The 1053071-nt window shown below is 40.5% G+C and overlaps 11 protein-coding genes and 2 long non-coding RNA genes across 32 annotated transcripts in view; 6 read left to right on the top strand and 7 right to left on the bottom strand.

Moving 5' to 3' along the window:
* ARB2A (ARB2 cotranscriptional regulator A) overlaps positions 1-67842 on the bottom strand; it is a 264926-nt gene extending 197084 nt beyond the window's left edge. For 2 of the 4 annotated variants that reach the window (XM_075739805.1, XM_075739807.1), the window contains exons 1-6: positions 67700-67842; positions 44522-44645; positions 40159-40260; positions 37405-37505; positions 14280-14345; positions 6479-6670 (exon numbers count right to left, since the gene is read on the bottom strand). In XM_075739805.1, the coding sequence (XP_075595920.1) occupies positions 6479-6670; positions 14280-14345; positions 37405-37505; positions 40159-40260; positions 44522-44627 (567 nt within the window). In that variant the 5' untranslated portion in view covers positions 44628-44645; positions 67700-67842. Of the gene's footprint in view, positions 1-6478; positions 6671-14279; positions 14346-37404; positions 37506-40158; positions 40261-44521; positions 44646-57970; positions 58104-67699 lie in introns of those variants that run through there. The other 2 variants (XM_075739806.1, XM_075739809.1) reach the window with 2 other exon arrangements.
* Positions 67843-79618: 11776 nt separating this feature from the next.
* On the bottom strand, positions 79619-332589 carry KIAA0825 (KIAA0825 ortholog). 4 transcript variants are annotated; one of them, XM_075739321.1, is made up of 22 exons: positions 332469-332589; positions 331880-331979; positions 321773-321865; positions 298104-298243; positions 287697-287865; positions 281836-282505; positions 259498-259668; positions 248870-248964; positions 246908-247135; positions 245638-245903; positions 244260-244410; positions 238834-239024; positions 237116-237298; positions 230388-230498; positions 224998-225137; positions 216270-216458; positions 214514-214747; positions 212417-212825; positions 208337-208493; positions 203995-204150; positions 199896-199990; positions 79619-81883 (listed from the first exon to the last, which is right to left on the bottom strand). In XM_075739321.1, exons 4-22 carry the CDS (start codon positions 298232-298234, stop codon positions 81769-81771), a joined length of 3861 nt encoding a protein of 1286 aa, XP_075595436.1. In that variant the 5' UTR covers positions 298235-298243; positions 321773-321865; positions 331880-331979; positions 332469-332589; the 3' UTR covers positions 79619-81768. The 4 variants fall into 4 exon arrangements, with proteins under 4 accessions (XP_075595436.1, XP_075595437.1, XP_075595438.1 ...); XM_075739322.1 differs by having other exon boundaries at positions 331880-331982; positions 332469-332564; XM_075739323.1 differs by lacking the exon at positions 331880-331979 and having other exon boundaries at positions 332469-332528.
* On the top strand, positions 332188-370546 carry SLF1 (SMC5/6 complex localization factor 1). Of its 2 annotated transcripts, none has more exons than XM_075739326.1 (18): positions 332188-332428; positions 333203-333316; positions 333475-333550; positions 335898-336141; positions 338347-338509; positions 343057-343188; positions 344622-344675; positions 348380-348553; positions 349140-349306; positions 350380-350517; positions 351189-351354; positions 359043-359190; positions 361412-361557; positions 363542-363711; positions 364210-364343; positions 366301-366393; positions 366784-366966; positions 369451-370546. In XM_075739326.1, the coding sequence occupies exons 2-18, from the start codon at positions 333203-333205 to the stop codon at positions 369933-369935; spliced, it is 2787 nt and encodes a 928-aa protein (XP_075595441.1). In that variant the 5' UTR covers positions 332188-332428; the 3' UTR covers positions 369936-370546. The 2 variants fall into 2 exon arrangements, with proteins under 2 accessions (XP_075595441.1, XP_075595440.1); XM_075739325.1 differs by having other exon boundaries at positions 332229-332338.
* A 16016-nt stretch (positions 370547-386562) lies between these two features.
* Positions 386563-670990, bottom strand: MCTP1 (multiple C2 and transmembrane domain containing 1). 2 transcript variants are annotated; one of them, XM_075740211.1, is made up of 21 exons: positions 670217-670990; positions 564663-564777; positions 543113-543255; positions 539332-539411; positions 538678-538786; positions 531888-531926; positions 516711-516881; positions 515048-515178; positions 503156-503342; positions 498172-498265; positions 486582-486684; positions 484378-484480; positions 483917-484018; positions 483497-483571; positions 481549-481668; positions 441017-441136; positions 425270-425323; positions 397517-397626; positions 394299-394408; positions 389568-389665; positions 386563-388616 (listed from the first exon to the last, which is right to left on the bottom strand). In XM_075740211.1, exons 1-21 carry the CDS (start codon positions 670790-670792, stop codon positions 388545-388547), a joined length of 2712 nt encoding a protein of 903 aa, XP_075596326.1. In that variant the 5' UTR covers positions 670793-670990; the 3' UTR covers positions 386563-388544. The 2 variants fall into 2 exon arrangements, with proteins under 2 accessions (XP_075596326.1, XP_075596325.1); XM_075740210.1 differs by lacking the exon at positions 531888-531926 and having other exon boundaries at positions 386902-388616; positions 670217-670913.
* A 38638-nt stretch (positions 670991-709628) lies between these two features.
* On the top strand, positions 709629-729861 carry FAM81B (family with sequence similarity 81 member B). The gene is made up of 7 exons (XM_075740394.1): positions 709629-709910; positions 712265-712383; positions 717691-717820; positions 720914-721020; positions 725119-725254; positions 727468-727663; positions 729734-729861. The coding sequence occupies exons 1-7, from the start codon at positions 709629-709631 to the stop codon at positions 729859-729861; spliced, it is 1098 nt and encodes a 365-aa protein (XP_075596509.1).
* Positions 729862-733857: 3996 nt separating this feature from the next.
* Positions 733858-782520, bottom strand: SKIC3 (SKI3 subunit of superkiller complex). Of its 5 annotated transcripts, XM_075740910.1 has the most exons (42): positions 782449-782520; positions 782163-782273; positions 781130-781227; positions 780488-780631; positions 779338-779429; positions 778545-778620; positions 776982-777122; positions 775017-775115; positions 774817-774925; positions 772880-773020; positions 771099-771200; positions 768122-768255; positions 767386-767472; positions 767193-767296; positions 766953-767079; positions 765936-766115; positions 764988-765112; positions 764285-764538; positions 763324-763426; positions 762360-762536; positions 761269-761413; positions 761024-761102; positions 760845-760906; positions 760666-760722; positions 759535-759603; positions 758471-758545; positions 757691-757832; positions 754422-754515; positions 753782-753859; positions 752383-752507; positions 751407-751530; positions 748920-749138; positions 748028-748100; positions 747222-747275; positions 746997-747108; positions 745557-745685; positions 744811-744932; positions 742799-742957; positions 739948-740100; positions 738050-738180; positions 736255-736378; positions 733858-734732 (listed from the first exon to the last, which is right to left on the bottom strand). In XM_075740910.1, exons 3-42 carry the CDS (start codon positions 781217-781219, stop codon positions 734655-734657), a joined length of 4689 nt encoding a protein of 1562 aa, XP_075597025.1. In that variant the 5' UTR covers positions 781220-781227; positions 782163-782273; positions 782449-782520; the 3' UTR covers positions 733858-734654. The 5 variants fall into 5 exon arrangements, with proteins under 5 accessions (XP_075597025.1, XP_075597024.1, XP_075597026.1 ...); XM_075740909.1 differs by lacking the exon at positions 782449-782520 and having other exon boundaries at positions 782163-782383; XM_075740911.1 differs by lacking the exon at positions 782449-782520 and having other exon boundaries at positions 781130-781224; positions 782163-782275.
* A 134-nt stretch (positions 782521-782654) lies between these two features.
* Positions 782655-805293, top strand: ARSK (arylsulfatase family member K). 2 transcript variants are annotated; one of them, XM_075740914.1, is made up of 8 exons: positions 782655-782937; positions 788187-788316; positions 790365-790524; positions 796296-796578; positions 799671-799842; positions 801347-801571; positions 804573-804797; positions 804883-805293. In XM_075740914.1, exons 1-8 carry the CDS (start codon positions 782779-782781, stop codon positions 805155-805157), a joined length of 1629 nt encoding a protein of 542 aa, XP_075597029.1. In that variant the 5' UTR covers positions 782655-782778; the 3' UTR covers positions 805158-805293. The 2 variants fall into 2 exon arrangements, with proteins under 2 accessions (XP_075597029.1, XP_075597030.1); XM_075740915.1 differs by lacking the exon at positions 782655-782937 and adding an exon at positions 786458-786536.
* Positions 805294-810545: 5252 nt separating this feature from the next.
* Positions 810546-812269, bottom strand: GPR150 (G protein-coupled receptor 150). Its single transcript, XM_075740445.1, has one exon. The coding sequence runs from the start codon at positions 812232-812234 to the stop codon at positions 810852-810854; it is 1383 nt and encodes a 460-aa protein (XP_075596560.1). The 5' UTR covers positions 812235-812269; the 3' UTR covers positions 810546-810851.
* Positions 812270-815427: 3158 nt separating this feature from the next.
* On the top strand, positions 815428-818263 carry RFESD (Rieske Fe-S domain containing). The gene is made up of 4 exons (XM_010299308.2): positions 815428-815986; positions 816748-816928; positions 817019-817053; positions 817286-818263. Exons 1-4 carry the CDS (start codon positions 815909-815911, stop codon positions 817577-817579), a joined length of 588 nt encoding a protein of 195 aa, XP_010297610.1. The 5' UTR covers positions 815428-815908; the 3' UTR covers positions 817580-818263.
* A 23632-nt stretch (positions 818264-841895) lies between these two features.
* On the top strand, positions 841896-874445 carry RHOBTB3 (Rho related BTB domain containing 3). 2 transcript variants are annotated; one of them, XM_075740209.1, is made up of 12 exons: positions 841896-842185; positions 842359-842575; positions 854098-854290; positions 856656-856807; positions 857874-857985; positions 858878-859246; positions 861377-861489; positions 865472-865583; positions 869032-869100; positions 870400-870566; positions 871410-871506; positions 874202-874445. In XM_075740209.1, coding segments are annotated over exons 1-12 (1719 nt in total). In that variant the 5' UTR covers positions 841896-842183; the 3' UTR covers positions 874318-874445. The 2 variants fall into 2 exon arrangements, with proteins under 2 accessions (XP_075596324.1, XP_075596323.1); XM_075740208.1 differs by having other exon boundaries at positions 869032-869205.
* Positions 874446-890786: 16341 nt separating this feature from the next.
* On the top strand, positions 890787-892367 carry LOC142599530 (uncharacterized). Its single transcript, XR_012833097.1, has 3 exons — positions 890787-890990; positions 891814-891894; positions 892252-892367. It is a non-coding gene; the product is annotated as an uncharacterized LOC142599530 (long non-coding RNA).
* Positions 892368-897477: 5110 nt separating this feature from the next.
* LOC142599405 (uncharacterized) lies at positions 897478-900634 on the bottom strand. Of its 6 annotated transcripts, none has more exons than XR_012832956.1 (3): positions 900520-900634; positions 899085-899199; positions 897478-897708 (listed from the first exon to the last, which is right to left on the bottom strand). It is a non-coding gene; the product is annotated as an uncharacterized LOC142599405 (long non-coding RNA). The 6 variants fall into 6 exon arrangements; XR_012832959.1 differs by having other exon boundaries at positions 900525-900628; XR_012832957.1 differs by lacking the exon at positions 900520-900634 and adding an exon at positions 900461-900482.
* A 23136-nt stretch (positions 900635-923770) lies between these two features.
* On the bottom strand, positions 923771-969054 carry ELL2 (elongation factor for RNA polymerase II 2). Its single transcript, XM_075739810.1, has 12 exons — positions 968828-969054; positions 957810-957857; positions 944405-944526; positions 941633-941796; positions 938734-938993; positions 936074-936198; positions 935845-935932; positions 933732-934290; positions 931407-931473; positions 928302-928473; positions 927252-927296; positions 923771-927112 (listed from the first exon to the last, which is right to left on the bottom strand). Exons 1-12 carry the CDS (start codon positions 968954-968956, stop codon positions 926996-926998), a joined length of 1896 nt encoding a protein of 631 aa, XP_075595925.1. The 5' UTR covers positions 968957-969054; the 3' UTR covers positions 923771-926995.
* Between the last annotated feature and the right edge of the window lie 84017 nt (positions 969055-1053071).

The raw sequence follows: 1053071 nt of genomic DNA, 5'->3' as shown, positions 1-1053071 counted from the left end.
GCCACATTTATCCAAATACCTTGAGCAGTGATTTTCTTAGGTCAGTCACAAAGTAAGAGTAAACTAACACAAGGTGCCGCAGGGTTCTAAAACACGAGAGCCAGCAGAATAAAGGAAGACAAAGCAATCTGAAATTACCTCTACCTTACCAAATTAATGTAACATGGAAAACTCTAACAATGTAATACACACAATTAAAACAACAATGGTAATGCACACATCTTGGAAAGGATGCGCTAAATTCCAAAGGGTAATTGGATTTTCAGAACTGCAAGTGGGGTTTTTTCCCAGTTCAGTCATGACAGGGCCAGAAGGTAATGATACATCTGCCATGATGCAACAAGCAGACCTGTCTTCTGTCAAGAGTTGAAATCATAAAGGAATAAGCTGTCGTTAGCAACCTCTCTCCAAACAGTAGAGCTGTCATCTCATTGTTTTCCTTTGCTGGCATGGGGGCTGGTGTGGGCTTACATACCCTGTCAGTTCAGTATTAGTCTAAGCTTTTAACCTTTTCTTGAATTTCTGACTCAATATTTATTAACTCCTATACGGCTTATTATGTATTATTATGTATTTTGTGATCAATTAGTATTGCTTTCAACTAATTATGCAACTTTGCCTTCTACCTGCTTGGTGATCAGTATTTCGAATCAGTATTTGAGAGATTATCATTCCTCATGAAATATTTTAGCAGAAATTAAATATATTGGTTTTTTAATTCTCTTTCCAGAGTATGATGTATTTTATGCCAATTATATGTGACCAATTATTTAGTAGTACATTGTAATTTGTGTTTAGGTTTTTAGAAAGACCTCAAAACACCATCCAACCAGCTACGTAGCTTAAGTTTTCTTAATATTATCCCCATGAAAGTAGGAGTTGTAAATACAAGTTTTCCTAAGAAGTACTTTACAGGCAATGTTATTTCTATGGTCTAACAGAATGAATAAAAGCAAATACATACACCACAGCCATAAAATTAATACTTGAAAGAAAACAATATAGCACATTATTGTCCATTTTAGTGAAATTTTCCTTCCAGGAAAATATTAGAATGCCCAAATATGATTATGACTACTCTGGCACTACAACTGACTGACAATAAATAAATGAAGTATTTTAACATCTTTCTGCAACATTATACTTAGGAGATATAAAAGGTATATAAATATTAGTATTCTGTGGAAGAACTGGAATTGCAGTGAAATGCCAGCTCTGTTTTTTTTTCCAGGAAGTGTCACTTGCCCATCTTATTGAAATTATGCTAAGCACGTATAAACTGTAAGACAAAATTTTAAATCTTAAGTTCCTAAAATATGACCGCTAGAACGAAGAGGACGTTGTCTAATGAGATATTCCCTGCTTAAAAGTGAGATATAAAAGTTTTTCAGCAAGAATTGTTAGTGTAGTTTAAACAAAGCATGATATCTTGACAACATGTAAATATCCACTTTTGAAACTGGCAGTTACTAACCAGTAAGGTTATTAAATCACATAAAAGTTATGGCAGGTAAACGTACTGTTGTTACACTGAATGATTTTGTTGTTCCATTCAACCAAGTTACAAAAGTAATGACATCTTATTGCATGCTGAAGAAAGTAACCACCCTCTGTGATTCTCAGTAAATATTACCAACCTGATAGTTTTATACAAATGATTTATATTAACATGAGTGAATAAATCCAATATTCTGACCAAAAATATTCTTAAGAACAGAAATTGTTAAGAAAATGCAGTAAGAAGAGCAAGATAAACTCAAGAGAAAAATGAAGCTGTTTTATCAGCCATTAAAGAACAATTTCCGCAGTTGATGCCCATCTCATGCAAACCTTTTTTTGTTTGTTCATGGAAAGTCAGATTTTTGGGTGCTGCTGCATTTTTTTCTGAGGTTCTTTGAAGAAGCTATTTTTCTCATTCCGTTACCCCTATGTGAAGTATTAATTCTGCTTCAAATAATAATAAAAATATCTAAGCTATCTTAAAGTGTGCTGAATTAGAAACCAGGCAACAATTCTTGGATGTTTTTTAATTTTTTTTTTTTTTTTAAATCAACTAACCGACAGTTGCTGTAGTTGAATTTTATTAGCATCCTTGGGACCACAGCTATCTCAGGTAACTAATGTACTGAACTTGCAAAGACATGGAAAGTATCCATCAGTTTCTTTGTACTTGTGCAGTAAACTGATGTCTTCTTTAATCCTGAGAAGAATGGTATTAAATGACCAAACTCAGGTAAGCTGAGGTCCCATTTCGCCGAGGAACAAACTTCCTCTGTAAGCTGATCAACTTCAGCTTCTCCTTGCCTAACACTCAGCAGACTTTAAAGCCCAGACTCTGCTTCTCCAACCACTACAGAAGGAGTATAGAGCAGGAGCTGACGTTTGCACCCCTTCTTGCATGTTCCCCTATGTCACTGGTACACCTCCCCACCGAATCTTTAAACTACCATCCATGTTGTTGCCACTCAACAACGAGCCAGAGAAGCATCCTCTTCTAACGTCTTCCTCCTCAAGAGCCTGGTGACCGAGGTCCTCACAACTGACCGAGCCCCTGAACTACCTAAATGAAACCAGGAACGTAAATCCTTAATTCTTGACACCCCAAGGAAATGCTTTCATCACTGAATTAGAAAATTTACCTCCATATCTCACCATCTCCTCCTGGCGCTGCTTCAGTCATTGTATATACGACAAAATAGTAACTGATCTGAGACAAGCCTGACTCTACAGACAGTGCATAAGACATGTGTGTTTAACGTAGAAGAGACAGGTTAAAATTCCTCTTCTAATTTACATTTATTTATTTATATAATTTAAATAAATTTATTTATATAATTTGCATTTATTTATTAAAAAAAAAAAAGGCAAGGAAAACCAAACCCTGAATCACTTCACTGTGGTATTACCATTAAAAGTGGAATAGTCCCTCATTCCCAGAGGAGGGACATGAACTCTCTCACACGTCAGATGACTGCTTCTGTCAAAAATCAGTATCTCCCACTGCAGAAAGTTTCAGTAGAAAAAATTCTGTTTTAACAAAACAACAAACCTATGCACTATTTATTTTGTAACGTATTTATCTTTTTATTTATCTTTTTATCATTTTTGTTTTAAATATCTTTATAGTATGTATTATAATTTTAATTAAGCCTTTCTTACAGCTTTACTGCTTTATATTATCACATTTGCCTTTTTTTATACTTGTTTTTCTAAAGTAGATCTTTTCCTACAGTCTTTTAATGTATTTACACATATCTGTCTCTCACATTCTATACACTTTTCTCCCTTCTCCTTTTCCTACAATCTGTTCTCTACCTTGACACTTGTTCTCTTCTTTCATATTTCAGAATCTCTTTTACATGATCAAGCTTGAATTTCTGAATTAATGCATTAATGTTACCTCTTCACATAAAACCTTGTAAACTATTCCCAACACCTATTACACAAAAGATTTAACCTACACAACAGAATTTGATATAGAAGATAGAAATATTACCTAAAGGAACCACCCAGATGAAAAGAAAAACCACACTTCTAGCTACTTGAATTCCACCAGGATACTTCTCCTTGGATCTTTTCTTTCCAATGTGTATCAGCCCCAAACCACTAGCAGGAGGATAAATTTTAAGCCTTTATATTGCTCCCCTATTCCATACATGCTTTAAGAGAAAAGTTTTTCATTTTTTTCTTGAAAGTGTTGTACCAGAGAGAAATAGTCTCTTTTCTTTCCTTAACTTCCTGGTTAGGAGAGCAGTATCAGTTCATCCTGCTCAATCCACTGCTCACTGGTAACTTCAGCTTTTGCTTCCCTGTTTTCAGTTTTTCCAAGAAATGAAATGAAACTTGCTTGTGGTAGTCTCGTCACTCTCCACAGAGAAAAGCAGTAGATAAAAAGATACAGGTTTGACCTACCTAGAGGGGGTTTTTTTGTTTGTTTGTCTTGTTTTGTTTTCAGGAACGCAGAGGTGATATTTCTGGACTAGTTTCTGCACAAAAGACATTTAAGCACTACTTTCACAATATATTTTTTTTTAAGTGAAAACCTACTCTCCAGCAAATGTTTTAAGCTACCTGCATATGTTTCACACTCACACCACATCAGTGGAATTTTCAAATCCTAGATACTATTACACACTTCACACAGTTTATTAAAATAAAAAAAAATTAAAAATCCATGATCTCCTGTCATCAGCACTGTAATCTTATACTTTGATAATGTCTGCTGGTTTCATTCAAGGATGAGACCTCTTCTTAACAGAAACAGTGGAAGATCAAGGAAAATAATTCCTTAATTCGAACCAGCAACATTGCATGAGGAGTTATCATAATTTCCATTCAGGCCATTTACTGTGTAGGTCAGTTATTTTCATTTCATAACAGACAGAAGTGTCTAAATCAACTAGAGCACTGAATACCAGAAAAACCAGAAAAGGATGCAATTTTTATTATTATTAACTAAAATTGGAGTCCTTATACTCACTCTACCATAATTTCCTGTATTTGGAAGAGAAATCTATATGATCTGTACATGAAGTAGACATGATATCAGCATGTTGCTATCTATATTCTCTTTTCAGTCATAACATAATGATTTCATATACGTTCAGTGTGGTTCAACTTCCATAAAGTACTGCCTTATCTAACCAGATAGACACCCAATTCCCACTACAGTGACTACAGGATACAAAAAATAGTATACATTATTATAATACAATTGAATATGATCTAATCTTCATTTTGCCTTAAAAAAAAAATAAATTGCAAATAGTATGTGTTCTAAACATGCAGTACATTTACCAGAATTTTAAGATGCACAAAAAGGGAGAGTGGCTTTTACAGTAGCTGGAATTACTCAGCTAAAGAGACCTACGAATTTAAAAACCATGCTAAGAAAGAAGTCAGTCAAAAGATAAGAGCACAAAGTCTGATGTCCCAATGTGATCAAATGATTAAATTTTTTAAAAGTAATTTTTCTCATCAAACTCTTTGGGATTTTTTCCTGTGTTTTTTGAAGAAGCATTCAAAAAGCAGAAATACATCATCTATTTTTAAGCATAATAACCATTTGAGGGAAGAGATCTGATCTCTGTCACACTGGCACAATCATTAAATAAAATAAAAATAACAAAACAGGGAAAGGAACTGTAACTCTCCTCCACTAGACATCTCTTAAAGATTATCTGTTAATTTAGGGATAGTATCCCAGTCTTAAATGCTCAGCCTCTCATGTTAGCCCAGAGAGCAGCATCTCTAGGAAAGAACGAAAATGCAGATATGTAAGCATTCCTACGAAAATTTAAGTAGCTACAGCTCTTCGGGTTTCTTGGGAAAGGTTTTGGAACTTGCAGTCTAGAAATTAACCTCCTACACTGGACCTACCATACACCTATATTACATTCAATAATCCTAAAGTACTTTTTGTTCTGCCACTGAGTCTTGATTTGAAATTAACAAAAACTTTATGTTAAAAGAAGGCAAGCATCACTTTCACAAGTTTAGGTTTCTTTTCCACACAAAGTGTAGTCTGGTGCTTTGTTAGTGGATTATACAAAACAAAAATAACTTCATGGCTCAATCTTTTCATATGTTTTATACAAAAAAAAAGAAAAGAAAACATGTTTGAAGAGAACCATTTTCTATATTGAATACTTTAAACCTAGCTGCAGCAAATTCAACTTCATTTAGCAAAACGAGTACAATCACAGTGACAACACTGATATTTAGAGTGGAACTTTACCTTAACTTGGTAAATCTAACAGAAATAGTGACTTTTAAATAGGCTTTTCTAATGTTTACTACAGGAAGTTTCATGTAGGTAGCTGCATGCAAGAGATGAATTACACCTACAAAGTTCCAATGTTAAAAACATTACACAAATCGTGCATTGTCTCTCACATAGATGTAAATGTAACAAAACAGTGTTCATAAAATGTAAATGTTTTTTACTGTCAAGTATTGATAGGTGAATCAGAATGAATCAGTATTCAGCGCAAAACTGAAAAAGGCTGTGCCTCTAATAAATTCAGTACAAGCCTAGCAAAAGAGCCTGCTGTTATCATGAAAGCTCATGTTATCATGAGATTGCAACAGACGTTGAGTGAAAATACGTACAAATTTAATGAAATGTAAAAGAAAACACTTCAAATAATAACAAATTTCTGTAGTGCCTTCTATTGCATCTCATCGCCTGCTAAGGGCTCTTGTCACGTTAGCTGCCATATTAAACTACATGGCAGTGCTGCCGCAACGACATGACATACAACTAGAATTTTTTTTAACGTAAGAGAGAAACTTGGTTCCATTTGAAAAAAGTTCTGAAAAAAACCAAGCAAGTATTCCCATCATAAACAAAATGATCATATAAGGAAATACTGAATGATGTTTAACAAATTAAAACATCACAGATTTAGAGCTCTTCATATACAGGTACACACATGCATATGCACACACAATTGTACATACACGCACTTTCACTTACCTCAATAGCTCTCTTTATATATGGTATCTGCGTGCCACTGTCCAGATCTTCATTAATTATAAGTCTCCTAGCCCACTGACCTGCTCTGACAACGCCATTACCATGAATTAGGGCCAGTAGCTTGTCAGGATTTGTTAATGCATCTTCACTCATAAAGATAAAGCTCTTTGGTTCAGTCTCAGTTGCATCAACCTGCAATTAGAGACAACACGCACTTTTATGCATCAATAAAATTTTTTAAAAGAACATCTCTAGTTATAAAGTTAGCCACCAAATCGCTGTAAAAACTTTCACCATTTAACAGCTATTTGTATGCATACTATGGGGACTAATGTGTGCCCAGTACTAAGTAAAAATATAGTAGAAGCTAATACCTGTGCAATTTAACTTCAAAACATAAAAATATACCACAGTTTAGAACAGTAGTCCAAGGGAGATTTAAATCAAAAAGGGGGTAAAAAGTATGCTAAAGCTTTGAACCATCAGTTGTTTACAGAAATTTACTGGCAAAAAAGAAAGTCCATAAAAGAACAACCTGTGGGAGGAAAAAAAAAAAAAAAAAAAATCAGGTAATTTGTCACCTCTGATATGCCTGAAGCAACAATAAAAGTCTTACATAATATGAAAAAAATCCTAGAGAGTTCCATCTCAGCCACCTCAACATAAATACCCAATAAGCCACGTATGAAGCAGTATTGTAAATTTGTCTATTATAAATTTAATAGTGGAGGCCTAATAAAATATAGAAATTCAATTTGGGTCTAAATAATGGCTTAAGAGTCCTGCACCTGGGTCAATGCTTAAGTACTTTGCTGTAGGAACAGACCAACAACCAGCTTTGATATTCAGTAAACCGTAATCTAATTCTGAGTTTTAACGAACTGAGTTCTAACTCTGGAGAGTAAAACAGCACTTTTTGTTCAATAAAACCAGAATTTCTATAAAACAGGTGTACACTTGGGTTAGCAAGCCTGGCTCAAGGCAAAAGAACTGTGCTGGTGTAAACACCACGAGGGCAGAAAGAAACATCCCGTCTACTCATTCCTCCCTTTCTACCATATAAATAGATAGAAAAGGAAGAACAGAACAGGCAAATCTCCCCGTCCTCCCCCCCATGACCTGCACAGGCAAACTGTACAGCTGCCAGGAACAACCCTGATTGTCTTGCACTCTGCAACAGCGATGAAAAGCAGATGAGGACATGAGCCTTACGTTGAGACAGGAGGAATGGCTGTTTGTTTGGATTATGTCGGCTCCTCTCTCATACACGGGTATGTATTCTTAATTACCCTTACCTTTGGAAAAATTAATTCTGCGTGAATCTGCCAGACTTTTTAAACGCAAATCCTTCTGAATATTTTTTTAATGAAGTCAATGAGGCCACTTGAACAAAAGGAATTCCTAACTGGAAGAATGGTCCTGTCTCTCTTTAGCACCTGCTGTAGCACTGAAGACCTTATTCCCTGCTCCAAAATGAAATAACATCTCATGTGCCTCAGCTTGTACTTTCTACACCAGGAAATGTACACACCTTCTCTCACATTTTGTGAGAAAATGGAAAACATAGTAAAAAATACATTTTAGTGAAAAGAGTTTAGGATATATAAGTCCAACAGGTACATACTGGAGCTACAGTCAGATCATGCTGCTGCTTCTGAAGTAGCAGTATCGATACCTTAAAATTTAACAATAAAATCAGACAACACTAAATCTCAGATAGTACTTGGCAAGTTCTAATTGACTTTTGCACATAAACTGAATACTTACAATACTGTAATTAAGAAAAAACATTGTGAATTTGCATTTCAGACAAAGATACAACTTAGCTGTATGTTTTAGTATTATTTATAAACTAAATTTTTGTTTAGTATTTAGGAAAAACTGGCATTCAGTAATCATATGTACTAGAAGATCTGAATAGTTCATACTTCTGCAAATATGATAGTTTAAAAAAGTTATCTAACAAGATCATAAAAAAATAACTCTTCATTCTCTTCCTCAAATTAGTCACATTTGCAAACTTTTTTTCAAGCTAATTTATCTTCAAACATTAAGCAGTAATTCATTAGATCAAGCTTTCACTAAAGAACGTGCATAAAGGTCACTCCTGTGTACAACGTAACTTTATTGACAAATCAAGGTAGAATACCATTTAGTGCTAGACACACTGAACCCGCATAAAATAATTTCTATTTATTAGCCACTTTCTCTTCTGGACCAACTCATGAGCACTTATTTCTGATCCTTTATTTAAAGACAAACTGAATAAATTCAGTAAAATACTGAACTTCAATTAGTTCAATTTAACAATTTGATTGAACATTGTTATTCACAGGCAATAACAATCTTCCAGTAATCTGTAGCTAGAAATGTCAAATCAGTCTAAATTCCACTGAAAATTTGTTGTTTAAAAGTACTGTTTAAAGTTTAATTTTCCTTTTCTCAGATTTATTTTTCCAATGCACAACTATACCTTCAGGTTTATGAATGTATGCAGTCATGGTGAATTCTGAGTTATGCACTCTACATACATTATGTCAGTTTTAAGGTTTCCAAACAGTGAATTTATTTTTCCGTATGAGCTCTGTCTCAAATGAACTATCACCCAATACAGTGATATACCAGTCTACAGAATACTTTAGCAGCATGCTAGTTAATATTTTGCAGTTGCTATCAATATATAGGGTAAGATCAAACTATATTTGGAATCTAATCCTACTGATGTTCATGCTACCACATTGGCATTATGACTCAATTTTCAGTTCTTAGCCATTACCAACCCAAGATGCATGAGACCTGGCTGGGCTCTAGGGTTTTTTTTATTTTGTACATTGGAAGTTTTTAAATTTAAAATCGAACGTTGAATTTTTAAAGGGAACACCTCCCACTAATATTTTTCTTGTTCTGGTTGAGAAACAGAATAAAAATTATGAGCCTGGAGCCTCGAAACAAGTGAAACAGGTGTAACTTGTGACTGGAGGAAAGAATATGGCAAATAAATGGAACTGAAACTGAAAAGACTCAAGAAGATTCCAAGAACTGTGAGCAGCTGTTGGAGAGATAAAACTGCTGAGTTGCTTTGCAAGATAAGAAAGTCTTCTGTAACATGGTTCTACATAAAGCTCGCTAACTCACTTGTGTTACAGTCTTCACAAAATTGAATATCCCAATTTATAATTTTTCACTCAAAATTATTAAAAATGAAAACTGCTGATCAATATCACAAGCAGCTAGTTAGCACTTGGTCATTACTACAACTAACAACTCACCTAAAATCAGTGGAATTTTTACAAAACAACTATTGATGACTTGGGTAGTAAAATAGCCAAAAGGAACACACAGTGGAGATAAGAGACCATTGTTTCTCAAAGAAAAATAGTTCTTGTCTGTCTGGTAGATCAAGAGAACTACTGAATGAAGTTTTAGCTATTGAAGTGAAAGAGCAAAGCATTGATAAGTTAGAAGATTCTGCAAAGTGAGATGTTTCAGTGCCATTGTCAATAAAACATGTTAGTAATTATTTAAACTTCCATCTCAGGCCTTCCCAGAAGCCATTAAAGATGCATTTAATTCAGAAGCACCCTCTATTTGTCCTCAACAGCCAAAGAACAGCAAAGATCAATCACTGATTATGCCATTAAAACTAGAGAAATACTAAGACTTCATCTGGATAAAAAAATTGCTGTCTTCTTTATATTCATAATATAACTTTCAATGGAGCAGAAAATGAGAAATTTAAAAGAAATAATTGAATGGCTTCTCCCTGAATATGAGTCTCTTCATTTATATCTTCAAGTCCAGTAGTATATGTTGAACATTAAGAGAACTACAATACTTTACAGTAACAATTATGCAATATCCATCTCAGCCTCCCCGTGTAGAAAAAAAATCTTCAGATTTAGGTTTTGACAGAGATGCTGATGTAATAAGATAATGGGTGAGCTTTCCTGATTTCCAAAATGCTCATTTTCATATCTGAAAAGAAACTTACAAACAATTGTGTTCAAAACTGAAGCTGCTACCTGAGAAAACAAAATAAAGACAGCAAGTTGGACTTTGCACATGAAGTTGAAATTAAGAAAGATGAGAGACATGAAATGCTGTCATCCTAAACCTTTGAAGCACAGCATTTCTGCACACTTCTAAAATCATGCTGAAAAAAAAAAAAGTACTCCTCAACACATTTTTCATATATTCGTTACACTGTCTACTTCATTATCGGCTAACAGAAAAAGGAAAACCAATACAGCAACTTTCAGATCACCTGTGACAAAACTCAGAAAAAACACGTTTTCGTATTCACCCCTAAAATGTTCATATAGTAAGGTCATATTCATAAGAAGATCCATCAGATCAAGGTCCCAGGGTCCTGTTTCTAACAGCTGGCTGAATGCTTAGGTGAACTGTATGAGAACAGAGTGGTTATAGAGTGACTCTTCCCTGGTTTTGGCAACCTGTAACTTTGGAGCCTCCTGAGCCAGAGTTTATAAGTGGACAAGCATGTACAATATAGTTCAATGCACCTATCCCACCTTAGATTTGTCAAATGGTTTTTTTGAATGCATTTTTACCTTTCTCCTTGATAGTATTCTGTGGCGATGAGTTCCACAATATAATTAGGACGTATATGAAATAGTACTGCCACTCTTTCAGTACAGATCTCCTGCCTGATAATTTAAACTTGATGCCCCTTAGCTTCTCTATTATGAAAAAAGCAAAAAACCATTCCCTATTCATCTTCTCTACACCTTTCATGATTTTATAGATTTGTCATATTCCTTCCTCAGTCATCTATTTTCCAAGCTGAAGAATCTTTGTCTAATCTTTCTTTGTCTGAAAAGCATTTCATGCCTGTGATCATCCTTGTAACCCTCCTCTGTATTTTTTTTTTTAATTCTTCATATCCTTTTTGATATGGTGTCCAGACTCCATGCAGTGTTCAAGATGGGGGCCCACATAATGAGTGGAATGACGATGTTTTTCTGTTTTGTTCTCAACGCCTCATAATTCCTAACATCCTATTTGCTTTGAGGGTTTTTTCACTGCCATTGAGCACTAACTGATGTTCTCAGAGAACTATTCACGATCACTCCAAGCTCTTTCCTGAGTTGTAATAGCTCATTTAGAGGCCACCATTGTGTTTACAGAGTGAGTTATTTTCCCCATAATTTCACATTTACCAGAATTGAATCTCATGTCATTTTATCGTCCAATCATTCAGCATCATGAAAATATTTCCCAACTCATCACAATCAGCTTTAGATTTAAGGATTTTAAATAATGTTAGAAAAAAAACAGCAAAGTTTGTTAGCTTCTATTAATTCCTTTTTTCCTTTTATTCATAACTATGTCAGTGCAGACCTTAATAACACTGCACCAGTAACAGCTTATTTCATCTGTAAAATATGAACACCTTTTTTTCCTTTTAACCAATTATTAACTCATAAGGGTACTCCCTCCTCCTATGCCATGACAGTGGCTTTTTTAAAAGCATTTGGTAAGCTTGTTCACAGCTCGCTGGAAATCCATGTACTCTTTTACTGACAAGATCTTTCTTTTTCATGTCATCTCCGACTCCGTCAATGAATTCTAGCAGGTTTTTTAAAAAGAAACCTGTACTGACTTTTCCTTCAATATATTATTTCCTCCTGGTACACAGGAATCACTATGAATCACTCCTGGAGGCCCTTCAAAGACTATCACATTTACTCTTTTTCCATTCCTTTGATGAAAATAGCTGATTTCAGCAGTAAGTTACATACTAGTTGGCTGTTCTGCAGCTTCGTATTTGACTTCTTAGTACCCTGGGCTTAAAAACCATCTCATCCTGGAATTTGATTATTATATGACATATCAATTTGTTCTAAGATCTCCTTTACTGATATGTCAAATTTCAGACAGTTCCTCAGAATTATATCCTGTTTAAAAAAAATTTAATAATAGTCAAGTGTGGAAACTGGACAGATAACATTGGAAAGAACCATGCTAGTTTTTCTCATTTGAGCTGAGCATTCCTTTTGCATGCAGTTCATCTATCACCTTCATCAGCTCTCTTTTTTTATTAGCCTTTACAGCTGTAACAAGCTCCTCAAATTCAGTTTTGAGTGACCTTACTGTGACTTTATATGTACCTTGCCAGCATTTATACTCTTTTCTGTTTTCCTCACTTGCACAGGAATTACTCTTGCTGCAAGTGGTCTCATCACTTCTATTAACCTCCTTTACCAGTTTAAACTGGGTCTCTTTGTGTTGTTACTTGGGAGTCTGTCAGTGGTGATTTAAACATAGCCTTTAGACAGATTAAATTTTTCACCTTCTACATACATTGTTTCATTTTTCTCATTTTTGTAGTCCTCTTCATAACCTATTTTTGACTGTAGTGAGGGCTTCCTACACATAATAATCATCACTGAAGAACAGTGCTCATACCTTGTCCTAAATTTTCCACGCCACTCACAAATAAACAGCTGCATATATTTTATGAGCTCTTACTTTGCTCCAAAATGCAATTAAACTATGACAATTTGCAGAAGCTGGAAATAATATATCTGAGAATAGCTTAAAAGTACTACTGACAAACTACATCAGTGCTCACTACATAATACATGGCTTGAGGAAGCCTTTCAACACATTATCTGTCTGGAACACGGAGGTAGTCCTTGGACCAAAACTTCCCCGACAAAGAAAACCAGCTGTCCAGAGAAGTTCCAGAGACCACGGCCAGCATCGCACCAGGCAGACTGCCACCATGAACCCAATCCTCTTCTCTGTCTACCCAGGGAAGTCTGAAGCTGGGAAATGCTTTCTCCAGTGCTCTCAAGTCTTGGGGCATCGGCATGGCTTACGTGGTTTAGCAGGTTGGGAGTGCAGAAGAGAGCTGCTGCTCCCCCTTCGACTGCTCCGTGGAGCTGCCAGCACAGCTCCTTCTGCCCTGACCAGGAGACACTGGCAAAGCTTGGCTGGGAAACCGTAAGTAGTTTGGGCAGGTTATCAAAACGTTCCTGAACCAGCACTCAGGGAATGGAAATGGGAACTGTGAAATGTTACAGAACTGCTAAAGCAAAGGACATTTTCCTTCCTTAGCCCAAATGGGTTTTGACTGAATATGAAGAACTGGCTGAGAACAACAGTAATGCAAGAGCTTCTAAAAGACCGTAAGAATCCTTTATGGTAGTGATGGAAGACCTACACGGTGCTGTCACACTACAGTCTCCCCTACAGTCTCCACTACAGAATACAAAAATACCTGAACAACATCATGGTATTGCATGTATTTACAAACACTCTCACCCGTGTTCTTTGGGGAATGCTTCATCGCTTCCAAGGGTTGATCAAACATTTTCACTAAGCAACACCTCATATTACATACATGTTATAAGCTACTGAAAAAGTGTGTTTTAAAAAAATAGGCTTAGAGTAGTTTACTGAAACTGAATTTAAGTTCATTCCTGGCTGTAAAGGCACATTTGTTCTCTACATCCAGCTGCAGAGATCTCATAATATTCACAAATACTTTTCAAAAAGCTTACAGTTCCTCTATCAAAACTACCATATTTTGAAAATTCTGGTATCTGGTAAGGCAATGAGAGCTCAGCTTTCAGAAATCAAACACAGGAGAAGTGAGGTGGAACCACATCTCCAGATGCACGCACACGCTGTATGCCAAGGCAGTGTCCTGAGACAGCACCCTGCACAGAGCCCTGGCACACTTTGTCTTCATCTGAATACTGGATTGAAGGCTCTGCTTTTTTACAGATCCAAACAAACAACACCTTTAGGACAAAATAAAATTTATGCTTACTGGGAGAGTTACTTTCTTCAAGTGGCATTCCTTTTCCAGTAGTTCATGAACGTATTTTGTAATGATCTGGAAGAAAAAAGAAAAAAAAAACCCAACAAAAAGGTTAAGAAGAAATGCAGACAGACATTAAACCACACAGAAATTACATATCCAGGCAGACAACTTCTAGGCTAGTTGGTTGAACTTCTAAGCACTTGTATATGTTTTGCCACTTATCTGAATTCTTTACTATACCACTAATTATAGAACTTGAAGCATTACACAAAAAGGCCTTCTCTGTCCCTCAGAAAAGGCTGCTTGCCAGTACAAAGAAATTATAACTGTACCTGTGATTCCATCATGTGCTGCTGTGTGAATAATTATGTGCCTCAAAACTAAGGATTATAACCAATTAATATATACTCAGGGGTACAAGAAAGGCTCTCTTTTGCAAAGAAATACTTTAAAAGCATTTTTTCCATAAGCAGGACTCCTGAAACCCTCTCCCCTGCAGGTTCACTTCATGAGCTACACGGAGAGCAGATCTTTAGTCACCCTCAGCACAAGTTGCCTTGCCATTTCTATTCACTGAACAGGGGAGGGATGGGTCAAAGGTTTCTAAATAGAAGAAAAACCCTGACTGATTCCCCGCTATGGGGGAGTTTAAGTCTCTTGTCTCCATGTAGAAATAAAATTGAAATTTTAGACCTGAAACAAAAGGAATTATTTCAAAGAGCAACCAAAAAAAAAAAAAAAATCAACCTAGTCGTAATGAAGGACTTGCTGTCTCGAATATAACAAAGTTGTTCACACTTCAAAGGCTTGCCTAATATCTAGGGAAATTTATTTTCACCCTTATATATTTCAAGAAAAATGGAGATGCAGACATAAGAACTTTCTAACTATTATTAATTTGGGAATTAAGATGAGGAACAAACTAAAGCTCTTTGCCCATATGAGGCTGTAAAAATGGTTAGGAAGTAACTGCCTGGATTTCACTGGCTACAGGAGTTTTTTTTTTAAAAAAAAAGGCAGGAAAAAGAAAAAAAAAAAAGACAAATTAAAGAGGGAAAAAGTGGTCATTAAGAGCCTCAAATGGTGCTTGCCTTCCCTTTAAAGCTTGGGGAACTATGTTTAAATTCCAGACAGGACAAGATCTAAGTCCCAAAGTATTAATCCAAAAGTATCTGGGTACAAACCCAGCTGGTATTCTTTAGTCCAGCCCCTCAAGGCCACAATTACAGCCAGCTGAACCCACAGCATATTAAGCCACAACAGAGACGTCGCTGTAACAAAGCTCTCAAGTGATGGCATCTTAACAACGCACTATGAACTGAGCAAGTAGGAGCCAGGGTATCATAAACTTCAATTTTAATTTTCCAAGTGCACAATTACCAAATAAAGTTTCAATGAAGTCCAAAAGTTTTCATTATGTACATGTGAGCAAACACAATATGCAAACGTTTGGAACACATTTGAACAAATTAGAGGTACTGATGAAAGCTAATTAAAGATGTTGGTGTGTGACCCTCCCTTCCTTTCACAAAACCCCCAAATCTTTATTAGCATTACGTGAATTGTTTGCTACCCTGCTCAAATATGGTTATTGATAGAATTATGTTCAAAAAACTTTATGGTTTTAAAGAAAATAAGTCTTACTGAACATTACTATCTACAGGGAAACTGCATTTGGAGAAGGAATTTAGCTGTGAGCGATGAGTTGATTTAAGCCATGTTTATCCCCAAAGCAGTATGTTAGGAACATGCATACAGTGTAATTTTACCTTCAGGGCCAAACTTTTTATGGTTCACCGAAATCAAGTTCGGTGTAATGCCAACAAGTAAAGCAGTTAAGTTCCTGCAGTCTCAGATGCTGATGCTGTACAGACACTAAAATGAGTATAATGATAATATGGCCTCAAACATAGAAATTTTATTTTTCACTCTAAATCCAGGCATCTACTAACCATCAAAAACCCTAAAAGACACTTGGAAGAAAAAAAAATTGGTATGAAGAAAATATATTTTAGACACCACTTGCAAAAATCTACCCTTTTTTGCAGCTATGTATTTGTATCTATTTCTTCTATTCTCTCTCATCTATTTAGACTGTAATGTTTTCAGGGCAAAAGTATACCTTTACTCTTTTTTTCCGCAGCCTGGTTCAATGGGGCTCTGATCCTAACTGGCTCTTTATGCAAAAAATAAAATAAAATAAAATAAAATAAAATAAAATAAAATAAAATAAAATAAAATAAAATACGAAGCGGTATCAGCCTTAAAAACGGGACTTATATCAGTAGAGCACTCTGTTATGGCAAAGACTTAAGCTAATGAATGCTTTTAATAAAAGTAAACGTGAAAAAAGATATAGTAGGTTGGAGTCTTGGATGCAAAGTGTGAGATTATGATCCCCAGGCTGGTGAGCACCTGGATGGTCTCCATGGCCCAGAGAGAATTGAGGAAAAATTGCCCCAGTACAACATGTAAGACCACAAGACGGGTTTTTTGGCAGCAGCAGATCAAGAAGTTCAGGGATATCCTAGCAATGGCTGGTATGCTCTCAGCTGTAAAGGACAGAAGGTGACACGCAGAAATTCTCAAAGTAGCACCAAAGCCCAAAATTTCCAAGATTTGAAAACATCATCCAAATGGCCAGGTTTCCTGCACTTAGCATGGATGTGCCCAGAAAATCTAGCAAAATCCTGTCCCATCTAGGAATATGGCTGCAAGTACTGAAAATGCTACAAATCCAACATTACTTTGGGAATTTTATGCTTTAAATACTTCTTGTGATTTTATGCCTGATCTGCAATTTTGAAAAATTAACTTTTAAAATATTTTTTTTATAGGCATTAAAAAGAGAAGGGAACTGTGCTATACTATTTATATAGCACTAGCTAGACTCACTATTACAAATCTATCCAATTTAAATAACCACCACTTCTTTGAGTAGTATTAGCTTGTGTATACTGGTATTTTATCTTTAAGGTCTGAAAACTCTTGTAGGATGTTGAAACGTGTCTTGTGACTTCTTGCACAAGAAGGTGACTATGGTTACACCCTATAAACTCTCCTGGACTTATCATCAGTCACATGGTTGCTTATGACCACAGGTTCTTAGTGACTGAGGCCGTTCAACCCAGACAAGTGTCAATAACTCATTTGGAACTACCAAGCAACAAATTGTCCTGTACAAGCCATTCTCAGGTCAAACCACAACACTTGCTAAGGAGCCCTACTCATGTTTCTCATATTAACCTGGGATATTCATGCTTTTTCTAAGGCTCTTGTAACTCATAAAGTATGCCAACACCATACGCAGTATGCTGCATGGAAATTCAAGGTAATAAGGTTGCCTTTTCAAAGTGCTAGTGGCCCCAAATATAACATCTATAAAGTTCAACAGTCTTATGGATAAGTGGCGGACAGAACTAAGTCATGAACAGTGATCCTTCATATGGATCCAGAACATAACTTATTTTAATTACAGAGAAATTAAATTTAATGACTTGGATGGACAGCAGAAAGGAAGGAAACAGAGAAGACCACAGAAAGAAAAGAGAAACACATTATCTTATGACAGAGCAGAGATTTTATCCTTGCATTGCTAAATATTCTGCACAATTGTGGCCAAGACTATAATGCTACATGCAGTCTGCAGAGCAAAACTGAAACTCCAGGTGGAAACATAGTTCTGATACACAAAACTCTAGTACATATTAATTGGTAAGGTCTTATGACTTCATATGACTTGCATCCTTGTAAGATTATATTGTTATATAAGACATAGATAAGAGGACTTTCTTCAGGATTGTTTTCAATAACCAAAAAGCATTGAAAAATTCTGCTAGCAGCGTAATTTGTAAAATCTTTGCAATACACCATCCTGAAGCTACATGATCAAAAGACCAATACCTGCATACAACTATGAGAAAAGTGAAGTTAAAGACTAAGAGCCATTGCGACCAACGCGTTTAAAGTTACAGGTACTGAAGCCCAAACATGATTCTAAGCAGAGGCGAATACTAAACAGACTCTTCAGTGCACTAAGTATCAGAGGTCTTTAAAGAGCAAAAGTCTGGAAAAGAGGATGAACAAAAGCATGCCCATAAAATAAGAAGGCAACTCCAATATAACTCACTTTAAAATAATATACCCCCATTTTAAGTCTGTAAGAAAGTGGAAGAAGCCTTCTAACACGTATGAAAAATGTCAAGAACCAGCCTGGCACACATGAGGAAGAGCAGAACTGCAGCTGACCCATGGGTGAACTTTTTCATGACAGAGATAGCCAGGTATACAGAAAACAGATCACAACTCAGCGACTTGTTTCATAACACCTACATCCTAATCCAGCACATACCACATCAAAACCCACGCTGGGACGCAGTGAAGTGCACTGAGCCTTGCTCGTCGAGCCCCCTCCCTGCTGTGCTTTACAACCCAAGTCCTCTGAATTCTCTTTTTTTCCTCTGAGCGTGCTCCCAGTTTCAATACCAACTACGGGTAACTTTACCCATCACCAGACTATGTATACAAACAGAGCCATGGACCTGCTGCAGAGGGAAAAAAAGAAAAAGACAAAGTAAACTACTCAAACTTGCAAAATGTTTTCTTAAGAGTGAATTCTCTGCTAAAAACATATTTTAAAAAATGGCATCAGCCCATGTGATTTGTGGCCTTTCGTTTCTAAACCGGCACCTATCAGTTGTCACTGGAAATCACTACCATGCAACGAATGTTCGTGGATTTACGGCAGATGTGAGGATCCCTTTGGTTACCGCAAACCACAAAGTATCATTGAAGGCAATCTAATGCCACATATCCCTTTCTTCTCCCATATGTGCATCCCTCAGGACCAAAACCCCAACAACTCTGTCAAATGGTTGGTGTATGGTTAACACATGATAAAGCGCATATGACACGACAAAGGAGAAAGCGCATGGGAGCAGCTGACACTACAACCACTCACACGACAGAGGATGGATTATAAGACCTTGGAGAAAGGATAAGGGAGTGCAAGCTGTTAACTCAAGTTGTCCACACCATTGCCTGCTCCTACACACTTCTAGCAGATTTCTGGGAAAAAAAGGAAACGGAGTAAATTACTGGTTAAATATGTTCTTCTGGTGGACCAGATCCAGCTGGATGGGTCTGAGATTTCCCACATCATGTTCCTCATTCACAGCTATTCAAAACACAAACAGAACCCCATCACCACCATTACTACTCTTGTTACCACTTTTCACTACTCCACGGACTAAATGCGAATGGAGACAGAACTACTCTCGCAAAGTTAGCAGAGAGTACTTCCCATCAGGAGTGAGATGTGCTGGCAATGAAACACTTCCTCAGTGGATAGGAGGCTTCTGCCTCCGGAGATGTCAACCTGCGAAACAACACTCCTTAAACACCTTATCGGATCACTTGTTTTCATTAATTTTTAAAGACAGTTCTCAAAGTACATGAAAGTACAGAGAGTAAGGGAATCTAACGGCCATAATTTTGCTGGTAGTTTTTTATTAGTGGCCAGATAGAATAATAATGGATATTACTATAGATAGATTAGATAGTATAATTCTAATAATATCTATTCTATCTATAATATTGATATTACATTTTAAATTAAGGATATGGTAGCTAATAAAACGTTAGGTGCTATGGCATTTTCCTTCTTGCTTGACCTCCTTTTTTTTCTTAAGTCATATCATAAAAAGGGTTAGTACATTATTAGTGTCATTAGTAGTTTATTATTCCTCTATTAACCTTATGAGGTAACTATAGTTTAATCTCCCACATAAACATATGATACAGAAAAAAAGAGAAAAGAAGAAGGGAAAAATCCCAATTAAAAAATATTAGTGAAAAACACTTGCTCAGAAACCACTGAAGTCTGCCCATCTCTACTTCTACAATAACTTGCTTGGATATAATTTGCTATGCTTTCAGTTCAAGTAAAAAAAATGCAAGGTTTTTTATTTTTCTTTAGAGAATGGGGAGACAATTCAACCTTAGGTTCACTTGTCAGTTCTGACCCTGTGACAGAACGGCACTTAAAATGTGTAACAGTAGAAGATTACCACTTTGCCTGACAATTCCACATATAGACAAAAATCATTTGCCTTTGCGTTTTTTCCTAACGTAGTATGTTCGACTTGACTTCACACAGTACAGCAAGAGATTCACTGTGAGCTCCCCAGACCTCTAAAATGCTTTCAACTACCAATTCAGATCTGACATAACATGTTATAACCTCTTGAATCTAACTTTCCCCCAAAAAATGGATCTTTCGTGGGCATAGAAAGGACACTATTTTCAAGTAGTTTAAATTCAGCCTCAGAGATTCGGCCCCTCAGCACTACTAGTATTTTCTAAGAACTTCAAGGCAATGTACACAGGTCGGAGGTTTTATCACTAATCTTAAAAATAAACAAGTATAAACCACTAGAAGCGATGCCATCACGAGTAATGGATTTTCTTGTTTTACAAGATTCCTCATTGGTAATAAGCACTTTAACGCAAAAAGAGAAAATGAGCACAAGAAGGAAACAATCCTTATACCATGCAGTAGTCTACACACAACTTCTTCCTCTTTGCAGAGTAAGAGCAATAGTGTTCAGCGAAACAAATGCAAAATGAATTCCAACTGACTGCCCTGCGGCAAATCTCAAGTGGTGGGACTGACCCGAGGCTTGCTATGGTGGCTGCCATTGCCTTGGTTGAATGAGCTTTATTTTGACCCTCAAGTGACAAACCTGCCAATAAGTAACAATGAGAGATGCAAAGGAACTTTTTGACATACTGCTCTTGGACACAGACTTACCTAAGAACTGGGACAAACAAAAAAAAAATCCACCATCACTATGCCAGAACAAAAAATCCTAAAAGCTGAATGGACTTTCTAAAGGCTTTGTTCACTGCAAGCTAAAAAAAAAAAAAAAAAAAAAAAAAAAAGGGAAAAAAAATCAATGGCATTTTAAAAATCCACAAAAGACCTCACTTGGATTATAGTGTGGGAGAACAATTCATTAAGATGGAATTGACATTACCTCTAAGGGATTTCTTGCGTTTTCTACTGAAAGCAATTCAATTCAATCTTAACACATGGGTGTGATATTCTGGATTCTGAGTTGACTGATCACAAATAGGATCTCAAGATCTTTTGAGAGAATTAAATGAAAAACAACAGGGATTTGTCATGAATGCAGCATATACTGTTGATGGGATTTGACCCAATGTTTTGTTACATGGTCTTTGCTGACACCTGTTGGTTTATTTTTTGTTTTTCTTCTTTTCCTTTCTAAGAAAAGGATCTCTAATTTTAGAAATCGCTTGACAATTACTTGGTTTCAGAAATGGCTTAATTACATAGCCTATCTTATGAAAATTCTCAATTCTTTTTAAATATGCATACATATACATATATATGTGTCAGTACTAAGCAGAGGCTTCAATCAAGCACCTTGTGCTAGAAGCAATTAAACATCAGCAGAAAGCATGACCTCTATCCCCAAGCTGAGATAAGAAACAAAAGGATGAAAAGATTGCAAAACAAAGAAGAAAAGTAAAAAAGCCCGAAGAGTAACAGAGGAACAAATAGTAATGAGGCTTATAAACACGTTCTAATATTCCAATTCCAGAACTAAAACTTAGGATTGTTATCTCTAAATTTCATAGTAGAAATGAGTTATGAAAAGTGATCTGGAAGAAAGAGCAGTAGTGGTTTTGATTATTCCAACTATTAATGAAAAAAAATGTAGTTTAGGTGGAGAGGTGGTGCTATGCAGTTTTGAAAGGTTAAAAATCCATGCCAAACCCAACTGACATATCAGATTAACATAGTTAAAGCATACCAGCTTTTGTAGTCACAGACAAAAAAGTCAGTGATGTGTCAAGCATCTCATTTCGCCACCTTTGATTCCTCAGCAGAAATGACCAGATAAATATTCACAGATGGACTGAAGGCTTAATTTTATGTAAATCCAGAGTAGAACTCAAATTAACACCTTCTTTCCATAGCAAGATGTCTTAACCATTTTGCCACCACGCTCCAGAACAGTAGTGGGTCAAAATAAATTGGATTTACATAAATTTAGCTGAAAAGGGCCATGGTGCTGACCGTTAGCAGCGTTTCTTTTTTTCTTTTCTTGGCACAAACAGTAGTTGATACCCTCAGGAACACGAGTCACAAAAATGTTTATAGTTTCACTATTAAATAATACTGCGCCTCTTTTTCAGTAAGTCAAGTAAACCAAACAGATCATACCGGGGTCATTAACTCGTTGCATATTTAAGCAGGAAACTCAGGACCCTCACTTGCTTTGAGTAACTGACAAAAGCCAGCACTTAACTTCTAAGAGAAATGGCTAGCTTGCTTTCTGCTTTTCTAGTCTATGGTTATGATACCTAGTACTCTGAAAGAAACTTCCCCTTAAGGAGAGAGAAACCTGCCCTGAAGGCACTGTCTCTTCTGGGGGTATCGAGCTGAAGGTTAAGAAAACACCTTGGACACTGATGAACCGTTTTCTATTCTTTTTCCTCACTGCTTCTCAAGAAAAGATTTCCTTTTTCTATTCCACATGATTGAGCCCATCTAACCCAGCCTTGTGTTCTGCTGGCAGGCAAACTCAAAGAGGGAGCAAACTACAAAAAACTCCAGGTATGGCAAATGCCAGGAGAACTTTCAACCAAGAGGTAAGGAAGTTTGCTTCATGTGCGACAAGTAAAATCCTGACACTTTTGCTCTTGTATAAAATACAGGAAACCATTTAAGAATGAAATAAATTATTATTTAAAATGTCTTCATTAAATCAAATTTGGAAAGGTTATTTTTTTTCTATTTTATTTTTTAAACCAATCCCCCTAGGAAGAAATATTCTTGGTAACTGAGGTTTATAAAATAAACTTCATAGCCCATACTACATAACTTATAATAAGAGGACAGTATGTAAGGACATTGTTAGTTGCCCATGAATATTTATGTTGATGATGTCCGAAAAGCAGAGCAGATCCTGTCTTCTTATGAAATTATGACTGAAAACCTAATGGAGCCAATCATGCAGCACACACATGTCCAGAGACAGCACATCAGCATTGTACTTCTCAAGCTATGTGGGCACAAGTATTGGGACAAGAGGAAAAACAGCTAATAGTGAAGCTCTGTACACTACCATTTACTGTGTTTTAATGAATTTTACCTATAGAGTTTGTTTGGGAAGGAAACGCATCTTTCTCAGTCCAACTGCCAAGATACAGTCCAATTACCTATAAAATTGTTTAACACGATAACGATTAAGAAGGATCGCAACAATTCATGATTTTATGCAAACTTCAAATAATAGATTGCGTCTTTGACCTTCTACTGCATACAAATATTGTGAGAAGAAAGGCTTTTTTGTTGTTGTTGTTGTCAAATGGGGCATTTAGCAAGCTCTAATGGAAATTTTGCATTAAAACAGTATAATAGTTAGCATGTCCAACCAATTAAGCAGTTATTTCTAAAAAGTCTGTGAAGCTACGAAACAGCCCGAGTCAGAAAATACTTTGTAAAAGCCTGTTCTGGTGTCCATTTATAAAGCATGTGGCCAGGACTGGTTCATGCTCATGTTGGCAAGCGTCACTTTCCCAACAGCTGTTTGCATGATGGGATCCTTTGCTCTTTTGGATGGGTGGGGCATGCAGAAAAATAGCCATGTTTAATTAAACAAATGGTTCAATACAGTAGTCATCAGTAATAAATATATCAGGTACAAAGTAATGACAGTTCTGACTGCAGAATGGTATCAAAATATTGTCTGAAAAGGAAACTTCTTCCTAACATCCAGTTCCTGTAATTTTTGTAGTACTTCATAGAAACATTAAGTACGTAATTTTATCATCTAGATGCAGATAATGAAAAAGGATATCACCAACAGTGAGCAGCGTGCTTATGTGCAATTTATAATTACACTGCAGCCGCTAGCCTGGAGAGCTCTGTGCAGAGTTCTGTGTTTGGTGAAAGAGTATTATAAAATAGAAAGACACATGAAAGACATTTTAGATTAATCATATATCAGATAAAATAAAGTGAACACAAACAACAGTCAAGAGAATCAAATGAAAAGCTGAGATTAGGAATCAGACAGATTTTTGCCTAAAAGCAGCTTGTTCTATGACAAGAGAATTTGGTACAATTATCTCTATGCCATGAGAATGGAGCAGAGAATCTGCATTGAGGATGACCTGCCTTCTATCAAATCAAAACCCACATTCATTGCTCTAACAACACGTGGTGCTGTGCTCACATACCGACTGTGCGTCTTCATCGCCACCTCTATTGTCAGTCAATAACCTGGGCAACGGGCAGGCAGGCCGACGGGCGCTCTCCCTTTGTTCTGCTCAAGGTCTAATCCAGACAGAAGAGGCAGGAGGAGACCAGCAGGTCACTGCAGAGTCTGGCAGCAAGCCATCACATCAGCATCTACAGCGTGCCTATAATCTTGTTCTCCATGCTTCTCCTTTTCTATTTTTACTGTTCCACAAACTGAGACTAAGTTGCAAACCTGGGACCACCTTTCAGCCTGTGTTCACAAGGTGGCTCTAATCAGGCTGAGCTCCTGGGCACTTCATCTCACTCGACAGCAGGTCCTGCCGCATTCATGACCCAGGTTTGGGAAGCTGCTCGTGCAGACCGGTCCTGCACCCACTGCAGAGGCACTTGGAGCACCCAGCAGCAGCAAGGCACAGGCAGACACCAACCTACAGCTTGCCATGAGAATCCCGTTTTTATCCTCTAATTGATGGCAGAGACCAAGCCTTTTCTTGAGTTAATGAAATGGAAGCTTTGAGTTTTTTAAACAGTAAAATGCCTTCACTGATACTGGAAACAATTACTGCTGCTCCTTTTGATAGTGAGCCAAATAATCTGGTTTTGGCTGGGTTGAGGGGAAACGAATATTGTGGCTTCTCCTGCTATTTGTGCTGCTGGCTAATGTGCCTTATTTTCCCAACACAATATTCCTAAAATTATGAGTTGCAATGAAGGATCAAGAACACATGCATTCCTGAATATTGGAAATCAACCCAAAATTATGTTACTACAACCTAAGCTAGGAGCCTTTCTGTTACTGAATGCAGCCTGTCCAAAAAGATCTTTATGAAACAGTACTAAAAATGTGCATCAGCCTTCACTTCCCACTTGCATTCACCTTATGATTTACTTAATTTCTGTTCACTTTACCCGTATTATCTCTAGGGTTACAGACTATTTTTATGTCAAAAATTATTAGTAGTTCACTTAATACTGTAGCCAGATGAATTCTGCTTTCTAATGTATCTGACAATATCCTCAATTGTTTTCCTGTGGAGGTGGAAAGGTAAGCCCAAGAAACTTACAACACAAGAATACAGTGAGCATTTCACCAAAGATTCTAACTTTCTAAAAGAGAGTGGAAGAAAAGGTATTTTTAAATTCTTAGGCAAACTGTGAACTGAAATCAGATTTGTCTTAGTGAAAGATCAACGAACACCATTTTACGGATTTACTCTGGAATTATCCAATCATACTGTATCTGTATAAAGGAAGAATTGTTCCAGAAGGAAATATTAATGATATATTGTATTACTTTGGAGTTTTAGCTTACTGATGTAGAACTGATCAAACTTGAAGCCATATACATGCACCTCAGTATGCACCTTGATCATTTCCACAAGCTGATTTCAACATATCTCCTGTGAAAATTATTTGAATTTTATCTACCTACAACCACACACATCTGGAAATATTTTTGCATACTAGACATCACCGTGACCAAGAGCACTGAATTATGTTGACATCTGCAAGAAGCGATCAGACCTCTCACTTCCCAATTAATCCTTACATGGTTCCTAGCAAAGTAGCATCCAATGCTCTCTGACATTCCCAAAATACTTAAGCGAGAGTGTCTATACTACAGGAGCCCTGTTTCTGGCTGACTGTTATGGGTATAAGCTCATGTTATCAAACAAGCTGTTTCCTTTTCTATTATAAATTGATCTCAAGGCACACACTCTCTTAAAGTGCCCTTTTGCTGAACACAATGGAGCGGCGCAAGGGTACATATGCTACCAGATAATACTTTTTCAAGTGCATCTTGAGAAATCGGTTACTGGAACACAATATGTAATCTGAAACTGAAACCTCGAATAAAAGAGGAATCTGGGAGCAGGTGGCAGGTTCCATACTAACAGCAGCACTTGACAGAACCATAGCTTTGATACAGCAAGCAACTGTTCTTTCTTTTCTATGTCACACTCTGACTGCAACAGTCTGACATTCAGTACCCTTCCTGAACAACCAGTTAACAGTTGAGTGAGATCCGTGGTGCTCCTTCTCAAGTTTTCATACTGTACTTTACTAAACCTCAGTGAATCATTACATCTGACCCCCTTACAAAACTTGGAAACCAACACATTTTCTCCTCTAAAATTCAGCTTTGCAGCTGTACAAGCCTACCCCCATCTACCATGGTCATTTCTCTCACACCTCAAGGAAGCAAGTTCCACCTAGGGTCTCCTGGCTACCAGGAAGCTCCACCACTGAGGTATGCAGATACATTTGTGTGGCAACCGTTCACGGTTAGGGTGTTCCGCTTAAAGGCAGTCTGCAATTTTTTAATTGATCGGCCTGATATAACTTTGGAGCTCCCCATGCTTTGACCAGGGGAGCTGACTGCAGAATCCCCAGAGGTACAACCAAAATTCTTCTGTGATTCTAAGATTATAACCAGTACCACCAGTAAGCATACCCAAGACATCAAACCTTGTGCTGGTTTTTGCTGGGATAGTTAATTTTCTTCATCCTAGCCATGGTGGGAGAGTGTGCCTCCATTCTAAAGATGAGCCAAGAAGGCTTCTTCATTCCTCACAAAGATCTCTCCCATAAGACACACCAATACTTAAAGGGAAAAAAAAAGACATTGCCACAAGGTAAATTCTTGTAGCCCTTTGCTGGGACAGTGTTATGCCTACATGGCTATCTAGAACGGAAAAATACAGTCCTCAGCCATCGCTGTAATAGTGCATGCCAGCACGAGCTTCACAAGTACAAGCGCGTACGCATCACAACGATCAATCTTGCCCATACATTTTATACATCTGACAGAGATACTAGCTTCTGTCCTTCTGCACTTGATTCAGGTAGATAGCGCACGTGGTATTTACTGTATTTATATTTCAATAATGCATGTGATAGATATCAGTCACTTGGCTGGCAGAAACCCCCAACATGTGCATTCACTACAGTGACTGCTGCCATCCTCAACTTACCATCGAACGTAATGACAAACCACTGTGACACTGGAAATTCCTGAGTTCTGCTATATATTGGCCCCTTATTTAAATGATATTCTGGTCATTCACATCTTTTACAAGTGTTGACTTTGAGGGTACCTGCTTTCACAGAAGTAACATTTGTACACGTACGTATGTGGACGCGGACACACACTGAAGGAGCTCAGTTTGCATCTCCTGAGCGTTGGTATGCTGGGTATGCTATTTTCCACTGAACAGCTTGACTTCTGTGAAAAGCATACCCTTTCTGCAAAAAAATGCTGAATCCCTCCCTCAGTGAAAGATCTATGAAGTTTTAAGCACAAGAAAAAACATGAATAACTTGTGCAACTATCAGCGTTGCGTCCTGACATCTGTGACACTTCATTCTGCCTCAACAAAAGCAATTCCTATCCTAGAGTTTCATCGTTTCTATTTTCCTGACAGCTATTTTAGCATTATTCCCCACCTCCATTGCTACCTGCAGTTTCATACAAGTTTTTAACTAGTACACAGAACAACATTTGTTTTAAAACTTAGAAGTTAAAAGCCTCTGTAAGTCAGCAATAACAGAAATGTTCACTTCAAAAATTTGACGTGGTTTTCCACAGTATCAAGTAGAGTAGGATTAGAAAGTTGTTTCAACAAAAATGATAAAAAAAACCCCAAAGATTTTTTAAAAAAGTTGAGATCAACTGTAACAATCAATCTTGACACATTTCATGATACAGAGGAAACTAAGGTATCAACCCCCTGATGATCAGGCAGTGGGAATGCTTAATACTGTCCAAGTACTTTAATTTAAAAATTTCTTCTAGTTTCCTGTCCTCATTTTTTTTCTTTTGCTTGAACCTTCTGCCTTCCTACAATCTGCATAAACAATGAGTAATTTCCTTCTTTCACTTATGCCATTACTTTCAGATGGTACAGCCAACTACAATAACACTCTCTTCGTGCCTGTTGCATCAGTACTATAGGAAAATAAAATATTCAGCCTCCATTTTTCATACAATTTTATATTGTTTGAATTTTTCTAACCAACATCACGGAATCAAAAGTACACAGAATATCCAAAAAGGTGTCTCACCTAGAACTGCAGCTGACAGTGGACAGACATCCCCATGTCTTAGATTTAGTATTTTCCCCTCTTGCTTAGACATCGGCTTTCAGGTCTATGCACCAAAATTCTTACCAGCACATGATGAAGGTACATGTCTAATGCACGAAAATTAATGGCATCTAAATACAAGTTCAGGTTACAGAACTTAACAAAGCCACTTTCAAATACGTTTTGCATATTTATTTGTACTTTTATGTGAAACTCTCACATGCATTCTGACTGGGATGGACATATGTCAGATTTTATCTTAAAAAACCTACTTAGAATAGAGCAATATATACTGGAATTGAGGACAGAAGCTGAATTCCTGAATCTAGAAATTACAGACATTTTTGCATACTTTTTCCATCCTGTGTTATAGGATGTCAGATCTACAGAGAAGTAGAAGAAAGTTACCATAGTATCTATATCTACTGCTAGAAGGAAGGCAAAAACATATGCACACTCGCCTTCACACCCAGTTAATTCAGTGAAAAGAGAAAAATTCTTCGTTTTTTTACTCAAAGATCTTTCATATCTTATTCCCAACAATGCACTCAGGGTATCACTCAGGAGAGGAACTCAAGGATTAGGCAGATATACTGGAAAGAGTTAAGATGTTTAACTACCCAAAAAGAACAGGAGGCAAATCTGGAAACCCTGAATGCAAGAAGGAATTGACACTATTTGTGGAGGAGATGATGCTTTCCAGAATCATTACAGACAGGACAGTGCAGGAGTTAAGATAAAAAACTACGTATTAAGCCTCTCAAAATCCTAGCAACCAACCTATTGAACTGATCAACCTTAATAGTCATAACTGCATCTAACGGCTTCAGGCATGCTAACTGGGATTTCTGCTGCAGTGATCAACAGAAGCTAACAGATACCAAAATTCAGTTGTGATTGAGTTAATGAATTGAGCAGCTGGAGCATCTTAAAGTAATTTTAGGTTGTTTGCACATAGAGAAATACAACGCTCTATTGATTTATAATTGAATTTTTTTCCTTTCAAATTATTCCTATTAAGCACTAACACAGCTGATACAGCTTTATTAAAAAATACCACTATTCTGCTGAATTTTAATAAAAATATTCCCAGAAAACTGAAAGCTATAGGTCTCTTGCTGAAAACACGGAAAGTGTTAAATATTTTATCTTGGAAAAGCTGAAAATCCTCTGAAAGAGAACTCTTCCGGAGTTCTGCAACTGAGGTAAAATAAACATCTTTTAAAAGAGCTGCTTGATGAAAGCAGTAATCTACATATCTCTGGTTTTCAAAAAACTCCTGCTGAAACAGTAAGAAAATGCTCTGCCTTTCACAGAAACTTTTAATATCACTGATAGAAACAAAACCTGAACATTCACAAGACAAAGGTGAACCAACTGGTTTCATCACATATGCCAACTTGTATTCTGCCTAAGCACTACTTAAATATATTTTTTCTAGTCACCTAGTTGGTAAAACCCAGGTTTTTTCACTACTCCTTTAATAAAAAATAAGCCAACTATATCCCATCTTACTTCCTTACTGCAAACTCTCTGCTGATTTTGGAGTTCACTATTTATTGTTTTTAGGTTGGAATGACTAATAAGATCAATGATAAATCAATTTTATTCTGCTGTGCAATAAATCTTGGGTTTCTTCCTAACAAGAAAAAGGAGAAAGAAAGGAATGGATACATTTAAATAAAAGGTGGATTAGTTGTATATTTAATTTCAACTACATAAAAATGATTGGTACAAAAGTTTATTAAGAACTGAGAGTCTAAACTTTTGCATATAAACCCAACATGGCAAGAATGGTTCTAATTGAACGAAAGCTGCTGAAGGTTTTATTTTTAAAAAGCTCATGATTAACTCATTGAAACACTCCCCCCACTCCAATTTTTGTCTTCTTTTTAACAATTAGTACCATTCTTTGAATTGCAGCAACTTGCAAGTGCTTTATAAACAACCATCTGCCTTATTGTATCTTCTCTGCTTTTCACTGTTTATCAATTTAAAAATGTAAAACACATTTATCAACACATTTATCAACAATGTAACAAATTCCCATCTGGGTTTATGAGATGCTCATCATTTCTTTCAAGAATCATGCTAACAATAATTATGAAACTATCTCTGAACCTTTCGAGTACTGTCATGTTACTGTGATGAACCAACCTACTGCCAATTGCTGTCTACAAACTAGAAGAGTTCACTGAAGCACATCTGACATAATCATTCCAGTAAAAAGTCTTCACAAACAGCAGATTTTGAAAGCGGATTTAGCATATGCAAATGACTATATTGCATGCTACAAAGATTCATATTTAAATTTAAATTTCCTTAGGTACTATTAAGTAGTCTTCAATCCTTGCTGTCTGTCCAGCTATTTCACTCACCAAAAAGAAATGCTGAAGATAAACCGACTGTTAAAAGCTTAAATCTTTCTAAAATTCTAAAGACAGTACACATATATGATGTAGATATTTTTTTTTTTTTGTGTTGCCCCTACTAGAATTTTGTTTCTGTTATCAAAGGCATTGGTTCAAACACAAGTGAAGTAAACGGACTGGAACCTTATGGAAATGTACTGCTTACAGCTTAGGAACTACTATTAGAGAGAAGTTCAGTATCCTGCCCCATTTTTAGGTGCTTTATCTAGTTTGCTTAAAGTCTTCTATGTCATGTTTCTGTTTCACACTTACCTACCATAAACTGAAAATAATCAAGTTAGCATGAAAAAAACTTGTAACCAATAAGGCACAGATTCCTAAAGAACTGCATTTATAACTGACCTTGATGTCCAAAAAGTGGTGTCATTTAAGCTCTTCCTCCAACTAGTACATTCAAAAGTCTCTTCCACATGGATACTCCTCTGTCTAATAAGAAATGAGATCACGCTTTAATTTATTTTAAAGATCTTGTCCTCTCTCTCTTCTGCTTGGCTGCCTATTTTTGTCCAGATAGTACACTTCTAAACATCTTTGCAACGTTTACTCCACTGTAAAACTTTGCTAAAGCAGAAACCTTCTGCAACATTCAGTAGTGGATGGGGCACGAAATGCACAGAAATAGCACTGTCAAATTGCTTCCAAAGGACACCACCCAAAATCGGATTTAACCACTTTCAAAAATAAGGATAGGGGAAATATTTCGGTAAGATGCCTTCACTATACCTTTGAAACAGGACATAAAGCTAGGAAGAGTTTGTTCATTCTCTGTGAGGATTTTTACTATCCCCGTGAAAGTTTACCCATACTTGACTGTAATAGAAGACACTGAAAAAGTTCAGTTCGTACATGCTCAGCTGACACCTGTTAAGTACTTGGCATCTAAACTCTTTGAACAGAACCTCTTCAACAGCCCTAGCCAAGCAAGTATCCCGTGAAAGCAAAAGTCCGTGGACCTGCCTATATATTCCATCACTATCAATTTATTTTGTCTTCTCAGTAAGACAAATTTTTCCAATCACTAAATAACTAACAGCAAATACATACTAAGTCAAGGTACACAAAGACAATTTTGCTTAATCCTTGGTGTGCAGCACATACTTTATTATATCAAAGTCTTGCTAGCCAGAGAAAATCTGGAATGCTTAATGATAAACTGTCTGTGCAAAGAAACTGAAACTAGAGTGTAAGGATTTCTACTAATCATCTGCAAATTTTATTTGGAACTTGATCCTGCAGCCCTTATTCAAAAGATCAGACCTATTGAGTTTATTCACATGAGCTTCGGCTGCAAGATTGGACCTTAAGTACTATCAGGTGCACGTGCAGCCTATCATCAGATTTTGGGTTATTCATGTAAGAAGCTACCCTTTCAAATGCAGACTACTTAATGCTTCCTTCTTCATTAACTTACATGTCCTCTTCTGCTGCTCTATGCTTTCATTTGTGCTATGTAAATAGCTTCTTTCTCTCAGTCATCCAAACAAATAATGCTCTTTGCAACCAAGGAGGAAATTAGTAGCAGGTGAACGCTTATTTTTTAAATTATGTTGAGACCAAGCTGTTCTTTAACTTAAAGGAGATCTGGAAAAAAAAAAATCCCATTTTACTACTTAGCCATCTTAATTATGGGTTGTCATTGTCATAATTCAACATACTTATTCCCCCCCCCAATATTAATCTTGATGGTTAATCTACTTTATGATGAGCTGGACCTAACACAGTGCACATACATATTTAGTGGGGCAAGACATCTTGGATGATGTAAAATTAGCTATATCTAATCATACATGAAGCATGCAAGGAATTTCTGACTTAGGTGTTCTATTTCTTTGCTCTCCATATCTGTTCTACATAAAGATAAGGTATTTTCTTGTGCTATGGTGTGCTAACTGTAAAAAATAACCACAACTCTTCTTCTACCTGCTTATATGCTTCTACAGGTCAGAGAGGCTGCAATTACAAGAGATGGCATACACTAGTCCTTGAATGGGACCACAGTAGAGGCATTTATAACATGGTCCACATCATAATCTATGAATTTACAAATCCTATTTGACTTATTTAAGGACATGGGCAGCCAACGAAACTCAGTACAGGTAAAAGTCTCTTCATCAGTGATGGCACGCACAAAAACATCTGCAAATATTAAATGGCCTCCAAACAATCACTAAATTGAAATTACACAGTGCTAGAGCTGTAAGAGACACACAGAGGGACAGACAATAACTACGTACTGATGCTAGGGATACTCTGGTTACTGCAAGACCATGCAAGGAGAATATCAGCATAATCTTTCTCTTATGAAATCGCATTATCAATGCAAGCTGTATGACTGCCAAAATGCAAGGTAAAATCCCAGCAACCAATTTTAGTAGTATTTTATTTATAATTCCAGATAACTTCAGTATCAAGCAGGGGCTGAAGCTGACTGTCGGCAATTTCAGTAGCCATAATATCAATTGAAAGTGCAGTCAAACAATAAACACAGACATATACTTAAAATGCAAGGAGACATACATCATATGAGTCCAATCTGGAGTTTAAGCTAGAATCCAAATCTCCGTAACTCCTGGGCGGGGGGGGAGGAAAAAAAATCAACCTTGAACTGGAATGGTATGTCTGCAACAACTGAACTGTTGTTACAAAATTGTTCTCAATCATAATTCAAACTTGCCACATGGATTAATCGGCAGTTAGAAGCAGCTGCAACACCATGTTCTGTGCACTTCTGTTGCCATTTTAATTTTTAAAAAGCAAATGGAGAGGCTCTCCACAAAATTCAATGCCGCAATAGCAATGACTGAACTAAAATAACAAAATTATGAACAGTTCACTAAATTGTCTATTAGGAGCACATATCAAGAGGCTGCAGAACAAATTGTGTGCCTGAAATAACAGATCAATGAATGAAGAATAAAGAGATGTAAGAAGTGGAGATGTTGACGAACCATTGTAATTTGTGAAGAATCAATTTCCATACAGCCAGAGTAATGGCAGATCACAGACAGTGTATTCTAACAGTAAAAAGTCATGGATTACCAAATGGACATTTATTAATGCTCCAAGAAAAAGAGAATGGTGCTGTAACACCAGGCCAGGAAGTACACCCACTTTAAAATTAGTAAAGTGCAATAAAAGCAACCCACAATATATACGTACAGTAAAAAAAGTTGCCTTGGGCAGGCTGGGTAAATCCTTTAAAAATCAGAAAACCAGCATACAATCACTGACCTAACAATGGAAACACTGAATACATAAAACACTTTTGTCCGATGATACAAATCTAGCTACTTTATCATCTTACTGTATGTCCAGCTACATAAATGTTCAGTCTCAAATACACATTAGAGAACTCCTAAAGCCAAAGGATGATGTTTCAAAGCAAAGGCCTAAGGCCAGATTGTACTACATCACCTTACGAACTATATGAGCTGCTGCTTCTTAAGCTATCACAGTTTGCTGAACACATCTTACCCTAGACTACAAAATGGCTAATCAGAGAGTAATATACTGTTTCTGTACTATTCAACATCTACATCAGTGACCCACCAATCTTGGCACGACCAAGGGTCTTGCTGGTGAGTGTCCCCTGTGTCCTCAGGTAACTATACAAATACTCATTGTGCCAAAAACAGACAATGGAGCATTTATGAATTTGAGGCTTGTTGGAAGAACTGTGTAGTAACAAGCACCTAGCAGACAACAGACTGAAGCACAGATTAATGTCTTTTTTCTCTAAAAATACAAAAGAAATAGACAACTTAGAACAATTTACCCTGTCAGATTCCTGACCAGAAACCTGCCTTGCCTTTTACCTACCAATATAAACAAACTGCATTTTCAAAAATCACTCAAACCTGAATACGGAGAATGACTGTAACTAAGGCAAAATGCAAGAGGCAGATCACAGACGTAAGGCATCCACTGCATGAACAGATCCCACCTCCTGCTTAACCAAAAGTTGCAAAAAGTCGTTCATACTGCTATTGAACGTTGAAACTGTGGCAGTCACTATTCAGATGAGGAATTTGATCATGTTGCCAAACAATGGCAACATGAAGGTGCGGTGGCACAGGAGCCCACATGCAGACATACTAATCTTTGCAGTTGTGTCTTGTCTCATTTATTTGGAAAACAGGGATATTTGAACAATACAGGCACACACAGACCATAGAATAGGCGCCAACTGGTCTCCTGTTGGAAGAAATGTGTATCAAGTAACTTAGAAAATGCACCATATTGGGCAATAGCAAGTTCCCTGTTTTGGAAAACCATACAGTTGAGGTGAAGGGATGTGACAAGCAGCAGCACTAGCCCCCATCATCATCTCCCCTTGCCACAGTTCTTGCAGAAACGAGGAGGAGGTAAAAAGTAAGGTTCTTCAATCCTCAGGAACAAAGCTCTGGCAGGACAAAGCAGTGGCCAAGAGCTGGGCAGCTCCAGCACATCCAGCACAGAGCCCATGCTGCATGAAACAGAGGGCTGAGTGAGCACAGAACACCGGATCATGGCTCAGCAGAGATGAAGAACAGATGGCATGCTATTCCTCTTAGTCAAGACAGGCAGAGACTTGTGCTGCGCACTACCTTCTTCAGCCTGCATGCTCAGTGCCTGCAGAAGTTCTCTGAACCTATCCTGCCATACCTAGACAAGGCCACGTAATTAGCTATTTCTTCAGCTTCAACAAATACATTCTTGGCAGCACGAGAAACTATAGAAACTATTTGGTGATAAATTTAGGCATATACTCATTTATCCAACCAACAAACTCAATCAAGATGCTTTATGCTATTTATTTTGCCACAGTGTAGGACTGGCTGTCATTTCAGACATTTCAGTTTTCTTTTTACTCTTCAACACACCAGCGTACTGGCTGAGGGTGTGCAAGAAGCTGGGACAGCTGGCCCCAAGTGACCAAAGGCATGTTCCAGACCATGTGACGTCATGCTCAGCATATAAAGCTGGGGGAAGAAGGAGGAAGAGGGGACATTTGGAGTTATCTTCTGATAAGGTGTTTGTCTTCCTTAGCCACCATTATGCATGAAGAAGCCCTGCCTTCCTGGAGATGGCTAAACACCTGCCTGCTGATGGGAAGCAGTGAATTAATTCCTTATTTTGCTTTGCTTGCACGCACAGCTTTTGCTTTACTTATTAAATTATTTCTGCCCACAAATTTTCTTTTACCCTTCTGATTCTCTGTCTCATCTCACCAGGAGGAGTGAGCGGGTGGCTGCAGGGAGTTGAACTGCCCACTGGGGTTAAACTGTGACAGCAAGAAAGTTTAAAAGACAAAACGTCTAAACATGCACAATCAAACATATCTCTGAGTAGTCTGAATTACTGTAACGGAAAGAGTGAGTGGGGAATAAATGTGTTTAATCCTTACTAAAACAATAACACTAATGAAAGTAGACAACCCATGAGGCAAAAGCAGCTCTCGAATGACATGCTATGACGATTCCAACAGAAATTGCTGGGCAACATTATATCGTCTCTAAGAAAAAGACCCTGTGCATCCCCTTTCATGGGCCTCCAAAAGCCACTCTGATGTGAGCAGCATTGCTACCCAGAGGTGAGCGTGCTGAAGCTGTTCTTTCTCTTGGGCAGGGGAGGTTGTGACAGTGCAAGGAAGACCTCAGCACACGCTGTTTTTCATTCACCGAGATGAGCCGCCCTTCTTCTCAAGTCAACACTCTGACTCGTAAAACATTACCAAAAGCATGGCACCGAAATTAAAGCCACTTTCACATAAAAAAGGAACTATGGTCAGTTGCTTTTACACCTACTGCCTCCACACATCCCTACAAAAAGCCTAGGAAGTACCAGTAGCATCCAAAAATCTAATACGCCAACAAATATTTCATCAATTAACCATTGGATCTCCATTTAATCAATCTCATGGCTCCTGGTATCTCCTGGTAACATGAGAAAACCAACCAATGCATTTATCTTAAGTTAGTAAGTAAAATGCCACAGTTCTGTACCCCATGCTTCACCTTGAGGACCAGAAAGCTGAAGAAAATACTGCACTGTGTAATATTCTCTGATTTGTATGATCCAGTTGATATTCTATTTTGAACATATACTAAAGTCAAATTGTAGTCTAAATCACACCTTAAGCCATACAGCAAATAATGGAAATAACAGTTATAGCATTAACATGCAACTAATCCTGAAATAACTTTTTTTAAAATGACTGCAGTCTCACTAAATCTTTATTAACATATATAAAAGTATCACTTCTACAGAGAAACACAATAAAAACCACAGCACACCAATACACATGCACATGCATACACACACACTATTTATGTACCTCCCCAAGAGCTTCATAGCGCTTTTGGTTCCATCTATGCAAATCTTCACGATAATTGAAAACAAATGGCTCACCAGTTTTTATGTGTCTTAACTGTCCTTCTGTAAAAGAAACAAAATCATTACATTTTAATCTACTTCTTCATTAACAGTAAGACACATTTAATTGCTGAAAAGTTTAAAAGAAGTCTACTTCTAAAAATTGGGCTATTATTAATTCCTTCTCATTTTTGGTCATAGTATTTTTGAAGGAAAACAATTGTAGCATAACAACAAAATGCACTCCCCTTGAATGGCATATATTGCTAGACACAGCTAAATACAAGTGATGACAGTGAAATTACATGCAGATATCAAATGCCAAACTTCTTCATGAGATATTTATTTCTCAATTGCTATGGATTAACACTGAAATGTAAACATTAGCAGTTAATATTTGATCTGCAGTGTCAATTAGGTGATCACAGCGTAGCTACAAAATCCCCTACTCCAAAACCAAGTGCATTTATGAAGAAATCTGAGTACAAAATGGGCTGGAGGCTGCAAGAAAAGGAAACGTTTATTTTCAAGATTAACAACATTCTAAGTTAATCTGAAAAAACCCATGTCCACAGTTAAGGTAAGTATCTTAACTCCTAGGCACAGTGCAATCAAGTCAGAGCTCTTTGATTCAGGGTACCTTGAGATTATAACAGTAGAATAAAGCAGAATATTTGATCAGAGCAAAACCACACGCTATTCTTAGATTCCAGTGTATGTTTCTACAGTTGGCCTTGTTTATAGCAAAAGTTTAGTAGCATACCAAACCACAGATGAAGGCAAGGACTGAGTTCTAAAAACAATAATAATAAAATAGCAATCAATAGGAAGCAAACTGTGGAAAACAGGTATCTTACCAGTTATGTTTCAGCTTATTAGACAAAACACAAGCTATGATCTGAGAGCATCACAAAATTTCAGTAAATCAGAGAAACATTAAAAACAGTACAAATATCTCCTTTGAAAGCCAAAATGTCTGCATGATGAAAATAAGGCGTCTCAGCAAAATTTCTCCTCTTGAATAGTAAGAAATTGCTAACTTAGTTCACACCTTTTCAGGACATTTACATTTTGATTCTCGATGTTTCAAATGAAATATTTGAGATCTGATATCTCTAATAGTTATGCTTATCTGCTTATTTGACTTTTTTTTCCAGATCTGTCTTACTTCCTGTACCAGACACCAGGGAAATACTTCTCCCCAACTTCATATCCCTGTCTCAGATCCGAATATCCTTCTTCTCATATTTTCATCACAATTCTAGCTTCAGCTGTTCCTTCTCAGCTAGTTACTCTCCAAGTACGCCATAACATAGTACACAAAGTCGCTCTCTCCACAACTAAAGTGGAGCAAATATCTGGTATAATTTTTCTTTGGCTTTCTGGAAGCCTTGTCTTCTTCAGATTCTTTAAATCTGATACAAATCTTCCTTACCTTTCCATCATAAAAAGAAGCATGATTATGATGTAAGAGTAGATGACCAAACATTTGAATTAAATGCACAAAAGCAAAATGGAGACCTTTTGCTTTGCTGACCAGTAGCATATGTAATAAGTTTTGCTGCATTCTATGGAAATCACTCAGGCTGTGAGGTTAGTGATGGAATATTCAATAACATCACTCTAAAACATTATTCCCCAAAATTCAAATTTCAGCCCTTTTTGTCAACCACATATGAACCATTAACTCTGAAGTCAGTAAGGAAGACAGTAGACACTGTGTAGATCTAAAAATAAGGAGCTGAAAAGTGACAGAGCTGAACCCCTCCCATCAAAGAAAGAGCATCACTTTCATGACACTTTTAGTCTCTAAGTACCTTCCTGTGAAAGCCATCAGGGTATTAAAAAGCTAAGTGTTGCATAAATGACTATCATTTAAAGGAAAGCTCTTTTTTTTTTTTCTTTAAAAGTGGAAGATGTAAGAGAGGCAGATTTAGAAACTAAAGTTCCTCTGTTCATAGAACAGGCACTGCAAAGAAGTAGAATTGTAAACATCCCCATTTGTCCTACAGGTTTCAAACAATCTTGAAAGAGCCATTTCCTGGAGTCTGGTATTACTCTAGCTCAGAGGCTTATTTCTCAGCTGGATTTTAAGATGTATGCTCTAGAAATATAAATATTACTAACTCATTTAACACAGATTCAGCTGGCTGGAAGTACTTGTAGTAATCACACACCTTGCTGTAATGCAAAACCATGACCCACACCAGAAGAGTAAGAGACAGTCTATTGCATTGCTCATCCTTCCATCAATATAGACTGGTGTTTTCTCTTTGGTATTAATGAAATAGCTGGGATAAATTATTAGCTAAACAATAACTTATTTTGTATCCATAAAAAGGAATCAGTAAATAAAATGTTCCTTAAATGAGTGACCACTCTTTAATTTTGCTTTTTAATGCTAATGCTACAGAAATTACTTTCAGAAATTTTGTATCAATACTTCTGTAAGAGAAAACTGGAAGTCATAAAGTATACACAGTACAAACCAACAGTATTGTATAAAATGAGGGGTTTTCTGGACAATTTTATGAAATTAAAAAAAAAAAAGTAATTACTTAGCCAGATTTACAAGTCTGTTAACACTAAGGCTTAAAATTTTACTCCTAACAGAAAAGTGTGAAATTCTAATAGGGACTTATAAGGTATAATTAAAGTTCTGATAACCTCTCAACATTATTCTAAGTATAGCCTTTACAACGCATGTATGACTTACTTTCATTAAAAACATACTCAAATCCTTCCAGAGTATCAGGAAATTCAAGTGGTGGCTCATCTTTTTTCATTAGTTCATCCAAGTCTATTCTAGACAATAAATCTAAAAAAGGAAAATAAAAATTACACAATGCATACTATGCCTTTTTATTTCACTATTATCATTAGCAAAATGTGTTTGTTCAGATTTGTAGATCTCAAGGGCAGAAGGACATCCTCCACATTACTAAACGTAGGACTTAATTATGGGAAAGCTCGTTCCAGATTCAAAACCTGGGCCTCATTATCAGCATACCTTCTTTTTATTTATATTTCTTTATTTACCTATTTATCTCTAATGTTGATCAAAAAATATCCACAGAATGACAGAAGCATTTTGGTTGGATGAGACCTTTAAGATCAAGTCCAACCATCAACCTCACACTGCCAAGGCCACCACTAACCCATGTCCCCTAGCACCACATCTACACGGCTTTTAAACACCTCCAGGGACGGTGACTCCACCACTGCCCTGGGCAGCCTGTTCCAGGGATGGACAACTCTTTTGGTGAAAAATTTTTCCCTAATCTTCAATCTAAACCTCCCCTGGTGCAACTTGAGGCCATTTCCTCTTGTCCTGTTACTTGGGAGAAGAGACGGACCCCCATCTGGCTACACCCTCCTTTCAGGGAGTTGCAGAGAGCGATCAGGTCTCCCCTCAGCCTCCTCTTCTCCAGGCTCAACACCCCCAGTTCCCTCAGCCGCTCCTCATCAGACTGGTGCTCCAGACCCTTCCCCACTCCGTTGCCCTTCTCTGGACATGCTCCAACACCTCAATGTCCTTCTTGTAGCGAAGGGCCCAAAACTGAACACAGAAACTCAAGGTGCGGCCTCACCAGGGCCCAGTACAAGGGGACAATCACTGCCCTGGTCCTGCTGGCCACACTATGTCTGATACAAGCCAGGATGCTGTTGGCCTTCTTGGCCACCTGGGCACACTGCTGGCTCATACTCAGCTGGCTGTCGACCAACACCCCCAGGTCCTTATCTGCCAGGCAGCTTTCCAGCCACTCTGCCCCAAGCCTGTAGTGATGCCTGGGGTTGGTGTGACCCAAGCGCAGGACCCGGCACTGAGCCTTGTTGAACCTCACACAGTTGCCTCGGGGCATTGGCCCAGCCTGTCCAGATCCCCCTGTACAGCCCTCCTTGCCCTCGAGCAGACCAACACTCCCGCCCAACTTGGTGTCATCTGGCAACTTACTGAGGGTGCACTTGATCCCCTTGTCCAGATCACTGATAAAGATACTAAACAGAACTGGCCCCAATACTAAGCCCTAGGGAACACAACTTCTGACCGGCCACCAGCTGGACTTAACTCCATTCACCACAACTCTTTGAGCCCGGCCATCCAGCCAGTTCTTTACCCAGCAAAGCATATGCCCGTCCAAGCCATAAGCAGCCAGTTTCTCCAGGAGAATGCTGTGGGAAACGGTGTCAAAGGCTTTACTAAAGTCTAGGTAGACAACATCCACAGCCTTTCCCTCATCCACTCAGCAGGTCACCTTGTCATAGAAGGAGATCAGGTTAGTCCAGGGACAGAGAAGCCACCAAAACCATAGTGATTTGTTTCAATTCATTACTCTCAATGTTAGAAATATGTCTCTGGTATGCATCATGGTTTTAAAATTAATTTATCTAGCTTCTTTATCAAGTCATTGACACATTCTTGTTTTCCTTCTTGAAGAGCTCACACTATCAACTGCACATCATCTCACAGGCATTTACCAGCTGTAATCACAACAGTCCTTAACCTTCCCTTACATACCCAAGTAGACTCAGTTAGCGGAATCCTTCTCTCAACTACTACCCTTTAATAACTATGAAGGTAGAGAAAACTGCCATCCATGTTACAGTGAGCCATGATATACACATCCTTTTCAGACTGCCTGTTTTCTAAGATGGTATATCCTAGTACAATCTGCATTCAATAATGCAAGTACACTGAAATAAGCAGACTCTGCATTTTTTACCCTAGATTTAAGGATTTACATTTAATCAGAGGCAAGCATATAGGGACATCTTTTGCTTACATCTAACTACTAAACAATTACTGCACTGGCAGACAATACTGCACAGTCATGTCTGCTCTCATTGCTCATCACCCACACAATCCAATTCTACCCTTTTAACACACTTTCTCATTACTAATAAAAGATCATCAAGAAATGATTCAGCAGAATTCCACTGAAATATATTTTCTAACTTCTTCATGAATGAATTTGAAGACCACACAAACATTCAGGTCAGGAGTGCTACACTGACTTTTCACTATTACTGTTTCATGAATCAAGATACCATGTATTACCAAGGAAATTAATTAAGTATGCTAAGTATATTGGTTTATTACCATTACCATCCAAAGTTGCAGCTCAAAGGAAAGAAAACAGTTTGAAAAGACTCATCTTCTTTAAACTTGCTTTGTCTGACATTAACTACACTTCCATCATTTAATTACTTAAATTCAGTATTTGAATAGGCTTTGTACTACTATTTTTGCTTAGTCTTGTTGGCAGTGACAAGCCTATAGGTTACCCATGTTACCTAAGCTTAGTACTGGTACAGTACTTGTGCTTAAAATGTACTGAAAATGAGCTTCAACATTCTTGACAGTTTCTTGGCCTGCTGTTTTATAACTCCTCAGGTTCACATTACATTCACTCCATCGTCCATATGACATTCAATTCGCATAAGCAATCATATGCTTGTTCTTGTGCTTTGTTCTTTGTCCTTTGAAAGTTCTGGGGGAACTGCTTTGGTCCTCAACCAAACTTTGTCAAAGTTTTTCACAACAGGATGTAAAAAGCATGCCGTTTCTTCCTCCAGACTATCACAATGTCAAGGTAGCAAAACAGTCTTTAGCACATCTTTCTCTCCTTGGTGAAGAAACACCACTCACACCACACCTCTAGAATTTAATTTCACTGGTTTTCATGGCTTCTTACTGTGACCTACTTAGAAATGTGTTTACACAGATGTGTCAGTTACTATATAATAAAATATCCATTTCCTGAGTAGCAAGGGCAATATTATATGAACTACATTAAGCTTATCTGCAGATTATACAGCTTGAAATGATTTACAGCTTCCATCAGAGTCACTCAGGAAGACTGCAATTGGTCTGTGCTCCAACCACTGACATGGCCACTTTCTTCCTGTGAATCTTTCAAGTTAAAAATAGCTAAAGTGTTCTTACAACTCTGAGATTCTTTCAAGATCTGATCCACCATTCTCACCAAGGTCTTGGACTCTGCAGCTCAATTTCAGAATAGTTCAAAGAGCCCAAAACTCAGTGATTTGCAGGAGACCTTCCATAGCTCAATGGTAGTTCACTAGACAACATGAAGAAAACAACATCCTGACACAAAGGTTTCATTATGTGGAATATTTCTTGGACACTAAACCTTAATGAATGCTGAATTAGTGTCAAGTATAAAATGGGAGTCTTACTTTTCCAAACATGAAGTATAATTTCTTCAAAATATACTCATTTAACAGAATTAGTACAAGGTTTGAAAGAAGTACCACGTAGGTTTTCACTAAATGTTTCACAAATACACAGTTTTAACTGAACAAACACCATATACCATCACACCATATACCATCACTGTGGAACATATATTTCTAATAATATTTTGGTAGAAATCCAATTTTTGCACTGGAGTTGCAAGGTATATTCTTCTTTCTCTTTTGAAAGACAATTTACAGAGTAAATGTGTGACGCAAACACTTTAAATCCAATGTTTAGTTAGCTTACTTATAAGTCTAACCAACTCCATGTACTTCCAAAATTGAAAACCACTATCTAAAAGATGTCATTTATTTATTTTTTTCCTCAAGAAAATCACTCCACTAAGTCACATAGGTCCATTTCTTTAAACATACAATACAAAGAAAACTTTATAAAATCAACATGGAAATCCATGTCCTGAAAAATGTTTTCTCTGCTAACATTCCAGTCAAAGAGATTTGAAAAGCTGCAATATGGTTGCATAATTATAAAACATAAGTGGCATAAAAACTAAATGATAACTCCCAGCAACTAAGAACACAAAAGCACCAGTCAACTTTCTCAAAGGATAATTATGAAAATAATAATAATTTAAAAATCTTATTCCACAGATCATTATTTTTTTATACCATCTTATGAAAATACTGATAATGGACACACCATTAGACAAAAAACATTAGCACAGATGGACTAATAGTCTTTTCTAGTATTGCAGTTCCCAGATTCTAACCCACAGTTATATCAAACTATTTTCTTCTCCTTATTAATTGTTTCAGAAATGTCAATATATGCAAAAAGAAGGCAAATAGACTTATACCCTTTAACGCAGTAGTCTTCTCCTTTTCATCTGGGCCTCCTTGCTGGATCTGAGCCATTATTACCCAAACTGTCAACAGACTTAGAGTACCGAGGTAAGTGTACATTAATCGTTGAAGAACAATCTGAAAAATCAACAAGAGTTGGAAATTAACAAATTTACTGACTTCTACTTTAACAGACCTCACTTCCTACTGCTTATATTACAAAAAACCCAAAAGGCTGTTCCAAACCCAAAACTTCCCTGAGTATTATAAACTGCTATGATCATAAAATCATAGAAAGGTTTGGGTTGGAAGGGATCTTAAAGATCATTTAGTTCCAACCCCCCTGCCATGGGCAGGGACACCCTCCAAAGCCCCATCCAACCTGGCCTGATATCTAAGGTAAAATCAAAATTAACCTTTCCTCTCCTTCAAAGCTTATACTGGACACTCTGAAGTCTCATCACACTATCCTGGATTAAGACATTTTACAATGAAGTTTGGTCAAAGATTCAAGTTCACAAGAATGAACACGTAACTTCTCCCTAATCTTAAAAGGACATCTATCTAATTGATATTTCTTTTTTGTGATTCTAATGTAACATCAGTAAATGATAAGCCTTTTTGAGAAGCATGACACTTGTAAATCCAAAGTAGAAGACAGAAGAAAACTCAAAACATAATCAACAAACATAACTTCCACAATCTTTAAAGATTTTTTTAATCAATTAACTCCACTTTATTGTTCTTACTGTACTATACAGTTTTGTTTTAGTAAAACTACACAGAGTACACAGTTTTAAACTGCTGCGATTCCTACAGTACATTATCAGCATTTAAATTATGTATAGAGCAAATGTCCAGTTATAGAACAAACCTCAATATATTCAAGGTGAGAATTTACATGCAAAATATATTTCTAAATTTCTTATACTGCACAGAAGACAACCCAGACATTCAAATCTGCAATCTCTTTCATCTTGAATCTGACACCAAGGGAACAAACTACCACATCACAATCACCGCTTCTTCCTTCTCAATAAAGACTTCTGCGCATTGAATTCTTTTTCCCTTCATCTTTTTTGGTTCTTTATCTGTCAGTCATTACCAATTTGTTTTATTCTTCTCCCCAATATACTTTATCATGAATGAGGTTGCATGAACTGTATCTCTGCAGCAATTTGTAACTTTCAAAGAGTGATGGGATTCACCAACTCTACTGCTGGCTCCCTAATACTTTCACCTCTAAGAAAGAACCCCAGAATGGCTCCTTTTAAGTAACAGTAGCTCACTGCAAAGGCAGCTCCAAGACTTTTTATAACCCAAGGGAAGAAACATAAAATTTATCTGAACAGATTTACCTTGCTAAAGTAACCCCTATCCCCTAATCAGATAAATCAATGCAGTGACCAAGAATCCCTGGCATTCTTGCCTCTACAATGGATACCCCCCCTTCTTCCTTTAACAGATGAAGACCCTGCCACTGAGGAAAGAGTAGATAACAGGTTCACTTGCCAAGCTAGAAGCACCAAAATAAATAAATAAACAATTACACCTGAATTTAGCTTTGAGAGAGAGAATTTCCAGTTCTTTTTGACAAAGTAAAAAACTGTTACAGCAGCCACTGGAGGGAGGACTTGATACTAGAATGAGGATGAAACAAGCACACAATACTTTATGCATTGTTTGTGTAAACACAGAATTTTGTTGAATCCCTCACTGATATTTGTTTAAATGGCAAATATAAGAAATTAGATGAGAGGGTTGGGTTTCCTTTCTTTGACAGACAGATGTGAAGTCAACTATAGCCTGGTGGTGCAGAAATGAAGAGTGGGAAAATTATAAAACTCTCTGGTTGCTTATAGGTAAATGCAGGAACTGCAGTTTATTCCAGGCATCAGTTTCAAGTCCCAGTGATCCTCAACTGCACACACTGACCACTCCATATCATTCAGAAGTAGTATCATCAAGTTTCTTGTAATAAATACAGATTATTTTAAATGTGTTATTCTGTACAATTACTTAGACGATTCTTCTAAAAACATCTTTTTCCTGATTGTTTCTGCATTAACTACAGCAAGCATACTTCCTAAAAAACAAGTTACAATTTCACCTGAAGAAACACTTACAATAAATAAGTTTATTGCCAAGAGAATGTATATTTATTTGTATGTATCTTGCCTTCCCATGCAAACTTAGATACTCTCTCACAAAATATCGCATGCATATTCTATGCCTCTTCAAATCAATACCCAGCAATACTTAAAATAATTTGACAGCAGAAATATTCTGGTTTCATGTTTTCACAGAAGACAACAGGGCTGCATTTTTATCATACCCCTATTAATGCAACTACAGAACTGGTGGATCCACAAAGAAATGGTCATTAAATTTAAAAACAAATGAGCAAACAAAAACCCCCAAACCAATCAAACCCAACAGACATTTGCACACTTGAGGGAATACAGAAACATATTTCATGTCCTTGTCTGTAAAGTGGTACTGGAAGTTCAGACCACTGAGCTTGTGATTGTAAAACAGTGCTACTCTCCAAATCAAACTAGACACTGTATCATATATTCCATCTGAAACACACACACACATACAGAGATTTCTACAGGCTTCAATTATTCTTCATTGTGTAAATGCAGCTAGAAAGGTGGCAAAAAAATTAGTATATGATTTTGCTCTACATTAGCAATACTTCAAATTAAATCAATGCCAGAAATGTTCCAAATAAAGGCTATAAATAATTGCTGTGCTAACCTACTCTAAGTGCAACACAAGAAGAAAACCCACAAGTATTTTCAAACACCACAAGTCCATCAAGCTTCTCTGGACGTAATCTGAGCAGCAGTCAACAGAATGCTTCTTTGCACTGCACTGCTTTATGAGAATACAGTTGAACTAGTCTTGTTCTCTCTAAACTGACATCCCAAGCAAACTATGGACAAGTATGGGTTAGATTTGTGCAACGTGGCTGAGGACTGAGTAAGACTCAGTTTTTCTTCACAGAGATAGCTGGGTGACAGTTTGGCTCTAGTCCCTTCTCTGTATTGGCTCAACAAAGCAAAACACATATACTTTAATCTTAGTATTTTCTAATTAGATTTTATCTATTCCTTCTTTCAGGGCACTACAGATGACATCAGTAACAAATGTGACAGTTAAGGTTGTACTTCACCTCCCTTCACTTATAAGATCCTATTTTCAACTGCTTATAGGTTTGCCAGACTTCAGCTCTAAAAGCCAATTATTTCTAGTCTGCTTTAGACTGAATGGTTTTGAAAAAGTTCACCTAAAATGTCTACCTCTTGTATAAGAAGATGGTTCAGAGTCAGTATCTTCTGCTCAGTTCTGCCAATATTAATAAGCAGCTACAACATCTCCGTGTTGTAGAGATCAGAAATTTAGCCAGAGGATCAACTTAGCAGTGGGTGCCTCTTGCTACTACCCTTAGAGCCTGCCCAGATCTGCTCAAGTAAAAATTGCTTTTTGCACACATTTCATATAGACTTATTAAGACTTATTAGAATTTCCAGAAAATTTACTTATTTGCCTAGAGCATACTCCATACAGCTGCGAAAAGCCAGAGGGAAGATGCACAGGAGGGGAGTGACAAATGCTAGAAGAGCAGGATCTTTAACCACCAGAACACAAAGAAACTGGCAAGGACCCTGAAGTCCCTGAATCTCAGTATATCTCCACATTCTACCAAATGGTGGTGGAATTTGTTGATAAAGTACATGACTGCAGCCGACATTAAAGGTTGATTTATTTGCACAGCAGCTACCTTCCAGTATTATTTACCCTGTAAGCTCAAAAAGCAGAGGACTACGAGCTATATGCATTAGCATCCCATGTCAGCAACTCAGTTGTTTACACAAGGCAGAGTAAACACGATTCCACACACTGAAATTTTAATTATTTCAGTTTAACTTTCTTGAAATGCTGGAAATGACCTTCATAAAGACATGCAAGTAAACACGATCAAATAATCATCTCAAAAGAATACAAAAAGAGGTAGCACAACCTCAATGCAGCCTCTGGGAGGTTTACAACATGATGTTGGTTGTTATCAACCAAATGTGAAGTTCAAAATTATTATAAAGAATTCTTTTGTAGTAGCAACAGCTTTGAATGCACGTACTGGTTTTTGCTGGGATAGTTAATTTTCTCCACAGTATCCAGTGAAGTGTTTGGAGCTGTGTTTTGGATCTGTGCTGAGAACAGTGCTGATAACACGGGGATGTTTCCGTTCCTGCTGAGCAGTGCTCGCACAGAGCCAAGGGCTGTTCTGCTCCTCACCCCAGCCCACCAGCGAGTGGGCTGGGGGTGCACAAGGAGTTGGAGGGGACGCAGCCGGGACAGCTGACCCCCGTGACGAAAGGGATTTCAGACCGTATGGCATCATGCTCAGCATATAAAGCTGGGGAAAAAGGAGGAAGGGGGGACATTTGCAGCAATGGTGTTTGTCTTCCCAAGTCACCGTTACACGTGATGGAGCCCTGCTTTCCTGGAGATGGCCAAACACCTGCAATTCCTTAATTCGCTTTGGTTGCCTGAGTGGCTTTTGCCTTCTCTATTAAACTGTCTTTATCTCTACCCATATGTTTTCTCACTTTTACTCTTCTGATTCTCTCCCCCATCCCACTGCAGCAGGGAGTGAGCGAGTGGCTGCATGGGGCTGAGCTGCTGGCTGGGGTTAAACCACAACAACATGGAATACAGTACTCTCTTAAATATGCAGAATATCAATAATTAAGTGCACTGAGAACCCTACTTCTGTTGAGGCAATGGATAGTTATCTAACAAATGAGGCAAGCAGCTCTGGGGACCAAAAAAGTGATCCCGCAGTGAAAGCAGGAGAATGCTGTCTGGAGAACTCTGCTCACAGGAGAAATTTGTAGGTGTTCTTATTTTACTCAGATGATCTGATAACCTCTTTTTGCATATTTCCCATTTTCTGGGCATTCAGCTGAATCATTTCCTTCATGCTCAGAATACGGACCGTTGGATTCCTGTTTCAAGAAGGACATTGAAGAACCTTCCCTAGCTTTCCCAATCTCAGTACCCAAGATGAGTGTACACTGAAGAGTAGGACATTAACTTCAAGATGCCTTTCAACACCACCTTCATCTAAAAGGCCAGTAAGAATCCTCCACAAAAAACAGATGCTAAGGAAAGTTCAAGGAATTAACATTTATGAAGAACTAACGCCCTGCCACTGAAGCCTCACAAAACGCCCATGTAACAAGTAATAATGCCACATTCAGTGCAAGATTCATATTGTGGTGTTCGATTAGTGCATGGGGCTACATCTCAACTGATGACGACAAAACGAAATGTTGAAGCAATATAATTATTTGGCAAGCAGTTGTGTGAAATGCTCTTTAATTGCAGAATCAGATTTTCCTGTCAGTGTACATCACAAAGATAAGTCACAGGGATTTGGCAGAGTATTCCTTCAAAATATACTTGAAATTGCCCTGTGATAGTTTATAAAAACCCCTCTATTTTGGATGAGATTTTAAGATGATCATTGGTTTTAATGGGATTCTGGCTTGAAAGATGGGGTGAGGAAGACTGACTCTCAATAGCCTCATCTCTGTACATACTAAGCAGTTACAGGACAAAGTCAGAATTTTTAATCTTTTTTTTTTAATGCCATCTTCTCTCAAGCAATCCCATGGGTCAGCTGGGAGAGAAAAAGGCCTCTGAACACAGAAAAACTCGAAGACTATTAAAAGAGCCTTCTCTTCGGAGAGACACCAAAGTAATTTGCAGGACAGCCACAGAAGAAGAGAGAAAGAGAGAGACTGGAAAACTCTAGGGAAATGATTTCTGCTTAGGCTACCATCAAAAGCTGCTAAAAAACCCTAGATGTATGCATATGTGTCTAGTACTTGAAAATCACTTTTTTTCCTCTCCCCTTCTGCTCTTAAGTAATAGTGTGGCTTTCAGAAGGGCTGTCAGCCATTAACTGAACACTCCTGAAAAGACAACAAACAAATCGGCTGGAAGTGCGGTGAATCCAGGTCTGTAGCCCAGATCCTCGTATACAACGAGGTGTTTCCAATTCGACTCCAGACTCCGTGCTGAGGAGGTGCACAAAGAGAGACTAGGGAAGGTAAGAGGTGCCCCCAGCTTTCTGTGACACATCCGTTTCCTCCAACGCCTTCCAGAATGCACACATGCAAAGAATAAATATCACCACCCCGCTTGACTACTCTGCATCTAACATAGATACTCTGATGACACAGAAATATCCAAAACAGAGGGATGCTATGTGGAATCAAATCATGCACAACTGAAATGAGCATGCAGGACTACTGAAGACATCAATACATCACCAAGTTACCTTATTTCAGAATCAGACTAAAATACCCCAAATTCCCATAGTGTACGTACCTCCTCTTTGCAGCAGTGTCCACCTCAAGAAATTTGTCTCACAGCTCTGCCCACAGCTCTTCCCGCTGTAGGACACCTGTTTCCTTGATTTTATCATTTCTGCCAGCTTTACTAATACAGTATCTGAATTGTCTTTGCTCTGCCCTCTAACTGAGAGGCAGCACATGCTATTTGGCCAGCTGAACCAAGAAGCACTGCTTCATTTCAACTGTCTGGCAGGCAAAGCAAATAGCCCAGTGAAACACATGCAGTCCACAGATTGGCTTCCGCTGGATTGTCATAAAGCAGCACCACGTTATTTTATTTATATATATATACAAAAAATGTGATAATGTAAACACATTATTCTTTTAGCTGATTATTTAAGATTAACTTGATCTTAAAATTCTAACTGCATCACACTTCTATTTTTAATTTTTTCACATCAGCAAATCTTTTACTTTCTATTACAGAACAATAAAAAGATCAAAGTTTAAAAAAGCAAGGCAAGTAAATTTAACCTTTCTTACTGGTTCAGGTTTAAAAAATTAAAAATCCAATATTTACATTAAAAATATTCCATTACTTGCCTAAGTCAGTAATCAGACTTCTTTAGACAGCTTTGCTACTGCCCAATCTAAACCCTTGCTATATCTGCCCAGAGCCTGCTGTGAAACAGCTCTAACCATGGCATCATAGAGCAGTCTAGGTTGGTAAAGACCTCTGGAAATGATCTGGTCTCCAACCTTCTGTTAGACATTACTGCATTAGGGCTTACAGAGCCTTGCAGAAAGTAAGCCAAGGTGCTGTCAAGATGAGTCTTTAACTTTTGGTCAGCCCTGAAGTGGTCAGGCAGTTGGACTCGATCATCATCATTGGTCCCTTCCAACTGAAATGGTCTAGTCTAGTCTAGTCTATTCCCAGTTAGGGAGATTGCACCATGCCTTTGAGGAACTTATCCCAATGTTTAGTATTTCTAACAGATTTTTGCATACCAAGATGAAATTTCTCCTCTCACTATGCAGCCCTGTGAACAGAAAACTTCTCCTCTATAACTACCTTCTAGGTATTGGATGACTTATGAAATCTCTCCAAACATTCTCCCCTCCTCAAACTCACTTGAACCTTTTTCCAAATGTTGAGTTCTCTAACATGTTAATCCTCCTTCTATCATACTAATCATCCTGGTGGCCAGCTGCTGGACCTTCTCCAATTTTTCAGTATCTCTTTGAATCAGAGGACAAACCAGACACAGCACATTGGGTACTCTCTTAGCAATACAGCGGAGGGCTCAGCTTGCCTTCACTGCCACAAAGGCACAGCGCTGGCGTTGTTTGACTTGCCATCCAACAACACCTCCAGCTCCTTTTTAGCAGAGCCTCATCCCAGCCAGCCATACCCCAGCCTGCACTGCTGTCTGGGAATTACACCTTTGTCAGTGCGCAATCTTACGGGTAGCTTTGTTAAACTGGTAAACAGGCAATTCCTGTTGGCCTAGACTTCCACCCTGCATGATGGATGATGGATTACTGCTGTGCACAAATGCAGACGATAATGGTGACAATGAATCTGGCAGTTTCATTTGCACCTGTGATTTGAACTTGAGAAGAAAAAACTGGGGAACAACTGTTCTCTTTTTTATTCTGGATCCTTTCGCCACACATATTGATAGCTTTTATTTGCCATGCTGTTAAACAAAGTTACCCAAACATAGTCCTTGGCAAAACTAAATTCTACCTGTTACATGAACTCCTTCAATGAGGTTGAACAGATGTTTCTGTTGTGTAAAGGGCGTGAGTCTGATGTGTGGCTGAGGGAGGCCCTCCTGTTGAGTCACGAGGTTCAGAAAGGACCCCCTTGCTTTCTAAACTCCTTCTCAGAGAGCAGCCTAGGTGCGGCTAGGTCCAGTCTTAGTCCCAGACTTGGTCAACGGTTCATGTCTAAGGGATCATATCTACAGCCACATACCAGAGTCAACGGCTGCCTGTCGGAGCCCTCTCAAGGACTTTCCTTGAGACAGTTTTGCAAAGCTGAAGCAGAGGGAAAGTTTATTAAAGCGACAGACAGAAAGAGTTCAGATTTGCCGTTCAGCAATGAATGCACTTACTGCAGGAGCACTGACGTAGGAGTATAACGCCAGCAAAGTGCTATCCCGGCTGTTCTTCAGCAAAAGGTGCAGGTGCAGTGCTTACCAAGAAGGCGTCCCTACCTTGGCTGGAGGAGAAGGTCTTCGGGGTCTTTGGTCTCGTCTCTCCCTCCCCGGGGGGTAACTTCCTCAACATCCTTTATAGCCCTCCCCAGCTGTCCCCTCCCCAGGATGACGTCTAACATGGTTTGGGTGGAGAGTCCAGTACTGTGGTCGTATCTGTTTAGCATGTACTTTGTTTAGCTCATTACCATATTTAGAGGTGTCAACTTTAATATGCATTTTGTGGATAATGAAGCAAAAGGTCTCACTCCGGGCACCGTGGCCTTCAAGATTCTGTGCAGAAACCGTTTGTCTCTTTATTTTGCATTCTCTAGCCAAAACAGGGCCGTCTTGCCGCCGTAAGACTCCCTCCTCCAGCTGCTTCTCATACCGACCTTGCGGATCTCCAACCACAACGTCTGCATCAGAGATAAGCGGACACCAGTGTTTTTAACCTCTTATGTGCAATTTTCACAGTATCAAATGGTTTGGTTTAAACTCAAGTCTCAACACTCTGTCCTAATAGTGACCACTCCAACATAAGGGCTAAAGAAATTTCATCAATCATTCTAAACCAACCTTGTAAAATTCTTTGTCTATTTTGTGGAAAACACTGCATTTCCTACCAGTTTGCATGAATCCCTACTAAGGAGGAGAACTGTCTTAAATTTTGTAGGTGCAGAAGGTGTGATAGAGGAGAATTCAGTCAAGTACTGCCAAATTCAAAGGTGCAGATAAAAGCAGCAGATGAGCAGGAAGAAAGAGACTGGAGATGCAACTCAGTTTGAGAAAAAAGCATCTCCAGAAATTAATGATTTTTGCTTGGAAGGTTCACAGTTTCAGGCCAGGCAGGCCCCCAAAAAAACCTATCAGAATTACTTCCTGTTAAACAGAGGCCTTTTATTTCCTTCATCTACCACACTCTGAGACCAGTAACCTACGTTTAACCGCAGCAGTTCTTCCACAAAGGCATCCACTCCGAAATTCAAGTTACTAAGAGCTAAAGAGTCCATCACTTGCTGTGATAGCCTGAAATGCTAGTCACTGTCTTTCGTACTTTATTTCCAGTGTGAACTACTCTGGCTTCAGCCAGTAGTTATTACTACGCCTTTGTACGTTAAGTTTTTTCTCCTTATTTTCCCCTTACTTGATTAGATGCTGCAGTCAAGTCCTATCTCTTTCTTCTGGTAAACTAAACAAGCTTAGCAGAGTCTCTTTCTATGACATTTTGATTCTAATGCACAGTAATTTTTTCCGGTTTCTCTGTCCCCTTCCATTTTTAAAATCTGAATTGACAACATTATGCAAGCCAAACTGTTAGAGTGGGAGCTTCTCAGGAACTCCCCCGTTTTTCCTGATTTCCTTGTTTCAGTTCTGAAAACCTGACCTGCTTTTTTAATTTAGTTTTTCAGACTGTAGACCTAACTTGCCAAATAACTGGATTACACCAAATCAATTCTTTACTATTTATTATTTTACCAATCTTGGGTTTAAAACAAATGTTACTGGTAATGATTTAACATTATTTCCCAAAATCACTCCTAGCAGTATGAAAGACCACCACTCCCAAAACCTGTTACATGCAACTTTTTCAGAAAGACATTGAGTGTCTCATGACATGGCTATTTTACTGATAATAAACAGTCTTGAATTTTGAATGAGATTTATCTTACAGTACTCCCTTTACAGAATCTTACATCTATTATAGTGAAGCTGTAACTGTAATCAAACTCATTATCTGAACAAACAGAGTTTACTCTCACGTAATTATTTATTAATTGAATTTGCCACTAGGATCCCCTTATTTTACCCAAGTTGTGACAGTCAGCTAAACAATTCATTATTGTCTGGATTAAACTACTCTCCTCTAGCAAGTACTGACACACCATTAGCACTTGCCTCATCTTCTAGGATTTCCTTATCATTCCAAATATTATTTAGAATGCATGACAAAAGACTTCCCTTAAAACCTCTTTTATCATTCTTTGGGTCAACTTTAATAATCACTCTCAGAAAAGACTGTGACTAACCATTATATCACAAGAAGTAGCAGACTCTTCATAACTCTATTAGACTGCAATTAGATGCCTTTTTAGAAGGAATTCTGCTGTTAAACACAACTTTTTGATTTGAATAGTGTGGTAGCTGAAAAATGTAACAGCTACAACTAAGTTCATTGACAAATGAACAGTCATTACAGGACAAGGGTAAACAACCGATTGTGTTATTCTACCTTCACGTCACCTTATGATCAGACAGATAATGCCTAACCCTAAAAAGTCATGCAAACAAAACACGTGTCCTGAGCTCTGTCCATGTTAGAGTTCTTACTTTTATGTCAACCTCCGCAGCAGCTGATCACTGCTTCCCAAGACTACACAAAAATTAACACAAGAAAACCAGAGATAGATTATACAGTGTGTTGCATGGAAAAAATATGAACCAGCATCGGCCTCACTAAGAGTAAGAGACTCCTGAAAAGCACATTATAGGCAATACAAACATTTTCTCACATAACTGACATTTTTGAATAAAATCTACACTGAAATAGCACCACCTTTGAAGTCTCCTTAGGTAAACAAAGATTATTTTTCTGTAATGAAACAAAAGCTGTACCGAGCATTATAAGGTCACATTAGCAGTATAAACACAGGACAAAATGAATCTGCAAAGAAAAATATCACATCAGCTACCAAGAACAATTAAAGCACAGAAAAAAACGTTGCAAGAATCCATATGATAATGTAGTCAAGCCTCCAGTCCTCTATGTTTTTAATCTACTCCCAAATGAAAGCAGAAGAAAAACTTCAGTTAGAACAGCTTAAAGATGTGACATAGTATGAAAAAAACCTTTTGTCCTAAATTCCTTGTGCTGGAGATGCCAGAAAAAAAGGAAGAAAAAGAAAAACCTGGAGAAACCGAAATTTTCAGACTCTTCATGCTTTGTTACTAAATTCTGCAGTAAACCATGAAAAAGAATACAGAAAAAAAACCAAGACAATGAGGAGGGAAAAGCAGATGGAAAGTAATTTTACAAAAAAAACCTATCCAAACTTGTTAATAAAAGATCAGCAATGCTAGACAAAATATATGCTTTCCTGACATAAATTAAGTTTAGCAGACTTGGCACAAATCTGGAAGGTGACACAAAAAATCTGATAAAAGATTAAAAAAAAATAGGGAGAGGGACAGGGGACAGAGAATTGTCCTTAGAGACATTAAAATCTAAAAGCACCTAAAAACTTAAGCAGCATGAATTCTACTCCCAAAATTATTTGAAATTAGGACTCAAGTGCTTCAAAACCAAGCCCAGTGTAGCAGGGAAATATTATTTTTATATTCCCATTAAAACGTGTCTTAACTATCCAGGTGTTTAACTACCACGAGAATTAAGTATAGGCTTCAAACTAAATGGAAAGCAACTACCAAAATAAGTCTACACCTAAAAATTGCTCAACTTTAAAATCTTTCTCAATCCTGCAAGAATCAGCTGAAGCAAATTTCTCCATTCCAATGGATACATCATCTGTGTTACTGTCTCTGAAACTGCACAAAACACAACGAATATTAATTCAAGCCACTATAATTTGGAAAGGGGAAAATCCACAATTTAGAAGAAAGTAGGAAATATTTTCTAGAGTATGTATCTAATGTTGCTCAAAAATTTAAAATGAGGCCTGAAGAAACAAATTAGTGAACAAGATCCTGGCAACGACATCCTAGGCTGCTTTAGGAAAAGCATTGCCTGCAGGTTGAGGGACGTGATCCTTCTCCTCTACTCTGTACTGCTACCTCCCACAACAGGAATCAACAGCTTATAAAAAGGGATATGAGAATCCTTATAAGCAGCATGTGGCTGAGCACGGATAAGTGCTCATGGTTGCAGGGATTTCAGTTTTGCGTTCTTAGGAATTTCTTTCTGATTCCGATTCTTTAATTGGTATGAAACAGCCAAAATTTATCATCATGAAACTGTCAAAACCATCAGGGCCACAGCCATGACAAGTCTGTGAAAGCTGACAACACTGGATGTTACTCATTCTATTGGCAACCATTCTATTAAGTGCCTTAAAACACCTTCAAGCTGGTTAAAATCACCCTGCAGATGAATAAAACCTTAAAAAGTGTCCGCACTGTGTTTTCATAGATGATAGCATACACTTAGCATGTGTACCTTCCTTACCCAAAGACACTATTAAAACATTGTCCAGCCTACAGCTATCAGGAAATATCAAAATTAAGGTTGCCTGCACAAACATAATTCAGCACCCACAAACTAAACTGCCGTGTTATAAAAAAAAAAACAAAAAAACCCCCAAACCAATGTGGAGAAAATCAAAGCAAAGAAGAAAGAAGTCACCTCATTCTCTCCTACTCCTCTAAGCCAGAGTTACCTGTATTTAAGTTTCTGTCCAGTGTGGTCTTGCTTATATTCTTTTTAAAAAATACCCATGATGAATACTGCACAACTTCCCTAAAGTTAAGTTCATGTTGTTAGCTAGGTTCACGCTTGAACCTCATCTTGTGCCCCAATGGACATCCAAACTGTCAGACCTCTTGCCTTTTGTGCTGCTTCCCCCAACTGTGGTTGATGGCCCCAAGGAATGAAAGGCAAGGGAAACCCCCACAAAGCTGAAGTTCTCCTCGCTGTGCAAGGTGGGTGGTAGTGAACAACCTCCAGCAACTACAGAGAAACCACATCCCCCAGTATTACTGACAACTAAACGACCCTGTTTGACATACGTATGAGTATTTCGCTTTAAATAGAAATCTATTCCTCAAAATACCCTTTTCAGGAGAATATTTTTCCTAATTTTTGCCACAGCGCTTTAATTCCAGACACTTAGGAAGTTTATGCCCTTTCTCTTTGTAGTATCCCTTCCCGTACCTGCAGACTGCTTTCACATCTTTCTCAGTCTCCCCTAGTCTGAGCAAACTCTTTCCGCCTTTTCATATTGCGCTTTTTCTTCTATACTTCTGAAGATTCTTGTTGCTTTTGTCCTGGAAGACTCTCTTGTGGGCTCAAACCATTTCTTAAATGTGATGCCCAAAACTGATGAAGCCCAAGCAATGTGGAGTACAGTGAAATTATCACGTGACATGTTTAAATATGTCCCTTCTAACTACACATCCCAAAAGAACGATTACTCTTATTGCAACAGCACAGTGCTACTGACGCATGTTCAGACTATGATTCACCTAAAAATCTGGTATTCTTCCTCCTAGAATTATTGCTATTTTGTATTTATGTAGGGAATATCTAATCTAAGCACAGCACTTCGCATTTGTCCTTTTAAACGGTATTATTTCTTTTACGCTGTTTCTCTATTTTTTCTAAGCTGTTTGAAATTCTAAATTTATTCTTTACAGAACTTGAATTCTCTCCCAGTCTAGTACTCTCTGTAAAATTAATAAATGTTCTCTCTATGCCATCATCATCATCCAAGTCATTAACAAAGCGAAGGCATAATCACATTTGGTTTTTTCCACTGCACTTCTGCATTTGTCAATGTGTAGAATGAAGGTGCTCACTTGATAAGGAGCTATTCAGTTTTTTGTCTGACCTTCCTCTCTTGAGCTTTAAGTACAACCCCGATGTTTCTCCCATCTTCAATTCCTCCCCCCTCATATTTAAGTGCCTCTCAATCATCCTCTCCTATTTCTCTCACAAGCTTCCAGTCCCACTTGGTGTCATTCCACCCTGAGAGCTTCTAGTGCCATTCCACTCCTTCCCCAAGCTGTCCTCGTTCGCCCCATTATTTCAAGTGCTTTCAGAGAGACACTGCCAACTCAACTCCTCATTCCAAACTTCCCCTCATCCACTCCACTCGCCTGGTTTCATTCATCCTGCCATTACAGAACAAGCATGGAAACAGCAAAGCCATTGAGTGTCTTCCTCAGACCAAACTCCTCATTGTCCATTTGGACTGGTCACCCTTACCATAGTTCAGTGGTGGAACAAGCACAGCCGGTTGCTCCGTGGCGCTGGAACACGCGTCCAAACAACAAAAAGGGCACAATACGTCTTGTGCAGGTAGAATCATTGGATGTTTTTACCTACTAAAACTGAAGTTGATACCTAGCACAAAAGCAGACCTTGCCAAGTATCATGTTTCTTATCCAGCATACAGGGGCTCTGTACACCAGCACCGTGCATACTGTAAGGGACCTTTGGAGGTCAACTTGTCCAACCTTCTGAAAAAGCAAGTCTTACCAGAATAAGCTACTTAGGGACTTGTCCAGTCAAATTCTGAACACGTGCAACGATGGTCATTCCACAACTTCTCTGGGCCCCATTCCCATGTTTAACTACCCTCATGGTATGTTTTTTGGGGACAGTGTATTTCCCATAAAGTAAAACATTAAAATTTTTTTATGTGCTACCCTATACTGCTATAGAACAACAGATAAATGCAATTTAGAACAAGCAAACAAAGAAAAAATACCATGTTATCTATACCATGCTCCTTTTCTGGAAAGCTAGATAGTTTAGTACTACAACATGTATAATTTCTTTTTTTGTATTCCTGCTAGTAGTACTCTCTAAAGATTACAATTCTCGGTAATTTTCTAAACAATGTTCTTCTAAATGTTTCCTCTGCACATGACCAGGTAGGCAAAATCTGAGATTCTCAAAGGAATCTGTTACTACCTTTGAAAAATTCAATTTCTGATACAAACAAGGTATTAGTTTTCTCTCTCATACCAAGAAAATGCAGGTATGGGTTGGTTATCATTAAGGAACTGGATTTCCCATCTCAGCACATTTCCATTCCTTCTCTCCTCCCTCTCTCATAGAGAATAATTCAAACTTCTGGTTATTTTGGTGTGGTCCTCTCACAATTGCTCCTTAGAGATTTATCCTAATTTTTCTGACTACTTAAATATTCACCAGAAAGACAAGGAGAACAGAACTAACAGAACAAAGAATGAAAAGACAAAATTCAAAAAAAATTACAATTGAACTGCCCACAGAACGATGTTGGGAAGATAATGAACAAGAATTTAAAGCACTCCTGCAGGAATGTACGTTCAACCTATCTGATATTAGTGAAGTTGGTGGGATGATTCACATGAATGTAATGCTAGAAATCAAGAGATATAACCTATTTAGAAAGAGCAACAATGGAGAACAAATGGCACTGTGTGCCAAAAATGTCATTGTCTGTTTCTGAGTCACTGACAACAGAAAATCATGTCTTAAGAAATAAAGTACAAGACAGGATACTAACTGGGGTTTGCTACAGATACGAAACCTCACGTAGCATGGTGGTTAAGCATCTATTGCATCTTGTTGGAAATAAAAGTTTCATTATCACAGTGGACATAACGCTGAGTGAGATAACCTGGAGCTTTCATGCTGCCATTATCAGAACATGCTTGAAATTTCTAAAAATTGAGGACAATTTCTTATGCTGAGAAATGTTAAATCCAACCCAAGGGAAAGCTGTGTTCGACTTCATCTGGACAGATAACAAGTACCCCACTGTGTCATAGAGAACAAATACAGAACAAAGACCGTTCCTGCCCCCAGGTCTTAGAATCAAAGGACATATTCCCAAACACATCTTTGCAAAACGACTTAAGCGGTCCCACCCCCTAGCCACGCTACCCCCTCAGCTGTGCTGACAGAACTGCTTCTAGCAATGTACAGCGAACCCGTTCAGGCAATCAGATCTGAGTTAAACCAGAACAGGGACTTGATGTGGGTTAAAACTACCTTCCTTTCTCCCTGCCCCCCCCCTTTTTTTAAGGGTATACTTTTAACTTATCAATTCTCAGATTCAGTTCATTACCTGGTACAACTGAGGTGACAGAACAAGGCAGGAACATACAGCTGCTGCCTGAAAACTTTTTAGCCTGATTTGCCAACATGGGCAAGAAAGAAATACTGACAAAGCAGAAGGAGGACTCAATAAATGACCACTGTGATAGGCAATAGTTTATTCTTCAAAATGTCAATCTCTGGTATTCCAAAATACAAACATTTAAAACAAAGTATCAAGAAACCTCCACTAATTTTTGATCAGCACGTATCAAATGCAAGTTTGCATTTATAATAGCTTTGTTGATTTTGCTGGCTCTGCCTGCTCTGAAATATTTCTCCTTGGCTTGCAAGTGGGCAGCTATGTTAACACAGCCTTGCAGCTTGGGAGTTATCAACGTACAGACACACAATTCCCAGTCATTCAGATTTTATTTCACAAGATTTAATCGTATGCTTCAGTGGGGAGATACTCTTTCACTACACGGACTATTATTCTTCAAGAGAGTTACAGATTGTGTGCATGAGCACACCTACTTATCCCTCATTTCACCATATTTCCATAATGCCTTTGTATAATGGCTCTTTCACTACCAAGTCTTCCTGTTAACATATTTCGCCTTTTAAAATACTTCCAGTTTTGTTTTTGACTGTGCTGCCTGTTTTTATTTAAATCTAGTCCACTTACTCAACATCTTATTTCTTGAGATGGGTTTATAACACACATGTTCTGCAAGAGGAATTACATGCTCCTTTGTTAGAAAAAAAAGCTGGATGTTTTCAAGGTTGCTTGGTTATACACTAGTGCTTAGGACAAGAAGGAAGAAAGGAAAGAAAGACTATGGTTTAGCATCTTCTTCAGTTAAACAAGGAGACTGAGATTTGCATGTATTGTATGCTAATGGTGCTATGCATAAATATGACATTCACTCAAATGTGTATGTGTTGGGTTTGCATGGCAAGGTTTTGGTAGCGGGGGGGCTACAGGGGTGGCTTCTGTGAGAAGCTGCCAGAAGCTTCCCCCATGTCCAACAGAGCCAATGCCAGCCAGCTCCAAGATGGACCCAATGCTGGCCAAGGCTGAGACCATCAGCGATGGTGGCAGCTGCTCTGGGATAACAGAGTTAAGAAGGGGGAAAAAACCTAGCAGCAGTTTTTGCAGCCAGAGAAAGGAGTGAGAAGATGTAAGAAACTCTGCAGACACCCAGGTCACTGCAAAAGGAGGGGCAGGAGGTGCTCCAGGTGCCGGAGCAGAGATCCCCCTGCAGCCCCTGGAGAAGACCACGGTGAGGCAGGCTGTCGCCCTGCAGCCCAAGGAGGTCCATGGCGGAGCAGATACCCACCTGGAGCAGATATCCCAGGCTGGAGCAGGGGCCGAGTGAGGAGTCCTCCCCCTGAGGAGGAAGGAGCGGCAGAGACAGCGTGTGAGGAACTGACCCCAACCCCCATTGCCCGTCCCCCTGTGCCGCTGGGGGGGAGGAGGGAGGGAAATGGGGAGTGAAGTTGGGCCGGGGAAGGAGGAATGAGCGGAGGAGGTGTTCTAAGATTTGGTTTTATTTCTCATTACTCTACTCTGTTTTGATTGGTAACAAATTACATTAATTTCCCTAAGTCGAGTCTGTTTTTCCCATGACGGTAACTGGCGAGTGATCTCTCCCTGCCCTTATCTCGACCCACCAGCCTCTCGTGATCTTTTCTCCCCCCTGCCCAGCTGAGGAGGGCAGTGACAGAGCGGCTTTGGGGGCACCTGGCCTCCAGCCACGTCAACCCAGCACAGTCCTTTTTGAGTCTTTGTGAAGCCTGGCTTGCAGAACTTTAAAATAAACTATAACCACTATAGTGGCCTATACGAAAATAAACTATAACCACTGTTGGGCCTGGTCTTTGACACAAGAAGAAGACAACCTAGAGTGCACCTGGCACACTGACAACACAATCAATCAGAATCACCTTGTCCGTCTTCTCAGACAAGCAGTTAGTACTCTAAAAACCAAGACAGTTTTCCTTCGAGCACTGAGGTATGCGCAGCTGAAAAGTACAGCTGAGCTATCAACTGCCAGCATGTAGCAGAAATAAAACAAGAATAAGGTCCACTACACCTGTTCCTGCGCCAAAACAGACTTCAGTTAAGGGATGACGAGAAACAGGACAACCCTCTTCTGTGTCCCACCAGGAGCTTTTGTCGTGCATGCTGCATAAAGCTGACACGGTGAAGAAAGCTCAGTAGGCCAGCAGACTATGTACATTGCAGCTGAAGCATCCAGAGAATTCAAAACAAATATCTTAAAAGATTTAATTGCAAATGGAAAACGGCAGCTTTATGAAGCTTATAATTCAGAGAAATCCAGACTAGCTGTCTTGGGAAATAGTTCACAATTTCCAAAGCTATCTTCCTATTAAATTTCATATTTCTTATCTACATCTTGGAGATGCCATGGTGTACTTAAGAGTAATCAAGAATATTTTCAATATAGTCCAAAACATTTTTCAGTAGGTCCCACTCAAAAAAATATTTAGCTTAATCCTTGACCCAAAATTGGCATTAAACAAGAAAACTTCCTTATGAACAACTGATAATAAACTACAAAAAACATGAAAAAACTTGAACAATGTAATATGATGGGTCTAACTTTAAACTCACAAGCATCAAGACACAAACACTAACATTCCGTATCACTGGTGTGTCAGGTACGGACTTGCTTCCAGTCAACACCAGAGCTGGCTAATCTGCAGTCCAACTGACAACGTGTACAGCTAATTCTTATTTTAATCATTATGTCTCGTCCTAGATGTATGATAAAGAAAATTTTCTTTCATTTTTCTGCCTGAGGAAAAAACCCGATTTGCTGACTGAAGAGTTTCCTCAATTTACCACTGTACTAAATATATTGGATTTAGCTAATACTACAGTTGCTAAGACAATATTTATTTCAGGTAAGTATTAAAAATCAATACTTCCAAGACCCAAATGCCTATATTGCAGGTTTAGCACAGATCGGTCCCCTTCATCTTCTGCTGGGCAATAGGAAGCTGGAAGAATGCAGAAACTACAGTAACTGTAAAGTAGAAACAACTAAAATTACCCTGATAAACTCTACATGGTTCATCTTTCCTCTCTGGATACTCACTTGACAGAAAACAAACTGCAGTACCAGAGGGGTTCCATCAAGCTGGAAGTCGATACTCTCCAGGAGAGTGTAACAGGAATAAAAGCAGTTACATGAAGACTGCACTAACCTGCAGAGCAGGACACCATCCTCACCAGCAGTATAATTAATAATTAACTCGGAGGAGCAGACTGCTCAGGAGACTGGTAGAGGGACTTTCACCACAGTCAGTTCAAGGTGACTGAGGCTGTGGACCCACCAGCTGCTGAAGCCCATATGATACAACACTTCAGCCCTTCTCCTTCTTCCAGCCTCTCCACTCCCAACCACAGCCCCACATCCTTTCTCATGATGGCACTCGTGCTAGGGAGCGAGCTGATGCCACGAGAAAGGAGCATTTTATCTCTCTAGTTCTGTATCAGCTTCCTCACGGGTCACTATGTGGCCAGGAGGGACGGGGCAGGAGGAAGAGGAGCGCTGCTGCTTCCAGCTGTGGGGACCTAACGTGAACAGGCTGCGAAACTGCACCCAGGGCACTCTGTTAACAGAGCAGGTCTGGAGCTGGAGGGAAACAGCTTGGGGCTCCCAGCCCAATTCCCGGAAATTCACTACCAAAACTGTCACTAGTAAGTATCTGATGGTGAGCTGAGCAGGAAGGTCAAGGATTATACAAAACTGCATGCTGTATCTTTTCACCTTCCAGTAAGACTCAGTCACATCACAACAGTGGAAGCAATACTAAAACATTAAGTTCTCAGAGTCCTCACTCCAGAGTCTTCCTCTCAAAAATAAAAAAGTGCATATATATATACACACATAACACACATTTGAACCACAGCACTTAAAACACTGCAAAACATCCATGCAAAATAACAATTTTAAACCCATTAAATTGTACTTTAGGAATTCCACTCAGTGCAAATCTGTGAACCTGATCTACAGGCTAAGTAGATATATGTATGACCACACTTACAAAGAGAAAAAAAATGTCTCTTTTGAGGCAAAAAAAAATTCACAGGGCGGCATTAAATTTCATAAGCAGATGTTTTCATGCCCACTGTTAACCAATTTGTTTCAGTAAGGGAGTGGAAAAAAATAAAATAAGATATCCATTCATTCTTTGTATGTATGCTTTACTTCAAAGAATTCCAGGAATCTATTGTAAATCTAAAAAACTCCTCAGTCACCACAGCACATTCTTCCCCAAAGGAACAGTGGGTCAAATTCAAAGTACCAGCAATAGAGTCGCATTCAGAACTTTTTCTATAGAGCCTGGAATGGACAAAACCTCCAAAGTCAGCGCTGCGTCTTCAGGGGAAAAAAAAAAAAAATAAGGTTGTGAACTTAAAAGAAAAACGACCAAGAGATAAATCCCCACTGAGTAATTATAAGGAGAAGCTCTCCCAAACATTAGCTAACCAGTACATAAAAGCCAATTGAGTAAAAACCATGGCCAAGTCAACTAGCAGATTAACATATAGACATAATTGGCTACAATCACTGAAAAAGCAATCTGAAGAAAACAGACAAAATCGAGGCACTGGTGAGAAAACTCCAATAATTAAAGGTATTTCAGTAAGGCAGACAGCACTCTGAGCGTGCACTATGCTTCTGAAATGATGATGCCCTTGTCCGCCCTCCAACTGCTCAGTACTGTTGGCCTGCTGGAAGTTTTCATCTCATTCCTACACCTACCAGCGTTTGCTAACCTATTTCAGACAAAAAGAGTCAGGTCAGCTTAACCACTATAAATATTACATCTGTCCTAACCCACCATGTTTTGACTGAGGCGGGCTGGGGAGTGCCCAGACTAACACCAAGAGTGGCACACCAGACCTCCAGCAGGCAGTAAGCGACAGCGGTGACTTCGGAACAGGTACAGCATCGCCTGGGGCTTCTAGACAGAGTTACCCTATGTAGACCAGTACTCTCGTGAGTAAAGAATGATTTTTATTATTTTTTTTTTGGAAGTGAAATAATATCTGAAACACTTAGAACACCAGATCTGTTCAATTTCAAACCCAGAGGAGCACATAAAGACATGCTTCCTGTATTTTACATCGGTATCACTCTGTGATACCCCCTAAGCCGTTAAGTACCTTCAATTGCTAAGATTTCAGTTTTCCCTACACAAGATCATTTTTACTTTTTCCTACGTAATTATGAAATACCTGAATTTAACATCCTGCAGGCGTTCTCTAACCAGTATGATCTCATCAGGCAGCTTTACCATGGGTAGCATAACACATTGCCACCCTCTTTCACCCACAGCCTCATTAACGATTCCAAGAAAAAATATCAGCGATTACTAAGAGGACTCCACCTTTTTGCTGTACCAGTGTTATTTAAGCTTCTTTGAAGGCAAATTTACCACCCTACTCTCTACTGGGTCACCAAATCACTGTGCCATTAAGACCAAAGATATCCAGTTAGCTTTGTAAGTGCTGTTGATCTTATAATACCTCTTTTGCCAAGAGCAGTATGTCCTGACAAAGGTCTGTTACCTGTTTACTCAAACTTACTACCTCTGCCAAAAAGTTCACGCAGAAATAGTGTAAAGCGGATGCTACATTTTGTGAAGACTTGTAAAGCCGGCTTACACGAGACCAAGCAGCTTGGCTCATGTAACAACACGGTTAAAAGTTAACTATCTGGAAGGAAAGCAGTACATTCTCTATCAAAAGCTTCAGTATTTAGCTTTCAAAGAACAAAGATGCCAACATTTCTTTAAAAAGCCAAGTGCGTGGTTTTTTTTTTTCAAAGGAACTACAGATGCAAAACATCTGATGTTTTAGAATAATGAATTTTGAGTTATCTCACTGCCAAACCAAAACCAAATAACAGTAATAATTTAAACTCCCTACACTTGCGTCTGGGTAACTCAGAAATGACAAATATTTCACACAGCTCTCGAAGCTGCCAGACCAACTACAAAAAACTTCACTCCAAAAAGAAGTTTTCAATCACGTATAACTAGGAAAGCAAAACTGGGAATGAAAATTACCACTCCAGCCCAGCGATGTTATTAAGTCAGGAGAACTATGCGCACGCAGTAACTTTTTGTCACTTGCGACTGTACAGAAAGCTCGCTTTAGGTAACAGGGAAAACCGACAAGCGGTGTTTTGTGAAAGCGGCTGACAGCACCAAAAAGCGGCAGCAGTGACTGCGAGCACGGATTTGGGGGAAAAAAAATGCTTTAAATCACTTATAGAATTAGGAACGATTAACGTTATCCTCTGCTCCTGGTTCACTTGCCACTCGGCATCGGAAAACGATTCCGCAGGTACAAGCAGGCGGGGCGGCCGCAGGCAGAGCGCGGGGAGCGGCGGGGCCGGGGCGCAGGTGACACCGCGGCCCCCCGTCCTTAACACGGGTCTTGCCGGGGCAGGCGGCACCCACGCACTCTTCGGCCCGCTCCCGCGGAGCGCCGGGGCGAGGGCGGCGCGGAGAGCCCGGCGGAGGGGGAGCCCGGCCGCAGGCGGCCGCCGCCGCCCCCCTGCAGCCCCGCCGCCGCTCCAGGCCTGACGCCGCGAACACGCGAGGCCCACGGGCCCGGCTCCTCCGCCCGGGGCAGAGCCGCGAAGGGAGGCCGGGCGCCGCCGCCCCCCCCCCCACCGGCTCGCCGCCACGGCGCGGCTGGCGGGGCGAAGGCCGGTCGCCCCCCTCCCGCCTCAGGGCCCGCCGCCGCTCCCCGCGCCCCTTCGCCGAGGCGGGCGGTGCCCGGGGCCGGGCCGCAGCACGTACCTGGCGCCCGTCGCCGGCGGGGCGGGGCGGGGCGCGCGCGGCGCCGTCACGGGGGAACGCGCGGCCGCTCCAGCTCCTGGCGCCGCGCGCGGCGCCGCCCGCCCCCCTCCGGCTCCACTTCCGGGGTCCGCGCGCGGTGACGTCAGCGCCCGGGGGCGCGGCGGGGAACCCGGAAGTGGAGCGGTGAAGGGCGGCCGTGGCCGTGGCCGTGGCCGTGGCTGTGGCTTCGACCCCCGGCCCTCGCCCCCCAGTGCTGCCAAAACGCGCCTGAATAAACGGGGCCGGCGGTCGGCGGCCTACGGGCAGGCAGGTCCCGTCCCGGCCGGGCGCTGCCCGCAGGCCGCGGCTTCCCCCAGGGACGTGGGTTTTGAGGCGCTCGGTCGGAATAACGTCAGGGCCCCGCTGTCATGGAGCGGGCGGAACGGTATCTGGCCCAGGGCTGCTGCCCGGGTGGTAAATCTCTCTGGGAAGGCTGTGCTTCCACTCCGAGTTTCCATTTTGATAGCTTAGGAACGTGTAAAAAGAAAAGATTTTGGATAAAATTTTTCATGCCAGGTGCTCCAGGCATCGCCAGAAATACACGAGGATGGTGTGGCACTGGCCTATACTAACAGACAGCAGCCCCACGAGCAGTCCCAGCACCCTTGAGCTGGCATAGCAAGAGGAACCCCACTGAGTCTCGTTTCCGAGGTGCGTTGTCTTGCTCCCCTGAAAACCTTTCCAGATTTGGTCAAATGGCTGTCTGCTGAAAACCTGCAGGATGCAGATGGTGGGTGGAGGTTCCCACCTTTCGTGGCTCTGTCTGCACAGGAAGGTTGCGACCCGTTCCTGTCCCATGGACAGCCGAGATGAGTGGTGTGTCATGCATGCAACTGGAATGTCCCACCCCCTTTGAGCTCCCAGTCATCAGTGATGGCCAAATCCACTGAAGCAGAGCCGTGGACAGGTCTACGTGGGAGAAGATAAAACATTTCTCATCCAGGTTACTCTAAGCTGCTTTCTCTGTTATGACTGAAAGCAGAGAGCTTGTATGTTTTGCTGTTGGTGGCTTTCTGCAACACCCAAGGAAGGAATAAGTGAAATATTTTTCTTCTTCAATGCAGAAGATACTATAATGTCTTGGAGGACTTGTCTACTTACATTTTACAAATTCTGTTTGGTATTTTGAGTTGAGCCACTTGTATTGAGACATACTTTCCCCCTGTATTCCACCTGTTAGACAAAAGTGGTGTTTAGGTGTCTGTGTTTGGATGAGACATTTGGGGTGCTGCATGACAGTGCTGTGACTGAGGTCTAGCCCATCAGCTGTGACTTATCTGTAGCAGAAGCAAAGAAGTCAGGGTTGGGGGAGGATATCAAGGGTATCATTAAATTAACATTTTTGGTAACTGCATTGATTTAAGCAACCCTACCCTCTCACTCAAAGTTCATACCATCTCTCTTTGCAAGTAGGGCTGGGTTGCAAAGTGATGCTGGTTAGGACCAGTAGTTGGTATTTTTTGGGGGGTATTTTTAATTTGGATCCATTTCCTAATCTGATTCACCATAATTCTCCATCTCCTACATTCTGAATAAAACCCCACCCAATCCCAACAACAACAAAAATTGAACCATTAGAATGGTAGGTATCAGAAACAAGTTTCAGGGGCAGCTTGCGTGAGCAGGACAGGTAAAAAAAATGCCTATCTGTGATCTTGATACAGCCCTTTATAATTACAGATCCAGGGAAGAATTCAAGGAGGAAAAGCTTATCAAAACAAGGGGCAGGGGGTAGTGGTTTTGGAGATGCTTGACAAGCAAAGAACTGTTGACCATAAACTTGAAGCTCTTTGTGTTACAAAGAGGTAGCCAAGGGGAGGTCTTCAAGTTTAATTAGAGGGCTGACCCCAAAATTCCAAATACCAGTAGTGAAGAGGAAACGGAGGTAGTGTGTGGTAAATAGTCATTTGTTGGAAGCTGGGCTTTTATCTTCTGTTTGCATGTAGCACTGTGGAGTTCTGGTGTTTTATAGACTTCTGTGATCTACAGTAATACTAGTAATAGGCTAATACTAGCAAAAATACTAATCTGCATGCTTAGTGTTGTATCTAAACAAATCGAGTGTTTTGATTCTTTTTCAAAAACTATGACTGTTTACTTGTTCAGTCTTCTGTCTTCCTAATGCTATAGCATTCATAGATGGCTACGGATACGTTACTTAAGCCCAGTGGTTTAGACCTGTTTATTTATTGCTTGTTGAATGCGCGGTCAAGCTCTTGAGTTCAGTTTTCAGAAATATTAAGTGCCGATAGTTACGTCTGAAATGGATGGAAGCTGTGATTTGCTCACACAAGGTGCTATAGAACCTCAGATATGTAAAAGGTCAGGTCTGCATTATTTTCAGTTGAGCATCCAAGATTATTGAAACTGCTTTGCTTATTTTCAGTTCCAAATTTAAGGAAAAACACCATTTACTTACATGAATTATGTGAAAGTAAGTTAAAGTTTGAAACACTCAGATGCAGTAGAAATTATTTCCATAAAATATCTTCAAAAAATAGGATTTTACCCATGGCTGGTAAATGGAGCTGCATTTCAACGAACAGGGAGAAAACAAGGCATTGAACTGGTTGTTGCTACATTAGCACTATTCTTCCCATGTGGCGTATGAAACAACAGTCCCCTGTAAAAGGAGTGTGTGGTCATCTAATTAAAACTGTCTTGGGCTGCGTGTTGTTAATGACTGCTAGTGTGTCTTGAGTCTGCAGGAGGTTACAGACTTAGTTAAAACTGATGAGTGGGTTCAGCATTTGTTACATGGTCCTTCAGATGTGGTAGCCTCCATGACTGTAAAGGAAGCACACGGAACATGAAGAGGTTAAAAGTGCTTAGAAAAAAAACATCCTTTTTGTACACATTCTTTCCAAATAACCTGGATTGCACCTACTCATACCCGGGGATGACTCCCCTTAGACTGCCCAGTTACTCAATACTACGCAGAGTTAAACCAGATTTTGACACACTTGTGAACACAGATACAAATACAAAGTGTGGTAAGTTGCAGAGTGGTGCTACTCAGAGCAGATCCTGTCATTCCAGTACAATCGCAATCTCCTGAGTAAATCAACACCCTGATGTATCTAAACTGAAGTAAAGGCACTTATTGCCCATGGGGTGAAGTGAAGGTGGGGATGGTGGTATTTCGGACCAGAATTACCTGGTCAGGTGGATGTGGAGCGGCTGAGGAAGAGACTGCAAAAGCCTAAGCTGAAAGGCAGTGATCAGGTAGGAGAGAAACGAGCAGGAGCAATCTTTGGGGAGTGTGATTAGTTTTTGGATATAATATGTGCAACATAGTCATTAATGAGACAGAGATAAGAATTTTACGTGCATCTGTGAAATTTGCAGATGACACTAAGTTGAAAGGTATTGTGAGTAATGATCTTGACTGAGAGAAGTGGGGTGAAATTTGACAGCATGAAGTTCAAAGGCACTGAAAGAACAGAAGACCTTTGCTATGAACTCATTAGTTAGGGTAAAGGAGGAGGAAAGAGGTCTCTTAGGGACATTAAGATTTCCTGTGTCTTGCCACGATGGTTAAACCAACAGTCAGATGGTCATGGATCTGCAGGAGAGAGGCATTGCTCCTTTTTCTAGTATGAACTAGACATCCATCGTGTTTGCCTGGACTAGATCCCTAAAGGAGTCCTTTCTGTTATCATGCCTTTGTTTTTTCTGTCTCAAAATATAAATAATAAAACAAAGGGCAGACACTGTGTTCCTTTCACATGAAACAATTAGGAAATTGAATTTGAAAGAGAGGGAGTTTCAAAGAGAAAAATTGTCAACCGCTAGTCCTGTGAAATAGCGGCGACACTGCACCGAAAACAGCACAGAGGGGGAAAAAAAGTCAAACTCTGAAACAAGACCCAGAGACTTTCAAGAAAGCCACTAAAGTAGTAATAGCTTGGCAGGAAGAGACCTGGCATACCCTGGGAATGTGAGATAAGCAGACCAGCCGGCTGATGAAGGAGGCACTGACCTGGGCGAATGGCTCCGCGAGTGTGTGTCTGCAGCATGGAGATGAGAAAAGCTGTTCTCACTGAGGGCTGCAGTCTGCATGACAGAGCATGAAATTTTCAGTGCTGTCAATATGAAAATACTGTGGGGTTTTTTGCTGGTTTTGGGTTTTTTTTGTTTTTTTTTTTTAAAATTTCGAGGCAAAAAATGTAACTCAAAAGAACAGAATCGAACATGGGAGAAGTTATTTTAAGACTTCATCATCATATCTAAAGAGGAGCACACCAGGGGAACCAAATATTTGTAGTGTCTATGACAAGTGATCATGGTCTGAAGACAGTTCTTATTACAGTAACATAAATACTGCTTCAACAAGGCTTATTTCAAATGGCTGAAAAAAATGTCAAGTCTCATCAACTCAAAAAATTGAACAGAAAAGCTGAATGAAAATATGAATGAAACCACTTTGAACCCCAAAACACAGGCTTCTGCTCTTTAATACTGGAGCCTGGTGGAAACAGGGAAGAAGCTCTTAAGGTCATAAATATAAATGTAGCATAAACAGACAAAAAGGGAATTTGGTAATGGATACCAAGGAAACAAGGAATTATTTAAAACTTAGGTGAGAAAAGAGTCAACGCATATAAGGGAAAAAAGCTGCAAAATGCAGTATTTTTTTTCCCATTCTCTGCAGTACATTCTTTATAGTGTGCTTTGTTGTCCTAGATTTTATTTGTTTCTATGGATTTTATTTATCTTTTTTGTCTTTTAAAAAGCTGCCTGCAAAACTTCAATTGGCACAGACATGGAAACATAAAGCAAGATAGGACAAGAAATTTGGAATGACAGAAGGCGCCTTGTCTTTTTTTTTCTATTTTTTTTTATACCACCCGCTCACAATTAAAACTTTATCTCCTCCAGATGACACACAGAAGGTGGGCAGGATTTTAGAAGCAGCTGATAGATGATTGTAGCAAGTAGGATGTCTGATTTTAATAGCTATCCTGCAATGCAACTCTCATAAGCAGTTGTTAAATCCTCCTGTGGTTCAGTACTGGTGGAGCACCACAGCCCTTTCTTCTTAAGTACCCACATTTCTGCTTTCAACACCTGACAATGTCAAGTATTAACATCTTTAGTTCTCAGTCAGATTACTGCTGGTTAAGAGCACTCTAAACCTCCAAATGCGGTTGGCAGCAGGGGCACCCAAGTACGCTGAGGCTGATCACTTTTATTTTACGTGGGCTGGATTTACGTTTGCAATAAATGTGAAGTGGTCTGTTTATAGCACTTGAGCTTTGTGCTGAATCCTGAAATTGAAAGATGCAATCCAGTTTAGGAATCTCTTGCTGCGACAAAAAGATGCAGAGGGTATCAGGGTAAAGAGGAAGCGCATTAAAAAATGCATTGTACTTCTGCTCTGTCCTACTGACCATCTCACGTCACCTACTTTTTGAAAATCACAGCATATTAATGCTGAAGAATGTATTTGCACAATAGAGGCCTCACTACGGAACAACCCAGCTCTTGTTACACACTGATCTGGAAAATATACCAATTTTTTAAAACTTAATTTTTTTTGGTCAATGACAGTTGCTGTTTCCAGAGGTTAAAAGAACAACAACAAAAAAGGCAGCAGTTGTCGTCCAGCAGTTGCATTTAAGAATGGCAACATTTAGGATGTGTGATTCTTGGGAAGAGTTATCCCGTGTCTTTGGGACACAAAAATTCCTTCTGAGGCTAAGTCCAAAAGAAAAGATAGTGGGAGAAAAAAAAAAATCTCTTTAGAATTCCCTTTGTAGTTTCTTTTCATGTGTTCTTTTGGCTTGGCATCGATGCAATAGGCTTTTTGTGTACCGTGTATGGTGCATAAATACAGAGAATGCATGTCATGAAAAATAAAAACATGTTACCTTTAGAGAAACACTTTTCACAAGAATTAAATTAGAAACTTAAAAAAGTGAAATACTGAAAACTCATGAAAATCCAACATTGTTCTTGAGTGCTCTGCAAGGCTGAAAAACCTCTCTTGGCTTGGAAGTTTTCTTTAATTCAAAATTCTTACTCGGCTTGTTGTTTACACCCTGAATCTGTTTCTTATGTCTTATTCCTGGATAATTTATTTTGGTTCCTGCTATTGTGCCAAAAGTATGATACACAAATATTCTCAAATTTGTCTTCAGCAGTTTTTGCTGAAACTAGAACATAACATAAATCTGTCGTGACATTCACTTTTATGCTTCATTATATGTTCTCAAGAGTTTTTACAGTCTGTTATGTCTTTGTTTTTCACTTACTGCTTTTGCATTTGTTGTAAAGATTAAATATATATGATCTATATTTCAGGTTACCACTCCTAATTTTTCGGTCCTGTATATAGTTGTTCAAAAAAAAGCCAGACTGGTATGAAAAGTTTTGGTGGAATGAAACAAAGATTGAAAGCAACACTATTGACAGAACTTTATCATCTGTGTTCTACTATTTAGTCTGTAAATATATGGGTTTACGGTGTAAACCTTGCAAAGTTATTTCGCTGCTGTTACATGTGCAAACAATTTAATTGTACTTTGAATTTTGAAATATTGGATCTCAATATATGATTACATGATTTATTTTTGCAAGAATGTACTTAGCATACCTATAATTTTTCTGTTCCAAACTATCAATCCCTCAACTCCACAAATGATTTCTGAATAAATTATGCATGTTTGAGCAGATGACTGCTCCAGGGTATTATATAACTTTTTTAAAAATTGTACAACTGTCATCTCAACAATTTGTGTACACATAAAATGGAAAAGCAAATACATATACCTTTTCCATTATGTAGTTTAAGTGCACCTTTTGGATCTTGACTTGGAAAAATGAGATCCCTAAAAGGGCGTGGCACGTAAGATACCAGTATTTTTCTGTTCTTCCCACTTCTAAACATAGTAGGAATACTGTGGTTATCAGGGAGAGACCTGACAAAGCTGAACTGAGAAATCATGTTAATGATAGACCATTTTAGCAGAGAGATTTAAATTGAATTAGGTCCTACAGTGCCTATTGCCATGATAGACCCTTTTTACAAAGAGTAAACTCACCAATTAATTACTTCTGCTACTGGCAGTTACAGTGACTTTTATCAATGCCCAAACTACTTGTGCAGACCGTAACCATCATGTATTGACCAATCATCAGTCCAGATGGAGAGAGTCCAAAGCAGCAACAAAAGCAATAGAATTAACATAACAATGTAAACATAATAATAGGCAAACAATCCCTTCCCCCTCCTCTCCTCTCCTTTAAACAAAACCAAAACCAGGCTTCTACAAAACAACTCAGTACGTCTCACCTTGAAGCTTGTCAGATTGGAGGTCTGCCCAAATGTCAAAGAGTGTAGGGTTAAAATGCAAAAGCTTTAACCAAAAAGTGTCTCAATACTGGGCTGGAGAACTACTCAACTGTATGAACTGGATGCTCTTTGAGACAGTTAATCACTTTGTCTGTATTTTTTTGGTACACTGCTGTGTAAGGTGTGGTTGCAGCCTGATCTGGAAACGGCAGGAGCGATCATAAAACTGACAGCTCAGCCAAAATTGGGGAAGGGCAAGAAGGAGAAGGAATTTCATAAAAATGAAAGAGTTGCAGGACTGGTTGGTTTTGGTTCACAAATCCAAGAACCACATCAGGCACATGCAACACCTTTAAAACATGAAAAATTAAACCGCATTCTCTGACTCATTAGCTTGGAGGTATCTGTGCCCTGATACCAAAGTCTGGTAGAGGTACAGTCTTGCTCAGGAACATTGATCAGGACTCTGGAGAGTTGTCAGAAATCAAGAACAGTCTACCATGTTCTCATTTATTATTTGTCTGGAGAGAAGAGGAGGCCAGATGATTAACATTACACATTTGTGTTGCATTAATGCAGCAACCTCCATCAATCTGTCCATTCACAGAGAGGATGGGCGTATGTGAAATTTGGGAGCCTCAACTGGAATAGGGGAGCTAGAAACTGTTGCTGTTTGAAGACACCTAATCTGTTTGCCTCTGAAAAAACTCTTCATAGCGCATGTTCAGCCATCAGTTCCCTGAAGTTAATACATACCTGCAGATAGGATTCCAGCCATGTTTGTTTAATTCCCAAAGCCACGTCTGCCTCACTGTCATCTGTTTTAGTCCATACGCCAAAACAAAACCCAATTGCCGTTTCCACCTCTTACCTCCCCAATGTTCCTTGCATTCTCTAGAGGGAAAGCATAATCTTAATCTACACAACAAAACCCATTTAAGACATACTTATTATATAAAATGAGAGATACCAACAAAGTGTCCAGAATATAAGCAAACAAATAATTTATGGTGTTATTTCTGGAATATACAGAGAGGAGAAAATCCAAGTGAAAATGACTGCTTCGTTTCCTGAATGATAACCTTGAGGTTGTTGGGTTTAATTTTATATTTATTAAATTCTTGGCTCTCTGAGACTCTGTATCAGGTTAGAGAAGGCATAGGCTTTATTGATATGTGTTTACATGTTTGTAGGTTGTGAAAACAGATGTGCTATGGATTTCCAAGTGTGAATTAAAAATTCAGAAAACTTAAAATGTGGGGGAAAATACATTAGTTTAAGTAAAGTCATAAATAATTCACAACAATGCATACAAATAGTTCCCACTATCCCAGGTAACACAAGTAGCTTAGAGCAATGGATAAAGGTAGATATTGCAAAACTCATGGAACATTAGGAGCAGAAGTCTTCAGACAACCCTAAACCTGAAATTATTACCCATATAGGACCTACACTGCTTTAAGTCTGTATGACAGTTAGTCTAGAAAATGAATTATTTACCCCTGTATAACCGAGTGCCAGCAGTACGCACATCCTAAATTATAACAAACATTAACCAATAAGTTTTTCAAGGATGCCTGAAAGACAATATTGAGGTGGAAAACAAAACAGAGTCAACATGACACATGAAGAACTATGTAATACTATTTCTTTATGGAGATGAAATATCCAGAAGTTATTAGACTTTTTCCATAGAAAACACTGATGATGGGACAACAAAATAAAATAGTTGGATACTAGGTAATTACAATTTTACCAAGTTGTTTGTGTAACCACCTTTCTGTCCTCTAGTGAATTCATCTGGGGACAAAATATCTATGACCATGTCATTAACAGTTTTCTTAAGGAACACACATAGGTGCATTTCTAATCCATGAGTGCTTGTTTTACAAAAGCAATTTTAATTAATATATACATATTTATTGGGAGGACTAGAAAGAGATTATTTTTCTAAAAAGCTGTCCTGATAAGAAAAAGTTATCATCTGCTGTTGCAGCAAACCATGAACAAAGTTTGAACCCTGAGTTTATCACAGCAGACATGACATGGTCTTTGAGCTGGTCACTGGAGAAGACCATACCTGCTAAGTATGATCACCATTATGAGGTTCTTCATTTCTAGACAGAGAATGGAAGTGACTCAGGGCTGTGTAGACACTGAGACTGGTGTCTGTGGAGCCTTGATTGATTTACTGCAGAAACTGGGTAATGAGCTATTTTAACATTAAAACACTTTCTTCAGTAGGAAATATTATAAAGTATATCTCCTCAGAGATGGGTGCAACTTACTAGCTGCTGAAGTTGTCATGGATCTAAAGGGCTTGATCTGGTGGTCATCAAATTTGCACTAGCCATCACTTGAGTGGCTCCTTGTCAGCTTAGGGATAGTTGTCTACTAAATTTAGATGTCAAAACCTTCACTCAGATGATGACTTTATGTTATTAGTACTTGGTAATTGCCAGTTCGTCCCGAGACACTTGTTATAGAATCACTTTTTCAGGAAAAAGAAAAAAAGAGTTTGGATTTATTTTTGCTTGTTTGCATGATTGCTTGCTTTTTAGAGTGTCTTTTGTCAGCTCTATATCATTGTTTCACTTGCTGCAATAATAGCTAACAGTCTATTCTCGAATGCTGTTGTTAGAGAGGAATAGTCTGGTTCCTTCATCATTTTACTGGTGAATATTACAAGGTCCTCAGCGATACCCAACCTGCTCAAGACCTTACATGCTTTTTCCTGTACTGCCCACCTGGCCATGCCAGTTGGTTTAGTCTGCTTCCCGTGTGTCGGACTCCAAAGGTAGAGGAAAAAGCAAGCTCACCTTTGCCCATTTCCTGGGCCTTACACATAAAATATTTTATTTTAGAGCTTCTGCTTCCACTCATACCACTGTTTACAACATGGACAGTTACTGCAGAGAAGCATCTTTGCACCAGCCGGGACCTCCTCAAGATCTATATGCTTGCTTAGAAATCTCACTGTTGTCGTCAAGTTACTGTCTCATTTCATGCCTAATTGGGCAATGGGTCTAATTCCTCAGTCTTTTGACTATTGCCTTGGAAGTGTGAATAGTGTCTGTCACTAAAAATGATTGCACATATTTTTAAGGAGTTCCATAAAATAGTTTTATATCAGCATATAATTGGTATCTTACTGTAGATAAGATTCAGTAGTATTTTGCGAAGACTTCCCAGCTGAGAGGGAAATGGAATGTTTCTGTCAGGGGAAGCTAATTGGAAGAAGCCAGCCTCATGCCTACCTTGCACTGCTGTGAGGATGTAGAGATGAATTAGAGAACATCCATTTGCCATCGTGCATATTTCCAGAACAAATAGCTTTGTTGCCTGTGGTCTCTACAAAAGCCCTCTCCTGGAATAAAGCATGATCTATGGGAGACTGTCAGGACAGCAGTCGCCAAAGGCAGGGCTATGTCTTAATGCCCGTCTTTTCCCAAAACTCTCCCTCTTTCTCCTGTCTTTCTCAAATTTCATTACTATTTATGCTATCTCAGTTTTGCCTTGCCTCTAATTTTATTATCTGCCTTTCAAAAGGGGCAAGACATTAAGATTTGGAGCACCCTGAACTGGATACTGAATGAATGTAATAAGAGATATTCCACACCATGAAGTCTCCTGTTTAATCCTGTTTTATAAAAAGGGCTAAGCATACTAAAATGCTAAATGAGAATTAGGTGTAAGCATTAATGATAATGCATAATTAGCTAGTTTGTGCTATCTGATCCAATTCATTTCTATTAATATAATGATTTCGGTTTAGGCTAACTTTGCTGAGCCAATGAGGACAGCTTCTGCCCATCCAGAAAAGTCTGTTGTACACTGCAGACTTTAATTCTTGTTTTTGACTGCCTTTCCAGGAGCAGTTGGCATGGACAGATAGCAGTGCTCATGCAACACAGGGCCCACACTGCAGCCAGCAAAACTGGCTCCTGCTGCCTTCATTTATTGAGGCTAAACATAAATGTGAGATGTTCTTCGACCAACAAGTAGTATCAAAGAGCCAGGACATAAAATATGAAAGCAAAACATTGCAGCTTTATGAACCTATCACTCTCCAAAATGAAATTAATCTTGTCACTTTTAGAGTCAGCAGAACTTTTTTAAGAATATAGAACTATTGTTTTATTAAGAAAAGACAAAGAAAGCAGCAATCTGTTATACAAGTACTCCTAATTTTACACACTTTGCAATGTAAAAATGATCATCTCTTTCAAGTGTCTTTCATTTTTCTTCAATTAAGGGTTTAAGTTTAAAGTAAGCAGTCTTGATAAATTAATGGTATGTTATTTAGCAATCTTAGCAATCTTATTACTGTAATTTTATTGAACAAATGGGAACGTTGCAAAAGTATCTATTCTGCATAAGTGATGTTGCCAAGATGATGTTTCTTTCGTAGAAGGTCAGTTAATAGGATCACTACACTGCCAACAGGCAGAGCCCTGCTGTTTCTCAGCAAGGATTGAGGGACAAGTTCAATTTCAAATACACATTGGCTTGCATTCAGATACTCTAAAAGACACACATATAGAGCGAGATTTGGATAAGAAAAACATCCAAATAAAATACTGTGCAAAAGTTCAGCTTTTATTCAGGCTAGTTATTCTGTGTTGTCAGCTCCACATTAATAAAGATTATAAATACACTCTTGCTAAGAACGACAAAATTGTCCTAGTGCTACCCAGTGGGTTACTGCTGAATTATTTTAGCAGGGAGAGAAGGGAAGACGGGGCATAAAGAATTATTTTTTTACTTAATGTGACTGTTTACAGGTTATTCCAGAACCAGGTGTGTTATGAAATTAAAGGATGATAACCAGTTTGGAATAACTCCCCATATGGACATTCCCATTTCAGAGTAAGTGAGGGTTTTTATTCTGGGTTAGTTTATTTCACTTGCAAAGTTTATCCTATTCAGAATAAGTGTTTCCCAGAAGGGGAGCTTTTTCACAAAAAGTATTTCAGTCAGTTTCACCACATACACAGAAATTCACTTTATGTGACTATACAAAAAGTTAATTATGTACAATAGATTTTGATAAAATAGGAAAGAACATTCTAAACTGCAGCTTTCACGTGCACTAACACATTATTGGTTTGGCTTGGAGCATGTGTGCCTCACCTGCCAGAACACCATCCCTGCCATCACAGGCGATCCCTGTGGCCGTGTTTTAAGCCTTAAGACCACAACTAATCTTCAAAGGTGAAATAACAAGCAAAGAATAATTGTTTTCACACTTCATCACTTCTTTATGATCTGAGATGACTGTATCAGTGGCAGAGGGGAAGGTCTGTTTTTTCTTTAAACAGTACTCTTAGCATTTTTGAAGCACTGGTGCCTCACAGCCCTTTTGCTGATGGTGTTGTAACAAGATCTTCGGAGGTTTGTAAGATGCAGTGGTCCCTGTTTTCATTTTAAATGGCCTGATATTTTATAGACAGGATAAAAAAAGAGCAATTAAGAGGAGGAAAAACTACATTTCAGATTAGACCCTGTGGCAGCATTAGTGTTTTGGTTACCCATGATGCTGCTGAAATCTTTAGGAAAAAAAGCGTGCCCTCCTCTTAGTCAAGTGTTCTGAGTTACATCCACAATCGCATCTCTGGGAAGATGTGCTGGGAGCAGGAACAACTGCACCTCAGGTTGCAGCCTGAGCAAGATTTTGCCAGGGTCCTTCATCAGGCAGAGGAAATAGTTCCCTTGGACTTCCAATGTGAGAAACGAATAGAAAAATGATGGATTACTTCTGCAGAGCTAAGGAAATGCTAACCACACCTTCTGTACAACAAAATATTGTCACAGTAGCCGCCTGACTCAGCTATTTTTAGTCTTTGAGGAAGGACCTTTACTGGAAAGAAAAACATTTAATATTTGGAAAATCTGAGTATCAGACAGGGCTTACTTTGAAAATGGAATTTTACTGTATTTACCAGAAATAAATATTGCATTCTTTATAATTTTTTCTTCTCAGTTCACTGTTAAGGTAGTCCTTTCAGCAGTGCCTGTGAATAATTCTTTTAAATAAAAAGATGCTTCTCAAAACTTTAAAAGCCACTAACAAGTTTCTCTATAATGCAGCTTTTAAGCTGTAACACACACTGGATGTTAAGTTAGGATTTGTGAGGGCAATAAAGCTGATGCAGTTTTGCTTGGGAACAATGACCAAGCATACTCGTACTCATCCCGGAGGAACTCACAGAGGGCTGCAGACCGGTTGCCTATACTTGTCCTTTTTCATACATTTTGGGTGATTTAATGCCAGGACTAACTAGAACACAAGCACCAAGGGAGTGAAAAGGTCCTAGAGCGATGCTAACCCGGGGCAGGCTGACTCTGACTCCGACTCCAAAACGGTCCAAGGCAGCATAGCACAGGTATATGCTTAGCACGTGTCCAAAGCTGCATTATTTTTAGAGGTTTTTTTATACTTTTGAAACAGTTCTTGGTTTGTCATTCAGGTTTATGCCTCCGCAGTATTGAGATACACCCTCCTTGTTTTGTGACATTGACATTTTCATAGATTGTTGCTCACCTTATGCATGTGTGAACAATTGCTGCCTGGATGGGGTGACTAGACAATAACAGAAGAACATTCTTTAGTTTAAAACTCCTACTCGAGATATATATTCCTGAGCTTTCTAGTCCTGTCAGTTATAACTAAGCCATTAAGTTAATCATGTTGAATTCAGAAAAAGGTGCTACCCGAAACCTGTCAAGGTAATTATTCTTCTTTATCCTCTGAGGTGGGAGTGCTCTGTGTCAAATAAACATTTTTTAAGTGTTGCACCATAACTCTCTCCTCATCTTCAAGATCTGCACCTTCTTTCATCTCCCACCTGAAAGAAAAAATAACTTTTTATTTATTTTTTTATGTGTTTTAAACTAGTCTTTAGAACAAGCAAGTCAATACAAAACTTGTTACTATCAATTCACTGGGGTACACCAGTTGAGATTACTGAATCATATAAAATACAACCCTCAAAAATCTCAACCCACACAACTGGCATGGCCATGAGGCAATTGACATAAATTGTCAAAACTACCACAAAATCTTACTTACACTTATTGTGGTAGTACTTTCTTTTTCTGCTCTATATCACACACTTAGGTAGAGGTGGAAGCCTTGTAAAACTAGCAGAGAAAAAGTGGAAGAGCTAACAAGCATTTTGGAAGTTAAACAGATGCTCTCAAGACTCTAAGTTTGCAGTGAAAACTCAACCACCACATGATGTCCAACCCAATATTTAATGTGAATGGTCATCATTCTCTTGCGGTGACAATACTATATTACAAAATACCACAAAACTGACTGGCTCTTTGTTTCTTTAACACCAACAAATAAACAGCATATCAGATTCCTTCCTTTCTCCATGTGAATATTGAATTCTAGTTTAGTATAAAGTCCTAATACCATTGAAACTGAAAACCTGAAAAAGACTAGGAAGATGATTTTGCTTTTCTTTAGTAGATAATTAAATATAAAACCTTAAGAGTCACACGGTATTCCCTTGCAGAAAATCAGGGTAATAAATGCAGAAATAGTGCTGATACATAGTCAGCTAAACTTTGTATCACTCTAATTATGCCTACATAATGCTTGGTAATGTGGCTCTATCTCTTTTACAAATTTTGTGGATATTTAAGCGCTTGATATTCCTTTAATATTAATCTCTTTCTGTTCTAAGTAGATAATAAAGTGTAGGCTCCCAGTTCAGACCAGCTGAAGACAAAAGGTAAAGCATGAATACTGAATACAGAAATCATATATTCAAGTATTAAATCCAGTAGATTATAAATGAGCCATAGGATGATCCTATAAAGTAGGAGACATGTAGAGGAGCAGTAGAACAAAGACTGCTTTTAGGGAACTAATGTCAGGAGCCATGCTTTAATCCTGTCCCCACACTTGTTAGGTCCTCATTCAGACTGCAAAAAACAGTGAATAAATTAAATATAATATGGAATAGTGGGAGGAGTACTTTGCATTCTTCATATTTGTAAAAAGAGGGCAATCAGTATTGGCAAGACAGCACGGTGTGTATTTTTTGTAACTGTATTTAAAAGTTTACTAAAACCAGAAAAAGAAGTGCTCTGTAGCATAATCTGATTGTTAAAATACATTTAGGAAAAATATATTCAATGAACAAGTATAAATTAGCATATATCCATCTTACCTTTCCCTTAAAAACTGAATCTGACAACCCACATCACTGCCTGGAGTGAAGAAGTATCAGAACAAGTGAAGCATACTATGATTAAAATTATAAACACTTTTCGTCCACAATCAAAGTTTTGCAATAATTAACATCCTATTGCTCCACTCATATATGACTACTGTCATACTTAACCTCATCTGAACAGTAACATTAGGTACAATTAATTGCTGTTATCTCTGTCTCCTCCGTTCTCTGGTTTATGGTACGTTTATAATCTCTGGCTATATGAGCCCTCAGCACTGCTACTTCTGCAAGCGTCCCAGGTGAATGCTGTTATCGGGGTGACTGCTTTCCCTTTTCCCTTTTGCTAACATGCCAAGGAGCCTCTTTAAACCCAGGAAGAAGTCGTGCAACCCTTAATTTGAATTTATGGTCCTTGGAGTCATTCCGAAACACCACTTTACCAGTTGAATTGATTCGTTTTCATTAATTTGATTTGTTGCATATTTTTAAGTAGAGGGGCTGTTTGCTTAGAAGGACGGCAACTGAAAATGCTGAATGGAATACATTCAGAACAGTTATTGCTGGAGGTATAACGCAGAAATCTAGCTGTCTTGGCTAATGGAAGCTTAACAATAAATCAGCAGATTCCTTTTAAAGATAGTGACTTCATACTTGTCAGCACATTTCATTGAATCTTAAACGTTAGTGTTGGTAAAAATCTTCAATGTCATCCAGTTTGGACATTCTTTAGTGTTCACTTTATAACAAGTTATTACTAATACATTACATTATCATTTTATCAAAAAGTAGTCTATTTTTAAAGCATTTAAGCAGATCCAATGAGGATAAGAATGTGTTCTATGCATTTGCTTAACAGTATCCATGAATTAAAGATCTATGAAATGAGCTTGACAAACACCTGGTCTCTCATCTAATTTAGAAATTTTTCCACTCTTAGACTTAAAGTCTGGGGACAATATTGTTTTTTAAGACTACTGGACAGTAAGCAAGAAGGTCACAACATGTCTTCACTGTTCTAAATGGGATGAGAAATCAGGTGTTTATGTTGAAGTGAAAATAGAGTCAACATTTACTATTCATAAATTTGTCCCAAATGGAACATGTTTTTACTAGGATATCTAAAATGTATGACAACTGTTTTGGCAATTGTAATTGGTACAAACCCAACTAGCCAGTTCAAGTAATGTGGATGTGAATGAAATTACCATCATGATTTACTTCCAAAATGCAAGTTTCATCAATTGAACAGCCGACCTGCACACCTCTGTTACTTCAAATTGTTAGTAACGTAGCTCTTTGAGAAAATTTCCAAATCCATAGTTGACATATATTTTGTCTTAGTCTGGCTATATCTTGGAAGATTAAATAAAATCAGCATTTCAGCAGGGTACTGGAATTATTTGAACCAATCCATCATATCACCATCTACTTTTTGCTTAGAATTCATATAACCATAAGATGAGCCCGAGTGTCCAGAAAGTCCAACTTTCTATATATTTATATATTCTATATATTTATATATTCTAAATATTTACAAGAAAGCACATGTTTAGAATAAAATGCCATCACCTTTGTAATCTTTACAGTAGCACTGCAAGTTTTCAGGCCGGTACTACTTGTGTACTTACAGAATAAAGCATTTGAAATATATTTTCAAAGTATGCTGAAATATCAAATAATGTAAGATGACATACTGTGTGCACCTGAGGCGAATTGCCTAAAAGCTTTTCGCTGTATGCCATTCCTTTCTGTCTTGCATGTGGCTAATCAAGGGGAAAAAAACCCTAGCGGTATATTTTTTGGATAGATAGAGCAAAACACATCAGCACAGATAAATACAGGAATCACTGAACTTTTCTGCTGGTCAGCCTAGACGGTAGATCATGAGGTCAAAGAGGATAACTAGCACTGGGAGGGCTTCTGTTTCTCCTCATAAATAAGAGGCAAGAGAGGAAGAAGACTTCGCTTGCACATCCACAAGCTAACAAAGTGCAAGGGGAGCAGTGTGCAGTGCCCCAGGAAGATCCAGTGATTCCAGCTCAGGTCTCCTTAGCAATGCATCCATGTGCTAGCCTTGCTTATAATTAGCATCAATACATCCATTTATATAAATGGCTAGACAGGACTGTGTTTTGTGATGCTTTTGTCTCTTCACCGGACTGAATCATAAAAGCTAAAGAAACAGTAAGTGTGTTTGCAAAGACGCGGAGAAAAGGGCATCTGTTAAAAAGAATGCAGGTCCTTTTAGCAGGGCTGGATTTCATGCATGGTGATACTTTTGCTGCTTTGATTTTCAGTTGTAATACTGCATATATTCTGTAAATTGTACATATATATACCTATGAAGGCACTTTTTAAAAACCATAATAGGGACTATATATTACATTTAGGTGCTTGTTATGGATCAAAAGGAAGTATGTGCAGTTGATACCAAAGCAGTAGTATATTAAATCAGAAATAAACCATATACAGTAGTATGTGTATAGGGGTTACCAAAAGTGACACAAATTTTACCTGTAGCAGATTGCCACTTTTAAAGAAGTTTCATTAAGAAGTCAACTATAATAGATACTCTTTGATTAGTTACTTTGTTTATTACAGTTCATCTAACAAGTGTGTAAAGATTAGAGGTAAAAAATGATGTAAAAAAATTACAAGCAAGAATAAATGTGAACAAAAATGGAAATAAAATGTAATAATGCTTTTCAACTCAGATGTATTTTGAACTTTGAAAAAGCTCCATATTATTTGAGAGACCAACCACGCTCTTTTTCTAAAGGTTATACAAAACAATGTGTAAAAAGTTAAGAGTTTACAGAAAGGGTCATCCTAATATAAATTTATAGTGGTATTTAATGTATTGGTAATCGTGCTTATGTAGTATTTTGATATCTATTGCATTTCTTCATGTCATGAAAAATGTTGCATCACCCATAGCTCTATGGAAGGAAGAGCTAAAAATGAAACCAATGACACCTTTATTTCCTATGGAAAAGCTAGTATCTCAGATCTTCTTGTAGGAAAGTGTTGGCAAATGATCAAACATTAACTGTACATCAGGTAGCTGAAAACAAGCATTTCCATACTGAATAATAGCTATATTTAATAATTGCTATGTATCAAAAATTAGCAATGTAGTTGATACTGAGCTAAGAAGATGACATAATTCACATCTAGTCTAAATCAGACACCAACAGTGCCATTCAAACATCTTAACATGGGTAAATATTCAGACTTCAAGTACTGCAAGCTCTTAAACTTATCTATTTTTAATGTGGTGAATTACCACTGGAAAGTTTTGCAGACACACTATTTTCAAGAGGAATTTTGATAAAAAAAGGGAGCGCAAGGAGAGAGGGTCTTTTTTTTGCCAAGTCTTAGGTAAGAAGGCAAGAGTGAGAAAAGAACACCAAAAAGGTGCTTAAACTTATCTTACATTCCCTTTTATCTTTAAGTGATTCGAGAGTCTTTTCATATAATTTACATGAAAATATTTTCCACCTATTCACCTTCAATTTCTTCAATAAACTGTTTTGCTGTAATTATCAAACTTCTGTCTAAATGCATTTATTTCTAAATAACACTGTAAACTGAAGGAGGCAAAAGAAAGCACGAGTTTGTGCATAAACAACTAATTGTTGCAATTTTTTGAAATTGAGATTAAATTCATCCCATTGTTTAATAGGTGCAGATTTTTTTGCAAGGGACTTAACCCTAATATGCGCTGCCAGCTGTGGCATATTCTCTTACATCGTGTGCTTGCAACGTGGAGCCCTCCCAGTTCAGTTGTTCCTGGGGTCCCTTTCTGCTTAAAGAGTATTTTCCATGCACAAGTACTTCCTGTAGCCTTTTACACTTGAGCAGACATGAAATTATTGTATTTTCTCCAAAAACGGTATTTATACCTGTCCATACGCTTGATCCTTGTAGAATGTAATTATGATAAATATTATTAGTTGCTCAATGAAGATGAGACAGACCATTTTTTGGCTGGCCATTGACAGAGAAAGAGGTAAGTGACAGAGCAGGCACGAAGCAGAGACAAGTGTTTTGGTGTTGTGTCTTTAATTTTTGAAACCTCCAAGCCATTGTCACACATCCTGTTCTCGTACCTGTGCAGGACCTCTACTGAATTCAAACACCTTTGGTTGAAACAGCCATCATCCCTTTGTACCGGATTACACTGGCATATTTATAGCTGAGGTTGAAAATATGTAGATATTTTTGTATAATTCCTATTTTTGTATAATTCTTGAGATTTCTTACGATAAATCAAGATATTTAAATTTATATGTAAATGTTTATTTTAATCCAAAATAAGCATATACATTTCAGTTATTAGAATACTGCCAATAAAAAAGTCAGTAGTGTTCCCTACACTGAGCTGCAATGGGTAGAGAAAAATCATGCAGTTAAATAAAATGCAATGCCTTGCTACCAGCTCACGGAGCATTTTAATGAATTACTTTTTTGCCTCCTGAACTTCAGGAGAGACACAGCTGTGGATTAAGCTCTTGCAGGCAGTGGAACAATTGTTTTATCAATGTCTAGCATGTTAAACTTCACCACAAGACAAGAAATCTCAGCAGCTGGTATCTTGTTTGCCATTTTTAAGTAATAGAAGAATATACATCTCTGTAGCTGTAAATACACGTTTTTGTAACATAAGGAATCATAGACCATGAAATGCATTTTACATCAATGTTAGGCAGCCAAATAAATCCAATGTTTATCCGTAATCTCAAGTCCTGAAAAATCTTTTAGTTTCTATGTGGTGCAAAGTTTTATTTTTCTTATGGTAGTATTAAATTAAAAGGGAAGTCTCTGGTAGTTTAATCAGATTGTATTTGATTAAAATAAATTTTTTATGACTGTGACTAACATTTAAACTCCTTAAATTGTAACAAGTCAAAAGATGTCTGCTTTGTTTCAGCCATTTGTGTAGAAATCTTCCCAGATTTTTTAATCTCTCTTGAACCCTGCTACAAAACACATACTGCCGTGAAGGACACTAAAAGAAAGGGGGGAGCAGCCATCAAATACACAACTACTGCACTATTGAACAAGACCCAGAGGAGCAATGCGATGCATGTGAAGCTTCTGATAGCGATATTCCCGCTGAAATCACACCAACTGGGACATGTCTACCTAATGCAACACAATTCGCTTGTCTTTCTCCATCCAAAATAAACAATATCCCCCTGTAGTGGAAAGTTATAGTGCTTTCAGGACAGTCCATGTGAAAATCAGTGTCCTTCATCACATTCAGAAATAAATCAAAACTGAAAATTTCAATACATAAACATCATTAAAAATGTCCTCCCAGAATTTTCCCAATCAGTAAAATAAATTAATTTATTTTCCTAGAGGATATAGAGGAAGACGCCATGAGAATTATTATTTATGTTTTTAATTATCTGTATGCCACAAGAATGGGAGCGAGGGAAAAAAAATAAAGAGAGATGCAGCTATAAGGAATCAACAGAGTTATGCTCCCACTTCCAAAGAGCAAACCAAAAGGAAAGACAGAATTTCGATGTACTGAAGAAATCAGTACATGGGAAACATTTTAGAAAGTATGTCATGAGAAGAGAATAGAGCTCTGACTCACAGGTTAACCTGTCCCAGCTATGAAGTTAAGACATTAGAAGGATATTTAAGAAGTTTTGAACTGAAATAGAAACTTCACAAGTGTTGGAAAAAAAATGATGAAAGACCCTTTTCCAGGGCAAGAACACAGCTACAAAGGATGTTGTCAAGGGCAGTGGAAGGCACACAGCAAAAATTTTAGAAGCTTTCCAGCTGCAATAAGAAAGGAGAGGTAGTATTTACCCAGCCTCCCTGTTACTGGTGTTTGCTATCCCACATCTTTGAAAAACGGTGAATCAAACCTCACAGACACCGAGCCATGAGTTGCAGACAGCAGGAACACACTGCAACAGGACGAAGCTTTCTCTTAGGTCTTTTTTTTTTTATTCAACCTTTTTCGTTCACAATTCTAACACAATAGAAAATTGGAAAGATCTATATCCTCAACATTTCAGTTGGTTCTTTTAAAAAAATCATTAAGTTAAATTTCCATTTTTCAGCGCATTCTTACAGCTCTTTCGTAACTGCATACCTTTAAATAATGGACATTTGAGAGAATTAGGCTCGCACTGACCCAGCTTTGTTGAAGCTGTCACCATAGGTTATTCTGAAATAGCCCAGTTTGTTAGGTTTCTGCAGCAGCAGGATGTCTCTTTATTTTCAGTTTCCTGAGATTTCTTGTTTCATACACAACTTGTATACTGCTGCTCTAGGTCCAACACCACTTACATCAGAATAATGTTGACATCATAGTGTCATTGTGTGAAGAAGCGTAAAGATGCTCTTAATAAAGGTTTGAGTTTGATAAGTGTTTCCAACTTGGGTGAGAAAACATGTATATGTGTGGGCACATATATATATATATATGACACATAATTAATGATAACAATACGGATTAATAGAGAAAAAGGAATGTACTAAACAATTAACAGAAGACTAATTATGCACTTAGAGTAGCAAGCTGTCAGTAGGTGAACACAACTGGAGTGAAATGAAACCAGAAGTTTCGGGCACCTAGATATTTACTCCCAAGAGCTCCTTGTACTTGGGATAAACTCTAAAGTACGAAAGGGATAGGAAAGAGAGAAATCACAAATTTCTAACACTTTTCTTCCACACTGATCTACTCCACTAATATTCCTCTTGGAGTTAGGCACCTGAATTCCTATAAGACCTCCTGTGTCCCAGACCTCATCCCACTGGCTTTCCAGCACTTCGCTCTCCATCATGGAGGAGTTGTCTTCTTAAACAGGGACTTGTTACTGTGTCTGAGAGGATCCTGGGTGAATTATGTGCTAGAATGCATAAAGCATCAAAGGCCTATAGAAATATACGTATATCAGCAGGATCCCAGAACTATAACGCTTTTGCGAGAGGAAGTGAATGACAGCGCATTCCCTGAGGTGGCAGGTTTAGGGAAGATGCCTGCGTCTCTCCTCTTTTTCATTTTAATAAATAAGTTTTTTTATCCTAATTAATTGGTGAAATTTTTTTGGCTGAAAAATTTTGAATAACAGGGCAGATTTTAAATGACCTGTTCATTGTCAAGTAATTTTAGTTAAGGTGGGCCTTATAAATTTAAATGCAATGTGAAAGTATTTGGTTTCAATATTTTATAAGTAAATGACATGTTTTTATCCAAAATAACATTTCAATATGGAATTTTTTTTTTTTTTTAATTCACAAATTAGGGTTTTTTAACCCAAACTGATATTGTCAGCTTTTCAGGTAACCAAGTACGTGTAAAGTATTTTATGTTAAAAAAGAAAAAAAAATATTTTTTGCTGTTGCTTTTTAAATAAGTTAAACACCCCCCCATTCCCCCACCCCGAAACCCTAATAATAATAATTTGCACAGCTTCAGTTTACTGGACTTGTGCCTTACTCAGATTTGGACCAAAACACATTCTCTTTTAGTCTAACTGCTTAGAATCTTATGCAAAGCTTATTCACAAAGGATAATTTCTTATAATGACAGTCACAGAAATAATTGTGCTAAGATCACATGTGTTTATTGTCTGCAGATTGTAGCCTGTCCGCATTCTTTTATTTCTTCTTTGGACTACCCCAAAAACCTCTAGTACATGCATGAAGATGCTTATCTGACTCTCTAACAACACTGTATGCTTGATTGTGCAAATGCATACAATATTTCAAATATATATGCATATAGCATACCTATATATATACATACATATGCAAGTAATGATGCAGGCATTCACGAGGGCAGATTTTATGGAAGAATGAGATCAATAACATTGTATCTAAGCTAACTGCTTGGAGGTGAACATTCATATTTTCAATAATTTTAAAAAACTCGGTAATCATCGTATGAAATGAATTTTATTACTTTGAGTATTAATATAATTTTTCAAGAAAATCAAGAGGCCCAAATTCACAAAAGGAAGTACCTTATCATCATAGTGCTGTCAACATTTCCATTCAGTACATGTAAGTTTTGCCTGCATATGATTACATGGTAGAGTTTAGGAACCAAAAATTCATCCACTGAAAATATCCTGCTCTTCAGATCATGCACTACTTGTTCCGTGTTTTCACCCCTCCCATTTTTATTTCAATTTACAAAGGCTTTCCATAATGAATGTTGAAAACCCAATGTAAATACTTTAAAGGATTAAGCTTTCAAATGTGGTTACTGTGGCATATGTATGTTCCGTAAATACAAACAAGATATATCTGCTGAGAAATTATATTTGATAATTTGACAGCTTTGTGGCTTAGGAATATAAAAAATTCATATTTTGTCAACAAGAAACTTCCTCCATTTGTTAAGAAGGGGCTACTATGATAGCATAGAAAGATGAATATTTTGAAAACACAGATTATGAGTAATATAATCCACTACTTTTCTTAATGCACTGAATTTAAAAAAAAAAATTTTTCTTTCTTTTAGAATAATTCCACTCAGTTCACAACTTGCAGAAAAATGTGCAATCTAAGCAGAACATTTAGAGGGGCCAGGAAACTGACTTTTATTGGTACCAAAAGGTTTTAATTTGAGCAAATCATGGGCTGCTGAAAAACCTTATGTCCTTTCATGTTCATACCAAAGAAAAACCTGCTTCTGCCTGGTCTGTGGCCAGATTTCCCCACTCTCCTGTAAGAACCAGGCATGTCCCACTCTGGGACACCTAAGGCTGGTGTTCATCTAGAGCAGGTTCATCATGGCCATGTCCTGTTGGGGTTTGAGTATGTCCAAGGAGATACTCTATCATGTATAGACAGGCTCTATGATCTCCTTGGGCAACCTGGTCCAGAGTTTGACCATCCTTGGAGTAAAAAAAGGTTTTTTTCTTATGCTTAGACAGAATTTCCATCATTCCTGTTGCACCCATTGCCTCTGGTTCTGCCACTGGGTGCCACTGAGGACAGACCATCATCTTTACTCTCTCCATCAGGTGTTCATACCCATGGATAAGGTCTTCCTGAGCCTCCTCTTCTCCAGGCTGAGCAGTCCCAGCTGCCTCAGCCTCTCCTCGTTTCATCGTACCATGTGGAGCTACCCCAGATGGCACACAAACACGAAGTCTCCTTCACACCTATAGAAATCCTACCAGGCAGCCTTACCCAAGCAAACATTAGCCCCATCATTAGTGCTGTCCCATATGGCACAGTTGTCCCTCCTCATGCACGCTGCAGCTGCATCTAGCTCTGACTACTTCGCGTTCATGTAACTAAAGATGGTATCGTAGGATATTTCTACATGGCGTGACAGAGTGTTGCAGATAAATGCCAGCGACAGCACCAAGCGAGCTGCTCCCCGTTCTGGAAGCGGTGCAGTTATGTGAAGGAGGCCATACCTGCACTGATGAGGCCAGGCTTTAAATTGCTCAGATGACCTTCATTTTGGCATTTTACACATTCTGAATCTTCAGCTTGCAATTTGAATACTCTGAAGACAGTACATTTATACACTGTCTGAAAAGCAGAGTGCGCCTTATGGAAAAAGCTGACAACAATCCAACACAGAATATCACAAGATGGTACACAGGCAAAACTGCTTTACAGTCCCAATACCAAGGACAAGTGAAATAATTATCTTTTGTTGGTATTAAAAGGACCCCTACATATGTTTCAATACGATCCAGCTGCCACCGGAATGTGCCTATTTCACTCCCGGCAGGTATATTTCCTGACACACCTATATGTTTTTCAGTAGGGCTCCCTGTGAAGGTGTAGTTGATGGGGGAGGTGCCCCAGGCTTGGTGACATGGGAGATGGATGGGGTTCCCTGAGTGTCCTGGCCTCCTGCCCAGCTGACGGCTTCGGCAGGGGAAAATTCCCTCGTTCAGACAGCAGCGGTCACGGTTCTTCTGCCATGTGCCAAACGCTCCTACTAGTGCACGAAACCTCCCTTAACTTCCCAGGGCTCTGGATGAGCCCACAGCAACAGCATCTAACCACTTCACGGGAGTCACTTGTGCCCTGAGAAAAGGAAGGACATTGCCTTTACATTACTTTGTCCATGCAAACTTGTCCCTGTGTAGAAAAATCAAAGTGATCACACCTTTTGCAATACCTGAAATACTGAAGTAAACCGGCCAAATTCAGACATCTATACTGCACGTCAGTACTTTATTTCCCTGACACTCGCAGAGTAAATGTGGTCCCTCCAATAAAGAACAGCATATGAGTAGTGCCTGTATGTCTTTTCTTATAGAAAATAAATGTTGAGTATAACACAATATATAATCTTTTTTTTTTTTTCCAGGTCTGAAGTACATTTTTGAAAGGCAACTGTATGGAAACTGTGCACTAAACGGCATGACCCATTAATGGCTGATACCGAGTCAGGATGAATTCTTTAATGCTAGAGATTGGGAAAGAATATGCCAAAAATAAAACAAAATAATAGACAGAAAGGGCAGGATAAATTGGCTGGTTCCCATTGTTAGATACAAAAAAATTGAATTCAACAAGCCTGGAAGCCTAGCAGCTACTTCTTATTTTATTTTCAAAACTTAGTAGCTGGTTGTATAACCCTGTCTCACTCTCCCTGAGGATTACCGGGGCCAGACTGAAAATTCAACAACCAATTGATGCAGAGATACCATCTCAAAGAAGAATAAAATAATCTGTAGATAAAAATCTACATAACCTAACAAATCAATTTCAGACCAGCAAATAGATAAATAAACAAATGTAGAGGAAGAGATGAAGACACATAAACAGCTTCTCTGTCCGCAGTATGCTTCATTGTTAGTCATTTAGGTCTTTCATTGCTGTATTGCAACCCTTTACAGAAAGGTTCATGCAAAATAAATACATAAGGAATAATCAATCAAACAAACAAACAAATAAATAAAATTTATTTATAAATAAAGTTTTTCAGTTTGGAACTGAAAACCTAGTAATTTCCCCCATTTCATTCCATGCAAGATAATATTGCCTGTATCAGTGTAACTAATATTTACATCCAGAAATGAGAAACCCACAAATGCTAAGAAGAGAAAGGTAAGTGAAAAGAGGACTGAAAATATTGGAAATCAGTCATGCAGACCAACATCTTGCAACCAAGGTAAGGGAGAGAGCTGGAAGAAATTCCCCAACAGCTCTCCTGAATAAATTGGCAAAGAGCTTTGCTTTCTCTGCTTAGCTCAGGTCCAGCTGTTAACTGGAAAAAGATGAATAAACAAAGGCAAATTTAATCTGGTTTTGACCCATTACAAAGACTGGTGGCTCTACAGAACAGCGTGCTGAGCTCTGGTACGTAAAACTGATCTTGAGGAAAGCATCTATAAAAAGTGAACTTCATAAAGCTGTGTATTAAATACATTTTAAAATCATGTCGATCAATTAATTTGCTCAGCATGCATACATATGGAAATCTTTTAACTGTAAATAGTGTTTCCTATATTTCAAGACACATATTTAGAATAGTTGCTAAATAGGAGGTTGATTAAACAGAAATATGACGTGATGAAATGTCTTAATATACCTCATATTTACTGTAGCTTTTTTCCACTCCTCTGTTCTTTGGAAGGTTAAATACTATTGTGCAAATATTGTTTTAAGGATTATGAGGCTCTAGTTTTCAAATTCATCCTGTAGCATAATTTAAATTATAATATTGGCTTTACTAATGCAAGCAGTGATTGAGGAATTTTCTTCTACTTAATATAAATACTAAAGGAATTGTCCTATTACATTATTTTTCATTAGTGTTGCAATAGCCAAAACCTGATGGTACAAAAAGAAAAAACCAAAGATGAATACATTATGATAAAACTTAAATATCTGAGCCCTATATATCTTATATCAATTTTCTGTGTCCTCCAGTGAAGATTTAATTAGTTGCCTAACAGACTAGTGAGAATAGCGTTTGGCAAATTACTTGCCAAATTTTCTGCTGGCATTGTTTTGTAGGGTAAATAAGCTAAGGATGGCATTATTTAACAGATAAAGCAAAAAGGCAGTTTTACAGCTTGTTGTGTAAGATACATATGATGTCAGGAGTGGAAATCACAAAGCAGGGAGGAGATGGGTGAAGAAAAAGACATGAAAGAAAATAGCAACACCATGCAAATACTTGGTTGAGACATGTAGATTCAATTGAACTGCACAGGTTTGTTGTTGCTATCATCTAAATGATATTTATTCCCACTGATTGTTGGAACTGGGAACTTGCTTGGGATTACGTGCATATATCTGCAACCAGGAAACTCATGAAGACATATGTTCACAACTTTTTACTGACGCAGAAAACACCAATTTGGTGAACATTTTTTATGGATGTATACCCGCTTTTACATACTTCTCAAAAGGAAAGCACATTGCAAAGCTAGAATTCAAGCAAATCCCTTCAGACAGCTTAACAGGTTGGCCTTTGCCAGCCAGGACCAAGACTCAACCTTAGTCTGCCACCTTGGTCAGGGACGTGGGGAGAACAAGGGAAGATGTGCAGCACTCTATGGGGCTGCAATACAGCGGTTCAGCGAGGATTTTATTAATTCCTTAACACAGGAGAAAGAAATTGTCACTGTGGGATGGTCTGTGTCATTCCAATTCAAGTGACTCATAGGAGACTCGCGGGAGTGACAGAGAAGGGTACCGGCGAAATCCCCACCTGCCAGGCTGCTGGGTTTGTGTCTCTGCGTGAGGAACTTTAAAACATTTGGATTTCATCTCGATGTGGGATGGGAACATTTTCTAAATCTCAGAAATCTTCTCATGACAGGAATTTGAATGGATTGAAAGCAGCCCTGAGGAGAAGGACTTGGGGGTATTGATTGATGAGAAGCTCAACATGAGCCGTCAATGAGCGCTGGCAGCCCAGAAAGCCACCCGTGTCCTGGGCTGTATCACCAGCAGCGTGACCAGCAGGTGGAGGGAGGGGATTCTGCCCCTCTGCTCCGCTCTGCTGAGACCCCCCTGCAGTGCTGCGTCCAGCTCGGGGGTCCCCAGGACAAGAAGGACACGGAGCTGTTGGAGCGAGGCCAGAGGAGGCCACGGAGATGATGGGAGGGCTGGAGCACCTCTGCTGTGGAGACCTCAGGCTGAGAGAGTTGGGCTCGTTCAGCCTGGAGAAAAGGCGGCTCTGGGGAGATCTAATTGCGGCCTTCCAGTACCTGAAGGAGCCTACAGGAAAGATGGTGAGGGACTGTTTATCAGGGAGTGTCGTGACAGGACAAGGGGTAATGGGTTTAAGCTGAAGGAGGGTCGATTTAGATTAGATGTTAGAAAGAAATTCTTTACTGTTAGAGTGGTGAGGCACTGGAACAGGTTGCCCAGAGAGGTTGTGGAGGCCCCATCCCTGGCAGTGTTCAAGGCCAGGTTGGATGGGGCTTTGGGCAACCTGGGCTAGTGGAGGGTGTCCCTGCCCATGGCAGGGGTGGCACTGGATGGGCTGTGAGGTCCCTTCCAACCCAAACCATTCTATGATTCGATGATTCTATGAATTTCATTTCCTCTACTTTATCTGCCAAGTATACTGAAATCGACCTGATAAAATCTATATATCATCCAGATATAACATATGAAGATTTGGAAGATGCCCAAAAAAGCAGATACAGGTGGAGCCTAAAGTATCTGGCCAAATGCCTACCAATTAATGCCATCTTCAGCATTTTGAAACAGGAATTTGTAGCCTATTAATGTCTCTGCAGCTGCTTACACATTTCAGAGAACATGATGCTAAGCACCAGCGTTTGATCAATCTGATTAGGATAGATCTGAGGTAGCAAAGAGTTCAAAAATGTAATAATTCCTTGCTATATTTGAACTCCTGGTAATGCACTTTTTATTTTTAAAAATCAGAAATCAGCACAAAGTTCAGTGCTTTCAGAAAAAAAAGAATAATTCCTGCATAAAGAGCTGCCAAAGAAATAAAGAAATGATGGATATTACAATAAATGAGACCATGAAGCCAAAGGTACTGCAATGTTTCTCTCATTTTTGAAATTCTAATTTTCTCTATATTTCTGCTCAAGGCAAATAGCATTCTTACTATATATTTGTGGAGCATCATGTGAACTTTATTCTAGGATAAAATATTGAAAGAATAAATTGTTGCAAATGTATTGAAATGGTTTTAATTATTCAGTATTTTTAATAAGAATGATAGATTTAGAAATTACAAAGAGCCTTAGGATCATAAAACCTACACTGTCTGCTGCAGCTGGCACTTGCAATGTCTATTTCATCCTAAGCAGCAGTTTTTCTGTTTCTGAAGTACCTGAAGCAGCCAGATATGGCTGAAACCATGAAGAATGAGTGGACACCATGTAAAAGAATGCTTTTTCTGCCTACTTACAGTATTTTTTAGTGACCGAGTCACTTCACAGGAAAAGACGAAGTGCTTGTAATGGCTACATTAAGATCTTTATGAACATAAGAACCTTTGAGAGGTCAAGCACAAGATGACTACAGGCCTCGCTCATTTTTATCGTACGCTCACACAAATTGTAGTTAAATAAACCCCACATCTTCTGCCTTAGTCACTCACCACCAATCTTTTAACATCCTTGTTCTGCTTCTCAGATGCATGCACACTAGCACATCAGTGTTTAAAACCCAGCTGTGGTACTGCAGAAAACAGACAAACATATTCTCCTGTCAAAAAGACTCTGACCTCTTTCTTATAAAAGATGAATAATAAGAACAAAGGGTATTTGTGCTGAATTTCATTTTCTGCCTTGACCTTTCACTGTACAGCTGCACACCCTAAAATCCACAAAGCAAATTTATTAGAAGATCAGGAGGTACAAGTATCATGGAAGTGATTAAAACTGGGCAAGTATCTGTAGAAAATAATATGATGCAGTCTGTGTAAAATGTCTTTCAATAGTTTCATAAAATTGACATCATGCCAAAACAGAAGAGGCAACGTTTACACACATTGCATGGTATTAAGTTTTGCCCATGTTTGCATCAACCACAAATAAGCTCCTCTCCTCCTCAAATCCACAACTATTGCTGTGAATTCTGTGACCTGCACTGGTAGCTGTGAGAAGCCAAAATGGAAGTGACAGCATCAGCAACACTGCAAAATGGGAAAAAAGAAGAAGCAGAAACATGGAAAAAGACACACTTAAGCAGTTCCCTTTTTTCTGGCAAAGCTGCTAGTTTTGCAAGCAGAGCTATCTTGAAAAAATTATAAACTAGGAATATTTAGACCTGCAGAGAAACAAGGTGCAATTACTCCCTGCACAATATAGCACCACTGGTGCTTGTGAAATCTGTTTAATAGACAGACCCCCCCCCAAGACTGGGCTATTACTGGGAGAAGTAAGTGCTTAAGTAATTCAAGTATTTTAAAAGCTGGACACTGGCTTAAAGGTCAGCATAATATCTGAAGATAAAGTAAATAAATAATTTAATAATTAATAAATGAAAGAATCACAAACAGGTAACCATTGAACAGAGATTTAGAAGAGTATTTATCTTGGAGGAATATATTAAATAGATGGAAAGATAAGTAAATGGAAAAAGTAAATTATGCAATTATTTCAAGGATTAAAATATGTCTAAGATTGAAAGCATTTTACAACCTCATGGAACTAGCTGAAATCACAAAAAAAATAAGGCATAAAGGTAAAAAGAATAAGACCTATGTACATAGAAAGTGGAACGAAACAAAAACACAAAAAGAGTAAAGGAGTTCCCAGAAAAGTTTAAGAATGTTAATGCTGTTTAAAAGCTTGTTTTCACCAAAAAAACCCCATTTTGTTAAAACATATGACTGAAAATAAAGGAAGAAGTTATCAGATTCTGATATTCTCATCTTAAATACGTTCACGGAAGATTTATTTGTTTTAGCCAGAAAAAATTATGTGATGGCTCTGGATTAGTATTCTAAATATCCAAAAATGGTATTGCAAATCATAAAGCTGTTAAACACATAAAAAGCAGTGTGCACTAGACGGACATACCAACCGTGGAAATGACAGTTCATAGACTACAATTTGATTTAAACTCATAACGATTTGTCACAAAAATAATATTATTTCAAGCATGTTTTTTTTAAAGTCCAAGAGAAACACAATTAAATGGGCTCATGGAAAAATGGTATTAAAAACTGTGAGTGTGCTTCAACATAAACAAAACGTTGTAGTAACACATCCAGAACTGTATTTGGTACTACTACATTACACAGCAGTGCATGGCAAAATAGAACTAGCATCTGCTGGAGGGCTGCATAGAAACCTGAGAACCAGAGTACTTGACCATGTAATAAATTATGTTCAAAATAAAAAGTTTAAATACTTCTTACAAGAAAAGTCCAATAGACATATACTATGACAGAAATTGAAAGATCTTAAGCCTTCCCATATGCCATATGAGATATGAAGATGACAAACATATATGATATTATACAAGTATCTACTTGCAAAGCATGAGTGCAAGTGAAGTTTCTCCTTGCACTTATAAGATGGGCATGGAATGAACAACAGTCAATGGACAAAACAGGATAAATTTCCATATTCTTTCGCAAAAGGGGGGAGCAAAATTTCTGAACCTAGCATTGCTGACACAAAACGGAGTTTCTTTTAACTGCTGGCTAATGCTGCAAGATGGAAACCCAGATCCAGATAAAGCTAGGAACTACACGCTCAGTTTGCTGGATGTGGGTGAATATTTCAAGCAATTATCATTACATTTACCCTTCTTTTATAGTCTTTTCTGGGTGAGACACTAAAGCTAGCAATCTACAAGCCAAAAAAGATCAAAACAGGGAATGGGAATTGTCGACGCGCCTTACAGTAAAGTATTTTTGCCCCGAAGTACTCATTCAGTAAGTAAATATAAAGATCTGGGGACTGTGGGGAAATGTGACCCTCCTGGAGCACTCCAGCAGAAGAGATCTGATTGATTTGCAGAGAGGTATTGCAGTCCTGAGAAATAATATGTAAATTCCTGTTCACTGCTTTCTTTAGGCTGGTTGCGCTAATATTGGCTTATCTATTCTGTATTAAAGACTCGACTTACCATGAGCTCAGTTTTCATTAATAAAAATACATCCAAACACACACACAGAGGGGGGAAAAAAAAGAAAGAGCAACGTAACAACAATTTATTAGATATGCCGGAGCTATTGTATACTGTTTCTGAACAATGAATTGTAAGGTTTAGCATGTGACAGTTAGTGGTCTTCATGTAGGTTGTGTGATAAACCACACGATGCATTAAAAAGCCAATTTTTTTTCCCCTTTTAACTGCTAGTTCTGTAACCTCCTTATTTTCCTAAATTTGCTGAGCCTCTCTCTTTCTTTATGTTGTGGTAGTGAAGCAGATTGCTGATAGCACAATACCTAGTGCAACATGTCTTCTGCAGCAATTTTGCAGGTAATTTCCTCAAACACAAAAGAGACAACACATATAGGATGGAGCTAGTCTGTAATTTACTTCTGGATAACAAATTATCAATTTAGTCACTTCTCTAACAAAACCAAAATAATTTTCTTCTCCTAGATTGATTTTTAACTGTGCTATTACAATATTATCCAATACTACTAGTATCATGCATATTTAATTTTATTTCAGAGATAAAACATTTTGTGGAAGGAAGAGGAGGATAAACTGACACAAAATGAAACAATTCTTCATGTTAAAAATAACCAGCATGAAAACACAGTTGCGAGGAAGGTAAATTATAAAGTGTGCATTTATCCAATCATTTTAAATACCATAATTACACTGACTGCTCATCAAAAGACTTTTAAGACTCATTAAAATTATAAAACATTTCTAATTAAATCCATATTTAAATGAAGTTTCTATAACGAATCTACATGGTACTTTAAATCAAACAAAAAAGTTCTGGTGAAAAATCCAATTAATTGAAGTTTTTTGTAAGAATTACAGCTTAATGATGGGGGTACAGCGGTTGTCTTTTAGTTGAAATTGAAGACAACTGTGTTATATCCATCTTTAGCCCAAAATTGTCCATAAATTAATCCATCTTCATGAAATTCCACATGTCAAATACTATTCTAGTATACAATTATATTTTTTTTTTCTGGAAATGGTAACTTTGCAATTTAACAATTGATGCAAGTGGCTGTTAGGATTAACATTACCTTGTATCTGGTTTAACCGATGGTATTAGAAGGGGAAGAGGACCTGTGTTATTAGTCAAGACCAGTCTGAAGCACTAGCATCCACTCATACGTGCTCTTAGTCTCTGCGTTTTGCCAGTTCCGGTGCCTGTTTGCCTGCCAAGGCACTGGGGAGCTGGGCTTTTGTCCAGTGCATTGGGACGGTCCATCAATACTCATGCAGGGACTGCCCCGAAGTGCCCTCCGTCTTTCAGATCGCATACAGTCTCCCATCTTTGAGGGTTTACATCAAGCTCCCTCTTCTGATCTCAAATGGCTTTACCATTTCTCAGTTTTATCAGCAGCATTGCTCCTTTTATTCTTCCTAGTGGTGTCACTCTGGTGTAAGATTAATTGTCTGCTAAAGCTCTTTATTGTCCTATGTTGAGGACTGGACTGGTGAACTTTCACAAGACCCCAGTCTTCAGCCAGGTTCCATAGGTTAAAGCTGCTCAATACCGAATGCAAACATTCTCCATCAGAGTGTGAACACATTCATTGCTACTCACCATCAAAGTTGGAAGGGACCTCTAGAGGTCCACGCAAAACAGGTGTAACTAGATCAGGTTGCTCAAGCTTGTGTCCAGTGAAGCCTTGAACCCCCTCCAAGGACAGAGAGTCTGCAGCGTCTTTGGGCAACCTGCTCCAGTGTTTGACCACCCTCAAATCCAGCATAAATACGTGCAACTGTCCCTCCCTATTTACAACCTTTTGTTGAACTGCATATAATGATTTGTTAACTGTTCATTTTTTTTTAATTGTAGATCCAGTTCTAGTAAACTAGACAATATGCAGCTGTGGAAGAATTTTATATGAGTAAAAAAGAGAGATGTGGCAAAGTTTGGCTTTTCTCCATGTATTTCAAATGAACACCAGCAATTCAAGCTGTAGCTTTGTTTCAGGATGCTGAAATCCAGTGTGGAAGCACTCACTGGCATTTGGGGATACTCAGGAGTACGAAGGCTGCCTCCTGCGACCTCAGGAAAGAAGGGAAACCTGAGGGAGCCAAGTGTGTACAAGGAGAAGCTTCCTTGCTGCTTCTCCCTGTGGAAACATCACCTGCAGAAGAGGTGAGGACATCCTTTTGCAAAAAGAAGAACCTATTCAACAGAGGCTGAAATTCATAGAGCTCCAGAAGAGTAGGAGGAAAGCATGTAGATAAGATGGCAAAAGAGGAGTGACATGCTAACATGAAAAAGGAAGAAGGTTTGTACGTAGGTAAGGGCAAAGCTACACTGATCTATGAAAATGGGAAGAAAAACATATGTCTTTGAGGATCTCAGAAGAAGGGGATCCACTGAAGGGACATAAAACTGCTTCCTTATAAGAGCATTGGCAACACAGTCCTTCAGCTTTCTGTACGGAGATTTCCAGTGGCACAAGAAACCCATATAGCTGAATTTTTTATATATTCTTCTGAAAACAGTCCCATAGAGAAATATATATCCATTTAACAGACTGTGAAAACAAGGCACACAAAGATTACAGTGGCCTGGAATTCAGAGTCTTCTAAAATGTGCACTCTGGTTTTCACTGAATAAGTAAAGGAAGGAAATAATCCTTCAGCTCCATTTTTTTCCATGTGCTCTACTTATTCTCTTTGCTGCAAATTATTTCCTTAGAAATAAAGAGACATTACATTCATAAGGATCAGCTGGGGCAGTTTTACTCTGTATGATAGCGGTGAATAAAATGATGTTTCCTCTGGCTTCCCCATCACTCTGGGCCATGATGCCAAGGGAGCTCCTCTAAAACTGGACAGTGTGGCAGATTCATTTCCAGAACTTGATTTCAAAAGAAGGATTTTTAATAAGGAATCTCAGCACATGGATACTGTGAGAGGTCAGAAGTTTTCCAGCTTTCTGGGCTTTGGAGTGCCTGTATTCCAGCAGCAAGAGCACTGCCCAGCCTGACACCACCAAACAGATCTTATTAAATGGTCATGTTTACCAGATTCTGACATTTTAGAGAAAATAAGGTAACACACAGAATAAATTATACCTTCAGGTATTTTGCAGGATTTTCACTCTACATTGTTTGCAAACTGTGTGATTGTTGCTTTCGTACAGGAAATTTATTTTGACATCCCCCCCACCCCCCAAATCTGTCCATGTTTGAAATTGCCACCTTGATATTCTTCTTTTCCCTTTTCCCTTTCTTTCTCACCAGTCTTTTTTCCAGATGCTCAAAGGCAAACAGGCAACAAGTTAGACCTGTCTGCCTCGCTACACACCTTCTTATGCCTGTGTTTACAAACAGAATGATAAGAATGGTACAGGTTAGCACAAAAAGAGCTACAGATCTGAAGGAACAAGAATGAGCTGCAGTTTTAGCAATCAACACTTGTAACAGACTACATAAATTCTACTGTACACAGAAATAACAAGACCTTCTTGAACCCTCCCAGTGATTAATTAGAAAGCCTGTCTTACAGATTTTTCTCTCAGGTGTAGTAACCTCATGGACCTTACCATTAAGAACTAATAAATAAATGCTTGGTTAAGCACAAACTGGTTGATAGGCAGTGAAAAAGAGTGATGATCTTGGTTTTTATGCAAGATAGTTATCTTGTCATGTTACCTTAGAGGAAAAAATAATACCAAATAAAAATAAAATTTTCAAGTGCCTAGTATAATGAATTATTTAGAAAAATTCATTACTATATTTCCAATATTAATGCAACATACAGGAAGAACAGAGCTGAAGTCGCACTCGGGGTACACTGCTTTCATACTATTTTTAGATTAGCTGCACTAAAAATCTGAAACAAAAACAGAGAGGAAACCTACAAAAATTATTAACTAGTATAAACAAACCACATTTATTTTATGTCATAATATGTCTGTATATTGAAAGAGAATGTTACTTTTTTACCTTTAAACCATTGTATTTTCAGTGTGCTTCTAAAGATCACAGTGTGATACAATTACCTTCAAGGAGGAGGGGAGATGGACATGTCCCTTTAAAGGAAGCTTGACAGTATGTAAAATACACAGACATAATTATCTCTTCTCACAGATTACCTGGCACATTAAATGTTATATATTTGCCTCTGTATTGCACGCGTTTTGATAATAAACCATCATCACACTTCTTTCTTTTTTACACAAATCTCCTGACGTAATATACAAACAGGAAATTCAAGATTACCTAAGAGGGGTAATAACTCTAGTTCTGCTCCCTTTCTTTTGCTTTTTCTTAAGTAAGTTATAATTTAAGATGATATGAAGTGAAATAAATGCAATTCATAGACATCTGGATTGCCAAATATGTGTTTGCTCATTAAATTTGAGATCACTTAAACCATATTACTAGATAGGAGAACCTTAGACACGTTCTGAGGAAAAACAAAAATATTGTCTTAATAGATGAAACAGAACAATTTTTTAGAAGTGTGACAGAGGAAAACTTTAATTCTGTCATTGACATATCCTATCACATACAATCCTTACTCTTATAAGCACAGATTATTTTTTCTATGTTTAGTAGGCCTTAAACACGGACTTTTCAGTGCCACAGCAGAGATGTCCGTGTGGCCAGAGAAGCAGGCTGCTCTCCCCAGCCCCCGGAAGGGGAAGATGTGTGTGGCCAAGGGTTTCCATCTGACAGCTCCGTAGGGATGCAGGCACTGGGGACACCCGCCTTGATGGGTGTCAGAAAGTGGCTGACGCAGAGGAGCACGATATTTGTGGTAACATGGGAACAACTCCTGCTCGTTTACTGATTCCTGAAGCATTTCAGAGATACTAGTGATTTTCCCCTCAAGTAGAAAACCCAGATTCTCCACTATTCCAAGTTAACAATGGAGGGAGACGCAGGAGGCAAAGGAGGGGGCTACCATGGGAGATTTTGTTCCAGTGCATGCCAGACAGGAGAGATGTCTACTTTACAGTTTTACTGAAGATAAAAGGAACTTTGTCCCTCTGGTTGTTTCTTCCCTCTTTTCTCCCTCCAGGGCAACGGACAATATGAGAAGAAAGTGCAAAACCCCACAAGATCTGAAGCAATGCTTAGCTGGTCAGGTCAGGATGCTTCCATTCAGAGGATTCAAGGATCGCTGCTTAAGAGGATATCTGACTTTAAATACAGACAGCAGAATATCTTAGGAAACAAAAGTCATATTAAAAAAAAAAAAAGTAAAATGTATGCAAAACCCTTAGAGTCAGATCTCAATATTCTTTTATTTTTTTCTATAGAAATAAAATATAAATAGAGTTGATAAAATAAATGGGGCAGGCTTTTCATATCCTGCAAAATAAAATAACCGTCTGTATTCTGAAACAGCATGAGATGTCAGATGCTAAGCACATCAGTGGGCCTTGGAAAAAGTAAATTTAAATAAGATATGAACTGTGTTATGCACTGGTAGGAAGCACATAAATTAATTTGACCTGTCAGCTGAAAGTTGAAGGGGGTGTGCCCAAGCTTAAATAAATCTTCATGCTGCTTTTACTAATTAACATCTGTAAAAATCTACCCCTACCAAAAGCACCCTTAATATTTCACTTAACCCGTTTAAAGTTCACCATTTTTCTTCCAAGCTCTTTTCCGTACCTGCAGTTACGTGATGGAAATTACATTCCTGAATTTCTGACGCGGCTGCATTTTATTCCTTCTCGTGTTCCTTAATTTTGAAATCCACATTTTGACAGCTCACCCCCCTCCTGTCCTTGATTGATGTCTTGTAGGAACCCCTATATGCCTCGCCTGTAAGTGATCTAATTTTGTGCGGGAATGCCTGGGCTGGTACGTTGAACCGATTCACCACCCAGGTGGCTACATTTGGACTAAATGAGCTGTGAAGAGCTTCATCTAGGGCCATCGCAGTCTTTCTTCATGTAGCCCCACAGTGTGCAGCCACTGCTCCAAACATGATTTGTCACAACCCATCAATAGAAAATAAATTATTGCCATTCTCGCTTGTCAATGGGCTTGTCTTCACTTCGGCTGGCCTAATGACTGGAAGCTCAAAGGGAACATTTCCAGCCTTTGTGGAGCATGATTATGACTGAGCACACTACTCCCCTATGCACCCTGGCCAGTAAAAACATGTAGGGAAAGCAAATTATTTCAATGTTTTGCACCGATGATTAGAGCATTAGCCATGAATGCTAGAGAAGCTTATATCTGACAGTCAAGACTTGTTCAGTTCTGACATTTATTCGCTCATTTTAATGCCACTAGTAAGTGCAAGGTTGCAGCATTCGTGTGTGTGCAAAGAACATACCATAATGCTAGAGTGCAAAAATATGAATGAGGAGAATGACCTTGGCAAGATCACAAATCTTTAAGGCAAAGAGATAAACTATGTAAAAGTGAAAAAGCTAATTTAAGTTTGTCTTCACAGCTGTATTTTTCTCAGACATGTAAATATGTCTGAATGAATGTGGCTGCAACAAAAATGCAGCTTAGAATTTTTCTGCTGAATTTAACAAGAAGTTGTAGCCGACCTTTTTGAATGAACACTGTAACAATGCATCAGCTTTTAAAAATCACTTCATTTTCCCAAAAAAGAGAATGAAATAGCTCAAACAGATGGTGTTAATTTGGATTTTGAAATTCAAAGACACTGTGGGTCAGAAGGTAACTGCTGTAGCCAGGTAGACAAAAGCACAGATAGGATGTTCTCCGTAATGGATACATCTGGATCAGAGTGGAAAGAAGCCCAAAATTATCTGTTCTATTCTGCAGTATATAAATAATGTGTCTTGAGACCATACCCAATATTATATTTTACAATAGATTGACCAGTAGCAGTATTAAGAAAAGGAGAAATGTCTCCTGTTCATCTTACTAAAAAAGGTGCTAAGATGCATTCAGTAAAGATGCATTAGACAAAATGAGAGACATTCTTTAAACAATTATACATGTATTTTCAACAATGGCCACCTAAACTGTAGTTTAAAAAAAAGGTGAACATTCAAAGCTTCAATTAGGGGATCAAGTTTTGCTAATTGAGCACTTGTAAGTGTAATTGTTAAGGGGGAAATCACTTTGTAAATGATGTACTTAATCATTACTTGGGCTATTTCATAGAAATGGGGTTTTTGTTTCTTCTAAAGGCAGCAAATTCAGGCAAAGGTTATGTGTTTACAATACAATCACAAAATATTTACTATTTTTGTTAAAACAATGGTGCCAGCCATCCTGTGCCAAACAAGTAGCGCACTGAATGGATGCTAAGTGTGTAAAAGGACTACACATGTGATAAGGTATATGCACCCAGCCCAGCCCTAGGAACACCCAACGTACAGTTGGGCATGACTCTCATCCACAATGGACCACATGAACTGCTCCAGTAGAAGAAGTGAGCACTGCCCATACAATTGTTCCCCTTGGAGTGATGAGATTGTGTAATTAAACTATAGTCTTAGATTGTGCAGAGAAGGCTACACACGTGCAGGCTAAAGACTCAGCAATAAGAAGACAAGTTAAAAGAAACGAAAATTAATTATTTCTTTAAATCTCAACATTCACAACTGCTGCTTGGGACTGTAAGTGCTTTAGATGCAAAAACAATACATAAAAAGGTAACACAGGAGGTCATTATTTTGTATAGCTGTATGACTGTACAGATATGTAATCTGTTGCAGAATTGGACTCAACAACTGAGTTAGAAATTACATTAAAGAACCAGACAAAAATTACACAGATATATTTTCTCATATACATATCAACTCAACTATTTCAGTAACCTGAAGTTGTTGAAAACAAGGTACGAAACAGAAAGAGAGAAACAGCTAGACAAAAGTTATATTGAAAAGAAACTTAATCCTCCTCCTGTTTTACAAACACTTTGCCTGTCCAAAATATTCAGTGTCCTGGTTTCACTTCATCCTACAGAAGGCTAACTCATTTAGAAGTGCTTTCCCCCGTTACCTACCAGGTAAGCATAGTCTGACATGCACAAATTCTCTCACAGATACAAAAATTTTGTTAAGAAAATGTTTAAGGTCAGGTATGTAAAAAGTGTGACAGTTCTAGTATTATGGTTAACTATCAATTTAAATATTAAAGTTCCATAAACCGTTTTTCTACCTACCTCTGTCTTTTTGGGGCACAAACCAGACAGAAAGCTTTTAATGTGTAATATTCAATATTGTATTTTCTACTAAGCATTCAATGGATTACCTTATATCTAATTTACCACACACTTCAAAGCTTGTATTATCATCATTATTATTAATTTTCCTCAGGCTTTTCTTTTGCAGGCATCACTCTCTGCGTACTTCACAAACACTGAAGAAAATATTTATACAACGTACTTTGAGATTAATAGACACTACCCTATGTAACGTATCACCAAACTGTGTTAGAGATTAAAACTAAATTTGGGTTCCCAGTTTGAGACACCATTAATGCACTCTTGCAGCACACGTGGCACCACACAGTGGTTTCCTTTCTGGAAGAACACCTTCTGATGATTTAATCTACAACTGTGAATGCTCACGTCTGCTCCAAATAACACGTCGTAGTCTCCAGTTCAAGTAACCTGGTCTGCATCCTGCACAAACTCTGTCAAAGAGGCAGGAGTGGAAGAATTCAGCACATGGTTCAAGCGCTAGCATCCTTTCTGCAGCTGCCTGCCCATTCGCACATTTCAACTTCGGTAGTAAGGTAGCAGAGGTTTTTTCAGCTCTGTTCGGTGTACGGCCATGGTCCAGCAACAGCACAGCCCATGCTCTTCACAGAGTGAAGGTGTAGTGAGAAGAAAGGAAGGAAAAAAGTACTGGATCCTGTGATTAAAGCTGTCCCATAGTGTAAGCAGAAAATGTTCGTGTGTCTTGGTAACAGCTTCGCAAGACTCTGTACGGATGTACATATCTGAGGAAAATACATTTTCTTAAGGGTATACCAGGGACATACCAAATATCTGATTGTATATTTGGGTGAGCATTTAACTTTAGATGGTAATCACCTGAAGCTTAATTGGAAACTTATAGCTTAATGTAGCAGAATTTTGTAAAAATTATCCAATAGCAATTGTTATTCTATCTCTTGACATAACAAACCAAAATGTTAGATATTACTTTTCCTATTGTATTTTCTTAATACCCTGCTATTGTAACCAGAAGCATAATAGAAAAAAGACTTTACTGCGCATACATTATTTTCTTTTGATTAAACAGGTGCACTGGAATTTCAATCATTTCAAATCATAATTAAATGCCCCATTTTTTTCATTGGCTTTTTTTTTTTTAATAAAAAGATTTTTGCAATTAAATTCTGAAATGAGATTTTTCTTCCCCCCCCCTTCTTTTTTAAAGTTATATATCTAAAGAAATAGAATAGACAGATTTATTCACTCTGGAAAGGTGGAAGACCTTACCCTGAGTGATCTGATTATACTATTCATAAAAAGAATGATTCTTCCACATCATCCTTAGTTTTACTTTACACCTTCACAATACTTCTGAGTTGCTTAAAGTTGCTCATAATTTACAGGCTTCTAGATAAAAAAAGAATTAAAATTATAAAACACTGAGATGAAATTACAACACATTAATATCCACATTATATGGAAAATTTCTTTGTGACAACGATCTAAATACTAAATACTATCCAGGTAAGAAGTTACTACACTCAAATAGGATACATTTAAATGAATATAATCTGAAAAAAACTAATGGCCTATATATGTTCAGAACTTACTACAGAATTTAGAAATTCCAAGTGATCTTCTAAAACATCTGCATTCTTTGGTTAGATGCTCAACACCATTTTCTTACAGGCTCAAAGTCAAGCCTTTTGGAAGCATCCAGAAAGAGAAAGTATTATTCCAATTAAAAGGATGGACCAACATGACAGCAGCCTAACCACAAACAAAAGATGGGAGCAGTCTCACGTTTTTGACATTAAGATAACACGCACTGGCTCTGGAATGAGTTAATGCAACTAATGTTTGGATACTGTGTTCATAAGGATGGAGAGTTTAAACACTTGAACAATCTCTGGTTGGCTTATTTTTAGTGCCCTGACTTGTGTTATAAAAATGGTAAGAAAGAAAAAATGAAATAGCTACAACTGAAGAGGCACATATGATAGTCTTACTGTACTTGCTTCAGTTAATGAAAAACACTGTACATTTTTATCACAAAAAACCCCATGATCCACCCCCACCAAGAAATAATTTTAGAGGGAGGCCATCAGTTTAGCTTCTCCAACAGCAAAGGTTAATATTTCCATGTTTATGACTACACATGTTGCAGGTTTTTCATTTACCTGTCTTTGCGTACAAGCTACTACTACATTTTCCTAAAGCACACTCTTTAGGGCAAGAAATGAAAGACAAGATTAAACTGGAAAAGATAAATTATTTGCATGGGCATCAAAACAAAAAATCAGTGGGATTTGTAGGAGTGTCATGATAATTATAATAAGGATAAATATTCAAGTGAACTTTTGCTTCCATATCTGGACTTCGACACATTACAGGCTGATAGTGTGCACAAGCAGTATCATATGACGAATATATGGCAGAAAAATTCATTGGAGAGGACACATTGCTGTGAGCATGGTGGTCTAGAAAAACTCAGGTCTAGCTGTCCCTCTTGCTCAGATACAAATGGTCTGGTTAATCTTTCATTGTGTTAAAAAGGTCATCTTCTTAAGATTTTAAGAAGTTATGGCAAGAGAGTATAGCTGGTTATTTACAGGCATGCAATAATCAAATTCAGAATGGCATTTACACAGCCACCAAAAATCATTGTTTCACTGTAACATTTAAGTCTTTTGTTGCAAACTTCAAGTTTCAAAAGGTGTAAGTATAAAAACCTAATCCTGCATAAGTAGTTAAAAAATTTAAATTACAAGGATTTCTTCTTGCAGTATTCAAGTGATTTTCAAAGAAACAAAACAGTCCTTGAAGAACAGTATGCGATCTTAGACTATTCACAGCATATGTATGTCTTCCTAAGTATGATTTTAAAAGGAAACTATTAAATTATTCTTCTCAATGTAATGAAATCTAATGACGCATGGATGCAAATCCCTTACACCTAAAAATTAAGACAACCATGTTGTTGATATATACATCTCTATATATGTAATGCAAACATATATTTCAAATAATGGCATTATATAACATTTACTTGTAAAAATACCTTGGGTTTAAGCAAGATCAACCTTTTTATGATTTGAAGACATTAGTATTCTCAGTAATTCGGAGCAAGAGCTCAGATATTAAGAAAAGAGTTAATCACAACTCTCTTTTAAAGGATAAAGCTACCTTCTTTAATTATTACACTGAGGATTTCGTAATTCAGCAATATAGTCCTACTAATAATTCTGTCTAGAAGAAATTTGCATGTTTTAAATTGGAGACATTTTAAAATACCATAGTTAAATCCTGATTGTAAGAGAAAGTTCTTTTTTAGATTTATTTCAGCTTCTATCAGATGGCATTATTTTTCCAATAGTCACTAACTCCATACATCTCATTTGAGGCAGCTATGTCCAACCTATAATTATTTTCTTCTAATTAGAGTAATTCATGGTTAATTATTCAAAATGATTCTTCTTCAAAATCAAACCCATTTCTTGCCATGGCACTTTTAAAATGTAAGATACAAATAAAATATTCCTCAATGCAAATTTTTTTCAGTAAAAGAATGTCTATTTTGCTTTCTTAAAATAGCATTTAAATCTTTGTATAGCAGTAAGGACTCTGATAATACCAAAATCATAGACAAAATTCTTTGCTGCTGTATAGGAGCACATATTTCCATGCATATGGTGTCCTGCATAGGATCAGTGTCTGTAATCTGTAGTGACCAGGCTAGAGTGTTTTTCTGTGCATAAGAAGACTCTGTCAGTAGCAAGGAATATCCTGAGACCTCAAAAACACTGCAAGAACCCAGACTTTCCTACAAACTTGTGTAAGATCTGATCAAATCCCACTTAACTGTAGCTTTGCTTATTCATAGTTGGTGTAAACTTAATTTGATGTAAGTCACACCTTACATAATTATGGCTCCGGAGAGACATTATTCTGGCATTTCAATACAGAAAGGGGGCTTACAGGAAAGCTGGAGAGGGGCTGGTGCCAAGGGCAGGGAGTGACAGGCCAAGGGCAATGGCCTGAAGCTGCAGGAGGGGAGATGGAGATGGGATGGGAGGCAGAACTCCTTCCCGGTGAGGGTGCTGAGGCCCTGGCAGAGGGTGCCCAGAGAAGCTGTGGCTGCCCCTGGCTCCCTGGCAGTGTTCAAGGCCAGGTTGGATGGGGCTTTGGGCAACCTGGGCTAGTGGCGGGTGTCCCTGCCCATGGCAGGGGTGGCACTGGGTGGGCTGGGAGGTCCCTGCCCACCCAAACCAGGCTGGGATTCTGTGATTTTATGGTGGTGTGTGTCGCTCTGTTCACATTTTGCAGTGTTACTGGAAAGTCCAAATAGCTACTCACTGTCTCCATAGGGATTCTCTCACCGACCACCTTTAAGAATAAACTGGTGAATGGACTGAAATTATTCCTTCAAGTGGCTGGCCCAGTTAGTGAGTGCTGCTGGTCCTCACTTGATGTGCAATATAAATACTCCTGTTTTTCATGGCTAAGTCCATCAGAAAAAAATGATTAAAACTAGTCAAAAGTTTCAGGAGCTCTGTCCTGCAGCCTTTAATAATTAAATGCTCTGCTGAAATTCTTCACCCTACTCCATTGTATAGTTGTCTCTAAATTTACAATGATCTCACCACTTAAATCAAGAGATAAAATTAAGCACTTATTTAATAACCTTGTTTTGACAACCAGTTGCATGCTATATTTCTGCAAGTTATTTTTGGACTGTATGTGACAAAACAGTGTATTTGCATGTCCAAAGTTAAATCTGTTGAAAACAGTTTAAAAAATGGATACATAAAGCAGAAGATATAAACTGAAAAACTGTATCACGTTGCATTTAGTAAAATAACTTTTCCGACTGATTTTTTGACAGATTGAATATTTTATCACATCAGTTCCAAAATCCAGAAGCAGCATGCTCTGAGGCAATTTTGATACTGTATTTCAGCTTGGTTTACATTTCATTTCACCTATATCTCTCACAGGAGATCAAATTAGTCATGAAGATCCAAATTTCAGCAGTATATGGGACAGCATTATTACATGGATGAATTTCTAAAGGAATTCAGTGACTTCAGTAGAAGATGAGATGATTTCTATTTTTTACAGCCAATTTTTTCTCTGTAAAGATGATGTTATAGGAAAACTACTTGTAGTAACTTGTTAGTGCAGTGCCATGACAACTGAATTCAAGGAGCCATGGCTTGGTTTTTGGAAGTGTTAATGGTGTTTATAGTCTCATTGACCAAAACTAATGTGAGCACATAAAAATCCACACTCATAAGCACATACAACAAACCAAAGTACTGCATTAACAAAAGATATACAAGAAAAACAACCTATATTATAATCTACTCTGAAAACTCCTGCATTGTCAGAGTTTATTTATGGCTGCACAATAAAGCGCAGTGATAAGGCTTGATACACATTTTCAAGACAGGTAATATATTAAGAAAAACAATCAATCTCTTGTCCCAAAATTCAAGTAAATCCATGCTGGGTTTTATTCTATGTTGCTACATGTGTCTAAGTTATCTAGCACATAAAAATATTACTAAGTCATATAAGAACACGCTGCAGAACAGAATTCCCTCTATCTTTTTGTTGGAGCAAACAGAACTTTTTGTGCTTTTTTGTGGCAGAAATACAGTTCATTTCATTTTGAGAGACCAGGCACACTGCAGCACACCCGTTTTAAACTTCAACTTGATGTTACAAAGACCCAAGAAGCTATTGCTTGGCCCATACCAGAAACCACCCAAAAAATAATAACAGCAAAAGATAGAAAAATCTACCTTCAGAAATTACCATGGTAGTATCACTAAAACATTTTCCTCATAATTCTGTAGCACAGATAAAATCCAGGGGCTGTAAGTCTCATATCCTATCTTGGAAGTATTTCTCCATAATTATGCACACACAAATGATGTATATGCTTGCCTTCAAATCTGGCCCTAAATCCCTAGAAAAATCTAGTACATTTTTAGCAGCTTTGTAGAGTAGCTCTTTATGGTACCCAAATAAGCGGACTTGCTTCACAGTTGCATAAATTTCCTTTATTTAATTACCGGCTACTTCTTGCTGTGAGTTGCAAAGCCTCATTGTTTTTCTTCAGCCCCCAAAATGCTTGCCTTAGCCTTTTTTCTACTGAAAGATTCCCGGTAACATAGCTTTACCACAAGACCCCTTAAACAAGCAGCATATTTTAAACAAAGTTGTTTGCCTTCTTTTGTTACTAGAGATCAACTACTGCAGGAAAAGGAAAAAAAAAATCACTTTGTAGAGTTTGTTTGTTTTAACCTTATGTTCCATTCTTAACTATTTAGCCTCTGAGACTCTTCCATGACGATGCCAGCTATGTCACTGCCTCACGTTTAGCCCCTCTTTGTAACACCTGTGTCCCCCCACAGCTGTGAAACAATCTGGTTTCAGAGGCTCTGAACTTGGCCAGCCTCTGGAAATGTCTATGTTCCTTATCAGAATCACATGCTATGATAAGAAAATGAGGAAAACATCCTCTGTCATTGATGAATCAAAACAAAGAAGCAACGCCAGATGTTTCCAAGGACAAGGCTGCAAAAGAAGACCTCCCTGAACTGTTGCTGTCAGCTCGTATTAGATCCTGCCTGGAAAGCAAGCTCTGCAACCAAACACCTGGCCACAATCAGTGCTGCTGGAGACTAGGCAATCAGCTTGATGAGGGGGTTAACAAATCCCAGGTACACAAGAGAGGGTTGTGCTCTGCTATTCATCATGGTACCAGGCTGAAGTAGCACTTCTGTTTAACACTGCCTCCTTTGCCCTTACTCCCACATGTCCACTGGAACTTCTGTCCTAGATGATCTCTCTCCAGCCCTGAAATCTTCTTGTTCTGTAGCACGTATGTCGAGGAGTCTTTTGCCTTACACTAGCCTCTGATAAAGTTTTCTACTTTATTTTTCTGTTTGATATATCCTTTGGCTTCTTCAGCTTCCTTATTCCTGACTTTCGTATTGCTCAGACTCTCAAATTGAGAGAAACCTTGGCTTCCTTTGCAGATACTCATGAGATCAGAAGGGTTTCTCTCAAAATCGGATTCAACTCCCAATGCAGAAAGAAGAAAATCCCTCGAAAATCCCTAAGGAACATAAAACAGAGACAGTCTATGGATTGGTTCCTTTCTATCCCCTGACAAAGGCTGCCAGCAGCTAAAAAAATCACCAAGCTGATGAAGACAGCACACTTAATTTCCAGAATAAAACAATCTAGACTCAAGGAGAAAGAATCTTATGGAGCAGCTATTGCATCTGTTTCATAGGGAAACTGTATATTTAACAGTATGTGCTGTATTATAATGTGTCTCAGTGTTTGGGACATGAAGTTTATCAGTGATAAAAAAAAAATCCCGATATTTTTCTGTGGCTTATTCAGTTTTCCATTTTTTTTCTTTCTGGCTTCCTGAGGAAGTCTGTCACAGCACTGGCATGACTTGCACCAACACCACAGCGTAAGAAGCACAGATTTGGGAAGGAACAGACCCCCAGTGGTGGTCTCCTTATTGAAAGAAGTGTCAGAAGAATCACATGTTCAGACCCACAACAAATCATTATATGTGATTAGCAATACCCTGTGGTGGGTTGACCCTGGCTGAGGGCCAGGTGCCCACCAGAGCTGCTCTATCACTCCCCTCTTTCATTAGACAGGGGAGAAAAGGTACAATGAAAGGAAACTTACAGGTCGAGATAAGGACAGGGAGAGATCGTTCTCTAATTATCATCACGAGCAAAACAGACCGAACTTAGAGAGGGAATTCATCTAATTTATTACTAAGCAAAACAGAGTAGAGGAATGAGAAATAAAACCAAATCTTAAAACACCTCCCCCCATCCCTCCCATCTGCCCGGGCTCAACTTCACTCCCAGCTTCAACCTCTGCCCCCCCCAGTGGCACAGGGGGACGGGGAGTGGGGGTTACGGTCAGTTCCTCATGCGGTGTTTCTGCCGCTTCTTCATCCTCAGGGGGAGGACTCCTCTCATCGTTCCCCTGCTCCAGCGTGGGGTCCCTCTCACAGGAGACAGTCCTTCACGGCCTTCTCCAACGTGAGTCTCCTCCACGGGGTGCAGACCTTCAGGAGCAGACTGCTCCAGCGTGGGTCCCCCACGGGGTCACAAGTCCTGCCAGCAAACCTGCTCTGGCGTGGGCTCCTCTCTCCACGGGGCCACAGGGCCTGCCAGGAGCTTGCTCCAGCGTGGGCTTCCCACAGGGTCACAGCCTCCTTCAGGTGTCTCCACCTGCTCCGGCGTGGGGTCCTCCACGGGCTGCAGGTGGAATCTCTACACCCCCTCATCCTTCCTCCATGGGCTGCAGGGGGACAGCCTGCTTCACCATGGTCTTCACCACGGGCTGCAGGGGGATCTCTGCTCCGGCGCCTGGAGCACCTCTTCCCCCTCCTTCTGCACTGACCTGGGTGTCTGCAGAGTTTCTTACATCTTCTCACTCCTCTCTCTTGCTGCAAAAGCGCTCTCTAACTGTTTTTTTTCTTTCTTAACTATGTTATCCCAGAGGCACTGATTGCCTTGGCCTTGGCCAGCAGCGGGTCCGTCTTGGAGCCGGCTGGCATTGGCTCTGTCAGACACAGGGGAAGCTTCTGGCAGCTTCTCACAGAAGCCACCCGTGTAGCCCCCCCGCTACCAAAACCTTGCCACGCAAAACCAACACATACCCACAGTAAATAAGCCTCACAACAGTACTCTCAGCCCTGCTTTCTGCTGCGAATTGTCAAGAGTACTGATTTACAGGTTCAGTAGTCCATGGCGGTCAGGGAGACAACCCAGACAACTTCCCAACCAGCCTTTCTTTCCTATCGGATAACCATTACTTCTCAAACTCTCTTTCATAGCCATAGTGAGAAATGCTATTGCTAATTTTCAGCTACCTGAAAATACCTCTCCAGAGATGTTTTTAAAGGCTTGACTAGTCATTTGACAACTTGCAAAGAGGCAAATGCATACTGATGAAATTGAGAGCTGGGTGTTGTCCAATGGTAAATGAGTTTGGCAGGGAAGTAGAAAAATCATGGCAAAAGGTTTCAGTTATATCCCAAGAACACGCAAGGATACTGGAAAAAGAGCAGGCATGGCCTTGTCCATTTCACAATATAACAAGACATACTCCATGCTCAGAGGCTGTTGAATATAAGAGCAGTGTTTTAAAGAGAGTCAGGGCTTAAAAGCTGACCTCCAACAGTTTAAATATAAAAAAGTGAGAGATTAAAATAGAGGATTTTGACACAGGCAGGTATAAGTATATAGTAAAATGTGATTTTAAAATACAAATATACTCAATGTTTTCTAGGACCTTCTTTCATGAAAGTTTGAGATTATTTTGCTGGACATAAAATTTCAGTCCTACTGTGAAAATTGCACATAAGAGGTTAAAAACACTGGTGTCCGCTTATCTCTGATGCAGACGTTGTGGTTGGAGATCCGCAAGGTCGGTATGAGAAGCAGCCGGAGGAGGGAGTCTTACGGCGGCAAGACGGCCCTGTTTTGGTTAGAGAATGCAAAATAAAGAGACAAACGGTTTCTGCACAGAATCTTGAAGGCCACGGTGCCCGGAGTGAGACCTTTTGCTTCATTATCCACAAAATGCATATTAAAGTTGACACCTCTAAATATGGTAATGAGCTAAACGAAGTACGTGCTAAACAGATATGACCACAGTACTGGACTCTCCACCCAAACCATGTTAGACGTCATCCTGGGGAGGGGACAGCTGGGGAGGGCTATAAAGGATGTTGAGGAAGTTACCCCCCGGGGAGGGAGAGACGAGACCAAAGACCCCGAAGACCTTCTCCTCCAGCCAAGGTAGGGACGCCTTCTTGGTAAGCACTGCACCTGCACCTTTTGCTGAAGAACAGCCGGGATAGCACTTTGCTGGCGTTATACTCCTACGTCAGTGCTCCTGCAGTAAGTGCATTCATGCTGAACGGCAAATCTGAACTCTTTCTGTCTGTCGCTTTAATAAACTTTCCCTCTGCTTCAGCTTTGCAAAACTGTCTCAGGGAAAGTCCTTGAGAGGGCTCCGACAGGCAGCCGTTGACTCTGGTATGTGGCTGTAGATATGATCCCTTAGACATGAACCGTTGACCAAGTCTGGGACTAAGACTGGACCTAGCCGCACCTAGGCTGCTCTCTGAGAAGGAGTTTAGAAAGCAAGGGGGTCCTTTCTGAACCTCATGACTCAACGGGAGGGCCTCCCTCAGCCACACATCAGAGTCATGCCCTTTACGTGATGCCTGCTCAAAACACACAAACCACAACTTTGTACTTGCCAGAACAATCTTGGATGGCATGTCCAAATTTTGAGATCAACCATAACAAATATCTTCACATGATTCATATCTAAATCTACCAAATCAATTAGCTATTGGCTGCTCACAATCAGAGGTAGTAAGTTTCCAGCTAGAAAACTTGACCAATAAGGACTTTGTGACACTGCAGCTCCTGGGAAATAACTTCACACACTTCAGGAAAATGATCTTCATCTACTCCATATTCTATCGGCACTGGTAATCCCACTAGTCCTCAACTACTTGTTCTTGCTTAGATGAACAAACCCAGAAGCTGTGGCTCATCATGAGTTATCTGCTCATAATACTAAATGGTTAATAATGCAAGTGCTCACCTGATGGATGTAATGATTAACTAATCCAATGATCAGGTTTTTTAGCACAACAAAGTGGAATGGAAACACTTCTCTTTGATATAGTTAAAATGCTGCACTTAAAGGGAAAAAGCCTAACAGATGAATGATAACATGAGCTCAGTTCCACGTGGGTGGATAAATGCTGGTGTCTTATGTATTTGAGACTTTGCCCAGTAATAATTCTAAAACAAATCTTTACATGGTTCTGAAAGACCAAGAGGAATCCATGAAATCTGCATAAAATTCTGAGTACTGTATTTTCACTGGCTATTTACCTAAATTGATGGACTACAAATTCTAGTAGTATTTTAAATCATTGTATTACTGCATTGTGTTTTCTATTATAAAGTTGGATGAGATATAACCAGTCTGGATGAAACAAAAATATGAGTTAAAACCAAGACGCCCTTCAATTTTCACAGCAACTGGTAAAGCTATACAGTGGTTTTAAGAAGCAGAGAGGCTGTGCATTCTCCATCCATAGGGATTTTCAAGATCAGTCTAGATAAGGCCCTGAACAACCTGGTCTGACCTCATAGCTGACCTCCAGAGGTCCCTTACAACCTATGGGTCTATGATCACTTCAAGTACTTCACCTACTATTGGTGGATTACACTAAATACATAGTTTGTTACTCGATATTTTTCCGTAACTCTGTTATTTAACTTATTCTTGCCTTACTAAGTAACGTGCCAAACAGAAGGCACATCTTTCTATGTTAGTAATATTCATTCTCAAGTACTTACAATGATCTTTACATTTCTTCTATGCTAATTAGCCCATATACTCCAGATCCTGATTCCAAATGGGTGTGGAAGATTAAGGGAATCACTATCAAAGGTTAAGACTACATTCTGAGATAACTTGGCTTGCTCCTTTTAAAGGAAAATTACTGCACATTAAAAATTGCAAGTGGTTTGTAAGACATATAAATAAGGCATAAATGATGTACTCTCATTACTGAAGAAAGCTGTATTCAGTGGAGTGAAGTGTCCAAAAGTTTCTTGCTTTTTCATGTCATGAACCATGCTCAATCATTGCTTACTGGAAATAGATTATTTCAAACAATAGGTAATTCTGGAGATTCTGCCTATTTTGCTGAATTTGTATGCTAGGCACCTTTTAAACTTCTCTGTTAAAATAGATAGCCAGTCAATTTATCCCCTTTGTTTTACTCTTAGACATAACATGTGCCACTCAGGTGCATATTTATTTTCTACTATGATTTTATATTTAAACAAAATTAAAGCATCAAGAGGCTATATTATGAGGGACTTTTAAAACATTGTGCCATTCTAGCTGTTCAGCAATGCTAGAAAAAGGTTCTAAAGTTTGCAAAGGTATGCCATTTTAACACGCATTTTGACCATTATAACCAAAACTACCATTAGTGTATCAAATACAGTTACAAATGCTGCAAAAATTTAGAAAACTACTGCAATTTCTGTTTCTTACTGAATCACTCTGTATAAATTCATTTTATGATGTTTGCCATTTTGGTTTAGAGAAAGAAAACAAAAGAGGCAGGACCCCCCCCTCCCCCCCGCCATTTATACAAAAGAAATATAATAATATAGACAACTGTTACAATCTCTATGACTTTTTAATCAATGGAATCAGTGTATCTATTTCCTAATAATAGTATAACTTAAATTGTTTTTTATATTGACTACTACTTAATTACTTTACTTTGCTAAATATAAAGGTCATTAAAATAATCTTGAAGCTTGACTTAGATTTCAGAAATAACCTGCAAGTTGTAAAACCTTTAACTATGTTCCACTTAACACATTTAATAGATGTAAAAGCTTACAAGTGATGATATAAAGGATAATTTACGCTTGCAATGCATTTTTGTCCAATTAATAGATTGCCTGTGTGTTGCATATTTTGCATGACAAAAGAGCAGAATATTAAACTGCCATTCATAATGAAAATGCACTTTGCAAATTAAAAGTGCCGAAACAGAAATTTTTCACCCTGTTTAGGAAATAAACAGTCCTTAACCAATTAAACTGCATTGTAATAATTCTATGATTTATTGCAAGTTGTTTAACTTTCAAAACTCGGCTAACCCATATTAAGGTCACAATCCATCATGTCTTGCTTGGAAAGCCAGGAAATAATGGCTGTTGTATTAGCTGCTTTTGATGATAGTATGAAAGAAGTATTAGCACTTGTCAACAAAACTGCTTACAACATAACATTAGCATGCATGGGCTGCTGTACCTATTTATTATTCTGGCAGCTTCACACATATTGTTACAAGCTTATAAAACATTTTGTCGGGTGGAAACCGAATGTACACTGTTTGGTTTTCTGATAGACTGGCAGCATAAATGTCTGGGCTGACTTACTTTAGTTTAAGTGTAAATAGAGACACAAATTCTTCAACCTGTTCTCTTATTGATACTGAAAAGTGCTGAATTATTCAGCATCCAACTCTTCTGTTTGTGTCTATCACAGTTATCAATTACCCATCAGTCTTCTTGTCAAAACAGAATGGATTAATCTGGCTGAAAACAAGACAAATAAGTGGATACTATAACAGGGGTGCAGGGTTGCCAAACTGTCAAAGGGAAATCCAGGCAGTGACATTTGCCGTCAAAAGTCGGATATCTGGCTTAAGTGAGCAAATGATTTCCCTTTACGAGCCAAGAATGCACTTAGCTTACCGTAAGTAAATTAATCTGCCTACTTTGCCTACTAATGCATTATCAATGGTGCTGGTAACAGCAATTTTGTACTTACTGCTCATATGCCATTATGGCCCAATGCTTCGTAAGTTGATTCTTAAATATAAATACACACAAAGTATTGTTTTATTTTATAAATTAAAAGAGAATAACTTGAAGACATGAACTTCTCAGTGTGGTGACCTGTGTTACTTTGATCCATTGTACATGTCAGTTGATAAGAGATAAATTAAATCTTTGAACAGCGGGTTTGTGGAATACACCCAACTTCTTTTAAGGCTAACCTTTCATTTTCTTCCCTAGCTTCACAGTTAAAAATCTTGCTTGGCAAACTCTTTAGGTCCATCTATTACTCTTGAAAAAGCATACAGATGCATGTGATTTCATTTGTGCTTTTAAGACAAAATGTTAGTAATATGGTACTCGATTTGGGACAAAGGTTTGGCACCCACTGAGTCATGTCTTGGATTCCTATCAGAGGTTTCTGGTTTGTTTGCCTTCCCCTGCCCCTGTGGTAATACTATGAGAAATTACGCTTCTAAATTATTTTAGCTAATAATCACTAGTGCCTGGAGCCTTGCAATCATGGCGGCAGACATCCAGAGCTTAGTGGAAGCCAAACTTTTCTATTAAGTACTGCAGTAAAAGCTTTTCTATTTTATGTAATTTACATTTATTTTTGAAACTTATCTGCTACCCTATTTAAATTCCTGCACAGAGATGTATTTTTAAGTATCATGTTCTGGACTTTAAAATGCAGCTTAAAAGTTGCCAGTATTTCCTGGTATGTACAAAATAATATCAAGAAAGCAGAGTATTCACAAAATCTTAGACAAAACTTGCACTGTCTGTTAAACAGTTTGACAGATGAAATAAATTATAAACATGCATTCCCACATCAATTATTGTAATTCCCCCAAAGTCAAAATATGGTCAAGAGTACTATAAGGTTAATAAAATATTTTCTGTTCTTTCTCTTGTTAAGTCTCAATTTGTGAAAAAGAGACAGAAATTAGCAAGGGTATTTTGCAATCATTTCCCCAACATGCTTGACCCACTGCTGATCTCTGTGAATATCCACTAAAAATACAACGAAACTCATTATACGCCATATAATTTCAGCAAAGCAGTGAAATTTACCTGGTATATATTAATCTTCAATTTTTTCATTTCTATTAAACATGAACAGTACACAGCTGGCTCTGTTAACCACTTGATATTAAGCATCAGGATTTACTGGCAGACATTTAACAGTCAAGAAAAGATTGCACTGGATCTGCTAGTTATAAAAGTTATTCAGACTGTGTAATTCAGCATTGCTAGACATCTGCTTAGTTCTTTGACTTTTAATAACTCTAAGTCTGTACTGTCAGAACTGATAAAGAATATATATATTCTAATATTTCTTGTTCTTCTTTCAGAGATGTGCTCATTGTGATCTGTGCATTTTTTTTGAGAAATTAGTGTCAGGTCCATGTCTGATTTAACTCTCTTGATCAATTCTAAGTGAAACAGTGTAAAGAGATCTCAGACATCTTTCAGAAAGACCTTACCAGTTCCAACCAGGAAACAATATAAACCTATCCGTTACTTAATTCTTGACAAAACTGTTCTGTTCTCTAGCAAATTAAGGAATCATTTTTTCCCCATGATTGGTGAGAGCAACTATTATTATTATAAGAGATACAAAATAATTTAAACAGAAGAAATTGGTTGCTTCATGTCAAAGGTTTTAAAAACTAGTGACAGAAATCAATCATTGCAATGGAAAGAAAATTGCAGCAGAAACACTGCTTCTCCACTTTGGATATGTCAGAGAATAATTTTTGTTTTAATATGAGTTTCTCTGTCTTGATTTTAAGATCCAATGTATTTATTTGTTTGCCTAAAAAGTTATTAATTATGACTACTAGACCTCTCTGAATGCTTGAAAAGTACCTAATGTTTTCTTTCAATGTCCACTGGATTTCCGGCGAAAACAAAACAAATGTTTTGTTACCCTCTGTCATATGAGAAACTGAGGAGAATAACAACGCTGGCATTATCAATCTATCAAAACACCAGCCAAAATGTAATGTTCTTTTAAGGTAAAATTGCACTAGTCGACATCACATCTACAACTGCCTAAGAAGGTTTCCTATGGTAAATGTTTTTCAATTCTCATTTCACTCTGTCTTTCCCCAAAGAAAGGCAGGTACCTGACTCAGGTAAGAAATTATTTTAGAATTTAGCATTATCTAGATGTGCATGACAAGCATCAAAATAGCTACATCTCTTAAGCTTTTATTCTGCAATTCAGAAAAAATAGTTTAACTAAAACTAAGGGATGAATGTAAGTCTGCCACTACTGAGCTTCTGCTATGGAAGCAAAAAGGCAGAATTGAGAGGTCCCTGCAGTGGCAGGGACTCCTGGATGACAAGGCTGCTGGAGTTTCCTTTGTTGCAGTCAATAACCTGGCCTCAACACCCAGGCATGAGGAGACCTAACACAGCTGATCTGACCAAGTATCAACACCTTCATGAAAACAGGCAGAGCAGCTGATGGCAGATCAATAAAGCATGTCTCACTTGATGGTTTCTTCCCCAGATTGCAAAAACGTAAAGTTAAAGTACACTTCATATGAGTCACAAAATTAGAAAGAACTACCTAAAATTTAGCGTGCACATTATCAAGTAGCATTTGAGATCATCAAACTTTCTATTTAGATACTGCTAAATCATATTTTGACATTTTCAGTAAGATTATGCAAAAATAAAGAAGAGCATTTGTGCTGTTTATCATGAGGTTTCTGAGCCTGGAAGATGAAACAAACAAAAAACTGAGCTAATCCCAAACCTACCTGCAGAACTAAAATGGCTGGGATGCTGCTAAAGAACACCGTGGTGGGTTGACCCTGGCTGGAGGCCACGCGCCCACCAGAGCCGCTCTGTCACTGCCCTCGTTCACCAGACAGGGGAGAAAAGGTGTAACGAAAAGCTTGTGGGTCGAGATAAGGACAGGGAGAGATCACTCACTAGTTATCGTCACGAGCAAAACAGACTGAACTTAGAGAGGGAATTCATCTAATTTATTACTAAGCAAAACAGAGTAGAGGAATGAGAAATAAAATCAAGTCTTAAAACACCTCCCCCCACCCCTCCCATCTGCCCGGGCTCAACTTCACTCCCAGCTTCAACCTCCGCCCCCCTCAGTGGCACAGGGGGACGGGGAGTGGGGGTTGTGGTCAGTTCATCACGCGGTGTTTCTGCCGCTTCTTCATCCTCAGGGGGAGGACTCCTCTCATCGTTCCCCTGCTCCAGCATGGGGTCCCTCTCACGGGCTACAGTCCTTCACCAACTGCTCCAGCGTGGTCTCTCCCATGGGGTGCAGACCTTCAGGAACAGACTGCTCCAGCGTGGGTCCCCCACGGGGTCACAAGTCCTGCCAGCAAACCTGCTCCGGCGTGGGCTCCTCTCTCCACGGGGCCACAGGGCCTGCCAGGAGCTTGCTCCAGCGCGGGCTTCCCATGGGGTCACAGCCTCCTTCAGGTGTCTCCACCTGCTCCGGCCTGGGGTCCTCCATGGGCTGCAGGTGGAATCTCTACACCCCCTCATCCTCCCTCCATGGGCTGCAGGGGAACAGCCTGCTTCACCATGGTCTTCACCACGGGCTGCAGGGGGATCTCTGCTCCGGCACCTGGAGCACCTCCTGCCCCTCCTTCTGCACTGACCTTGGTGTCTGCAGATGTTCTTACATCTTCTCACTCCTCTCTCTGGCTGCAAAAACTCTCTCTAACTGTTTTTTTCTCTTTCTTAAATATGTTATCACAGAGGTGCTGATTGGCTTGGCCTTGGCCAGCGGTGGGTCCGTCTTGGAGCCGGCTGGCATTGGCTCTATCAGGGGAAGCTTCTGGCAGCTTCTCACAGAAGCCACCCGTGTAGCCCCCCCGCTACCAAAACCTTGGCATGCAAACTCAACACAAACACGTTAAAAAAATCTTCAGGAACTTTTATTATCCCATTTTAAAAAACTAAGCAAAATTCAATTGTAGCAAATTATATATCTTTCCATAGCGTTAAGTTTTACTTAAGAGCTATCCTCTCCAAAGAATTAAATTAATTATGTATAAAGTAGCGGTGTTAATCTTAAAAAAAATTCTAAAATGCTGACGGTTCCCAACCTGAAATATGTTACAGTGTATAGACATTATACTATTGCTTGGTATTATTACTATTTTTATTACAAACCTTCTAGGTTAAGAAAGCATTGGATTTACTCAGCTGCCCAGAATACCTCGTCCTTTTACTAACCTGCTTGTTTCAATGTGGAAGAATCTGTCCTGTTTGAAGCATTATGCTAAGCAGAGTTAGTATCGACTATTCGGCGTTTGAAAACATTTGTGGACTTACAAGGCCAGAAGACATTTTCATTTATTTATTTATTTTTTAAAAGTATTTTACGGTGGTCTAATGTGTTACTTCACATTAATTCTATGCATTTTCTGGGGAAAAAAATCAGCAAGTTAAAGAAAATAGAAAATAAACTATCATGAATTGGTACATTTGAATGGTGCTTTATCATAATTTAGTCAGTGCACTTCTGCCAAATCTTTGGACAGGCTATTTCCCTTCTGAATCACCCATAAAGAGAGGGCATGGAAGGCAACTCCCTTGATGATTAGGGCTTATGACAATTTTCATCCTAAAAATACTCATGTCTCTTCAAAGCTTCTATGGAAAAGAAATCCCAAGAAGGGTGGTCTAAAGAACCCTTTCTCAGATCCTCAGCATGTTAGAAGTGATAAAAACAAAACCCTGGCTAAGAAATTGACATTTGCAGTTGCAGTAACAATGAGATACATGAACTGAAAATTACTGTTTAAAAATCAAACTGATCAACTGATCACAGTGCTATTATCACAAGTCAAGATACGCTTTGGGGAAATGGCAGTAAGCAAAATTTCTCTTTCAATCCATAAGAAAGTCTGCTTAAAGAACACAAAATTTTCCTGCTGGGTATTGGAACTTTTGGGTTCTTTCCATTAGGAGCCCACATGTCTATTAATACTGCGGGCTGCACTGAGTCAGAGTCACAAGTCTCTGGAACCACATCTTTGTCAAACTCAACAGGAAGGTCTGCTTTCTCCTACTCATGCTTTTGACTTTAAGGTTTTATTTTGAGCTATTTTCTTGGCCAAGAGGGGAAACAAATATCAGTCTTTCCAATTAGCACTAACTTTTTGAGAATGAAGTCTCTGAGATAACATCATCATTATGAGTAACTTGCTTTCAGAACACACCTACGGGTATTCAGTAGTACAAGATCTGTCTACTTTTGATAACACTTTACACTTATAATCATGGAAACATTCCAAATTTCTCTCAAAATGTCACAAAGAGCTACTTAGAAAAATATCATTGAAATGAACAGCAAGTTAAAAATTACAATCGTTGATCAAAATGAAAAACACTGATAACATTAACCATCATTAATGTGTAGAGCTGACATGGAACTTCATAGTTTCTTTTGAAAACATATCTTGATGGAAAATGTTGTTCAAGCAAAAGTTAAGTCCTTCACAAGATTTTTTTTTCACTGAAATTTCTTACTTTTAAAGTGAAGAACAGAACAAAAAAAAAAAATCCCATTTCTTTCTATTATTTTGATTAAATCCAACTGTTTCATCTTACGTCAGTTCAGCTGAGCTGCTCCTACACCTTAGATGGACTGTGGATTGAATGCCTCATCTCTCTCATTATTTCTTATAGGGAGATTTTTATGCTGAACATGAATCTTTGGGTTAGTGAACAGGAGATTGAAGTGCAACGTTGCTAAAATGAACCAAATGAAACATTTCCATTTAAGTCAAAATGGAACAGAAGCCATGCAAATATCAGTGCAGAGATGCTCTATACTGAACCGTGCTTGAAAATGCTTCAACATCTTCTGGTTTGGAAAAACAACAGGTTTATTTCTCAGTGTTGATAAAAATTCTCTAAATAAAGATTATCAGAGATGAGAAAGAGTAACTTATGTGTGAGAACAGAAATATATTTTATTTTTCAGCACCCCTGATTTTGATAAATCTGTTTGGAAACTCTGATTCTGACTGGACACTTCTATTTATTTTTGTTCAAAACCAATCCAAAATGTTATCCCTGGAAAGCATGATATTTTAGTGAAAATAAAAACCAGTCCTTGCAAACATTACAGGCTTCTATGTTTCCATACAGCTTATGCTAGGTTTTATATATTATGGTACTCATAGCTGAGAAAAGTTCAGAATAAATCACTGAAGTCTGACAGCTTCTTGTTTCTCACCATTGCCACCACATAGTCATTCTTAGGAAGCAGGCACTTAAACAAACACATAAAACCACAAAATCTTTTATCCCATGTAAACTGAACTTTTTCCTCAGTCGCTCGCAGGCTGATATAAAAGCAGTCATATTGAATTTAGTAATATTACGTGTATAACTATTTATACATTACAGTAAACTTTTAAGTATGATGCAGATAGCTGATTATTTGATCTATCTACCCAGCACTGATCAATTTTTTTCTTAACTTAAATTTGTCCTTATCAAGGGGAGGCTAGCAGACAAGAGCAAACCCCCATTTTTCTTTATCTAAAAGCTAGGGTAGTTTTATGCTGAAGTCAAGAGGTATGATGATAGATCACATAGACATAGGTGAACTAGATTTCAAATAGATAGCATAAGTGTTGACAAAACCACATTTATATCATACTGGATCTTTTTAGCAAGAAATACATAACCTACTGGAGAACCTCAACAAGGACAGCAGCCCTCATCTGCCTGCTGCTGTGGCAATGCTGCTATCAGTGACTACTTTAAGTAGTTTAAAACGGCTCAGCATATGGATGGTATGCAAAAATATTCTTACTTCAGGATTAGAAAGATAAATTAACAAAATTATATGTAGGCAATACATACAATAATCTGCGCAAGTGGCAAATGACTTACAATTTTGGAAAGGAGCAACAAGCAGATAGCCAGGAGCGTGGAGAGGGCACTGGGCTGACCAGCCAGGGAAGACGGGCATGGCGCAAAGCTCTACTCTGTGCATGAACGTATTTTAGAAGCTGCAAGAAAGAGGAATTTCTTTTGCAAACATTTTTTCCAGAAATGTTTGAAAAAGGAAATCTAGAATGAAGGCACATGAAATCAAATGTAGGATGTTGACGCTCGTTTCTACAAAATACTTCTTCCAAGCATAACTACTTAGAGAACGGCACTAGGCTACTTTTTAATCTATACAGTTTGTGCTTCCTTATCACTACCAGTAAAATGCACAGTTCTGAAGAAAAAAGCTTTCTATCCTTCCTTCCAAGACCTACCTTGCTTACTAAAACCATTGTGTGGCAATTACCTTGAGGCTACTTTTGTGCTGTACGAAATATATTTTATACCAGTTATGAATTTGCCATCTTTCCATTTCCCTTGTGTTCTTTTCTAATAGTGAAAACAAAAGCTGTGAGTATAACCTGTATACATTAGTTACGCACATATTTCAAGTCTGACAAAATACTGTTTTCAGGTACAGTACAAACTTTCTAACCTTGCACCATTCTTTCTGAGCTTTCCCCAGTCTGTCACATCCATCGCGAGAGGGGTATCCACCACGGGAAATAACATTTGAAATGAGACAAAGCTTCTGTAATGATATTTCTGCATTATTCTCTAGTCTATTCTTTTCACATACCCTAATTTCTTTTTGACAGCAACCTCACTTTTAACAGAAATTTCCATTCTTCTTCTAAATTAATATTGCTAATACAGTAGGAATTGAGGAAAGTACATGAATGCTTCACATTTTTCTTCTCCTTTACTTTGCACTTCATCTGACACTATACCTACTATTCATTTAACTTGGTCATGATTCTTCTCTGGACTTGACTAACTTGAAAAAAAATAGAAAAAAAGACTAGTTCCTCACAAACAAAACAAGACCAAAGCGACACTCATCAAGTTAGTTTAAAACTTCTCATCCAAGAGCTGAATAACAAGTTTATTTGAAAGTGCCAGTAAAACTATTTTGTGATCGAAGAATCCATGTTTGGAGATCCACAGCATAAGAAACAGCTGTTAATACCTGGTTCAGGTGTAGACTGTAAGACCGTATTACTTTTGTGATGACTTCAGTGGTATGTAATTCATGCACAGGTGCAATAGGACTAATCCTGCTCTCATGGTAGCATCACTGGAACTGGGCTAGGCCCAACATCGATGTAAGCCACCATGCAGAATCATTCAAATAGCTGACCGAGTTTCAAAGTACAATTTCGACGACAATCCCTTTGGATTATCTCTTTCCCAGGTCCCCTTCTCAACAAGTAGCACGCTCTATTTAATGTGACATTAAAGCCTGGAACCTCATTCTATTGAAATTAAAAACAAGACCTGCTTCTTTATTCCTGAAGGTGGTATATATCAATACACGTATTTTTAAAAGCAACAGGATCTCATGCAAAGACCACTTCATCAGCTGGGTACTGGCACTAGGTATCTTTAGAAACCTAATTAAAAAAAAATGAAAAAGCACATAGCTGGATATTTCCTGCCATTATTCACAAAGTATAATTCAAGTTATAATCTTCCTCACTGGACTAGACTGAACAATAATGCAGAGTCTGATTCATCTCAGCTGTTGCTCTTTACAAATTATGAAGTATAACTGTTAAAAGAAAAAATTGCAAGTTTTATTCAAGAACACACAGTTCTCTTCATACAGTAATAATTTGCTGGAAGCGTGCTCTAACACATGTGCATCAGCTTTAACTAATTAAATAATGCAAAATTGAAATAAACATATAATGATAGAAGAGGTAAGAGACCTGCTTTCTCATTGCCACTGTGAAGATAATTGTGTTTAATTGTGAATTAATTTATAGCCCATTTCAACACATAAAATCCTCCTCAATTTAAAAAAATATCAGTTGAAGAAATCAAACATTTTCTTTTCAGTTCTTTCAGACTCTCATATTCTGACTATTTCGGTACTTTATTTATACTAACTGTATGCCTATGACTTCCCAGGTCCATTTAATAACCAGAATTAACAAAATAAACATTAACACCAACTGCCTGAATAAATTCAAGATATCGAATGTGATATTCTGTGTGAACTAAATGGGAATGTATTTGCAATTTAAAATATAATTCATCATAATGAAAATGTAAAGTAGTAGTTCTGCTTTATTCGGTATGGCAGGTTAGGGATCCCTGTGAAGCTACATTGAAGCAGAGAGTAGATTAATAATTTAATTTGGTTCAGAACTGTGCAAGTGGGGCACTGCGAGCTTTTATTCTGTAACCAGCTGCTGACCCTAATATGGATCAACCAATTAGACATCTCTATTTAATTGTTGGGTGACCCATCTAAAACTCACTAGGAATTTCCATTATAAACAAAACTCAGCGGCCTAGAAGAATCCCAGTTATCCCCCTGGTGGAGACAGTTGGTTTGATAGAGGCACACAAAGGAGCTCAGCAAACGAAAAATTTGCAAGATCATTTTAGGCTGAGTTCTGTGAAAGAACATCTTAATATAATGAGCCTTTTTTCGATATCCCTTGGCGAAGCATCAGCCCTCTCAGATAACCCCACACAAAGCAAATACTATTCGTCTGAAGTTACATTTGCTCCTTGTTATCACAACTTATGCCACTTAATTCATTATTCAACGAATTCACTTTCTTGTTTATTAGATGCACGGTAGCCGCTCATCCCTAAAGGCCATGTATGCAAAAGACTGCTTGTAATCCTGTCACTTCAAACCTCTCCAGGCTTTTACATTGCTTCAGGAATTAGGAAGAAAGAAGCAAACAGTTTAGATTTATTCATGCTGATATTAAATCTGTATATGATAAAGGAAATAAGAGAAATGTTACATAGCTAACTTAAAATCTATTGATACAGATCAACAGAATATGTTCTTCCCTGAACTTGTGAAAGCTAGCACATTCACTCCTGCAGTATGAAAAACCCCCCTAGACTGCATCTTGTGCCTTTAAAAGATCTGATTAAAAAATAAAAAAGTATTTGTTTCTCATGTTCCTTCCTCTCATTGAAAGGTATCTCAAGCGTCTTTCCTCAAGTGCATTTGGTACATTCAGTCTACCACCACTACCAGAATTATCTGCTCAAGTGCTGAATGCTCGTACTGAACATATTAAAATCCGCAATCGAATGCCACAGACATCAAATTCCAAAATGTTTTGTATACCCTTTGTTATATAATGGACTTTAAGATATATTGCAGCTGCTCTTGGTAACTCATTGAATGTGTGTTCTCCGGGGTTCTTAAATGTGAATTTTACTAATGATATATTTAATAGATTTAAGAGCACAAAAAAAGAGTTTCAACTCTTTTCACACTGCAGTAACAGTCATCGAGATGTTTCAATTTTACACTGTAACCTTATGCTGTTAGAATCATTAAAATGCAAATGAATTACTGAATTAAACAGACTTTCAGTACACTCTTAGCACAATTAATATTGTATAAAATTATCTGCATAATTATACACACTAACGTTTATATAAGGCATTGTAAAAAGGAACAAATCAGAAACTGGATGTAAAAGTGGTAAGCACTGGAGAACAGGCTTCTACATGTGAAAATGTAACTGGTAGTTTACTGTTAGTACTCTACGTGGCTGTGGACTTGTACATTTCACATTTTAGTTATTAAAATGTTTACAATTATATTAGTTTTTCTTAGTGTTAGTACATCAATCTCATGATGCAAAATAATGCCCTACTCACAAAAGTTCATAGCAACTATTTTCTTGACGCAAATGTTTAATTTTAAAATTATAATTAGTGGCCTAGCATTGCATAAGCAGTAAAAGCAGCAACAAGAAAAAACCAACAAAAACCCCACTGCAGGTACAATACTTCACAAAAAGTGATTGAACAACTCAAAATAAAACAGCATTTTAAATATAGTCATTTATGGCTAAAGCTACTACAATAAAAATTGCCTTTTAAAAACCTATTTTATACTTTTCTAAGTATGTATTATATATTGCCACTTTAAAAATACATGTATGTTTCTTAGTAATCCTGCCCTTATTACAGAATACACGCAATATGACCATCACAATTCAGGAACTGATTCACCTGAATAATTAACCTTTTACTCTAGCAGTATTCAAGTACAAAATGTATGCTTTTCATTCAAGTTAAAAAAAAAGGCAAGTCTAGAAATAACCTTCATAAAATGTAATGCATTTTCTCTACGTCACATAATAGCGTCAGTAGCTGGACTATAGGAATCTGTATTCGTACTCACCTGACGTTCTGAAATAATTCTGAAAAAATTAATAGTGAATAATAATGAATGAAAACTTTGCTGTTAATAAACACAGAGTCCTAACTTTATCCTTTATTGTGCAATGTTTGCATTTTTGCACATGGGAGATTTTAAAAGTCACCCAGTGATTTTTATAGTGCAACCGTATGCTAGATAAAGATATTTAAGCTGTCAGTATAAACTGCTTCTGTTTTCATTTTGCATTTAATTTCAATGCCAGACTCAAGGCATAAATTTTTCATCACCTGCAATGCTATGAATAAAAGATTAAAAAAAGAACTGAGAAGAAATTCTAACACATGCGGTGCATGCAGCACATTGTGCAGACACACTGTGCATAACTAGATGTTTAATTTCCATCACTTTTTCCTACGTCAGGAACACTATTATTTGGGTTCATACATCATGCAGCTAATTTCCAACATTTCAGCTCTGTGGAATTCAAATTTATCTAGCTCTGGACAATAATCCATTCAGCACTCTTGAAATCTGGAGTTGACACACATATTGGTAAATTCACATAGAATTTTCTTAACGTTAAATAGAATATGTCTCTTGCCATCTAGTGTTGGCAAATTAAGTACTATTAAAATATTTCAACAGCACATATTCTTGCCTTACTTCTTGAACTAGCAAATGAATTACTGTTTTCCGAAGTTCAAAGAAGTAAGAATTACTAAAAATTTCCAAGCTAATTTCAATTCCTCATTAAGGTTCACTTCATATTTTAAGCCGAGGGATGTGATCAATCCCAAGAGGTGAAGTTACGGGCTCACTCTGACAGAATTTTTTATTTAGCACTTAAGAGAGCACTATTTAGCACTTAAGAGTGCACTATGCATCTTCAGTTTTACTTTATTAACACTCAGGGGGCCTTGGATGAAATTCTGTTTATCTCTCTCCAACAGCCTCTACTGGATAAAGAAACATGTTGTGGAATACACCTTTTTTAGCATTAATGGTAGCCTTTTATTTATCAGAAAATATTTGAGATTCATAGTTTGACTTTTGCCTCGCAGCAAACTCTCAGGTACACTATATATTCAGTCCAGTAAAAAGTAAAAGTATTTGTTACTTTTGCACCATCTCTGAAAATGTACATCTGTATACTAATCTCCATGTGCTGAAATTAATTTAAGAAGAAAAATGGCACTGTACAATACTTAATTCAAATATAATAATTTGTCAAAATGTTTCTTTAAAACTTCGGAAAATAACTTCAAACCATGGTTGGTAGTGCTTTACCATCATCTGTGCGAGGGCAATATGGTACCACTCCAGTCCCCAGCCTTTTCAGACCAGACTCAGCACTTCCAGCTGGAAGGATGGAAGCTGGATTAACGTGAGTCATGGGAAGCGTGGCTGGCAGGGGGGAAATACAGCTTTTTACTCGTTGCTCCTTTGACTTGCAGCAAAGCTGGTGCAAATCAACACTGCTGGAGAACTTTTAGAAGGACTGTGTATAGTAAGTTCTCATAAATGATTTCTAATGCTTCCACTAAGAGTTCAAGCAGATAAAAAAAGGTAGAATATGAATATTGAACTATTTTCATATCCATTGACAAGTTATGGCTGGTGGAGCTGCATGACGTCTGCACGCATGACACTCATTTCCACTCTTTCTGTGCTTTCTCTAAACAAACAAAATTACTTTCAGCATTTCAAGCTGGCAAGGCACAAAAGCAAAATTACTTGTTTATTTTTAATGGAGCAACACCAATGGCAGCGATGCTGTTATTGGCAATTCACTTAGTTTCTGGCATCAGCTCTGCAAGGTGTTAAGTACTTTAGCCTTCACTTCCTTAGCTTTCCTTCACACTGGATGAGAGGCCATCACTTTTGAGGATCCGAGCTCTCTTTCAACCAAATTAAGAAAATTGTAGTCTGCAGTGACCTTACAACACGAGTCAGTGGGCAATGGCCAAATATGAAAATGTTGCCGTTCACATAGTAGTTTAAATTTGGAGAGTTCCATACATTTTGCCTTACTAGATTTAGTTTGTGAAGATGACAAAAGATATGCAGTAATGTTACAATTTCATTTATAACTCTGTTGAAGTGTATGAGTAACCTGGGCATGGTAACAGAGAGCTTATATACATATAAACAGAAATGCAAAAATGCAGACACAGGAGTGTTGTACTTTAAACACCCGTAGGAGTGTAGGATTCAAGGAGATAAAGCAACAGTGGAGACAAGTATAAGGAAATATGATAATCTATGCTGTAAAGAATATCTAAAATTGTCTGCAGTTCTTTACACCACTGTTTTAAATCAGCCACGGGTTGAAAGTTAATTGGCAGTGGGAAGGTAACACACTTTTTTCCATGCCACATCCTTAGAGAAACAACTTAAACATACACTTTTGGACTGTAGGCCCTTTCCTAAATTCACAGAAAAGATTGTAATTCAGAAATGGGAGGGGGAGGAGGAAGGCATTGTAAAACATTTATGAAGAGGGATGTGAGCAGTTGAAGAAAACAGACCATTAGACTCAAGGCACTTTCTGTTTCTAATCATTTTTCCATCACCCAGACAATTTTTTTCCCCAAAACAAGAAAGTGCGGTGTGACTTTCATAGCTGTATCTACAGATAAAATCACTACAGGTAGCCCTGTACATGATGTGACCACCCTCAAACTGAACACGTAGCCAACTGAACGTACACAGACGGCATGCTCCTTCCCTGGATTCAGCTATCAACACCATGTTCAGAATGCGAAACCCACCCAGTTTAAAACAAAAGGTAATTGATGATTTTCCACCACATGCTGTGTGCAGTTCGTCTTCTCTTGCAAAGGATGTTGAGAAAATGAGACCATGGCACGGATTCCCGTGATGACCACTATAATGCAAATTTCACATTGTTTTAATTGCCTTAAAGGTGTTACTTACACTCACACACATGAACTAAATACAGGCACCTGGCTCCTTTTATAAGATAGAGTGATGTAAAAGTTTACCTCATTCTTTTGTTTGCCTGGGAAGGTTTTTTTTAATGTTGCTGAAACAACTTTCTTTTCTGCATTTTTTAAATACGAAATTGGGGAAGTTGGAAATTTTAGCCATCTTCTGAGTAGCGCTCTGTAAGGGTTCATTTTAGACTAAAATATTACAGATTTATCTGTTTATATCTTCAGAATGATATTGAATATTGGTGTGCAAATAATTACACATTATAATTACAGCATAAGCACTTAATTCTAGAACTGCACAATATAATAAATCTACAGACAGTGCTTTACTATATTCATACACATATTACATCAGCTGGGTATTCATTTTAAAAACACCGGTGAAGATCTGCCTTAAAGTTTCTATGTTAAGTGGGATGAATTTACGAGCTAATCTGTGATCTCATCATGAAGTAGTGCCACAGAACTTCACGGCAGAGGTGGAGCTCTGTCATTTTGAAATGAATGCTTACAGTGCGCTCCTTTAGTTTAGATGGCTTTTTAGTTTTTACTTATTCTTAGCACCAGTTCAGATGACTTCCAAGGTTTGAGTCTAGCAGTAAATTTAGCAGAACAACAATTTCATTTCTAAAGCTCCACCCTATCTCATTGGTAACTTTTATTCAAAACCACTATATAGTGATAGTTTATCATATATTTTAATATATATAATTAATACTAATTTAAATTGATAATATAAAAGTGTAACATGAAATGATAAGAAGTTGATAAAAATAATTTTTCAGTGTTCTGAATCTGCTTGCCTACCTACAACTCAGAGATTTTCTTTCTTTCATAATACACTATAATATGGTTACAAGTGCATTGAAATTCATCTTGTTAGAATGGTAGTAATATATCCCACCAGGACTACTGTTCCTAGTAGCAATTTAAAATAATTATTGTGAGACTTGATGCTAGACATCAGGTTTGCAATAGAATTACAATGAGGGAAGTGTATTAGAGACAAAACATTGCTGGAAGAAAACTTCATAATGGCGCAATTTGGAACTAAGCCTCAATTTTACAGTAATAGATTCTCTTTATGATGGCACAAAGGAGTAAATGCACTTAGCAAATTTAAATCTATTATTAATCACACTTTGTGGATTGCAGTGCAGAAAGGAGAAAAGAAATTAGCTTTTTAAGTATATTTCTTATATAAAACAAGTTCTACTATGAAGAACATTTTACAAAAATCTCCTTGTTATAGTTCAGAAATACAGCAAGTCTTCATAACTGCAGAGAGTTAGAGAGGTTCAAAATCTTTCTGAAATAATTTTGCACATCTTCATTTCAGATTAGAACTTAAGACAGTGTACTCTAGATCATCAAAACACTTTCACTTCTAGAAACAAAATATCCCACAAGAAAGGTGAAATAAATTTGTTATTCATGCTTGCTTACTCTAACACCCTTCTTAAATGGAGGGAGATATTTATACTATCCTTGTTTTAATTATGTAACAGTTATAGCAAAGCAAAGTATAGACATTTAAGTATCTACAGATTGGTTCACACGTTAACAGACCACTGGATGCTTTCAAAAAGATACTTCAAAGAAAATAACAGAAAGTAACCCAATATAGATTTTAGGAACTTGTCATACACTGGAAAATTATAACATCTCTTATGCCATCAATGTGAAAAACTCTAGTTTTTATAGCCTACTTCATAACTTTACATCTAACTGAAAAATAGCACATACATTTGGTGCCTCTTTTATTTCATGAATCACATTTTTAATAAAAATTGATATATTAATATATTAGACTGGCAGATGCAGGGATGTCTGGGGTTTTTTTTCTATCACTGATCCTTTCAATAAACAGAAGTCTGCACAGGCAGATGAAAATAAAACTTCTAAATCCAGCATAAAGCAATATTGTACAGATATCTACCAGACCACCAGCATATGAAAGCAAATAGTCATTGTAAATGTTTGTTCTAAACAATACATTTAGAATTAATTGGACATTTATTTTATGGTTCATAAATAAGCATTTAAAAATAAACATATATTATGTTTAATAAATTTGTATCTATTTTCTTTGTGAGGCAGATTAAGTTTATATTCACCTACATTTTACCTTGACCATTTAAACTGTGCCTAAAATTACTGATTAGTCAGAGTACCTTCTGATCTTTAACTATTTCAGTTCCGTGCATGCCCCAGCCGTTGCCAGACAATACACGCATGCCCACAAGACAGCTTGCAAAGAATAGAGAGTTTCCAAAGCTATTTTTAGATGAACCAACTTGGACACCAGAAGCACTCTACTCTCAGCAGCACAGGCTTCATGTGGGCTAATTTACTCTGCTTCAGCAAGGAAAATTAGCCTGTGGGGAGCTCCAGACTGCTTAAGTTTCTGGTACCTGAGGTACCTAATTTATAATATCCCTATACTATTTTCACTATCTTTGCCGTCTGTAGCGTAGACACGGCTGGAGAAAGACACTCAGTGGCTCTATGAGACAAAAATCAAGGAATGGTTCCACGTCAATGGCTTAACACACAATGAATGAACACGCATTACCCCATACTTTCCCCATCATTTTTCTGTGGATGCTGCACATTTATTGAACCAGAGGATCATAGTAAGGCCTGCAGAATATTACGTGCTAGAACATTATGAACCAAAGGTTCAATTAGTCAAAACGGCTTTCTAAACAAGAAGAGCTGAAGACAAGCAAGATTATTCTTGTTTCCACTTCCATCTGAAGAAGCAAACATCACTTAAAGGAAATAGGGGACAGATGGAACTACCCAGTCTTTATGCATCACCTAGAAGAGGTGGTATAGCATTACTGGCCTCAATAGTTATTTCTGCCAAAGTGGAGAAAAATATTTTTTCATTTTTCTTAAAAGTAAAATTTTAAACTAACAGGAAAACATGACTCATGCACATCTGCAGACCTAATCACACAAACAAAAGGAGAAAAAAAAATCATGAATTAACATTACCTTTAGATAAATTCATCACTTTGTGGGGTCTCATTCAATGGGGTCTCATTGTTGTTATCCTCATGCCTTTTCAGACACCAACTTAATTTAAAACAAACTGCACAGCCAAAATTATTTGGGAATGTTAGAGATTCCAAACATTATCTCTTCACTATCTTTTTCTTCTTTACGCCAGCATGTCAATATTAAACAATCATTTTCTTAACAAAAACAAACACTTCCTTAAATATCTGGCATTTATGGCATTTAGCACTCCTAAAAAACCCACTGAAAATTTCTTAAAACATCACAAATGGTCAGAACTACACACACTAATTCCTCATGATGGTGAGATAACATATATCTGACACAACTTGTTCAAAAAGACTCGTAGCACTGTGTGAGTCAGTAAAGACAGTTCCATGTGTTTATTCCCAGGGATTCCAACAAGAACACTGCTATAATCCTCTTTATTGTCTTTGCCCTATCCATACACTCATTACTACAGTTTACAGCATAGGCAATGATAATGCAATTATAAAGCCATGCCTTATCGCTACTAGATGGAATATAAGAAGGTCTGCAGTCTTGCAATATTCTCTACATCATTAAAAAGCCCAGCCCCAAAGCACCCTTAAAAAATGCCGAGCTGACCACAGCTGGCACATGATGTTTTAAAGTCAGCCTGTAGTCAGGGATTACACCCATGCTGTGTGTCACACGGACTCCATGGAGCATCTCTTCATCAAAGGCATCAAAGAATGGCATTTCTCACAGACTTTCATTCTCTTCCTCCCTGAAATATTCTGCCTAATGATCAGAGGTCACCAAACTAAAATACTTATTAGAGAGAAAACAAAAGCCTGACAGCTTCTCAGGATAATTTATGAATTACATAATGTTATGCTAAAGAACAAGAAAAACAGAAAATAAAACATATTGCAGTAGCAGTTCTCAAGATTGATGAACACAATTCTGATAGCATGCAACTTTAAAGCCCAACAGTGCAATCTTGAATAATACAGCAGAAAAATGTTCCCATAGTGTTCACCTGACAAAATATATTAAAACAAGAGTATATCCTTAGAAGACCACCTTACACAAATTCAAGACTACCAGTGCAATCATATACTTTTAGAAGGCTGCTCTGAAATTCCATTTTTTGTCTTTTCACACTTTATTGTTTTCAAAACAAGCCAATCAGAATTACTTCTATTTGTACAATACCTACTCCAGGACAGGAGTAGTTGCTCTGACTACATCTTCTAGACTAGACATGAGGCCATCCACAATGTGCAAAAGGAAAAAGTTTAAGTTAAATCTGGTTTAATAATTTATGTAAGCTTAGCATATGTTGGTTCCACTTGAAATCTCCAACACTGGTTCAATGACAGCAGAAATTTCTTTTCCATAATTAAATAATCTTGGGGCAAGTCCAAATTATGTGAAGCAGAGAACCCCACAGAGCAATTTCTGCAGCAAATGTCAGAGGTATTAGAGTCTGTATCACTTAGACAAATGGGTATAATACATGCAGATTATTAATTTCTAATTGGACTAAGAGCAGGACATTTTTTGTCTCACATTATCATAGTTTCCAATTCTTAATGTAAAAGTGCATCTGTGTATTTCACACAGCACTATGGACCAGGGTATAAGACAGGACAAGGAGGCTCTGTCACACTGAGCAATGCTCCTATATATATATGAAAGTTGTAAGCACCAAAACCAGACACTAAAATTAGTTTGGCTTTCAGGTGAAACAGAGTGTAAAGCTTGTTTAAACAAGCTTCATATTTGTAAGCTTGCAATGAGGAAAGATGAGAGACAAGTTTTGCCCCTAAATGAACAAGAGTGAAGAATGGATCCATGGAGAATTACTGGCTACCTATTCAATATTAGCAGATGACTTCATTTCTGAAGTTAAAAAAGATGTAGATTGCAAAATAAGTCATCCAAAACTTTGCAGGCCTGTGAAACAGTAACAGTTGTAAATGCAGGTTATTTTACCGTCCTGAATAGATGAATGAAAAGGCACACAATGACTCCAACTGGCAATCAGTTTAAAACTTTAAGAGGAAAATCACTAAGTAGTTATCATGAAGCTCAATGTCAGAAGATAACTGACACTAATAGATCAGTAAAATTTTAAAACAAAAGATATTGCATGAATAAAACAGCTATAATTGAAAAAAGTATACAAACTAAATATTCTACACAGTACTATTGTGCCATGGGTTTAAATGAACCACTGTCCTTATACCCAGAAAGATGCATCCCCTAAAATCAGATCATCCTTCAATGTCTCCACATCAGACTGGCTTTTGCTGAATACAGGCTCTTTGTCGTGGTGGATCACTAACCCCTTCCCTTCTGACAGTTAAAAAAAAAAAAAAAAGTCTAAAATATTCCTGTTATGTGTTCTTGCATCTCTTAAGCTATATAACTTGTACATAACAACACCACTAAATATATCCACTGTATTCCTCCTACTCTCATCTTCAGTACTGTGATCTGCTTATTCTTCTCCAGCTTCTTTCCCATCTCTGCTGCTATGACTATCTTGTCACATGCCCCTTCTACTACTGAATGCTCTTCTCCAGAACCTTAGCCTGTACCTGTAATGTCTTGTCTCTTCATGTCTTCCCCTCCTTTCTTTCACAGTTGCATCTCTAATTTAAAACTTTACTACTCACAATATCATTCCTCTGTTCCTCCTCTCAGTTGAAGTACTCAATTTTGACTGGTGCCTCTAAAAAAACCCCTTGCGTATTTTATTTTGTGTCTTCTCTCCAACTGTCCCTTTACAACCTCCTCCTGAATGTTTTGTTATCTTGGTATTTAGGTAAAAAAATCTTTCTATTCCCTGTAAGAAATCTCTTTCCATTTTCAAACCCACCATTCTGTCAGCTGGGTGACTACTCATCTCTGTTATCCCAGCATCTTCTAAATAATTCTTGCTATTTCACTATTTTTTTCATCCAGAGTGTTACCTGTTCCTGATATATGCCATTTATATCCTCACCAAATCTTTCTTTTCCATGAATGAAAGACAGTACAAGTTTTAGTACATGTCTCACTGTAAGAGGGCTTTCTGATGCCATGATGTCCCCACTGGTCACAATGCCACTTTCTTGCATGGACAGGGATGAGCCTTTTTAACTCCAATGGCCCCTTCCAAATTACAGTGTTACTGGTTCTCCTAACTCTCAGGGTAAAGTCTTTTTACTTTGTCACTCTCTCTCCGGTTTGTGTCCACAAAGCGGTGCCTCCTTCCATCCAGCTACACTTCTTTAATCCTAATTCATGTGCTATTAAGATGTGTATCAACATTTCAATAGCATCAGTAGTGCATTAACCCCATGGCTAACCCCTTTCTTACTATGTGGGTAAGAAAGCAACATCTAAGTCCTTTTAATGCTTTTAAAAATGGGGTTTTTAATACTTAATTATTTGAGGGCCATTTTCAGAATTTGACTGTGAGTGCCAAGACAGGGACAATCTTTCAGAAGCATTGTCTGTTCTTGTCTGTAAAGTGCCATGCTCCTGTTTGTTACTCTACAAATGAGCAGTAAGATGGAAATAAGAGCAGCAAAAGAAGTCAAAACTCAGGTGATTACAACTGAGAAGAGGGAAGCAATGTTACATGTGATACAGCTTCAGAATACATCTACTTTTACGGATACTGCAGTTAAAGACTTTTGGAGGGATGCTGAGTATCCAGGTTAGCTGGGATATTGGCTGAGCCTGCTTACAGAAACCAAACACATTTGGTCTTGACTGCAGCTGTCTGAAGAAAGATAGATCCTCTAATGATTGAAATTCAAGACCTAAATGGGATAAACTTAGTATGGAACGACGTTGCTGACTGCCTGAGCAGAACCGGTGACACTGCCTGTGATACGCCGAGGGAGGGCAGCCCGCAAGGACGCCATGGTAATGGGAGATCTGGCTGCTCTCCCACACTGTGGACTGGAAAAAGATCACATTGTGACCTGACGATGCGACTACATTTGCAGACATGGTCAGGAACCGATTGATGGAGCAGTCTGTTTAGCAGCCCATGAGAGAAGAAACAACCTTTGACTTGGTCTTGAGCCGAACAACTGACTTGATTTGAAATGCTATTGTAAAAAACCCCACTCTAACAGCAGCTACAATGCACTCGATTTCAACCTTCTTGGACGAGCCCCTAAAAGGCCGCGCAACTCACCTCAGAAACTGTGCTCAACCTCAGCAGCACTGTCGCTCTGCTACGTATGAAGACGGAAAGCTTTATATCCTCAAGAGAGGCAGTTAAGAGAGTTAAATCCTTGTAGGCGGTGCAAAGACAAGGGTCATCTTGTTGGAGGCAGATAGCAAACGGTCACTTCAGAGAACAGATATGGGAAGAAGAACTTAAAATAACTAGACAGGAGGGGAAAGGAAGTTATTAAAAGCAAGAAGGTATCATTCTGAAAGCTGAAAATAGAAAGTATCATAAACTGTGGCAGGTTAGTTATAAAATCACAGCGAGACAGTCCAGAAGAGAGTTTGAGTAACAACCCACGCAAGGCATTAAAAGCTTACAATACAATAATGTGTTTTTAAAAGCATCAGGAGTAGGAATTCTGCTTCAATGTTCACACAGCTAGAAGACCATCAGCGTGCAAGTGTCACAGTTTTTTTGCCGTCTTTTTGGTTTTGCTTCTGAACAAACTGTGGAAAACTTTAGAAGGTTCCTTCACTTGAAGTTTTCTTAGTAAAGGTCTCAGCAGAAAGCTATCTCAAATTGAATGCCAGTACAAAATATTATGTGACAAATAAAGGTTAAAAAAAAAAAAAAAGATGATAAGTAGCAAATTGCCAGAACCAAACAGTATTTGCCTTATAGTTTCAAAGGAACTCAGGAATGTAATAGCTGAATCACTAATTGTAGTGTGCAACCTACCACTTAAAACCACTTAATTAAGGACTGGAATGTGGTAAATGTGCCACCTGTTTTTGAAGTGTGTTCCAGGGAGTATCTGCAAACAGGTAAGCCTCAAGAGTGCACCAGCCCAGGTAGTGGATACTAAAATAAAGAACAGAACTTGTGTACAGATAGATAAATTGCTATACCAGGTAAGAGTTAGCCCACCCCGGTAAAAGGAAGTAACAAATGACAAATGTATCACCAACCAGGTTTGTTAAGAAGATCTGTTCAATATAGTCTGCTCGGATTTTCCAAAGCTTCTGACAAAGTCTGTCACCAAAGACTCGTAAAGAAACTAGGCAGTCATGGTGGAAAAGAAAGGGTTGCAACGTGCACACATCTGATTAAAACACAGGAGACAGGTAAGGATGGATGGTCAGTTTGCATGGTGCACGTCAGAGAAATTCCACAAGGACCCACGCTGTTGAGCTTATTCACAAGTGTTGAGAAAAGGGTGAGCGAACTGTGAGATGACAAAGTTTGCTGACGATACAACATGCTTAGAAGTGGTGAAGTCAAGAACTGATGGTGCGAACATGAAGAGAGCCCTTACGGCTTTGAACTACTGGGCATTAGGATGGTAGATGAAATTCAGCAAAGACAAATGTGATGTACAAGGGAATCTCAATTCTAACTGAAGTGGTAAAATGATGGGCTCTGAGCTGATCATTACCAACCATGCATAAGATCTTGAGGCCTTATATAATTCTGGGAAAATATAAGTTCAATGATGAGTAGAAATGGGCGGGGGGGGGGGGGGGGAAGCAGCCTTGGGATTTGAGCATTTAGATTTAGCAGGAAAATAAATAAGGGATTATACTATGCGATGAATAGAAATCCATGGCTTGCTCACATGTTGAATACCTTATACACTTCTGATTCCATCATCCCTCTATCTTAAAAAATAAAATAAAATACAGTAGAACTGAATAAGGTACAAAAATTGGTGGGATTAGTTCAAGCTGGAAAAGAGATGGCAGAGCAGGATATAAAAGGAGTCCATAACACCACAAGCAGCATGGAATTAGAGAAAGGGAATCCACCTTACACCTTCTCTTCCAACATAGGAGCTGGTGGGCCTCAAGTGCAGAGAGCAGCAGCAGGTTAAAAACAAACAAGAGGGGTTTCTTCATGCAACGTGCACTGAAGTTATGCATTGCTGCAGATGCTCGAAGTTTATGTGGATTCAAGCGGAGAATGGGCAAGGTAATGGAAAAGAAATCCTTCATTACGTATTAAATATAGAGATGCTCCCCGTGTTTAAAAGAAGCCTTGAGCCAAAAGTTGTTGGAAATTGAGTTAATATCTTGGGATATTTTGATATTTCAATTGGCTTTTGAAAAGCATGCTATGCCTGAACAATTTTCATTGTAGTAATGAAGGACAAAGTTGAAAAAACAGACTCAGTTTTTAAAAAGTCTGTTCATTCAGTAAACTATAAATGAGACACTTTATGTCCTCAATTTTCACAGCAGAAATGTGTCACTAAGTTTATTATGCAATATTCAGGGTGATGTCTACCAATGTCTTCTTTATTTCAATACATGGAGAGGTATTTGTACCATCTACTTTGCCTGCTTTAGGCATCTAATTTAGATTGAGTCAGAATACCCAAAATTAGTGCTACCTACATATAAAGGAGCAGAAGTAAGTGTTTCCAGATGGACCTAAATTAAATGCATAAAGACAGAATCCATAAATGTTCCCTCCAGTGTTACTTCTACTTTACTTCGTATTTGCTATCTATTAATATGGTCAGAGAGAGAAAAAAAATTTGAATGCTTCCCACATATATACCTCCTCAATTATCAAGTAAAAAATTCTTACAATCAAGTATTGGCATTTTTTAATGCCTTCTGTTGACATTTCCATTACAGATCTATCTCAAGGCTAAACCGATTCTGACAATGGCATTTTATGAGAGAAATAAATTGCACTTTTGTAGTTCTTTCACTTCTAATATATTTCCTCAAAAGCTCACTAAATTATCAGAGTACTTAAAACATCCATTTAAACAAAATCTTGGCCTTAAAAAATACAAACCAAACCCCACCTTTTATATAGTCCTTTCTTTTTCAATAACTTCACAAATAATAGAATAATCTGCACCCTTCAGGTAGTTCTGAGGCACATCAATAGCATCATTTACATGATATGTATCGCATAAAATTATAGAAACGATGCTCCACTTGGCATCTGCCACAATTTTAGCTTAAAACAAAGTGCAGCTTCTCCCACATAGCATCCTGATTAAACAAATTAACTATGGCGCTGACTGCAAATGTACACACTAGAGTGTAAAAAATGAACAGATACAATGGCCAAGTCTGTATTTAATTTTAATTAAATTTCATTCTGTAGCTCAATTAATCCACAACTCCAAATGTCAGCAGGACTTAGGCAAATGGAATGACATCTGCTGCACTGCACACTGACTATAAAACCTTCACTGCATGCTAGAGCTCTGGAAATGCACCAGAAAAAAAAAAAAGAAAAAAGAAAAAAATAATTGTTCTTATGAAATACATTTCGATGTATAGAAGTCTAATTTCAACAGGCCATAGGAAACATACTCGAAAGGAAACTTGGGAAAGTTTATTTCACAACTCTGGCTAATAATACTGTCTATCTAGAACTGAATACAGTGGTGTACATTGAAAACAATTTATTTACAATGGAATTGTCATCTTAAAATGTTCTACTACAAGAGATCTCATAGTATACTGTGTGACTAAAAAAATTAATTCATAAACATTCCACATTATTATTATTATTATTATAACTCTGTATCTGCATAGAAGTATTCTCCAGAAACTTCTGCTCGTGCTTGAGAGCTGTAGAAAGACATTATTCCTGTCACAGTGAAACTGATGCACACTTTTAACGGCATTAAGGTATTTCAATGGTAATCTGACATCTAAATACGTTTACAGTGCCAGCCACATGACAGATGGGTTAGAAGAGGAGTTGAGGAATTTGAAGAAGGGAAAAAGAAGACACTAACAGTGAAAGTAAGTTCACAGACTTTCTGAGCCACATCGCCATGCTGATATCCTTGTTGCTATCTCATTTCTTTTTATTGCTCTTTTTTATTCTAAAAGAATGGCCCCATCTTAGCCATCATTTTTGATTGACTTCTATTACAAATGACAGACAAAGCAGGTACGGATGAGGGAGCTGGGGACAAGGGCTGCGCATCTGAGATTAGGGAGAGGTTTCTGTAATAATGGTTGTGAGGTAAACAACCGATTTTTAATAAAACATTACAACCCGTTTCAATGGACCTGATTTAAAATACACAACCAAGGCAAAAAGCAAGAATGAAGGGAAAAGCCTGTATGCATTTCACAGTACTTTATGCATAAAAATGTATCAAGATGTCTCAATTTTCCAAATATCATCCATAGCTTCATTCAAAAAATATAAAATAACGCTGAACTGCATGATAATGGCTGCTCTGTCGTAAGATCTTGGTTCTGCAAATACTTGAGTCAGTCAGATACTGTGTTTACAGGACAGAGGCTGCCATTTATTTTTAAATTTAATGATCTCTATAATTGTCTCCTACCTCTATTGATAACCAAGTCATTGAACATGCTAAAAGCGAAATAGAAGCTTCCATGTTTGTACTAAAAAAAAAAAATAAATATTACAAGTCCTTCCAGCACTATTACCTGTGTTTTGTGCAGCTCTTGTATATTTTGGATGGCTGCAAAATTATCAACTGAAGCAAAGAATATACCAAATCATGATTTGAAAATTGAACTTTATTCTTCAAACACCTATTTTTATTCAGGTAAGTAGATTAAATTACTTCAATCAAAGTGCTTACCTATAATAAGAATAAAAATTAAAAAAAGAATATACAGACAGTTTCCAGGACTAAATGCCTATTAAAGAATGCAATTATTTCTATTCCTTTTTTTTGCACATGAATTTATTTTATGCCAAATGAATTCAAGAGATATATTTAAAATTTAATCATTGCATTCAACAAATCTAAATATGATTATACTACATCATGATGATTACAATTATATAATTAACTAAAGTACTCTCTAAAAAGTTCCTTAATTCAGTTTTTCTTTCCTTTAACACTGCTTTCTCAAAGACTGCTCTCATGTTTAAGGAAAACATTTCCCTAAAATATGAACCTGCTTTAGAAGCAGCCGTATCTATTGATACCATTTAACTTTTCAACAACAAATTTAGGATCTCCATTTAACAGAATAGCTTAGAATGGCCTAACATTTTCAAAAAATGGCTTCACAGTATTTTATGTATATTTTAACAGTAAAAGATTGGATTTTTATGACTATATGCAAGGATAATATCTCCAAACATTGTAAAGAAATATCTTAGAAATAAATTATTAATACATACTTAAACATAAACAATATATTCTTAAAACTATAAATCTATGTAAAACAGTTAACTAAAAGTATTTTATCCTTAAGGCTATATAAAGATATAATTATCACTTCACAGTTTCCTCTACAGTAGTCAAAAGACATGAAGTCAATGGTGAAACAGCTACTCATGTCAATGATGTTAAGACGTGACCTCACATCCTGCAGGTTTAACTTTCAGATCTGATTCACTGTAATTCTTCTATCTGTAAATCTACCCCCTCATCTCCACTGACAATACGACAGACAATAGCGTTTTGATTATTGAACTAACAATGCTGATTTATTTTTTTTTAGAAGGAAATGATGTGATTTCCTGCAACTATCATAGGGCATATTTTCTCAGTCTGAGAAAAATACCCACTTTTAGGTAGAGCATGGCAGAGAGTCCAAGAAAGCATCTTGCTGACACTGATTTGGCAAGTGAAGATATACGCTTTGTTACATGATTGTTTATTCTGTAATTTTCTTTCCACTATGGCTTTCCTGTCATACTCCACTCAATTTTATCCTTCGTATTAAATTTTTTCTACATCCCTTCTTAATTTTTTAGAGTATTGTTTTCTCCTCTTTCTCTTTTCAGGGCTTTCTTTTAATTTTTTGACTTTTTCCTTCTAATAATGTCTGCAACCATCTCTTTTCAAAGTTCTATTTCAAAATTGACTTAATCACTTTGGATGCTTTTTGTTAGTGCTCTCAAAAATCATATAATTGTTAGAAAATCAAGGAAAAATTCATCTGTAAATTTAAAAGATGTGAATTTTTCTAGAGTTCCTGTTCATAACTAAGAATTAGGAAAGCTTATTGAAAACAAAAGAAAACAAGTGTACGTTGTATCTCATCTCCCACTTTTTCCCAAGGAAGGCCAAGTACCTACTACTCATTTCCCTGAAAATCCAGAAATCCCCCTGCTTGAGCACCTTAGTGTCAATGCACACTTGTATACAACTGGGATCCAACTTCCATTTATACAACTAATTATATCTATCCATATCTAAACACTGACTTCTACAAAAATACAGTGCTCAGGAATGCTGATTTTTCTGGAGCTCGGTATGTTTCCCAAACTGAAAATCAATATTCACGTAAAAAAATAACTGCATTACTGGAACAGCAGCTAAGATATAGTCAACAAAACACTTCCATTTTTACCTTGTGTCACTACACTGCAGTATACATAAATAAACATGTTCAGTTATTCAGCCTCCTCTATGACAGTTAACAAGATTGCTGATTAGTACTGTGCACCAAGTATACGCTTCAGATGTGTGCCTAGTTGTTCTCTTACATAGGTACAAAAATTGCAAGCTATCAGAGCGACAGAAAAACCTGGATGATATCCATCCACATTGCTCCAGCCACCAGCGGGCGTGAAGGAAGAACCTATTAAAGGCTACAAGAACCGCAGTGTCTATCCAAGCAAATACTCCCAGAGTTTCTACTTTTGATATCCAAAAAGCTGCTCCACCACATCCCCTGCTGTTGGTGTCACTGTAAAATTTCAGGTAATGAGGTAAGGGGCGCACTTGGGTCCTTTATATGCCAAGATGAGGAAAATTAATTTTAATGCTAAAAAGATGGGAGTACTGGTACAGACGGCCACTAAACACTTCCAGCTGCTCTACAGCACTGGAGTGTGGAAGAGGAATCCTGTTATACACACAAGTACAGAACAGTCTCTTATATTCCATTAGTGCAAAAGGGGCATGGGCTACGGGATATAGAGGGATATAAGAAAAATAAAATGTAAATGAAAGCAAGATATTTCTCCATGATAGCTGCAACAAATATAATTGCTCAGGGGGGAGAAAAAAAAAAAGAGTTGAAATAAAAATATTTCTGGAAAGAACTGTGGTAGAAGTTGCTCATCACCACCATGATACACACCCTCAGGGTCAATCCCCAAAAGAGTTTTACCAGACTTATCTAAATTTTTTTCATGTAAAAAACGACTGTAAAAACAATCTGAAAAAAATAAAAGTAAACCAAACACATTTCTCAATTACTAACACTAACATTTGTGGACTGGTTAAAAGTCATCACATCTGGAATCTAAAAAGTGCATACTAAAAAGCTGTTATTTGCCTCTTGTCCAATTTCATTATTAATAGTTGTAATAATAATACAATCATAGCATCTAAAGTTTAGTAGGAAGATACAAGTCTTTACAGAGCACATAAGAACAGGCATAAATCTCAAGCCATGAAAGCAACCTAAAGGACATTTACAAGCACAGCTCATTCGTACACTTTTCCCTGTTTAAAACTGCACTCTTCTGGATTTTTATTGTTTAATATTTTTTTTCTCCAAAATTTAAGGTAGAGAGGAGTGTTTTTGATTTTACTCTATGAGTCATGTTCTAAATCAACGAGCTGTGCGCACTCCTAGACAGACAATAGCACTACTACTAATCCGCCTGCCACTGGCTGTCAAACTTCTGCCACTCTCAGCGCGTAACTCACAAGCAATATCACAAACTGACGTGCCAGCAGACAAAATGAACACCTAATTTTCAGTTTCAAACTCACCATGTAGCCGCCATTATGCATTTTCTCAGACTGGTACACCGAATGTACATGTTTTAAAAAAATGAAGCTATTACAATACACTACATGAAAACTGAACTAAGCTATTCATGACAGGTCAAAACCATATAACTTTCATTTTGACTCCACAAGTCATCAACTTTTAACTCAGGATACTGTCTTAAAGAATAAAGTTATATTTTATTATCTGTTTTCTTCTCTTCATAGGAACAGAACCCAAATAAACACTTGTCCAAATCACTCTGAACTGTGTAATAGTTTTCACAAAGATGACAGCTCCAGTTTGACTTGCAAAAGCCTCACAGTCTGCCCAGCAACTCACTCAGCTTTGTTTGGGAGCTGTCACATTTGTCAAGTCCTGCTCTGGATTTTAAGCGCTAGAGGGCTACTGTGCCCCAAAATACTTCTAATTTGATAAGCCCATTTTCCTAAGAAAGATTCCTCATGCTGACTGCAAAATGATGATCTCTGTCTCCCTTTGAGAACGTGATGGTCACACAGAGGCATCTCCACCCAGAAGACGAAAACCGCCTATATGAAATTTGCCAGAGAAGACAGTAGATGGGGTGGGAGGGAACCTGGGCGGAGATGCGATGCTTCTCATCACATGGGATATGAGAAAAGGCTGAAGCAGAGCACAGTGACAGAAATCTCAACAGCAATCATTGATATAATGGCAAAGATGTAGCAGGTTTTACCAGCAGACATTTGGAATTGACAGTTCATTCAGAAGTTGCAAAACCACAATAAATTTTCCATAAATGTGATGAAATTATATTGATGTTACATTACCTTGAGTTTATTTGTGATCACGTTTTCTTACTACTTTAACAGCTTTATTGATGTTATTTTGTTCCTTGCCTACTGACAAACAGTAGTTTTGAAAAGTTTCTCAGTTCAGTACACACAAAAGTTTATTGCTGTTTTAAACCCAAATTACATTCTTCATTTGCCCAATCTCCATATCTTGCACACTCTGCTAACGTTACTCTTTTCTCCTCATCCAGAAATCATCTTGCTTTTTGATTTGCAAGAAGAATATCAGATTCAAGTGAATTTTCACAGTGGAATCATGTAAAGAGATACAGTTCAAAAGCAACACATTTGGTCTTTGGATAACAGATAACTTTTATGACAGCTGTCCTTATTTAAATATATGTGTGTGTATATATGTGTGCATGCATATATATATATATATAGTTTGAAGTCAGTAGAAAGCTATTCAAGAGTTATATACAATGTCTTAAAATAGTAGTAAAACGAGGGTGCAAAGCTGCAGAGTGAGAGAGTCAAAAGGATCATCAGCACAAAGGAAGTTGACACACCAGTAGGACATGGGGCAGACTGAACTGATGCCAAAAAAAAGGCTTTAAATTCTGATTGCCTCTATGACTTCCATCAGTCTTTCTCAGCTTTCCTTTCTGCTGTTCAGTTTGAGCCCTCTGCTCTGTTTTACAGCTTCTTATCATTACATCTGCTTAATTTTACAGCCTGGATCTCTTACATGCGCTGGAGCAGAGTTACCTATCTGTACTCATGGTAGATCATTATGCAGTTTATTCCAGTACGTGAATATAAAGATGTTAAATGTCCTTGTGCCATATTGTTTTATTCACGAGAAATTACATATTCATACCTAACACAGCGTACCAACATTAACGGACGCATTATCTACAGACTGCTAGGAGAACTTAGTTGTACAGAGCTCAAACCGTGAGGGGAAACATGAGGTGAACGTAATAAAATTATGTAAAAGCAAGGAATAAAGAAAAGGTAGTCTGGTCACACTAGCATTTTGGTCTGATAGCACAGATTTTTTTAAGTAAAATATTTCCTTTACCGTGCTAGAACTGTGCCCTATACAGAAAAGCTGCCGCATTAAGATCTCCAGTCCCGTTGTAGGAAAGCTTTTTTCTATGAAGAAAGCAATGTAAAAGAATTCATGCAATAACCCATCTTTTAGGCACAGGTTCTGAGGACAAAGAACTTCTTCCGAAACCCCTGTGACCCCAATCCTCCTATCAAAGCTGTGCAGGCAGACCTGTCCCGTCCCCACATGGAATTTGTTGGGTTATGAGGATGCCCTACATGCAGGTATTGGTCAGTGTGAATCTGGATGACAGATAAGCATCCTCTCCAGTACAAAGGTTCCTATACTGGACTATTATACCTATTTTTTTCCTGTTTTTTTCTGCTTAGCTGTTTTCTTACATGAGAGGAAAAGTGTTAATAACATTTATTCTAAGATTGAAACTGTTGGCTAACTATGCAGAGGAAGCACAAGAGATTGTAAAATACTTATTATGCTTCTATGCAACTACAGTGACCTAAGCAGAAAATGTTTTATAAAGAACAAGTAACTTGCATTACAGAAGCTATCACTTGTCCTTATCCATAGCTGTAACAACAAAAAAATTATTCTGTCTCCAGAGATGGATTCTCTGAAGAATCTTTCTAACAAAACCAGATGTGAACAAAAAGTTGGATACAATTAAATTCAAATGAGTAAGTCTGTAATATGCTCCTTCAGTTGTGCTGGACATGCTACATGGCATTCACATGCTCTTTTACGTCAGAAAGCAAGACCTGCTGGAAGACTTGCTAAAATCGTATTAGAAATACCACAAATTCTTCCAAAATAATCATTATTGAGGGTCAATTATGTATCATACACTATGAATACACCAACTCCTTGCTGAGCAATAACTGAAAAGTAAAAAACTTACCTTCTTAAAATTATTTTTTTTTACTACACTAAAAGCAAAAAACACACAAATACAGATGCCCCGAGAACTCCTTTAGATATATAATGGCTTGTGGCATTACAGATAAGGTCATAATCAAAACAAATTCCCCTTTAAATTAACAAATAACTATAAAACTATCATCTCAGCCTTTGAAAATCAACCTTGAATTCAAGAACAAAAATACACTAGAATCATAAAAATTATGTAGGGAAAAATTTGTTCTGTTATAATTGTATGTTCAATGTGACAAAGGATGTCTCAAATGTAAATATGTCAGTTTTATTAAAATAACAAAGTAAAATTAAGTAAATTTTTAAGTATTTTCTAACCTTGTTTATATTATTAACAGTACCGTGAAAATAATACCATTAAACATCATATTTCATAGAACACATTTAAATGTCTGAGGTATAAAGGTTATTACTCATTTACACCTTATTAGATGCTTCGCTTTCTTCCATAACACTGTTCATCTGGCTTACACTTCATGCTCAAGTCATGCAGATTGGAGCTGACTCTCAATTACACAAAGTCTTTCTCCAAAGATGACAGTCCAAATACAGTAGAGATAAAATACATCAAGGTTTAAAATAGGTCCGTTCAGCCCCACTGCCGCTTCATCATGAAATGATATAATTCACTGATGCCTCTGCCTAGCCTAACATATGTTCTATTCACAGCCTGCGTCACTCTTCATTTGTAATTATTTCCCTTTTTTTCCCCCCATCTTGTAATACTTTGCTTCGTTGAAGACAAATACTGAAAGGAAAAAAGAGTATTATCATATGATGACCTGTTCCAGGGTGTTAAGTCCCTGTCAAGGTTTGATTTTAACATGGGGTATTGATGACAGTACATCAATTCAGGCATCATGTCCGGAATTAGACTATATTAATTATCACTTGAGTGCAGTATGCATGAAAGTGCTGTTTCATTGACTAAAAGGATTTGACTGAATAAAAATCCATTTCTCATCTGGTTGCTTATGGATAAAGACATTTTTTTCTCTTTGCTGTGGACTGTTCCTTATTAAATATGATATTTATAAGATTGAATAGACTGTCTCATTCAACAACAGATATGAATATTTTTAAACAAAGAATATTAAATCCATTGTTTTGTTGACAACTGCTTAACAATGTATCAAAGTTTACAGTTTAGACATTATATAGCAAAATACAAATATAATGCACATGTAACATGCATATGTATGTGATCAAAATATTATTTTAAAACAAAGAAGGTCACGAAAAAATTTTATGATGACATGTAGGTGAAAAAAATCCTACAATTTCATTTCCACTTAGCAAGAAAGTGTATTTTAATGTTGAGAATTGCTCCTGATTTTTCATTTAATAGAAAAATGAAGTTCAAGATCACTGAAGAAATTGTCAATATATAGTAGTTATGCAGAAAAATTCTACTTTATAGCCCTTACTACGTAAACTATGCGTTAGCTGCAGAATAACTGAGGGAAGGAGATTTGAACTTTCAAGTGTAAATATCTGCAGAGATAGGTAAGCCATCATATGGTAATATAACTATACTCACATATTTACCTCTTTACTTATTTTTTTTTGGTAATTTATAATTTTCAGTCATCATCCAGAAAATTGAGTTTACAGTCCTCATTTTATGTTAGGTGTTAGCTGTCTTCTATATTTACATCGCCATAGTGAAGTGGCATAAAACATTAAGGCCATTGCACAGATGTTCCTCATGGTATCTAAACTTTCTCTAGTGCACCAGAGATTCTTCCACCCTCTTTTTACCATCCAGCTATGCTGGGAGATGTTGGGAGAAACAGATGCTAGAAGAGTTGGACTTGTTGGAGAGCCTTGTATTTAACCGCTAACCCAAGCTGTTGACACATAAATATAATTAGAATTATGAATATTTTTATTAGCTACATGTAATTATTTATGCAACTTCTCTCTCTCTCTCTCTCTCTCTGTATTTAGAGTTTTCCTTTGAAATTCCAAACAGAACAGAACCATATAATGCTGTTAATATTTAAAACCCCTGTTATACAATTAGACATCTAAGGAAAGGGAAGAAACTAATAGGTATCAATAAAGTTCGGGTAGACTCTCCAATTAACAGCATAATAAACATCTTGAAATTAAGAAAGTTAAATTCCCAACATTTTAAATGTTGCTTAATCATAGAACGCAACTACAATCCGAGATTAGCTTTGGCTACTTTGAAAGAATCACAAGGATTACAAATTACAGCCAGTTAGTGATGTACGCTAAATTATACCTTATCTGGTGTTTTGATAAGCAATGAGTTTCAGTAATGATGAATTCCACCAAAGGGATAGGCTAGAAGATGATGCTGATCATTAAGAAGGCATCAGAAGAGGCATTTACAAATCACAAAGATTTTCTGATCAGCTAGGGCATAATATCTTGTACTGCCATAGCAGATGATGCAGAGATTTTTTGCTTATAAGTCGGGTAAATTTTATGGAGAACATTAAACTTCAAACAATGGACCCTGTGGGATCAACAGTCAGTGCTCTTTGGCAGGAAGGGGGAATCACCCCATTTTACCCCTCTGACCCTTTCTAATACTTGACCCCTCTTCCCTTCCCAGGACACAACAGCAGCACGCAGGAACTCTGCTTGCTCTTCACTAACAGGTTGTCATCGGTTCCTCTGTTCTCACAAGCCTTTCCTAGAAGCCACTCGCTTCTCTCACTCTTGCTGCCTTTGCCCAAGGATCTCATTCTGCATTCCCCTAAAGGACCTCCAGACTGTGACCGGACCTGAGCTGTGCTGAGCATGGTGAGGTGTGGTAACAGCTGAAGCGAGGATGACAGTATCCAAGATCTTAAAAAATTACCAGAGGTAAAAGCTTAAATCTTGATTTTTTTCATGAAGAAAGCAAAAAAACAACACTTGTAAATCTGCAGGGCAATGCTTTCATAACTTCTGAATACCCAAAAGATAAAAAAAGTCAAGACGGCTTTCCCTTACAGCGGAGCATGGCAAAGTGGCAGATTAATATGATTACACTTGCTCTGCCTTCTCCACTGGATGCTCCCTGGTGAAAAATTCATTGCTTCTAGCTGATGGGCCTGTAGTAGCAGAGGTGAAATTAAGCATTCTGCTGCCTTCTTCTACTCCACCTCTTATTTGGTGTGCACACATACCAAATTTTTTTTTTATTTCAATGCCTTACAATTCTTGCACATTAACAGCCAACCACTGGATCCTTGCTTTAGAACAGTATCCACAGAAAAGTATGATGTGAATGAATGGCACCATTCATTCAAGTCAAAAGAGAGCCAGAGAGTTTACTGTACAAAAACGAGGTTGATTGACAACAGAACGCTGCATAGGTTATGCAAAATCAGGGAGGCTACAACGTGGGAATGAATGAACGGAGCTGCATACTGAATGGGTGACTCACCACACCTACACCCTTCAGCGAGGTGCTTGCAAATATCTTAGGAACAGCCTCAGTAAAACATCATTATGCCAATGGTTAAATTCCATCAAACCCTAGGAAACTACAGAGATTATTTTAATACTTTAAAATGTTATTATGGGCATTATTTTAAAATACTTTTCCTGATTAAATACCAACTGCAATCTGCTACCTCAGAAAAACTGCCAATAGAGCTCCATGCTTATTTGGATGACTCAGTGATCAAATTAAATCACATTATCTTTGATCTTTTGGTTACGGTGATGTAATCAAGAAACTTTTGATCTGGGAGTAACATCTTTTAGCTTGCAGCTGTCTTCTATGAATATTTGCTACATATCCATCTTTGTATGTATAATATAGTCATTGCTTCCTGATGAGAAGTAACACGTTTTTGTATCTTTCGTGAAGTAAAAGGGACATGATATTCAACCAACAGTTCTACAGAGGCTGAAGGAAGAAGACAATATGGTTTGGGGTAGACAAAAAAGTAAACATCCATCAAGACAGGCTAAGAGAAAACATATTCTGACTGTTTCAGAATGTCTGAACCCTGCGCCATTACGGTTGCAGACACATTACAGAAAAAAAGGATCAAACGAGGTATAAAGATGACAGCTCACAACTCGTTCTCACAGGACCCTGCACTAGAAATGAATCTGAAGCTGAGATCTCAACACACCAGAACCTTGGGGGCACATACAAGGTCCTGCACTTGAGATTTTAGTCATCTAGATTGTATTAAATATACTAATATTCTTATTAATATTGCTATTACATATGTGGTGGGTTGACCCTGGCTGAGGGCCAGGTGCCCACCAGAGCCGCTCTATCACTCCCCTCTTTCATTAGACAGGGGAGAAAAGGTACAATGAAAAAAAAACTTATGGGTCGAGATAAGGACAGGGAGAGATCATTCTCTAATTATCATCACGAGCAAACCAGACCGAACTTAGAGAGGGAATTCATCTTATTTATTACTAAGCAAAACAGAGTAGAGGAATGAGAAATAAAGCCAAATCTTAAAAACACCTCCCCCCACCCCTCCCATCTTCCCGGGCTCAACTTCACTCCCGGCTTCAACCTCCGCCCCCCCCAGCGGCACAGGGGGACGGGGAGTGGGGGTTACGGTCAGTTCCTCACGCGGTGTTTCTGCCGCTTCTTCATCCTCAGGGGGAGGACTCATTGTTCCCCCGCTCCAGCGTGGGGTCCCTCTCACGGGAGACAGTCCTTCACGGCCTTCTCCAACGTGAGTCTCCTCCACGGGGTGCAGACCTTCAGGAGCAGACTGCTCCAGCGTGGGTCCCCCACGGGGTCACAAGTCCTGCCAGCAAACCTGCTCTGGCGTGGGCTCCTCTCTCCACGGATCCACAGGTCCTGCCAGGAGCTTGCTCCAGCGTGGGCTTCCCACGGGGTCACAGCCTCCTTCAGGTGTCTCCACCTGCTCCGGCGTGGGGTCCTCCACGGGCTGCAGGTGGAATCGCTACACCCCCTCATCCTTCCTCCATGGGCTGCAGGGGGACAGCCTGCCTCACCATGGTCTTCACCACGGGCTGCAGGGGAATCTTGCTCTGGCGCCTGGAGCACCTCCTCCCCCTCCTTCTTCACTGACCTTGGTGTCTGCAGATGTTCTTACATCTTCTCACTCCTCTCTCTGGCTGCAAAAGCGCTCTCTAACTATTTTTCTCTTTCTTAAATATGTTATCACAGAGGCGCTGATTGGCTTGGCCTTGGCCAGCAGCGGGTCCGTCTTGGAGCCGGCTGGCATTGGCTCTGTCAGACACAGGGGAAGCTTCTAGCAGCTTCTCACAGAAGCCACCCCTGTAGCCCCCCCGCTACCAAAACCTTGCCACGCAAAACCAACACATTCCACCCCTCGCCTCTGTGAATCACATATTTAAGAATTATCATTAAAATATACATTCAACACAAAACTTCACAAACACTAATCACATCAACAAAGAAAAAGAGAAAGAATTCCCCACACCAAAATCAAAACAACACTATCACAACACCAGAGTGGACAATCTACACACAAAATCTACCTCTAGTCCCTTCACCACTATATCACTCTCAAGTTATGTTCAGTCAATGTTTTGCCCGTTACCTCTTCCAATTACTATCCTTATCTCGATTCTCTCGAGCCCCACGTTGGGCGCCAAAAAAGACTGTGGTGGGTTGACCCTGGCTGAGGGCCAGGTGCCCACCAGAGCCGCTCTATCACTCCCCTCTTTCATTAGACAGGGGAGAAAAGGTACAATGAAAAAAAACTTATGGGTCGAGATAAGGACAGGGAGAGATCATTCTCTAATTATCATCACGAGCAAACCAGACCGAACTTAGAGAGGGAATTCATCTTATTTATTACTAAGCAAAACAGAGTAGAGGAATGAGAAATAAAGCCAAATCTTAAAAACACCTCCCCCCACCCCTCCCATCTTCCCGGGCTCAACTTCACTCCCGGCTTCAACCTCCGCCCCCCCCAGCGGCACAGGGGGACGGGGAGTGGGGGTTACGGTCAGTTCCTCACGCGGTGTTTCTGCCGCTTCTTCATCCTCAGGGGGAGGACTCATTGTTCCCCCGCTCCAGCGTGGGGTCCCTCTCACGGGAGACAGTCCTTCACGGCCTTCTCCAACGTGAGTCTCCTCCACGGGGTGCAGACCTTCAGGAGCAGACTGCTCCAGCGTGGGTCCCCCACGGGGTCACAAGTCCTGCCAGCAAACCTGCTCTGGCGTGGGCTCCTCTCTCCACGGATCCACAGGTCCTGCCAGGAGCTTGCTCCAGCGTGGGCTTCCCACGGGGTCACAGCCTCCTTCAGGTGTCTCCACCTGCTCCGGCGTGGGGTCCTCCACGGGCTGCAGGTGGAATCGCTACACCCCCTCATCCTTCCTCCATGGGCTGCAGGGGGACAGCCTGCCTCACCATGGTCTTCACCACGGGCTGCAGGGGAATCTTGCTCTGGCGCCTGGAGCACCTCCTCCCCCTCCTTCTTCACTGACCTTGGTGTCTGCAGATGTTCTTACATCTTCTCACTCCTCTCTCTGGCTGCAAAAGCGCTCTCTAACTATTTTTCTCTTTCTTAAATATGTTATCACAGAGGCGCTGATTGGCTTGGCCTTGGCCAGCAGCGGGTCCGTCTTGGAGCCGGCTGGCATTGGCTCTGTCAGACACAGGGGAAGCTTCTAGCAGCTTCTCACAGAAGCCACCCCTGTAGCCCCCCCGCTACCAAAACCTTGCCACGCAAAACCAACACAACATATGCAATACAAAACCAAAGAACTGTTCACCAGTTATTTAACGAAAGAGAAAACGTGCCACCAGTGTCCCATCCGCAGCACAGATCACAGGCGACTCTATCAGCAAGGAAAAGCGGAGACGAGGCAGTCCAAACAATTACATTTTCTTCTGGCTTGTTCTCTTTGATCCCAAAGACATTGCTGCTTACCATCCAACATTTTGCACTACAGGCGAACATTTGAAATCAATGAATCCACAACTGTGCAGAAGAGTTTGTGGGAGGGTCAACAGAGAAAAATTTAAGACATTGGTTGCCCCCCTCAAGCAAAACCTGCTGGCATGGATATGGGTCTTTTGTCCACAGTATACTACACATTTTATTTTGTAAGATACACAAATGGGATGTTTTAATGGAATTCAGCTTCATGGCAAGTTTCTTCTCTTGTGCTAAAATTACAGTTATTTAAATTTGCTGATTTCTGTAGAGGCTGTTTGAACTTTTTATCATGATTCAAGACAGTCTCATCCATCCCAAAATATTTCTGCACTGTGCAGGCAGGATAATAATAACAGTTCGCAGGCACCTGTTCCTCTGACATTTCTGATTTGATTGGTATAGTCTAACAATATAAAACTTGAATAACAATTAAATGATCAGAAACTGACTCCATCAGGCATCAGGGCACTATTCATTTCTTTACCGGCTAATGACAGGAAGATGGAGATGATATTTAAAACAAGAAGACTGACTGGTGGCATGGTGGGTAGAAAAAGATTATTATTTCTGGACCTGGCATACTTAAATCTGTAGTGAACAGGCAACATCACAAGTTGTAACAGAAACCTGAATGAGTATGAAGTTTACATTGGGAATGTTTTGAATTCCAAAACATAATCTAAGGCTTTATGAAAAAGTATGGGTTAACCATTTTGATATTCAAACCAAAATATTTGGCCTGCTTTACATTTCTGTCATAAAATTATTTGCAAGTTGATACTATAATTTTTCCCTAAGCAGTTCTAACAAAAATGCACTATTTTACTGCTTCACTAGTCAAACCTTCAAATTTTCTCCAATTAAAATGAAATAATGGTTGAATCAGTGATGATTCTTCAATAGAAGAACAGACAGATTCTATAGACAGATGGGAGCAGCCTCACGTTCACAAGCCCTGGTCCTCATGGGGGACTTCAGTCACCCCGATATCTGTTGGAGGGACAACACAGCAGGGCACAAGCAATCCAGGAGGTTCCTGGAATGCATCCATGATGACTTCCTTCTCCAAGTGACAGAGGAGCCAACGAGGAGCGGTGCCATGCTGGACCTTGTTCTCACCAGCAACAGGGGGCTGGTAGGGGATGTGAAGCTCAAGGGCAGCCTTGGCTGCAGAGACCACGAAACAGTGGAGTTCAAGATCCTCAGAGCAGTGAGGAGGGCGCACAGCAAGCTCACTGCCCTGGACTTCAGGAGAGCAGACTTGGGCCTCTTCAGGGGCCTGCTAGGTAGGGTGCCATGGGACAAAGCCCTGCAGGGAAGAGGGGCCCAAGAGAGCTGGCTAGTAGTCAAGGGTCATCTCCTCCAAGCTCAGGAGCGATGCATCTCAACAAAGAGGAAGTCAGGCAAAAAAACCAGGAGGCCCCCACGGATGAACAAGGAGCTCCTGGGCAAAGGCAAACACAAAAGGAAGCCTACAGAGGGTGGAAGCAAGGGCAGGTGGCCTGGGAGGAATACAGAGAAACTGTCTGAGCAGCCAGAGATCAGGTTAGGAAAGCCAAAGCCCTGGTAGAATTAAATCTGGCCAGGGACGTCAAGGGCAACAATATAGGTACATCAGCAATAAAATGAAGACGAGGGAAAATGTGGGTCCCCTCCGGAATGAAACGGGAGCCCCTGGTTACCCAGGATATGGAGAAGGCTGAGGTACTCCATGACTTTTCTGCCTCAGTCTTCACCCACAAGGGCTCAAACCACACTGCCCAGGTCACAGAAGGCAAAGGCAGGGACTGGGAGAACACAGAATCACCCACTGCAGGAGAAGATCAGGTTTGAGACCATCTAAGGAACGGGAACGTGCACAAGTCCATGGGACCTGATGAGTTGCATCTGTGGGTCCTGAGGAAAGTGGCAGATGAAGTGGCTAAGCCACTCTCCATCACATTTGAGCAGTCCTGGCAGTCTGGGGAAGTTTTCACTGACTGGAAAAGGGGAAACGTAACCCCCATTTTTAAGAAGGGTAAAAAGGAAGACCCAGGGAACTACAGGCCAGTCAGTCTCACCTCCGTGCCTGGCAAGATCATGGAGCGGACCCTCCTGGAGACTATGCTCAGGCATGTGGAAAATAAGGAGGTGACTGGTGACAGCCAACACGGCTTCACTAGGGGCAAATCATGCCTGACAAACTTGGTGGCCTTCTATGATGGGGTTAGAGCATTGGTGAAGGGAAGAGTGACTAACACCACCTACATGGACTTGTGCAAAGCATTTGACACTGTCCCGCACGACATCCTTGTCTCTAAATTGGAGAGACATGGATTTGATGGATGGACCACTCAGTGGATAAGGAATTGGCTGGATGGTCACACTCAAAGAGTTGTGGTCAACAGCTTGATGTCCAAGTGGAGACTGGGACCAGCGCTGTTTAACATCTTTGTCGACAACATGCACAGTGGGATCAAGTGCACCCTCAGCCAGTTTGCCGATGACACTGAGCTGTGTGGTGGGTTGACACGCTGGAGGGAAGGGATGCCATCCAGAGGGGCCTTGACAGGCTGGAGAGGTGGGCCCATGTGAACTGCATGAAGTTCAACAAGGCCAACTGCAAGGTCCTGCACGTGGGTCAGGGCAATCCCAAGCACAACTACAGGCTGGGTGGAGAATGGATGGAGAGCAGCCCTGAGGAGAAGGACTTGGGGGTGTTGGGGGACGAGAAGCTCAACGTGACCCGGCAATGTGCACTGGCAGCCCAGGAAGCCACCCGTGTCCTGGGCTGCGTGTCCAGCAGTGTGACCAGCAGGTTGAGGGAGGGGATCCTGCCCCTCTACCCCGCTCTGCTGAGACCCTACCTGGAGTACTGCATCCAGCTCGGGGGACCCAAGAACAAGTCCAGAGGAGGCCACGGAGATGATGCGAGGGCTGGAGCACCTCTGCTATGGAGACCTCAGGATGAGAGAGTTGGGCTGGTTCAGCCTGGAGAAGAGAAGGCTGCGGGGAGACCTCCGAGCCCCTTCCAGTCCCTGCAGGGGCTCCAGGAAAGCTGGAGAGGGGCTGGTGCCAAGGGCAGGGAGTGAGAGGCCAAGGGGAATGGCCTGAAGCTGCAGGAGGGGAGATGGAGATGGGATGGGAGGCAGAACTCCTTCCCGGTGAGGGTGCTGAGGCCCTGGCAGAGGGTGCCCAGAGAAGCTGTGGCTGCCCCTGGCTCCCTGGCAGTGTTCAAGGCCAGGCTGGATGGGGCTTTGGGCAACCTGGGCTAGTGGGGGGTGTCCCTGCCCATGGCGGGGGGTAGAACTAGATGATAATAGTTCTGAAGAGCAGAACAATCATATAGGAAATACAAGAACAGAAATTGAGCTGGTTATTCAAGAACTTATTGCATACCTTTGCATGGTTAGGAGGGACTTACAAATCTGGGAAATAACTCTGATCTCACACTGAGGTAACCAAGGTAAAATTGCCACAGTAAGATCAGGTTGAGATAACAGATACTTTTACCTAAACTATTCCCAAGAAAGTTTTCGAAAAAAAAATGCAGAAGCATTTCCAACAACTTCTATACAGTTCAAATAAATCCCCACTTTGTTCTTCATATGAAATCATGCATCCTTTATATTCAAATCCTTAATATTAAATCATCAACCAAATCACATGCAGCTTTAGCCATTAGAGTTTTATATTACTCAGAACACCAGTGCTAAGGAGCTGTCTAGTTTTGCAAATAAACAGCACTTCTCAAGAAGTTTATGCATGTGAATTCTTATTTCCTTGCTTGGCATCTTATGACTTTATAAACTAACTTCTGACTCAAAGCAAGCAGATACCAAAATCTAGATCAAATGCTGACTGTAGAGATCAAGATTCAGGACATTACAATCCAGCCATTCTTTTAAACATTATTTTCATATTAAAATAGTGGCCAAAGATTATCCTCCTGCATGACAAGAAAATTAATTAGTGATTCTGGCTTGATCAGAAATCCCTGATTCCAATACATTCTTTTGCTTGCTAGAGACAAAAACCATTGAGCCCATAAACTAAGGAGCACAAATATACTGAATCAGGTAACTTTTGTACACTGTCCTCAATCATCACTCTATTAAACAACTTTGTATGTACTTTTTGGCATTTCATAAGCTGATATTTTTATTTACTGATATTCTGCATTGAAGAGCAAATGCGGGAAATTTGTGCATGAACAGCAGAACATCCAAGGAAGGATGCAGTCATTTTCTCAAAAACTGTGTTGAAGCTTCATTATAGACCAAGATTACTTTTTGTCAGCCTCCATTGCATCTGGCAAGGTCTATATTGAGGAGTTATTCACAATATGGTTTTTTATCAATCATGACAAGTTTCGGCTTGCACCAGAACCAAACATCCACCATTATGTGAAACTATTGTTCTGCTCTAAGTAGAACAGTAAAAGAGTATTGAGGAAGACTTCTCAAAAATTGTTTTTCTATGATCTAACAATTTCACAGTTCCTTACGGTCACTCTTCAGGTAGAATTGTGCAAAATGGTTTCACTCCAATATTTGTCAATCTCACTAGTGTCTTTCTGCTTTACATCTGAGTAATAAATACCAATTGTCAGTACTGACTGGAATAGCGAACATACTACTGCAGGAAAAAAGCTCCCCTTTCTCTTCAAAAATAAAGGAACGCCAGAATGAAAGTTTGGTAAAAAGGCACTGAGATTACACTAATTCATGTTAACTGTTGCTCACCATTAACCTTCCCTTTCTCTAATAAACTCCTGGAAAGCTTACTGAAAAGCCAAAAGAAGTGGATCTAATGAATAATGGTATAGGATCAGTACAAATAGGACAGGCTATGGAGCTGATAGTGGCACTGCTGTGTAATTTTATCTACCGGAGGATAGGGGTTGACATTCATTTTAATCTTGGGATGTCTCCACTGCATTAATGCTACTGTCACAATTCATAATACTATTGACTATAAATAATGGCTATCCCTCTTAAGAGAGATGCATGAATTCCTGGTTAACTTACTAAAACGGAGTAAGTCATTCCTCAACGTGCCTTCCTCTATTACAAGACAATACACAAAGTCCCACAACTTTCTGTTTCTTTTCATTTCTGCATGCACCCATTGAATGATCTGGAAGAAATATCACAGAAGGAAGGACCAGCAGTATATTGATGATGCTGCAGTGCTACCTATCCATCACCACCTACAGCTATATCAATATCACCTACCAGCCAGTCAATGGATAAAATCAGATCAGAAATAAAGAGAGAGCGAGCTGCGTGAAGGGGAATGAAGAGCATGACAGATGAGCAGAGAAAAAGCATTTCAAAGGATTCACAATAAATGTACAGTTTCCTTTGCTTTAAGGGAGACATACATAATATTGGTCAATTCAATTCATAGATTAGAAGTACTCTTGGATTTTTTCCTGACACTAAGTTTCATCCATTACTAATGCCTTCAATTTCTTGTTGCTAGGAAACTTCCAATCCTGGTGGACGATCGTAAGATCATAGGAAAATTCAGGTTGGAAGGGACTTTAGGAGGTCTTTAGTCCAACCTTCTGCTCAAAGCAAGGTCAGCTAGGAGGTCAGACCAGGGTATATCCAAAAATGGCTCAATGAGTGATGTCCTAGCCTCATTACGTCTACTTCTTGGCTGGGCTATAAGCAATAATTGGACACAACATTTTCATTCTAAAAACTGGTTAGTAGAGTGCATTTTTCCTTAACAAGATGTGCATTCTTAGCATTACAATTCTTTGCTGGTACATTCTTAACTCTCAACATCTCCACTTGCCACAGTGGCTTCACCTAGAGTTTAAGTGATGTTCAAAGTCTGTTCAAATATTAAAAAGATGTCAGCAGCTTACCTAAAAGACTGACTAAAGCTAGACAGTAGTCCTCTGACCTAAAGAAACTCTCACAAAAGGGAAAAAAGCTTTCTTGGGGTTAGTCTAAGACTGCGAAATCCATTCCCACAGGAGCTACAAATCATCAGAAATCCCATCACTCCATAAATTTACAGAGCCTAGGAAGCTTTAAAATTAAAAAAAAAACCAACAAGAACATTATAAATATTTAGGTATTCCACTGAACACACACATTTCCATTTGTAAAAGAATGAGAGAAGAAACACATTTACTAGCTTCATAGACTGATACAGGACTAAAATGCTCTGCTTTTGGTTTCAAAGCCATTGATCTTCAGTAGATACATATATATACACATACATAACTTAACTCTCATTTACTTCCAGATTAAAGACCACATTTACTAGGAAATAAAGATTTCAAAACTGAAACTTAGAAAAACCTTGGCAGATATGAGGCAAATTTCCAAAGAGATGTATCAGATAATGAGGATATTTTGAAACAGCATATCTGTAACAGAAATGCACACTAAAATATTAGTTTTGCCTTACACTGGAGTCACTCAGAGAAAGTAAAAACTGTTTCTATGAAGACCTAAAATATTTAACTTTGCATCCTACAACATACTTAACCTCTTAACCTTTTCTTTACATGTTTTGGTTTTGCAGTCATGATGTTCTGGATAAGTAAAATATTGTGAAAAATGAAGGAAATCCTCAAGTACTGACAATGCATGTATTGTAAAATTCAGAGCTAGATTAACCGAAATGTTACCCATACAACTGGTTTATTCCCATATTGAATAAAACCAGCAAACAGCTTTGGCATTCATACTTAATTTCTTTGTATTTTTATGTGTCCATAATAAGGATAGACTCTTTGGCAAAAATAGCCAGGTAGGTTGCCACACAGGCTGGGCAATAATTAAATCCACTTCCATCATTATTAAGCATTTTTGTTACCTCTTATGGGCTTCTTCATCCTGCAAAAATTTAGCTTATATCAACATCTGCAATTTATTACTAGTTTCTCTTGTGTTAAATTCATTGACTAGTTCCAGTCTATTGTAAGGGAGTTATTGTCTACTTACATCAACATTTTTACTTCTAATTATGACAATCACTCAGGAAAATATAATTTAAATTCTGAATTATAAAGACTGGGAATATAACTCAAATATTGGCCAAGAGTTTTTCATTTTGTTATGAAGGGAGAACTCAGAATAACTAAAAATGGATTTGATGTCATCCATGTCTTTTTACCATGGTATGCATTGTAAAATGACAAGTACCATAAGAAACACATAACACATCCCTTTAAGTTTTCATTCCTCCTCATTCTCATAAAAACCCAGAACTGATACTAATCTAACTATGAGATTCTGATTATTTCTTGCTGTGATGCAGTAAGTTCTATTTATAAAAACATGATAAGTATCTCAGAAGTTTTCTTAAGATGAGAGATCATATTGTCATGGAATATGAAGATTCTGTATGTTGTCTTTCCATTTTTTCTAGAAATCTACAACTAAACTCTAATTTATTTTTCAATACTATAGGTATATTACTGATTCTTCCACTTGCCTAATTTTTACTAATTGTGTATATCTGTTGTCTCTTCTGAGTGAGAATACAGATTGACTGTATGTCTTTAATACTATTTATTTCACCATGTTACTTTTCACAGATTTCAGTCAGCTCAATGCACATGCAGTTTTAAAGAAATTACAGATTAAAAAATTTACTACTGGTTTATTTAAATACATACATTGAAGTATAACATTTCTACAGCTCTTTTGTAACCTCATGTTCAGAATGCATACTTTCATGGGGGTTTTTTTTTGTTTGTTTGTTGGTTCAAATCAAGGGAAAAAAAGTCATTCTCAATAGTCTATTTCTGAAGAAATAGTTTGAACTGTGAATACTTTTACTGGGCCACTACTTCGTTTTGGCAAGGAAATGGACTGGACTGCTTTAATTGGCAGCTGGAAAGCCTGACTCGTTCATGTTGGCGTGCTGCCAGAATATTAAAAAAAAAATAAATTCCTTGTTTGGGGAACTGGTGGGAAGGAGTGCATTCCTGTTTCGCAGTCAATGACAAATTCTCCTCCCATCTTCCACCTCTTCATTATCTGTTCAGCTGAAGCTACTGGAAAGGCATCTTTTACTAATTGATGATGATAATATTACATAACATTTACAGGTCTCTTTCAGAATTGCAACTTTATTGTTCCATCCCAGCAGAATAAATTCATGGTAAAATTTTACCTTGTTAGCACAACCATTTTTACAATATTTTACAGCAGCACATCAGCTACAAATCAGGACCAATTTTATCCTCCAAAAGAAATTCATATTTTACTGAAGACTAACTGGGGGGGGGGGGGGAAGAAAGCAAAGAAAAAAGAAGAACAATATTTTCATTATACTGCTTGTATGCTGAGAGTTACAGGTTATGGTATAACAAGTCTTAAATAAAGTAATTTCATTGTATGCTTGAGGTCCCTGCTACCTTCTAGCTCCTGGCTAAGTGTATTGAGCAGGGCTGGTCACACATTTTTCCTGAGTTACTTCAGATTTTTCTGTCCTTGTCATTCTGTCCAGCAGTGATGGTTTTCCCTCCTGGACATTGGTGGCTCCAGGATTCCAGGTATGTATGTGGGACCTGAAGCTCACTTCTCTGGAAGGGTTCAGATTTGCTACTAAGGGAAGTGGTGGAGTCCCCATCCCTGGAGGGATTTAACAGACGTGTAGATGTGGTGCTTGGGGACATGGGTTAGTGGTGGCCTTGGCAGTGCTGGGTTAACGGTTGGACTTGGTGATCTTAAAGGTCTTTTCCAACCTAAATGATTCTCTGATTCTAATACACAGGCTAGACCTTTAGAGTTTAGCACTTTTACCCATAAGTACCAACATTAGCTAAGTAATAAAACATTACCTGACTTCAGTAGAGAAAAGCACTTTGATGAGAAAACACAATTCAAACTTTCAAATAATTGTTTCAGAAACTATAAGAAATAGGATAATATATAAAAAATTGCATTTTAGTAAGTGATATAAGAAATACAGTTTGAAATACATAGCAGAGGGCAATGGGTATCAGGGAGACCTTTACTGCTATAATAATTACCTAATGTATGAGGAAATAGCTCTTTTAGGATCAGCAACCCTATCTAGATTTTTAGGCAGAATGGTTTAAAGTAATGGCTGCAACTGTTGCAAATAAAGAACAACTCAATACTTTGAGTCTGCTTTGATCCCTTGGCCTGTTTTTCTCTATATGGCCTTCTCTATATTCCCAGTGTAAGAATTGCACATAAGAGGTTAAAAACACTGGTGTCCGCTTATCTCTGATGCAGACATTGTGGTTGGAGATCCACAAGGTCGGTATGAGAAGCAGCCGGAGGAGGGAGTCTTACGGCGGCAAGACGGCCCTGTTTTGGTTAGAGAATGCAAAATAAAGAGACAAACGGTTTCTGCACAGAATCTTGAAGGCCACGGTGCCCGGAGTGAGACCTTTTGCTTCATTATCCACAAAATGCATATTAAAGTTGACACCTCTAAATATGGTAATGAGCTAAACGAAGTACGTGCTAAACAGATATGACCACAGTACTGGACTCTCCACCCAAACCATGTTAGACGTCATCCTGGGGAGGGGACAGCTGGGGAGGGCTATAAAGGATGTTGAGGAAGTTACCCCCCGGGGAGGGAGAGACGAGACCAAAGACCCCGAAGACCTTCTCCTCCAGCCAAGGTAGGGACGCCTTCTTGGTAAGCACTGCACCTGCACCTTTTGCTGAAGAACAGCCGGGATAGCACTTTGCTGGCATTATACTCCTACGTCAGTGCTCCTGCAGTAAGTGCATTCATTGCTGAACAGCAAATCTGAACTCTTTCTGTCTGTCGCTTTAATAAACTTTCCCTCTGCTTCAGCTTTGCAAAACTGTCTCAAGGAAAGTCCTTGAGAGGGCTCCGACAGGCAGCCGTTGACTCTGGTATGTGGCTGTAGATATGATCCCTTAGACATGAACCGTTGACCAAGTCTGGGACTAAGACTGGACCTAGCCGCACCTAGGCTGCTCTCTGAGAAGGAGTTTAGAAAGCAAGGGGGTCCTTTCTGAACCTCATGACTCAACGGGAGGGCCTCCCTCAGCCACACATCAGACTCACGCCCTTTATGTGACATCCAGTGGTGGTGACTAGTGAGACCTGTTCGAGGATTCACCCAGCATTATGGAAGAGCACAGAACCCGGATGTTCAGCTCCTACACATCCCTTCACACAGACCCTATTGCAAAGTGGAAGCATCATGTGGAGCAGCATGAAAAGTCTGGATGACAGGTGTTGAGTGATTAAATATCTCCAGCTGGAAAGTCCACAGGATCCTGAGCTAACATGTGCTGGGAAAGACAAATGACTGCCTTTATTGTAGATTAATTTATAAGACATGCTTTGTTTACACTAGAAGTTCTTTGTGGGCAAGTATTTTTTCAAATTTGGATTGCGGTCTAGAGAATACTAACTGGTAGTACTGGTAAAATGCTATTTTTCTGCTCTTTATGATAAGCAAGAGAAAAGACCTGTTATGGGTTTGGATGTGAGAAGGGAGCAGGGAATATTTTGTTTTTGACTAGCCTTCCCAGAGACTCAGGAAAAGTCTGTAGAGAGTATAATCTGCTCTCTCTGAGACTTTAAAACCCCGGAGAGGAATGGTGCTACACAGCACTCACAGCAGCTATCACATTATAGGCATCAGGGGAGCTGCTAAACTGTTAGGGTAGGAAAGAAGCAGCTAATTCTTTGAGTGCACCCAACCAAGGCTGATGTTTAGGGGGATGCAAGGCAACTGTGTCCCTACATCCTAACAAAAACCCCCAAAATTAGATAGTTCTGTTTAAAAATCACAAAATTTTCTAGTAAAGTGTATTTTCTAATATATTAGCAATACATTTGCAATATATCTTTTATTATGACTAACATTTTTCCCCAATAATTAATTTCAAGTATGAAAACACAAAAGTTGGAGGGCCAGAGGTGACTCCCTGAAGAAAGTTAATTACTCCTGGTCACAAGCACAGGTCAGCAAGCTTCAGAACCTGGGTCATAATCTTGAACCGGTTAAATCACAGTTACTTTATTAGAAAATCTGTCTCAGCTTCCTCTGAAGTCACTGGAATGAGATCCTGTTAGAGACAAGATACTGGTACCAAGCACAGGAGATTTGATTCGGTAAAGCAGCTCCTAAGTTGTATGGCCAGGTGTGTATGTGTGTATATATATATATACACACACACACTTTTAGCTAATAAGTTGCAGAGTCAGATGGTGGAGGAATCAGACTTTGTCTTACTCTGAATTTTTGTGTCTCACTTGCTAAAGTGAAAATACTTGCCACATTGATCCAAAGAATTTCACAAGATTGTACAGGGTTTTGTCAATTAGTATCCGTTAAGTGTTGTATTTCCTCTAATGGAAGGCACTACACAATGCTTTAGTAGCAAATACTTGTATTAGATGTTAGAAATGAGTAAGCTGGACTTTACATGATTTTTAGATTTTTCTGTGAGTGATAAACCTGTATCTCATATGGCTGAGAAAGAATATTTTGCTTTAATTTTTTTTGTTCAACTCTTGCAGAATGTAGGTTCTCAGTTTAAGACCTTGCTTGGCTGTAAGCTGGAGAACATGCCGTTTGCATCCTGATCTATCAATCAAAAGAATTTCTGACATGGAAAAGACTGAAAATATAAGGACATTGATTTAACTTTAATCTTCTCCTTTGATACTCCTATGGCTACAGTGGATGGGCTTTCTCAAGACCTTTGAGTCCTGTTCTTATGCTAATCAACAGTAAAACTTGCACTTTGCTCATCAACTGAATAAAACATTTAATTGTACCTATCTAAGGACATAACAGTTATTTTGATGGTAATTTAATACAGCCATGGGTGGGTCCTCATAGTAATCTAGGAAAGTATGGCAATTTAGCTAGATGTCCCAGAACCAGCTTTAAAATAGCTTTCCTGGAGAGCGATAAAAGCAATTGCTGGTAGCAGAGGTTTCAATGCAGGCTATAGAATCCTCGTGGGACTTTATCTAAACACACTCACTGAAAAGTTTTTCCAAAGGTCTATACCTGTACTGCATACTGGTTAACCAATTAAAGAGTTAACATAATCCCAAGCATATACTTGCTTTATTGCTTGAAGTATTTGAGAAAGCTCAGCATGCATATTAAAAGATACACAGGCTGCTTGCTTTTTAAAAATTTTTTCTACAAAAACATAAAAAACATTTGGAGTAGCAAGGGTGACCTCCAGTGTGCAATAAGTTTATGTCATTACATCTTATATGTAACAAAATACTTTCTTGGCCTACTATTAATTTTGATCATTCTACAAAAACAACTATTTACTTTATTTCTTGTGCACAACAAAAATTCAAAACATTTCCTTCTGCTTTGAACTGTGATTTTCAGATAACATTCTGAACTTCTCTATATTATAGGGAACATTATAAAAAAACCCTGGCTAAACAGAAAAATTAGAGAATTTGGTTTTTTGCTCCTGTCCAAATGCAGATGATCACAGTCTGAATTTTTCTTCTAGAATAAGAGTAATTAAAATTAATAAATCTTTTGCAGAAGCTTTTGTATTTTTAAGAATACAAGAGCATTACAGATTAATAGTGCAACTACTGTGTACTACATACCTCAGCTCACAGTTCAACTCACATGCATTTCATTGCAAACCTGCATGAATTTGAAAATAGTCAGGAATTCAATGAAGACAAAAACTATCACAAGAACTTATGCAAAAGATACGGACATGTATCTTAGTAAGCTAACCATTTGGTACTGTGTCTAATAAACTCCACAAAAACCTATACTGAGTATCATCTATTCAAGAAACAAAATAAAGCCCATGTTCCAAAAGGTAAATTCATTATATTGATGAGTCATGTCAGATGGATATCTTTCAATGAAACCTTTAGTCAATTGGGTGTCTTTAAATGAAAACCTAACAGACATCATCATAATGAAGTCAAAACTAAACATTATTTTTACATTCTTTTTTATTTCCATCATCAGCACATAACTTACCTTTTGATGATTAGTTTTGAAATAGTTTTTCTAATAAACTAGGGAGCATTTTTTAGCTAACTGCAAGCACACAAAAGATCTAATTATGGGTGCCTAGTGGTGCTACTGTCTGTCAACGTAAGTGTCATTCAGGGTCTGTCAGTGTTCCCATTATACATCCCTACTTTCAGAGGGTTATAATGTGAATGTTAAAATTTGCTTCAGGCTGATTCCTGGCATATTGTGCAAGGTATCACACTAGAACTGTTTTTTATTTTCTTTTTAAATAATTTTTTAAATTATCAAGTTTAGACATTTCAACCCATACCTACAGAAAAGGAAAGAGCTAGTAGGAGCATATGCTTTTCCAAATGACAGTAATATAAAAGCAGCTTATTGTTTTAGAAACTTGAATGCTGCATACTGATTATCCAAATGTAGAAGACAGACCACCATTGCAGCATTTAAGTCAAGTCATTTCATTTGCCTTCCTTATTCAACTAATCACACTATAGACAAAGAACCCAATTTCATGATTAAGGATGGAGAGAGTTGGCCTTATGGTGTCATAGATCAGCAGATTATGTATTTGTAGGTAGTCTTGGAAATACTCTACATTCTAATTCTTCCTGTGGACGTCTTGCACACTCTCATAAAAAGTATCTTTACACATCACCAGGAGTATGCAAATACTATACACCATTATACCATAAACCCTACGTTTTACACTGTTTATAAAATGGATTACCATAAAGTCACAAACTTTGACTTTCTCTACGCTAGAAAGCAGTGTGTCATAAATTCAAGACATCGGTGGTAGCACACAAACTGTCCCACACTAACGTAAAATATGCACATTGTCCTCAGTGCGTACTAAATGCAAGATGGCTTCAGTAAACAGCAAAACAGACGTGGTCACACAAGGAGTCAGCACGGGTTGGCTAGTGCTCTGTGAAATCCTCTCTGAGTTTATTGCACATGAACACATAGAAAGACCCACAATCTCAGTAAGAGTAACAGGAACGCTGATTCAATATATTCTATCAAGACTAGGAAAGATTTAAACAGCAGCACACAAACAAACCTTTTTTCTTTCAAAGATGGGCAGATTTATTCGCATTTTTACTATGAAATTATAAACTCAAAATTTTAATTTTTGTTAAAAATAATGCTTTTCTGAGCCCAACTAGAGCAAAAAGATATTAATATAACTAAATATATCTCTAAAGGACTTATCACAATATCTATTTATAACAGGGACCCTCATGCTTTTCAGGCAAGGAATCTCATTTTTAAATTTCACAAAACTGGGATACGAACTTGATGGAGGCCACAGTGTTTCTGTATGTTCCTAAACAATAAAATAATCAACAAAATGCAAGTACTTGTATTTGTATGCTGGTTTTGACACCTGACTGTTTTTATTTATTTGGTAACAAGGGTAGAGAATACAAGAAAACTTTTCTAGTGTCTTTAAAGGCTAGATATTGTTGCTTGGCTTACAGTTTCTTGAAGTGTTTGAACATAAGTCTATTATTAACTTAGATACTGGTTGCTTTATTTTAATTTTACTAGTTACTTTAGTTTAATAGTGGACATACATCTACATAAGTTTACAACATGAAACAAAAAAAAAAAAATCACTGAATTCAGCACATCACAAGTCTTAGCTGAAATCAAGGCCCAGTTCAAGTCATTATGAGTTATCTTAGAGTAATAGTTATAAGATTAGGGAGTTTAATTACATTGTAAATTACAAATTTCTTGCTGCATTATAATTAACACATGTAAAAATAAATGAAAATCAAAAGGTTGCTCAAAAACTTAGCTGGAGCATGAGAAAAAAATGCCCTATCAAGAAGTTTAAACTATTGCATTAAATTTAGTCATATTATGCACTTGTGTGTACCAGCATATAAATACCCACAGCAATTTTTGTGCATCCATTTTTCAGAGAAGAAACATTTCTTACTTTTTCTGAAGTAAGTTTATGCCTATCCACCTACTTTAGCTCAGGGTTTTGGCAATCTGCAGGTTTTTTTAAGTTAAGACCTTCCCCCTGCCCTCTCTCTGTATCAGGAGACCATTTTAATTCACTCACCAAGAAATTCTCAAAGGGGCTGGTATACGTGGTAACATAGGAGCCAATATCACCGCTATCACTTTTCATACAGCCTGGCTGGACCTTTACATTACTGCTGCCCCACATTTATTGTTCTTTCATTCCAGCTGTCAGCATCGCCTGACAGCGTATTATGGAGTACATGGCTACGAAGTCAGTATCAATCAGGCCATGATCATGCAGATAAAAGTTGCAGACTATTGATAATGGGCCTTAAATGAGATCATCATAGCTTAAGTGTAAGATTCTTAAAAGCTAGTAGCCTTGCGGGACTTCCCGCTCACTTCCATCTGCTATAAAACAAACCAACTTACGCAAGACCCACAAACTTCGTGGGACTACGTAAATAATAATGCTAAAAATACGTAACAAAGCCCTACCACGTTCTGCAAGTCAAGGTGAGACTTAACGGAGATTTTCACCACCTTCTAAGTTATGCACGGCAGAAACAGTACACACTACCTGCCATTACACGAACGCTGTTTTCTCCCTCCACTGGTAACAGCAGTTTTGTTGTGCTTTGAAACTCTCTCACTTCAAAAGCACTTCAACTTGATATGGCCATTTAACAAGAAAAATGGGAGAACGTGTATAGTTCAGTGGCGTTCTTCACCAAACTGAAAGCACCATGTTAAAAACAAAAGGATCTAATTTGTCCTAGACATAAATAATAAAACAAAACAAGAGTCGCATGCAAATTTAGTAACATAAAATTTTAGGTGATAAACAGAATGGAGCCTGGCTTCTTGTTTAGTATTCCTTAGTTATCACCATAATTGCTGCATGTCTGTCATCACCAGGAAAAGAAAAAAGTGTCTCTCTCAGCTGCTCCCCTGCTTGTTTTGTTCACTGTATTCTTGTAAAGTGGGAGAAAATAAGTGTCATTTAATGAATAGTGCTATTCTTTGTCTGACAGCTTCATATCTGTTAGGTGTAGGAGGCCTAGTACTTTCCTTTTCTGATAATGTTTTTGACAGTGTGCTAAATTCCTCCCCCAAAAGGCCGGCGTATATATTCTGCTAAAAGAGGCTTCATCTATCCTGAATGGATGCCCTCTTTTAACCCCCTTCAGCTTCTGTTCTTACATTAATTGAGCTGATCAGATTGAGCATATGAATTTGTCTTTGATGTATTCGTATGTTTAGTTGACGCTGCTCGCGCTCCCATTGGCAGCGGGCAGAGCTCTCAGACAAATAGGGCTGTTGCCATAGTAACAAGCGATAGCTAGGGATCTCTTGAAAAATATTTTTATTTCAAAATTCAAACTGGAAAATTCTCACTGGATATGGTTCTCGGTTCTAAACGTGTCATATCTAATGATGAATGCAATTAGGAATCCCACCAGTGTTTTAAATAATAAATTAGGCTAATTTTCTAGGCCTGGCATGATGACATACAAATACTAAAAAGGAATCTCTCTTTTTTTATCCATGACAAAAGACTTAGTAATGACTTTTGTTCTTAGGATTTCAAAATTAATTGAATGGTGGAATAGCAATATAGCCGCCTATGTGCTGAAGATGAGAAGCCTAGAGGTAAACTTTTTTTTTTAAAGTACTTCAAGCTGCTCCGATATTTGGTTATTCCATTTAAAAGCAGGTGAAGAAATCATTCTACAAATGCTATAGCAGTTGGTAAATCTCAAAGGATGAAAAATGCCCATAGCCATTTTTAATTACTGAGCATGAAAAAAGGAGAGATGTTGAACATAAGTTTTGTAGGCCCTTACAATCTGAGAACGCCAGGATTTTAGCTCTTACTAAATCTCATTAGAAATACAAGGAAACAATAAAAATATCTAACTGTTTAAAAAAAAAAAAGAAAGGAAAAAAGGAAAAAAAGGGCTCTGATGATTAGGCTATGATGGTTTGTAATTAAAATACATATTTTGTACTAATCTGTCTACTATTATTTTCCCTGGAAATTAGCTTCCTGACTTTGGCTTTTAAGATACTGTCTGTCAATGTGCAGTAATAGAGTTTCAGAGTTCTGCTTCAACATATAATTATACTACATTGAAATCCATTGATATTATCATCTTTTATGCTACTTCCAATTAGACTTGTTCCATCTTGAGGGGTCAATCCCTTATATCTCAGCATTCAGGAAAATTCAGTTAAATGTTAAAATTTGACAATTCCCTGAGAAATGAGGCTATGTTTTAAGTACTTTACTTGAAATCTACAGTATATCTGCAGCTGTCGTAAGGGGAAGATAGTTTTAAGAAGTCTCAGGGTCGTAATCACACAGAACGAGTCACAATGCGGGGAAGGAAAACTTAAAAAAACCTCTCCCATTATACTAATTCTGTGCGTCCTACATATGGATTTACATTTTCAAGATGCTGCTTATTGGGAAGAGAAAGCAAGCAGAAAAATACTTCCTATATTTTCTGAATTATCACTCTTCCCTCCTCTGCTTATTTTACATGTAAGGAATTTTATACATTTTAAATGCATAACACAGTTTCAAAGAAAATTTTTACAATACTTTGAATGTTAAAAGAAAAGAAAAAAAATAATTCAGTAATACTTTGTCACCCGAGAGGAAATCGTGGCCTTACCGAAATTTTGTCATTGTCTTCATTAGACTCACACTTTCAGTCTGGGAATGTCTCCTATTAAATCAAGAGAAAACAAAGTCCCAGGCCATTGTGAAAGTCCATTTAAGAGCAAAGCATTCTGCTTTACCAGTTTGTTGTCTTCTAATGGTGAGATTACAAAATTAGGCTCTGGATTTGCTTCAGATAATGCATTTTCTGTTCTTAAGACAGATTCCTAACGTAGCTACTTGTTATTTTATTGCCTTAAAAAGAGACATAAATGACATTATAAATCACTTTGTTTCAATTTAATAAAGTGGTGCTTGTTTTAGAAATATCTAGCATTATGCTTTTGATCATGGTCAATTTTTTCTTTTTTACTTCTATACATAGAAATACCTAGTCTGTTGATAGTTTTGAATTATAGATTCCGTAATTTTAATAAAATAGAGATTGCTTTATCCTAGCAAAAAAAAATATTTTGCACAACATCATGCAGCGTAAGGCAAATGCTGACATGGCTATCTTTCCAAGCATCACTTATCAGAGAGAACCCAATAAGACAACTGATTTCTGGTCAATGTAAACATTAATAATAGTTAACAACGTGGAAGGGAAAATGTAATTTATTTTATCTTCATTAGTAGTGTTCATCAAATTGCAGGCTATAGCCATCTGATTGGCTAATGATCAGAGCCATCACTCGGCTGGAGGCAGCCTTGATGTTGACTGCAGAGATGTGCAGACTTGTGTGTCGCAGGACCGGGGAACACGTACCCCCAGGTAATGCAAAGGGGTCCACATCCCCTCAAGCTTCATTATAAACATACCATCACAGTCCTTAACAATCTAATTTTGAAATCAGGTAAATTTATCTCGTCATGGTACAGAATCCAACAGCAACATTATTAGCACTAGACTGGACCTGAAAAGGATCATGAAGTCATAATTTATTTCATTAATATAGGACCATATACATATTTTCTAAGTCTGAACCGCATAGTCCTCCTTTAAAAGAAGACGAATCTCTCAGTAGGGGAAGAAATACCTTACGGCAGTCAAAAGAACTGTTCAAAAATACATTATGCTAACTATTAACAGCAATAGTTCATTATACTTGAAAGGTATTTCAAATAGGATGGGAGATTAGGGACTGATTCTGTATCAACGAAATCAATGTGTAATCTATAAAAAAGATGCAGATGCTTAATTAATTAAGGCTATTAATAAACCAAAAATATTTGTTTTAATTTAGCAGATATAAAAATATTTAAATCCTAGTAAAAGTCAAAACAAATCCAGCATGTATACAACACAGGATCGGATGCTTCGAAAAAAATGTAAGGCACTGGACAGATGGAGAAATTTAGATTTATAGATAGTAAAAGATTATAAGACATGTGGTGATGATTCTGTTTTCTGGACCTAATTTCTCTCATTTTATATTGGTGGTTTAAATCAGTTCCATCTTGAACTTTCCAACTGAAGAAATTCCATGACTATTAAAAATAGTAGAAGATATTACTGTAATAGGAACTGTGAACTATTCATCATGAAATACAACTACATAATTAAGATAAAAGCACTGCAATTTACTTCTTTTCAAAATGATTTTGTGAAGATTAGAATGTGTTTTAAAAGTTGCTATAATTTGTGCCTTAAGCACGACCTTGCACTAAGACTATGCAGCCTATCCTATTTTCAGAAAAATCATCTGATCTAAAGATTAATGGATTTAGTGAGACAGACTTTGGACAAGAGCTGGGGTGATGATCTTTTTACAATGGAATAAAAGATCCATTCACTATTAAAATGAATCTCAATCAATATTCAGTACTATAATCAAAACAAATTGAAAGAATTTCCCTTTACAAAGAGTAGTCAGTAGAGAACTTAAATCCATAAAACTGAATTAATTTCACCTAAACAGCCTTTCAGAATTCACACAGTTAGGAAAGAAATTAAATGACACTGAGTGCAGACTGCTGACAACACAGTCCTGTTTAAGGCTCTTTTAAACAGGACGGGCTTTAAAAAGTGAAAAGTTCTCTGGGTGAGCCAGAGTAATGTGGAAGGCTGAAGTCATTCCAATAAGCCACTGATTTCTACTGATGCCTAGTGAAAAATCAAGAAATTAATTAATGATTTGATGTCCTATTAAAAAGTTTCTGGATTGTAATATTTATTAGAAGACCACAGAACTACAGGAGATACCATCCTTAGATGATGAGCCTGCTAACTGCTAATCTAGGTAGAATAGCAGTGTTTTTTCCAGGACACATTTACATTCAGTTTCAAAACAGGAAAAACCCCTCAGAAATGCATTCCAAGTCTGCTTAACCCACATTTGAACTTGGATGTTGCCGCTCATTCCAAGAATAGTTAAAAGTATACTGAAATGATGAAACAGAAGGAATGGGCATCACAGAAAATTCTTGGAATTAAAAGCATATTTCATTGTATGTTTTTTTCAGTTGAATGCAATTATGCCTTCCTACAACTTAATTAAAACTTACCTTACCTTTTCATGATAGAGCTCCTAATTTTCTTAGGGTGACAAACTGGTGTAAGCCAGTCAGCTCCAAACATTTCTCAGCAACACATTTTTTCCATGTGATTAAACGCACTAAAGTTATATGCCTGAACTTTAATCCACAAAATATATTAACATGGTATTAACGTAATTAAATACATGTTTTAGGTTAACCATCTGCTTAACAGCTTTTTGGAACTGTTGTCTTACTGAAGCCCTCAGCACAGGGGTAACTAACTTTTTCCTTACTATTTCTTAAACTTTTATCTATTTCATAATGTGAATTCATGTAAATTGCAATGTAATGTTTTAAAATCTTAGTCAATAAATGGGTCAAGATCCGCACAATATTTTTAAAATACACAGTATAACAAATATATGTTTTTATCTTTACATCAAATATTTACCTCCTTGAAAGTATTTAAAGCCAACGGGAATTTTCATTCTGGTAGACTATGCAACACTCTCTATAGTGTACAGGCACACTTTGCACTCCAGCTGTAGCAGTAAAATTACTGAAACTGTAATTCTCTTAATATTTAAATAATATATTAAAATTTAATTTTCAGCACCTGGAAGAATCTGTTTGTGTGCCAGCAAATGAGGTAGTTGGGCCTGGAGCTCCTATACATATGGGACTCAAAAACAACCTATCACAAATAATTACTAAGCTAGAGCAGCTGTACTCACCACACTAGTCATTTAAAAATCAGGTCAAAGTTGCCTCAATTCTTTTTCCATTTTCAAGGATTTCTGTAAATCAATTCTATAGTCTTCATGTGTTCGCTGTGGTGTTTTGGTTTTTGGTTTTTTTTTTTAATGTTAAAATTATTTTTATTGTTAAATATTACAAGGCAAATATCAGATAGTTTTGGCTTTCCAGATATTACAGACATTAAACAGGTTTTATGAGAGATTGTAAAAAACATGCAATGTTTTTTTTTCCAGTACATCCTTCAAAATTTTCATAGGACTACAAGCAAATACTGTAATATGAAAATGAGTTTACTGATGTAGCATATACATGCATTACATGCATATACACGTGGTACTACAGCACAATCCACCACAGACACACACAGAGACACTATATATATATGTGTATCTATTTTAAAAACAAAATATGTCATCTGGTTCACAAAAAAGATGACTTGTATTGTAGACTTTCATTTATTTTTATGTTGCCAGTTTTCAGATGGAAAGTATTTCCTTTCAAAGCATTTTCCAAATTACGTGCTTTCAGACACACTTTGTTTTCAAGTGATTTCAAGAAGTTGCTTTCTAGCAACCACTACCAACTTTACGATCATTTGTGAAGAAAAGGCTTATGTGCCATCTTTTTTTATCTCATACCTTCTCAGAATTTATTATGAATAATATAATCTGAGATCGCATTTTTCATCACTTACATAGAATTTATAATCGTTTCCATTGAAACTGAAAATTTTAAAAATTTCAAAAATATTCAGCTAGAAGTCTTTCTATTCATAATTTTAAAATATTCTAACCTGCATTCCTGTACATAAAAATAAAAAGACTGATAACGAAAACCATATATTTTATAATGACATACATAGAAATAAAACACATTAAACTTCAGGGGAGAGAACCAAGCATTTATACACTATTACCTTCAACCACTTGAATGCAAGTCATTCATACCACCACTATTGCTAACAAGGCATCCAATTTACTAAACAATGAATATTGAAATTACGTTTAAAAGGTACAAATGACTGTCCAAAGAATGACACTGAAAAATATTAAGTAACAGCTCTACCTCAAGATAAGCCTCACAATTAAAGAGTTTTAATGAAGAGAGCCTTCAAAGGCTAAATCAGGAGGCATTGATTAGATTGCCTCTAACTTTGTGTTTTGACACCTTCGTCTTTCATGGCATTATATTGTCTCTGTGCATCTTACAAAGGAAGCATTTTACTAAGCCCACACATGAACAGGAGACAGCATTGCTTATAAAAGAGACTGTCAAGGGTGTGAGCCAAAATGGGTCTCATTTGGATTTCAAGTGAAGAAAACTCCTAATGCATTTCATTACAATGTATGTGAACCTCTGAAAAGAACGATGGATTGGGATTCTCATCCCTATTAATTTATTGAAATGGATTCAGTTTTTTTCTTGTATATCAAGAGGGACCATGTGTTTCAAGCAAGGTAACAATATTATAGTACCAAATAACCAAATATGCTATGATGCAGTATCCCTTCTGCGAGATAAAGAGGATGCAATTTTCCTGATAATTGGGATTTGAGTTCAGAAATAAATCCTACAATAGCTTGGCAACAAATAAATATTCTTTGTTACTACCAGGTTTAAAGATATGATCAGGAAGCTATGCAACATAGGGATGGATGCAGTCTTTGTTACCACAGCAGGTTTTTACCATTTGAAATCCTGTGCCCCCCACCCCCCCGCCACACTGTCATTCAAGTATTGACTTTTTATTTCATTGAGGAATTGTGTGTATGATGTAATTAGGATAACACCTACATAAGTCATATTTTATTAAAAGATAGCAGAAAGGGATTGAGAAAAGTAAAAACATCTCAAAAAATTGTAATATGCTCCAGATCAACTTAGCTCTAGAAAGATGCCATAGCTACTGTATCACCAATTATCTTATTCATACTAAAAAAGTTTGTATAAATACTTATTTGTCTTTTTCCCCCTTCAACTTTGATAATAAAACCTACAATCTGCTATTCAAAACCTGTAAATCCTGATTTAACACAAAGAACAGGATATAAATTCCTTATCTATGCTAAATAATTTTACTAATATAACAGTATTAAAAATAAGACATATGTTCTCATTGTTTTTAACACCATTAACCTTTAGAAATGATTGATTGTGCTACACCAATAACATTCCGTGAGTTCAAAGCTCATCTATTTTTTATGGAAATCTTACAACCTGCTAGTTAAATTAAAGGTTAAATATACATAAAGTCTTAGAACAAAACACAAAGTATTCCATATGTATGTAGCTCATAAGCAGAGTACACAAACACACATATATAAATCTATCTCCATTTAAAAGCCTATGACCAAAAAACCCCATCAATTGTCATGCAAAGACTTCAAAGGTAGACTTAAAGAATTTGGTATTGGTGGAATATTACATAACTATGTCTAATAAGTTAGGAACTGCCTATTAAGTTAAGAACTCCACTGACATCACAATTATAAAGGACAAATGTCATCGAAATCATAATCAGAGATAAAGGCGTGCTTGCTTCTACATATCAATTCTCAACAAGCATTTTACTTGAAGTTAGTGGCAAGTCCAGGGCCTATTTAATGTGTTTAATAACAATTACGCAAATACATATATGTCTATCTATTTCACTAATTTATTTTTTTAATGTCTAACACGGGGAAGCAGAAATGTATGTTAAGTATACAAATATGCATTCAGTATAAATTCAATTAACATACTGAATGTCTTCAATGTTTGAATAAACATAATTTTTATATTTATATGTTGTGTATACACATATACCCGAGCAACAGAAAAATTAGCAAGAATCATACAAACCAAATTCAAACCCAATCTTACCAATAAAGGTTGCACGTTTCCTCGTACAACACAAACACACACAGACACACATTTATTTTATTTTTTAAGAATAATCATAATTGAATTAGAATGATGCATGTTCCATATTTTATCTTGACAGCTTCTGTATACTCAGGCAGAGCCCATTAAACGCAAGCGTACAGCAGGTTACTTGTTGAATAATGTATTTCAAGTACTTAAAATTACTAGGGATTTGACTAAGATCTGCACATGAATACATATTTTGGACTTAATTTTCTGCACTGGCATTTCTTCAGCTGAATATACTTTAAATTCTACAATGAACTCAGTTAATATTAGGCTTTTCCAGGACATAACAAAGGTAATAACACTATCTTTACAATATAAACTTTATGACATTATGAATAAAACTGACAAGTGTAAAATTTGATCCACAAACTAAGTGATATACTTATGTTAATTTACCTTTTAAAAGATATTATGTGTTGCTCAGTTTTTTTGACAGGGCTTCCATTCATACTGAAGACATGTTGAAAAACACTATATTTTCTCTCAATAAGGAAAATCACTTTATCCACTATCATTCTCATTCTGTCTCAATAAAAAATCAATCATCAAATACTTGTTTCCAAGTTCTACTTGTTAAACTGCCAATTTATGCATATTGTTCAACTCAGCTCAAATTCTTTCAAGACTACTTGTTATTCTTTTTAATGTTTTTTATAGTATTCAACTTTTAAAGGAACAAGTAGAAAATAAGACTATATACATATTATAATAATTTTACATTTAGAAGTTTGTGATCTGATGAGGTTCAGAACCTTCATTTTTATAAGAAAAAAAACAAAACTAAATCTTTTATGTGGTTTTCAAAGTAATAAAGGTCTGATTGATCCCTCTGACTAAGGCAATTGCATCGGTTGTCTAAATGGTAGTAACATCAATGTCAGATATGTGGTTATCTTTTCATCTTGGCCTATTCTCAAATGTAAAAATCAAATGTTTGAAGGACATTTCACTGACCTGTTATGGCCTCTGCAACTCTCAAACACAATACTACTATTCCTCATATAAGTGCCACATTTTGGATAAAAAAACACTTCATCAATGATGCCTTTGCGACATCTGGCGGTCCTTATTATACATAAACTTTAGGTTTGTTTCTTTGTTGGGTGCTTTCAGTTGCTGTTGGGTACTTTTAGTATATTATTTAAATTCCATTTATTTATGTATTTGCAAACCTACCAGTACGTAAAACTTTAGTCCAAAAGGCTTTGATACCCCCTAGCGGGGGGACAAAAGCAATCGAGTCTGCAGAAACACAACGAGGTCTACCATGAATCCATATGGAGCAAAAGGTCACAGATCTTGAGGCGCAGTGACATCATGACAATAAGACACTTTTGAGACAGAAGCTGGCTCATTTTGAATATAAAAAGGACACTGATCAAATTCTCCCACGCATTTAAAACTATAGAGAAAAATAAGCATGCAAAGACCTCGATAGAGATGCTTAGCAGAGGAGAGTTAAAGCGTACCTTTAGTTTTCACAATTATAAGATGCCACTGAGAACTTGACAAGTCTGCTTCAGAAGATATAAAAGCTTTATTTTTATGTTATTATCAGATGCTGAGAAAACACCATTAAAGAAAAAAACACTCAGTTCACAGGGTGTGCATTCCCTATACCACCCCAGCTCTTTTAAAATGAATTAATTTATACCAAAGTGTGTTCTACATGTTTCAGTCTTATTATTTATCATTTCAATAAACTGTGAGAAAAGTATTTTAGGCAACAGAAAAATTATCTTCCTTTCTTCATGACTCTTCCTAAGCCATTTCAATGCAGTAGGAAAACCTTATTTTAATTCCTTTATTACATTAACCACAGGAATATTTGACATCAACTATGTGAAACCATGACTTTGCTAATTCTTAGCCTAGTGGGAGGAACTAGCATGTTGTTTAAACTCTATTTTTCACTTCTTCTAAAAATTAGCATTCCAAAACAATAGATGATAAAACAATCAAAAGATTAAATGTATATAGCTAAATGTTTTTTCTTTAAAAAAAAAAAAAAGGGAAAAAAGTCAACAGAATATTTTCTTCAGATTAAAATAAAGCACTTCCAAATATATTCCTTGAGATATACAGCATCACTTCTTTAAAATCAATTTTGCTGCCTCATGGTAAACATTCACTTAAATACTTTACTGCTCTGAAACTAGTAACACAGTATCTTGCGCAGACGTAGGTTTGGCCTCATACGAACTGATATACAGCATGCGTTACTGACATTCAATAATAATTTCTAATAAATCATAACTGAATCAAATTGAAAAAGATCATCTCTCAAAACTGCCTTGGGACTGATTAGATTTAATGGATAGTCTAATTGTATAGGTCACTATTGTCTTATTTTACAGAACAAAACAGTACTGCACCCTCAGAATACCTACCAGCCCCCCCCGCCCTGTAAAAGCTACCATTCAACTTTTGATTAAAATTTCTATGGCCTGCATGTTCAGTGCTCATATGGACATACAGACCATGTACTGTGGGGGAGGCAAACATTTGTTTGCAGACCACAGACATGCAACCACAGGACAAATAGATGGCCAGAGAAACACTGCTACTTCCAAGCAGTCTCCTTCTCAATCCCCAGAACTGTAAACATGTAATCTAGTCTAAGATGTTGAATTTGAGTTATTGTATTGAATTCAGAGACAACTCATTAGATTAAGGATATGAATAAGCTGTTTCAGGATTATATTTTAGTATGGAATAAAAAGATTAATCACTCATTAATCTCCATGTAGGAAAATTCTGCATGAGACAGAAAAGATAGATTAAAATGAGAAAACTAAATTTGACAAATTTAAGAAAACACAGTAGAAAATGTCATGAAAAGGCCATCACAAAAAAGAAAGAGTTCTCTCCTAATCACTGTATATAAAACTGTTACACAAAAAGAAGAAAAATACATTTAGGATTGGTAGGAGCTGTAGACTCAGCAATGTAAAATTCAGGAGTAATACAAAAAAAAGAACTGAAAAAGAAAGCAGCTATCGCTCCATATTCAAGAAACATCTATACATACTCAGAGAAGAAAAAGGGAGACACTGCACCTCACCCGCTCCCCCAGTATAAAAGATAGTACAGAACCGTAATGGAACGGTTCATATTTTTGGGAGACAGAATACTCACCTATAAATTACATGGAATAGACTGATGAACATAGAGTGATAAATCTAACAAATGTCACGAATGGAAAACCATTCTAGTTAAAACTATATGGACAGAATTTTAGAATGCACATCTGTTTCTAGAGCTATCATACCAAATCCAGGCTTATCAAGAAGGATACTGATTACCCAAAAGAATCAGACCAAGAAGACAAAGTCAATGAGAATGCTAGTTAGAATGATTTTAAGTATTTTCACATAAAATGGTGCGATAATATAGCGATAAATAGTTTGGAAATACAATTTCAACATTTCAGGGATTATTTTGTGGAAGAATTGGTTGCACACCAAATAAAAGCAAAAGTTGTTGTTGATATAACCTAATGAATACAAGCAGCTGAAATAAAAATTAAACCAGCTGAGAACTAAGCAATGGGGATTGTACTATAATGCAATTCTATATACTGCAGGAGGAAAAAATACAGTAGATTATATGTATTAGGTTCCATCAAAAGACTGAAGGTCAGAAGACCTTCAACTGAAAACCCAAAAACTAAGCAGTTTACCAAGGCCAGAGGGAACACATATGCGTTTCTGAGAGTTGTAAGAACAAAATAATTTTTACAGGTACAAAGAGTAATAAGATTGATTTATTTTGAAATAAGATTTTTTTTTTTAAATAGGGCTAGAAGACCACTTGCAAAAACAATTTAAAATAAATTGATAGAAGAATTAAAAGATCATGGTGTAAGAGGCATAGTTTCTGCAAAGGAAACTCAATCCTCACTGATCTAAGTATCAATAAAGTAAACAACAAATTGACAACAACTGTACTTCTAAAAGCCTTAGAGTAACTCCTTTATGTTGCTGAAAAATAAACTGTTAATTTTCTACCAGAAATGGTTACCAATAATGAAGACAGTACGAAAACTATGAAATCCTCATCACACAAACCTTGTTCTGGGCTCACTGCCTTTCCTGGTGGAAAAGTAAGAGAGAAGAGCAGCACCCTTTGCCAGCTGACTATCACTGAATCCTTCCTGCTCATAAAGTTATAGACTGAAGCTGGTTAACTCAGATCAGTTAGTATCAAACCATTGTGTTTTGGGTATGATATCAGAGAATGATCTTTGAGACTACCTTCAAAATACCTGAATGCCATAGATCACCTTGATCTAGGACAATTTTGGGTTGAAGTTTAGATAGAGGTCAACGACCTCTTTGTGATACACAGAGAACAAGTGTCCAAAGAATTGATGCTGTACCTATCACCCACATTCATTCCTTGAGACACTGCTAGGCTGTTGCAGATATTGGCAAAAGCAAATAGAACTGTTCTCTGTAAGTCTAATACATCCAATTTTGAGAGCATGCTTAATTTTAGAGTGTCTGATAGGAATTGTAATTACTCCTTTTCCTGGAGAGGTCTCAGGTTTGGAATCTTATAAAATGGCATGCTGTTATTGCTAATCTTCAAGGCTCACACGGAATTTTTTAGGAAGGTATTAGAAAGAGGAAAGAGAAATATTTGCTGTTGGCACTGGCTATATTTGAAAGACATATGATTGTGTGTCTTTCACTTGTCTTTGCTTAATATAGGTTGATGCTCCAACTAATGCTGAGTAGAGTTGGGGTTGGATCTAAAAAAATGAGCCTGGCCTTAGCCTGAGTTATACATATGATTTATCCTGAACAGGGAGCTTCTGCTTGTTTCTCTGAGACCATGTTTGGGGCTTGTGGAAGGAGGGAGCTGGTGAACATGTTTCAGTTTGTGGCTGTAATATAAAACAACTAGAAAAATGGCGCTTGCTGCAAACACCAATTCACTTAATGAACAGAGTATATGCTTATCAGATGTTCTGTGATCATCATGAAAGCCCCTTGGTCTAGGGATGAGTTTAAAGTGCTATGACCTAATGAAAGTAATAAATAACCTGTGCCTAGCCTACTGGAGAACTAGCTTTCCCTCTGTGAATCGCAGTTGCTTCAGAGCAGCAGAGACATGCTGGAGAAGAATGTCTTTTCTCAAAAAAGAAAAAAAATAAAATTAATTAAATTTCTGTACATGGGGTAATCACAGCATCTGATGACCAGCATGGAAAGAGTCAACAAGGTACCAAAGATCTGTAATACCGTACTACTATATTAATGGAAATTCAGCTCACATTTGAAATTGTAGTGTATTTCTTTCGAAATAGAATGCCTGTAAGGTCACTGTCGCATTTTTTTCCCCAAATTCACGTATTTAGTATTCAAACATCATTCTTTTTATTGCTAAAATTCTGAAAATATTGTATCAAAATTTCTTATGCAACAACCAATTTTCTACCAAGCTACACAAAAGAACACCCAATTGTCTATGCATTCACTTTGAGACTAGTAAGTACATTAAATGCTATTTCTATAGCATGATCTGACAGTCACTCCATATGAAGCAATAAATAATGCAATGTTGAAAATATGAGAGAAATCAAAGATAAATTTACTTTTTAAGAGGAGCTACTACTTAACATTTTTAAAGATTTCTTTTGTACTTGAAAGACAGTAAGAAAGCCTTTGATTTTCTATATACCATTTACAAAGGTTTAACTATATATCACATAAATGCTTTCAATTTTTATCCAAATGTGCTGTTAAATTACCCATGTAATTATCCCAAGAGAAATCATTATACTTTTTTATTGTTAATTTCATTAACACTTTAGTGGGAAGAGTTTGGTTGTATTTAAAGTCAGCTGTCACAGTCTTTATTAGTACAATTAAAGGGATCATTTCTCTATTATTCTAGAGGGTGGTTTTTTTGCGGGGGTGTTTAATTACTGAGTTAAAGCAACAACAGAAAGTTAATGGGCAAAAATATAGGCAATAATCTATGGTCAAACTTGAAACAAAATGCAATTCTCCCTGATCCCAATAGTAAAATCTGTTTTAAAATACACTGCCATTAAAATGAAATCACAACAGTTCTTTCTAAAATGGGTGACATGACATGACAGCTGTGTATACTTTAACAAGCCCTCCAATAACAAGCAGTAGCACTATGTTGAGTAATCAGATAAAATCTGTTACAGATATATCTTAAAGACAGGTATATTCAAATATCTGCTTACAGAGCCTTGTAAAGGTAAAGCAGTTATCACTTTTGATATACCACCATTATAATACCTTATTACTTCATCAATAAATGCAGCACCATTGCTTCCTTGCCTTTTGCATGCATTACAATGTTGCTGAGCCAGCATGCATTATATATAGTTCCATTGATTTAAATTGAGTAAGACCAAAATAACTTTGCAACTGGCAACCCAGGCATAAAAAATTGGAGAATATGGATTGCAAATTAAAATTAATTTTTAGATATGAAGTTAAAAACTAAGACAGGTGTGCTAAAGAGGGAAACAGAAGATCAGACAACTTCTATAAAGAAATTTCTCATCCCAGATGAAGGTGGGAAACTCTTCTCATCTGTTTCAGATTTCAAAGAAGAATTTTTATTATCCATCCATATTTGGAAAAAAATGAGAAGTAGGGAGACTGAGGAATTAGCAAATACAAAAATCCAAGCAAATTCATATTCATTGCTCTTTGACAGAGTAAAATTAATTTTTATCTACAGGGAGTATATCAATTTAAGGATAATCTGGGGGAAAAAAATTAATGGGGAGGTATAAGACCTCTGACTAGACTTTCCTTCATTCCAGGGGATCCACAGAGTTTAAGGAAGAATGATGTGGAAAAATTGTATGGAGATTTCATTCTTTGGCTTCTTATTATGAGTTTTTCCCATCAGTGCAGGTGAAAAATCCAGTGCAGATTGATTAAATAATAAGACTTTCTAAATCATTTCACTTTAAACATTTTATGACTTTCTGTCTACATTGTAGCACTACAGCATAACTGAATCTTTGTTCCAGATAATTTTTGTACCAGAGGAAAGGACTGGAACATCACGAAGAATATGACCATTCATTTACCTGCAGAAAATTCCTGTATACATTTTTTTGTTAAAGCTTTTGCACACATTTTATGTGAACAAAAATTTATAATATTAAAGCTATTTACACTTATCGTTGCAATCAAAACTGTGTGTCCATTTAAATGAAGTTGTGATTGTATTTAAATGAGCAAAAGATGAAAACAGAATCAGGTTTTTCTTTTGTTTCCTAAACTGAATAGTATTCCTTGGAAATTAAATATTTTTGTTAAAAAAAAAGAAAAAAGAAAACATGCCAGGGTTGTGTTTTTCAACTAAAATGGAAAGATAAAAGTTTAAGTATGTTTATAGATGTGTCTAGTTTAACAGTTTCATGTGTTGGATGTGACTTTCACAGTCTGTTGGCAGTTTTCAGGAAAGCCATCACACCTGTGACTTGCTTGTTGATTAATGAGTCTTTCAATTCATCGCTACCATCTGAAGAAGGGCCGTGGCCTTTCTAAGCTTCAGTGGTTTATTCGCCTTCAACTGTAGTCCTACCAAGGTATCTTCCATAAAGAAAATCACACCTGGTTAAGGCTAATGAAAACCTCAATATGTCATTTTCTAGACAAGTCAAAAAGCATGTAAAACTAGACAAAAGATGTATTCAAGCAACATGAATGCAGTTTTGTCATAACCTGTCAATCTAAAAACTAACATAAAAAAAGCTTTCTTCAATGACATTTTCCAGTGTCAACTATTAGAAAGACAATTCTGAATTCCCACTTTGCTACATGATGCATAATGGTTTCCCACTCTTCTAAAGCCTAAAATTCAAAGGCTAAATTATGTTGTTAGATCCCAGAAAAAAGTTTACGGGGGGGGGGGGGGAACCAGCAACAAACAAACATTTTTTCTGGGCCAGATTATCAGTCAGCATCAGAGGACCCCAGATCACAGCATCTATGTAGATTTTAAACTGACTGCTCACATCACAATACCTATTAAGAACACACGTGAAACTGCCCAACTCTGGTGTATCTTCAAAACTGTTTCATGATTGTAAAACTTTCAAGGTCAGTTTGACTTCGACAACTGGGCCTGGGGAAGAGGCAATAAGATCTTTGGAACTTGTCATCCTTTCTTAAGCAATTAGCTGTTGAATGAGCCGGGCAGGACAGAGGAATTTCATCCAGAAAAGCCACGTGAGAAAGCCAATAACCTGCGGGAAAGCTGTAGCTCCAAGAGAGAGTGGTTACAACTACAAAGGTCTGTTATCTGCTCAGCTGCAGACACCAGTCCTTACTATTTACTTTGTGATAGCAGCAACAAATGCTTCAAGGCCAAGACAAAGCATAGAGTTGTTCTCCATCTCCTTTGGGGGAAACCTAATGGGCCTGCCACTTCCTAAGACTGCAAGGTAATTCAAGTTATATAAACAATTAAGTGCAACTAAAGCTGAGTGACCTCCCCTTTGTTGCAACCTAGGACTGTGCACATCACCAGTTTGCACAGATCAGCTACTATGTGGTAGCTGTGTATCTTCAAATTTAGTCAAAAGAGCTAGGTCCTACTCTTGGCGTTGCTACAGACTAATTTGGCGGTGTAGAAGAAACCCTAAAGGTGACTTGCAGGACCAGATTTTCCATCTGTTTGATATTAATGCTTCCCCCTCTACCTTACAGGGGATTTGCATGCCTCAACTCATTACAGCTTGCAAAGAAATTGAGATCCCTATATGGAAATTGAATTACTCTGCATTACTAGCACTTTGCTGAAAATCCCTTATCTAAAAGAAGCAGAAGGAAGAAACAACAGGTTGGTGGGCAAAATATACTTGTAACTTGCTGGCTTGTGTCCTGTAGCCTCTTCCTCTGTAGGTGTTGCAAGAAAACCTAGAGGTGACATGAGTAGCTAAGCCAGTGTGTACAGTTAGCGCAGTCAGTACTCTGCATGCATTAATACACATTTAGAGCTTTTGTACACACTTATGATCCCCATATATCCATTAAGAATGAAAACTTGGATCAGAAAGGTTCAAAATGGGGAAGAAGAAAAGAACAGATAAGAAGACAAACATGATTATCTCCACTTAAAAATCCTTAGTGAGCAACAGGATGTGAGACAGAGCTGAAAGGAAGGCAATTTATTTGCAGATGAAAGGAAGTATCTATTTTTAAGGAAAGTCAGCCAGGTCGTGGGCTGCCAATCACCAAGTTAATTAGATAGTGACATAAAATATCAAAGTGTCACACTTCCAAATAATTATTTGTGGTTGCAGTATACAAAAATATCTAATTATAAAGAAAAGATATATATACTTTTAAAGAAACCAACAAAATGTGAATCCTAACAATTAATGCGTATATACATTATTAACACTAATACATTGAATTTATTTAGCATTTCCATCAAAACATATAGAAGGAAATAAAAATGTGGACAAATGTTACCTAATTTTAAATGGGGAAACCAAGATACAGCGAGACATCTTTAGAAGAATGAGGTTTAGCTCACAGGCCTATGCCTAGCTGTGCTTAAGACACTTTTGAATGCAAAACATGTATTGTCAATACTTTTTTTATTCCCTTCCCTTTTTCTAGAGGCCAGGTTTGAGCAATGCAAATGACATCAAATTAGAATGAAACCTTATTCAAGCAATTTCATAGCTGTTCCTTCAAAGAGACCTGGTAAGTACATACTTCCATATTCTATGTAGGCAAAGGCCTCATCATAAAGGACTTCCAAGTATTAAAAAGCAGCTCACATTAACTAAGTTTAACTGGGATATAGCAGTCCCTTCCTTTTTACCATCTTTTGTTGGAGAATATTGTTTTATTCATAGGATTCATCACCGTGTCTGCAGGAGAGAGAGACTGCTAACAACCAGAAAAGTCTAAACTGTACTGCATATGGGAAGTCTCACCTTTAGCCTCACTTACTTGTGAAATTCATGCTACAGCTGTATACATAATAGTGGCTGGAGTGGCATTCAAACAGTATGTAATACAGGGTACAGTCTTCCCTCTTGCTTACTGATCTACATTCTGCCACCAGTGCATTACAACTGCCGGCAGGGAACTAAGCCTACTTCTGACAGATCTTCTAAGGTCAGAGTACAGTTTCATTACCTATGTCAGAAGAGAATAAGCAGATGGAGGATAATCCTTATGTTGACGGATGTGACATATACCTTGTTATTGACCAACTCATTTATGGAAAAGGGTCCTTGCTTATCTAGAAAGGTCAAAATCAGATTTCCCTCAAAATCCCAGTGGATTTTTTTTTTTGGGGACATCCAGCACTAGGGTCTAAACCTGACTCTGTGATCAACCGAGAGACATGCAGTAACGGATTAACACCTTTCACTGGCTTCTTTTGCTATAGGAACAAAGGGATACTGTCTTTCATAGCCTCCCATGTTCTTTAGACAGCCTGTTCTCACACAAATTGCAAGGGCATCCATTATAACCTCACCAAGCAGGTGGTGATAACTGCAGTATTAATGGCATCCCAGTTCTTTACCAACACATCATTAATAGTTGACTTGTAGCCATAACAACAATATGGATTTCCAATATCCAGCAATTTGGATACAAAAGGTCTAGGAGCATCTGCAGTTTAGAAGAAAGACTAACACATCCAAAAGTACACTAGACGTAACACTGGCATCCTCTGCCACGCAGATATGGTCTCTGTCTTGGCACCATGCCAGTAACTGCACTTCAACCGTTTGTCTCTTCCACAAAAAAAAAAAAATCATTAGAGAACTTCCTACCTTTTCATATCCTGGGTATTTTCACTCATTTCTCAGACTCAGGCTTTTGTACAGGCGCATTAAAAAAAAAAAAATCTTTCACAGACAACAAAAGCACATGCAGTTTGCTGACATTCTTTTCAATTTAAAAACTACATAATACATTTTTCCATGTGTTGATAAACTGGATTTTAAAAGAGCATTTTCTGGATATCTAGATAATCAACACCACAATGAATATAAACATTTTCTATAAATAGTTCACCATATGGCTACCACTCTCAACAGATGGTGTCTGTGTATCCACTAGAATATACAAGAGCTATGCAGATTTTGCCCTGCAATCATTCAAAATTCTAAACAAGAATTTTTTACTTAATTTTGGTTTTATTAAGCTTAATCAATGGCAAAACATATAATTTTATTACCTAACTCTAGTATGAGGAATAAATGCCACAACTATGTTAACAAATTTGTTTGCAAAAGGCAAGCAGGCAGTCCTCACCCAATACGGTCAAAAGGATTTAAAAAAAAAAAAAAAAGAGAGACACTAGGTACAAAGTCAGCTTCCACAGCATAAAGAGATCTTCTTAATCTTGGGGCAGCACCCTGCTGCCAAGGATAGACTTTACCTTCCTAAAGAGCAGTTTCATTTGCAAACAGCTCAGTAGTTTGTCAGACACAATGCAGACTATGTTAAGAAAAATTCTGGAGTCCAAAGAATGTGAGACTTCATGTATATTTCGCAGCAAACCTTATTAGAAAGCCTATGTATTTTATGCAGTTTTAGTAGAAAACAAACATTAATGTTTTTACAGTTTCCTTAAAGCCAATATATAAACAATTCCAGGTCTTCTACTCCACTTTGAGAAGCTGCTGGGCAGCTGAGAATATTTATCAAAGGAACACATGATGGAAGAAAACCACTTGATCTACCCTGTTTCAACTTAAAACTAGTTAAGCTCGTATCACTGTGCAAACGCTTTCTGATAAACTCTTCTTGAACTACAGTGGTTTATCTATTGGAAATCATCTTCTAATTTCCAGTCTAGATGTTTTTCATGGCATTTCTTATCCACTTGAACAAATATTGGTTGTAACTTGTGTAATTTTTCTCACTCAGCTCGGTTGTTTCTCATGATTATAGTGAGTAGATTGTAGTTATTCTCTACAGTAATGTACTCAATGCACCTGAAAGTCCTGTAGAACTGCTGAAGGAAGGGATGATCAAATGGATATTCCATGCCACATAAACGTCGTGCTTAGCAATAAAAGCTGAGGAGAGGAGGAGGAAGGGAAGGTTTTGGCGTTTGCCTTGCCAAGTAACCGCTACACATGATGGAGCCCTGCTTTCCAGGAAGCGGCTGGACGTCTGCCTGCCAATGGGAAGTAGTGAATGAATTCCTTGTTTTGCTTTGCTTACATGCGCTGCTTTGCTTCACTTGTTAACTGTCTTTATCTCAACCCGTCAGTTTTCTCACCTTTGCTCTTCCAGTTCACTTGCCCATCCCAGCTATATGGACAACCAGCTATATGGACACTTAGCTGCTGGCCAGGGTCAACTCACCACCATTACCAAAGTATTTTCAAATGTGATAATATGCACAGAGATAGTGGCCGGGCAGTTAAAAAGAAGAGATCATAGTTGATACAATAAACTGCAGAAACAGTTTCAACATGCTGATTTAGCCAGACAATAACAATTTTTCCTTTACGAGCAGGACAGTGGTTAAAAATTGAGATATACATGAATTAAACAACAACTAAGAGCACACGGTCTTCTTGTCTTAATGTATGTATTAGAGTTAAGGAACTCCCATTTGTTACTGAAATATCTAACAATGTACAAGTGAGTGTCAAGATTTGAAAAGGCAACATGTATTTGTGTTAAGTATGCAGGACATTTTTTAAAACTTGGGTAGATCAAGTACTATAAATAAGCTGAATCTTAATAGGCTTATTATTAAAAGATATTATTTCAAGTGTAATTGAAAAGTATGTTTTAACTTCTTGTCTTGCAGCTCAAACTATATGTAAAAAGAATCAGATGTAAAACTAGAAAGGAAAGGAATCCATCTATATGTCCCTTTTCTTCCTCTAAAGAAAACTTCTCTACAGTTTCTAAAGGTATGAACTGTAAATAGGGATGAACTTTAAGTTTTCTATGTTACTGCTTACTGCTCAGCTTTAATAGGCTTTTCTTGATAGCGTTCTCTATTTGATAACCTTGAAATAAAACAATATCATTAAGCATCCGCACCGTTAATTTGAAAAATTTCCTAAACACTTTTACTTTGAGGATCAAAGGAATGTGTGGATTAGATTCACACGTTAATGTGGAGTCAACAATGAGTAGTACACATCAATTCATTCCCTTTTTAACCAGTCCTGAAAGCCTTTTACTTTCCCCTAACCACCAACCAATTAATTTGCCTACCACTTACCGGCTCTGGGACAATGCTCCCATAACCCCCTCCCACCTAACTCAGTCATTAACTAGGTTAAGGGAGCATTTCCCTTGTAAATGAGTCCCCTAAGCATTTTAACTTCTTTTCCAAAGAGAGAACAGAGCATACTTATTTTACTTTGTATGCAACAGACAGTATTTCTCTTTAAATATATATATAAAAAAGAAAACAGACCCCGATACCACTGTGAACAACTGAAAATATTTTTGCCTGCACAGAAGTAACTAATCAGGAAGAGCTTTAGCACGTGTTAAAGAAAGATTTAAAGTATTATGGCACTCCACTTTATAAACTGATGGTTCTGACTCTTTTGAAGGACTACCCTTAGTTTTGTTTAACTCATCTCAGGAGGCAAATAGTAGAAACAGAATGGGTCCATCATAAACAAGAGGTCAAAATCACACACCTATTCAGCTTGAACCTTAACTCCTGAGCACACGTAAGGCTGAGATGTATGCAATTTTAGGAAGGAGAATGAAGAATCACCTAAAGACAGGGCTCACTTGAGTCACTGCAAAGCTTACTTGAGTAGCCATGATACCAGCTAGAAGTGGCCTAGCCAGCTGGAAAACATGAGCATCCATACTTCAGCTATGCTAAACATTGTCACACAAAGACAAGCTGTGTTGGAGATGCTGATCACTATGGCAGATATTGGATTAGCAATTCTACTTAATGATCACTATGGGTTTAAAAGATCTGTTGGTCTGTAAAGTAGAGTGGTTTAAATAATAAATCCATGAGCTAATCATTAATGGCTTGCATAATGTCACTTCTAGATGAGAATTTCCATTATCATGTAGAAGGGCAATGAACGGAGACATTTTCAAATTAGGAAGGATGACAACAATTAGGGCACTTACTAAAAAAAAAAAAAGCAACAATACATGATATGACAAAGACGTGAAATACAGAGAAGGACAGAGAAGGCATATACATGATTTCTTTCTAAACTCTATAAAGAGATCAAAAGAAAAATGAAATGTGTTTCAAGATATCAGAGAAGATGAAATGTCCACAGAAAATGTTTCCTCTGCAAATCACAGCAGTCTTCTCTGCTCCCTTTGGCTCATATTGATGACATCAACATGAAGGGAAGTTCAAAAACCTGCTTGAGTCTAAGACTTTCTATTAGAATCTCTTTGAAAAGGGCAAACTACTTCATTTTTAATGAAGGACAAGTGTTAGCAATCAGCAGGAGAACTATCAAAGAAAAAAAATTAGCACTGAATTGTCTCTGTCATTTAACATAAAAATGACACTACTGGTACAGACCAAAAAGTCCATGAAGTCCTATATTCGGTCTGGTAGTGAGTAACAGAGGACATCAAGAGGAGAATTGAATGGCACTTTTCCACCAGCATAATTTATTGTGCAACTGCATTAAAATTTTGGAAAATAACAATTTGGGTGGGGAAAAATTAAGAAAGAGGACTAGAAATAGACTGTACATATTTTATATGTGAATTAAAGGAAGAGTTAAGACTAACTGCTAGCAATAAATTGAGAAAATGGCATGAAAAATAAAAACATTTTCGACACGCAAATTCACACACTGAAGTTATCACTCTAGTTTCTACATAGAGAAGCAGTTCAGTTTAAAAGACGAATGATATGACCACATTAGATATCATCAGGAAGATTCAGAATTAAGACGGGAATGTTAAACTTCCTAGTTTGCAATAGGTAAGTTTTCCAGTTTTCACAAGGATATAAGTGGCAAAAATTTTAGAAAAACACCCATTTTTCCATCCACAATCTTCTGAATTAAAGAAGTATCAGTTCTGCATTAAATATATCTGCTTATCAATTATGCAGTTAATTTTTACAAGTAAAAAAAAGTATTAAAAATATTAAAATAACTTCCATTAGTTAAAAACTATTAAAGAAACACTTTCCATTTCTAGCTACACTTGTCACGCCCCAAACTGAATTTAAGATTCATTGCAACTGGAGTAAACATCCCCTAAGTTCTGTGCTATACAGCTGAAATGTCCCTGAGCAGTATAGCTCTGCAAAAGTTACTAGTTTCTTTTTAAAGCACTATTTAAGGCAATATCAGCATATATTCAGGTCTCAGACAGAAAGAACATATTATGTTCCTCAAAAGAGGAATTGAAAACTATCTTTGTATGGATCAAATACACTAGACAATAAGTATCTCCATTTTAAAACTGCATATTTAAAAATAAAAGTATAATTTATTTTATAAATTTCACCAGTAAAATCTTTGTGTATTAACTATTATAAAGTAAAAAAGACAACAGGGAACTGCAATTATTTGCCAGAATCCCATTACCTGTTTGCCAGCAGCACCCTGAAGGTCATCTGATTCAGTCCCAAATAACTTGGCAGCAAGTTTGACCAATCCCAGTTCCACTCAGTAATGGTTGACTGTTGATACACGGCAAGAAGTTATTGTTAGTTATTAATCAGTGTTAATATGATCAGTAAATTAAAGCTCCAGCTGTGATATACTAACCAGGAAGGAGGGGGGGTCTAGAACAAGGACTTAGACAGATGATATCAATCATCTCCACAGAAGAAGGTTTTTATTCCAATAAGACAGCAATTAATTTATAAATCCATTTAGGGATGTAGCCATTATTTATAAAAAGATAAATCAATTTTTTGAACCGTTATTCTTCCAACTGTTAATGGCATTCTGCCCAACCACTTTGTCTGAGAGCTTGACTCTTTGTTTGAAAAGCAAAATAATTGGCAACTTTTTATGTAACAGCAGTTAACAATTTGTGCTGTTAGCAAAAAAGTTTGTCATGAAAACTTGGTATAGCTGGAATTCAAGATGTAACCTGTATTGTAATTAGAGCGATGGTTTACTTGTCTATTGTTTTGTAAGGTGCTCCAGTCACCAGATGGTTATTATAAACAGCGGTAAGTCTAGACAATACGAACAAATATAACTCCATATTGCTTATTTAATAAATAAAAGCAATCTACAATAATGGGGGGCAGACAAAAGACCACACACAACATTCATATGGTCACAAAACAGTAACTCCGGTTGCATAATATTAATTTTCTTTGTCAGTAATGGTCAAGTAGTGACTATAGTTCAACATTCTTGGGAGGAAATAATTAAAAAATTATTGTTGTAACACTAAAATAGCACTATGTAGTTTAAAAAACAAAACAAAAAAAGCACCAGCAAGTCAAAACAATGGAAATAAACCTAAACAGGAAGAGTAAAGTATATCTTGCAGTGCATCTTTTTCTTCTTACAGACAGCACTTGGGTCTTCTGGGAGAGCCTAGTGTAATCCCTCCCCTTCCTTCCATCTTTACTTTATTCCCTTCCTTCTTTCAATTTTTCTTTCTAACCCTCATCTTTGGCATGCATAAAAGTAATGTATAAAAATAAAGGTGAAATACAGAGTAAGAAATGGAGACATGGGAAGCTAAAGAAAGAATAATACAGTGTGAAAGGGGAAAGTGAATGAAGAAGTAACAGCGAACATCTGATAAGAAATAAGGGAAAGACAGTCAACTGAGACAACAGTGGGAGTAGAACACAGGGGAGAAAACAAACAACTGTTCTATACTCTACACTGAATTAAAAATAGATAAATAAATATGGAGGAAGTACTTATATAATCAAGAGTGATAAGAAGGAGCTAAACAGCCAGCAGCAATAGTCATAAAAACAAACGTGAAAAGTTGTAAGTATACTAGATAAAAATTCAGTCTACCAGACTGATCAGTTCTGCAAAAGAATAAAGGATCAGTCTGAAAAAAAGTCATTTCAGGAAAGCAAAATCATTTCTTTGCGGTATTTTTCTTCACTGATACTGCTGAGTTGTTGCATAGCCTAGACTTAATCTTATTAGACAATAGAGGAGCAGCAGCACTGGCAGAGATTGAGGTGTCAGGACAAATTGATAAAATCAAGAGCAACAAGTTACTACAACCAGATGGTGATTATTCAAGATTTTTACAGGAATGTAAGAATGAAGTGGCTGAATTGTTAACAGAAATGACACACGTCCTAGAATCAGCTACTGAACTAGAGGATAGGAAGGTAAGAAATTTACATATCATTAATAAAAATGCTAGAGTTGATCTCAAAATAGCGGTTCAGCGGCCTTTGTTTCAGGAGCAGTAAAATTCGTAGAAACTATGAGTAAGTATCTTGCTAAATTTGACAAGACAGGAACAAGTTAGCAAAACTTCAGATGAGAAAAGTCAATCACCCTAATGTACCGCAATTTTTACATATACCAACAAACAACACATGGAATGTTTGCTACAAATTATCTTTCACAAAGCTTTTGAAAGAACTTATTTTAAGAAATCCTCTACTCAGGAAGTTAAGAGTATGTCTACACTGCATAGTTATATTGTTATTTTTTAATTTATTATTTTATTATTTATTACAGTATGTTATATATAGCACAGTGTAACACATGTATTCTCTGTTTAGAGCTGAACCAGCTCTCTGGACTCACAAGCAGTTTTGCCATGCCTTTTCTAACTGGCCCTTCTGAGACAAAAGTTTTAAAAAGCGATAAATAATTAAATAATTATCAAAATATGTTGTGAAACCAATAGCTTGTTGGGACTTAGAATTTATAAAAGGATAAAACATTAGTTGATGTATTAAAACCCATCTAGTTACAATGGATTTAAAGAAAATCAAGAAATTAATCATGGAGTACAAACTCCTAAGCTTCATGGCAGTTACCAACCAGTAAGAAATAAATTTAAGAAGAAATATATACTTTGAGAAGAATAATTGTTCCTTGCCAGCGCTCTGGCATCTTCTACAGGTACTGGTAATTGTCTTCACAGGAAACCAGACACTGAACTATACTGACCACTGTTTTATAAACAGACAGTCCCGCACCACTACATAAATGTGCAATTTTATGGTAAAGGGAACTAAATTATTTAATGTTATTCAGCTAAGGAAATAAGTCTGTTATTGTCAACAACAGTGCTGGCACATGGTACTTTAAGGTTCATGATACTCTTTTTTCTTTCAATTTTAAAATACTTTTCCATATTCAGGTAATAGACTTCATGCCAAAAGTTTACAAAATCCAAAGCAATTTAATATGAACTATCCCTTGTCATCTGTTGATTAATAGAGCACTGCAAACCTGTCATGTTGCAGAAGAATTCTGCCCTGAGTTGTCAGTACTTGAAGGTCTTATTCTACCACACTATTAATGAATTGAGAATTGAGGCATGGTAAACTATTTTCTGCATTTCAAATTGGAGTAAGTGATTCTGTAGCCCCTTAAATTCTAGCAATTTAAGATATGCATAAAGGAACTAGTGGAAGGAAAAAAGAAAAGATACTTTTGAAACTTGTTCCTGTGGCGTGAGAAGACTTGTGAAATTTGTATTAACCTTCTTTCTCAGGATATTAACACTTTTATTGCAATATGACACTGATTAAGCATTCATTAAACAAGGAAAAAAATCCCAAACAACCAAAACCCCAAGCCAGATATATTTTACAGCAATACATCTGCTGAAATAGTCCAAAATGCTCAAAACTAGGAAAGGAGATTACACTATTTAAAAGCAGAGTTGTACAGAAAAATATTGTATTTCTAACGCAAGTCTGTAAAGTGAATTTCATGCCACTGTAATACCATTTCTTTATAAATATTTGAAACTGAGGGGTAAAATAAAAATTGTAGATGATTGATTAGGAAGACTTGAGAAACAATGGTGTATTTTTTTAAGCGGCCAAGTGCTATGAGAAACTACATACCATTTTGTGTAACGAATGGGGCATGTGGTGCCCTGGCAGAGATTTAGGCAACTAGATCTATTTTCTTTAACTGTTACATTGTCAGGACACTAATTTCTATAAGTAAATTATAATCCTTTACACATTGCTAACATGCCTTAATGAGACAGAGACATGGATGCTTTCGTCTTTTTTTTGGTGGTTTTTCTCTTGCTTATTCTCATTGTTTTGTTAAATCTCTGTATTTCCAAAGCACCCTTTACTGTTGAACATTTCTGTGAAAGACTCATCAGGAAGATTGTAAATGTGCACTTGGAGTTTTGCCATGATTATTCAAAGGAGTAAGACTAGCCCTATGTACCATTACACAGATGTAATAAATGTCATTGCTACTAATGGGCTTTCCTTCACTATACTGAAGAGAAAGTCTAAGTAAATGCAAATTGCTCTTACATGTAATAATTCTGATAAAAGGACAATAATGGCTTTTTGAGCATCATGCTGTGGTATAGGGTGCCCTCATTAGACTCCCAAGAAGTAATATTCCTTTGCACTTCATCAAACGTGAACGCATGTAATTAATGCCATTTTCATAATTTTGATCTCTGTCACAATGATGATAATAAGATCGACAAGTAAAAATTACACAATAACCAAAGTTTCAGATTTTCACAAACCTGATTGAACACTTTTGCACAAGACTGTCTGAACACTTGCAAAGGGTTGAAGATAGGCGGCTCTTCTCTGCCCTTCAGTGTCAAAGGCAGGCATTGACTGGAGGTAACATCAGCTTCAGAAGAATTCTCACAACACAGCTGCTCTTTCAAATATTCCTTTTAGAAGAAAAAACAACAACAAAACAGTATATGCCACCTAGCTTTCCAAGTGAAATTTGCCCAGATTTCAAGCATAACTTTACACTGTGCTTGATAGAAGATCCTTATATTAAAGAAGGGATTACTTTCTTACAAAATACAAACCTTTTTAAACATAACACTGTTTTACAACAAACAGTAAATAACCTCCATGAACACCCATCCAAGTGAAACAAACCAGAATGATCTAAGCTATTGTTTTGAAATTGTCATGAAATTATCATGTAAATCATAATATATATATTATATATGTCTCTCTCTCAAATATATACATGTTAGGTACATGTGGAAGTGAAAACCAAATGTTTTATATGAGCTGTTCTAATGTATGATGGTTATTATGTGATTTATTTTACATGATAAAGTATACACCAATATTTAAAGTTATTTTTTGGACAGCATTAAATAGTTACTACATGACTATAAATTAATTGTTTGATGAACATGTTCAAACAGTTGTCTAAACACAGGAAATAAATAGTCTCCCACTATTCAGAGCTATTTTTAATTGTTTAAGCATTCAAAGACTAGAAGTCATTTATGATTTACATGGTAATTTTAGAAACTATACTGTAACAGACACATGATTATTTTGGCCACAATCTTTTCTGTTTTCACTTCTTAAACTACTATGTAAATAAATCATCCTTGCATGCCAATAAAGTGTTTTGATTAAATAGAACCATTTTACAAAGAGCTAGATAATGAAACACTTACAGATCTATTTGCTGGAAGGACTACTGTGATTAAACAGTTTATTGTTATTAAAATGAAGTCCATAATGATAGGATTGCCATAACATTGAGCAAGTACTCAAGGTGAGTCTTCATTAAGAAGGGTGGATGCAAATGCTCCCCTTACATTGGGGTACTACTACCGAGATGACAAAAATTTTCAGATGCAGGTGAGGGAACATGTAAACTACCTGCCAAGGTACCCTGCGCTCCTCAGTGGGTCTTTCTAAAAGAATAATTTCATCATCGGTTTAAACTGATCCAACTGTGGTCTGGCCTGAAAGGCACAAGTTCCCTCCCAATCCACATAGACTGTAGCTGTTTCTCCCTTGTGTTGGCACTAGCATATGTTGTGAAATCAGCCAGAAAAAAGAAAGGTTTCAGCCAGATAAACAAGCCACATGATTTCTCGTACTACTAGTACAAAGGGGGGCCTAGGAGTGGGAAAGCACAAGGGCAAGAGAAGGAGTAGGACTGTCTCTCTCTGCTGGTTGCAGCCAATTGTCAGAACTGCTTAACACAGCCACAAAATCATCTAAGTGTATTTAAAAAAAAAAAAAAAAGTCAGACCTTTTTTGCTTTAAGACAACAGCGTAATCCAGCTGTGAAAACACTTCCTAAGCCTCTACACTTTCTCAGCCTACAAAACCGTCTGGGTTTTTTTGCCATTCATTCATGACTTCATGCCATAACAAAGATTTTAAAGTCACAGCGAAGGGGGTTATTTAAAAGCTATTTCTATACATTTTCCAACTTTTTACCAAGTGTATTGCCTTCCATGCACACATTTTCACAAAATCTGTGGACAGCTCTAAAGCAACCCATCCTTCTGGGTGTCACAGAGCCAGCAGAAGCAGATTCTGTTGGTTTTTCAGTAGACATACTGGAAATGAGTGTCCATGTTTGCTAGGATTTGAACATTTCGAGTGCTGTACAGCTCGGCTCCCAGTATAGGCATTTTTCTGTCTTTGGAATACTGTGGGTTTATGTTTTGACAAAGGAGACTTACTCAACAATGGTAAATAGAATAGTGCAAAATATGAAAATAAAAATAAATTAAATCACATTTGTAAACGTGAGCTATATCCTCTCTATCAATGACTAGGCATGAAACCAAGTACACAGAATATTATTGAGCCTGACAGCTCAGGAGAGTTAGTTTCTCTTTGGTAGTCGTTAGTCAAAAATGCTTTTAAAAATGATTATTTTTTCCAATAAATACATGAAGGACTGTAGGCTGTTTTGAGTTCTACTGTATCTATTATAGATCTTTATAACATCATAGCTTTATTTCCAAATACAGCATTCAAGAATCTATATCCCTTTTCCTCTGCTTTTCTAAGGAAAATTATTGAGAACAACAATTTTCTGTCTCATCATTTTGTTCTCTATTCACATGCAATTATTCAGCAGTGTAGCAGAAAGATCTCCAAACTAATTTTAAGAACACGATCCCTTGATAGTCCAAGAAGTCTCCAAACAAAAGGACGGACCTTTGGGCAGATAATCAAGTCTATTTCTTGGTAGTCAGGCACATTAAACATAATCTAAGTTATGAAAAATAATATTGAGAAGTGCATTATCATAATATCATGCTAAGCAGAAAAATGTTTCGCAATGGTTTCAAAGGCAATTTGAAGTAACACTGTTAAGTCCTTCTGTAAGTCAAGCTGGTCAGGATTTTTTTTCCTTCTTTTTTTTTTTTAAAAAACAAGACAGTTTTTTCCATTGAGAAATGTTCTATATTTAACAAAGCTCTTACTACCTGCAGAAATTCAAGGAGAGACACCTGGGATGTGGAAATTCAGTCTAAAGTCCCTCTTCCACCTAATTCTCTCAGCCTCTTACCTCCTATTGGAGCTGCTCCACTTTGTATAAATAACGAAATACTCACAGGAGTCGGATCTTGGATCAGGGTCTCCAGAACCCAATATGGGCATTGTACCCCTTCAGCTACAGTATGATTCTATTTTTGACCCTAGAAGTTACAGAATGGGTTTTTACAGCAATTTCTACAAGGCGAAACAACTCCAACAGGGGAAAAGGACAGAGTTCCGTGCTGGCAGCTAATGGTCTGGCAGTTTGGGGAGTTGGTTCAGCTCTGGGAGATGCAGATTGAATTCCCTGGTCTAAACCAGGCAGAATAAAGATCTGAGCCTGCATATCCTGTCCCCTAGGTGACTGCCCTAACTACTCGATTATATGCTATTTTCGGAGGTCTTGCTCATCATCTTTTCCTCACTCCCTTGTACTTTGAGTAATCCTGAATGTGCTCCAGGTGAAAAGGTTTTGTATTACAGTAATAATTTTCACTTCACTTCCTGAACCATTTAATTGTTTGAGATGAAACTTGAAAAGATTCTGTATTGTATTAATATTAGGTTGCCATCTCTACATACATGCTTACATTGCTTCTAAAGCTTCCAAATGCAGATGCATAAAGGTTGATTTTAAGCCTATACTTAGGAACTAAACAGTTGATCTGATTTTCAGTAGCACAGTGCCAGCACTGAGCTGCTCTCTATTGCCTTCATACAGACATAGCTGCCCAATCGGGGGTTTTTGCTATCAATTCTTTAAAAAAGAAAAATCTTGGCCTGTGCCTGTATTTGCCTTATTTTGTCTTTTATTATAAATACATCTGTACACTTGCAACGATCTTAGCAGCACCTGCTTATGCATTCAAGGAATAGCAATTTAGTAATTAAAGCTAATAAACAGAACTTTCTTAATTAAACTGTGTAGATCTGTGTTATCAAGGAATTTAAGTAAACCTGTGTTTATTTCAGGGCATAAAATCAGAATGCTTTTGGTAACTTGGGGCAATTTAGCACTGCCTTAGAAATAATGAGATAATTCTTTTACATTGCCCAAATTCCATGTGTGGCAAACAAATCTGAATTTGTTTACTGTAATTTCAAAAGCACTTTAACTGAACAGAGTTATCTAGATTAAGTAAGGTTTTCATGCAGTTGCATTTACTTCCTCAGTACAGCCATAGGGTTTGTTTGGTTTTTAAATCAGAATTGATTTACCGCATTTAATTTTTCTTCCTGTAACAGTCAATTTTTCAATGCCTTGCTAATTTTTTAAAAATGTCTTTTTTTTTTCCCCACTGTGCTCAAACCCCTAAAGTTTATCTGTGGTCTGCAATACGAATCCGAAGGAAGTTTGTGAGCCACACCACTGTTCAAGTACATAAATAAAATCTACATTGTTTCCCATAAAGTAATCTTTTCTCTACAAATGCAGAAAAGCCTAAACTGAATGGATTCTATTACAATACAATATAGGATTTCATATTGACTTTAAGAAGCATTATCACCTCCTTGACTAACCCTTAGCTGCCAGCAGACGCTGCCTCAGGCCAGTACACACCTAATTGCTCGGTAAAAAGGCCGTTTCCCTACCTCATTGAGCCGGATGATGTGATAAATTTGCCTCAGGTACTCGCTGCCACCTGGTTTGTGGCAGATATCCAGGACCATCATGTTTATTTTCTGCTCAGTGAATCCAAGTGCAATACCTCCTTTCTCTAACGTCGCACCGTCTACTGCAACTGAGGCACTAGAATATCGAAAAGATACAAATATTCTTAAGTTTGTATTAATATTTTGATTTTCAGAAAACTAAGCTAAAAAATACGTGTTAAAACTTATAAATATTTGGCTTGCACAAGTGTTGCTGTATATACATTTCTAAAGCCTTTATACAATAATAGCATAACAAATGCTTAACAACTTATATAACTTATATACAAATTTTAATGATTTTAATCGGAAAGATGAAAACATAAAACATTCTTTAAGGACATGCAAGGAGCAAATATTGTTTTATTTTCTTTTCTACTAGAGAAGTATCTTTGCTACTAGAAATGGCATTTGCATTCAATCTTTTGTACATTTTTCTTTGCCTGTCGCTTCACATATTAAAGCCTAATTAACATGTCAGAAAGGTAGCCATTACTCTAAGTATAGGTTAGAAGTTTTAAATCGAAGTCTTTTTCTTCCCGCTGGTACGATGGTAACCATTTCAAAGGTACCTATTTACCACTTGTTGCACTTTTTGCCCTGCACTGTCCCTTGTTTTTCTTCTTAAAAGTATTTGTGTGAAGCTGCTACCAAAAAAATCTGAAGGTTACAGGCCGAAATGACTTGAAAAATGTGCATTCAGACTCTGACCATCGTTAGACTGCTCTCTGCATACAAACCTAAATCACCAGCTCTGTACTTGCTGAATACTGTACATCAATAAAGCGTTAAAAAAAAAAGTACTAAACCTCGTAATTTTCCTCAAATATTACAGCTGCAACACAGATATACATACACTGGCACCTTGAAACAAATGTGTCAAGAACTTGAAAGACCAACACAATATATTACCCCTTCTAAGTCATTACTGGATTAATTTAAAATCTACCAAAGAAGCATTCTGAACTTTAAAAAGCAGTATTTTATTTTTTTTAGAATTAAAACAAACAAACAAACAAAGACCAAAACACTTGGGTACAGTGAGCTGTAAGTTGCAGTTTACTGTTGAAGTGCACCACGATTACAAAGTTAGTTCTGCTGAATGTTGCTGTTTGACCTGCAGCTCACTTAAATGCGGCACAGCTGCTGGACATTAAAGCTGATATTGCTTCCACATGCAGCTTCAGAATGTCCTACGGAGCAAATAGTTTCAAAATATAAACTATAATTTTGTTCTTTGCTTAGTGGAAGTAAGTGATACTCTGTTATTATGGTGTATTTTACAGAAAAGCTTCAAAGAAATTGATCTTTAAAATTAAAGCACATTTAAGGCTGATCTTTCAATGCCACGTATAGATGCAACCTGAATTTCTCGTCAAACTTCTTAGCGACTGACATTGAAAAAGTTGAGGACCTCTGACAAAGGAGTGTATTAGTGTCGGCGCCCAAATTGTATCCTTTCCTGTCCGTCACTGTGCAGGTGAAGCAGATGATTGGATTCAGTCAGCGCTATGATTAATGAGTTCCTCTCTGGATTTGGGACTGCCTATCAATCATGTCATTAGGAAAAATGTGCCCCGAAAGAGGCAGACCTCAGCCAAGGAATAACTGCATTCATCTTAATCTGTATATGCACCCAGCCAGCCAAGTCAGGGTCACCATGATGAAAAACAATAATCTTCAACTCGACAAATTACTTTGCAAAGACAGACATTTCTTTTCTTCTTGGGGCGCGTGTTCTTCACAATCTAACGTGACTGTTTACAGCTCTGGTGCTACTATAAAGTGAAGGTTATTTTAATGAATAGTAATGCTGGCAGGCAGTACACAAGACAGGCAGCGCGTACAACTGCCGCTTTCTGAACCTTCCATTGAAGATTTTTTTTTTTTAATTTTCCTAAAAACTAAGTTAAATTTGTATGCTGCAGTGGAAGAACTTATATAATATTTAGAATTTTTATGTATCTAGCAGTCCTGATAACAACAATGTAACACCAAATCAAGCCAGACTTTTGCTTATAAAACCACAGTGCACCTTAAAGATGTTCCCAGAACTGTATAGGTGAATCCCAAATAAATTTTTGGATTTTATTGTCTTTATTTTCTTCCACGCACTGTAGCTATTAAAAGATAAAATTTCTATAAACATTTATTAATATCTATATATATAAAAAAGTGCATGTGCATACATTTCCCGCCAAAAGCCTTTAGTAATGAAAAGGTTATACAGGACACAATTTACATCAACTTAGATTTTCAAATGTAACCATTCCTACTTCAAACAAATCACATACACATCACAAGTCTCTCAAAAGATCTGCTTTTAATTTAGTGATTATGTGACCATTACTTAGTTTAATATAAGTTGAATTTCAGCTTTAATATGTTAGTTTTATAATTTGCATTTGTAATAATATTGTATCTCTACATTGCATATCTCACCTATTTATTAACTAGAATATTTTTTTCCCCCAGAAACTGACTCATGACATTTGAATATCAAACAGAAAAATAAGTGTTATGACTTCTACTGCAGAAATCCCAATGAAGTCAGGGGACTTCATTTCATAACTGCATCCTATAACTACTCACTAGGAGAACAGATAGTGCATTCTTCAGTTTCTTAAGCTTAAAATTAGGAGCTCTAGTCACAAACTAGTTCTCACTTTGGTTGACACCATACACAGAAAGCATTTTCCCACACTGACTTCTCACACTCTGATACCTGATGGATAATACAGCATTTCTGTGGTATCTTAGAAAAGAAGATAGAGTAGTATATTAACTTAAAATTCTCGCCTTCAGAAAAAGTGCAAACACTAAAGTTTTAGTTTTTAGAGGTTAGACACAGTATTGTCTTACTCTGCATTTGTATTATTTAAGAAATACCTATTCTCCCAGTGACATTAGAAATTGTATTATGGAACCATTCTGGTAAGTATCCATTTAGCCATTATCGTTACGGGCTTTTTATTCTATGACTCTTTCAGTCACTGGCATCTGGCTTCAATCTTTTAATCACTGGATTAGAGGTTGTAAATTAGTATTAAATGGAAATGTAAAGATTACAAAGGTCAATGTCAATGAGCATTGCTGATACGCTATTACTGCTTAGTGCTACTCACATTAACTGACTACTTGCAGAAACAGAATACTGTCCCTTAAAGCACTGCATGGAAGTCTGTTCACTGGTGTCAGTGATTCCAACCTACTATCATTATATCCTTTGTTTATATGGACAATTACTGTCAGGATAGCAATGACTGCAACCTTCAAGAATATTCATTAAAAAAAAAAAGCAATCTTAATCTCATTAGTCAACAATTTAATTCAGTATGTCTTGTAACTCCAATAAATCTAATATTAGATAGAAAGGCGATGAATAGTATTTTTATAGAATGGTACACAACTTCAACATTAGAACAGACTGGTCTAGGAACACATTGACATGTACACAACTCCTTGAAAAATCATTATAAGGATTTAAAAAACTTGGACCTTAATGTCAAATCTGCAAGGAAGATTGGTATTTCCTCAGAAAGGCACAGCAGGGTACTCTCCCTGTCCTGTTTTGATATACCCTACTTGCCCTCAGGGTTTGTTATGTTTTAAAATGAAGTATGCTTACTTTTTAATCACGGATGAATGCTGAAAGCTTTTCATAGTCCCTCTTAATTTAATCACCACAGCAAAATTAATTTATAAATATATTTTGGTGCCTTCTACTCAGTGTACCTGTTCACATTCTGAAACATACACCAACTAAATTGTCCACAAAGATGAAATCTCTAAGTAGCATGAAGACACTGTTCTGATGAAACAACCATGGTTTACTGTTTCAGCAATACAACTAATTTGCAAAAATGTGCTATAAAGCCATCGATATTAAGAACTAATCCATTCCATACAAGATCACCATTTATTTATTTTTTTAAAAAATTGAACAATAGCCATAAAGATGCCAATAATCCAGTAAAATAAGGAACAAAAACCAGCATTTGAAAAATACTATGTTCTTACCAGTCTGCGCTCAATTTTCTTGCTTTCAGCAACTGGCTTTCAATCCAGTTTGGTCTTTGCTGTTCAACGCTTTGTATAACCTTCTGGGTCACTTGCTTAGGATCACTTTTCTGTTTTCCCATAATACTTTCTAAGCACACACGAACTAAACTGAGTTTTTCTTTGCTCCATCTGTCAAGTGTTGCACCTGTTAAAAGTTCTGCAGTATTTCCATCCTCAAATATCCGACATATAATTACAATCAAGTTCCAGACAAGCAGACCAGCTTTCTTCAATTCAGCAAAGTTTCTTGACATTTTTCTCTCAGCCAGAAAAAAGAAGTACTTAATTGGGGGAGGCAAACATGCAATCACTGTAGGTAACTTGCTGATTACAATAGATACTGCCTGAGCTGCAAGCCTAGTGAAGCCTTAAAAAAAGAAAGAAAAGAAGATATGATTAACATTAACATTCTAGTTCTATCACAGCTTGCTTCTGAATGTTGTATGATAATTTCTAACTTTCATTTGTACTGAAAATGCGTAAAAAGCTTAGGTGCTCAACACTGTAGCTTGACTTCTATTGTGCTTCCTCCACATAAATCCCACAAAATCTAAACAATAACATGAGTTAAAAACAGAGAACCTAGAAAATTTAGAAATCAGACTGTGACTCTCAACAATTAGTCCTGCTGTGCACAGTTATTACAGAATAAATGAAAAAGACAACACCCAGGTATTCTGAATGGCAAAAAAGTGGTCTTCAGAATTCTAGTGTAATGTTTTTTCAGCTTCACGAGTGGAGCATTGCACAAAGTGTCTCAGGATTACATGCATTCGTAATCTTTAGTGTTCTATCAAACCCTTTCTATGTTCAAACCTACAAAAACTTCAGTTTATCCACTTTCATATAAGCATGCACACTATACAGCACTGCATTTTAAACATTTTAGATATTAAAAGTAGCTATGGAAGTAACTACAGAAAATATGCTGCTCAAAACCCAAAACATACCTAAAATGAAAAAATATACCAAAAGGTGATCCACAATACAGAGTCAAGATTATAAAAAACAAAACCCAAACAAACCAAGAAAACCCCTGACCCATTGCATTGTGTTCTCAACACATATTAAAAAAAAAAAAAAAAAGCCAGATCTGCTCTAGGTATCACATAGCCAATTTAATTTGTCACTATGTCTGAGCCTCACCTCTCCACCCAGCGATAGCCTAAAATAACCATGCAAGTTCTAGACTGAAGTGAGATTGCAGTGAGAGTGCAGTGAGCACACTGCTGCATAAATGTGCCTCATGATGCCGAACACGAGATATATGGAAAGAAAGAATGGATTGATGCTCTGGCTCACTCACAATCTACATATTCAAAACTTCAGGCCAGAATATGCTACAGTGATACTACTGTATTGGAAACAATCAGGTAATATTTTGATGGCAATAAATTTATGGTGAAATGTTTCCAAAAGTTAGCCTTTTGAAATAGTGGAGGCTTTACGCAGAGTAAGCTATGAAAGCATATACCAGAAATCAACTTTACCCATGTAATCACCTTCAAAACATTACATATATCATTTCTCTTTCTACAGTTACTGTTTCAACAAACAAGCAGCAGCATATTCCATAACAGTTTCAGTGCTAATCTAACATAAATTGCTGTGTTGTAAAGTTAAAGAAACTTGTTTCATTTCAGTCAACATTGTGTATCTAAATTCAAACAGTCCTGACTGAAAAGATGGCAACTAAGAGAAGAACTGGTCACAGTCATTATGACAAGTGCACAGACATTATGCTTTACTCTGCCTTGAATCCCACCTTACTACTGCCAGAAGCTAAAAACATTTTCAGTACTATTATTATCAGTACTACAGTACTGATTATTTTAAAAAGCTTGATTGTGTACGCATGTGTGTAAGGCTCAAGAAAGAATAATTGAATTTTAATGTTAATTACTCTTTAGAAAACCACAGGATGTTTGGAAATTGTTTTGTTCATTGTCAAACTGCAACACTCACAAATTCTAACTGTTCAATTTTGATATGTACTCATTACAGGAGTATCGAGCTTTTATGATGAATTTACAAAACGGTCTAAATTTCACTCACATTTCCCAGATTCTTTTCTCTTCATTTCCCGAGGAGTGTAATTCCATTCCTTTGGAACCGTTTTCAGTAAACTTTCAGGAACTATTTGCTTGTGTTGGTACGTTCCATAGTTTTCCGTTGCCTCCCATGAATGCATCAAAGAAATTATCTGCTTCACTATACCCTTGACTGAATTAATCAAAGTCAACTTCAAGCATCTGATAACCTCTGGCTCCGACTCACCACAACTGGAAACTTCAGAAGAAAGAATTATTAAATATTCAGTAAGTGTAGTCATTTGTGTAAATCTGTTTCAGAAAGAAGTGTTTCAGAATTCTTATGGAAAGAAAAGTAAAAACATTATGATACATAATAACTTAGACCTATTGGTCTGTTATAAATTAATGAAAGGGTATAAAGCAAAACAATGTAGCATCTTGTACCATCTTAATACACTACTGACAAAAAATACAATTTAATTTATTACCTTCATCCTCATTTCTCCATCAATATATTTCTAAAAATTTAATTTAAGTTGACCAAAGTCTTCCTTTTTATATGGAGTACATTTAATTACTTGTTAGACATCAATGAGGGAAATGGATATACCTAGTTTCTTCTATTTCCATGTCTTGATGATAGTATTAATGAAGTTGCTTTTGTTAGATACCCAAACCGTTATACTAGAGAACAGCAAAGGAAAAAAGCTATTTTGGCAACAAAAATGCATACAAATAATAGTCATCAACAGAAACATAGCATGTTATCAGAGACTGCATGTTGAAAATAGACCATCCTAAATACAGTTATTGACATTACAACAAGTATCAATCTTCTCCACATTCTTAATACCACAGAGAATTGCAGTTTCTCCATTGCGACGGCACAGCAGAGTGCTGCAGGACATATCAGAGACGCCTTTTGACATGTTAGGTCCTTCGCTCATACTTTTGCTTGTCTGTACTTTTTGCTGATGTAAGGTTTATTCTCCTGGGCATGGCCTTTCTGGAAGCTTCTATACAACATATCTGTATTTTTCTTCCTCTTACACCTTAGACTTCTACTTTTTGCAATCCCATTTTGCTCTGAGGAATACCTGAGCACTTTTATCACCATTGTTTTCTATTTTGTGATATTCATAATTCTATTTCCTGCCTTATGTTATCCCATTTTCTTCCTTCCTTTTGAGTTTTCCTGCATTTTAGCCATCATTTGCAAGATCACCTTTCTAAACTTCATGTCTCTTTTCTGTTTGAACACTTCTTTTTCTTGGGGGTAGCATTAGATGCTATAACTGTGCGGGTGGTTCTCCCTCTCCATGGAAAATTAGGAGCCTGTCTGCCTGTTGGCAGCAGAGTCTATATGTCCATCAGACTATGCCACCCTCAATAAGAGTCCTTCCTTTTCTTTTTCCATTCTCCTTTATTTGTTTCTCACTGTTAAATAGTGGCAAATGTCTGGAGCAATTAAATGCACAAAGAACCTGTATTGGTAGAGAGCTACAGAAACTGTCTGCTGCCAGCCTGCTGGTAAGACAGACACTTAAGGAAATCAGAATCCTGGCTGACCACACTGCTCCGTAACCTCTGCTTTCTTTGAAATTTTCACCACTCCTATGGTGACCTGATAGCTTGAAACACTTCAGTTAAACTGTAATTTTGAAATAAGCTACCACCATTTCATCTGATTTTTTAAAGTAAAAATAATATACATGACATGTCTGAAAACTGACATGGTTTAACATCAGATTTTAAATACTTATTAATAAATTAAATACCTGTCATATTGTATAAGCAATTCCACAACTGCTCTTTTTCCATGTAGCTCTCAAAAGCAATGCCAAGAGATCTGGGTGATAAAGTGCAGTAAGACAACACTGTGAAGATTGTTTCAATCAGAGTAGACTGTTTGTTATTTATCTGTTCTAAGACAGACTCTTGTTCATCATGATTCAATACTTCATTTCCTCAAAATAAACAAAAATAAGGTTACAATAATTTCCAAGTAATTCAAGTTCACAGTAATAGATAGTATTAATCAAAACAAACTGCAAACTGCATCTGAGTAATATTTGAAACAATAATAATACTTACAAATACTGAAGTCTGATCATCTCCTGCATAATGACATTTGACTGTCTTCCTGAATCATATGTAGCCATTAAAAGAAAGACTCAAGCATGCTGACAAACTATAAGATTTTCTTACTTAATTCAAAATGCACTCAGTATAGAACTGGAATTTGATTATTTACTAAATATTAATCAGAAGCAAATTGTACTACTTCTGCAGAACCACAGTCAAAAAATGTTGGCTGCTTAACCCCCCTAACTCACATGAAATAACAGAACACTGCTTAGTTATATAAAACAAAATAAAGTAGCAGCTGCATACTCCCTAAAATAAGTTGGCTTTGGTTTTTGGTGTAAGATGGAATTGAGAAGAAATCAGTTCCTCAAAACAAAATCTCAGCCCTGCTAAGATGGAGATACCTATGTTTTCAAAGATAACTCTTCATTTTCATAGATTTGAGTGATAACAGCTTTCACAACATGTATTGCTAAATGTTTTTCATAATAATTATAAAACAGTCTGCCACCTGAAGGACAACGTGTTTAAACCTCTCTTTGAACCAATGCAACTCAATGGCTTTGACTTGTACTAATGTTAGGGACCTCAGCTTCCCACATATTTCTGGAATATGCTGTTGATGTTAACAATCACAACAAATGACCAGAGCCAGAACCAATTAAACACTTGTAATTCAAATTTCTAGTTTGAAAAACTGAAAGTGTCTGTAAAACTGATTTAGATAAAGTTACACTTGAAAATGTCATTGTTTTATGCCAGTTTGGCTGCCCATATCTTTAGCAACCCGTGCAGGAGAAAGAAGGGAGAGCCTAAATTTCTAGGCTCCATCTTTCTAGTGGTTCAACCAGCCTTCAAAAGAGTGGAAAATTACTGCTTTCCACTCAGCTCTGAATGACTTGAGAATGCTGTAAAATTAAAAAATCTCATTTTACTCTCCTCTGAATTCCTACAATCTTATTCACACATTATTGTAAACCATTCAGTCTAGGTAGTGTGCAACCTTAAACAGCCCATAGGATGTAGAAAGCTGGAAAATGAGACCAGTGATTTCATAACCAACAAGCTGTGGGTTGTTTTTTTTTTTTTCCCTTTTCCCAAGGCTGGAGACAGATCAGCAGCAAGATTTTTTTTTAGTCAGCTTTTTTTCCTATGAGTTGAGTGAGCTGGCATATTTTGCTGAGACACCTTCCAATGCCAGATGCTTCTGAGTGAAGAATCAAATGGATTTCACTAATTCACTCAAACCAGTGATATGTTGTCTAATGTGGATATGATAAAGAACCAAGAAAGCAGAAAAAGCAGTTCAAAAAATGAAAACCCAGAGGTATTCAAATTGTGAGATTTGAATTGAACTTTGATTATATAAGTATATTTTTTTTAAATTCATCTAACCAAATTCTAGGGAGGAGGGTTTGCAGGGATTTTAAATGCTATGTAAACTGTCTTTGCAGAACATGATGGGGAATTGCTTTGTTTAAAGGGGCTTATGACTTCAAATTAAGCCTAAATTTGCTTTATGATCATGCCACATGGCAAGTTTGAGTCACAACTTAATAACTTTTCTAATCAACTTAGTGCTACCATTAAATTTAGATAAATGGAAAGAAGTACAAAAGAATTCTGTAGTGGTTTATACATATATCTCCTTGTAACTAGTGTATAATACAAGTCTTGTGCTTTTAAGCAAAGATCTTTGGGAATACACTGGCAAACCATTCTGAGGCTAAACATAACAAGATATGCATGCTTTCATCAGCTTTTTCTTCTTTTACTCTGAAGTAAATGTTGCCTTTTTTGTAAAAAATATCTGACCCTTCAAAGCTCGAGCTGAAACGCAACAACCTTGTTTTCTGACTGATAAACTGGCATGGATAATAGCTGGTTTAAATGTTTAGCTACTTGATCAGTATAGCTGGTTAAATATTATGAATTAGGAGTCTGGAGAAAGATATGTAGATTTCTCTTGCCTTAGAATTTTTCTGTAACGTTTATTAGCTCACCTGTCATAACATTAAATATTCATCTTAGTTTGAACTCCAATGCAGCATTCTTGTTAATCATCACATAAGAGCAGTATTTATATGATAGGCATCATACTTATTGCCCACTGATGCTTCCCTCTATATATTTCTTTTTTGCGCTCACTGCATTTGTATATCAAAAGCTAATCTGTGAAGGGAATCTAAAGCTCCTACAGGTAGCTCAAAGGAGATGCTTCTTTTTCATTTTAGCAGGAATTACATCCATACACAAATGCGGCTATATACTTATACTAGCTATCTGTTAAAGAAAATCTGCTATTTGTTATCTCCACATAGCACAATGTTCCATATGCACAGAGGATGCCAAAATAAATAAAAAATATTATTAATGCTATTAATAAATCTCTATATGAGAAAATCATGTATCTAGTGAATAACAGCTATGCCTTAACCAGTCACAATGAATCATTCTTCCTATGACAAAATAATGCACTTAACCTCTTGGGATAGTACCATGTATTTTAAAAACATCTTCAAAGAGGCAGACTTACAAATGTAATTTATCCATATTTCTTCCTTCCTGATAGAAATACCTCCCAGTAACTTGCTGACATTATCACACTCATCCAGCTCTTATCTGCTACTGGTGTAGCCATGAAATGAATCTTACTGAATTTAGAAAATCTTCTGTTATTGACTTTAGAATTCTTCCCTAGTGAATCCTTACAAGACAGACAAGCTATAAACACTTATGCTGTCTTTTTTGACCAAAAGAGGTAGTCAAAATTCAAATTTCTACATGCTGTTTCATTTAGGAAGAGGAACTGAAGATGGAGTAATTTCAGATACAGTTCTTTTATTTGCCAAGAACATAAAACTTCTGCTTTCTTTATAGTTTAAATCACAGCGGCTGATGAGAATTATAAAGAATGCAACAAGGATATATTTTATTTGTTTATAGAATCAAATCTTTCAACAGGCACTCTGCACTACTTGCTTCCTTGCACTATATTCTCAGTGCTACTTCTGTCACTGGGCTTTTTTCTATTCTTTTTCTGTATCTGTTCTGGTGGATCATTTTACTTGTCTCTCATAGAGTTGTGCCTCTCCAATGCAATCATTCTCCACTCAGCCTTGACAGCTAGAATCTATTGTAACTTTGAATATGACTTCATTTTGGTGAAAGTCTATTATTTTAGTTTTTAATTCCAAAAAGAAATTTTAGGGCACATCATTACTTCTATCATGAATGAAACGCAGATCTTAACCCTACCTACTTCAATTTAGTAAAACCCAAACACTAATATCCCCTGTGAATCCTATGAATCCTGAATTTGTGACAACTGAAAAGCTCAACACAAGACAAAAAGACTTTAAGAAACTTTATATCATCTGCCCATAAATCACCATATCAGCAAACTACTTTTGTGCCTTTGTATTTATACCTCACCAATCCCACAGTATTTTACTCTCATTAAACTCCCTTTAGAATTTTATCTCCCTAAACATTTATTTTCAACTATATCTGAGAAAAAACTCCCATTAATGAATCTCTGAGTTAATGATTTCTGTGAAATCTATCTTACCCAGGTCAAATGGAAAAATCATTACTATTGGAATCCCTCCAACATTGATTCTATGCAATAGTATACTGAAATCATGGCATTCTGGTAGAAAAAATTTGATGAGGCAATATTGAATTTAGTTCTGTGGCCACATTACCTGCTTTGTATTACCCCATGCATTGGGATCAATACTGAACAAGTTACCCTCTTAAAATGCATCCAGTGTAGAGCTCTGCTGTAGGAAGAAGTTCCTACCAGAAAGGACTAGGTCTTTGAAAAGCTATCCATATGACCGTGTAACATAGTCACAGAGACTATCACAAATATATCACAGAAACTATCTTCACAGTTTGTCAAGAGAAGTTATATGATTCTCAGCGGGGCTCTATTACAGTCCAAATGGAAATTCCTATTCAATATTTCAGAAACTCCATAAAATCTGTTTACTGTTTACTGTTTTCTTTAGCTTATCACTGGAAAGTTATCAAAAGGAATAGAATATCTGATTAAGGTCCTTTTTCTATTGATCTTCTAGCTAGAAGTACCTCACAGCAGTAAACACGTCTACCATTTTAGCACATTGGCTATGCAGGTACAGCATCCAATAAGTTTACTGGTCAGATGGATATTTTGAGGAGATGCCACTTTAAAAATAATTTTCTAATCTTTTGATGTTAGCCTACCACGATACAGTTCGCTATCATGATGAAGCTAAGAACACTTTCAGGTGTTCAGGAGTCTGTCCTCAGACAAGCAGAAGTATATAAATTCCTCTAATACACTTACTTGTGCTCTCCTAATGAGGACAGTGCTGCAGATTAATCCCCAAGTTTTGTGAAAAAACATGCTAGACTATATTTCCCCCAAATTGTGTGTGGTTGAACCATCAGACTAGCACGGTTGCTAGTTCTTCCAGTTGCCTGGCAGACTGTGCCTCAGGATTATTAAATCCAAGGAGTTATTACAAGGAAGTACAAAAATAATTACCTTCAAGTATTAGAAATAAAAGTTTTAAATTATTATACAGATTTAACCACTGCCAGAAGTTTTTAATGGAGACAGTAGTTTATTTAGGGAATGTACATTTGCTTTTGTAATAGCTCCCTACTGTCACTAAAACTTCTGTCTGATTCCTAAGTGACGTCTATTGGTAATGTTATCACCTTTCATTGTTCTTTTAGGGTAACTTACAAAAAAATCAGTGGTATTTAACTTTAAATGCAAAAACAAAAACCAAAAAAAAAGGCATTTAATTAAAATTTAATTAGTGCTTAAAATTTACCTTAGAAAGCCACATTATACATTATGGCAGTTAAAGAGCTAATGAGACAAAGAATTAGAGTGGAGAAAAAAGAAGTTTCCAGTCTACAAATATATTTTCAACTCATTTCTCTTGCCAGAAATCAGTTTATAAAAGCACAGTCTTAGAAAACTCTTCATAACTATTAGTATCTAGGGAGTTGGTTGATACTGTACAAGAGTTTTATTTTCTCAGTGGAAATCCTCCCTTCCCCACCTTGCTTATGTGTGCAAGGTAAATTATCTCTTTTTGAAGCAAGTCACATTTCTTTGGGTCCAATTTCAGATCTGCAGCCTTAAACTTATCACAGAATATTTGCAAATGTTACTATCAGTTCTTATTTCAAAGTTTTAGTGGGGAGCAGGATATCATCTAGGTTTAACTGTACAGGCTACACAATACCCTCTTCCATTAGTGTCTCAAATATGCATTGTGCAAGCCAAAAGCATCAGGTGAAACTGCCAATGGCCTTGTCCATTGTGAAAAAAACTGTGAAAGCAGTTTTCTTTCAGTTTATCTCCACATGCCAGTATTCACTTTAAAGTTGTGTTTAGCAAATGAAATTAAATCTCTGTAGCAAGTGGAGTCTCATGTATTCGTTGTAAGGAATAAGATTTTTTTAAAAGGAATACATTGCTTTTTCTATGGTACATCATTAACTTGGTGCTACCAACTCTTCTTCTTAAACAAAAGTATGTATGAGGCCCAAGAACTGATTGAAAGCCTCAGATGAGCCTTGTTGACAATTTCTCAGTGACTTCTTTCTCATCTGTTATTGGTAAACGGCAAGGTGTCTGTGGACTGACGAGGCTCCCTTTGGTATTAACCCTGTGTTGGGCCAGTGTAATTCAATAAAGCTATTGTTTTTTGCTTTATTATGCAAAAAATAATTCCTGGTTCCTGGAAATAAAGACTCTTAACTGAGAAGTCACAGACTGCTCTGTTGGCATGCTATGCAATTCAAGTAAGTCTAGCAGAAATTCTGAGTTCACTTTCACCCTTCCTGTTTTCACATCAGCATCTGCTGGATTCAGGAATCCATATGATGCAAGCACAACTCTCTTTATTCATCTATTTGTTGTTTGTCAAAATAATCAATTTCTGTTTCATATCCATGGGTGATAAAGCAATCCTGGTAAAAGATTCCACCAAGAAAACTGCAAAACTGTTTTGTCAGAAAATTAACACAGTAGCAGCTACCTTCATTATTTCTCTCTGCATAGGCACAGCAAAGACCCTAGACCCTTCACTCACTCAAAAACGTGTCTTAGAAGAAATTTTCTGAATGTTGAACCTATAAGAAACAACTCTGGGATTATATTACATTGTAATTAACTGTAACTGAATACACCTAGGTTATTCAGACTTCAAGTTACAGAGCTCCACTATGCAAATGCAATTTTTCAACCATTTTTTCAAAGGTGCCTTTTACCCAGTGGCCATACTTACTGGAGACAAGTGCTTCAGTTTTGGGTATCCTGATTTATTGCTTTCAGTATTTTTGATGTGATAACTTTGTATTTGAGGAGCATTTTACTGTTTATGTACCATATTGCTGTTTATGTACCATATTGCACAAAAAAATGGCAAAAATCCAAATCCTGTCACCTCCCTGTCCAGATAGCTTATAGTCACATACACGGAGTTTCAGTAGCTTCCACAAATATGATAATCTTCTTATAATATTTAGGAACACTGAATCATGCATACATGCATTTCCCAAAAATACTCTTTTACTGAGACAACTTTGCCCATCCTAAGAGTACTCCCTGCTATGACAGAGAATATACATTATTTCTGACCGTCATCATTGTACAACCAATTGAGAACAATGGGAGTGCAATTAAATTAAATATGTTCATGTGATGCCAACTGTGTCCCACAGTATTGCTACAACACAAAAAAAGTTATCATTACCTAAAAATGTCTACATATAAGCACTTCTTTATACAAAATTTTTGCCTTCTGGCCTGATTTTTAAAGTGAAAAAGAAAGACTGAGTGTAAAATAAGGTAAAATGTAAGAAGGTTTTTCCTATTCAAAAAAATTCTTGTAATCTAGTTAAATACCAGAGAGTTTTGTGTTATCACTAGGGCAAATCACTCAAAAACTATGGTTTACTTAGCTTTTTATCTGGTTTTGTGCATAACTTTACATATTGTAAAGTTTTACTGTTGATGAGTACATAATTCTGTAAGCCTTTTATCCTACTGAACGGAAGAATCCAAAACTGTCATTGCACGTACTAAGATATAGGTTATTAGTCCAACTTTCTTTGTACTAATACATAACAGCTGATATAATAAAAAAAAATTTAGCTTATATAGAATCAGAAAGCTGCTGTATAAGTGAAGGAATAAAGAAGACAATAATTTTATCATTAGATAATTAACTCTATTGAAATTAATTTAGAAGATATGGATCATCACAGGTTTCAACTTTATCTAAACTGAAAGTTTATTCATACCAATATTATAATTACATTAATAAAGCATGTGTAAATAGCACATTTTCTAATTCAAAGTAGCATATATTTCCCTGAAGATCCAGAGGTTGGTCAGGCAATAGATTAATACATTCTGTCACTTAATACCTGTCATAATTAAAGCAGCTAGTGAAATTCAATACTGGATAACACGAGGGTTAAGAATATGATCCTGATCAAACATTTGTCAGTCTTTGTAAAAGATGACAGGTATTTGAATAGGCAAGCAGATGCACTGCAGCTCTCAATAAGATGCACGGCTGAAGTGGAAGCGATGTTGAACCCGTGACAAATGTTAGGCGACTTTAAAATGACAGAACTAAATTATGTTATATCTACTATTATGTGGACCTAATAGGGTTTTTTTGATAGGTAAGGAGAATTCTTTTGCTAAAGACAGACAGAAACTGAGACTCTCATTCACTATTACTGCAAAATTATGTCAAACAGGTGATGATACAATTAGCTTTTCAACACTCTGATCATTTGATCTAAAATCTATTAAAAGGAAAGATGTGATAGAGTTTGTTGCTTCAAACAGAATATTAGCAGAATGAAAAGAAAACCTTACAGAACCATTCTTTTATTTGTTGTACTTTCATAATGGCATTAGTGAGAGTATTAACATGACGAAGCATATAAACGTACTTCTAGAATGCCTACAGTGACAATAAACAAAGCCTCTAAGAAGCTTTTTCACTGTTGAAGTATAATTTTGAAAGCGATCTTTCAGACTACTAATCCACACTTTTAAAAATCTGTGTAAAGCAGCGTCGGTATCAAAGCTCTGTTAAGTTCAAATTCATTTTGACTCCTTTGCTTTTACAATAGCAGCCTGTTTTATCAAACCGTAGTCTGCTTTGAAACTATGAACACTCAGATTGACTGCAAAACATTGTCATGAAAAAAGCGATGATTTTTTTCTTTCTTTTCACCCATTCAAGAAGTGTCCTACTGATAACTGATTGGCTACTGATACCCCCCAAAAATGGTTAACAGTGTTCCTTGAGTATTTAAGTAGTTAAAAATGAATTTGTGTTTCTCACCAATAGTCTTATAAGGATTACCAGTATAAATACTTACTTGAACTTCTCAGTAAAATTTTCACTAAGAGACAATCATGATGTAGCAATGTTTCCAAAAGCAAGTTCAAATTACAGTATGGCTGGGATAAGAGCAGTTTCAGTTGACCCTGGGCTGCCATTTCTCTGGTTGATGGAATCCTTTCAAAACTTAAGATAAAGACAAAATAATGTAGTTAATTTATCTATGAAATTAATATCCTTAAAGTGTAGATGTAATGCTAACTCCCTTAAATGTCAATTCCTCCCAGATTACTCTGAAAACGCTTTCATGCTTGCTTACTTTAAGGCAGCTCAGGGAAGGAATTACATTTAATCTCAACTAGCTAAAAGCAAATTAACATTTGGTAGTCTGCCAAAGTTATAACTGATACAAAGCAACCTCACTTATCTCTTTCACGGAACCACGTTTGCCTTGTTCTAACAGGCAAAAAGGAATTTTTTTCGTGCTTGAATAAATTTAAGGCTATTATTCTTTAGTTGATTATTACATTGTTTCGTAAGAGCTCTGAAGTGTCCTTGATGAGGTATATGAAGTTCTTAATTAAAAAACAGAGAGAATTCTTGAAGGGACTGCAAGATTCCTCCACATTAGGTTGACCAATTCTTATACATCCTGGAAAATCCACCTGAAGTATTAGACTGGTTGGATAACTGCTTTGCCAGCAGGGACAAGTGAGAAAATGTAGTACAAATTCATTAGCTTTTAAGGAGATTGCAGTTTGTTTTCTGCTTGTGGTTTCTATGCTTTGCAAAAGTTTAGGTTTCCAAACAAAAATACTCCACATTGGAGTAATTAAATTTAAAAAAAAAAATAAAAAAAATTGTCCTGCAAGACATTTATCAACTGTTGTATTTACTATTTTCTTCTTCTTGCAACATTTTTAAAAAGAAGTTTTCAAAATTGGGTTGTGGGTATTTTCTTTCCTTGAAAGCTTAATTTTTCATTATTTTAAAGGTTTTAAAATCAAATGTCATCTGATGTTTAGCCATTGTATTTATTCATTTTGGCTACAAGTTTATACAACAATAATTGCTAACATTGAAAGTTTATGTACTGCATATGTAAACCTCTATGCACATAAATTTTACACGCACTAGTGTAAACAAAATATATGTGCACTGATGTGTTAACATTAAACATTATCTGCCAGTTCACACACAACACCTTCAGCAGTTAAAGCCTTCTTCATCAGGAGCTCCGTTTTCCTGTCAGACTCGAGAAGGATTTATGTGCTTCTGCACATGTACTTCACATGCCGTTTATATGCAATTATGGGGGGAAGAACTAAAATGGGCTTGTGTGGCTGTTCTAAGGAAGGGAACTTCTCCGTTACGTTGCACACTTATACAGCCAGCTGACTCAGCGAAGTGTGCCAACACCCAACTCTGCTTGTATGCACGCATGAAAAAAACTGATCGATGACTGCACAAAACATTTGCTGTTCAGTCAAGGTTGCTATATAGACGATATATCGAACACAAACCTACAATGCCTGGAAATGAAAAGCTGATACACTCCTCTAGTTTGGTCCCTCAGATGTACGGATGTGTCCACTACCAGAAAAGCAGTATGCCACATGTCCTGTAGGGCAACCTTGAAATAACCTAAGGAAACCACCTTTCCATAACTCTATTTCCCAGCAGAACATTTACATCACACTGTTACGTCAAAACTTCACAGTTAATACTGTAATAATCATTTTTGTAAAGGAGGATTTTATACACCTCAGCCTTTGGGATTTTAACAGTAAAGCAAATAGCTCTGAGTTGATAAGCAATGCACGTGCCATGAAAACTTATGTACAGCCTTTGTGATTTTCATCTGGTACATTATATATAATTATTGATAATGTAGCACTGGCTTGACAATCATATTGTTGCATATAAGCACATATTGGATTCTAAAAATATTTATGAAAAATATATACACATAGACATTTAGATCTTGATAGAACTCGCAGCCAAAATAACTTTCCCATGTTTAAAAAACATATTGCAGTCAAACTTTCAACATTAGGGCTTTGCATTCTTTATAGTATTATCTTAATTTCTATAAATTCAAGATTAGTTTTACATATATAAACTCTAACGCATGTTAAAAACTAATTAGTAGTTAGTAATTAAAGTTTAAATTAAAAAAATTACTATATTAACACTAGAATTAGTGCTGTGGCTGAGAGCAAACTCAACACTTCACTAATTTAGTTAAAATACATGGGCCAGTTTAATTCTGTTTCTCCCTTGAATGCCATGTTATCATATCTAATGAGGTCACTCGTTGCCTTCAAACTATAAAAAAGGGACAGGTTTGGTCAATTAGATTTATGAAGGATAATATTTTAAATGACTTTAGAAATAAATGCCATTTTTAGAATATTTGAGTTGAAATAAAACTTGTCTGTCATTGACCAGATGGGAAGTTATCATGTTGTAATATACACCAGTTCTTGGCTCTTTAAGCCTCTTGCAAATTGAAATGTACAATGGTGTGACTCACTTGGAGGAAAAATAAAATATAGCAGACATTCCCTACAGCCATGAAGCTAGCACCAATAAATGCACTGAGAAGTTTTGTAACGTGCATATGGAGAGGCATATGTTCTCCCATCCTCGTAGCTCAGTACTAGTGAAAATAAGACTAGCCTCATAAAAAGTGACAAAAGGTGAAGTACATATAAATATCACACATATAAATGTTCAGTTTTGTACAGTAAAAGAAAAAAAAGAACTCTGATTTGCAAATGGTATGATTATAAACCCCAAATGAATCAAAGAATGAATTACAATTACCACTAAAGGAACTGTAACATAAATTATCAGTCATAATTCAGTCCGATAACCAACTATGTTATTTTGGTTAGTATCCAAGACAGAAAAAAAGAAAACCTCAAATGATAAGTTTGATTTTACAAGGCAAATAAACGTTAACTCTAATTCATGTTAACAACATTGACAAAGATGTTAAAGTCAAGTAGATAAAAGAAAACAGACTGTAGAAATTTTTAGGGATGAAAAATAATGTAGTAAATCTGTTTAAATAGTGAAATTGCAAACAAAATCATTTCAGGAACTAGCAAAAATTTCTTTTGAAATGTCAACTTTAGGAAGAGCAGATACTTTATAGCTACATTTATGCCAGGTTAGAGTCTTCTGTTAAAAATTAGGTGGCCACAGCTGGGAGGTGTACAATGGCCTGTGCTTCCAATTTTGTTGTGGACAGCGAATATATATTATTAGACGTAAGAAGTAAAAATATAAAAATAATCCAGGAAGAATTAGGATGTTCTAAAAAATAGTTTTCTGCAGTACTTAATGTATCTTGTTAATATTCTAAATGCAGTATTTCAGGAAAGAAAAGCTTCCACAACATAAATATACAGTGTAAAACTAATAACAAAATTAGAACACCTCAGAATATGTCCCTCAAATTACTTCATTACATATAGGGTCTTTCACTGGTTTGCTTCTGAGCAGCTGAAAGGTGTCTTGTTAAAAGAAAACATTAAATATTTTACCAACATAGTTCACTCATTATCACCAGGACAGTATACATGCCTTTATATATCTTCACATAGCCACACTAGCTGTATCTTCTCAGAGATGTGCTTTCTTTTGAACTCCTCATTTTCCAATTCAGTGGTCAAGAAGATGTATATTTTCTCACCCTTCATTCAGGTGAGATATGTGTACACGCTGGATAGCTCTGAAATAGCTCCTGCTATTTATTCAAGACAAATTTGTCCTAAATAGCACCTGTACAATCCTAATTTAACCTCAAAAATAGAGAATTATGTCAGACTGAAACAGTACCAGCATTTTCTTTACATGCTTTTACATAGTAGAGGGTACTTATTTGGAATTATTTGGGTTGGAAGGGACCTTAAAGATCATCTAGTTCCATTAAGTATCATCTAGTTCCACTTGTGAAGTCATCTTCCAAAACTCACAATTCATAGTATAATTTAAGTTTTGAGTACTGGCCTTGGATTAGGGCATCAAAACACTTTTCATCTTTTTTACAGTGATTCCCTAATGAAGGATCATTTTTTCCCAGAAATAGAGTAGAACCCTTTTTAAGTGACGATGCAGTCATTCCCTCTCCTACATCTCCTCTTCTCTCTTTTTTCCCCACCTATGCATAACATAAAAAACCACTGATAAATTTCCCTGAAGCTCAATTGAGAGGTACACATTCTACAAACACATGATCTTTCAAGCTTTGGAAAAACTTAAATTACTATTTCAAGCAGGGAAAAGGACACATTCTGAATTCAACAGTTATTCACTTTGTTTGGCATTTTGGTTAGCCAACCACACAACTTTGACTCAGTCACAGCATCTCTTGCCTCTGGTTCAGCAGGTATCAGAGACAACAGGGACAGAGATAACAGTACTGCTGACATCTGGTTAGGAGTGAAGGCTATGGAGAGAAATCAGCATGTTCTGTGTAGTATGGTGAAAAATCACAGGGAAGACATTGTGATGTGCAAGGTACAAGATATTACATGTATGACATAAGAGGTAATAAATCCACAGCACATTGGTCTGCAATAGGTCACCATAGGTCACCACTTGTATGATAACATATTCCTCCAAAATATAAAAATACTTTCTCAGAAAACACAATAGCAACTCACAAAAGCAGCTTTTCATGAAAATAGAGTAAAAATCTCTCAGGAAATAACTTTTGAAGAGGAGGAGGAGGTGAAGGGGTTAGGAGAGGATTTACACTGGTGTGGGAGTGCTTCAGGTTCAAAATTAGAAAGGGAATGACAGCACAGCTGGTAGCATATGTCTCATATGTAACTTGTCATTATATGCTGTGACACAGAAAAAGAAATTAAGCTTTTGCCTCTAATCATGCAGTAATCTCCCAAAAAATCAACTACGATCAAGCAGCCTATTTTTCAATGAGTTATTTATATATCAAACTTTTTTTTAACCAGCAATCATAAACAGAGGCATGCATTCCTTATCTCCCCTTTAATTGTAAGTCTTTCAAAATGGCACCTGTGCTGAACTACATTATTGTCAAGATCTATACACTCTTCAACTAAAGCAAGAAAATCTTAAAGATAATTCAAATATCAAACATAACGAGTATACTAGCAAAAAACTACACAGAGCACTACTTTCAGTGCAGTTGCTTACAGACTTAAAGATTAAGGAAATCTGCAATGAATTTTGAACATGTTTCTATGTCGGTTTTTTAAATCAGAATACAAATTAGACATTTTTTTCAGATACACAGAATTTCATTCAAATTCAAAATCTTTGAATTTCAATCAAATTCCAAATCTGATTTCAGATTTCAAAATGTTGTACCAGTATTTGATTAACATTGACTATCTGGTGATTCTTTTACAACAATCAACTTTTGATACTCACTTCAGTAAGGAAGAACAGGATGATGGTATGCAAGATAACCAGTGTAATGGATGATAAAAGACTTTGGAAAAATCTTGAGGAAGATGTTCATCAGAATTGTTCACAAATGTCCTGAAAAAACCAAAATACTTCTGAATTACATGGAAGACTGAAATCCCTTCATATCACTAGAACTAATTATATATAAATAGAAGACAGAAAATCCCTTAAGATAAATAGTACTAAGATATGCATGGATACACATAATTGCAAATTTATTTTTCTTATGTACCATTAAAAATGTCATTCTATATCATTTACTTTCACTTTTTGAAACTTGGTATCTAGCACTGTCAGTACTGTTAAAGCACTTCTCTTCATATTTTTACTCCTATATAGCACATTTGCAAACTATGTTTGAAAATACACTGAATAAGCAAATTGCTCTTCAGTCATTCATTTCTATAGCTCTTGTCTTTCTGCATAATACGTGCATCATACTATCAATACTTTTATCATAATCATATAATCTTTTGAAATTATAATGCTTCTCTTTTTAACAACACGCAAGTGCATATAGACTTTGGATTCAACTGGACAAAAATTTGAACCAGAAACTTTGGACCTTCACTGGCTTGTGAGAAATAGAATACTGGTTGAAACATCCACTGTTTTCAAATATAAGGACTGGTGAAGAATTAGATATGTAGTTTTATGTCACTTCTGCATTACTTCTCTTGCCTAAAGGATGTGAGAGGGAAAAATCAGATGTGTCCAACCCACTGATACTAAAAATTAACTGTTTTTATTAATGAATGACATTATGTAATCATAAATATATCTAATTATAAGAACAGGATTATATAATTTGATATTAATATGATTTAATAATAATAGAAAATGTATTAGTATTTGTACAATTCTGTAGCAACCAGTAGGATGCAATAATGTGACAGGAATGGACATCCTCTGGCCTCTTCCCTTCTTACTCTCATTTACAATGAACACAATTCCAGCAAAGGGGATATAGTCTGTTACCTCTGTCCTCCATTAATCATAATTGATTATCACTTCTTTTGCACTTTACTTTTCAACTTACTTGGCTGTGACTTTTTCTTCTTAATAACTTTTCTGAAGTTTGTTTCTCTATGTATCATAGCTAGGATTTTCTGAGTTATATAAAGAAGATAACAACCTTTAAAAATGTCACTTCTACAGAACTAATTTATAGTATATTTACTTTACTTTCTGGAGTGATTTGTTGTCATTCTGACTTTTGATCAGTACTCTATTGCGGTAAGAGAAGAAGGGCATTTAAAAATTCTTCAGGCAAATAGAATCCCAGAATCCCAGACTGGTTTGGGTTGGACCTCCCAGCCCACCCAGTGCCACCCCTGCCATGGGCAGGGACACCCCCCACTAGCCCAGGTTGCCCAAAGCCCCATCCAACCTGGCCTTGAACACTGCCAGGGAGCCAGGGGCAGCCACAGCTTCTCTGGGCACCCTCTGCCAGGGCCTCAGCACCCTCACCGGGAAGGATTTCTTCCTAACATCTAACCTAAATCTACCCTCTTTTAGTCTAAAACCATTGCCCCTTGACTAGAGAATCTGTTTACAAGACATAAAAAAGCCACTGCCACGACGGAAACAGTGAGAGTGGATCTAAACACTTAAAACTGGAGACAGAATGGAAACCCACTGGAATACAGCCTTCAGGAACTCCTCACCCAAAAGGCAAAATCTCTTCTTTCTTATAGGCTGTTTTGTCACCATGGCATTAATAGTATTTGTGTTTTGTCATTTAATTATTTAAAATTACTTTTAAACTCTTTTTTCACAGTTGCATATAAGTGATTTAGAAGTCTAGCTACATGTCTATAAGGTCATTGTCTGCCTATAAGACCCCAGATTAAAGAAGAGAGAATTACACTTGTTCAACAGAAAGACAGTTGTATAGCTTCTGAACTTCTCCAAAAGATAGGATGTTTTATTTGGAAATTAATTTTACTAATCAAACAAAATTAGTAGGAAGAATTTACTACAGACTTCAAAATGATCTTAAGTAAGCAATATCTGAGCAGAAGGATTAGCACATAGTGAATTCATACACTTTGTGAATTCATGAAAACCTGAAGATTAAAAATAAAACTGAGATTGTAATATAGATAAAAGCAGTACTTAAACTAGAAAATAATTGTTTTAAAGATAGTAATTTTCAACATTGTGAGAAAACTGAAGAAAAAAATTCTCATTGTCTGACATCCTCTGAAATATTTTTCTTAACATAGCAAAGCATAGAGCCAACTACTACAAGAAAGCATCATAGGTACAGTTTGGGTAGTAATCTAATAAAAAAAGACCACATTTTGTCTACTGATAGCGTATGAACTATTTGAGAGACTTCTGGGCTGAAGCAGCTTGTTAAGTATGGTTTCTTAGCCATCTCTGAATGACAAGCGCAGGGCAGACTTTCGGACTCTAAGGCTTATAACAAAACCTCTACACAAATTTTTAAGCTGAGATGGAGATAATCTGAGGGCCTTAAAGATTGTTTCAATATTAGAATAACTTCAACACCTATAAAAAATCAAATGTCTAATTGTAATACAATAATCCTTGGTGCCAGCATTTCTCAGTGTCCACTGCTGGCTATGTAATTCTTGCCAGGAAGACCTAACTCTGTGCCAGAAAGTTTAATTCAACTACTATTCTGACAGAAGTATAATAATAGCTGGTAGAAAATTTGCTTTGACTACAAGTTATGTTAAAGCAGCTGCCCATGGTCTCAAAGCAGTGGATAGCATCTGTGAAAGTATTTAATACCACAGCAAGATTCCAAGCTACAGTAGTTTTATTCTTCAGTAGAGTATGACAAGGTGAGAATTGATCTTGTAAGCCTCAGTGCAGGTGTGAAAAAATGAGATGCCAACAGGATGCATCCTAATGGTATTTCCTCGTAGACTTCGAAGGACTTAGCACCGTACAAGGAAGAAACATGACTAAAAAGCAACTTCATGAATTATAACTCTCACATATTAAAATTAAGAGAAATATTTCCAGTTTTTAAATGACAGATATTTTTACCCGAGACAGTGATTTTACCAATAGAATCTCTAAATTCTTCTCTCAGCATTCAAGTCATTCACCTGGTATCTTTTTGAGAAAGTAAGATACAATAATTCCTGGTATGGTATCATAAAAAGATGCATCCACCTTACTCTTTATGATCTTCCCTAACAGAAAGATTGTCCTATTCTGCCCCTAATAGAAAGAATCTCCTATCCAGTAAAAAAGAGTAAAGAACAGAGAAAAAAGCACAAGAAGAGTAGATCTGCTCCAACTGAGCAAGCCTCAACCTGGTGCAGAAGTTCACTGAGGTACAACTTTTTGCTCCAGCAACAGAATTATAATAACCTAGGCTGGGAACTGACTGAGTACCAACCCTACCCAACCCCAAGTCTGGGGTTTATGCCCAGTACGATGTTGAATAGGAGGCAACAGCGTATTCTCGCTAGAAACAACACAACCCAACATTGGGCTGCATTAGGAGGAGTATGGCAAGCAAACTAAAGACAGTAATTTGCTTCGCCTACTTGGCAACAGTTAAGCCTTACCTAGAATATTTCGTCTAGGTGTTGGGCCCACAGCTCCAGGAGGATGTGAAGAAACTGGAAAGGACTAGACTGCATCATCTACGGCAAGAGATTGAGGGATCTAGGCTCCTTTACTGAGGTGAAGAGGTGGCTAAAGAGTCAAGTCACCTAATGGCAGCCTACAATTACCCAAAGAGTAATTATAAAGAGACACAGTTTTCCCAGTGGGGACTGGTGTGATACCGCAAGTGGTAACATCCATGAACAGCAGCCTTGAAAGCTCTCACTAGATATTAGGCAATACTTTCCACTAAGGCAGTGCAGCCGTTGAACAGGTTTCCTTGAGAGGTTGTGACATCTCAGTTCCTGGAGGTTTACATGGGTCAGCTAACACAGCCATGTTCGACTGCTCTTGCTAATTGTCCTGCTTTGAGCAGGAGGTTGATCTAGATGACCTCCAGTAGTCCCTTCCAACCTACATTTCAATTATGGTAAAGTTACTTCAGGAGGTTACTTCAGGAAGACCAGAAAAGGGAAGCAGAGAAAAATGAGTGAGTATTAAAAACTGATGACCCAAGATTCATAGTGAATTTAGTAGTAGGTCTAAGTACCCTCGTCATACAGAAAAGAAACTCTAAGTGATAACAGAATGCACAACATTTGATCACAAAATTAGGAAGGAGGAAGGATATGCCAGAATCACTTTATTTGAAGTTAAGGATATTATTAATTTTTCAGCACCCCTACTGTTTTGTTGCATTTCAACAACATAATAAAGAATCTCGAATAATTTTAATTCCCTGGAAGCAACAGTTAATATAGCATCTCTAGTAAGTTGGAAATGAGCCAGTCCTATTATTAGACAACTCCTGGAAAACAATATTCTGTCATCACTGCTTTTATGACTACACAAAAGTTTCTTGAGCAGTCTAAAGATTAATTTAAACCTAGCCCCTGCAGGGAAATCTTCTAGTACCAAAAGACAGCATGATAGATTTAAAAGAAAAATCTTTATTTCACTTCCAGTTAATTTTACCAAAGTTTTGAAAGATAGAGAGCCAACATAACAGATGGAAATTTTGATTATACAGCTGTAATTGTAAAGAGAACTGATGAAGGATTAGTGTTCCTTTACAATCACGCATAACTTCTGAATTTGTTATTGATAGATTCTTAATGTGATGAACTACACACAACTCAGTAAATAACGGACCTAGGAATCCAGCATAAAATTTAGTATACGAAAGTGCTGCCAACTGCATATAGTCATTCCAGAAGCTAATCTGGTAAATCTGTTTTTCCTTTGTATTCTGGATACTGGGTTAGGTTACCTGACAAATATTGGCTGTAATGAAACATACAATATAAAAGAACTGTTTTGATAAGGGAGTCTCACAGGTTTTGAAAACAAAAGTTCTGAATACACAGTTCATAAAAAATATCCCTTTTTACTTACACAAAAACATGCATCATCTCTCTAACTATGTTTTTCAGTGTTAGTATTATTTTTGTAACTATTTTACAGAATATGACAATTTTTTGTATTCTTCTTAAACAAAGCTGCTGGATTTTGGTTATGATTTGCAGAGTACTTTGTAGAAAACTAATTCAGCTGCTAAATCCTATGTATGTCAAGTTTTTGATCTCTAGAAAAGCAAATTAGGATACTGAAATTTATATGCCTAAATATGAAACCTGTATGACCAAGTTGTTAATCTGTAGTATTTTACATAAAATACAAAATACGTTGCCTCACTCTCTCCATTGGCACTTTGTTCTGAAACAACTCAGTGAGTTCTCAAGTTAGCACACACTTTTTATCATTCCAGGTACAGATAAATCTCTAAACAACATGGATCAGTGAAGACTAGAATAGCTTAAAGGAACAGACTACACTATGTATTTATTTTAGTCTATCACTCTAAGGATTGTCATAAAGAAAAGGTGAAATGTCAAAACTGACAGCAGAAGCAGTTACAGCTACCACAATGTCCATTCCTGCCTCCATTACTATTGCCACAGCAGGACTACCTAATCTGTTTGTGAGTCACCTTCTTAATTGCTATTTTTTAATGAGCCTGCATTGTGTAAGATCAGACATCCAGTCACAAACCACTTTTGCATGTTACTCAGAGCCCACAGACATTAAAATGAGCCCATACATGACAAAAAATGTTTAGTTAAAGAAGCTTAAATGCAGGAGGTCTCCACTCTCCTCTTTTTACCACTAGTTTACCACCTACATTTTACCTAGAATATTCTTATTTAGAATAACAAAATAAAAGCCAGTTGAATAGGATTTGGCTTTCTTAGTTTTCAGGTTTGTTACTGTTGGGTTTTTAATTTGTGATCTCACTTTGTATTGTCTCTTACACCAAATTTACAGCAGAATTTTTAGCATCAAAACCAATGCAATACTCAGACCCATTTCAGTGCAAGTAATGTGTCCTTTTGTTTACAGTTTTGACTTGTGAAGACATCATTTTGTAAACATGGGCATTCTATATCCTTTCTCTTTTAAACTATATTTAATATTTGTTGAAGCATATCGGTCATGTAACCAGATGATCATTTCAGTGAATTATCTTTAAATTCCAGTACTTACAGAATTATTATGCTATGACAGCAGAACATTCTAATTTACCTGGAAGCTGAAGGCGGGTAAATCTGAGTTGGTAAGAAGATGAATTTTTTCAGTTGTATGAGTGACTAAGTCCTTGAAAACCTTACCAAAGGCTTTGGTACCATATTAGTAAATGTTTTTAGATCAGTAAGAATGTGTCTCTAACAAGATGTGTCCTAACTGGATAGTAAATTGCAAATTTGGGACAGCAATTATTAATGAAATTCTACTCTTTGTGTTACAGAGGAAATCAAACCAGACATTCACTATGGTCTATGTTATCACCAGACAAAAAAATGTGTGGTATAGGAGTTTGATCCAAAGCTAACAAAATCCCCATAGATATAATTGGGCTTTAGGTAAAATCATAAAGATAAGTTCAGGACCAAATTGAGAAATAGTCAAAGATTATGAAAATGTGTCAACACTATGCATTGCATTTGTATTTCAACACAATTATTCACCTTGTAGATCTATCCATATAAGCTCAAGAACCAATTTTAGCTCAAATTGAATGTTTCTTTCATACTTACTCATACAAATTCTTCAGTGGCGAAGTTAAAATAGCTAGCACAGAGAGAAGACTATTGCAGTGGCTATGTATTTTATAGATCTTGAGATCTCTGTCTTCATGTGGTTTCAGAAACTCCTGTACAGAGCTACAAACTGACCAAAGCATATCTTCAGTGGACATCAAAATTGCTGCAATATCAATTCTGTAGGGAAAAAAAGTGAAAATAACATTACTTAGGACATCAGGATAGTGGTAAATTTCAGTTAAACATGGCTTTTCTCTGACAACATAAAATACCTAAATCATTGCATGGACCTCATATTTCACCTTCCATCAGCGGTGCAGAAATTCTGGATCCACCACTGTGTAAAAATTCAGTGCTTCCACAGAAAAGTTGGTACTGAAATTATTCAAAAAGTGACTTAAAAAAACAGGACAATGCCACTAGACAGGAACAACTTACCTTCTAAACTACAACTAAATAAAATTAAATTTAGTTTTCTTTATGATAAAGTATAATTAGATCTTACATACTATTTTCAAATTCTGCTGGAGTCAAGCAGTAATGACAAGTGAAATAAATCTTCAATTTGCAAAACGTTAACTGCCAGGCAACATATTATGATGTGGAACGTTTCTGAGTCAGTAATCTGTTGCCTGTTGATACTGGCTGGCAGAGCATCACAGGTCATTGACCTAAACAATAGCAAGAACCCAACTATAACAACATAATCTCACGAGACTATGCTGACATACAACAGATATTAAACAGATGGATAACACAAAACATAGGCATGAAGTTGGACTGAAAAGAGTACCTAAGTACCTAAAAGCCAATGGATGCCTCTGTGATTATCTGTATTTTTATGGATCATCTTAATTTTTGGAAAATTTAGGCAACACACATGAACAGACATTTGTCTAAATTACAGATCAGATCTCTAACATTTCAAGAATCATTAGATAAAAGACCCCCCCCCCCGCAAAGTACAGTATTATAAAAAAATTATGTAAAACCTCTATGATAAAAATATATTGAATGATATTAATTTTTTTTTCATTTGTGCATGACTGGATAATTCAATTCACTTAGTGGCAAACTTAATAATCACCTTATTAAATAAACCAGCTTCTCTACAAAATGACAAAGATCTTTCTTGTTCAGTATTTTGAAGCAAATTTATATAGAATTGACTAATACTACATTTAAGAAATACAGTATCAATACAAATTCTTCATATTTCAGTTGTTTGGGGTTTTTTTCCAGGAAATTTCCAGGAAATCTCTCTATACCTAAAGATATAGAATGGCCTAATCACAGTAAATTAGTGCAGGAATAGAGCACACAAACAGGTACTTTGATATGTAGAATAAAACTTTGGGTTTTTTCCCACCTTAACTTCTAATCCAGATGCTGCCAATTCTGCCCACATTTTTGGTTGTGCCACCTCTCCTGAATGCACTGTTCATCATGAAGCTTTCAAACCAATTGAGCAGCTCATGAAAAAATTTCACCAAAAGTTCATTTGATTCTGCCCAGTTACTACATGACTACCAAATATACTTAAATATACAAAATATATTGAATTAAAATGAACATCAAAATACATAAATTGTATCTATCCCTTCTGCTGTGTTCATTAACATTTAAATTTGAATCAAAGCAGTGCATAACAGAAAACTAAGATTTACTTATTTTACCTATTTAAAAGTGTGCATTAAATATACAAGCATTACCTGATTTGTGGTGTTCTCTTGTAACTGGGGCAGGCCTGACAGTATCTGGAGGTCAGCATAGACAAAGATTGCTCCAGTACATCTGTAAGAATCTCCTGGGCTATCTTGGGAGGTAGAATAGTCCATAGATCATGGTGAAGAGCACAGCAGAAGTAATGCCACATCTGGACAGAGAACGAGCATCTTTCCCCCTAGCAAAACCACCACACATTAAATAATAAAACCACACCTTCCAAAATGTCAGTTTTTTACCTGTAAGTCTAATTAATTCAATCTGAAAGGAAAACAGCTGAAGAGTTTCAGGCACACAATGAGCAAAAAATGGTACTAGACAAGAGGTGAAACATCTTTATGAGCAAGGAAACACATGTTCCATTTCAGTTACAAAACTAGAGTTCTGCCACAAAACCAAACCACAACATTTGACTTCTTATATCCTTAATTAACGTATTCTCAAAACCCATAGTGTTTTAAGTCTAGTTTAAAAACATATACAGAATTCTATACTGAGTAGAATAGTCAAATGAATGTAATATAACAGTTTCTTTGTCCTCAAAAGAAAATAACTATTTAAATTACTTAAGCATATGTATTTCCCTAGATTCATAATTGCCACACATAACTGTGATTATGAAACTTTGGTTACATATAATGGATATGCAAGAAGAGCAGAAAAAAATAACCACTGAACAATTAAACTGATGATAAGAGATATTCAGAATTTTTTAGCAAGGTATTTTTTTCATCTCTTAATGGTAACTTATTAAAACTAAGCATTTTCTGGGAAGGAATCAACATTGTTATTAATATTTCATTGTCTGTACAGAACCACCTCAATAAGACACAGAGATAAATGCAGAGGAGTCAAAATCACAGCAGTTAATCCACTCTATGTCTAAGAAGTATACAGTTCAATCACGTTAAAATATTTCAATTAATACCTATTCAGAAAATAGCATTATGATGAAGCTGTAACAGAACAAAGTTCTGTTACAGCTTCACTGTATCTTCACTTCCCACATTCCAATGGAGTTGAGAAATATTTTAATAATTTGTTGATATTTTACTATTACCAGAATATAAAACAACCCCATGATTTTTAAAACAATGTAAGAGTTTGATAGGTATTCTCTAATTATAATAAACCAAAATAATCTGGCTTCATTTTAAACACACCACATAAGCAGATTATTGGAAGTTGTCATTATTCTGTATTTCTCTGCCATAATGTTTCAAGTGTAATTTATATTAAAAAGAGTAAATTATGACAAAGAACAGAAGTACCAAACTTGTGACCAGTGCTCTAGTGATTAAATTTATGATTGGTGTAGGTATCTCTACAAATCTCATTTTGGTATCTCTAAAATCACATTAAGAACAAAAGAAAAAAGAAAAAAAAAAAAAAAACCAAAACAAATCATTAAGACATCCAATTTTCCAAGTTTCACTAATGCATAAGAGAAAAATGCAATACAAGTAAGTTTCAAAAGAAAATTATATGCCTAATTTTCTTCGTACATACAACCATGGGCATCTTAGAACTGTTTTAAGCATATTTCAACAAGCAAATGAAAAAAATCACTCTGGAATTCTGAACAATCAAGCACTTGACAAGTGTTTCCACACAGGTAAAATAGGATAGTCTTGTGTTAACCAAGAATAGATATGATAAAATAATTAAAATAATTTCCTTTTTTCCTTATATGAAACAAAATTACAATATTATTGCATGACATACTGAAATATCATCTTAAGAAAGTACAGGTTTACTTCATAACTAAACTCATAACTTTGTAGCTTTGTAGAACTCAAACATTAATACTCTTCTACAAGTCTGTGTTAGATATATTACCAAGCTTACTCTTGAGATACATTACAGTAGATCTTATCCAGAAAAAACCCACCTAACCCTATCTTACAGACATGTTACTAACATTTCCCTGTCTTTCCAAAAACACTTCTACTGTTATAGAATAAACTTACTAGGTAAAAAATAATTAGTTTGAATCCCTAATGGAAGCTAATTTATTCTGATCATATCTTTAATTTACAAAAATTAATTACAAGTTTTTCAAAAGCCATGCAGAATTAACAACCAGAAATATAATTCTAAATTGACTTTCTATTAATTTAAGAAACTTTAAGTTTCACTTTTAAACTATGTAACTATAAACACAAATTGCTTCATTTTCTCTTTAAAGCAGTAAATTGAATAATACCCCCTTTCCAATATTGCACGTCCACTTCAGAAGCAACAGTTTCACTGAAGATTCAAATGAGATTCATTCCCCTCTTCTGACCTGTTTTTCTATTTGTTGCCATTTCTAGACAATTCTGCTGGTAAACATCTGCTATTTTTGCAGGCTTCATATAATACAAACAGATGTGAGCTTTTATTTAGCTTATATATCAGGAAACAAGCAGCTGTGCTTTATTACATAAGCCACTCAGTATTATCTTTGAACAGACAATTCTTTATTCTTTGACTATTAGAAAACATAAGTTCCCAAAGCTGCAGCAGATGTCTGCTACACTAAAAGCTCCATTGGAAAATGTAATCTGAAGAGCCAGCCCAGTGGCACAGTGGGTGTTCAGCGAGATCCTGAACCCCAGAGCTTCACTCCTAGCCAGCTTAGACTCGAGTGCTGAATGGGAACTGCGCTCTTAGAGCTCAGGTCAGATCTCACATTAGCTCACATTCGCTGCTTGTATCTCACAAAATCTCAGCTTAACTTTCCTAGAAGCTATTCAAAACTTTCTGTGATCTCACAGTGATTATAATTGCTGTGTTTACCCTCTAATCATAATTGGTCTTTTGGCTTTTCTTTTAATTCCAGTTACCGCTATTGGATTAGGTGCATGTCAGAGGGAGGATGAGTGAGCAAGTACTGAAATTGGTTAATAAAGTCAAAAAATAATTAAATATTCATTATTCTTATTTTAACAACGTAGAAAAGAAGTAATGTTTTCTTTCACAGAATGAAATAACTGTTTGCTACCAATTTTGTTCTCCTCAGATGTTACCATTGTACAAACAAATAAATAAATGGATACGGAAACTGCAGATCTGTATAATCAAACACAGACACTGTCCCCTGCCCCTTCCTCCTTCCCCTTTGTTTTTCAGAGGGTTTGCCTCTTTCAGGATGACTTACACATCAAGTCAGTCAAGCAGTTCTATTACTCACTATGTCACTAGCAGGGAATGGAAAGTAAGACTATCACATATTCTTTCCAATACCACTTGAATGTCCTATATTACTGGGGAAAAAGAAGAGAGTAACTTCACGTGATACCTGACGTGTAGGATTGCCATTTAGTTTGTAATTAAGCATGCAATAGAAAAATGAGGAAAGAAAGATTCTTCCTCTTTCCTTGTCCCCTACTCATGCGCACAAAACCAAAGGACAGGCAATGTTTTGCTTGTTTTGTGGGAGCACAAGGGGATGTGTATTTTTCCTTTATGAAACTGTGTTCAGGTTTTACAGATGAGGAACAAATCTTTTATATAGTTGCATGTAATATTCAAAACTGGGGGACAAAGGGGAAAGGGTAGTGAGAGTCCTGACCTAAACCAGATTCAAGAGCTAGGCTACTCAAGAGACAAGCAGAAGCAGAGAGCCAAGAGCAGCTTCCCCTTAACAAAGCAAGATTATGATGCTCTTTACAGCAGTGGATCCCACTGAAAACACAGCAAGGGCTGTGAGCCACTGACTTGCACAAGTGCAAGAGTGTGTTCCCGTTGAGAGAGGAGGAGCTCATAGCAAAGCCTGCTTTTGATGACTGGCAAGGTCTTCTGGCACCTGGCTCCAAGCTACTCCTGTTTTCTGAGCTCAGCAGGATCTGCATGACTTAAGAGGCAGAGGCTCACACTTCCTGCTGAGCTTAGACCTCAGAAGGAGCCACCTCTCACTGCTACGAGTTTCCGCAGGATGTTGCCTCTGTAAAAAGCAACAGGTCTTAAGCAAATCTCTTCCATTTGGGATGCCTACGAGAGCTCAATGAAAGTAGCAGCTGCTCAGCATCATGCCTCCTGAAGGCATTCGGAGAAGATCTTAGTCCATCCTTGGCCCATGACCCATGGCCCAGTAAAAAGAGCAGAGTGATGATGTAAAACTACATACTTCCCACTTAAAGTCTTGCAAGTGTACAGAGCTGAGATACCAGCTTTCTTCACCTCTTTCTACACCCATTAGTTCCAATCAGTAATGATAAAATTATTTAGCTAATCCATACTCCTTCTCCTTGCAACAGGTATTTCTGACAATAGGTTTCCTCCATAGTGAAAAGTTATTGGGTCACTAATAAACAGGACACAGCGCCATATGGGCTACAGACAGTGAAGATCATATCATGATTTATCAGCTGCCAAAAGCCACTAAATTTCTTACCTTCTTATCAACCCCTGACATCTGGGCTTACATTCAAACAAAAGTAAAATGCTTATTTACTTGTCTTTGAGGGACGGTATTTTGATAGATTACTCATATTAAGGTCTGCATCACCTGTCCAGTACAGATTTTTGTCACTGACTCATCAGGTTTTTATATTATATCTGTAGAATACATGTATCACACAGAGTTTTCTCCCATGTAAGAATTCTAGGAAATGCTTAACAAAACCCCCCTATTTCTCTCACACAGCAAATTATATAAGGAAGGGCAGGACTTTGTCTCCAGGAGATCTCAGTTATTATTGATAAAAAACATACAATACTTTCACTTCATCCTGAAATCAAGTGAAAATATAATTTCAAACAGTATATGTCAGTCTATGTCTGCATTTAACTGGGATGAAAAAACCTCAATAACTTATAATAGTTCACTTGATCCTTAGGGAGTTTTCACAGAATCGTTAGGATTAAAGTTTAAGAGCAGACCTTTGACTTCAAAATGCAGGTGAAATGGCACTAGTTATTTCAGAAATATATTGTTGAATGCTGAGGGTAACTATATTGACCATCTATCTCTGTTACATCCTTCACTCACAAAAGGTAAAAAGGGGAACCAAGTGAAAATAAAAATCAAAGACTCAGATTAAAAAATTCCAGGGGAAAAATAGCTGTCTTTCATTTTCATATGTCACACTTTCTATAAGAGGACAAGTTAAAAAGATGGTGTCTTCTTTACCAAGTTCTATATAAATATCTTGAACTTGACACACAATATTTTATTAAGCAAGTGACACAAACACTCCATGGTAATGATTTATCTCATCTTTAAATGACTACGTTTTCCTACATAATTTCTACAGACACATTTGCCTGCAAGAATAGACATTTCAAAATAGTAGACATTTCAAAATAGTAAATTCCAATAATCTTTATGTAAAAATAATGCTGACCTTATGCTTCTAATTAGTCAGAGAGCTGGCAACCAGTAAAACACATTTTGTAAAAGGGAGGCACAGTAAACTTAACCTCACACCTCATAAAAAGCTTTGTAGTCATCCCAGTGGTGGCTCTCAGCATCCTGTAAAATGCTTGTAGCACAAACTCTGACGCAGTAGTTCGTAACTTGAAACTGGAGAACGTTGATGAATTCCTGATATTGTTGGACAGGCACTAGGAACAGGGGTCTGTTCAGAGAGAATGATCAAAGAGGCAAAGATTGAAAGGCTGTGCAGTAGGAGGTAACAATCCCCAGTACTGCAAATGGTTTTGATTATTAGGTATCAATCATTCATTTCCTCTTGGTCCTGGAGTCTGAACCTAGCATTCACTTTTGAAAAATATCTGGTCTTTGTTTCACAAGTTCTTTAAATATATCTGCTCATCTATAAATTCTCATTTAACCAAGTCACTGAGAAATATATTACTTCATCCTATTTTCTGAGATAAAAGTACATTTATCACTCAGTTACTGGGAGATTCTGGGTTGAAGCGTAATTGCATCAACACTGACTGTGATAAAGAAAACATAAACACAGAGTCCAGAGATAATTTTTGATAGGTAGGTACTAAAACTCTTTCATAATACACATAAGCAGAATTATTGAGCAATAGTTTGGCTCAGACTTCCCATTCACAAAGATACACACTTCACAGAGGAGAGAGTAAAACATCAGAGGGAAAGTAAGTCAACAGCGCATATAACCCCTTAGAAATCATACATTCCTTGAAAGTTGCACTAGTTGAGGTGTCCCTCCCAAAAGGCCCAGTTTCTACTTTTAAATTACATATTGCCAGAAACACATGGACGAATAAAGAGATTCCTAGTATCTTAAGTCTAAAAAGCATAGCAAATGCAGTTATATTGCCCCCCAAGTCAAACGCTGTCTTAGACTTTACACTACTACTTCATACCCTAATTTTTATTCTGCTTGCAATGAAAAATAAATTCTAAAACTACATTGGATGTATTTGTTCACATTTCTGAATACAGACATGTAAGGAAAAAAGCGCAGGAATGTATATTTATACCAACCTCTAAAATTGCTGTGTGCTGAATCAGATTTTATGAAAATTCAGCTATTGCAAAGGTCAGAAAAGGAAACGAAGGCCTTAGCCCTCTAGTTATATGAGAGCAGAGTACATTCAGTTCACTGGACAATCTTATTTACTCACGCTTAATAAATAAAAAATATTGATCTGCAAATCAAATGCAGATCTTAAACATAAATAATTTGTTTCATAATGGCTGCTTTAGATTATCAATAGCTTTGATTCAGGTCTTTCCATAAATAGTGTGCGCTAAAAAATATGATGCAATTTGGAAAACTACCACCATACTGTATCACCAAAATGGAATGAGGTCCTATATCATTTATGCTTGAATTAAACCTTTATAAGTAAAAGGGACTCACTTTTTGCTCGTTTCTCTCATTAAATTGCTATACATTGTAAAATGCTGAAAGACATATATCGCTGTGGAAAGCGCAGCATACAAGTCTTGCAGGGGAGCCTTGGAGGGAACGTCTTTGCTTTTCTCCTCTAGTCTTGCCAGGACAGCTGTTGCCACTTTGCTGCAGGCCTCTACAAAGTTTGCTCTAATTTCCTGAAGAGAATCATCTCTGCATGCCAGAGCCAATGGAAGCAATGTGTCAAGTTCTTCCATGATGTCAGAACAAAACTGAGAGAAATAAACGTGGCATCAAGTTATTTGTATTCTGACAGCACTGTTTAATTTATACACACTAGGGTCAGATTCTTGAATAATGAAATTGGCATAAAACATAAATGTATTAAATCAGCTTTACAAACATTTCATTCTGTTATACAGGAGAGAAATGTTTATCTACAGTAAATGAATTACTATTTCATTCCTTCTTACTTTAAAACTGTATAATATATATTGGAGGAAAAAATTAAAACCTTCTTATGCTAGTAATGCCTTCATTTTGTTTATGATTTAATTAGACGTACACTCAAAGCATAAGGTTAATTCCTTGTAAACAAATATAATTTTCTAAATGAATTTATTTTGAAAAATATACAAACACATTTCTTAATACTGAATTTGAAAACAGACTTGTCATCTTAGTAAATTCATACATTGATCTCCCTAAAATTCTCTCCCAAAAGCTTATGTGCTATTTTAAGCCAGCATTCATTACAGCATTCCAAATTTGCTAGAACAGTTGCAAAGCTTACTAAATAAAAAGAACTTTCAAACACATATTCCCTTAGAAAAACAATTTAATTAATTGTCATAAATGACCTTTCAGCCAAATCAAAGAACTCTAATTTGGCCATATTATTGGTTATGCTGATTAGTTAAATGGCATGTCTAAGGATATGAATGCAGGAAATCCCTTTATAGCGATGCTTCAAAGCTTTCAGCATTTTCCCATCGAACCACTTGGTAACAGAGCAGATACTAATCAGAATGTTTTAGAACTTTTTGGATGAAAAAATAATGCCAGCAAAGTTTAAAAGTTAATTCTTTCAAGTGTAGACTACGGGCTATTGTATAAAGCTCTGTTCAACCTCATATTGTAATGCCTCTCACTTTCTTCTTAATTCCATTTATATAAGATATAGAATATTAATGGTACTGTAAGTACTTCAAAGTGTAGACGGCAAACAGCCTTGGCATTCTGTCTCCCCTCAAACTTCAGATCTTTTGATACCTGCCTTAGCAATTCGTTTTGGTTGCTCCTCCTGTTGGACTGCTCCGCAGGACTCCCTCATTTGCTGGTTGTTTACAAGACTCATTGCATAGCCTGCAGCTGAAAACTCTTCTTTCTGCTCATGTTGAAGAATTTTAGTTGAAAAATCCTCAATTGCTATTGTTATACAGTGAGCCACAGAAGACGACAGGTCTTTAAATGCATTTCTCCAGCCAAAATTCAGTAAAATAGGCTGAAATACATATTTATAATAAATCAAGCCAAGTTCATGACTGAGTGTTATCATTGTCTGAAACTTATACGAACATCCACAACTAAAGGACACCATCATCTTTTAACATTCATTTTAGTAACTTAAAATACAGTGTGCTAGCCGTGAAATCATATTAAAAGCAGTGTATACACTCAACAAAAATAAAAATGCATAACAATATTAAATTTGTCATCAAATTTTTACAAAATAAATTTATAAAAGCCCCTGTTTAAACAAGACTGCTTTTTAAAAGCCATGCTTCATCTTTACATTATTTATAATTAATGGAATCTAGCAAACTCAAATATATTTATAACAATTTTCAATAGTTTAACAAGTAATCCAGCAATGATACCCTGTAATAATTTTCACTGCAAGGTAACAACTGGAAGCTACTAACCATGAATATTAATGGAATACATTTAGAGATGTTGGTTTTAACACAGCCACACTGGCTTTTACTTCTCTACAGCTGGATTCAGCAAAGATTAAAATGTGTACATAGAGATTTCTAGTTTTTAGCCAACGCTGGCTTTTACTGTTGTTTACATCAGTTCCCCGCCTTCTATAAACAGAGACTTCTGAAGTTATCCGAAGCATAACAGTGGCGAGAAGTAGACACATTGACATCATCACTTTTCCACTAATCTTGCTTTGCATTGCTCATATGACCTACAGCAGACTTCAACCTCACCAGAAGTGGCCAACTGAGAATTGCACCACTATAAGAGAAATATTTTAATGATGTAAGACGTAAAGATCCCCACTATGAGGGCGTAGTAGGAGAAAAGAAAAGAAGGATTCCTAACAATTTGCAGCTATTATACTGAATTGGAAGACCGTGAAGGGCTATGAAGCGGAGCCCTTCCAGCTTGCTCCAATTTAGTAGCTGCCCCCTCCTTCCTTTCCCCTTCCCACCCCCACCATTCAACTTCAGTGAGCACAGAGGCAGCCCCCACTGACACCCTTCTGTGCACTACCTCTATTTGTTTTTTTATATTTTATGATCCTGGGTCAAGTAAAGCTCAATCTTCTCAAAATATTGTTCTTTGTAATCTACAAGATATAGGAACATTAGTCTCACAAACTGATTCAAAGCACATTTTAAAAAGTCATTTCAGCATTAAAATTGAGCCATTAGGAAATTAAATTCCACTATTGCAAAGTATCAGACTTGTTAGAGCATTTAGGTCCCACAAATTCAATAATAAAAATTTGTTTAGTAGTAAATGGAAGCCAGATCAAGACTTAATCTTGTACACACATTCTACAAAGCATAGTGGTTACTACATGGTAGTTTGTGGGCATCAAAGAAACCAGATTATCATGTGAGAACTTATCCCTATAGGAAGCATCATCATGATCAAATGCTAAGAACTTGATAGATTTTTTTTAAGGTTCTCTTGTATTTGAGAAAATATTTAATACTGAAGAAACGTATCACATTTTAGCTTTTTTTAATGGTTTTCTTATGAGATATACTTCTGATGTTAAATCTGTTCTGTTATGAAATCTTAAATAATAACCACTTCTTGATGAATGCCATAAGATTTTATTCCATCTTAACTGAGACTTTGCACCTAAAATTAATTGCAGTAGCTAAATAATGAAACTATGACAATAGGTGTTTATAATGAACACAGTGACAGACTACACTGGAGGAACAGTCAAAAGAAAATTCCCTACAAAGTGTAAGACTCTTTTCATACTCACCTCTTCTACCTGAAGCAACTGTTCAGGAAGCACACTGGTTTCATTTGCTCTAGTTTCTCCTATTAAAAGCTCCCCACTAGCTTTCTTCAGAACTCCTGCACAGTATGATAAAAGGGATCAAAGTTAAGATTAATTCTGTAGAAAAGTCTGCAGCCTACAACACCTTCTGATATATCAATATGAAGCATAAAAAAATCCTCAACAAGATGTAGGGGAATACTAATGTTATGATAAAGTCAAATTCAGGTTATACACAGCTCCTTTTATATAACATGATGAAATCCATATCTCATTGTATTCATATTTTATACAAACGCACATATAATGTGTAAAATATAGTTTCTTTTGTCATTAATTCATTTTTATACTGATTGTGCAGTCACCTATTCCTAGGGAGAACAGATAACATTAGAACAGCTGTGTAGAAATTAATTTCTATTCTTTGCTCAATAAATTAGATGAATTGCACGCTAATGTATTTTTATAGTTTTTACTTATTTGGAAACGTCAATATGATAAGAATAAAAAGACAGTTAATTAGTACAGTTATTATAAGCAAAATAATGGTGACAGGAACAAGAACAAGTGAAGCTCCTTAAGAAGGGCCAGTACAAAGCTCACTCATAAATCTTGGAGTAATGGGAATACTGCCCCAATTTTGACAAGGACAAACTAGTATCTGGGGTAGATACCACTTTCATAAGCATTTCAAGCAATGGAGGGGGTTCCTGGAGTGCCCTGATGATGACTTCCTCCTCCAAGTGACAGAGGAGCCAACAAGGAGAGGTGCCATGCTGGACCAACAAGGAAGGGTTGGTGGGGAATGTGAAGGTCAAGGGCAGCCTTGGTTGCAGGGACCATTAGATGGTGGAGTTCAAGATCCTCAGGGCAGCAAGGAGGGCGCACAGCAAGCTCACTGCCCTGGACTTCAGGAGAGCAGGCTTGGGCCTTTTCAAAGACATGCTTGGAAGAGGACCATGGGATAAGGCCCTCAGTGGAAACTGGGCCCAAGAAAACTGGTTAATATTCAAGGATCACCTCCTTCAAGCTCAAGAAAGTTGGAAAAAAATTCCCAGGAGGCCTGCATGGATGAACAAGGAGGTCCTAGCCAAACTCAACACAAAATGAAGCCTACAGAGGGTGGAAGCAAGGACGGGTAACCTTGGAGGAATACAAAAATGATGTCTGAGCATCCAGGCATGAAGTTAGGAAAGCTAAAGCCCAAATACAATCTGCCCACAGATGTCAAAGACAAGAAGGGCTTCTCTAAGTACACAAAGTGACAAATGGAAGACGAGGGAAAAATATGGGCCCATTGCTTGACTAGATGTGGGACCTTGTTACATAGACATGGAAAAGGCTGAGGTACTGAATGCCTTCTTTGCCTCAGTCTTTACTAGCAAGACCAGCCTTCAGGAGTCCCAGGTCCCAGGGATCAGCAGGTAAGGTTGGAGCAAGGAAGATGTATCCTTGGTGGATGAGGTCTGGAAATACTTAAGCAAACTGGACATACATAAATTTATGGGCCCTAATGGTATGCATCTACAAGTGTTGAGGGAGCTGGGAGATGTCATTGCAAGGCTCCCCACAATAAGTGATCGATCATGGAGATGGGGAGAAGTGCCATGAAGACTAGAGGAGTGCAAATGTCACTCCTGTCTTCAAGAAGGAGAACCCAGGCAACCACAGGCCAGTTAGTCTCACCCTAACGCCTGGGAAGGCGATGGAGCAGCTAATATTGGAAATCATTTCCAGGCACATTACAGGCAAAAAACCTCATCAGGAGTAGTCAGCATGGCTTCACCAAGGGGAAGTCATGCTTGACCAACTTCATAAACTTCTGCAAAGAAGTGACTGGCCTGCGAGTTGAGGTGAGAGCAGTGGATATTGTCTACCTGGATTCAGTAAGGCTTTCACACTGTCTCCCATAAGATCCTGTTATGGGACAAGCTGCAGGCAAGCTCTTAATGTATAGGCTGGATAAGCAGACAGTGAGGTGGGCTGAAAACTAGCTGACAAGCCACACCCAGAGCATGGTGATCAGTGGCCCAAAGTCTAGTTGGAGGCCAGTAACTAGTGATCTCAGGGGTCAGTACTGGTCTAGTCCAATTTAACATCTTCATTAATGATCTGGATGATGATGCAGAGTGTACCCTCAGCAAATTTGCAGATGACACCAAACAGGGAGGAGTAGCTGATATATCAGATGGTCATGCTGCCATCCAGAAGGACATCAACAGGCTGGAGAAACGAGCATACAAAAGTTCAGGAAGGAGAACTGCAAAGTCTTGCACCTGGGGAGGTACAACCCCATGCACCAATATATGCTGGAGGCCACCAAGCTGGAAAGCAGCTTTGTAGAAAAGGACCTGGGGGTCCAGATGGACATCGAGTTGAACATGAGCCAGCAATGAGCCCTTGCTGCAAAGCAGGCAAATGGTATCCTGGGCTGCATTAGACAAAGTATTGCCAGCAGGTCAAGGGAGGTGATCCTTCCCATATACCCCGCACTGGTGAGGCCAGACCTGCACTAGCATCCAGTTCTGGGCTACTCAATACAAAAGAGACATGGACATACTGCAGAGAGTCCAACAAAGGGCCAGGAAGATGATAAAGGGAGACTGAAGCGTCTTGCCTATCAGGAAAGGCTGAGAGTACTGTGACTGTTCGGCCTAGAGAAGAGAAGGCTCAGTGGGGCATCTCATTAATGTCTATAAATACCTGAAGGTAGGGTGCAAAGAGGACAGTGACAGGACAAGGGCAGTGGGCACAGAAGGAAACACAGAAGGTTCCCTTTGAATATCAGGAAGTGCTTTTTTCCTGTAAGAGTGACTGAGCACTGGAACAGGTTGTCCAGTGAGGTTGTGGAGTCTCCATCCTTGGAGACATTCAAAAGTTGTCTGGACATGATCCTGGGCAACTGGCTGCACATGGCCCTGCTTCAGTAGGGGTTGTTGGACCAGAAGACCTCCAAAGGTGCTTTTCAACCTCAACCATTCTGTGATTCTATGAGTCTGTGTTACAAAGGGAATATGAGAAAAAATCAAACAATATGTTTTTATTTCAAATCCTAGCATAAAGCTGGTAAACAACACAGGTACAGATAATTTAATGTATCTCATGTGAAATTAAAACCAAGAAGTTTTAAATGATTGGATGCTGTCAAGCATTGCTTCTAAGCATAAACTTGTAGGTCTTCAGTTACCTGGAGCTACTGGCAGTACACATGGCCAGGGTTTAAAAAGCTTTTCTCTTTCTATGAAATACTTGGTATTTGCACATACATAGGATCTCATTTACCCAAACTGGATTTTATCTTTCCCCTAAACAACTGACCCTCTGAAAATGAACACTTCGCTTTTCAAACACCTATAAAGCATTCTACAGCTTCAAGATTTTTGTGGGTTTTTTACCCAAGCACTGTTTTTGTTTGCATTTTCAAAAGACATCAGGGAAAAACAGATTTGAGCTGGGAAAAATGAAAGATAAAATGGTAGAATATAAAACCAGAAGAGAATAACCAGGTCATCTAGCTCGCTGATCATTCAACATATGTTTCCGACCCAATACAACCATAAACTTACTGCTTTTTTCAACATGCTTTAATGTATTTTATGATGAAGTTTCCTACAGTTTTCTTTGGAAATTACTCCAGAATGAAAACAAAAACCTAACTGACTGGATATTTTCCCGCTTTTCTATTCTGTGCTTTCTATCTTAAGTTTACCTTGTTTTTCCTTGAAATTCTCCTTTTGTATAGACAAAACATCTGATTCTAACCATAAGCTCAAGTGAATATCTATATATTCACATTCTTCTATTGTCACTGCTTAGATCAGCTATTTATATTGTTTTTATATCAGGACTTTAAAGAAAACCTTTAACATTTAACCTAAAATCCTTGTGTATTTGTGGAATTGCTGCCTTAACTGTTAAGAACTCACAGCTGGATAAACAGGCATCATCTAGCTGATGGTAGATTTGTGTCTCCAGTACCAGGGCAAAGAGCCAAATGATACTTCCACCAGCATCAGTCATTTTAAAGGTTCCTTCATTTTTAAATTAACAGGTTCTACCAGATCTGCCCACCTCCTTTTCTAACTAATAGCCTGGGTACTCTTGCCCTGTATTGATATACATCCACCTCTGTGCATGAAGGCTCAGATGCATATAAAACCTTTTCTGGTCTTCCCAAAGTAGCCCCAAGGACAAAGTCTCCTATGTTTTACTGAGTTCCCTTGGTTTCCCAAATTTTTGCTGTTTCCAAATCTCATCTGGGTAAAGTTGACCTTAATTTTCTTCAATTTAACCTCCAGCTAGCAAGGGCTTCCTTCATGATTTTCATTGATCATTGCACACAGCCACAGCCCACGCCTCTGCACTTCAGATGCTTCCATAACCTTCCTCTCAAACATTGTTTCCACAGATCAAATAATACCCCCTTTGTGTCCTGCCACATCTTCACTTGTCTTCTGTCTTCCCCTAATCAGCAAACTTCCCCAGGAAATAAAAGTACAGCTTTATTCAAGAGACTGGTACAGCTGCTCTAGTGAAGCTACTCAGCCCAAATTAGATGCCATTGCAGACAGCAAGGCAGATGATGGGATGGAGGAGACATCCCTACCTAGACAGCAAACTCTTTGACTCCTCTCTTCTCCCAAATTCCAAACCTCAAACTCCATTTGCACAGATAGACTGAAATGTATGCAATCCTTCATATAGCTGCTCAGAGGAGAGAATTTGCAGAAAGAGAGCAAAAAGAAGCAAATGTCATGAAAGAAGATGGATGCTGAAGCAAAACTTCTCAGGTTTTCATACTTGTTCCCTTTCCAGAGCATATTCTACATCTCCACCATTCTTGATTATAGGGAAGATTGGATTAATCACAAATCCTTATGATATCTTTCTTGAAACTTATGTTCTACAAACTTGATAAACTACTCATACTTTATGTACTTCCTTCAGTTTACCAGCCAGGCAGCTTGAATCATTTTGATAGTAAATATTCAAAACAAGAATATATCATGTGCTTCACTTAAAATCAAAAATCTTCAGCCAACTCTCCTAACGTGTACTAAAATTTGTCTGGGATTATTCTTCTTTTTAAAGTAAATCTTTTTGCCTATGTCCCCTTTGTCTTCAATGTATTTAATTCTTTCTCCAATTCAGTATTTTTCTGTTTTTGCAATGATGATGACAGTGAGACCTCTTGCATTGTTAATATAATTCTTTTTCTTCTTTCTAAGAAGTTCTATTACTATTTTTTCTGAAGAATTCCACAGCTTTCTTTTTTTTTTTTCTTCTTCATAGCATTTAGGGTCATAAGAACAGTCATTGTGACATCATCTTGCATGCAGCATAGAACAGCAAAGCATCGAGGAAACCTTCTGTATGACAGCTCACTCACTATGAATAAGGTAACAGCGCCATCAAAGCGGCTTACTACTTGGATTCACCTGGCTCAGCCAGAACTGTCATTGAAACTACTGGAAATAATGTCTTGCAGAAATGGGAAATAGCACTCCCCCACAAATATAAATAAGCAGAAGAATCACAAAGTATTTGACTAGCTGCAGATTAAAAAACCTCCTGCTTTCTATCTTCAATAATGGACTTTTTATTTGTTGTACTACACTAAGCAAACTGCAATAACACAAATACAGAAAACGTACATCTGAAATCATACTCCCTCCTACTGCAAATTCCATCTTCACTTTGGATTGATCTGCTGAAGCTATATATTTCTTAAAGAGGCAACCTGAACGTCTTGCTTTGAGACCAAAGCAAAAATCATACCTTTCTTTCTTGAATCTTTACAACTTCCAAGTCAATTAAGAGGATGCACCTCATAATTTTGATTCCACGCTCCTTTTATTACACTTTCCAGAAATGGATATAGAGTAAAGGATTTCTTCTTATGCTGTGAAGGAAAGACCTTTGCAAATCTTTCCAGTCCCCTGAGGCAAAGCTTGTAAACCTAAGGGCTTGACAACTTTGCCCACAGTGTTTTCAAAGAGCTCCATTGGAAAAAGCTTTTCTTGGTACTCATTATCTGAGCTATCCAAAGTTCACCTTTCTCACTGGAATGGAAAAAAAAAAAGTGAGAGACAGATGAAAGTACGTTAGATGTTTTTGATTTTTTAAAAGTCTCAACAAGAGGCTTCTGAAAAGCCAGAGGGAAGAGAAATCTACCCTAAAGATGGAAGAGAATGCAATTTGGCAGGATTCTTAACCAAAACCTCCTGCTTAACCCTGACTGCAGCTGAATGTTCCAGATTCCTTCAAAGAGAACAACCCCTGTGATGCTGCAGGTACTAGGTATGTCAGAACATCTCAGGAGTTTCAACTGAATGTAAATAGAGAAGTAGACTGTCTCATCACAGAAAGCATGACAAGTTGCCTGTGGAAGAAAGGGTTAAATGACTAGTTGAGAAAAAATAGAAGGTAGTTACTCCTGTAATTTTCTGAAACCTATTACTTGTAGTGGAAGGAAGCAAGGTTATGCAACACTGAGAAGAAATGTTCAGTAAATGTTAGAAAAATATGGATATCTTTCCTCAGAAAGGTAGAGTAGCAGTCTTGTCCAGATGCCACACTAAAGGTCAGGGATGGAACAAAACCACATCATCATTTATTTTCTGAGAACTTTTCATGGTTTTCTCCTTTTATTTGATTTAAGAAAAAACTTGAACACTACACTGGTAGTAGATAAAATATCTATTTATACTACCTTTTTAAAATTGCGCTTAGATAACACAAATATAATTCAAAATTAAGTGCAAAACTTGGCATGTGCATACTGCTCATTGAGGAATACATTCTAAATTAGGCTTGGCATAGGAAAGTCAAAAAATAAAATCAGGAAGAACTGGATGGAGAATAGTGAAAAGAAGTTAGAGTGGAAAATACAATTCATAGAATTTTTTTTCAATCTACACAAAGCAATTTGGGAAAATGAGGATTCTGAATATATTCCAGAAGATGCCAGATAGAGAACTCTCAAACTGAACTCAGAGAACTATCCATATCACCTAAAAAAACTCTCTACATCCATCTCCCTACAGAGTTCACTCTGGTTCACTGTTTCCTTTGGTGCTATTGTCTGCCATGGGGTTACCATCAGAGAACACTGGTAGGCAGTACTTCCCTCTAACATCTATTTTCAACCACCTAAATTGGTCTTCATAGGATTCCATTGTGCACACTGCAAAGAAACTTGTCTTGTTGCCAGCTAGAACTGTGAACTACATGTCTTTCTTTTCTTCACTGTTCTTTTTTTGGTTCACAAGCAACCTCCTACCAAAAGCAGAATCCGCAGAAGAGACTACATCCAAGCGATAATGCAATGAAAAAGTATGAAGAGAAGCCCAGGTGGCCACCTTGCAAATTTCCAATGTGGAAGCCTTCGACCTCTCCGCCCAAGAAGCAGCTATAGTCCTAGTGTAATGAGCTTTACAAACCCTGGGAGCCTCTTTACCCTTAACTACATACGCCTCCCTAATACAATCCCTTAACCATCTAGCTAAGGAACTCTTAGAAGCCATTTGACCCCTCTTAAGACCCCCTAAGAGTACAAACAATCTGTCAGAAGATATGAAATCTTTGATTCTTCTGTGATAAACCCTAAGTGTTCTTCTTACATCCAATTTATGCAGCCATTGCTCTTTGTCATCGCTGGGTTTAGGGAAAAATGAGGGCCAAGAAACCGTCTGGTTTAGATAAAACTCAGATGCCATCTTTGGGACAAAAAAAAATTTAAAAAGAGGAACCATCCAAAGAACTACTTTGTTTCTGAGGGAACTTTACACATGTTCTATATATCAAGATTGAAGTGCTATGGGATATGCTGAACAAAAATCAACTAAAACTGCCATTGAAACAGCTATACACATAAACGCAACACTTGACACAAGCACATGAAAAAACATTATTTTTGTTGCATCTCTGCGTGAGTTACATAGATTAAAAGGCTCCCGTGAATACTAAAAGCAACCAAAAAGAAAAGGAAGCAAGTGCAAGGTTCCAATCTATGTGATGCCTAGGGAAACTTCAGCTCACTTGGATATTAGCCTACCTTTTATGAATTGGCCAGCTTCCCTTAATTTCCCAGCACTACTACTTGCAGAGGACTGATACTTCAGATGTGCCTACACTGCAGTGACTGCAGGGTAGTTTGGATACACCCAACCTAGCTTTAAACCAGTGAGAGAGTACAGGTAACTTGTCTAGCAACAGCAGCACACGGTTCAATCTGGGCTAATTTGCTTCTGGTTCTGCACCCCGTGCTGCATTGTAAACCTGACACTGGTACATGAGTTAATTTAAAGCTGCTTTGGACAGATCTGCACTCTACATTCTGTTAAATTAAACAAGATTTCTAGTAAGAATGCTTCTAAATAAGTACAGAAGATGGCCATTATAATTTCTAGTCACATACTATAATGAGCTCTGATGAAAATAAAGCAAGGATTCCAATAAATCCTTCTTATCAAAACTCAGCCTTCATCAGTGAAAAAATAGAATTATCAACCCAATATAGGACATTAACAGAGAAAATCTTAAATCCCTTTTGGTACTTAACAGGACCTGGAACTACTGGGAACATAGCTCTCATTCTCCCACATCAAATCATCTTTCACTTCATCACTACAACTGAGATTTCTGACAATATGAAGTGAAAATAACACCAATAAACCCTTCTTCTAGCAGACTTTTTTTTTTTTTTTAAAGTTTCTCTGGCCATGTCTTCTCTTTATGTATTCTCAGGAAACTGATAAAACTGAACAAAGTTTTGAGAACAAAACCACCTGATCAGAGCAGCAACACTAAAATCAAAGGTATGTCTGATGATTTCACTAGCACAACCTGTAAAAGATTTACCTTCACCTGTGTTTCAGAGTAAAAGTAATTTCATGTTTTCTTTAGAACAGGCCTTCTAGCCAGGAGACTGCCTCCTACAACAAGATCTAGTAATATTCTCCATTCAGATTTGATTAAGTAGAGGTGACATTTAAGAACCTACTTGCTATAGACATGATTACTCTAAAAGAATATTCCTCAAAGAAAAAGGCTTGACACATCTTCGAGGAACAGTTCTAAATGTAATTAAGCTTGGAGAAATGCCTTCAGGATAAAGTCCTAAATACACTTCCTAGAAAGTAAAATATTTCTTGTTAATGTTGCAATCATTCCTTTCTCCGAATTATTGGATATCACATGTCTAAGAGTGTAGTTAGTTAAACATATCAAATAAATTCCCATTCAAGTGTTTTTCAATTTTTTTTTTTACAAGTTATTACAGAATACACAAATAAAAAGAATACTTAAAATTACCCTTATTGAATGCATATGCTATCCTCCACATTACCCCTACGAGAAGTTTACTGTAACACCTCTTTGTAGGATCAAGGCCATAGTCTATAATAGATTAATATTTCTTGAGAACTAGTAAAACTGAGCAATTAAAGGAGGCAGAAGTACACTGAAACCAATAGCAAAAATGGAACCAGAATGCAAATTTTATTTGATTTTTGATGTACATTCTAAAAAACCATAGGTTAACCTCTGTTTCTTTATTTCAGAGTCTTAGTATTTCAGATGAAGAATCCATCAACAAAGTGTATGCCTCAGAACTCTTATTTAATCTTTTTAAAATATTTTTTATCAATTTAGCATTCCGAGATCACATTCACAAAACACCTTTCTCCTCCACCTGCAGCTTGACTGCAGACATACCGAATAATCTGACTCCACCTATCCTCCCTCCCTAAGCAGCCTGGCCTCATTTCTGGACTGATCCTTTCCTGCAATATAATCAAAGCTCTTGAAACCACTTGCTCTCTGGTGACTTGGAATCCCTCTACTGGCAGAAGCAGCTGAGCAGAAGAACGTTTATGAGCATACTGTGACCTGGAAGGTGTTATTCACCTGAATTTTCAGGATTTCAGGTTCTCTTCATATGACATGAATGCAATGAGATGAAAAAGGGAGTGAGCTTGGAATCTAAAGCAAATGCAAAGTTGAGGCTTGCTCATGAAGCAGTTTACTTTCTGCTCTAGAGCCCCTACTTCTGTAAAATACCCACTGAAGCCAATGGGATAAGCATGATAGTAAACATAGTACGTATTAGTAAGTGTTTGTGAGAACTACAGGTTAAAGCAGGACTATATAATAAAACATTCAGTTGCATGTATACTAAGATCAATTAAACTGATGTTTAAGTCAGTGTTTTTCTCCCTGAAAAAAGGCATCTTTCAAGGACAAGTTCAGAAACAGTCACAGTTTCAAAGAATTCAGACTCCGTGTATTGTTTTGTCCTATGTAAACACAGGATTTTATAGATAATTCAATAGGAGATATTATGTTACAGTGTTTGATAGTTATTTCATTATGATTCTCCATCAACAACGACTGTACATCACATCTTTACACACAACTATCAGTTCTTTTCCACAAGTCCTTGTGCTCAAATGAAAATCTGCATATTTCAAAAAGATTGCCAGTGGATATGGTAATAAACTTGTTTATAAAATACAATGACATAAATTAGGTAATTAATGTTGAAAATCATGTAAAATTATCCTTTTGCATAAAGTAGCATCAAAAAATAAGAAAAAAACATTGATTACCTTGAAGATTCTTGTTCTTCTCTGTAAATGAAGGCACCAACAGAATTTCTGCAGAGAGTTCTTCAATTTTTTCTTCCATTAATAAAAAGAGTTTGATAAGTTGAGAAAGACATTTGAGTTGATATAAAGTTAAGCAGAAGTTCCTTCCTTTTTTGTGGTATTCTTGGGAGGCTGTCCAAGTAAAATCATATAATAGCTTTTACAATTGCTTAAAAATGATCCTGCAAAACTGATTATGTAAGAAAGTATAATATATCAAGCAATTTCATTTTTGTCATAGCATAATGTATCTTTTCCTCATTATAAAACCCTCTTACATTAGTTCTTCCTAAATCTTTGGCATTTCACAACTATCACAGAAGTTACAGCTGAATTCAGGTTTTGTTACTCATTAACTAGGATTTTTTCCAAGCAGCAGATCTACTCAGAAACCTTCTCACCTGTGTTTTACAGAAAAAAACCACTGTGTTGCAAAAACTGATTGAACAAAAGGAAAAAAACACGTCATTACTTTATTTTAATGGTTTGGGACATCACATCACTGTCACTCTGCAAGTCACCTTGTCTGTTTAACAATCTGCTAGCACAATACAGTTGATGAATATGACATTTGAGTGAAAAGAAACATCAATCTAACACTCCACAACTTTAAATATGTGGGGTTTGAAAACAAGTGAGACTGTCAGTGAACAAATATCAGCAAGTATTATACCTATAAGCATTTGGTATTTAAAAGAAGAAACTGAACATTTTATTTTGAAGGGTTAACACTTGTAATCATAACATATAATCATGTCACATCAACCAGGGAACTCTGATTTGAGCACAGTCAGACTATAAAAGACTGTGAGCTGTTTCCAATTCAGTATTACCAAACCACATGGTTTTAAGTATTTTAATTTTATAACTTCTTTAAATGTAACAAATTTGCACTTCTATGCAAATTGCGGTGAGCCAATACCATGCTCCTATGCAGTTCTGTTGCAGATGTAACATCAGCAGAACAGTTTATGTAGAAAGTGTCAGAGTGAGAGCCAGAATAGTTTGAAAGGGAAGCTCTGAAAGACGAAAACAAATAGAAATTGATCGAAATGTACATTTATGTGTCAAATCTCTCTTACCTTTGCAATTTTGAAGAACTCAGTACCTCCCTTTTTCCTCAAAGTTCCTAGATATTTTTTTAGGTATTCACAAATCACTTTTAAACAGACATAGATCTAAGTAGCAGAGCTGAGCTCTGAATACAAATTCCCTTATTTGCTATTCCAGTTTTGCAGCCTTAGACATTGAACTGCGAGTTTTGTATCCACATCTGAATTTCCTCAAAGTCCCAAACAGATGTATTCATGCTAGTCCCTTGCATTTCTAAGAATGGCAAAACAAAGTGTTATGCATAATTGCCTCTGTTAGTGCCTTTCCTCGCTGAATAACAATAATATCTGTATCACTGGATTTCCAATTTTAAGTCTTAAACTTCCAAAAAAAAGACATTCTGCTATTCAGAGAATTTTTCTCCTTTGCCTGAAAACTAAATATAAGCTGAGTTTAACTGACATGAAATGACTGCCTGAGTCCGCAGACAGACAGAAACAACAGATCCAAGATGTAAGAACCATGAATCACATAAAAATCAATGGAACATTAGTTCTGTCTCCTATAATTTCAAAACATTGTGATGCTCCTGCCCCCTCGCTTGAGGAGCAAAGAAACCTTCCAATTATTTGATTGCCCCAAGCAATATTGTCCTGATTAGACCAAAAGAAGCCTAAGGTATGCCACAGTAATAATAACTGTAGAATGTATTACCAAACTCAGAAAAAAGTCAAAACTTTTATTTTTACTTTCAATGACCATTCAATGTATATTTCAGTTCAAAGTTCCCTCTTTTTTCATGCCATTAAGAAGTTGAGAGAACACTTTAATATATGACAAAGCATATTATAGTATATGCAAACAAACAATCATCAGAGCAAAAGCTTAATACTACATATGTTCTACAAACGTGCAGAAAAGCCCTTCAGACTTTTGTGATGTGAAGTATAGACAAAATTCTAGATGCTTGAAGGTAGGGAAGAATACTGGGTTAATTTTGTGGCTGACAAAACTCTCATACAAAATTAAGAAATAAATGGTGGTAAGCATAGCCAAAATTCTCTCTTTGATAAAATGGCACAAAGATATGCACCGCCATCTGATTAGCAGCCAGCACCCACAGGCAAGAGGAAAGGAGGTAAGAGAATAGTGTTTTAAGTGCACTCATGAAGACCTGAAGCATGAAGTTGAAGCCCTTTGAATCAATCAGATTTGGAACTCATCGGAAACCATAAACTATGGGCAGTGAGAACATGGCGATCCAATTCAACATAAAGTGATGTGCAAACCTCTATGACCAGAAGATGGTCAAGATAAAGGCTTTAGAAAGTAGAAAGAAAAGATGAGACCACCATGTAATAAGTATTATTCTCCGAGAATTGCTGACACTAGGGAAGGCTGGCTAAACAATCATGTTGCCAAAGCTGTAAGCAGAGAATCCTTAAGATGGGATGCATCACACAACCGAAGGCTCCTCTGGAAGGAGAAAACCAACCAATCAACCAACCAAATACCTATATGACATTTCTAGAGAGCTCCATATACTATGGGTAATCCATTCTTAAATTTTCTTTTGTCCTCTGTCAGGCTTTGTTGTGCTGAAGGTAAAGAAAATGTAACGTGACTTATATTTGACATGAAAGTATACCAAAGCTCCAGATGTGACAAAGATTCATACATCATTTACACAAGCTTTTTGTTACCATACTATGGATGGGTCAAGCCACACACCCTCTACCAATCAGCACAGATCGTGCTGATGTATCATCGAACCTGGCTATCAACCAGAATTGACGGTAATAATGCAACAGGTATTTGAAAGGACAAGTGCTGGTCCGTAACAGCTCTCAACTGCTGACTTGCATAGCTCACATAAAGTTACGTGTTACTGTGCAGAGCTCACAGGTCGCCAGCCCTTGATGCAAGGTGGTAATCCCCTTGACGTACCCACCTGACTTATCCAGAAACAGCACTGCAAGGCACCGTTCCACCTCCCTTTACTCACACAGAAACCATGGGTCTTACTAAAGAGTGCAGTCTACAGCTGCAGAAGCATAAGCACACAGAAACATAGACACAGACTAATTCTTGTGTAAGACAGATGCTATTTCTTGTGGGTTTCATTAACAAAAGCATGTTATTAGATGGTCCAACCTTTGGAAGCAGAATTAGCTTGAACCTCAATTCTGCTTAGCTGATCCACATCGATTTGGAGGAACTGGACAGGGGGAACCTCCAGAAGTGAATTTCCTTTCATACATGGTCATTTCTATGTCCACAGTTCTTTGTCTCTCACAAACCACAACTCATTTATTTAGTGCCTGACAACCAAATAGTGTGCATTCACCTGAGCATTTCAAGTTTGATTGAAAGACCTTATATACGTGCCAGACTGTCAGGTTTCAGAATACTGATGGCAGCACTCAGCTTTGAAGACCACTGACCAGGCTGCTTGAATGAAGCACATCACAGTGCATTTTTTATCAGAGGGGAATGAAAACGCATTTCTCCTCAGACATTGACCTGATCGGACCACCACAGGACAGAAACACTTAAGAACTGTGTAACAGCAAAAAGTTAAGCAGCCAATGCAATGACATACAGAAAATGTGGAAACAGATTTATGTCTTGTAGAAGATTGTCATGAAGAGTACAGGCCTCCACATGGACAGATGTGAAATGGACATGAGGATTCACTGTGATACATGTTCAACCAAGTCTTAGTGTCATGAATCTGCCCGGAGGAAAATCAGCCCTACTAACAGAGTGAGTGTATGATTACTCTGAAAAAGCTACTGAATAGATCATGACTTATGACGTTAGGTCAGAGAACTCACAAAACTCATTTACCCAGGTGACATCATATAGAAAGAGACATCCCTCTGTGATGAAAATGGTCTAAAGCTGTTGACAGCACCCTACCCAATTCACAGGGTGACCAGAAGTACATGAAGCTGATCTCTGCCAGCCACCAATCAGCAATGGCATTCCAGTCTAATTGCAGATTAGAAGAAAGCATGCAGCAAGTTACATGATACAAACCAACTTCCTTCCTGAACTGCCTGCAGTTTGCTACTATTCTTCTTCTAAGCTTGATTTTTTTCTGCATGACTGAATTTAATTCATGTAGTCCTTGTACAAGGACATAGCTGCAGCACAATCTTTAGCTACAGGCATACATCAACAGGACATCTGTAGTGTCTCCTAACAACAGGACATGTTGACCTCCTGTTAAAGCACACCTTGTGAGAACAATTTCTGAAAAGGGACAGAAAGTCTGGTACAGCGGCTGTGGAGAGGCAAAGTGGATTGTACAGCCATTGTCAAGGTGCTAATGAGCCAATTTTGCAGATATTGCTCTAAATAGAGGTGAGGTCAAGAGCTAAAGAAATACAGAGGAGTAACAAAACGTTCTGAGCTCCTGAACATAGCCTCAGGCTTCCTTCTGTGTAGAAAAAGAATCACAAAAATAATGAAGGACAAAACCATTGCCTATACTGGTGATTTCTGAACTGCTCTGGAGGCCCAATCTGCCAGCTTTATGTACAAAAAAAAAGATGCCAATCAAGCAGAGTGTCAGAGAACACCAGAGGCTGGCTGCTCCCTGAGGGACAAAGAGTAGAGAACAATACCATGGCCATCCAGCCAGGTTCCTTGCCCACCTGTGCCCTGTCCTGCAGTCCTTAAGCAAGGCAAGCAGGGCAGACCCAGAGATGATAGTCGAGTTTCAACCAAGGGCCCAGGTCATCACCCAAGTTCATGGTGATGATGCAAATGTGAGGTCAAGCCAGGAAGTTAATTCGCAGCTTGGAGTCAGGATCAGGTCTGGTGAGGGTAATCAAGAGTCAGACACAGTTCAGTGATCATTAGGCAGGACCATGGTGATAAGGCAGGTTCAAGCTCAAGGCAGGAAGTCTGAATCAATGGGGTCCATGGCCAGTCACGGACACGGCTCTGGTGGAGATGGACATCAGGATGCCTATGATGGGACTGAAGGCAGGGCCTGAAGACCCAGGCCTCAGCTGAAATAGGTCTCCAGGCCAGGCTGCGGCCAAGGCCCCAGAAGAGGCTGGTCAGGGCCATTAAGGCTCATTAGTGCATCCAGGTGTTTGTTGCATAGCCCTTAAGGAACTTGAGTTTTCAGACTAAAACTAGAGAAGAACAGGTCATTTCTGTAAAACTGTCTTTCTGCTTCACCAAGGACAGCATAGAGGAAAGAAGTACCTTAGGCCTCTGCTATCTAGACTGTGGTCCTTCCTGGGGGGTAGGAGGGTACAGGTGGAAAAGACAAAGATTTTACCTGAATTAACTTGAACTTGCACTGCATTTATTTGTAGCAAGTAAATAAATCATGATCGTTCACTACACAAAACTGGAAGGAAGCAAATGAATAACCTCAAAACTTTCATCCTCTTAACATCTCTACATTTAGAAAACCTGTACTCTTGACTTCCTATGACATAGATGCAAAGTGGGCATAAAGGGTACTTCATTTCCTTTGGCATGCTGATTTACCACCCCAACCATCAAATGACAGGCAGCAGGAGTCTGCCATCCCAAACAAGGTGACGCTCAGAGAGCTTTGCTTATAGAATAAGAAGCCCCAGGTAAAACTAAAATTGAATGTCTATCAAATTGTGCAAGGTTTGGCAGACTATGCTGGTGCCAAGGCAGCTGATGCAGTGACACCACATCAGAGAAACTGGGGCACTTATTTTCAAGTTTGGCCTTTCACTTTAGCAGAATGGATAGAAGCTGAAGAAATCTTCCAAAGATCTGAAGGACACGCCACACTTGACAGAATCATAGAATGGTTTGGGTTGGAAAGGACCTCAAAGCCCATCTAGTTCCACGCCCCTGCCATAGGCAGGGACACCCTTCACTAGCCCAGGTTGCCCAAAGCCTCATCCAACCTGGCCTTAAAACACTTTCAGGGATGGGGCCTCCACAACCTCTCTGGGCAACCTGTTCCACTTGTTGAAGACTGAAGCAGCCCATCTTACCAGAGACCATTTGGCTGGTTGTATCTGGACAGAAGCATAGTTCTAGTCTTCAGGAGGTAAATTTAAGCTAAAACAGTTCTATCATCCATATGGAAAAATTCTTCAGTTGTGTTTTCAAATGTTCTAAACCCAAATGAGTTTACTCAGCTGTTGTGTTATTTAGAAGATCCACTGTAACCCAGGTTATGCGTCCTCTTCCCCTATGCTAATTTGCTGAATCACTCAAAACCTGAAATTCTTGCAACGGTCATCCCACAATTTCTTGCTTTTCTCCCTTCTTCCTCAGACCGGGAAATTCTCCTGCAACTGGAGGAGCTATACAGAAAAGATTATAAAAGAACTTAGATAGAAAAAGCATGGGTAACATTCAGAAACAAATTTCTGCTGAAACAGTCAAGAATCAGTAAGATACATAGGGTTTTGCTGTTTCATTGTACAAATGATGATATTTGGTTAACAGTAAATATTTACATTCAGATGCTGATAATTCAAGATGAGCACGTAGTGCAAATGCACCCTACAAAATGTATACTCTCATCATCATTTTCAACAACCAGGTTTAGTGATACGCTTATGAAAAAGATTAAGCAGAAAGCAGCAAAGTGGCATTTGATTTTGTGCCGATGAAGTTCCACACACATACAAAATTCAGAGAGCTACTTATTTAGACTTCTGATAGCATTCTAAGGCCTCAGAACTTCTAAGCTGCAGATAAGCATGCTGCCTTAAATTATTTTTATTTATTTTAGGCTTGAAATGCTAGACTGAAAACAACTTTAACTTAACTAGCTGGCAAACCACTCTTTCTACCAACAAACAATAAAAATGCATGACTCAACATGTTTCTTGGACTATGAAAAATACAATGCTCCAAACAAGTAAATGGTAACTTTACTGAAGTTTTTAATAAAAAATCCTGAGAACAGAGAGTAATAGAAAATGACTTTCACTTAGACTAATTATAAGAAATGTTAGTGCTAAATATATATAATTTGAAAAATTACAAGCAACTGAAATAGGGGTGGCAAAGAATTTAAAGCATAATATTGTAGAGTAGCTATACTGTATTCAGCTACAAAGCCTTTTATCCCAGTATGCTGGGCCTGGGCAGTGACTGAAAGAGGAATAAAAGACTAAATAGAAATATAACAAGGAAACCATATACAATATTTTTTTCCTCTGAGCTTACCTAGCTCTTGACCACTTGCAGTTGGGCAGCTTCCACAGACAGGTGTGGCATACATTAATAATCTGTAGTGGGTATCTCCAGTTACCCTTTCACCTCACGTAAATGTTTACCACCCATAACATTTTGTGGAAAGAAATTCCACACTTTACCTACACTCTGGGTTAACAAATATATCATTTTTCTTGCCTGAATATTTAATCTTCTAGCTTTACCTGATGTCAACTAGTTTTAAGAATCAGTCAACTACTGATACCTGTTTATTTTTATAATGCCTCCATTTTATACACATCTATTGTATCCTACCATCTTGATTTTTTTTCAAACTGAAGAATTGTGTCTTGCTTATTTCTCCCTATATGGAAGCTGTTCTACATTTTTTATCACCTTGTTGCCCTTCTCTAAGCCTTTTCCACTTTTCTTCTACATCAACAACTAAAAAAATATGCTCATGTAGGATATAGTCCAGTGAAACAGACAGTATGAATACTACAAAAAGAGACACACAGGCATTACTAGTGAAATCAGGGACAACTTTGCAATACTAACAGTTAAATTAATATCTCATCTTCTAATAAGAAAAATTAAATACATTGTAGAGCTAATTCTACTCAATATCAATTCTAACAAAAAATCAGCATGTCATTCAAACAGCAAGGTTAAATTCAGTGTGGATGCAACATGTCTTGAAAATGGAATCTCAGTCTTTTTTTATGTATATGAAGAAATTTTAGTATATATTTTCTGAAAAATAATGTGACCACTTAGAAGCTCTTAGGAATAAAAAAAGATGGTATTAGAGACTTCACCTGTGATGAAGTTGAGAAGTGCCCATATGAATTCTGAGCTAGCTAATAAGTTAATTAAAGCATTTTTCAAGCAACATAGAGCTAAAGACATGCATTCAATAAAGTTCTTGATCATAGTACCTGAGCTTCTCCTAAATACTTAACTTCAGTAGCAAGATATCTGCCTTTATCTTACCACTTAAAATGATTTGCCCTCATCTCTAAAAATGAAGCAGCATGAGAAATAAGGCTTTGGCAGGTCGAAATGACCTGTGTACACCTGCTAACTTGTGATTTTATAACAAGTTTCAAAAGTGGTACTTTTCTCAAAGCTGAAGCTCTTTGAAACCATTGAATAAAATGTTTCCAATTTTCTTGGTTATAGCCTGGAAGCATTTCAAATCTCAAAAGGCATAAGAAAATAGGCATATAGATGAATCCCATAACTCTAACATAACTTTTGTGATTTTTTTCTTTTCTCTTTTTTTTTTTTAATGAGCGTGGCACCTTATATGTTTTAAACAATGCGGCATTCGCAACATCTCAAAAAACTGGATGGCTAATTCTGATCATTTCAGTCCATCCAGGGATGTGACACAGTAAAGTGTGGTGCAGAAATCCCTGCATCATAGGTGAGCTGGCTGTGGATGTTCAAGAATAGCTACCCTACGACAGTGTTGCTCTCAGATTAATTAGCCTTACTACTCAGCATACAGAGCCACATGGCTAAACTGCTTCTGAGACTCACGAAGGAATCCTTGGAAAGCAACCTGATGACTGTCTTCTTCAGTGATTACAGTGGGGATTTCTCCCTCAGCAGGAACCAAGGGTTTAAAACCCTTTTAATCAATTTTACTATAAAATACCTTCCCAATACATTAAATATCATTCCCCTGCCCCCATTTATAAGGCTTAATTTCACATAAGATAGATCTACAATATTGTTCTACAAGGGACAGAAGAAAGCGATGTCAGGGATTTCATCCAATAAAGCTATATGAGGAAGAAAATAGAAAATGAAAAAGTGTAATATTAAACTTAAAATCTAACTACAACCTGCGTACAAATAATAAAGCCTTTTCATAAATGGAACTAACATTTTGTTAAAATCTGAAAAGAAATAGCCTAATAAAGCAACAGAAACTCAGCTACTGATAGTCACTGTGTATAGGGATATTTCAAGGGGTAAATTTTCAAAGCAGTGCACAGGGAGTTACATACATAAATTCCATTAACAATAATGTGTTCCTCAGCTCTCAGTGATATTAACTTTTAAGTGATGCTATAACTATTATAACAATCTTGCATTTATGACAGCATTCATCTGCACACTATCTCCTAAACAGAGATTGTATATAAACTGTATTACTTTTTCGCTTGTGTTTAGTAATGATATATTCAATTTTTATGGACATCTGCTCACAGTTTTCTCAAACTGCATGTTGGTGTATGTTTTTTAATGTAACTGCTAGGTTTAAATAATTAGTATTGCTGGATATAATCACTAATTTCCTCATACTGTAAGAGGCAACTTAATATTTCTGCATAGCAGATGCAATACACAATATTACACAGAAGTAAATTATTACAAACAGTGCCAGCAGTTTTCTATACACAGTACTTAAGATAATTATAAAAAATCATCTTCATTACTGCATGCTAGCATTTTTTTAACAGTTTAATTTGGATAGGTTACAAGATACATTCAAATCACACAGATACAATTACTGCAAACCCAAGAAGCTATAAAATGTTCCCAACCAAATCCCTTTGACCCTGTTAATGTCTGTTCCTTGTTAATCTAAGGCAAACATTGTTTGTAGCGTGCATTTGTTATGGAATATGAAAAAAAGAAAGGAAATCCCTTAACAGTTGTTATTGATTCCAGCATTTACTGACTGAAAGTTAAGTGCCGTTTACAAAACAGAACAGATGCAGATGCTGACAAAACGGTAAACAATTGTTGCATGGCTTGCTGCCAGATTCTAAGCCAATATATTAAACTCCAAGCGAAGCACATTTCCCCTATAGATTGCACTTATTGCCACTTCATTTCCTATGTGCTCTGTCTCTCTATTGCTGTGCCTGGCACTAAGCTATTTTCAGTTCTTCAGTGACCCCTGAGGCCTAGTGCTACCTCACATAGCCATTAGTGAAGGGAATTGCATGTGTCTGACATGGCCTGAAACCAATTATTTGATATTTTCTTCAGAATGATGCCCAACTCTGTTGGGAATGAGCAATCATGAAATAATTTACCTCCTGATTTAATTTTTTCCTGCACAAATTAGTTGTAGCCTGAGCTAGCTATATGCAGCTGCCTGTGACATACCTCTGTCTTATCAAGATTCTACTTGAAATGATGAAAAAGGGAAGGGGGGAGGAGAGTTGAATAGAATAGGTTGGGGAATCCTGCTTTAAAAAGGCATTGACAAGTTTATCAGATATACTGATCACATGTACTCTCTGCTGATTGAAACTGACAGACCCATAAAGAACTATCAGTGCAGCAGAGGAAACCACATGGATGCAAACTGTTATCCGAGTGTTTAAGGTTTTTTTAAACACCTGTCTTGCCTTGCAGCTCCCTGTTAGTTCCAGTGAAACCCAGGGGTGCCAGGAGAACCTGATAAAGCAGCTTATGCAAACAGACTACATCTTGTCTTATTTCTGTCCCTTTTTTTTAAAAAAAAAAAAGGTCACAGATCTAAAGATAGCAAACATTCTCTTCTTGGACATCACCATTAACTTGTGACTTTGGTAAGTGCTTATACTATACATCCATACTGTGCATGTGTCAAAAAACGCCATGAAGCAAGGGATCTCAACTTATGTATAAACATAGTAAGCATGTATAAATTTGCATATATTTAATCAAGAGAGTGTGTCTGTCATAGAAAGAGATATGTCACTGCCACCTACTAAACAATCTCACTGAAGAGTACACTAATCTTTTGAAAGAGATTCACTATACATGAAATTTTAATCAAATCTGCTCCATAATGTCTTCCTTGTTAAATGAGATCAGTTTTCACCTCATTGTGAAGGTTGATTCCCTATCAGGTTGCTAGATGTTTGCTACCAAATGCTTAAGTCCTTTGTCAACACAGAGCGTATAGGTCTGTCAAAATTAAATCTCTACTTGAAATCATGTTCACCAACCAACTGATGAAAGGATAGACCAGCACTAGAAACACAAGTTGGAGAGCAAGAACATCTGATCATGCTCTGACACCAAATTTATGTAGTAATCTTGAACAAATCATCTCACCAATCTGACTCCTCAACAGCATATAGCTACTTTGCAACTCTGTTGGACAAATTCTTACTCAGGTGCTCTGTAATAATGTTCAATAAAACTACTTTCCACACAGACACCTATCTCAGCTTGCTCTGAAACCAGAGACTCAATCTGCTCCTTCATTTTTAAAAACACATATCCTCTAACAAATTGCAACATATTCCAGTTATACACTGCAATTTCTGGTATACAATGACATTTTAAAGAATTCAAATGTAAACAAATCAATTAGTCTCTGAATTAAAACTAATTAATGATGGGTCCACTTAAGGAATTTAGCAGCTGATATCAAATAATTTTCTGATAACTACTGTTAATAGCAGACATTCTTTAAACTTCCCTTCAATTAAAACAGTCAGAAAACTGCAGATAGACTATATTTGCCATTTTTTATAGCATTTATGAGGGGTTTCTTTGGCTGCCGTTTATAATTGACAATTTCTTCTGAAGCAGTGACTGTAAACAAACAGTCCTCTTCAGAAAACTGCAAGAATTATCCTATGACAAAATGCTACTCTCTGCAATATTTCTCAGTAGGACCAAAACTATATTCTGGCCTTACCAATGACCAAAACTGGTTCCACGCATATTTTTTTAATTTTCTAGCCTACACTGTGGGCTGAGGGAGTCATTGCATTCCTTGAAGTCTTTACACTCACAGTCAGAAAGCACAAAAGGTGAGGGAACCTGTAGTAAACTGGAGATAGCACCTATTTTGAAAAATAGTTCTTGAAGAACTCTAAGAAGTTGATCTTCATTCTTTGCTGAAAGAGAAATTAAGTACTGCCAGGTCTGTCAAACTTTCTCACGAGTTCCAGCTTTGATAGGCCTTGCTTATGTTTCCTTGTAAACCATTTAAAACAGTTGACTGATAAAAGACAATTGTAAATTGTATTTGAAAACACAGTAATTAACATACTTATTTTAATCTGATTGCAATTTCTTTAATGTCTGCAAATATAAAAATGTCTGCTACCTTCATTTGTATCCTCTGCATTTACAGTCACAGTGGAATGGCTGGATGTCTCGCAGATTGGTTCATTACATCAGACCCAATCTATTAAAATTAGATTGTTAGGAACTTTCAACCAATCAGGAATTTCTATCAAGTGTTCATCATTCCTTTGTGTAGTCTATGCATGATATTATTTATTTCCTTAAATAATAGATTAAAGTGCCTCTGACACTTTTGCTTCTCTTACTCCTTGGAATTTCCAAGATATAACAGAGGCAGATAGTGACAGCTTTTGTTCTAATAAGAGAAAACACTCAAAAAATTACTTATAAAGCTGGAGTCAATACTCGTATTTCTGCTTCCTACCTCTTTATATTTCAAAACTCTAGTTAGGCAAAGTCACCACAAAGTTCTCATGATTACTTTTACGAGGAATATAAAAATCAGAAATAAGTCTAGGCATACAGAAAAAAAAGGCAGACACTGCCATTTAAGAACTTCTAGAGAAGTAAGTTTGGAAATTCACAACTTTTTAACAAATATTTTGTAGAAAGGCTGGAATATTCTCTGCGTTGGAAATGAAGGATTAGTCATACGTCAGCATGGATGTACACATATAGGTTTTCAGCTCTCACTGAGCTGAGACTATACTCTTAAAACACCTCTCTACAGATGAGCTGATAGTACTGTGTCTAAGAGAACACCTAATTTCAGAAACTGCTGGACTTTCCTAGAACATCAACAGCAAGTCAGTACACCGTCCCTTGTACTTAAAGACAAAGATTTGGATCTTAGGATGATCAGTGCATGAAGCTACTGAAGATAAGGAAGCTTTTCTTGAAAGTCAGAGACCAGTAACCGACCCAATTCCAGATAGTCCCCAACGTTTAGGGGTATTAGAAGTCTCCAGAGCACTGACTGTTAAATTGCTAACTAAGAAGTTGGACTGGGTTATAACCACCCTTATTCTCTCTGGATCAGACAGACAGGACTACCTCCATTGCCTTGCTATATTCAGCAAATGTAGTGAAAAGTATTATAAAATGACTGAAATCTCTGTTTTTTCAAAAACTCAGTAGCCCCTTGATTGAAGATGGAGGGGGGTTTAAAATTTCTAAGCCTAAGGCACAGTGAGATGGAGATTCATGTTCTAACTTAGCATGTAGTATCCATCTTGTGGATGTGGCACTCCCCCAATTTAAACACACATAATTTTTTGCAAAACAAAACATTGTGACTAAAATAATCTTGTGCTTTTAAATTTGCTCTCTGAATGAATACACATTTTGTGACAGAAGAGGTTCTCGGTCTTGACAAAAATCACAGCCAGGACCATCTAATTAACTTGTGATGATATGATGGTAGATGCAGATATTGAAAAGACTCCTGTAACAACTTTCTTTTCAATCAATACTGCAGGAGCCTCTTTAAAAGACATTTTTGAAGTCTTCTCTTATCTGCCATAGTTCTACAGACTTTTCTTCATACATGCCTATATTCTGTAGAGAGCCTAGTTTAGTAATTCTCTCTCAGATTTTGCCACTTTTTATTATTAAACAGAATACTGCAGTATATAAATCTCAAATTGACCTCTGACCACTCACAAAGTATCAGACTGGAGAGTAAAACACTTTCATCTTTTAAACTTGGGAGGAGAATGCAATAATTAGAGACCATAGTGAGTTAAATGCTCTCTTCATGCTGAGGAAGAACACGCAGGTGTGCTGAGAGAGCAAGACAGAAGATAATTAGTTAGTGTTTGCTAATTGCGGGCATTTTAAAAGCAAAAAAAAAAAAATACCAAGAATGGAATCATGCCCCTTTTAACCTCTACAGAATTCAGAAAACAGAGTTGAGTTGCTGTTGGAAAAGATGAAGTGGAAGAACTTCATTAAGACACAACAGTCTAAAAAAATATAACCCAAAAGAACATCAAGAATGTCATATTTAAAAATATATAAACAATCTGAAAAGTAAAGTTAGCGTTTACTTATCTTATTAAATAAACAACAAGATATTAAAATTCTGGAATGGGCATCTTTTCAATATGACGAAGAATCAATACTGAGATTTCACTGCCCGTCTTAATATTATGGGCTTAATAAGTAATTTCAAGCAACTGCTCTGAAAAGAAGGAAGGTATTCAGGCATGCTACCAGCTTTGAAATTCTGTCAGTTCAATTGACATTTCAGTAACTTAGATACTGTTATCTTACCCCCTACTATAAGCTTAAAAAGTAACAAGCTTAATGCTTTTGTAATCTTTACGAAAATGTCATTCTCCCACTAGAAACACATTTGTGGTCCTAGGGTATTAAGTTCATATGGCCTTTAAAAGAGTACCTCTTTTTTATTAAAACTTAACTCTGTGTGTTCAAACAGATGGTTTTATTTTCTCCTCAGTACTACTCATATTTCCATTTAATATAATTGTGCAGTAGAAATCAAATACAATAGTCGCACGGATAAGAAATAAATAATATGTGACAAAGAGGCTATGAAACACATTATTTCCTATATTAAATGCAAAGACATTTATTTTGTTTCCCCTGAGTAATAGGATCTTGTTTTGGCTGTCACAATTTTATAGGCTTCCCAAGGAACAAAGACAGCTGCAGAAATCTGCATCATATCTGTATGTCCACCGATTTTCAATTTTAACTTCCAGTTATAAATTCCCATCAACACTGTTTGCTCCATTATTTTAAATAGGTGACAATTAAACCTATTGAATATCTCAATATTGATCAGTTCATAATACAAAATTAGGAATCTCTGGTATTTATAAAGTAAAAAATCTAATGACAACATCTGCATTTTTACTCAATCCATATGCAGTACCCATGTCATTTTCACCGATGTTGTCATGTATTCTGTGAAGGCTGTCATATGCATAAGAGAGAAGTGCTATGGTTTTACATGGTACATGTTACTTCCCCATCTTTCACGCATGGAAACTTTAGGATTTTTCACTCCACCTGTGTAATATATGGGGAAGACTGTGCCATACATCGCCATGTGCAGTGCAGCTCAAGGAGTCAGCAGTTGCAAAGTGCATTTCCATACAGGTACCATTCTCTCCAGCAGCTGCTCCGTATCTTGCTTTATACAGGCTCCTAAAGCTCTGTTGCTATAAAAGCAGTGTTACCAGGCACTCTGCAGAGTGATAGAGCAGAAAGAGAAGACAGGAGGAGATGCCAAGCAGGCTGAAATATAATGGAAGCATATCAGGTACTGCTGTCATGCAGAAACAGAAACAAAACCAGCATGTCCATCAGCAGGGATGAGCAGGTTATTGTGGGACTGCTGGAGTAAGAAAAAAGAGAAGGACATGCAAGGAAGCAAAGAGCGTGAAAATCCAGTTTCTGCTATCATTCCTTTATTTTTGTCTTTATAATGTCTGAAAGTCAGTAAAATAGGTGTGTAGGTCTTGAAATATTTTAAAGCTTAAATTAATGAAAAAAAACCCCTTCAAATAAACATCCATAATTAAATTTTAAAATTTTATATTTGTAAAACATTTGGCCCTTTGCAAGACATTATAGACATAACTGAAAACTTGCTTGTATTAATGCAAGGATCTGGGCACTATAATGGTCTTGAGCTGTTGAGGCAGAATGCGATACTGGATACTATAACCTGTAATCCATATGGGCTACTTCACATTAGCATGCCTCACCAGCACTTCAGAAAGACGCAACAGGACTTTCTAGGACAGAACAGTAGTAAGCCAAGTGACCGAGACACTTCTCCTCTCCTCCTAATACTTCTAAAAAGCCAGATTTCAACAATGGACTACATACAAGAAAACATGATGGAAAAGCAATTGTAACTACAACATAAATTTTGTAAATTATCTCCCATAGATTATAACCTGGACAGAAATCTCAAAAAAGGTGCAAAGACATAAATATTAATTACATGAAGCCAACTCTGGGATTCTTTAATTTCCAGATATAAATGGGAGAATAAATTCTACTAAAGTTATTGAGTCCTAATGATTCCCAGACACGAATACCTGTTTTTTTCATCATGCAGTCACTAAACCAGCAGGTATCAATGCTATTTTAGGCATATTTTTGATAGATAAGATGAAGTCCATAGAAGATTGGTTGTAGGCAATAATGGTGGCTCAAGAGATCACAAACCAATTGAATTTAAATTAAATGTGAAGATAAAAGCAAGTCTGAAACTAAGGTTCTTTATTTCAAAGGGAGGAAATTATAAACTAGGGGAAATAAAGCCATGTGTACATGAATGTAGAGGAGAAATCAAATTTAAGTCAAATATGCAAAATCCAAAACTTGTATTTCAAGCTATCTGGATAGCAAATTGCTGGGAATACATAAGGATAAGTGATCTCAAAATAGATTTTCCTTACCAAGTAAGGAAAAAGTTTCATTTAACGCCCCAAAGTTACCTTCATTTCAACAAGTTACTCCAAAGCCTGTTTCTGTTCCTGCTCTCAACTCCACTGCACAAATGCACCTCCTCTAAACAATATTCAGTCCTTCTATTCAAATTTAGGTATATGCCATATTCACATTGGGTTTTCCATGAACGCAATATATTCCTTAGGAATTCATGCATATTTAAAGATAGTAAATTAAAAATATCATAATTTAAATCACAGTTTGCCTTTTAATATCTCTTTAGTGTATATTATTTTAATATATCTTAGAATAAAATGGAAGTTGGTCATATTTGGAGGAAAAAAAAAAAGAAAAAGGAAGTCTGCTGGACACCTAAGTAAGAGGATGGTATACTGGGCTAAAACTGTAAAATAGGAATATTAAAATAAATCAGTGAAGGTGATTTAATTACTTTGTAGCTACAAATGTACTTATTCAAATCTGCATCATTTCAGTTTACCTCCATTTTGCAATAATATTTTCTTTAAAATAATCAGGTACTGATTTTGATGAACACGCTATGTATTGTCTCAGATTTAAAGGTGTTGAAGTTATTAACCATATAAATATACTAAAAATACATTGTACTGGCAAATGCCATTAGATTTGAGAGCCTATTTAAGGGTTTCTGGCAAGTTGGTGACTAAATGAAAATATTAAGCCAATGAATTTGAGTATGTCAAACCCCCCCACCCCAACTCAAAGCTCTAAACTCTGTTTAGTTTTCGCCATAGGAAATTAAAAGATAGGCTAATTAGTCCATGCATGTATTTACACTCTCGGTAAAAATATAAAAAAATATATAAATAAACCCAGAGAAAACCTTCCACTAATACATAAAATGTGTATAATTTCATGGGTTTTAGGTTTCTTTGGCTGATGTTTTATCACTTATAAGAGTAGCTGTTTCTTCATCTAAGAGAGATGAAAGATTAAGATAGGTCAGTAATGCCTGATTAAACTAGCTTAACATTTTTGTAAACAAAGGAACATGAAAAAGGCTCAAAAGGTAAAAGTACAATCCACATTTAACAGACTTACTGCAAATAATTTCTGAGAAATATCACATTGGAAATTGAAGCAAAAATTGCAAGAGATAAGCTGAAAACCAGCTGTCTGCATGGTTCTTTACATGTTAAATATGTTAACAGAAACGTTTTTAGCATTTTTTTAAATAGTGTAATATTACGCAAACTTTTTAAAGACATATGATTAATATGATAGAAAGGCTGAAACAACATCTCACAAAATTCCTTTAGAAAATATTTGGGGGCAGCGGGTTGGGAAACATTCCTTGTTTGTTATTTTAGCAAATTGGTAACACCAATGATGTGCTGAGAGTACACGGAGAAATTACAGCCCATGCTAGATAAAGATCTATTACAATAAGGTAGCCCAAACACTAACGGCTGAATCCTGCACTGTTAAAGGTCATAAGAGTCACTGATCCAACTGGAAACAGGATCCAGTTGTATTATAAACCCACCTGCCTCCACTAGAGTTGGAAATCAAAGATGTCAAGTTCCAGAGAATTTGCCTCTTTTCACCATTTTGCCAGCTTCTCTCTCAAACCATGCTCATCCTCAATCCTGATAAATGGATACAATCTCACTACAGTACTTGACAAATAACTGTTCTAATACAGTATGAAAACAAAAATGTTAATTCCTTACTTCACAAACAGATTGTTATATATGAAATATTTTAAAGATTTATAACTCTGTTAAAGCTTGTTATAGACTGCCTATATTTTCCTGACAGAAGTAGGTCATCTATATAAAGTTTACTGAGGTTCTAGCATTGTTTCATTATTTTCTATTATTTTTTCCTCTCCTATATAGTAGGATCAATTACAGCAGTTCTTATGAAAAAAACCCAACCAAACAAACCAAACCCCACATTTCCCTGAGGGTGGACTAAGTAAACACAAACCTTTTTTTCACCTCTGGGATTACAGTCCCAATTGAATGCCCTAGATTAAATTATTTTGCTGTTCTGAAACGTGCTGGTTTGGTCATTCCCAGAAGGCAGAGGCAACATGCATCAAAACCTATGAAACATATTGGTGTAACTGTCTTCCAGCTAAGGAAAAAAACCCTCCTTCTCTTTCTCCCCTTCCCCCCCATACTCCAGCATGCTTTTTTTTTTTTTTTGGTACTGAGCACTCTGGGTATCACTGTTAAGGCAACCTATTAAAGTTGCCTTTTAACTTAACCTATGTGTAAATACAGATTTCCACTCTCAATTGTGGGAGGGCAGCAAATGTATCAGAATTTAATAAGAGTTCCAAGCAGGAAAAGCCACTTGACACTAAGAACCTGTCTACCGTTATAAACCTCACAAAATAGTTATTCCGTAGAATTTTTTTCCAGAAGAGTTATTGCAGTGTGAACTGCCTTGCGAACACTTTAATTCCAAGGGAAAAATGTCTTTTTCTGACTTAGAGTGGTACAAATCTAGTATATTCAAACGTTTAGAACACAGAAATCTCTTTCCAGAAAAGCTCACATACAATTAACTATTCAATAATAATTGTTTTGGTAATGATACAAGTTTTCCTAGAGTTGATGAAGAGCACCAAATAATAGGCTATGACATGTCCACAAAATGAAAAGAAATATCCTATGTAACTTCACAACTCTGACCTCCCATTTTACTCTGGCCTGCTGACCTCACTACAGTCGCTTTATTGTTTGGCTGCCTCCAGTCTACAACCACAGAACATCTAGAGCAGATGGTTCTGCAGAAAACTAGTGAGAGAGACTGCTGGTGAATCAATGCTTGCCTCCCATACCAACCTCTGGAAGTGAAATTATATGAAGTACTATACAGTGAAGAGATGAAGACATAAGCGTGACAGCCAATGTGAAGGAAGTAATTCCAAGGATTAAATGACATTAAGAAACAGCACTTCTAAATACATTTTATGGGTGCCAGGGGGACAGCTCCTGTGCCTGCAAATGTGACCTTTAATATGTTTTGAATAAAAATACTCTGTGGGATTTATGAAATACAGAGATTACTTTTTAAAATTAATTGCAGCAAATTACAATACCAAGCTGTGTGGTGGGGTCGACACACTGGAGGGAAGGGATGCCATCCAGAGGGACCTAGACAGGCTGGAGAGGTGGGCCTGTGCGAACTGCATGAAGTTCAACAAGGCCAAGTGCAAGGTCCTGCACATGGGTTGGGGCAATCCCAAGCACAACTACAGGCTGGGTGGAGAATGGATGGAGAGCAGCCCTGAGGAGAAGGACTTGGGGGTATTGATTGATGAGAAGCTCAGCACGAGCCGTCAATGAGCGCTGGCAGCCCAGAAAGCCACCCGTGTCCTGGGCTGTATCACCAGCAGCGTGACCAGCAGGTCGAGGGAGGGGATTCTGCCCCTCTATTCTGCTCTGGTGAGACCCCTCTGCAGTAGTGCTTCAAGTTTAGGGGGCCCCAGTACAAAGGTCCTCTGGAGCGAGTCCAGAAGAGGCCATGTAGACAATGCGAGGGCTGGAGCACCTTTGCTGTGGAGACCTCAGGCTGAGAGAGTTGGGGTGGTTCAGCCTGGAGAAGAGAAGGCTGCGGGGAGACCTTAGAGCCCCTTCCAGTCCCTGCAGGGGCTACAGGAAAGCTGGAGAGGGGCTGTTTATCAGGGAGTGTAGTGATAAGACAAGGGGGAACAAGTTTAAGCTAAAGGCGGGCAGATTTAGATTAGATGTTAGAAAGAAATCCTTCCCTGTGAGGGTGCTGAGGCCCTGGCAGAGGTTGCCCAGAGAAGCTGTGGCTGCCCCGTTCAAGGCCAGGTTGGATGGGGCTTTGGGCAACCTGGGCTAGTGGAAGGTGTCCCTGTCCATGGCAGGGGGTTGGAACTATATGATCTTTGAGGTCCCTTCCAACTCAAACCATTCTATGATTCTGTGATTCTATGAAACGTTTTAAAAGTTGCAAGCAGGTCCCAAGATTTACTTTGTAGATTTTCATCTTCCTTTGTCCTTTGGAATATACAATAGAACTGTGCACTGGAAATCTGTCCTGATAGATATGCTGGCAGAAAACCACATAAAGACACATCTTGTGGCAAAGAAAATTTAAAGAGAGGAATTACTATCTTAATAGATTTTCAAAGGACTGTTCTCTTCTTTATTGTAATATAGAAGAGTCAATGTGTACTTTTTTCAGAGAGCTACCCGTATGGTCAGTTTAATCTCCACGTCTTAGGTGTAAAATGGAGATAACTGAACTTCCCCATTTTTGTGAGCTGCTTTGAGATTGAAAGAAAAATGAAGTTATGAACTTCCAGTTCCCTACCAGTCATATTTTTGTCAGTGAACCCTTTCACTGACTCCCATGTCACTATGTAACTCAAAGATACATTTCTTGTCATTTATTTCATAACTCAACATTATTCTGACACTATTTCTTGTTGCCCACTAACACCCCATCTCACTAATATATCAGCTTTGCGTTGAACTTCTCATACTTTCACATTATTTGTCTGAATGCCTTCTCCCTTCCCTTCCCTTTCATATGTTCCACATATTCTTCCATATTTCAGGTCCTGTTGAAAAATTATTTCTGCATTTCTTCTAACAGAATTTCTAGTTGACTTACATTAACATGTATATTGATTTTAAAACTCACAAGAGTATAATTTTGTTCTGCATAGACGTGGTAAATCATCACCTCACTCATCCTTGGTGTTTGTTGTACCACTGAAAGATATGTTTCTTTATTTTTCACATGATTCTAAACTTTTAGTATTTTCCGTCTGCAAACTACTTCATCTTTATGGAAGGCTATGTTTTAAACAAACAGCTCTTGCACAGAGGAGTGCTCAAAACTCTGCACTGAAAAAGCAATTACATACAATCATGCAATTATGTTATGAAAGTTTGCATTCTGTATGATTTTTTTCTAAAGCTCTGATTCCTGCCTTTGGAAATTAGCATGTCAGACTCACCAACTGTAAAAAAGAAAGTACAGAACACACCACATCAATAACAAATTCCTTCCCTGCCTTAAATTCCTTAGAACAAGAAGAAACGACCAGGTAGCATTAAGTCTAACTTACCACACTTTCACAAGCCTAGAAAACTTAAATGATTTTTTTTTTTTTTTTAATAATTAGAATCTGCATAGTAATTTTTTGGGTCAGCTCTGATGTATGAATCTGTGTGTAATTCATGGTCATATTATTGCATGGACTTTCCTGTAATCTCCTTTCAACTTCTGACAATTTGAAAAAAAAGTGGGGGCAGCAGACTGAAGAGTTTGTGTTTTTTTTAAATCTGGATTAAATTGTTCTTATTCTATTATATATTTCAGTAGTTGGAATAAGTTAGACTGAAAAAAATGATTATGACATGACACTGTTATCCAGTGAATTATAATGGCGTTTCTATATACATAAACAGAAGATACTCTCCCTTACTTTAAAACCGTTTTCATCACAATTCTGACACAGCCTGTAATTCAACTGCAGTAATATGGTTAAAATATAAAGCTGTAATTACTAATCTCAGGCCTCTCTCTTCATAGGAAATAATCAAGCATATTGAAAAAAAAATATTAAAATAGTATCTCACTAAATGAACATAAAATAAGGCTACTAACCTACAGCATGAACTGTTCCTCTATGCTTCTTTGAAATCTTGTTTGCCTTAACTATATGTAGAGCATTTTCTTTGAACTGCAGCTCACAAAGTCTTTCAAGAATCACTGTCATTTCTTCAGTGATGGTATCCAAATAAGTTTCATTAATAAACTTCAATGATGAAGAAGGGTCGATAGTTACACTTAGTATATACAAATCCTCTTTTATCATTGTGCACAATGTGGGTATGGAACTTTGGTAACCATGAACCACCTTATCAAAATTTGTTTCACCACAACTAGACAAAATACAGTTCTGTAGAAGATCACTAACCAGTTTATTCTGCATATTTTGATACTTCGTTAAGACTTCTGATTCAGGATAAAGAAACAAAAGTTGCTGTATGCACTGAGCTTTAAATTCCATTTGTTGTTGTAAAGCATTAGTATTTGTTTCTTCTTGACTTTGCAGTCTATTTACTAAAAACCGTCGAAGATGCAATCTCACATCATCCCAGAGAGATTTCGCATCCATCGTTGAATCATCCTCAATGGCATGAAGGGAAGATGTAAACTCAAAAGACATCCCACTTGGAGTACAGGGAAATGACACACCACACTGACTAGAGAGATCCAGAAGGAAGTGAAGTATCATTTCTTCTTGATTTTGCTCATTCTTCAGCAAGCTTTGCTAACAAAGGTAAACCAGACAGTATTTTAGAAATGTTTCGTTAATTCTGATTAACAAAATGAACAGCTTTATGCTAGAGTACCAATTGTTTCCGATGCTAATTATCTTACCAGCAATAACAGACTCAAACAAATTGCTATATAAACAACAGAAATAACAAAGCCTGTTTTCCCATGGATTTATGCACCAATCCATCTCCTTGTCTACCTGCTCCAGTAACTCTTCCCATTTTTCTGACATCCTCAACCTCTTTTCTCAATCAATTCTAACCCACAATTCAAAAGAACCTCTTTTCTCAATCAATTCTAACCCACAATTCAAAAGAAAGCTTTGGAAAGCTCATTAGGTAAGATTTGGCAGCCTGTTTGTTGTGGTCCACACACACATCTTTGAAAGATAATGGTATGAAAAATTACTCAAGATTTACACAGATAATGACAAGTTTTGCTCATAAAATCAAGGCAGGAATTTATAATATGAAACATTGCTGCTTTCTATGTTCTGGCTCAGCAGGCAACCATCAAAAAGGCCAGTCTAAGGATAAAATGATCTTCCCAGGACCCCCTTAAAGAACTAAAATTGAAAACTTGTTAAGAATTGAATAGGCTTAGATCACACAGGGCAGGAGAATAAGAACCTGTGTATCCCGTCAAACCAAGATGCAGACTGATACATTAACATTATAGTGACGTCTAAATACATCTCAGCTATATGGGTTGGAGAAGAAGGAAGCCAGTTAACGAAGCAGGTGAAACTGCATGGATGCATGCTCATGAGCCCGAAGAGCTTCCTTTTGGTCCAGGGCTAGGATTTCCAATCATAAAGCAGCTGCAAGTTCAAGAGGACATGCAGCAAATACCAGGTCCTCTTGTTACAGCTCAGTGCTTTCTACCTGGCCCAGAATGACACAAATTTAAACAGCGCTCTGCAGCTTTCCTTACTATGTGTGAGATAAATGATTTGCATAAAGGTGTGTCCAATATATGAGTAGAAAACAACACCAAAGTTCCATGGTCACTGGATGCCAGAATCTGCTTCCTCTCTCAGAGAAAAAAACTTGCCTGTTATAAATGCATTTTTGACATCCTCAATGTTTTTCCTACTGCAGGATGGCTTTGCCCACAGTCCTAGGCCCATCAGCTTTTCATCTATAAAGACCTGCTCTCAATCCTCCAGCTGCACTAGAGCTGACTACAGATTTCCCCATCACGGTTACAAGAAAACTGAGTGAAACTGGTAGTACTCTTGATTCTTCTAGGTTTCAGGAACCAAGTTGGCAAGCCTCAGGTGAATCATGATCTAGAGCCCTCTTACTTGCTCCCCCACCTCCTATCACTTCTCTCCACCAGAGAAAAGCCCTGTGGCTTATTGCATAAGGGTAGCTCTTTGCAGTCATGTCCTTTATCTGGGTCTTCCAGCTCTACTCCATGCTATAAAGCAAGGCTGCTAAAGAAACTGTTGGCAACCTTCCACCTTCAGAACTACTGATTTATTTAACCTACAGCATTTGAGGAAATTACTAGTTTTCTTTCTTTTCCCATTTGAAAGACAGAGAAATAAATCAAATTTGAGTATGGTATTCCATAAATATAATAATTTCCAAATACAAATGTTCAATTTTTCTACTGTAGCAAGGTCTTACCAATAGATAATTTATACAAACATAAACAAGACAAAATTTAGAATGAAAACTTCAGTGGGCTTTTTTTTTCCCCCCTCATGCTTTTGAGTCACAAAAATGTTCAGTGTCAGAACTCCTATTCTTTGTTCTTGACAATTCAAACCTGTTGCATTCTTATGGGAGAAAACAAGAGTTTAATCTTCCTATTGCCCTCTACTCTGGAGTGCTCCATGATGAAAATTAAAAAAGTAAAAGACTTGCTACTACAGTAGCTAATTCTGAACAAAAAACAGAGCATGATTGCTTCCCATAAAGGAAAGTCTTAAAAATAATAGACTAGCTATTTTTCTTCCATGATACTTTTTTTTTTTTTCTTTCCCAGAATATTTCCTATGAATCTTTTTACTTACAAGCACAAAACACATGCGGAAGACAGAATAATAAAGGAAATTTTCAGTGAAATATCATCCTATAAAAGCATGTGGATGTGATAGAAATATGTATAACGAATTAAAAACTTAAATTGGACATATCAATATGCACATACATAAGGTTGATTTGAGTTCCTTTTATTATTTGTTGAAGAATTCTATACAGTTTTGTGGCCCCAAAAGGAATGTGTCTCACTGTGTAAACTGAAACCCTAATCACTAACCACTGTGTTGAGCAGTTGAGTCTCCACAGGTAGACTTCTGAAGTTTAAAGTTGTTTTTTTTTTTTAATAAATCATGCTCAAATACTGTATTCTGAAATGAACAAAACAAGAGAAACTCTCAAAACACTGAATATAATGGATGCCTTTGGACGAAGAATCCAAAATGTCTTCCAAGCAAATCCCTAGTGCTATTTTTTAAGGTTAAGCAGAAACATTTTTATTCATGAAAGCCATTAAGAATCTAAGTATTGTTTCAAGCCCTTTCCAACTTAAACTAAAGCATTAAAAATAGGGAACTTGCAGATGCCATCTTAGACTTAGTGATACTCAGAAGAAGAGCCCCTGAAGTGAACTTTGAAGCTCTGAAAACAGTGTCATGAAGTCTCTTTGAACATTGCCTATATTGCCATAGGCTTTTCTAAAAATTAACCTGTAAAATTACTTCAAAAGATGATGCCAAAACTATTCAAGAGAAAAAAATCCAAATAAGTATCGGAAGGTTTTAGAGAAGCATGAAAAGTTCTTTTATGAGCACACAAAGTTACTGACAATAATATACAGAAAAACATTTGCAGTCTACCAACTGGACTACTACCTACTGTAGACTACTACCTATCATATCAATAAACAAATCCAATACGGGGAAGATTTTGTTAAAAAAATATTTTGTCATTAGTTTAGCAGGAATAGAATTTGATGAAGATGTGCTCAGGTACATATTCAGCTTTTAAATATTTAGAATTGCAAAACAGTACACAGAATGATGAAATTTCAGATAATTAACATTCTCAGGCTTCATGAATAACCTCTCAGTATTTCCATGAGAGTTCACAAATCCATGAGAATACCATGCTAACAATAAACCTAAATACAGCACCTCAACCAAAGCACACACACTTCGTACTATTTACAAAATTGTTCCAGCAGCTTAAAAGATAAACAAAATCCCTAATGAAATAAGCACAGATAATAAGGGAGAACAATGAATAGGGATATTGTCCTGGAGTAGAAGGAAGGTTACTGTTATTGAAGATGTATTATATGACACATAATTAAAAGCTTGCAAGTGAGAAATTAAGTCAACTGAGTAATTAGTTCAATGGATGGAGATACACATTTAAGAAAGGTCAGATCGTAATAATCTCATTAATGCTGAATATTATTGACAACAGTTTACTGCAGACCTGTTTATGGAGCTAAAAATTATCTGTCATGAGTATAATTTCATACAAATGGATTGTCTATGCTAATGCACATACACTTTTCATCTGTAGTCTCATCTACACAACAGGCTGGATTAGCTAAGAAGCCATGAGCCTGCAAACAGTGATGTCCAAGTTCCTGAGCTCCACAGATGTATTCCTGATAAGCTGTGCAGATTTGAGACTGTAAGGCTTCTCATACCTTGCTGTTTCTTTAGCAGCCTGCCACAGAGCCATTCTCAAGGCTTACCTGGACTCTACAGCCCACAGCCAGACTGTCATCCAGTCAGCAAGCTCCTGGAAAGCTGAAGAGCTAGAAAGTACATTTTGTGTAAGATATACCCGAAGTATTCCAGAGATGGGGACATTTTGGTGTTTCCCAAACAAATGCCGCCACCTGGTGTTCAGGTATATGGCTTGAACAGGCCCTGAAGAAGGAAGAAAGCAGGGAATGGACACATCTAAGTCATCATAGCCATGACCTCTTCTGAGGGGCTTTAAGTAAGGACCTAACTGGACTAAGAGGAATAACAAAAGACTTCGTAAGTCAGCTTTTTCAGGGATTCTCTCATTTTGTCTAGATCAAGTATGACATGTAGCAGGCTCTGACACCCTTGTGTAGTTTATTAACAGCAAAATTCACATTGATCACCTCTGTTAGACGAGGACAAGAGGTCACTTCTTCACCACATGAACATTAAAGACCTGGTATTTCTAGAGATGACTTCCTCATCTGACACAGCTTAACATCCAGTAGATTCAAGGGTGACTGAAAGATCAACAATCAGTTTTAAGAGTTAAAAAACTGAGAGGTGATTTGATGAAGGTTGAGCTCTAGTCAAGAGATAGTCCCAAAGGAGAAAATACTCCACTTCTCCACAGTTTTCCTCTGCCAGTATAGCCAACCTTAGCCTAAAGGTGTTCATGTCCTACAACTAAACCATGATATGGAAGTGACAAAGAACAATCCGCCGGATATTGTTTATTTGTTTTGACACTCATACATATGTCCATCACATAAACACACATATATATAGTTTATATATAAACTTGCAGGCTGTCGTTTACTGAGGTATCATTCTTCACTTAACTAGTAATTCAATTTTCCAGACTTCCATTTCCACAAACATGTTCTAAGGTTAACTTTTAATAAAAAGTTTGGATAAAAATGTCTTCTAAAATGATGGAATTTTTTGTTGAGGTAAAATTTGATTTCTGGTTATGTTTAGTTGTACAAGTTGCTAGGACAACGGATGTAGCTCCCACATTTCTAATCAGGTAAAGTAGACAGGGAAGTTAATGACTAAATAATGCAGAAAGAACAGTAATCTGTATCAGGTAAGTCAAATTCATACTGATAAAAGTGAAGAACAAGCAGTAACAGTAACAGACACTTGTGTAGACAATAACTTCAGAGGTTTTTTTACCGACATGTTTTTATAAAATGGTCATAACAGTGCTGATCAACATGTGGGAGTATTGTGAAAAGATTTTGTCCCATTTGTCTATTTAAGGCATGATTAAGGCATGATTAAGGAAACATAACTCCCTGCTGTGGACATAAAAACAGTACTAAGCCTTATAATAAAATTTCAGAACTATCCTCACCACAGTGAAGACTGAAATGAGAAAACTAATTAACCTCAAATTCCTGCTCCCCCATCATATAACCAACTTTCTCAAACATTAAAGTCTTTAGTAAGCAATTTTTACCAGGGTCCGAAGGAACTCCATCAGCTCTCCATGGTGTGTAGAAGAAGGTCTGAGAGAACTAAAATTGCAGTTGTTTAGCCACTGAAGGCAGTCAGTTGTGCTTTGTAGTATTTCATCAGTACATATTTCATTTACTTCTGATTGCAGGTCTTTAAGACACTGTTCAATGCTAAAAAAAAAAAATCACAGGATTTTGTTCATGACTTGGAGATTAAAACATTTGACATATTCTGTATTTTAAAAAGAAAAACTACTTCAAATAAATGTAACATTAGTCCTCCGTCCTCATAGATTAAATTACTCTCACAAAGTAAAGCCTGAATTTCCAGGATTAACATTTAAATATAGTCAAGCTAGAGCTAAAATAAATCTCCTTCTGGCTAGACTGTACCATCCTCAGTAACTGTAAGTACTGCCTCACTTCTCAATCAATCTTGTACTTTTAAATAAAGTAGATAGATAGTGAATAAGACATCATCCAACCTAAGACTTGGTCCTTGGTGTTAATTAGCTAAAGCCAAGAATACAAACTGAATCAACTACCATACTCAAAAGTGAATGTGTCATTTTGCTCCTTTAGCAATCAGCAGTTGTTTCATAATACATAACATATATTAACAGCTTCTTAAAGACCCATTGACATCACAGAAAACGCTGAAAAGAATTAGAGTCAGTTCTGCTGAGAAAGCAGATTTTTTCTTTCTCGTTCTTGCCATTACACTATTTGAAAGAAAGCAGAGGTTTTTTTTCAAGGAGCTGAACTACTCTTTAACATTCACCTAGACTCATAATCCTGTTTATGAAATCAGATGTGGCTGGCACGGTCACTACAGGGATTTTGGTTGCAAAATTCACAAGAACAACTGAATATCCAAAATTTTTTTTTCTTCTATTTGTGTGAACACTTATATGAAAACAAAGGAAAAGAAAAATCCAGAAACAATCTGTATCTTTTCCCCAAAAAACACCTTTTCAGTATTTCAGAACTACTTTTTTTTAAAAGCAATGCTTAATTATTTATATCGTTTCAGTTAGAAAAATAGTATTGACTAGGCCTAGGCAGATCTAGGTTTAATACACACAGAGCCAACAATAAGACTGATGCCAGTTTTGGTTTATTGAAGTGCAAAGTGATTCTCACTATTATTTGAATTTTATTTTGGAATATATATTAGTTATTCCATTTATGTTCTTACAGCTGATAAGGGATGCAAGGTTCTACACAAATTAAAATTTAGGTCTTTTTATCTCTGTAGAGTTACCAGATTATATGAGACTCGGCTCTTTGCAGGTATTCCGATGTCACATACTTTTGTACTTTTGATCATACTACTTTCTATTTTCATGACATCAACTGAACAACAAACTTGCCTATTATACTGCCACTCGCCTCTCTGTGTTATAGAGATGAAGTATGGCTGTTTTTCTTTAACTGCTCTCTAACATTTTCAAACTTGATTAGTTTTGGCAAAAGAAGACAAGAGAAAAGAGGACAGGAAGAGGAGAAAAGGAGAATGAGAGGAGAGGGAAGAAAAGAAACTGGAAAACAAATCAAATCTTTAAGTGTATTACAAGCCATGACAAAAACAGCAATTTAAAAAACTCCATTAAAAAACCGCCACAAAACAAAACAACAAAACCCTGAAAAAAGAAAAAATCTCAACCAAACCCTTGAATAAAGTTTTTAATTTTTTTCTGTGGAACTTTTCTGTGTGGAAAGATTAATTTTCCATGAAATGTCACCTTCTTGGAGGAAAATATTTTTATTAAAAATATAATCTGCTTTGAATATGAAATAAAAAAAAAATCTTAAAACACTCCTAACCCATATCAATTTTTAACAAGAAAGCAGGGATGAAAGGCCATTCTGCATATCACCCACTGGCTATGCTTCGTCATTTAAATCTGCCTGCGGTATTGCTTTCGGGATGTGGAAGAAGTATTTATTTGACTTTCTACCGGATTTTCTCCTTTATTGAGTGATTTGTGTTTTATTCTTTTACAGATGTTATGCAATGTATCCTAAATTCCTACTAGCTGTCTCATTCTGATCAACAGCAATAAAGTAAATCAGTGTCATCCATATCTTTGGGGACTGAATCTGCTAGTTTGAACTGACATTTAAAAAAAAACAGGGGGGGGGAAAGCAAATGATCACACTAAATTAAGTTCAGAGATAAACAGAAGTCTGAGTTTTCCTTTTATTTTTAAGGTACCTACAACAAACACAAAAGAGAGTATATTTTTTCTGACAATGCCATTAAGACTTATCATCTATGATAGGTTTTGCTTTGTGTCTTTTGTTTCTTTAAAATACAGTACCAAATAATAACAAGCTAAACATGAAAACTGCATCAACTACAATTATAGAATGCAAGGACAATCATAAGAATGTAAGTACAGAAGAAATGTAGCATTTTGAATGTCAGAAAAAAAAATCATAAATTGTTTCCAAAATTATGACTCTACAATTTCTAAGAAAAATTTCATCAAAATAAGTAGGTCATTTTGAACAGCTTATTTCCCCATATTTAACTGCATTTATTTAGAATTATGGGTATATTTGTTTGATGCTTAACAGACATGAGGTAAACCATTGAAAGTGTAACTACGCTATCAAAACGAAGTCACCACATTTTACAGGTGCATTATCTTCAGAAACCCAATTCAATAACTACAATTAATGCTGAAATACAAAAAAACTTCTAAAACTTATGATTACATGGTGGCCTGTAAAACACTTCTATCACATTGATGCAACAGACTTTCCTGAACATGACTGAGTTCAAAATGAAGTGCACTGAAACAAGTATCTTCCCATCATCAAAGGACCTTATCAGGAGCACAAAGGACCTCCATGAAAAAAACCGCGCTCTGCTTGTGGCCCACTCAGGTTCCTGATGGATAGCCCAGTCATGAATACCAACTCTAAACTTGACAAAAGATTGGCATGTATCGTTTCAACTTGTGAAACCTGTTCTCAGGACTATGAAACTAAATGCCTTGTTCATACACCTTGACTCCTGGGACACTATCAAAGGCTTTTATTGTGGTGTGCTGATGTGCCTCATTCAACCATACCCAATAGATTACAGCACTGTGAAAGGGACTACTGTTGGTACTCTGTGCCAATCTGCTTCAATTAGGAACCATTTTTTCCACACATCTTTGACAGAGGAATCTGTGTGCAAGTCAATAAACTACAAGCTATGAATAGGCTCCAGCCTTCTCAAGACCAGATATTTTGGTAATTTGTCCCAACACTGATAAGGGGATTAGGTGGATAAATTTCAGTGGCCCTCCCAGTAGGTACAAATCATAAGTCTGGTCATTTTACTTAATCCTTTTATTCCAATAAAGTAAACACTGAATTAGGACTAAACCTGTTTTTCATTGAATAAAAACATTTTAATCCTGTTTACTTACAGCATACTGCAGGTAAACATGGTCTCAAAACTAATGCCCTTTAAGATTTTTGTCAACATGTAGTATTAAAGGAACATGGTTATTTATAGATACTTATACCTTTACATGAATTACATCATTAAATGAAATATTTAAGAATTTGGTTACCACTGGAAAAAAAAATCAGTGTGTATTATCTGAGTTTAGAAAGCAACCATTTTAAATAAAAGACTTCTGCCAAATAGGATTAAAATTATTGTCACTATATAGGCTAGTATCTAAAACTATAATTGCATGCCAGTGTAGGGAGAATGAGACTTTGATTTCCTTTTTTAGAAAGGAAATTTGATGAAGTTTTAAGAACTGTAAAGAAAATAGAGAATTTTGAGGTGAAAAATGTCCTTAATGTATTTAATTAATTTTACTCTTAAAAGTACAATAAGAAAAGGCCATATAAAGTGCTAAATATCCCTTCTCCCCCCAAACAATCCATTTTCATTAAAGTTTAACTGCATATATATTTTAGTAAGTTCAGTGCAGTGCACAAGCTCCTCTTTTTGAACAAATTGAGGCATCAACACAGATGATGTCAGCTGACACTATACATGTACAGTAGGAGTGTAAATTGTCTTAAAATAATATGCAGTTAATGGAAAAACATAACTACGTGTGTGTGCAACCCTACCTAAATCAGGAATACAAGATCTGGGGTACAACAGAGAAATCAGACATAGTTCAGCAGTTAATGCTTTTCTCCTATTTACTATTGTTAACTGGTTCTATGCCCCACGTGTATGCTTTTTGAAACATCCTCTGAAACACTAGACCTTAACGATAAGGTGATGCATATAATTCATGTTTTAGGTGCTTAAGTACCAATGCTGAGACATGGTTGAACCTAACCAGAAGGTGTTTAATTCTTCTGTTGGAAATTAGCCCACTGATACTACATTAGAATACTCGATTAATTTTTCTTCCACAGGTGATTGCACTTTTCTTTGAACCTGTGGAACTGTTCAGACATAAATGGAAAAAAATAGTTATCAAACTACTAAACAGGGAGTGGAATATAAAAGTGCAAAGAAAAAATTAATCTTTCTCTGTAGCAAAGAAATCTGATAGTTAGTTCATACAGATTTTTGTAAAACTGACTGATTTTTCAAGAAATAAATCTTTACTCAGACAAAAGGAGTGTCTTGAGCTTTTGTGCCATCAATGCTTGTGGTTAGTACTACTAGTGCACCATTACTCCAGTGAAAATTATTTCACTGAAACAGTTTCTCCTTTTTATAGGTGAGGGTTGTTTGGTTTTTTTTACAAACCAAGCACAGTTCTGTTATGTTATCTGTGTCCACACCGGAGCGCTCTTCTGGAGTGGCATGTCAATACTATTTGGTAAGTATTCTCACTGTAGAGAGACAGTCCCAATTCAAGAACTCCTGGGTATTCTTATTTATTTAGTTAATGACAGTTTTTAGGAATAACCTAATCATGTAGACAGACTGCTTTTTAAGTGGTTGCATCAACAGCCAAACAGTTACAAACCAAGTGCTATAATGGAAATGATAGTGTAAGCACTGTCATACTGATACAACACTGTTTTGAAAAGCACAGTATCAAAATGAGGGCTGCCGTCTCCATATATCATTTTCCATTGCCTAAGATTACTATGAGTAAGTTGAAGGATGATCTTCTGGCTCCATTCAATTTCTAACAAGCACTGTTTAAATTTATTTCATATAGCATATGGAACAGCCATAAAATGACAATGAGATTAGTTAAATTAAACTGCTAAGCTATAAAATGAAATTATCTTTAAACCTCATGCTACTTCACTTAAGATGCTCATATTCATGGAGATCTGCTTTTAGAATCAGAGTTTACACGTCTTTCATTAACAAGTTAGTTTGCTTTAAAATTAACAAAAGAATTGTTTCCACTGTTTTTTGAAGATAGATAATATTACTTTGTTATTATCATGTAGATTCATTAAGAAGCTTGACTGATGAAGATACAGGGCATTTCATAGACAAACAGTCTTATAATTCTGAAACCTCTGTGTCAGAGGACCTGCTGTACACTTCGAGTAGCATGAAATCTTTGAGAAAGACTTTTACCAGTGTAATTCCCATAGGCATTTTCCTTGTTACACCTTCTCCCATGTGGAAACAAACATTTTGTTTTATTTCCTGAAAGCTGACTTGTCAAAAAGGAAATATCAAGAAAATTTCCCAAGATCTACAGACAATTTCACAAGGCTATTGCTGATGCCTCAACATTACTGTGTGTTAATAAACAGTAATTTAATCATAAATATAAGTAACTTATTTTATAGTAACTTTTAAACTGCTAGTTACAATCTCACTGAAAAAACATAAAGATTCACACAAAGAATGTGTTGAAACCTTATCTTGAACAGAAACAAGAGGTTTTACCAAAAATGGCTATTTATCATGTATATTCCTGCAATGCTTATGATAACCTACAATAACACTCATGGTACAATGTATCTCTTGGAATTTCTAAAATTCTGGAAAAAAAAGAGATTATTATAGTTCCAGGGCTATAATGTTTCTACTGTTCCGTTCTAGTCTACCTGACCTTTGTCTTATTCTGTCTGGCATGTCCATTTTCTTACTTATTTGTGCATATGTTAACATTCTTTTTGACTGTATTTATTCTCTTATTCATAGTTTATATCATTCTTTTTGACTATATTATTCTCTTGTTCATAGATTCCATCTAAGTTCTATTCAAAATAAAATAAGACACAATAAGAATGAAATTAAATATTATTGTGTAAGCAGCAATAAGAAACTGATGGAAAGACTGACTACAAATACTTTACCTCTTTAGAAACATGCTGTTAGGACAAATATGTCTAGATACTTGTTTTTAAAACCAGCAATTCTTTAAAATATGAGTCTGAAAGTTACAGGCTTATTACAGAGCTAAAAGTCTTGAAAAAATTCACTTCTGCAAATTCTTCTTACTGTAATCTTGGACCTCAAGACGATGATGCAGCCCCTGTTTCAAAGACTTTGCAAGCGACTTCAAATCTCTAATTTAGCTATGTACAAAATATATCCACCAAACCTGAAAAGTAACTATACTACTGAAACCAGAAAGAAATAGAATAGTGATGACTTTGCTGCACCTCAGCAGGAGAAATTTGCTCAACATGTTAAGTTTTGAGAACCATCAATTCTAGCTGAACCATTGCCTAGCTTCAATTTCCAAGCTTGTTTTAAAGACTTGAGATATTTCAGTCCACAAGATGTGACCTTTGCCCTGATAAGTTATTTCAGAAGACTGGCAGTGAAACATAGGAGTCTTTCAAGTCCATTGACCAAAACATGATAGTGAAAAAATAATGGCTAAAAAACCCCATTGTCTCACATGTTCTCATATGAAATAAATTGGAATATTTTGCAGTGCAAAGATCTGATTACATCTTCTGTAGATGTATGTGACAGCTAACTACCTAAGATACAGACACAGTTATAATCACTGTAGACTGGAGTTAAGAAACTGGGTGTCTGTTAAAATAGTCAATCTCTGAGAAACTCTGTGCTGTCCAGCTAGCAAGGTAATAAGAAACAACTGTCCCAAATGCACAAAGACAACACAGGCTCAATAGGAACAGAACTATATCCCTTTCTCATTTTAATTACTTATTCATAGCAATTAGTCTGGGGCAGTGGCTAGACAGATACTATTTTGACAAAGATTCTAATAACATTATTCTAATATCTTAATAGGTACTAAATTCTCAACTAAATACTATATTAATGCACTTGTACAGCAAGCAGGTTAAATTCACACAGAAGAGTCAAATTCTTTTCTGAGCTGTGATAAATATTAGTTCTGAGTAAAATTGATGAAATTATTGATTTTATTCCTCTACTATTAGCTCTAACTTGAAATTCTCCCAAATATTCAACCACTATTGGGATTTTGGATGGCGATGCTAAGATTTTGCTAATTCTCTTGAATAACAAGAAAGTGAAGTGTAGCTGCTGAATTCTGAGTAATTGTTCTGTTGAAGAAGGCTTACAATACCTCACACTGTCCTACGGTCTCATAGAATCTATTGCCACTTTATCACCACTAAAATGAAGCCAATCACTCAACTGAAGAAAGAACTGAATATACACACAAAAAAATCAAGATATTTCACACTTACAATCACATCCAAGTTATGTGTTATAAGCTTGGTTTCAAGCTCTGTACCTTATCTTCTGCTTAGAAGTATTAAATATCAGCTGAAAGTTTAGTTCTGTGGATTGCTCAGAAATTAACTCTTACTAATTCTTAATCCTCCATATTAGGAAAAAAATCCAACAACTCAGTTTTGATTAACAGTAAAATTCGAAGCAAATGTGAGGGGAACAACTGAAGACAAATGGCTGTCCTGATGAAACCATGAATGCAGCTTCACACTTTAGAATAACCCGAGAGTATCATTGCATATAAAACTGGCCAGCAATGACAATGATTTTGAGAGTTCATATTCACCTGCCTGTATACGCTGCTGTAAAAATAAAGTTAACATTCAAGTGTAATAAGAGCTCTGTTATATAATAGTGAATGAATGAACCGCTTACTCCCTTAAAACTTACAAATAAAACAATTTTGCACAGATGGCTTTTTTTTTTTTTTTGTTATAGCACCAAATAGAATTGGTACGATACAAAAATACTGAAGGTAATTCAACTGCTGGAAAGCATATCTGATTTGTCGTGTCACACAATTTTCTAAAAGCTATTCAGTTGGAAGGCAATAAATGAGCATTCAAGTGATTTACACACTTTTGGATCATAATTTTTACACAATGTTTTATTTTTAAAAATATATATGTGCTGTATACTATTATGTTTATTCTCTGTGGTATAATAAAATCATAAATCTATCTGATGAAAAATGGATTGTATTCCAATTGTATCACTGTAGCGCATAGAGCTGCTCTTATCATACCACTTACAAAGATCAATGGTAACTTGAAAATGATTTCATTCCATGCTACCTCTAATATATTAGCAATAAAAGGACTCTTTTTAATTTAAAAGTCACATCAGCTGCTGTCCATCTTCTTTTAAACTCCTCTCCAATTCTGAAGCTGACATATTACAGAAGCAAAATATCACCTGGTAACTACAGGGCTACTTTCTGATTTTCCTTGTGAAAATTAGTTTAAAAACTAGCTTCAGTGTCTGTTCAGCAGAAATACAAAGCCTTTCCTGACATATGTTGCTGTGCACCACATCCTAATCCAATTTCCTGCTCTCCTTGGATATACCATTCGGATCTTACAAAACTTCCAGCAAAAGGCCCTTCTAATTTGTAGGTCTAAGATGGGGACAATCAGCCCTCACAAAAATGTACAAACAGTTCCACTGTGATGATGTCAATGTAAAACGTAACATTAAATGTTAGCTGATATAAAGTACCACTAAAAGGAATGAACATCAGGCCTGCTCTCCCATAGCCAAAGGTTTTCTCAACCAGCAGCACACATTTTACACACAATAAAACCAAAAAGAGTAGTAAAGCATGCATTCCAAAGACTCATCTTGATAATAATTTTTCTAATTCTCAGGCCGGATCTACATGATGACAAAAACACTTTTATCTGGTAGTTGAAGAGGTGACAACACATCTGCCAAAAATGCTGATGCTGTTTTTTACCAGATATGTAAGATCATAGTAACTCAAAACATAAGTACCTATAACTGCATTACGACATCAACTAAACTGTACATTTCACTGATGTCAACCGCTGGAAAATCATAATATGGAGTTGCAGTATGCAGTGGTCCACAATAGCATATTTCCCAGATCTTTGATATCATTGCAACTACATTTGTAAACACTGAGTTTTTAAATGAAAAATTTCAAAATGTGAGATATGAGTAATATAAGTAAAAAGCCTGAAAAGTGTCTCAGCCTGGCACAAACAATATAACAATAATTCAGAGATGACCTAAATCAGTTTTCAGTGAAATACAAGAATGGTTTACCTCCATTCTTCAGGAAGCTACATGGAAGCAGACCTCCAAAATGGAGGACCAAAATGTGGGCCTCATCAAAACTGCACAATCTTAAAACAGATGTCATGAAGGGCATTCTTTGAAATGATATGACACCATAACAGGCACTGTTATCCAAAGGCAAGCATTTTCAAAATTTAATACAAAATTCTGCTATTTGTTATACCTCTAAATGTACACTTACTTTTTAAAGAGTCAATTAGTTTATTTGCTTAAGAGCATCTTTCACAGATCAAAGTATTTTAAAGATACTAAAGAGTTTAGCCACAAAACACTGCCACGACTTTTCAAATAAGACACAAAACATTGAGCTGATTTTTTTGGAGCAATGCAAAAAATCCACATCAACAAAGAGCTCTTGCAGTACTCCACTGTTTCTACAGCACCGATATTTGGAAACCACTATGTTACAAAGTGGACAATGAAATATATTACAAAACAAATTCTAGTTAGAAAATCTTCTACTGCAGCATAACTGTTTTAACTGAAACAGGTAAAATAATGGCTTATATAAGAAAGACAACATATATTAACTTACTTGCTTTTTCTACTTCAATTAGAAATGCTTAAAGAACATACTGAGTTCAAATTTTTGCAGTTTTGTAAAATTCTGTAGATCTTTTAGTGAATAAAATTTCTGTCTCATAGCTGTAGGAAATACAACTGTCATGGGAATACACATTTTCTTCCTCCACTATCACACCTACTGCAATAATTCCTAAGATTAAGATGATTCAACTGTTAAAAATACCATACAGAGAAAGACTACATCACACAAATTATATGGCATTAAAAATTTGTTAAATGCTTAAGTAGTTAAGGCAAAATTACTACTGAAACAATTATCAGAATTTTAACCTACAACTAGAAAAGAAAGAAGAGAACAGCCATATTTCTTCCTAAAGGTAATGACTTTCACTAATATTCTGGATACAAATAAAATACTCTTTACCTAGAAGAGTTCTTCTTTAGTTTTTCATCAAGATCACTAAAGATTTGTTGAAACTCCAAATCTCCAGGAAAGACATTTAACAAACAGTCTACATTGGAAGAATCAAGAGAATACTCTCCTCCCCATTCCATTTTCAGAATCTGTAAAACAGATACAGAAAAGTGGTTAACTAATGAAAAAATTCAAACTATAAATATCAAAAATATACAGCATTTTGTTCCTTGGAAATACTTATATTAATAAGGGAAGCACTTATGTAGGGAATTATAAAATCAGTGTTGAATAGTAAACGTTGTGCAAGCTTCTGAATAGAGTTCTAAAGAGAGGGACACCTGTAAAATAAAAGCAGAGATAAATTTCATAGTATCTTGCGCTTTTTTTTTGGTTTTAAAAAAGTCAGTTCTTTTACCTTAATCAGAGTAGTAGCTTTCTTCTTTTTTTTTTAAAGATTAACAAATAAAACTCTCATTATTATAACTGGAAACTATAAAAATAAATAAATAAATACATTGGAGGGTATATTTATTTTCTGTGTGCGCTTATAATTTCTGTCCAAGGACTAATTGCCTTCTGGAAATTAAGTACATCATTGCAAATAACTACAACATAAAAATCCAGACCAAAACACTATAATGTACCAGAAAGCAAGAGTCGTCTTGCTTTGCACACATTTTACTCTACAAATACTTTGCCAAAACACAGGTCAAACCCACTAGCCTACTTAAACTAAGACACTAAATCCCAGAAGTCTTTACATCAGAAGCAAAGCATTAGCAGAAATTTTTTTTCTGGTTTTGTTTTGTTTTTCTGTTTTCTGTTTTTTGAGAAATAATGAAATTGATTTTACAACCAGTGATGACTTGGTACCAAAGTTAAAGAAAAAATTACATGAAAAGTGGAAACTTCTTAATAACCAATATATTTCATGTATACTATTTAGTACTTAATAATACCATTCATATTGTAGTAGCAACATGAGGGACAAATGTAACTACTCAGAGGCGCACAATGTTTGGGCAACAAAATATAATGAATTAATAAATACACTATTTTTCTTACAAGCAATATTATTTTATGAAGCAATTACAGTGTTGGTTGGAAAATTACCTAAAGGCACTACTAGAAAAATAGATTGAGAGTTTCTCTAAGTAAATGGTCTACAAGACACATGCTCCAAAAGAACATCAGATTAAGATGCAAGGTCAAGATTATAGTTTTGGTCAAATATGAGTGCATACCAACAAGTAGCAGAATTGTGCATTTCTTCAGCAGAAATAGAACTACTGATTCTGGTTTTGCTTTTTCAAAACAAAGTTAGAAGAAATGTGAAGGTCCTTTACAGCCTAGTATCTTGCACATCTGAATTAACAGCACGATAGTACAAAATATTTCATGTACATATAATTTTCTTAAATTCTCGGAAGCTACAGAATACCCCTTTGCAAATAACCATTCAAAAACTTTTAACATTTTGGAATGTAGCTGAAACTCAGTCACCCTTCTGGTTAAAAAGTCTGGATGTAAACCAAATACATCATGTAACACATTGAGGGAAGATCAGTCTTTGAATATAAGACTCAAAGTATCTTATCAGATGTTACTGCAATTAGAAGACACTGTAATTGAAAGCAGAATTTAAAAAGCACTCTCCCAAATGCTGAAATACTTCAGTCAGTTGTTTGGGCAAAAAACCAGTAGGCCAATTTGGGAAGGTTCTGCAACCAATGGAAAAACATTATACAGCGCTTTACAGAATTGAGATAAAAGGAATACTGAAAATACAGTTGTTCACTCGTGTATACTCATATTCAGACATGGTCACAAAAATCCATTCCCTTTTCAGAAATATCTCAGAGCTTATACAAAATGTGATGCTAACTCCATTCAAGACCTATAACTCAAACCCATCTTTTATTTGAATAAGCTTGCAGAGCACTCAATGATTGGTGTAAAAGCTACTGTATAATAGATACATGTAATGCAAAAATAATGACAGCTTCGAGTGATTCAGAGTTTTCATAAAATAGCTGCACAATCAAAATTTATATTTATTCCTTACTCTTTTCCTTACAGGATAGCCAAAAGAAGCTTATGTTCCTCAGAAAAAATCAGTATAGTTTACAGACCACTTACTGTTTAAAAAATTCATCATATTTAAAAAATCACCTTGTAAACATGACAGCCTAATTTTCATGTATGCATTTCTGTAAGACTTCTATGTCATACTTCTTTGGTTCACTTGTCAAAATAAGGTAATTATTCTTTTCAGTCTTGGTTTATGGGGGGAAAAGCAACATCTGGTTATTCAATTTTCACATATTGTTTTAGATGGTCAATAGTAACTTATTATGAAAATTTAAGTACTTCTCTAATGCAAGACTATCATATGAAGAAGCAAAATACAAAGATGTTTCGGAAGGACAAAATAAGTACATCAAGATATAAAATAATTGAAATTGAGCAGAAATTCTGCTGTTATTTAGTGTAACCAGTGTCAGGGCCCTGATGCACTAGCAGACTTTACCTGCCAGATGACCTGTACTCTCAGTGGAAGCAGACTATCACTGTGGGGCCTGCCCCATTGCCTCCCTTGGGGTGGCAAGGTCCTTCCCCTGCCATTCGGGTTATCCCCCTTCTCTCCTGGCCCTCACAGTCATTGGGTGGCCAGTCATTGCTGCTCCCTGATAGCCAGTATGATGCAGCCCTCCTCTGATGGCAAAACCCCAATTTTTATTATGAAATAAATCAGTTTCTTAAAATTTTTATTATTTGTAATAATAGGAGGGAATTACTCTGCTTTGATACTCCAAATTCTTTCCAAGTATTTTAGACAGTAATAACCCATTTCTTCTGCACAGGAGATTAATTTAACACTTGTTATTATGCTGCATAAAGAGTATCATCCCATCATATTTCTATATACTATTAGAGTGAAATATTCTGTTTTGAGACAAATGGTCTTAGAGCACCTGCTTCAAATGCAACTCAGTGTGTTCCTATCTGTAATAGCTATACTTCTTTTCAAAACATATTAGAGGACCATTCATCACCATTAAAATGATCGAGCTGTCAGTCTTTTTCGTTAGCTACTCAAGAAACTGAACCTATGTACAGTGTAGCTTAAAAATAAATATTTTTCAGGTCTCATTTTAACCCATGGTGTCAATGCAATTTAACTTCACTGTAACAATTCCCCACTTCTAACAAGCCTGACCTTAAAACAAATTTTTATCGAAAACAATTCGGCCTATTTGAAAAAAACATTATGGAACATTCAAGTTGATACAACAGATACTTCTTGGTTTTGCAATTCATATAGTGTTTACCACCAAAGAACACTTTTTATTTTTTCTCCTTTTTTAGTGTTTTCTTTTCAATGTCAAGTCCTACATAAAATAATACTTAGTTCAAATTGGATATTTCTTCATTCTGATACAACAATTCAATAAACATATTTGTAAAAACCTTCCACTACAAATATACATGGGAAATTCTACGGGATTTCTAAGATTAGTTTGAAATGTTTATACTTACTATAACAAGCATGTGTTCTCAGACCTATAGTTTCTAAAAGTTGTGTGGACCTAAAACTTGAATAGATTTTTGTATGAGCACTTTTGTTGAATTTACACATGTACTATATACCTCTATATATGTATAAATCACAATATTTAACTATAGATTCATAGTCTAACATACTGTAGATATGCAGCTAATGGACATGTCCCACTTTTTGACACAGTTCTTTTTAAATGTAAATTATGAGTTCTTCATTACACCGAGTGAAAAAAAAAAAAAGGTCGTGTTTATAGCATACAAATCCATTCCAGTATTTTTAGAAACTCTGTAAACTTGACAGACTTGTTTATTGATAAATACTCAGTACTGTTACTCCTTTATTTCCCTATGGCACTTCAGCCAGTTAAGATTCTTGTTTTGACTTCAGTGGGTTTCATATATCACAGAACAGCATCAACCATGGAGAATGTCAGGCAAATTTTGTATTATAGTTACACAGAACACCTTTTGGGGAAAAAAACCAAACCCTAAATACAGTTTTAAACTTCAGTTCACCTGGAGTTTCCTCTGAATCAATTGCCTAAGTCTAACGCAAAATTAATTAGCTGGGCTGTTGGGCCCTTTGAAAAAAAATTGTAATATATATATATGCTCAAGAAAACCATAGCAGAGCTAAAGCATTAAGTTTAAAGTTAGACTTGATGGTTTCTTATAATGTTTGATCATACTTTGTTAAAATTCCAACTAAACTTTAAACTTTCATGGGTTTTCAAATGCTCTGTATAGATTTATGCAAACTCTAAACTAAGAAGCCTTAGGCAGATCCAGAGATCTGTCTTTGAGCAGTATAGCACCTACTTGAGCACATTGCACAGTAGGTTTTCGGAAAAAAACCAAACCAAACCATTAAGGTTTCAATAAAATCCAGAGGTAGGCTTTTATACACATACTACTGTATATGAAATAGTCTAAAGAAATTATCTAAACCTAAACAGAATCTACTACTTCAGCACTGGCAGATATTTAATGGAATGAACAATTTATGGGGTGTCACATTAAGTAAATGATGTACACTTGGCTAGAAGGTCTTAATTCCCAGTATTCCCCTATTAAGGCCAGAATATGGGGCAAAATATAACATTTATTCCAGAAGACTGAAAACTAACAATTAATGATCTTAATTAAATGAACCTCAAATAATTTTAACATAAATGGTTTGACAAAGATAGAGAATTAAATACCAAATTTGTGTTTAATAGCTGAAGAACAAAATAAAAAAAACCTGTTCAATTTCATTATGATAATTTGGTTTCCTGATTTATTACAGAAAAAAATCTTTTGGTTGTATCAAAACTTCTGTTATTCTCCACAGCCAGCATACATGTGTAAACAAACCTTTTTACCGGATAAAAAAAAAAATGGCAGAGTGATATTGTTTTGTTCAAGTCACTGATTTATACACCAAGAGATGTATAAACTGAATCTCTTCATTTTACAACCCCACAATTCAGTCTTTAAAAAGTCATTCAAGAGTTAACGAACTCATGACCTGTCATTAATTTGTCAGTTAATGCCAATGTACTATTTTAGCTCTTGTATAATGAGACAATTATTTCCTAATAGTTCAAATACTACCTTTCGTATATTTCAAGATGATAACTTTTAAATAACTATTTATATTTTGAATTTAAACAATAACTTGTACATATAAAATATTTAGAAGCTATTACCTAATACATTTATTATTTGGCAACATTTTTTCCACATATAAGGTTCCACACTTCAGCACAAAGTACATTGTCTAAGTGCAATCCAAGCACCATAGCAATCACATTTTCTGGACTGTTACTTCACAGCCAATCTAAATATTTGAAAACTTACTTTAACATTATATGAGGTTTATCCCTACAGCTCTCATTCCACCCATATCCAGGACAATAAAAGAAAATTATTACCATTAGCAGCACTTTAAAAAGAGGATGTCAATGTACCTGTGATTTGAAACCAGGGATATTTCAAAATGCAGCACTATATGTACAGAGAGATAGCCAAATCATTGAAGCTTTCTTTCTGCTACTGCTCCTTATCTTACAGGAGATATCTCCTTATTGCCATAGCATCCTTGTAAAACTAAAAGGGGATGAGAGAATTGACAAGATTTTTCATCACTCAGCTTACACTTTCAAACCATCATCTTAACAATGATTTCCTTTATCTATCTTTAGTTGCACAACTGTTCCCAGTCGCTTTACAGCACAGAAGATGTCATCTGCACAGCAGGCAGCAACAGCGATGGCAATGGCTTGAGATAATACTATTCAATGTGAAATTCTTACTATTCTGGAGTCCACATCATCTAAATATTTAAAGTTTTTTTGGAAACCACATAGAGCTTACACAAGAAATACATTCAAAAATTATAATTTCTTGAGCTCTACTCTGACACAGTAAAAGCTTCTTACCCAATTTTCTGTGGTAAAAATCCTTTCCAAATTGTATCACTGTTCAAAATAAAGACTGGTAAAAGAAAAGGAAGAAATTAAAAATTCTGTCTATAAAAGAACATAACCTGGTTTTGATTCTGCTAATAGGTATTGAAGAACTCTGTTTAAACTTTCCAATTTATCTTTCACATTCAGCCATTTCCCACACTTTGTTGAAGCATACACAGCTTTTACAAGACTACCATATAGTTCCAGTAAAAAAACATTTAATGCATGTGAAAAATAGTCTTCATCAGGGTAGTATTTACAAAATATTTACAAAATATTTTGAATGCCACAAATAACTTTGAAACAAGTTTTATTAGAAACATTTACTAATGTTCCCCCTGCAGACTTTCCACATTTGCTGTTGTTATAAACTTACATTTAAATGTTAATTTTATATTCATCGTCTATTATTCACCACACGCATAACACATTTTCCTTTATTGCTTTCAAAGAGATTCTCACTATCTATAATTAAATTTGTAACCGCATCGAACAAAGCTTTTCTCCCAAATTCTGCCATTATAAGACATAGCAAATAAGAGAGTGGCACTAAGATACAACACACAGTGGGACTGAAGAAACATAGTCCTCACTGTGGATGAAACAGAAAACTGTGCCTTCTATCTAAAGCTGTAATATCAGAATGCGGTTCTCCGATCTAAGGCAGCTATATCATCCATTGAATCATCAATACTGTCTAAAGCCTTGAAAAGGGATTAGATATGTAGCTCCCTTAGACATCTTCCTATACTAAAAATCAGCTAATGTACATATCTGACAAATAGCATATCCTATTATTTTTAATACCTGCGGGTTTTTCAAATTATATTGCTTAGTTCTGTTTTCTAGGCATTATGACCATACTAGAATTTAAAACTAAGATCCATGAGTTCTCCCTATTGCCTCTCCCCCATTCTTTGAGTCACTGAAAGTGAAATGTTGAGAATATAAAGCAAAGGAATCAGCACTGCTTTTTTAGATTTCCTGCTACTTGGAACTGGTAAGAGATGTTCAAAGACAAAGAGAGAATTTTCATTTACATAAACTTAATCAAACATTATTGGTCAAAGGCAGTGCCTTCAAAAGAGGAACACGCCATCTGGAGTTGCAAGGAAACTCCTGAGGACTTATGTCAGAAGAAAGGAATAAAGCGTAACATGGTTTCATAACCTTCAGAAGAGAAGAAATGGCCATTTTCTGAGTAGCTCTTAAGAGAAATAGTCCTGTATCATCTTTGTCTCTCAGCTAGTTACCCCATAGCTGGAATCCCACAGTGTACAACATCCAAGATTCAACATTTAGAAACAAGCCATTCTTAGACCAGAAGTCCACAAACATTAAGCATCCTACCTGTGAAAAGTCAGTGTGGCTTTCCCTACCTTCTTATGAGTCTTTACAGTTACTAAAACTGTAAGTGTGACAACAACTGTTTGTACACGAGTGCACCTTTTTTCTTCTTTTTTTCCTTTTCTGGCTTTCTTTAGTAGAGATAAAACAAGGATTCAATATGGCTCTTCTCACAGAATTCTTTGTTTGTGCCTGTACTTCTATTATATTTAATAAGTTAAAAAAAATGGATAAACCTGGTGCAAGGTTGTCTTCTTTAGAAATGGTTTAAGGCCTTACCAAAAAAATAATAATCAATAACTCACTTCTCTGGCATTGCCACATACACACAAAGACAGCGTAAAATTCTCTTCTGCCATTGTCCCTGATTAAGACTACATCAATCTATCTCACTGTCAAAAGGATATGCTTTATGAATGATGGAAATTTTAAAAATACTTTTCAATTACAAAAATACTTACAGATCAGTAGACTAAAGTAGTAACTAATGCATAGACAAGTGAGTCTTAGAAGCCTAGTTAGAAAAAATCTACTGTATGTTTTATTATCCTTTTTCTTTGACTAATGATATTTGCCATGAAAATATAGAATAACTTGAATAATTTCAAAATAGCATATAGTATTTAATTTATTTTCTACAGCTACAGCTGAGGATCATAAGTATTGAGTAAATTTAGCATACTGGTATGAGAAAATGTCCAAGACCGATAATTAACTTTCCTGCGAAAGACTGCACAGCATTGTGTTTTTTTGTGAAAGACAAGAATATAAGATATCTCCTACGTGTGAGACTAATGATGCATCTACTGCAGAATTGTCTTTCCAATTGTGGCAATAAGAGATGCTATTTAGGGATAATATGCGAGATCCCTCTCAAAACTGTGCGCTCAAAATCACCTTCTACAGCCTTCCTATCTTGCTTGTCATTAACATCTAAAATTGCACACATTTATAAGGACTGTACTGAAGGAACTAATCTTTTAACAAACTGGTAAAGAACCTAACATATACCAGTTTCAACTAAAAACCTTACAAATACATACTAGCTACTTCTATACTAGACCATAAAAGCCTTTTCTCTTCTTGTTTATTGGAAAAATCCTCCATCCTGACACAATACTCTTTGAGGACAATGGTATTTAAAAGAAAGAAATTCCAAGACCTTTGAGGTCTTACAGTTCAGTAGATCAGATACAGACTTGTTAGAATTTTAATAGGAAATAGGTTTCCAATGAAACTATTATATTTAAAAAGAATTACAAAAAATGTCTGTAACCACAGCTTTTAAAAGGTAAGGCTGCGTTTCAGTACCTTCACTCCTGCACATTCTATTTTTTCCCATTACTTCTCAATTTAAAGCTGAGAGTTTGAAAACTGTCAATTTTATAATAACGACATACAGAAACTCTCCATAGAGGTGTCTCTTAAGTGGGTCCAAGTTTACAGCCACCATCCTGACTTGTTTAGTTGTATAAATGTAATGGATGTTTCTTCCTCAAATATGATTATTAAAGCTTCTTATTAAATTCTACTCAGGGTCATATGAAGCATTTTACTGACAACTGTAAATGTTCATGAAATATCTTTTTTTTTTTTCTTTTAATCTATCATTTCTTAAATCAAAAGTTTAAATTAGCTTTTGCTGGCATAACTCAACTTGTAAAGGTTTCATGCCATACTGCCTAATGCTCAATAGACCCTTAAGATACTACAGGGTAATACAGTCATGTACTGCTTCTTATCCACCTATCATTTTCAACTTCAAAAGCATTGTTAAGCTGCTGTTTCTCTCTCCTTGAAAAAAAACAAACATAAGTAAAGTAATGACACTCTACTTTCTTTTACCATGTACACTGGAGTATATGTGCTGGAGTACATACAATCTAGAACATGTTAGGTGTTTTCAAGCTTGCAAGAAAAAGTCTTGTTTAAATAAAAAGCATCTCCTTGCTTCCCCCATACTCTACATCCAGGAGTATGCAATGGAAACATCAAGCTGCTTAGTCTCTTGTCCAAACCTTCAAAGCAGCCAATAGATCAAATCAGACTCATCTTAAGGATGCAATTTCCATCTTTGAATTCATAAGAAAACTTCCCTGCTCTTATTCAAAGTATATCAGCAAACTCATGATGAAGCCCAGAAAAGACAAAGTATTTTGGCTGAAAATATTTGGTCACCAGTAGAAGAAAGTCAAACTCCAAAGACTTTGCAAAAACGAACCAGATGAAAGCATGAGTGAGAAATAATGTGACTTACAATTATGGTAAGGGCACCTACTAACTAGGTACTGCAGAGACATCTAGATAAGGCACTTGGAAAACACTCTACCAAAAATGAGGACACATCTCTAAGAGGCTGTCTGTTGTCTAACTGCAGGAAAATGAATGGATTGTCCTGGGACAACTAAATTGCACATAAGATGCTTACTGTTTGGCAGATGAATCATATCTGGAATGTTTCAAATAGGAAACACCTCTGATAGGCAGAAGCAGAAAAGGGCAACCTGACGAACATGCTGCGACACTTTGGCACCATTTATACTAAACAAGTATGTTCAAAGTGGTTTTAAGTACTGATGGCTAACCTCTGCCACATCCAGGAGTGTCTGCCTGACTCCTCTCCTCCTTGTATCACGGAAAACAGCGAGAGGCTATCTGTGGTTCCTTGATGCAGGAGGAACCTTTGCTGCAAGTTCTGTGTTAACAAACCGGTTTAGCCCCAGTGCCAACTCAGCACCACAGGGCCACCCACTCACTACTCCCTGCCAGTGGGACGGGGAGGAGAACAGGAAGAAAAAGGTAAACCTCGTGGGCTGGGATAGGGACAGCTGGCTGGGACAGCAAAGGGAGAGGGAAACAATAACAACATCTATAACAGAATGTACAAAGCAGGTGGCACACAATGCAATTTGCTCACCGCACGAAATCTGATGCCCAGCCTGTCCCTGAGCAGCAATTCACCCTCCCCAGCCCCCCTTTATATACTGAGCATGAGGTCATATGGTATGGAATACCCCTTTTGCTAGTTTGGGTCAGCTATCCCAGTTGTGTCCCCTCCCAGCTTCCTGTGAAAATTCACTCTATCCCAGCTGAAAACCAGGACACAAACTGTACTTAGAACGCAGTATCAATGACCAGTGGAGTTGGGGAGATCTCAGCAGACTCCAATGTTTTGAAACAATCATGAAAGCTATTTCCTGACATCAAACCTCTCTGGAAAATGTCAGCTACTGCACTCAGAATGGTCTGCTGACAGAAAGGATGTGGGTCTTGCCAGAGCAAAGACCCAATGCAGGATTTCAGGACACAGGTTATGATTAAATCCAGAGTTTCAGCTTCATCAGGCACTTACGAAACCTCACTCAGAATGCGAACCTGAGTGGTACACAATATACTCGTCAGAGAGATGCTTCTCCACCGAATCCTAGAATCATGTCACGTTCTGTGTCTGTTTTTGAATAAGTTCTCAAAACATTAATTTGCATATTGCTGCCCCATGTTGCATAAGAAGTTATTCAGAAACACAGCTGCAGAGGAAGGAAGAACCAACAAGAATCAAGAAAATTATATGAAGATATGTGTGGATTCTTGAAAATAATGAGAAAATTAAGTGCCAAAACTGCAAAAGACATGAGATTCTCATGGCTATGATGTGGTTGAGAACAGCATCGTTTTATGTAACTGAGAGGAACTCAAGCAATGCCAGGTGCACAGTGGCCTAAACATGAATACATGAAGTATGAGAAAAGGGAGGGCATAACTGCAAGGGATATTGCCTTTAACTACACTGTTTTCAAAATACTGCCCCCCAAGAATTCCCATAAGAATTCTACCTCTTTCAGATGACAAAACCCCCTCAAATCTAGGTTGCTCAATAAAAACTGTTGACTCAAGGATTTTTACCTTAGTCATAAGTGAAGTCGAAAGATACGTGATAAATAACACAAATAAAAAAGGATGATCTGGTTTAGGCCTATGTGTTCTTCCTTATAGAAATTCCCATGCAAAGTTGGATAAATAATCAAAATCAAAATGTCATTCTGTGACAAATGTTGTTACTCATTTTCTAGGTGCTTACAATGAAATACCATCATGTTACATTTCTAAAAATTGCCAGATGACTTGCTAATATTTGGCTTACAAATAAGATCTTAAAAACAATATATAAGAGATTTTTAGATTGTACTATTTCTCAGTTTAATTAATGAATAGACAGTTTTTAATTACCAAACCAGAACAACATTTCTTTCATTTTTACTTTGAAAGATTGTTATTACAGACATTGTTTGCATCTTAACTTAGATATATTCTTCAGAATAAGTTTTCCAAGATCTCTGAAACTAAGCAGTATGCAAGATGGGAATGGGAGGAAAAGGGAAAGGGAGTTATATATCCTTCTGGAGTGTTCCTGTTGTTTTCATTTTTTTCCCCTTTTAGTAAACAGAATTTTTAACGCCTATTTGATACTAAAAAGGTTGTATTTTGTCATCTTCAATTATATTGAATGCATTATTGATTGTATTATATTGTGAAGATTTTATCTAACACTTTGCACATAAAGTTATTTAAAGAAATAAATTCAACTTTTTTTCTCTTAAGAAATAACATTTGACTACCAATGTTTTCAGTTTTTACTTTTTTTCAAAAAGTCTCCAGGAGGGTCTGCTCCATGATCTTGCCAGGCATGGAGGTGAGACTGACTGGCCTGTAGTTCCCTGGGTCTTCCTTTCTACCCTTCTTAAAAATGGGGATTATGTTCCCTCTCTTCCAGTCGGCGGGAACCTCCCCAGACTGCCAGAACTTTACAAATATGATGGCGAGTGGCCCGGCCACTTCATCCACCAGTTCCCTCAAGACCCATGGATGCATCTCATCAGGTCCCATGGACTTCTGCACCTTCAGGTTCCTTAGTTATTCTCGAACCTGATCTTCTCCTACAGTGGGCGGTTCTGCATTCTCCCAGTCCCTGCCTTCTGTGACCAAGATTATGGAACAGACCCTCCTGAAGACTATGCTCAGGTACATGGAAGATAAGGAGGTGACTGGTGACAGCCAACATGGCTTCACTAGGGGCAAATCGTGCCTGACAAAGTTGGTGGCCTTCTATGATGGGGTTAGAGTGTCCGTAGATAAGGGAAGGGCAACTGACGTCATCTACATGGACTTGTGCAAGGCATTTGATGCTGCCCCGCACGACATCCTTGTCTCTAAATTGGAGAGACGTGGATTTGATGGATAGACCACCCGGTGGATAAGGAATTGGCTGGATGGTCGCACTCAAAGAGTTGTGGTCAACTGCTCAATGTCCAAGTGGAGAATGGTGACGAGTGGTGTTCCTCAGGGGTCGGTACTGGGACCGGCACTGTTCAACATCTTTGTCAGTGACATGGACAGTGGGATCAAGTGCACGCTCAGCAAGTTTGCCGATGACACCAAGCTGTGTGGTGGGGTCGACACGCTGGAGGGAAGAGATGCCATCCAGAGGGACCTGGACAGGCTGGAGAGGTGGGCCTGTGCGAACCGCATGAAGTTCAACAAGGCCAAGTGCAAGGTCCTGCACGTGGGTCGGCGCAATCCCAAGCACAACTACAGGCTGGGTGGAGAATGGATGGAGAGCAGCCCTGAGGAGAAGGACTTGGGGTGTTGGGGGATGAGAAGCTCAACATGAGCCATCCATGAGCGCTGGCAGCCCAGAAAGCCACCCGTGTCCTGGGCTGTATCACCAGCAGCATGACCAGCAGGTCGAGGGAGGGGATTCTGCTCCTCTGCTCCCCTCTGCTGAGACCCCCCTGCAGTGCTCTGTCCAGCTCGGGGGTCCCCAGCACAAGAAGGATTGGAGTGAGGCAAGAGGAGGCCACGGAGATGATGCGAGGGCTGGAGCACCTCTGCTGTGGAGAGCTCAGGCTGAGAGAGTTGGGGTGGAGAAGAGAAGGCTGCGGGGAGACCTTAGAGCCCCTTCCAGTCCCTGCAGGGGCTCCAGGAAAGCTGGAGAGGGGCTGGTGCCAAGGGCAGGGAGTGACAGGCCAAGGAGAATGGCCTGAAGCTGCAGGAGGGGAGATGGAGATGGGATGTGAAACAGAAATCCTTCCCTGTGAGGGTGCTGAGGCCCTGGCACAGGTTGCCCAGAGAAGCTGTGGCTGCCCCTGGCTCCCTGGCAGTGTTCAAGGCCAGGTTGGATGGGGCTTTGGGCAACCTGGGCTAGTGGGGGGTGTCCCTGCCCATGGCAAGGGTGGCACTGGATGGGCTGGGAGGTCCCTGCCCACCCAAACCAGTCTGGGATTCTGTGATAAAACACTGACAGAAACATAAAGGGGAGATTATCCCTTAGAAATCAACAAGAAGTGTTTAATCACTGTGTGAACTAGATTCTGCTGACCATGGCCTCTATAGAGGCCCACCAAAAGCCTTTGGTGACATTGATCAGCGTTTCTTAGGAGATGTCTTTAGGAAAACATTCCAGGCCCCTTCCCTTACATTTGTCCAAATAAACCTCGGGGAGGGGGGGGTGTGTGGAAAGGGACTTGTTCTAATCACAAATACTGGCACTACATTATGATAGTTTCTTTAAAAAAATATAAAAAAAAGACACACCTTTCCCACAACTGAAAGCCTTGCACTAAAAATGCATTATACAAAGAAAAGTGTCTCAGCTGATAACTGAACTACACATTTCAGTAGGAACTGAAAAGTTAAATTACATCTTCATAGACTAACCTATGCCAAAATGTAAACACATGTATTATACTTGCAATAAAAATACTACATTGTATAAACTGTGAAATGCATTTTTGTTGTTTATACTAAGAATAAAACTCAGTACAACTGTTACACAGTAACATGAACAATCAATGAGGAATCTGAAATTAACTCTGGAATTACGCAAAGTAATTTATATTCACTTTTGCCAGGTGCATCTCCTCCGCTCTACTGTAATCTGAACCTCTTAACAAATATCTTACCTTTTGTACTTGAAAATACTGCAAATACTGAAATGCTAGCTTTTGAATTTATTCTCTGTCCTTGCTCTTCAGACTAATTCCACAGACAGGCACTAGAAAATGTAGCCTGATCCAGCTAACCTCCCCTTTGACAAATACTAGACACAAGGAAACAGAGATGGATTCCAACAGAATAGGGATGTATCAAAAATTACGAGCATTTGGCTGAGTAATATGTTAACACCTGCACATTCAGGAAGGGCAGCTCTCTCCCAACCCTAAATAATCTAGAGTAAGCCCACACAAACTGTAACCTGAATTTTAAATGTCCTTCTTATTAAGTGCTCTACAATTTGTGTTATTTTACTTGTGCGTACTCGTGCACAGAAAGCATTTAAAGAGTACTACCACTGGATGATGACATGGAGATACAAAAATAAATATGACGATATGTCGTTGACATTTGTCACTGTACCAAATGAAATTAATTTATTGGGGGAAAAAAGGAAAATCTTTCCAATTTCCTTGAAAGTGATGATCTTTCACTTGCACACTTTTATACCATGATTAATAGTTAACAATAGGCCACATAATAAACAGCTGTAACACAATGCTGTTGACAATTAATTATGTCTGATTGTAGCTAAAGGAGGTTAACAGGGTATCTGTATCTCTAAGAACCAGTAAATGCCTGACCATGAAATGGCAGACAGCTAGCTTGCTTTTCCCTCTCTCTGCATAACCTCGCTTGTCTCTAACTTCTTCATTATTGCTTTTTGTCAGGTGATGAAATGCTGTGGCTCAAGTGTAGTCTGTCACCTCCCATTCGGTATTAACATCCGAAAGTCATCTCACAGCTGCAATCAACCGTTGAACCCATGCTTCTAGGCACAGCAAACCCACCTCCACCATTTTAGCTATGACATAATTAATATTTCCTTGCACGGAAAAGAGACACAAGGTCACTAAAACGGCATAACTATTGACAGTGTGTAAGCATCCTATAGCACTGTGACACTACTAACAACATAACCTGTGAAAATGCATAAGCATTTTGTAACTCAGCTGAACAGAAGCAGACAACTGCAAATGAGCAAACAGAAACTTAAGGTACGGTTGCACAAAACGGGTTCAAGAAAACGTGCAAACAGGAAAATGTGCAAGATTAGACAAAAATGTGCAAATAAAGCAGGAAATACCTATGTTGGAACCAGAAGAATCCTGCAGAATAAACAGAAAAGATGCCTAGCAAAATCAGAACAAGTCCTGATCCTCAAAAATGAAATCAGTTATGTTGAGAGCAAATGAGATCCTCCCTATCTCTTTGAGGAGGAGGGTAAGAAGCGTAAAATAGAAAGGAAAAAATCTGGTGGGAAGTTGCTTATTGGGTTCATGCTTTCCGTCATTAAAGAGCTTGAGACTGCCTGCTTCAGTAACTAAGACCATCAGGAACCCAAGCCATCAATGGCAGCTGTGCTGTACCAGCTTTGTGGTACTGTATACTCACAGTTTGTTAAGGACTAACTTGTTAAGGACAAGCTTGTTAAGGACTAACTGTTTTAATCTTGTTTGATAATGATAATGTACTGTTTATTAATGTCAAACTAGTAAAGTATTGCTTTGAAGTGTGAAACAGGCCTGATTTAACTGTCTTCTATACACTACCAACATAGCAACCTCTAACTCCCTAAACGACAAATACACACACACATTGATTTGCAAGTGTCACGCTCTTGTGAGTAGAGTTCCATTCCTAGTTCTACTAAACACTACTAACTCTACTATAGAGCAGAAGTTGGGTATATCATCTACTCCTATTCTTTAAATTTGATTAAAATATTCCATTTTATTTCCTTCCTCCCCTTCCCTTTGTCCAATATATATTGTGAGCTCTTCTAACTAAGGACTGTCTTTTACTATGCCTAGCACCAACCACAGCTGAAGTAGGACCTTAGGCTGGTAGGTACTATTTCCACCAAAACAAAAAACTGTAATGCCAATCTAACTTTTTGATAGTACAAGTACATGCTTCTACAACTACATAACTACACATTTAATTTCTTGCACACGAGTAGCTCACTGCTGTGTCTTTTACCTCCCTCTAGGACTGACCTGTACATGCATTTTCAATACTCTTTTATTTTAGGGTCTGTTTCAGGGTGGTTGTCTGTGTTTCGCATTCCCCCCCATCCAGCGCACACCAGGGTCTGGCCCCCTCCTCTCACATCATGAGTTTTGTGTACTCCGTAATCAGAGCACCTCCTTTACCAGTGTCCCCACTTGTGTTTTCAACACCACTCTCTTCTTTCATTTTGCCAGTCCTTACTTTGCAACTCTGCAAACAATTCTATGTAACCTCTTTTCCCTCAGTCATTCTGCTCCCTTAGCCCTTTTGTTCTCGGGATGAATCACTCTGGATGCTCATATGCTTCACTCTACTGTGAAGACAGGTGAAGATGAGAGATGGGACTTGCTATACTGGCATGCCTTAACTGTTCAAATGTTGCATGACTTTGAAAGAGATGAAGCTATGGCTATGCTAAATAACAGTAAAGGCTTTCATGTGTCACCTGTTTTCCTTTCAGTTCTCTAATTTCCTCTAACATTGTAAGCCTCTACACTGAAAATTGCACCAAAATAGATTTTTTCACAAAGTTCCTGTACTGGAAAACAGAAAAAGAAACCACACAGAAATGACAGCAACCTTCAAACTTGACTAATCAGATGTCTTACTTCTACACTAACTTGCCTACTCAAAAATCGAAACTTTACCTATACAACCAAGAGATAAAACAAAGGATTAAGAATAAATAATACATTGTATATTCACTAGACACCAAAAGATGGATAGTGTGCAGCTAATGTATCTTCAGCAATTAAAATTTCAGCTATATGAATATTGCAATAATTTAAGTTTTTAAATTATTTATCTCAAAGTGGCAGAAAAGATCACTATTTAAAAATAACATGCAAGATGCAAGTCATGAAAAATTAATGTGAAACAGCAATCTTTAAGACTTGAGCTCACTTTATGCAAAACCATTAATGCTAAGAAATTCCTACCCAAATTCAAGTCATAGGAAAAAGAAATTTTATGACCTGTTCCATCAATTCTTAATCCTCAGTTTTATTCCCCCGAAGTATACTAGCAAGCTGTATTAACTCAAAAAAAGAAAAAGAATTGTTGCTTAAATCAAATCACAAAGGAGAAAACTAAATTCTTTCTGAACCACTCCCTTTCTCCTTCCATTTGCCCCTCTAGTCTTTCGTTTTCTGCTACACTCCCCCTCTCAAATTTCCCAATGAAAATAAATGCTGGATGGCTTTGTGTTAAGTCAGAAAAAATCATCTATAGCTGTATTTTACTGTATTTGCTGCTTAACATATCCCAACAGTGAACCTAACATTTAGAATCTATCATATCAACACAGTCATCATGATCCAAGCTGCAAATAATAGAGAGTGTCACTGTCAATTTTGCTTTCTCACCCTTCCCTCCCTTCACTTCATCTGATTTTAATAATCCCTGTCAAACCACAAACAGTCCAAATTACCTTCTTGACACAGATGCTTTCAAGGAAGAGACAGAATCTCAACTTTCATTTAGCGACTACAAAAGCAAGCTGTCCAACTGGACAAATATTATTTCCACTCTTGACAATCTCTACAGTAAAGCATGCTTTTTAATTTTCACTGAAGCTGCCAAGGGTTTGATATAAGCTTCTTGTTTAGTGTAGATTGACTCACAGGATTAGCAAACCAACAACTGTAATTGTGTTCAAAGAAGCCAGCGCATTCAAGTCAAAGAAAAAATTGCTTGCAAAGGGTGAGGATTGCATGTCATAAACTAACTGAATTAAGAAAAAAATCATACAAATAATTTCAATTTACTAGATCTCATAGGATCTGTTTCAAGATCATTTTACATTTCTAAGATTGACCAAATTGTTGCTGCTAGCATCTAATATAAATCAGAATTTCAAGGAGGACAACGCTATATTCAGCTACATCAGCGACAGTCTAAGAAAGGTTAGCATTTGACAACAGGAAGTATGTTCAAGGCAAATAAGCTTCCGCAAAAGAATGTGATCGATAATCATTTTCCTCTCTGTTGGCTTGTCTTCAAAGTAAGCTTGATAACATAACTCGCTGCTTCACATATATCAGTTTAAAAGTAATTGATTTTTCTGATGAGGCACAGTATTGTATAATTAGCATTCTATTTGAAGTTTATGTGGATTAATCAAAGCATAATACATTTTTATATAAAATATTTTCTTCACATAGACACAACAGTCTCTCTAATCATCTGGAAGTCTACTGCTTCTTAGTATTTTGACTTAAAGTTGCAGTCAGGTTTTGAAGTGTTAACTAGTTATATAAAAAGACAACTACCCAAGATGCTTGCCACACTTCATGTAAAATACTTGTTTAAATACCTGAAATTGCCTGTCCCATACACAGACCTAATTTAAGACTAATGAAAGCTATTTTAAAAGATTCTTTTGTAACTAGTCAGAATATACCAAAACAATAAAAGCCTATCATTGAGGAATTCATGAAATCATTACGAAATGCAGAGGTATATGCCCAGGTGGTGTTTAGAGCTCCACATGCTTTCTACTAATACAGCAGCATTTTACTGTTCTTATAACAGTTTGGGACGGCAACTGGTTCTCTATGATCACTCATCTTCATGGCCAGACATCCTCGTGCTTGCCTTTTTATTTTGTTTTCCTTCCTAGTAAAGAGGAACAGTTTTAACAGCTTACAGTATTTTTCTCCTCTAGCACTGCTAGCCAAAGCACAATTTTGAAACTCAGGAGGATACTGATTCTACCACAGGTCTGCATCAGATTGGACCTGTATGTGTGTTTTTATGCTAAAAAAGAGAGAGAAGAGAGAAGAGAGAGGAGAGAGGAGAGGAGAAGAAGAGAAGAGGAGAAGAAGAGGAAGAGAAGAGGAGAGGAGAGGAGAGGAGAGGAGAGGAGAGGAGAGGAGAGGAGAGGAGAGGAGAGGAGAAGAGAAGAGAAGAGAAGAGAAGAGAAGAGAAGAGAAGAGAAGAGAAGAGAAGAGAAGAGAAGAGAAGAGAAGAGAAGAGAAGAGAAGAGAAGAGAAGAGAAGAGAAGAGAAGAGAAGAGAAGAGAAGAGAAGAGAGAAGAGAAGAGAAGAGAAGAGAAGAGAAGAGAAGAGAAGAGAAGAGAAGAGAAGAGAAGAGAAGAGAAGAGAAGAGAAGAGAAGAGAAGAGAAGAGAAGAGAAGAGAAGAGAAGAGAAGAGAAGAGAAGAGAAGAGAAGAGAAGAGAAGAGAAGAGAAGGCTGTGGGGAGACCTTAGAGCCCCTTCCAGTCCCTGCAGGGGCTCCAGGAAAGCTGGAGAGGGGCTGGTGCCAAGGGCAGGGAGTGACAGGCCAAGGGGAATGGCCTGAAGCTGCAGGACGGGAGATGGAGATGGGATGGGAGGCAGAACTCCTTCCCTGTGAGGGTGCTGAGGCCCTGGCACAGGTTGCCCAGAGAAGCTGTGGCTGCCCCTGGCTCCCTGGCAGTGTTCAAGGCCAGGTTGGATGGGGCTTTGGGCAACCTGGGCTAGTGGGGGTTATCCCTGCCCATGGCAGGGGTGGCACTGGGTGGGCTGGGAGGTCCCTGCCCACCCAAACCAGGCTGGAATTCTATGATAAAACACTGACAGAAGACTGTGATTCTATGACATTGATTTAAGCCTGTCCTGGTTCCACAGGGATAGAATTAATTTTCTTCCTAGCAGCAGTTATAGTGCTGTGTGTTGGACTGAGGATGAGAATAATGTTGGTAACACACTAATATTTTAGTTGCTGCCAAGTAGTCAAGGATGCTTCAGCTTCTCATCCTGCCCTGCCAATGAGAAGGTGGGGGGCACGCAAGAAGCTGGGAGGGGACACGGCTGGGACAGCTGACCCAGACTGACCGAAGAGATATTCCATACCATATGGCGCCATGCTCCATATAGAACTGGGGGGTTGGCTGGGAGGTGGGGCAGCTCGGGAACTGGCTGAGCATCAGATTCAGGTGGTGACAAATAGTGCTGTGCATCAGTTCTGTGGTATACTCTATTATTGTTATTATTATTGTTGTTGTTATTATCATTATCATCATCTTCCTTTTCTGTTCTATTAAACTGTCTCTATCTCAACCCATGAGTTTTACTTTTTTTCCCATTTTCAATTCTCTCCCCCTTCCCACTTGGAGGGGGGGCATGAGCGAATGGCTGTGTGGCTGTTTCAGCTGCCAGCCTGGTTAAACTATGACAAAGCCTCTCTAAGTGAAGTCCTTAGTCTTGACTATGTCGACTTACAGTTAACTATCAGTTTGACTCCAGAGCAGAACTCATAACTGATACCAACTAACTTTATGCATTTAAAAAGCATAGATTATATATCATTTGGGGTTTAAGCACTACCAAACACAATGGAAGTAGGAGACCCGAGAGACACCTGTATAACAGTACATTAAAGTACAAATATACTGACCGATATGAAAGTATGTCTACACCACATCTACTTAACGGTAATCAAAATAATTGTACAAAACTAAACCTTGTGTCTAACTGGTTTGTAGTTCTGCAACTATTAGGGAAGCTAGATTTTGTTTTAGAGTTTCTTTTTTTTTAAGACAGGAACTTCTTACTACTTCATAAGCCATATATAAATGATTCTTTCAACTAGTTGCTCAGAGGTAGCCTTTATTTTCCCAGAGCATCCTCTCTGTATTTTGATACAGTTTTGTCTCACTTCATAACTTACATCATCAATGTTACATCTTTCTTCCTTGGTAGGAAGGTCCAGTCATCAAAACTATGATGCTAGAAAAGCAAAAATAATGCATAACTAAGCGGCACTTTTGAAGAATATTTATCCACAATACCTTTCCATTGCTACTGAAGAAGAAAGAAAGGAAAGGAGTAGTTACAGAGAAAGGAATTTCCTTCTTCTTAAAGATCTCTTAAACTATACCCTCCCACTCCAGCCTGAAGCTCCTCATCAGTGGACAACTAAGAGTCCTGCAGCTGTCAGCTCATGAAAGAAACACCTTGTACTTCATGGTGCAGTTCATTTACCTCTATACTGTTAGTCTGTATATGCCATAGAAATGCCACGTGAGTATGACTCAAGAATACTCATGGAGAACTCTAATACATTCTACCATCTCTTTTGGGACGATGCTGTCTGAAGAATACTACTTCAAAATATCATAGAGGGAATAGTGTTAAAAAGTGGGAGAGGGAATCATACCAACATGCATTCACACGGGGCAAACAAATCTTTCTTTGGAACCAGACCAGGCCATAAATGACTGCGTAAAAAGGAAAGACAATCAGCTGATTTGTGATGCAGAAAGGGGTTCCTCCTCCCTATCATCTTAAGCAACTACTGTAAAAAGATATTACATTAAATTCTCTAGTGCAGAAAGCACTTAGCCTTTGGTTTCATGATTAAGAAGGCAAGTGTTCATAAATATCTTACAAGTAAACACCACACACTGTGTTATTTCTTACATAATTACAAGACTCGAATGAGTTGTGCAACCAGCCAAGAAGTGGAACTACAGTGTAAACAATGTGCACTACTTACCGATCCCAGGAAATAAATCTTTTGCTTCAGAACAAAACTGGACTGAAAATTACAGATTTTTTTTTTTTGTAAGGAAGACTATATTTAAAGTTTCTAGACAGAAAGAGAGGGGAACATCACAGACTAAGGAAAAAGGAGCAAAAACTTTTTTCGAGGGTCACATTAACATTTTAGCAAATTTCTTTTTCCGTATATTAATTTTGTAACATTTTACAACTTTTGTAAAGTTAAATAAACCATGTAAGATTCCAGCTGGAAACTTACATTACAATCAAATTTTTAAGGTTCAGTCTATATATTTTTTAATTTAACTGTCCCAAACTGAATATGGTAACAACTCTACCAGAATAGCCTTCAGAAGCATGAGTCATGACCAAATCTATTTTTATGTAAGAGTTCTATGGTGAACCTTGGAGTTTCCACTCCATTCTATTAATCTGTAAGACACATTACGCTTGTTGTGACCCAGCCAACAGCAGGTGGTCCCAACCCAAGATTCCCTTCACTGATACACCACCAGTAAACAGCGTGGAAGATGTTACAAGTGCAAACAAAATATCCAATGAGAAAAGTGATTAATAGTATGTATTCTGAGTAATGAAGAAAGAGTTCAGGGATACAAGAGAGAGGGAGCATTTACTGAAACAACATATTTTTCCTAGATAAGCTGGTAATAACTGACACCACAATATCCTGCCTGATGTTAATCTTTGGAGCTGGACATTATTCAGAAACTTTAAGTTTGTTCCAAATAAGAGAATCAAAAGCTTATTGCTTTGCAAGTGTGTATCATGGAGTACCATTGAACCAATAGTGTGATTTTTAATATCAAGGCAGACTGGAATGATTCTTCCATTGTTTTCTTCTATCACAGTGTGCACCAGGGATAAGAACCAAGTGGGCTGTATTCCCCACCACCTGCTCCATCTGCGTTACCTGATATAACTCACATGGTCCCGGTCAAATGACATGTCAAGAACCAAAAACATTGTAGAGCCTACTATTCGTATTTCAAATAATTCGCTTTTTTATCTGTACTACTGGATAATATAGCTCCCTAAATCACTTTTTCTTGGAATGATTTCGAATTTTTATTCAAGTTAGACTTTCGTGCGATTGTGCACTAATGGCAATGCACTAAAAAGAGTGGAGAGAAATAGATTGTCTGAATTTCTTTCCTCAGTACAATCAGCTTGAGAGATAGGCTGCATTTTCTATCTCTTTCTTCACAGGCTCAAGAGAGGTTATTAGAGTTTCTGTACATTACAGAACAGACTGTATTCTGCTCCTAATGTAATAGATATTAGGGACTGCACGTAAGTAAATGCTGCAAATTACAATACGCATTTCAAAAACAGTGCTCTAAATTAGCTTCTACAATAACCATGTAAGTCCTTACTACAAAGAGATACCTTATTCAGACTTCTTACAAAATTACATTAATCCAAAGTTAATACCTATCCATTTCTTAATAGTTAGAACAGCTAGTCATTTTTTATAGCTATTGTAAAGAGATAAGAATTTATAAAATGGCTAATCCAAATAAAGCTTGCTTAGAACTATTTAAAACCTCCTAAATGTAAATGTAGCATCTCCTACATTTTCTCCAATCAATAAAAATTCATATATATTTTTGATTAGTAGCAACAAGCACTTTGCTATAAACATCACAGGTCTCATCATCTAACAACACAGAATTTTTTAAGCCTTTATAGTGTATAGCAAGTCCATTTCAGAACATATCAATATACAATTTACATAAATACATACCGTCAGACAGTATGTTCTCTCTGTAACTTAAATCTTCTTGGTTTCAGTTTTAGGGACTATGCACAATATTCAGTTAATAGTTCATCAGTGATCCTATGTAAAAAGAAGGCAGTAAAATTACTAGTAGGTAGTATTTCAGGAACTAACACTTTCACAGATAAAAATCATAATTGGTATTGTATAAATACAATAAGACAGTACGCTTCTTAATTCCAACTGGTAAATAATAGTCCAAGTTCAAAATGTTAAAAATAAAAGTTTTAACTTTAGGAGCCTCCATTTCTGTTGATACTTGTTATACAAACCATAGTGCTACACAGCACTTGATTTCATTGTTCCAAAGGTATAAAACCAATGGAGGGAAGATATGTACAGGATGGGAAATTAGAAGGCCACAGAATCTGTCAAAACAGCATATGGCAGCTCTAAGAAATGCTTAGCCAAGGTCCACATAGCACAGTAGTTTCATTGAGAATAATCTACTTTGTGGTCACCCACTTGTAGAACAAGCAACTTAGAAAACAGAAGCCATAGAAGTTTGAGATTAATATTTCATACATAAAGGGGGCTTACAAGCAAGATGGGAAGAGACATTTCACTAGGGCCTGTAGTGACAGGGCAAGGGGCAATGGTTTTAAACTAAAACAGGGTAGACTTAGGTTAGATAGTAAGAAGAAATTCTTTACAATGAGGGTGCTGAGGCCCTGGCAGAGGGTGCCCAGAGAAGCTGTGGCTGCCCCTGGCTCCCTGGCAGTGTTCAAGGCCAGGTTGGATGGGGCTTTGGGCAACCTGGGCTAGTGGAGGGTGTGCCTGCCCATGGCAGGGGTGGCACTGGATGGGCTGTGAGGTCCCTGCCCACCCAAACCAGGCTGGGATTCTGGGATTGTATTAAAAGGACTCAAGATTGACTGCTGCAGTCAGTAGTCATTGTGTATAATTAATCAAATCAGGTAGCTAAAAACTAGCTCAGCAAAAACATCCTACCATCCTTCTGTACCAGCCACTTACCCTGTACAAGCCCATTTATGCCTGTTTACCAGGCAGCTGTATGAACACTGATGGTGGCATAGCGTAGGTGACTGCAGTGAGCGGCTGTTGCAGGCCTCCCCACTTGGCAGCAGTGCCAGTTTATGGTAGATTAAATTGACAAAACTATGATGAAAATTATAGATTGCATGCATTAGACTTACAGACCTTGAGAAATTGTATCTACAGAGGAACTGAAAGGATTTTTACACATGCGCGCTAACATACCTGAATACAAAGTTCCATGCTTAACAGCAACAAAATGGGAAAGCATATGTAAGAGATAACAGGAGCTATCCTGTTCACCTGTTTTTGTTTCACAACATTTTAAGTAATTAAAAACATATTTACAAGGCTTTCTACATGTATTAAACTCTTGTTTTATTCAGTACTGTTTATTAAAAAGAAAGTGGTTCTTTATGTGGAAAATAATTAGGAACTCAGCACTTTCCAGGATTTTAGCAAAAGTACCCCAGGATTAAAGTTCCTATAACTCAGAAGTTCTGTAGAAGAATCAGCAAAGACAAGAGCAAGGAAGTTTAAAAGAACCGCATGTAAGTTTGATAATGGGATAGTCCCTGTTCTTTGCCCAGTACTTTCACATCTGTATTTTAAATTAAGAACAAGGACAACAAAGCCTTTACTTTTCCCACTGCTTCTACTAGTTTTCTGAAAACAGAGGCTATGCAAAAAACTATATAAAAAATGACAGTAAGGTTGTAACTCCAGCTCACAAAAGCCAAGAAATTTAAAGTTAGTCTGACATTCAATCCTTAAATCATGCAATTGTGCTTCTTCTTTAAAAAGCAACAATGCAAGTTAATGACAAGTTGTCAGCCCTAACTTTGAATTGCCTGAAGTTTGTCATTTGGTGTTTGTGTCACAACCTTAATGTTATTTAAATGTAGTTTTTAGTATCTATTATTTAAAAAGGTCTACTTTACGACAGCAAAAAGCTTTGATGGAATAAACCTCAAAGTACACTGTAGTGCTGGTATGCCACTTCATTAGAAGTAGTGCATAAAACATATGCTGTTGACAAATCTAATTCATTAGAGGTGAGATAGATGCACTTTAAAACAACTGGATGGCATCATTATCTACAGTTCCTTTTATAAATTATTCTTCTTTTCCCTTTTGACTGAACTTGCCTGTGTTCCCTCTCCAGACTGTGAATGTTTTTGCCTTAAAATTCAATACCTTCAACATGTTTGGACAAGTTAAATAAGTAGCGTATTTGCTAAAACTGAAATTGTAAGCAGAAACATTCACACTGATTATTTCACCTATATTACCTAATGAGAAATAAAATTAAGTAACAATGTATAGTTTCAGCTTTATCAAACATAAAATTTAAAAATTAAGAGAAAAGGAAACAACAAAATACAACAGAGCAACATTCTGGCAGCATTTTGCATTGCTATTCAGATGACTTGGATTTAGTATCAAATTGAATTCTGCAAGAGAGAAGATCAGGCACATCACACAGCTGACAGCTAGCTGACATATTTAGTTATAAAAGGAAGAATTGCTAACTATATTACTCAGACTTTTAGGTAGAGACCAATATTGGTATAGGAACTAAAGGCTATAAAAAGGTCCATAAATAAAGTTAAGCTGGCATTTGAAGCATGGCCCATCAGAGTGGTGAATTCCTTGAGCAGCCTTCCAACAGATAAAAGATATATAACTAGTCAAAACCGGATCAAACTCCATCTTAGAATATCATTGCCTGTGAGAACATGAAAATTTTTCTCAGCCCAGTATGAATGAAGTCCTTCTAACACTGTGGTCTTCAAAACCCAAATTACAGTGCAGGAGCTTCACCAAACTGATGAAAAAATAAAGTGAAAAAGAATGCTTTTGATGACTAAATATAACAGATATGGTTAAATTCCACTAATCACGTATTCAGGAAAAATCTAAACTACACTGAATACAGGGAAACTGGGGAAAAAGTCAAAGATTCTTAATCAAGGACTCTTTCTGTAACATATTTTTCCATTTAATTCCTTATAAAGTGACCCAAATGTATCCATTAAAAAAAACATAGAAGGTTTTGCATAGACAGTATAATCATACTTCAATATGTCTATACTCTGTAAAGTATTTTGTAATGAATTAGCTGGATTAGGCAAGAATTTTGCCTTGTTCAGGAAAAGCCCGTGTATAGCACATAGTACCATCCTATATATTCCTATACAGACACATGTACACATACACATACACGTTTTTAACTAGATGTGGTGTCTCAGATTAATTCTATATTGTCTCTTGCAGAGATAAGCTCATTCCAGTATAACACTTACCCTGAAAATTTAAGAGGTGGACGTTTTGCTTAGAAAAAAATGGGCATATGAGTAACTAAAATATGGAAACACCTCTGAAAATAATTCACCAAGGTCTATTTTATGCCTACACAGATTGCAGCAAATCAGCTTCTGCAAGCAACTCTAAATGTTTAAACTAAAACCTGACAGATTAATTTACCATGTTTCAATCAGCATCTACCATTTACCTCAGAAGATTTACATCATGTATGTCCAATATGCTACACTTGCAATTCTCCTAATTAGTCTCCCCATTAATCCTCATCCTGCTTTTTCCGTTTTGTTCTCTCTCCTACCCTACTGTCTTTACAATCCCATGAGTGGAACAGTCATATTTGTTTAAGCCTTCTGCCATCAAAACATGGGAAGAGTTAGCTGCAGATGGACAAAAGTACGGTGGTATCTCCACTCCAGGAGATACACCTCAAAGGCCTCCTGTTCCCAGACTCCTTTAGCAACCTGAATTCAGAACCATTCCACTTACAACATTCTTATTACTGAAAAGATCCATATCCTATTGACTGCTGCCACTAGCAACTCTTCTTTTAATTTCTTAGATTCTGTGAAGGGGGCTTCTGTTTACCTCTAAAAAACAGGGAAGGAAGACTTTGTGTACCTAAATTCTACTCCGGTCTGCCTAATAAATCTTTGAGGATGCTGCTGGGAGTGGGGAGGCGGGAAAAGGAAAGGAACAGGGCTGGAATCCTTAGAGAATTTATGCTTCTATAGAAGAGCCCATAATGCCTTCCCAAAGCAAGCTCGTGCTGCCCAACATTTCCTGGAAAGATATTCTGTTCCCAGTCAGGGATTTCAGTCCTGCTCTTACTTCAGCCCTTACTGATGATCTTTATGAGCAATAACACTGCTAACCATACAGCCCTTCTGTCAATAGTGGCACTCCAGATGGGAGAAGCCGCTGACAGCAAAAACCTTCTACACTAATAAATGTCATTGCTTCATTGGGAAAGTGGAAGAAAAGATGGAGAGAATTTATCTATGTCATTGCTTCAAAGGAAGTCTTTTATTCTTCCATGCATAAGTGACTGCCAAAGCACCCCTTCTGCAAAAGATCCAGCCACTTTTTCTGCAATCCTTAGGTTATTTTCAGGAAGCTTTTTGGAGGGCATCACCAATCCTTATAAAGCTCCTGGGACTACAGATCACAAAAGGACATTGCTGTCCCTTTCCTTGAGACATTTCCCTCATAGCATAGAGTGGTATCACTGGATGGGAGAACGACTTAGATGTCTTATATCTGGGTACATCAAACCCAAGAAGAACGACACAGTAATGCGCACAATAACAAAACTCCACTCCTCTTAATCCACAAGTGTGATGGGAAACTGTCAGTCAGTAAGCAAAATTTCTTGTTCGTCCAAATGAATTCTTCACAAGGCTCGGTGAGAAAAATAAAAATTATGGATGTTCAGCTTATTTTGTATTGGAACATACCTCAAAGCCTACCTGAAGAGAAACCCACTTTTCTATGGCAATAGGTTACCACATTAATATGATCTATTTTTTTGCTATTACTCTGACAGTTAATGTTGGATTTATTCTTTGGTAAATGCTGTCTGCTTTTTGAATCTAGTAGAGCATGATTTCTGATAAAATAAAAAAAATTCAAAACACCAATGAACACTTTATTTTAGTACTGAATGCTTCTACTGCAATTTTCATGAAACACTAAAGAGATGCTGATATCCCAGGGTAAGCTCACCTTCCACCATGACCTGGAATTCTTAGGGATGGCTGACAAACAAAGCTGTAAGAATACAATAATCATCTGCAAGATCTGATGATGACAGGGGTTCCACCTCAATTTAAGGGAACACTGAACAGTTACAAGGAACTGCTATGATACTCTTTCAACCTCGCCTTAAGTACCAAATCTATGTCATCAGACATGTGACATTGTATGTCACAATTTTATATAATCTTGCAGTTATATATTGACAAAATACATAGAACTATAATATGCTGTAGGATATTCTGATACTGGCTTGCTCTTGTTGTACCTTCATTATCCTCCCTATTACAATTTATTGCCATACTTTCTCCTAACTTCTTGTAGTAGTTTTCTATTTTCTAATTTAGTAGTTTTCTACTTCTCTCCTTCCATTCACAACCATCTACACCTTTTGCCTGCCCTCTGTACCAACGTCATGTACAGCAAACAGCAGAGAAGGTAAAAAGTGTACATGCAACACGTTACCCCACTGGTTACATCATATCTAACTTCATTTTCTAATGTCTGGGAGTCAAGGTTCATGTTTATCAGCATCAGTCATGCTATTGGCAGTTGCCTAATAAGAAATAAAACGGGGGAGAAAGGGGGGTTATTGCAGAGAAGAATCCGTTCTGGAATATTCTGAGTATATACATTGCTATTTAACAACATACAATTACTAAGAAAAATGTGTAATTTCTGCTACTGTTATACACATTCACCATTCTGACTGCAGTTACTTACAGAAGAATAGCACACAAAAGACAAAGAAAATGCATTTTAAAACATACCCAAAAAATAAAATATAAAGCTACAAACACAATCTGAATTAGCTTATGCAGATTCTCAAAAAAAAAAAAAGTGAAAGGACTTTGATGAAGGAAAACTTGCTGATCACATCAGAATGGATCTCCTACGTATGAGAAAATATTAGAAGGTCAGAGGGGGAATTAGGTCAATTAAGTATTCCAGGCAGGTACATCCGATTTAGGTCAGGGCAGGAGAACAGTAATATGATTAAGAAAGAAGGCCCAAGCAGCCGGGGACTAACGCGTGTCAGGCAAAGACAACTTGAACTTTATGTGGTAGGAAAGGTAAGTATTAAATGCAAAATGAAACCATTTCACTACCAATATTTTAAAAGAAAGAACAAAGAAACAAACAAAACCTTTTTCGAAGTCATGAGTGACTGAAAGTGCACTAATGAAGTGCAGTTCACTAACTCATTAATGAGTGAACTAATACACATAAAATATACAGCTTGGCATCATTTACAGAAGAGTTATTGAACAAAATGCTGAACACCGTCCCTAAGTGTCCCTCAACACTGATTCATTAACATACATTAATGGAATGTGAGTTGGCAGAAGGGCAGATAAATGCAAGGATATAGAAGACAGGCTGAGCTTACAACGATCAGAAAAAGAAATTTTCTATGTAAGAAAAACAGTTACACAGAAGAAACACAAATTATACCTCCTGAAAAGACCATGAAGATGTTTTTAAACAGAAGTACAAAGTTAGGATAACTGAGAGTTTACATAGTAAGGGTGGAAGAAAAGCAACAATTTTCACAATGCTTGTTCTGCCATTCCTATATTCATCAGCTCATGAAAGAAACTACAGGTACTTTATAGAAGAACAATTATTATTAAGAATTTATTCTAGATTCTGTGGATTTATGTTTATATTATTTCTAATTCTTGTAATCTGTTATCATTATAGAAGAAAATTTTAATTCCTTCACTGTTTCGAAAAAGCCAGAGTCAGTGCTTTGTACTGAAGACAGACTTACAAAATGGCCTTAAAACAGGGCACAAAGTTAGATTTTTCTCCACTTGAAGGCAGTGTTCAGACACTTCACACTATTTTAGCTTTTATGACTGACTTTTCAGTATAGCTTCTGTGTTTTTTTACAAAGCTGTGATTACTAAATGTTTGATAAAAATTTGCGTATGGCATTGTGATTTTTGTTTTGTTAAATAATACTGCTTAAACATGTATACATACCTTATGTTGAGGCAACAGAAGAAAAAATCTCTAATGAACAATTTTTTAAACTCTGAAATAGTTAATCAGTTGATTGACAAAATTATTTGCATAATGGCAAATATTTTAAGCACACAATGCAAAGTGTCTTCCAGTAGATAAAAAAAATCTGTCAGATCATATTTCACAATGGAAGAGATGTTTATGCATGGATTGTATCACTATCACAACTACTTCAAGAAATTACATATAATTTTCAAAGTAGAAAGTCAAAAGGCTAGTGAGGGACTAAAAATGCAAAACAACCCACCCCAAACCCAAACTCTAAGTTACAAAGTGAAGGATAAATGGTTGGGGCTTGCACAAACAGGTTGAGATTTAAAGACAAGGTTCAACAGTGACCACATGGATCACAGCAATACCAATGAGGCCTGACAACTGCACATATTATATGAAGTAAAATAGCTATCTGTGCAAAAATGTAAAAAGTGAAATTTCAAGGCGGTAATACAATTATTTGTAGAAGATAAAGGAAACAAAAAGCATGAAGTAGAAAGGTAGAACAGTGGAATGAAAATGAAATTTCTCCCTTTCTTTGCCTCTATGAAAATAAAATTAAGAAAGAAGCAGTTACATAAGTCCAAAAGAGGTGGGCACCTGAAACACTGTAAGTAAACTCTTTTTGTGAAAGAGTAAAAGGAAACGTATTTCTCTGATCTTGGCTTCCTAAAGGACTGAGGACATGGGAGCTGTACAGCCATTCTTGATAGTCATTAAAATGTCAATAGAAATTTTATAAGTGAAATGCCATTTGTGGGGCACTGAAAATCACTTCTGAATTTTTATAGAAGGTAAGACATATACTGTAGAAGAGAAAGTGGAAAAATGGATACCCATCTAAAATGCAGTGATAAACAGCTTAAATATAGTTTATAATGTAGTTTGTAATACTGAGCAACTGAACCATATATTTGACAAACACATCAAAAGAACAAAGAAACCCAAGGTACTGAAAATTATGCCAATTAAAAAGACTGCTTCCTAGACCTATAAGACCTAATATTAACCCCTGTAAATGAGAAAGAACCATAATGAATTAAGAGATATCTAGCTACGATAATGAGATCACAACAAGGATGGAAAAGAATAAAATATTTTAGGCTTATTATGAAAAATTGATAGAGAGAATAAGTGAAATCCCAACTTATCAGATGTCATTAAAATGAAGGTAAAAACATGTTCTCAATTTCTTAAAGCTATACTTCAGTGACAATGTATTTTAAAGTTAAATGTTTGAGGTCTCAGTTATTTTGATTCCACATCTTTTATATGCCAGAGACAAGGAAAACCAAACAAAAACCCTAGAAAATATTTAATTCTCAAAGGTAACAAATGGTCATCATATAAGTATGCAACTTCTAAGTATGCAAATTCTTTGCTAGTAGCTAGTTTACAGTCTTGTGTGCTGAAAGTTATGGTACTATATGCTGAAGACTTCTCCAGCATGTTAAGAGCCTGTTAAGAGCCTTGTGGGGTAAACCTGCTATTAGTGACTTAGTAGTTAGTAGCAGTTAATAAGAATCAAATTGTTAACTTTAATAAATATTAATCCAAACATTTATTTCAGCTTTACCAAAGCAAATACACTCAGAATTATTCATATAAACTGTGTTTCTAGTTTTTAAAAAAGATAAAGTTTGACCACGAAAAGAAAATATTTAGGGACAATAGATTAAGTGTGGTCTAAACTTTAGATTACATTTTATAAAACAAACAGTTTTCAGATTTTCTGCACTCCTATTACAAGAATTAAAATTAATACCTTCATGGTGCTGACAATAGCAAAGGTGTAAAGGTGCAACAGGTACAATATAGAAAATGCAACTAATCTTCACTGTCAATCAAGAAACGCAAGCAATAAATACAGCTGTTTAACACTGAATATTCAAGTAGATGTTTAAATTTTACAGTGCCACTTATATCAAAAACTAATGACAGAGGTTGTTGATGGCTAATTCCTCATGCTTGTGTACCGAAATATAGCTGCAATGTTAAGGAAACAGAAGATAGGAAAAACTTCAGTAAGCATTAAGGGTACGAGAATACCTTATGAACAGCAGCGCAAAACTCATCTGAGCCCCAGCAGAACTATTTTTCCATTTTGATATTTGGGAAACTCAGAAAAACCAAGTGTCCAATAAGCTGGAAATCTTAGATGTCTGAAGCTAGGTGGTTTTGGTTTTCTTTCCACAGGATTACCTATGTTTTGTAGCACTGTTGAGTTCTAAGCATTGCTTCTATTGATCTAAGCTGCAGTGACAAATACTCAGCACTTGTGAAAGTTTTGCCGTATGTATCTCAGTCTACAGGTCTGAAATATGTAACTGCTACCTCACTGAGTACAAAATGATGTCCACTATTACATAAGAATTTTACAGAAGGGGAGAGTAGCAATTCAATCATCTTTTTTTTTGCTTGAATTGGGATGTGTGCCTTCTACTCTCCAAATGTATAAAAAAGGAATAAAAAAGAAAGCGTTCTACAAAGCTGATTTTATTCATCTTAAAGCACTAACAGATTTCTTGTGCATTGTCCATTTGGCGTATTACATGACACAGGAATCAACCCAAAACTCATACCCAAATACACAAGGGATCAAAATAAAGTTTCACAATCATAATCTTGGCATTTCTACATTCTAAATTGAGTGCTTGAGGTACAATCTGAGTATTATTTTGACTTTTTCATGTTGCTTTGCAATTTAAAAAAATCAAACACTGACTTCAGTAATGAAGAGTCAGTACCAACTTGATCAGCGGGGCAGGAATCTCTTCACCAAAATATGTGGCTCGATTATCTGGCTGTAGCAGCACCTGGTCATCTTCCCTGAGGATCAGCCATCATGTGGCACAAGAGATTTAGAAAGTTTCTCTGAGATACAGAGAAAAGGGTACCGAGGATCAGAAATCCCCGGTCCCTATCCTGACTCTCACAGCCTGTTTCAGGGGGGGAGACACTTCAACCTGAACCTACATCGAACTCCACCTGGTTCCTCTGTCAGCGTCCTCTGCTCAGCAAGGTCTCTTCCGTCTTCCAGCACACACCCCTACCAAACTGCTTTCCACTCTTAACTCTGCTGAGCAACAGAAATGGTGATTTTCCAGAGATTCCGAGGCGGCGCCGTCGTGCTTCCCCGCTCGGCTCTCCGCCACACGCCCCCGGCCTTCCGCCCGCCTCACCCCAGCCCGAGACCCGCTTCCCCTCGGCCTGAGGGCAGACCTGCCCCTCCCCTTCCCGCCCCGCGCAGAAGCGCAAAGCTGAGCCCGCAGCGCCGCTCCGGCGGGGCCGCCTCAGAGGGGCGCCGGCACCGCCCTCCCGCCGCGGGGGCGGGCACCCACCAGCCACTCGGCCCGTAGGCGCCGCCGCCGCCGCCCGGGGAGCCGCGGAACTGCGCAACACCCGGCGCTGCCGCGGCCGCCCCGCGGAGGGGAGGTGGAGGCGGCCGCGGGGAACCCGGGGCTCCGTGGCGGCTCGCAGCGGCACTCAGCGCTGTCCCGCTCGGCGCCGAGGCCCGGCCGCACGGTAAGGCGAGGGGAAGGGCAGCCCCGCCGGCGCCACTTACCCGGCCGGGCTCCCCCCGCGGCTCCGTGCCGACAGCCCCGGCGACCGCGGAGCGTCAGTGACAACGGGCCGGAACGGCCGCGCCGCCACATCCGGGGGCGGGGCGGGGGGAAGGCGGGAACGCGCGGGGTGTCGAACGCAGGGCGCAGCGCCCGGCCCGGCCCGGCCCGGCCCGAGGGAGAGAACGCGGCCGCCACGCCGCTCTCCCTCCCGCAGCCCCAATGGCCTGTGTACGTGAGCGCAGCGGGCTCCCCCCCGCCGCAGAGGGGCTGACGGATCCCTCCCCGCGGCCCCCGCCCAGGACCGGTGGCGAGCCCGCCGCACCTCCGTGGCTGTTTCGTGTGGGGCTCGCCCTGAGGGAGGGCGACTTCCTCTTCACGGAGGACGGTGGGAGCCCCCCCCCCCGCACCTGCCGGGGCCTGCTTGGCAGCGGGGCAGAGGCTTGGACGGCGCAGCCTCCCGCCCCCGGGCATGTGGGTTCCGCCGTGCCGCCCCGGGGGGCTCGGCCTGGTGCAGGCCGCTGTGCCGGGGGTCTCTGGCCTGCGCCGTTACCGGTGTCCTGCCTGGCAGGCGGTGATAGCTGCAAGGGCCGTGTGTCGCCGTCCGGTAGTGCTGATTACTCGTGGTGTGTTTCCCTCGGGAAACAAGTAGGAAGTGCTAGTAAGATCATGCAGGCAACGTTTCTCGATGCGTATTTTGTCTGTTAACGTTTTCTTTTCGTTTTTCTTTTAACAGATGGCAAGTGATGGCCAGAAACGGATAATCCAGTTAACTGGGTTTAAAAAAGGAGAGAAAAAGGCCCTAGTCGAATGGCTGTTCAAACTGGACTGTGTTTTTTTAGATACTAAGGTATTGTTCAGTAAAGTACCTGATGGTTAGAGCAGAAAGAAAAAATTCGAGTCTTAAAGTAAAGGACTGTGCAGTATTTTAGAGTTGAGTATAAATAGCCAAGGAAGTTAAACTGTTTCAAGTGATACAAGTGTGTTGTTTTGTTTTTGTTTTATTAGAAATACAGAAATTGTACACATCTTATAGCAAAAAAGCTATGCAAGAGTGAAAAGTTCTTAGCTGCCTGTGCTGCTGGTGAGTAAAAGGGTTGCTGTAAAATTTCATAGGTTTGTAACATAGGATTCGAAAGGACCCTTAAAAGGTTTCTCGTTACCTGTTTTTGTTTTGTAAATGAACTGTCTTATGAACCCTCATTCTTGTTCCATTACCTTGACTTTTAACATAGTATGATGTTCAAGTTCTGACGTACTTCTTTCTGCTTTAGAATTTTTCCTAAATGATATTCCTGCCATCTTCCTTTATTTGATTTGCATCTGTTCCCAAGCAGGAATTTTTGTTATATGTTAGTTAGATCATGAAGTCATATCCAGATGATATGGGCGCTTAAAAATGGATTGCTTAAAAAGGGGACAGAGAGAGTATGGGCACCTGTAGTCAGCATGGATTTTTGACACCAAATTCACACACAGCATTCACTGGTAGAGGTCACTGTCTGTAAGTTCCTGTGTATGCAGCAAGAGAAAATTCCAGGCTTTTGCCATCCTGACAGAAGCCTCTAGTCTTTCCTCTTGCTTTTCTTTTACCTCGGGCCTGATGCTCAAATCCCATACATAAGCAACCAAAAGGCTTTTAGAATGACAATTTTCTATTTTAATATTTCTTTATAGAGAGATTACCTGGGAGGATTTCACAATGAGTTTAGAAAATCTTGCCGAGTTAAGACATTTCACAATACCACTCTGTTAACTGGTTAAACATGATCTTTATTTTCTCTAGATTACCGAAGTGTTAAAGTAATTTTTTAGGATGCCTAATCTTAAATTTATAAGATAACAGACAGAAATAACTAAACGTAGATTAAGGGTAACAGAGATAAGTAAATTTCTTGATTTCATATGTGTACCTATGGGCCATATTAGCAGGCATTTTCAATCATCTGTCGCTGCTAGAATTTAGTGGTATGTGTGTATATATATATACACAGATGATTGCTTGTACTAATGTGAAATTCTGATTGCACTCTAATAAAAAATGAAATAGACCAAAAATTTCCATTGGGGAAACAATATTAAAATGCAGATAGATTTGTGGCATAGCACTTCATTTTACCTGTTATAAACCTTTGAGTTAACATTTTCTTACTTTTCGGGATTTAAAAAATCTGGAGATGTTTTCTTGAACTGAGTGGAAATGATATATGTACTGTCCACATGGCAATGCAGAACTGTCATGTTTCTATACTTGCAAATCTTCCCCAATACCATCTAGTACTTTTTAATCGTGGGAGAGCTGCTGTTTTTACATAATCATTGTTCTTTTCCTTGATGGCAGAGAGAATGTGTTCGTTCCTAGTGCAGTTTTTCCCAAGTAAGTGTAAAAGATCATGTTTAAACCCATTTAGAACTCCCTAGAGCTGAACAGAAACACTAACAAGAATGCCAGTCTTCATGGACTTCCTAGCTGACAGAAGTTTTGAGGTGGAAACTTTGAAATGAAAGTGATTTTAACATACAGGTTGTGCACAGCGTACCTTTTCCAGTCATAAGTCTACTGGTACCTATGCTAGGTTATGTAGAAGTACCATCTGTGCTCCTGCACTGAGACATTTTGCCAGTCAACCCTGCTGTTCTGTGAAACCAATTAGGTTCACACAATTCAAGTCAATTTCTCTTACAGTATCTTCTGTAGGTAGTGTTTCAATACAGGAGCAGGGTACTAACCACAGCTCTTGACCTGAACCTGTAAGAAGAGAGAGACAGAGAAAAAGGGGAAGATCATTACTTACAGTATCAAAAGCATACATGCGGAAGATGAAAGCAGAGAGGCGGAGGAGGTGGAGCCAAGGGATGAGAGAAAAGGATGTGAAAAGAAGAAAGAGGAAAGACAAAAGTCTAAACTGTATTCCCCTAATATTGGTATTCACTACACTTGCAGTGCAAGTAATATTAAGAAGGTATAAAAGAAACAGCTTACATGCTAAAGCCTTCGTTCCTCTTTTTAATCATTGGTGGTAAAACATTTTTTCAGTTTACTGCATTTTAGTACATTTGTAAAAGTGTCAAATGATATTAAAGGGTTAAGCAAGGTTTTGTGGAAGTCATAAGAATAAAATCTGGGAAGCTGAAAAAATCCATTTGCGGACTTTTGAGGAGATAGACAAGTATTTTATCTAGGAAGGGTAAAAAGGTACTTCATCATTAAAAGAAGACAAAACGATTTTCAGTGGCATTGTGAGATTTCCGATTCTAAAGTGTGAAGAGGAGAAGTCTTGTAGTAGGAAGAAGTTTTTAAAATGGTACTTATAATTGTAGCTTTTATTTGCACAAGAAAGGTTGAAGTTAATTTTATGTTAGATCTTCAGTTGATTGCCATTTGTCTGCACAAAAAATCTTTTGTGGTTGACAGTTCATTTGCTTTTTAGGAAAGTGGATACTAACTAAGGAGTACATAATTAATAGTGCCGAAAGTGGCAGATGGCTTGATGAAACAACGTACGAATGGGGATATGAAATTGAAAAAGACACCCATTATTCACCTCAAATGCAATCTGCACCTAAAAGATGGCGCGAAGAACTGACACACTCTAGTGCTCCAGGGGCCTTCCACAGATGGAAAGTTGTCCTCCTTGTTAAGGAAGGTGATAAACGAATGGCGTCTATTAGAAGGTAGGAGGATATGTCTTACAGCTTAAATAATGAACGATGGAACACTTATTGTATGGTTGAACACGTTTTTGTTCTTCCATCCCAGTTAATTTGGTCCATAATAACCTCCCGCTCTTCAAATTCTGAATTGTTTTCATTAATATCCTGCCATACTTATTATAATAAAATTACTTTAAATCTTTTACATCACTGCTTTTCTTTCTTTCTTTCTTTTAGTATCTTGTCAAAAATAACACACATTTGCATATGTTTGCATCTTAAATGAGCTGCTTACAGAAACTTTTTTCATGAGGCAAGATACATAGGCTTAAGTTTTTTATGGGTAATTGTCTAATTTGTGTGGATGTTACATTCAAATAATAGCTGCAACAGGATACTTTATTTCACTTGTGTGGGTGACCTGAGCCAGCTGTCAACTGTGTGTTAGGGATCCGGGCCACACTGTGACTGACCTGATAGTTTTTTTTGTGTCATATGTATTCAACAGCTTCTTGTAGTTCTGAAGACCTAATTTCTACTGTAACAGATGTTTCTGATGTGATGTAAATACAGATAGTTCAGAATGGAAAGGAGAAACGTATAAAGGAAAAACGGAGGAAAGGAAAACAACTGAAGTGCAGGAATTCTGGGAATTTTTTTTTTCCCCATACTCTTCCTTCACATTTGGATTCCATGGTTTATATACTACATTGAATCACACACAGAGCATGATAAGTAATGTTTGCTTCTGGTACAGTAAAAAACATCCTCTGACGCTCTTTTTAGTGCTGTGCACTCATTTCAGGAGCAGATCCTATCCTACTCTCCTCTGTTGAAATCCCGGTTAGTCAGGAGTACTTCTCTGGTCTGGGAGTGCCACAGATGCACAGGCATGAAGGGAAGTGCAGTTTGTCTGGTTGGTCGTGGTCCAGGGCTGCACATGCATCGCAGAATGCCTCTCCGTCTGCAGTTCATAAAGACAAAGTGAGGTGTAGCTGAAGTTACCAACCTCTGATTTTGCCAACCGAAGGCTTTCTAAGTATGCTATTTTCTTGGCTGAGCAGAAGAGTTTACTATCTGCTGTCTTGTAGAAGGATGCAGTCATTGTGTTACACTTGTGAAAAATGCTGGTTTTTTGTAAAAACTGCTTATGCAGATCTTTGTCATAACAGTATTGAAATGCCGTCTTGCACAACTCTGTTCGCAATAGAAGTAACCTTTAACAGGGACTACATCAGCAAGACAGTTGAACTGGGAGTTTTGTGGAAGGAATCTCTTTTTCCAGACTGTTTCCCATTCATCAATGTGGGCATCCTTTTACTCGGTCAGAAAACACTGAAAGGTAGATGTTTTTTGTCTCCAGCAAGTACTGTTTTCAGTCATAAAAGCCACTGTAGTTTTGGGGAAAGATTTATTTTTCTCTAATATTTACAACACTGTGCCTTTTTTTCCCCTTTCTGTGCTTTCCCTGCCTTTATTGTCTGGCTGTTGGATAGGTGTGTGAGATAAACATAATTTTCTTTTTACATACTTTTTCATCATTCTTTTTTACATAAAAACGCCACGTATATCCAGCACATCAAGAGACCTTATTTCTTCCACCTTTTTTTTTGTCTGGCATGCTTTCTAAAAGAGAGGGATAGTTGCAACAGTACAACTCTGGAAGTTGCCCCTGGGTGAACTTTTGCATGCAATGGTGGCCCAAAGACAAATCTGTTTTCTGCATATGACATTGGACAGAACCAAATGCTGTAAATGACTCCACAGTGCAGTCCAAAAGCGTATTTGCATTATGAAAATACCATGTTGTAGTTCAGAAAAGCAGTACACCGCTTTGCTATTTTTTTGCAGTAAACCACTTTGTTGTAAAACTTAATTGAAAGACCATTGTCATTGTGGGGGACATAATGCAATAAATTATAGCTGCTGTCATCGAATTTGATCTTTGAAAAAGTGCACAGGTAAAGTTTTCCATCAGTTATGTAGGAGATGTACATTGATTTTAATTAATTGTGTTAAATTGTGAAGAGAAGTATGTCTGGTTAAGTGCTTTACTTTTTTGAAGACTATTAAGCACCCTTTTATCCTCCTGATGGAGGCTGGGCAATGTCCTACATCTAGAACCCTTATTCTCTTGCACTTACATGCTTGTAGTTTGTGACTGATAATGTAGGTTTAGGCAGTATTAATATAATGCAGTAAATCTTTCCAAATGTGTTTGTTTAGAGTTCTTCAAGCTGGAAAGGCAACCATATGTTCATCTCAAAATGCAGAGCGCAATATAACCCATATATTCATCAACAATAATTTTTTTCCTATGCAAAACACAAAATGTCTGTCTGAGGCTCGATACTACCCTTGGCAATATCTAGGAGATTACCTTTTTGAGGTAAGTTAAAAAATGTATCTAAAATTAGTTTTTCATTGTCATTGTTGGCAATTTATGTCGGGTTTACCGATTACTGTAAATGTGGCATTAATAATAGAGGGGAATATGATCAGCCTGAATGTTTTGTAATTTGATTAAACGTTAATACAGCTTTCTGGTGCTGGGACTGTTTATGCAAGAGAAGAGAAGGCTCGGGAATGTATATAAATACCTGAAGAAAGGGTGCAAAGAAGACAGAGCCAGGCAGTTTTCAGCAGTGTCCTGTGAAAGGATGAGGCAGTGGACACAAACTGAAGCACAGGAGGTTCTGTCTGAAAGTCAGAAAATGTTTTTTTGGTTTTTTTTTTGTTGTTGTAAGGGCAATGGAACACTAGAACAGGTTGCCCAAAGAGCCTGTGGAGTCTCCTTCCTTGGCAATACGAAAAGCAATCCTGGGCAACTAGTTCTATGTGGCCTTCCTTGGGCTGGGGATTTGGACCACATGAGTTCCAGAAATCCCTGCCAACTTCAACCAGTTACTACTTCTTCCTCTTCCTGCTTTGTGCTACAATTACTGGAAAAATTAATTAGATTTCAGGAGGAAGTTCTAGTGTAGGTGTCCATCAACTAAACAGTTATTCACAAAATACCAAGAAAAAAAATAGTATTTTTCATTGATACTCTATTTTGGTAAGGATTTCATGTGTGTATATGTTTCTATCTATCTATCTGTCTACTTCCGTATGTGAATATATATATATATATTTTTTTTTTGAGTTTGGCACGCACCATTAAGCTTTATTTGAATAGTATATTCATGCTTCAAGATCAGTGTAATCACTTCTTTGGTCAACTGACCTCACTTATTCTACCTATTTTTCATAATGTTATAGATAGACTATGGTAAAATGGTATGTAGATTATTTTGTTAAGATTCACATTCTTAACTCAAAATCAGTTTGCTAGCAGTCCTTCATGGCTAGGAAGAACTGGTGGTTGTTATACGAATTTTGTAAGGGAACTGTATACAAGGCAGAGGAAATTCACTTAGACTATTTCTGTGCTAGGATTCTAATGAAAGTCACCTGTATTCCGTTTTCAATCAATGCACTGAGCTTGATGCTACAAGAATTACAATTTCCTAAAATAATTGTATGACCTGTTATCTGAGCCTATGTTTAACTCTCCATTACTGTGGAAAGATCATTCTGTACTTGTAGACAAAACTAAATAAAATTAAACTAAAGGATTCTGTAAGCAACCAGCAACCCTGTGAGAACAGATTAGCATGCCAAGAGGACTTTCTAAGAACATCTCATACCAACAGTTTATATCCTGCAGTGCTTCTCCACTTGTAGAACTCTCATCCATAGAGTCAGAAGGAACATAATTGCATTTCAGAAAATATTAGAGTCCTTACAGCTCAATCACATGCTTACGTGTGTGAAGAACTCGATTCAACTCTCTCACTTTCCATCTTAGAAAACTTGTTGCTATTCATGAGAAAATTTCTTTTACTAGTCAAAAGTGTTAAATTCTTGAGAATGCAAGCTCTATTTCTTGGTTGGTAGAAGAGGATTCTCCAAAGTCCTGTAATAGCTTTCTTCTGCTAACTGCACTAGAACATGAGACAGTATGTCATCAGATCCACTAAGACATGAGGACCTGGATGGACCTTACTTGAAGAGAGACACTAAAAGTCATAATTCCAGAGAGACAGAGTTTGTATGTTGGAATGGCTAAGCCATGTGAGGCATCCAGTGCAATATCAAATGGTTCAGAGTGTTAAGTTTTACCACTCAACTCCAAAATTGGATCAGGAGTTAAGTTTACAGTAATGCGAAAGAAAGGCAGAGCAAGAAAAGCAACTTGTTTCTCTTTTGCCTTTCCATCTGAGCTATGAGGGAACATGTCACTGTTCAGTGAATTTTCTTATATGTGAGGAATTCAGTAGAGCTAGAAGTTTTTCTTGCTATTTCCCGAGAGAGAGATGCCTTATGTTTCATAGTTTGCTTACCAGATGCACTATTCACCATTGACTCAGATGCACTATTCAGAACTTCTTAGCATTTTGACCTGGAACTACTCAAAGGCCTCAGAAGACTCTTCTAGCCTGGTAGTTCCTCAGACTGTGGGATGATTTCGGTCAACTGCTAAATGAAAATACCACTTTTGCAAGCAAGTAGGAGGTAAGACTCTTTCTTACTAGGAATAACCTAATTAATTTGAAAATCCTTTGGATTCTTCAGATCAAAGCATATATTTCGCTCTTCCTGTTTTAATGATCAGTAAAGCTACTACGAAAGTGTGAGAAGAGGGTTGAAAAATCGCAAGTGTTTACACCCTGAATAAAAACCATATCAACATGGAATGTCAGTCTAGTGCTTACTCTCTTAATGAAAGTTGTTCAGGGAAGCTGTTAGATAGACATTTACTTTTAATAGAGGAATGAGTGTCAAGTTTTTATGGCTACTTCACCTTTTATTGATCTCTATGAGAAGTGTTTCTTGCTATGCACCCTGAATTTCTCCCAGGTGTGATAACAGGTTTCCATCTTAACCAGCCCATTAACTTGCATGCATCTTTTTTTTTCTTAGATTTTATTAAAGTAATTCACCTCAGAGGCCAAGAGAGCATTAGCTTTCTATTTAAATGCATCTAAAGAACTCAGAAAACTGCCAAGACTCCTGGTCTCTTAAAGGAGAAGAATAAAACATAGGCAATCAAATCATAACACTTGTCCAGATGTATTGGGCTTTATCAAGAAATGTTACGGACATGCTCTCCTTTTCTCTCCCTCCCAGAAGTACTTGGCACATAATTCATTAGAGTGTTCCAACTTTGTAAATTGTAGTTCTGCTATTTGACTGCTACTTCTAGCAAAAATAAATGCCCACATACATGTGCAGATACTGAATTCAGCAAAACAGTGTCATTCATTTTTTCAGTGGAACTGCACTGACTTTCAGAGTATTCTTGTAATGTTTTTTGAACCAAGTCTTTGCTTCATCTTTATGTTTCAGTATATATTTCAGTTCTTATAATCTCAACCTCATAACTCTAGTGTTAAAATACTCTGAGGGATTGTCATTAATGATTTGATCCTACATAGTGTCAAATTTATTGGTTCAGGATATTAAAGTCGTGCTTGATTTTAGGGAGCTAGTCTCATACTTAAACAGAGATTTTAAATGTTTTATTGGATGCATACTAGAATTCATAAAGTTTTGCTGAGGTGGTACTATAAATTGTTTGGATGTATGTATTTTTATAAGCATGTTGAAATAATGTCCAGAAGGTGCTACAAGAAGTAAAGACTAGTTAATGCATCAGAGTTCAGTTATTGCTGGCTCATCAAAGCTATTTACAGCTCTTCTAAAGTTACCAAAAGTCCTGAACTCTCTTCTGTAATGTGCAACAAACTCAGTGTTTATTTACAAATATTGTTATGCACGTGCCAAATACCGTTGATTTGTACATTTAAGGGAAATCCAAAACCAGGATGAAACGTGCAGTGTTTGAAACTTTATCTTGAAAACTTAAAGGTCTGAACTGTTCCTGCCTTGCGTCTTATCACTGCATGTGCTAGTGTGGGGTTTTTTTGCCTACTGTCATTTCCCATGTTTCCCATACTTCATCTACCCATCAGATTTAGGTGTTTGAAGTAGAAGGAAAGCTACCCCAAGCCTTCCACACCTGCTCCTAATAAAAAAATGGTCATGGGTACGGTGACCAAGAGGATCACTTCACCTCTATCTATATTCTTAACTCATCACGCTGCAGGAGGAGGCTGGTTTTGTGGTTACATGTTTATTTGCCTAAAACAAAGCTGGTGTTTTATTCTTAGTCTGTGTATCTTTATGAAAAGCGTGAATTGAAACTTTTACTGAAATGTCTTGCTCTCATATCCTGAAATAACTTTCAAATTTTTTTGTAGTTACATTTTACTAACAAAAATCTTGTGGCTTTGTTAGGAGTTTTTTTCAGAATGAGTTTGAAACCAGTTTGAGAAACACTCTGTCATTCCCTCTGCTGAAGAAATAGCTGGAAATGATAGACGGACTTAGCGAATAAATTACTAAAAAATAAAGCGCTTTTAATAGGCAAGAACTGAAAAGATGTCATTGTAGTGACATTGTAGTGGCCTTTATAAAATAAATGCATGGTCATAGTCAAATTGATGTAAAAATGTCTTTAAAAGTCCTTACTACATCTTTGATTAATTGAAGGATGTGGGCTTTGGGTTTAGTTTTTGAAACTAAAAGTCCAAAGACAGAATCAATTGTGGAAACATAGCTCTTGTTACAGCTACTGGGATTGGCTCAGAGTTTAGTAAAAATAATTAAGGGGAAGCTTACATTAGTAATTCTTATGCTATAGCTTCCTACAACATCAGTAGTTTGTTTCCAAACCACCAGCTGTTTATCTGGCACACAACGTAGACCCTAGAACAATTACACGAGCATGCATGTGCACACAAGGGTTATATATAGAAAGGCTTAGCACATAAAAGCTGTTTTAGAGCATTAGCTTTGAAACGTAAGGAGTGGTATTTTTTTGCTCTCCAGAATGAAATACAAAATACTGAAGATACCCAAATGAACCGTTTCCTGGCTGCAGAAGAAACTGACCAAATCATGCCTAACATGCAGCTTGCCGAAATGAAAAATGCTATTATAAAACATATGTATTTTGCTGTGGTAAGTAGCAGTCAGTTAATGCTTTCTTAGCATAAAATGTAAAATGTATATTATTAATTTTATCTTTCATTATAGGACTGAGCTAAAAAGGAGATATTGTAACACCTTTTAAAATAGTAATAATGCCTTTTAACCTGCAGTGTTTAATAATCCAATATTTACTACATCTACCATTAGCTAAAGTATAATTTAGTAGTGGTAATTGGTAGGCATGGGTGTGTGTAAGACATGGTGACTACTTAAAATCTTGGTGTAATATGTGAGATTAGTAGCTAATGTTCAACAAAATGTCATTGGATTACGGTCTTTCTATGACTTCCCTGTTATCTAGCTGAACGACACACATTTTTAAAACTACCTGTATCTCAGAGCAAATATTTTGTTGATTCATATGAATGTTTTTTATTACAAATAAAAAAATAGAGCTAAATGCGCTCCTTTGTTTTAATGTTGTCACATCTAATCCTGATAAACATGCTACATTAGTAATTAAAAACATTATTCCATATCTTGGAAAAAAAAATTACTTTGAGTTAGAGTATTTTACCTGTAAGTTACAGTGATGCAGATGATGGTGTGTAAGTACTTTTGTAGGAGCCTGCTTACATGAAGCACTGTATGGTTTTGTAACTGCAAAATCAGGTCCTCTCTGTATATTAATATACATCGTGTATGTAGCAAAAGAATTAGAATTTTAAGTCCTCAGAGTACACAATTTTAAACACAAGATTAACAAATAGAAGAGACTTGCTGCTTCAAACCTTCAGATGCTACATCTTTTACCGATGACATTTTACTAAGACTATACCCTCCAGACCTTTAAGAAATAAATGTGTGTCTGATTTTTCACATATACTATGTGTGTACTACACACAACAAGTGCACTTACCAGATTATCTTTCCTTCAAACTATTGTGTAGTTATGTGCAGATGGAGTAGTAATACTAAAGACAATGTCTCCTCAAAGATTTTTTCGGTGACATGTATTAGTAAGATTGTAACACTAGGCCATAACTAAATATAGCAATAATAGTAATATATGTTTGCACCTACTGCCATATCTTCACATTATACGTAACTTGAAAGAGGAATCCAAAGTTTGCATTTTGGCATAGAAAAACTGAAAACAATGTTTTTTAGTGTGGTTAAGTGGACCAAATCTAGTAAAACTGTCCTTACATAGCAACCACATAAACAAGAAGCAGAGAATAACAGCGAGAAAAATTGTATTGTTTTCCTTTTAGGTCACTAGTCCTCTGTTTCATAATTTTGCTATCCAAATATTAAAAAGATAAATATAAATAGTTTGCTATGTTGAATGTTTTCCTTGAACTGTGTTTTACAAAAGGTGCCATTTTTGGGGGTTTATACAGTATTTCTTGAGTATGTTTATTGGTATCCAGTGTGCAGGTTGACTTTGTCCTGTTTTACAGGCTGTTCAGCACAGGTTGGCTCAAAAAGACCAGCTAAATAAATACCATCCAGAGGTAAGGATTCTTGCAAAGAAGTCGTGTTGCATAGATGGAATTTTATTATGAAGTTAGGCAGACATAATTTCATTGTGAAATTAGCTATCAAGGAAACATTTTAAAATATTTATGTTATCCAAAACTCTAATAAAATTATAGGATTAATGAGCACCATTGGATTATTCTTGAATTTTGTTCATTCTTACAACACTTTCAGTACTGCCCCCTTTATTACAAAAAAACTCTTTAATCCTACTGATTATGAGAAATTTACCTGTTAAGAAAAGAAGCAAAGATACTCTAATGTGATTTAGAGCATCCTGAATTATTCAAGCACAGTATTTATTCAGTAGCAATAAAGAGAAAGTATATGCAACTTTTTGCAGTGTTGCATGTGTTTTTTGTTAGTAGGGACAGACTTTAGCTGAAGATTGTCTCACTGTAGAAAGAAAGAGTAGTTGTTCTTACAGCATAAGCCTTGAAGATCATCATGCTGGTTTCAGAGTGTACTGAAGCACAGAGTGCAAGTAGAATACATTATGTTTTCCAGTCCTGTTTTCAAAATTACTTTGACTTAATTTCTTTTTTTGGTACTATTTAGTTAATTTCTCATTTTTCTTCCCATTAAGCCAATTATTTGCCATAAATCAGGTACAAGTCAGCAACAGTTTTTATTAAATCTTTGTTATATCTTAGGTAAATACTTTCAAAATTTTCCCTTTTTTATCTGTAATACGAAGAATAAATCTTTTAAAATGTTGAAACATTACTTCTGTACTTAAAAAGCATTATGCATAGTAGGTATGAGCTACTGTACTTTATACAGTAACTTGTGTTATTTAAAAGTTAAAATGGGAAACACTTAAAGAATATCTATTAGCTTCCTGTATTTCTTGGGAGCTGAAGATTTGGTATCTTCATGAGCCGTACTACATAAATAGTTACGTGATATATAAATGAGGTGCCAGTCTGACAAAATGAGCTGTCAGGCTTCACAAAAATCTCTTCTTATCTGATGTTCTTTCTATTGACACAATAAGGAAGGGAGGAGAAAAATATTTTTAAAACATGAGCACTAAAATGCCTTTGTCATTGTCCAACACTACCATTAATGGGCAAAATGCTGTATTTCCGTTACAGAACAGATATGCATTGAAATTTAGTGTTAATGTTTGTTTATTGAATTTAGGGGAAAAAACCTGTTGTTTTCTTAACACATGTAGGCTGAAATTGTTATTCTGTACTCTTAATATAATTTTTAAGCCTAATTCTAATACTTTGTTATGTGTGACCTGCCACTGTCTTTTATTGCTTTGTGGAATATCCATTGCTAGCCTTTGCATCTGATGTGGGACTTTTATAGGCAATATATTTATGGCCTTTAAAACCAGCGTAAACGTCTCCAGTACTACTAGTGAAGTAAAATGAAACTTGAGAACTAAATTAACAGATTAGAACTACATATTATATTCAGGCATCTCAGTTTGCATCTGCTAGGAAGGCTTAATTCAGCTAAGTGTTCTGTTAGCTATCATTGTCCCTAAAATAGTTCTCTTTTGTCAGCTTCTTTTCCACATTATGCTATATAAAACACAACTTACTGCCTGTGGACCTTCTTCATTTTTCATTTGTTTCTGCTCAAAGTTTTAATGGTTTTACCTGCAGTGCTTCACAAAAAACTTAGTTCCTCATCAGCTAGAATGCGAGCCAGTGCAGCTTTGTACAGCTTATTGAATATTAAAGCCCTACAGTAGATGTCTCCTGATACTGAAAAAAGCTCATCCTTCCTTGCCCCTTACAAATAAGCTGAAAACTGGTTCTTCACTTCCTTATTATCACGAATGTAATGGAGGAGGCCTCACACATTTCCAAACCAGCTTTGTTTCAGTGTAGTTTCCAAATAATGCATCAATGTTACTGTTTCTTCTAGTACCAAAATTTCAAGAGTTACAAGTTTGAATCACCATATATAGACAGATGCTGGTATGATCACCAGGTGGGGGCCAGTAGTGACATACTTGTACATGCACAGTATACTGAGTCATCTTCACACATCTTAAATCTGAGTGACTGAGAAGTTGTTCTTTGACTGCCATTAAAGAGTTTATGATTGCTCTTTAGATGTGCAGTTTGCATATACCTAACATTACAAAAGTATGAATGCAACCATTATTTCCAAAGGAAATAACATGAAGATTTTAATAGTGCATGTATGAATAAGAAAATTGAAAGAAATATGAGTTGCAAACGCCAGATGCACAAAGACTTGATTAAAAGAAAATTGTCTAGATGAGCAGCTTTATTTATTCTTAATGTTCACAACAGCAGACATTAGGAATCTGAGAAATGAAACATTTGCAGAGAAACTAAATATCTAATGCTAAGGTGGAGCTTGTTCACTGAGACTTTAGCTGTGATTTAACTGTGATTATAATTTCTTTCAGAAGTTTTTTTCAAGTTTGAGCTGAGCTCTGAATTATTTTAGTTTATTACTGAAACATTTTTGGAAACTACCTCACTAATACAAGTGTACTCCGTCAACCTCAAAACCACAATTGGACTCGAAGTCTCTGTTAATTTAAATTTTAAACTATTTTTAAAACAATTGGTAGGATGTCTTGAGTACCTTTATCTAATGTACATCAGGGGCCATTTTTTTTTTTCGCAGAGATCATAAAATCTAAAGTTGTTAGGGACTAAAGTAATAATAAATTTATGTAACTGTTTAATTCCCAGCAGTCCAGTCAGTGATCTTCCTGACTCTGCTTCTCCCACTTTCCTTGAATTTAGCAGAGCTTTAGTCTGTGTGGTCAAATAAACTATCTGGACTTCAAAACAGAAGTTATCAGGCAGAGGGCAGCTTCACTTAGCAGTATGGTTGCAACTAGTTTGTGCATCTTAGCTTTGGCTTGACCCTGGGCTAGAGGAAAGATATAAATAGCAATGGACCTGAGTTCTTCAGTAGCTCCTCTTTTGTATCATTAATGGGAAATAAAGACTTGGAAAGCTGAGAGAGAGTACAGACAATAATGGGGAAATTGCAGGGCAGATACAGCATTTCATGAAAGCCATTAGATCCTTCTGGGTCCTCTGAAAGCTTGCAGAGTTAAGTGTTTTGCTGTCATGAGTGGCAGAGAATAAGAAGGAAGCCCTGTGCCATTAAGATCTTCAGAACTTTGAAATCCACTGGGATCAATATCTGTGCTATCTGTAGCACTAGCTACTTCTCTCACATGCTATATGTGAATAGGAGAACTAAGCAGATGAAAGAGTTACATGGTTTATGGTTTTATAATGTGTACTTGTAAATGATGTGTTTCATGATTTTACGTTTTTCTCTAATTTTTTTAGCTTACTACTCCAGCCATATACTGTGGGATGTACTCTGCACTTTAAAAAATATTAATGCTCCTTTGCATAACTTTCCAGAATAAATTATAGGCAAGTTATTGGGTGTGTGAAATGTAATTTGTTTTTTAAAAGAGTAGATGTATTCACATCTTCTTAGAAGAGAAGCACATTCTGAAATCCACTATCTTTTTAATGAAAGTCCAGTTCAGTAAGAGTGAAGGCCTTCCTAGATGACAGCATCTTACTGGATCAGGCAATAAGTTTAATTTACAATCTTCTCCCTGTTGTATTGTATTGCAGACATTTTATTTAGAGATTTCCTGTTAGTTCTTGTAAGGGTTTTTAATTAAGCTGTTCTTTTATTTACAAAGGTATGTCATTCCAAGGTTAAAAATACTGACCTGTCCAGAGGCACATGGTATATACTTGAAGGATTAGTGGAAGAGTATTTATTTCTTGATGTAATCACAGAACTTGCTGCTGGTCAAAAGTACGCTACGCCTCCCGTGCAACTTCTTCATTCTCTTCTAGAATATGTCCTATCGGTGAGAGATGAAGACTAAAGTATTATAAATGTTAAAGCAAGAAATAGAAGTATTATAATCTTTGCTTCTGACATTGTATTTAGTGTTTTTTAGCAATGTATTCACCCTTCACTTTGTGTTCATCAATGCGCTTGTGTTAAAAATGGAAGAATTTAATACTTAAGAAATAAGGATTTTTTTAAATTATTATTTATTTACAAGCCATATGAATGCAGTGCTCTAAATATTGTGGAAGAATTGGTCCAGAATTTTTTTTTGCTTTTAGAAACAGCACTTATGTGACTTTTTTTTTAACCTAATAGGCCACAGACAAAGAGCCCAATTGAGAAGAAGGTTTGTTCATACATTCAGCTGGAATATCACACTAGAGCATGCTCTAGAGCAAGCTCTCCTTGTTCCCTTCCTTTTTTTTTTTTTTTGTAAACTCTGAATTTTGCTGCTTGTCATTATGCATTAAATTGCATGTTACTTCACTGATTAAATTTGGTCACTTGGGATTGTAAGGAATAAAGAAAATATATAAACTCCTAGTGATTATGGATCTTTGGCAGTATGGAGCCAATATTATTTTCTCATTTTATTACAGGGAAATACTGATGCAGTATTTAATGCTAAACTTCATCACATTTTGTATGTTGTACTCCAATGTGATCCTCCTTGGAAGTCCTCATCTATGTTGAAGTACTATTTGGATCTTCTTCAGTGTCCTATCTGTAAGAAAGGCACATGGTCCTGGATAGAGATGCTTGTAAGGTAAGAAAGTTTAATGAGGTGTTGGATGCAATAGTTGTTATGCTGTTCGTACTCAAGGAGTGGGGCAAACTGTTGGAATTCTATTGTACCAGAGTCACGTTATCACCAGAACAAGTTAATGGTATGTGAAGGTCTGGAATTATAACTGAGATTTGGATCTTTGACCTTATGTTTCAGTAAGTGTTTACTCACAGGCAGAGGAGTGGTTTTTTGAAAGGAAAAAATGTATGTTTTGTTTTATTTACTTAATTTTTAAGCTTTCCACAAACTAGAATAGTCTATGTATTGTTGCTCTTTAAATTTAAATACTTCACTACAGCTGCAATTACAGATATATGAATGTGTATAATTGTATGTCTATAGTCTTGAAGGGCATTGAATCACTGTACTTGAATCACTGTAATTGGACATTTAATACTTTTTATTATGAACATGTCACATGGAATGGAAGAGAATTTATCTTTTAGGTAATGTATTTCATCTTTTATTTCTTACTGGCAGAATGTGAATACCCAGCAATTGTATACCTGGTGGGGTTTTTTTTATACATGTTCTTTCCAATACTCAAAATTCGAGCCAAAAAAATGTGTTCACACTTTACTTCAAAATTATCTCCGTCATGTTAGACAATCATTAGACTTGACCACAAACTGTAGTCCTGTCAAATAGTGTGTGTGAACTGTTAATCTGAACTAAAGTTTATAGAATGCTACAATGTCTATAAAATATTCCAAGACTACCTTGTAATTAAAGGATTTTTAAGAAGTTCTATTAAATTCAGTAATTGTACAGTACCTCAAGCAGAGACAGAAAAATTAAATACAGTTAAATTATTTAGTTTACGTTATAATACAAAATCTTAATTTATAACACAAAGCCCCAGTCACAAACATTGTTTTTTTGGGGAAAAACCAGCTTTAAAACCAGAGAGTTAGGCTTTAAAATGATGAATGTTGCTGGGGAGCAAGGTATTTCCTTGTCAAGATTGTCAGAAGTCAGAGCTGCCTTTTTTGCCCATAGATCAGACTATGATTTCTGTCATACAAATGGATTTTTCGGTGTTTATTTTTCAGGTCTTGCCTTTATTGCAAACCCATTTGTCATGCAATCCCAGTTTCAGGGAGAGAAGATGAACAGAGGATAGTTCACAGAACATTATTGAAGTTTTTCTTTGATTTAGTAAAAGCTGAAGTAGAATTTCTGACAAAAAGGTGGGGTTTAAAGGATAATACTTTCTTATTACTTTTTTACAATTTCACATGTATTTCTGTATCCACAGCAAGTTGTATCTTGATGTTCGTATAAGGTACTGTTACACAGAGGTGCAATTGTTAGCATGTCCTTTTGTATTCCGCAATTCTTAGTTTTATTGTAAATTGTATTTTTTTCTAATGGTGTTTTAAGACCTCTAACTTTTCAGAGCCTATTATTTCACTATATTAAAAGTTTCAGTAAGCATTTAATTTTGCTCATAAAGTTGTATTTTTAGTTTTGCAATGCTTCGGTAGTCATTCTTTAAGATAGACTAGCAGCATTTTGAACACACTGGTGGTTTTTTAAATTCAGTTAACTTATCTTTTGCTAGGGAGACAATTATCTTAGTTTATGAGGTATAAAAAATATCTTGGTTTTGCTCTGCATTTATATAGTAAAGGCAGCCTTTACTTTATGTAATGTTAGCACAATATTAGAATTCCTTCAGTCTGACTGTAATAGTCATCATTATTTTACTTATTATTCATCAGAAATTGTGTCTGATCTTTCCATACTGAAAAATTGCCAAACCTTTGTGTGTTTTGACAGAAGACAAGGTTTCTGTCTGGTAACTATAGTAATCAAAGCAGCATAAAGATTTAGGTTTTTTCACTTTCTTTTTTTACAGTTTGGTTGAAGGGACCAATTCACAGCATCAGCAAGTCATGCCACAGACAATTCTTCTGAAGACCTTTTGGCTGAGAAGCGAAACCCCAGTGCTTTTTACCAAACACATAAATATTCTAGCAGATTGGGTCATACTTTCCCATAGAGAATTGAACAGAAAAAATGATGTGAGTATGAATTTTATACTTTAAAATAATGAAGACTGACATATTTTTTTTAAAGGCGTTCCTTTGTTCATTCCTTTGTGAGGAATTATATGTAAGTATCACAGCTGCTTGTTATAGCTGCCTTTTGTTGTGAAGCATGCTGGTTTTTGCTCCACTAAAGGAAATGAATTGATCCATAAGATTCTCATATTGATCTGTAGAGAAGAAACGAGTCATGAGTAGCTTGTTGGCTACGTTCAGATGTTCACATGCCCTTACCAGCAGGTATTACTGTAGTCATTAGGGACACCAGCTTAACACATCCTGTCAAACAATAAGGTGTAACGAAAGAGGTGATTATCTTATTTTACAGTGATTGTGTTCAGGAAATGTTGGAAGGAGAAAGCTAACAAAACTGATAGTTTTTTCCTGTTTTTAACAGATACGCATTATTTTATTTTAATAAATGCCCCAGTTTCCTTCCCCAGTCCTTTAGTTTCATTTGGTATCTTCCTGAGGTCTTTTCATAAAAATGGAATTGAAGGCGACTTAATTGCTGTTCTGTGACCTGATGACCAGCAGGACATTGACCTGAAAGATACTGAGTGTCCTGTATCTCACCCCTTTCTTTTCAGAAGGTAGAGGCCTTGTAAAACGTCTTTGACTTCTAGATTGTCACATAAAATACAAACTTACTGCTGTCTCTGCGTTCTCTTTTAAATTATTGTGAAAGCACAGAATAAATAGGTACTTCATTCACTTTTTCAATACAATAACAGAACAACAATAGAAAATGAAGTATTCCAGAGAAAAAAGCACTTTCAGTATAATACCTAGTAGTTCTTCCTGATGTTAAGAAAGCAGAAAGATTAAACATAATGAGAGCTTCACTCATCTTACCTAGCCAGACCTCCTACCTTTTTTGAGGGCTATCAAAGCAAGACATTCTGATATAGTGCTGCCTTTTATCCTTGGTCAAGATATTAAAAAAGGTGCCTAAAATTAGGCTTCTATGCCCATATTTGTATTTAAACAACCTACCTTTTCAAAGGTACTGAGCACCAAGCAGGCTTGCATTCAGCTGGTGTCAGTAGCCATCCTGTTTCTTTGGAAAATGAGACTGCTTTCATATGTTTCCTGGTGTTGAATCTGCAGTTTAAGTGTAGGCACCATTTTCTTTTTTCAACTATGCCTTCTTTTGACAAGTTCCAGCACTGTAAGTCATACCTTTTTCATAAACTGTTCTATGCATAAGCAGAATAATCACTTGTGTCAGATGGAGTGTAGTACATATATGAAAAATAAACTTAAAAGAAAGAATGAAATACAACATAAACCACACAGACCTACCTCTTGTTTAGATTCTATTTTCTTTTTATATATATATAAGAATTGTACTTTCAGCACAAAACCCAGATGCCTGTTGCTTTCCTGCTTTGATCTTATGCACAGTAATGTAAAATACCGCTGCAGATAAGAATTCTAGCCTTAAAAAGCAGCTTGTTGCCTCATAATATCTGTAGTGTTGTATGTTCTTTCTTACAGCCTTATTCTTTAACCTCCTACTTATACATTGCATTTTTTTGGCAAAAATAAGCTCTAGAACAAAATACCATGGTTTTACATTCAAAACTTGTCATTATCCCTTTTTGCACTCTCAATTTTGTTATACTAAAACCTGATAGACTGATTTTTCCATATATTCAGAAACTCCATTTAAAATTCCATGACATAATTGAAAAGGTCTTTCAGAAAGCCAAAAGACCAAATACTCCCCAGCTATGCAGGCAGAATTGTGTTTTCTTTTCTCCTCCTTTTATTAAATTGATGCATAAATAAACCCCCAGTATTTCCATGTCATTAAATATAGCATATTGAGTGCAAAATTCTCCTTTCTGCCTTCTGTTTAAGGGTGCGAGTCATTGTTACCGGTTTTGTTTTTTAAAAACTGTTTGCTTAAGAAGCAACATATTGGCAAGAATCACGTAAGACTATTCAGAAATCTACATAAGAGGAACAACTTTGAGTATTCTTACTGTCTGCATGGGCACAGAAATTAAGTGTTTTATAGCACAGTGTAAAGGAGTGACCATGTTTCCCGTCTTACCACAAGTGTGTTAGCTCATGGGAAGAAACAAACATGCCAATTGTGATATACTGAACTTTTGTGCAATTCTCCAGTGAAAATATCTGCAAATACAAACAGATGAATAATTTAATTACATTCTTTTTTGGGGGTGTGTCTAACACATTCCTTTCTAAGAGGTAAAAGTGAGCAATTTTTTTGTTTGTTTTTTAGAATCAGATTATCTTTTTTGTAATTCAAAGAGATTACAACAAATAAATCAGCACAAGAGTGGAGGAAAAATATCTGTATATGCTTCCTCTCTTCTAGTGCTGATTTGTTGCAAAATTATGGTGAATGTGTGTGTGTCTGACTGTAAAAAGAACAATCCAGAAACAGTTATAGTATTCTAAGAAAGAAAATCCATGCTGAAATTCTGAGTTACTGATTTCCTCGGCTTACATACTCTGAAGGTATTTCACTTTTCAGGCCTGTAATAACGTACATCAGAAAAAAATAACAAACGAAGGGCTATAAAGACTTAAGTTACATATGTGAGTGCATTTGCTTTCTTGTGTTAGATAGAATTTACTTTATCTTAAAAGTACCAGAATAAAATTAATGACAGGAAATTAGAGGCCCATGGTCATCACTGTGTTAATTTGTTGGGACAGCTTGGTGGAATAAAACTGATACACTATCCTTGCAGTTAAAAATGCACTGCCAAAGAGCATGGAAGTTTTTCCATCGCTTGAGATCTTCAAATCTGTATTGAATATAATTTTAATATGAATAATATATATTATTTATTATTTAAATAGGTTTGATGCAGAAACTTCTGGTCAAATTTCCTTGAACCAAAGCTCTTAATTCAGTTTTAGAACTTACAAAGGACTATGTATATTGCTTATAACACTTTGAGTAGCTTTGAGCTATTGTGTGGCTTTTCACAATGTCACAAATGATATCAGAAATGCTTTTCATCCCTGACTGGTGTTTTTTTTAAAAAAAGCTGTCTTACATAGCCTGACAAAGGAGTGAAAAAGGCATTAATTCCATTTTTCAGTTGCATCATCTTGCATATTTCTGATCTCTTTTCTTCTGTTTCAGGTATCATTACCTGATATAAATTTGTAGGACTAAATGTCTTTCTGGTCTGTCTGTCATTTCCAATAGCTTTCTTGGAAGTATGGTTTATGCACTTTTGCAGTACTGCATAACCCTGAAAACATTTACACCACATGAAAAAGAACAACTCTAAAATAACTCTGTAATTGAAAGTAAAGAAGTTAAAATGAATTTTCCTGTGACTTAAAAGCTTTCTTATAAGAACTTTTCTATGCGTACTAAAACGCATGTGTACTGGAACTTTTGTCACTGTAGCACTGCACTTGACTTGGCAAAGCATTAAATGGAACAGCAATGTAGGAATTGCATTTCCTAGGCTGGCACACATCAGTTGTACTGATGTGACCTTTGTATGTGAATACAGTCAACAGCCTCTTCCCACTTCAATGCCTTTCTCGGTGAGACAGCTTTGATACTCAACAATAAGAACAAGGAAGAGAGTTCTGAAAAAAGGTTTATCTGGATCTTACTTAATGTACTGTGCATGGTGTAGTGGGTTGACCCCAGCTGGCAGGTAGGTCCCCATCCAGCTGCTCGCTCACCCGCCCGGCAGTGGGATTGGGGGGAGAATTAGAAGGACAAAAATTAGAAAACTCATGGGTTGAGGTAAAGACAGTTAACAAGTGAAGCAAAGCAGCGCACGTAAGCAAAGCAAAACAAGGAATTCATTCATTACTTCCCATTGGCAGGCAGACGTTCAGCCGCTTCCTGGAAAGCAGGGCTCCATCATGTGTAGCGGTTACTTGGCCAGGCAAACGCCAAAACCTTCCCTTCCTCCTCCTCTCCTCAGCTTTTATTAATGAGCACAACATTTATATGGCATGGAATATCCCTTTGGTCATTTTGGATCAGTTTTCCTGGCTGTGTCCCCTCCTGGCTTATTGCAAACCCCCAGCCCACTTGCTGAGGGGGCAGAGCAGGGGAAAAAAAAAGGCTTTGGTGCTGTGCAAGTGCTGCTCAACGGTAGCTAAAACATCCCTGTGTTACCAGCACTGTTCAAGGCACAAACTCAAAACACAGCACCGGCTGCTACAAAGAAAATTAACTCCATCCCAGGCAGACCTGGTACACTTGGGTTTATAAGGAAGAATAATACTGCAGGTCTATTAAGAATCCTTTCAGCACAATTTGAAATACTACGTTTTGTAGTAGTACATTATTTTTAGGAACTTTAAAAGTACATTATTTAGGGGGGAAGAGGGAGAGACTTGAATAATTTATAATATACCTACAAAAATCATGTTCTTGTTTGCCAATTTATAAAGAAACTTAAAACTAAATCAGATTAAAGTTTGATTAAAGATTGAAGTAGGAAATGATAGAACCAAAACCAGTGGTTTCTGAGTATTCTCAATTTCTGTTAATTGAGGGCTCGTGTGCCAGTGACCAGTAGTCACCCAATTATCTAAATGACGGTGTAAACAAACCCCTCTTATTTAAATGTGTTTTTACTTAGTCCAAAATTGCCTTTGTTAATAAAACAGCAATTCATGTCATTTATATGGGTAGCATGTTACTTCATGTCCAGGAATAAGAGTTTTCTTATGATGTTGTGAATATTGCTTTTCTATGTTTAAAAAAAAAAAATCGGATGGCTTCTGTGCATTTACTTTTTCACTGATTAATAGAGATCACTTAGCTTTGTAAGACTTTATTATTCTAAAAATACTGTTGCTGAAACCTTTTTTAATTTGTTGATATTTTTCTCTTTATGTTAGTTTGGTAATTAAAAATATCATCTAAATTTCAGAAAAGGTGCAGCTTTAAACCAGCGGTAGAGTTGTAAAGCAGAAGACACTTTTTAAGATTTAGCCTCTTGAATTTGGTAGCAGCAGCTGTTTATGTGCACAATGATGTTTTGTCATACATGGTAGCAATTCCCATTTTTAATTGAAATGTTTGCTTTTTTACCTTTTTAATATTGCATATGTTTTCATTACTATGTTTGTATTGTTTTGTGGTCGAAAATGCAAATTTTAAGATGTTAATATTTAAATATTTTTAGAACAGATGATACTTCCAGTAAATTAGAGCATTTCCCCCTCATTTGTAGCATTGAACCACTTATTTCAAAATACTAAGAAGTTCTTGGTTTGTGCTACTGTTGTTTTACAAAAATGTCAACCTAGCCTATGCCCGTTGGCAATATCTGGTTTGTTTTTGTCAGTGTGCAGATACTCAGCTGAGCAAACGTAGTTGCAGCTGGTGCGTCAGCCACATTTACTATGCAGCTATATATCTGGCTGCGAAACATTATTAATACTTGCAGTATTAATAGTCATTATTTCGATCTGTGCCTCAAGGTCTGCTTTCGTTCCTCTCTGCTTTCCTTGAAAATATTTCATAGATGAAGTAATACAGGCTTCTGATTTAGAAACAAGAAAAAGAGTTTAAATACTTCTGCTTTACATCTGTATCTACCTCAGATTACATCTATATGTCCTTGTTCCTGTCACTTACATCTGTTAAAATTGTGCTTATTTGCCGCATTTGTGTAATATATTTCCTGCAAAGAACTATTGATGGAACTAAATTATTCACTCAGTGTTTTGCTTTGGGGTCCAATGATAAAAGAGGTATGCATACTTAAGGGAAATTTAAATGCATTTCAGATGTTTTAAATTAGTTCTTCAGTTTCTGTTCCTGAATCCTCAGAAGATTGTGAGTAATGTAGCTTTTAAAATATTTAAATTTTAGTTGAAAAAAATTATTTTCATGTTGTTGACATGCCATATCAGTGTTCTTGGGGTTTTGTTATTATGAGATCCCACAGTTCATCTACAATAAAATACTATGATACAGTAAAGCAAGGGCCGACGCAAGTCAGGTTGAGCTTAGCAGAGTAAGAGGAAGTAGGGCCAGAAGCAATCTCAGAGATCACATTCCTAACAGATTTTTCCCTGCCCAATTCTTAAAAACTTTCATTGATGGAGATTATACTGCCTGCCCACATAGTGTTTATTTGTAGTTGTGTTTATTCCATTTCTTTTGAATTAGAAGTAAGTCTGTTAACTGTAGGGACAGTATTTGTGTAGGTTTTCAACAAATTACTTTGTAATCTTTCTATAATAAATCTCATCTGTGTCACAGTCTTTGTTGCTCTTATATATGTCTGTTTGATTTATTGATGAAGCACAAACTCTTTCAGTCTTTGGTGCTTTCCGGCTCCTGAGGGAATGCTATTAAATTATTTTAAGCCAACCTTGAACGTATGTTGTTCTCAAAGGAGTATCAGACAAACCATTGACTGTGGTATGACAGCACAACAAAAGACAGTAAACTTTTTCTTCCTTTAAGTAATTCTTTAAAATTTCAAGCTGACAAATAAATATGTATTCAGTTCAATTTCCCTCTTACCCATAATTGTCCATTTTGAAGTACTCATTCTCTCACTAGAATGCAATGTATCAGCTGGTACTTTAGTGTAACAGTAGTGATTCTCCAGTAGAACCTTAGATAGATGTCTTTGGGCAAATTAACTTCATGTATTCCTAGAATGGTGCATGTGTTCTTCCAATTTGCGCTTTCAAAACTGACACGCAAATACTGAATTTTCTGGGGTTGTACATGTAGTCAGAGGAATAACTTATTTCAGAATTGTTGCATGAAATATTTCTAAATGGCACAGAAAGATGTTGAGTAGGCAAATCTGACTTTCTTTGCACAGACTAACTCAGACACTAGAAGCAGTGCTTTACACAACCAATACTGATGAAGTCCTCACACGGGTGAACAAATACATTCATGTATCTCACAGTACTTTATGGGTAGCATATGAAAGTGCTGTGTATTGTCTTAATGCCTCCTGAAGAAAATATGCTTTGGTTTTTTTATGTACATGTGGCCATTTTGGGTAGGTTCAGGGGTGAAAAAGGTAAGGCCAATATCCATAACTATGTTCTTTCTAAATTTGCAGCTGCTAGTCTCTTTGGCATTTTTGGTAGCAGGAGAAAGTTTACTGATCCCACAAGCTGGCTGTCAAAGTTTTTTTCTGTGCAAGAAAGTAACACCTTGCATCCTTTCCCCTTTTGGCACAGATAGATAGGGTTAGTCACAAAAGGAGCTTTAATTTTATGGTAAAGTCTTTAGGAAAAGAGAACACTAATAGAGCGGGGAGAACCCTGTAATTGTCAAATGAAAGACAAGGTTAACGAGCGTAAATGCAGTACTTGAAATCTTACAGTTAAACAAAACCTAATTTAAAAAGTCACACTTTGTACTTGTAAGCTTTGATCCCATTTTGCATGTTGGTTTAGATAATGTGTTTTCAAATAACTTATATTTCTCCAATGCTAAATCTTAATTGATGTGATATCAATGGGATATTAATTTTGTTGACCTGGCTACAACAGTTAGCTTTTGAGTAGAAAAAGAAAAGTCAGTGAAGAAGTGATGTGGCAACACAGTGGGCTTTTATTTAAAGAAGTTCTCTAGTGTTATTGCTGGTGCATTATCAGTCTGAATTTCTTATACAGTACAGGTCTATGGATACTCTTTTTTTTTTTAATCCATTTAGGCTTTTGGATATGAAATAGCTGGTCTATTAAATGCAATTCTTGGAACTGTAGTGGAATATTGGATCATCTCAAGTCTGCTTATGGACAAAAATGTGTTTCATCAAGTAGCTGATGATTTGGCACAGTACATCGCCATTTCATGTGATGGTGAGTGTTTGAAATGCCTCTCAAAGTCTTTTAATCAGATACACTGAGGTCCTAACCAAAATCCTTGATTTAAGTTAAATTTTACCTTCTGTTGCAGCTGTGCAGTCTTACAGTGTGATATGTACGTATGCAGGAAACTGTTTAGTGTGTCTGTCTGTCCCAAGCAAAGACCAAATAGGGCAGGCTTTCCTACTGAAATCCCTCTAAATAAATCTCAATAGGTGTTAATGCAAAAGCAAGACTACACAGTGTGAAGGAAAAAAAAAAAATGTTTGGAGCTCTCTTGTGAGTTTAGGAAGAGCTTTAAGCATATCATAGTAAGTCATAACTTCAGAGAGGCAATTGGAGGCACCTTAGCTCAGGCCAATTCTCAGATGAAATTTTTCACTCCACAAGCTTGATCTTGTTGGCTAAAGACGTTTCAGCCATAAGTCCAAAAGCTACACTGAACTCTTTGACCCATACAGACTTCAGATGAAACATTTCAGTGTCTCATTCCAAATCCTTAGACTTCATGGAATTTATTTTGGGGGTAGGGGAAATTCCAACTCATCCCATGAGTCACTATTGTCCCTCTTCATTGAATATACTAGATAAAGAGAAATATCATGACTCAAATGACCCATTGTCATTAACATGGAATATCAGTTGAGGTATCTGTCCTTGTAGCAATGAGGGGACGAGGAATTCAAAAGACCAAAAGAATAATCTCAAGAAAACTACTGAATGTTTTAAATTTTGCTTTCAAACTTAATTCCCACCAAAGCTTCCCCCACCACCCCACCCCTCATTTAAGAAATAGTTGGAAATCTGTAGTTCAACCTTTACACCTGAATGGATATCCTGGTTTCAGTCATCATTTTTTCTAGAGAGAGGTGTACATAGTCTTCATTTAAAGTCTTGCTGCCTTCTCCTACTTGGGACACTTGAGGAGAACTGTCCTGAAAAACTAAAATCTTAGTCTCCAGACGAATAGTTCCACTCCTGTCTTAGAGAAGGCAAATTATCAGAACTGTTATATCCTGCCTTGGACCTTAAAAGGCCAAATCAGTTGGTACTTCATAGTATTTAAATCAATGGAGCTTTTAGTATCTACTACTACCGCCACCTCTCCAAAGGATTTTCTACCTTTAATGCAATAGGGAGAATTGTGGATATATACTTCTGTAAGACTTTCATACTTTCCTGTACACAAATCGAAAATTATAATTTCTATGCTTTCCTTCGTTGAGAACATTCTCAAGAACAGCATTCACACTCTGGTTACAAAGAGTAAAGATTCTTTGACCTATTGGTGATGTCTGCCCTTGATTCAGTCCACAGCACTTAAAGCTCAAAGAAACTGTTGCAGAGTTCTTCTAAATTGTGTCACTCTTAAGTAGAAAATGTCTGTACTGTCAAAACTGTTTTTCTGTTTTGGTTGAGTCTACAGATCAGTTAATTATGAGCAAGTCTCAGCAGAACAGAGCACTCAATACAGTAAAGACTTTCCTCTTGATGGCAGGCCTTGCTTTCCACCTGTTTCAGTTGCTATTTTGACAAAATTATTTTGCCAGAATCCAAATACAAATATCACCTTAAGAAAAATCAGTCATTCTGTCTCCTATTCCAAAAAAAAAAGAGAGGTAGGCCAGACATATGCCTGATACATGTTGACATAGAAATAGATATGTATTTTTCTGCCACTGTGTGTTTGATTTTTAAAACAGCATGAACTGTTTGGTACATCTGAATGTACCAAATGGTTGAAATTTACTTAAGGTCATTTTTAATGTAGGTCACCCTGCATTACTTGCAGATTTCTTTGTTCGTCTGTTACACGTTAAATCTGAATTGTGTTTATATTGTGTCACTTACAGATTTTAAAGCTAATCACTTGCATCACTTCCCAAATAAAAAAAAATAATTTTCAAAATCAAGGTATAACTTTTATAAGAGTGTATTTAGAGCATTTTTTTTTAAAGTTTCACATAAAAAGTGGTGCTTTGCCTTTTAAAATCTGGTGACTATTCTCTTAGAAGCTGATCTTATTATCAGGTGATGGAAAAAATCTTTTTCAATATTATTATTTTTAGTAATTTGCATGGAGAATGACTTATGAATCTGCAACAGCAGGGAAAAAAAGGTCTGGAAGTGCTGTCTTCTAGGTAACTCTAGATGTACAGGTTTGTATATTCTCATTTTTAAGGCTCTTTTTTTTTTCCCCTTTGCTTTTATCCAGATTTTTCAATATGTGAATTAAAAATGTTCATTTGTTCCATACCATCCCTCTGGCTTCAAATGTTTGTCGCAGAAGCAGTTTTTAAAAACATGTGTTTAAAGAGGAGCATAACTGTTTCTACAGAACCTCTTTCTCTTCAGAAAATAGTAAGTAACTCTTCTACTCTGTAATAACCTATCACACTTAAGTATTTTACAAGTAATTGGATTCATGAAAGTCTTGGAATACCTTTCTTTTATGATCTAAGGTCATGCTTATTGCATGCATTGTCTTCCACCTGTAGACAGACTCTACAGCATTTAATTTCTTTTTGCCCAAGATCTGGGTTCAAAACAATGATAAGAATTTTCCTGCCAGAGAATTTGTAACACTTGATTAATCTGTTTACATGTAGTTAACATGAAAAGTTACAATGAAAGCTTATTAAAATTATCTCTGATGTAAATACTTTATTGCAATGTTAAATTTGTAATTAAGGAAAATGCCAAATGTAGTGTGATTTTCCTTGAATATCTTTTCCTTCACATTTTTTGAAGAGGTGACAGTATTCTACTAGGTCCAAGCATTTGTTACATACAAGATTTTATGATTTTGAATAACAGTATATTCCTGTGAATTTCTTCTCTTAAAAACTTCTTCCTACTTGCCAACCTTTTCCTGCCTTCAAATCACAAATTGTGATAGTTGATGAGGAAATCCACGATGAAAGCTGTGAGGGAAGTTCTCAAAACCATGACTACTGGCAGGATGCAAGCAAATTGGGGAGATCACACAGCAATGACATGTCCTAACTTAGAGCCTCATTTCAGTAATGTTAATACTAATGGCTAGACAGAATATGGAATCCATAACTGTTTCTATATGGCCTAAAATTATACAGGTAGAGTCAAAGAAAAACAAATTTACACCTGTATACTTTTTCCATACATAAGTTTTCCTGAATTTTACATGAGTCTATTGTGAACAGAGATCATTGTTTATTAATAAACATAGTGTTTAAACAGAGCTCAAACAAAAGACTGTCAGAATTTTAAAAATAAAGCAACTACATATCTAATATTTAACGTATGTTACCAACACATACACAGCAGTAATTGCTATTTTTAGTATTGCCATGACTACTGATCACTCTCCGCAGCTACTTAAATGTAAATTTTTGTAGTGCTTGAAACAAGTTCATGTGTTTTTTGTGGCTCTTCTTAGCATTTCTGTTCTTCTGTTCTTGTTCCATACAATAAATACTAACTATTGTCCAATTTTGCTGACTCTGCTCATACAGCATTTTACCAGCTAGGATTTTCTATGGGTTCAACTAGTGCCCTCCTCCTCTCTGGTGGTAAATGTACAGTGAGGGGGCAGGTAAGGTGTACCTCACCCATTGCAAATTGCCTGCAGAATCTGCAGGGATCCGCTAGATACTCAGAACCTTAATATCTTCCTTCAGACACAACCATTGTGTAATCCTTAAATGAACCCCCACTGGAAGTTTTCCTATGCTTTTGCCAAATTGCAGAATCTTACGTGACTTGTTAAAATGAGGGGTATGGGTGAGTTGGAAGCTCTGTATTGCTGGAAAGAAGCCAAAATATCTACAACTTCCAAAGCTACCCTAATAAGATTGCACCTAAGAGATAACTAGCTTATTACCTTTGCAGTGCTCAAAGGCTTCATCCAAGCCCTCATCTTAGAAGAGATGAAGGAGGAGAGTATTTCTTTACCAAATTGCTCCCTGGGTTGGCAGCAGAAAGCTTGTAAATACTTTCATTAAGTACCTGAGAATCACTTCACTTTGCTTCAGTCTTAGGTCCAGCTAAAGTGATAAAAATTTTCTCAGCTACCAAAAAAACACCAGAGAGAGGTCTGGAATTTCCCACGTTCTGGCTCGGATGGAACCCACTCACCTCTGAGGCCAGCATAAAGAGCAAATTACAATAATATAAAAAAGATTGCAGAAGACAACTTTAAACAATCTATCTATGCAATCATTTAATGATCATATTTTAGAAAAAACTTATGTACAGCAAGCTGTGGGTGGTGGATGAACTGTTTTGCATGACATGCTTAAAAAGAAAATTACTCCATTTTAATTTACTGTATACAAAGTCATTGAAAATGCTACTCTTGCAACAGGTCTGTTCCTATTTGCCTGCTTTGCAAGAGGTAGGGATGCATGAGACAAGAAAGATAAGCAAAGCAAAGAAAAAGAAAATAGGGCAACGGCCATGCCCTGAGTCTCAAAGGGCATTACAGATGCTAAATGGCGATAAGCAGAACCAAGTCAAAGTGCTGCCTGATCTACCGTAAGTAATACCTATAACATCACCAGTTTTATTCTGCTTTGGGGGACAGCTTCTGACCTGACACATTTCTTGAACTTTATATGACCTGTTTTGTTGTCCACAAATTACTGCAACTGACAGAAAGCTCCATTGTAAACCTGTAACACCTCTGGGCTGGGGTTCCCCCTTTCTCCCTATCCTCCATCTCAATGTATATGCAAACTGATGTAGTTATATTTTCCCAATATTAAATTTAAAGGGTATATAGAGAAGTTGAACTATTTATAGCATTACCTTTAAAGAAAGTTTAATTGTGGGTAATCTAATTTTATTACTGTTTTAAATACAGTTATAATTAAATGATATAAAAATTATGTCATTAAGATATTTCAGAAATAACTGTGAAATGGATAGATCTAAGTATGCTCTATATACACATTTAAAAGCATTAAGTACATACACATTATCTTAAAATATGAAATAGTGATACTAGACATGTCCCCTTTGCTCTCTTTTCAGTGACTTAATCTTTAGTAAGCGCCCTCCATTGACAAAGAAGCGTAGAGCAAAAGCAGAAGTTGAGGCGTCATACACCAAAGAGAATTGCTACCTTTTGGCTGAAGAGGTACATTTTTACAGGAGAAATACTAAAGGTATTCTATATATCTAATTTATGTCAAGAACTTTATATGGCTAGAATCGACAGTTTCAGGTTTAAAAATCTTGTCCTGATGAATGGTAAACTAAAATGATGGCTTATGCCCAAGAATTATTTTCTTATGGTTTGTGTTTGTTTCTTCTGATATCTGTTTAAAAGGAGTAATTGTATATATGGTGGAATAAAGCTGCCTTCTTCACTCCCCTCCCCCTCCCAGATATTAAATACAGTGTACAGCTTGTGTGAGCTCATTCCAGTCTTGCCCGCCTTACTTTGCTAATCCACCTCAACCTGTGCTTGGTAGGATCAACGTCTTCTGATTTGAAAGTATAATTCAGTCTTCATCTCTTTCAGTCCTAGACATTTTGTGAACAAAGACTGAGGAGTATGCTATGTTACATAGCTGTGTTAAGCATATGGACTGTTTTCTTCCAGGCATTCAGCCCAGACTATGAAAGGCATTTGGCTTTTGTCTTAGCTATACTGGAACCCAAGTACCTAAGGAATAAAACAGCACTGCAGTAATTCATTCGGTCCCTATTTATTACACAAATTTAATAAATTGTACTTTACCTAACAGAATTACTTACTGGAACTACTTTTTGTCATCTTCATCATCAGAAATTTACCTATATCACTTAAAACACAACTATATTAATCATGACACCTAAGAGAAGGCTTAGAAAAAGCAAACTGGGATTGTTCAAAAAAATTAAAACCAGAATTGTATCACAAACACTGAAGGACAAAAAACCCCTCACCCTCTTTTGGGATTTAAGAGAGCTTCAGTAACAGAGCCAGACCATGCATTTTTAAAATTGGTTCCCTTTCTCTTTATTGCTTTTGCAAGTAAAATTGATGTGAATTATTACATGCTGACTTCTACAAAGAAAAGTGAGCTGAAGGACTAGGGGGAAAAAAAACCCACCAAACCTGCTTTTTTTGTATTCTTCCCCTGCCAAATTGTAAGTAGTATCTTCAGTTGAAAGAATGAGTATGGAGCTGACAGATTTACATAGCGAAGGTATTAATATAACAAAATATACCATGTAAATCTTATCGCAAAGGCTGAGAGATTTAGGCAGAGATATTTTTCATTTCTAAGATGTTTGTTGCATCATCTTTCACCTGGTATCAAGATTTTCCTCTGGCTTATGTTCAAACCTCATCATTTAGTGAAAGCAAAACAGCGTTTAGAACGGGTCTCAAGTTTTCATCATGCAGAAACTAATGGTGTCTTTACTTACAAGCAGCAGTTCTCTGTAGCTTGCTGTTCAATTTTTCACAGTTACTTCGGCTTTACATGGTACTAAGGCTTGGGATTTTTTTTTTTCTGGAGGATTTTCTTTTTATTATTATTATTATTGGGACCCCTTCATTTATTTCTCTCTCTTTCCTCCCTCCTTTGCTACTGTAGCCAAGTCAGACAGCCTATTGAGAAACAGCAAACCATCTGTTAACGGATTTGAAGTTCTGAATTATACTTGAGTGTGTAGAGGCACTCGTGCTTAGCCAGAAACATTCATTTGAATTAAGCTATAAATGCTGTGTAAAAAGAACCATACATTTTAACGTAGGTTCATGAATAAATTTAAGGGAGGGCAACTGCACTCTAAAGTTTTATTGCTTCAAAACCCAGTATTTTTGGTGTTCTGTGATCACTTGGTGCTTTTATAGTCTGATTTGAAGCTTTAAACCTTGAACTGGGGGGAGATAATTCCTGTGTTAAACCGTTTGCAATACAATTTCATTGCTGGATCTCTGGTGGAGCAGAAGCTCTGTGGGTTTTTTTTGAATTTTCTTAAAAGATGGTTAACCAGGATAAAGGAAAATCTTACTCATTATTGAATTTTCTGGCATATAGCCAGGTCTCCTAGTTCCAGGCACTTTGATTATTTTCTTTAGTCGCTATCTTGCCTAGTCTAGTGTAATCTATTAATTTTTTATGGTAGGAGAGACAGCCCTGCATAGAGCTTGCATAAGTAACAAAGTGGAGAGATTGATTCAGCTTCTCTCTTCCCCTGGAACAGACATTAATGCTAAAGGTAAGTTACTCATTTTCTCTACAGAACTAAGAAATTAAGCCAGATAAAGAACTGTATTAATATCTGTTTGGTAGTAAAGTTTGAATTTATACTACTAAACTGTCTTTATTATTTTAAACAACTGAAAATGAGGACTTCAGCAAAAATTGAGGAAAGGCTAATTTACAACCGCGGTGTCTTTTAACATTGCATTTTCTAATGATTTTTAAAAATGCTGTTTAATTTTTTTCAGATGTTTTTCAGTAGAATTTCTTGTTTTGAAATCACAAGCTGCCACTGTGGCCATGATGAATACCAAAAAGTCAAGTGTTTTGCTGTCTAATGAATTACATTATTAACATTTCAGTACTACTTCTGCTGTTTTAAAACTTCCCTTGATTTATAATTCAGACTATGCTGGCTGGACGCCTTTGCATGAAGCCTGTAACCATGGCAGCACAGTGTGTGTCCGCGAAATTTTGCAACGCTGTCCAGAGGTAGACCTGCTCAGTCAAGTGGACGGGGTGACTCCTTTGCATGATGCACTGTCAAATGGACATGTAGAAATTGGCAAGCTGCTACTTCAGCATGGGGGTGAGTGCATTTATGCTAAACTGGTTTAGGGAAATTATCCACTGTTCTGAGTCCATGTGAAGTTCATGATGTTTTTCTTAATAGTTACTTAAAATACAATGTTATTATGAAATATTTATTTTAAAACATTTTTAAGCCAAGCTGTTTTGGTCACAATAAAAATAATACTGTTTTCACACTTATCTTGATCAACTGAATATGAAATTAACCAGGATTTTCACATTTTTTTCCAATATGGTAATGTTTTTATTCTGCATTTTACACCATATGCATTGTAACTATAGTCTCCAAACTCATTAATGAAGATAAAGATTACCTAGTCACCAAGCAAAGCTAAGGATTTTCTTTTGTTTTGATCTATTTTTACCATGATGCAAAAATAGATCAGTAAATCTCTATATAATCATGTATTTCAACATACATTTGTTCAGCATTTATGAAAATTAATGTGATGGTCTTTGAAGAACACAATTAGCTTGGTAATTAGTTTAAGGAAAGAATCTATATTGTAATTGTGATAACTGCTGTTTAGGGATAATAGTGGGAGGGTTGCCTTAGTTTCTAAAAAAAGATACATTGCCCCTTAGGCAAACACATGATAAATGTTTTGAACAATATTTTTTGTTCAGTGACAGGGAACTTGTGTCTTGTCTCAAAATATAATTAACTTAGTGGTTTTTTTCTTTTAAAAAAAAAAACCTGCAAAGAACGGTCTTTGATATCAACTCTTCCTTCTTTTAATTCATTTGCTAAAATGAGTATTTGCTATATCCTTACCATTGACCTACCGTGTCAGTTTAATCTCTGTGTATTATGTGCTGAGTCCAGATTTTTTCAATAACAATCATTCTGCATATAGCCATGAGGCAGAAGAATGCACTGTGTTTAGATGGCCTATTACTTAATTAAGGTAGAGACACAACATTTTATTTCATTCTTGGCCTAAGACCCTCTGTATTTACAGTCTTCTCCTGCCCCCTAAAGGCTATTTCTGTGTCTGTTGTGCAGGCACGGGCTCATAATCAATGCATTCCTCTGCAGTTCTACCTCTGTGTTTGCTGAGCTTCAGTTCTGTGGCTCCCAGGTGTTTTATATATCTACCGAACCCTGTGTCTGACATGCCAAGCCAATTCCTGGGCTCAGTTCAATCGGTCTAAGTGATGCAATAGCCAATATTGTAGTAAGCCCAGCTCCTCAATTGGAAATGGCATTGCACTGACAGATGTGCATTTTTCCTAGGCTGTTGTGAAGAATAGGTAGTGGATGATCCTGTTGTCCTAGGGGAAGAGCTCTACTTGCACTTGCATTCATCAAGATTTTCTGGCAACTACAAGGCTGCTTGTACCCTTATCTTTGCCTTTGTCACACTCTGGGTTTTGGCCTGTCAAATAGCTGACAAGACTATGGTAGAAAGCGTGTTACCCATTCAGGGTGGATTTACTCAGCTCAATAATTTAGAACACACTTTTGCAAAAACTTTTTTCGCTTTCTTTCTCTGAACACCTTAGGCTTGCAAAATTTAATTATATTGCATAATCTATGATGGAGTAAAACAATACAGCTTTAATCACAACCTCTAGTAAGGATATGTAATGTAGGAAATTACTTTTTATAATTAAAATATGTTTCTGAGAATGTATTCAAGTTAAAATTACATCATTACTTTAGCACAGTAGCCCAGATTTACGTAAGAAGATTCCTGTCATGTTCGTCTTTGAAAAACACCACCTACAGTGTGTTAACTGCCGTCATTTCTTCTTATTGATACAATCTTTGATAAACTGATTTATCAAGATACTTGTAAACTATTTAAATATTAATAGCTCCATTGTACTAATAAACAGGAAATACCAAAGGAACATAGTATAATGTGAACAAGTAAAACATGTCCCATTCACTGACTTCTAATCTATTTATTAGAGTAATTAATATTTGCATTTCAGAAATCTGTTAAGACCAAGTTTTGATACTCAGTTGTTAGGGGAGACTTAGGATTCCTACCTCCATAGTTTACTGTGCTGCCTAGCCTAGGACAAGGTTGACCATGCCATCCAGAAAAGTAAAATAAAGACCATCATAGTAACATGCCTTTAATTTGGAGTTGGTGTCGACAGATAACCTGGTCTATAAAATACTTAATGCAATTTTACCACAGTAATAACATTACATTTTTACATACTCTGTGTATTTTAGAATAAGCAACATTAGAATTTATTTTCCTTTTCTATATAATAATCCTTCACTTTTAACCTAGCAAAACTGGGAAGAAAATTAAGACAATATCATAGAGAAGCTGTTACAAAGGGTCTCTCTACATGCTCTAGATTGTATTACAAACGTGTAACTCATCAGTTACATCAACATAACTTTGTACAGAAAGGAATTGAAACAGATTCTGAGCTTCCGGCAAAAACCAAACCAAAATCTTGTTCAGCTGCCAAATTGAATGTACTCTTATTAGTAATGTTTATATTTTCCATGCAGGACCAGTCCTTCTACAGCAGAGGGACTCCAATGGAAAATTGCCACTGGATTATCTTGAGTCGGTACAAGTGAAGCAAGAACTTTTGAATGTTGTTCATCCAGATGAGAACATTGAAAGCTTCTATGAACACACAGAAAAAGATTTTAGCAGTCAGCAGAGAGAACTGTGGTTGATTTTATTTAATAAGATGCTACTGAATTTTTGTTCAGTTTATAATCTTTCTTCACCCTTTACTCTAACTCTCAGAGAGGTAGCTTGTTCAAATGTACTTCCAGTAATGGCTCGTGATAACTGTAAGATGAAAAATACGTTTTCTGCAGATTGGTTAGTAGATAGATATTGTAGAGAGCTAGAAACTTTTCAAAAGCTACCACAGTTTCTTCAGGAAATATCTGCAAACATGGGGTTTTTTGCTGGAGAACAGCTGAAGGCTTTATTAGCAACTCTGGAAACTATGCTAGAAGCGTATCAGCTCTTTACTTAAATCTTTTTAACAGTTAGCTTCCAAACAAGTTGCATTCACTGATCTTCTCTGTTAAACCTTGATATTGGGCTAAGTCTTTTCCGGCAACTGAAACAGTACAAATTTCATGGCCCTACATGAGCCCTGCATGTTAGAATCTCCCATGTTGTTAATACGTTACTCTAGCAGAACCTGGAAGTCAGATGCATTGATTCAATGCGGGTTTTTTAGGCAGAATTTTTCCAATAGCAATGCCTTCTAATTGTCTGACAGATCAGGATGCCTGTGACCACTTCAGAAGGGTGCTATATCATTTGCACTAAGTTAAACTTTGTATTTTCTGTCCTGGAAATCTTTGTTACCCATTTCATGCCATAGTTCACTTTAGAGTCACTACCTCTGGAAACCAAAGTTAAACTGAGTTGAAAAAATAAAACAAGCAGTTTTTTGTTGAGAAAGGCTTGTGCCTACATATTTTCATGTCCTTTTATAAAAGTAATATTAAAAATACCTGTCATTAAACAAAAGCATATGGAAAATTCCTTTTATCCATTTTTGGCTTATTTATCGTTATCTTATAAAAATTAAAACTACGTTGTCTAAATAAATTACATTTTGTAAAATTCAAAACAGAATCAGTGTACTAGCATTTCCCATGTCTTTGTTAGTTTGATAGAAACGGTCAAAGGTGTATGGAAAATCTGCTTCTCCCTTGTCAGCACGGCGGGACTTGTTCATTTGTGCAGCGACTGACTTGCGGCTGGTGTGATTTGCAGGACTCGGTGGGTACCACTAACTAGAGCTTTAAAACGATCGAGTCATAGACTCATCATAGAACAAAGGTCTTTTGGCTGGAGAAGACCTTTAAGTTCATCAAGTCCAAACGATGCTGCAAAGGGCCAAATCCCTCAGATAACTTTGAGTGTCCTGAGATCTGCTCTGACTCGTGCTGGCTTGCAATGGTTTGATGAATCCGTTACACTGGCAGTGTATAAAATGATCTGGTAAGACTCCTGGGATTCCCTCAACTGAAGATGCTGGTGGAAGCAGTGGCACAAATCTAGTTATGTTGGCAGGGGAATTTACAAAGGATTAGAGGAGACAGTTTAAGTATGTACTGGGCATCAGATTCTGACACTAAGTATGGATCTCCTGAAAAATTACACCCCATTTAATATGAGAATTTTGTTCTCCATTCTGTGAATACATGCAAACTACACATGATAAATCCTCTAAACTAATCCTCTAACCTAATTTAGGATTGTGTGCTACATATTCTATCAGATGGTACTTTTAATTAATTAAGAAAAAGAGAAAATCCCGTGCTGTTCTTTAAAGGTATTGAGGCTCATGAGGCAGCTGAACTATATCATTGTGCTGCGTGGGGTTGGGGATGCAGAAGAGTTACGTGTTTTGGAGAGCTCGTATTGCACGTTTATCTCTGTAGAGATGCAGTGCCAAATTCGTTACAGAGCAGGGTCTGGTCAGCGAGATACTTCTAAGGGAAGTTTATCCCTTCCCCTTCCAAGCGAAGAGAAGGCAGTGCTGCTTTAGAATGAGAATACCTGATTTTTTTCTAACTGATTCAGTAATACATCAGGAGTAATTTAAAATCTTAGTCTTCAAAAGGAAGGTACTAATTAGCAATGTTTCCAATTCCAATCCTTCTGTAATAGCAATTTATAATATTAAAAAGAGAACTCTAAAAGAAAGGGTGTGGATAATAGCTTCTTCTAAAATTGATGTTGCTTGACTAGAGGGAATAAGTTACATTGATGCAGCTGGCTTGCGGCACATTAAAACTTTCATTTAGCCTTTCTGCAGCTGAGATACATGTTCTCATAGTAATTAATCCACTGAAGATGCTCAGAGTTGGCCTTGGAACCAGACCTTTGTTGCAAATGTTCAGTGTTTATTAATGACTGATTATTATTTTTATACATGCATGCAGATCAGCCTGCTCTAACAGAATAAAGAGTCAGTGTGTGTTGGATTTGTTTCTATTTGTGCACTTTTGATTCTTCTGTAGTAAGAAAGCAAGTCCAGAAAAAACCTTTGTCATGCATGAGATGGAATAATAAACATCAGTATTCCCTGTTGCAGGACATGATGAAAGAAATGCTACATACATACTTTCTAAAGAATACGAAGTATGTGTGTTGGGTTTGCATGGCAAGGTTTTGGTAGCGGGGGGGGGGGTACAGGTGTGGCTTCTGTGAGAAGCTGCCAGAAGCTTCCCCTGTGTCTGACAGAGCCAATGCCAGCCGGCTCCAAGACGGACCCGCCGCTGGCCAAGGCCAAGCCAATCGGCGCCTCTGGGATAACATATTTAAGAAGGGAAAAAACCCAGTTGGAGAGAGCTTTTGCAGCCAGAGAGGAGTGAGAAGATGTAAGAAACTCTGCAGGCACCAAGGTCAGTGCAGAAGGAGGGGCAGGAGGTGCTCCAGGCGCCAGAGCAGAGATCCCCCTGCAGCCCGTGGTGAAGACCATGGTGAGGCAGGCTGTCCCCCTGCAGCCCAAGGAGGGAGGATGAGGGGGTGTAGAGATTCCACCTGCAGCCCGTGGAGGACCCCACACCGGAGCAGGTGGAGGCACCTGAAGGAGGCTGTGACCCCGTGGGAAGCCCACGCTGGAGCAAGCTCCTGGCAGGCCCTGTGGCCCCATGGAGAGAGGAGCCCAGGCCAGAGCAGGTTTGCTGGCAGGACTTGTGACCCCGTGGGGGACCCACGCTGGACCAGTCTGCTCCTGAAGGTCTGCACCCCGTGGAGGAGACCCATGCTGGAGCAGTTCGTGAAGGACTGTAGCCCGTGGGAGAGACTCCATGTTGGAGAAGTTGGTGAAGGACTGCCTCCCGTGGGAGGGCCCCCAGGCTGGCGCAGGGGCCGAGTGTGAGGAGTCCTCCCCCTGAGGAGGAAGGAGCGGCAGAGACAGCGTGTGAGGAACTGACCCCAACCCCCATTGCCCGTCCCCCTGTGCCGCTGGGGGGGAGGAGGGAGGGAAATGGGGAGTGAAGTTGGGCCGGGGAAGGAGGGAGGGCTGGGGGAACGGAGTTTAAGCTTTGGCTGTATTTCTCATTGCTCTGCTCTGATTTGCTCGGTCATAAATGAGATGAATTTTTCTATAAGTTCGGTCTGTTTTGCTCGTGACGATAACTAGTGAGTGATCTCTCCCTGTCCTTATCTCGACCCACAAGCTTTTTGTTATACCTTTTCTCCCCTGTTTGGTGAATGAGGGCAGTGACAGAGCGGCTCTGGTGGGCACCTGGCCCTCAGCCAGGGTCAACCCACCACAGTATGCATTTAAGTTGGCAATATTAACGTTTTCTATAGTCTTGAATTTGATAGGTAATTGGGACTCAGAGAACCACAGAAGAATAATTCTGGTTGATCGGGAAAACCAAATGCTTCAGAATATTCATATCTATTCCTAATATAATACATTAGTGACTGAGATGAAAGCAGGAAAAGCATTGTTTTGATTGATAAAGAGAGTGATTCTGCTTATATATCCAAGATATTCCCACAATTATTTGCTATTTTATCATTTAGCTGTGAAAAAAAGCACATCAATCACTTAGAAGTCCTACTTACCTATTTAAACTAATTTCAAGTACATCTCTCCAAGATACTGTACAGTAGATAACATATGCTAAATGAACATTATTAACATCGCAAAATGAAACATTCGAAAGTTAGCAAATGTCTGAATTAATATTCCACATGTAGCCCCAACTTAAATATTGTCTGTGTGCATCACCAGTCCTTAATTATATGGTGACACAATTTTGTTCTCCCTAATCTTCTCTCAGTTTAAGGATCATATATGGAAAATTTTCCTGTTATTTCCCAGTTATGCTCTTAACAGAGATCAGTTTTATACATACTCAGTTTTATATATACTCAAGTTTGCAAACTCCATATCCTTAAAAAATCTTAAGTATATCTCAGTTGTATTTAACATAAAATTATGTGCTTCATCTAATTTATTAGCGAGTACCTGTTCTCTTTCAGAATAGCAAAACTTTCCTATTAAATGATGATAGCTATAAAGTGAGATCTATTAAGCGATTAAACTATGCTTTTCAAATTCCCTCTTGGTATGTAGGGTATTTCCCACTTCCTGGCTTAGTTAAAAGAACAAACAAAATCAGCCAACCAGCCTCCTCCCCTTTTTCTCTCCGTGCCCATGTTTCACAGGCTGACATGCTCCACAAGCATGAAGGTACATCTTCATCCTCAATCAATCCCATTTTCCCCAGGCCTTTAAAAAGTTCTTCATTGTGATGCACGGTCAGGAATTATAGTGGCATGCAAAGATATTGGTCAAATTTCAAAATTTGCCCGGAAAGTCACATTAAGCTACATTTTAGTGACACATATTCTGACACATATTCTTTCACACTACTGCCATTACTAAATATGAAGCGTATCAGTTTATGTGCAAAAATCTCTGTGATATCTGTGAGATGTTTTACTGACTGTTTCTTGATTTTGAAATGGTCATGCTCATTGCCAGTATACTAGGAGTCTGGGCTTGGGAGTTCTGCTGTTGGTCTGTTTAGGAGCAAAAGTTAGCTTATAAAAGTTAAATATTCCTGTGCCTTTAATAACCATTTAAATTTGTTATAACAGAAGGTTCAAACCTCAGAGCCCGAGCTCCCTTTGAAATATCTAACTCGAAATAGTCGTGAAGCTCTTTTCCTGCACCATCTACGATCCTGGCTGATGTTAAATTGCTGCATTGCAGAAGGGCAGCATCCCTGAGCAGAGTTAGATGAAACCCCTGCCCTGTCCCGCTGTACTGGGCCCTGGTGAGGCTGCACCTTGAGTTTCTCGCTACAGGAAGGACACTGAGGTGCTGGAGCATGTCAAGAGAAGGGCAACGGAGTGGGGAAGGGTCTGGAGCACCAGTCTGATGAGGAGCGGCTGAGGGAACTGGGGGTGTTGAGCCTGGAGAAGAAGAGGCTGAGGGGAGACCTGATCGCTCTCTGCAACTCCCTGAAAGGAGGGTGTAGCCAGGTGGGGGTCGGTCTCTTCTCCCAAGTAACAGGACAAGAGGAAATGGCCTCAAGTTGTGCCAGGGGAGGTTTAGATTGGAGATTAGGAAACATTTCTTCACCCAAAGGGTTGTCGAGCACTGGAACAGGCTGCCCAGGGCAGTGGTGGAGTCCCCATCCCTGGAGGGATTTAACAGACGTGTAGATGTGGTGCTTGGGGACATGGGTTAGTGGTGGCCTTGGCAGTGCTGGGTTAATGGTTGGTCTTGATCTTAAAGGTCTCTTCCAACCAGAATGACTCGATGGTCTATGCAGACTGCCTATGCATTCAAGGAGCACACAGCCTTTTTGCCTTAGCACCATGCCATGCTCCCACATGGTGAAGAGTGCCCAGTAACTTTGGAGGAATCTGTCTCCAGTTTATTATCAGGTAAGAACAGCCTTCATCGTGTGGCCTTAGATTTAACTTGCACTGGCTGCATTAAGACCCATTTTTTCTTAATAGGGATCCAACTTGTGACTGAACCAGACCAATGTGTGTGTGGCCATTTTGTCACCTCCTGTGCCACTGCAGATGTAAATGTGAACGACTGCATAGTTACCATGTTGATGAAACATGCCAGTCTGAGTGCCAACCCCAGAGGAACACCATGAGAAACATTTCATGCTCAGGGATTATTCCCCAATGCATACTGTTTAAAATCTGGCAGACGATAATTCCTTTTTTAATCTGTTAAATGCACATTAAATAATTACAATCATCAAACTGTAATATATATAGATCCTTACAAGTTCATAAATTAATCATCATATTTACTAGGATGTGAAATGGTGCTTCTTCAGGAAAACAGCTCTAAAAATTACACTTTGCAAAATATTAATCTCTGCTCTCATATTCAGATAAAGATAGTGAAAACGCACCTGATTTATCAATCAAACCTGCAATCTTTGGGGGAAAAAAAGAAAAAATAAAAAGAGAACATACATTCTGGTTTGTCTAAGAAGTTGCTTTAAGTCACAATATCAATAGATACTGTGATAGTAGCATGTTTTAGGCAGTTGAGTAAATGCAAAATGCCTTCTTTAAGAAAGGATAAGCTGAGGACTATTTATCAGACGTTATCCTGCAGGCAGGTGGGGAACCCGTGCAGAGATGAAACAGTGAAACTGCAGAGTTCCAGCATCACCACCAACACAGGCAGCTGTGAACCAGGTGTGCGGAGAGCCTGACTGCAGCGCTCCAAAAAAATTGGAAATACGAAGCAAAAATACTTCTCTCTGCTTAAAGCTGATGATAATATAAACCAAAAAGGGCAAGTAGACTATTTTGTTGGGTTTTTAACATCAGGAATGACTGTTACCGCCAACATTCAGGGAGAGTGCTGGTTGGAGAGGGAGGAGGAAGGGAGGGAGGGAGGGAGGGAAGGAAGGAAGGAAGGAAGGAAGGAAGGAAGGAAGGAAGGAAATGTAGGAGAAGTGAAAATAAAACAGTGGAAGAGTGGAGAGTCAGCTTATACAAACTGTGGAGAGTGCTGACACAGGGAAGTTTACCTGTTGTGGCTTGTCACTTGCACACAGTTGACGTCTAATTAATGTAATTCTTGTCTTACCTAAATGAGCTTGTATGCATTTGCTAAATGTCATCGCATTGTTCTTGTATTTAAGACCAGTGGATGCTTTGCTAAGATATGTAACTATCTATATACCAGCTCATCTGCAATCCATGTTGCTTCTGAATATTCAGGGAAGGCAAAGCTAAGTAAAAAAAATAAATTAAACTAATTTAGAGACATCTATATTAAAAAAATAATAAAACTGCAGTGTCAATAATGCAGCTTGTTGATTTGTTATTTGCCTGCCTTACTCATGAAGTCCTAAAATTTGACATTTTCTACTTCTCACTAATGCTCCAACTCCAATTTTCTTTAATCTTGTTACACTATCTACCCCAATATAGACGTGCGTGCCTGCTGAAATTTTACTCTGAGAACAACTACTATCTGGCAGTTTGAGGTGGTCAACCAGTCACTGCTTTCAGCTGGTCAAAGCATGCCCTCTCTGCATGGGGGACGTGCTGTCTGTAATGGCTCTTCATCTACTGAAGATGGAACTTCACATGGGTACCATGTGGGCTGATGACAACGTATCTTCTCCATCAACCCCTTCCGAGTTCAGGAGTGTTCACAGAACATGAAGAATTATTTGTTCCCCGACAGGCCTTTGCAAACTCTACATAAAAGAGCAGGGAGGGAAATGATAAGATTAAATGATGGGTAGAGTTATCAAAGGCTCTACCACACCTATATTTATAGGGACTTCACCACCATTATTAAACTAAGGTTCAGGTTGTGTTTTTTGGGGGTTTTGTTTTGTTTTTTCCACAAATCCAGAAAAATCCTTTCAAATGCATATTGCGCCACAGCAGCACCAGATTTAAGCTTTAATGTGGCATTATCCCATGACTGCTAGCCATCAGTGAAAGTCTGCTGGCGGGGACCTTCATGGGCTGCCCCAGGAGAAAGAAGGCAAAAACAACTGCTTTGCATGACAGGCTACAAACAGGCAAGCGGGCTGCCATTTCAGTTATTTCCCTTTTACAAATGTAAGCACAAATTTAGTTTTTCTCACCCTGTGCAGCATCCTGAGGTAAATTCCTGTAAAGAACAGATGAATAACATGTCGAGTTGCTACCACGTGCTAGATCCAAGGGAAAACTTTCAGGTCCCCTGTAGGCTTCTGTGTAGTGACACACGGGCAGAGAGGTTCCTACAAGGCAGAATGAGGATTACACTTATCTTTCAAAAATGTACCCTCCCCCACAAACCTGTATAGGCCAGAGCATCTTCTCAAGGGGAGGAGACATTTGTTTTCTTTTCTTTGTGCAGGAGAGCACATGCACACTCTTGTTTCTGCAATATCTACATGAAAATTGCATAAGCATTTGCCAGTTTTATTTCCAAGATTTCTGTTACGCACTGGAAGCATCACCCTCAAGGCTGCAGGCCATCTCCTGCCTCCACTGTTGCTTGGACAGGCAGTCCTGGATACTCTTCTGCACCGATCTGCAGCTGCAAGAGGATCAATACTCTAATTAGGTCCCCTCTCCCTCTCCCAATATGCAGCATGGATTTGAGTCCGCTCAGACTAAACAGAATGTAAAACTGTGGTCTCACTTCCACCTTGGGCAAGTGCCATGCCCGCTACACTGAAGTTAAGGTGCTGCACGCAGGGTCAGCTTCATGTTGTCTGAGCTGTGGTTGTCACCATCACAGCTCTGAATGTCTGTACCTGCCCTCCGGCAACCTTGCTGAAGCTGACCTGCTGCAGGTAGACACACCTTCTCTACATCCACTTTTGCAGTGTTCAGGGCCTTAGCAAACATCCCCTTCAGCTACTGCCTTCTGCCTCCCCTAGCAGAGTCAGATTTTTTTCTGATGTGGGAAGATGACCCCAAAAACCTTTTACAGTTTATGAGAAACCGAAGGGGGTATTTTTAGCCCATATGGAAACATGGCCTTCATTTTAGAAGAGCTACTGCATAAGATTGCCTTTCCCATCCATGTTTTCTTTCATGAGTGGGAAGTAAAGAAGTTTTGATGTCACCTGCTCTTCTGCCTGACCCCTTGTCAGAATTTTAGCTGTGGGGTTAGGTGGTGGGATGCTTTCAGATCTGCTCTGAATCTAAATCTTGCAAGTTCTTAAGCCATCTCTTTCTTCCATCAGTCAAAAGACACTTGGTTTCAAAGACCTGGTATGCTTTAAACAAAAGTCTTGCAATCTCACTTGCTGTACATCTACCTGCTAAATCCAAGTTATTCACGTTAAGTACGAACCAGGAAATAGGCTGCCCCTGCCAGTGGTGCCAAGAGCAGTCATAGAATCCCAGCCTGGTTTGGGTGGGCAGGGACCTCCCAGCCCACCCAGTGCCACCCCTGCCATGGGCAGGGACACCCGCCACTAGCCCAGCTTGCCCAAAGCCCCATCCAACCTGGCCTTGAACACTGCCAGGGAGCCAGGGGCAGCCACAGCTTCTCTGGGCACCCTCTGCCAGGGCCTCAGCACCCTCACAGGGAACGAGTTCTGCCTCCCATCCCATCTCCATCTCCCCTCCTGCAGCTTCAGGCCATTGCCCTTGGCCTGTCACTCCCTGCCCTTGGCACCAGCCCCTCTCCAGCTTTCCTGGAGCCCCTGCAGGGACTGGAAGGGGCTCGAAGGTCTCCCCGCAGCCTTCTCTTCTCCAGGCTGAACCAGCCCAACTCTCTCAGCCTGAGGTCTCCACAGCAGAGGTGCTCCAGCCCTCGCAGCATCTCCGTGGCCTCCTCTGGCCTCGCTCCAACAGCTCCGTGTCCTTCTTGTGCTGGGGACCCCCGAGCTGGACGCAGCACTGCAGGGGGGTCTCAGCAGAGCGGAGCAGAGGGGCAGAATCCCCTCCCTCGACCTGCTGGTCACGCTGCTGGACACGCAGCCCAGGACACGGGTGGCTTTCTGGGCTGCCAGTGCTCATTGACGGGCTTCTCATCCCCCAACACCCCCAAGTCCTTCTCCTCAGGGCTGCTCTCCATCCATTCTCCACCCAGCCTGTAGTTGTGCTTGGGATTGCCCCGACGCATGTGCCGGACCTTGCACTTGGCCTTGTTGAACTCCCATGCATGGGCCCACCTCTCAAGCCCGTCCAGGTCCCTCTGGATGGCATCCCTTCCCTCCAGCGTGTCAATCCACCACACAGCTTGGTGGTGTTGGTAAAGTTGCTGAGGGTGCACTCAATCCCGCTACGTCATTGATGAAGATATTAAATAGTACTGCTCCCAGGACGGACCCCTGAAGGGCACCATTTGTTACTCATCTCGATTGAGACATTGAGCTGTTAACTGCAACTCTTTGGATGTGACCATCCAGCCAACTCATCCATCAAACAGTTCATGTATCAAACCCGTATCTCTCCAAATAAGCAACAAGGATGTTGTGGGAGGCCGTGCCGCAGGCCTTATGGTGCTACTTGCCCACCTCTTAAGTTTATCTGCATCCTCCGGCTTAAGTAGACTGATTCTGGCTTAAGACTGAAAATTTATTTCTTCGTTTAATACCAGAGTCTGTTATATGGAGTCTACCCATGGTTGCTGCCTGTAGTTCTTCATTCCATGGCTAAACATGTCTCTGGTAATGGGCTGAACATGGCTGAAATTAAGAGACAAGCTGTCAACTGCATTTCACTGCTGAATGCAGGGACTGAGAAATTATTTTTAAAACACATTATTTGGAAATAACATCAGAATTTTCTCATCATTGAGTGTTACTTGATGAGAGAATTTGAGACGCATGGCCTTTCCTTGTTGCATGGATATATGATGTAAGGGGAATGGCCACTGTCCAGCATCAGTGCTGGATGCACGCTCTATAGGGGTGTGTGCAAATGAGCTGAAGTATCAGTACAGGAACTGGTGTTTCTAAAAATCTCAGAACTTCTCAAATGGCTGCAGTGGTGTATGTCACATTTCCTCAACTGTGTATTCAAAGCAGATAAAGGGTTTAACACTCAGGCTGAGATGGAGAATACCCAAGAAACTAAAATTTAAAGCTGATAGTTTCTCCTTCCCTTGTGCTGCGGCCATTTTCCTTTTGTAAATTTGTCATTTAAATTAGTGCTCACAAAAACAATGAACTAATGCACTTGTTTGAGATGGGGCAGTAGGGCATGTGCTCTATAAAACTCTTCAGAGAAAGCTAGCAGTGCACCTCATGCCTCCTCTGTTATAATCCTGATTGTCTCATGCTGGTTACTGTCAGCCGTGCAGAGTGCGTGGCGCTCCGGGACAGCACACACCAAGTGCACAGCTCTCCTTGTCCTCAATAATACGTGAGAGCAACTTCCTGCCCCTCACAAGTGGGTGCAAACTCACTGCGTGATGCCGGATTCTCTCTTCACCTCCCCCTTTGCTTTATCACAACTTAAATCAAAAGGTAAACAGAAACAGAGCTGGCAGATGTTATTGCAAAGCCGCTCTCCATCATCTTTGAATGGTCATGGAGAACAGGAGAGGTGCCTGAGGACTGGAGGAAAGCCAGTGTCACTCCAGTCTTCAAGCAGGGCAAGAAGGAGGACTCAGGAAACAACAGACCAGCCAGCCTCACCTCCATCCCTGGAAAGGAGATGGAACAACTTATTCTGGGGGTTATCAATAAACGTATGGAGGAAAAGAAGGTTATTGGGAGTGGTCAACATGGATTCACCAAGGGGAAATCATGCCTGACCAATCTGGTAGCCTTCTATGATGGCATGACCAGCTGGGTGGATGAAGGGAGAGCAGTGGATGTTGTCTACCTTGACTGCATATGAGGAAAAACTTCTTCATTCTGAAGGGTGACCAGGCACTGGGACCGGCTGCCCAGAGGGGTTGTGGAGTCTCCTTCTCTGGAGAGATTCCAAACCCACCTGGATGCCATCCTGTGCAACCTGCTTGAAGTGATCCTGCTCTAGCAGGGGGGTTTAGATGATCTCCAGAGGTCCCTTCCAACCCCTACTAGTCTGTGATTCTGTGATTCTGTGAAACCTTGGCTTTAAACTTCCTGGCATTTGATAGCTTCGGCATCAAGTGTAAGTGTCAACTGCTTCAAAAATGCATTTCTTCCTTTTCAAAATGCCACTGTTCTGAAAAATGTCTGGTCAAAGGGCAGCCTCCACATTACCTTGTAAAGAAAGAGGCCAAACTGCAAAAATCATAGCGCTGTGTTTAGTCATGAACCACAGGACATAACAAAGAACAGGAAATTGCACAGAAAATCCATTGTCTATGATGAAGAATTCATTAGAGCAATCTTTCTCCACCCCAAAAAACCCATGCTTGCTGCAATTGCCTGTTTTAAACATAACACACCCTCCCTTCAAAACTACAGGTTTTCTGGATTGGTACGGCTTTACGTTTTTTGTGTGGTTTTGGTGGGGTTTTTTGGATTCCCCCCCTCAAAATGAAATGCCCATTATGATTTGATTCCAGTCACACAGAGGTCCAAATCCTTTAACTGGAGCAGAGCAAAACTCTAAGCTCAGATATTTTAGAACCAAGTAACCAACAGCAAGATGCATGTATATTACAGAAACGGTTATACAACTTCCAGAGGAGATTTCCTTCCTTTAAACGTGGATTTTCATTTCTGTATTCTTCCTTTCTGCACTGAAAACTTCGAAGTATGTCACAACGAGGGAGCGGGGAGTGGACAAAGTCCGGACTTCAGTGTGCCAAGAGGAGGGTGTTCTATGTGGGAGTCACCACAGGCCCAGGAGAAGCAGCAGTGAGGAAAAACGGGAGTGACTGGTTGACATGGTGATGAGAAACCAAGCAAAACCTGAAGTGCTGACCTAAAACCAGCAGCTGAAGCTTTGTGAACATATTGCCAGGGAGTTAGGCCTATAAGAAGAGGAATAAGCCAAAAAGAAATTTGTGGGCTGGGGAGGAAGAAGCAGCCTACCAAAAAAACCCAGAGAAAAATGGGGAGAAAAAGCAGGAGAGCATGGCACAGAAAACAGTGGGATTTCCCAGTGAGTATCAGAGGTGACCAGGAAATGAAGGAGAAGAGCTCCTGTGCAATAGCCTTGAGTTTGGTCTCCTGGAGACTGCAGGCCAAGGTGGAAACATGGAAAGAGCGACCCTTCGCAGCAGCGGGTGTGGGACCATCGCAGCGTGTCATCAGCAACGCAGTCAAGAAGAGATGGAAGACGGGCAGTAGCTGGAAAGGAAGGTGTGGATGTAACTGCGTTTTTCATCTGTGGATCTCTGTAAGGATGCCAGGGGAAAAGATGTGTCTGTATTGTGGAAGGAAAACATGGACAGGCTGGTTCCAGCCTAGTAATCCCTCTGTAATTCTTCCTCCATCTTTTCCAAGATGCCACCCAGTCTTCCCAAAATTGTACATTGCCACAGCAAACTGTGGTGACTGGACTTTCTTCTAAGGATGGGACACATTTACTTCTAGAAACATACTGCAGAAAGGCTTTTGTCCTTAAATAAATACTAATCTTTAAAAAAAAAAAAAATCGGCAAGAATTGTATTTGATAGTCATCCAATTTACAAGTAATTATTTTATATCAGCAATCCAGGCCCTTCCTCATTTCTCCTCCCCCAGTAGATGTGTTAGGTGGCCTCAGCCTGCGGAACAGAAATGTAGCTGAGGGAAGGAATTGCTCTTGTCTCCAGGCCCATTTCCCTGATCAAGCCATTACCTCATACCCGTCAGCAACAGCTCCTCCCGATACGAGTACGCCAGCTTGTTGGGCTCGTTACGTGTCCCAGGGCTAGCAACCCTGCGGGGAAGGAAAATATTTTTCATTTTTGTTACCATATTTGTTCAGGAGGCAGAGAAAAATTGTCCTTTATGGCATGACACAATGATAGGTGCACACCGAGCAGGCTGCTTTCTGAAATGTAAATTTTTTGCAAGTGAGAGCAAAGGTCAACGTGCTGCACCGTGAATTAGCAAGGCCAGTCCTATGATACCATAAAAACACCACTGGAAAAGAGATTCCCAGGCACCTAGTTCAGTTACCTTTCAATGAGGTGGATACGACAAGATATTTGTCTGGTATTTTCATTTTCTTTCCAAACACCTGGTACTTGTGGCAATTGCAATGGCATTCACTAAGAAAAGATAGGAAGATCCTGAGTTGCAGGTATTGTTCTCTTCCATGCAACTGCTCAGTGCTTAACACCCCCTACAAAATTGACCATGGTTTTGCATAGTTGTTCAACGTGCTTGAGGTTTTTTTCTGCTTTTCACCGGGGACCTTTCTTCATCAGTTGTGGATCTAAAAGGCTTTGGGCTTCTTGTGACATGCCTAAAAATGAGCAGGTACAACTATGCAAAAAGTATAATTTAGGAATGTGTCTTCATGGCACGGTAAAGCAGGTCAGGCAATCTTGACATTAAATTATTATATAATAAAATATTAATCAGCACTCTTTAATCAAAATATGTATCAACGATCAACATTTTAGGCTTTCCTTTAATCACTTGCTGTAATTTAAGTAAAAGTTGAGTGAGAAAAGCAGTTTTGAGTCTCTTTCAGTTATAATAAAATGGGAAAATATTTATTACCATATGACTCATATCTAAGGGTTTCAGGACTCTATATTGTGCAACCTGAACGATAAAAAAGTTTTTGAAATTTAAATTTCATTCAGTATTAAGGCTGATGTGGAGAAAAATGGTTATACTCCTTTTTACCCCCTTTGGTAAAAGAAGTCTATTTCAAACTGCCAGAAATTTAAGAAGTTGGACATTCAAGATTCATTGATGGGGAATTTGTCCTGTTTGAGGTAGGCCAAATCTGGCTTTATTTGAGCATTAAATTCTTACAGAGAAAAAAGAAATTATCCAGAAGTACTATGTCCTGTGCAATGCATAGTTAAGATTTATTTCACATTTTGCAGTATGATAGCTTATGGATATTTTAAACAATGAAGACCTAAAATCCTTAGTTTATGAGAAATATGCCTTATCTTGATTGATTACTATGACAAGAAAGAAGCAGAAAACTTCTAATGCCTCTTGCAGAAAGTATCCAACCTCCTGATCTGATGACCTGACCTACACTTGGTCCCATCTTCCATGGCTGGCAGCAGCCACGCTATGTAACTTTTTTTTTTCCCCTTTTCCTGTGAGAGGGAGGCTGCTTTTAAGGGAAGGGATGTAGAATTCACAACAAAGGCCAAGTCTGGTCAACTGAAGCAGCTCACCATATTTGCAGTGTTGAGAAATATGGAGAGATGAAGGTGGTCATGATGAGGGACAGCTACACTAGTCTTCTGGTATGAAAGATCTCTTCTTTCTCCACCAAGTGCAGAGGGAGAGCACCGCCTCGATGGGAGCCCTCATGGATGTCTCTCCCTGGATCTACATGCCCTTCTCCAGGCTGCTCCTCACCCTCATTCCTTCTGCTTCGCCTTTATCCGATTCATCAATTGCTTGAGCCTTTCAACCAGTTGCATTTCACCTGCTTCCGTAAGTGAGAGAGTAGAGAACAGTATGCTTTGTTAAAGCCTTCACATTTTCTAGGTTGATGTCTAAAGATTGCATTTTATCTGAGAGTAGCTGAATTTCCCCATTGAGAGTCTGAAGATATGCTGCTTTTATACTATACCTTAATTAGGCAGAAAGCAATGGAAATCCAGTGTTCCACACTGAAAAAATTTGCAGCTGTGTTTGATGTAAAAAGTTGTGGTTTTTCACCTTTGCAAGACTTCACAAAAATTCTCACGGAGGAGGTATTTACTGAAAATTTGCAATAGCAGTTTTGGTGGGGGGTGAGGAGATGAGCTGTCTTTAATAGCAGCAGCTGCGCAGCAATCTGGAAATTAGCCCAACTGGGAGGAAGAAGTTTGCCCTCAAAAGAGAAGCAGGCTCAGAAATGGAAAGAAGTTTGTGTCTGGCTGTCAGCGAGACTCCTGCAGCCGAGCCAGGAAAGGAGGCGCGGGTAGAAGCTGCCCTTCTCCCAGGAGGTAGGGAGCTGGGCAGAGAGCTGCAAAGGTTTGATTACGCTTTGTGTGGCGGGTATGTGATCTAGTGGTGACGAGAGAATTAATTTTTCCTTTCTCTCCTTTGCTTTGTGCTCTTGGGCTATCCCAGAATGAAATACTTCAGCATCATGTAGCACATTTTGCTGGCAGGTCCAGCAGCTCTTCCTCGTGTTGGTAAAGAGCTGATGCTCTTAGCACCTACATTAGCAGATATACTGTATACAGCCTGCTTAATTACCTTCTGATTATTCCACTGTTGTTTTAATTGCAATAGAAAAAACATGGGGTTTGTTCCACTTGGATTTAAAATGCTGAGTTACAGTACAGTAGCTCTTCAAGTTAAAGCTCATTGCTATTGCAAAAAACTCAGTTGCTCCTCAGTAAAAAGAGAAACAACTGTAAAAAAAGGGTAAGCAAGCTCCGTATTGCGAGTTACCAGCAGAAATGTAACTAGAACATCTCAGACAATTAGGCTTGATGGATCCTGAGCGCTCTGACACCTACTTTAAGTGTGGAACCCAGTTAGGTTACTCATTTTCACTGGACCCAAATAAAATTGTTATATTTTCTTTTCTGAGAGCAGAAAGAGTTTCATGATCATGACCTGCATTATTTTTTGCGATTGTTTATGAACGGACAAGTTGCTTAGGAATAAACCCCAGCAAATCTGACCAGGTCAGAAACTGACCTCAGGACCAATCTGGAAATAGAAAATATGTTGAAATATTTATGGCAGAAGGCAGGGCTGATTCTCTACAGAGGCCTCTCACACAAAGCAGCGTAGACAAAATGCAAATAGTGAAAAGGGATTCACTGACAAATTATTTTAAAACGTGATTTTAAAATGCCCCACTGTGGCAGGAGAATCATATCTAATCAATGTGCATTCTTAGCCTTGCCCCTCTGCGTTGTATTTTCAGTGAGATCAATTTTGAGTGATTGAGGCATTAAAAGTAGTTCACCAATTTTCAGCAAACATGTTTTTCTCCTCCAGGCCCCTCCACTTACATGTTTTGGGGCTTAAAATACCAAAATGGTGCACACGGAAATATGGTGTTTTCATTTGCTCGCCCTTCACACCACTCACAGGAAAACGACAGTGTAGGACTTCAAAGAAAGAGGCTTCCGAATACCTTGTAGAGAGATGCTTAAAACTGTGTTTAATGCAGTGAATGTGTATAACTAACTCAGACATTACCACCAAAGCAGACCTTCGAAATAGAGTACAGAGAAAAAAAAACCACAACAGGAAATCACACGCAGACTGATGGGCAACATTAAGGTAACAACACTTGCAGTGTATCAAAGAACTCCACAAAACTGACAACGGGCAACAAACATTTGCACACTGTCAAGTCGAAAGTTTGGCTTTTTTTTAAACAAAAAATCACATCAGTGATTCTGACTTCATCAATAGTATGTTGCTCTTCAGGCAGCACACAGTGAAAAAGTGGCTACACAAGCGTCGCAAATAAATTCTTCTGAAGTCATGATGTATCAAGAGCATATTTAGGTCCGAGACTTTCTGCATTGGCATTCTTTCAAACATACAAACAGAGAGATCAAAATAACCATCGCATCGAAAACCGGCTATCAACGTATCTGTAAAATAAACGAACCCAGGATGATCTTTCATGAGCAATGCAGCTAACATATAATTCTTTAGACAAATATATATACACCTGCTTGCAAAGTATTTCTAAATAGTCTTTTCAAAAAGTATTGTCAGAGTAGTGCAATATAACTATCAGCAATTGCAACCAATAAGAGGTAACCCAGAGAGGACCACAGGAAAAGCTCCTCTCGAGGATGCAGTCCTGCCGTTCTCCCCTGGGCAAAAATCCCCTTTAATATCATCGGGAGCTACGACTAAGAGCTGTGCACAGGTAGTCCCTTAGGAATGAAGTCTCTGCTCACTACACGGGGAGCTGAGCGTGTAAGTCTACATGCAGCTATCAGAATATATCCCCAAGTACTCGTTATGCAGTGGCCACTAAGACATTTGAATGTAAACGTTTCTTGTCTATGGTCCATGTAATTTATAAAATAATGCAGTTTCCATGCAGTAGGGCACAATTGTATCAGAAGAACTGACTACATTATTAGCTAAGGAAATAAAACCGGTATATCAGTTTTACCACAACTGCATTTTTTTCTACACTATATTTCACATTGGTAACAGGTAATGTGTTATATCATAAAGCGCATTAATATGATCTTGTGAATTCAAAGCAAAAACATTTTCTGCAAGATTTCCATATTAAAATAGTTATGTGCACAAAAGGTGTTCATAGCATGACACCCAAAGCAATATGAAGTTAGTTTGATAGTATTTCCATTACAGCAGAACTATGACCTTCATTCACTAAACTATGTAGTACAAATGAAGATTACTGGTACTTATAGAAAAATCAGATAGGCAATCAGTTACAAACCTGGCAGTATTTTGAGAGAGACAGAGATTTTTAGATCTTATAATGGAATGATAAAAACGGCAGGAACTTCTTTTGGGAGCTCCAGAAAGAGATTTGCACTTGGTGTTTCTCATTATCTCATAAGCAGCCCCACTGCACAGGAAAATGTTGCACCAGGAGTCAACATCACGGTCTGGAGTTCAAAAAAATTTGCTAAAACTTAAGTGCAGTAGGCTCCACTACATTGTATTTCTCTTGAAATGTATAAAACATAGAAAATCGTAATGGTGATTTTACTGGATAAAAATATTAATGCTCTCAAATAAAATCTGACTGATTTTTTGAGTCAGATTTAAATTTACACCTTTTGTAGATTTAGTCGGCATGATTTGAGTATTTCAGGTATCTTTGACCATCGAGTAGCAGTGCATATTTACCATTTCAGAATGATTCCTTCAATGCATTACGCTGCTTCTAACAAGGCTTTCAAACTGCAAAACCCCTACTTGAAACCTTCGTCAAATGTGTCTTTACAATGTGAAGTATATACTCAATGAGAAATGCCTTTTTACAATATTTACAAAATCTCCCCATTAGATTAAAAAGGCAAACTAAAGAAAAAGCTTAGAGAAAGGAAATGCTGCTTAGGCTGTAGGCTTTTTCTTTTATCTTCCCCCAGCAGATGCTAGTTTCCTCAGCACGTGAAGTTGGCTAGACAGGATTGTTTTTCTTCCTCTTGCTTGGGCTGTGGCTGGGCTCTTGTTTCAGTTCATGGTACTGCACCTGTTTAAACACAAGGTTGAGAAAGAAACTGGTCAGGTGGCGCTTGTGAGAAAAAGAAAGATTTCTGTTGTTTTTCCCAGGGAAAAAAACCCAAAAAAGAAAGAAAAACTATCTCCCTGCAAACTGCATGGGATCTGCAGCTGTGGTTCAACAACAACAGAATGACAGACTCAGAGTAAGAAGGAAAAACAGCATCAGGAGAATCCTGCCAGGAGGTAAAGTGTGCTGGTGTAAACTTTAAGAAGGCTGCTTTTTTTGTTTTCTCCATTATCTCTAACAGAGAATAAACAGTATCCTTTTTAATGAATTGAATGAATTTTCTTTGGAATGTTTCTTAAAACCTTGCTTATTTTCAAAGGCCTGCCACAGAGGGGATCAGATTCAGAGTGGGTACGCACACCCACACCTCCTATTTATACCAGCTCTGAACTGAAACCACTACCTAGAAATATGGAAAGTATATAATCTTTGTGATACTGGAGGTGATTTATGTGCCTGGCACTATCTTAATGCTTGCACCTTCTCAAGAGATTGTATACTGCATTACAAAAGCTTGTAATTCATAACCAGCTTATTTTTAAAGGAGTTTATGAGCACAGTTGAACTGTGGCCACAGCAAAAACTTTCACCCCAGGCAAGGAAAGGCTGAAGTGCTTAATACAAAGTCTAGCAACTGCTACCAGCTTCCAAATACTCATCTTTTTACTGATTGCCCCCACAGATCCTCAGAGGCACAGTCGAGGCAGTAGCTAATTCCTCACTGCAAGCAGTCTAGCAGCTTCCTTAAGGTTCACGGACTAACCCCAGACTGAGTTTGCGATTTCCTTGCGCCAAAGAATATAAAGTCAAATCAAAATAACTGCTTTAAAATTTGTTTAAAAAACCCCCAGAAAGTCATCATGCCACATATCACATTAACTACTGTACGGACACTTTAAAAAACATACACACCACTTGCACATCTGAAGGAACTCTGGATAGAAAATCAAGTAGCTCATTGTTATCAATCGCATATGGACTTCGAAGCTTCTTTGTAAATTTATTGATGCCTGCAAAAGTGAAAATTCAAATGTTACTATCATAATTGAAAAAAAAACAAACCCCAAACATTTTTGGTAAAGTTCTAAAAAAGATTTGAGGATCCATTTCAAAGTCTGACATTAGCACTGAATTAATGAACGAATAAACTGTAGACTCAGGCTGTAAAAATCAGAATCTGCTCCTGTGGTTCCCTCCGCTTCAAAATACAGAAGTTCTAGGGACATTTCCAAATTCCTCTGACGCTTTTCTTTGAAACTAATAGAAACTGTGATTATTATGTGGAGGTTGCCAAAAAAAGAGAGGAATGAAGTGTACTCCGTTTCTGTGGCAGAGAGGATGGGCAGTAATGGGCTTAATTGCAGGACAGAAGATTCAGGTTAGACACAAGGAAAATATTTCCAGTGCTAAGGATGCTGAAACACATGGGAAGTAGTGACGTATGCATGACATGAAGGCTTTAGGATGAATTTACACAAACATCTGTCCGGGAATGACAGAGGTGGATGATCTGATGGCAGTGCAGAGAAGGGATGTGATGTTTCCCTTAGACATCATGGTCTTAGGATGCCTATCGACAACTAGTGTTCAGAAGCACCATGCAAATCCTCCCCAAACTAAGCAGAAAGCAGGTTTTTAAATTAACTTGTTTTCTTATGATTACATACCAGGCCAGATTAATACACTTTTCACACAAGAACCTCATGCATGTGCTCTGGGAACACATGTCTAAAACATAGGCATGAACGGTACAAACTGCACAGATTCTCGCATGAGTGGGACAAAGCTGGGACAGCATTAAAAATGTGCTGTTCTGTGTAATTTATCAAGGCTGTATCAGAAACAAGATAATACAGTTTATCTTCCATGGAGTCTTTGGTGCTGTGCTGGGTTTGCATGGCAAGGTTTTGGTAGCGGGGGGGGGTACAGGTGTGGCTTCTGTGAGAAGCTGCCAGAAGCTTCCCCTGTGTCTGACAGAGCCAATGCCAGCCGGCTCCAAGACGGACCCGCCGCTGGCCAAGGCCAAGCCAATCAGCGCCTCTGGGATAACATAGTTAAGAAGGAAAAAACCCCAGTTGGAGAGAGCTTTTGCAGCCAGAGAAAGGAGTGAGAAGATGTCAGAAACTCTGCAGACACCAAGGTCAGTGCAGAAGGAGGGGCAGGAGGTGCTCCAGGCGCCGGAGCAGAGATCCCCCTGCAGCCCGTGGTGAAGACCATGGTGAAGCAGGCTGTCCCCCTGCAGCCCATGGAGGGAGGATGAGGGGGTGTAGAGATTCCACCTGCAGCCCGTGGAGGACCCCACGCCGGAGCAGGTGGAGACACCTGAAGGAGGCTGTGGCCCCGTGGGAAGCCCGTGCTGGAGCAAGCTCCTGGCAGGACCTGTGGCCCCGTGGAGAGAGGAGCCCAGGCCAGAGCAGGTTTGCTGGCAGGACTTGTGACCCCGTGGGGGACCCACGCTGGAGCAGTTTGCTCCTGAAGGTCTGCACCCCGTGGAGAAGACCCATGCTGGAGCAGTTTGTGAAGGACTGTAGCCCGTGGGAGAGACTCACGTTGGAGAAGTTGGTGAAGGACTGCCTCCCGTGGGAGGGCCCCCAGGCTGGCGCAGGGGCCGAGTGTGAGGAGTCCTCCCCCTGAGGAGGAAGGAGCGGCAGAGACAGCGTGTGCTGAACTGACCCCAACCCCCATTGCCCGTCCCCCTGTGCCACTGAGGGGGGCGGAGGTTGAAGCCGGGAGTGAAGTTGAGCCCGGGAAGATGGGAGGGGTGGGGGGAGGTGTTTTAAGACTTGATTTTATTTCTCATTCCTCTACTCTGTTTTGCTTAGTAATAAATTAGATGAATCTCCTCTGTAAGTTCGGTCTGTTTTGCTCATGACGATAATTAGTGAGTGATCTCTCCCTGTCCTTATCTCGACCCACAAGCTTTTCGTTATACCTTTTCTCCCCTGTCTGGTGAACGAGGGCAGTGACAGAGCGGCTCTGGTGGGCACCTGGCCCTCAGCCAGGGTCAACCCATCACAGGTTCCTAGGCTTTTCAGAAAGTGTTAGCAAGGACATAAAGCTTTGGGATGGAGTGTGCAAGCTGCAGTCTTGACAACACCCATGGCCTCCCACTGCATGAATTCTCAGTTCTGCGGTGTAGATAGGAGATGCTGCGATCCCCTTATCTGGCAATTGAACACTGAGTGTTGAGAAAGAATATCTGAGATTCAAATGCTTTTGTTTAAGATCCTTTGCATCAGCAAGTGACTGAGAAATTCAAGGTCTACCCCACTGTTCATTGCACGTGGCCACTGAACCACCCATGGGTGACTTCAGGAGTTGATATGGTCTCACCTTGTTGCATCTGACAAAGTACCAGTCACCCCATGAAAGTAAAGCCATGAATAAATCATGGTCAAGGCCCAAGAACAGAGCTGAACAGATGTGATGGGACACTACAGGAGAAGTAAAATACAAGGGGATTAGGTCTTCTCCAAAAGCTTCAAAATGTTGTGATTAAAATAATTGTCTTTATACTTTTTTTCCACATAAACAGCTGCAGGACTCTGCACTCTAGCGAGTGGGATTAGAATGCAGAGGTGGCTCCTGCTCCACCACAGCTCACACACCACACGTTCAAGGACCAGCAGTCTCCATGGGGAGAAACATGGCCAGGAGGGAATCAACTGAGAATTTCTTGCCAGGGCAGGCTGAAAGAGGCAGTCCCTATGGACGCACAGAAGACAGACAGCTATACAGAAGACCAGCCAAAACATGGAGGAATTTTCATTTAAAAACCCCAGCCTTCCCAAAGAACAAAATGGGAAGATGCCCAGACCAGCTCAAACTTTCTATGGATAGAAGTCAAACAACAGAGGTCATTTGCTTTCAAGTGCAGGATGGACGAATTGGATCAAGAAATGTATATGCATGGAGAGGCTAGAAATACACAATAATGGAGAAAATAGGTACGTGTTTAGAGTACTGCATTTTTTGAAGGGACATCTGCTCAAAGCCACACACAGCACGACATGGGTCTGTGTGAGAGCATTTCACCCCGAGGAGGTCTGGACCGCTGGAGCTGCAGCTATGTGGTACCAGTCTGGTCTCCTGATGCACGATGCAAGAGAAATGGGTCCCTAAAGAGGGATCCCCAGACACCCTGAATAAGAAGTCACCTACTCTGCAATGCAGGTAGAAAAACGTGGAGCTGAAACCTCTAGCGAACAAAGGTGCTCAAAGTCATACCTAGATAGACAACTTGGGGGCGGGAAGAGATGGGAAAGAGAGCAAGGTGCATTTACAATGATTTGTGGTCATGGTCTCCATCCATGGTTGGGGAGGCATGGACTTCAGTTTGGGAGTCGAGGCTCTGCCTTACCTGAAACAGAGAAATTTTTTGGGGAGTGTGACCCCTCCCGGGGTACAGCAGGGGTTTGTGTCAGCAGCATTTCAAAAACAGTGCTGACTGTACAGTTTTGTGTTTCTAATCTCTGGTTCTTGCATGAAACAAAGTATGAAAGCAAGCATACAACATGCCAGTTCTGTCTGAAAAACGACAGAAAAAGGACACAGACCAAGTACTTCAAACCTCGGTAACAAGAAGCCTACCATCTTGTGAGCACTAGGAAGAGTGATATTTTGGGAACGTGCTAATAGTTTGGGTAGCACCCCAATGACATAGGGTATGTGGGGAATAAGTGAAATTCTGAGACAGGAAAAGACGCTTGCTTTAGTTCCATAAAAAAAAAATAAAATTGTTCAAATCCTCCATACTGGTTCTTCTCCATTTTGTATATTCTGCTACATTTATTTGTGAAGACTCTGTAGGAATGTTACTAATACTGACTGATATATAACAAATACATTCCTTGGAGTCAGTTCAATGATTTTATGTTGTCTCTTGAGTTAGTTCAGAAGTTTTCAGAAAGGCATGATTGTTATTCTTCTCTTCAGAAAGAAAATCTAGCTGCAGATTTAACTGAGACAGTGCTCTTCACAAGTCTGCACTACTGAATAAGGGTACAGCTGCTGGTGGCGTGAGTTGTATAAAAAATGTAGAAATGAAAACTTGGAGCATTATTTACAACGGATGTGGTAATGGTAGCTTTTTATAATCAGTATAGAGAATAAATATAAGGACAAGTAGTGAGAGCTTGGATCAATCACAGTTCTACCCCCTACCCACCCCCAGTTTTTGTTCATTATCAACCAGCCAAATACCACATACACCTTTCTGTCGGACTAAAGGTGACCCTTCAAACAGGTTTCTTGTTGCTATGTTTACATACACTTTCACAAGATAAAGTACTGCAGTAAAAAAGGCATATTGTCCTAAATGCACTGTATAGATTGAAATGCCTCTGTTTGTGTATAAGTGGTGAAAATAAATCAGAGTAATATCTAGACAAAGCTACACTTTGATATATGAAGAATCCTCATGGCTACATGTTTATAGTATGATGAAGTCTAGAATGCCAGCCAAGAAAAATGCATTTTGCAGGTGGGCCTAAATCTTTAAGCAGTTGTGATTTTTAACTGACCTGTCTGTTTCCATCATGGGGCGGCTTCATGACCATAAATACAGCAAAGTCCTGACAATGTAAGTCATCCCTTAAAAACCAGGTTTAAGTGGCACGGACTGTTTAAAAAGGCCTTACTTACCCCAGACAAGGACAATGTATCTCAGTGGAATGAAATACAGGATGATGGTGAACACGGAGAGGGCAACGATTGCCAGCCAGCTCAGGAATGGGACAGTCCAGTTGAACGTACTGAAAGAAAGAACTGGGGTCACTCAACAGAGCCAACAGAAGGACAAATAATGGGCAGGACAGGGGGGGAAAGTGCCAGTTTTCATCAGTGAGAACAAACTGGAACTACAAATGAAAGCATGGGTGCTGGGCATCAGGGCGAGCTGGGGCTGGGACCCACCCCCAGCAGAAAGGAAAGGAGGTCCTGACCTCACCCACATGCCCACTGAACGGCACCTCTGCCTGGCCCAGCCACCCACACCTTCCAGAGGAAACATGGCTTGTTGGAAATGTCAGTGCCCACCCTCCAGCAAAGCTTCAGCATCAGCCAAAACACACACCTTTCCTTTCTCCGCAAACGGGCTCGCACAAGCAACCCAGATTCCCTTCTTCAATACCAGTGCAGAGGTAGGATGTAAGAGAGTACCACCGCTAAGGATTTCTGTTTTATCGCCTCCCTGCTCTACCGTAAGGACCGAGCACGCAGTTAAAGCTGAGCAGGGACCTTCCCCTCTGCTTGATGTGTACGTGCACTGCCGGCCAGGAACCCTTCTGTCGTGGGGGTACGTTCGGGAAAAGGGAAGCGTGTGGGTATGCAAAGCTGGAAACTCACCCGTGCACCTGAGGAGGAGAGGGTTAGGGAAAAGGAGGGGACAGAACAGTCAGTCCTGAAGACAGGGATAATGCAACAACAGTAGATGAAAGAAGGAAATAAAAGCACTTTGGGTGGGGGAAAAAAAAAAAAGGAGAAAAAGGACAGAAAGAGGAAAAAAAAAGGAGGGACTAGCATAAGATAAAGTACATTGCAGGAAAAGCAAAGAAAAACTTTATCATTCCAGATAAAATCAAACCAAATAAAGATTATTTCTTCAGGGATAAAGGAAGAGAACTTCTGGTATCCCCTCAGCGTTTCAGGATATCAGCTTTCCAACAAAGCCCCAGATTAAAACATCCTTAATAAGGGTCTACACTGTGATAAAAAATTGCTGATCACCTCATTTTGCAGAGGTTGAGGTACGGGCAGAGAGGAGGTGGAAGCTAACGAGTCTCGAAACAGCCGTGCTGTGGCTCTCCAACCTCTGTGTGCAGGAAGAGAGAAAGGCCAGATGGCCAATTTATACGTATGTCTCACGGGAACGCTGGTTAACGGGAGCTTGGCTCAACGGGATTGTTCCACGAAGGCACCACCATGTCAAAGGTGTTGTGTGACATTTATCCAGAAGGAAAATGTGGCTTTGGCTCTAAATACCCTGACGATACTCTTTAAAGTATTACACTAGCTACATGCCCAATCAGTGTGATTACATTATTTTGGCTTCTCTGGCTGAATAATTGCAATTATCTGAATTTGTAGCCATATTTTTCATAATGAGCTCTGGCTTCCTGTGTTTATTTGTCTTCTTTTCTCCCTGGCAATTTTGACATGTCTCCAGAGTGAACATTATGTTAGTGTCACTTGGTGTAGGATCACTCCCTTTCTCCTCAGGGGACACCTGCTCTTTTCCCCTCTTCTGCATGCATTTGGGATGAACAGAAGGTTGAGGGTCTGCTCATGATCCTGTGACTCGGCTTTGTGCAATGGATCACAGACATGCCATGTGTGGGAACACTGGCTCCTCGCTTAGAAAACCTCCTTATGTGCTGTGTTAGCGCAGCATTCAGTACAGGTTTCCCATTATAGTTTTAGGAACAAATTATAAAGATTTATAGGAAGATTCGGTCTCACTCGGCTTAGAAAATTCTGTTGCTCTCATCTGGTATATAATAGAACAAACCCTACTTCCAAAATGCACAATTAGAAAAACTTAATCATCAAGACAACTTCCACGAACAGCCTTTTGATAAAAGACTTCTTTCAGACAGAGGCTCATTTTGCTTGTCTGGAAAACTTGTGCAATACAATGTGCTTGTGCCTGCCTCTGCTGCCTGCCTGGAAGTGTCCCCACGGGAATGTTTCCCAGGCTTTCCTATTAGGAACTTCGCTCTTAAAACACATAAATGGCAACCTCCTCTTCATCCTGATTCTAATATGCTTGCCATTGCTGATACATTTTTGAAAAAAAAAAAAAAAAGTCAGCACAGCATGGTAGATGATCCTCCTCTTTCCTGCAGGTTGACCTCCACTCGATCCATCAGTTTCCTAAAACTCACTTCCAGTAGTCAGTACTTATTTTGGGGCTGTACCCCTTGCACAGGATACGGTCTCACAGGTGTGGAACACCAGTGCAGTGCAGGTGGCACCAGCAGTGGATGAGGCAGGTGCCTTCAGCTCCTAGATCCCACCCAGAGCAGGGGAACACACGGCTTTAACTCTCCTGTAAGATGCAAGCTTTACAGCAAAGCCTCTTGTGCAGTTTCTCTAACTCAGCGCAGCTCCCGGGTCATCTCTGCCGGTTGGAAGGCATGGCTCCCAACTTCTCATCCGTGAGGGCGAGGTGCTCTTGGCTTTTGGGGGGCAGCAAGCCAAGTCAATCCTGTCCCTGCTTTGCAGCTGGTGGCTCAAGATGTCTTTCTGGAACCCGTCTGATCTCAAATAATAAACCTTACACTGCTGTTCACTGACCATGCTGAAAATACACCAAACTTCCTGCAATAAATCTCAGAACCTCTCTTGCTTAAGGCCTTAATTTGTTGCCAATTCTTACATATCGTGTATTAGGTGTTACAAATTACATATGCTCTAGGAGGAAAGGTTTTGCTAACTCACACAAATACAACACCTCCAGGAACTGAACACATGTATATCCTTAAAATCTGAAACATCTATTCAGCTCTGCTTATTTCGTTTATCAAAGCTGCATTTTTTATTACTACTTTTAAATAACTACTGTTAGGCCTCACAACAAGATTCTCTTTCTGTTTTACTTCAAAGCCTTAGTTCTGATTTTTTCTCCCCCATTTAATATATTTCTAAATTCCAAAATTAATATGACAGGATGTTCATTAACTGAGGGCCTCCACAAAGCAAAGTAAATAGAGATGAGTTTCAACAATGGATCATCCAAAACTGGAGTCCCTGGCAAAAAAAACAAACCCAAAAGCAGAAAAAAGGTCTAATGCTTTGTACCTCAGCTTGGAAAAATTATGAACAGTATTGGAGAGCAATCCAGCACCTGTGTCACCACTTACTTCTTAACCCGTTCTCCGAAGGAAGCCACTTCATCAAGGATGTTCTGGACACTGACACACACCTCCTGGATGGCATAAAGTCTATTCATAAATCCTTTTTTTTCACTGTCCTAAAGAAAAGAATAGAAATAGTTGAATAAAAGAGGTTCTGGTTGTAGGAAAAGGACAATGTGTCCATCAGTTAAGTTTCAAAAGCGCATGTGTCACGGATTCATCTAAAAGTAATTGGTCAAACCCGCCAATCAGAAATTGTTTTCTTGTCCTTTGAGCGGTGCCTATTGACAGTAAGTATGTTTTAGTACATATGCTGAGCAGCACACTATTTTGTTTGTCATTGCACTAGTTTCTAAGTATGTATTTCAATAACCCAAGTCTCTGGTTCAATAAACATGTTGAAGGTGCCAACCTCCTATGTTGTGCACTCTCTCAAGTGGTAAGAGTCAAGAGGTAGAATAAGGGCAGTTTGTCAAAATGCTGGTTCTTGTGCTGATGCGGGCACCAGGAAGATAAACATTCCTTGTGGGAGGCACTGAGTGAGAAATCAGAAACGCCTCGGCTCCCACAGACACCATCCCCTCGGGCGCACGAGGCTCCACGTGCAATTTTTGCCTTTCCTGCTCCTTCAGACCACGTTGGGCCCGACCCCACAGATAAAACAGAAAATGCCAAAGTCATCTGGACATGATGTGAAGATGTGCTGCTCTTCTGCTTTACTGGGACCATCAGAGGCATTTCATTTAGCTTGGGAAAGATACACTCATATTTAACATTTCATATCACACGCCACCATTTTATACATAGTTTTATGTATCTACTACACACACGGCAACTCTGCCAGTCCTTTAACACATCCTCCATGCTTCCTTTACTCTGCCATCCATTAGCACCGCAGCGTTGGGACACCCCATACACTGGCAGCATGGCTGGCAGCATCTGCCCCAGGCAAACCTGCACACATCATTCAGCTGCAGGCGAGCCACTAAATACGTATTTGAGTTGTCACACCTACCCGTGCCCCTATTATCATCCATTCTACCTTTCTGCTTGGCTGGTGAGCAGACGCTTGCTTGCTCTCTCATTTTTCCTTACCAATATTCAAGCGCTGCTACACATGAAATACATGGGAGATGCAACTCCCACTGCCTTTACAATATGGTTAGTGCAGCCCATGGCTCCAAAAGCATATAAAATGCCAGCCATGGGCAAAATGAAAGATGCAGGGGAGGTGTCACTGTAGGAAGTAATTTAATTACCTCCTTACTTTACTCAGGTTTCTATACACTATTGGACTTTTATTCACAAAGCCATCAATTTATGGCAATGTGAAAGTCCAACCATAATTTCATTTTTGATAAATTTATCACGATTCTTTGTGCTCCTAAAAATGTGGGGTTTTCTTCAAAAACAGAGTGACCATGTATCCTTCAAAGGCAGGAACCACTATCATTAAGACATTTTCTGGGGTCTTTGACAGATTTGCCACCAGCAAATGTCCTTCTTTCTGCCAACTCGAGCAGACTTTGCCTCCCAGAAGAACCCAGCAAGTCCTGCTTGGGTACATCAATGCACTCCATGGGGCCTCCTCCTGCTCTGGTGACATGTACTTTTTCCCCCAAGAAGCTTTCTATCTCTAAATCCAGACAGGCCGTAGAATCAAATCCGTGCAGAGCCAACAGCACTGTCAAAAAAATGTTGTGTTAGATGGGATTAATATGAAGCACCACCATGGAAAAAAATGACAATTTCTTTTAATTTCTTCCCAGACTACATGTAAACTAAAAAGTTCATGTTCAACATTTCCAATGGATTGTTGCCATATTAACCTATCTAGTTTGAATTCGACTAGTGTTTTTTCAAAATAAGAAATTGAAAGAAAAATATCTAAAGATTAGCAAAATATTTCATAAAAAAATTGTTCAACATTTTGCCATCACACACCACACAATACAACAGTCTCTGTAATTGCCTCCAGCACCTAAGAAATTAGCATATGTTGCATTTCATTTTTCTTTTCTTTTCTTCTCCTGACGCTTAATTAGCAGACAGTATATTGGTCCACTTACTTTGTTGTCATTTTTGCTGTCTTAATAAACCAGACTGGATGAGGAAAACATCATTTAACATTTAATCATCTGAAGTTACTTCAGCAACACTGGTTCTGCAACTATGTTGTCAAGATTTCTCCTGCAGATGTTAAAAGTATTTAGCTACAGAACACATTGTCTAAAAAGAAACAATCCTGAGACAGACAGAAAGACCGAGAGGTGGCAAAACTACTTCCAGTGACTGGGTGCAATTTAAAAAAAACCAAAAACAACACTTCCGAGACAGCAAAACAGCCAGTTTCTCAGACAAAATGAAAGAGCTCAAGTCAAGATTTGTAATTATTTGTATCAGGAAAAAATATTTTCTTTTTTCTGAGGATGACCATAACCACAACCACTGATATCAACTACATCCAGTGCTGCACAGGAACACCGAGTCGTTTGTGAAGTTATTTCCTTAATATTTATTACATTCTTGAAGTCTTGGCAATCAGAGCATTACTGTCCTCAGGAATACAGCTTCTGAGGAGGTGCACCACCTATCCATCCCGCTTCGTTTGTCATCAAGGAAGATACACCTGCTCTATTCCTTCATGTAGAACACATTCTTCCAGTACTGGAGAAACATGAAAATAATCCATTTTCTTATACAGCAGAAGTGAACAATAAGCCATACGGAAATCATGGGGTTTTTTTCTGCTTTTCAAATACATATACACTTTTCCTCTTCAGTTTTGTTTAACAGATTCTGCCCTCTCCGTAAAGGTATCTTGATTTGTAATTAACTTGTGTGAGAAAGGAATTATGTCACTGTAACAAAACCAGTACCCTTTGTGACATCTCCAGAACTCAACTGGGATTACATTCAGAGGTCCTGAGGCTGTTTTTCTTTACAAATATTTTACAAGACAAACTTGTGCCTTTTTTTGAAAATACGTCTGTTTTAAATCATTCCCCTAAAAAACCCCACAAAAGCCCCAAAGACAGAAAGAGACAGAGTAGGAGTCACTATTTCCACCCCCCTGCACCTTCTGAGCTTGAAGAAAATTTGTTGACATACTCCGAGGCAGGAATAGACAAAACAGCACAGGAAAGAAGAGGTGGTCAGAAGGATCAGGGTTCGGCTTTGCTTAAACTAATTCCACATGCCCCACAACTATTAGCTGTTTTTTATTTCCTGCTTCAAAGATTTGTGGAGAAAATAATCTGGGTTAGGGAAAAGCTACACTTACTTTCTTCCAGCAAGATACAGTGTTAGCAAATACAACATATAAGCCACCTTGAGCGAACCAAGGTTCTTAGAAATCCATTTTTCAAACACTACTGGTATTTCCTTTCCAAAGAAAGATGGGCTGTGACTGGAATCAATTTCATCATTTGTATGGGTACCATTGCCAAGTTTCTGGAAATAATTGCCATTTAAATAGTAGATAAAATTTATTATACAAAGCTAACAAGAGCTTTACTACTATGTAATTTCCATTATTTGTTTGTTTGCTGTAGGCTTAAGGTATCTGAAAAGCAAGATGTTTGCTAGGGGATGGCTTTAAGCATAAACCGTGAAAGCAAAGTCAAATTGCTGTTGACAGTCTGACTTGAATTTACAAAAGGGAATGAACCCAAAGTAAAGACTGGGACCACGTCCTCCTCCTCCTTCATAGGAAACTGTAGATTGTAGATTGATATACTACTTGGCCAGTAATAATACTTAACTCTTGTATACTGATTTTCAGCCATAGCCATATTTTAAATTTGGCAAAACCAAAGCCAAACAAAGTAACTGACTGGCTCTAGACTGTGTGGAGCTAATTCACAGGAAACCTTGAATACAACCCACGTTGTCTGAGTCTCTTTATTCAGTGGACTACGGTTCCAACCCCATGATAAAATGGGGTCACTTAGGAGAGGATTATATCTCTAACCCCAAGCTTCTCTCTTCTCTAGGTTAAACTGCATTTACAAAACAAACATTTCAAAGATCGGGAAAAGCAGGAGAAATAAATAAGCCAGAATCAAAAGTAAACTTTGATAAAGTTAATGGAATTAAACCAGCAAAAAAAAAAAGAGTTTTAAGTGAAAGGAGACATTTTTAGTACACAGAATAAAGCTCTGAATATTTTATGGTGGGTAACTGTCCTATTAATAACTGCTAAGTTGGGAAGAAAGGCACAGATCATAAAATCACAAAAATCATAAGAGAATTTCAAGAATAGAAGTAAATTCTGAAATTTTTTGGAGATGCTGTCTGGGAAAGACAGAGGCTCTAGACAGATCTTCCAAAACCACCCCTCGTTGCCTCAGCTGGTACAACAGAGCACCTCTGTGCAAACCAAAGCAACTGAGACAAAGCTGGACTAATTTGTGCTAGGTACAGAGAGAGGAGATGAAGCCTCTGCTGAGAACATGAGTGTTCACCTGTCACTTGGCCACCAGAAGACATATGCTCTCTTCTTTGCTTATGTCATGCTGGCCTCATATCACGCCCGGCACAAGTCTTAGCCACGCACAGGGCTGCAATGCCCTGGTAGACCTCCCCGTGGAGACTAATGAAGTAGACCCAAAAGTGCAGGTGGGAAATGCATTAGCCCTTTACTGGCAGGATTCATTAGTACCTCCCAGGGAGGACATGCAGACACCAACTATTGAATACTGTCCTATGGTCTGGCTGCTGCTCAAAAACCTGCGACTGGGGATTAATGGCCTCAGCAATTACCTCCCAGACTCTAACCTCTGCTTTCTAGGAAGGTCACTTAGAAGAAGGTAGTAAGCCAACACTATTTCGGCGCTGGAGGCATTTGATCTCCTCTAAGTCTTCTGAAGCCCTATCAAAAGGCTTCAGATCTGGTGTTGGATACATGGGTAAGTCATTATTTTATCGTTTTCTCAGGGAAATGGAAAGAGGTCAGACAACCATGATGATATTGTTATACTGAAGCCGACTGTGGAAGTGCGATCATGAGATAAAGCTCAATGGTCTACAGGACCTGGAAAAGTGCACAAGCTGACCTGAAACTGGCCACCTCCACTACATCTATAATGAACTGAGAGTGTCAGGTTGTTTTAACCACTCTTCCCTCTTGAAGGCTGCCACTTGTGGAGTACCAAAACTGGGTGGTCTTGCCACTTCTTAAATTGAAAAACTACAGGAAGAGTCTTGAAGACATTAAAACCTTTCAGTGGGAGCTTAATGATTTAGAATTTTCCACCCTTCCAGTAAGACAGCTCATAACTCTTCAGACTTTTAGCTATTTTAAGCAGTGACTGACAACCTGCCAGGCAGACAGGTACCAGCATATGTTCTCCCCTTAGCGTCAACAAAAGAGACAGTACTCATCCCATCCTGAAAAGGAACAGTGGGAGCAGGCTTGCTTACAGTGCCAGCACAATTCCACACCGGACATCAAATCCCAGGTTACGTTAGACAATCAGAACTGAGCTTTTAAACTGTGGGCTTCACTTTTGCCCATATTATCTGGGGCTGCACCTTCACTGACTGCATTTTTAAGACACTATCACTTGTTTACTAATGCTAAATATATAATCTCTAAAGTCTACCTGCTAACCTGGATCTTTATGTGTGCATGCAGGATAGGTCTGAAAATCATCGCTCATGCCAAATGGAAAGGAGGATTTCTAAAATATGGAGAAAACCACATATTTATTAAAAAAGTAGGGGTTTACTGAGAGAAATGTTATTTGTGGTCACGATTATTAAAGAAAGAAGCAATAACATGTTATTGCCTAGTCGGCATTCCATATTTAAAACAGTAGAAAGCAGGCACAATGGAAACCATATAAACATGTGGACGAAAACACCGAAGATTCACTGTTTATGAAGACACCATGCCTGTGAGCATGAATATTACAACAATCTGTTCTTCCTCAAACATACATGGAGAGTTGATAAAAATCATTTTGAACCTTCTGTGACTTTTTGGCACTACTACCTATGTATGGAATTAGACTTCTTTGGGTGCAATGAACTGCTGCAGTGCTAGAACATAAATATAAAATCAGAAAAAAAAAGTCAAGAGCTACAGTAGTAATTCTAGGGAAAAAGATGCAAGCTTTCTACAAAGTAGAGAAATAACACTTTAATGGCAATTCTTAATAAATGAAATTTTTTTGCCGGTACTTTTTATTTTTTTTTTTCCTCCCTACTGCATTTCACAGTATTGCCCAATGCTGTTTCAATCTATTTGTTCCTCATCTCTCCTTCACTGCACATTTTAATACTGTAAAGATAACATTCCCGATACAACACAGAAACATGAACGCAACAGAGCCAGTTAATGGACTGACATGTCATTTCATCAAAGGGCCATCTAGTGGGGGGAAACAAAAACTTAAATTTCCTTTCATGATACCTTTTTGACTAATGCTAAACCTTTATGAGGTGTTCATTTCCTAAATACTCTAAGAAAATATAATACTTGAAGAGGATGGAAGCTTGTTTGTTCATGGCGATACATGCAGGGGTGAAAAGTCAACAATGCCAAATAATGCCATGCCTTTCTTGACAATATTTTGGAAAGAAACTTAAAGAATTAAGGCATTGTGGAGTTAAGCATTGGGGTGATTGGAGTCCAGCAGATACATTTGCTTTATGTTCATAATTGAAAAAGCTGATTTTTTTTTTCCTCTTGCTGCCTCTTTTTCTCTCTTTCACCCTGTTCTACTATATTTAACCAAGGGAAGAGAGAGTTTCTAACTTTATGTGAGACAGAACTAGTCTGGAGCTTGACAGTGATCTCATTAATATTCCTCTTGCATTCAGTCACATCGATGTCATCCGACAGAGGCTAACACAGAATCCTTGGTATGTTGTCCAGCAGTTGTTTGCAATCACTAGAGCACAGTCCTGAGGTTCTACTAATGAACAAACTTTGGCCATGATTTTATAGTTGGATTTGTAAATTCCAGTGGTTCTAACAGCATTTACCCTCTATGCTGAATGCAAAACTGCAATTAACAATGTGTTCATTAATGCAGCTCTTCAAGTTCTGCGATATAAATGTGAGGAATGGCAATTTTAGAAGTTAAATATGAGACCTCTAATAATCTTAACAAGTTAAGGAAAGGGCCTGCTGGTTCTATTTGAAAGGTTATTTTCAGTAAGACCAGCCCTGCTATGCAAGAGCCTGGAAAGAAGCTGGGGTGAAAACAAGTCATACCAGCTAGTATATAAATTCTGCATTTGTTTTGGGATGAGAGAAACAGAGGAACCAGAAAGGGAATGCTGAAGGATCACGGTTAGCAAACCACCTGAATTTCTGAGATGCTTATCTAGATCATACCCATACATTTTTTGTCCACTTGTTACCAATGAGAGCCTCATCAAAATAACACAGTGTTCTGTTTTGAAAGTAGCCTTAAAATTTATCTTTCGATAAATGTCTATACAGCTGTCACTGATTGATACGAAGGGAAGATTATGGAGTTCTGCTGGAGTAACAGTCATTTAAAATTTCAGTTGCAGTTCTGAAATACATTGGCTTGAATGTAGCAGATGTAAAAGTTAATTTGATGTTTTAGTGTAATGTAGAACATAATTTTCATTTTCTCCTTGAAAAGATTATGATAATGATAAATGTGCTTTTGCACAGAGGAGGAAGAGTGACTATTCACGACCACTTCCATACCGAACTAGGACACTATCTCTGCACCAAAGTCTGCATTTAGATTTACTTTACTGTCTGTGGAAGTTTCCCAGTCCTGTGTTGACAGGATATTATGATCTTATAATTCTTATGCAAGTCATTCACCTGAACAAATATAGATAATGATTTTACACCAACTTATCGGCCGGACCTGGAAAGCCTAAGAGACAGCAGCTGCAATTTTTTCTGCTGCCAAAAGACCTGCATCTCCAACACAGGACTACAGAGGGTAACCTCAACGTTGTCACCACCACTACATGAACCACCACAAGAGCCAGCAAAAGGAGTCAAATACTGGTCTAAAAGAAGACGATTCAGCACTTCAGCCTTAGAATTCTATTTTAGAGTTAATATGAACTATTCGCTAGAAGTGTTCTCCCCAGGAGGAGGAATGTGGTCTTCCTCTAGCCTCCTCCTGTACCACCATCCTGGCTTAGACACCTAAACCTCATTTCACTTACCATCGGTGACAGGAGTCTTACTCCTTCCATTCTTTGATTTCCAGGCTAAAATATCCAGCTCCTTTTTAAGCAGTGCGGTTGCTCTGACATTTCTCTCTTATGCTCACTGTTATTAACTATGTTTAAATGAAACACATAGATAAAAAAATTTGTATTTCAAAACTCATGTGATTGTGCCTTGGACTGCTGATGTTTTTAGTTCACAGAAATCAAAAGAGATTGCTTCCCCTGAATTTCCTGACCCAAACTACCACGCAGCTTTAGTAGTAAATTACCTTGCCAGGTTAAGCAGACTGCTGAGCAGAGGAGTATAGAAATGCCTTTACCATTGGTATGTGCTGCCCAACAGAACAATCAATACAAATTTTTTGGCTGCTTGGGATTCCAGCGATTTAACTCAATAAGTTGCTATGAAAAAAGGGAAACAAAACCATTTTCTTGGGGCCACCATTACTGAAGGGCAACTGCTCAGAGAGATTTGAAAACAACTGGTGAGATTCTCAGCAGCTCCACGTTGCTTCCATATCCTGAGCTCAACAGAGCCCAGATGGTTTACACCAGTTGAAGACCAATCCCTAAAATCTGAAACACTTGATTGCTGTCAAGTGCCCAATGATTAGGCAAAATTTCTCTCTTAAGGAATCTGATCTGGAGAAGAAAAACGTTAAGCCTAATGGTCAGCAAAGCCAGCAAATGTAGGTTATCTGAAATATTTCATTCCAAACATGAATCTATAGCAATCAAGATGAAAATAGTAACATGTGACATCTGGGTGACATTTAGCATCTTCTCGGAAGAAGATTGGGATTGAATTTCACAGCAGTGAACAAGATGATGGTCAGAAGAACCATGAACACTCAAAAATGAAGAGCATGATCATGTCACTAGCACTGCTACTTCAGCTCAGAAGAAATCTTACCAAGTCTAGAGCAAAAAAGGCTAGAACTGTTCCATACATACATATACATTTCAAATATAGCTCCAATTATTCAAGGAATCTATCAAATATTAATAAATTGAAGAAAGAAAGCAATCCTTTCAAAACTACTCCTTTTTTACATAATTCCCCTGGATAAATGTTCAAGCTGTGCTTTTGGAAAATTACATAGTGTAGAAAACCAGTTTGGCATTTCAGGCAAAACAATATAAAAAGGAAGAAGAGAGCAGCACCTAGAAAATATCCCTGCAATTATTCTGGGGGTACAGTGAGCGAGGAGCGAGGAGCGATCCAAGAATTCTAGGTTACCTTTGGAGAAAATCCAGAGAAAAGCCTGAAAAGGCTCCACTCCTGGTTTTCTCTGTATGCCTATTTCATTGACATGGAAAAAAAAAAAAAAAAAAGTCCTTCTTTGTTTATTAGGAAGTGCTGAATTTTTGGAAAAGATACAAAGCAGAGCCATCTAGTGAAGATGAGGTCAGGCCATGAATATGCAAAATCATGACGAAGGGTAATTTGTAACAATGTTATTTTACTGTCTAACCACTACAATAGCCTGTTCTACATTCATTTTAAATTTGCTTCAGCATGCTAATGTCTCAGAAGGAAAAAAGCACATATTTATGCTGGACCACAGTAAATGATACTCTGACTGAAAACTTCGTGAGAGGTGCTCACGTTCTTGTACTGAACTGCAGCTACAATACCAGAAAAAGAGTAGTTCAAAGGCAAATATTTACAGAAATGTCTATTTATTTTTTCAGAAAAACAAACACATGTAGATAAAGCAACCCCTGTACCTGTATAACTTATATGTATGTATATATCTTTGCAATAAAAGGCCTTGTAGAAAAAGCTACCAGCTTGTCTTCAATCAAGAATTTACTTTTGAGAAATGAATAATGAAACTTGCTTAATTGAATTGATAATGAATGGAGATGCCATAGAAGGAAAAAGGAAAGCAAAGTGGTGTTAAAATTAAATACAAAATCCAGATGATTCATGTAATGTTGACATGACAGCCAAAAAAAATAAATGGCAGGAAACACAAAAGTTTGCCAATACTCAGGAAATATTAACTTGACCACTGAACACTCATGACATAGGAAGTATACTGGATCAGAAATTGTACTATTTATACTAAATCCTGCAACCAAAGAACAAAAAAAACAGCTGAGACACCTAATTTACAGAAGATTAAAAACAGACAATCATGGAATTTATCTGTTTTCCTAAAGAAAAATAAAAAAGTACTCTAACCAATCACCATGTCACATGCATTTTCCCCCTTTACATTTTTTCCCCATCTTCTCCTAAACTTGTGCACTGCTTACTTAAGAACTTCAAAGTTCCAGGTTCCACAGATCTGGAGGAGATCCACAAATGCTGGAAGAGGTGGGCTGGGAAACCTGCAGGGAATAATGAGCCTGACAGCAAACCTAACAAAATCGTTGCTATTTAACGAATCAGAGTGGATACTGGGCATTAAGCAAATGAATGAATGAGACTGACTCTAGAATGAGCAAAACGGGCACCCGACAGCATTGAGCTTGAAAGGCTGCAGAAAGAGTTGGCTTTCAACCCATGGTGCATCTCTGTTGGAACTGGACCCTTTTGAACGCAGAGTTATTTTCTGGAGACAAAACAGGAAACTGTAAAGAGAACTAGAGAGCATCTCTCCTTAAATCCTTGGTCCTTTCCTGACATTTTCACAAATGCCAGAGACCCACGCAGGATGACATCAGCTTCAAAGGTTTGCTGGCACCAGCTGCCCACAGATGCATGAGCGCCGTGCCACCTCCTGTTCCTCCAACTCTGCCATTGCCGTCTAATTGAGGGTGTTGTATAGTGCATCATCTCTAACAAGGTGCAGTCTGTTTAGAATAACCTATTTTATTCCCATAGGCCTTTTCAGCAGAGAAGACAAATTAGGCCTCCATATTAAAAGAAAAAAAAAAACAACCAAAAACAACACAAAAAGCTTGTTTCTTCCAAAACTTTAAACTCATTGCTTATTTTAGTGACACTCAGAAAAGCAACAACCACCAGCCAGAGTGCATGAATTCGACGACAGCTCTCTTCTTCAATTTCAGCAAACAGTCTTTGTATTATTTATTGCCTAGTAAATAAAGTTTAAATGCTTTTCAGCCTTGGTTGCAAACTCAGTACCCATTTGCAGTCCAACAACAGCAGGGAATAAAGCTGCCATCGTAGAATGTCTTTTTTCTCCTGTGTGCCTGCTTTCCATAGATTTCATTATTTCCCCTGGATCTGCACACATTGTCATATCTAGGGCACAGCGATGCTAAATAAACAGGGAAAAGGGCTGTGAAATTTTTATCATCATTGAAACAACTGGCTGTGAGGTTATACCGTATTCAACCTTCTTCCACAGCAAAGAGGGAAGGTGGCAGTCCTACAAGAGCTGCGCTACTCCAGCCTGACAGTTTGAGATTAAGCACACGGACGCTTGAGGTATTTAGACTTTGGGGCACAACAGGTGGAAAGAGACTGCAATAAGCAACTGTACTCAGTTAAAACAGCTTTTTGTAAAGGGCCAGATTTGTGGGATATCTAGAAATACCCAGACTGTACTACAGTTCTTTGCTATTAAACACATGGAAGGATGGCTCATGCAAGGCACTGGATGGACATATGCCTACACAGAAACAGAGTGGTCAAGAGCAGATACTCACAGAAATAAGCACAATTTCTCAGACTTTCACAGAACAGTGGTTCAGAAGTTTCCAGTGCCAAAAGACAGCACCTGGATCCCGATAACTCTCAGTGGATGTTTCTTCCATGAGTTCATCCACTCTCATGTTGGACCTACATATGCTTCAAGCACCCACACCACTCTTAGTGGTCCAACTATTGCCTGCCAGGTTCCTTCAGAATTCTGGGCAAATACCATTCAGTCGTGATAATTTGTTATTGTTCACTTTTTGTTGATTTTTTCTACAGCTTCTTTTACCAACACTTAATTTGAAGCAGATCCTCTGCTACAAGCCCTGTGGAAACCTCCCCAAGCTCTTCCACAATGAATACACGTGCAAGAAGTCAGGAGTAGGGCTTAAATCCAAGTCTCCCAGATAGCTTGTCTTTAAAAGTTCCTCCTAGCATACACAGAACAGTTTAAATTATTTATGACAAATTTATTGAAACTTTTTAGAATTTAAAACCAGTTGAGTCAGCACTGGGAAAGCAAATGATAATTTACACTTTGCTTAAAAGAAATGTTTTTGACTGTTCCTAAAAGAAAAAGGATATTAAAACAACTAAGTGAGGAGAAAGAGGTAAAAAAGCAGATATATTTCAAACAATTAATAGTAAACTATCGTAAATCTGGTACTAGAGCTGATGTGGTTTGATATATTCATTAATCTACATCAACAAGAAGGAAGGTTGAGATGCCAAGTTTATAGGTGACAGAGTTACTTAAGGAGGAATTTAACAAGGTTAGATGAATGACTAAGACTAGTGGTTTAACTTTACCTAGTGACATTATACAACCTGATGAGATAATTTCAGCTCAAGTACTGAACTGAAGTTAAAAAATAAAAATAAAAAAGCAGATCCAGAAAAAAATGCAGAAACAAGCTATTGAAATCATGGAAATTGTGTGAGGAAAAATAAGACAATAAGCAGCAGAAAGTACTAGGACATTTTAATTTACACAGAAGATGAATGAACATAATCAAGATATTCAAAATAATGAATGGTTTAGAGAAAGTAAATTGGGACTTTTAATTACTCTTATAAGGCAGTAGAGGGAAGTGTTCCATGAATGTGAAAGGCAGCAGAGGTAAAACTGATAAAAGTAAATTCTTTTCTTCCATACAGTGCAAAACTCACTGGTGGAACTCTCTGCCAAAACAGCATTAATATGAAGAGCTTAATAAAACTAAGAGCAGAATTAAGTACATACACCATCATCTTCCTGTGAAATTATCAAAATGGTGGGTAGAACAACTATGCATTACTTCAGACAAAAATATCACACAGTTAAAATCTCTTCTGGAACTCAAACAACAGGAGTTTAAGCCAGAATAGAGAGCAGAAGTTACTAAGAAAATTAAGCATATATAATACATACATGAGCTGAAACCTTTCCCACTTATTATTTGAGATACTTGCATCTTTGTTAAAATGTGTCAGAGTAGTAAAGAAATCAATGCACAGAATCATGGAACCAGTGGTTTTGTAGCCTAGAAAAAAAGTACTGAGAAGTACTGTCCACTGCTTGCTAAAAAGGATTGTACAGATATGCACAAAAAAAAAAAAAGTCTTCTGTTTTTTCACATAATTTTTGGCTAACCATTCCCATCCCAGATGAATAAATGGTTAATTTTATTGTGTTTTTCCTGGTTATGGAGACTGGGCTTAAGAGAATGCATAACATACCCATGGTTGTAACATTAGTCACTTACACCAATACTCATGTCCTAACAGCTATTTTATGTTTCCTTCTCTTGAAGTCTGCCAAGCCATGCTTTGAAATAGATTCATTTTTATTACACGGTTGCAGAATAGCATGTACAAAACCAAACCTATAAGAACATCTCCAGCGTTCTTGCGGAGGAGGGGAAATCTGAATACCTTCAACCCGATCTCAAACCGAAAATCGCCTGAGAACTTCTGCTTTACATACAAAAACACAACAGAGTTTTTCTTTGAGTTTGCTCATTTTTTATTTATATGATAGAAGAGCTCAGGAACCATCTCCTACTAGCCAGTGCCTGGAAGCTTTGCAGGAATTTCTTCCTTCTCCTGAGGTATTGAGCTTCACCCTGACATGGACCCTGAGCTTTGGAGAAGCTGGCACTCCTGGGCGCACAGCTCCCGCACGGCACCGAAATCTCATTCCCTTTGTATTGACTTTAGTGCTTTTGATCCTGTGCAGTGGAAACTATTAATGTATGCAGTGGAAAATATTAATACAGTGCTACATGGGAGAGAAAGTGAGGGAATTCACTAATGAGGCCTACTCAAAAACAGTGGAGCATAGAAGTGAGTAGTGTGCAAAGCATTTCTCCTCAGTACCTGCAAGCACCTGGGAGACTCCCCCGATGTGTTAGGCTAATGCAAAGGGAATAGAAGGAAGATCCCACGGCAAGTGGAGATGGCACAGTCTGACCACATACCCTTCCAGGGGTGTGTTTGAGATAGCTCCCCACTGTAGTGAGATGGACCAAGCTCTTTATTAGTAGCCATATTCATATTAATAAGTTACATTAGTAAGAATATTATTATTATCATCATCATCATCATTATTAATGGACATCATTATTATGACTTTTGTTGTTGTTTGCCCTAGGAAGGCAAAGGGGAACCTGCCAGAGCAGAGCATGGTGGGTCCCAGCATTCCCAGAGGATGAGTTTACCTTGGAGCAGGGGGCAGAAAAACAATTAGCTGCAGCAGAGAAGGTGGGTGAAGAGCATTAAGTGCTAAGTTATCAATTACCTCTGAGTGTGCAAGGTAATAAAGCAAGCCCTGTTAAACCAAAGTAAAATGGGCACCACTTCTCAGAAAAGTAGTAATAAAAAGATAGCCACCTTCTTCACAGCTGGTAATAATCATCATTTTTTCTATTTCACACACAGGCTCTGTTTACCCTGCTGAGCTGTTGCCATGTTGTGTCCTTAGCTGTGTTTAGTGAGTTGCCTTAGAGACCCTTTCAGTACGAAGGCAGAGTTATGCAGAGCACCGTGTCATTACACACAGCCCCAGCATCAGAAGGGTTGAGATCTGCTCAATGGCAAAAGGCTATTATTTATTACACCCTTCCACATGGTCATTTGTTTCCAACTTTTTTATATTCTGTTTATGTGGCACAAATCGTCTTGGCCAATTCCAGAATTTCAGTGAGCAATCCTCTGCCCACCTTGTCTAATATTATGGAGCAAAACAGAAGTATCTTAATTAGAAAGGATGTATATTATTAAAAGAAAGATCCAAATTATTCACTCAAAATAGTATTAAGAGGCAATATGGTTTAATCTCATCCACACCACATTCTAGTTCCCTTACTGTTACTACAAACGTTACTTTCAATAAACATTTTTAAAAACTCAGCCAGCATTGAAGTGGTTTAAATAGACATCTAAACCTGTAAAATAACAGCAATAACTAAATGCTGCAAATTATACGTAGTTTATGGTGAGGGTAATACAGCATATCTAATCACAGCTCCAATTTTCTCCTAGAGCACAAGAGCAGGAAGAATTATACATGGAAAATGGGAGGGAGAAGGAAGAAAATAAAGATTTCTTAAGCACAAAAGATTTTCAAAATCCTAACAGCAGGTATCCTGTCTAGTATATCATACTTTATAGTTCCAGGGCTGTGGCTATGCTTCTGCCTTCTGCCCTTACATGCTTTGCTAGGAAGACACTCTGAATAAAGCTATTGATAGTGCCCAGAAGAAACATATAGTGTCTGGATGGTATCAACATCTCTGAAGTGAAAGGACAACACTACTACATGTGTTGGGGTAGCGAAGGAGTATTGGAGTGCTCCCCGTCCTTGACTAATGCCTCCCTATGTAAATGATGGAGAAAGCAAAGCAGGATATTACTAGAGCACAGTATTTCTGCTGTTTAGTTTCATCCTTGAGGGAATATATCCTTTTTGACTCCCTGGAAGCCATTACAGACCTCATCCTTGTAAATAACCTTACTAAAAATAATTTTTTAAAAAAGGAATATTGAAATAAGAAGACAGGGTAGGATCCCACTGACTGCAGACTCTTTTATGTTTTAGTGTCTTTTGAAAAAGGTAATATACTTTCTGAATATTTTTCATGTTCAGATTGTGGAAACGAATTCCTCCAACCCTCTTCACCTTCCTGGGAAGCTGACAGGAGGTACAGAAACCAACTTGGGTGCCCAAGTCCTGATATTGATTTTGGGGACCATTGGGATCAAAAATAATTATCACAGGCTTTGAAATGGAAGTACAGAGTTATAGCATAAATCTAATAGCAGTGATGGATTGTAAATACCTGTGGTAAATCTCACGATCTGCAAATAGTATAAGGCTTTTAGATACAAAAGTGCATTTTGTGGTGGGCAGCACACACAGAAAATGTGGTGCTCACTGACATGAGTGGTCCCAAGGGTTCATCACAAAGTCCTCTGAGTTTCTCTGTCTGAATATGGGAATAAACCCACAGGCTTTGCCACTGTTGTCTTCAAGCCTGTTCTATCATCTACAGAGAACAACAGATTAAAACAACAGTAACTGTCAGGATTGATCCTCTCTTCAGTTTTAAGAATGGAAGTATAACGCACTTCTATATTTCAACACTTTTGTATTTTGCCATGACTTTTGGATAATAAATGTCAGTCGAGCAGTAAGATTATTAGAGAATTCCCTTAATAGTCTAAGCATCACTTCCAAGTATTCTCCCAAAATAGTCTTCAGAAATGTAGCAGGTTTTCTTTTCAACTGATATTTTTGCCTGTTTTTCATTTTTAAAGGATGTTCAAAATCAGGTAGTTTTTAAACAATTAATTTTATTTCCCTTCTGATACAGTAGGGAGACATTGTTTCCTTGGCATTCCCTTTCTCTTTGCTAAAGCAGAAATCCCTTCCCATTCCCTTTATGCCTTTCAGCTAATGAACGTGTTCCCTCCATACTGCTTTACCTAAAAAGTCTTAATAGACTTTGTACTCCAGTTTGGTCAAATTATTTTCATCTATTTTCAATACAATTTTGATTTAACCTTGGATCTTCAAGCAATCTTTTGTGAAACTACAGAGACTGGATGCTTCTGGTGGTCTTCTTCAACCAAAGGATTTGTGAACGCAGATCACTTCGGTTTTCTGAACTTCAATGTATTTTGTGGGGCAAAACCCCAAAACTCCTTGTGTAATGAACTGTATTAACTTGGCCACAAATTCCCAGTTGCTGTGTGCTTATTATCTTAGAGACATAATTTTCACAAATTGTATCTATACATTAGAAATGTTCTGTGAATAGAGCTCTGCAGACAATGTCCTCGTGAATTCCTCATCCATAGTCCCCATCTATCCCAAGCATACAGGCATTTCCCTTGCCTTGCCTTGCCTTGCCTTCCCCGTACCTTTTCCTCTGACTCTCTCTCCTGATATTTGCTCAAAGAGTTACTCCACCGTGCCTCTCCTTATCAAACACTAATTTCCCAGAACTATTTAAACTTCTGACAAACGACACCATTCACAGACTCACTCCCACTCCTGGCTTCGGGACTGTGCTTTGCCAACGCATAGGAAATAGGTAGGAGAAGAAATGTTTAAAGCAAGGAGAAGACAAAGACCGCTCTAGTTCAGGACACATGGATAGACTGCTGAATCTTAGCAATCTGAAACCACACATTAAAATGTCCCAATATGAAAATCAGAATAAGGAAGAAGAGTCTGTAAAACATTCTTGTATGTTTGAGGTACTTCCACTAACGCTCGTGAATGACCTGGAATTACAATATTAAAACTGCTCCTTTTCCCCAACAAACTTTGAAGAAAATAGGTGTTCCAGTGTCCTAGTTAAGGATCTCAGCAGTTGGCATCAAAACACGATTTGCAGAGAAAAAAATTGGAGGATTTGGGGATTGGTGGCACATCAATGATTTGATTCCCAAGCCACAGAAAAGAAAAAAAAGCATCAGTAAAGGAAGTTTCCTCCACTCTTCTAACAATAAAAAAATAAACAGTGTATTGGCAGGAAAAATAACTTAAAACCCCAATATATTTAATTTGGAAAACCCTGGTTTTGGTTCAGTAATTACTTTCTACCTTGTATAACTACTCTGATTTGGTCATCTGGAAAAAAAAAAAAACTCTAGCTCTGTTCTACATACTTCATTAAATCTTGTAAAATGTTGTACTTTTCCTTGCATTTTCATGCTGACTGGCTTTCAAAAGCAAACTGTATTACTTCAAGCTCAATAGATGATGTCTATCTGTGGTGACACCCATGCTCCTTATGAAAACAGTAATTTGGAGATATAAAATATGTTGAATTTTCCCAATATTACTCTTCCAGCAGGCTCCCAAGAAGCGGTTGTGCTGTCCTTTGACTAGATCAGTAGACGCAGCCTCAAACAGCTGGATTACTAGCAAAGGTGTTTCTCACCAATTTTTTGGGGGGTCTTCAACAGTGTGCAGTGCTGGTCTTGAATCTGCTGGCTTTTGTTTGGGGCTTTTTTGGGGCTATGGCCCTTGAATGAGCATCCCCTGAGGTCTGGCTGGCATCAGAGGAAAGCAGAGTCCTGGTCCAAAGCACTGTGTTCACCTTTCAAAGGCAGCCCGTGAAGAAGAAGGAGTCTCTAGAGGTCTTTGTGCACAGGGAAAAATTCCAGGGTGTCTCCACAAGACCAGCATTTCACACCTTAAGAAGGCCTTTGCTTGGTGGGTTGTGCTAGAGCACAACATTAATTACATTCTTGATTAGATTATTCTGAAAAGCACCTTTAGTCTTGTTTGAAAATAACTTTCAGTGAGCCATTGCAGTTGCTCTCCCTAGTCTGCAGGCACTGATTTGCAAAAGCAAACCAACAAAAGGACTATAAGCAGCTGTCATTTGAACACTTTTAGTGCATTATCAAATAAACAGACATTTCACAAGGGAAAAAAATCTTCAGCACTTTCAAGAAATGACATTTCTGTATTTATGCATTAAGACTTCAAAAGTCAGCACAAAACTTTTTGTTTTAAATATCACAGTGTTAGAACACATTTTCTTCTGAATCAGTACACCCTGAGGAAGACGTGTGAAAAGGATTACACAACCTAAGAGCTGTTTGAAAAAAAATATTTAGTAATAAACTGGCTCTTGGCCTATAACATTATATAATGTAATTGCTGATAATGCAGCTCCAAGTCTTCCCTGAACAGACTACAAAAATCTTAATTTTCAATACACTGTCCACAAACCACAACTATTACTATGCAAACAATTCCTCTATCGAAATGCATGCGTATGTATTATACTTCTATACTTCAGAAAAATAGCTGAGTAAACTGTTTTTTGATCTTCACTCTATGCTATGTATTGATCTAAAATATTCAGGCAGCATTTGTTCTTTGAGAGTGGGAAGGAAAGCAGCCCTGGGACTTCACAGAATAGGCAGCAAGATGCTTTCATGCACGCAAACATACACACAAATTTCAAATTCCCCCCAAAATTTTTAAATCCAGCCACAAATTAGCCTCCTACTCAGCAGCAGAGAAGGTACTCCAAAGGATTTCTATCCACTCTTTCCCTATTAGTATTTCAAATTTTAATCAAGCAGTAATTAAAGACCAACAAACAGCTTTTACATACTTAATTTTAAATTATAGCTAATAGCACACATTAAAGGGAAAACAACACCCTGCTGTATATGCTGAAAGTAGGAGGAATTGCACCATTCTTTTGTGTAAAATACTAAAAAACCACATCTGCTGAGCAATCGATCTCAAATGACTATTTCTGATTGCAAGAAAGCTTCAGATTAGCAACGGTGTTTTGATTTTTTCACACTGTTAAAGAAAACCACAAAGCAATACCTTTTAGACACATTGGTTTTTACTCAGAGCTCTGTGTTACCTAGATGCCATTAGATATCTGTTACATTACATAAATGAGTGGTGTCCATTTTGTTTTTCTAAACTTGTTGGCCTTTAGAACAAAACCAGTTTGCTAACATAAAATCTGTTTTTCCCATCCTGGACTTTGTTACTTTAGCACTTGAGCAGGCCAGGAAAAGATAAAAAGGGAAAGAAAACAGGAGAAAGAGAAAGAAGAAAGAAACAATACTTAAATATTCATTAGCCATTTTTCTTATATATTTTTTTGAGACCTATGAAAATAATCCATATACATTCCTCAGCTCAATTACTTACAAATAACTTATCTGCAGAATCAAGTAAATCTGTCAGTTGTGCAAGTTTATTTTTCCATCTGCTATCTCAAGATAAGCAGGTCTGTAATATTAGATTTCCACTGACATAATTGTGCGTGAATTCTGATCTGATTTAGCATTACATAGTGCAAAAGGTGACACATTTTCTTTAATAAAGCCCATTAGAAAAGGAAAGGAATTGCCAGTGTATGAAATCTGAGGAGTTTGATTGAAAGACTCTGGGACTTTGGGGTCAACTCAGTGGAAAAGTAACTTGCTCAACTACCCCAGGCACTAAGCACTGTGACAAGCAAACCTAATACCCAGTGTAGTTACTCAGTTAGACAATCAATAAAAACACTGCATTATCACGCTGCTACAGCTGTATGTTAACCTATCCCATTACCTTGTCTGTTCCCAAACCAGTCAAACATGCATTTGCTGATCATGCAGATAACACAGAAACCACCCCGGTCCTTAAGACACATTTAATACTAAGCCAGAGTGCTAAAACAACCATTTATTGCTTTTCCACATGCCATAAATTCTAATTTTTGAGTCACTCTAAATTTTACACCAAATACTACATTCAAAGCACTACTGAGATGGTGAAGCCACCTGCTCCAAAATTAATGTACGTGAGACTCCAGGCAAGCTCTGCACTCCCCTCCACGGATGCTCAATCCACCTGTTCCCCAAGCCTGGGTCTTCTTGGCCTCTGTCTGCCTCCTTGTCTTCTCCTGCTGTAGATCTCGGCATCCTTCCCCACATCCCTGCCAGCCCAATGCCCGGCCACCCCTACTCCTGAAATTGTCCCTACTTTTTTTTTTCTTTATGTCTGCCTCTCTTTCTGTCTGTTCCTGCTCTTGCTCCCACGGGCACCTCGACTCAGCACTGCTCCCACAACGCTCCTGGGTGGGCATCTCTATCCTTGGCACGCAACCCAACAGAAAAGTCAGTAAATCCACAGAAAATCCATTGCCCTCCCCCAGGACTCGGTTCCAGTGCTTGATCTCTCATGAGTCCATACCAGGCAGGAGCAGCTGTGGTAGGTCCCTGCCCCACTTGCAGGATGCTCAGCAAGGATATGGGCGGGAATTCACAAATCAGCTACTTGGCTTTAGCAGATTTCTACTGCAGGTTGGCAGACTGCTGCCTCTTCTCCCAGCCAGACCTCCCACCAAGCTGCATAAACTGTCCAGAGACAGAGTTTCAGAGGAATTAGGAAAGCCTCATCCTTCGTATAGCAGTCACCTGTCTCTCTGGTTATTTTCAAGTCTCTGCTACCAGGAGAGTAGGTATCAACAAAAATATATACTTTTTCCACACTGAAAACCTATATATTCTTCCCTGCACTTATGCTTTTAAATCTACAGAACTGTTTCAATGGAAAGTTTCCGTGATTAAAGAATCGTCTCTAAGGCTGGATTGTGAATACTGGAAAATAAACACATTTGATATGTGGTGCACAGGTGGTGCCAATAGACACCAACACCAAACAGCTACAAAAATGAAGCAGCAAAGGGCTGCTTTAACCTCCATTCCAACAGAAAGTGGGAAGAGATAGTGCAGGATGGAGGGCCAGGCAAAGCTTTTTTTCAGCACAGATGACATCGTCTGATCCCCAAAAGCCATGTATACTCTGGGGCAGTGGAGGGGAAGATGCCTGTTAACAAAACTGCTGCTGGAAAGTCTCTAGGTATCTAGAGGTATCTGCTGGTTAGGACATTTATGTCCACAAACTTCTGCTGTGATGGGTGGAACCAGTCCCTTTTTCTGAATGGAAGTGTATGTGAAGTTTTCTGAAGCAGATGATCACAGTAATTCATTTAGAAGACAAACTGCCCTGGTAAACTGCCACACCTTTGGAGCTTTTGTAGTAGTATCAGCAAACGCATAAAATTAATATCTATGAACCAAAAAGGAAGTAGAATGAAGTTAATCACACGCACTATTTGTCCACCAGCTTTATTTCTGCCAAATTTGCTATAGAGCAATTTCAGAAGGCATCTCTCTAAAACAGGTGTTTGGGGCTGTTCTTTGGAAGGCTAAGATGGAGAACCATGAATAAACTTGAAGAAATATTCAGGTGGCTGGCAAATACTTAGGTATCAATGACTACGTGGCTTGCCTAGAGTCGTAAGTGGTTCATGGCAACAGCTTAAACAGAACCCTGATCTCATAATTCTGTGTGAAACTACATTAAAAAATCTGTTAGAGAATGAGGAACGGTCCATTCTCACCACTTTTGAAGCCACATAACAGATGGATGCCTTTGGAGCTAAGGAGTAAACCAACCTGCGCACGTAGGCAGGTTTCAAAGAGAACCCATCAGTAAAAGCTGTTGTTTCTTCCCTTCAACACTCATCGTTTCTCTTCCCTGAGTCACAGACAAGACCATGCAGATGTTTTTACTATGCCCCCTTTAGAAAGTTACTTTTTGAGGAGCTAGGTGAAAAGAAACCTTTGCTTCATCTCAAAGAATTTCAGTCTGCTTAGTTATATTAAGAAATGATATTAAGGGTATAGGAGAAACAGGGCAAAATTACATCACATTCTGAAACAGCTAACATAATTACGATGCATTGTTTGATTTAATAATTTATTGAAATATACTTGGATTACTGAATAAATGAAGAACACTACTCTCACTATTTAGTCACAGGTGAAAAAAACCCACACACATGGATGAGCATAATTCATTCAACAGTTGACAGACCCATGGTCTCCCAGAGACACCCCTCCTCGAGTGCCAAACTTCAGCTATAAAGCTCAGATTCTGATCTCACTAATACTCATTGTACCCCACGAATTCTGACAGTATTTCAGGACTGCACTGGGATGAAGCAGCCCAATCTCACTAAAACTAAACCTCTCAGAAGGCTGTCCAAGTTATCCATTTCCAAAGGTGCAGACTTTGATCGTGAGGCCCATCCGATGCCCCAGCACCGGGCAGGATGAAAACTGCTCTTTGTAGAAGCACCTGGGCAAAGGCTCCACGTGATCCAAGGTACATCCAGGCAAAAGGAACTCCATGGCTCTGACTTTGGGGTGATCCGATGATCAGAAACAGCATTGGCTGATATTCCACTGTATGGGTGGAATATTCTGCTCCTATTATGCACTGATAAATTCTGATAAAAAACACATGCCTCTTATCATCATGTGTATGTCAAGAACTAGACTGAGCTGAAACCAAACGGCACTGAGAAATTTGGCTTCTGCAGCTATGTCCTCTAGACTGCCCTGCTGTAGGTTGGTTTGATAAGCACATATAGTCTAGCTAAGCTTTTAGGGGACAGCAGTTTCACATGCAGCTGCAGTTTTCAGTGGAAGCTGTTGTTATAGGTTTTTTTATTTACAGTTAGTATTTAGGCATTATGTTCATGTAGAATTTAATGGTGGAATCAAGCTATAAGTGAACCTATGGATTTATTTGTTCCAGAATTTTCTCTTCATTCCACTCACTCCCTATTTCTTTATTGTTTTCTGCCATTTATTTTGTAGGAAATAACTGCCACTACAACCGATTACAATCTTCTCTTTTATAGAATATAAAAATATAGGCTACATCAGAGTTATCTTTCCTCCTCCTCACGATCTACTCTTGGTAAAAATGCAGGCCGTGCTTCTTAGACAGGTTACAAACGTGTCTTGGCTTGAAAACAAAGTTGATACCTCTCAGCAGGGATGAATAAAAGCTTTAAAATGTATTTTAATTTGACTCAACTATCTTTCATTATAAAAGCTTCTAGCTATCTTGAAACATAATAACATTGACTGAGAACTGCAAAGAATTTTTCAAAGAACAAAAGCCTAGACAGAGAGTAGCCAAAGGTGCAAATGATTTGAGTATTTTGTACTAATAAAATATTGGTACTGTTAATAAAAAGGTAAAATGAAATAGTGCTCATAATGTGCATCCTCCTCCATTTAAACCTGCAATAGCAGCACTGCTCACTGGCCCAGTTCTGTGGCATGCTGAGGGCTTCCTGCAAAATGCCGCACTGAAATTCTTTGTGATTATCTGAAACCTTATACGGAGCTTGTTCAAAGAATAAAGCTATGTGAAAAGCATACCTGAACTTTTAAAATGACAAACTAAAATCTTAAATACATAGATTATGCGTATTGACTGCTACATCATTGTAACATAACTGCATAAAAATCCTTTTGATAGCGTGTTGATAACTTGACTTCATGTAATTTAACTGACCCTTATTTGCTAAGGTGCCATGTAAGCCAGTGTTTGGAAGGGAGCCAAAAGAAAAAAAAAGAGAGAGGAAAGAGAGAAATCAGATTAAACTGTAAATCTATGGTTGGCATAGGTTTAGCAAGCCTTACAGAACATATGGAATGCAGAATCCAGTGCTATTTCTTGGAAAAACTAGTATTAAACTAAGGACAATTGCCTGAGCCAAACAAACTATAACATCTTTTTTCAGTTCCTAAATACATAATCCGGCAAAGAAACAAAATTAGAAAAAAAGTGTCCACTGCTAAGCACCACTTTGTAACCGATATAACAAGAAGTATATTAGTTTATTAGTCGCATTGCAACTGAAAGATGAAAGTTAATATTCTCCAGTAAAAAACCCCATCCCATGACCTTAAATCGACAGTCCTGTCTACCTTAATTGCAGCACAGGGTGAAAAAAAAGTTACTGAAATCCAGAACATGAGACTGAGAGTAAGTCATAAGGCAAGCGCAAATCTACCTTGTCAAACTCCTCTCAGTATTACACACCACCGTTAATAAAACGCATTACTTTAACTAATTGCATACATTTGAGCATTCATCATCCTCAGTTTATTACTTCGGTAACTCTGCAATAGGGATGTCGAGCAACGTCCCTCCCTTGCACGTCCCATAACCTACATCAGTGCTTGCCCACACGGACCTTATCAAGTAGCCAAAGAGTTGCCCTTTCACTGTGAGCAAGTGACTAATATCTAAGCTGGCTCTAAAGAAAGACACTTTTCATAATCGCCCAACAATCTGCTAAGTGAAAACATATGGATAGGCTTAGGTAAAGCCTGCCAGGGGTCTTTACTGAATGGAAAACAGGTGCTCCAGTTCTGTGCCATGTAATACCCCATTTACCGTTAAGTCCAAAGGTTACAGGACTAATAGCTGCCTTGTGGTAATCAGGGAAGGCAAAGACACTGGCCATGGTCAAACATCTGGGACATATTTTACATATTTGCAACATATGCTTCAGTTTCAATTAAAGTGAGGCTTTGGCACATTTATTAATCTTTTTACTTTTATTGCATAAGAAGACCCATTTACCTGACTTTTCTATTACATCCTATGAAAAAACAGAGAAATAATAAAAGCCAGAGGCCACTACCAGCTGGTGTTACAAAACGTGCATTTGTTTTCTCACAAAACTTCATTTTGCACATAGCTTTAAAAAAACACATATATGAATTAAAATACAAAACTGCACCCTTCCATTTTGACAAAAAGATGTAAGAGGAACAGCAATAGTTAACAGAATATGTCTAGTGCACCGGAAAGGAAAAAAACGCCCTACCAGCTTCTAACAACGAACAACTCAGTCCTAACTACGCGCTTATGTTTTACAGTTTTGCCCAGTGCAAAATAACGCCCACTGCGAAGAGTACTGAATATATACAGTAGTCCATACATGCTTATTTTAGAAAGCGTAATTTTCTTTCCCATTCAAACAGCATATACAATCACGAGAACTCAAAACATTCACAATAATGAAGACAGCTTTGAATTTATAAAAATCAACCTAAACGCCTTCTGTATAGAAAGACAGCTCTTAAATATTCAATAAAAGGGCTCACTGAATGCACATGGTAACGTCACATGGTAACTAGATCTAGAAAAACGTTTGAACTCTGGTGTCAGTTTGAGAAAGCTGAATATTAGATCACAACATTGAAACCTAGGGAGATATTTCTAATTGGGTATGTTTTGCCTGACATCTGCTAATCGCCAGAGAACTGGGGGACAGGGGGCTGACCCCCGCCTTCATCTTCCCTTTTAAAGGAGTTTGTTTAGCAATTTCCAAAAAAAAACCCCAACCACCCACTAAGAAGTAACTATAGAGGCTGGCTTAAACTACAAGCAGTCAAGCACTATTCTTATTGAACTAATCACAGTTATTAAAATATCCAGGAATACACACACTACTGGGGTGATACTTTTACACCAGCTCTAATAATAAAGCTGGAAGAAATGGGAGAAAATGGCCTCAAATGGATGACAGATCAGTGTTTATCAGAAGAGAAATGATGATTCCAAGCCAGCATGTTGAGTTAAAATACAAGCTCTCCACAGCTACATGACTGACCTTTGCAATAAATCATATATTTTATTGCCAGAAGTGTATGCTCATATCATTCAGTGTTAAAAACCATTACATACGTGTTTTGTAAAAGAAGGTTTTGTTACTACAGTGTTTGCCGAGTCTGAAATGATGTAGCTAACGACTTAAGTGATGTATAGAAGAATTTCACATAATAACTTTCTGTCAATTGCAAAATGTTTGAACTGGCAATGGAATGAGGAAAATACTCTTTCTTTTTACAATCTCTCAGATCTTAGGTGTTAGCTAACAGAAAAATAATCATTCAGGGGATTAACTAATCATGGTGAATTTTCTGACATTTCAAATGCTGCTGCCAGCATATGAATTCTTAGATTGGTATATAACTGTACATCTCAACTAGAAACAAAGGTCAAGGGTATAAATTAAGACACACTGTTTTTCTCCTCTTGAAAAAAAAATTCATTGCTTTACTACAACAGAAGTGGGGAAACATCTGTGAAGGTCAAAATCATCTGTACTTTAATTCAGTGTTCTTGTAAAATTATCTAATTTTTTCCCCCCTTTTCTTTTCTTCCACAAATATCACCTTCCTGGTATGAAAATACCAGCAACAACGGGGCTGTCTTCACCGTGCTTGTCTCACCAGAAAGCTGTCCCACCAGCGCTAGCCGTTGCTTCAGTGGTGCAAGGTCATTCTAATTTCTTTTCTCTGTTTTTTTCCCTCTCCCTGGGGGACAACCAATCCACACAGTCCCATAGCTTGGCTCAATAAGGTGTGGAAATGAGCTGTTATTTACTGTGGTTGCAATCCTCAACCCAACCAGCAGCCTCCAAACCGAAGCACGTTTGCTCAAATAGCTGAATGATCTGCAACAGTTTCCCGGCTTGCTGGGCCACAATGCCAACTTCAAATCAAGCGGACGTCTATGAGAATTGTGATTATTTAAATGTCATACAGAGTGCAAAACATTTCAGTCATTCTTCCACCAAGTAATTCTTTGAAAATTATAGATGTCAATATCCCATCTTTAACCAGTATGGAGTTGCTATTTTTGCACCATTTTTCCCCTAAAGTGCAGCCCTATTTGTAATACTCAAGACAGGACAAATTTTTGTCCTTCAAAAACAGTTGTCACTGCAGTTATCTTCACAAGAGCTATCAAGTTCCAGACAGGCTGAATTATTTTTGTTCCTGGCAGAAAAAATATTTGACCCAGCTCTGGACCAAGGCAAAAAAAAAAAAAAAAAAAAAAAAAAAAAAAAAAAAAAAAAAAAGCCCCCCCCCCAAAAAAAAAGCAGGATTTATAGTCCTCTATCCTTTCCTGCAACACACTGTAGCATTGTTAGGATGATAAACAGCTCTGTCCAATTTTCTGGACTAAAACACTTCAACTCCTTTTTTAACTGTCTGTAAAAACAGTGTCATGTCTAAATTCTCCCATCCCCAGATACCCAAGTGCTAGGAAAGATAATTACCTTGTCATCTCTGTCATCCTCTTCTTCCTCGTCCTCTAGCATGTCCTCCACTACCTGCAGACAGAAACAGTAGTAGTTGTCATGATATAAAAAGGAAGAGTTTTGTTCTGTCAATTCTAAACCTTTTGTAGATGAAAACTTTATTAACATTTGAAATAAATGCACAGAAGGAAAATGTACAATGAGGAAAAAACACTTGATCTAGAGATTCAAATTTAGGAAAGTGTTATAGCTTTAATTGACCTACATTAGGGAATTATGTACTGAAAACCCTTCCTGTATAAAATGCTTGCTTGACAATTTAAGTATTTAAAAGGTAGTTCAAAATTCGATATATGATTGTTTTAACTAACGGAATCCTTTGTTAGCTCCACTGGTGCCTATGCAGCACACACAAATGCTTGCTTTAAATTTACTGTTATCTACAGAAACGTGCAACATTTTTAATAGAATTTACAGCATTCACCAAGAGATTTTTGAAGAATACAAAGCTGGGAATAAATTCATACTAGCTTATCTCCTTATGATCTACAGCAATGATATATACCGTATGCTCTATCAGCATTAGCACTGTGTTTCCTAATAGTGATTTTATACAATCTGTGCATCTAACTTCACGCACATTCATTGCTAGCTGCAGTTGCCACATGTCTGTGTCTATGTATTTTTCTATTTAAACAGTCTTATCAGTCCAACACTATGAAACATACACACACATTCAATTCATTCTACAAATATTAGTAATTATTAATCACACCATCAGCATGGAATGAACCATTATTAAATCTAGTTTACAGACAGATTAAATGACTTTCCAAAGATGGTCAGTGGCAGATTCAGCCTTAAAACTCACAAATCCCTCTCTCATAATACTGTGATCAAGTCTTCAGCTGACCCTACAGGGAAAACTGTTGGTGGAATTGAAATAAAGTTGTACTTCCTTATAACAAGAAAATAACTTTATATCATTATTTATCCATAAGTATTTATTAGGATATAAGAACAGCCATAATGAAGAGCAGCAAAGATCCACCTAGCTCAGTGTCATACGATGGATGCAAAAAAGTGTATGCTATGTATTATTAAATATGCATAAAAAGGACAAGAGAAGGAAAAATTTGTTGACATCAAATGTTAATACTGTGGCCTATTTTACAGACTTGCCACCAACTAAAATGATATTTTACTTTGTTATATAGGTGAAGCTACAAATGGTTTTAGTGTACTTGCCATTTAAGACAACACATTAAAACTGCAACTTCATAACCACCCCCACAAACACAGCTGCAAGGATATACTCATGAAGTCCAAATCCATGTCCAAGAACTAAAGGGACTTTAACTCTATCCAAGAGCCAAATTCGGGAAAGGGAATAACTTGAAAACGAAAGGTGTGTGTATCAGATGCCTTTGAGTTAGCTCAACCGTCAGGAAGATCCCAGTTAATCATGTTACATGGGCCCATGCAAGACGTAAATGACACACAGATCGATTTAACACGCACGTCTAGCAGAGCACTCTGCACACATGCAAGTCAACTGCACAGTTCAAAACGTTGGCAGTTTCAGCTGCTCATCCTTGTTCGAACCCAGCCCCAACACACCCCTCACCAGAAGCCTGGGACTTTGGAGGGGAAGGAGCCTCCAATTCTGTCTACTGGCTGCTCTGTCCTGGAGCTTAGAATCAAAATAAAAACTAGAAACACAAAGAAACAGTAAAGAGTGAGCATGTCTGAAAGCACAAAGAAGCAGCATGACCCAAGCAATTAAGGAACAATTACTCTTGAAGTCTTTCCTGCTCACAAGAACAGTTTTAGCAGGAGGAGCCTGACTGAGCAAACCTGCAGCCAGGCAGATGTATTTGTGAATGCCCACGGGCCAAAGAAGGAATCAAGGCTGGGCTCTAGCCACTGTCCATGAGGAAGAAGCCTCCCTCACCAGTTTCTCCTCTGTTTCCCTTTTAGGCCAGCTCTACTCCATTTCTTACAGAAAGGGGATCAGATACAGCCCCCAGAGAGTTTGGGATGCTCACACCTCTCAGCACTGAGAGAGGGAAATGCAGAGATGCTTGTCAGCTCCTGTGTAGCTCAGTACACCATTTTACAGATCCCATTTGGAGGTGTCCGAGAGGTCCTGACTTCATGGGCCTCTCTGTGGAAGCAAAGGCATTTTCAGTTTCCCATGGACCTGCATCACCTCCTTGTTCCTCTCCTCCCCTGGTAGCTCACTGCCATCTTCCCTGGGCGGTTCCAAGTGTTTGGGGAGCTGAGCTGTAAACTACATCGTTGGACTGACCAAGTTCTTCGAAAACAACCCACCCTAAAACTTTTCATGAAGATGTTTTCAGTGAACCAGTTTACCTAGCAGCTCCAGAAATGCTACCACCAGCTCTGCCAAGACAATAATGAACTGAGGAGAGAGGATGAAAACAAGCTCTAAAGGGCTGCAGCGAGGTGGAAACACTCTTAAATCAGTTTTGCCACACGCAAAAAAAGTCTGTAATTACATCATTAAGTGACTAAAGCCCAAGGTGTAAACCTGAATCTGTTGATTCAGATACTGCCTACGCCTGGAGCTGACTAAACTCATTAGGTCTCTTACTTTTCAACATTAATATTCCCCAGACACTTAAAGATCTCTTTTATGTACATCCAGAAATTCCTTGTCTTGACAGGATTGAACAGCAGAATGCCTATCTCACATTAGTGCTAAAGTTAGCATGGAGACAATTAGTTGAATTGGAAACCTCTAAAATAGTTGCAAATGATGGCACCTCACTGAAATCACTTGCGTGACAATACCCATTCTAAATTATCCAGATAATAATACTTCAAATTCACTTTTTTTTTTTTTCTTCCCCCATCTAATGATCTCGAACTACTTTACAAGCTTCTGTAGAGTGGCAAAATGTTAACTTGTTCACAGGACATAAAAAGGCCTTTGAAATCGCTTGAAGCCCAGGACTGAGCCCAGATGTCCAACTCCTCCATTCCATTATTTAACTCAAAAGCCACTACCAGTCTATGCTCTTGTTCTAGGTTAGTCATATCATCAATTACATTGAGCTTTGGAGTACTGAATTGTCTGGAAAGGAAAACAGAATTCAATTATTGTAGCAAAAGAAAATGTAGTAAAAATGTTCCTATGCCCAAGAAGCATAAATGGTTCTTTACAGGATATGAAACACAGCCCATGCTTTCATGTGTCTTGAAATTCAAAACGAAGAATTAAAAGAAAAAAACTTAACATGAACATTCAGACAATATGGACAAAATAGTACAGGTTATAAAACCACCAAAACAAGTGTTTTCAGAACTTCGGCACAAATTAAAACAAGGAAAGTAGATTCTTTGCAATCATATGATATATGAAGAATCAATATGCCGAAGCCTTACGGAAGCCCTGTACTGAAGTACAATCTATTTGTGCAGAACAAAGCAAGGCTGTCCAAGAGAGGTGCAGTGGATGTGAGCAACGGATTTCTGTTAAACACTGTAGTAAGAATACTGTAGAAAGAAAAATCCACAATGGAATTTTTTTCTCCTTGGATTCTGCCTCGTTGTTATTCAAATAAAGTGCACATGTGCTGCTTCGGTTTGAAGGAACACAGCAGATATTCAGATCTCTATGTCAGGCATTGTACCTGGGGGAGGTATGGTGGGAGGAGGGAGGAGACAGGGAGAGGAGGGAGAGGAGAGAGGGAGGACAGGAAAAAGCGTATGAAGATAAAATGAAACATTATTTTATTAAAAGTTCTATGGCAAAAATCTTAGATTGCCCCTAGAATACTCACTTTAAATTATGCCTTCCAATACCTTGCTTGAAATCAAGTAGTATTAATCAAACAAAGGAAGGGCACTGGGGAAATCAGAAAGATCTAATGCAAGCAGTTAAAAGTGACATGACCTTCTGTAATGTCACTTGTCACAGACTTATATGCCGCATACTGGTAGAAGGTCTTGAAAGAACCTGTTTCTTGGTACTGTCCCTTGAATGTAATACTAATACAGATGACATTTTAAAAAACACACGTAGACGGCCACAAATATGGCATGTCAGCTACTTCACGGCCAAACAGCAAGCAGATGATGCAAAATTAAGATCCTTCCTGTGCAAAACAGCCCTGTTAAAAGCTTATTAATTAGAAGGAGCATGCAGTCTGATTCCAACGTACTGCCATTGTTCCTGATCCATTCCTTTCCTCTTTGAGGAACTCAGTCTGTAAATACTGTACGGTTGATAACCCACAGGAGACGAGAGGCGCAGCAGCACCGGAGCAGTTACGTTACAGCAGGTTACCAGAAGGAAGCACAACCACCACGTTGCACGCCGAAGAAAACTCCAGCGTTTGTGGGCTAGAACGCAGTCTCATGAGGAAGCATTTCCAACTTGCACTTGTTCTAAAGATGATCTATTGACTAACAAGCGGGATTGGATTTCTGAGAAAATAATTCATTTTGACTTGTAGCCTCAACACTTGCAAAGTCTGGTTGGATTCTAGTTATTTACAAAGACATTGAATCAAAACCCCACTATTCTAGAGAACTTTAAAATACCTCCTGGATGTAAAAACTCCGAGGAAAAATGACGCACCGAAACTTAACACCAATTTTCATGAAAGGTCCTCAGCCTGCTGTTTCTTATGCAAAATGTGCAAACTGCTAGTCACTCCATGAATTGTCATTTGTTCTAATTTGTTTAGCTAATCCAACAGGAACACGTGCACAGAAGATACTTTGATGTCTTTACATGTCAGCAATAGCACGTATGTGCTCTGCACTAATATGCAAAATCAGGAATAAAAATACAAAAGGAGAGACACTACCAGATTGCAGATAACCCTAAGGACTGTTACCTTAATGCTCTTCTTGAGCTTGAAGTAACGCCCTCCACCTCCCATTAGCACTCCTCTAGATTGGCTCATATTTTACTTCACATAGTCCTTCAGACATAGGGGGTTTCAAACGAAAAACAAAAGAAAACACTTTTTATGCTATATCACATCTTATGGTGTCAAAATATCTGCAGACGTGTATTTTCACATAAACACATGAACGTATTAACATTCATAAGGAAAAAGAAAAGAGACAATGACATTTGGTTCCAAATTAAACACATTTTTGATGTGCAATGAATGTGGTCAGAATTGTACTGTTTGGGACTGTTTGGATTTCATACTAATTCTCATTGTCTGGACATAAACTGTACTACGTGCTTGTGTGTCACTCAATTCAGCATTTATGTTGAAATGTAACATGAAGTTGCGCAATGTGTATGGATGAAGAAGGATGCATGAAACCATTCGGGCCCTCTCAGGTCAGTTCCAAGCACTTCAGGTTGAAGCAAAGACATCCGTTGCCAATAAGCCGGCTGCAGCAGCAGTTTTGTGCTCATTTTCACAACATGGTGTCTGCTTCTTTCATGGAGTTGCCGAGGAGAAACTTTACAGCAGATACAGCTTAATTAAAATGTCCACCTTTTTTATGCCACATTTATAAGGAAAATAAAAATCAAATTAACAGATTCTGATTTAATAGTGTAGTATATCTGGAATACAACCGATCCTGATTTACACTATTAATGTTTTGACCTTGGGGTATTTCATCTGCAGTAATCATCAAGATAACTGAACCACTAGATGCAATAATAATTAGTGTGATAAGCTTGCCAGTAAGGTTGAATATATTGCAGTACAGAAGACAGCAGACTAAAAAGAAAAACATTAGTACTTTACTGCTAAAATACTTCCTGATTTTTACAGAGACACTCAAATACAATTATTTCTTCTTACAGAATGCATTTTGCTAGCTTATTCTGGGAAGTGCTCATGTTGTAATTTAGTCTGATTCTTAATAGGAAATGAGACTTTAATATGGCTATCAGATGCCTTTTGATGCATGCTACTGATTACATGTAGTTCTGTAATGTCAACAACAGAATTTTTATTTGCAGTATAATAAATTTCTTGGCAACACGCATGGGCAGTAAATACAGTTTATTATACAAGACCATGTAACCTTTTTCCTGTTGTCAGCTTTATATGCCCTCAATATTCAGTTGCCAATGTATAAGTCATTTTTAACATAAAAATGGCACAAGTAGTAGGCTTTTTTCTCTATATTTCTTTCAATAGTTGGTTCTTATTTATTTTAGCTCTTTATTGCATTTACACAACGCACTGTGAACTGAAAATCAGGTGTTTATTTGAAGTATGTCTCCATCTAAAGGCTTCAACATGTACTGTACATTTGAAATGTCAGACCTCTCTTAAAATGCTTCATTTTTACTTTTTTTTAACAGAATGAATAAAACCATTCTTTGCCTGGCTAAATATCAACGGCAAGTTTACTGTGCAGGACTATTAAAAATAACACCTTCACAAAATTTTGTGAGCTAGAATTCTTGGGCAAAACCTCATGATAAACTACCTTATTAACAACACAATGGCTCAGTATTGGTTTTCACTGTTATTATTACTTCTTTTCAAATATATCTCAGATTTTAGTAGGACCAGATACGCTTTCCATATAAAACACTGTTTATCCAAATAATTTTAAGCTTGTGGGTGTGACGCAGTCTATTACATTCAAATTTGGATCTGACAAGCTTTTTGGTAGAAAAAAGCTGTGTTACGTATTTTAGGTGACAATGTACATAATACAGATATTGTAATTTCAGTTAAATTTTAATTTTTTTCCAGGTATTGATACATTTTGGAAAACACATTAAAACTGCCGTACAATCCCAAAGTCCTTAAAGTCTAGGCTGAATTGAAACATGCTAAAGCAAAAGCAAACCAAACCACAGATGAATAAAAAGCTCACATAACTATAAGAATTTTTACTAGAAAATAAACTGATGTTAGTTTATATAATATTATTTATAATAGCCACTACAACCTGTCAAGTGAATCTTGTTGCCATGTAAATCTTGATATAAACGCAAAAAAAAAAAAAAATCCTTAAAACAGTCTCATAGAAAAAAGGCCTCTATGTGCAGTGAACTTAAAGTTTATTTTACATGCCCACAATATTGTAAGACTATATTTGAAAAAATGTGGGAAAATTTAAATTAAAAAATCAATTGGCTTATGATAGAAAAAAAAATCAAAATTTTTTAAACACGGGAGATACCTAGGGTGGGGGTTTGGTTTTGGTGTTTTGCCTTCAGGTGACCAAAACCAGCCAAAATATTCCAATTCTGTATTGCATTTCGTTTTTGTAACTGCTACTGGAATGAGAACAGCCACGTAAAGTTTTAGCAAGGCGTTACTACAGACTCTGATACTGTATGTAAACACCTGACGCAGAGATTGTAATTGCAGAGGGGACAGTCTCTTTTAACTGTAGCCCAATAGCCATTTGCAGTTTTACATTCTATTATGCTGCAGGAGAGAAACGTTTTCTGCACAACTTATATCTTTATATAGTGTAGTGTGTGACTGTTAAATTAGTGCATAATGCATTTAAAATATTTATAGTACCAACATTTAGTTAAATAACCTTTATGTAAGATTTATGTTGATTTGTTCATTTCTCATTTAATGGCAAATTATGAAGAGCATGTTTCATAAAGATAATTCTCCATTTAAATTCAGCAGGCCATTAAATATTAAAATTATGTTTCTGATGCAATCTAGAGCAAATTTGTCCAGCTTCAGCGATTATTTGCATTCATAAAAATTAGACTTGATTAATAAAATTTAAATGCTTGATTAAGCTGACATTTTCATGTTTCTTTTCTGATTTATTTCAAAAAAAACCCCACACCTGTCCCATAGTGGGGCACTATAGTGTATTTTTCCTCCTTGGCTATATGGATTGTATAGAAAGAGCAAACAGCTGCATGAAGACAGCAGTGGTTCTCAGCAGACCACTTAATACCCAGGCACGTGTTGATGGTGGTCTTTGTGCTCTGATAGCACCCACGCTGAATGCACAGACAGATGATGACCTCTTTGCAAAAGCCTTTCTAACTTACTTTATTGCTGAAAACAAATGGAGAACGAGTTTGTGATTCTGATTAATTTGGGAAAAATACAGCGGGCTGCACATTTTCAGAAAAGCCTGTGGACTTTGCTGCACCATTCAGAGCGATGTGCTGATGGCCATCTGGCTCAAGCAGAAACAGAATGAGAGTCACTTTCTGTTTTGAGGTGCAGAAATTATTAGTCAGTGGTTAGTAAATATAAGGTAAAATCCTTACTGCATAATGTTGAAAATAATTCTATAGAAACAACCGTATTTTCCTTACTTTTAGAGGTTTCATAAATAAGACTAGTTTTACACACATATTGTTCTATGCCTCACTCTCTATTCTCCCACCAGCATTGTGTCTTGGAGATTCCGTGGCTGCTGCTGTTGCTATCATACAGGAGACAAAACTTCTCCGGAAAGTACAGTCAAAATGAAGTCAAGCCAACCTGAAAATGCCCTTTTGTATCATCTTGTGCAAATGACATATTCCAGACACTCTAGCTAGAACACAGGGACAATTATATTTATATTTGCCATAAATTCATAGCAATAATCTAGTCCTCAGCTAGAAATCACTGCTGACTCCCTGGCAGAAGAGGACTTTCTGGACCTCAAGCACAAAACCCCTCAGTACTGCACAGGCCATGGATCTGATGCACTTGATGTTTATCCTGTATTCATCTGCAGATGAAACCCTTTGAAACCCTCTCAAACTAAGAACTTTATGGACTTGTGCTTCCATGCTTTCAGACCATGATGTGAGGAAACACATAAAAATCAAGTTACTACCTTGGTTTTTTGCTTGATAACTCAGCTTTCAGTTTGCGGGAAAACAGATGGTTAAAGTCAGGCACTTTCCTGGTGGGGCTGGTTTCTGTATTGAAGGTACAGTAAAGTGGCACTCTCTGCTGCAAACAGGACCAGCAACAAATTCACCAAAATCTCTGACGGACACTGTTGCCTTGCCCCCAGAAGAAAGTCATTTGGACCCTAACCAGAAAAGCTCTTCTAGCTGCAGCTCAGCTGGGGTTGCACTACCAACTCAGGCCCATCATGCTTACCACCCTTTCTTGAGGCAAGAAGGAATCCAATGAGATGGATATATTCGTGAGCATCCTTCTTCCCATTCCCCCTTTTGTTCTTCCTTCATGTGGTAATTTCCAGAAGATACATAAAGACAAATAAAAAATCTGAGTATACATATCATATTGGAGGACTATACAAAAAGTACACACAGAAACTGGTTAAAATCTCAAAATGAAAGGTTGTCTTTAAAAAAAGTTATTTTTCTTCTATTTTCAAAATTTCATCCTAAACGTGTGCAGCTCTAACTTTTAATAGAAATATATACTCTAGAAACATAAGTCATCAAAGCCTATTTCACAAAAAATCTCCAGTGAAATTAAAAGATGTATTGTGCCATTTTATATCACTCTTACAAGATTAATAATATGTGTATATACTCTATTATACAGATTCATAAGAATTTGTGTATGGCACATTAACTCCCAGCTGCTCACCATCATTTTCTATGCAATGACATGTGCAACTTGCAACTTCAAGAGGAAATTAGCTATTTAATATTTCCTTAAATGCTCTAAGTATTAACTATAAATGCAAGATGTGAACTGAGGTGAATAAACCTCTTCTCCATAGGGGTATATATGGCAGAAGAACATTCATAGGTAACTGCACGCATGTGCATTGTTCTTCCATTAAATTTTAAATTGCTTGGAAAAAACCCTAACAAATAATAGACCAAAAGGAGAGAAGGATTAATATATTCAGTCAGAGAATTACAGAGTGGCAGAGGTTGGCAGGGACATCTTGAGATCATACAAGCAGAGATCATCAAGTCCAACCTCCAACTCAGGCAGGGTCACCTCTGAGCAAGTGGCCCAGGACCATGTCCAGTAGGGTCTTGAATATCTCGATGGATGGAGACTCCACATTCCCTCTAGGCAACGTGGTCCTGGGTGTGAACACACAGTAAAAGTGCTTTCTGGTGTTCAGACAGAATTTTGCCTGTTTCAGTTTGTGCCCATTGATACTGTCCTGCCGTTGGGCACCACTGAGAAGAGCCTGTCTCTCCCTTCTTCTGCTCCCTCTAGGTATTTATACAAATCATCAAGGTCTGCCTGAGCCTCATCTTCTCCAGGCTGAGCAGTCCCATCTTGCCTAGCCTCTCCTTGTACACCAGATGCTCTGATCCCTTCACCATCTTCCCTTTGCTGGCCTGAAGTGCAACTCCCTCTCCTTGCCTTCCCGACCTGTCCTGAATAAAAAGCCAGTATACATCCATTGCACGATGGTCGTGAGAGCAATCCCACTGTGCCTCTGTGATCATGCATACATGTAGCTGCACGTGGTACCTCTTAACTCCTACTGGCTCCTATGCTGTGCACCTTCACGTACAGGCACTTCAGGGAAGAGACCATGCTGGTTCTCAGAAAGGGCATGAGAGCTTCTTCCAGAGCGGCACCTCCTTATTTGTGTCCCTATGCCTGGGGTGGGCCCCCTCTGCCCTGTTTTTTGAGGTCTCTCCTGTCCACTTCACCCTGCACCCTTTGCTTACCAACTCAGACCACCACTTACTCACTTGATTGTGGGTCTTCATCACCTCCCTCCCCCACCACTTCTAGTTTAATGCTCTCTTCATCAGGTTGACCAGCCTTCTGGGAAAGAAGATTTTTGGTGAGCTGGATCTTGCCTCTCCCTAGCAGTCGCCAATCCTCAAGGAGGATCCCATGGTTGTAAAAACCAAGTGTTTGTTATCAATAACAGCTGGGCAACTGATTGTTGACCCGCCAGATCTGTCCACTCCTCTTCCAGCCCTTCCTCCTCAATGGCAGTATCAAGAAGACCACCCGCACTCCCTGTCTGCTACCTATTTAGTCAAGAAAGAACAAGATATTGCAAGTGTCACCAGTGAGGACCCAGTGTGCTTGTTATGGCAGTTAAGTGTTGTGGCCCAACAGATGAGAGACTGTCACAGTGTGTCCTAATTGTGGTAGTCAGGATTACATACACAGAGAAAAAAATAAATTTATAACTATGCAAACCAGGGTTCATTCCCAACATGGCACATTCCAACCACACAATCAACTGTTTCATCTCTGGGAAGGGGACCAGAGCAGCTGGAGAGTGGGAACATTTTTAATCACTTTGAGGGATTATCTGACCATTCCTTAAGTTAGGCAGCTCCAGCAGGCAGTCAGAACACAGCCTGAAGTAGAAAAGTGGGGCGGGGGGGGGAAGAAATTTTTCCCCAGTAACTTCATGCAGTTTTAATAACTGTGACTTTTGCTTAGAAATGGAAGTGAAAAAAAGACCCCAGATAGCAGTGCTGCTGTTTTCTCCAAGCTATAAAGGTGAGGTTTTTTTGTACAACGCATTTGAAAACATCAAAATATTAAGTAGCTTCTTAAAAAGACTGAAAAGAAGCTTTAAACCCCAGCATACTTTCTCTTAGTTTGAATATATCTAAAAGTCTTTCAATTACAGCTGCGTGGGATGAACTTTTCTGCTCATCCATCTATTGTAAGATGCGATTTGGCGTTCCCAGAGAGTCGAGGCTGCTATGAAATAAGCCGGTCCTTTGCTCTCCCTCTATCCTTGTTCTCCCCAAGTATCCAAGCGGTCTGTCACCACACCATGCTCCGCTGCCCTGCACCTGCCATAGGCACGGGGCCGGCAATGTGTAGGGGCAGCACCCCCACACCGCTCCCCACCGCACCGATCCAGCACGGGTGACAAGGAGTGTCGGAGATGGAAAAGTGGCAGCGGTTGATACCTCCCCTCTCCCTTAGAGGATATGAAAAAGACACTGGAAAAAAAGACAGGAAAAAAATAATAAAAGCAGTAAGATCCATTCAGGTCTAGTCTGTGTGTTTTGGAAGATGAGAACAGCAGCTGTGCTGAACATAAATTATTTCATGAGGTCAGATATGATTGGGAATATGATTATAAGGAAGTGCAAGGATCCTTGCAGAAAGCAGCTATGTAATCTTCTGGCAAAAATGTTACTACAAAAATCAGAGGAAAGCATTAAGAATGCCATCTTAGTGATTGTTCTCCTTGCTTAATACTGGAAGGAAATATTTATTCCATGATTTTTTTGTACCCGCCACATGACTCAATGCCAGAAGTTCATTCATTTCTGAATTCTCACAGAATCATTTAGAGAACTGTCCAATAAATCTACATCTATCTACATCTGCTTACACCACATTTAATGCAAGAGCTGGTATTTCATGCAAGCATATCTTTCAGAAATACAACTAATCTTGATCTAAATGTATAAAAGATAGGGAATCCAATGCTTCTCTTTGAAGTCTGTGCCAGTTTTCGACTAAAACCACAATGATGATCAATCCGACAAAGAGAGTCCAGCTGAATCCATGAAAGCAATAATGCCTAAATATGCTGCTTCCACTCTTTGTCGGACATTCCAATTGACTTATCTCCTATTAATAATACACTCGGGTCTCCCCCTTGCCCCCAATTCATTAGACATTTAGTTCAAGAAAGGACTTGCACATATAACTTATTAGGAGTCAGAGTAAATGGCAAAATAATCACACTCACACTCAAATGAGCAGCGCAGGCTCGTGTTAGGACAGAGCAGCCCACACCGTTCGGCAGGTGAACTATTCCACAAGAAAATAAGTTCCAAACTACTTCAAAGAAACTGACGCCCAAGAGGACACTGCAAATGATACCTTGTCTATACAGACAGTCAAACAAGGATGAGATAAGGCTGGTCCATCTGCCGTATCTGGACAGAAACTTAGCGCTCACTATTTCATTGACCTGCAGAAGAGCCTGGTCCCTAACGCCTGAACTGATGATTAATTGATAATTGTTTTCTTGTAGGGATATTACAAAGGAAAATAACTCTTCTGAACTACTTTTAAAGGTCTCAAATTTAAGTATTTTCCATAGACATGAAAGTAGTATAAAATGCATACAATTTTTAACTACACTTGTCTAGTGTTAATTGAGTAAGGAAAGTTAACAAATGTATTTATCTTTTTGTCTTATCATTAGCTTGAGGATTTCAAAGTAACTTCTAAAGACAGATTATATTCCTAAGATAAGTAGTCAATGATTTCAGTGAGGCACACAAGAAATCTCTGGAGACCTGGGAACAGAAGCCAGATCACGTGAATCTTGAAGCATTCTCTAGCCACTAAGAAACACTGCTTAATTAATTTAGTTAATATTTACACTCTGCATAGGAAAACAGAAATATTTAAATGACTCTTAATGTAATGATACTGTGCTAATGACCTGAGCTAAGGACTTGTGATATTACTGAAGATTTGTGAGTTAATTAGAAAGGCATCCAATAAGTCTGCAGATCACTTCACAGGAGACAGATGCTCACCGTGATGATAACCAAGCTGAAATCATTAAAAATGAGGTCCCAACTTATTTGTGATGAACCTAAACAAAAACTAGTAATTAATGGCACAGATATCAAATGCTTGGGATGAACATGATTGGCTAATACAAGCCTTATAGCTTGGTCTGAAGCAATCTCAACAAGAGGAACATTTTTAGAGCAGCATTTGGTGTCCTCAACACAGAGCCCATCAATAGCTTCATTATTTTGTTAGAAAAGTTACATGACCCAATTAATCTTCGCAGGCAGGTGGTATTTCAGAGAGAAATTAAGTGTATTGCAGCTCACAAGTGAAATCTCTCCTTTCACAAGGGATTTCAGTTACTCATAAAATCTTCAGGTTGAGAAGCTTTAAGCATTTCAGGCAGCAGGAGACTAAGGGCTGTGATTTAAGTAATGCATCTTTTAAATCTTGATCTTTGGCTTCTTCCATAAATGTAACAACCTTTGAGATCAGGGAATACCTCTGTCATCCCCACCCTTAATTTTAGATGACCCTTGGAAGCATAATAGTCTTAGTGATGTAGACAGGTAATAGCAGTGCCAGGATCAGGGCTGTATCAGTTCCTTTGGTCAGTAATGATTGCAGTGGCTAGACACTAGGGTCATGGGATTATTCAGGCTGGAAGGGACCTCCAACCTCCTGCCCAAAGCAGGGTCATCCATGAGATCAGATCACGTTGCTCAGAGCTTTATTCACTTGGGTCCTGAAAACTTCCAACAGCAACTGCACAAATTTCCTGTGCAATCTCTTCCACTGCTTAACAATTCTCATGGCAAGAAAAGGTTCTCCAGTTTACGTATCTTTTGTTTCAAATGATACCTGTTGAATCTTCCACCACACATCACTGCGAAGAGCCTAGTTCCATTTTCTTGATAACCTCCTTATAGGTAGCAGAGGGCTGCTGTTCAGGTCACCTGAAGCCTTCCCTTCTCCAGGTTCTTTCAAGCCCACCTCCCTCAGCTTCTCCTTGCAGAGCAAGTGCTCAAGCCCCTCACCATCTTGGTAGCCCTCCGCTGAACTCGCTCAAGTTAATCAATGTCTTTCTTGAACTGGGGTGCCCCAAACTGGACGCTATTCTAGATGCAGCCTAACAAGTGCTGGGCAGAGGGGACAATTGCTTCCCTTGATCCACTGGCTCCTGTTAATGCAGCCCAGGGTGCTGGAGACCATCCTTCCTGCTGGGGCACACTGCTGGCTCATGTTTACCTTGCTGTCTTCCAAGATGCCCAGACCCAATTCAGACAGCTGTTTACCAGACACCAAATCCCCAGCCTGTATAATTGCAAGGGGTTATTCCTCCCCTGGAGGAGGAATGAGTGCCCATTTTTCCTTGAATTTCATGAGGTTCCTATTGGCTCCTTTCTCCAGCCAACCTAGGTCTCTTTGACTGGCAGATCCAGGCTATCAACTGGTCCCACAGACCTGGTGTCACCCAAAAACTCGATGGGAGTGCACTTTATCACCTCCTCCAGGTCACTGATAGTGATGTTAAACAGGACAGGTCCTTGAGCACTGCGGTACTCCACTTGTTACCAACCTCTGTTAACCACTATCCTTTGAGACCAATTATCTAACCCGTTTGGTTTTTTTCCACCCATCCAGTTATCCATCCAGATCATAATGGCCTACACAGCACACTGCTTTTGGGATATGAATACCGATACAAATATCAAATTCATAAGGCTCAGCAATAAAATACATGGAAAATCCTTAAGCTGCCTGGATACTAGAAAATTTGCAGAGCATAGAACACAACTTCAACTTTTGACAGGTAGTTCTGAAAATCTGAACCATGATTTTATTATTAATAAATGTCAGTTATTAGCAAATGTTTGCTACTTTATATCCCAACTACATGCATTTAATTAAATGATGGCATTAGATGAGAAGAAAATAAGAAAAGGCTTATAATTAAGCTCAGTGAATGGTAACATATTAGTAATAAACTGTGAAATACAATAAAAATGTGATACATTCTGAAACTGTTAAGAAATTGGAATAATTTTAACCTTTAACTTCAATATGTGAAATAAAAAGTGCAACATAAGGACTTAGCCACACAAAACCCTTTTCAAAGAATTTGCCTTCTCCTGACCAATAAGCCTCTCATCTCTGCTCCCACAGAAACCAGATTCTGAGGCCAGTACATGTTCTACTGCATTTTTACACGACATTTTCAACAAAACCAGACACATTCATTGGACAGCTGGAGAAAAACTGAATTGCAGGTGGGAAAATTGTCCATTGAGCATTGTGAACTGAGGCATTTTCAAAAAGATGTCATATTTAAACTCAGTTACAAAATTTTATCTAGTTAAAAAAAGAAAAGGACATGTATGCGCTTGAAGTAGAGAAGACTTACCATATCATGTTGCCTGTTATCTTTCCCTGATACGATCAAGAAGTAGTTCCATGCCAGCAGCAACAACAAAGCCAGTGGTATCATGTAGAGCTCAAAGTTCCAGACCACAAAAAGAAAAAGCTAGAAGACAGAGCAGGAAAAATGTGATTCAAATCAGCATTACATTAAACTCTTGTGCACAGTTAAGACCAATAAATTAAAACAATTCTAAAGAAACCCACCTCTCCTTAGGCAGGAAAGTTTAACTGCTTTGCTGACTAGCCACTTACCTGCCTGAAACAACTGCTACACTTTCTATTGCTTCATACCTTAATTCTTGCAAAAGGAAAATTGATTTATTGTAGTCTAAGGGGAATATTAATTTTTCCCTCTTAAAATGATGTTTATGTGGACAAAATAAAGCAAAACGGCATAAAAATAAGATCACAATTTAAGACAGAAAAGGTTAGCTATTTCCATGGATAAAAATTAATTAGCTGTTTTGAAGAAAGAACTTGGTCATTTCATAGTAATGTCACACAAACAAGCTGAAGAAGTAAACATCACAATTAAATCTGAAAAAATGGTTTGCATAGAAAACTAGCCAAAAATCACATTAGAAGGGAAAAAACGTGCAACTATTTTAATAAAAGCGTAGTAAAACAGTACAGACCAAGGACTCATGGAAAATGGGATTAAAGGGAATGCTCAGAAGTCACCTAAGTCCACCCCTTTGAAGACGTCTCTCTGCAGAAGTGTTTCCCCAGAACGCCTCAAGTGCTGCCCGGTGGGAGGCTGCGGCGGCCGCGTTACCTCTCCCAGAGATGTGCGCCTGGGTAAGGGGGGCTGTTCCCCAGTGCTGGGGACACCGGGGGATGCCAGCCAGGAGAAACCCATCCCCTCTGCCAGCTCCGTACTGCGCGGCTCTCTGCCGCGGAGCTCTGACAAGCTTCACACACTGGACTTTAGCCTCAGCTCTGCCAGACTCATCAAGCGGTACAGAGATTACTTTTTTTGAAGCCTGGAAGTCCTAAGCATTTGTCAGAGCCTGTAGCTGTCTGGCAGAGATCCGTCCAGCTGGATACTGTTCACTGCTGGTGCTGGTACAAAATTATTGGTTTGCAGGAAAGAACTAAAAATATTTGGGTCAAACGACAACCATTTTACATCCAGTTTTCTCTAGGAACAAAACCCCCTTTACGGTAGCCAGCTCTAGCCATAACTTGGGTTTGTTTTCTTCTAAAACAACATAAACCAAATATCAAAGTATTAAAGAAAATCACACTATGTACCACAGCTGGATATAAACCCAGAAATCTTGCTAAGCCTTTTTCATCCAAATAGCTAAGTGTTTGAATATTTGTATTTTTAATACCTACTAAAATGAATGAATGTGGTGTGCCACAGAACTAGCAAACCTAAAGCTACGCCAAAACCTAGATAAACTAAAAAGGGTCTCATTTTTTCCAAATCAGTCACCAAGATGTATATAAAGCCGAGTAGGAATAAAATAGGGATTTTAATAGTCTTCTGCTGGATTTTTGTTTAGAGTTAAAACAAAATGCTCTTATCAAATACCAGCTCCCACATAAAAGAAAAAAAAAAAAAAGGTGTATTTTAAGTAATCTCTCTTCTCAGCCTCAGCTAATTTACGTTACCCCACTGGATGCTATATATATGGAAGCCCTGTGAGACTGCAACACAAACATGATAAATACTGAAAGAACTGAAAAAGCCGTGTGTGTGACGTACATAAGAGGATATCAGCACTTCTAACAGTTAATATTTCATTTGAAAGAAAACTACCTTTTTTAGTTTGTTTGGCTTAAAAGGAAATCTGTTAGAAATGGTAACGAATAAGAAGCAAACAACAGCTCACGGAACTTGAGAGTTCGTCTATGAGCGTTTGATGCGGTAAATCTGATACAACCAACTCACAACAGAGTTCACATCTCAAAAGAAAAGAAAAAAACCCTGGCACCCTTTACCTCCAGGAACGCTCTGAGTCAACGGATACACGCTGAAGGGAGCTCTGGAAGTCGGCAAACAGCACCCAAGTATCAGAAAAGCAAATTCTAGAGATTACTTTTGAGAAATGGTAATGCATACAGCCTTTCTTATGGTCCCGTCTGAACTTTGGTTAGAAAGATGGAAAGAAAATCAAGTCATATCCAAACAATCCCTGGCTCCAGAGAAAAGAAGCCAGCAACCTAGACAGACTCAGGAGATATGGACCTGACTGGAGAGTGAGGAACATGGCCATCATGTACCCTGTACTCCAGAGTTCCCATCCAAACACTCCTCGTTTGAGGTTCCTAAGTACCAAATGATCCTTAAGAGTATTAATTCCTTACAGTACTGTACTCTGTAGCCACTAAAGCATTACATTAAGATATTACCACTTTACAACTTGCATGGTTGTCTTTAAAAAACGTGGATATTACACCTGCCATCTCCTGTAGATTATTTTGCTGACCTGACAGCTTCGTTTCCAGCTAGTCTGGCTGAATTTTAACCAGTTCCTCCTTTCAGGCACCTGTCTCAGCCAGGCACTAGGAAAACAGGGACGAGTATTTGCAACACAAATGAGATGTGCGCTGTGCGAGACCAGCACAGCGATGGCACTGCAAGTGAAATGGCCTGTCTTCCCCAGAGGAGAAATGCACTCCTGAAACACACATGGGAGAAAACAAGCAGATTCCCAGTATTAGACAAAACTTTTAAGTAAACATGAGCAAACCCAGAATGTGGTGCAGAGCAGCAAGAAAAAGCAGGGACTCAGTTCTTAGGCATAAAGGGGCTGAAGGCTGGGAGAGCGAAGAAGGGAAGTGGTATGTAGAAACCTCAACTTCACTTTCCGCACGAAGGGGAGGAAAACCTACGTAACCATCCGTTAAACAAGTGTAGGGGAAAAAAAATAATCCAGAAAAGCTAAGGAACAAGTATAAAAGGGCAGTTCTGGGACTTGTCCATGCCTATAAAGCATCCAGTGGAACATGGACTGTATCTGTTACGATCTCTTCGAAGGAAATAATGGCTCTAACCGTCTAAAAAAAGGATCCTCATCACTACTGAAACAAGCCAACTATTTTAAGGGAGGAGTGGGAGTCTCAAAGGTTACAGTTTAATATAGCTGCCATTTCCTACACAGAAGAATATAAGAGAGGACTTTTTTTCTTCTCCCCCATGAGATCAAGATTTTCAGAGTCACAGGCATGAACTGGCCATTTACAACATCATATCAGTTGATACTCTTAGAGAGAGACACAGGAATTAAATGATCATTCAGGGAGACACATGACACTATCCCTGGTGTACAACACTTCAAAAAATAATTTAAGTTAGAATATTGAATATCCTATTCTTTGGCAAACTACAGTATATTTTAAAAAGAAATCTCATCCAAAATGATTAACACTTCCTACTGTTCAGAAAAAAAGCCTGCCCTTTCAGACTAGCAGCTGTGGATCATTAGCTTTCCAGTGATGAGATGTGTTTGATGAGTATTTTTCTTTCTAATTAAGAGATGAGATTCTCTATTTGACTGTCTCTTCAGACAGAAGTGAAGAGAAAGATTTCTGCCTATGTGGAAAGGCCGTATTCTACAGAACAATTATTTCAGATGTCTTTTTATCTACCTCCACCCAATTTCATTTCATTTTTTAACAGAACCCTGTTTGCACCCACAGGCTTCACAGCATTAACACTTGCATTTCCCAGGTCTTTTTTTTTTTTTTCTTTTTGCTTCCGTTTTGACTGCGGATTACCTCCAGGAAAAAAAATGAAAAGGGCTTGACAGCACGTTGGCCTTTCGGCTGTCCTGGGCTTCTGCTGGCGGTGACGGGGAAGTCTCTGTCGGTGAGCCGCCAGCCAGCCCCAGGCTGACACAAGAGCCTTTGAGGTTTGCATTGGCAGCACCCAGCGTCATGAGCTGCGACGTTCTGGGCTGTACAGTGAGGTACGGCCATTCCCACCGCCGTCGTGTCACACAGGGCATGCCACGCGCACCGCATCCTCCTCTTCGAGTTGTGGCTTTCTCTGATCATTTTCAAAGAGGATCCTTATGGCCTCATTTACATATTACCTATATCCTTGCACTATATGCATTGCCTAACTCCTGATTACCCTGGAAATGCAAAAGTTGGCTGCATGGCGTTTTGGCACAATCACAGAGCCCACGTCTGCAGCTCCAAACAGTGTGCTCTCATCACAACATCATCCGTTCACCCTTTGAGCTTAAAAGGACAATTGTATTTCCCGAGGCTTTGCCCCTCGGATGTTTTCTCAGAAGACTAGACAGAACGAAAGATCACCCACATGTCTGCATGGTACAGACTGTCTACTAAATACTGCAGGTTTTAAGGCTCCAGCAAAATCCTGCATCTGTACTATGAAACACTTGAAAATACTTTTTGTTGTACCTTGGAGAGTCAGTACCTTCTTCCATTACAAAATTAGTCAGTTACCTTCGGTGATCACAGCTCCTCTCATCTTGTATGACACTTCTATTAAAAAAATTAAAAAGGAAGTATTTCTTCTAGCTGTATCAGATCTCAAACACGCTAGTATTAATGTAAACACATATGGGAATCCATTTCAAATGCAGTGCCTTCATTCAGGTAAATCTAGAAGAAATGTGCCTTTTGAACATATTCTAAAGCATCCTCCAACAGTTTTTTTTCAGCAGTCTTGCAATTTCAGTTCCAATTACCTGAGTGCCAGGAGGAGATGCAGTCTGAAAGTTTTGAGTCTAAAATGCATTATCTGTTACTCTGTTTCTTTAAAGAGGCAAAAGTCAACTTGAAAATAGCAAAAGCATGGAATGTGTCAAAAAAATACAGAAAAAATTTCATGTCATTCCTGCCTGCATTATTTTGACAGATTTGCAGTGCAACCTTGGATTAGTGTTGGTTCTCTTTTTTAAATGCCTAAGGTCTTGGCAGTCTGAGAAATGCTGAATAATTAGCATTTTTGATCCTCTAAGAACTTTTCCTTTAACTCAGAAACAAACTTAAAGGATCACTTGCATCTTCTCTCTCTTCACTGGAATCGGAACATTCCAGTTCACTACAACTTATATTTTTTACGCTCATTCTTTCTATTTATTTCATGTAGAAAGAGAAAATGGGAGATACTTCCATGACAAATAATACTAAGATTATTTCAGACCCAGTCTCGATGAGGCTTTTGGTGTATTGAAAGACCTATGGTAGGTCCCGTTAGAGCACTTGGGTCCCCTACCAAAAAAAACCCCAAACATTTCTTCCTAGGTAGGACACTTCTGGTCATGGTTTTTACCTGTTGATAACCTGTACAACAATTCCAGGGTTCTATTTCACCTCACTGCTTGCATCTAAGCACGCTTATTAAAGAAACAGGTCTGACAATTAGATGCAACTCACCTGATGTGCTTCAACCCACCCAGCTTATTTTTGAAACACTTCCACAGCTAGACTTCATCTCAACAACCTTCATGATGATACTATTGTCATAAGCTACCTGAATCTTTACAAGATCGTCAGCACCAATAAAATGTTCTAGCTAAAAGCTTGAAATTTTTAATTTTTTTTACTTTTCCCCTTGCAACTTTTAACTGACATTTGACATCATATCCCAGAAGCGCTATGACTTTGCGTTGAGAATGCTGACAACGCCAAGAACGCAGACGCCAGAGCACGAATGCAGCACCACTTTCAACAGATGAATTCAACACATGAATTACTGATATAAAATTCAGATCACTGTAACTAGTTTCACGTGGCAAAAGTTAGGTGGAAATACAAATGACTCCCCCCTGCCCGTACATATTTACAAAATGTGGAATCTCTGGGGATATTTTTTTTCCCTTCACTCAGGAGTTTCTGAGCTGCACTATTACAGCCGCAGGGGTAGTCCCCAGGTTAAAATCAGAAGGGCGAAACGCGGTTCACTGAGGCCATTCCCACAGACACAGCCTCTTGCCATTGTCAGGGCACTTCAACACCAATTTGTTCTCTCGGACTACTAAAATGCAGACAAAATAAGAGAAATGGACAGTCTTTTCCCTATGAGCAGAAACACCTGGTATCAAGTAACAGATGCCCAGCTTGGATACTTTAGATCAAAGGCCTGTCTGAGAACGGGGCTGTTTTAGGCTCATCGAGCCTCCGTCCCTTTGTAATACTGCATTTTCTGAACAATACCCAACTGTGCACTGAATGACCCATGTGTTTGTTTCGGCAACATTACCTAGAAGACTGTTCTACACATTAATTATTTTCCGAGTAAAAAAGTGCTTTTAATGCCCGTTCACAGATTGATTTTTCTTTGCTCTAATATATAACTCTTGGGCTGGCCTATTCTTTTTAGCACAGTTGGGCTGAGTGGGGTAGTCACCAGCTGTTAAGATTCAAGCCATTTTGTAATTCAAAGTGTCCAATTTTACTCTGGTTTTTTTTTTTTTTTTTTTTAAAAGATGCAATTTGGGCCTCTCTCCATTGCACATACCTCTTCTCATCCCAGAAATCAATCCCGTCCTTCCCAATGTTAAAATTCCATTTCTGGAATGCCATTTCTGTTGGAAGTGTCATACTAGAAAAAGATACTTCTAAAAAGTACACTTCATGTAATTATTTACTTTTCTTTGCACACAAAGGTCTATGTCACAAATCTATGTTTTTGTTCCTTTAACACAAAAATTTGGAAACTGGCAGATTTCTCCGCTGTTAACAATCGCACGGCTATGAGGGTGGGACTGCAGAAAGTGTAAATGTATGTGTCACTTTAGATGAAAAATCTAAAGTGTCGACTTTGTGAGAAGTGTAAAATCACAACATGGATCATGCTAGGTAAGTACAGCTATTTACACGTAAAGGATTGCCCCCTTCCCTTCTTACGGCTTGAGCCACTGAGTAGGGGCTCACGGGCTTTGGACCTGCCTCCTGTTCCTTCCAAATTCCCGGAGATTGTAAAATCAAATTGTCTGTCAAAAGTTATTAAGCTGGGTATAGGGAAAAAATATTGGGTATCTTCTTTAGCTTACTGAGAATGGCTTCGCTCACCAATGTTTAAGCTGTGCCCTCTTTATTGGTACTAATGAAAAACTAAACAACCCCTCCTCGCTATTCATTCACAAATAACCACCAGCAAAAAAAATGGACCATTAGGATATTAGGAAGTCTACCCATTGAAAAAGACCACCGAGCTGGACGCAGCACTGCAGGAGGGTCTCAGCAGAGCGGAGCAGAGGGGCAGAATCCCCTCCCTCGACCTGCTGGTCACGCTGCTGGACACGCAGCCCAGGACACGGGTGGCTTTCTGGGCTGCCAGCGCTCATTGACGGCTCATGTTGAGCTTCTCGTCCCCCAACACCCCAAGTCCTTCTCCTCAGGGCTGCTCTCCATCCATTCTCCACCCAGCCTGTAGTTGTGCTTGGGATTGCCTGGGGTAGCTGCATCAACAGACTGGATTCTCTGATGTCGTGGAGATGTCAGCTGTTCACACAGAGATACCCTTTGCTGAGTCTGCCTCTTCTCTCACGGCTGAAATTAAGGTTGAATCAAACAAACTTTCTGCTGCTTCTGGTTTTTTTTTTCTCTGTTCTTAAAAATATTCTGGTATGTTTTGGGGTGGGTTTTTTTTTGAAGAAGAAGAGACATAGGCACCAAGGTACAAGATAACAGAAGAATCACCAAGAGGCAGGGCCACTGCTTTTCAAAATGATAAGAACATACATGTCAACATTCAAATTTCCCTAGTGTTTTCTTTAAAAATATTTTTTACATATTAGGAGAGATTTTATAAGGTGCCACTTGCCATCAACTATCACTTGATATCAGCTAACTTGGTCTATTTTAACTTGGCTTATTTTAACTTTTCAAGACCATCAGTCAACCTTAGTAACCTCTCCAGGCTGGTTTTCATACTTGTAACTGATGATCTGCTTAATTTTATTGTTCTATGATGTCTGGAGTATTGGTTGGGTTTAACTGTAAAATAATAAATAAATAAAACCCTCGGATTTTTTGGCTTTCACTGACCAGCTTTCCTTAGGTATATATGGCCTAACCTGCAAATTGTTCACACAATCTAAGAAAAAGTCTTTTTACCTTTTAATCTACTTCTTTGTAAATAATTTTTAATGAAAACTAATACATTTCAGCTACCTTACCACTCTTTGCAACTTCATCTCCCAGTCTGACTTATAATTTTCTAATTTTCTCCTCCACTGATATCAAGTCTTCTCCCCCAAACTTCAGTTCTGAAAACTTACAGAGTTCTGTGTAGCATCTCTAGCAATGTGTACCTGTTTCTATTTGCAACTTTAATATTAATCCTGGGCTGATATTACCAACTTCTTGTTTCTTTTCAGTGTCTTACCCTTTCCCTATGGGCATTGTGTAGTATTGCACCCTTCCACCCCAAATGATCTGTTTAACGTTATTTAGGTGCCAGAGATATCTATATGTTAGCATGCTAGGTATATATTTTTCTTCAATATTTATCAAGTGTCTAAACTTTCTTGTGCAGAGTAAGATTTTAGGTTGTAGAAATGAGAAGTCAGCAGAGAATACTAGTTTAGACAGCAGAGCAAAAGGCAGCTCCAGGTGTTTGAACAACCTGAATTCTGTAGTTATAAGACCGTCCCTGGGCTGAGGCCACTGAGACAAGCAAGTATTTTTAGTTCCCTGATAGGATAGGTATAATTATATTCTGCAATGCTTTCTTTAAAGAAAATGCAAAATAATACTCTCCAAGTTCATTTTTAGCTTGCAGTTTTCTCTAGGAGTCTACACTAGATCCCAAGAAAGCTAAAGTATGTTCACATACTTCTAGGTAAAAGTTAAGAATTGGCACTATAAATAAAACAATGACTTCTGCTATTAGCATAAACAGTACAAACTCAAAACATTTCAGTGACATAAATACAACAGTAGATAGAATACATGAAATGTAAGCTACCCTGTACATTTTCAGGTTGACTCTTTTTATGGCAAAACACAGCACAAAAGGAGTGGAAAGATGGCTATTAACAATCCCTTTACAATTTGGTAGAATCAGTCATGAATGAATAAATAAAAATAACTAAACCCAAAACTAAGATAGTTACTACTGTATCACCACTCAGTCTTTGGCTGAGTTGACTTCTTCATGCCTCTGCTAAACCTGGAGCACTGCAAAGCTCCACTCAGGTGCATGTGAGGAGTGGCACCAGATTCATACAGCATTTCCTGCAAGCCCGTCATCCTGAACGGTTGGGAGTTGCCCAAGAAATGGATCAGATACCCGGTTAAGAAACATGCCAGTCACACCTACTGACAGCTGATGCTCTTTGACTCTTGTGAAAGGTTTCCATCAATACCCACATAACTGCCCTGATTAATGAGGGCAAGCACAAGACTGACATCTCGGAGAAACCAGAGGTGCTGCATGAAGAAAAAGAATGTCAAAGGTAGACTTGCAGGACAAAACTGAATTATTTTTGTTAAGAAACTAAAGAAAAGAACCATTACATTCTGGCTAGAGTTAAGTAACCGTTCATATAAGGTTCTGGAAAAACAGAAGTGAGCTGAAGGCTGAAAGGTGGACAATGTTCAGAAGTTCATAGCAGTAACAGCAAGTTCTATGGACACCAGTAAGCTAGACAGGGCACAATCCATCCAAAACAAAGAAAAAGCATACCACATAATTAAACAGCCTACAAAAATTTTTGAGATTTTTAATCTGATTTTTAAGATTCACTGTTGCCATGTTGCCAGATATGTTGAAAAATAAAATTTTTAATCTATAATCTCTAATGTAATTTGTCAAGCCAAACAAATTCAACAAAACAAGATTTTCTTTCTTATGATTCTAAGTGGAAAACTGTTTCCTGCTGCTTTTGTTGAGATAATGCTTCTGCAGGGAAAAGTATATTTTCATGCTATTAAAAAACAAACATGCCCTTCCAATTGTTTCTCTGTAATAAATTTAATTATATTTGTATTTCCACAAACTACATTAAATCATATCTAGCACAGAGAGGTGTGCCCTGGCAACTTTCCTGTTGTTTTTATAGTTACTTTTTCCAGCCAGCAAATGCTGCAACCCAAGCTGTCTCCCTTTTTACAATCATCTCTCTCCATGCTGCGGTAGCTTGCAGGAAGTGTGGTTGTGCACTCCAGATATACGATATTTCACAGAATCTACCTCACCTTTCAGCAGTTCATTGTTTCAGCAACATTACGCTTCATTTATTTAGACATCTGCCACTCCAACATGTTTAGCCGCACTTTAACATAGAAATGTTCCACAGCTCCAAAAGAACATTTATTGAGCCAGCAGCATCATCAATAACGTTTACAAACCAGTGAAGAACAGTACATTTTATAGATGCTCATTTCAAAGCACATCCTTAAAAGGTGAATAGGGGAATGCAGAGTATTTTATTGGTATCTACAGAACAGTGTATCATCATTCTTAATAGCCGTTGCTACGTTCTCAACTTTTTTGCACAATAACGTAGCAATGAGAGCACCGGTGTCAAAGCAAGGACAGATTTTGTGTGTGTGCTTTTAAATGGGCTACACACACCAGGGAGAATAATATTCTCCTTGAAAGGACCAAACTCTGGAATTAGCCATTTCACAAATTTAAGCGATCATAACTCAAGACTTGGAATTAAACACATGGTTTCTATACCTTAACAGCCTATTCAAGGCTCATAATCTTCCAGTCAAAGCAAAACAGCTGAATATGGTATTACAGAAGTTCTCGTTATTAAGTTGCCTACCACTTCCCATTCTAAAAGAATTTTTGCAATTTTATAGAAGTTCTAATGCATTTATTAATAAAGGGTCTCTGAAACACAACCAGAAGCTGTCCTCAGGGCAAAAGGAGGACATTTTCTTTCCCAAACACAAAATCACTAATGCTTAGTTGATTTACACACTTGTGAAAAACCCCACTACCCTACTCACTTTTGTGTTGCCAGCAAGCCAAAATAATAATGACCTTGAAAACCCAAGATGGAGACTTGACCTTGTGCTTCTCATAGTTGAAGCAGATGAAATATGCATGGTATAAGGACTGACCTTATATTTGTACTCACATACAGCAGAGCAGACTTGAGTTTTGAGCAGACCTTCCTTCAGAGGTCATTCCTCTTTCCCTGCCTTCCCAGTACTTGACTTTCACCCAAGCTTTTGCTGACATCAGAGGGAGGAAGGCAGGGGCAGTTTCAGCTGGGATTTTAAAAATCCTATAGGGTACTGTGGAATTGACCTGCCACGTTGAAGTAGACTGATGGTTTGTGAGCAGGCCTGGGCTCTTCAGAGCTGCGGCTCAGTTTTTACCACTTGAGGTAACACTCTGCATAATGGCAGCGCTTGGCCAGCTTCACAGGAGTGGCTAAATGCTTTGCTGACGCTCATCAAAGCTATTTGCAAGACTCAGGCGTTCAACTACCTGTTCTATAGGAAAGTCTATTCCAGCAGGTATAGCCCTCTCTACCCTTCTACTGCTCACTCTCACCAGACCTCTGATCAGCTCTGATTGACATCCTTTCCTTATTTTCTGCCTATTCTGTCTTTACCTGACTCCCATGGGAAGGAAACTCTCCTCTCTTACTCTTGTTCTTGCCTCTTCCGAGATGGTCATGACCCTACCTTGGCCCCTTCCCCATCCTTTCTAACGGGATGATTTTCCATTCCTTTCCTCCTTCCCTCCCCAAAAACCCTAGTTTCAAGTCAGGATCCCTGTTCCTCTACCTGGCCCAGAGAGGAGAGAGAAACATGGGGGAGTTTCTAGCTCTCAATTCCTGCATGTGTCCTTCCCCTGCACTGGCTCCAGAGGACCATTTGCAGCCCTCGGTGCTTCAGGATGGAGCACCAAGGCTTCCAGGAGGGGAAAGCAGCGTATACGAGAAGATGGTAGCCAGGCGGAGATATTTAATATCTCACAACACAAGGGCAGGGCTGCCTTCAAGAGCGGGCCAATATGTGTCAGTGCGCAGGCAGACAACAATGGGCAAACCACTGATGTCAGAACTTGACCCCTTTTTAGGAAGTCTTGGTAAGTTTAAAAATAGAGGAATACATCCTCAAAATGGTTGCAAATATTTTAAGATGAACACAAACATAATTTTTCTAATTCAGAAACAAATAAACTACATTACTACGTTGGCTCAATCAAAAGTTTCAACCTTTGACAAAATCAAAGGCAACAGAGGAGATTACAGACAGATCTTCACTGCAGAGAGCACTGCTGAAATAACCCATAATAAATATCAGGCAGAAAGAAGGAATTTGGGTGTATAACCAGAACTGGATCTGACTTATTGGACAAAGTCTCTATGGAGATCTGAGATAATCACAAAAGCTGTCTTCCTCATTAACAGTTTCACAGCTGCACGGTTCATCCAAAATAGAACAAACTATCAAGAGTCCCTTCTTACAGTCTCTCTTCACATCTTAAAAGCATGAAAGTTCTTCTTGGGTCTTTGAAAACCCTTAGTGAAATTTAACTAGTAAAGACATATTGGTGTCTGATTCCACAGTTTCTCTTTTTTTTGAAATACTGGTGAGGCAGAAATCACCGCAGGTGGAAGATACCTGTTATGGCACCAAAAATAACGCATACCAACTAGAAACAGAAATGAATGAGCTACAAATAAAGAGATAAATATAAATTACGTGTACACATAATTTTATATGTATGCACACACTGATACAACTATGTATTTACATAGCACAGTAATCTTTCCTCCGCACATTTTGTAATTCCATTTTTACACCTTTTACATAGGTCCTTTGAGCCACATACATCATTTAGTAATACCATTGTTGGGATAAGGTTTCATTGCTCAGTGCCTCATAAGATCATTTACATCTTTGCACAGTTAAGAAATGAGACAAAGTAAAAAAGCTGTCTACTACTTTGTACTCGTTCTGCCTGGGTGAAAATGATACATAACATTTACTCTTATTGAAAGGAAAACAACTCTAATTTTACAGACAGGGCTGGAAAAATTTATTTTGGTCTTATTCCTTTTGCTTTATTAGAGTGTCCTTTTTTCCTACATGATTTCAGAGCACATGAGGCAGTATTAAAAAGCCATGGGGTTTTTGTTTGATGCTGCATCTACAGTAAACTAGTCAGAAGTTAATTTTGGAACATTGTATGAGAACATCAAGAAAAATACTTTACAGATATGGGTAAACACAGATAAAATTTCAAATTTTGTGACAAACAATCAGTATTTTACCATCTTCTCTCAATATTACGGGCTTTTTATCATGCTACAGGCAATGAATCTCAGTGAAAATCCGGCTGGATGCCCTTCCATCTTGCAGTGCATAAGTAAAATGATCCATAAACTACTTAAGTTTCTTAAAACTCTAGTTAATTACTGTCCAGAACACTTTAACATCATTCCTTAAACATTTATATATATCATCCAATGCATTATATCAAGGCCCACTGCAATGAAGTTTTCTACATTGAGGGAACGTGAATAATTTAACACTAAAGAGTTATCAGTAAGGTACAGAAACAATGTAGAAACCTTTTTTTTTAACAAAACACAAATCTTGTAAAAGTGTCATAGAATTTTTCATATCCTGCCAGGCCTGCTTCTATCACTCTTCTACCTGAAATTTGCCACCAGTGCTTCTCCAGGTATGTTAACGAGGAGTACAACTTCCAGGAAACAAGCCTCCGTGGTGTGAGCTGACCACTACACGGGTGGAAAACAAATTAAAATAGCGCGGTAGCCTAAGTCCCAAGACACAACCCCGCTGTGGCCCGTAAGCAGAGTGTAACACCCTTAACCCGCAGCAACCGCAAGAAAGTGCTTGCACAAGACGTGCCGTAGGAGTCACTGCCAGGTTCTCCAAGGCCCCCCACACCAAAAAATTTGGATAACTTGCTTTATTTCCGCGTTACAGGGACAAAGACATGTTCTGACTGTGAAGAAGGCTATGTAAGGATGAGACAGCGTGCCGCGAGTTATTCACGTCACCTTCAAATCGTTTGAGACGTGGCTATACCTCCGTGAGTCTGTACTGCCTAGAGCACTGATTCTCAAGCTTTTGAAATGATAGGCCATTTAAAGTTATCGCATTTTCTTCCAGACTACCACACATCCTTATCATCAAACTTTTAAATACATGCTGTTTAATATGGATTTATAACTGGGAAGCACACGCTATGGAAAGCGACTACAAATCACAGTCTGAGAACTAGTGGTGTATCAAATTATTATATAGCACAATAAAAGATAAAGAAAGTAACAGAAGAAATACAATCTGAAACAAAGGATGGCATAATAATGAAGTAAAAAAGAGAAGAAACGCCAATAAGTATAAAAACATGGCGAAGCAACAAACATTTTAGGAAGTTGTGTGTACTCCTTGTATCTTAAAACTAATCAACCCGTGCAGTTACAAAAATAATGGCAGTGCCAAAACCCCACCAGATAATTATATTATTTCTCTCATTCCTGTCTCATTATGACATACTATTCATTACTACTGCATACTATTCATTATTTGGGAAATACCATTAGCAATGATGAGGTATAACATCTTATGTTGAATGAACCTCAATTATGAGATACTTTCTTTAATTTTCCTTAACATAACTTCAGAGCAGGTAACGTCAGAAGGTAGAGAAAACCAAAGTTATATACACATATTTTGCAACTATATCTACACATAGGTTTAGCTACATCTTTCCATATGAATAACAATTTTGTTTCTAAGAATAAAAAGAAAGACAATTTGTTGAATTACTTCTACAGTTTATTTTTATACTTGAATATATTACTATTAGTTTTACAGAACTACTTCTTGAGCTGTGATGGCAATCTTTGAATACTTTAGTAGGTGGGTGTTTTTTGTTGTTTTTTTTCTGCACACCACCACCATGAAATTGTCATTCCCACCTCAAGCAGAAGGAAAAAAAAAAAGCAGATCAAGTTTTCTAATAGTAGACTAAAGTAAAAAAAAATCATATGGCAATAATGATGGCTTTTTAAGCCCCAAAACGCAACAGGAATGACCACTAATAGAGAAGAAGAAAAGAGTTATTGAAACACAACTGTCGCATACAGGTAGACCAGGAATTCCAGAGACAAAAAAATTCTTATCAAAAGAAAACCTTGTATTTACTGTCTGTATGAACTCTCTTTCTTAAAATCTCTCAAACCTCTCTCCATGTTTCTGGAATCTCTGTTTCAAAATTCTTCTGAAGGGTGACCTCTGTGCTACCTAAATTTAAACAAATAAACCAGCATAATCAAATGTCGGTTTCACAGAGATCGAGGAAGAGGTACGTGTCCCACCTCGGGTCTGGGACGAGGATGTAATCCCTTCCTCCTGTACCTGCTTGTGCACAGAGAAGCAGGCTCAGAGGACGAGGAGAGGGACTGGTGGGCACGCTGTGCTGCACCCTGCCAGTCAAGTCACTTTTCATTTCAGCACCTATACACTACTGCTGGTGTCCAAGTGCCCACATTGTGGTTACTGCCTTTAAAATGTGGGTGAAAAAAAGTTAGTAGCTCTTCAGCTACTCCCAGCTCTTCCAAAACCTGTAGCACTAGGGAGAATTCATTTCAGTCATGAAGATTGTGACATATCTGGAGAAAGCTCTATTTGCAATTGCTGGAATATCATTTGCTCCGACTGTGCCCGCTTCAAACATCAGAAAACAAAAGCTTATTTCCTATGCTCTTCCTTCTCACTACCATATGAAGGCACAACCCCCCAAATGCTGTAGAATTATTTTCAGTGTCAATTTCTTGTTTATCACGTTTTTCCACCCTATCTATTTTTTAGTATCTGATAAGTCTCCCCGGGATCTAGCTACATCTCTGATAAAGAGCTGTTTGACGACTGCATTCTTGACACAAGCTTTCTTACATACATTTTATCTATATGTAAATACACAGAAAGGGCTTAAAACATATTTACAAGTATAGGTGTTCCTGATACCATATTCAAACACGTACACAAAGTAAATGCATGTATGCGCTCATATACATACAGTAATACAATGGGATTTCCATAGGGAAATGTAAAAGTTATTGTTAAAATGTCTGTCATCCATGTAAGAGAAATAGAAATAAGCTGGGCATTAAATTTGCATACAGCCCCAAGCACAGAGGTTCCTGCATGTGTAGTGTTCTCCTGTTCTTGATGATGGGCATATCTGGCAGGGAGAGTCTGTCAGGATTAGCTCAGGAAAAAACACCCCCAAGGAGATAATTTGAAGACATACTGAGAATTTGCCTCAGTACATGAAAATAAACATGAAATCCACTGCAAACTATGCACACTAAAAGTTACCACAAACACTATGCCACACACCAGGGGATAATCTATTTCAGCTAATTAACACACAGCCACACACAACACTGTGAGAAGTGGTTGGCACTTAGGATTGATTTAGGTCTTGTATCGCTTGAACAGACTTGGAAAGAAAAGGTCTTTTTAAACGCTGAGACAGAGAGGAAGAAAAAGGTAAAACTAAAGTAGCTGTGCAATACACAGGCTCAGATTCACTTGATGGCTTAGCTTTATAGTGAATAACAATGTAAAGATGTTACTACTTCTTTTATAGTAAATATCCAAAAGGTACAGTCCCCTTCTCAACTTTAATGCTGCTTTTGACAAAGTCAATACTAACACCCTCTGCTCCAAGTTACAATCAAGATTATTTTTTTACATTGCAGGTAAATCTGTGTTAATAGAGTGTATCTTTTAACAACAATACTGGCTACTGAGGTAGAAATTATTGTGACTTATAATTCTGGTAGAAACCAGACAGGTGTTAAACTGCATGTGATTTCATTAAAAAAGATTATATATATAGTCAATATGTGAAAACAATTTGGCCTGAAAACACCCAGCATAAGAAAATGGAAGTATTTCTCTTTCCTTTCCTTCTCTTTTTCCCCAACTCAATCCTCTTTTCCTTTCAATTTTTTTTTTGCTATGGGAGAATGCATGACGCCATATCATGGCGTTACTTCCTTAACATACACGTGAAGAAAATAACACGTCGTATCAAAAGCAGGACGTGAAAGCACATCTCCAAATGTTCACAGCTACACATCTTATTAAGCATCTTTACTACTCTTAAATAGTGATTGAAATTACTCTAAAGATCTCATGCACTTCTGCACTGGCCCGCTAACTTAACTCTGGTTATTTCATGGACAGTTCGTAGCTGGAAAAAAGTAAAATATATATATAATTGAAAAAAACCCCAGCTTAAGTTTTCTCGCCTATCCACAAAAGGTTTGAAGCAAGAATGTAAACCTGGGAAACAAGGAGGTGTCACAGAAATATCCAAGGAAAACTGAGGTGGTATCTGTAGCACTTCTGGGGTGTGCTCAGCTGGGCTTGACTTCTGCACGTCAAATTGCTCAAGAAAGTGGCTACAGAGGCACGGGCACTGTTTGAGACAGCGACAGCCATGTCCCCAGGCATCTCCGCTTGGTTCAGCCGCAGTGCACTCAGGATCTGACACCGAGACTGTGGACAAGGAGTTTGGGCTTGACTTCAGCCTTGAGACCCCATGTGAATTTGTGGTAAAGACAGAGGGGAACAAGTGTACCTACTGTATGAGAATGTGGACAAATCTAAATACTGTCAATCCTCCTTAATTAAAAAGGGTATCTTCCAACACGGACAGGCAACTCTGAAGCAGAAAATTAAGTCCCTATGGCCAAAATGTCAACTTTCAGAGTTTAGTAAGATGAAGTATTAAAATGTGCAACCAGAGTTGTAATTTTTGGAAAGCACTAGATAAATTATAAGATCTCTAGCATAATTAACTGGAAAAAGTTGTGAAGCTTTTTCCCAGGTACTGGACACCAGCTAGGGCACAGGGCCTTACCTACACAACTTCTGCTCTGGAAAAGGGATCATTTCCAGATGGTCATGAACAACCAGCACCCAGCTAAAACCCGACCAGGGTAAGGGAGTTCGTGTCTGGGTAATGCCTGAGCAATGTGTATTCCCTAGTGCATTGGCCCTGTTTTCCAAAACTGTAACCGCAGCAAGTAGGCGTCTTTGTATGACAGCAAGGTGACTGTTGTTTTCTATTTGCTAAACACCTCTGAAGGTCTAACAGTGAGAAACGCCAGCCACCATGCTTTAGTCCAGCAAATTTAGTCCATCAGAGTTTGATCCAGAGTTGATTGTCCAAGGCAGGGACCAAACTTTGATCTCCTGTTGTCATATTTGGGACCATCACTAGAAAACTTCTCGGTTTCACCGCCAGCTTTCACTTCAGCTCCTTCTTTATGTAGTTCTTAACAACTACTGACATTTTCTTTTGTTGGAAAAGCTGTTCCTTCAGCTGAGAAAAGAATACGAGCAACAGAATCAATGATGCTTTGCCATTTGGTCAGTTACAGCTAAAAACATCAGGAGAAAAAGGAGAGTCTGTTATGGGTACCCAGGATGAAGAAAAACCCTCAGTGCTCATCCAGTAGGAGGAAAAAATAAACTAAACTTTTTACTGGAAGGATCATTTGATCTTCCCAGTAAAAAAGAAGTATTAGGAGGATGTTTCACATCATATATATAAAGGGAAGCAAGGTTTAGAACTATAAAAAGCAGTTTTGGAAAGGCTGTTCTGCTAATTGCAGTATCATTAACTGTGATTATCCTTAAGTTACCTAAAGGCTGGGGTAGCTGTTTTACTGGTACAATTGAAACAGTTGGGTGGCAAACTCATTGATGGATGGCAGAAATTAATACACTTCATTTCAGATTAAAATGATTGCTCCGGTTTGTGAGCAGAAGGACGAGTTAAAACATGGCAGTACTGTTGATTGGTTTTCTTTTGAAGACTTCAGGTTAGTAAAAAGTTCAGTAACTGTCAAAAGATTTTAAAAACAGGCACGCAAGGTTTGTTGATTCGATCATGAAGAATTCACTAGGAAAAAAAAGAACAGAATTTCAAGATTTCTTTGGTGGGATTACATCTTGGCACTCCTAAGACGGGTGGTAACTTCTGCACAAACACCATGGATCAAGGAGAAATTGGATAGGAGTGGTGTAAGAAAGGTCTTTCATGGATCAACTTGAAGTAACTTTTAAGAACCGTGAGGTTTCCAAGCAACCCTGTTTGTCATTTTTTAAATAGCTGAATATTTTACAGTAGGGGTTCTTAGTTAATAGATTTCTCGATACAGACGGGTGAAGAAGAATCTGGTGACCTTCCTTTTATGAAGGTACAAAAAACCTGAAAGGGTCCAGCTATTTCAGAAAGCCAAGAACAGAGCAGCATTTACATCCCACCCTAAAATACCACCACGCTAAGATGAAAGATTTCAGATCACAAAGAGCTGGCTGTAAGCCTCTGCAGTTCTCTTCTCTTGGATCTTTATTCCTCTACACTACAAGTTCAGGCAACAGCATCCCAACACCAGAAAATGGGAAAAGCCCTTCCTAGCCTGGACAATACCACGCAAAGGACAGAAATGCACATGGCGGTGGAGACCCAGCCACAGACCTTCCGATGTCAGAAATCCCAAAAGCAGTCACTTCTGGATCCCATGAGCACTGACCTGAACCGAGTGAAAGTGCCATTGCTAAAACACGTCATCTTTTCTCCCTTGAAAGAATGACGTCACTGGCAATCTGCCCCAGCAAACCGCTCTCTCAGCAAAAATATACCTGAAACTTGATCAAAAAAGGGTGTAAGCAAGTGGAGAATCCAATACAGTTAAAATCCTGATGTAAAAGTAGCCTAATGAGAATCTGGCCTCAGGTTTTTCACATCATACAACAAAGTAATACCAGTAATTCCCTAAAACAGTACTTCAATAATGTTTATCCATGCCAGATTTCAAAAAGAAAAATACATTAAAAGTAGGACCACAATACTCAGTGTCTGCTTCGTGAAAGCTTGTGATTGCATTCCAGGTTTTTTCCTTTGAAAATCTGATCTTGTGTCTTGACAGTGACAAATCGCTGGTGCTTTGCTCAGTGGACCTTCCTGATAATAGAAGATATTCTTCCCCAAGAGAAGGAATATTTCAGGTAAACACATTCACATGGACTGAGCCTGCCCTTTACTGAAAAAGAGTTTGATCTAATTGCCTGAATGTCATCATAAGACAGAACATCTTAAAGTAGATTACCAGGTAAATTTTAAATCACCTCAAACATTAAAAATGCCTGTTTTTCTTAAGATGTTGTTCATGATTATCTGTGAAATGCAGGTTTTACACCACTGTAATACCCCATGCACAATGAAAGCTATGCATTATTTATATTCTGAATGATTCTTAAAAAATAATTAGTTCACTTAAAAAAGCAGAAAGAGAAACAGGGCAGAAAAAACCAAAATTGCACTATAGCAGTTCCAGCATAAGTTTATCATTGTTTTATACCCTCACTTGAGATTTTCTTTTAAGTTTAGAGGAATCTACTAGAGGCATATAAGTGTATTTCTCTGTAATCTTTCTGCCACAGACCCCAACAAATTTCTACCTACTGCTATCTAACTATGAAAAGTTAAAAAAGATAACTTACAGCATATCCTCCAGACAAGCAGTTAAATGGTTTCCTGTCATGTTTTGTGCAGCCTTATTTTTTTCCACACACTGAAAACAGATATATAGAGCATACAATATACAGAAAAAAAAACAACCAGCCATGCCTGTACACAGCTTTTCCTTGCTACACAAATTGATACCTATGTATGACCTGCAAGAAAACATCTGACATGCAGATGTGCATTGCTGTGAGAACGTAACAGCAGATCTAAAAAATAAAGTGTTATTAAGACAAGTTGATTTTTTTTCATGCATAGATGGATATGCCTCCTTCCCTCACACTAATTTATTTTTTCCCTTCTCCTGTCTATATGAGTGAGTATATGCTTTGGTTTGACAGAAGTAAGTCTCGATGGGGTCTTCCTCCTGGGCGTCCTGCTCCACTCTGGGACCTCGTGCTGGAAAATGACTCCCCTGTCTAACGAGTTACGGTACGAGCATTTGCTATGAACAGCAGATGCCTTTCTAACTTGGCCACCGACACGACAAATTGAAGCAGGGACTTCAAAAACAAGTCAGCTTTTCTTGTTAACCATGCGGCATTTGGTCAGGCAAAACAACCAATAAAAAATACTCTGTTCTCAGTTTTTTTAATGCTTGGGTTCCTGTAACAATTTGAAAGATGAGGAGGTTTGCATTTTACAGAAAAAAGCCACAAAAAAACCGAGACAAAGAGTGGCTCGGTGTGTGTGGGAACTCAATCTGTGCCTCTCTCCTCCACGACAAAAATGCCTTCTATTCTAGCAAGAAAGGGAAAGGCTGGAAACTCCCATGCTGATCGTCCTGGTCTTTTTCTGCTGCTACAGTGAGTCAAAGGTTAGTTCCCTCCCACCTGCATCGCACTTTGCTGCTTCTAATACACAACCGAGCATTCAGACAATACAATTAAAAAACAGTTTGCTCATGGGAGGCTCTCTGACATGTTCAGTGCTCCCTTCTCAAATACCCCAGTCCAGCACACCAAGAAAATCATAAACTTGTACATTAACAAGAGATTTGTATGATTTTTTGTTGTTGTTGTTAAACCCTCCTTAGTGACTCTCAGTAAAATTAAATACAATCTTAGTAAAATAGAGTGAATGTCAACAGTTTTATCTGGCATACCGTGATCACAGGTAAGAGAGATAACCAGATCATCTTTGGTCCTACGTCTCAGGAAAAAAATAATAAACCTAGAGACATTCTGCATTAAGTGACATAAGAGCAACTCCAAAGGAAAATAAACTGACATTTTAAGGGATAGTATGCTATCTCTGGGTTCTGGAAATGGAAGCAGTGATATTAAGAACCACATACTGAGGCAAAAAAAAAGAAGTTAAACTCTGAAGATAATTTGCAGAACAATTTTCTACCAGAACAGCCCTGGATTTAAAAATAATGCCTATATTCCGGTTTTTTGCTATTGCATATTTTACAAGTCGAAAAAGCAAGTAACAGCAGCATCGGTAATGGGCCATGTCCCTAGCGCTGGCGGCGGGGTCAATATCCCCCTGGGATGGCCTGATCCTGCACGGCCGCGGTTTTGGTGAAACCTGGTCACCACCAAGCGAGTGTCCATCTACCCCCAGGGACAGCTGATGGCTTCTGCCAGCCTTGGATCAAGCCCACGGTGAGGAGGATGAATAGAGTTTGTTCACAGTCTTGGAGTTTACCTTACCCGGCAGCTAAAAGAGACTGTGAGTGTCACACGTATTACAGAACAGAAAAGAAAAATCTGAAAAAGAAATGTGGGTTTATGCTCATGTATTAATACCTGACGGAGAGTATGCTAAAACAAATAATTACGAGAGAACATTGTACCTCCGAGGTTCCTCCTGAGAGTGATCTGTTGTGCCTTTTTCCACCCGTCCCACAGAAAAAAAAGGGTATGTCTTAAGAGAGAAGTGAGTCACAAGGCCAAACAACTTAATGCGTAATCTTTAGGCTACTGTTTTAAGATCACAGATTGTCATCAAAGTCTGGAAATTATGCAAATAGTGCTAGCTACATTTAGAGGCCTGCACAAGTAAAGACTTCCCGACCTAAATAGTAATTGTGTCTCAGGAAAGGCAGTGATTTTTTTGTGTGATGCAAGGGTGCTACCTACAGGCTTGAGCAGAGAATGACATCGAGGATTAGGAAAAAAGATCCTATTTTTATGAGGAAATAGGACAGAACTAGCATTATCACTACACTAAATCCTTCTTAATTTCAGGCTAAAGAACATATGTTTTACTGAAAACTTTTTAAATCCATAATCCCAAAGATTTTCGGTTAACCCAGTTTAATCCCAAATCTTACAATGGTGCTTATATTTTTCTGCTTTTCTTTATTTACATAATTTCCAGTATAATGAAAAATAGACTTTCTTTTTTAATCAACAAAAATTAAACAACCTCAAAACTTGTGTCGCATATGTTTCAGACACATTTTTGTTGACAAATAATTTTGGCCGTAACTATTGAAAGACCACGTTCAAAGATCACAATTAGTGCTTGGTCTTGTAAATACATTAAGTTGCCAGATGGGAAGTATTCGTACCATATTAAATATATTTCTACCCTATGCTTCTTGTATAAGCAATGCTTCATTCAGGACAGTGCAACGGTATTGAGAATTACTTACAATAGCCTAAATACAATAGTATTTCCAATATTTTTGAGATAATGAAGAAATCCTTGGGAAGCTCTGTTAATCTAAAAGTGCATGCTTTTTCTTCCCTGCCTCTTTTACACATTTGTCTCTTCCCCAAGCAGGTCAGATATGTCAAATACTTACGCATATGTGTAAATTTACTCCTGGGACAGCCCTACTGATTTGAATTGAGCTTAATGATATGAATTTAACAGCCTAGGCTCAGTTTGTTAACTTTTCAGGAGAAGGGTCCCCACGGTGCGCCCACTACCCTGCAGACACCACTGCAGCACACAACCAGCAGATAATGCTAACAGTAGAAGCAGCAGCAGTTCTCTTGCATTTATGATCGGCTAAGATTCAGGCAAGCCATGCAATGCAAAAGTAGTACATTCTGGCTTTTAAAAAAATTCTGACATCCTTTTTTTTTATTTTTTCTTTTTTTTTATTTTTGGAGGGGGAAAGAAGTAGTATAAAATCAGGAAAAAAATTCAAAGATTATTAAATGCATTTTATATTACATAACAGAGGAATAACTGTTATGTATAACAGAGGAAAAATATTCTATTTTTCCATCCAGATACAGAATTCAGCATCTGTGAGTGCTGAATACAGCACTTAAAGGCTGTATTTTTATATCCCTAGTGACGAAAGGATATCACCCTGTCACAAATACAATTAGATACATTTTAAAGTCACTGCAATGCTATGAAAGGGGGAATTTTAAAATGGGTCCTTTTTTGTATGTCCATTTGTCCCAATCCTGAATATCTTTTAGGGAGTAAATGCCAAAATATATTTTTATTTGTATCAAATAATTATGACCTTTAAAATTAATAATCTTATGAGCTGAAAAAATGCTGTATTTTACAGTCTCAGTTGAACAGTGCAGCTAGGTTAAAGCACTGTTCTGAAATTATTAGGATACATTACTGACTAATTCCAGCTTGGCTGGGGACATTATTAGGGGGGAAAAAAAAGCGAACAACATAAGCTTTTGTTAAAAAAAATAATCTCAGAGAACAACCAACTGTATTTCCTGTATGCCATGGAATGAAATAAAAAGTATTCAGCAATGATATGTAACTTTTGCTTTTTTCTTAGGCAACTAAAATATGTCTTAAGGACAAAATATATTGATCCTACTAATATTGTTACTGATTTGAGATTTAAATGATTTTGCAAAATATACAATTATTCATGATTTTCAGACGAAATTTCAGGAGTGGTTTTACCAAAACCTGTCAGCTACTCTTTTTTCTTATTTTTAGAAATGGGGAAAAAAATTGTTTACATTATTTTAATGACATTCTACATATTATAATATAATTATATCACAATTAAATGAGCTCAATTCTATTTTAATTAAGAAGATAATCCTGAATCATTTTTTAATAGAAATGTCTGACTATAATTAAACTGTTCAGAGGACATTTAAATGAATGTTGAAGAGAGAACCACACAAGCTGTAACAGTATATTCATAACAACTTTGCTCTGAAATTAATATTTAATTAATTTTAAAATATTTTATGCCTCCTATATAGTCATCTGTAAATTATTTTAAGTTGCCTTTCCCACTGATTGGACTTACTCATATTTTATTCAGTTCCTCCAAATTTTAATTGCATCAGAAATCTCTGTGAACACAGTTAGTGGTAATGTTCGTGGGTTGCTAGAGAAACACTAGTAAAGCAAAAAGTTTCTAAACAACTAATGTATCAACATATAACCTCAATTTGGTGCATTCTAATATTTTAGATGCCAAGATAGGGATTTTTTTCCTCGTTAGGTTTTCTTAATCCATAACCAATACTAAATTCTTCCAAAAATGGGGATGGCACGTGACCACAACCTCCTCTAGTTTTATGGTAGAAGGAAAACAATGGCTTCTTGATTATTGTAAAAATATTTCTGATAAGGAAAAAAAATTAAAATTAATCAGTCACATACAAATATAATTCTTAATTTTGCATATGAAAATGCTTATGCAATATACGCATTTCCAACTTTTAAAACTTAACCACTATTACATAAATCATGACTGACTGCTAACGTAAAAAAATTCTAGTTAAACACTTTTACCCTGGTCTAGTACTTCATGTCTGTCCTACCATTCATTTCTTCTTTGAATTGCTGTATCATTATGTTACATGAAGTTCCTACCAGGAAAACCGCTGTCATTTTTTTTTTCTCTTTGTACTTTTCCGTGAAATGATCACAAAGTTCTTCAGCACACCAAGCAAAACTTAAAAAAATAAAATAAAAACATTTCCTTTATGAAAGCTCAATGACCTTTGACATCATTCACTATTTAGAAACCCATAAAAGAATAGATAACAAATATATGACTCACAAATTATCAATTATGAAAAATAATCTGGGGTACAATGCTACACTAATGCAAAAAGATGGATTACTTGTCATAAACCAATAAAGCTTTTGTTTGCGAATCCAATATCTCATTTCTTTCCTTCGTGTTGGGAAACTTCAAATGATTTTTAAACTGCATTAACTTAAAAAAATGCAACTATCATAAAGGTGAACACTGAAAACGCCCCCAGAAATAATCTGTCATTTTTTAACCAATTTCTATTTTATATTCAACTATCAGCTCTAAAAATCAAAAGTCAGCAGAGACTAGATCCATCACAGAGCAACAAGATAGTCCTGTACTTTAGAGGCGTGTGGGGGTGTTGGCTCTACCATCCAGATCTTAAAGTGGTGTCAAAGAAGTGCCATATTTGTCATTGCCAGGCAGACAACAGAATTTAATTAGTCTATAACCGCATTTTAGAGCACAGACAGCCTGTTTTAAAGCACTCCTTCTGCATTAGAATTCTTCAGGGTTTTGGGTTTACTTTGCTCTCTGTAACTTGGGGGAGGGGAATATTTGGGCGTTTTAATAGAAGAAATGTGAGAAAGAGCGGATGCCTGCAGAAAATAAAATAAATACCAGTCTCGGAGTACCATGGTGCAGTGTTGCCAGCTGTCGAGGGGTTACCTACGAAAAACCCTGGCCGGTGATGCAGCAGAGAATTCACTACACTTGCTGATTGGCAAATGACAGGATTGCTCAAATCAGGAGATAAACTATGAGCTTTATTTCCATCCAGAAATCACAAACTCCCTGCTCAGCCTTCTGCCTTCTCTGCAAATTGTGAAATCAGTGCTTGTAAAGAGAAACGTACCAGCAGGAATGCTACTGATGTTTATAAAAATAACTGCTACGAGTCTCAGTTCTAGTCTAGTTTGTGACGGTCTTTTCACATAGAGCGTTTGCTTTGCCTCCGCCAGAACCTGCTCTTTGGCTCGCTAACTTTGGTCCCATCAAGTCGAGACACCTGGTTTAAAACACCATCACCCCGTATCTTGCACTGTGAGAAACAGTTGAACGATTTAATTAAAATAATTTAATTTAAATTAGGCATATGAGACATTGTAAGTAAAGGAGCAAAAGGGTGAGCGCAGTGATCCGGAGGCAATGAAGCGTACTAACCAGAGATTCCCAGGTTCAGATCCTGGGGTCAGATTTGCACTCCCTGCTCCCGGCTTCAGCTGGGAGTGTGCCTGGAGGTGGCTGCCTCTGCTCCGGGAGGATGGAGGAGCAGGGCTGTGTGTCGGGGCGGGGGGGATTAACTACATTGTCACTCACTAATGACAGCCGCCAGATGATTAGAAACCACATTAAGTTCCTAACTTTAACTTCGTTAATCAGCAAGATCAAACTCCTACAACTGGATTGGAATTTTTTTTTTTTCCCTATTAAAAAAATAAAAAAGAGAGAAAGATTAAGAAGAAAGTAGTTTGCATGTTTGCTACTTAATCAGAATGTAAGGCGGTGAACAAGTGCACAGTTGGAAAAATGAACTTTGATGGAACAAAATACTCGACTGATTTGGACCACCCTCAACAGCACCATTTACAAGGGCTAAGTTTTCTTATGCGTACAGGACAAAGGTTTTAAACAATTAATATTATTTCTTCCTATCACATGCTGACAATCAAGAATCAACTAAAAAAAAAAAAAGGGAAGCTTTATGTAAGCATTTTGGCATCATATTCTTCAGGAAAGTGGAACCTGAGAACAGCAAGACTCTGCTATATTTACTGTGAGAAAGGAAAAAAAAGAAACCTTGCAGAAAAATATCTGAGTAGCCTTTACCATAACCATTCACCGGGTCATGGCAAAATATGTACATTTGGGAAACTCGTAATTTTGCCACATTCTCCATGCAGACAGAAACCTTACTTCTTCAATACTAATTTCAAAACAAATTCAAAACAGATGGTTAATGGTAAGGCCATAATGATTTTTTTTTTTTTTTTTTAACCTCTGACTCTGATAAGGCCGCTTTCGGAAATACAGTGGTCACCCAACCTTTTTACGGCTTTAACAAACCTTTACTTCTGCCTCCTGTTCCATACAATGTAGACTCTATGTGCGCCCGTGCCATACCAAATTACAGATAAAGTTACAGCAAATTTGTTTTCTCAAAAAAGCAGTGAGGCCTACCATCCCTTGAGTAATAACAGCCTTGTCTTTCATTCAGAAGCAGCACTGGCATGATTTTCTCTCAGAAACAACCGTTTCTCCCCGTGACAACCATTTCCCCCTCCGCACCCCGCCGTCCCTCGGACGGGCTGACCGAGTTCTCAGCTCCGAATAAGCAAAGAAGTACGCCCGAGAGAATCAATAATTTATGGAGATGTGTCTTGTTCGTACTGATGGAATCAAGGTGCCTAATAAAAACCTGAGGCAGCCTTAGAACAAAGCAAAAATGTCTTAAAAAGGTTAAAAAACCACAACCCATGACCAAAGTCATTCTCGTGTGTGAAAGGAATACTGACATTATAATGACCTACTAGCGTACTACAGTTATTTTCCAAATGCTCTAGCTAATAGACTGTGATGAATAAATAACTTTTTAATGTGTTTCACTGGAGTTGCACTAGGGAATATTAATATTCGGTATTAAAAACACTATTCAGATTGATGTGAAGCTGTAATGCTATGAAGATAGTGACATAACACAGAAACAAAGCACAAACTAGAGATTTCATTAGTTACTCCTTCTTTAAAATAAACCACTCCAAACTCTTTCCATGATTACTTGCTAAAATATTGCGATACTATTCCTAAAAGATGAAAATCAAGCACATTTAGGGAATAAGCATTAAGTGTTGTTAATGTGGCCTTACGCTGTTAATCATTATCTTGGGAAAATTATATTGTGTTTTATATACTAATACTATGACATTTTTATTAACTCATAATCCCTCTGCTAACAGTGGTGCTTTAAGCAAGTAATAATTAAGATGGCAGCAAATATTAAAAATACCTACTTTTAGAATTTTCAGTCATGTTAAAGGGATACAGCATATGCTGGTACTACAGGTTCTTTAAGGGAAAACAGCAAAAAGAATATTGTACACCAAGCAGAAAATACTAATTCTTTCTTTATTAAGGAAAACAAGCTTAAATAATCATTAACAGTATGCCTGACAGTACTGATCACTCTCCTTCGAAGGAATTAGCTGACTTTAATTATTAAAAATACATTTTTCCTGGAAATTGAAGAATTTGTCATTGGAAAATAGAGTTTCAAATATGTACACCTGTGCCTTCTGCTCTGAGATAAGGAAGAGATTTTCCCTCGCCCTTATAAATGAGCACCAGAAAGAGACAGACCTCAGGAGAGACAGGGCGAGAACAGAAAGATCATGCAAGCTGACTTTATTAAGATGAGAATAGTCCAGAAAGGAGCATCTCAACCTAAACAGACACCACGCATACGTTTGCTTAAGAACTGAGCAGAAATATAAGGAAATAGCAAAGACTCATGCATTAGTCCTGCCAGGGCTACTATTAAAGTAGACATTCACTTTCAGCTTAACGTGTTTACCCCTCAAGTTACGATTTAGAGGAGATGTACTGAGTGCAGAGAATCACAGATATGCATTAATATTGGATTGGTTTGGTTTTTTTTTTTTTTAATCGTAGCTTTCCCAAGTATACAGTGCCACGTCCTGTAGCAACGAATGCAAAATATGTATTCAGTATATCAAACCAGATTTAATTTTGTTCATTTTTGAGCACATTTTTTTGCTACCTTTTTTTTTTTTTAATGGGGCCAGGAAGTGTCTGTCTCTGTTCATTAATGAGCAGTGTCTACTTACGGAGGCCAGTCAATTAGAACTGGAATACAGGCACGTCTAATCACAGCTACTATACGGCTGTGGAGAGAAAATCATGTCTCCTATTCAGCCGGTGCTGCACGCTAATTGCCCGAGAAGTTCCAATTGCATACTACCAGTTTTAACAGATAACTTTGCAGTCCTGACAATAGCTGTGAGAGAAACGGTCAATCTCAAAGAAACAAGACTAAATTACACCAATTTTTTTGCTTTTGCAAATCAGTGGGTACTTCTTAGAGTACTTCTATCTCTGGAAAGCAGTTGGTATCTTGTAACTTCAGAGCTACACTAATTGTGTGGATATTATTCATGGAAATGTACAAACTCCAAAGATCTGCCATGCAGTTGCAGGTCTATTCAGTATCAGCTGCAGCCATTTGGCTTACAGTTATTAATTTTATTTTCTCTTCAGTAACAATTCCGCTTACAACGTTAGTTATCACTACTGGATAAGTGTTAATACTTATTCTGGAATAAATAAAACCTACCAGTGAAACCAAAATAAATTATGCTTTTAAATTACGCTTCCTTGTTTATTGCAAAGTTATAAACACATTTTGGGATATAAACACATTATTTTTCTTTTGAAAAACAAAGAAACTAAAAAATAAATGCTGTTTCTATCAAACAAGTGACTACGAGACTTACAGGCTTTTATTTCAAGGTCATCTGAAACTCCCTTTTCCTGCAGAAGCTAGATCACTTAAGCACGAAACTTGGTAAAAACTTAACATTCCACCCACACTCTGAGTGTTTCATGTATTAAAAAACTACATAGACGACACCATTTCTCGCATTTATACTTAACTAAAATGATCTTTAAGGCAGTTTTTGCTCCTCTTTATATTGTCATGACCAGTACAAAAAGTTACTGTGCAAGATAAGCCACTGAAAACACCCAACCTTTACCAATAACATGGCCAAGGCTACGTGAGGATTTTCTTCACAACTTTGCAACCATCAGTTTGGCCTTTAATGAAGAAATTTAAGCGAACGTTCTGCCTAGGTAGTAATCCACTAGAAGCAGCCTTGTCCCTGGGACCTGCAGCCGCTGCCTTGGGCCAACACCTCAGAAAGGTGGTTCAGAGAAGCATCATTTTCCTGAAAGAATGGATTTAATCCTAGTTCTTCAGGTATGGAAAACACCTTGGGTGGAAACATGTTTACCCTGACTAAACTATACAATAAAGATTACGTTAATAATGTGCTGCATAACTTGTGCCTAATGTAGAAGAAAAATGAAAAAAATCCACCACTTGTCAACTTCTTAAGTATTCTTTTGTAACATCATGCTTCTGCAGCTTGTCCACTTGAAATAAAGAGGGGCCACAAGAAAGGGGACAGCAGAACGCACAACTATTTTTCACTTCAATTTCCTGCTGTCCTGAGGGGAACAGACTAACCATCCATTCTCCCTGCCACTTCTGCTTGTTCGGGGTATCCTCACCACGAGCAGCATTGCCACTCACCAGTTTTTTCCAAGTGGGAAGCAAGCTTTCAAACAGTGTGTTATCCAAACCAGCCATTTTTGGAATGGGAATCATGCACCATCTCTCTTTTGCTAAAAATGTAGGATAAAGCTATGTGTGGCAGACAGTCCCTTTTTAGAAAAAGGGACAAACCTTCTTCTGTAACTTTTGCAATTGTTACCTTGGGGTGTTTTTCTTTTGAGACTTTGTTTACAAAACTGATAAAACCAATTACTGTTAGTCATACGGCATACAATCATAAAATCCTTTTGCTTGGAAAAGGTCTTTAAGATCAAGACCAACCGTTAACCCAGCACTGCCAAGGCCACCACTAACCCATGTCCCCAAGCACCACATCTACACGTCTGTTAAATCCCTCCAGGGATGGGGACTCCACCACTGCCCTGGGCAGCCTGTTCCAGTGCTCGACAACCCTTTGGGTGAAGAAATGTTTCCTGATCTCCAATCTAAACCTCCCCTGGCACAACGTGAGGCTGTTTCCTCTTGTCCTTTCGCGTGTTACTTGGGAGAAGAGATGGACCCCCACCTGGCTACACCCTCCTTTCAGGGAGTTGCAGAGAGCGATCAGGTCTCCCCTCAGCCTCTTCTTCTCCAGGCTCAACACCCCCAGTTCCCTCAGCTGCTCCTCATCAGGCTGGTGCTCCAGACCCTTCCCCACTCCATTGCCCTTCTCTGGACATGCTCCAGCACCTCAATGTCCTTCTTGTAGCGAAGGGCCCAAAACTGAACACAGAAACTCACCAGGGCCCAGTACAAGGGGACAACCACTGCCCTGGTCCTGCTGGCCACACTATGTCTGATACAAGCCAGGATGCTGTTGGCCTTCTTGGCCACCTGGGCACACTGCTGGCTCATACTCAGCTGGCTGTTGACCAACACCCCCAGGTCCTTATCTGCCAGGCAGCTTTCCAGCCACTCTGCCCCAAGCCTGTAGTGATGCCTGGGGTTGGTGTGACCCAAGCGCAGGACCCGGCACTGAGCCTTGTTGAACCTCACACAGTTGCCTCGGGGCATTGGCCCAGCCTGTCCAGATCCCCCTGTACAGCCCTCCTTGCCCTCGAGCAGACCAACACTCCCGCCCAACTTGGTGTCATCTGGCAACTTACTGAGGGTGCACTTGATCCCCTTGTCCAGACCACTGATAAAGATACTAAACAGAACTGGCCCCAATACTAAGCCCTAGGGAACACAACTTCTGACCGGCCACCAGCTGGACTTAACTCCATTCACCACAACTCTTTGAGCCTGGCCATCCAGCCAGTTCTTTACCCAGCAAAGCATACGCCCGTCCAAGCCATAAGCAGCCAGTTTCTCCAGGAGAATGCTGTGGGAAACAGTGTCAAAGGCTTTACTAAAGTCCAGGTAGACAACATCCACAGCCTTTCCCTCATCCACTAAGCGGGTCACCTTGTTACAGAAGGAGATCAGGTTGATCAAGTAGGACCTGCCTTCCATAAACCCATGCTGACAGGGCCTGATCATCTCCTTGTCCTGTACATGCTGTGTGATGGCACTCAAGATGATCTGCTCTATAACCTTCCCTGATTTTGAGTTCAGGCTGACAGGCCTGTAGTTCCCTGGATACTCCTTCTGGCCCTTCTTGTAGAAGGGAATTGCATTAGCTAACCTCCAGTCAACTACGATCTCCCCGTTTAGCCAGGACTGCTGATAAATGATGGACAGTGGCCTGGTGAGCACTTCCACCAGCTTCCTTAGCACCCTTGGGTGGATCCCATCCTGCCCCATAGACTTGTGTGTGTCTAAGTGGTGTAGCAGGTCACTAACCATTTCCCCTTGGACTATGGGGGGTTCATTCTGCTCCCCATCCATGTCTTCCAGCTCAGGGGGCTGGGTACCTGGCATGTGTAGCACTAGTAGAAACAAAATATATTCTCAGTCTTTTTCATATTAATGGTCTGGATTCCACATTCTGCAATCAAAACTGAAAGTATAAAATTGCATGTTAAGCAATACAAGCAGGAAAAATATTTTAATCATGCATAGTTAAAACATTATAAAGTTACTCTAAGTGTTTTCACTCCAGTAAAATCCAGCATATTGAAAATTACTTGTTTTTTCTTCATTCTTCCACCCAGGCACAGATGTTTATAGTATCACCTACCAGCCACGTACCTAGTAAACAAGCGACTACTCTATAGGGATCAGCACACTGAAGATTCCTTAAGGAGCATTAGGAAGAAACTGATAGCTTCATTTCTGAACAGGCTGCCTTTATTAACCTTTTGCACATCTTATTTTCAAAAGCTTTGAAATACTGCTTCTCTATTTGATTTTCCTTACTTGGGCATTTCTCACTAGCATATGATGTACCTGGTTATTGCCTCTTTCTTTACTACACTGAAACTTTTTGCAAAACATTACATTATATTATTTTAACTATTGAACGGTCCAGTAAAATCGGTGTGGCCCAGTCCTTCCACTTCAAGGCAAACCAGTATAATACCTAACCACTGCTAAAATAAAAAGGAAGCAAAACACTCTTTGTAACATGATTTTATAATGTGTTGGTTCTCATATGACTCATAACTAAAAGATGATGAAAAAGCAAGAGATTTTATAATCCACCCATGTGTACTATTTAAGTAATGAAAGTTTAAATGGCCAAGATTTCCTCCAACGACTGTGAAATAGCAACTCGGGGAAGCCAATGATGATAAGGTACGCAATTACTTTCTCCTTAGAACACCAGTACCAAATAATTATCCAAACTTAATACCAATGCTATCCGAAGTCTTTCAAGTGCAAAGATTTTTATTCAGGAGAGTTTTGTACACTCAAGAAGACAGGGCAAGTAGGAATACATGTTGCAGTGCAAACCCTCTCTGCCACGTAGACACGCTGGGTCAAACACAACCACTCTGCAACGCTTCTAGTAACACCAGGCAGCTGGGAATTGCCTTGGACATGGTTTGCCTTATCTGAAACATACTGCAGACCACACAAATTGGCTGCCTAGATTTCTAGTCACATCACTGCTGTAAGAGGAAATCTAAGCTTGTTTTTAGAACTTTCTGGGTAATACTAAGTACTGGATGGTAACTAATAATTTGGGTTGATTTGTATAATTTTTGATCAATCACATTTCAGTGCATCACACATTTTGGTGTATCAAGCTACAATAGCATTTTAAAAGCTTCGATAAGCAAAGTGGTCAGTTTTCTAAGTAGGAGAAAACAGGTGATAAGAATGGTCTGGTAGTGAAGGGAATAGTCCAAGACCTGGGATACCGGGGATAGTCCAAGACTCTATTCTGCCATGTATTTCCTGTTTGAGAAATCATAAAGCCTCTTTACCTTAGTCAGTCATGTAAAATAAGGAAAGTATTTCCCCACACTGCATAGGTGCTTTTGAGACTGAACATTTTAAGATTATGAACTCAGAGTGGAATCTAGGTAAGTACCTAAAATAGATATGCAGGTAAAATAAATACCTAAGGGAGCAATTAAAGTGTCTAAAGGTAGAGCTGGTGCCATTTTAGACACCCTGGGGTGAGTACCCCAGTCACCTGGGTGGTGATGGCAGAAGTGACACTGAACCGAAGAAAGGCACGTGCCCTCCTGGACCAGTGGCTGGGCACCACACAGGATGCTCTACATCACCGTAAACGGCACCAATTCTGCACTTAGGCAATGAATCACACTGCTGAACTGGTTTAACAAGTACACGCCCACTCTATGCAGGAAGTAAAATGAAAGTGAGTTTTTAAAAACAAAATACTAAAAGACATTTTAAAGCATATAAATATTGCACAGTCTTTCCTTGTATCAGATTTGCCAACAGACAATGTATCAAACACAAGCCGTGGATTGATGACACCAAGTATTTTCACAATAGCATTGCTCATCAACTGCTATGGTTAAGTAAAGGGTTTTTTTTTTAATGCTGCTGGTGCTGGTATGTTCTTTAGGTATGAATAGCTAATAGATCTGAATGGTCATATATAACAGGATCTGCTATATACATGGTTCTTTCCTATCCTACTTTCCAAAATACAGCACAGAGCATAGCTAAGTGTTGCGGAAAGCTCAAATCCCTGTATTTTTGCAGCAGTCTCACATTAATTCTGCTGGTCTATAGAAAACCAGGGAAAAGGAAACAGGATTTAGATCACTTTTCATCTGCTTTATTTCTGATCTGCCCCCCCCCCCCCGCCCAAAAAAAAAAACCCAAACAAAACCCGAACAAACCAGAACAAAAAACCAACAAACCCAAAAGCACAGGAGTCTGGTCTACTTCATTCTCTTTCCTGCTGGTGAAGATACAGCTGACAAAAAGCTGAAAGACTCTTGCACAGACGTGCAACCTGCATCAGAAATGAACCTTGTGCCTGGCTTTGCCACTGCCATGCCACTTTACCTCTGCAAATCTCTCTGTTGAGAACAGGCAGTTTTGACAGCAACAGGAATTTTTTGAAAGGCTTTTTTAGGACATAAGAAGTTTTTGCAACTACCTTACCAGCACTTCAAATTCTAGACAACAGGTGGCAAAGACAATCTGATCGTCCGCTTCACCCAGGTTTACCAAAAAGCAATTTGAGGGCATTTATGTGTTATATCCTCAATAACGGTATCAGCAATGGCAAAATCTATAAGCTCTTAAATATATCTGCAAAATTCTGATTCTTCTACAGTTACAGTGTGAGAAAAAAGGAAAATATTTAATGACTAACACAAGTGCATCCCCATTCCTGATGGTACCATATCGACTCTCCCCCAAAATATAACCTCTCTCCTTCAGCTTTGAGAGAAAGTTGCTTCTGAAATACAGAGTAGTGCTCATTTCGCTTTTTAATAGGGAAAAGCTAAGCAACTTGACAAAATTACTGTCTCATTTCCTGCTAGAAACCAGCTCTTTTTGCTCCTGTTTCTTTCTTGGGTTCAATTAATTAGCATGACACCACCACAATTAAATGGTGTGTGTGCAAGAGAACTAACACTTAATCAAAGGCCAGGGATGCTATTATGTCATTTTCACACATAAATTGTGTGACATTAGAAGACAAAGGAAAGGTGAGTTAGACTAGACAAATGACTTGGATGCAGGGTGAGTCATTTTATCAATATTTCAAAGCCTAGGAAAGAAATGTATTTTCTATGTGCACGCATACATACGTATAGAAAGATTCAGAGGAATAAGAACAGGAATAGAAGAACATGTTCATAGAGAGCTTTGAGGACATACTGGAAAGTACGCGTGTGATCGGGTGAGGGTACTCTGCTTCCAAATGAGAAAGGAAACAAGTTTATTTTATGAGTAACTGTTAAATGTTCAAGCAGACAATTAAAGTGCTTTACTGAGGCCATTTTGAGATACCAAACACTTTGAAGATTATATATTCCCTCGTATTTCATGTTCAATGTTCCTCTAAGTAAAATATGTGGTTCCCTTTAGTTACTCAGATATGAATTGTACTTTAAAGGCAAGGGGACATTTTTGATAATGCACATCTTAAACTTTTCATTAAACTACCAAATTTAAATTCTACCTTTTTGTGCACTCTGACATTTTTGTCTGGCATTTTCATTAATTTTGCGACATACATAAATGTAGCTGAAATGTTAACTGATCAATACTTTGTCTCTCTCATGTAGCACTAGAGCGAAGCTCCCTAAGGACCACGCAGCAGTACAGAAATTAAATGTGTAAAATATCAAATGTTAATGTTAAACACAGCAGCACTTACTGTATAACGACTGAAAAGGCTAAAAGAATTCCAAACGGACAGATGGTAGCACAAGTTATCTACAATCACATTTAAAGATTAAAGTTTGTCCCGTAAAATAATTCATTGACTCACATTGAAGTGTGTCCTTTTACTGATAGCTCAGTTGTCCAATTATTTTTGTGCTCATTACAGTGAGAAATGACAGTACTGGACAAAAAGAGTGTACACTTTTTTCCCCCTGTGTTGCACCCACTGACATCTGCAAGAACACAAATGTCTGGTCAAGAAGCTGATGGAAATTAGGCCCAATTTAGTAGACATTTCAGTGCCCACAGTAGATTAATCTAAAGAAAAACCATCCAATTTTGCATACTCTAATAAAGTTCTTCTACCCGAAACATACCATATTAATTACTGAATTAAAATTATATAAAAAATAACTGCCAAATAATCCAAAGGTCAGTTTTAAATACAGAAAATCATATGAATTTACAGCAAACGCTCTCTTTACATATTCTATTTTTTCCAATGTATTTAGGTGCTTAAGAAGCAAAACCACAAACACGTAAACATTCTTGATCAGTCTCTAGACACAACAGGGCTACATGCTATATAATAAAGCTGTTCTGGAATGGAAAGATTAATTTAACATTGTTGCTATATACTCCCTCTATTTAACAGGAAATAAATCCGAAAAAGGAGGAGAGAATATCAAATCTTCTGATGGTTCAAATCCAAAGTCATATTCTAGCCAGATCAATCTATGTTTCATGAGATATTTACAAATACTTCTGAATATCTGAAAAATAACAGCTAATAATATGTCACAGTCATATTAGCATGAACATATAAAAAAATAGGTGTGGGTAGCAATTATTCTGCTGTGAAATACTGAGGCACAGAATAAAAAAAAAGGAGTCAAAACCTTAATTCATTCAGGGAAAATCCCCCATGAAGGTCAATGAGCTTATGAAGTTCAACCAAAGCAGATAAAATATTGTTTAGTTGAGGAAATGCATAATCTAGAACATTGAAAACTTAACGTCTAGGTTTCTGTACTTCTAGGTACACCATGTGCAACAACGGTCATTGAGCCGGTGCCTTTGGACACATTTGATGAAGAACCATGCTAAAATATTGAAAAAAGTATTTCCTTTCCTAAAATGTCCCAAATAGTAAAGGTTTGAGACAGCTAAGTTCTGAAGTATAAATAATCAGCAAGCCCCTTCAATGGACACCTTTAGTCTCAACTACTGTGACTGTCCAAGGAGAATGACTTTAAAATGAGCTGCAGTGAACACTTCTGTGTGCGAAGAGCATAAAGCAGACAACTGCAGCTCATTATTCAAGGCTTTCTGTGCGTTCCGTTCTTTAATCTCTGATTAATTACAACTAACCTACTATGTTTCTGAAAACTGATCTGGTCTGCCAGAATTTCTTCACCTGTGGTCTTCTGTAACAGTAGCCCCATCAGAAAGTAAAGCCATGGGGTGACGTATGAGGAAAGGGTACCTGTAATTGTAACGCCAAGAACTTGGGGCAATGGGAGATCTGAAAAATCAACCCTCACATACATAACTTCTGTGAAATGGCTGTAAATGTGTATTGTGATGTTATTCATCAAGGTACGTCTTCAAATCCAACACGAAGGAAGAAATGGTAAGTTTAAACATTTACTTCTTGGATATTACTTATTAGTCTGCCTACAGAGATGGAAACCTCCAGAACAGCCTATTTCTCATCTCCTTTCTGGCCCTGACATTTTTCTATGACATTGTTCAACCTCTGGGAGACAACTTCAAGAGGAGATAAGATTTGTAGAATAGTGAAGAGATGAAAATGATAGGTATAAGTACAGCTTTTTTATAGAATCTGTTAAATTCCAGTGTAACCTTAGTGCAAGCATAATTCAGCACTACATGTGCAAGTGAGCCACTTTCAAGATTTTTCAAGGGCCTATGACAGCTATGAAACTCCAGAAACCATCTAAATCCAAAGCTTATGATCATGACAGAAGTTCATGTAGATTTGACTTGGCTAGCAAAAACGTATCCTTTTTTTTGCCCAACATAGGGATGATTTGATCCTTGGAGAGAACAACATCAGGTTGAAAAGCACAGGCCAGACCTTTGAAGGCAGAGTAGGAACACGTCTGTGAAGTCACTGTACTGATGCAGACATAATGTATGCATAACTACCACAGAGCAAAACAAATACTAAAAAGAAACTAAAAAAAGTACACTTTTGAGACATATATATATATGAAAATATATACATAACATCAGGAACACATTTATACTGCAATCGACTATAACTACAATAAAGACATACACTTACTACAGACCTCCCTGCTCAAATTTTGTGTTTTATGTATTTCCAACTACCTATTATGACACTGAATTTCTTCTATAATTCGAAACGATTACAATTTCACAGCAACACAACCTCTTCCATGGCCACAGCAGCACATCATGAGAAAGAATTAATTATTTCATTTGCCCCAAAGAATAGGATGTCTTTCTGTTACCCTTTCTTCCACCACTAACAGGTAGGTGTTCCACATCCATATTAAAAACAGACTTGGACAGACGAGTATTTACTAACTGGAGCAGTAATAGCAATGTGAACATCTGAGTTTTCCTTAGAAATCTGCATTTTCCTGTGAAGTACTGATCGTTTTAAGCTGAACTAATGACAGATCATCATTCTAAAGTAGACAGTAACTGTTGTATTTAGATTTTTTGCACATAGTGTAGTTACTACAGACATCAGTAAAAGTGTAAAAACCCTCAGAATTTGAACATCATATGTATCTCCTGTACTCCTGATGAACATTGCAGCCAAGGACCAACAGCTTGCTGCCATCCTCTGACAGGCTACAGGGGGTTTAACAAGTCAGCACAAATTGAGCCCTGCTAGAAGACACTTCCTGCAAAAAAACATAATTAACCCCATTTTACTGCTCCAGTGCAGCCAGCTGCAGTGCCCAGTTTGATTTCTCCAAATTTGAAGCACCTGAGCTTCAGGCACCCAAGCTAGGAGCACTGTCACCAGACTCCCTCTACAATTATTCAAAGTAAGACTAAAACCATTCCCTGTTCATATTTATGGTAGACAGGCCCATAACTTCAGTATTTCAGCCAACTTAATAAATTTAGATGATCCAGAAAGTGAGTCCATGCATGTATTTTCACTCCCGGTGGGACTCCCACAGGCTAAAAACAAACCAGGACTCTGGTCTTGTTTGTAGCTCACATTTTTTGTGAAAATAAAAAGACACTCCTCTGGGAAACACAATCTAATTTATGATTATGCTTGGAATTTTCCAAGTTTAACAGGAAAATAAAGGTTAATATTAACGAAGCTAAGGTTTATGGTGAAATAGTAGTTTAAATTACTAAAAATGAACTCACAGCTGAATTATGAGCAGAGCCTGATGTCTAAAAGGTACTAGTCTGTTTGCATTCATCATTTTATAGTTGTGGGTTTGTTTTTGTTCGTTCTGCTTTTTAAACCAAGAACACTAAATTGTAGTAAGGAAGCAACTATTTGGGATCAGAGCATTGTACTTCAACAAAAGTTATAGGTGTAACGTATATTCATATGTGGAGGACAAAATAACACTAATTTTATATTCATATCTAAAAACATTCACAAAATGGTCAAAAGGCTTTAGAGTAAATATGCAATATACAAGGGAGCTGAACACAGTTTAACAGAAGTGATGTGTAAGAAGCTCAAGACTTATCATCCGTAGCTCACTGACTGTATTTTGAGTTGTATGACTTGCTTCTGTTATTTGTACAATTGTAGCTAAAAAAACCAACTACCTTGTTTGTGTGACATTTTAAACATAATTACTTTTTTAAAAAAGGTGAATAAACGTGATTTGCGGTATCTTCATAATGCAAAGTTTTAAATAAAAAAAATAAATAGTCAGACCAATCTCTCTCCACCCATCAACACTGTATTATCTCTCATTTTAGAACACACATACACCAGGGTGATTAACAACAATATAAAGAAGATCATACCAAAAAAGCAGCAAGACTTCTTGGGGGAGAATCCCAGTCAAAGCAACTGCTTATGTAGTAGGCAGCACTTATGAGCACCATGACACAGCGCTTCATCCGGCCAAAGTTTCTCAATAGTAGCTGTTAAAAAATGAATCAATGAAAATGCTTCAAAATCCCGAAAGCTTCAGAAGAGGCTCATGCTTACACTATTGTTATTCTTAATTTGGGTGAAGATTGAGAAAATAACATCTTAAGATGTCTAGGTCACAAATTGAGAAAGGTAGTTTAAAATTTGAGAGATTTGGAAGAGAGAGAATTTGTTAGTTGTGTCAATTGATATTTGTCGAATTTAATTCTAAACAGCACACAAATTGTTGTTCAATTTTAAAAAACTAGTTGCAAAATTTCAGGAATTATTCGGTTATTAACATTTCAGAGTTTTATTAAGTAGGCAAGACTTTCCCCATTGTCAAGAACTTAACAAACTTTGGCCTTTCTCAATAAAAAGATGCTGTAGGACACTAACCTGAAGCCATGCAAAATTATTGCTCTAATCTAATTAAGATCACCTGCATCCTTTACAATCAATTTTTCCTTCACTTGTAACAAATTTGTCTGCTGTGATGTATTTTGACCACACGTTTTTAAGTATTTATCAAAGTGACTTTAACTGCATACATTCAGTCCATATAGAGATGAGACATAACAGTGCTGGGCTTTGATTGAGAAGAATACCCCTGAATCCTCTAAAATGGCAATTCGCATGACCAAAAAAGTGAACAAACCAGTGAATGATTTAATTTGTGTATTCAATAGCATAGAAAACACTAGGTAGGTAAGACACATTCACTCTTGGAAAACATGGATGTTTCAAAATCAACCGCATCAGCCATACATAAAGATTTCTTCCCCTCCCCACAATGGTATTGTGGTGGGGTATCCTGTACAAGCTAATCTAAAAAAAAACCCAAACCAACCCAAAGTGGGTATTTAAAGTTAACTCCTCTTGCCACCGGCAAAAAGCACAATGGAATTTTCTGTTATGGGAGTGGGGAGAAGAATGTATCTTGAATAAAAGGCCTTGCTGCTGCTTTCCAGGAATAGTGGTACAAAATGCTGCTTTAGTAACTGCATTATTCACAACAGTAAAGAAAGCAACATTCTGCCTCTTGAAGTCTTTTTTAATGACATACATCATACAATTGATATAAAATTCATCCAGCAGATAATTTAAATTACGCTCAAATCTACAAGCTTTCTGCAAAATAAAAAACAGTTTCTAGACCTTTGCCTTTTCATTGCAAACAACAAAAGTCTTGTTCCCACAGTCCAATCAGAAGCCCAGTTCTCTCCACATAAAATACATCATTTGTGGAACATGAAAAACTGAATCAAAAGTAGTTTGAGTGGGGAAAAAGACAAGATGTGTGTTTAAATAATTTTTAGTAAAACATTAAAATTGTGAGTGGCAAAAATATCCAGAGAAAATAGAAAATGGGTCCAGACATTTCCTACCCACAGGACTCTCAAAAGTAATTAAGAGTTTTAGTCTGCCTTCACCTTTGATTCAAGCCTTGCTCAACTAACTTATTTAAAATTTGGCTCAAAGAATGCTGAAAGACTCTCTACCCTGCAACAAATGGAGATCTTTCGGGTCAAGGTTAACAGCAAAAATTTATGCAAGACTTGGTTTACATGCACCTGTGCTATAATCTGATATGTGTGGAACCTGATGGTTTCAACTGTGTTCTTATTCATGTGTTTCATGGAAATTAAGCTGCAATTTATAGAGGAGACACAATAAACCCATGTATTTTGTTTCTGCCTTTTCCGACCTATCATATTCTTTCGTAAACAGTGAATGAAAATGTTATTCTTTCCCCTCAGCAGTATGATACCAGATATTTGGATGCGCACACTTGATATTAAGGCTTTTGGAAAGGATTAGTGTTTCCTTACTCTTTACCTGTTTAGACAGTCTGTTTTCCTCTTCAATGTACTTCTGTTCTTTGGGCATTAAGGTTTGTATGCTGGCTTTCACCTGTGTATTAGAAGGGGTGTCAATATTTCAAGCGTACTCACTGCTTGCTAATAAGACGTGCTTCAATTTGCAAAAATTGCGAAGTTTCAAAGCCATGGCTGCCAAGCCTGCGACACATAAATGCACACAGAGGCATGAGTTGCTGCTCCTTACATTAGCAGCAATAGCAGCGGCGGCGGCAACAAAAAGAGTGGGTGTGCCAGGCAGTGGCAGAAGAGCATTCTGTAGTATACATCTAGGTTTAGAGAAAATGAGGAATGACAGAAATTCTCTACAAATCAGGAACAAAAGCTTTCATGAAACTGAACTCTTTAGCAGTACAAAAAAGCCAAAGTTAAGACTTACAGCATTAAAAATCACATCTATTTCAAGATAGATGACCCCCTTTGTTGGCCCTGTCAGCTGCTTGTTTTTCAAGACGTAGGCTTTCTGTTCACCATTTTGAATCTGCAGGAAAAGGACATGACAGCCGTCTGTCTCGCGGTCTCTGCTGAATACACCCCCCCGGTGACCCCTGACCCCCAGCTGCTGAAACTGACAGAGAACCCAAAACAACTGTGGCAAGTCTGACAAGTACCTGTTCATTACCAGGACCGAGTCTGTCAGGAAAAATTAACTATCATGGGATTCAACATGGCCGTGAATTGAGTATGTTAAAATTTTAGTGTTCTTATTACAGACCTTGGTTGAGAAATGACAGACACAGAGCTGCAAATCTTTTTTTTTTTTTTCTTTTTTTTTTTTTTCCTCTTCCCCCCCTTCAACAGGAAAAATACAGAGCAGTCTGTCAGGTGAATGAAACTTACAGACAGCAACGGTATAGCAACTTTGCCTAGGAAGTCAGCACTCCGATCGCGGTCTTCATCATAAACTGTCACCTCAAGCACCGAATGGATGTCTTTAATATTGCTACAAAGGGAGAAGCACACACAGAAGAGAGAAGTCACCTACGCCAGCGGGTACCAAGGACAAAAGCGTGAAAGGTTAGCAAAACCAGATACCCGTCTATTTTTCCATGGCAGAGCACAGAACATAAGGCATCCCTCCGTACAACCCAAACGCTTTCCTAAGGGCTGCAGTGACTCCTCGCTCTCTCTGCGAGGCTTTCCCAGCAGAAGTTTTCCGAAGGATGTTGCTTTAAATCTCCTACCTGGGGTTTGCACCACATGAGCTGCAAGGATTACCAGTGCAGAGCTGCACTGGGGGATTTACAGCCGCAAGCAGCAGGACTGGGAGCCTTTAAAGACTATCCCTTAAACACCACTATCCTTGCAGCAATTCTTACTGCAAACACCGTGAAATCTGTAGGTTTGAAAACTAAAATAATTACAAGCTACACAAGCACATCCTTGCACTGAGAACAAGGTCTTTAATTTTAAAATCCTTGCTTAATTACAAATATACAACAGTGATTACAACAAATTAGGAACAAGCAATATGAAATGATGCTTTTTTTTAGCTACTACTGGTTTTTGCCTGCGAGCTATTAAACACCCCACCACCATGCACAACAAATGTCACTGTACATTGTAAACTCTCAAGTGAAAAATTCACATTCCTTATTTGGAGAAAAAAAGGAAGTTCTTTGAGAGAACTCATCTTTGATCAAATGGCTGATCCAGGAAATACAAATTCAAGCATAGCAGTTTAACTTCAGTAAAATATATGCCTCCAGATGAAACTGGATAGCCCAAAATTAATTAACAAATCTGAGGATAAACAAAATGGTCAATGCAAATATACATAGAAGAGAGGTGAGAACTCGCCTTGAAGGCCTTTTGAGTTTTTCTATTTGATTCCTGATAAACCTTTTGTCCTCTACAAAACCAGGCAATTTCTTATGCAGAGAACACTGTCAAGCAGTAGAGGTTGATTAGTTATTGGCTCTATTAGTAGATAATTAAATATAAATTAATGAAGAATTTAGCATGGGTTTGCAGATGCATAAATGAGAACTATGTTAATAAGCTAAGAAGAGGTACAACTGTTGTGAGATTTTTTTCTTTTGTTTCGAGTTCATTCCTCACTGCAGGGCAAGAAAAGCTACGGATGCCAAATATATGAATGACAAATTGAGAGGGGGAAAAAAACCCCTAAAATCAGACTGTGTTTTGAGACCAAGGGCAAAACACAATATTTCCATGTACGATAGAGCGAAGTAAGTGTGCACAAAGCTAAAGCTTTACTGGTTTTGCAGCGGATTGTGAGCTGATTTCAGCAGCAGAGAAACCTGCAACGGATCAGTTTTCTACTCATTGGTGTCACATTGCCATCAGACAGAGAGAACCAGGGAGAAAAAGAAGGCAACGGAGCAAGACAAATAACAGGAACATTTTGTTAGGGGAGGACTTTTTTGTATTTTGTCAGAGCCTTTTACTGTCTTCAAAATAACAGAAGGATAAAAAAACCCAACTGCATCACTTCCCAATAAACTCAATGTTTCAGGCTGCATTTTACCCAGCGGCAGCATTGTACTAGTACGGTACGAGATGGTATGCGAGAAGTGCAGTTGGTAAATGGAAAGAACAAGTGGAAAATATCTGATCATCATTCAGAGAAGTACGAATGCATTTAAAATTCCTTCCTTTATATAGTTATCTGGTGTTTATTAAAGTTAACAACCACATTTTAATGAAGGGTGTAATCACAATATCCTTTTTTCTACCCATCACACTAGATTTGGCCCGTGAAACTCTCACTGAAGGTAGTGGGAGTCTGGACTGCACAGCATTACTCGTACCTGGTTTCCAGGAAACAGACATTGCTCTTTCACCTTTAAAATCGCACCTCTTCTCTAATTTTTTTCATGGTTTAAAGCGTCAAAAAGGTATTCAGCTGTGTCATTTAGAAATATCAGTATGTCATCGCTGTCTTTCTTCAGAATGAGCAGTAGGTATCTTTGATTCACATGTACATCCCCTGCAAAACAGCAGACAGACCCCCCCCCTCCTTGCCCCCCAAAAACCTCAAACCAAACCCCCCCAAACACTCACAAAATCCGAACACCTACAATGTGAAGATTTTGTTCCATTCTGGATTGAGGTTCTTGTAGACGGTATGTGTCAGCAGTCTGTCATTGTTCAATTCAACTACACAGAATGGGTCACTTTTACCTGTAAGAGAAAATTTTGAACGAAGTTTATGAACTAAGAAAACCCACCATGAGCAAGGCTTAAATAAAAATTAGTTAGGGCTTTGGTTTTTTTTTTTCCTTCTTTTCCTAAGCTGCATTGTAATTCTCTCAGGAATTAATTCAAGGAAGCCCTGTGGTCTGCATTATATTCAAGATGATCACAACAGGCTGTTCATCTCTGTAATCTATTAACATTCTTCACTAAAAGAACATCTTTTTTGTCTTTAAAAAAAAAAAAAGAAAAGAGAAAAAACCCCCACCACACAGACTTTTCTGATGAAAAACCAGCATGTTCCTAAAAGGTGCCAAGCACCCTTCTGAGACAGCTAAGAGAACTTTACTTTAATGGTGCCAATCCTACGTTGACTGTAATTAGAGCATTTTGATATGCAGGAAATGTATTATTCCATATTATTTGTAATAACATAGTACCTATGATAGTTATCCAAAGATTACTATGCCCTACATGTTTCATGCTGTTTACGAATCCTCTCCCCAAAATCAAAAAGCCTTGAAGACAGCCTCAGATAAAAGCCTAACACCAGAGAAAATGGGCAAGTACAATTAAACAATGAGACGATATCAGCTGGAATGATGGGCTGTAGTCTCAGCACAGCAGAAGCTCAAATATGGTTGAGATTTTTGTATACATTAAAGCACAATGAAGTAGCTTTGCATATATTTACAAGAAGGTCCCTCAGCATGAAAGCCACCACAAGAGAAAGTATGAAGATGCTGCTTTGAAAATGTGCTATGTAGATAATGGGAGCGGTATCCTAGGCTGGATATGGAAGTTGATTTCTTTTTTTTATCTAAAGAAAAAGAATGGGGAAAGGGAGCGTGTGTGTGTGGGGGGGTGCCTCTGAATGTGAAATAAGCGGCTTATAGCCAACGACTCCAGGTGAGCAGTGCTTAGATACCAAGCAAAGAGTAAGAAAAACCATCCCAACTGAAAGTTTAGGGGGAAGACATGAAACTTACAGGAAGCTTTTTCATAGATATCCACAAGGCCAATGTTTGTATTTGGAAAGGAGAAAAAGGAAAGTTCACACCGGAATCTTGTGTTTAACAACAGTTTGCTTGAGTAAAAAAGGAGCTCTCCAGAGAGGGAGGAAGTAAAAGAAGGGAAGATTGCTATCTCCAGGGTTTGGGGGCAACCCTGAAATTTCCTGGAAGGGTAAGAATGCATTGCAAGGAAGATCTGAGGAACAGCTATGATGGAAAGAGCAGTAATGAAAACATGAGGGGCATGGTGAGAAGACAGTTGCAATAAGGAGTCAATAAAGGGAAGAAATCACAGTGAGGAGTAAATTATTTAACTCATATTTCAAATTATGACAGTAATGACAATTGCTATAAATGGTGGCCAAGACAGAGGGATGTGATCCCTCTTACTTATTTTGATTTCTTCCAGTAATTGAAAAGAACAATTGTCTTTGGCACAGAATACAAGTATACGCATTATTTTCATGTAAGGCTACAAATATATAAGTAGAAAGCTGTAGAATAAATTGCTGCTACCAGAACCCAAGGGAAGTTTGTCTGATGGAAATTAACAACTGAGTTGCATGCTACAGAGTGGTTCATTCTTGTCTCTGGACTTCCCTTGGACAGCAAAGTATTTGAAAATTATTGAGTGTTGGCATTGGCCTTCCACAATCAAATCTAGCACACTAAGCAATTGTATTTCACAATGTCTTCAATAATTCTGTAATGCTTTGTCATGCATTATAAGAAGCCATAAATTGAGTAGCTCAATGGGGCTACATTAATGATATTAGGGAGGCATGTAATTTGTTTCATATCTTACACAAATGACAATGAAATCAATATTTAGACAAAGCTGTCCAGGGGTCACATCTCCCAAACTGCAGTATTGATTCAGACTACATCAGAGGTTAATGTGCATATTATTAACTTTAATGATAAAGAATAATTGTTTTAAACACATTGTGAATTACAGTTAGAGTTGATGTTTACCTTCTCTAGAAAACAATATACTGCTGAACCTTTCCGATTAAACTTGAAAAATGGTTAATTCATTACTCAGCAGAAATGGATGTATCACACATCTCAATGTTTTCCTACTTCACAACCATAAAAGGTGGTAGGAAACTTATCTAACATATTTATTCAGGTTCTTTAGGTTTCAGTATTTGAGAAAGAAAAACCCAGAAGATAGTTAAAACAACAAGGCAGAACTGACACAGCAGGTGAGCTAGATGGTATTACTTCATCTTATTTTTTAAAGTATCATCAATCATATTTGCATATGATGGTACAATGTGATTTGTGCTTATTAACTGTATACAGACACAGGAAAATACACTGCAGTGTCTGAAGGCCACCTTCTGTAAACAAAGTATTTACTACATTCATTTATTTTCTGCATCTGTTGACATGCACTTTTTCAATGACTCTCCTTATAGATTTATATGGATATCAATCCACTTAAGAAAGCTAAACAATATGTAACATCAATCACAGAGCTCCTCAATCAAACCAAAGACAAATGGTTTTCAGAAATAAAAAAATCCCCCTCTCACTCAACATTTCATGTCTCCTCCCCCTATAACTTGAAAACAGTTCAAGACTAAATTTGACAAAAGGAAATATTGTGAAATCGTACAAGGGAAGGCCCAAATAACATGGTTGACAAGTAGAAGTTTCCCAGCTATGAACACCTCTCCTAAGGAACACTGTTTTTTGCCATATGAGGAGGCTATGAAGTTCCCATATGCAAAGCTCTTTACCATCACCTATGGGCACTTCTTCCGTATGCTGAAACACTCATAACCAAGCTGGGTATCTGAAAGGCAACACTCTTCGCTGACGTGCTAAACATATGGTATGTGCAAACGTTATTTGGATACCAACCCAAATAAGCAAACAAGATCCAGAAAGACAAAGCCAGAGCAATGTACAAGTACTTGGTGAAACTCATATCCATCTGTCATTTTCCAAGTTCTCATTATTAGAAGGAATAACTGCAATCTTAACTCTGACAGCCATGACAACCTGCTGCATTGCAAGAGTGTTCAAAATAATGGGATCATTCCTAATGAAAGCCTTAAGAGATCATTAAAATATTAGAAGGTGTTGCCCTTAGGTCTCCTTGGTCTCTAGGAGGACCAGGGAAATCTGAGAACTTACAAGGTATATTCATCACTATATTATTCAAGACCTGCACCTTAAGCACAACACATACTCTAATCAAGGCAGCCTCAAACAACTTCTGTCTAGTTAATGCAACTAGCAATTTCAAATAATATAGATAAATGGTTTTCCTCATTTTTACAATAACCACATGTGTTCAGAGAAGTACGTGCTGTCCATCTAGCAGTTCTAAAAGTACACTTAAAAACCTTCAATTAGACTTGTGCCGCCTAAGCTCAATTACATCACTCTAAATTATGTTGTCACCACAAGTATGCCCTTCACCACAGACTAAATCACAACTGTCATGTATCACTGTATATCACCTGCCACATGTCAAGAAATTCTACCCAAATCCCTGTGTCTGCTGAGGATCTTCCAACAGCCCACTGCTCCGTGCCTTTGTAGGCCTCCAGCTACTGTTCCAGTGACTTTAGAGCTACTTAACTGTATTGATCAGGAGGACACCCACAAACATCTTCTGAATACAGCCCTAAGTGTGTGCAGAGAGTAAGACAACCCAGCACCCGCCTAAGGCCCTTACACATTAGGAGTATGCTCCCAGAACCACCGAAAACAGCACTCACCATTTTGAGTAATACCACGACCTCAGTGGGATCACTAATCACTATTGCACCTAGCACTGTTTGAAGGAATTAATGAGACAAGCAGGTGTAAAACCAGTGAAGTACATCTTCCCACTGACTGAAATCAGACCTGCAGTAAACCTCAGTAAGAAGTAAAACAAATCTCATTAAACCATTCTGTTGCTGTAACATTTCGTGCTTTTCGGACTCTACTTACACAGTCCTAAGGGCTCCTGAAATGGCAGAAATAAAGTGCTAACTCACATAACAGGCATAATAGTCTGGAAGGGAAAGCAGTGTCTCTTTTGATGGATCTTCCTCACCTTCTTTCCCCTTTACCCATTACAGACCTGGACTATCTGAAAACGTCCCCTAGAAGGAATCCTACTTTGTAATGTAAGCTCCCACTGAAAAAAAATAAAGAACTACTTATCTTTTGAAGCTTCCTGTTTTATTCATCATGCCACACATCATTGCATCTAGCCTGACAGACACCCGTACTTGTGCTATGCAGTATTATATTTAATCTTTAGATAGTCAACGAGACCAGAGCACAAACTGAGATTACTTAGTTCTAAGTAAAGGATTTTTCTTCAACCAGCACTGTGTTCCTCACGTTGCACACTATACACACATTAATTAAACCGTTAGCCTTTTACTTGTCACCTTAACTATCAGAACTGCTGCACGCCCCTGGATGAACTGTACACCCATCAACAAAAACCAGCCCAACTCTGCAACAATGGTTAAGCTGCAAGAGAGGCTAACCAGGAACTAGAGAGGTCTTTTTTGTTATTTGCTTCAAAAGTCAAAGTCCCCCAGAGCCCAGGAAATCCTTCAGAAAAGAAATAAAGTAAGTTTGGAGCTCAGATTCATAATCTGGAGCTCAGAAGGTTGGCCATTGGAACAACGTTTTCCTACTGTATGTATATAAAATACACCTTTTCATGATAGAAATGAGACCTAAATAGTGGCAATTTTTAATTGCTTCTCAAAATATTTAGAAAATCAAAACAACAAACCCTCAACCTCCACACAATCTTATCTTCTGAATTTTCTTCTCAAATAGCTACAGCACCACATTGCCTAATGGTTTTGCTGTGTTTTTCTCTTGGAAAAGTTTGGGAAAGCCCTTTCCATCAGTTCAAAGACCACAGGACTTCCACATGTGTGTTATCAGCTGGCTTGCTACGCTAGAACTCATCAGCAAGCACCAGAGATGTTAGGTGGTTCGTGAACCCTTGTGAACTGATGTTCTAGGGCTGGTGGACCGGCCTCAGACACATGCCACCGCAGCCCATCTGCCAGGCTGGAGGTGAGCCTGACCCTGTCCAGTCTAGTAGGCAGCTAAACCAACAAAACGTTGGGTGTCACCTCAAGTTCAATTCTGAAAGTACTGCTTTTTCACAAGCGATTGAATGACGTGTGACCAATTCAGATGCAAGTATCTTTTGTTTGTATAAATATGAACTTTACCTGAATATTAGAGCTGTCAAACTGCAATACAATATAATTCATATTTCTGGGCAAGTTAAACAGGTATGTCCTTCAATGGTCCCTGAGGGAGAAGTTGTCTAATAAAAAAATTTTGATTCTTGGTGGATTGTTTTCCCAGCAAAAATTCATTTTGGGGCACAGCAATTCTTCCAAACGGGGACTTCAACATAACTGCACTTTTGCACTCACTTTCTAGTTCCACTTGTACACAAAGCAGTTTTCTTTGACAAAAAGCTATCGTCAAAGCTTAAATTTACATGGATTGCCATGTTTCGTACAAGTTAAACTGTGATGTCCTTTTATTATAAAACTCTATCAAATACATGCATTTTTCTCCAGAAAACTGCATGTTGTCTGCATATTACTCAGTTAATATTGTAAAAAAGAAGACTTTCGTACACAAGCATATGGGAACATTCATATTTTACGTAGTAAGATGATTCCCTGTTTTAGAGAGGAAAAAACCACCTGTGTACAGTCATAAACATCATGCTTTCTGGTAGAAAGTCATCTCCAGCACTGGCTAGACCAGGAACTGATTTTAAGCAAATCGCTAACTTTATTCGGAAGTAAGTATTACGTCAATTTTACAGTGTTCAAGTTACACTATCCAAACTGAACTAGAATCAAAGACTAATAAATGTTTTGGATAGTTTTAAAAATTTAATAGGAGAGTTCAATTCCATTTCTACTTCTAAAAGTCAAGTTCAGAAACCACAACTTCACAAAGTTCAACCAAGTTTAACGTAGTTATGAGAGCTGAGATATTGTCTGAATATTTCATAGGCTATTATGGTTCTCCCCTACTGCTGGCCCTGCCTGTACATTACGGATCTAAGTCCCCACAGCCAAAAAAGGCCTTTATTTTTCGGGAAGACCAGACAGCCAGTTCATGACTCTGGGGGGCAGTGCCACTCATGCAGACGCTAATGTCACTAATGTTGTTCCAAGCTCCCTGCCAGCCAGCTGCTTGCAACAGAGCAGTCAGCCTGACCTTTGGCCAGGAGGAGGAATGGCTCAATAGCATGAGAAGCTGCCTTATCTAATGGATTAAGTACAGGACCCAAGCCAAATGCCGGCTTTGACAAGGACTTGCTCTGTCGGCCTTAGCTGAGTCAGTTAACCTTTCTTAGTTTTCCATCTTTAAATGATAATTCCTCTTTAACTGTGCTGCTGCAGTCACGTCGCAATGGACCGGTGTCATGAATTTGCGAGGTACCTTATCAGGCAATTCAGCAAAGTGCTGCAATCGTGTTAAACTCATTTCCAGAAAATAGTTACAGGGGGGGAAAAAAAGAAAAAGTTAATAACCACAAGTCATCCTTTCACTGTATATTTAATTCTAAACGCAACAGTTAACCAAAAATGTATTTTAAATCCAAATTTTGCCATTACTATTCTAAACCTGCTACTTTCTTTAAAAAAAAGTAGTTTTGCAGGATATGATACTGGGCTGATATCTTCAGGTGATCTGTATGACAGGACCAGGTGAGATTTTTATCTACCATAGAATACTGCCCATCTAGTAGATTTCCATACTTTGTGAAGATATTTCAAGTGTATATTGAAATCTGGTTGCACTAATTGACAGAGCAAATTACTTTTGGAACCATATTTCCAAAGGGCCTCTGAATTTATTCCTTCAATTTTACATGCCTGGGCTTCCATACCTTTGTGAATTTAACGTTTGTGTACATCACTCTGATGTTCCCTAGCATTTGAAGAACATTTTCGAAGAATATTTTTGCACATGTGGTATTAGGACTTTTTAGTAGAACAGATTTTAGAAAACTCATTTACATTCTGCACATTTAGTCATTTCGGTATCTCCATCCTACTTTCAAGTACTTTAATCAAAATTTTAACATGGAATTTTCTTAAAAGAGAGGCTGAATTCCAGACTTAAAACTGAAGAAGAAAAAAAAATAAAATTCTGCCTCATTTTCTATACTTAGTTTCTGTGCTTCACAGTAGGAGAAGCCTGAAAAGGTTTTGACTGTAAGCCTAAATATCACCAAGCTCTTCACTAAAATCTGTCTGACATACGAGGTTCTGAAATCACGGTACCATCACACCCCTCCCCCCAGCCAAAAAGAAAAAAAAAAGCAGACAATTGATTAATAATGAGGTCAGAAATACAAATAAATTTACTTCTAATGAAGACTGGAGACACAGTAATCAAAGTGTTAAAAATTCATTTCATGCACATCTCATTTGCCTCTTAGCTGATATTTATCACATAATTCTGTGAGAAAGTAGAGGCCTAAGATGCTCCAGATAAATGTCTCAATTAATTGTACAGAGGTAGCCCTCTTTGAGCTGCACCAGAGCTGTGAGCTCTTTATTAAAAGCACTATTCTGTAGCCTGTAACCTTGTTCCTTGACTCCTCTCTAGTTTCCAATTTAAACAAGTCCCCATGCGGCCCGCTCTAAAGGGCTTTGTCTCCCTGTCATTGTTCAGAGAGCCGAGGCATCCTGGAAGTGTGAAATCAGACCTCATGAGCTGAACGGTTCCCCAGGGAACGCCGGACCGCGCAGAAGGTCAAAGTCATGGGCTGGACCATCTGAAAGCGTCTGATCGCCGGTCTGTGACACAGCAAGCGGGGTGGGGGTAGGGGGAGAGGGGAGCCAGGGGGCTAGAATTGAACACATCTTAATTAAAGCCCAAAGACAGCAAAACAAACTGTTTTCCAGGCAGGCCGTCACATAGAGCTTAGATTTTGCTTGGCTAATGAATCTGAGCTGCTAACTATTATTCCTGAAAATAACAGGACTTTTGCTGGAGTTGATCAAACCCATGGCACATCTTTTCTCACCCTGCTTTATCCTTGTCAATAACAAGTCAGAGGTTTTTAATTTTATTTTGTGGTAGAAGGAAAAGGAGGAACGCATCTGCTCCAGCAGAGGAGATGCAAACGCTGCCTGCAAAGCCGGCCTTGCACCACAACCCACCTACACCCAACTCTGCCACAGAAGGAAAACGCTCACCTACACCGGCACTGTGTCACAGCGAAGGGTCTATTGCTTTCCAAAACTCATACGGGTTAGGTGAACGGAATACCTATTAATTTCAGAGGCAAGCTGACATGATGAGTCCATTGCACCTTATGTTTTCCTGCGCCATCAGAATATTTCTTCATGCAAAAGGACATCCCTGTAGCACGCGCGCTGCTATGCAAGCAGCCGAACCCTCAACAAGGACTGCCTGTCTTCCAGAGAAACCACAAGTGAGCAAAGGCATGGCGAAGGGGGAAATACAAGTTCTTTCAGCCGAGGATTTAGGGAGAAATCCAGCTTGCACTGAATAGCTAAAACGCAACAGAAGATTTAAACGAAACTTTCTTCTCAGGAAGAGAAGAAAAAATAAACACCACGCTCAATGTCTATTTGTTACTGTTTAAAAAAAACCCCAAACCCCTATTAAAAAATAGCTATTTTCTAGGAAGAGGGTATTTGTTGTGCCCACAATTTCCAACAGAACATAATTCTGCATGGGTGGAAGCCCTGAAATTGTGTTTTGACCATGGAAAGACGCTGTTTTTCCGGGAGAAACATCCTCATAGACCTGTCAGTTCTCTCAAAGGCCCCAGTCCTGGAAGATGCCCTATTTTTCAGCTCTCCCTGAAATCAAGGCAAGCTTTCAAGCACTGGTGGGGAATGTCTCACCCCCTCAGCCATCCTCCCTTTCCTAGACTGCCTTGCAAGTATGATGAGTGAGGAAAAGTCTCACTTTGTTCCTTTTCAGGGCATTTTTCAAACCCAGTTAGGGTACATTTGAGCAACATCCCATTTTCAAACTGGTAGCGCCAACTTGCTCCCCTGCCCACAACTTCACCGAAATTTCATCCCGCTCTGGCATCTTGTTCAATGCATGTGGATGTGTGGGGGTTGTAAACCACCACCCTCAATCTCTCTCTCTTTTTAAAAAAACCAACTCCTATACTAACCCTAACGATCTGAAGTGCACTGTCCAACACTGGGCTATTGAAACTGGAGAAAAAACTGCCCTCGACTATCAACAGTTTATTAGGGGCTTAACTGAAGTGACCTACTGTAGTAGCATTCAGCTGAACAAGGCTATGGGCTTTCTGTGGAACGGAGAAGAATTGAGGGTTTCATTAAAAAGTAATTTGTGCTTTTTACTCATTCATTCAACGCGAGTTTCAATTGCTCTTTATTCACACAGAGTTACAATGCTGCTCAATGAATGTATGGTAACAAAAGAAAAATTTCACATTTTGAAAGGAAAAAAAAAATCCTTGCAACTGTAGTAAGATTGATGACTACTTAAAAGATTACAGATATCTTTTCCTGTCTATGCTTATGCTTAATGATTGAATAGTAAGGATTTTTAAAATCTATCCAGCCCAAACTAATAAATTTTGATTTATTACTTCACATGGAAAAATTCCTGAAAGTGAAATGGGATATGTTCAGCAGGCAGGAAACAGAGCAAACCACACAGGTACCATACAGGTGTTTCAGCTACTTTGCAGACCCAGGAGAGGGCAAAAGATTAACTCTGAAAAAACAATATAGTAAGAAGACCAAACTAGTCCTTAGCTTTTACTCACAAAAGCAATCCTTACTCATGTAAGTTACACCGTTGATGACAGCACTCTCCACACTGACTAATAAGTATTGCTCAGTTGAATAAAGGTGGCAGGTCGAGTTTTATACAATTTTGACAAACATGATTTAGGGATGATCACCAAATAACTACTTTGATTTACTTCTAAATATTACTAATCAAGGTTTAATCTAAAATGAATGATCCCTGTATATTCACAAGTTACTAAAACCAGCTACAAATTACTACAGTAGTTAATAAAGTCCCTTCGTCCTCTACAAAATGCCAGGTATTTTTGTCCAAAATATACAATGATATCTGTAATGTCTGGAGTGTACAGCCATCTTACAAAACATATCTGCCATGTAAATGTTTTTTCTTGCTAATGAATAAAATATGCGGGACACGGGAAGGTATTGAGTGTTCTTCCCAGTCTTCCTGCCCGTCGTTCTAAATGCAATGTCTGCAAATTTTTGGTAGCTCTGTACATCTTTAATGGAATCAAATGTATTTCCAAAAAATTTGTTCAACCAGCACAAATGACATGTTGATCTGGAAAAGTCGAAGACTGAACGAGGTCAGGGACTGAATTATCCCATTTGCCCCTGAATAACTTAATCTCTCTCTCTGTTCAGACCACATTGGATTATAAGGTCAAAGCAGAGTGAGGAATCTTTAGAAGCATTTCTCCAACCTTCCCGAAAATAGAAGCTGTTATTTTGTGTGCCACAAACTGGATGATCAGTTTCAGCAATAAAATGTTTGCTCTGTTACCTTGTCAGAGGAAAAAAAAAATAAATACTATTACTCAAGCTAACTGACAAAACTATTTAAAAATGAGTATATTGCTGTATATCTACATCTGCTCCTGCAACAGAATATTTATGTCCAAATCGCAGTTAAACCAACTAGATTAGTATAGTTTCCTTTTTTTTTTTTTTTTTGAAAGCAGAGATGGCTATTTTCATTTTGCTCCATTCAACTTGTGCAACCTGAAGGTGATTGTACTTACAAGAGATAACTTGGACATTTCTGGAGAAATGTGGTCAGTGTGGCTGAAATACTTTTTATTTTGAAAAGCAAAAGGTTAAATTATCCACTCAACTTGTATCACATAAAATAGAAAAGAAAAAAAAATATTTTCTTATTTCCTTTCTTAAACAGGTAAGTAGTATTTAAAGGAGACTGCATTTATGTGAAATGTCTGAAACCAACAGCAGCCTTGCTAAATATCTGGCAGATATCAAGCAGTTCTTTTGGCAACAACTTTAAAGTAGTACCTAAATCTAGTGCCTTTCATTTGCCTTGTCCTTTGGAATCCAGCTTTAACTTGGATAATTTTGTATATTTTTATCTACTACAAAAAGAAGTCTTTTCTACAAATTTTTTCCAGGACCTCTGATGGAGAAAAAGTTATACTTCACCCTTCTGAGAAATAATCTAGACAGGGCTCTGGTAGCATGAGGACTTGCTGCTTTGCTTACAAAAAATTTGTGTGTTTGTTTCTCTGTGGATTTTTTCCTTAATGAGCAGAAGGTGAGACTGCGCAGAAAATAATCTTTAGATAAACTTCTGTTTTAAATGTAGTTTTTTCACTTCTAAAAAGGCCCAGTCTCTTTACAGTATTTACTGTCACAGAAACTAAATGAATCCTTGCCTGTGACATCAGCTGCCATCAATGCTTCTGCCCTGATGACCTTCACCTGAAGAAATCCCACATCCTTCATGTTACGGAACATCATCATTGGACTCTAAAAATAATAAAAAGAAAAATAATTCTGGATTGCAAAAAAGACAAACCAAAAGCAATATTAGCAAGTTAGTGTTTTTTTCAGTATTTTGCAACTTTAACTTACCAATGAAAATTCAAAGGAAAAATTAGAACATGAATGATTAAATATAACACTAATTCAACTGTTAATTCCCTAATAGTACATGAACAACCATCCATCAAAATTTTAAATCATATCAGTGTATTAACAAAATTAACACAAACAATAAAACACTTCCTCTCCCGGAATACCTTTGTGAGATCTGTGTTCATGTTTCCCCTTTGATGGCTGCAATAAAGTTTTGAACAGTGACTTTGGGCCAATATTGCTTTTCTGCTAGCTGACCATTACATGCAAGCTTGCATATAGCATATATGCATATATAAGCTTGCATACAGCTTGCAAATAACAATCTAAAGAGGATTACAACAACAACTTTCATAATCAAGTGCAAAAAAGATTTAAAAAAAAAATAATTAAAAGAAGGTTCCAATTTCATGGCAGAAAGCTCTTACTATAAATCTTTTCTTTTTTTAACATAAATTTCTGCAACACCTACATATATTAAAAGGAGGATGAAAAAATTACAGACCAGAATAACACTTGCATCTATTCATCCAACATATGTTTTAGAAAGCTGCTTGGAAAGTGTGGTCTGTTGCTGCTCTTTTTCCAAATAACTGAAAGTAACAAACTGGGAGTATTCCACCAGTTAGGTGTCGTATGCTAAAATTCTCGAGCTCTAACTTCGAATATAATTTAAAAGTTGCAGAATTTCAAATGATAGCACATCGAATGCAGCTTTGAATCTGCAATCAATTAATAACAAACCTGGCATTATCATTCAGTTTTTAGATAACCTAGGGGAAAACCTCCGAAAGAGGAGACTAAAATCACATTTTCAAATCCATTTTAAATCATATATATATGTGGCCTAATTTTAGGCCTAATTTTGCAAGTTTTGTTTATAAGCACGTCCCTTTATTTTGAACTAGTTTAAAATCTGGACTAATGCATTTAATGCCTGTGGTCTTTTCTAAAATTTTAATGTAGTGCAGGTGAAACCTTTTCCACTGCTTATGATAACGTCCAGATTTCTAGAAAACGGAAACGTCAGGTAAAACACCAAGTCAACAATTTTTTAATTTATTATGAAGGCAAAATCGACTGTTACGGAAAACCAGAAAAAATAACATCACTGCTCAGAAAACCACAGGTGAATGAAATATTAAATGTCAGCTTGCAAAAACTGCAGTATGTTTATGCATAGATAACCTATCCATTAAAATGTTAGACATATAATATGCATCCTTGTCTTTTCATTAATAAGACAATTCTAACCGTTAAATCACACTCTGATATTAATTTCACAAGCCCCAACTGACCGTTTACTGTTTACAGTGAAGGTTTGACCTTGGCAGGCTGTACTGAGGAATCCAGTTAAGTGTGGTACCCCACATGCTACATACATAGGAATACGTTCATGTATGTTATCACAGGATAATGGTTAATACATTTTTATCATTTGTTATATCATCAGAAATACAGCTTAAAAAATGCTGATGGTCAACTTAGTGCATGCCCAAGCCCCTGCTTATGTGCTTACAAGCTGAGTGTGGCAGAGACGCTGTTACAGATAGCACTGTGATAATTCAAAAGCCTGTTGGCACCATCCCTCATTTATTACAGTAACGATCAAGGTTTGGAAGCTTCTTATCAGAACTGGTACCACAACAGAGATAATTCTGCTCTAATACCATGGTGAAAGTGAAAGGATTAACGAAAATGTTTCCGCATTTCACCCAAGTTTCCCCATGACCAAGCTGCAGAAAGAAAACAAAGCAAAAAGCAAACACAGAGCAAGCCAAGCGGCTGCCCCCCTCCCTGCAATGCCGTGCAGTCCCCTTTCTCCAAATTTCATCCTGGTAAGCTCGTTCTGCAAAAAAGACACCAGTGCTGTATTTCACATTGCTACCTTTGTTAGCATCCTGAGGAATAATTGTTTTTGAACTTTTAGTTCCAGTAAGTCAGCTGGCTTGGGTTCGTTTGCTGCACATGGGGACTGCGGAGACTGCTGAAAATGTATACAATGCCACAGCAGAGGCTCTGGGAGAACCAAATGGCTTTAATGCATTACTTTAAATACATAACTTTAAGTAATGATTTATCAGATGATATTCTGTCTTCTTATTTATGATTATTGTTGAAGGCCTCAAAACCCGCATGGTTTCTGAAGCCTGAAATTTCCATAGCAGAGGAATCTGTGATTTGCTGTGAATCTTTTCAGCCCTCAATAGATGGGAAAAGATTGAAATGCTCTGGAGATGAGTCCTCTTTATTTTTTTAATGAAAGGCTGTATAATATATTTTCTGTATGGCTGCAGCAGCTGTCAGGGAGAGCATCTCAGTTCAGCTCTATTATGGGAGAAGCAATACCCCATCCTATGGCATCGAGATACACTGAGGGCCCAGTACTGATTGACAGCTTGTCACCATGACGTCTTATTCCATCTCTGTTATGGAGAAAATTAATGTCACACCACCAGCCTTATGACTCGCTGTCATCTTAGAACTGCTCACCTTTTATCAATGCTCTAAATAACATTTCAAGCCCATCGTCTCACGGTGGACAATCTGGTCAAGGGACATTAAATCGGATGACTGTGAAATGTCATAATAAAAATGGAATGCTAACAACTTCTTCTCTAAACTAGCTCCTCTGGTTTTTAAACTGTGACAAGGGGGACCGTGGGTTCAGCACACCCGTTCTGAAAAGGTCATACAATCTCTCTTGGTCTGTACCCATTAATGCGCCCCCCTCCTCACCCCAAAAGGAATTAATCTTTTCAGACAATTGTGGTAAAATAATGGTTCAAACAGTAATGCCTGTTTAATTTGTAAGGCTCTGATGTTCAGCTACAAATGGTTAAATGACAGTAATAGAGTCATTTTCCAAGGCTATTTGATCTGATGGCAAGGTCAGCTCATTAACTGTTTTTGGCTGCAGAAAGGGTGCAAAATACATTTCTCAAATGGAAGCTAGATTTTTTAAGAGGACAAAAAATAACCCCCAAAATACAGCCGCTCGATGGGGAATAGTACATCTTGCTAATTGCATACTCTTTCTTTGTATCGGTTCTGAAATAGAGATATGAATACCAAAGACAAATCAAACATACACAAAATAAACTATTTGAATTTGGTTCATCCTTGCCATTTCTTTCTTCTGCTGTCCAATGGTCATTTTAATAAAACCAGTACAATTTATCAAAAAGGTATATCGATGCTACAGTTTTCAAAAACACATAATAAGAAATTAATGCCCCTGCAATATAAACATCTTCCAAAAATAAAATGTTTTCAACTGCGTACAGCAATATAAATATAAGAAAAGTCACATATCCATGAATATGTAAGAAACGGAAATAAATAGATCAATCTTACAGCACATAATTATGCTTTACACTGGGGACAAAAAATTGAGAATTTAGGAAAACCGATTAATAATACACAGTCATAACATGTTTCTGTACTGCTACTAAATTATCAAAACCATCAGTATCACTTGACTGCCATATCGTCACACACAATAATCCACAGAAATACGGTATTGTTGCACTTGGCTGCAAGAAGTACGTCACCACAAAAATGGATCCATCACAAATTTATTATATTTATAAAGATCTATTCTGACAACCACAGGCTGTCTTGGTGGATTCCAAAATGTGCAATAACTCTCTTAATTGTAATTATTTTTTAAACATGGTGCACAATACCTTAGCTCTCAGTTGGTTTAGGAGTATTATGTTTAGCCTCACTAAGTCACCTCTATTAAACTGTGTTTATGATAACACTATTGCTGTATGAGTTGTACAAGCATTAGCAGACAGCTGATTCAGTGGAGATAGCCAGAATAAATTTGCTGAAGCGCACATCCTGCTAATCTGTTTGAAGAATATTGTACAGCATTAGTACCAGCACTTCATGTTATCTGCACAGCCTGATAAGGTACATCTTTATTAAATTCAGTTATTGAAAGGATGTCAGTCATGGAATAGGAATATTTTAAAACCTAAAAAAAAATTAAGCGGCTCTTTGTTAGTCAGAGCTTGGTTTAATGGCTGAGTGTCTAGAGAAGCCTTTCTAAACACCTGGCAGCATTGTACAATAAAAGCTTTGTAATTTTAAGTGGAAATAGCTTTTCCTTTTTTTTTTTTTTTCTTTCTCTGTGTGTAGTGAGACAGTTACTTTTAGTGATTTAGGTATTAGCAAATACTGGAGTAAGAGCTCCCCTCTCTGTTGCTTTGACAAAACTACACAGATTCTGTGTAATGTGAGGATGCTGGGAAATGAAAATAATTTGCCTCAGAATATTTCCAAATGGAAATATCGTTTAAAATAATTTTTTTGAAGATACAAAATACTGCTCCAGCCTCTAATGTGCAGACAAAAAATAGGTTTTCTTGCCCTTTAGTAGACGCTCAAAAAAAAAGGCAAAACCTATTGGCACCTCAAAACATTTGGCATAAACACTCACTAGAAACTGTACAGCCACTCAGTGACCCCTTATTTATTTTATGCTTGGTACAAATTATCTGCATGGCAGTAAAATTAACTTCTTTATGTCACATGATCATATCAAATAGTTGAATTACTACGTAAAAACTACTTTGTTGTATAAAGAGGATTTATAGCCTTCTTGATGTTACCTGTACCAGCCGTGATAACATTCGTAACTATTTAAATGACTGTCGTTGGCTGAGTGTGCTTAGGATATAACGGGTATATTTAGATTCTCCGCCCTCGATACTCATTATTTATATAAGCACACATTTTGCAAACAAAGGGCAAAAGAGAAGAACTCCCTACATATCTCTTCAGTATCTCCTCTCGCTCCTTCTGGTCCTCCAGGGAGTTGATGGAGAGGTCCGAGATAGTGACTGCAGCTGAGGCTGTGAGAGTCACCAGCAACACCAGGCATCCCTCTCCGTCCTCCAGTGGCATCTCCAGCTTGTGGGTTTGTTCCTTACTCAGGGTTGACAGGTCAACCTGGCACCTAGAAACAAACATTTTCCATCAGCATGTGGTTTTCTTCAGATCAAATAAGAGCACATTGGCTTACTTGCAGTCAGCTGCAAAAAAAAATAAATCAGTGGAAATTCCTTCTCAGGTTCTGGAAGGATTTCTCTTCAGCTTCAACCCATGCCACTTGCTTGACTTTTTTTTTTTTTTAAAGCTAAAACCTGTTATGCATGTGAACAATAAATATTAAACAGAACATACAGACACAACAAACAAGGTTAGCTAATATGCCTTACTCAAATGCAGTCAAAGAGAATTTTAAAAATCCAGCTTCAGACACAAATTGTACGTTTTAATTACGCCTCTTGTATAAACACAAAATATAAGTTTTGATGTGAATGTTTTTGATACCATTCCTCTAACAACAGTAAAGATCCTCTCTTAAAAAAAAAGCAAAAATCTGTGTGGACTTAATTGTGATGGAGTTAACATGACTGAGCATAGAAAAACCACGACTTGAGCACCACCCAAAAGGCTCAGCTCTCTTCCAGTAAGCTGTGCGTGGCTCAGGGTCAAAGCTTCATGCAGGCATCCAGGATAAAATCTGACGCCACAACCCCCTATATAATAAGATGTCTCATGTTGTAATGAGCAGGGACTGCTTATAGCTGTGCAGAGTGGCTGAAGCCAATCCAGCCTGCTTGATCCCTTTCTGAATGACCCTGGCTGTACCATACACTGAGCTAATGAAGAATGGCTCCATACGTGCCAGCCAGCAGAAATAGCTTTGCAACGTCTTCAAAAATAAAAGGCAGAGAGCGGAAGGAGAAACAGTATCGCTGCTAAAAAAGTGCTGACCATAAGCTTTTAATTAAAACAGGAATACCTTAGGGTTAGTAATTTGTCTGTGCACAGCTTAGAAGTTTTAATGTTTTAATTTGTACAATTCACAAGTTTCGACTTTTCCTAGAGCGCACCTCTGAGCATGTCTAGAAATTCAGCGCCTGTGTCAAATGTAATGCCAGCTTGCACTGCACAGGAATTTCTGTGAAAAAAGCACTCTTTGGAGTACTTCTACTTATAGCATCCCCCAGTAATGTTTTGCCCATTCATTAAACTAAATAAAAACAACAGCAATATTGAAATGAAGTAAATGAATATATTCTATATATAGTTAAGCCACTGAATACTCTAACAGCGATTATTTAATGTGACAAGCACATGTTCTATACGCCACTCTCACTAAACTGAACATCTAGCAAACTCTTTTAATAAAATGTCAATTGATTTTGAAGAGAAAGATAATGTGGTGACCGCAGGGCCAATAAACTGAGAAAAAGGTGGCAGACATGAATAAATAGGCATTTAAGGACAGGAAATAGCCAATTATGAGAATAAATGCAGCCTCATAAAATGGGCGCTGTGCTATCACAGGAAGATTAGATTTGCTACAGGAAAATTTCCTTTTAATTTTTTTTTAAAACATTTACTGTCTGTTATGCAGCTGTCAAAATTAAACTACTGCAAAGCTCAGACAGTAACAAGGTTCAATTATTTTACAATGAAAAAAAATTTCTAACTGACATAGCATTCTGAGCTTAATGTTTACCTTTTATTTTGAACTCTTCGGATGATAAGGAGTGAGAAATGAAATGAACAACAGTAAGGAAAAAACACAAGTGTTGCTGTCAGTGCAGGCTGATGGTCAATACAAGTTCTGTACATGTACATAGGCTGTCAAATTTTTATTTAGGCTGCAGTAAGGAGTATAAAGCCCTCCTTAAGATAATAAGTATTTTAATCAAGCATTCAAAGCTGGAGTCGAATAAGATGCCCCTGGTGCTAAATATTCTTTGATAGTTTATTTCAAAACAGATATCCCTCAAAAGTTGGAATACAACAATATTGCAACTTTAACCAATAATCAGTCAAAGACCCAGTCTACTCTTAAAGTTAGTAAAAGAATCGTGAAGTCATTATGATACAAGCAATGCAGAAATAATGTGCCCCTCACTCAAAAACAGGGAAAAAAAGCTACCTCCACTGCAACAAAAAACCCCCTGCAATGACTGCAAAATTACAGGGTGTACACCAGAGATATGAGCTCCAAGTTCTCCAGTTCTTGACACTACAGCACTTTTGGAACGTTAGTAGTCCATGCTACTTTTTATTTAGGCTAAAAGCATCTGACAATTTGATTTTGCCCCTGCACCTTCCCTACAGCTATAAAATATTCCTAGTAGCACCATATCTAGAACAGGTTACCTGAGAAATACGTCTCTATTGTCTGCTCCACAGATCTCCATGAACAGCCCATCACAAGGCTGTGATTTCCTAAAGTCACACAAAGGGTGGGGAGTGATCTGGAAGCTTTTTCCAGTGAAAGCCCTAACCATCTTACAGGAAAAATATCCTCTGAAGGGCCCTCAGACCATAACCTAGGGTTATTCCATGAAGGAGTGCCACGGCCGCTCTTTATGGAAATCTAGGTTGAGAGCATCTCCGTGCGTACGCAGCCAGGTGAAACGCTGGCTTCTCGCCGCGCGCCAGGTCCCCTGCTCCAGGCTCGCAAGAGATGCGGCTGTGTCTGACTCCAAGGTGCCGAGGCTCCAGCAGCATTCAACATCGTGCGAGCGCATCGGTGGGACGCACGCTTGTGAGACTTGCCAGTTTACACACGCTATGAGAAAAATTGTGATTTTTTTTCCCATTACTAGTTGAGTTTTATCATGGGAAAAAAAAATCAATTTTGTTTGCTCTCACATCAAATATTCCTGCAAAAACAATTAAACCATTTTTGTTAGATCTACTTTGCTGTCACCAGATCTTTGCGTGGGACCAAAACAGTGAAAAAGCCTGGTTTTTATCAAGGCATTACCTAAGCGCTAAGCCTATTCTAGAATAACCTTTACAGACACCAGTAGGAAACCCACAAAACTCCTCCTTTTAGGATTAGATTTCCTTACCAGCGCTGAAGTTAACAAAATACTTGTAAAGGTAAATAGCTTTGAAAAGTTGAAGTTGACAATGTACCTTTATATTTTACTGAGAGCATATACAAGTATTACAAGCTTTAAAGCTTTGGCAGTGCTGACTTTTACATCAGTTAAGGTGTTCTCTTAAAAGACATCTGATACCCACATCTGTTTCCATGGAGAAGAAAGATGCTTTGAGGATGAAGGTGAACTTGAATGCTACCAGAAAGTGGTGCAGAATGAGCATCGTGTTGGTAGAAATTTTTGTCTTGCATTCTCAAATTGAGGACCATGAAAACTTACAGCCATTTCTAGAAGGCCACAAGTTGCATATGACCAGCAGCTGTCACATCAAAATCAGGAGATCATAGTAATTTTGGACAATACAGTTTCTCATATGATTACTATTTAGATGCTGCTGCTGAAAAAAAAAAAGAGTTCTCCACCCGTGAGGAGGTCGGTCTGAAGAATTATGGCAAAAATAGCCATTAACTCCATAGACAGGTTTTCAAGCACGGCCCTAAATCACATTCCAGGGAATTTTGGCTTCCAGGGCAGTTTGAGTATTTTGCATGACCCTGGCGCTCTGTGCTGCAGGGTCCCTTGGGTGCACACCTGTGGCAGCGTCGGAAGCGGTGTGCAGGGGCCCGCGGGCGATCCCTGGCCGGCCGCTCCTCGGGAAGAGTTGCGGAGGCTCGTGCCCCCACACCAGCTCTGCGCATGAACGTTATCAGGCAGAGGGTGGATCTGGATTTTCAGGCGTTGAGAGATCAGCAAGAAGAAAAACCAGGCAAGTGCCGCAAGCTCGTGTGCCAAAGTATCACAGAGAAGTCGCTGCCGAAACAGGGTACAGCTCCCACGGAGGGAGATTTGAAGATTCAAGGGGAATCCACCACTTCTCTGAAACTGTGTTCAGTGTGTTAATCGCCCGAACTGTTAGAAATACATTTCTGATTTATTTTTAATTTGAATATATCTGGCCTTTGGTTCTTTTTATGCCTTTCTTTACTCAGTTGAAAAAGCCTTTAGTGCCCCGTATTTTCTTCTAGTGAAGGTACTGATATACCATAATCATATCTCTTCTTGATCTTCCTTTTGATATGCTAAACACCTTCAGCTCCCTATACATTTCCTTGGAACACATCTCCTACAGCCCTCAAATGACTTTTTGTAACTTTTCTGATGCAGTGAAATTCTCCTGCATCCTTTTTAAAGTGCAGAAGCCAGAACTATATGTAGTATTTTATTATCAGCATGTCTAAGAGGTAAAAATCACCTCCCCTCTCTAGTTCTAACAGAACCCGGAATGTAAGACCGCGTTGGCACCCTGGTGAAATATCCTTGCTAATGAATGAATTACAAAGGTAGCGACATGACATAGAAGGTCTCTTAAAAGCCAGGTGGCCAGGCAAGGGAGAGACAGCAGATAGCGAGATCATTTTCTCACATGACAAAATAAAGCATAAAAGAGGAATTGGCACAATCCTAAGTGATAGGGATAGAAAAGCACCACTTGGCTACAACCCAGGCAACTTAATTATCATCATGACTTGTTCAGGAAGACAGCCTTTTAACTCCGCTGTGATCCAGGTCTATGCTGCTCCAAAGGATGCCAAGGAGAGGAAACTGTGCGATTCTGCAATTAGAACTGAGCTGGACACACATCAGAAGCAGCGAGGCATGAACTGCTACAATTTGTGAGACTCCGTATCCTTTATCAGCAGAGTACAATGTTCCAGTAAAACCAAGAAACAAACGGAGAGGGGAAATTCTGCAAAGCACTGACAGAAAACGACACACCTCAGAAAGACAGGACTGCAGTAACGCAAAGTTCTTGGAAAAACCAGAGCGCAGCATTTTTAAGTGTAATAATGAGAAAGAAATAAAATGACAGACCCCACATGATGCTTGTGATGGGTGGTGGATAGAGGCGATGTACTGAAAACCGAGAAAGCTCCCCAAGGAGCTGGAGACTGTAACTCAGCTAAGTAGGGCACTGACTGGCGGGGAGTGCGGTGCTGAGCTCGGGAAGCTGGAGAGGATTCCCGGGAAGCTGGGAGCACACTGCCTCGCCGCAGAGCCCAGCAGGACCTGGGAAACGGTGCTGCCAGGTGCCAGGCAGCAATGCATGGAAAGCAGGAAAGAGCCCTGCGGTTTGGGGTAAGTCAGTCTTGGTAACGGAAATATGACAGCTACATGAAATACAGGACGATCTCGCCGGTCACTGAGCAATACCTGAATACGGACAAGTGTTTATTGCTTGCTAAAAGAAATATGGTCCGTGCCACAAAATCCTCTTGATGGATTTCGAAACGAACGATTAACATTTTCCTAAGCATACCTCTTCACAATAAAACTACAGATTTACTTTTGAAATTGCATAGACAGAAGAAAGTACTTGCAGATGTTTTACGACGTGCTATTTCCTACGTTGTCCCCATGGCACAGCCACACACTACAGACATGCACTGTTAGTGCTGTCACCAGTGCAATTTCTTTGCAGCAAAATTAACACTTTCTTCTGCTAAACCAGGCTATTCCTTTGATGAACATGATGTCTTCCTACCCGGTTCTCTGCTCACTAGTTGTTCCAAGCAACTTTGCAAGAGCTTTCAATCTGCGCCTTACAGAAATCCCCGCAAGTCCCTATCTACATCCCTAATCACTTTTTACACTTGCTCCTCATATCTGGGCAGCCATTCCCCTTTTCCTTCTCCCCTCCTCTTATTTTGCCACTCTTACTTCATGTAGCAGAGTACATTTCCATGGGCAGGAGACAGAGGGTTAGAAGAAGGATCCATGCACATAATCCAGCTTGTGTGCAGCACTCTGTGTTTCAAAATACATTGGGGAATACTATCAAATTTGCAACGGTATGTGACAATAACAACTGGCAATAAGAGTTGTAAATAATACAATATCTGGTAGGAGAAAGCTGCTGAAGATTTGTGAGCCAAAACCAAACATCTTTGTCTTTCTAGCAGAACAGCAGCGCCTCTGCATTAATTAATAGAAGTTAAAAAGTGCAGAGAGAGTAATAAACAAGGCATGGAACATCTGAAGGCCAAATTTTGAGATGCAGCATTTACGTCTAACTCCCTTTGTCAACAATCAGAAATGGAGATGGCTCAGCACATCTCAGGATTTGTCAAGGGCAGGCTTGCCAGAAGCATTTCTAGATTTTAATGCTTTGGGCAAAACCTTCATTTTACACAGAGAAATGCATCTGCAATAATTTAATTTTAGTCATCATGTATAGTCAACAAAGTATTACACACACAAGCTGTTGGTCGTGTGCTTGTCTGTGTTTGCACAGAATTGCTGTGCAATGTGCACACAGTTCCAAACTCGAATCACAATAGCATATTAACCATTAGGTATAAACTTTGAAAATAACACATCATTCCAAAGGTACTTCAACATGCAGAAAATTTCAAGCCACTATGTGAAAAAAAAAAATTCAAAAGACCAGCGTAATAAAGTATTATTTACAATTCCAGAGGAACCCATTTTGTCTCTACAGAGTTTTGTAGAATTGAGAAAACTGCAAGATTCATCAATTTCAACATTAACACCCACTATTCAGAACCTCCTTCCCGGGCAACAACATTTAAAAAAGAAAATTGCCAGAATTTTAATATAAATCACAGTCTCCACAACGTCTCTAGAAAAAAACCTGTGAAGAAACATTATCAGTAGCATGTTTAGTGTCCTTCACTCAACTTTATATGCACGTTGGAGTACCCATACACAGCTTTACAGCACCACTCAGTTCTCTCTGATAACGTTTAGTCTCCCATAGTGAAATTACATAAATTTCAGTGGAAAAAAATAAAACTGAAAAGAGCATAAATATTTTATACAAAAATCCTACTTCAGTTTAGAACTCTGAGTAGTGTATCCCTATGCTTTCAGATTAATAATGCAGCAGCATAGGTCGCATACTGCTTGTATTTATGTGCACCCAAAAAACTCTCTATGGCTTTATTACTATGAAAAAACTAAACCGAGAAGACATAGCAGATTAGGTGTTGAAAACCTAAACAGTTGATTTTCAATATTTTAACTTTTGTATTTCAGAACACCCATTATATGGTGTGTACCCATACACACAGGCACACAAAATAATTCTGAATTTTCATGACAATATTCTGAGAGATTTTAGGACATTTTAGCTTTCTACAGATAAAATTAACACGTAGGTTTAATGAATATACTATACACAAGGTCTTTTGTTCTTAATTTGCATCAGATGAGAAAAAAAGATAGTAGCATCTATAAATACTGATGAAAATAGATATAGATGAAGTCAACAGTAATTTCCTGGCACAAAATATGACTAAAAGTCAATGTCATTTTAAAGATAAACAAGCATTTTTCATACCAATAAATAATGCTATAAATCCTGCCGTACCGGATTGCAAATAACTTCAGCTGAATAAAACTGCATGACATGGGATTTACTTATCCTGTATGTTCACAGAAACAACTTGTTCTCTGACAGCACTCATTCTTGGCAATTTATTGCAGCTGTCAGCAGCCAATTTGTTCAGATTACTGCTATGCATAAAGGTGTAACAATCACGAGGATTTATTAGCTGATTATCGTAAAGGTGACAGCCAGGATCGCCTTCAAAAACGCAGATGATAAGGAAGTTAAATAATTACATGAAGATTAAAATCATTTCACCTTCATTTTGATAGTAGTATTAGGTACACAAACTTACTGCAGTATATGTTTTTAATCACAGGAGTATATTGACTCAATACGGAAGAGAAATGATTTACTCATAGAAAAAACATGGGAATATTAAATGTGCTCAAACTGAACCATATACACGCACATACGTATGTATTTCTCCTTATCAGATGAAGTAATGACTCATGCTGCTCATGCAAGTCCACATGCTTATTTGAACGCAAGAAGGAAGCCTCTGTGGCTTTAACTGCTGGTGCTTTCCAGAAAAAGAACTTCTAGACCTCAAGTCTTTGGACCTGGAATGTCTTTGTTTTAGAAATGACATTCAGAACAATGCCAGAATTTAACCTCCTGCATGATGAAACTCAGTTCTGGGCAAGCTCAGTGCTTCCTCACACAAATCAGCATAGGACTGGAAATAGATTTTCCTTGAAGCTTTTGTATGAGGTCTTTTTCAAGGCTTTTGAAATCCAAAAAAACCTCCAATGAAATGGTTCCAGGATTTCAGGTTTTTAGGGTATTCTAAGACTAAAGTTCACTAGGCACCTTGTGACATCCTGTAAACTGTCATGGAGAATGCACACAACTGAGACTCAAATGAATTTCACAAACAAAGTTAAGAATGGAAATCAATCAGTCAGCATCTCATTTCAAGAACTGCCATGCTGAACAAGCCTGGCTACCAAGATAAAACTGGAGCTTTACGCGAGTTCTGTGACAGCCTTATCTTTCTTCTCCGAATTAGGATGCCATGCTTACTCTCACCCTCTTACTACCTTCCTCCCTCTTACAAGCCACCCTTTCCATTCCATCCTCCTCCTCTCATGCTGCCCCAAAGCCAGAATCTCACTTCCACCTCTTCAGCCTTCTCAAGCATCTTTCCTTCATATTCCTGCCCTCGAAAAAGGACCACAAGTCCAAGCCCTCACAGTCTGAGCTCACACACCATCACCGCCATGTCACATTCCTAACTTCATCCTGGCCCTTAATATGCTGGAGCCTAATGAGCATGATGATACACGCAGATCCTACAGAAGTCCTGATTATCCACTTCTTTTATTTCACTGAAGTGTAGCTGAGACAGAGTAACATTCCAGGAGAAGTTACGACATTCTGCTTTGGAATAAAATTTCCAAGTTACAAAGTTTAGCACAGAAATGATCTTTCAACTCAAGAGGGCTTCCTATGCTGTTTTCCAGGAGGGACCTGGGGTTTGTCCCTTCAACCTTCCACCCAGGGACACTGTTCTCCCACAGCCAGCTCCGTTGGGAACCACTGAACCAGTTTTAGGGACGGCACTTGTCAAAGAGATCCCCTGGCAAAGCAGCCCGATAACACCTATTCCGCATGGGAAATTCTGCTGACCTTCACGCGTGCTCTGCAAGCAAATGAATATGGAGGACACAGAAAAACAGCACTGTGGACGAGAGGTGAGAACTGCTCCTTAAGCAAACTTTTTCTTCTGTTTTCTCAATTTGGTCTGCTCTTTCCCTCAATGAGTAGGATCTCTTCAATCAAGCATGGCTTCTCCCTAACCATAATTTGGCCAGGAAGGACATCTTCAAGAAATAATTATTTTCATCTGCATTTAATAAAAATATTCCTGGATAATATAACAGCTGCTGCTTGCATATTATTCAAGAAAGTGGGAATATCACCCTAAGATGAAAGGGATTACTCTCCACCACTGAGTAAATGCTAGAATACTACCAGGAAGTCTTTTGTTTCCCTCCCACAGTCTCATTATCACTTTTCCTGGAACCTGAATCAAAATATTCAATTTATTACACGTGCTTTGAAAGCCACAGAGCCTTTACTCACGGAGCACGTCTCAGCCGTGCTTTACAAATTTAACATACATTTAGCATAACACACACATACACTGAGCAAGTCCGTACTGTCTGTACAAAGTATTTCCAGCTTTTAGACGCAGCCTGGAAAGGAGAAACTGGGGAAGAGAGGTCAATGTAAAGTGGAGCTGTCAGGTGTCGGTGATTTTTATCCACAGTGACTGGAAAAGACTGTCAGGGAGGGGGAATATTAAGACCCATTTCTGTATTCAGATTGAGCTTGACAAATGACAAAGTTTTTCATGGAAATCTTCATGGAGAGAAATTTGTTTGCAGGTTGCATTATCCAGAGATAAGGTACCAACAGAAGGTGAAATGAGAGAGTGTCTGAAAGGACAAACTGAGGAGGGGTTATACACACACAGACAGCAGAGAGGTCACAAAAATCAAGAGCAGCAAGATTTTGGGAAAAATAGCACTGATTTTGTTAAAATCAGTTATATACTGCAGAAGCACTACAGATTAGCTTTGTCCAAGGAGCATCTTTTTTGGTATATACAAGAATTACATCTATTTAGGAAAACAAAACAAGATTCTCCCACTGGAAAATGCTAAAGGCTTCAAACATTCTTCTTAGAAGATTTTTCATGCTATCAAATTTTTTTGGCCTAAAAGAAATGTAGAAATCATTTTTTACTTGCATGATAGCATGCAGTTACTAAAAAGAAATATATGCACATATAAGACATACAAAATTTTAGGTACCTGAAAAGTGACCTAAGCAGCTCATGTGTTTGAAGTTATAAATTTTCCTTCTCTCATTTCTGTATTCATATTCTTATTTCAGTTTCAAGTGCCTTGGAGTAAAAATGGTGTCTTTTATTTCATGCAATGCTCTTAAAAACACTTTATAATCACTGGTAACAGTAACAACATGAGTGCTGCTTGGAGGACAGTGTTCTGAAAAATCACACATGAAAACTCTGAATCCCTCCATCTTTTGTAGAAGAATGTTAAAGTTAAGCAGAATATAGGAATGATTTCCCAAGGCATATGAAGAGTTGCCATAGGAGTAAATGATTACGTTACTTCAGAAAAATAGTTATTGTTACCATATGTGTTGACTGAAATCAGACAAGGGAAAAAACAAAACCAATGTAAACTTCAAATATAAACATATCACCCCATCCATAAGGTTTCATCACATAAAATAAAATCCTACTGTGTATACTTTAGAAAAGTGGTTTTGCTTGGTATTGAAGCTGTTTGCTTGCCATAGACTCTGCATGTATTCTGAGTTCCCACAATTTATGGTAGGAAATAAACACAGAATATTGTCCGACTGATCTGATTTGACAAAGAAAGCCACTACCCTAAACAGAACGAGAGGGAGGAAAAGGTCACACTGACAGCAAAAGTGCATGGCTCAGTCTGTGGGATTTCTATTCCTGATTTTAACTACCAAAAAAAGTAATTCTACTAGTTAATAGTATCCATGTCCTGGTGAAAGCATCTACAACCAGTATTCTAACAAACTATAAAAATATATAGCACTAATAATTATTATGACTGCATGGACATCAATTAAAGTATGATTGTAAAAAATATCTCAGCTTTCAAAATAGCACCGACGTTGTACAATATCTATAAGCACAAGACAGTTTTTCCCCCTATCAGCTAACAGTTAATGCCATTGTTAAAAAATATTAGCCTCTTTCCTCTTCCTACACAGTAAAATGGAGCATAACTACACAAATTTATACCATTTCTTGAACTCTAAGACAGATCCCAGATTCACTTTTGCTGAAAATGAACTAGGTGAATGATCTTCTTTGCCCCCAAAGCTGTGTGTAGTCCTTCAAAACTCTCATTTCATTCACCAAACAGATTAAAAAGTAAGTATATAATTTTGGTCTTATGTGCCTATTACAAGTCACAAGAGTTGTTTCTCCTCCTAGCTGGACGTTGTCATATGGAACCTCCTGCATCTTGATTATTGCTCCAAACGTGGGATTTTTATTTAGGAAAACTTAACTCTATCAATTGGTAAAAGCTGCCACCTACTGGTCAGTAAAAAGTATTTTACACCATTAAACTAAAGAATCACATCCATGCAGCAATCTGTACTGAGATTTTGTAAAAAATCCTCCCCCACCTTAAAAAAAAAAAAAAAAAAGCAAGAACAAATGGTCATAAGAAATAGCTTCAATGGCAAGGCTCATTTTAATCATCTGCTCTCATCCGCAGGGAACAAAAAGGCTGTAATTGCACAAACCTGCCAATAAAATCATCCCTTTTGCCAGCATCTTTGTCCCACACGGTAATATCAATAATTCCACCTCGTTCTTCATAGAGATGAAAGTCAAACTGCTCCCTCCACTGAGGATTCAAAGTTTTTGGCACAATCTGAAAGGAGAGCAAAAAGAAAGTCATATTGCATACGCTTTCCTGAATTGTAAATTTGTAAATTTAAAATTTGATCTTTACAGTTTGCTCAGGAAGTTTTTTTCTATTTGTAGTACGAGTCTTAAGCAGTGATAATCAAAAAAATAGTAATTAGAAGAGACTACTGGCCACTTCTGTCATGCCTCTCTGATACAACAGCAACCTCCAAAATCCTGCAGCCTGTCACCTTCAAAAGTCTCCTGAACAAAGGATTTACCCTGGGAATGGATCCATTTTTCTGCAGAATAATTATGTCCTCCTTTGAGTGACAGTTAGCTGCAAAGTTATGTGTCTGAGACTAAAGGAAAACAAAGCACCTGCAGTGACAAGTAGATGATGACTGTAAGTATTTAAACAGAAACAATTTAATCATGTCCTCTTTCCCCAGCTGCAATAACACTGGCAGAAAAATGATACTACAGTTTATTTTTTATGGAATAATATTCCTTTTTTTCAAAACTGTATTTTACTTCCTTTTCTTTGCACTCAGATCAAAGCAGCTTTCTCAATCACCTTTCAGTCCAGTTACTTCTGACAAAAGAAGTAACTTCAATGGATTTCAGTCCGTGTACTTCTGACCACGCTCTGCAGAACAGAAAGCTTGGAGGTTTTTCTACCATAATGCAAAAGCAGCAGTCACAGTAGCCACACCTGTCCTGAGCAAGAATGGAAACTGCCTAGTTCCTCCCCTATGAAGCAATCGCTACTTTCTACATCCACTAGTCCCACTTTTTTCATTTGAAAAAAATGGAAAAATTAGAGGGGATTAACATGTAGAAATGCTAGGAAGACTTTCAAGTCACAAAAGCATAAAATTTCATTTCTTCTAATTTCTGATTAAGAGGCCCTAAGGTGAGCTCTGAGGTCTTGCAAACGTGGCACCTAAATGCTCCTGGCCTCTTCCTCACTCTGCAATTTTCAAACAAATAGGGATCAGGGAAATAAAAAATAATAACAAAAAGTTAAGCAAGTCTCCATAATAATTTTCTCCCTGATCAATCCTCTCTACCTGTTAAGCTCATACATATACAAAACTTTAACGAAGCTTGCTGTAAGGACACAATGAGGAAAGTGAAAATACAAGCATGACACCGTTCGAGGATAAGACCATGAAAAGGATGCAAGAGATGACCAGCATCAGGCCAGAAAGTCACAGAGGTGGTACCTACTTGCCAGAATCACTCCACACCTCTCCCCTGCCACGACTGACCCATACAGCAAAAGCTAACACCGTCAGTATGGAAAATCAGGTATGCCTCCCCACCACCCCATGTGTTTCAGTGCTACATTCTTCCCCATCTAGTATTATTTTTGTTTATAATGAAATAAAAATAAACATCTAAACAAAGCTTCAGGTGCTCTGACAGCTAATTAATAAAACAATAAATCTCCATCACTATATGAATAGTCATGCAAGCCAAAAAAAAACCACAAAGAGGAACAAAACATTTCAAACACCGCCAATGCGCACCATAGGTCACAGATAAGATTACCTTGCTCTTGTACTTCTGATGCCCCAGACGGAACTTCACGTAAGGATCACTTAGTCCGTTTGCATCCATTGCCTTAAGCTCACGACCTTCTATTAGGGTCACACTAACTATCCCTCTCCATAGCTGAGATTTTCTGTGCAGGTCTGAGAGACGTAAGCTCTGGGTCTGAAACTTTAGGGAAATAAAAACATAGCTTTAGTTAAAACAACTCCAACATTTTCCCCTGCATTTTAATGTTCAATTTTATATGACTATGAATGTAAAACAACCACCTTAAGCCATTTTGAAGTTATTCGACAGTACATATGTAAACTACATTACAAAGAATTACTTGGAGAGAAACAAAACAATGACAAACACACAGTTAATGTCATATGCTGCTTTTGCAGAAGCAAGCAGAACAAATGTTACTTAAGGAAATGTTCAGAAAAAAAAAAAGGTGTTTTTTCCTGTTTCACTTACTTCTCCCTCTACTGAAAGAACTAATAACATTACAAATAAATGTTACAAAGTCTCTTATATTTGTAGCACCTGATTGAATGAATTTGAACACTAAAATAAACATAAAAAACAGTAAGAAAATGAAACTTCAATTAATATATACCAATCATGAGAAACATGGACCAAGGAAAAATAAGTCAATAAACTCCCGTGCACATGACAACTACCTGAACCCCTAAAATGATGTGGTATTCTCAGAAACAGCAAGGAAAACTGAACTAAAATACCAACACATCAGTGCACGAGTTTCCAGACGAGACGTTGCAGAGCCTCTGATCAGAACTGAGCGGAAATTTGTGGACCGTGAACCCTCAGCTGCTGACTTTGGGGGTTAAAAGAAAATTCAGACACACCACACAAACCAGACGGCCACGGCATTCATCACTGAACTCTGCCGGGGTTGGAAGAGCAGAGGTTACAAATTTGAGGAATTGCAGATCAGCTCCAGCTTGCTCTGAGCTGTGCTGGGTACAAGGTGCTGCCAGAATTGGGAATTCACCTTCGCACGCCTGAGGCAGGCAAATGTGGCTCGGGTGCTGAGCAGAACAAGGCTGCTGAAGCCTTTGTTCTGAAATGGTATTCGTTCAAGGTTACCTCATCCAAAATCAGAATGCTAGATATCCAAACAATATTTAAACTCATAAATTATTCTTTCCAGGAATCAAAAAAAAAAGCAAGGCTGAATGTATAGTCAGCTGTACATGTATCAAATATATGCATTTTCCTTATTGTGTAGTATAGTCTGAGCAGCAAAGGCTTTATGGGCTCATCAGCCCCCCATACCTGGAGGGCTGCACGGCTGGCTTCATCACTTGCAGACCTCCAGTGTCTCTGTTACAGGTTTTCAGTGCACATCTGGTTTGAGTCTTCCAGAGGGTAAACACAGCTGGATGGTTACAGATATGCAAGTGCCCAGGGCAGGAATTCTACTTGATTAGCCAGAGAAGATTACAGAAAGTACACTGGCATATAATCACTGGATTATAATCTGCACTCACCAGACTCCAGAGAGAAGTGCTATACATGAGGACTGGGGCACTGGAGTTGGAGCAAATCTGAGTAACATGCTTTTGGCAGTATTTCAGACATCATATTGGCATATATTATTATTTTCTAATGGCTATTCATTCTGAGCAGTATGATATTTCCAAAATATTTCACTGTATTTATTAAAGATTTCTCTCCCTGAAGTGAAGGATTTGACTGTGGAGAAACTTCTCACATACTTATTGTTTCTCTAAAGGCAAACAGGGAACCATGGACTTCAGCTGAGAAGTGGAATAACCTTTAACTTAACCTGCCACATGAAGCCCCACTGAGACACCAGAAAGCAGAAACTCTATAAAAATTATGGCACAAGTGGGAAACTCAGTTGCCAGAAAATATTTCATTTGCAACATCAGAACATTATTAAACTTCATAATTTTTTTTCTCAGCACAAATACCCCTTCGTTCAGGGTACAGAACCCCAGCCTGGTTTGGGTGGGCAGGGACCTCCCAGCCCACGCAGTGCCACCCCTGCCATGGGCAGGGACACCCCCCACTAGCCCAGGTTGCCCAAAGCCCCATCCAACCTGGCCTTGAACACTGCCAGGGAGCCAGGGGCAGCCACAGCTACTCTACAGTCAACACTACCAAAGACTTATCTTATGAAGAAGTGGTAGAATTTTTTTTTTCTTGTTCCAGTTTCTTAGAGAAAAGAAAAACTGAATAGTGTATAACTAAACCTGACTCTGCCCTGAACACAAGGTGATGAGAGATACAGAAAAAAGAAGAGACAAAGCAGCTTAGGAAGATACTTCATACTGGGATAGAAGCATTGGTTAGTCGAGACTTATTTTGGCAAAGGATACACAGTTATTGGGGTTATTTTGAGAGCTGAGTGGGAATCCAAATAATTTCCAGGATACTATCATGGAAAATAAGCATGAGTTTGCTTTAAAACTCTTTTAAAGTAAAGCTTAAGCACAACTGCATAGCTCTCCACTTCACTTATCACAAATGAGACAATGAATCATTTAGAGAATATACTTGACCTAAATTGAGTATTTTCAATGGCTCTTAAAATAATTTGCTGCATTAGAGCAGCTCCCACCATACAAAACATGCTGATTTTGTATGACTTGTAGGGAGTTTCATCAACAGATGTAATTTACATATGAGGTGGCAAGGCAAGATCTAAACAACCATGCGTAGAGCTTAAATTCACAGATGGGTCAGACAGGAGTTTACAAGAGTCAGGTAGAAACCCTGAGAACAAGCAGGTTTTGCTGGGAAAAGCCCTTTTGGCTTCCTCAGAGCCAGATCTCACAGTCTACAACACGCGAAGTGCCTTGCAGAGGCCAGTGGCATGGTGACCAACAGTGAAGCTGCAGAGTCTACATCTCAATCTGTGGAAGAAAAGCAGCCAGCTGCTAAAAGTAAAGTGGTGTGGGCTGGTTGAGGCTGTTTCTTCCTCGAGGTAGGGAATCGAGACCACAGCAGCACTTGCAGATCCATGGAAGCACAAAAGGGAGACATACCAAATGAGTCGGGGCACAGCTAGCTGGAGCTAAAGCTATTGAGATTTCCCGGACACAAAAGGCACGGGCTATGTGGCCTTCTGCAGCAAGAACGACTTCCAACTGGTATTCTTGTTTCCGAGAGAGACTGAACAACATCTGAAGAGACATCTAGAAAATATGCTGTCCTAGACATCTAGAAAATATGTAGCCAAAGTCATCCTTATTATCAGAAATTACAGATACTGACATAAACTCTAATTTCATGTAGTCTTTCTTGTAGGAAGTGAAATAAATAAATACAAATGCTTAGATTTCAAGTCAAATTTGACAGAAACCTAATAGATGCAAATATATGAAAATAAGAGTGATTTCACATTTTAGAGTTCTTCCTTTATGAAGTTAATTTCACAGTGCAAGAGGTACATCATTTCTAGGCGCACTTTTAGGTATCTAATCAACTTTCTATAATCCAGCCCACAGTGAGTTAGTTACAAGGTCAGAAAGGAAACTGTGAAAGTAAATCAAAGAAATGAGCATGAATCATTCCAAATTTCTCCTATGAAGGAATATTTCTTAAGATTAATTCTTGGGTAACTTATTTCCCCGAGAAAGCAGGTGCTTTTGCATCCTGGCTTCACTCCTCTGCCACAAACAGACAAAGACATGAAGAAACTTCTCAGCTTTTAATTTTCCTGGGAAGAGGTGGGAAGTTACGTATTTCATAGTATTCCATCTGAAACTGTCCATACTGTCTATACAATGCCACAATTTGGAAAGAAGTAAGATCATGATCTCAGGTCACAACTAACCAGTTAACTAACATGGGATTATTATTCATATTCTTGTGCATTTATAAGCAAGCATGGAGACTTCCATCTGCCATGTTCTGAGCCAAAAACAAAAGGGAGGAAAAAAAGCTGCAGCCTGCATACTGTGAAGCTTTCCCTCTCTTTTCCCAAAAGGAAATTAAAACTAGACTTCCGAAAAGGAGTCTTTTACGTCAAAGCTACCTGTGAAAGAAAGCCTCACATCTATTCATATCCACACACTGCTTTAATGCTTCTATTATAAACAGTAAGCAAAACCAACATTTTAACTCACATGATAAAATTACCTTTTATTTGTGTTCCACCTATTCTGTCTAAATGCGGGGTAGCAGAAGGGCTAGGGATGCCAACAGCAGAAAACCTTCTGGCACAGAGACAGAACTGTCCCCTACTAGATACAGTTAGCCAAATACAATGGCAGAGCTGAGAGGTGGCAGTCACGTATTACTGGTTAACGACATGGCGTGGCAAAGCAGCTAGGCTTAGCCAGAATCTCAGCACTATTCCCAGGTTCATCAATACCATGTTCTTGACAAGTGCATTAATTGCCTCAACTTTACTGTTACTTTCTTCAAAAGAAGAGAAGCCTTAGTAAGTACTATTGAAAAACCCGTAACTATTTATCTTTGGGTATGTATGTGACCTTTGAAAATCTAGCCCATAATGAGTTGGAGAAACCCCACAGACTGTTCTCTCCCCGCCTGACCCCACCTTTTCACTGGTCAGTCCCGATGCCCTGCAAAGCACCACCTCTCTCACTTGCATGTGCCCATGCGAACAGACTCTGCTTCCACTAAATATCCCCCTTGTTACACACACCACTAGGACACACTCCTCCTTCTCTGTGTCCTTCCTTGAACACAAACTCTGTTGGTCCAGAACGTCTTGGTTTCAGTTGGGATCGAGTTAACTTTCTTCCTAGCAGCGGGTACAGTGCGGTGTGTTGGACAGAGGATGAGACTAACACTGATAACACACTGATGTTTTAGTTGTTGCTAAGTAATGCTTATACTAAGTCAAGGACTTTTCAAGTCCCACGCTCTGCCAGTGAGGAGGTGCTCAAGGAGCTGGGAGGGGACACGGCTGGGACAGCTGACCCAGACTGGCCACAGGGATATTCCATACCACATGGTGTCGTGCTCCATATAGAACTGGGGGAGTTGGCTGGGGGCTGTTATTTGTGCTCGGGAATGGGCTGGGCATCAGGCAGCAGGTGGTGGGCAATTGTGCTGTGCATCACTAGTTTTTTTAATATTCTTTTATCATCATTATTACTGTTGTCATTATTATCATCATCATCATCATCTTCCTTTTCTGTGCTACGAAACTGTCTTTATCTCAACAAGACAAAGACAAGAGGAAATGGCCTCAAGTTGTGCCAGGGGAGGTTTATATGGGAGATCAGGAAACATCTCTTCAGCCAAAGGGTTGTCCATCACTGAACAGGCTGCCCAGGGCAGTGGTGGAGTCCCCATCCCTGGAGGGATTTATAAGATGTGTATGTGGTGCTTGAGGACATCATTTAGTGGTGGGTTTGGCAGCGTTGGGTTAACAGTTGGACTTGATGATCTTAAAGGTCTTTTCCAACCTCAGCAATTCTGTGATTCTGTGATTCAATCCATGAGTTTTACCTTTTTTTTTTTTCTTTTCTGTTCTATCCCCCATCCCACTGGGGGGTGCATGTAAATGAGTAGCTGCATGGTGTTTTGCTGTCTGCTGGGTTAAACCACGACAAAGATTAATTCAGTAATAGACAGAAGTAGAAGAGTGTGCCTACCACAAATTGTTTTGTTTTGTTTTTTAAGTTTCAAAAAGCAAATAAATAATGCAGCTGGGTGTCCTGCCAAGGCTCCTCTACCCAAAGAATTACTTTGGTTTGGAAGCTTTAAATAAAATACCAATAAAGAAACTAAAGAAAGAATGTAGGAAAGAATGATACTCTACTGCTGAACAGAGTGGAGATGTACAAATACAACACAGTGACTCAAAGCCAGCATTTTAAATGACTGCTGCAAACTCAAGTAAACAGAATTATTATCCTCAAATTTCTAGGACGCTTGCATGACTTGGATAAGAGTTTTATAATAAACATTGAGAATGTCCATAGATACAGCTGCTACTTCCACACACCTTGTTCGCTGGATGAAAACATCACGGAACAGTCATATACAAGACTGTCATATGCATTCACAATGCTTTTCCCCTGTTAGAAATTACACAAAGATTAGCACCTTGCTGAAGCCACAACAGGTAGACACTGAGCTACAAAAATGCCGTCAATGGGATCATGATGATTCCTTTTTAATATTTGCTGCTTATGACTAAGCAGTGGCCATCGAGACTTGATGGCAACTCCCTGTGCTTTGAAATGGGGAGCATGAACCCAGAAAACCCACACCGAAAACGCTACTCTGCCATTTTGATTGTTAACTGTATCAGCGGTTACCTCTCACATACAAGTAATGCAAACATAAGCGTCACCAAATATTTGCATAATTTTTATAACCAGATGTCTAGCAGACAGGTGTATCTATACTGACATTTTTTACTTCTATTCCATTATTTAGTAGCTTTCCATCAAGCACTATTTACAGCTGATAAACTGACATCTAGAACTCCATGGCTTACAAAAGCAACTATTTTCTCAATCTGAAAAGATTTTTCTTATAAACCCAAAGCCAATAATTCTACTTTCTACTCTGAAATTCCACAGAGTTTTGGCTGAAAGATTCCGGTTGAAAGATTGAACTGATTGCAAATTCCTTCAATTAAGAAATATCACGCAACTCTATGCTTCTGCTTGTTCTTGCAATCCTTAGACTATGATTTGCTATCCAATTTTATTCTCTAGTCAAGAGGCATCTCATTCCAGTGGAAAACCATTTGTTTCAATTTAAAAACAGAAAACAAAACAATGCTTCTTAAGGCTTTTGATATCAGGAAAAGGCAAATCAGGAGTCACACAAACTAAGTATTTTGAGCTGGGCATAAAAGCACCAGTTAGTAAGGCCACAGCTTTTGGCACTTTAGTTTGTGCAATTGGAACTCACGTTTTTAGAAAAGCTTCTAAAATAAATTTAAGAAACAGTCAGCAGTTAGGAGCTGAAAGCTTTATATTTCGTAGTTCATTTTTTGTTTAACATTTTCATAAATTTTATTTTTCAAGTGCATGCAAAAATTTCTAAAGCTGAATTAAAGCAAAAATAGTCCCCAAATGCAAATTAAAAATCACTTTAATTCACTTGCTTTAGGCAGTAAATACACTCTTTTATCAGCAATTGCAATTAATCAGAAGTAGCTTCTCAGTTATGACTTAGGGACGATAACGTATTTTTACTCTTAGTTTACACATAACCTGTTGCAACCCAGACTAATTTATCTTCTGTCATGGTTTAACGAGGCAGGCAGCTAAAACGATCACACAGCCGTTCACTCACACCCCCACACCAGTGGGAAGGGGGAGAGAATTGAAAATGGGAAAAAAAGTAAAACTCGTGGGTTGAGATAGAGACAGTTTAATAGAACAGAAAAGGAAGATGATGATAATGATAATAACAACAACAATAATAATAACAATAATAGAGTATACCACAGAACTGATGCACAGCACTATTTGTCACCACCTGAATCTGATGCTCAGCCAGTTCCCGAGCTGCCCCACCTCCCAGCCAACCCCCCAGTTCTATATGGAGCATGGCGCCATATGGTATGGAATATCTCTTCGGTCAGTCTGGGTCAGCTGTCCCAGCCGTGTCCCCTCCCAGCTTCTTGCGTGCCCCCCACCTTCTCATTGGCAGGGCAGGATGAGAAGCTGAAGCATCCTTGACTACTTGGCAGCAACTAAAATATTAGTGTGTTACCAACATTATTCTCATCCTCAGTCCAACACACAGCACTATAACTGCTGCTAGGAAGAAAATTAATTCTATCCCTGTGGAACCAGGATATCTTCCTTTCTGGGAAGAATGGACCTTTGGTTCCAGTTGATCAAAGTCACACTGAAACAGCTCATCATATATTAGTAGTAAAAAGTAAGAGTATTATTACATTTTAGTGCATTCTAGTATTCCCAGTTCTAAACCTATCATTGATAATACAAAACAGAAGAGAAGGTTTAAGAGAAGAGAAGAGAAGGTGACATCTTTTCCTTCAGATTTTACTGGAATACCGTGACTTGATAAGGCATAGCAGATAATTATTAAATACCTTTTTTCCTACTATGTTTGGCTGAAGATGCCAAACCACTTGTTTCCGTGTTTGTCCTTCAATTAAAGTGCTCAAAATGTTCTTCTGCTGTTTTCTTAATATGCCATTAATGTAGCAATTTTAACGTGCGGTCTGATCATGTTTGAACTCAACTTAATGGCCATTCTCCCATAGAGGTGAAAAGGGCAAGAGTAGACCTTTATTCAGATGAAAATTTTCAGCGAAATGAACAACATTACTGACAGAGCTTTCTCTCAGCATGCTTTGGCTAAAAGGTACTGTCTTTATTAAAATACCTTTGCTTAACTAGTTACGGTTACAGATGAAAACATGAGCTAAACTTATTTCTTCATATACAAATTGTGAATAGAGGCAGTAAGTATATTTATTAGATCACCATGAGTGTAGGATCTGTTAAAAGAATCTTTATATAGGATAGCACCTCACCCTTTAGTGGAGACAACCAAAATTTTCAGGATAAACAACTCACCATCACAAAATGCTGTTTACAGAAAATCAAACCCTTATGTGAGAACATGCCGATTTCATCAGAACTTTGAACAAAACCCAGGAATATAAACAACCTCGTTAGCCAGTATTATGGCTTTTGGTTACCTATCCTCCCTTTGAGTATCTACAGGACCACTAACTCATCAGTACACTGTCTAGTGAACACAGGAGATAGCAGAGTTCTCACCCAAGTTCACAACCAGGGAGCACAACTGTTGCCAGTGAAGCAAAAATTACACCAACACCTTCTCACCTTCAGTTTGGAAGAACTAAATTAATACTGAGAGTTTGGTCACACCCATACTCCTGTACTGTAAAGTAAGTAAGCAGAAAGAGAAGGTATGTTGACAATTGAACAAACCAATCTTAATTTCCAAATGTCTTCCATCCTGAAAGCTTAGGAAAAGAAGGCTCAGGTGCTGCACCTTCCTCTCAATTATTGAATAAAAATGGGTATTTTGCTTACTTGTGTAGCACACTCTATGTGCCCTCTATAAACTACCAGAACTTCTCAGTAGGTATCAGACCTTAGTGCTCTCATCTTGGATGGTGTAATTTGCTGTCCTACAGGGCTCTAAACACAACAAAGATTATGAAGAATCTCAGATGAAAGCAAAATACATTTCTTTTCTCTGGGAATGGCCAGTAAATCCACCTTGCCTAAAGTCCCTCCACGTTACAGCAGAAGTGGGGAGACATACAAAGTATCTGCAATTGCCAGTGCAGTCCCTTTCCCTTACAAAGAGGCTTCCTCCATGCTCTACGCTATGGGTGTATGAACATCCAGCAACGGTGGTTAGCAAACCAGCCTGACCACAGAGCTTCACCTGACCTTGTACTGGGTCTGGCTGGGGTGGAGGTCACTCTCCACACAGCAGCCCATGCAGTGCTGTTGCGTTGCACCTGAGGCTAAACCAGCGTTGATCACACAGCAACCTTTCGGCTACTGCGATCCACGGCATCAAGGCTTTGTGCTGGCTGGGGTCAACCCTCCAGACCTGTTCATTTCTCCCATCTTCTCACCATTCTGACCTATTTTCTGCTCACAGTAAAACTCCATTCCAAATACCACTGTTTCACTTCCTCTTACATGCTCCTGATCGTTAGTATTTGAGCACCTCAAAACTTTCCACTGGATTAAGTATATATATATACACACACATAACTATTTCAAAGGATCATTTTTTAAGACTCACTTTAAAATGTGTATATAAATTGTGCCCAAACCACTGTGATAAAACATATCTATCTGTGCTGTGGGAAGATATGAGCTTAATTTGCACCATGGGAGATACTGCTAGACACCAGGGGAAAAAACAGCCTTTAATGGAAATGATAGTTAAGCACTGGAATAGACTCCCTAGGGAAGCTGTAGAATATCCATCACTGCAGATTTTTAAGGACAGATTAAACAAACACCTGTCAAACACAGTTTAGCTGTCATTGTTCCCACTTTAGGGTAGGAATACAACTTTTCAGGCTGTTATTCCTATTTTCTGTCTTTTTCACACCTACCCTGCACACAGGAAGATTTTTAAATACCCCAGACAGTTGAAATTCGGGGGAGTGAGGTTCGGTCTATGCACCAGCAATACCTGCCTTGCCATCAGCCTTGTCTTCCACAGACATTCCTGTTATCTTCCCAAGTCCCTTGTCTCGCATTTTTTTGCCTCTGTCTCTCCCACTCATCGCAGATAAAAGTTTCAAATCAAGCTCTGTGCATTACTCTGTAAGCAATTAGCACCACCCAAATCCACTATCCCTTCCCCTTTTCTGAATTAACCTTCCGTAATCACACAGTAAATTGTACAGCAACAGAGGGAACAAGTGATTTTTCATAACAAATTACTGGTATCTTCAAACTCTTTACAGAGCAGTCTGTCTGCTCTAAATGAAATTATATGCTATTTGAGAGAGAGAGAGTATCCAAAGAAAGACTTCTGCTTAAGTTAAAGCAAAGAATTGTCAAATGCAGGTAGAATCACTTGACAGCTCTAAAAAAATACAAGCTGTGTTTATCTAAAAACTGTAATATTAACTCTTCTGGGGGAGCACTATCTGCAAGGTCAACCCTAACTAGAAGGAGGCAGTAACCATAAAATATCTGACATTTTTGCAAAAAAAGGGTTCTTTTTAAAAAAAAAAAAAGCAGCATGCAGGCTCTTCCCCTTTCCCATTTCCAACTATAATCAAGGGAAAGTTTTGATTTGGGCAGAAAAATACATATGTCTATATGTATGTTATATATATATAAAAATCAGTGCTGAATTATAATTACACCTTCAATGACCCCAAGGTTTGTGTTTATTCTTTTGATTTCACAGTTAAACACCACTTCACATTAAAAAGTGCTAGAAGAACTAAGATTTTATCTTTTAAAAATGTTGGTAGTAAAGGCACAGCAAAAGCAATGACATTTCATCATTAGAAGCTAAGAGAAGAATAAGGAGGAAGTACTTCATTAAAGAGATCATCATTTTTAACATGAGAAAAAATAGTGCATTTGAACAGTTTCTTCTTTCCTCTGTCATCAGCTTTAGGCTTAATAATGGTTAAGAAAATTTTAAGCTTTTTTTTAATGATTATTTTTGACAGCACTGCACTGAACACTACAAGAATGACGAGGAGAAAGTGCAATATGTGCATTTCTAACTCAATTTTATGCTGCCAACATTTTAATAGGCTCCCTTCCTATACCCTTTCCTCAGCTATGGATTAAGCCTCTGTGCTGCGGAGAATTAGTAAATAAGAAGTCAGAATTGATTTTTTTCTTGTTTTCATAACTAGAGGAAAAGGAGAAAACAACTCTTCCCCAGTTGTCTGTGCTGCCTTGTGCTGGAAATAGCAATGCTTCATTTCTCAACACACGGATAGCTTGCACCTCAAGGATTCTGTAATGGAAATCACTTCAGCAATTAGCACTATTCATCTCACTGTCAGAAGCAGTGTTGACGATTAGTAATAAATTACTTCTCTTGCAAGCTTCTTGGGTTTTGGGGTTTCTGTGCTCCTTTTATACTTAGGCTGGCAACAACAGTGTTTTACTAAATTAGATCTGGTATCCAGACAGTTTAGAAAGCAAGGAAAAAGCAGGAAGTTTGCTTCCTTCAACCCAAGGAATGTCAGACATCAGGAAAGTCTGCAACTTCAGCAGAATTAATGCAAAAAGAAAAATCTACCCTAAGAGAAAACTGTGGTGGACATGGAGAACCACGGAAGCAGAACAAGTCAGATCCACATCCAGAGAGGAAAGACATTTTGCACTGGTCAAAATTTTTCAAATAGCTTTTTAAAAAGAAAAATGAAGCTAAAAAATCCTGTATTTGGTTTAAATGAATGACTGATTATTCAGATCCTACAAGCAGTGCCTTTTTGCTGTAGCACTTCTCTGCTGACCCACTAAATATCCAACTAACTGAACTCTGAACCACAGGAACTGAGGCACGGGCACATGGAGGTTATTGAGCAAACACCTGGATCACAAAAAAGTGCATGAAACATTGAATAATCCACTTCCACCCTTACTCCAGGTGTAATGAATCTTAGTACAGATGTAGTGGTAGAAATGGAGCTGCCTCCTCTCCCAGACCATGCAGCAGACAGCCCACCTGCGAAGTCATAAACACTGGCCACCAGTTTGCTTTCATGAAACACTGAGCTTGTGGTGGATGAAATAAAACAAACAATTCAAAACTGAATGCAAGTCAGAACTTTCCAGCAGAAAGTTGTTTGGGTTTGGTTTTTTTTTTTAATAAACAGGTTTTGGGGTTTTTTTCTAAATAGCTCACTGGGAGTCTCCTGTCACTGAAGACTGGAAGTTTGACTTTCCATTTCACAGAACAAGGACATAAATGCTCTGACTTCAAAATTGTTTGAATTTCATTTTTGCTAGATTCAGTGAAAGATGAGTATTCCCTCTGACCTAGACAGTGCAGGGAGCGATTAAGCTGCCATGAATGTTGAGCAAGAGTATGTCTGGAATAAAGCAAACATGATAGGGAACAGTTAAAAAACCCCAACCAAACCAAACCAATGAACCAACCAAACAACAGTAACAAGAAAAAAACCTAACAACAAAACCAAAAGTGGTGTTGCATTTTTGCAATGCCAGTAACAAACGTTTACCACACTAGTGTGTGTGAAAACACTGGTTTGCACACAGTATAGTTAAAATGCACAGCTGCATTGACCTAGGTACTTCATGAGACCTTAACTTCAGATTTAGGGTGCATAGAGGAAGCAGTACTTCAAGTAGAGACTCAGAATTTGGCCAAAGTAATTGTTTCCAAGTACATGAATACCATATTACTGTAATAAAGATTAGCTACTGTTCTTGTCACAGCTACTACACATGTCCAAGGAACTAAGTGCAAGCAATGCAGTTCATGAACATGGTCAATGCCATAGTGGTCTGCACTGCTCTATCTTAACTTCAAGCTACAGATGTTACAGAAAAGCTACAAGGCTTCAAGTACATACATTTTAAAAAGTAAAACATACTGTCACAGGCTGTAAAATCAAATTCATTTACTGGAAGTGCCATTTTAAAGACTCTAGAGAGATAAAAAAGTAGGTTTAGGAAATTTTATAATGATATCCCTAAGAAATTTTAATATTCTGTTTTTTCTCAGCTCTCAGGAGTGTAAGACAAACACTTCCTGAAGAAGAAGGATCTCAATTAGGGCACTTTCTCTATTACCTAATAGCATTAAGCACCTATTTCCAGACATTTTTTCAAATCTGCAAATGACGTCTTATTTAATATTGATCATCCTGCACCCCAGAGAACAGCAATTTTTCTGAAAAAAATTCTTCATAAATCAAAGATCTTTTAAATTTGTTTTCCTGACAGCAGACCAAAGATTTGGAATTCTGGAATAGCCCCACAAGGCAAATGAGCTGCTGTGATTTACCTGAGATACTTCTGCATATAAAATACCATACAACAGTGCATCTAAGATGTTGTACATGCACTACATCTGTAGGTAAAATTATTACTTTAGCTGAGATAAATGAAGAAAAATGCAAGATTGAAATGCATATATTCGCTATTTGCCCAATCTTTTGATATGACCCCTTTGCAAAAATGGCAACTACTAAAACTCTATCAAATGAATGGAACAAAGGAGAACATGAATAAATAATCACTCAAACAGCTCTGAAGAATTCCTAACTATCATGTTGTGCTATTCATTTAGGATTAGTTGTGTCAATCTGAAACCGAAGTATGGGAAACTTCTTAATAAACTAGTTTTACAAACTGTCATCCAACACATTCAGCTCATCAGGAGTTAATGCATCACTTCTATGATGCAAAAGAGCTGTGTCCTTCACCATCCTCACAGATCTGCATTAACTCTTCAGAAGTCTGAGCATTTTAGATATTTCAGGAAAAGTTGGATGAACCATATGAGAATCACAATGCTACACATCATCACTATGCCAAGTATGTTTGCCTCACCAATTTCAAAAAGGCAACAGAGATTGAGTATTGTCCTGTATCACAGAAGCAAACTGTGATAACCCCATGCATAACTCAAAAATTATGAACCCTGTTCTTCTTTTTTTGAAGGTTAAAAAACTGAGCAAATATTTTTCAGCAAGTGCTATATACAAAATATTTAATAAACTTCTATTTAAATTTGTGCATCAATATGCTAGATAAGTAAATCGCATTACAAAATAAGTGAAATGACTCCATATAGCTAAATAATTTTTCTCATTTTAACACTTTTACTTGATAAAATGTTAAAAAAACCCAGATCTATCAAACCAGCTCAAGACTTTGAGAAATTTTAATGTTCTTTTAAATCATGCAGATAATAAGGCGGCTTAAAGCTTGAAAGCAGCATGGCAGCATTAGCCCAGAGTGGCCAGAAAACCGCTGAGAAACTATACACACTTTTGTCTTTTTGGAGAAACATACAGGAAAAAGGTAAAAATGAACTGTATTCTACTACAGTAAAACTCTCAATCTTTCCCTAGTGGAAAAGAGCATATGCTGCTCCTTTTTTATCACTCACACAACTCCTAAGAGGAGAAAAGCCAGATACTGAATCTGCCTGAAGAGGCATTGACAGAGCTGTATGAAGTGGAAACTAAGAACGGTTCCTGCAGCTCTCTGCTCTTGTGAAGCCTCCTGTGATTGCCGTCTGTGCATGTCCAGCAATTTGGGAAGTTTCTCATTGAGAAGCATCACTCTGAAAACTTCCACACACAAAAACTCCAGCTAGTAGGTAGTAATAGGAAAATGAAAGTTACCCTTTGGCTTGATCTCTTTGGTAACAAGTAAGCTTCAAGGAAATTGTTTATACATGATAAAATCAAGCTTTTTAGAAAAAGAATCAGGACATGTTGCCACTTACATGAAGTTACTAAATGACTTCAAGATAGGCTATAATGCTGTAACAAAGTCGAGAAGTTTAATGATTACATTGAAAGCTCAACTGTTTCATGATTTTGATTTGATGGAACACAAAACAATGTCATTAAAACACAATTTGAAGAGGAATAAATCCTGTGCCACAAGTTTCCAGTCCTAGATGGTATGCTTGGTAAAACATCATAGTTCTAAAAAAAAAAAAAAAAAAAAAAAAAAAAGCACCAGAAGACCACATGCTAAAAGTTACCTTACTTGATCTTTTCCAACTCTTCCTCATTAGCATTGTCTGAAAATAAAATAGAGCATTTTAATTACCTTTTCTCTGCAACACAGAAAAGAAGGCCAACTGTCTCCAGCAGGACAATCCACATTTAACCACCACTACAACTGAAGCAGCAACATGTACACTCCAGCAACAACTACACAAGACTGAAATAAACCAGACAACCAGCAGCACTGCTCCCACCCAGGAGAGGCAGACTTTTCGGGGTGCTATGAATGGCTCATTTCTGGAGACAATGCAATATGGGAAATTGTAGAATGGAAGAGAAAAAGAGAGAAAAAGAGAAAAAGAGAGGGAAGGAAGGAAGGAAGGAAGGAAGGAAGGAAGGAAGGAAGGAAGGAATTAAATAAAGTAATGAAAAAAAAGAATGTGTCATTACAGATAGTGACTTCAGTTTTGACTGATACTTGAATGACAGTTTTTTTAATATTCATATAATCCAATTTTTCGAGCACTACTGTTTAGCTTGCTGGTATAGCCACATAAGAGAAATCAGCCATAAGGCTCCTTGGACAACATGAAAATCCTTAAGGTTACCACTGCTAATTACTTTAACAGCAGTAAAAATAGCTGTTTTAATTGATAAATATGCACATGGGACACAAAAAAATTCATACCTTGTCTCTTTAAAAAAACCCAAAATGCAGCACCCCTATCCCATTACTAAAAAAATCTGTAAAACCTTGGCACTGCTAGAGATAATGCTCTGACATGTCAGGAAGCAAAGTGTCCACAGACACAGATTCTTAATCTTTAAATAAGAGACAGAACTTGTCAAGATGGGTATGAGCAATTTATCAGTGAACACAACTGTTGCTTAAAGCAGTTCTGTGGAAACACAGAAAAATTAATTTGTACAATTTAATAACATTTAGCAGTCTGTTGTTGACACTGAGCAAGAATAAATCAACGGCCATTAATTTCTATTGAAACTTTATGTCATGAAAAACGAACTTCTTTTTAATTAACTATTGCTAAAACACTTTCTTTTTCAGATAATGGAAATAAATGTTAAATTTAAAACATTTTCCTTGCTGAGAAATAAAAGTATTACATGGGGAAAAGTGAAAATGGGAGTAAATATGTGGGGTTTATATTTCTGAAATGTCCAGAAACTTTTCAAATAGACTTAGTTTTTTGGGAGAAGAAAAACAACTAGCTGCTGAGGAAAATTTTTATGTTGCTAAGGAACTTAAAGCCCCAAGCCTCTGCGGGAAGTTAAAGATAATCATATTGCTGTGGCTTTGGAAAACATGCATAGAAACTAAATGTTTTATGAAGCTGGAGAAAGCCATTTAACTCATTTTTTATTGGAGAGGCACATAAGAATTAAGCAGCTTGACGCCTGCAGCAGGTGCTGGAGAAGACTTCCGAGTTCCTGCAACGTACCACAGCTCCTCCCTTCCTTGCTGCTGCTGAATCCTACACAGCTACAAGGCAGAGCACAAACTCAGCTTCACCGCGCAGGGAACAAGGAGGAGAACACAGCCCAACAGCCAAATTAACTACATATCAAATATTATTTCAACTCTGAGGAGTTCAGTTTGAGTAGTAGCTACAGAAATGTATGACTGTACTTGTTGAGTGCACCAGCATCATCAACAGCTGTTGCAGGATAAGCTGAAATCATCATAACCATCCTTAGAAGCCAATGAAACAAATACATAGCGTAGGGCTCGTTATGATGGATGATGTACACGGAACTATTTTGTCTGAAAATATTCCATGCCCTGACTCCATCTCTCTCATCCTTTTTTTTCCTACACTGTTATTACTCCTCTGACAAATAAAAAAATATGTCATTACAAGATTTACGACAGCAAGCAAACTGACAGCATATTAATGTTGTTAGTATTTTCATATGAAGCAAAAAAGTATTAAGCATCACTGTGGATCAATTGCCCTGAATTTTATTCTCATTAAATAACACCATCCAAGTGGCACTCATATGTTTCCTGTTTCCCATTTTCTGTGCTACTCAGGCCATTGGCACTGGTGGAACAGTAGTGCCCAACCTCTGCTGGCCCCAAGGCAACAGTTCTCATCAAACTACCCACTTTCTAATTTCCGAGAGTTGCCTCCAAGACCAAGGTTGGGAACAACTGTTGTAGAGAAGACATGGGAGCCATGCAGCTCTGACAGACCCACAGTCAGGGACAAAATCTGTGCGCTGAACTCTGCCGGAGAATGAGCCAGGAAAACTCACATGCACTGCGGCAACGGTGATACAACACCAAAGGCAGGATCTGCAGACATCACATACACATTTTTAATTGGCATGCATGCAACTACAAAGGGCACACAGGCATGCACAGCACTACGGGTATCCAAAGGGAAATACTAGTAGAATGCTGTCTGAATTGCAGAAACAAAACAAACATCACTGCAGCAGGCCTAAGAAAAAAATTAAGTCATTGCTAATTCTGACTTCTGTTAAACTGGTCATCAAAAGGAGAAATTAATGAAAAATGCAGAAAGTTCATCATAAACACATTGTTTTTTAAAAGAAGAGTTAAAAGTAATAAAAATTTTTTAGAGCTCACAGGTTTTAACATTTTTATATATACATACTTTTTTATTTCAAGTCTTTGTTTACATTAGTTACCTAAGCTATCTGCTCTCTCAAAGCAAAATAATTAAAAATGCTACATTAATCTAAAGGACAAGTACTGTTAACAGCACAGAGCAAATGCTAATGAATTATTGGAACTAGTGCTAATGCAACTTAATTGTGTTAGGCTGGAAAAAGGTTATACTTTTCACAAATACTAAAGACATTCTTATTTTTAGGGTAGCATGAGAACAATTAATTCATCAATTTTGATTCACAATTTGTAGTTCTGCAAAAATCAGAACAAATCAGATTGCCTTCATTTATCAAAACTCAAAAGAATAGGACTTCTATTCATGTACATAGTTTGAATGAGGTATTAAAAGATTATTACTTTAAAAGTTCACACTTCTATGCCTGTAGAACAAGCACTAGGTTCCAAAAGGCACAGATACTCACATACAAAATTTCGCAGAAATTCTGATTTGCTCATGTGCCTATATTCAATAACTGCAGGCTACTTCTACATTTTCTTCCAAGAAAATGGAAATGGAAAATGTACCATTTTCTTCCAAGAAAATGTACTACAAAAATCAAATAGTGTGTTCTTATTTATGAAACTAGTATACTGAATCTCCTTTAAATGAAATCACGTCTGATATTCCTCTACTGGAAACACACAAATTGTAAACTACTTAAGCACTGTTTTTCACAATCCACCAGGACTCAAAGATAAATACTCCCCTCTCCTAGCCTGTAATACAATTTTACATACAGTTACATGAACATATGCATATGTTAATATTCTTAACTGATATCTGAATCCAAAGATGTAATATGTTTTGATCTTCAGAAACGGGGCCTTCCGGCTATAAACTCTAAAGAACATCTCATCAGTCAGCACACTGAAAATCTGCATTTCATCAGAATTTCTTTCAGACAGATAAGGAAGAGGATGCTCCTGTGTGTACCAAATCTCCCTCTCATCTCTTAGCCTCAAGGCTTCACAAAAGACAGTTCCACCCAAAACAAACTATTACTCTTTCAAACTGCTTATTTTTCAAATCATTTGTGATAATACCTCTCTCACAGACAGGCGGCAATATACAACAAGATCCCCAATTTTGTACCATTTAACTTCAAACTTCCAACTGGAGCATCTTATCCTCCAGCAGTGTCAATATTACTTAGGCAGCGTGACAGGATGCACCTTCCTGTAATGTACAGCTATGTCATTTTGACACGCGAATAAAACGCTTTCCTACAAGACCTGTCCTCAAGCTACACAAACGCATAGTCAAAAGACTTTCCCTTTATCTGGACATCAGAGCACGACCCCCAGAACGCTCTCAGTTCAGGCTGATCTCCTTGGAAAGTCTGATCTGCATCAAAAAAGTTACCAAAGGTCCCATCACAGACAGCAAGTCTTGTTCAGCAGGGCTGGGTTTCGATGATGATGACTATAGAGCTGCCCAAAATACAGGACCAGACACAACGCTGCTTCTACGGCTGCATGGCAAAGCTAATACTTCTTTTGTTGAAGCTATTCCTTTTCTTAATTTTCCCAATGGTCTTAATAAACACTCTCCTTTTAAGTATATGGAATTAAAGTACCTGAAATTTAAATACTAGCAGTTAATTTCTGAATTCTTCAGCTTGATGATTTAAACATTTTACACCATTTACATGTGAAGTGTGCAAGCAATTTAGAGTTATCACCTGAACAAATTAAAACTTATTCAGAAGAAAATTTTGAAATATAGGCTATATAGGGATATCAGACTGACAGGATTTAAGAAAATTCGCAATCACTTAGGGAAAAAAACGCATGTGTGGTAAAGAGACAGGGTTTCTATGTCTTCTATGCAGCAGTCATTAAAGCATTTTTGAAGGCGCTCACAAGTTTTTATCTAACTCTTTCAACTATACTATTTGACTTATTATCTATGTAGAGATACCTGAGTAGAAGGGAAGCAATAATCAAACAGCACGCTACACAGATTGGGAATGTAGGAGTTGCTTTAATTACTGCTTTATGTGGTGCACATTTCCAGAGTGGACAAGAATTAGCCTCAATCCTCTAACTTAACATTTGAAAATTTATTGATCTCAACTATATTAAATTAAATAAAAATTACCCTCATTATTACAAGACCTTTTAAAAATAACCAAAGATGACCGTTTAATTGGAGCAATACATTTTGTAATATATCTACTCCTTAGAGAGTAAATAAAATCTGATAAATAAATAAATAATTAGATGTGGTAACTGAATAAAAGATAATTACGCCTTGAATTATTAACCCCTTAACACACTCGTATACAGCAATTCAGTATTAATTTTGTAGGTCATCTTCCCTGCATTGTGACACAAATTATCGGATGTTACTGCAATTTCTGATGTTACTGCAACTTTGCTAGAGCTGCTCTGAGACCCGTATCTTGGGAAGACTGGTTTTCAATAATAAATATATAGCTTCAGATTAGGAATCAGAATCTTAATTTGAATCTTGGGCATTTTCAGAATGAAGTCCCACGTAACAGTTTGAATGGGATGTAACACTGGTCACTTGAGAGAAACTGAAAGGATTAGCTTACTAAATACAAAGTTTATAATGAAATGCATAATAGCACAAAACCAACTCTTCCTCCTACTCCCATCAGTCTATGGCGCTCCCGTTACTTCTGATGTTCAGTTGCGAATTCACTGAGTAAATATCCTTATGAAAGACATGTTACCCTGTAGTGTCTTCTTAACTTCACTTTCTCACCTGTGATCGTCTTGAGTGCTCTTTGTGTAATAGCTGGTAACACTGAGTGGCACAGTAGCTATCCTATCTGTATGACGAATAAAGGACACTAATGTGCTGTCCACATAATGGTTTCCCACATAGCAATATAGTATTTCTGCGCTGCATAATTTAGGATTACAGCAGGATAATGCCAAAGCCACTTGGAAAAAAAGGGCTATTACCAGCCAACTCAGAAATGCTGGTCTTACCCAAATACACACAAAAAACCCCCTAGAATGAAACACATTTTTCAATTTCAGTGATAAACACCTTTGTAGCGTAAATTAGCAAGATAGTATTCTGAGTTGTCTGGAGAAACGTATTGTTAAAAGAAAGAAAAATACACTGTTTAAATAAACTTTCTGCACATTACCACCATATTCCATTATTTTTGTTAAGTTTTAACAGAATGTCACGAAGAAAATTAAGAGATGAGAAATCTATTTTCAAAACTCTACATCTCTGCCATTCCAAATACGAAACACCTAATTCCAATAACTGACTTTTACTTGGCTATTTAATAACAGCTAGGAGAAAAATAGAAAAAACAATACTAAAACCTACCAATATGCATCAGGTATGCAACAGGATGATGTGTCACACTGCAGCATACAGAAACATAGATGCTCTTACAAAAAACGTATAGTTGACAATATCCATGGAAAACTTCATCAGATTAATATTTTTTTCTTGGCCTCTCTGAAGCCAAAGGAATCCACATTATTTTACAAGCTCTGAGTGAGATGTCATCTCTGGTATTTCTGCCACAGTTGTACTACTACTGCTCAACTGAAAAGTCAACTGACAAAGAGCTCATAAAATACACCCAACTAGCGACAGAATTTGTCACAACTAACAGGATCTTTAAAACTAGAAAACCACTTTCACTTACAACTGAGCAGCACAGAAAACTAAGATGAAGGAATTACAATAAACCTAGAAAATCACAAAATTTTGTAGTTGAAATCTAGTCATGAAATTGAAAAACATCAAATAATACTTCATCATTAGATGCCAAAAAGCAGAAATACTACCTCTCTTCAAGTTTCTTTATTTTCAGTGTGAAATAGGATTCAAATGTTCTATGTAGAGATCGCAGCACTAGGTCCAAAATTCTTCACCAGTGGTTTACTGATATTTTTCCACATTAATCAGTACCATTCACCTGCAACTGACTTTCTCCAAAACTGCTGAGCATTTGTGTTCCATGTGGATGCCTCAGTACTATCTCAGGGAGGATCCAGTTCAAATGAAGCATGCTGTACTATACCAGAAACACTGTCCCATGATATTTTAACAATTGGAAAAATCAAGTAAACCTCAGAATATGTGGTTTACTCTTGTGCTTTAAGTCATGCCACCATAGAACAATCACAAGAGTGATGATACATATTAAAATACTTAAAATTACCATTTCTGGCTGTTCTTCTCTAGGAGCCAACAGAACTGATAACAGTATACTTCCCAGATCATGGGCAGGGTAATGAGGATCCTTCAGACACAACGTAACATCTGTTTGCCTAGGACACAAAAATACATGCATTTATTTTGTCTTCAGGCACTCAGATAATGAAATTTCTGAATCTTGAGCACTAAAGTTATCTGTATTTATGTGAAACTACTTCAAAATGCTGTCACAAATTTATCCTATTTCTACTTTCAAGTACTGCAGTCTAAAGACTCAAAAATAAATACTAAATACCGTTACTCTGTGTTAAGTACTTATACATACTGAAGTAATCCAATCTGAACTGTAACATTAATGGATTAAAAAATAGGAAAAAGTTAAAAAGTAGGTAGCAATGCTGTGAATCAAGATAATATAAAAACAAGGATAAAGTGGTTATAAAACTAACCTCTCCGTAGACACTATAAAAAATATTGTGCATGATCAGTTAAAATGTTATTCTTTCAAAATACAGTAATTCCCTTTTTACTTGGCTAGTTCAATGTGGTGTAGGTTTATCTAATTATTTTCCAGCACAATATTCTATTTACAATTCCATAAACAGGATATTAGCAGACAACCATAAAGAATTACTCCATAGGCTTGTTTGTGCCATACCTATTTAATTCCAAGGAAGTGAGATCCAAAAATGCCGAACCAATGAAGTCATCTTGAAGTCCAAAGTCATAGTCAAAGACCTAAGATGCACAGGAAATTAATGCATTTTTCAGTATTGGAATTTTTTTTTAAAAATTTTTTTTTATTTTCTGGCTTTATGAATGGTTCTTGAAACTCCATTTCCAGAGTGAAACTACGTGTTTCTTACATGTCAAACCAGGACTATTGGAAAGTAACCTGCAACTTTCTGACTACAAAATCAAGTTTGAAACTGCTTATGTAAAGGTCAGAATGCATCATGTAAAGGCATAGGGGTATACAGCTGCTACTACTAGACCAGATATGTGAACAACATCATGTTTATAAAAACAAAAGAAGAATTTTTATAAACATAGGTACTAAAAGAAGGAAGGCCAAAAGAATAACTAAAGTTAAGCAGAATCATTGATTTGCTATATATTAATTAATACCTTTATCAATTTTGCAAAATACAGGTGGGAGGGCAGGCCATGATGGTGAAAAGTGGGTTACTACAGCTCTCGCATCAGTATCAGGAATGACAAAATTGTAAGTTTTGAAGGTTGTATAAGTTTCTAGGGTTTAGAAATATTACAATCTAAGATGAAAACTTAATGGATTTATGTAAGGAAATAGTGACATCTATTACTCTGAGGACCCTGCCTGTTAACTTGCTACCTAAAAGACATAGCATCTGGACAAATTTACTGACAGGAATCTGTGGCCAGTGTGTGGAATAGCATCAATGTTTCGAGATGGATTATGCCTTCCCAAGTAAGAAGGAAGAATAACAAATAAACTGGGGATGGCTTTCGGAGAGAAATAAACAAAAAAGGTGGATGGCAACCAAAGGAAGGTTGTGACACAAAATTACAAAAACAAAAAATGGGAAAATATAAATTAGCAAAATCAAACTTTCGAGGTAAGTAGAATTTTCTTGGCAACTATTGTCATGAGAATTTCTGAGGATCAGAATATACCTTCAGCTCTAACTAAGAGTGAAACTTGTGAACAGCCAGTAATGAGAATATTTAACTGAGATGTGAGAGGCGTAGGTTCAAGGTCTTCAACTTTTATATAAATACTTAAACTATTGTATTACAGGAAATCGTCTCCAGGAGATAGTTAGAGTTGTTCATCTTCTAAAAATACTTTAATATGGACTGGATTAAGACAGTAGTAACAGAAATCCCATAGCCCAATGGCTACAGTATTGCTGTACGAGTCAAAGGGTGGAATGCAAGCATTTGAGCACAAGTGTCTCATATGCATTAAACCACCTGAGTGGGTATCTTTGTATTTTCTCTGTCTAATATTCATTTTAATGGGGAGAGAAAAAAAAAAAAAAGATGAATTATCAGTTCATGTTGCAAAAAAGACTTATTTTCTCCCCCAACACATTATCAAGATAAAAATGTCAAATAAGTATTTTCAGCTGACTTACTGAGTGGTGCAGTTGACATGGCTGAGGGGCGGGTTGCCATCCAGACAGACCTGGATGGACAACCTGGAGAAGTGGGCCCATGTGAACCTCAGGAGGTTCAACAAGGCCAAGTGCACGGTCCTGCACATGGGTTGGGGCCACCGCCAGTATTAACACAGTTTGGGGGATGAAGGGATTGAGAGCAGCCCTGAGGAGAAGGATCTGGTGGTGCTGGTGGATGAAAAATTGGAGATGACCCATCAACATGCACTCACAGCTGAGAAAGCCAACCATGTCCTGGGCTGTATCACCAGCAGCGTGACCAGCAGGTCGAGGGAGGGGATTCTGCCCCTCTGCTCCGCTCTGCTGAGACCCCCCTGCAGTGCTGCGTCCAGCTCGGGGGTCCCCAGCACAAGAAGGACACGGAGCTGTTGGAGCGAGGCCAGAGGAGGCCATGGAGATGCTGCGAGGGCTGGAGCACCTCTGCTGTGGAGACCTCAGGCTGAGAGAGTTGGGCTGGTTCAGCCTGGAGAAGAGAAGGCTGCGGGGAGACCTCAGAGCCCCTTCCAGTCCCTGCAGGGGCTCCAGGAAAGCTGGAGAGGGGCTGGTGCCAAGGGCAGGGAGTGACAGGCCAAGGGGAATGGCCTGAAGCTGCAGGAGGGGAGATGGAGATGGGATGGGAGGCAGCAATCCTTCCCCGTGAGGGTGCTGAGGCCCTGGCAGAGGGTGCCCAGAGAAGCTGTGGCTGCCCCTGGCTCCCTGGCAGTGTTCAAGGCCAGGTTGGATGGGGCTTTGGGCAACCTGGGCTAGTGGGGGGTGTCCCTGCCCATGGCAGGGGTGGCACTGGGTGGGCTGTGGGGTCCCTGCCCACCCAAACCAGTCTGGGATTTGATGATACTACAATTTAATCATGTCTTACAATATATGAACAAGATACAAATACTGAAATATTTCACACAGTTTGTTCAGAGTACAAAGATGGATAGACATTATACGACTTGACATGCTCTTTCTAGAAAAACATAAAAACACACACACCTATTCCCTTGTGACCCTGCTGCAGGGTTGGTATTTGGCACAAATAAATCGAAGCAGGTACCTATGTTGTAACTGTCCTTCTTTGAATTTGCTTTTCTCTTTCACAGTGCTGGGCACGTGTTCATTCCTTATGAGTCACTAAGCTTAATAAGGGCAGGAAAATGCCAATTGAGAATTATAATTAACTTTACACTTTACAATAATGATGTACTTTATCCAAGCAGAATACATGAAACATAGTACAGATCAACACTCAAAGGCTGTTTAAGTAGCCGTCATTTAATAAAAAAATCTACAGTTCCATATTTCAGTCAAAATTTTTCTCACGTATTTGAGATTAAGACTGATAGTTACCTGAAGCATTGTATCATTTCAAACCAATTAAAAGGATTACTTAGGTAAGACCTAAGTTTCCATTATTTCTCAAAGTATTTTTGACCTATGCATGTTCTAATTAGAACCCTAAGAATACATTTTTTTTCCCATTACATTTTTAGAACTTAATTGTTATCATCTACTTTATTTTACGTAATTAAGGATCACTTTTGGGATATAGAACCCCATAAACTACTGGGGCCATAAAAGCACCTTTCCATTCCATGCCTATAAAACAATGATCACAGCTTTTCTAGTTTCTGTTCCAATATGGATAATTAAGAAGTACTACTGGCATTGCTGCTAATTGGACATTGCTTGCCTCTCTAACTTAAACTCAAGCTATCTGTTATTTTGGAATAAATCATGCCTGTATTATGACAAAACCATCCTCACCTGTGATATAATAAGTAGTTACAAAGCAAAAAAAAAAAAAAAAGCATAAAGCATTATGAAATATGTAACTAAACTCACTGTATTGAAGTATAAATGAAAGAAATGCAAAAACTAGGAGAATTGGGCATATATCTCGATAAATTCTCATGTTAAGCTCAGCAAAGAGTTGCTTTTAATGGAATAGATTATGCTTCGTATCAGAATTATGCAATATTTCCATAAATAGAAGGGATGACATCATCATGAAACACAGTTTACTTTCTCAGTCCTTCTCCCAAGATGGCACTAAATAAGTATAAAAGAATTATAGCCTGAAACAAACAAAAATGCCTGTATTTTCCTTTTTTCTTCTTTTTTAATTTTGACATCATCAGTATACAGATGTAATTTAAATAATTTTCACTTCTAAACAGTTTTTAGTAATGTACTATTGCACAATATTTTTTTCAGTATACAAAAATTACAAAATATAAATTCTTTCAATAAGTCCTCTATTGTAATTTGACAGACATAAGTAAAATAGTGTCTCACCTTTATATATAACGGTTGTCTTGGGTTTTCTATAAGAATGCAAGCTTTTTCTTCCCACACTGGATTGAGGTTCTTGTGTATTGTTTTACTTCTAAATACTTCTTTTCCTCCAAGTTTGAACTTGACGTACGGATCACTGGTTCCTGTTAAAGACATACATACTGTTAATTATGTCCTTTTAGTACATTAAGGGAATGGAAACTAAAGTACCTTAAACAGAACTAAATGTAATTTCTACTGAAAGTCAAATTAAAAACAGCAGCTGAGAATTTTTGATTGTCACAGTTTGTTGTTTTCCACAGCGCCACATTACTCAGGTGTTAACATCAAACGGGTGTTTCCATCACTGGCTATTGTTTGCAATCCATACTCAAAGTCATACATGAAATACTGGCTATTGCAGTGTGATTTTTAGTTAATAGAATTATGTCCTTATAAGGAGTAGAATTTTATCTTAATGCAATCACAAATATTAGATTATAAAGTTTAAATTATTTCTGTAAAATATTAATCTAATTATCTTATGCCTTTGAAAAAGCACGAGCTCCACTGGCACCGCTAGAGTAACTCCTCATTGACTTTATCATGTCCAGGCTTTCCTCTTCCACAAGGACACACTTCCTACAACACGCATGACGAGCAAATCAACTCTAAAGTCATCCCACAAAGTTCACATGCTTCCTGCAGCCATCACCTACCACAGCAGAGCACAGGTCTAAGTCCCTGATACACTGAACAGCAATTAACTATGACCAGAAAGACAACTCTGAAGGGAATTGAAAGAGAAATGTTAAACATGGCATGAATGGATGGGATGAGGGTGTGGAAGTGTCAGAAGGAATAACAGGTAGAAGGAGGACTCCTGGGGTGGCACATGCTGGGGGCACCAAGATTAGCAGCCACCCAGGAGCATGCCTGTGTCTTCCTTCTCAAGACACCCATGCAGGGTGACAAAGGATAGCAAGCAAAAACCTGATGGTGCACACAGAACAAGACTGAGAAATAAATCACTGCCAGCTACCAGAAGGTACGAAACGGCACATCCAAAACCAGCAGAGACATGGCCACCCCAGCAGCAAGAGACGTGAGGAGGACCTGTTGGCTGGCATCCTTCCCTTCCCCATCAAGTGCATCCTAAACCACACATGTGTACTTGTGAATGTGAGTACGCAGGTGTGAGACTGTGAAAGGAAATGACAACAATCAGTTTTGGTTTAAAATAAAATCACTTTCCCCAGCCACAAGGTTTCACGCTGTGATTTGCTACATCGCCGTGACCACACTGCAGTGCTATTTCCTACAGTCTGACCTCAACTTATGGTGAATTGACAACAGCTGACATGTGGGAGAGCGAATGTGGGGGAAGGACAGGGGCAGAAGTGGTCAAATGCCTCTTCCACTTCTGTCCAGCCATCCCACCACAAAGACCAGTAGCCAAACAGCATGAGGCTGCTCCTTGATGAACGCTGAAGCTGGAGTGAGCCATCACTGCTGCTGGAAGGAGCAACCTCAGCCTTCATGGCTGCTGCTCCGCTACCCACTCCCCTGCACCAGCACCATCACTTCAGGAACCAGCCACCAAGCACATCTGGTGACTGGTCCAGCTGGGATGGGGCATCATTTTGCAGCTGGATGGGCTCCAGGGCACGCTCACAGGACACAGATGTTGTGCCTACGATGGTCTCATGAAATCACTGACTCTGTGGTATACTGAAGAAAGACTACTGATCTTTTCTCAGATATTTTGATTACAAGAAATACAGGTAACTCTTTAAAAAAAGAAAAAAACTGGATAGAAAATTCAAACTAATATCTTCCCTAAAATGTCAGTTGGTAAGATTTCATTGTTGTGTGACATTCATTTTAATGAAAAATATTGGATGGAATTCATATTTCTATTTCTCTCTCAGCTATTTCTGAGCCTTAATAATGTGCCCAGAGACGGAAGAAGGATCATAGCTCAGCAGGAGAGCATCTGCAGTGCAGCACAAAGGAATTCCAGCCACTCCAGCCAGTCGGTCGGCTTCATCAGGGCCCAACTGAAATGCCTCTACACAAACTCCGTAGCATGGGGAACAAACAAGAGGAGCTGGAGACGGGCGCACGCCTGCAGGGCTGTCATCTCATGGGCATCACGGAGACGTGGTGGGATGCCTCCTAGGGAGTGCTGGGATGGAAGGGTACAGGGTCTTTAGGAAGGACAGGCAGGGCAGACGAGGAGGGGTCTCACCCCTATGTCAGTGACCAGCTGGGGTGCGTGGAGCTCCCCTAGGGATGGACAAGCAGCTACCGAGAGCTTATGGGTCAGGATTAAAGGGAGGGCAGGGACAGGGGACATCACAGCGGGGGTCTGCTACAGGCCACCTGACCAGGGAGACCGAGTGGATGAGGCCTCTATGGACAGATGGGAGCAGCCTCACGTTCACAAGCCCTGGTCCTCATGGGGGACTTCAGTCACCCCGATATCTGTCGGAGGGACAACACAGCAGGGCACAAGCAATCCAGGAGGTTCCTGGAATGCATCGATGATGACTTCCTTCTCCAAGTGACAGAGGAGCCCATGAGGAGAGGTGCCATGCTGGACCTTGTTCTCACCAGCAACGGGGGGCTGGTAGGGGATGTGAAACTCAAGGGCGGCCTTGGCTGCAGAGACCACGAAACGGTGGAGTTCAAGATCCTCAGAGCAGTGAGGAGGGCGCACAGCAAGCTCACTGCCCTGGACTTCAGGAGAGCAGACTTGGGCCTCTTCAGGGGCCTGCTAGGTAGGGTGCCATGGGACAAAGCCCTGGTCCTAATAGTTGAGTCTAATTGATCCAAGACTATCTTGAAATAAACAATCATTGTAGCAGAAATAATAATTGCATAAGCAACAGGAAAATTATAAGATAGATTTGTTTTAACACTTTTCATGAGACTGGCATATTCTAGAGGTTTGTGTTCATATCCACTGGGAAACGCAGTCATTAGCTTCTGTTAAAATTGCAACATGGTCTTTAAATATAAAGGCTGGTATTACCAGAGCTCTTTGCATTATTTCATGCGGCCACAAGATGTCAGTATTCTTTACCTAAAATTACATATCCCTTTCAAAAAACTAGCAGTGGAAAACCGTGATCTCACATGTGACAGGATTACAGTCACTACCTTCTGAAATCACTGGGGCAGAATTTCAGTGGCATAAAAATGTTTAGTCTAGCACAATTAACTTGTTCCTCGGTTATTCAAGCAGTGGTGATGCCTTTTAAGGCAATGATCTCACATTGCCATTAACTGTGTGAGATTTGAAGAGTACTTTGAACATGGACACCAACAAATCAATAACAGTAACAGAAGCCGTAACTCCCCCAAAGACATAATTCTCCCACCGATTTTCCACACGGTTGTGTGAAGTGGAGATAGCTGGCCTTTAAACACTATCTTTTATTCTCTCAAAATCTTTTTTGAAATTTTAAATCGATGTAGAACACTGTTGTGAGATACATACCCAATGAATAGTTTAGGATCCAGATGTCAAATAATTTAATATTAATTCATTTTTATGTGTAAATTTACTAGCAGAGTGGGTCAAATGTTTGTTACACTTACAATACATTGCAAAACCTCAGTGCTCATATCTCTGTGCTATGAATGCTGAGAACCGCTTAGAAGCGTGCTTCAGCACATCTCTAAAGCTGCGAACTCTTTAGGTCCATTTAGTTAAGAGCTCCATGCCCTTCACAGACCTTTACCAATCCTTGAAGAGAGACTATAAAATTTTAAAAAGTATATGTATCAAGAAAGACCAGATTAAAAAAAACCCAAAATCTAATTAGCCATGCAATCATTCAGTAATACTTTCACCTACTGGGAGGGCAAAAGGAGGAACAGAACAGAGACCAAAACTTGGTCCTCTCTCAGTTCTGATGAACTGCATCACTGACACCTCCAGCACTGCTTTGTGTCACAGGGTTCCAATTTTTTGTGTATATATATATATATATATATAAAAACAATAACAACAATATTCATACATATGATAGAACTTTAATATAGTAATTGTGCATGCGTAGTGATAAAACAGAATAATACATCAAGCATATGTTAATATATTATTTAAATATGAAGTAATAATATACTAATATGTAATTTTAATCAACAATAACAATTAAATTCATGTATTTTTGTTTTTTTAAAGAGAAACATAAATTCAGTTTACTTGGGACGTATTGCTAACACTGATTACAAGTTCATTGCATTATACCAGAAAAAATCGAAGACCCCTCAGACTGAGCCTGCAAGAACCTGTTATCTGTCACAGAGTCTTGTTACTCCAGTCTCAGACTTCTCATCGGTTTCCTTCTTACCAGACCATTCAAATGAACCCAACACACTAAGGCCTAATTGCACAAACATTTGTCTTATCTGTATCAGTCAAGAACATCACCATCAGCCTTCACTCAAGAGCTTTGAACCTTAACTCAAAAAAAACCAAATCGTGAGACGCTGCTCTCTTGCTGAAGCACCGCCATTGCCTCTGTAAAAGCAGTAAGGACTCTTGGCACAGGGTGGCAGTCTCGCCTTTCCTAGGAAACATCAACCTAACAGACACCTAACGATGCTGCCAAAGTCCAGGAGGGAAGCCAAAGTCCAGGAGGGAAACTATCATGGAATTGCAGAACTGTTTGTGCTGGAAGGGACTTTAAAGCCCACCTAGTTCCACGGGCAGAGACACCCTCCACTAGCCCAGGTTGCCCAAAGCCCCATCCAACCTGGCCTTGAACACTGCCAGGGAGCCAGGGGCAGCCACAGCTTCTCTGGGCACCCTCTGCCAGGGCCTCAGCACCCTCACGGGGAAGGATTGCTGCCTCCCATCCCATCTCCATCTCCCCTCCTGCAGCTTCAGGCCATTCCCCTTGGCCTGTCACTCCCTGCCCTTGGCACCAGCCCCTCTCCAGCTTTCCTGGAGCCCCTGCAGGGACTGGAAGGGGCTCTGAGGTCTCCCCGCAGCCTTCTCTTCTCCAGGCTGAACCAGCCCAACTCTCTCAGCCTGAGGTCTCCACAGCAGAGGTGCTCCAGCCCTCCCATCATCTCCGTGGCCTCCTCTGGCCTCGCTCCAACAGCTCCGTGTCCTTCTTGTGCTGGGGACCCCCAAGCTGGACGCAGCACTGCAGGGGGGTCTCAGCAGAGCGGAGCAGAGGGGCAGAATCCCCTCCCTCGACCTGCTGGTCACGCTGCTGGACACGCAGCCCAGGACACGGGTGGCTTTCTGGGCTGCCAGTGCACACTGCTGGCTCATGTCCATCTAACCGTCCACCACAGCAGCCGCAGTTACCTGATCCTCCAGCACTCCTCCAGTCCTGCAGGTTCCACGCCAGCACTAACACCAGGGTCTAACACATCTCTCTCTGTGCAAACATCTCCTAACATGGATTTTGCTTTGCAAGTTTAGGACATAGATTAGATCTTGTAGGCAGATATAATATAAAATATTATATTTAATATTAATATTAAAATTTAATATAAAAGGAGATTTAAAATTATTTTGCTGGAGAAGATGTCAGAAATTCTAAACTGCTTTTTGGAAGGAACCGTAGCAGCGTAATAGAGTAGAAACACAGCAAAGGAAAATGTGGCCAGAATAATAATCAAAGTTGTATTGGATATAAACAACGTGCATCTTAGTAAATTGTATATATTTACTTAATTGGTTCACGAGGCTTCATAGCAGGCCTTTCAACATTATTAGGCCACTTGTTGAACAGACCTTTTTTGTTAAGAAAATCCTATTTAATATAATGTGAGAAACTGCTAACCAAACAAAATTAAACAGTGAACGCAGAGGTGAATATAACCATGAGACCGAGTAATGAGCTTGAGACTGCTCCCCTGTAACCGCTGCTAACGAGACAGAAAGGATCAGGCAGAAGTCTCCATATTCCTCTACAGTATTTGTGCACTTCACTCAGTGTGAATGAAATCAAACTACCAGCATGTCTAAAAAACCTCAGTTGAAGATCTACCTATAGCATATGGTAACTAGACATGGGAATCCTAAAGGCAAATTTTGAAATCTTACACTAAATAAAAAGGAATACAGGCTATAAACCTCCCAATATAATATAGATGAAAACCAGCATCTTTCAGCTGTTGCTTCAGGTAGAGATGTTTTTTATACTTCGTATCAGAAGAAAGAAATTATGTTTTAGAAAAATGGTGAGTGAGCAAGCACATTTATTACACAAGCTAATTAACTGATTGAATTAAAACTGTTTAACTACAGCATGGTTACATGCATTCACTTTTCCACAACTGCTATTCACTCACAGTTTAACTTTTGAAACAGAACACAGAGCCATACGCAAGCCCATTCTGAAAAACAAGAGTGACTGTGCCATAAAAGCTTTTGCATAGTTCAGAAGCTCATCACTGTGTCATTTAAATTCTATTTTCAACTTTTTAAAAAGCTAGAGATACTAACTTTCCCCTGGGGAACAGCTGTTTTTCAGCCAGTTGAGAAAAAGATTTCAGAAAGGAAAACAGAGCAAATGAGGGAAATTATCTTCTTTGTCACTCCCTGTGGCTTTAGTCATAGGGAAAAAAGCAAACAAACCAATTCATTAAGGTCTTCCCTGTAGGTAGTTATCACTGCAATGTGGACCACTTAGAACCAGATCTTTCTTTTTTTTTTTACCTACAGAGGTACTAAGGCTAAGCTGTAATGTTACAAAAGTTGCATCCCTCTCCAGTTCCTAATGTAAATCACAAGTCTCCCTTGGATTCACCACACATACAGAGTAAACAACACAGTTAGACCAATTTCAGCATAGTGGTTGGAAGAAATAGAAGCTTTAAATAGTATTAGCTAGAAATCACAGTAATTAAACAGGGTTTGCTGCTGTACAGGATATAGGAGGAATACTGCAGGAATAAACACAATCTAAAAAGCAGTAAACACCCAGTAAATATAGGGAAATAGAATTTTTCATCACTGCAAGTAATTGGGCAATGTACACCTTTCTAGAAGCAAAAGTAAGGTAAAAGCATGTTCTTAATTCATTTACGCTTAGAACTGTAACTGAGCCTCTGTCATGGCTTTCTATTATTCCTCCGTTTTACTTTCAATCTTGGAATTGCTTCATTTGATGTACAATCATTTGAAAAGAAAGCAAGCCACTAGAGATATGCACAGCTGTGCCATAACTTTGATGCTATAATTCCTGAGAAGCTTAATTATTAATACAAACATTTGTTCTGGATTCATTGCACGAAGAGCTCTTTCACTGACATCCAGCTCTTTCCCTTTCTCTCTGACTTTATCCACCCTCATTCCCCTCTTAATAAAGCTTCTCAGTCTCCAGCTATTGTCTTTGTTACAATCAAGGTAGAAGAAAAAGTGTGGGGAGAGTTCTCAACTGTGTGCCGGCTGAGCATGTCAAGCAGAACACATATCAATTCGTAGCATTTTACATATTTTATATTTCCAAACTGCAATATGAAGCATCTCATAAAAAGAAGCATAGAAGAAAATGTCTGCTCTGCCAACCTTTTATTCTGAAAAGCAGGGACTTACTTACCACAAATTATTTTATTTTAATTTAGAAAATAGAAATAGTGATTGTTCTGTACAAGAGCTGCCAAGCTTAACTTCTCGCTGGTCTTCAGCAACCCCCTAAACACCACAACTAAACACAACAACAATAAAAGCTACAGCTTTTCCATAAATAATCCTAATTTCTGTCCTTCTAGCCACCTAGCAAAGAATTATCCAATCAATCAATTCACCGAAAAAGGACACTGATTAGTTTAAATGATACAAAACACTTCTGGAAAACTAATATCCTGAGAATGAAGATGCCAATTAAAAATTCACAGTGAGCACACGGATGCTACAGGATACAGAGTTCTTCTACTCAAAAGTCAATAGGGAACGCAAAATTTTAATTATTCAGTGCCCATTAAAAAAATATTGGTTATAACAAACACAGCTTTTTATCTTTCTTTTGAAGACTCATTGCTGCCACAAAAAAGGCAGCTTTAGTACTTTTTTTTTCAATGTAGCCCATGATAAGTATCTTTATTTAGTTTAGTAAATACTCATTTAAGCAAATACTAATTAAGCTCATGAAACAGAAAGAACGAAAGAAACATACTGGCACTGGACAAAATAGACAAAAAGCAAATGTGCAATGGTCAGTCTAATTTCAAGAAAACATTTGTATTTCATTTTAGGCATGGTTGAAGTCATATTCATTTAAACAAGATTTAAACACCCTACAGAAATGTTTTCCTGGCAACTCAGATTATTATTCCAGTTAATATACTTTAATATAAACAGAATTACAGTCCTTAATCAAAGGAAATACTCTTTGCTCTGCTCCTAAACCTCAAGACTGAAATTATAATCTTCCTGAAATTGTTTAAAGCACGACCATTTGTTTTTTCAAGGCAGCCAGCTTTTGCAAAATCAATCAGAGGTTTTCACCTCTTCTGGGACAGACGGCTCTGATTTGCTTTGTTTAAGAAGCACAGCTCACTGTTGCTCTTACACAGTATACCTTCCAGTTTTATAGTAATAATCTTTGTGATACATACTTGCAACTGACAAACATGTGAGTTGCCCTTGTCAATGTAAAAATGCAGTCAACAACCTTTCTCTCCAGTATAATGTGCAAGTTGTTCTCCATCCCTGAGGGAAAATGATTTACTACACATTAAATGCAAACTGAAAGAAAAGCTGAGTCTTAAAATGTAAAAAAAAAAAAAAAAAAAGGGCAAAAAAAAATAAAGGCAAAAAAAAAAAAAAGCTAGGTAAAGCAAAAGAAGCCTTAGCAGCATGCAGCCCGCATAAGTTCAGCACAAAAAAAACCCCATACAATGTATATTTAATACCTTGGTTGAAACTGATACTCATTGCACATGCAATCCCAGTTAAAGTGACATGAAGGAAAACCTACACTATGAAGAAACATTCACAGAAACACACTATGTGAATCTTGCCTTAAAATAATATTTTAATTTACTAGCTAGAAAACCTTAATGCTGGTATTTCCTTATTTGCATACAAGCATCTGAAAAAAACCGGACATAGTAGAATTATGCTAATGAAGCAGGACTTTCTGCTCTCCTTTAACGATCAGATACCGAGGTGTTTGATGCCTTCTAATGACTTTGAATTAACAGACCAGATTCCTCGATCTGACTCATCAGAGGAGGACGCTCTGGAAGTCCCAAGCCATGCTGCAGCTACCGATGCTCTGTCCATTTACCTGCGTTACCAACAAAAGGCTTCACAGGGATTTGGGCTATGGGAGCCATGGAGACCACTGAAGTGATGCGTCGTCTTCTCTGGCCAAGAGGTCACTTGACTGCAGGAACCTCTCTTTTTAGTCTTGGCCTAAGTTCCCACTGTGATAGTCTACTTGGGAACATCACTCAACTTTTGACACAGGTACCTGCAGTTGACATCACAGTGCAGGGCACCATAGGTCATTTCACAACTTTATTTTTCTACCTTATTTTAGCAGTGACAAAGTCCTCTTGCTTTATGTCCATTATTTTATAGCTAGAGGAATAAGATGACTCAAATCTTCAGTGAGATGCTCACAACTTGGGAAGACTTACTCAGTGATCATGTTATAGGAATGTTATACATTCCTATAACAATCCAGACATGTACCCAGAAACACATGTGCTTTTTTCCTCTCCTACGAATATTCAGATTTTCTTCGAGAACAAAAGCTATTAAAAAGGAATGAAGGCTTAGTCTCTACAAATACCAGTGGTAAACAAGCATATTTTGTAATCTGCAATGTTAGCACTGTGCTCCACATGTCTAGCAAGGGGAAAATCCATTTAACCACACAATACATTGTCGTGTGAAATTAAATTGAATGATAAATACGTTCCTACAACACTTAAAGAATAAGAAACACAACAATGAAAGTGAAGGAAAGGGAAATAATTTCATATTCACTATTAAATAAATGTATTTGCTGAATAAGCAATTCCCTGGTGTATTTATCATGTAAGAGAGTAAGAAGAAACATCCTTTATTCTCAGCACTGATCTTAAACAAGAAATAGCCATTTCTAAGTAATGGTAAAAAACCAGCAAAGACCAAAAAGCTATAGCCAAAACCCCCCAATCCCTAGTGTTATTACTAGAATCTCCAAATAAATTTTTATTCTTTTTATCCTTTTCAGAACTAATAAAAATGGAATCACAACTATAGTTTTATAGTTTGGGAGAAAAAAAATTGCAAATCATGCTTCTAGATTCTGACAACTGACAAGGAAGAACCTGAACAAGTACAAAGTCACGTTGTGCATGCTTTGGACGAAGGGTATCGGTCAATCAGCAGGCAATTAGCACGACTCCCACTTCGATAAGCCCTAAGGCACTGAAATAATGGTAACACAGTAGGAAACCCCACCTTGCATCCTGTGTATCTCCTGCTGCTCCTACTGTACTAGTAGGAAACATTTTGGACTCCAACAGGAATTTGTCCTTGTCCATAACAGATTGCCCTCACTTAAGCCCAGCTCTTCCTTCCTTCTGCCACGTAGCTCACACCAAAGCATCATGTTACTGCTACAAAAAGTGGGGCTCTTCTGTGGATGAAATTAAGTTCCTTATGCTTCCTCATCTGTCATTTGCACATGTCTACATGTTTAGATCAAGATCACTCAGGGACGGACTGTGCCCATGATTTATTTTCCTGTTTGGGACATGGCAACAAATAAATAAAAATATAAGCCTACCAGGAGCTTTGTATCATTTCAGAAAAAAATACAGTAAGTGCTTTTCATAAATCTGTGCAGTCCAGTTTGGGCTGTATTACAGAGAAACACAGTGGTTTGGTTTTCTTGCGTTGAAGTAAAATTCTGAGCACAGTCAACGCTGAAATCATTTTTAGACAGAGAATAACCGGCTCTGAATTTCTACCGTCTTAAGACCTCACAGAAGATGACACAGCAGAGATAGAAACAGCCTCAGGAATGCAAGGTTTCCACTCATTTCGCTTTTCTGCCAGGTCTTAACAACAGACTTCTACTGCTCTTAGGCGGAATGTTCATTTCCCATGATTACTGTCTTCTGCATTATAGCTTAACTTACATGGTAACCTTTGTTCACCAAACATTGTATGATAAGAAAAATAACACTATCGATGCCGGACAGCAATCAGAAAAGGAATACATACAGTAGAACCATTAACCTCTCCTGTTGGCAAAGCTCTCATTTCTTATTATAGCGAGAGCCACCAAGAATATGACTGTATCAGGTCAGCTGGAAATCAATACAGGAAGCAAACATCATCGGCAGTCAAGATGCAGTTTTCTGCTTGAAAATCAGCTAATTTCTCACTCCTTGATATGAAGATGAGTTAATACCCCCAGTCAAACTGATTTTCATAACAATGAAAAATAAGTACCCTACTTATAATTTTTGCCTTGTTTTATTTCCTAAACATTTTGCAAGGATATCAATAGAGGAATCAGTCCAAAAAGACTGCAGAAGCTGGGATCAATGGACCGTGTTCTTTTATTTTAAAAATGTCTTCTTGAACACAAAGAACAAGGAAGGAACATTTTGCAATTAGAAATGCTATTCATAAAAGTGTAGGTAATAAAAAGTGTAACTAGGTAACAGATAATACAAGATCTTTACTTTGTATGGCTCACTGCTCTCCAGTGAAATTAGGTATACTGCAGTTGAAAATACTGCTTTAGACCATATTAAAGCATTAAAACAGGAGCATAGGTAGGAAAACTTACAGAAGGAAAATAAGGTTAGGTTATAGGAGAAAAGGATTTTTGTCTCATTCACCCTTCCGCAATACACAATTCTGAAAATTCCCATTTTTGCCTTTAATTACAACAGTATTTGCTAAGTAGCCAGCCAAGACTAGAATGACTCTGTTCTAAAAACTGTGCTTAATAATTTCTCCGTATTGATGTGCTAATCCAACAGCATTCTCTACCTGTAATTAGCAAGAATAGCAACAATATGATTGCAGCTGTGTCATCTAATGGCACATTGACAGAAAAGTTTTACAAACAAATTTGAACATCAATTTTACTTTATCATACTGCATCATGAGATCAGCTGAATGGACACACAAGACCAATGATGCCTTAAACAGGGGGGAAAAAAAATCCCTGACTTCACACCCCGGAGAATACGTTTTCAGAGAGCTGGACTCATCTAAATTTCAAGTTATATTATAGAATCATAGAATGGTTTGGGTTGGAATGGACCTTTACAGGTCAGCTAGTCCAATGCCCTGCCATGGGCAGGGACATCTTCAGGCAGATCAGGTTGCTCCTGGCCTTGAACACTTCCAGGGATGGGGCATCTACCACCTCCCTGGGCAACCTGTGCCAGTGCCTCACCAGTGTTTTGTCATCTCAAGGTATACCACTGTACATAGGTGCATCATTTCTTACCGACAGTTTATGTTACACTTTGTACGAGTACGTCAAGTTTCATTAGAATTCCCTCCTATTCTTCTAAACTGACCTGTTACTAAAATACAAAAAAAAAAATAGATCACCTCTGAACAGTGACTTTTGAGTGCTTACTAGAGAGTTTCCCTAGTTTCTACTTTTAATTGTAAAACCGAATCCCTCTAATAGCCTTTTCTAGAAAATGCAAGACACCTACTGACAGAATTTCTCCCAAGAAGGTAAGGATTATTTTATTGTTTTCTTTCTATTGCATTTTTATAGGATTCTAATATATTGTACATACTATTTTTCACATGCGACTGTAACAGGAGAGGAAATTCTGGTCCACTCAACCTGATGGAGATTCTACTATCAACTTCAATGGATCAGAAATAAATTAAGTAATCATAAAATCTAGAGTGTACCTAAAATGCTTATGAAGCATGCTGATTAATATGGCTTGTGATTTCTGAGCCTACAGTAAACCTATTTAGCCCACTGTCCATCTCAATACCACTGCCATTTTTGTGGCATATGACTTTTCCCAGTGTACTGCAAACTGACAGTTTCAATTTTGAGTGCCTAAAAGCAACTCATCAAAAAATGTTGGAAAAAAATAGAAAGTTATTTTTGCATTTCATAATTATATTTTTTCAATATTCACTCAGCCATACCAATAAATATTTCTGCATATGCTCTATAATTCCCATAAATAAATCTCCATTTGGGGAATTATTATTGTTGGGATTTTTTAATTCAATTTTTCACTGAATTAAAGAGGCTGCTACCCACAGATGTAAATTCTGGCTGAAAGTACTCTGCAGCTCCAAAAAACCCCTATCTTCTATTTGGAAGCCTAAACAGTAGGGTTGTGCGGAAGCTGGTGAAGTGTATGAGCCTACTGACAGCGGCGTTTGAAAAATGCCTGTACTTGCCAGTTTCTGCGGAGGGTGGCACAGAGCCAGCACCCACAGGCAGCTTCTCCCAGACCTTGCCATGGGGAAATTCACAGCAACTGCTGCTGTCTCCAGAAGTATCAGGACTGAGTCTATTTTGGAATTCTTGTAGAAATTTTCATTGTAAAATGCCAAGGAACGGCTCCTATGCCATGTTCTCAAATTATTTAATAATCTCACCATTTACTTAAGACAGTCCATCTTACTATGGGAATAGAATCTCTCTTAAAGGCTTAGGAAAGGGCACTTAGCCACCATCTTAGGAGGCTGCCATGCAGTTTCCTCAGGTGTTTCCTTCCTCTTGGTATGGAGAAATGAGGAGAAAAACTAAGGGCCACAGTGTGTTAAGAGAAAAATAACAGGTCAGAAGCTTATTGAATTACAAGGGTGAACAAGAGATCAGTACAGTGCAAATGATGGACTGACTTTTTCTCAGCTTCCCATGCAAAGGAGAGAAGCTGTTCCCTCTGAAGTCTTCATGGAGGACAGTGGGGTACCACCAACAGGTGAGGACTTTTTAGAGTGCGTAAGAATTCCCAGCTATGATAGAAACAGAGAGACACATTAGAAGAAGAATGGTGCATGCAGACCTAACGTAAGCTGTTTGCTGGATGGAGGGGCACAGACGCAGTGAGGGACCTGGCAGTGAGAGCAGGAGGAACCACAGCAACCAACTGACCCCATCCCCCAAAGGGATTTACTCAGATGGACAAAGCCACTTGTAGCGCATCAGCAGAGTGCACAACCCCAATTCTCACTACTCGTCCCTGCTCTTTCCTCCTCGCTTTTCAACATTGCAAAAGGACGCAGCTCCCTGTCAGCATCAGGTATGGGTCACTGCCACCAGGACCCCGTGTAAGATATGGCTGCCTTTTGGTGAGGAGAAACCACCTCACTGCTGCAGAGAGCAAAACAGCGGCAGCAAGGCTAAGGCAGAGCAGAAAGGAAATGGAAAAGCATTTTCCCAGACTACGTTTTACACTGGGCAACGCTGATCTGTGATGAGGGTTGGATGGGGCTTTGGGCAACCTGGGCTAGTGGAGGGTGTCCCTTGCCCATGGCAGGGGGTGGGACTGGGTGGGCTGGGAGTTCCTTGCCCACCCAAGCTATTCCCTGATTCTCTGACTCTATGATCTCTACCTGTTGACAATTAGAATGAAATGCGGATCGCAACTCTCTCCAACCAAAGCTAACCTCTCTGCAGAAAAAAAGAGACAAAAGTCCAGTAGCCTCTCCCTAAATCTTAGGTATCTTTACTCAAATACAGACAAAGCACTGCCTACCTAACGAGCGTGTACCTTTAACTAAAACATCCTGTAAATGTTTTTACACACTATGAATGCTGGCACACTTATCTACATATATTTACATGAATTCCAGAGTAACAAGCATGCCAAGCTGCCATTTCTTGTTTCAGCATCTTATCCTATCTTTGTAATAAGGAAATGGAGCATTTAAAAATTAGTTCTTCCAGACGTTCACATCCGCAGTTCTTAAAATTATTAAGTGTATTTTTGACTCAGATAAAACTTAATGTAACTAACTCCTCTGAAACACCTTCATATAAGCTAATATTCTTGCCCATTCTGATCTAAACTAAATATAAACCCTTTGATTGGCATCCAAAAACTAATATCTGATTTCCTTTGTATTAAAGAGCATTCAAATTCCATACCTAATTAATATGTTAAAATAAAAATATAATTAAAGAGCTACTTTGATGAACCTTCACATGAAAATACAGATCCCAAAGGCCTTTTAAAAATAAATTGGCATCTGGCTACCTGTTATAGCATGGATAGCATTTCTCTTTGCTACATTTGGAAGAAGGTTGTGTTGGGTTTGCATGGCAAGGTTTTGGTAGCGGGGGGGCTACAGGGGTGGCTTCTGTGAGAAGCTGCTAGAAGCTTCCCCTGTATCTGACAGAGCCAATGCCAGCTGGCTACAAGAGGGACCCGCCGCTGGCCAAGGCCAAGGCAATCAGCGCCTCTGGGATAACATATTTAAGAAGGTAAAAAAAACAGTTGGACAGAGCTTTTGCAGCCGGAGAGAGGAGTGAGAAGATGTCAGAAACTCTGCAGACACCCAGGTCAGTGCAGAAGGAGGGGCAGGAGGTGCTCCAGGCGCCGGAGCAGAGATCCCCCTGCAGCCCGTGGTGAAGACCATGGTGAAGCAGGCTGTCCCCCTGCAGCCCAAGGAGGGAGGATGAGGGGGTGTAGAGATTCCACCTGCAGCCCATGGAGGACCCCACGCCGGAGCAGGTGGAGACACCTGAAGGAGGCTGTGACCCCGTGGGAAGCCCACGCTGGAGCAAGCTCCTGGCAGGACTTGTGGAACCATGGAGAGAGGAGCCCACGCCGGAGCAGGTTTGCTGGCAGGACTTGTGACCCCGTGGGGGACTCACGCTGGAGCAGTCTGCTCCTGAAGGTCTGCACCCTGTGGGAGAGACCACGTTGGAGCAGTTCATGAAGGACTGTCTCCTGTGAGAGGGACTCCATACTGGAGCAGGGGAACGATGAGAGGAGTCCTCCCCCTGAGGATGAAGAAGCGGCAGAAACACCGCGTGATGAACTGACCGTAACCCCCACTCCCCGTCCCCCTGTGCCACTGAGGGGGGCAGAGGTTGAAGCTGGGAGTGAAGTTGAGCCTGGGAAGATGGGAGGGGTGGGGGGAGGTGTTTTAAGATTTGGTTTTATTTCTCATTCCTCTACTCTGTTTTGCTTAGTAATAAATTAGATGAATTCCCTCTCTAAGTTCGGTCTGTTTTGCTCCTGACGATAATTAGTGAGTGAGCTCTCCCTGTCTTTATCTCGACCCAAGCCTTTTGTTACACTTCTCCTCCCCATCGTGCTGGGGGAGGGGTGAGCGAGTGGCCCTGTGGTACCCTGCTGCCGGCTGGGCCTAAACCACAGCAACGGTGCAAGCGCTACACTATTGATTTATGCCAACAATCCTCTCATCTCCCCTCTCCAGGAAACAGAACATGGGCATGTTCCTGTCATTCTCAGCTGCATGACAGACTTAGCAGTATTTCACAATAACGTTTATTCCACAAACCTGGTCCACCTGAATCGTAAGGATGAAGAGCTTCTCAATGTCCAAAGCTACACTGTATACACTGTATTTTAATCAAGCTAAGGACTGAATTTCAGTATCCTACATCAGTGAAACCCACGGTTCAAACATAACTAACATGCTCTGTAGTTAGGCTTAAATGAAGAGTCTTTTCAATTATTTTAAATGCATTGCCTTATGCATATTTGCTTTCAATATTGTGTCACTGCACAAAACCAAGAGTTTCTCAAAGGCCTACTCAGTCATCTCACTTTACTTGTTATCCCATTTGCACTTACTTTCCTTCTAGATCCTGAAAATGTGGAGGTATACAGAGTTATTTGCCAGACAAAATGCAAAGACTGTGTATGTTCTTGCACTACTACAGTTCTTCAGATCCTCCTGGTTTTGACAGTCATCTCAATCAATCTCTATTAAGCAGCTAGCTTCTTACTGATACAAATATTTTGTATTGGAAATGGTAAATTTATCAAATTGAGATGCAGTCTTTGCACTGCATGAGGGCACTAATTGCACACGATTTCTGGCTTAGTTCTGGCCATCTTTGGGTGCAGGTTTCAGTACCAGAATCAGCCACTTAAATCAACTCTCTCTAGTCTTAGGAAGCTTTACTGAACTGTCTCTGCAGAGACAGAGATCTGGCAATATTATCCATTTAGGGGGTTAAGGCCTTAGGTGACGATAACTGTCTGTTTTCAGGAACTCTTCCTGGAAGGTATCACAAAGAAAATACACTACTTCTGATCATGAAAAAGCCAACGAATGCTTCACTTATGCTCAAAAAAGTATTTCTCTTGTGCTATTTTGCAAGATTGGATCAATCTTCATGCATTTTGTTCAAACAGAAAAAAATAATAATTAACAATTACAGATTTTAAAGCCAGAAGGGATCAAATTCATGTATTTAGCCTGCTTTTTTTGGCATGACACAAAATCCTGGGGATTAACCTGTGCTACTTAATTCCCAACTTTGTCTAAAGTGGAGCGGCAAACCAGTATTGTACACTTCTCAAAAAGCGCAAAATGTTAGTGGACTACAGGCTCCAGTGAAGTAAGAAAACACTGTGAGGAAAATGTATTTAAAACACTTCAAAGAATATTTTGGTATCTTTCTTTTGACTCAAGAGAATTGTAGAAAAACAGTGACTAAGATCTAATTCTCCTTTTCACCAATTGTGCTACAATATTTCAGCTTGCATCTCAAAATGGATCAAGCACAAGGGGTTTTGTCTGGTTTTTTGTTTGTTTAAAAACAGTATTTAAGATATGGCAAAACATCTATAAAGGCATGTTACCAATGTGAAGTAGCCACACAAACTCCACATGCAAGAAGTCGGAGACCAGCAACAAATTAACGGGGTCTTTTTAACTTAAAAATTTTAACTGCAGGAAAAACTCTTAAAAATATACATGATATTACGCAAACACTGTATATGACAAAAAGCAAAAGAGAAATTAAAACTGAAAACATAAAGATGTAGTTAATAAGGTTAACTTGTTAATATTATCAACTTAGCAGATGCAACATTATACAGTTTTTCCCAATCTTATGGAAAAAAGGCACAGAAAACAAATTTTTAAATCTAACTATGGCTGCCCCTGGCTCCCTGGCAGTGTTCAAGGCCAGGCTGGATGGGACTTTGGGCAACCTGGGCTAGTGGAGGGTGTCCCTGCCCATGGCAGGGGTGGCACTGGGTGGGCTGTGGGGTCCCTGCCCACCCAAACCAGTCTGGGGTTCTGGGATTCTATGAATTAACCATATAGTTTTCTTTAGAACGGGCTTAAATAAGGCATATTTCATAAGCCACTTTTATGGTCAGTATACGATTTTGCCAGAAGCACAAATGCAAACTGTCCATCACAGAGCTGAGATAAAGTTACAGTACCACAGCTGTGCGGTACTGGGAAGGAAAGCTGGATCAGACTGAAGACAGGATTTCTTGTGAAGACAAGGAATGAAAATGAATAGTTACATTCCCTTCTGTCATACTGCACACACCAGAGCATAACCATTGCCTATTATAATGAAGGATTATTTTTCAATCATTTGAGAAAACAACAGCAAGACGGTCCTCTCATGAAGAATCTTCTGTTCTCCTTTTGTTGTGACTATCAATGGTGCTATTTGTCAACTAATAGCCATGATAATGCTGGCATGACTAGTCTTAGAAATATAGCTGCAATCTTTCCCCTTTCCCTCTGAGAATGTTGTGGTGTCACTTTTTATAAATTTGGGGAAGACAAAGTGTGCAGAACATTCACGACATGAGAATTCAACTTTGAATTCCAAGACTGCAATATGTTCAGCAGTAGGTTTCTAAAAAGATATGTGAAACTGCAGTTCAGAAATTAAATAACAAAAAGCTAAAATTAAAACAAAATTCTTTTCTACCATGTAGTTCAAGTACTCTTTTAGAGTGAAATTCACAGTACTTGGAGAAAATTCAATTATCAGGCTTTAAGCAGAGGATCTGGAAAAAGTTTTGGAGGAATGGGGTGTTATGGGCTGTTACAGACTTTCAGTATAAGACTCCTCTGAGACAGTCCTGGGATAAATCTTCCAAGCTCTGGTTTTAATATCTAACACATCTGCCTTAGCAGCTCCACTTGGCATTTGGATACGTGTTCTCACACAGCCCCTGCCACGGACTGTCCTGTACTCACTTTCTAGCCCATAGCCCGTGACACACGTGCTGCTGCAGCGTGCAGGTAGTGCTCCAGGCTCAGGCCAACCGTCCCGCGACCTCACTGTTCTGTCTCCATCAGGGCTATCGGCAGATGCTAACAGAGACACAAGAGGACAGCCACATATATTACTTCCCTCCAATGTCCTCCTAGGCATCAAGAATTTGGAGCAAAGACCTTCAGAGTTAGATATGTTTTCTGTGCATTTCAATGCCCTTTGAGGATTTTTACTCCATGAACTTGTTCAGTCTCCTCTTGCACCCACATAAACCTCTAATAAGAATTCAGTTTTATGTGCCCAGTTTCTTAGTGGAACACCACTGAGACTACCACAGGGACACTTTAAACAATAAATAAAAAAGAGCAAGTATTACTGTCACGAATTTAGACAAAACTGGCTTCTCAAATCATGCCCCTTTCTGTGCGCTTCCCATTCAGCAGCCCCCTAAGTGTCTGCCTAATGCCTGTAACATCCCCTCCATTCAAATTCTGCAGGTGGTCCTATAATCTCACTCTGAGTAGCTCCAAGAGAAAGGGAAAACAAGCAGAAACACAGTGGATGACAACCAGAATGTTCAGTCATGAGTGGATGGGTCCCAGCTCGGGGTCCCAGTACAAGGTGCTGTTTCAGTATTTTCCCCTTAAAAACAAAGACTCAGCCCTGGAAGCCCAAACCCAGTTGAGATCTCAAACCTGGTCAATGCACGAGGGAGAACATCTGCAGCTCCCCATTTGGTCTGAAGGATCTTCTGCCCTTCACTAAGGCGCAACACACCTTGGTAAAACACTCCCTTAGTTGCACACGATGGGAGGGCTGAGGTTTTGCAAGGACAGGAAAAAAATCAGAAAGGGAGCAGAAAGTAACACAGGCATCTTGCTTTTTTGGTAGGATTTCAAGCTGTGAGACAATTCTGTGAAACCCAGTCCCAACAACTACCGTCCTCCCCAGTATCTTTTCAAAAGATAAACCAGTACGTGCTCAGTCTTTTGAAAGGTGATGGGTGTGTACCATCCTAACTGAATTACAGGCTCCAGAACATGGTGGGTGATGACCATCCTCGTGTCCAGGCTCCAGAGTAGAGGCAGCAACACTATTATTGTGTTGCCTCCCAGGTAGCTCAAGGAGGTTTCTTTGCTGTTCAAGCAGCAGCTTTCAGAACTGACCTTTTAAAGCACTTGACATTTTATACAGCACCTAGTATTCATTTCAGACCCCAGGATTCCACCTCAGGAGACGCATCTCCTATCCTTTGTTTACTGTAGACCTAGACTCCTGTATTATGTGGGAGAAACAATTACAGATGTTCTCCTTGCATACAAATAATCACATTTACATTCACATTTTTGTTCCTTTATAAATAATATAAATGATGGATATGATTGCAACATGAACAATGAATATGAATTGCAACCCTTATCATTCAGAAACTGGGCAAGTCTGTCTACCTCATGGAAAAAAAACATTTGAGTATCTATTTTTAATGACTGTCAGGCAAATCTTCATAGAATATCAATATATCTAGAGGAAGAATATACATAAAAGTTTATTCTTGCAACAGCGGACTAAAATTTCAGTTTCAGTGACCTAAATATCAGTGGAGTAATCTCCTACCAACGTAAACAGTGAGGTTTCTGCCACCATATTTCAGATCTGAAATTGGTCAATTAACTTCATCAGGTAAGCATGGAAAGGTCCTGTGCAATTGTATTTTTGCAGTTAAATTTCTACTATGGCTTTTTTGCTTTCACAAGGAATGTATTACAGCCAATCCAAAATAGGCTTACATTGCTGTTCAGGAAGTGTATTACTGACATCTAATTTTAAATACGAGCTGCAGTTGCATGTACAGAGTCACTGAGTCAGCCTGCTGTGTTCCTGTAGGTCAAAACACCTTTTAGGAATCCTTTCTGGGTCTGAACTATGTATGTGGTACACGTCTCAGAGCAGACTGTAAAATGCCAATAGATGATCAGCAGGTTGGCCAACAGGTAAAGCCTGGAGGTATCTAATAGAGGAGTTTTACTGTTGTTGTCTTTAAATACAGCTCCAGTATTTATCACTTAAGCAGTCAAGGAACAAATTAAGTAGCAAGAGAGCACAAATCTGCATGGTTACAGTAAATCTATCACACCTTCCTTAGTTTGAAACATTCTAAAAAGGGAGGAAAATTAGCTAGCAGAAGAATGAAAGTAATACTAGCTAAATCTTATTTCTCCTCCTGTGTGGGTTTAGCTAGCCCTAGCTCCTTTTACTTCATGCTTTTGAGTCAAAGAACCTCTACATAGTTTTTAGCAGAGTTTAACCAACACACACACAACTCAAACCTTAACAGTAATACCCTGATATAAATATACCCAGCCGACGTGTGACTTCCCAAACATTAAGGCAGTGTTTACCATCACGCTTACCTCCACGGTCCCGTGCTGCTAAATTCTGTCCTCTTTTCAGAGTAATATCCAACTGGTACATTCCGGGATCCTCACAGGGAAAATCTGCATTACTCGTTCCAACCAGATTTGTTCCCTAGAGGGGAAAAAAATAAAAATGCAATAGTTAATGTTACTAACAGTTTCATGTAAGGTCTGCTTTTCCTTGGTATCATCATCCCGTTAAACTAAGACAAGGCCATGTCCCACTCCCCCACCTCAGAGCTAATACCCCAACAGCAAGGAACCCGCTCCTGTCACCAGTATGACAATTTCTGAGCATCCATTTTGTTGCTGTTTAAAAAAAAAACCCAAACCCAAAAAAGGTTGACATCTCAATGGTTAAACTTATTAATTAAAGAGGTGATTGAAAAATAATTCTTTGACACCTGTATTTATTATGGCATCCTTCATTTTTAATGACATTCACACACACTCCTGACCCACTAGAGCAGAATAAGTAAGAAAAAACAGACCTGGACCTTACAGTACTATTTGGACTCGTCATTACCAGTACCCCCAAACCCTGTATTTATTTAACAGTGATAATCTAGGCGTTGAATAAACATACGTGAGTTACAATTTTGTCAGCTACTGCAGTACTTTGCAAGATATGTGGGGGTTTTGCACAGTTATGGGGGGAAAATAATGAAGAGATTAAATGCAGCTGTATCTCTTCATTTGTAATACATGCCTTCTTAGTTTGCCTGTATGCCAAGGCAAAGATAAGATTCTTAGTTAGTTATATAAACTGTATCATAAAAAAAAAAGAAAATAATAATAAAGCAAGTCAGAATGAAAGGAACTTTCTGGACTCCATGAATAGTAAACATATTTCTGTCCCAAATGACAAAGGAGAGAAATTATATTTCTTAGTATGTATAAGCTTTTGCAAAATAGTTTTTAACACATCTCTCTATAAGTAGCCAGTGCATGCTTGGAACACCACATTTAATTTTAAGACTAGAACAACTGTATCTATTATACATTCACAGTACATACAGGAACTTCATACATTATACACATGGAGCACCACTGTTACATATTCTTATGCTAGAAACTAAATCTTTTAAGACCAGTGCTATTAATATTTTATTATGCAGTTATGGGTTCTCCACAACAAAAAATAGGATGATAGAAACATCCCAGAGACCACATGTGTACTAAATACTACACCACTTCAGCAAGAAACATTGGTTGTTTCTCTTCCTACTGCCCCCCATTCTTTTTAAGGTAATAATAAATGTAAAGCATGAAGGAAGCCACAAAATAAAGGCATTTTAGCACAGGGTTTATTCTTGTTATTCCAGAGGCACAGCTCTGAGCCCTAGCACAACAGCTTTTGCTGCAAGATGCGCAATTCTGGCCTAACCGCATACTGACACGCTCACCACTTCCACAGCAATGAAACTGTTCAAAACTAGTGCACTTCAGAGAAAATTGTTAGATGAGCTTTGATTTGGCAAGGGGTGTTGCTCTTGAAATCTCTCAACATTTATCTTCTAATTTTGTCCCTGTAAAGTAACTGCTGAAGCTCGCCTGAAACCATCACAAGACCGTGCAGGACTCATGCAGACAGCACCCACCACCTTCTTTCCAATGACTAACACTTTCTATCTCTTTTTTTTCCCCTTTTTCTTTTAATGCACTGACCACAGAAGGGTACAAGGTTGACAGTAACAAACTTCCACCTCACCCCTGCAAACCTCCAGACAGAAATGAGGAAAAAATTGCATACTGGCCTCATCCTCAGCCTCATCCTAGGCCCCAGCATTCATCAGAGCATTGCAAAAGAAGAAACGTGTCTGAAGTAAATAATAAACAACAAAACTTTCCTTCCCCTTTCTTGTCCTTTGACAAGAGCTTGCAGACTTAAAACAAGCACAATGTTTCCCAGCATTTACAACCTCCTCCACAATTCTTCCTCACGGCACCCCACTCTCCCTTCCTCTGCAAGGTACAACACGAGGTCTGCATTAAAATTCCTTTGTTTAAATAGTGCCGTGTTACTCCCTTCCTTTCCCTTTCTCACTTCCTTCTCAATCCTTTCCCTTCCTTTTTTCTTGCAATGCAAGTTCGCTTTTTAATGTTTACATTTAGTTTTTCAGAGAGCACTGCTCAAGGATGTCAGAAACACTTAGGTGAGCAATGCAACAAGCCTACAGGACACAGTCAGTTACACAAATGCAGTAAAAACCAAATAGATGCAAACTATCCCTAAATATTAGAAAGTAAAAACAGTATTTCTGCATCAGAACAGCAGCATTTGAAGCTTGCAATTAAAACTCAAGGTTGCCATAATAAATGCAACTATCAATAAATCATTTTTCAACCGCCTTTTTTAATTAACAAGTTCAAAAGTTAAAATGGCAATTAGTAAAAAACCCAAAATACTTCTGTGTGGTCTGCAGCAATGAACTAAATAAAGTTAGAAATGTTTGGACAATAAACTTCAGAGCATTCATGAAAAATCTACATTTGCCCTAATCATGAAACAGTTTCAAAATGAAAATTTCTGAACTTTTACATTCCAGTTAATAACGTCAGGAAAACAAGTTCTCTGTAGCTAGGAAAAAAATAAATCGTCATCGCAACTAGAAGTTACTGTGAGCCACAGCTACTGACTGCCGCAGGATGATGACACCAAGCCTGACAAAGCAAGGGCGTGCCTTCACTTTTAGCATCTCAAATGTATAGAAAGTCTTGAAGTTACTTTCATTAACTCTTTAACAAAAATATTGAGATTCCAGACAAAGACCATAAAGGCCATGAATCAATGTTTCACATAGGCAACATTGACTATGGGAAGGCAATGCCTGAGTTAATTCCTTGAATTAATTTTTAGTAGTGGCCTGTCATTACTTCAGAATATTCCTTTTATCTCAGCTATGACTAAATTTGTGTAGTCTACAATTTCCCATAAAATCAAAATCAATCTGTTTTAAGGGAAATTTATTATCTGGCACAAACACTGAAGTCCTGCATGCAGTGAATTCGATGGAGAGGTTAAAGAATGCCGATGGTCTAAACAACGTGCCGCATGCCGAGGTGAGGACAGAGGTTTTGATGAGCCCGTTGCAATGTGTTGTTTCACAGACACCAACCCCCCGGGCTGTTGGTACCAAACAGCGACAGCAACAACAAGCGCTGCTTTCACTTTCACTGAGATATCTGGGAGAACTTCTCCAATAGTCTCCACTTCGATCGATCTGCAGCTGCAACTCACTTCTAACTCCCAACAGAAAAATGAAATCTGAAAGATTATTATTTCCCACAAAGCCGGGAAGCCGAAATAAAATATTTTCTCAATTCAGTTCCAATTTAGCCCAACAACTGTTATTCATCTGGGTTGTTATTTATTAGCTGTCAGTCAGCTGAACCCTTTTACGTTAGAGGATACACAAGGCAAGCCCATGATGGACACAGGACGCTCTGTCAGAACAACTACCAACCAACAGCAGAACAGCTAACTTCTAACTGGAAAACGCTTGGTACTGTAATTTAAGACCAAAAATCAAAGACAGCATTACTGCATGAGTGTGTATTAAGCACGCTTACAGAGCTAAGCTGTTAGTCTACAAGGTAAAATAATATGTTGTCTCACTTTCACAGAAGCTCTGGGGTTTAGACGTTTACTGGGACATCTGCCATCACTCCAGAGATATACAAGACGAGGGGAGCTGAGGAGGAACATGCCCTTGCCCAGGCCTTGTGCCACTGCCACACAAAAACCAATGCAAAGAGTCTGTGCACCTTAGAACAAAAAAAAAATGGTTTTCTCATGCCTGTGACTAGTATCCCTAAGGAGTTTCTGCTACCCAAGCTGACACAAAGCACAAACTTTGCTGTGAGAGTAATTAAAGGTTTTGGTTGTGGTTTTTTTAACTACAGTTTCTGTGGCATATAAAGAAAAAATTAATTGAATTTTCTCCAGAAAATTTCTAGAGCAGCTGGAAGGTCTGGCTACAGCTATGTCATGAAGCTGCTCACTGCTAAAACCTTTGCGATTCACTGTTGTGAAAAGTTAGGCAAGTACTTGCACCTCTGTTCACACCATGAGAGACACTTCACTGTGTTTTCCAGATTTAGCGACTTAACAACTAGATGAACAAACCATTTTTTACAGCTGAACACATGTTGACCATGTGAAAAGACTGTTAGCTAGCTGACAGGTAGGTACATGTGAGTAGCTGCACATCAGTAATAAAGGAAAAAGCTATCCCAGTTTTTGTATGTCCAGTGCTTCCACCGTATGATGTGTTCACTCATCAGAACCCAATTCCACCTCAGCATGCAAGACAAGTGATGCCACTTTGAAACTGCCAGGATGGCTAAAATCACCACCATTCCCACATCGTATCATTTTTCACAGTTTGTTAAAAACATACTATAAAACAGACTGAATCTGATTCTGGTCACTAGGCATTACCCAAGTGAAGGGTACATCTGTTGAAGTCAGACTAGCAATTAATCGCTAAAAGATGAGAAATCAGTAACATCATTTCTGCTATCTTCTTACAAACACATCACACAGTTCCAGGCTAACTCATTAACGCCTCCCCGACTGAGACCCTGAAGATTACTACCATTTTTGCCACTAAAAACTGCCCTTGTACATCACCCCAAGTACCAACACTCTACTTCAAAACTCTTAATATTTCTAACAATGAATCAGCTAAACCAACCCAAGAAATCAATGGCTTTGCTGTTCTCCCACAATTTATATACCATACACTAGTCAACTTTGTGCCAGCAATTCAGGGGATAGAAGAGATTTAAGCAACTCTCTGCTGCAGAAAAGAATTACCACTTCAGAAGAATAGATCCTAAATTTGATATAGTTTGCTCAATGCCAAAACGGAAAATATTCTGCCGTTGAAAAAAAAAAATCTACACCTGTAACACACTCCCCCTAACACACTCCCCCTTCCAAAAAGGGGAAAAAAAAAGCAATACAGCTGCTAAAAAAAAAAGCTAACATTTTCCTATGCTTAAAAGTGTCTTTTGGAAATGCACATGAACTAGATTGAATTGGTATTCTTATCTGAGTCATTTAAGCAACATGTTACAGGTCTGTTGATTTGCTGCTCCATTTCAATATTGTGCCAGAACACATTGATAAGATAAGCAAAAGCAGTTATTTTTTCCAGCATAAACCAAAGGCATCAGCAATCAACACTTCCTTTGGTAGATAAAGGAAAGGGGAAATGTAGGAGGAGTTGTATCAAAGAAGTGGCAAGGGAAGCTGGAGATCGGGCTGCACCAACTGTCCATGTCCTGGGGCTGTTGTCAGGAAATGGGACAGTGAAATAAACTGGCTGCATACAATAGATGAAATTAAATCAAAGCGTCCTGCAAGGAGGAAGAAGCAGAACATCAACAGTCAAGGGCTCACAGCATGGCATGAAATATTTCCACCTCTCAAACAGAAAAAAAAAATCAAAAAAATTGAAGTAATGCAACTGTCTTCAATATTGCATAAGCAGAATTTTCCACTCCAGTTACTGCCTGGCTCAAATTGATTTCTTCAGATCACTTTCATTTGTCAAAGCTTCATGCTTTGGAAACACCTGCTTGCAAGAAATTAGGAAATTCTGACTACCCAAGTGGCTGTCAACTCCTTGTCAGTGCAACTAATGGGAACTGACTGTGCTTCAAAGTTATGACAATAAACTGACAAGCAGTTTTTAATTTCGCTGAGAGTATTTACTTATCTAACTTAAGAGCTGTGTTCTAAACAACACTTTGCATACTAGTGTTCTGGTTGATGGCAAGTCAGGAAGAACTGGGGAACTTCTGAGTAACACCAGTTCCGCAGCTCGCTCTGTCTCATTCATTCAATTTTCTGTATTCCCTAAACCAGAAGGCAGGTGTATAATGTGAATCCATTTCAATAGCAATATAAAGGAACATTCTGGGATTTTAAATATTATTGGAAATGTGCAGAAGTTATTAGTAGCATTTGATATGCACTAAAAATGTGCTTTTTGATTAACTACGTATGTGCTTCGAATGGGACCGGCTACTTTGTTAAAGCTTGTCATGCAGCAGATGTTTCCCATAGATGAGATATGTGTTATTTATAACGAATGTGAAAAGCCTCAACTGTTGTTGTGAAGATTTTGAATTGGACAAAAATGTACTGATCAACTGTAAAAGCTGGATTTTGTGTATGTGCTCTTTATCACTTAATGGCAACAGTGCATACATGCCAGTCTGAGATGTCCTGATTACGAAGAAGCATGAATTCAAGATTATTTCTGCAGAATATCGACATTTTTAAAGTTAGCATTAATCACATACATACACACACATTTTTATGTATGTCATATGCTCTGAGTATGACTGTCTAGCTTATACTGTCAGGAACTAGACTGCGGACAAATAAGAGTCACAAATGCATACAAGATTCAGCCTCTTTCCTGAGCTTTTTGGCTATGGCCAAAAGAGATATTTAATCTGCTTGTTAAAGAAAACCCGTAAGAATCAAATAGCACTGCTGACCACTTATGTCTGCAGAATAATAGGAATATCTTTTGTGACATCTGTACTAATTGTTGCTCTTTGATTTTGTTGGAAAGCAACCAAAAGCAAATGCTTACTTTCAAACTGACTACTGCCAACAGCTTGCTACATTTCCTTCTGAAATTGTAATGAATACCTGCAGAAACAATAATAAAAGATGTAAGCATGTTTACATTTTGAAAGTTTTGGTATTCAGAAGTAGACTTGAAATCCCTTTTTTCAGTTGAAGCACTAACCCTATCTGACAGCAAAGGAAACCAAACAAATATTGACAAAGCTATCAGAAGAGATTCCACCAAGTTGTTCCTCCTTCCATCTGTCTCCACATCCTGTTTTGGGATGGAAAACTCAGTTTGCTGCCACTTATTCATTCAAATCTACTATGAAATTTTACGTCTGCAGCATCACATGTAGAGAGTAAAGCAAACAGAAAATAAAAACAAGTAATCCCTTCTCCACCAAGATTATAAATTTATTCTTGAATAAAGCAACCACAGCTTCCTTCCCTGTTTTGCTACACTCCATCCAGCTCCCCCACCCTACCCCGAGTTATATCACAAATTAAAAGCTCTTGTTTGGTCTCTTCTGTGAAAAGCAACTGCTGTCATCATGCCAAATCCTTCTGGGGTTATCCATGTTTCTTACTGACACAATAGTTCACCTACATACAACAAATTTTAGGACAGGGATTTAGACTGTAAGCTTTTCAAGGACTGAAGAAAGTATTTGTTTTCATATATAAGTAAGGGCGGATAATTCTTTGCTGCATTTTCCAACTCTTAGTCCTCTTTTTATCCTTAAAAGTATATTGCCTCAACCCCTTCCTAACAGGTTGTGTAACAGTTTTTTTGAAAGTCCAAATAAATACATTTTACCACTTTGTTTCCCCTTGTCTGGCACTGCTTCGATAAATTCAAACCTTTTTAATCTATTATTGCTGAGCAATTCCTTTGTAGAAGATGTAAGTTTAAAACTACTGTATTTGGTATTTCAACTATTGAGTTACAAATTTGTAACTAGAGTTTGATCAAGATCGTTAAGTACAGAAATATCAGTATCAGTCTACTGTGTTTACAATTACCTATTTTTGCCCAGCACTCCAGTATAGCTACTGCTTTTAGCTAAACATGTTTTTGCTAAGAATTCAGCTGGTTTCACATTTCTGTTTTACTCTCTGTACAAAGTGATTTGTTACAACATACTGGTTTGCTCTGGAACCATTTCTTTTAACACCTTTTTCACTGACGATGCTTCTTCATTGAACCAGAACACAGCAGATGCAGAGTAAGTCCTGCTCCAACAGCTTTTGCGGTGGGGGCTGATGTAGAGAAACTGCAGAGTCCTCCCAAGCAGCTGTACCATCCTTCGCAACAGGACGAAGGCTTCCCTATGCACTGTGGTGCCTTTTCAGGAGAAGCTGTTGCTGAAGATGAAGGGAGGGATGGATTTTGTGTAATTCCCTTCTGAATAACATCACAGAGGAGATCAGGAATAAATTACATAGGTATGCTCGGTAAATCAATGCACTTCTGATTTGACGTATCTATTTAAAACTGTAGATCAGCACAATGACTAGGGTATTCCTATTGCTTTGTCTTCAAAACATTCTTTGCAACACAGAATTAAAAAAAAAAAATCCTACTTTTTCCAAAATAAAACAAAACTATTTCCTACAAAAGATACCCACATTTCTAAGTCACACTTTTGGCTGTTCAGCAGCAAACTACATGAAGCATTCAACAAAAGTAGCCCTAACCCTGCATGTAACATGTATACAAATGCACACATATCCGAATACACACGGGACTATTCCCTTTATACCTCCACAGCACTGAGCTCTTCTTATGTTTCCATTTGTGTGAAAATTTACGTTGTCAACTACTATTTCAGAAAACAAACAACAACAACAAAAAAAACATTTACTACAAGATGGTTGCAACATCCAGTAAAACATTTTCTAAATACAGCATCTAAATTGCCTTGTCTTTACAGCCTATGAAATTCAGATGTTTATCTATGTAAGTCTGAAAGCTACATTAACAGAAAAATAATTTATTCCTGACTGCGTATAGTTACCTGGAGTTATATCTAACAAAGCATAAGAAAAAACTTTCTTTTCTGACATGCAGAAATTACTTGCTTTTCAGAAGCAAGATATAAAACAGGAAGATCTGTTTTTGATGTGTTCCTAGTAGAAAATTCTCCAGTTAAACCAGTACTATTGAAAAGTATTAGAAGCACCTTTCCAGAAGTATCTTTCCTTGCTGCATGTAAACTAGTAACTGTACTGAAGACAGCCACGCCACATTTCAATACAGTATGGTAAGCATAATTACTTGACCAGGACTTCATCTGAATGGGGCAAAGACATTTGCAGGCAGCAATTATCATCAAGATCACTTTCGTTTGATCTGAAGAAAATGCTTCCAAAAACTAGAAATTAAATTCATCTTCATCTGTACTCAGGTGGTCTACACTCAAAAACATAGACCAGGACTGTCCACTAGTGAAGCTGTCACAGCCTCTGAACATACCAAGACTGTCTAACTGTCCTTGCTCCTTTAAAAGCATTTTCTTGCATGATTTTTAACAGTCTTTATACCAGCTGGTGACAGAAAGGCTTCCTACTGACAACAGTTAAACAGTATGTCCAGAAATAGTTAACTCGAAATCCAGTGCAAGTAGTGTAACAAATAATGGCAAAGAAGGAAAAAAAAAACAACAAAAAACTTGCAATGAGGACAGTCACGTGCTAACCATGTAATTTTTGGTCTTCACTGGGAAAGGCTATATACATATAAGAGATGGGTATTAGTTCTGATATGTTTATGCACATTGGGTTTTTTTCCTAAAAAAACCTCACGGCCTTACAACTATTATATTGTTTGTGCAAGTTCCTTAATTAACAGAGATCTCTACTGAACAGTTTTTGGTACAAGAAGGAGATGCAAAGTAATGACCACACACATTTTCTGCAGCCACCTATCCAGCAGATAGCTAAACGTCCCTATCTGAGCATCTTGGAGGATGAGAACCTCAGCCCACCCTGCAAGATACCAGATAAGAAGTAATTCCAAGGGTTCCAAAAATGACAAAAAGTAGGTCTTTCATATTGAAAAGATGTGTAATACCATTGGGCTTAACAGTCTGAAAGAAGCCATTATTGAAGTAACTGGGTTTTCTTCCTGCCTACAGCATAGGCCAGAACTGTTGCATGATACTTTTAGATACTCTCCACTTGTCTTGACTGCTGCAAAAAATGTTTTAAGTACAGAAAAAAAATGGATGCTTTCCAGAGATAGAAGCTGCAATGGCCAAGCACATGGTAGCTGATTTTTGGTGTTACTGATCACCCACAATGCAGAGCTCCACACTAAGAATGACGACTGATACTGAAATGTGAGACTGGTCCCATGACACAAGAGCGCAGCTCTTCACTAGGGTGAACATTTTCACAATGGCAGGGATGGATTTACTGCTCAGGCCTTTCAAGAACTTCATGGAGGCCCCAGTGATGGCAGCCAGTTGGTAATGTCATTCTGTGGCCCTAAGAGGTAGTTGGGGATGGCAGAAACCACACATTCCAGGGTGGATACAAAGGTGGTGACATGAGAAGAAGTTGTAACCAGCTCAGAAATATTACTGTAGGTCTGCTGCTCCTTAACCCAATCCTGATGTATACATACAGTTCCCAGGACACAAATCTACTGTAAGGTGGAATACAGTTTGCAAGGAGAAGTACCAGTGGTGCTTTTGGGCTGGAGAACAGGAGGATGCCCAGATCTCTAACAGCAAAACCCAGTGTTGCCTGGTCTATACCCAATGCAGAAAATCACACCTATCTTTCAGAGACCTCGAAACTTCACAGTTGAGTTCCATCGCTGACCACTGTAAGATGAAAAAAGTGAGAAAGTAATCTGCTCAGAATTTCTCACGAAGTTCCTGAAATTCTGTGAAAATGAGGACTGGACCATACCAATCCCCTCAAGAACCCATCTGAATCTCGAATTGATTTATCACAGGGGGGGAAAATACCTTTGCAAACAGAACAGACAAATCCCAGCCACCAGAGCCATGCTGATTTCCCAAGAGGGAACAAACCCTTCTGAGCAGTGTATCCACTGCAGGGCACAAGCCTCCAGCAGTGCACACGTTTGCTTAGGGGCCGCTGTCCCCAAAACCCAGGTGAATGGGAATGTGCTTCCCTGCGGGCATCACTCAGTGCCTCTCTGGCAAGTATCAGAGAGTGACAAGACATCTCCCAGCTCCAGAATAAATCCCTGCCATCATAACTAACAAATTAACGGCAAAGAAAATGAAAAAAAAAATGCAGGCAGCCTGTCAACAGAATGCCTGCCTGCTGACCAGTGAAGCAATGATGAAGTTGTTCAGGTGAGGCAGTAGCAAATGTAGACCATTTTCTTCAAAATTTTTACTACTTCTTTGCTTCTGGCAATTTCCAGATAGGTTCTTTTTCTAAAAAAGATGTAAAATGGTTATTAAGCTGTATACTACAATGCCCGAATTTCTGACAGGGAACCGATGCCAGCCCTTTGATAATTCTTGAAGGCCTACTAACCCAAGGCTGTGCATCAACCCTCCTGGCGCCCGTGGCTGCTGATTTTCTGGAGAACACATGGAATGCCACCAGTAACTGCTCCCTCTCAGGCCGCTTGGCAAGCTGCCTCTTTTTCAGGTTGATGCAAGTTCTCTTCCAGTCCTCCAACAGTCTTTCAGTAAAACACAATCTAAGACAACTTCATTTACTGACCAGTGTAGACAGCCCACATCCTTAGAGCAAACAGTTTCTCAGTGGCTGTATGAGGCAGCATCGCTGTTCTCCTCTATCGGTTACTGAAGATCTTACAATAGTGTCCAACAGATAGCACGGTCTGTTAGCAGAGCTTTGTTATCCGGAGATAGATGAGGAAAACTGAGTAATTAGCTGGTTTAGCCCTTTATTTTTTTTTATGGGGGCAGCTCATAGTTCAAGAATTGACCCTTCAGAAAGTTATTTCCCCTCTCGACTCATCAAGAGATATAATTCTGATTCATCAATAATTTCTAAATATAGTCTATTCTTACAATGATGTCCACAGAGACCTAGAATTTTGCAAGTGCTGGAAACTATTCCTAAATGACAGCAGTAATAATGAAGCATATATATGAACCCTTACCACTTTAATCAACTCTTAATTTAAGAAACTCTTTCTCGAATGGGGAGAACAAAAGCAGCTGATTGTCATTGTTCAGGAGGCAACTGCTCACCTTCTCTCATGATTTTATACTATGAAAATGTTTTTGGTCCCTTCCTTAATGCAAATAGTGCCATTATGACAAAAATCATGACGCACAACTCTCAAAAGATGAATTTGGTTTAGCGTCTTTAAGTAAAATAAGAGTATCAGCACAGTAATTGAGAAATTTGTGGAAGCAAAATAATCTGTGAGCACCCACAAAGCCACCATCACTACATCTGGAGAAGCTAAATATGGATGGACGATACTAGAAAATCAAGCTGAAAATTCATGTACAGTCATGAATTCCCATCAATTTCAGTTTCCTGCCAAAGCCATGACCTAGTACCAAGAGGCCAGTTCTGCTAAGGTGGATTCAAACAAGTGACAATACCCCCCCCAGGCATTCTGACCACTCATCAGCTCAGGAGAACCAGTATCAGCAGGGGTGAAAAGCAAACACGTCCTTCCTTTCAGTGTCTGCTGTTGACATCATCTGAACTTCCCCCACCTTTGTGAAGCACCTAAATATTGTGAGACTACTCATCCTCCCTGGAAGAACACAGGAACACCACAGGGCTCCACCTTACAGCTCCACGAGCATGGTCCCTGCCCAGCCACTGCCGGCACCAGGAGAGCACAGGAGAAGACCTAGTGAAGGGCCCAGGAGAAACCAAAATGACAGACAGCTCTTCTCTGCACCCCAAACGTCTGCCATAAATTCCATCGCATGTTGACCAGAAGCCTCTGCGGAAGTCTTTCATCCCAGGGCTGAGGGACCTGCTGTCCCACCGCAGGCACGCTGATGTCCCATCAGAGAGAGAGGAAATCGACATCTGGTGTTTCCGTCACAGCCTCACAGTGAATCCCACGATGGCAGACATAATGCCAATTCAACAAGGTAAAATAGAAAATAAAGAAATAAGCAAAGCAACTGTTAACTATTGATTTTTAAGGACAAGTGTGGCCAGGGACTTGGAGAAATGAAGTGCTCTGGCTGAAGCTGCAGCTGGAGAAGGAACCGGCTTACCCCAGGAATTACTACTTCTCCTAAAGCATCAGCATTGGATGTGGTGGCCCCACGTCTGCCTCATTCACCGCTGCTGGCTAGGAAGTTCTTTAATCCAAGTGAACTGGCACATGCCCAAACACAGTAGAGCAAGGAGAAGAACTGAATTTCTTTCACAAGCAGACAGCTTGCTAGAAATCCCATGGATATTCCCAGATAATTAGAGTTGTCTCAAATGTAAGTGGGCTCCCAAGGGAGATGCTTTCTTTGCATCATTACTGATATACTTCATTTGCCCTAGCTATGTGTGCATCTTGGTGGTTTCCCCACGTGGGTTAATCCCTTCAAGGAGGATTGTTAAGCAGAATGGGAATTACTCTGAAACTCAAGGACATTTGGTCAAATCTGCTGAAATCTGTTGCAGCATCCTTCTCCCTCATCTCATTCCCTACCCTGTCTCCTTCATCCATTTTTATTTTAGAGGCAAACTGAGCAAAAATTGGTTATAAGGAAAACCTAGAGTCACGAGGGAGAAAGGTCTACTCTTAGTTCTGGAGATAATATTAGAAAGGAGGATATCACTCTTCATTAATTACTAAATAACAAATAGTATGCAAAATATTTCTGGAATAAATTTTATTATCAGTTTATTCATCTTACTTGTGAAAAAAGTTACCAACAGGCTATCTTACCCCATGGGAATATGGCGCCAATTACTGGTGTCAGTCTTTAGTATTTCCCACAACTGTTTACAAAATGATCACCTCTAACTGAAAGGTAATTTAAAAAACTTACTAAATGTGTAAATAACTTACTAAATGTGTTGACAAACTGATTAGAGAGTAGCGCTTTAAAATCTATTCTGAGTGTAAAATAAAACTGTAGAAAAGTTAATTAAATGGAGTTTTTCGTGACCCCTCCTCCTGTCTCAACAGCTTGGTTTTCAGTATTAGGAGGTCACTCAACACTTCTCCCCCTTCTACTCCACACCGGTGAGGCCACATCTGGAGCACCGAGGCTGCCCAGTGCGAGAGAGATGCAGACACAGTGCAGCAAGTCCAACAACATATCACAACGATGATGAAGGGATCGGAGCATCTGTTGTGTGAGGAGAGGCTGAGAGAGTTGGGGCTGCTCTGCCTGGAGCAGGGGGGTTTCCTATCCCAGAAGGAGGTCTTACCTGCGTGTATAATACCAGCCAGGCTCTTCTCAGCGGTACCCCATGAGAGAAGAGGCAGATGATAGGATATTTCACTCTAAACATGAGAAAAACCTATTTTTCCTGTGTGAGGGTAGTCAACACTGGAGCAGGTTGCCCCGAGAGTGTCCCTGAAGATACTCGAAACCTGCTCTGATGTGGTCCTGGGCAACCTGCTTGAGATGACCTTGCTCTGGGCAAGAGCTTCAACTGGGCTATCTCCAGAGGACCCTGCCAACCTTGGCCCTTCTGTGATTCTCTATGGCTTTGAAATATCATCATAAATAAACTATATGCTGACCTCAGCTACCTTTTCTCAAAGGGTTGTTTTGCCTTCCACTTCTTCTGGTTGCGCCAGTACAGCAGCGCTCCAGTTGGCATCCACAACTGCCATGCTCTCCACCCCTTAAGAGCAGAGTATGTCCAAAGTATCAAAGTACACGTAAACCTCGAACACTTCAAAACAAGCCTATATGCGTGCCTGGCGTTTATGCTGCAGTGCTCACATATGTTGTAACTTAAACCCTCCCCCTGCACATTCTAGTCTTTTGTCGTAAAGAAATCCATTATTTTCAAAGGTACAGCAAGACGTATTGTGTATGATTATATAAACGTGAAGTTGCTTCCTGCGTGCACTTGAGAGTGCATTTATCTGCACTCTAAAAATCCCAAGAATATGATCTTTTTCAAAAACGAAAAAAATTTGCCTCTTTAAGCAGAATAAATGAAACAAATTAGATCTGACTTTCATCTGTGCAGAATTATTCAGTTCCCAGGACAAGCAAAAAGAATGAGCGCTCCTGTGCCATTTTGGTTTTAAGAAGATTATTGGAAGTTACATGTGCTGTCTGAGTACATTTTTGCAAGTACACACACACGGCTGGACTCACAAACACATGATGCACGCACGAACTAAATGGGGAAATAAAAGCAGTCTGTAAGGGAGTGAAAATACACTGAAAACACAAAAATCATATACTTTTTTCTGCCCAAAATAAACCTTAAATTACTAAAAATATCAAATTGTTAAGCATTCAAATCATGTCTGCATTTCCTGTTCCCATTTTTTCCAAGGACTAAGTCTCAGGCAGATGCAGTACTATCCTAATTTCTGACAGCTAGCATTTCTATCATCTCCAGAGAAACTTGTAATATCATGCACAAAAATTCTCTCACTTGCCTGAAGAGTGCAGAATTACACTGCAAGTTATGTCAAACCTGGCACATGAAGGATAACTCAATTGGGAGCTAGAGACAGGTGTCACATCCATATCAAAGATGATCTGTGAACAATTAGCTGTCTCCATATCAAAATGAGATAAATACTTGAAGCCAACATATATGCCATATGCATCATTCCTTCAAAAAAAAGTAATCTTCAAGTCATTGTCTTTAAAAACACACTGTCCACATTTTCACAACAGAAACCCATACTAAAATATTCCTAATTTAATTTTCAGTATTATTAATCATAATCAATTATATACATAAATATACACACACTTTATGTAACCTACATTATTCAGAACTAGTTTTATATTTAAATTATATGACAAAGTTATATTTTAAATTTTGGGAAATGTATCTGAACACAGCATTTGAATTATTTTGAATTAATTTTAAAGCAAACACACAGTGATGGTGTCATTACCAGTAAAACACTAAACTGCTTCTAAGAGGAACTTCCTTAGTGCTTGTTGTACTCATAGTTCAAAGGACCAATGTTATGAGGATAACACTGATCTGTCAAACACAAATAGCAAAAACATTTTAGAAATAAGATTCCAATTTTACAGTCAAAGCTAGATTTGACCATGTGCTGCCTAGATATTTAGATATGTTCAAATGCTGTTCAGGAATGACTGTGTGTTACAGGCACAAAATCCATAAAAATCCACAAACTACTCAGCAGAAGACAGGAAGAATGATGGTCTTCAAATTACCAAACCTGTAAGTAATTAAACAAACAGATTCTTCTGTTAACATGGAGAATTCAGCAAAAGATTGACAACAGTGAGATTTCAGAAAATCTCCTGTATTCTAAACTACTGCAGACATCAGTCTACCTTGTGAGCGAGTGATGCTCCTCTCCATGTGAGTTCGTATACTCTAAGCTGAAGAAACAGTTTTCCTCGTTCTGTATTACCCACTTAGGTCATGCAGTTTCCATCAAAAGCAAGTATTTCATTCTTTTCAAAACAGAGTTTTAAATTACCTACATTTTAAAGCAGGCTGCATATCACACCGTGTCAGAGCATGTTAGACCTCATAAAAAAACCTAAATTCCTACCTTACCAGGTCCAAATTGAGAAGTTCCTCCAGCTTTCACCTATCTAAAAGAGTATTACAGGAGTGAGTTAAACATCTTTTGCTTCACAAAGATACCTTCAAATCTGAATTCGCCTTTTGAGCTGACAACTGCTCAGCAATACTGCTCACCTCCAGCTGGTAGCAACAGCTCTGTGCAAATATCATTTGACTACTGCTGTGAACTGCAGCCACTCAGAACGAAAGTAAGAGAAGTCTTGATATGTGAATATGTTTCAACACACATTCAGAGGAAATGACTCAACTATCTGCACATCTTTAAACACTGAAAGCTGCTTCCTCCCCCCCCTCCCCCGCTGCAGAAGTTGGTGTAAACTGAAGCGTTCTGTGGTTTATTTATTAAATAACGGCGTGGATCAGGTATTAAAGCTCAACTGGTGAACACTAAATTATAGATAATCCCTATGCTGACTTTTTATTCAAACAATATCTTGAGCAGAGAATTACTAAACTTAAATGTTTGTTTTAATAAATGCATATATAAGTATTCCATGAAAATAAAACAGAACACATTCTTTCTATCCTAGTATATTAATTCCGAAGATATTTTGAGATTTAAAAGCAGTATTCAGATACCATCTGATACTCATCTCATAAAATTTCAGAAAAAATCCTTCTTGGCCATTATAGAAACATCAGAAGATAAAAAACAAGGAATTGAGATAAGAAGAAAGTGATAAAAATGCAGATTTTATCTGACTGAATTTCAATATGCATTCAGTTACAACTGAATAAGTATTCCACAACTGGATACACATTTGTTTGGCATTAGAGCCTGTCCAGTCTTACATAACTTTAGTATGACAATTTATTTCTTTAAGCTCTACCCACTGAAGAAAACCTTGCTCTAATTTAGCTTGAGTCTTGAATACGGAAAGAGAGCTCCTTAAAATCTCTGTATGTCTTGAACATTTTGTAGTCATTTTTGTTCCTTTAACATCCCCCTTTATCAGACTGCTTTTGATCTACGGGTTCTCTGTTTTCTGGAGTTTGGTTTCTCTGCAGTAAATACAACATTCCACAGTCAATGAGAAAGGAGCACCATTTAGAAAGGTCGATCCTCTCTTCCTAGACCTCCCCATTCCACAGGGACACCCCTGGGTGCGTGGGACCCCTCTCACATTGGTGCAGTTCATCCAGGAATATTCAAGCGTAGATTTAAATCCAGCGGTGTGATTTTGAAATACTAGTTGTAAACATTATGGATAATCAGAAAGCACACAGCAGACTGCTGCCAAGTAGGCAAACCACTTTTCTCAGGAAGTCATAATTTAAACATTGAAATAAATTGTGTATCATTAACAGCTGTAATGAAGAACCTTTAAGAATTCCAGATTCTTCCCTCAACAGCAACTTGCTACACAGGAGAAGAGTTTGGTGGAATTAGTTATCTCATACCACATAGTAGCCAACTTGCACACTAGACTTGGTCAGAACATTCCACATTTTTTCTTAATGTTAGCTTAATTTATTACTTTAAAATGGACGATTTAAATATGCTTTTGGCAATTACTTCAGGACAAAAAAAATAAAAATCACTCCTAAAGAAAGAAGAGCGCATATCAGAGTTACCTGCAGAAGAAGACTGTGACTACAGGTTCTGGTAGACCTAGATGAGATGTGACACATTGAAATAACAGAAATCCTAGGAAATTGGTGCAGAAGAAACCTCAGTAAGTCATAAGTTCCACGGCATGAAGAAAGATCATATATTTGACCTATATAAGACACACACGTGACCATATATGACACTACCAAAATCTCCATGCCAACAGATGAAGCCAACATACATTTTTGCAGACTTCTCCTCACTACCAGCACCCAGAAGTAACTTAGGAGAACAGATTAATACGGGGTAAAGCATCTCCTTTCGCTACTACAAGAGGAATTTTCCCTAAACCAGAGAAGTTTTGTTTTAAAAAATGATAGGGATTGATGGGGTTTTTATTAAGATAAACATCTGTGCAGCTTTTGTGGCTTCAGATACACACACTTGCCCTTGCCCATATCATTTAATCCCTCTATGCCTCATATTCAACCACTGGAAGCAGCGTAATAATTCTCCCGTATTTTGCAAATGAATGGCAGAGCACTCGGATATTGCTGTAAGAGGGTCCATGAACGGAATAGTAATATTTCTGTCTTCCTGACTGCAGTTCTGGAGAACAATGAATTAATTTTTAAGTAGCATGTACGTTGCTGTTCTCATTTAGCAGCAATTTCCAAAAAGAACCTCATGTATTTTCTGCAGAGGAAAAGCAAGCAATGGAGGACAAAACACTACAGAAAGAAGAAATATTAAGGCGTATGTTTTTTAAAGCAATGTCATCTCTCACTACTGTCTGCCTTCAAAGCAGTAAAGCCCATCTGCTCCAAACTAACGAATACTAAAAGACAGGTTCTTATATATGGTCAAAATCCATCTGGGAAGAGCTTTTTGCAGAAGTGGCTTGAAAGATGGTAAAACAGCCATCACTTTTGATGATGATTAAAAAAAACCACTTTGGTACTCAAGACCGCAACAGTATGCTGAAACAGGGGCTGCTGATGGGGACCCACCCCGATGAGCCCCTTAGAAGTGGGTCAAACGGGGAGACGGAGCTCACTAAATGTCCCATCAGGTGCACTCTTGGGAGGGTGTCCTCCTTCTTGACTAATGCCTGCTAAACTCTCCATCATCCAGCCAGTCCCAACAGCCTGGGGTCCTCATGCTGCAGGCCTCCCCCAAAGCCATGGATGACTTCTCTTCCATGTCAGCAAAGGAAATGAGTATGCACTGAGAAATGACGTCCAGAGTGCTCAAAGGGATGCTTGGATGAAAAGGTGTGGTACTGAGAACCCCACCCTACAGCATGCATGCAACGGCGTACATCTCCCACAACACTGGGGAAAATCTTTTTTTGGTCTCTTTTATTTCACTTTCAGAATGTGCTTCTCCTTAGTTTCTCAAGGCACGTGATGATGTATTTGGTTTCGAAACCCTCTTACAACGGATGAGAAATCAAATTATTTGGAGGGTAAAACAGGCCTTATAGCTCTCTGCTGTGAGAAATTAAACAGCAGGCAATGGACCTGCAAGACTGAGTAATGTGTGTTTAAAACATGCATTTTCTGCTGAACTCATATGCCAATAAACACACACAATAAAAACACTTTCTACAGAATCCATGTGCACATTTCAGTTAGATGACTTTGCTTCTGAAACAATCATCTGAAAAGGTTCTTTACTCATACTAAGAAATAATAAACTGTAATTAACTACACCCTAATCTACTCATTTGAGTAAAAACATTGTACATTCACCTTCATGAGCAGCATCCTGTTTCCCAGAGTTTGCTCAAAAGGAAAATACTACCTACAACAATTTTGTAAGGTTATTTCCTGATTTAGTATTCTATATTAATACAGAATTAATGAGATAGCTCTTGTTAGTATTGGTATGATAAGGGGAAAATAATTTTCTGTTCATGAAAAGACAGTAATTACTACGCTATAACAATGTCTGATTAGAAGAATATGAGCATATTGCATTCAATATTGAACTGACAAGTACTTTTTTTTCAACTCAAGGACTGTGCTTAATGTGATAGCATTCTTTTTTCTTAATTTCACAGAAAGACCACAGCACAGAAGTGCTGGTGAATGCCTAATCTTCCAATCACAGGCAACTGTGGCAGCACATAGCTGCTGGTGTGCAGCACAACAATGCTCCGGCTGTGCCGGGCTGGTGCTCCTTCCTTCCTTCATCCCATGGGGCATGCACTTCTTAACCGACAGACCGGACAGCAACCATAGCCATGAATGACAACAGTTAATCACTGATAATGGCACCAAAACTATGATGCAGCTAGTATGAATAATTCGAGTTAAACTACTAATACCAATTTCCCGGTACCTTGACTAATGCCTCTGAGTGCTTTCCTCTGCCCAGTGACAGCATACTCCTTATTAATTACATCTGCCCACATGAATTATTTCTGCAGATGGAATCAAATATGCTTTCCTAAGATATTGAGTTTCTTACTGAAACATGAAAAAAAGACCAAAAAGTAAGTAACGATTTTACTGCATATGTAGGCCTCTACAGGCCTCCAGCTTCACCCCTAGAGACCACTGAGGAGTCAGTTGCTACCAGCTGGAACAAAAATGGACACCAGCTACTTCCATGGACACCAGTGGAAACCTTGGAAATTATTTTCCTTGTCCTGCCCACCCTTCTCCAAACAGCAGCCCTGAAAATGCGTCTTCCCAGAGCAGGAAACCTGGCTTCTTGTGGAGACCCGGCTTCTCATAGAGACCTGGCTTCTTGTGCCTGTCTGCCTGTTACACAAAAGAAGGCTGACAAGGATGAAGAGGCCCTGGCTACAAATCAGGACAAAAATCTCAAACACAACCACCACAAATGTCCTTCCAAGGACTTCACAACAAACCCTGGTAGAAGGGATTTCTCTAGACATAGGGAACAGCAAGTTGGGAAGAGATACAAAAGATAACCTATGAACTTCCCAGGGAAGACACTATCTACCAAATAGTTTGCTAGAACTGAGTTATCCTGGTGTCCATGCCAAGACTTACACTTTCATGTTACGAGCCAATAGAGAGCTAAAATGCTTCTCGCAATATGTTGTTCACAAAGAATCGCATGAGGCAGCGACATTGGAGAGGCTGTTAAATCAATACTTAAGAAACAAAAACTGAAAACCACAATATTTAGACCAACAACAGTTCCAGAAGGTCTGGAACAGCTGACACTGGCACCCTGTCTTGTGCCACGACATCAGGCAGCGCGTGCGGCTTCACTGAACTTCTGCACCTAAAGTTTTTGGGAATTCCACAGAAATACAGCAGTTCTGCTCACCTACTACTGGTACCTAGTGGCACCCACTTGCGCTTTGCTCATCTGAAAAAGTCTATTTGCATGCCATACAGACCCAAACTGGTAAGTTCTAAATGAGGTGACCCAACCCAAGCTGAAAGCCCGGTATGATGAGACAAATGGCTCGCTGGGTGAAGGGAGGGCAGCAGCTGCTGTTCATCTCCACATCAACACAGCTTTTGGCATCGTCTCCCATAACATCCTTGTCGACAAGCTGACAAAGCACAGACTGGCTACGTGGACAGGAAAGTAGGCTGAAGACTGGCCACACCACCAGGCTCAGGGTGGTGCGAGCAGCAGCACAAGGTCCAGCTGGAGGCCAGTCACCAGCGGTGTACCCAAGGAGCAATACCGGGCCCACCATGATTAGCATCTTCTTTAATCACATGGAAGATGGGGCAGAGCAAACCCTCATCATCATTCATTGTTCACAGATGATGTAAAACTGGGAGGAGTGGCCAACACACCAGACAGCCGTGCTGCCATTCGGAGGCACCTGGATAGGCTGGAAAAATGAGGGAGGGCCAAGTCCTGCCCTGAGGGAGGAACACCACCATACACCAGTAAACACTGGGGGTCAAACACACCTGGAAAGCAGCCCTGCAGAGAAGGTCCTGGTGGACACCAAGCTGACTGTTAGCCAGCAACCGGTCCTTGCAGCAAAGCAGACCAACAGCCCCCCAGGTTGTTGACCAGGTTGCCCAGAGAGGTTGTGGAGTCTCCATCCTTGGAGACATTCAGAACTCAACTGGACGTGGTCATGAGCAACTGAGCTGTAGGTGACTCTGCTCTGAGCTAGCTGGACAAAAGGATCTCAAGAGGTCCCTGCCAACGTCAGTCACTTGCTGCTTCTGTGAAAGCCTTTGCATTTTATCTGATACTGTAAAAAGAAAAGAAGTATTTGAGGACCCGCTGATTAGAATCTAATTTTTCAAGACATTTGAAGCTAATAGTCTTCCTATGTTTGCTGATGAAGTAATTACAGATACTAAATTAACTTAAGGAACCATAATAAAGGTCAATTAAAAAAAAAAATAGTAGGCCCAGAAAAAATGCATATTAAGAGAACAATTAACAGATGTCAATTATTATTTTATTACAAGCTACTCAAATATTTGGTTTTATATTCTTGAAACTCTATACAGGTGATTTTGCATATAGCTACGTACAATAATACAAATAGTATGTACAAAAATGTAGCAAACCAGATCGCTTAGGACACTGATTTTCCAAGTACTTTAATCATTTAGTGACTACTTCGATAAAAATGACAGGATAATGCATTTTCTTGCTCCATAAGGTGTTCTGCCATTTCTCATTTGAGCTGAACAGACTTGGGCACAGAAACACTCACCGGTACCATTAACATACACGTTGGTACACCACTCACCACAACACATATTCAGAGCTCAAAGGCTCCTTCATAAACCAGAGGCAGTGGGGGCTATGCAAGCCGTGAGCCTCTGCTGTGAATCTGCACAATGATTTAAAGATTTGTTTTGTTTTACTTACGGTTGTGTTTCTGAAGCAGCTTGTTCGCTTTAAAGGTATAAATGATCAAATGGTACATAGGTTTAGGGACAAGGGCGAGCTTTGGATTTGGTAATGGGATAAAATTACACCTGCTACAGTGTAAGGTTAGCCCATCACATTCTCTTATAAATAGTTTTAATGCAAAAGCTGACCTTGTTTTTTCAATAAAACAAATTCTGACAAACTTTACTATTAGACTACTTGCTATTTAACTTAGACTGTATTCTGGTTTAGACCTCACTATGAATTATCAGATACTGTGCTTCAGACTTTTGAAGAGAACTGATAAGTAGGGTTTCATAAATGAAAAAAGTTTTTCTCAAGTTGAAACACCAACTTACATGTCAAATGTCTTTTTTTTTTTTTTTTCATTTAGGAGGAAGGATAGCATCTATGATGATTCAATATTAGTGGAACACTGTCAAAAATAAATTATTACAGTGAAATTACTGTGCCCTCTTTTTAATCCTCAGCAATTATTCTTGTGGATTTCTAAATTTCACTTACCTTATTAGTATTCATATACTAACCTCTGAAGAGCCATCCTGGGTGACATCTGACTTCTGCAACACTATGCTAAAGTCAAACTAACGCCAATTGTATGCTTCCACTGTTTACAGAAAGGGGAGCAAGTAAGTACAACCTATGGACAAAGTGATCTCTGCAGTACATTTGTGCTTGGAATCAGATGGAAACATAATTTCTCTCTTTTCCACTAGACCTCATCTTTTCAGAACTTCAGGAAACTTACAATGTATGCAGTTTAATGGCAGAGAGAAGGGGGTAAAGCAATTGCATGTTCCTCCTGAAGAACAAGTTTTGCTTGAACTAGAAAATATGTAACCTACACCAACATAAACACATTACAGAAAGATGCACACTAGAAAAAGTCACCATATCCCAAGTTACCCAAAACCAAAGCATACTGAAACACCTTCTTTTTCATCTCTTACCAAGAAATGCTAGCAAAAGAAGAGAGCACTTCTTCCTTTAAAGCACTGCTGAATCACACAAATGCAAAATGCATTTCAATGCATTTAAAACTTAGGTCCAAAAAAGGCAATGATAGGTAATGGAGTTCTACTTATTTATTTATCTTCTTAAGAATACATTTACTTAGTTAAGAATTTAGTTTCATTGCTGATGCATAATGGAAGACAATGCGTATAGTATTTATATCAATTCCTGGAAGTATTCCTCCAGGCCTTTGTGGATTACATATGTTGCAACCCATTCTAGAGCTTCATTGCAAAATCAGTTTTCGTTCATGGCTGTGAGAGAACTGAACAGAACTTGAGATGATGTCAGTTACACTAGGGCCTGGCTGTGCACATCAGGCAATCTGCTCCGGTATTGTACACAGTGCAATTCCGTGCAAAAATCCCTAGCCAGCCGTGAATAACCTGGTTCCAAACTCAGGAGCTCAGAGTTGGGCACGGATGAGTAACTCCATGCTAACACATATGTAAACACCCATGGGACCATAAAATGTTATTCTTCTGCATTGCCCTTTGATGATCAATGGAGCTCTATAGTGGCATGTAAATGGGAAAAGCTAGTTCAGGACAACATTTTTTAATATTTTTATATTTATTATTTATTTTTATATTTTTTATATTCTCCCATAAACACACTCTGTCGTGTCCCTATGCAAAACATATGCACTCTATTGTGTCCCCAAACACACCTCTGTCGCAGTCCCCATGAAAACAGTTTGATACCTGTTTTCACTTCTTCATGTAAATGGGATAAGGCAACTCTTAGCAGCTGAAACATCTGGCAGCATTTCTGGCACAATTCACATTCCTGTTTTTTTCCTGCCCTCTGGTTTTGAATACTTCTGACACAACATACTTGATATGTTTCTTTTAACTGTCTTTGGGTAGATCTCTTCTGTGTTTTTATTTTGCCTATCCTACCATCTTTCAAATTATGAGAATTCTTGGGAGAAGAAATCTATTTTGATACCAGCATGACAGGCAAAGCTACTACAGATCTTAACACTTATTTCACCTCCTGTATGGAAATTACAGCTTTCTTCCCCTAAGTCAAGAGCTATTTTTTTTGCAGGTGGATTTGACAGTAGGACCCCTAGGTTTTCACTTGGTAGCACAAGTCATAGGATTTTGCCCTGAAGACCTGAAAAAGTCATTTTGCACTTAGTTTACTAAGTGGAAAACACAGCTAACATATGCAACAGCAAACTCAGATAAAATCCTTACTCTTTCCATATTAAGAAGTACATACTTTATTTGAAATTTCTGGTTCTGTTCCTGTCACCTGTAAAACACATCTCTCAGCTTAGCTGAGTAAAAAAACTACCCAGACATCACACAACAAAGAGCTGTTGAAACATTTATGGCAAAGGACCTCCAGGTAAAGAATAAACCTGAATGCAAGTGCTCATTTAGAATTTATTGATGTCATTGTATTTCCCCAAATGAGACATTAACATCTTAGTAGAAATTTTAAGTCTGTAAACACAATCTTGAATAGCATTGCTTCTCCATTTTAAAACTCATAATTTTGAAATGCATCTTTGTAACTCAGCTTGAACTTCCAGTATCTGATGCATGATGATAGGGCTCATGTCTGTCTGGAGAACCAGGGGATGCAAAAACGTTTAAAACATACACGCACACACTTGCAATTCTGCTAATGATTTCTTCTTTCTAATAGTCAAAGTCTTTGTTAACTAAGTACCCATTAAAGATGACATGGAAAAGAATCTTGTTCAAGGTCTTGCATTTTACCTAATTTGAAAAACCATTAAGGATTTTGAAATTACCAGCTATTCATATAAATGAGAGACTATCCTCTTACAGTTAGGTACTTATATACTAAGGGAGCTACCATCTTACTAAATGATAATGGAATTTAAGAAACTTAATAAAAAGCTTTACGAAGAACAGAACCACCTCAGTTTAGATTTGTAGCCCTGGTGCAATGTAACTGCTGAAGACATGAACTCCGTTTATGCAGGAGCTTGAGATCTGAAACTGGTTCACACCTCTTTAACCACTGAAAATGTACCGTGTATCTTCATAGGCACAACAGGCAGTTTCTGTGTTTGTACAGGTCATTCTTTTCCACTGTTAAATATACTTTTTTTTACCAAATATTATGGCTGAGGGTACAGTTCAGACTTCAACCGAACATGAGTTATGGCAGATGTTTGGTTATGACAAAATCCCAAATTAAGAGAGAAGGAGGAAGGCCCACAGAGTGGCATGACAGGGGACACTTCTGCTACAAAAAAGCCACACAGAAAAAAAAAAAAAAAAAAAAGAGATCTGTGCTGAACTAAAAAAGCCTGAAGTCATGCTAAAGCAACTACAAGTAGGGTTTTCTGAGTATCTTTACATACTTGTGTAGATCACCTTGTAGAATACACTATATCCATCAATTACACTGCTTATAAACTTAAGACAACTATGTTTCCAGAACTGATAAAACAAACATCTCAGCACAAATATCTCATTAACATGCCCCTTGCATCCCTTGACTTTATAAAGGGCATTATACTTTGCCCTTTACTATACAACAGTCTTCCTCAAGACATGATCACCATGAAAGTGCTCCAGTTAGCCTTCTGGACTTCCCTTTTATATCCACCACAGTAAAGAGGATGAAAACTGGGACACAGCCACTAAACAAAAAGGGACACAAAAACTGTTAGAAGTAATACAAAATTCATAAAGATATTTCCTCCAGATCAACCTGGCACCAGATTCTAACTTTTGTATTAAAGTGCAATTTTGTGTGCAATTTCGACCAAGGCAGGCCATTATAAATAGCACTGTACTGTGTAGAGGTGAGGAAGAAGACAGCTGAAACTCTTCCTCTGGATATGGTATTTTGCCTCCTTTTCAATGAGAGAGAAGACATGCCCACTTTCAGAAGCAGTGCTGCTCTGAAATCCAAGGGTACCTCTCTGACATTCGGCTCTTCAGCATGAGGAGGTGCAGCATGTTAAGTTTCTCTTTGAGAAAATATTGAGATACTAACAAATAGGTTAGTACAAGATGCCTTGCTGTAGCCACCTGTGTTACACAGGGAGCCTAAAGGTGCATCTCAGGACTGTGCTTTCTGGTATGAGGCCAGGCACTTCTGAAATTTGCTGTAAGCATTCTCAGAAACCTTTAAGTGCTTCAGTGACTGTTGAATTTTATGTGTACTGTTTAATTGTTGTTATAAAGCTCCAGTATCACAATGCTTAATCTTCTTTCCATTATCGCCTTTCAAAGAATTTGTAGATAATTCCTCCTGGACAATATGAACAGCATAAGTGCAAAAATATAAAATTAATCCACCATAAAAATGTATTTTCTGTTCTAAGTCTCATTCTTGAAGAAGGGAATGGGCATTTTCTCACTGTAGTAGCTTACATATTTTCAAAGAGTTTGTCTATGATTCTCTGTATGGCTTTTTCTTCATTTCCATAATGATTTTTTCCGAACAATCAGAGAGCAGAATTTATCATGAGCTCCGGAGAAAGACTGGACCCAAGAGGTTTCAATAATTGAACAGACTGAGCAAAGCTTTGATTTGCTATGATAGCCATTTCCCAGTCTGGAAAACAGAACAGTAGGTCCTTTTTCTAGTCATATAAAAATGCATTTATGACGCTTCCCCAAGCTTCTTCCCAAATCTGCACTGGACTCACAACATCTTTGTAACTACAAATATTCAAGATGGACCGCTGGAGACAGCATTACATCAAACATTTGCTTCAGTGTTTTTCAAAGCACAGTCATTATATAGTACAGCATGTTTTATTCACTGGAACAGTGCACACTTTCCTGGAAGAGAATAGAGAGTGCAAACCCTCTCCATCTCGTCTAGTGAAGTAAGACACCTTGTAAAAGCATCACTTTAACAGGTTGTATTTTAGTTTTCATTTCTTCTGTGTAAGTAGGAAGGCATAAAATTTGCACAAATGCTTAATCTGAGAAAGAAATGTAGAGACAGCTTTTTGCTTAAATAAGTCCAGAGTTTAGCACACTACTAATCATTTACAAAAAGTCTTCTGAGCGTGTAAGTGCATGTATTTGCACCTTCTCTTCAACAGAACTTAAATTTTATTGAGAAAGAAAACCTTCCTACCTCATGCCCAGCTTTCATCTGTCCTCATGCTCTAATTAGCCAATTAATTGAGCAAAAAGACTTAGAACATATCAAAGGGCCAGCAAAGGCAGTTTGTTTTGTGGTCACATGGCAAGCTTATATTTATACTTGCAAATACAAGATTTTGCTAGAGAAACAGACCAAGTATTTTCCACACAAACTAATGCAGCAGGATTGCTGCTAAGATCCACAGTTAGTACTATAGCACATAGGAATTTCCTTCAACATGTAGGCTGAATTCAGACCTCACAGACTAAAGTTCACTGCAACCTCATGGGCTCTCCAAACCCTCCTTATCTGCCTTCTGTCTAGGTGGTACCTGCTCTCAGTTGCTGCCTACTGCTGTTCTCCTCAAGTTAGGTACAAGCACAGACCTTCTCACTTGCCCTGAAAACATGACACCTATGTCCTGCCTCTGCAAACCAAACTCAGCTACTCCCCAACCTACTTCACTTGTTGCTGTCAGAACTCGCCTGATCCTTCAGGCTTTCAGAGCCACTTGAGAAGCGCAGGAGGTGGCTCAATGGCAGGGACTGCCTTTCAGAACACCATCACCCAAGAGGCCATACACCCTGGCTCACTTGTAGGGTCCAAAGAGGGGACTCTACTCCTGCAGCTCTTCCCTAGCGATGCCGCCCCAAGGACCAGCCAAGAGGACCATGGGTCCCAGCCCCATCTGCTGATGCTGGGCAGAGGAGGACAACAGTCGCCCACAACCTGCCCCTTCCTCTCCGCTTTCATCTGTCTCCTCCAGCTTACTTTAAATTTCCATCCTGGGAGAGGAGACTGGAAGTCAGCACTACCTTCTGGACAGCACACCGGGGTCAATGAATGACTAGGTCAGGGTTTCTCTCCTGTGCTATTTTTTTCCTCCGGCTCTAAGTGTGATCTGTCCAGGACACGACTGAATCCATTTAACTTGGCACAACAGGAAAAAATGAGAATTATGAATAACACAGTGGGACCAAGGGTAGGTAATTCAAGAATGCGACTGAATTAGGTATTTCATAATTGCATTTGGCATTCTCACGGAAATCACTTGCCCCCACATGAAACCTGACACTGCTGAGAGACACGGGAGCGTAGCAATTTTTTGATGAACTAGAACTGTGTAAGAAGAAACCACAAGGTGCTAGAAACACTTTAAAGTGCGACCTCTTCAGCCAAAGCCACTAATGCACACTGAATATTTCATTAAAAAAAGGGAATTCAATAAAAATACGAATGTGTTTCTTGAATGATTTTTTTCCCTAGATTTTTCAGTAAATAAATCTTGTAGGAAACACACATGGCAGCTACCAATATTTCATACGAACTATGATAACTCACAGGACTAGTCAGTTATCAATGCTCCACTAAGGTTAATTAGACCAAACCCAGAGCACTACTACCATTCCTTTATTTCTTAGGGTATAAAAGAGGCACATTTGATCTCCTAGTGTTTTTAATAATTTAAAAATCAAATTAATTTTCCCTGTCCTCTTTTTATTCACACAAAAAAACATTTCTGCAAAGAGTTAGTCCAAGCATCTCAACACAAAACAAAAATGTACTTCTCCAAATATTACACAAATGGGAAACTGACAGTATTTTCAGCAGTCCGAGGTGATGGAGACGTAATGCAAGGCAACTGCAGGTAGGATGCTGAGAGATCATACTCAACTCCTTGTTTTAACTAGAGCTCAGACTGGTCAGTCATGCAAAAACCACCTTAGTGTGACCAGTAACTGCTGAGATACAACAAAAAAGCATAGTAACAGCGTTGAGCTTCTATTGGTTATATCTAGGTAAAACTGCAGTGACAGTATTTGTATACTATTTCATTTTAAAAAATACAAAATAGACTTAAAGGATTTGCCATCTCTGCACATTCTTCTTGCAGTACAAATTCATTTGGAAAAAAAATGATGGTAACAGTGCAAGGTATACAGCAGTAAATCACTACTAAAAGGCAGAGTTTGAACACTCCCTGACAATGCACAAGCTGTCACATCTCTCAGTATTTTGCCACTTAAGCACCATGTCAGACAGATGCCTTATCCAAGAAAAATACCTTACAAAAACTATCAATTCAAAACACCAAAATGAGTTGTCTCCAATCCGTTTTAGTGCTTTCAACCACAAGCAATGGATTCAAAAGCAATATACATACCTTGCAGATAATATAAGCAGCACTTCATAAAACAGAGGCAACAATTGTCTAAGTGCTTCCTAAATAATACACAACCTTGGGCATCTTGATACGGTTATTAGTGAGAGTGAAAAGAACAATCAAGGAGGAGATATTTTGTCTTCTATAACACTATTTTCTTGGATGGGAAAGCTGAGTTTATTCCAAAGTTCCAGTGGTAGGCAGGAAAGAGAAGACAGTGTCTTGATGGATTGATGACAACAACGACAGTAAGTGATCTTAATGACTAATTCTAACCCTTCATTAGAGTAAAATGAAGTGATTAAGAGGTTGAGCAGTGGATCCAAATAAATCTAAGAACCTGATAGTCCAGCTCTTCTCCACTTCACAGGACAGTTTGGCATAGACCTGCAGCAAGGCTGAAGCTGAGAGTCTCCTGTCTAGGAAAAGCCCTTCTTACAATTCCACAGACTGCAAGACATGAACTCTTTCCATGAGAAGGCCAGCTTCATGTCTTGGGTCACATTCTGCAGAACAAAACCAGTTCTACCTCCAGCACCTCTGCAAAAAAGGAATTTCATCTATGTTGAATACATTCTATTTGGGTCTCTAAGACATTCAGTATCACTGAAAAAGCCAAAGAAAGAGAAAAGCAAGCATATGATCCTAACCCATATAATGTAGGAAGGGAGACCAGAACCCCCCCTGCAATAATCAAGCCCAAGTAGTCCATGAGCAATATAATGGCAAACCCCTATGATAGGGCGCTTGTTCCTAACAGTACAAAAGCAAACAAGAGTTTTCAGACACTCCTTGGCATGGTCTTTTTGAAACATTTATGTGGCCTCCTGTAAGGTCAGACACTGCTCAATTAGGTAATGCTTTACTGGGAAACATTTTTACGCATTTATGTAACCAATTCAGTTTTCCAGTAAAGCATCACGTAATTGAGCAGGAGTAGTTTTGCCAGTCTTCACCATCAGTTATGAATTAGACACCAATATAACAATGGATTATCCAGTTCTTAAGGTACAGAATAAAATAATAAGCTGTAAGGTACTAATATAGCAGTATTCATGACAGCAGCCTTCTGAATGAAGTGGGAAGTGTTTGTTCTAGGGCTTCCTGTCCTCGTTACGGAGCAGGAGAGACCGAGTGAATGGCACTGACTTCAGCAATGCACTGCAGTCTGCACTACAGTGGAAGTCCTACAGACAAAACTGATCAGGAGCAGCAACACATCAGTAAGGGAAAAAAAAAAAAATAGGAGATATTATACTTGGATACTTTTTGTTGGTTGCTCCTTCCAGGAGCTGCCTCTCCTCTTGATTGAGGGCTGGCACCCCTTGAACTGCAGCGTAGAGTAAGCATGGCTGCTCCCCTACAGGCACAGCTAGCTCTTCTCAGGTCTGTACATCTCCTCTCGAGGGTCAAGATCGCCCAGCGTCGACTGTCCACACAGGCGGACCTGGCCCCAGATATGGCAAGCAGCTTTCAGTATTGTATACACGCAAAATACAGCTGTGACCAAAGAGCACACTGTGACCTCCATCCACCCGTCCATCCAACAACTTGAACCCAAATAATACAGCCTATCTTTCCCCTCCATGTATGTTCTCTAAGTACCTCGTCACCACAGCTTGCATTTCTTACTGCTTATCATCAGGTACTGTGTGCTGCTAACTGGTATTGTGTTACTTCCTAAGTGGTTAATTGCTGGGTTCGGATGCAAACCATTGGTAACCATACCACGAAACAAAACCGTACTGCAAGGAACTGCATGTCTTCTAGCAAATGAAGGGATATAGGCCAGAAAAAACTCCACATGCTGTGAACATCTTTCAGTCATTTACCAATGACAACAACATACTCTTTTCCAGGATGTCCTCTGTCTAAAGGAAATGAGTTGTTACACTGACAGTCCATCAGTCCTCACTTCTTCCTTGGTGACTAACTTTCAGAGTCACCAACGTTTACCAAGGAAAGCTTTCAAACTCACTTAGATGTTCTCCCTAATGCCTGACGACTCAGCCTCAGCTTTTTCATTTTTAATTTGCTTCTGTTGTATCTTTGACTTTCTTTCACTAATTATTGTTCCACTTCTAGCCTTTCAGGCTGTCACCCTTCAGTCTTACATTTTACAGCGTAAAACTGGGTTAAAGGGAAAAAAATATAAAATAAAAATAATGTAATCCATAACATAAATTATCCTGTATGTTATATATTTGCAAAATGCCTATGTGCACTTGACAGAGCCTTCAAAATTACAGTATAAATGCAGAATGGTTATAAAATTGTAATAGATTTTTTTTTAAAAAATCCGAACATCTAGAAATGAGTGCTCTTTCATAGTAGTCAACTGAAATTTTGCACTATACCTTAGAGCTTTTAATATATGTTTCAAAAGTTTGTTCATGAACTGCTATACTTTTCACTGAAGTGGTAAGACTTTTATATTCTAAGTGACTAAGCAGAGAAAGACTGTATATATAATACTCTTCAGAAGCACAGTTTAAGTGATGCATCTGTTCCCAGTGACAATCAACCAATGGTTTTCCATCACTCCCTGACCAAAATAGTTCTCAAAGGCGAACAAGCCTCCCAGCAGCAATCTGGGTTGTCTGTATTAAAGCCACCAAAGTATGGGAGAGGCAAGGCAAGAAAGGCCCTGCCAAAATCCAGAAGATTCACAGGAGTCTGTTACATGAAACAGCAATCTTAGGTTACAGTGGTAACAGGCAGGACACGTACTGGTTTACTAAATGCCACTCAACAAGTTGCTTTTGTTTTCTATTTTTTTTTGTCTGGAATAGAATTTGTTATCAATAATAGAAGATTTTAAAGTGAAACATTTTGGTTCAGTCTTGGACCATGCTCACAGCATGCAGACTCACTTTAAAAAAGTAGGCTAGTGTCTCTGTCCAAATGTAAATATTGAAATAGTATCATGTAGAGAAAAACAAAACCACCAGGTATTTCTTTGTAAGAATTACTTATACTACGTACTTTTATTTTACCAGTAATAGTTTCTTAAGATTTCTCATTTCAAACAAATACATATTTTTGTGCATACACATATATATTGTGACACATTTCCAACAAAACTGATATATTTCTCCTGGCTTCCCATTATTATATACATTCTAAACACAAGCTTTGGGCCTAAAAGATTAGTATGTGTCTCAATACTAACTGTGTATTCACACTTCATTTGAATCAAAAAGTGGTAAAGTTTCTAAGCAGATAAAAAGATAATTTGGAAAATTAATCCCTGTCCCTTAGATTTACAGTAACAGAAGCTTAACATGGATTCGACAGTTTGCCTCACAGATGGAGAGAGTACACACAGTAGACAACTTAAACAAAGCACACTGAATTACTCCACAGCTCCATCTCATATGGACGAAAGCAGCTAACACATGAATAGAGATTCATTCGTTTCATGAAACGGGGGGGTTACGTGGACACAGCCGCCGTAGTACGCTGCAGACGCTCGTGTCCCCTGCAAGCAAATGCCCAACTCTGCACAAGTTACGCGGAGGCAGATGCCACAGCCTGTGTGCTGAGGGAAGCCTACCTGACCAAACCTCAGAGGAAATAAGAGATCGTAGCCTAGAAGTATTCTGCACGGAATTCGTTCTGCAGAGTGCTAAGAAACAATAGTTATCTCGGCAATTAGAAGTGAGCATCCCTCACCGCTATTATGCATTAGTGAAATCTTAATTTATTACACTGCACTGACTTCCTCTTAGGGAATAAAAGTCATTACCAAAGCTATCACTGAGATGACTATTTTGGAGTGCTATCCAAGAGTCTCAGATGTCTGGCAAGAAAATATGTCATATATTAAAACTATCTAAACTTTTATGATAATTTTCATAGTTATGAAAAAATGTGCTACTTGAGTTTGGAAAATACTGCACAAATTTTGCTTTCACATTCCTAGTGCTTATTTCCATTCCCTCCCTTAAGAAATCTAATCCTTTATTCCTATGTATTAGGAAACGCCAAAAATTTTCTTTTTCTCTGAACACAGACACCTAAAATGAAAAAGAAAGAAATCAGATATATCAGGGGAGGACTGCTTTCTACTAGGCCTCTAAATCTCATTCCTACAGTAAAAATGTATCTATAAAAAGCAAAGTGAATCACCGAAATGCCATTGCCATAAAACTTTTAAATCACCAGAACGTTTTGTCAGTCAAACAATACTCAAGTATATTCTGAAGTCTGAAGCATAAAAAAGGATGCACAATGGCTGTTAAACTTTTTAAGTTGTTATTCCGGGGTCTTTTCTTCATGTGCAGCTAAAATTAAGACTGAGAAAGCTGAATGCCAAAAGTATCAAGACTTCACAAGATCATTGCATGACAACGAGTAATAAGATGCAAATAAAACCATATACACCAAAAATTTATGAAAATAGTCTTAAAGATCTCTTCTGAGACAAACTGAAGTGTAAATTTAATTTATGCATATGAATTCATAAGTGTATATATACATACATGCATAATTCCCATGACATTATAGTGATAGGGTGGTACCATGCAGTTCTTGACCTTGGTGTCCAACACATCAACTGCTTTATCACTGCAGTGGACCGGTTGATTTCTTCCACAAAATCTTGCCTAAAATACGAGATTTTTCAGGAAGCTACATCCCAATATGTGTCAATTCTAGCTCCAAACAGAAGAATCAAACATAATGGGGAGACTGTATTGCTGTGCTTTTTAACTCTTTTCCCTCTCAGTGGGTAAGTCATTCATGTTAATTCACTTCTACCTCTGTCTTACATGCTCAGCTCCATAATATGACCTCGTAAGCCTCTGCCAGGTTCTGGAGCCTCACCATGCTTACTTCAGACCACTGTTAACTATCTCAGATCTTGGCCAACAGTCTTCTAGCCAATTTTCTACCTGCAAGAATGAAGATTAACAGTAACAGTCTTAACATTTCCAATCTGCAGCCGCTCAATTCTTTCATGCTCTTTTCCTGCTTTCTTTCCATTGACAGGAGGACTTCCTTGAGTTTCAGAAAAGTTTACAAAATAAGACTGGAGAAAAAGCAGTCTTTTGCAGGGCATTGTTGAACCCAAGCAGCACGTAAAAAGGAGAAATCAATTATATTATAAAGGAATGATACTGATTTTGATAATGCCTTTAAAGAATCTTTTTTTTCCTTTATGATGTAAGAGTTTGCAATCCATCTTAAATACAGGGGAAAAAAAAGTTAAGTGCAATTTGTCTTTAAATCAGTCCATTATTGTAGAGGAGTGTACAGTGTAAAAAAAGACCAAGCAGTGTCTTACATTCAAAATGTCCCAGGAAACAACAATAAAAAAAGGGTTCTGTTTCTGATGATAGTTTTCCATAAATTCCATTTATTTCCTCCATAATTTTCCTAAACACCTACGGTAACAAATCGCAATTAAAATCTCAGTGAAAGAAGTTATGGGGGTTTCTGGTATGGGATAGCAAATGCTAACTCATACGTGCCTGTCAGTACCCACTAGAGAGAATATTCTTCAAACTTGCTAAGCAGCAGAAAATCTCATGAAGCAACTGTTAAATCATTACTATGCTTCTCTTTCTACCCACACTGCATTTAATGCAGTTATTTTAAGTCTCTATGAAAAACCATGAGGAGAGATCATCAGAATTCACAATTACTGCTTTGCTTCACCCACACATTGTACCTACACTATACTTCCTCCACTCATCTTCGGAATCAACGTCCTGATCTTAGATGCTTTAGCAAAGGCTACTGAGCTATTGGCCAAGACACCCAGCGTGCTCAAGTATTATTTGCAGCTAAAGTATAGTGCCAGTTTAACAAATAATGTCAAAACATATACACAGAGGTCCTAATATATCACATAATTCCAGTTCCTATGGTTTTCTACAAGGAAAACTGCCTACATGTCAAGTTCAAAAAGGTCAATGGAAGACCATGCCTATAGAAGCCATGGCAGAAGTCCTGCAAGAATGTTAATTCTGCTTCACTGAAACACAAATGTCAACATTTAACTATTTCACTGAAGTCTGTAACAACTTTCAAACTACAGTGACTGTTTATTCATCACTGCTGCCAACATGACCAGCTGCAGACTTTGCCATAATCCTCTGGCAAGTGGCACCAGCCATTTAATGCACTCTTTCACCCTCCAAATGGAAGTTTTGCTCTGGAGAGAGCAAAGAGGACATTTTTCCCTTGCCACACCAAAGACCTCAATCACTGCTTTGGTGACTGAGGACTCTGACTAAATATAAAGCAAAAGCATGACATAACTTACAAAATGCTAGTAGTATTATTCACATTTAACTCAGCAAGGAGCTGGCATAATGCTGCCAGCCTGCATCACCTCTGTCTCAGAAGAAGAAAGAACTTCACACCGCTCTGATTTTGCTGCCGGGTACTGAACGGGGCATGAATAATGCTGACATGGGATGCTTCCAAACCACTCCTGCAGAAATTGTTTTTGAATGGTCCTATACCGTACCACTCTTAAGAGGCACAGATGCCTAAAGAAACTCAGAGGAGCACGCTCCAGTACAAATTACTTGAGCATTTTATTGAAGTGTGTTGGAGCAACCATCTTTAAAATGTTCAAGTTATTGCCATTCACGGTTACCTTCAATGAAAGTCAAGTACTTTCAGTCCTACAATGTTACTAAATCCTCCAAAGTACAGTTTTTCGTCAACTATCTATTCTTTTCCAGTCACAGCACTGTTTCTATTATTCAAAACTAATTTCACGCAACATTTCATACTCTTTAACATTAATTCTAGACAGCAGAAAAATAAATATTGGATGCTTAAAACCTGCATTCCACAAAAGCAGACTTTGTGAAAGAAACTGTGCCTGGATATAGAAAAGTATATAAATTACCCATGAAATAGCAGGAAGCAAGCAGAACACACTGGTGCAGGCAAATAAGCACTGAATGAAATAAAATAGTAGTGGTTTAAGTCCTAAAGAGCCTTTTGCTTCTAAACTGTACCTTAATAGCATATTAGTTAGAAAATGCTACCCAGAAGCCATATGGTAACGCCATTTCTTCTGAATTACTCTCTTTTATGTATATAGTTACTAAATTATAGAAACATGTGTAAAAGTATTATTACTAAAATTATATTAAACTGCAAATTGCCTCAGAAATTGACCAAACTTCACAAACAGGACACCCGATGCACACTGCTTCAATAAATGACGAAAAGAGGAACTATAGGGATGGCAGGTGTCAGAAATAGTTTCTTGGCCTCTGCCTCTTGCTGCACACAGCAAAGGGTGAAGTCACGCTCCCGCAGTCACTTTCCAGCCAAACCTCAACATCTGACACTAGTAAATCCTCCTGTCCGTGTTCTCTGGCTCTGACCTCTTCGTTCTGCAAAGCAACTGGAAACCCAGCAGCCCTGCCAGGAGGATGCCCCCGCAAGCAGCAATCCCGGGGTGGCACGAAGCCAGCCGTTCCTGCACCGAGCCCTGACAAAGAGCCGGAGATGAGCTGTGCTCCCGACAAAAGCCAGTCCAAAACCACAGCACCTTGGTGCCCAGGCTGTCACCGCCAGCTAATAACGCAGCGGCACTCAGCTCCTCAGCGCTGAGCAGCTCCTGTCTCCGGGGACGGCCACACTTCTGCTGAAAGCCACAAATTACTCTTTTTATAAGCCAAATTTAAAATAACGTTAGCATCAAGAGGAGGTAATTACTCACTGAAACATCAAGGCTCAATTCTTCACATCTCTTAATTAGCTGCCACTAAAAATATAAATTCCTCATGTGAGGATGACATTCAATAGCCCTCAATTCAAGATACTACAGGAGGCTCAATTAAAAAAATTAATCAGATCACTGAACCAAATGCACTGCTATTGGCAATGGCAACATATGTTCTCTAGCACTTAATCTTAGCATTACAAGTAACACAGATCCTAAAATTTGAATTAGGGACAATAAATTAATTTGAAAAAAAATTAATCAGTGAGATTAAAACCCATTGTGGGAGTCTGAATCAGTGAAAAGCATGAACCAACAACTAGAATATTCATAATTCAAAAATTAAAATGATGTAATCGCTAATTTCAGAACATGACATTATTATTGTATTTTTATGTGGACTAACTTTACAACTCAGTTAAACTGTTCTGAGATTACAGCTGCATTTAAAACAAGAAAGAAACCTTTGAAGTGTATAGTTCTTAAATAAATCATTTTACCCTAATGCAACTTTTGATTGAGAGAATGCTGGAGGACAGAGGGCTTTTTGCCTTTGGAAAGATATAGGTGGCTAATTGCCCAAAACTGGGCAATTATGTTGTAGCCTTTATTTGAAGTACTAATGTAAAAAGACAGTCAGTAATTTTCTATAACATTTATTTCTTCCCTTTCTTCTTGGCCCATACCTTTGCAGCCAACTTCAACAATAACCAAATCAGCACTTAAACATAAAAGCATGTTTAAACATAAAAAGGTCATAGTGGTATAAGAATTTAAAAAAAAAAATTAAAAAGTTTTTTTAAAACATATTCTTATTTCATTTTCCTATTAAGAATTCTTATTTTATTAGACTGTAAAAAAGAGAATTAGTTAAGTATGAAAGGCAGAAAGCATTATTTAAGCAAGACTGTCAGAAAAATCTCTTATATTCACTGCTGATTATTCCAAAAGTACAAATTGAATTACACTTGTAATGAAAACATGAAGTCTCCATAGCTCATTTATTCTGTATAGAAACCTGTATCATTTCTTCAGAAATAAGCTTACCTTGTAAATTATACTGCTAATCCATCAAATTCACACAGTAGAGTAGGTACAGTTTTATATTCATTAGGGATTCACTTATAAAACTGACAATCTGGCACAGTTTGTACTCAGCATAACAGGACAAGTTAGAATAAAAATTGAATCGTACAGAGAGACAGGTTTAAGTCGGTGAAGATAAAGAAAACTGACAGCACAGCAATAAAAGGACACTCAATTTTTTCAGTATCCGGCTTATAACTCACCAAACTCATCTATTTTCTTTCAGCACTACTATCTTCAGGATTATACAATAAAATTAAACTTCAAATGTTTCTTCCATAAACATTTACATGGTGACGGTCACAATTCTGCAGTGCTTGGATTCGAACAGAAATTTCAGCAGAGCTACACAGAGTCCTTGGGATGAAAATACTTGCTGCAGGGCTCACCGAGGTACAAAGAAGTGCAAGAATAAGGCCAAAAGGAAAGCTGTGCCATTACAGGCAAAGAGGAGGGCAGAAAACGGAAGGAAGGCTGCAGAGTCGGATACACGTATGCATCTGGAAATCTGACAGCCCAGGACTGAACTTAATTTTCAGCTAACACCTCCAGATACACATGGAGAACAGGCTAGTTTGGAGTCTCAGCTAGACAGGAAGTTCTGTCCTCTCCCTCCAGCGGAGATGAGGCATGGAGATGGATTTCGTGTGCTGTTCTTCTTAGGAGAAACTTTCAAAACTTCATTTTGGCTTGAGCTGATTTTTGAGCCCCTGCAAACAGTATTATCTGTCTGTTCAGAAATATCACATTGGAAGGTCCTGCCTTACCTTTACGATTCAGCTACACCTTTCATCATCTGTATTTTATGATGTTTGCTTAATCTTCCTTTTCTATTTTTTTAAAAGGCTGACTTCAGGAAGTGTAAGTTACCTTTCAAACAAAAAGCGATGTGTTTGGGGAACCTAATACATTTCTCTCTTACTCTTTCACTCTCTGCAAAACTTAATGTGTTTAACATTTATACAAACTCAACACAGATTCACCACCTAGCAACAAAACATAAAACCAGCAAGTGCAATACTGTGGACAGGGGAAAAAACCACAGCACTATTATATTTGTGAAATAATCATAACTAATAAATCATATGCATCTTCAATATTCTGTAAGTAACCTCACATTCCTTAAGAAGACATATTTATTCATAAAAGTCATCTACTAATCATCAACTTTCTCCTGTTAACTCTAAAAGATCGTTTGCTGTGTTTGAACAGAGTATTCATTCTTCCGCGGATGTGACGCAAAACGCTGAAAATCACAATGAACCACTACACAGGAGACACATTCAGGACAATTGATCCAACTGGAACATCAACTAAAGCTTCCTTCACATCACTGGCTGAGGAAAACTAAACAAACAAGCAGAAAACAACTTCTCCCAAACACAGGCACAAGGCCAAAGAAGAAAGCGCTCATTTAGAGGGCATTTGTACCCCTCCCCATCCCCCTGAAGGGTGCATCAGCTCGTCAGTTCCTTGGTTCCCTGTAGTTCAGGAACTGCTCAGAACGATTTTTCAGCCGCTCCTATGAAAATTAAACCCCCCAAAATGGCTTATTTATCAAGGTCTCAGTCTCAAGGGGACACAGAATAAATCAACCCCTGTGGCAGCCACAACCGCTTTTACTCCTCTCCTGGTTAAAAGCTTTTCACCAGTTATCTCCTGGCACGTTATCCGAACTCCTCATCACCTTTCGCACTTTCCCACTCCCCATGTCAAGTAGCATTCTTGCTTTATTTTTCCAGCTTCGTTTTCCACCAGAAAAGAGACATGTCTAACTATACAAAACACAACCTCAACTATAAGAATATTCAAACCTGAATATTAGCTGCTCACCTGATTATTTTCAAATAAAAGTAGGCAATTGTTCTTTACTTCAGTTCCAATATGAACTCCCTCCATCCCCTCCATCTTAAATTATGTACTCTTCATATTATCTGGTTGTGATTAAACCTTGCTTAGATTTCAAGACTGACCCACAAAGACAGAGGAAAATAAAAAGGAGTCATGCATATTCACTGATCTCTGGAAAGTCTGCTCTCGTTTTAAAGTCTTTCCTTCCCATTGTATTTCCATAGATGCCTTCAAGATGTTCTTCCCTAGGAACATCTAACTGAGTCTTTCTCAACAGCAGCTATATAACACAATCAATTGCCTAATAAACTTTGTTGTTAAAATTGAAAAAAGGAAAATAAAAAATAACCTTTATTGTGTTAGATCCATTTCTTTCATTAATGCTAAGTGAAAGAGTTTAGAAAAGCCACTGGCTTTCAGCATGGATGCTCTGCCTTGCGTTACTCATTACTGTCAGCTTTATCACAGGACACTTAACACCAAATGGTGTAGTACAAAACATGCACAAACCCACATCTAATATAAAGACGGATAACTAACTCAAGACTATCTAAATTCTCAAATTCATCATACTGAGGTCAGTGTTCTCATTTATTTCTCACAGGTGAAGGCGGCAAATCTAGCAAATATGTTAAGCCTTGTATTCACAGAGCACGCAATCAAGGGCATCCTCTGCGTGATGTAGTAAAATAAATCTATTCCCTGAAAGAGTGATTCTGAATGGCTTCGAAGAGCATTATGGAAGACGATGTGCAGAGAGGTATAACGTACTGTGGCAGGAATCCTCACCTCAGCCATGAACTTCCACGTGTATCCTGCAGTAGGGGAAAGACGAACTCAGTTTGCTTCTCCCTGTTCCCAAACTGGCAGGAAGGAGGAAAAAGAGGCAGAGACGTAGCAAGGCAATACACCTGATGAGGCAGGACACACGTTTCATGGCCAGCCTTACACACCCACACCAAAAATACCTGGCTCGGGAGTGTACTTGCATTCCGAGCTTTTTCAGAAAATTCATGGACAAGTCATGATGACTATTTTTAGTAATTTGTAGTAAAATTAAATTTGTAGTCAATATAAATAGAAAGGTGAGGAATTTAAATATGAGTAAGATTTTACTTTAGAAAAAGGAGAAGGATTCTCTGACAGGAAATCTATTCTAGAATATTTTCTACTAAACCAATCTTGGTGACTAGAATTATTTAAGAAATAGTTCGCAACGTATCTTTGAGTGTAGCTTTTTAGACAGTTGCTCCAGAATAGATTCCTGTGAAAACATGTAAATAGCTCTAAATTTTCCTAACCATTTAGAGGGCATAAAAGAGATGAGATAGGACACTAGTCTCCATGGGCAGAGTAGCCAAATCCAAAAAGCAACATATGTACTGCTGCTCTGCAGTGCTGCTCTGCAGCACTCCTGCCATAATTCAGAAGAGAATTTCAGTGTTCCCTGAATCATACAGTATCTGAAAGCAACAACATAACCATAGTAGGAAAATAGATTTTGCAAAAGTACATGCATTAATATTGTTTCCATCCCTTATCATGATCAGGAAAATAATGGAAAACTTGCAAGTGGCGGAAAAGGAAGGGTCGCTGGCCTCAAGCAGTGCAAGTTTCAGCAAAAGAGAGGAACAGCTCATGGGCCAACTACGGACAGATGCCTTCTCATCACCCTGTTCTCACTGTTTTAACAGTTCAATTCTTTCAAAAGCAGAATATCCTCTGTTCTGTATGGATGCTTTGCTCTAAACAAGGGATTAACATCACATTATTTGCCAGGTAGCTATAAATAAATCCTACATAACAACGCCCTCTCCAGTTTCATAGTTCATGATGAGCACATATGACGGGCTCATCTCACTTGTTCTACTTATTTCTACTTTATTCTACTATAAATTCAGTTCCTTTCATAGCTGATGCAAATGATGATGTTATTAGGACACAACGAATCACGGTAATAGGTATGGCCATTTCAGATTAACAGTTTGGCAAAGGCTCGGTCCGACCCACTGGACCGCTGCCTCCGAAAGTGCCGTCCCTCAGCCACATCGGAAGCGTTCCCGGCTTCCCTGTACAGACTCGGGAGACAAAAGGCGACGTCAGACTTCTGAGCTGCCCTGCGCGAAGAGGGGCAGTGGCCCAGAACCAGTCCCTGGACCGACTGGGTGCAGCACGCGGATGCCCCAGGCTGAGCATCATCGCCAGGGAGGCGGGTGGCCCTGAGCATGAGCGAAAGATTGATCAAGTTTTCGGTACTGCCAGAACCCCCCCAAAATACATACAGTGCACATACCTTCATCTCACTTCACAGTTTTCCTATATTTGCCAAAATAAAAGAATCTCTGTTCCCCCCCTCCCGCCCCCTTAAAATTTCTAGCTAAATACTAGGCCTTTTATTCGAACGCTCAGAAACAAGGTGCTGGTTTTGATGTTGAATTCTTTCATGTCTTTTCTAAAACATGCTAGATGTTAAAAGTGCTAATTTCATATTCAAGTTTTGGAGGCTCCATATGCTTCCCTGTACAACCAAGTAATTCATCTGCAGCTGTTTGAGCACCAAATTTGTGAGTGACTAAACAGTGAGACCAGTTTATGTCACACACAACTTTCTTGTTTATATTCTAATATGTTCAGTTACCTTCCAGAACAATTTAGGGCCCACATTTATATTTCACATAAGCTTTATTCACTTGAATATTCTCTTTGATCTTAGACACATAACATAGCAACAGATTCAATCCCCCTCTTTTTTTTTTATAGTGAACATTTTGTCTACATTTGGTAATTTTGCCATTTAACATAAAGAGATAGACATACACCATGGCTTGATACTGCAAACATCACCCCAGGCAAATGAATAATTTGACTTAAAGAAGCACTTGTCTTGGCACTAGAACATGCAGCATTGTGCTTTAACACACGGTAAAATAGAATCACTAGCAAAACCGCAACACACTCTTGCTTCTAAGTGGTTTTGGAGACAAGTGAAATCTTTTGGAAAACAAAAAAAGAGACCCAGGGATTAGGGAAGGCAAGCATATAATGCACTGTCTGAATTGCGACGGGTTTGACTAGAAAATGAGTGTAACAACTAAATATATTTATGCTACAAGAAGTGAGGTGTAAGTGAGATCTTACACTTATGGCCACAATAATTCAAATTCACATAATAGCTAAATTGTTAATTTAAGCCATGATTTAATACTCACAATCTAAATTATGCAGAGGAATGCAGAACTCAGAAATACTGAAAAAGCCTAATTATAAGGAAACTAGAAGTTTCATGTTACAGAACAGGAGAATAAAGTAGGAAAGACTTCATCAATTACAATAATTCAAAGTTTTAACAGGATATTTGATATGTTGCCTGGGAAGACAGAAATAAAGGGTTGAGCTGGACAGCATTCAGTAGTCAACTACTGAGTCCTTTTGATAAAGGAGGCTGCACAGTCCAAACCTCCTGGGATCATACCATAAACAACGACCATGGATCTATATAATGGTACTGGAACATGATTATCTAAACCAAACAGATTTCAACAGCTGCCCTTACGAGTTTTCTGCACCTCTTCATTTACTTGTGATATTCATTAATCATGGCAAAGCATCTTCTAATAGCTTGGTGCTTTACCAGATAAAATGCAACACAGGTGAAGTGCAATAATTTTCCTCACTCTGCAATAAAAGCATGGTCTCCGATTTTAAAGAAACAAGCCTTTGAATTGGTAGTAAGAACTTTTTTAATGCATGCCACTGGGTGTACTAGTAGGAAAGTGACATTTAGTTATCTGTATTTGCAATAAAACTTAATAGTTTAGCACAGCCAAAGGAATAAAAAAAATGCATTGCTTATTGTATAATACTAAGGTATAAAAAGATGTATCAGGAAAGTTAGCCGAAGGCATTATGCTAGAAAAAATGAGTAGCAGGTAAATATGTACTGCTAGATATTCCTGATTATCAGGTACCTACAAACACTTCTATGGTATCTTACAGTTAATCTCTCAAAGGCAAGGATGGTTCAAAATAAAATCCTCCTTCTAATTTATCCTTTCAAATTTACCTTCTGATGAGTACTATCCATTATGCAATCAGTAACTAATTTCTCAGCACATTATTTTATTGTTGCAGAAATCCTGTGATGAATTAAGGTATCCAGGTTTTATGGATGTACATTTTCTGGAACAATGAACCCTGTGGCACTGGTGAAAATCAGAGTTTCTGCACATGTCAAAAAAGCGAAACGCATGAACTCTGCAATAAGGTTAGAAAGTAATATATTCTCCATGTCAGAGTTTAACGACTAACCTTGTCCGTTTCTGTTACTGACCTCCTTTTCTCATTTGCTCCCCTATCTCCATTTTTTCAACAGATAAAGGAAAGGTTTTACAGAAAAGCGTCAATCATAGCACCTCCAGCTCATTTCAAACTACTTAGTGTCTCTTTAGTAAGTGGGCTACGATACCACAAGAAGCAAAAAATAAAAAGCACATGATTTTGTACCTAAAGATAGTATAAGTTGTCTTTGAATGCTTGACTGAAATTATTAATATTTAGTTTTTAAATATTATAAAAACTAACTGCAGAGTTGCATAACATGCCATATTTTATCACTTTGTCATCTTCATGCACAATTATCAACTAACAAAATACTTCTGATATATATTTTATTAGAAGTGTATGTTAACTGTAGCTACAAAATTAAAATATTGACTTATAAAATTTGATAATTCTAACCAAATATGTGGTCATAAATGTTTCACTTTGAAGAAGTAGGTTTTCATCTCTAGAAATAACACTTGATGCTTAAAATATATTGCTTTCCAATCTTCTCCTACGGTGGGTGGTTCTTCATTCTCCCAGTCACCTGCTTCATGACACCTCTCCTCATTGGCTCCTCTACCACTTGGAGGAGGAACTTCCTTGTGCCCTGCTGTGTTGTCCCTCCAACAGATATCGGGGTGACTGAAGTCCCCCATGAGGACCAGGGCTTGTGAACGTGAGGCTGCTCCCATCTGTCCATAGAGGCCTCATCCACTCGGTCTCCCAGGTCAGGTGGCCTGTAGCAGACCCCCGCTGTGATGTCCCCTGTCCCTGCCCTCCCTTCAATCCTGACCCATAAGCTCTCGGTAGCTGCTCGTCCATCCCCAGGGGAGCTCCACGCACCCCAGCTGGTCACTGACATAGGGGTGAGACCCCTCCTCGTCTGCCCTGCCTGTCCTTCCTAAAGACCCTGTACCCTTCCATCCCAACACTCCCTAGGAGGCATCCCACCACGTCTCCGTGATGCCCATGAGATGACAGCCCTGCAGGCGTGCGCCCGTCTCCAACTCCTCTTGTTTGTTCCCCATGCTATGGAGTTTGTGTAGAGGCGTTTCAGTTGGGCCCTGATGAAGCCGACCGACTGGCTGGAGTGGCTGGAGTTCCTTTGAGGTTCTTCACCGCTGTTTCCCTGTTGGTTCCTATTGCCTCAGGAGCCTCTGGCTCATGTCCATAAGACTTCAAGTGATTGTCAACGAACGATAACAGATGAATGTCTGCAGAGAATACTTTTCCAGATAGTAATTAATAAACAAATAAATATATAAAGAGTATATAGCAGACAATAGTGTTTGCTAAAGAAAATCCGTATAGGGTGGCTCAGATACTCTACTTATGTTGACCACCTGCCATATCTTGGGGTCTTGAGCATATGTATTCTGGTAAACAACAATTATGCAACCAGCCTATCGACTTCAGAAACAACTGCCCCTTTCTCGTATGGAGAAAAGAAACAAAGAGTTATATAGCAGGGAAACTCTGATAAGAATTTTTAAGTGTGATTGCCTTCAAAACTTGTTGCTCAACAACGGAAATCATTGCCATACAAAAGCCTCAGCTGCCGCAACTTTCATTTCACATTTTGCAAGCAGACTACCCAACTTACTCCTTCACAATTAAACAGGTCTGAATCTTGAATCATTTTTTCATGTTTTAACTGTATCACAAAGGCTGATCAGAATGAAAAAGGTTGTGAACGTGTCTCTAGGGTTGAATGCTGTCCTATGCATTGGTGTCTCTGTGTATGGCTGGAGAGGAAGACAGTGGCTCACGCAGTGGACTAACACTCAGATAAAAGGTATTACAGAAAAAAATCCAAAGCCACATTCAGTCTTTCCTCACTATGTACAGGTTGCAGAGGCTGCTTAAACAAGAACAGGGACAGAAGATGCTTGACATTTTGTTTGTTTTAAAGTAAGTTTGGGATGATCCCTCCTTTCCGTTACAGGTGAGTAATGATTTACTGCTAGCACATAATGATCTCAAAACAGGCCAACTGCTCTCCTACACAGTTAACACTTTTCCTCCTGTTCCTCCATCCATGCCTTCTGTTTCCACCATTTTTTGCCCCACGTACTGACAACCTCCTTCTATATTCTATATAGTCTTCTAGTCTATAGTCTTCTATATAGACTATATTTCTACTTTCTTATATAAAATGGTAAGAGTAACTGAGGACTATAATTTAATATTTTCTAGAGGAATACTTCAGAAAGATTGGGTCTTCCAGTATTGCAAAAGTGGGTAGGAACATTAAAAAGTTCCGTTGTCCTAACCTCTTCCTGGTAGAAAACTGTATTTCATGTTCCTTTCATGTTCTTCTCTCAAACCTGAGCTGAGAGTCTGGCAGAAGATTCTGAAGAAGGATGGGCAGCCCATGATGCAGCTATGCAACAAAAATGGAGGCACACACCTTTAAAAAAATCCACAAAAACAAAGCAGGGACAAAGAAATCAACCAACAACCCAGATGGATAGACAACAATCCACAGAGATGAAAAGCTTCGTTGTAGCTCTTGGACACAGTACTGAGGATTGCAAAAGTCATGAGGAAAAAAATTAAAATTGTTCGCAGAACATACTTCCTATTGAAAAAAAAATGAATGTGTAGAACAGAAACATGCCTGGACAAGTCTCGGCTCCAGCTTTCAGGTATAACAAACCAGGCAAGACAAACAGGCTGCTGAGCCAGTGAGGTGAAGCTTGGTGCCCAGTTTCCTGAGCTGCTGTAGATCCCACAGCAGCTACTGAGGTGCTGCTGAAGCAAACTTTGTTTTTGGAAAAAAAAAAAAGGATTTGAGCATATGAGAAGTTCTATGCTTCTAGAACAAAATACTTCAAAATATTAGCAGCAAGAAAAAAAACCCAAACTAACAAACTTATGCCAAACTTTTTTCATAAAGTGAAATTCCATTTCCTGAACTGCTCTGGGGTCGTCTTTGTACTTAGAAACCAAGTTTCATCTTAGGTAGACAAGTGTGCTTTCCCAGCTCTGTTCATATGTTAATATCTAAGGCAGGTCCCATTCCTGCTTAGGAAATTCTTCAGTTCTATGATAGTCTCTTGATGACATATGCACACTGGTACCAGACACTGCTATAGTAACTGGTAATTGCAAAAAACCAGGTATGTCCACAAAACTATTAAGTAGGCTGAAGCAAACATCAAATAATGTATTTTTATTTACAGGCTTTTAGCAGTATGGTCACTTGCCCTCTTTTTTTTTTTTTTTTTTTAATGACAGCTGAGCTTTAAGGTTCAACAATTTGATCTCGGTTGAAGTAGAGATGAATAATAAAGCTTGGTAGTAGAGAATTTACCAGATTTCAGACAGTAAAAAATTAATTGTTAAAAGTTACTTTAAATCACCAAGTCATAAAAAAACCCACCTTCTGCAGAAACACATATTGTTATACTTTTCATATTCTGAACAAGCTTTCTTTTTTCTTAGCAAACCTCAGCTCCTTATTAGTTCTCAGTAACTTCCAGAAGTTTCTTTCACAGAATGTGCAAATTTTGTAACTTCTCTGTTATGTAAAATGTCAACCACCACCTGAGAAGGGAATTATCATAATTCTTTCTTTTTCCCCCTATATCTTGGACGAGACCTACAATGAGACTTCCATTCAGCAATTATTAAGTCCTTACACCGAGTCCTTACACTTTACAATATACAAATTACAATTGTACAATAAGAGAACCGAGCAGTGCAGGAAAGTGCATTGCAATTTTCAGATTCCTGGCTGAACCTAAAATTTATCTGGTAACCCCATTTTTGACGTCCCTTGAAATGAACTCTTCGTCTGGTTCTGTATTTCTAATTACACCCTGTTAGCTTTCCTTATAAGAGCTCTTTAATGAATCTCAGGCAAAACTGCTGCCTCTTTGGCAGACCAGAAAAAGTTTGCTCCTCATTTATATGGTACTTCTGCAGCTGAGTGCGCACACCTTGCAACCACTGCTCCTGCCAGCAGGAATACACAGACATCGGTAGTTTGGGGACAGCTGAAAGTCAGTGACGCGTTACACCCTCCCTACATGCTGTTAGCAATAATTCAGCAAAAGTATAAAATTTCTTCCAAGTGCTGCAGCTGACTGCCACTCCACACAGAATTAAAGTTTCCTTACAAGATAAGTTCCTGTATGCCTACAGAAGAATTTCCAGTTAATTCACCTTCAGATCTTCTCCAAATACTTCTCCTACAGTAATACACAAAAATTCAGACAAGCAATAGCATTTGTCCCATCTTGATGTCCCTTTGAACAATGGGTTTTACACTTAATGAAAGACTACAGTGTCTGAAAACAAAAACTTTTGATACATTTATACTCTCTAGCTCATCTATAAAATGTTTTAATTCCTAGGGGACCAGTAAAGCCAATTAGCAAAACTAGTGCTAATATTCTGTGAAAAACAGTAAGGTAAAACTAAAGATTTTACAAGTGCTCCATATTATACTAAAAGCAACATTAATGTAATTAAAACACAGCCTATATAGCCCATTAGATTCGCTGTTCTGGAAGTTCATTATCTAACAATGATGTGACTAGAACTGATATTTAAGCTAAAATATATTTCCTACCTTTCAATGATGAAGCACTGCACAGAAGCCAGCAACGCTAACTAAACTGTCCTCAGTACCAGATGCGAACCGCTGTGCTTCAAGCGATGCCCACAACAGTCAGCCCTGCTCAAAAGCACGGATTATTCCGAGGCAAGGACATGCAGAGTCGCTCTGCAGCTGAGATGATTTCGGCCAGATTCAGACCCACCAGGGCCATGGGCAGTGAGTGGACTGGAGCCCCCGTGCACACGAACAACAGCTGGAGAGTCACCTCTGTCCCGCAGCTCACACTGCAGCAAGGCTCGGCTCCAAAGAGCCTTGCAGATTCCTCTTGCTCCCATTTTTCATTCCCAAAGCCCAAGTGGAAGCAGACTGAGTGTGAGAAGCCTATGCTAATTTTAGGACCTGAGATCCACTAACTACATACCCTCCAGTATGTTTTGTCTGTCCCCCAAAGAAACTCTTACAAATCTTTTTTGTGCTTGAAAGCAGAAAAGCTAGCACATGAGCATAAACAGAAGCCACAATCATTAAAAAGACAAGGAAGACTATTGGAGAGAAGTACTTGAATGAATAGCGAGGACAATCTGCATGAAGGGAATCATAAAAAAAAGAAAACAAAATTAATTTTGATTCACCACAGCTACATCACAGCAGCTTTGGGGGCACCTGGGGTCCAACCTGGGTCAAACCACTGCAACAATATGAGGTGAAATATAAGCACCTCTGACTGAGATTTCACATAAACTGACAGTTGTGCCAGGGGAGGTTTAAATTAGATATTAGGAAAAATTTCTTCACCGCAAGAGTGGTCAGGCATTGGAAGAGGCTGCCCAGAGAGGTGGTGGAGTTACAGTCACTGGAGGTGTTCAAAAAACATGTAGATGTGGCACTTCGGGACATGGTTTACTAGACATGGTGCTGTTGGGTCAATGGTTGGACTTGATGATCTTAGAGATCTTTTCCAACCTTAAGATTCTATGATTCTGTAAGTGGCAATAGTCAATGCTAGTGAGGGAGGGCAATTGCTTACCCCTTCTTAAGGATATAAGCACCTCATCCTGCGGTGCATGAAGATCCAGGATCCAAGACTCCAGAAATCTCTTCAATCTGATGCAGCTGGAGGGAAAGGGGCCTCCCTTTCTCCCTGCAGCATATTCTCAGATAAAGTTATTTATTTGCCTGAGCAGCCAGAGATTCTGACTTAAATGATTTCTATGTTTGAGGAACCTGATCCTGTAATTCCCATCTCAAGGACAACTTCAACCCATCAATCTGATAAGTTAATTAGAAACACCAGATTTAGATGTTTGAACTAAAAAGTTCAAATATGAATTTGGAGAAAGAGATCAGTCAATTGTGTAACCTCTTTTTTCCTCTTTTTTTTCTCTTTCCCTCATTAGCCTCTTCATTTAAGAAAACTCTGCTTTTCTAGGTTATAGGTAACCAACAACTGGTGCTGAACGTACAGCATTCTCATTTTAAATACATGATTGAGAAGTCTCAGATCTTGAAAATTTTTCCTCAGTTACAGCAACCAACCAACAGAAATGGAAACAGAGACCGCTTCCTGTAGGACCCAAAACTGTTGCAAAAAGCTGGGTTCTAACTAGCTTATTTCAAATCTTTATTATAGCAAAAGATTCAGTAAATTAATGTCACTTTGCTCTACCATAAATTTACAACTATTTTGAGACAATAATAAGTAATATTATATGACAGGAAACAATGGCAGCTGGAAGTTCTGAGTTAGCTTTAAAAAAATGAATGCATTTATTTTGTAAGAATTTTAACTTAAGAACACGATCCCACAAATATTTAGCAACTCTTACAAAAAAAATTTGAAAGCAATAATTCATAGTGGTGCAAAAATCATACACTCAAAGAAAATAACAAAACACAAAAAAAATGTGTAAAGCTTTGCCTAAATGAAATGCTTTCTTGACTGTCATCTTTGATGATGAAGAAACAGGACAGATACACTGAGGAAGTATCCATCTCATAGCTTTGACTTTCTAGTAATGCTAAAAACTAACACATTAAACCCTGAAATGTCTTATTTTAGTGGTCCCTAGAAGCCTGTCTATATTTTTAACATTCATAACGTTCCCTGCTGGCTCTCCTATTCCCAGGACTTTTATGAAGGACTGCTGTCAGTAATTGCTGCTCTCCTGCCTCTCAGCTAATTACATTCTTACCCCCAAGTGGAGTTTGGAAGGTGTAATCTCCTGCAACACAAGTTTGTTGCAAATAGAAAACACACCTTTGAAAGAGTTTTTTGGTGCAGGTTGAGGAAACAATCTCTTTAGTCAGGTTGATTTCTACATGTCAACTTAAAAAGGTTGCTCCTCAGTATCCCCCACTCTCTGCACCTGTAATGTGGTGTATGAACTTTGCTTTCTGTAAACCTCTGACCAGAAAATAAACCTAAGATAGCACTGGGAAATTCTGTACAAACCCCCCAAATTTAAAAAATCGTAGGCTGTGAAAGCGCAAAAGCTTAGGAAACTTACTCCTGCATGTCTCAGCCAGCTGATGATACTTTCTTTGTAATTACGCACTCTAATAATTGTATTATTATTCGAATTTGTTGGGAATGCACAAAGCAACATGAGAATTGTCAATTCTTTCCCAGATTTTAAGGAGAGATGCACATTAGCTATCATAGACAGTTTCTAATCAAGCCAGGAGAACACATCAGAGAGCCAAGACATGTGGGAACCAGAGGATATCGCTGAGGTGGTTGATGGGTCCAAATGCAAACATGAGATCCAAAACAGACTCAGCATGTAAAGCAGCTTGTGCCAGCTGTGCAAAAAGGACAGAGCTACCAACAGCGAGCAGGACACTCCAGTCAAAAGGTACACAGACACCACTACGCACAAGACATAACGACAAAACCAAGTGTGTCTAGAGATACAAGGCCTGCAGGAACATTGAGTTTCACTCTACATATTTTTGTAATAGTGGGATCAGTAGGAGACAGCAGAGTCAACACAATTATTTGGTAGAGTTACAAGTACAGAGGGAGAAAAATTGTCCCAATCTCCTTCAGGATTTTTTCTTTCTCAAGCATTGAATTATATCAGGCATCTCAGGGTCTTCATTTACAAACCCTTCCAAGTCTCTACTTTCACATATATAACACTGTAAAATATAACTGTATAACTTTCACATATATAACACTGTAAAATATAAAATAAAACACTGTATTAAAAATTAATGCACTTGCTCTTAGAAGCTAGACTTCCAGTCTGCATCGTCTCTGAAAGGAGCTGGAGAGGAACAAGAGTCTGCCATATGAGTTTGGGGAGTCTTTATCAAATATTCAGTTAACCTAATTCCTGGGAGAAAGTGAATTTTTAAATACGATTTTAAATGTACAGGAGTGCATTACCTCTCTGCTAAAATTTTTATGAACGACTCATTTTGAATATATACATGATGCATTTGTTTATGAATAGACAATTTCAAAGTGCAGTACATATATACACATTTTAAAGATGATTTAATGTGAGCTTGACATGCATACTAAAGTGATTTAAAAACAGTTACTGCAACTGTTTAATCAGTAGCTCTGGACAGGGAAGGGGTTGGGTTTGCTATTTTCAATTCATTTGCTCCAGAGGTATAAATTTCATTATAATAATATGCCAAAATAGCTACTCCCTAGTAAATGCAAAAAAACTTACCATAACAGAGAGATAGACTACACAGAGAACTGTAATTGGGCATTTAAATAACAGATGCATCTCTGATGCTCAGACTTTGTGATACAATTTAATGCACAATGGGCCAAACAATGAAAAGGCTGTAAGATTTGCTTACATTTCAGCTGGAAGGACACAAAAGAAAACCACAGATCACTTTTGGAATTAGAGTGCTTCAAAAAAATTGTATACAATTATAGTTTTCAAGTGTGTATGAAACTGTGATGGCATAAAACTGCGAGTTGAAATGTGCTATACTACTGCTCTCTTTTCTTACCAAGCATAAAGAAAATGTAGGACAGACAGCTTTTTGTGTCGAGATACTGCAATAACCTCTGTGGAACAAATTGATGGAAAATTGCTCAGATGGCTTTACCCAGGGAGAAGCAATCATGACAGTGCCAGTGAGATCCTCCAATATCTAGGGTATCAAGGGAACTGTATGAAACAAGTCGATCAAAGATTGCAGATGGCAAACACTGGAGGAGATCCGACATTCCAGGAACATGTTGTAAACTGGCTCTTGCTGCAGTCCCTACCATTGTATCTGCTGGTGAACAAAGCCACTCCTGAGGGATGCTGAACATCTCTGAAGTCCTTTAGTTTCTACTCATAGGTGGGGGCACACAGAAGGGAGCTGCTCTGACAAGAGATAATTTTAAAGGAATTACGTTATCCTAACAAACTAATTTGTGCTGAAGAATTCCCAGTCTTCTGCAAGTCAGAAGAAATTCCAGCGCTTACAAAAATGCCAGGCCTGGACAGGACACCAAAAGTACAGTGAAAGTCAACAGGCCACACCTTTAAAGACTAAAGAGTGAGCTTTCTAGCATATATTTATTTTGCTTTTACCTGTTCCTATTATTAACTGCTTATCTTCTAACAAGTACCTAAACTTATTTGAATGTTTTTCTGGCCAAGCAACTATCAACTGCACATCCGTCTAAACGTATCTAGCTACTAGCCATAAGCTGGGCACAAATTTATGCATTCAACTCAAATAATCTGCATAAGGTACGAGACATGGAGTAAATGTCATTGTATGATCTAACAGATCTAGCATGCAGGATATTAATTTACAAACACTGCACCACCAATCACTGAAGCAAATGCTTTAGTAAGTAAGATCTTTCCAGATGTTTGTTCTAAATAATGGCCATACATGCTTTTTTGGGTGACAGTTACAATAATCAATAATAGCAGAGAATGTCTCTACTCTAATTAAGATTTACTGTTAAATAAATAGCCATTTACTAATTACAGGGATTATTCCTCCAAACTCAACATGCTTATCAGCTCTACTTTGCTGATTAATTTCAACCCATAATATCGAATAGGAAAATAACAGTGGTAGCAACAGCTGGCAGAGTTACCTCCAGCTGCACAACGCCCCTCTGCCTGCAGGAGCACTAAGTGGGACCCCGGTATCTGTGGTGTTTTCACGCTCCAGACATCACCCAAACAGCATGGTGGTACTGACGTGGCACTCAGACTGCCTCAAGCTACCCACAACTGGTAAGGCTCCTTAGGTATAGTTGCCAGGTTGTTGTTTTAATTCATTACATAACATCTTAGAAAACTTCAACACTAACAGATGGATTAAAGCAAAAAACCAAACAAACCTGTTGTTCTATATGCAGAGATGGAATCATGGTATTCCTGTTTGTGCAGAGCCCAGCAATATGCTACCCTTGCTCCTAAGCATTATCCCAATACAAGAAACATGTAGGGAAAAAAAAAAAAACTGTAAGAAGCTATCCAATACCAAAACACTTATTTATCTCTGGAAAGGGGACGTTATTTTTAACAAAGAACAAAAATAATCAAATCTCAAGCAGTTACATACATGGTGGTCTGTATACACATCATGCAGGCAAAGAGTAGCTATTCAAATGAAGTATAACATGGCCAGCGATCATGAACAAATCTGAGCTGAACACCTGAAGAAAGTGTCCCATTACCTACGGAGTACGGTTCTAGGCCCAGAGCAGAAACAGGAGAGCGAAAGCGTACCTCGTCTCCCAGGTAGTCAGTCAGTTCTCAAATGTGCTAAGATGACATGGTTATAAAGCACGCCCAGAGGACTGCATCCAGGCGGTACCTCCCAGTCCTGCATTTCAGTATCTCTGCCCTACTTCCTCTACTAATCTCAGGTGTACTTTATATCAATTACTTACACTTTCTATAAAGTGTAATAGCTTCTCTTCAGTGTGGCATGTGCAGTTTCAAATCACTCTCTTGTCCTCATTCCTTTGTTTTGCAAAGATAATGTTTTAACCAGTCTCATTTGTAATTAAGTCCTGACTGAAGGCATGGTCTGTTCCCCTCCTCGTTTAGCACACCTCTGTAACAGAAATTTATGAACACAAATCATAAACAAACTGATTTATGTATGTGGGAAATCCATCCTTTTAGAGTCCAGCTCTGAGAGGTTCTGAAGACAGGCAGAAACCTGCAACACCCCACTAGTGTCACAGTCCCCGTGGAAGCTCAGCACCTCTCTGACTATGCCTTCAGTAACTCATCGCTTGGGACACAGGAAAAGAAAAAAAAGAGGAAAAGAAAGAGAAAAAAGAAAATCAAAAGAGAAATTTACTTCATAATCCAAGCTCTTAAACACATGAATGCATAACTATGACTCCTAGATCCCTTTTATAATTTCCCTTTTCTGGGACACTGTTCCCTTCAGAAACAGAGACAAGATCTGCATTTCTCATCCCTTGGTGTATCGGCAAATACCAATCTTGACTGTATTTAAAAAGTGCTGTTTGTTTAAATGAGGCTACAAAGTCACTCAAGCTGTCATCTATGTCTTTCTGCAATGTGTCGCCTGCCAACTTTATTAACAGCAAATGTATTTACTTCTAGATCATTAAATAAAGTGTTGGAAAGCATTGGATGGAATGCCCTGAAAAACCTCAGTAGAAATATTTCTGTTCAGTGATGCTAGAAAATGAGTATTTTTTGTGCATGACTATTTTTAACATGAGTTTTAATGACACTGTGCAGCAAAAATTTTTAGATATAATTGTGCAGTATTAGATCAGCTCCCTGTAATGCTGTCACTGGCATGAAAGAAAAAGGCTAAGTTTATGCCTCAAATCTCCCACTCCTGCCCCCAACACAAGCTCCCTAACATCCAAAGCAAGGTAACAGCTCTCACGTGCACCTCCTCTCCCCTGCCTAATCACTGTGGGCCTCCTATTCACACCATTTCACCGAGCTGGTTCACAGCAGCTTCAGTGTGCAGTTTGCACACGCACTCAAGCACAGCAGGTGGCATCACAAGATACATCCTGTACAGCCTCAGATGTACCAGGAGAGGACTGCATCTTGCATTTTAAAACTATGCACTTCAAAGGCATTTTCAACAGATGTTGCTGGCATAGGCATTAGTGATACTTTTCCTGATATGCTTCAGCAATACTACTAGATATACTCAACAGGAGCATCAGTTACGGACTTTTGTTCTGTCTGTGATCATATAAATCTTGTATATTTAAATACAGTATAACATGAAGCCACTAAGTTTCTTTCACTGTTACTTGAATAATGCAAACCAAGAGAACTGCGAGTCAACATTTTGCGTTTGTCAACATCATTTCTCATATAGATTATTCTTTAACATTTGATATTTTTATGTGTTTCAACAGTTACTTGAACATACGTAATTAAGTCCAGTTTCTGCTCCTGGACAAAAATAAAATCATAATAAGCTACATTACCTTACCAATCTAATATTAGTTATGTTCTATAATGAGAAAATAGTCTTTTAGTCACAGCAGAAAACGTTACAGGACATCAATATCAAATTATCAACTCCAACATTACATGTTGCACACACATTTTGACACGTTCAAAGGCAAATCTATTGCAATTCTTCACAATTGCCCTGTCAAAGGATTTTATTTTTTTTCCATCATTCATCAGCGACTGTAACAAAGACTTATCAAGACCTCACAATAAAGCCGCTGACTGTGAATGATACAGTTTATAGCTCCCTCTACAGAAGAAAAGGTAAGAAGACCAGGGCTGTAGCCTGCAACTACCCAAAAGGGCAGCATTTGCTCTGCGTGAAATGTATTACATGCACAGATTTGGATTTCCTATAGATGCATAATAAAAATATTTTTTAAATAGTAAGAATAATAAAATGCCTGTCCCCTACAAATAACCTGAAGAAGAAAGAAAAAGGAAGCTAGAAACACTATATTAAGATTGAAATACTGACAAAACTCAGTCTCCCACAGAAAAAGATCAGGCTAAGCCTAAACGAACATGCATCTCTGGAACATCTTGTCAAAATCTGCAGTTGTCAAAACCAGCAAGTTTCTCGGATTAACTCCATTTCACCTCAGGTCCAGCCACACCATCTCCAAAGACATTCAATAAGCCTTAATAATTGCAGCATAAATGGAGGACAGCATGTTGGAAAACTGGTATCAGAGTACAGGGTAGCACTGCAAAACTACATTGCCCAAAGAAAATAACCAGGCATGAATGAAAATGAGAAAGAACATGAGATTGACAGAAAGTCTTTTCATCTAACAACAAGACGCTGCAACTGGATGCCACTGATACAAATTTGCTGAGAAAATACAGTACCCAGTCACAGGGCCATCCACATGAGACTACTGACATTGCAGTGAAACATTGAACATATCCCAATCAGAAAAGGAATTCAAAGACAAAGAGAGGTGATGAAAACCACCAGCGAGAGTCTGCAGCAATGAAACACGCAGTTAAGTGTTTACACTAGTTCCCATTCACTACCTAGTAATTCTGTTTATGATGAATCTATACAGACGTAAGGCAAAGCACAGCATCTATAAGAATCTAAAATGTCAGCCAGTGGTTCAAATAGTTGCTTATCTGTGCTTGCCAGCAAAATATACAATAACAGAAAGCAATCTGCTTGTTCTCTCAGAATCCATGCAAACAAAGATGAGTAAGTATAAAAGAAATAGAAAATCTGCAAGCAAGTTTTAAAGACAAAGTTATTTTCATATATTCATCCCTCAGGTACTTTACAATGGCTCACGAGATCATGTTCTACATTTTCATGAACAGTATGAATTTATCTAGTACTCTAATCAGACTTAATACTTTGACAATCACTTTGCAGACAGGTTTCTATCTTTTTTTCAGATATTCTTACAACCATTTCAATTTTTAAAAAGAAATAAGGAACAAAGAAGAAAAAGTCAGCAATTATAGCAGTGGAACTTGAAATCCCATGACTATAGTTCTGCTTTTAACTTCACAAGGCATCAAACAACTTATCTACACAGAAGAAACCGGGTATCACATCCGGCTAGCTAGCACTGGCTAAGGCACACACAGCCTTGCAGTCACTAAAGATTTCAGTGGGCACTTAGGGAACAATTTCAGACATCTGCTCACTGTTGGCACTGAAAGACACAGACGTTTACAACACTAAGAATTAATTACTGATGCTTATTAAAGTACTGCTACAGTACCACAATTCTGAAACCATTCACATCAGCAGTAAGAGCACTGTCATTCACTTATAAGTTGCGACTGTAACCACTATAAAAATAATTTTAAAACCCCAACAAAACAACAAAAAAATCCCAACTGTTCATTTGCTTGAAATAGAGGATGTAAATAACAGAACAGAGGTTAGATTAAAATTCCAGTGTCAGCAGCATACTCTTCTGAAGGATTAAAAACTGTGGTTTAGTGAGTAATGTTAGCATTGTGTTCCTCATCAGTCACAAGGAATAGTCCACAGGCTTATGCCTCTATGGTTACCTGAAAAGCATGTTTGAAATATTTTCCAGAAATACAGCTATAATACAGCTTTTCTCCTTTGAAAAGTAAGTAGTACTTCATTTTACTAATGTTAATCTTCAAGTGACAGGCAATATAAAAGATATATTTGTAATCACTCTTAAAGAACTATTTTCTCTCAAAGACTTCTAGTGAGTTTAATTAAACAGATCATTAGGATGAAGAAGCATAACTTACATAAAACATTAGACTTTCAGAACAATTATGTAACAATATAGTTAAATACAACTGAAACAATGACAGAGTTTTTTCATGCGCGTTGCTGCTCCAACAGATCTCCATCTCCCTCGAACATGCTTTACATCCAACAAGAGAGGAAAGTAAAGCAGTGGATGAAAAACTCTCCATCACTACCCACTATTGCATCTTGCCCACAGAAGTGAGATACTTGGTAACTGGGAAAATACGTGTCTACCTCAGAAAGTTTCCTTACTAGATAGAAATGCTGAAAGAGTTTGGATTTTTGCGTAAAAATAAAGCCCTGGTTTAAAACCTGCCTACTTAGTATAGTTTCTCCCCATCAGATCCAGTTTCTGAGAGACAGCAAGCCAAGCTCTTTTCCCTGTCCCTTGTTTAATTTAAGGAGGCTGCTGCTAGAGTCCTCTGCCTCCATGTGCAGGACCAGCTGCACAGGGGTACAGGGCAGAAGTAACCTGCTACGTTCATGTCCAGTTATTCACAGCATTTGGAGCATCATTGTCCACAGAACCTCTGGATCAGTGAATCAGTTTCTCCATCTGCATGATAAGGCACTATTTTACCACTAAAATGCAACCCAACTGTATATCTAACATTAATTTATATTTTAGGACAATGCACTGTTCACATCTCCTCCACTACATTTGAGATATATTTAAATGTTACTAGTGAACAAAGCACTTCACCCCAAACAGGACATTTATTTGCCAGGAGTCTGTCTCAGTTCTTTAAAGAAATCCCCTTACAGGACCAGGGCTAAATAAACACAGTGCGCTCATGAAACACAGCCATCTCAATTATACAAAAGTATCTGCAAACTCCTTTGGGTAAGGTAGAGAAGAACGGTGGGATGCCTCACTGCCCTCCTGCTGGCACACGAGGCATACGCTTTTCCTCCTCAGTTCTGTGAAAAATGGTTTCCGTTGCTGATTGCACAATTCAGATTTAAAGTTTGACAGTGACACAGAAAATACCTAATAAAAACATGAGATCACCGCTGATAAGACACAGAGATTTAGAGTAGACTCTTCCCAACATCACAGAACTGGAGAGCAGTCAAGCTTCAAGTTTCTTCTGCTGTAGCATCAATGTACACAAATGAAGATATATGTTATGCATACGCATACCCCTGCATGTAAACATACGAATGTACACGCATACTTGTTTAATTATTCCCCATACTTGTTTAATTATTCTGGAAGGGCCAGAAAGCTCTCAATGGAGTTGATCTAAACTGAAGCATGTTAAGTTACCTAGCCGCAAGGTTTATACGGTACAGATCATACTTCCCGAGGAAGTGCTCCATGCACAGGCATTTCTGTCTATTGCCCTCTGACAACTCAATAGTTAAAGAAAACGACAGCATGCCCTTTGCAGACTGAGCTCTCCAGATGTGTTGTATCACAGCAGACAATTACCCCCAGCAGAAATCCATGGGTGAACACATTATAGCCTCCTGCACTGCAACAAAGATTAAAGAACACGTTTTAATAAACTAACCTGAACAAAGGTAACGGAACAGGAGCACGTCTCTACAAGCAACGGGGTGTTGCAATCCCTCACTGTCACCAAACACCAAAATATTGGGAACGGAAGACAGAGAGGTGCTTCATTTAGAGATTTTGGTAACCTGTAACTTGTGCAAGAAGTCTCTAAAGTTTAACTATACAGAAACTCTAGGAGCATTGTTAGAGAAGAACATTCCTTTTCTAACAAATAAAGACTTTTTTGCCTTATACTTAGAACTCGGACAAATATTTGCAGTACTTGTTCCCAACTAGCACTAGATCTGGAAGAGATCTGCTTTCAGAAACTGTGTGATGTGTCTGATTATTTAGAAACCAGTAACACAAACATGCATATATACATTTTTTGTGATATTCTTGTGTTGTAAGAGATTATATATCTCTTCCTTCCTGGAACTGAATACTAGCATTCCTTTCAGGGAACTTCATTCATAGATAACTTTTTTTTTTTTTTAAAAGCAATGTGCATGTGTTGAAGGTTACATTGAACATAATGTCTAGTTAGTAAACTACTTCTAAATTAACTTTAAAAATACTGAACCAAAATTTCTCTGAAGCGGCATAGGCAGAAAAATGTTTGCTTTCAGAGAGTGACCACAACAGAATTTACTGTAACTCAGTGAAATTCACTATTTTCATTATTTATCTATTCAACAGAGATTCAGAATAAACCTAGTGGGTTTGAGTAAAAAAATCAGCAGGATCAAAAATACTTCTGCGAATAAAGAAACAATGAGGGCCTGCTGTTGTTTGGCACAGGAGTACAAATCCATGCAACTGTTCCCTTAAATGTTTAAAATTACGTACATGTTAAAGTATTTTGCTAGACTGAGGTCAAAGACATAAATTAAACTTCTACAGTGGAGGACTTGCTGCATTTAATTAAAGATGGTTATTTGGAGGATCTATTTCACCCAATGAAATAAATTTGTACTGCACTTCATTTTGGATGATGGTACACTGCAAAGTTTGGCATTTATTATTATTTAAACAATAAGCTAAACAGTTTTCCAAAAGCAGAATCAAGCCTCCTCATCTTGGCCGAAATGCAGTCAGTTTTAGGAGTTATGCACCTTGCAATGGCTGCAGCTGGCTGAGATTTAACTCACGCTAGCTAGGTAGCTCAACTGTGGAGCCAAATTCAGTCCCAGCTGAACAAAGCGCCGACAGAACCTGCAGCAATACTTGCGCTGGTTAACCCAAGCCAAGATCCTTACTGTTGAAGCTACAACACTTGATAGAGAAATTGGTGGTTAATAATTAACTCATCTTTACCACTATGACATTGATGAGTAAGACGTATTATTATCATAGAAACAGAAGCAGAAAGACAGGATTTGGTGAAGTGATTTCAAAGAGTGAGTGGCAGCATCCAGGTTTCCCAGCGTGCAGATTAGCACCCTTCCCACAGAAACGCAGTACCTGTTAGCAGAAGAGCCGTAACACTACTGGAATCTACACAAACAAAAGGGGTTTATTACAGCACAGGAGAAGTGTAAGAGAAAAAGGTTTTTTTAAAAAACCCACCAATTTAACCAAAACAAGCCCTAAACACCAAACAGAGAAGCAATTTTTAAATTATTGTTAGTTCATATGAATGTATGAACATGAATATGCTGACAGAAAAGTTAACACCGGCCCTCATCAGAAGCAGATCATGCAATTATTTCAGTATACCTATTTAAATCACTTACACTTAGCATGGCTCTTCTCTTCATCTGTGCCTGTAAAGTCCCAAGGACACTTCTGGAACCATACATGTATTCATACACATTCATAATGCAGCTGCTTCCTTCCTCGTTCAGCTCTGGAGCCGGGATATATACTTTCACTTATCTCGTAGGCAAGAAAAAACAATATTAGCTTGAGCCTGTGGAATTAAAACTTACAAATATACTCCCAGCACTATTTGAGTGGTGTTTGTCTTGAGAGCAAAGCAGGTACAAGCTCTGCTGTTCACGCTGCGTGCAGCAATCTGACTTCTCCTGAAGTTATGGCTGCACAACAGCAGCTGCAACCTTCAAATAAGCTAAACTTGGCAAGTGAGCAAAGGAGCCCACCTAGGAGATGGAGTTTGGACACAGTGCAGTCCAGTCACACGACCAGTGAAAAACTCCCTACAAAACTTCTATCCTGCAATTATCTCCCCCCCCCCCCCCCCCCCCCCCGCCCCGCAAAATACTTTGTAAAACATACTAACACAGAAATTACGTCCCTGAAAAAATTCTTCATAAACAAGCAGATAGATACATGGTCATCAGGTTGTATTTTCACTTCTTCCAGCTGGCAAAACAGCAAAATCTTAACTGCAGTGCTTGGCTGATGCAATTTTATTTTTTTGTAATTTCTAGAACAGTTCACTCAAATGCAAAGGTGCAGACAATAATAAACTCTACCAAATGTACTTCTGATTTTCTGATAAAGAATTCCACCTCGCCATGTGCTCTGTGAGCAAATGTGCATGCATGGCCACTAGCTGGTGAAAAGTTACAGACTGTCATGACTTCCACAAAGAGATCAGTACTGAGCTCTACGCAATGCATCCCTAAAGCACTTTTAGGTATGCTTTGATGTCAAACAGTTTGCTGAACTGGGATCTATTGCCATCTCTTCTGAACGACCTGTTCAGGGGCAATTGTAAAAATAATATCTATATTGGCTCCAGAAACAGGGATCATAGACATTTTGCAACACTTAACTGACACTGATATGTGAAGAAAAGCTCACAAATAGGGACTCGGCTCATGCAGATCTCAGCTGATACCAACAGGAATTCAGGCAGATAAAAGCAGTGCCAGAAATTTAACAACTTGTCTGGTTTTGGGGGGAAGCTTCTTTTTTAAGCATTAATGGAAGAATCCAGAGAAAATCCCCTTCCATTTGTTTTAAAGCTTGGTTATTTTCCTTTCTGTTGTTTTTCTACATGTTGACCTTAACCAAACCAAACAAACAAAAAGCAAAAAACATGAAAGGTGTTTGAGTTTACCCCTCCAATGAAGGGGGTAGTAAGTAGTAAATTAGTTAGTAGTACGAAAACATTATTTTGCATATCAAAATTCTAAAATATTTTCAATTTTACTAATTTATTTTTTTTACAACAAAAGCACAGTCATGTTTGGAAATCTTTGCCCTTACGTAGCTGTAGAAAAATGTGCAAAATATCTCTCATCTCTTCTAACATGTTCTATATTTTGTCAACATCAGATTTTATGAACTGAAGTTGGGAGGCGGCACATTCAGAAATGTTACTTTTTTAAAACAGCTCACTGCAGTTTAGGGCACACACTTTTTCCCCTGCATCTATCATATTTGGCTTCTTGGTTTTAATGCATTCCAATATATTTTTTTTTAATTGCAGTTCTTATTTTATATTTTATAATATCCAAACAACTTATGTTCTAAGAATACATGTGTTTGCTTGTGTTTTCAAATCTAAATAATTCAGAATGATGAACTTGCTTCCTAACATGTAAGAAAATGCTTGGAGAAAAAAAAAAAAAACAGAACACACAAAACAACACTTTCTATGCTTTCTAAAATAATTTTTTCTTCTTGAGCTCACAAAATATTAGCATACCACATACTTATTTTTAGGCATTTATCTTCAAGTACAGGAGTTCTCCTTTATTCTATTTCTTCCAGAAATTTAATAATGCATAGTACTGGAAGGTATGACAGAATTGTGTGATCTTCGATTTTATCAATTTTCCAGAACGAAAGCACACGACTTGCTATTAAAAGTCTCTTCCTGTTGTTCCTTCAGTAAAAAGCAGCTGTTCTTTCACTTTTCTATAAATTCCTTAATTTATTTCTTCCGCTTAGATTTTGCATAGATTGTGGTACATGGGAAGTCACTCTCCTGTCTTCACACAGGCATCCTACACCACAAAAACCCCTGCAGTGCCAGAGTAGATGTCTCGTTCCTCGGTGAAGTAAATCTTGTGGATTTCTGCTTCTTGCTCAAGCATAGTGCAGGTGGAAGTGAACCAATAAACTTATTTCAGTTCTTTTTGCTTTTATTTGGGATTTTCTTCTTTTTTAACTGTCTCCTTTAAATCCTTCAGGACAACCAGCAGGAGCTCTCCTAAAGCTGCACACATCAGTCTCTACCTCGACATTACCGAAGTTTGTATCAATACCACTTTTGCCCTCCCTGCTCCTCTTTCTTTGCACTTTTTGTTGTCAGAAATCTCAGCCTTGTCCATTGCCAAGTTTTCTCTGTAGTTCATTGCTGTTGCTTACTAAATCTTTTCTACTTAAAACTTTCAAAGACAAAAAGAACTCATAATGTTGCATTAGCACAGCAAAAAAAGGTGACTCAATTTGAACACAACCCCTCTGTAGTTCAGAAATTTCCAAGTTCAAGATTATTGAAGACTGGCAGGATTTACCAGAATAAATTGTAATTATTTATTAAAGATAAAATTTATTTATTTTTGTTGGGTTTGTCTTGCTAAACAATCACATGAAGATATTATAGGGACTTGAGTTTGTACCATAAAAACTGAAAGAGTTACCAGAATCCATTGCCTAAATTAAGGTCAAAAGCAGATAACAAGACATCACCTGTAAGAACAGCTTCCACTGCAGCATCTCCCCCACCCCATCTAGCATATTCAGCTATTCATTGATTGGTCATATATGGTATATATGACCCATAGTAAATTCAGGATACAATATTCTATTGGTTTAATCTAATGTTTGCATGAAAACTGGTTCCAGTATTATCTTAACTTGAACATACATGCCAAATATTTTATCAAAATAATTATCCCACAATTTGATTATAAATTCCAATCTTTTTCCCTTTTTTACTTGATAGATTCTAATCCTGCTAAATCAATACCTTATAGGATTTATTATCCTAACTGTAGAAAAATCTGTTCATGTCAAATTATCCATAAAACAGGATCTTATATTCATCAGATTCTGTGTCACTAAAATTCATTTTGCCTTTGCATTTCAAAAGCCAAATGTTTCATGCATTTTAACAAAATTAAAACCCTTAAGATCAAACCAAGTTTCAATTTAAGATTTTTACAATATTATTCCATTTGATTTAGATGAATCTTCAGCCTGAACTGCCCCAGTAGTTCTTAATTTACTAAGTCTAATACAGTTTGTACATTGTCATCATGACATAGCCCACATACCAAATTAGTCTCATATATATAGGATTTTATATATGGTACTTAGAACAATTACACAGTTTTAATCACTATTTTTTTAAAACTTTGCATTCAATTACTATTTTTGCCACATTTTGATTTTATGCCACTTCAAAAAAATTTATAGTTCAAATCAGTACAGGGAATTAGTACAAGAAAGCTGGGGGCTGGTGGTCGTGTTAATATAATCCTGCAAATTATAGGGTAATATTCTTCAATAGCGAAATTTTGTAACTTCTCCCTGCAGGAGAGTAACTGAGAGCAACCGTTGCACATCAGCCAGGGCTCAGCACTTCCATAGCTGAACATGAAGACCCCCATATTCGTGACAAGAAAATAATTCATACCCTGACCGACAAAAGGAGATTCTTAATCCACTTTTTACATGTCAGAAACTGTAATTCTGCTCCCTTACCCCAAGTTTAGCAGAGAGAGAGTGACACAAACATCTCTTTGCTCCGCTCCCACAAGTTCCCTCACAAGTTCCCTCCGTGGAGCACCCAGTCCAGCTCCTGTAAAGCTTCTGCCAGCAGTAAGTGCACCTCCTGCACTGGATTCTGTGCCTCAGACTAGCAGCCTTCTCTGGGCAACCACTACAGCACCCACCGGCGTACAGACACGATCCCACCTGGTCTTCTTCAGGAAAAGTTGCGGGGGAGAATATCCTTCCTACAGAGAAACACCTCATGCTTTCCTTGGAGCACAGCAGCATACCAAATGAATTCCAAAGTCGGACCACCGATCAACCTTGAGTCTCTTTGCAACTAAGACCATCAAAGATGTTGAGCTAAATCATACTGATTACAAGTTTCCACACATAAAGAAAATACATGTCATTAATAGCAAATGTAGATTCTTCACTGTCCACGTGGGGCTAACAGTAGGCAAACGCTGACCCACATCGAGTGTGGAAATTTCTAAATTACAGTTATGAAATGCCTCTATCACTTAGTTTACCCATACACTGATACACTGTGTGATAGAAGAGTTAAAATTATTCCCTAGGACAGAGGACAAAAAAAGCAATGGGTAACACCCATTAGATTAAGTCCTGGCTGACACAAACTAACTAGTCTTCTAAACTAATTATCTCAACAGAAAGCTGCATAAACATTACTTTTTATCATCTGCTCAAAGAAAGAACATGCAAACAGACTTAAGACATGAAACACCTATCTGGCTGAGGATTCAGCTGCTCCACACACACCAGGCAGACAAAATCCCGGCTATGTCTGCCAGAGAGGCAGGTAACACCGACCGTAGAGACAAAAGTTTTTCTTCAGCGTTGCAGCTGAAGAACAGAACGTGCTGTATTGAAGTTGACTAATAAACACTGGCGTGTTTTGAAAAGGTCACCATGTGTTGCTGTAAAATTTCTGCTCTCCGCATACCTCCCAACGAGGCTAAATGTTGCACAGGAGTTCAAGTTCTTTTGCTAGAAGAATCATGAGATGATAAAACCATGCAGCTGAAACCAATGACCCAGCCTAGGAGTATGGGGTTCATCCTTGGCAAAAAAAACCCCAAAAACGGAGACCTGAGGCTAAAAACACATGTTCCCAGGGAGACCATATAAAGACCAGGATCACAGCACACACTCTGGCACCCTGACAATCACCTAGAAAGACTGCATTACTTGGCAAATAGAAAAGGGAATACTTTCCACTACTACCCTGTATTCCTGCTTGGTGCTTCACACTACCAGATTGTTCTGCTTCCTCACCTTTTTCCTATTCTTCCTCCACTTCTTTGTTCCTAGAAGGATCTTCATCAAACAAAAAGTATGTGAAAACATCCCAGAACCTGTAAACATCAATTTAAACCAATTTGGTCTTCAAAATTTTTAAGAAAAAAAAGTTTTTAAGGGAACTGATAAAACAACAAAACATTAGTGACATCTGTAAAACCTAGAATTTAACAAGGCTGGTGCAGTCTGAGAGGAAATGCTAATTAAAATAACTGTACACAGTTATCAGAAAAAGGATGCTTCAAGTCCACTCTGAAAAAAATTTTTTATCCTCCACTTCAGCTCACACTCACTTGCCTCTGGTTGACAACTATATCCACCTTTTCCAAGGGTAAACAAAGCTAACATCACTAACACTTGCTTGCCATTAAAGTTAAGCTTCTTAATTGTAAGATTTATTTGTCATGCAATGCTTATTTGTAATGGTTTGCTTTACAAAAGCACACTAACTCACATTAGCAAATGCAAACACTTTTCGTTTGATCATCAGCCAGCCTATGTAACATACTTTAATAAATATAAGTGCTGACCTGTGACAAGCAATTTATATTGCCTACTGACCGTGCTCACTTGTACAATAAATTCTGAGTATGTTTCTCATATGTTACTCTTCAGTCCCTCTCTGCTGGGCAGAAAAGCCAAAGAAGCATAAAGATACAGATACCCGAGTCTAGGTCAGGAGGGTTTTTCTGGGAGCGGTCATCCCTGGTGCGGGAGACACTGAGAAGAAGGCGAAGGAGGCAAGGGCGGCAGTGCTACACCCCACTGCCCCGGCGTCCTGATCCGTAGCACGGCTGACAGAGCTGCATTAACTCAGAAACCCACCTCTTAAACAAGAAGCCAGAACTCGGAGGGTAGGGGAAAGTTCTGTGCTTCACTGCTCCCAGCTGCCACCCAGAAACACACTCTGCATTTGGAAAGCACAGAAGGACATTGAGGAACTACAAAACTAGTATCTGAAACAAACAATGAGGCCTTTTTCAGGGATTAAAAGGCTAAGTTAAATGCCATTCTATGAAGGTAGTTTGAAAGCTAATCTTTTTACTTCAATAGAAAACCAAAGATCTGTAGCATTCAGACTGCAGCATACACCGTTTATCTGGTTCCTGCTAAAAGGAAGTTCTCAGTGGCCTCACCAACATTCCCATGGCTACTCAGTCATGGAGGGGTTCTCCAAATTTCACCCCTCTTTTCTTACTGACCTGCCTACTTCAGAAGGATCTGTATTGCCGTAGTACTGACTCATTCCTCCACCTGCACAGACAAAACCCAATCTTATAATTTTTTCATTTATCCAAAGAAACACAGAACTTAGAGATTCTGATTAAAGTAGTGAAGAAGGTCTGTGCTCATGACTTAAGCTATCTTCCAGTGTCTCCTTTCTTAGGACATGCCCATACCTTCCTAAGGACATGCAGAGCCTAGCACAGAAGTCTGAACTACTTTGGCAGGATAGAACAACTTCAGAATAGGAGACAGTATAGCTATGTCCAAAGATTGCCGGGAACAAGGCAGAACTTCTTTTTTTTTCTTCCCAGACATGGGCACGTTATCAGAGTAAATCGATTCTTCCCACTCTGTAAGAGCATTGGGGGTCTCCGTCCTGTGCCCCACTGTACAGGAAAAGGTTATGTCCCTACTTGTCTTACCATGCCACAACAGCCTCTGGGCTTTATCTGCAAAAACTGCATGATATATATCCATATCAGTAATTTTCAACAGAACTAAATCTCACAATTTCCTGCTTTGTTGCTTCGAAAATCCAGCTTCAGTTTTAAGACAGAAAACATATTATGACCAATTACTACCTTACTCTTAGAGAGTAGTGCAAGCACTGCTCCTTTTCCTAGACGGACAGACTGAAGCAAGGGTTAAGCCCTTGAATTTATACCACCCACAACATAAGAATAGTTAGGCTATTGAGTCATATTCATGGATACAATACACATGTCTTCCATACTCTCCACATTAGTATACAGCAGCCAGAGTCAACTGTCACCTTGTAAAGCATCACAATTATTTTTTAGTGCCGGAAATAGTGCAGCAGCATTTATAGAAAGCAACTAACGACAGCAGGTCCTATGGCAATCTGCATTACTCTGCAGACATAACCAAGGTATACATTTAACAAAAAAAATGCATCCTATAAAGTAACTGGAAAAAATGTCCCCCTTGATGGGTAACTAGTGATTCTGAAGTGAAAGTATCTCAGAATTTACAAATCAGATAATGTTGCTCAAAATTTCTGTGAAAAACACAGCCATATTTTGCTGAACAAACGGCTCGAATCCAGAAAGAGCAGCATGACCTAATCAGCTCCTCCAACCGACCTGGCTCATCTATTTTTCTAGTTTCAATTACAATACACACAAAAAATTTGCTCATGGCAAGCTGGTGTCAACTAAAGTAAGAAACATGGCATTATTTTCCTTTTTCCACCATGTGAAAAATCTGTTAATGTCTGCAAACACGCAAACCAACTTAACCTTGAAAGGAACAAAGTAACACAAACATTTGGACTCAATAGATAAAGGAGGTCCAGTATCTAGCGGTGCTAGAGATAGTTATAGCAATGTCTGATTAAAAGTTTAGGGTTTATCATTATTTTTAAAAAATAACATTCCTCACCTGCAACTTCTTCGTGGTTCAAAATTAGTCTGCACAAAAGAGCGCAAACCAACCTTGTATGACAGGCACAAAAGAGACTGGTAGAGTACTAAACCATTATATCCTTTTCTCAGACTACCCTAGAACATACTAGGTGAAACATGCCTCTAAAGCATCACAAGATACATCTTCAAAAGCCAGGGGAAAGAGACCACAAGAAGTAGGTAGAGAAATTTAGGGGGGGTTGTTCTACTGTTTTGATTTCAGTGTTTATGCAATGCACTCAAATGTTTTTGGAACTCTTCTTATATTCAGCAAGAAGTAAAGATAAAGCTGATAAAAGTTAAATGAAGGCTCCTAGTATCTGAAAATAAAATGACAGCTGCAGCCAACCTCAAAAGAAACTAACAACAGCAACAACAAACTTCCCACCCTGAAGCCTTAAGAGATCCTGAAAATCTTCAGCTACACAGATGATCAATACAACCAACAAAATTTCTTTCATTCAGTCCTTGGCCTTAAACATTCGTAACAATCTATGGAATGATTTGTAAAGTTTTTAAAATCTAAAATACTAGTTACTTTCACTGTATGAAGTTTCTGAGCAATGGTCAGGAGTGAGAAGGAAGAAAAGAACCAAGTTAAGGGGACACTGAAAAGGAGTTTGTATCAGGCACTAACCTGAGCAGCTCCTTCTTCTTCATGCCTGACTTGTTCTCAGAACTCCATTTCTCTATTAAAACAAGTTAATCTTGGGTCTTTCTAATCTCTTAACGCTTATCTCTGCAAATGTGAAACTTATACAGACATCGGTAACAAAAAATGAACTGAAGTAGCATTTTTTGCTTAAACGTTTTTTGAGATCATAGAACCATAGAATAGTTTGGGTGGGCAGGGACCTCCCAGCCCACCCAGTGCCACCCCTGCCATGGGCAGGGACACCCCCCACTAGCCCAGGTTGCCCAAAGCCCCATCCAACCTGGCCTTGAACACTGCCAGGGAGCCAGGGGCAGCCACAGCTTCTCTGGGCACCCTCTGCCAGGGCCTCAGCACCCTCACAGGGAAGGAGTTCTGCCTCCCATCCCATCTCCATCTCCCCTCCTGCAGCTTCAGGCCGTTCCCCTTGGCCTGTCACTCCCTGCCCTTGGCACCAGCCCCTCTCCAGCTTTCCTGGAGCCCCTGCAGGGACTGGAAGGGGCTCTGAGGTCTCCCCGCAGCCTTCTCTTCTCCAGGCTGAACCACCCCAACTCTCTCAGCCTGAGGTCTCCACAGCAGAGGTGCTCCAGCCCTCCCATCATCTCCGTGGCCTCCTCTGGCCTGGCTCCAACAGCTCCGTGTCCTTCTTGTGCTGGGGACCCCCGAGCTGGACGCAGCACTGCAGGGGGGTCTCAGCAGAGCGGAGCAGAGGGGCAGAATCCCCTCCCTCGACCTGCTGGTCACGCTGCTGGTGATACAGCCCAGGACACGGGTGGCTTTCTGGGCTGCCAGCGTTCATTGACGGCTCATGTTGAGCTTCTTATCAATCAATACCCCCAAGTCCTTCTCCTCAGGGCTGCTCTCCATCCATTCTCCACCCAGCTTGTAGTTGTGAGATCTACACTCTATTTCCACCATTCCCGATCACCAGGAAAGGGTAGGAAAAGACTTTCTGCAAGCTGTATGGAAAGCATGGAGCAAGAGGAATGGAGTGCACACCAGAGCTGCTGGTCCTTCTCCTACTCCATGCTTCCTGCTGCCTCAGAAGCAATCCTTTCACCCTCCTGAGACTGAACAAGCAAAGCTGCCTTGCTCAGCAGTTCATCATTCTCTCTCTTCTCATAGTTACACATACAAGTCACTTAAGTATTTTTGACTTATTGTGGCTTAGTAAGTGGCGGTTAGCTGACCTGTATCAACTAACCCATGAAAACATCCACAGCCCACTGCAAACATAAAATAAAATATGCTGTAGTAACCTCACTGGCTGCAGCTGTCTGTACTCATTCCCTAGTTTTGCAACAACATAACAGTGATTTTTCCAAATATGAAAGTAGGCTTTTATCTTTAGGCTACTTGCTTTGTTGAGTGTTCCCTGGACTTGCAAGCATATGGCATTGTCATGGTGAATGATGCAAGGCTGCAACAAGGCTTGTGGCTGCCTCTGATCCATGGGCAGCCACGAGCCGTGGTGAAGCTGAACATGCAACAGCAACATTGAGAGTAGTTAAATTAAACAGAAGTTTGGTATTTATTAGCCAAAACTGTGAAAAATACAACCCTTGGGACTCTTGACAAATGCCACGTGACTAAGCTGAATACAAACACAGAAGCTAGGAACCGATTTGGATGCAGCTGTATGTGTGTATGGCAGAAGCAATCATAGAAACAGAAAGCCAAGGTGACAGCCAATAAAGATTTGGAAAGAGTAATGGCTAGCAGAGCTAGCCTGAAATGATAAGTAAGGAGATTGTATCTTTTCTTTTTTTTTTTTTCACTCCTACTTTGTCCAGTAAAAATGGAGGGGCAGAACGGACTGTTGTGCATTCATTATAAAATAAGTATTTCTTGGATAAGATCCTGTTGACTCATGAGTTTTCCTACTAAAATCCCACAAGGCTCCAAGCAATGGATAGCCAGTCAGGTCTAAAGAAGGGTAGAATTTGCATTATATCTGTTTTTCAAAAAATAAAAAAATAAAAAATTAAAATAAAAAAACCCCCACAAAATCAAATTCTAAACTGGAAAACAAGCTTAGTCCAGAAATTTGTACTCTCTTACCTCTGTGATGCCCACTATTCTGGCTCACCAGTGCCTACTAACTACATGTCTTCCATTTACAGTGTTAAGTGTAGATCATATACAAAGTGTGCAATGGCATGAAGCATCATACATGACATGTATACATACCCACATATTCACTTGTATTATTTGCACAGGCCTGTAAGTATGCAGAGAGGCCAGCAAGCACATAGATAAAATACAGGGCATGTGATAAACAGCAGTATAATTTTTTTTTTAAAATGCCATGCTTGCCTGTATAAATTTATCCCTCTATAGTTTCATGACTCCTTGCAGCTCTAATTATTGTTATGTATGGCTACACTGTGATCTTTGCATTATGTAAAACTTTTATTGAACATTTGTTTCATTTTCCTCCATGAACCTTTCGATAAATACCTTCAACCTGAATAGTTCCGGTTAAGTTTCCTTCCTGTCCTCCTCTTAACAAAGTAATTCCATGCTTTAAGATAAGTCAACAAAGATAAACCAACTCATGGCTAACACTCAGATAAGAAAAAAACCCGCCAACACAATAAACAAAAAAACCTCAAGAAGTAAAAAAAATCAGAACCTAACGGGTTTTTCGCAAGACACTTTTAACATGATCACATGCAATAGTTTCATACTACTGTACAATCTAAGCATTTCTTAATGTTATTTTCGTTAATGATTACAAATATTTAACTTAAGCAGTTATCTGCAGCATCTGTAGTTTTGTGTTCGGAAATCACCTAAGAGACAGAAGAAGTGGCTGTTAGCCTTTGACATTGGACTATCGACACCATCAGTTTGAAGAATTGTATGAACTTCAGCCAGCACTCAACTGGACTTTAAACAAAGTGCTCATGTGCTTAAGCATGTGAGGCCAGTGTGCAGAAGGAAAATTTGGAAACTACTTACAAATACTTTTGAGATTTCCTATAAGCAGGGTTTCTACCAGAGATCCCTCAGCCTCTCCCTCCTCTCTCCCTGCTTAGCTGAAGAAATCCTCTACCCCGTGTGTGTTTTTACACTTTTTTTTTCCCTTTCAGAAGGCTGGAACTCTTTTCTGTCACCCACCATGGCTCAAGGATCAGGGTATGAGGTGTAGAGCCCTGCCAACGCCTTCAGGTTAGAGCTGCAAATGAATCCAGGATCTCGGCTGCTTGAACCACTCCACCTCCCAGGTGCGGTGCAGTGGGAGCCGTACAGACAGCGGGGATGGCAGAACTCCCCCACGAGCAACATATTTTAGCTGGTGGCACAGAAGATCTCAGCACTTTGTATCTGCATTTTTCAGACATTATTATTATCATTGTTTTTATGAACAAAGACGCAGCTGAAACAGCTCCAATTTAAAGGTTACACCAGATGAGAAAAAGAGTTCCAGCAAAAAAAGCTGCAAAAATGCATTGGAAAGTTCACCCCGCTCTGTATTTCATTTTCATTCTACTAAATGCTTTCTACCTGCACACTAGCTTCACCTCACTTGTAAGATTTTCATGAGTATTTTTGGAGAAGATGCTAAAATACCTTCAGTCTGTCTGCTCACATTTACTCACAGAGTTTACTGTGGAATTTCCTCTAGTGTACCACATGGGATCATATGCACTATGTGTTAAAGATGCCTCGATTTTTATCACCAGTCTCATGATATTCTGAGATTTTCTTCAGAGCTCCTAGAATCAATATATCACAATGAAATATTAAACCTTAGGTAAACCCCCAACTTTTTCATTACTTTTTTTTTTTTTTTAAATAACCATTGCACTTTTGAGTCTGAATATTCAGGAGAAATTAATGTTTCCTAAAAGTCAAAAGGAAGCCTCGGAATGCATCCAAAGTAAAACATTAGTTTCACTCTTAGTTTCTCAGATTGTAACTCTAGGAAGCATGAATCATTCTTGAACGCTCACGGTCGGCAGTACAACACTGCACTTCAAGATCAATGCATGATTACTTTCCCCCCCAATTAGTTCTTATAGCACTCATGGTGCCTGTAGTGCTTACCGTAAATCTACATCTGTCCCATAGCAGGACAGCACTTTTGCTCTGTGTGATTCTAGGTAATTAAGCGTCCTGATAATGTGACTTTTCTCAGCAACTCTTTTAGTCTTCTCAGTGACAACCGTAACAACTGTTTAAGAGGAATGCTCCATTTTATAGCAGTAAGAAACATGACAATTCTCAGCACCAATGACACAGTACAAGTGTGATCCACAGGGCACCTTTAACAATTACCTTGCACAGATATACAAAGCAGCTAGTCCACAGGCTAGTAACCTCCATGTAAACAGCATGAGTTCATCTTTTATAGGGGTGCAAGAACAACTTCTAAATATAAAGCAAATTTTAAGACCATATTCTCCTGTGCTACAGGATCTGTCAGACAAAGGACATGCAGATCGATAGCTTTATACCACTCTGGCTCGGGACTAGCCACACCAGCCACGTGGCTAATGTCCCAAACAGTCTTAAGATGAAGTTGCAGCCTGGTTCTGAGACAGGAGGAACACTCAGGAAAGCAGGGGCTGCCAGGATACACAGCTGCTGATACACCTTATTTTCTCTGCAAACATCTGTTGTGGCACAGAATTAACGGCTGATAGTGCTTTGGGCCTTCAGCACCCAGGGATTCCTCATGTGCAAGGAGTTCACCACAAACTGGCACAAATCATCCTAGCAGCTTCATCCCAATACAGTAATGTAAACCACCAGGACTTGAATTTCAAAGGCTTTAAGTAACTGAGAGTCACAGCAGAAGTCCAGATTGAGAGGGGTACTTTTTTCAAATCAGGATATGGATTCCTCAAAAATGAGATGACAGCATAAATGTTTAGAAATATTGTACGTAGGATTCAGTAACCTTTTGTTTCCATTTTTACTTCTTTAGAGTATGCTACTGGAGCCATGCAAAAATCTATCTTGCTGTCCTACAGGAATGCCTGTACCAACTCATTTCTTCTAAAAATCAGTTTCTGGTCACATGCTGAACAGCTCTGTTGTAGGTAGGTGTCCCAGGGAAGGGGAGAATAGCTGAGGATATACCTAAAAGTCTACAGGGAAGAAACATGCAAATAATTCCTTTGGGCTCTTTCTTCCTCCGCTCTGTCCTCTTCTACACCCAGACCCCCCCTCTACTTCCCCACAAGGACTTTGTCAAAACTTCTCCTGCAATATTAGAATCACAGAATCACTGAGGTTGGAAAAGACCTTTAAGATCACCAAGTCCAACCGTTAACCCAGCACTGCCAAGGCCACCACTAACCCATGTCCCCAAGCACCACATCTACACGTCTGTTAAATCCCTCCAGGGATGGGGACTCCACCACTGCCCTGGGCAGCCTGTTCCAGTGCTCCACAACCCTTTGGGTGAAGAAATGTTTCCTGATCTCCAATCTAAACCTCCCCTGGCACAACTTGAGGCCGTTTCCTCTTGTCCTTTCGCTTGTTACTTGGGAGAAGAGACGGACCCCCACCTGGCTACACCCTCCTTTCAGGGAGTTGCAGAGAGCGATCAGGTCTCCCCTCAGCCTCCTCTTCTCCAGGCTCAACACCCCCAGTTCCCTCAGCGGCTCCTCATCAGACTGGTGCTCTAGAGCTGGTCCAGATGAACATGTCCCATGTTAGGGCTGTCAGTGCGTCAAGGTATTGCTGACCAGCAAGCCGGAAGGAAACCCTTTGCTCCCCTTGGTAAAGAGAAGAAAATGCTTAAAAAGCTCATCAAGCCTTAAAACAGCCACACAAGACTGTGCAAAGCAGGAACTCAAAGATTGTAAACGGTGCTTCTCCTTTTTTCATTATAAAACAGTCCTCCGACCTGATCCACACACCAACACAGGTCCGGACACACCTGCTCTCTGACCTCATCTCGCATCGGCCCCTGCCAGGCTTCATTGCCACAGGCTCCCTGAGCATCACGATCTGCGCTGCCTTTCACTCCCCAAACGCAGACGGTCCCATCCCAAAGCCAAGCCCAGCACACCCAGGAGGGGTGACCATCCAGCAGCCTGCCCTCCGCACCACAGCCGCCCCTTCCCCGGGAGCTGCTGCCTGCTGCTGCCAGCAAGGAGTTTCCCTCAGTACCCCCTGCAAAATCCATCCCTCACCCTGACCCCCAAAGGAAAACACCCTCTGTGACCTGGCCCTGTGACCCAGCTTGGTGTCTCCCAGACAGAAGACATGCCATTCTGCATCTGAAGGCCCGCCCTGCAGAGGAAGATGGGAGAAAATACAAGGGGAAAAACAACACCTGCCCAACACACTGGCCTTACCGTACCCACAGACACAATGTATAGCAACGCTCTAAGCTAGCCTTCCTCCCCTTCCATCCTCACACCAACTCAAAGTAAACTGCACCCTGCACAGAGGTTTTGGGAAAGCAAGGGGAGGAAGAGAGCATGGCAGAGACAGGAGAGCATGGGGGAAAGGGGAAAGGCCAGATGGTTTTCCTCACACCACACTCCCCCAAGCCCTGGCTGGATCCTGGTGGTCACTTACAAATGGGAGCAGAGGGACCTCTCCCAGACTGAATTTAAATGGAAGCTGTAGCGAGAGGAGGAAACAGCTCCAGTTGGGGAAAAAAAAGACCCAGGTCTCCCCTCACTACTACAGCATTAAACAGCACTCGTGCTTCTTTCAGGTTGAAGGATACTTTTACAAAAACAGAGAAAGTCAGTACCACTGCAGCAGTGAAAGCTGTTCCACTGATGTGCATCTACTAAAGTGAAACAGAAAGCTGACCACACTGAGGAGTATCTGGCCCCCTGCCACCTACTTTTGTCAGACCAACGTGGCAGTCCCAAGGCAATGCCAAGGGCAGGGGTTAACGAACGGCTCTGCCAGAGCACACCACCTCCGTGCATGGCACTTCAATGCCTGGAAGACCTCTGTACCCGCCGGAAGCCATCGGGGCACAGCCGAGCCCTGTGCTCTGCACAGCCCCTGCCGCAGGGCGAGCGCAGCCGGCGGACAGCACGCCGGTACTCCCACACCATACCAGCGATTACACTTCCTGCATGGCCTTGTCGTTATCTGCAGCACAGCAACAGGTTCTCACAGCAACATTCTTCTTGTCTGATAACAGACATGATGAATACAGTTGTTTTCTTTCAAGAGAATTCTTTACGGGTTCAAAAGACCAAAATATCACTTTTTTCTACAGACAGGCTCCCACCCTGATGGCAGGCCCATCCAGTGCCACACAACTTGGTGTTGCCAGCCCCTGAAGGGATGCAAAATTCCCTATACTACCCTTTTTCCTAATAGTGCTGCCTCCAATAAAGGGCATTTTAAGTGACAGTTTACAGAGTGCCGTCCTTACTGGTGTCATAATAAACCAGCAGCCACCCAATGCCGTGGATGTGATGCTGGAAGCCATTATATTCTGCATGCCACTCTCCTGCCACAAGCTTTTGCCTTGCTCTTCTATGCTGCAGGTTTAATACATCAATTGGAGCAGCTGCCTCAAGGTGATTTTCCTCATAACAGAATTTTCCTGTGAATACAGGATGCAGACATTGCTAGTAACTGATCAAAGCTTATGATTATGTGAAGTTTATGAGCAAAACCGCTGAGATAATTCCTCATTTTTCTATGCATTACTGCTTTGCCTTTTCATTAAAGAGTTAGCAGCCCTAAAAGGAAAAAAAAAATAAAAATCTCTGTGCAACCCCTGCTAGCACCAAGGGCTGCCAATTTATCTTCTGGGTTAAAATGCCAAGGCAGGAAAAAGCATCTTTTGAATCAGCTACAGAATTCTAAGAATACTTTTCTTTTTAAGCAGAAGTACTGCCTAACAATGAGTACAAATTGAGTACTTGTACACAAGAGCTGGAGTTTTTGAAATGAATGACTAAGCCAGGCATGTCTATATTTCTTCTCAAATAAGCAGCTTGATTTTTGAAATTAAGAGCTCTCACCAGCTCCATTTGTAATACAAGTTGCTGAACACTTCTTAAAATCAGATCTCCCCCTGAAACATTAAAACATGAATGTAAGAACTTAAACGAACCACCTCTATTTGAAGTGTTGCACATCTAAACAGGTATCACAGTGTCACTGGGAATAAACAGAGTACATATACTACAACAAAATTTTTATACGGTATGTTTTTTAAACTCAGCATCAAACATACTGAAGTTTAATGAATATCACATGCATATGCTTGGTGTAATACATTTTAAAAATCACTTTTTTTTTTGAGGTATCACATTTATGGCTTTTTGGTACACACATATAGAATCATAGAATAGTTTTGGTTGGAAAAGACCTTTAAGATCATCAAGTCCAACCGTTAAATGCCAAGCCCACCACTAAACCATGTCCAAGCTAAAATAGTTACTGGCTTCACAGTCAGCACTAAAAAGGAGCTACTGTCTGTGAGGGTGAATGGGGTAGGGAGTCTGAAAGCACTTCCCCTGGAGAAATAACACTGTTTAAAACTTTTTAAAAAAAAGGTTTTATTATTTTTCTTTTTGTCTGCTGCAATCCATTACCATTGCATTTGCCATGCAGTTATCTTAAAAGACTGTGTAAAAACTCCATGATACTTAGCGTTTGTTATTTGCACCATCCACCTGATACACTTTAAGTATCTGATCACTCATGAATGAAAAATAAAAAAATCATGACCCCAAACACTACATTCTGATATATTATTACCATATTCATTAATTAGTATAATTATTAATAACATGGAGTGCAAACAAGAAAATGTATCAAATATATATATTTTTTCAGTGGTTACTATGCTTACTTAGGCAGCTACCCACTACATATAAACAGGTAACAACATACTTAGGTAGAAAAGAACTTCAGTAACTCAGCAACTCCAGCAGGCAAAGTACCTCGCTGCCATTTGCGATTAATTTTGCATAATGTATAAGATGACATTTTACGTTAAAAAAAAAAAAAGTGTTAGTTGTCTTTTCTTCTTTTATGTTTAAGTCATAAAATGGGGAAAGAGAAAAGAAATCATTCACCACAACACGCCACTTCAGCAACAGCGGTGACATCCTGAAAACTAGCTGAAGAACCCATGTACGTCTGGGTAGAAAAATGTTCATGCAAGTGAAAGCAGAGTTCCTTCAAAACCTGGGATTCTGAAATTCTGAGGAACAAAAGAACATTATAACTTGTGGTACAATAAAACTACATGAAATTCATGATGCTTTAACTATTAAAGTGGAGGGGGGGAATAGATGACTGCTATCTAGTGCAAGTTATCTGCAAGAGATTGAACTGCTTCTGTGATATTTTTAGTTCAGCTCTTCCTTACAAGCCAAAGCCTTTTTCCTAAAGCTTTGTAATGAACATTCACAAAGGAATAAATTAGGGAGATTAATCTAGCTCTGCAGTTCAGCTCTGACCTAAAAATGCAATGATTTTGAGTTTATTGAGATGAAATGTACAGCCTTCAGAACAAATCCTCACAGGCCATTGGATGGAAAAAAAAACAAAACCCCACCAACAAATCTTAATCTATGTACCTTCTGTTTCTCAGTATAGAGTAGCTTTGGCTTGTCCCTATTTATCATTCCTCTATATTCTTAAAATTCTCACTTAAATGTACTTCAGGTCAAAACCAAAAAGGTTAGCTTTATTCCAAATTTCCAAGGCTATCTACCATCATATTTCCAGGTGAAACTCCTCTTCAAAATTAAGTTCTGTACTTTTTTCTGGAAAGAAAAATAAAAAATGCAGCATGGGATTGTTTATGGTTCTTCAGTGTTTTCTATACCAAATGCTTACAGTTCCACCCTAATCCTATAAAAAATTTCAGACCAAAATTAAGTTTGGCTCTGTCTACTGCATTATTACCAGCAATAAAAATTGTTACCAAGAACAGAATGATCTTTTTCCCCCATTAAAATTAAATATAACAACCAACATAAGGGGTACTTCTTCAGGCCATATTTTGGCTGCCAAGTATATGGAACTGCCACTAGAGACATTTGCAGGCAGATGGAGATCTCCTTGAACCGATTTTCTCCCCCCGCTTTGGCTCCGCAGCACCACCAGACCTCCTGAAACAGGACCGCAGCTCTAGAGGGATGGATTCACAGCAGGGATGGAGGCACACAAGAGAGCTTCTTGCACTCACACTGGAAAACACAGTTGCAGAAAAAGGAGCCATGTTTGAGTGTACGTAGGGGCATGTTGTACAATCGAGGGGAGGGAATTTGCTGCAGCGTCTGAAGTGAAAAGACACACTCAAAAGTCCCCGATCAGTTTGAACGCTCTTGGCAGTAGCCAGCAGGCCCCAAAGTCTGCCTCATTGTTATGATGCAAAGGCAGATTTACTAAGACATTCTACATTGCTATTCTTTTTTTTTTTAAATCAGGACTCACTAATTGCTAATTATATCGGAAAGTAAGTATGCCCAGAACATCTGACAGCTACACGAAGAGCAGGTTTTGGGGCAGGTAAAAGATCCCCGGCCATGTGCCCCCTGAGAAGCTGCTCAGTGCTGCTCTAGCATTTTCAGAGTGGTGCAAAGCAGCACAAACACCACGAAAACCTGTATCTGGGCTGCCTCGAGGACTCTATTGGGATATAAAAGGGTCATGAAAAGGTAGGAATAGCACATAATAACACAGATGAAAAGAAAGGTTCTCCAGGAGGAACAAGAGATGGACTCTAAAAACAAATCAACAGCAATTCAGGAGTCTCTTAGAGTTTGTCAGTCAGCAGCTGGCTTCTCACATATTGCTGGGGTGGGGTGATGGGGAGAGTACTGTTTGGGTTTTTTTCTTGTATTGCCCTAGTTTCCACTGCTAAATCATATTAAAACAGTGATAAATACAAATGTTACAAATATTGTCTTTTATATGCAAGCAGCTGAAATTGCCATAAGGCTGTTAATCGTGACACAGGTAAGAGAGGCAATCTAATAGTCTAAACAAGAGGCAGCAGTATGTTCTCTCCAATAAAATACAACAAAAGAGTGCATAAAAATTTGAGAAGATAAGTATTAAAAGAAAAAAAAAAAGCCTCATCCACATGGCTAGCTCTCCACATAAAAGTGGAGAGGAAAATAAAGAAAAGATTTATTGCAGACATCCACCTTTTACAAACACAAAGCTGAAACACATTAAAATGACAACTTAAAGAGGCTGCCTTCAGCAAAATACTTTAGAAAACTACTCATCCATGACAGGACAAGCTTCATTTGATGGCCAAGATTATTAAATTGCACGGGGTTTGTTACTTAATTTCTCTACTTTTAGATAATGTGCACGCACAGGAAAAAATATTTAAACATCACAGGTATCACATCGTCATCAAATATGTAAGAACAGTTATCAAGAATTACCTACATTACGTAGCAAATAGGTAAATTAGTCCTCACTTTTCATTACTTTGTTATAAGACCAATAATGACAACATTGAAAGTTGGATGTGAGTATACAATTTTTTCTTCTTCTGAATGAAGATACTTCACTTTTGAGTAAATGAAGCAGGCAAGTCTCTAGCATTAACACAGGAATAAACACACATGGAAAACCCTATTAAGTAGGTGATAGCCTTGACAATTAAATGGCTAGGCACGCATCTGATGTCACACGTGTGCACCAATTCCTAAGAGAGCACTTCAGTGATGTCATAAATTAAATAAAAATGTATTTTTGTTTTTTTAACATATATAAATTAACATACAAAAGAAACAAAGATTTTTTTTTCACCCATCGTGTAAACTGGTATTGAAATGGTAAGAAAGCTATTTCCTGCAACCAAGCTTTTTGTTCAGCACAGTCTCTATTTTCCGTCCTGCAGGCTACTAAAAATGTCAATATCATCTTGCACAAAAAGGTGAACCAAGATCTCTTCCCTGAGCCAATTCTTGCTTCATTTCACATTAAGCATATTTTATGGAAGAAAACCACAGCACACCAAGATGCCCAAAACAACAACCCTGTCCCCCAAAAAACAGAAACAAGTATTGGCATCTACATTCTTAATTGGTAGGTGATGGATTCATGTTTACTCATGTATCTTCTACAACCACTGCATCTTTAATTTTTTTGTTTACAGTAGCTCACCTTTAACAATAAGCACATAAAATGACTATCTAGAGAAGACTCTAACTTGACATGAGACGAGAATTTCAACATTTTCTGTACAGGAAGGTACTGAACCAAGGTCTCCCAACTCCTAGATGACATATTTTACCTCTTATAACGTGATGGGGTGTAAGGCAGACAAAACCACATTCTTTTCCATCACATAATGTAAAAGACAGCTTCTCCAAACTTTTTGTAGGGATCCCAATCTCACTGCTGGGCAGTGCCTAACAGTCTATCAAAATAAACTCTCCAGGGCACTTAGACACGGACCTACTTTTTTTTAGGCCTGCAGTTCAGATAGAAACTTTGCAGGGGGCTGCTGAGACCACAGTATTTCCAGATGAGAACAAAGCAGGCTCACCTGCCTCTGGTGAACTCTGAAGCCAGAGTGACATTTAATGGGTTTGAATGCCTGCGACAAAGGGACTCTGGACACACTGCAGCACACTTGAAGTCTTACAGAGATGAGCCAGGGGTTCCTGAGGCAATAGGAACCAACAGGGAAACAGCGGTGAAGAACCTCAAAGGAACTCCAGCCACTCCAGCCAGTCGGTCGGCTTCATCAGGGCCCAACTGAAACGCCTCTACACAAACTCCGTAGCATGGGGAACAAACAAGAGGAGTTGGAGACGGGCGCACGCCTGCAGGGCTGTCATCTCATGGGCATCACGGAGACGTGGTGGGATGCCTCCTAGGGAGTGTTGGGATGGAAGGGTACAGGGTCTTTAGGAAGGACAGGCAGGGCAGACGAGGAGGGGTCTCACCCCTATGTCAGTGACCAGCTGGGGTGCGTGGAGCTCCCCTGGGGATGGACGAGCAGCTACCAAGAGCTTATGCGTCAGGATTAAAGGGAGGGCAGGGACAGGGGACATCACAGCGGGGGTCTGCTACAGGCCACCTGACCAGGGAGACCGAGTGGATGAGGCCTCTATGGACAGATGGGAGCAGCCTCACGTTCACAAGCCCTGGTCCTCATGGGGGACTTCAGTCACCCCGATATCTGTTGGAGGGACAACACAGCAGGGCACAAGCAATCCAGGAGGTTCCTGGAATGCATCGATGATGACTTCCTTCTCCAAGTGACAGAGGAGCCAACGAGGAGAGGTGCCATGCTGGACCTTGTTCTCACCAGCAACAGGGGGCTGGTAGGGGATGTGAAGCTCAAGGGCGGCCTTGGCTGCAGAGACCATGAAACGGTGGAGTTCAAGATCCTCAGAGCAGTGAGGAGGGCGCACAGCAAGCTCACTGCCCTGGACTTCAGGAGAGCAGACTTGGGCCTCTTCAGGGGCCTGCTAGGTAGGGTGCCATGGGACAAAGCCCTGCAGGGAAGAGGAGCCCAAGAGAGCTGGCTAGTAGTCAAGGGTCACCTCCTCCAAGCTCAGGAGCGATGCATCTCAACAAAGAGGAAGTCAGGCAAAAACACCAGGAGGCCCCCACGGATGAACAAGAGCTCCTGGGCAAAGGCAAACACAAAAGGAAGCCTACAGAGGCTGGAAGCAAGGGCAGGTGGCCTGGGAGGAATACAGAGAAACTGTCTGAGCAGCCAGAGATCAGGTTAGGAAAGCCAAAGCCCTGGTAGAATTAAATCTGGCCAGGGACGTCAAGGGCAACAAGAACAGTTTCTGTAGAAACGTCAGTGATAAAAGGAAGGAGAGGGAAAATGTGGGCCCCCTCCGGAATGAAACGGGAGCCCCTGGTTACCCAGGATATGGAGAAGGCTGAGGAGGTACTCCATGACTTTTCTGCCTCAGTCTTCACCCACAAGGGCTCAAGCCACACCGCCCAGGTCACAGAAGGCAAAGGCAGGGACTGGGAGAACACAGAACCACCCACTGCAGGAGAAGATCAGGTTTGAGACCATCTAAAGAACGTGAAAGTGCACAAGTCCATGGGACCTGATGAGATGCATCCGCAGGTCCTGAGGGAAGTGGCAGATGAAGGGGCCAAGTCATTCTCCATCATATTTGAGTAGTCCTGGCAGTCTGGTGAAGTTCTCACTGACTGGAAAAGGGGAAACGTAACCCCCATTTTTAAGAAGGGAAACAAGGAAGACCCAGGGAACTACAGGCCGGTCCACCTCACCTCTGTGCCTGGCAAGATTATGGAGCAGACCCTCCTGGAGACTATGCTCAGGCATGTGGAAAATAAGGAGATGCTTGGTGACAGCCAACACGGCTTCACTAGGGGCAAATCATGCCTGACAAACTTGGTGGCCTTCTATGATGGGGTTAGAGCGTTGGTGGAGAAGGGAAGAGTGACTGAGATCATCTGCCTGGACTTGTGCAAAGCATTTGACACTGTCCCGCACAACATCCTTGTCTCTAAATTGGAGAGACATGGATTTGATGGATGGACCACTTGGTGGATGAGGAATTGGCTGGATGGTCGCACTCAAAGAGTTGAAGTCAACAGCTCGATGTCCATGTGGAGACCAGTGCGGAGTGGTGTTCCTCAGGGGCTGGTACTGGGACCGGCGCTGTTTAACACCTTTGTCGGTGCCATGGACAGTGGGATCAAGTGCACCCTCAGCAAGTTTGCTGACACCACCAAGCTGTGTGGTGGGTCGACACACTGGAGGGAAGGGATGCCATCCAGAGGGGCCTTGACAGGCTGGAGAGGTGGGCCTGTGAGAACTGCACAAAGTTCGACAAGGTCAAGTGCAAGGTCCTGCACATGGGTTGGGGCAATCCCAAGCACAACTACAGGCTGGCCAAGGAATGGATTGAGAGCAGCCCTGAGGAGAAGGACTTGGGGGTACTGGTGGATGAAAAATTGGACATGACCCATCAACATGCACTCACAGCTGAGAAAGCCAACCGTGTCTGCATGTCCAGCAGCGTGACCAGCAGGTCGCGGGCGGGGATGCTGCCCCTCTACCCCGCTCTGCTGAGACCCCCTGCAGTGGTGCATCCAGCTCAGGGGTCCCCAGGGCAAGAAGGACACGGAGCTGTTGGAGCGAGGCCAGAGGAGGCCACGGAGATGCTGCGAGGGCTGGAGCACCTCTGCTGTGGAGACCTCAGGCTGAGAGAGTTGGGCTGGTTCAGCCTGGAGAAGAGAAGGCTGCGGGGAGACCTCAGAGCCCCTTCCAGTCCCTGCAGGGGCTCCAGGAAAGCTGGAGAGGGGCTGGTGCCAAGGGCAGGGAGTGACAGGCCAAGGGGAATGGCCTGAAGCTGCAGGAGGGGAGATGGAGATGGGATGGGAGGCAGAACTCCTTCCCTGTGAGGGTGCTGAGGCCCTGGCAGAGGGTGCCCAGAGAAGCTGTGGCTGCCCCTGGCTCCCTGGCAGTGTTCAAGGCCAGGTTGGATGGGGCTTTGGGCAACCTGGGCTAGTGGGGGGTATCCCTGCCCATGGCAGGGGTGGCACTGGGTGGGCTGGGAGGCTTTTTCCAACCGAAACCATTCTACGATTCTATGATTTGATGACTCCTTGGACAGCAGTTCCTGACTCGTAGAACTAAATGCCTTACCCTTGCTTATAGTACCTGTATCTTAGAGCATGACTTATATACCAAACCCAGATCAAATCCTGAGCAGGTATAAACTGATCCTCTGCCTTGTGTATCACACAAGTACACCCATTAACACCAGCTGAGGATGTAACCTTATACAAAAATTAATTCCAAGTAATAGAAGTAGTCTACACTAAGAATAGTAATTAATGTAATCAGGTCAGGTGTAGAAGGGAGTTCTTCAACCCATAGTCAATAAGCAGAAGCCACTTAAAATTCAAAACAATTAAAATACTAATTAGATTTTCTTCAATTGCCTGCTAAAATGATATTGCCGCATTTCATCTGTGTTTCTTCTCTGCCTAGATCAACCACACAAGGAAGAAAAAAAGAAAAAAGCATACAGACAGAACTCGATGTCAGTCAAGTCTGTCTGCAGATGCAGACCAGGAGGAGATTACCTGCACTAAATCTCCAAGTGCACAGCAGCATCACAGGACAGGAGCACTCTGAAATAGGAAGACCACAATTTCTGTGTCTCAGTCTAGAACCATCAGAGGCTGAACGTTTTGCTGTCAACACAAGTTGTTACTTCTACTGGGGGAAAAAAAATAAGCAGGGGGGAAATGGGAAAAATATGAATCATGTATTAAGCAAGTATCATCTTAAATGTAAATGTATATTTAAACCATTCACCATATTTCATTCAGATAACCACACACCTGCAGTAATAAAACTCAGAAAGTAAAGCAAATGAAGATAAATCCCACACAATGCAAACAAAACTTAAGATGTGTGGGTGAGGAGGAGGGGCAAAGAAAGAGAATCACTTGAACTGAACAGAATACTAGAGCTCAGGGGCAAGAGGGTTCCTGGGTTATCACAGGCATGCAAGCTCTTGGGTGGAAAGGCTCTGGAATAAATTCTGCACATATGTACTGTCAAACTGTTGCTAGACCACAGGGGAGAGAAAGGCTGTGTTGTTTCATTTTTAGAAATAATCCATACCATTTTACGCATAAAAATATTGAGCCTTCCCCTTCAAACCTCCCAAGTTCTCCTTGGACCAAAAATATACACGATTAACTACATCAGTCCTTTGTTTTAGCAGAGCATCAACTGCACAATTAACAATAATATCAGAAATGTCAGATACTACAGCAGCAGTCAAAAACAAAGACTACAGTTATTCAGAAGTGATATGATATTAAATACAGTGCATGCAACACTACAGACTACAAAAATATATCCTGTCAGGACTAGGTCAGTAATGCAACACCAAATTTTCTTTTGTTGCTTACGAGCCTGCAGTAGGCCAAAACAGGTGAGGACCCGTTGATGAAAGATTGCAGATATTAAATTTTCTGAAAGTTTTTTGTAGGACAGGGTCATTTCAAATTCCTGACACAAAGTAAAGATGACATTGCCTAAGCAAAATCTCTGGGTGAGGGAAACAGTATAAACCAAGTGTGACCTGTGTATCTCGGACATCTCTGCAGGCACTTACACTTTTGTTACACTGAAGCATTAAAGATTCTGTGATTTGATGCTGCCAATGTTCCTACCAATTCTTTCTCCTTATGTCACAAGTCCTTATGCAATGTTCTCAACCAAACCAAACCAAACCAAACCATTATTCTCCTATTTATCAAGTAACATTCTAGATAGCCTTTTGGCTCAAGGTCATGTCTTAAAACTTACCACTGATGGAACTTCATGAGACACTTCCACAACTGAACTTGGAGGAACTTTTATTCAACCCTGATGTCGAGACTCTCAGCATCCCTGGTCAAGTGCCATCTAAATGCAGGTGCATGTGAAGTCTGCATTTTGATTTCCACCAGCAAAGCCTTCCAGATATCCAGGTTTCAGAAACTCAACGGCCCAGAGCTTTCTGAACCCCAGCCCTTGTCCAAACCTTCTCAGTACTTTCACAGAAAGCATCTTCTCACCCAGGCACCCCGGGCAAGGCCGTAAGGCAGGAATGCCTGGTGTATGCCTACCCTGCAGGACATCAGAGAAGATGAACAGAAGGAGGTAACATACTTTAAACACAATATCCCATCACAAAACAATCTTACAAAGTAGCTCAGACAAGTTCAAATGCATCTTGTTCTGCCAAATTTGGAGCTGGAATTCAATAACACCAGCTAACACCCACCTAAATGCCCTAACCATCAGACTACGGTCATCTGGGACTCTTCTCAATCTCTTTCAAAAGAGGTTTTCTTCCCATGCATTACATCAAGCCATTCTGTGACCACTAAGTGAAACGGATTCATTTTCCAGCAGCTCAAGTTGATTAACTTACCCTGCTGGCATAAAATGGATCCTACCAAAGGCATCCTACCAAGGATGGGCAAGTCTAATGAATGAATATATCCCAAGCCCAGCGATGGATCCAGCACTCCACTGGTTGAAGCTCCATTTTATATGGTCCAGTTTTGGAAAACAAGCACCCTTAAGAGAAAAGCCAGTTTTCATTCAAATTAAAATCAATTTTTTCTTATTTTATCAAGAAGTCCATCATTATCTTAGCAGTATCTTTCCCATCCTGAAGGAAAAGTCTGATATATATTCCATATATCATATTTCACTGACAGGCAAGGAAACAAATTAATCACAGTTTTACATAAGATATCACATATGTCAGTTTCTAAGTAGCTTCCTTAGAAACAGCAATTACTGAACAGAGTAGCGGATGGCTGTTTATTCTTCTGCTTTTAACTATTTAATTGTTCTCTTCTGCTGTTTGCTTGTCACTGCTACCACATTTTATGAGATTACATCTCACCTTAAACTTCTGTGGACAAAACCTTCCATTTCCCTATATGTTTGTCCCTTACCATCCTGAGGTAATAACACAAAAATGATTCAGTTTGAAGTTTAAAATAAAAACTCAGTGCACTTCTTATAAAAGCTTTTTAATTGGATTTATTGATCTTCTAAGAAACTAAAATACCAATTATCAGAAACTTCTCTCCCCTAAGTGAACAGTAAGAAAACCCACAACTAGTTATACTTGACAAAACAGGTACATTATCACTATTCAAATCATATACTTCAGGAAGCACAAAGATTTTTCTCAAACCACAACTCAACCTCACATTTAAAAGCAGAGCACATTAATCTTATGCTGCCATTAGTAGGTCATTCAGCAAGTATGTTTCATGTTTTGAAAGTAATTGTACTGGAAAGCTCCTCTGTGGGCTGGAAAGCTGCTTGACTTGGAGAGTAGCTTATTCGTAGGCCAGATTATTACATGCCTATTTTTTTTTTCTCTTGGCATTTTAAGGAGATGGAAGACTCTCAGAGAATCTCACTGAAAATTACTAATAGATATTTAAGAAAAATACTACTAGATCAGCATGCATGTCTATTTTTAAATTAATAGCAATGCAACAAAGATAAATATAACAGCCTTGTGAACAGAAGTCAACCTCTAAACCAGAAATATTTTACATCTAAAGACAAGCAGAACAGATTAGTCATAATACAATCATTTTGGATTGCCAGAAAAATTCTTGCCCCTTTTTGGTATGTAGTATTGTAAAAGCCAAATCTACAAAAGCAGGGAAAGCTACTGGGATTGAACAAGGGTAGGAAGAGACATAGGGCTGATTTTCTGTCTGTTTTTAACATTTACCGATTATAAGCAGACAGCATATCTGGGCACCGATGATCGAGGTGATGCAGCATCTAACTATGAGTCATTAGGAGAGCAGTGTCATTGGCCACCCTTTACAGTAACTACAGCTACACTGCAGAAAACAGTATTAGACATCTGCCATAGAGAAGCACAAAAGATTTCTCTTCCTGCTTATTGTTATAATGGCTAGTCCAGTAACAATCTTGTCTTTCACATTTTGTAATCACTTCACTCAGACACTGCTCGTGAACTGATGCATGACTTGCACACAGGAAAAAAACCTGAAGTGTGTAACTTTGCTCAATTATTTTTTTGGAAGCCACAGTGTCATTCTGAAAAAAACCAACACTTTAATGTATTTTAGGCCTTAAGGTATTTTTTCCATTATAGGCAACCAAGCAGCACAAATAAAATGTGTTACTTACAGCAGGTTGGCCCTTTCTGATATACAATAAATAAATAAATAAAGCTAGTTTACTCTTCTCCCCTGGGTTACAATAAACAGTAGATTCCCAAACCAGGAGAAATGACACTGTTTTTCTGTTTGCCTAAGCAAACTAAAACACAGTGGATTGAGAAACACAACTCAGTTGACATTTAGTTCTATTTAGGAAAGCAATTCCTCTGACAGTCTAAGAGGAGAACTTTATTAAAATGCTTCTATTTCTGACGAACAGAGAACACCAGAAGCCCATAATCTTGCTGAACAACTGGAACAGAACCATTTTGCCTGTTATTGTAATCAGTGCTTTTGCAATTTTCCCCACTTTTTAAAAATCAAATTCAGAACAGAATAGAACAGAATAGACCATTTCCGTTAGAAGGGACCTATAATGATCATCCGGACTACCTGCCTGACCACTTCAAGGCTGACCAGCAGTTAAAGTTAAAAGTTAAAGCATTTATTAAAGACCAGAAGTTAATGCATGTTATTAAGGGCATTTTCCAAACGCCTCTGAAACACCGACAGCCACGGGGCATCGCCCACCTCTCCAGGAAGCCTGTTCCAGGGTTTCGCCACCCTCTTGGTAAAGAAATGGTTCCTCATGTCCAGTCCGAACCTCCCTGATGGAGCTCTGAACCATTCCCATGCATCCTGTCGCTGGAGCCCAGGGATTTTTGAAAATTTGAAGACAAACTATGAAATGCAACTACAGGTTGCCATCTGTGCAGTGCAATGAAGACAGAAACAATGATTTCCATTAAATTAGATGACATAACAAATAAATCACATCAAATAACCTGGACAGTGAGCAACACATTAACCAGAATAAGTATACATCACTAATGAGATTTAAGTAGCAATCCTGGATTTTGTGAAAATACATAATTTAGACCTGCAATAGCTATTGCTTCTTTTAAACAAGACATCATCAGGTGCCAAGAAGTACATATGATATAAGCATATATACCACAAGACAAATTAAATATTTTGTACACTTTTCACAATATAGGTAAGCTTTTCCCTAAATATCAAATACTTCAGATAGAAGACAATATATAAAACTTCAAATTTTTATGTGTTCTGGTCATAAGTAACTCACTTTTCAACAAGATTTGTTAAAAAAATGGCATGTTCACATTACTGCCTTCTCAAATCTCAGTCTTCATTTTTAGTACTGAGAACAAGGAAAACATCATAACATCAAATAGTTTTACTCTGTTAAGTCTCTAATACCTCAATCTTATGCCCAGCAACAAATATTTCAGCAACATGCTAATAAGCCTTTCCATATTTTAAAAATAAACTCATGGGTTATAGTTCTGCCCTGCTCCTAACAAATTCAGTCAATAAAAGATGTCAATCTTTTTTTTCTGCCAAACCTCAAAGTGCTGAAATATTGACTTCATCACGCTCTATATATAGCTGAAAACCACTTCATTCCCTGATGAATTCAGAAAATCCAAATGATGGCTACCTCAGCCAGGATGCCCTAGAAAGTTGCAATGAAAGAAAACCTCTCCTGTCTCCTTTCCCAAGTGCCCTCCAAAGGACAACATGTCTGCAGATTCTGGGCAGTGAAAGGGAACAGACCAGTAGCTTCTGAAGGCTGTACCCAAATAATGTGACAGTGACACAGTAGTGCAACCCTTCTGCAATCTGGCATCAGTATGCCATCTGTCATCGCACCCTAGTGCAGCAGAGGTCTCCACTGTTTTAATAATTGAGACCTACAGATCTGCCTTATCAAGCAATTAAACTGTAGAGCACATATGGAAACCCATAACCTGTAACACTAAACGTTGTGAGAGTGTTACATAAATAAGACAGAAAGACTGAAGAGCTACTGATGCTTTGAAGTACTGCATTATCATTGCACTACTATTAAGATGATGACAACATTTGAAATAAATGGTCCAGAATGGGCCCATTATAAAACAGGATTAAAGACTGATGATGGTAACAGCTGGGGCAGTGAAGGACCCTCATTCCATCCAGAACTTTGAATTAAGAGACCAGGAAGCAAGTTACCAGAAGAGCTGCTAGAATTCGCTAGGTAAATCTCGTGGAACTTCATTGTGGCTCTGCAATTAGCACATAAACCATTCATACAGAAATTATCACACTGATGAAGACATGTGGCAATGAGTGGACCAGAAGGGACTTCTGTCTAATACAAAAGCTTCTGCTCAACTTCCCTGTGTCTTCCCCTCCACTTCACCTACTTTCCTCCCTCTTCCTTGCATGCATGCACACACGTGCACACTCACATGCACACTGTTTTCACCTAACTGTGAAACCAAGTCAAGCCTGTGTTGCTAAACCAGATTTCCCAGCAACTGCTGACAGCAGTGTTACAGACCAAAGCACCTGTCCGTAACTGGCCATTTCCCCTTGCATCCCAAGAATGGCACTTACAATCCCACTTTTACCACCCCATCTTTTTTGCCCTCCACGGCTCTCATCAGCTATCTCACCAGCAATAGAAGTAACATACATTATATCAACAGAATGAAGTCGTCATTCTTTGCTAAAAAAAGGACTGAAAGAGCAAGCAACTGAGTGATATCCTTCTCCTTAGAAAGGGACTTGCAGAGATTTTGAGTAGCTTTGTCTTGCGTAATTACTCCATTTCAAAATGCTTTGCGCATTGTCTAGGTCACATTTCTCCTGGGTATCATGACCTCTCCAAACAGTAACTCTCAAAACTTTGGTACGGATTCTCCAGTGCCTTTGTCAAAGAAAAAAATATGTCAAGATCTCTGTGCGTAGAAAGACAATAACCCATACTTAATTGCAGTTAAGTGATGTCAACACCTTTTGTTCTTTTGCATCACTCACTACACCAGAACTGAACAAAAAACACTACTGCGCGCAGCATCTTGCCTGCACATCACGGGTATCTCTCTCTCCCTTGCCCTACTCATCGCTCCAGTCACACACAACTGAACCCTTAGGTTTCTGTACACATCGAAGAGCCCCACAAAACACCCAGAGCTAGCTCTGAGAAGAGACATCACAGTAGGGAAGAAGTGGCTAAACAACCCTGGTATGTCCTCTTGGCGAGTGCCGGACTGCTGCGCCTTATGTACTGTCCAACATAAGGACAAACAAAAGTTCTTCCTTTTCATCTAGATATTTTCAATCATTTGTAAAAATAGGAATATTCTTATGTACTACAAGCAGCTGCTCCTCCTTATATAGCCAAAGCAACTGACACCAGGATTTTGACAAAGGTTGTTGTTTAAGTACAGATCATGTAATATGGTAACTGGCCAATAAACCCTTAAGTGGCACTGCTTGTGTTTCTTTTCTAAGTAATAAAATGTACCATCACTTGAGTTTTTCCATGTGGGATCACCATTACAGCAAAAAAAAAAAGTATAAGCAGAAACAAGCAGTGATAATTGTAAAGCATGCTTTTTTATGCTTTTACTTTGTTTTTGTTAGTAACTGGTGTATCTAGCATATGGCAGGTCTTCAATGCCAAGATATGCATATTTAAAAACACTAGCTAGAAAGATCAAGTAAATTCAATATTGGCCTGCAGTTCTGCAACCGACAGAGGCTTCTGGCAATACATGACTAACTACAGCTTGTATTATTCAAAACGTTGCTACAAATAGGCCGGAAGTTAACGTTTGTCTGGAGGAACAGCACCACAGAACACCAGCAGAAAGAACAGACAGCTGTACAGCTGCAGTTAGTATTTGGCTTCTAAACATTTGAAATTATTTAACAAAGCTTGAGATACATAAACCATGACAGCTGTCCTTCAATATACCACCTTTGTTGGGCACAGGGGAACTTTGAATGTTCTTGAAATGCTCCATTTGCATGTATTTGTTATAGGCAACTATTTCTAGCACTTCATACTCACAGGAAAGGAACAGAATTTTCTCAAAATTCCAAAGTTTTAAGGAAAATTAGAAAGCAAAAGAAGCAAGAATTTGGAACCAAAATAAGGCAGCACTTTGCATGTTGACATCAGCTAAAAAGAGTCTACTGGGAAAAGCAGAAAGAGGTATAATTCAAGATACTACAAACATACTTTTTTCTATCACATTGGAATTTTTAGGATGATTCCTATTTCATTTTTCTAGTCTTGGTTAACACAAGGAGATTATCTGTAAACAAGGAAGCTCCTCAGTCCTTCTGCATTAGGTGACTAAGAAACAGTACCTCGGTAAGAGATCCATGAAATACAGAAATTCCAAATTAGATCACCAATACACTTAAACTTTCTAAAGCTGAGGAACCCATTTTCAGCATACCAAAACAAACCCTTCTAAGTCACTTCCAACTAACATATCATCTGGAATCCCATATGCAACACTCTCTATGCCCAGATGCTGCAATAGCCTCATGCCCAATGTGTCTTCCACACACAGAACCACGCAGCCATCCACCATAAGTTTCTAGTCTGAAATCCAGGCAATCACAGCATCCGACTGCTCTAACATGGGAAAAAACAAAACAAAAACCAAACAAACAAAACCCCACAACCAAAAACAAACCCCCAACCTTCCCCCAAATTGTGTAGATAAAAGTTTAAAAGGAAAATCCCTTCATTCTGTGGGTCATTTTAGAAATGCACATCTCCAACCCATCAAGATGATTAGCCTGTTTCTATCGTTATTTTGCACTCACAGAAAACATTCTAACATAAACCTTAGTGTGTAAATTGCATGAGATGATTAACTGTCACTCTGCATATTGAACTACATTTTATTAGCTGAATCTTAGATATAAATCTTATAAACATGATAAAGATAAAAATTCCCAATTCTTGTAACTCAGGGATTTTTATGCATCACACAAGGGTTACATTATGAATATGCATTTATTCCTTCATATTTCCTTGACTCCAGCTGATTCCCATATGGTATTACTGTTATTTTCATAAAAATATAGTAGAAAACCAAACTGCAAAAGCCAGTTCTTGTGGTATAAAACAGTTTCCATATTAATACTATACTGAGTACAGTAATTGAGAACATCAAAACACCCATCTAATGTCAATAATGTCCGAAATTTAAAAATTTAGTTACTAAAACTGCAACAGAATATAAAAAGTCTGTGCCAAAGAGGGCAATAAGCCTTTAATTGTAAGAGTAAGGATGTCCTTAATACCTTCAATTAACAGAATGATTCCATGTACTTTTCATCAAGCCTCTTAGAACCTCTCTCTGCTGTGCATGAGGTTTCATTTCATAATCATTCCTCACCCAGCAAACACAACAGTAGAAAGTCAGCATTTGTTTTTTCCTGCTGGAAAGAGTTTTATCCCCTCTCTCCAAGAATGTATAGCCATTTGCCAGATAGAATCAGCTGGATTTTTTTTTTTTTCTTAGCCAATGCTTAAATAAATAGGTAGAATTTTCTAGCTTTGGGGATGAAAAAAGAGTCTATGAGTTCCTGCCCGTTTTCTGGGCAGAGCACAGGAGCTTCACCACAGCTGAAAATGAAGTCCTGTCCAAACCAGGCAAGAATTAGTTTCTGCAAAAGGTCTCAACTTCTTTCCCACACATTGGGGACGGCATATAGAGAGCCAGCACAGAGTGAAACCGCATTTCAGCCGGTGACCTCTGCCACTTGCTTTGTTCTAGGCTCCAGAAATGGGTAGAAAAGGCTTGGAGAGAGAACTTGGCTCACAGTTATCAACAAAAACATTAGCTATAGTTCTCAATCTGTTATAATCACATGAACTGCAGCATAAGCCACCCTAACCAAACACAGGCAACAGAAGAGTGTCTGGGTTCTCGCCCCTCTGGCACTACACAGAGGATTTTGGTATTTGTCTAAAAAAATTCTATAAAATATTCATCATTAGCTACAGGGCAGTCTAGCTGCAGATTTAATAACACACATCAGAAGCAGCAAACAAGTGTCTCACCGGTGCATGCATCTCTTACATGAGAGATAACGAAATAGAACAGCTTGCACAAGGTGAGAAACCAGTAAGGATATTCATTAACTGCAAGGTACTGAATGGATAATTGGATATACTGCACAAAGAACCTGTAAGGCACATTAATTTTATCTTGTTGATGAAATGCTTGCAAGCCTTTAAAGGATTATTCATCTTTGCTTAACAAGATGACCTGATCCAAAGCACAGCAGAGATGGTAAACTGAATGCCACCAGATCATACACATCAAAACCAAATGGCATCCTGGCGTTCAGACTAAAGCCAACTTTCTCATGTAAATAGCACTCAGCCTTTCTCCAAAAAACCCCATCTAATCTGCCTGATATCACATTTCATGACTCATTCTTGAATATGATTTTCTTGAGAAACAGTTGCAGAACTTCCCCAGAATAGGATGGAATGAGGAGAGCAAAAGTTTGAACGCTACAGCATTTCAAAAACTGTGTTGATACTGAGTTTTACAGAGCATCTTAACAGTGCCAGTGGTTAAAAGAGTAGTTGAAACAATGGAGAAAATTGGCTTTGTTTTTCTGCAAAGAAATTTACTTTGCCCCTCCCCTTTCAAATGAGCAGAGGCAAGCTAGAGAAAAATTACAAAGCTATAAAGAATTAGATTTATAAATGTTTGAGCAAAGTTTGAAATACAGTATTTTATTCAGAAGTTTGCACTGTTGTTGCCTCTGGATTTTTTGCAACTTGTGATCTTAGTATGAAGGAGGTCATGCAGAAGTGAGAAAAACAGGAAGGGTCTGATCTAACAAATAATTTTTAAAAATATGTAAAAGAATGAACAGCCAAGAATAACAGAATATAGGCTGAATATAGGCTCACAGAGGTCTGCACTTCCCAATATCAAAATGAAGAGACCCAATAGTTGAAGTTCCCTTCCTACTGACAGCAAAATCTTTAAATGTGTTTCTGCTGTGCCATTACCTGGCCTCAACATTGGCCAGCATTCATGGTGTACATTTCATCTGTGAAAAGACACATTATCAGAATAGCATATCTGTAATTCAACCCAGATTTTTGCAGGGGTGGAGGGGGAAGCAACAGTCCTGGAGACATGAACTATTTATCTACATCATGTCAGTAGGAAAATAACATATCTCAGTAAAGGAGGAGTTGGGGGAAAGTGGCAGAAGAAGGGTGTTTATCAAAATCCTTTTGACAAGACGTGGTTAAAACATCAGTCACCTATTCCAGAATTTCTCCACTTACTGGGAAACAAAAAATGTTCAGCTGCAATTACATAATTCCAAAGAATAATAAAGTCAATAATTCCATCTTTTACCCCCCATCTTGTGACCATCACATGCACTGCTCCTGACAGGACCTGCATTGCATTTAGAGTTCCCAGAGAAAACGACCTGTCAAGATGTTCTTTTAACCTGTATCTTCAGGTCAGAAAAACTTCCCTTGGGACATGCAACACTGGGACAGGATCTTTCTCTGGTAGTCTTTACACACCATCTCCAACTCCTCTGTAGTGTTAGCCCATATCTTTTTGGGTATAAGACACAGGTCCACAAGGAAAAATTCATTAATTGATGAAGAGTTCAGCACCCATTGCTTGGTACCTAGTTATGGCACCTGCTACCCGAGTTAGCAGTTAAAGGCTTTCCCTGCTGAAGTAAGTGGGAACATGTAAAACACGAACACCACACCATATCCAACAGCCAAAAGTTTTATTTTAAGCATTGGTGATGCTAAATCTCAAATGCATCAGAGCAAGAACTGGGTTTAATGGAGAAAAACATGCTCTAAATATAAACCCTCATTTGTAAGGATAAAATGCCGAGTAATTACCAGTCTGCTATCAGTGCTAATGACTGGAAACTCATATGACCATCCACAGAAAAATCTGATGACAGAGCCCCAAATCATTACTCCCTTAGGGAAATTTGAACATAAACACTAAGAATATTCAGTCTTTTTTAAAAAAACAAGTTGAAAAATCCCCTGACATTGCTCTAGAAGGAATAGGTTTTAACAGACAATACTGTGAAAGTATTGATGCAATACCAAAACATGGTATGGTGTATATTGTGCTGATGTGTCTCCCATTTTCTCACTGACATGCAAAACTAAACCTAACATTTGAACCAACAGGGCTGCAAGCACCTCAGAGCCTCCCCTGACATGCTCTACCGATGGGCCACAGTGACATTACAACTCAAGTTACTGGATTTTCCCACCTGGAAAATCAACTAGTTGTTTTGGAGGGAGACTATGATAGGCTTCGTTAATGCACTACTGCTGAATCTCTTCTCAGACAAACGCAAAATTATGTCAACTCCACTGGCTACAGAAAAAGCACAAACAAGGCAGAGGTAGATGTATTGCTCCAGGGACAAAAATTATCTATTTACCTTACAGCACTGTTATCCTGTAGTGGTAGATACAGCCTACAAAAGAAATATGGAAAGAAAATACAAAAAAGAATAACAAGAAAGCAAGTCCTTTTAAGATTACTTTGCTAAATATCTCTCAGCAAGGTGTTAAATACTATCCTTCAAGAAAATCTTTACCCTGTATTGCACTGTTAATCACGATTGACAGTTCTGTTTGGAACAAGCAAAAGAATCTGTTTTAGGGCTTTTATATATACTTATCACTCTTCAGTCACTTACATAGTTAATTCCTTCTTTTTAGGGAAGGAATTAAGCATTTGGAAACTTTTAAGAATTTGAAATTAGAAATTTTATTTGGTCAATAATCTGAAGCTACAGATTTTATTTGGTCAAATGACTACATGGGAAAGCGTATCAGCAACATCCATGCATAACATGACTGCTCACTACTAATTACCTGATATGCTGAGACATGAGTCTTCCTCTTCACCAAAAAATCTTCACATGAAACATGAGTAACATGGTGGCTTTACTGACAAATATCCCAGTACTGCAATAGCTTTATCCCCAGGTCCCACTTCTCACAGGCAGAGTATAAAACTTTCAAAATTAGAGTTTTTTGACAGTGATGGTCTATCATAGCTCTAAGTCTTTGAAATAGGAAACCTCTGGCTTGGTATGAATCAGCTACCCCACAAGTCTTCAATATTTATGAGTCCAGAGGGATCATTTTTCTGTGTGCTTGCTATGGTTTGTCATCAGTTCACCATTACAGAAATACATGAACCATACACTGCTATATCCCTGAGCAGAACACAAACTCTACATAAAACAAAATGCAATACTGTACTAACGGTGATCTAATTTGTAGTTTTGATAAATTAAGTCTACCACAGATAAAGTTTGAGGGAATTCTGCCTTCTTTGACAATTCCTATCCACCAAGCATTTATTATTCCCAATACAATTATTTTACTATGTACACCTTTACATATGAGCAGTGAAGACAGGGGTTTTAAAAAAAAAAAAAAGTAAAGCTTAAATTAGGTCATGCACAAACAGTAAATCAGCAGCTGCTGCTAGTTCACTTTAAAATATCTAAGTATTTCACACGAGGACAAATGCAAACTGGCCAATTCTGAAAAATGACACAGCTTACTTTGAAAACTCTGGAGAGATTGTTTAGTTAATTAAGCAGAGGAGCAGAGGTTATTCAGTTAATATAATTAAATACAATTCTGCTGTGCCATCTCTTGATTTTCATGTCAGCAATATACACACAGTATTAACATACTGTAAGTTGATAGAGCAGTCAGAAGCTGACAGAGCATAAGAAACAGATAAATGCATCGCAAGCTGCTGAAAGATAAACCTTTTATCAGAAATTAATACAATGACAAAATAGGGCAATGCAGAACATCCCTTGATAAAATCAGATGTCTAATTAAACTCTTGGAGAAACAAACAGCTTTGAGAGGCTGCAACAGCTTTCTTAAAAAGAACTTAATGTTAGCAACAGCTTTTTACTCCTGCTTCCTATTTCTATTTGTATGTAATTTCTGTTAACAAGCTCCAGCCTCTTCTGATCCAGCCTAAACATTTACTAATCTACTTATTCCCTATGTGTCAGTGGCTAGGTCCCTAAGAGCAAGCTTTCTCCCTGTTGCCTAAAATTTTGCCCTGTTATTGTCAGAACACTGCTGCCTTCAAATCATATGCTCCAATACCTGCGCAAAGTTGCTTTCTCCAACTCTTCCTGTTTTTATTGGCATAATCTCAGGAAAAGGTAATCCTTGACAGTTAGAATTGTTCGATTTTCCTCACGACCTTCACCTTTCCCAATGCAGTTTCTTAGAAATCTGAAGTAGCAATTAAGATTCTTTTAGGTGACATCTGTGTAGCTTTTCACTGACATTTTCTGCCTTTTCTTTTGTCTTTATTTTGTTCTTTTGCCTTCTCCAGCTGGATCAATTACTGAAACGTGACCTGTGACATACACCAATTAGAACAAGCAAGTCAAATTTTTCCCTTGTCTAACTTCACTGACTCCAGTGGCTCTAAGCCAGATATAGACTTATTCTGGTATAGGCAGAAAAATGTGCATGGTGTGCCAGTCAGGTTTTCATTGGCTCTGCATTCTCCTCCACACCAAATTCAAAAGTGTCCTCTCTTTTCTTCAGGCTTCCTCACAGCTCTGCTTCTGCTCCTGTTTAATCACTACTCTTCCCTTTCTCCTTCCCAGACATCTCAGTACAACACCATGCTCCTTGCCCTGAAAGTGCAACCTCTCTTCATATGAGCCAGCTCATTAAACGCCCCTTCTTCTGCAGATCCTTCTCATGTGCCACACAGCTCACTCTCTCACACCAACTTTATTGAGCGATACTTATACATTATTGAGAGAATGGGAGAGACCCTTTATCTGGATACACATCTCTAGTTTTTCTCGTCTCATCTCTCTCTTGCATCATGCTGGTTATACAATCTAGACCACTGTTACCCAATCTCTGACCCCAAAGACCCACTAACGTAGGTCTGAAGGATGCTTATTAATTAAGCAAATAGTTCTGTGTGCAGCAAAACTAATGAAGCTTCATTTCCTACGGCTACGCATCTAGAGGTTGAGCAGCAGCCCTGGCCTTCCCCCCCCCTCTTCCCCCTGTAATAACCCTAGAGCCCTCCCACGTCCCAGTTTACCCCTGTAACGCCCTGGAGACAGACAGGGAGGGAAGTGGTCAAGAACCTGTCCACTCTTTCAGCTTAATGGATCAACCTGTGACATACTTCAAGAAGTCACAAAGTTTGTTGCTACCATCATTATCCTGCAAGAAAACCCACCAGGGAAATGTGCCCACAAGCGTTCTCATTGCGGCAGCCTGGATGCCCCTTCAGCCAGCAACCCTCTCCCTAAGAGCTCTTTACGTCCACTGTTGATTCAGGATGACATATGCCCACACCCACATTCTCTGATTAAGATGATTAAACACTTTGGGGTCCTTTATTATTGCAAACCTTAAGAAACAGTGATATTTCCACCTTCCTGGTTTTTACTACACGATTATGACAAACTGCAGTTGGTGTAAAGCTGCCTGTGCAAAGCTATGTCTCACACTCAGGGGAAAGGCCATGCTGGCATAGGCACTGCTGGGTAAATCCAAGCTCCCGCTGGCAACGAGATGCAAATTACAAGGGCCAAGTGGAAAAACCCTTGCCGCACTGCCTTGGGCATGGTGGCATGCTCAGCCACTGGTAGTCCCATGGAACAGCAGAAGCCCTGGAGGGCCGTTGTCATCTCCTGCCCATGAAACACTCCAAGAGGTTTCCACCACCCTCGGCTCCCTGAAGAGTGCAGCACACATCCTGCAGCTCCCAGCGATATGAAGGTGACTGGCTGCCATGTCTAGGGTTAGGAAAGGTTTGGCCAAGCAAACCTGCCATATAGCCTTTGGAAGCTGGAAGAAGGATGATGTTTCATTTTGCACGTTTATTTCTCTGTCCTAATAAACCATATTTATACTTTGACCACCCTTTAAAAGGAACCTAAGTTTACTGCCAACAAATATAGTAGTTATGATCCCCTTCTCTCCCCAAAACTATTCGAGGACAGCTTTGACAAGTACTCATTCTTCGGGAGAGAACTAGATCAGTATTTAGTGCTAAAATGTAATGGTTATTCTTTGTGTAAGACTCCACTCTTAAGTGTGCACCTTTACTCAAACCAAAATACTAATCCTATTCACTACAACAGAAGCTTTATTCAATGCTGAGAAAACTAGCTCTCTGCTAGATTGTCCATGTCCAATGCAGCATTGCTATACCGCATTTTAATTAGTTCAAATTATTTTTAAATGGTTTGACTATGCCAAAAAGTACATTCCAAGATTAAATCCACACAGAGTACAGCAATTTACACTGTAAATCTTCCCATCCACCACACTAACTTGTGCTCCTTTTCACAGATGACAACTGTATTGTTTCATCTTAAAAGCACAAATTTTACTTCTCATGGGATTTTATTTTTCCCCACCACCTCCCTTAAAATATCTAGTAGGTCTTTTTGTGTACAGATTTGCTAAAAAATTCAACAGTCTCCATCTGAAGGAGGCAGTAGCATTGGCTTGCCCCTGAATTTCAATCAAATTTAAAAAACATTTTAAAGCAAGTTGTAATTCCAGTATTGTTTTACTTTTTTAATCTAATTACTAGAATTCTTCTCATATTTGGACATGTAAGGGTGCTAGGCCATAAAAATTTGGACACCTTTGAAAGTCTACGCTGCTGTAAGTGAAACTTGGCTTTGAAAAATGCAAGTTATTCCAAACATGTTACAATATTTCTAATCCCAGATCCTCAGAGGTGTGTAAATGCCATGACTGAAGTTAGGCAGGGACCTTACTGACATGGGAGTGCAGCATGTGAGTGTGCAAGACTTGACTCCCGGGATATATTGGATTGGAAACTCCAGCTGCTCACAGTGGAAGGTACTTGCTCTGTAAGAGACCACTGAAGAGTAGCAGACACAACTGAAGACAGTCCAACAGCACATTATAGTCTGAGTCTCATTTCCCCAACTATCCCACAGCTCAACGAAGCTGGTGAATTAAATCAGATTTAATAATCTGAGTGAGATTATACCTCTAGAGATGAGAGGAGCAGAGGATGCGCTGATTATGGAAGAGCAGAACAGCTGTTTCAAATCATCCCTCCGAAACAAACATCATGATCAGCAGCTCTGCAGACTCCACCAACACACAAGGACATAAACAAGCTTTATTTAATATCAAAAATAGCAGGTCTGGTATGCAGGCAAGTTAATACTAGAAACTGCTTGGAGGAATTGGCCATAATCCTGCTAATTAAAGACAAATGTTGGAAAGCTTGGGTACCACTTTGTTTTGATTAGCAGTATTCCTTCCAAATGTTATGACTGTACCTTGTTCAAAACAAGAGTAATGCCCTCATAACTAAATAACAATGGATGTGTTTTGTAAATAAATGTGCTGTTTCTTTCCTGAAGACAACAGCAAAACAGCATTGGAAAAAAACACTCCACATTTTTAGATTTATTAATTGCTAGGCGTAGCTGTCTTTAAAACTGAAGAATATCTTGTAGTCCCAAGCAATAGTACTTAAAGCATGAAATACATTTTTGTGAGCCGGGGTAGTGGGGAGAAAGGGACTGACTATGGAAAGGAAATGCCCACTTTGTCAACGCCTGTCAAAATAATCCCATGTCAAGAAGCCGTGACCTAAAACATTTACAAGCATGCTTTCTCTGATTCATACAATTTTATACATGATTTACAACCACAGTAACTTCAAGTCAGCACAGTGCTTATCACCAGAACAACCCCATGGGACTCAGACATAAAGTTAGGTCTAGGTCCCATGTTTGTAAAGGTGAGGGCTGAACGCTGTGGAGGGATGCAAAAGTCCTGCTGGCCTCAAGGGATGCTTCTAAGTCCTCGCAGAACCACCACTGCTCTTCGCTGGACCGCGACTGCAGGTTCTGTAACTCTGACAGAAGCCAAACATATTCATACAGCTTTGATAACAGACAGAGAGTGCCTTTTACTTCAGTTACTTGTTTCTCCCTAATTATGGCAGAAGACAATACATAATAACATGTATTAGTTGACTATTCCTGCAAAAAGTGGATGACTGCTTAGAAGTACACAAACTCCAGAATGACTCATATGTTTTGCACTTTTCTTGCAGGAAATGTATTCCAAGATTCAGCAGCCCCTACCAACACTAGCTTTACCACTTAATTTCAAAAATGACAGTGGGAAGAGCTATGGCTTTGTACACATCCCCCCAACAAGGGGGAAGATCGACTCTTTCATCAGCCTGAACCAACGGCCACGTGTGACGCTGCCTGGTACGTTCCATCAATTAATTATCTACCTATTAAATTTGTACTAGTGGTCGTCATTCGGGTGTCCAGCAGAAATTAAAATAATTCTAATTTGAATAACCAGGCAAGGAAATAGCAGAGGTTCCCTCAGCAAAAGCCGTGCTGGAAGCGTCAAGGGCAGAAACCAGCAGCGAGGGGCTCTGGCAGAGCCGGAGGGTGGCTCTGGGGAAAGGCGTGAGGGAACCCGCGTTGCTGGTACGAAACCCCAACTTCAGCCCTCGGGACACCTTTTCTCTGCACGGTTTGTACACGGAAGGTCTGAGGGAGGTCACTCCTGCTCCGGAGTACGAGCACCCCTCTCAGCGCGGCGCGCCCACGGCTCGGGGCGGACACGGCCCCCACACCGCCTCTCACGACGGCCGCCGGGGAGCCCAGCCGAGCCCCGCAGCGGGGGAAGGTGTGCCGGGGCACGGCCGCAGGACGCGGGGCGGCCCCGAGGTGGTTCTGCCCGTGAGGCGAAAGGCGCTTACCTCCAGCGGGCGGCGGAGAGCGCCGACCCGGGCCGCCTTCCCGCCCCGCCGCCCGTCCCCTCACCTCACCTCCCCGCCCCAAAGGCCGCCCTCCTGCCTCGCCTCGCCTCGCCTCCCCTCCCTGGGAACCACCTTCCCGCCTCGCCTCGCTCCCCCCCCGCCCCCCGGGACCGCCTGTTCGCCCGCCGAGGGCCAGCGGCGCTGCCCGTTAGCGCAACCCCCGGGGGCGCGGCGGGGGCCGACACTCACCGCGCTGCCGTCGCCCTCCTCCGCCCGCTGCTCCTTCTTCCTGCCGGCGGTGGGCGAGCCCTGCAGCAGCTGCTCCAGGCAGGCGGTGCTGGGCAGCGAGGAGCTCTTCTGGTGGGACAGGTGCGCCCCGGGCCGGCGCCCCTCCTTCCCGCCCTTGGGCCCCTCATGCTCGGCGGCGGGGTCCTCCCGGCGGCCGGGCGGCGGCCCCTTGCCCTGGGGGAGCAGGTGCTCCCGCAGACGGCGCAGGGCGGAGCCGGACTCGCCGCCCGGCTCCAGCGGCTCAGCGGCCGAGCAGCAGAGGTTGGGCTGAGAGGACGAAAAGACGCGGTCCAGCACTTGCTTCCGCCGCTTGAAACCGCTCCACTTGGCGCTGGGCGGCAGGTCCCCCTTGACGCTGCCCGGCGGGGCGGGGGGCTCCGCAGTGCGGCGCTCGGCTGCCGCCCGCCCGCCGCCGCCGCTCCGGCCCTTGCCCCCGAGCTGCAGGTTCTTCCACAGCCGGGCCTGGAAGGACACCGCCGGCTCGGGCTCGCCGGGCTTCTCCCCCGCGGCCGCCCGGGGCTCCTTGCCCGGCTCCATCCTTCTCCTCCTGCTGCTGCGGCGGCGGCGGCTGCGGGAGCAACAGCAGCAGAGCCCGCCGGAGCCCGGCGCCTTCACTCCTGTGCGGGGCGGGCCGGAGCGGCGCCCGCCGCCGGGGACGAGCGCGGGGCTCCGCCGCGCCGCCCCCCGCTCAGCGCGGCACAGCCGAGGGAGCCCGGGGCCGGCGATGGGGCTGGAGCCGCGCCGCGGAAGTTAAAGGAAGGACGAAGCCCCCTCCGCGGCCCCGCCGGGCGGAAAGTTTACCGCCGTGAGCCCCCCCGGGTAGTCCTTCGGTGGCCGCGGCGGGGGCGGGCTGCGCGGAGCCGGGCTGCGCAGGGGCGCGGAGCCGGTCGGAAAAGTTAATGGAGGGGCGCGGAGCGATTGCCGGGCGCGGGTTGCCGGCGGCTCGCCTATATATACGTGCGGCAGTGCAAGGACATACCGGGAGTGGGCTTATCCTGCCCCCCTCCCCACCTATTTTTGTATTTGTGACAGTCGCATCGTGATGGAGGCAGCGAGGGCAAACGGCGCTGCAGCCCCGGCTCGTAACCGGCTGCCGCCACCGCGCCCCGGCGACCGCTGCTGCTGCGGGGGGGGGGGGGGGGGGGGGCTGCGCTGCTGCAGTTTCCGTGGAGCCGGGGGACACCCAGGCCTTTGGGTGAAGGTGGGGGGGTGAGACACCTTCCAGCGCTGCTCCTGCCCGGCCGGGCTGGCGTCGGCCCCGGCCCGCGGTGACCTTGTGCAGGGTCGTTCGGATGGCTGATGCACGCACAGCAGCGCTGCAGCAGCAAAGGGGTCTGCGGGCAGACCTGTCCTTCGGCAGCTGTGGGCACGAAACGCCTGACACGACCAGGCTGGTTCCTCGAAGTATGCGGGGTAAAAAAACCTCAGCTCTTTTGTCACACTCGTATTTTTTTTCTAAAAAGAAAGAGAGTTGTAGATAACTGCACTGTTTTCTCATCATAGCACGCTGGACTAGTGGCCCCATCACTGCATTTCTGGATGCTTAATACTATCTAAAGTTTCTTTTTTAATTAATAGCAGCAGGATTATTTCAGGACAGGTTTCCACGTTCCTGAAACAAACTGAAGCAAAATAAGTATTTCTTGCATACAGTGAGCCATACCTTTCTCCAGTGTACTTTGGGTTTCATTTCAAAAGTCACTTCTTTACACCATCGAGGATTTGGCCACCTATATTCTGATTCAGCTTTCCTAAAAAAGTTTGCAACCGGACATTTGACAATACAACTTTTGCTGAACAGAACATGAAGAATACAAATTAAAAGTACTGAGATAAAATGGATGCTTTCAAATCGCCAGGGCTTTGGGAATTCAATCTACGATATTTGAGAAAATACCCAAAATAACCTCTGAACTACTGGAGGGTGGTTTGTGGGGTTTTTGTTTTATTTGTTTGTTTTGTTTTTGTTTGTTTTTTTGAGAAGTTCTGTCAGATAAGTGACATTTCAGGACCAGCAAAAGCCAGTAATAGTAAAAAAAACCTGAGGACAGAAAATCACAGGTAAGTCAACCTACTTTGATCTCTGGAAGTGAATACAAACACCTAAAAGCAAAAGCATCAAATAGCAAAGCTCAAATGGATCAAGGCTTGGAGGAAGCTTATGTGGCTCAATTTCTGAGATGACATCTGTAAATCAAAGAAGAAATGTGCTGAAATGGAAGCTCTTTAAAAGCTTTGCTTTCTTGTAAATAATGGATTACTCGATGAGCAGGAATCAAAAGAATAAAAGATTAATTTAGTTCTTCATCTATACTGGGGAAAGTGACAAAGGCTATCTATCTAAAGAAGCATTTCAATATATGTATCTGCCTTGTGGTTTATTCTTTTTATTTTCACATTACAGTTGAAACAGCTCTAAAATAAGCAGCTTTTCAGATAAAGAGTAATTTCTTTTAAAGTTATGGAAAAGTTAATACTCTTCATAAAGCCAATAGGTATAGGAAGAATGCAGCATAGTATTCAGAAGAACTGCTTTTTTGACAAAATGCTGAACTATGCTATCTTTAAATGATAGTTATTCTCAGCACTGATCACACCTTCCTATTAAAAAAAAAGCAAAACAAATTTGTTATTTGTATAGATATATTCACTACGTCAACTAATCTCATAAGTGTAATACTGCATGGAAGCTCATAGTCTGGGAGCGGACACAAGCCGCAGTACTGCAGAGTGGTGTTTTCAGTCCAGCTTGTGCTGTGTCTTTATGGCCCCTGCATTTAGTGGTCCCATATAACATACTGGCAGCCCCCAGATTCTTTTTCCACAAAAGCCAGCATAAGCTTTCCTTACATTGAAATTGTATCATTACATTATCATTTCCAAATCTGTCTAATTGGCATCCCGTTTTATCCAACCGGAAAGTAAATTTGCTTATAAAAGAAAAAGGTCAAAGTAGCTTAGGCTGTTTAGTTGCAGAGACAGTCATTGTCCCGGGGGCAAAGTGGTTCTGGGACCAGAAGGCAGTATATGGCCACACTGAAACAGGCAGAGTGGGATTATTCTAGCATTAATTCAAATCAATTCACCATAAACAGTTTTATAATAAAATGAGTCATTCTGCACATTGAATTCTCTGAGCTATATTCATTTATTAAAGTTGAAGCTGAACCTGGCAGAAAGATCACAGCAAGACTTCAAGCAACATTCAAATTGAAATCTCAACATTTAACAAGAATATGGATGTAACACCTGTACAGATGGCAATGACACTTTTCAAAATGTACAAATAAGCCTTTATTAGCATTAGAAGTAAAAGTTACCTGAAAACCTTTATGCCTTATTGCTTCAATGTTTCATAAGCTAAAACACAACAGAACGTAAATCCCCTCCCCCCCCCAAAAAAATCCAGTATTTTAAATATGAAACCAAGGAGATTCATAGTAGAGAATGTTTTGGGGTTTTTAATTTCCAACATATCAATTATACATGTCAAAAAGGAAGAACATTTTCTGAGGAAAGCAACTATCAGGATCCTCAGAACTGTATTTGATCTATCTATATATGTCATTACACTAATTGGTTTAATTTAAGCTAATAAAACAAATGTACCACTCAATGCTAAGCACTGGTTTTTAATAAAAAATTATTTTCTAACACTCTTGCAGACTGACCCAAAGGCCCAAATTTTTCCAGTAATACAGATCAAATAAAAATCTCTTGGTTTGGTTTTGGTTATTTCTTGAAAAATACCCACAAAAATATATTTTCTGATATTTAGGTCATTACCTATATGTATTTATATTTGAAAATATACTTAAATTCTTAGTTAACTCCTCCTTTTGAAACACCGTCCTTTCTCCCATCATTCAGAATCCAAAATACAGCAAAGATGGTAATATTTTGAAATACATACCAGACAACTAGGGAGGGAATATTTGACTGGAGATGGCCTTAGGCTGAAAGGCTGAACATGATTTTGGGCTTCTCAGCCTGGAACCACATTTTAACACCATTTGCACATGTTCACTGCTGTCATTTTGTCTTATTGTTGCCCAATGTCTCTTCAGTCTGAATTATTATGAATTTATGTCTCCTGTTTTCATCCGAGTTATGTTTAAAATGGCAAAGTTCATGTCTATAATGCAGTTTTTAAGTACAGCCTTGAATATTTTTTTGCTTGTTTTCCCCCCACAGTAGTGATGGGACACAGGCAACCCACTGATGCATTTCAGGTCTTGGCATGATAGAAGGCAAATTCTCCCCAATTTGTAAGAAATGTTGTATTATGCAGACAACCACACATTCTTCAACTCTTCTTGTCCATGGCCAAAAGTATTTTTACCTGAAACTTTCTAATTGGGATGCAGCATGAGACAAAAATCTAGGGTATTGAAGCCAGAATAGCTGAGGGCTTTCGAATTTAAAAATTATTGAAACCATGTCATATGATTTGAAGCTTCAGGCAACCTTAGCTATAGGCAGTACTACAAGTCCTGTCTTCACCCACAAGTACACAGTAATGAGTACTTTTCTTCCTGGATTTTATACAGACAATTATGCTCCCAACACATATGGCTCTTCTAATCTGACAAAACATGGCATCTCACAAAGCCAATCACAACTTAGTCCTGCAAAATGCTTTGTCATCTTACTGTGGTTTTGAATATTTTTAACCAGCTGTTGAGTTTTTTGGGTGTAGGAATGACAATACGGGTTCAGCCATTAATCTGGGATAGTGCAGGCTTCAGAATGTTTTCCTGAAGTGAAATAACCCTCTTTCTGTAGTAGCAAAGTACCATGAAGATTAAAGGATGCACTTTTACGAGAACTTGAGTCAATTTACTGGAGATTGATTTCCCTTCATTTCATGTACATCTTTGTCTCTAATATTTAACCATATTGCTAGCCTTCTGCTACTGTTCCTTGGCTGTTTGTTTAATCGCTGGTGTTGATGCCTGATACAGTTCCTCAGGTCTTCTCCACTGAATATACAGCTTTATTTTTCTTTAAGTGGGTTCTGTCTCATGCTGTCATCGTTAATGTTAGTAGTAAATTGCGGTAATGTTAGTGCTAAATTGTAATATTAATTTAGAAATTTTATAAAGCTTCAATTTTATTCTAAATTTGTCTGACATTTTCAGTGTTTCTACAGTTAATGTGTATAAACATTTACAAATAAGTCTACATTTGATACAACATTTTAAAGAACCCTATGTCTATTTTAAACTGTATCTGTGCTGGTTTTATGAAATGAACAAATATTTATTTAAAAAAACTGTATATCCTTAAATACTTGTAGGGACTTCAGGAACTGGTAGTATTAACTATTTGGCCTCCTCTACCAGTCTAATCTTTATTTTTCTATCATGACCAGTATTTTTGCACAACAAAATAGGTCCAACAATTGTGCTTTTCTGTTCTGTGATTCACCTCATCTTCAGCCTTGGGGTTTTTTTATTCTTGTGTTGTGAAACCCATCAGTGCTTATGATTCACAACTAATAGTCATGTTGACTGTCTTAGACTGGGACCTGTGTCACCATAATGGCTCTGTCTCTCCAGGTGTGAAGCTCAGGCTTCTTTACTTCCTTCCTTTGCACGCACAGTACCCACTGAGTTCAGAGTCTTCTTAGAATGAGAACATCATTTATTTTAGCATTAGAAACAAAAAGAAATTTAAAAGAAGAGTTTTGAAACTGCAGATACTCTCCATATTCATCTTATTTTAGCATCTTCTGTTGCTAAGCATCTCATCCTTCAGATCCTGCCAGATTACTTAGCCACTTTAACTCAGTGCCTCTTAAATCTTCTTGTAACAGTTTTACTCTTTGCCACAGTTCTGTATTTTTACCCTTTGGTCAAAAAAGCATCTCTGCAGGTTGATCTGGGTGTTAAGCATCTCAGATGTTCAGAGAAAATCTTTCTGGCAGCAGTCCTCGACAGCTTTCACATCTCTGTTGAAGCATCACCAGTGGTGAGCCCCTTTTCCACTTCAGCGTGTTCTTTCCGGTGTCTGCTGTTGACCCTGTACAGTTACATGGGGAGCTGACTATGGGCATCATAAATTAGAGTTCCAAATACTGCAATACCCAGAACCCAGATCTTTACAGTCAATGTGCTTCACCTATTTCAGCTACCATTGAACAAATTTAGGGACTAATGATTTTTTTCCTCTCTTAAACTTTCACTTATTCATGGGTCATGTCTGCTTAAAATCATCTCCCTTCCCAACAGCCTTCTTGTTTTGTAAGCTCGCAATATCCCCAAAGGATCTAAGCTTTATGATTTCTTCTTATGTTAATATTGCCCACATTTGGAACCGCCTCCTGATTCCGCAGATGGTACTGGGGTCCTGCGACACAACGGGCAATTCCAATTCCAGTTGAAATGAGAGATTGCAGTGGACTCATATGGTCTCCTTCATTTCCTCCTCCATCCTAGCAGTGACATTAGGAGGAGTGGGAAAGGAAAAAGCTGACTGGAGAATCATTTGGAGCTTACATACAAATATATATATATATATGTATTATCTGAATCATACTGCCTTTTTCTGTTACTTCAATCACCAACATGTCAAGTTCCTTTAATTATTTCTCATACAAATAGCTTCTTTGGTTCCCTTCTACTCTGAAAGTACTAATAATAAAGGAAATCATCTACATAAACTCATTATCACTCTTTCTGGTTTTGAATGTATGACTTAGAGCTATGTATTGTACAGACTGTCTTTTCCCAAATAAATTCCTCCATAGACTATAGTGATTTCAGGCACAGAACATATATATTTCCTTTTTCAGTCTTTGGAGCTTTTCGTTTGGTCTTATGTTATGCCTTATGTAAGACCAGTCAAGTAGTGCATTTAAAGTAATAACCAATACTTCTTGACTGCTGGACTTCCAGAGTATTGGTTTGAGATACAGTTGCGTCAATCCTACACCCACATCTTGTCTGCCCTTCTGAAGTTCTTTTAATGAGTTCAGTACTATGTCTGCATGTCCCTGTTGTTTGGCCTCAAATACCTCTCTTTTCTGCATTTCAGTGTGAACATACTATGATCTGACAGTATGCTAGCCCTGGACCTTCTTTGTTTATGTATCCATCTGCTCGGCATTTCCCAAAATACTTAATTGCTGCTTTTTTCCGAAACCATTTTACTATTTCCTTGAGGTTCCTCAGAGTTTCCTAACACAGTGATTAGTATTCTGCATAACTTTTTTCACCCTGTCATGTTTTGAATTTCTTAGAGGAAGACTGAATTTAGTAGCTATGTTACACTGTGCAAACTATAAATCTGGTTGTGCATAGCTGCCTGATTTTTCCTCTGGGTCGTATTTTTAAAGCTGTTTTGATGTCTAAGGATACCTGGTATGTGGTTAAAAAATGCCTTGGTTCTTAATTTTGACTGAGAGTTTTAGTGCCTTGGTTGTCTGTAAATTCAGCCTTTTTCTTATAATTGCCTATCAAGTTACCTAAACAAAAGAATACTTGGCTGTCTCTGGGCTTATTTTTTTCAATTTGGCTGTCTCCATCTTTTTTTTTTTTTTTAATTTTCTGGCAGCACTCAGAATCAAAAGAGGTTTCTGTAACTGTATAACTGTGCTCTAATTGAATGTACTCTAACAAAGTTTTTGTTCTGATGTGTCCTTTCAGCTGCAGTTTTACTTGACTGCTACCTTGCAGGCTTTGCAAACCCATGTTTCAAGCCACAGTGTGGACGATTTGCTCTTGGCTGCTTGTAACAGTCCTAGAGTAATAATATTTTCATCACGACCCTGAAGTTCCAATATTTGTCTCTGACACTCCAGAGGTATTATTATCTTTACAGCTTATCTTTTATCTCCGACGTCTGCCTCAGTACTAGGACCCATCTTTGTAGCTGTCATTACTAGTTTATTCTACTGACTATTCACTACTGTGAGCTTTTCTCCCCCCCCCCCCCTTTTTTTATTTTTATTTTAATTCATTTTTTTTTATTTTTATTTTGTTCTGGCTCCCAAAACAACTACCACCTTGTCAGAAATTACTGGTGCCACTCTCATGTTAGCCATCCCTACAGCTACAGAGCTTCTGCTCGAGCACCATTTTCCTGAGTTTACCTCGTTCCTTTTCTGCTCTCCCCGTCCTTTGCATCTTTCTGAGCTGCTGATCACCTGCATGCTGGATAAACGACAAGGCCATCTGCTGCTCCTCTGTGGTGTGCATCCGTTTTCCACCTCCCCTGTGACTGCATTGATCCAAGCTTAAAGCACATTTGAGAAAGGGGGCAGGAAGGAAACAACTATTTCTTCCAACTAAGTCTTTGTGGCTGTCACATTCACTGATGTGCTGTGACCATAGTGGTGCCCCTGTTACCACAGAGCCGGTGAATTCAGGAGGGTAAAGGGAGACAAGGCTCTGAGCATATCTTCTTCCCAAGCACAACGCCAGGCTGGGTGGAGAATGGATGGAGAGCAGCCCTGAGGAGAAGGACTTGGGGTGTTGGGGGATGAGAAGCTCAACATGAGCCGTCAATGAGCGCTGGCAGCCCAGAAAGCCACCCGTGTCCTGGGCTGCGTGTCCAGCAGTGTGACCGGCAGGTCGAGGGAGTGGATTCTGCCCCTCTGCTCCGCTCTGCTGAGACCCCCCTGCAGTGCTGCGTCCAGCTCGGGGGTCCCCAGCACAAGAAGGACACGGAGCTGTTGGAGCGAGGCCAGAGGAGGCCACGGAGATGATGGGAGGGCTGGAGCACCTCTGCTGTGGAGACCTCAGGCTGGGAGAGTTGGGCTGGTTCAGCCTGGAGAAGAGAAGGCTGCGGGGAGACCTTAGAGCCCCTTCCAGTCCCTGCAGGGGCTCCAGGAAAGCTGGAGAGGGGCTGGTGCCAAGGGCAGGGAGTGACAGGCCAAGGGGAATGGCCTGAAGCTGCAGGAGGGGAGATGGAGATGGGATGGGAGGCAGCAATCCTTCCCGGTGAGGGTGCTGAGGCCCTGGCAGAGGGTGCCCAGAGAAGCTGTGGCTGCCCCTGGCTCCCTGGCAGTGTTCAAGGCCAGGTTGGATGGGGCTTTGGGCAAGCTGGGCTAGTGGCGGGTGTCCCTGCCCATGGCAGGGGTGGCACTGGGTGGGCTGGGAGGTCCCTGCCCACCCAAACCAGGCTGGGATTCTGGGATTCAATGATTTTGCCGCCAGAGACCAGAGAAAGTAAATGATACCTTTAGTGCTTTCATTAACATTCAAACAGTGACAAGAACACTGTCTCCCTCAGCTATGCTAATACTGTGGTGGATATTTCAGCAGTGGTGGAAGGCAGAGCCCTTAGTCCTGAGATGTGCCACTTTGACCAGTCCTCAGGTACGGCAGTGTGCCGTACCAGTGGGACATGCTGCACCGTGATGCTTCTGTTGCACAGGTTTCAGCAGGAGAAACACCCGTGTGTGCCAGAGGCGCACACTGTGCGGCACAAACAGCGTGGGTGCAAGGAGGTTTTCCATCCAAACATGCCCCATCTTGCACACCCAACTGCTAATAAGCACAAGCGCAGAGCGAGCCTCTCGGTCACTGCTGTGCCCTTTTCTCTGCACAACAGGGACTCCTTGTCTTCCACAGCCAGGCTATCACCTCGTTATCCTTCCTGCGCTGGGGAGGGGGTTGGAGGCTGGTGCAAGAGGAGGAGCTCTCTCTTCTCTTTGTGTACTCCAGTACCGAGGGAGCTCAGCTGCTTCTTTGCTTCTCATGTCTTGTAGGTCCAGGTGAAGGATTTCAGAGCACCTCCACGCCCTGCTCCTGCCACGATCCCTCATCCTTGGGACCCCAGATCTACAAAGGGCTTTGCTAGGCACATGGCAAGATATGAAGCAGATTTGGAGGTCAGTGAAGGTGCTTCCTCAGCTGCTACAGGACATTCAGAAGTGAACTAACCCCAGTGAAGACTATACCCGAGTGAGAGCCACCTCTCAGAAGTTGAGACAGCACCAAGTGGTGGATGGACAAACCTCCAGCGACCTACGGTGGTAACACAAGATGGTGCTCCTTCTCCTGGCTGGTCAGATTGCACCTCTTGTGCATTGTCTGCACCTGCTCTAACGCTTTCGGCGTGGTTGCCTTCTGGGAATCCAGTAACTGTTCACTACAGCTTTAGGTGTTTCTTGCAGTTGTAGTGCGGAGAAGGCAAACTGGAAATAACGTTGTCAATAAGCGTCCACAAGATTCCTGCTTTTCTTTTACTGATGGAACTGCAATTACACATGGATACATGTTCCACTGTAATCCCAGGGAAACTCGTGCATTTAGTAGAACTGCAGTGCTGGCTTTGAGATCATAACTAGTAACTTTAAGTGCTAACAATTCATTTATTTCATGAGAAGGAATTGGTACACAACTGCTTTATGATTTGGGTTGCTTTAAAGTGACTGTGGCATGATTTTTTAACTATTTCTCTGCTGTGGACTTTGATCATTCTGTTGGTATTTTGAATATTTTCTCTGATCTTTTTCTGAAGTTTCTCTGTAATTTATGTTTCTCTGTCTCCATGTGGATGGCATTTGATCTGAGAAAGGAGAACATTTACTGACTCATTAAATGACGGAGAGTGGAAATAAAAAAGGTTTTCATCATGTTTCCTAATGCATTTTTGTGTATGCCACAACTATATTTTGTTGTAATACACTAGTAACATATGTAAACCTTAAAAAAGAGTTTTATTTACTTGTCAAACATTACAGCATTCTGCTGCTCTTAACAGAGTAGAAGAAAAATACTTTCTTCTTTTTACTTAAGATGAGATAGCAGATAAACGTAGGTATTTCACTTGTAAATTATTTCTTTATCAGCCTTCTTACGAAAATCTGATATAGCCCCATTTAGGAGTTACCAGTGATTGCAAAAACGAACACAACATTCAGGGCAACGTACATAGTCAACTCCACATCTATACTGTATGCTTCGATGAGTATTAGAGCTTTCTGAAAGAAACAACTTGATGAATTGATTAATGGGGGAATTACAGGTATGATACAGAACTTCATGATTTTCAATATGTCAAAGCTAGCCTACAGCAATCAATACTAAAATAACCGTAATAATCTGAAGATTGTTTTATCACTATTTGAAACAAGGTTGGAGACAGCCCAGTCTTCATCACAAGAAAGACCAAAACAAGTGGGTTTATTCAGCATCAGCTATTCCCTCCGAAGTGTCTTTGGACATTGGTCCCTCAGGAGCATTTTAGAAAAAAACACTTTCTGGATTAGCGTGGGGATGACAGATAATCCTCTCAGGAAGTGATTTGTGGTTTTAGGGTTGTTTTAATAAAAGATTTAAAAAAACAAAGACTCGTACTGCAACACACAGGCAAATTAGGCAAATGTATTTTGCCTGAATTTGAGGTTCAGTCAGATGGGATTCAGAACTGTAGCTCTGATTCAGATGTCATTAGTCTTCCATGATTCCAGATGAGGAAGACAAAATGAAACAAGAAATGGAAAATTCAGTGTTCATGAGGTAGAATCCAATGAAAAAGGAGCGGAGAGCAATTAGACTAGAAAGTAACACGAAGATTGTCTGGTAAGATGTTAATAAGTTAAAAAGGACAGGGAAAGAAGGAAGATATGGGATAATTTGTGGGCTGAATTTCTACGAAAAGGTAGTATAAATTTAAGATGTGTCTAAAACACTAACGTTTCCATAGGAAGAATAACTGCAGTCAGAGATAACTGACATTGGCATTGCTTTTGTCCAGAGTGCCATGACTTCTCTGGGAATGGCAGTGCATCGGAGGCGGATGGAGAAGCTTCTGACTGCTAATTCCCCCTTACGTCTGGGTGGGAGAAGAGACACGAGTACACCTTACACACACAGGCCCTGTTACACACGGAGAGATAAATATGCATATACATTGGATCCATACCTTTACCAACTAGACTGGTGGTTCTGTACTGTAAAATGCAATGGGCTTCCTTTGATCCTTACGTAAGTCACTCTTTAAAAAGTTTTTGCTTGTATCTGCAAGGAAGAGGATGCATTAAAACTGATTTCTGTCACATTTCTGTGAAATGTGTTTCCAGAACTATTTAGTAACATATTGCACAGGCTTGCCCACTCCTGAACAATGCATGCTTAATTTGATAAAATTAATCTGATTTTGCTGGACCAAGCCTATATCCACAATACTCATTGCGGACATAAAACGTACAGCAGCAGACAAAAGTAAAACTTCTGATGTAGATGTAAATGCAGTGGGGACAGTCTTAAAAATACAATCCTAAGTTCGTTCTGCTTTGATTGATTAAAGATTCGTATTATCCTGACAGAACGCACATGTGCAAATAGGTAATTAAATACCTAACTACTAGCGCCTGCATCTGTAGCCAATGTGAAATAGCTGATGTGAAATGCAGGTGTCGTTTCTGATAAAGAGAAACTGCAATAGCTGACAGCAACATGGAAATGGTTCCCAGTGATGACCTAGACTCCTGGAAAGCAAAGACTTTATGGTCCTGCCGATCCAACTCTATTTTCCACCTACATTGCCAGATTTTTCCTTCAGGTGATGTCTATTTTCCCTATCTCTAATTTAGACCAAATACTTTAAAACAACTCACTATACTTTCAGATACTTTCAGTGGACAAAGACACTTAAAAATAATACGTATTTCCCTTGTGTATAACGTTGTCTAATGTAATTTTGACCTTGTTTTCATTTTTTTTGTTAACAACTTCAATACGAAGCTCATAAGAAATGCAACGTTTATGGGTTTGATTTGTTCAGTTGCTTTTACCATGTATTTTCTGATGTCAACTTTTTCAAAGTGCATAAATGCATTTAGTCAAGTTGCACGACAGAGAGGAACCTCTGCATATCAAGAGGGAGTAACAAACCTCAATGGTAAGCTACAGCTACCTTAAATGAAAAACATTTTTACAACATTGATAAAACGCATAGTAATTTGTGGCCAGCTACTTGAGAGCCAAGTTCAATAGAAGTGCCATCTGGTGCACAAGATCCTGCACAAGCCCAAACAAAACTGATTTTTGAGGGTTTGCAAATGCATCTACAGCACAGGAGCCAGATGGCGAATTTAATGTTCATCGACAGATTTTCAGAGCTGTGAGTGCAATGTCATATTCTAGGTAATCTTTTGCATGTGGACTTTTTAAATGACAGATGCAAGCAGCAGTGACTTGTTATCTGATTACCTTCTTGCATACGCAAACGTCTAAAGAAATGTGTGGAACATACATGTTTTACTATTTTTTGTATTTTGAACAGAGCATTGAAAATCTCAGGCTGGATATCTGCCAACTCGTATTTGCACACACGTTTAACTGCATGTGCAATTATTTGCGTGTGTAAATGCCCCAAGTGCAAGCCACATTGAGAACTGAAGCCAAAAAGTACAAGTCTGATAGCTCTGAAAAATGAAGCCACTGTTGAGCAACAGAAAAACTACAGTTTGAGCCATGGGAATATAATCTTTTTCTGAGCTCCCATGCACTTGAGAAGGAAATGGGAGACTTTGTAGACCATTATTAATCCCATTAGTTATCTGTTTATCAGCTGGAGATTGATTATGTATACAGTTCACCTGAAATTAATTTTGTAAGTATTTAAAACCTCCGAATGTTAAAATGACTTTGTATTTTGGTTTTTTTCTACATTATATACATAGGAAAGGATGAATGTCTTTATGAGGAGGCAAATATTTTTTTCAGCAGCATGAAACTAATGCTAGTCCTTTCAATCTGTAGCAATCTCATACCACGAACAAATTAATTTCCCCTGTTCATTCGAGAAATTGTAATCTGAATTTATTATTCTCAAACTCTTGCTACCCACTCACTGATACTGGGCATGACTCTTGGGATTTTCCCACCAAACAAAACTTTTCAGTAAGCTGATCAGCGTCATGGAAGTGGCCTACAAGCGACTGAGATCACTTTGTGATTTTACTTTGCGAAATCCAAGAAACCTAATGTGCAAAGCGTGCGCTTCATTTTGTGTGTTGAGTCCTGGGTGAGGACTCGTGAGCTTGTTTCTCCTGTGAGCTTGTTTCATAACGTGCAGGTAACTGCAAGCAACTACTTTCTAACACGTGGTTGTTAACCCAGAATTTTGTCCTACACAATCAAGAGTAGGTGTACCTGCTAATATTCAGCACCTGTTTTCCTTGATGGGTTATTAGAACTACAGCTTATCCTTCTTCATACTCATTACTGATCGCAGATGGCTTGTTGTCAGGCAGGGCTAACTTCTTGTCTTGCACAAGAAGGCAACAATAAAAGAAACACAAACTAATTGTCTTTATGTTTATGCAGCTGTTGTAATTACTATAGGTTTGTCACATCTGCTCTCTTAATTGCATGATTTTTACATCTGTGAATAGATATGAAACTGACTCTGAAAATGAAGATGAAAAAACTTTTAACTTGTGGCTGACCGGTTTTATACGCTGGGGAATACTGCAAAGCCTCAGAACGCAGTGCTGCAGCGTTGCTGAAAGCGTCTGGCTCGTTCACGTCTGTTGAATTGTGAAGCATCATGGACCTGGGCTGATGCATCATGGGTGCATCACTGGGGCATGTCGCAGTTGCAGTAACTCATGGTTACTTTATTTAAAGTAATCTGATGTTTTTATAAGGTGATAGATTTAATAGATGTAGCTCTGTCTGACATTTTCCTTATTGATTTTAAGTATTTAAACAACAGACATGAAGATAAAAATGTTTACCCCATCAAAACTTCAACATTTCAGAATTTATGCTGCCTTTGGAAGCCAATGTGATGAAAATTTCTGTATAGCTAATGCATCGCAAATGAAAAGATTGAGTACACCTGATTTTTCCCTATATTTTGTTATAATCCATTTTCAGCAAAAGTAAAGAAGATACAGAGAGGACTCTCACACTGCTGAGGTTTCTGCTGCATTAAATGCAGCCAGGCAGTACTGCAAATGAGCAATAAATTGATTTTCAGGTTTATTATGTGTTTACCAGAAGGTCATAAGGGGATGCCAGAGCATTTCACTTAATCACCTGGTTCTGGGGAGACAGTACTGCAGAAGTGGGGGTAGGCAAAGAAGAGGAGAGGAGTTGAGTTATCCCTGTAATCTGGCAGCAGCCTCAAAGTTCAATTCAGGTAAACTAATTTTGTGCAGAACATAAAAGTAATTTTGCTTGTAAAGCTATTAAAAGAAAAAACTACCAGTTATTCAGCAGCAGAGTTAGTATTCCCAACCCTTGTCTGCTACTTTGCAGAACAGCATTCTTATTTTTATCAAATAATTTAAGAAATCCTGTTTGTCTAGAAAGTTATGATTAGATAACTTCAGTTGGAAAAGCAGAAATTTAGAAAAAGTAGGATAGCTGAAAACAAGGAGTCAGAAAAAAATATATCTGTGCAAGATGATGTGCTTGGTGTAGTAGTCTGAATTAATGTCATCTGCAATGGGAATATTCTCAAGTGAAAAAAAATTAACCTTTGTTTTGAAGCAAAGAACTGCCTCTTGAATATGAAAAGTAGCATATCATTTATCTATTATTTATATAAAGGCACATCTTCTTTTTCTACTAAAGGTGCAGAATTATATGCAAATACGTGTGCATGTTCATACACACCCAGAGCTCAGAAGGCTTTCACTGGGTTTCCCCCACTTTGTGCCCTGTTTTCTGCTGAACCAGGACTAGTTCTGGTGGCTGTGCTGTGTGAGAAATCAGTCCCACACCTTTCTCTGGCAAGGGCCACCCCTAATTGCACAGGACTTTGTAATTATGTAAAAAAAGCCAAAGTTGCTGGCATCTAGAAGACAAGAATGAATCCTCTCTTCTAGGACCAACCAAATCTGGTTGCGCTACAAAAGTTCCTGATCACCCTTTCCTTTATGGACTTTGTAAGGAAACAAGCAATTACTGTTTTACCTGAAAGATTCTCCACGCCTTATGGTTTGCACAGGAAGAATTTGGTCTTTCAAGGTTAATGCAGTGCTGCCCTTGTGCTTTTATAGGTCGAGTAGTTGCAGGATGATAACTCCCCCGAAGGGATTTGTTCCTTCTGCCGGTCCCGATGGAGCAGCACGACAAGCCTGTGTTTTCCTTCCTGCGGGCCATCGTGGGCAGATGTGGGGCATAACAAGCATTCAAGTGTACATATTTGTGTTGAATGATATCTGTCTTTCAGCACGATACGGTCTTCCAGCAGCCTCCCAAAATACAGGAGCTGAGCAAGCTGCCTTCATCCTCTGATACCCAAATTCCTCCTGTGATGCTATGTTCTTATCCACACTGTAAGTGCTCTCACTGCCCACATACCTTTTCCATCATTTCACTCCCACTAATCCTTTCAAGCGCTGTGATTACTCTCTGCTTTTTTTCTGTTTATTCCTTTCTGGGTGTTATTTCATCTCTCTCATTCACTCTTGACTTGTTTGCTTTTTCAGAGTTCTCTTTGCCTTTTCATTTCAAGCGAAATCAGAAATTCTGTCGGATTCAGTCCTACAGTCTGTCATACCACATTTTAACTCTGAGTGGCAGATTTAAGAAGTTTAAAGTGTCAGAACACTTTAGGGAATATTATGATGAAGAGAAAAAAGTAAAATCCATCTAAGCAACACTTGCACATTTCCCTACTTGCTTACACTACATAGATATTTAAAGACATTTTTTCAAAAGATATTATTTCACTTATTTTTCACTTGTGACAGATGTGCTTTTTTTCCTTGGTTATTTTTTCTTCCACCTTGAAAGTATCCCTGAGAAACCCAGTCATTTGTGGGAAATTAGGATTTAGGTTTAATGATTTCTCTTTTGTAATGAGCTCAATTTGTTTTCTCAAAGAATAAGTGACAACAGCTGGTCAAAGAGTTAATTATGCATAGAAAAATTAATTTTTGTCTAATGAAATTAATGCAAACATTTTCAAATAAATCAAAAGGGCTAATGGGTGATTGAATATTGCTGGAAATCCTTTGATGCATAATGCGTTCCTGGAATGGAGACTCCAGTCTATGAAACAAATTGATTAAAAAAATATTCAATTGTGTTTAAAATACAAGTACAAATAACTACAAGTGAGGATCACAGGCATCTACTGCAATGCTCATTTTTGCAGACTTTGTGCTCTTGCAGGCGTGTCCTGTTTACATAATGATGTGCAGAGCTATATTATGGTATGAATGCTTCATCATTTGACCTTGAGGCATTTAACTATACACTCGCACATACAGAAAACTCATCCAGAAGAATTTCAGAAAAACCTGAAAATTAATTTACACCAGGGAGCCCAAGCTGCAAGGCTCTCCAGTGAGCAGCAGCTCCCAGGGCTTATGAGCCCCTTCTGCACGTCCGAAATCCTGGAAGCCCTGAACATCTGTGGGAGTCCCAGTTCAGGGGGGCTTCCCGGCAGCACGGATGGTGCTGGGCTGCAAGGTGCTGGGTGCCCAGCTAATAGGCTGCTGTACAGGACACCACCTCCTCTGCCAGCTTTCACCTAAGAGCAATTATGCTTCTAAATTCGGTGGTTGTGATGAAAACCTTGTACATATGCCCAAAAATACCTCGTCTATTGAGCAGTCACAGTGTCTTTGGTAAGCCCCAAGATAACCACAGGACACAGGGACGCTCCTTTTTGTTTGCTCTTTCTTTCCTTGTGCTGCAATATGGGTTGAATGTATGTTCTTACCAACACTGTCCCAGCAAAGGAGTTTAAGGATGTAGCATCTTCTATCTCCGATGTTTTGGGTTTGTGGTAATAATACCTGGGGGTAATACTACTGACCGAAAACATCTGAGATGGAAAATTCTATAGACTCCTGCGTGTCTTCTCTGAAAAAATCCCATGGCGGGCTGTTCAGCTGGCCTGACAACTGTTTAGGAAAAGACACAATATGAATAAACAGAGATAATGTTCTTTATCACTCATCACAAGGAGTGGGATGCTGAAGTATGCCTCGTCTGTCATGACCCTCATCTGCTAGCCTCCAAAGCTAATTAATCCACCTGTTTCTGAAACAGTAATTCCCTCATGATTTTAAATGCAAAGAATAAATCAACATCTTGTAAAACTCATGCTCCCTGTGACATGTTTATTTTTAAATTAAGAAAGGCTGACCAATCAGTTTCCTGAAAAAGAACCCTAAATGGATATAAAAGTCCATATTCTTCCTTGTTTTTCTGAAGTTTACAGTAGATTTTTCTTGATTGCTCTTTCTAGTGTCTCGTAATTGGTATGGATTTCCAATGGAAAATGACGGTGTGGAATAGGGCCCATAAAAAGCATTTATCTGCCTTTCACTTTGAGCACTTCAGTAAGCTGGTGTGCAGATCTATTTCTCATTTGATTTCGTTAACGTACCAGAAAGCTGATCCATGTTTTGTCCTGTTAAAATATGAGTTCTTAGATGTGCAGTCAGTTTTTTGGTGCCATGCATGTTTTAATTAGTGTAACACTTACTTCATAGGGATATTGAGAGGCTTAATTAATTCAGTCTTTCACAGTCAGGTGGAAAACAATGAGTAATCACTAAATACTGCCAACAATTATTTTGTCCAAAAGTCGATGGCTGTGTCTATTGGGAAAAGGACCATATTTTATCTGAAGGAATATGTGAGTACATGATACCATACGAGGAGACTATTCTGTCTATTAGTAAATTCACTGCTACAAAAGTAATTCTGCAGCAGGAACCCACATCTTTCCCACCTGAAACAGCCCTGCGACACTACTGAGATCACCAGTGGTATGTGTGGACAAGGCTGCAGGTTTTGCTCGTTTAATAAAAGCGGAGTGTCACACGCTGAGAAAGCCCGCTGTCCACATCCATCATTACCACCGTGTTGCAGCTCCTGTAATTAGAACTCACAGGGGATTGTTTACAAGTGCCGCTTCCTTGCAGAGACCTACATAATCTGCCGTCCACCGGGATCTCCAGACTGCGCAGCCCGCCTGGATGTGGGCAGCAGGCAGGATGATGCCTGTTTGGACTAAGTCAAAATGACATTTCTCTTAGCTGAATTCAGGTCAACCTGCACTTCGGGGTTAAGCCAAGTTGGAGGACAATAGAAGTAGCAATATTCCGGAGGAATTTCTAGTGAGTTTTTCTGTGCCTCCTCTCTTGTTGCAGCTGATGAAACCTCCTTAGACATCTTCAAGCATTCATCTGAATTAATAATATGATAAATGACATTTTAATACTGGACCTATTTTCCTTAGTGAATATGCACAACGGTGCTCACTGTCTTGTTATGTATAGGAAGATAACCATATCCAGTGTCTGTGTAAATGTGCGGGCCACTGCCTGACACCAAGTGGTTTGGGATAGCATAAAGAAGCCATAAAAGAGACAAATCCAGTCCTTTACAAATTTCCTATGTAGAATATTGATCAAATGATAAAGAGGTGTTACAACAATAAAAGAATTTATGAGTCATTTTGTGCCTGGAATACATCAATGTTCAATTTTTTTTTTAAAAGTAGTTCTCCATGTTTACCATCATCATTGCTTGGGAAAGTCACTGTCAGGTAAGACAAAATACTGTAGCCCTCCCTGTTGTACGTTGCACTGGGAATTAGGGTTACCCCGGCTGTCCTAGGGATAGGAATGAGGATGTCTTGGTGGTTCTGAATGGCAGAGGAGGCTACTGACTGCCTCTGGTTGTGTCTGGTGTGACCTCCTGAGAGAAACAGGTGGAAAGGGACACCAGATCAGTGGCCTCCACAAGTCTGGAGGATTCACCCATCAGTTTCTTCTGGAATGACAGTTTCACTGAAAAGTTGTTTGACGTAGGGCAAGTAGACTAAATATCCTAGATTTTAGAGAAAATGTGTTGGTGAGATGTTTACTTAGCAATGCTTAGCAAAACGTCGGAGAGGATTAGTAATAAACACCTCCATCTGATTGACTACATAATACTTACATCCTTCTGATCTTCATAAGCCGATGACCTGTCATTGACAGGGACTTACATGTTCACAGCAATGTAATAGAGATGTAAAGTCATTAGAAGAGCTAAATATCATTGTCTTCATTATACTCTGTATTGCATACTTCAGTATACTTTTTTGCACAATAAAAATATTAATTTATATTTACAGCATGTTTTAGCAATTTCAACAAAAAAAAATTCAAAAGACGGGCTCTTATAAAGCAGTATTTATAAGTGTAGCGAAATTTCACATGATTTTCCTAGCAGCTTTTTCTTGCTCTGGAAAATATTGCGTAATTCTTGTTAGGCATCGCTATGTTCAGCCAAAAACCCCTGAACTATAAATGGAAGAACAATGTGAAATCAATACAGTCAGAGGTGTCTCCTAAAAGACTCAGTCATTTTTGGTTTGTGAGGAATGTTGGTATTTTTGATACCCATATCTAACTCTGCTACTTTATTTTTCTGGAAAAGGGACAGGGTTTGAGAGTTCTTCTCTCTTCCACTTTCATCCAGCGTGATGGCAATGGGCAAGCTCCCCCTTTCTTTGGCAGCTCTCACTGCTTTCATGTTGGTGGTGTCTAGGCAATGCTCCTAAGTTCCCTTATGTTTATCTTTTGCACTTTTTGTCATCTTGGACTCTGCGCCAATTTTCGTCACATTTGGTTTACTCTATTGACAAGAAAATATTCTGGGTTTTTTTGATTGAAAAAATATTCAAACCACATATATTTAATTTCTACCATCAACCCTACGCCAAATTGCTTCCTTCAATTGCATTACAAGATACATTTCTCTGAGCCAGCTGCTTCCTCCACTAACCAAAAAAGGGCTCGTGCATGTTGACATTTTTTGTGAGTCCCAAGACGCTTCAGAGGAACATGACTGCATGTCTGTTCTCTCTGTGGAGATGATTTCACACTTTTATTTCTCCAGTCTTAAACTACATTAATTGCTCTTCTCCGTGGCTATCAAGAGAGTCATTCTGCATTAGAGCTTATGTACACTGTCTCATGCTTTCACTGAATCTCTCAAAGAAATAATACTGAAATACAAGTCATGTGTTGACCGAAGAGGAAATCACGCTAAAACTGACCCTGCCTCAACGACTGCAAGCACTACAGTTTCTAAAATAATTGTGACATCATTCTTACCATAAATAATGGGGATCAAACCAATCAGCTGCCTAAGCAAGCAGCGTAATATCTCAGTTAAAATACAGGCAAAATCTTAACGGAGATGTGTCCTGCACATGTGAGCAGGTCTCAAAGCCAGAGCCACTCGTTACCTGCGGTTCTGGTGACGACCTGCCTGGTCCGATCCTGCTCTCTCCTACATCTGCCTGCCGTGAGGACCAGGGTCGGAAGGGTGATAAGTAAACTGGTTTTTTGAAAGGGACTTAAACTCACAGCGCTGAGCTTTGTTACGTAAAGCGTTTTCCACTCCTAAGCACCAACCGGAAAAACAAAAGATTTTGAGCGGGAGCAGAGATTATGGGCAGGATGGCCTATTTTAGAGCTGGTCGGCCATTCCTCGTACATGGCTTAGTTACCTGGCCAAACTTTAAAGTTTTGGGTTGATAAAACCCAGTGTTAATATCATACATGTACAAACAGAGATTGATAAATCTTTGATAAAAATATACCATGGAATCAATTACACAAGACTAGCAACTACAAAAGAGCACATTCAAATACTTTTTGTATTTAAAACAGTCTGTTTAACATTACTATGTCACTAATGTGAAATTACACCTGTATTAGATCTTACATTCAGAGCTCAAATATTCACAATGGAGCAGTTTTTTCTGATAATATGGGGATTAGTCTATTGTGAGTTCTTTTGCAGCATTGTACCAAACATGCCCTCCCCACTGCACATGTGTAATCCCAGGAATAGCTGCAATAGTTGTTCTCCTTTTAGGATTAACCGAGGTTGGCAGCCACATTTTTTTCTATTTCATCAGAATTAGAGCTGCTAATATGAAGCAGCTTTCATCATCTTTTTTTTATTTCTTTTTTTTTTAGGGGAGAGAGAGAGAGAGACATGAAGCTACGAAAGTGCACTCATTTCTGTAATAAAAGCTGCTGAAAGAGCAAACTTAGGAAGAATTTAAGTTAAAGAGAAACAAGAAATAATAATTGGGAGCACATTTATTTTTCTTTCTCCAAAATACTTTTTTTTTTTTCTCAATCTCTTTGTCCCGGATGACATTCAGAGGAAATTTTACTACTGAGAGCACACAGTGCAGAAATTATTTTCCTGCGCATCTACTGCAGACTCAACACTGTTGATCAGAGGTAGGAAAAGACTGTGGGTGCTCAAACAGTTTGATGTATGCCCCTAAATATGTTTGGTCTTTTTCTAGATTAATCCCCCAAATTGTTATGTTTACTACTCAATATTATGTCTTCTAATAAATACTCTATCATTAGGATAACAATGCTAAAAATAGGTAGAGGCTTAATTACTTAGCAATTTCCTATTTCCACAAAAAAATTAAACATTTTCAGCCCCCTCATTCTATCAAGAAACAAGTCTTGCTCAGGTTTCTTACTTTCAAGGAGCATTTATAAGACATTCATAGTGATAGAAAGTTAAGAGGAGAATGAACATACTTAGAGAAACGGAGCAGGCTATACGAGTGGTGTCTGCAAAAGACTGCAGTCCCAGGGAAATGCTGTGCTATGCAGGTGTGTCTTTGTGTTAATGTATATGTATAAAACAATCTTTCTCCAACAATACCATGTAACTAACCTCAGGCAAAGTATCCGCTTCAGAAGAGTCAGGTGACAATAAAAAAGAAGTGATGAAGTCAAGTTCCTTAATTTGTTTACGAAGTGCATCTTATTCCTACCAAATAATAATAAAAAAAAAAATTTAGCAAAATTTGAATTGTTCCTTACCATATCCTGTGTATAGTTAGACTTGGGCTTTACTACGTTTCATATGCAGTATAAGTCTCTACTTAATTTAATCATGGGATAAAACAGTTATATTCTTGCAAGACTCTTTTATAGTGGTATTTATTTCATTATTGTGCTGTGTTAGGTATGCTAGTGTATTTCATTTGATTCACTGAATTTAATAAATACTTCTGTAGTGCTCATCATTGAAAAATATTATGACCATATGTCCAGCTAAGATAATTGAAACAACATTTCCTACTTATGTGGAGCTACAACCTTTCAGATAGGAACCCATAAAATCTAATTGGAATAACTGTGTAGCCATTCAGCAAAGAAAAAACATTAGAACGGCAAATTGCAGTAGACCCGGTAGTCTGATGCATGGGAATAGCGCTATTATCATGCTACCTTTGCCTTCTAGATGTTTTAACATAAAGTGACCTGGGTTGTCAAGTGCTTAACACTCCAAAATTTTGCATTTTACACTATTTTAATGTGTATACACAAACATACAATCTGCTGCCGTATCATCTTTGCTCCCACTGCCACTCTCCATTTTTGTATTCTTGCTATATATATCTCTTTGGCTTGGCATGTTCAATTACAAGAGAATGTAATGATTCTTGCTTACAGAAGCAAGAATTACCATATTCTACATTGAAATAAAACCAGCAATAATTTTATTTGCATTCAGAATGTGAAAAAAACCCAAGTCCGAGTTCACAAAGCAAGTCTGCACTAATGGGCTGCTCCCAACCAAAGCCACATACAATGTCGTCCTTGGGAGCAGCTAAAAGCCCGATGCTATTCAGAGGCAAGTAATGCGTCTGATTCAAAACCATCAAAAAAAGTTTTTAAAAAAAGTAGGTATCTGTAAGCTTTTTAGGTCCCACCGCAATCTCTGAAGTGATTACAGGTGACAGATTAGTGCTTCCCGTATGAGTGGTTCTCTCTGATCTCTTGTCCCAAGGGTTTCTCCAGGGTCCCTACCCTGAGCCTGGTGGTGCTGGTGGACTCCCACCACAAAGAGCTCGTGGGTCCCATCCCAGGGCCCGGACACCCCACGGTTCCCACCGACAGCCCCCCTGCCCTTCAACACCACCTCGCCTCTCCCTCCGCTCCTGCTGCCGTCCTTCTGCGCACTGCTGTGCTAAGAAAGCCGTGAGATTGAACCAGTCATCACCTTTAAGATCAAACCTTCATTGTCTTCTACGAGTTTTTCCCTTGCTCAGTGTTCTCTGGTTTATGTCACAGTTTGCATGAAACTGGGGTCCACCTCTGAGCTAGGCATACTACGTGGTTTAATCACAGTGTGCTCTTCTGAACCTTGGATTTCATTTACACAAACAAACAGGAGCCTGCTCCTCATTTTCCTGCTCAACTCTTCCAACTTCATAAATAAAAGCTTTCTTAAAATAACATGGCAAAGATTTAGCTGATAAATTTATATGGACCACTACAGAAATGAATGTTAAAAATTTGTACTTTTATTTTTGCTCTTACTGACTTTGCAGCTTATTGAACTTTCTACAGAGAAAGAATTGCACTAATCTGCATTGATACTTGCTGAAGAATAAAATACCAAAATAAGTCCCAAAAACCGGAAAGAGAAGAAACAAAGATACAAATTCAGTACTCCACACGCAGTAGACAGTACTGTCTATGCAGAACACAGGGATACGGTTGAGAAAAATTGCAGTAAATGGACAACTTCCAAGTAACCTGATTTTTGGAGCAGCTTACCTTCCTGTTAGAAGTGCAGCATCAGTGAAAACCCGACATGGGAAAAGCCAAGCAGCTCTTCCACGAGAATCCTCCCCGTCTCCAGTTAAACCCCGTCTAGACGAGATATGCATTATTTTCACACCGAGGGAATCCAGCCTGCATGCGCGCCGTGCGAACAGCCCATCTGTTCATCCCCACGCTAAACACAGCGCGCCGGAGCCTGCCATGCTGGGGCTGCCTTCAGAAACACATGGTTATCTGGCGGCTCTGCCAGGTCCCCGGAGAGAGTTCTGAGGTACAAGAGATGTGGGAACCCATCTGCCTGAAAACACAACTTCTCACCGGCACCGCGAACACCAGCCTTCACCTTACTGTGGTGTGGGGAAAGTGCATCAGCGGGTCCCGTCGGGCAGCGTCGGACGCCAGGAGCCCATCGCTTGTGCTCTGCCTGGGGCAACGACAAACCCAGACCCAAACACCCGACCCTCACAGACCGTCACCCTCACGGGCTCTGGTGTCATGGAACGCTGCTGAAACTAGCAGCGGCGTATTTCTAGTGACTCTACCCCTTCGTCTTCTATCATACCTTCTTTAGGATAGACTGTGCTATCTTATTCCAGTAATATTTACTCCAATATCCAGATGTTGTAGTGAACGATGTTGTTCACTACAACATCGAAATATTTTCCAGAGCAAATGAATTTAAAGTGAGTCCATAGCGATATTTACTAAAAGGACTTTCCCTCTCCACTTGGGAGGGGCTCTAAAAAAAAAAAATTTCGCCTTATCCAATGCTTTACAAGTCTGGATTTTTCCTCTTTTTTAAAGGATGATACATCAATAACAATGTATTTTAATAAGTAGCAAAAATGATATCTTTAAACTCTTACTGCAGCTGCTTAGAAGTAATTTAAGAGAGATAATCCTTTATATTGGAAAATATAGATTTTCCAATGTAACTTAAGGCTTTTCAGTTTAATATCTAAGTATGACTAATTTTTTCTTAATGCTTCTGTTTGGGAAAAGAATTTCCACCATTGAATTTGAGCAATAAAGATTTTTGGCATGAAAGAGAGACCAGCTCTGTAAGTAAGATAATTTATCATTATAATTATGTACTTTAAGTTCTTCTTATGCTCAGGCAGTCAGGATTTCCCCATCATCACTTCTCTCTGCTTTGTTGCAAATGTTGTCCAAACTAGTGGGATCCATTAAGAGAGCAGCAAGCAAAGTATGTATTCCAGAAAGCTCAAATGCCTGTGGTTCACCTAGTATTTCTCAAAGTCATTCCCTGACAAAAATTCAGGATACAAGAGCTATCGCCACATTTTATAACATCTTTCAGTTACTCTGTCTTCTCTATGGATTCTCCTCAATAAACAAAATATTGGCTATTGGCTAGATTTCAGGCTCTCTGTTCAGCACTTTTTATTGGATTCTGTTTGCCACTAAAAACGAATGGGATTGAGAACACAGCTCAGATTTACTCCATGGGTAGAGAAACAGGAACAAAACAAAACAAAAAAAACCCCAAAACCCCATTTCCTCCTTTTTCCAAGAGTCAAAGAAAGAAATTAAGTGTGAGCATCTGACTCCCCTTGAGAAACTTCTGCTCTGACTCTTCATTTTTTAAGATGATTTCTCTCAGGGCTTTCATTGTCTCAACCTTATCATCCCACTACTCTCCGTTACTTGATACACCTCTGCAGGGCATTGTTACTGTGAAAGAAACATATATACAAGGACCATAAAGGAATATTTATATATATAAGAAGTGTGTGTGTGTGTGTGTGTGTGTGTATATATATATATATACCTTCTGTCTGAGAAGTAGGTTAGACCTTCTGTTAGCTGCAGAGGTGCACAGAGGTTCACAGAGAGTGAAATAAGTCTTGGAAAATGTACATAAGTAATGTTACCTCCTTATTTAAAACATGACACTTTTTTTTTAAATATTGGTGATTCATTCTTTTTTTTATCATATTTTCTATTCACAAACTTTCCTTTCAAGCTTTGGTACTCAATGGATTTGAGTTTCTAATAATGGCTAACCTTCAGTTTGGCTGGTAAATTAGGCAAAACCCTTACTTCTGCGATGTTCCTTTCCATCAGCAACTGATGAAGTGTATTTGGAGTTCCTCTTCTGCTCATCCTAGAAGGTTATATTTTTGGGGGAGGAAAAGAGATCCTTGGGGATCAGATAGGACACAGAGATAAATCTGAAGCAGTCAGTTGCAGAGGACTTTGGAGTTGGTTCCCCTCAATCCAAATTAACGGCAAAATGTTGTCTGTCCTCTGAGATGACACAAGTGCTGTGACATTTCCCAGGGTTGCGTCACCCCCGGAGGAGTCACAAGGCAGATTTATTTCAGCCAGGAGGCTGATTTTCACACCATCTTTCCCAAAATGGGTGCTACATGACAGGACTCTCACCTCTTCCAGCGTTCAGCGGTGCTGAGCTTCCAAATGCCGCCTTCGGATGTTTTCGCAGGTCGTTTTCACCGGAGCAGAGCTGAGGAGGGGTGCCCAGATGTTCAGCTGTGGAGTGTTGTGGCTGCCATAGTGGAGCCATCCAGCTGTCACCATATGACGCTTTATCTCTACAGTGCCACAAAAGGATTGTAACTGATCTGTAGGCTGTTTTCTTAAGCTAAAATATCGCCTATGTTCAGCGATATTTCCTTAAGGGCCTTTTAGTTTTCTTATGAATTCAGCTCTTGCTTTTTGACATATGTTTGCAGAAAATCACAGTCGTTTTCTATTTGCAGAAGCATCAACAAAAAAGAAGGGACTGTCATTTTGCGTTTTGCATCTTGACGTGTTCAGCTCTGTGTTGTCCCCTGCACATCCACACTGCATAACACAAGCAAAACACGAGAAGATTTCACTGATAGGGAGAGGGCTGTCAAATGCATTTCTCTGATCATTTACGCTGTGATCTGTTCGTGTCTGATCCCTCTCTGTACCTCCAGATGGTGATGATGACGTGGACCACATATGTGCAGCCCTGCCCTTACATCTTACCGCTGGCTACCAGGCATGCAAGGCCTCGCATGGAAACAGCAGCATTTACCATTTCTTGGACATCTATCTCATTTATGCTGACTATGGCTTTACATTTCCCCAGCCCACCTGGAAATGAAGAATGACATTGGGTGTTTCTGCCAAAGCAGGTCTCAAACCCTTGGGCACCATTTTGACACCACAACTAGCAGGCGAACAGTAAGGACAACAGTCTTCAGAAGAGGTTCCTGTGAGGTCTTGTGCAACTTGTCTTGGGGAAGTTATCTGCAAACGTGCCAACATGCTCCCTTAATCACTTTTAATTTATTCACCTGTCATCATATATTTCACTAGAAGGGCAACCCACTACACCAGAGTTTTCCTGGGTAGATGTTGAACAGGGAGATGAAGGGGTCTTCTCAGCTGGAGGTGGAGGGACCACCCACACCTCCAGAGATGGGGCCAAGCGCCCACCATGGAGCAGTCAGTGTGGTGCTGCTGGGGAGGGTCCAGCACCCCCACATGGCTCCTCTCCTGCCAGCAGCTCCTCAGCCCCACCACCCTTCCCTGGATGAGGGCGAGAGATCATGACTCGAGCGCTGCAATTTAGATGGGATACGCAAGACAAACACAGCTACTAATCCTCAGCACACTTCCTCCTCGGAGCAGGCACCAGGGTTTCCTGGAGACAAGAGCAAACACAAACCTCTTGGCAGCAGCAGTCCCCATCGACGGGGGACCAGGTGGCCCGTCTGCCCAGCTGCTTCTGCTGCAACATGCTAAAGAGGCAAGTTTTGTGCACCTTTCCGATCATACTTTAGTGTAAAACGTTTTGCCTGCTCCCAGGGGACAGGATTTTTGGGACCTTATCAGCAGGCACGTCTGTGTTTTGCTCGCTGTTTTTCTGGTCTGCCCAGCAAACCTTCGAAGCGGGTGCTGGCTGCAGGGGGGGTGCAGCCTGGTGCCTCTGTTTCCTTGGCAATTGCGTCTGGAGCTCCGGCTGTCCGGCATTAAGGTTAGCTGAAGTTTCAAAAGACAAAGGGAGGGGAAACTATCAGTTTCGGGGTAAAGCAAATAGTCTATGGCTTTCTGGAGGCTTTCATTTGTTCCTGTTGGAGGGGACAATTCGGTGCTGCTGTGGCACTGCTGTGGTATTTACACAAGAAGCCTCAGTCTGCAGCTCTGTTGTTCTCTATACTTGTTAAAATCTTTTTTTTACTTAAGAAGCTTATATACGAAACTGCTGTTGCCTAAGCAAGTATTACATTCGTAGCACCAGCTCAGATATTTGAATTCCAGAAACCCTTTACCGTTGCTTTTCTTACAGAATCATAACCATGTGTATTTTCAACCTTAATTTATGCAGTCGTAACTCAGTGCAAGCAATGCCAGACACACAGACAGAAGTTTGTTGTGGCTATTTACTCAGATTTCTCATTAGCAATGTTAGAAAAATGCTTATTATTCAGTCTAATTCTTATTAAACATCTATATAAGTTTTTACAGTATTGAAGTCACTGTAGACATTTTGGGGCCAAAAATGTTGGTTTTGACAACACTGATGCAAACATACTGGTTTTGAGAAGCTTGTTTCTGAATCACCAAAACCAGAATTTCTTCCTGTTGTATGTGATTTTAAAACTACGATTACTTGCCAGCTTTCCCAGCCTGGATATTCTCCTCTTTGATGCGCCTTGTCTGATGCCAGACAACACATTTTGCCGTGATTGTGCTATCTAATAAAACCTTCCACTTCTTTGAAAACGAATGTTTCTGCGGGGTTGGCAGCCCTGGGAAGCGAGAATTCTCACTGTTTATTTGCACGACAGATACAGCCTGGAAAGCTGCACCTCTTCCTCACCACGTGGCTATCCCCATCAGCATCCTCCACGTGGAGAGGATTCAGCTGGACAAAAGCAAACGTCGTTCCTCCTGGATCTGAAATCAGACTTTTCGTTGGGAAATCACCAGCCTGCTGAGTCTGGCATTGTCCACGAAGGTGTAGGAGAGAAGGTCCAGTTGACACAGACAGTGTCCTGCTCTCAGAAATGTCTAAAACATCTTGTGGGTGCGCCGAAAGCCCACCTAAAACCGTTGAACCCGTCACTTGAGTCCAAGCCTTCTGCAGTATGGGGCTAAGGATGAGCTTTGTGCTGCAGGTATCGGTGGGAGCGGTACAGAGGAGCTGGTACCCCAGGTCTGTGGCACAAACATCTCCTGGTGCTCTGTGTACATGAATACTCATGTCCAGACACTAAATGCACAAACCCACAGAACTCCTCTGAGCCTTTCCTTGCAGAGCCTTTTAGGTAATCCTTATTTCCAGCCTCATTTCGAGAGGCTTTTCGAAGGTCTGATGACCCCTCTGAGCACATCTGTTTCTTCTGAGCGTGCCCACAGCCAGAATAAGACTCTGCCTCTAGAGCATCTCAAGGGATGCTCCTCAAAAAAAAGAGGAAAGCCCTGGAAGGCGCCAGGGTGGGGGGCTGAAGACAGACCGTTTTTCAAGGGTTTTTCATTCAGCACCAAAGCTGTCACAGGCAGGTGAGGGGGTGGTGTTTCGTAATTGCTATTAAGTGACACAGCAAATAAGGCCTGCAGTTGGATTTCTTAGGACAGATGAGCTACAAGATTTGCAGGCAGCGTCCTCCTCAAGCTCAGGCAGAGATGTGCAGCATCAGGCTAGTTAAAGTACTTGCAAGTATTAATTATTTTTCTACCTGTGCCTTTCTATACAGGGACCAAAACTAGTCAAGGAAAAAGGGGAAAATACCTGCAATTACATAATTTTGTGCTAGTTGAATCCATGTTCTGCACAACATTGCAGGCTTATTTCTCTCAGAAGATTTTCTATTTTAAAATGTTCTGCATGCTCTTGGTATCTCTGCTTTTAGACAATTACAGGCATATGTGCCACCGGTTTGCTGTGACGAATAAAAATGTGAGGGGAATTATATCATTAATGTTTAAAGTTTCCATGTGGTGGACAGGGAATAAAATGTCAGTTTTTGGCTCCAGTTTTGGAGCTTTGATCCCATGTCATAGGTTGAGACCAAGGTTGTGTCCTATCTTGAGCCACCACAAGATCACTTGATGAAACGTGTTATATGGAAGTCCAGGCAGACGATCACAGCAGCCCTCAGGGTCTTCAAACTTAGGAAGGCTGAAGGAAGCAAGATGAACCAAGAGTGGTACCTAGAAGGAAAAACTGAATCCTTCCAGCCTGAAGCCCGTGTTCAAACAGCACCCACCGTGTCTGTGCCATGGTGTCGTGGTGCAGTACTGAAGCCATGCATCCTCCTACCGAGGGCATCCCCAAACCCTGCGGACTCTTCTCAGTTTGTCTGTTTGCAGCCTCGTGGAGGCAGCCGTGGGAAAGGCTTCAGCCACCCGCTGCCCGCTGCCCCTGGAGCACAGCTTTCAGCTTAGCAGCAGAGATCGATGGTAGCTCTCCCAGTCAGAGCTGTTTTCCTGGAAAGTTCTCGCTGATGTTAGTTTTTCCTGCTGTTAAACTACTCAGCGATACTCGGTGTACTCACTGTACTCAGTATACTCAACAACTCTTAGCCCAGTTCTGCAAGGCATCTCAGTTTGTCTGGATTTTGTTTGGTATGGGAACAGACAGCTCATGTTTCAGCCTGGTTTCAATAAAAATTCAGGAGACAGATCTGAGTGCAGCAGCAGGCTGAGGATGCTGTTTGCTGAACTCCTTAGATTGTTATCATTGCTTGGAAACCTCCTGTTCAAAAGATCTTATCAAGGAATTGCTAACAAGAGCACCAGGATTATTTAATTCATGACAGAAGCAATTAGGCAACACTGACAAATCATTATTGTGGATATGCTGCAAAATGTTTGTTATTGGTTTTAGCAAGGAACACGCCTGGGGTTAAACTCATCAAATACTTTCTGCTCACCTCCACTCTGGGCTGCCTGCCCTTCGCCTTCTCTTCTGTGTCCCAGACACTGCTCTGCTGCTTCTTGAGAAACAATGCGGAAAAGGAGCTGAACGACCCCAAAATGCCCACCCTTGTTACTGCAGGATGGCCAGACCCCCCCGGGAGAGTTGTGGTATGGGGGTGGGATGGAGGAGCTCAGACCTTTGCCCAGCTGCTGGTCCAACCCATCTATTGGCGTTACAGCCCCATGAGATAAAATGGCATCGGTACAGCCGGGTGCACTACCGAAACTGTGGCTGCATTGTGCTGCACTTACAGTACTGCATGTCACGTTACTTTGCTGTACGGTTTATTTTAGGAGGAACTCTATGCGTGTCTGTTGTGCGTTGGTTATTTAAGAGAGTGTCTATGCAACAGCTGTGCGATTTTGTGCCAGTTTTATAGTCTCATTCCTCTTCATGCAGAAGTCTCCATAATGATTTAGTTGATTAGCTGTAGAAATGAGGCAAGTGTTCAGTAATACATAAAATAAAAATCAGCTAATAATTCATAGTGTTTATATATAAAAAATTAAAAATCTCTTACGTATATATCAATATTAAGTATATTAAATTACAAATAAACTACTTGATGAATTTTTCCTTGGCTTGTTCATAGCTACAAGGGATAACAATTTTAGAGGGGGGACCTTAAGTTCAATATTCTCAAACATACATCACTATTTACATCTGTATTTATCTAGATACCAAGACACGAGTCACATCACTGATCATTTTATTCAGAGGTAACTTAGAGAACATTGTAAATCAATTCAACTCACCATCTCACACTATTCGTTGATTCCTAAGCTACAGTCCTTCCCAGAGTAACCTCAGTTATCGCACCGTGGATGTGAAATGCACTGCTCTGTGTAGAAGAGCGTTTGTGTCGGTGAGCTGATTTCTGTGGCATCCTTTCTACAACAGGGATGAAGACTGTTATTAAGAGCTGAGTGATTCATACTGAAGTATTATGAACCTCTGCAGACTGGCAATGTGCTTCTCAGGACCTCTGAAACTCTCCTGGGGCTCCACGTGGTGGCTCACATGGACAACTGCTAGCTGTCCTGCATCATTGTGGTTCCGTCACCCCATAAAATTGGTTTCATTCCCCGTGGTGATCTGGTGCCTGCACGGCCCTTTCCGAACCTCCCATCCTGGCTACCCCAAGCTCTGCTCCGCTCCCTGCTGGAACCAGCTGGAGGTATTTTTCTGAAATAAAATCTCCATCATTTCCATGACCTGTGCCTCTGGACAAGGATTGGCTCCCCATGCTGTGTGGAGAGCTGTGGGACATGTGAAGCTCCTGACTTCTCCTCACGCTGCTCACCAACCACCTACCACTAGAGTAGGAGTGTTTCACAGACAATCAATGAATATAATGAACTTTCTGAATGTTGAGCTCCCAGGTAGGCTTGTACCTCTGCATATTCATATTAGAGTTGCTGGAGCCATCTCCATGGCCGTTGACGTAGCACTTTGCCTTTCCATCCCCCTTCTCATGGGCCACTTGTGTCCACATTTGCACATCTGCAGCAGAGATGCATTTCTGCTAGAGGCATCGCCATGAGTGAGGAAGGTGAAATCGTGGCAATGATTTCATGCTGGAGTTTTAGCACAAGCACTAGTCCGACCTGTGTCCTGCCGAGGGGCAGTGGGTGCCCTTGCTGGGCGCTGCTGGAGCTTCTGCCCTACGGTGATGTTGAGAGCTGCTTCTGATGTGCGGGGCCGCAGATGTCTCGGCATGTGGAGTCACAGGCTCACACGTCCACGCTTTGCTTGGCACCGTGCGGCGTCTGCCTGAAATAATACTGTCTCAAGCCCATATCTCAAACATTTGACCTGCCAATTTCACTAGCTGGGAGAATAAGCTAATAAGAACTCTTACTAAAACGTTGACAGTTTTGTTTGCTGGTTTTATTGGCCAAAGTGTGACATTTCAAGCTATTAGTTTCGATGACTCTTCAAGGTCACCTGTCTTAGAGCAGTTGAGTCCCACAGCTCACCAGGCTCCTTACCTCTGGACTGTGCCTGGAAGGGCTGTGGATAATTGCTGTGAGTGGGGAAAAACAGATACAAGATGGTGCAGGGCCAACTTCGAGCTTTTTTGTGTAGACATTTTTTCCCATGCTAAAGTATGGGAAATGTTTATAGTAACTGAGCTAGGAGGTAAATAGCGATCGCTGTATTGCAACAGCAGCTGCACGTAATTTATAATGTTAAGCAGTAAATTTCCACAAGTTTTGGAAGACTTTTTCAAGATCTCTATTAAAATAGCTCCAGTGAAACCATTCTGTGTAGCCAAAATTTACTGTGTGTTTCAGACAGTTCTTAAAACTGGCCTTGGTATTTTCTAACAGAGCTTCTGCACAGCAGGTACGGTCCCTGGTTCTCAGGGGAGATGGAAAAAAATCTGCAGCTGGTTTATAGTGGGGAAGAAGGGGTGACTGTGGAGCTGCAGGAAGGGCAGAGTGACCTACATCAAAAGTGCAAACTGCTCTATCCCAGCAGGTGAAATTTTTCAGGTTGCTGGCAAACTGCCTGTTGGCGGTCATAAAAATTCTTCCTTGGATATGGATTCCTGAAAGCCAAACAAAAATAAATGATTTATGCTATACACGAGTTAATTCAGTCGTGCAACAGCTCAGGTTGGACAAGAGCTATTTTTCAGCTCTGAGGTACATCTCTGCTTTCTCAGCCCTGTCCTTCAATCAGTGAGCATCGTGCAGTGCAGGACTTATTTTTGGCGTTAGCACCACGCGGGGATGGTGGCGGGGTGAGGGAGGGACATGCTGGTGAGAAAGTCCCTGTGTCAGGGATGGCAGCAGTATCCTGGAACGATGCACAGAGAGTATGCTCTGTGTTTAGGTCTTGATGTATTTTCTCCTACGCCCTTAGCAGCAGCTCGACCGGAAAAAGTCCAGATTCTCCTTAAGCTGTATCCTTGCCTGCTCTCTACTGAATAAGCAGAGAAATGAGGATGGATTTGCATCTACTAAGAACATTCAAGGTCCGTGTGAGTTGAAGGGGCGTGTTGATTATTCATGACCATGAGTAATCTACCTGCCATCGCGGTAGATTACTCTTTTTTTTTTTTATTTATTTTTTTCCCCCATAGAATTAAGGGAATAACTTTAAGTAACAGCAAATTGACTAACTGCCCTTGATGTCACATTTATAAACGATGTTTCTCTGAATTTTTGTGATATTTTCGTGTGGTGTCTTTAACCCTGCAGGCCACTGACTTAAACTTGGTTTCCCAAAGTTGAAAAACAGTTGTGCCACTAGAAAGATCTGTTAGGACATGCTCATAGTCTCGCTGGCAGAACAATGAAGTTATTTGCTAGAAGCAAAATGCTCACTTTTTAATTTTAATTAAAGCACGCTCAGTAGTAGCAAAAATAAACAAAGAAAATCCAGGAAGTACAGCATCCAGAAGTATTTGCCCCATTGGAACATTTTTTCTCCCTGTGTGCAATAGTTCCCTGCAAGTGTGCCTCCATTGCCGTTAGTCTGCTTTTCGAGGAAAGTGAAGTTGCTCTGCCTTTAACAATTTTTAAATTCATTGAGCGTTTCAGACAGATTTGATGGAGGCTTATTGCTCAAAGTTTTGAATTTCCTACAAGTTTCAAGAGAATCAGTAGCCACGTAAAGCTGCAGACAAGTGTCATTGCTGATCTTCACTGTGAAGTGAGGGTCATTTATTTAATTTTATTTCATTTTATTTGGTCTTATGGCCAGCAGCACACAGAAGCGCAAGCACACCTTGCAGCTACCCTGGGCTTGCTGCCGCTGGGCTGGTGGAGCGGATTTCAGGGCTGCATCACTGGGGCACTGCGGGGAGCTCACAGCATCCCAGCAGGAGGGGTGGGAAAGGTGACAGGACACAGGGACAGGAAGAGGGATGGATTATTTTGGTGAGGGGCTGTAAAACTGCAGACTTTGGGAACCACAGCCTGTTCACAGAACAGTGTTTTCAGTGGGGCTCTGTTCAATACAAGTTCAAGCACGCTCTCCAATGGCCTGTGCCAAGCCCTGGTTTTGCCTCTCCTGAAGACATTTCCAAAAGAGGGATGTCAATATGCCAGCCAGCGGCACTGGGGCCTGCAGAAACCTCTGTACCTCTCCAGTGACACTTGTGAAGGGCAGGAGAGAGGCTGGGGCGGTCATACAGAGGCACTTTCATTTTTCTCTTACTTGATAAAATGTGAGCCGCATGACCCAGATTGCCTTCACCTACCTCTTATCTCTCCTTTTCCCACCTCCATCCAGCTCCCATCATCTCTGCTAGCCTCAGTCTTCGGACCCAGGCTGTAGATTGAGCCAAATGATCCTGCTTCCCCACTTCGTTTTATTCTTTCAGTTGCTGACACACTTTCCCTTGAACACCCCATCAGCACCTAAGCTCAGGGTTTGGGATGTCTTTTGATACAGCCAGTTCCTCCTGGCTGTCTAAACCTCTTTAGCACTTCAGCTGGAGAATAGAGCACCTCATCTGCGTTGGCCCTGAGCCACAGGAGATGGCTCTGCCTACAGAAAGCATCCTGGCATGGGAGGAGCAACTGCTGTAAAGTACTTTTAGGGTATAATCTTAGAATCATCGAACCATCAAATCACAGAATTGTCAAATCATAGAATCTTAGAATCACAGAATCACAGAATCCTAGAAGGTTGGAAGGGACCTCCCAGCCCACCCAGTGCCACCCCTGCCATGGGCAGGGACACCCTCCACTAGCCCAGGTTGCCCAAAGCCCCATCCAACCTGGCCTTGAACACTGCCAGGGAGCCAGGGGCAGCCACAGCTTCTCTGGGCACCCTCTGCCAGGGCCTCAGCACCCTCACCGGGAAGGAGTTCTGCCTCCCATCCCATCTCCATCTCCCCTCCTGCAGCTTCAGGCCATTCCCCTTGGCCTGTCACTCCCTGCCCTTGGCACCAGCCCCTCTCCAGCTTTCCTGGAGCCCCTGCAGGGACTGGAAGGGGCTCTAAGGTCTCCCCGCAGCCTTCTCTTCTCCAGGCTGAACCAGCCCAACTCTCTCAGCCTGAGGTCTCCACAGCAGAGGTGCTCCAGCCCTCCCATCATCTCCATGGCCTCCTCTGGACTCGCTCCAAGTATAAATCCTTGGAATCTGAAAACCTTCTTGGCTTCTCCACTCAATGCTTAATTATGACTGATAATAATAATTGATGTGTTTAGAGCAGAAGATTGCAGAGTTAGATTATTGCACACTCTCAGTTCTTTTGAAGGAGGTCATTAATAAATCAAAGTGGCTTGGACCTCTTAAATACATGTTAGTTCTACTAAAGCCAAGCAAAATCAAACCTAAAATTGTCATTAAGTTAGAAGGCCAATGTGGTTTGTAGCAGAAGTTAATTTCCGTAAATGATGGATCTAAATCTTTGGTAAATCTCCAGGTGCCAACAGAGGATTGAGGGTCTTTTATCACCCTGATTATGCACACAAACCTTCAAACTGACAGAAAGTGACAGAGGGTGGATGGTGATGATAGTCCCAGCCTTGTAACGAGGAGGAAGATATTTACGGAAGATGACGTGAGGTAGCCATCTCCCGTTCTCCCAGACGTTCACATTTAGAGATGCACTCCAAGCCGGTGACAGCTTGCTCGGGGTCTGGCCGGTCGGCGGGGGCTTCCAGGCCAGTGACAGGAAAAGGCTCAGAACTCCCCCGGGTTTGGGCGCCGGCTGTGACAGGCATCCTGCAGGCTCCAGCCCTTCACGAGGGGCTTGAGACAGTAATTGTGACAGCAGACCTTCTCGTTAGTCTGATGAGTCACCACTGGTTTCCAGGTTTTTGTGTGTTTCTTTTTCTTCGCTGCCATCTCAGCTCTCCCCACCGTGCTGATCTGGACGCAAAAATGGGACCGAGTGACTGGGACTGGAGAAAAAGAGCAGGAGAGAGGGATGGGAGAGCAACACCCATCTCTTCTGGCCATGGGAGTCACTGGACCGGCTCAGTACCTGTGAAGAGTCCAAGGAGAATCCCCTGGGACTCCTCAGGAGCAAACTGGCTGCAAGGCAGTTGAAAAGGCAGAGAGGCTAAGGGAATAAAGCTTCAGAAATGGTATGTTTCAGTCCTTTGCAACTCCTTAGCAGGGCTCAGGCTCAAATTGAGCCATCGCTCTTGCATTGCTGTACTCCTGCAGAGCCATGGTGCACGTCACTCGCTGCGTTCCTCAGAAATGCAATGTGGTAAGACTTGTTTATCTAAGAGTGCCTTGAGTTAAGGTGTCCTGTTCTGCATGTACAGCAGTCCACAATCATGGTCATGATCACGTAATTTGACAAGCTGCCATAACCAGACCTCGAGCCTAAGTCTTGAGATTGACTATGGAGGGTAAACTGTACACCAGTGGACTTCACCAAACTTACATTTTCATACAACCATTTTCCTCTAAAACATTATCTTTCTTTTTCTTTTTCCTTTTTTTTTTTTTTTTAAGGATGGTTTGTTAGAAACAAGACACTTTTGAAAACTGAAGGGCAAAAAGTAGATTATGGACATACCTAATTTTCAACCAGTGACTTCTGCTGTCACAAGTAGAAGAGAGCTCACACAGCCTCAGCTGGTCATTTTGACATCTAGAGTTTTTGTCAAGAAGAGATTGAAATTAAATGTTCAGATCTTGTTGGTACTTTATGGCTGCCAAAGGTTATGTCTATTTTAAAACCTTAATTGCACAGACAAATGTAAAGCAGCTCTTGGTACACACAGACATAAGCCAGCTGCAGAACATCATTGCAGCCCATATGGCCGTAAAATTTGTTGCAGAGTATCTTTAGGTGCACTTCAGTCATTAAACTGTCATCTTTGCATTTTGTGTATTGATCCAGTAGGGTAGCTGAAGTCTCTTCTCTTCTTCTTTCTTTTTTAAAAATTATTTTTACATCAGAACTTTTATTTATAGCAGTCTAAAAGCAGAGATCAAGACAAAATGTGTATGACTTCTTTCCCAAATGACTACCTGGGTATTTTTCTTCATCATTAAGCTACAGGGTTTAGCTAAACTGCGTGATGAAAGCACTGAGAGCATAAAAATATGTCATTCAGGTTAAACTAAGACATAAAACAAGCTTCATTTTCTGGATAACATGCAAGCCCAAATTTCTGCAGTAATTAAATCTCTCTCTGGCTTTTAAAAAAAAAAAAAAAAAAAAGATGACTTTAGTTTCCCTCAAACTCCAGACGGTGCCTATCTAAATTGAGCTTCATTCTGTACCTGCCAGTTTCAGATCCTTGCAACATCCTTCCTCTCTTCTTTATTTATACGGAGTTTCACTGAGCGTATTTGTGCCCCTGGCTCATTTCAGCAGGTGGATGGGGAGGGTGTAGCTGTAAGGATTAGGATTAGGATTTCAGACCACTTTCCAGTGGGCAGGTGTAAATAAGACAAAGGAAAACCAAAGAGAAGCGTGGCTGTACTTGATGTGAGCTCTCCTTCTGCCCGCTCTCTGCTGGTGCATGTTCCTATGGATGCTCTGCATGAGCATCACCTTATCCACTGGGGTGTCTCCAGACGTGGTCACTGGGTCTGTTTGGTTTTACCTTTACTTAAAATGAAATAGGAAGAGGCAAAAATGAGGATTGCAATGATGATATGTTACAGAAATACCTTGAAACCTCTGAAATATAAGTCCGGGTCCTTAAGCTATATGGGTTTTGCCTCGTAGCTGTAAAAGTATCATTTACATCTCCAAGGCCATTAATGGGGCCAATGCCCAAATGTCAGCCCTGTGTGGAGAGGTTGTTATTGCTAGTGGTGTTTCAGGGATGCATGAGCAATGCACGAGAGCATCAAAGCCCCTGGTACAGCAGACAATCTGGACAGCCAGGGCTGAGACTGGTCCCACTGTGGACAGGAGACCGCCAACACTCGCGTCCCTTGGGTTGCTCGCCATGACTGGCATTGACACCAGGGTTTTTGGTGTTCACAGGAGAGACCCTTCCCTTCCTCCTCGCCCTCGAGACAGGGATCACCTGCTGGAAGAGCGGTTATCCAGCCAGGAGAGGACCACAGCTTTCCTCCTCCATCAGGCTTTCCAAAACAAAGACGACATCATCTCCTACCTCCAGGGAAGAAAAGGTTATCCACATAGGGAGACCTCTGCCCAGCGGCTACTGGAAAACCACATCCAGACCATTACGAGCATCGTTAAAAAGCTCAGCCAGGACATTGAGGTAATACATGCTGAGGAGCATTTCCCTGCTCTGGCCCATGGTCCATTCAGCACTAATATTGACTTCAGGAGCAGAAAAGTACTCAATATGACTGCTACATTTTCGTTAAATTCTGATTTTTCTTGTGTAGTGCCACTTGCAGGTACTCGTGAAAACAGAAGGGAGGGGACTAGGGAAATGAAAGTTAAAAAAAAAAAAAGGTAAGGAAAATGAAATAAAAAGCAGATTAAAGAGTTTTGGTGGTGTTTTAATTCAAAGGTTCAGATTCTATTTCCTTGCAGTTTTGTTGGAGTGCAGGAGATATTGAATTCAAGGGAAATATGGAGCAAGCTGTATTTTCAACTAACGTATAACAGCAAGACTCAAGTTCAAGTTTACTTCTTAGTTTTCCTGATGCAGATGTTCTACTACTTTATATAAACTTCTGCATGCAAACATGTGCACGTGGCTCTCTCTTGCCCAGGGGTGGTCAGCTCAGGGATGGGAGCGCTGCCAGGAGCCTGGGGAACTAGCTGTAGAAGGGGAATATTGATTTCCCTCGATAAACAGGAGGCTGCCGCTTTCCATGCTAATGAACGAGCATCTCGTGCTGCTTCTGACAGCGAGGGAGAGGTGGTCCTGTTCTGTGCCTCTGCCTTCGCTGACTTGTGGCATCAGACTTGCTTTGCCAAATATGCTGCTGAAAATACCCTTGAATTGTGCGGTACATTCAACCCTTTGAAGAAATGGTTTTCTGATGCAGAAATAGGAATACCCGGTATATTCAGTATTTCAGTTATCAACACTCTGTGCGCAGGGGTGGGGCAGGATTATTCAGGAATAACTGCATAAATGACAGATTTGAGTTACATTTTACTGCAGAGTTATGGCGGCTTTCTCCGCTCACCCGTGCCCCACATTCGACGGATGTTGAAGCATCTCCTTTTGCCGGAGAAGTGGGACAGTGGTGCCACGCATGGTCTCAGTGCTGGCGGTGCTGCACCTTCCCTGCTTGCAGCCAACTGGGAAATGTTTGCCCTGACCCTGTTTGCAGGGGCATGGCTGCAGGGGAAGAGGTTCGGATGCAGCGTCCAGAGGGACGAGCTCAGGGCACCGTCCCTGTGCAGCCTGGGATGGTGGGGTGAGCCTGCGTGACCCATGCGATGGGCAAACCCATCTGCAACAACTTCGCCAAAATATAAGTATTTGCAATTTAAATTTTCCTTGATATTTGTTCTTTCATATTTTTCTTTTGTAATTCACTCAGTGGGGACACTCCAAATAAAATGCCAGTAAAAGGCACTCTATGTTTGCACCAATAGGGTATTTGCATAAAAAGCCTAAAAGCTGCGCTTTCAGCAGGTGAAGTGTTGTATAGTGCTGGATTACACTGAAATGTCGGCCCCAGGCCTCTCCTTTCAATCTGAGAAGTAAAATGAGGAGATTTTAGAAATAATTTTCCTCCTCCACTCCATATCTGTAAAAGGTCACAGTAACTGCACAAGAGCCTCCTAAAATTAATGCTTGTGACACATTCAGATACCATCAGGACAAGCCACTTCAGAAGAGCCTGCAGGGTGGCTACTCCTTCCATCTTTTGATAAGACTTTTAATACTGTGCAATAAATCAGACATCAGGCCACATACTGAACCATAAGGGTAAACGAAGACATTTTAGAGCTGCTTATACTGACCCTCACCCGTGTTCAGGGCTGGGTGGGTGTATCTGTAATGTGCTTTAACAGCACATCCATGCCGTCACTGTGGCCAGAACCTGCCGTGCACAGGACCGCATGTGTTCAGGACATCTTTTTATACGTGCCGAGTGCGGTGCAGTAGCTTGGACGTAAGCATTTGTGATTTGCAGCGTGGGCACACTGAGCTCGGAGCAGAGATCCTGCACCCACCTCTGCTCTGCCTTGTGCACCCTGCGAAGCCTCGCTGCAAAGCCCTCAGGGTGCTGCAAAACACTGGGCTTAGCTATTGCCTCCCTCCTACAAACACCTGCTATCCCCTAGGTGAAAGGAGACTGACATAAAAAATTGTGCGTTACTTATTATGGGCTGCACTGCACTGCAGGTGTTTGAGGGGGACGATAAAATTAATTTCACATTTTTTGCATTTCCTTATTTTTCCGTGCTAGACTTTTTGACAGAGCACTTTTTTTTTTTTTTTAAAGGGAAAAATTGGCATATTATTTATGCAGATAGAGATTTTTTTTTAAAGAAAAAATAATATGCTGTTACTTTCTCCAAGAAAGAAAAACAAGCTTTTAGACCTGCTTCCATAAATAGTGCTTTGAACCCTATTTTGAAATGAAAAAAAAAAACCCAAAGCATAAAACTGAAAGTCCATTAATGGTCTTAAATTGACAGGTTTTGGAGAGGCAAATAAGAATAAGGGATGGTGCCACAGTAGAAACTAATTTTGCTGTTCAAAGTCTGGACCATAAATACATCCAGGGTCTTGGAGACCTGCGTGGAAGAGTGGCAAGGTAAGGAATGCGTAATGGCCCTCATTTTCATCTCTGCTAGTCGATTTGTGCAGACCAGATTCAGAGTGGGCATGAATGTACTTTGCACTAATTTTATATCTCCATTTTAGTGCCAGATCTGTGCTTCGCCTTCTCCACGTTACAAAAATTATCAAGCCAGGAAAAAATAACTATATTTTCCTGTCTCATTCTTCATCACACATGTACCATTTTAGAGAATTTTTTTTTCTTCTCCAGTCTGGCTAGACTTCAGCTGAAGTGGTTATTTCCTCCTACTTGAACTCTCCTGTTGTTTCAATAAAATCTTTACTTCCCCTCTTGGAAAGTAGAGCTTGTGAGCAAACTTGATTTCTTCTTTTGGTGAGACCATAAGTTTTCAGTGGTACAAGTAATTGCATGTACGTAGCATAGATGGACTTCTGCGGGGTGCTTAGTAACACAAAGAAAAAGTGACACTGTGCTATGTAATATCAAGAGAGCAGAGGGATTAAGAACTGTCGGAACTGATATATTGGAAAAAGTAATAATTAAGGAAGAGACCTCCCTGAACTGGCATGTTTCTAATGTGTGGGTTTTTCTCCAGAGGCCAGTCATGTGCTTTTCACATAAAACACTGCTGTTGACATTTATGGGTAACACAAGAATTGGTCAAGTGAGGAAAAGGTGGTAATTGAGAATAACCAGGAATATTGGTGAATATTGGCAATGTGGGCTGATTGAGGGAAAAAAAGTATTTTAGAAACCCAGCGAGAGACTATTCGACTACTGAGTGCCCCCTGAAAAGTCTGGGGAATACAGCAGGTAAATAACTTGCTGTGAGCTCTTACAATGATGCAGCATCAGAAATGCCAGGAGTATGGCTTTAGACAAGAGAAGGAGAGGACCAGTAAGCAGGGAGTTTATTTTAGCTCTGTGTGGCACAGAGACTGGTGCCAGAATGTACTGAGCACAGAGCCCCCTTTCTGAAATTAAAAACTTGATATGGTGTAAAGAAGAGCCAGGGATGTGATGGTGGGATGAGGAAAATTTCTGGCTGAGAGAAGCATACATCTATGTATAGTTTATAGAAAAAAATAAATCCAGAGATGTCTTCATTTCCATGTATAACTACCAGGAGAGAAAGGGAAAAAACCATAGGTTACTGAAGGACTCCAGACTACTGCAGAGAGACCCAAGAATCTGAAACAAGAGACTGAAGCCAATACGTTCAAAGTTGGCAGGGAAAAAAGATGTTTGTTTTTTTTTTTAACCTTGTGGCTGATTAACCTTGGAACAAAGTAGGAGGTGATCCTGCAAGAGCGTCCTGATGCTTTCCAGTTCAGGTTGGCAGACTCTCTAGGCGATATGCTTTTAGTGAAGCCGTAACATTCAACAGGTGGAGCATCTTGCTCCTCTTTTCCCAGTGTTTTCTTCGGTGTGATGCTTACCTTCATCAGCTGCACCAGAGCTTGCTCCCATCTTTTGTGCTGGAGCATTGGTCTGCAGCAAAAGACAGCAAAAGAACTTGGGGAAAACAGGAAAACAGGGTAATTGTGGGGAAACAAGTGACCAGTCCACTTCTACTTGTGTAAAGAAAAAGAAAAAAAAAAAATCACAACCAGAAGAAACAAGAGATTGAGCACTCACAGAGATTCACAGCAATATGTTTTATGAGGTCCCTCCTCCTCTTCCTTCCTTGCCCCTTCTTTGGGTGTGCTGGTTGCCCTTTCCCATGGGTAGAAGAGAGGATCCCAAAACACACATATCCAGTTACATATTAAAAAACTATCATGAGGGGACCAAAGTCATCATCTTATGATGCTGGAAACTAAGCTCTTAGACCTCATTTATTTTTAAGGAGAGAAAAAAGAAAATGGCAGGTTTTCAGCTTCACCCAAACGTACTGGTATTGCAGAGCCAGAGCTGATGTTTTAGTGGCATGTCAGCAGCAATACTATAATGCAGTTTTAGGTGAATGATTGCCATTAAGCAGAAGCGTAGTATGGTTTTATGTGATTCGTGAATCATCAACACTTTCTTGTTTTTCTTGCTGCTGAAGTTCCCCTCTGGAAATGCCAAGCCTTAACTGTGTACCTGCCCCCAGCGTCGTGGTTGAGGAGTGAGCCAGAACTGACAGAGGACTACATTACAGTGATGATTAAAATTTTCATTTTTCGCATTTCTTTGGTCTTGAGTTCTGGGATTTAAAATTTCAATGTATATTAAAGAGAGCCCAGAGTGGCTGGAGACAAATGCACATCTTCATTTGATTTACATTTATTGAATTAATAGAAATCATCCAAATGCAAACGTGCAGTGACAGCTTTCCTCTTGATTTGTAGCCTAACCTTAATCCAAGACTATCTGGGATGAAATGAACCTTAAATGGAGCCACCGCTCTTTCTCACAGCAGATGATTCATCCTCCTGTATTCTGCCGTGTGTAAAGGATTAATGTGGATTAGCTCTTGTGATTCGAATTGTGTCTATTCTTTTACTCTATCTTTCCCTGAAAAATAGATGGAGACCTCTTGTTGACTACTGAGGTGGTTGTCCATCAATTCTTGGACCTTCTGACTACATTTCTACAAGGTGTAAACATTTATGTGTCAAATAGCAGTGAACTTTTAAAAAAAAAAACCAAACCCCAGCCTTCAGCATTTTAGCTGTAGTGGCATTCCCATCAAATTAACTATATATTTTATTTCTATCCTAACTCTTAATACGAATTCCTCTGGGCATGGGAATATGTATTACAGTAATAAGAATTAGGTAATCAACCGTAAAAAAAGCCACGCTTCTGATAAATATTAATTAAATCTTTTCAGCCTCACCAACCAAAGAGTAACTGAATGCACAAATGAATAAACAATGCCCTTTACACAGATGGCTACCTTTTACTTATTTTTCTTGTGAACTTTTTTGTTGCTCAGAAAAGTCCAATGTAACACCAGACAATCAAAAGCCCTGGTGTATACCTCTGAAGTTACTCCATCCTTCTAGAAAATGCAATACTTCTCCAAGTACAGCAGGTAGCATATAGGAGGTAATTAAATGCTTTGACAGAACCATCAGAGGGGTTTATTTCTGTATATTTTTGAATTTATGTGCAAATCTCATAGGGGTATGCTTTCTGTACCAGTCCCAGTCCACCTGCATTGCTGCAGCCTCTGTTTTGTATGTCTGGAAAACCATGACCTCGGTGTAGGCTGTCGAATGTCTTCTAGATGAAATATCAAATTAGAGCAAGATTTAAGCAAGTCCCAAGTATACCTGTTCTCTTCAGGACTCAACCTGCCAAACGGCAATAATGCATTTAACTAATTTGCACGCAATAATGATTTTATGTGTAGGGAAAGTGAGACCTGAGCAGGCCCAGAGATTTCAGGCACATCAGCAGTGCTGAGGGTCTTTGCAAAGCTCGCCACGTCTGCAGATCCCCAGGCACATCCCTGACCTGTCAGGCCACACAGTAGTGCAGATGTAGTTAAGTTAATCCCACGCCGCAAGCCTAGTTCTTGGGCTTTTGGGATGCTAACATCAAATCCTCTATTTTTAAGTATTATCTGTATAGAATATTCAGGTTTCTTTCTCTTGCAACTGAAGTTATGTCCTCTTACTGCTACAGACCCAATAATCCTCTTCTTTCCCACACTGTGCACTTCTTGCAAAGCTTTGTAATTGTTGCCTTGGAGTGGGATTTTTCCCAAGGGAGCGGTGAACCCCGATCCTCTGGTCTCTGCTGAGAAGCTGGTCTACGTGCGGTGCAGTCACCCATCAGCCTCGCACCCCAGCTGCAGCCTCGTGTACCTCAACATCCCCACCCAGCGCCGCGGGCGCGAGGAGCCCCTGGCCCCTGCTAGCTGTCCCCTGGTACCCCCCCCGCATCCTCCCCTCGCCCCCTCCCGGATTCTTGTCTGGGTTTGCAGCGGGAACAGCTGTGACGGCAGCCAGCCCTGGAACGGCCCCCTCCCTCGCCAGGTCCATGTTCACCTTCTCAGCTATTTTGTGGTTGTTTTTCCAAATCAACGGTTATTTTTGATCAAAGTTCTGGCTTTTGTACAAAGCCTCCGTTATATGCGGTAACTTTTTTTTTTTTTTAAATATTTCCTTGATCTACACGCTCTGTAGGTGTATCACAATATCTAAGCATCATCGGGAGATGACAAAAAGCTGGTCTATTTAAACTGTCAAAATTTCTCTGTAGATCCTTTATCTGTCAACAGTACCAGCTTTATTTGGTGGCGGTGCTTTGGAGGATAATTTCTCTGGCATTTTAAAACTTAGCTGTTTTCCTCTCTCGACTTCTCTTCCATCATTTATACTAAATTGTGCAGTACTTTGTGGCCTTAAGGTATTTTTTTCCACACTCTTGTTTTAGGTATTACCTGCACTGGGGCAGGCAGTTACTCCTGGGGGGGGTACAACGTGCAGGAGGGGTGCAGAAGGGGAAGTGTATGTGTAACGTTACACATATAATTTCATATACACGGAAAAAAGTCTTCTTGCTTATGTTAAAAAAGTGTTTTTTATATATAGATGTACATATATACTATACATACACAATGTATGTATGCATATATACACATAGTAAAGAGAGGGGCTGAAACAGTCATTCATTCTACCTGGAAAGGATAGCTGGTTGAACGCGATTCCATCCCTGGGCTACTCAATTAATGCCACCGCTCTCACCTCATTCATTTGTCCATTTTAAACGTGACGAGGTATTTTGGTGAATGCCACTGAAAGAGTTTAAATAGCAAATGACAATTGCTCCTTAGAAAACACCAAGTTTTTTTGCTCTAAAAGTGATCTTCCCCAACATCTGCGTTCAGCCGGCGGAGGCCACGGGCTGGGGCGGTTGTGGCAGCAGCGTACTGTATCTTCTGGTAGGCATCAAAAGCTGGGCGCACCCGGGGTGCAGATTAGCCTCTCGATTTACATTTCAGATTTAATTTAACTTACTGAGACTGGGTAGTGGTAAATCAGGGGGGGTCTCAGTCTGCAGGGTGAGCTGTGGGCATCACGAAGGGGTTTGTGGTACGAGGAGCCCACGGGCATCGCTGCTGCAGGCGAGGGCATCGCCTCTGACTGCCTCCCGCGGCCTCGCCGGCACCTCCAGCAGCTCTGCTAATGGGCAGTAGTGGCTGAAAGCAGGATGGGACCCGGTTGCTGCAACGGGGTGTCTCTGCCTATTTGCTGCTCGCCGGGGTGGTCCCAGGGAGCTGGATTTGATCTGGCGGGGCGGCAGCGCGTGGAGACCAGCATCTGCCCTCAGCCACCCTCCAGCATCCCCCTGCAGCCGCTCTCATCTCTGGTTTGACCGCAGATGCGAGGCAAGCATTGCGAAGCTCTCGGGAGACATCAGTATTATCAGGCATGAGGCCCAGAAGACTGATAAAGAGATTTATGGCCTTCACTCTGCCCTCAAAAATTGTGTAAGCGATTTTGAGAAGAAGGTGAGTAGAGAAGCCAACAGTGAAATACTTGGTAAGTGATGACTATGCATATCTATCTATCTATCTATCTATCTATACCTATCTTCCTCTCCAAATTGCTGACCAATATTAGCGAGTGATGGAGTATTTATACAACCTATCAGGCTTTTTAGTTTAAAAAAAAAACAAACAGTTTTCCATGATATGGTGGAATGGTAGGGCCATTTATAGTAGATGAAAGGTAAAAATAGATAATAAAAATATTCTAGGATTTGGAGATCCTCAGATCAGAAATGACCCCTTACTGTTTCTCAGTATAATTTATATTTTATATTTTATATTTATTATATATATTTATTATATAATTTATATAATATATATAAAAATATATATATAAATAATTTATATATTTATTATATATATTTATTATATAATTTATATTTTTATATATATAACTTATCAAGTGCATCTGGAAATTTCAGTTGCAGCCATTTTAGGGCTAAAAAAGGCCATCTAAATCCACTGGGTTTTCTTTAGTTTAAAGGTATTGGCAGGGAGGCATCTAATAGGATATATTTAATTCCATATTAATTTTGGCAGTAGTGATTTTTCAAAGGCTTTTGAAACTATAACACTGAAAAAGTTTTGAGAAAAGCTGTTTTCTGTGAGACTGGGGTTTTTTCCTGCCTGGGGTGGGTAAGCCAACAGTAGATAACAACTGTGACTACCTGTCATTCCTTATAGCTGGCCTCTCCTCGCGAGAGGTTCACGATGCTCAGTAGCAGTTTCGGAGCCTCTAGCAGGATCAGGAGCACTAACAGTAATATTTCAGAAGAATCCAGCTGTACTAGAAAATCCAGCTTTCTCAGCCCACAGCATAACGGCTCTCTGCTCCTGCTCCAAACCAGACATCACCCATGCCTGCCAGGATTGAGCAGATACGGGGCATTCAATTTCTTATGTACTTTGGTATCGAATATGATCTCATTACTGTATTTTGACTGCAACTCTGCCACGCAAGGCACAGTGCCAGTCATCATGTACCTGGCTGTCGTGGTTTAACCCAGCCAGCAGCCAAAACAACCACACAGTTGTCTTCCCCGGAGTAGGATGGGGGAGAGAATTGGACAAAAAAAAGGTAAAACTCGTGGGTTGAGATAAAGGCAGTTTAATAGGACAGAAAAGGAGGATAATACTGGTATGAATACAAATACAAAAACTAATAGCAGAATATACAAAACAGGCGATGCACAGCACAGTTGCTCACCACTCACAGACCACCAATGCTCAGTTAGTTCCCGAGCAGTGACATGCCCAAGTTCTATATGGAGCATATGGTATGGAATATCCCTGTGGCCAGTCTGGGTCAGCTGTCCCAGCCGTGTCCCCTCCCAGCTCCTTGAGCACCTCCTCACTGGCAGAGCGTGGGACCTGAAAAGTCCTTGACTTAGTATAAGCATTACTTAGCAACAACTAAAACATCAGTGTGTTATCAGTGTTAGTCTCATCCTCTGTCCAACACACCGCACTGTACCCGCTGCTAGGAAGAAAGTTAACTCGATCCCAACTGAAACTAGGACACTTGCCTACACAAGGTCCTCTTCTGCAAGGAAAAATTACTCATGACAGAACTTAAATTAAGATTTCTTACCTGGAATTCTGTGAAAAAACTCTTTTTGGACATCCTTGTCCTTGAACACCTATGAAAAATGTTCTTCTTCACCTGGAAACAGGGAAGGGAGAAGGTGTGTGTGTTAGAGTCACACGAAACAGTACACAAAATCATGTAAAAATAAGTCAGAGTAGACCTTGAGCAGGATGCAGAAGAAACTTCCTCATCTGAAAAGGGAAAAAATATTCTCACATGATTGTAGGAAAGAAGAAAGGAAAGGATTTCTGAAAAGGTGTCAGGTGTTGCTGTAAAGGAAGGAGGTACCAAGTCAATGTAGTGAGTCTTCAGTGGCAGCTTTTTGACATTGACGTGCCACAGCTACCAAGCAGGCAGTGGCATCTCCTGTCCAGGGATTTTTTGTGCTCGTTTAGTGTAAAATCTCTGAAGAAAACTTCATGGTTTTCACTTTGCCATTACTTTACTAATGAACTGGGAGTAGGCGGGCTGAATCCTTCATCCCTCGCACCAGACTGCCCTTCAGGATCAAGTGTCTACTGCAGCAGCAGGTAATGTAACCCAGGTTGCACAGGGAAAACTCCTGGAGGGTAACGTCATGTGAGAAATGGGTTTCTGGTGGTTTACAGTCTCCCGAGTCACTCCACACTCCATCTTCCAGATGCACACAGATATCCAACTTCTCTTAATATAGTGGAAGCAGTTGCTGGACCATCCACAGTGTTTCCCAACCGCTCCACTGCGCTGAGCCAAGGGGTGTCCATCCCCGCAGGACATGGGGTGCTTGGCTTCGCCTCGTGAGCCCACTTTGTTCTCTGCATCCCAGCTGAAGACCAGGCTGCTGAAGCGGTCTGTCTTCCTCCTGCCCTATCAATGAACAATCCCGTGAAAGGGAGCATCTCCAACCAAAGCGTGGGAGAGCAGCAGGTACCTGGGACATCCCACAGCCTAGAGAGCACGGGGCTGTGCAGAGCTGGGGATGCGCACCCCAGCTCAGATGCAGCGGGGGCGGGGGGGGGGGGAGCAGATGCTTTGAACGGTGTCGCCCAGGCGTCATCTTAGCGCTGCAGCCACCAAGGCAGCTCATTGCGGGTGAGCCGCTCCTCTCTTTGCTCTTCTTGGGATCCCATTAGGTGTTGGACAGCCAACGCTTTGCAATGCGCTTTCAAGGGTTTACCCCGCGGTTCCTGCCACCGCAGGGGAGATGTGAGTGGTCCCCAGTGGCCTGTTCAACTAAAGGAGCTTTGCTTACCCCTGCATGCAATAGCGAAGCATCTACACAACTTTGACTTCAGCAGGTCTTACAGCCTTGGTGACACTGAGCTCAAGTCTTCAGCTTTACTGAATGAAATTATTCATGAGAAAAGCTCAGTTTTGTGTAGCTCTACCTTGATGTCAGCTGGGTTTTTTTCCATGCTTGCAATCATAATGCATATTTAAATGTAAGTAAGTGCTCATAATGGCATTCTCTGTTGAATTCTCATTAGGTAATGCAGTTATTAGGCAAGATAGAGACTTCCAACTCTGATCACAGCTCGAATTTAAAGACAGTCCAGGGAGATCAACATCACGAATTACAATTTCTGGATTTCAAGTAGGTGATGGAGGGTTTTTCATTATAATAATTCACCCTGAATGCTTGAGTTTGATGAACAGGTTGCCATGAAACAGCAAAACAAACCTGTTAATTAACACCCATTCAAAACACTAAGAGAAGGTTAATGAAGATCTATGCCATAAAATAATGAAAATACCTAATGAAAATATATTGTCTTGCAAGCTAATTGTTAAAATGAGGTGTTAATGCCACCCTGTAAGAAGAAAGCTATGAAACCAATTAACTTCCCATGCCTAAAAGAAAGGCACCAAATACAAAGACGCTATTTACCATTATAATTGGGGCTAATTTGTGACTTGCCTAAGGTGCAGAAGGAGAGATTTTTCTTTACGCACTTGCACTGTCTGCCCATTTCTGAGACAGCCATCTGGGGCAGGGGTGCTGCTGCTGAAGAACAGTGGGCAGAAGGCTGAAGTAGCTGCACAGCTTCATATGCCCAGAAATTTGTCATTTATTTGTTTCTAACTTATGCGGCATGTTTTTCCTATTCTAGCTGCAGAAGTACTTTTAGTGTGCCATATCAATCTTGAGTTTTAGAGAGGAGGGAGCTCCAGGGAAGGATGCAATGAACAAAAGTGTCTGGCATCCGTATTCAGAACAATGCAAAACAGCCCAGCATTGAATAGCCGAGCCAGCACAAATAATTTAAACTCTAATTATAATAATCCCGCAATAATGGTATTTCAAAGGCAATAATAGTTCTATGCCTTAAAATGGTGAAGTATTTGAAGAAAGATTTATTTTAATTAAGATTTTATCTGAATTGTATTCAGAGGTAAAAATAGGCTAGAACTTTAAGCAGAAGAAAGCTCTCATCAAGAGAACAGGGAAAGGAATTGGGGCGAACGGAGAAATAACAAAGCGGGCAATGAATTAGAATTGGGGAAAGGGAAGGAGGAACAGGGAGACAGAGATCAGTGAATGATGGAGACCGAGACGATGTGAAAGAGACAAGAAATGAAACCAAAATAAGAGGGAAGGAAAAATGGAACAATGCCAGAAAAGAAAGAAATTGGAGAACTGAAATTAAGTAAATGCTGAGTTTCTCAAAAGTTAATGAGACCTTACTGAAATTGTCATCAGAAACAGGATGCTTGAAAAGAGGTGGCTTTCAGGACAGTGAGATGTGCTGGCATTGTGTATTTAACATAAAATTCAAAATACTTATTAACTAAATGTTGAGATTTTATTCCAGTTAATATAAAATTTAATTAAAATAGCATGCCCTTTGGGGAATGTCTGTCTCCTTTTATATTGCTCTTTTAAAAGTCTAACAGATTTATGTATTCTTTTTATAGAGCTGAAATAAAATTTAACTTCTGAAACAGACTGGAGCGTCCCCATAAAACTTGGCATGTTTAAATCAGCTTTAAAGCCCAGAGCTACCTCTTCACTTGACGTGCAGCTGTCTGGTATCCGGTCGACTTTGACTGCAGGCTGGCAGTTGTATTGTAAAAGTACAAACTGATATTGTTACTGAAAATCGGATGAATTTTAAACGTATTTCAGGATTTCATGGGAGTTGCGCCTTGCTCAGAAATCTGGCCCTTCACAGGGGAGTGGATGCTTATCTCTTGGGGTCGGTTAGGTTGGAACAGCTGCATTCAGCTGCACAAAGTCCATTCTGCTACCAGTAGATCTATTTTCACATGTGAAAATTTATTGTTGCGCTACTGGAGTATGCTCTTATTAAATATCCACAAGTATGCCCTTATTAATATTTCAGGGCTTTGCTGGGCCAACGACTATGGCAAATCGCCTGCCTCTGGAGCATCACTCCTGCTAGGTATATTTTTGTAAGCTCCATGCAGGAGGGATGCTAATTGAAGAAAGTTTAATATAAAATAAAACATGGTACTATTTTATTATTAATAAGAAATTATTTGTGCTATAATATAAAATATTAATATTAGTATTAATAATATTAATAACTGTATAATTAATCATCATCTGGTCACTGTCAAGCATGTCCCCTGAGTTGGGCCCCAGCCACCTTCAGCCTCCCCAGCAGAGCCACAGGCCAGATGTGGTTCACTGGATTTGCATCCCAGAGAGACCGTTGTGACCACTTGGTCTGGACCACACAGGTCCTCACGTAACTGCTAGCATGCTTCATGGCAATCCTTTTCAGTATTTGTTAAATAACTTCCTATAACGTCAGTTATTTCTGCAGTTCTCCCCCTTCTTCCCAAGGCAAACTTTGCCAAATCTTTTCCAAGTTGCTGAAACACAGTGTCAAATAATTAATTTTTAGGTTTAAGTATTTCCTTCTTCCCCCTTTTCCAACTTTGGAGAAATTGAAGCAAAGTGAAGTGCCAGCTGCCAACTACACCAATTTTGGTTTTGAGCCTTTGAACAAAGCTGGCCATCATTTCTGTCATTCATAATTAATTAATTTTCACCCATTAAATGACATTCCCCAAATTTATTCAGTAATCTTAATACAAACAATGGCATGAGACCTTTGGTTTATGCCTGATGGATTAAAATCTCCTGATTATATATATATGTGTGTATATATATATATATATGAAAATAACCACATGAAAGATGTGTCTGAAGAGGTGCTGGTGCTCTAATTGCCTGCTGTAACTCTTGTAACGACCAGCCCTTGCACGGATCCTCAGGTGTGAAGATCCTGCACTCACGTACAATGATTGAGAGCAGGCAGCGATGGTTTCCACAGAGCGACATCTCCATCCCTGCCTCCAGAGTAGGGTTTGGGGTGGTGATTCTGGTTATTCCAGTTAAGTGGCTCACTGTTATGTCTGAGAAAAGCTCCTTGCACCTCCCTTCCCCTGCTCGGGCTGGATACTGCTCTGTATCATCACCACGATATCACAGTATCATTTTATTTTCTCATGAACAAAGATTAGCGCTCCAGGAAGCAAACTCCATGTGCGTGTTCACACATGCGTGGCAGGACTAAAAACAACAAACTCAATACTATAAGTTTTTGTACTTGAAAAATCAAATCTTGGAACTGCTACACTGACCTAACAGGCGGCTTATATAGAAGATCTTGAAAAGACAGTCTATAGCAAACTGCAATAACATATAATTTAGAGAGATTTTGCTACTATTAATTTTTTTTAACCACATTTACAATGACTGCTGATGGTAATTATCACTTCGTTATACTGATACAGAGCTGTTATCAATCACTTGGCATAAAACCCACTAACTCAAACACCCTTTTGAAAAGTGATATTTAATATTAGAAGTGCTGTAGGCAAGTCTAGTTATAAAATCCTGCTCTTTACCTGTTGGTTTGTATTCTAAATGAAGCCCAAACAAATTTCAAGCGATCATTGTTTGCATGCAAGCATGTGTTAAAAATTAATACAATTACATTAAAATTTTTCTTGACACTCCTACAGTCAAGTCATATGCATAAGCGTGAAAATTAGTATATATGACTACAACTTGGACCTAAGCTCACATCTTGTCATGGTTCATGTTGTAAATTTTATGTTGCGGCATCAGAGAAGCAAAATCTAAGTCATGCATTTCCCTTTCACTTGACATTTTGCAGATTTGATCCAAGCAGCGTTTGTTCACCACTCTTGCCTGCGGTTCCCAGTCTCCTCCGAGTACTGCCTGCTCTGTTCCCTTTGGGTGGGCTTTCACATTTCTATCCAACTTCTGCCTCAAAGGCAACTACGCATTCTCTTTTTGTTTGTAATCTTATAAACTTTTTTTATCCTTATGAACTTCGTTTTCAGACCACAAGTGATTTTGCTGCTCTCCTCAATGCCTGGCAGCGCAGTCGATGTTCAATGGAATAGCGTAGTTTCTTCATCCACTTTGAATAGAGTTAATTCAAAAGGGAAATTAACATTTTTCAGCCCTCAGATATTTTCCTAAAGTAGACCACACTACAGAAATCACATTTTGCCATGTAGGTACAATCTTCAAGGTAAGGATTAATAAAATAATTGAGCTTAGGGCTTGTTAGGGAAGCTATTGAGGAGATTTAGAGTAATTTAAACAATTTACTCAAGTGACTCAAGACTCCTCCATAACACTGACTAAGCCTTAGTCTTGTTACTAAAAATATAATCATAATTTTAGGTTGACAAGTATTCTAAGTGACTTTAAGGATCAGATACAGACTCATCGGAAGTGGACAGAAGTGCAGCTGACACGGACTGAAGAAGATGAAGCCCAGCACAGGCATCAGCTGCTTAACTCGGTGAAGGAGAGACTGGTAAGACTTTGCAGGATGGCAGCCCGGGGTGCTGGGGTGGTCTCCAGCCCTCCCAGGAGTGGGAGTGAGATGCACCGCTCCTCTCGCCTTGATCCCAACAGGTACCAAATTACGCACCCAAAACCCGAGATCTAACACAAAGCCAGGTGCCTCAGGACACAGCCAGCAAAACGATGAATTACGACAATCACGTAGTCATATTTTGGAAGGGATATCTGGAAGTCATAAGGTTCAACCCAGAGCTTGGGCTTTATCCCAGTGAGTTTTAAGTATCTCCAAGGACAGAGATGCCACAATGCTCTGGGCATCCCTGGAAATAGCGGTCCCTGATTACGGCACCACTTCACATCCGTGTAACCTCAAATTACCTCACAACGGCGTTGTCCTGTCCCGAGGTGAGCATCGGTGCCACCAGTGAACACCACCCAGTTTCATTCATTGACAAGCTCAGAAAAGGAAGGGATCGCCTGTGCAAATTCTGCCTGGTTTTAAATATAGACAAACTCTCACCATCCTGCGGTGGGTACATTAAAACGCGGCGCGTGTAGGTTCCAGAGCAGCAGTTAGCGCTTGGCACAGGACCAATGCCTTTTAATTAATTCCTTCACAGCTTTAAAAGCTTTCCCTCCTTTGCTGTGTGCAGTTCACTCCGCTTCAGAGTTCAAAAGCGGTTGACACACAACCACCATGTGTTAGCACCAGGATGAAGGATGCTGATTGAAGACCAGATTCGGAAGTCGCTTGGAACTAAAACAATTCTGAACTTTCATCTCCATTTATTTTTCCTGATGATGACCTCTTGTACTCAATGCAACCAACACTTAGGGCAGCCAGGAAGATACTAAAAACATTTCTGATGCACCAGCTGCCATCTCAAAGCTAGTCTTGAATTCCCTTCCTCCGCTAATAGTTTTTGGGATTGTTTAGCAGAAATCTCACCAATACACGTGGTAACTCACCCCTACAGCTAGACCGCTGTGCCAAACAACGCAGCGTTAATAGGAGTTAAAGTTTTCGAATCCACTCTTACGTAGGTTGAATAAGGAGGATGTCTGGGTTTTTATGTAGGTGGGCATGTCCAGACAGGCACACACAGTGCTTGGAGCCGCTGGTCGTGCTCTGGATGTCATCTCGGTGGAAGCTCAGCTCAGTCCTGGGAGCTGAAGGAAACCCGAGCCTGGAGATAAAGCAGTTGGAGATGAGCTTCAGCCTGTGCCGGGAGGGCACTTGTCCCTGCTGAGCGGTGGCCCTGGCAGCGCAGGCAGCTGCCTTCAGCAGCAGCCCTCTTTGTGTCCTTTCACCAGGCTGAGAGCACAGGCCGTCCCGCGTGTGGCCGGGGCTGCACGGACCCGAGGGCCGATGGACCTGGCAGGGTACGTGCTGGTGGCAGAGCCGTTTTGGGAGTGCAGAGCAGCAGCTCGGTTATTCCCGCAGCTTACTCACTCCGCCAGCCGCCCGCACTGCGCGGCAATGTTTGTAAACTCGGAGCGTGTTCCACCACCTTGCGAAACCCTGTTTAGGTTCAGACAGCTCTGCCAGGTTTGCAAACACCTTCCTCGGGAGGCAGAGGCACTGCCTTGGGTCCGCAGGGCTCCCTTGGGCTGCAAGGGCTAAAGAAGTTTGGAGGATTTTGATCACATTGACCAGATTTGGAGTTGCGCAGAGGACTCAGTGCAACTGGCAGACCAACGACAGGGTGGGCGGCTGCGCAGCTGAGGAGGGGGAATGGCCTCCAAGAGCTGTGCAGAGCTCAAAAGAGGGAGAGGACTGCTTGCCATCCCTCGGTCAGGCAGCTCTCAGGGGGTCAGCCGCCTTACTCAGTCCAGCTGAGCTGGGTTTACACCACAGCCTTGCAGCCCTTAGGTCAGGAAGCTTGGACTTGAGCACCTGAGAGCAACCTGAAACGTGTTGTTTGAGTTCCCAGTCTGTTGTTGCCAAGTGTGACAGCAAATCACTGGATTTGAAATGAATAAACAAATAAAAGAATAATTTAAAAAGCACCTTTGTCCTGGCCCAGCCCCTCTTTCACAGTTCCCTTGGTTGGCTGGGGAAGAGAGGATTGACATGTTCTCCAGGGTGCCAGACCTCACCTGCTTTTATTCAGTGCTGTCACGCATGGGATCGGGAAGCCAGACTGGCTGAACGCATGGTTGGCAGGAGGCAGGTTAGTGCGGGCATGTTGGAAGCGTCTTACCTGTGTTATGTATTTAAAGGAAAGAGCAGAAAAAAGAGTAGAAGAAAAGCTCCTACTTCTGTCACTAAAGCTAGAACAAATGGATACACCACAGAAATACGAAAAGCAGTTGAGCCAAATGAAAACAGATGAAAAAAACCTGCATGCAAGAATCACCAGATTTGAAAGACAGATGTGGAAGGAGCTTGAGGAAATCCAAAATGAATACAGATCAGGTGAGGATGGGTTTTCACGCAATTTATTTTTAAAATAAATTTCTATAGTAACTTGCTGCTCCAGGAAATGCTTTCCAGTAAAGACAGAAAGATGTTAAAATGACTATTTCTCTCTCCCAAACCCCATTTACAGAGATGTATGGGTTAGCACGCTTGTCTTTGCAAACAGGCGGCATGACATTTGCACACAGGTTGTTTTCTCTTCCTATGAGTCTCAAGATCATTTAAAAGGCAATTTCACAATCTGTTTTCCAGATTATTTCTTCTGTTAGCAAGGGCACTAACCTCCTCTGGGAGGTACAAGTCTTTCCCTGTTGCTCAGATCCTGCTGCTGAGATTGTGTTTGATGGTTTCATATAATTTTCATCCTTTGCTCCCCGTTCTCTACCAACAATAGCTGGAGGAGGAGGCATCTGGATGGGTAACAGCTGCCCGACAGACCAAACATCAGGCAGTGCATAGGGAAGCAGTGAGGTAACATTGCTGAATGCACGGCAGCTGGTTCTTAGAGGGACAGTCACATTAACGTAACTCACAGAGCATGAACTACTTTACCAATCCGAGATGATTCTAGCTGTTCAATTTCCAGCAGCAGTTAGAAAGGCTTTCACCCGGCACTAAGCACACGGCCTTCACGAGGAAGATTTTGCCCACTGAAATCTATCCTGTGACACTCAAACCTCATCTCTTGAAATACGCAGCACTTGCAGCTGGTAATGGTAACACATCGGGTTATCAAAAAAAAAAAAAAAAAAAATCACTCAGCCCTCTCTCTAAGGGAACAGATGGCTGAAAATCATTACACAAGGGCTGCACATCTTCTATGTTCCCACTCGAAACTCAAGTGTCTGGTTCTCATTTCAGAGCTGTCTGTGACCGAGGACCCCAGCTCTTTACTTCAGCTCCAATTCCTTCATTATCTGCAGCCCACCTACAAGCCCTGTAAGCTGTAGAAAACCAAGCTCTGAATTAGGTGAAGTCTTTGTGCAGCTTGACACGGGAAGGCTTGGCTGTCTCCAACATGATCTGAGCGAGAACAAGATAGCATCTCAGAGAAAGCTGTGGCTAAGAAATCTCAGAATAAGAGATTATAGTGCTGAAAGGAGAGAGTTCTTAACTTCAAATCCCTGCCTGCAGAAAGAAATGACAGAAGAGATCTGTTTATACTAAACTTTGGCCATCCTTGTGTTCAAACTCAAGTCCAAGGGTTGCTCTTTCCCATAGCAGTCCTCTGGCAGGGGCTGAGCCCCCAAAAGGGGGAACAGATGCCAGCGCAGAGGTGGGGAGCCACATGAAGGGCACAGAGGCAGCCTCTGGACTGTCTCAGTGGCTGTTTGTGCTGCAGCACAGACTGGCATCTTGGAAATCAGAGACACGTCTGGAATTTATAAAATTCTAAGCACTAAGCAACGCTTTGGTGGAACACTATCAAGACTGTAGCAGTGACAAAATTAATCTTTATTAAACAACCGTTCCAAAAAGAAAAACATATCAGCTGCTGTGTTACAATAAGCAGTGTAAAAGAGAAAAAAAGAGGAAGGGAATTCATTTTAATCCACCGTTGGGCTGCTTGCTTGCTAGTAAGTTAACACCCATGTAAAATGTTGGACAAATGTAAAGAACTACTATGTCGTCATTTGAAAGTTACTGCAATCTGGAAACAGCTAGGTAACAGCAGCTTACAATTCTACTTTTCCAGCCTTTATTGACAATATTTGACTGTACAGTGGTCCCAAAAAAGGTGCACCAGGTGCTGCGTAGTTGTTTTGGAAAAAAGTGTGTCTGCGTGCTCCACCTTTCCTGTTATACACCTATATACAGACGCACAAGCATGATGTGTAGTCCTGCTTGGTATTGTCCACTGCCGTGGAAGGCAGGAGTCCTACAGCAAGGAGCTTGCAACCCAAGCTGCTAATGCATGTCCGTGGTATTCAATAAAATGATGAAATAGATTGGATTTAATGTGCTCTGCACTAACGTGGGTCAGAAACCTTTGCAAAGAAAAAGAAGAATCTTTTAATGTATTGAAAGCAACCACTATTTAATTAATTATTCCTAATCTTCTACTAGGATTTCAATCCATTCATGAGTCTCTGGAGCTGCTCAAACAAATACAGAACACAAAGCTGAAACTTGAAAAAAAGAAAATTCAGAAAGACGTGACAAGATACAACGCAAGTGACCTCCCAGAAGACTGAACACCAAGAGGAAGCCTTGTCTGCCCTTGCAGGGGCTCTCTCCAGTGAGAAGCAGCATTGAGTTAAAGAAAGAAGTAGCCTTTACACACACCTGATTTTGTTTTCCCGTGTCCCGTAGGATGTTACTGCTAGTTATGATATTGTGCAGCCACAAAAATAACAAATCTGTAACACCAACAGTCATTTTCACACCAATTTTACAGAGTACTTCACTGTAGAAGAAAAGTTAAACTTGAAGGATTGATTTTAAATTTTACAAGCAGTAATACAAAGATATTCATAGTATTTAAAGCACTTTAGGAAAACAAGTACTCAGTTATTAAGTGCGGTTAGCCCAGTCCTGACATAAGCTGCATTGGTTTTAGATTGGTGTTACTACCGAAATCAGGTCTAGTAAATTCCTCCAGCTGCACGCAAGGTGTATGCAGTAACAGCATTATGAAAACCGGTATCAGAATATCTACCGGTGCATGATTTGGACCTATTAAAATAAATTAGTGGATCATTAAAAGTAGCTAATAAATTGGGTACAGGTGACAAAATGCAAGGTAATTATTAGCAGATGCATTATGAAGAAGGTTTATTTTTCATCTTCTCTGATTGAATAAAAGTTAGTGGTGGTCTGCAGTAGAATGCTCAAAAATGTAGCTGACATTGTGGGTTTTGTTTTGCTTCACAGAACAAGAAAAACAATCAGGAAATCAGGAGAAAAACTCTGGGAGTAGGCAAAAGATGCATATAACTTCCCAACAGGAGCTAATATGAATTCTTTAGCAGGGGGGCCTAAAAAGGAGGTCACAATGCAATTGCAATAGAAAGCGGAATGCCTACACTACATTTGTTTCCAGAAAGCCCAATACCATCCATTGCCCAGAGAAGACAATTCAAAAGGGTTCAGACAATCCTCCTCCAATACTCCCTATCTCAGGTCTGTTGTGCTTTTTGCTCTGCAGAAAAGCAGGTTTCTCGAAGCCATGGATTTCAGGTGGCTACTCTGAGAAGCCAGACCTGCACAGCATGACGGCTGAAACCCAGTCGATGCAGTCGGTAGGGAGTGCCACTTCAGCAATTAATCACGTTGCTCCTGCAGGCAGAAACTTGGGTACATTTAAACCTTCCCCAGTGAGTAAAAAGTCCCGGGAATCACTCGCATCTTTTAAAATACAACAAACAGCCACCAAAGTCGCAGACAGCCTTTTGCATTTTGTTTGCGGCCAGAGCCAAACTCCACGGGAAAGACTCCCAGCCTCACACCAGCTTTCAGGTCCAGCCTGTCTTTGCACGTTTCCTACAAGCAGCAGGAATCGCAGTAACGTGCGGCAGTTTCTGAGCTACTCTGAATCTGTGTTTTGGTCTCACTGCACGCTCTGTCCGTTCCACAGACTCTGCCCTCACTGTAGACTTAAAGCCCACGATCGCAGTCACAGCAAGACGTTTTGGGTTGAGGGCAGCCTCCCAAAGTGTCCTTCTCTAGCTCCTTCTAGGCATTCTTGGGTTTTTTTTGCCTGTGTGCTTGGCTGCCGGAGAAGCAGCGGTTAGTACGGCTTGGTGTATCTGCCTCCCCAGTGACAACCCTGGGTGCTGCAGTTCTTGGTATACTGAAGAACAGCAAAAAGCTGAAATACAAGGTTGTAGATGAATGAGTTTCTAAAAGAAAATGGTATTTAAAAAAAAAAAAAAAAGCCAGGACAACCTTCAGAGTCTCACCCTGGAACAGAGAAGGGTGTAAGTATTGCTGCACATTTCCTATCCATCTCTATATCCATCCTTTCACATGCCAGTATGGCACAACCAACTGTTGCTTCATCTAAGCGCTGATTTGTGTGACTATAGCAGAAGGTTTTGAGGGCTTAATTATAAATTCAGATCACACATGAATATATACTTGGAACATTGCTATTGTTTGAGTGACTTCACTGTGTAAAGGACTTCTCTCAGTATTTATCACTCCACACTGCGACCAAATGCGAAGTGATCCCGCTTTCCCCTGAGAACACTAAATTTAAAAGTTATTTAGCTGTCAGCTGTTCATTTAAACCAGTAGAAAACACATTAACTGGGAGAGAAGGAAAGCTAAATTCTAGACATCCAGGACGATATTCAACTGGGCTGCAGGATTAGGGATGTACTTTTCCTCACAAAGGTGCATTTGTGCAGCATTAAAAGTTCTCAAGGGTTTTATATCTATGAATTTATTTTTCCAATACAAAATGTATCAAACAAAAGTATGGGGGAGAAAGAAGTATACATCTATGTTTCATTAAACTCTACAGTTAGGAAGACTATCAATACTGTACCACTGTACTTTGTGATACCATTTTGAGAGAAGCTCAGAAGTTGAGTAGAAATCCAGTCCAGCAATTTTTGCAAAATGCAAAGAATGAGATCAACATGCATGACCCAAATAAACAAATAAAATTATCGGAAGCAAGCTATTGTCTCAAGTTTCTTTAAAAGGAAATGTAAGAAGCACATAAAATCCTTCATATCTGAAGTAGTAAAAAGTTCTAGCTTGAAATTCATTAGATCTCATTGCATTCTGCCTTCAGCATAAGCCAACAAAATAAAACAAATTACAGTTGGGGAATGTTTTTTTCTCCTTTACAGTAATAGCAGCTGAACATACAACTTCCCAGGCAGTGAAATCCATAAACCTCTGTTTCCCGACTCAGTGATGCTTACGAGCCTTTGCACAGTACTTTGCATTCTAAAGCTGAGCTCTACAATAGTGTAAAATACAGGGCTGTCTCAACCTGCAGGAATTTGCAAGTTTTTTCAGTGTTACAGCAGACACTTTTACAAGTGCTGATTTTGTAGAGGCTATACATTGTTAAAAATGAGGAGAGCAAGATTTTTACCTCATATTGTTGCATTTCACAGAGCCTTAAATTTAAAGATTCCTTGAGCACTTTTCACTGAGTAGGTGGTAGAGATATGTAGTTTGTTTTTTTTTCCCTACAGGGCATGTAATACAGCTTTGGGCTGTATAGTTATCTTGTTCATGGAATTCATCACTGATCACAGTAAAAGTAACTTCATGGTTCCAGAAAAAACACTGTACTGTTGTTTCTTTTCCCAATACAGACTATTCGCAGTTGATGGTTACTTAGCTGGTCTCTCTGGCCTGTTGTTATTTGTTCTCCTAGGTGTTAGAAGGTATTTAAGGTTTAGAGCTGAACAAAGTATAGCCTAATGCTCACGTAGCAGCATTTCTGCCTAATGCATTAACAAGAGCAGGCAGCCACTTACTGTGCTGTCGTCAGGCTGGCGATGATGGCTCTCCCACCACCAGAGTGGGAGGCACAAATATCATAGACCATACGCCAGAGATACGAACTATAGGCTGTAAGAACTTTTCCAGGCTTTTAATAGCAGCAAGCTAAAAAAAGTCACAGCTTGTCTTGAGAGTCACGAGTCTGGCTTTTGCGACATTCCGTTTTAATATTTGCAGTTACTGATAGTTCAAGATTATGTGACAGCAGGCTGTGAAGGGAACCACAATCGATCTAAATTTACCAGAAAAAAAAAAAAAAATCTTTTAAAGGAAGGTATTTTGCATTGAGATGGGTGGAAGAACGAAAAGTGTGGGAGACAAGGAGGGATTCTTGCCATTCAGAGAGGTTTCTACTCACCTCCACAGAGTAGAAACCCCAGCCTACCGAGCTTCGTTTTCCTCTTTAAAAGGACAGCGGCACGCTCGCAGCTCTCGCCTGCTTCCCAGAGATCACCACGCACGGCTGGTCGCAGAGATGTGCCTCCCACGCATCCAGCTCAGCATCCTGCTTTCTTTAAGCCCGGTCAGAACAACTGGTTCTGAAATCCCACCGCACGCCTTGGAAATGCCCTTTCCTCTCTGTAATATGGGACTGAACAAGCCATCACAAGGCTTTCATGGACAGACAGTAATTTTAGGAAACTTTAAACCAGGAAATGGACAGCTATCGTGACTCTTGTCGACAGCTTGAAAGTCCTAATGGCAACATTAACAGATTAGAATCATTGCTTTAATTTTTTTATTTTCATGTACATAAAGGCAAAATAACATCGCGTCTTAAGAACCACTGTCATGATTCACCCAATTAAACAGTCAGCAGCAGAATAACCAAGACATAAATAGAGCCTGTTACACACATTTATAAATATGACCCTGCCCCTGACAATCACAAACTTTTATTGATGGGAATGTTTACTGAAGCCTGCAGTCAAGAGGATACACTGCTGTAACTAAGATTACCTAAAAAAAAAGTATTTAAAAAAGTATAAACTGACATCACACATGAAGCTCTTAAGTGGATTTGGGTCTCAACTGCAAAACAAAGTATATCAGAGGAATATAGGCATTTTAAATCTCTAAGTGTCTTACAATATCTGGGAGAGAAGAAAAGTTTGCTCCTATAAGACTGTGTGTCAGGAAAACCTTGCATCACTGCCAGTGCAGTTAATATTGTATTTCTGTCTGTGGCCAAGGGGGAAATACAGACAAGTACTCTCCGTTGTGAATAGCGCTGAAGTTTCAGTGAGGAAGAAAACAAAAGCAAAATTCAGGGTTTTCCTTTCAAATAAAGTGTATTTTATGATGGTACCCATGTCAATAAGAATATAACCTACTTTTGTTCAAGAAAAAGTAAAACTAAATACAAAGTTGCAGTTGATGCAACAAGAAAAGCAAAACAAAACAAAAAAAACCCAAAACCAGACACAAAGTAAGAAAAAAGCCCAAACCACATATGCTTCTGGAATATGGACTGATTAAATTGCATGAATAGAAGGTTTTTCACTTGAGATAGTCAATACTAGGCACTTGCTGACAATTTCTCATTTAGTTCCAGAGCTCTAACATCTCCATTAGCTTTGGCATTTTCTATAAGCACCTGCAGAGAAAAACAAATAATGAAAACCTGAGAATTTAGTACTTTACTGTTAGTATTTTACTGGCAATCTCAAACACATTTTAGTTTCTGCTATGCAGTTTCCCTAAAAGATTAGGTAACCCATAAACCCAGATAGTATATATTCCACATTACACATCAGCTTGCTTAAAACATCAGGCACTTAAAGCCCCCTACCCTGTATTAACTTGCTAAACCTGTAGTCACTTGCAGTGCTCTACAACGGCATCATTTATTACTTAAGGCTGAGACAGAGTTTGACAAGTCAGTCACCCGCTGGCAATGAAACAAGCAGAGCTAGATGAGACCAATATACCTGCTGACACACACTCGCCTCCTGCTAGTACATCTGTATAAATCTAAATTTGCCAAACAGGAGCATTCACTGCAGCTACTTAAACAAAAGTGCAAAGGTATCTTTTTGTCTCCCCTGTTCACATTCACTCTCCCTTGATTCATTTTCCACACCTCCTATTTACGGCTTTTCTAGTAGCTAAAAAAACTCCTGTGACAGCCTAGCGTTCACAGATATTCATAAGCTTCTGGCACTTCTCTTGTAATCCAATCGTATTATCCATATTAAAAAAGGAAAAACGTTAAGTAGAATCAAGCAAATCTTTACTCTAGCCATTATTGTTATTGCACTCATTGGTAGGGAGTACAGATAAATCTGCAGAAGTGAGTGCAATGAGATCACACCAGGATCCTCCAAACTCATTAATTCTAGCTTTTTTATGAACCTGTGTGTCTACGCATGGATTTTTATCAGCGCTGAGCCTACCGGATGCGTTGTACTTCCAAAAGTACTTTGTTATGGATTCAAATTTTCACCAGGGAACAGCTGTTAAATCTGGGCAATAAAGCTCGAGGTGCCAGTGGCAGCAGTGAGGAGATTATTAGGAGAGCGTGTTCAGAGTCTGGGTAACAAAGTGATTCCAGTTACAAGCTAAAATGAACTGCCCCCCTTTGCATCACATGAAAGAGCCACGTGGATTTGTGAGCTTGACCAAATCCATTTGTAAAGTACTGTCAGAGACTGATGTACTCTTTACTATGTACTGGAAAAAAATGTACCATTCCAGATAAAATAACAGTCTTAGGTACTCCACTGTTCAGATCTTTTGGGTCAAGGATACTGTGCTGTTCCAGCCAGCCTAGAGGAAATTGACATTTTTAGTGCATTAGTATGTTCTGGAAAAATTCTGATAAAATGGCCCTCATGTCTACTTAAGAGTCACTAGTAGAATTCTGGTCAGTTTGGATCAAATAGCGAGTTTAGTGTTTGTTTTTCATTATTTTTGCATGGAGGAGTGAAGACTTTGAAAGAAATGGATGCACTGTCGAAAACTGAGGTGTATTTTGTCAGTATAGAATCCTTAAACATTGCAACCTCTAGAGCAGCCAGGCCAGCACCTCCCTAGCCTCCCTCTACCCCACTTACAAGTCGCAAGCATAATATTCAATGTAAATAAATTGAATTTCTGTATAAAATGGAGTGTCTTACATCTATTAATTCATAATCATCTTTGGCATACAGATGCTGCAGGAGGTACCAGCGAGCCACTGACACTATGGTTTCTGGATTCCCTGGTTGATAAACCACTCTTTCCAACAATCGACGGGTCTCCCTGGAAACATAACCAAAACATAATGCAAATCAAATGCACCTGACTAAATTGCACATAACATACCAGGATCCCAGAGCAAGCAACAATGATCAGGAGTAATAAAAGGGAAAGTCCTTATTTCCACACCACCCAAGGAAGTGAGGGAGCAGATTTGTAGATACCTTTGTTTCCTATGTAGTTGCATCTAGAATGCTAAGGAATACTGCAACCATTGTTATGCTTAAATATATTACACTCAACTTGGTGCTTTAACTAGCAAGTAACCCAAATTAGATCAACATAGCAGGTTTTACGACCGCTACAAGAACATGATAAACATCATGCTGTCTGTGAACTCAGCACAATCTCCGATTTCAGTATGCGATCTGCTGAACAAGTACAGCAGGTATTCTCCTGTTTAAGAGCTATGCAACAAATCTTTTGGAAGACAGTGCATCTGAGAGAAGCAGGTACTATAATAAATATCAATAATCCCAATAGAATATTATACACAAATATATTTAATCCAGGCACTCACAAAAGGTACTGCAGTTCCTGTAAAATTGCAGAAGAGAAGGAAATTGGAACAGAGTACTACACAAAGCCTAAAACTCTCTTTGGTTGGTACTACCTTCCAACACCACCAGCTTGCACCTCATCAAGATATTTTCAAATTCACCATCTGATTAGAAACATGGTAAAAACTGTCAATTAAGTTTAGGGATGTCATATTCATTCACTGGTGCTCCATCAGCTTTGGCTCGTTTCAAGAATTCTGTCCTTTATAACCAATGTAATTTTCTAGTGCGCTGTGATTTAACAGACTGTTGAGAGGTTACATCTGGTTTTTGTTTGCCATTTGCACTTAAGATTAATTTCTTCTTTCAGGATTTTGAAACACCTAGGCAGATCAATTTGATCTTGTGATATACCTTACAGTTCACATAAGTTAATATCTGAAATTGTAATAAGATTGATTTTAACTGATTAAATAAGTTTTCAGCCCAATTTTGTTATAATCAGCAACCATCACAACCACACTAGGCTGCCTATCACTTTAAAAGCCCACAGAGAAAATAAGCCAGTTTGTTAGAATTATCTGCAAAACTAGCTGAAATTATTGAACAAAACCATCAAGAATATTCCAATTTTCCATAGCTTAAACAAAAATATCGTAAGAGACAGACCAGACTTAATAAAGAAACTCACAAAGTAGGAGGTTTCCAATCCTCCCTCCCCCAAATCTTCCTCCCCTTCCTCAGAAAGCCACAATGAGCACCCACTTGTTCGGGAATGAACACGAACTTTGGCTGTGAGCCCAGTTTAGGATCAAAATAAATGCCAGCAGTCGACAGGGTAGTGATATCTGTTTCCATCATGCTATTTAACAAGATCTTTGACAATGTAGAGTCTTCCTGATTAATTTATTTAGGTAACATGCTACTGAAATAAAAGTTGTCTTACAGCTGTTTTTCTCTTGGTGTGAAGGTCATACATGGCTTTTGAGAAAAGAAGGAAGATTCTGCTGCTTCCTGCTCCTCACACTACTAACCCCTTCCCCATCACCCTTTTAACTGCCATACTACTTCAAGAATTAATTCCTGTTTTCAATTTTCTTTTAGTTCTTGGGGATAATGACCGCTTGTACTTTTAGACAGTGTATTCCATTTAAACTTAACAGATCATGCATACCTTGCTCCCATTTTGCGATTATACTGTAGCAGTGCTTGTAGGAGAGCTGCCAGGGGGCAAGGAGAAAGTTTCAAAGCTTCAGTTGTTGCCTCCCGAACCAAGGATGGCCAGTGCTCATTTGAGATATTAGCCTATCATAAAAACAACAACAAAAAAATCAATTAAAAACTCCCTCTTTATTGTTGTGTACAGTGGGAATCAGTTTTTGTTTGCAGCTCCCTAAAGAGCAGGTTTAATTCAAGTTGTTTTGAGTTATAGAAAGTATTTGGCAGGTTAGAAAGAGATTTCTTTAAAAAAAAAACCAAACCAAACCAGCAGTGGTTAGAACACCCTTGAAAGGTCATGTTAAATATTCTAGGACCAGCCTTGCCAGCATCCCACTTGCTCATTTATGCAAAGAATCTTTTTATTTTTTCCATACATGTTTTAGTAATGCTTGTTTTAATCACAAACTCTTGTTTGCTCTTCAGCTTGTAAATTTTCATCCCATGTACCAGACTATTCTAGAATGCAGAATTTATCGCCAGAAGTGACATCATATTTCACCAGAAGTAAAAAACAACCCCAGGATGGTAATTGCCTAATAGAGCAACTACTGAGCAAAATGCTGGATCTTTTGGCTTAAGAAAAGTCTTATTATCCCCATTGTGTCTGGAGAGCATTCCAATTACTGTACTTGAAGGGTGCAAATTTTCATTTGGACAGATAATTGGGAGACAAGCAATTTTCAAGCACAAAGCTTTCTTGGATCTGAGCAAGGTTTTCATCAGGTTTTTGCACATTTCATTAAGCCAGTGCAGATTAGAAAGGTCGAACAAAAATCCACTGATCAGCTGCTCTGCCCATGCAAAAAGTAGAGATGAGATAATCAAATTCATACTAATTACATTTTTAAACAAAGTCTTGTACATTCTCAGGCAATTCAGGCCAGCATTTGAAAAAGTAGTATTAATTAACCTTGCGACCTGTGGGGACATTTAGGAGCTATAGGAAACAGGGAGCAGACCATTAGAAAATGGACAGAGGAATCATGGAAGGAAAAATCCTTGTCATTTGACAAATTCTACCTTTTGAAGCATAAGGCTTGTGAGAAACAAACTTGTCTACACTGAGGCGGATTCTCTTTTCCCACCAGGAGCAACTGCTTTGTAGCTTTATCCTTGGTAAAACTGACTGCCTTTTCTTATATAAGGAATCAGGATATATGGAGTTCCTTTGCCTGATTTTGATTATGGCTGTTAGCTCAATCATCTGCTAAAATACAGGAAAAAGCACTAGCCAAGATCACAGCAATATCTACCTTTTACACCCGGCTTTAAAGAAGTCTGGTAGTGCACTTCAAGCCTCTAGAGTGACAATGCCTGAAGAGAATAGAGACTTGCCAAGAATTTATGTTCACCTGCCCCTCAGTGCAAGGAGTAATTTTCTTTATACAACAAGGTAAACTTCCCTTAGATTGTCTTTATACTTCAAGGGAAGGCACCATTTCTAGAAATGACCATACAACATAAAGTTACTTGAAACTTGACTGAAACCTCCAGGCACCAGTGCAGGAAAACATTTTTATTAAGGCAGCTGCCTGAACAAGAGGACTAAGACTTGAAGGGTACATCAGTTTGGGTAATCAAACTGAATCTGTTATTAGAGAAGTAAGCCTTATTGAACAAGTTAGCCTCTTTATGTACACAGTGGTTCTACGTGATTATTTCACAGCAACCACTTGTACATGAGACATTCTAAAACCAGTCCACTGCCCTGCGTAGTCTCATTTAATTCTCTGGTTGTCATTCATAAAATGCAAAATCATTTAAACAGGGGCTTCATTTAAAGACTGCAGAAGCCTTACATCCCATGAACTCCTGTTAAATCATGCAGTTATGTAAGTTTGATTATCCTACCCTGCAGACTTCCAGTGCGAGCATAGCTAGCCCAAGGAGACTGGATAACTTCTCATTCCAGCTGCCCTGCTGTGACGCCAACTGCAGACTCTTTCTGTAACACATCTCTGCTCCAACCATCATTCTTTGAGACTGATACACTTTTGCCAGCCACTGAAAATAAACATCCAACAAAATCAGTTATGGAGCCACCAAAACACCCATCCATTAGGTAATATCATTTAGTTCAATTTATGAGAGTACCACAGCATGCTATTAGCTAAAACACCACCACCCACCCAGCCCTCATTCCAACAACACACTGCGCACCACCCTGCAGGAAAATGTAGTCTGCTGCAGAGCTGGCAGTACACCTCACCACAGTAATTTATTTCAGAGTTCCCTTGACCACCCACAAACAACTTTTGTCAACTCAAAATTTGTCTTAATCTGGAGATTGCTCACAAGTGAACAAATAACACGATGGTCTTTATGAAAGTCATCCTTCAGACTACAGGAGCATTGCGTGGTGCCTCATTTGTCTCTAAAAGTTGTGTAGAGATTAAAAGATAATTCCTACTCTGGAACAAAGGTTTTTCAAGACCATCTGAGTAGTGCCAGGAACATGACAGACATTACAATGTAAGCCTGAGCTCAGATATGAGTTGGGCTACAGAGCTGCTGACCCAGCAGGGTCATGCTGGAAGAGCTAGATGGGGCTAACACAGATCTGTGCAAAGTTTCATGCTCCTGCTGCCTGCTCCACCAGCACAAGATGTCCTGGATTTGGTCATGAAAAGACAGCAAAGGATTCTAACTCCTCCCTCTTTAAGTCTGTAGTCATGTCACATTTTTTGAAGCATACACAGCCACAAGTTGGAAAATCTCTGACACGTACACGATATGCATCAAAATGCATAAGCCACATTTAGAAATACTCTTTGCTAGATCAAAGCTTTGCAAACAAAGCACTTCTTAGTAAAAAAAAAAACAATTCCCTTGCTTTTAAGCAAAGTTCCTTAGATTTTTGCTAGTTAAAGGCTGCCTGGTGTAAGAAAGGGCAAAATTCTTGACCCTTTCTGATGCATAGAAGTTATTTATCGTTAAGAGGAGACACACTAGAAAGTATTTATTAGCACTAGAGAGATTGTGCATCCTTGCTGTTGAGGACTGCAGGATTGCTTTGTAAAGTAAAAAACTGACTGATGTGCAGGGGAAAAAGCTTTCCTTGACCTCAGTTCTTTGCAGCTGAAGACATTTAGCACTCAAGATGAGAAGAAGAGAACCCTCATGCAAAGGCACAATGGCAGCTCTGCCAAATCAGGTTTTCTCTATTTTCCTGGTAAGTCAGAGCACAAAAAGTAGAACAGCCATCAGAGCAGTGGTTGAGCAGTACTTCTAAATCTTGCAAAACAACCATTTAGACAACAGCTAAAAACTTAAGCTAAAAGCAAAGTTAAAGGCCCCTATAACTTAGTAAAATGAAGGCATCATGATGGATACTTCTGAGTAAGGCAAAACATTTATCAAACTCTTAGGAAGTCTAGAGCCAGAAAACATCTATCCATTAGGAACAGCTGTAGCAGCCAGGCTTTTTCAGAATGCTATCCAAGCCCTGAGAAGTATCTTCTTTAACTGAAGACTGAAAAGATCTTCCTCAGAGGTATCTTATCTTTGGCCTAGATTAAAAAAAACAAAACAAAACAACACTCTCCTCCCACAAACCACACACACTTGCAGTTCACTTCTCCCTGCTCGTAAGCAAGATGATTCTTGGCTATGCAAGGGATACTTGAAGAACATATATAAGCCCTAATTACATTTTCAAAATATATTACTAAAATAGTGGATACGATCATGTCTTGCATGCCCCCATATTTTGCAAATCCAATCTGAATGAGTTCTGCAGATCAGAAAGATGAAGTCTAATGGGTCTTGTGTCAAAAAAAGAACTGCTCCACAAATGATGCTCATATGTTCCAGAAAGGAAGAGGATCTACCTTGTAACAAGTGAGATGATGATCTCTGCAGCAGCCTTGCATTGATTTTCTAAGACTGCAATCTACTTTAGTGAATCTTACCACAAACAGGACTTCATTTGTGTGACAGGCAGAAGGAGCACCATAAATCCTGCAACTACATAAAGGACTCTAAAAGTTCACAGAATTTTTCTAAACAACATGCAGCTAACATTGGTAAAGGAAGATAGTAACTGTAACCATCAGCAACAGTTAGGAAATAATTAAATATATACGCTGCATCACCAGAAAGATCTCTTGGCATGTGTGAGACAGACTTCTCAGATTGTCTCACAGAAGCAGCAGATGAAGAGAGTTATAGCACCTCCATATTAGCTAAAAATGATCTCTTGCAATGCCATGGAAGGGAGTGAGTGAACACTCTTACTGGGAGTGATTTCTCTTCCCTGCAGACTCAAATTACTCAAAAGAAAGGTGACACCTGATGTCAGGAGATTACAGAGAAAGAGACTTACTCAGGTTTTCATGTCCTGAATAAAGAATTGTGTATTACTACATTAGGAAAACGTTTACTTCCTCCTATTCTTATGGGTTATGAAGTATTTCACTGGTTTCTGCTCACATGCCAAATCACAGGTCCCTAAAGACACATGTACCAGGGGTTTAGGTCAAGCTTTTAATTGTCTCCCTCCATGCCTGCTTGATCTTACTAACAGTCCTTATTGTTTCAACTATTAAAGAAAATTAACATAACGTTACAATAACTGAATATAAGCTGTTTTTTTCTGTCAGTGGACAAGTATGAGCAAACAGCAAAACAAGATCTCACCTGCCTAGAGTGCATCCTCTGCCAAGAGCAGCACACCAAAGTCAGGGAGAGGACCCACACTTACCTGCCAGGCTGCAACTGAAGTTGAACTGCTCATGACTGTCTTGTGAAGCTCCTCCAGGATGTTTTCTGGAAGTTCCTTGTGAGACTGCAACAGCTGCTTACACTGAACTTGTCGCAAAAGCAAAAACAGAGCTGGGTGCTCAGGACAGCGTTTTAAACCCTAAAACCAAAACAAGGCTCAACATGATACCAGAATTATCATTTCCAAATATCAGAAGATACTTTGATTTTTCCATTTTAGTCCTTACAGAAAAAGCATTGAAAGATTCTCAGAATGTTTACAACATGGCATTGTCCTCATACTCTGCACAAAGGAGTGTCCAGGAATTCACACGTGAAAATAGACAACATTTTTTCTGTCTTCAAAATACATTTGAAGTCATCCTAAATTTTGTATCTGTCCTACCCTTAGAGGTTTCTGAAAGACAGACAGGTAAGTGGAAGACCTCTAGTTCTCCTTTGGCTTCACAATCTTTACAAGTTTTGGGCTAACAGAGGCAAAAATCTGTCCTGTGGCTAAAAGAGACCTTGAGTACGTTGCAAGCAATTTCAGTTCTCCCAGCTAAGGTGCTCTACTCTTAGTGGAACAGAAGCACTTTAGTAAACATTTCCTGTTCAAGAACAGCAGATACCTGTAGAGTGTTTTTTGGAACAAACTCATGCAAAGAAGCAAAGACAGAAAACTAGCTGTCTGTTGCTTTATCCATCTCAGGTGAAGCATATGAAGCGTCTGCAAGTCATATTATGTGTTATTTTACCTGTTCAAATCACAATACTTAAAAGATTTATAACTCATACCAGATCTGTTCTAAGAAACAACACTTGTGCTTTTCACCCATTCTTTTTAAAAAACAAAATGTATTGTCTGTGAGACCTTAACAAGCTGCTGTTTTGAAGCACAATGTATGTGCAGAGAGTTTCTGAAACACAATAGAAGCTGCTAGCACCTGCTGCAATTTTCCCCCTTTAACAAGTGTGGAATCACATTGCCTGTCTCAAATTGAATGACTGCAGTGCCTGAGTCATCATCCCCACTTAGATTGCTTTCTGAGAATCCTGGGGTCCAAAACTGTCAATGACAGTTTGTGGTACCAGAAAGTTACTTTTGTTTCTTCACAAATTGCAGGCACTGACTGTCCTCTTCCCAAGCTATTTAACTAACAAAACCTAAACAAAACCACCATAACCTTCTCCCACGCCCAGATACCACCTTGTATGTCTAGAAACCTCTGATCCTTGTTAATGTAAGACAGTTCAGTAGACATGCTGGCCAGAAAAGGGAAACACCTCCTCACAAAGCAGAGAGACAAGAAAGTACTTCCTCTCAAAAAATCAGCATGTTCACAGAATCCACAGAATCTGTTGGGATTTGGGTTTTTGGTTGTTTTTGTTGTTGTTGTTTTTTTAAACTCCCTTCCCTGTTAATACAAAAATGCCATAAGCAAGGAGCACATTTGCATGGGATTAGTAATTTTCCTTAATGAAAGTCAGAGATGTGTGCTGCTGAGTCCAATTGGTTTTTTGCTTATCTTTTGCCAAGTCTTCTGTTCATGAAACACACGCTTGAGGTTTGTTAACACCCCAGTCCTCGTCCCCAACTCTGTTGCCTCAAGACTTTTCTTTTTACTATTAAACTTCTAGCATCCACTTGTGACTCTGCAATGGAGTACCAATACAACACAGCAACAGACATTAAAGTCCCCTGCAAGTCTCCTACCTGGACTTCTTGCCTTGAATTTCTGTAATGTTTTGCTTAACACTAGGTTAATGAATAAAGGCAGGAAAGGCAGACTTAGCTCTGTCATGTCATACACTACTTCTTTCAACTATTAAAATGGTTTTGGCGTTGCAAACAGAGAAAGTATCTTAGGGAGGGGAGATAACAGCAACAGCTATTCCATCTTGTAGCTCTGACGGAACAGATGGTTCCTAATTCAAAGATAACTTTTTTGTAAAATGCACACAAATCATCATACAATTCTACCACAATCTGCCAGTATGATGCCATCGTACCTTGGTACAAAGAGCTTCAGCTTCTGAGAGTTTACCAGTCTCCTCTAAACTGGTAATAGCTTGACACAGACACCAGTCTTCAACAGTCTGGATGTAATTATGTGGAAGGTTATTTTCTCCAGCTGCAAAACACATAAAACAATCAGATTCCCATATATGCTGTAGTGCCGTACCATGTCACATGGTCTAGATCTGGTAGGGGAGAAGTTTTAGGACTATTAACCCGACATGGCTTCCTTCATTTGTAGGAACATTAAGAGATGGTAAAATTAAAAGCAAGAAGAGGGGAAAAAAATACACCATTTGAGTTAATGGTTTGAGAACAATCAAACACGGAATTTTAATTCCGGTTTTCAAAACACTATGCATGCTGAGCAAGACTAAGGCTGAGGTTATCCCTCTACTGGCAAAGTTACAGAACTCAAGAGTACTTCAGCCTTTCTTTGTAAGCACTGATCCTGTGATGTAATACATCCATCCATCCATTTAGGCATCAGAGTTGAGAAGTACTATTTTAAAAAAAACATTTGGGGCTTTGGAGGGGAAATCAAGCTGCAGTTAAGTAATTAACCCTAATGGTGCATTATGATATAGCATTTTTATGTGATAAAACACAGTAACAGCTCAAACCACTACTGAGCAATTCCCAGCTTATTTGCAAGTTTCTGAAATTCAGAAGAATATTGCAAACTTAGAGCATTTCAATTTTATTTTATTTTTTAAACTAGAAAACTTGTATAGCTTACTTTTGGCTGAAACTGTAGATAAAAGTGTCATCTCTAAATCTGTTCGCTTTGGCTGAGTGTTCTTTAAGCAGGCAACGGTGTTTTCAGCATGACAGGCTGCCATTAGCACTGCCCAGGCAGCAGGATTATCTAGAAAGGAATAGTTAAAGGCAACTCATGACCATCTAAATATGCTGGTAGTTCATTTAGAACAGACTGAGCATAAAAACATAGCCATCAATGGAACCACACACTGTACGTAAGAGATAGCAAGAACAAGATAAGTAGTTCTATCAGAGCCCTACATCAGCTCAGCCCAAGGCAGCTGGTAACTATTTGCCTCTAAGTAAGTAAAATTCTTCAAATTATAAGACAAAGATGCTATTTCTAAAGCCAACTAATACATTTTTCACACAGCCACTGGTGTGCTAACCAAAGCTGCCAGTTAACTTCTGATTACACAGATTAAACTTGACTATCACTTCGTGCTGCATAACAGTGGCAGCAAAAAACCCAAGATGCCATCCACAGCCTTCAGTCACACAGACTCAGTTTTCTCTGATCACTAACATGGAAGTTATGGCAACAGCTGCCTACTTCTAGTGTCAGCTAATTCCAGCAACAGCTTTACCCTGACCTAGACCCCTGAAGAGCAACTATCTCTTGGAAGAGTGGTCTTTGCCCTGAGCTGGAACAGAGTTCAGTTAAAGATTTCACCTATGTGAAAGATTTCATCCCAAAGATACTGAATTTTGACAGGAAAATGAAACAAAGCTTGAAGATCTAACAAAGTAAAAATGTAAAGTACACTGCTTTTGAATAGCAGTCTTGTGTGTATCTGTAGGAAAGTAACTGAAATTTTTAACTTGCAAACACACTAACACATCAGAGAAAAACTACTGCAGAAGAAACAATGTTTTGGTATTTCACTATGAAGTGCAACTTAGCACTTGAAAACCCCACTAGATTTGCACTTCATACATTTAAGGAAGATCACCATTTAGTAATAGGTGAACAGGTGCCTGTAGTTCAAAACCATCGCATTGTAACAGAACGTTTTCAATCCAAATTCTCAAGCTAAATGAATAAATCTTTTCTGCTTGGTGTAGCATACAGATTCTGAGGGAATACGTGGTTTTCTTTTTTGTCTAATATATTAAATGATACTTATCTCTTCTCCTGCTGAGGCATTAACAAATTGCCCAAGTTTTCAGAACAAGTCTTAAAACTCAGAGATTTTTTTCTTCTTGTCTAGTTTAATTCTCCATCTCTAAACTTGGAATGACAGTTAAAGTTTCAACTCTAAGCATTCTCCCCAGAACATACAGAGACAATATAACACAACCCCAGAAAAGCAGGGGTTTTTGTAAGCACAATAATTTTGTTTCTGATGGGTAAAAAAAAAAAAAATAAAATCAAAAACCCCCACAAATCACTGCTGCGTTTGAGAACAAGTGTAACCTGGACAGAGGTGGATTGCCTTCTGAATATTTTTCAGAGGATTGTTTTTCTCATCTTCTAACATGTGACATCCTGCTGCCAACTGATTAACTGCAATATTCAGCAGGACTTCCTATAAAGCAGAACATAAAAGTGACTTAACACTATACCATAAATGATCAGATGGAATTAATTTTAAGATTGTTTATGAAATTATAGAGTCTGTATTTTTTAAGAAAGCCAAACCTTTCCATGGTTTACATCAAGTACATATGCGACGTTTCCTGCCACTGCTCCTCCCTGCAAGATTAAAAAAAATAACTGATTTGGTTGTATGACTGATTAAGAGATTGTATACAAAATGTAATGCCAAGATCTTTTTATCTTTGTTAATCAGAAACAAAAAAAGTTTTCACAATGGGATCTCTTCCTTGCCTACATCATGATCTCTTAATAAAGAATTAGGAAGAGACATTCAGGATTAGAGTTTATCCGTATGTTGCGTTTCTAATTTTAGCCCCACACAGAAAGGTGTTTGTTTTCAGGTGCTATTTCGGTTTACATAATTGGCATAAATTAAGACAAAGAGTATTTATTTGTATTTTATACAAATAATAATAATTGCTAATAATATGTATAAAATCAGCAAGAAAATACTGGCTAATGCGAAAAGTGAAATTGACTAGATTAACCAAATTCAACATACATAAATGCCAATATATATTTATAAATACACATACATATGTACAAAGCTAAACAAAAGAATTACAGTCTTTTTTTGTTGGAACAATTCTAGCAGATTTTTCCTGAAAGTTTATTTCAAGAAGATAAAGAACTGCTACCCCATGAAAGATGCAAATAATTGGATATATAACTTCAGTATGTACTTATGCATTGCTCTGCATGTGCTTGTGTACATAAGCCTTAATTTTTCCTATTTTTTCATATGTACTGAATGTCCATGTACTGAAGAGTGGAGGTTTTTTAGTTAAGAAACAACATAGACTACTCAAGACGTAAACAGCATGCATATATTACAGAAATGCACTTACTTTGGTCTTTTGCAATGCATACAATGGAACTAGTCGAGACAGAAGAGACCAGAGGGCAGGATTATCAGGGTTACTGGGAAAAGAAGAAGGATATTAGACTTTCTGGTTTAGAGATAAGCCTGGTTTTGCATGCAGTAGGCAGTTGATATAATTCCCAAATGGATCTTTTTCTATTAAGAAAACAACTGAGTGTGGTTGAAAATAGACATGGGTAGTAATTTAAAACAAACGACACAATGTTGAAGTTATATTGCTGGCTAAAGAAACACAATGTACAATATGCGTATCAATATTCAGGAAGAAAACAAATAAACTTTAGGACTACAGGCCTTGTCCTCAGAGGGTGAAGAACAAGGAATTTTAATTGCAAGTTGAAGAAAAACAATTGGCATAAAGAATAGTTGCCCAAAACACTTGGAGAGACTATGAGGTGTGTCTTGCTTACAGGCATTGATTGAAGTTCCCTCTTTCTAAAATGCTAAGGCTAATCAAAACACATTTAAACACAGGCATTTAGCTACCAGAATTAACAGCTTCAGAGACTATTAAATACTAAATAAAAGCCCTACAGACTTTTCTGGGTCAAAGGTTACATATGAAAAATGCTTTCATAGAACAGGGAACTGATCTAGCTACCAAAGAAACCACCAAAACAAAACTGGAAAACCCCAAACAAGTCATGAAACTTTTGCCATTTGATCCCATAAATCAGAAAGCAAGCTTCTGTCAGCTGATGTTACAACCTTAAGTGAGGACTTCACATTTGAAAAACATTTTTTAAATTTTTATTTTTTTTAGAAGAACGCTGCTAGTGAACAGAGGGTTGCTTACTATACAATGTAATCAAAGCAATATATTTACAAGGCGATCTAATGAAAGACAAAATACATACCTGTGTATTGCTTTGGAGACTTCTCTCTGGACCCCCACATTTCTACCTTGCAATGCATAAACAGCAGATGCAATAAGGCACCTCTCATTAATCATATCATCCCCTTTGTCGTGCTTCAGTAATTCTTTTAGGGCTGCTGTTGCAAGTGTAGCATCCTGCTTTACCAGTCCCAGTGTGCACAAAGCCTTCAGACTTTCCGTACTAGGTTCCTTTAATGAGCTGTTGAATCACAGGGAGGGAAGAAAACACTATTTTGGAGCATAAATTAAAGTTACTGTTAACATTACAGTACTTGTTACTTCTGAGTCCTCTTGCTCCTACGTATCGTGTATAGTATACAGAATTAACAGCCTCTAACTATGGGATGGTGGATCAAGCTAGATGAGTATCCTTGAGGTCTCAGGACATGGAAAAGAGCAGTGGTTATGTGCCATTTCAGCGCTCAAGCTTATAACGTGTAACTACCTGGCAAGATTCTGACATGTTAACTGTCCTTCAGCAGCAGCCATAAAGTGAATGGTAAGAGACAACATGTAACACTGACAACTATTTGCTTTCCTTGAAGATATTTGTACTTCTAACTGGTATCAAACCTGAGTTGCAGTGTGCCTATTTACAGCTTTGCAACAGAAATGCAAGAAGGAAAAAGCCAGAAATGAGCCTGCTCCATAGAAATGATCTGACAACAGGGATGTTCTGAGAAATTATGCCTTCTTTACATCAAGATTTATTCCAAGGTAAGATAATTTGAGCATGCTTTCCACCATCCATTAGTTTTGGTACCACTATCAGTTGCACTGTTCCATTCATTTCACTATGAGAGGCAGTTTAACCTCACATCAATAGTATTCCAGGCTTTATCGGACACCTACTAGATACAGTTACTGGAGAACTCTAAAGTTAATCCCCTGATCTTGAACTCTGGTGAAAACATACAGTGAGCTTAGTACAACCGAAATCAAAGACGTTAACTGATGTACTAGTTGAAGGTGTTCTTACAACAAAGGCAATTCAGTAAATTGCAATATAAACTGAATAGAGGCAAATAACAAAATGGTGCATGGCAACGCTACTTTGGAATTACTTCACTGTAATGTTCCCAACATAGCTACCGAATGAAGCGGTGCTTACTTTCACTTATCAGGTGACTACAGGCTTCTAATCAGGCTTCTAATGATTATTTTTGCCTTCAAAGATAAGAATGTAAACTTCCCAATCTATGTTTTCAGTCCCTAGCAAGAAAAAGTTCTAAGAGCTGTTAAACATAAACTTGAACAGCCAGCACTATGACATCTGGTGCAAAGGTGCTGCACTTTGACAGGTGAGTGGGATTCTACGATATTAGCTATAAAGACATACTCCTAAAAATGTCTGTGCCAAGCTGGCCATGAGAAGTGAAGGCAGGCACCTTCTTGTTCAAGGTCCTACTCAGGCCTTGTAGGTCATTTTGCATGAATTCCAGTCAATAAAGACATCTGTCTATTGGACTAAAATGCACCATTTTTGTTCTTATTGCTAAAATCTACCGTGTACCTTTGCAGAACTGTGCTTCCAATTCAGATCTAGACATATTCACTGTACTCTTACTTTCTTAAACTATTTACTACTTTATTTTTTCTTTAAACAGAAACAGCTCATGTCATCTAGAAAACTCTCATTGTTTATTGCTTATGACAAAAATAGAAGTCTGCAGTGATCAATAGGATGTAGGAAATATCAGGTTCCTAGCTAATCATCAGTTGCTCAGGATTTAGAGTGTACTAGCTCATGGACCTTCGCTATTTCAGTAACTTCAGGAGTCTGCTGGCAAGATGGAGACTGTACAGGCATTGATGCTGAGAGGCTGAGATGTTACTCTTAATCCATAGCTACCAGAAGGCTAACAATGATGCACAGGCTTTTAGCCTCCACACCTCTGAAAAAAAAAAAAAAAAAGACATTCATGGCTTAAGTGACCAACTGATACAGATCTGTTTCTTTTCACAGGGAAGCTACAAGATTGTCCTTGTCTATGATGCTTGGAACAGAACTGTTCTGGAGATTTCTGACTATTAAAACTGAAATTGTTTTCATTAGTCACCTAGATTTCTTACAGCTAAAGAGCAAAAATATCACCTAATGTGATAAAGATAAAGAGCAAAAATATCACCTAATAATATCACCTAATGTGCTTAGGACAACTACAGATTAATATTATCATAAAAGATAAACCTATTAAAATTACCATTCAAGGATACTAGACATCCAGACTACCCAGCCCAATAACCTTTCCCCTCCATACTGCTTTAAGACTATGGAAGAAGACATATGCTGTAAACCAAAACAGATATAGCACACAAATAAGCTTAAAAGAACACTGCATCCACTCCTAACTTTTACTCTGCAACACAAAAGGAAAAATATCCACCTAAGATCCCCCAAAAAAAGTAAATTTGAGGATTCAGCACAATAGAACATCATACACTGATTATTATTCCCTCCACTCACCACTTAAACAGCAGTGTCTTTGCAGCATCCACTTTGTTCTGTTTATACTCTATAATTGCCAAGGCAGTCAGGATATGTGCTTTATCTTGTTCAGACTCAGCAATAGACAAGGCTTTTTCATAGGCTGGTAAAAATTCAAGACTCAGAATTGAAGTAGGAGAAAAAAACCACAATGTTTATAAATCCTCTAAAAAGGCATGATATTAGAAAACACACACAGAAGCACTTTGGTTTCAGGTTCACTATGTTTTCACACCTCAAATCATAGGCAGAAGACACAAAACATTTACTAAGACTTTGGAAGTAACTGTATGGTAGGAAACACCAGATTTACAGGGCTGTTCAGAGGCTGGGAGTAGTTTAATATGTAGCAAGTGGAAACAGAATTCAAAAACAGTATTGGCATATCCAGAAAAAGCCTGAAAGAACACAGTATAAATACTCCCCTGTGGTAATTTCTATATGGAATAGTACTTCAGATGGACACACGTCACTCCAATTATAAACTAAGAGCTATTTAACATGCTGAGCTGACCGTTCCTTTGCGAGTCCTTACATCTCTACACTGACAACTCAGTATACATTTTGTGAAATCTCACATCTTAGCAGTGCAGAACACAACAATAGAGCAGTTATATTTATCGCTAAAGTGCTTTGAACAACACGTTAATCTCCCACTCAGAACTCATTTTTCCAGGAAAGCCATTTCATTTGAGAACACAGGAATCTAAGAGCACAACAGCTTAATGGACAAGAATTACACACTTGAAGGAACGTAGCTTCCCTTTGTACATTTGATTAGGTCTGGCACCTTGCTGAACAGCCTAACGATTAAATAGGTGCAGAATTTGTACTTAGGTGTTGGGACTGAGTGACATAAACTGAAGTACAGCTAGGTCAGTCAGACAAACAGATGTTGTTAAGATTAATGTCAAGAAAAGTGTCCCATAATGCTTTGAATTAGGCAGATGCTTACCTTTGATACTTTCTTGTAAGAGTCCCTTTTTGAAGTAGGCTAATGCTATCCCCACAATGCCATCAAAATCAGTTAGGGGAGTCGATGTGTAAACCTCAATGGCCTTATCACACTGACCAAGGGCACTGTAAAAACAAAAAAGGTCACTGCTATGAGGGATGTAGCAACAGCTGCTATGATTCAGACGAGATGTCCTTGCAGACCAGTATCTTCCACAGCAGTTGTAAGCAGACACCTGGAAAAGAGTAAGATTAGGACAAGAATGTGCAATACTCCCTATCCTCCTCCTGTTATAGTAGTTACTCTCTCCAACTATCTGTTGCATGAAGAATAATTGATACGAAAAAGTCCTCCCCATCTGCATGACAGCTATATCCAAGGACGTCACTTAATCATCAACAGAATAGAGTCAGAGAAAATAGCAAAGAAGAAACATGAAAAAGCAGATCAAAGGATGCATGCACACAGAAAGGCAAGTGCACATACAGAGAGAGATACAGCATCCTTATTCTAAGACCACTATGGAGGAAATTACACACGACTGTGTTTACTAGAACTAGTTTCTAGTTACTGGAGCTTTGCTCTTGTGTAAGTTGCAGACAGGAATCACCATGCATACAGCTTAGACGTGAGACTACAAGAAACTGAAGAGCTGCTTCTAAAACCTTCCCTGAAGTTAAAAAATGAATTATCACATTATCACAGCCTAGAAGTTCCAGTGTCCTGTACAGAAATTTAAGGACATATGAAGTTTCCCTAGAGAGCTGACAAATACCTAATTAGCAGAACTTGAGCTATCTCATATCAAAGAGAAGTTTGAAAGTCTTCATCTGTTAAGGTTTGTGTCCTGCATTCCCTGAGAAACAGAAAGGAATTGTGAAGGGAACTTAGAATTGTGAGTAGGATTGCAGAAAAGACAGTCAGCAGCAGAAAGATCACATACATGTACAAAACACCCCAACCCCAAAAGCTTCAGGCTGTACAAGTCAATACGAATTCAAAGGGCAGGCAGAAGGGATTTCGAATAAACCACGAAGCAGCTATTTTATTCAGACTGAGCTTACTGTATATCTCAAGCATGGAGATCGTAAAAAAACCCCAATTTATTCTGGAGACCATAAACCAGCTACATTGTGTAGACTATGTTAAGGCATTAAAGTATCAAGCAAAAGATAAGGGAATCACTGAGATGTTATAAACTGTGAAGACATACAGCAATTTCTTGCAATCTGATTATTTTTTTTAAATATACCATCCATTTCTGGAACACATGCGAAGTTCAGCCAAACCTGTCTACAATTAAGAATGATGTTTAATACATTATTCGTAGCAATGCGTCACTGCATTCACTACATCTGAAGCTGAAGTTAGCACCTGGGAAAATACGTCAACAACTTACCACAATGACCTGCCATAGTTTTGCATTGCTGTATTGTATTTCTCAGTATCCTCAGAGTTTTTCAGCAATGAAGCTGCCCTGAAAATAACCGCCATTAAGAATAATTACTATATCACACATATTTTGACAATAGGTCTCAGAGCAGAATGGACAAATGTTTCATAGAGAAGTTTTTCTATGCTAATTAAGCACAAATAGATCCTATTTTACCATTTTAATGCATCAGCAAACATGTTCACTAAACTTGGTTTCCTTTGCCACCAACCCTGCCATTTGAAAAGACAGAACAAAAACCCCAAAGCCCAACCACCTCCATTAAACAGAATGGGGTAGAGACCAAAACTAAAACAAAGCTTACCAACCCCCAAAATTCCACTTACATCCCATACAGTGAATTAGCTAAATGTCCTGGTATGCCTTGGAATGCCTTTACTTCTCCAGTTCTGTGTTCTGCATTGCCAAATTTGTATAACCACCACCCCACACCTCCCCTTAAAATACACTTAGTTAAAATGTGCTATTGAATTGAGAAAGTAAGGTTTATTAAAGGAAAAGAAAAATGCTTAGGTTTTTCAGCTGGTGCATGGAGAAAGAGGTTAAGGAGCTTCTATTGGTAAACTTTTCACGGTGTATAGTTTACCTCTCATAGGCATCTCTTGCCTGCTGTTTTAGATGCAGATACTCATTCAAATAACCAAGCATTGTGAAAGCAGATGCATCGTCTGGATCTCTTTCTAGAAAATCAGAATTGGCAATTTAGGAGAACATGATCAGAAACAGCTGTGAAAAACCAATACAAAAAACATTGCTACACTGATGCTACACTATATGCATATATACAAAACACTTCACCAAGTGCTTCTGTCAGTTGGTCACTGGAATCATTTTGACGTGCTGCAGGCAAATAAAGAGATGATCCGAAGACCCACCACATGACATCATGTGTCACCACCTGCAGTGGTTTGGGTTTTTTTGTAGTGAAATAAGAAACTGCTCAGCTTGTACTGACTCAGTAAAATATTGGTAGAAACTTACGGTTTATTTTTAATATTACAACTTTGAAAAGCTTGTCAATAGCTAAAGCACAGATTTATGAGCTGTCATCTCACCTCACACTTCTAACCTTTTTTCCCAGGCAAGGAAGGATCACATAGACCCCTCCTGTAGTCTGTTTAAGAACAGGGATTTCACAAAGAAATAGAGTCTCACATTTATTTCATTTTAAATGCTTGCACCTTATTTTGTAGCTCTCAAAAATCAGCAACAGAGCTGTTCAAGGAGCGAGTCAAGAGGACCCCCTGAGAAACTACCCTCAGGGAGGAGGCAGCAGAACAGAGCTGGCAGATCTGTAGGACGCTTCCCACAGAGTGCAAGAGCTCTCAGTCCCCAGGTGTAAGAAATCAGGCAAGGAAGGCAAGAGACCAGCATAGAAGGGTTGAGACCTGCTGGTCAAACTAAAGGGCAAGAAGGTAAGGCACAGGCAGCGGGAGCAGGGACAGATATCCTGGGGAGAGTAACAGGGATGCTGCCCGGTTGTGTAGGGATGGGGTCAGGAAGGCCAAAGTGCAGCTGGAGCTGAACTTGGCAAGAGACGCAAAGAATAAGAAGGGCTTCTACAGGTATGTCAGGCAGAAAAGGAAGGTCAAAGAAAGGGTATGGCTCCTGATGAACACAACTGGCAAAGTGGTAACAAGAGATGAGGAGAAGGCTATTTTGCTTCAGTCTTCACTGGCAACCTTGCTTCCCACAGCTCTCGAGTGCATGGACCACAAGGCAGGACTGGGGGAGCAAAGTTCTCCCTCTGTAAGACAAGATCAGGATCGTGACCATCTGAGGAACCTGAACATACACGAGTCCATGGGACCCGACAAGATGCACCCCAGGGTCCTGAGGGAACTGGCTGATGTAGTTGCCAAGCCACCCTCCACGAGATTTGAAAAGTCAGGGTGCTCAGGGGAAGTCCCCGGTGACTGGAAAAAGGGAAACATTGCACCCATTTTTATAAAGGGTGGAAAGGAGGGCTCTGGGAACTACTGACCTGTCAGACTCACCTCTGTGCCTGGGAAGATGATGGAACAGATCCTTCTAGAAGCTCTGTTAAGGCACATGGAGGACAGTGAGGTCACGGGTGACAGCCAGCACAGCTTCACCAAGAGCAAGTCTTGCCTGCCCAATCTACTGGCCTTCTATGATGGAGTGAGTGCACCAGTGGACAAGGAAAGAGCTATGGATGTCATCTACCTGGACGTCTGCAAGGCCTTTGACGCAGTCCCCCACAACATCCTTCTCTCTAAATAGGAGGGATAAGGATTTGATGGATGGACTGTTCAGTGGATGAGGAATTGGTTGGATGGTCACAGCCAGAGGTTAGTGGTCAATGGCTCAACGTCCACACGGAGATCAGTGATGACTGGTGTTCCTCAGGGGTCCATACTGGGACCAGTACTGTTTAATGTCTTCATCAATGACATGGATCAAGTGCACCCTCAGCAAGTTTACAGACACCTCCAAGCTGAGTGGTGTGGTTGACACACCTGGGGGATGGGATGCCATCCAGAGGGACCTGGACAAGCTGGAGAAGCAGGTCCATGTGAATCTCAGGAGGTTCAACAAGGCCAAGTGCACGGTCCTGCACATGGGTCAGGGCAATCCCTGGTATCAACACAGGTTGGGAGATGAAGGGATTGAGAGCAGCCCTGAGGAGAAGGATCTGGTGGTGCTGGTGGATGAAAAATTGGGTATGACCCATCAACGTGCACTCGCAGCCCAGGAAGCCAACTGTGTCCTGGGCTGCGTGTCCAGCAGTGTGACCAGCAGGTCGAGGGAGGGGATTCTGCCCCTCTGCTCCGCTCTGCTGAGACCCCCCTGCAGTGCTGCGTCCAGCCTGGGGGTCCCCAGCACAAGAAGGACACGGAGCTGTTGGAGCGAGGCCAGAGGAGGCCACGGAGATGCTGCGAGGGCTGGAGCACCTCTGCTGTGGAGACCTCAGGCTGAGAGAGTTGGGGTGGTTCAGCCTGCAGAAGAGAAGGCTGCGGGGAGACCTCAGAGCCCCTTCCAGTCCAGGAAAGCTAGAGAGGGAGTGTTTATCAGGGAGTGTAGTGATAAGACAAGGGGTAATGGGTTTAAGCTAAAAGAGAGTAGATTTAGATTGGATGTTAGAAATAAATCCTTCCCTGTGAGGGTGCTGAGGCCCTGGCAGAGGGTGCCCAGAGAAGCTGTGGCTGCCCCTGGCTCCCTGGCAGTGTTCAAGGCCAGGCTGGATGGGGCTCTGGGCAACCTGGGCTAGTGGAGGGTGTCCCTGCCCATGGCAGGGGGTTGGAACTGGATGGGGTTTGAGGTCCCTTCCATCCCAAACCATTTTATGATTCTATGAAAATCCACACTTGCTCTATCTGCCTTCCAGGCTAGATGTACAGAAGCCTACCCTAACAGGGGGGCCACACTGGCTTGGAACCATGCCCAAGAACATGGTCTGTCTCCTACTCAAGGTTAACACGATCATATGCTTGAGATTATGGAGTTATACAGCATCCAGGAGCAGGCTTCTGCCAAACATCATGGCACAGGGGCAGAGGGGGTAGCATCTATCTGCACCTATGCATACAGACACAAAGGAAGTCTGATACAAAACACCTGATGACAAGTGTGACAAGGCTCTGGTCCTTATTTTGTTCAGACTTTGAAACAAGATCTGTTGGAATAAGTAGAAAGACACAATTCACATCTATTTCATCTTCGTGTGATAACAAAAATCAGTGGCCCGCTTACTTTGTTTTGGTTATTTACAGTTCAAAAGCCCCTCCCCAACCCAGCCATATCACTCTTTGTGAGACCTAGTGCAGGTGTATCCATTCATTCTGAATGCATTGTTTAGGCTTGACAGGTTAGTGAGGCATTTAAATTACCTACCTACATATTTGGTCAAGACCACCTGGGCTGTTGGAATAGCATTCATTTGAACAATGTTGTACAGATACAGTTCAGTGTTTCTGTTGCTCTTATCCTGCAGTGTTGAACATACCCAGTGGGCATAGCCTTTTGCTCCCTCAGTCTCCAGAAAGAAACAAAAAAAATATATAATGAAAATAGGAGTCATTAAAGCTGCTCAAGAACAGTGAAGTAATTAAAGATCATAATAACAATTCTGTGGTTTAAGACAGAGTCCTGGCTGAAAATCTGCATCTGTTAACCAGGAGAAGAAAACACCAAACTGAATTACAACACATACAGTTTAAACTCGTCCTTTCGGCAAAGAGAATTCTTTATGTTAACATATCACTTGCTACACTACTGGAGGGATGATAGTTGAAAAAAACTTAAGAGAATGTGAAGTCCTCCACTTTCTTAGAACTCAGGGTACTGGCAGTATCCTTGCTCTCTCCTGGAATAGTTATAATTTATGCCTTAGATCTCTGTCCAATTCTGTGGAACATCAAGAATGTTTTTTCATGACTTATGGAGCTGACTTCTTGGACCATTGGGATTAAAGCATTTAATAGAATAACTCCCTGCTGTTCAGTGCCAGCACAGGCCAGGAACAACAATATGGAAGTCAGACAATCTCATCTGGAACATGAACCTAACTGTTTCATCGTTCAAGACATGCCTATTTCTTAAAAAAATTACATCAACCTTAGTAGAGAGATTAGATATGCAGAAACTTCAGGACAATACAATTGTTATACTTACATGCATACTGAGTTCAGTTGTGTGCCTGAAGAGATCCATAGTATCATAGCTGCCTACCCGCTCTGCAATAAGAGCCTATGGAGAAGCAAGAGTTGCTGTGGTCAAGTACTTTAAAAATTCTGACATCAACAAGAAACTCAGCACATTTTACTTCAGGCACATCTTAGGCATTTAACATGAAGACAGACGCTTTCTCTTCCTCATACTCTCCAAGAAACATCAGTTCCAAGAATAAAACTAACAATTAAAAAGGAGCACAAGGAGTTTCCACTGTGTTAGTACTTGAAACTTAAGGTCTTCTGCTGCTACTTAACATTCTTCAGGACGACTTTGTGTGCATTAGCACAGCTTGTAATAACATCTGACAGGAGCTGAATTTCAACATGTGATGGTGCTAGTTCTTCCCTAGAATCCAGTTTCAATTAGGTATCATTAGCAGGACAGCAGCATGGGACTATGAAGAGCAACAATAGTGATCATAAAAGTATGAGTCACAAGTATTTCTACTGTTCACAGATGGCACAGACCCCAGTGGGAGCATATCCAACTCTCAGTGGCAGGGGGAGGCAGGGACCTCCCAGGAAGTTAGAACTGCTTTTGTCCCAGGTACATTAGAGACTTACTAACAGTGGTGTTAGAAGCGGGGGCTGAGAAGAGAGTTAAGCAGTGCCGTATAATGAGCTAGAGGTACAACGGAAGCTGAAATAACTAGCACCTTATGAAGCTGGTGCTTTATTGATAATACTCAATAAAAAGATTCAGAGTACAAACTGATTGTTGGTTGCTTTTTTTTTTAACAGCTAGCTTCTTACAGAACTCACCACATCAGCCAGAAAAAAACATTATATAAAGATACCTGATGAATGTAGCTTCCTTTGTATTACCAGTATGAAAACATAGTTGTAGGGTCCCATCCACCCTCAGGGGAAGCAGAAGCTCCTTTTACTTAAAACATTTAACTTTCATGAACATGCTTAAGTATCAATTATTGGATGGAGTCCAAGTCCTCTCTTTGACTAACAACTGCTTTTTGTTCACAGTATTATGTCTTTTCATCATCTTACCTGCCCAATCCAACACAGTAAGTAAGAAGGCTCCAGAGACTGGGCTATCTTGAAGGCTTCATGAGCTTGCTGTAGGACGAGAGATAACAGTGCTATTGTACTGTCTGGCGTGGTAACAGAGCACTTTTTGAGTACACACAGGTATTGACATGGCAGTAGTATGGGAAGAGATTTCATGGACAAAATTAAGTCACTACTAAAAACACCTGCTGTGCCACCAGAACAATGCATTGCCAGGAGAATTAAAACAGTTTAGTCTTATTAAAAAAAAAAAAAAAATCTTTACAAGATCAAAGTTCCCCTCTCTTCCAAATACATTTCCTTCTTAAAACAGTTCAGCGGCTGGATTACCTCTTGGAACAATTATTATTTTAAAATCTGACTCCTGGAGAATCCAGTTTTGGAAATCTGCTTTTCCTTCATGCAAACAGTTAAACATATTTTCAAAATGGTAAAACTGATTACCACCCACAAATGTGGCATAAGGCAAACAAAGTCTTAGTATTAGTAGCCTTAGCAGTAAGCAGTCTGCAGTATCAAGTTATTTTTATTAAAAATAATTCTGACCATCACATTTCCAATTAAACAAAATTTATGTAATTCTGGTCAGCAAATAGGATAGGATTTACCTTTGTGAGAACTCTGGACTTCACTTAAGATGAACTTTAATTTTGTCCAGAGAAACTCTGAGGGTTACACAGAATTACAGTAAATGATACGACACGCGGATGAGCAGGAAGTAGCTAACTACGGGAAACTCAAAAACTCAAAGTTCAGCTTGTGACTTACAATTAAAGACTTCTTGGCCAAACCTGGAGTGCATTGTTTTGATTAACTACTTCTCAGTCCTTCCAAATACTTTTCATTCCATCCAGTTGCTTGGAAAGCAACCTCACCTTTTCAGAAGAAGTTCGTTTATATTCTCCAGAACAAATATTTAATTCATTTGTATGCCTCAAGTAAGGTACAGGAGTCAATTTTATTTCATTCAAAGGAAGTACGTTTCTTGAATCTGAGAGAGATGTTCTTCACTGTTGGCCCACACTCCCACCCCAAACACTCCCTTAAAAAAAACAACAACAAAAAAAACCGGAAAGGGAAACTATATTTAAGGATGGGAAGGAGAATTACCTCAATGTTTCCAGTTGCCAGATACAAAACCCCCAAGTTGGTCCAGGCAACAACATTCTAGACAGAACAAATAAAGTTAAAACCAATGTATTATTACTATATGCAAAAATAACATGGCATGAGGGGAAAAAAATTTAAATGCCCACTTGAAACAGATGGCAGCTGCCTACAGCACTTACGATTTGCTCAGCTTGAACAGATTTGATGAACGAATGTTGAGCAAGAGCATAATTCCCAATAGCTGGGGGGGAGGAAGAAAAAAGGAGAGCTAGATCTAACTGAATTTCATAAACACCATTAGTCAAGTTGCCTTTTAATTCAGGATATTACGGAGCTAGAGGTTTTGCTGAAGACTTACCACTACAGGAAGCAACCACACCAAGTGCATTCCAGCAAAGATGATTTTTGCTGTCAAGCCTTACAGCTTTTTTGAGACACTGGAAGAAAATAAAATGTGGATTACATCACTAGCAGAGCAAAAATTAAGACTTTATGCACTTACTTATTCAAGATGTAGGTTTTATTGAGGACAGAGAGAGTATGCAGACAAGCATCAACAGCAATTTAAGTTTTAAAGAATGTAATAGGAAAAACAGACAATACCTGTAAAGACTTCTCTAGCAGTTCACTGATCTCATTCATGTCAGTGCCCACTGCTGTGAGGTGCTCTGCTTGTCGATAATAATTTATTCCAAGATCACACCACATGCTAGGCAAAGGCATCAATTTTAAAGCTCTGCCGTAACACCTACAGAAACATGAATCACAGAAGCATTATTCCAATCCTCTCTATATGAAGAGCAGAAAGCTAAAAAAACATTCAAAAGAGTGCTTAAAAACCTAAACCAAGCAAACATGCATAAATACAAACAAAACCAGATAAGAATGGAAAGCAAAAAACAACTAACCGATTTTCATTCAGTTACCTTCGCAGAATCTATCCTGGTCTAGAGGCAATCTGTAGTACCCACCAGGTGTGAAGCCACAGATGTGCATTAAATCAAAGCTATGTCAGTTGCAATATGCATGCTTTTACTTAAAACAAACATCAGTCATTTTTACAGTTAATCAGACTTCCCCTAGAAAAGTATTTGAGTTCACATATCGTGGTTGAGATTTACTAAGCAGCTGCATTTCCTGCCTTAAGCATCCAACTGCAGAAAGCTCAGAGGGAATCACAGAAGAGGCTACAGAAATACTACAAATATTTTCTACCATCATGAGCTTCCAGGGCCAGAAACAAGGCATTCCCTCTTCCAATGTACTCTAGACCCCATACCTAGGGCAAGAATTAATGGCATTTTTATAAGAAAGAAGTACAGACAGAAAGCTTAGAAGTATTATCTTGGACTTTAGTAGTCCTGGAAGCATTAGTTAGCAACTACTGCAACCACTCCATTTAAAGAGGTGCAATTTGTTGAATGACAGGCAGGATGTAGCCATGCTCTGGAGACAGAAAGGAGAAGAGCAGGCGCTGATGAAGTGTTGACAGCCACTGTGAAAGCCAGGAAGCACCCTGAAACAAGCAGTGCAATTTGGAAGAAGCATGAGACCCTATTTATCATGTCATTAACCTTTGCTCAATATGCAGGTGTCAACAGATCAGCATGTCTTTCATTTTCTAGAAATGGTCTAGAATACTTGAGACTATAGAGTCTCAAGCTGCACAGAAGCTCTTAATAATGAAAAATTACCTTCCTCCCAGTCTGAGCAGCTCAATTTTGTTCAGCATCTGCTTGCCTGCATTTTTACCCAGAAGGGATCCTAGAACTTGAACATTCACTTTGGTTGGTGAAATAACATGCACACTGGTACAGGTATCTCCAAGCAGTTTCCAGAGGCAAGATACATCAGGACGGTGCTTTGTTGCCCTGCAATCAACAATACAGAAAACCCACACAACACCCATTCAGACACTTCAATATCCTTTTCTGAGAGAAAGTTCACCACTTTGAAGAGTGGCACAAAATCAAATTTAATTAATCAACAAACTGTTTATTTTTTTTATTCAGTTTTCTTCCTATTCAAGCTACAGGTCTAAACGGTCAAAAATAAACAAAAAAAGAGGAACTACAAATGCCAATGTACCCCAACTTCGCTGGGACTAAGAGTCAGTTCTGAAAATTAGCCGTTATCTATCAACTACATCCACTTTTGCATTTCAGAGCACTATCATGTTATATTACAAGACATGACTCATCTGCAGACACCTGACGGACCTTTTCCTACAACAGCAGCTATGCCAAGGTTTAATTTAGGACATTAAAGCACTTTGTATGAAATGCAAAACAAAAAGATTGCGGGAGGGAAGGAACACTTTACTCTCATCCAACATTTTTGGTAGAAATCCCCTCCTCCCAGCCCCATGTATACAGGAGAACAGCTGGAGAGAACTGTGTGTCATTTCACACTTCTGTTACATCAAATGACTCTGTATTTTAAACAAAAATAAACAAAACTCTGTAATTACCATTCATTGAACCAGCATAAGTCCAGAATGTATTATTCAAACCATTTTCAATAAGCACATTCTTACTTCTAGATTAGAAGCATAGTCCATTCGATTTAGTTTAACTGAAAATCCGCACTTAACTTATTCTTCTGCCTGTCAACCCACAATCCCAGTGGAAACTGAGTAACTAAATATTTAGTACTAACCTTGTAAAAAATTCAAGAGCCTGCTCTATGTAATCCACAGCCTTCCTATCAAGATAGTTATCAAGGGCTGATCTTGCCAGCATAAGATAGCACTCACCAAGTCCTGAAAATAAAAGAAAATATCCTCTATGAAAAAAGATGCTTTTATGATATACTTGATAAAGGAGGTGGTGTGGGAGGGTGGAAGCCTGCTCAGTGTTCTGCTTCATATAAACATTTATACCCTGCATATGCTATGCCAAAATCAAAAGTGACTCTTCTGCTCACAACACAGACTTTGCTTTTAACCTATTCTGTCAAGTGTGAACTGTAGAATAATTTGAATATTAAAATAAACCTAGTTAATTATAAACCCCATAACATTTAAGCTTTGGGTTTCTCCTCAAATATTAACTGAAGCCACGATGAGAAATCTGCTCTGCAGTGGTAAGTCTTTGACAAATACACCAACTTTCAGTTAATAACAGTCAAAAATCATAGCCAAAACACAAAAAGAGAGAAAATTTGGAAGATATAAGAAAAGAATAAATACAGAGGCAACTACAATGGGGAAGCTTTAATACCATGTGCTTATGTCCTCTCTAAGCATTTTATTCCAGGTAACGCTGTCAACTGCTGCCTAATACACCTGCACACTTCTATACAACAACTTTGCAAACCACTGCTGCAGTCAGCAATTGCCTTCTTGCCTAACAACTAGTAGCTGGTAGCTACACAGGAATAATTACCTTTCATACTTACTTGAAAGAGAAATCACTCCCATGCATTGTGATTTAAGAGCTCTTCAGATATTTGCAGGCTACTAAACACCAGCTTTCATGCAGGGGATCACAGTGCTCTACATACCCAAAATCCTTCCATGCAGGAAGACCTCAATACACCAAGAACCTCTCCACAAGACTGAAGCACTACAGCATGCAGAGGGAGAAAAAGTAATCACTTCCAAATTCAGACATATTACCTTTCAGTGCAGGCACATAGTCTTCTGTCTCCTTTAAGATTTGTTGATAGGTAGCTATAGCATTTTCATATTTGCCTAGAATCTGCTCAACTGCTGCAGCTCTGTAAATGCTGTACACGAGCCCTGGGTTCAGCTCACTTGCTTTCCTGAAGGATTTTAGAGCTGTTGAATAGCTGCCTCTGCTCAAGTAAGCCTCCCCTAGAGACTCCCAGCAGTTGGAATCCTTTGGATCAGCCCTGAGAGCTGCCTGCAAACTGAAGATACCAAGATATAAATGTATTTTAAAAAATGTGATACAAGTTAACAGAAACAAATTATTTCCTTGCATTATACATTCTCAGGACACAAACCCACAATTATACAGAACTTTTAAACACAGCATAGCAGTGTTTTCATCTTGAGAGCACATTGTACAAGTTTAGACATACTACCTAATCTTGGCTCATTATTCACCGCTATACCATGCTTGTCTATGACAAGCCTGTCACCAGGCTTGTTAGTACAGAACACTGCTGTGCTGAAAAGACTATATTGTGCTAATTCTGGAATTGAAGATAGACACAGCTTGCTCAGACCCAGCTCCCATTGTTTCGTACAAGCCATCCTATAATCAGTTAACTTATTTTCAAAACTTGCTAAGATCAAAGACTCTTTTATCGGGATTTATAGAAAATGGCTTTAAACCAACCACTAGTTCTCTTACTCAGCCACTGCTTGTGACGGCTGACCAGTTCTCAGGTAGTAAAGTCCACGATGAAGCCAGGCCCATTTTGCTGTACCAGTACTTGCTTTTTCAGTTACCTCATTCAGGATTGACAGAGCAGTGTCCTAACAAAGCACCAAAAATACCAGGTTAGTAAACACATATACATGTAAAGAAAAAGTTCTTGTTAAAGAATAATACTCCTAATCCAGCAAACCATTACACTGTCTAATCTGTTAACTACTGTAACGAAGAAACGTTACAGGGGCTTTTTAAAGCTGGCAGGCTGAATGGCAGATCAGAGGAGGAAATTATCACATCTAAAGATGTGATTATTTCTTATGTACCTGTCTTTGCAAATAGACAGTAGCCTCCTGTAGTTTTGTAGAGACTTTTTTTTCCTTTTTTTTTTTAAACTAGAGAAGGATACAAGTATTTGCAGCAAGTCAGATACTTAGGCTGACTTTCCAGATGTTCCAATGCAGTTTGTCAAAGTATGGGTTACACTTGCTCTGTAATACCATAGGCTAAGAACTTTCAATAGAATGCTATGTAGGAAATATTTTTTTAAAAAGTTTTGATGACTTTGTGTGCTTTTCCTGAAAGAAGCAAGGTGGAGGATGGAGAAAAGAAGTGGCACAAGTTAAATATGAAAAGAAAACTAAGTCCCTTTTCATGTTCACTATGGAAAGAATCCTTCATCTAAATCAGACGTGTGACGGCTACAATGTTATGCTTGGCTCCCCTACTCCTCTCCCCAGATAGATTTAATTTTGAATTGGAGCATGCAACTGAAGCAGGTCCAAGTATGAAAACTCCTAAGCAGTGACAGAACATCTGTTTCAGATCTTTTTCTCAAATACAGATGAAACCTGAAGTGATTCCTCAAAGAGCAGGATTAACAGAAAAACTAAACAGCGTTAATCCAAAGCCCTGAATGTACAATACCATGTCTCCAAGTTCCATGCTTAAGTCTACAGCTGCTGTTCCAGATTCTTCATCGGTTCTATCCAGTTCAAAAGCCTTCTTATAGCAACCACGAGCTCTACTTTTGTCTCCAGCAATATCTCTGTAGTAGTTACCTAAATAACAAAAGACATTTCCCAAGTAGCTGTCCAATTTTGCAGCCTATAAGGAAATATGAACACAATACAAGACAGCACTTTGAATGATTATACTGATGGACAGTGATAACTACTTTTTCAATCTCTGCTTATCAATTTAAGTTCCTTCTGTGATACATCTGAGTAGTCAAACTTTAAGATTTCAGAGATTACTTGAGCTTTAAATATTTGCAGAACCTGCTACAAACCTTATGACACAAAGCATTTTGTATATGAATTACTAACAAGCTAGTTGTTCCTTACTACATCCTGTCATTTTCATATTTTACTGTTTCAACCATTATGCTCATACTCTTACAATATTACATCACAATTAATTTCAGCCTTTTATAAAGTTTAAGGTCCTTTTTACATACACTTGACAGATTCGTTTATACCTAAGAAGCCCCCAGGCCCAAGCAGCAGAAAACAGCTTTGACACTAATTAAAAAAAGAAACCCTTCACATAAAACAGTTTAGAACCAAAAGTATTGTTCAACTACATTCTCCAGTATACTCTGCTGTTACTGAAGTGCAAACAGTAGGCAATGATTTGAGTTGCTGACACCTATCATGAAGTCATATGACGAGTTTACAATGCCTACAGTCTTATTTTGTATAGTCCCGTGTCCCCAAAGATGTCAGACTGTATCTTTTGGATTCAAATTCTTAGCTATGTTCAGAGAAAAACACACAACCACCAAAACCACAAAGATCAGAGAAAGCATATAAATCACGGGGTTTTGCAGACTTACTTCCCTGCACAGACACTGAAATTTTAACACCATTCTCATCTTTTTTTCCTTTTGGTTTCTGATACAGGAAAACACTAATTCTACAGGAATAGTTAAACAGCATTTACCTTCAAGAACTGAGTGAGTGCTTTTCCTTTGTCTTTTTTTGTCTCATCACTCATGAACCAGTACGTGAGCCCCAAGTACTGATGATACTCCGCAGTTTCAGCCTTTCTTTCAATAGCACTTAGAAAACTTAATAAAAGGAACAGAGGTCAGGTCAGAGAAACTCTTAAAAGCAAAACATGATGTTCTATACCACCCCCACAGTTCCCTGTTAGAGGGAAGGAAAAAAAAAAAAAGTCTACCTTCTTTCTGCCTGTTCATAGTTCTTTTGGGAATAATGGATGAAACCCTCTAAAGCATGGGACTCGGCCAGATCAGGGTGGGACAACAGAAGCTCCTGTGAAATCTGCAAAAGGATGTCATTCCTCCCTAGTTGTTTCCTCTATGAAACCAAAAATTCTACTTAGCTTACAGGAACGACAATACAGCACTAACCTTTGAAGCTTGATCCATTAAACCTTTGTTTAGATAAGCCTGACCTCTGATAGCTAAAACCACTGGATCACTGCTTGCATCCACAATCTAGAAAATCAAGAGACATGACCAAGTTACTCTCTGCCCAGATTAAGAAATTAAAGGTGTCAAAAGCAGGCAGACTGCACAAAGATAAAGACAAGGAAATATTTAGACAGAAAACCCATGAGAAGTCTTAAACAATAATTTTGATGGACAACAGGTAGAAGATTGTAGAGAGCAAGCACAAAGGTACAGAAGTCTAAACAGCAAAAAATGAAACTTTAAGATAAAAAAGAGGGGGAGCAACTTCTGCTTAAATCTTAACCATTTGATCTTAGAGTAATATGCTTTTGTTCATGACTAATGACAAGTGAATGAAGGATATGGGGAGCAGACTTACAACAATAATTAAAATTAAGATGAACAGCCATAGAACCACTAAGGACCCAGCAGCACTGAGCAAGACCAGACACAGTCAAAAGTGACAGCTTCTAAAATTAGAATTGGGAGTGAAAGAGAGTTGTAGCAAAGCCTAAAAAAACAGAGAAGGAAGAAGTGTTTGGACTACACCATAGCTGGTCGGAGTTGTCTAAACCACACAGAATGTAAAAAGGAGGCAAGAGGAGCAATACACATCTTGAGTTTTTAGTACAGAAAGCTGACAGCACTTTTAAACATAAAAAAATAAAAGTACATTTTAGTAATTGAAAAATACCTGCTCAAGTGCTTTAATGGCTTCTTCTGCAGCATCAGCATCAGCTATTTTAATCAAAGCCTCTGCTTTCAACCGAAGGCTAAGATTCTTCCAGTGAAGACTATGACCCTCAGGAGTTCCAAGAGCCTCGAGAGCTGTTGCCAAGAGAAAAGTTTCATCAAGTAAAAACAGAAAAACAAATTACAAAGAGCACCACTGTTCCAAATATTTTTTAAGATCTTGTTAATTACAATTTTTAAGTCTGATAGAGCACCACTTAACAGAACAATTTTTTTGACTGTTCTCCTCCATGTTGGAGAAATTGTTCTGTAAAATTTCTACCCATTCAAGTTTAAAGGTTAAATCAATTTTAGAAAGGTCCTCTCAGACATGTGGAGAGATTGATTGCTTTCTAGCTGCTGGCCTTATAAATGGAATGCTACAATTTCCCGATCTATGTTCTGAAGAAACAACGACCTTTCAATAAACAAGGTGTTTTACACTTCAGAGTTTAAAGAAAAAAAAAATATTACTGAAACCAGGGCTTTAACTCTGTGCCTGTGTAACTTTGCACCTTTCTACGCAGTATTGCTTACTTCTCCAATATGCAGTATCATTTCATCTCCGAGAATGAGGGCATCTCTGTTGAGCTTCAGCATTCTCCAAGGGCAAGAACTTTTGAATAACTTAACTATCTTTTTTTTCACTTATGATGAACTTTTGTCTGCCTTGATACAGCCAGTAAGACAGGCCAAGCATAAAGCAATGTTTCCCCAGAATTGTCTCCCACTTCCCACACATTCTTTGTACTCGAGGAAACTTTCTGCATCAACAGCATCATTTAGTGAGGTACAATAGCTTAACTTACACCTTGCATTGAGAAACAAAACTTAATTTTGTTTGTTCTGAGCCTGACAGCTTTTAGTTTAATTTGGTACTAACCAGACCTCACATCGGAAAACAAAACATTTGACTTTTATTCATCTTCCACATCACTTGCAACTTCACAGATTTCAAAATCATCTCTGCTCCAGGCTGGAAGAGGACTTTACAGGTTATTTACTTGTTCTCATGTGCTGCATTTTGCACACATTTGATCACCCTTATTACTAGTCTATTAAATTCTACTATTATTTTCTTTTTGAGGTGTGGATGGGTACCAAAATTACATACGCATTTCACCACGCTGCTAAAGTTGTTAAAGCAACTACATGTTGGTGCTCTGTGCTAATAACCATTCCCTTCCCTGTAATTCCTAATATTTGACTTGCCTGTAAGGCACAGAAGGGCAAACAAATAGTCCTATTTTTTCCATACAAAATGAGGACGTTTCTGCTCTCTGCTTCAACAAAACTATAGGACAGCTTTGTGAGAGCATTTCTTCCCACAACTGCATGAGTTTGCATTTAAGACCATGGAATTTTATTCAGTATTTTAACACCTAGTTACCATCTCTCATAATCTCCTTTTAGAGTTTTTCATTCTGCTTTGAATAGCAGCAAACTTTATAACCTTATTACTCAATGTTCATAAAGGACTAGAAAAGAGAATGAACCCAGGTACTAGTGAAAATTTCAGGAATACCTCCTTCCAGCCTGAACACAGAAATTATTATTATATTGTGCTCTAGTTTTTAACTTATTTAAAACTGACAAAAAAGACTCAATGCTACAACTCTACTTCTTAACCCAAGGCTGCTTAGTTTCCTTAACAGATCGTATCAACTACCACCTGGAAATCAGAGCAGACTATATCACGTCTCTCTCCCATATCCATGTGCTCGTAAACTACTTCGAGTAGTTCTAAAAAAACAACTTTACAACAGCTATGCTCTCTATCCCCAAAAATAATTTTTCTACTTAAGTTCCCAAACTCTCCTCTTTCAGTTTTAGCTAATTTAACCACTAAACATACCAGACTTGTCAGTGGTTTCCCTGATCTTTCCTGGAATCCTTTTAAAAAGTTAGGGTCACATTATCTACCTTCAAGCAAGACAGTTTAAGCAAGCAGTTACATAAATCACTTAGTACTTCAGCAATTTCATCTTTATGTTCCTCAGTCAATTCCTAGGTTGGTATCTCATAATTCCTTAATGCCAATTTTTCTTGTCTTGTTGTATAGCAGCTTCTATTAATGCTACCATCATGGACAAGCTGTTTGATGAATCCCCTGAAAAGAAGGGTCATGGTGTAGAAGTCACCCAGAGCTCTTCCACACTGAACACATATGGGAAAACAATCACCTCATTTTCATTCTTTCTGCAATAAATTTTTTACCTACTTTGTTCGGTTTTCACATTTCCTCTGCTCAAATTTATAGGCCTTTTGAACCTCTCTTGCTGGTAAGTACTTCCTCTTGCTTTTAATAACTTCCCATGATTGTTTATCCAGGTCTGCATACCTTTACCTCTTCAAGTCTTTCTTGAGAAGTTTTTCATTGCATTTGTCCCTGTCAGAAAAAAGTCCACTTTGGCTGCCTCCTCATTTATAACCATCAGATAATGGCTCTATTCACTAGATCATAACAACTGACCTCATTCCTAGCTAGCACAGATGAAGATTTACACTCAGTGAGGTTTCTTAAGATGCAGTTGTACTACACAACATTTCTGCATTTCACGCTAACTTGATTAAAATCTTATCTTTTAACTCTAAACAGAAAGTCTACCAGACTAAAAATGTGACACACTGGTGGTTTCAGGCAATTATCTGCCATTTGGCAGAGTTGGTCAACCACCAGCTGAAGAACATCAAAACTTCTTAATACCAATCATCAGACAGTTTTCTGGCTCTGATTTTCTCTTTTCCTGAGACTAAGCAGCGCAAGGTGCTTTACAGCTGTCATAAACCAAGTGAAGCAGGGGACACCAGCACAAGACTGCAAAAACCAAAGGACGATGACTGCTGCTAACTCAGACCTACCATGCAAAGGCCACATTGGCTGGACTGCATAAAGGGGTGTAGCCCTGCAGTTACTCTTTCAATTAGGGGGCAGTTACCTTGGTTGCAGGACAGGACAGCATCCCTGTGTTTGTGTATTTTCATCTGTGCCTCTGCCAAATAATGCCACGCTGCTGGACACTGGCTAGTCTTCTGCAAACCTAATAAAAGAAGAGTATAAAAAAGGCACTAAAAAAAAGTTGCTTAGGGCTGCAAAGACACTGTAGCTGGCAGATGCGGTATTGCCATGTAATACCATCAAAAACATATTATCAATCAGATAAAGAAAAAATTAACTGCAAGCCTTATTGAGTCTTTTTTTAAACTATTTTAGACATACAGGCCTCCATGCAGTAAGGCAAAGACTAAGAAGGACATAAGCTTCTGTTAAGCTTAATTTTGCATATAAAAAAGAAAGGGGAAAAAGCGAGGAAATATACTACACTGGCTTAAGGTGCATTTTTGTTTCAGAAATAAAAAAAGGCCTTCATTTTGATAAGATTAAGATTAGCAGCCTCTAGATCGCTTTATAAAGTTTTCCTTATAAACAATAAAAGGCCTATAGAACTTCAAGACAACAGAAAAATGATGGCAAGAGTGTGTCACTGAAACTTCCTGATAAACTTGCCTTAATTAAAGATTCAGTAATAAAACTGAATTTGAGTCTGCTGGAAATGATGCCTTAAAGCGTCAATGCCCAAGATGCTAACGCCTGGCTTACTGGAAGACACATTATTTCCAAGAGCTTTGTCCTTTGCATTCTCCCCTTCATGAGCAGAATATTACATGTAAATGTAAAAGTAAAAATAAATAAATAAATAAAATTATTTGGGAGGTGTCTCTTTTGTCAAAAACAGGATGTATGTTTTGTCATATGGCCATTCAAGTCAGAAGAATCAAACATCCAATGGCCACTCAAGTCAGAACAATTTGCTTTCCATGGAAGACTTTTACCTCTTAAACACCTGAAACTTTTATTTCTGACTTTATTTTGTCAAGACATGTTATTTCACTGCGGGTAAGCTACTGTAGAATATTCTGAAATACAGTTACAGAAACAATTTTATTCTAAACCTGGGTAAAAGGATGCAGAATACCACAGTATAGCCTGAGTCATGACTGCTTAGATGCCAAATGCTTATCTACCCAGCTTTCTCAATAAGCTGTTTTGAATCTTCCATGGCCAGCACAGCAAGAATGGAGAGTCCTATTTTCCCAATAGTATGCTTATGAATCATTTCCAAAGACCTTTGCCATTTCAATACAAGCCAGATAATTACAGATTAGTAAGTCAAATCTTCAGGAAATCTGGCTACTGTCAAAAAAAAAAAAAAAAAAAAGAGAAGTCCTCCAATATTTCTCATATCCCAATGTAAGTGTTTACTCAATGTAAGTATTAAAGAAGTCTTAAAATGATGTAATTTTAAAGGGAAGTAATCTTTGTTCAGGTATAGAAATGAAGCGAATAGATTAGAGAAGCTGTGTTATAGTTTACCTCATAAATTCCATGCTCTTTCATTAATAGCTATTGCTGTACTTACTGCTTCATCTAGCTATTTCCTCAGTAACAGTCAGATTAAAAAATGTTTAAAGTTGATCACACTAAAATACTACAGAGCTGACTATAACAGCAATGACAGACTTCAGAGATGTTATATTCAAAACTGCATTTCAAAAAATATTCAATGCCCAATCAGAGAAAGTGTTGACTATTCCTTTTAAATCCAGCTAGTCTTCGAACTGGCAAAGTACTAGGCAAGTATAAGACTCCCAAAATATCCAGCATAAACTAGCTGGTGTTCCAGTTATAGACTATTTATACTTCACGTTAAACATTTACCTTCAGTAAGACTCTTAACAGCCTCCTTGTATTTCTTTTCTTGGAGGCATTTTATACCAAAACCAATGATTCCTGGACCACTGCTTGCATCTATCTCCAAAAGCCTAGAAAAACACTGCAGGGCCTCTTCCGACAAAGTACCTGGTTTCAGAAAAAGAAATATTTTATAGAGTTTTAGATTTAAAAAATGCAACCGCATACCCTACCTACATAAATATGACCCTTATCCTTTTAGCTCAAAGTAAAGGATTTAAGTAATTTTTTTTCCAAAGATCCTACATACTCATCACCCTCCACCACCAAAACCAAACCCAAAAAACAAGTAGTAGTCTAAATACCCAGTATCACCAAACAGAATAAACTGTCAGTCTGAAACCTGAGGTTTTAACCACTCTTGTTAAACTAGTACAGATACACTTCCTTATTAATAAAAACTAATTCCTTCATATGCTTTTCATGTAAGCCCAGCTGAATGCCCACACATCAAAATTTGCCACAAATAAATCAAAATAATTTCCTTGCAGAGTAGGCCTTGTGTACCTACAAATTTGCTGTGATAAGCTTGATGAAAGTCTTGCTGTGAAACCACATAATTGAATGTCTTGGCTTAATGTTAATGGATGCCACTAACTTTTTATGCTTGTGTTTAGCTGTGACTGTAGATTTGGCAGTCCTTGCTTAAAGCAACTGTTGTGACTTGCAGCAACAGTCTTTGAACTATTTCCTTTAAAAAATTACGGACTCCTTTGACATAAAGGTTGCCTTTGATTTGCATTTGGTAAAGGTGACTAATAATGCATCTGAGTTATAAGCCCACAAGTTTGGGGCATGAAGGACTATGACATGGTTAGGATGATTCAGATATAAACAAATAGCCTTACTAAAAGCTAAGCATCATCCTCTCCACTCCAAGATGGCTGTGGATGGTGAGATGCTGTCAGAACATTAGTATAGAAGAACCGTGCCAATCAGATGCTCATTTTCCTTTGGAAAACGATTTCTGTGTGTTTCTCCGAAGTGTAAAGCATTCTCATGTGGAAATGAGTCTGGGCCTCGTTTGTCTTCATCCTTTCAAATCAAAGTGAGTAATTTACGTTGCTATGTTATTCTGTGAAGCCTACCTTCAAAACTGGAAAAGGCATTCTTCTACTAAGCTGAAAGTTATTTCTCTTTATATAACCAGAGGGGTTTTTTTCCTGATTGTCTTTCCTTGTTTTTAAAAGAAATAAAATCAACTTCTGATGCCTTAAGCAATAAAATGAAAGACCAAAATTTAGTAGTTATCTTTGAAAATACTGAGAAAGTATTCAACACTGTTGCAACGCTGTTTAGCAAACTACTGAAAATAGCAATCGTATACTTCCAGATCCCTGCACTATTGAACACACAAAGTTTGTATTTTTCTCCCCCCTCAGAGATCCTCCTTTTTTACTTAGAACAAATATTTAAACTGATCTGTTTATTCCCTATTCACCAGGTATTCTTTTGAAGAAATTTTTGAAATGTCGCGCTTTTTGCCAAGAGAGATTTTCTGTGTCAAGAATAACGTAAGCGTCGCCTGTTCTCTGCCTTAGAGCACTGGTTAACATCATCCATTCCCTCTTCTAAGCTTAAGAAGCTAACCTTCATTTATCTGGAGAGGCTGCTTTTAAGATTTGTAAGGTATTCTTTCTTTATGACTTTGTACCATGCAAGTTGGGCTTAACTCACAGAAGTTTTTCACCAATTTAGAGTCACCACTCAGTTACAGAGCTAGGAAATAGCAAATCACAGGACCAAACACTTTTCATTTCCAGATAGGCAGAAATACAACATAAAAGTAAACAATGTGCTTGTATTGGGTTGTGAAGGGTAAAAACTTGTAAAAAGATTGTCACAAAACTAACTATAAAAAAAAAAAATTAAGGACCCAAAATGTCTAAACCCATTCTACTCACCTGACTGAACAAAGTGCAGGCAAAGTACTTCTAAAGGATAAGTCATAGTAGGATACAAAGCCATCATATCATTACAGGCCTTTTCCAACCTAGCAGTTTCATGAGGAAACTTGAAAGGAGAAAAATAAATATTTGTGTGAATTATCAGATGTGGAATATTACATCTATTCACTGATGAAGACAGATTAACATAACCTTACTTTTGACAAGCACTGAATAAAGTCCTTGTAAAGGTTTTGGTGGTCTTCCCCAGGGACAGTGTCAGCAGAGTTCACCGCATGTTCAAACGCAGTCAAAAGCTGAAATAAGAAATAATTAGGAGTGCAACAAACAATGACTCTAGGAAAAGTTATCTTCATAGAATACAATAGTTTAGTTGGAAGGGACCTATAATGATCATCCAGACTACCTGCCTGACCACTTCAAGGCTGACCAGCAGTTAAAGTTAAAAGTTAAAGCATTTATTAAAGACCAGAAGTTAAAGCATGTTATTAAGGGCATTTTCCAAACGCCTCTGAAACACCGACAGCCACGGGGCATCGCCCACCTCTCCAGGAAGCCTGTTCCAGGGTTTGGCCACCCTCTTGGTAAAGAAATGGTTCCTCATGTCCAGTCCGAACCTCCCTGATGGAGCTCTGAACCATTCCCATGCATCCTGTCGCTGGAGCCCAGGGAGAAGAGCTCCCCGCATCCCCTCCTCAGGAAGCTGCAGAGCGCGATGGGGTCACCCCTCAGCCTCCTTGTCTCCAAACTAGACAAACCCCAAGTGCTCAACCGCTCCTCATAGCACGTGCCTTCCAGCCCTTCCAAGAAAGTGACAAAGCAAGTTCCTTATTGTGAAGTAGCACTCAAATAGGATCCAAAGCACATTAATTGTCCAGTACAAGAGGAAGCAGTAATATACCCTGTCATAAAGTAAGACAGGTACAAGGTAGGCAAAATTTGTAAGAACAGAGATTCCTCTTCATACCTAATCCCAAATCAATGAAGGACTTGATACCACAACATCTAGGTTACTATCCTCTGCAGTTAGCTGTCAGGTCTCCCCCCTGCTCTACTCTAGAAGTAATCTTTTATTTCTTGACTCTTTATACATGGAGAACACAGCACCACAGAGTACAGGCTACCAAACAAGCATACTAAACAAAAAGTTGCCCACAGCCCACAGCTTGTCACAAGTGAAATGCTGAAGAGGAGGTTGCCTTCAATCCTATATCCTTCCAGTTTCAGATGCTCTACTCAAAAATGCAGTGAACTGTAGATTTGCACGTGAAACCCACTCCTGATATTTATGCAATGTTTTTGGGTTTTTTTCCACTCCTTGTTCCCAAAAAAGAAAGCAGTGCTGCCAGCAGCATCTCTTTTTTATAATAGCTCGTAATTTAAAGCATTTGTCTTCTCAAAAAGTAGAGATGCAGATTCAATTTTCTTCTGTCTCAAATTACTCCAATTTGTATTTTCCACCTTTCTGGTGCACTGCTATCAACCAGATTGGTGATGAGAAATTTCCATCCTTCCTGTTGAATGAGGTTCATCTTGCAAGAACAGATAGATCAGATAAAATTAAATTAACTTCGGCCATAGAGAACAAAGGATCAGTACAATTCATGATCATTCTGTTTGCTCCAATTAGCTTTGACATTCTCCTAAGAACTGAAACCTTAAAATCTACAGGAAAAATTTGAACCAAAACATCGCTATTAAGCACTAGTTAGGAAGAAATGGAAAAACAGTGCAAAGCTACCTCTTTCACCATGTAGGAAAGCAGGGGGGATCTTTTTGTTTTGAAGAACACCTACATTCTAGATTTTGTCAAAGCTTATGAGTGATGCTTCTCATAACATGCAGAAGCATAACAATACATCGCTATGCCACAGTGCAAACATGGACTCCTACAGGACTCAGGAGGCAGTTAATGAAGAAGTCCCAGGGCAAACACTTGGATTTAGGTGCCTTATTCCACCTAAGGTCCATCTCAGGCAACTGCACTCTCGCTGTTTCTATCAGAAGGTAAAATCATCCACATTTTCCTGAGAAGTTTAGTACCACTGAACATTAATGATACAGGTAGTCACAAGATTTGCCTGGCTTTGAAGGGTTTATTTGAATTCTGGCTGCACTATGCATGTATACATATCTAGATGAGTAGGAGTGACAAGCATTACCAACTGCTCTGTCTTATTATCCTGGCTCTGTGTAGTGTCTTTCAGTAAATGGATCATCTTCTTCCAAAGCTGATGAAGCTCTGCCTTTTCTGCACCTTCCTCCTGTTTCATTTGTATTAGCTTCCGCCATGTTTCAGCGACCTGTCAAGAGGAAACAAGTGAACCATGCTGACATTCTTTAAAGAACTCGATGTCTGACAAAAGCTTTCCCATTACTGTCAACCCTACCACACTAGGGTAGACAACACACTAACGTTTAAAGTAGTGACCCAGATTTACCTGCTTTCTGATTAAAGCAGTAACAAGTCCCAAAGCACTGTGTGGGACCTGTCCACCTTTCCAAGGTAGAGTAAATAAGGAAGGCAACATCAAGAGTACAGATTCTGACTCTGGTTCCTGGACAAAATCAGCAATAAAAATATCCCCAAAGAGTCCTCTGATAAATTCTGAGGGAAAAAGGGAAGCCTTGTTGGATCTACAGCACTATGAACAGAAACAGAACAGCAGCAGTACATGTTGAAATTCCAGTGTGGAAAAATCAACAGAACTGAAAAAGAGCAAATAGGGCCCTGAAGCCTAACTTGCGTTTCTTGTTGCACATACAGCAAGTCTGCCTTCATATCCTAAACTACTAATATTTAATGTAGTCAGAAACTGGTATACAAAGAGGCTTTGGAACTAATTAATAGTCTTGAGCCTGATGCTAAGTGATACACAATTTTTTTCATTTTCCATTGTTGGAGAAAAGGGAAGAAGATGACATGGGGTACAACCACGCACCACCTTGTAAGAAAGCAATCTTTTTAAAGAGAAAAGAACAGCATAAACATAAAAATATGCATTCTGTAACATTACAGCAGAGACTATATGCAATGTTACTGTGGAACCATTTGGCATTTAACAGCTCCACCTTGTGGTAAGCTGACAAGAGCAGCAAGTATTTTGCAACGATCACGCAGACAAAGATTTTGGGACTGCTAGGTGGGCTGAAGTTTGAGTGCCTCACAGCAGCTTTGCTGGTCCTTCCCACATGCACGCAATGCCGTACGTAAGCAAGCCACAGAAGTGGCAATGGAGCATGCAAATTCCACCTTACACGTGTACAAATGGTTGTGTACAAATCCCACCTTACCCTCTGGCAAGACCTATCAGGGACAGTGTAGGAAGCGATCACCACACCAGTGAAGGGCTAATCAGATACCTAGAATCAACTGCCAAGCTAGGCAAAGGACACCTGACTCACACATACAGCACGTAAACATGCTTTTGGGATCATGCTTGACTTCTAGAAATAAAATAGAAGAATCAGGCTCCACCCTTTCAGCCTGTATACTAACATCCTTTGTCAAGTTTTGCCAGTTTAATGGATTGCATCCAAGTCTGTTACACAGTGAAAAAGAAAGGAATATAGTTAAAATCAGTTATTCCTGGTAGTGGTTCATGAAGAGACCCTAAGTGGTCAGTGGCCCAAAAAAAACATGGAGATACCTTGGTGAAAAGTAGTTAGTTCTGATCAAATGGAAATTTCTTGTTAAAATAGAGAAAGTACAGTACTCAACCTACCTCTAAATATTTCTTTTCTTGGTGATATAGTTCCACAAGCTTGTTACACACATCACACCATTTCTGCTTGTCACCACTAGAAAGGAGGAAATAAAATCCCACATAAACAAGCGAAGTTACCCATAAAATACTATGTTTTTCAAATTCAGACAAATAATTTTAGCAGGTTCACATGCCAAACAAGTATTTAGAATAAACACTAGATTGACCTAAAAGTTTTACTCATAGCTGCTGTAACTGAGTAAAAAAACAAGCAAACAAACCAAAACAAAACACTTTAAGGGATTGGTTTGGTTTGGGTTTTTTAATGATTTTCAGATGAAGGAAACAAATCGAACACTCCAGTCAGCTACAGTGACAGCTGAGAGTTAGATTTGTTTAGAACTGTACCTATATGAATCAGATGACATACATTCTGTGATCTTAAAGCAGAGAAAAATAAGCTTACTTACTAATGCAGACAATGAACTAATCAGAGCTAAATGCTTCAAGGCCACGAGTTTAGACAGAGGACATAGGATAACATTAGAATTCTCTAAACTATTAACCTCAAGTACAAGTATTCCAAGAGGGTTTGCCCTATCAAAAGAGACAGGATCAAGAAACCTTATACAGGTACAGAAAAGTTAGTAACAAGCGTTTACCCACTGATGTAACAAGGCTTTAAAAAAAAAAACAAAACCCAAACCAAAAATGCCCAAAAAACCAAACTTGCAGACTATCCTGTGTAGCATCAATGGGATTCAATGAACTAGAAACTGGAGACTGAATTATGGTATTCAATATTCTTTACCTTTCATAGAGTTGCAAAAGCTTTTGGTAAACATCTGCTAAGTCTCCTTTGACATCTGTTTGGCTGGATTTCTCATATAAATTTGCTAATCCCTTTAAATAAAAAAAGATAAAAAATAAGTAAGATTTAATGTCGACAATTATGTGCTACAAGAACACTGCAAGTTCTGCCTACAAAAATTATTCCATTGCCTTCAGTGGGGCTGAGTGTTAATGTAGTAATCTCTGAGCAGAATCTATGCTGATAATTCCATACAACCTTCTGAATCTACTTTTTACATGAAAAGCGTTCTTCTCTTTCTTAACTAACAACTATCTGAAACCTGTACATATTACACAACCTTGTCTGCATGACAAACGATACACAAAGCACACTAAGTCATATGATAAAAGAGCTATACCCAAGTATCCCACTGTCTTGTGTAGTAACAGACAGAATCTGCAAAACAACTGAGGAAATTTTGATATACCTTGAAATCAGGCACCAACAGCGGTACTTAAAAAATCTAGTTATGTTGAAAAAACTCAGAACCTTACCAGCTTAGAAAAATACTAATCGGTGGTAGACAGACAGACGTAATATGCAACTTCATGCTTCACAAGTCTCCAAATAACACAACTGTTAGGTTGTAACTATATACTGTTACAGGTTGTCAGGCACACACCACCCAGCACACAGCTATTTTAAATGTATGCTGTTCATTTAAGTAACAACAACAAAATTCAATAACAATCCACTTGATGCTGAAAAAATAACTTACTAGATAAAACATTTTCTCTGTTATGAGAGAAACATTGTCAAGTATTTCTTGAGCTACAAGCATGGAAATTTACTGTATGCGTTTTAGTGCAAGGGAGAACATGAGCATCTCACTACTACCTAGTCCACACAAGAAATACAAACTTAAATATACTGAAATTACTGTTCACCCTGCTATACAGGGTGCATACGCATATGCTGCACATATGCAGCCACCCATGGCTTTATTTTGGACACACAAATAATACAAACCTCAGCTACTCTGAAGCTCTGGTAGAACTAAGGACCTCCAGAAAACATGATGCAAGTCCCAACCCTGCTTTGTTCCCACATTTAACTCCATAGTGACACTTTTCAGAGAAAGAAAAAGCGAATGTGGATGTTCACATACCTGCCATGCCAGTAGCTGGTTTGGTTCAAGTTCAATAGCCTTCTTATACGCTCCTTTGGCCTGATCAGGCTGCTCTAACTCAGCAGCTGCCAGGCCAATAAATACCCAAGCATTGTAGTTATTTTTGTCTTGCTTCAAGACTGCCTAGAAATACACAATTTTAAGTGAAACTTATGAATGAAATGCATCTTCTAGATCCATGTATTGAGTTTTATCATTACAGTTTGGTGAATTGTTCTATATGGTAATATCAGAAGTAACTTTTAGGAAACTAGTAACTAGTAACTTCAGTACTAACTAGACTAGTAACTTCAGCTTTTCATGCCAGAGAATGCTTCCTATACGAACTGTTCTGCTAGTAACCACATCTGTAACTCAGCAATTACAGCACTCGTCAAGGTCTGGATTAGAAACGGATTTTTCCCTCTACTATTCTAGACTTAGTATTTTTATTGCCACATATAAGCAAATACAAAAGGAAGGAGAATGAAAGTTTACATGTGGACAACTAACATGAATGATCAATCTCAACTATTACATCAATAAGTACTCCACACTCTGCATTACAATACAGCAGTAGGGTTATGGGAACAGCAAAAAAATGTGCAAAAAATATTACTTTCCAAGTAAAAAATTAATTACCTTGCAGTGTTTTAAGGCCTCCTTATATTCCTTATTTCGTATTGCGTCTCTAGCACTCTTTAATGCTGCCTTCACCTCCTTGTTTGACATTGTGGCTACTAAGTAAAAAGGACATATAATCAGTTCTTACAAAAAGATATACTGAACTCAAAACTTTTTTTATATCCTACTGTAATTGCATAGAGAACATTTTAAACACAAAAATAAAGTGCAATATGCCAAAACGTATACAGTACTAAAAATTGCTGTAACAAATAATACAGTTAAAATCACTTACTTGCGCTTAGCTCCCATACAGGATTAAGTCAATATTGCAAATAGTTAAATGATACAAAGTAGTTATCCCAGAAAGAAATTTTGGTTAAGGTTTAAAATAGGAGGAGAGGTGTTATATGACAGGCACCGTAGTTAGACTCCTAGAACGATACCCTGCATATAGTTTCTTTTAAAAGAAGAATCAGCAAGCAGCAAACTGAGGCATATTGCACTGGATATGTGCTCAAGGGGGTCCCAAGGATCCGTTTCTCTTGTGTGCTACCTACAGCAGGACCACGGCCCGTCACCTGTGTTCAGGTGCGGTTTACAGAGCTCCCCTCCCTTCACACGCTCAGGGCAGACCCTGCTCGCGACTTCCATGTCCCGCATGGCGAAGGACAACATCTTACAGCGAAGGAGAACAAGCCTTTAGAGACGTATCAGAGAGGCATTCACCCTTGTGAAGTCTGACGGAATCCTGCACTATTTTGATGTACGTGGTAAATGTTTTGCCTCACATGAACTTTAGAAACACCACAGTCAAAACTGCCTGAATGGGATGAGGCTGGGAAACAACACTGTGGGTGCAGGCGCTGAAAGAGACTGAAAAAAGTGAGAAGCTGCAGAACAAAAAAAACGTTTTAGCAACTGAAGAGCAAAAAGTAAAGAGCGGGTGATGGGTCTAGAGTGAAATTAGTAACAAAAGGACCAAGGAAGACAGCGGATTTCAAATACTCCCTCGGAGGCTAAAAAAGGTAAAGAAATCAATCAAACTGACGTTGCCCAACAGCTCCTGGAGATAAATTCGCTTCCTAAGAGGTCAGAGGCTCCTCGGTCATCACAAACACACCCCCTCGCTGACACCGCCGAGCCCCAGCTCCATTTTCACCTGCGGAGAAAAGAGACACCACGTCAGCGGAAAACCGGGCACCCCGGTAGGCGGTCGGCCCCGGGGCGAGGGGCGCACAGCCCGGGCCGCGGCGGGAACCGGCTCCCTCCCGGCGGGGGAAGAACACGACGGGACGGACCTGACTGACCCGACCCAGGCCGCGGCCACCACCCGCCGCCCCTCCCCGCGGCTTCGGCTTCGGCTTCACCTTCACCACCCGCCGCCGCCACCGCCCGCGCGCATGCGCACTCTGACGTCAGCGCCGCGACTCTCTCTCGTCAGCCGCCGTTTTCCTGGGGCACGCTGGGAGGTGTAGTTCCTGCCTCCCGCCGCCCCGGGGCAGGCTGGGAGCTGTAGTCCGCCCCGGTGTCGAGGGTAGCGGGTGGCTCCGCAGCTGCGGCGGCGAGTTCTGTGCTGCGGCCGGGGCTTTGTCCGGCGGCAGGATCGGGTGTCGGGGCTGCCGCTTCCCCCTTCTCCGGGAGAGGGGGATCGAGGCGCCGGGGCGATGCGGGGCGGCGGGCCGCTGGGGCCGGCCGGGTTGGCGCTGCTCCCGCTGGCGCTGCCCCTCATGGCCGCCGCGGCCTGGGCCGGGGCGAGGCCGTGGCCCGCCGCCCCCCGGGGCCAGCCCCGACCCAGCGTGGTGCTGGTGGCCTGCGACTCCTTGGTGAGTAGCCGGGGAGGGATGGCAGGCGGCGGGGCTGCCTCGGCGGGGGGCAGTCGGCCTGTCTGGAACCCCCGAGCACGGAGGCGGAGGGCGGGGGGGGGGGGGGAGCTTTCCGTGGCTTTGCCCGGGCTGCCGCCGCAGGCCTGCGGAAATAAGGCTGGTGTTTATTCTTCAGCCCCTCCACGGGATGGAGGGCAGGCGTTCCGTGTCGCAGAGACGCTAGGTAATTCATGTATTCTAAATCAAACTCGGCGTTCTTCCCAGGAGCGCGCGTTACAATAGTCAAAGTTCTGCATGGGTGGTTCCTGCCGTCAGCAGCTGTACAGCTTGTCACTGCAACTTGGGGCAGGTAGGGGCACATTCTGCAGGACAGAACAGACCTGGTGGGTAAAATGAAAGCTTTTCTATTGGCTTGAAAAGCAAAAAGGAAAGGAAGGTCACTAAGTCCTGTTATTTTTGCCATTGTAAATCCTTAGAACATTAGGTCCCCGCAGTGGGATGGAGAATTTCTGTAATCACAGATGAAATGATGGAGTTAAGCTGTTGGGCATCATATATTGACTTACTCAGACTTTTAGTAGGTATAATAAATATTGGAGTAAATTTGTCAGGTGAGTATCTAAAGCTGAAAGGATAGAGGATCCAGTAGGTATGTTTTTATAAATTTCTAGCTCTTTATTACAGTCATTTATTGATACATTTGTTCTAACCCCCAGAGTGGTAGAAAAATTTTTTTTTTTTCCATTCACAAATACTAAGTGTCTTTCCATATAGCTAAAGACAGTGCATTTTTTTCCACCCTTTCTCGCCATGCTTTTATTTGCCCACCCAGCATACTGGGTAAAAATGCTTTTATCAAAGTTTAACTTAGAGGCAAGGGCAAGCCTTGTCTTCTCTGCCTCATCTGAGCACACCTTCCTGTTAAATCAAACATATTCTCCATGGTATTGTTTCCAAGGACTTTTACATCTCATCTTCTCACTCCCTGTTGAGAAATTATCACTTGGCTCCCAGTCATCTCAGAATGCTGTCCTTGATGGTGTAGGTAAAAGCACTTGATTTCTTGTCTGCTGCCAGTCACTCTTGGGATTAATTCTTTCTAAGTATTTGGTAAACATCTCTTATCCTTCTTCAGATGCTTTCTGAAAATGTGGTTTCTGTGATTTCAAAGATAAAGCAGTAGAAAACAGGACGAGTTGAGTATAGGGTTGAAACTAACTAGTAGGGGTTTTTTTGTGGGGGGGGGGAATAAAGTTTGAGTCCTGCAGGCCGTCAAAATAGTGTGGATTTTCATTTCAAAGTGTGTTTGCCTTTGTCATGTGTGATTGTTGTGGTTTTACCCCAGCCGGCAGCTGAGCATCACTCAGCCACTCGCTCATTCCTCCTCCGCCCTGCTGCAGTGGGATGGGGAGGAGAATCAAAAAAAGAAAAGGTAAAACTTGTGGGTTGGGATAAGGACAGTTTAATAGGACAGCAAAGGAAGAGAAAATAATAATGATACTAGTGATAAAAGAATATACAGAATGAGTGATGCACAATGCAGTTGCTCACCACCTGTTGACCAATGCCCAGCCCATCCCCGAGCAGCAATCACGCCTTGGCCACCTTCCCTCCAGTTCTATACGCCATACAGTATGGAATAAGTCTTTGGCCAGTCTGGGTCAGCTGTCCTGGCTGTGTCCCCTCCCAGCTTCTCGTGCACCCCCAGCACTTGCTGGTGGGGTGAGGAGCTGGAAAGGCCTTGATGTGGTGTAAACAATGCCCAGCACAACCAAAACATTGGTGTGTTACCAATACCATTCTCATCCCAAATCCAAAGCACAGCACTATACCAGCTGCTAGGAAGAAAATTAACTCTATCTCAGTCGAAACCAGGATAATAATGATGTCTGCGAAAGACTCACACCTGTTTTGTCAAGCGTGACAAGGATTTTCTTCTCAGTGATGCTGTGTTTGGCCTCCAGAGCCACAACCTCTGACTTGAACAGCCAGCTTTCTGCTGTTGTGTCACATCAAGCGCTGTGCTTCTCACAGGGCTTGCTGGTAGAATGTGCTCGTAGACAATTCAGCTCCTAAATTGCTACTTCACATTAACTGAGTGATGAAAGGCTTTGCTTGCAATGCAGCCCAAGATGAAATGTGCTTGCTTGTGTTACTCATAATAATTGTATAGCCTCAAGTACTTCAAAACCCACAAGTCCTACATAGACTCTTGGAGAGTGGGCTTCCAGAAATAGCTGTAGAGCTTTCACCTTCTCAGGCTGTTAAAGAAGCTCACTTCTTTCACAGCTTAGAGATGTCACCTGTCTGTCCAGTATTGAAAGAATGAATGCTTGTCTCCAGCTGTTCAAACAAACAATACCTTTGTTGGAGAAACTTGTGAATACGTTGTTGACGGGATGACAAATCAGTCATGTACTTTCTAAAGAGCACTTCTAGCCTGAAGTTCATTTTGAGTGCATATTGCAGATTACAGCGTTATTTCCAGTTTGTCCTACCTAATGCTTGTTCGAGTTGCCATTTGTAGTAGTACTCAAAATTCGGTGATCGTTTTATCGTATTCTAATCTCTAGTGGCCCGGTTTACGTATGTAGCTGTCCACTGCGCTACGGTGTTGGTGTGTCACAGTTCGCTCACCTGGTGCCACATTAGATGATTCTCTCTACAACACCGTGTGATCCAATAGCATTTTCTGCCAGGAAACAGACGGAGGGAATTGTTTTCTTCTGCATGCAGTCCCTGCGTTGAGCTCTAAAGAATGAAGAAAATGATGTTAGTCTCTGACTGTGGACTTGGTATATGAGCAACGGCTGGGTGGCTGGTGAGGTAATGAAGTGCTCATGCTCTCAGGTTAGAATATTTTAAACATTGATAGAATAATTCTAATCTTAAAATGTTTCAGTAATCTATAATAATTATTTCTTACTGTGGACTACAGTTATGCTGTGCTTAACTCTGTTTTCTGGGTTCTTTCTGAAACGTTGCAAACTCTGATTGTGTGCAATATTGATTGTAAATTTTCACTTGGACAATTAGTGCCAAGGGAATCGTGGGTAATGGAGGTGGTAGTAACACAGACTATAAATTCTTCAGGTTTGCTGTCACTTATCTTTGGTGGTGGTGGTGGGTTTTTTTTGTCTTCTTACAGATTATTCCAGAAAATTAAACTAGTGAAACTAAAGTGAAAATTCAGAAATACATCTGCTAATGTGCAGAAACAGCACAGTGTGAAATTGATAGGGAGTCTTAACTTGTCTGATCTATATTCTTAGATACTGAAGATAGAAAGAAACTATTATTCTTTCCACGTAAGCTTGCCTTATGTTTCATATAGGAGAATATTATGTTAAATACAATGTTTGTTTCAAATAGTTATTTTCAAACCAAATACAGTCTTTCAAAAAGAAAATGCATTTTCTTAATTAAAAACTGCAGAGACTAGCACTTCTCAGGACCCGTGCATTCATCTACTTTTTTCTTTTCCTAAGCTTATAGAATTTTCTGTTATCCTTTTGAGTTTTCGTTGTGACTCAGATGCCTGAGAAGTGTTTGTACCTGTTTCAAATGTACCCTTATTTAAGGCTGAACTTTCACAGAAGGTAAGGCCTTGGTCCTGCATCCGTTAAGAGTGTACATGTTCTTTATGTTTTGAAGTGGATGTTCAAAGTTCTCCATCTGAAGCAGTCATGAAGTTTTTATTAGTTGAATAAAACTATCTGTTCAGTATTAAGAGAAGGCAACTCACATGATTCAGTGTTGGTCATATCTGCTGATTTTTGGTTCTGATTAAGCAGGACCAAAGTGGTTGTTTAGTTGAACATTTTCTGTTGAAGAGGCAGTATCTCACTAAATATTTGTTTTCAAGATTTCTCACCTAACAAAAAAATGGTGGTAAAAACCACAGTGCAATTTTGTACTTAATGTCATGTAATGATGACAGACACCAAGAACCCTTTGTGCCAAATGAGGGTTGCTCAATATATGGCACGGAAGGCATTTTTTGTAGGCTGCTGATGCTGGTAGGCTGCATATGGATAGAAAGAAGTTACAGCAGAGTAACTAGCAATCACATACTGGCTGTTTTGCCGTGGTTTCTCATAGAGGAACAATTCTCACTTAATAAAAATAAAGTAAGTTGGTAGGATAGTCCATTGCCTGTATATGGATTAGAGGTACAAATTTGCTTGCTGACATTTATTACGCAGAGGCCGATGTGGTAATTTGTATATTGTCTTTGGAACAAACAAACCGGTAGCTGGTGAATTTGTAACTGGAGTTTGATGCACTCTCCTGGCTCTCTTGTCTTCCTGCTTACATCCTCTTGCAAACTAAATGCTGTGCAAAACACAACTTCTAAGCTACCTGTGCTTTAAGGTGTTTGTGCTTCTGTCACAAATCTAGAGGAGGGTTACTCAGATGCCTACAATGTCTCTGACTGGGAGATCTACTAAAACTGTGCAGATTTACTGTCAACAGTCTCTTCACCAGAGAGCTGACCAGTGAGGCTGAGTTGGGACATCTTACTAAGCCAAGAAAAGACATACAAGTGACAGGAGAAGACAGTGACCTGAAACAGGGCAGTATACATGAAACCTGGTTTCACCTCATCATAATTTTGTACAGTAAAAGTACTAATTCAAAATTTTGGAGCTTTTTAAAGTTACTGGTTAAATACTCTATCTAAAGAAATAGGTAAAATGATCAATAAACTATCAAAAGGGAACTATTGCAGATGGCATTTCAGTGGGAAAATAGACTTCCTTCAGCTTGCTGATAGCTTTTACAGTCCATAGTTTAAAATAAGTTCACAGAGGTGTGGTGTGGATAAACCTTTAAAAAGAGGGAAAGGATGAAGGATCAGTTCTGGTTTCACAGAAATATGTACCAGTGCGCACACCTGCATCAGGATTCAGCCTAACTTCTTTTCATCTTTCACCATACCTATCCCTGTTGAATGTGTCATGGTAGGACCCTACACCTGCAAGAACTGGAGCTTAGAATATGCATAGCAATAGAAAGGAAGTAATTTTACTGTGAACAAGCCCAGTTATGTTTTGCATTGCATTTTTTCATGAGTAATCCATTTTATATTGATCTAATTAAACCTTCTCAACACTTCATTTTGCATACCTGAGTAGAATTGGCAACGTTTGAGTAATACAAGTTTAAGGTAACAGATCTATGAATTAATGCACCCTATAGTTTGGGGTAATGCTGTTTACATACTGGTTTTCTTTATTTGATTGCAGGATGGACGCTTGACGTTTTATCCAGGAAATCAGACTGTGGATTTGCCTTTCGTAAATTTTATGAAAAGATATGGCACTGTCTTTCTCAATGCCTATACCAATTCTCCAATTTGTTGTCCGTCCCGCGCAGGTAGGACCAAACTAAACATCAGATAAATACTTCCACATGTCAATGTAAATGTGTGGTAATGATGTGAAATGTCAAAGGATTGAGTTGGGGGGAATTTGTTGGGGTTTTTTTTAATAAGACTCAATTTTTTAGTTTGTGTCTGAATTTATACAATATTCTCATGTTTGATCTGCTTCTCCTTTCTGTTTCTCGTGCTTCTTCCTTTCTCTTTCTTTTTCATTCTCCTTATTTCCAGCTATGTGTGAGCTCCCACATCTTTTTGCAAACTTCACTGAAGCCTAAGTGGTTTTAAAAATCTTCAGGATTTGTAGAGAAACCGTCAGTTTGCCTGCTGCAGTGCTGAATGCTGCATTCAGAACTACTCTCCCTTCCCAAAACAAAGTTCATAAGTCTTTTTCCTATTGTCAAGAAAAGGTATTAAATAATAACAACTGAATAAATCAATGGCTGTTAGCACTGCCTTCCGATGACATTTATTCCAAACACTTTGTTAAATATATAATATATCCTTGGGTAGCTTTAATTGAATACTTCAGTATTTTTCTTCACTTGCTGCAATCATTATCTTGTGTGCAATTTCACACTTGCAGAATTTGCTGGGAAGTTAGAAAGGAGCTATATTCTTGAATCAAATGTTACATCTTAAAACATTTCTAGCCTTTTCAATTGTTGCAAAGACCCTGCAGAGGTAATGTAAATGAAATTTCATCTATAGCTGAAAGGGAGAGCCTCCTTTCTCTCAAGCATACGTTGGAAGAAGCAACCTGACCTGACTGCAGCAGGCACAGGATGTCAAATTTAGTGTTAGTGTTTAGTATTCCATTTATTGGTCCCTAGTCCCCTTTTCTGTTTTTCAAGGTCACATTTAAGTGAGTGAGATTACATGAAGACACCATCAGTCTCATTTTCTTTTTCTTGATTTTTGAGTCTCTCAGCCAGTCTTTGTTGCTGAGAACAATAACCTTGTGTTAGGTTATTTTATTTTAAGAAGTTTTCCGAAAATAGCAGCTAGTGCTCCCAGTGAGGAAGAAATTGCATGATGAATTCAACAATTCATCAATTCGGTTTTAACATTTTAAGTGGTCCATCAACATCATCATGACCACTGGTCAGTCATCACAAGCGTAGCTCTGAACCAGCAGGACATTTCTTGTTTAGGCAGTAGCTTGGACTCCTGCAAGGAACTGAGGGTACATCTATTCTGGAGATGTCAGGGATGATACTAGAAGAGATGCTGGGAAGGAGGGCTTTGGGGTGGGGAAAGTAGGCGTATTACCATGGTGTTGGGTTGGGTTGACATTCTGTTTGTGCTTACAGGATATTTCCATTGCTTATAGAACAGCTTAGTCTCATATTAGAACTTCCTTTGACTCTAAATTAGCATTGGGAAGAGTGAATGATTCTCGACAAGCTGCAAAGAAACACCGGAATTCACTGATAAAAACTTTCCCTACAGTTCCTTTGCAACTGTTCCCTTGGTTTAATTTCTTCTTGGCCTCATCTTTAATAATCTTGCTTTGTTTCTGCAGCTGGTAGTGAAGTAGATTACCTAAAAAGCATAAAACTGAGGGCATATAATATTTATAAAAATCATACACTCTAATTCCCTCCACAAACATACTTTAAAGTCACAGTAAAATCTAACTGAAATAAGGGGAGATAATGCTCTGGAACACATGTATAATACATGACTCTTTCACCAGGATCTGTAGTACCGTGGCATTTTCTTTGTGTAATCAATAAGAATATTTCCTGATCTACAGAAAAACATGATATAATGATTGCAGAGCACCTGGAAAGATGGCACCTTGTTCTGCGATTCTAGGAATTATTGTAGTAAATATTGTTATTGGTATTAGTGACAAAAATAAGATTTGGGAGAGTAATACTTTGTATTCCCTGCTCTATTATATCACAATGTGGACTTTTTACCTCTAAAATAATGAGAAGATTGATCCCTTCTCCAGTCTATTCAGCTTACATTTACCTAGGAAGTACCACTTACTCATCAAAAAACTTGTATCTTTTTTTTTGTTTTTCCCCGCCAGCAATGTGGAGTGGTCTTTTCACTCATTTAACAGAATCTTGGAATAACTTCAAAGGTCTGGATCCAGATTATGTAACATGGATGGATCTGATGGAGAAGCATGGCTACCACACACGGAAGTATGGGAAAGTGGACTATACTTCTGGACATCATTCAGTAAGGTAATCAAAGAGATTCTTCTGCTATGAAATGGACAGGAGTGAATAAATCACGTAATGTTCTGGAAAGTGGTTTGTGTCTCTGATTGAAATGGTAGTAGCTTTAGTTTAAAGGAAATTGTGTCAGGAACCTAGCAGGGGTCTGTCCTGCAACGTTATGCAGAAGCAAGTGTATCCCATGCAGATGCACTTTGGCTTTTACCTGTAGCTGGGAGATGAATATCAAGACTGTGGTTTTGCCCAGCATGAATGAAGGTTATTTTTGATCATTGGTATTGCTCCCTAAGCAAAATTCATAAAGCGTTTTTGCCTCGCCTTGAGACTTCCTGGCTTGATTATAGTAGCAGTGTAGGAAAAGCAGAAGAAAGAAACATTTGATAATACTTGAATATTAAATCTAGTATCACAAAATGTGAAGGGGTTTTTTTTTTTTTGAGGGCTGTATGCTTTCACATACTCATGCTGTACTTCCTATGCTGTAAAGCTTTCTTTAAAAAAATATGACTAGAATTACAGCAATTTATGAAAAATACTTCAACATTTAGAGACTAACTGCATTATGTTCAAAATATAATAAGCAGAATGTGTCTGAACAGTTGGAACAAAATATGGTGTCTTCCTTCATGTAGTTTTTATGAAGATGCACTATCTCCCTTACTAATAATGATGTCTATTGTTGAAATAATAATAAAGATTAGCTTTTTCTTTCATATTAAACAGGTTAGAGTTACTTAAAATTTCCTCACTTCCTTCACTAAAATGAGCAATCGGAAGTTGAAAGGTCACATTAGTAGTTAATAGTATGTTGCACTTACACACTGCTTTTTATCTACTGCTTCATAAATAGTATCCACTTCAGAATCTGGCCAAAGCAATAATTACCTCTCCAGTTTAAGACTGTCAAAAAAAAAAAAGAAAGTTTTTTACCCGTTTTTTCCATATACCATTTCTACACTGGAAGTAAAAGATTATTCAAATACGGACTTACAGCAAAACCTTCATGTTTTACTTACTTTACCCGACAGTGTATATTTTTGGGTACTACTGATGCTTTTGTCTTGTCTCTGCAGCTCTTCTTAGCAACTTAGCATCTAAATATGAACAGATGGGTGTTCAACCTCTAGTCTTTTGCTTTGATTTTTTTTTTTCTGAAGACTGCATTATTCTGCATTATTCTTAAAACTGTTTTTTCCCAGTAAGAAACAATTACTTGTACAACGTACTAAGAAGTAATCTGCTATAGTATTATGCACGTTGTTTATGCTTGCTTATAGGAATGTTGGGAAAATTTCCTCTCTGGGAAGAAATAACTGAACGTTAAGATGAATCCTTACAGATGTTTATATTATTGTAGTGTAGACATGGTTTGTTGTGACTGCCTCAGACACATATGCTTTTCAGAAGAGTATAGTCTTAACAGCATACTGTAAAGTGCCAATAACAGGCCATTCCCTGAGAAAACAGAGGGTCAGATTTTTGTCTAGGTAATGAAGCAAAATAGAGATGATTCTGTGGGTGCATCATGTTTAAGCATTTCTAGAATACATTTTCAGTAAATTAGAATTCTAGAATACATTTTAAGTAAATTAAAATTACTCTGAAAAATGAAAAGTATCTGCGGTAAGCATGTCTTATACTTTTCTTCTGAATCATTTTTGTGCAGAGAAACTTCTATATTGTCTAAATAGTATATAGTATGCACTCACCCTGCCCTTCACTGAGATAGAAGAAGTGTTTTATAATATGGAGATCTGTTTATCTCTAAAGTCACTGCAAACTTAAAGAAGAGCAGCTCTAAGTAATTCCAGAAGTTTCTGGCTGTTCATATAACTGGAACACAAAGGTGGCACTGAAAAAAATGTTAGTTGTATATAAATGTCTGTATTCCAGAAGTCTTGCTTTCATTTGCCCAAGCTGAAGACCATAGGTGAATTCTGGCTTCAGTACAAAGGCCTTCATATGAGGAGCGCAAAGCTGAACAAACAGATAGTCCTTAGTTCTCAAATAAATTTTATTGTGTAGGATTTAACACAAAGAAAACCTTAATGTGAGACTATATAGAAGAGGAACATAGTTTTTATGTTGCTTAGCTTTCTAAGTTGGTAAACTCTGCCAACTCACAATCTCATACCCCACAAATACTAAGATTCATGTTCAAGTAGTCTGAACAGGATTGCTGGCATATGACAGGGCAAGGGATGTCATCTGATGAAGTCTTTCCTGTTTTGCTGTGGATTGGCAATGATGATATGGCATTTTGCACAGGTATTTTTGCACGCTTTAGGACTGAAAAAGTTGCTATGGTATGATACTTTGCCTTGAAGTCTTGCTTACGTCGGTCTTCAGGAACATAGGGCAAATAGCCTTTTTGTTTCCTTATTGTGGCTATCTTATTTATTCTCCTTTTCTGTTTGAGTAACAGGAAGAGGAATGGCACATAGAGTGCACAATGACCTGGCTGATATCCTGCTTTGAGGATATTGCTACTAAGTCGTCTGTACGGTCATCTCAACACTGATAGCCTCCTCTTCAATATTGACCTGTTTTGCTGATGTCATTCATGTTCTTGGCGATTGATGCACACCATTGCTTTAACCTTGATCTCATACTTATTTTCTCTGGTACTCTCACGTTTGAATGGTTCTATTGATACAATTCTAAATATTTTTGTTACAAGTCTCCACAGATAAGAAATAAATGAAGACAATTCAAGGTTTAGCAAAACTCTAGCAGCACCAGTAGCAGTGGAGTTACAATCATGTACTCTGATTTTTCTCATTCTGCCATATATAGATTCATCTATTTTAGTGATAGGGTTCGAGTCTCACAAACAGAAATTACGAAGTATCCATATAATCACATCATGTTTGCATGAATTCTTAGCCACTTCAAAGATAACAGAAAAATATTGCGAAGTCTATGGTGTTGTGGTTTTTAATTATCTTTTGTGCTAGGCCTTTATTCTACATTTTCACCTGGTGCAAATTTTTTTATATATTTTTTGTAACTTTCTCTTCAGTGAGAGTTTGAGATCTGTACTTAACAGAGTCAAGCTCTTACTGTTATTTGAGTAAGTGTGGGTAGGGGTTGAGAGTAAATGAAAATAAACACATGGTTAGCCAGCCTTTCTATGCCTACACAAGAGGAATTTGAAAATGGCAGTTTACACAGTTTTTAATTTAAAAAATGAAAACTGCAAATGCAATTCCTCAGTCAGAGAAAAATGTACATCTCGTTCCTAGCATGGCATCTGTGTAGACATTTAAAAACCCTAAGTAGCCAATTAAGTAATCTATAAATAGTGTAGAAGAGTTATAACAAAGGTTCCCACTCATTGTGGGGATAATTAAAATGTTCTGCTGTTTTAATTTATTGGTAAAAAGGAGACACAAAGGGATATAGGATAGTTCAGCTAGTGCAAGATGAGTGGTAGATTCAGTGGAGATCAGCTTATTCCAAAGAAACTGATTTGACAGGACACAACGGGGAGTATTATCTCTTTAGAAACTTTTCTTAAGCACACATGTTGTTTCTTTAAACAACAAAACCACCACTGCTCCCTGATCCCATATTTACCTAATAAGAGAAGAATTGTTAACTTTTCTGCTGCAATGTTTCTGTTGAATCACATAAATCGGGTTTGCTTTGTCCTAACCTACTGCAAATAGTGCATTGCTGACACAAATCATCTCTGTAAATAAGGAAGTTTACATATCTTAAAAATACAAATACATACTGAAATATGCTAAGTATCCATCTGAATGTGACTTTCTCATAAGATAGTGATTCATAACTGTAGATTAATGATATTTAAGGAAAATGGCTTCTAGGAAGTGCATTTGAATAAATATATGCTAACAGGGAGAAAGAGCTGGATATTCAGCCCCTGGACTGCTGAATACGTGAAGCCTCTGCTTCCTGTCAAAAAAACTCCATGTATCCTTTTCAATATTGGTGGCTGTCTTAACTTAAAATAACAGATGTAGTTACTGACTGTCATGTAATTACTTTCGTCTAGGTTAATAGTGTTGGTTGTTCATTAAGTTTCACCTTCAACGTTGCATTGTTTTATTCCCATCCTTTATTTATCAGCTTTTTTCCATTGTATGGTTGTTACTGCTGGAGTACTATCTGCTAGCAAAGGAGATATGATCTCCCTTCATTCCCATTGAAAGTGTTGAAAATTGGAATTAATTTCTGAAGCCTTTAAATAATTATCTGTCAAGTCCTTGCTCTTTCCTTTTAAACTCAAGGTTTGAATCTAGAATCACCCCCTCTTTCAGCTCTCCACCTGGCCTTTTAAAGATTGTTATTTTGGTATATCTTTTCCTCCTCTTCTGCCTGAGGATTAGTTTTCCTCTTAGATGTGTTAAAACATCTCCTGTGTTGCTCCAGAATGTGGAAAGGGTCTGAAGTGGGAATTTTTGGTTTGGTTTGTGGTGGGTTTTGTTTGTTTGTTTTTTGGTTTGGGAGAGGGGGTTCAGTTTTGGGGGTTTTGTTCTTGTTTTTTAACTGGATCCTAACCTCAGTCTGATTGGATAGTCAGAGACTGGCCTATGGCCTACGTAATAATTTTTTTATATGTCAGTATTATGACATTAGATGCCATGTCTCTCTCTCTCACACACGTGTGTGCACACCCCCCCACACACCTTTAACATCATTTAATTTTAATGTTTATGAAGTACACTTTCTCTATAGGCCATCTAGTTACCTTAATTTGTTCTAAGTAATTTGTTTAAGCCTGTTTACCTTGAAAGTATGAGCTTAAACAGGGAGTTAAAACAATAATAAAATTGTTGCTACAGATAATTCTGAATAGTTTTTCTGGAGGTTTAAAGAGCACTGATAAAATTGCTATGGTGAAAAAACTGGTTAGATGTTCTTTAAACAGTAATAAAACACTGTGTTTTAATGAAAGTACATGACCAAACCTTGAGCAGTTTCAGATTTTCTTTTATCGTTTCTTTGGTCATATTGAAATTACCATGAACAAAATGAAGATTAGTCAAGGTCTTACTGGGATGTTTCCTCCCAGCCCTGTTTATGGCAGTTGTGGTGTCATTCACTCTGCCAAAGAAACAAGGACATCTACAGCTCAGATTTCTCAGTGTTTTAGAGAAGCAACAATTGTCGTGATATTAGAATATCTGTTCTAAAAATATTTTATCATTAAAGTGTTGTCTTTTTTTTCCCCTTCATGCTTTCTCCCTACATCCTTCTCCTCTGTTATTCCCTTTTCTTGACAGGATTTATCAATTATATCAAAAACAATTGTACAAGATAAATCACTCTTAGAGATTTTTGTTGTAAGTGATAGTGTTTAAAAATGTTGCAGTATTACAATCCAAAGCCAGAACATTGCTTCTAAAGGCAACGTCTCCAGGCAAGTTATTTCCCACAGAACTTTTTCAAATAACAAAAATCTTAGGCCCTCTTTACCAGGTAAATAGTATGTGAATCCATGCCAGAATAGGGAGCAGGGTCAACAAGATGGAGATGTTCTTTCTAAATGTTACTTTGTAAATGTGAGGAGAACCATCCTGGCATGAAGTTAGAAAAAAGATTCAGAAGCAAAAAAGAATGGCTAGAGTTTTGAGTAGAAAATAGATGCACAATAGCTGTTGATCAATTGAATAACAGTTCTCCTTTCTGTAGAAATTGCAAATAGGTTGCAGCTACAAATATGTTCTTCAGGAATTCTTAACTCTTTTTGGAGGAAAAATGAAGAAAATGTTTTCAACTGAGTATGTATCTTGTGTATAAATTTTCAGTAACCGTGTGGAGGCCTGGACTAGGGATGTTGACTTCCTGCTCCGGCAAGAAGGGAGACCCATGGTAAATCTTACTGGTGATAGGAAGCACGTAAGAGTGATGGAAGCAGATTGGCAGAATACTGATAAAGCAGTAAACTGGATAAAGGAAGAAGCTATTAACCTTGCTCAACCATTTGTTCTGTACTTGGGACTAAATTTACCACACCCGTATCCATCACCCTATGCGGGAGAAAATTTTGGATCCTCTACATTTTTAACGTCTCCCTATTGGCTTGAAAAGGTATGTGAAGATGAAAATTAAATACAAATTTATTTATAAGTGTATTTATTATGAACAGTATTTTATTCCTCATGTGATTTTTCAAGTCAGTTTTGACATTTCAGTACACAGAAAGTATTGAAATGAGATGTTAGACTTCTGATATAAGGCTAAGCAAATAGAAGTGAGGAATTTTTCTCTTGTTGCAGGGTTGTTAGCAGTAGTCAATGAATCAATAAATTTGGAGTTCAATGGCTAGAAACATATTAAACGGGAAATGAAGTCATTGCTATACTTAGCTATAATTGTTTTCCATAATGGTCTAAAGTTCATTGTTTATAACATTCTGTATTGTGCTTGTTATAAATGATGCTATATGTAATCATTCTTTCTGAGTTTCATAGTGATAGATTGATTTTTCCTACAATGTGGACCTAGAATGTGAAGTAGTAAGACACAACAGAAGTATCTCTGTTCTGCTAACTTCTTGCCGTGCTACTGCAGCTTTTCAGTGTTACGACCATATGTGGAAAGTTAACAGATAGCACTCCGTCCCAAGGAAGTAGTAAATATTTTTCTCTCTCTTGTGCCATATCTGTCAGAATGGTATAAATGGATTACAACAGCTTTCACTGCATAAAGGCATTAAGATTCTCTACAACTGAAGAACCGAGAATTAGGTTTAAAAAGTCTTTACACTTGCTTCAGAAAAAAAGATACGCAATTTATATAACTGATTTGGTCTTCTCTACAGGGGAACTGCAAAATCTCTTTATCTAGGTGCAACAAAAATACAAAGACTTAGAAAAAAAGGATATGCAGAGGAAGGTTGGGAGATCTGAACTTCTTTGTAATAATGAGGGTTGTGGGTTCTTTTCTTCTAGGAATGGTGAGAAGTTTGGGGAGAGGAACAGCATGGGGAAGAAACCTTCGTTTGCAAAAAGCAAGATCTAGCTTGGATATTAAGGAAAACTTCTAGGTGCTAATTGCTAGGTTAGACAGGTTTTGGGAAATGAGGGTACCTTTTTTCAAGTCACAGAGTTATAACATCTCTGACACGTTTTTGTTATCCTTAATCCAGTTAGAGTACTTACAGTCTGTAGTTTGCTGAGGTCCTTTCCACCGCTATGTATACATATGCCATTATGTGAACCACATATTACCATGTATTAATCATTGGCTGATTCTTCTGGAATGTATCTGTGTCTTGGCCACGGAAGAAGCAGTCTTTGAAAATGACAGAGATAATCTTGTGAAGAAGTTTGAGCGCATAGATGAAGAACTTGAATTGTATGTTTACTGGGGAACTAATACAGAACAGAGTGTCAACATGGTATGTTTATGAAGCCCTGTGTCGCTAAGCAGGTGGTGCCCTGTATTTTGCACAAGCCGGGACTTTGTCAGGGCATGTGGCTTCTTTCTTAGCTATGAACTAAAATGGACAGACAAAGGGATTATGACTTTCTGAATCCTTAAAACTAGGTTATAGTCCTGTAGAAAAGGGTTCAGTCTTGTGAAGAATTGTGGATGGAGAGGGACACTTTTAGCTCCCATTATATCTTAAGCAACTAATAAATACCATTTGAGGAGTTTAAAATGTGACTTCATGTAGCCAAGGACCTTCAGCGACAGCAAGATGACTGAAGCAGTTGTCTGCTATTGTTTTATCTCTGATTTCTTCTTGCAACCTTTTTTCTACAGAGCCTAAGGAAACCTAGGTTTTGGTATGTCTGTTTGACTGTTAGAAAGCTGGGTTTTATCCCTGTGATATGGGCACTTCAACTCTTGCTGTCTTACCAACTGTTTAGATGACTTAATATACCTGCTGGATAACTCAAGAGAGAATATTGACTGTTGTGGGAGGTGGAGCTTTGTGGGTATTGGAACGCATGGCTGTAACAGCACTTGTGGTCAATGATACCATGCTCGAGAGTTAGACACTAGGCTAGAAGCTCTCCAGACAGCTCTTATCTATACATGCCGTACCTTAGGGCGAAACCAAATTGGGTTCAGCAGGGTCTAGGGACAACTTTGGTCCAATTGCTTTTGTGCTGCATGAAGCCCCTTGGACGGCAAGTGTCTCGGATATGATGTCAGGAACCGGTGCTGCCCTTGTTTGCGGCCAGCCCAGGAGTGGAGCTGAGGCTGCAGCCCTGGGAACATGCTGCACAGGCACTGGAGTTGCTGCGCCATAATCTAGGCCTCAGCCTTGTTAGAGGAGATTTTCAGAGGTAAATGAGAGCGACAGGTGTGGTTTTATTGTTTAATAAACTTAAGTTTTCCATACTGAGCTTACATCTTCTCTGCCTTGTGATAATTTGTGTTTTAAGTCTACAATACAGAAGTGATTAACTGTGTTAAATGCAGCACTTACTTAAGGGAATGCTGACAAGTGTGACTGCCTAGGCTAAACGTCTATGTCAAACTTTGAGGCTCTAAAGCTGATACTGCAGCACACAGTGTCTCTGAGCGTGCCAGTGTGCATATGCAAATCCAGCATTATATGTAATTGATTAGCTCCTACTTTTTAGTTTAAAACTGATCTTACACCTCTTTAAGTGGATTGACATTTGTAGAAGCAAATAGAAAAGTATTAGAAAAATTGGACTAATGTCATTAATTCTTTATAGCAAGGTGTCAAGGCTTGTCATTCACTGTCCTGGAGACCTTACCAGGCTGTGTAAATTTCTGTGGTGTTCTGTAGGCTTGCATAACACCCTGTCTTTTTGATACATGTGGTTTATAGTTACCCTATAATTAATGAGACTCTACGCCAATACTTACGTACTTACTCTAGAGTACAGGTCTAGAAGATTGTTCTGTGGTATCTCTCTTAACAAAATATATCAGCTGGTAAAGCACATATTTCTGGCTCTTAGCTTTATTTTCTAGCTGGTATTTATAGCTCTCTCTTAAAATTACTTGATACCTGTGGAAGCAGAGGGGAAGTATGGAGGAGGTAGCAGCACCATGTAACAGATAAGCAGCTGGTGTTTCTTGGACCACAAATTGAGAACTGTGAATTTATGCTAAATTGTTTTAAATTAAATCTTTTAAAAAAAAAATTGTTTAATTCAGTTGCTAAAGTAATGTTAATTTCCTCTTATTTTTAGGTAACTTATGAAGCTATTAAAATTCCCAAGTGGTCTTCTCTTTCAGAGATGCATCCAGTAGACTATTACTCATCTTACACCAAGAATTGCACAGGAGAATTTACAAAGGAAGATGTGAGAAATATTAGAGCATTTTATTATGCTATGTGTGCTGAGACAGATGCCATGCTGGGTAGGTAATGTTTCACTATACAGTGGATTTTGTTATTCTGATTATTTTTTTTAAGAGAATACTGATAGAGCTGGTCTTATGGGGGAAAAAACCAAACCATAGTTCAGATCTAGCAGTAAGTCACATGGATGTTGCTTAATAAATCTATATTGATCTCAATATCTCTCTCTCTCTCTCTTAATCTCTCTATATATCTTTATATATATATATAGATTAATATGAATATATTGATAGCTATTAATAGCTGAATAGGTTTTAAGGCTATTGCATGGTGAATTCAGACCACTCTGAAAAGTAATCACAACCATCAGAGACCTTGTAAAAGCCCAGTAACTGCAGCAAAACATTGCTTGACCCATGCACAAGAGGAACAAAATACTCCTTGATTAAGTATTAGCTGAAATAATGGAAACAAGTGTGAAGGGGACAGACCAGTAAAGCAAAACTGGAAGGAAAGATACCTTTTAGGGCATAAGCAGTTTCCTTGGAGATTGATTTCAAATGCATAGACTGGATGATAGCTATTATGCGTAGAATAAACATTAAGGTTACCTTTGAAGTCGCGCTTAGCAGCATATTATTGAAAGTTAAGAAGAAAAAAAAATTAATTAGGCATTCAGAATTCTTCCTAGTTTGCAGTAATGTCTACATACATAAAAATGCAAATTAGTCTTCATTTACAGTATTTTAGTTCTTAATTTGAAAAGTGACCATGAAAGAGCAAGTATTTCTTTGCATTCTAATATGAAATTCACGAATAAATAAGCTAATCTTTTTAGCAATGTTAGAATGATAAAGTAATTTAAAAGACAGAATTACGCTTACATCTTTTATGAAAGAAAAGAGATCACCCGGAGCATGACTGTTACAGGGGATGAAGGTATTGCAAAGTAACTGCAATTAATTTGATAATGTATTTTAAGTGTTTAGCTAGTCTGTTTAAGCGAAAATGACCTTAGTATTTTAACATTAAAGATGTGTAAGTGCTTTGCTTAATTACCAGCTTCATTGATCTTGGCCCTGTCTTTGTTGCACAAATCTGTGTGCAAGGGGTTCCTCTGTATAGGCACAAGAAGAAGAGACTTCTGCTGATTATGTGTAAGGTGGATAGTGTCAAGAGTCCTTCACCCTAAATGTAGTGTCAGGGCTTCTGCTGACCTATTTTACTGCTTTTGAAATAACTATTCTTAGTTATGCTAGAAATTAAACAAAGGTGCGGTAGCAAAAATGCAGCTTGTCCTGTGGTGCATCCTTGCCTTTTGAAATTTTTATGGTTGTTGTTCAGTGCCCTCCACACTTCATTGGGAGCCAGACCACTGCAACTCATTGACAACGGTACGTTATTCTGGGCTGAACGCTTTGGGCTCTGTTTTCTGTGGCAGAGAGATGAGTTTCCAACCCTCCAGTTAGGATTCATCAGGCTTGGCATGCTGCTTTGCAGGTACAGAAGTTGGAAGGAATACTTTGAACGTATCCTTTTCAGTGTCTTTTTTTTTTGTTGCAGGTGAGATTATTTCAGCTCTGAGAGATACTGGGCTTCTTAAAAAAACAATCGTTATGTTCACTGCAGATCATGGAGAACTTGCTATGGAACACCGCCAGTTCTATAAAATGAGCATGTATGAAGGAAGTTCCCATGTCCCTCTTTTAGTTATGGGGCCAGGTGTAAAAGAACAGCAGCAAGTACCAAATGTGGTATCTCTCGTGGATATATATCCTACTATGCTCGGTGAGTTAAGTTGTTTCAAATGAAATTTTTTTTTCCCAGTTACTGTTATTATTATGCATTTGTATTATTGTCAGAATTAGATCTCCACTTTGTGAGGCAATGTAGTAGCACAACAGGAGGTAACAATTTATCTCTGGAGTGTACACACGAACTTAATACAAAATGTGAAAAATGAATGTAAAAAATAAAGGAGCTGATGGTGTTCCTTATTACTGTTACTGTCATTAACACAATTACAGTGAATGATTATTTATAGGATTATTTGTTTAAAAGAGAAGGTGATAAAAAACAATCAGATGTGTTTTAGATGGGAGTAATCCTTGCTAGCCTTCATACCTAACAGTTTACTATAGAAATTACAGTGTAAATGCATCTAGAGATGACATTAAACCTGAAAGGATGGCAGCTTCATTAGCTTATCAAAGGAATGTCCTTTATGAAGGGTCATGTGGAAGAAATATGATAAAGACTTCATGTAGGAAATGTGCAATTGATCTGGTCTGTCATAATAAGATAGGAGAATGGATATCCATTTTTACCTTGGATATGGAAATATTCATTATGGGGCAGAGAATCAAATAAAAAGGACTAATACCAAATTACTTACACACAGATGGAAATTACTTTTAAGAGTGAATTTTTGAACAGTTACCTGTGATAAATCATTCAAGAGATGAATCTTATTGGAACTAAACATTAGGTCAAGTCACTGTTCAAGGGTTTATCTAGGATCTTTTAAGCTACCGATCAGAAAAGTGTTCTTTTCAAGGCAGTCTGTAAAGTTCAGTCTTTAAGAAGTGACACATGTACACTGCAGTCGCCTAAGAGAATGTGCAGCAGTAGATAAAACTACTTCCAGCAGTAAAAGCCAGTGAAAAATCTTTTTCTATATTGTTTTAAGTTGATTTTCTAAAAACAGAACAAAAGATATCTATCTGCCTGACTCTTCTCAAAACTTTTGAAGCAGTTATCCTGTTGAAAATAGGGTATAATCTGAGTAGTTTTCCCTTCCGGATTCTGATGTCAAATCTTTTGTGTGTATATATATATATATATATATGCAATGTGTATTAGATATGGTCCTTATATAAGTTGTGGTATTATATATAAAGAGTTACAAATCTCCTTTTTTCTTCTTTATGCCCTTTTCCCAAATAACATAATTGATCAGGTGGTTTAACATCCTTCCTTCCTGTTCTCTTCCTCCATTTTTTTTCTTCCCAGAACTTTGTGTTTATAAGTCCTTTCCTTCTGTTCTGGCAGTTCCCCTTTCCTGTAATCTGAATGTCAAAAAAGGCACATACATCAAGATGAATGTGAAAACATGAAGAATCATCTCTGTCATCTATTATCTCTTCAGGCTGCATGCTACTGCTGACTAGTGAGGAAAGAGATTTCAAGTCTTTTTTTGTGATGAATGTAATACCTTTGCTTTGCATTGTCTCAGGGCAATAATCTCTCTTTAAGGCACCATCCAAATACTTTGCTGAATGCTTCCTCCTTTACTGACTTTTAGAATAGGCGCACCTTATAGCAAGTGTGGTACAGATGCTTTGATTCCAGCAGAATCTGTGTGATATGGGTAATTCGGCCAAGGATGCAACAACTGATTCATTTTTGAACAGGATGTAGCATAACCTTTCCTCTAGACAGCAGTGGCTTAGTTGGTGTTGATGGAAGTGATTTCGGTTCTCTTGGAAGAGCAGGAGCTACTGAAGGTGCCAGCCTGGAGCATTCTTTGTATGTGGAGAATGCAATTACTGCAATTAATAGCATTATTGGTTTAGGATGACAGAAGAGAAAGGCCTATACCCCTTTTTCATTTGTTCAAATGTAGTTCAAGTTTTTGTTCAGATGTTTGTTTGAGTTTTTAGCCCACACACTAGAAGCTACTGGGTTTACATGTTACAGGTCCTCCTAATGCTTAGTCAAATGCCGACCTTTTTATTTACTATAGGAAGAACTACAGATTAATGACAGGATATATGCTGTAGAAACAGAGGAGAAAAAGGAAGATGCGTGCTGATGAAGGAAAACATCACCTATGGGCAATCTGAATGCACTGAGTATCACCACTTGGTGTAGAACAGAAGATAAAATACTACCACAGTGCTCTGTGAAATGGAAAGTGTTGAATTTTGAGTGACTGTATGCTATGTTCAGTAGGGTGATTAAAAATAGCAGTACTGTCATTCCCTGGTTTTAGGGCGTGTTGAAGTTTAGATAACATCCTTGGGATTCTCAACTATGTTTTTCAGAATGTCTCTGAGAGATCTTTGCAGCTTCCTAATACTGACCTGATCTTTGGGAGCTAGAGACACTTGTGATGTAAGTTGATACTGAGGAGCTTATTCAAGTTACAGCATCTTCTAGGGGCCATCTCGTAGGCTATAGAATCATCCAGTGTTTTCCATATGTGCACTGTATTGGGACCACCTCTGATACCATCTTTACCTCCGGCCCTACCAGAGGAACAGGTGTTCCTCAGTTTCCCCACAAGATATAGGTGCTAACCGTAACAGCCACCTTTATAAAGTGTTTTGTTATTCACTGATGAAGAATGCTAGATAGGAATTTAGCACCATTATTGAAGAAATGAATGGTTAGACCATCTTGGAGCTTTTAGGGTCCTTTCATGCTATCACAATCTCTCCCTCTTGCCTGAGGCAGTCAGAGCAGAAGGGAAGGCTATAAAACCATGATTTAAAAATTGAAAAAGCACCACCGTGATTGGTTTCAATATCTGTTAAAGACTGACTTAGGCATAGCTGTCACTGCTTCTGATCAAGATGGTGGACAGCTGATGTTGAGAAGTTCCCTAAGGATGTTGGTTTTTATTGTTCTCATATTTTTGGGTTCCGGTGTTACAGAGGGAGAATTATTGGGAATGCATGTTTTATTATTTTAATAGCATTTATGTTCAGACACCTGTAACATTACATTAGCCTTTTTTAATCACAGCGCCTGCAGTAGCATTTTGACTTTGTGTATCTTTGCTTAGATATAGCAAGAATTCCCATCCCGCAGAACCTCAGTGGATATTCTCTTATACCGCTGCTGCGTGGAAAGGCTGAAAACGAAGTGTCATCCAAAGGGCCTCGGCCTTCGTGGGTGTTGAGCGAGTTCCACGGATGCAATGTGAATTCTTCCACATACATGCTTCGAACTGGCAAATGGAAATATATCACGTACTCAGATGGCCGTTCAGTACTTCCACAACTGTTCGGTATGTTACAACTGTTATGTCCTAACTGACTGATTAATTTACTTAAATGCAAATTGACTCTTAACTGACTTTTTGTTTCTTCCAGACCTTTCTGATGATCCAGATGAGCTAACAAATGTTGCCATAAAATTCCCAGTAATTGTACATTCCTTGGACAAAATACTCCGCTCTATAGTAAATTACCCAAAGGTTTCTTCTTCTGTTCAGAGGTACAACAAAAACCAATTTATGAGTTGGAAACAAAGTTTAGGTCAGAATTACTCAGATGTTATTGCCAACCTTAGGTGGCATCAAGACTGGTTAAAGGAACCCAAAAAATATGAGAATGCAATTGAAAAGTGGCTAGGTAAAACTGAGTAAATAAAAACAACCTAGATTTAATATGACTGAGGATAGAAAAACATTCTGCATTTGTAATAGTATGCTGTATTTCAAGTGTTAGAATTTCTGTCTTATGTAAGCTGAAAGACTTATATAAAGCAAAGATGCCCGAACAATTACCCTGTTGTGTTAGAAAGCCAGAAGTGTTTTATATAACTGGTCAGCACAACAAATCTAGGTTTTTACATGTTATAACTCTGTAACACATAAGTATACATAGGAAGGATAGTACATAAGTACTAATGGCGTGTATGGAATATTTAGCTGGCTGGAAAAATGCAGAGCATTAAGCATTCGAACTCGACAGGAATTTCTATTTCTAAGGGCAGACTAAAGCAAGGATTACAGAATTTTGTGTAGGGTAGTGAAATGTGCTGGAGCCCACTTTCCATGAAGACAGATTTTAAGTCCACAATGAATACATATCATACACTTTAGAGAAGCTGTAGCAGTAAAAATACAGTCAAAAAGTTAATTCAAGTACTTAGTATGACAGCATTCCCGGTTTATGTGTGATTGATGCCATCTTTTCAAGATCTTTCTTCTAACCTCTCACTTCTGGATCTGGTACTTATCACTCCTTGCTGTTTAAAATTTCAAAATAGGCATAGGCTATTAATTGAACGTGTGTGCAAGTGAAGAGGAACCTGGTCTCTGGTCATTGTTGGAATTTAAAGAAAAGAACAAACCCAAACCAAAACAAACCCCTGACCAAACCTGTGAGTAGAGTCGTTCTCTGAAACGTGATAGTGTGATTTGCATAGCGTAAGATGAAAACTGCTTGAATAGATCTCGGTTATGCACTTAGATTGTGCAGGTAAATGTTTTAATGTGCATCAATGAGTGGAGAAACGGAACCTGAAATGTATACAGAGGAGATGCAATTGAAGCTTGCAGAAAAACTTAACATAAAAATACTATTTCATATTTTTCCTGGAATATGACAAAAAAACCAAAGCAGTTTTGGAAGAAGTTAAGATTTATCTAGTAACTCTTAACTTCTACTTAAGGAAAAATGTAAATGTAGCAATACTTACATTTGCTTATTCCTGATCACAGTTGTTGCTGCTATAGTAACAATTCAGGGTGACATTATACTTCATACCTAAATGCTTTCTGGAATCTGTAATGAAATACGCAGCAGTAGCAGTAAGCTAGTAAAAACAAACACAAAAATTACATGTATTTTCTAATGGCTAAGCACTCTAGATGCATTTGGTAAACTATTTAACACACTAGAGTTAGGTACATATTTATGAATATTTTAGCTGTTTTATATGTTTGTGTTCATAGAACCTTATACTGCTTACTGCTATGGTAGCGTGTTTTGGGGTTTTTTTTGGTAGGCAAGGAGCAAATTAATAGTCGTAGCACCTGTAATTGTAATTCTTGCTAAAATGAGTTCAGATAGTGATGAAATCATTTCAACCAAGAATACGTCTTAGCAGTGTAATGTACACTGGCTGCATAAGTAGAGAAAAATAAATATATCCATTTGAAGGCTCATTCAATAGGGAAAAAAAAAAAATAAATTGATCATTTCCCAGAGGTCTGGACAGAACGCAGTATGTTGTACAGAATATAGTAAAATAAAATGGTAAACTGGATGTGGTGTGTCTGTGCTTTTTTTTTTAAATGACTGAATGCTTAAAGAAATTACTAGGGAAAGTTGTATTCTGTCAATGTCTGTCTTTAAAGACACAAGATTTTACGATTAAATTCTTCATAAGTGTTAGGCTTACAAAAGTACAGTTTGTGAGACTCTGTGAAATGGAAAAGCAAACTTCTTGCCCTAATTCCTCGCAACAGCTTGTTGTGTCGCAAGCTGCCCAAAGAAGCCCGGTGCACAGAGGCAGGTTTCCAGATCATGCAGCAAACCCCAGGAACGCGCCAGCTCGCAAGGTAGAGCACCAGTGGCGGGAGGTGGGGACGCTCCCTCGCAGGGTGATGCTGTGGCATGTGAGCCAGCCAGTGGCAGATTGTGATCACATCCTAAGTCGGTATGTCTAGTGTACCAGTTCTTCTTGCGTCTTGTCTTCTTAAAATGCTTATTTAAAAAGAAAACACTGACTTGTTTGTTAAAAGCAAAACTTTGACTTTTGCAAGTTGTTTATTATTTGTGTATGAACCTTTGTTCTGAAGAGTTAGAAAGAAAGAAGGCAAAAAAACCCCTAATGCCTTCCTGCCTCCATGTGCCATAACAGTCTGTGTTGGTACAGAACTGAGCTAGCTTAAGTCCAAAGCATTTAACAATGTGGTCGTATTCAGTTACTCTGGCTTAGTTATGCTAATGTATCTGCATCATTGTAACACAAATCAAATGAGGTTTGCAACATGCAAGGCTGGCCATCTGACAAAAGAAAACACCTGATTTTTGGTCACGTTGAACGATTTACACGGTATTAACACTGGAGAGACGCTGGAGTGAAAGGGAGAAGGAAGCGTGGAGCGCCATTGGGTTCAAATTATTCGCTAGAGGCAGCCAGGTCAGCGCAGGCTCGTGAGATTTACCCAAGACTAGCAGGGGCATTGGCCTGATCAGCTTCTGCACTGTTCTTTTGTACAAAGGCAGGAGACATACCGCTGTCCTGATGAACACAAATGGGCATTCTGTGTGTCAATACAAGGTCCTCCTGGTCGCTGGAGAGGTAAGACTGCCACTGTCAACGTGACAACAAATCACATGGAAGTAATCATCCGCCACCTTTGTCAGGAGAACCCGCCTGGTTGGTAAGAAAAAAATTTGGGAGAAGTCTAGACTTTGAATGCACTTGGGCAACAGCCTATCTGAGCTTATTTCAAGCAAGCTATGGACATGCAGCCTAGATAAAATTGCTGTGAGTTGGGTTCACAAATGGCTAAAATCAAACTCGGTAGTAGATACCAAAAATTAAAAAGTGGAAAGGCTGATCAAATAAGGTCTGCAAGAAATTGATGTAGTACTGTTTGGTACTTTTTTAATAAGTAATTTCAGTGCAGGAGTAGGCACTTCTTTCTTATTAAACATGAGAAAATGCACCCTGGGAGAGCTATTGGCACTTCTGAGGATAGGCTAAAATTCAAAGTAGTCTTAATTAGCTGGAAAAAATCATATGAAATCAATCAGATAAAATTCATCATGGATTAGTTAAAGGTCAAAATAAAAAGGGGACAAATATTAAAACGGTGAACAACAAACTGTCTAGGCTGCAGTTTTGCAGAAGAAGAAAAAGCCCCACATGCCTGGAGATGTTAAAGAACCAGAAGCAAGAGTATGAATCAACAGCATGATGTGGTGACGGAGAGAACAAGTGACGTTCCAGGGTGATTAAAGGAGTGTAGTACGTAAGACACAAGGGGCAATTATTTTATTAACACTAGTGAATCCTCGGGGTATTGTGTTTGCTTCATGGCTTTGATTTTTAAGGACGTAAACAGACAAGTTGGATTCAGAGGGAAATAATATAAATAAGGGGTTTGTGAATCATATTAGGTTTATTTCAGCTGTCAGAAACCTCGACAAGTCCTCAACTGTGAATAAGGCTCATGTGAGAACATGGCAAATGCTGCCCCTGAGAGTGGAAAAAGAAAAATCCGTGTTTTTCAGGCAGGGCTGTTCTGATGAGCTATTCGGAAAGAAAAAAAGACTTGCAAATTGTTTTAATACAGCCTGTCAAAAGAAGCTATTTAAACTCTGCCACTGGAATTTATTAAAAATAAATTGAAAATACTTGTCAAGAATGGCCAAGGTAAGTGTGATCCTGCAGTAGATCAGGGAGCTGCAGCAAGGGCCCCTGGGATGCTCCTTGCAACCCCTTTCTGCCTGCTGGGTGGGGATTTAGGCTTCACCACTATTTATTTCTTAGTGAACAAAGTTCCTTCCCATTTGCACAGCACAGTTTCAGCTCCACTCACTTTTATAATAACCCTTTATCAGCAGCAGTAATTATGAGTAGACATGAATTACTGTAATGAGGTTCCGTTAAAACATCACACGAGATCACTTTTCAGAGTGGTGGTGACTTCTCAGAAGAGTCACTTTAAACCTAACTTCCTCAGAGGCAGCTTGTTGAGATTGAGATGCAACATCTGCCTGTCAGGCAGCATCTGGTACCTTTACAGGTGACCTCGGCACGACACGAGCACCCACAAAGAGGCAGTTTTGGTACAAGACAAGCTATAGAAAAGAGCGAGGCGTAGAGAAAAGGGTATTGGATAGGTTGGTGAAAGCCAGACAGAGCGCCAGATAGAGAGCATGGATTTAATTAGCCTCAAGTCCTGTGTCAGTGAAGGAGTGCTGACTTGTTACTCAAAATAAGCAAGGAAAAAGCTCTGCTGAAGAGCCAGCAAGACCCTGCACAAGTAGTAGCCTTGCCCTGAGCTGACCTTGCTCGCTCCCTGCCTGCGTAGCATTAGTGAGAGCCTGAATGCAGGCTGTAAGAACTGCAAAGCCCCACCTGGCAGTTTCTCTTGAAAACAGATGTTGCTGTTGAACTGCTGTGCAGCCGCTGAAACCCGCGCAGCCAGCCACGCTGTTTCCCACGCTGTTTTACCTGCGCAGGAACTACAGCAAGGGTCTTGGGGGGAGAAACGGCTTCACGCAATCGCAGCGTGAACACACTGTGTTCAGCATCTCGGACTCCTCGAGGGTGTCAGCTGGACTGGGAATCTACCGTGGCAACCGGATGCGGGGACACAGGTGTACTTGCCGCTCCATCAGGTATCAGCGAGGTCTCCCCCGGGTCCAGCTACAGCATCTAGCACGGCTCCCATCTACAGGTATGGAGCTCTCGCTGTTACCTGCTCTGCTTTGCTGATCATTTTCATACATGTCGGCTAACATCAACATATTGAGTGTATTGATATGTATATGCTACCAGCTATAAACATTGCACTTCATTCATGCCCAGTCCTACAGAAATAGAGCTCTTATATATCAGAAAAATGTAGGTTTGGCTTAATTTGTAATGTCAACATGACAAAAGATACTCAGCTGGTGAAGTGGGTGTAGTGGAAATCTTACAAATAAAACTGGAGCTAAATGAGAATGATGTGGTCTCAGTGAAGTGTTCTTTCATCACCCTGCCTTAAAACATGCTAGGCAGGGATAAATATGGCAGTGTTTTTGACAACTTTTGCCGTGTTTTACACATATACATCCCATTGCAGTGTGTATGTTACAGCGCAGTGTGTACAGTTAATTAGTTAACTAATGCAGAGGACTTTTGCCGTGTTTTATACATATACATCCTGTTGCAGTGTGTCTGTTACAGCGTAGCATGTACAGCTAATTAGGTAACTAATGCAAGGTCACATGCATACTTTTCTAGTGGGTTTAAACAACAGCGGCAACACCACCAAGAGAAATTTCTAGGACTAACCAGTTTTATTTCTGAATGAGGTATCACGAAATCACAAAGTGCAACCAAAATACTCATAAGGCTTTGTAAGGATGACAAGTAAGTCGGGCTCTGAATGGGAACAACACTAAGGCAGTTTGCATAGCAACAGCCATCCTGCTGACTTTGCCCTCTGCTGTAAGCGTGTTTTACACAAAACTACACCAAAGCAGTAAAAACAAAAACAAACGGCAATATATCCCCAAAGCTCAGCTAACGCTAAGGTAAAAGACTTCGGGCAGGGTTGTGCGGCAGCCCCGGCACTTCCCCGGCGTGTGGCCCCGTCCCGTCCCCGCTAATACCGCGCCTTCGGCCGGACGGGGCCGGGCGCTGCTGCGAGCGTCGGGGCACCGGGGACGGGGCCACCGCGGACGCCGGGGAAGCCGAAAGAGCCCGAAGTGCCGGGGCTGCCCGCGGCGCCGGGGCTGCTCGGGGTGCCGGCAGAGCCGGAGCTGCTGGGGGTGCCGAAGGTGCTCGGGGTGCTCGCGATGCTCGGGGTGCTCGGGGTGCCGGAGCTGCCCGCGGTGCCGGGGATGCTCGGGGTGCCGGGAGAGCCGGAGATGCCCGGGGTGCCGGGGATGTCAGGGGAGCCGGAGGCGCCTGGGGTGCCGAGGGAGCTGGGGATGCTCGGAGTGCCGGCGCGCAGGCGGAGCGGGCGGCGCAGCGCGGCTCCGCGTCGTCCCTGGCCGTCGAGGCACAGGCAGCAGCAGACGGCGGCGATCGCTCTCCACGTCCCGGTGCTGGCGACGTCCCGGCGGACGCGGCGCTGCCGGGGCCAGTGGCTGTGCAGGAGCAGGCAGATGTAGGGGTTGAGCGCGTTGTTGGCCGCCGCCACGATGGCCAGAGCCTCCAGCGTATCCCGCCGCCCGTCGCCGGCGGCCGCCGCCGCCAGACCGAGCTCCAGCGCGCAGTGGGGCAGTCGGCAGAGAGCGAAGAGAACCGCCAGCACCAGCGGCAGCCGCAGCGCCCGCGACCGGCTGCGGGGAAGGCCTCGGCCGCCCTCCGGCCCCGGCAGCGCTCCGCGGCGCCGCCCGCCCTCCACGGACCGCCGGCGCTGCCGTCGGGCGGCCCCGAGGGCGGCCAGGCTGCGGGCGCAGGCCCAGCAGAGGAGCCCGGCGGGCAGCACGAAGCCGGTGACCGCCCCGTAGATGGTGAAGGTCAGGCCATGCCAGAACGGCAGCTCCTCGAAGACGCTCCAGCAGCGGAGCCCGCCGGGGCGCGGGGCTGAGCGGAAGGCGAAGGCTTGGGGCACGGCAAGAAGCGGTGCGAGAAACCAGCCCAGGGCGGCCAGGCTGCGGGCGGGCAGCCTCGGGCGGTACCGCTCCAGCGCCAGCAGTACCAACCCGTAGGCCGAGAGCAGCGGACCGCAGCGCTGCAGCAGCGGTAGCAGGCGGCAGACGACGGCGCTCGGGGGCACGGTGGTGCCGCGGAGCTCGGTCACCAGGCGCGGCAGCAGCGCTAGCCCGCAGCCCGCTAGATCGACCAGTGCCAGGTGCCCCACCACCAGATCTCTCTGCCGGTGCGCCTGCCCGCGGCACAGCCGCCGGAGCACTATCCCGTTGCCCACCAGCGCCAGAAGCAGGACGGCGCCCGCGCAGGCGGCCCGGGGGCCGGGGAGGGGCGGGAGAGTGCCCGGGTGGGAGAGGTTGAGGCCGGGAGGGAAAGCGTTCCCCTCCATCGCGCCCACCTCGGCTGCTGCGGGGCAGCGGACACTCGAGCCCTCGAGCTTTCTCGGTGGCGAAGCGGCGCTCCCCGGAGGCATTTATAGGGGCTGGGGCTCGCCGTCATCGGGCAACGGGGGTGGGCACCGCGCACGGCGGATAGCACGCCCCCCGCCCCCAGCACCGGCGAGCATCTTCCCCCGACGTTTCTCAACTCTCACACAGCCTAGCACCGGCGAGCATCTTCCCCTGGCGGTCCCGCCCCCCCTACACCTCCCGGCACCGGCGAGCATCTTCCCCAGGCGATCCTTAGCCCCTACATCGCCCGGCACCGGCGAGCATCTTCCCCCGGCGATCTTTAACCCTCTCACCGCCCGACACCGGCGAGCACCTTCCTCCGGCGATCCTTAACCCCTACACCAACCGGTACCGGCGGGCATGTCTTCCACGCGGTCCTCTCCCCCCAACATCGGCCGGCAGCGGCGAGCATCTTCCCCCGACGGTCCTTTACCCCTACAGCGTCCTGTACCGGCGGGCATCTCTCCCATGCGGTCCTCTCCCCCCCCACACACACACCGTCCTGTACCGGCGGGCATCTCTCCCATGCGGTCCTCTCCCCCCCCCCCCCCACACCGTCCGGTACCGGCGGGCATCTCTCCCCGACGGCTCAGCAACCTGCTCCTGCCCGATGCTGGCAGCACCCCGCCGGAGCGGGGTCCCTCCGAGCGGCCCTGCCGCTGCTCCCCTGCCCCGGCACTCCCGGTGCGATCGGCGGAGGAGTGGGAGGAGGGGGGGGGGGGGGGGGGGCGCCTCGCCGCTCGTTCTGGTGTCCGCACGGGAGCTGTTGGGTCCCGGGACTGTCTCCGACGACTGCCCGCCTCGGCACCCGCGTCTCCGGGGCACGTCGGGCCCACGGCAGTGATTTTTTTTTTTTTTTCCCCCTTTCCCGAAAGGACGAAACGGGATTGGAGCGGGGTACAGCAATAAATTACCACGACTCATAAACTCAGCTGTATTTCTAGCTGGAAAAAGAATCTTTTCGCTGCTCCCAAACCCCTTTGACTGCCGTTCCCACCAGATGGCACTTGGCTGCAGGGAAGTCTCCATCCAGCACGGTGCGCAGTGACTCGGAAAACGTCAAAGTGGCCAAACTCTCAAGAAAACATTAGGAAAAGTCTAGTAGAAAACAAACTTAAATTAAGAGTGTGTGTGTGTGTGAGAGAGAGAGAGAGAGAGAGAATAACATTTTTTCTTTTTGACTGATGTGTTTTTACTTCCATTGGTAGCTAGTTGGTAGCCCAGGATTCTGTTGTGGGATCCTGGGGTGGGGGTGGGGGGGGTGTTGTGGAGCATTGTACTCAGCGTCTTGTTTGAATGGAAGGCTTAAACATGGTCATCAGCCTGGAATAATCAGGACCAAGCAAAACTGGTTATTATTTCACCTTATATAGAATGTGACAGAGAGTATGCTTTCCAAAGGGCTGTGAGAGGGCGGGCAGACAAATTGCCATTTTAATGTGCTTTTGATAGGCGGGTGATGCTCTCCAGCCCAGCTGTCCCCAGGTCAGGGCTTAACTGCAGTGGCTGTGCTGTTTAAAGTAAGGCAGAGGAAAGCAGGTCTTTGATCCTCTGGTTCCAGCTGTGGAGGCAAGTGGCACCAAGCGGGGGGCTGAGTTGGAAGAGGAGAAGGTGACATTGGGTGAAAACCACCTCGGCGGTCCATTGCCCTTCCCTTATGCTGTGTCCTATCCCAGACTCAGGGAACTCCTCTAGGCAAGAAACTGCTGCCTCCTTTGAGGCTTTCACTGCCTCCTGGGCTGCTCTAGGGTGAAATATCTCATGTTCTGTCCACACTTTGCAGGTACACACCCACTTCACGGGTGAGAAAGTGGCCAACATTATCCCTGCAGTAAGAGGGTCTAGTTGCAGGTCTTTCTGATGAGCAGCCCTTAGCTGCACTCTTTTTCTAAGGGAACAAAGTCTTTTCCCACCATGTGTTTAACAAACTCATTAACATATTAACAAGTGTACATTTCCTTGAGGGCTTTCTTCTGGAGGACCTCTGGTGTGCCACAGCAGTTCTTAACCTGCAGTTGGTTGTGGATAAGCATGGAAGCCTTGACTGTAAAATGAAGCCATTTGCTATTGATTGCTTGGGCCACGTAGGATTGTCCTGGTTTTGGCAGGGATAGAGTTAATTTTCTTCCTAGCAGCGGTTATAGTGCTGTGTATTGGACTGAGGATGAGAATAATGTTGGTAACACACTAATATTTTAGTTGCTGCCAAGTAGTCAAGGATGCTTCAGCTTCTCATCCTGCCCTGCCAATGAGAAGGTGGGGGGCACGCAAGAAGCTGGGAGGGGACACGGCTGGGACAGCTGACCCAGACTGACCGAAGAGATATTCCATACCATATGGCGCCATGCTCTGGAGGGGTTAGCTGGGAGGCAGAGGAGCTCGGAAACTAGCTGAGCATCAGGTGGTGAGAAATCATGCTGTTCATCACTTCTTTGGTTGTTTATTATTATCATTATCATCATCATCATCATCATTATTACTATTATTATTACTATTATTATTATACTATCATTATCATTATAATCATGTTCCTTTTCTGTCTATTAAACTGTCTTTACCTCAACCCATGAGTTTTACTTTTTTTTTTTTTTTTTTCTTTTCAATTCTCTCCCTCATCCTTGGTGGGGGGGGGTTGTTTTAGCTACTGGCCAGGTTAAACCATGTCAAGGGTCCCCAGCATGCTGACAGTCTGAGCCAGGTTTCAGACTGGGATGCCTGGATAATTTATGTATACAAAATCCAGGCTGACTGTAGAAATGTCATCACTGAACTGGAGGTTTGGTGCCAAGTGTTACTTCAGTACTGGTCTGGACATATATATGTGTCTTTGTTGATGTATGTAGGTATATGTGTGTCTGTATGTCTACATGTGCAGTATATAGATACACAATTTTTTAGACCTGTCTTCATAAGAGTGTTTCTAACTACAGACTTGTGCATTTTAAGATTTTGGCCCATTTGGGAAGTTAATACACAGAGTCAGCCAAAAGGTGACACTAAAACATCAAGGATTTCCTACTCTGGTTCTCGTGGTTAGTTTGCTACATGCTATGCTCATTTTCTAAAGAAAATAAGCACAAATGCCTCATTGGATGGTCCTGTGAGTGTGACAGTGACGTTTCACTTTCTAAGTAAGACTGGGTGGAAGTTCCTGTAAACTGGAAAGCGGAGAGTCGGTCCTTATGGCTGATTGTGTACGAACCAGATAACAACTGCCTTGAAAAGGCCACACCATTATTTACACCGCTCTCCGCGGTGCGGCGGTTTGTTAGGAAACACGCAGGTGCTGATCCCCAATAAACACGTAACGCAAGGCGTGACTCTGAGCAAGGTTCCTGTTCGGTCCATCCCGCTTGGAGGAGTCGGCGGTGCTCACAGGGAGGAAGGCAGCAGGAGGAACCCTGAGCTCCCTCCTGTTATCAGGCCAGCCCCAGCACGTCCCCGCTCCTTATCAGCTGGCTCCTGCCACGCTGAGCCTCCGTACATCCCGCCTATGGTGCTATAGGGGCCAGCCCCGCTGGCTGTCGTTGGCACGTAAAGAGGGGCTGCGACACGCACCGTTACACGTGCGAACAAGGCAGGGCAGTTGCCGTAGGCGCAGCGAAGGGAAGCAATGCTGGATCTCATTATTCTGAGCCTCCATTTCTTCATCTGCTTTCTCATCGCTGTTGTGATCTGGCGTGGACCCAAGGTATGGTGGGTCATGACTGTTTTTAGCCTGTTTTTTCAGAGGAAGCGAGGGTAGTATGGTTGTACTGGGAATTTGGAGGGAACTGGAACACAATAGCTGTAAGCAAGTTTGATAGGAAGGCAGGTTTTGTGATAAAACTAGTTATGTCCTCTGCTGGGAGAGGGAGAGGCTATTAGACATTTGAAGTGTGTAAGAGGAGGAAGGAAAGGCAGACACATTTGCTAAAAAGGCCAGGTTGAATACAGCTTCTCAATAAACAATTTTTTCCCTTTTGCAGATGGTATTTTCAGGTTTTTATCAACTTGCATCAGTTTGTATTTCTAGCCATAATATTATTTTAACAGTATTGGATTTACATGTAAATGCTACTGTTCACCCATTGCATAGCCAAAGAATATTTTACAAGTAGCACCCTTGTATTTTTTTGAAAACAGCTCTCCAGAGGATATGGTGATTAAAGTGCAGAGTAAATGAATAGTGATTTACAATTTATCTCGCCTCGGCCTCAGGTATCAGGTTTGCAACAGTTGGTTTTCCTAGTCCTAGTTCTGTTACTGAACATGTTGGCCAAACATTATCACCAAACTCCTCTGCTTTGCTTCGTGTGCATGTTGATAGCCTTTTACTGAAACTTTTGCTCCTTTCACTTCATGTCTAAATGGGCTGAGGTTTTCTCAGGGACCGAGACACCTATTCTACATGTAGAAATTCAAACAAAACTTCTTTCGTAAGGTGGCTTTTTGAATTTTTTGTGTTTTAAGGATGTGGATTTGCACAGCTCAAGCACAGGAACTGTTGAAATGGACCCAGATGGTCTTATATTAATTGGCAAAGAAGATGACATAAAGAGGTCCCAAAGAATAACAGCCAAAGTCAATGGCAGAGAAGTTGTTGTTTTCTACCATGAAGGGAAATTTCATGCTATGGACTCTCGCTGCTACCGTAAGATATTTGCACATACAATCTCAATGTTGCAATAATTAAGCACAAAATCTGTTGCATAAAGTAATACTGTGTTCTACCATGTTTCAGATGAAGGAGGCCCTTTACGTCTTGGAGAAATAGAGGTATGCAAGCAAAATAAAAATACTGTAGGGGCATGGAATCATTTGAAATCTCTAATGTATTTTTTTTAATAGTTATCTCAATGTAACATTGAAAAAACCAGATATATATATGTAAAATGGCATACAGCTATACAGCCAAATCACCAGACATGTCTTTTGGCCTAGAGATTCTTCCAGGAGAACAATCAGAAGCCGATGACTTGCTATTTTTAATTCTTCTTCTTCTTTGCAGGATATCAATGGTCAAGCATGTATTATTTGTCCTTGGCATAAGTATAAGATTACTTTGGAAACAGGAGAAGGATTATATGAAGGAATAAACCCTTTGGAGCCCTCACCAACACCACAGTGGCAATCAAAAGGAGTTAAACAAAGGATTCATAAAGTCACCATAGACAATGGAAATGTTTATGTGAGTCCTCCAGATTTGTCTGTAAGCTTCGACTCTGATTATTTTGCTGATAAATACAAAAGCAGTGGTGATTTAGCAATGGAAAAACAAAGCGACTCACAAGCAGCAGAGTAGTTGTGGCCAGAAAGCAGAATGCTGGTGAAATTCACCAATGAAGGACGATTGTTGTGAAATAAAAATGTACTGTGGCCGTAAAGATTGTCTTCAGATTGAATTCTATTTTTAGTGTCATGTTAAAGCATTGAAACATACAGAATTGAGTAGGATAAGAAGCTCTGCATTGTCAGAAATGTGACTGATCTCATGCTAATGATTTTTTTTTTGCATTTGCATTTTGAAAAGACATTTACAGCAGAGTGCTTCATAATACTTGATATTTTAGAAATTCTATTTTGCTACAATTGTTTTAATTTTTAGGAGGGGATGTAGTATATTACTGCTTGTAAAACACATTATATAGTTTAAAGTAAACAGTTAGGTGTAAAGGTTATGTTTATATACTTAACAGTTTATACTTATGATGCCTTCGGTATAAATGACATGGGGATTTTTAACTTTTTAGATTTACAAGTAATGTCTGAATGTTTATTAAGTGCCAGAAGGAGAAGTGAAAGATTGAGCATATTTTAGTGATCTTTTTATGCCTATTTGTGTATTGCTACTGTGATTCCATAGAAGTATTTATTTTCCTTCTCCTCATTATCGAATGATGTGACGAGCAGTTGTCATGTATAGCTTGTTCCTCCTGATTCTGTCGGATAGGGAAGAAGCAGTTTGGTATAAAAACCTGATACATAATGTAGTGGCTCTTGTTTGCTTTTATTTATTGTTTAAGTACATTTTTATACACTCCTTTGAAAAAGCGTGCTTTCTGTTTAGATCGAAAGGTTAGGTTTCTCTGTGTGCATTACCAGATTTTTCCCCTCTGACAAAGTTTCCCCCCCGAGCTGTGCTGGGGGGGTGTGGGCTGGGCGCTGGGACAGGGTGGGTTCCAGAGTGCAAAGGCTTAACGCCATCTTGCATGGCTGTAGTTCTTTGGGGTGCATTTTTGGGTGATGTGTTGGCTGTTTGCAAAATTTGGTTGTAATCAGGTTCAGTTTGAGGTTGCCCGGCTTTGTAAGTTTCTCTTGTTCCTGCGGTGGGTTGTCTTGCTTTTCATGTCTGTGAAGGGTAAGTAGGTCTGGGTCAACGTCATCGTTCATACAGATGCATTTAGAAGTAGTGAGGTATAGGCAGGTATCAGAGGAAAACACCTGCACCCGATTGATCACAACGGAAAAAGCAAGTAACACAATCATTTTATTTCACGGCATTTAAATCTGGGTGTCCACCTCTGATCGTGCCTCCTCACAGCGTTCTTGATAACCACAAAAGGGAGAAGCTGCACCTGCAAAGTGCTGTTGAGCTGACCTATTTCAGTTTCGTATTTTAGAAGAGCTACAGCACAGAAATGCTTTTAGCCGCCTCCTCCTCCTCTTGCTGACCACTCAGCCCGCCAGTGCCGGCGATCCGATGTAAATGCCTGCCTTCTCTCAGATGAATCACATCTGATCATCTGCTAGAAAATGCTGTTATTTATTGACCAGTTCCATGGCGGTTTTTTGCCGTTTCTTTGTTTTTTGAAGGAACATAACCCTCTCTTTCTTGCTCATCTCACAGCCACAGGGTAGATGGCAGGGAGGGGACACGGGGAGGTGACACAGCTGATACCCCCAGGGGCCTGGACCACACACCCCTTTGGGTCATGCACAGGGGGATGGAGGATTCCTTCCTTCCCTCGCTCCTTGCCCAGCTAAGTGCATCTGCAATGAAACTTAAACGTCGATGTCTTGTCTTGCTGAAAACATGGGTCATATACAAGAAAAGTACTGTAAGATCTTCAGATAAACCTGCAATGACTCATGTGATTGCTTAGATAGTATTTTTATTGCCTTTTTTTCTTTTTTTTTTTTGGGGGGGGGGGGGGGAACTACTGCATTAATAGAAATTGACTTTAAATTAATAAAGATGCAGTTCAATTTAAGAAAGTACCAATTATGAGTAATATGCTATCGCCACTATGACATTTATTAGAATGTTAGTAATAGGAAGTTTCATTTGAAAGTTTTGCGAACGTGTTCATATAGGTCAAAGAGTGCTCAGGGTTTTGCAGAGCTGAATTTCCTGGCTAAAATCCAGCAAAGTGTTTAATCATATGTTTACTGTTAATCATATGAAATAAGTGGAACTGCATGTCCAGGCTTAGATAAGTCCCTTTTCTTCAGTACCTCTCGAGCATAATAACTATCTGCAAGCTTTTAAGGTATTTTTACTTTTATTTGAAACATGTTCTTATTCTCAGGGAGATCACATTAATTTAATATCTGAAGTTCATCGGTTAGTTTGCTTTCCCCTCAATTTCCTTGTTGATGATCACAGAAGAAACAGAGGATTATTAACTCTGGTGGCTGTGAACAAAGAGAGTTGGCTGGCTGTTAGATTTTCTTTTCTTTTTTTATTTTTTTTTTTTGACAGCAAAGAACAAAACCTACAGTGTGTTATTGTTGCCACCTTTAAAAATATGTACGCGCTATTCCATTTTATTTGTCTGAGCTTTGAAGTGCTAGAATATGCACCTGCATTGAAAATACTGTAACTGTTTAATGTCCCAGAGTTGGACATTTCTGAGTGTCTCATCCTGCCAGCCCTTCCCGGGTCTCTAGTGATACAGGCACATTGTGTGCAGACGTGGGAAATGCGGGGGGTCATCCTGAAAGGGAGCCAGTCAGGAGAGCGGTGGGGAGGGATGGAGGGGGAACACGGGGCATCTCGGATGCGATGGGAGAGCAGGGCTGCAGGTGTCGGAGCTGGGTGAGAAGTGAGGAATGTCCGGACAGGTAAGGGGAGGAGGTGTTGGTACTCGTGGGGAAGGAAGCTTCAGTGGGGAAAACCAGAAAAGGCAGCAAAAGGCACTTTTGGGAGCAAGGAGACTGCAGCAGGGTGGGGGACTGAGAGCCGTCCAGGGAACCGCTGGTGGGGATGGAGGACGGCTGGGACATGGCTCTGTGCAATTAGAGACTAATAGCGGGGCAAGGAGGGAGACGAGGAGTGGTTACGTTAAGGCGGTGACGCTGAGATGGCGTTTAAGGGACAATGAAGAGACAGAAAGAGTGAGCAGTTGTGGGCAAGAGTCCAAAAAGTCAGTGGCTGGATAATTAGAGCTTTCTGGAGAGATGTGTTAATGAGAATGATGTTAAGATCAACCCTCCAAGTCACTCAGGAGGAGTGTTTTGTTGGTGGTAGTTTGGGGGGTTTAGTTTAATTTGACAAATGAGCAAACACCATCTGTTTTCCCATCATTAATCAGCTAGGCAAAGAACAGAGAAATATGTTTTGTGCTTTGGCTTAAAAATTTTCATGATGACTCTGCGAGACATGCAGGTTCTGTAAGCTGCTTTCACAGGCAGCTTCCACTGAATAAACAAGTTAAATTTATCCTATCACAGAGCCATCTTTTCAAGAAAGACAGGTGAAAACTATGACTGTACTAGTTTGAACTGCAGCTTGAGCCTTGACCCAATGTAGCTGCACCGTAAACCTTAAATAGAAAACATTAACTGTAAGGCTGGATGCTGAATGTTTTTCTTCTGCATGCAGGGCCTTGTTCTGCAATGTTCTCTTGACTTCATTTGGTGCTGCACATGAAATAAAGGACAGCGTCAATGTAAAAAGTGTTATAATGTCAGGATTGAGAAGCTTAGGAACGTACCCCATATGGAGCAGGTACAGTGGTGAGAGGAGTCTTTGCAGGACAGACAGGGAAAAATGTCTAATCCATAAGAAAACAATTTTAAGAAGACCAACCTTTCACTGTTGAAGCTCTTTTCAACAGCACTGTACAGTTCCTAATTTCATGCTTAATTTTGGAATGAAATAATCTCTGAAGTTTGCACCTGCTGTCTTCGTTATGGTTAGGAAAAGTAATTCATGGCGTTACCCTGCTGATCATACAAACATGGGCTGCGAGAGTCAGCGCCCACCAATTCCCAAGTGTCCCATTGCTCTGCCCACTTGGCTTGGCAGCTTTTTTCAAAGGTTACTGGAGGAAGCAGGGGATGGGGAATGGAAATAATACCGCTGGAGAGGTGCTTGAGCTTCTGGTTGTGTATGAGGAGACTTCGCGGGCGCTGCGGTGGGAGAGCTGGTCCCACAGTGGATCCGACCGGTGGCATCCGGGGTCGGTGGTGTTCCGCCGGGATGGCAGGTTCGGGCGGCTCCGCCAGCGGCTGCACCAGCCCCGTGCTGGGAGCACGGGGATGCAGGAGGAGTAGGTGAGGCTGAAGGGGGTGTGATGGGTTGGCCCAGTCAGTTCTTTGAACTCTATCGAGCAAACGTTGGTTTTTTATGTGGCATTTACTCATGAAAACCTACCGATTTTGTTAAGCGGAATTTCTTCACTTGAATGAAGAGTTAAGCACAGTTTTCAACATCTGACATTTATAAATTAGTGGACTGGGATAAAAGCAAAACTGCCAGTTTTGTTTGTAGGTACACAAACTGAGAAATTGATGCAGATATCCTGATCAGCCCATTAATGACTCTTCTTCCATGAGATGAAGATAGTGCCCTGACAAGCGCTGGCTGTGATGCTTGAACACTGGGATTCTTCTGCTGAAAGAGATGCTTGAGAAGTATGGTTTGTTGTTGCAAACCATAGTACTCACAAATCCAAGGCTTATGAAGGAAAGACCATTCCAGAAATAGTTATCCTGTATGAAAGTTGTGGTAAAATGTGTGCTATCTTATTTAAAAAAAATAATTCATTTGTTCATTGTAACCTGAAGACTTAAATGAATTACAATTTATTTCATTTGTGGCCTTCCATGTGCTCTTGGTATTTTGCTGAGGCTGTGACTGACTAAGGACCCAGATAACACAGAGATTACAGATCAACATAATATCTTTTCATTAAGCCAGCCACCATAGATGGAAAAAGTACCAAAGCCTTTAGGCACACTAAGTAGGGCTGCAGTGCCTGAATGCTCTTCTGATTTATTTATGTTTATATATAAGTTGTTTAATAAGAGATATTACCTCTGCTTGCAAATGTTCTGCCTTGATTTTGATTAACGTCCAAGATACATCCTGTCCCCATTCAAGTATCATATTTTTTATTACAGTGTATACTAAACATCCTGAAAAAAAAATGCGTGTTTCTTTAGCACAGACAGCTCCAGGGAAAATTACATAATTCTGTAGCTGCAGTTTGACCAGGAAAGCATAGAAGGGCCTTCCCCTGTATGGGTGATATGGCCTTGCACTGTTCCTGGCACTGTACTCGCTCAGCACCCGAGGAATCAGCACCATTGTCTGAATTTGAAAAGCAATAGCTGTTCAGGATGAATAGGACCTCCCAGGAGGCTCTGTAACCTTGCAGTACTCATGGCATTTTCCATGAGACTCAGCAATGAAAGAAAACCTGAAGCTTAACAGCAGTTTGGAGATGCAGGCATTCACGTGAAATTTCATCATCAGTTTGGCTACTCTGGCATGTGCTAAGCAGAAAGGAGGCTTGATGTTAACTAAATTCATGCACAAAGCCAAGTGCAAGGTCCTTCACATGGGTCGGGGCAGTCCCAAGCACGACTACAGGCTGGGTGGAGAATGGATGGAGAGCAGCCCTGAGGAGAAGGACTTGGGGAGTTGGGGGATGAGAAGCTCAACGTGAGCCGTCAGTGAGCGCTGGCAGCCCAGAAAGCCACCCATGTCCTGGGCTGTATCACCAGCAGCGTGACCAGCAGGTCGAGGGAGGGGATTCTACCCCTCTGCTCCGCTCTGCTGAGACCCCCCTGCAGTGCTGCGTCCAGCTCGGGGGTCCCAGCACAAGAAGGACATGGAGCTGTTGGAGCGAGGCCAGAGGAGGCCACGGAGATGCTGCGAGGGCTGGAGCACCTCTGCTGTGGAGACCTCAGGCTGAGAGAGTTGGGCTGGTTCAGCCTGGAGAAGAGAAGGCTGCGGGGAGACCTCAGAGCCCCTTCCAGTCCCTGCAGGGGCTCCAGGAAAGCTGGAGAGGGGCTGGTGCCAAGGGCAGGGAGTGACAGGCCAAGGGGAATGGCCTGAAGCTGCAGGAGGGGAGATGGAGATGGGATGGGAGGCAGAACTCCTTCCCGGTGAGGGTGGTGAGGCCCTGGCAGAGGGTGCCCAGAGAAGCTGTGGCTGCCCCTGGCTCCCTGGCAGTGTTCAAGGCCAGGTTGGATGGGGCTTTGGGCAAGCTGGGCTAGTGGGGGGTGTCCCTGCCCATGGCAGGGGTGGCACTGGGTGGGCTGGGAGGTCCCTGCCCACCCAAACCACTCTGGGATTCTGCGATTTTATGTAATGCTTTACTCCTGATTATTTTTTCCATTGCTTTTATAATAACTAGTAAGTAATTAATGTAAGGACACAAGCATTAGAAATATAACTGTAGAGAGAAAACCTACTCGTATTTAAAAACATGCTGCTTCTGTGTTGATCTCTCATCCCAGTGGGCGTTGCTTCCGTAACATGGACAATGCAAACTTTAATGGTAATTATCTGTTCATTTCTATGGACTTCTTTTACAAGATTTTTCTTTCCTGTGCAGATTGGAAGAACCCTTTCCGAGAACATTCATAGCAGTAAAATATAGTAAGTCAATAATATTGCTTCATATAGGCTGCATTTTCAAATTTTATCAGCCAGTTCCTTGGTGAATAATATTATCCATACTTCATAGCTGTGAAACTGGAGCAGAAATTAAGATTCCCTAGTTTTGGTATAGATGAGTATTCCTCTAGAAAAAAAGTGCAAATACTGGAAATGAAAGAAAAATAATACAAAACATGTTTCTGGCGTTTACCCAAATACTGTCCTTGTATCTCCCCATTGCAAAATGGAAATAAGAAGGAATCTGAAAGTTCCTTCAGGCTAAACAAAATAAACCTAATTTCTTATCTTTTTAAGTTCAAAAGAGACAAAACCCAGAACTGTTCTAAATCCCCTTCCTTAGATTTCAGACAAGCGACACTGCTCATAGTTGCTGCTCCTTGCAAAGGGCACCAGTTATGCTCTTAAATGGCGATGACTAGTTTTTCCATTACTTAAACAATGACACATTTAGCCACTTCTTACATGCATGAGGCTGCTTGCCACAAAGGCTCAACCCCCCCTGTGCCTGGCTCTGCAGAGCTCATCCCGGAGCTGTGGCCAGGAGCCCAGGGGATGGTGTATTCCTGCACAGACCATCACTGAGTACCAACAAAATCCATACATCAGTGAGAAGTGGTGGTTCCTGCCAGAGCTGCGATGGTTTAGGTGGCTGCCTACAAAAGCTCGAAATGCACGTGGATGATCTGTGCCCGTTCCTCGGATGACTTTGCTCAGGGTATTTTGCACACAGCTGTTGATGGCTGCATGGCAAGGCTGCGGTCCTGTGGTGGGGCTGCTGGTGGACCTGCTGTGGGGTAGGTGGGAATCGGTCACCAGGTCGGTTACAGAGGAGGAGGGGCTCCAGCAGGCCAAGACCCCCTGTGAGGGAGCTGTGGGTGGGAAGAGTGACAAGTGGGAATATCAATTTATTTGGCCTGAGTTGTTCCAGGTGAAATAATAAGTGCAACTTCACCTTGGGACTCCTGACAAACTCCTGGTGTTTAGCATAAAATGGGTTTCTGCAACGTCATCTCTGTACCTCAGGAGCAACATAAACATTAGTGAAGAATGAATACGGCTAATGAAATCGCTGTCAAGGTCTTTCACATATCGCCCATCTCCAAGTTTCCTTGCAGCCAGGGAAATGGAGCAGTGGAGGGCAAGGTGCCAGACGGCCAGCAAACTTCAGGTGTTTATTTCCAAGGGGAGAAACTGAGTTTCCAAAACAAGCAACCCTCACTCTTTGCAAGATCTTTTTTAACCCAGAGGCACTTGACAGCGTACACGTCTAAGATCTGACCGTAGCTGTCCTGCTGAACATGGGGCACGCACGATACTCACTTTGCCGAGATGGGATCTTGGCACAAGGCTGCATGGTACCTGGGACTGGTACCTAGTTACAGGTTTCTTTTAATTTGGATTAAAAGGAGTAAGGTCCATGGTTATGTATATATGTGCGTATTCTACAAACTTTCTCTGTAAATAGAGCTCTAGCTGCTAGGCCGTAGCACGTGGTGAACGGCAAACGAGGTAACTGCGAGATCATTGCTTCATGCAGATGTTCATCCTTTTCAGAGCTTGATAATCCAGGTTCCAATATACAAATATAAGCCTTATAATTTAATGGTATTGTAGCAGCTGAAAATCAGTTCTTTTTTATGAGGGCATGCTTTAGCAATACTTTTTGAAATAGTGCCTTCATTTGGCTGTGAAGCACAACCTGCGCTGTGTTAGACTCCCGCCGTATGAACGTGTACCGTTCATCCTCTCCTGGTGTGATGCAGCACAGGAGCCGTGCCTCGGGCCACCTTTTTGAAATGCCAAACCATGCCAGCCGTGAAGTTAGGGGCAAAACTTCTGGAGCAATAAACAGACTAGGAGATTTTGACAGAAAGTTCATATAGCAAGATACTGGAATTTCATACTGCTCCATCATTAGTGCTCGCTGATGCAAAGGCAAGTTTAGCAAAATTCATTAGGTGAATAAAGACACAGGCAGATACACTGTTTTGCAGGATTAAAGACATAATGTCCAGTAGTTTGCTGCTTTACCTGTGTTAAATATTCTCTGACTGTTGAGCTTTTTTTAACCTTAATTGCTCTGTGTATCTCTCAAACTGTAGCACTCTAATGTCCAAGTTTTCACTGAAAAACTTATCACAATTTTGTAGCAAGATCAAAGGATAACAATCCCCATTATTCCTGGCAAATGAGGCCAAAATTAACACAAATGGTGCTTGTTAACTTTGTGTCCAGTCCCATATCTCTGAGCCCAGACACTGAAAACCTCATGTTTTTTTCCTGAGTATGTAATAACATACAGCTCTTTTACATCAGATAACTGCTTTATTCAGTGGTGGTACCAGGTAAGCACTCTGTACTTAAATGAATCATATCATAAAGTGTCAAGAAAATGAGAAATGTACAGTTAGTCATTACCCATTAAAATTTGTTTCAAGTGACTTGCGTAAATTTATTTTAGAATTCTAGCAAGGAAAAAATTATTTAAGAGTAACTAGAAATTTTTCACATCTATAATGAACTCATTCACTCAGGCAATAAGTGACAGCGTGCCGCAAAGATTTGAGAAGAGAATCTTTTCGATGCCTTTGTTGTCATAGTTGCTATCCCAACCCCATGCTATCACCTTGGTCATGGATTCGAGACTCTACATCCTTGTTTCCTCTTAATCTGGAATGTAATGAGAGAGTGAAAATGCTGCAGAAAAGAGGAGAAGGTGGAAGGTGAATGCTCATGGAGGACCAGGTTTCTTAATGGGAGCTGCAGCATTAAGTGATCACTTGGGCGCCTTCTGATCACTGAGCATCTCCCATGTCCTCCTGGGAGCAGTCACAGTTTCTGGGGACCTGATACCATCCCTGCTCTCCTCTGAAAAACAACAGAGTGAAACAGAAAAATGAATTCCATCAGCAAAACGTCTTTAATGTGCTCAAGTAATTAAGCATTTATTTTAAAAAACTTACTTGAAAATATATGACTATGGAGGTACAGGGCAGTGGCCAAAAGATAAGAAAAAAAAATAAAAAGGGACAATAACAACAGACAAATGAACATCAGTTGATTCTTGTGAACAGCAAGTTGGCAAAAAATCTGGGAGGGCCCAAACTAGTATTGAAAACGAACGAACAAGAAATAACAGCACAAGATCTATTTAGAATACAGATAGCATTTTAACATCACTCTGCTGATGTTTCCCTTTCTTATAATTAACTTTTTCACTTGTATTTCCCAATAATAATGTTAATTACTGTATTTTTATGCTCATTTTTGCCATGATGCTTAATAATCAGAAATTAGTTTAAAAAAACCCGTTTTACTATCATTTATGGTATTACATAAGAGGCCCTCCTAAAACATAAAGAGTCAATTAAGCTATATTCAAGACATCTCAGAAAATCCTGTTGTTCTTCTAGCTGATTGCATTACATCCCAATCAGGCGCCTGACATACGATTTTCAGCTCCAAACCATCCAATACTATTGGCCCAAAGCCACCAGGATTAGCTGCATGACTTTATAATGTCTTGCTAGATTGAGTGATAATTATGATCTATTTTCTGGTAGACGGTGTCAAGAAAGAAATCAGGCATAGATTCATCTCTGGACAATGGAAGAGATTTCAGTGCTAACAATGGCAATCAAATCAATTACCTGAAAACAAACAATGGAGAACCTACTTGAATGTCTGAGAATTTGTGTTTCATTAATTACGATGCAGTATTGTTCAGAGATTTTCTTTAAGCTTATTAAAAGCAAATACTGAGGCTAAAATAGCTAGGGGTGGTATTTTTACAGTTTGTTATTTCATTTCAGTATACTACATTAATAAAATATCTTATTAATTTTTACCATCCCTGGTACTTGTAATGAGGTAACTTATATTGGTGCTCTTACATCCCTTACTTCGGGCAGCAAGGCCTTTATCTGAAATCAACAGCAGGCACTTGTTTAAAATCAGATATGTGTTGTTTGCTTAGGTGCCTAATTTATACATTCGGTTCCAAAAGTCCAGGTTGTGTAATGAGACCATGCATTTCTGTGATCCTTCCCTTTGGCAGTTTCCCCGACATGATTTTTTTTTTTCCTCCTCCTCTCCATACAAAGGTCACAAATGAAAATGAACTGATTTTTCAGGCCAAAATTTTGGACTGATGTTCTGAGAAGATGCAAGCACAGAGACATACAAAACCACTTTATTTATCTACCATGTGGGGATCTGGCTTGTAGAGTCAAACAAATTCTTCTGCAGGATCTCCTTCTGGGAGATCAGGTGTTTAATAAGAACAGTTTGTAAAACAACAGTGTTTTTCCCAATGGATCACTGTGTTGGTGTGACTTTATTCTAGACCAGCACTTACCTGAGAAGCTACTGAGGAGCTGTAGTTATTTAATAGCCCGTGAGTATCTGCTGCAGTTATTTTCACAATATGGGTGGCTCATCACTCAAACGAAGACAAGAGAAGTGAAACTTCTGCTGGTTGCAATCAGAAAAAAAAATGAACGCAATAATCTGGTTGTTTATTTTGGCAAAATAAAGCTAATATTTAATTACTTTTAAAGTCACAGAAGTGAAGATGGATTGATTTGCCTCCTCCTCTCCCCCTTAATGTTCCAATAATAAACAACTTCGTGAATTTGCATTAATTCTCTCTCAATACTTTATGCCAGTGTTTATACCTTTTAAACTGATATTTTTGAAATTTCTTACTACCTCGTCATTCTTTGCTCTACACCATTTGATTTTTTCCTCATGCATCACTGCTGCTCTACTGTGAAGGCAGAGCATCGTACCGTGTGTGCAAGCAGACCCGACCTCAGTCCTAATTCTTACATAACGTTGTACAAAAAGACTTTAAAAGGGCGATCCATACAGAAATTGATGCCATTCCTCAGTTATTTTAAGTGTCTCAAACTGTTAAAAAAGTGGGTCTGGATTCTGCAGGCTAGTGGGGAGAATTTATTTTATTGATAACAAAAATTGCAATCTTACCATCAGAGTAACATGGCAGCTGAAATGAGACAGAGGACAAAGATTCAAAAGATTGTCAATTAAGAATGAGAAGAATTCTTCACTGGCCTTCAAAGTCTGCCTGATATCAGGTTAGAGGTCAATACAAATAAGTCATCTTTGGATTTAAGCTGCTTGTGTCAATGTATACATTCTCTGTGTATCCCTAGCAACAGGTTTTGATATTTGCAAGGGAATAAGGGTTGGGATTCTGATGCTCCTTCAGTAAAACCCACCTTCCATAGAAGTCTGTTTCACAATTTCCGTACAGACCATAAGGCAGCAGCAGGGCACAGCCCCCAGTTTTAAAACACCTCCCGCAGTTTATCTGCAGCAGCGAGGACCGAGGTCTGGCTACCCCATTCCCCTTGCACCGCATCTTGGGAGGGTTTCAAACACCAGGAGAATTAGGTGGCATTGACAAAATTTCTAAGTTTCATGGGCGTGGAGCTAACCTAAGGCACCTTCCATTTGCAGTGGAAGACCTGGGTGCCTGGTACTGTTTCTATAAACTTTATTTGTAAAGCAGAGGACTGGACCTCCATCTTCCCAGGAGTGCTCGAGATCTATTTGTGCACGACCATCACCTGCAATAATCAGGCTGGAAGGTGTACCATCCCAAACGAGTGAAGCATTTTTCGTGAAGCTAACAATGAAGAGCTCATTGTTACCTAATCACATGCAGAATATTGCACTATCGATTTTCTTTTAAGTTTTCTTCATTACCTGCTTAAAAAAGTTGTTTCACTCTTGCCAAGCTATCCCTGTCTTCAGTAGTCAAGTATGAAATTGCAAATTCAGGTCAACAGTCTGCCTCTTAAATGATAAATTAAGTTAGCCACAATTTCAGGTGAATGCAGAATACTACTGGAAGAATTCAAAACATCAAAACCATAAAATGTTCATTTCTCATCACGAGCAAATGTCTTGATCACTCACTTGTGAAAAGTTCATCCTTGTTTAGTTTAGAAATTCTGGAGCTTCTGAGGAGATGTTTTTACTGTGACATACCTAATTGGATAGGCATTCACTATAGGTCCTCCATACCATGACACCGGGCTTGCAAGAAGATGGGTAAGATTTTTGAAGAGCCTGCTCTCACTCCACCTGAGGTTTCTGTGGTATACACCTGTCTTGAACTAATTATTTTTTAGAAAGTTCAGAAATTTTGTAGGTGATATCATCAGATTTGTTGTTTTTACTGACCGGTTGTTTTAAGCTTCTTTTGGTCAGGAACCAAAGTCATAAAAGGACTGGATTTTAAATCAACAGGTTCTCTAGCAGAGAAGTACATATTAAACCATGGATATATCAAAATAAGATTAATTAATTAATTAATTAAATGAATCCCATTAGCAATCCAGAAAAGTGTCACATAAAATGTTTCCATATACTAACTCATTACTTTGCTGACAGATCAGTTTTAAATTAGTACAAATGTTTTGACTGATAGAGAATGGAAAATAATCTTAAAGACCAAAGCTCTTCAAATAAGTTCCATTTATATTTCTTGTTTTAAATTTTCATGTTTTCATGTAATGAATGGGAAACAAGAGGTAAGTCCAGCCATTAAGTAACTCCGCTCCTGGACTTAAAACATGAGTTATTTTTGGTTTAGCCATGATGCTGTATATTATTTTGTTTTGAACTCACTTAAAAGGACTTTAGTTAACAAGAACAAGCTGCATAAATCATTGCACACAGACTTTACTAAGCATTGGCGTTCACAGGGCGAAACTAAGTGTAAAACCGGAATATTTTGTTCCAGAAGGACACATTTTTTTCAAAAGTAAACCAAAGAAGAGAATAAAACTCTCTTGTAGTTGTTGAATAAACTACTGTTTGTAAAATCCATGGGGAAGTCTATAAACCTAGAAGCTTATAGAAAACCCCTATTGCTATTAAAGAGGAAACACAACTGAATCTGTTCCTTACAACATGTTTTCCATTTTGTTTTACCTTGCTTTCAAATGTTTTGCCCTGCTTGGTCTTTTCCAAACATTGTGCCCCTACTTTCTTATTTTTGTCAGACAAAAAAAAACATTGTTAGGCAACGCTGGCAACATTTCTGGAGATACAAATCTGTGTTCAAAACTATAGCTTAAGTTGCCGCCGAATACACAACTGAAAATCACGATGTAATTTAAGACTCTTCACTGTAGAAAACTGAATGAAGATTACTGATGATTAAAATGTAAGGGAAAAAAACCCAAACCCAAACCCAAACCAAATCAAGAATTGCCAAATCTTTTCTTGCAGAAAAAGCCTTATATTTCTGTAAATATTTTCAGAGAAGAAAAAAAAAAGTGTCAAATGTCTGCCTGAAGTGTTAGCTTTTAGTAGTTTTTATTGTTTATACTTACATTGTAAGAATGTCAGAGCATCTTAATTAGTTGGAGACTTATCCAGTGCCTCTGAAATGAAAGTAATGCAAAAATGGGGCCTTTTCCATAGTTAAATTGATGCTATATGCCATATGCTGTTTCTGTCTTCAGTTTTAAACCAAGAAGTGAGATCTTATCCCGAGCAGGCTATGAACATGATTTTTGAAAACAGTATCAATTTTGTTCTTTCTGACAATTCAGTAGAGAAAAAGTTAGCTTTAAGAAAGGAGGAAAAATTTCATGAAATTAAAAAATAATTGCATTCTTTTATATGAACAAAACATGATATTTTACTATGAGGTTAATAGAAGTAGATGGAAATCTAAGGCACATACTACCATCAGAAAAGCAACATGTCTGCCATGAAAAAGAAAATAAAAGAAGCAGAAAAGAAAGTTTAGACAATTTACTGACTGCAACGTTTGCTAGACCTTCGTAGACAGTGAAAGAGAAACCTGATGTGTAACTCGTATGTGTGCTCTTTTCATCCAGCTCAACCAATTGCTTGCCAGGTCCTTTATCAAACTGTTCGGCAAGTCTTCTAGTTTTTCTGCAGTATCAAGATTAGTATATTGTTATAATATAGGAAAATTACTGTTCTTGCTCTTTTCTGTTGGTGATCATTTTTTGTAATATGAAAAATTTAGGCTTTTAATGCTAATCTACTTTGATTGTTTCTGAGCACACCATTTGTCAAACTGACCACTTTGGCCTTTTTGCCGCATTTTTCTTGTGACTATAATACTATTAATAAAGCAATAGACATTAAAGCTAGTTACCAGAAAATATGTAGTGTTAATGATTCAGTTCATATCAGTGGAAACTCTGGACCAACAACAAATACAAGGTAATTTGTGATTACTTTTTTTAACCTGAACTTAGAAAAAGTAAAGCATAAAAGTACTATACTGATTTATAGATTAAATCAAGGTTTCATTTTCCGTTTGGAGAGCTAGCATTCAGAAATGTCAGCTTCTCATGGAAAACTTTTTACATAAAGACTTACCAAATTTGTCCTGGTCCTCCTCAGTCAGTTCAGAGGTGATGTGCACTTCAAATTAAAAAGAAAGAACAAAACAACAAGTCCAAGAAACTATTGTGAAAATAAAAAATGATGAAGAGCTGTGAATTTCAATCTCCCTCCTCTTCAGAGGGAGCGATTGCCAAACTCATTTCCAGAGGAAGCAACACTCAGAGAGGCATGTTATCCATACCATCCATCCGTCAGCCCTTAGTAGTAAAATTTGACTATGGTGGACTCATGGTGGAAATGCCATGAAGACTGTAAATTCCTATTAGTTTTGTAAAAATAGGCTGTTTGGTAGCAAGACCTCAGTGAAGACTCCTACAGAGACAACAGCCAAAACAGCAACCCTTCTGTGACTATACATTATAGATTATAGTCTATAGGGTCTATAGGGTCTGAGGGTGGAAAATAGTCATTCACTGGCTTCTGCTCTTAAGAAGAATCAATTTATGAAGACTCTTTTCACTTATGTCCTTTTATCATGCGCCATTTCTCACATCACATGAATAGTTTATCATCCATCAAAGGCTCCTGAGTGGCTAAATAAATACTGTTCTGGAATCCGTAATCTGGGAGTGCAGGAGAATGTGAGAGGCTATGAGACTAAACCTAAGTGATTTTCTGCTACAGCAAAGTCAGTAAGGACAACACGCAAATCCGTGAAAAACAATCAGTTTCCACACACAGATCATCCTCTTGCTGCCTTGATAGAGGCTTCTGTAGTTCGAGCTATATGGACAGCAGTGGAGGATGGGAACTAGATGAGTATTAAATAGCTGTGAAGTCGTAACAGAAGGGAAAGTAAGAAAGCAGAAATATGCTAAATGAATAAATAAATAATTAAACAAATAAACAAACAGACAATTTAAGGCCTAGCTCTAAACTGGATCTTTGGATTTTTGGAAACAAAAACAGTTTTAAAAATCTGAAATAGCCATCCAATGACCACCTGGAAAATGTTTTATATCCATATAAGGAAAGCTAATTAACAATGTGCTCTGTCTTTTAATGCTGGAGAAGTGCAGTTGTATAAAAATTAATTTTTGTTTTCCTAAAATACGCATTAAAACTCACACGTTTAGCTGACATTATTAGACCATTTTCCTTTACCTAATGTAATGAATGTTATCTGCACTCCTATAATGCATTTTTAGTAACAAAACTAGAAACTTTATACGTTACTGAACAAAACAGTGGGCGGGCAAAGGGCAGCACTTCTGCAGGAGCACTTTAAGTAGTTTTTGAGGCACTTCTCCGTGTAGAATTCAGGCTCTGGGTCACTCGGTCTTAAGCACTTAATCCAGGGGATCATAAAATGGATTTAAATAGCCCAGAACTTTCAAAACGTGTGGAGCATATGCCATCTCATCCCTGTCCCCAACATACAGCAGCATCTGAGCACAGCAGCATAGAGTACTGAGATAACTAGAGCGCTGAGGGAGCTGGTGGAGGAGCTTGCCAAGCCACTCTCCATCATTTATCAGCAGTCCTGGTTAACAGGGGAGGTCCCAGATGACTGGAGGCTTGCCAATGCGATGCTCATCTACAAGAAGGGCTGGAAGGAGGATCCGGGGAACTACAAGCCTGTCAGCCTGACCTCTCTATGGGGGAAGATTATGGAGCGGCTCATCTGGAGTGCCCTCACCAGGCATGTGCAGGACAACCAGGGCATCAGGCCCAGCAAGCATGGGTTCATGAAATGCAGGTCCTGCTTGATCAACCTGATCTCCTTCTATGACCTGGTGACCCACCTAGTGGATGAGGGAAAGGCTGTGAATGTTGTCTACCTGGACTTTAGTAAAGCCTTTGACACTGTCTCCCACAGCGTTCTCCTAGAGAAGCTGGTGGCTCATGGCTTAGAGAGGTGCACTCTTTGCTGGGTAAAAAACTGGCTGGAAGGCTGAGCCCAGAGAGTTGTGGTGAATGGAGTTAAATCTAGTTGGTGGCCAGTCACAAGTGGTGTTCCCCAGGGCTCAGTCTTGGGGCCAGTCTTGCTTAACATCTTTATCAATGATCTGGACGAGGGGATTGAGTGTGCCCTCAGTAAGTTTGCAGATGACACCAAATTAGGTGGGAGTGTCGACCTGCTTAACGGCGGGAAGGCTATGCAGAGGGATCTGGACAGGCTGGATTGATGGGCCTAGGCCAACTGTATGAGGTTCAACAAGGCCAAGTGATGGGTCCTGCACTTGGGTCACACCAACCCCAGGCATCGCTACAGGCTTGGGGCAGAGTGGCTGGAAAGCTGCCTGGCAGATAAGGACCTGGGGGTGCTGGTCGACAGCCAGCTGAGTATGAGCCAGCAGTGTGCCCAGTGGCCAAGGCGGCCAACAGCATCCTGGCTTGTATCAGAAATGGCATGGCCAGCAGGACCAGAGCAGTGATCATTGCTCTGTGCTCGGTACTGATGAGGCTGCACCTCAAGTGCTGTGTTCACTTTTGGGCCCCTCAGTACAAGAAGGACATTGAGGTGCTGGAGTGTGTCCCGAGAAGGGCAATGGAGTGGGGAAGGGTCTGGAGCACCAGTCTGATGAGGAGCGGCTGAGGAAACCGGGGATGTTGAGGCTGGAGAAGAGAAGGCTGAGGGGAGACCTGATCACTCTCTACAACTACGTGACAGGAGGTTGTACTGAGGTGGGTGTTGGTCTCTTCTCCCAAGTAACTAGTGAAAGGACAAGAGGAAATGGTCTCAAGTTGTGTCAGGGGAGGTTTAGATTGGAGATTAGGAAAAATTTCTTCACCAAAAGAGTGGTCAGGCATTGGAACAGGCTGCCCAGAGAGGTGGCGGAGTCACCATCACTGGAGGTATTCAAAAAAACGTGTAGATGTGGCACTTTGGGACATGGTTTAGTAGACATGGTGATGTTGGGTCAATGGTTGGACTTCATGATCTTAGAGATCTGTCCCAACCTTAATTCTACCTCCTGCCAGGGTGGTTCCACACCTCTCCAAGCACCTTGTGGAAGGGGTCACCCAGGTAGCAGAGACCTGCAGAGTGTTTAGCAGTATGTGTCGCCGGGCCATCCCAGGAGACACCATCCCCACTGCTCTGGTGGGGGCACCTACCTCGTGGTGCTTGCTCCATTCCCACTTCTCCCACTGCTCAGCCTCAGCACCAGGCAAAGCCAACAAGCCTTGGCTAGAAGAATGAGGGCAGGCCAGGGTGGGGATGGTGCTCCTCTGCATCGTGTGACGGTCCATGCTCACCTCGGGGTGATGGCTTCTTTTTCAAAACCCGCAGAAATAACGTATAAAATACTTTTTTGATCCTTTGACCTGCATGCTAATGCAATTGATAACTCTTGTTGAACAATGATGTGAGAATTGCATGGCGCAGCTGTACATCTACATTGGAGGATTCTTCCCACTGTGAACGGGGTGTCTTCTTCTGCAGCATGGAGTGTTGTTTCAGCCCTTCATCTCTGCAGCAGGTTGAGGTGTGTAGGCAGCAGATGGGTCCCCTTCTCGTAACAGGAGAACTTGTTCCCTCACCACTGAAGGCGGCAAGCTTGGATGGTAGTCCTTCCACCGGACTTCTGCAGCAGCAGAGCTGGCTTCTGGTCATCCACAGCTCACCCTCACCACGTCAGCGGCTTTCCACAACTCAGTAGTTACTTTCACCGCTCTGTTCTCCTACAAATTGGGTCTGGTTTAAATGAAAATAGAATCATTTTTCTTTCTCCTGCTCCTCCCATCAGATAATTTTTCACCCTCTTCATATTTTTGATTCAACATTGGGCTGATATTTCATTACTTGATCTGATACAGTAATATGAGAAAAAGATAATTAAAGTAGATACTAATAAGTGGCCAGGAGCAGATAACATGCATGAGAGTGTTTCTCAGAAACTCAATAAAAAAACACAGAACGGGGTCTGGGGTCTGTGTATGGTTGGAAGTGTCATTGGAGGCTGCCAGTATGTACAAAAACTGCTTTAGTGAGGTTTGGGGAATGCGGAAGGAATGGGGCCGGCTGCGATTCCTGGTGAGATGATACAGTCTGTAACAGAGAATGAGATCAAGGAACACATGGATGAACATAATCTGTTGGGAAGATGTTGGAGAGGCTCCAGTGAGTTCCAGCATCGCTGGCATTTGGAGGAAGGGCAGTAAGTATGCCAATAAAGGGGGTCGTGTGGGCATGATAATCCTCTTGAATTTTCAAAAAGCCTTTGAGAAGCTTTTTGCAAAGCGTATTAAACTTTGTAAAGAAACTAAGTTGCCACAAAATTGGAGGAGAGGTTGGTTTTGGGGTTGAAAGCTGGTGTAAGAAGAGGAAGTGAAGGACAGGGCTTAGCGGTCACTCTCCAAGAGGGAGGGAATTCGTGGAGTCAGGGAATAACACAGTTTGGAAGGGACCTCTGGAGGTCATCTAACCCAGCCTCCACTCCAAGCATGTCTAATGAGCTCAGATTGCGAGCTTTCCCAGTGCAAAGGGCTTTTCCTGTGAAACCTTGAATGCCTCCAAGTATGGCGATTCCACAACTCAGTATAAAATTCTTGGGATATGTGCTGGTTTCCCCTGATGTCTCCACCAGTGACCTCTGGAAAGCAGTCAACAGTGAAATCTGTTGAGCTGGAATGACAGTAACCTCTGGCCAGAAGACCGGTACCACCTTTGAAATTGGCTTGAGTATTCACGTGGGGAAAAAAAATGAACCCAGGCTTCCAAGCCCCATCAACCCTGCACCCTTTTTCTGGCACAGTTGCACTGAAAAATATTAGCGGTCCTTAAACACTGTCCTGCCATTCATTCCTCGCTTTCCCACACACGGGCGGCTTTTGTTAGTTTGGATGTGGCAGATGGCTACAACCACAGAAAAACTCCTTTTGTTTGCTCATGCTTTGTCCGTGCAGGAGGTCTCAGCTGTCAGATCTTGCAGCAACAATCTCTGCAGTGTGGATGGGCACCAACAAAGTCAAGCCTATCACAAGTTTTATTTTGCAACTTCAGGTGGAAACACCTCTATTCACCAAAATGTATTACTGTTATCTGGAGCCACCTTCTATTTTTGGGAAGAAAACTGGAAATTTGCCTCTCGTAGAACAACGTCATTTCTCGTGCACCTAAAGCTGCTCATAACATCATCATCAGTTCTGTGCAGTGCATTGGCTCACCTAGAGTGGGCTTGGCAACAACTTTGAATCCGAGTGCATTCAATCTCCTCACTGTCCTGAAAATATGGGACAATTTTGTGAATTCACATACGTGAATCAGTGGAAGTAAGGCTACAACTTCCACAAGGAAAAAATCTTCCTTCTTGACTTGGCTGCAGTTATCTCCTTGCCATGAAAAATACTACGCTTGTCAGCAAAGACTGTTTGTTTTCATTGTTTATCTGAGATACTTGCTAGAAAACTTCCACAGAAATGATGTGAAACAAAATAATAATGTTCCAGTGTCAAATGCACAAGACCAAATATGTAATTGTTTTCTGAACCCTGTCAAAGGCTCCCTTTTCTGAAGTTTTTTCTTTGCATGTCAGCAGAAATGGCAAATGCCTGCTGGCTGAAATGTCTGCTTATCGTAGGATATTCAGCTTCCAGTTTGCCAAACAGGGAACAGCCAAGCAATCCTCTATAATCCTTTTCTCCGAGTTAAACAATCCCTTATGCCTTCCCTTGCAGTGCCCACACAACTTGCAGAATGCATTTGAGGGAGGGATGCCAAGCAACTTCTCCATTCGTATGTATATTACCCTGCAAAACTGAACTAATTTCCTTTCCTGTTTTTTGTTCGTTTATTTGAAATGTATTGCACAGTCCCTCAGCAGTGCAGACAAAATGGGGGTTATGCACCTACTTTCACAGAACAGACAGCATTTTCATCCAATTTTAATGGTTGCTTTTTCAAATGTTGTTTTAAATCTTCTGATTGCAGAACTGTTACTAAAACAGTGTAGTGTTCTAGTGCTGTAAGCTTTAAGTGCTGTTCATCAGGTGAGATGAATCCCACATCCACCATCTGCATAATTTGCCAGAATTAATGCTTCTTGCAGTCCTAATTAGTTTCCCAGGTGTTTCAAGGAAGGAGTGAGAGGGAAACAGGTGTTTTCTGTGACCCTCCATCTCTGTTGGTACCTCTGTCCTTCACACCCTTGGGCAGGGCTAGGTCTGCAGCCATGACTAAGCTATGCTAATTGGAGTTTGGGTTAATTGAGTCACTTCTCACTAGGGCTGCCCTATTTACTAACGCAGTTTTTCCTGGTGTAACAGCTCTCTATGTGTGTGCATGCCTGCACGTGTGTGCACATATATATGACAGAATCCCAGACTGGTGGGGGTTGGAAGGGACCTCAGGAGCTCATCTAGCCCAACCCCCCTGCCATAGCAGGATCTCCTCGAGCTGGTTGCACAGGATCACGTCCAGGCGGGTTTGGAATCTCTCCAGAGAAGGAGACTCCACAACCTCTCTGGGCAGCCTGTCCCAGGGCTCAGTCACCCTCACAGGGAAGAAGTTTTTCCTCCTATGCAGATGGAACTTCCCTGTTCCAGTTTGTGCACATTGCCCCTTGTCCTGTCACTACGCACCACAGAGAAGAATCTGGCCCCTTCCTCTAGACACCCACCCTTTAGATATGGATAAGCATTGATCAGATCCCCTCTCAGTCTTCTCTTCCCCAGGCTAACCAGCCCCAGCTCTCTCAGTCTTTCCTCATACCAGAGATGCTCCACTCCCCTCATCATCCTCGTAGCCCTCGGCTGGACTCTCCCCAGTAGTTCCCAGTCTGTCTGGAACTGGGGAGCCCAGACCTGGACACAGAACTCCAGATGTGGCCTCACCAGGGCAGAGCAGAGCAGAGCAGAGGGGCAGGAGAACCTCCCTCGACCTGCTGGCCACGCTCTTCTTCATGCACCCCAGGTACCATTGACCTTCTTGGCCACGAGGGCCCATTGCTGGTCATGGAGAGCTTGTTGTCCACCAGGACTCCCAGGTCCTTCTCCGAGCACTGCTTCCCAGCAAGACAACCCCTAACCTGTACTCGTGCCTGGGGTTGTTCTTCTCTAAGTGCAGGACCCTACACTTGCCCTTATTGAATTTCATACGGTTCCTCTCTGCCCAGCTCTCCAGCCTGTCCAGGTCTTGCTGAATGGCAGCGCAGCCTTCTGCTGTGTCCGCTGCTTCTCCCAGCTTAGTATCGTCAGCAAACTTGCTGAGGGTACACTCTGTCCCCTGTCCAGGTCATTGATGAATATGTTGAACAAGACCAGACCAAGCACTGGCCCTTGGGGCACACCATTAGCTACAGGCCTCCAACCAGACTCTACGCCGCTGGTCACAACCCTCTGGGCTCTGCCATTCCGCTAGTTCCCAACCCACCTCACTGTCCACTCATCCAACCCACACTGCCTAAGCTTGCTTATGAGGATGGTATGAGAGACGGTGTCAAAAGCCTTGCTGAAGTCAAAGCAGACAACATCCACTGCTCTCCCTTTGTCCACCCAGCTGGTCATGCCATCATAGAAGGCTACCAGATTGGTCAGGCATGATTTCCCCTTGGTGAATCCATGTTGACCACTCCCAATAACCTTCTTTTCTTCCATACGTTTATTGATAACCCCCAGAATAAGTTGTTCCATCTCCTTTCCAGGGATGGAGGTGAGGCTGGCTGGTCTGTTGTTTCCTGAGTCCTTCTTCTTGCCCTGCTTGAAGACTGGAGTGACATTGGCTTTCCTCCAGTCCTCAGGCACCTCTCTTGTTCTCCATGACCTTTCAAAGATGATTGAGAGCAGCCTAGCAATAACATCTGCCAGCTCCCTCAGCACTTATGGGTGCATCCCATCAGGGCCTATATATGTAAATGTATAAAATTTATATGTATGTATATATAAATTTGATGTATGTATATATGTATTTGCGTGTGTGTGTATGTGTGTGAATATGTATGTATTTAGCTACACTAGGTTTTATTCACTTGTGTGGTAAAAAACTTTTCTTGCAAAGGTTTCCTTATTTTCAACATCTTGACCACTACAAGTTCATATTTAAGGATTCCAAGGGATATTCAATGTCCTTTAAAAAACATAGTGGTAGACATGGTTGAAGAGTGTGAAGTCTCTGAGTGTGCTGGGTCTTACAAATGAACGTCACGTATGAAGTGGATGCTACTGAGGATTTGGACGTGGAGGATGATACATCACAGCCTGAGGATCATATGTGGAAAAACCAGTGGCTTCCTTTGATTGCCTACATTTTTTTAACTCACTTAAGCAACATAGATTAAACTTTTTTTTTTGAGGGGGAGGGGTAGAACAACAAAACCAACCCCCTCGTCTGTCATTTATCTTTTAGTTTTCTAACCAAAGAGAGACTGAAAAAACCCTAGAATTTGATAAAACATGGGGAAACAAAAATGTTCGTAAATATTCTGTTGGTTTTTTTGATTGTTTTATGTTTGGTTTTGTTGTTGTTTTTTTCCAGTAGGCACTGTAGAATTTATAATAAAAATATAAAAAGTAATACTTGACTTCATTAGCATACAACAGATAATAATGCTTATGATTTTTAAAAATGGCCCAGCCAATCAATACAAAGTCGGTGGAAAACTTTGGCAGTGACATCAGTTGTCATCTCCTACATTTGCCAATAGTGGAATAGTACTTTTCTCAGAGTAGGTATCATTGCAGGCAAAGATCTGTTAATTATGCCATGGATAATTGTGTTGAATGAGTTCTTGCCCATGGGGTTAACAGGAGCATGTGTTCACATAATAGACGGTGTTTGTTTAACATGAAATGTGCCTAAAATGTTTTTACTCTGTTTTTTTACTCTGATGTGTATAGTGGTATCTGGCAGATCAGATGCCATTTTAGAACAGGTTTGGTTCCAGGTATTTGTGTTTATTTTATTATAATTATAGATTGTCCTTTTTGAAAGCAGTGCTTTAAACAGCACACAAATGCTAAAAAAAAATCTACACTGGCATTTTAGAAATTATCAGCCTAATATTGAAAAAATGGATACTATTTACATTTTTTTAAAAATTACTTTAACAGCTGATGTTGTCCACTGTCTTCCTTCTGCTGCGGCGGTCCCTTGGTGCTGGTCGCTCCTCTGGTGCAGGTGAGCTGTGGCAGTGACCTGGAGTCGTGATGCTGGTGCAGCAGAAGCGTGCCCTGTGAACACCCCTCGCACAAGGTCAGACGCTGCTCTGCTCAAGCGCCTTTTGTCTGCCTTTGCTGACCTGGCTGCACTGTGTCGGCGCTGCAGAAACGTCAGCTTGCTCTGCCCATTGCGTATGCTCTGCTCCTGATATCTGACGTCAAGATGCGATGGCCGTGACCGACTGACCGGCCGGCTGTTTGCCTTGTGCCTCAGGTTCACCTAGAAGACGCCGAGTAACGCAGCCACCGCTGCCTGGTCTGCTGCTCCTGCTGCTGCTCCTGCTGCTGCTCCTGCTGCTGCTGCAGCTCTGGCGTGCGGCTGCGGTCCATCGCCCGGAGCAGCCGGCACCAAGTTAGCCGGACTGGCCGCAGGCGAGGGAATGCAGCAGGAGTCCCCGAGGTCTCAGCAGCGAGGCTGAGCGTAGACACCAGCAAATAAAAAGCCAAGCCAGCTGGGGATCTGTAATGCAAGCAGCGTTGCAAGCTTTCTTTTCCGCTTTGCTCTCCTCCTGCTGTTGGATTTGAGATCATGTATGTGTTTTGCTGTTGATTACAGGGAGTGGGGGTGGGGTATGTGTGTTACAATCTAGGGAGGGAAGAGAATTCGAAAGGATTAATATGGTTTTTTTAAGGGGATTTTTTTTCTCTTATCTTTGCCCTTCATCTTTGTTAACATAGCTTTGTCTTTATTATTTTTATTTTAGGTCAGTTAATATTGTTGCTTTTGGGAATGAGAGAGACGGGTTTTCTGAGGACAATCAGCAGCCAAGCCTGATCTGGAGCTATCTCGGGAGAAGCGCTCTCATTTCCCACATCGACAGCAGCTTGTCTGCCAGTCACGTCGGAAACCCAGTTTGTACCGATTATCAAGCTTGTGTGTTTGGAAATGTCAGACTGGTGGTACATGACTGTCCTGTCTGGGTAAGGCATCCGTCTCAGTCTTTTTAACAGTGTTAGTTGTTTTAATCCAATGAAAATATATCCTAATTTTAAATTATTATGCTGCAAAGTCAAAGGTGTGACAGAAAGTTTCTTATTAACAAGCTGCCGCCCACCTCCTCTGTAGGAAGGTGATCTTTTCAACTGTGCTGTTGAGTGAAAGCTTTATTGAAGATAATCCAGAGGTAAACAAGAACTGCTTTTTTGTGACACGGCATCATAAGCAGTCTCTCCAAATATTTAACAACAGTAAAACAAAACATATATTTTTTTTTTCTGTAAAAATGAAAACACAGTCAGTTTTCCAGCTTTGAAAGGTGAGAGATTATAAGATCTAATATCTTGCAAAATACAGCGTATGGAATCATTTTACTTTTATTATAATGAATAATCACATCTTAACATTATTTTCTTTATTAGAAGGTAAATAAAAAGGATTTTGGCACCGTTCCAGCTTGTCAGCACTTTAGTTAGTGAGATAACTTAGTTATCAGTATGAGCAGATCAATGATTATGTAAGAAATTATACTGATGATCTAAATTAAAACATCTAATGACTACTTAGTAGCCTTAAAAAAATTTAGCTTAGCAGCTGTTACAAATTAAGACAATAATCACTTTCAGCTCCACAATTGTATCTTTTTGCAGTTCTGCAAAGGAAACTTTTTTTTTTTTTTTTTTTTTTAATCTGCAGGAATCCTGACAGTTGCAGAAATACATAATCAGAAGTTTGTAATCTTAAAATGGAATGGTCCAGTTTAGCGATCCATCTGTTCTCTTATTTATCAAGCTTTTTTTGTCAGCTGCACGTGCAGGCAGCAGTTCAGGTGGACTGGGGGATCCTGGTTTTACCCTTGGAAGCCGCACGTGACCTGCACGTGCAGTTTGCTGGAGTCATTGGAGCCCAGCAAGGAGTATAAAAGCTCCTGAATGTAAATTAAGGCTGTAGGACTTCAAAGGGTGTTCCAGAGGATTGGCGGCTGGTAAGGGAGGTGGGAAGGCAGGCGGGGGTAGCTGGAGAAGGGCCAGCAAAGGACCTAGATCAGAGACGCAGTTCGTGTGTTTTTACGTTGTCTTATTTGCATTTGCTCTTCTACAAAACAGGGTTCTTCAGTTCTGGAGACTATAATTTTTGCCTTTGAAAAGCTAACTTTTTATTGTCTGGAGCATTATGTTTCTGAGGCTTCTTGTTTTTTCCTTTCTTAGCTAAGGAACAGGAGATTTATTACTGGAAAGATGAGAAACGATTTGCATTTTTCACTTAGTAGATGACATCTCAGATAGATAGCTGGACTGGACTCTACAGGAGGTTATTTGTTCTGACCAAAGCTGTCTCCTTGCTAGGGTTAGGCAGAACAGGATTGTTCTCCATCGTCTGGATGCCTAGGGTTTGCTAAGAGATGGCGCTCCTTTCAGGACTATTCCTCTGGTAGCCTGGGGAAATGGTAGAGGACAATTCAAAACATTAACTGACGTTGCCTCCAGCCATATTCTTCATGGAAAAGGATCCTTGTTGCACGTTACTAAAACACAGAGGTGGTGGTAAGGTGGGCTTTGTATTATTTCCATCTCTATTGTCTAAGCATAACGTAAAGGCCGATTTACATTTTATCTGAGATTTGTATCTCACCTAGATTAAATCCACATGAGTAAGGCATTCTTAGACATAAACTTGGCAAATGATAGCTGTGAGTCTTAAAACTCGAGGGTGCCCAGCTGCTCATTGTCCTCTACAGCTGTCAGTCTGGAAAAGCAGTGTGTATCCAAGTTTACCAAGCAGAGCTTCCCAGTGCATGTGGGGACCTTTTCATGAGATAGGTTACAGGATGAGTTTGCTCGTGGTACACTCCATAGCATGGGGAACAAACAAGAGGAGTTGGAGACGGGCGCACGCCTGCAGGGCTGTGATCTCATGGGCATCACGGAGACGTGGTGGGATGCCTCCTAGGGAGTGTTGGGATGGAAGGGTACAGGGTCTTTAGGAAGGACAGGCAGGGCAGACGAGGAGGGGTCTCACCCCTATGTCAGTGACCAGCTGGGGTGCGTGGAGCTCCCCTGGGGATGGACGAGCAGCTACCAAGAGCTTATGGGTCAGGATTGAAGGGAGGGCAGGGACAGGGGACATCACAGCGGGGGTCTGCTACAGGCCACCTGACCAGGGAGACCGAGTGGATGAGGCCTCTATGGACAGATGGGAGCAGCCTCACGTTCACAAGCCCTGGTCCTCATGGGGGACTTCAGTCACCCCGGTATCTGTTGGAGGGACAGCACAGCAGGGCACAAGCAATCCAGGAGGTTCCTGGAATGCATCCATGATGACTTCCTTCTCCAAGTGACAGAGGAGCCCATGAGGAGAGGTGCCATGCTGGACCTTGTTCTCACCAGCAAAGGGGATGTGAAGCTCAAGGGCAGCCTTGGCTGCAGAGACCACGAAACGGTGGAGTTCAAGATCCTCAGGGCAGCGAGGAGGGCGCACAGCAAGCTCACTGCCCTGGACTTCAGGAGAGCAGACTTGGGCCTCTTCAGGGGCCTGCTAGGTAGGGTGCCATGGGACAAAGCCCTGCAGGGAAGAGGAGCCCAAGAGAGCTGGCTAGTAGTCAAGGGTCACCTCCTCCAAGCTCAGGAGCGATGCATCTCAACAAAGAGGAAGTCAGGCAAAAACACCAGGAGGCCCCCACGGATGAACAAGGAGCTCCTGGGCAAAGGCAAACACAAAAGGAAGCCTACAGAGGCTGGAAGCAAGGGCAGGTGGCCTGGGAGGAATACAGAGAAACTGTCCGAGCAGCCAGAGATCAGGTTAGGAAAGCCAAAGCCCTGGTAGAATTAAATCTGGCCAGGGACGTCAAGGGCAACAAGAACAGTTTCTATAGAGACGTCAGTGATAAAAGGAAGGAGAGGGAAAATGTGGGCCCCCTCCGGAATGAAACGGGAGCCCCTGGTTACCCAGGATATGGAGAAGGCTGAGGAGGTACTCCATGACTTTTTTGCCTCAGTCTTCACCTGCAAGGGCTCGAGCCACACCGCCCAGGTCACAGAAGGCAAAGGCAGGGACTGGGAGAATGAAGAACTGTAGGAGAAGATCAGGTTTGAGACCATCTAAGGAATGTGAAGGTGCACAAGTCCATGGGCCCTGATGAGATGCATCCGCAGGTCCTGAGGGAGGTGGCGGATGACGTGGCTAAGTCACTCTCTATCGCATTTGAGAAGTCGTGGCAGCCTGGGGAAGTTCCCACTGACTGGAAAAGTGGAAACATAACCCCCAATTTAGAAAGGGAAACAAGGAAGACCCGGGGATCTGTAGAGTGGTCAGTCTCACCTCTGTGCCTGGCAAGATCATGGAGCAGATCCTCCTGGAAACTATGCTCAGGCACGTGGAAGTGTGCTTGGTGACAGTCTTCATGGCTTCACTAAGGGCAAATCGTGCCTGAACAAATTTGGTGGCCTTCTATGATGGGGTTAGAGCGTTGGTGGAGAAGGGAAGAGTGACTGAGATCATCTGCCTGGACTTGTGCAAAGCATTTGACACTGTTCCACACAGCATCCTTGTCTCTAAATTGGAGAGACATGGATTTGATGGATGGACCACTTGGTGGATAAGGAATTGGCTGGATGGTCACACTCAAAGAGTTGTGGTCAATGGCTCAATGTCCATGTGGAGACCAGTGAGGAGTGGTGTTCCTCAGGGGTCAGTACTGGGACCGGCGCTGTTTAACACCTTTTTCGGTGCCATGGACAGTGGGATCGAGTGAACCCTCAGCAAGTTTGCTGACAACACCGAGCTGTGTGGTGGGTTGACACACTGGAGGGAAGGGATGCCATCCAGAGGGACCTGGACGGGCTGGAGAGGTGGGCCCATGTGAACTGCACGAAGTTCAGCGAGGCCAAGTGCAAGGTCCTGCACGTGGGTCAGGGCAGTCCCAAGCACAACTCCAGGCTGGGTGGAGAATGGATGGAGAGCAGCCCTGAGGAGAAGGACTTGGGGTGTTGGGGGATGAGAAGCTCAACATGAGCCGTCAATGAGCGCTGGCAGCCCAGAAAGCCACCCGTGTCCTGGGCTGTATCACCAGCAGCGTGACCAGCAGGTCGAGGGAGGGGATTCTGCCCCTCTGCTCCGCTCTGCTGAGACCCCCCTGCAGTGCTGCGTCCGGGGGTCCCCAGCACAAGAAGGACACGGAGCTGTTGGAGCCAGGCCAGAGGAGGCCACGGAGATGCTGCGAGGGCTGGAGCACCTCTGCTGTGGAGACCTCAGGCTGAGAGAGTTGGGCTGGTTCAGCCTGGAGAAGAGAAGGCTGCGGGGAGACCTCAGAGCCCCTTCCAGTCCCTGCAGGGGCTCCAGGAAAGCTGGAGAGGGGCTGGTGCCAAGGGCAGGGAGGGACAGGCCAAGGGGAATGGCCTGAAGCTGCAGGAGGGGAGATGGAGATGGGATGGGAGGCAGAACTCCTTCCCGGTGAGGGTGCTGAGGCCCTGGCACAGGGTGCCCAGAGAAGCTGTGGCTGCCCCTGGCTCCCTGGCAGTGTTCAAGGCCAGGTTGGATGGGGCTTTGGGCAACCTGGGCTAGTGGGGGGTGTCCCTGCCCATGGCAGGGGTGGCACTGGGTGGGCTGGGAGGTCTCTGCCCACCCAAACCATTCTCTGATTTTATGACCATGCTACGAATGCTGCCATGGTGGCATCATCCTGCTGTGGACATGGTTGGTGAAACAGCAGCAGTGCTGCCATGACAGCATGGTATTTTTTAAGCTGAGATTTACTGAATGTGTCTGCCACCCTGGAGAGAAGGAAGGAAGGCCTCTTGGCACGGTTCCCCAAGGCAATGCCCATCCAATGTTACAGACAGCCATGTGAGAACGATGTTTCCAACCTGCTGTGGGACTGCTGCTTACAAACAGCAGCTCTATAAATATTTTAACTGCCTATGTGGATATTATACTATTTGATCTTTTCTGGCTTAGGAAATTACAAGGATAAATTGGTGTTTGCCAACATACAACCAGCAGGAGCCTGTTGTGAGAAGCTGTCTCTCCCGTGGCAGTTGCAGGGTGCAGGGTGGAAGTGCTGACTTTGGGAGGATGTTATCCTTAATGCAGACGACACAGGTTCGTAGAGATAGTGGTGGAGCAGACTTTTCAAAACCCGTTGGCAAAATGACACTGTTTCCAAAGCGGCATTGATCTCCCGTGTCAGTCACTGAGTATATCGCTATGGCCTGCTGTGTCCTGCATTGCATTTGAAAGCTGCGTGCTGATACCTCCCACATGCAGGGGACGGATACACAAGCGGGCCAACATCCTTGTGATTCACGCTGCTGGAAAACATTTCGACAAATAAGTGCAAACCCAGGATGAGAGGATATATAAAGAACTAGGGAAAACATACATGTGTGCTAACATCCATGCTGAATATTGTGATTTTAATAGCTGATCAGTTGCTAATGCATGCTCAAGTTTTCTCTCATAAAGCATATTAAACTAGGATGTCCCACTTTTTCTGATTTTTCAGGGAGTAAACTTCAGCATGGGAGCTAGTAACTTACAAGGAGTAATTTGCAAGATGAATTTTAAGATTTGCTTTGGAAAAGGTTGCTTTATTTAGCACTCTGTATAAGATTTGACAGTCTTGGGGGCTGAGTTGACATTTTATTGGCTTGTGCATAGTTTGCAGCTTCAGTCACTTCATACTGAATTTTGTTATGCTTCTGCATATGTACAAGTGAAAACTGTAGAAAAAGTGGAGGCAAAATTTGTAATATCTGATGGCAAGTGTATCTTCCTCAACTTCAGAATGATGCATAACATAGGAGCTATAATTCATGTTATGATTCATTTAATTATGATGCTGGAAAAGAAATGGCAGAATGAAACGATGACATGCTGTCAGTGTCCCCTACCTGCGTTATCTCTTTTGTTCTTTCCTCTCTTGTTCGGAGCAGTACCATAAGTGTTTCAGTACTGGGCTGGGGGTCTCACTGTCCCTTATTTTCTTCCTCTGCGAGCAACCTGGGTGTTTTGTTGTTATGTCCTCCCCCTCCCCTGCCCGCCCTCCCTGGGAATGATACCTCCAGAAATTTTTTTGTTTTACCCCAGGTTATAAAACCTGCCTAGTTTCTAGAGAATCACTGACATCATCATGTTCCCAGTAGCAGAAATGCTACAAAAGAAGAAAAGAGAGCAGCTGGGGCTTGGAGAGTGCCTTGTGCTGGGCTAGATTGTGATTTTGAAAATATGCTCTGTGATTTTTTTTTTTTTAAATTCTCCCTCTCAACAATCTCTTTTCTCATTTTTCTATCTGCTTTTCTTGCTGCACCAACATTCCTGTCCCTGTGAGCCTTCTTATCTCCATGGTATCAGCCGTTGTGTTGTTATCTGGCCTTTTCCTTGCAGCAACATCCTTGTGCTCCTTGTGCTGGCTAGACAGGATGGTCCTTAACATGTCTGAAAGTAAAAGAATCTGATCCACTTTTTAATTTTATTTCTTAATTTTAGAAATCTGGTCATATTACTTCTTCAGTACAAAACCCTCACTAGCAACTTTTCATTTTTTAGTATGTTGTCCTTTCTCATTATTACACTTGGCTGTCTCAAGTTGGCAGTTTACAACAAGTGATCATATCCTAGTAAATTATTTTCCCCACTGTGTTCTTTATTTTTGCTTTTTACAAATATTATTAAATCATTTTAGGAGAGGAAAACACAGGACAATACTAGCCTTCATTGATTTTTTTTTTTTTTTTGGGGTCAGCTCAACCAGTTAAAGCTGTTTTGGAAAGCCTTGACTGAAAAACAAAAGTGGTGTTCCAGGGTTGTGGTCTGAATTCTCTTGATTTCTGAAGAACATACTTCCCTCTATGCTGCATGTTACTTAACTGAGTAAGTTCAGGGGACTAGTAGCTTATGGACAGTACACCTGCAAAATTTGTTCTGCTGTGGGCCTGACTGATTAGAAATTGCAGAGAAACCTTGAAAAAATGGGGAAGGAAGTGTCTGTTAATGGAGGATGGGTCTGTAAATGCATCCTTTGAGAGAGGCGAACTTTCCAATATTCCCAGTGCAACCCTTTTGCATCCTGGGGAAACCCCAGGGGAGTGGTCCTCGGGGGTGGCCAGGCTCCCTTGTCCCCTCAGAGAGTGTTTGCTGTTGCTGCTGCCCCAGATCAAGGGCTGGACTAGGTGGATATGGGGACATTAACCAGGAGCTTTTAGAAAGAGCGTGGGCATTGCAAGGGCACAGTGGATTTCACTGCTGTTCCATAAAGGCATTCATAAATTATTTTTGACAAAGCAAGTATTGTCCTCTCGAGGGGTCATGTGATTTGTAGGAAAATTGGTTCTTCATTGCCTCTGAAGGCTTTATTTTCAACATTAATGCTTGAGAAGTATGATTTACTAATGAGAAGAATATATTATGAGATGTGTATAATGGAGACATGCAAGGAAAGAATGGCACTTTTTTCTAATAAATCCTGCAAGGAATAATGACAGGAGTATAATTATAATTAATAAGGTCATATTATAATAACCTTAGCTGTGCAGTTACTTCTTCCTTTAGTCAATGGCTGTCTTGGGCAACGACAAGAGCAGGCAGCATGATGAGCAGCTACATAAATTTCATAGAGGGACTCTGGAATTAATGTTATTCCTGGATCTGAACTGTTGTTCATCATCAAAAGAAATTCCCTCTGTCATTTTTGCATGAAAGCTTCTCTAAAAAGTGATAATCAAGGAGGGTCCAGATGCTCTGTCTCAGTGATGCCCTGGGCAAATCACCCTTTGTTGTCAGAGATGCTTTTGGAGGATTTTCCCAGAACAGGGCAGCAATCTGAGCAGTCTATGCTATGCTTGATGCAAAATGAAAATAATTGCAACAAGACCTCTGGAAACGTCTTTCTCCTACATGTTTTTAAATGTAACATCCATCCTCAAGAATGGGCTTTTGGGGTGTTAAATCAAATATATGAGGGCATAGGGAAACTGCACAACAATAACAGAAATCAGGTTGGCGCATTCTGCATTTTTCACTTCTTGATGTACCCAGGGCTGGCCCTTATCCGGGGAAAGTGGGGTCCATCCCCATTAGAACTTCGTAAACTTTGGTAAAAACCTTTGTGATAGGATTAACAGAGACACACAGTGGTGGCACAGGGCAGTGGCAAAAGGCACAGACCTCCACAAACCTGCTGCAACGTGCGCCGCACACACCTGGGAAACTGTGACAGCCTGCGCCAGCTTCTCACAGGATTTCTTTCCCCTAATAGTTAAACAAAGAGGTGTATTCATGCACTCACACAGCTGTTTTCCGTAAGGATTTTGCTAGATTTCCCCATGCCCACAGAGATGGAAAAATGGCATGTTGGGCTAAGTAAAAAAAGGGTGGAGAATCATGTGAGGTAATGGTCATATTTTCTTTTTGTGTTGTTTTGTTTTCCAAAACACAACTACTTTTCCAATTAGTATAATTTTCATTAGAAAAAACCCCTTCTATATGCTTTTTTTCTGTATGATATTGACCTCTTAAGATGCTGTTGTGTTACACGCATGAGCATAGACATGCAGGCAAACACAGGTCTACTTTAACATACTCTGTTGAGATTCCCATCAACGAGAAGAGCATTAGACCTGCCACTGGTTGAGGTTAGGGCATGGAGGATCTTCCAGGCTGGTGTTTTACTGGATGATGCACTCCTTGGAGAGCCAGGATGAGGGCTGTGACCAGAGCAGAGTGCGTGTCTGGGTGTGTATCAGATACCTGGTGTCCTGTCCTCTGCCGCTGGTGGGGCTGCGGTCAGGACGGAGCCACAGCTCAGTGGACTTTGGTACATAGAAGCCTTGTTCTCTACTGTAGATCAGGAGTAGGTCTATGCTCAAACTAAGCTCGAGAGTCAAAGTTGGTTCTTTCCTTGGAATTACAGTGTTCATATTGACGAAAAACTTAGAAATCTTCCCCAAATCTTTTTGGTTTGTAACATGAAGTGCTGTCATAATGCACTGGAGATTCAGCTCCACTGTAGAAAGGAGGGAGCTAAGGACCATATACAACCACATCATTACGTGTAAAAAAATACATATAACATTCTGTTAGAAGTTTCCATAAGCATGTTTTATTATTAATCCTTAAAGTTGTGGTGGAGTTCTTGTGTATTTTTGCACCTGTGCTCTAGACATTGCTGGTGATACTGCTGTTTGTCACCAAGCTGATAGAGATGGGCATGTGCAAACCTGGGCTGAGCTTGAAGACAGGCAGCTAGAAAGAAATTGCAAAGGAACAGGCATGCTTTCTGTCTGCCAGCATAGAACAACTAACTATTATATACTATTTTTTTGGTTTGTATTGTATTTTTCTCTTAAATCTTTGTCATGTTAAATGTATACATTTAGTATACATATACTAAAAATTGTCTGTTGAGATCTTAATCAGCTAAAATGTATTAAAGCTGTCCCTTGAAAATTCTCAAATTTTGCCTGAATATGTGATTGGCTGCTGCAAATAGCCATCTAGCTGGCTGTCTCAAAGCACTGTAGCTGTTAGCCTTACTGCTAGAGGTGCTGAATCTGTGTTTATGTGTTAACTTTATATTCTTAACACAGCCTAAATCATTCTGTTAAAAACTAATGGAGATTTTTCCTTAGCCTGGGATTATAACAGTCTCCAACTGAGCTGACTGAAAAAACAAATACCAAGAGCAGTGCTCTTAAAACTGTTGTCAACATGGTGAATCATAAAACAGCTATTCTTGATAATTTGTTAATTGTCTGTGGTTTTCTTATTACAGAAGAAGAACATCTATTAAAGAAATAATGATAATGCCTATTAAACTTTATTTTCCAACTTATTTCTTTGTAAAGACAAGACCTAAATTGGGTATGATGTGCACTGACAGTTTAAGCAAATATTTACTGACTGATATGCTTCTGTCACGTTCGTGCTACCTCTTGTACTTGAGAGCATTGCAGCTACCTTGCCACAGATTTCAAACAATTACTCTTTTGAAGTGATCAAAAGCAATTATATTGACAATGCAAGTCACACTTCACTTGTTGATATTAATATTCTTTTATATATTTCTCGAGTTCCCATCTGTAGTGCTCTCTGTGACCTGTTCTTCAAAAATCACACTGATCTTCCTCAACCCAAACTTTCAGTCCTGCCCTTTTTTCACTTCCTCTGTGTTCTTACTTCTCTTCCCACATCTTCTTTACTTCATCATTGCTAATTTCCTTTTTTTTTTCCTTCTTTTTTTGTTTCCCCAAGATCTCAAGTTCTAGCTTTGCCTTATGCTTTACAGGACTGTTACAGAATCCCAGAACCCCAGCATGGTTTGGGTGGGCAGGGAGCTCCCAGCCCACCCAGTGCCACCCCTGCCATGGGCAGGGACACCCGCCACTAGCCCAGCTTGCCCAAAGCCCCATCCAACCTGGCCTTGAACACTGCCAGGGAGCCAGGGGCAGCCACAGCTTCTCTGGGCACCCTCTGCCAGGGCCTCAGCACCCTCACAGGGAAGGAGTTCTGCCTCCCATCCCATCTCCATCTCCCCTCCTGCAGCTTCAGGCCATTCCCCTTGGCCTGTCACTGCAGACCCTGGTAAAAAGTCTCTGTTTTTCTAACAAACCCCTTTCAAGTATTGAAAGGCCAAAATAAGGTCTCTCTGTTCCAAGAGGTCATAGTATTTTAGTTTTTTGAGTTGATTTTCAGTTCTTCGGACCAGTTCCAGATTTCTGTCAAGAGTTTTCAATTGAGCATATATGCTAAGCCATGGATTTCATTGGCATTTATGAGCTACCTTTAGGTAAAGCAGAAATTGTGAAATTATAGTTCTCATGACAAATATGCAAGTAATAACTGTATATTACATGTGGATACAGCACACTTGTAAATTAACAAGATGATACAAAATAAGTCTTAAGTGTAAGTCTTATAGCACAGAACAATGACAAATTGAATTTGAAGTTGAATAAGAAAGTTTAGGTATGTGATTAAAGTCCTTATCCTGAAGACATTAACAGTTGTTAAAGCTACATGGAAGGTCTAGTGAAGTGGATAAAAATCACACACAGCTGATGAAACTTGTATTTAAAGGTTTATAAGTACCTAACATAGTTTTGTGTAACCCTTTCCCTAAAATGGTGAGATAAATAATAGTTTTGTATGAATTGCTGCAAATCCCTACCACTGAAGCTGCTTTTATTTCCATAATGAAAACATCAGAAAGTTAAGTAATTAAATGAGTAAAGGTTAAGTTAAACTTCCTGCAAAGTATATTCCTTGGTTATCCCTACTTTTTCTTCTTCCTGAAGAATTCCTGAATTCATAAGAGATTTATTGTTTATTATAATGAACAACTTGTTCTCCAAACAAGGAAATTACAAAGCATGAATTCTGCTCTTTGTTGCACATCTTCAAATAAGTTATCAGTTAAAAATACTTCTGTACCGTTTTGCATTAAGAACGTTGAATAGTTCACCTTTTCCTTTATAGACAGGAAATTCTTGATCAGTTTTTTTTTTCTGTTTAGGATATATTTGACAGTGACTGGTACACCTCTCGCAGTCTCATTGGAGGAGCTGATATTATTGTGATTAAATACTCTGTCAACGACAAGACTTCATTTCAAGAACTAAAGGACAGTTATGTCCCAATGATAAAAAAAGCATTAAACCACTGCTCAGTTCCAGTAATAATTTCTGCTATCGGTGCAAGAAAAAACGGTATGTATCCAGTCCCCTGTAGTAATAGTTAAAATCTCACTTGGAAATTAGATATGCTGTAATTTCAGTAGAAGCTGGTTGTTTTTCCAAGTTACTAACAGAAACAATTAGTCTGTCAGGATGACAGTAACCTGTGCATGTATTATGGTTCTGTAGACTGGTGTATTGGCAAGAACATTATGCTTAATTAACCCTGGGCATGAAAGGCATCCTACCCTGCTTTTACCTCTGCAAGGACTCTTCTTGTGGATCCTCACAGACAAAGATTGAATCTAGTTCTTTAGATTAGGCAGTGTACATTTGATTGCATGAGATGAACCCTATGGTTACGAGTTCTCTCTGGTCATGTCTCAGGTATGAATTTATCTCTAGTGTATGAGATTAAAACAGCCCATCAGCTTGCAACCACTGGAGAGGGCATGGGAAAAGCCTTGAAATTCTCTGCAGTGTCATCAGATAAACAGACACACCAGCCTTTCGGGTACCACAAAGTGCCATGGACTGCCACATCAACAGAGTTGACCTGTCATGGCAGAGTAGCTATGGTATAGACATGGTATAGCTATGGTATAGCTTATGCGTTCACACAATGCTCTGTCCAGGCTATGAGAACAATGCAAATTGATTTTACATCGAATATTTGAAGTTGCTGTTGTTGCTGTTTAATCAATGTGAAAATCACAGTCGCACAGTTGTGTTAGGACTGAGGGGACTGATAAGCGTCCAGCAGCCGACGAGGGTAGTGCTGCTGAGAACGTGTTCACGGCTTGGGTAGGCATCAGTAACTCCTCTCTGTTTGCATCAGGGAAATGAAGTTCAGAAAGAATACCACAGGTACCAATAGAAAAAAATAAAAACTTTATTTGGTATTTCCAAACATATTATAATGTGCTTTTGTTGATTTTCATATGGTCTATTTAGTCACGGGGCCTGTTTTTTAAAACTGGCTTTTCCTAAAGCAATGAATGTGAAACTTGAGCCTGTGAGTTGTCTTTTGCTTCACAAATTTGACTAAACCAAGTGTTTCTGAGCATCCTTCCTGGTATGAGTAAGGGACATGACGAATGTAGATGTAGACGTTTACTTTATAATGTAGAAGGAAATGTTAAGCTATACGAAGTGTGTCTTCTATGGACGTAATGTTCAGTTTTGCCAGGGTCTATTTATATATCTTCTTGCCCAGTGACTGAGAAAGGACTGTTAAAGAATTCTATAGCAATTAAATCTTTATTTTCTTTCCTTTAGTAATTCAGTGATAATGATCAAGTGTTTTTATGCTCTGATTTATACAAGGGTAATAAATCTGCCATTCTAAAGGCAAGGTCTTGCTAAGCTAATATTTGTCTTCCCACTGCCTTTTCTTACACTTTTTATTTAAACACAGGATATCACCAATCTGAGTGACTCTGCTACTGGCATTTTTCTTTTCCACTTTTTTTTTTTTTTTGTTCTCCCCCTGTCTTCTTCCCTAAATAATGTGATTGTGGGAGAAGTCAGGCTCTCCAGCCACAGTTTTGCTTTGGGACCTGCCGGGGCCGACTGCTGTGCACACACAGAGCCCTTTTGTTACTAGGAGGTATGTGTGAACACAGCAGTTTGCTCATACAAATTACTGAGATCTTAATCCTCTGTAGTAGCAAATGGTGCTGCCAAAAGAAATAACCCGGCCCCCGTGTTATTGCATGTTACCCATAGGTCTGAGTGGAGGAAATTAATGTAGAGCATGCATGGCACATTTGAAAGCACATCCATGGCGGGATGTTCTTACTGGCATTAAGCAAAGCAGAGTCAGGGGGGCTAACAGATTTTTATCAGTTAACCGGCGTAATCCTCAAAAATACCTATTTTGGCATTTAAAAAATTATGTAAGATACGTGTAGTGAAATCATATTCCACAGTATCTGCATTCCCGTAACAGCTGGGACTGCAGTGGAAATTTTCCCCTTCCATTACTGTGCATACTTCCTGCACGGACGGGCCACAATAATTATACAAGTGTAAGGGTGACATTAATGAATGGTAACACTGTCAGGCTAGTACAACACCTGTGCATGTAAGGATACTGAGGCCCTAAGCCAAACCTGGCTTCTGGAAGTCTTGCTTGACTTTTCCAGCTTAGCAAAACTAAATGTAAATTAATGCTAAAGAAATCTAAGCTGAGTTTTGTATAGCAGCTAATATTTTGAACTGATTAATAAGAAGTTGGGGGGGTAGGTTGCAGTAATTATAGGTTTCTTACTATGAAATGACTGTGTTTCTATTTCCTTTTTTGTTCTTTTCTAAATAATACATCTTTATAATTATTTATGAAGCTAAACATTCTGGATTATTTGAGAAAAATGGCTTTTTTTTTTTTTTAACCCAGGAGTGCCTTGCACCTGCCCCCTGTGCACTTCAGACAGGAGGAGCTGTGTCACCACCTCCGAGGGAGTTCAGCTGGCCAAGGAACTGGGAGCCACTTACCTCGAGCTGCACACCCTTAATGAGTTCTACATACAGAAGTACTTTGGAGGAGTGGTGAGTGAGAAACCGCTGGGTTGGAAACATGGGAAGTGAGGGCTTCAGAGAGCAAGTGGAGACACACCAGAAGCCCTCCCACCGAGGGCAAGTTCCCATTGATGCTAGATTTGGATGAGACCTGAGGCAGAAATCCTTCCCTGTGAGGGTGCTGAGGCCCTGGCAGAGGGTGCCCAGAGAAGCTGTGGCTGCCCCTGGCTCCCTGGCAGTGTTCAAGGGGTGATGTCCATAGGTCCCTTGCAAGCTGAATTATTCCATAAAATTCCAATATTTTCAATTTTAATTGCTCAAACTCTCACAACTGTTCTATTTGTAAAGTGAGGCAGGTAAGATTGTTGAATTGCCCAATTTTTTAGCATATTCATGTGGTTGCTCAGTTTGCAGTCGTGATGCAGTTTGCAGTCCTGAGCAGAGCCTGAGATCAGCCACAGCAAAGCCTTTTTGAAAGCACTACGTGTCCTACAGTAATACTGTGGGTGGTAAATGCGTTTAAGACATGCACTAAGTCAAAGTGAACTGCCCTTTGTGCCTCTTCATTCCTGTAAAACAGATCATTTCCCCTCAGGCACATTTTTATTACAGTGATGATGCGTGTGTTCTCTCCTGGAAACCTTGCCCACAAAGATCACCCTATAATGCAACTTTTTCAGAGGACACGGTACCATTGTGTGGTAGGGGTGGTTAGTTGCAAGCTGAAGAGCTCATATATGGTTCTGTTACTTCCATTACTTGCGCTTGATCCTTATCCATCAAGTCTTATTCTTCTCTGTAATTCTGTAATTGACATCTACAGAAGTTGGTAAATTGAATATCTTTGTGCCTGACATTTCTGGAAAGATTAAATATGAGAATTAACCACGAATGAATAGCCTCTTAAATTGTGGTAATTCCAGCTACATGTGGTACCTTCTGCTGATAAATGAGTGTTGGGACTCAGTGACCTGGGTGACTGTTCATAGCCGCAGTAGCCCCAGTCCTGCATACAGCACCCACTCGTTCTCCTGTTCAATGTCTATGTTGTCCTTAAATTACAAGGATTTTTTTAAAAATACATTTCGTGTTTTAGCTGGAGTATTTTATGATCCAAAGTTTGAATCAGAAGTCATCCGAAAAAATGAAGAAAAGGAAAAAGATGCAGAAGTGCCATCGAGTGCAACCACCTCAGCTCGAACAGCCAGGTGCTCGCTGATGTCTGGTCTCTAGTTTCGTTCATTATGTGTGTCATGTGCTTCCTGCAATTAACACTTTGTAATCATTGCTGAGAGCTGTGCTGTCTTATCATCAGCTATTCTGGTTATGTTGCTGTAGTTGCATCATCTTTTAGTGATGGTTTAATTAATTTGGTGAGAATTGTGAAGCAATATGTAACATTGCAATGGACTTCTAATTTATTTCAGACAAAAATAATAAGACTGGTTTTCTGGTGCACTTGATAAAATAATGTAATGGTGAATTAATAAAAGCTTTACATAAAAGCTTTACAGACAAATTATGAAAGAAAGTAATTATATCATTCTTTATTATTTTACAATATCATCAAGTAATATTTTTATTTGCTGCAAATAAAGCAAGAGAGAGATGTATGTCCCTGCACGCGGTTTCTAAGTATCTGATGCACTTATTCAGTCAAATAATTACTGACAAGTACTTACCTCTAAATGTGTAGTTATCTCTTCTCACATGTGTTAAAAATTCACTCAGATCCTTTAGATTTGGGATTTACAGGCAAGGTATCTTTCAAACATAAGTGCCTAAAGAGGTTTCATAAAAGGATGGACGCTTTTTACTAAACTAAGTATTTCTTATATTTCTTATTTTACTATAGTAAGTATTTCCATTTTTAGTGTATTTTACTGAACATATTCATATGAGAAATGAATATAAGAAATTTGCTTACCAGTTGTGGTTTTTATTTTGGGTTTTTTGGGGGGGTTTGTTTGTTTGTTTGTTTTGGTGTTTGTTTTGTTTTTTCCAGAAATTGTCCTTCATTTGATCAGGTCTCTGGGAATAGACTTGTCCTGCAGTTAATACTTGCTTCAATTTTCCAGCCTGACTCATTATCTTTTGCAGAAAAAATGCCGATCTTAAAGGGTGAAGCCTCACACTACGACGCGGACCTGCACAACCTGCTCTGCTGCTGCCAGTGCGCGGACGTAGCGTTTTACCCCGAAGACTTCAGCACCATGGTGGAAGCTCACAAGATCATCCTCTGCTCTGTCAGCCACCTCTTCATGCTGCTTTTCGAGGTGAAGAGCCCCGCCGACATCCGCGATGCCTCCATCGTGCGGACGGCGCAGAGTCTCTTCACGGTGGAGACGGGGGCCGCCTTCCCCCCGGTCCCGCGCGGCGTCCCACCCTGCATCTCGCCGGTGAGGGTGGTGGTGAAGGACCCCGTCTTCTGCTCTTGTCTTCCAGACATCCTCCACTTCATTTATTCAGGTACCTCCCGGCTACTCATTTCTCATACAGCTGGTCTCTCATGAAGGAGCGCGTGCATCACCCTAAGGAACATGCCTTTGCTGCTGTTGAGATGATGTTCTGCCATGTTGCTACATCTATTTTGTCCTTGTGATTACGACAAACAATGTCTAGGTGAAGAAGCCCTTTGCCTAGATTTAATAAAAATTAAATTAGTTGTCATTCCAGACCTCATGAACATAAATTAAGTGCAATATTTTACTGAACAAAGTCCATAAGCTAACGTCAGTAATATTGAAAAGCTTTGCCAAAAAAATCTAGAGTTTGAGACAGTTTCAGATTTCAGGCTTTTAAATTTTTTTAAATGATCTCATGTTCTAAACACATGGATGACAGTGCAGGTTTACTTGAGAAAACTCAAGTGATTACTCTTCTGGGTATGGTTGGAGTACAGGGCACCCTGATATGCCATATATGTTTTGCTACCAATTCAGTACAGGCAGTGACCTTACCTACCTCATCCCAGATGTCTATTAAAATGGCACTGATATTTTTCTATCTTTTTAAGCGTTGCTTAGGAATCCTCAAGCGAAAGAGATTTTTTTTTTTTCCCCAGAAGTATCCGATACCTGTTTATTCTTTATAAAATACATTGCAAGATGTCAGTACATAAGAATATATATTTTATATTTGTCAAAAGAATTAGTAGGCTTTTTAATGATGCATTCTAACTATAATAATAATAATAATAAAAAAACCCCAAATAATTATATTGTTAGAGCTGCCTCCATAAAGAAGCTTAGTCTCTCTTTGTAGACTGATACTTACATGACATATTGAAAGGGTTTCTGCATTAGTAGCTGAGACATGAACACTGGCTTGTGAAGACACAAGGGAGACTCTTTCAGCTTTCAGTTAGAGTTTGAACATTGAAAACATCCCTTTCAGTTCCTTCCAAACCAGTGTCAAACATAAAAGACATGCAGAAGTTTTTCAGTGTGAGTGGATTGATTTTCTTATTTCTTGGTGACATGAACAGAGGATGAAACCTGAAATTTCAGCAGCTGAAAGATAAGCACGTCTGCTGCCTCCTTTGTATTAATTTTGCTTTTGCTTATGTTGGCCAAAGAGGTGGGAAACTTTGTACAGTTGTAGGTGACACTGCTGTAGGTCACAGCTCCCAGCCTGAAGGGCATCATTGCCTAAAGTCATTGCACGGTTTGGTACCTTTGACAGGTGACGAGGTCTTTCAAAGACGTTTAAGGCACGGGCTGAGAAGATATCAGATCACGAGGCAGCGTCATTGTTTTCAGCCTTTAAGGACCATGACATTATGTCCATGAGGCTATAAACCCTTACCATCCACATGGTATACATAGGAGTTGACTGAGCTAAAGACACCCTATGCTCTATGTGCTGTTTCAGCCTTTTCTGCAGCAGAAAACCCTTCAGGGCTGTGATGACTTGTGCTTTACCCTGAGCTTTATCTGCCTCTGACTCTTCCTTGCTGCATGGCCCTGGGCATCAGATCTGAAAGTTACCAAAAAGCTCCATGGTGTCTTTGAGACTTACTCCAGTAAAGGGTATAAGCATAGAGTATGTTTAATGCTGGTCAACACTTTTAGTTTTCCCAAGAAAGCTATTGGGACATCTAAGAGAATATTACAGCTTTGACTCTGAAAATAAAAAAAAAAAAAAGAAAAAAGAAATTCCACGGAAAACTTCATGCTGTTTTTGGCTACCAGTATTCACAATATAACCCTGCATGAAGCTTTTCTGGTTCAGACACCTGCAAAGCAAAGCAACCAGCAATATGAGCAGAAGCTAAAGAACATCTATAAAATTTAAACACTCAGGAATTTTTTCTGAATGTCTACCTGCAATATGTAGTGATTGTACTGACAGGAATCCAGAAATTTATTTTGAAGGCAAACGAGATGCCCTGATTTGTCTGTACTTGATTGTATTCCTGTAACAGTACCATGGAAGTTTTATTGTGCAAGAATTGCATCTTGCTCTTCCTAAGCACAAAGATCTAGCTGATTTACCTGCAAAAAATATAGTTTCTGCAGGATCTGTTCAGCATTGATATAATCTTTTCTCCGCCTGCCTTGTTCAGTTATTATCCAACTTTACCTGGTCTTGTGACAGGTGCTTTCCAGTGGGAACGATTAGAAGAGGATATAAAAAAGAAGTTGAAGGATCCAGAAAAAACTGAACATGTGCTTGAGAAAGTTAAATGTATCCTGAAAACGCCAGGGAAGGTACATCTAACTCTCTTGGGGTAACTGCTAGTATTAGTTACTTAAACACTTGGGAAATTGTTTTGTAGACAAAGTTTCCTTGTCAGTCTTTGTTTTAAATTCACCTTGTCTTACACAGCTTTTACTGCTTTATCAGTGGGTTGTTCACAGGCATGCTCGAAACAGAAACACAGAGATGCTGATGTAATGTGCAGAATTACTGTAACTGGTAAAAGCACACAAGTAGATTTCCTAAAACGATTACTCATATTCACAGCTTTCCACACTGTCTAACAATATGATTATGTGTTCCCAATTCTCATGTAATAGAAACTGCTCTCCTGAGTATGTGCCAAAAATTACGTTTCTGCAGTAGATTGGGAGAGTTGGTTTCTCTTATAAGTGTAGTGATGTGGAAATCTACAGCTCAATATATTTAATTCAGCAGATGACTTCACAGTACAATCTAATTTATGTCACATTATTATGTTAATAAAAAGTTACAATACAGAATTAGTTTTAACACCCATTTGCTAATAGAGCTTATACATTCCCTGATACTATAGAACTTGCACAAGGTATTTCTGTCAATTTAAATGGGAAATCATCTTGGACTCTCTTGAGATAACTTAACATAAAGATTAAAAAGTTTCTTAGCTGTTTTAAGCTTCTGATCACTCAGCTGTAGGCTTGCCAGTCCTAAGTATCCATAGCTAAAACGTTCATAGTGTTGGATTTAGAAAGTCCTGAAAACTCTTTAGATAATAAGCCAGAGCTGTTTCTTTTGGGGTTTTTATTTTGCCTTCAGCATACTTTTATTTCACATTGAAAAGTTTTCCTTCAAAGGCTTAGAAATGAACTGTGATTTTTTCTTGATAAAATTTAAAGCTAATTAATAAATTAGGTAAGATTTAAACCATAAATTCAACCTCAACTGAATTTCATTTATCAAAAATCTACAATATGATTTTGATGTTGTTCCTTTTGGTAGTTTCAGATTCCCTTCCTTAAAGTACGAAAAGCAAAACTGAAAAACCAAAAGGAAGTACTGGGGTTTGGAGGTTTTCACCCTAGCATGCCAAAATTATGTATTATGTGGTTCAGCCTGTGAACCTTCCTCTGCTTCTGTGGGGGCAATATCAGGGCAATACCAATTAACACACGACTTTTGGCTGCCTTGCACCCATACGTGGCATTGTGCTGGGGGGCAGATATGTGTCCCATCAGTGTTCCCTCCAGAGCCCTCAAGCCTTGTCTTTCTGCAGCCTTGGGTCTGAACAGGGCATGTATGAAACAGTTTGGAGTCCAGAAAATTCATGATGTAATCAAACCTGCACAGAGGTACTGGACGGGGGAGTATTGTCACAGGTCAGAGAGTACAAAGGGAAGAGCTAGATGTGAGTGTAGGAAACATCGATGATGACTTCCTTCTCCAAGTGACAGAGGAGCCAACGAGGAGAGGTGCCATGCTGGACCTTGTTCTCGCCAGCAAGGGGGGGCTGGTAGGGGATGTGAAGCTCAAGGGCGGCCTTGGCTGCAGAGACCACGAAACGGTGGAGTTCAAGATCCTCAGAGCAGTGAGGAGGGCGCACAGCAAGCTCACTGCCCTGGACTTCAGGAGAGCAGACTTGGGCCTCTTCAGGGGCCTGCTAGGTAGGGTGCCATGGGACAAAGCCCTGCAGGGAAGAGGGGCCCAAGAGAGCTGGCTAGTAGTCAAGGGTCACCTCCTCCAAGCTCAGGAGCGATGCATCCCAACAAAGAGGAAGTCAGGCAAAAACACCAGGAGGCCCCCACGGATGAACAAGGAGCTCCTGGGCAAAGGCAAACACAAAAGGAAGCCTACAGAGGCTGGAAGCAAGGGCAGGTGGCCTGGGAGGAATACAGAGAAACTGTCTGAGCAGCCAGAGATCAGGTTAGGAAAGCCAAAGCCCTGGTAGAATTAAATCTGGCCAGGGACGTCAAGGGCAACAAGAACAGTTTCTGTAGAAACATCAGTGATAAAAGGAAGAGGAGGGAAAATGTGGGCCCCCTCCGGAATGAAACGGGAGCCCCTGGTTACCCAGGATATGGAGAAGGCTGAGGAGGTACTCCATGACTTTTTTGCCTCAGTCTTCACCTGCCAAGGGCTTGAGCCACACCACCCAGGTCACAGAAGGCAAAGGCAGGGACTGGGAGAATGAACCACCACCCACTGCAGGAGAAGATCAGGTTTGAGACCATCTAAGGAACGTGAAAGTGCACAAGTCCATGGGCCCTGATGAGATGCACCCGCAGGTCCTGATGGAAGTGGCAGATGACGTGGCTAAGTCACTCTCTATCGCATTTGAGACGTTGTGGCAGCCTGGAGAAGTTCCCACTGACTGGAAAAGGGGAAACATAACTCCCATTTTTAGAAAGGGAAGCAAGGAAGACCCGGGGATCTGTAGAGTGGTCAGTCTCACCTCTGTGCCTGGCAAGATCATGGAGCAGATCCTCCTGGAAACTATGCTCAGGCACGTGGAAGTGTGCTTGGTGACAGTCTTCATGGCTTCACTAAGGGCAAATCATGCCTGAACAAATTTGGTGGCCTTCTATGATGGGGTTAGAGCGTTGGTGGAGAAGGGAAGAGTGACTGACACCATCTACCTGGACTTGTGCAAAGCATTTGACACTGTTCCACACAACATCCTTGTCTCTAAATTGGAGAGGCATGGATTTGGTGGATGGACCACTTGGTGGATAAGGAATTGGCTGGATGGTCACACTCAAAGAGTTGTGGTCAATGGCTCAATGTCCATGTGGAGACCAGTGAGGAGTGGTGTTCCTCAGGGGTCGGTACTGGGACCGGCGCTGTTTAACACCTTTGTCGGTGCCATGGACAGTGGGATCGAGTGAACCCTCAGCAAGTTTGCCGACGACACCAAGCTGTGTGGTGGGTCGACACACTGGAGGGAAGGGATGCCATCCAGAGGGACCTGGAAAGGCTGGAGAGGTGGGCCTGTGAGAACTGCATGAAGTTCAGCGAGGCCAAGTGCAAGGTCCTGCACGTGGGTCAGGGCAATCCCAATCACTACAGGATGGGTGGAGAATGGATGGAGAGCAGCCCTGAGGAGAAGGACTTGGGGTGTTGGGGGACGAGAAGCTCAACATGAGCCATCAATGAGCGCTGGCAGCCCAGAAAGCCACCCGTGTCCTGGGCTGTATCACCAGCAGCGTGACCAGCAGGTCGAGGGAGGGGATTCTGCCCCTCTGCTCCACTCTGCTGAGACCCCCCTGCAGTGCTGCGTCCAGCTCGGGGGTCCCCAGCACAAGAAGGACACGGAGCTGTTGGAGCCAGGCCAGAGGAGGCCACGGAGATGCTGCGAGGGCTGGAGCACCTCTGCTGTGGAGACCTCAGACTGGGAGAGTTGGGCTGGTTCAGCCTGGAGAAGAGAAGGCTGCGGGGAGACCTTAGAGCCCCTTCCAGTCCCTGCAGGGGCTCCAGGAAAGCTGGAGAGGGGCTGGTGCCAAGGGCAGGGAGTGACAGGCCAAGGGGAATGGCCTGAAGCTGCAGGAGGGGAGATGGAGATGGGATGGGACGCAGAAATCCTTCCCTGGGAGCGTGCTGAGGCCCTGGCCGAGGTTGCCCAGAGAAGCTGTGGCTGCCCCTGGCTCCCTGGCAGTGTTCAAGGCCAGGTTGGATGGGGCTTTGGGCAAGCTGGGCTAGTGGCGGGTGTCCCTGCCCATGGCAGGGGTGGCACTGGGTGGGCCGGGAGGTCCCTGCCCACCCAAAGCATTCTACGATATGATTTCATGAGACAGAGGCACCTTGGATGCGCTGCACTGTGGGAAACAGGAAAATAAACAATAAAGATGGTTGCAGAGGACTGCACATGTGAGAGTCACAGCTGAGTAGCATTATCAAATAAACAAAGTAGAAAGCAAAACGTTGTTGTTTAGTTTTCACATTTAAATGATTTCTTGTAATCTTTTATTCTGTGGGCAATTATACATGACAATGTTTTATTAATAATTTATTTTGCAGCTAAACACTGTAAGGGACTGCAGATCTCACCAGATAAAACGGCTGTATAATACTTCTCTCAGGCTGTTCTTTAATACGCCTGTCCTAGCTGATGTCATCTTCAAAATACAAGGTACTGTACCTCTGTTCCTCTTGACACGGGCACTGCTGTGCCTCTAGCATTTATCCTCTCTGCAGGAGAGTGGGAAATGGAGGTGACTGTATTTTCTGTTGTGTCAAAACTAAGAAAACATCTGCGCTTTGCTCCCACTGTGGAAAGTAGTTTTTACTGAGAACTGACTCTTGTCCCTGTGGCTGCATTACAGCAGTGCCCGCTCTGACATGGTTTATCAGGGCTGAGCCTGTACGAATGCCCTCTGCCTGTCGTGGTAGACTTTGTGCCTCTCTGACTCACATGCACCCCTTGAAGGCTTTAGCAAAATGAGGAAGGTGCTTCAGGATAGGCTCCTGCAATGGCATAGGACCAAGGTAGCAAGGCTAAACCAGGGGTTGAATCACAGGGGATGGCAATTTTATTTTAAAACTTATTTATCTCGCTCATGTTCCCACCTGCACAAGCAGTGGGATATATTCCAGGGCTCTGCCCAGCAACAAACCTTGGAGAAGTGTGGACTCCAGTGGCCATGTCTACACTTATCTCCCTGAGTGAAAAGACCAGAGACAGAATCATGGAATCATTTTCGTTGGAAAAGACCTTTAAGATCACCAAGTCCAACCGTTAACCCAGCACTGCCAAGGCCACCACTAACCCATGTCCCCAAGCACCACATCTACACGTCTGTTAAATCCCTCCAGGGATGGGGACTCCACCACTGCCCTGGGCAGCCTGTTCCAGTGCTCCACAACCCTTTGGGTGAAGAAATGTTTTCTAATCTCCAATCTAAACCTCTCCTTGACTCCTGATCACCTTTCCTGTCTGTCTCAGACTGGTGCTGGCTGTGGATGTGCCTTTCTCTACCATCCAGAAGCTTCCAGGGACTTATGTCCCACTCCTGTGCCTCCTTAGGCTTTAGTCACTGACCTTCTTCCCCCAACATGGGCATCCCTAGAAATGCCCCTGGATGTGCTGGGGTTTTGATGACCTGCTAATCTAGGTGCCTTCAACACCTGCTGTGTTTTACTGCTCTTCTAGATGCTCCAGTACCAATTTTCATGTTTCTGTCACAGGTCTCTGCAACTTCTGTATGATAGGTGACTCCTTATGAAAGCAAACTTCAGCCTTGCAGGCACCTATGTTAGACCTGCCTACTGCTCAACCCTACTAGTGTGAAAAGAAACATCTAAATTACTGTTTTGCTTTGTTTTTTAAAAAGTCTGTTGAGATGATGGTAATTATCTAGTGCTCTTTGTGGCCAGGATTAAAAAGATGAGGAGCAGAGGCTGGCTTTCTGTGCTGACTTGTCTCTAACAGACCGTTAAGTTACAAAGGTTGTTGGTGATGTTACACGGGTCTGCTCACAAAGGTGCCAAGTGCTCCTTGGCAAAGGCATGAACAGGAACCGTGCCAGTGAAACCGTATTTTCTTCCCTTTTTGCCTGCAAAGAATGTGCTTGGGTGCACCAATACACTGCAGTGTCATGGTTGATTTTTTCTGGAAATTAAATGCATTCACCCTTAAAAATAAAGATACAAGGGGGAAAAAGTGTTGCATGCTTTTGTGAGAACAAGAATGAGATGGTTTTTAAATGCTAATGATTTTCTCTATTTGTCCACACCCACCCTTCGTGCAGAAATGGTCTTTAGGATTAGACAATTGTTTAACTATTTTCAGCTTTAAATCTCAGAACCAAATAGGAAGCATTAATCCCTCAAATATAAGCACATGCAGACAAGTATTTTCTCTCTAGATTTCCGTTTAATATGCAGAAAAACCAAAAAGGTCTTTGAAAATGAGAACAAAATACTGATGCTGAGTTTAATGACATGAACAATTAATCTCAGTGTCCCATTTCTGAGAGAGGCTTTGTGGGAAGTTGATGAAACCACACCACCACTATATATTTCACAGGAAAAAGTAACTGCTGAATGGGTTGACAAGTATTTAAAAACGTGTGCTTATTCACTTCTAAAAGGTGAACTGCTTTTCCTAATGCTTGATAAATCTTCCAAGCCTTTTTCTCTAATTCATCAGCCACAATAATAGCATTTAAATTAAATAATTGCTAAGAGAAACTGAAGGCTTTAGTCTTGATCTGGTAGATACATTTTTAAGTCTTCAACTAATTCCTTAAAAATTGGGGGTTGCTTTGAGCTTTCTAGCTTATAAAAGTACTAAAAACCATTGAAAATGGGAACCCATTATGTCTGTGTAAAGACTTGTGACATGACTGAACCTCCTAATTAGTAGGTAAATATCCAATTGCATGCATGTACAAAACTGCATGCTTATCTTACATCACATCTGCATCGTGTATTGCTCATTTCATGTGTGTAAATATATAATACTGTTAACATATATATATATAAAAACATTTCTATATATAGAAATACATAAATTTTGTATGCAGGTTAGACAATTTGGAAGTAGAACCACAGGTGAATAGAAACAGAACAAAATGAAAAAGTGCCAGATGTCTTCAAGGAATTAGGTAGGTGTCAGGGTTGTGGTTAAGGAGACAGTAGCTTCTAGATAAATATTTATATTTATCTTGCATGTCAGTTTATCTGTTGATTATAATTTTGATTAAATCATTTAAATCCGACAGTAGGCTCTCATTCTGTCTTTTGTTGCTGCTGTGGCTGGCACTTGTTTGTCACTTTCTTGCACACGGGACTGCCGAGTTCAGCTGGACTCTGCAGAAGCCCGAGTGTCAGGGCTGGCAGCTCAGGCTCTCGATGCTGTCGATAGGAGCCTGTAAGACCTCCACCACCCTGGGATGTTAACCTTACTAGGTCTTCCAAATGCTGTAGTAAAGTAAATTATTCACTTGCAAATACTGCAAAATGGAAAATTTTCTGGAAAAAATTATCAGCATTATTTTTGTAAGACAACCATAAGGAAATTTACTTAGGCAAAATATTTAATCTGGTTAAACTCATGCTGGATTTAATTGAATTTCATCTGTGATAATTTGCCTTTCCCTGCTTTGTGTGGTTATGTGACAGTTTGACTTCTGGAATACACATTCGTCACCAGTGCGATTACTGATGAACACAAATTACTGATTTCCATAATAATTCCTAGCACTGCATATTTATGTAACAGGTCAGAGGTTCAGTTAGTGTAAACTGTGTAACTACACTCATGTCAGATTTTCTGGTAGTTGAAAGCATTTTTGTGTCTGAAAAAAGTTTGCACTATTTGCAGCACCTGGTGTTGGGAGCAGGTTGTCAAAATAAATTTGATATTTCTTTCTGTTTGCTGGTGGCTACTAGGCAGATGTAAACATCTTCACTGGTATAAAGTGAGTGTGTTATTAGTTATCTGTTGGATATTGTTAATTTTGAACACTTTAATCATGTTCAGTGGAGCGAAGGCTTTCTAAGAAAATATAAGCTTTAAAATCAAGATCTTTCTGTGTATATAAAATCATCATAGTTTTTTATCCTGTGTCCTGCAGGTGCAACTGTACCAGCTCACAGAGCAGTTCTGGTAGCTCGCTGTGAGGTAATGGCAGCTATGTTTAATGGTAATTATCTAGAAGCAAATAGTATTCTGGTTCCAGTGTATGGGGTTTCCAAAGACACTTTCCTGTCCTTTCTAGAGTATCTCTATACCGACTCCTGCTGCCCAGGTAAGAAACTTTAAAAATACGCCTATATCTGTTACTCATTTTTCTGTGATGGGGCATTGATAGAGAGTAATGTAGCAGCACTTGTTTCATTGAAAAATGCCGATATTTTAATGTATAATATCTCAGGAAAGATAACTTGTTCATATTGTGCAATAAAAAAAGGAAATCATTCTTATTCAAGTGAAATCAACTGCAGGCAGAATGAATATCACTAATAAAATGTTGTATTTGTTTTGTACTAAGATAGCAGGTCTCAAAAGCCTGTGAAGTTTCATTTCCGGTCTCTTACAATATTTGGAATTTTCTTTCTACATCACAATAATACTGCTTTCTAATCTTTATTCTGGGCTTTATTTCAAAATTGTCATTTTGTTTAGCATATTTTTTGTTAAGTTTAATATAAATAAGGTAAATGGCAAGAATACCTTATTTGTGCACATGGATATCTTATTTATGTGTAAAGCCAGAGAAAAAGTATGCCAACTGTAGTATTTGGCAAGAACAATTGAGCTAGAGTGCTCTTTGTGCCTTAACCTTAGTCTTTTTTTAATGAGAAGAAAATCTACACACTAAACAAGAAATATGGTTTAAGTACAGATCATTTTCCTTTGAATGAATGAATGAATGATGTTGTGATATGTATTTTTGCTTTTGTTTCTTTTCAAATAATCCTACCATATTCTTAGGTTTTTCATATATTTCTCTCTTCAGTCCATCTAACATTTCCTTGTCCATCAGTTTTAACGGAGAGAACCATATTTTTTAAAAAATACAGTTGCTTCAGTTTCTTTTTTGCCTTTTCATTATATTTTCTTGTACATGTACCATAGAGGTTCTTTTTTGAAAGAGAAGTTAGAAAGTTAAATACTCATATTAATCATCACTTACTTTAAATAGACCAGCAGCACTTGACTCAGAATCTTGAAGATACAGGATATTGACAACAAATTATTACACATACCTTCTAAAAAGTGCTAACTACTCTTTTCCTGTTAATTAAATAGTTTTTCTGGAAAAAAGAAAGTGATATAGCCAACTTATAATGATAATAATGAAAAATAGAAGGCAGTGATCAACAGCGGTTTGATCTTGTGTTCATTCTTAGGTGTTTAAAAGATGACTTGGTGAAATGCATCTTTGATCATCTTGTCAAAAAGGTAAAATACATGTAACTTATGTTTTCTTGTTTTTCAGCCAGTATTCTCCAAGCTATGTCTCTCCTGATCTGTGCAGAGATGTACCAAGTAATGAGACTCCAGCATATTTGTGAGCTTTACATTATCACGCAGCTTCAGAGCATGCCTAGCAGGGAACTGGCATCCACAAGTCTCAGTATTGTTAGCTTGCTCAAAAAAGCGAAGGTATGTTTTGTATATATCGAATAAGAATATATATGTTGACTCTAGTTAGTAGGGGTTGTTTAATTGTTAAGATTTTTAAGATCTTAATAATTTCCACTCCCAAGGACAAACATTGATACACAATCTGTTGATTAAGAATATCTGGTGGCACAAGGCTGGATAAAATAAGGCCTTCAGCCTGTTATTGCATAATGTGCAGTCATACCATAATCTGTGCAATTTCCTTTATCAAGGACACTTTGCCGTGATTCAGCTTAATTGCAGCTTCTGCCAGAAAAAGGTTTTAGTCCAAAAGAAAATTGGATGATATGCAAGTGGCAAAGGAGATCTAACCTGATAGAATATTCAGTGAAATACCTAAAAAGCATGAAAAGAAAAGACTAGAGGCTGAAAAAGGACAGAAAGAGAGACAGTAAAGACAAATTTGGAAAACAGAAGAGGAAAATAAAACCTGAATTGTTTACAAGTCTCAGGCAGTGTATCATCTTAAATGAACAGGATTTTGTGGAGCAAGAGACAACAAAGCCAACATGCCGCGCTCCTTATTGTCTTTTTTCTGAAGCTTCTGTGCTGAAGACAAAAATTTCCAAGATTCATGACCAAAGGAGGCCCAGGGGTTAAGTCCCCTTCCGGGGGAGGGAGTTTTATTGTTTGTTCTTGGGTCTCCATCTGTTTACATATTTCTGTCAATGACTTTTCCTTCATTATTTCCTGAAGTCAAAGGTTTATTTAGCAAACTGCTATGTTGACAGTAGAAATATGAGGTATTTTGACATGCAAGGCATGGCTGTGCTTTAGATATCATAGCATTAAGCATTGTTTGTGTTTCCTTTCTTCTCGCAGTTTCACAATTCTGATTGCCTTTCAACTTGGCTTCTTCATTTTATTGCCACTAACTACCTCATCTTCAGTCAAAAGCCCGAATTTCAAGATCTTTCAGGTAACTTATCAATTACTTTTAAAGCAAGAAATGTTTTTCAGTGCTGCTTATACCAGAAGTGAGATACTGGACAATACTACTTCTGCATGAGAAGATGATTAGTACTTCTTTAGGCTATAGAGTCTTGTCCAGGCCAGAGTCTGTTGGAGCTGGATGGTTCACCACCCTGCTGTGGGACCAGCATGTGACACAAGGTCAGCATAGCAAGCAACCACATCCACTTTGCTTTTGGTTCCTGTACTGATGGCCAGGTTCCCACCCATAACTGAATTGACTGGGACAGATGGGTCATCGTATATCAACCCCTCCACCTTATGTGTATGATTTTGTTTAGTTTGTACATTTGAATCAAGGTAATGAGTCACTTCCAATAGCTGCTCTTTAAGGGTTGGGGTTTTCTTTGAAGAAAATAGGATTCTTACAGCATCCTCCAGCAGTTCCCATGAAATCCAATAACTAATGTCTATTCAAGTAAATAAACCCAGGATCTTCCAGGGAACTGATATTTATTTTCCCAAACAGTACATCTGTTTCCTGATATGTAACTCTGGAAAGTTTTCCTCATTGCCTACAGGGAGTTCTCATCACCCTGATGAAGATGATTTTGATGGGTGCATCTCTTTGACCCACGTTCCTATTCAGAACAAATCTCTGTTTGGTCCAAAGTACATTAAAGATACTATTTCCTCATTTGCAAGGCTCGTATATGTATGCATGATGACAGACAACTTTATCGTTATGAGCAAAGGAAGAAGAGCTAGCTCCTCCTTGCTTTGTATGGACCTGGAATTTGTCTTCCCGTGGCCCATCTGCACATCTTCTGAAATGTCCATTTTGTATATCCAGATCTGGATTAAACATGGGGGAGCAGGGCACCTATGCTGTTAGGTGTCATCCACCACTGGGTTCTGTCCACAGTGGACTGACTTTGCTTCCCTTCCTGCTGGTTCAGGTGACAGGGCGTGTTTGAAAGCACTTTCTTCATTTCATTCTCAGCCACCCTGAGGTTCTGCTGAAGCTGCAGGAATCAGGTTGTCCTCCCCATTTGGTGAAGGTGGGAGCTGCCTCTGGCTTCCCCTTGGTGAAGCAGGAGAACACAGGGATACTTCTGACTTACTTAGGGTCAATGCAGGGCTCAATCTAGGCACATCTACTCACTCATTTTCCAGTTCCACAGTGAGATATCAATTTATCAATATAGCTTATTAAATGTTTTTTTTTTTTTTCCTGCTGTGGAATGTAATAGAAATAGCACATCTGTCTCCATGCTGCAGTTATGATGGATATCAGGCTGCATATGAGCCTGTCATGAAACTCATGTAGTGATGCTTCTGATGATCATCGCTTATCAGCACTTGTCAGCACGTGTTCTGGCAGCGCCCGAGTAACTTGGGATGAGCTGTACAGTATTGCCGTGCCAAATGTCTGCTGTGCCATCACCTGGAGTTTCCTCCATGCTTCCACCACTCGTGGAGCATCCAGGGCTGATGCAGAGCAGGACCAGAGCTGCTGGCTGTCGGATGAGATCTCTGAAGTCTCTGGCAGATGACTGATACCAGACTGGTCATTTTGGAGCACTTGTGGGTTAACTCAAGGGAACAGGGCACCACACTAGTGGACTGGTATGCTTGGAGATTTGGTGTCCACACACCTGGCAACCCGCCCTTTGCTTTTGTCCTTCCTCTGCATCCCTTCCACATGATTCACTGAGGGACCGACATGCTCTGCTGCATCGAACTTGCACTGAGCCAGCCAGAGGAAAGAGATAGGAGAGTGTAAGTAAATATAGGTGGGTGAGGTGAAACTGTGGTGCCCCGGGGCCCAGACAGTCGCAGGGCCATTCCAAGACGCTTCCCAGACAGCAGCAGCTACGGGGAGCTGCCCTTCTCACGCAGCATCCTCCCCGGTGCAGGCAGAGTGGCGCAGCAAGAGGCAGCGGCTCTCCAGCGACTTGCTGACAGAGAAAACCTTCGGCAGCCGTCCTGCCCATCGCACAAGCGGGAAGGTGCTGCCCGCTGCCCCGCAGTGCTGCGGTTTCCCCAGCTCAGCCCTCAGGTCTCTCAGCTGCGTGTCGGGCTCCGTCTGCCTCGGCCGCGGCCCCGCAAAGGGCCGGGCAGCCGCTGCTGCAGGCGACTGGGGAAAAGCTGGGCTGGCGCCTGGAAATGCCTGTTGCTGCCAAGGCAAAGGGGATTGCGGCTAAAGACTGCCTCACCGGATTTTGTCAGTGACAAAACCCACGTGGCCAGAAAAGGCAGAAGCCTTGCCGAGTTCTTAACTGCTCTCCTCGCCTCGCTTTCTGTAGTCATCTTGAGACAAGCTATGGGCGTCGGGGTTGAAACACCCTCCCGCAGTGCGCTGCGACACAGAAAAAGCCTCGCGCTTGGTTGCCTCATCTGGTCGTCTGAAAAAGAAAAAGGACTCTTCGTCCTCAGGATAATCTTGCTGCTCCCTTTAATGACTACTGTATTTACTTGACGAAGTCCCTTCCTTATTGCTGCCTCAGTAGCAAGGGGGCATCATGTGGTAGCTCTCACGTCTGTGCTAGAGTAAGGTCTGGGCAGAACGGGCAGCCCTCCCCTTTGCTTTTCCAGTTGCATTCGTATCCCTGCTGGGTTTTGGCCGCTTTTAAAAGTGTTCTTGCAGCCTGTGCGGTGTGTTTGGGTATCACATGTCTTTCCTTTCCTGCTTTGTTTAGCGGAGGAGCGCAACTTTGTAGAGACGCACCGGTGGCCTTCCGATCTGTACCTGAAGCAGCTTGCTGATTACAGGAACTACGTCCACTCCCAGAAATGCCATTGCACCGTGATGTGAGGAGACCGGGCGCCGGCCAAGCCTGTCTCCACTGGGAAACCTCTGACTCGGGATTGCACAGAGCACAGAAATCGTGTCGAGAGCAAGAGCAGACAGCGACGTGCCCTGGAACACTGCGTGCCGTGCCGTGCCGTGCCATGCCGCGCTGCGGTGCCCTTCCTAGCGTTCCTGGCTCTGATAAAAAACCACATTGAGAAACGTATCATGAAGATGGCTTTCAGGCACAAGGATTTCACACCAACGGGCATTAAACGCAGTCCGGGGCAATGTCACGGCTGTCATCTCTGCCCCCTTCCCATGCGAACTGCATGAAGTTCAACAAGGCCAAGTGCACGTAGGTCAGGGCAATCCCAAGCACGACTACAGGATGGGTGGAGAATGGATGGAGAGCAGCCCTGAGGAGAAGGACTTGGGGTGTTGGGGGACGAGAAGCTCAACATGAGCCGTCAATGAGCACTGGCAGCCCAGAAAGCCACCCGTGTCCTGGGCTGTATCACCAGCAGCGTGACCAGCAGGTTGAGGGAGGGGATTCTGCCCCTCCGCTCCGCTCTGCTGAGACCCCCCTGCAGTGCTGCGTCCAGCTCGGGGGTCCCCAGCACAAGAAGGACACGGAGCTGTTGGAGCCAGGCCAGAGGAGGCCACGGAGATGCTGCGAGGGCTGGAGCACCTCTGCTGTGGAGACCTCAGGCTGAGAGAGTTGGGCTGGTTCAGCCTGGAGAAGAGAAGGCTGCGGGGAGACCTCCGAGCCCCTTCCAGTCCCTGCAGGGGCTCCAGGAAAGCTGGAGAGGGGCTGGTGCCAAGGGCAGGGAGGGACAGGCCAAGGGGAATGGCCTGCAGCTGCAGGAGGGGAGATGGAGATGGGATGGGAGGCAGCAATCCTTCCCCGTGAGGGTGCTGAGGCCCTGGCAGAGGGTGCCCAGAGAAGCTGTGGCTGCCCCTGGCTCCCTGGCAGTGTTCAAGGCCAGGTTGGATGGGGCTTTGGGCAACCTGGGCTAGTGGAGGGTGTCCCTGCCCATGGCAGGGGTGGCACTGGGTGGGCCGGGAGGTCCCTTCCAACCAAACCGTCCTATGATTCTGTGATTCTATGACCTTAAGCTCGGCTCTCCCCAGGGGGGCTCGGGTTCAGTGGAATGATCATCGTGTGCTCACAAGCTGCACCCTGTGAGGCAGACCTGATTGTCTGCTCTGGCCGTGGGGATTCTTTCTCGGGTATAACAGGCAAATCTCAATATTATGACTCGCACCATCCTTGCAGGCACTATTGAGAGCTTTCTTGACCTACGTCGTGCATTTGTTGTGCCACTCACTATGTCTGTCCGGTAATATTCATGGCAAAATGAACCCAACCTTTACTCGAGGGTGTCTGTCTGCGCATAGGCGCTTCTCGGTAAGGGAGATCTTATCGAGGAACTAAATGCTTCATTATCGTTCTTGTGCTTTATACTCTGTTTTGCCAGCTGCCTTTCATCTTGGTGTGTAGTGTGAGCCCAGAAGGACACGGAAAAAACACTGGAAAAATTATTCACTGCTTCCTCAATGTCCGCAGCAGACTATCTCAAACGTACCTGGAAACTGCGGCTCTGAGATGAAGATGGAGCAGGAAATTGCTGGAGCTGAACCTTTTTATTTGCTTCTAAGAATTGTTCTTATCTTTCAATACAGTTTCATAGGTAAATTGTTCCTTTCAAATTCCATGCTATAATGATAGGTGGGGTTTTTTGTGGGTTTGGTTTTTTTTTTCTGGTGATATTTTGCAAAGGTTGAGAGGGTATATTACTCTCCTATTTTTGGGCACGCAAAAAAAAAAAAAAAAAGAAAAAAGAGCGAGCTTGTGAGTCAGGTGGCTGCTGCAGGCTCAAAGTTCTGAGGTTAGTTTCATGTAGGAATATTAAATCATTGTTATTTTTAACATTTTTTCTGGGAATTCTAAAGTTCTTCAAAAGATGAGATATAATTCTCTACATCTCACATACAAGGAGTCTGAAATACAGAATATTACATTGCTCTTTCAAGAGCACTAAAAGAAAACTGAAAACTTTAAAGAAAAAAATTGAGGGGAAAGTAATATGCCTTGAACTTAAATTTTAAAAAAATGTAATTTCCTATCAATGTAGTAGAGATTAATATAATTTCATACAGGTTAACTGGATTGATATGAATAAAACGTATTAATTTGGTTTTGGAAGCATAAAGTCATGAACAAAAACGAGCATACTGCTGACCTACAGCTTGCCTGGACACCTGATCGCATCCTCGGTCACAGCATGTGCTTCTACCAGCAGCCATCTCAGTTAATAAAACTATGGATTATATGCCTCATATTGACTTCTTGTACAAAACTGACACAAAAATTGTGTGTTTGTCTGCATTGCATCTAGTCATGAATTTTTAATACTTTGAAAGCTTTCCCAGGTTTTTTGCTAGAGGCTAGTTTGTTGCCAATAATTTAAGTATCAATAACAGATAACATAATGCTATTTTTAATTTTCTGTATGTGTTTTATAGGCATTTAAAAATAGCCTGAATGGAAATACAAACACTTTATATCCAACCAAGAGACATATTTTGCTATTATGTATTTTAGTCAGTGGTAACCACAGGTTTTTTACAGAGAAGCCAAGCAGTGTAAAAATATTTATTATTTATTCACAGATTAATGCATACTATTATTCAGACATTAAAACAGCTTTCCATTTTACTAAGTATCCCATAATGCCCCTGTATCAGGTGCAGATGTGCTGTCCTTGCAGACATAGACCATCTGATTTAAATTCTTAGAAGAATTCTTACTATAAATTCTTATTTTTATTCTGTATGATGATTTTCTGTAGAAACGTATTGATCTTAAAGCTATTTTGAAAACCAATACTTTAGCATTCAGAAACATGACTAAACGTAGATCATGATGCTTGCTGAGTTGCTGTTGGCAATTTTTTCTAGTGGAGGCTTTAGGACCATATCCATCACGGAGAGTCAGGAATCAGGGAAGTACTGAGTTTGGTATTTATGAATTACTTTGTATGGTATAAAGTAAAAATTGCTATGTATATTATAAAAAAAAATCTTTATACTATGGTATAAAATAAAAATCGGGAACCAGCTGAAAAAGTAGTGGCTTTGAAAAAAGTAAAATGTCTGAGGAGGAAGGCTTCCACTGTTCCCAGCATCTCCCGGACTCCCAGGGCAGTGGCAGCATTGGGGTCAAAGAAGGATGCCGGTGACAAATTCGGGTGCCCTTAGGCAGGTCTTAGAGAGTTTGGGATTAGAGTTTCAGACTTAACTTTATGCAGTGTTTTGACTCCTGAGTCCTTCACTAGAACTCTGAAAATCCACTTTTAGATGACAATTTTTTGAATAATGGATTGCACCATATAATTCTTTCTGTACCCATATATGTGTATGCTTGTCCCAAGCTAGCACTAAGCTTTATAGAAAATAGCAAAGTTTTCTGCACTGATAATGTTTTCCACATGATAGTTAAAAAAACTCTGCTATCGTCCTTTAGGTCTTGGTGTACCTGATTTGAAAAAAAAAAAATATAAGAAAAACTATTTTATCAGGCGTGTGCTGAAACTCCTCTATATTTATCTTTTAATATACCCTGACTAAATGTATATGGTTGAGGTTGAATATGTAAAATTTTATTACAAAATAAAAAAAAATTTCTCTAGTGAGTCTCATGTGATCATTTACTCATGTATATTAGAAGATTTGAGTGTTATGCTGGAAATATGTTTTATAGCTTATAATCATAGAATCATCAAGTCATACACCAGTTTTGTTGGAAGGGACCTCCCGGCCCACCCAGTGCCACCCCTGCCATGGGCAGGGACACCCCCCACTAGCCCAGGTTGCCCAAAGCCCCATCCAACCTGGCCTTGAACACTGCCAGGGAGCCAGGGGCAGCCACAGCTTCTCTGGGCACCCTCTGCCAGGGCCTCAGCACCCTCACCGGGAAGGAGTTCTGCCTCCCATCCCATCTCCATCTCCCCTCCTGCAGCTTCAGGCCATTCCCCTTGGCCTGTCACTCCCTGCCCTTGGCACCAGCCCCTCTCCAGCTTTCCTGGAGCCCCTGCAGGGACTGGAAGGGGCTCTGAGGTCTCCCCGCAGCCTTCTCTTCTCCAGGCTGAACCAGCCCAACTCTCTCAGCCTGAGGTCTCCACAGCAGAGGTGCTCCAGCCCTCTGATCAGCTTTGTGGCCCTCGAAGGGCCATGAAGGGGCAGGCTAATACAGGTGACGCTGTTGTGGGTTTTTACTGCAGGTCACCTGATCAGGATGAGGAAGTTGATGAGGCCTTCTACAGACAGGTGGAAGTAGCCTGATGATCACAGGCCCTGGTCCTCATGGGGGACTTCAACCACCCTGATATTTGCTGGAAAGCCAACACGGCCAGGCACGCTCAGTCCAGGAGGTTCCTGCACAGCACTGATGACAACTTTTTGATGCAGGTTGTAGAGGACCCTACAAGGAGAGGGGTGCTGCTAGAACTCATACTAACAAACAAAGATGGACTGGTTGAAGATCTGCAGGTTGGGTGCAGTCTTGGCTGCAGTGACCATGAGATAGTGGAGTTCAGGATCCTACGTGGAAGAAGTAGGGCAGTAAGAAGGATTACAGCCCTGGACTTCAGGAGAGCTAACTTTGGCCTCTTCAAAGACCTGCTTGGGAGAATCCCATGGGTTAAGGTTCTAGAGGGTAAGGGGACCCAAGAGAGCTGGTCAGTAGTCAAACACCACTTCCTCCAAGCTCAGTATCAGTGCATCCCAAAGAATAGGAAGACAAGCAAAGGAGTAGGGAGACCTTTATGGATGAGTAAGGAGCTGCTGGAAAAACTCAAAGGGAAAAAGGAAGTTTACAGTACGTGGAAAAAGGGAGTGGCCACTTGGGAGGAATATAAGAATGTAGTCAGTGTATAGGGGTGCAACAAGGCAGGCTGAGGCCCAGTTGGCATTAAAACTGGCAGGGGAAGTCAAGGACTACGAGAAAGTCTTTTTCAAATACATCAACAGCGAAAGGAAGACTAGGGAAAATGTGGGCCTGCTGCTGAAGCAGGTGGGTGCCTTGGTGATGGAGGATACAGAGAAGGCAGAGTTACTGAACACATTCTTTGCTTCAGTCTTTACTGCTAAGGTCAGGCCTCAGGAAACCCAAACCCTGGAGGTAGGAGAGAAAGTCTTGCAAAAGGAAGACCTTCCCTTGGTTGAGGAGTATAGGATTAGAGAACATCCAGGCAATCTCAACACCCACAAATCTATGGGCTTTTATGGGATGCACCCATAAGTGCTGAGGGAGCTGGCAGATGTTATTGCTAGGCTGCCCTCAATCATCTTTGAAAGGTCATGGAGAACAAGAGAGGTGCCTGAGGACTGGAGGAAAGCCAATGTCACTCCAGTCTTCAAGCAGGGCAAGAAGAAGGACTCAGGAAGCAACAGACCAGCCAGCCTCACCTCCATCCCTGGAAAGGAGATGGAACAACTTATTCTGGGGGTTATCAATAAACGTATGGAGGAAAAGAAGGTTATTGGGAGTGGTCAACATGGATTCACCAAGGGGAAATCATGCCTGACCAATCTGGTAGCCTTCTATGATGGCATGACCAGCTGGGTGGACAAAGGGAGAGCAGTGGATGTTGTCTGCTTTGACTTCAGCAAGGCTTTTGACACCGTCTCTCATACCATCCTCATAAGCAAGCTTAGGCAGTGTGGGTTGGATGAGTGGACAGTGAGGTGGGTTGGGAACTGGCGGAATGGCAGAGCCCAGAGGGTTGTGACCAGCGGCGTAGAGTCTGGTTGGAGGCCTGTAGCTAATGGTGTGCCCCAAGGGCCAGTGCTTGGTCTGGTCTTGTTCAACATATTCATCAATGACGTGGACAGGGGACAGAGTGTACCCTCAGCAAGTTTGCTGACGATACTAAGCTGGGAGAAGCAGCGGACACAGCAGAAGGCTGCGCTGCCATTCAGCAAGACCTGGACAGGCTGGAGAGCTGGGCAGAGAGGAACCGTATGAAATTCAATAAGGGCAAGTGTAGGGTCCTGCACGTAGAGAAGAACAACCCCAGGCACGAGTACAGGTTAGGGGTTGTCTTGCTGGGAAGCAGTGCTCGGAGAAGGACCTGGGAGTCCTGGTGGACAACAAGCTCTCCATGATCAGCAATGGGCCCTCATGGCCAAGAAGGTCAATGGTACCTGGGGTGCATGAAGAAGAGCGTGGCCAGCAGGTCGAGGGAGGTTCTCCTGCCCCTCTGCTCTGCTCTGCTCTGCCCTGGTGAGGCCACATCTGGAGTTCTGTGTCCAGGTCTGGGCTCCCCAGTTCCAGACAGACTGGGAACTACTGGGGAGAGTCCAGCGGAGGGCTGCGAGGATGAGGAGGGGCCTGGAGCATCTCTGGTATGAGGAAAGGCTGAGAGAGCTGGGGCTGGTTAGCCTGGGGAAGAGAAGACTGAGAGGGGATCTGATCAATGCTTATCACTATCTAAAGGGTGGGTGTCAAGAGGAAGGGGCCAGATTCTTCTCTGTGGTGCGTAGTGACAGGACAAGGGGCAACAGGCACAAACTGGAACAGGGAAGTTCCATCTGCATAGGAGGAAAAACTTCTTCCCTGTGAGGGTGACTGAGCCCTGGGACAGGCTGCCCAGAGAGGTTGTGGAGTCTCCTTCTCTGGAGAGATTCCAAACCCGCCTGGACGTGATCCTGTGCAACCAGCTCGAGGAGATCCTGCTATGGCAGGGGGGTTGGGCTAGATGATCTCCTGAGGTCCCTTCCAACCCCTACCAATCTGTGAATCTGTGATCCCACTGTCCACATCATTGACGAAGACATTAAACAGTACTGGTCCCAGTATGGACCCCTGAGGAACACCAGTCATCACTGATCTCCATGTGGACATTGAGCCATTGACCACTACCCTCTGGCTGTGACCATCCAACCAATTCCTCATCCACTGAACAGTCCATCCATCAAATCCTTATCCCTCCTATTTAGAGAGAAGGATGTTGTGGGGGACTGTGTCAAAGGCCTTGCAGATGTCCCTTCCATGCTGGTCTCTTGCCTTCCTTGCCTGATTTCTTACACCTGGGGATCGAGAGCTCTTGCGCTCTGTGGGAAGCGTCCTACAGATCTGCCAGCTCTGTTCTGCTGCCTCCTCCCTGAGGGCAGTTTCCCAAGGGGTCCTATTGACTCACTCCTTGAACAGCTGTAAGTTTACTTTCCTAAAATTTAGGGTCCTGACTTGACTCTTTGCCTGACCATATCCCTCAGGACTGTGAACTCCACCAGTGCCTGACCACTGCAGCCCAGCCTGTCTCCAATCTTACTTTCACTGATTGGCTGACTTGCATGGTGACCGTCAGATCCAGTATCGCATCCTTTCTGGTAGGGCTGTCTATTACCTGGCTTAAGAAGTTATCCTGAACACACTCCAGGAGTCTCCTGCATTGCCTACAGCTCGCTGTGTTGCTTTTCCAGCAGATGTCGAGGTGGTTGAAGTTCCCCAGCAGCATGAGAGCCTGCAAGTACAATGCCTCCTGTAGCTGGAGTAACAAGGCTTCGTCAATAGGCTCCCCTTGATTTGGTAGCCTGTAGTAGACAGCAACTAGAAGGTTCCCTGTGCTGCCTCTGTCTCTAATTCTTACCCATAAGCTTTCAACGTGCTCATGGCTACTTTTCAGAGACAGGTCTTTGCAACCTATTCATTTCTTGATGTAGAGGGCAACCCCTCCACCTGTCCCTTCTGAACAGCTGGTAGCCATCAATAGTCACACTCCAGTCATGGATTCATCCCGCCAAGTTTCAATAATGGCAACTAGGTCGTAGCTTTCTAGCACCACGGTGGCTTCCCACTCCTCCTGTTTGTTAGCCATGCTGCGTGCATTGGTGTAGAGGCACTTCACCTGGGCTGTCTGCCATGTCACCTTCTTAGAGGAAAATCCCTTAATTCCTTTGAGGTATTTCACCGGTGTTTCCCACTTGGTTCCTGTTACCTCAGTAGCCCCTGACTAATATCCGTAAGACTTCATGTGTGCTGCAATGTAGCCAGCACATCTCAGAGAACAGGCTGAGGGCCCTCGCTACCACCTTGTCCCTCTATCCTTGGTGTGTCATCCTACAGCTTGTCACGGGCAAGCCTAATTTCATCCCCCTCCCCCTTCAAGCCTAGTTTAAAGCACTGTCAGTGAGCTCTGCAAGCTCCTGGGCAAAGACTCTCTTCCACCTTCAGACACCAGCAAGCCTGGTGACATGTAGGCCATCCCATTATTGAAAAACCCAGAATTGTGGTGGTGACAGCAGCCATGGAGCCATGTATTGATAGACTGGGTCCGTCCGTTTCTTCCAATGTCATTGCCCACAACTGGAAGGAAGGGGTAGAAAACAACCTGTGCACCAGATTCCCTCCCTGACCATCCCAAAGCCCTGAAGTCTCTTTTGACCACTCTTGCACCATCCATTGCGGCTTCATCACCACCCACATGGAAGAGGAGTAGTGGGAAATAGTCCAAAGGCCATACCAGGCTGGGCGGTTTCCTAGTGATACCAGCCTACCTATAGTAATCTGAAGTCTGGCTGTATTGTGCTTGTGGCTGATAATCATCTCATATGTAAAACTGGGGAGAGTGATTGGGTGACTTGAAAGGATTCATGAACTTTGATTAGCATGTTAGCAGGGATCGTTAATAAAAACAAAGGGAGGAGCTGTTGAGGGATATTGGTTGTTTCACGTAAATAAGTAAGTTTTAATTAGAATAAATTTCTTAGGATTATAATACAGTGTGATTTGTGCTGTTTGCTTAGCTTTACTTAGCACGAGTAGCTCGAGTTGCTGAAGGCTTTAGACCACCATAGAGTTGTTTTTCTTGGTTATTTTCCTAGCAGCTGGTACAGCGCGGTGTTTAGTCTTTTAGTATGGAAAAGTATTTTGATATCACACTAATGTTTAGGTAGTGTTTTTCCAAGTCTGGGACTCCAGTTCTCCATGTTCTGCCAGCGAGGGCGGGTGCACAAGGACCAGAAGATAAGGAGGCTCCAACCTTCAGCTGAAACTGCAAATCTGCAAGATAAGAGCCAGCCTGCCTGGACGCAGAAGAAGACTCCAACTAGAAGGTCAGAGACCCCAGACCAAAAGTCACCACTGTACTAAGGGACGCGCGGACAGCGCGTGAGGGGCAGGCGTGTGGGACCCAAGGGTGTAATTGTTCTGGGATTTCTTGGTCCTGGGTCCCACTCTTTGGAGGCGCCCGGTCTGGGCTGATCCTGCTGCTGCACCTCTCAATTAAATTAATTATTTTACAAAATCCGATGCCGGAGACTCTGCTGTGAGACACCCAGGGTCGAGCCTGAAGGAGGAAGCGCGCCCAAGAATAAGCGTGCGCATGTGTGTGTGTGACACCATGAATGGGGTGATGATGCTCGGGCAGCAGCTCCTGCAGTGAGGCAGCAGACTTCCCTAAGAGGAGGGTCTGTCCACCATATCAGATCCTCCATACCCCCCAGAAAGGACCATAACCCATCTTTTCTTGCTTGTGGAGGTGGTCGTGGTAGAGGGGGCACACCTTTCTGACCTTGGCACACCTCTGTTGTAGCTGGACCACCATCCACATCATCCGGTGGCTGGCCTTCCGCATCCAGAGCCTCAGACCTGTAGTACAGAGGCACCAGGGAGGGGGTTCACCTGCCTCTCTATCCAGTTAATTTGTACTTAAATTTTTTTAATTTCTACTGTAATGATAGGAAATGAATTTTTACTTTCTTAATTGAAGTTCAATACATATTACTTCCCACTCAATTTTTCTTTAATATTGTCAGTTTCCTTTAGTGCTCTTGAAAGAGCAATGTAATATTCTGTATTTCAGACTCCTTGTATGCGAGATGTAGAGAATTATATCTCATCTTTTGAAGAACTTTAGAATTCCCAGAAAAAATGTTAAAAATAACAATGATTTAATATTCCTACATGAAACTAACCTCAGAACTTTGAGCCTGCAGCAGCCACCTGACTCACAAGCTCGCTCTTTTTTCTTTTTTTTTTTTTTGCGTGCCCAAAAATAGGAGAGTAATATACCCTCTCAACCTTTGCAAAATATCACCAGAAAAAAAAAAACCAAACCCACAAAAAAACCCACCTATCATTATAGCATGGAATTTGAAAGGAACAATTTACCTATGAAACTGTATTGAAAGATAAGAACAATTCTTAGAAGCAAATAAAAAGGTTCAGCTCCAGCAATTTCCTGCTCCATCTTCATCTCAGAGCCGCAGTTTCCAGGTACGTTTGAGATAGTCTGCTGCGGACATTGAGGAAGCAGTGAATAATTTTTCCAGTGTTTTTTCCGTGTCCTTCTGGGCTCACACTACACACCAAGATGAAAGGCAGCTGGCAAAACAGAGTATAAAGCACAAGAACGATAATGAAGCATTTAGTTCCTCGATAAGATCTCCCTTACCGAGAAGCGCCTATGCGCAGACAGACACCCTCGAGTAAAGGTTGGGTTCATTTTGCCATGAATATTACCGGACAGACATAGTGAGTGGCACAACAAATGCACGACGTAGGTCAAGAAAGCTCTCAATAGTGCCTGCAAGGATGGTGCGAGTCATAATATTGAGATTTGCCTGTTATACCCGAGAAAGAATCCCCACGGCCAGAGCAGACAATCAGGTCTGCCTCACAGGGTGCAGCTTGTGAGCACACGATGATCATTCCACTGAACCCGAGCCCCCCTGGGGAGAGCCGAGCTTAAGGTCATAGAATCACAGAATCATAGGACGGTTTTGTTGGAAGGGACCTCCCGGCCCACCCAGTGCCACCCCTGCCATGGGCAGGGACACCCGCCACTAGCCCAGCTTGCCCAAAGCCCCATCCAACCTGGCCTTGAACACTGCCAGGGAGCCAGGGGCAGCCACAGCTTCTCTGGGCACCCTCTGCCAGGGCCTCAGCACCCTCACAGGGAAGGAGTTCTGCCTCCCATCCCATCTCCATCTCCCCTCCTGCAGCTTCAGGCCATTGCCCTTGGCCTGTCCCTCCCTGCCCTTGGCACCAGCCCCTCTCCAGCTTTCCTGGAGCCCCTGCAGGGACTGGAAGGGGCTCTAAGGTCTCCCCGCAGCCTTCTCTTCTCCAGGCTGAACCACCCCAACTCTCTCAGCCTGAGGTCTCCACAGCAGAGGTGCTCCAGCCCTCGCAGCATCTCCGTGGCCTCCTCTGGCCTGGCTCCAACAGCTCCGTGTCCTTCTTGTGCTGGGGACCCCCGAGCTGGACGCAGCACTGCAGGGGGGTCTCAGCAGAGCGGAGCAGAGGGGCAGAATCCCCTCCCTCGACCTGCTGGTCATGCTGCTGGTGATACAGCCCAGGACACGGGTGGCTTTCTGGGCTGCCAGCGCTCATTGACGGCTCATGTTGAGCTTCTCGTCCCCCAACACCCCAAGTCCTTCTCCTCAGGGCTGCTCTCCATCCATTCTCCACCCAGCCTGGAGTTGTGCTTGGGATTGCCCCGACCCACGTGCAGGACCTTGCACTTGGCCTTGTTGAACTTCATGCAGTTTACATGGGCCCACCTCTCAAGCCTGTCCAGGTCCCTCTGGATGGCATCCCTTCCCTCCAGCGTGTCGACCACCACACAGCTCAGTGTTGTCGGCAAACTTGCTGAGCGTGCACTTGATCCCACTGTCCATGGCACCGACAAAGGTGTTAAACAGCGCCGGTCCCAGTACTGACCCCTGAGGAACACCACTCCTCACTGGTCTCCACATGGACATTGAGCCATTGACCACAACTCTTTGAGTGTGACCATCCAGCCAATTCCTTATCCACCAAGTGGTCCATCCATCAAATCCATGTCTCTCCAATTTAGAGACAAGGATGTTGTGTGGGACAGTGTCAAATGCTTTGCACAAGTCCAGGCAGAAGATGTCAGTCACTCTTCCCTTCTCCACCAACGCTCTAACCCCATCATAGAAGGCCACCAAATTTGTCAGGCACGATTTGCCCTTAGTGAAGCCATGTTGGCTGTCACCAGTCACCTCCTTATTTGCCATGTGCTTGAGCATAGTGTCCAGGAGGGTCTGCTCCATGATCTTGCCAGGCACAGAGGTGAGACTGACCATTCTATAGAACCCCGGGTCTTCCTTGCTTCCCTTTCTAAAAATTGGGGGTTATGTTTCCCCTTTTCCAGTCAGTGGGAACTTCTCCAGACTGCCACAACGTCTCAAATGTGATGGAGAGTGACTTAGCCACGTCATCTGCCACTTCCGTCAGGACCTGCGGATGCATCTCATCAGGGCCCATGGACTTGTGTACATTCATGTTCCTTAGATGGTCTCAAACCTGATCTTCTCCTACAGTGGATGTCCCTGGCCAGATTTAATTCTACCAGGGCTTTGGCTTTCCTAACCTGATCTCTGGCTGCTCAGACAGTTTCTCTGTATTCCTCCCAGGCCACCTGCCCTTGCTTCCAGCCTCTGTAGGCTTCCTTTTGTGTTTGCCTTTGCCCAGGAGCTCTTGTTCATCCGTGGGGGCCTCCTGGTGTTTTTGCCTGACTTCCTCTTTGTTGAGATGCATCGCTCCTGAGCTTGGAGGAGGTGACCCTTGACTACTAGCCAGCTCTCTTGGGCCCTTCTTCCCTGCAGGGCTTTGTCCCATGGCACCCTACCTAACAGGCCCCTGAAGAGGCCCAAGTCTGCTCTCCTGAAGTCCAGGGCAGTGAGCTTGCTGTGCGCCCTCCTCACTGCCCTGAGGATCTTGAACTCCACCATTTCGTGGTCTCTGCAGCCAAGGCTGCCCTTGAGCTTCACATCCCCTACCAGCCCCCCCTTGCTGGCGAGAACAAGGTCCAGCATGGCACCTCTCCTCGTTGGAGGAAATGAACAGTTGCCGAGATGCTTATTGAGCCTACCCTTTATTTTGCAATCCAGCAGACACCGCAGCAAAGTTCTGCGGTCTGAAGTATCTAAAGAACCTGCGAGTCGGCTCCTCAGCTTCCCTGCACTGCTGCTGTGCTCCTGCCGCACACGGGTTGACGAAGCAATCTGTTGCAGCAGATGCTGGTTTAGCAGCTGACAACAGACATGGAAAGCGACACAATAACCAGCAAAGACATGGGAAGGGGGCAGAGATGACAGCCGTGACACTGCCCCGGACTGCGTTTAATGCCCGTGAGTGTGAAATCCTTGTGCCTGAAAGCCATCTTCACGATACGTTTCTCAATGATGTGATTTATTATCAGAGCCAGGAACGCTAGGAAGGGCACCGCGGCACAGCACAGCATGGCACGGCACTGGGCTTTCAGCTTTGGCTGGCTTTCCTTTTGGGATATTTGAGAAGGGTGGTGAAAACAGAAGCTGGCTTTTCTCCTCCTGGAAGAGAAAGCCTTGCAGCCAAAGTTGGGCAAATTGCAGGGAACGCTGCTTCAGTGTTCTTATCACCGCAGGTAGGATTACTTAGTTAACTCCACCCACTGTGCTTTCCCAAACCGAGCAGCATTTTACATCTGTTCGTTTGATGAACATTCTGTTTTCCTGTAAATAAGAGAATTAAAAGCAATACTGAAAGTTGAAAGGGAGGAGAAGTTGTGCTGCCCTGGACTTTCTGTGGTGCAGCAAGCACGTGGCCGGTGCCTGGCAGGCAGCTGAGCGACGGCGGGGTGCCGAGAGCTGCCTAAACCCAGCTGCCTACGTTTTCCTTGCTCAGGACTGCAAGGGAGTGGGTCGGGCTCAAAATGGACGTGGTCTGTGCACAGCGGAGCCGGTTTCCTTCTGCAATGCTGATGCTGCTGCAGAAAGCTGAATTTGGGAAGCCCCGTTCGGGGTAGGGGCAGAGCTCTCATGCCAGCCAGTCGCACGCAGTGTGGATTAACGGGAAAAAGGAGGACATGGGCCCTGCTGTTGGTTTTGCCCTTCCAGGCTCATGGCAATAAGGAGTTCCAGAGCAGCCCTGGGCTCCCCAGTACAAGAGCGATGTGGACGCACTGGAGGGAGGCCAGCAAAGGGCCGTGCAGGCGACCAGGGGATCGGAGCATCCCTCGCACCGGGGAGGCCGAGAGAGCTGGGGCTGCCCCCCCCGGGGAAGGGGATGCTCGGGGGGCTCTCGCCCTCGTGCACGACTACCTGGTGCAGGAATGAACGCGAGGCAGGCAGGCTCTCCCCAGTGCTGCCCTGCGCCAGGACCAGAGGCAGCAGGCACAAACGGAGACGCAGCAGGCTCCGTCTAAACAGAAGGAAAACACTTTGTTTGTTTTGGCTGTGGAGGCTCCATCCTTGGAGACGCGCAAGCCCTGATAGGACACGGCCCTGGGCAACTGGCTCGCGGCGACCCTGCCCTGAGCGGGGGCTCGGGCTGGGTGACGGGCAGAGGTCTCCGGTGTCCCGTGCAAACCCAACGTGGAGAACGCTAGAGAAAGGGAAAAAGCTCCGAAGGAAGGGGAGCAGGGCTGAGCGGTCTAACAACAGCAAAAGCTGAACCGAGTGTCGCACCGATGCTGCCCAGCCGTGCTCTGACACGCTGCGTACGGTCGTTTCCCAGCCCTGCCGTAAAGCAGCTTTATGCTGGTGAGTGGATGGTTTTCCCTCTGCCAGGCTCGCAAAACTGTTCTTCATCGTGTCACGCGATACACGTGGCGAGTCCTCGTGATTCCATTATACGTTCCCTAAACACCTTTCCCACATAGGTCTGCTCAAGTCACGTTCTGGGACTTTTTTTAGAATTCTGGTGCTGGTTCTTTGAACGCTTTTGGTCCTCAGCTCACGTCTGGGGTAAAAGGCAGAGCCTTGGGAACTGCAGCAAGGCTGACAAGCCGCGTAGGCACTTTTGGAAACCGTCGGCGCGGAGTCCCACCCATGGGAGAAGGTGCGCGGGGAGAAATGTGCCCCCACAAACCGATCGATGGAGGGCGTTGCACTCGTGGGACGGGCAGCCTGTACGGCGAAAGGACGGATGCCAACTAACTTGCCTGCGGGTCTCCCCATGGCTGCACCGTCCCCCCAAGGGGGTCTCAGCGTCCTGCAGCGGGCGAGCTGAGGGGCAGGACGGGCACAGAGCGGCGACGCCGGGAGCTCGGCCTCAGCCCGTGCATCAGCTCTGCAAACCTCGTGCCACCGCACGTGCACTGAAAGAACACCCGGGAGCTGAGCGTCGCCCCGCTTTTACGCTGCTACTTTCTTGGGCAGCTGGGATTTTCTACAGAAACAAATAGAAAGTAAAAGTGTTCCAGCTTCACAACAGCTGATCTGGTGATGAGATTACATTCCTGCGGGGAGGAGTTTTCAGGGAGGAGGGCTCTGTGCTGCTTATAAATCTCTCGCCCTGAGATTGCTGCTGTCCCGTCTGCCTGCGAACTCGCTGCTCAAGAGCATCTCTCCCGCTCCTCTTGAGAAAGCAGCATGGCTGACACGTTCATCAGGAACTGTATCAGGGATGACAAAGTAACCCTGTTCATAAAGTCAGGCTGCTCTTACAGCAGGAATGCCCTGGACCTGCTCAAGAGTTTTTCCTTCGTACCCGGAGGCCTGCAAGTTGTTGACATTACTGCGAGGGAGGACGTCCAGAATTACTTCAAGCAAAGAATGGGGCAAACAAACGTAAGTTGTCACGACCTTGTTTGAGAATCTGCCCATCCTTTGTCCCAGCCACCCCGTAGTCTGTCCGGCTGTGGCAGAGGCTGAAGCAAGGTCTCTTTCCCCTCTACTTTCTCCACCAGGTCAGAGGGAGAAGCTGCACCCCTTTCCCACGGTTGTTTCGGTTCCCCTGCTCCTCCCACCCCTGGAGCCGCTGCGGGGATCCGTGCTGCCACGCCGAGGCGTGCCGGCAGCTCCCCATGGCGGGTCCGGCTGGGTGCAGAGCTCAGGGAGCCGCGGCAGCTCTGGGGACACGCTCTGCCTCCCCAAACCCCGTGGCTGTGGAGACCCGCGGAAGCGCGGGGAAGCCCCATGTTGGGGCTTGTTCCTGACCCCGCTCGGGGTCTGAAGGAGGGCTGAAGCTGAGCCTAACGGAGGGCAGGTGCAGAGGGCTACCTCCACGTTTCTAGGGCTCTGAGCCCAAGCTCCTTCAAAGATCTTCCTACGGCGCTGCCCGAGGCAGCGGCGATCTGCAGAGGAGCAAGGACACAGAGCTGCGAGTTTGTCTGGATTTGGACGCTCGCTTCCTCCTCTGACTTTGAGCAGACGAGGCTCTCGAGTTGCGTCCTTGCAGCTGGCCATAAAGTAGCAACCCTTCTAGGAAAGCGTTCGTAATCCACTCGTGTCCTCCCCGGCCCCTGCGCGCCGTGCCCTTGCCGCGCTGCGCCATGCGCTGCCGTGTGCCGGTGGCCGTCCCTGCGGAGCGCAGGAGACCTCGCAGCCCTACAGCTGAGCATCCGCTGACTCACAGCACCAGTGCTGAGCGGGGCCGGGACTGCACGCTTCCTTGGAACGCAGAAGGGTTTCCCGGCATCGGGGGAATGTGGGCGGGAGGGCGGGCGGGCGGAATGGGGGGAAGGAGGGAGGGAGGGAGGGAGACAGGGAGCAGTTGGCCAACTCTGTACTGAAGCAGCGTACAGAGAGCGGAAGCTGATTTCCCCGAAGGAGGGGGATCGATAGGATTAGTACCAAGAGAAAGCAGAAGCAGATTTCCAGGCTGAAGAAGGATGGTGTGAGGTTCGCCAGCGAGAGAAGTCAGCGACCGAAAGCAGACGGCAGTTGCCAGCAGCGGAGGGGTGGGGGAGCGGGACGGCTGGGGTTAGTGGGGACCAAGGGGTGGCGAGTGCTGCCGGGGATGGGGTGTCAGAAGAAGGCTTGTCTTAGCTGCTGCTGGGCTCTGGGGGCTTTGTGGTGATGGGAAAGCTTGGTGCACCGTGCAGGATGAAGAACAAACTGCTCTGTGCTCTGCTCAGAGCTCTCTCCTTTCCCGGTCCCACCAGTGATCCGTTCCTTCCCGTGCCCGTCCTGGCCAGGGGAACGCCTCTGGCTTTTCCCAGCCTTCTGCCTTAAGCACCCCCTTCACGGGGACGCCCCCCGTCCCGAGGCAGGCTCCTCCCAAGGTGGGGGGAGAGCTGGCCAAGATCAAGAAGAGCCAGGGCGAAGAGTGAAAGGGAAGGGGGAGGACAAACCGATACGCCAGCCTGTCCCCGGGGCTGCCATCGCCAGCCTGCCCATGGGGTCGGCTGCAGATCGTATTGGTGGTGGGAGATGCCGAAGGGCACTGCTGTTCGCTCACACGGGTCCATGGGGAGAGCAGCGGGGAGCTCACGGGGGCGGGGGTCCCTCCTCAGGGTGGGGTGTCCTCCTGCCGGCGTCAGACCTGCCCGCGGCTGCATGGGAGCAGGGGAGAGGGCTTCCCAAGCTGCCGCCTTCCGACCGGCCACTCTTCCCCATAGTGTCTTGTGCTGGTTCTTGCCCACGTCCCTTGCCTCGAGTCCTTGAGCTATTACCATCTCAATAATTTCACTTCTGCCTGGGTGTTCTTTTCTTTTTATCTTCCCTGGCCTTTGCCCGGGTGCTTCTTCCCAGCTTGGCCACGATTTTCACTTCCCTCTGCAGAGAGCGGCACACTTCAGGAAGACTGAGGCGCTGAGGTTCAGCAGTTGCCCCCGGTCATCAGCAGAGGGGCGGTTTTCCTTGGTTTGTTTCTATGTTTGGCTCTGCACTGATTATGGCCGCTCATCCTGCACCCGGGCAGCCATCGTGGGATGGGCAGGAACAGGGGCCAGCACAGGCAGGAGAACAGCAGACGGTCGGGGGCTGCGAAGTGGGAGGGCTACAAAAGGCCGGGAAGAGGGTACGTGGAGAGGGGGCTCTGCCAGAAAGGTAAGTTTGCTGTGCCGACTGACGCCGACAGTATCGGTGGCCATCAGGCAGCAGGCAGCACGTCCCACCCGGCAGCTTCACGTGCACTCGGGGGGGACGGTGGGACTCCGGGGCCCTGGAGAGCCATCGACCCAGCGGCAACGATTAATCTGTGGTGTCGTTTTTGCCCAGACCCCTCACGTGTTCATTGGGAAACACTGCGTCGGAGGATTTTCTGACCTGCAGAGCGTTTCCTGCGACCTCCCCAGAATGCTGCAGCAGATCGGCGCCCTGCGCTAGATGAAGGGTAAGTCCAGGGGAGAGGTCTCTGGCCAACAGCAATGCTTCTTCACCAGCATAGACAAATTTGGGTATTTGGATACGGAAGCGTGAGCCGATGCAGCGGTGTCTTGAGCCGTTGCGCAACAGCAACCCATGGATTCACGTCTGGAATTCCCAGTTGCAGCCCACACACTGTCACTTTCTTCCTGCACGCTTGAAAGAAATGTCACCAAAATGTCTGACCGTGCAGGTTTCAGTTGCCAGCCTTTGCCCACCGTCTGCACAACGTAGCTCAGCTGGCAGGGCTTGCTTTCTTTTTTTTGTTTCCCCCACGTCAGAAGACAGGGGCTGTGGCTCCCACAGAAATTCTCTGCAGTTTCAGCCCGGCCCCTCAGAGAAGATGGGGTTTAATTATCATAGAAGCACAGAATGGTTTGGGTTGGAAGGGACCTTAAAGATCATCTAGTTCCAACCCCCAAATGATGTTGTAGTGACCACCCACCGAGGCTGTCCCTGCCAGACAAAACTCAGCCCTCGCTGACTTTCAGAAGGTTCCTGCCCACCCACTCCTCCACCCCACCCAGGCCCTGGGCGGCGATTCCGAATTGCTCCGGTGCTGCCTGTCCCCGCTCCCACCTCCTGGGTCCGGCCGTTTGCCCTGGAGCCACGCTGTGCGTCCCTCCCCCAGCCACGATGCTCTCCTGAGACATCCAGCCCTTCTCTGGAGCATCAGGCTTTGCACAGACCGCTTTTGGGGGAGGAGGTTTGAGGACAGGACTCCACTGCTCGGCTTTTGCAGAAAAGGAGGAAGAGGCGTTAGGGCAGCCAGCCCCACGGAGCGGAGGCAGACTGCGTGGGGTCCTGCTCCGGCAAGCGGTTCAGGGACGCTCGGACGTTCCTGACGTGTGCAAGTTTTTAAAACTTACACGCCCCTTCTCCCGAAGCCACGATGCACAAACAGACGCGGGTGTGTCTGTGGGGGCGAGCGTGCGCGATTCAGGTGCTGCGCGCGATGCACGGCAAGGAGCTTGGAACGGGGACGGTAGCTGGAGGCAAACGCCCGAGCGCTCGCGTGGCTCAACGCTTGACTTCACGTAGTCAGAGGCCCCTGTTCTCCTTACGGAACAAAACTTACCGCTTTGGTAAGGCAGTTTGTGGCACAGACGGCTGGACCTATAACATGCCTGCTATACATCATGCGTGCGTGCATGCACCAGCCCTGCGTGCGCATATCGACACAGATGTCTGTCTCTCGGTAAGCGCAATACCTGTGTACGTGTAGACGTGTCAACGCAGTATTTAAGGGGTCCCCGACGTCTGTTCTGCAACGGTACTGTGTTAATCAAGGCCTTCCTAACAGCAGTGATCTCTACCCTCTATGTCTGCTCTTTCTGCTTCCAGGAGAAGGATGACCGTGAGCTGCCGCCTCCCCATTGTGAAACGTGCGCTTCTCGGAGCAAATTCCTGGCTACTGCCTCTCGCAAGATGAAATGCAGCTTTTTGGCCAACGCAGCTTCTTTTCCTCTCCTTGGTCAATGCTCCGACACGTTAACAGCTCCGCATCCTTTCTGCAGCTCTGGAAAGGCGTCCAGACGTGATCTGATTCAGCCCAATAAAGTACGCTTGCTCTCAGCGGCTGCGTTCACCGTTGTGGTTCTTTTCCGCACGCACCCACGCGCGCGCTCACCCTCAACGCCCCGTTTCTCTCTGCACCCCTCTCCCTACCCGTCTCTCCCAAACGACCTCCTGGAAATTCGCCGCGTTGCCCACGACCCGTAAATTACGTGACGACGGCGGTCCGAGCCGGAGGCACGCCCAGCTACGGCAACGCCCGTGCCCTGCAACGGGGCCTTGCCGACAGCCGCTGCAGCCCGTCCGCACGCGCCCTGGTCCGACTCCCCACCATCTCCGGGCCGGCCTCTCGTGGCAGGGCCGGGGCCGCCTGTCTGAGCGGCGCGCTCTGGGCACAGATTCCGTTTCAGCACGGCTGCTGGCAGGAAGCCATGCGGCTCTTCCATTCCTCGGGGCGACCCTCGCGCACCAAGAGCCGCGTGGGGCAGAACGCGCCGGGGCCGCGCAGCCTGTTGCGGAGGTCGCTGTCGGCAGAACGCCCTGAGGCAGCGCGGGCCAGGCTCGAGCTGCGCTGGGAATCGGGCTCACGGGACGCGCCACACGGCTGCTGCCCAGCCAGACCGCGCCGAGAGCTGCTGGAAGGGCTTGGCATCAAAGTGACGCCCTCTCCCAGAAAATACGGGAAAGGCTGTGCCAACCTGACGAGGGGGCAAAAACCCCCAGCAGAAAACCCCTCGGAATTCTTCTCCCTTTGGTTTCTCTCAGCCTCTCTTTTCCCCTCCTTTTTGCTCTAACACAAATAAATTAAACCCTTTCCTTTCCTTTCCTTTTTCCTTTCCTTTCCTTTTTCCTTTCCTTTTTTCTTTTCTTTCCTTTCCCCTTTCCTCCCCTTTCCCCTTTCCCCTTTCCCCTTTCTCCTTTCCCCTTCCCTTCCCTCCCCTCCCTTCCCCTCCCCTCCCCTCCCATCCCCTCCCCTCCTCTCCCCTCTCCCTTCTCCTTTCCTTTTTCCCCCTGCCCTGACATTTCCATTAACACCTGTGGAATCCGCGTTCTGTTTCCTAAAGCCTCAGACCCGCCTGACTTTTCCCAAGCACTTTACCCTTCCCAAAGCCTGAGGGGCAGACCCCAGCCCAGCGACAGCCCCCTGACCACTCTTCCTCGCCACGGCCTCCCCTTGCGCACGGTCCCCTTCGCCCAGGGCAAAGCTGGGACCAGGCACCACCAGCCGCCCCCAGCACCGCACGAAGCCGTGCAACCTCTTCCCGCTGTGGAATTCCCCAGTGACGCCCGACAGCCGTGCCAGTCCTCCAAACAAAACACCATTGTGTGTGACTGTTTACCTAATATAATAAATGCATATAAGAAATTTGTTTTAACATGCTCTGCTCAGATCTGTCATTCCCTCAACGTTTCAAGCACCACGTTGGGCACCAAAAAGGACTGGTGTGATTTACCCCCTTCACGTCCATATTTAGCTATTTCTGCTTTGCTGTCCCAGCGCAGCTTGCAATGTGCGTGCAGGTACCTGGCTGCACGGATAAGCTCTCTCCTTTCCTTGGGAGAGGGTCACGCAGCAGGTGCTGTTGGAGGCCAAATTCTCCAGCTCTTCACAGAGACCCTCCAAAGCCAGAGAACTCAATTTATGGCACGGAATTTACCTTTGGCAAAGGCACCCCAATACAACTCTCCTCAGAAATGTTAAGCGAGAAGGGAAGCAGCATGACTTTTCCAAGCAATAAACCCAGAAATTTGTGGCTACAATTTTCACTGTTATTGAGCAGTTTCTCTCATCATCACCAGCAGCAGTAGTTACTGCCCATCCCCTGACATCCTGTAGAACAGACTGGGCAGGGGCAGTTCTGATGTACCTCCAGGCATACCTGGTGTGCCCATGCATAAGAAAACCCCTACAGCACCCCCTCCTGACATTGTTTCTGCGTGGTAGTGCGTTTAAACTTTGCTATTGGATTTTAACCTTTTCATTCAGCGGCAATTCTAGCTGCACAGAAGGCCTGGAGGCAGCGAGTTCAGCTTGAGAACAGCTTCTACAAAGCCTGCCACGCAGTCTAGGAAATGTCTGCCTTGAACTTCTCATATTTAAGGACTGCCCTTTGCCTGGGAGAGGGTTAAGCTATGCTGAAAGACCATGACTCTGCATAAATTGGCGGTCAGCTTAAGTTATCCAGTCCTCATGGAAGTGCAAGATTGCTATTCTGCCATGAAGTAAAGGGCTTTGAACTTGCCAGGACGGAGCTTTTGCCTTTCCCCTTCCTTCCCCAGCGCGGCAGAAAGCCTGCGATCGCTTCTCTGTCACTCCTGATGAGGGTAAGGAGGACCGGCACGGCCGTTGGGCGTCACTGGGGAATTCCACAGCGGGAAGAGGTTGCACGGCTTCGTGCGGTGCTGGGGGCGGCTGGTGGTGCCTGGTCCCAGCTTTGCCCTGGGCGAAGGGGGACCGTGCGCAAGGGGAGGCCGTGGCGAGGAAGAGTGGTCAGGGGGCTGTCGCTGGGCTGGGGTCTGCCCCTCAGGCTTTGGGAAGGGTAAAGTGCTTGGGAAAAGTCAGACGAGTCTGAGGCTTTAGGAAACAGAATGCCGATTCCACAGGTGTTAATGGAAATGTCAGGGCAAGGAGGAAAAAGGAAAGGAGAAGAGAGAGGGGAGAGGAGGGGAGGGGAAGGGAGGGGAGGGAAGGGAAGGGGAAAGGAGAAAGGGGAAAGGGGAGGAAAGGGGAAAGGGGAGGAAAAGAAAAAAGGAAAGGAAAAAGGAAAGGAAAGGAAAGGAAAAAGGAAAGGAAAAAGGAAAGGAAAGGAAAGGGTTTAATTTATTTGTGTTAGAGCAAAAAGGAGGGGAAAAGAGAGGCTGAGAGAAACCAAAGGGAGAAGAATTCCGAGGGGTTTTCTGCTGGGGGTTTTTGCCCCCTCGTCAGGTTGGCACAGCCTTTCCCGTATTTTCTGGGAGAGGGCGTCACTTTGATGCCAAGCCCTTCCAGCAGCTCTCGGCGCGGTCTGGCTGGGCAGCAGCCGTGTGGCGCGTCCCGTGAGCCCGATTCCCAGCGCAGCTCGAGCCTGGCCCGCGCTGCCTCAGGGCGTTCTGCCGACAGCGACCTCCGCAACAGGCTGCGCGGCCCCGGCGCGTTCTGCCCCACGCGGCTCTTGGTGCGCGAGGGTCGCCCTGAGGAATGGAAGAGCCGCATGGCTTCCTGCCAGCAGCCGTGCTGAAACGGAATCTGTGCCCAGAGCGCGCCGCTCAGACAGGCGGCCGCGGCCCTGCCGCGAGAGGCCGGCCCGGAGATGGTGGGGAGTCGGACCAGGGCGCGTGCGGACGGGCTGCAGCGGCTGTCGGCAAGGCCCCGTTGCAGGGCACGGGCGTTGCCGTAGCTGGGCGTGCCTCTGGCTCGGACCGCCGTCGTCACATAATTTACGGGTCGTGGGCAACGCGGCGAATTTCCAGGAGGTCGTTTGGGAGAGACGGGTAGGGAGAGGGGTGCAGAGAGAAACGGGGCGTTGAGGGTGAGCGCGCGCGTGGGTGCGTGCGGAAAAGAACCACAACGGTGAACGCAGCCGCTGAGAGCAAGCGTACTTTATTGGGCTGAATCAGATCACGTCTGGACGCCTTTCCAGAGCTGCAGAAAGGATGCGGAGCTGTTAACGTGTCGGAGCATTGACCAAGGAGAGGAAAAGAAGCTGCGTTGGCCAAAAAGCTGCATTTCATCTTGCGAGAGGCAGTAGCCAGGAATTTGCTCCGAGAAGCGCACGTTTCACAATGGGGAGGCAGCAGCTCACGGTCATCCTTCTCCTGGAAGCAGAAAGAGCAGACATAGAGGGTAGAGATCACTGCTGTTAGGAAGGCCTTGATTAACACAGTACCGTTGCAGAACAGACGTCGGGGACCCCTTAAATACTGCGTTGACACGTCTACACGTACACAGGTATTGCGCTTACCGAGAGACAGACATCTGTGTCGATATGCGCACGCAGGGCTGGTGCATGCACGCACGCATGATGTATAGCAGGCATGTTATAGGTCCAGCCGTCTGTGCCACAAACTGCCTTACCAAAGCGGTAAGTTTTGTTCCGTAAGGAGAACAGGGGCCTCTGACTACGTGAAGTCAAGCGTTGAGCCACGCGAGCGCTCGGGCGTTTGCCTCCAGCTACCGTCCCCGTTCCAAGCTCCTTGCCGTGCATCGCGCGCAGCACCTGAATCGCGCACGCTCGCCCCCACAGACACACCCGCGTCTGTTTGTGCATCGTGGCTTCGGGAGAAGGGGCGTGTAAGTTTTAAAAACTTGCACACGTCAGGAACGTCCAAGCATCCCTGAACCGCTTGCCGGAGCAGGACCCCACGCAGTCTGCCTCCGCTCCGTGGGGCTGGCTGCCCTAACGCCTCTTCCTCCTTTTCTGCAAAAGCCGAGCAGTGGAGTCCTGTCCTCAAACCTCCTCCCCCAAAAGCGGTCTGTGCAAAGCCCGACGCTCCAGAGAAGGGCCGGGTGTCTCAGGAGAGCATCGTGGCTGGGGGAGGGACGCACAGCGTGGCTCCAGGGCAAACGGCCGGACCCAGGAGGTGGGAGCGGGGACAGGCAGCACCGGAGCAATTCGGAATCGCCGCCCAGGGCCTGGGTGGGGTGGAGGAGTGGGTGGGCAGGAACCTTCTGAAAGTCAGCGAGGGCTGAGTTTTGTCTGGCAGGGACAGCCTCGGTGGGTGGTCACTACAACATCATTTGGGGGTTGGAACTAGATGATCTTTAAGGTCCCTTCCAACCCAAACCATTCTGTGCTTCTATGATAATTAAACCCCATCTTCTCTGAGTGGCCGGGCTGAAACTGCAGAGAATTTCTGTGGGAGCCACAGCCCCTGTCTTCTGACGTGGGGGAAACAAAAAAAAGAAAGCAAGCCCTGCCAGCTGAGCTACGTTGTGCAGACGGTGGGCAAAGGCTGGCAACTGAAACCTGCACGGTCAGACATTTTGGTGACATTTCTTTCAAGCGTGCGGGAAGAAAGTGACAGTGTGTGGGCTGCAACTGGGAATTCCGGACGTGAATCCATGGGTTGCTGTTGCGCAACGGCTCAAGACACCGCTGCATCGGCTCACGCTTCCGTATCCAAATACCCAAATTTGTCTATGGTGGTGAAGAAGCATTGCTGTTGGCCAGAGACCTCTCCCCTGGACTTACCCTTCATCTAGCGCAGGGCGCCGATCTGCTGCAGCATTCTGGGGAGGTCGCAGGAAACGCTCTGCAGGTCAGAAAATCCTCCGACGCAGTGTTTCCCAATGAACACGTGAGGGGTCTGGGCAAAAACGACACCACAGATTAATCGTTGCCGCTGGGTCGATGGCTCTTCAGGGCCTTGGAGTCCCACCGTCCCCCCCGAGTGCACGTGAAGCTGCCGGGTGGGACGTGCTGCCTGCTGCCTGATGGCCACCGATACTGTCGGCGTCACTTGGCACAGCAAACTTACCTTTCTGGCAGAGCCCCCTCTCCACGTACCCTCTTCCCGGCCTTTTGTAGCCCTCCCACTTCGCAGCCCCCGACCGTCTGCTGTTCTCCTGCCTGTGCTGGCCCCTGTTCCTGCCCATCCCACGATGGCTGCCCGGGTGCAGGACGAGCGGCCATAATCAGTGCAGAGCCAAACATAGAAACAAACCAAGGAAAACCGCCCCTCTGCTGATGACCGGGGGCAACTGCTGAACCTCAGCGCCTCAGTCTTCCTGAAGCATGCCGCTCTCTGCAGAGGGAAGTGAAAATCGTGGCCAAGCTGGGAAAAAGCACCCGGGCAAAGGCCAGGGAAGATAAAAAGAAAAGAACACCCAGGCAGAAATGAAATTATTGAGATGGTAATAGCTCAAGGACTCGAGGCAAGGGACGTGGGCAAGAACCAGCACAAGACACTATGGGGAAGAGTGGCCGGTCGGAAGGTGGCAGCTTGGGAAGCCCTCTCCCCTGCTCCCATGCAGCCGCGGGCAGGTCTGACGCCGGCAGGAGGACACCCCACCCTAAGGAGGGACCCCCGCCCCCGTGAGCTCCCCGCTGCTCTCCCCATGGACCCGTGTGAGCGAACAGCAGTGCCCTTCGGCATCTCCCACCACCAATACGATCTGCAGCCGACCCCATGGGCAGGCTGGCGATGGCAGCCCCGGGGACAGGCTGGCGTATCGGTTTGTCCTCCCCCTTCCCTTTCACTCTTCGCCCTGGCTCTTCTTGATCTTGGCCAGCTCTCCCCCCACCTTGGGAGGAGCCTGCCTCGGGACGGGGGGCGTCCCCGTGAAGGGGGTGCTTAAGGCAGAAGGCTGGGAAAAGCCAGAGGCGTTCCCCTGGCCAGGACGGGCACGGGAAGGAACGGATCACTGGTGGGACCGGGAAAGGAGAGAGCTCTGAGCAGAGCACAGAGCAGTTTGTTCTTCATCCTGCACGGTGCACCAAGCTTTCCCATCACCACAAAGCCCCCAGAGCCCAGCAGCAGCTAAGACAAGCCTTCTTCTGACACCCCATCCCTGGCAGCACTCGCCACCCCTTGGTCCCCACTAACCCCAGCCGTCCCGCTCCCCCACCCCTCCGCTGCTGGCAACTGCCGTCTGCTTTCGGTCGCTGACTTCTCTCGCTGGCAAACCTCACACCATCCTTCTTCAGCCTGGAAATCTGCTTCTGCTTTCTCTTGGTACTAATCCTATCGATCCCCCTCCTTCGGGGAAATCAGCTTCCGCTCTCTGTACGCTGCTTCAGTACAGAGTTGGCCAACTGCTCCCTGTCTCCCTCCCTCCCTCCCTCCTTCCCCCCCATTCCGCCCGCCCGCCCTCCCGCCCACATTCCCCCGATGCCGGGAAACCCTTCTGCGTTCCAAGGAAGCGTGCAGTCCCGGCCCCGCTCAGCACTGGTGCTGTGAGTCAGCGGATGCTCAGCTGTAGGGCTGCGAGGTCTCCTGCGCTCCGCAGGGACGGCCACCGGCACACGGCAGCGCATGGCGCAGCGCGGCAAGGGCACGGCGCGCAGGGGCCGGGGAGGACACGAGTGGATTACGAACGCTTTCCTAGAAGGGTTGCTACTTTACGGCCAGCTGCAAGGACACAACTCGAGAGCCTCGTCTGCTCAAAGTCAGAGGAGGAAGCGAGCGTCCAAATCCAGACAAACTCGCAGCTCTGTGTCCTCGCTCCTCTGCAGATCACCACTGCCTCGGGCAGCGCCGTAGGAAGATCTTTGAAGGAGCTTGGGCTCAGAGCCCTAGAAACGTGGAGGTAGCCCTCTGCACCAGCCCTCCGTTAGGCTCAGCTTCAGCCCTCCTTCAGACCCCGAGCGGGGTCAGGAACAAGCCCCAGCCTCGGGCTTCCCCGCGCTTCCGCGGGTCTCCACAGCCACGGGGTTTGGGGAGGCAGAGCGTGTCCCCAGAGCTGCCGCGGCTCCCTGGGCTCTGCACCCAGCCGGACCCGCCATGGGGAGCAGCCGGCACGCCTCGGCGCGGCAGCACGGATCCCCGCAGCGGCTCCAGGGGTGGGAGGAGCAGGGGAACCGAAACAACCGTGGGAAAGGGGTGCAGCTTCTCCCTCTGACCTGGTGGAGAAAGTAGAGGGGAAAGAGACCTTGCTTCAGCCTCTGCCACAGCTGGACAGACTACGGGGTGGCTGGGACAAAGGATGGGCAGATTCTCAAACAAGGTCGTGACAACTTACATTTGTTTGTTCCATGCTTTGCTTGAAGTAATTCTGGACGTCCTCCCTCGCAGTAATGTCAACAACTTGCAGGCCTCCGGGTACGAAGGAAAAACTCTTGAGCAGGTCCAGGGCATTCCTGCTGTAAGAGCAGCCTGACTTTATGAACAGGGTTACTTTGTCATCCCTGATACAGTTCCTGATGAACGTGTCAGCCATGCTGCTTTCTCAAGAGGAGCGGGAGAGATGCTCTTGAGCAGCGAGTTCGCAGGCAGACGGGACAGCAGCAATCTCAGGGCGAGAGATTTATAAGCAGCACAGAGCCCTCCTCCCTGAAAACTCCTCCCCACGGGAATGTAATCTCATCACCAGATCAGCTGTTGTGAAGCTGGAACACTTTTACTTTCTATTTGTTTCTGTAGAAAATCCCAGCTGCCCAAGAAAGTAGCAGCGTAAAAGCGGGGCGACGCTCAGCTCCCGGGTGTTCTTTCAGTGCACGTGCGGTGGCACGAGGTTTGCAGAGCTGATGCACGGGCTGAGGCCGAGCTCCCGGCGTCGCCGCTCTGTGCCCATCCTGCCCCTCAGCTCGCCCGCTGCAGGACGCTGAGACCCCCTTGGGGGGACGGTGCAGCCATGGGGAGACCCGCAGGCAAGTTAGTTGGCATCCGTCCTTTCGCCGTACAGGCTGCCCGTCCCACGAGTGCAACGCCCTCCATCGATCGGTTTGTGGGGGCACATTTCTCCCCGCGCACCTTCTCCCATGGGTGGGACTCCGCGCCAACGGTTTCCAAAAGTGCCTACGCGGCTTGTCAGCCTTGCTGCAGTTCCCAAGGCTCTGCCTTTTACCCCAGACGTGAGCTGAGGACCAAAAGCGTTCAAAGAACCAGCACCAGAATTCTAAAAAAAGTCCCAGAACGTGACTTGAGCAGACCTATGTGGGAAAGGTGTTTAGGGAACGTATAATGGAATCACGAGGACTCACCATGTGTACCGCGTGACACGATGAAGAACAGTTTTGCGAGCCTGGCAGAGGGAAAACCATCCACTCACCAGCATAAAGCTGCTTTACGGCAGGGCTGGGAAACGACCGTACGCAGCGTGTCAGAGCACGGCTGGGCAGCATCGGTGCGACACTCGGTTCAGCTTTTGCTGTTGTTAGACCGCTCAGCCCTGCTCCCCTTCCTTCGGAGCTTTTTCCCTTTCTCTAGCGTTCTCCACGTTGGGTTTGCACGGGACACCGGAGACCTCTGCCCGTCACCCAGCCCGAGCCCCCGCTCAGGGCAGGGTCGCCGCGAGCCGGTTGCCCAGGGCCGTGTCCTATCAGGGCTTGCGCGTCTCCAAGGATGGAGCCTCCACAGCCAAAACAAACAAAGTGTTTTCCTTCTGTTTAGACGGAGCCTGCTGTGTCTCCGTTTGTGCCTGCTGCCTCTGGTCCTGGCGCAGGGCAGCACTGGGGAGAGCCTGCCTGCGTCGTGTTCATTCCTGCACCAGGTAGTCGTGCATGAGGGCGAGAGCCCCCCGAGCATCCCCTTCCCCGGGGGGGGCAGCCCCAGCTCTCTCGGCCTCCCCGGTGCGAGGGATGCTCCGATCCCCTGGTCGCCTGCACGGCCCTTTGCTGGCCTCCCTCCAGTGCGTCCACATCGCTCTTGTACTGGGGAGCCCAGGGCTGCTCTGGAACTCCTTATTGCCGTGAGCCTGGAAGGGCAAAACCAACAGCAGGGCCCACGTCCTCCTTTTTCCCGTTAATCCACACTGCGTGCGACCGGCTGGCATGAGAGCTCTGCCCCTACCCCGAACGGGGCTTCCCAAATTCAGCTTTCTGCAGCAGCATCAGCATTGCAGAAGGAAACCGGCTCCGCTGTGCACAGACCACGTCCATTTTGAGCCCGACCCACTCCCTTGCAGTCCTGAGCAAGGAAAACGTAGGCAGCTGGGTTTAGGCAGCTCTCGGCACCCCGCCGTCGCTCAGCTGCCTGCCAGGCACCGGCCACGTGCTTGCTGCACCACAGAAAGTCCAGGGCAGCACAACTTCTCCTCCCTTTCAACTTTCAGTATTGCTTTTAATTCTCTTATTTACAGGAAAACAGAATGTTCATCAAACGAACAGATGTAAAATGCTGCTCGGTTTGGGAAAGCACAGTGGGTGGAGTTAACTAAGTAATCCTACCTGCGGTGATAAGAACACTGAAGCAGCGTTCCCTGCAATTTGCCCAACTTTGGCTGCAAGGCTTTCTCTTCCAGGAGGAGAAAAGCCAGCTTCTGTTTTCACCACCCTTCTCAAATATCCCAAAAGGAAAGCCAGCCAAAGCTGAAAGCCCAGCCATGCTACCCGCGGTTTTGCCATAGCCATCGCTCCCGGTGCCTCTGGGGGCACAGCCCCCGCTCCGCCCCCCCCGGCTGGTCCTGAGACCCTCTCCAGAGGCCACCGCTGGACGCCCACCCCAGCTGCCCTGGGGCTGTTCCCTTCAAGAGATTTCCCCTCCCGTCAGACGGCGCTGCTCTCCTTGCAGTCGGCGCGGTGGCCAGCCTGGGAGCTTGGCGCGTGCAAGAGCTCCAGGACGAACCACGGCTCTTCCGATCTTGGCGACTGGCAGTGGTGTGGCTGTATTGGCAGGGAACTCCCAAACGCCTTTTTTGGGGCAGGGGCAGGAGCAGGGTGGGAGATGGTGGACCTACCCCCTGGATCTGCTGGTTTGTTCTTGTCTGGGTTCGGTACCGAATTCATTCCGATTGTACTGTTTGCTCGACGTTCAGACGTTGTAAAGGCACAGGGCTCCTGGCTGAACGCTTGACCGTACCTGGTGAAACCTAAAGGGAAAACGAGGGGGATGCTGCTGCAACGCGGTAAGCAAAGCGTCGTGGTCCAGAGCATCAGCTCCCGGTGTGGATTTAGCTGGAGCTCTCGCCCGCTGCTTGAAACCACAGACATGCTGCCGTGCCATAAGACAAGAAATTAAGGTGAAAGGCTCATTCTTCCTGATATGTGGTGCTACGCGCATTCAAACTGCAGGTTGTATTTCCCGATGCCAGGCTGGCAGCTCGTTCTCCGTAGGGAGCCTCGGGCTTTACCCACAGCTGGTGATACAAGACAGGTCGGTGTCAGGACAGGCATCACCAGGGTTGAAAAACAGCCCTGAACGAATATTCTGCAGACATCTGCCCGCTGTGGTGACTACCAGGTAGCCTCAGCTAGGGGTGGAGGTAGAGAAACATGACTGGGCTATTAGTCAACAAGAAAAATAGAACTGAAGTGTCGAAGGGAGGGTGGTTTGGGATGCTGTTCACCGTATAGTTACATGTAGAGCCTGCAGACACAGCAGAGATCATGGTGCTGAAGAGTTCTCCCTGCACGACATTGTTGTTGTGACACTAAATTTGTGGTGCAAGTGTGTGAGGGTGCCATTTCCTGCATGCACTATGGGACGGCTGCATACAGTAACCGAGAAAAAATTGTGGCTTTTGATTTAAAATGCTCCAGTCCATCCTGTGGTGAAAAGCAATCTACTGAGCTTGCAGGGTTATTTGATTATTTGGTGATGGGTGTCCCGGAGCTACTTGTTCTGTGATAAGCTTTGACTTGGTCTCTATGTACTTCAGGGGTCTGTAACCCATGGGGTTGTACAAGGCTCACCCCTCACCTCTGCAGTGATACCCCAATCCTACATTAGTTACTCTTTCTGCATGTTATTGCCATGAAGGAACTTAGCTTTCATTAAATCCTACCAGGGCTACTGACATTACTTTTAGATAATTACTGGGTACGCCACTCCTCTTGCTAAAATGGGAAGGTATACTTCCTTTAGGGGAAACCACTGCTGTAAGAATGACTTAAAATGCATCACTAATATAAGGAAAAAGGGAAGGAGAAGTGCAACTATGCATAGTGCTAACTATGTGGAAAGAATGTCTGTAAAAATGTTAATAGTATTTAACATATGTGTGTAGAGGTTTTGATCCTATACAAGCCTGGAAAGTGTGCATAACTTTATTGGCTTCCTTAGTGAAGAATCATCCCTGCAGCCAAAACATTGCCTATAACACAGTGATTAAATGCTCTCCTAAAAGCCAGGAGGGTGCAGGGGACAGCCTGGTCTTCACCACGGGCTGCAGGGGGATCTCTGCTCCGGCGCCTGGAGCACCTCCTGCCCCTCCTTCTGCACTGACCTGGGTGTCTGCAGAGCTGTTCCTCTCACATATTTTCATTCCTCTCTCTGGCTGCAAATGCCCTTGGTGGTTTTTGTTGGGTTTTTTCTCCCATTCTTAACTATGTTATCCCAGAGGCGCTGATTGGCTTGGCCTTGGCCAGCGGCGGGTCCGTCTTGGAGCCGGCTGGCATTGGCTCTGTCAGACACAGGGGAAGCTTCTGGCAGCTTCTTGCAGAAGCCACCCCTGTAGCCCCCCCGCTACCAAAACCTTGCCACGCAAACTCAAAACATAGAGATAAATTGAATCTGCATCCCCCTGTCCTAGTAAAGAGCCATCCGTGCAGGATTGTTTCAAAAAGCTTCTTCAGTGACCCAAACATCTCACTGTGTGAAAGAATAACCCTGCAAGCTTTTTTCAAATTCTTTATTTTCAATTACTGATTTCAGACCTAGAAATATTATCAAAACATTAATTTTATTTTTTCCCCTAAAAGGATACTAAAGTCTTGATTCTTGTACTTTTTCCAGTTTTAAGGATTCCATTTCAGGGAGGTTGTAGGTCAGTTGAAGTGCAGGGACACACAGGCTGAGTATCCGTAGGAATTATTTAAGGAAGATGCACAGTGATCAGAGTTGGTTTATGAGCCTAGAGGAAGATGCAACTCCTCTTGCTATGCTGAATCTTTTTATTTTCAGAATGCAAGATTACACCTCCCAGGTTTTTGAGTGTGATGTGGCTTGTTGTGAGTGGCAGTAGGTGGGTATGTAGGAAGCAGCGCTGCAGAGAAGGACCTGGGAGTCCTGGTGGACAACAAGCTCTCCATGACCAGCAATGTGCCCTCATGGCCAAGAAGGCCAACGGTACCTGGGGTGCATCAAGAAGAGCGTGGCCAGCAGGTCGAGGGAGGTTGTCCTCCCCCTCTGCTCTGCTCTGCCCTGGTGAGGCCACATCTGGAGTTCTGTGTCCAGGTCTGGGCTCCCCAGTTCCAGACAGACTGGGAACTACTGGGGAGAGTCCAGCGGAGGGCTGCGAGGATGAGGAGGGGCCTGGAGCATCTCTGGTATGAGGAAAGGCTGAGAGAGCTGGGGCTGGTTAGCCTGGGGAAGAGAAGACTGAGAGGGAATCTGATCAATGCTTATCCATATCTAAAGGGTGGGTGTCAAGAGGAAGGGGCCAGATTCTTCTCTGTGGTGCGCAGTGACAGGACAAGGGGCAACGGGCACAAACTGGAACAGGGAAGTTCCATCTGCATAGGAGGAAAAACTTCTTCCCTCCGAGGGTGACCGAGCCCTGGGACAGGCTGCCCAGAGAGGTTGTGGAGTCTCCTTCTCTGGAGAGATTCCAAACCCGCCTGGACGTGATCCTGTGCAACCTGCTCGAGGAGATCCTGCTATGGCAGGGGGTTGGACGAGATGATCTCCAGAGGTCCCTTCCAACCCCTACCAGTCTGGCATTCTGTGATCAAGAAATCTTGTCAAGTGAGGCATTTACGAAGCCAAGTGGGCTCTGTGCTTTGCACCTTTGCCCCCCCCCCCCCCCCAATTCCTTTGATAAGCAGTTGGAAAAGATAAATATTTGGACATCCCAGTGATATGGCAGGAGTAAATTGTATGTATCAATAAGAACATTCCTTTCTGCTGGGAATGTGGTATTACTGCCAGTTTACACAAAGACAGCATGGACTCAGCCATGTTCTCAGGCTCTCTCTTCCTATAATTACAACCAGAGTTTTAAAAAAATTGTTTTCCCGGAAACATAGTGTGACAATTGTCTAGACTTGCGAAATAACCAGTAAATTCTCTGTTACTACCAGGATTAGGCAGGCATTCTGCCACCCCTTCATGTGGTCAGGGGGTACTGTCAGGGCACTGTGGCAGGGATGGCCAAGGGAAAAGCATGTGGGGACCTCAGGGATGCCACGGACATCTTGCAGCATTTGTTGTCTACCTTGCCTCTTGTGTGACTCTTTGTACCTGTTCTCAGTGACTATTAGCAGTTACCTGGTCAGGATGGCTGTTTTAACTCTTATTGGTAGAGATCATAGAATCATAGAATCTTTAAGGTTGGAAAAGACCTCTTAAGAGCATCAAGTCCAACTGTCAAAGATGAACGTGGCTATGGTCTGGAGCAAGCAATGAAGAATCAGATCCTGTGGGATGCAATTGCAAGGGAGGATGAGAGCCAGAAAAGCATGGATGGGATGCAAGCTGTGCTCCCTGGGAGCCTGTGGCTGCCTCTTCCCTGGGCGAGTGAGGTGGTCAGGCACTTTGAGTCTCATCGGTTTGTATCACGAGAAGCAGGCGCAGGAAAACGCTCCGCCAGATTATTTCAGCGCCCCCTCCTGCCCCAGCTTCCACCGGAAAGTCGGATCAAAAGCAAAGTGCGAACTCTTTAAAAAAAAAAAAAAAATAAAAAATATATATATACACGCCTATGTCGTTATCTTAGTTCTCTGTAAATGCCATTCACGCGATGGAAAAGGAGCCGGAGCAGCCCTGACCTTGGTACCGCACCCCCCTCTCTGCCTGCGCCCCCTGAACCCGCACCGCCGGGGGATCCAACGCCACCCTCCGCCTTCACCCCAAAACTGCTGGACGGGGAAGGGGGGTGGGAGGGTGGCCGCGGCCCACCCACCCCCACCCTTCCCCCCCCCCCCCCGGCTCCTGCGCAGCGCGCAACCTCCGCCGGGCGGCAGCATCGCCCCGCGCATCCCCTGGTCCGCGCATCCCCTGGCTCCGCGCATCGCCCCGCGCATCCCCTGGCTCCGCGCATCGCTCCGCGCCCCCCGCTGCCGCACGGCTCCGCTGGCCGGTCCCTGCTTGTGGGTGGGAAAGGGACCTTCCACGCGGGGTGGGTACGGGGCACAAAGTCCGCCGTTTCCCAAAATGCCCATCGCTGTTGTTGGGAGCGTGACCCGGTGTGATGCAGGGCGTAGGAAGGATGTCATCAGCAGCGTCTCTTCTGTGGCCTTCAATATGCGAAAAATAAAGAGTTTTCTTTTCTCATCAGCCTCAGTGGCAGCGGAAGGCTCGGTTTTTGAAAATTCCAGTTTTAGAGAAGCGGAAAGGTGAAGCCGCTGAGGTTGTTGGTGTTCTGTGGGAGGCCGGGGCAGCTTGGTCCAGACTTCAGGAAATGCAAAGTGTTAGGGTAAAGAAAGTGGATAAAAACAGGTGCAAAACCTGGAGTCTGTGTGGAGGCAGACGTGGGGGAAGAGAGGGGTTCATGGCAGCAGGCACGGGCAGGGGTCGAGGCTTTACCCCCGTGTTACAGTTTGTGGTGAACTGGCCAAGCTGACAGCAAGTCATCCTTTTTCTAATCTATATGTTTGCAGCCATAATTCACGGTGCGTAGCATTGAGAGGAACTTATGCTCTCTATTGTGCTTTCCTAAGAACCAAAGAAAAAAAATTTTCCTTGGAAATTCTTTTCTGCTTTAGTTTTCCCTTTCCAGCACATCTTGAGTCAAGTGATTTCATGGGATGACCTGAACAGGTTTCACACAGGTGCAGGACACACTGCCTGAAAAACAGAGTTTTCTCAGCTCATCGTTGCAGATGACCGAAAGCAAAGTCTGGTTTGTTTATGCTCTGGCGCTGTTTTGAACTCTTTTTTTATTAACTTTGAGGTAATTTAAAATATTTCATTTCTTCTCTGAGTCTCCTGCAGGATATCTCAAATAAGAAATAGGAATTGACTAGGTGAAAAAAAACAAGACTGAAAAAAAAGTAAGCATAAAGGGCACAAGCCCAGCATGTTCTTGTTCTGCTGTGCGGCAGCTATTAAGTGCCGAGTAACAGGACTGGTATGCAAGGCAAAAGACTACTGGCTTCATCCTGTTTCTTTCAAGAATTGTTATCTGAAGGAATTCAACAAACCCTGGTACAGGATGGTTAAAACTTTGTTTTGTCTTTGTAAAGAAATAGAGTCTTCCTAATAATAATAGTTTATATACTCACTAATCTTAAATCGGTTAGTTATGACCATGAAATCCTGGGGCATTGCTCTCATTTAATATAGATTTATTGGAGAACACTTGCAGCAGTTTCGTTACTTCAGTTTTAGAAGGCCCCAGACTGAGATCCAGCAAGGTTAGGGGATTTACTACAGATGACTCAAGAAATCAGCTGGAGATCCCCAGACACTGCGTTAACACTAGACCTCGAGCCTTTCTGCCGGTGAACTCAAACCTTCGCTTTGTTTTGCGGATTAGTTTCAAAATATGTGGCAAAGCCTGCTCTACATTGTTCAACAGGATAAATAATCCTCATGTCTGTTTTGCACATGTATGAATACCCGACCTTTCTTGTTCATGTCTGCAAATGCCAGTGTTTTTATCTGGCCGAATTCCTCAAGACAGGAGCCTGAATCACCCTTTTGTGCCTGAACGTGGATTTCAGTGCATCATTTCGGTCAGGCATCTCCCCTTTGGCATGGCTTCGGTTAGTGATTTCCCGTCCTCTGTTTCTGGTCCATGTTTGTCTTGCGGAGTAGATTTCCTGTCTTTATGTTTCTCTAAGTGTAATAATGTTCCCTGGGTGATGAAGTATTTGTTTAATTGAGTAATATTGCAGCTGAGAAGGGCTTGGAGTCGTTTATCGTGGTGGACTGCTGGAGGGCTGGAATTCAGTATATTTCCTCTTGCTCTTGTAATTCTATAGAAATGTCAAAGCAATTTCCTAGTTTCAATGCTACTGTTCAGCAGTGTGTTGGGGGGGTGTGCAAGCCTCTGTCACTGCATTATCTTGCAGGCTTTTTGCATCCGCAGTCTTTCCTTTCACTCCTCTTGACACATTATCGGCCATGAAGCCAGCTAGGCTATTTGAGTGTAAAAAAACTGGGGACGTAAGATTTGTAATAGGTTAATTGAACTGAGCAGAGTAAGAGGAAAGACAACGTGAGAAAAATAAAACAAAACCAGTATTTCTTTTGACTTCTGTGCCAATAAAACTTTATATTTGCGTGTATTTCTGAGGGAGAGCATATCTGTACTCAACAGTACTATGCACTGTACTTTTCTGAGAATTCCTGTAAAATGATTGAGTTGCACTGCTTTTTTTTCCCCCCGTTTTGATTAGCTGTGTTGCCGTGGTATTACCGCAAGCATCATTTTGAAGAGAAACAAGGAAACATGGTCCTCTCCTCCTTTGCTTTGGAGCATAGAAAAGTTATTTGCAAATCGGTGCGTAGTTGAAGCTGGGAGAACAAGGCTAAAAATAATCGTTATTTTCAAAGGTATTCCCGCTGGTGTTACCCAAGTAGAGTAAAATCTTCACAAAGCAGATCTTAGGTGCTTGTGCGATCACCTTCAGCGTTTGTAAATTGGCCTGAAGTTGGAGAAATCAATATCCTCCAAAAACTATGCTGATATTTTTAACTGAAAAAAAAAGAGTGGATACAAGTGGGTGAGAACAAGGCTTGCACGTGTCAGTTCTGCCTGTCCAGGCTTTGAATAATGCTTGCTGCCAGATGTCAGCGCGTTGCTGCCAGCCTGTCAAAAACAGACCCAGTTTTCCTGAGGACTTGCTTTCTGGGTGATGCTAGACATCACACCTCCAGCTGCAGGCATCTCGATGAGCACGGGCTCACCCAGATGTTTCCGAAGGATCTCCTCTCTGCAGTCGTGTCCCTTCTGCGGTGCTGGCACTGGCCAAATCCGGACCCGAGGCATTGCCGCACGGTGCCTGCTCCAGAAGAGCCCGCAGATGGCAGAAGCAGCCCTGCCTGTGGTGTGGGCAAGGAGCAGCAGCCCAGCAGCTCCTGGTAAGTGTCTCCCATTAGATGATGGAGCTGGATATTTGTTTTGCACCGCGGCTGCAGGATGTGCGTTTCCCAGGCAGGTGTCCAGGTAATGCTGCTGTCACTGATGCTGTGGCAGGAACAGCAATGAGTAGGCACTTACAGAACACGCAAGGAATTTGCAAAATGCTTTAAATGCTTTTGAAACATGAAAGCAGTTGGTTTGTTTTTTTTCTTCTCCATGTTGAAATCGTAGGCAGGCTCCACTCTTGTCAGGTATGCCGATGAATCCCAGTCAGTGCGGAGAGTGTGCTAGGAAACCTTCCGGCCTCAGGCTCTGTGGACCGCATAAGGCTACCATGGTTTTATTGCCAGTCTGACTGAACTTCTGAAAAAAGGCGTGGGAAAAAACTCCAGCATCGACTAACTGGATATGGAATGCCATTTCCCTTACTGCATTTGTTGGGGTTGTTTTGCTGGTCCTTAATTATTGAAGCACCTGCAGAGTGATTTAAGGGGGTCCATCCCCTGGATGCTAAAGCATCCCAGCAGAAGGTGGTGATGCAGAGGGACCCATCCAGCTGTTTCTGGCGCCTCACTGGGAAGTAAATCAGGAGATTTACTTCCCTGAAAAGTGACTATTCCCTCTTTCTGGGAAATAGGGAAGTGACTATTCCCTCTTTCTGAAAGGGAATGAGGAGATGGGATGTCATCCTTGAAAACTCAGTGGATGTAGATGCTAATTTACTTCAGTATGTCCTCAGATAGTTTGAACTTTATTAAAATGGAGATTTTGCAGGATTTTAATGCATCACCCTGCCTACGATGAGAAATACGCAGCCGTGCCCTGATGTTACTGCCCTCAGACCGTCGTGACGGGCAGCCAGGGACGGTCGGTCCCCGTGCTGCAGCCACGCAGGCAGGGCAGGAGAGCCTGGCGTCTCGCGGCACAGCACCCCTTGGGTCCCACCTCAGCACAGGCTCAGTGCTCGGCTCCCAGCTGTGCTGAAGCCATGTTCGCTCCCCACTTCTCATCATTCCCCCCCTTTTCCACTGCGGCATATCTTGACAGAAGCGCAGAGCACAGTGGAGTGTCAGGAAAATGGCCAAGACTAGCAAAACCTGCCTGATCTGTCAGAGAAGTCCCATTGCATCATTGCTGTGTGGCTCAAAACAGGCTCTCTGCATAAAGAGTATGACTTTTTTTTTTTTTTTAATTTTAAATTTAATCTGAGCTTCAGCAATGACCTGTGCCTGAGACATTATCAGCAGGGAGGAGAAGGAAGCAAACCAGGTTTTTGGGGAAGCTGCCCGCCAAGTGATGACCTGCCATTGTGTAACAAGGGGTTCCACCCACTCCTGCTGCACAGTCCACCTTAGTCAGAGCCTTCCTTGTCTCCATCAGCTTGTTTGATCCCTCAGAAACAAACCCAAAAATTCCCCAAACAAGCTTCAGAGGTGGAGTTTCCTTTAAAAAACAAAACAAAACAAAACAAAACAACAAAGCAAGACTGAAGACTTCAAGTTGCTTTCATCCTCCTGTCAATCTACGGTGTGACAGTGCGAGGGACCCCAGCATCGCCTCAAACGCATCCCGCTCCCCCTGGTCCCTCCCAGGTTTCTTTGCCCCACCACACGGTGCAATCCTCCAAAATGCCCACAGAGGATTGCAGCACGTGCAGAGAACAAGCCGTGTCCACCTGAGATCCCACCTAGGAAAAGTTTTCTGCCGAGATCTGATGTGATTCTGCTTGTTGACATTTGAGCAATGCGGAGGCTCTTGCTGCGGGTTCGCTCTTTGCTTTCAGCCACAATAATCCTTCACAGAGCTGAGGCACAGGCTGTCCCTGGAGGCTATTTTTAAATGATAAAGCATCATCAAAGGGGAGAAAGAAGATATTCTGTTCCTGTTAGGGAGAGATGATGTTTATATCAAGGATTTATTTCAGGTTTTTTTTAATAGAGGTTGGGATTTTTGGTATTACAGAGATTTTACTTATGTTTAAGTATTTTTGAAAGAAAACCAAAGTTGTGCCTTACCAGGGTGATAAGCATTTTGTTTGTACAGAAATTAGAAGCAATTCAGAATGTGCTGTTGCTTAAAGGCTGGAATTACTGTAGAGAGAGATGCTGTGTCACTCAGCATCACAATGATAAGTGTCTTTAACGTGGAGATAATTAGGGGCACAATCAGTGGCTGTGTCTACCTTTCACTTTTAGCAGGAATCAGCAAGAAAAAAATATGTTTGGCATAGTATATGGTGAAGGTTGGAGGGGTTTAATCACATTCTTGTTTGCTCCTCTATCGCGACATGCCTCCACAACGTGTCACGATAGAGGAATTCCCTCCAGCAGCCTGTATGGAGGACATCAGCCTTTTAACAGCAGATGTTTATGAAAATAGTCACTGAGATTGAGGAGTCAGACTTAATCTGTAATTATCCTCGAACAACATGCACCCGCTGTTGCACAAGAGATACCTGGTGGTTAATTACCGACGGACTTTCCAAACCTCCATGCTCTCTGCCGTGAAGTTTCCTGGCTTGCAGGCGTCTCAGGGCTGGGCACTGCTGGCAATTGCCACAGCTCGTGTTGACATCTACCTCCCTACTTCCCACTGGGATTCCTCAAATGTAAAGAAACGAAGCTGCAGAGCAAGAGGTGGTAAAACAACTTCAGTCATTTCAGAGTTCCTTTTGGTTGGGAAGCTGAGCCACCGCTCCTGCCGGAGCTGCCGTGCAGACATCCCACCGGCATCCTCGTTTTTCCCAGTCCTCTGCAATTCCACATCTCACTGCCTCGGCATCGCCCTCGCCCCACGCCCCACGCGACCCACGGGCACAGGCACGGCGCAGCTGGCAGCGGCAGAGCATCGCTGCCTGAAGCCTTCGGTGCCAGCGGTGAGCATCTGCGCCTGTGGACGCGGTGGGAGCGGTGACTCAGTAGGCGACACGGTTCCCTCTGAGTCAGTGCCCAAGCTATGATTTCATTCTGGGGTATTAGGAAGTGGAAAAATGAGGCATAGCTCAGAGATCCTGCTGTGCTCGTTGTGAGAGGTAAAAGCTGTGAATTCCAGTCTGGCTTTGTTTATCATGTTCTGAATAAATTTTTGCCTAAAATTGCCATCAGAATTCTACAGGAATGTTTAAAGTTACTTTTCCTACAAATTTATGCTCTGCTACATGTACCCGATAAAAAAGCTGATTTATTCTGGACGCACAAGATTGGGGCTGAGGCGTGAGGCAGGGAGAAGCTAAGGGGTGAGTGCTACATGTTTTGTAAAGGCAAACCTGTACTGGAGTGAAGGTAGAGAAGACCGGACTGCAGCATCAATTTAAGGTACAGTATAGCAGGCGGCTCAGAAAGAAGAACCGCTGAAGTTCTGCTCTTGCACTACCTAACGCCGTGGCGCGGCCAAGGTTTGTACCCTGGATGCCGTGAGAGGCAATGTGCTCTTTATCAAAGGTTGCTCGTATTCCAAGCCAGGTCAGGTGGCTGAGAAGCAAAAATTGTTTTGTTTTTAATGGCGCCGTGGTTCTGCGAGGTCCATTATCTATAACGCCACAAGGCAAAGCTGTCGCCCTCAGGAGCTTACAGCATTCTTGGGTCGTTAAGCAATGAGCAAACTGTACCTACACGAGGAGCGTGACATTAAGGGAAAGGTGGCTGTGTTAATCCAATTATGACTGCATTGTTAAGGCTGCAGCACCCCCTGTGCGGCTGGCATGTGGTGCTGCAGCAATCTGAAGTGTCTGTGTTAATAGCCGCGTGATGTGTCTGCGCGTAAACCAGAGGAGGGTTTTTTAATCAGAAGAACCAAGCGCAATTAGTAAATCAGGTGATTCAGTGCTTCCCTTTTGTCTGTGGTGGAACTGCATGGTGTCGTGAAGTGCTGTAGGTCATCGTGCGTGAGAGGCAGGGAAAGGTGTGCAAATATTTATCGGTGTGAATTTCATGTTTAGGAACTGTTGACAAAGGTAAGCCATTGTTCATAATCACGGAAAAGCACCTTTGCTGAATGGCCCGAGAATGGTTCTTTTGCTGTGCCCTCCTCTCCAGCCACCTCCACGTGGCGAGCTGATCCGTTTCCATGTTGTGCACCATGATTTGTGACTCATTTGGAATTTTTTCCCCCCAGATTTTCTAGGGCCCAAGATCTGCATGCAAGAAAGTGGCACTTGCTGTTCCTGAGGAGACAGCAGTTTAATCCTCTATTCACCCTCTTGCACTGCCAGTTCCGGCACGTACTTACAGCAGGACCTTCGGTGTAAAGTCCTTTTGTGTCACCTTTTTGAAAAGCTCTGGCAGTCTTTGTTTGCAAGTGCTGGGTCACTGACTCAAAACATTGTTGGTCTTAGAGGAAACTTTCTGTGGGTCAGAAGATGTCAGGCAGCTTTTACAGAAGATTTGACATCCCAGTGCTGTGGATCCAACACCCCGTTTCGAAACTGGAGAAATTTTACCCCGACTGTGGGAAAAAGGCAGACCCAGCCTCACCCAACGGCCGCAGACTCCTTTGCCCAAAGCTAATCAGGGTCTGTGCAAAAGTGCCTGTCTAGTACAGAGGAACAGAGTATTGTCAAAAAAAGGGGGCAGGCTGCTGAGCATCACTCCCAGCACACCTGCATGCTATTGCCATGCCAGACGCGGCAGGAGTAAGGGCGAGGACACTGACTCGAGTATCCGTCGTGGTTTTTCGAGACTTGGAAAATGTGTCAAATTTTGCCCTGCTGATGTTTTCGCACACCTTGGCACTTTGGGGATCCAGTGGAGATCAAAGCTGGCTGTGAAACACCCCTGGCTCGGCCACAGCCTGAACCTCCTGGAAAGTGTTTCCACAAGACCGATCTCGCCAGCAGCTCTTTGGGCAGGAACAGGCTGAACTTTGGGATACCTGGGGAAAATGGAACCTTTTGATAGTCAGTGTTTGGCTAATTCCTGAAGAAGAACAACGATAAATACTGTTACAGCAGTCTGCACCCTACCCTGGAAAAACATGCAAGCCTACACGTGTGCCCTGATAAACACAGAAAAAGGCCAGATTCTAGCAGGGAGCAAGCCAGTTTTTGGCAGCGTGGTTCAGGAAGGCAAGCGTACGAGGTAATCTGAGTCAAAAAAAGTCAGGTTTGTGGGTACTAGGATTAATAAAACCTGACTTCCTGCAGATTTGCCTCTCGTGGGTGGTTATCATCAGAGCAACTAAGGAGGATGAAAGCTCTGATTAGCTGTGATTACAATTTTTCCTGTGGCTAAAGGAAATTGTATGGGGTGTTCCCCCCCCAGTTTTCCCTCTGAAATGTAGCGGGGCACGAGTGCGTCCTGCTGAAGTCAGCGCACAGGCGAATGTGAATGTCCCCGGTGAGCTATAGGAAGAAAATAAGAAAATAATTTCTGAAACAGTCGCCTTCAACAAGGAAGAGTGTCCCTGTATGGCCAATTGCTCTTGTAAAGAAAGCATCAGCTTGGAAACAAAGAAAAGCATCATGCACAAAGGTGCTTGGGAGGTCTGTGGGTTATGGCCTGTCCTCCTCAAAAAATTGCAGAAGAAAGGGAAGATACCACTATAAATGATGTTAAAATATTTTTAAGAAAATAAAGGTGTTAAATAACCTCAAGTGCTTCAAAGGGCACGGTTACGGTTACGGTGCAGGAGCAGCTTCGTGGGAGGGGAGGCTGCAGGCACGTGTTCAGGGAGGAGGACATCAATTTGTGTGAAAGAGATGCCCGTTGGATGGGCTGCAGAGACGGCAGGGCTGTCCTTTGGAACGGGGTTTTGCTGCACATCAGGTCGCACATCACTCTGCAGAGGAAAAGGGAGAGGTGAGATTACTGCCCTGCCTCCAGCCAGGCAGTGGCTCTGCTGCGCTCGCTGATTTCCATCAGTTGACCTCCATGGTGGTCAGTGTTGCTTCCACGGCCTGTCACTTCAGAGCGATCCCTTCCTTCCCTTCGTTACGCCCTCACACAAGATCCCTGCTGTAATTCAGCTAAAACTTAATTGTTAACTCTGCTCTTAGCGCTACGGTGAGGATCGGCTGAACTGATCGAGAAGACGTGTAAGAAAAAACCTGAAAGGCACGGAGAGGTTCTTTTTAGGAAGCAAACCCACCTTGTTTTCACTGCAATGCTAATGAAGGAAGAAACAAGTTCAGATTTTCCATAATTAGTTGTGGCTGGAGAGGAATGAAATTTAAATAAAATCACTTGCCTAGTGAAGCCTGACTCTTACCGTCGCACACTATCCCATTTGCTTTCCATGGTATATAGACACTCGTGACTCTTGCAGTTCACACTTGTTCATGAGGTTATTTCCCACAGCAGTGCCCTGCGTGAGACCGGGAGGGAATCACAGCAACAGTCACTACTGGAAATGGTGTGAACACAACCCACTCAACCTCCCCTGAGCTGCCAAGCTCTTGAGGAGGATAGAAATAACTTAGGGCTGCATTTGCTTAGAAAAACATCCTTATCGTCAAGAAAGATGCTGGGTGTCAGGTGTAAACTGAAACCCCTCTGAGAGTATTATATTATTATATATAGGAATATATATAATATTATTGTATATTGGGGAATAAAAAAAAAAAAGAAAACCCAAAGCAACCTTTAGCCTAAAAGCACAAGGATCGGTGTCTGGAGAACAGGACCACCACAGTGCAAAGTCATCACTTCTAGCTGGTCTTTGCAGCAGACCCACGCGGGGTCAGCTCTCAGCATCCTCTATGACAGGCCCCGTGTGATGACAGGCTTTTAGCTTTTATTGCCTGATTTAGGTAACATGCATTTTTATGTGAAGACATCATTGTTCTGACCATACCTTAATTCTAAACGTACGCATTTCCACAGGGGAAAGAGCCTTGAGGAGTTTCAGAGCTCTGATCAAAAAGGGCTAGTGGTTTTGGTCTGCTGTTCCTTCCTGAGTGCTTTATCTCAAAATGCCATAATAGCAGAAATACTCAGGAATTGAGGTATGTTGACTTGTTAGGCAAAGAAAACATAGCGGGTAAGAACATGGTTCTATGCGCTTCATCATAAGCGTAGCTTTTAACTCAAGCCCACAGCTAATTCTTTTAATTAGTATGGTCACAAACAGATGAATGAGCAGGCATAATTCTATCTAGTGGCAGCAAAGGACGATCCACATAAGCCCTCTTTGAATCCTATACAACTTTATTATTGGTTGTGGGAACCATTGTCCTCCTATTTTGACATTTCTCATAGCAATACCTGGAATAAAACACTTGCAAAAACAGTAACATGATGTTTCCTTTTTTCTTTCTTTCTTTTTTTTTTTTTTAATGTTGCTAGCAGTATTTTGTTGATTTGCTGTGGGAGTAGGATGCAAGTAAAAAGGTGGGCGTTACACCCCTAACCAGCAAAAAAGCTCCAAAACAAAAATACGTACCTTAAGCAAGCTTTTGGAGACAGGCGGCTGATGTAAGAAGGGGCTGAGCAAGCATCGGGAGAACAGAAGTGCAGTGTAGAGTCTGTTATTGAAAGGAAACGTTGGTTATTTAAAATGTGAACTGCTGCAGTGAGTGGTGAGTGAGAACATCTTTTTATGAGCAGTGATTTTCAGAAACTGAAGACAAAACGCCTGTTTCTGGAAGGCATGTCTGACATCCTGCTTGTAGGTAACTACTGCATGGAAGAGTTACGCAACTTTTCAGATAATTGATCTGAAACATCTGTTTATGCAAGATGCTGACTGATAGTCTTTGAAGATTCAATAGCCGATGTGTTTCCCTTATTTTTATACCAGTAAGATTCCCATGGTCCCCAGGTCCGGTCGCTGATATGGATGCTGAATGTCCTGTTGGGTGGCCTGTGACCACATGACACTTGGTCTCATCCCTCTGTTTTTGCAGACTTTAAAGAATTTCCTAACTCCGACAGGAGCAGGGCCATGGCCACAGCCAGTTACTGATAGGAGCAAATGAATAGGTCGTGTATACGGGAGCAGGTGCCCGCAGTAACCCGCTCCTTAGCTGGATGCAGTGACATGGCATTTGTGAGACACGAGCAACAGGCCATCCCGGCCATACCGTGATGGTGATGTGGGATGGCAACAAAACTTCTGACTCAGGAAAAGACACTTCCAGGTGCAGTCGTGGTCCTTTTCTGCCAGATAGCGAGGAAGATGCTTTCACTGGAAAAGCACAGAGCAAGCACACTTGAAACGAGACCTTTGTTCCCACACATCACACCATTGTGTTCATTGTCAATGAGCCCTGAAAGGCACTAGAAAGGACAATTTTGTGTATATTGCTCCACACTTGTCTGCATTATCTGCATTTGCTACTTACAGCACTACAAGACATCCTAGGGGCCACCTTCCTTTTGCTTCTCCTGAAGCACTTGCTTTGTCCTTTCTTTTCTGATCTGCAACATTGTGGTTTCCCATTCCCTGTTCTACCCTTCTCATCCTGTCCTGGTTCTCCTAGCACCGTCCTGGGGGTGGAGGAGCTTTATGAACATCAGCCTCTCTGCATTTTTCATTGTCTGTTGGACTTTTTCAGTGGTTTTGGAGGCAAGAGGCATTTCAGTCGAGGATATTGTTGTAATTGTTTTCTTATCTTCGCTGCCGCTACTGCAAATCTGTGAGGACCCATTCCTTTTTCCTAAAAGCTTGTCTGGTGACATTTTGACCGCGTTGTGACAAAAATATGCAACAACAAGCAATTTACTGTGGGAAGGGAGGGAGGGAGGGATGGATGGATGGGTGGATGGCTGGAAATCATGCACTGTAATAGCATTGTTTGTTGCAGATCACAGTCGTAACAGCTGGCAACCTGCTTCTGGGTTTGTGATGTGCTATTCGGCCATCAAGGGTTACCGGGGGGGGGCTTGGGCCCATTTCACAGCAGTGGTAGTGGAGAGCAACACAGTGGTTACTATCCTTGGCAGTGTCACATAGGAGAAGACCACAGTCTCTCTTAGAAAATGCTGCAGAAATTGTCGTCAGCATGAAGGCAGATGTATCAGTCAGTCCTGGGCCACCCCAGAAGCCCCAGTTTGCCAGAGAGAGAAGACAAAGTCCTAAGGCAGGAACACTTCACCTAAGTATGGTGGGTCATTTGGGGTGGAAAACTGAGTTCTGGTCAAAGCTTTATTTTTAAAGGCTTGCAGTTGTTTTTCTTCTCCACATCAGTATTTTTGGCTTGCCAGAGAAGAGACATCCTCATAGAGTTTTTTTACTTTGTGCAGGTTTAGTGTTCAATTTATTACTTGTTAAATGGCTATTTTAAAAGCACATACTTCTTTGGGTCATGAAGACTTCCTTAGCCTGTGCACATGGCTGTCATATTCAGAAAGGAGGAAGAGATTCAGGCTTAGTGATGAGGCGATAAAAATAATCCTCCAGTACTGAAACCCTTCCCTTTTCCCAGTTCTGCTCTGCTCTCTGCTGTTCGTTGAGGCACAGATGCCCAAGGAGAGCGGGGAGGGTCGGTTCATCTCACCCCATCCCTGCTGAGCATCCGGGAGGCTGCCGAGCTGAGCGCACCCAGGGCATCGGCAAGGGCTTGGACCGAGCGCGGCACGTGGCTTTCTACGGAGGGGAATTCCTCATCTGAGGAGGATCCCCTTCGTACGAGCAGCATGGTGGACAGCTTGCGGGGTTGCACATCTCTGCCTCGGCACAGGCCGAGGAAGCGTGCAACATGTACGTGAGCTTTGGTACCCTTCTCTACACAAAGTTGGAGCTGTGCACTCACGAGGATGCTCTGAGAGGGACACAGCCTTCAGCAGGGAGGGGGAGCAGTAGGGCTGTAGTCTGCAGAGCACTTGGCCAGGGGAGCCAAGAGCAACGGCTGAGCCTCACAAGGACATCTCCGCATCCATCTTCATCTTGCGCTGGCTGTGGGCCGAGTCCTTTCTGGGCCAGGGAGGTAGACTCGGCTGGAGGAGAGCCAGCCCTGATTGTGACTTTTGTGGCTGGGGCGGGGAGAAGGCTGGGTGTTTCTTAACCTGAAACTTTTTCTATGTGATCTGGACATTTACCTGGGATCTTCAAGGTGAAAATGAACACACGAAGTTCTCACTGCTCTTTGCTCAGGATGAAGACTGGGGAGCTGGCTATGGGCAGTAAGTTCGTAATCAACACCTACATCACTTCTTTTAAACGCCCAGCCACGCTCTGTTAACATGAAAATAAGCTGGACAAGTCTGGACCACGACAGCCCCATTCTGTGAAGGGCAGAGAAGCTCAAGTTCATACACGATAATTTGTAAAGACCACGGTATCTTTTTATTTACGTGCGTGCTGCTATCTGCTTTTACCTACACCGAGAATCTGATCAGTGACTTACCATCTAGCTGTGTCTGTGACGTGGTAACTATTTTTCAAGCAGTGAGCAGAGACTGTCGGAGCAGAACCAGAGCTGGCGGAGGCTGCGTTTACCAACCCGCCAGAAAATCCAGGTTCTGCTGCCAGCTGTGTGTGCAACACACATGGCCTGACGGCTCCCCCAGGGTAGAGGACAGGGGGTCCCGCAACCTGCCTGTGCCTCCAAAACCAGCTTGGAAAGCGTGCTACTTGAGGAAGCAACTCTGGACCGCTCCTCCTCGCAACAGCCGTAGCCAGTCCCACCTCTCTGGCAAGGCCAGCAGCTATTGAAGAACTGGTCAGCTGCGAGGGGCTGCCAGCCCCTGTCACCTCCTTCCCACTCCCAAGGGTCTCGAGCAGCCTCCTGGCCTTCAGGGATGTTCCCGCTTTGTTCCCCAGCTACTGCCGTGCATCAGCACTCTTTGGAAGCTTGAAAAGTTTAATCATTAAAAAAAAAACCCCACTAAGCTCTTGATCACAGTTGTATCTTGCAGTGTGATACCCAGAGAATAATTTCACATTTTCTTCACAGTCCATTTTCAACCAGGCTGTAGAGGAAGCTCATGGAGATGCCTTTGGCACCTTAGGAGACGATGCAAGCCCACCCGTACATCGGGCTCACAACCCTGCGCCACGAATCCTTCTGCACAAGGCTTTGCCCAGACAAAAAATACGACTAACTCTATACCTGTTCAAACGCTAAGCTTTTGCCTCTAGGTTTCAGGAAAAGGTAAACGTGCTTCGGGACTAGTGCTGAAATAGAAAACTGTATAGAAAGATATACGCCAGAGGAGCACTTGGAAGAGTTAGACCCAAGCTGTGCAGAGCCGACTGATGGCTACAGCTCTCATAGCACTGACCTGCTGTGCAAATGCAGGCTAACCCCCAGATGCAGAATTTATTTTCTTGTGGAAACCAGTAGCCTAGTACTTAAAAATTTAACAGGGATGTAACAGCAGCTTCCCACACTTCAGGCAACTTAACTTACTGGAATGCTAATTTTTTAGGGTTTTAAAAAGAGCAGCTTTTTTTTTTTCTTTCTTTTCTGTTTGAGGAAGTGTTGTTTTGGTTTTGGTTTGGTTTTTAGGGATCTAGACTGAAATGACAGCTGGAAATCCATGGGTCTGTTTAGTGGGTGGAAATCACACATTCTAAGTTTACGGGCACAGTGAAATGTGAACCAGAGTGAGGATAACTGCTTGTAAAACCTTTATCCATCCATCAGCTTGATATTTATAACCAACAATTAACTGTTGAGAGTGATGCCACCATCTTGTACCAAGATAGCAACAGATACGCAATTTCTGCAGAGAAATCCCTGGCGCTGCAGCCAGATCCCAGATCGTGCTGCCGCTGCCTCCCCTGTGCGGTGCTGCAGCTATTGGCAGGGACAACCCTGTGCCCCAGACACTTAATTCGGCAGGATAGTGAGGTGCTGTGCCAGGACCATGCCCTGTGCTTGGCAGCGCGGAAGCAGAGACAGGAGTCCTAAACGTGGAAGAGTGGGAAAAACAACCATAATTTGGCGTGTGAACATTTTGCTTGTTCAGGTTAGAGATCAGTCCCAGCACCGTAAGACAAGGAACACGGGTCACCTGCCAGCATAGGAAAGGGAAGTGGAAGAGGCAGGATATCAAATCTGGGGTAAAAAAGGGGAAATTCGTTACAAACAGAGGACAACCTGTAGGGAAAACACCTACAGATGTTTGCTGTCAGCTCTAGCTGAAGCAGCACACTCAAACAGGCTCCAACAAGTCACACCCTGTTCACTGACGCTGCTTTAACGCACACCTGCCATTTCTCCATCCACACTTGGCAGCAGCACTCTTGCACGCCGGGTAAATGAGCAGCAGGACGTTACAGCGGGTGATGCAGCACCGACGTGCCCCTTGCACATCGGAATTTGCCCCGTGCTCCGCGGTACAGCAGCAGTCCCGCAGCAACGCTCCTTGTACTGCTCCATCGCAGAGGGGCCCCGCGCCCCCCGGACAAGGAAAGACTCAAGCCTCAGGATTGCAAAGTTAACATTTTATTGAACTTAAATTGATGTAGAACAGAGGGGGCAACAATGGCTCAAGTGTTCATTAACAAAACGCCCCAGGATGTTTCACGTACAGAGTCTTAATACAGTTTTTATGGAAACAATTGAAAAAGTTGTAAAATACTCTCAAAGTCAGAAAGGGGGATTCACAGCCCTGTTTTAAGCCTTCATGTTCCCAAATATTGTCCTCCCTTGATCAAGTTCATATCCTCCCCAAAAGAAGGTTATGGAATTGCTGGCCACATCCCTCCCCCATCAGGTACAGAAACAAATGATAGTAAACTTACAGAAAGAACTATACTTTAGAGTAGCCATAGGTCTTTGCATGAATCAACATTACATATCTAGAAAGACTGGTTGTACCATTACTATTTTAAAAAAGCTAACAAATGAGCAAAGTTACGATATCAACACTTTAACTCAATTTCTGTTTAAAACCTGTTGAAGTAACTTGCCTCCAACACTTGTCTACATGTTTTACAAAACACTTCAAAAAGATTTTAATATTATATTTTTTTTGATAACACACAAGGTGAACTGAAGAATTAAAAGCAGTCAAGTGAGCTGCTTCAAGTGATAGTTTAGAGCATATCTACAATTAAAAAAAAAGATTTACTTTGGGCACAGTTTCTCTCCCTCAAACCCCAGCAAGATTGAAAACCAATCCTCCTAACCTATGTTTTTTTTCAGCCAACTGCAAAGGGCTACTGCCTCCCTTTCAACCATGTATTTTTATTTTTTTTTTTTTTTTATAAACTGTAGTGAGATTCACAGTTTCCAGGAAGGAGACATGTGTGGCTGCCCCTCCTCTACATCAATCATTTGCTTCATATTTGTAGTAGTGTAACCCCAGCCCAGATGCCACCACAGGCAACGTTTGTTTCTGAGCGAGCAGGCCAGTTTTACAGGAAAGGCAATAATACGGAGAGAGGCCCCACTCCAGCGGGCTCTCAACTTCTGCTGAACTGGAATGTCAACTCCAGGGAAACAAGAGATATGTAAATTTACAGCACTATTTTGCAACACATAGGCTGTTGGGTGTACTTGCAAGGCTTCAGAAATGCTCAATGCAAATGGACAAAACCTTCAATTAAGGCCTTTACAGTAGTTTGTCAGGTCTGATGATGATATGCAGTGCTGGACCTCTGAAGTAGCACTAACCTCCAGCTGCAATACATACACAGCCTGTAAACCAGAAGATGTGCGCAAATACAGGTCAATGGTAAAAAGTGGGGTAAAAAAACCCAATTAACTGCACCGCGTCTCAGCTCTACAGTGGTAGCACTATGAATGATCGCAACACACCGAGACAGTTGTAGCAGCATTGTGTGTCCCGTAATGGCAGTTAATGTCAGATCCAGGCACACAGTTTAGATAAAGAGCACTGAACTACTGAAATGGGTCCCAACATCAAGAACTTAATGTTATTTTAACAGCCACTTCGTTTCTAGGTTGATAGCTAACAACCCAGTGCAGCTGTGGCAGAACGGCAGTGAATTTAACAGCCCCTGCCCCACATTTGTACCTGGGCAGGACTGCCTGTGTATGCTCAGGACCAAATTCAGGCGTTAAACCCAGATGAACGGAGCTCTTAATGGGAAGCAAGGCGGCTTCTCTTCATTTGGCCATTTGAAATGTGGAGCTGAAAACAACTGTACTGATCCAAGCAACCCAAAGTCAACTTGGTCTCAAGTAGGTAACACAACGCTGTCATGCAGCGGGAAAGGGATGCACCTTGCTTGCTGTTCCATCTTCACGGATCTAACGCCTTTGAACCCACAAATTTAAGGCAAAAATTCAATTGCTCCCATTTACCTGAATGCATGTTTTCTGGCAGTCAAACATTTTCTGGTTTACACTGATACACAACAGTTATTTTTGATGCTGGAGATAAAGTCTATTAGTGATACTACCAACATTTTGGCAAAAATTCCACAATCAGATCTGTAAACATAATGCTTCCCTTTTCAATTGGCAGCATTTTGAAAAGACGAACACAGTAAGACACACAAAGATTTTGCTCAATTTTGACCAAATAACCTGTGTTTTCACATGATAAAGCAAGCAATGGTTTACATCAAAATAAACCAAAAAACTGCATGAAATGAAAGTTTGTGCTGTTTAGTGATCACAGTATTTTATAGTTAAATACATCTGTTCTTTGTTATATTCCTGGCACCCAGGACAAAAATCTTTAAATATATATTTCATGTAGGCAATAGCTTCTTTGCATATCTCTCTTCAAAAAATACTTTATAGTAGTATATAAATAGGTAACCTACATGTTTAATTTTATAATCTTGCCTGAAAACTATATATCTGCTTCATTTTTGTAAAGTATCAATTTCCCCAATATTATTAAAGCTGACGAACTGTTGAAATGGAAATGCTCATCTTCCACAATAGAAGTAGCAATTTTATAGGAAAAACCTACAGCAACACTCATCAGTTGTTTTAACCTGAGCGTTTGGCCTACTTAAGAGTAGCAGCTTTTTTTTTTTTTTTTTCCCCATTACACATGTTCACACCCACACGTTCTTGCACACACACATTACAAGCACACACTTCCAGACACAAGTAGGCCACGTAGTGCTTCCCAGGTGCTTTAGCAAAGTGGGAAGCAGTGTAGCTAATAATTTAACTACACTAAATAAACACAAGCAAACACCTTAAGGCAACCACTGCAATGGGGGTTTAAGTTGCAAGGGTGAGTTTCTGTTGTAACAAAATGGGCTGTATACAGCACTTATACATCCCTCTTTAACCCTCCAAAACAATGTGATTTTTTTTTTTTCTGTGCAAATTTCTAAACCTTCTACCATTTAAGGCAAAGAGTTTACATTAACAAGAAAGGTCAGAAAACAGCCTTATATTTATCCAAAAGCATTTCAATTTGCTACAATATTTTCTTAAAATGTGCACAACTTCTCGGTAGAGGTACCGTATCCCCAGCATCTACTGATAAAATTATTTCAATGGACAAACATAAGTCTTGAAGAAAAGAAGGGACCAGAAGAAGCAGCTTCAAATACACATATAAGCAACATTAACAACAACAAAAGTACTTAAGTCTGCTAATACTGAAACTTCTGTAATGCAAAAGTTTGATACTAATTTTTAGAATCTTAGAGCAACTAATCTAAAGTTTTAAATAAATAAACTTCAGTTCATTCACATGTCCTGGTAAAAGCAGAAGACTAGTGCAATGACTCTGCTTGCTGTTCATCATATTCCCCTATGAGTCTCTTGATGTGAGACAGCTTGTTGTGGAGATACTCGCATCTATACTTCTCTTCATAGTAATTGGGGGTAGACTGTAAAGATAAAATAAAAAGAAAATTAGGACATGAAAACATTTCTGCAGAGTTTAACGTTTCACGCCCTTTGCTTAAAAATAGTCTTGAGCCAGTGTCAGTGATTACTCACTTCCCACAAATCCAGTGTTACACATACCTGTTTTACTTTTCGATACTCTTCTAAGACCTCCTCATGAAGCATCTTCAGGAAAAAAAAAACATGAAGACAATATGAAGAACATTGCACTACTACCAGAAAATCCAAGTTTATGTAAAACACTAAAAATACACTTAGTTTTATTCAAGATATTTTCTTATCCATGAGCCACACCACTCTCCTGCATTACAAAGATAAACCCCTAACACACCATATTACCCAAGATCTGCAATCAAACCTGTAAATAGCCAACAAAAGCAGCACGTGTTTGAAGATTCCCTTTGAGAACATGCTCGTGCTGCTGTGTGTTCACAAACAGCTCAAACAGGTGGGGGTTTGAGGGCTGAACAACTTTTTGCAGGGTTTTGTCAAGCTACCAAAATCAGAAGTAGCCCACACAGGGTCTGAGCACGTATGCAAATTCTGAAAGGTTTCCCTTTATCTGACTGAGCCAGTACCACAGATTTTTAAAATACTCCCTCTGTTCACAAATACATTTTCAATCTGACCAAAAACTAAATAAAAGCCAACCAAAAGTCCTCAGCGTGGACACAGAATTAAAGAATTCTGATACTGAACATGCGGAATTTGTAAGTCCAAATCAGAGAATTCCAGGCTGCAAAGCCAGAATATCAGGTTTTTAACACCCTTCCCTGCTAAAACCATTGCTAGGATCAGCCACCTGGAAGATGAGTAAGTTGGGGCTGTAGGTTTGGTTAAGTGTGTAAAATCATAGGAAATACAGGGTCAGGAAAGCTTTGGGATTACAGCTGCTGGTTTCCACGCGCTTCCCATCTTTTGCTCCATCTGTGTAACAGCAGCCCACCTCGGAGGATGCTGGGGCGGTCAAAGCCTGAGCCAGTCTGGCAAGTCCAGCTATGTGACCGGTTACTTGGTCTCAGACATTGAACCTGGCAAGTCTTTTAAAATCACGTCAATATAATTTAATACATAAATATACCGAAGAGTCTGCCCGTGCTGAAAATGTGGACTTTTGGAAGGGGTAAGAGGGAGATGAAGCACAATCTTCACAGTTTTATCCTTCTTTACCTGATATTCTTTGGACCCTGGAGAAAGAAGCTTGCGTTGTGCATCAAGCTTCACAAATTTTCTGGTGGTATTCTCTATCCGAGCATGCAAGTTCCTGTATTCATCATACTCAGCATAGAAGTCATTCTTGTAACTCTGGCGTTGCTCGTATGAGACTATAGCTACGTATTTTCTAATGGAAAAAACAAGCACATGTGCAATTTTACACCAAGGACATAGTGAATATCAAGCATAGATACCCAAGCTTTAAGTGAGTTAGCTATGTGACTGACTTCTACATGTAAGCACAGGTGCTCCAAGAGAACATACTTAGCTAATTATAGAAATCTACCATATTTTTGTGACAGTTATTTGCTAATATTTTACTTTTTAGAGTTTTTATTCAGAATCTGCACAAAAAAAGTGTAGCATACTTAGAAAAGATTAGCAATCATTCAAACATAGAAGGACCAATAAACACATCAGCTTCAGTGAGAGAAGAGAAACTGCTAGATTACAATCTCTTTCTATGAAGGCACAGCTTAATTAAGTTATATTTACTTTTGAAAATTCATTTTCATTACATTTTTGGAAGGGACTGCATTCGTGGAGTTGGATGTTAGGTTTTTGGCTGTATTTGTGCCTAACAGCAAAGCATAGTTAATAATAAAATTTTATTATTTTAGTGAACACCAGTTGTGGTGTTGTGCATTCAACTAAGGCACTTGCAATATAGCAACAAAAACAAACTGCAAAGAAGTCTGAAACAACAAAAAAACCCTACTCACCCATCACATCACCTCCTAAGAAGGGCAAAACCCATAACTGCTTAAAGCCACTGATGTGATTGAAACTTTATTCACTTCCCCTCTCCCTCAAATGAACATGAGCAGATTTAGCAAGCTCATTATACAAATCCAAGATGAAGTTGCAATGCAGGTAATAGATATCATTTCCCACTGCCCTCACACCAATGCTTCCAATCCTCCTAGGCTAAAGACCAGGTTCTCTTTGGATGACACAGACACCTCCACATGGCAATGAATCCTTCAAACCACCCTCAGATTCATTTTAATGAGCAGGAAAAATTTAACAAGTTGAAAATCTGTACCAACACAGACAACAACTTCTGTCTGATGTATCCCAGGCCAGATGCACCCGATCAGAGTGTTAGATGGTTTTTAAAAGAAAAGTACAGCTGCCCTTCAACATTTTGGGAGGTACCTGTGAAGTGATAGTGTGGAGTACTGGCTTATGCACAGTTACATCCCACAGCAAGAGTCCTAGCGCAGGACAAGAGCCCAGCAAAGCACTTGCAAGGTAAGTTTGTGGAGAAGGAAGATAACATGAGGGTGTAAGTAAGGAGAAATGTGAATCTGTTTTGTTTTTTCTAGCTTTCGCTGAAACTTTGCTTTAAAAGCTTGAGTTCCTTTACTCTCAATCTTTATATTAAGATGAACAGTATCTTTATGCTAAAGCTGTGATTATATTCATGAATTAAGTAGCACTTAAAGATGGGACGAAAAGCTGGAATAAACTATCAAAGTCCTTTAGACTAGATCAAATTGCAGGTGCTGTCAGGTCTCAATCTTTCTGTAATGATCTGGCAGATTAGGCAATGCAACCTAATTTGTTCCAGGACACCATGGCCAGTAGATTAGCTGGGAGATTGTTCCAGAGGTTGCTCCTTTCACAGAGATTTCTTCATTAAAGTTTTTACTCCCAATCAGAAATCTTGCATGAAGGCTATTTTTTTTGCTGTTGTTTGGTTTGTTTTTTTAACTTTTAGCAATGGCTGTTGGCATCCAACTCCAATATTAGATTACTCTAATGTTAGCTGACACTGCGCAATCGCACTGCTAGGAAGCATCAGGGTCATCATGGCTTTACCTACCACGCTGCTCATTTCAGCTCTGAGGGTTGAAGGCCCCTCAAAATCTCAAATTCATCCTTCCAACTGAGGAAAGAGCTTTAGATTGCTCCCCACTGTGCCCATCTCCCCACAAAAGCATTTTATGAGAAATTCAGGTTGCACTGGCCAAGTTTTTCCAGTTATTCTGCTGCAGCCTCCTTTAACTTCCACATTTGTAAAAAAAGTCCACCAATAGAACAGTTGGGAAAAAGCCCAGACACTGGGCATTTGCAGAAGCTATTTCTTTGTTTTACTACAGTAGAAAAAAAATCCTCCTGATAAAAAGTTTTAATTTTCTAAAAAAGTATTTAGAATATTAAAATGATTCTGTTATTAGAGCGATGTCATTTTAAATCAAGTTCTTTGATACTTGTCATGGGGTAAAAACTTTTTTATATAGCAGGTAAATTGTAATTTTGGGGAATGTTAATCTGATGTGTGACAACTTAAGGAGCTAAAACTAAACTTACTGGGAAGTCCTTCTGTAATTTTATAGACTGCAATATGCCAGTCATTGTAGATATGTAGCATTTCACAGGCAACTTTAATGCATTTTTATCATACTTTGTAACCAAAATTAAGCAGCTAAAATTTAAAACCTGAAGTGAGGTTATTGTCTAGCTCTTTGGTCTGCGGTTCTATGGTGAAATTGGATATTTTCCTGTAGCTTCAAGTTAGTTAGTGGCCATTTTACATCAAAGCTTTGGAAATAACTTTGATGGGTAACTCCTGTTAGCTCATGTACAAGCTTTGTAATGCTGGACTTTAAAGTCTGCTATCTTCCCTCCCCACCTTTCCAGTTAAGATGCACTAAGCAGTGAAAAACACAGGAAAGATGTTCAAATTTACATATTCAGTATTTTAGCATTCAGCTTTCCTCCTGTATTGCCTCACCTCTAAAAAGAACATGGTGCACGTTCATATTCCTTTTTTATTGTGTTTTTGAAGAATGAAATTAAATGTTTTAAGTCTTCTAAAGTATATTAAAAATTATTTTTAACACTTCTTTTCCCCCCAATAATTAAGCAACAACCTCAGAGTTTAAAACTTGCAGGTACTCAAATAAAGCAGCTGGGTGACTTAGAGGAACTTGTCATTATTCTAAAATTACATTTTGGTAAATTTTCAATTTTGTAGCTAAATGGAGTTTTGATAAGTTATTTTTCAACTGCTTCAATGGGTAGCAAGAGACTCCTAATCGTTATTTTACTCACTTGAAGTAGTCTGGTTGTTCGCTAGATGAAGGACCATCTATGGAGGCAGAGCAAGTTTCTTTAACTCCTATGGAAAAGCAGAATTTTGACACTTGCCATAAACAGATTTTTAATATAGCCAAACAATACCAACCTTATGGGCTTGAAAAAAATCCTTTGGCGTTTTATTATAGAGCTTATTCTAAGTTAATAATAGGGCTCACATGACCTTCTCCACAGTAGGCAGTACTGGGGTTTAGAAAGCGGGCATGGCTACTTTATTCTGCAGGTTCTGTGCTACTGCAGTATTAACCCGAGGTCAGCTTTTCTCATTTGAAGTCATGATGTGGCATCTGCCCAGCAATTCAAGTTATGCAGCAACAGATGCAGCTGCACAACAGAAGACAGCTTGATATATGTATATCTCTATCTATCTATATATCTCAACATGCAGGTTCCAGCGAGAAACAGAGTAGAAAGCTGAAGTTCTTTTCATGCCATGTTTTTATTCCTCCCTCCCTGCCAATTACAGATATCCAAATTTAATTTCAGCACTCTTCTAATCGGGAAAGTCAATAGCATTGTATATGGGTTACTGGCATTCAGGCTTCAATAACCCGCAACAAAGACTTGCTCCTCATTAAGGTGGCAATGCTGGGTTTGAAAGTTATTTGCACTTGTAAATTGCTCTTTTAAACGGCATTATGAAAACGCATTATACTTAATCTCTAATCCCTCTTTTTAAAGTAATATTTTAAGAGCCTCCTATCTTTTTGATAAATAAGAAAACTTTTACTGTAAGTAAAAGTTAGCTGGAGCAGGAAGGAACACTCAGTATCTTGGTAATCTCTCTCTGCTTTTCGTTTAGGGTTTTGTGGCAACCTTAAAAAACACACAATCCTTTATATTCATTATTATCTTACATTGCTACAGTTTAAACACAGTATTTCTGCTAAAGCTCAGCCATTCTTGCCAATCTCTAAGCTGTCTGAGCTTTAAGTCATGGGGAGAGAAGACCTATCATGCAATGTTCTACTTGAATCTTTTGCTTTTGATATTAAAATTATTACGTGGTATAGCAGGAAAAAGAATTGTAAAAGTGGGAACAAAATCTGAGAGAAATGCAAACAGTAATATTCACAGTCATAGTTTGTACAATGCAACTTATGTGAACAGTTCTGCTGCAAGCATTTAATTTCCAAAAATTCAACTTGAAATGTAGTACAGATTTTTCCTTCCCTAGCTGTTCAGAATTTTGTTACTGGCTTCTGTAGAAAAATGCTCACATGTTTGTAAATTCAAGCATGAATATTTTCAAAGCCATCCCAAGCCATGTGGGCACTATGTAGTATGTCCAGGGTGAAACTGAAAAGACCATCTCAAAACACCCTGATCTACAAGCACACCACTTCAAAGAGGCACCATGCATACCCCAAAGATGCCTCCAGGCTGTGACAGGAAAGGGCTAAATCCAACTTCAAATTTGCTGGTAAAAATTCGGATATTAGAAAACACACAGATTTAACAAAGGAACTGAACTCTGCCTTGGTTTTTTTGTCTGTGTGTGTTAAGAAATCAAGTATTGTTTGTGCATTTCTGTTTAGCTTTTCAATGCCATTTTAAGCATGTACCATTTCTACATCTTTTGAAGTAATAAATTCTGCAGCCAAGATGGAGAGGAGCTCACAACACAGTTCCAATCAAAACTCTAGTAGACCACATGCCAGTTTATGGAGGTTTTGGACTTACCATGAAAAGTCTGAGTTTGATAAACCTTACATTCTGATATACAATGAAATAAATTTATGTCTGATCTATGTGTTTCAGTAAACTAGTATTCAATAAATATGTGACAGGTTTTTATTTTCAGCATGCAGACTTTAAAATTTGCTGATGGAAAAAGTGGAGTAAGTTTTGGTGAACTGTCAGTTTACTGGAAATCAAGCACACAAAAAAAATCCATTCCTTGTGTTTTTCCAGTCCCTAGCTCTTCCTTTTAAGCAGCTTCTGCCCAACAGTAATCCATTTAAGATTTCTTTGTTCTAATAATTTTTGTACTACAGAACGAGAATTCTTAAAAATGAACCTAATTTTAGGTAAGGTTCCAGCAGAACAGTTTCTAGTTTTTGTTGGGTTTATTTTTTTTAAAACTAACAGTTAATGTAAAGCAATGGCAGAAAAAAAATTATTGATTCTTCCAGACCATGAAGTGTAGGGATAATGGCAAGGCACTTAATATATAGCAAGTCAAAAACCAGACCATTTGCATTTCCAGTCCCTGGTTTTACTGGTCTCTTTTCACCAGCATTACCCATATAATAGTTAGGAAAAGCAGCGTATTAATACCTTCATCAGAATCCATACCGGAGGATTTTTTCAGCTTGACAGTTTCTTCTTTTTTAAGGTCTTTCTCCTCCCTGCTTGCACTTGTAGTGTCTTGCATTTTGCTTTCGTCTTTCCCCTTATGCTCTTGTACCTTCTTGGACCTTTGCTGCAACACCATACGCTTCTCACCTGTGGATTTGGGAGGCGCTGGGATTCTGAAGACAGTTTGAGAGGTATGTTTTTTTTGCTGGTCCTGATAGATGCCACTGCTATTTTGACTGAAGCTGTCCATTGACATGTCTTGTGTCCCCTGCCTCTCAGGGGTGTTGGATGAGGTGGAGCTGACAGCTTGAGGAGGGGTAGAAGTGGGAAGGAGTGTGGGAGGCAGCAGCAAAGGAGCAGAAGTAGTGGCGGCTGCCGGGGGCGGAGGCGGGGGAGGCAGCGGAGGGGCAGCAGTGGCTTTCTCAATGGAGGCAGGCAAGTAGCAACCGTACGATAGCTGGGCTCGACTGTTCAGATGAGATATCCTCTGCTTTTTGTTCATCAGAGGATCGATAAAATCAGAATTCAAAAGTCGTTTCTGTAATAATAATAATTATAATAATAATAAATAATCAGAATTAAGTTTTGCTGTCATTCAGAAAGCAGAATTTTTGAACATTCAATTGTTGAAAACACATCCTTCTTATCTAAAAATAGCTGTCAAACAAAGAAGTACTGCAGCTAAATACAAGGTTTATTTCATTCTTAGTTTCTAATCTTATGATATCAGAGTGTGCAAAGTGCAAAGCTGGTAAGAATACGTAAAACTCCCGGTTTTGATACAGTTGTCGTTCCAACTGTTCTCTGGCTGAAACAATAGTTCATATCGCCTTCTCTAGCAAGCATACATTGCTCATGTTGACATACAATGGCCACTTGGACCAGGAGTGCCAGGCATGGCTCTGCACCACCCCGTTGAAATAAATCCAGATTCTGTGTGTATGGAGGCAGGTGTAAAGAGGTTCCTGGGACCTGCCCCATTTCATGCTCTGACTGGAAGAAAGTTAGGGAAAAACAGACATGTGCCCTCCCACCTCCATTTCACCTCTCACTGGTGAAAGACTTTGCATACTCCCAGCTTAATGCTGTACATGCATAAGCTCTCGTGTTCTTCAGATTTCAACTGCATTTACTGGAGGGCAGCTGTAGTCACAGAAAGTCTCAAGCTTTTCCTTAAAGTAATGCAGAGTTTCCCCAGCTTCTTCTAAAAGGGTTTGGATTGCCCTCTTGTATTGATAGGAAAACAGGAGATATGCATTTTAAGTCTGAAAAGGCTGGGGGAAGGCAGACATACTACCTGCTGATTCAGACCTGCCTTTTCACATCTGGACTATCCTGAATCAAAATGGGTGCTTAAACAACGCCTATAGGGAAAAAAAAAAAAAATTCCTCCAAGCAGACACTACTGTAATTTGTCCTTATTCTGGATTTTCCTAAGCTTCATATTTAAACAGTAGCATAAGCATGTTTGTGCTTATCTTACGCATGTTTCACAAAGAGCCTCAAACACATGCAACCATGTAACAAGAATATATACCTATCTTGTCTTTATAAGACCTTCCTACGCACCAAGATAAACAAGTTATGTGGCCACAGAAAACAGTTTAAGTATTTAACTAGAAAGTACAGGGTTGTGTAACAATAATGGGTAACCAAGACGCTCAGCAGGCCAGTTTAAACCCTACAGGTGAGTTTAAGCTTCTGCAAGGTCAACGTGCTACCAATGGACAATTATGATTTAGGCCAACACGTTGGCTGTTCAAACATGGGGTAGTCTCTGTCAGAGATCTTGGTGTATTTTCAAAATACTCTGTTGACAGGTGGTGTTTATTTTTCTGAATATTTTAGTAAACATTCTGAAATACAGAACACTAAATATAGCAGCCCTTAAGCTATGTGACTGTAAGTTTTTTGCAGTCTTTGACAGGGCAACCATCTTTAAAAAAGATGTAATAATCCAACTGGAAAATACATGCTTCAGTTTTTCATGTGTTAAAGACAGTATGAGTGCTTCACATCACAGCTTTTACACCAATACAAAGTGTGATAAATCTTAATACATTATAAATAATGTTAAAAAACTACAAAATACCTGAGAAGTTGATGGACCATCATCATTAGAAGTTACAGAAGATTCCAAATGACTGGTGCTGGTGGCATTCTGAGATGAATTTAATTTTCTGTAAGGATGACACAACATTTCAGATTACAAGGCAAAAATGTCTATGTCATAGTTCTTTCACTATAGGGAAGACAGACATTCGTTTCCCAGAAAAAAGTTTTTAAATGGCTATTTTCCTTCCCCTAGAGACTGAACTTACCTAGAAAGTATTAACTCCAATGACTGTTTATCTATTTCATTGTATCCAGGCCAATCTTTCTGAATGTCTTTAAATATATAATCCTTCAGAGTGTAAGAATTATCCTTTGGATTCAGGCTGGCTACCTACAGGCAGACAGTTAAGAAAATAAATGTTCATTATACCTAAATGCAAACTACAGAAATAAGACTGGTACTGCAAAGACAAATCAAAGCTGAAAATGAACTACTCCAGTTTTCCAGGTTTTTTAGATCAAAGATCAAAGTAACTCTTGTGTAATGAGCACCAATTTTAAAAAATGTGGTCAACCTGGGATGTAGAAATTTGGGATATAAGGAAATCCTGAACTGCCACAAGCACGTATGAAACGCACTCTATGAAAACCTCTCTCTGGACCATGTATCTGGTTTCTTGTCTTTAATACAACATTGAGAATCACGGCAAACTACACCAAAACTTTAAATATTCACTGCATGAAATACGTCGAGAGGCCTAGTTTTTTATTTATTTTTCTTTTTTAAGAACTGAATAACACTACCTCCACATACAAATTCAGATTTGTTCAACTTCAGGAGGACACCTGCTGTTCTTGTTTTATGCAGCTACACTACAATGGCAGAGCACAGACTGTGCCTGGAACAATGCATGCTTTCCATCATCACATTAATGACCACAGTATGTCGTCATTTGTCTTGACAAACAGAATTGCTTTTCTTTCTCAAGTGCCTGTGCCACAAGAAAGTACAGCTTTCTACTGAACACGGTAACCTAACTGGCACTAAATGTCTTTTAATACAGACATGAATTATTCATCTAACCCGTTAGTTTTAAGCCATATCCAAATTTTACAGATTGGAAAAAAAGTAACTGTACTTATATCTTAACAAGTGATATTTTGGAAATAAGATTTAGTGCTAAAACAGCTAAGGAGAGGTGTACAGGCCCAGGTGCGCTCTTCATTTTGCGGACACAGGGTTTGCTACCATTGTCATGAGAAGGGTGTGTACATGTTGTATACCTTCGAAGATAAAATGGGTTTATATTTTTCTAAAGAAAGATACAAAGTATACTTAAAAACTTGAAGTGAGCTAGTAGAAACTTGAGATCATTGACACCTAAAATGCTGGTTTAGACTTCATCACCTGACAGCTGTTCAGAGTTTCAGAGAAAACCCTCAAAGAAAACCAGTGTCTCTCAATTTGCCTGATACAAAATGCTGAATAACTCAAACACATCACCACCAGTTTTTGCAGCTTTGCCTATCTATCACGTTTTGGAGGAAAAAAAAAAAATACCGCTAATTCATTTGTGTTTGCAAGTCTGCCTGTCCCCAGCTTAAAAAAAAAATAAAAGAAACAGATACCTAGGAACAGTAATTGCCCTCCTAAAAACAGAATTCCAAGAGAAGCAAATCTGTGCGTATTAGATCTTAGCCAGTTCAGGCTGCCGATTTTAGATTTGTACCAAAAAACGTCATTATGAAGCTAAGAAAAACGTGACCAAGGCTTTTCAGGATGTAGTGCTGCTAATGCGACCATTTCTGAATGCAAACCAGTACCCTGAGGTAGTTCACACCACATACGGGAAACAGACTCCCAGTCAGTCTCCTTAAACAGTCAAGCATAATGGGACAGAAGAAAAATTTTGCACCTTTTACCCTTTAGGGTGCTGACCTTTTGGAATTTTTTAATCTGCTTAAAGTATAAATTGACTGCTTCAATTTCTATGTAAGAACATGGCTCTCATTAAATTGTGTGTATCTTCAGGGTGAAAAACCTACCATTGCACTGGGCAAACACAGCCACAATACTTAACATATTCAAACGAGTTTTTAAAATTCGGTGCAGGATCAAACACAGCTATATAAATGTTGAATTTTGCTCACTTTAATAGTTTCCAAAACACCTTTTCCTAGATATATAGAAAATATTCCTACTTTACATATTAATACATGCATAACTCAGCCACAGTCTGTGAGTACAGGGAGTATTTAAAAAATAGGGAAGGAGCCACTGCATCTTACAGTATTTTAAGAAGCCTCTTCTGAATGGTTTTAGTAGAAAATTAATAAGTGCCACTCTTGAACACACAGTTTAAAAGTTTCACCTATACAACATTATAGGCTTACCAGTAATTTTGATGGGTATGATAAAGAAATGCAAGTGGAATTAAAGGAGCACTGGAAAAGCTACATACCAATTACAAGCCACTACGTACATTCAAATGAAATACTAACCACAACAAACCTATGCAACTACCAAACCTCTCTCCTCATAAACTCGTCACAAGAAATACGAAGTACTATGACAGACTATTTCACACAGCCAAGAGAATGCATGGTCAGCTTCCCTCAATTAAGCAGTCCACGTAAAAGAGAGGGGAAACAAATAAGACATTAGGAATAATAAAGCTAGAAATAGTTAATTATTGCCTGCCATTCTAACAAAACAAAAACACTCCCCCAATTTTTTTTATCTTTTTTTCCTCATGTTGACTTGCAGTTTGGGGCATCTGTATAAAGTTGATTGAAAACCCTGAATGAGGAGCATTACATAGGTTGTTTATTATTTTCTAATTTAAATACATGAGTAACACCTCAAAATGATGATTAAAAGAATAGCAAGGGGGGAAAAATGCTGGCACAAACCCCACGATCTCACCTGCTGAAGGATAATTCCAAGGGAATTCTTGTCCTTTTGGTTGACACCATCTCTTTGCAAGCGAGCAAGTAACTCTGGTTTCTTGTAACTCTTCAGTGCCAGTAAGTGGATCACCCTGTCCCTGTACGGTCGCTGAGAAACAGCATTGTGTGTGTGAGTTCTCCGAATCGTGTTTGCAGGGTTCATGGGTGTCGATCTCTTCCTCTCGGGCACAGCATCTGGAATGCTTTGTGGTGGTCTCCTGACCTGTACTCTTTTTCCTAAAGAAAGGGGAAAGAAGAGAGGAGAGAGGACAGGAGAGGAGAGAGAAGAAAAAGGGGGAAAAGAGAGGAGAGAGGAGAGGGACATGGAAGGTTGGGAGAAGACAAGAAAGTTGATTTAAAAATAATCTACTAAGCCAGACAAATGCTAAAAACTGTATTGAGTTAGCACTTCAAGATCTATGAAAATATACAGACAGTAAAGATGCATCGAACTCGGCATTAACAAAAAATATTCAATATTTAAAAAGTTGGTAAATGAGTGATACTGGTAGGAAGACTTTATCTATTATTTATATAGACGGTGCTTTTATTATTTTCCCAGTTTGTAAGCTCAAGCACAGAATACCCAAAATCAGGCTTTTTTTTTAGAAGAGTACTGTAAAGTGTGATGTAAAGGTTTTCCATATAATTAAAAGATTCCACATTAATGGCTGTGGAGTCCAAGTCTACATAATTAACTGCTTAAAGAAAATATGAACACCTGGTGTTAATAACTTGAGTTACTGTAAGTTACACCACATTTTAAACTGAAATGTTCCCCTTTTACTAAATAAGCCCAAGTTTGTCAGAAACAATACACCAAAAATACACAGTTCTTGGGACCAAGGCCAGAGACATTTTAAAACATGGCCTGCACAGCATTTTGGATCCAACTCTATAAAAAGACGCGTTTCTGAACTGGAGGAACAATGCAACTGTGTTTGCAAGCAACGCATCCAGAACGTGAAAATAACACCACCCAACCTGAATCTCAGTTTTCCAGAAAAAGACCCAAACTTCTCTACTCTGTGTTTTTTACATTTTTTTTGCTATCGGGTGGAAAACAAAAAGATTTATTAGTATATTGCAGAAAATAATTGTAATAAATATTGTTTGCAATCCAACACAGGATGTGACAGAAACCAGGCATTTTTCTGAAGCCAACAACTAATGTTTGGTACATGAGGGAGACTTAATGAGTATTAATGAGAAAATCCGGAGCTTGCTCTCTTCTATCAGACAGACAGAGACTGAGCTGTGCTTATGGACTGCTCATCCGCAGGAATAGCAAAAATTTGCTTCCATTTTGCAGTGGAGGCCAAACCTGTATAACCTTTCCACCCTGCATGTTCCCTGGACTTTGCCCTTCTGGTTTTCAAGAACAAACCTGATAGTGCAAACACACATGGTTACATTTTTAGAACAGTTTGAACTTGCCAGTTGTTTACTGAACACATTACAAACGTTTTGACAAGTTAAATGCAATATAGATACACAAACCCCTCACACAGCGGCTAGAATAAGCAGCATTCAAACAAAACACCTCCTGAAGTCATGTCTCCAAATCACTTAAAAAAAAATTAACTGAAAACATTACCAAGCACTAACATGATTAACAGCCCTGGTTCCTAATTTGTACCCCATGAAGCATGTTGCAAAGTCACCCCCGTGCCCTACCAGCAGCTAGACCTGTCCTACCTGAGCTTAGTCAATGCCAGTCAGAAACAAAAATACCCCCAAACACCACAATTGTCCTACTGCCAGTCTTCAGACCCCATTTCTTTAAATCCTCACTTAAGTTCTATCTAAACAGCTAACAAGAGTCACGCAAATCATTCACACATAAAACAGAACTTCCCCGACAAGAAGTTTAGAAATAGACGAAGATGGCGAGCAGTTTAAACGACACATGGGAAGCAGTCCCAACTCCATGCCCTGGTATTAACCGGTGCCCAGCTCCCTCAGCATCAAGGCCACACTCAGGTAGTTTTGTATCTCCAAAAAGCTGTGACGATGCTGGTTTAAAGTGCTCTGCAGTAAGCTGAGGCAGAGCAAGCATTGCACCATCACTGTCCGTGCTGGCAGAGGACCGCAGCGGAAGCCAGGAGAGAGCCAGTTTTACGTAACAGGGGTGGATGCTCCTGGGTCGGCTGGCTGCTGCAGGCAGGACGGCCGCTGCCCGTACCACCGAGTTCCTATAAGGCGGGCGCTCACCTCGCGTCTGTCTGTAGTCGGATCCGGGCTCCTCAGGGAAATGGTACTCAGAACGGTTTGATAATTAATGACACCACCCCAAGGCTTTTTCGTTTGTGGAAAATGATGAAATCCATGGGAAAATGCCAACATTACCTTACTTTTATTTTATTTGTAAAAAAATGGTCTTGTGGTAACAGTTGCTTATTAATGACCAAGTCATAAAATAAATAAAATTTGATCAGCATTAGCAAGTGTGAAAAGCAAAGTTTTTCATACTAAGCTTATGAATTTGTATATGAGTCTTCCTCAATGTTAATTTTTTTAGATGGCAAGTTAAGGTTAATGGTTTAGCGCAGTATTTAGGTACTCAAAAGTGCTGTTACAAGAACAAAGTATTAGCTACTAAACCAGAGAATTTAAATGCATGGAACAGTAAAACCCCTCACCTCAGTGGTCAAAATTTCAACCAATCAAGCGATACGGGAACAAGGAAGGACTGGCAGGCTTTCTGGGGGAAAAAATGTCTAAATGCAGCAACAGGTGACTGCAAATCTGTGAGGGCAAGGTACCTACACCAGAGACCACCTAACACACCACCTTTCCCAGGAATACACTGAAAAGATGAATTACTGAACTTGAAAACTTACAGACATCTAGTAGAAAATGAAATACAACCATACCTAAAAATGGTCCACCAGGTTTAATAACCTTTGCACTTCGATTGCGCGACTCCTCTTCTGCCTGGGTCATGCGCTCTCTGGTCGTCTGATAGGAATCACTTGTTGCACATACTGTAATTTTATTCTGTATAAATCCCAGGCAATTGAGTTGTGAGGCTCCAGAACTATAAAAACATTGAAAAAGATTGAGCCCAAGCACTAGTTCAGGTTTAGAAGTATGGTTGTATCAGGAACTTTAAAACCTGTCTTAACAGGTGAAGAAATATGTTTTCCAGTTTTGACAGCTAGCTAGGGCGTAAATATATTTCAAATTGTCCCTACACATCCAAATCGCTTCAGCGTTACCTGTCGGTGTAGTTACATTTCCTCACATAACTGCATTTGAGAGGTGCACTCAGGGCAGTGCTGGTGGCTGTCCTGACAACTGCTGCAATGACAGGGGCAGGGACAACTCGGGCAGCTACCCTGGCACACTAATGGTGGGCAGCTCCTGCCCTGGAGCATTTACCCCGGCTCTGCTCTCCTCTCCTCTGCCTGAGGTGGCCCATGGCGGCCCCAGGGAGGAGACCTAGCCTCCCTCCCAGGACCTGGGCCCCCACATCCCCCATCTTGCTTTCAAAGATGTCTGCCCTCCTTGTCACCCGCTCCATGCGTTTGCCAGCGCTGAGGAGTTCTTGCGCATCTCTGAGGATTCATGTTCACAAGAGGCACTTGGAGCAAACCCCGCACAAGGGGAAGGACCACCAGGTCTCCTCGACAGCGTCAGGGTGGGCGTTGGGCTTCAGGAGGCGTTTCTGGAGGGGCCCGGCCCGCCATGGTCAGTCCAGCCCGAAGCGCACCTCGGCGAACAGCGCCCTATCACCGCTCCTAACGAGCACGCTGCGCGGCACCCACCGCTGCGACAGCTCTGACCAGAGACGGGGCACCGGCTGTAGCTAACCTGAAACTCTTTAACCACCCTAAAATTCCCCAGCAACGCTCCAAGAAGAACAGTCAAGAACCTCACATCTCAACTTACCATACGGCGGCTGAAAGTCACAAATCTGGACCAAGCCACTAAACAGTATTTAAAGATGATACAGCCACAGTTTTCTCCATAGCCTAGAGCTATGCATTGATTCCTTGCTCTGAAATCAGCGCACTAACAACAGAAAAAAGGTCCTTCTTGCCATCTAAAGACCAGCTCGCACCATTGCCCATTTCCTTGAACGGTGTTGCTTCTACTGCTTTTTCACCAGCGCAGCAGCTGAGCACTGACCGAGACGCCACATAATCCCCCTCCTCGAGCTGAGCATTTTCAATATCCAAACCAGTTTTGGAGCTAGGCCTGCCCTGAGCAAAATATTAGACTAGATATCATGCAGAGGTCCTTTCTGGGTTTATTTTTTTTTTAAATGACTCTGTGCGTAGTTTTGCACTAACTTTGCAGGCACTTTGCACAAACCGAGAGCTGGCTACAAAGGACCTCGCAAAAGCTAGTCTGAATTAGATTTTGAAGTAGCTTAGTAAAACAACATTAAAACTACATAGGCATGTTATTCAGAATTATTCAGAGCTAAAGCAGCTTAAATTTAATTTTACTTATTGAATGAATCCAGTTTACTGTAACAGAAGGTGCTCCTTCCCAAAGGAGAAGGTGCTCTCAGAGATGCTCAGGAGAGGCAAGCCAGGCGGCAGAACCTCTCACCCCCGGCATGCAGTCCTGCTGCTTGCTTTGTGCCAGCCTCGGCAGCTCTTTGGCCCCTTTCAGATAGAGTTTAATTTAAAAAAAAAACAAACCACACACAACCAAAAAACCAAACGCCTAAAACCCACGCTGCCCCAGGCTCCCCCAGGTCTGCCTCTAAACCATGCGGTGTTTTACCATTCCCATCAGGTAAGTGAGCCCACTGAAAGGCTGTATTGTAGCAGAAGAAACCTAACACAAGGGGAGAAAGAGAGGATGAGGATGCCGAGAGATATCCTGTTAGGCAAAGAGCTGTTAAATTAGCTCACTTTTGTATTGCTCCCAAAACACGCTGTCTAGACAAATCTCCGTTTTGAAATTGAGGGCAGAAGCTCTCCTGTGACCGAGTACCTGAGCAGCACCTTTTGGAGATGTGTTGGTGTGATTGCTATCAGCTTCCCAGATCAACACACAAACCCCACCTGCAATGTCCTAGTTAATGACATGGGACAAACAGTTATTCAGCACCACTGGACTGTATCAATACTAGGCTGAACATAATATTCTAGAAGCTGAAGCAAACTTAAGGTAAAAGCACGGTATTTTCTTGCCTTTTCGGTAGACATTAACAGTGTTCACTTTGACTCAAAGGACCCGGACAAGGCGCTGCTGTATTACGTTTGGGTTCTGAAACACCATGGTCATGCAATTGTGGATAAGGTCACTGATTTATGTGGTTCTTAAAATAAGACAACTATCCATCAGGGCCAGCATGCTAGCATGCTGCCAGCCATAATCATATTTACATATGGTTGTAGAATGGATCTGGTCTAGCTGGGACGATGCTGAACTCCAAATTTTTTTAAAAATAGCACTAAGAGGTGAGAAAGTACTCAAAAGGTTACTTTTTTAAGAGCAAAACCAAAAAGAATTCTACGTAAAAGCAAGTATTTATAATTAGCAAGAAATCATGCTATTGCTAGGAATTAATCTTCTACTGCAGCTCATCACTAGGAGCATGCTTCTGTTAAAGGTTTTTGCTATATGCGCAAAGCCACAGAATCTACTTAAATTTGCCATGAAAGAAAACGTTAAGTAAAACTTACCTTGAGTTCGTTTGCTGGACACAGTCAAAGCTTCCCTGAGGATTATCTTTGCCAACATTTGACAAGTAGAAGTTAAATGTTTGCACTTCATTTGGCAGATCAACTTTGGGAATTTTAATAAGCTAAAAGGAAAAAAAAAAGTTTATGTAAAAACTTGAATCTACACTCCTTTGCTTGCCATTAACTAGAACCATATTTTTAAATGAGAACTGTATTTTGAAAGTTTTGCTATGATTTCAGTCAGTCACTAAAAAGGCTGTTTTGGCACAATTCTCCCTCTGAAAGCAGCGCTGGCTACGTGTCTGTCACAGCGGTAACTGCACTGCAAAAGCTGCGGTCGCTCAGCCTCCAATTCAGCAAAGCCTTCAAGCAGCAAGTCATCCTTTCCCATTTAGTGGAATTAATATGCACGTGCTTAACTTTAAATGCAAGCGCCTGAGTATAATCAAACGGACTGAAGCTCAGCTAACAAAACAGATGAGGGCAATTTGCACAGACCACATGGGACACTGCCCTGACTTTGTGATTTATTCAGTCCTAATGAAGCACACACAGGAGTCAGCTCCAAGAAGGAAAAAAACCCCAGCAATACCCAAATCTCAATTCTTAAACTATAAAACATATATTTCAACTCCAACAAGCACTGAAAGACCCTTTCTTTTACTGAGCTCTAGATGCAATTATTTGCATAAATGTGAAATGTAAATAGTTTTTTGTAAGTTTAGTCAGATGTAACAAAACTTGATTTCCTTGGCTGAACTAATCATTTAGTACAGAATGTGCTGCATTCTGCTGGAGCTTAAAAATGTAAATATGAGAAATCACTAAAATGTTTATTGGCATCTGCACATTTTTCAATGTGCTGCTATACAAAACAGTACTGAAGAACAAAAAACCCCTACTGCCATCCAGCTACTTTATTCTGAAGATAAAATTAGCTTGCAGTAAATCTAAAAAGCCATTCTTCTGAAATTTGCTTGAATTTTTAATGGAATATTTAAAACAACTGAAAGAAAGATATATAAAAGCAATATTCAACAGTCTCTTACAAATCTATCTCTCAATGTTTTGCTTGTGAGATTGGCCAGTCTTCTTAAGCGTCAATGTCATTTGCACGAAGTGCTACTACAAAATAACGCCATTACCAGTTACATGTTAATCATCAGCACTGGCAGAGCTTACCAATACCTTTGGACAGTGACTGGACATCAAGTAGAAAGACAAGTCACCTGAACACTATATTCTTTTACTTAGGCTTGAAGTGGTAGTATACTTAAAAGAGCAATATGTGCATTTTATATAAGAATGGAAATAAATTGGGTAAATTAACAAATGCATAATCTTGGATTATACACACATTACCTTTTAATGATTATGAAGGTTACTGTTGAGTAACCATCAACTTAAGACCACCATAGGGGCCCAAATGACACTAAAATTAAACCAAGTTCTATAAAATTAACTACCACTGATCGAATGTTTCAGCATACTGGTTTTCCTATAAATACAGCAGATGTTTATGTATGAATTTGACAATTTGAATTCCATCCAATGTATAAGTTGTCATGTTTTTTAGCCTGATATACTTTTTGGAAAACGAACAAATATATACTATGATGAATCTAAGGCTGGCCCTCAAGAAATACAGCCTATTAAAGGGAGCAGATAACTCTTGCTTGGACTTCATTCTCAAAGCTTATTTTGAGCAAATCTTTATTTTCAGTTGATCAGCCTAAACAATATATATGCACGAAATCACCTTAACATTAGGAAATTCTGTACCCTAATATTTATATTTAAAATTCTGGAAGAATTGCCATGGTATCAAACCACAGAAGGTCTCAATGTGCTTTGATGCAATAACGTGAAGACAGAAGCTAGCCTCAGACCACATCTAAAAACATGTTTGTTGCTGTTCCACTCTCTTCTGTGAAGTCTTATTTCTCCCAAATACTGAAAAGGACACTGATAAAACATGGAGAAAAACAAGTCTGCCTCCTCACAGGCAGATGCCTGTGAAGCTTACCACCGACAATGATTACCCAGGAGTAAACTCAAATGGCAACACTGAATGTTTTAAAGCTTCCCCTCGCCCCGATAAACTCTGTAAGTCACTGATGATGATGAGGAAACCAGCTACTGCAACCATTGCAACAGGTTCCTTTGCCTGAGCAAAGAAAAGGTCTAGAAATTTACTTTCATTCTCAAATTTTTAGGATCTATTTTTCACAAACTTCAGAAGAACTAGATGACCATTCCTCAGGCATTTATTAATTTGGATGAAGAGAATGCAAGAACGGAGGGGCAGTATTTGTCTGCTAGAAGATTTCAAAAGTGGCAGTGAAACTAACCTGAGAATAAAAATTTAACTCTTTCATCCTCAGTTCCAAAGTTTTATTATTTAATCTGTAATGCAGCTGACACAAGCCTTTCATTTTTGTGAACTTTTTTTGGACCTGTTCAGAATATCCACACAGTCAAAAGCTTTGTCCTTCGAAGAAGCCAATTTATTGAAGTCTGTCATAACTCAGATAACACAGTTTAATAAACTTGGGACAAGATCTGAGGGGAAAAAAAATGCATTTTAAGTTAGAGTAAATGCAATTAAATCAGATAAGCCTATTTCCCATATTATGGTTCAAGACTGAAAGCCCAAACATTTATGAAATGGAATGAAGAATAATTATTGAATCTGCAAGTAATACAAAGCTGACAGGGACAAAACGCACGAGGATGGAGTTAAAATTCAAAGCAGTCTTGAAAAACTGGAACGGAGGCCTGAAAATAGGTGTATAATACCCTTCCAAAGAGGCTGTACAAGGTACCTCATTTTGAGGTAAAAACCCAACACAGGGCAGCAGCTGTACAGAAAACAATCTGCAGGCTACAGCTGAACATCCAACCAGCACAAGCCCGCAGTAATTTTGCAATATTGGGGTGCCCCAACGTGACTACAGCAACAGGAACAAGCAGGTTGAGCTGCAGGACGATGACATCAGACTTGCACGCAGGAGCTGCCACTCTTCATCTGCCTCACGGCTTGCCGGAGGTTTCTACCACATTTGCCCATTCCCACCACCACGTCGCACACCATGCTCCAGGGAAGCGCGATGCTTCAGCAGCCAGCTGTGCAGCGCAAACCCCAGCCCCGGTGCACTGTCCTCTACCAAATGCCACCCACCAGCTTGGACATGAAGAGATTTCAAGGCTCTCTCCTTGCTTCTTTGCAAAGATGACCTCAACCCCTGACAAATCAAGTAAACATCTTACAGAGGCACGCTTTTAAAGCACGGGGTTCTTGCTAGGCAATATGCAGTCTAGAAAGTATTCCTAGGATATTAACAGATTTTCAGCAACATAGAGAAAGCAATAATTGAAATGGATAAACTTGCTGACAACACCTAGGTTTGCAAAAACTACTATCACCTTAAACCCTTAAGATCAAGTTTTAATGCTGTTGACGTATTTGCCATTTCTTTCTGTATCTTGCAAGACAAAATAACACTTTGAAGTAGTTTCTAGACTCAGCAACTTCTGCAAGTAAGCCTCTTGTTTTGAATAAGCAGTCCTGGTTTTACACTGCAAATTTATATTATATGGTTCTGAGAAGTTCAATAGGCCATTCAAAGATTTTTGGCTTATTCAGAAATAAGAAACTGCATTCAGCTTAAGATAAGCAAAGTGGCAAAGACTTTGTTTTTCCTGTTTGAGCGATACTTGCAGAAGGTAGTCAAGAAGCCTTTATTAAGAAAGTACACATAGCAACCACATTAATCCATAACAGAAAATAAACTTTTGTTTGCATCAGAAAGCAGCACTGCAAGCGCATTGTCAGCATGTTTGTTTCAGAGAAGCTGCTTTTGATTTTTATTCAACCTTCCACATATAAAGAGCATCCTGGCTGGTAAACAGCATGCAATACATTGAAAAGGAATTTGCTATATTCTCTTACAGCAGAGAGGGGATCTCTGAACAGCAAACACCCATTATTTATAGTTGATCTACACTCTTCTTCCAGAAATAGTGAAGTCTTTGCCATAATCCTTCATTAGATCTACTCTATCCTTGCCAGCAGCCAACCAAGTAAGGCAATGAAAGGAGATGAGAAAGCTCTGAAGACGCATGTTTGCACACTCTACCCAAAGAATCACCCTGGTTGTGTCCAGACAAGAGAGGAGGACACCCTGAAAGCAGATGTATGAGAACACAGTTCACAACAACCTCTCCTCCTGGTTAACCACCATCCTAATAAAATGAACAATGCATATTTCCCCTAACATTGCCCAACTTCAAACGTCTTAAGTGGTCTGAGTTAGCAAGTCTGCAGCCTATACACTTCCCAGAATAGGTACTAGCACAGGAAGGTAGGGCATCATTTTTCTTCTCGTGTGCCCAAACACACTGATCCTTGCACATACTTCTTTCCTATTTATGCGAGAAGCCCCTCACACGGACTACTCTGTCCACCACCAGAAGACGCATCCACATAGGCCCCTGTGCTGAGCCTCGTGCCCTGTACGTCCCACCCAACACATGCAGCCCTTGCTGCCCTTCCCACTGCCGCCTCGCCACTCAGCAGACTTCAGGCAAGTGACAGCAGTTTCAGCTAACACCTAGCTCAGGTCTTAATACCTGTCGTAGCTGCTGCCGTCTAGCTAAGCCCACATCTGATAAATACTGGAAGAATATCACCAGTCTGTTTTGTAAGATAACAAAGGTAAGTTGTGATGGACGAGGATTTACAAAGCGGTAAATAACACCCACGCGTGCCTAAAAGCCTTGGCATCCCCTCGATGCTATCGGTACCACCCACACGTGCTTCTCCTGCACAGCCAGGAAGCAGTATCGGGAGAATGCAGGCACTGAAGGAGAAAAAACCAAGCTCACGTGCACCTAAGGCATAGACAGGTGGACATTCAACGGTTTTCCCCACCAGGTTTGACCAAATTTTATGCTTGGTAGTGATGAGCTGTTTGTTTCAAATCTTTCGCGTCTACATTTCCTCTCCACTTTACTTCACAGCTGCCTTCTCACACTGCTTTACCATCTGTAACATCACCCTCCTTCTTTCCTGTTTAAGAAAAAAAAAAGTTAAAAACAACCTGTGTCTTTACTGAAACCACTGATTAATAGACTTTGTCAAAGGTGATGTGAGAGAAAGCTGGTCTTAGAAGCCACTGATGAAGAGTTATTTTCTAGTTCTGGAAATTCAGTAATTCCTTGTTTATACTTCAGAATTTGCATTATTTTAACAGAAGCATGCAGAAAGTCTTATCATTAATGTCCAATGCATCTCTCTAGGCTAATGCAGATGCAGAAAGCCTATTTTCTACATTGATGCTGAAAATACTGGAGTAGCTGAGCGGATCATTCTTAACTGATGGCAGCTGCAGGAAATTTGCTTTCTGTCTCTACTCTTAACTTCCATAAAGAAAACAAATTCAGCTATGCTTGCATAGAAGTTAAAGACAAATTTAATCAACCCCCAGAATCATGGGATGGCCTCTTTTGGAAGGGACCTCCCAGCCCACGCAGTGCCACCCCTGCCATGGGCAGGGACACCCCCCACTAGCCCAGCTTGCCCAAAGCCCCATCCAACCTGGCCTTGAACACTGCCAGGGAGCCAGGGGCAGCCACAGCTTCTCTGGGCACCCTCTGCCAGGGCCTCAGCACCCTCACCGGGAAGGAGTTCTGCCTCCCATCCCATCTCCATCTCCCCTCCTGCAGCTTCAGGCCATTCCCCTTGGCACCAGCCCCTCTCCAGCTTTCCTGGAGCCCCTGCAGGGACTGGAAGGGGCTCTGAGGTCTCCCCGCAGCCTTCTCTTCTCCAGGCTGAACCAGCCCAACTCTCTCAGCCTGAGGTCTCCACAGCAGAGGTGCTCCAGCCCTCGCAGCATCTCCGTGGCCTCCTCTGGCCTGGCTCCAACAGCTCCGTGTCCTTCTTGTGCTGGGGACCCCCGAGCTGGACGCAGCACTGCAGGGGGGTCTCAGCAGAGTGGAGCAGAGGGGCAGAATCCCCTCCCTCGACCTGCTGGTCACGCTGCTGGTGATACAGCCCAGGACACGGGTGGCTTTCTGGGCTGCCAGCGCTCATTGACGGCTCATGTTGAGCTTCTCATCCCCCAACACCCCAAGTCCTTCTCCTCAGGGCTGCTCTCCATCCATTCTCCACCCAGCCTGGAGTCGTGCTTGGGACTGCCCCGACCCACATGCAGGACCTTGCACTTGGCCTTGTTGAACTTCATGCAGTTCGCATGGGCCCACCTCTCCAGCCCGTCCAGGCCCCTCTGGATGGCATCCCTTCCCTCCAGTGTGTCGACCCACCACACAGCTCGGTGTTGTCAGCAAACTTGCTGAGGGTTCACTCGATCCCACTGTCCATGGCACCGACAAAGATGTTAAACAGCGCCGGTCCCAGTACCGACCCCTGAGGAACACCACTCCTCACTGGTCTCCACATGGACATTGAGCCATTGACCACAACTCTTTGAGTGCAACCATCCAGCCAATTCCTTATCCACCAAGTGGTCCATCCATCAAATCCATGTCTCTCCAATTTAGAGACAAGGATGTTGTGTGGGACAGTGTCAAATGCTTTGCACAAGTCCAGGCAGAAGATGTCAGTCACTCTTCCCTTCTCCACCAACGCTCTAACCCCATCGTAGAAGGCCACAAAATTTGTTCAGGCACGATTTGCCCTTAGTAAAGCCATGATGACTGTCACCAACCACCTCCTTCTTTTCCATGGGCCTGAGCATAGTGTCCAGGAGGATCTGCTCCTTGATCTTGCCAGGCACAGAGGTGAGACTGACCACTCTACAGATCCCCGGGTCTTCCTTGTTTCCCTTTCTAAAATTGGGGGTTATGTTTCCCCTTTTCCAGTCAGTGAGAACTTCCCCAGGCTGCCACGACTTCTCAAATGCGATAGAGAGTGACTTAGCCACGTCATCTGCCACTTCCGTCAGGACCTGCGGATGCATCTCATCAGGGCCCATGGACTTGTGCACCTTCACATTCCTTAGATGGTCTCAAACCTGATCTTCTCCTACAGTGGGTGGTACTTCATTCTCCCAGTCCCTGCCTTTGCCTTCTGTGACCTGGGCGGTGTGGCTCGAGCCCTTGTGGGTGAAGACTGAGGCAGAAAAGTCATGGAGTACCTCCTCAGCCTTCTCCATATCCTGGGTAACCAGGGGCTCCCGTTTCATTCCGGAGGGGGACCACATTTTCCTTCTCCTTCCTTTTATCACTGACGTCTCTATAGAAACTTTTCTTGTTGCCCTTGACGTCCCTGGCCAGATTTAATTCTACCAGGGCTTTGGCTTTCCTAACCTGATCTCTGGCTGCTCAGACAGTTTCTCTGTATTCCTCCCAGGCCACCTGCCCTTGCTTCCAGCCTCTGTAGGCTTCCTTTTGTGTTTGCCTTTGCCCAGGAGCTCCTTGTTCATCCGTGGGGGCCTCCTGGTGTTTTTGCCTGACTTCCTCTTTGTTGAGATGCATCGCTCCTGAGCTTGGAGGAGGTGACCCTTGACTACTAGCCAGCTCTCTTGGGCCCTTCTTCCCTGCAGGGCTTTGTCCCATGGCACCCTACCTAACAGGCCCCTGAAGAGGCCCAAGTCTGCTCTCCTGAAGTCCAGGGCAGTGAGCTTGCTGTGCGCCCTCCTCACTGCCCTGAGGATCTTGAACTCCACCGTTTCGTGGTCTCTGCAGCCAAGGCCGCCCTTGAGCTTCACATCCCCTACCGGCCCCCCGTTGCTGGTGAGAACAAGGTCCAGCATGGCACCTCTCCTCGTTGGCTCCTCTGTCACTTGGAAGTCATCATGGATGCATTCCAGGAACCTCCTGGATTGCTTGTGCCCTGCTGTGCTGTCCCTCCAACAGATATCGGGGTGACTGAAGTCCCCCATGACGACCAGAGCTTGTGAATGTGAGGCTGTTCCCTCCTGCATGTTTCTGCTGCTTCCCCTGGGCCAGCCAGGACATTTGACTGTCCCACTCTCACACAGATGCAGAGAACTAGCCTTGGAGAAAAGTACAGAAGAAATTTTAAAAGAGAAAAAGAAAAAAAGAAAAAAGTTCTTTTCTAGGCCATCTTCATGAACAGCATCACTGCAGCAAACACACAGCAATGGCATTTGCAGAAGGGTCCTCCTTTCCTAGTGTATCACTAGCCAAAACACAAACCAACAGCTGCTTTGTTGCAGTTAGATTTGGCTCCAGAGAGCAAAGAGAAGTGTCTGTAAGTAGAGGAGTGCACAGGACAGCAAGGGTACCAAACCTATCGATCTATGCACACTGAAACTTATGAAGATGCTAGCTTGGATATGCTAAAGGAAATCCCAGGAAGGACAGACTGAGTTGGTACAGGGTCCTCTTGAATTTAAAAAAAAGTCTTAGCACAGGATACAGAAAACAATTTGAGACTTTAGGATAAAATGGTAAAGTTTTCTTACTTTACCCCAGGGGGATTTCCTGGCAAAACCCAGTCCCTCAGGCAGGCACCAGCACACCAGTTGGATGTCTGTGCGGAGCGGCGTGCTGTGCTTTGTCCTGGCACCAGTGTCACCATGGGCCACACTGGAGCACTTCAGGACAAGTGTCAAGTGCTCTTGACTCTTTGCAGCCTACTTAAAAACGCCATTTTAAATTCTATGTCCTGAAACTGGCTTGCAATTTCTTACCATCTAATGGATTTAGTAATTGAGAATATCCACTAGAACAACTCGGACTCTTAACTTTAATCCCTTCAACTTGGTAATTGATTTCTTGATCTATCATTACCCTCTATGGCCTATCATCCGCATTAGCTCTTTAATGTAACAGCAGTTTTCGTAATTTTCTCCTGAAGCTCCTGTGCAGACTCACTCCAATTTCTCTGGCTTGTAGCTTTTTGTCACTTCTCCTCTTTTCCATAATTCCCACTGATACCGTGTACTGTTATAGTACCGTCAATTCAGGCCAGACTTATTTTGCTCTCCAAGTCTGAGTCACTTAATCTCTGAACAAATCTACCCACTCTCTCCTCTTGTACTTCCACACTACAGCATCATATCATCAGGTTGGCATAAGCACCATATTTTTAGGTGCCTCTGCTCAGCAGATGCATTCAAGTTCTCTCTCCTTCGTCTCTTCTCAGAATCATTCCAACCTTACCATCTCACCAGTGGTTTTCCCCCAAAGCCTTACTTTTAAGGTTAAGCATTTAAAAATTAACAGTTGCAGGGCCCTCAAAGTTAGCCTCCTACTATTTTTTTTTGAGAGACATTTCCAATTAATCTATTTTCTGAGCTGAAGTTTACTCACAGTTTCTTTAAAGCAACGCTTTATTTGCCAAGAGGCAAACCCCTGCTACTGGGGAGGGGCAGTGCTCTGCTCAGCAGGGACATTCTGACATGCTTCATGGAAATTCCACTTTTACAAATCCCAAGAGGGACAATTTTTGCCATAGCATCATCTGGGTCTTTGCTACAATGGCTTCTGCCCAGGTAAGCTTGCTTCCAAACCTAAAACTTTGCTCCTTTGTCTGCAGTAATGCAGATGTCCAGCCCACACCTTCAAGAAGACAAAAGTGCTCCAGAAACCTACTTGGCCATCTGAAACTTCAAAAAACTGCTCTTAAACATGAGAAAAAACTCAGCACTGATTTCTTTTGGTTTAGTATTAACACTAGCAGTCTTTTTGCAAAATGCTGTTTCCTTCAAGTACGAAACCTCCTCCATTACAGCTACACTACAGAACATAAGTGGCCAATGTCCATTTCAAAAAGGAAATTAAGACGCCTTTCTACAGAAATAGTATGACTACACATGGCTGCCTTGCAAAAAAAAAATAAATATTTTACTACACAAAAAACATTTCAAATGTATAGATTTCACTGACTGTGCTGACCTGTAGACAAATTGATAACCTTAAGGGAGAAGACTTTCTTTTAGTTTCAGTCTTCTCCCCCTCTCCTTCCTTTTTTCCTCACTGGCCTTTTTCAACACATTTGCTCCCCCAAATCCGTGCAGTTCACCTTTATGCACCAGCTGAGCTGCTGGAACCTGAGCGCTGGGCACCGTGCTGGCTTCGTCGCCACCCAGCAGGAATTTGTCACCAAGCAGCTGCAGAAAATCTCCTCGCTCAGAAGCTGCAGCCGCCATCCCTGATGCCCACACTGCTGCACCCTCCTCTGGCACAAGGACCAGAGGTTTGCACGGGGCCGGAGAGCAAGGCAGGCGACGCGTTCCTGACCAGGAGCCGGAGGGTTCAGCACGCTGCTGAATTCCCCCAAACCGGCGGCTGGTTTTGTGCACTCACGGAGGAAGGCGGGACGGTCCCACGGCAGCCGGAGGCACGTGCATCGCAGCAGGAGATCGAGGACGTCACCAGCTGCGGGTACGGCACACGCTTCGCAAATTTTGTCTCTATGTAAGAAATGTATTTGCAAGTTGCAGGACACAGCAGAGGAAGTTAAAAACACAGGAGGGAAGCCATAGCAGGGAAAGCGCGGTTGTTGGAAACATTACCACAGAAGTACACTGGACTGTGAACACTTTTGGGTTTTTCCTTTAAATGTATCCCTACTGCATTACAAGTCAATTGCCAATATTTACATTTCTCAGGGCTATTGCATCTAGCACAGCATGGCTGCTACATTCCCCAGGCTGCCTAGGTATAGTCCAAAATGTTTAATTACAAGATATTTCTTAAAAATTAATCTGTATCACTGCAATGATCCGTTTCTTGCGTCCCTCAGTATCCTCCAGCTATCTCTGGCAGACGTTATCATCCAGACTGTCTGGGAGGAGGAAAAGTTCTCCTCCCAGGTGCCGACTTGTGCTCTGGTGCAAAAGTTTGCTTTAACAATCACAGATATTTTACCGATTCCCGAATCACAGAGTCCTTAGCTGTGTGTTGCAAGAACTGTTCCAGCGCGGTTTCAGTGATTCTTTGCTGAAGAGCACCTAGAGGCTAACTATGCGGCACGCACAGAGGATTTATCATCATACCGAATGCACACCATCGTCCTGCATCACTGGATTTGCTACTGCACCTTCTGAGACCATCTACATACTTCCAACGCTTTTCAGAGCAATTCTGAATCAAGCTTGCCTTTTCCATTTATTTTTTTTTCGCTGCAGAACCCCTCTGAGACCAATCTTAGCTTCTTGTTAAACATACACATGAAATAAAAGCTCCTCCCTTGCCTCATCCAGCATAAGGCTCCTCTTCTCAATTCCCACATCTAACACAACTCTAGACCACCCCAAGCCAGAAAAATCATTTTATTTCTCCAGTCCAGCCCTTCCCATCATCCACAGAGGACTGGGCTACAATGATTCTAACTAGACATGGAGTATTTAAAAAAAAAAAAAAAAAAAAAAAGCGCCTTATTTTAACGCTAGCATTTTATCCTCAGCTAGGACTTAGATAGTTGCCTGAACTGCAAAGGAAGTCCTCTCAAGAGACAAATAAAAATCATTATTTGTTTTCAGCAGCATTTAACGAAACACCTCGCTGTCGCAGGTAACCTGCAACGCCTTGGCACTGATGAACACACCTCGAGTGCTCTCCTGTCCGAGACCTCCAACGGGAAACCAGTCCAGAGGGGTAAGGCAGGTCTTTCAAAGGGCCATGTAATTCGTGTACTCTGGGAACACTCAGAACATAGCCACACAATATACAGAAACAATGAGCTAATCATTTCTGTCCTGCTGCATGTACAGTAAATGTCCTGTTTTAACTTATCTGCCTCAATGACCTTAAATTTCTGTCCCTATTGCAGAGACTTAGGATCTAGGAATCTCCTGCAATAAATTCTTTAGTTTGCATTTCCTTAGTTTGGACAGATGTGAAAGTACCGTAAGAGATTATCGCTTCTGCGGCAAGCAGCAAAGTGCCTGCAGATGTTTCCATCTCACAGGGCATGGGAGCAGACTTTACTGTTGAGTTTCATAATGTAAAAAGCACATACCTGGATTTGCTTTTTAATAGAAACGTGGTTGACACCACTGTAAGTTAACGTTTGGCTCTTCAGCAGTCATGTGACCCCCAGATTTTGACAGTTTTTGACAAAACCCCCAGAATTTTTACAGCTGAGAAACAAAGTCTCCGCCAGCCTAGTAACATCTCAAACCTCACATGCTACTGCTTTAAAGCTGCTACTAGAGAACGTGGGAGAACGCAGCATGTGAACTTTTGCAGAGGAAGAGAGAGCGCAGGGTAGACAAAGCATGCTGTTAATTTTTCTTTCACAGCATAGTACTTGCAGAGCTTCACTCCAACAGCTAGGTTAATTATTTATACTCTCAGAGCTTATTTTGAACCCGGATCCTGCTCCGTCCCTTGCAGTGCTTGTGTGCCTGCTGCCACGGCCGGCCGGTCCCTTTTACTGGATTACCTCCCAATCAAATTAGCAAGTATGACTTCCCTCTTGATGCCAGCACGAATTGAAATTGATCTGTGCTCCCAGCCACTCTCTCCTGGTACAACTGTTTTGGCTGACCATCTTAACTAAGATCTAGAATTCATTCTAGCAAGAAAATTCTTTTGCCAGTATAGTTTAAATTGTGAATAAGCTATAACAAGAGAGGATTTTCTTAGAAGGGCAGTGTTAAGAGACTTTTGTCTATACAAGTAGCTTTGTTACAGATATGATTCGCAGTGCGAGTACCCTTCAGCCAAACTGACGCAGACCTTACCAATCCTCCTCTCATCCCTTCCTGGCTATCTCTACACAAGCAGCACACAGCTACAGGAAAACTCTATCAGTTAATGGATCTGAGTTAAGGCTAACAGCATAAAAGGCACAATCTATGCTTCAGTCTCTAACAGTGAGTCTTTAGCCATCCCTTAAAGTTTAAATGTTAAACCTAAAATCTTAAATCACTCTACTTAGAGATCATAGCTTGTATTTAATTTTATCTTCAGCTTTAGTTCTGCAATTTGCACCACTGATTGATTGCTTAACAGAACCCAGGGCCTTCAGGAGGCCACGTTTCCTCGTATTTTCCTTCAACTCTTCACTAACAGATTTTAAATATTCTGTTTTAATAGTAGAGTTTCAGAAAAGGTTCAAGAACCATCAGTTGTCTGTGGTATACAAAAGACCATTCCCCCAAACTGCAGTGCTGCTTCACACCTTGAAACTAACCACTTCAAGTCCCTTTTAAAACATTAAATTTGCACTGCTCTGTTGATGATTTACAAGTTATTCCCATTGCTTTCCAATTTAGGGTAAGAGGTGACAAAAGCAAGATAAAAAAGAAGCATACCTAAAGTATGATTCTCTTCCACTTTCGGCTACAACTCTTAAGTAATTATACAATGTAATATATCTGGCAATAAGCAGATCTTGAGAATGTCTGTAGGATTTTATGTTTTTTTTAAAATATTTTCCAATGTAACAAGAGTACAAAATACTCACCCCTTGGGATCCTTGAAACTGAATTGAAGGTTGAGAAGAGACACGATCCTACGAGAGAAAGAGAATAAGTAGAAGGTAAATTAAACGACAAACCTCCGCGTGCCAGCAAAAGGTATTTCCCTGCAAAAAGAGAAGGTGGATGCACCCACGGCAAACTGGAGGGCTCCTCGCACCTGTACCACAATGCAGGCACCGTTGGGGTGCAGCAGCCAAGGCTCCGGCAGAAGGTCTGGGCTCCTCGCAGTGCCCAGGGTTTCCTCTGCTCAGCGCCGAGCAGCCTGAGAGCTGGTGTTTTATCGTGCTTGGCAAGGACACTGAGGCGCCATGGGGAGCCTGAGAAATCGCTGACAATTGTACAAGGATATCTGGTGGCACTGAAAGGGCAAACAACCCCTCGCCTGCCCAACATGCCACTGAAATGTGGGAGTCCAAAACATCACGCTTTCCCCCTCCCAGACGGCTCTGCTGTCCCAGTCGCTTATGGACTGGGATTGGCTTCGTTTCTGCAGAGACTATTCGACGCCATTTTTACATGTACTTGCGTGCTGGGTACCAGCTTGAACTACGTGATTAACACAGGCAACCTGCCTACTCAAAAGGTCTTGATAACGATGGCTTTCCTCGTTAGGACCACGCTCAGGCCCCCATCACTTCCCCACTGTCACGGACGACCTGCTCTTCACCCGGACCCCCATGTTTGCACCAGCACTGCCAGGAGCACTTCAACGCTGCAAACCAAACCTGGCACCACAGCACCTTTTGTGCTGCTCCCAGCAGAGCAGCCAGCCAGCTGTCCTCAGGGAGGCAGGGAATAACACCCCTCTTCTGCTTTTACACTCTTAACCTAAGCTAATTGCCTCAGCTAGCACGTGTCTTAAAGACAAAAAGAGATTCAGTACAATCAAACTGGCTCCAGAAAAACTTCTGAGCTCCCCCAAACAATCCTCACTTCTTCAGCTAGGTATCTGCCAAGGGAAATGCGCAACAGGGCCAAAAGTAACAGAAGTCGCCTGTACCTTGTCTCTATCGTTTCACCGCACCGAGTGCGGCCTGTTCCTGACCTGTGAGGATGGAAGTGTCCTGCACTGTTTCTGTGCTAACACCACAGTCCGTGAATGCTTGCAAATGTTAAGGGAGGGGAAAGAAAAAAAAAAGAAAAAAAAATCGAGGAGCTTGCTAGTTGGAAACTACTTTTCTCTGTCACAAACTGGCTTCTGGTCAGATCCGCTCCTCAATGCAGCCCAAACAACACCACAACCAGTGCCAGCAGGAGCCCACTGATAAGAATATCCCATTTTAGCAGCAATGCTGACTTTGCTCAGCTTTACTGAATCCTGAAATTATGCTGCTGGACACAAAAACATAGGGCAGCTATGCTGACTAGCTCAATCTGCTAGGCTATGTCCACAGGGTGTTACAGGGACTTTGCCAGCCCACTGCAAACACTTACATTAAACAAGTTGCACCAAACGATGAATTCCTAATGAATGCAGACTTTATTCCAGCAAAAGCAGTGGGTTTGGACTTAAAATTTAGGTGCCATTCAGGAGCATTCAGGACTTGGCATCATTGGAAAGGCGAGTTAGATCCAACCCCGTCCTCTCCCTCCAGGCTCAGGTGCCGCCTCCTTCCCTTGCACTTGTCTCACCCTGTTGCAGTAAAATCCATCTCCCTCACCCAGCAGAAAACTCCCTGCGCTGGGCTCGGCGATGAGCTGACGCTGCTGGTGTGGCTGCCAGCGAGCGCTGGAGCCGGCGGAAGGCAGGCAGCAGGAGTGTGCGGCTAAGCCGAGCCTCACCGGTGCTCAGCACCGCCTGTGAGCTTCACCGATACCACAAAAATCTCAGAGCGGGGCTCAGGCAGAAATAATCCCACTGGAGAGCTGGAGCTACCACACAAATTGGTGGCAGGGTCTTTAAAAACAACTATGCTTGTTCTTCCACGATCAGAGGCTTATACGCTCTCTCAAGTTATGCAGCAGACATCATCTACAACCTTGAGCTCTGAAATGCCTTGATGCAAATTTGTCTGCTCCGTAAACCTTCCAACTTAATGCCAGAAAGTTTCAGAAGCGAGCAGAGTTTGAGATTACTACCGTACCTATCTGCTCAAACAGCACATACAAGTAAATTCATTTAAAAATGTGATGGGTTACACATGCAAAATCTGATGCACAGTTATGAATCCTAACCCTTGTCTGAGGTTTTCCAGAATGAAGTTTAAGCTCCACACAGAAATTAATGTTTGAAGGCAATTCACCAACCACCGAGCCAGACAGGTGATGCAATGATTGCATTGGATCGTGCAGCAGCCATCACCTTCTTAAAGCCGCTCGCAGAATTTCACACAAACTGGTTTTTGAGCGGCAGAAAATGTGCTGGTGTAACCAGCTACCTCCCCTGCTTCAGTGCAAGGAAATGCCATTAAAAAAATACCTGAATTTAGCAGGGCATCAAGCAGACAGGTCTCACCTACGCTCTGGCAGGTGTCTGGAGCAGCAGGGTGCTGCGGCAGGGAGCGGGGCAGGGGGCCTTGGCCCTCCAGCCAAACCTTCCGTCACCCCCCCATGTCCGGAGAGCCGACTGCTCTGAACAACCACCACACGGACCTCGGGCTTCAGCACGGATGCAGGAAACACTTCTCCAAGCCCCCCTTCCCTCAGATCACCCAGTTTTCCTGCTTTTCTTTTCTTCCAGCGAAGAGCATGAAGTTTTGGAGAAGCACCTCCCTGCGAGAGACCAGGGGTCCCACCGCTTCCCCATGGCCATTCTGCTCACACTTCCCGACCACCTGCCCTCATTAGGAGTGTTAGCGGGTGCATCCCTCATTAGCCCTGTTCTGCATCCATTTACACACTTGCTGTCCATGAATTAGTTTAGCCCCTGTCCAAACTCCCCGATGCTGCCCCAGCCTCCTATGACAGCAAGGTGCAGAAGTCCACTCTCTAACAGGTGAACAGACCCACCTGCTTTACTTCTACCTGCAGGGTCCATCAGCTGCCCTCTCGCTCCAGTATTGCGCGACACAGGCAGTACCAGCTCTACAGTCACATCACCTACAATTCCTTGAGCTGCACCCCGCATCCTTCGCTCCCCAGCGGAAAGCCCCAGCCTCTAAGGTCTCTCCTTGCAAGGCAGCTGCTACAGCTGGAGAGAGCGAGCAGAGGACAGCTCTCCTCCCTCATATCCCTCACAAACCAGGATTGCACAGGGCACTCGAAATGTGTGTGCCCAAGAGCCTTACACAGCACCAAAGGGACCCCCTCCGTCACCCTCAATGCCCTCCCAGGTGGGGCCTGGCTCTTTGCGTCACCAGACAGAAAAGCTAGCACACTGAACAAATGATTTCTGAGGACTGGAAACAGCGACTCCAAGATCTCTCATTCTGTAGTTGCGACTACCCATTCCAAGTTTTGTGTCAAGCAGAGCTTATTTTTCCCCTACACGTTACTTTACCTATGGTGAAAACCATATGCCATCTTTTTTGCCACCAATCCAGACTGGCAAAGGCCTTTCAGGAGCTCCTTAGCATCACTTTCCGACCACCTGAAAAATCCAAGTATCACCTCCAAGCTTTGACATGTCAGTATCTTCTCCAGGTCATCGCTGAATACGTGAAGTGAAACTGGCTCCAGGACTGACACCTGCGAAGTCGGAGATGCCCTTGCTTCCGCCCTGAAGAGCCACCACTAAGGCAGACCCATTTCTGCACATCGTTCCTCCGGTGCCGATCTGACCGGCATCACCTCTCACCTAACATGTGAGCTGACCCCTCTCCCCAATCTACTCTCACCAGTTTGGCCAGTTCAGTACAAAATTTCTGGAACAGTGTAAACTTGAAAACCCTATGATCCCACACCTGGGGCATAAACTCCAGAGTCGCACCTAGTTAATCCGAGGAAATGATCCTGGAAAAACTGTTAGCACCCAAAACAGCTGGCACAACTTGCACATTAGTATGAATAATCAGGTACCAACTCAGCTGAAAACCAACCTACAAAGAGCTCCAGGCACACTTCACTTAAGTAATTACTCTTTATTTGCATCTGAAGATTGTATTTAAGATAAGGAGTAAGTTCTCCTACGCAGCACTGGTTAAAAAAAAAAAAATAGCTAGAGGAGCTGTGACAGTCAAGTCTTAAATCTCTTAACGTGGGGGGCAAAAACTGAAGACCTAGCTGGCTTTCTTCTCCAGGTCCACTATTTTGCTTAATAGTCTCTGGGCAGGGACTGCGTCTGCTCACAAGACTCCAGATCTGTGCGCACACATGGCACACTGCAAACAACTCAGATGTTTATAAGGCACCACCCTTGTATATGAAGCTAATTATCTACTGTTTTCATGCATGTTGACTCAGAGTGAGCAGAAGATGCCTTTGTATCAGCACATTAGCGATGGTGATGTATAATAAAATTTTCCATGTGCTTCAATAATTTTAAAAGAGCTATGTATTATGTAGGAGGAGGCTAAAACAAAATAGTGGTGCTCTCTGGCAATGCCATCCTAAGGATTCCCCCCTCCCTTCCTCCTGGCAGCTTCTCCCCCCCGCCTCGGCTCTCCCAGCTGCCCACTGAACCCAAAAGGTTGGTTTTCAATTCAGAGCATGGCTGTGTATCAGCACCACTTATGCTGAGGAATTACAGAGGTCTCCTCGCAAGGAGAAGAAAAAGCATTTGGAAGGAAAGACTACCTGCACTGATAAAGTCCATTAAATTACTACAGATAGCGTATCACTGCCACGGTGGATCCCTCCTTACGTTCGCATTCCAGTGAGCACATCAGTCACGTCACACTTCCCAACAGCTGCAAGGACCGAGGAACCGAAGCAGCCAGCCAGGATGCACTTAAAGTTCAGATCTCCAACTCTGACCTCCAGATGTTTAACATACTGAAACAACCAAGGCGGGTGCGGGGGGCAGAGCCATTTTGGTACATAGACATGGAGATACAACAGGAATTTAGCATCCTTTGGTGTATCCATTCTGATTACTTTGGGAGTTACATTGGTTTGCTGACTTTTTTTTTTTTTTTTTAAAATATACAATGTCTTCACACAATCTGGACACTACTGAGTAAGCAGGAAAACCCAAAACATTGAAAAAACCCAAGCACACAGCTCCACACCTTGGATACTATACAAACCCTGGAGATGCAGTGCTCATCGTTACACCAAGAATACTTCACAAATACCAGTGCATTTTCACCATCAGTGTGCATTAGTACCATTTTACAAGCAGTAACGAAAAGAGACGAATAAGATGTGTTACCTGGTAGTTTCGGGTGTCAGATGTGAAAAATACAAGTTTTGATTTTCACTACTGAGGCTCGTTGGCACTTGACATTGTCACCTGTAGCTCCTGGTTCCCTTTGCTGTTCCCAGGACCAGCGCACAGCAGTAGCAGTCTCCACGAGGGATGCTCTCAAGGGGAGCACTCGACCGCCCGGTGCCAAAACCGGACTGCCAGCCCTGGCACCGGGACCAGGTCAGCAGCATGCAGAGGCAGAGGGGAACGGGGCTCCTGGCGCATCCCATCAGCTCGCCCCGTCTCCCGGAGCCACACAGCACTGATGTTGCGGCCCTGGGGCCAGACTGGAGCAGCCTTGGGAGAGGGAAAGTGGCGGAGGTGCTGGCTCAGAAGGTGGGACTGTGCTTCCTCGGGAAGCTGACAAATAGATCTCCTGAGCTGCGCTGGAAAACAAAGCTGTATTCTTGCTGCGTGGGCATCAACTGCTCCACAGCCCATGTGCCTGAGAGAGGAAGGTCCGGCTCCTTTCTCTACCCCTTTCCTCCAGTACTTGTGGGTCTCATCCATAACCACATTCAACTCGCTAATCTAGAAGATGACATTCCCAAAAAAACAGTTAAATTGGTAGTTTTCTCTAATGGAAAAAAAGTGGGATAGGACTTTCCCCCTTCAGGAGTCATGAAACCTCAAATCAGTTCAAGCCATCTCAAAATTTCACCCTGGACGTTCAGCTCAGCTGTGCCTGTAGTGATCACCTGCGCAGGGCACAGGCAAGGCTCTACGATCGCGCAGGGCACGAGGATCAAGCCATCAGGTCTGCTAGGGCAGTGTTTAACTGCCCTTCCTGCAGCCCCGTGTCTCATCAGCCACAACCTCCTGACATCGGAAACAGGATACACATCTTAGTCACTTCATACCAGATCTCTGATTTATCCAGGGCAGTCTTGTGCGCTAGACAAGGTAGGAATTCTGCAGGAAGGTAATGCATCAATACCACGGGAAGAACTACAGCTACCAACCAGCCACCCCAAAGAATCTGTAGGGATTAAGGTTTTTTTTACCACCCCCCCCCAAAAGATTTGTTTGAAATTGGACTCAGAAGTTAGCACCGACACAAAAGCACACAGCGATGTCATCCAGGCCTTGCTGCCATAAGAAAACAGGTTCAAAAGAGCTTGCAATCTACCAGCCATTGATGAAAATGCATTTATAATGAATACTTGTATTGCTCAAATCGATTAACTCTGCATTATCAGTTACATTGTACATTAAGATACGTGCAATCTCAGATTTCAAGAAATCAAACAAAAATAGACACACAATTTATCATCACCTCTCCATCAGTATATTTAGACTGGCAACTTGGAAACAAAACCGCAGAGGTGTCACACAGGCACATCCCTTCTTTTGCACAGAAGTGAACATCACTCCCCTGCAGCTTGGATATTGGTGGCAAACATGCTAAAGGCAGATTTTCACTTAGGTACTAACAGCAGAATGACGTGACTCGGGCTCTCCCAGCTCCACTGTAGGTTCTGGAGGTGCCCTAAGGGAACCAGACTCTCCTGCACAATCCTGTTCCCAGGAAGATCTTCAGCCTCTTCCCCTCCACCCCCTCCAGCCATGCTTTTGCTCACTGCCAGCTCGCTTCACTCCATTCCCTTCCCTGGGAGCCAGGAGGGACAATAATAATATTATCACAATAATAATATTATTGTTAATATTATTATTATTGTCCAGGAGGGACAATAATAATATTAGGAAGCTCCTAACAATTCTTGCTCCCAGCCTTCTCCATCACTCCCAGGTAACCCCAGTCTGCTGTTCTCTTTCCTAGGGCTTATCTTCCCAATCTTCTTGTGTCATCACCTTCAGATCCCCCTCCAGCCAAGTCCCACATTGTCAACTCCCCAGCTGCTCATCTAGGGTAGCATCTCCCCACCGCAAGGTGCCAGAGCCCATCCTTATGCACCTGAATCGAAACCCAGCACAGCTGCGGGGACATGCAAGCTACAGCTCTGAAAAGGCTAACGAGGTGTCCACCTTAGAGCTGACATCGAAAGCAAAAAAGCAAAACCTGAGACATCTGCCCCACCCGCGCACAGAAGCGCATCCTCATTCCCAGCAGCACGCTGCCAGAGCTCCCTAAAAACGCCAAACTTTTCAAACAAACAAGTTTCCTAACCCCCAGCCACCTGAGGCAGGTACAAGCCACAGGAAAATCCGACCCTGGTAAATGAAATATGGCAGAGCCCTATGACTCCATTTCAATTGCTGAGAGTGGGGGAACATCAGGCAGAGATCACATTTCATATGCTGAGTCAGCAGCTCTGCAGCTAGAACGTCCAATGACTGAAGAATAAAACTTAAATGCAAAACAGATTCCTAAGAGTCACAATTATCCTTTGGTTTGAAAAGCTCAGATTTTACAGGCCAAAACCTTTGCTTTAACAGAATGTGGAATAAAATATGCACCTCCAGCTGCCTTTACCTGGAGAAGCACAGCTGAAACATGACTGTAGATGGACATCAGTCCTGCAAAAAGCCACATCAGTTGTAGGCAGCGCTGTCCCCACTGCTCTGCAGACACTACTCAATGCAGCACTCTCTGATCTGCTTTAGAGCAGTCAGCAGATTAGGTCAGGCCACCACCACCGAGAGCGAAATTATATGCTGTAGCCAAGCCAGATGAGAGACTCCATGTGCACCAAGGTAAAACGACTCCATTTCTCTTTAACCTGTTCTCTTTATACTGCTTCCGAGGATCATATAGTAACCCAACTTTACAGCTCAACCAGAAAAAAGTGATTTTGGGGGTTTTTGCTGGGCTAAGTTTCTGCACAGAGGGTGGAGTTGCATGCTATAACTTGGGCTAATCTAATCAGTTAGCTACCACTGAAAAAGGGAGGTTCAGCTCCCACCGCTTATCCTGGCCACGTGCTCTCTATGCCCTTCCACTGCCTTAGCTCTCACGCTTTCCATCCAGCACTAAACCAGTGTGGAAAGAGAAATAACAGAACCTCACAACGAAACAAATTGGTTCAAAAAAGTCATAGAGGGCAGCACAAGGGATGGAGGCAGGCGATGTGCTGTGGCCAGCAAAGCCATGTCCAGCAGCACCAAGATGCCGGAGCTGCTGAGTCCCACAGCGTGGTCCCACCGGCAGGCACGGCTCTGCCCGAGGTGAGCAGGGATCACTCAGCCTTGCTTTAGAGCAGGACCCCGGAGACCCCGCCTGCCTACGGGACACGGATGCTACGCCAGGGCCGGTCATCCTGCACTTGTCACCGCTCTCTGCTGTGGAGAGGTTGCAACTCTGGCCTCCGAGGGCAACACGTGGCACTCAACTGAACTAAAGCCAAAGTAGTACTCCTTGCTAAATACAACTTGCTTTTTAAAAAATGAGCCATGCTTTAAATGAATACTGCTACAGATGATGCTCAGGGATCTTAAAGAATGCTGCTTAATATTGTCAAAGAAAATCTAGGCAAGAAGAACACCCTCCACCATCTGAATCCAGTCTACCCCAGGCCATGATGATGGAGCGCATAAAGCGAGTGAGGCATCAGATATGTCCCCACCTATATAAAGCTCCAGAGATCAAGCCTGCTGAATGAAGAGAAACAATCTGATCTGTGTTGCTGAATGTGGAGTCGAAGTTGGATGTCTTTAATGTAAGAGTTTAAGAGTCTTTAGAGTTTTTTTTAACTGTTACACCAGTTAAGAAAATCCTTAGCGGAGGTAACCAGGAGCAAGTGGTTCATTCTTTATGCAGACTGTTTAAATTTGAACATTAAAAAATCAGGTATACAGAACTTGATTACATGCTGCCCAGGTTCTACAGGTGATGGGTAAGTAGGTCATTGGAGGGTTGTCCAGACTTATCACCTCTACAAGCTTTTCAAAATATTACTTGTGTTGCGCAGAAAAGATCTCCAGCACAGAGGCAATGGCAGAGCTGTAGGTTACCTTCCCCATATCCCCATTACTGCCTTCCCCGCTTCTTGGTAATGCTGATTTTAAGCCTTTGTTGCAAATTTTTCAGTGGCGCAGTCAGAACTGAAGTGGATCAGCAAAGCAGCTGACCATTGAACGGGAGAGAAGGAAGGTATCACCAGCTACCGGCCGTCAATCCTGTCCTCCTCCGGCACCGCACAGACGTGTGAGCTAGCGGATCACAACTGGACCTATTTAAAATGGAGACCTCAGAAAGGGACAGTTTCTCCTCCCTCCCTCGGTCCGCACCCCAATGGTGATACCCTTGTCAAAGACTAATAACACAAACCAAAAAGCACCTCCAATAAGACAACTCCGAGGATCACTTCCTGACAAGTGTCACAGGAGGTTTTCCTGCCAGTGCAAGAGTCAGAAACGTGTGATTTGGTTAAGTAGTTGAAAAGATCACCCTTTTTAAACCCAGAAACTCCAGAGGCTAGAATAACAGAATGCTCCATTTTTCCCCGACTTGCCACTGCCCAAACGGCCCATCCAAACTCCAGCGAGACCAGATTATGGAAAGCGGACCTGCAGGAAGAGTTGGAGCCTCGTCTACAGTTAGGGAGACGAAAAAATAGTGAAACAGAGAAAAGAATTTCAGTTATCCTCTTGATCATAATGACCCCAAATAGCTCTTCATTCAGTTGGCAATATCCCAACGATTAGGTATGTATTACTCATTTTTCATGCAAAATTACATTAGATTGGAAATTTATCCTGGTTTAGGGGAAAAAAAAAACACAGGTAAATAATTTACCCAAGTCGTTTCACAAATTAGAAATAATTAAACCTCTTCCAAGACGTATTCACCTGCAGTAAAGAAAGCAGTTTTATTAGTCAGCACAGTTTCCAACTTATCATGTGTTCAAACAGGCAAAAGCGTCTGATTTCAAACTGTAACATCACATATCGCACTTCTACCACGTGCGCCGCAACCTTTCGGGAATCTCTGCTCCCAGCTACCCCAGGAAATACCCAAGGCGAGGAGTCGGGCTCCTCGACGCTCGGCTCCCATCACAAGGGAAGCACTCCGGTCCGAGAAGCGCGTCCCACCTGCATCCCACCGGCTGCGGGAAGGCATCCTTTCTCCAGAGCACAGAACTCGTTCGTCCTGAATTAATGACTTTAAATTAGCCGTAAGGATCCCGGCACCACGAAACGCGGCTGCAACTGCAAATATCAAATACCTGAGTCACTTTTAAGGACGGCGGGGACGTGTGCTGCCTCCAAGCCTCCGCCAGCCCGGCCGGTCCCTGCCATTGCCCACTCGCGGGGCAGCTTCACCCGCCGTGACAGCGCAGCAAACGCTTCACAAACGCTTGCCTCGGTAACGTTTGACGACAAACGCATTAATTTCGGCCAGGAGGCACGCCGAACCGCTGCCCAAAGTTTACCGACTGTCACAGCGCGGAGAACGTGCAACAACCCCCAACTTTCACCGGGCGCTTCGGACCCGTCCTCCGCGGGCCGCCTTCCACCGGCACGGCTGCGTGCCGAGGAGCCCACGGAGCGCCGGTGGGCGCCCAGCCCTGCCCAGCGGGTCCCCGGAGGGGGGGTGGTGGGGGGGTGTCCGCGGCACCTGCACGCCCACCGCCGCGGGGATGGCGGGAGGGACCCCGCGGCAGACGGCAGCGGGGGGGGGCGGCCGAGGCTGCCCGGCGCACCCTGCGCGGGGATGCGCGCACCGAGGACGCGGTAAACAGCCCCCGCTCCGCCCGCCCGCCCCCGGTGCCAACCTGCCGAGCCCAACCACCGGCCGCGCCCCCCGCCCCTCACCTTGCAGCTCTCGTAGCTCTCCAGCGCCCGCAGCGCGGTCTCGGTCAGCTTGACGTGCAGCACCGTGACGTTCGGCGCCTCTTTGCCGCAGGACACGCCGTACCGCTCCCCCTCCCGCAGCTCCGCCATCTTACGCGCCCCTCAACCGCCGCCGCCGCCGCCGGCCGCTACGGCCATCCCGCCGCCACCGGCCCCGCCGCGCGCAGCCGCGTCGCACCCATTGGCCCAGCGGGGCGGAGCCCCGGTGAGGGGTGGGGCCGGCGCGCGACGTCACTATGGGACGCCGAACGGCAACGGCAGCGCGGGGCGGTGCCTCAGGGCCGGCGGTGCCTCAGGGCCGGCGGGGGGGGCGGGCACACGCAGAGGCACAGGGAGACACACACGGACACGCGCAGGCACGCACAGAGGCACACGGAGACACACGCGGGCACACACAGAGGCACACAGGCGCACCCCCCCCCCCCTCCACACACACACACCCCCCCCGGGCGGCCCCTCTGTGGGACTACGGCGCTTGGGTCTCAGCGGGGCTCCGCCCCGTCCCTGGGTGCCCTGGCGGCCCCCGGGCCCCCGCTGGCTGCTCCCCCTGAGGCGGCGGACGGGGACCTGGGCACGGGCAGCGCCGGCCCCGGCTGGGAAACGCGCGGTCCCGCACGCCTCGGGCACGCCGCCGGCTCGGGGTGTTGGTACGGCCGGGGCCGCTTTGCCAGCCTCGCCTGCTGCAGCGCTGCGGCTAGCGATCGCTCTTTTTAGCGTGAAAAAAGGGAGCACGCGGGCCGTTCTGACTGTGAACGAGGGATAACGGAGCGCTTTCTGTAGAAAACTGCTCTGTGTCGTACCTGGCGGAGCGGCTGAACGCGGCTGCCCGAACCGCAGCGTGGGTACGGTGGGCCTGCCAGGAGCAGAGCGGGTGCCCGGGGGGGGCCGTGCAAGCCTCATCCCTTTGGGGAACCCCCCACCACCACCCCGCAGCTCCCCAAAAAGAGAGAAGCCCGCAGCACCCAAAGGCTCCGTGTGCTCTGCGGGAGGAGCCGGCATGGGAGAGCGACGGGGTTAGCGCTGGCCGAAATTACAGGCTGATCGTTCTGCTGACTGTAGGTTGCCATTTAAGTTACTTGCATCCATGGAAAATATGGTATAGGCAGCTTAAAATAGTTTTACTTTCATTTTGCCCATACCCAATCTTACTCCTGCTCTACGATTCATCTCAGCTGGCACAAAAAAAAAAACCCAAACTTGTCCCGTCTTTACAGGGTTAGGGTTTAAAAGCACGCTATTGAAATGTGTTGACGATTATCTTCAAAAGCACATTTTTCATGTCACACATTAAAACCTTGTCTTTACCCTCAAGACCACGTCCATATCTGCCCTGGTCTGGTCTCCGGGCTGCCATGCTCAGATGATAATTTACTGTTTCGGTTTTCATCACCAGTTTTGTTATTTTTCTCTGTTAATAGTTGCTCTTTCTTCTATACTGCCCTAGACTGAAATACCTTTCTGATATATATACACGCACATATGTATGTATACACCCTTATATGTATATCTACACGTATATATGTGTGTATATATATATACACCCTCATACAACCCTCTTTCTTCAGATCATTTCTCACTATGTACCTGCTCAGGTCCACTGTTTTTGTGATGGTTGTTTCCTGGCCAAATTAAGCAAATAAAATGTATAACGAGAGTTGGTTACAATCTCTTGGTCATATAATGCTTAATTCTATCCATACTGTGCCATTTCTAATTTAGAGAAGGCTTCATTAAGTCCTGTAAGTGTTATACCTATAGGTGTGTCTACACAGTGCTCTGTTGCAATCAAGGTCGCCCGTATGTGTTTCTTTGCAAGACTGGTTCTCTGGAATGTGAATCTTTCTTAACATGACTATTATATGAATAATAACATCTCAAGGACCAATAGGGTATGGAAAGCAGCTATCAGTGATGTGATGTCTGATGTCAGTGATTCGTGAGCAGCAGGTTGAGGGAGGGGATCCTGCCCCTCTACCCCACTCTGGTGAGACCCCCCTGCAGTGCTGTGCCCAGCTCGGGGGTCCCCAGCACAAGAAGGACACGGAGCTGTTGGAGCCAGGCCAGAGGAGGCCACGGAGATGCTGCGAGGGCTGGAGCACCTCTGCTGTGGAGACCTCAGGCTGAGAGAGTTGGGCTGGTTCAGCCTGGAGAAGAGAAGGCTGCGGGGAGACCTCAGAGCCCCTTCCAGTCCCTGCAGGGGCTCCAGGAAAGCTGGAGAGGGGCTGGTGCCAAGGGCAGGGAGTGACAGGCCAAGGGCAATGGCCTGAAGCTGCAGGAGGGGAGATGGAGATGGGATGGGAGGCAGAACTCCTTCCCGGTGAGGGTGCTGAGGCCCTGGCAGAGGGTGCCCAGAGAAGCTGTGGCTGCCCCTGGCTCCCTGGCAGTGTTCAAGGCCAGGTTGGATGGGGCTTTGGGCAACCTGGGCTAGTGGGGGGTGTCCCTGCCCATGGCAGGGGTGGCACTGGGTGGGCTGGGAGGTCCCTGCCCACCCAAACCACTCTGGGGTTCTGTTTCTTCAGAACGCCTTGATGCGTCTTGAAGTTTTCACCAGGTCATAACACATGCAGCAAGTGGTAATGCAGAGTCTGTACAAAAATGAAGACAAGAAAGTAGAAGGAAAAATGTTTCTCTGAACACCTTGAAGAGTTCATGCTCTTAGTAAACCAGTGCATTCAGCATCCTCCTCCTCCCCCTCCTCAGCTCTCTGTTCCCTTAGCACATTCTGCCTTTGCTCGGCTCTTTAGAGGGGTTTTTGCTTTTTACTTTCCTCCTGTTTGTTTGTTTTTTGTGTCGTGTGCTATATATAATAATTTTCTCTGTATTTTCTGATATCACGTGAACAAAAACCAGAATAGAACAGTCTGCTTCATCTCTGACTTTGAGACTTTTCCACCCGTTTCCCCTTTAGTAAGCTCCTAAGCACATCAGAAGGTGGCAGATCCTCTCCCCTGCCAACAGCCCCAGAAAAACCAGAGAGAACCTCGTCTGTAAGACACGCAGCTATGAGCTGTAGTAAAACAAGCCAAAGGTTTATAGTGGAAAAATAAACACCTTCAGCAATTGCAAAAGCAAAGCCTAATTTACGCTCATTTGACCCGATTGCAGATTTTCTTTCTGCTCTTAGTTTTCATACGTGAGAACATGCAGAGTGTAAATAATCTTTTGTAGGAAATGAAACATTTCTGGTCATTCAGTTAACTTAGGATCTGGTCCAGCTCCTGTTATTATCAGGATCAAAGTGAACAACGATACAATATGAGACTTGCAAAAAAATAATGGACTGCTTACCAGGTTGACTTTACAAAGTGAGTTCGTAGGCCCTCTTCCCAAAAAGAGCCCCCAGAAGAAAACCCTGGGTGCGTCCCATGGGAGTCAACAGCCTTGCGTTCTCCAGGCTGCAGAGTTTTGGGTCTTTAGGGCTTGCCTATATGGGGAAGAAGCTGTGGTCTTGCCAATGTATGAAGTTGCACCTTTTTAATTAAAGGTGTGATTGCATGCTGAGCTCCTTAAACTGGTGCAGCTTTGTAGTTGGGCACCTTTAGGCTAATGACAGAGGTTTCTTTCACAGTAAATTGTTTAAGCTTATCTTGCAAAAGCGAATTAAGAAATGTTGACACAAACTGCTTTAATGGCGAATGATAAGTGAAATACTTTCTTCCACCAGCACAAGTAGAAATGGAAGAAGGCTTTTTTTTTTCCCCACTTGTTTAAAATGCAAATTCCATGCCCTGATGAGCTTTAGTATTTGTGCAGTTTTTACATCTTCTGATAATTAGAGTTTTTTCAAACAGCATTCTGCAGTGTCAAGGTGAGAAATCTAATTTTGCCTTAAAAAGCTTAAACTATTGCTTTCTTCTGATAGTTACTTTCTCTACGCAGAGTCTATTTAAGGTTTGAGGGAGGGGGTGGGGGGTTGTCTGAAGTGGAAAAGGAGAGGGTATGGAGGAAAGGAGCAGGCTGTACCGCGAGTTTTCTATACGATTTCCTCTTTTCCATAGTCTACTTTGCCCTAGAAGAGCTGCTTGGAGAAAGGAGGTGTAAAATAAGAAGCTGGGTAGCCTGGCAGCGACCTCATTCATCTGTTGCCTATTGAGGTGTGAGAGCAGCCTGTGTGCCCAAAGGAGGGAAGCAGGGGGTGCACGTGGCAAAAAACAGATGTGATTCAGAGGTGCACAGTTCTGCTCGTAGACAACACAACAGCTAAAGGGAAATGTTGGATACAAGCAGACTATTTTCATTCCTCCTACTGCTTTTCCTGTATTTCACTCCATACTGAAATGGGCAAAAACGCTTTGCAGTTTTTCAACGCTGTAGCGCATTTGTACGCACACACAAAATCAAAGAGCAAGCGTTAGCAACAACTTTAAGGCATATGGCGTGTTAGCTTGTGTGCTACTACGGTACGCGGTTTAACTGACAGGTGGTAGGAATTGGGCTGTCGTTCCCGTGATGCCATTGACAACAATCATCAGCCTTGCTTTGCTGTGCTTTCAGGAAGGGAGGAAGGAGATAGCGATGCTTTGGAAACCCTTCGTTTCTGGGAAGGATCCCTCCGGAGCCCTGCGCCAGCGAGCAGACGGCGGCTCAGCACCCCTCAAGCACCACTGCCGCAAGGGAGCGGAACACCGGGGACACGGCTCAGGCTGGTAGGTGCCTGATGAAGGCAATTAATTGCAAAGGACTTTCACAACTACACGTGGTTGGTGTGATCTTCCTCTCACTAAGGTCAATGGCAGGATGTCCACACGCTCCTGTTCAGTAGGGTCAGATCTCACAGGTGACCCAGCTTGTGGGGTTTTGGGGTTTTCTTTTTTTTATGCTTGATAATTGATGGTACTATAAGCAAAGTTCAGATGGCTTCAGTCCTGCATGCTTTTATTGTGGTGCAGAATCAAACCCACTGAAACGTGTGGCCAGCTTGGGTAAACAGGACCCCTGAAGTTCTTATGGCTAGCACTTCCACTAACGAACATACCTGAATAAAAATCAAGTAGCCAGCGTTTGGGGAGAAACAGCCAATTACTGATGCAAAGCAGCCAACTGCATTATTTATTCCTACTTTAATGCACTGTGAGCCATTTGTAGTTTATGGAGCAATGGAGGCTGCAGTCATAATTCATGCTGGTGGAGGGGTGGTGAATGATGTGGGCATATTTTGTCATCTGCCATGAAAAATCTCCATTTCCTCATTATACAGGTTAAAAAGATACTACCAAAGATAATGGAAACAAAATCTTTTAAGTATACCTAAGAAATGATTGTACTTAGGTTTTGGTTGTCAACAGAAAATTAGTTACAAGAGTGTAAAAAATGTCGCTTTAAAATTCAGTGCAGTATTGAGTTTTTAATCTACTTAACCACTTATGTGGTTCTCGAACTGCATTCATAAAATGTCAGTGTCTATCATACAAGCCATGCTGAGTTACATGTTATACAGTCTCTGTTTTTATAGCTATCATTGTAATCCCCTCTCCTGGTTTCAGCAGGGAATACAATCCCTGTTCCACATGGAATTGTTCATCACTGTAGCAAAAAGTGAAACCTTCCCATCCCTTCTCATGAACCTCAGAACAACTATCGCATAGGGTCCAACTGCATAATTCCTGTGCAGTCCTAACGCTTTGTCCAGCTGAATTCTACATCTGCCTAGTGCCAAGGTTGGGCTCACATAATTTCTGGTTTGTAGATATTTTTTTTTTTTACTACTGCTCACTGACTCTGTGAGACTGAGAGGCATATCATTTTCAGACTGCCCAAACAGATTATTAAGGCATTATTCCTCCATACGGGACAGCAGAATTATTTTATTTAACCTCTATGCAGTTTTAAACTAATGGGTGTTTTCACCCATTTAGAGTTTAAACTAAAGTTTAGTGATTTAAACTTTAGAAGTTTAAATCACTTCTAAAGCTGTGTTTGTGCCTCTGTGTGTTTGTATGTATGTATGGTATTTATTTCTCTGGTACATGTATCAAAGCATAGGCAAGATTTCTGCTTTCAAAAGACTGTTGCAAATATACAAGAACAGAAAAATGTTTTGTGATAACTTAAATCTACTGGTCATCACTGTTACTTTTCCCCCTGAAATTCAGCAGAATTGTGAAATGGAAATCCCAGAATCCCAGTCTGGTTTGGTTGGAAGGGACCTCCCAGCCCACCCAGTGCCACCCCTGCCATGGGCAGGGACACCCCCCACTAGCCCAGGTTGCCCAAAGCCCCATCCAACCTGGCCTTGAACACTGCCAGGGAGCCAGGGGCAGCCACAGCTTCTCTGGGCACCCTCTGCCAGGGCCTCAGCACCCTCACAGGGAAGGATTTCTGCCTCCCATCCCATCTCCATCTCCCCTCCTGCAGCTTCAGGCCATTCCCCTTGGCCTGTCACTCCCTGCCCTTGGCACCAGCCCCTCTCCAGCTTTCCTGGAGCCCCTGCAGGGACTGGAAGGGGCTCTGAGGTCTCCCCGCAGCCTTCTCTTCTCCAGGCTGAACCAGCCCAACTCTCTCAGCCTGAGGTCTCCACAGCAGAGGTGCTCCAGCCCTCCCATCATCTCCGTGGCCTCCTCTGGCCTCGCTCCAACAGCTCCGTGTCCTTCTTGTGCTGGGGACCCCCGAGCTGGACGCAGCACTGCAGGGGGGTCTCAGCAGAGCAGAGCAGAGGGGCAGAATCCCCTCCCTCGACCTGCTGGTCACGCTGCTGGTGATACAGCCCAGGACACGGGTGGCTTTCTGGGCTGCCAGCGCTCACTGACGGCTCATGTTGAGCTTCTCGTCCCCCAACACCCTACACAATGTCTACTGCAGTTACTCTTGACTCCTGTGATCTTTCCTGCCATTAAATACAATCCTTTCTTTATCCTGCTTAAACAAAAATAAAATACCGTAGGCAAAGAACTGTCTGCGACATGCACTGCAGCCGAGGTAACTGCTCAAAAGCACTCACCGTGTGCAGCATGGCATGATGCCTTTGTTTTAGCAGAAGTTGCATGGCTGCGGTGTGTTTTAAATTCCCCTGGATAATGTGAAGTTGCTAAGGTAACTGAGATTTGGATGAAGAAGTAGGAGAAGCAATCAGTAATAGACTTGGCCAAAGGACATTATCTTCTCCTGTAATCAATTATGCACAAACGAAATCATGTCTTGACAATCTGACGTTTCTGAAGCAAGGGCTGTACTTTTGCTAAGGACTAACTTCAGATGCGAAAGGATGAATGCAAATGGTTCTCTGAAATTGTCTCATGATTTTTAACTAAGTTATTATTATTACATAGAAGGCATAACACTGGGCTAATTTATTCTGTATACAGCTGAGATAGGAAGAAACTACTGATGTTAATAGAATGACAGAGTGGTTCACAGAAAGACCTGTAAGATTTTTTTGTTGTTGTTACTGCTGCTCTGTTTTTGATATTTTAGACCGTGATCCCAAAAAACCATTTCTGCTGAAAGTTCAGTATACACATAAGTGTTTGCAGGATGAAAAGTAAACTAAAATCATGTACGTCTAAGGCAGAAGTGCTATCAAGTACTTGCTCTTTGCCGTGAGAATTTAGTTTAATTAATGCGGTGTTCATCATGCTGTTTCTCTCCAAGTCTCATTCATTGTCTTGGTCAGTGATGAAGGCATGAAACTTGTTCCCCTGGCTGGGGTACAGAGGGTTAAGGTGTTTTTACTGGATACAATAGCCACGGTTTTTTCTTCATGGTCAAAGAAGTGGTCCAAAGCCACGGCAGATGCTTCAGACACCGTCACAGGAGCCAGTTGCCCTTCATGCTGTTGTCTGAGTGTCTCGTCCCCATGTTGAGCCCCCGTGGGACCCCCTCAGGTGCCGTGGAGGGATCTGCCGGTGGCACCAGGGGCTCTGAGCAGCCGTAGCATCGGCATCAGCGGGTCAGCGCCTGGAACCAAAGCTGTTATTGGTTTCCCACGCCTGAATTCAGCCTGGCTCGTTAACCGCGAGTTGCAAAGCGCTGTCTTTTGTCCCTCCGTTCCTCTCTGGAAAGCATGAGTTTTCCCCAGAATTCAGTCCTGCTTGAGCTGGGGTCATTTTCCCCTGTTTCTCAAAGAGAAGGAGGTCAGTCCTTTGTGTCCCTCCCCGCTTTCCAGGCACGGTGTTGTTCGAGGAGGACTGGAGCATCACTTCAGAGCAGACGGCCGTCTAGGGGATGGCTCTCACTCCACACAGCTGCAATGGGAAGAAGAGTGTGTGTGCCACACTCTGTTGTTTAGAAACCTTGCGCGTTTGTAATGAAAATTTGTCTCATTTAGTACATTAATTGCTGTCAGAATAAATGTAATTTAAACTGGCATATGCCAGTCCTAGAGGTTTGCACCAGTTCAGCCGAATTCATCCCTAGCCCGTGGCTCTGTGTAATACTACATCAACCCCAGGAAGCCTCACACTGGACCAAAACCACTTTGCCTCCCTGGTGAAACGCACTAAAACTAAGCCTAGAATCGCTGTGATGACTTGAGGGAAACCAAATCTGGAAACCGCGTAGGAAAATTGTGTTTTCTTTCCGTAGGACAGCCAGCACGGGTGTCCAGCAGCCAGCGTAGAGCCAGCGCCAGCCCGGTGCGGTGTCTGCTGGCCGTCTGTCCGTACGGCGCTGCCAGCACTTGCACAGGGAGGAAAAGTGAACAATACAAATTGCTGAACACAAACTGGCCTGTGCTCTGTAATTATCTAGTGATTTTTAACAATGTTATTGCTTAATATTAGATAGAAGGGATAGCACTGGGATAGCACTGCTTCAGACTGAGCGGCGATAATGCTGCAAATACTGGTTTTGTGTTTCCTTGACTGTATTTCTGCGTCACCCAGACCAAGTCAATAGGGTCGGCTCGTCCACGAGTGCACAGGCGTGGCGGCGGGGGAGTGCAGAGGCATTGGGCACGCTACCTGCCGCTGAGATTCCCACCGAGCGGAGAGGAGCTCACCCCGCAGCCTCTTCACATCCGCGCTCTTGCAAACAGCTCTGATCATCTTCCCAGCGTCTCTGGATCCTGCCTAGTATTTCCAGACTTAAAAATAGGCATAAAATTAAATCAGAAGCAGTCTTGTTATTTCGTGAAAAGCAGTAGAGAGGACAGACCTAAACTTTGGTTTCTGTTCACTTTAAAAATATGAGTAATAATCTGTAATATTCTTGGTTTCTCTCATGAATGAACTCTTTGTGATTATACTTTCTGTAAATAGCCAAGTACAAGGCAAATGTTATTAGAAGAAAATAAACATGACTTTTGCTTTCTCTCCTTGCTTTTGGCTTTAGAGATGCAAAGGGACTATAGTTGCATAATTTTCCAAAAACAGGAAAAATAGGACTGTGATAGCAAACTGTAAGAAGTAAAACTTTATTCCTTAGGAGAATGACACCTGATTTCCAATTTTCTCTCTTTATTTTAAAGTTCTGGACTCAGTAAAATCTTCCAGATTGCTTGAAGTTTCTTTTATATCACTTTTTATCATACTTCCTATCAAGCATCTTTTGTTTCATTGCTTGAATGAAGTATAGACTATTAGGAATATGAAGGATTTTTTACTCTGCACGACTTTTGCATAGGTTGAAGCACACCACCCTTGACATGCTTTCTTATGGAAGAGTTCAGCTGCTAAACTGGCTCCTTGCTAAAATATATGGTTGAGTCCTTATTGTAGTTTCAGTCCTTATTGTAATTTTGTTCTATAAATAGAAATACAGCCTCTTTGCAATATAATACATGTCTCATATGCCTCTGTTATGCTGGAGAATCATTAAACCAATTAGAGACATGTTTTTCCTGACTATAATTTCTTTGAGACTTGCAACCTGTAATTTATATGTAACTTAGTATGCAGTAAGACATTTGGGTTTTTTTCTTCTCTTTCCCTGCACCATTCTTAAACATAAAATTGTCCCAGATGTTTAGATACAGCTCTTGAAATAGGGACATGCAGCACTGGGTTTCTTTACAAAACAGCACTGGTAGCTGCTGTAGTAATAACATTCATTTACCCTATTTGCTAGAAATAGTCACAGTCACCATTCAGACGCCTTCAGCTCTGTCAAAATACCACAGTTACTGTAATTCTGACAATTAGGATTGTGCATCCCACTTTGCTATTGTTTATACTATCAGCTAATTGTTAGAGAGTCACTCCTCCCTATTTTACATTGCACTGTTTAAAATGTTTCTTTTTTCTTGTATTTTACACTAGCTTTTTTTTGTGTGTGTGTGTGTGTCTTCGTTTAATTGTAAGCTTGGAGTTTTTCCTACTTTGTTGAAGGGAAGTTTAAATTTAGACATAGGCTGGAACTGCTGAAACCGGCTTATTTATGTTCAGTTGGTTTTGGTTTACATTTGCTCTGTAAAGCTTATTCATTCATCCCGAACAGTTAAGTATGACTTGGAATGTTTGCCTTCCACATTAGTTTCCAGTCTTTAAATTTCTGTCATGCATTTGAAATGAAGACATGAGTTTTCATGGAAAAATCAGGTATTCCTTGTGATCCACTGCATTAGACGGTTGATTACACTGTACTCTATAAATAAAACATAAATAAATGACCACACTCAAAAACACAAAAGAAAGGAAAAGGTGCCATATACCAATATCGCTATCATTTGCTGTTGGGCTGAAGTTCTGATTCCACTTAAACTGTTGGAAAAGCTGCTGTTAACTGCAGAGGAATGCAGGTTTCATCCGTAGGGACCGTGAGGACATGTCGAAAGAGAATAAAACCAGCTCTCTTCACTCTGATCCTTTCTCCTCCCACCCCTGACCCACTGAAAAAATATGCTTTCTGGCTCAGACTGAAGCAGAGGCAAAGGCAGTTTAGTTTCATGACAAAAGCAAACAAAATAAAAATACCAAATTTGGGAGTAGGATTTCAGTGATGCTTAGTGGGAAGGAAAACTGGCTTGTGATTAGGAGCTGGTAGATGCTACAATTATACAAGTATGTAATAGCAAGAAAAGTGGGGATTTGTTCTTGCTCCTGGGAGTGACTTGCAAGGAACATAATTTCTTGGCACAGAACACTGATTTACCTACCTTTGCAGTGTCTTGAATTACTCTAATGGAAATAGAGTAATTCTGTAAATAGAGTAATTCTGTAAATGTAAAAATACAATTACTATAAAACGTCTGCCTTACTACAAAGATACACAGGAGAACAAGAAGTTAGGATCAACTGTATTCTTGTGCCTTACAATAATTAATTTATCTTTAATCCTAAAAACCTTTTCACATGTGACTTATATTTTCTGGGAGTAGTTTTGTGGCTGGAAAGCCACCAAATGTAAACCCACACTGGGATTAATTAGTTCTCCAGATAATGTGAGACGGTCGTGAAGAAATGGCAGCCTTCAGAGAGGGACTTTGTGGCAATAATATCATTCCGGCCCAGGTGGTGTGTGTGCTGGGCACGGGGAGGGCTGTTTCATGGGGAAGGACCCGTTACGTTCACAAGTGGCCTGAGGTTTTGTTTTCCAAATAATTCCAAGAAAGGAAAATGCGTGAGCCCTTTTCTGTGAAGATGTAAGACATCCCTTTTAGGCCACTCTGCAGCCTACACTGCTGGATGTCATTGCTGTGGCACTGTAGGGACTAAAAAGCAATTTCTTGGGGAATTGCCAAAATGAACAGAGTAGAAAAATTAATAAAGGTCTGCCACTGAGTCATCCTATCTGCTAGCCCTTGTTTAGTATCCTGAGGCAAGCTCTCCATCAGACTATGGGACTGACATAGTCCCCAGAACTATGTTGGACCACTTCCTTGGAAGGGCCTTGTAGAGAAATGTCATGCTTGCAGGCTCCTGTTTAAATGCCACCATATATATATACACACACATATATATATACACACACACACACACGTATACATATATATATATATATGTATGTATGAGTTCTATTTCCAGTTCACCTGTGGAATAAATCTTGCAGCTTTGGTTGCATAGTAGGTCCCTGTGGCGTCTCATTAGCATCTTTCTAAGTCACTTTACTGTCATCAAAACCTTTAATGACTTTGCTCAGGATTTCATTAAGTTAGGAGCAAATCTAATTAGCTTCTTGGTGTTAACCAGAACGGCCCTGTAGCTCTTTCTCTGGACCAAAGACTTCAGTGACAAGATAAAATTAATGTCCTCACCTTTCAAGGGCACCTGGCGTGCAGGGGACGCAAACGCTGCCAGGCGCTGGCCTGAGGGAACGCTTGCAGGGAGCCCAAATCCGGGGGGGATCCTCCTGGCACTCTCGGTGTCTCCTCTGGGCACACACGGCCTGATTTCTCAATTTGAAGCTTTTCTGTGTGGAACAGACAGACTCTCCAGTCTATTTACGTGTTGCTCAACCATCCCACCCGTGCAAGCAGATGTGTGACAGATCTCCTTCCAGCTCATCCTTCAGAGGAGGCAGGGGTTCAAATGCCAGAAACGGCTCTTTTTAAAAGTTTGTGGGGTTTTGGTGCAAGTTTTATTTCTGAGTAGCATTATGTCACTTCTAGCACTACATAATCTCCCTATAATATCTTCCCTTCTGGATACCATTCAGCTGCTCCTAGAAATTCTGCCATGGGGCGAGCCCTGCCAGGATACGCAGCTACCAGGTTTGTCCTGGCCTGGACTGCTCTGAAACAGCTCGGTGATGTCCACATTGCTGGAGAAAAGTCACCCTTTGCCAACTGAATGCTACGCCTTCTTGCCAGCATCTGAGATTTGATTTTTCCGTGGTAGTAGGATGCAATGAGAGCTGCCCCAACGTTGTGGGTGTGCTTGCAATGAGCCCTGCCGAGCCGTGCATTTCTGCTGAGTGCACAACAGACGTGCAAACGCTGTTGTGACTGTCCGTGTGGGTCGGGGATTCACGGACCGCTGTCCAGGTTTTCCTGTCCTGGCTCTGACAGTTGGGAGCGTTGGCTCTGTCCCCTGCCCAGCCAGAAGGATGAAGCTGCAAAGCACAACCTCATGTTATTAATGCTGTTTATGACAAGAGCAGATACATACATACACATACACCTAATTAATTTTGACCTGAAAAACATGGCGGGTGGAAACATGAATTATCAGTTACCAGCTCTTCTCTAGCCACTTACATCTGGTTCCTCCGAGGGAGACACAGACACATGTTCTCGTGGTTTGTTCAGCCGCGGACGTGTTGATCCCCCCCCAGCTCGAACAGCCTGTGCCTCAGTGATGCCCAGCTCCACGACCCTGCTGAAAACTTACTTTTCCAAAAGTGCTAGGTTTCACTTAGGTCAGGAAGCTGAGTTGGGTGGCTGCGCGGGTAAAAGAGTGCGAATGCAATCACAGGCAGAAGGGGTGAAATTTACAGCCAGAGGCTGGGCAGAAAAATGCATCCAGCCCTTTTACCAAAAGCTCTTATTTGGGTTGTGTTGAGGTAACGGACAAATCTCAGCCACAGAAAGAAGCAGCTAAGAACAATAGCTACAACACTTGACATGAAAGCAGCATTGAGTAAATGAGTTGAACATTTGTATTTTTTCCTGTCATGTCACTTCACTTTCTCTTCCTTGTGTTTTATTCCATATCACAAAACATGAGCTTCCAGGCTTAATGCATTTGCAGTCCAACATAAGAGCTTTTGCAGAGCCCTCTGGATCTTTGTATATGAAAGAACTAACCTGAGTGTCTGTGGGAGCATAATACAACTCTAAAAATATAGATTGGTCTGAGCAGACACACAGACTTTGGGCCGGCACGCTGGCTTCAGGGAGCTGCACTTGCATGAGGGGGTTACAGCAAGAGACATGGTGGAGGCAACACCACGTAGGTCCTACATTGCTTGTAGAGAGTACCAAGTCTGGGTGCAATATGGTTGCCAAACCAGAGTGACTTACCGGCCAAAGCCCTTTCTGATGCTCTGGCAAGCTTGCGTCTAGCTAATCACTGACAATTGCATCAATAAGGATTAGATTAACAGAAGAGAACATCCCAAAATTTAGTATTGCAACCCAGAAGCAGGCATGTGGCACAGAGCTGGTAGACACTGGTTATCTTTTCAGCTGATCACTTGTGCAAGATCCCCTGTGAAACATCGGGTGCAACCAGTTTCAGAGGTTGTACGAGACATTCTGCCAGAAGGCTGGCTGTAGCCAAAGAGTGACCGTGGCTTTGGAATGCCGGCCTTATGGTTTTCCTAGGGTCTTTGTGTAGGGTTGAGACCACATAGGAGACACTTTGGGAGCAGCTTGCAAGCAGACAAAATTGGTTCCTACTCCATGCTGGGATGGGACTGTGCCGACTAAGCGCCGGGGTCTCCTGGGTACGCCGTCGATGTTGAAAGGAGCTTTCCCCACAGCTGGGGTGCCCTTCACCCAGCAATACCCACTGATCTCTTGGCATGACCCCCTCTGAACTGCTAATGAGCTCCATAAAGCTCAGGAACCTGCCAGGGCACCACACTGTCGACTTCTAAGTTTCTAGGCAAACCCCTGGAATCACCTCTGCACCTCTTCCAGGGAATACCAACCGGAATGCAGTTACAGTGACGATAACGTCAGATTCTTGCTAGCCCACCGCTATTTGATGGATTGCAATAGTGTCAGATGGTTTCTGTTGATGTGGCACGGGTTTCGCGGCTGTAGGACGTGTCTGTCTTTTGGCTTAGGCTTTGTAAGATTAATTGCAGTGGAATTCTTTCAGGAGAAGGCTGAAGTGTGAGAGTGATTCAGCAAAACTTGGCAATATTTTTAATAAGGACAGTGGTCTTTCTCTAGAAAATTTAATCATGCTCAGACTCTCAAAACAGCCAGCTATTTATTAGTATTTTTAACAACTAAATCCTTTTTGGAATTATGAAATCTTCCTTCCATTAGCAGTAGAGAGCATTCAGAATATTGTGATCCCATGCTAATAATAAATATAGGTTTAATTAAAGAGATGGGCATCGTTTGCAAATACAGGAAATAACACAAACACAAGTATGAACCTTGCAACTGTAAAGTCCTCCTTTTGGGATCCGGTGCGTAACCATAGCTGAGTGAAGTCAAAATAGCTGTTCCTTGGAAATCTGCAAAAGGTTCCACGCTGCTTTGTGGATGCTCCTTCATGGAGCTTACAGTACCTGTATCACAACAAAACTCCAGCCTGACTATAGGCACAGCCTTTGTCTGGGTGTGAAAACATCTGAGCGTTAGAACAAATCTTCTAGTTTTGGCCTGTAGATTACAGGTTACTTTGATAGCAAATTATAGACCAGCTGGTGATATTCCAGTTAGTGTGTTGAAAGTTAAGGCAATAATTTCTCAGTGCTTTAAATAAATTCCAATAACACATCAGGTAACAGAGGTGTTGAACAGCACAATGACCTGACAAATAGAGCTGACCTCTGAATGGAGACACGTCGTAGGGAATGTCGTGTCTCCTGGCATGAGTTGGAGCACAGCTCCTCTGCTCGTTGGCTCTGAGCAGGAGAAGAGCAACCCACGTGTACGCAAACCCGCCATGTCCCACGATGCCCACACGTCTTGGATCTGAATTCCTCACCCTCCGCGCAGGGATGAGCAGCCGATGCCTCCATTTACAACCTTTCCTCTTTGTTTTCCCTATAACCTGTAGTGAAAGCCGTGGACACGCATTTGTACCTTTTCAAATGAAAGGAGCATCGTGATTTACTCAGGTGTGTCCAGCCCAAACAAATGCAGGCTGGTTCCAGAATGAAGTTGAGCTGTGAAACGGTTAACATTATTGCCAATTAATCAGTCGTGATTAGACTTCAGAGCTTAAATCCCATGTATGGGAGAAACCCGCACGATTTGCGGCTGTTGTTTCAATCTGCTGGATTGCCAGATGAAAAGACAACAGTGCTGCAATCCGCGGTGCTGTCGGGGACGGACTTGGGCGCTGGAGGCGAAGGGCTTCCAGAGGAAAGTTGCCCAAATATCCAGGGCGGAGCTGGCAGACAAAGGCCGTTTTCGCAGCCACCGGTCCAGTAACGTGTCACATTATTCCGGCTTGGTTTGAGGTATGGGAGAATTGTTACAGCTTGCCGCTGGGGATAGCTGAGGGCTATTGTATTAGCAGCTCCGGGCTGAGGGATTATTGACCTAGCACTGTGCCAACAGGTAATGGCCCGCAGTTTTTGCACTCTAAATACAAGATACAATAAATTACTTTCAATATTAATTTTTTTTTTTAAATGGGAAGGATGATAGATTATTTTGCAAACGTGCCGCTACATCTCCCACAAATTAAGCTCTGCTTAGAAAATAAGCAATTTCTTCACCCCTTTAGCCCAGGCATGGGCTGGTCCCCAGCCAGCTCCCCCCGCCCGCCCAGCTCCGACCTGCTTTCTCGTGCAGGATGGCGTTGTGGGATCCAGCCCAGGGGTGTAAGTGCACTCCACACACACATCTCTGTCTTTCTCTGCCAGGTGACCGAGGGTTGGTTAGGTTATGCAGCCTCCTGATCTAACCAGCATGTCAAACCTCCATAGTTAAAATTTTCCCTGTGGCTAAAACTCCCCAGTCGGAGAGCGAAGGACTTTTTCCATCAGCGACGATGCCGCCAGCTCGCACGTCTCCCCAGCGCGGCGCAGTGGCTCTGGGGCACTTGGAGGCACGGGAGGGCTGCAGGGGTGCGGGGATGGGTCAGGGCTGCCCGGCCACCCCACGGGGCTCGCGGCGCAGGGCCGGTGCTGCGGGATGTCTCTCTTGCCGAGGAGAGGCAGCGGGAGGGCGGCTGGGCGGGCGATGCAGCCGGGGCGGGGGGCTGTGCGCAGGGACAGCCCTGCAGCCGGTGCTGGGGTGTGCTGCTCTGGGCAGAGCATCCCTGACTCCCTGCTGCTCCCTGCCCTCCGCCGATGCCTCCTGCTCCGGCGCGGTGCCTCCTCACCTGCCCGTCAGTAAAAGTCTCTGCATTTCTCCTCCGCCGTTCCCTCCCGTCCCCTTGAAATGCCAAGGCAAAGCTCCGTATGTACCATATGTACGTACCGTATGTATGTAAGCACATATGTCATGTGCCACAACATACTTCTCTGATTTACGAGCCAGCGTCTAAGCTGTGTGCATGGGCTGTGTCTCCTCCGCACATCATGAGTTGAGTGAGCTGTGACTATGTGAGTAGCAGTTGGAAGGAGTGGGGTCTGTACTGGTTCACACAGAACGAACGAGCGCTTTGAGAGTAGAAGTAGCATTTAGAAGGGCAGATAGCACGGAAAACCAGTAGCAGTTTAATTGACAGGTTTTGGGGGATAGAAAAGTTGCACATACAAGAAAACTGTATTTCAGGGATAAACAGCACTTTAGAGCTTATCCATCGGCAATGTTGGTCTGGCATGGATTTTAAAATCAAAATTGAAAAAAAAAAAAAAAAGAAAATGTACGCAAAAGGCTTGCTAAAACAACTTCATTGGATTAATCTAGAACAACAACAGCCAGGAAACAGAGAGTTAATCTTAACTCAATCCGGTTTGGGTAGAGATTTTCAGTAGTCTCCAAACATTGGGCAATCTCACATGGTACATACTTCATGCTGCAGTGATTAGAGACACAGAGCTAGGGGTGGAATTTCAGCCTCCTACTGAAAGAAAGAAAAAGGAAAAGGGAAAGGAAAAGGAAAAAGGAATGGGAAACAGAAACGGAAACGGAAACCGAAACAAAAAGGAGAAAAACCAAACTTCTTGGCTGGTTATGCTTTTGATGGCGTACTATGGCTTTTGGAAATATTTCCCTCGTGCTAGTCTGATCCCTTGTGATACATGTGATTTAAGGTTCATTTGGAAGAAGTGTAAAATATTAATTTGTATAGCCTCCTTGCTACGTTAAACTTTTTATTAGCTTTTTAAAGGCTCATGTTGCTTTAAACCATTTCGCACATCATCTTTTTAAAACATGCTGCGTAGACTAATTTATTCCAGCTGCTCATGAGGGTTTGGATTGCATTATACGTGGTGGCTCTTAAAACAAACGCTTCAGAAATCCTCATTCAGTTTGTGCCATGACGTGCACAGGAGATAAGTAGCAGCTGTATTGCAGCCTGGTGAGCAACCAGACATCAGCATGCTGGAAAAAAAAATCATTGCTAAATATAAGCTTAAACAAAATTATTTGTGTTTTTATTCCTTTCAGCAAGACAAACGGTGATGGGTTTGCTGAGATGTTTGTGGTGTTAGTTTTTCCCAGGATCTTTGCACAGCTAAGTAGTAATTTGTGACTGGGCTGTTCGTGGGCTGTGTGTGAGCTGGATGTCTGCAGCACAGGGAAGTGTGTCAGGATTGATTCTCTGAAAATGCTCGTCTGTGGTGGAAACAGGGTGTAGCCGTGGCAATCCTGCATCCCCCCAGGCTGGGGAGAGCTAACTTGTTTGTGGGAGAGCTCTGGGAGACAGTGAGGGAATGGGAGCAGTAATTGGCAATAATGATGTGTATCTGAGAAGAGAAGGGACAATAAATAATAAAAAAATTTGCTATGTTTCACACTCTATGCAAATGAACTGATCTGCCATTTGTATTCATTTACACCCCATTTTATTTTTTAATAGCATTGCTGAAACTGGCAGAAGTTGCTAGAGGAATTTACGTTTGCCTTCTGAATACAACACAAGCTATTCAAACCAAATTTTGATATTTCAGACAAATTGTGCTGTTAGGCCATATCCCATTGTCCAGCAGAACAATACGTCATAAAGACCAAAGCCAGGCTTCCTGCCGATCGTGTCAAGTGGAACATGGGGCTCGTCTTGGGCTGGTGTCAGCTCACTGTGCTGGCTTGCCAGCTGAGAAAATATAGCAGATAGATGCTGTTTGGTCACTGCTAAGTACCAGCCTGAGAATTTACAGCAGCCAAGGATCAAGGATGAATGAGTTCCCTGCTTACCTGTGTGCGGCATCTGCAGCGTCGGTGCAGTGATGGAGCTGGAATCCCCCAGAAACGTCAGTGTTTCACCAACACCTTACAGGACATTTTAAATGAGGGATTTGGGGCAGTTTGTACACTAGAAGTAGACATGAAAGCATTACAGTGCACAGCACTTGACTTGGCTAATTGAAAGGTCATTCTTTTGGTTCATATTTAATTCATCCAGTTGTTGCTTTGTTGTCTTGTGGTCATTTATCTTGTGGCAGCTTATGTGGATCGCTCTGCGATGGTGTTTCTACCTTCGTAATTCCCTGTATTCAGACAAGAAACCAGCTAAAAGCATATTATTTTTCTTTTTACTTCATTCTGAGAAATAAAAAGACCTTTTTTCAGTCTTTTTTTTTTTTTTTTTCCCCCTGACACTCTTAGGACTCTGATTCATGGGTGAGGGCACCTTCCTTTAAGAGAACTTAAGTGTCTCCCACTCGATTGCTGGAGGGTTGGTTGAGCAGCAGCAGAGAGCAGCAGCTGAGCTGATGTATTTTTCAGACTAATGTGTTTATTGATTTTAGGATAGGCTGTAATTTATATGGCTTCAGTAGCTGCAGGTGGCTCATTGCCGCAGCTGGAGCAGAGACACGAAGATGTTGGGAAGAGGAGTGACAACACAGAAATGTGGACTTTAAGAGCAAAGCTGGGGGAGCGGGAGGGCAGAGCTGGACAAAGTGAGATGGATCCATGGCTTAAGCTAGAGAGATTTAACTTAAAATGTTTGTTAGTCTTTTGTGTCCTTTTTTTGCTTCTTAGCAGAACCCAAGGGTAAACACTCATGTTGAATTTTCTGAAAGCTTGCTTATTTATTTTGTGTGTGACCAAGGTGGGAGAAGGACAGCCACCGACAGTAGCACCTATGGGTCCTGGTGGGCATCCTGTGAGATTGCACTCTTAATGAACACGAAACCTTAACAAACAACATAACAACTGTTATCAAAACATTTTTTAGAACAAAAGTAGGTGTCGTCAGCCATCTTGAAGAAAAGCTTGAAAATGGCATAAATAGCCAGCAGCGCGGGAGGGTTTGTCCCGTGTTACCAAGACACATGGTTGAACCCAGCTGCGTATCCTGGTGGCAGTGAGAGTGCTGGCATCAACCGAAGAGGGGCTGAGGTTGCACCAAAAGCTCACCACCCCCCATCAATAACAGTACCATCTTTGGATGGAGGAGGTACTCTGGTGCAAGGGGATGAAGCCTTCCCGTGACATCTGCTGGCTCTGGTTCTTGCTGGGCTGCAGAGCAGGCAGGCGGTGAGATGGGGGTCTCCTGCTGTGGGCACCAGCAGCCCCTCACCACTGCCCTGCTCCACACAGCCTCTTCCAACCCCTCTGCCAGGGGAAAAGTGGTTTTGGACAACGGAGGCAGCTGCGGGCATCACCGCAGAGGAGATGAGGGCGGTCGGGATGGTAAAACTCTGCGTACGTGACAGGAGAGACGTGGGGTTTGCAGGCGTCCGAAACCCTGACACCTCCGCGGCGTTGCGGTGGGGCTGAAGGAGCAGCCCTGCCTAACACCACGCCGAGGAGCCCTCAGCCCCGGGGGGTACGAGCATCAGCGGTGAAGCCTCCTGATCTCCGTGCCGCTCGGGGTGGGGGAGTCACCAGCGTCGTCCCCTTTCCTGTTGGGAGGCCTGGGTCAGCTCGTGGTGATGTTCTCCATTGCCTGTGCCAGCGTGTTGAACCGTGCGGCCTTCTCCCAGCACGGACCGGGTCTGGAAGGCCAAAGTTCCCTTTTCCAGGAGTCTCGCTGCTGCACAAATTGTAATTTTGTCCTCCCAAGGCCGCTTGTGAATGAAAGGCCTTTATGCTTCTTTTTTCAGTGTTGCATACGTTTTTGAAACACTTGCTGCAGGCCCATGTTTGACATAAAATCTCTGAGGAAAGGCTGCTACTGTTAGTCCTGCCATTGCTGAGGGACCCGGGTGTCGAGGGGAGGGGAACGCCAGAGACCTGCCCGGGGGCTTCCACACCCCCACTGCAGAGACCGTGGGGTCTTCCGAGGAAAAATGGGTATTATTGTTAGCTTTTTTCACTCGTTTTTCTCTCTTTCTCCAAGTAATTCATTAGGCGCTGAGGTTTAATATGTGCTGGAAAGAAAGAGTGAGATTAACAGAGCAACTGAAAGTCTTCCTTTGAGCTAACCAATGTCTATTAACCGTCTCTGGCGATGTTATCCAGGTTCAACCCTGTCCTGCTGTTTCTGAGATGACTGTCAGGTACACAGTTGGTGACCAGATTTTCTAAACATGATGAAAAAGCTGATAATTTTTTTTAAGAGGTTTTTGTTTCTTCCCAGCTAGCCCTTCCGCAGTATAAAACTGAAATGTTACTTTATATGGTTGCTTTTTTATTTTTTTACTGATTATCAAGCATGCTTCGAGTCCAGGCTACATCAAGCACATCTTTCTGTCTTGCCCTATAGACCTGCAGACATGAGTGACCACCGCAGCCTCGGAGGTGGTTTGTGCTTGCACACTCAGCCCTGCCAGCCAGCTCTGATTTCTGAGTTTTAACAGGCAAAGCGGAGTCCAAAACATGTAATTTTTTTTAATGCATGAGGTGCCTGCTGCCTTATTCAAAAACGAGGCAGATGCTCACCTGTCTTCACCGCATTAGAAGCCCAGGTGTCTTTGACTTAGAGTGCTCTTATTTATGGAAAAACTTTCCCATCACAAAGCCTGGCAGGGGGTTTCCAAGAGCTGTTTGTCCTTCCTGTGTGGGCAGGCTGTACCGCTCCTTGCAGACCGCGAGGTAGAAGAACAGGTTTATGCATCAGGTGGCAAGACTTCAGCAGGAATTAGCAAGATTTTTTTTAGCAACGGAAACTTGTGTTTGTCCATTTTTGCATTTTTGTGCGCCTTGATAAAGCAATCTGCGTGGGGAAAAATAATCTGGACACAGCGAGTCATCACATCCAGCTGGGTAATGATCTTAGCTGTGCTGTACTTCTGTTACAGCTAAATTATATACTGAACACGCATTTGGAATATTAGGTATTTGACTAGTCTTTTACAATATTGGTTGGTTTTTGATATGACATGGCTGGATTAATTTCATACAGTACTTTATTAAGCACTCAGCTGATGCTCATTTCCTGGAATAAGGGCCCCTAGTACAGATGTGGAAAGTTCAATCAAGCTTGAACACTGTATTTAATTACTTGCTCTGTTGTATGTTGCATATTTTTATGATCTAATAAAGCCAAAGGTCTGTGACCCAGGATGCTCTGATGGATGTTTTTTAGCTATCTGAAGAACTTCCTGCTCTCCCCTGCTCCTCAGTTTCATTTCTTATTGTTTTACTGTCAGACCTAGCTGGCTTAATAGGGAATTGGGAAATTAATTGGTCTGCATCTGTCTGCAATTTTAGAGCCTGAAGTGTATTACTATGAAGTATAATGTTGGCAAAAGCCCGGAAGATGATGCTTTGACCTGTCCATCTTCCTCTGGGAGTGAAGGTGAAGGGAGGATGAGAATGTGGTTCCTTGTGGACCTTCTGTGGACCAAGATGGTCTTGGTCTTGTACAAGTGCAGTACTAGAAAAGTATTAATTTAAAAAATAAAAAATAAAAATTAAGAAGTCTATTTTCAAATAATGTTTCTAGTTATGAGGAAGGGGAAGGACCCTCAAGCAGTTTGAACATGTGCTAGAGGAGAAAAGTCACAGCCACAAAAGCTGAAATTCTTGGGAACCACTGGTTTCCAGTGCCTGGGAAACGTTCCTTCACCAGCATTATTCCTGCCTGGGAGATATGCTTTTCCTTGACATTTGTTTGTGCACTAAGACAGGGTCAGGGTTACTCTCTGCCTGTGGATTCCTGTCTTCAGCAGTTTTGCATTTCCCCAGTGGGAAGGAGGTAGGAAAGTTTCTCTGAATCTGTTAGGGTTATGCAGGGTTTTTTTAGTGGTGCAAACTATTTTCTTCAGCTGGGGTGTTAGTTTTTTGGTTGGAATCTAGAATTAGATGTCTTAAGAGAAATTCTATCCTCAGAGGAGGTCTGATTGAAAGTTTTCCATCAAAACAGTTTTCTCCAGGGGAAATATTAACTTTTTTTTTAAACAAAGTTTGGAAAAAAGCACTGACTACACAGCACTCAAAATATTTTAATTTGGCAAATGCAGCTAGGTACGTCATAACTCCATTTTTCAGTGGAGCCAGCTGCCCTGATGTACCAAATCAAGGACTTCCAAATTTCTTGCAGTGAGGTCGCAGCCTGTCACAAGTGATGTAGAGGCATTCAGGAATCTGGCCTGGATGATGGCACCATTTCAAAAACAACCCCTTTGGTTTTAAATTGAAATATGTTGTTTTTCACCACAAAGGAAAGCTGTTGACTGAAAAGCATCCTACTTTTCAAAATATTCTTTTGCTTCAGATCCATTCGTACAAATCCTGCTGAAGAAATCTGACTTGCATAAGCATGTCCTAAGGTCAGGATCTGAACTATAGCAATGCCGGCTCCATTAACTGATTTTTGTTAGTTTTTCTGAATGTTGATCAGCGTGATGAGCACTGACCTTTGTGTTAAGTAACAGTGCTCTTTTACGGTATACTTTTTATAATGTCTATAATCATCATCTTACCCTACATTTGAAAAAACAATTTCTAGGAATATTGCCCGGGTCTCTGTGGTAAAGAGCCATGAAAAATGTTGTCTGAACCTGAGATGATTCTAAGTTTGGGAATAGTCACATACGAGATTTCTGCCCTGACCTGTTTCTAGACTTACAATTTTACCTATGCTTTTAAATATGCAAACTCTTCTCTCTGAGAAAACTACATACAAAACATTGTTTGTAGCACAAAAAAGTTAGATAAATAAAAGGATGGAGGAGCCTTGTAGTGACGCAGGAAAACCCAAGCGGTACGGTCACGTCGCAGTGGTGTCTGGTGATGTCTGCCGGTATCAGTGACGAAGGGCACCTCGGCTTCGGCAGGGTCAGACACTGTCCAGGCTGTTCGGTTCCCACTGACTGCAGAGTTGGTAAATGCAAAAGTGGTAGGAAAAGGAAAAGAAATGGCTAAACCCCATACTTTTCTGTTTTGCTAAGAAGAACTGACAATATTTGTGAATGTAGCTCCTTTGTTTAAGTTCTTAGGCTAAAGACTGAAGCCTTGTCTACTTTACATGAATATATACAAATAACTGGGGAATGGTAAGGCTTGTGACCTCCTACATACCTACCTAGAAAGTGCATAAAGGTCTCCGTATCAAAGTTGGAAGTTAAAGATTAGAGTGTCTGCAAACCCCGGAGTCACGCCGCTCCGACGCCCAGGACAGTGCAGGGCTCCCGCACGTGAAACCGCAGGAGCCATCACCCAGAGCGCTCGGACCGATCTGAAATGAGGAGTGATGCTTCATGCCTGGAAAAGAGTCTGTCTGCGCACTTACACAAGCAACTGTGGGCACACAGACCCAATAGTATGCTGGACCCTAGAACAAAAGTAGGAGGGCATGGGATGAAATGAAAAATTGTGCAATAATCATGGCTTTAAGAGAGACTGTGCGAGACTTACTTGGCAACCTTCCCTGATAGAAATGTCCATGTTTTAGGTGAAAGATATGCAGTTGATCTGGGCTGAAAAAAAAATAAAATACTGGCTATCATAGTACATTGAAAATCAGAAAAAATAAACATACAACAAACTGTTCAATACAGAGATTAGTAGAAAAAGTTGTAAAATGGGAAGGGGATAGGATGAAGAAGAGATGACAGTGCTTCATGCTGAAGGCTCTATTGAGTTGAAGACTTGCCACTGGCAAAGCTGCACAGATGTTGATTTTGCAGGCAATGTTATTTAACAGTTTCATTAATGATCTTGGCACACACAAAAAAAAAAAAAGGGAAGAGTGTAGTAATGAAATTTGGTGATACTGCAAAATCAGAAGCTGTTCTCATTTTGGAGAGTGCAACTGTAAGTGTTATGCGAGTAAAGTGAGTAAGTTGGAAGTCTGGAACAACAGAGAGAGGAAAATGCCCTGAACAAACTTAGTTGCCTGACAGAAAATCACATCAGGATAAATACACGGAAAGGTTCAGTGTGGAATGATAATTACTTCTGTGAAGCAGAGCGGTAGCCTTGCAAAAGAAATAGCTTGCTTAGCTGAGCACAATGCGAGGGCACCATGCCCTATAAATTCATCAGTGTGAATGTGCAGGAGGAGAAAGAGCTGCTTTTCTCAGAATTCACATTGTTGGCAAAAGAACAAATGGCTTTAAATTAGCTGTGATAAATTTCCTCTGGAAATGGTGAGAAAGTGAAAAACCCATTTATGTCTTCTTTTGGGTCAGCTTGAACTGTAAACATGCAGTAAATGCTTTTCTAGTGACTTCATATATTAAAAAATAAACTGGGGCTCAGCTGTTCAGGCAGCATGTTGTATTCTTACTGTTCTTATAGTTCCCTAAAGTGGCTCCGGTAATTGCAAGAGCGGAGCCCAGAGTCCTCAGATCAAGCTGTACGTGCTCCACAAAAACCAATGCTCAAGTGAATTTTTATGTTTGGCTTTGCTCACTACGTTTTGTAAAAGTTTTGAAACCTACCTTGGCTAAAGCAAAGAAAAAAGTCTCTCTCAGGAGCTCACGTATGTTTTGTGCGGGGTTGTCCAGGGAGCTTTGCCAGTGGGGCGGCAGCAGCCTCAGCCATTGGGTTTCAAAGTCTTGCCGGTGAGCCCGGCGCTCATCGAGCTCTACGGAGACATGAACGTGGGGCTGTGTTGGCCATTCTTGGAAGTTCAGGAGAACATACTGGGATTTTGTCCATGTGGGGTAAACTCTCCCTGCCTGCGCAAGTGCCCTGATTCCACAGGACCTGCTTGAGAGCGGCAGGTTGGACCATGGAACCGCCAAGAGTCCCTTCCAACCTAAATTATTCTGTCATTTTAAATATCAGATTGATTTTGCAAGTGGGAACTGTACCTTCTTCCTGTGTTGCTGCCTTTTCCCCCGAGTACAGGTGTATGCCGGTTTGAACACAAGTATTTGTATATGCCAAACAAGGTGTTGTGCTAATGGAAGTATTTCAGGTTTAAAAAAACCCATTCTGTTGTCCTAAATAACTGTGTTTGTGCAAGTGCAACGTGCACGAGTTGTTCCACGCACTTGTGAGGGCTCTTTGCAAATTCCAGCGTTAAGCTGCTCCTTTTCTGATCTGCATCGAACTTGCCAACACCACGAAGATGCTCCCCAGGAGCAGCATAGTTACTGATTGAGCAAAAAATAAAAGGTAATTGTAGTTGTGACTAGGGACAGATCTTTACAATTAGTTGCTTTGAGTATGGAGAATTATGGTCAGTAAGCGGTTGTATTTAAAAGCCAAAGGCTCGTTACTTAGGCCCCTATCAGTCTACTAATAGTACTTCTGATTTGCTGATGCTGATTTTCGGTCGGTTGGTTTAAGATAAGTCCCAAAGCCAGCCCGGTCAATGTTAAGCAATTTATCTCGTCCTCCAGAAACGACTTACGGAATGCAATGTTTTGGTTTTCAGCGTTGCCTCTGCAGTCTCTCACAATTGTATTTCACAACACAAGGACACAAGGAGATATGTGGTAGGAATCAGATGCTGCTGTGATAAGATGAATATGCTTTGCAGGAATGAACTAGAATTGTGGCTACAATGCTTTTGTGGGTTTTTTTACTACTTGGCAGGCAATACCGAGCATGAAACTAAGGAGATGTACTGGGAGGCTACATGTTATATACAGGCTCACAAATAGAAAGATTGGGAAGCAAAGAAATTGTTTATGCATTAGCTAGGCAGCCTGCACTATATTGATGTGCTTAAAACTATCCTTCGAAATATGTTTTAACTTGAAGTTTTTTACGACCAGTTACCCCACCTGGGTGATTGAAAATGTCTCAGTTGACCATGGCTAACCTACTGAGACTCTTGTAAAATCCAGTTAAATTAGGACAGGAGACTAAATTTCAGTTGTGAGCCATGGTTTTTCTTGTGTGTCGGAGTCAAAACCCCTTTACTCTAAACCTAAATGATCACAGTTAATACTGGCAGAGAGACAGGCACACAATTAAATATTGACTGTGCAGCATCTGTTTTCCGCTGTCGCGCTCCCAGTGCCTTTGCTGCAGCCAGACCCTGCTCCGTTGGTGTGCGGCAGCTGGGAGCCCGTGCCTGCCGCTGCTCGGGGGAATGCCGGGGCTTCGTGCTCCGCCTGGCCGGGATGCCAGGTGGGGTTTGTTATCTGCCTTTGGCCAGGCTGGCCATGGCGGATCGCAGGGATGAAGAGCACAAGGCCATGGTGAGAAAGGACAGCCTTGAGAGCTCGCAAAGAGATAGTCGGATGTTGGTGGTGGTTGCAACTGCAAGTATGCAACGCAATGCCAGACTTCAAAGGCAGCAGAAAAAAAAAAACCACCCCAAAAAACCAGAGAGAGATAAGGGAGTCCAGCTGCAGAGGTGGAGGAATGTTACCTGCCCCACAGCTCCTTGGAAGTGCCCGCACCGACAGCATGGCTGGCAGAGCGCAGAGCACCCCTGTGCACGTCCCTGTGCTGGTGTGCACCAGCGTGGTTTTAGTGACTGCTGCCCCACCGGTCTGCCCTGCTTTTTAGGGGTCTGAGCCCGAGCTGAGCGTGTGCACGTGAACTAGCACCTGCCGAATGCACGTGGCACTGCTGGGGATCCGTGGGTACCAACGCTAAATCTGACTGCACCTTACTCCCCGCTTCACAGGGTGTTTTGTTAAGTTAAATTAGAAACTGCATTTCTAAATCTGTGAAATCGCTGAGGGTAGAGGTGCACCTTCTGTTTTGAGCATGCTACCGTGAGGACAGTGGCGATGGGGACTGCGAGCCACTGCGCCTTAAACTCCAGTGGGTGTTTGCCAAGCACACATGGCACAAATCTGTCAGGTGTGATGCAGTTGGAACTTGGTGCTAATTAACGTCCAAAGCCGTGACTCAGACTGAGTTAAATCCCCGGCTGAAGTTACAGCAGCAGATAGTGATCACAGAGTAATTAACAGGCTGTGAATAAATTTCTGCAGGTAGAGTTTAGCCAAGACCAACTAAGTAGTGATGAAATAACTTGTCCGTTTCTCCTCTGAATGACAGGTTCACAATCAAAAGTGCATTAATTCCCAGCTCCTAAGGGAGGTGCTTTTTTCTGGTGAATGTGAGTCCCTACATGAAAAAAGACTAACCGAGCATGGCAGTCCCGTTACTTACCATCAGCGTCTGCTCCAACCTCACTTTAGTTTTTGCTTTCGGGCTCTTTGGATCTGTTAACACATCTGTGCTAATGTGGGCCACGTCTTGAGCAGTTGATACTTGACATCGTAGAACGGGCCACTCTTTAGCACAAGAATCTGAGAAATTTAACAATCTGTTCCCCAGATATCCGCAAAATAATTGCAGCGAGCTCTATTCCCATCAGCTTTTAAATTGAAAGTGCAGCAGCACAGGACATGATTTTCTTAGCAGGGAAAGGTTATGCTAAAAATGCCGTCTTTTTGTAACCGCAAGTCTCTTATCTGTGATTACGTCCTTGTGAGGCTTGTGTTTAAATACTGACTGCTCAATGACTGCTTGCTCTTAATCAGCCCACAGTCTAGATATTGAAAAATGTCTTTTGTACTTCCTATTGGGAGTGATGTAAACAGTACTTGTGAACAAAACTTTGCACTGCTTCTTAGTGGAATTGGCAGATATGGCTGAACAGCAGTTAAGCTGTTGATTTTAAGTAGCTAACAGGGAGACAGTGTTTGTTTAGCAATCTGCTAAAATAAAGTTGAGATGAGAGCTGTGGTCACAGACAGACAAAATGAAACCCGTCTTGAATTTGAAGTCTAGCCATGGTTGCATCCACATGTTCATGGCTTATGCCTCACTTCTCAGCTGTGAATTAACTTTTTCGCTGCCTTCTTCAATCAGCAGATGCGAAATCAGGGAAGAGTACATCTTTATGGGCCCGTAGCAGTTCTCATTTTCCCTTTCCTCGCATACTCCTGGACAGCTAGCAGGCGGATCCCACCCACCTGTCTGCTGGCCGCCTTCTGAATGGTGATGTTGCGACATGCTCGCTGATTTGGAAACCACAACACCTCATGAAGCTTAGGTTATTTCACACACACACAAAGAGTTTTGCATTGCAATTCAGTAAAATTACGTTTTTAGACTCCTGATTTGGGAAGAAAATGCCCTGCCTGAAATTGCCTTTAATGCATTTTTCAGTGAGCAGCAGCAGTTGCCATTTTACAGGTACAAAGAGGGGACTGGGGCATCAAACTGATGCAGCTATTCTACTTTATTTCCATACACTGCTGCATCCCGAGGCAGCTTTGATGCGCAGAGATGTCCGTCGGCTGCGCTGCCTGCTGCTGAGCAGGGATACTGCACACGGGTGGGTTACCATTACAAAAGTCAGCGTCGGGGTTCTAGCAAGCAAACTGCTCCAAAAATTGCCTGTGGCATCCTCCTATCTGTCATTATTTATGGGGTAGCTTACCCCTCTTTCAGGTAGGGAGTGTGTTACCACGCGCTGCCGTGCAAGAGCATCTGCAGCAGCACGGCTTTGGTCCGGAGCATCCACCCGCAGTTCTCCTGAGCAGCACCCGTGGTGCGCTCACAGTCCCACTGATCGTGGCGCTGGGACTCTCTTTAGTCACAGATGCACCCTTGCTAGAAATTAGTGCATTACAAATCTGGCTGTGCGCTGCTGTGCAAAGTGCAAGGTGCACATGGAAGCTGTAGCATCATTCATAGCCGTCCAAAGGAGGGAAAACAGAACCACATCAAAGTGGCTGTGCTTTGTGTTCAGCACGTATGTGGATGAACACTTCATTCTGTAGGGAAATGGGATTAAAGACTCTCTCCTCCTTCATGATTTTTTTTTTTTTGTTCCTGCCCCATGTCAATGGTTCAGTTTTGCTGGTACAGTTGTTTATGGGTTGCAGGTTGGAAAAGATCAAGTAATTAACCCTGTTCACTGGTAAAACCAGCTATTTTTAGCCCAAATCATCTAATTGCATGCCTATACAAACAGCTGAATAACAAAGGAGGTGGCTGATCCATAAGAGAAGTGTCGAAGTTCACTCTTGCTTTGTCTCAATCAAAGTATCCCCAGAAAGCACGAACGGTAGAACCAGATCCTCGGTGGTGCTCACCGACACCGGCATGCACACCCCAAAACCAGCATGCGGACAGATGGGAAGATACCTTATGCTGATAAATAAAGTTTATTAAAGCTCCTGCTGAGTTCTTTCCCTGACTGTAAGCCAGCCAGTTTAAAAATAGGTTAAAAAGGAAGCTGAAGGTCTGAAGAATTGTGGGGCTTCCAAAGGATGCCGGGAACATGCGATGCCTACTCAAGCTATCAATAACAAACACTCTCAGGCAGGATAGAGGCTGGTAACAATGATTTTCCTGAGAAAATAACTAAAAAGCAGGGTATGCAAAAGGTTCTCTTATTTAAGGAAATGAAACCGCAGTGGTTAAAAACTGAATATGCACTATCTTGTACTAGAGCGGATTCGAAAGACCCGCACAGGAATGCAGTCCCGCTGCGCTACCTTTGCTGCAGCAGCAGATTTTTTTCCTGGCAGAGCTCTCTGTTCGTGGCCTTGCACCTGCAGCTTGTTCCTGGGCTGGCCCCAAGCAGGAGGCAGAGGGACAGCTGGGCCATCGCTGAAGATGAAGTACAGCAGGGAGAAATGGGGGAAGAAATGATGGAAAACCAGCGGGGGGAGCACGCAGCTGTACAGGCTTGCTGCTACGCGAGCCCAGCTACGTGGTTGAGTCTTTTTACATGTACAATGCAAAACGCAAAGTAACGTACTTTTAATAAATCACAAATCCTTTCTAGCCATCTGCAGAGGACCTGGAGAAGCTCTGACATTGCCCACTTTCCTGCTGACACCTCCCCAAAGGACCGCCTGCCTGAGACGTCTCTGACGGAGATTCCTCGCCAAGCCAAGGTTTTGTGCCGTGATGGCTCTGTCCGAGATAAGCAGTTATCACGCGTGCCCGGCTGGTCCCCTTGCTCCGTCTGACAGCAGATACCAGCCTGGCGGAGCCGTGACCGGCTCGGCATGTGCAGGGTCCGTGCAAACACTGGCCCCTGTTCCTCGGCTGCTACCAAACAGATGGATACCGCTCTGCAACGGAGCCTCCGTCCTTGTTTCCCACTAACGATAAAAAACCCCAGCAAAAAACAAACAAAATTTCAAGGCTGTTTTTTTCCTTGATGTGGGGGCAAAGGGGACTGCAGCCTTCACCCGTAGCACAGTGCACGCCGCAGCCGTCGTGCAGGGCCCTGCACAAGCGTTATCTGCCCCTTCCCAAGAGCAGCGCTGGCCACAGAGACCGTGCAAGGGACGGCCCTGGTGATGGTTGGCTTTAATGTGAGTGACACAGGCTTGGTGAGATTATGCTTCCCTCTAAAATAAAGTCTCCTAAACTTTCTGCAGCATTCATAAATTACACTATTTCAAATGTTTCTTTTTTTTTTTTTTTTTTTTTTTTTTTGGGCCCGGATGACTGGGGCCATTTCAAATGTATTTGGTTTGGACATTGAGCTGCACGAGGCATGACTCAGAGCAGCTGAAACTCTTACTATGTGAAAAACGCCTGCGAGCTGTTAGTGTCACACATGCCTGCAGCGGATTTACAGATGGGGTTTCATCGCTTGTTAGCTGGCATGCTGCTGAAGCAACAGCAAGGATCCAAAGGAAAATGTACAGCTGCAGCAAGTTAAATTGTGCTCAAAAAATTACCTGTCTCTTCCGGGAGCTGTCATTCACTGGCAGCAAGAAGTGGAGTGTATACATTTTGTGATATAAAAAAACTTACAATAACTCACCACTGCAAAACTTTCCGGCTGCAAGTGATCCTTTGCCTGAAAAGGATTAGCTGTCCTTCCATTACAGCAGCACTCAAAGATGCAAATCCACATCACAGCCTTTTTGTGGTGGGCGCTGCTGTAAACCCTGCAACGCGTATGTCAAGGCACTGATAATAAACGTGTTCCATAAGCCCTGGTGAACTGCGTAGAAGAGATGTTAGCATCCCCCAAACTGCATTTTGACATTGGAAAACTGATGATAGTGAAACAAGGAAAAAAAAAAAAAAAGTTTCAACACCCTGGAAGTCTGGGTTGGCAGGGTATAAGACAAGGGAGGCAAGCATCACAACATGAGAGGATACCTTGTTTTTTATAAAGTGGATTGTGAGTCAGTCCCTGCATTTTTGATTCCCATTTTTAGCCTGGGATTTTATGCCCAGTTACGCAGTTTGTCCAGAAGCACATCTCAAACAGCCTTCTCCATCCCTGAGTGACGCAGGAGCCCTTCTGGGGTTCCAGCTCTGCTTTCAGCTCTTTGTCTTTTGAGAAGATTCTCATGGAAACCATTTGAGGGTGAAACTGTTGTAATATGGTCCTGGGAATGGTCATTCTTCCTTTGCTTACCTCCTTTTGCAGAGAGCCCACAGACCTGCAGATCGTATTTTGTGAACTGCGGGCTGAAGGAATTGCAGGAGATACTGCAGCTTGTCTGCACCTTCCCACCACAGCATGCCAGCTTCATAATAACTTGGCCTTTATGTGCTTTTATATTTTATTGATACATGATTCATTTTATTTCAAAAAGTTTTATTTTTGAGGCATCTTAGAAACAAGTGCAATTCGAATTTGCTTGTGGGACTTCCACAGGCAGTCACGATGCATTAAAACAAAACAATGTCTCGTGTTCTCTCTTTCTGCCAAACTAGTGGATTCTGTTGACATACATCTGTGCCTCAAGAGGGAAGGAAAAGTTAAAGGAAGAAAAAGCTAAGGCAGGACTAATGAAAAAAGATAAAACAGTCTGGGAGGGAGGACAGGGCATTCTGTATCAAGTACTACCTGTTTACATGCAGCTTCGAACCTTTTCTGATCTGTACATTTCAGAAATAATCATGCAATTATTTGGACACTTTTTAGGGCAGCAGCAACCTCTCCTGCTGTTGTTTAATTACCTTTTTCCTTAACGCTGCCCTGGACTGCCGTTCACAACAGAGCTAACTTGGTGATAACATGTTCTTATCTCAAAACACAACTTACAACCTCCAATGTTTTCCATCGCAGACGCGCCGCAGTGGGAGCACCAGCTGCACCTTCACGCCAGCTAAACCCCAGATGCAAGGCAGAGTGCGGAGGGCTTGATCACCACTCGTTACGTTCCTTTAATTACCTGTAATCCTGGAACTACCTTGCCTAGCTGGCGTGCAAAAGGAATGCAAGTGGGATAATGCGGTGCTGGCGGCCAGCGCGGTGCCCATCAGGGCGGTCGCCTTTCTGTCTGTTGAACACAAGACGGTCCGTCAAGTCCTCCCTCTTACACTGAGATTACCAGCTACCATGAGAGATGCTTGTGTTACACCTTCCTTCTCCTGCTAGTAGCTGTGGTTAAAAAAGGAACACCTATTTTCTTCTCTGGTCCTCTGCACCTGGGAGAGGGGAGAAATGCAATACTGGCTAGGACAGCGGTTTCTTTCTGAAATGTGGATGCAGCACAAGGATGGTGGGTTCTTGCTGGCTACCCTGGCATGCCCTTTGCTGTCCTTCTGTTTCCTTTAGCTGAGCATTAGAATTAGGAGAGCAGCAGAGTGCTATGTTTATTCTTTGTCGTCTTCCAGAAATTCATCTGTTGGCTTAGGATTTTCTCCAAAAATGTAGCTCAGCTCCTCTGTAACTCTGTGCCACGCTGTACATTTTTTTCTGTAAGTTTCCTGTATCATGTGTTTATCCCCTAATGCTCTCAGTCACTTTTCATCTCTGGACTGTCAAAAAAAAACCAAAAACAAAAACAAACAAAAAAAAATTCCCATAAAAATGTCATTAAGATGGAAAGTGCATGCATGTAGAAAATGTGGCAGAGAGGACAGCATGTGTTTTATTATTTTGCAACTGGCCATGAACACTTGCCAAAGCCCAAACTGGCAGATTGTGTGATTTAGTGCCACCAAAGTAAAATTCCGCTTTGGGCTGTCTTCCACAGAGCAGAATAAACAAGCATGCAAGGAAATTATTAGCAGTCCACAAAATCTCACTTGCTTCTAGAGGTTACTGATGTGAATACCTAGCCTCCAAAAAAAATATCACTTTTGAAATAATTATTCCGAACTTAATTATAGCACATGCATCACCTTGGTCGGTCCTTGCTCAGGATGGCAAATGGCTCCATCAAAGCAATGTCCCCCAGATTAAATGCCTTGGTCTGCTGACCTGTCAAATTTAGTAAGAGCAGTCAACAAGTACCACCACTTTCTCTGGTATTTCTTTGTCACGTCAGCTTAAATTTTTGAGCCTGCTTATAGTATGGGCACAGACTGTGCAAAACGTTACTGAGAATAGTCCAAAGTTTGTGGCATTTTGCCACTCCTTTTTTTAAGAGAATACGTTACTTCATGGCTCTTGACATTTCCCCCATTTAAAAATTGTTTGCCTGCTGCCAGAGAGCATCCAAATATTGTCCCTTCATTGAATTTTTAGTAGGAAATCCCTTAACCCTGACTTCTTGTGAAATGCTGAGTCTGATTTAAAGGAGTTTGGTCAGTAGATGTGTCCTCCAGAAAGCTGTGATGCAAGCAGCCGGGTCCTGCTTGTGTGCTTGGACCATGACCTAATGTGCATCTTGAGTCCAAAAATGATATCTTGCCCAGCAAAGTAACTGCATGTCCTGGGTGCTCTGGAGCTTCTGGAGAAGGTGGAGGATGGGCCGCCTCTACGTCCTGTCCAGCGAATTCCCAGCAGGGAGATGATCCCCGTTAGCGCGCAGGGGACGTGCCCACACGTGCTCTGAAGGAGCTGGAGCAGGCAGCCGCCTGCGGGGCCAGGGGAAGGTGGGCTGCCTGACGTATCTGATGGCTCTTCTGAACCTCACTGCCTTTGCTGCTTGGTTTCTGCTCAGGTATTTCCCTACAGCTCCCTGCAGCCTTTGAAGATGTCCCAAAGACTTGACTATTTTCCTCAACACAGCTCTTTTCCAATTTTTTTTTTTTCAATTCACTTAAAAATCAACTTATTTGAAAGTCTAAAGACTTGCAAAAAGATAGCAATGATCATAATTTTGAAGACAGGTTTTCTAGTTAGTATATGTCAAAATATAGCTGCCATCTAAGCCTCGCCATATTTGGGGCTATTCGTAGCGAATTCTGATAAAGCCTGGAGCTGGTGGAATGGCCCCGCCTCCATCTTGTAGAGCACTGGTACTTTTCTCTGCCTAGTAAATAAAAAAATAATAAAATATCTGGCAACTTTGTGCAAAGGGTTACAAGCACAGTTGACCATCTTTGTGTAGAGTAGCAGCGCTTTCTAGAAGTACGCCCTTCAGAGTGCTTTCTAGGAGGCATCGCTACTGCGAAATACTGCTGTCTCGGTTAAAGGTGGTACAGCTTTGGGCAGGGTGGGAAGTTGCAGGGCCAGGGATCACCTGTGCCAAATGCTATAAAACATCGCGAATGCGTAAAGAACAGGAACCAGAGAAGATTTAGTCTAACTGCCCAGCTCTAACAAGAGCTAGCGGAAGAGAGTATCCTTGCAAGCAGGGTTTTAGCTGGACACATAGAACAAAAACCAGCATAGCGTTTGGCACAAGGTCCATCTTCTCTCACTTGTTTCTGGCAAGTTAATATTTGCATACGGCTGCCACTTCTGCGAGAGTGGTCATCGAAGCATAAAGTGAAAGAAAACAAAACAAAACAAAACATTTCAAAGTTCTTGGCGCCACGCTTCATGCTCTGCTTGACAGCCGTGAAATGTTGGTGAGGTGGAAATGACACAAGGGCAATCAAACAGCTCCGCGGTTTTACAGCCGCTCAGAAAGAGCGAGGCACAAGGTGCAAATGTCTGAGTACAAAACGTCTGCAGGTCGTCCTGGTCGCGCTGGGTTTGGGATCACCGGCAGCGCTGCGGCTGCAGGACCCCTCTGAACACATGGGGCTTGCACCGTGCACACCAAAACTGTCCTGATGTTGGGGTGCCCGGGGCAGGAGAGCCTGCAAGGAGCCGTGTCCCATCCATCTTGCTGCTTCTGGAGGGCCACCTCCAGACGTGAGCACGTCCGTGTGTGGCACTGGCCTTCCTCTCCCTCGGGAGACGCCAACAGTAGGTAGGTACTGGCTGTTGTAATAGTAGTCCTACGTTTGAGCTACTGGAGATACGCTGCTGTGGCTGCCTGGGAAGTGTCTCTGACTTACGCCCCTAAAGCAGCACTTCTTGAAGAAATGCGTCCTTGCACCCTCATGTTTGCTTCTGGGCTTGCTTGCTTATTTTTCTTGGCATCCTGTGCAAAGGCGCCATTAGGAGAGCAAGGACTGACTAGCTGGTGATACATCTGTAGGAAGCAACAACCCTCACAGAAAACAGAATGTGCTCGCTAAAGTGAGGAAAATATACAGATAAAAAAATAAAGCTTAAGAAGACAGGCCGTGCTGCACACACGTACTCACCTGGCACGACCTCACCGCTCAGAAATCACCCTGCGGTCTGCTTTGTCCTTTGTTTACTGATCACTGCAGTTATGCTGGCTGTTGCATTTGCTATTGCTGCTGTGAAATAATGATCTGCCACTCATGGGAAATACCATTTCTTCCCTTCTCAGGCAGCTTAAACCAGGGGTTAAATAGCGTGTCCTAACTCTTGCGAGAGTATTGACTTGGTGTCTGGCAAGAATTGCAGTTGCACCCAAAAACTTGGAAGCACTTTTTAGCCAGTAATATGAACACAGGCAATAGTCTTCCCAGGAAGGACAGATAGCACCAACTGCCCCTGCTTTTCTTGGATAAATATTCTGCTCAAAATATTTTCTAATTAACTTTATGACCTGTTTTTTTAAGTCATATCTGCGTTAGTAGTACGGCTGGCACAATGTCTTGTCTATAGCACCAGTTGCTTAATCTGAGATGAATGTCTCAATAGACTGGTAATGCAGATTGATGTCCTGAAAGTGTTACAACGCTTAATATAAAAATCCTTACATTCACTTCCCAAGTTCTTCTGTCATCTTCTTGAGCATGCCTGCACAGGCCGATATCAGGAGAACAAGGGTTGTAGCACGAAGGAGCCGTTTCTGTGCTTATCAGAGGACATCTCGCACAGTGTGACAGTCTCGTCTCGGCATCGGCCCACGTGTGATAAACTGGAAAATACCCAGGGGCCAGGGAGAGGTGGTGAACGGCAGTGTCTCTGGGTCGGGACTCCTATGACTATGTGGCAGCCTTTCAGGATCTTCTTCTCCTAACAAGGAACTACAGGACATCTCCTCCTCTTCCTCTTCCTCCTTCCTCCCTTAGTTTAGAGAGCAGTAGACACGCACACACATGTATGTGTATATATATATATACACACACATATACTTCTCCTCGCCCAAGCCCACTGTCTCCTATTATCTCCTCTGCACATATGTCTGCGGGTGTTTTCTTTCTTGCCTTTTCAATGACAATGACAAATGGCAGCAGCTGATGTTGAAGCTAAATGCTAATAAGACTATATTAAGTACAGCTCCAGGCATCTGTTGTACTGGTAGTGGCCAGCACGTACTTTATCAGCTGGAGCACCAGTGAGGTTGCTGAAATACCCATGGGGATTGGAGTGGCGGTGGTTGGGCTCGTGCTGCCGGTTAATGAACTGCCTTGCACGGCTGGACACTTACAACGAGCTGCATATGCTGAATTTTGTTTGACATGTCTACAAACCGTCTGCAGAGCAGAGGAACCACCAGGATGGATAAAAAAACCCCACTCTGTTAAATTCAGTCTCTCGTCTCAGATTATGAGCTTGTGTCAGCTGCTTCTGAGGAAGGTGCAAGAAAGGGCGTAGCAGGGGGTTGTAAGGTGTGAGATGACGGCTGCTTGTAAGCTGGTGCTGAACTGAACTGGGGCTGGGTTGGTGATAGGACCTGAGGGGCGAGAAAGTGCAGAATTTTTAAATAGAAATCTCAGGTTTGCTTGAAAGCCAGGCAAGAACTTCCATTAACTCCTTATTTCTCTGTGTTACAGAATAGAGCTGAGGAATTTCCCAAGAAGAGACAGATGAGCTGAGAAATATTTCTAATTTCTTTCTTGAACAGTTTAAACATGGGATGTTTCTCTTCCTGCTTCTCTTTTAGCCCCATCCAGCTCTCACTGAGGTCACTGGAGAGAGCGGGAAGACTCCTGCAGAGGTACCTGCATCAGGTTCTGCCCCTGCTTCAGAGGGCACGCATGCTCTGCTTGCAGTGGCAGAGAGGGGGGCACTTGGGGGGGGGTTCTCCCCACTGCACGCTTCTGAGTTAGCAGCGTTTCTAAGGGCTGCGATCTGCTGTGACCAGCGGATGGGAGCTTTGCAGAGGTGCCCGGTGGAAGGAGTGCTCCTGCCCTCGGGACGGGGACGAGAGCGGACCCGGTAGCTCAAGCAGCTCTTGGGACTGTGCAGATGGGCATGCCACTGCACGCTTGACTCCAACCCTGATCCTGAACAAAGACCTTCATCTCCCACATTTTTCCCTATCTGTAAAATATGGGTGTGGTTCTGCTGATTAAATTAATGAGAGGTTTGAGGCAAGGGCACATACACACATGGGTAGGTACAGCTTCTAGTACGATGTATTCCTGATTGCAGCTTTCTGTGCTACGACACTGTGCATGTCAGCTCTTACGCAGAGCAAAAGCTGTCACAATATGCCTTAGGCTGCAGCTGTGCGTTTTACCCACTTTTCTTCATAGATTTTTTTAAAATAAAGTCTAGATTTTAACAGATGAGCTCTGATCTTATTGGTTGTTCCTTGTTTGTAGACTTTTCTTTCCCATGGGAGAAACAGAACCACCGTCTGCCTTAAATGCTGTTTAATAACAGCCAGCCGGGACGTCCCGTGGCGAGGCGAGCTGCCGCATGCCCCTGCCTCCTTCGCCGCGGTCCCCACACCTGCACGTGCCGCTCGGCTCCTCTCACCGGCACCGGCGCCGGCTCGCAGGCGTCCCTGAGAGAGGGAAAGGTCTGTGCCTCGCTGAGAGGGGCCGGTCTGCACGCGGGGGTCTGGCAAAATAACGTGTTGGTTCTGGGTCGGGGTTCGCCCCTGCGGTGGGGAGGATGCGACCCACCCTGATCCCAGCGGAGATCCCCGCCTGTAGCCAGGGTCGCTGTGCTGCTCATGGGTTTTATTTTTATTCTGTGTCTCTGAGCTTCCTTGTTCCAGAGGATTCAGCGTGTGGAGGTAGCGCCCGCGTTTTGCTCATCTGCTTGAGAATAATGACTGAAGAGATTTTCTGGGGGAGTTCCCCCCCCCCACCCCGACTGCACCCCGACAGCCACGTACGCCCGCGGGGACACAGGAATCGGTGACGTGCGTGGGCATCCCAGTGCGGCGCAGCTCGGGGCTGTGCATCCCACGGCCGGCCCCCCGCGATGAGGCTGTCCTGGGGCTCTGACCCTGCCGGACCCGCGCGTCTCCAGCAGCGACTTCTCCATGTTCCTCACTCAAGATGTTAGCATCAGGAGACGTGAGGGCAGGCAGGCGTCGCACAAGCCCGTGCATTGCACTGCGAGCGAGCAGCACTGCGACAGATTTAACCCGGTAGTTCTGAACATCGGCCCCGTCACTTGGCTGCTAAAATATGCTTTATTTCCTGGGCTTCCCAACTGTTCTGGGACTGGCAGCTGCTGAAAATTTGTTGAAGAACTTGTTCTCACAAGAGTTCCTGCTGGTTTTTTGATCTAAATGGTGTTGCTAAATTTGGACACATTATTGATAAGCATCTGAGTTGGTAGATTTATCTGATCTGGACCTTTGAACCTGCTGAGTAGGTGGCACCTCTGCTGAGTTTTCATTGTAAAAATGAAATAGATCAGCAGATTTCCAGCCATAAAAAGAGACAGGGCATTGTTTTACTACCAGTCTGCAGAGAAAGTTTTTCTGCTCGTTTCAGAATGAAATGGCAAGGAGACATCACTTCATTCTTTTCTCATAACCCTGTAAATTATTTGTATGTACTCTGGGTGTTTTTTCCCATGAATTCTCATAGTCGATGCTATAGACATTGTATTAATTAATGGCATTTGTATTAGATAGTTGACCGGAATACCTGAACAGGAGGTGTCAGGAGAGTTGAGACGTTTAGCCTAGGAAAAGGCAAGCCGGGGGGACGTACGGTTGCTTTCAATAAATATACGGGGTTAATCGCCCATAGGACAGAAGGTATCAGTGAGCTGAAGGGACATACGGAGACAGCGGTGGGAGGCATACCTTTGGGCTGGGAGTCAGACGCTGTTCCAGAGCATCTGCCCATCACGGCTCGGTGGTCGCTTGGCAGCCGGGATGCTGCGCAGTGACGTCGGAGAGGACCCGGAGGGTTTGTGGTATGGACGGTCCGAGGGGGACGGTTTGCTGGGGAGGGAAGCAACCTCTGCCCCCCCCCGGTGAGATGTTTGGGGATGTCACGCTCCTCCTCACCACCGCTGCCGTTGCGGGTGGGAGTAACTGGGAGCTTGCTCAAAGAGATGTGAGCTGCAGGCAGGTAAAGCTGCCCCTGGGTTTTACGGGGAAATTAATGGAATAAATCTTACGGCAGAGTGGTAGGCACTTTGGTAGCCAGTTCAAGTGAAATATAGACAGGTCTTGGCAATTATTTGATATGTCTTCCCTCTCAGGCAGGAAGCTGTACAAGTTCTTATACTTTAATGAGTTGAACTGATCTCTCAGAGTAAATTATGCAGCCAGCACTTGATTATGCACCTCCTCGGCACTTCTTTGGGGGGAGGGTGGGGGAAGAAAGAAAGGTCAGAAGTGGAGCTGCCTGACGTGAGACTTACCTCCAGCACCTGCAAATAGTGACACTGCGGCAGAGCTGCCTGACTCATTCGACCCGCAAAATAAACAACCAGGGCAGGATTAATGAGAAAAAAAGAAGTATGTCATCATTCAGAAGAAATATCAAAGCATCTAATTTTAATTCTCATTCATAAAACAATATTTCTAAGACTGTGATGGATCCAAGTCGTATTAGTCATCATTCGTAATACCAGCAGCCTCCTAAGGGATTAATAAAGTACGTTTTGAGCATGGCTGAGTCTCTGGCCTCTCCAGAAGAGCAGCATCTCCAGGGGCCTGGGGTATCCCACCCGGCTGTCCTCCTCAGGGACCCTCTTGTCGTTACGACAAGGCAAGGGGCAGCCAGCAAGCGAGCAGCTGAGGTGCAGGAGCCTCTGCCCCGGGAGCAGGGGGGCAAAAAGCAAGCTGTCCTCTCCCGTCCCAAAGTCTTTCCCTAGGAGTGCTGGCAGTTTTTGTGTCCCGGCACACAGAGGGGCTTGAGCTGCAGAGGTGTGGGCACCTCATGCCCTGCACGTGCAGCTGAGCCCCCGTCGGAGGTGGTCGTGGCTCCCGCCTGCGCCGCACAGGCACGCAGCCCCTGAAGCCTGGCACTTCAGCATCGCTGGGTTCTGCTTAACTGTGGAGCTCATCGCGCTCGGGAGCTGGGGCTGGGGCTGGTGGTTCAGGCAGGCAGGTCTGATCAAAACTGGCTGTGCTCCTCAGGGCCCGTATCGTCCAGGCTCTGCCTATCATCTGCCCCTTGTGAAACTACAACACGGTTTGGCCCAAAGTTTGTGTTTTTAAGCCAGCTGTTCTCACTGGGCGGCACAGGGCTGAAGGAGATGCTGTACGGCTGTACACCTTCTCTAAGCACCTTGCGCAAAATCTCTTCCCCCACATGCTGCGAGTGGTTTGTGAGCATTCCTTTGACGATTTCTATTCAAAGCAAGAGACGAAAGATGGTGCTGGAGGTTTTGAGCTGCAGACTGGGAGACCCAGACCCCTGCTCCACAGCAGACCTCTTCAGGAGTACAGACAAATTATTTAGACTGCAGGAGTATGCCTGTGCTGTTTATCTGACAGGGATGCAGACGGTCCTTCGAGACCACATTCCCACGCTCTAAACAGTGAAATTTGTCTCCGGGTGTATCTGGCAGGAACGTCACGGAGCGATGGGACCCTGCCTGCCCCGGGACAGCTCCGTGCAGCCCTGGGCAAGGTGTCTGTGATGCAGCCATGAGTGCCATGCCTGCTGTCCCCACAGTCACTTTTTGGTCTGCCGTTAAAAAGTGGTTTTATTCTTCATCTGCAAAGTGCAGCTAAAAGGACATCCATTTTTCGCATGCGGTGAGGAAAAAGTGGAAGCACTTAACTACCAGGCTAAGGTGACCTTTATGAGCGTCATAAAGATGCTGTCATGTGGAGCTGGTCATGCTGTATTGCATCTGTTCCTTGCCTAGGTAGTGGGTAGCTGTGCTAGCATGAGTGTGTGAGTCAGGGTTGATAAACACGGTTAGCCACCCAGCATTCAAAGACAAATAGCGTAGACTCACATCTAGTATCTCGTGTCAAGTATTTTCTGTTTTCACGATTCTGCAGGTTGTTCCACAGATACACTACAGACCCCTCACTCAGACTGCACTCTGCAAATGCTGATCTTAAAACAGTTTTAGAAACCGAGCGATGGTCTGTGTGGTTCCCACCTTTTGGCCATGGCACCAGGGAGCAACAGGGATGCTGCTCCGCTCCCTGCCCCCTGCCAGCAGAGCTGGAAGGCAGAGAGGTGCGTGCTGCACGCTCCTGCTTTTCCCACACGTGTCCTGCACGGATTCTCTCTGACCTACCACTAAAGATTCATCCTTCCTCATCATTAAGTCTGTTTTTTCACCACTGTAAGCAAGTGCAAAAGCAGTTAGGCAAAACAGAAAATCTTTTAATCTGTGATACCTTAACATCTATGTGCCTCCTTCTGATACTAAACTATGTTTTAAATAACCATGGCTTGCATTTTGACTATTTCACTGAAAATATTTGCAAGGCCATATCACAGCAGGGACTGACTTTCTGTTTGCAGCAGTCTGCTGTCTGCCTCCAAGTGAACCATCTGTGTGTGCTTCAACAGCAAGCGTGAAGATGAGAGGAGATCCTCAGACAAAAACATTTGTCATACTACAGTGACGAAATCTTGTTGTTTCACCCTATCCTTGGTCTACGAGAGATGTAAGCGTCTAGCAAATCAGTTCAGTCCCCCAAAGTCTGGCATCTGTTCGGTTTCAGAAAATTCGGTACTGGCAGCCTTTCATTTCTCTGTTATCATTGCAATAACATTTCTTTCTGAACACAGCAAAGACTTTTCATAAGAAGAAAAGGTAATTCTGTTACCTGACAGAAACATTTAAGGGACTATTAATTAAAGCTGCCTTGAACCTAACTCATGTACTCAGAATTGCCTTCCCAGCATCCTTTTGATTATTGTGGGTTGAGTCTGAAGTCCTCTAAATGTAATACAAATGAGATGTGCTAACGGAGCTGGAGAGAGGATCCTGTCGTGGGACGGCGCCGTGCTCCCCTGGCACTTACATTTCACCCTTAGTGCAGGACAGCAGGGAAACAATCAGAGACGCTGCGATGCTTCGTTGTCCAGTTTCAATAACAGTCTAAGCATTGAGGAAGCCCATGTTTAAAAGAGTAACCGAATTAATTTTTGCATTATTTCCGAAACATGAAAGCTCTCCTTTACCTGCCTAAAATAGATTCAATAAGGACCACACCAGAATTTGAAACTCTTTGGAAAAAGACACTAAAATCCTTCTGAAGGACAGAATTTTTTCTCCTAGACTGATTTGAGATGGTAATTAAAGAGTGCAGGAGACACAAACCGTTCCGCTATTCTGTTTTGGGGGTTGTTTGGGAGCTGTTTTTGACTTGTCTTTTATTGTCTTTACTGTTCCTAATTTTAAGATCTCAAGATCATTCTCACCAGCATGAACTGAAGTCTGTCTCTTAAATTTATGACATGGAGAGCTGCAAGGAGAGGAATGGGATTAAGTATACACATTTGGAACTCAAACAGTTCCAGTGCAATGCGTATCCACCCTACTCTAAAACCGAAACATGAATGCAATTCTTAATTAATCACTTGACTGCTTGACGCAAGAGACATCCCATTTGGAAAATAACTCCTTGTTCTCACTTTGCATTAGCACCATGTTATATTCCAGATCCACAGTTTATAGCCTTTGGGAATGAGCAGTCTTTGCTGGCTTGTGAGCGTCTGTCAGTCTGTGCACAGAGGAGGCAGAAGGCAGGAGAAATTGAATTAAATTTCCTCTCCAATCCAGACACCGCTGCACAGCAGAGAGGGCAGGGCGTGAAGCATCCAGGCGTTCGGATCAAGGCAGACGAGGTGATTGGACTAAATTTTTGGTGATTGGACTAAACTGGGGCACAGCATGGTTTTAGGAAGACAGAGGATACAAACCAGCCCTCCCTTGCTGGCACTGGGGAGCAGGGTGTTTCACACCTTGGAGCTGAACTCCTGCAATATGCTTCTCATAATATTTAGGGCTAGTAAAACGGGGGAGTCAGACTTTTTTCAAATGTAAGATACAGCTTACACCTTAAAGATGTGAAAACATTTGCTGATGCTTCCTGTTGCCTACGTCAATCTTATAGGAGCCCACAGCATCTGGAGCTGCCGGTGGGATTGTTTTGTGTTGGAGCTGCCCAGCAGGATGCAGAAGGCTTCCCTCCAGACCGGGCAGGAGCGAGCTCCTTTCCAGGACACACCAGCGTGCCTGGCTTGGCCTTTGGGTGCATCTGCTTTTCTCAGCTGATGGTGCAGGGAATCACACATCCCCTCCGTCAGCAGAGAGCTTGCTCAGAACAGCCATGCTTCACCTCCACAGCATCTCAACAAATGAACAAATGAAATTTCCTGGGGAAGGTGAACTGCAGAGCTCGGTGAGCACAGGTCCATTATATGGGCTGCATGAAGCAACTTGAGATCCAGAAGACACCAAAGACAAACAGGAGGACCGAGGTTGTCCTTGCAGTGGAGCAGCTGCCTTGAGTAGTGTCCTAGGACCCATGGAGGAGAGCGCAGGAAAAGGATCACAGTAAGGTGCTCCCATCTCACATCTGCGTTGGCTCCTGCACCTCTGCAAAGCGATCTGAGTGTCTGCTTGCCCCTGCCCCACTCTGCAGGTGGCCTCACTGAAGACTGCGTTTCACTGAAGGACTGACGTGTGGGTTGGGAAGAAGTGCTGGAGAAGATGCTGCTTGGATGTCCCATCTCCAGTACAGACCTGGACCACGCACATCTCTGGGAACCAGGAAGGAACACAAAAGTCATCCATTACTTTCTGAGCCAGCAACCATGTAACAAATGCCATTCTACAAGCATAATAAAACAGAGAATTTCCAGAAATTAATCTTTTTTTCTAAAGCAGGACTGTTCAGTGCCCAGTCTGAAAACTCCTGGGACCAATGGACTACTTCTAATGGATTTGTGAAATATGACCAAATAAGAAAGGCTGTTTGAACGTGAGGTTCCATAGAACCGTCAGAAGATTTTATGGATCTTCAGACTGAAAAAGGCTCAAAAGTCTGATCCTGAGTCAGCAGTGCCTGGAGCCATCGGGGTCTCGCTGTGAAACTTGCCACCCTATCTGCACTGCGCAGGGCGGATGCTGGTGGCCGGTGGCTGGCATTTACAAGGAGCGGTGACCCAGAACCCTTGTCAATCCTTCCCAGGACAAAACCCTCAGCAGCAATGAGGAAAGCATAGCACCGTATGAATAGGAACAAATTAAAATCATTAACACGATATTGATACATTGCAATAACACATTCATGGCAGATAATGGAATATATACACAGTGTATGTATTCATATAAACATCTATGTGTACGGGTATTACCCTCTTAATTTTAGTACTGTTTTTGTCTGTGAATGTGTAGTAAGAGGCCTTGTGCCCGCGAGAGGGGATGAGTACGGGGGTGCAGAGCGCAGGGAGAGCGGTCACCAGCGCCCGCGATTTCCCTGCGCTGGGGGCGGCAGGAGCCGTCCCGTGCCTGGGAGCTGGAAGTGGCTGTGACTGCCACAGGTTTGTGTCCATCAGGACGTACGTGTCCTCTTGACAGGCGCTTCCCAGCCAGCCCTCTGTGAGTCTCCCTTTCGAATGCAAACCACTGACACACGCAGACACGCACGAGTGCTCGTGGCACTTCCAAGATACTCTAGTGTAAATATTCTTAACTTCTCCCTTTGATCAAAGTTTTTCCTCCCACTTTCTCTGTTTTTTATGGCATCCTCGGTGAAGGGGTTCTTGTAAGATCATTCTTTAGTAATGGCATAGAAGTAAACGAGTTTGAACTCCCTTTACCACTGGGGAGTAATGTCAGGTTCTTGGTGGGAGGGCAAGGACCCACTAGTACCTTTTATGGTTATAACATCACTGCCGTAGCCTTAGTCCTGCCGTGACGGCAAACTATCAAGATCCTAACCTCTGCTCCATGCTTACTTCTGATGTTGTGGGGTTGTTTTGTGGGGTTTTTTTTAATTTAGTACCCTGAGGTACAGTTATTTAATTAGACTTCAATGCCTAAGCCTCAAAAGACTGACCTTGCACCTGGTAACGTTGCAATGTAATGTTTTCAGCAAAATCACACATAACTTCAGACTTTGCTAATATTCTGTAAGTAACCCATAATTTCTCCTACTTATAAAAAGATACTTAATAGCAAGGCTAATTATAGTCTTTTAAATTAATTCAGGCTATGTAAGAAAGGCAATATTAAACCAGGCTCAGAATAATGGGCAGCCACCACAGCTAACATGAAAAGCAGTATAGTTTCTGTGCTATCCATAAAGCAGTGAAGTTTTCACAGCAAATAGCTTCTTACTGGGGATGGAGGGGGTGATAACACTTCATATTGGTGTAGGTGGTCTTAACACCCCCTCCCCCCCCCCCGCCCAGGCTTTGAGGAATGGCAAAGGCTTACCTTAGGTGATAACTTAGCTTTATTAGTGTCTTTAGCTGTCCTTTCCTGGAACAGCGCTAAGCAAAAAGCAAACCCAGACAAGACAGGCAACCCTGGGACACCTAGCAGAGAATCAAACTCAGATTTCTTTGCACTTAACCTACTGTTGCAAAGAATGAATGAATTTCCAACAGATGTTACAGAAGATCTTGGGTTTAGGAAGACAAAGCAAATTCATAATGAACTAAGGTTGAGGAGATCCTCCAGACAGATGAATGTATCAGCAGTTTACTTTCAAGTGTAGCTTCAATAGAATTATATCACCTTATCAGTTATGATTTATCTCAGGTTTGTGTAACACACATGCAGCGGTATCATGCACGCTCCATCATCCCACAAAGGAATATTCAAAAGCTGCCAGTAAAACACATCATCGCGCAGGTATTTTGCTGTACATGCAGTTTGCCCATTACTTGCTGACAATTATTTTATGTGACGTGCAAGCAATGTAAAATATTTTGCCTAAACGTTGTACGTGGTCGGTGGGGCATACTTCAGATGGAAGACTTCCTTGGAGACAAGAATATTTTGTCACAGGAGGGAGGTACTTTCTGGCCCCTAGGCAGAAAAATCATGCAAACAAAGGATCAGTTAAAAGTAGGCCCTCTCTCAACAGATGAACTTTACTAATTAGTGCACACATATAGCTATATACAAGCAAACTTACATGTCCTATAGAAATGCCTTGCTTAACCATGATATAATCATATCTCAGGCACTTTGAAACATGTCTAAAGAAAAGTATTTGGGTACGTGAGTGAAAGGAGTAAATTTGTTTATTCTCTGTCATTCATATAAACACAAGCCAAAATTCCTTCTTCATTTTTCAAGTAGTGTAACTGCCACACACACGTAGGTGCACACACACTGCCTGATTCACCGGCTGGATGCAGGAGCAGATGAGTCAAGGCAGACTCACCTGGGCTGTGCCAGGGCTGCACCCGATGGAATGAACTCAACGGACGCGCGGGGTGGGCGATGAAGGGGATCGTCACTCCGCTGGCTGGAAGAGCGGAGCCTCTGATCTCAGCGTCTGAGTCACGGCTCAGGCTGGGAGGGAAGAACCGGGAAGGACAAGGGCAGAAATCCCTTCCTGCCCTCCAGCCACACTTCTGCAAATTCTATATGAACAAGGCATGTGGAAATCCGTCTGGAGGAACTCCAGGTCCATCACCTTGTGCGAATCCCTTGTGGCCTGTCTTCTTCAGAAATGGGGCAATGTTCGAACTGGGTTGGAAGGAGTTGCATGGACTAACGCTGTGTCAAACCTAACTCATGCTCAGTATAGATAGGAATGAGCAACGTGAGCACTGGGAGAGGTGTGATATCTACACGTCGTAACTTTAGACACTTAGCTTCGGTCTGAGACATCTCCTCTGCAGTTGGTGAGCAGGGAAAGGCAGCCTGCCAGCTGACCTGCTTCGGATCCCTTTACAGAGAGTTCATGGTCTACAGCAGTCTAGCCTCCAAATTCAGACACCTCATGTAGATGGTCAAGGCAATGGTTACGCATCTCTGTTGATCGCCTGATCGCCCTGTATTTTTATATTAATTACCTGTGTTTTGGGGTATCGTTAGCGAGGGGTACTTTGTGGCAAAGCAATTTCCCTCTCCGTGCTCTACAGGATCTCTACGCTGTCTCAGAGTAAGTCAAATCAAGCAGACAGGTGAGAATAGTTGAGCCAGCACATTGGAAATTCGCACATCATGGACTCAGTGGCCATGTGAAGGACATGCAGGGCCACCACACCGGCTCTCTGAACTAGACCAGGACATCCAGTGCTCAGCCGGATGCTGCCAAGATCTGCATTCACTTCATCAGGCTTCTCTAAGGAGGTATGTCATTTTTTCTCAGATGGCTGAACAGCAGGGCTCACTTTGGGAGCAGGAGGTGTCATTTCCTCCTCACAGAAAGTCATGAAGACATGGACATGGGGTTATAGAGACTTGCCAAGTGTCTCTAACCAACCTCTCTTGCAGATGGCGTGATGTTAACCAAAAGCACCTGCAATATGATGTCTTGCTGTGAACACTGCAACCCGAATGCAGTTTTAGTTTTTTAATTCAGCTTTTTTAGAAAGTATTCTTCTCTTCTGGAAGCAGGTAAGTTCAGGTCCCACAAGATAAAGTCTACTAAGAGAGACAGGTAATGCAAGCTCCTCGTGTACTTCTCTAGGATGACAAAAATTGCCAAATGAAATAAGATGACAAGAAACAGAAGCAGCACAACTTGATGCCAGTTCTTGGTCAGTAGGTTCCTGGTTTCCATCCAAGGTTACAATGGTTGTCCCTGCAACTGACCTTGGAAAGACTAACAGCTTGTGGCCTAAATGGGGCAATAATAATTCACTCGTCATCATTAAAGTGCTCAGGAGCAATGAAGGGATCCTGCAGGAAGCTGTAATCCAACCTCCTGTACCATTTTTATTGTAAAGTGTATAGCTGCTCACTTAGCTGCCCACTTAAAGGAGAATATTCCCTTCACTGGTTCATAATTATAGGGGTGGCCCCAGGCAATCAACAGCACTATGCAAGTTTTTTCAACCTCCAACAAAAATCTGAACGGCTCCATGGTTTGAAGCGCAGAACTGGAAACTGAGATCTTGTGGGGTTAGTCTCAGCGCTGCCCTTGAGTGGCTTAGTGCACTTTTTGCCTGATATATTAATCCCTCTGTGACTAAATATACTTTACATAGTTTTGATACTTCAGGACTGAGTTACTTCATACTTCGAGTTTATAAAGCACTTTCAGGTTTTCATATGAAAAATCTGGTAAAATCTTCATGGAGGATACCTGAGCTTACATCACTTGAGGAACTGGTTAATACATCAATTTCTATTTATTACCTGTTCTCTCAAATGTCAGAGCTAATGGCTTGCCAGCATCCAGAAGAGAAGACTAAGAAGCAAACAAAACATCTCCATCTGAGAAAGCACTGCCACAACAAGGACAACACAGAGTATGCATTTTCCAGATTCTCATTATCTCAGCTGGCCAATTAGGGAGCCAGGAGACTTGTTCGCCATCATCTAACACTTTCATGCTGCTTTAAAGGAGATGCAAAGAGGTTAAAAGTCCATTAATCAGCCTCACAATGTCATCCCAATTATCTTTATCTAACTCTGTGTCTACTTTTCCCTTCCTTTAAGCTGTCTCCAAGATAGCTATTGCTCCACATGTATCAAAAGGCGTACCTCTGCTCATCTCGTGGAACATGCTTTGGTAGGCTGACAGGATAGCCAGGGTACGTGTGAAAAAACCCTAATGGATAATTTTTGTTGGGTCAAGTGAAATAAATGGTTCAGTTGCTATGGTAGCTCTGTTTTAGTTTGGTAAGCATTAGAATGGCAAACTGTGCTCCCGACAGGAAAAAGTTAAGACTGGTGGAAAATTAGCTAAGATTTTGTGCCGTTTGAGAAACCAACAGTAAAAATCTGGTGAAGCCAACCTGGTGAGTGCAGGTCATGTTCTTTGGTGGGACACAGCCTTCTGTGTCCCCAGCCAGCGACAGGGACAGAGACCAAAGGGACATTCTGCATCAGCAGGTCCAAGGTCCCCTCTCACCAGCACCCAAGGAGCAGATGCTCAGTTCAGATGGCGACGGCTACTAAAGAGCCCTGGTCGCTCGGCGAGATGAGGGTAATGGGGAGCAGCACGACATCTTTCCTCGGAGGACAATCTCCTGCTTTTCAGAGGAAGACAAAGAAATTCTCAAGGAGAGGGAGAAATTAAATTATTTTCTGGCATCTGCAGAAGGTATGAAAATCTGTCAGGGGCAAAAAAAAAAAAGATCATGTTTTCAGCACATCTCCAGCAAACTTAATGTGCTTGTCACAAAATGCATTCAATGGATTCAGAAGCAGACTCAGGACTGCTCCTGAAATGCAGCACACATGGGTTCAGTGCAAGAAAGGTCCTCAGCTTTTGTCATCAAAACATAGCTCCTGTCTGAATTCCCCACCCTTCTGTGTCATTTTCTTTTTCTTTTTTTTTCTTTTGCATTTTAAATCTGAACATTGTGTTAAAAAAGCGATTGCATTGCACATAGTAGTTTCTGGAAAAAAAAAAAATTACATTCATCTAAAGAAGCAAAATATAAAGATATATAATTGGCTTTTATATACTCACATACATATATAATTTCTGGTTTGCCTGGTCTGTAACAGTAGAAAAAGATTCCCATTTTTACTGTTGAAATTGTTCCATATTGGGGGAATTCGTTCATTGAATGACTTTGAGCTTGTTTCTAAACGGTGTGTGCTTTACTCCAGCGGTAATTACCTCTCCTTGCAAGAACCCCCAGTTCTCTTTCAAATAGGGAGAATTCAGTGACTATAGTTAAGTTTATGTGTTGAACGTAGCTAGTGCTCACATAAAAGACACGTTCTGTGTCACACGTTCTCCTCATGAATCACAACAAAGGTTTATAAAAGCAACACGGATGCTTTGGAGATAGGACTTTATATTTAGTTTGATATACTGATACACACCTGAATAGATACGATTTTAAGAATTCACTTTAAAACACCAGTGTTTGCAAATTAGGTTGATACCGTGAACCATTTGTACAAAAAGAAATATCTCTGGTGCTGTTAGTAATGAATATGGAATTACACACCGGCAGGTGTTTTTCTCCTGGGCAAGCTGCTTAATTTTTATTATGCTATTAAGTAAATCCTATTTTCAGTCTTTTCAGGAGCATGAGAAAGAGGCATTGCATTGTGATACAATCTTTCACTGCCGGTTTTTCTTGCATTTGTTTTTATTTGGTTTCTCTCTCGTGCTTAAGTTGTTGGAGACCATCCTTCAGAGGGTAACACAAAAGCCTGGGAAAGATGCTTACCATTCATCTCAGCTTGGTCACCGAGAAGATGGCAAACACACACATAATGATGCCTTGTAAAGTGTTTGGTGCCTCCATCTTACCCAGAATCACAAAGAAAATTTCCTGTTAATGAGGGAGAACAGCCGCTCGGACCTGGTCCCCTGCAGCTCACGAGTGCCCTTCTGAGAGGTTACCGGTACCTTCAGGGAGCCCTGCCTCCCTCCCTCTCTCCCCAAATGTTCTGCTTCCGTGGAATAACCTCTCCCAGAACAGGTCTTGCTGAAGCTGTTACATTTCCATAAGTTGTTTTAAAGAATCTGCCCTTCCTTATGGGAAGGAAAATTCCCCGCTAGCTTAGTTCTCAAGTTTTTTTAAGAAAACGAAGCAAAATTTTCAGAGAGTAAAGCATATATATAGTATGAATTAATAGTCATTGTGATGCAGATGGGAAAACAGCAATATGCTATTTTCTTGCTTTAACTGTGTCAGTTATTAAATAAGAAAGCAGAAGCAATAAAGTATCTCGAATAGCCTACACTAAAGAAACAGAAAAAGCTTAAAATAACAGCTTGTAAGTAACCCAGAAATAGAAGAGGTTTTTGTCCAAATTATTTCATGAAGTCCTACGGCAAGTGAATGCAGGAAGTGAAATCATAGCACTTTTATGAAGGACTTTAAAGTTTAAAAAAAAAAAATGACTAATGCCACTACATCTGTTTGTCTCCTCTGGCTTTCATCTGCACTTCTTTCAAATTAAAAGAAAAGCAAACAGAAAGTGCTTTGCACTCCTACATTTACATCTGGCAGAGAGAGAACATCATAAAAAAGTCAAGTGCCTGCTCTCCTGCTTTCCTCATTACTCTGCCTTCTTGCATCACAACTCTGGAAAGCTGAATCCACAGCAAATTTTGCCCAAAGCTGATCCATCGTCAGCACAGATTTTGAGTTTCTATATATATCCCGCTGATATCTGTATTGATGAAACCAGCTCGTCTCAAGCCCAGAGTAAACGGCACGAACCAGGCAACCAGAGCGATGCTCTTCTTTGCCACTGAAAATACTTAACCCTGCCGCCTGACTCACCGTGCAGCTTGTCTCTTCATTCAGTTGCAAAATGTAGGAGGCCTTCTCCTCAGCACACATCTGATGTTAAACATCTCATTTTAAATCCACTTTAAAAAGAACAACAACAACAACAACAAAAGAGGAATTGACCTCAGCTGCTTGTTTTATCTTACTGAAACATGGAAAATTCTGTGTGGATTTTGGGCAGTGGCTGGTTGTGACCCCACCTTGTGATGTATTTAGACTTGATAAAATGCAGGTACAAATCATAAATGCAGCAATCTCCTCCTAAACCAGCCATGAAACATCCTCTGCCTAGGAGAATCCCTTCAATTTTGTGTTAATGGTGTTGGACACAAACCATCTTGCATCAGCACACAAATTACCTTCTCCCCACCACTTCTTCTTGTCTTGTTGAACTGAATTTGCTTTGCAAGTGACATTACTCTGCTCAAAAGATGGCCTTCTATGATGGGGTTAGAGCATTGGTGGAGAAGGGAAGAGTGACTGACATCACCTACCTGGACTTGTGCAAAGCATTTGACACTGTCCCGCACAACATCCTTGTCTCTAAATTGGAGAGACATGGATTTGATGGATGGACCACTCGGTGGATAAGGAATTGGCTGGATGGTCGCACTCAAAGAGTTGTGGTCAATGGCTCAATGTCCATGTGGAGACCAGTGAGGAGTGGTGTTCCTCAGGGGTCGGTACTGGGACCGGCGCTGTTTACCACCTTTGTCGGTGCCATGGACAGTGGGATCGAGTGAACCCTCAGCAAGTTTGCTGATGACACCAAGCTGTGTGGTGGGTCGACACACTGGAGGGAAGGGATGCCATCCAGAGGGGCCTGGACGGGCTTGAGAGGTGGGCCTGTGAGAACTGCATGAAGTTCAACAAGGCCAAGTGCAAGGTCCTGCACGTGGGTCAGGGCAATCCCAAGCACAACTACAGGCTGGCCAAGGAATGGATGGAGAGCAGCCCTGAGGAGAAGGACTTGGGGTGTTGGGGGACGAGAAGCTCAACATGAGCCGTCAATGAACGCTGGCAGCCCAGAAAGCCACCCGTGTCCTGGGCTGTATCACCAGCAGCGTGACCAGCAGGTCGAGGGAGGGGATTCTGCCCCTCTGCTCCGCTCTGCTGAGACCCCCCTGCAGTGCTGCATCCAGCTCGGGGGTCCCCAGCACAAGAAGGACATGGAGCTGTTGGAGCGAGGCCAGAGGAGGCCACGGAGATGCTGCGAGGGCTGGAGCACCTCTGCTGTGGAGACCTCAGGCTGGGAGAGTTGGGGTGGTTCAGCCTGGAGAAGAGAAGGCTGCGGGGAGACCTTGGAGCCCCTTCCAGTCCCTGCAGGGGCTCCAGGAAAGCTGGAGAGGGGCTGGTGCCAAGGGCAGGGAGTGACAGGCCAAGGGCAATGGCCTGAAGCTGCAGGAGGGGAGATGGAGATGGGATGGGAGGCAGAAATCCTTCCCCGTGAGGGTGCTGAGGCCCTGGCAGAGGGTGCCCAGAGAAGCTGTGGCTGCCCCTGGCTCCCTGGCAGTGTTCAAGGCCAGGTTGGATGGGGCTTTGGGCAACCTGGGCTAGTGGAGGGTGTCCCTGCCCGTGGCAGGGGTGGCACTGGGTGGGCTGGGAGGTCCCTGCCCACCCAAACCATTCTCTAATTCTATGAGTCTATGATAAAACAAACTACGCTCCTGCAAGGTCAGCATGGGCTTCAATGTACTGCACCGTTTCTGGTGGTCAGTCCCATTGTCTTGGGTTGGCCTGTGTGGTTGCCTCAGGGCTTTCCCCTTGTGTGCAAAATCTCCTCTCATTTGAAAGATGGAAGAGAACCTAGTCTTGGTGTCCCTGTGGCTGTGGAGGACCTGGCACCTTGCTCCTGTCTTTTCAGTCCAGCCTGGACACACCAGGAGACCCAGTGTTTCCTGGTGCTAGCAGGAGAGGTGCATGCTCTGTCTGCTTTTCCCAAAAGTCACTGGAATTTCCCTGTCTTTCAGTGTAATTAAATGTGTGTGGCTACCAGGGAAGAGATTGACGTCCAGCAGAAGCATTTAATGTAGAAGAGAAGCCTGACTTGATGCTACATGCTTAGCTGCTCCATCAGAGGAGAAGTTCTTTTTGGAAGTCTTTGTGGCACCTAGTTATTCCCTGTCCTCAAAAGTGATGTGCGGAAACTGAACGTGCTCCTTCAGGCTTCAGCAAATGCAAAGATGGTCCAGCTTTGGCCTCCATAATGCTTTCCTGGATTCCCATAAATTTCTCTTGGGAGTGCTTAGGTAAGCCTCATAGTAAATACCCTTACCTACAGAACTGTCTGAAGCAGTGTCTGCATGGCAAATGGTGATGAAATTCCAGCAGGGAAATACAGAGGAATGTTGTCATCAAGATGGAGCAGCAAGCAACACGTCTGTCTGGGACACGCACAACAGCTATTTCTGCACTGCTTTCCTTGCTACTATTTCTTACGCTAACGACATTAGAGTGGACTTGGGTATGCCCACCTCTGCGTTTGTCACACCTACGTTTGGCAGAGCTTCTGCTCGCATGTGTAAGACAATTTACACTTCAATCTGAAGTCAGGCAAAGGTATAGAAAGGTGGTTTTAAGATTTTTATCTGTGAACTTGTACAAATCTTTGGGTATTTCTAAGAGATGCACAGAATTTGGCTAGGCAAAGTGAGTTAGAAAACAGTATGAAAAGAACAGATGCCATTTAGCAACTTAAATATGCAAAATCACATGCTAGCATCGTGTAAGATTCAGCAGTCCCCAAACTGGAAGAGATTGACCCAGTCCCACATTCTGGTGACAACACGCTCGGTAATGAAGACAGCCCAAACTAGTGAGCACGAAATAGCAAGACCCTCACTCTATACCCGCCACCTAAAGGCAGCCCCTTGGCTCCCTGTGGACACACTTACTGATGACTGAGAACCACCTCACGCTGCTCTGGAAAATTCGTATGACCAAGTGGCTTGTAGTTTTCTTAGGAATAATGTAGCATTACAGAATACATGTATTTTTTGTCTTTTATTGCTAAAAAACAGACTTAAATTTTATTTTACATCACAGGAACTGTTTTCTTGTCTGAAAAAGAGACATTCCTAAAGAGAGGTTTCTCAGCCACAGTATTCTAGTTGCATAACATCAAAAGTATAACAATAAATTCTGGAAAACAGAAAATTTCTGGAAAAAATTCCTCTGTCATGCAGAAACAAGTATGTGATAGAAGACGCTAGGTTGTTATTGTGCGTGCACGATGAGAACTTGCTGTGCCAATAACCTGGTTTACTAACATCCAGCTTTCAAAACAGATTATGCACTTGAATTCTTTCGCAATGTCTGTATTTGTCAAACAAATTTTTCTGCTATTTATTCTGTTGCTGTTGCCACTAGGTGCATGGAGGGTTTCCACGTCTCCTTTCTCTGGAAATGAGCCGGTTTCTCTGCCAAATGTGCCAACAACGGTTTTGGAGGTTCAGGACAGCCGGTGGGACGAGAAGGAGGAGGAAGAGGCCTTCAGTTCACCCAGTTCCAGCATTTCTTCTGAAATCTCTACATGCTTTTCCTTTAGAGGGGACAAGGATCACCAGCTTACTGCTTAGATGCCAAAACCCCTTTTCCCCAGCCAGGTAGATGCAGAAGAGGTTTTACCTGGGGGTACGGATGTGCAGAGCTCCAGACCCATTGCCCACCCTCCAAAACATGATTCCACTGACAAGCCTTCACCCACGTACTGATGGGAAGGGTTTCTCTGTGTTTCTGTTGGTTTATGTGACATGAAGAAAACACCTTTTCTTTTAAGAATGGTTTGGGTATCCACCCACTACCCTCTTTGCTTCAGGTCATGCAAACATTTTTCAGTGGTTTAGAGCCCCACTTTCAAACAACAGCTCCTGGCTTTGCCTTTTCACAGCCAAATTAATCATTATGCAACCCAGTAACAATCCCTGAAGAAGAATCACATACAAGTAGCAGGGTACCAGGAAAGCAGACCTCTTTCATCCGCATCGGACAGTTATCTGGAAGACCACCTACAGACACCTTGATGGCTGAAGGGCTCCTCAGAAGTCGCTGCTAAAGGGCACCAACATCTACCACAACATCCACGTGGTGAGGAGAATAATTGCAGGAAGCAGAGTGCTCAGGAAGTCGTTGCTGACCTGGAGTTACTCTGAACTTGTGGAAAAAACATTTTTTTCATGTGCCAGAAGTGTTTCCTAAGAATATATTAGACAGTTTTGAAATATTTAGGGTGTCCCTCCAAGGAATGAATATCTGGCTTCTGTTTTTACAGATTCAGTCATCAAAATTTAATTCTGCACTTTAACCACCCAAACAGCTTGTTGAACACCTCTTATGCTGGAAGTAATTGACAAACTGACAAACAAATACTAGGGGAGATGCTGTTCAAAAAACCAGTTTGTCTGCAGACAGCTGCTTTGCACAGATTCTTCCATGTACAAACCCAGCAGAGGCACAATTTTTCAATGTGCAATTCTGGCAACCTTTTTTTTTTTTTTTGCAGATTTGGAGTAACAGTTATTGAAAACAATAATACTGAAGGTTGAAAAACTCTAATCAAAATTGGGGAAAAAACCCCAGCATTGGTGATAGATGTGGACACGCTCGGACTCCCAGTGAAACAGCTGGCTCAGGTCAGGACAGCAGCTGCTGAGCCCACCCGCCACCGCGAGCCCTGTGCTCGCCACGGGCTTACGGAAACATCTGGGCAGCCCACCCTTAGGGGATGCTCCCTGGCCCAAGCCAGCTAGTTTGAAACCGATTTTAGTGCTTATGTGAGCTGCAGGTATGCTTTTGATGTCATCAGAGGTCTGCCGACCCAAGTCCTCCTCTTTTCTCCAAAAGATCATAAACTCCAGCATGTATGTAAAATTAAGTTAGTCTATACAGTTTCCCACACAACATTTCTCCCTCGCCCATTTCCTAGAAGTAATTGTCTGTGGCAGAGGCGATGTGGTAACACAACCCCTCAAGCATCTCTGGGAAAAGGGAAGAACTCTATTTCTGAAAGCTCAGATGTGAAATTATTTTTGCTGTTTCACTCCTGGCATGCATGAATTAAATCATTCAAAATGAAAGAGAAGTGTCTTCAAATACAGCTGAAGGTAATTACGTTCATTACATTTGTTTTAGAAATAATGCTTGTATTAATGTGGGGGTTTTCGACTGTTAAGGATGGTCGAAACTGTTTAATGGCGTTGTGGTCTGCACCAGGAAAATCACTGTAAAGTTCCATGTATTTGGGCTACTGTAGCAAAAATAGTACTTGAAATCACATGCTATTAGTGAGCTCAATACGGCAACACTCCTGTTCAAATTCCAGCAAATTGCTTTCAAAACTACATGACACGAGCAGCAATGTGTGTGTGCGTAAGTCCAGCCTACAGCTCATCTCCGGAACTGTTCTGCCAAGTTCCAGGAAATTGCAGACGTTGACAAGGCAACTCACGACCTTTAGCAGGCAGACGGTGCCGAGCACTAAAACAATCCCCGGACTTTCGTGAGATTTCAGGGTGGCCATATCTCTGGCTTTTTTGGTCCCGTGGTCCGAAGCTGGCAGTGATTAGAGTAATTCTGCCCATGAGTAAGTAAAGTTGTTACTTTTAACCATGCTGAATGATAGCATGGCTGCAAAAATTTGCAATTACAATGTATGTACATGTTTCTCTCCATTTGTGAAGTTTTGTGTTCACATCCAGAATTCTGCTGCCTACAGATGGTACAAAAACCTGCTTGAGAGAGAAGATGACATTAAATATTTTTCCTATAGATTTTTCCTCTTTTTTGTTTATGCTGGCATGCTCCCATTCCCTTTTTCTGTGCCATCAGAATCCAACACATCGTTGTGGTTGGGGAGGTTGTTGGCGCCTTTGGTTTTAATTGGCATAATGCATCTATGCAATATCTGCAGTCTCTTTCAAACGCGAATAAATGAGTTTAAAAAAGTCCTCAAGGTTTTAAAAAGCTGCTCACCTCATGGTAAATGCATTATAATTCGATAATGAGAGCGAGCTGGGTACAGAAGTCAGAGGGAGGGAAAGCTGCAGCCGATGGGGAGAACGCAGAAGTGCTGGAGAGCTGAGCGGGACGGATGGGTGCTGTGCCCTGCACCCTGCGCCTGCAACCGCACCCGCAAGTGCCCCAGAGACAGTGCAGGATTCGTGCAAAGACGGCTATGGGATTAATTATCCCTTCAATGGAGCTTCATCCATATGCTGTTTAATGGCTATTTCATGATGTGAAGCATTATTTAATTTTGTGCATTATAACTATGGATTGAGTACACTACCTTATGGACTGCTTTAAAGCACTTTGCGGCGTTATGTATTTTTGCTGTACATATTAATATGGTACACATATACCAGCATCACTGTTGATGCACCAACAAACTTCCATTTCCCTTTATCGCTTTGAGGAAAAAGCAAGCTAGCAGGTGTCAGAGGGCTTTCTTTTTCCGGAGAGAAAAGAGTTATTCTCTGGGCCCTAGCAATCTGTAACATTCCTTTTTTTCTTCCTTTTGAAACCTCTGAATAACAATAATCCCACTTCTCCGCTAAAGAGGACTGGATGCTCCCCGAGGAGTTTGAAACAAGGAGATTACTGATGAATGATAGGGGGTCACCAGCAAAATGCACTTCATCCCCATAGCTGGGCTGAGAATGAGAGAAAAAGTCTGGGATTGTTCCTGGGATGGATCGAGATACTTGGCCACTGTTGGAATAAATTCCCTATTCCTTCCCAAGCAAGAGTACAAAATACTGATACTGTTTACACGATTCAAAATGCCTTCTTCATGATCAGCATTTTAATAACCACATTGCACTGTCAGAATTGTGTAATGTCAGGCACCAAGCTGCCTGTTAATGTACTTTTACGTACAGAGGTGTGCGTCTTGACTGAATGCCACGGAAAGAACTGCTGCACCATTTTTCTGTGCAGATGAATTTTCATAAGTTAAGTCAGGTGTGCGCTCAAAAGAAGGGTGACAAAACTCTAATGTATGAGAATTTATGTATGCAAATTCAAGTATGCAAAGTTAAACCCCCGGTACTCTACTAAGTTCCTTATGAATGTGCATTCACCTCAATATATTTTTAACTACCTGGGATAACAGCAACGTGAGCGTTATTGTTCATAATATACTGATCTAAATTCCGTTTTCTTTTTTTTTTTTTTACCATGTGCAACAGATGGCAGAAAGTTCTTTGTCCTAATTTCTGAAGTACACCTGCACTCATTTACAATGGTAGTCAAGCTGTGTTAGAACATTTCCCTTCTCCTTTGCTATGCCCACTTGGCATTTATATCTAGATTGCTGGCTGATAGAAAGGGAATACAATGGATTTTCATTTTTTTTGTTGGTTGATGGGAGGTGGGGGGTTTAGGAGGACACTGCATATATATGAATGGACTTACATATAGCTAATAAAAAGCAAAACCTCATAGAAAACTAGAAAACAGTTTTGAGTTCTGAGTTACTGTATTTCATGGACTCTTTCGTAAAACATGCGGAGAAAAAGTTAATTTTTTCATATGCTTTCTTCCACTCACATTGCTTTATAGAGTGGTAATAAAACATAAAGACCTTAAAATAAACATTAATCATCCTCCTTACTAGCTTTAATGTATATCACACTACATTTGACAGGTACAGCATTAAAGCAATAGTTCTCTAAAGAAGTCACCACGTGAGCGGTGCTAAAGCATCTTCTGCAACAGTTACAACAGGTTAATCCCTAATTTGATAAAATTAATTCAGGAATATTCTGAATAAAAGTGAAAATTATGCTCAGCAACTGAAAAAATTAATTTCCTTTTTTAAACAAATTGAGCAAAATCAGAAAAGCCCATCGTCCCTCGCCAGTTGCAATATTGGTAGATGATGCAGGAAGAGGGGTTGGGGCCAAGGCTTCCCTGGTCAGTGCCAGTGAGGATGCAGGTACTAGCAGACAGGAGGGAGTTAAGGACGAGCCAGAGCTTTGCTCGTGGCAGAGGAGCTGCGGTGACCACAGGGATGGCACACTGGCTTTGCCCCGGCAGCGTGGGTCAGGACGGGACAGCTTCGCACAGCTGTTGTCACCGTGCCGGGGAGCTGCACGGACAGGGAAATCAGATGGCTGTCTTCTCCTTTGAAACAGCCTTGGAGGGTTTGGAAGCTTTTGACTATTTCTCCCTTCTCTTTTCTCCAAGCTACGCAGTCCCGTTTCCTCCAGCCTTTCCTTCCAAGTCATGTTTTCTATACTTCTGACTGTGCTTGTGGCTTTGTTATGGGACCTCTTCAGCTGACCCTTGATTTGCTTGAGATGCAGAACCTGAAACCACAGAGGGTTCTCCAGGGGAGGAAGGATCACTCCAGGTACCTTACAGGGTATGTCACAATCTTTAGAGAAGAATGAGGACAGCCACAGGTTTTCATACCTGGTCAGGCAGCACTCTTCACATTGCCTGGTAGCTGCTGTATCCATCTCCAAATAACCATATTCCTGCCACAACAGAGGAACCCCTGCTGCCAGCTCCCCTGGGACTCGCGAGCAGTAAGAAAAAACTAGGCAACAGTCTTGGACGGTTTAGAAGCTTCTGACCATTTCTGCCTTCTTTTTTCTGCAAGCTAAAGAGTTCCATTCATTCCAGACTTTCCTTCTAAGACATGTTTTCTATATTTGTGCAATCCCAAGCACGACTACAGGCTGGGTGGAGAATGGATGGAGAGCAGCCCTGAGGAGAAGGACTTGGGGGTGTTGGGGGATGAGAAGCTCAACATGAGCCGTCAATGAGCGCTGGCAGCCCAGAAAGCCACCCGTGTCCTGGGCTGTATCACCAGCAGCGTGACCAGCAGGTCGAGGGAGGGGATTCTGCCCCTCTGCTCCGCTCTGCTGAGACCCCCCTGCAGTGCTGCGTCCAGCTCGGGGGTCCCCAGCACAAGAAGGACACGGAGCTGTTGGAGCCAGGCCAGAGGAGGCCACGGAGATGCTGCGAGGGCTGGAGCACCTCTGCTGTGGAGACCTCAGGCTGAGAGAGTTGGGCTGGTTCAGCCTGGAGAAGAGAAGGCTGCGGGGAGACCTCAGAGCCCCTTCCAGTCCCTGCAGGGGCTCCAGGAAAGCTGGAGAGGGGCTGGTGCCAAGGGCAGGGAGTGACAGGCCAAGGGGAATGGCCTGAAGCTGCAGGAGGGGAGATGGAGATGGGATGGGAGGCAGCAATCCTTCCCGGTGAGGGTGCTGAGGCCCTGGCAGAGGGTGCCCAGAGAAGCTGTGGCTGCCCCTGGCTCCCTGGCAGTGTTCAAGGCCAGGTTGGATGGGGCTTTGGGCAACCTGGGCTAGTGGGGGGTGTCCCTGCCCATGGCAGGGGTGGCACTGGGTGGGCTGTGGGGCCCCCCCACCTAAACCACTCTGGGATTCTGGGATTCTTTTATATTTCTGACTGTGCTTATGTTTTTATTGTGTGACCTCTTCAGCTGGCCCATGATTTGCTTGAGGTGCAGAACCTGAAACCAAAGAGGGTTTTAGTAACGCCAGCTGCCAGCTCTCCTGGGACTTACTGTCACTAAGGTAAGAAAAGCCTAAATATTTGCAGTGGGCATCACCCTGGCTTTCCCAGTGCTCTGGTCACTGACAGCCTCAGGGTCAGCCCCTGGCACACTGTGGCCATCTCCATCCTTGGAGACATTCAAACCCTGACGGACACGGCCTGGAGCAACCTGCCGAGGTGACCCTGACCCCTCTTTTGCTTGTGTGTGGAAAAATAGATGTACAGGCATGGGGGGATCTGAGCCATCGCTGGCTACATGAAAGTGTTATCTTTATTTTTTGCTGCTAGCACTCCAGTTAAGCTATGACTAGACGTAACACCCCTATACGTTTCTACCCAGCATGAGCTTTTGCCTGACTTCCTTCATGCACGATGTTAAACTTGTGCGTATTGGTAGATTCTGTAGTTTAGCTTGAAAAGTGCTCTGACATGTGCTGAGCTGAAGGACACGAGATGAAAGTCGTAATGCGTCATTCATGTAAGCAAAATAAACAGCATCCAGGGTTCTGAAGATAAAACCCAAAAGATGTGAAAACTTTTTGTCAGGTAGTTCAGTGCAGAAATATGGAATGATCCATGTGAGCTCTGTGCAGCCTTTGTTGAGTGGGTGTGTTATCAACAAACCACTTAAATCTCTAGTGCATGTTGAAAGTTAAAGTAACCACACTGAAAAAACCCCAAAACCCTAATTAAATATTCAAACCCAGCATTTCTGTACACAAGAAGTTTTATCCTAAGATTTTTTGTTGGATTCTAAATCAACTATTTAATTTTCAAAGCTTTGCCTAGACACTAACACCACTTACTGTCATCTTGTGCTCATATTTCACTCTGATTTTTTAAAAAATTCCAACTTACAATTTTTTTGGTACATTATATGCCTTTGATTATCAGAATATGTAGAAGTGCCTAAGACTGATACAAACATCAAGAGGCTGCAATCAAACGTAATTGAAATGAAGATGCAGGTCATAATATCTTGATCTATGTGAAATGATGAGACAAAATTGCTAAAGTTATTATGCACTCACAAAAAATATTTTTTAAATATTTGACTGGATGGGAATGTGTAAAGTCTGTTATAATTGGCTGGAAAGTCTTGTCTCCTGCTTCTTTTCTGTACTTTGCACTAAAAAATCTAAATGGGCCTAATTCTGAAGCTTCCTAATCCCTGTTGCAACCAAACTGTGCTAAAAAACGCTGTAAAAAATTTTCCCCTTTGTCTCTCCCAGCAGATGTATAATAGCTGCAATTCAGATGAGCTCACTCATTTAGTGAGGCATCTTTGTTTCTGACAGAAAACAGCAGCCCATGGGCAGCTAGAAACCCAGCAGCAGAAGGATGTGCCTAGCCTTGAGCAAATCAGGATTCCTATCATCTAATGTTTTACCGTAATATAACTGCTAATATATTACATATATGATATTTTCCTCCTTCTTGCAGGTTTTTTCTTGATTGGTATCTTGTGGTAATGAGCTGCATAGTTTATTTGTTAATTTCTTTAAAAGGTGTTTACTCCTAGCGTTGTAAACCATTGCTTTCTTTGTAATTTATTTGAAAACCTCTAAATCCTGAAATACAGGAAAACATAAAGAGGATGACCATACTTGCTTTTTGCTTTGACATTTCTTACATTTTTCCATCCCATATTCTGCCTTCCCAGTTTTTAACCAGCAATTTCTCAAATAATACCTTTTGGAGTAATTACCACACTGAAATATGTAGTGTATTATGTGCTGAGCGTGTCTCAGGACAAAGACTGACTTGCTTCTGCACTTACAGAATAAAGACTTCTCTTCCCATCTAGTTTAGTCCAGCTTCATGATTTCTTTCGTTCTGAGCATACCTGCCATTTTTTTTTCCAGTTACTTACTATTAAAATGAAGATGGAGAAGCCCTGCAGGATCTATCTTCTCAGAAACTTATATAACATTTTTGAAGAAATACTTGTATTTAATTTTCTTCCTTTGTCTGCAGCATTGTCAGATGTATTACACTAAATCAAAACAAAGCGGTGCAGGAAAAGGTTGGAAACATGTTTAGCATCATGCAAGAGAGTATTAATTTCGCACTTTGGAATTAACCCTGATGAGCGGTTGTCAGATATATGATTGTGTAATTAATTACCTTCACTGTTCATGTAACTAAAGAGTGCTGAAGAGATATTCTGACACTGAATTTTAAGTTTGGGTGCCATTAAGGATAAGTCCTTGAATTGCAGCAGCCCCCAGGAAATAATTGGTTTTGTTATGGTTGCTATGGCATTAAAATTCTACTAAAGTGCCCTTACTCTGCTAAGTACTAGTCTGACACAGAGGTTATACAGTAAGAAAGAATAAAAATCTTAAAGTTTTCTTCAAAGAGTTAGAAAGTGGCATAGATTTTTTTTTTTTTTTTAAAAAAAGCCTCATCATTCCCAAATACTTAATGCTTTTTTGCATGAAAAACTTTCTCCTCCCAATGCTACCTGTTTCTCCCTATGTGGTTGTAGTTCTGGGATAAATCCAAGTGAGATACAGAATTTCTGATCCAAAATACACAGAGCAATATGAGGCAAAAATAAGACACAATTCAAATCCCTTTTTTCCTTCTTTGTCAGAAATTCCGTGCTGGTTACAGCCATATACTTCGGGGAGTGATCCCTGTAGGTTGTTTGCACAATTAAGCAAGTCATTTTTTCCGGTGCAAAATGTGAGTTAACCTTTCGGTGGCAGGAGATGTTTTCTGCTGCGTGGAGGATTGTGTTTGCCTTTGCACGCCTCTGACTTTGCACACCCCTGGCATGTGGTTAACACGTCTGGCAGACACCTGTGCCACGGGTTACCTCCTGCTTGATCCCAGGTAATGAAATAACCCACACCCCCCCCAGGCACCTAAACCATCCAACAACTGAAGAAGGAATAAAAATTAACTGTTTGGTCATTAAGACAGGTTGTCGTTCTCATCCCTTCCTATTGACTTGAACGGCCTGAAACTGCAACCAAAATTCCAAGGAGATCTGGGTGTTTACTGGAAAAAAACAAGTTATTAAACATATTCTAAAATTAATGCTTTCAAATGTCATCCAGTCTTCAGTTGCTAATGCCTGAGTAAGTACAGTGCTAATAATAAATAAACAAGTCAATTGGAAAAGTAAATTTTGGCACAAAATCATCATTAGATGATGAATACATTAGATGATGAATTAGTTTAAACAAAGGTACATCAGTATCATTACAAACTTTACAGACACTGATCTCTGAAAATTATCATGCAGATAATCTGCATCATCAGAAAACACAGACTTGGGGAAAGAACTGCAATGACGACCAGGCGGAGTGGCTCACACCGTTTGCGTTTTGTGGCTCTCCGGGTTTACAGCTCCCTTCTAATATTTGTGTTGGCGTCAGGCCACCTTAATTATGTTAAATACCATTACGCATTTACTAATTCCTGAGGCAAAAATGACCTCAAAGTTGCTTGAAATTTGTGTCGGTACTTAAAGAGACGCAAATTCTGCTGCCAACGGGCAGCTCGGATCGCTGCTCTGTGGAGGGGGAGCAGGCGTGCTCTCGGGGTGACGGCTCGGCGGCGTGCGCAGGCTGCGGGTCCCGAGGGAGGTGTGCCGACACAGAGCTCGAGCGGCGGTGCCGCAGCACGATGCCAGTGCAACCGGAGACCCCGTATTTGGTAGGCGAGTAGTAGGGTACAGGATACTGTTCTGGTCTTTTACAGAAATGCTTTCAGCATCAATTCCTCCTGGGTTTTCACTAGACTCGGTAGTCAGGAATTGCCCTTCCTAAACTGGGGCTTACGAACTTTTCTCATTCCCACTGCTTCGTGCCTTTGCGTTGAAACTGCGACGCTGCAGCGTGACTCGGTGCAAGAAGCCACAGGCAGTGCTGATGCTTTTCTTCTTCTCCTCTCAGCTGCCCATCACAAAGGGTCAGCTCAGGGGCAGCCCGGGGCAAACCGGTGGAGAAAGGGAAGGCAGACGGGCAGTGCCCGTGGCGTGGCGGCCGGAAGGCTCCTGAGAGCCGGCACGGCCACCTTCACGCTGCTCCGCGGTCTGCACGGCAGCACGTCCTGGGGCAGAACGCCATCACCGCGGCAGAGGACTCGTGGTAGAGCTTGCACAAAAGCTCAGCCAAAGCATCGTCTGCCCCCGGTACCAGCACTCACCAAGAAAAGGGGGGGGGACAGGTTCAATAGCAGGTCCGTGCTTGCCAACATGGCTCTGGTAGCACAAGCCACCAACACCCCCAGATGCACTTTGCAGGAAAAGCAGGAAAATGCACCAGGAAGGGCGCACCACGAGCCGCTGCCGAGACGCGTCCGGGGGGGATGGCGAGGGCTCTGGGTGGTGCAGCTCGTGTCCCCAGGCCCAGCCAGCCGTGCCTGCCTGAATTACCCGGCTGCTTCCAGAAGTATTTTATAACACCACGTTTAATCAGGCTGCTTTTGATTGAGCTCATCAGTTACCACTCATCAAACACAAATAACTGTGCCAAGGTCCAGCACAGGTTAATTCCAAAGAGCTCGTACAATCTGCTCAGATCCTCCGGTGGGGTCACTCTGACCTTCCTCTCACTAAACAAAAATTTCACCATCCCACACTGACTATGTGGCTACCTGGCTCATGCTGAGATCCTTTAACAACGTGAGGACTTGTTTGTGCACCGTACTTTAAAAGTACTTGTTAATCTCTCCCTCTCTTTTGGGAGAATTTGGTCCAGAGCAAGTACTGAAGACAACCAGAGGTACTAGAAATCTGACCAGTGAGAGCTGAAGCTGTAAATAAAATGTCAGGTAAAATAAATCAGCTGTGAAAAATGAGAAAGCCAAGCTGCAGACCCACACTCCTGTACAGGACTTTCTGATATACTGAATTTTCTATGTCTGGGAAAGGTGCGGTGTGTCTACAGCTGGCTGGCGTGAAGCGGGAGAGGCTCCGCGAGCGCTCGAACCCCTCCAGACGTTGCAGCACCGGCGGAAAGCACAGCCTGCCTTCCACCAAACTGCGTCTGCGGACTGGAGGGGAAAGGGGGGTAGAGAGGGTTCCTCCTGGTGCGCCAGCCTGAAGGACTGGCTGCTCAGAGCTTGGTATAAGAGCTTGCATATAAGGTGCAGATGTTTCCGTTCGGCTCTGTTCAAGGTTTCTCATGTTGCTGTTTTACCTTCATTATGCCTGTAATGACATCATGTCTATGTCATCTTAAGCTAGTATTTAAAAGATTACTTGTTTCCACTGTAGTCCGGAACTTGGGGCATGCAGAGGAGAAATACAGCAGCTCAGGACTCTAACCCCTGGATCCGTAAGAGCAGTGTTTGGGGAAGAAATTGTATGCATACTCAAAGATATCAGCGTTTGCTTTACATGTAATGGAAAAAGCAGGCAGCTAAAGAAGGAGTGCTGCAACGGCTGATATTCCATACCAGGAAGAGGACAAACCTTTTCATGCGTGGCTCTGTTTGGGAGAGGTTAGCATGGTGGGTTTGGCTAACTGAAGTCCTAACAAAGGCAAAACCGTGCAAAACGGTATAATTCTTGAACAAAAAACACGTGATGCTTAATAGTGATTTGAACTTAGTGAAAGTTAATCTGGCACTTACCCTTAAGTGATCCAACTGCTTTAACAGCTCTGGCTGTGCAATAAATTCTTTTGGGTTTAACATAATGGCATTTTTTTCCCCAGTCCTTGTGGTTGAGGCGTTGGGTAGGGAAGATGCCACCTTTCAGCAGCGTATGGTCAGACCGCAGTGTATGCTGCATAGCTCGGGAAGTTTTCATGTACAAATGCTCAGTAATCAGATGGAGACTACCTGCCACGCACGGTTCAGGAAAACAGACAGCAATGCACAAAACTAATGGAAAGAACAAATGGTTTTCGCTAACCTCAGCTGCTGGCAAACATACCTTGCTTTTAGCAGGGGAAAGCATATTGAAACAGAGAGATCTTAAACAAACAGGGAACAAAGTTAAATCGTTGGCAGCTTTTACTTTAAGAATGTTTGCTTTAATAATCAAGCAATTAGTCTGATTTAACAGTGACCCGCTATCTATAGTAAAGCACCAAAGTTGTGGTCTTTAACGGAGAAGCTGAGGTACACAGAGCCACGTTAATGGTAGTTTTAATTGGCCGACAAAAATGCAAAGTCCGGGGCTGGTACGGAAATGAAATACTGGCTCTTTCAAACAAGAAAATTTCCAAGTCTATACGACTCGCAGCCTGAATTTCTTCATTCAGGTGCTGCTTTCCTGCGGCGAGGGGCAGGGTCGGATCCCAAAAGGGTTCATGTGCCCCTACGCCCACAGTCAGCAGGGGAAGCCTCAGGTGCAGAGCATCTAGGCAAGGACAAAGCTCCCGAAAAGGAGAAGTTGAGGCTCCTTTTGCTAAAGGCGACTGCTAATTTTCCAAAGGAAAATAAATCTGCCTGTAAGCATTTATTTCTGGGTCCTATAAACAGGATTGTCTAGTATTACGCGATGCCTTTTTCTCCCCGTTACCTATTGTTATTCCGACGCACTGGCATGACCCGATGAAGCAGTTGGTGAATACCCATTGTCTCAAGGAGATGGGAATGAAAACGCCATGCTGCAGAGGTGCACGCTATCGATAACGTGGGAAGCTGGAAAAAGGTCAAACGAGTATCTTTGTAGAGCCACTGTGCAAATTATGATTCTGCTTATATCGGACTGGTTGTGGTTTCAAAAGGAGAAAGCGCCTCTTATCTTGGGCCGGCTGTTCTACATTTGATAAACATGTATTACGGGTGGGGGCTATGGTCTGCAAGGAGGCAAGTTTTGGTTACTGCCTTATTTTTTGAAGTTTTTACTCAAACCATCCATCAGATCAGGGAAGTAGAGGATTTTAGATGCACGACGGACAAAGAGATGATTTCCAAAATGCTGATATTACCACTAAGTGTTTAAAAATACCTGCCTGGCAAATAGTAGGAAAAAAAAAACCCTAAACTGGCAAAAAAAATTGGACCTGAAGACAGCACCCATACTTAGACAATAAAGCCACGCAGGTCAGGCCCCAGGCGGTGACACCCCCCGCTGTGCCCAACAGGGGCTGGCAGCCCGGCCGGGGACAGGGCGGCCAGGATGCTCCGGACCTGCCTGGGGGCAGCCGTTTGCCACAGGCAGCGGCAGCTGGAGCAGCTTCACAGCCTCGGAGCTCCAGCACACGGAAATATTCCTCCACACTCTTCAGCTGAGGGGTCCGTGAGCCCATCCGCGGGGTGCCGGCTCTCAACACGCTCCAGCCTGCAGCAGGCACGAGGAGCGCTCACCCTCTCCTGCTTTTATCTATAGACCAGGTGTCTCCAGCTGCAATGTCGTATACACGTATATTTTGCATAAGCTAGGAGTGCTACATAAAGAAATCTTCACGCCTCGTCCTCCATCCTGTACCCCCCATGCCTATGCCAGCTTTACTGCGGCCACTGAGCAAACCACTCAAAGAACTGGTGTGAGCTAAAATGGATGCTTCTGCTGGTTTGTTTTCTGCTTCATCAGTCCCTCTGCCTTGCTGGCTGCACGGCTAGAAGCTGTACGAAGGCAGGAGTGCATCTTTTGATGGAAATGCTGGCATACATAAGCACAGAGATAACAACAGTCAGAGTGACCTGAGCCACAGACAAGGCTTTGCTGGGCAACCGTGGTAGTGGAGGGAACCGGGAATTCTCTGTTTACAGCTTTTTCTCATTTCCCACCCAGTTCCAGCCCCAGGAGACACATCCGAGGTGTCTCAGAGATGTTGCAGACAGCATCCTGCAAAATTCAAAGGAGAATTTGGTGCTAGATCTCCCTTTCCCCTCCTTTGCTATCCTGCTGTGTCGATTTCATATGAACACACTCAGGAGACATGGAAAGAGCACTCATTCTGCCCAGCGCTTCCAGCTGCAGCTTTCTTCCATTTGCCACCACTTCATGTTACAGCCTTGAACATGTTTTCTGGTGCTGGTTATGTACCTCCTACAAACCACCACTGAAGAATTTCAGCACCATGGGATACCAAGCCACCTCTTTTCAAAAAGACTTTTAAAAATGGACTAGGTTCATAAATACTGGTACCTGAGTCATCAGCACAGCTTAGATGCTCGGATAGTTTAGTCCAGGTGGGCTACAGGGACTGACGGTAGCATGCAGGTGCACTCAGAAACAGGTGCCTGCCTGCAAAACTGAATCAGATGATGCACCTTAACTCACAAATGCAAAGTAAATTTGACAGCTACAGCCACGCAAAGCAGCTGGAGCATCACTGAAAACATGAACCTGTTTTGTGTGCTGTACTGCTAACGTTGTTTCAAAGCTTGCAGGGCTAAACTTCAGTTTGCTGAAGGGTACGGTCAGCGTCAGCTGCCTCCACGCACGCTCAGTACACACTCTTTATGAAGAGAGAAAGACCCCCCAGGAATTTCAGGTTGCTTTTCTGGGTGGGTTATGTGTTTTGCTGCAATGCTGTATTTGCCAAGCTGAATCCAATGATGGACAACGCTCCCTGCCTCCGGCGATGCCCGTGCCCCGCGGGGACGCAGAAGGGTGCAGCTCTCCTGGGCGCAGCCCGGACGCCTGCTTGGTGCTGCGAGCGGGGGCAGAGGTACCCGACTGATGCTGGAGCTCCGATCAGGGATGGACGATGCAAGAGAACTGGTTTGCTTTTGTGAGGCCCCAAGTTGGAAACCATGTATGTGTTAAACAGACTAATTCCCCGCTTTAAAGTCACCCTCACTAACGAAGAGGCATGAGCCCCAGTGCCTCTCCACTGACCTTGCGCTGTGGCGTACACAGCGTTCGCCGCACATTTCAAACACACAGCATGACACGCGACCCAGTTCTTTCCTTTGGCAATTTTCTGTACCTGATTCTTTAGTAAACAACCCGCAGGAAAGATGCAACGAGGCCGTGTGATGATGGTGCGATCTTCAGTGTTTTGCTTCTGGAAGATTGCTAGACTTTGGAGCAAAAGTGGGAGGAGAAAAAAAGAAAATTGGAGGCAGAGCCCCGTGCAATTAAATCGCTGGGGCACAGCAGGAACAAGCACCGTGTAAACCATGACTCAGCAAACCTTCCTGCGTGACTCAGCACCCCCCGCCCAGGCACAGCTGGGCACAGACCCACGGCGGGTTCGTCCCGCAGATAATCGCGCTCAGTCTTTGGTTTCCAACCCCGCTCTCAGCAGACGCCTTGAGCCGCACTGGTGGCCACCAGCCTTTGTGGCCGATACGGTTTTGCCCGCTGCGGCGGCAGACTCATTTCCCTGTTCCCCATGTCAGCTCTCCTGTACACAGATTTTTTGGTGCTGATGTCACTTACAGCACACAGGCTGCTTTCTGCCAGTGCTTTCTGCCACCTCCGCTTGATAACAGGAAAGCAGACGCAAGCACTCAGAAACCGTCGCTGCGTACGTATGCCTTGCAAAGTCAAATAATCTTTTTTCTCATTGTTTGCTCATCCTTTTTTTAAAGGCGAGGAGATGAGCTCCACGTAAGAGCAGCATCTCAATACATCTTAGAGCAATTGTCCACCACTGCAACAAGAAGAAATCCAGAAATTCCAGAAATAGGAAGCTGGAGACATTTATCACCCTGCAGAGTTTGGGGAAAAAAAGCCATAAGCAAACCTCAGGGAGACAGCTAGCCTCTTCTCTTTTCTAAATAAAACCCAAAGGTCTCTTTGATGACGGGCAATGTGGTGATCTGCTTGTGGTGCAGTGGGAAGGCAGAGCCCTGGGTGTCTGGTTATTTGGCTGCTTTTTCCGTCTTCTTGTTGAGCTGCTGAGAGGCTTCAGCAAAGTCAGTTTTCATCTGCCCTCTCTGTTGTTTGCCTGCAAATAATATTTGGGACAGGGTCTCTCTTACTACATCGTGGTTTGCTTTCTCTCAGGATGAAGGGACCATAATGGCACGGACCTTATAAAACCAAGACTGTGATCAACTCTGCAGTTTTATCTCTAAGCTCATAATAGTCTTTTTTTTTTTTTTTTTTTTCAGAGGAACATGATTAGACCTTGTAGTTATAAACAAGTAGGCTGGAAAAAGTGATGTCAGGAGATGCGCAAAAGGACTCATAGTTTTAAAGAAGGAAAGAAAAGCTTTACGTTAGACATACGTTAATAGACATACGTTAATAGACATACATAAAGACATACGTTAATTTTTCACACAGCATTTTGGTGGTGGCGTCTGGCTCTTTGCTTCTGAGCATCTGAGGAAGACGAGGTTTTGTGGGTGGCAGCTGGGTGCAGCAGAGAGCCCTTCTGCCCCGCACCCCCGGCTGGCTCAGAGCCGAGCTGCCAGCCAGACCCGCCGGGGCCGAGATCCCAGCCGCAGAGCTCAGGGACCGTGGGGGGACTCTGCTCCGAGCTGCAGGAGACCAAGCTCCGAACACCAGGAACAGCAGCCTCCCGTGGGGCGATCCAGCAGATCGCTTCTGGCTGCGGCTCAGCATCACACACACACCTGAAGAAAAAAGGGGGGAAAAAAAAGTTAACCAAATTATTCCAAGCCTTAAAGGTTTGATCTTTGCTGAAGCATGGGTGTGAAGAGGGAAGGAGAATGGTTATTTATCCAGAGCACCTTTCCCATCGCTTTATGACAGGTATGCTGAGGCGCACGGCTCAGCACTGCCCCGTGCAGCGCCTGCCTGCCAGGATCAGATAATGTCCTGCAGCCCGGATGGCGATGGGGAGCTGCGTGGGGTGAGCCCGCAGCAGCAATTGCATCGCCCACGGGAGTGCCTGGGCTGGAAACGCCTGGCCGGTGTGCCCCGTGTGTGCCTGCAGGCAGGGCAGTGCCGGGGTACCCTCCCCAGAGCCGGGGTACCCTCCCCAGAGCCGGGGTACCGCTGCGGCACAGCTCAGCCCTGCAGCTGCGCGTGTGGTCCCGCAGCAACGGGGACCTTCCAGCTAAGGCGAGAGCTTTACCTGTAGCTCGAGTCACAACTCTAAACTCTTAATACACAAACATCTGTGCTTTTTACTACAATCTTGATTTTTAGAGTCAAAAACCACCGCTCAATTACAAGTCCACCCATGCCCACTCAGCCTGGTGAGGATGGCGAGCCATAACCTGATCTCCAGGTGACTGCTCAAGGCGGGACCTTCCTACAGCAGTAACAGCTTCACGCTGCCTTCAGAGAGTCAAAGCTATACGAAAAGAATTTAAAATCCAAGTCTTGGCTGTGAGGTGAAAAAGCTTTATGTTTACACAAGTGTGACCAAAGTGGAGGAGGACACACGCACGCATGTGCACCGCTGCAGCCCTGAAATATTCCTGTGCTGGTGGCCACTTAGCCTGTCCTTACAAACTGCTCTTGGGCATCTTCTCAGAGCACAAACCCTCTAATTTGGGGCTTTGCAAACTTTGTGCATTTCTGACACGGGACCGGCTCCGGGTGCAGTCGTAGCATCACGACAGGTCCCCATTCAGGGAAGTGTCCATCGTAAATCTCGCCCTGTGCAGAGCAACACTTCAGCATCACCTTAAGTCAATCCTGAATCCTCAGGTGCTTTCCTGGCTCAGTGTCCAGAGATTATTAATATAGTGCTGGGTTGAAGCAGCAGTGAAAGAATGGAGAAAGTACTTTTTTTAATCAAACAGTCAAAATATCGGGTTTGAGTTTTAATTTTATTATTCTTATTCTGTTATTCTTATGATATTTTTTGTGTGGTTTTAGTGAGGTCTTCTGGCAGCATATTTTGACTTCTGCGTCATGTTCAATACAGATTGACAATGTTTTTATTTCGTACCCTCTATTGATAAATACCTTGCACATGGTAGCATGCAGGTGTTCTTTAAAAGGGTACTAAATAGACATGCAATTTCAAAACCTTTAAAAGGATGGAGAAGGGCATACTAACTCTGCCTTAATAACTCCAATTTCAAAACATTTAAAGGAATGGAGAAAGCTGGACTGAATCTGCCTTAATAACACATTGAATGTATTGGACTATCATTATACTTCATTTTGGGAACAGCACATGTTCGGTTCTTGTGTGTTTCCACGCAGTTACCAGCTGTTACTGCTGCAGAGAGCACTCCTCACCTGCTTTTAGTGGAAAGTCTCCAGGCTGGGGCACACTAGCCTGTTCCTGGTAGCACAACAAGACTCAGCAAATACTGTCCTTTTCTATACCTCAGCTGCTTGTTTCTGCCTTGGTGTTCTCCCCTCTTTCCCGACACTAATGTTTAAAGGGGCAGCTGGCTGAATAGCAGTCAGCCTTAACAAAAACGATTAAAAAAGTTGTTTTTCAGAGGAATAAAACTCTGTGTGCAACTCGGTTCTTGGTTTAAATTGCTTTGGAAATAGCCCCAGCTGAATTCATACTGAAGCACATTATTGAACCTGTTCCCACAGTTGTGTGTGGCATTCTCCAAGCTTTTGAGCGATAACTTTTTATGCCACTCCTGCTTCACATGGGAGTATTGTGACTGGGGAAGTCAAAACAAAAGCTTATCTAGCAGGAGCGCAACAAATAGACATGCCAGGTGGTTGCCTGCATGTGTAGCAACCACAGTTTCTTCTGCAGATTCCATTTTGGCAAGCCGGGAAGAGATAGAAATCGGTGGTAATTCTGCATTTTGGACACTTAGAGCACAAGTCTCAGATTCATTTTCTGCTGGCAGCAACTCAAAACTACCCTGGGGGAAAAAAAAAAAGGATAATTGGGATAACTGGGTCAGTGCTCTTCTCTTTATAAAGGGAACCCATCTGTTTTCTTTTTTACGTTAGAAATATAGGCTCTTCTAGTCCGTGATTTCCTGTGTTACCTCCAGCAGCATCGCAACAGTAACGGTGCAAGAGATAAGAGAGTCAAAACAGAGCAACTTGGAAAAGAAAGGATTTGTAGTTACCAATTCAGCTTTGTATCTGATTTCCTTTCCTGAAATATTTGTTGAAAAAGTACACAGGCAAGTGATGTTGCATAAAGGGTTCCTTTGTCAGGGACACAATTCTTCTATCTCCTGCTGAAGTGCTAATAATAATTACCCCTTATTGTTCCCCAATATTGCTGCAACTAAAGGAGGCTCAGGCTTTCAGTTTTTAGTGCTTCTATGTTGGAAAGAGAAAAACTAAACAATGAAACAACTCCAGCCATATAATGAGTCTGCTTCTTCAATCAAATTATAAAAACAAAACAGAACAAAAAAAAAAAAAAAGGGAAAGAAAGGAGGAAAATCAGTATTTGAAAATATGCCCTAATCACAGGTTTCTGTTAAAATCATGTGAGATATCTAATTCTTCAGCGAGGAATTTTGCAAGGAAATGATTATGTTTCTATGCAGTTTAATTCCCTTTACTTGCAATAAATGCAGCGAGGCCGTATGTATTGGAAAGACATCGTTACAGCCCTGAGTTTTTCAATTTACATGAATGGTTTTAGTACCCTGGAAACAATACATTTTCACTTCATTTCCACCCAAAATGATTACATCTGCCAATAGTGGCTGTGCAAGATACTCATTGAGCTGTAAGGCCAGACATGAATTAATTCTAAGATCTCACATGTCCATTTTCGTCCATTTTCACTACAGACAACGTAAGTTAGTGTACAGAAAGAGTAAAAGGGCAGAAGAACAAACTGATGTGTATGAAAATGATACAAGCTGCACAAAAACATTTTCTGATGCTGTAATTTAGCAGGTTAAAGGCAGGTTATGCTAATCTGCCGCCTGTTCTAACCCCTGGGCCCTAATCCTGTTGAGTCTACCTGGAAGAGCGCAGGCAGCCCCAGCCTGCGGTACGCGGCTCCCCGCGATACGGCGTGTGCGTTCCCGCAAGCTGCTACCAGTTCATTCCTGAAGCAGATGTTGCTGCCTGGAAAAAAAAAAAAAACATTCCCAGCTTTGTTTTTTAGGGAACCAGATCACTACACTTGCAAAGAAATTTGCAAGAGATAATTCATGAGATAATAGAGGTAATTGATGACTGTTCTGGGACCATTAAACCCTTTTCATTTACTACACTATAGTCAAGATTTTAACTCCTCTTCAGATGTACAAAGCCTATTCACTGACACACTGAGTCACTAATTGCCTTTAAAGTTTCATTAAAAACAGATGCCTTGCTAAAGAGCAAATATTAGTCACAGTCTGATCAAGGTGCAGCTAGACATTTTGAGCATGAACCGATAGCTCAGCTAATGATGTGGAAAACAGCTGCTAATGCCGTGATTGCATTCTCCTCTGCGCAGTTACAATTAATATCGATAAACGTAAAGTGACTCGTCGAAATGCATCCTCTTCACTGGGTAATCAGAATACTTATGGGGGGGAAAGGAAGGATGAGCCCAAACACGAACTGTTGCCATTGAGCTAATCTTCTTCTTTCCTTCTTCTAATACGTAGGGATGAGACAGGCATCTGCCAGAGACAGTCATGTGTGCATGCTGTTTAAAATTTGCAAAATATTTTAGGTTAAGGAAAACAAAAACTAATAATCATAAGTAGCAGGATGGAAGACCTGGCATATTTAAGGCTTTTGTCCTTACACCATCGTGAGTTTTGCTTTACCTAACTCACTTTGTGTAATAAGTACCTCAAGCAATACATTTCCAGTAGTCTGATTGCTTCCACTGGACACAGGCTTTCTAGAACAGTTTTATGCAAGAACGCTTATGGCCTTAACCCATTTGTCACAGCCTTATTTCAGACTAGTATGTTCTGGTACAGCTGGTTAATTCAGCTGGTAATCACAAGTTACGTGCGGGTGAGAGGAGCATCGCATCCGATACCGCAGAGGACGAGCAAGGTACTGGTGCTCCAGAGGTCAGGAGCGGGGCCTGGGGAACACACCTTGGCGTGCATGTTTCTGCACCTGACAAAAGGCACAACCGCTGTTCCCAGGTAATTTCTTCTTCATCTTCTGCCTTCTTCCAATTTTATTCAGTCTGCTTTTGTATTGGGTCTGGCTGAGACGGAGTTAACGTTCTCCATGGCAGCCCTCATCATGCCATGCCATCTATCAGCAGAGAACACGGTGGTGATAACACGCCAGAGTTTCGGCTAATGCATCGAGGCCATCTCTCCAAGACTCCCCCACCACCACCAGTGGGCTATGTGCAGGTGCATCTGAAGAAAACTTGTGACCGGAAAAATTCGGGAGTCACTCGTGCATCGGCAGCAGAGACGAGCTGCTAGAGAAAGACCATGCAAGTGTAAGCTTCTTCTCTGTCCCCTCAATCATTTAAATTTACTTTTTTTCAGATAGTATAAAGAATAAACTGTTGTTTCAAAAGTTGCTTGATGAACTGAAGAGGCAGACTGTGTGAAGCATCACTGATGGCCACTTAAAGGAGTGTCTGTCTTATTTTCCTTGATCTGCCCAAAATATAATGCTATGTCAAGTGTTCTGCAATGTAATGAAAGTGTCACGTGTGGCTCTGCGGGCAAGCCCTAATTTGATTTCAGAAGAAAAATTGTTTTAGCACGAATTCTAGGCCTGCAGAAACATGTAGATTTCTCAAATGTTGTTCCTACTTAGAAGACATTCTAGAAATAGGATTCAGAAGAGCATATTTGGAGATGCTCTTAGAGGGAAACTGTCCAAAGGCAGATCTCTAGATCTCAAAGTAATCACTGGTAGCCCACCAGCTTCTTCAGATCTCTTCTATTCACCTTTCACAATTTCTCAGTTTTCAGATGCTTAGTTCTAATTATTCTCATCACTCGCTGCTCTTCCAGACAGAAAATCTGAACATCCAAATATACATAGGAAAAATAATCTCCATTTACTCCATATTCATGCCTTAAGCCCCATGTTGCTCAACTCAGCTTTAAAAAACATCAGAACAGACTATTCTTAGGAGATGTTCTTGAAAGCCCCTTCTGAAAAACAACCCTTCTCAGATTTCTATGCTTTTTATTTACACCTTTAGGTAAGAACTATGTGGGGAGAAGAGGGAGAAGGTAAGAAAAACTTCTCCAGAAGACATTATTCTATTGCCAAAACATTTATGCAAAATGCCAGCAAAGAAAAACCACGAAGAAAAAATCCAACTCATTTAATTATAAGCGGTTTCCTAGTCTTGCCTGAGAGACCCCGAACATCCACAAAAATAAAACTTATTAAAATCTCTTTTTTTCATGCTGATTATTCAAGCTAGTGGATGGATATGGTAGCTCGCAATCCTTAGTAACTCTCTTAACGGTGTAACAAATCAAGCAGACCAAAAGGGAAGATTTGCCATTGACAGACCCTGTTACAGGTGCTGTAGCAACAGGGATGCTGGTCTTCATCAGGACTTTACAGAATCACTCCTAGCTGAACTCCAGCTTTTCTGAAGGAAAATGTGGGTGTCTCTTTCTCTGATTATAAAACAACAACAACAACAACAACAAAAAACCCCAAACCCAAATAATTTTTCAGAATTCCTTGATGCAAGCACACCAGCTGGGCATTCACTTGGAGCCATAATTTTTTCCTGAATAACGAGATCTCAGTGGAGGTTACTCTGGCAGTTGAGGACAGTTGTGCTATCACGCCGGTACCCTCCAGTTTCAGAAGCACAAATGCCCCCATTTCCAGGTGGCTGGAAAAAAATATTGCACCAGTAAGGCACAATGTCCAAATTTTAAAAAAAACAGAAAAAATCTTCAGGAAGAAGCACCACCCATCCCGTGGTCCTCACAGAGGTGGCTTCCAGAGAGATGGCATCAGGGCTGAACATCCCTTCCTCAGGAGATCAAGGCTCAAGAGAACGAGTGACTTTGTGATGGGTGTAAGGGAAATGGAAGCTCTGCAGTCAGAGCAGAGAGACCCTCATCACACACTCAGGACCCTGAAGTTACTTATTCTCTGCTGTCTCAGCTTCCCCATCTATGTGTCATGATATTTCTTACTGCCTCCTGCTCATTGCAGAACTGAGATGAAATTTATTGGTGTTCCTCAAGAGTTGAGATACTTCGGTGAGACACATCATTTGGAAGATCCATGGGTTGGGATGACCAAGTTCTGCATGGTTACCATCTGGCATCTTGCTGTTATTTGTCCCTGGTTTGATTTATATTCCAGTGAGAAGAGGTACGAGAAGCTTCCTCCATCACAGGACCTTTTAGGAGAAAGGACCACTACAGCAGCCTGGCTCCTTTCCCTGGGATGTGGTCAGCATCCCTTTGTACCCTACAGTAGAAAAAGCACGTGGTTTTTTGGGGGTTTGGTTTTGGTTTTTTTAGTATGAAGGGGTGCAAGATGTTTCTTTGGGCTATTTGCATACTAAACAATTTAATAATACTTGAAGGATTTATTACTACATAAAAGGAGAGCAAAAGTGAGACCCGCCCAGAAGTGACACATCTAGTTTAATGTGTTTCTGCTTAGCTCCTGCACTGTACCAGCTAAACGCAATGCATCATCAAGGACCAAACCCAGAGCTGAAACCCTCTTTGTCACTTTAAAGACCCATCTTGTTTGCTGAAAGGTCTGCAGATGCTTGTGGGAAAGCCCTGCCAGAAGCACACAAAGCTATCTTGTTAACCCCAAAAGAATTCAACCAAGTTGGATTTAAATGAGTAGTATGTACGTTGTTTGTTTCCATCGACCGTACAGCGAGGCATGAGCGACCGACAACAGCTGAGCCGTGCTTGTGTCTCTGCCTGGGCCATCCTTTGGTGCAGAGCTACCGCCAGGCACAGGCGGAGCGGTGGGGTGTTTGGGGAGGTGAGCGACTGCATCAGCCAGTGCTTTGCCATTGCGGCTCCTTGCGGACACAGCATCACCCTCTGCACCGAGCTCCCAAACTCTTGCCTTTTCTGTCCTCCAGTGATGGATTTGACCCACAACTCATCTTCTTAATTACATCAAACATGCTGGCAGAAGCCCCCCCACATTTGAAGCAATGAAGCTCCATGGAGAGAACCGCGCTCTCCTTGCCCACCACCATCCCACTTCCAGCAGAACTTCACTCCAGAAATCAAAAAATCTGGGGAGATCATAACCAGGTCAAGCTGGCTGACAGATACAAGGATAGTTCCCTCAGGCGTAAGTGATATTGAAAAAGCGTTTTTGATGGGGATAAGAGCAAGCCAGCACAAGCACTTGACCTACAACCACGACAAGGAGAACGACATTTGCATGAGTGCAGTTTTTCAGGTTATCGCTTTGCATGTTGGGAGCAGCCCCATTAAATCCTTTAGGTACTCTTGCACACGAAAGGCCAGTAGAGCTATAGGGTATGTCACTGGCAGACAAGTACATGAGGACTCATTTGCAGAATTAAATATTTCCCCTTTTAGTTCTGTGGAGCCTTTCCTTACAAACTGTAATTATAGTAATGAACATTTGCAAGCCAAGAGGGAGACAGTAATTATTCATCCACTTGGGGAAACTGAGGCACTGAGGGTCAAAGAGACTATTTATTTCATGGGACCACATCATAAATAAGTTCAGCTTATGGTCACAATTAGGCCAGCCTTCTGAGCAAGTCAGGGGGACAGCAAGAAGTAGAAAGTGGACAGCCATCTCCTGCCTCACGGGTCAGCACTAGCCTGGTCTCCAAAAGAAGAACTGTCCCAGCTTTGCAGAGGAAACCCTCTTTCTTTTTCAGGAAGAGCCACAAAATCTTAGAGCTGGTTCTGCGTGACTCAGTTCACACTCCAATGCAGTGATTCAGATCCGAGCGTACCGTACCTGAACAGAAAGTGGTACACAAGTAATTTCACATTTAGAGAGAGATGTTGATGAACCAATGACATCATTTGTTAGAAATACTTTACAAAAATTCAGTGGCTCCAATGGCTGTTGTAAGATCTCAACATAAGCAAAATGCATTAATCTGGGATGTGACTCTCCTTCCTAAACTTCATCTAAAGCTTAAGTGAACCCAGAGTTTTGAGGTTTGGAAGCTGAGCTGAAACTTTTTTATTAACTCATATAATTTTATCTTTACTCCATCTTCCTCCATGCTGGAAAGAACATTAAAGTTAACAAGATACCTTCACCTGCTACAGGTCTAGTGCAGCTGAGCCAAAGCGTGCCCAGCATCTCTGTAAGATCAGTTTTCTACATCACAGAAAGAAATCTGGGTAAGCACGTGTTTTAATCATCATCGACTGCTATCTCCTCTCTTACGACAGGAACAGTTTATGGTAATACAGAACAGAACATGTAGAGCAACTCACAGGAAAGACGAATGTTCAGTGCTAGCAAAACCCTGCCCGGTGCTACCTACAACGAGAAGAAGCTGTTCCTTTGAGCACTACTCGCTTTGTCTCTGCACAGCATCACGCTCACAATTTTCATCCTTGTTATTAGAAATCAAAGTTAAGGAAGGAGAAAATGATGCTCCAAGTTAAGCTTTTAAGGAGCAGCGGTGCTCATTACCTAACACACAAAACCCAGTTTGTTGCCTAGCACTTACAAGACCTCTCTAAACTGAATTTCACCCTCTGTGACAGCCTGTACATTCTGTAACGACCTGCCAATATTGATGAACATGAGCTGAGTATTAAAAGGTGCTCTCGTTGTTTTTTACGGATGGTGAAAAGTGAGGCATGGCGCTTCCCAGTTTGCTAAAGGCCATCAAGAAAACCTGGTCCGAGATGGGAAGGGGATCCACTCGTGTCTCCAGCCTTGAATGTCTGAGCTTTACTCACGTCTGTTGGGCACAACTGGTACTGGGCCATGCCAGGACAGGACATCGTGCTTGGAGGAATACAAAGATTTGGGGGTTTTGGGACATTCTGGGACTCCAACGGCATCTGATGTTGCTCCCAAGGGTCCAGCATCATTTCTTCTCCTGTCATGCATCCAGTTTTATTCCCTACCTCGTGGCATGTTATGGCTGAACTGGAGTTTTGGGTTTGTTTGATCTTTGCATTTATAAGACTGAACTTTGAAACTGCAGCTGACTCCTCCGCAGGGGAAGGGATCCACACACGATCAGCTGTAGCTGGTGTTTCTGCACAAAAAGTGTGTTTATCCGTATCTTTTTAACTGTTTTAGCCACAAACTTCAGTTCGCATAAATTGCTATATATTGCTGTTCCACAGACCACCTAGGTGGGGGAACGCAATGTAGTTACTTTGTAGTTTTGAAATGACAGAAAATTACTTTGGATAGAGCTACTCAAAGCTGGGCTGACTTTTCAATCCCCTGCCTGGGGACATGAGAACATTTTTGTACTTTTTTTTTAATTTTTTTTTTTTTTACTTTTTTTTTTTTTTACTGCCTTTAAGGAACTTCACTTTTAAACAGCCCAATAAGGAGGATTCCCACTGACAGCTCTGGGTTTTTAAAGCGGATTTAATTTCCTGCCCTTCTCTCCCTTCGCTGCCATGGAGGAGGGCTGCTGGATCTTTAAAGGAGTCACCAGTAACGAAGAGAGACATGAATGCTAATTTTGCCAGTTCTCAGAGTGGGTCAAGGAAGGTGTTTTAAATAGGATGGATGTCACCCTCATGCTGCTACTCAAAGGAGCTGATGGCTGGGTTAGGTTTGCAAATATAAATTACAGGATTTCTATCTTCACTTCCCCACCATCCCCATCAAATTGCTTTAGGTGTGGACTCAGTGCCAGATGGCTCCTCACATGGGTCAGATGTCCATGCAGAAAATTCATTTCAGGGTCACTTCTTTGTTCTGTTTCCCTGAGGACCCTATTGATTCCTGCTTCCCGTGGAGAAGGATTTTACCGAGCTCTTGGGAAAGGGAATGCTGTTTAGATGAAGCTGCTGAGAGATCAAATCCCTGAAGAGCAAGCAGCAAACTCAGCTAAACCAGACATGCAACATGCAAGAGCTTGTGTGTGGGTAAGTATTCCGATTTACATTCCTTTAAATTGGTTTAATGTTAATGAAACTCAATCAAGACTTAAGAACTTGATCCTAATTTGCGCTAAAGTTCTCTTGCCATTGCCAGACACGTTTAGAAGGGTCACAAGGCTTTATCAAGGTGTTAAAATTGAAGTTGATTTAGGTAAACCAGGGTAAACTTCTGTGCGAATATTTACATGTGCTGGCTGAAATTTGCCATAGGATTTTGGTTTGTGCTTGTAAAAAGGAAGTAAAGATGTAAGCTAAACTGATACAAGAGGTTTAAACTGCATAAAGGATGTTCACTCAGGGATTTCTATGGGCCAACTAAATCATTTAAAATGAACAAACTACGTTTATAGGTTGAATGTTAGCGTAAAGGAAAACCTGGCCATAAAACTCATTATCTTGACCTCTCTGACTATGGGGACACCCTCTAGGAGCAAATGGAAAAGGTACTTTCCAAAATCATTTAATGCAGTGATCCGCAAATCCGCAAATATTGGCTGTCTACCTCTGAGCCACTAACATGAGAACGGATGTGGCACTTCTCCATCCTGCACTGCGGTGGCTTCAGCTCTTCATTATCGCAGCAGCATCTTCCTCTGCCTGCAAGTGAGCATCCACATGGGAGGGCCTGCCAAAGCGCACTCGTCATTGCAGCATCGTTAGATCAAGAACGCAGAAGGTGCCTGGAGCAGGCAGATTCAAAAACAGCTGCAGAAGATTAAAGGATCCTGGAGTCGTTCCTTGCAATAAATCTTTTCTCTGCACACCCTGTAGCAAGTGTGGTGCGTGCTGCAGGTCAATGTGCCAGCCCCAGTGTCAGAGCGCAGGATTAGAGTCGGGTGACAGGCTGGAAATGATCCTCTACAATTCGCTTTTGTACCAAATTTGATTCATGTTTACTGAGTCCACTGAAGTCAGATGGATCTCCAGATGAACAGCATTGCTGCCAATTTTGAAAGGCGTGGTCGAATAAGTTCTAATAGCCTCCTGCTTTTTTTTTTAAAAATATATATATATATTTTAACAAAAGGAGATGCAGACTAACTTGTGAAAGCAAACTGTATTTATATTTGCCATGGGATATGGTTATTGTTAAAGAATGTGGCACTAAAGATTATTTCAGAAAAAATACATCAATATCTATATATCTATCTGTCTATCTGTCTATCTATCAATACCTATACCTGTATATTTAGGTATACATACATGCATGTGAATAATAGAAAGACTATTACCAGCTTATTGCTTGTATTACCCTAGAATTAACTGTGTCAACAACTGCCTTGGCATTGCATTAATTTTATTTTTGGTTTAAGTATTAGAAGAATAAAGGACTGCACTGAA

This window comes from Balearica regulorum, chromosome Z (genome assembly GCF_011004875.1).
Source record: "Balearica regulorum gibbericeps isolate bBalReg1 chromosome Z, bBalReg1.pri, whole genome shotgun sequence".
In the NCBI taxonomy this organism is placed as follows: Eukaryota; Metazoa; Chordata; class Aves; order Gruiformes; family Gruidae; genus Balearica; species Balearica regulorum.
The sequence above is the reverse complement of the archived record's forward strand: the minus strand, read 5'-3'. Positions and strand labels throughout refer to the sequence as shown.

Coding starts and splice junctions, on each gene's coding strand:
- KIAA0825 (XM_075739321.1), bottom strand. CDS start 298,234: ATGGAATGGGGAGGAGAGTATTCTCTTGATTCTTCCAATGTAGACTGT. Junction 239,025..244,259: donor ACTACAAAGCTTTTTATGAG/GTGTGAGGTTAA, acceptor TGGTTTTGCTAG/GGGGAAAGATGCTCGTTCTC. Junction 216,459..224,997: donor AATTTTACTGAGAAGTTCAA/GTAAGTATTTAT, acceptor GTTTATTTTGAG/GAAATGAAGTATTGAATCAT.
- SKIC3 (XM_075740910.1), bottom strand. CDS start 781,219: ATGTCAAACAAGGAGGTGAAGGCAGCATTAAAGAGTGCTAGAGACGCA. Junction 747,109..747,221: donor TTGATGTAAACCATGGAAAG/GTTTGGCTTTCT, acceptor TCTGCTTTATAG/GAAGTCCTGCTGAATATTGC. Junction 744,933..745,556: donor ATCTACAGTTTCAGCCAAAA/GTAAGCTATACA, acceptor TGTGTTTTGCAG/CTGGAGAAAATAACCTTCCA.
- SLF1 (XM_075739326.1), top strand. CDS start 333,203: ATGGCAAGTGATGGCCAGAAACGGATAATCCAGTTAACTGGGTTTAAA. Junction 338,510..343,056: donor TAGGAGATTACCTTTTTGAG/GTAAGTTAAAAA, acceptor TTTGCTCTCCAG/AATGAAATACAAAATACTGA. Junction 344,676..348,379: donor TAAATAAATACCATCCAGAG/GTAAGGATTCTT, acceptor TTATTTACAAAG/GTATGTCATTCCAAGGTTAA.
- ARSK (XM_075740914.1), top strand. CDS start 782,779: ATGCGGGGCGGCGGGCCGCTGGGGCCGGCCGGGTTGGCGCTGCTCCCG. Junction 796,579..799,670: donor CTCCCTATTGGCTTGAAAAG/GTATGTGAAGAT, acceptor TCTTATTTTTAG/GTAACTTATGAAGCTATTAA. Junction 799,843..801,346: donor TGAGACAGATGCCATGCTGG/GTAGGTAATGTT, acceptor TTTTTGTTGCAG/GTGAGATTATTTCAGCTCTG.
- RFESD (XM_010299308.2), top strand. CDS start 815,909: ATGCTGGATCTCATTATTCTGAGCCTCCATTTCTTCATCTGCTTTCTC. Junction 816,929..817,018: donor TATGGACTCTCGCTGCTACC/GTAAGATATTTG, acceptor ACCATGTTTCAG/ATGAAGGAGGCCCTTTACGT. Junction 817,054..817,285: donor TACGTCTTGGAGAAATAGAG/GTATGCAAGCAA, acceptor TCTTCTTTGCAG/GATATCAATGGTCAAGCATG.
- FAM81B (XM_075740394.1), top strand. CDS start 709,629: ATGACTGGCATTGACACCAGGGTTTTTGGTGTTCACAGGAGAGACCCT. Junction 717,821..720,913: donor TAAGCGATTTTGAGAAGAAG/GTGAGTAGAGAA, acceptor AATTCTCATTAG/GTAATGCAGTTATTAGGCAA. Junction 725,255..727,467: donor ACTCGGTGAAGGAGAGACTG/GTAAGACTTTGC, acceptor ATGTATTTAAAG/GAAAGAGCAGAAAAAAGAGT.
- MCTP1 (XM_075740211.1), bottom strand. CDS start 670,792: ATGGAGCCGGGCAAGGAGCCCCGGGCGGCCGCGGGGGAGAAGCCCGGC. Junction 441,137..481,548: donor GAAGTCTTGCTGCTTTTTTG/GTATGATCTTCT, acceptor TCTGTCTTCTAG/CTTTTTCTTTTTGTGGTCTG. Junction 425,324..441,016: donor ATAACAGGCAACATGATATG/GTAAGTCTTCTC, acceptor TTCTGTCTGCAG/GTAGTGGAGGACATGCTAGA.
- ELL2 (XM_075739810.1), bottom strand. CDS start 968,956: ATGGCGGAGCTGCGGGAGGGGGAGCGGTACGGCGTGTCCTGCGGCAAA. Junction 931,474..933,731: donor CGGTATGGATTCTGATGAAG/GTATTAATACGC, acceptor GCTTTTCCATAG/GAGTTAAAGAAACTTGCTCT. Junction 927,113..927,251: donor AGTATCGAAAAGTAAAACAG/GTATGTGTAACA, acceptor TTATCTTTACAG/TCTACCCCCAATTACTATGA.
- RHOBTB3 (XM_075740208.1), top strand. Junction 842,576..854,097: donor TACATGACTGTCCTGTCTGG/GTAAGGCATCCG, acceptor TTTTCTGTTTAG/GATATATTTGACAGTGACTG. Junction 871,507..874,201: donor CGAATTTCAAGATCTTTCAG/GTAACTTATCAA, acceptor TGCTTTGTTTAG/CGGAGGAGCGCAACTTTGTA.
- GPR150 (XM_075740445.1), bottom strand. CDS start 812,234: ATGGAGGGGAACGCTTTCCCTCCCGGCCTCAACCTCTCCCACCCGGGC.